The following is a 1153433-nucleotide window of genomic DNA, read 5'->3' as shown; positions in this document are numbered from 1 at the left end:
AGTAGTAGCCCTTTGTCATGTAGGTAGTGGGATCTCATTGTGATTTCAGTGTGCCTTTCCCTAAAGAGGCTGAATTTTTTTCCTATATATTTATTGGCATTTTAAATATCCCCTTTTATGTAGTACTTGCTCAGGGCTTTTTCTGGGTTTATGCATTTTCCAATTTTTATATTGAATTGTTGAGTTTTTCAAATTATTATTTCTAGAAGTACTTTGTCTTGTATCTAATTGTTTACAAGACCTATGTGGTACAAACATCTGGCACTCTGTGACTTGTATTTTTCTACTCCTAAATAGTGTCTTTTGATCAATAAAACTCTTAAATTAAGTCCAATTTATCAATGATTTCTTTTGTAATTACTGCTTTTGGATTTCTGTTTATAAACTATTTCCATTTATTTTAGATCCTTTACATTTCCATATAAATACTCTACTCTGCTTATAATGATTCTGACTCCCCATTTTGAAAATTTGATGGAATTTTGAGATTTTATTTAATGTATAGAAAAACTGAACATATTAGAATATTAAATCTTTACTCCTTCAACATGGTTTATATTTATTTAGATCTTACTCTTTCTCAACAATATTTTATAGTTGTCTGTGAATATATCTTGTATATTTATGCTTAATTTGAGATTACACAATTACATAATTTTAAATGGTACTATTTAAATAATTTTAAATAGCTTTTGGATGGTATATAGGCATGAAATATATTTGTTCACATTGGCTTTATATCCAACTTAACTTATTAAATTCTAGTAGTTTGGCTAAAGTTTCTTTTGGAGTTTGTATGTATCAAATGATCCATGAATAACGACAATTATATTTTTTTACTTTCCTATCCTTATAAAATTTATAAATACTTATATTCTATATATCTTGTGGTTCACTGAAGTTTGGGATCTTCAGATAATGGTGCCTGTGATAATTGATAGTAGGCACCCTTGTTTTGTCCCAGCTAAGTATAAATCTTTTGATATGATATCATTAAATGGGATATTTTCTACAGTTTTATTTTTCAAGAGTCTTTTTATCAATAGAAGTTTCTTTCTATTCAGTTGGTCAAACATTTTTTTATAATGATGGTGTTGAATTTTATCTCTCGCTTTTTCATCATTTATCACTGCATTTTCTAGAATAAAGATTAGTTAATATAAATACATTATTTCCACATAGACTGTTAAATATTGTTTGATATTATTTTGAAATGATTTTTGCCTTTATGTTCAAAGGAAATTAGCCTGAGATTTTTTTATTGCAATGCTCTTTTCAGATTTTGGATCAAGGTTATGCTGATTTATGCAACATATAATTTTCCCAGTCATTTTCTAATCTCTAGAAGTGATGTTTTAATTATTTATATTATTAGGTCCTTAAATATTTAGAAGAATTCATCATCAAAGAATCCACCTAAGATTGAGGCTTTTTTTTCAAAGGACTTAAGTATATGATAAAATATGGACTAGCCAGATATTCTAATTTTTTCCCTTTTTTCAGTTATGGTGGTTGCTTTGTTATGGTTTATTTATTTAATTTTGAATTTGTGATAAAATGATTAAAATTTTCAAATTTTTTTTTGAAATTTTATTTTTTTCTGGTGTACTTATTTTGTTTGGTTTTTGTTTATCTTAGGTATGGAACCCAGGATTTTTAGGCAAGTGCTTTCCCACTGAGCCCTGGCATATATGTTATATATTAGTAAACCTGCATACTCTCATTCCTTCTTATTTTCTTATGGTGTCTTTTATTTCCATTTTTATTAGGATACATTCATAGTATAGGGGGGATTCATTGTGACAATTACAATTGTACATTGTTTAGAATGTACCTGCCATCTCCCCTCAATCTCCTCCTTGTCCCAACTTAAAGCAATTGTGAGAGTTTTCTGCTCTATTTCATATATGAAGCCCATCAACTGTATTACCTCACCTTCATGTCCTCCACTCACCCTCCTCCTGTCACAAGTATCCCCCCACTCTATCATTAAGAGACCTGCTATAGAAAAAATATTCAAATAAGACTGAGGAAAAATAATTCCAGATTGAACATGGAGCTGATGAAAAAAAAATTGAAGGTTAACTGAAATTTTTAACATCCAAGAAAATGGAAATGAGTATTACTTGTTTAAAACAGCAGTTTAATAGTAATAACAATGGGATTTTGAACATAAATACAAGTAAAACATGAAAACAAAAACAGAAAAATGAATAAAGTTTGTAAAAAGAAAAATGTTATAATCTCATAATGACTAGGAAGTGATAAAGTTTTATATTTGAAGAAGACAGTAATAGTGAGGATGTATACTGTAATTTCTAAGGTAAACACTAAAATATTATGTACTCATGTTTGAAAATTGGAAAATGAGACCTGTTGAAAATATTCTAAGAATGGGGGATGGGGCATAAAGAAGAATAATGGAGGGGATGAATTTAAATATATTAGATATATTGCAAGCACTTGTAAATTTCACAACATACTCCTAGTATAACAATAATGTGATAAAAATAATAAAAAATAAAAGATTATGTAATTTAAAAGCTAATAGAAAAGTAAAAATGGATGTAAAAATGGTCTATAAATTCAAAATATAAAAATAGGGGAAATGAATGAACAAGGAACAAATAGATGATAAACTTAAACCCAATTTTATAAGTAACGATTCATATACTTCAATTAAAAATGTCAAATTCTGTTAATGTTTAAAGAGAAAATGATAGGCTGTTACCAAGAACTGCAATTCAAATAAATAATAGGGAAAAACTTGTGAGTGAAAAATAAAGGCATCAATTGGAAGAGAGCTGGCATAGCTGTATTAAAATCTGAGAAAATAAAAGGAAATAAATATAAGAAATAGAAATGAATATTTCATGAAGATAAAAGGTAAGTTGGTTAATTCAAAATGAAGATCTAATAATCTTAATTTGTTGTCCCCAAATAACAGCTTCAAAATATATAAAGCAAATTTTGGCAGAATTAAAAGAAGAGATAGACAAATCAGAAAACTAGTTAAAGATTTTCACATATCTTTCAGATAGTTGGGGATTTTTTTTTTATTATTCATATGTGCATACAAGGCTTGGGTCATTTCTCCCCCCCTGCCCCCATCCCCTCCCTTACCACCCACTCCGCCCCCTCCCTCTCCCCCCTACCCGCTCACTACCCAGCAGAAACTATTTTGCCCTTATTTCTAATTTTGTTGTAGAGAGAGTATAAGCCATAATAGGAAGGAACAAGGGTTTTGCTGGAGCATACTTTGTTTCCTTCTATATTTAACTGTTGTTTTACTATCTGCCTATTATACCACAAACACACACACACATACACATACAAACAATCCACTCTTGCTTATATTTTTACTTAGAGCATTATATCTTTCATAGATTGGTGCTTCTAATTTTCACTTATATGCAAAGAAAAATATTGTTTTTTTTTATCACTTCTGGAAGGCATATATGAATTATTTCCATTCCTAGTATTTTTATTACTTATGTTTTTCCAGTGTTTTTATTATGTTTACTTTTAACATTTTTAGCTCCTTAAAGAATTTAAAGAATTTATGATAAGATTCCAATCCCTTATCATTCATTTTGTATCAACTATAAAAGGGCTAGACATTTATAAGCCATTTAGACTGTATAGTCCATTAGCTAAGCATAATTTATTTAATAAATCATATTTTTTCTTTTGAACTGAAATATTTATTCTAAATATTTATGTATAACAAGATCAATCTGTCATCATTTCATATGTCATTACTCTCATCTATAACTTCTGTATTATACACATTGTTACAATTTTCATAGCTCGACAATGAGTGAAAAGAGCTAGCATCATATGTCTTTATTTGTTTTTATGTGTCCAAGCCTTCTTTCTGATAATAGCCATCTGACAGTTGTGGGATTATGTACATATCTGAGAAAGTTAATCTCACAGAAACACAGAGGAGAAAGGTGGTTACCAGAGGTGAGGTTAGCGTGATTTAATCATATTCCATAGCATTGCATACATGCAATCATTATTTTATTAAAAATTAATTAAAAATTAAAAACATATAAAAATATCTGTTTATTTGAGACAACCCAAGGGTACAGACAGGATACTTCTGGTTTAAAACTTATTCTAACTGACTTTATGTAACCAGACAAACAAATATGGTACAACCGAAAACAATTTCAATTTAAATTTTACCTTAATCAAAATTTTGTTTCCATTTTTCAAAAGTACTATAATAATTTTGAATGAGTTCTTTTTGTTGATCACAAATTTTTGGCTTGTCATATAACTAATACAATTGCTTTAGGCTCCCATGTTTTCCATCAGTCCTATTCACTCATTCAGTGGGTACTTACTGATGCAAGCAACACTATGTAAAAGTATGTAATCTACATGGTGGGGATATATTGTGCAAAACAGGATATAAATTAAATGATATTTGCATGTGAATTTAATCATCAAAGTACACATTTTATATAATTTACACAACTAATGTGTCACTTTTCCCTCAAGGTTTGTATTTTTTTTCTTTTTCCAAATATTATATTATATTTGAGCAGTGTATTCCAATGTTTTAGCATTCAGATATAGGCCTGCTGCCACATTACTAGGATACAGAGGTTGATCAGGAATTCCACCTTCTTTGCTCCTTAGAAGAAAGCAGGGAGTCACTACGTAAGATTCTGTACAACAGTGCCTAAGCAAGAGCTAATGTGGCATTTGGCCAAGGGATCCCTTGCTGCTATTTTTACAAAGCAAATGTTGGTTGGTCTCAGGACATTTTTTCAACAAGAAAATATATTAAAAGTCACTGATGCATGTTGAAAAGAAACTGAGAATAGTTGTTTATAAAGCTGTAAGTGTAAAACTGGAGAATACTTTGTGACTTATTTTGCTCTAATTTTTGTTAATTTTTGTCTGCATTTTAAAAGCATGTGTGCAGAGTCAAAATTTTCATTGTTTATACCTTGTATGCCTCCAATTACTATTGAAAAGTAAACAGATCTTTTAAAAAATATTTCTATTTCTATTTCAGGTATATCTCAAACATATTGCCTGAAGGAGTGTTCAAGTGTAATAATACTATACATATCTAGATAACTAAGATATTCCATTGGCTGAAATGGATATTTTATACAGCCAAAGGCAAACTAGCTTCATTTCCTTCATATCTTCTTAGAGTACAAGATTACAGTTACTCTCTGCTAGAGTCAGAGGGAGACAATACCAGGATATGGGATCATAATGCCCTTTACAATTTTTATTTATAGCAATAGGTAACATGGACACCATTCTACATGTTCATTTGCATTCTTCTCATTCATAATGGCCCTGTTATTTCTGAGTGAAGCAGTCAGGCTTAGAAATTCTATCTGTTTTAATAACACACAGCCATCTTACCTGCAAATAAGTGTGCCTTAGATTGGATTTTCTGGTTAGTCATTTGTTCCCAGGTAAAAACACTTGGCAAAAGTTAGAGCTAATACTGTTTTCAATAAAGAGGAAAACAAAGGGTGAATCTTTCAGTGCTTCTATATAAAAATAGACATAATGTTGAAGGCTTATAGTTCATGAGCCAGTGTGAGTACACAACATAAAGAGGATAGCTAGCCCACAAGATAGGGATATATTATGTGCCTCTAGGCAGAACTGAATTATGAAGAAAATATTGGAATACAAGTAAGGCATCTTGATACTCTTCTCTTGAATCTAACAGCTAAGGTTTTGTGTGTCTGCATAAATTTCAGTTCTTTAAACAAAATACTGTCTACAAAATTTACCAGTGCACTGTAATATGAAAGTACAAGTCTCCCTGTAAAAAGTATTCTGATTAGGAGAATCACAGATCAAGGCCAGCTCTGGCAAAAAGTTAGTGAGACCCCGTCTCAATAATCTGGGCATGATGACACATGTTGTCATCTCAACTGTGTAGGAGAATTGTAGTCCTGGCCAGCCTGGGCAAAAATGTGAGACCCTGCTTGAAAAATAACCAAAGTAAAAGGTCTGAGGGTGTGGCTCAAGTGGTATAACATTTGTCTTGCAAGTATAACGCCCTGAGTTCAAACTTTGGTGTTGCCAAAATTTGAACAAAGCAACAAAACAAAACAAAAAAGAACTTTCTAAAAGTAGAGCACTGTGCAGCTGCCTTTCCAGGAAACTGACTTTTCAATGTATGGCCATGAATACCCTTCTTTCATAAAACCAGAGTGATCTTATATGATGTGCTTTATAGATTACAAAAGAGAAATACTAACATAACAAGCTGCCAATGATTAACGTTCAGTTTACTTAGGATACACAATAGAGATTTTTTTTCTCACCTTTATTTGTAAGCTTATTTTCCATACTTTTCTTCTAGATCTCAGTCTCATGAAAGTTGATTGAAAATTTACTAATATACATTCTCTAAATCAATTGCATTAAGAAAATTCACATGGATAGGGGTGTGTATGTGTGTGTGTGTGTGTAGATCCAGTGGTCAAAAGGAGAGGTATGAGCTACAGATAAGGAGTCAAAAGAGCGATAAGAACCTTATCTTTTAACACATATTAGGTGAGAGCATTAAGAGGTAGAGGAGTGAATGACTGATTGACAGTCTAGCTGATGATCTACTTATTCCAAAAGCATTAAGGTGGTTAACGGTAAATAAGGTGGTTAACAGTAAATAGACAGATAACAGAGAAACATGGAGTAAAACCTGGAATTAATTTTAATTTTCTGTAATACCTATTACCATTCTGAAACAATGCCAATGTTTGGCAAAAGATAAAGGGTATTGAGCAGGGAATCAGAACATGGGTAAAATAAACGTAGTGGCATTATCTTTTCTTTTCTCCACCTTAGTATTTTCCTCTGTTTTTGATGTCACTAATTACCTAAGATACAGGAAAGCATAAAAGCTTTTTTGACACAAAGATTAAAATAAAAAGAGAAAAAAAAAACCTTCCCAGTATCGTATATGTTCCTCTAGAAATGACCAAATATATGATTTTCCTATTCCAATTCTCAAAATGCTTCATCAAGATTATTCCAGAAAACTCTGTGTCCTTTTCACTGCTTGCTGGGTCCACCAAACTGCCTCTAGAGTAAGTTTCCTCATACCCAGGTAGGCTCAAAGAAATCTTATTTAAAGCCTGCTTTATTGACCTGCAGCTGAATCCCAGCTTACTTTTAAGGCCCTTCACAGCCTGACCCAGCTCAACCTTTTTTTCATGTTTCATGATTTTCACTCAATCACCTCACTTTCCAGTCCCACTGAACTGCTTACAACTTCGCAAACATTTCACTTTCTTCTCACTCCAGGGCATTGCATGGTATCAATCTGCTTAAAATGTAATGCCCCAATTCTCCACTGAGCAAACCACCTTTTCTTTAAAGCTTACACTGCTACTATCTCCTCTTCATTGAATCTCTGCTGAGTTTCAGAACTCCTGCATTTTTCATAATAGTTATCCTAATACAATGTGTGATTAGTCAGCTTTGCTGGGAAAAGAAACCAACCAATAACTGTTTCTTATGATTATCAGAGATTTGTTTCTTGGTCATACCTTGGAAGGGTTGTGACTTGTCTGCATCATTGCCAATGCATCAGTATGCAGAGGATCTACTGCCCTTGTCTTCTTTCTCAGATTTGAAAGAATAGTATTCCATTAAGAGATTAAAAAGGTGTTTGGTGCCCAAATTTTAGACTTGGGTTGTTTTATAATGGAGATAATCAGTGGAGACCTTCCTAAAGAGATGCTCTGTAAAGCTAACATTTGAAGGACAAGAAGGAGCCATCCTTCTGAACATGGAGACTACAAGCATTCTAGGCATAGGAATAATAGAACAAGGGATCTAAAACAGGGATCTGCCTAATGTGGACGCTTGGGTAGAAGTGCAAGAGGAGAATGACAGAAGGTGAAGCAGAATAGATAATTTTTTTCCTTTCAAAATAAAAATAAGAATATTTGATCTTATGCAATTGTGACGAAGAGCCACTGGGTTATTTTTAAACAGGTCTGATACTTTTAAAAGTGCACAGGGTACTGGGTAAAGCATAGAAAACCCGGAGCAAAGCTGTTAGGAAACTATTGCAATTGTCCAGGTTAAAGATGATCACAGTCTATTTTTAAGTGATCCCAATGAACCTAGAGCACATGAGGATGAATGGCCCCCTGAAAAGCTCAGGGGGCTTTTGTTTTAGTCACAGAGGGAAAGTGGTAAAATCCGGTTGTGGTAAATCAGTGTTTGGATGTCATTCATTATACAAGATGTAGGAAAGTACAAGAGTCTTTGAAATACTGACATTAAAACCAAAAGAAGAAATGGGGAAAGAAAAATAAACCTACCCAGTTTCATAGCTGTTTCCTTTAGAAATAACCAAATATCTATCTTATTCCAATTCTCAAAATGCCTCACCAAGATTACTCCAGCAAGCATTCTTGTGGCTGGAGGTAATAAAAAGGGGTATTTCCCTTACTAATTGCTTGTGCCTTCTCAATGAAGTATATGACAAAACAAGCAACTGTTAGTCAGGCATTAGGGGGAGTTATGAAACCAAAGTTTTAAGGCACAGTCCCAAACTCCAGGAATTCCACATGTGGGGACCAGCTACTCCCCTATCATGCCAAATAAACAGATGGGAAATGGTGAAGAGCATTGAAAGGAGATTTGTGATGTTGCACACACAGCGTGCCATGGGAAGAAAATACTACAGTTCTTCAGGGTCTAGACATGCTAGACATGAACCTTAGGTTTAAATAGGAAAAGAATTTAGGGCAAGGAATGAGAGATGTGCATAGTTAAATAGTCCTGGGCAAAGAATTAGCTGGCTAATCATATTGAAGTCTTGGTTTTGGGAGGGGATCCAGAGAAGTTGTTATCACTGTCATCATTTAAGGGGAGCAATCTAGTCAGGATAAGCAACTCATTGTTACCTGGTGGGTGATCTACTGTTCCTTTTCTTGGGGATAGTTTCCTCTGCCCCTCCTTGACAAGATGCTGTTGATCAGTCCTCTCTTTCCTAGATTCCAAGGTGATTGACAAGTGCTATACAGAAAACACTCAGAGCAAAGAACACAGATAATAAAATGGAGACAGAAATGGCAAGCTTTTTCCTGTTTTTAGTTCACCTGTGGACCCAAGTAAGGAGTCAATGGTTTTATCACAAGAAGTTTAAATACCTGTCACAGTAATAATGCAGGATTTTTAAAGACAGAGTAGAAGGTATAAAGTAGATATTTGTAGGATTAGGGAAAAAATGTTTAGGGCAGTATAGCAAGGGTAGCAGAATTGCCAGGCTATGTTGAAGATTCATCTGAGATTTGTTATGAAGAAATTGTACCAAGAAAAGTCCACTTGGTTTTATGTGTTTTCATTTGTCAATGTCCAGTTGATAGATGGCAAATTTAACTAGAGTTGAAGGTTTTTCAGATTAGTGTAATAGAGGAGGGAAAGGATGGAAGGGAAGTATTGGCAAAGTTGCATTTGTAATTCTGTGTCATAGACTCTAAGTAAGAAAGGAATAGATTAAAAAGAGTAAACAGGAGTGAGAAATGGTAGTGACACGAGGTCACTCTGGAGTTGTTAAAATGTAGAGAAGGTGAGCATAAAGGTTAGGTGGTATAGGTATAGAAAAGAAGGTATGAATTTGAGCTTTTTCTCAGGTAGTGAAGGTATCAATGATCTCAAGATTTAAATGTTTTTAAAGGTCTAGATGGCAGCAGTTGGTGTAAAAAATTATCACCGGTGATGAGGAAGTTTTGGATTAGAGAGCCACATTACTGAAATTTGGAAATCATGTGTAGCTGCAGAAAAGAAGGTAATGAATCAAGAAGAAAGTCCATTGGTCAGTGAAGGGGAACAACCAGAGAGTCAGGAGGTAAAAGTGACCATGGGGAGTCAAAGATGGTGAAGTCTTCTGGCCTGGGTTGAGGGCTTAGAGAAAAGAGTTTATTAACAATTTGGAAGCAGGAGAGAGAAAAGAAGTGAATACAAATGCTTTTCTAGACCTTGAAACATATGAAGGTTAGGAAAGTAAATAATCGCTTATCCAAAGAACTACATGGAAATTAATTAAGTAAGAGAAAAGTTCAAAGAAATTCAGATATGTTGCTAATTACAAATCATGAGCTAAAAGATGTAGTAGGATGGTTTAGAAGAAAGACATTTATGGAAAACAGCACCAGAGATGTCAAGGCAGTAATAATGTTGAAGAAGAGATACTTTTAAGGATTTAGTTTGACAGTGAATGAGGTAATGGGATTTGTGAAATGAGAGGAGGCATAGCTATCTTTAATATTCCCGGCCTATAGGTTTTTAGAACTGGCATAGCATTTTGGATAACTCATCAGTTTCTATAACATTCAATTATATGTCCAATTGTTTCCAAATATGAAATTCAGGATGCCTTTTGGCATACCTTATAGGTCTTTCTGCATATTTTTGAAGAAGAGTTTCTTTTAATTGAGGTTTTTTACTTTCTAGTTAATGTACCTACCCTTCATATATACCCAAAAAGAATAATTTCAAATGGCTGCAATATTATCTTTTGTGTTATCACCCTGGGCTCTGCTGTATCTTTCACAATACCTGAACACATTTCAAAGAATCAAGTAGCTGAATTCAGAATACCAGCTGCATCTATTAAACATGTAGAGTTGCATTTCAATACCAATTCTCAAATGTCAATTTCTCAAATATAGCCTTTTAATAAATTCCATCTGTTTTTATTGTAAAAATTTTATTTTAATTTTTGTTTTAATTTTTATTAGTGTGTATTATGTACAAAGGGGTTGCACTGTGATAGTTCTATACATGCATATAATGTGGAAAGCAGTTTTGAGATTCCTCAAAAAGCTAATGCTAGAACTGCTGTATGATCCAGTGATACTGCTTTTGGGCATCTACTCAAAGGAACATAAGTCAGGATTCAATAGAGACACCTGTACATGATGTTCATTGCAGCACTATTCACAATAGCCAAGCTTTAGAAACAACCCAGTTGTCCTACAACTGATGAATGGATCAAAAAAAATTCTGTATATATACACAATGGAGTTTTACTCTGCCACAAAGAATAATGACATGTGGTTTGAAGGTAAATGGATGCAATTGGAGGACATAAGCCAGGCTTAGAAAGACAAAGGCCACATGTTTTCTCTCATACGTGGAAGACAGTTCCAAAAGAAAAACATAGACACAGAACAAGCATAAATAAGCTCATGTAGAACATGTTAGTAATAGTAGAAGTACTCTATGAAACTTGGGGAAAGAGGGAAAGAAAAAGAGAATGATAGGGTATCAGTAATGTCATAAAACATAGGATCTGTAAAGGTAAAGGATATAAGGATATGTATTAAAAGTTGTTGAAAAATGAGGGGTGGGAAGTAAATGAGTAAGGGAGAGTAATGGACAGTGTTAAGAGGACTAAAGTAAAGTATATTCACAGTGGGCATACGATGAGAAACCCCTTTGAACATCAACTTAAATATTAATAACGAAAGACAGGACTGTAAAATAGGTAAATAGTGTGTGGAGGTTAATAGTGGGGGGCAAGGGGAGTGAAGGAGATTAAGGTGAGGGTGTATGGTTACTGGACTTCATATACGTACAAGAAATAGAACAAAGAAAACCTCTCACAATTGTTTTAAGTGGAGAGGGGAGGGGGTTGGGGGGGGCAATGTAACTAATGTACAATGTAAGTCTAATCAGAAATGTCACTATTAATCCCCCCATATAACAAACATATCCTAATAAAATTTAAAAAAGAAAAAATTAATTTTGATCAAATTTACCCCTCTATTACTCTTTCTTATCCCCTTTCCTCCTCATTTTAAAACAATTTTAACAGGCTTCATTATTCTATTTTCATATATATATATATACGAAGTACTTCAAACAATTCATCCTTTCTTTTTACCTTCTCCCGCACACACTGGTTTTCACCCACAAATAGTCTCCTTGTTTTACACTTCTGTCATTCATTTTTTCCTTTTAGGTCTAGAGTCCACATATGAGAGAAAACATGTTATGTTTGTCTTTATTGGTCTGACTTATTCCACTTAACATGATGATTTCAGTTCTATCTATTTTCCTGCAAATGACACAATTTTATTCTTCTTTACAGCTGAATAATATTACACACACATATGACACATTTTCTTTATCTACTCATCAGTCAGTTGGTGAGTACCTAGGAGATTCCACAGTTTGGCTATGGTGAATAGTACTGCTATCAACATGGGTGTACAAGTCTCTCTAGTATATGCTGAGTTATGTTACTTTGGATACATGCCCGGGATTAATGTAGAGAGTTCTATTTTTAGGTGTTTTGAGGAATCTCCTTGCTTATTTCCATAGTGGTTGCCCTAATTTACATTCCCACTAACTGTGTATCAGTGTATTCCTTTTCCCTTGCATCCTCGTCAACATTTTTCATTAGTTTTCTTAATGACAGCTATTCTGACTGGGTTGAGGTGGAATCTCACTGCAGCTTTGATTTGCATTTCCTTCATGGCTAAGGATATTAACATTTATTGGTTGAACATTTCTTCTTGAATTTGCTGGCCATTAGTAATTCTTCTTTTGAGAATTGTCTGTTCAATTCATTTGTCCATTTGTTAATTGTTTGTTCTTTTGGTGTTTAATTTTTGGAGCTCTTCACATATTCTGGATATTAATCCTTTCTCTGATGAATAGCTGGAAGAAATTTTCTTCCATTGTATAGGTTGTCTTTTGGTTCTGGTAATTGTTTGTTTTGCTGTGCAGAAAGATTTTAATTAGATGCAATCTTATTTGTCAATTCTTACTCTTATTTCCTGAGCAATTATCATCTATTCCTATTTAGAAAAGTACTCCCCATGTCTGTAAAAATTTTGAAATATTTTAAACATTCAGAAAAGTCTAGAATATAATGACAAGAGATGTATGTACGGGTTTCCCCCTTAGATTTATCAATTATTAACATTTTATCTTATTTTTTTCCATTTTTCTTTTTAATAAGATGTTACAAATATTGCTAAATCTTCCTTATTTCATTATTTTTTCCCTTCTACCATTATTTGTGGCAATAGTCCCACTAGCTTATTTTCAAGACAGAGTTCTAAATAATATTATTTATACATTTTAATAATTTAACATATATTATGCTACATTATATCATAGGCAACTTGATATTTTCACTTCATTATATGATTGAGATTTATCCATGTTTCAATACATGTGTTTAATTCATTCTAACTGCTATGTAAGTAATAACCTAATGTATGAATAAATTGGAATTTGATTTTCAGTTTCCATAATTAGTGAGAGTTTGTGTGCTTCCACATTTTTTTCTTTTACAAATAGCAATTAAATGAATGTTCCTGACCTCTCTCTCTCTCTCTAGGTGGGACTAGGGTTTACTCAAAGCTTCTCACTTGCAAAGCAAGAGCTCTACCAGCTACACCTCCAGTCCATTTTGCTGTGGTTATTTTGGAGATGGGGGTCTCACAAACTATTTTCCTGAGCTTGATCTTCCTGATCTCAGCTTCCCAAGTTGCTAGGATTACTATTACAGGTATAAGCCACCAGCATTTGGATTGACTTCTCTTTTAAATACCCACTCATATTATTTATTTAATCTTATTTGCCTATGACTATTCGTAATAGCTTCAACTTCTTTAGAGGCAGGACCTTTTACTATATTCCAAATTAAATATTGTTTTTCTAGGTTAGTTCCAATGCCTAGAACACTTTTATTTATGTTAAGGCAAACTGTGCTCTCCTAGAAATTCTCAAATGGAAAGGAAATTTGAGACATTATCTTTGAGAAGTAATGAATGAGAAGGAGCTCTTAAAATTCTGAAGTCATAAAGCTATTAAGAAAATGCTGATGAAATCAGTTATATAAAAAAATAAGAATTTCTGGTTCAACCAAGGACAACATAAAGAAAACTAGTAGAGAAATGACAATTTGGGAAAAACTTTTTGATATCCAAATGTCATTAGGAAGTTCTGTATGTAAGCAAAATAAAAGAATACAAATAAAATACAGGAATTTAAAAGGATATAAACTGATTATAAGTGAAAAAGAATAAAAACTCGAAAACATGAGAAGACTTGTTCAAAACCAATAGCAAATGCAAATTAAAACTATGATGAAGGTGCAATTTTACTCCTGTTAGACTGATAAGAATTAGAATGACAGGTAATACCAATATTGTTAGCTGTGGAGTCTCCTTCATCTGCTATTAATGAGATTTAATACTGGGATAGACATTCTGTTGAGTAGCCCCATACTATTTAGACAAATTGAGCTTAGGAATAACCTTTGACTTTTATTCTGGAGTGTACATGCTGTGATGTTTCATTTTAAGTGTCAAGTTGACCAGATTAAGGAATACCCAGACAGCTAATAAAGCAGCACTACTTCAGGGTATGTCTACAAGGATGTTTCCAGATGCCATTGACATTTGAATTAGTGGATTGAGTAAGGAAGCTCTGCCTTCACTCAGTATGGGTGGGCACCATTCAATTGGTATGAATAGAACAAAGAGGTAGGGGAAGGTGAATTTACTCTCTGTCTCTCCTGGAGCTGGGATGCCCCTCTCCTGGCTTTGGACATCAGAATTCCAGGTTACCTGGCCTTTGGAGTCTAAGGCATGTGCTAGAAGTCTTCTGGGTTTGGGGGGCCTTTGGCCTTAGACTGAGAGTCACACTACTGATTTTCTTGCTTCTAAACTTTTCTAACTGAATCATGATTAAACCATGATACTGATTTACCTGGTTCTCCAGCTTGCAGGCAAGCTATTGTGGACCTTCTCAGCTTTCTATAACTGCATGACTCAGTTCCTTTAATAAATCCTCTCTTTTTCTCTCTTTAGCTATAAGCTATAGTTATAGCTCTTGGTTCTGTAGAACTCTGACTAATACATATACAAGTAAATTCTCACAGGTCCAAAAAGGTACATGTACAAAAATGATTTTTATATCTTATTTGTATTGGTGCTATGAAGAGTAGGAGTTGAGGTCTGTGGCAATCTTTTTGTTCATGGTTCAGAGAGTAGATAGATTAATCATGGTCACTATTCACCATGGAATAATATCTGTATTAAAAAGAAAGGATTAGGTATATACATAACAAAACAAATGCATATTCAAAATCATAAACCTTGACAATAAATGCAGTATAAAATCACATAGAATATAATGCCACTTAACATACACCTTTCAAGAAGAAAAACAAAGTAAAAGGATTCATATTAAACATGATTGTGGGATAGATTAAGAATGAGTCACATAAACGTGTAAGGGAAATAAAGAAAATAAATGAATAGATAAATCACTTTAAAAACCAGTAATTAAAAAGGTACCATGAACTGAGTAGTGTAATTTTCTCTACCCTCTGTAGTTATAGTTTCTAAAAAGAAAAAGTGAAAAGGAAAACTACTATTCTATTCTATGCCTCTAGAATCATACAAATGTGTTTAATTTTCTATATGATTATCCCTAAGAATTTGCTCTTCTGATTACAAAACTAATTGCTTCAATTCCCATGACATGATTTCTAGACTGTCCTATTCTGGAAAGCCCTTTGCTCACACAACTCTTCAGCATCTTCTTTGTAGTTTGGCAAAGCACTATGTATATAACTTTCCAATATGGTCTGACCAGCAGTAATCCTCCTATCTAGACATTTTATATCTATTAAAAGAATAGTTCTTGGTAACTGAAGGTCATATCCCATCACACTATGCAATCCCTTTTATGCTTTTTATTTTCTTTCATCATTGCTTACCATCCATATTCTAACACCTTCAATGCGAATGATTTATTTACTTCTTCCTACTTTCTGCATTTTCCTTCTGCAATTACTGTGCTAGACATTGTGACAGGTTCTAGAGCTTTAGAAATGACCAAAGTGTAATCTCTGCCCTGAATGTACTGCAAAAGGTGTTTCTTCTGCAGAAATGCAAGAATCAGGCTTCTTTGGCTTAAATTGCTTAATCTAATTTCTTATGTTTGCTAAGGAGTTACAGCAGTATTATTTCTCATCCTCAAGGCTATTTTTAGTCAGTCATTATTCTTTCTAAAATCTCTACAAAGTCAATAGACCTCTCTGAAGGGACATTCTTCTTGATATGAAAACAAATGTATGTCTACTCCTTTTGAAAATGTTAAGATTTATCTCTAGAAAGTTATCTGCCAATAGTATTTTAATATGTTAGAGAGGTCTTTTAACTCAGACAATACTGGATTTTTGATTCCACATTGTTATTTGTTAAGGAAAGCAAATACATAAAGACTTAGGGAGAAAAGAAGAAAATAATTTGTAATATTATGAATTGCTTAATTCAGGCCCAGAATCACAGATACAGGGACAGGAAAATGCTGTAGACAGAAGAGTCAGACAGTGTTAAAAAATATGATAAGCAAGGTAATTCTTTTTTATGTCATTAAACATAGTGTGCACATTTTTTTCACCTGAAGCCAATTTTGGGAAAACATTTTTAAAAGCTTCTCCTGAACATCATCTTAAGTGAAGTTAGCCAGATTCAGAAGGCCAAAAGCTGCATGTTCTCTCATTTGTGGAATATAGATCTAAAACAAATGTAGCAATATTATGAAACACAGGTCACACTAAGAGGAAGTCACCCATGAGAGGGGTAGGGAAATTAAGAACTTCAATAAGATTGATATACCCACTATTCAAGAATGAATATAGAAATCTTAAACTGACTGAAACTACCATAAAAAAGGGACTAGGGTAAAATGAAGAAAATTAGAGGAGAGAAACCAAGTGGGGTTATAATACATATGCACATGGAAATATCGCAAGGAAACTCACTGTGTGTCTACCTTTATGTCAAACTAAAATGTCATGTTTTTCATTTTATTTTTTCTCTTTTTTCTTTTACAAAATCAGAGAACAGGAGGGCAGAACAAGCCCTGCCCAGAGGGGTGCCTGGCAACAGTGGGAGGGGGAGGTATTGGGGAAGGGGATAGGAGGGTTAATACAGTGCAATAAAATTGTGTACACATGGAAGTAAATGCAAAAAATGATACCTGTTGAAACTATTCCAGGAATTGGGGGAGGGGAGATAAAAATAAAATCAAATGAAGCTTCTCCTGCCATGTAATATGTCTCAAAATGAATAGACAAACGTGGACTGCTCTGTTTACCCATCCAACTTCCCCGAACTTATCAACACTAGAACTTCTCCCTCTTTTTTCCATTACCCAAGGAAGCAGTGCTTCTCTTTACATTAAAGGTGAATTTTAAAGATCAGTTCCCTGAATCACAAGAATATCTTTCTTGACATCAGAGGATTTTTGTTCCACCTGCTATCTCCTCCTTCTGCTAAACCTCTAAACATTTTTCCATTAATTTGTTTTCCTGGCTGTACCAATCCTCAAATTTTTTCCTCCTAATCCAGAAAAAATAATAACTTTTTTTTGAACCTGCACCCTGCTTCCCATATAATCACTCTCCTTTTTCTCTCTTGCCAACCACGCCTGTAGTTTGTATTTCCACTAAGCCTTCCCCCATTGTTCCACAGCCCACTGATAGCTAAGCCAGAACCACTGCACTGAAACAAGTAGTTTTCATTGCAGCAGTGATGATTTGACAATACTGTTGAACACTTTTTCTCTCCTGAAACTTACTTCTTCCTTTAAGAGCAAAAATACCCCTCCTTTCCAGTTTCTTTCTTGACTGTGCCCTCTAAGCCTCCGATACAGATAAATTCACTGCCTCTGTCTTTTGTTTTCCTTCAGAAAAGTTTTACATTTTCTATGCTCTTTTCACTTTTTGTCCATTTCACTGCCTACTAGATGTTTCTACCTGTGTGTAGAGCTGACAGAAATGTGAAGGCTGAATTTATAGATTTAGGAATCATTTATACATAGATTATAGTTAATTTTCTGAAGTTTTCATAGAATTAATGGTAATGCCCAAAACCTAGAAATTATCCTTTACTGTTTATTGTTCTTTCCCCACCCCCATATCCAAATATATACTCATTTTTTATAATTCTCTTTCACCAATTTCTCTTTAATGTTTTTCTTTCTATTTCCACTGCCACAGTGTCTTATTCCTTTAGAGATCTGTCTACAACTCTAGCACCACTTATTTAACATATTACAATTGTGTATTTAATTGTCTTTATTGTCACTCTGTGAACCCTTGGAGCTGACATTACAGATCAGTTTCTGGAAATCTGGCTCCTAGGTGGTCTTTTCCATCTGAATGTTGCTAAGGACTTAGCAGGCACATTGCCTGAATCTCCTCATTTTTTCACTAAAGTGACAAATCAAATCTTAATGTGCTTAAGGTGTTATATAAGGATATGTAATATATAAAATCTTCACATTCACATGACACTAGATTAAGAAAAACTTACTTAGATATGCTGATTTTTCAATTCTAATTACTACTCCATTAATATATGAATTCTTTATATCCAGCTTGTGCTCGTTTGGGGGGATATAATGAAATAACACTGTGGAGACTTCTTTGTTTTCATTTCAGCAGCATGTCTCCCTGATCACATCTGTGGGTATGTGGTAAGATTGCTTCCACAGAGAGCATAGCAGCAGAATGAAGAGAGCTCCTTCCCTTACAGAATCAAATCCTCCCATGGCTTCTGAGATGCTAGTTCTTGGAAACAATGGGCTTTTGCTCTGATGGAGACAATCCCATATTATCATTTATTTAGGAAAATACTATCTGTGGCAGGAAGAAACTGTATACAAAGAACTAATTACAGTTGTGAGATCACATTCCTGAGACAATTAGCACATCACAGGAATGTGTATTTTACACCAACTACCAGATGGTCTAATGTTAGAAGCCCTGCAATTTGAGGAAATGGCAAAAGTGCTAAGAATGAGAAACTGTCACTTAAAATGCTTTTTCTTTATAAAAATGCTTGAGGGCAAGAAAGGAAACATGAATTCAAAAAATCTAATGGGATCTTTGTGCAGATAATTTTAACAAGTAGTGAGAAAAGATAGATGAGAAGATCCTTGGCTTACTCCAATCAAACTATAGAAACAGTTTGTTGTACTGAAGTTTCAACAATAAAAGTAAGAATAATATAAATTAGGAAATTATAAACATTATATTGAAACAGTTTTATTTTTTCTGTCATCATCTTCACAGCAAATGTGTAGACAATGTAGTTATTAGCTATTCCTATATTCAAAGAAAGAAAAAGAGCACCATTTAGTGCTTTGGTCAAAATAAAACAGTCTGGAAAATGATGAGACAGCTTGATTTCAGGCCTTCTGACTCCAAATTCCATATCCTTTTCTTTCAATTGAGTGACAGGATCAGAGAAACAGTTCTCCTCCAGGCTTTGTACTCTAAGAGAAAATTTAGCCTCGTAAATACCGTTCACTCCCAGGAATAGCAAAGGTCAGCCTGCTGCGTGTTCTGTTGATCTGACCTGTCAGCATATTGCCTCAATGCCTCCAAACCTATGGAAACTGAGCCATAAATAAATAGTGTCCAAAACAAGACTTATCCAAAGTTGGCTGCTGTAGATCTCTCCCAATGCTGATGTAGCCAGTTATGGAAGATGTTCTTGCTCTATTGCAATGATGTGCTCATTTATTTTTATTAAGATAAATCTACATAATTTATTCTACATAATTTATGTCTTATTGGCATCAACAAAGGAGAACAGTGTATATGTACTGCTCTATAAATTTATGACATCTCTATTTCTTTTTCTACCTTTTTTAAAAAGTTACTTATTTAATCTCTCAAATTTAGGTTAACTGGCACTACTGAATCTAGTCTTCTTTTCAGGTGTTCTTCACTTCATTACTCCAGATGCTGCAGAATAAGTCAGTGGCAAATATCTTTCGTCACTAATGCATTAGCCCTGAGAGGCAAGGCAAGGACCAAAATCAAATTGGCTTTCTGGAGTGCTGAGCCTATGAGACACATTTACTGCCTTCTGACTGTTGTTCTAGTTCCTCTAGCTAGAATTCCTTTCCCTTATTTCAAATGCTACCCTTCCTGGGAAATTTCCTGAAGTTTTTACCTTTCTTTTGAAGCACTCCCATATTGCTCCTGCTGTCATTGTTCTTTGCTCTACACTGCCATATTAAGCAAATCCCTTAGAATATGCATTGTGTAATATTGTACAGCATTGTATGATATGTACTTTTGTTTGCTTTTTCCTCTTGCACATTGATTGAATTGTTTTGCTTCTCTAGTAACCAGCCCAATACTACATATATAGGTGATTTTTCAGTGACAATTATAAGAATGAAATAGAGAAATGATGCCATAGTTTGAAAAGATATGACTCTTGTATTGAATCTCAGCTAGACTGATTGATTTATCTTTGTTTTTTAAAGGTGCAATCTATGAGGGATTAATGGCGATGATAATGAGGGCTTTCTTGACTGGTAAGGGTGTTGTTTTCCAGTCATAAATTCTCAAGCTTTGCATTTCCATTAGCAAGAACTACACACATTTAGAAAGACACAAAGAGAAGACAAATGCATTTTACTTATGCTGGAGACACAAATTTATTTCTTGCAGCCCTCTTCATTGCATCATACTCTATAGCAAATAAACTTCTTACTCCTGTCCTAGACTACAATGTCACCTCTCGACTTTCTGATTTATACATAGCATTAATACTCGACATTTACTTTGCCTCCTATCCAAAGATTTTTCTACCTTAGGACTTAGCTTATAAGTTCCCTGCTATGCAAAGTCCTCCATCATTCCCTAGAATTAAAGAATTTCATCTTTTTTTAATGCTACCAGAGTATTATGAAGATACCTTTCTTATAAAATAATTTCTTTTATTTTTTACTTTTTGGCTTGTGTACCTGTTTCCTCTCTTAGGCTGAGACGAGCCATGTTTTCTGTCTCTCTCCACTGCCAAGAGCTTCCAACGTGCCTGAATGCAGCAACTACTTAGTGAATCAGTGATTTATTTTATTAGCAGAAGTTGTTTTTCACCTCTGTATGAAAAACATTGACAAAGAATGAAAAATGATTCAAACAAGGCCAAGAACACTAAAGCCTCCATTGGAGGGCCAAAGGTTATGAGGATGCAAAGAGTAGTTGGAGCAGGAATCTAAGCTGTACTTCAAAAGAGCTTCAGTCCTCTTCCATGAGCAGAGGACTGAAGGTTGGGTGGGAGAGACAAGTCCATTCCAAGCTGAGGGAACAGCAGGCCATCACAGGATACTTTCCTGAACCATGTTAAAGGTAAACTTTATTAAATGTAAATAAAGCAGCATGATTTTAAAAGAAGCAATGTATAATGAATTAAACTAGATTAAAAGTAGAGACAACCCTCTGAGAGCCCAAATTTATTTAGTGTAGTTTGAAATTAACTCATAATATGTTAAAATTGAGACAGGTTTTCAGGAGAACAAAATAGCATTGGACTGGCATAGTTTTAGCTTCTCTTACTTCAAACAAGTAGTTGGGCATGCAGTCATCCTTTAGCACTAATTATGTTATTAACTTAGAGTTGAGGTTAGACCTAAAATCAAGGATCAGTCTTGGGAACTGTGAGGCATGCTTAATTTCATGTTTTAACCCTGTCTAAGGTCGACATGTTGGTGCATGGCAGGATAGTTTCCCCCTTACTCTATTAGTTAGGCTGAGTTGAGATCCTTTAGAATGGAAGGATATGCATTCCTCTGGTTTCAGAAAGAAGCATACATCCATGCCTTGGCATTGCATTCTGTTTCTAGTGCGCCACACAGGAAAGACTGGGCTGCTGTATGTGATATTCAGAATGCTCTGCCTGAGTTCTTTCAGGAAAATCACATTAAAAGACTAGTCACACGTGGTGAAGCCATCTCTTGAACTTCAGCAGAAGTTCTATTACTCAGACATTTCTAAGAAATCAATGGTCATGGGAGCTATGTGAAAAAGAAAAGACTGAATTTGTGGTGGGTGGAATGTGGGTTTTTGATTATTGATACATGGATATATCAATTAATGGTATAACTGTTTGACAATCACCTGTATAAATCACTCTTACCATCACTATGACAATATCTGACAGAAATGACTTAAAGGGGAAGGATTTATTTTAGCTGATGGTTCAGAGGGTTCAGTCCATGGTTGCTTAGCCCTATGTGTTGGGCAGAACAAAATGGCATGTGGTAGAGGCTGTTCTTTACTTCCTGGTGCCAGGAAGCAAGAGAAAGAGACAGAAAAGATCTAGACCCACACCCCAAAGACCCACACCAGGTGACCTACTTCCTCTGGTGAGGTCCCACCTTTTAAAGTTTCCAGAAACTCCCAAAATATCACCACCAACTAGGACCTTAGATTTTAATAACAGGAGCCTATGGGGAGCATTTCATATTTAAACCATAACAGACCCAATGGAGAAACTTTAGCATGGAGATTTAAGACGTTCTTCATATGGTCAGTATGTGAGTTCATTAAAACTGAAGTCAGTGATGGGGCTAGAAAAGATTGCAATATTGGCAAGGACTAAGTGGAAGCAAGGCAACTAGAAATGGGTTCCCTATAAAGTAATTATAGGAGCTAGTTCTGACCACTGGTTTCAAATACTCTTAGAGTATGGCAAAATTTGTTACCAATAAGCTATCATACTTATTAAATGACACATGCTGTAAATAAAATTAAGAAAAGATTATTAAGAGATAATATCACATTAAAAATTTGCATTTCAGTAAGGTTTCTAGAATGGACATGAGCTGGGGATTTGCAGCTGGGCCACTGCTTGTATCTATGTCAGTGGTTCTCAGATTAAGATCTCTCCACCAGAGACAGGCATCACCTGTGGACTTGTTAGACATGAAAATTTTCAGGTGGCCTAATGTATTGAAAACTTCAGGGGTGGAGACCAGCAACATGTGTTCTAATAAACTCTATAAGTGATTCTGGTGTTCGATAACATTGTGAAAATTGAGGATCCATAAGTCAACAGTGACTGCCTAATGTGAATGTACTTTTATTATTTATGTGTTTTCAAAATTTAAACATACAACACTTAGTTTTATTCCACTGAAGATAATGACTCATACTTCTTCAAACTGCATAAACTTCTATAGATGTCATTCTCCTTTGATATAAATGGTGCAAGTCCATTGGTCCTTTCTTTGCTGAATGAAGCTACTGGAGAATAAGAGGGAGGCATAGCAATACTGATATTCTTGGACAGCCTTCATTTTGAAGACAATTTGCCATTAACATGTCTGAGGACAACAGAAGTATAGATTTTATGATCAGCTTCTTAGGCAACTACAGAAACCTAGAACTTAGATGCCTAGGGAAAGACAAGAATAGGGAAAGAGAACTATGCTTATTTTTATTTTTTTTATTGTAAAACTTCCAATTAAAGGTTTTTAAAATCATCCCATAAGTGAAAGTTTCTAGCAAATCCAAGTCTTACATCAATTATAAAAACAATTTTCTCTTATCTAAACAAATGCATAAAAGCCAACTTTCAAGTTTGATGATGAAAACTGAAAAATATTATGGACCCCAAAAATATCAAGCTTGCAAGCATAACTCTATGTTTGTGTAAGCAGTAATGCAAGATAGCAAACACACTTAAAATGCCATAAAGGTTTCCTGTGGGTATACTGTGCTAAATGAAGTCAAAGGCTAAATGAATCTAGTCCCCAAGAGTGCTGCATAGCTGAAAACTTTCAGTGTATCATTGCAGTTAGAAAATGGTTATTTTTAAATTTGTCTGCTGACATTCTCCTGACCGTGTGTATGGAAATCCTATTAAAGTTCATAGATGTGGCCCATGCAGTCAAGAGGGACACCAACCCCCCTAATGCTTTCTCTAATGAACTCTGACTCAGCAGGTAGGTGGAGATAATCACTGGCACAGAATCTGTAGTAGATTGCTTTCTCATTTGATGATGAGCTGAAAACAGTGTGACACAGGTACATTTCTGTTTGGAAATGAAGGCAAGAATTTTTTGCAAACTGAAATTTAAACATGGAGCTAAGTTTCCTACCCCATTTATGGTCAAAACATATGAATAAATACTTCTTTTAAAAGTAGAAACAAAGATGGGCACCAGTAGCTCACACCTGTAATTCTAGCTACTCAGGAGGCAGAGATCAGGAGGATTGTGATTTGAAGCCAGCCCTGGGCAAATCGTTGATGAGACCCTATCTCAAAAAAACCGATCACAAAGGACTGGTGGAGTGGCTCAAGATGTAGGCCTTGAGTTCAAACCCCAGTACCACCAAAATAAAGTAAGTAAATAAATAAATTTAAAAACAAACAGGGAGTCACTATTTAAAGGACACTAGACACAATTTCAAAAATAATATCCTTCCTTTTCATAACATAAAAATATAATTAACCCTAATGCAGATAAAGCTACAAGGATACAATTACATTATTGTGTGAGAAAATCACATAGAATATGGTGGTGTTTTAAGGAGAACATCCTTGTAAAATTGCAATGAAAACTGCAAATATTTCACATCTTTTATCAATCAATTCATTAAGCTATTTAGTGTAAGTAAATAATTCATAAAATAAAAATTATATAGCTCTGTGTTGTGGTGATGCTCCTGCTATATGCTTTTAATCCAGTCAAGTAATTTTATATTCTATATTTCTGTTGAAGTATGATAGAAAAAGTTGAAGAGTCATGAGTATAAAATGCAATAATTTTCATAAGCGTAACAACAGTGTATAATGCATACTCATGTGAGAGACAGCATACATACACCTGAGCAGTATCCCTTATTCCCATTTTAGTGGTTATCCTTCAAAGATTAAAAACTACCTTGACTTCCAACACAGGGTAGTGTGTCTGTTTTAAATTTCACATGAAGGAAAGCATAGAAGGAAGTGTGCTTTTTAAATCTTACTTCTTCTGTTCCACATTTTATTTATAAGATTCATATGTATTGCCATATATGTAATTGAGATTTTTACATTTTCATAAGTGTATAGTATTTCATTGAATGGAAAAAATATATATGCATATCAGTATTGATGGATCTTTCAAAGGAAGAGTATTGCTATAATTAACATAAATATGCATTTATACTAGGAATATACATACATGTGGAATTCCTGGCTTATATGGTGTCATTTTTGCAATGTGTACACTGTAACTAAAAATTTCTAACCAGCTATAGACCAGGTATCTACTTGTTTATAAGCTAACTAATCCTCAGCATTTTTGACCTTACAATATTAGTTTTGGCAATTGTGATTTCTATGCATTTTAGTTTTAATTTGTATTTTAAGACTAAATATTGAATATCCATTTATTATAATATTTATCATAGCAGAGGACCTTCAGAAGTCCTTCCTTGCTCATTTTTTCATAGTATGTCTGGATTTTATAATTGTCTTAACTTATATATGTTATAGGTATATGACCACTGTCACATGCAAATATATTACAGATTCTTCTTTTACTTTATGTCTTACCTTTTAATTCTCTTAAAGTTATCTTTGAATAGACATATGTTCTTAATTTTAACTCGTCCCATTCATCTACACTGGTGGAGGCACCAGGCTTTTTCATATTCTGCCTACAAAAGCCTTATCAACTCAACAACGATTTCCCTTTTTTTATTCTAAAAGCTTCATTGCTTACATTTTTTATTTAGATCTTTTCTTTATCCCTCAAAAGCTAATATTTGCATATGGCATCTGGCATCCAATTATCCTAGTACTATTTACTGAGAAGAACCTCTTTGTCTTCACTGTGTCTAACATCATCTTCATCAAAAATCTCATGACTACATATATTGTTCTGGACAGTCTATTTTTTTTGTCAATTTATCTGTTTGGGTGTCAAAAGAATGCAACTGCCATAATTTTGTAATGAGTATTAATACCCATTTATGCAAGTCCTCCAAATATGGTTTCTATAAAATTGTATAACATTTGTTTGGTATTTGTGTTTCCACATAAATTGTAGAATCACCTTTTAATAATATCTCACTAACAACTAATTTCTGGAATTCTGGTGTACTGGTTGATACTGTATTTTAAATCTACAGCTCAATCTGTGAGAGACTGGCATCAAATATGTTGTATGAACCAATCCACAAACATGGTATTTCACACATTTCCTTTGTCTATAAAATTTTGTAGTTTCCTGGTAAAATTTTGCTTATCTTTTGTTAAGCTTATTTTTTTTTTTTTTGAGATAGGGTCTTGTTTTGTAGCCAAGGCTGGCCTTGAACTCATGATTCTCTTGTCTCAGCCTCTTGAGTACCTATTTTAATAGGCATGAAACAACATGCCTGGCTTAAATCTTAAATATTTTATTATATTGTAAATATTATTCATTTATTAATTTTAAAAAATATTTTAACTTACATTGTAGCCACTGCAATAATTCTGATACAGTTTCTAGATAAGGAGATTGTCTTCTTTTTGCCATTCATAGTAATAAAAACCTCCAATCAAGTACTGAAAAGTGTTGTTTGTGTAAGAGGAAAACTTTCAATGATTCATCACTAATGTGATGCCCACTATATGCTATTCGTAAGATTTCCTTTATCAGATTCATAAATTTCCTTTTTAATTGTCTAAAGACCTTTATCATGGTTACATGCTATTAACTTCAGCTAACATTCATGGCATGTTGGCAAGTTTTTAGGTCTGCAAAATTATAAAAGAAAATCTACAGAGAATAAAATTAATGAATTTATAACATCAGAAAAGGTAAGATTTTGTTTTTACTCTCCAACCAATATTTCTTAGAAACTTAAAGAACAAGTTTCTCTATTTATTCCCATGGAGATTTTAGTAACTTTAAATGTGCCAAAGTTTTACATCATTCATAATTTTTCTAATTCTCATTAATGAGAGTGTTTAAACATTTCCTTCCGGTATGTTTCAGTTATACAAGCATTGAAGTCAGGACCCTCATTAATTGTATATGTCATAGAATAAAATAGCAAAATTTATTTTCCCTTTAAGTATGGCAAATATAACTAAAAAACATAAAGGAAGAGCTATCCATGCATGGCATCCAGTCAAACTTAGAGTCGTGGAAACACAAAAGATCTGATTTACTTATTTTGCAGTACTGGGTTTGAACCCAGGCCTGTGCTTGCTAGGCAGGTATGCTAGAACTGAGTCACAACATCAGCCCTCAGCATTTTTAAACAATTGACTTAAATAAACTATGTTGGGGTCACAGATATAATCTAAATTAATTATTGCTGGGAAAGTTAGAATTTTTTCTTTAAAGTAATTAAAAACTTAGGATTCACTACCATATAAACTTGCTATTTTGGTTTCCTTTTGTGTATATTATAATCTATAATTCAAAGCAAATGACTTGAATTTCATTGAAATTCCAATTTGCTGTGACCTTAGCCTGGGGATTTTTCAAAATTACTTTGGTCCATTGCCAACCTAAGGACAGTTGTTAAGTGTCAGACTCTCCTGATCAGCAACTCTAAGAGTGAAAAGAATCATTTGATGGGTTTTAGATGAAAAGGGGCCTAGATCTTTATCTAATTTGGGTTCCTTTATATTTTCCTAATTTTATAGATGGACTCACAAAGTATCAGGGAGAGCAACTGACCTCTGCAAGGACACAAAACTTATTTCAATCTTCAGATACCTTAGCAAATGGAGAGCATTGGGATTCCTTTTCCAATATTCTGCAACAGAGTAAGATGAGACGATATTTGGTCTTTAGCTGCAAAATCTGCAGATACTGATATTTGTAGGTATATAACATTCTGAATGTTTATTACAATCCCAGACTCAGGACTTGAACTCTACCTATCGTTTCTGCTGAAGCAATGCATGCATATGCGTATACACACACATACAAAAGTGAAACAAAATCATGAGATAAAGGAAGATGCAAACAAGGAAATGTGGAAAGAAGTGACTGATTTTAAACATATTGAAATAAATTGCATTCAAATATCCAAGCCTCATTTCTTTTCTATTGTGATTCAGTGACATAGTTATAAGATTATCTTCCTAGTCTATCTTTTGGTTTTAATTGCTTTTACAAAAAAAAAAAAAAAAAAAAAACCCCTTTTATATCTCTGTGCTAACAGAAGAATATTCTGACTTGGTAATATTCTGCCTTTTACTTACATATATTTCAAAGACATACTGTCCTGGTGCAATTGGGAAAATAAAAAAAAATCTCAAAATTTTAATTATTCTGGAAATAAAGCAATTGGTTTTGTGGAGGTGAACAAGGTTTGATGGGGTGTAAGATAATCAGCAGCTCAAACATTAATAAGTATTTGAATATTTTATTTGCATTATAATGGAATATTTCAATGGAAATTTTCCTGCTATTCCTCCACATTAAAGATAACTATTTAGTTGATTTAACACTGAAAGCATTTTCCACTGAAATAGTTTACAACATTATAAAACAAGAACTTAAATTAAGCAACAGTTTACAATTACAGAAACACTAGAAAACAAGCATCACACAATCCAACAATTCATACAACCCTTTCCTCAGCTCTGCCCTTGCTCACCCTATCGCTACAGCTATTCAAATTTAAGCACTGATCTGAGTATTTAAGCCATGTGTTTCATAGTTAGATGAAAATGGAAGTTTGTCAGTAAAACATCATAGTTATGCAAAACCAAGTTCATAACCATAACACAAAGACTTATGCTTTTACTTCTTTTTGCCAGACAGTTAATCTTCAAGCAGTGCACTAAACAATTAATTTAATAATATTTAAAAGGTTGTATACTTTTAACTCATTTTCCAAAGGTATAAAAATAATCAAATTGATTCTAATATATCATTCTGGACATTTGTATTTTCTTAAACTCTAGAAAATCTATATTTGTATAATGCTACCATTTAGACAATCCAAAGTATATGCTAGTCATCAAAAGTTGTATTTTAGGAGGCAGATATGAGGGTAGGGTTGTAGGTAACCCAATCAATAAAACTTTTAGAACATTTCAAAAACTTTAGATTACTGGATGTGAACATTCAGATATGTGCAGAATTATTTACACATATTGGAATGTATTTTAAAATTTCTTCATTCTTGAATTTAAAAAGTGGATTATTAACCTTGGCCTGTGATGGTATTGTAACTGACTTCACATAAAAATAATAAAATTCTCACCAAAAAAAAAGATAATGGGTAAATGTAACCCAGTTATAATTTTTCAATTCTACAGTGAAATTTTGTCCACAAACTACTCAAGAACCTATGGGTCACTAATGGAAAAGTACTTATATGTACACATATAAAAATTATAGGGCAAGACATTGTTTTGAATGATAATACCATCATGGGTATATTTTAAGACCTAATAGAAATGATTAATTCTCCCAAGAAATATTAGAAACTCAGGGGCACTATAAACTTGTAAGTAAATTTGATAATGTCTGGTAATAAAAATAGGAATCAGGAGAGACAATATTTTTAAATCATATGTCTAATATAGGCCTAATATCTAGAATACACAAAGAACCCAACATTAAATGGTGACCCAATTAAAAACTGGGCAAAGGTCTGAGTTAATGTTTTTCCAAAGAAGAGAGACAAATGTTGATCCATGCATAAAAAACACTCAACACTGTTACTCACTAGCTTAAAACCACTATGCGACACTACTTCATACTCTTTAAGGAAATTAAGGTAAAAAAGATAGATAACACGTGTTGGTATTATAGTTTGGATGTTGAATATCCACCCAAAGGTTCATCTGTGAAAGGCTTGGTGCTGGGGGCGGGGAAGGGGGCACTGCAGGAAGGTTGCAGAGCCTTAGGGAGGTGGGTCCTAGTGGCAGGTCCTTATATCACTGGTGCTCTGCTCTTACAGGAATGGGTGGGAAGTCAGCCACTTTCTCTTCCCCTTTTTGCTTCCATCACACACTCCTTACTAGGCTCATTCAGCAGCCCCAAACCAATGATTCTGCCTGATGTCAGACTGCAATCTCAAGAACTCTGAGCTAAGTAAATCTTTTCTGACATGAGGTAATTATGCCAGGTATTTTGTTATATTGATGAAAAGCAGACTGGTATTGTAAGGATGTGGAGAAATTGAAGCCCTCATGCATTGGTGGGGATTTTAAAATAGTACAGCAACTTTGGAAAAGTAACTGAAATTTCTTTAAAAGGTTAAATGCAGTACAACATTAATTTATAGTCAACAACATTGTATCGTAAACTTAACATTTTAAGAGGGTAGATCCCATGTTACATCAGAGTTACCATTTGACCCAGAAATTCTATTCCTTTGCATATTCCCTAGATAACTGAAAATATATACCCACACAGCTAGTACACAAATGTTTACACTAACAATGTTAATAATAGCTAAAAATGCAGAAGCAGTCCAATGCTTACCAAGTGATAAATGAATAATTAAAATGTGACATGTTCATACAATGGAATATTGTGCAGCTACAAAAAGGGAAGAAATACTGCTACATATGAAAATACCGATGTACCTGGAAAACATCATTCTAAGTGAAAGAAGCCAGAGGCAAAAGGCCACATATTCTACCCTTCCATTTCTAGAAGTATCTCAAATAGTCACATTCAGAGTAGATTGGAGGTATTGGGGGCAGGGAGAAGCAGTAATTGAGTAATGAGTCTTAAGAGGTACAGGTTTCTTTTGTAAGGTGATTTAGATGTGTCAAAATTAGATAGTGGTGATCACACAACTTTCTGATTACTAAGAACCTCTGTACCATACACTATTAATGTGAACTTTATATATGAAAATTATATCTTATTAAAAAAATCAAAGTAGAAGATAAGGTGATTTGGAAAATGTCCCCAAATATTTGAAATAAGAACTGAAATCAGTCTATCATGTCCAAGAAATAATGAAATTAGCTGAATAAAATTCCTCAATAAATAAGAATTCTAATCTGGGAAGTCTCAGTTCTGATGCAGAAGTGGGAAGCAAACCTGGTAATTCAGGGAGCTGTCACATATTTCCCTACAAAAGAAAAGAAATTCACAATTTATCAGCATGGCACAAAGCCCCCTAAAGTATCTGAAATTAGTATAAGACTAGACTTTATTTAATCTTTATAATAAATGCTGATTGTGTTGTGGATTTTTGGCAAATAAATAGTGAATTTAGTTTTTTAACTGAAACCAACTAAGTAGCAAATTAGCCAATGTTTATTCTAATTTTCAAACTCATTCAAATTGTAAACATGCAGCTAAGCAGCAAGAACACCCAAGACTCTGGCCAAGGAAAATTTTAAGGCTCTCTACAGTTGTACTTACAGTAAATGCTGATGGGTTTCTGCAGCAATTTAATTTTTGTAATGTACAAAACAAGCTGTAGTGTGATGGTGTCATAGCAATTTTGCTAGATTTTTCAATGTGCTCAGGAGGTTGTGTAGGGATAATAATACTCAGTGCCCCTGGCCCATGGCAGTGTTGCCTGATAAGCAGTGTAGGCAACTCCCTTGACATCTGTGTCCAGACATGACACTGAAGAGTATTGGAATATTCCTTATGACTTATATAGACTTCAAAAGCTATCTAACCACCACACTGGCACCAAAATTTTCTTTTTTAACCTTCCTATCTGATCATTTCAGAATAAGGGCAGAACAGATCCAATTCAAAGATTACCAGCTGGGTTGTTTTTCATTTCCTATCTTACATGAAGCTACACTAAGAGCCCTGGACTCCTGGCAAACCAGGCTCCCTGTCCTTTGATGACTTCTCCTCCTCTTTTGCACTCATCCAGGCATTCACTCCCTGTTTGAAAAGCCCTGGGCCAGGCTGTGTTTTCCAGCTCAATACTGAGCTGTAGGTCCTCTAGTTCTCTGTTTCTGTTCCTCTAGTGAGAGCAATGATATTTAGTCTCACTGAATTAATAAATTCTCACATTGTGATTTGAACCTCTTGGGAAGGAAAGTGTTCATTCCCTAGGCCAGATAAAGTGATCTCTTGTGTGTGTGATATGTGTGTGATACAGCAGAGTTTAACTGAGAACAGGGTGTGGAGACAAAGACTTAAGCAATAGGAAAGTGTGCACTTACTGGCCTTTGCATCCTTGTGCATTTCTTTCCTTCTGTGAGTTTAAGAGGAAAGAGAGTCCTTTTGGATAAAGGAAGAATGCACATATTCCTAGCACTTCTTCCCTAATCATATTTAAATACGTAGGATCATTATGATTTTATACCACAATTTTATTCAGCCTCTCCCACACATCCTGTATAAATGCTGTGTTGGAATGTTCTTCCTCCCTTAGGCCAATGGAAAAACTCCCTTTCCTTCTTTAAGCATGAAATTAGGAATATCTTTCTCTGGGAAGTCCCCCAGGAACAATAATAGTTTTTAAACTGCCTTACAAAACTATACTTTAGTTTCTCTTAAATTGCATTTTGATTATTTGCTTTACAAACAATCACCTGTTGCCTTTGTAGGTTCCTTGAAGAACAGAGCTGTATTGTACACATTGCAGCATTTTCATAACTTAGTGTAATGCACTTCATAGAATTCTTATCCACTGACTGTATTCTCAGTAGTTTTGAATATTAAAGTAAAAATCAAAGAAAGGACAAATGAGTTGCTGCATTGCTTAAGTGAGATTTTTTGAGCCCCATTCCTAAGCAGACCAATGCAACTAGAGGCTTGGAAAGATGCAAGCTGTGGACTTCATGAACACCAAACTGCTCATAAATATTAAAGTCTATTTCTTATGACTCCTTTACAGACAAATCACATAACTGCATTTTCTTTATCTATACATGCCCCAAATTTTAACCTCTAGTTTTGTTCACACTTTTTGTTTATTTTGAGACAGCAGTATTAGAGATAATACTAAAACAAATAAGCAAACTCAGATTATTTTAATGAATCACTATGCCAATAATGCTTATAAAAAATAAGCAAAAAAAGTGTATCCTTTCCAGTACTCTTATTTTCTTAGCGTTAATAATTTAAATATTCTCATCTTTTTCTAATGGAGAAAGATGGTAAATTTTGCTCAGCATATGAGTGTTGGAATGACTCAAGGTGTCACAAATCAATTACTTTAGTCCCATCTCTCTTGCTGAGTTGGTCTGTGACATTGAGAACATTTTTACAGTGACTGGATTTATCCATTTACACAATGGATAATATTTGCTACTATTATAATCTTTTAATATTAGACTTAGTTATGTTATACCAAGAAGATTAAAACTTCATGATGGCAAAAATTTAAAAAATACTGCTAATTCAAAGGGATGTTGGGTCCCTAAAGAAACTTGGTTTTTGGTTTCTTTTGCTTTTTGCTGTTATCTGAGCAACATTAATAGCAAGAGGTGAATCAATTGCTATCATTGTCGTTTCTGTGCTCTTCAATCTGCATTTCCACCCTCCATTTTTAAAATAACCATACTCACCAGATCTATTCTTTGCCATTCCCTAAATGCACCTCAAGAAATGAATGCTTCTCACTTGTCATTATAGTAGTCTATAATAATTAATGTCTATAATATTAAGGAGTTCACTACAAACTAGAAATATTAGTAGAGAACTTTTCTGTACCTTCCTCCCTGTGTTCTCATTTAGCTGAGAATGTTGGAATAGAAACTCAATACTTACCTGCTGAACTGAATCACATTTAGACTGATGTATTTAAATACTAGAAACTTTTAATTAATATGGAAACAGATTCCTTCTCTTAAATTTGCTTGGTTAGCTGATGAGGCAAAAAAGTTCATTTGATATTCACAAAGGCTTGAAATCCACCACTTGTAAATCACTCAAAGTCAGCTGAAGTAAAAAATCTCCTCAGATTTATTGGTGTCTGTAACTAGAAGATGGAGAAAGTAGAACAGAATCTGGAAAACTGTTTTCTTTCAAAATCTAAGGCAATAAAAATAAAAAGGAATCCTGAGGCGTCATAAAACAGGAGTTAACTAGCATCACATACTCATTGTGACTCACTTTTTGGGCTTCTGAAGAGTGGTGCCTTGTCTACCTGTATAAACTCCACCTCAATTTATAAATCATATAGTGGGATTGGGATCCAGTAATCTGTTAAATTTTTGCTTTGTGGTATTGGGGATTGAACCTATGGCCTTATGCCTGCTAGGCAAGCACTCTACTACTGAGCTACATATCCAACTCTTTTTACTTTATTCTGAGTAGGGTCTCATTAAATTACCCATGCTGACTTTTGAACTTGTGACTCTCCTGCTTCAGCTTCCTGAATATCTAGGCTCTCAGATGTATGTCAACATGACTAGTACTTTCTGTGTTTTAGCAAACCCATTAAGTGACCACAATTCACATTAATATTTAAGAACAACTGTCCTAAATTATAAAGGTGACTTAGTGACAGAGTTACGACTTGAGTTTAGATATGTAAATATCTAAATAGATTTAAATAGTTGGGCAAATATAAACTTCCTAACATGTCACTTGAACTTGTGCTCTTTAAGTGGTATCTTCTCTCCATAAGACATTCCTGGAGACATGTACTTTAAACACACCATTTAGAAAAAATAATACTCTAGTACTGTGATCAGTGCAATATTGTGGAAGTAATTTTTAATTTTCTTAAATTAAATTATTAGTTCCATTCTGTATGCCCAGGTCATAGCCTCATTGTGAAGAATAATTCTCTGTCCCTGGACTACTGCCTTGGTCATATGACTTGCTTTAGCCAAAACAATAAGAACAGAAAAAAAGTAGAAACAAAATGCCAATTCTGAGCCTGTGTGTTAAAAAATATGTTTGGTTTTACTTGCTGTCTTCTGTTTCTGCACATGCCCGAAGAATAGCATGCTCAGTAAGCTTGATGGTCAAACAAGATGCAATAAATGGAGATGCCTAGCTAGCCTGTTGACAAGGCAGAGCACAGCCACACCACCTGTCACAGTGTGAAGATGAACTTGGTCAATCAAATGCTAGTCACTCGAGAATTGAATATTACAAGCCACTGAGATTTCATGATCGTTTTGCAGAAAATGATACATGATGAGCCCAGTTAGGGAAATTAAAGGGTCAGAAAAGAGAATGATTTTCAATACCTCCCAACTCTAATTCTCATTGACTATGGAATGAATGGTCTTTAAAGGGTGAATTCAGGCTTTGCAATAGTAGGTAAATACAACCAACTTATAAAAAAGGCATTTCAGGGCAAAATAAACCTCATGGTTATTGTCAAAATATCCAATCAAGATAGTTTTCCATGCTTCTAAGAGTAAAAGTAAACCAACTTCAAATACTATTAATATGTATCCTACTTTATAATTCAAGCAAAGCAGCATATCTGAAAAAGTATAATAAGATTGTTTAACATTAAAAAAAAGTACATCCACTAAGCACAGTAATAGAAAATGTTAGCATTGACCTTCACAATCATTCAATTCTTCATTATTGTAATACATGTAGAATTTTATGGTATGTGCCCAAGGCAATCAACAAATGACTGTATTAGGGGAAAACATTATTATGCTAACACAAACTCCAGTTTAGCTCCTGCCTGTTTTCCACGAGCATGTTTCTTACATCTAAATTAAGAAAATATCTTGAACTTTCATGATAGAAGAATGAGTAAAAATACTTTCTCTGATTTTGAGACTAGTATGAAATGTTAAATCTATCAAGAAATGGTTTTTTAAAAAAAGGAAATGCCTACAACTCACTGTTTTTAAAGATGAGTACTCTATTTCTCTTTCCTGTTTTTATCTTCACATACTAAGACTAATCATATTATTTTTCAACTTTGGTCTCTTCTTACATTAAATCACATTGTTTCATTACCAGTTGTATCAATTTTGCATTTGTAAGATAAGTTAACTTGTTTAATAATTTAATTGGATTAAAATTTCCTATATTTTATTGAGAATTTAAAGATAAAATATCCCTAAGAGATAGTTGTCTGACATTTTCTTTTCTTGAAGTATCTGATCCACTTTAGGTTGTATTAAAATGCTAAGATTTCATAGCTTATTTTTACTTCAGTGCAACTTACTCTTAATAAATCAGTTCTTTTTTTTTTATTCATATGTGCAAACAATGCTTGGGTCATTTCTCCCCCCTGCCCCCACCTCCTCCCTTACCACCCACTCTGCCCCCTCCTTTTCCCCCCCACCCCCTTGATACCCTGCAGAAACTATTTTGCCCTTATCTCTAATTTTGTTGAAGAGAGAGTATAAGCAATAATAGGAAGGAACAAGGGTTTTTGCTACTTGAGATAAGGATAGCTACACAGGGAGTTGACTCACATTAATTTCCTGTGCATGTGTGTTACCTTCTAGGTTAATTCTTTTTGATTTAATTTATTGGCATATTTGTATATCAAACAGCTTTTCTGTGAATAAAACAATATTATAACTATGTGGCAGTCAAAAATTTCAAGATGATCCTGATATAACATTTTTATCTATTTCATTTTTCACTACTTATTTCATGTCTCTGAGTTACCATTGTGAGGTTTTTGTCCCCAGGAGTTTCTGTTGGTTGATTGACTGGTTGTTGGGTGGTATACATTCCTTGGCAGAGAAAATATTATCTCAAGCATCACTCTATAGGGATTCTCACTACTTGACTTTATTCTAAATAAGCACAGTTACTAAGGTCTGCAATTTTAAAGTATTCTATTTAAGAATTATAGGTAATAATCCAATGTGTGGAACATACTTGGATCCTGTTTTAGCCAACTATAAGAAGTCATGTTTATGACAATTACAGAAATTGCCTGAGAGAACTATTGCTAATTATATTGCTTAATAGATTACTGTTGGGATTATGTATAAAAAGCCTTTTGTTTTCAGGGATGCATCTAGAGGAATGAAGAGAAAATGTCATTTGGTTTTATTAAAATGCATATACAAAATAAATCAAATATGGAAAATAATTGTATTTCTGCACTGTATTAAATACTGCCATACTATACTGCTCTCTTTGCATTTGATGTTTGAAATTTTTAGCATAAATTACTTTAAAATGATGATACAATTCCAAATTAAAGAGGTTGCCCACAGAATGGGAGAAAATCTTTGCCAGCTATACATCTGACAAGTGATTGATAACCAGAATGTGCAGGGAGCTCAAAAAACTAAACTCACTAATAAAATGACCCAATGAAGAAATTGGCAAATGAATCGAACAGAGCTTTTTCAAAGAAAGAAGTCCAAGTGGTCAAAAAATACATGAAAAAAATGTTCAATAACCCTGGCCATAAAGGAAATGCTAATCAAAACCAAGTTAAGATTACTAGGGGGAGAGAAATGGCCCAAACAATGTATACACATATGAATAAATGAATAGCAATTTAAAAAAAGATTACACCTCACTTCTCTTTCAATGGCTACCAACAAGAACTCAAACAACAACAAATGTTGGTGAGGATGTGGGGAAAAAGGAACTCTCACACGCTACTGGTGGGAATGTAAGCTAGTACAACCATTCAGGAAGCAGGCTTCTCTAAAAATGAAAAATAGAACTACCATATGATCCAGCAATTCCACTCGTAGGGATATACCCAAAGGAATATAAACCAGGTTACAATAAAGGCACCTGCACACACATGTTTATTGCAGCACTATTCACAATAGCCAAGGTATGGAAACAGCCAAGATGCCCCACTACTGATGAATGGATTAAGAAAATGTGGTAGTTATATACAATAGAATTTTACTCAGTCACAAAGAATGAGTTGTTTCTGTTATTTACTGGTTATCACATTTGCCTCACACAAAGAAGAGTGAAATTTTTTCTTTGCAAGTAAATGGATGGAACTGGAGAACATCATCTAAACTGAAGTTAGCCAGGTTCAGAACACCAAAAGTCACTTGTTTTCTACCATATGTGGAATATAGACCTATGCAAATTCAGCAATATTCAGAGGTCTGAAAGAAAAAACCCTACCAACCAAGAATACTGTACCCAGAAATGCAATTCATCAGAAATAAAAGGCTATGAACACTTTCTAAGACAAGTAAAATCAATTAAATTCACCATCAGTACACCAGATCTATAAGAAATGCTTAAAGTTGTCCTTCAACTTGAAGCAAAGGGAGATGACTACCATAATGAATATATGCAAAAGAATAAAAGTTTTTGGTAAAAGGGATCTATAAATTAAAAAAGAGAAAAGAATCAAACCTCGTCAGTACAAGAGACTACCCAATCATACACCAAAATAAAATAAAATAATAAAAGAGACAGAAGAAAACAAAGATAAGTAAACCAAAGAAAAAACAATTAACAAAATGACAGAAATAAATTCTTTTTTATAAATAATCTTAAATTAAAATTCACCAGATTCCCTAATCAAAAGATAATAGAGTAGCTGTATTGATTTTTTTAAAAAGAGCCCAACTATATGCTAACTATGGAGAACTAACTTTTCTATTAGGGACACACACAGAATCATAGCAAAGGCTTGTATAAAAGTATTTCACATAAATAGAAACTAAAAGTAAGCAACAGTAATGTTCTTACATCAGATAAGGCAGATTTTATGTCAAAAACTGTAAAAAGAAACAAAGATATACACAATAGCGATATGTTTGATAAAGAGTTCAAAAGAATGATTTTAAGGAAATTCAATGAGAAAATGTGGTATCTATACATAATGGAATTTTATGCAGCCATGAAGAAGAACAAAATGTTATCATTCGCTGGTAAATGGATGGAATTGGAGAACATCATTCTGAGTGAGGCTAGCCTGACCCAAAAGACCAAAAATCATATGTTCTACCTCATCTGTGGACATTAGATCAAGGGCAAACACAACAATGGGATTGGACTTTGAGCACATGATAAAAGCGAGAGCACACAAGGAAGGGGTGAGGATAGGTAAGACACCTAAAAAACTAGCTAGCATTTGTTGCCCTTAACGCAGAGAAACTAAAGCAGATACCGTAAAAGCAACTGAGGCCAATAGGAAAAGGGGACCAGGAACTAGAGAAAAGGTTAGATCAAAAAGAATTAACCTAGAAGGTAACACTCACGCACAGGAAATCAATGTGAGTCAACTCCCTGTATAGCTATCCTTATCTCAACCAGCAAAAACCCTTGTTCCTTCCTATTATTGCTTATACTCTTTCTACAACAAAATTAGAAATAAGGGCAAAATAGTTTCTGCTGGGTACTGAGGGGGTGGGGGGGAAAGGTAGGGGGTGGAGTGGGTGGTAAGGGAGGGGGTGGGGGCAGGGGGGAGAAATGAACCAAGCCTTGTATGCACATATGAATAATAAAAGAAAAAAAATGTGATATAAGAGAATACAGGGGGAATAATAATTATGAACATATTGCACCCAATGCCAAAGCACCCAATTACATCAAACAAGCAGTATTAGAACTAAAGAGAGAGATGAAGTCTAATACAACAGTATTTGGGGACTTCAGTATCCCACTTTCACTAATGGATAGATCATACAGAAAAAGTATCAGCAAGGAAACATCAAAGTCATACTCAACCTAACAGATATTTGAAGAATATTCCATCCAACAGATTTGGAATTCACATTCTTTTCATTAGCACATGAAACATTCTCCAGGGTAGATGATATGCTAAACCACACAATAAGTTTTAATAATTAAAATAAATTAATTCATATTTTGCATCTTCTCTGATTATAGTGGAATAAAACTAGAAGTCAATAGAGGAACTTCAGAAATTGTACAAATGCAATAAAAAGTGTATAGTATACTTTTGAGTTAACACTGGGTCAGTGATAAAATCACAAGGGAAATTAAGTAATTTCTTAAAACAAATGAAGCTGGAATTACAGCATACCAAAACTTATGGGATATAGTAAAAAGCATAGAAGGAAGTTATCTATGTTAAGAAAACAGAAAACTTCCTAATAATCAAACAACAAACAAAATCCAAAGTTAGTAGAAGAAATAACAAAGATCACAGCAGAAAAAAAGAAAATAGGGATCAAAAAATACAAAAGATCAATGAAACAAAGAGTAGGTTGCCAATAAATGGGAAAAAAATAGAAGAAATAGATATATTTTGGGACATATTTAATCAAACAAAATAGATCTATGAGGATGTAGAATACCTGAACAGGCTAATAATAAGCTACAGATTACTAATCTAATCATTACTGATAAGAAATTTCTCAACAAAGAAAGGCCTAGAATCTGATGGCTTCACTGTAGGTTATAATGCATTTATAAATGTTCTGCAAAACATGTAAGAAAGACATAATGTCAATTCTTTCAAACTTTTCCAAAATTTGAAAACAAAATCACTCTGCCAAACTCATTGTACAAAGCCAGCATTACCCTAATTCCAAAACCAGACAAGGGTATAACAAAAAGAAAAGTGCAGACTAATTTCCCTTATGAACATAGATGTAAAATTCTCAACAAAATACTAGAAAACTGACTATAACAGTGTATCAAAAATATTATAAACCATTATCAAGTGGGATTTACCATAAGGATGCAAGGACTGCTCAACACACATAATCAATAAACATTCAATGATACATCAGCATGTCCAAAGACTAAAGAATACAATTATTCCCATCAATGCAGATAAAGCATTTGATAAAATTTAAGATCATTTCATGATGAAAATGCTGAATAAATTAGGTTTAGATGGAAGAATTGTAAATATAATTAAGACATAGCCAACATCATGCTAAATTAGGAACAGCTGAACACATTTCTTCTAAGAATGGAACAAAATGAGGATTAGCAATTCAACCACATATTTTTAGAAGTCCTAGCCACACTAAAGTGAGAGAAATAAATAAAGACCATTTAAATTAAAAATAAGAAGCCAAACTATCCTTACTTTCAGATGACATGATTCTTTAACCAGAAAAACCTAAAGGCTCCACCATTAACAACAACAAAACCTTTTGGAACTGAAAAATTAGTAAAATTAACACATAATCAACATATGAATAATGCATTTTAATACAACTATACTGGATGAGTTTAAAAAATCTCATTCACAATATTTACAAAAATGGCTAGCAATGAATTCAACTAAAAAAGTGAAAGATCTCTATAATGAAAATTATAAAAATCTGATCAAAGAAAACATACAGAATTCAAAAAAAGTGAGACCTCTCACATTCATGGATTAAAATAGTTAATATTATTAAAATGTCCATAATGTCAAGGTAATATGCATATTCAATACAGTTCCTAACAAAATGCTAGTGTATTCTTTATGGAATTTGGAAAAAAAACCATAAAACTCATAAAACAAAAGACCAAGAATAGCCAAAGTAATTCTGAGGAAAACAAAAACAAAACCAAGTAAACAAAGTAAATAAAGCCCCCAAAAAACAAAAGCTGGAGGCATCACAATACCTGACTTTAAAACATATAAAAAATTATATCAATCACCTGTCAAAATATCCCTATTTGCAGACGACATGATCTTATACCTTAAAGACCCAAAAAACTCTACTAGGAAGCTTCTAGACATCATCAATAGCTATAGCAAGGTAGCATGATATAAAATCAACATAGAAAAATCATTAACATTTCTATACACTAACAATGAGAAAACTGAAAAAGAATGTATGAAAACAATTCCATTTACAATAGCCTCAAAAAAAAAAACAAATACGTAGGTGTAAACCTAACAAAAGATGTGAAAGACCTCTACAAGGAAAACTATACACTTCTGAAGAAAGAGACTGAGGAAGAATATAGAAAGTGGAGAGATCTCCCATGCTCATGGATTGGTAGAATCAACATAGTAAAAATGTCTATACTCCCAAAAGTAATCTACATGTTTAACGCAATTCCCATCAAAATTCCAATGACATTCATTAAAGAGATTGAAAAATCTACCATTAAATTTATATGGAAACACAAGAGGCCACGAATAGCCAAGGCAATACTCAGTCAAAAGAACAACGCTGGAGGTATCACGATACTTGACTTCAAACTATATTACAAAGCAATAACAATAAAAACAGCATGGTACTGGCACAAAAACAAACATGAAGACCAGTGGAACAGAATAGGGGACCCAGATATGAAGCCACACAACTATAACCAACTTGTCTTTAACAAAGGAGCTAAAAATATACGATGGAGAAATAGCAGCCTCTTCAACAAAAACTACTGGGAAAACTGGTTAGCAGTCTGCAAAAAATTGAAACTAGATCCATGTATATCACCCTATACCAAGATTAACTCAAAATGGATTAAGGATCTTAATATCAGACCACAAACTCTAAAGTTGATACAGGAAAGAGTAGGAAATACTCTGGAGGTAGTAGGTAAAGGTAAGAACTTTCTCAACGAAATCCCAGCAGCACAGCAACTAAGAGATAGCATAGATAAATGGGACTTCATAAAACTAAAAAGCTTCTGTTCATCAAAAGAAATGGTCTCTAAACTGAAGAGAACACCCACAGAGTGGGAGAAAATATTTGCCAGTTACACATCAAAGGACTGATAGCCAGAATATATAGGGAACTTAAAAAACTAAATTCTCCCAAAACTAATGAACCAATAAAGAAATGGGCAAGTGAACTAAACAGAACTTTCTCAAAAGAGGAAATTCAAATGACCAAAAAACACATGAAAAAATGCTCACCATCTCTAGCAATAAAGGAAATGCAAATTAAAACCACACTAAGGTTCCACCTCACCCCTGTTAGAATAGCCATCATTAGCAACACCACAAACAACAGGTGTTGGCGAGGATGTGGAGAAAAAGGAACCCTCATACACTGTTGGTGGGAATGTAAACTAGTACAACCACTCTGGAAAAAAATTTGGAGGCTACTTAAAAAGCTAACATTAATCTACCATTTGATCCAGCAATACCACTCTTGGGGATATACCCAAAAGACTGTGACACAGGTTACTCCAGAGGCACCTGCACACCCATGTTCATTGTGGCACTATTCACAATAGCCAAGTTATGGAAACAGCCAAGATGCCCCACCACTGACAAATGGATTAAGAAAATGTGGTATCCATACACAATGGAATTTTATGCAGCCATAAAGAAGAATGAAATGTTATCATTCGCTGGTAAATGGATGGAATTGGAGAACATCATTCTGAGTGAGGTTAGCCTGGCCCCAAAAGACCAAAAATCGTATGTTCTCCCTCATATGTGGACATTAGATCAAGTGCAAACACAACAAGGGGATTGGACTTTCAGCACATAATAAAAGCGAGAGTACACAAGGAAGGGGTGAGGATAGGTAAGACACCTAAAAAACTAGCTAGCATTTGTTGCCCTTAACGCAGAGAAACTAAAGCAGATACCGTAAAAGCAACTGAGGCCAATAGGAAAAGGGGACCAGGAACTAGAGAAAAGGTTAGATCAAAAAGAATTAACCTAGAAGGTAACACACACACACAGGAAATTAATGTGAGTCAATGCCCTGTATAGCTATCCTTATCTCAACCAGCAAAAACCCTTGTTCCTTCCTATTATTGCTTATACTCTCTCTTCAACAAAATTAGAGATAAGGGCAAAATAGTTTCTGCCAGGTATTGAGGGGGTAGGGGGGAGCGGGAGGGGCAGAGTAGGTGGTAAGGGAGGGGGTGGGGGCAGGGGGGAGAAATGACCCAAGCCTTGTTTGCACATATGAATAATAAAACAATAAAAAAAAAAAATTAAAAATTAAAAAATAAATAAAAATAAACAAGTCTATATGCTGAAAAAAAAACCACATGGTATTGAGATCGAAGCAGAGACAAAGAACAAAAATGAAATAGACAATGCAGAAAATACATATTCACAGCCAGATAAAAGTGGTTCAAGACCCCAAATATAAGACATGAAACAATAAAACTACTGGATAGAATAGGGGAGACACTTTATAAAAGACATTGCAATAGGCAATAACATAAGCCATAAAGTAAAAGCTAGAAAAATGTAATTATAGCAAAGTAAGAAGCTTGTGTACAACAAAGGAAACAAAGAGACTTATGGGAAATACTGCAAAATATTCATCCCAGAATGGATTAATTTCTAGAATATATAATGCACTCAACAATAAATAACAATAAACATAATAATAAACCTGTTAAAATTGGTAAATGATCTGAATAGATATTTCTTAAAAGAATTTTTATACAAATGTTAACAAGTTTATGAAGAAATGCTCAACATCACTAATCATCAAAGTTACAATGTTAGAATGCTTATTTTGCTACTGCCCCAGTTTCCAAAAATGTTGACCTTAACTTTCACTCCACACATTGGCATTTTCTTTTCTTGCTTTTGATTGATTTGACAACAGTGGATTTCTTCTTATCAGTAACATGTTGTTATAGTTATTTATGAAGTTTCCCCAACACAAGTTCATGTGTTGGAGTCTTGGTCCCCGGCTAGTGGTGCTATTGAAAGATGACTGGATTGTAAAGGTAAAATTTCATCAGTGAATTAATCCATCCGTGAATTCATAGATGAGGGACTCTTGGAAGTTAGGGCCTTGCTGGCAGACCCTTCCAGTCTCCTTTTCTATTTCCTGGTTGTTGTGAGGTGAGCACATTCTACCTCAAGCTCCCACAGCCGTGATGTTTTGCCTCACCTCAGGCACAAAGCGTTGAAGTCACCAGCCTGTGGATGGAAACCTCTGGATATTCAAGCCAAAATAAATCTTTCCTCCTTCAAGTTGTTTTTAATCCACATTTTGTGCCTTATTAACTTTAATCTTTACAGAAGGATTGTAATACTTTATTATTTTCACAATTTTCTAGTTTCTCAGCTGATGTTTCTTAGAGGACAGGACTTTTAAAAGCATGCAAATTTCCTGAGAAATTCTGACAAGGAATCCCTGTAAGGAAGTATTATTCCTACAAATTGAAGAGCTTTTCTCTTTTCTTTGCCCCCAAAGAAAACTGGAAACAAAAAATTATGTTTCTTCACTATGTTATTGTTGATGAGAAAAAAGAAACAGCTGTTACCTAGTGATGAAACCCACACCAGAGGTGAATGAAAAAAAAGATATAAAAAGCCTGACTTCTGGATGAAAATTTTGAACCATATTAACTAGCCTCTTAATTTTCCAGTACTGAGGATATATCAATTGTGTTTCAAGCTTCCCCCAAACTCAGTGGTTTAAAATTATAACTGCTTATTTAGTTCACAGTTCTATTGTGAGCAATTTGCATGAGGCTCAGTTCGGTGGCTCTGGTTTCAGTTAGCAATCATCTGTAGTCAGCAGTGAGTTTGACTTTGCTCATCTTCACTGAAATGCCCCTCATTTTTGAGACCATGACTGTAATAATGGAATGGTTTGGCCCTGGTCCACAGTCACTCATCCCCCTAGGATCCAATCTGAATTTTGTCCACAGGACACAGCAGACCTCCTCCCAAAACAAGCAAATTTCACTACCTCTTGCAGTATAGGCTTGTACCTAGCCCAACTTCACTCTTCTGCATTATTTTATAGGATTCAGGAGATGGAGAAATAGATTTCACCTACTCATGAGAGGAACTACTGGCAAATCCCAAGAGACAAAGATAAAGGACGCAGAATAATTTGGTTTGTTTTTACAAGCCAATGTAAAACCATAGTGAGATCATAAATTCCCCTATAGTTTAAGCTACTTTGACCCAGGAATTTTATTATTTGCTTCAAAGTCTCAACTGATCTGTTTACTATGGGCATATCTTTCTTTAATAAACTTAAAACAATGTCAGCTGGAATTAAAATTGAGATCTTTCCCCCAATCAATTTAAATATTAATTTCAGTAGAGAGTTTAAAATCAATGAAATTGATATTTCAAACTCAGCACTGACATTGTTTAGTTTTGTTTCTGAGTTCACTATTTTAAGTTCAATAAAGTATCCATTAAAGAAAAACCATTATTTTAAGGCATTTTCTACCCTTGAGCAGGTTTTTAGATGAGCAGTTTACCTTAAACACAAATTTTACAAATGCTCTAGAAGATAGACTAGAACAACTCATTATCTTTATGGAATTATAGTTGTCTAGTATAAAATAGAACCTATTAGATTCCCAGAATGGAATAAATTAGATTCCTCTTCAAAAAAAGGCAATACAATAAACTACTACCACAAAATAAATCTTCTAATCTAATTGCACAAAATCAAAATAGCACCAATGTAAGAAGTAAATTCTCTAAATAAGCCATTGGAAAACAAAGCACAATAACATTCCAGCATTCCAAATGTCCACAACATATCTATTATTCCTGAGAATTTGCTAATATTACCACTAATTGGTCACCGTTTTCCTCACCTCCTATTTCCATGGGTACATTAATGTAATATGAAATAGTATAATACTTTCAAATCTCTCTTGTATAACAGAAATAATAAAGGTAGCTTATTTCATGGATCTGTCAGAGGGTTAAATGAAATATCATTAAAAATATTTTGTAAAGAGTGGCATTTTACATTTTTTTCAAAATTCAGTCTAGTCAGTCATAAAGTAAAAACAATAAAATTGAGGATCTCAAATCTTGTCTTCCTCTACTCGAATGTTCTATTTCCATTTTCATTTTTCTATAAAAAAATTACATCTTCTGACATTTTTTCTGTATTTGATAATAAGATCACTGAGGCTGGAGAATTGACCTCTATTTTAGCTGAGATACAAAGGACAAACTTTAAGTCCACCTCACTTGAAAAGTAACCTAACTCCTATAGTTTTTGAACTACAAACACAAACTTTGTTATTTTTACTAGCTGAAATGAACAGCTCTTTAAGAATGGTCCACCCTTAAGAATAAATATGGTGTGAAAACCGTGTACACATGTATGTAAGTGGAAAAATGATATCTGTTGAAACTATTCCAGGAATGGGGATGGAAGGCATGAAGGAAAATGGTGGAGGGGGTGAACTCAAGTATGATATATTTAATATATTGTAAGAACTTTTATAAATGCCATAATGAACCCCCACTGAGCACAACAATACAAATAGGAGAAAAATTGCTCCTGCAAGAGCTCAAGGAATTTATATTATTATTTATAAAGATTTCCAGAATTACTTCTGGAAATGGGAAAATGTATATCAATGAAAAATATGATGAGACCCTTGAGAAATTTTCTAAAATTTTATGATTTCTCCATTCACCCAAGAGAGCCCTCATTATGCAAATATACACTAAAAGTCTACTATGTACCAATCATGAAGGCACATACGCTGATTAATTCAGCCTAGTTCATGCCATTAGGGAGCTTTCAGTCAAGCAGGAGTAGAAATGAGGCAAAATATATTTACATAATTAACTACAACCACACTTTTAAAAGAACTGAACAGCATTAAGAATTAAATACATGGTGTACTTGGATATAGGAATCATGCTGGGTTGTTAATGAGAAAGCTCTTCTGATTCCTGGAGCTACAAATTGCATGTTGCTAACTTCATTCCTAAAATTCTAGGCATTAGGGCACAAGAAACTGGGGATGGTCTTAGGATTCCTCACCTAACTGAGTTCATTCTGTATTTGTGTTTTCTAGGCAACACCAAACCTAATAGAAGCCCTGTTATTTCTTTCATTATAAATAAATTGTAATAATTCTAAATGAGTTGGAATACAATTTTTAATAAGGATAATAGTGACCTTGAGGACTAAGAAATTTATAGGTATCTTGTTAAGTATTTTACATCTATTATTTAATTCTCATAATAGCCCTTTGATATGCTTATTAATACTGTCACCTTAACTTCATAGAAGATAAAATGAGATTAAGGTAGATTAAAACTTACCAAAAGTTACACATGAGCCAGAAGTGTGTTGGGAAAGCACTCAGGGCAGTACACTTTCAGAATCTCCATTTCTACCCAAAGATACTCCTCTTTATCTTCCAGTAATGGTTTTCACATTCATGTTGCATACCCATGTCTACATTACCATCCCTCATCCCTTTCCCCTTATCCTGTGCAGGATGCCTAAAATACTGATAAGAGCACAGACCTCAAAGATGGATGCACTTGGATCCAGTTCCCAGGCTTGTCAGTACAGTTTTGAATGATGGACATAGGTAATGTTTATTTCACATGTTTTGAGGCTGAAATGAGACAACATATATAATGGACTGGTAACCAAATGGACCATATGTTTGGACTGGTTTTTAGCCTGGAAGATCATTCAAAATAAACAGTTTCTCAAAATACTTCCAATGTAAAAAGCTAAATAACTATGAAATTCCTAATCATTCTATAAATCTAACTTTTACTTCAGTGCCTGTGACCTTATGACCCATTTCTGCTCTGCCACTGAGGAATAAACACCTTCTTTCTGAATCCATTGGTTCCTATTTTTAGTCTTCCTAATATGAAGTAGGTGAGTTCATAGAGAGCCAAGACCTTGGCATTTCTCAAATTCGTCCTTCTTTCCCTCTCCACCAGAGCCTAGGATGCTGATTGGTTTGGAACAGGTGCACCATAATGGTTCATTGAAGTGAGTTGTTTAGATTCAAATCAATAGAAGCTTCATATTTCAGTGTGGTACATGTAAATGAGGATTTTCTTATTCCCTATGGAGATTGTAAATGACAGAATAAATTGTTAGAAGACAACTTTTTATTCTACTGTCTCTCTTACACTGTGGACTTTAATAGTGCAGAGGAACATTGTCTATATTATATTATTCATCTTCACACTGTATATAGTCTGTGAGAAGGAAAAAAGGAGAATTAATAATAAGACCATTTACACAAAATGAGACAAAAGTTCCTCATGAACTATTTAAGGCATTCATTATTCTAAGTATTCAACAGTCATTCTCTGTTTTCACAAAATGAGGTCATGCAATTGATTGTCTTCATGATACTGTTTTCATTTATCAATATTTGCCAAGCAGTGCTACTACATGTTTGATTATTTGAAGTGTTTCTCTGTGTGTGCACCTGCAGGTAGTGGTTAATATCATAATTCCTGAGTACTTGTGTTTAAGACCTTTAAATCTATTTTATATTGTAAAGGTTATATGACTAAGTGGCAATCACATAACAACTTGCTTAAATATCTATAAGGAAAGCAATTCAATAGATAAGAGATAACTAGACTTAAGTAGTTTTTGAGACATATTGATAATTAAAGGCTTCACACTTTGACTTTTATCTCTGTTTTCAGCCTTATTATTCAGTGTTCTGCATATGAACATCATATTCCAATTGCAGTCTCAACTGTCAATTCTCCTGCCTTTTCACCTTAAAATACATTGCCTGGAATAAGTGCTTGTGCCTGTCAAAGATTAAAATTTCTATGGCCAAGGTTAATTGTTACCTCCAGAAACCCTCAAATAGCAGTTATTATATTTTGGTCCTCTCTCTGTAGGACTTTAAATATCTATCATCACAACAGTAATAGAAATGTTAAGCATTTTTAATTGATCTTCTCATCTAATACTTGCATTGAGACTTAAAGGAATGCACAACAATTCTGTTTACTTGCCATGAGGACATGGAAAATTAACTTGCCCAATGACACTCAACTTGTAATTGGCAAAGCTGGGCTCCAAGCCTGGACCATAATATGTCTTGAGAGACTGAAATATGAGCATTCTTAACATGTATATTGTTACTATATGTATATTTCAGCCCTGCTATTAGACTCTGTGTTGCTCTGAGGCAGAACTTGTGCTTTATTTATTCTTCTTAATATATAAGCAATTTGTGTTCTTAATTTGTGTTAGGTAATATGTGCTCTCCATAGTAAATTGTAGCTTTGTGGCCTATTAAAGTTTATAAGGCAAAATACGGACAAACAAAAAAAATGTTCATTAATTAAACCATTAAGTTGTACAAAGAACACAAACTCTCCTTTAATTGCTAAGATGAAGTCTAGTTATTGCTATTCATTTTTACATTAAAGGTGTATCAGTAGAAATAAATGTTGAGTTTTTCAAATGGATTAAAATGAAAAGAAATAACTTTAAAAAATAGATTCAAAATATAGTAGCTAAACAATTTTTAAAACTTTGTATTCAAATGAGTATTGATATTAAATACATTCACATATGTATATTTACTATGTTCTATATTCAAATAATATGCTAATATTTTGTATAACATTTTGAATTGTAAAACTGTGGAATTAAATATTTTTAATTTGGGGAAACGAGTTTATAATGATATCCCTGTTGGCTAAATTGTTCATTTTTATGCCATACTAGTTTGCATAAAAAATGTGAAGAAGATTTTATCAAAGACATAGTCAATAAAAATACTGAAAGATAAATGGAAAATTAGAAGTAACGCTAGCAGAAAGAGACAGGTGTTAATTTACAAAGCATCATATGAACATGCTGGTGTTTTGTGCAAAAATAAGAACATGCCAAGCTGTATGGATATTTTTATCTCAAAGGAGATAACATAGCTTCTTTAAGAAACATAAAGAAGTTACTGCAACAAAATATTAAAATACATTTTTCATTTGATATGTTATATAATTGAATTTGACACTGAAATTTTTCAATGACAATACACAAATGCAAAATATGATTTACATAAAGCTTTAGAGGATTATTTGACACTGAAGAATATGGTCAAAGTATCTCAATGGAGGCACTTGTTTTAGTGTTTTTTTTAAGCAACTAGGGCTTGATCTCAGGGCCTCATGCTTGCTAGGCAGGCACTCTACCACTTAAGTCACTCTGCCAGCTCAATGGAGACACTTCTATAAAAATACAAGCTGAAAAGAAATGAATGTCTTCCACATATGTAAATACATAAAGGTTAATCATATAATCTGAATCAATTTACAACTTAGAATTTACAGAAATGGAGGGGAAAAATCGTTTAGAAGTTTTTCTCTAAATATCTTAACTCATTTCAATTTTTATTAGAAGTTTCCCAATTTATACTCAACAAATCCTTTTATCATTGTCTTATACTCCATAGTATACTTGTAATTTCCTATATACTTGTTATTTCTGCTTTTATGTCATTTTACATGCTTTTATTTTTTTAGTGGAAGAAATACCCATTCCTCACTATTGTAATCCTGTAAAATGTGAACCACTCTTTGAAAACATATCTGATGCACAGATAACAATCAAATTGTTTCTCACCTTTAGTGCTTATGTATCTTAGTGATCATTAAGATGGTGATTGGCTTTATGTTGGTTTCCCTAAAATGACCTGTAAACTTAGTAGCATTTTATATTCTTTAAAAGAATGTTTTAAATATAGAATATATTCATAAAGACATATAGAATAAATGAATCTCTTTCAAGCTATTAGTAATGGAACAAATCACAGAATATATTATTGAAGGCTAGGCATAATCTTAATCTCTGAAATAAATGTTAGATGAGATTAAATGGTTCAAAAAATGGGTACAAGTTAGGCATTTGATAAAACTGAAAGTATAAACTCATTTTGTAACGTTTCATTGAACATATGTCTATTAAATATTTCTTATGTATCATAAGCTCTATTTGCAGGAGTCTCCAGGCATACATGAGCATAGTGTGGATGGAAGATAATTTATTATCTACCAGATAGAGGAAAGATAGTCAGTACATCTTGCTGATCACTTAGTCTCATCATTTGCTTGATATATTTTTAAATTTTTTCTGGATAATCAAAAATAATTAGAATATCAGCACTATGCTCTGAAGTTTGTTAGAGGATGATCTCTATGCATAGGATCCACATATGCACTCCTAGGGAGACAATAGTGGAGAAATCCAAAGGTTTATACAGATAGACTTTTAAAAGCAAGCTAAATCTCCTATCTCCCCAAGTTCTTGAGTGTAAACACTATAAGGAAGGCAAAACAAAGGAAATTTAATTAAAGGATGGATAGAGAGAAGAGTTTCTTCATGCTGCATGAAAATGCTAGTTTTTCTCTTTAGTTATATTCCCTCTACTTTCTTATCCTTTACTTTTAGAAGCAATTCTCTGAGTCAAACTCTGAAATAACCATTTAATTTGTAGCTTGTTCTCCTCCCTTCCAGGAGTCTGCATTTATGCAAGATAGGACTAAGCTAGTGTATATAGAAAAGGCTTTACTTCTCACCTCTTCAATAGAATGTCCTAGAGCTTAGGGTTTTCTGGTTAACTGTTTTACAGGTGTCAAAAAATTATTCAGAGTCTATTGTTACCAACACATAGCAGATGATCCAAAAAACATCTTAATGTATAGGGAGCTTGAGATACAAAGTATAGAAACACGTTATTTCCTGAGCTTATTCTGAAGCTCACATCTAAAAAGACTATTCAGAGGATGTCTCTTTTTCTTTTTCTTTGGCTGTACTGGGGTCTGAACATCTTTGACAAACATTACAAATAATTGGTCAACATTTTTAGAGAAAATTTCAAATGTTTCATTAGTTACCCTACAGTTTACTTAAAATCTAAGTATTATAGCTAATAAACTACTAACAGTTTATACAAAACGTTAACATATGTCAGATCCCAAGTTATATAAACTTGTGGATGTGTGCATTTTATTATAACTACTTTTAAATGTATATCAAGAAAATAATGAGGGTAAATATGAATAATATAATATTATTAGGCCTTACAAACAGAGAAGGGGAAAAAAGAAAGTCCATAATAGAGCTGCTAGCTAGTATAGACAAATTCTTTAAATCTATACCTTTCCAGCTCTTAGAATGCTATGGTGTGCTACAGCTTGAATCTTAAATATCTGCCAATGGTCCATGTGTTAAAGTCTTGATTTCCAGTTTGGCACTATTGGGAGGTAGCAGAACCTTTAACAGGTAAGGTTGGGAGGTCGTTAGATTTTGGTAGGTGTGCTCTTAAAGGCAATTCCCTTGAATTGTAGAACTCCAGTCCCTTCTTTTTTCTGTCTTTTGCTCCATAACCATGAAGTGAGCATTTTTCCTTGACCATGTGAATTGACCATGATGTGTTGCCTCACCACAGGCCCAAAAGAACAGGGCCAACTAGTCATGGACCAAAACCCTAACACCATGAACCAAATAAACCTTTTCTCTTTATAAGTCAGTTATGTCAAGTATTTGTTATAGTGATGGAAAGCTGACTCACACATGGTGGAAAGAATTTTTAGCTCTCTTTTTCCAATATCCATTTTGTCCTAATGGATAAGCTGATGACTCACAGGCTAATGGCTGAATGCCAGAAAATAATCAGGTGCAGTCCTAATAAAAATCAGTGTTTGATGTAGTATATAAGTCTTGATTCTACATACCTACTCAAGCACCTCTCACCATACAAGTAATTTACTGCTTTAATAGTTTATGTGACATCTTTCATTTATTTCCCAAATCATCCTTCTAAAAGTTATAGTTACCAACACTTGGGAAATAGCAGAATTTTTTCATGAAGTATTCAAATCATACCCTAAGCCATTCAATTTAGATAATTTAAGGGTATTTTAATTTATTAGTGTGTCCTAATCACCAGATGCTTATGAATATAATTAAGGGTAATGAATAGCTCCATTAGTCTTAATCTTATTGTGAGAATGCCTAAAAAAAGAGTCTTGTCATTCTGCATGTGATCTGAAAACACATGGTAGACTACATTTTTCTCTTCTCCACACTTTTTCTAACTTCCATACCCTATCAAATGTCAAAGGAGATGTTAAAAGCATGTATTTTGTCTGTTACCTTGAAGTCAAGCTGTGAACAGTTCTGTGTTCCTCTTCCCTCAGCTGTGTGCTATCCTGTGGCAGTCTGAGAAACAGAAGTAACAAATAAACAGGGAGGAGAATTATGTACCATCATTAGAATTTTCACATATGCCTCATTGAAAATGCTCTGAAAAGCAATACAGTTCCAAAAGTAGCAGCAGGCTGCAGAAATTTCATATGCTTCCTCAAAGTATATTGCTAAAATTTTCCAGGATCTTGTTTGATATTTGGAGAAGGCTTTCTAGCCAATAACTAACTTCTGAAACAGAGGATCAAATCTGGAGCCTAGAGGATCCACACTAAATATTTTACTACAAATAGACATTCCTGTTGCTGGAATGAGTAAGCTGAATTTATTTATATGCTGGCCATGAACGTTTTGAAAGCTGCAAATTCAGCAGTGACATATGGTATACTGAAGGCCTAAAAAAATCTGTCTTTTTAAAGAGAGATGTTCCTTGGTTTTTTCTCACTGTTCATGTTACTAGAGGATGCTTTGATAAGACTATTTTTATAGAACCTCAAAATAAAATTCTGATAAAATACTATACTGTTTGAGTTCCTGTAATAACATAATCCGTCTACTACTTCTAGAAATGTGATTCAAGTAAAACTGTACATGGTTAGTTGTACTTATCTCTCTCAATATCAAATAAATTTGAATCCCAGATTTCTTGGCTGGCATCTGAAACTTCCACTCATTGCCCTAGTTCCTCTCCACAGCTAAATCATAGGGACAATAACTTTGAGATAGCTATTCCATTGAGGTCTCGGATAATCAGAAGGTCAAACCTGGACCGCTATTACCACTATTAATCTTCCTCTCTTGGTGACAACATTCCTTCTGGCAGCCTCTGAGTCTTATAGATGCTTTGTAATTCAATCACCCAAATGGAGTTTCAATTTTAAAAGTAGGTTTTTTCTTTTAATACATTGGAAGAAAATACTGTAATTTAGAGTGAAGGAATGCAAGCCATTTTGTATAAGGTCATTTCAAAGAAAAAAATCATAGTGAAAGTGTGAAGTTTTTTCTTTCCAGCTCCAAGAAGCATCTTTATTTTATGGACACAATATTATGACTTGCCTTTTTAAAAATCCTTTTGACAGATTTTACCACAATCATGAAAAGCAGCAACAAGTCATCCTGAAATTTAAAAACACATACTACATTAGGTAAGGACACTACCTTAAAATGTTTGGTTACCTCTTCTATCAACTGTTTTTGCTGTTCAGTTGCTCATTTTATTTTAAAGGGATTTTCATGGAATTGTGGAACATTAGGCTGAAAAGGAATACTTAGTGCACTGTGCTGCAGATGAAGAAACTGAAGAATATTGACTGGGGGTGATTTAATCAAAAGCAGATACAAGATAGTGACAGAGCTTAATTTTCTTCCAGGTGTGTTGCTCCCTAACAATAAATGAAATAACATATATGCCTCTGCTCAAAATAGCTTCTAGATTTAAAACACCAGCAAAACTGCTAATGTGTCTAACAAAATGCTGAAACATCTTCAAAACAACGTTAGGCAGTTTTTCTAAATTACGTACCTACCTATATCCTTGGTACTTCTTAAGCATCTTAGCATTTAATGTGCTATCTTACTTGAATTTCAAAAGGCTAGTGTATTTTAGATTTTAGTATCATGAATAAATAAAAAATGTTTCTCTTTATCTCTTTTATTAGAGGAAGAATGGAGGTGTTTAGTGATAGGGTCCTATGTCAGGAAGTATGATGTCTAGGTTTTAAATTATTTGCTCAGCTGCTTTCTGTTTCCAAATGGGGAACAGTACACTACAGGAAACAAAATCTTAGGAGGAATTCTTAAATTAGAGTGAATAAAATCAATCATTATTCAAATGCCGTGTCATTTAAAATATGAGAACTTCATTGTCCTCAGCTGACATTAAATAGTTTTAAAGGAGAATAATAATATCAGTCTCTAATTTTTTGAGGGTTAAAGGGGTTAATAAATTCGAAAACACCTAAAATGTAAATGTGTTTATATTCCTAAAGTCAATATTCTTGTTTAAATTAAAAATTCCATATAATTTCTAGATTTTTTCTAGCATTTTCTTTTGAGAGTCTTTATATGTAAACTGCTATACTAATGAGTTAGGAGATACAAAATTGAATCTAATAAGGTTTTTACTGTTAAAAAAAAGTATATTCAATTCCTGGAAATGACAGACATTTCAGCAAGTAAAATGAATTGTTAAACAAATTATGATAGCTGCAGAATGCCACAAAATGAAAGTATTATAATCAAGGTTTAGTTACGAAAACAAGGTGGCAGTAGTGTGGGCCACAGGGACAAAGTTTTGCAGATAGAACCCTCCAGCAATATTAGCAGTGCTAATATTTAGATAGCATTTTCTACATGTAGATACAATGATAAGCATTTAGTGGATATCATTTTCCTGATAAAAATAATGATTATCTTTTACAAAAGGGGAGACCAAAGAATATTTTTATGTGATTTAGCTCATATTACAGGGTTACAGAACTTATCAAACATCATACAATATATATAGATAGAGGTAATATTGAAATGATAATAGGCTTATTTAAAAAAAAAGCCAGCATGAACTTTAAAGTACAGTGAAAAAAGACTGGTTGTGGATATTTGGAAGAAGATATTCATTGAATCTGATGTTAGGAAATTTGAAATTTATTCCACAAGTCAAAGTAATAGCATAAAATCTAGCATATCATTTATTTGCTATATAATTGAGTTTAGATTCAACATTTGGACATCTAAGATTGCCTTATAAAGTACTCAGATTTAAAAGCAAAAAACATTGTTGAAGATAATGAGCTATAAAGAAAATGCACATTCAACTAATCGATTTTTCGTGAAGAATATGGATTCACTTTGCAATATTGTTTTCCTATAACGTCTTTCAACAAAATAAGGTGACGTTACTCTAAGTATTTAATTTTGTCAATTTTTAATGAAAGTGATGAACTCAGATAATTTAAAAATTAAATAGTATAAAAGGGCTTATAAAAAAGCTATAATCCACTACTCTACCATTTCTGCCCCTCAGAGACAACCAATAAACCTAAATAGCAGTCCTATTTTATTTACGGATTTATTAATTTAAACTTTGTCTTTATTTGTGCTAAGAGGTAAGAATTTAGCTTATCGATAATCTCATTCTAGTTCTTTAAATCTAGTAGCTCTATTACCAATCAGTTCAGGGGCTACTTTTGCTCTCCCTGGAAGGTAATCATGGAAGATAAAGAGAAGCTCTTCTATTGCTGACAGTTCCTGGCTTTTGCGTGTCTCAGGCCTAAGGATTGGATTAGCTCAAACCCTGAGAGTTAGGGTCCATTATGCCAGGATTTAGAAGTCAGAGATTTGGCTTAGGCACTCAGGTTGGTGATTTATTGCTCTGGGCTTAACCCTCTGCAGCCCCAGCAATTAGCAGCTATTGTGATCCTTAGTTTCAAGCTGGAGAGGATGGTGGCAACAGACAGCAGCAAGCAACAACAGAAAGTGCCTCCTAGTATTAAGGATTTTTGGCAAGCCCACAGTGACAAATGCTATAGCTCTGGGACCCAGGGTATTGGATTTCCCCAGTTCTTGACGGAAGCTAGTGTCATAGTTCTTGGGCTTAGGGTACCAGAGTCCTTGGCTCATAAGTCTTGGCAGCTTTCAGGAGTTCCTTCAGTGAGTAGGCCTTATCATAACCCTCATTGTCTCTGCACCTGTGCTTCTCATTGTTTTTGCCCATGTCACTCTTTGGAACTCTTCAACTGCCCTTTTGTTACTACTATATGATAGTATAAATGTTCTTCACTGTAAAGTCAGGATGTATCCTAGAATTATCTTTCTTTTCTTTATATCCAGTGTCATAATTCCTATATTCAGGAGTGACTGTTCTTCCACAAAATTTCATAAGATTCTTTCTGTTTTATACTGTTCCTATTGTCTTGAACTCCTTTAGTTTCATTAAACTAACTCTTAGGTGTTCTATGTAAGTATAAGGAAGAGAGAAAGAAAATCATTCACTTATTTTAAGAATTTCTATTAGACCACCTGGTCATATTACCACATCTTACCACCATTAACTAACTCTCTGTCTTCTCTGAGTCTAGAAGATCACTAATGCTCAATGAACCAGATGGATTCCCTCCCAGGCATCTGTTATCCCTGGGTATAGGACATCATTGAGTTCTCTCGGCCACTGATCAATCAAAAATTCTTCCATTTTCATTTTTTCCATAAAAAGATACATTCAAATCTTTTTTATAACATATCTTTCACTATTGTCATTAATTTTATTGATTATTTTTCTATGATTTTAAAGCAGAAGGAAGCTTTAAAGCACTGAATTCACCATAACGAAGGTGTGTTAATATTTTGATCAATTGAAGATACTCTCCAAATCCTGCCCTTTTTGTCTGGCATCTCCTATTTTTGTTTATTTTATACGTGAAATTTATTGGAATGATTAATATACAGAGCATCAGGGTTAATGCACTTAGGTTTCCTCCACATATTTCCAGGCTCAGTGGCTCAGTTTTCAGGATGTAATAATAATTCCATTGTCTGCATGCACCACAGTTTATGCAGTCACCTACTGAAAGATATAGTGATTACTTGCAAATTTTGGCAATCATTAGTGAAGGTGCTATAAACATCCACATAAAGGCTTGTAATTTAACTTTTTCTTTGACATCAGACAATATGTGAACATTTATATATGGTGAAAAATGCATACAGACTCTCAAAATACCAGCCAGTAATACTGAGATGTCTGTTTAAAAAGTCCTTCCTAAGAAAATCTAGATCTTTTCAACCTCTAGACCATCTCAGGTCCGTTTTCAACATGCAGTGATGTTTTGACAAATATCCGAAGGAATATCTGGCAAGAGAGTTCTACTATCATCCCTAGAAAATACTCAAAGAAGTTAGTTTTGGTTAAAAAGACTAGTCTCATCTCAGTTGAATAACAAGTATAAAATTTTAATTTACAGATTAGAATAAAAGTATGGAAATTCAAGACTGTTATCTCTCTTTCAAGGTTTCTTGGAATGCACTGTTAGCTACTTAGCCATTTGATTAATGTTTCACCTAAAGGCTGACAATTTTTCTTCATCCTTGCTCCATTTCCCTTGTGTTTTGAGACTCTCACATAAAGTCAGTCAACCAAGTGGGCCATTGCCTCCTCCCAATTATGTTTCTGAGCATGTGATTTGCTTCTGTTTTGCTGCCAATTGGGTTTGAAAATTTTGTGTAACTTCACATTTGCTTCTAAAGAATAAGCTGAAAAGATAATTGAGTTTAAAATTTAGTATCTGATTATTATCTTTATATTCCTCAAAATAGTGGCATAATATTTCTCCTTTTTCCTGTCTGGATGTTTGTAACTCTCATTAGTTTGTCAGTCCACGTCCCTCCTTCCAGTATAATTTCTTCCTGAAAACACAACTAGTCTTCATATCTTTTCCAAACATGAAAGGCCTACATCCATAGTCTCATGACTAAACTTGGCTTTTCGTTGTCCAGTAATTACTGAGTGTTATGCAGAGCTGCACTTTTTAAATCTAGCTCCATTGCATGGCTTTAAGGAAAGAAAAAGAGCTCTTTTGATATTGCAAAAAGAAAAGGTAATGGTAACCTCAAACCTCAGTTTCTTTTTTTATTTTTTATTCATTTATTCACATGTGCATACATTGTTTGGGTCATTTTTCCCCCCTGCCCCGCTCTCCCACCCTCTCCTCTTTCCTCCCCTTTCTTCCAGGCAGAACCTGTTCTGCCTATGTCTCTAATTTTGTTGAAGAAAACACATAAGCATAATAAGGAAGACAAAAGGTTTTTGCTAGTTGAGTTAAGGATAGCTATACAGAGAGATTCCTAGCATTGCTTTCATGTACAAAAATGTTGCAACCCAAGTTGATTTATCTTTAACTGACCTTTTCACTAGTACCTGATTCCCTTCTCATGTTTGTCGCTTTAGGGTTTCTGTATTAGCTCCTCTGGAGTGGGGACATCAAACGCTTTCATGTTTTGGGTTTTCTACATATTCCCATATCTCCCATATGTGCTCTCCCCTTGTCATGTGATCCAAGTCCAACCACCTTGCTGTATTTGCCTTAGATCTAAAGTCCGCATATGAGGGAGAACATACAATTTTTGGTCTTCTGAGCCTGGCTAACCTCGCTCAGAATGATGTTCTCCAGTTCCATCCATTTACTTGCAAATGATAAGATTTCATCCTTCTTCATGGCTGAGTAAAATTCCATTGTGTATAAATACCACATTTTCTTGACCCATTCATCAATAGTGGGGCATCTTGGTTGTTTCCATAACTTGGCTATTGTGAATAGTGCTGATTAAAAAGCTTCTGCGCAACAAAAAAAATGGTCTCTAAACTGAAGAGACCACCCACAGAGTGGGAGAAAATATTTGCTAGCTATCCATCAGACAAAGGACTGATAACCAGAATATACAGGGAACTTAAGAAACTAAACTTCTTAAAATCAATGAACTAATTAAGAAATAGGCAACTGAACTAAATAGAACTTTCTCAAAAACCTCAGTTTCTTTTGATCCCACTTAACAACTCCCAAAACGTATTTGAGTCAGGCTGAGACTTTGTGATCACAGAAGTTCTTTAAGCTTATGTACAAGCTATTTATTCTAATTGAGACAGTGAGTTTCTAGACCATGTCAAACTAACCTTGCCTGAATAGAATTCTATTCCTCATTGGGACTTTTGTGGACATCTGAATTTCTCCAAGTTAAGTGTATATAATTCTATAATACCAATATATTTGCAAGTATAGGAAATACTTTTTTTAAATGTCCCCCAAACAAGATCTTTCTACCATGAAACAATGGGAGACCTAACTGACTAGTTTATAAGATGAAATTACATGCTGTTATAAGCATAAATAGGCAAGGGTATTGAATATACATTTCACCCAAGTCTTAAAATCTTCCTATTCTTTAATAAAAGTTTTCCTTCCTTCAAGACTATTGGTATACAACATACTTGTGCATGAAAGTGATTGTCTAGTCTAGAGAAGAATTCTTTAACATTTTCATGCCATTCTTATCTTCGTTGGTTTTGAAGTACATTGAAAATAATTTAAAATGATAAAGTACCTTTTTAAACAATTTAAAAGGATTCAAATTATCCCTATAATAATTTTCCTATACTTGCATTTCAATATGCTTTACTTGAGTGAGCAACAAAGACATTAATTTACTAATAACTTCACAAAACCTATGAAATTGGTTGGCATTGAGCACAACCGATGTTATAGCCAGCAGTGAGTAACTGCAGTCCATGTATTTTATGTGCTTTTTTCCTTTAATTCTGATTTATTTGTTTCATAAAGCTTTTGTGCTTACCTGTGTGCTTCTTATTTGCATTACTTTCTTTTCAATTTTCCTCAATTCAGAGTATTACTTTCTTATGCTTTCTTTTTTTTGTGTGTGTGGTACTGGAGTTTAAACTCAAGGCCTACACTTTGAGCCACTCCACCAGCCCCCTTTTTTGTGTGTGTGAAGGGTTTTTTCAAGATAGATCTCAAGAACTATTTGCCTCAGGCTGGCTTCAAACCATGATCCTCCTGATCTTTGCCTCCTGAGTAGCTAGGATTATAGGCATGAGACACATGCACCCAGCAAACAAATGAGCGTCTTAATAACCACAACAGATGGCTGTGGATTTCATTCTTTTTATTCTTTGGTGATACTGGAGTTTGAACTCAGGGCCTCATACTTGCTAAGGAGGCACATTACTGCTTGAGCCACTCCATCAACCTTCTTATGCTGTCTGAATAAACACATTGCATTAACTATTTACCTACTCAATTGCATCTTCCTCATGTGTATTGAAACTTGGTAAAATCTCTCATATTTAAAAAAAATAATAAAGTCCTGGCCAGGAACAGAGGCTCATGCCTATAATCCTAGCTACTCAGGAGGTAGAGCTTGGGAGGATTACAATTTGAGGCCAGCCCCAGCAAAAAAAAAAAATTGTGACTTGGAAATTTCACAACGGAACTAATGTATAGGTATCGTAAACAAACAAAAATGGAGAACAGGAGGGCAGAAGAGGTCCTATCTGGGGGGATGGTAACAGTGGGAGAAAGGAGATTGTGGGGAAAGGGTATAGGAGGGTGAATATGGTGCAAATATTGTGTACACATGTATGTAAGTAGAAAAATGAGACCTATTGAAACTATTCCAGGAATAGGTGGAAGGGAGATAAAGGAGAATGATGGAGTGAATTAATTCAATTATGATATATTGTAAAAACTTTTGTAAACATCACAATGTACCCGCAGCACAACAGCAGTAATAACAAAAAAAGTTTGTGAGACTGCCATCTCAACCAATAAAAGCTGGCTGCAGTGGCAGGTGCCTGCCATCTTAGCTCTGCAGAAGCATAAATAGGAGAATTGCAGTCCAGGCCTTCCTAGGAAGGAACATGAGACCCTGTTCAAAAAAATAACTAAAGTAAAAAGGGCTGGGGATGTGCTTAGCAAGTGCAAGCTCTGACTTCAACCCCCAAAACCACCTAAATAAATAAATAAATAAAAATATAAAACTCCGACCAAAAAAGAAAAGGATCTTCCCTTGAATTCATCTTTGCTTTCTCTCTTTCCGCTTCCTGCTTCTCCTCTTCAAAGACATTTTTAAAAGAGTTTAATGTATATTACACAGTTCATTTTTCTACCTCTTACTTTGTGTTCAAAACATTCTAGACTGGCTCTGTCACTATCTTGAAATATCTCTCACTGGGATCACCAAGGACCACCTGGCATTGAGATCATCTAATGTAACTCTTGACAGTACTTGTACAGTTGGCCACTACTTCATTTTTGAAGCTTTCTTTTCTCTTGGCTTGATCACCCTGCACACTCTTGAGTTAGCCTTTGCATTTTTGGCTGTATCCTTCTGTGTTATGGACTCATTCTCCCCATTTAAAGTTTGGAGTTCTAGTACTAAGCCTTAGTCTGATAGAAATAAGAAGTACACTGGTGTTCGGTTGTGTGGTAGAATGATTATAGATAAAATAATCTGCTATGTATATCAGGAAGCTAGAGAAAATTATTTTAATGTTTTCACCATTAATAAATGATAAATTTTGGATGAAATAGACATAGTTGCCCTGATTTGATCGTTACATGGCATATACATGTATCAAAGCATTACCTAGTACCCCATAAATATTTATGTTTCAATTAAAATAAACTTAAATTAAAATTTTTGTGGTACATCATGGATTAGCAATAGATTCTTTTTTCTCATTCTAAAATTTTTCCTTAAGAAATTTTATTTGGTTACTATTTATTTATGGATGTTATTCAAATTTGTCTCTTTATCTATTCAGACAATGGTCATTTCCACTTAGATAACTACAAAACTATCTTTTCCCCTTTCAAACCACCTATGTGTTCATATCCTATTCTCCCTACCTCCGGGGAAGAAGACCCAACATGCATCCCACCCAGCAAGTTAAAAATCTTGACATATCCTTTTCCTTAGCCATCATTTCTAACTTGGCATGAATTTTTGTTTATACTACCTTCTAGCTCTCTCTTGAATTTATTCTTTTTTTCCAATTCTAAGGATACCATTCTAACCTAAGCTACCCAAACCAAACCAAACCAAAATTCTCCCTGATTTCTCTGTCATCCATTGTGATATTCACCCAGTGAGTTTTCCTTATTACATAAAATGTTAAGTTTACTCTACAAGTTTCATCATCTTACCTATATTAGTAAAATAATTCAACATCTTTCTATGCATTCAGAATAAAAGACAAACTTTAATGTGGTTGGCAAGGTGCTGCATAGTCTTCCCTATCTACCTTTTTAGTCCCTCCCTATAACTTTGTCCCTTTCCTAGCCACAATGCATGCTGAACACATGCATTTCTCTTTTATGGGAATGCTAAATTATAGAATCTTCTTTGTTTTCCCCTATAAACAATGCAATCACTCCACGTTTTGTTGTAATATTTGGCATTACATTGTCCATAAATGTCAGAATGAGTGTTGTTTTTAACCTGTTGAAATTGATCACTTGATATAATTTAATTACTTCCTTTAGATCTCTTCCTCTGAATACATCTATACTCAGATGGACTTTTGGCATTATTCCTTAATTTTAAAATCCATTCATTAAATAGACATTTATTCATCAATGCTACTACTTCTACATGTCCTATCATCTGCATTTGTCTCTTATGTGTTCTCTTGGCCTGTAATCTCTCTTTCCATGTATTCTGCACAATGATGTCAGCATTATTATCTCACTCTTTTTCAAAAGAAAAATTCTCCTCACTATTTTTTCAATGTACCATGTCTTTTCACAAACTGTAGCTCTGAACTTGGTATTCCCTCTCTCCAAATACTTTCCTACCCTTTCTTCTTCACTTGTCAAACTCCTACCCATTCTTCAAGATTGAGCCCAAATATCACCACTTGTATGAAGACTTCCCTTTATCTCTCAGGCAGAACCAGTCATTCTTCCCAATTGTTTGCAGAGTATACTGTTGCTTCTTGTATACTGCATTGCCAGTTACCTTTTCCTCTAGGCTGTGAGCTCCCTAAGAACAAGAACTATATCTTTTTCATCTTTATACACAAAGACACTGCTTTGCACATAGTAAGTACTTTATATACATTGACTTAATGAAATCTGGGATATAGCAAATTATTTAAATGTGACATATTAAAAATCTGTTCTAACTTTTCAAAGGGGGGAAATAATGCTTTCTAAAATAGAAAGTTATATAATGATGAAAATCTCAGCTCAAGAAGTGCAAAATGCCCATCTATAGAATGCTGGACTAGAATTCATTATTAGCAACCATCTGAAGAGGAAGGGTGGATTGTACATAGACACTTCCTAGGGGAATGTGGTTTCTTGCAGCAATACTTACATCACCCTGTATAGAAATGCCTTAGCCAGTTTTCTCTTGGGAAATGAAAAGTAGATTTCATCTTATCCATTTTCTGATACCCTCTGGAGCCATAAGTTAGAGATAATCAGTCAACAAATTCTACCTATTTTTTTCAAATTCAGATTTTCCTTTTCTAAGATGATCAGCCAATTTAATCTGAAAGTGTGAGTGCTTTTCAACTAAAGAACAGGATATCCAGCAGCAGCAAATATGAAATTTAGTGACTTTTTAGTGAATAGAACTACATTCACACTAAAATAAACACATTTAGTAAAAGGTTAATACATAAGAAGAAAATAGCATAATGTTATACATGCAATAATTTCCTATTGAGAATCCTCTGAATGGAAAAGAAAAGAGTTAAAAGTGTTGAAGATCTCCCTATTAGCCAAGCCTATTGTCTCATTCTCTTAATTTAAGTCCAGTACATCTCCTCTGGATGCTTATAGTGATCCTCCATAGAATAGGACACTGATTCAGCAGTGACTCAATTTAAAATATTGTTTCCAATTAATGCTCTTTTAAAATATAGTAACACAGAAAATAGACAAAGAATCTATTTCTTATGAACTAAGAGTTTTAGTTTCTCATAAAGTATTAAAGAGTTTTAATTGAGGAGTGTTATTAAGTGCAAAAAAACTTTTTTTAAAAAAAGCAACAGAAATAATTTAATTCAAACATTATAAAGAGTTTCATCAAAATTATTTCCCTAATAAAGTGTACAGCCTTCTTTAATGCTATCTCTTTCATTTACTGTATGTCCAATGAACATTCCTTTAAGAACAATGTGCAACTTTAATTAGCCCCTTGATTGAAGGACACTTTCAGAAGCTGTATGTAGGTTTTGACTCCCATGCAACATCAAGACTATTCTGGGGGAAATTAGAATGGAAATTTTGAGCTTCAGAATAAATATGAAGGCAGCACGGATAAAGACTGCTAATTTGTCACATTTCCTACCTTCACTTGATGTTTGTGTCTTGAAAACAAGGTAGACCCCCCCTCCCCTTTCATCTTTCTTGGCCTCTAGGATAGGAAATCATCTATCCTGCAATATTTCCTCTCCCCAAATCATTTTGACAGTACACATTTTTACTTAGTTTGTATTTACTAATGGTAGAGTGAACAAATATGAATATCAATCAATTATATTAATTTGAAGCCCCAAAACAGATTTATCTACTTTCAGAGCTTTCCATATCTGGAATGTTCTAGAGAGTTACAACAAATATTAATCTGTTCTCTACTCAGGACAGGACAGTCTGGTTCACTATGAAGACGGGTTGTCTCTCCCATTCAAATTGAAGCCATGGATTTTTGGCTGGCTGATTTATTTTGACAATTTCTATCTTCTTCTAAACCAAATACTTTTCTTTATTACCAGTAACTGTAAATTTTCTCTTTTCTCTACAATCTAATAATGTCACTATGTTTTTGTTTGAGGACTTAGGATGATATTTTTATTCATTCAAGGTAAGAGTATGTCCTATTACCACTGGAAAGCAAAAGTTAGTTACACACATGCAAGTAATGGAATGTCCTTCTCTCTGATTTTTTCCAATTTCTTCTGTAGTTAATTCATTATAGGTTTCCTAAAATACTACTTTGCACCTGTTTGCACCTGGCCACACAAACATGATGTGATGCTCAGTGTATACAAACCAAGCCCAAACTTATGAGCTTGGCGTCACAGACTCAGCAGTGTACACGATCTTTTGTATATTATTCCACTCCTATTAGCATTTCCTAAGGCAGGTATGGCAAATGTAAAACCTGTTCATTATTATTCATACACATATACTTAAAGGAAGAATGTGGACTACAAATAACAATGTTTTTTTTCTTTTTGTGGAAGGGGGAGGTAGCAATGCTGAAGATTAAACCTAAGACCTCATGCATGCTAAGCCCCACACACTCTACCACTGAGCTATACCCGAACCCCTCCCCCCAGTGTTTTTCATTTCCTATTTACACATAAATAAAACCCACCCTGCCCCAAACAATAACACTTTATGGATTAGACATGATACTCATTCTGAAAAAACTTAAGACACCAATCCTTTAAACTTTAAACTTGAGTATTTTTTTTCTTTCTTTCATTTATTCTACCAATTTGCCAAGTTTCACTCTGCTAGTGGCCCATTAGTGAAATTAATGTGTACATAAATTGGTTTTGGAATGATACAATGAAGACTAGAGTCTCCCAAGGTTGTGGAGAACTTGACACTGATACATAGGAGTTTTTATTTGGACATCAGTTGACACAATGTCTAATCTTGCTTATGGCTTGGAGAAGCTGTATTTACCTGATAGGATGGTTATAAATTTTAAGGATGGTATGTTCATTATTCATTTTGTATACACTGAAATAGACTTCTAAGAAATCTTACCTAAAAATCATTTTTAAATATTCCTACAATTGTCACAATTGATGAAATTTGAATGTTTACTATGTATTATATGCTCATGTAGGAATGTTAAATTTCTTGATTTAGTTCTTTCTAATATGGTTTTATAAGAAAACACCCCTATTTTTAGGAAATATAAACTTGAATATTTACTAGTGAAGGGTATGGTATCTTCAACTTTCCTTCAAAAGTTTCAGGATTATATGAAGGTGAACACATGTATGTAAAAGGAAAAATGAGACCTGTTGAAACTATTCCAGGAATAGGGAGAGAGGGGATAAAGGAGACTATACTTATGTGACACACATTTTCACACTTTCCTGCTTGTTTCACTTATGGTGTGTGTTCCCTTCTGTGTTTATGTCTAGCTGTTTATGTTGCTTGAATGTATTTATGGCACTACCTCTAGACCTACTAAGTTTCATAGATGGCTTAAGTGTTACTAATGTTCCTTCCATCATGGATGATATTTTTTTGGATCCTCCAAATAAGGTGAATTTGAATTGAAATTCAACTTGGTTGCTGACTTGTATGTGTGATATTATACAGACATTGTTAGTTTTGTTCTTTCACTGTGTTTTATTAAGTACCAAGGTGATTTTCCTTGCATCCTATTATGACTGGGCTAGGTGGGGAGTGATAGATGGCTGGCATTGTAGGGTTTGGAATCACAGCTGTATATAATGGGTATATTTGACAGTAGTCCATCTTGCACTAGTCACCCAAAGGATAAAGTATACACTCTTGAGTAAAAGTCCTGAATTCAAAGTCTATTCATTTCTCTATTTCTTGCCTTCATTCTTCACTTGCAATAGCCCTAATAATTCTTAGACTAACTTGTAGTGTCATCCCACTTGAAAAGTCTGTGATTCTACAACAAACCATAAATTGATTCTACCTTTAAAAAGTATTAGTTGGTCGAGGTGTGGTCTGGTTAACTTTTGCCCAGGCAGACCTCTAACCTCAATCCTCCCAATCTCCACCTCCTGAGTAGGCTGGAATTACAGGTGGGAGCCACCACATCCATGCCTCTCTCCCCTTTTTTGGGGGAATGGTAATTGAGTTCAAATCCAGGGCTTAGCACTGCTAGGCAGGTGCTCTACCACTTAAACCAGCCCCTAGCCCTCAGCCTAAATTTTTATGTTATCTAGTAAAGACATTTTTAAATGCATAGTGACAATCTACTGTTACCACTGTCTCATATGTGCTACCCACCAAATGAGTATAATTTCAGAGTAAAGGGCCACAAAGTACATTGAATAACTTGATTTTATAAAACTATATGCATGAAATTTTTCCATTAAATTTTATGAAAAACAAAAAATATAAATAAATTAAAAGTATGAAGTCTTGGCCTCTAAGGGTTGAAGAGATCTTTGCATTTCTTTAGCACAATGACAACTTTATGTTTTAGATTTTTTGGTTTACAGGCATTTGGGTCTTATTTCTCCCCATAGATCATAAAGTTCCTCAAAGACAGAAGAATTTTCTATATCTTCTCTTCTCATCAGTAGATTGTTTGGTGTCTAGCATGTTCATATTTTGATTTGCTAAAATGTCATAGTCTGAGTTTTTTAAAGCTATATTTCAACTCCTTGGAAAGGTGAAAACATCAGAGTAAATTTCAAAATGCCTAAATGTATCCCAATTAGCTTTTAGCAAATTTATTTTAATTAACAAACATGTAAAGGTAACTTGATATATACCTTATAAGATAAAATAGTATTCTGCTCAAATTAGTTCTGAATATTCTCTAACACTAGGAAATAACTCACCTGAATATTGTTTTAATTTGCATCTTGTGGGTGCAGCCTATGTTAGATTTTTATGTCTCTCCCCTATATACCCTATTATATACAAACCTGCAATATAACCCAATATACAGTTATACAAACACACACAGAGACACACACACACACACACACACACAAAGCAAACAACAAATAAAAAAACCAGACAATTTTCTGCTTAAAAATCAAGAAACAAATCCTATCTGGGTAAAATTTGTAGTTTAGGAAAACATTAAAATCTTTCAGAATACGAAACTATAAATGAGAAACATGGTGGGGAGATATGGGTGAATTCAAGTATGATATATTTGATATACTGTAAGAACTTTTATAAATACCACAGTGTACCCTCACCCAGCACAATGAAAAATTTTTTAAAAGACTGAACTTTAGCAGTTAAAATTTCATGCTAGCTATTTGTTTTACCCTAAGATAAATGACTAATCTGCCCTATTAGAAGGGAATTAAAATACCATGGATGTTTTCAGAATAATGAATAAAAATTAGAAAGTAATTTATGTTTGCAAGTATTGTATAAATGCTAAAATATATAGATCATTAGAAAAAATGCTTAATATGTATTTAGTGATATGCCCTAATTTTTTTTTACCAACTTAATGATTTTTGGCCTAGCCAAATAAAATGAATAAAGATTTTCACTGGATACGTGGCCCAATTGAGAGGAAAAGTCTTGCAGTAGAGAACATTTGCTGAAATTACCAGTTTGAATTGTATTGACTTTCAGAAGTTGAGAGAAAAGTCTGACCTTTGAAGAACTCATCAAATTAGAATGTTTAGAAAGATGCTCCATGGAGTTCAGTAAAAATCAATACCAAACTCCACTGCAGTTCTTTTTCCCCCAGTGGCCATCCATTTCTAAATGTGAGCAAAAGATACAATGTTGTTCAGCTCTCAGTGATTGCACTAATGGAAATACTCTAGAAACACTTCAAATCTTCTTTTACCTTGCTATAGAGCTTTTAAATCCACCATGACTGCTGGTAATCCTTACTGATTTAAGGCAGTCAGAAAATTAATCATCTTGGTTTCTTGGCAACCAAAAGTTGCTAGCATATTTAGTCTATAAGAGAACATCATATTTTATAAGAAGCAAAAGAAGTCAGTTAAATTGACTTAGAATAAACTTGGATTAGATTTAAATTAATTTATAAGATCTGTCACTTTTTAGTCAAATGTTTTATTTTCTGGGCCCAGTAAAGTAATAATAATAAAGCATTTCTTAAAATCTTGTAGCCACAATATCCATCTTATCTTCACATAATGGATTAGTGATGATAACAATACATAAAATAATACTCTATAAGAAAACTTAAAGCTTGTATTTGGGCTGGTGCCTCTCTCTCTCTCTCTCTCTCTTTCTCCTTTCCTCTCACCCCTCCTTCCTTCTCCCCTGTCTCTTCCCTCTCTCTCCTTCCTTCTCTTTTTTCCTTCCTTTCTTCCTTCCTTCTTTCCTCCTTTCAATTCTTTCTTTCCCTTCTTTCTTTCATTTTCATCCAGAGTAGTCCAGTATTCCAAAGAACCTGAGTCAGCTAAATATCTGGCTTTATTCCCTGCTTTATTTATACAGGGCCATTTATACTGGCACAGGGCCAGTATAAATCATAGGAAGGGATTCCTAGACAAATCCTGAGCTTGAGGAGTTCCTAGTCTCAAAGAAAGAGAAGACATGTGTACAATGCCTGCAATACAAGTCAGAAAGGGATAATTACAAAAAAGGACCTGTAAATATTTTGTGGTTAGATATGACGGCTTACTTGTAGTGGTGCTGTAAAAGGTGTTTTCTACGTGTAAGTGTTCTTCATAGACAAACTATGGACAGTGAAAAGTACACAAAACTGGAAAAATTCAATTTCTAAACGTCATGTGTGTTTTTGGTTTTTGGTGGAGAATGGTGCCTGGTGAAAAATTAAATACTGAGTGGAATTTCTTTACACCACTCTGATAAATTTGATCAAAATTATTAATCTTCTCTCCTCCAAGTTTTGTTTCTTAATTTTTAAAGAAATAAAGACTTTGGAGTCCAACTCATTAAAAGGTAAGATGGCAATCATAATATATTTGTTTGTTTTTTAAAAGATAGCCTTGGTAGAAAATACAGTTAATTATTTTTCATGTAGTAGTTCTCAAGATTTTCTTCAGCAATGAAAACACTAAATTAAAGTGGTTGATATTATGGAGCTCAGGAATATCCCATGAGAAGACCATTGGGAAGTGAAAGCGCTCATGAATATCTGTTGTAGGTTTCAAATTAGGCATTGACATCAGGAGTTCAGAATCATCTCTTAACTGACCTACACAGCACAGAATGCTCAGGAGAATCTAGTACCTGAAATAAGATAGTGTTAAAAGTGGCCTGCTTTTAGTTTGCATCAATCAAGGACCACCTGGGAAATCGGTATCTATTTTTTTCTCCAAGTGAAAGTGTAGCATAATATAAAGTATTGAAGAGCACATGGAGACAGTAAGATGCTTACTGGAGAGTGTCACCAACCAACTTTTCTCTGTCAATAGGAGTAAAGTAGAAAGAATTTGGACTTTGCATTAAAAAAAAAAAACCTAGATGTGAATGACAGCCTAGCCTCAAATTTGGGTGTAAACTCTGACAGCAAATTTGCACAAATTCTATGACTCTATGTCTTCAATTTTCTACTCCTGTAAATAAGGATAACAGGAGTCTTTGCTCCCATTTCCTGAGTGGGGATAGCAGGAAATGTTTCTTTCTCTTGCCCCTCCCCACCTTGTCTATACTTTATCCTGTTATACTAAAATAAATCCTTGCTAAAACTTCAAAAGAAAAAAATAAGGATAACAATTCCTGCTGTATCTATCTCTATGAATATTTTGAGGGCCAGAGAAGGCAATGGATAAAGATAGAATGGTTCAAAAATTGTCAGGTACTTCAAGAAATAATTATGTTATATATGTGTGTGTGTGTGCATGTGTACGTGTGTGTGAATTTGAAGACCTCTTAAAAATTATCTTACTGTGTGATTGTGTTATGGGCAAATTTCTTAAGTTATCTTGCTTCAGTTTCCTCACCTGTAAAATAGGTAGTTCAAATGTCACCTAGCTCTAGGGTTGTATTGGAAATTATGTTAATTAGAAATCATACAATACTTTGAACAGTACTAGGCTTATAATAAGTTCCATTTAGACATCTGCTTAATTAATTATCAATTAGTGTGTTCAGAACAGGGAAATCTTAACTGAGAGAGCCTAATAAACTATAAGAACAGTTTTTAAATACAGATCTGGGTAATAGGATGAGAAACACCTGGGACATTTTTGTCAAATGCAGAGTTCCAGGAATAACCCCAGAACAACTGAACCGATTCGTTCCTTGAGGCTAGGATCTCAGGACTCTTCACAATTGTTTTTTTCCTCCATTGATCCCTATTCCAGGAAAGTTCTAGAGCCATTAAACTAGAATGTACCTTAAACTTCTAATCCACTCACAATTCAAGTTCATTTTCTGTGCTTGAGGAGCTCCAGGTCTAGTAGAGAGACAAAACGTGTATGCAATGACCATGACACAAGTCAGATGCTGGTCAGTGCATTAGGATTATTGAATGATTTGACAGATATTCAAAATGTGAAGACTGTATGCCAAGCAGTATTCTGTTTTTTTGTTTTATCCCTTAATCTGTTCAACCATTCAGTTATGCTTTCGTGCACTAAGAAATTAGGCTATATAAGAAAGGTATAGCAACTATACAGGCTCAAGTCTAGGTGTAGTGGAGGCAGAAAAGGATAAAGTAAGAGGAAATTTTGAGCTAAGACATAAAAGAGATTTCTAAAAAAAATGGGGGGGGGCAGGGAATTGTATAATAATGTGCTGCTAAATAGGCTCTACAAAGCAAAATTCCTGATGTGAAGTCCTTGCCAAATTCCATGACATATATACTCCTAGCAAGGCCAGTGCAGCTACCACAATTTTAATAACCCACTAATAAAATTCCTGAATATTTAACCATTATTTCTTACTAGTTGGTCTCTAGCTTCATGGGATACACCTTCATGAATAAAAATGTTCCATTACATAGATTAAGGACAGGAATTATGATTATAATGGATATTATAATAAAATGTGAGGAGGGTGCAGAAGAAAGAACCTTTGACTGTAATTGAGGACAAGAATGGCAGGAAGCCCAAGATTTGCCTCTGTTCTCCCTGTGCTTTTTCCTCAAGTTAATTTTCCCTCTTTGCATTTTAGAACTGTCATTTTATTTTTCATGTATTAATTTTTTAGAATTCTGTTTCCAGGTGGTTTTTTTTTTCATCCTAATAAGAAGGTGATCCCATTGCAATCAATGACTATAGTAACATATTTTAACTCAAAATTTTTCTTATGATAAGCTCATTGTAAATTCCTTCCAGATACACAAACAAGCATTTCTGCACTGTTAGATGCTGCTCCTCTCTTCCATGCTAAATTGCACTTCATACAAAAAAATGCATTCCAAAGTTCCACTTTCATCACACCAAAAGTAATTACTGGATATAGGACAGCATTCCCAAAACTAGTTAAATTCAGCAAGAGTTCAAAACATATTACTCTTTCTTCTCTTTGTCTGCAAAGCCTTACTAGTGTAGGGCTCTTCTAATAAACTCTGCTTAAATAATAGGGTAGAAAGCACATCATTTGAACTCTTAGCACTGGAATAATAATCCTTCTTCTTTTTTCTTATCCTACTCTGGACAAATGTTTACACTGAAATCAATACAATTAGTACTGAAGATTCATATCTGATTAGAATGTCATTCATTTAAAACCAGTAAATATGTGGAAAATAGAAGAAAATGGAAAGAAATTTCAATCTAAAAACTTCAATTTTATAGCCTCAACAAAGCAGTACATTTTAACTCAGTGTTCCTGGAAAATTCTCTTCATACTTTTATAACAAATATTTTGTGTAAGGCCTTTGGAAAAATTCCATCCCATCTGTTTCTATTCAGTTGTTATCAACCATGATTTTCTATAAGCTGTATCATAAGCCTATCAATCTAAAAGGACCACATTTGACATAAACACTGCATGCAGAAATTAATGGCTTCAATTATCTTTATCGTTAATTGAAAATGGTTTAATAGCTTATTTATAGATACAAGCAACACATGATTTGTTTGTGTTGTCTTTGGGGTTTTTGTTTGTTATTTTTGTTTTGTTTTGTTTTTAGGATTTTTTTTTTAGGACTAGGGTTTGAACTCAGAGCTTCACACTTACAAAGCAGGTTCTCTACCACTGAAAATACACCTCCAGTCAATTTTGCTCTGGTTATTTTGGAGATGGGGGTCTCACAAACTTTTTGCTTGGGCTAGCCTCAAACCATGATTCTACAGATCTCAGTCTTCCAGATAGCTAAGATTATAGGTGTGAGCCACTGGTGTCTAGGCATTTTAATGGTTTTTGGTAGGTCTTATCTACCTGTACTCTTGAGACTTAGACTATTTCAGAAAAAAATCTCATGTGTTGACCCTTTCAGCCTAACATGAGGATTCATATATTCTTGGTCAGAAACTACAGTTTATAAAACAACTAGTAGTGAACACTACTCTAATACTTAACAAAATAGTTGAACTCTAGACAGTAAGGTAAAAATTTTGCCATTGGTCCCTAATTAAGCTGGGTCTCTCTCCTTTTGCTTTTCCTTTTTTATGGTTTAAGCTGCAATTGCTTCTCATGCCAATGATGGGGATTACTTTCTAAGTAGGTTCTCTGTCTCCATATTCTCCTCCCTGCCAGTCCACACAACGTCCCCCTGCTAAGATAATCATCCTAAAACACAGAGTTTGGTCATGTTCCCCTAGGAACAAATGGCTCCAAAATCTTCCATTTGCCAATAGAGCAATTTTCCATCTCTCTGATATGATTTTAAATTTACTGCTTTATTGCAAACAAAATGGATTATTTACAATTTTGTAAACATCTCCTTTAAGTGTCTTTCCTTAATTAGCAATGCTTGCTGTTTATCTCTTACCTTCTCTAATTCTTCCATTTTTCATGGTGAAATCCTTCCTAATTATAAAGTGATTATTCAAGTACCACTTCTGTGACACATTTTAGATGCTTTCTGATTACTTACAACCTATGTTATAGATATATTTTTTTACCTTACGTAACATAAACTATTTTGACTCCTCTCACACTATTTGGAGTGCTTTGCTTTGTGGTTATTTGTATTGTAACCTATGAAACTCTGGAAGATAGAAATGTGTATTAATTATCTTTGTATAAGACAAACATAGTTTTCATTGTTAGGTACTTGTCTGTTAAAGATGTGTTGAGAATCTTTTGAGCCAGTTATGTACTAAGTCATGGAAAAATAAACACTTAAAAAATACAGGTAGCAGTGTGACAAGAATTCATGGACCTTGTGATCAGCCAGCCATTGCCTTATTAATTTGTACATATCTTCTTTGCCTACTTATAATTGGGTTGCTTAATTTCTCAGTATTGAATTTTGAAAGTTCTGTATATTATGAATAAAAAGTCCTTCAACAGATATATGATATACTAATAACTCTCACTTTGAGCTTCATTTCCATCTCTTAACAAAAGAACAGAAGTAAAAGATTTCTGGTATCAACTCTGACATACAAGAAGCTTGGAAGTTGTCTCTTTCATCCTTACAACAAGGTAAAAATGGACAAAGTAAAAATCAATGGCCTTTTTGAAACCTTGAAATTACAAGGGAAACTGTAACACCCTGCAATCTGGAAAGACAAAAATCAAAGTGAGGCAACCATAATGCTTGCTTGGGAGGAGCAGAAGCCTCTAGTACTCTAAACTGATTGGGACACTTATGGTCAACTTCAGGATTACGGGAGTGAGAGATGCTTAGGGTCAGAAATACTAGAGTGATTCCTACAATTTCATTGTCTTTCTGTCCAGGATCCACTACAAGTTCTTTTTCCTAGTGAAGATGTAAGAAGGACCCCTTCATTATTCTGGTAAAGACACAATTGTGAAATGAATCCATAGCCTTCTTCCCAAAAAAGGCCTAATCTTCAGACAAAAAAAAAAATATACTAGTGCTTAATTTGGAAATCCAGCAAGTAGAAAATTACTTCCCATTCCAGTGACTTCCTAACCTTCCTGTCTCACCTGTGAGGTAGCAGGTAGAGAGTGAACACTCACTTCAAGGAAAGCAAGAATGCTGTAGCAAGAACAGAAAATAGAAGCAAGGGAAAAGCTGTGACACTGAAGAATGAGTTGTGAAGGTCAGTATCCTTGGATGCAGGCTGACAGTAAGACTGGGACTTAGTTGAAGTATTAAAAGAAAATTCCTACTATCCATTTCTTACTGCCACACTAGCAAAATTTTAGTGGGATAACAATGTTTTTTAGCTAAAATATCTGCACTATAAAAACTTTTCTCTGAAGTATAGTTCTTAGATAAGCCCAAAATTGATAGGGGAAGACCAAGAAAATAAATATTGTTAAAATAAGCAGATATTCAGACATAAGCAGAAAAGAGAACAGGCCACACCCCACACCCTACACCTGAGACATTTCAAATGTAACAAACATCCTGGGCTTGTGATTAATGAAGATCCCCCAATGGGGGCCCACCTCCCCATTTCAGGGCCAAGCATGAACATACTTAGCATAAAAGCCACAGATGACCACTATAAGACCGACCACAAGTAGTACTGGACAGCGAAGGACGCAAAAGACCTACCTCATAAGAGCCTGCCTCAAATTTGCAACTTCATAGGTGTTTGCCTTCCCACAAATGGGCAACACGTGTGCAGATTCTGACCTGTATAAGTGGAGTTAAGCATGGACCTAAAAGTTTACATTAACAAATTTCCCCTCCCCATTATCAAAACTACTTCAACCAAAGGAACTTCCCAGATCTCCCCACCAGGCATTGTTCAGTAGTCAGATTTCTCTCTGATCTGGAGCTGCCTGCATCTCAGTTCTTCAGAGCTGAAATGTCATTTTTAATAGAAATCTCTTTCCTTTCACAATAAAAGTCTTGCTTCTCAGCCTGCTTGTCAATCCATCCCTCCCCACAGGATGGTGTGCCAGTCTTAGACACTGTATCCAAGAAGTGGGGCCACTACAACACCATCACTCCCCCCAACTGCTACCAGTAGAAATATTAGAGAAATTGGAAGCTTTGAGTACCTGCATGTAAAACAAACATTAAACACAATCTCTTGGTTAAATTAACATGTCCCCACAGAAAATGCCTATTTACCATAGATGTGAATATTCAAAACATGGTTGGCCTTTAATAAAAATTATAAGGCATGCAAAAATCAAGAAAAATATAGTCTCAAGAGACAAAACAATTAATTATTAGAACCAGACTCATATATTGCTTAAAATTTTGAAAATATCAGGCAGGGAATTTAAGATGATTAGGATTAGTGTGCTAAGGGCTCTAATGGAAAAAATAGACAAATGAAAAACACGATATTGTTAAGCAGAGAGATGAAAACTATTATAATAAATAATCAAGAGAAAATGCTGAAATCAAAAATAAAGAAACAGAAGCAAAGTTTGTCTTTAGTGGGCTCATCAGCAGACTTCATATAGCTTAAGGTTATATGTGATCTTAAAGCTATATGAATAGTAATTTCCCCAAATTGAAATAATATTGCTACCCTGAGTACTACCTAGGTAACCTAGCTGCATTTCTACCCTACTGTAATCTTATTTATCTTTAAAGACAAGATACCTGGAGGCCACAAGTTCCTTTCCATATGGACTATCCAAAACTGCTTTGATCTATGATGGCTGCCAGAGTGACCATCAGGTAGTCTCTAAATTCATTACAATCTCATCTGTATAATAATAACACACCCTCCAGTGCCATGAAAGTTGACAATTGCCATGACAATGATTGGAAAGACCATAAAAGGAACAAAAAAGAGGTGCTAACTAAATTCACAGAAAATCTCCACCCACTCCTAGAAGAGACATAACTATTCCTTCCCTTCATTAGCCTATATCACCCTCTCATTTCTTTTATCCTATATCTGCAAGTTCATACCCTCAAGGGTTAAGAGTTTGATTTGCAAATTTCCCTCCCACTTCTCCTATTCTTGGACAAGAATAAAATATCTTTTACTGTTCAATTGGTGTTCAATCTAATCATTGGATCCACAATTTTGTAAGGAAAAGGAAACTGGTAATGAAAAGAGAAAGAGAAGAATGAACAAACAGAAGAGTCATTCTAAGAACTGTAGAATGAAATCCAGAGGCTTAAAAAAGTGTTATTGGAAAAGGAGAATGGGGGACAGCCTATAATAAATATTTGGAAAACTGGCTGAGAACTTAATAAAATTATTGTTAGACAGCAAACAACAGATTTGTGAGTATCAAAGAATATAATGATTATAAGTATCTGAATAACCTTTTTTGGAACTCTTGAGTCTAATCAACACTTGCAATCATTAGGGAAATGCTTAAAGAAGAGTTTGCTGAAGTTGTGGCATTTAAACTTATTTGCCTATGATCCCCATTCTTCAGCATGGTAGTATCCATCAAGAGAGTTAACTACAATGTTGATGCAGTTTCAGAAGAAGCTGCTGGAATTTGTTCTCTGAAAATTGTGATTGTAACCATTCATGTGTCTAGTAGTTCCCTGAGATATTGGCTTGGGGGCTTACCCTTATCTAATCCATCTCAAAGCTATTTTATGGATGGGATTAGGCTCCTAAGTGTCATTGCTATAAAGCACTTAGACAAAAATATGTTAGTTCTTGCCACCTGAGACAAGAAGCAGGGAGCAAGTGGTTAGAAAAGGAGATTTATGAGAGAACAAGGACTTTGAAAACTCCCAAGTCCAATTTTCTTTCCCAGGCAGGGAATCTAGAAGGTCACGTGAATGCCAGAGGCTGGACAAACCCCTTTGAGAGAACTCAAGGATTCTAAATTTTCATTTTAGCAGATTTTTGAGTTTTTTAAAAGCAGGAAGTGAAGGCTAAGTAAGAGACATAAATTACCTGGATAGACATTGAAGAAATTCCTCAACACAGAGCCAAAGTATAAAGACAAAGAGATTGTTTTTTTCCCCTACGGAATACCATCAAACAAATTATCGATTTATGCTTAATGGGGGTTCCAGAGGAAGAACAGAAGGGAGAAAAATGGACAGAAACAATGTGTGAGTGAAAAATGCTCAAAAGTTCCAAAATTTGATGAAAGGAATGAATCTGTACATACAATACATTCAACAAACTCCAAGAAGGATAAATTCAAATATGTCCACAATAAGACTCATTCTAATCAAACTATCAGAAAATAAATGTATAGAAAAGTTTGAAAGCAGCAAAAGACATTCATCACATACAAGAGAACTCAATAAGATCAACAGCAGATTTCTCATCAGAAGCCTTAAGGGCCAGATAGCATTTAAACAAGGCACCTATACCTCCATTTCATGAACATGGTATAGATCTCCATTTATTTATTTATTTTTATTTAAATTAAATTTATTTTAACTCATAACCTAAGAATTAAACATGTTAATGGGTTGACATGTTTAGCTATTTTTTTCAGTAATATTACTTTTTGAATGTATATGTATTATGCAAATAATGTCAGATTTAGCCTTTATCTAAATATTTTATATCATTGCTCTTATAAATGATATTTTAATTGAGATTTAAATTAAATAGTATAATTTAATTGTTCAACATTATTTTAAAAAATTAAAATAGTAAAAAGGTCTTTATATTTAGTCATGCAGTTTTCATCCCTTGTGTTTCACCCATTGAATAGATTTGGGTTTTCATCTAATACCATTTTCCTTCTACCTGAAAAACTTTAACACTTGTAACATAGTATAGTATGATAGTATGATTCTACTGACCATTAATTTCCTCAGAATTTAGATATTGGAAAGAGTTTTACTATCTACTGTTTTTCTGAAAGATACTTTTCACTTGGTAGATAATTTTTGTTTAACCTTTCCTTTGGTTTACTACTCTGAATGCAATTCTTCACTATGCTCCAGATTTAATTATTTCTGATTTAAAAAACTGCCTTCTTTATCTTTGTTCCTCTGTACAAGGTATCAACAAATTCTATTTTGTGGCATTGTAAGTAAAGTTCTATTTGAGCAGTCATAACCATTTGTTTATATACTTTTCTATGATTGCTTTTATGTTACAATGGCAGAATTGAGTAATTTTGACAGAGACTGTGTGGGCCTCAAAGCCTAAAATATTATCTCACTTTTTATAGAATAAGAAAGTGTTGACACTTATTCTGTATGCAGTGTGCTTTTCTGTTTTGTTTTGCTTTTTCCCTTAACACTGGGTTTTAGTCAATTTTATTTTCAAAAAATGGTGTCGTTTTCTTCATGTTTATAAAGGAAGCTTGGGTCAATAAACTTTCTGGATCCGTGGGTTTACGGGGTGAATCAATTTTGAAAAACTTTTAGTCAATACTTTTTTCTTTTAGAAAGGGCCTGGCTATGCAGCTCAGGCTAGCTTTGAAATGCTGTGGTGTCCCGGGTTTCTCAGTTCTATTTCAACTCAGAGGGAACACTAGACCTTGACTGAGTTCCCCCTCCCTTTTTTCATGATCTTGAAACATTCTACAGGCAGGAAGCTGAGGGTTCTTCTATGAGTTTGTCTTCATATCTCATGTAATAGGAGGAAAAATTTGGGCAATGAAGCATTTTTAATACTATTTAGATCAGAAATTATGGAAATTTATGCAAATTAAAGAAATATATTTGGTGGCTTGAAGACATCAAAGTAAGAAAACCATGCAGGGAGGGCATATAGATCAAGGATATAAAAAGATCAAGTAGAAAACCCTGTGAGGGACCAATATTTAAAGGAGAAGCAGAAGATGAAGTAGTAAAAAAGGAAAATGTGGAAAAATAGTTGTACATCCCCAGTGCATTACTAGAATAAGATTATAAGATCAGACAGACATTACTTTTTTTTGGGGAGAAGTGATAAACACCTTACTTAAGGCATGACTGACATATAATAAGGTGCACATATTTAGCATGTACAACTTGATGTGAATTGTATGTACCTCTGAAACCATATCCATTATGCCTAATGGTTTGGTCATGCCCACTTCTAACCTCCCCCTCCTACCTTCCCTGACCCTCAGACTCCCCAAGTAATCAATGTTCTGCTTTCTGTCATAAATTGGCTTACCTTTTCTAGATGTTTATATAAATGGAATCAAACTGTGTATATTCTTTATTGTCTAACTTCTTTTACTCAGCATAATTATTTTCATATTCATCGATGTTGCTGCATTAATCAATAATCTGTTTCCTTGTAGTGTGAAGTAATATCTCATGGTATTGATATACTACAATTTTATTACCAATACCTATAGACAATTTCCCTAGCAAATCATATTACTTTGCCAGTGAATAATTAAATTCCTACTATAACTATGTAAGGGACTAACCTAGAGTACCAAATAAGATGAAAAAATTTCCTGCATTTGTATAATTTAAATGTTTATATTTTTAAAAAGAAATAAAACATGTCTATGTGAAGATTTGTGTGCAAGTGTTCATAGCAGTTTTATTATTATAAAGCTGTAATCAACACTATTGTCTACAAATAAGGAGTGGAATAGTGAATCATGTGGTGGTTTGTATTTAAATTTATAAGAAACAAATACAAGTCTACCATATCCTCACTGATATTTGCTGTGGTCAATGATTTTAATTTTAACCGTTCTAATAGCATATAGTGGTATATCACTGTGGTTTTCATTTGCATTTCCCTAATGACTAATGATGTGAAATATCTTTTCATGAACTTATTTTCCATCCTCAAATATTCTTTGGTAAAGAATCTTAAGGAGATCCAAGATGGCAACTAGGGTACAGAAGCAGAAAGCCTAAGCTCTGTGACTCCAAAAACGTCCCTGAGACATTGGAGTAATTCTGACTGCTTCTGTCATCTGTTTCTGACTGCTATCACATTAGGTGAAGAAAAAAAATCAGACTGACCTTCAAATCAGCCTTTAATTGCACCTAACAGCTGTGAACCATGGCACAACCAGCAAGGTGGGTTCAGCACCAGGGAAACCTCCTCCCCCACAGTGATTTCTCTCTCTCTCTCTCTTTTTTTTTTTTTTATTTTTTCCTCTTCTTCTCCTTCCTCCATCAAGCAGAAACAGAGCATAAACCAGAATCAAACTGCAACATCCTGAACCCCTAGACTGTGGAAAGCCTCCCCATGCCACACTGCACTGAGAAAAGTAGATGCCATTTCTCCCTGCCACCAGCTCCAAATCTTCCTGTGTGTCAATTGGCAGAATGAACAGGTGAGCACCACGTAGGACTTCCCTCTCCACTGCCTGGGAACATAAACTAGCACAGCCCTTAAGCAGACTGATCTACCCCCAACAAAACTGAAAAAAAAAAAAAACAAACATTGAACTGTAATCAAATATGGAGAGTGGAGAGAGTGAGTGGAACTATGAACCTGACCTGGAGAAAGGGGTCAGGGTAAAGAACTAAACTCATAGTGCCAGATTCTCAGTGAATAAACACAGGAAAGGTAGCAAAGCCTGAGTGGAGGTGGGGCAACAAACCACCTCCCAAAGCAGAGCAGGGAGTGGATCACAGAGGTGAACTCCTGAGCCAAAGAGCAACATTCAAAACCGAACTGCCCCCCCAAACTGAAAAAGAACACAGTGAACTGAAATCAAACATGGATAGTGGAGGGGGACAGTGGAATGCTGAACCTGCCCCACAGAAAGGGGGTGGGACAAAAAACTAAACTCTCAGCACTGAACTCTCAGTGAACAAACACAGCAACAAGCCACATCCCAAAGCAGGGCAAGTAGTGGATTAAAGAGCTGATCTCCTGAACCAGACAGCAGCATTCAAAACTGAACTGTCCCACCTCACTGAGCTGAGGTGAGGGAGGAGCTGACCAAACAGCTGCAGCTGAAGAATAAAACAGCTGTCAGCTGGGGAAAACAACAGCTCCAACCACCCTGCATGGTCTGCCAAACCTAAGTCACCTCACAATTTTAATTAAACTGGTAGACAGAAGAACAAACCACAACTCATAAGCCAGTCACCTGATGAGACCACATCAGTACTTCAATTTATATGCCAATACCAGGACTGGATGCTGGAAGAGAAACTCTAGAACTTAAACTAAGACTGAAATTCTATTGTTCCTGAACCTGGTGTTTTTTTATTGTGGTTTTTTTCTGTTTGTTTGTTTGTTTTTTATATTATTGTGGGTTTTTATTTTTACTTTTATTCTCTTTTTTATTAATATTTTCTTTGTTTCTTTCTGTAGTATCAACTTCACCATCACTATCTTATCATCCTTAATCTTACCCACTTAATTCTCCCTCCCTTGCCAGTGCTAAAATCCATTGCTTTCCTTCCTGACTGCTCTTTCTGCCCCCTCTCATCCACTCTCTCCCATTGCCTTCACCTCCCCTTCCATCCTCCCCCAACCTGTCACCAGACTACCCCTCCCTCTTACACATTCACCACTTGTTGACTAACATACTGTACCAACTCTACACAACCCAAACCCCCTGAAATCTCTGACACAAGTGCTCTACACTACAACAGAAATACACCCAAACACACACAAGAGCCACAAAACCCAGAAGCCCCCACAGAACTTCCCCCATGGGCCCACTCCAATTCCAGCCTTCCCTTTTAGTGCCACCCTAACCAATTTCCCAAATTTCTATAGGTAGATTAACAAACATTAACACCTCCCCCAACTCCCATTGTTTATAGATAATACCACCAAAGGGTCTTCTATATAATATATAAACAACTGGTCAGGTGTTCAACATGTGAATTAGTTATTGCTAAATTACACCTCCAGGCCAGGGACAGAAATAGCACATCAACCTAGCTAATAACCAAGACAGTCACAACACAAAAATTAAATGAAGGGAAAGAAAATAGGCAATTAAAACCACCAACTAGACTATCAAGAACATAGCTGCACAGCAGCAGGTGGAGTGATGGGAAGAAGAAGGGGTGGAAACCACTCTCCTCAAAAAAATAATTCAGTACAGGATTCAGAGGGAAATGAAGAAAATGAATGCCCAGTTCCTGACCCCAACGAAACGATGATAAATGACACTGGAACCCAGTGATGCCCACAGAAACACCCTCAAAGAAATTTTGCAAGAAATCACTGAGAATGTCATGGAGAATATGCTAGACATGGTTAACCAAAATGTACAAGATGTACTCAAGAAATTTCAACACACCAAAAATAAAGAATATGAGAAGACACAGGAACAAATAAATGAACTCAGAGGAGCCCTAAATAAACACCAAAGTGAAACAGAGGACACTATAAAAAGAGAGATACATGAATTAAAGATGAAAATAAAAAATACTAAAGAAGAGGTGGCCAAAGATATGGAAAACCTTAGGAAAAAGAATCAAACCCAAACACAAACACAGTGGAAGGCCACTCCAGCAGACAACAACAAGTAGAAGACAGAACCTCAGAACTCAAAGATAAAATAGAAATTAAAGAAAAAACTGAAGAAATGTTAATCAAACAACTCAAGAGCTGTAAAATAAATATGCAAGAACTCACCAACTCCATCAAAAGACCAAACCTGAGAATCATGGGTATTGAAGAAGGAGAAGAGGTCCAAGCAAAAGAGATTCATAATATATTCAATAAAATAATAACAGAAAATTTCCAAAATCTTGAGAAAGTTTTGCCCATTCAGGTACAGGAAGCCCCCAGGACACCAAACAGACTTGACAAAAATAAAACCTCCCCATGGCATATTATCTTTTAAAAAACAAGCACAGAGAATAGAGAAAGAATACTGAAGGCGTAAGAGAGAAAAAACAAATAACATATAAAGGGAAACCCATCAAAATCACAGCAGATTTCTCAACAGAAATCTTAAAAGCAAAAAGGATATTGAGTGAGGTATTTCAGACACTAAATGAAAATAACTTCAACTCTAGGATACTCTTCCCAGCAAAACTATCACTCAAAATTGACTGAGCAATAAAAATCTTTCATGATAAATGGAAACTAAAAGAGTATACAACCACCAAGCCACCAGTGCAGAAGATTCTACAAGGAATTCTGTACACAGAAGAAGAAAGCAAACAAAACACAAGAGGACAGGGAGCATCAAACCACAGGAGAAGAAAAGACAAGCATTCAGAGAGTAGCCTTGATTCGACTGTACACAATCAAATCCTTAAACAACAACAAAAAAAACCCTAAATAGTAGGAATCACCATATACCTATCAACATTAACACTGAATGTTAACAGACTCAACTTCCCAATCAAAATACATCATCTGGCAAACTGGATTAAAAGGAAGATCTAAAAATCTGTTTTTTACAAGAGACCCATCTTATTGACAGAAATAAACACTGACTTAGGGTGAAAGGCTGGAAGAAGATGATCCCCATGATCCCCCAAAACAGGCAGGAGTAGCAATACTCATACCAGACAAAGTAGACTTCAAACTTACATAGATCAAATGAGATAAAGAAGGACACTCCATATTAATAAAAGGGATAATACATCTAAAGGAATTAACAATTATCAACCTATATGCACCCAATTTCATCAAGCACACTAAAGGACTTACTTAAAAGCACACACAGAGGCCAACACAGTGGTAGTGGCAGATTTTAATACCCCTCTATCACCAATAGATAGATCATCCAAATAAAAAATCAACAAAGAAATCCTGGAACCAAATGACACCATAAATCAAATGGATTTAATTGATATCTACAGAATATTCCATCCAACAACAAAAGAGTATACATTCTTCTCAGCAGCCCATGGAACTTTATCCAAAATAGATCATATATTAGGACACAAAGCAAGCCTCAGTAAATATAAGAAAACAGGAATAACTCCCTGCATTCTATCTGATCACAATACATTAAAACTAGAACTCAGCAACAAAATCAACAGCAGAAAATAGGCAAATAATTAGAGGCTGAATCATACTTGCTCAATGATCAGTAGGTTATAGTAGAAATAAAAGAGGAAATAAAAATGTTCCTGGAAGCTAATGAAAATCAAAACACAGCCTAAAAAACCTATGGGACACAGCAAGGACAGCCCTAAGAGGAAAGTTTATAAGCATTAGTGCATATATTAAAAGGACAGAAAGATCTCAAATAAATGATCTAATGCTACATCACAAACTCCTAGAAAACACGAATAAGCAAAACCCAAAACAAGCAGAAGGAGAGAAATAATAAAAATAAGGGCCAAAATTAATGAAATAGAGACAAAAAAGAAAACCATACAAAGAATCAACAAAACAAAAAGCTGGTTCTTTGAAAAAATAAACAAGATTGTCAATCCCCTGGAAAATCTGATTAAAATGAGGAGGGAAAAGACCAAATCAGTAAAATCAGAAATGAAAACTGGGAGAAAACAACAAACACCAAGGAAATCCAGGGAATAATCAAGGACTACTTTGAGAATCTATATTCCAATAAATTTGAAAATATTGAAGAAATGAAAAAATTTCTGGATACTCATGAGGAAAAGATACAGAATGTGGAAAGAACTCCTGTGCTCGTGGATTGGTAGAATCAACATAGTAACAATGGCTATACTGCTAAAAGCCATCTACATGTTCAATGCAATTCTCATCAAAATCCAGTAACATCAATATTCATTAAGTAAATTAGCCTACAGCTCTCCTTTTTGGAGGTGCCCTTGTCTGGTTTTGGGATGAGAGTAATGTTGCCTTCATAAAATGAGTTAGGCAGTGTTCCTTTCTATTTCGTGGAACAGTTTAAGGAGGGTTGGTATTAGTTCTTCTTTAAACATCATATAGAATTCAGAATTGAATCCATCAAGTCCTGGACTTTTCTTTTTTTGAGAGACTCTTAATTGCTGCTTCATTTATTTTATTTTATTTTATTTTATTTATTTTTATTTTATTTTATTATTCATATGTGCATACAAGGCTTGGGTCATTTATCCCCCCTGCCCCCACCCCCTCCCTTACCACCCATTCCACCCCCTCCATCTCCCCTCTACCCCCTCAATACCCAGCAGAAACTATTTTGCCTTTATTTCTAATTTTGTTGTAGAGAGAGTATAAGCCATAATAGGAAGGAACACGGGTTTTTGCTGTTTGAGATAAGGATAGCTATAGTGTGAGATTCCTCTCATTGGTTTCCTGTACATAAGTGTTACTTTCTAAATTAATTTTTCTCAAACTGACCTTTTCTCTAGTTCCTGATCCCCTTCTCCTATTGGCCTCTGTCGCCTTAAAGTTTCTGCATTAGTTTCTCTGCATTGAGGGCAACAAATGCTATCTTGTTTTTTGGGTGTCTTACCTATCCTCATACCTCCCTTGTGTGCTCCCAGTTTATCATATGATCAAAGTCCAATCCCCTTTTTGTGTTTGCCCTTGATCTAAAGTCCACATATGAGGGAGAACATACGGTTTTTGGTCTATTGGGCCAGGCTAAACTTACTCAGAATGATGTTCTCCAATTCCATCCATTTACCAGCAAATGATAACATTTCCTTCTTCTTCATGGCTGCATAAAATTCCATTGTGTGTAGATACCACATTTTCTTAATCCATTCGTTGGTGGTGGGGCATCTTGGCTGTTTCCATAACTTGGCTATTGTGAATAGTGCTGCAATAATCATGGGTGTGCAGGTGCCTCTGGAGTAACCTGTGTCACAGTCTTTTGGGTATATCCCCAAGAGTGGTATTGCTGGATCAAATGGTAGATTAATGTTAGCTTTTTAAGTAGCCTCCAAATTTTTTTCCAGAGTGGTTGTACTAGTTTACAATCCCACCAACAGTGTAAGAGGGTTCCTTTTTCCCCGCATCCTCGCCAACACCTGTTGTTGGTGGTGTTGCTGATGATGGCTATTCTAACAGGGGTGAGGTGGAATCTTAGTGTGGTTTTAATTTGCATTTCCTTTATTGTTAGGCATGGTGAGCATTTTTTCATGTGTTTTTTGGTCATTTGAATTTCTTCTTTTGAGAAAGTTCTCTTTAGTTCACTTGCCCATTTCGTTATTGGTTCATTAGCTTTGATAGAACTTAGTTTTTTAAGTTCCCTATATATTCTGGTTACCAGTCCTTTGTCTGATGTATAGCTGGCAAATATTTTCTCCCACTCTGTGGGTGTTCTCTTCAGTTTAGAGACCATTTCTTTTGATGAACAGAAGCTTTTTAGCTTTTTAGCTTTATGAGGTTCCATTTATCTATGCTGTCTCTTAGTTGCTGTGCTGCTGGGGTTTCGTTGAGAAAGTTCTTGCCTATACCTACTAACTCCGGAGTATTTCCTACTCTTTCCTGTATCAACTTTAGAGTTTGTGGTCTGATATTAAGATCCTTGATCCATTTTGAGTTAATTTTTGTATAGGGTGATATACATGGATCTAGTTTCAGTTTTTTGCAGACTGCTAACCAGTTTTCCCAGCAGTTTTTGTTGAAGAGGCTGCTTTTTCTCCATCTTATATTTTTAGCTCCTTTGTCAAAGACAAGTTGGTTATAGTTGTGTGGCTTCATATCTGGGTCCTCTATTCTGTTCCACTGGTCTTCATGTCTGTTTTTGTGCCAGTACCATGCTATTTTTATTGCTACTGCTTTGTAATATAGTTTGAAGTCAGGTATTGTGATACCTCCTGCATTGTTCTTTTGACTGAGTATTGCCTTGGCTATTCATGGCCTCTTGTGTTTCCATATAAATTTCATGGTAGATTTTTCGATCTCTTTAATGAATGTCATTGGAATTTTCATGGGAATTGCATTAAACATGTAGATTACTTTTGGGAATATAGACATGTTTACTATGTTGATTCTACCAATCCATGAGCATGGGAGATCTCTCCACTATCTCTTCCTCAGTCTCTTTCTTCAGAAGTGTATAGCTTTCCTTGTAGAGGTCTTTCACATCTTTTGTTAGGTTTACACCTAGATATTTGATTTTTTTTGAGGCTATTGTAAATGGAATTGTTTCATACATTCTTTTTCAGTTTGCTCATTGTTAGTGTATAGAAATGCTAATGATTTTTCTATGTTGATTTTATATCCTGCTACCTTACTGTAGCTATCGATGATGTCTAGAAGCTTCCTAGTAGAGTTTTTTGGGTCTTTAAGGTATAGGATCATGTCACCTGCAAATAGGGATATTTTGACAGTTTCTTTACCTATTTGTATTCCTTTTATTCCTTCTTCTTGCCTAATTGCTCCGGCTAGGAATTCCAGTACTATGTTGAATAGGAGTGGAGATAGTGGGCATCCTTGTCTGGTTCCTGATTTGAGAGGGAATGGTTTTAGTTTTTCTCCATTAAGTATAATGCTGGCTGTAGGTTTGTCATATATTGCTTTTATAATGTTGAGGTACTTTCCTTCTATTCCCAGTTTTCTTAGAGCTTTTATCATGAAATGGTGTTGGATCTTATCAAAGGATTTTTCTGCATCTATTGAGGTGATCAAGTGGTTTTTGTCTTTGCTTCTGTTAATGTGGTTTATTACATTTATTGATTTTCGTATGTTGAACCACCCCTGCATCCCTGGGATGAAGCCTACTTGGTCGTGGTGAATAACCTTTTTGATGTGTTGTTGAATTTGGTTTGCCATTATTTTGTTGAGGATTTTTGTGTCAATGTTCCTCAAGGAGATTGGCCTATAGTTCTCCTTTTTTGGAGGTGTCTTTGCCTGGTTTTGGGATAAGTGTAATACTAGCTTCATAAAATGTGTTTGGCAGTTTTCCTTCCCTTTTCATGGAACAGTTTAAGGAGGGTTGGTATCAGTTCTTCTTTAAAGTTCTGATAGAATTCAGCAGAGAATCCATCAGGTCCTGGACTTTTCTTTTTGGGGAAACTCTTGATTGCTGCTTCAATTTCATTTTGTGTTATAGATCTATTCAGGTGATTAATTTCCTCTTGGTTCAGTTTTGGATGATCGTATGTATCTAGAAATCTGTCCATTTCTTTAAGATTTTCAAATTTATTTGAATATAGGTTCTCAAAGTAGTCTCTGATGATCTCCTGGACTACGTGGTGTTTGTTGTTATCTCCCCTTTTGCATTCCTGATTCTACTAATTTGGGTTTTTTCTCTCCTCATTTTAGTCAGGTTTGCCAGGGGTCTATCGATCTTGTTTATTTTTTCATAGAACCAACTTTTTGTTTCATTAATTTTTTGTATGGTTTTTTTGGTTTCTATTTCGTTGATTTCAGCTCTTATTTTTATTATTTCTCTCCTTCTATTTGTTTTGGGATTTGCTTGTTCTTGTTTTTCTAGGAGCTTGAGATGTATCATTAGGTCATTGATTTGGGATCTTTCAGTCTTTTTAATATATGCACTCATGGCTATAAACTTTCCTCTCAGGACTGCCTTAGCTGTGTCCCATAGGTCCTGATAGGTTTTCATTTTCATTGACTTCCAGGAACTTTTTAATTTCCTCTTTTATTTCATCGATGATCCATTCTTCATTAAGTAATGGCTGCTTCAATTTTTTATTGTGTTATAGATCTATTCAGGTGATTAATGTCCTCTTGGCTCAGTTTTGGATGGTGGTAAATATCTAGAAATCTGCCCATTTCTTAAAAATTTTCAAATTTATAGAGTATGCACTCTCAAAGTAGTCTCTGATTATTTCCTGGATTTCCATGGTGTTTGTTGTTATCTACCCTTTTGTATTTCTGATTTTACTGATTACAGTTTTTTCTTTCCTCATTTTAGTCAGGTTAACCAGGGGTCTGTCAATCTTACTTATTTTTTCAAAGAACCAGCTGTTTGTTTCTTTAATTCTTTGTATGGTATTTTGTTTCTATTTCATTGATCTCAGCCCTTATTCTCTCCTTCTGCTTGTTTTAGGTTTGCTTGTTCTTGTTTTTCTAGGAGTTTGACATGTAGTATTAGATCATGGATTTGAGATCTTTCTGACCTTTTAATATATCACTCATGGCTATAAACTTTCCTCTGAGGACAGCCTTTGCTGTGTCCCATAGGTTCTGGTAGGTCATGTTTTCATTTTCATTAACTTCCAGGAAACTTTTAATATCCTTTTTTATTTCATCAATGACCCATTTATCATTGAGCAATGTGTTGTTCAGCTTCCAATTGTTTGCATGAAATACTAAATAAAATAATGGCAAACCGAATTCCAGCAACACATCAGAAAGATCATCCACTATGACTAAGTTGGCTTCATCTCAGGGATGCAGGTGTGTGGTTCAACATACACAAATCTATAAATGTAATACAGCACATAAATAGAAACAAAGACAAAAACCACTTGATCATCTCAATAGATGCAGAAAAAGCCTTCAACAAGATTCAACACTATGATAAAAGCACTAAGAAAACTAGAAATAGAAAGAATACACATCAACATTGTAAAGACTATATATGACAAACCTACAGCCAACAAAATAATTAATGGTGAAAAACTGAAATCATGTCCCCTAAAATCAGGGATGAGACAAGGGTGCCCACTATCCCCACTCCTCTTCAGCATAGTCCTGGAATTTCTTGCCAAAGCAGTTAGGCAAGAAGAAGAAATAAAAAGAATACATGACTATACCTACCTTATATTGACAAAAGGGCCAAAAATATGTGATGGAGAAAAGACAGCCTCTTCAACAACTGTTGCTGGGAAAAGCAGTTATCCACCTGCAAGAAACTAAAACTAGATCCATGTCTACCACCCTGTACTAATGTCAACTCAAAATGAATCAAGGACCTAATATCAGACTTAAGCTCTGAAGTTAGTACAGGAAAGAGCAGGAAACACTCTGGAATTAATAGGTATAGGCAAGGACTTCCTCAATAGAGCCCCAGCAGCCCAGCAACTAAGAGAAAGAATGGGCAAATGGGAGGGAATTCATAAAATTAAAAAGCTTCTGCACAACAAAAGAAATGATTTTTAAACTAAACAGACCACCCACCAAGTGGGAGAAAATATTTGCTAGCTATACATCAGACAAAGGACTGATAACCAGAATATACACGGAACTTAAGAAACTAAACTCTCCCAAAATCAGTGAACCGATAAAGAAATGGGCAATTGAACTAAACAGAACTCTCTCAAAAGAAGAAATTCAAATGGCCAAAAAACACACGAAAAAATCCTCACCATCTCTAGCCATAAAGGAAATGCAAATCAAAACCACACTAAGATTCCACCTCACCCCTGTTAGAATAGCCATCATCAAAAACACCACCATCAACAGCATGTGTTGGCGAGGATGTGGGGAAAAAGGAACCCCAATCCACTGGTGGTGGGAATGCAAGCTGGTAAAACCACTCTGGAAAAAAATTTGGAGACTTATTAAAAATCTAAACATAGATCTGCCATATGATCCAGCAATCCCACTCCTGGGGATATACCCAAAGGAATGTGCGACACGGGTTACTCTAAAGGCACCTGCACACCCATGTTTATTACAGCACTATTCACTATAGCCAAGTTATAGAAACAACCAAGATTCCCCACTTCTGATAAATGGATCAAAAAAATATGGTATTTATACACAATGGAATTTTACTCAGCCATGAAGAAAAATGAAATCTTATCATTTGCAAGTAAATAGATGGAACTGGAGAACATCATTCTGAGTGAGGTTAGCCAGACTCAGAAGACCAAAAGTTGTATGTTCTCCCTCATAGTGGTCTTTAGATCTAGAGCAAATACAGCAATGTTGCAGGATTAGGTTACATGACAAGAGGAGAACATATACGGGAGGTACTGGGTTAGGTAGTAAACCCAAAATATTAAAGCATTTGATGTCCCCACTCCATAGGAATTAATACAGAAACCTCAAAGCAACAGAGGTCAACATGAGAAGGGGATCAGGAACCAGTGTGAAGATCAGTTAGAGATAAATCAACCTGGGATGGAACACATTTGTATAAGAAAGCAATGCTAGGAATCTCTCTGTATAGCTTTCCTTATTTCCACTAGCAAAAATGCTATGTCTTTCTTATTATTGCTCATTTCTACTCTTCAACAGAACTGGAGAAAAATGCAGAACAGGTTCTGCCTGGAAGTGAGGGGGGAGGGGAGGAGAGGTTGGAGGTGGGGGGCAAGGGGGAGAAATGACCTAAACAATGTATGCACATGTGAATAAATTAATTTAAAAAAATAAATAAAATAAAGTTAAGTTAAAAAAATCCGATAACATATATCACAGAGATTGAAAGATCTACCCTAAAGTTCATTTGGAAACAGAAGAGACTGCAAATAGCCAAGGCAATACTCGGCAAAAAGAACAATGCTGGACGTATCACAATACCCAACTCCAAACTATATTACATTGCCATACTATTAAAAACAGAATGGTACTGGCACAAAAACAGATTTGAAGACCAGTGGAACAGAATAGAGGACCTGCATATGAATCCACACAGATATTCCCACCTTATTTTTGACGAAGGTTCCAAAAACATATGTCGCTGGGAAAAGTGGTTATCTGCCTGCAGAAAACTGAAACTAGATACACGCCTATCTCCCTGTACTAGTATCAACTCAAATGGATTTAAGGACCTTCATATCAGACCCGGAATTCTGAAGTTTGTACAGGAAAGAGCAGGGAATACTCTAGAAGTAATAGCTATAGGCAAAGAATTCCTCAGTAGAACTCCAGCAGCCCAGTAACTAAGAGAAAGGATGGATAAATGGCACTACATGATATTCAGGAGCTTCTGCACAACAAAAGAAATGGTCTGTAAACTGAAAAGAACACCCACAGAATGGGAAAAAACATTCACTGGCTATATGTCAGACAATGGGCTGATAATCAGAACATATAGGGAGTTCAAAAACTAAATTCCCCCAAAATCAATGAAACAATAAAGAAGTGGTCAACTGAACTAAACAGAACTTTTTCAAAGGAAGAAATCCAAATGGCCAAAAAAGCAAAACACATGAAAAAGTGCTCACCATCCCTGTCCATAAAGGAAACGCAAATCAAACCACACTAAGATCCCACCTCACTCCTGTTAGAATAGTTATCATAAAAAACACCACCAACAACAAATGTTGGCGAGGATTTGGGGAAAAAGAAACCCTCATATACTGCTGGCTGGAATGTAAGCTAGTGCAAACACTTTGAAAAACAATACAGAGGCTTCTTTAAAAAACTAAACATAGATCTGCCACATGATCCAGCAATAACACTCCTAGAAATAGACCCAAAGAAATGCAACTCAGGTTATTATAAAGGCACCTGCACACCCATGTATTTTGCAGCACTATTCACAATAGCCAAGTTATGGAAACATCAAGATGCCCCACTACTGATGAACTGTTTAAGAAGATGTGGTATTTATACACAGTGGAATTTTACTCATCCACAAAAAAGAATGAAATTTTGTCATTCGCAAGTAAATGGATGGAACTGGAGAACATCATCTTAAGCAAAGTTATCCAGGCTCAGAAGGCCGAATATCATATTTTCTCTCTCATATGTGAATTATAGACTAAAACAAATGTAGTGATATTATTGGACATGGGTCACACACTAAGGGGAGAATGTGCACAGGAGGAATAGAAAAAGGGAAAGAAACCTAAAACTTGCCAGTGGTTGATGTGCCCACTGTAGAGGAGTGAATAAAGTAATCTCAAACTGGCAGAGGCCACTATGGGGTGGTGATCAGGAAGTAGTGAAGAGGTCTGGTAGAGATGAACCAATTTGGGTTGTAATACACATGTGCATGGAAGCAATGCTAGGAATCTGTCTGTATAGCTATCTTTATCTCAAGCTAGCAAAAACACTATGTCTTTCTTATTATAGCTTATGTTTTCTCTTCAACGAAATTGAAGAAGAGGGTAGAACAGGTCCTGTCTGAAAGTGAGGGGGGTGTGTGGATGGAGGGGTAGGGGGTGGGGGGCAGCAGGGAGAGGTGGTACAAACAATATATACATGTATGAGTAAATGTATAACAATTTTTCAAAAAAGAATCTTAATCTCCTTTTCTGCTAAATCTAGTATCTATAGGATATCTGTGTCAGTTTTTATTGATTGATACTTTCTTCATAATGGACTGCATTTTCTTTGTGTGTCCTGATAATTTTCAATGGATGTTAGACTGTGAATTTTACCTTTTTTAGATGTATTTTTATTTTCCTCTAAAGACTCTTGAGCTTTGTTCTGAATTGCTGTTAAAATCCTTATAAATACTTTAATCCTTTTGGCTCTTTCAACCAATACTAATTCCAAGGCTAAATATACTGATACAAGACTTTCCTGAGTTTTTTGCTCAAATTCCTTTCAATTATAAGTTCTTCAAGTCTTGTTTGAAAGCAGACAATTGCTCTGGGACCCTAGATCTGGACCTGTTTGATCAAGGGCAACATTGCCTCTACTCTTCCAATCAGTTCTTTTCATAATCTTAAGTAGTTTTTGCACCTACATGTGGCGATCTTTACTGAATTATTGAAGGGTAACCTCTACAGCTCTTAATGCTCTGTCTCTAAGCAGATTGTCCCTCTCTGTTTCTCTATCTTAAATACTCTAGCATTCCCTTTTTCTCCCCAAAATCTGTCTCCTCAACTCAAATGTTCTGCAGGCACTGCCTCGTATTCTTCTTTCTTTCCTATAGCCTAGAACCTTTCTCAATGCAGTAAATGGGTGAGACTGTGTCAGAGATAACTGTCTTTCATCATATCCAGTGTCTCAGAAATGAGAACTTTATATCTGTTCTTTATATTTTGGGAAAGTAAATCAGCTTCCTGCTACTCCATCTGAAGATGACTTGGTTAATGTATTGCTTTACTTCCATGTTAATAAAAAATTCTGATTTTAAACCACTTTTCTTACCTTAGTAAAAGGATTCACTCTGCCCATTTTTTTCATATCTATAAATATTTCAAGTGTAGCATTTTCAAGTCACAAAAGAAATTATTTGAGTTAACATTTTCATAATTTAAAAAAATCTACTAGTTAGCTTGTTTCTATTTATAAGTAAAAATTGTAATTGCATTGGAGTATTTTATAGATTTACCTAATAACAGCAGCAGTAAAATTGTTCCATGGGGGAAATAATCAATCTTCAATGATCTCTTATTTTTGGACATTGTACTTGAAGGATATTTGCCTTAGCTGATTACAATACTTAAAAAATAATCACATCTTTTCAAATAATTTTAGATAGAGGCTCAACACCTCCAATATTACTTTATAGTTAAGCAGTAAACAAGATTTATAGAGATTTCTAAGATAGGTGAACAGAGATTTTGGCCCTTCAGTCTCTGAAAATGCATACACGAGAAACAAAATAGTAACAGGTCTACAAATTAAATATGAAAAAAACATATACCAAAATCCAGAGGGACTTTATGCCAATTATAAGGAATAGTTTAGAAACTCTGTCTTAAACTAGTAACCATATGTTTCATCTTCCAAGAGAAAACAGAGTGAACAGTATCAAAAAAGTTAGGGAAAAATGTTCATTAAATCTCCATTTTCCTAGAATTCTGGAAAGGAGAGACTTTACTCACCTGAGGTGTGAATTTCAGTTCTCTGGCAACACAGGAGCTCTAGCTACCTGGTAATAATGAAGGCATTTTATTGTTCCTTTTGTGTCTCTTTGTTCTCCAGCATCCTTCTCTTTCAAAATTTCAGTGGCGATTTCAACTATCCAAACAATGCTGAGCACAGAAGCAATGGACGTGCTACATTTGCCCTTGGAACATGGAAATCAGGAAAAATCAAAATGTTGTAAAATAAGTTATGGCAGGAAAATTTATAGAGGTAAGTTTTACCAAAAGATAAAAGTGAGAGTTGAGTCAACTCAGAATGTTTGCTCTTACAGCTATCTCCATTTAGAAATGCATTTTTAAAAAAAATTCTCAGCCTTTCTGTCACTACTTTTTTTTTCATTTAACCAGAAGAATAAGTGAAATTTATCATGAGGCTATTAAGTATTTAGTAAGCATTAATCATAGACCTTATGATTAGTAAGATAATCACCACCATCATCATTAGTAGAATAATTTCCTTTATGTTGTTGTAGAGAAAAAATGGTATTGAGAATTGGGCATAAAAAGAGAATGAACATGATCCAAACCAAACACAGAAAATCAGGTTTGAGATGCTAGCAAATAACGTATAGACATTGCAATTGTCTATACTGTTTGTTTTGCATTTTTCCTCACAAATTGATCATAATTGTGCACACTGCAAATATCTCTGAGAAGATACAGATAACAATGTCATAAGGAAATTTAAACAAATGTAACAACTATTCCTCATTAAAATACTGACTAGATTGAAAATAGAACAGCATTTTCATCATGTGGTAAAGAATGCATATAATTCTGAAATCCATTAGCAAATGCTACACTTAATGGAGAAACAACCCTTACATCTAGAACAAATAGCCAGTAAGAAAAATCAGAGGTATAACATTGGAAACATTATCATCATTTACCAATAATTTCTTTGTCTTCAAAACTCTCAAATTTCTGCTGAGAAACTCTTGGAATTAATGAGGGACATAAATAATGTGCTGACTTAGACCAAAATAAATCCCTGATGTATTTAATTTTGAAAATAAAACTGCTCAACTGAAAGAAAATGTAGACTAATTTTCCCCAAGATGGGGAAACACATTCTCAATATCATATCAATGGGAGAAGTCATGAAGGATAAGATGCAGTTATTTTATCATATTAAAAATTCTGCATTAAAGCAAAAAATGATAAAAATTACAAAATGTGAGAAACAAATGCAAAGCACAGTGCATAAAAAGAGCTAAAGTCTTTGGTGATTGGAGATTTAATACAAATTCTTAAGAATAAAAATACCAATATCCCTTTATGTCAATGGAAAACTATGATTTCCTAGTTTATAAAGAAAAGCATAGCTAATACATATAGAAAAATGCATAGTAATCAAAGTAATAAAAATTGAAATAAGATTATGATTTTACTTAGGATATTAGAAAACATTTCATAAAATATACAAATTAATCACAAAATTATAATATTATTACAGCACACTAATATATTATAACTGATATTTATCAAATAGTTATTATATAAAGTATTTTGGATATAGCATATTTATATAAATTATACTGCTACATTAGATATTTATAACATCTTTGGGGAAGTAGGAATTTTTTTGCATTACTTTATGAAAAATAAATAAATAAGAGGCACTGAGCAATTAAAAACTTGCCCCAGGCAAGATAACAAAAGGTAAACTGGAGTTTTAACTCATGTGGTCTTATGAAATATTTTACCTGGTTAATCACATCCCAATGTTGAAAATCAATACAAACTTTCCAGAAAGTGATTTAAACACATATTATGAAAGTTCTCAAAAATTATGTGTTATTTATCCACATAATCTAAATCCTAGGCTTCTTCACAAGTATTCAAAAATTTTAAAAATGTTTATTCATAGAGATGAGTAACACAGTATGATTTATTTTTAAAGTGAAATGTTTATTTTTATAATAGTTTAATAAGTCATTACATACAATTTATGAACTAGTCAATCAGCAATGTGTTTATAGAAATTTCCAGTAGTATAAAAATATTTGTGACAAATATGCAATAAAATGAAAAAAACAGATGCAAGAAAGTAAGGAATTAATGAACACAAATTTCAGAATAATAGTTTTTTTCTTTGGATGAGAGAAGGGATATATAAATATTGTACATATTTTCATGGCAATGTGTGATGTTTCAATATACGAATGAATTATATATGTTCAAATCTGGTAAAACTATTCACCTTTGCAAACATTTATCATTTATGGTGAAAACATTCAAAATTCTTTTCTTCTGGCTCTTTAAAAAATATAAACAATACATCACCTTATTCTGTAATAACACACCAGAACTTCTTAGTTCTAACTAACTATAAGTAAGTACCTCTTCATCACCATTTCTCCATCCCTCCTCGCCCATCCTATTACTCCCCAGTCGTTGGTAACCACCATTCTGTTTTCAATTTTATTGAGATAGATTTTTCTATAGATTATAAGTATCATGTGATATTTGTCTTTCTGTTCCAGGCTTATTTCACTTAACAGAAAGATTTCCTGTGCTATCCATGTTGTCACAAATGAGAGGCTCTCATCCTTGCTGTGGCTGAATTCTTTTCTTATGAAGAAGGACCACATTTTATTCATCCATTAATCAGTTGACATGTGCATAGATTATTTCCTTTTCTTGACTATTGTAAATAGTGCTGCAACAAAAAGAAGAGAGTCTGTTTTTGACAGACCGATTTAATTTCCTTTTGGTACATGTGCAGTAGTGGGATTGCTAGATCACAAGCTTGTTCAATTTTTTTAAAATTTAGGTAACTTCCATAGTTTTTAAACAATGGCACACTAAAGGGCTTTTCTCCACATCCCCACTTCTTTCCTTTTCTATTTTTTGGAATAATTTAAGAAATGATATCAGCTCTTTTTTAGATGTTTGGTAGAAATCAACAGTGAAGCCATGTGGTCTTAGGCTTCTCTCTGATTGGAGGCTTTTTAAAATTTTCTGATTCGATCTTATTACTCACTGTTCAGGCATTCTATTTCTTCAGGATTTAGAATGTATAAATCATATGATTATCAGTACTAACATTTTTGCCTGTTAGAAATATTCACTTGCATTTATTTAATGTTTTATAAAATAGTATAGACAAAAATATGATATGGATTCATATTTTCTATATGATAAAAATATAAATACTTTTAATACACTAATCAAAACAGAGATAAATAATTGAAAACAATGTAATTTGCTTTTGGCAGTTACATTATAGCTCTTTTCAATTGTTCTATGACTTAATTGTCCCAATTATTTATATTGAATGTAAGTCTTATGATTTTTGATAATGGTAACTCATCTGTCATTAAAACAACAAAAAGTTACCAAAAAGTCACAGAGCTGAAAATAAAGAATTAAAATTTTACAGCTAGAACTAAAAGAAAGAAAGAAACTAAAACAATCATTCAGTTTAGGCTGGAAACTGCTTTTGCGCTAAGGGTGCTTATATAACCCAAATAGAAATTGACTTTTGTAATAAGAGAAACAGAAAGCAAAACCCAAGATCTACTCAAGTGCAGAAGACCCTGTAAAGGATAAGGAGCTATGCTTTCAGGACAACTATAATTTTTTAAAATTCTACACATCTAATCAATTCAATAATTCTGTGTAGATGGTCTTAGTCCTAGAAAGGTGAAATTAATTTTTCATAGTAAAGAATCAAGTCAGGGCCAGGCAAGGTGGTTCAACAATGTAATCCCAGCTACTTGGGAGCCAGAGGCAGGAAGATGGGAGTACATGACCAGCCTTAACAAAGGTAGTGAGACCCTGTCTCAAAAACAAAATGAAAAAACTGAAAGGGTTGAAGTGGTAGAATGCTTGACATAAGGCCCTGTGTTCAATCCCCAATACCACAAAAAAAGAACAAGAAAGAGAGAGAGAGAAAGGAAGAAAGGAAGGAAGGAAGGAAGGAAGGAAGGAAGAGGGAGAGAGAGAGAGAGAGAGAGAGAGAGAGAGAGAGAGAGAGAGAGAGAGAGAAAGAGAGAAAGAATTGAGGTTAGGAGAAAATTTAGCCTTGAACATAAGTCTTATTTAAATCCTAATGCCATTTACAGTAATAGGAATGTGTGATACTATATTTTATGGCTTTTTATATTTTATTTAAAATCTGCAGTGAAATTGCCTCTTGCATCTGATGAATGTAAATACAACCAAATGCTGAGATAATATCTTCAGAGAACACATAATTGAAGACTTGTAAAAGCAATAATGATAATGGTGCTACTAATCATAGTGGTACCTGTATTTTTATTTCCTTCTTCTTTATATAATAAGTATAGTTTCCTCTGACCAAGAGTGATTTTAAAACATTTCACAACCAAAGAATATCCTTCCAAACTCAGATAGGTACTGCATATAATTAATTTCCACTAGTGTTCTCCCAGTTACGAATGTCTTTCCCAAAATTTCAGATCTAATAGAAATTGTATTTCCTCCAAAATAATAGACCTGTTCTTTTCAACCCCCCAAAATTATTAAGGTAAAACACTTCCAAAGGCTTATGCACAATTAATTAGAAAGATTAAAACTTAGATCCCTAAGGATCTCCATTTAGGTCAGCCCCATTAGTCAACTGGGGCTGGGGATGCATAATTTTTGTTATGGCAAGTGCTGAAGACATTTTTGGGTGTCAAAAATGAGGGCATGCAATTGGAATCTCCTATGCAGAGATGATGAATTTTATTTGACACCTTGAAAGAAAGAATTACCTGACCAATACATCATTCGTGCTGAGATTGAGAAGGCATTCTTTAGGCTGAGTTTATCACTAATAAAGGTAATATCTATCAAGGTAAGTTAAGGAGACATCATTTGGTAATGATTTTGTTGTGGATTTTCATTTACTTCCAAGTCTTCATGTTTCCCTACATGGAAATTTCCTAGAATAATCTTTTAGCCAAACTTTGGTCTCATCATTTCTTCCCTATTCCTTCTAAGTAGAGCTGATTTTCTAAGAAGTAAATTTTGAAGGAGGAATTAAGCATTCTAAGTTCAACTTCACTTTTCCTTCTTTCTTAGAAGCATATTGTCCATAACAGTATACATTGTAGGCATTCCCTACTTTTCCATGACTGGTTACTAAGGATGCCCACAACAGGAAAGCCTAGTTATACAGTCATTCAGTAACCCAATGAGAAAGACTGTATAATTATAGTGCAGCAAGTCAATTGGCTATGGTCTAGCTAAACCACAATCCCTAGTCATTAACCAAACTTACCTACATTCCTTGATGCCATGTCCTATTTGACAATTGGTTCAGAATTCAGATAAATAAGAGAAGTTTAGCTAGGGATGTAGTTCAAAGGTAGAGTGCTTGCCTAGCATGCATGAGGCCCTGGGTTAAGAAAGAAAAGAAAGAAAGAGAAAAAGAGAGAAAGAGGGAGTGAGGGAGGGAGAAAAGGAGGGAGGAAAAAAGAAGGAAGGAAGGAAGGAAGAAAGGAAGGAAAGAAGGAAGAGAGAGAGAAAGAGAGAAAGAAACAGAGGGAGGGAAAGAGGAAGGAAGGAAGGAGGAAGCGTTTAGTGATTATATCCTCTTTAATCTATAATTTTATTTTTCTAAATCCTTTAATAAATTAACCTTCTCTGTATCCACACTGCTTCTTTAATGGCGTTGTTTAACATTCCCATATTATCTGAGCTAGTTCAACACCCAGTTAATCTCTGTCTCTATTCCTGTTCATTATTCTACTTTATAAATCTTCTAATACCACAGCTCTTATTTGGAGTTTCTTTTGTTTCATAGACTTGAGCTGTTTCTCCAATTCTATCCATAAAAATATCCAAAAATATCAACATTTATTTTAAGTGTGCTTCAAACTGTTTCAACCCATACTTCAAATGTATGCTCCAGTCAAATTGGAACAATCATGATTCTCCTTACATGCTCTAAAGATGTCCATCACAAGAGTGAAAATACATGAACAATTAATGTGATCAAATGCAAATGACTTAGGCTCTCCATGTCCCATTTTCTCATTTGTGACAAGGATTAATTATGCCTGGTTTTCCTTCTAATGGGATAATTATGTTAATTAAAATTAAATATGCTGTGTCAAGTTTCATGTACATGCAAGATGCTAATAGAACAATAAAGACGTATGCATAGCTCAAATGCACAAAGACAGGAATTTGACAATAATTGTCAATGACTGGCAAGAGCGAAATTACAATTTCCTACATGTAATTTGTAGGCAACTGAAGTTTTAAAAAGGATTTGAATTCTAGTATTTTACAATCCATGTCAAAATTGCATGTTATATTAACTTTTTGTTTTTGCTTTTACTTTTAACAAAAGTGGAAAAGTATGAATTGCCAATGTTTATTAAGCATATGCACATTTATAGGGTTCACATAATACTTCCTTTAAGATGAATGTGTCTGGAACCTTGAGCATTCAGACATCAGTGCAATAAATAGTAATGTTCTCTAATTGCATAATGCTTTTTCCTAGGGAGCTCAAAGCACCTCACATATTGCAAAGTCTTGCAATTTATACCTCAGTATAAAGTAAGAAACTAACTATATTAAAATGAAAATATTAACTCAAAAAATTTTGACAAAAATGTTATAAATTCCTCATTGATAATGATAGAAGCAAAAAATTGTAAAGTCTAACCCATAGATTCCTTTACTTTTTTTTTTTTTTTTTTGGAGGGTGTCTCAGATTTTCCCATACCCCTGAAGGTTAATTATTATTATCCCCCATATTTCCAATAATAGGTGAATGGACTAAGAATCTGAGAAGGTTCAAAGCCTTCTTGCTACTATATGGTAATCATAGGACTCATATCTATAGTCCTCACTTGTGTACATGGTCTTAATAATCTCTAAGAATATACATGCAATTAGAATGCACCCAAAATCTCATTCAGCTTTGTAACTTTGATCACAAAAATTTCAACAGTATTTAAGCAAATGTCTCCATGTATCAGAGAGAATTGAAATCCAAAAAAGTAAAGGCAACATCAAATACAAGTTTACAGTAGGGTAAATACTAAAATCAAGGTATTTATAGTCCCACATCAGTTATTGTTTTGGCATTCTGGTAGAAAAAATTTCTTCTACCTACATACAAGTATAACTTATATGTAGTAAGCATAAAAAAGCTAAAAGTGACATAAGGCTGAATGACATATGGTAGAGTGCAGCATGCAGTCCAGGAAAAGCAGGTCAGACAGGTCTCTCTACAGGTGATTCCCTAAGAAAGGAAGGAAAGAGGGGAGGGAGGGAAGGAGGGAAGAATGGAGGAAGGGAGAGAGGAAGCAAGAGAGCAAGGGAGGAAAGGAGAAGAAGGGGAGGCAGTGAAGGAAGGAAAGAAGAAAGGAAGGGAAGGAGGGAATAAGATCATAGAATTTGATCTCAAAGACTATATTCTTTCTGGTAAGACACAACCCAAAAATATTGTTTTCTTCCTTGAATCTGGGGAAAAATTATTCATTTTCTTGAAAGCCTTTTTCACCCCTTGTAAGGCACTCATAGGGTATTGCTGAAGCTTCTTGGGTTGGTAAGTTCATATTTGCAACTGAGGAGAAAATAATCCCTGCATTTGCAGCATTTATACAGATCTAAGCAACAGTTACTAAGACAAAACAGTTGGATTAATAGAAATGAAGTTGGTGACGTCTTATGCTTGAGACAGAAAGACTTTTTATTGAAGAATTTTCAGTAAATTCTGATCTAAACCTTGGTAGTGCTCCATAACTAGTATATCATATAAGTATGTAAGAAGTCTCATAAGGCATCTTGTGATAAATAAAAGGAGAAAAGCAAAAATATAAACAAAAAAGGAGAATGTGAATCATAATCATGAGAAATCAGCACTATAACCCATCTAAACTCAGGACTTTAATTATATATAGTATTATGCATAATATTATATTATATGGACTGATTATAACAGTGAAGCCATACCACCATTATGGTTGAATATTTTATATAATTTGATCTGCTATAACTATTCATGTGTGCAATTAATTGCTTTAAAATTGTTGATAGTCCATTCCTATTCTCCTGAAAAATCCCTTTATATTTATTTAAAGAAAATGGAACAACTGAGCTCACAATTTTTTAATCCAAATCATAGAACCAGGAAGAAGCAAGTTTTCATACCTACAACCCAGTCACAGGTGAGGTTCTCTGAAAACAGGTGCTAAATTAGAGCTTGGAGTGCAAGATATTTTAAAGATCAACATCTGTGAAGGAAGGTGGAGGAAGCAGGATTGGGCAGAGGAAGATATTGAACTGAGACACAGGAGATAAAGCCAGGACAGTCTTGCAGGGAATTCTGAAGAAAAGTTGGCCTTTCTATGCCTGCCTTGCTAGTTATATATGTGGGCCCAGGAAGAGTGGGACCTCAGGGAAGGCAGTGATCTGTAAGAAAGGGAGATGCTGAAGGAGTTGATAGCTGACCTACAACAAATCTTTGCTTGAAGGACTTTCTTCATAGTGCATGAATAGCCCTATTACAGCCTAAAGCAGGAGGAAAAATTCATATTAATTCCATTTTTATTTTGGTGTTTTTAGTATGTTAGGCATTTTATATTACTTTTGATTTAAAAAAATTCTACACTAAAATAATCATCTTATTTACTGAGGTTTTTTTTGGCACCCCTTAAACTTTTGCAGTTCTATTCCCAGGACTATCTCTTTTTCTGCAACATGCCTTAAAAGAAAGGAATGGCAAAAACCTACATATCATTTTCTTCCAGAAGTTTTCAATCCCATAGGGATATAATATATAATCTGTTATTACCAAAAACATGTTAAACAGAAGCTGAAAGTAACTGACTTTACGCCCTGTTTCCATCAGCTGTGTAGAATAAATCATTCCATTTCTTGTGCAGCATTCCTATAATACCTACACCCCCAGTATTGAAAGCACTTGAGGTAATTTAAAAGCAGTAGAGACCATATGGCTTAAAGAACATTAAGGAATTTTATTGGCCACATAGCATCTACCACTCAAATAGGTATCAGGCAAAGTGCTGACTGAGTTTACTGAAAAAAAAAAATTTCACAAAGATTTTGGAAGTACCAGTATTAGGACTCTCTCCAGATTCTTTCAAATTCTATTCAAGCCAACTCAAAAAATGTAAGTAGCAAGTGGCAAGGCAGGATTTTCTAGTGTCACATTTTCAGGAGACTTTTCTCTTTTAATACATGATTTTAAAGTTACGATAAATTCAACATTATATTCAAAAGCATATGGCAGGTATTATTTCTTATGAGGATGAATGATTGTTTAACACAAAATAATTTTGAAGTACCTTGCAATTGTTTCCCTTTATAAAGAAGGTTATCTTTTTCTTTCATAACCTAACCTGAAGTAAGGATTAGCTACAAGGCTAGAGTGAGAAGGAATGTGACTTGGAAGAGTCAAACATCTAAACTCTAATGGAGTATGAAAAAACCTTGCATATATAAAAAGAAAAAGGAAAACAGCTGAGTCTAAAAAGCACAGGGTGGAGTGGTTCTGCCCTTCTCTCATCTTCAGGCCTGAAGCAAGCTTCCTCTGAACCTACTACTGAACCTAACTGGGTTACTGGGGGGTGACAGGAGATGCAGAAAGGACAAATGATAGACAAATATGCATAAAGCTGGGGCCAGGTGTGCTGGGAGCTTGGGTGGAGACACACAACAGCCTCATTGCTTCTTTTCTCTTATTCTTTAAGACCTTGATTCTGAAGTCTTTCTTTAAAATCTTGCTTCACTATTCTTTAAAACCTCTTTCATTAAACTCCCTCTATCCCATATTTTCTCTTAGCTGTTCTTTAGTATAATCTCTCTTAAAGTCTTTACCCTGCGACTTGCACTGTCCCATCAGATTTGCACTGACCCATGTTCTTCTTTAGCTTTATTAGAGTCTTGGCCCTCAGGCTTGCAGGCAAACAACAGCCAAGTCATCCAGCAGCAGTCCCCTTGCAAGCTGCCAACCAATTCTATCAACCCCTCTTTAACAATTCCCCTTTAGCAATTCTCCTTCAATAATTCTTTTCCCTTCAGCAATCATCCCTTCAGCAATTCTCCTTTCAGCAATCCTCCCTCCATCAATTTCGTTTCAGCTAAAAAAAACCCCATCATAAAAACCTCCTGTCCTTCTTCAGAGAGTCTTTTATATCTGGTGGTAAACAAGGAGGTAGAGCAACAGTTCTTGGGGAGGGGCATGACATTGTAACAGAAGAAACCTGTGTTCTCACTTCTCTGAAAGTAAACAACTTAGGAAAAGCAGCTGAGCTACATCTCGCCTTCTTGCTCTCTTCTGTGGCTGAGGCTGTGCCAAATCTCAGCCTACAGATTATTTGACATAAACATCTTAGGAAAAGCAGCTGCTGTACATCATACTCTCACCCTCTTCTGCAGCTGGGGCTGTGCCAAACTCAGCCTGCAGAATATTGAGTACCACTGTGCTTATGTCCTCATAGGCTTCTCAAACTCTGCTCCTGACACAGGCCCAAAGAAAAGAAGTATTGGAGATGCTGAGAAAGATATGAAGGTTGAAAGGGGGAATGTGAGTGTCAGTCCCAGATTAGGTCAACCTGCAGCAACCCCAACCAAGTGGGCCCTGAAGTGTGCACTATCTGGCTGGCTAAGAGAGGAAGGGCTTCTTTGGAGCTTTTTCAATAGAATGAGCAACTGTCCTGAACATTTAGTCTTTCTAGTTTCACAGAACTAGTCCAGGTTTAGCACTAAAATCCTCAATTCCTGGGAAATTGTTCAGGACAGGCAAATCAAATTAGTTGCTTCTCTTATTTCTCAAGCCATATTCACTCTCTGTAGGGTTCTTGGATCTTATGGGAGTCTGGTATACACATTTGAGGTGACTTACAGGAAATTTTTCTTTCACAAATGTATACCAGAATACAGTACAGAAAGAGGAGACCTTCTGGCAATGCTGTGGCATGGGCAGCTTATGCCAGAAAAAGATAAGATATATGGCAGATGGTAGGCAGAAGTTATATAGACAGTCAGGTAGATACAGCACCAGGCTCTAAGACAAAAGAAACAATTATATAAGTAAAAAATAGATAGAATTTGAAGCTATTAAAATATCACTAATTTTTAAGATACAAAAGTTACAGGAAAGAGACATGGGAAAAGTTTTGATACTTAAAGATGCATACAAAATATTTAAAGTAAAATGTAATGATGTTTGTGATTGACTTTTAAAGTCAATAGTAAGAAAAAAAAGAAAGCCAGGATGGCAAAATAGTAATGATTATTAAATGTGTATGACTAGAAGTGGGAGTTATACTGTTTCTTTAACTTTTTCATTAATTTTGAAATTTTATATAACAGAAGTTAAAAATACACAGAGACTATTCAAATAGGAATTGTTTAAATCAGTTTGTGTGTGTTTGTTTTGACACCATCTAGTAGGTGAGGCTCCTGAGAAAAATTAAGTTAGTTATACAAAAGATAAGGAAGTGACTTCTTTTTGGTGTAATGTGGGTTCTGAAACTTACACACACAGAAAAACAAGGATAAACACACACAATAAGATGGTATGCAAGTACCACTGAAGCCCTAAGCTTCCTTAGACTCTTGCTTCTCTTGAGAAGGAAGAACCTCCCCTTGGTATCCTCTCTGGTTCATTGTACATCACTCTCTCCCATCTGCATGCCCTACAAGTGTTTCAATAATTAGGATGTCCCTTAGGACTTTAAACTCCATGCACTTAAAATTAAATCAAGTTTAATTATCTCCTACTAATCAAATCCTGTTAATTTGTAAGATGGTGTGCTAAATGACTAATAGTCTCTGAAATAGTAGATTCTTAAAAGCAGTAGTTATCATTACTAACCTACCTCTTTATTTTATTTCCCTCAACATTTGACATCTTGGTCCTCCACAATGCCTGACATACATAGCTCAGAGTACATTTCCATTTCTACTACCATCATACATGTTCACCATTTCTCACCTATTATTTCTGAGTTATTCCAACTATGTTAACTTTGGGTTAATACACTATATTTTGCTTTGTGTCATTACTATTCATGAAGTAAAATGGAGTTTAGTACAATGTTAAAGAACTTGGGCTATGGAGTTAAGTACCTTAGTTCAAAACCTCACCCTATGACTTTACCCAGACATTAAGCTAGTGTTTTAATTATCACCTCAACTGCAGTATGGCTATACTAATAGTGCCTACCTCATATGCACTTAGTAAAAATTAAGTTAGGTTTTACATGTATATCACTTAGAACTAAGTCTGATACAGTGTAAGGGACTTAAGTAGCTTCTAAGAATAGAATTAATGGTTAGAAGGAACCATGAAATTAAGCTCCTTTCCTAATTTTGGATGTTTACACAGTTATTAACTATTTTTAAAGTTGTGCTATCATGAAAATCCTTGTAAATCAGAATCAGATATTCAACTGACATTTTACGCCCTATAACTAGATTAATTCAACTTACATCTGTTAGCTGTTCATAAGAATATCTGTTTCAAAAACATTTGCTACCCAAGAATTATCATTAATTTAGTATTTCCCAAACTTATAGGCAAACATTATATCACTTAGATTTTCCTTTCCTAAATTCACTTTAGGAAACCTTTATACATTGAAAATCTAATTTCATACTATATAATTCATAAATCCCTGATGATATAAGAAAATAAGACTCAGAATTGTGAAGAAACTTTCCAAATATCTTGGCCATTTAACCAATCCCAGGAGGAAGATTCAAGTCTCCCTTCTCCAATCTCATCTGGGATTCTTTATATGCCATGCAGCTGTTATCAATTATACTTGTGTTTAATATCTCCTGAATCCCCAACTTTATGCTGAGCATTTTCTGAGAAAAGACTTCATTTCATCCTAGTGCCTGCTACAGTGCTTTCCACACAGTACCTTTCAAGTAAATATCTATCAGATAATTAAATAAGTATGTGAGTCACATGCCAAATAAATAGTAACAAAATTAATTATTTAAAAGTATTGAACAAGCCATATTTGAAAACATGGTATGTTTGTCATTGTGATACCACATCAATTTTGCAGATATGAATGCTATAGAAAAATAAAATAGGAAGGAATATAATTTCAAAGATTAACCTGAGGAAGGTAAAAGATCAAGAAACTAAGAGCCTTACTCCAGAAAACAGCAAATGTGTCCATAGGAATAGATAAAATACACAAAATAGGGGAGTGGATTTGGAGATTTAGAGAATTCCAATTAAAATTATCATCTTATCCTGCTAGGATATGATTGTTTTCCTGAAAAATTTCATTTAGGATCAATGTCAAATTCCCCCAATATTTCTGTTCCTCAGTTCAGATGAATCATGGAAAGTAGAACGAGACCTATGTGGTTTATGGGTAAGCTTATGTCATTCAATCAATATTTATGTATTATCTACTAAACTCCAATAAAATGGTGACAAAGAGAGGCAACTTCATTGCCTTAAAGAGCAACATTCTAATAGGAAAGACAGACAAGGAAACAGATGAGAAGGCAATGACAGAGTGACGGGATATTGAGGACCTAGCCTACAGGTGGATCAATTCAGAGATACTTTAGGTGAGTTGTCAAGAAGGCCTTTGGAAGGGTTAGTATGTAAGCTGAAATCGTGTGAAACTGTCAATCACATAAAAGGGAAAAACATGAGTGAAGGCCCAAGTGAAGGAACTAATTTACTAGCTTTTAAAAACATCAACTAGTACAATACAGCTGGAACTAGTCAAGTTTCTAGAGAAGGAAAGGGAGATGAGACTAGTGAGCTACACAGATGCCAGATCAGTAAACAGTGTGTCAAACTAAGAGCTTGGAGTTCATTCACTTACATTGGGAAGGTGTTAAAGAATTTATAAGCATTCCCTACAATCATTCATCAGTCAAGTGGAAGATAAAATGTAGTTGTGACACACTGTAACCTGAAAGAGAAGTAAAAGGAAAACTATGCTAATTCATTCAAGAAATAACTGGAGAAAAATAAGGGAGGAAAAAGGGGAAGGACAGCCACTCCTAAGGATGAGACCTGAGATATTGATGGGGGATTAGGAAAAGTTAAGAGAACAGATTGATAGACCCTTAGAATTGCCTTGTTCATATCTCTTCCATAGGAATATCCCCATTAGAACAGGAGTTATTGCTGTCCTTGTCTCATGATGTATATATTTGTGGTTTTTTCAAAGTCTTTGCCACAGAGTACTTGCATTTTATATTTCTTGGAAGAATGAGTTAATTCATGCATGAAATTATTTCATGTGGAAACACATTTTGTCATGTATTTTTTATACACGGTGCCTTGTGTGATGCACAGAACTGCTTAATTTTTCACATGGGGAAAGTGAGGTTAACATGAGAGAAAGAAAATCTTACTGTCTCTTCATGTTCCAGTTTTCTTTCACATAACCAAAATAATTTGTCAGGAAAAGAAAGTACATTCAAACATTAATGGCCATCCACATTTCACAGCAATCATCAACTTACTCCTACTTTTATTAAGAAAACTTTTTTTAGGGGAAATGGTAGTAAAGTTTACTAGGAGAGAAACAATAGACTGAAAACCAGTCATCTCAAGAGAGAAGGAGAATGACCTAAGATAATATTTAAAGACAGGATTATCTTTTGTCTTTTCAAAGTATGACTTTTTGTCATTTTTACAGAATTAAACAAAGTAAGAAAGAAGGGTGGTGGATTCCATTTTCCATTTCAGTTTATTTTGAGCTCTATTAGACTTGAGATACTTCGACAAATGTTTTCTCTGTAATTAAAAATGACACTCAACTGGAAGCTTTCTTAAGTTATTCAGTAACATGAACAACAGCATTGCAAAACTAGCATTTTGCACATCAACTATTAAAATGAAATTTTATTTTGAATGTGCCCATTTTGTATGTTCTGTATTTATAAAAAGAGGTTAATGCATTTTTCTGACATATATGCTAATAATTACAAATGGGATATACACTTAAGAAGAGTGAGAATTTATAATGACAGTATTTAAACAAGCTTATACAAAATGTTCAAATCTACTTTCATTTTTATTGTTTCCCTTGGGCACAGTAATGTCCCATACTAGCAAATGCCAGGAAATGCAGCATTTTTAAATTTCTTCTTGTTTTGTTTAATTCTCACATAAACTGTTTATTAAACCAAAAGTTATTTACAATCCCTTTCTCCCTTTCCTTTCTTTACTACAGAGATAATAACACTCACAGCAGAATTACCTGAAAAACTTGTTAACCCACAGATCTTTGCTTCAGTAGACTCAGGAATGGGAATGAGAATTTCCATACTAACAAGACAGTAAATGTTGTCTCTGAACCACAAATGGATAACTGCCACTTTGCAACAGATATTTAAAAACAAATTTACTTTCCTGCATGTCTATAGGACACTATATTTTTTAAGAAAGGCTGGGCTATGCTGAAACAACACATAGCTGCCAAACAGAAGTAGCTAAAACTCAAGTTTTATGGAAGGAACATCAGTTGTGAACTCTGTTCCATGTGTCCTGACTCTGAAATCTAAGCAGATGTAGTCATTGTCTGGAATGCTGGTGGAGATTACAACAGAGGGGAAAAGATTTAACACCTTAAAGGTATAGTTCAGAAATAGCATATATCATTTTCACTTAAACTTCATTGCCACACTCAACTTCTGGGTAGGGAGATAAGATGAGGCTAAGGAGTACACTACTACTATGTTCTGAGAAGGAGGTGAACCTGAGTAATAGTATGTGTCTGTATGGACCACCACAGGTGCAGTTCTGACCAATCTGATACAACAGAAAGGCATTAGATGGAAGTTTCCAGGAGAGGAATACACTTATTGGGAGTGTCCCTTATGCATAACACCCTCTTCAACATATATTCTTCTTCTAACTGAATGTGGTATGATTTTTGGAGGTGTAGCAGCCATACTGAGGTCAGAAGGATCAGTAAACGAAAACCTACTAGCCAAATCTGGGCCACTGCCTAATTTTTAAATAAAACTTTATTGGAACACAGTCATGCTCATTTGTTTACAGGTTCTCTCTGGTTAATTTCACACTATGAGGGCAGAATTAAGTAGTAGCAACCTTATAGCCCACAAAGCCTAAAATATTTATTCTCTGGTCCTTTACAGAAAAATGTCCACTCTGATAGAAAATGTTCATAAACAGGAAGCTAAGGGGAAGATGGATCCTTAATGACATCCTTAATCATCTGCACACTGTTGACCGCCATTTTTAGACTTTTTCTTTTCTGGTGATGAAGACATTAAGCCTATCTATTGAAGCCAGGAAAGCAAGGTTTATTACTCACAGCTGAAAGGTTCTCAGCTGATACCTCTTTCTATAAACATTCCATGCTGGAACACCAGGCATTATCCAAATGGAAGAACAGACCCAGAGATTAGTGATTTGCCTGAGCTCAGGTACCTGCCTACTTGGCGGAATCATCACTACAACCAGGAATGCAGCCCCTCCCCCCACTCCACCTTCTAAACACCATTTAGAAGCATTGCAATACTGTTATTTTAACAATAAGAAATACACCATTATACTGAAGTACTTATAAATAAAAACAAAGAAAATTATCAAGATGATGATATGCACTGAAGAGAAAAAATGTTATAGGTACATGGACATGAACACATCAGATTATCCTCATTTGCAATTCTGGCTGAAGATATAAGAACAAAGTAGAAACATAATGAGTGGGTATGCTAAAAGTGTGAGATCTGGAGAATTTATTAAATAGAAATAGGGTAATATGTACTGAGAACTAACTTTGTGCCAGAGTTTTTCACAGAGAATAATAATTAAAATTGATAAGCAATGATAGTGCATGAAAAGCAGAAAGGTATGGCACCATATAACCCAGGGACAGAGAGGATTTTGAGAGTTATTGACCAGCAGCAGTAAATGCTTACAGATGACTGGTCAAGCACACTGTAACTGAGAACAGCTATTGGGTAGAGAAAAAGAGTTTCCTGGTGATATTTTTGTTGAGGTGGTGGGACAGATCAAGTTAGAATTGTTTGTGGAAATAAAAAGAGAGAAGGAGAGGTGGGAAGAGAGTATGTGAAAGAGAATGAAACTATAATACTTATATTTTAGTTTTCTTTTATCAACAGGACTAAAGTTTTGAAAGCATATATACAGGAGTCCATCTTTTATTTATTCCTTTAAAAAATAAAATTCCGTGAAGAAGGCTTTATTTAATAACCTGGAGGACTATTCTTATATTGTTTTCAACTCAATTTTCTCATTTATGAAATTGGAGTAATATAAAGCAAATCAGAATAATGCTATGTATTTTAAATTTAACAATCCAAATAAAACATAGAGCACATAGCTTGAGGCATAGTAGGCACTAATAAATATCAGCAGAAATAATAAAATTATTTCAGATTATTGGTATTTTTAAAATTTTTTCCTTATTTCTGGCTCTCTGTTAGTAATATAAATTATATGTAGGTTGCTAGTTTATTTCCCGGTCATATCAACCATATATTTCATCTTTTATGGAAATTTGTCCTTTTTTCTCTCATCCTGAAGAGTTCCAGGTTTATGAGCTATGTCATTGATTTTATACTTCCAATGAAGATTCTTATTCTGCTGTTTAGTTTCCAGTTTCCTTTCCACCTTTGCTCCTCTCCTCCATCTCCATTTTCATCAAGTATTATTGTCCCTTTAGACTTTTCAGAACCGTTTTCCTGAAAGCCATATCTTTTAATATTCTAATGAAATTCTTAAAACAGATTCCCCGTAGCATATTTATACAGATTCCACTATTCCTTTGATTCTACTGAATGCTGAATTTACCCTCTTATTCTGCAGCATTTTCCTTAATATGTTGATGTTTTTAACTTGTTTTTTTCTTAGTCATATTCAAAAAAGGAACAGGCCCTTGTAACTAGACAACCCTTAGTATTTCTCTCAGTCCACTCAAGATGAGCGGGAACCCATTTCAGACCATTAGCTGAAGGACAATGTGCACATATCCGTATCTGATGCTAACTGGTTTTTACCCAGTGTACTGCTGCACTGCCATGGTGGCATCTTCCTCTGCCTTCTCCTACTAGTTCTTCATCGTCAGAATTGATGAGACACATGAAAAGCACAATTGTCAGCAAGGTGACTACTTTGGCCTGCCCATTTCTGTAGATTTCTGTAATGCTTTTCTTGAAAGGATTATCTCTCCCAATTGCCATATGTCACTTCCAGATTCTAGTACTCTGAGAGACTGAATATAAAAATCCACCATGGTCAGTCAGTGTATAAAACTACAATTCTAACCACAACCTTCAGCCTTCAGTCCAGGAAGCCAACCTACTGCCTACAGTCAATAACCAGACCAGAAAGCTAAACAAACCCCTGCAGTAATAGGCCCCAAGCAGCCAGGGCTTAATTAATAACTCACAGCTTCCCAGATTTTATACCTGCTTTCAACTTAGGATCAACCAAGGAAAGCCTAATGTGTACCTAAACCAATAGCATAGGATGCTCTGTTTCTAGTTAGCTTGTCTTCAACATTCCCATGACAACAGCTTTCACTCACAGCACAACTGAAACTTCCCTTCTTTTCCTCTCTAAAGCCTTCACACTCCTCTGTCTGCCTTTGAGTCTGTCAAGCACAAATGATGGTGGCAGATTTTTCCTCACCATAGCAAGCTCTGAATAAAATAGTCTTTGCTCATTCTCATTTTAGTGCTGTGCTGTTCGCTTACTTCCATATTAACCACCCTGCTGAATGTTGGGCTACATAGCCTCTGCCTAGATAAATGAAAATAAATCAATTTTTATTTTTGGAAATAATGTCTTTTAAGAAGAAAAGCAAGATAGACTATAAGCCAACATTTGGATAGTTTCATTTTCTTCTTCATTGGCTTCCACTCCATAAACATAATATTGTTTTTCATCAGTTTTGGTTTTCAATTCTGTTTTAAATCTTCGTGACTATTTTAGTAAAAACTTAGGAAAAGGTGCTTTGTGCTTATACCAGAAGTAGCCATTCTCCCCTCCACAGGTATATTCTACTATGACACAAGTTTGGTTTTGTTTTGTTTGTTTTCTTGTTGTATTTACTTTTGTGGTGATACTGGGGGCTAAACTCAGGGTTTTGCCCTTACTAAACGAGCACTCTACCACTTAATTACACCTCCAGCCCTTTCTGTTTCAGTTATTTTCAGGCAAAGTCTCCTGCTTTGGTCTGGGTTGGTTTCTGACCACAATCCTACCTATCCCAACTGCAGAGCCAGAATTATAGACACAAGATCCCACTAAGATGGGATCTCACTAACTTTTTGTCAGGGCTGGCCTTAAACCATAATCCTCCAATCTTTACCTCATGAGAAACTGGGATTATAATGTGAGTGTTTGCAACCAGAATGACACAAATTCTAGCACAGTAAATTCAAGTTTATTAATGTGTTTTTAGGAAAGATAACTATAACTCTATCTCCATAAACAACTACAAACACACATGCACAAATACACACATATTAGCCATTATCCAGCTCATTTTCTTTGTTTTTTCTTAATTTTCTTTCAAATGTATCCATATTTTAGAGACAACATTAGTTTCCTAGAATTAGCCATGATTTACTGAATCACCTAGTTATCCAATAAATATTCTAATTAATGTGTGCTTTCTAATTTTCTTTTTTAAAAAGTGTTTATTTCTCATATTATGCTGCTATTAGCTTTGTGGCTTTTACAACTAAGTGAGGACACATATTCTGAACAGAAGAACAGCATTGGACTATTGAAAAGTAATGAACTAGTCTTTTTAGCTTTATCAACTGAGTAAAGTTAACTTTCACAACTGTGGTTGCTGTGTGAGTAGACTGTTTTTCTTTCATCTCCTTTTCACCTCTACACACAGACTTGTGTCCTTGAAACACTAAGTAATCTAGAGTGGCTCCTTGCTATTCCTGGTAATTCAGCCTTGTTTTTCTATTGCACACTCCAAAGCTCAGTGTGATACATTTATCCTACTTAATCATGACAATGAAGATGCCAGAAGGAATTGAGTAAAGTGGCAATGCAGTGAGGATCCAGCCCTCGCTGAGGACAAATCCTGCCTACTGCATTTTCCCTTGCAACTTCTGTAGTACTTCTTAAAGTATCTTAATAGATTTTTACATTTGTTTACTGCCTCAAGTGATCTATTTGAACTCTGCTCCACTCTAAAACTTTTGTTTTCAGCCATATCTCACAAATTTATTACATATGAAGTTAATTTCTCTATCTTCAATACCTATAGATAAATTCTGTGTCATTAATTTAGATGTCTTTGATGATGTTAATGTGTACTCTGAGGCATTTGACTTAAAGGATTCCCTGAGAGATAACTTCTTTTTTGACTTGACATTGACACTCAGAGAATTGTTCTTTTAAAAATATAGCTGTCTTGAAGCCAGCTTAGCATCATGTAAACCCTATATCATTTGATTCCCTTGAATTTTTATTTGATTCCCTCAGGAAGAATTTTGCTAAACAGAAACAGCTAATCACTTGAGTGATCTTAATTAATAAGAATTACTGATAACACAGACTCTAATAGTAATTATTCTTAAATATTTAACATGTACTGGTTAGTGTGGTAACAAATTACATTTCACAGCAACCTCAAGGAGCAAGTACCATTACTATACCCATTTAACAGATGAAAAAGCTGACTGCCAATGGTTGAGGAATGCACTCAAGATCAAAACATGTTCAATCCAAGTTCCTATCTTGAATAGGATGTTATTTCCTTGATAATTCTTAAATTTTTTCATAACTGACAAGGCAGAAATCTTATATAAATTTTTTAAATCTTTATTTCTTAAATGCAGGTGTTAAAAAATAAAGTGAAAAACAATATGGGATAGAGAGATTGCATTGTTTTCACATACTACCTGTTTTTAAAATAATCTTTTATATTTAAAATCTGTCATTTATCTACAGAAAAGACTAAAAAGTAAATTGTAAAATATCTCACAATTCAAATAAAGCCACTATAGCAACCAAAGTTCACTTCCTCTATAATCTGGGGGTGGGGGGGTTGTTTGTTTGTTTAAGATGCTTTATTGCTGGCTCTGTGGCTTCTATATTTGGTTTCTGAGGCAAGTTGCTTAAATTCCATGAGACTCCATTTCTTCATTTGTTAAGTGAAGATATTTAAGAGTCCTCATGAAAGGGTTGGCTCAGCAATTTCCAAGCCCTGAGTTCAAACCTCAGTACCACCAAGAAAGAGAAAAAAAATAGTTTTCATGAAGATTATATAAGATCATGGCTTTAAGGTTCTCAACAAAGTGCCCTGCACCAACTAAACCTTCCATAAATTGTAGGTACTGATAGAACAATAATGTCACCATTTTGTGAATCAGCCAAAATGGCAGCCCCACCCTTAAACAAATTCCCATACTCCCCAAAACAAGCTCCACTCAAGCTCCACCTCCATCAGGGACCCTGGCATATGCACCAACCCCTTACCCTCCCTCTTCTATGAAAGTCCATGCCTGGCCTGAACCCCTTCCCTTTTTTCCTTTCCTCTTCTTGCACTACCTCGTACCTGCCATTAAACCCTGCCCTTGGATGTGAGTTTTCTTTGTGTGGTGTTTTTCCTAACATTTGGTGCAGAAACCCGGGATTGGGTTGAGTTCCCGGCACTGACCTTGCTCTCCCAGCTTTCCTCCGGGATCCGAGCTGCTTTACCGGGAGCCCTGATCCTAAAAAATGTCACTCTCTCACGAGCTCACAGGGAAGTTCCTCTGCCCCAGCACACTTCCACCAGCCATCCACCACTGGCCAATCTTCCCTCAAGGTCCTCTCTCCCTTGGTGAGTCCTCCTCGCATGCAGAGCTGTGATCTCTCTATCTCTCTCTCAGCTCGCTTTTGTCCCAGGAACTGGGTTCCCCACTAGGGACTGTGGCCCCCTGTGGTGAAGACGTTCCCTCTGGGTAGTGTGTTCCACATTTCTCTCTCTCTCCTGAGGACCTGATATTTCAGGGACGCCCACCATATCTCTCCTCAGGTCAGGCCTCACCATGGGAGTTGGACCTTCCAAAATTCCGTCAGACTCCCCATTGGGATGTCTCCTGGACAACCTTGGGCCCGTATGCCTCACGCCTGATCTTAAGACCTGAAAGCTCATTTTTCTCTGTAATCAGGCCTGGCCCCAATATCCATTGGACAATACCTCCAAATGGCCACTTAATGGCACTTTTGATCCCAATATTTTAAGGGATCTATACAATTTCTGTGAGAGCACTGGTAAATGGAAGGAACTTCTCTACGTCCAATCTTTTTTTATCTCTGCACCAAACCTTCCCTCTGTACCTCCTGTTCCCCTGCACAGGTCCTACTAGCCTCTAAACCAGTCTCAAAACCAGCCAAATCCTTCTCTGAATCCCCTCCTGACTCTGAAGTTTCCCCTTCTTTTGACCCTGCTAAGGAGCCTCCACCTTATCAAAGACGGGCTTCCATTGTTCAGCCATCAGTTCCCACCCCTCCTCTCACTCCTCCTTCCACTCCTCCTCCTGCCCCTCCTTCTGCTCCTCCTCCTGCCTGCCCTTCCACTCACCCAGGACCACAGGATCCCATGAGCCCTCCCCCACACTCACTCTCACTGACCCCCCAGTCAGCAGGTTTCCATCTACCCTCTCCAGGAAGTGGCTAGAGCAGAAGGCATTGTGAGGGTCCATGTCCCCTTTTCCCTTGCTGACCTCTCTCAGATAGAAAAGTGCCTTGGCTCCTTCACCACTAACCCTGATTCTTATGTTAAGGAATTTCAATACTTGGCTCAATCTTATGACCCTCCACCCTCCTTCCAGAGGAGAAGCAACGGGTCTGGGACACGGCTAGGGCACATGCAGATGTGGTTCATCACACCACCCCCACCCATCCTGTAGGAGCTACAGTGATCCCTACTGAGGAGCCTCATTGGAATTACCAAACCAGTGACAGAATGCTTAAGGATCATATGGTTATCTTTAGTGGTGGGATTAAAAAAGTTGGCCCAAAAGGTTGTTAATTTTGACAAGCTCAGAGAAATCCAACAAGAAAAAGAGGAAAATCCAGCTAGTTTCTTGTCCCGGCTCACAGAGGCACTACGTCACCATACAAAAGTTGACCCTGAAACTAAGGATGGGACAATTATCCTTATGACCCATTTTATCTCCCAGTCAGCCCCAGGTATCAGAAAAAAACTTAGAAGGCTAGAAAATGGCCCTCAGACTCCACAGGCTGAAATTTTAAATGTAGCCTTCAAAGTCTGTAATTACCGAGAACAACAAAGGGCTGATAAGGAGAGGAGAGATAAAGCCAAATTCCAGATGTTGGCACAGCCCTCCAACAAAAGCCTCTGACCTCTAACTCCCGAGGCCAGGGAAAATCCCAAACACCTCCTGGCCCATGTTTTTGGTGTGGCCTTGAGGGACACTGGGCCCATGCTTGTCCTAAACCATGCTGCCCGCCGGGGCTATGTCCTAAGTGCAAACAGGAGGACCAATGGGCGATGGACTGCCCCTCCACCCCTCAAGGCGGAGAGTCTAAGCCCCCCACCGTCCCTCCTCCCTAACTGATCTTTTAGGACTGGCGACTGAGGCTGATGACTGACGGAGCCCAGGACTCCCAGTCCCGATGACCATAACTTCACGGGAGCCCAGGGTAATGGCCATTATTGACGGTAGGCCTATCTCTCTCCTCCTGGACACTGGCGCCACTTTTTCTGCCTTGCCGAAATTCTGGGGACCTACCAAGCCTTCTTTAGCCTCCATAGTTGGGGTGGAGGGAACTCCTACCCAGCCCTTAATGACTTTTCCTCTAACCTGCATACTGGGAGATACAATTTTACTCACTCCTTCCTAGTCCTCCCTAATTGCCCCACCCCACTCTTGGGAAGGGACATTTTGTCAAAATTCCAGGCCACTCTCACCTTACACCCACCCCCTCTTAAGCCACGGCCCATTAACCCCTTGTCTCCATCCTCTCAGCCCCTCCTTGCCATCATGGGTGCCCTGCTTCCACAAGCCCCTCCAGACCCCTTGCCCTTACCCACTACACTGGTAGATTCCATTGTGTGGGACCTCCAGAACCCTGTAGTCGCTACCCATCATGAGCCAATCTTTATTACTCTCAAGTACCCCTCTGTTTTCCCAAACCAACCACAATATCATATCTCTCTAATCCACTTACAGGCATTAAAGCCTATCATCTCAGAGCTTCTCTCTAAGGGCCTTCTTCACCCAACCCACTCCCCCTATAACACTCCTATTCTACCTGTAAAAAAGCCCAATGGGTCTTACTGGCTGGTACAGGACCTCTGCTTAATCAACATGGCAGTGACTCCTATACACCCAGTGGTACCCAACTCCTACACTCTCCTGTCTTTCATCCCCGGTATCACCACCCATTTCACAGTCTTGGAACTAAAAGATGCTTTCTTCACTATCCCTGTCCACCCACAGTCCAAAAACCTCTTTGCCTTCACCAGGACTGATCCAGATTCTCATACTTCCCAACAACTGACCTGGACTGTTCTGCCTCAGGGGTTCCGGGACAGTCCCCACCTCTTTGGCCAAGCTCTGGCTAGGGATCTCCTTACCCTCCATCTCTCCCCAAGTAAACTCCACCAGTGTGTAGATGATCTCCTGCTCTGCAGCCCCTCACTCGAGGATAGCCAACAACACACTGCCCTCCTCCTTAATTTTCTGGGAAAAAAGGGATACTGGGTGTCCCCTAACAAGGCTCAACTGTCTCTCACCCAGGTAACTTACCTGGGCCTATCTATCTCCCCTACTCGTAAGGCTATCACCACAGATTGTAAGGCCTTGCTAGCTTCTCTCCTTGCCCCCACCACCAAGGCTGAAGTTTTCTCCTTTCTTGGCCTGGCTGGCTATCTCAGAGCCTGGGTACCCAACTTCAGCCTAATGGCCAAACCTCTGTATGAGGCATCCAAGGGTTCCATTCAAGAGCCCCTGGACCCCTCTCTGCCTGTGTCAAGTCATTTTAAAACCCTCTTAACAAGCCCTATTATGAGCCCTGGCACTTCGCTTACTGGACTTCACTCGTCCCTTCTTCCTTTATGTTTCTGAGATGCAAGGGTTTGCCCTAGGAGTTCTGAGACACAATATAGGGCCCTCCTTCGCTCCAGTAGCATACCTCTCCAAACAGGTAGACCCCACAACCAGGGGATGGGCCCTTTGCCTCAGGGTCCTGGCTGCCGCCTCTCTCTTGATTCAGGAAAGCAAAAAACTTACCTTTGGGTCCCCCCTTACTGTTTACTCCCCCCATAGCCTCTCGGAACTCCTCACATGTAAGGGACTTTACTCCATGCCCCCCTCTCATATCCTATCCCTCCAGGTGGCCTTGGTTGAGGATCCCACTCTAACTTTCATCTCCTGTCCCCTACTTAACCCAGCTACTCTTCTTCCTCTCTCTTCAATACCCCTAGTTCACTCCTGCCCCAAGATCCTTGAAGAGCTCCTCCCCTGCCCAGACCACATTCAGGAGGGCACCCTTTCTTAGGCTGACTACACTTCATTCATTGATGGCATCTCCTTCATTCACAATGGACAGCGAAGAACTGGATATGCCATTGTGTTTGATTCTGCCATCATTGAGGCACACCCTCTCCCTTTGGGCACTACTTCCCAGAAGGCAGAACTGACTGCCCTGGCCAGAGCTCTAACTCTGGCAAAAGACAAAACTGTCAACATTTATACTGACTCTAAATATGCATTTCACACTTTACTGTCCCACTCCGCTATCTGGAAGGAAAGGGGATTCCTAACTACAAGAGGAACTCCCATTATCAATGCTGCCTTAATAGCCCAGGTCTTAGAGGTTTCATGCCTCCCTTCCTGGGTGGGCATTACTCATTGCAAAGCCCATCAAACTGACTCCTCCATAATTACCAGAGGAAATAACCAAGCAGACACAGAGGCCAAGTGAGCAGCCCTCCAAACTGCACCCCAATTGGCCGTGTATCCTCTTGCCCCAGCTTCCTCCCCTCCTCTCACTAAACTTTCTCTCCCCACTTCTGAAATTAAAACTCTTCTCTCCTATTTACATGTGCTTTTTCACCCTAATCTTCATGCTCTTTACACCTTTCTCCACCAATCCCTTTCCCTATCTCCAGGAGACATACAATACCTTAAACAGATTACCCAATCCTGCTCAATTTGCCAGTGCACAAACCCCAACTCCAACATTAGACCCCCTCCCTTTCCTACCCACCAAGCCAGGGGATGCCTCCCTGTTATGGAATGACAGGTGGACTTCACACATATGCCTCCAGTGAAGAGGACTAAGTACATCTTGGTATTGGTAGATACCTTCACAGGATGGGTGGAAGCCTTCCCTACGACCAATAAAAATCCCTCCACAGTAACAACGATTTTAGTCACAGACATCATCCCACGGTTTGGTCTCCCAGCTTCTATCCAGTCAGAAAATGGACCTGAGTTTGTTTCCTCTATTTCCCAAAAATTGGCACAAGCCTTAAATATTCACTGGAGATTTCACATTCCCTATCACTCCCAATCTTCAGGTAAAGTCAAACGTGCCAATCGCACACTAAACAATACTCTCACCAAACTCTCCCTCAAGCTCCACCTAGACTGGACAAAGTTTCTACCCCTAGTCCTTCTCCGTCTCTGGGCCCTCCCAAAAAGACCACTCATGCTCAGCCCCTTTGAGCTCCTCTATGGCCATCCACTCCTCCCTATCACGGTTCAGCCAGAATCCCCTAACATTCCCCCCACTCTCCTCAATCCTCTCCTCACTTTTATTCGCTCTCTCCTTTGGTTGCATGCTCATGATCAGTTACCACAGCCCTCTGACAGCACCAAAATAACTCCTGTCTTCTAAATGGGAGATCTAGTTCATCTGAAAAGTACAGCCACACCTGGCCACCTGCAGGAAAAGTGGAGAGGCCAATTGAAGGTCATCCTCACCACACCCATGGCCGCTAAGCTAACAGGGTTTCCCTCCTGGGTACATATTCAAAAATCTAAAATTGGCAGCCCCACAAAAGACCTACCAATCTCTTCTTACAGGACCAACAAAAATAAAGATCTCCTGCCTCCCCAAGATCCCAGAAGACAGAGACACACTCAAGGAGACTCCTGGGGCATGAGCAGAAGCCCTATGCCTGGGGACCTGGCATCTCACCTACTCACTCTTTATACTTCCCCCCTCCCATTCTTTCCTGTCAGTTCCTGCCCACACTTTTACTCTTTCATATATACACTCTACTCTGAGGTTTTAGATTTCCCACCCCCCAGTATAATCAGCCTCCCTCCTTTTTCATACCTTCATTTCCCTTACTTCATAGATTGGATAGCCTACCTACGTCTCCAAGGTACTCTCAGACTTTACTCCTGAAGAAATCTACTCATTTTCCAACATACTCTTCACCTTACTGTAAACCACTCCACCTCTGCTTCCACTCCATCCCTTCCTGTGGGTAATTCTTGTCCTTGTCCCTTTCCTCCTGAGTATTGGCCTGTGGGTAAGTTCTCCCCCTGAGTGGAGATGGCCCCATCACGCAGCTCTCTGTTTTGGATATCTCGCCCTGTGTGCCTTACTCCTTGTGCTCTCTCCTTTCTTATGACCTGTACCCTTGTGAGCCCCAAACTTCCCCCCTGCCCATGCACCTCATCTTATTCATACCAGCACAGGTCTTGCTACGATACAGCTATCCCATGTACAATGTGGGGAAAACCACACTGGACTGCAAGGAGTAAAGGCAGCAATGCAGGCTATACTTGCTTTGGGAATCGTGGGCAAAAAGTGTGCTGGACTGAGTTCACACATTATGGTATGTCTGATGGAGGAGGAGTCCAGGATCAGGCATACAAGAAGATCCTCCGCACCCAGGTACTTCAGGTTCTTGACAACGTATTCTTTCCCACCAGAAACCCTCTCAAAATTCCTTTACAAACACTGTCCCTTTCTGAAACCCTTCTCCTCCAGGTCATAAATACCACTCATTAACTACTCAACCACACCAATCCTACTCTAGCCAGTGGTTGTTGGATGTGTCAGCGAACTGGCCCTTCTCAGGTCATCGCCAGCACCATAAATATTTCCACACCTCTTACCTTAAACTGTTCCTTTACCAAAAGGCCCACCGCCTCCACCCTTTCCCCAGTTCCCCTCTTCCAACCAGCCTCTCTTTGCCTACAGAGTTCCTCAGGGATAGTCAAGGTAGGTTCTTTTCCCTGGTGACAAAAAAATGTCACACTACTAGGGCAGCCAACAAAACCAGAAACAATATCAGTTGCCCCCCCCCCCACCATTCCCGGGACTCTCTTTCTATGCAGTCAGAGTGTATACCCCTGTTTACCCCAAGCCTGGAAGGGTATCTGCACTCTGGTATTTTTGGTCCCTGACATGGATATTATTACAGAAGATCAGGACCTACCCATTCCCCTCACTGCGCATCTTCGATCAAAACGGGCAATCCAGGCTATTCCCTTGTTAGCCACCTTGGGAATAACAGCTGCCATGGGAATGGGGGCTGCAGTAATAGGAATTTCTATCCACTACTACACAAAACTCTCTAATCAATTGATAAGTGATCTTCAAATGGTAGCCAAATCTATCCTAACCCTACAAAAACAACTTGACTCAGTTGTACTCCAAAACCGATGAGGCCTTGACCTGCTCACTGCAGAAAAGGGTGGTCTCTGCCTATTTTTATGAGTGCTGCTTCTATGTTAACCAGTCGGGAGTAGTAAAAAATAAAATTAGTCAACTCCAAGAACAATTAGAAAAATGGAGAAGGGAATTGGAGGACTCTTGGAATCCTCTAGGGAATAACATTTCACAGTGGTTCTCCTGGTTAATGCCCATCCTAATGCCTGTATTTCTTGCTCTCATATTCTTAAGCTTCCTCCCTTGTATCATAAGAACAATACAAGGATCTCTTTTAGACCATATGTCTGCTATTGCTAATCAAAAATTTAACCAGTTGTACCTCCAGGGATACCAACCTCTCCAAAACCGCCCTGAAAACTACTGTGAAGTCCTCATCCAGGACACCACAGGAACCTGAGGATCTTGCACCCCTTCCCAGCAGGAATCAGTTAAAGAGACTGATGCTTTGCCCCAATTCCTGATCCTCAACCCCTATCCTCATCATTATTAAAGAAAAAATGGGGGAATGATAGAACAATAATGTCACCATTTTGTGAATCAGCCAAAATGGCAGCCCCACCCTTGCTGCTCCCCAAATTCCCATGCTCCCATGCTCCCCATGCTCCCCAAAACAAGCTCCACTCAAGCTCCACCTCCATCAGGGACCCTGGCGTATGCAACAACCCCTTACCCTCCCTCTTCTATAAAAGGCCATACCTGGCCTGAACCCCTTCCCTTTTTTCCTTTCCTCTGCATTGTGGGATGCAGATGAGAATCTGTGTCCATATTTAGTATGGTATAACAAGAAGAATCCTGGAATATGAGACTGACTCATGCCCCAGCTTTGGGGCTAATGCATTATGACACTGGGAAGATCACTAAGCTTCTTCCCCAGAACTGAAATTAACCCTTTGGTAAAACACATAGGTACAGTGAGTTCTCATACCAAATCAGTTAAACCAACTAATAGAGCAGTCTGCCTGGCACAAGTTCAGGAGTCCTCAGGCAATCCTCACTTCTGACTAGCTTGCTATAAATTCAAGAGTTTTGTCTACCCTCCTAGGTTTGGAAATGCACTAAATAAACTCACTGAATTTAGGAAAGCAGTATTTTTAAGATTATAATTTTATCACATCCAAAAGGATACAAATCAGAATCAACCAAGGGTGAAATGCATAGATCAAGGTCTGGGACTTTCTCAAAGGCAAACCTTATTGTGCCCAAGGATGCATCATTCTACCAGCATATCAATGTATGAAGCCACACATATGATTGCCAACCAAGGACATTCATCTCAGCTTCAGTGTACAAAATTTTATTGGAATTTTGTTATATATCATTGATTCAATCACAGACCATCCAATTGGGCCTGATCTTCAGGCTCTTTCCTCCTCAAAGGTCAGACTGATGTCACTTGGCTTAAAGCCTCAATCTGATAATTACCTAAGTGGTCTTTCTGCTGTGTCCAGCCCCCATCCTCAATCATCTCCTTAGCATAAATGATCTAGCAGTGCAATGTGAGATGCCTAATTAGTAAATTATCAAGTGTGGCCCCAGGGACCACTATAAATCACAAAGACAGTGGTGAAATTTCAAAGGCTTACAATTTACCTCCTAGGATGTAGGAACAAAGGCTAGCCAAATTCTTTTATTTATGTTTTAATTGTTGGGCTGAGGGTACATTGTGGCATTTACAAAAGTTCTTACAATATATCATAGTTGAATTCACAAATTCTTTACTACATAGAAAGTAATATAAAATATAATGTCTATGCTCACCCTGATACTATTTCCTAACTCATACATCATCTTCCAAGAATGTTTTTTAAAGTGGAATTATCAGAAAAAGGGAAAGCAAAGGAAATATGTATGAATGGAAATTTCTGTAGAAACAGAGGAAAGGACTCTGGCATCAGAAACGTACTCTGACTGGAAAGAAAAAGCAAGTAGGTCATCCTCTATATGAAGCTTCAACATGATTATTTCTCCACCCATCAAAGGATCCTTGCATGCCCTTAACATCTCAAATTGGAAAGCAGAAGCAGGAAACTCCTGTTTGTCTTCCTGTTTCTGTAACTTAGCAACTAAAAAAGATGGGAGGGGACCAACCCCTTTGGCTCTCCTTGTTCGTTCCAATGTCAGAGTCTGGTCCTTTAAATATTGATTAAAATATAATCTCCCTGTCTTCTCATCTACCTTGCTTCATTTCCCCCTAAACAATTTTTTAATCTTTTAACCTTAAAAGGGGTGCAGAGGGGTGACAGTCCATCATTTATAGCTGCTTCCAGCTGAGTTTTGGTGCTGGTCTTACCTAGAAAAGGAACCAAAAAGTCATTTTCCTATCTTAAATTTAGGGGGTGACTAGGGAAATTCAGTTGGCAGAAAATTTAATTGAAGGGCTGCCATTATCAGGACCAGGAGACATCAAGCTATTTTTTTACCAAAAGAAAAAGAGAAATTAGTGAAAACCATTCTTTAAAGTAAAAAAAAAAAAAAATGCTTTATGTGGATAAAGCTAATAGGATTTTTAAGGAGAATCATAATGACATTAAGGAAATGTATAAAGTGTATGGCTTTCAAAATGGATCAAGGACCTTGCTATCAGACCTGAAACTCTAAAGTTAGTACAGGAAAGAGCAGCGAATACTCTGGAAGTAATATGTATAGGCAAGGACGTCCTCAACAGAACCACAGCAGCTCAGCAACTAAGAGAAAAGATGGACAAATGGGACTTCATAAAATTAAAAAGCTCTGCACAACAAAAGAAATGGTCTTTAAACTGAAAAGACCACCCACAGAGTGGGAGAAAATATTTGCTAGCTATTCATCAGATGAAGGACTGATAACCAGAATATACAGGGAGCTCAAAAAAACTGAACTCTCCCAAAATCAGTGAACCAATAAAGAAATGGGCAACCGAACTAAACAGAACTTTTTCAAAAGAAGAAATTCAAATGGCCAAAAAACACATGAAAAAATGCTCACCATCTCTGGCCATAAAGGAAATGCAAATCAAAACCACACTATGATTCCACCTCACCCCTGTTAGAATAGCCATCATCAAAAACACCACCAACAACTGGTGTTAGTGAGGATGTGGGGAAAAAGGAACCCTCATACACTGCTGCCTGGAATGCAAGCTAGTGCAACCACTCTGGAAAACAATATGGCCCCTTCTTTAAAAACTAAACATAGATCTGCCATATGATCCAGCAATCCCAGTTCTAGGGATATACCCAAAGGAATGTGACTCAGATTACTCCAGAGGCATCTGCACACCCATGTTTATTGCAGCACTATCCACAATAACCAAATTATGGAAACAGCCAAGATGCCCCACTACTAATGAATGGATTAAGAAAATGTGTTATTTATACACAATGGAATTTTACTCAGGCATGAAGATGAATGAAATCTTATTATCCGAAAGTAAATGGATGGAACTGGAAAACATCATTCTGAGTGAGTTTAGCTAGGCTCAAAAGATTAAAACTCCTATGTTCTCTCTCATATGTGGACTTTAGATCTAGGGCGAATGCAGTAATGTTGTTGCACTTGGGTCACATGCTAAGGGGAGAGCACATACGGGAGGAATGGGGAAAGGCAGGAAAGTGTTTGATGTCCCCACTGCAGAGGAGCTAATACAGTGTCCTTAAAGTGACAGAGGTCAGTATGGGAAGGTGATTGGGAAGTAGTGAAGAGGTCAAGTAGAGATGAATCGATTCGGGTTGTAATATACTTGTGCATGGAAGCAATGCTAGGAATCTCTCTGTATAGCTATCCTTACCTCAACTAGCAAAAACGCTATGTCTTTCTTATTATTGTTTATTTCTTCTCTTCAACAAAATTGGAGAAAAGAGCAGAACGGGTCCAGCCTGGAAGTGAGGGGGACTGGTGGGGGAGAGAAAGAGGGCAGGGGACATGGGGGAGAAATGACCCATACAATGTATGGATGTATGAATAAATGAATAAAAAAAAAAGTGTATAGCTTTAACATACTGAAAACACCTGCCATTCATAGAAACAGCTGTTTTCTATTTTAGATGATAATGGTTAAGTAGAGACGTAGGTTAAGAAATAATATGATTTGTGCTGGGGGGGGTCTGGATTGAGTGATTTATACTAGACCCTAGGTCATATTTAATTACTTGTTGAGTCACTTGGCATTCCCCTGTAAGAATAAAATTGTTTACGGTACCCACTGCAGTAATAATGTGTTAATAAGCAAAGGTTATATTGTGGAAAGTTACCATAATAGCCTCACAAAACATAAGAAACTTTCATCTTTACTGTAAACAAATGATGTTCCTTGAACTATGACTCTTTCAAATACTTTTTCTCATAGCTGGGGTAAACTTATAGGCCTTTAGGGGGAAGAGGAATGCCTCCATAGCCTTGAGTGCCTTTCACCCTAAAATAAGTTACATTTGCTTCACTGCAGGAAGCAATAGGCTGCATTGCTTTCCCCTTTTTGAATATAATGTCCTGCCTCTTAGTTTCAAAAGCTTATCTAAATTTAGGTTTACTAGAGCTAGAGAAAACACCAGTAAACCTTTAAACTTTGAGTGGTTTTTTGTTGTTTAGTTTACTTTAGGTATTATATCAGATCCTGAGTTGCCTCATAAAGGAGCTTTGTTATTACCTAGTAGAAAGCCAGGAATACAAATCCTGTAAAACCCAGCCATTTACAAATAAATTAAGGTAGTTATTATTGTAAAATTTTTAGGTGGCCATAATTTTATGACCTATCTATTTAGGGATAAGAGTTACTTCCTCAGAGTTACAATGTGGATAGATAATTTACCTTTAGTTGGGAGATCTACACCTTTTTATGGAGTGGCCCAGTATTTTGAAGTCCCACCAAATTTAAGATCATCTACAGACTATAGTAAGGTTCCAGTTTAAAAAGGACCTCAAAGAAGTTTAGAATCTGACATACTACATTGAGGTATAAAGAACATTTCAGTAGTATCCAGCATTAAAGTTAATGTTACCCTTGCAAAAAACAAAACCAAAATAATAATAATAATTGGCATACCATTATGAAATAAATTTAATTTTTAAGAATAAAATCTCTAATTAAATAATCTATCAAAAGTACCCACACATAAGGACCCATTCTTTTTAACCCGACTGTACTTTGTAAGGACTGGCAGGAATGACCCCATTTTTCTGTTAGTTTAAATATAGGGTGTCCTATAGTTTAGTTCCTATGAGTTTAGGAACTCATTATGTAGCCTAGTGTAGCCTTAACTTATTATCCTTTTGTTTTAGCCTCTCAATCACTGGGATTACAGGCATGTACCACCATGCCCAGCACATCTTTATTCTGACAACTTTCCCCTTGTTTCTTAACAGTATCCTCCTGAAGATATCTGTTGACCAATCACTCTGTCCTGGCTTTAATTGTCCCTCATTGCTAGGGTACTCCAGGTAGTCTGATGTGATCTGTGATCCCGAAGAACAGATTGCAGGAGGTCCCAAAAGGTGATAAGTGGTCAAGGAGACACCTCTACTTCCCAGAAAACTTCTGTCTGTGTCTGAGAGACATCTCTGCCCTCAGGTAATGCAAAAAGGCTATAAAAACCCAATCCCCAACCTGACCCACAGGACCACCAGTTTCTGGGTCCCCTTGCATTCCTCACTATGCAATCTTTCTTTTGTTCTCTACAAATAAATCTTTCTGACCTCTGTTGCTGGAGTCTGCCTGTGCTTTCATTCTAAGTGTGGGCTCAAGAATCCTGAGCACCTGAAACTCCTGCACGTGTCATCTGTGCATCAATCTCACACTGGGGGACAAGCATCAGATAGGTTGAGAGTCAGTACCAATAAAACCCTTTTTTTTGTGGCCAATTTAAGCAAACTGAGAGGCTTAAAAGAAGTGACCCTTAGGCTAGGCTTATAAGGTACACATTTTTAGCTAAGCATAATTTTTTTTGCTCTGTATGTAATGGGACATTTTTTTTAACTTGCTATTTATGTTATACTTCTCAAAATATCAACAAAAAAAAATTAAAAGTTTTACAAGGAAAATACAAAACAAAACCAGTGAGTGTTGGTCACTTTTTATTAAACTTACATAACTTTAACACTATAGACTTTTGAATAGCATTTAAATGAAATTTAAACAGACAGCCCACACATTTTTAGCATGTTAAATGTATGTAAGTCACTGAAAAGACAGACACTTAAAATAGCAGATTTAGTTAGAATTCAGTTTTCTGAATAATCAAAAGAACAATAAAGTTAGCAAAATAAGGCAGTTTTTAGCAGTTACTAAGAGCAGAATATTTAAGACTGAGAATTAGGTGTTAATTTTATAGCAATTTATTATATTTTGACTTTAGGAAATCCTTTAGATAACTCTTAAACTATAGTCAACTTGATTTCACACATAAACTTTTTAAAACTCCATCCATCATACACATTTAAGACTTCAGAGGACATTCTGAACCTTTTGTTGGTTTGTCCTTATCCTTTTTATTTTTGAAATAAGCCTTTAGGACAAACCATTTCTTACAAAATCCTTTCTTATCCAAAAGCATACTCTCCCTTCAACTTTCCCCCCCAAAACATGCTCAATACCTTTCTATATCCTTTCTACTTGTTGACTTTGTAATTTGTATTTTAAAATAACTTTTATAAGAATTTTAAATTTATTTGCCAGTTTGAAGTGTTGTGGGCCAGTGTTGAGAGCCATTGCCTTCACAGTCCAGAGAACTGGCTCATGAGGCAGCTGACTGATGAGCCAAAGCCAGTATATGAAGTAGGATTTATTAGAGAGAAAGGAAAGGCTACAGCTGGAACAGTGCAGCAGAGTCTGGAAACCAGTAGCTCCCTGCTTAGGTAAAGGCTGGTGTTTTTATGGATGCTTTAACTCTGGGTTAGGTGGGTTCTTTTCATTGGCCATAGATTCGTGGGCTCTCTTAGGTGAACTGGTTTGTTTTGCTCCTTATTGGGGGAAGGTAAACAATCTTGAGAGCATTTTGCTCATCAACCCTGTGGCAGAACTATCAAACCCTGTATCTCCTCTTCAGGATGCAGAAAAACAGATTTACAACTCCCTCTCAGGATGTAAGAATGCAGGTTTACTACTTGTTAGGAAAAACGGTGCTTACAAAGAAAGCTCATGAGAAAAATCTCATGTCCAAGAGCAAAGTTTAATAGCAGGCTCAAACAGCCAGGCTGGCCAGGAAAAGATGGCACAGCGCAGACTCTGGGCCAGGCATGACTTTTATGGAAGGGGGAGGTTAAAGAAGTTAGTGCATGTGTGGTAGTCTCTGGTTGGGGTAGGGCTGTCTTAGAGTGTGGGACTTTCTGTTAAGGTGCGGGGCTGCCATTTTGGCCATGATTCACAAAATGGCAACATTATTACTCCATCATTCCCCATTTTTTCTTTAATAATGATGCAGGTAGGGGCCTAGGATTGGGAACTGGGGCAAAGCATCAGCCTCGTAGCTGATTCCTGCTGGCAGGGGGTGCTCTATGGGGCAAGATCCTCAGACTCCTGTGGCATCCTGGTAGAGGCCCTCATAGCAGTCTTCTGGACAGTTTTGGAGAGGTTGATATCCCTGGAGTAAAAGTGGTTAAACTTTTGATTAGCAAGAGCAGACATGCAGTATGATACAAGGGAGGAAGCTTAATAGGAGAGCAAGAAACATAGGCATTAGGATGGGCATTGGCCAGGAGAACCACTATGAAATGTTGTTCCTTAGAGGATTCCAAGTGTCCATTCCTTAAGAGATGTCACCACTGGGGGATCCCATTGAGCATGACATCAGTGGGTGTTGTGAGAATGACCAGATGAGGGCTGGTCCACTGAAGTCTCAATGGAGAGGGTAGAAGATCCTTTAGGAGAACAAGATCCCTTAGTTTAATAGAAATTGTTATAGGGTGGGGCAGGATCTGGTCTGCATGCTTTCTGAGAAGTTCCCTGAGAAGGTTAAGATAAAGTAGATAGTTAGCCAGAGGAGCAGGGTCTGTTGGAGGCAAGTTTATTAGAAGGAGCATAAAAGGTGTCTGCTAAAGGACTGCATATCTAGGGATACAGATTCTGCAAAATCCTGTAACTCCCAAGAAAGCTCTAAACTGCCTTATGGTGTAGTGAAGAGGGAAATGGAAGATTGGGTTGATGCACTCATGACTCAGGGAGTGAGTTTGTCCCTTTAAGGCCACACCTAGGTAGGTGACCTGTGGGAGGCAGGGGCTGTCAGGATTTAGGTTAAGTTCAACACTCTTGGATAAAAGAGAGCTCTAGCTCATTTTTAATATAACTTTACATTTTTAGCTTTGTAAATATTTGAACCATATTTAGATAAAGTATAGACACAACTCTGTTACAAGGTGGTCATTTAAGACACATAAGCAAATATGTACATGAATTCAGATTTACTAGTACTTAAAGCTTGACAAGATCAGCAGAAGACACAAGTAATTTCTTTAATAAAATCTTTCTCTGAAACAGTTTTTTGTAGATGTTGCTCAAAGCAAAACAATATTAAGATAACTTTGTTATTTTATAGACATACAGAATTTGATTTTAGTTTGACATGACCCTAAAAATATTTTAGGTAACTCTTAGATTATAATCAACTTTAACCTTATTACACACCAAAGCTTTTTATTATACATTTTTAAAACTTACTCAGACCTTTATATAACATACTAAACCCTTTGATGGTTTGTCCTTATCCCTCCTATTTGAAACAATCTTTAGGACAAACTCCTCTCTACAAAATCCTTTCTCATCCAAAAAACATTTCTTTTTCCTTTAACTTTGCAAAAAATATGTTCACTACCTATCTATATCCTGTCCAGTTGTTTACTTTGTAACTTGTATTTTAAAATTAACTTTTATAAGAATTTTAAATTTATTATAGGGGCTAAAGCAACTAATTAGTAGCCCTTGTTGTTTTAAGGAATTTATGATAGGCATAAGGCCTCATTGTCCCTCAGGCTTGAGGAGATATTGTTTTGGGTGTGGAAACTGAGGGATTTTTAAGTTTTATTTGAATAAGGAGGGCCACCCTTGCTCACCCTACACTCACCCCATCAGTCCACACTGTGGGGCCTATTTATGCTTGAAGGAGGGGGCAGCAGAAATAGTTGCCTGGGGAGGAAAATTTGAGATTTTAATTGAGATAGTAAATCCCATCCCAGCAGAGGCACTGGAATTTCAGGGACAATGAGAAATGAATGACAGAAGAGGAGGTCTCCGAAAGAGCAGACCAGAGGCCAGGTAAACTAGCACTCTAGGGACTGGCCAGATTTGCCCCAAATGATAACTTTTTTCATTGGACTGGGGACCTGCAGAGAAAGGTAAAACAGAGAAATGAGCTCCACTGCCTAGCCAGAAAATGATCTTTTGTTTTTCTGCCATAATGGCTACTATGAGGCTCCTCAACATTGATGCCAAGAAGTGGAGCACAGGGGGCCAGAACCCATATCAATCCATAGGAGGTGGCACCTTGCCTTCCATCTGGAGACAAGGGTGCTTAGACCTCCAGTGGTTACCTTTGCAGAGAGGTCAGGGTCCCAGTTGGGGGCAGGGCTAACTCCCAGGCTGTCCCCTTTAAGCATTCTCTGCAGAAGTGCCCCTCCTGTCCACAATGGTAGCAAGTTCAGGATACAGGTCCCAGTCGGGTGGGGCCCTCTCTGAGAGCAGCAATGAGGCCATGGTGTCTCTTATCTTTTTCTCTCCAGACATACAGACATAGCTATACATACAGACATGGTTAGCTGTATTACTTGGTTCAATGACTTTTCTCCTTCAGCCACAGACTTTGAGTTTTTTATGAATACCTGGGGCTGACTGTGTTAGAAATTTATCTTTGCAGAGAACCTCTTTCACCTGTGACTCTGGGTCCACCATGGTATGCTTTCTGATAGAATCCTTAAGATGCTGCAGAAAGGTAAGGGGATTTTCTTCAGGGTGTTGCTGTAAAGCAAAGTTGTTATTTTACATTGACACCTGATACTCTGGAGAGCAGGTCTCTGAACCGTTCTGGGCCTGTTTCCTCACTTGAAAAATGAGGGATCTAGTCTAGGTTAAACTACATTCTTCCACTATGAGATGGCTGAAGTGACATTAATGCCACTTATCTTCCTTACCATTTCTTTTTTATTTAGTAATGCTGGGGAATTGAACCCAGGCCCTTACACATGCTGGGCAGACACTCTCCCACTGAGCTACATCCTTATCCCCAACTATATATACATATTTTTTTCCCTTCGCTGTACTGGGGCTTGAACTTAGGACTTTATGCCTGCAAAGTGGCACTCTACTGCTTGAGCCACATCACCAGCCCCTTTTGGTGTGGATCTGTCAAGGGGACTGCCTGTGCCCCTGTAGGTAGTCACATTTATTCCCTCATTTCCAGGTGCCACTAGTATTGGGGTTCATTGTAAATGGTAATCATTTCCAACCTGAGTGGCCTGGGCCAGAGCCCATTGTATTTCTAGTGAGGAAAGAGTCTGGTCTAATAGAAGCATAATATCCTTTCATGTCAATTGAAAGGTTTGAATCACAAAGATAAAGGCTTGAATGTATTTGTCTGGGCATCAGTATTGCTGTCCATATGTGTTTTAATTTCCCTTAAATCTGATAACTGGAAGGGAACATAAACCCGCCCTCTTGGGACCTCAGTTCACTTTTTCCCTTTTATAGAAAAGGTCTAATTGGAGTATGGTTTTGTAATTTAAGGAACCCTATAAAGGCCACTTCTCTTGATCACCCAAGGCATACTAAGGCCAGGCCTCAGTACAAAGCTTCCAACATCTACAAGCCAGAAGACTGGAAGGTGCAGGTCCCATCTGCCTGCTAACAGCAGGCAGCCTCTTTAATAAAGGCTACCTTTTTAACAAAGGAATAAATCATCTGTAAAGTTAGAGATGGGCATTCAAAGGGCATCCCGGGCCAATAACAGTACCATACAGGACAACTAGTGTTAATATTTGGAGGGAAACATTTATGTTGAGGCCAAAATAATAGAAAATTTTAAATGAGAAGTTTAGAGACTACAGTAATGTCTATTTTTCTATTTCTTGAACTAAAACCTTGAGCTAACAATTGGCTTACAAGGGGTGGGTCCAGTACCCCAAGGTATGAAGTAGGGCTAGGAGCAAGGCATGCTCAAGGCAAGGACTCCCTTCACACACACCCAGATAAGTGAGCCTAAACTGCCTAGGCTTGATCCTGTGGCTTGTTGGTACTCCCCTCTTCCGTGTACTTGTGCCTGAATGCATTTATTCTAGGGGAAGTGGCGGCAGGCTGCAGCCACTGCCATGTGTGGCTGGTGGCCTAGGATGCGTGTTGGGTGTCCTATGGATTCTCTTAGCTATGGCAGGTGTTCCTGCTGTGCACAAGTGTGTCTATTTGCTTTCCTTCCACCCCTTGTGGGGGAAGAGTTAGGGTGTTAGCATGGCAACTGCAGTTTTTTGTAAGCGCTTTTGCCTAACAGCTGATTTAAAGTTACTTTAGACTGAAAGGCCTGGAAAACTACTTGGAATAACTTAAGTCATAAGGTACCATGCTACAAGTTTTTCATGGAAGGCAGGGTCCCAGTAAGCCCAGGGAGGGGAAGGCAGACAGAGACAAAGGACACGTGGTGAGACCATAGAGGAAGCAGAAAAGGTGTCTTGACTTCTTAGGTAAGGGAGGGGAAGGCAGAGCCTGGAGGCATGACACACGCCTGAGGGATTAGCCATCACCTGTGCCTCTAGGTCACGCCCATTGACTGGTGCTGGAACACTTTCAGCAACATGAAACCTCAACTCTCTTGTCACTGTCTCAGGAAAACAGGACATTAGACATTAGACGGGGGAGAGGGGAAGAGAAGCAGTCGTCAGATGCCATAAACCCTGGGCTTGGTCTCAGCCCACAGGGAGGGAGCATGAGCTCTCCCAGAGCTGGAATCACCTGAGGCCAGAGTTGGCAAGGAATGGCTGGAGTGGCACCATAACAAGAAAGTCCCTCAGGAAAATAGGAAGAGACAGGCAGCATGAGCAGTGCAAAGAAGTCTGCTTACATAGGGAAGGAGGAGGTTCAGGAGATGATTTGGTTTAGAAGCTGGTTTAGAGACTAATAGAACCTGCACAGGGGAACAGGAAGTAAAGAGGGAGGGTTTGGTGTGGAGAGAGGAAAAGGATTGGGTGTAGGGTATTTCCTTCCATTTACCAGCATGCTCACAGGAGTTGTATAAATCCCTTAAAATATTAGGATTGAAAGTGCCATTAAGTGGCCATTTGGAGGCATTGTCTAATAGGTATTGGGGCCCTGCCTGAATACAGAGAAAAATGAGCTTTTGTGGCTTAAGATCAGGCATTAAGCAGAGGGGCCCAAGGTTGGCCAGGAGACATCCCAATGGGGAGTCTGAAGGAATTTTGGATGGTCCAACTCCCATGGTGAGGCCTGATCTGAGGAGAGATATGGTGGGCATCCCCAAAATATCAGTTCCTCAGGAGAGAGTAGATGTGGGACACCGGAAGAACATCTTCATCACGGGGGTCCACAGTCCTAGGGAACCCAGGTCCCAGGGACAGGAGTGAGCTGAGACTAGGGCTAGGATTTCGAGGAAATGAGAAAGAGATCATGGCTCTGCATGTGAGGAGGACTCACTGAGAGAGGACCTTGAGGGAGGATTGACTGGTGGTGGATGGCAATTGGAGGCATGCTGGGGAGGAGGAAATTCCCTGTGAGCCATGAGGGAGTGGTGTTTTCTAGGATTGGGGGTTCTGGCAAAGCAGCTCAGATCCTGGAGGAAGAGAATGGGAGTTTGGAGAGACAGAGAGAGAGAGAGAGAGAGAGAGAGGGCAGGATGGGAGGCAGCTGGGAGAACAAGGTCAGCACCAGAAGTGCACCCTGATCCAAGTCATGGCACCAAAATATTAGGAAAAATGCGGCTCACAATGAAAGCTCATGAGAAAAGTCTCTCGTCCAAGAGCAAAGTTTAATGGCAGGCTCAAACCGCCAGGCTGGGCAGGGAAAGATGGCGCAGCACAGATGCTGGGCCAGGCGTGGCTTTTACAGAAGGGGGAGGTTAAGGAAGTTAGCGCATGCACTAGTCTCTGGTAGGGGTGGGGCTGTCTGAGAGCGTGGGAATTCTGTTAAGATGTGTGGTTGCCATTTTGGCCGAAATTCACAAAATAGCGATGTTATTACTCTATCACAACTTGAAGGCTGTAGGAATGATAGTGCTGTCCACGGGGGACACTCACTCATCTGCCTTAAGTCTCCATACCCAACAATGAAAAAAAGCATTTCAATGTGTCTCACAGGTGAAAGTTTTAGCAAGTATTTATTTTGGTATAGCAAGATAAAGTATAGTCAAGGAAGGGGGAAGAAAAAGAGAGAGAAATATTTCTGTTTCCCCACACAGGAAATGGGAACAAAGACTCAAAATGGTGGTCTTCAACTTTTAGTTTTATAGTGGAGAGCTGGGTCTAGGCAGCTGAAATGGCTGACAGGGAGGGGGTCATCCTCCCAAATCACACCCTCAATCAAAGACAATAGGATGCTTTAGAACTTCCCTTTCCCAGACATGATTATTCTCCACCCTTGCAGCAAATTAACATCTCAAAGAGGAAAGCAGAAGCAGGTGGCTCCTGTTTGTCTTCCTGTTTCTGTAACTTAAAATCTAACAGACGGGAGGGGCCACCTGCTCTGGCTCTCCTTGTCCAATGTCAGAGTCTGGCCCTTTAAATATTGATTAAAATATAATTTCCCTGTCTCCTCATCTATCTATCCTGCCTCACAACTACTTTACTTTACTCATTCTTAAGTCATATTCACACACCTGTATTCTGAGGTCCTTTCAATTGTGTACTAGTAATCTTGAAATTACATAGTTTGTCACACTTGATTCTCCATATCTTGCATTTCTAAATCTTATGATTTGACCCTTTCCCATGCAAAGGGTCCACATATCAGACCAAAAAAAAAAGTTAATACATTACACAAAACTTAAGTATATAGCTTTGTTTGTGAGTCATTTCTGAAGGAATATACAACTGCTTTCAGGAAAATAAAAATTTTAAATGTATCAAAATAACTTACTTCTTGTCCTATACAGTCATATAAATCAGTTTCTATTCTTTGCTAGCAAAGACGTCTTCTTCTCTGCTTTTCTTCCTAAGCATGTAAGTAAAATACTACCCTGCTTCTTTCTGATAAGAAATATTAAAGGACAAAATTACAATAGTTTGAAGATTTCAATTGACATAATTTTTAATTATGTTGCTCAGGCAACACTTGATTTCATAAAACAGAGTAAGCATTCAGGGAGCCAAGCAGAACAGAGTGGTTTAAAATCAGAGCCATTTCACCAGTCCTTTTTTGTCTTGGGTATTTTCAAGATAGCAAGATAAGGTTTCAAGGGCTTTGGCTGGCTTTGAACTACGATCTTCCTGATCACTGTCTCCTGAGTAGGTAGGATTACAAGGTGTTAGCCACTGGTGCCTGGCTAGAATAGAGCTGTTTTTAAACCAGAAACAAAATGTGGACTACTCATTTAAGATGCTTTCCTTGTAAGGTAGAGACAGAGGACACAGCAAAAGAAAAACACCAAATTGCTTAGCATCAGTTTATTTCAGGATACCTTGTTGAGAGAGGATTGAGGCAGAGAGAACTTTCTTATAGTGCTAATTTAAACTGGCCTCTTTGGGAAATTTGGCTGTTAAATCTTCAATCCTGATTTCTCAGAAGGTTAGATAACCAGTTTATTTTCATCTATCACTCCAGGCTCCAACAGAGTGTTTTGATTTTTAGCCTGATCTGTTGGAGTCTGGAATAAAAGTTTAGTCCAAAACAATGGCCTTCTGTAATTCTTATTTAATAGAAGTGATTAATTCTTCAGTGGCAAGGGACACCACCCTTCACTGAAATGTTTAATTGAAATGTAACAGTATGTTAAACATGTAAGCAATTACAGAACAGCATTTGTGCTATTGCCTGTGATAGACCTATCATTAGATATTACAAACTAGAAGCTTTTGCAATGCTAGTTGGCAGTTTAATGTACTATTTGTGAGGAGAAAATATTTCTAAGATGTAGTATGGAACCAAAAAAAAAAAGAATTCTCAGACTCCCTTTTTCACTCACTTATTTAACCAATGTATAGGTCCTAGCAACAGAGACATGTAAAATCCTTTATTCTCTTGGGTCTCACATGTGTTCACAATGTAGACATGTTCCATGATTTATTTGAATAAATTTCATTATACTAACATGTTCTGTGAGGATTGATCTTAAGGGTCTCACTCAGATACAACTTTTTACTGAATTTCTCACTAACTGGCACAAATATATGTTATAGAGACAAGTGATACTGAATGTCTTCAAAGCTTTGGATGCCAGGCACTGGTGGCTTGTGCCTATAATCTTAGCTAATCAAGAGGCAGAGATCAGGAAGATCAAGGTTCAAAGCCAGTCCACGCAAATAGTTCCACAAGACCCTATCTCGAAAAACCCTTCACAAAAATAGGGCTGGTGGAGTGGTTCAAGGTGAAGGTCCTGAGTTCAAGCCCCAGTACCACAAAAAAAAAAAAAAAAAAGCTTTGGATGGTCTAAAAGACTTCTACCTATGTACTTTCAAAAGATCCTTCATAGAGTCATTTGTCAGGAATCAGGGTAAGAAGTAGCTGCCTAAGCCAAAATGGATTAAGAATATTACCCTTCAGTGAAAGGCAACTTGTGAGCAGCATGAACACAATGTAACAGTCCCATAACAAAAGTCAGCCCCATGACATTTTAGGAATGCAGGAGCACCCTCGACCTGGGAGAAGTGGAGGAACCAGCTCAGCCAGATGACCAGGAGGTTCAGGAGGCCCTGCACATGGACCTATAGGGTTCCACTATGAACTGTTCTTTAGGTTAAGGCGAAAGCCATATATATATATATATATATATAATCCTCACTCACTTCAGCACTCAGGGGGGCACCCAGCTTCTGGACCCCACTGTGCACCACTCTGCTCAGCCTTTCTCTATCAATAAAGTTTCTTCCCTGCCTGTAACTCCAGTGCTCCAGCCTCTTAATCTTAAGAGTGTTTGAGAGCAAGAGCTCTCTGACGTGTCTGTGTACCCCAGGGACAATAAGACATCAAACAAAGGACTACAGATATGCTAAGGTATGGATATAAATTTGACGTAATCAGAAACCAAGATAGACTGAGTTTAGATAAATATTGTTTGGGGAAGGCAAAGAACTAGAAAGTAGGAGGATGGAGATGGTCTGTAACTCATTAACTATAAGACCAAAGGGCAAGATCACTCAGTACTTCTGTCACTTCTTTACAGGTGCCAGATCCATCTGCTGTTTCTAGAGCTTTCGTGTGTGTGTGTGTGTGTGTGTGTGTGTGTGTGTGTGTGTGTGTGTAATCTACATCAGCCATGCTATGATGTGGTTGGCTGAAAAGTTACAGCAAATGAAGCACACACAGCGCCTTCCTTATTCTATCTGTCCATTCACCCTGTTCTCAGCCTCAAGTAATTACTTCCCTCTCTCCAAGCTTAATTTGAGCTTCCTGTTTCTACACACAATTCTTCCTGGAATATGCTGCTCACTTCTTGCTTCAGTGTCAACTTTCCAAACCCTATCTCTATTAAAGCCCTTCCAAAACACCTGAGCTGAGATTAACCTTTCTTTGTCCTTTACTTGTGTCAAAATAGACAACATTTGTGCATCTATTTCAACAGGTCAGTTGTTATGTCAGTCTTGCTTTACAGTTAGTATGTATTTCCCCATAGATACTGAATCTTTCAGGGACAGTCGGTCACCATGCTTGGTTTCCCAATGGCTCCTACAGCTGTGTATGGCACATAATGAAAGTACAATACACACTTGGTGAATAAAATTTAAATTGTAGATTAAACTGTAGAAAAATAAACTTCAGAATATTTCAAATAAAATTGACAAATCAGAAATCAGGCCTCTAAAATAATTGAAATTTTTGTACAGATAAAACAGCCTCTTACAAAATACATTTATTCCAGATTTTACCCATAATAGAAACATGTTACCAGTTAATTCAGCACAAAATATTCAGGTACAAGCTTATCTTTTTCAACACTTCAAACTATAAATTCACTTTCCATTTTTAAAGCCCTAAACTATTTTCTTTGGTAGCTGGTCCAATCAGAAGGTTTTACTATACAATTTTATAATTCCTTTGTTGATGTACCCAGATCAGCTTTATGATCTATAGTCTATTAACAGGCATTTATATTGAATGATTTATTTTGCATAAAACATTCCTGGAGAAATACAGATTCTGCAACAGTATTATTAATGCAGCAGAAAAATGTATCACTTTTTGAGAAAAGGAAAATACTGTACTAACCACCTCTTTTTTTGCTCCTAGTGTGAAATGCTTTTTGCTAGTTAATAGATCTTTAGCAAACTGTTTTCCCTTCTATTTTCTCCTTTTGTAGGATTTAACCTCCAAAAGAAATTTCCAATCTTAGTACGCTATTTCTTACTTTGTATTACAAAGTTCAAAAATAAATCTGATTTTTTTTCCTTTTTTTTTTTTTTTTTTGGTGGTACTGAGATTTCTGGAACTCTAGGCTTAACATTTGCTAGGCAGGTGCTCTACAGCTTGAGTCATGTCACCCCCTCACCCCCCAGCTCTCTTTGCTCTGGGTATTCTGGAGATAGGACTTCACTTTTTGCCCAGGCTGGTCTAGATTGAAGTCTTCCTATTTAGGTTTCCCTTAGCTGGGATGACGTGCATGTGCCACCAGACCCAGTGGTGATCCTTTGAGATAGGATCTTATGAGCTTTTTTTGCCCAGGCTGGCCTCTTCATCTTAGCCTCCCACGTAGCTTAGGGTGACAAGTGCGAGACTCCTTGCCCAGATGTTTGTTGATATGGGTCTTGTGAACTTTTTGCCTGGGTTAGCTTCGAACTAGGATCCTCCCAATCTCAGTCTCCCAAGCAGCTAGGATTATAGGCATGAACCACCAGTGTCCAGTGTCTGGCAGGTCCTTCTGTTTAATAGAATGAAGTGTTTGTTGCCCATACTAGATAACTTGGTGCAGTGGTTGATAAATTATTTGCCATTGAAGTCAAAATTAGAACATGAGTGAAATGAGAATCTACCAAATGGATTCTCTTCATAATGATGAGCTGCTCCATTCTACAATCAATATGATTAGCTTTGGTTATAGGAGTTCATGTACTTCACTTAATAGCAATGTTTGAGATTATCTCCTAAAAATAAGAATGTGGCAAAGAAAAGAAAAACAAAACCTTGATACTTCTGTTTAGGACTCACTTTACCCAAACTGATGCCCCTTCCTTTGGTTTCCCTATCTCTAAGATAAGAGCAAAAATGATATTTAAGGTCCTTCTCTGCATAAATCCTCTATCATTCCTAAAAGATGGCTCTTCCTTGTGTATTTAAATATAAACCATTCAGATATATCTGGTATTTGGGCATCCACCTCATTTTCTGTGCATCTCTGATAAGTTATCTGATAATTTATACAACTGGTAATCTAAATTCATTAAGCTAGCTAGCTATTATTATATTACATATTGCAGGCAAAATTCATCTTTCAGAGCATTTGTTCTGTTTGGTCCAGCCTAAAGATTAATCTTCTAGCAGAGAAGAAAATAATAGACACTTAATAATAGAGCAGCATATCAGCCAATCCACCAGGCCTGGAGTTTTTCTCAAATAAGGAATCTAAGACACTTGGTCTTAGATTTTTTAAACCATTAGTATTTACTATATTACTTTCACATAGTAAAAAAATTCCACAATATCTGGTTGACTTACCTGTGTAAGTCATTTATGATGTTAAACAATGCTGCCAGAACCTTCCAACCTATGGATATTAATGCAGTCCCATATTCACCAACAAATCCAAATCCTAGTTATTTTCACATATGCGCCTCCTCCTTCCTGTCTTCACAACTTCTTCCCATACTTTCTACAGATAGTGTGCTCATGTGTGACCTTCATTCCTTTAAATCAAACTCATTCCTCTGCTTCTCAAATGAAAGCCAAACCTAGACATCATGAAATAGTGAATTTTAAAATTCTCTTTCTACTTTTATTATTTTGCTTTATTCAGTCAAACTTTATACCAATCTCTGTTCTCCAAAAAGCTACATGAGAACAAGTCTTCTAGGAAAACTATGCTGGATTCTCAATGTCACAGTCATTTTGACTCCCATATAAAAGTAGAATGCCTTCATTGAAATATGGAAATCATATTTTGTCATCTGGAGTAGGAAATAATACTCCTTATGCTCAGAAACATGAAACATTTTGAAAAGGAAGATTCTTCAAATTCACCAGTAACCATTTTCTTTCCAGGACATTAAACCCATTATGTATTGGGAAGCAGAACCTTCACCAACCTTCCCACTATCCTCATCTCTCCCTTCTTTTGTTCTGCCACAAGGGCAGATGGGAGTTGGGAAGGTGAGAGCCTTCTACCTTCTCAGTGTTTCTTCATTCAAACATAAACTCTGAATATGTGTTGATTCAGTTCATGCTCAGATAGGAACCTCTGCTACCAGGAATTCAATAATTATTTACCAATAAGAATTTCTTGTGTCTTCATGAACATGAAACAAATAACTGTAATTCTACATTAGTAGCTCTTCTTCATATCTTCTGGAAATTGATTATGTCTGATAGTAAAGGTATTCAGTAGTATGCTTCACAATGAATAGTTAAACTGTAATTTTTCATTGTTATTTGTTTGCTTCTTTTACACATTCTTGCTCATAGTTCAAGGTAGCTTGCAATTTAGAACTCTCCTACCTCTGCCTCCTAAGTGCTAGAGTTACAGCAAATATTAACTTTTGCTAAATAATAAGGCACAGAAACCACACATCTAAAAAGTCAGAAGACTTTACCCATCCTAACATCTCTGAACACAATTTTTTAAAAAGCCATCAAGGACAAGAAAATTACTAGCAATTGTGTTGTAATGCAAAATATATTGTACATAGAAAGTAAAAAGGTTTGGATACAAGTTCTGCTTGTTACAACTTATTTGCTAAAGGGACTTATAAAATGTGAACTACTTCTCCGTGCTCCAATTTATCTATTAGTAAAGTATAGACCATTATATCTATCATTCATATGTGCTCTGGTTATTAAACAAAATAATGTATATTACATTTTTAAAGCATTAGCTCCCATATAAATGTATTTCCCTTTGTACATAATATATAATCATCAACTTTTTTGACTATTTATCAGCTCACAAAAGATAGCAATGAGAAAATGGCAAAAGAAATATACCTAGAAAGAAGCAAAATTATTATTAAAGAATGCCAGCTAAACACCCATCATTAGAGATAGTTGAAGTCACTCTGGATAGACTATATTGCTTTATAATAATGCAATAGATATTCAGAATGGTTATCTTTAAATAGCATGGCAACAGATCAATGTCCTATGCCATTGAAATAGTGAAATTAGCCATTTTCCAAAGGTTTTAGAGGCTAAATTTGAGTTTCTGAAAAGTTTGACCTTACAGCATACTATAGCCTGAAGACTACTAATTAAAGGAGGTCTTATTGAACCTAGTTCTTAACAATGATTCATTTTTAAAAACTGTTCAAAAGAAAGTTTGGGTTTCATTGAAATCAGAATAATTTCGGTATATGTACTCATTGAAATTGTTCTTAGAAATTGTTTCCTTGTGCAATATAAAAATGGTATGGCTATGGGTGAATATGACTTATTCCCAAAAAGTTCATATGTAGAATGCTTGGCCCCAATTGGGTACTATTAAGGGGTGATAGAAACTTTGAGAGGTCATTAGGGATGGGTGTTGTCTTTAGAAGGCATTAATGTTGTTCTTATGGCTGGTTTCTTTGACCATAAAGTAAATAACTCATATTTTATTTCATAAAGTACCAAACTTCAAGCATTTTGTTTTCCAATAGAAACTAAAAAATTACAAAAAGTAAATATTTGGGCTATATACAAATATCTAGGTAAAGAAAAAAGGAAATAAAAATATAAAAGGGAGTCCATTGTGTGTATTTTTTACTTCATATCGAATTCTTCATCTGTATCTGATGTATTTAATTGAATTATGATTGTTGCTCCTTTAGGCAGAAAGTAATACCTTATCTTGAAGAAGACAACTTAGAAAAAAAGGTGATAAAAGTTGATTCTTCCCACAAAAAAATTAAGATAGTAGCACACAGTTTTTGCACTCTAATGCCAACTAATGTTTGTCAGAGGTAATACAATCTCCTTAAGTTCCTTATAGGCAATAGATTTTATGTGTGTGTATGAAACAGAGAGAGACAGACAGAGACAGAGAATTAAAAATATCTAAAATCTTTTGCAAAAAAGAGGCTAGCATTTCATTGTTTTTGAAAGGTGGGAAAGTTAAAAGCATTATGATAGAAGACTTCAATACACAATAGTGTGTACTATTGAAATCTTAAAAATTTAGGAGAGTTGAATGTATAGATTATAAAAGGAGTAATAAAAAAAGAAGTTTAAAAAAGATAGCTTAAGGACACATCATGTAGAAACTTGAATGTTAGATGAAAGCACTTGGAATATATTATCTAAATAAAATAGAAACCACTGAGAGGTTTTGATCAAAGCTGACATAAAATCCGATCCTTATTGTTGAAAGGTTAATGAAGTAGCATAAATGGACTATGTTAAGAAAAGCTGGAAGAAATGGCGATCTGGATGGAGCTCATAAAGTTACTTAAAGAAGCACTAACAGTGCAGTTTTTAAATAGTAAAAAAATGAAGAATAAATGATAAATGTCCCTTTCACTACTCCCACCAGCTCAATGGTATTTGGCAACTTATTCAATACCAGACTCTAGAGAGATACTGAAAAAGATTCATCAGTATTTCAAGAGTGGATGAAGGACATGGTAACTCTGTTGCAGTTTTTATGTATCCCATTGAAAACTTTGACTGATATAAAAGATATGATTCCCAAAGTAAATGGAATCTCTGAAATATGACCATGTTGACTATTTCCAAGGCATTCATTTGCATTTACAAATTTGTCTGCTCCTATCAGCCTCTAGTGACTATCAACCAGGTTATAAAATGAAACTTGAAGTTAATGTATTAATTGTAGCTAAAAAGCTCTGTGTGTTTCTAGTCAACCAAAATATTAGTTTCAGTATTTCATTTTCAGAAATATTTATGCCCACTGTTATTATTTATATATCATTCATATTCATTAATATGAAAAATTAAAGATTATGTAGTGTCATTGAAAATAACATTCATCAAATTATTTGAAATATTGTATTTCTAAGCTTTTTGTCAAATATCAAATGTTTGTTTAATACTACAATCAGGAGATTCTGCTTTCCTCTTTGCACAGCACTTGTTCACGATGCTTGACTGCTTTCAACTTCTTTCTTTTGCAACTGAATAAATTTTAAAAAATCAAACTTGAGAGGGAAAAGAAAATGGAGTTCAGGGTGTCAAAGTTTTGATTCTCCTTGGTGCTTTATTTCTGCCAAGTGTGGCTCCAGCATCTCAGCAAGGTTTTTGATCCATGGAGCTCATGCTGTCTGCTTCTGTGCCCAAGTTGCCATTTTGGGTCCTCCTGGTCATTTGTTTATTTTCTGTGGACACCTCTATTCAAGTCTTTTTGCCCATTTTTAAATTGGGTTATTTTCTATTTTATTTTGACTTGTGGACATTCCTTAAATACTCTGATTATGACACTTATCAGTTGCATGATTGCAAGTATTTTCTCTCAATTTGTAGCAATTTAGCATGAACTTTTCATTATCATATTAGTAGTGTTTAAGGTTACATTTTGGGTTCGCCTCACTGTCTGAGACTAACCTTAGGCAAAAATGCAAGACCCTATCTGAAAAGATAATTGAAGCAAAAATGGCAGGGGCATGGGTCAAGTGGTAAAGCTCCTGCCTAACAAGTGGGAAGCCCTGTGTTCAAGCCCCAGAACTGCAAAAATAAAACACATAAATAAAAGAAAAAAAAAGAAACAGAATAATTCGCACCTACAATGCTGGTCTGCACATATCTGCTACTCTTTTTCATATCACAGGCCTTTACTGACTGCATAAGTGCAGAACTAAGATCTCAGGGAGATTTTCTGAAAGGTACAGTTTCTTTAGCATAGGCAGGCATCTTGCTGAGGTACAGGTCAGGAGAGGGAGCTAAAGGAACTTCTTTGGAGGCACACTGGGTGCTAGCTGTGTACACTGCAACTATTGTTCAAAGGCCAAATCAGGGTAGTAGACATGAGGAAATATGTCTGAGTCACACTGAGCCTATTACTAGAGAGAGAAGTGGCTCTCTGAAGGTGGATGGGAGGTCAGCAGAGTTCAGAGATATCCATCAAGGTCCAGAGGGTCTAAGGCAGGAATGGAGAGGAAGGAAAAGAAGGGGCACATAGCCATGCATTGATACACTCACAACTGACATGTGAGGCAAAAAGGTAACTTCAGAGTTCCACTTGGGTTCACATCCTAATTGTGGTAAAGAAAAAGTCCTGGTGTTACTCCCAAGGTATTTAAACCCAGTGGTGAAGCGGATATATGCAGAGCTATAAGAAATTTCAGGTAAAATCTGCTACAGATTAGATTGACTTAGAGCATACATTAGGTCCATAATAGAAAAGGGGGCACCATATATTGAGGAGTGATTATTACTTACTTCTATCCTATTGTTCTCTTATATAAAATGTCCAATGTAAAATCAAAAATTATAAAACACAGGAAGAATCTGTTCATGATCAAGACAGAAAATGGTTGATTCATACCAACTTAGAAACAGTCAAGAAACAGAGCCAATAAAAGGAGCTTCAAGTTCTCAGGAGTGGGCAGGAAAACCTTTCTCTCTAAACAGTGGAAATATGGCTCACAAAAGTCAGAACAAAATTATGCCATCTCTCTCTCTCTCTCTCTCTCTCTCTCTCTCTCTCTCTCTCTCTCGCTCTGTGTGTGTGTGTGTGTGTGTGTGTGTGTGTGTGTGTGTGTGCATTCCCATCATTTGGTCACCAATGAGACAAAATAGCAAACTTGAGTAGCTTCTAACTGAAGAAACAGAAAAGTGAGTCTCAGTTTATTGAAGTTCTTATGGTCATCCCACAGATCAATAATTCATGAGGAAGATGCATAGGATTCTGCACATAATTGTACTAATGGCTATGATTTATTACAGCAAAAGGACACAAAGAAAAGTCCATTATGGTAAAATGTATGAGACAAGTTAAAAGGAAATCAGATGTAGGTTTCAAAAGTCCTCCCAATTCAAGTTGCACAGGATGTGCTTAAATCCTCAGTAAGAAATTATGACAATGTATGTCTGATATCATCTACCAGGGAAACTCATAAGAGAACCAGTTTTGTTGAGGGCTAGTCACATAAGCAGACTGTGCCTACCATTTAAGAAAATTCTACACATTCACACTAAAAGCAGATAGTTTTCCTAAATAGTTTAAGCATAGTTATCAACTACTATCATGAAATCCAAGTTCCCAAATGCCAATAGGGACTGTCCATGAAGTCAGGTCTTTTTAAAGATAATAGTCTCAGTTCTGCTATCTTAATTTCTTTCTATACAATCAGAAACTAGGAAATATGGAGGATATTTCAGAGCAAATATATCTTTAAGAGGCAACCTCAAAAGGTTGTTTATGAATTCCCAAGTTTACTGCTGACTTGTAACCAGCATACAAAGACTGAGAATGGAGCTAATCCACCAGTATAGTCCTCTGGGAGGTGCACACATGGGACATATCTGAACAGCACTCATGTGCAAAGTCTTTGAGAACAGAACAGACATTGCACCTAAAAGAAAGCACACAGGAAAATGTTGTTTGATACAAAGTCAAGTATCTGGTAAGATGAAAATATCAACATTCTCCAAAAGACTAAAATAATACCCGGAGTCATATAACTAAATATACAAAATCTCCAACCCTCCCACCACCAAAATCTCAACTGGAATTCTAAAATACAATCAACAGATAACAAGAATGAGATGGCACAAATTTGGGGTTTTCTGACAAAGTTGTTAAAAACAACTGCTAAATCAATTTTCAAACAAAAAATTACAAACTCTCTTGAGAAAAAGATTACAATGTGTTAACAAATAAATAGAAGATAAAAAGAAACAAATGGAACTTTCACAATGGAAAAATACAATAACAATATAAAATTTTTCTAGAGGACTTAATAGAAATGGAGCTTGTACGGGATAGGAGTCATGGTGTGTCTATTCCAGCACTCAGTAGTCAAAACAGGAGAATCAAAAGTTCAAAGTCAGCTTGGGCAACATAATTAATTTGAGGATAGCCTGGGCTACATAACAAGAACATGTCTCAAAAAACAAATAAAAACAAGTGGAGTTAGAAGAAGAGTCAATAAACTTGAGGATAGGTCAATGGAAATTAGAACAATTGGAACAATGAGAAAACAGAGTGTTAAAAACATTAAGAAAAAAAATGAACAATGAACCAAAGGACTCTATGAACAGACCAAAAAGACAACCTACAAATTGAGAGAAAATACTTGCAATCATGTAACTGATAAGATTGTCACAATCAGAATATTTAAGGAATGTCCACAAGTCAACAATAAAATAGAAAATAACCCAATTTAAAAATGGGCAAAAAGACTTGAATAGAGGTGCCCACAGAAAATAAACAAATGGCCAGGAGGACCCAAAATGGCAACTAGGGCACAGAAGCAGACAGCGTGAGCTCTGTGAATCAAAAACCAGGCTGAGATACTGGAGCCACACTTGGCAGAAATAAAGCACCAAGGAGAATCAAAACTTTGACACCCTGAACTCTTTGCCCGTAGAAAGCTTCTCCACATGATGTGACAGTGAGAAAACAGTAGGGCTCCTGCCATTGCCAGATGTCAGCTACAAACCTGCTTGGGAGACATTCGATAGACCAAACAGATGAGTGCTAAGCATCATGCAGTATTCCCCCAGCCACCCCTGGGATAAACCAGCATAGCCCCCTGGGCAGACTGAACACCCCCCCCACAAAAGAAAACCTGAACAGTAAATAGGAACTGAAAACCAACACAAACCAGAAGGATGGAGTTGCTGAAAGCACACCAGAGAAGGGGGGAGGGGCAAGGAGCTAGTCTCTGCAAGAACTTCAGTAAACAAAGGCTGGAAAGAAAGGAGGGCAGACAGCAGGCAAGTGATAAGCTACTGCCTGAAATAGGGCCGGTAGTGGTCCACAAAGCTCATATCCTGAGCCAGTGAGCAACTCCCAAAGTCAAATGGCTCTGCAAAATTGAAAAACAAACAGCAAATCATCACAACACACTGACATCAGGAGGCTGGTTAATGGATCACTGACCTTGCTCCAGAGAAAGGGGGTGAGGCAAAGAAACAAGCCCCCATAAACAAGCACATTGGAAACCCAACTCCAATGCAGGACAGCTGGTGGGGTACAGAGCTGCTCTCTGGAACATGAGGACAACATACAAACTTAAACTGCCACACCTCACTGAGGGAGGAGCTGACCAAGCAGCTACCACTGAAACACAGAAGAAAAAAAAAAAAAAAAAACACTACCCAACCACCTGGTGAGTCTATGACAGAACTTCTGCTTAAATACCAAAACCAGGACTGAATCCTGGAGGAGTAACACCAGAACTTAAACTAAGACTGAAATTCTATTGTATCTAAACCTGGAGGTTTTTGTTTGTTTGCTTGTTAGTTTTGCTTCTTGTTTGTTTGTTCATCTCTCCCCATTGATTTCTTTGGGTTTTTTTGTTGTTGTTGTTTGCTTGGTTGGTTTTTTGTTTTGTTAGTTTTATTATTGTGAATTACTTAACACTAAATTACACCCAGACTAGGGACAGAAATAACACACACAATTAGCTAAAAACCCAATACAATCACAATACAAAATTAAACCAAGGGAAATAAAACAGGAGAATAAAACCACCAACTAGCCTATCAAGAACATAATTGCACAGTAACAAGTGGAGAAATGGAAAGAAGAAAAAGGGATGGAAACCATTCTCTCCCCAAAAATAATTTAATACAGGATTCAGAGGGAAATGAAGAAAACAGATACCCAGTTCTATACTCCAACAAAAAAAAGATAAACAATGCCAAGGAACCCAATTATGCCCTCAAGAACAATTCCAAGAAGATATCCTGCAAGTAATCACTGAGAATTTCATGGAGATGTTACTAGACACAGTTAACCAAAATGTACAAGAGGCACTCAAGAAATTCCAAGACACCAAAAATAAAGAATACAAGAAGACACAGAAACAAATGAATGAACCCAAATAAGTCATAAATAAACACCAAAAAGAAACAGAGGACACTATAAATAGAGAGATAAATGAATTAAAGATGAAAATAGACAATATTAAAGAGGAAGTGACCCATAATATAGAAAACCTCAGAAAAAAGAATGAAACAGAAACCCGAACACAATGAAAGGCAACTCCAGAAGACTAGACCAAGCAGAAGACAGAATCTCAAAACTTGAAGATAAAATGGAAACTAAAGGAAAACCTGAAGAGCTATTAGTCAAACTACTCAAGACCTGTGAAAGGAATATGCAAGAATTCACCAACTCCATCAAAGCCCAAACCTTAGAAGCATGGGCATTGAAGAATGAGAAGAGGTCTAAGCAAAAGTGATATGTAACATATTCAACAAAATAATAACAGAAAATTTCCCAAATGTAGAGAAAGTTATGTCCATTCAGGTACAGGAAGCCTCCAGGACAACAAAAAGACTGGACCAAAATAGAACTACCTCATGACATATTATCATTAAAACAATAAGCAAGAGAATAGAGAATGAATATTGAAATCTGTAAGAGAAAAAAAACAAATTAACATACAAAGGTAAACCCATCAAAATCACAGCAGATTTCTCAACAGAAACCTTAAAAGCAAGAAGGGCATGGAGTGAGGTATTCCAGGCACTGAATGAAAATAACTTCAACACTAGGATACTCTACCCAGCAAAACCATCATTCAAAATAGATGGAGCAATAAAAGCCTCCCATGATAAGCAGAAACTAAACCAATATATGACCACCAAGCCACAACTACAAAAGATTCTCCAAGGAATTCTGCACACACAAAATAAAAGCAAACAAAACCATGAGAGGACAGGCACTACCAAACCCAGGAGAAGAAAAGGCAAGAAAGTAGAGAGTAACATTGATTCAGCTGCACACAATCAAACCCTTAAACAACAAAAACAACTAAATGACAGGAATCACCACATACCTATTAATATTAACACTGAATGTGAATGGACTTAATTCCCCCATCAAAAGACACCGTTTGGCAAACTGGATTAAAAAGGAAGATCCAACAATCTGTTGCTGACAGGAGACCCATCTCATCAACAGAAACAAGCACTGGCTGAGGGTGAAAGGCAGGAAGAAGACTTGCCAAACCAATGGCCCCTGAAAATAGGCAGGAGTAACAATACTTATTTCAGACAAAATAGACTTCAAACTTACATTGATCAAGTAGATAAAGAAGGACACTCCATACTAATAAAAGGAGAAATACACCAAAAGGAAATAACAATTATCAACCTATATGTACACAACGTCAGTGCACCCATTTCATCAAACATACTCTGAAGGACCTAAAAGCACATATAGACTCCAACACAGTGGTAGTGGGAGACTTTAATACCCCTCTATCACCAATAGATAGGTCATCCAAACAATAGTTCAACAAAGAAATTCTAGAACTAAGTCACACCATAGATCAAATGGACCTAGCTGATGTCTACAGAATATTTCATCCAACTTATGCATATTATACATTCTTCTCAGCAGCCATGGAACTTTCTCCAAAACTGATCATATCTTAGGGAACAAAGCAATCCTCAGCAAATATAAGAAAACAGAAATAATCCCATTCATTCTATCTGACAACAGTGCATTATAACTAGAACTCAACAACAAAAACAACAGCAGAAAATTTGCAAACAATTGGAAGCTGTACAACACATTGCTCAATGATCAATGGGTCATTGATGAAATAAAAGAGGAAATTAAAAGTTTCCTGGATGTTAATGAAAATGAAAAGACAGGCTACCAGAACCTATGGGACGGGCTGGGATGTAGCTCAGTGGTACAGCGCTTGCCTAGCATGTGTGAGGCCCTGGGTTTGATCCCAGCACCAAAAAAGAAAAGACAGAAAAAAAAAAACCTCTCCCCAGAACCTATGGGACACAGCAAAGGCAGTCCTAAGAGGGAAGTTTATAGCCATGAGCATGTATATTAAAAGGTCAGAAAGATCTCAAATCAATGACCTAATATTACATCTCGAATTCCTAGAAATACAAGAATGATCAAAACCCAAAACAAGCAGAAGGATAGAAATAATTTTAAAAAGGGACAAAATTAATGAAATAGAAACAAACAAACAAAAACCATACAAAGAATCAATGAAACAAAAGGCTGGTTCTTTGAAAAAATCAACAAGATTGACAGACCCTGGTAAATCTGACTAAAATGAGGAGAGAAAATACCCAAATCAGTAAAATCAGAAATGCAAAAGGGAAGATTACAACAAACACCACGGAAGTCCAGAAATATCAGAGACTACTTTGAGAACCTATATTCCAATAAATTTCAAAAGTTTTAAGAAATGGACAAATTTTTAGATACTTATGACCATCCAAAATTGAACCAAGAGGATATTAATCATTTGAATAGATCTATAACACAAAATGAAATTGAAACAGCAGTAATAGTCTTCCAAAAAAGAAAAGTCCAGGATCTGATGGATTCTTGGCTGAATTTTATCAGGCCTTTAAAGAAGAAGTAATATCAACTCTTCTTAAACTCTTCCACTAAATAGAAAGGGAAGGAACACTGCCTAACTCATTTTATGAAGCCAGTATTACACTCATTCCAAAACCAGACAAAGACACCTCCAAAAATGAGAACTATAGACCAATCCCCTTAATGAACATCGATGCAAAAATCCTCAATAAAATAATGGCAAACCGAATCCAACAGCATAACAGAAAGATCATTCACTCAACCAAGTAGGCTTCATCCCAGGGATGCAAGGGTTTGTTCAACATATGCAAATCTATAAACGTAATACAGCACATTAATAGAAGCAAAGACAAAGACCACTTGATCATCTCAAAACATGCAGAAAAAGCCTTCAACAAGATCCAACACCACTTCATGATAAAAGCTCTAAGAAAACTAGGAATAAAAGGAATGTACCTCAACATTGTAAAGGCTATATATGATAAAACTATAGCCAACATCATATTTAATGGAGAAAAACTGAAACCATTTCTCCTAAAATCATGAACGAGACAAAGGTGTCCACTATCTCAACTCCTCTTCAACAGAGTACTGGAATTCCTGGCCAGAGCAATTAGGTAAGAAGAAGAAATAAAAGGAATACAAGTAGGTAAAGAAACTGTCAAAATATCCTTATTTGCAGATGATATGATCCTATATCTTAAAGACCCAAAAAACTCTACCCCAAAACTCCAAGACACTATAAACAGTTACAGGAAGTTGGCAGGATACAAAAATCATTATCTTTTCTATATACTACAATGAACAAATTAAGTAAGAATACATGGAAACAATTCCATTTACAATCACCCCAAACAAATACCAAATGCCTAGGAGTAAACTTAACAAAGAATGTGAATGACCTCTACAAGGAGAACTATAAACCCCTAAAGAAAGAGATCAAGGAAGACCACAGAAAGTGGAAAGATCTCCCATGTTCATGGATTGGTAATATCAACCTAGTAAAAATGGTTATACTGGCAAAAGCAATATACATGTTTAATGCAATTCCCATCAAAATCCCAATGATATTCATGATAAAGAATGAAGAATCTACCCTAAAGTTCATTTGGAAACATAAGAGACTGAGAATAGCCAAGGCAGTACTCAGTAAAAAGATCAAAGCTGGAGGTAACACAATACTCGACTTCAAACTATATTACAAAGCAATAGCAATAAAAACAGCATGGTACTGGCACAAAAACAGATATGAAGACCAGTGGAACAGAATAGAAGACCTAGATATGAGTCCACACAGCTCTGTCCACCTTATTTTTGACAAAGGTGCCAAAAACATATGATGGAGAAAAGACAGCGTCTTCAACAAATGTCGCTGGGAAAAGGGGTTTTCTTCCTGCAAAAACCTGAAACTAGATCCATGTTTATCACCCTGTACCAGTATCAACTCAAAATGGATCAACGACCTTAATATCAGACCAAAAACTCTGAAGTTAGCAGGGAATGCTATGGAAGCAATAGGTATAGACAAGGACTTCCTCAATAGAACCCCAGCAGCTCAGCAACTAAGAGAAAAGATGGACAATGGACTATATAAAATTAAAATCTTCTGTACAACAAAAGAAATAGTCTCTAAAATGAATTGAACACCCACAGAGTGGGAGAAAATATTTGTCCAATATACCTTTGTCTGGTATATCAGACAAAGGACTGATAACCAGAATATACAGGCAACTTAGAAAGCTAAACTCTCCCAATATCAATGAACCAATAAAGAAATGGACAACTGAACTAAGAAGAACTTTCTCAAAAGAAGAAATTCAAATGGCCAAAAAACACATGAAAAAATGCTCATCATCTCTGGCCATAAAGGAAATGCAAATCAAAACCACATTAAGATTCCACCTCATCCCTGTTAGAATAACCATCATCAAAAACACCACCAACAATAGGTGTTGGTGAGGATGTGGAGAAAAAGGAACTCTAATACACTGCTGGTGGGAATGCAAGCTGGTGCAGTCATTCTGGAAAATAATATGGAAGCTTCTTTAAAAACTAAATATAAATCTGCTATATGATCCAGCAATCCCAGTCTTAGGGATATACCCAAAAGAATGTGACCCAGGTTACTCCAGAGGCACTTGCACACCCATGTTTATTGCAGTGCTATCCACAATAGCCAGGTTATGGAAATAGCCAAGATGCCCCACTACTGATGAATGGATTAAGAAAATGTGTTATTTATGCACAATGGAATTTTACTCAGGCATGAAGATGAATGAAATCTTATCATTTGAAAGTAAATGGACGGAACTGGAAAACATCATTATGAGTGAGTTTAGCTAGGCTCAAAAGATCAAAACTCATATGTTCTCCCTCATATGTGGACTTTAGATCTAGGACAAATGCAGCGATGTTGTTGGATTTGGATCACATGCTAAGGGTAGAGCACATACGAGAGGAATGGAGAAAGGTAGGAAACCCAAAACTTGAAAGTGTTTGATGTCAGTAACCTTAAACAGACAGAGGTCACTATGGGAAGGTGACCTGGAAGTAGTGATGAAGTCAGGTAGAGATGAATCAATTCGGGTTGTAATACACTTGTGCACTGAAGCAATGCTAGGAATCTCTCTGTATAGCTATCCTTATCTGAACTAGCAAAAACACTTTATCTTTCTTATTATTGCTTATGTCTTCTCTTCAACAAAATTGGAGAAAAAGTCAAACAGGCTCTACCTGTAAGAGAAGGGGTGGGGGGGAGAGGAATGGTGTGGCAGGCAGGGGGTAGAAATGGCCCAAAAATGTATGCACATGTGAATAAATAAAGAAAAAAAATGGTCATTAAGTACATAAAAGATGCCCAATCTCGTAATCACAGTGATCATTTTGCAAATTAAAATTTTAAAACTATAATGAGATAGCATCTACACCTATTAGGATATTAGCACTTAAATGGAAAATCGTAAGTGTTAGTGAGATTGAATAATAAGGCAAGAATACTCACTCAGCATTACTCAGCTAACATCATTAAAGAAGACTTAATCAAGGGATGACCAAAAAAGAAAAAAAATGGTCAGGAATATATGTACCATAAAGCATAAACAATACAGTACATAAAGGTGTTATTTGATAATGAGTGAAAATTTCAATGTATTTTAAAAATAACACTGACAGGGGACACATGGGTGCTCCTGTCTATAATCCAAAGTACACAGGAGACAGAGATCTGGAAGACAGAAGTTTGAGGCCAGCCTGGACAAAATATTAACAATAACCCCCCTTCTTAACAAATAAGGCAGGCATATTGGCAGACCTCTGTGGTCTCAGCTACATGGGAGGCCATAGGTAAGACAATCATGATCCAGACCAACCAGGTACAAAAACACAAGAATCTGTCAAAAATAAACAAAAGCAAGTAGATATATGGCTTAAGTGTCAGAGCATTTGCCTAGCAAGTTCAAAGCTCTGAGTTGAAACCCTGGTATACCCCTCACTCCTCCAACACACAAAAAAAAAAACACACCGAGAAATAGTGAAGTTAATTTTATGAAAAAAATTTAATTATAAATTCCTGATAAAATTTGTTAAGAAATCCTAATGACAGAGAAATTGATTAGTGTACAATAAATATCACAACTATTCTTTTTATGTATGTGTTTAATGTTCAGATAATTCACATAAACAGGTTGTTTTGTTCAACAAATAGAACAAACCAACATGGATATATTTTTATTTTTTCATAATAATTTCATTTTTGAAAATAATTTTGAGCAGAATTCTGTATTTTTGTCAATATGATAAACAGTTTTATGCATAATTGTACAGTGAAGAACTAACTTTACACAAAAAGTGATCAGACCTTTCTCCTAGGCTGGTGGATGGTGATGTTTAGATTCCTAAAATGTCCTGCTTTGTAGAGCGTCATTATCTGCCCACCAGAAAGTCTCACAATGTAATTTATGATGAGGGATTTGAACCACATCATATCAGTTTCAACCTCTTAAAAACATGGAGACTAATGGCAATAGTTTGACCTCTAAAGATCATTGTAAAGGTCAGATGTGTGGGGATTATGTTATTAATTCCAGTAGAACTTCTGGATGCCAATCTGAGTGAGATTTCCTGGGTGATAATCCAACACTAACTCTGAGAAGATACCACATTGTTGAGAAAGATTGTTTAGAACTCTCCTAGATTTTGTCCTAAAGGTGTCTTCCTTTGGTTTGTTCCAATTTGAATTCTTCAGCTATAATAAAATTCTAACCACAGTATAGCACTTCCAGAGTTTTGTGAGTAGTTCTACCTAATTAGCAAAACTGATGATGGGCTGAGTGCTGTTGGCTTATGCCTATAATGCTAACTAATCAGGAGGCTGAGATCTGGAGGATTGTGGCTCAAGAACAGTCTAGGCAAAAAGTTCAGAAAACTCCATTTTAACCAATGGCTGGATGCAGTGTCACCCGCCTGTCATCCTATACTGAGATCCAGAGGATATGGTTCCAGGCTAATCTGGGGGAAAATGTTCACAAGACCTCATCTTAACAGAAAAAGAACAAAGCTGGGTAAGATGGTGTGCACCTGTCATCTCAGATACACCAGAAATTGTAAAATAAGAGAATCAAGTTCAGATGAGCCTCAGCAAAAAGCAAGACACTATCTCAAAAATAACCAGAGATAAAAGAGCTGAAGGCATGACTCATGTGGCATAACACCTTCCTAGCAAGCACAATACCCCAAGTACAAACCATCAAAAGAAAAAAACTAAGGGTGGTTTTGGGAACACCCCAATTTTTAGTCAAATAATGTGAGGAACTCCCAAATTTACAGCGGTGTCTGATGTGAGGTGGTCATTTGGAGACTATTTCCTTAGAATGTGTAGGTGGTAAACTTCTTATATTTGGTCTCAGAATTTTGGACAGATTTGATAATCTAGTACACCAGATTCTTAATTTGACTAACTGTGGGTGATAATTATATAATTTTAACATGCATTTTGGTTTTTAGCACCCCTTTTCACTCTCAAACATGTTTGTTTGGATAATAGTCATTCTACTTTTAGTCAGCTAGAATTTTTAAAGTTTCCATATACTATTTTTATATGCCATATCAATTATCTTAACTTTTTTCATTGTTGTGTTGGGTGGATTTACACATAAACACTGAGGGATTTACAAAAGTTTTTACAATGTATCATCCTTGAATTCACCCATTCCACTATTCTCCTTTATACTGTCCTCCTCCCCATTCCTGGAATAGTTTCAACAAGTATCATTTTCCATTTACATATATATGAACACAGTATTTGCACTATATTCACCCTCATACACCCTTTCCCCACTTCCTCCCCCCTCTCACTCGTACCAACACCCCCAACCCCCGCAGGGGGTTGAACCCTCCTGTTCTCCAATTTTGTAAGAGAAAGCTACACAGTGAGTTTCCTTGTGACATTTCCATGTATGTGTGTATTATAACCCAAATTGGTTCATCTCCTCTATGTTTCTTCATTCTACCTTAGTCACCTTCTTACAGTGGTTTCAACAGTTTAAAAATTCTATATTCATTCTTGTATAGAAATAAGGGCAAAATAGTTTCTGCTGGGTATTGAGGGGGGGGAGAGGGAGGGGGCAGAGTGGGTGGTAAGGGAGGGGTTGGGGGCAGGGGGGAGAAATGAACCAAGCCTTGTATGCACATATGAATAATAAAAGAAAAATGAAAAAAAAAAGAACAACATTGCATTGAATATTTAACTTCATGTTAAGTGTGTATCATATATCCACAGTATTTGGTTGATAGAATGTTCAAATTGATTCCTTTTAAAGCCATTATTGACAATTATTCATTCTATTGTGTCTTCTTGAAAATTAATAATTTCTTAACATTTTCATATTTATGCATTTTTTTACTCTAACATCTGCATGCTCATTTTTCTTTTTTCTTTTTATGAATATTAGTCTATCTCTATGAACATTTTTTATGCTTGTCTAGGGTCATTCTGGAAAATTGAACTGTTGACCTTGTTTGGTGTTTTCAACCTGAGGTTTGAAAACTCCACCACACTTTAAGTTTTCCAGGTAGCCATTATATTCTCAGGTCTGGTTTTGAACACTACCAAGGAAAGAATGATTTACCTTTTCTAAATTTGTGCTGGATTTATATTTGATCTTAGTTACTGAATGTTATAGTAGTCTACCTTAGGTATCCTTGCTTTGTTATATTTCTTATGTGCTTGGCAGTATTGATTAACATATGTAATTGAATTATTTTCCTCAAAATGTGTTGTTTGTTTTTTCAAACAAAATAGTATATTACTTGTATAATAAATTTACACATTTGCCACTTTGAAAAAAAAAAAGAGAGAGTACATCAACCATATTCACCTTCCTAACTTCCTTCTTTTACTCTCTTTCTCTTGTATGAGACTTCCCCTTAGTGTGACCTATTTTTCATAACATTGCTGTATTTGTATTAAGTCTATATTCTACATATGAGAGAAAGCATGCAGCTTTTAGCCTTCTGAACCTGGCTAATTTCACTTAAGATGATATACTTCAGTTCCCTCCATTTACCTGCAAATAACAAAATATCATTTTTCTTTGTGGCTGAATAAAATTCCATTGTATATGAATACCATATTTTCTTAATCCATTCATCAGTAGTGGGGCATCTTGGCTGTTTTCATAGCTTAATCTTTACTTTTATAATTTTCTTTGCACTATGTGACAAAATACAATTATAGGCATTTTTCACATACATGTTTTCTAAATTACTAGAGGAAAAAATGTTTTCATTAAGCTGAAACTTAAAGAGTAAAATAATGTGAAAAGGGAGAGTTTGCTTGGCTTGGAGGTGTTGGGCTTAGAAACACTTTTTTGAGCACTATTATCAGATGAAACAAGTAAGGACAGATGACCTTCCAGAAGACAAAAAAAAAAAAAAAAATCTTGGCTCACTCTCATTCTCTGCGCCTAATTCCCAGATGTAGGAATACACTGATAAGTAAACAAGGGGGATCATCACCAACTACACTAGAACTTTCTTCTTTGAATCAATGACTCTTTTTAGGAATTTTCATTCAGACTAGAGTTCCCTTTGAGAAGTTTATGAAAAAGAAGACAGTGATAGGCATGATATCCTATCCAGAGATGTGATTTTATATCTGGATCATTTTCATGAGAGTAAAGAAAACTAACCAGTATAGCTCATGCTTGGGGATTTAGTTCTGGGATAGGAAAAGTTCCAGCATCAGGAACTCTAAAAACATTCAAGTGTTATTTTCTGACAGATACCAAGTCTATGTATCATTCTCTTCATTAATGGGTGAGAGAACCTCTCTTTTCATATTTCCAAAACTAATATAGGGCACAGTAAATATTTTCAGCCAAAGGGAAAGGGGATCTTACTGGAGACTCCAAAAAAAGAGTTTCTCTCTGAAAATGTTTTTCTATTTTACTGCCACAAGAACATGGCCATTGAATCAAAAATAGGGAGCCACAGGAGTGGGGAGAGGAGAAGAGAGGAAAGGAGGAGGAAGAGAAGAAGAAAAAGAGAGAGAGAGAGAGAGATTAATTGGATATCTTTAAAATAATAATATTGGTTTACCTCAGCCTTATAATTTAAGAACCATCCAGGACTTTGTGAGTTTACAGGTTTCCTACAAGTTCAACACTCAGCAATAAAAGTAGAGTTTATTTTGGATCCTAAGATTATCACAAGTCTGGGAGAGAAACAACAGTCTTAGGTAATCAGCATGCTTCACTGCTACTACAATGGTATATGATGATTCATCTAGGCTATGTTTCTTTTTATAAAGTTAGGGAAATGGAGGAATGGGTTATGAAAAACTTAATCCACAAACTAGCTCTACATGTGCTGTATTCATCTATATAAACTATATTGTTATTGTCACATAATTGTCTAACATGTAAATAGAAGTGACAATGCATTTATATAAATGTTGTATACATAACCACAGATTTGTTGGAAGGAACTTCAAGTAATCAGTTTTAGTAATTTCATATTCTTCTTTAGTGCTCTTTAGATTATCAAGGCCTTCAGCATCCATTATCTTATTTGAAACTCAAAACTCCAGTGAGGTATGAAATGTTGAGATGTTGAGATCTGTTTTATTAAAAAAGATAACTAGAAAAACTAAGTGATTGGACTAAAGTTGGAGAGTTAGGAAGTATTCAAACCCATCTCTCTGAATTTCTGGTTCAAAATTTTCTTTCAATAGTGCAGTGAAGGATATTTCAACAAGTCCCAGATATATAAGGCAACAAGAATAAAGTAATTCAATAAAATCTTAAGACTTTCAGTTGTGCTCTGAAATTTTTCTGTGGCCACAATAAACCTAGAGACATTTATCATTATTTTTTCTCCTATCCCACTTGCATGCCCTAAAAATGCACAGCTGCATTTCTCACTCCATCCGAGAACTAAGACATTCCCAAGATTGAGCTATGATATAGTCAGACTAGGGCTGGTACCTGAGCACCAGGAACCATGGCTTTGCCTTTCAGCAAGACAGCAGGCACCATCTTTCATCTCACTCTATTTGTCCAGAAGTCTGGAGCTGGAGCTCAAGAATAAAGGACCAATGCCATGTAATTCCCTCCTTCTGTTTTCCCTCACCCTTAGATGAAGTTTTCTGATTTGCTTTAATCTCTTTGAGGTACATAAAGGAAACTTCAACAAGACACACAATAACAGTAAGTGGAACAGCAGGCATTTTTAAGCTTTATGATTTATGCTGCCTTGGCATTTTCCAAAGGCATTCCTTTGGGGATCAAAATACTTAACCACAAAGCTTGTATGCTCCACAGGGAAATCTGATGGCTGAGCAGAGCAAAGTCATTTCAAAGGCTCATAGTATCACTTTGGGAAAAACAAAAGTTTTTGTGAAATTAAATCTATAGCTCAGTACTTTTGACAAGTCATTCAAAGTCTGCATTGTAATTGCCACTCCTCAGAATTGCAGTTATTTTAACATTTCTGGGTAAATAAAATATTGTCCAACAAGAGTGAAGCCTACAATTGCCATTTGAAAAGCCAGTTTTTGGCAGTCAAGCTGAAACCTCACAAAGATTTGCTTTCTCTTTGCTTGTTCACAGTGTGATGAACTCAACCACACACCACAGTTCTCAATGGCATACAATGTAGATTTGGAGTATATTAAACCATGAATGCCGTCATCATTGACTATAGTGTTAGTCTATTTTATTTTTCAAGAAAACTGATCAGGAATAAAACTAGTGATCATAATAAATGAAAGCAAGCCTTTAATTCTAAAATCCAAAAAAGGCTTTGTAAGATCCAATAAGATAAACGATGTGAAGAACCTTCAGTATCGAGGAGTACTATCTCAATGTGTACAATATCTATTTACTAGTTTAATGCCCAAGCACATGATGAATTAAAAGTTGAATACATACAGAGGGAAGAAGGAAGAATAACGGAGCTTTAGACTGATAGTATGAGCCACACAGTGCCTACGGTTAGAAAAAGTCAGTTTTATGTGGAAATGGGGAAGGTTCCATGCAGTGTGAATACAGTGCTAAGTATGACCAAGGGGCAAACATCTGATAAACCAGACAGACCATGGGGGACCTTTTGTGGGATACTCAGCCAACTCCAAATTTTCACATTGCTAAGCCCCAGGAACACTTTCCAGGGTGAGATGTTTGCCCTTCTTGCAACAGGCTCAGACCACTCTCAGAAAGCTGCAGCTCAAGCGCTCATTCTAGTCCATTCTAGGTTGACTGTGGGGCCCACATTTCTTCTTGTCATGAAGAAAAACCTATACATGAAAGTCTTAATATAATTTCTAGCAGACACAAAGATTATAAATACCTTCTTTTTTCTTTCTAACAAAGAAGATTACAAAAATATTACTTACTGAATTAAAATCTGTATGTGGCCACATTGGAAATAATGCAAACTATAAATGATTAATAATTAAAATTTACCTCTCTAAATAAGTCTGCTAAATTTTGAAAGGGTAGGTGAACATTTATTTTTGCAGCAAAAAAAAAATTGAATAACTCTCCTGGAAGGTAAAGTGTTATATCTAGAACTTCAGCCAATGTTAATAGTTAATTAATATTAATATATTTGAAAAAAAAGTAGAAAATGTTTCTTGCAAATACCTTAAGATTGAAATGTGTTATTCTAAATTAGCATATCCAATAAGTAATTATAATGCACATGGAAAGGTTAATACAGCCAGACGAAAGCTTAGTGAGTATTTTAAATTTGAAAGACAAACTACTGTCGTTTCAGATAAAAACAAAATTATTTGAAATGCACACATGATCGTATGTAGAATATGTTTGTAATAGTAGGACTATTTGAGGGGACTAAGGGGAAAGAAAAGAGAATGATAGAGAGTGAAACATACTGATTCACATCTCGTCTGTGTAGGAAGACTGCACAATGAAACACACTGAGAGCTATTGAATAACATGGGGTGGGGAGAAAGGGCAAGGAAAAGTAATAAAGGGGGTTAATCTGATTAAAGTATAATATATTCATGGCAAAAACCCTTTGAACAATGAATATATACTTAGCAAAATGAAGGACAGGAATGTAGAATAATTCCTGTCAGGGGAAGGGTATTAGTGGAAGGGAGGGGTGGTAAATGGAGAGAGTAAAGGAGGGTGAATGTGATCAATACACTTTATATACTTGTATGAAAATAGACCAGTGAAACTTGTTGAAGTTGTTTTAAGTAGGAGGGAGGAAGATGAGGGAAAACGATGGTAGGTGTGACCCTAACCAAGGTACATTGTAAACATATATGGAAATGTTGCAATGATATCTCCTGTACAACTAATATATGCTAATAAAAATGTTTTAAAAAATACAAAGCAAAATAATTATTTGATAGACAGAGCAATATAAAATACCTTGACTTATATCTTTAGATCAAATTATAGTACTAAAATGGCTGTCCTTTTAATAGTAAACAGTTGATATCATTTAGGAAGAAAATATTGTCCATTCTTGGATGTAGAAAAAGAATGTAGAACTCTAAAGTTGGTACAGGAAATACTTTGGAACTAATAGGTATAGGCAAGGACTTTCTCAATGGAACCCCAGCAGCTCAGCAACTAAGAGATAGCATAGAAAAATGGGACTTCATAAAACTAAAAAGTTTCTGCTCAACAAAAGAAATGGTCTCTAAACTGAAGAGACCACCCACAGAGTAGGAGAAAATATTTGCCAGCTACACATCAGGCAAAGGACTGATAACCAGAATATATAGGGAACTCAAAAAACTAAATTCTCCCAAAATTAATGAACCAATAAAGAAATGGGCAAGTGAACTAAACAGAACTTTCTCAAAAGAAGAAATTCAAATGCCAAAAAAACTCATGAAAAAATGCTCACCATCTGTAGCCATAAAGGAAATGCAAATTAAAACCACGCTAAGATTCCACTTCATTCCTATTAGAATAGCCATCATTAGCAACACCACTAACAAGAGGTGTTGGTGAGGATGCAGGGAAAAAGGAGCCCTTTCACACTGCTGGTGGGAATGCAAACTAGTACAACCACTCTGGAAAAAATTTTGGAGGTTTCTTAAAAATCTAAACAGATCTACCATATGATCTAGCAATACCACTCTTGGGGATATACTCAAAAAATGTGACACAGGTTACTCCAGAGGCACCTGCACACCCATGTTTATTGCAGCACTATCCACATCCCCTAACTGATAAGTGCTGACATGTGTTTTAATGCAAGACAGATGACATCCATGTTAACAAATTGTGGGTTTTTCGATTTATTGATTATACAAAATGCCAGATGATCTATTCTTTGCTCGATAATCCAAATTTGAAATGAATATATTTCTATACCTATTTTGAAATCAAAAGTTGATATAGTCAAAAGTAAAACAACCAATGTTACATAACCAATACATGACTGAAGTGTGATTGACTCACTCTTGGATCTGACACCAGAGACTGTGCTTTTTTTTGCTATAAGACACTGTGTATACTTTCCCCCTTCTCTGATGCCCTTCTTCCTACTTCCTTCTGAATATGAAGTGTAAATTCTTCTAAACATATGACAAAAAAACAAATGATGGTATATCTAATGATATGATCAGAAGTAGAAATCTACTGCTTTGTTGGCCAAAGCTAGTGTTATAACCCAATTATCAGGCACATAGAATGAATGGGATTGGAAGATATGACAAAGATTTGGAAAGAGATATGAGCCAAAAGTGAGAATATTTATGTTTCAAATGATTACTGACCAAAAAATATTCTTCTGTAGTAGAGTTACAATGTGATAATCGTATTATGATACATTCCATTCTTTTCACCACTCACTGTAATGGTTGAACTTATAAACAAAGTAACTACAGAGTCAGAGAACTAGGGAGAGAAGTTATATATGAGTTCAACAACAGGAATTTTATCTCACAATGATGAGGACATACTGAGACTACCCAATTTGCCAGAACTAGAAAAAAATTTTGAACCTACAATGGGAGTTGATGATTGTAGGCATAATCAACTGTGAACATCAAATGACAGTATAGTCTGGCTACAATATCCACTTAATATTCCTTGGCATAATGCTGTTATAAGTTTAACATTTATGCCTGGTCCTTGGCTCAAATAGGCTTTCTTCTACTTTTTGTAATGATTTAAAATAAATTCCTTGATACATTAAGGAATTGAGCTCTGTGTTTTTGCAACTAAGAACCCTCAATAATGCATGTTTCAAATGATAAACTGTCACACACAGTGAATATACAAGGAAAGAAGTATTTCTGAGCAGTGGAATTTTTGCTAAACTTTTAAAATCAAATTGAAACTTGATAGCCCAGCTATCAAAGTGAATAAAAAGCAGCAAAAGATGACTCTCTTCCCAAGCCAAAGGTCATTTGAGAGTGGCAGTGTCCACACTTTCTCATAAATGCCAGACATGGTCTTTTCAGAGATTTTGTTAATGACCATTGATAATCATGCTGTATATTTGTCTTCTAGCTTTCAAAATTTTTTGCTTGCACACAGAATGCTATAAAATCAACTATCTTTTTTATCTCAACTAGGATTGATCATAAGTGAATTCTTTAGGAAACCACATACGCTGTGACTCCAAACTTTCTATTTTGTTTTTATTCATATAATGCTATAGCTAGAAAGAACCTTAGAAACCCTAATTCAACTTTCTGAAATTAAAGAATCACTAAAACCTGGAGAGAGAATGGGAATTGTCTGTGGTAAGTAATAGTTGATAAAATTTAACCCAGTGTCCCCATCCTTTGGCTTCTGATTCAATGATTTTTCCGTTTCCTTCTTGAGTCAAAGGTCCATATCACAAAAGGCATTGCTCTGTAATTACCCAATTATGTATTTTGTATTATAATCCATATTCTTTCAAAAGCACAGAATCTAAGATTAATCATAATGCCAAGTAAAACTCTGTGGTTAAAGGGTGCTATAGCAAGTAATTGCTAAAATATAACTTCCTCAAAAGCTTTACCTTATCTGGGCTCAAGTTGTGCTTACTCTGGATTCTGAATTTCCCTCTCCTAATCACTCCCCTCTTCAAGTACCATTTTCCTTATTTTCTCATTGACATAATTAAGTGTATTGCATCAGTATAAAGATGCAAGCTTTCCCAATTAATTAATTGGTCTCCTTAATATGTCTTAAAAACAAAATGAAGTTATTCCTAGGAGTGATTTGGTTCTTCTTTGAGACAGACATTAGCCTGTACCATGCATAGCTAATCCCAGAAATATATTATCTTGCTTAACTAGCATACCCATATACATCAATATTCCTTTCCTCAGACAATTGCTGCATTCAAGGATGCTATTTATTAAATGCTTTGCTCAGAACAAGAACAAGAATTTTTGCCCAGATCTCATACATTGCAAATTGAGTGAAACAGCAAGCTACTAGTCGTAGAATAGCACTAACCACACTTAAATGTGGTTAGAAGCCAGGCATGGTGGAACACACCTATAATCTCAGCTACTCAGGAGGCAGAGGCAGAAGGACCATGAATGTGAGGCCAGCATGAGCAAAATTAATGAGACAACACACAAACTAAAGGGCTGGGAGCAAAGCTCAAGTGATAGAGCAGAAGCCCTTCCCGAGTTCAATCCCTAGTGTGGCAATAAATACATATATTTATATGTTTGTATATTACATAAAATTAAATTAAAATTAAAAGCTAGATCAATAATTAAATTAAAAGCTAGTCTATAATTTACCAAAAAGCAATCCTTTATCTGGAGATCATTGACCTATTACCTTGTCTCAGTGTATCCTCTTTGGCGCCAAAGTGCTTTGCTTTTATACACAGAACACTTTCTTCAGATGAAAATGAGCTGCAACCTGCAGTATATGAAAGTATTAAAAGCAGATTTCCTGTGACTGAAGTGCCTACCTGACCAAAATTTACACCCCAGTTCACAGGCTGGATCTTTTATAGGACTGCAAAGTACATAGAAGATTCCACAGAGCAAAGCTGAAGGCATAAAACTCTTAACACTCAAAAGCATCTTAAAAATAATCTTGTTAGACTAAGAAAACCCCAAAATGCAATAGGAAAGGAGCCCTGCTCTGCTTGGAGTAGAGTAGCTGAGGGAGGCCAAGGACAAATAAGCTCATGATCTTCAGTGAGGGAACACTGCCTCAACACTCTCTGACACCCAAGATCCCTGATGAAATACTCCAGGCTAACTCAGCTTTATTAACAACACAGCATGAAACACTTGGACACATACCATAGTATATTTGATATTAACATTCAAACATAGTAATTTGGGGCTTCACCTCGTCATTCCTCTATTAAGCATTTACTGAAAAGTAGAGTGAGACTTCAATTAGGGAAATATCAGATACTCTTACACTATTAGGCCTTTAATTCCAAATCTATTGTTGCTGAAAGGTACTTGTTAGTTCTTGGATACAAGTTAAACACTAGAAAGAAATGATCCATGAATAAAACACCTTTTGATGTTACTGGGGTTTGAACTCAGGGCCTTATGCTTGCTAGACAGGTCCTCTACCACTCGAGCCATGCCCCTAATCCTCCCTGGAAATATTTTAAGTACATATTTCCTTGTTTCTTGATCATACACACAACCATTGTATTACATGTAAAAAGTGCTTCTAATTGCTAATTTTGATTGCTATGACTGGTCATAGTAGTCAGGCAAGTCCTTATGACCATTCAGGTAACTACCAATTTGAATGTCTTGGTGAACGGATTGGCTGTATGGGATTCCTGCTACCACAGCTATGGACATGCCTTAGGTGGCCTTTGCATCGTAGTTCATCTTGCCTTTCCCTCATGTGGAGCCACTTCACTATCCACTTCAGTGTTAGTTCTGTCCAGACTTTGTTTACAATCCAGACTTTCATCTAAGGCAGCAAGTAACTTTAGAATTAAAAGGATTCACAATCCTTCTTGACTCCCGGTTCATATGTTCCTTCCTGCTTCAAGAACGACAATGCAGATTATTCCACTATTAATTTGTTCTCTGTGTCTGAGCCTTGTGGAAAATTGTCTCTTTCCCTAATATCACCTTAGATTGTTTGCAGCCTATGCCCAACTGCAAAAAGATATCAAATACTAGGAATCGTTACCTAAATTAAATGATTAGCTCATTTTGCAAAGAAAAATCCTCAGCATCAAATTTTTACAAGAAAATGATTGAAATGATAGTGTTAAGGCAGAAAACTTCAGCAAAATCCACTTTCATTCAACATACTAATTCAATTAAATTTTTCTTAAGTACATATGATATGCCAGGCATTGTTCTAGTACTGCAAATACAGTAGTAACAAACCATATTAAATCTCTATCCTCACAAAACTTACATTTGAAAGGGATAAGGACATGCAAAAGCCATCAGACTCAAAATGGGATTTTTGTCAACTTTAACAAAATTAAATAAATTAACCTAGCAGTTTATGAAGAAAGAGTTCTCATACAAGACTGCCTGATAATAACTCTCATAAAAGACTCTGTCTAAACCATAACTTTGCACAAAGGCCACTACACTCCTACACCAAAAGCATACTGTGTTTACATAGTGGGTGAGCCAATGTACTCTAGCACACAGGCTATGTTCAATAAATCTTACAAGGAGGATGATACTTGCTTAGGCCTTACTGTTCTTCCTCCCTCAGGAAAAGCATCCACTTAACTGTTTTCAATTTCAAGTTCTAAGGTCTAAATTTATAATCATAACATTGTTTATTTTCCTTTTGCCAAACCTCCCTAAATATACTCTTAATTGAATAAAACACTCAATTAAGCATTCTCCTAACAACCAAATCTGAGCATGTTTATAAATGGAGTTCACAAACATCCTCTAATCCATTATCCTTTCCAAATTTCTGTATTACATAAAAGTCCTCACCATTCCTACGTTCACAATCATGAGTCATCTTCGTTTTCCTTTTCTTCTTGTATTAAAATGAACACAAAGTTCTGCCAAATCATTGTCATCAAATATATTAAGCAGCAAGTCTCCATTTTGTGTTTATTGCCCACAAGATGCTGATACCAAAATGATCTGTAATGTTGGGGAAAAGAAACCTTATCCACTGTTGGTAGAATGTCAATTAGCCTGGCTGTAGTGGAAATCAGTATGGAGGATCCTCAAAAGGCTACAAGTAGGACTACCATATGATTCTGCTATCCCACTCCTGGGCATATATTGAAAGGAATATAAGCAGCACACAATAGAGACACTTGCACACCCATGTTCACTATACTTCTGGTCACAATTTTCATAATGTAGACAGCATACACTGAAATTTCCAAACAACGAGGAGGCAAGAGAGCGACTCATTTCAAGTACTACCATGTATGATTAATCCACAGAATCCATCGATGTTTGCAATAGACATTGTATAGAAAAGAAATTAAAATCAGGCATTGCAAGCCACTGGAAAGAGTTTATCTAATATGTGTATGAATGAAAGTGGTTACAATAAGAACAAACATAAAATAGATTTCAGAAGACTTGCAAACGTTCTCCTATCATATTTAGAAACTCTCTGGATTTGGAAAGAAAACAAGTAATTTGGTGACATACAAAGTGCACTTATGAATTATCTCATCTGGTTCTCACAAAACTGGATAAGATTTAAAAAAAAAAGAACATACTGATCCACAGAAAGATAAATAATTCCTTAGAGTCATAACAGGTATCTATTGACAGTAGGAATTCTGACCCATGTATCCATAGTTTTTTGTGTGCTTTTTCTTTCTTTAAGAGCCTAAAAAGATAATACTTAAAAGTTTTGCCTTTCTATTTCTCCAGTCTAAGAAGAAAGGAGAGTCTTGGCTCTGAGATACTCATCCTGAATAAAATTGTTGCCTGCAATTTTCCCTTTATTCCATTCATGTCAGAACAACATATGGGCAATGCCTGTTACTGAGATATTATTTCTTCAACTCCAAACCTGCCCTTCTGTACTCTTTGGGATGCATGGGTGCTGAGACTGGAGGCTTTGTCACCTTTTCCCCATTATTGTCAATAGATGGCACTAGAAAAAGCCCCAACTTGCCCTTGACTTGTTTTCATAAGACCTGTCAGCTTGTTCTTGTGAATAAAGCCTCAGCAAAGCTTTGTCCCCATAATGGCAGTGGTTGTTCTTAGAGCAGCAGTGTCATCTCTCTCAGAGGTCCAAGTCCCCAAAACGTGACCCTCCCCCCAGCTCCCAAAGACACCAGCGACAGAGAAGTAGAACTTGCTCAGGTCTCTTAAGTTTCAGATCTATAGGGACCTCTCCTCTATTGGTCCCTTTGCTGTCTCCGCTGCAGGGATGGCAGCAGCTTCCTGGAGTTTCCATCTTTCTTATACATTAGAATTATTCCTTTATCCTTCAGATAGTTGGCAACTTTGTATCTAATTAAAATTCTGTATACTAAATCTTCTCTGTCAAATTACTGATGTGGTTTCTGTCTCCTGTCTGTACCCATACTAATGCATCGTTTCCTAAGACTCCCCCACTAATCAAATTTCAAAAGAAGTCTTCAAATGCTTCTTGCTAACATATCTAAATATGTGCCAAGAAAATTTAACCCATTCCTCAGTTCTTAGTCTGGCTTTCCATAAAATGCTTCCCATCTTCCAAGAAAATATATTTCCTATGGTTTCTGTAGATATTGTCTGAGAATATCTTCAGTACTTCCTTGCTTAAGCTTTCTTTCTTTTTTCTACATCTTTCTATTCATCCATCCATTTATAGTCTTCCACTTAATCAGAGCATTGTCAGACTAGCTCTGTAATTTCTATTCACTGCACTAATTTCTATACATATTATGTATTTTGAACATCACATTTTATAGATTATATAAATTAAAATATATTTGTATAACAATGATACAAGTGAGGTAATAGTGTGCTATTTTCAAAACAAGAAAAATAATCTTATCACATATTGAAGTCACATATTAAAAACTACCTAAATGTTTAATGTTTGGAAAGCATTGAAATAATATTTAATACACTAAATTGAATATAAACATGTAATAAAATGTTACTTACAAGAATCCTAGTGATACAGAAAAATGATTATGACTTAATGTTATAGAAACAAAGATATAAATATAACTATGACATGATCTCAACTATGTTAACATGCTTAAAATAAAACCTGATAAGAGAAAAACTGATTAAATAAATAAAAAGGAGATAAAGGATTGTTTCTTTTATAGTTTCCTGCATGAACCATTAGAATTTTTCCACTTTCTCCCACTACCTTACATGGTACTTGAAAAGAGAAATTTTTGTCATAATGAATAAGATGGACTCAAAGTATTTCATGTTGGCTTCTGGATGAAGTAATAGTGGAAACACTCTACTCAGGTAGAGTCATCTCTCCAATCATAATATGCCCAAATTACAGTGTTCAAGGTGAACTCACCAAGGTAAGGTAATATACAACAAGGTGTTTGGAACAAGAAGTATAGAATTTAGTTACTGCTTTGACACTTTCTATAGTATACCTTCAAGCCAATCACTTCTCTGATACTTATTTTCTGATCTATAAAGATGTATTTTTAAGATCCCATAGAGTTGGTTTTAGAATTAACAAGAGATTACTTTTATTGTTAAAATGCTATAAAAACTGGAAAAGATATATAAAATCTTTTCTTGTCAAACTGTTTTCCTTTTAAGACTGCTTTGCCCAAAACCAGGGATATATATTTGATGAAATACTCCCTTTTTGTTAGCATCCATCATAATACTACATTTTGAGTTCAAATAAATGGAATTTTCTATAAGGAGCAGTTATAGTTTCAAAATTTTCAACCTCTCTCTCTTTCTCTCCTCTCTCTCCCTCCCCCACCTCTTATCTTGCTGTGGTATTTTAGTATCTCATCTAAACCTACATATTGGCACCTGTAAACACAAAGCATTTATCTAAGATTAAGAGCTATGTCCTACAACTACACTTCCCAAAAGCAGGTTCCCAGAAGTTCTATGTTGCATGTTGCTATAATACATCTTAATTGATCTTTGTCAGCATAAGTTATTTTAATGGCTTCACTATTCTACCTTTCCCTGTTTGGAATCCTGAATTTTAAGAAGAACATATTTCACAAAGCAGTTTTCTTAAACATAGTCAATGCTAGGGGAGTATTTTGCTATTTTTTGGGTTTTTTTTTTTTTTTTGTTAATCCTATTTTCATATGGATATTGCATTGTTTGGAAAACTTTTTTTCAAATTTTTAATCACAAGACATTATACTTAAATTTCATCAATATTCAATTATTTTATAATACCTACTTGACATTTAAATTGTCACCATGATTTTGACAATGTGAAGAGCTCTTAAGTAAGATTATTCCATGAGTTTCCAATATAGAACTACATTTATTAAGGGTGAGGTGGTATCTTAGTTCATTTTGCATTGCTGAAACAAAATACATGAGACTGGGTACTTTAAAAGGAAAAGAGTTTTACTTTGGCTAATAGTCTTAGAGGCTGAAAAGTACAAGCTCAGGTGGCCACATCTAGCAAGAATTTCATGCTAGGTCCCAACATGACAGATGGCACTATGTGGTAGGGACACATCCAGTACATGTGGAATAGGTCAGATATGTCAGGGGGACTTGCTTTATAACAACCCATGCTCAAAAAAACCTACCTAACCCACTCCCGTGAGATAAGCATTGGTCCCTTCCAAGGAAGTCCTCATGACATACTGCCTCCCACTGTGCCTCGCATCTTAAAAGTTCCACTACCTTTTATACTCCTACTATGCCTCATCTCTTAAAGATCCCACTGTGGACCACACTTCTAGTACATGAATCTCTGGGGAACAAACTACACCCAAACCACAGCAGATGGTAAGAAAGTGAATGATGAAATTCCACTTTTTTATTTTAGGCATAGACCCACAAAACCTTAAAGCTGTGAGAGTTCTTGATGGTAAGTACTCATTTAAAACTTCTTCCCAATATTGAAAAACCTTCCACAGCCTCTCAGTCTGTTCTGTGACTTGCTTCTTGAATACTGCCTGGAAAGAGTACACATGTGTTTAAGGTAGTCTATGGATCTAATCTCTTCATTAACATAAGAGATATCTTCTGTTACAAAGCTTGGAAGGAGGGCAGGTAATATGAGTTAAAGTTCATTAGTTTAAGGCATTTACTAACAACAGAATGCAAAGAGTCACTTGGCCCTCATCTTCTATTACACTTCTATCCACAGTCCATGTGACACTGTGCCTGACCTCTATATAGAGCATAAATGTCATGACATCTAGAAAGACCCCATGTTTTATTAATTTTCATGTCCTGCTGTGAGTAAATGTTAGTTAATAAATGGACAATAAATGAATGGGAGGCATGACAACAATAAATTTTGTTTAGATATCTCCTTTATATCAATATAAAATAAATTATTCAGTACCTTGTACATGTCTAGAATAGTTCTATCTCCTGGCTCTATGCAGCACAAGCATTCTCCATCTTTGTAAGGCCACCCTTGTAATCAGAGATAGTTTGTAATGCATCCCCTCTTCCTAAGCTAAACATTCTCTATCCCTTTACTGTTCTCTGTACCTGACAATTGATTTTGATGGATCCTTCACCAACTGATTATTTAGATACTCCTAAATTTGTCAACTTCCTGAATATTATCAAGGAATAAATATGGAAATGCTTCCATTTACACAAAAAAACAATGTTTTATAGTCAAACTTAGGGTTGAATGTGGTGGTTCATACCTATAATCCCAGGTACACAGGGTGCGGAGATAGGAGGCTTAATTCCAGAGCAGCCTGAGCAAAAATTCAGGGAGATCCTGTTTCAAAAATAAACCAGATGTGGCAGCATACACCTGTAATTCCAGTTACTGTGGAGGTGAAGGTAAGAGAATCATGGTCCAAGGTCTGCCTGAGTAAAAATGCAAGACCATATCTGGAAAAGAATCTAAAAGAAGAGCTGGGAGCATGGCTCAAGTGGTAGACCACTTACTTAGCAAGCTTGAAGCCCTGAGTTCAGCCCCAATAGAGAAAAAGGGAAAACAGATTAAATATGTGTTTTATATGTTAAAGTACCCAAAAGATATAAAAAAAAAAAGAAGTCTCAATTTTAGGAAAAAAGTGTAAATTGGATGACCTACGTCTTTTTCTTGGCTTTGACATGGGTTGCTTATCCTCTACACTTTGACTCACAAGCTTACATAATCTGTATCTTGGAAATGCATTTCTCCCCATTTAAGCAAGACAAAGGTGTTTAGAATGGTTCTATCAATGTAGTTATTTGAGAATCTTAGCCATTGATTGATGGAGACATATCATAAATAAGACACAGGTAAGATCATCTCATTCTCTGATCCCACAGCTCCTCATTTTTCTGAACTGAGCCATCCTTTTAGTCTACCAGATGCCAGCTTCTCCATAAAGTCTTATTTCTCTACTTAAAAGTAATGGTTTTCCTTTCTATATATAGCCTCTCCATTAGACAAATTCTCTATTTTATCAATTGCCAAATTAAAAAAAAAACCTATGATTTTCTGAAGATTATTTCTTGCACTTTGTATCAGAATAGGACAAATTAATTCATTATTTTTATTGTGTCCTTGTGTAGAAAAAAGTTATATAAGTAGCCAATCAGTATTCTTTTTTTTTTTTCAAAAACCAAGGTTATGAAGTTTGTCAGTGTTGTTTTGGGTTTTTTGTTTTATTTTTAGCAATTCTTACTATGGAGTCCATAATTCCTTACTCTGTCACTATTGTTAAAGGGAAAATTGGAGAACAGGATGTGTGGAATATTTCCTTCACAATGAAGGGTTGTAAGCTGATGAGTAATTATGTTTACATTATTCATTTATGGATGGACGAAAACACTGCTTTATGAATATGTTCTATTTATTCATTATTTTTCTTCCATGGATGCCACCTTAAGCAATCAACCTTATGCAAGGAGCAAGAAGTGTTTGATTTTTGCAAAGGTAGAAATGCAACTTAATAGATTCTTCCCTGCCATGTTTAAAAATGAGTGTGACTTGCAAGAGAATGGGAAAACAGAAATTGGAAAGGTGATAAACTTTTCAATAGCCTTCCAGATTCAGCAAAACAGATACATCAAGAATTTTCAAACAAAGAATGCTAAATGTCAAAATGATCAGTAAAGAGAATCCCATCCTTTGTATATGAAAATCCAAAGAAAAAGTTATGTAAAAAATAAAATTTATATTCCATTTGTCCTGAAAATGAGTCAGTAAATGCACAGAAGATATGAGCAACCTGTTTTGATTCTCCATCATAGATGATTTTTGATCACCATTTTTAAAACTTACCAATAAATGCATGTTAATAGCTGCTTGTTTCACTAAAAGCTCCAAGACAAAATTATTCCCTCCTGATATTCCATATAGAGACAGGGGAACGAGTGGAGAGAGAATGATGGGAGGCAGCCTAGTTACCAGGAACTTATCATTTATTTTTGTTCTGGTAGAATCCAGAGAATATGTCCAAAAAGTAACAGTAAAAATATTCATGTTTATTTGTTAAGGGGTTAAGTGATTCATATGTATAAATTTACTTTTTCTCATGTTTATGAGAGAGCATAATTAAAGTAATTGAGGCAGAGGTAGATTTGCATTACAAAGAACATCCAGTGGGTGGGAGCCACATAGGTTAACTGTATATTAGCTGTAACTTCTCATACTTTTCATAAAGGCCTTTTTCATATTTATTTATGTTTGCAGTACTGGGATCAAGCATAGGGACTCACACATGCTAGGCAAGTCTCTAAGATTGAGCTGCATCCCTAGCCTCTGCCTTAACTTTTTGAGATAAGTTTCTTCTGTGCCTATTTTTGAGGATTTTTTTTGTCATAAATGAATGCTGAATTTTGACAATTTTTTTTCTGAATGTAATGAGATAATTGTGCAAGTGTGATACAGGATGTTTATTGATTTGGTATGTTGAAGTATCCCTGCATGCTGGGGACAAATTCTACTTGGTCATGGTTTATAACTCTTGTAACGTGTTACAGAATTTGGTTAGAGCTATATACAGTGGCCCCTTATATCATGTATAAAAATTAACTCAAAATGTATTAAAGACATAAAGCTAAAAACCACAAAACTACTAGAAAGAAACAGGGAAAAGTCTTCTTGACATTAGATTCAACTTTTTATAAGACACAAAATGCATAGGCAACAAAAGCAATCATAGACAAGGCATTACATCAAATAAAAGTCTTCTGTATAGAAAATGAAACAGTCAACACAGTGATAAATCCCACTGAACAATGAACAGACACTTAAACAATAAAGGACAAGAATGAAAACTAGGTCATGCTAAGGGAAGGGCACTAATGGGAGGGGGAAAGCAAAAGAAGGAAGTAAAGAAGGTGAATATGTTTGATGTGCTTTTTATACAAGAATGAATATAGAATTTTTAAACATGTTGAAATCACTATTAGAAAAGGACTAAGGTAGAAAGGAGAAAAATTGGAAGGATGAACCAATTTGGGATACAATACACATATACATAGAAATGTCAAACAAAAAATGTCTTTTTTTCAAAAACGGAGGACAGAAAAGTAAAACAGGTCCTTTCTGGGAGTTGGCACCAGTGGGAGGGGGGAGGGTATTAGGAAAAGGCACAGCAGAGTAGAAATATTATGGACTCATGTATAAAAATGGAGCAATGAGACCTGTTTGAAACTATTCTAAAAACAGGGGTGAATTTGGCTAAGATATGTTGTAGGCACTTTTGTAGATTTCACAATGTACCCTCAGCACAAAAATAATAAAAAAATTAAAATATAATAAAATAAAAAACCTCTTTACAACTAAAATAAAACCACCTGTGGAAAGAGAAAAATATTGGCAAACATAGATAAGGATTACTTTCCAAAACAGGTAAAAAACTCATAGAACCCTATAACCAAAAAATAAAACAATGCACAAAACTTTATTCTGAAATGGGTAAAGGAACTATTAGACTTGTCTTAAAAGAAGTCATAAAAGTCTGGGCACAGGTGGCTCATGCCTGTAATCCTAACAACTAACAAGGCTCAGATAGGGCAGATTATGTTTCCAGGCCATCAGGAAGAACAAGTTCCCCAGACTCTGACTCAACAGAAAAAGTTAGAGGTAGTGGCATGTGTCTGTCCCAGAATAAATAGGATCACGGTCCAGGTAGACCCAGGCAAAAAGCGAGAAACATAGTCACTATGTATTAAGTGCAGTCAGCCAGGGGAGCAAAGATCTGGGGTACATTGCATAGTAGGGTGACTATAGTGATAATATATATGAACGTCTAAAAAGCTAGAAGAAAGGATTTTGAATATTTCACCATAAAGAAATGATAAGTGCTTGATAGATAGATGTGCTTAAGTAAATATGAACATTATAAAGCATACACATGCATCAAAACATTGCTCGGTACTCCCTAAGTGTGTGTTATTTTCATGTGTCAATTAAAAAATTGGACAAGTAAAGTAGCATTTTCTTATAATCCTAGCACTCAGGAGACTAAGACCAAAGGATTGCAAGTTAACGTTAGCCAGGGTTACACAGCAAAACCCGATTTCTATAAAACTAAAATTAAATTAAAATTAAAAACAGCAAAAGGGAATAAAGCAAATACTGACGAGGATTTAGAGGAAAGGGAACTCACATATTTTTTGTGGTAATGAAATTGGTGTAGCCATTATGGAAAGTAGCATGAAGTTCTCTTCAAAAAGCAAGACCACAACTATTTTATAATCTAGTAATCCTACATCTGGTACACATTTAAAGAAAGTGAAATCAGTATCTTGAAGAGATATCTACACTTCTATGTTCACTGTAGCATTATTTCAAATAACCAATATGCAGAAACAAGCTAAATATCCCTTGACAGGTTAGTGGATAAACAAAATATGATTACAGACATATAATGGAATATTATTTGACCTTTTAAAAGAAGGAAATTCTGACATTTGGGACGTAGATGAACCTAGAGGACATGTTAAGTGCAAGAAACTAGACTCAGAAGGCACACTATGTCATGGTCTCACATATATTTACATATAGTCTGAAATAGTCAAACTTAAATAGAGTAGAATAGTGGTTGCCAGGGACTGGAAGATGAAGAGATGGAGAGGGTACAAAGTTTCATTTGTACAAAACGAGAGTTTTGGAGACCTAATTTATGTGACTATAGTTAGCAATACTGTATTATATGCTTGAATTTCTCTCTTTTTTTTTTTTTTTTTTTTGCTAGGAGGGTCAATTTTAAGTATTCTAACCACCAACAAAAGGATGAAAGAAAATTGTAACTATGTGAGGTAATGGGTATGTTAGGTTTATGTGGTGGGATTATTTCAAAATATGTATGTATCCCAAAATATCTAGTCGTATACCCTGAACACATACAATTTTTATTCATCAATTATACCATAGTAAAGCTGAGGAAAAAAGAAAGAGACTATATCTCTAAAAGAGATTCATATACCATAAGAGATTGGGAACTGTATCTGTCTCTTTCACAGCTCAAAGCTAAGTATAGGACCTGGCAAATGTAGGAATCTCCATATTTCTTGAATGATGTACTAATGTTCAGCTAATGAGATTAACAGCAAACCCTCCTCACAGCACTTGAGAATTACATTTAAAAGTTTAGATAATGGACATCAGTTATTTTTGACTAGCAGTATCCATGCCTCTTTCTTTTGATAAAAGCACCATGAATTTCATTTGGGAAATTGTCTGCATCACATTGCATGTGATCTTGGTAGCAGTGTCAGCAAAGGCACTCCCTCCAGCCTGAGGAGAAGGTACTCTAACAAAACTCGATTGATCAGCTATTCCAAAGAACTGCTTCATTTCCTTTTGAATATAGGTTGCTCAATTTTCCTTTTATTCTTTAAAAGTCACCCACCATATTACTTATAGTTTTTTTTTTTACTCTAAGTTATCCACAGTATGTTTCTGTTTCATACAAACAAACAATCCTGCTGAGAGAAGTATCAATTACAAGTGACATATAATTGATTTAGATAGGAAAGTAGACATGTAAGACACAACCCACGTTACCTGTTAGAATATGAATGACAGTCCAGTGAGAAGACTGGGTATTTCAGAAACATTGATAAGAAATGATGAGATCAGAACGGCTTTTAAAAATTCTTTTAGCAATAACATATGCATGAAACTCTAGAACTATAAGAGGGGTGAGAACACCGAAGACTGAACTACACTACTTCCTGACAGACATAATAGGTGCTTGCCACTGGACCTATCACAACCTCTCCTATTCCCGGTCAAGAAGTTTCGAATTCTCAGCTATTGATTCAAAAACCGTGAGTCTGTCTGGAAATTAATGAATCAGCTTCTGGCATCAGAGCTTCCTCTCTCTGCAGTTACCTTGACAAATCTTCCAAGACAGATGCCCCAAACACCATTCTGCAAGTTGCAGTGTGCTCTATGGAGGTCAAAATAATTCATATCAAAAGATTGTCATAGTTTAGGGGAAAAAAGTAACCTTATCAGGTAAATTCTACCATAGAACTGTCTCAAACTGTTCATACAAATTTTTCACTTCAAAGGTAGAGGGGAATTGCTTCATAAAAAATTAATGAGTATCTCAAATGATATTCATAGTTAAGCTCCATATTCCCCAATTCTCATTTTTCTTAATTTTTTTCAAATCCCTTGAATTTAAATTCTAAGTATAAAAACTGTTTTTTTTTTCTAGTATTCACAGACCTTCCAAGAGGAAGTAGCAAGAAAAATAAGAGACTCTAGGGACGCCTCTAAATTCCATCCCCATTTCTGATTTCCCACCACAAAATTGATGTCTCTTTCTATTTGCCTAGCTCATTTTTGCTGTTTATGTCTTGATTGGCACTTGTTAATCATGGGCAGTGATGGCTGACTTTACAACTTCCTTTATTATTAGCACCAAGAGAAGTCTATATATTGCACACAAGTGTCTCATGGGTAATACTACCCTGATGCAAATTTTCTGCTACAATTGGTTCACTACTGAAAAATCTGTCTTTTCTATAAAAATTCAGCTGATGATATTCTGATCATTTCATGGCATAAGGCAGGATAAGGCATGCATTCTAACCATCAAACAATGTGGAAGCACAATAGATGAATATCATCCTAATACTTAAAAAATGTAAAGAAAAATAAACTGGGCAAATATTTTAAATGTGAATTGCTACAGATATAAAGAAATATTGTATTTATATTATCAAGTAATCATTTGGATCAATAAGAAAACCAAGAGCTTCCCAAAGTGCAGAATGTGAACTCTCTGCAGACATGTTTATAAATGGACTAAATATGCAGTCCTCTCTGAATGATAAGAACTGAAGGTGTGGTAAATGCTTAAGAATCTTTATAGCCAAACCCATACCTGCAATCCCAACTAGGGGAGAGGCAGAAGTAGAAAGATTGTGTCCAACACTGACCCTGGGGCAAAAAGCTCCAAGACCCTACTTGAAAAATAAGCTAAAACCAAAAGAGTTGGGTCCATACCATAAGTGATAAAACACTTGCCTAGCAAGCATATGCCTCTGCATTCAAAGCCTAGTACTGCCAAAAATAAATAAATAAATTTTTACAATGTATGTAATGTTAGTGCTGTACATATCCAGAAAGATTGCTTGTAGTTATTTAGCAGTAGAAAATACAGGTGCACATCACAACGGTATTTGGTTAGACTTCTTATAATTTTCATTGAACTGATAACAAGGAAGGACAAATGGTACTTGGGTCATAGGCACTCCTTGCCTCCTCAGGTTGAAGAAGAAAATGAACAAAGGAAGAACAGGATCAATGCAGCGGTGTTGGGTTAGGGGCAGGGGGGAGGGTGGGGGGTATCATTACGAACAAGTTACAGCAACCATTACAAGCTCAAATGAGAAGTTCATCGTCCATTTTTAACAACTTGGGAGAAACTGCCATCCCTAAGAACATTTCTATTATGGGTAAGTGCCAAACAGTGCTTCTCTGGGAACAACAGCCTCTCACGTTATAACTTCCCAGGAGTGGATTCTATTCTGACTCTTCCTCCACTTTGTTTCATGTACATAAAATTGACAGGGTAGTTGTAAAATGTGAAGGAGTTTTGAGCTTCATGGAAAGTGTAGATTACACCTTTTGCTTTATAGACATATTGACCTCTTAAATGTAGAAGCAACAGGTCTCGTCCCACTTCCTCAGGTGTTTGAAGGTGATCTACCTTCACCAGGGATCAATGATTTCCCTATACTCTACCTCCACAAGGGTATCTGTTGATTCTAGAATCAATTTTAATTCCTTGAGTACCTGCAGTTCTGCTGGATATAGGACAGTCTTCAATACTAGATATGTATAAACTTTACCTCCCACATCCCAACTCCGGGCTACCTTACCCATCTTAGAATGTCTTCCATTGGTCTACTATTTTCCTACCTTGGGAGCATCTAAGCCCTTTTTCCCAAAGGATGACTTAAACAGCATTGCTTTTTGTTTGAGTTAGCACAAAGATTGTCCCAGTGAGGAATTTCCATTCTATCTCATCTTTCTGAAGCCATGATCAGGCAAGATTTGAGCAGATGCCTGAATCCCTCTGGAGGTTTAATTTAGTAATCTTAAGTCAATTTCCCATTTGGAAATGCTATGGCTTTATGAACTTCCTCCTAATCATCTCTTACAAGGTCAATTAATTTCATCTTTCTCTACATTTTCCTGCTAGTAACAATGTACATGACCTTGACCATAAAAAGCTTGGCTGAGGAGTATAAAGAGTTCAGTATTGCCAGGACTGGAAAAATAATTGACAGTGCACAGCCTATTGAAGCTGAAGAGGCAGTGTCATTTCTGTCTGTGAGGGCAGGGGCATTAAAACATAAAAGCTAATCCATGGGCTCAGAGAGCCCAGCTAATCCTTGCAAGCCATAAGCAGCTTTGCAAATTTTATCATGAACTTGCAAAGCTTGTTTGCAACTCTCTAAAAATCACAGAATTACTGAAATGTTTGCTTGGAGGACCCAGTAAGGTCATTCACTAGCAACCTTCATTAACCTAACTCTAGTCTGCTTCCCTTAAAGCATTTCTGACAGAGGATTCTCTTAGTCTTAAATTTTTCAAGGGAAACTCAGCCCATGACCTATTTTTTGTTCCTTTCTACCTCCGAGTATAATTTTTCTTATTATTAACTTATACCTCTGTTAATAAATGAACATCTTAAAAGTGAAATAGGCAAGGATGGGGCTAGGAAAAAAAAATCCCATAAAAAAAACTAATCCAAAAGAAAATATATGAACCATATCTACCATTTTTCCTGGACTCTGTTTAAAATATTTGATGATGCCTTGGTGTGATAGAATTTTATCCATATAACATAGAAAGTTCTTTATTATTTTGTTCCTGCCACTATTTTCAGCCTTATCCTACTTTTCTTTTAATTGCTAAATTTCAAACAAGCCAATACAACTTGTATTGATGGTACCCAAAGTTGCCATTTTATTTTCTCAATATGTAAAATTAACTTTGTACTTTAAGAAACATTTTCAGTGGTGTTGGCCAGCCTTTTGGGAAGTGGAGGCAAAAGAATCATGAGTTTAATGCCAGCCTTAGAAAATTTAGCAGTAAGATTCTGTCTCAAAAGCAAAATACAAAAAAATTAAAAAGGCTAGGGCCGTGGCACAAATGATAGAATTCTTGTCTAGTGTTCATGAAATCCCAATAACACAACAGTTATAAAAGAAAGAGAGAGAGGAAAGAAAAGATACATTTTCTCCCTTATGAGGATTTCCTGGGCTCACATGTATCCTCAAATCATCTATAAACAGTTGTTTTGTATACATCTGTAATAGGCAAAAGAACATGTCACAATATACCATGAATTCATACTTAAGATACCATTTTTTTTCTTTATATCACGAATGGCTAGCAAATTATTTGCCTTAAATTACACTGGCTAAACTGCAATGTGAGTTCCGCACTTTTCAGCAGTGGAGATTAAAATTTATCCTTTTTCGTCTGATGTGATAAATGTTCTTCCAGGAATTTTCAATGTTACCCAGATTCTTTTTTTTGGTAGGGAGGGCAGTACTGGGATTTGAACTCAGGGTCTCATGCTTGTTAGGCAAACACTGTACCACTTGAGCCACTCCACCAGCCCTGTTTTGTGCTGGATATTTTCAAGATAGGGTATTGAGAACTATTTACCTAGGCTGGTCTCAAACCATGATCCTCTAGATCTGTCTCCTGATTAACTAGGACTACAGGGGTGAGCCATCAGCACCAGCTGTCATTCAAATTCTTTAATGCATCTAGAATCATTGTTGACAAGCCTGCTGCTGCGACTTACTCCTGTAATCACAGATTGAGAGAATTGTGGTTTAAGGCCAACCCAAGCAAAACTTTTCAAGAACAGAAAAAAAAAATGGACGTGATGGAGGGTGCCAGTCATCCCAGCTACATCAGGAAGTCTAAAATAGGAGGATCATCACACTCCAGGTCAGCCCAGGCAAAAAAGCAAGACCTATCTGAAAAATAACCAGAGAAAAAGAGCTGGGCATTTGATTCAAGTTGTAGAATGCCTGTCTACCAAGCATGAAACCCTGGGTTCAAACCCCAGTACTACCAAAAAAAGAAAAGAAAAAAAATCAATGTTGATGCCATGACAAAGAACATTTAACAAAGAGGGAATAGTGTACCAGTGAAGAAATTCTAAGTTATCTCCTCTCTGATAGGCATAATACAATATGATAGATTTTTTTAAAGAACAATTAACATTGAGTGATTAAAAATATTCCATGGCTAAGAATTATAATAATTAACTTTGACATGACATGTAATACCTAGAGAAAACTTTTTTACTATACATGTTGCATTAATTATAAATGTAAAAGGTTATAGAAGTAGAACTTAATTACCCTTTTTGAAAAACTCTTGAGGATAGATAAAAATATCTTGAATATATTTTATACTGTATATATTTGTTCTGAATATAATGAATCTTAGGTACATATTGCCCTATTTTCAAAATGTGTAAGAATTAGAAGGTGTGCAAAGGAATGTCTCCTGCAAGCATCAATTTCAAAATGTCACTCATAGCAAAATCTTTTTATTGGATATCTAGGACTCCAGATTCACAGTCTTGTTTGGTAAATAAAGTACTGAGGAAAACTTGTTTATGTTTTTAGAAGTTCAACATCAATATTAAATAAATAAATAGATGTAATATACTTTTTTAAAACCAGTTTGAGTTAGTCTTCTAAGATTTATCTTAGGCAACAATCTAAACAAACATGATTGGATTTATAGATGAGAAAAGTGAAGGTCAGGAGAGCTTATGTAACTTATTCACAGACCACACTGATATAAAATAGTACTGTGCTTTGAAATGATGTCTCCTAACTCTGTGCCTCATGAACATACTACTATATATCATAACTACCACTACAGTTACAGCATGATTTCAGCAAATGAGAAAGAAGCCTTGACCTCCACTTTCAGCTCTGACATACAGAGTTTTAAAGTTGTTTTCCCTTCCTCACAATAAGTTTTTGCAAACTAAAAACCAATGCATTTTCCTGGACACAACAGAGAACTGAGCTATAAGGGCATCACCACAAAATCTGGGGACATAGCACATTCTGAGAGAAAAAGTCAAGATCCATTTCTCTTAAGCAAAAAGCAAAAGCCACTGGAGTCATGACCTGATTAAGACAGTTAAATGGCAATTTTGATGAATTTCTGACAATGAATGTAGACTAATGAGAGAGAGAACCTCTTACAGGTCATAGTCTTAGTGAGGTTCCTGTACTTTACATTTAAGAACCCTACAAGAGTCTCAGAATGAGCCAAGACAAATATTCTAGCAGGACTGGCAGAGAAAGGAGGAAAGTAAGACTTGTGATGTACACATAAAATGTTCCTCATTGCAAAGGTCTACATTTCCATGAAAAAGACTTTACCATAGCCTTACCTGCTTAGGACAGACAAATTATACAGTCTAGATAACTTTTGCCTTCCCATGTCATCTAAGGTAAGAAAAAGTCAAAAATACCTGTGAAGGCCACAGCTCAGAGATGCAGACCCACTAAAGACTGAGATTTAATCAGTCTGTAGAACATTTCCCCTCTTCTATACAGATGCTACTCAACTTATGTTCCTGATAAACCCAGCATAAATTGAAAATATCAGTTTTCAAAAAATGCACTTAATACACTTAACCCACCAAACATCATAGCTTAGCAACACAGTGCACTGTTGAGTACAGTTGTTTCCACTCATGAATGTGTGAGTAGCAATTCAGTGTTGCTGCCCAGTGTGGTCAGAAACTATCATACCATATACTGCTAGCCCAGGAAAAAAATCAAAACTCAAAAATTAAAGTACAGTGTTTACTGAATGTGTATTGTTTTTGCACCATCATAAAGTAATAAAAAAATCATAAGTTGAATCACTGTAAGTCAGGGACTGTCTGTGTCAGCGTTTCATCTAGAGAGCTCCAATAAAATAATAATGGATTATGACTGAAAGAGCAAAAGGCACATACTCTAATAGGAAGGATGTTTTAGGGCACCCAAAGATGACAGAAACAAAAACATTAAAGAAAGTGAAAAGTTCTAACGCCTACTGTACAGAAAACATTAAACACAACTGGCCTCTAGCCAGGTAATATAAAACTTCACACTAAAAGTCTAATTACCATAGCTCCTATTACCCAATACATCATTCCAACTTTCAACAAAAATTATAAGCGAAAGAAAGATTCATTATCTGAAGAGATAAATCAAGCATCAGAACCATTTTCAGAAATAATGTAGATGCTATATTTACCAGATAATTTAAAATAACTATACTTAAATGTTAAGGTCTCTAATAGAAGAAGTAGGCAACAGACAAGAGCAGTTGGGTTATATAAGCAGAGAAATGGAAATGTCAAGAAAGAATTCAAATAAAATATTAAAAATAAAGAAACACTGTGACATAAACAAAGACCACCTTTGTGGGGTTCACCTGTGGAATAGGAACAACCAAGAATCAAAGGGATTGAAAATATGTCAGTAAAAACTTTACCAGCCAAAATTCAAAGAGAAAATGAATGGAAAGATATAGAAATACTATCCAAGAGCTTTGGAATAATTTCAAAAGATATAACACATGCATAATTGGAATATCAAAAGGAGAAGAGAGAGAGGAATGGAAGCAGAAAAAATACTTGAAGTAATAATGACTGAGAATTTTCCAAAATTAACAAAAGACAACAAATCAAAATCCAGAAATCTCAAAGAACAGCAAGCAGGGTAAATATAAAAAAATCTATACATATGCATAACATTTTAATTTCAGAAAAATCATAAACAGGAGAAAAAGCTTGAAGGAAGCCAGATGGAAATCATATCTTACTTATAAAGGAAAAGGGAAAAGATTTACAGTTGACTTCTTATTAGAAGTAATACAGACAAAAAGAGACTAGAAAGAAATATTAAAAGTGTTGAAAGAAAAATCTACCAATCTAGACTTGTGTATCTGACAAAATATACATACATATTTAAAAACATATTTGAAATATGTATATATGTACATAAATACATCAATATCTCAATTTTATTTTGAAGTATAGGTCAACATATACACTTTATATTAATATTCTACATATATACATATATACCTATGTAAAGGAGGTAAAGAGTTTCTTAGGCAACTAAAAAGTAAAGAGATTTGTTATCAGTAGACATGCTCTACAAGAAATGGTAAAAGATATTCTTCTGAGAGAAGGAAAAGGGTACAGCTCAGAAGCTTGGATTTCCATAAGGAAAAGAAAAGCACTCAAGAAGGAATAAATAAAGATAAATAGTTTGTACTTTTCTGTTTTCTATGATCCAATATGCAATAAGTGTCAAAGTAACAATAGTAAAAGATGTTTATGGTATTTGGATAAGTGAAAAAAAGACAACTATATTGTAAGGCATGGGAGGGAAGAATTGGTAATTCTGTGTTACAATTTTCCACTGCTAATATGAAGGAATATAGAATTATTTAAAAGTGGACTGAAATTCATACAACTATACTTTGCAAACTCAAACCACTAAAAACTTTAAAGCATTATTATTATTGTTTATTAGTTACTATTTTTTTTTATTGCTTTATTCATTTTTCATATTTGCATGCATTGTTTGGGCCATCTGTCTCTCCGTTCACCCCCTTGCTTCCAGGCAGAACCTGTTCTGCCCTGTTCTCCAATTTTGTTGAAGAGAAAACGTAAGAGATAATAAGAAAGACATAGCATTTTTGCTGGCTTGAGATAAAGATAGCTATACAGAGAGATTCCTAGCATTGCTTCCATGCACATGTGTATTACAACCTGAATTAGCTCATCTCTACCAAACACTTCTTCTTGGTCACCTTCCCATAGTGGCCTGTCAGTTTAAGATTACTATATTTGCTCCTATACAGTGGCACATCAAACACTTTCAAGATTTAGGTTTCCTTCCCTTTCCCTTTTCCTCCTGTATTATAATTGATATGCTAAATGAGGAGAGGAAAATAGAAATATGTAAAATGCTCAGTTAAAGTCAGAGCAGGCAAAAAAGGGAGAAGATGAAAAAAGATACAAAGAACAAATACAAGAAATAAAAGTTATAAACATGCTAAATATTAACCCAACTAGATCAGTGATAATTTTAAGCAGGATTGATGTAAATATACCAATTAAAAGACAGTGATTTGTCAGAGTAGATTAAAAATCAGTCCCAACTCTATGTTTTCACAAGAAATCCACCTTAACATAAAAACACAGAAAGGTCAAAAGTAAAAGGATAAAAATACAAATGTCATGGTAAACCTAATAAAGTGAAAGTTTGAATACCTGTATTTATTTCAGACAAAGTTGACTTTAGAGCAAAATAAATTGTAAAGATAAAGTGGGACATTGCATAAAGATAAAGGTGTCAATTCTCTCAGAAGATATAACAGCCTTTGACAAAAACTAACAAAGCTGCAAGCAGAAATAGTCAAGATGCTACTCTCAGTAATTGATGGATCAATCAGGCCTATCTGCAAGGATACAGTTGAACTGAACAGCACTGGTAATCATCTTAATCTAAATGACATTTATAGAACTAGAAGACTCTACCATTATAATGGAGGTGTAAGGTTGAATCACATCCATATATTAAGTGTATGTTTTGTGTGTCTAGACCTATAACTGGCATAGTACTTTTAACAAGTATAGCTTGAATGAACATTCATTTAATGTAAGTCTTTAAAATATTCTTATCTCATCTATGCTTATTGTTTCAAAGGCACACTTTCTCCTCTACATACAACTGAAGCAGTGATCCTATGCCCTGACATATTTTCTGGTGCCATGCTATCTGCTGGAAGGACTCTTGCTATTTCCATGTCTGGAATTTAAAAATTCCCATGCTTCAGTCAACGTGTGCTGGTTAAACTCATTTGTACCTACAGGAATTCCCCCAAGTTTACCGAGAACTTTTGCATAGGCCATGCATCCTGACCTGTTGGCTGAGCTGCTCTCTTGTCTTACATTGGCCTCTTCACTTACTTCACCACAACTCAGTAGATGTGTCCAATTCTAAAATTTCTTCTGCCATTGTACATGCCACCTAAGGTTCCATACTTCATCCTTTTTCGAAAATATTGAATATTTTACCTTAGAGCAACACTCTCAACTGTGTGCCAAATCCAGGCAGCAAAATTTTCAGTCCAAACATTCAGAACATTGTCAAATGTTATTAGAACCACAGGGAATGATAGTTAAGATCTGAGTATTTAAGGGAATCTAGACTATAAATAATTTCCTTGTTAGTAGCAAAAGCATGAGTTGTATAAACTGGATCCACTAACTAGCCTGTAAAGGAGAAAATGTTACTTTTATTTTTTTTAATTTCTTTAACAGACAATAAATCATGACAGTTTTGTTCATGAGCTTCAGAATAAGATAAATGTAGAAGCTCAAATTTCTTATTATCTCTAAACCTCAGCTTTCTCACATATAAAGTAGGAACAATAAAATCACTAATATTGTAGATTCTAATGAGGAGTAAATGAAATAGTTTTGTGCCTGACACACAATAAACTCGCAACAGATGTTAACTGTCTCATCATTTCTTACCCAGTAAATCAAAAGTAAATGTTAGAACCCATGTGTTATATAAACTCTGGGTGTAAATCAGACTGTCATCTGCTGCTCACAGGCATTTTTGGCTTAGAAAGTGGTTTTCATGGATAATTTTCATTGTCAATCTACTTATTTCCCTCCCTCAGCTTCACTCACCAGGCTCTGTGACTCACCTTCCACCCTAATGTCAGCTCCCTCAGTCCTCCTATCCCAGCAGGAGCAGAGTATGAATTTGCTTCACCACTGAAATGGTGTGTCTTTAGATTCCAGGCTTGAGACCATCAGAGAAAACTTGATAAGCCACTTGGCAACTCAGACTTGCTTCATAGTGAAGAAAACTTAATGCTCTCCAGATGTGAATAAGGATTTTCTCACAAACTTGGTATCAAACCCTTATAGATTTTCTTTTGCAAACCAGACTAATAACATCGCATAATCCTGCTGATTAGGAGGAACAAAAAAGAAAGTTATCAATTCTTCTCTTGTGAAAAGGAGCATGCTTTTAGATTTCTATATAACCTTGGACCCTGGAAGAAGGCTCTTATTGCAATTACTAAACCTAATGTGAACCATGAATCCCATTGGAGCTTCTTCCTATAAACTGAAATCCTTTAAACCCTGAAGATGTGCATTTCAAAATTTAGTGTACATAAAATACCCAATGGTTTGTTTAAATATGTTCAGAAAAGTTATTTATTACCAACTTGTGTAAAGCCCAAAGCATGCTCAATTCTTAACAAATACTACTCTTTTGATTGAGCCATGTAACTACTGGAACACCAGAATATCTGTTTATTCCTATGATGTACAAGAGGATGGCAAGAGCGTTCAGTAATGTTAAAAAGATGCAGTGTCTTTTCTAACAACCCAAGCAAACCTAGATTTAAACCATAGTTCCATCACCAACTAATTGTGTTAGTTTAGAATTTCTTATTAACATTACTCTAAAGATCATTTGACATCTTCACCACCAAACTCTAGTGCTACCGGGAGAATTTATACTGTGGTCTGATCTTATACAGAGCTTTTTACTCTCTAAAGATAGACAGCCTTCCATGTCACTGGATACACTAGCCAGAGCATTATTCCCAAGTGTGGAATATGCTATCCCCAGAACCCAAGGAGGCCTATAAAACACTGGGTTTCCTGTTTTAGTGGGTGGAAATTACAAGATGCATTAATTTGTCCCTTATGTTAGGGGAGTGGAAGGAAAGATGTCCTATTATGTCCTTAAAACCAGGAATTGACAAGCCAACCACAGGCTATAGCCCAAATACAGACTGCTGCCTGGTTTTATTGATATATTTTGTGTGTGTGTGTGATAACGTTTTATTCTCACACAGTCATGCCCATTTATTTATAGATTTCTATGTCTATATTTTTGCTATAATGGCAAAGTTGAGGTAGAGACTGTTTGGTCTGAAAAGTTGAAAATTTTTTAGTATCTGACCTTTTACAGAAATACTTTTTCAACTGCAACCCTAATCCTATGAAAACTTAGTAACTTCTCTAGTGTGGTAGAAGTCTGAATCTCCATGTCATCATCTGTTATCCATATATTTTAGCAAACCTCTAACATAGTTACTAAATCCTGATCATCTAATCCATGTAACAAGTTTATAAGCTGTCCAGAACACCTACTGACTTTCAACTTCACATTAATGATAAATTAGTTATCTTTCTATCACCTTTCTACTATGAATCAATAGTGCTCAATAGCAGCCATCCAATCCAAGAGCCCTTTAACTGACTACTGTCCATATACCTCTCAGTCACCTAATGACCTAAGTACTGTTCCAGGACAGTATTTGCACCCTCTGGTAGACTTTTCCAGTTTTCTGTCAGTGAAACATTAGACTACTGCACTGTTCTAGCTGGGTTAAGGCCATCAGTCCTTGATTCCCCAGTTAGGTGATACAACTCTCAAGTCCCAGTTCAGTGTCTGTCTCCTCATGTTGCCCCTAGTATCAACTATCGTGAGCTGGGTTTTTTAGAAAAGAAGACAGTGCTACATTCAGGGAAGGTCTTTTGTGGGTATGTACTTAAGATTTACTCCCAGAAGTGAAGGAGGCAGAACTGGGCACAGGGAGTTTAAACTGCAATATAATCACAACAGAGGCCTTAGCCAACCCACAGAAGCTCTAGATCTGAGCTTGTTGGAGCTTCACAGATGTTATAGACTGAGTTTAGTGGCTCAATTCTTTTTACCCCCTCTTCAATCAGTTTTGGACAAGAATTACTTCAGGGTACAAGGTAAGACATTCATCCTGCTTCAGTCCAGAGAAAATTGTGAAGAGGGTTACACTTGTGAGCTGCTAGCAAGTAGCATCTTCAGCAGCTGGAAGAATGAAAGCATTGATTCATAAGGGGTGGTAAGACTACAGAACACATCCTCTGCTACAGGGTGGCAAGGAAAGAAAGATTGTGTAAGTGCAGTGCCATTTCAGCTGTGAGATGGTTTAAGTATCAGGCCAAAAATAACACTAAGAAGTCTTGGGTTGGTTTCCTTGGAAGGAAGACAGCACTGCATGCAGTACAATTATACATTGCTGGTGGGAATGTAAAATAATACACCCACTCTGGAAAGAATCCTGGAAATTTCTTATACTGCTGAACTTGCACTTATCATATGACCTAGTCTTTGTACTCTAGATCATGTACCTCAAAGAAATGTGCATAACAACCTTATTCATAATAGCCTCAAACTAAGCAACCAAAATGTCCTTCAGTGGATGGATGGGGATGGTTAAACAAACTATGACACATAAACACTATGAAATGCTACTCAGCAATTAAAAAGGAAATAAACTATTGAACACAAATAAGCCATATGGATGTTTATGCTGAAAGAAAAAAGACAATCTTTACTCACTGCATGGTTCTATTCATGTAGCATTCTTAAATAGATGAAATCATATAAATGGAAAACAAATTAGTAGTTGCCAGGGATTAGGGAAGGGTGAGGAGGAGTATTGGCTGAAGGTGTAAAGCAGTAGCAGGAGGTAGCCTTGTGAAGGAACCATTCTGTATTTTGACTGTGGTATAAAACACAAACACATAAATGAGTGCTTGAATAGCTGGTGCTATCCCAATAGAGTAAGGTGAACAGATTGTGTCGAAGTTACTCTTCTGGTTGTGATATTGTACTGTAGTAAAATAGTGCAATGTTATGGGGAAAAAATGATGAAGAGTATAGAAGAATTCTTTGTACCAGCTCTGCCATCAATTAGCAAATCATTTACCAGGAGACCTCATTTCCCTAAAGGTCAAAATGAAAGAGTTGAACTGTATTAGTAGCTCCCACATTTTCACCAAAGCAAAGTCCTTTTTGGTTTTTTTTTCAACATGAGTTCTATGGTTTATGATACTGTACCTACCTTGCCTTTGTTGTTCTTAAATTCTCACAAAGTCAACTCCAAATTTTCTGATCTGTGTATTCAATGTTGTCTTATTAAGTAACTTTTCTAATCTGGATGGAAAATACATCATTTTAATATTCCTGTATATTTTTATTCTGGGTACATATTCTGTATTTGTGCTTATATTTATGTGTCTTGATCATATCTGGGTCATGATCTTTAAGAATCTAAAGTAAATCTGGTCAAAACTCTATTTTGGACTCAGGTAATAACTTAGATTTCAAATGATATCCCTCCATTCTTTGCCATCAGTAAAGTTATGTCAATATACATTGCAGGGTACCTTTTGAGAAAATGATGGGTATGTGTGCAGTTACAACTAAAACCAGACTGTATAAAACTTATTTACATTTCAGGATTGACTATAAATAGAAGCATTCAACATAACAGAGTCTCTGCTACCTTAAACAGACTCATTTGCGTGTGTAGTTTTTATATTTAATAGCTAAAAAGCAAATCCAGATTAGTGAAAGGATTACAAAGGGGTGGCCAGGTACATTTGCATTAAAATAGCATGAAACACTTGTTAAAAATGATTTTTTGCAGATCCCATGAAGACATAAGGAATCAGAATGCCAGGGATGAGGATCATGACAAGGGAGAAAATGGCAAGTGAGAATTGCACTTCAAACAAGTTATCTAGGTGATTTTTCTATTTTTCAATCCCTACCTAGTTCAAAAAGACAGTTTCTGTGGCTCCATCAGCACCTTTAGAATCTGTTCCACTATCAGAATAATAATAATGAAACAATAATAATGAAATATTCTAGAATCTGAATTTGCAAACACTTTCCCTGTTTTTCATGGGAGAATCTAATTTGAAAACTCAGTGACTTAGAGTTGTCAGGAGCCAAATCCTTACTCACAGGAGTCTGCTAAATCATCAGTGTAATAACAATAAAGACTTGATAATGTTAGTTGTGAGTGCATAGAGATGATTTTATCTTTAAGATTGGAGCATGGTTACCAAATTGAAAACACAGAAACTCCTCCCAGAAGCAATGTATCATTTAACTCACTTAGCCAAATGTTGCCTTTGCATTTTGACTCTGATTATTTCTGAGTGAAGTTGGTGTGTTTGGTAGGGGCAGGGAATAAATCACCTTCCAGCTCTTGGGTTAGGTGGCAGAGACCAGTTGTCCAAATTATAGGAGATTCATAGGTTCAGACCTGAGATAAACTAGATTAAAAAAGGAGAAATGTTAATGAAAATTGAAAATAAACCCCATAACTCCTGCACTGGGCTTTTTCATGAAGTGCTATACTCAACTGTATCATTATGATGACTTTTCAAAGAGTGAACATGGCATCTTGAGTCCTTTTGTGAAATGAGAGAAAAGACAAGTTGGGACAACACCTTGAGATCTTTTACTCTAATGATGGGAGAATAAGACAGTCAATTGGGTTTTTGTTTTGTTTTTTTATAGTACTTGGGTTTGAATCAGAGCTTCACCCTTGTTAGGCAGATGTTCTACTGTTTGAACCATACCTCCTGCCCTTTTTGTGTTGGTTATTTTTGGGCACATGGTCTTGCTTTTTGCCAAGGTCAACCTCGATCACGATCTGCCTACTTATGCTTCCATGCCAACTAGAAAAACAGGCACCTGCCACAATTCCTCGCTACTGGATGAGATAGGGTCATGCAAACTTTTTTACCCAGGCTGGCCTGGAACCACATCCTCCCAATCTCAGACTCCCAAGAGCTAGCATTATAGGCATGAACCACCAATGCCCAACTCGATCAGGTTTTTTTTTTATCATTAAACTATAAAACAATAATACAACTAAATCTATTAAATTGTGAATACAGATAAAATACTGAAAAGTTTAGGTGACTTATTCTGAATGTGTATTTTTATTTGATGGTGATTGAAGGGAAACCATATAAACTTAATCTTTAGAATAAGGAACAGATTGAGTCATGATGCTTGTGTCAGTATGTTTGGGAGCAACTACTTGTATGTGACTCTGTCACTAGTGGTGGAATTCAGTTACTTAGGTCCTTGCCATTTAAGTGTGCTTGGACTACAGCATCAGTGTCTCCTGGGGGCTTGGTGGCTTTGGTAGTACTTGGGTTTGAATCAGAGCTTCACACTTGCTAGGCAGATGTTTGAAACATACTTGTGAAATCTCAAGGCCCACCCAGACCTGATGAATCAGAACTTTCACTTTAATAAAACGGCAGATGAATCAAACAGACATTAATGTTTTAAAAGCACAGATTTAGATTTTTAACTAAACGGATTCTTTTTAATGGGTCTAAGAAAAATACTTTAAAGTTAAATTTTTATTTGCTAAGGCCCTAGAAAAAAGACCAACTTATTATCACACAACATGAAATCATTTCAGAGTTGGAGGGATCTTTGAAACCATCTTACAAAATCGTTTGTTTTTAACATTTAGAACAGTAATCTAAGGACAATCTGAATCTAAAAGACAAAATGACAAGCCCAAAGGCACACAGTCATTTAAGTGCAGAGCTAAAATGCAAGTGTGAAAGGAAGCAAGATACCCCTGATAAAAGGAAGTAAAAATTAATCATTTTACAGATATTTCACAAAAGACAATGCAATTGTCTTTCTTTTTTTGCCTCACAAAAAAGCATACAATTATTTGTTTCCTCTATTTATATAGTAATTGTGGTGAGCTGTCATCTGTTCCAAAAACCAGATTTCAAAATGAAATTTCCCTTCACTCCAGAAACGGTCATTTGCAAATTCTACTCATCTAGACCACGTGTGTTCTTCTCTGCCAGTCTTTTTAATGCCAATTTGTTCATCTCTGATGACAGATGAGCTTACTAAACATATACACTATTGTAACAACAATAGGTTACCAGTGAGAGCAAGGGAAGAATTTTGGGAGGTAGGAAAACACCAGAAAGGTGGACTTGGGAAACTAGAAGTTTAACATTGCTGAGTCAGAGGAAAATCACTAAGCCCAGAGCCCTCACGGCATTAAAACCTGGACCTTGTGAAGAGAGGGAGGCTTTACCACCACAAAGTCACACACTTAGTGAGCTGTGTAGGCAGTTCATAGTTGTACCACACATGCTATCTTAAATGTTAATCTTTGCAAAATGTTGATCAAGCAATACATGTGACAGAAATTTTAAGATGAAGAAAGATTTGTAGAGGAATGGAGACAGAGAAATTTAATGGGATATCTTTAAAAATTATTTAAAACAACCCAAGTTAGATTAAACAACAAAGTTAGTGTAAAATGATAAAATTCCTCAAATGCATCAGGCTGTAATTTTAAGTTCTCTTAAGCATCTGAATCACCTGTTAAGACTAAGTTAGATGGTGATGAAGATGTCCGAATGAGTTTCATCTCACATCTGTTCAACTTGACCTCAGAACCTTCTGAAAGGTACTGAGGGATACCGAACTGAGAGAGAGGAGAGAAGTTGGTGGTGGGGGATGTAGAATGAAAGCCAGAACATATAACCTGATCTTTAAATTTAAACAAATAGTGTTTCAGTCATGTGCTGTACTCTGTTCATTTTAAGAATGATTTGTATTATCTTCCTCTGATACAACTCCAGTAAATATCAAAAATTAAAGATGCATATAATTCTTGCAAAGCATGTATGAAGCTCAGTATAGCATAGCATATTTATTAGTATGTGTATCTATGACAAATAAAGAGTGAAAATTCCTGGCAAGCACAGTGTGCAGCATGTACAAATGTACCGCAAAACCATTAAGTTGGGGACATGGAATCTCCACATGCGCCAGTCTCCTAGTGCATCCCTGGATTCCTCTGTCCACAATAACTCTCAGAAACTGGCATGAATTTCCTTTCCACTCCACCTCAGTTAAGTTACTATTTCTTTTCTCCTCTTCACTTTCTAGCCATGGACGTGGCCAGCCTGAGAGGCACCTGCTCATCAAATGCCTCTACAGCAAAAACACAGGATGCGTAGTTTGACAGTGACTTTGACTCTTTCTGCTATACCTCGGAAGAGGAAACTTGAACACCCCCATGAATAATATAGTATGTCTTTCTTTTCTTTTTATTGTCATTGTAGTTTGTCCACAGACTTGTGTTTTTCTCTAGAACATATATAATTCTTTTTTTTCTCTATAGTGCAGAATACAATGCAATTTTCAGAATTAAGCCTCATAATATAAATGAATGAATAAAAGAAATGGTACTAGGAATATAGAAGGGAAAATGACGATGAGCTTAATGATTCTAGGAAAAAGACACAAATAATCTTAATACATTCTATTTTAAAAATCCTTTTACATACTTAACAGAGAAAAACTGAAACCATTCCCTCTAAAATCAGGAACCAGACAAGGATGCCCACTATCTCCACTCCTACTCAACATAGTACTGGAATTCTTAGCCAGAGCAATTAGGCAAGAAGAAGGAATAAAAGGAATACAAATAGGTAAAGAAACTTTCAAAATATCCCTATTTGCAGACGACATGATCCTATACCTTAAAGACCCAAAAAACTCTACTCAGAAGCTTCTAGACATCATCAATAACTACAGTAAGGTAGCAGGATATAAAATCAACTTAGAAAAATCATTAGCATTTCTATACACTTATAATGAGCAAACTGAAAAAGAATACATGAAAATAATTCCATTTACAATCGCCTCAAAAAAAATCAATTACCTAGGTGTAAACCTAACAAAAGATGTGAAAGACCTCTACAAGGAAAACTATACACTTCTGAAGAAAGAGATTGAGGAAGACTATAGAAAGTGAAGAGATCTCCCATGCTCATGGATTGGTAGAATCAACATAGTAAAAATGTCTATACTCCCAAAAGTAATCTACATGTTTAATGCAATTCCCATGAAAATTCCAATGACATTCATTAAAGAGATTGAAAAATCTACCGTGAAATTTATATGGAAACACAAGAGGCCACGAATAGCCAAGGCAATACTCTGTCAAAAGAACAATGCAGGAGGTATCGCAATACCTGACTTCAAACTATATTACAAAGCAGTAGCAATAAAAATAGCATGGTACTGGCACAAAAACAGACATGAAGACCAGTGGAACAGAATAGAGGACCCAGATATGAAGCCACAAAACTATAACCAACTTGTCTTTGACAGAGGAGCTAAAAATATACGATGGAGAAATAGCAGCCTCTTCAACAAAAACTGCTGGGAAAACTGGTTAGCAGTCTGCAAAAAACTGAAACTAGATCCATGTATATCACCCTATACCAAGATTAACTCAAAATGGATCAAGGATCTTAATATCAGACTCCAAACTCTTAAGTTGATACAAGAAAGAGTAGGAAATACTCTGGAATTAGCAGGTATAGGAAAGAACTTTCTCAACGAAACCCCAGCAGCACAGCAACTAAGAGATAGCATAGATAAATGGGACCTCATAAAACTAAAAAGCTTCTGTTCATCAAAAGAAATGGTCTCTAAACTGAAGAGAATACCCACAGAGTGGGAGAAAATATTTGCCAACTATACATCAGACAAAGGACTGATAACCAGAATATATAGGGAACTTAAAAAACTAAATTCTCCCAAAACTAATGAACCAATAAAGAAATGGGCAAGTGAACTAAACAGAAGTTTCTCAAAAGAAGAAATTCAAATGGCCAAAAAGCACATGAAAAAATGCTCACCATCTCTAGCAATAAAGGAAATGCAAATTAAAACTACACTAAGGTTCCACCTCACCCCTGTTAGAATAGCCAAAATCAGCAACACCACCACCAACAGGTGTTGGCGAGGATGCGGGGAAAAAGGAACCCTCTTGCACTGTTGGTGGGAATGTAATCTAGTACAACCACTCTGGAAAAAAATTTGGAAGCTACTTAAAAAGCTAGACATTGATCTACCATTTGATCCAGCAATACCACTCTTGGGGATATACTCAAAAGACTGTGATACAGGTTACTCCAGAGGCACCTGCACATCCATGTTTATTGTGGCACTATTCACAATAGCCAAGTTATGGAAACAGCCAAGATGCCCCACCACTGACGAATGGATTAAGAAAATGTGGTATCTATACACAATGGAATTTTATGCAGCCGTGAAGAAGGAAATGTTATCATTCGCTGGTAAATGGATGGAATTGGAGAACATCATTCTGAGTGAGGTTAGCCTGGCCCAAAAGACCAAAAATCGTATGTTCTCCCTCATATGTGGACATTAGATCAAGGGCAAACACAACAATGCGATTGGACTTTGAGCACATGATAAAAGCGAGAGCACACAAGGGAGAGGTGAGGATAGGTAAGACACCTAAAAAATTAGCTAGCATCTGTTGCTCTTAACGCAGACAAACTAAAGCAGATACCTTAAAAGCAACTGAGGCCAATAGGAAAAGGGGACCAGGAACTAGAGAAAAGGTTAGATCAAAAAGAATTAACCTAGAAGGTAACACACACGCACAGGAAATTAATGTGAGTCAGTGCCCTGTATAGCTATCCTTATCTCAACCAGCAAAAACCCTTGTTCCTTCCTATTATTGCTTATACTCTCTCTACAACAAAATTAGAAATAAGGGCAAAATAGTTTCTGCTGGGTATTGAGGGGGTAGGGGGGAGAGAGAGGGGGTGGAGTGGGTGGTAAGGGAGGGGGTGGGGGCAGGGGGGAGAAATGACCCAAGCCTTGTATGCACATATGAATAATAAAATTTTAAAAATAAATAAATAAATAAATACAAAAAAAAAATCCTTTTACGTATATAGCTAAATTTGCAAGAATGAAAGATATATCCCAGACAGGAAATACGAGGCAAACTAAATATCAAAGTAGTGTAAGCTAAAGCTGACCTTCCCAAAGGAGGCTGCTGGCTTTACAACTTAGGGATTTGTGCTCTGATGTTCATGTGTGGAGAGCAGATGCTGTCTTGGTCTCCACACAAAATGAATTGTAATTGAGACCCTTATAAAATGTCTATATTCATGCTTGGCTGATATTTTGTAGAACAGTAATATAAGCAATGTAAATGTTGCTTTTTCTCTACCTGGGCTTGAAGTAAAGAAAGCATCTCTTACGATTTTGTACACAAAGATCTATACTTCACACACACACATACATGCACACACACACACAGATGCAAATGATAAATTCAGTCTAGTGATCTCAAAAATAGGAACAAAAGGAAAGACAAAGAGTTGAGAAACTTAATGGGCTCTGTACTTTAGAAAATTTCTTAAAACCAGAATTAAAGAAGGAGGTAGAAGTATTTTAGGAAAAAATAAAGCATATGGAAAGGGCCTATGGTAAGAGGAAGCAAGACCTACTTGAAAAAAAATTAAATGAAGTCCAATGGAGAGGAAAGTAAGAAAACAAGAGAGTGCAGAGCTAGAGTATCTGGATATAGACAAACTATGAAATTGTTTATACACACAGCTAAAAATTAGGAGAGTGGCACAGAGTGAGCAAAATTTGGGAAAGGACAAATTTGTCCATGGCTAATTAGTAATGCTTTTTGAAGAGTTGATGCATCTCACAAACTGAAAGATCATCTCACTACTATTTTAGACACATGTGTGGCAAAAGATTATCATGGTATCACTGTCAATGTTGGATTCAACCACTAAATTCTTGACTTTGGACAAATGCTATGCTCAGTTCCTGGACAATTGTCTAGACTTAAACTTGCCTTAAATGCCTTCCCTAAACATCGTTAGTTCTTATTCCCCCAAACCTGTGAATGTGCCTCCTTACATGGTAAAAGGGACTCTACAAATATAGTTAAATTAGGTATCTTGAAATGGATAAATTATCCCGGATTTTCCAAGTAGATCCAACATAATCACAGAAGACTTAATAAAAAAGAAACATGATGGACGGATAAAGTCAATGGAGACATAAAAATAGAATCCAAGGTTACAGTGATGCTGCCACAAACCAGGGAGTGTGAAAGTCACTAAAAGGTAGAAAGGGCAAGGACCTAATTCTTCTTTAGAGCCTGTGAGGAATTAGACTTGTGACCTCCAGAATCATAATGCAATAAATTTATGCAATTTTAAGCCACTAAATTTTTCCTAAGTTTTACAACAACCAAGGGAAAAAAAATACAGGTCACTCCCTTAAGCTGAATGAACGGATAAACAAGAAAATTACAAATTTTTAAAAATTGACAATAATGGCAAAAACTATCAAGTCCACAATTTATACGATTTCACAATATACATCTGTGCTGTCTGATATACTAGCCATTAGTGACATGTGGCTATTGAGCACTTAAAATATGACTATCTCTAATTGAGATGGACACAAACTATAAAATACGTAATTTAGAAAACTTAGGATGAAAACACATGAAACATCCTATTAAAAATTTTGTAGAAGTTATACAATAAACTGGCAATATTTTAGATAGAGTCAAATAAAGTATATCATTGACATGTTTCACCAGTCTCTTTTTCCTTTTAATTATAGCCATGAGAAATTTTTTAATTAAATATATGACTAGAATTATTATTCTATTATACAGTGTCAATACAAAACTAACTATAGTTCCACAAGCCAGACATCACTATTTATAAATATAAATTCTATGCACTTGAAGTCAGAGTCAACCTCAAATGACATAGTATAGATATTTAGCAAATGCTGTTAAGAAAAGAACTCATACTTAATATATAAATATGTGCCAGTTCAGGGTATACAGATGGGTATTTTTTGCATATGTTAAGATCATTAAATTCACCTCCTCTGTAGCATTCTTGCCAGGGTCAATTTTGATGTCTAATGTTCTTTGAAATGTTGTTATGAAGCATGAGACTTTTCAATCTTATATTTCATTTTGCTTATCTGAATAGGGCATTATTTTTCACTTTCCCAAGCTAAACAAATCTCCACTGGAGTAGAATAAGGTGTCAGAAAAATAAAGAATAGTTTTGTTCATCTTGGCAAATACTTTGCATTGATTTAATAATATTCTCTGTTGCATATATGGCAAGAAAATAAATTGGATACAATGCAAATCAATGAAATAAATCTGTTAGCTGACTGTTAGAAATATCAATAAATAGGAGTTTTAACATATTGTTAACATTTTAAGCTTTTGAACCTCGATAAATTATAATATTTCTAAAGGTATATTTCATAATCATCTAAAAGCTTATTAAAAACAACCTAAGTTATTCTTGCTGCATAATAATTCTGTTTTTCACTTAACTAGGCAAAGCTTAAAAATCCCACAAAACACCATATTTTGTTAATAATATGTAATTTTTTAGTGTGAATCATAAAGAAGAAATGAAATTGTATCTGACCTAAAGCAATAAGTTATGGTTGCAATCAAGTCATTCCTATAATCTTCACCAAACTATAGGTAGGCTTGAGAGTCATTTTGATGGCAGCCTATTTGTCAATTTTATTTATCTCTTCATAAAAATATAAAGCCATGTTATCATTTTTCATCAATTTGAATCCATTCCAAATGCCATGTCTGTCTCCTCTTTGCATTTATTCCAAATACATTTAAAGGGAAAATAGTCTTAAAGAACAACTTTAAAATCAGCTTTCAAGTTCTAATTTCATTTTAAAAATCAGATAGAAGTCCAAAGATCTTTTGCCTACAAAATAAGTTCAACAAAGATAACTATACTATATTTAAAATGTCTAAGTCAGGCCAGGTATAATGGCTCAAACCTATAATCCTACCTACTTGGGAGGCAGAGATTGTGAGGATCATGTTTTGAGGCTAGCCCAGGCAAAAAGTTCAAGACCCTGAGGTCAAACCCCAGTACCACCAAAGATTAATAAATAAATGAAGTGTCTACTTCTTAATTGAAATTTTTATAAAACTTTTCCCAGTTGAAGTACAAAAATTAAAAAACACATCATTTTCTTCTTTAGTAAAGGCCCTAATTACTCTGATTTGCTTCTGTGATAACCACCAGCAATCCATTATAGAGAAAATTTGGTTCACAGACCAAAAGAAGAATTTGGAAATTCCAGAGAGTTTGGCTTCTGTTGTTTTTTTTTTTTTTTCATTAGGTGAATAAATCTCAGTAAGCAAATAAATTATAATTGTCTTTTACTAAGTCCAGTGCATAGTAAAAAAGTAAAGTGTACTGACAAAATGAGTATAACTCATTTATTAAGGATAGAAGTCTGATGGATAAATTTTGGGACCCCATGGTTTTAAATTATGGCAAGAAAGGAAGGGTAGATATAAGAAATAATTTTAAAAACAATCAAAAGTATAAAAGAAACACAAGAAAAAAGACTTGTTATCAGAGCTGCCGAAGAAGCATAACAGCATAATATTTAACTCAATCTACAAAGATACCAAATAAAATATTATTGAAGAGAGTCAATTAGATATGAAAATTGGAAGGTTTCTAATGATTTTCCAGAGGGTGATTTTTATTAGAAATATAAAGAAAGGAAGTCAGATTGTGACTAATAAATATAGAATCTTAAAAAGTTTTAAGAGAATGATTATTTATAGAATTCACATGTATTTATATAGATTTTATTATGCTGATTTCCAAAATTACAGCAGCCCCCCCCCCCAAGGAGCTTCTGCTTTTATTTTATTCTGTGCTTCCTTCCCATTTACTTGGAGACATTAAATCTAAAAAAAAAAAAAAAAAAAAAAAAAAAAAATCACTGAGATAGCAACACCTCAGTCTGTTACAACATGTTTTAGACTGCTGCCTCTTTCTCCACAAATCTCCCTGATAATAAAAAAGCAATTAGCAAATTTTAGGACGAGAGAGTTAAGATAGCTCTTATATGGGGATACATTCCACTTGGTAGAAGGCTCTATTTCGAAAAACAATGTATGTTGTAAGCAGCTTTATGGAAACTCAGTGACATGTTACTTCCTATACAATAATGAATATAGAATTATTAAACTTGTTGAAATCACCACAAGAAGGGGACTAAGACAGACAGGAGAAAAACAGGAGACGAACCAGTTCAGGTTATAATACATATGTATACGTGGAAATGTTACAAGGAAACTCCTGTGTAGCTATATTAAATGAGCAAAAATATCTTTTTCCTTTATAAAATCAGAAATAGGAGGACAGAATAGGTCCTATCTAGTGGGATGGTATCAGTGGGAGGGGGAATATGGTGGCAAAGAAGGATGAAGGAGGATGAATATGGTACAAATACTATGTACACAAGTATGTAAATGGAAAAATGAGACTTGTTAAACCTGTTCTAGGAATTGGGAGAGGGTATACAAAGGAGAATGATGGAGGGGGGAACTCAAGTATGATATAGTTGATATATTGTAAGAACTTTTGTAAATGCTGCAATATACCCACAGCACAACATCACAAAAAATAAAAAATAAATTGTGAAACAGTAGTCTTGAAATATTGAATTGAAATTGGAAAATCAACTTAAAACTCATTATGTTTCAAAAGAAATCTTATTTTATCCAGTGAAAGACTCTGGAAACAAAGGCAGCATAGAGTAGACCTTGGTTTCTAATTACCATTCTTCATGAGAAAGAACCAGCAATTATGGGAGGAACTGTGTCCAGTCAGGAAAAATTTGGGTAATTCTGGTATCTTATTTTGTCAGAAAGACTGGGAATACCCAAAACTAATTGGGATGTGTCAAAGTGATACAGAAGCCAGTTTGAAGGGGCTTCTTCTGCATAAATTTTGAGTGAACTGTATATCAAGAAAGTACTTAACTCAAATTGATTGTAAAATACTGAGAAAATTAAAATCTAAGACTGAATAGAGACACTTAAAAAGTGAGGGGGAATAGGAATTAATTTGCCATCACTGGAATAGACTTTTTCACTATAAATTCACTCAGAAAAATTAATAAAAATAAAGCCTTTACCTTATCTTTAAATAACTTCCATGTCATTTGATGCAGGAAAGCTCTTTGTAGGAGAATTCCAGCAAATAAATTATATATAATATGTATAATGTTGCAATTTTAAAAGACCATCTTGCAATCTATAGTAAAGTAATTGGTCTGGACAAGATCATGAATTAATAAAAATGTTAGGAAAAGATGTTGGAGAAACAACATCCATACAAAGCACACACATTTTTAAGACTGTGTGTGCATGTGCATGTATGCCTTTTGTAATGGAAATATCTTTTCATCAATCCCTTAGAGTCGTGTCCAAATTTAGCACCACTAAATTATGAAATGTGTTTAAGTGCAACAGAATTAAGGTATTAAGCCAAATTTTTAGTCTACAAAAATGAGGGGATATATAAACATAATGACAGTGAAAAAATAGAAAATTCCAAAATGTAAAATGCTCAGCAAAAAAAGGGGTCTGGTCTTTAGAAGAATTAATATATATCAGAAATCTTTTCTGCATATTGAAATTTTGTAAGAAATTGGGAAAATGAATTTTAAAAATAGCTATCAACAATTCCTAAATGTATACTCCCAGTCCATACTACTCTCTTAACTTCAGATGTTCATTATCAATGCCTTTTCAGAATCTCGGCTTCTGAGATTCTAATAGACATCTCCAACTTTTCGTGGCCAAACAAGAACTTCTGATCCTTACTTCCAAAACATATCTACCTGTGATCTTCCACATCTCAGATGATGGTAATTCTACCATTCCAGTTGCTTTTATCAAAATCTTATAAAATATCTTTAATATCATTTCTTCTCTTAAACTTCATATCCAATAAGTCACAAAATCATGTTGGCTCTAAAACAAAAATATATTCAGAACCTTGTCACTTCTATTTCTACTACTCTTGTCCAAGCACTATCTCAAACTCTTGCTCAAATTCCTGGAAAACTTCCCAACTTCTTTCTCTTTATTCTTGTCAATTTATACTCTATTCTTATCCCAACACCTGGAGTCACCCATGTCAGGGTTCAATGGTACAGTGCTGGCAGGAAAGTTCTGCAATCATAAAAATAATACCTTCACAGTAATAATAATTTTTGCTGTTTTATGACCAATGAAGAAGGTGAAAAGGTCTAGCAAAAGCATCCCTTAGGAGATGACCTGAAAAGTCACATACATCAATTCTCCTCATATACCATTAGCAAATATCACAATCATAAGGTACAACTAGCTAGAAGAGAGACTAGGAGATCTACTATGTTGTTGGGTGATAGTAAGTCTAGCTAAATATCAGAGTATCTGTTTCTAAAAGAAAACATGAACAAATGCATACCAGGGGCAATTAGAACCCCCTACCCCCACTTCATCACACTTGCTATGTAGGTATCCCTGTAGTTACTGCATCCAACACCAAATCCAGGATTTTGAGATGTGCTGTCCTTTTTATCATATCTGAATTTGGCTATTTGAAATCAAGACACTAAATAAAATATTTTACCCCCCTCTCCTAATGTATATTTATAGAGTAGGAATAGTTGAACCATAATAAAATAAGTGTCCAAGAGAAAGAATGGGAAACACAGAGTGGTCAGTGTTTTGTAGTAGTTATAAAAGCCTGATAGAAAGAAATTACAGTGTGGCCCCATCCCTTCACTGTGGGGTAGCTTCCTTGGTATCCCTCTCTGACTCCTCCTTGAATTCTATTTTCTGTTTATAGCTCTTTTATCCATTGTTCTCCATAGCCCCTACTGCACACTCTGGGACATCCTTGCTTTTTATTTGTGTGAGGAAATCTGAAGATCAATTGGAACATGTTTCCTCTTTGAAGGCCAGACAGCTTTCACTGCTTTATGCAGCAAAGACTTGAAGACAAGGATTGTTTTGCAAACAAACAGTAGCTCTGTTGTGAGAAAACATTGTCATTTCATTTCAATTCAATTCCCAGACACTGAGTAGACTTCTAGTCTCTTTGCTTCCATTAGTACATGTGAAAGGTAGCACACCCAAGTATCTCAACAGGACATAATTATAAACCATTTCCCCTCAACTTATTAACTTTTGTATTAAGTCCACTTGAACATAACCTAAACATTTAAAATGACCCTTTGAGGGCAACTGAGATAACAAAAATTTGATGGATGTCTTTGACCTGATTGGTATCTGGGTAATTTTGAACAATCATCTAACCTCTTACTGTTTAGGATACACATATAGTTAGCCTTTTGTTGTTGCTGTTTAATTTAAAAGCCCTCAAATTTCTGGACCTTCCATTACTTTCATTTTCTAATCTTACAGAGATCTGTCTTTATTGGAACTCATCTGGTGTCCTTCTAGAAATGGACATCAAGCCCAGTCAATTCACATTTGTGCCAATTTCCTCCTTGTAGTCACTTGCTAAAGGTGCAAGGAGCAGCCAGTACAGAATCATTTTGAATTTTGCCAACTAAATTTTCCAGAGCTGCAGTCTCTAGTGGTCTGCCTTCCAAGCTATGGCAATAGCAGTTCACTGAACATTTTGCCATAGCTTAATGACATTCTCCAGCTTCCCAACTCACAGTATTTGTGAATTTCCCACCTGTTATTTTGTCCAGGTTATATATAATCATTATTTTCATAATAGCATTCCACTTGTAAGTACTAGCTTTATTCAAGAAATAGTTAACATTTGAGATCTAAAGCAACATTCCAAAACACAATGCCTTTTTATAGGAGTTTTGCACTCCAATATGATAGGTTAGAAGTGACTGAGGCAAGGCTGGTGGGAAGGTTTCCAATTATGCTCTAACCCATTAATATCATTCAGCTAGTAGAGATGAGAAAATAGAAAGTCCAGAATAAGAATCTTAAAGCATATAACCACTTCCACTCTCAAAGTGCTGATAAGAATTTAGTCACTTGGGCACACCTAATTATAGCACCAAGCAATAAACAGAAGAGTACTCACATACTTACTTAAATCTCTAAATTTGCAATTTGTACCCACCTAAACCTCTGGATTCACAATTGCCTTTGTGTCAGCTACTTTAGTGGACAGTGGAGATATAACAGACAGAAATTGAACATAATGTTATGGATTTCAGGAGCCATATCTAGCTTCTTTTCAAAATTGCATAGAATATTCACTCTCAGATAAAGAAACTGCCAGTCTTGTTAGAAAGAGATGAATAAAAGATGCATTCTTTCTTTTTTCATTGATTCTCTTTATTTTGCTTTTTTAAAAACATTTTTATTAGTACATATTATTTGTACAGGTGGGTTTCATTGTGATATTTCCATATGTGCTTACAACACACCCTGGTTAAATTCACCCCAGCCATTATTCTCCCTCATCTCTTCTCCTTCCCTCCTAAAACAATTTCAACAGACTTCATTGTTTCTACAAGTATACGAAGTATAATAACCATGTTTATCCTCCTTCATCCTCTCCATTCCTGCTCCCCTTCTCACTAACACCCATCCCTGAACAGGAACTGTTTTACATTCCTGTCCTTTTGTATTTTCAGTGTGTATTAATTGTTCAAAGGGATTTTGCCATGGTATTTCACACATGCATATATTGTCCTTTAATTAGAACAATCCCCTTGATTACTCTCTCTCTCTATCTCCCTTAGTGTGCTTCTTATGCCATCTTCATACATACATGCAGTGTATTTTGATAAGATTTGCTATTATTTTTTTCTCCCCTCATCCCCTATTCACATCAAAAAGTCCCACTATTATAAACATATTATATATATATATATATACACACAAATATATATTACAAACATGTTATATATATATATATGCATACATCCATATACATATATTTTGATGGTCTAGCCTTTATGTGAGACTTGGCACTTCTCTCCTGCAGCTTCCTATACTCTTTCCTCCTTCTGTATACTTAAATGTTTTAACTATAATATCCTTTAGTGAGGTTCTTTGTAGCCTTGCCTGTTTGACGTTCTGAAGGCCTCATGGAACTGGATGACTCTTTCTCAACATTTGGGAAATTTTCTGCTTTTATTTTCTTGAATATGTTCTATGCTTTTACTTTGTCCCTCCTTCTTGTATGAGCAAAACTTGTGGGTTTGGTCTATTAATGGTGTTTTAGTCATCTTTCATGTTTGGTTCACACCTTCTTTCTTTTCTTTATTTTTATCTAAATGTTCTAATTCATCTATATGTCTTCAAGTCCTAATAGTTTATCTTCAATTGGATATAGCGTATTGATTAAGCTTTCAAATAAGTTTTAATTTTATATCTTAAAATCTTGAGTTCTTGTTTGCAGAATTGAAATTTGCCTTTTTTGCAGAATTTCTTTATCTTTATTAATTTCTTGTTTTATATTCTACATTGTCTTCCTTATTTGACTTGTCTCTTTCTTGTTTTCTTTTAAAAATCATTCTTGTTTTTATTGATATGCTTTTTTAATTCATTCAGGTGATTACATGTATCCTGTTTAAGTTTGTTGAGCATTCTTACTAGCTTTCTTTTGAATTCTTTGTCCCAGGTTTCACACACTTCACTGAAAGATGCATTCTTGTGCAAAAAGAGAAATGAGCTTTGAGCAAAACTTGAAGAGAAACAAAATATTGCTACAAAGTAGGCACAAACGAATAGAAAGCTAGAGAGATTTGTTTAACCGCTAACAAGTATATGAAAAATGCTCAATGTCACTAATCATCAGGGAAATGCAAATTGAAACCACAATGAGATAGTCAAAGTGAGTATCATAAAAAGACAAAAAATAACAAATTCTGGTGAAGATGCAGAAAAGGGGAACTCATATACTGTTCATGGAAATGTAAATTAGTGCAGCCATTATGGCTCCATATTGTTTTCCAGACTGGTTGCACCAGCTTGCATTCCCACCAGCAGTGTACCAGAGTTCTTTTTTCCCCACATCCTCGCCAACACGTGTTGTTGGTGGTGTTTTTGATGATAGCTGTTCTAACAGGGGTGAGGTGGAATCTTAGTGTGGTTTTGGTTTGCATTTCCTTTATGGCCAGAGATGATGAGCATTTTTTCATGTGTTTTTTGGCCATTTGAATTTCTTCTTTTGAAAAAGTTCTGTTTAGTTCAGTTGCCCATTTCTTTATTGGTTCATTGATTTTAGGAGAGTTTAGCTTTTTGAGCTCTCTGTATATTCTGATTATGAGTCATTTGTCTGGTGTATAGCTGGCAAATATTTTCTCCCACTCTGTAGGTATTCTCTTCAGTTTAGAGACCATTTCTTTTGTTGTGCAGAAACTTTTTAGTTTTATGAAGTCCCATTTGTTCATCCTTTCTCTTAGTTGCTGAGCTGCTGGGGTTCTATTGAGGAAGGCCTTGCCTATACCTATTGCTTCCAGAGCATTCCCTGCTCTTTCCTGTACTAACTTCAGAGTTTGGGGTCTGATATTAAGGTCCTTGATCCATTTTGAGTTGACACTAGTACAGGGTGATAAACATGGATCTAGTTTCAGTTTTCTGCAGGCAGATAACCACTTTTCCCAGCAACATTTGTTGTAGAGGTTGTCTATTCTCCATCATATGTTTTTGGTGCCTTTGTCAAAAATAAGGTGGGCATAGCTGTGTGGATTCATATCTGTGTCCTCTATTCTGTTCCACTGGTCTTCATATCTGTTATTATTCCAGGACCATAGTGTTTTTTATTGCTATGGCATTGTAATATAGTGTGAAGTAGGGTATTGTGATACCTCCAGCATTGCTTTTTTGCTGAGTACTGCCTTGGCTGTTTGCAGTATTTTGTGTTTCCAAATAAACATTAGGGTAGATTTTTCAATGTCTGTGATGAATGTCACTGTGATTTTGATGGGAACTGCATTAAACAGGTAGATTGCTTTTCTTAGTATAGCCATTTTTGCTATGTTTATTCTACCAATCCATGAGCATGGGAGATCTTTCCACCTTCTGTAGTCTTCTTGATCTCTTTCTTCACGGGTTTGTAGTTCTCCTTGTAGAAGTCATGCACATCCTTTGTTAAGTTTACTCCCAGGCATTTGATTTTTTTTTAAGGTTACTGTAAGTGGAATTGTTTCCATACATTCTTTCTCAATTTGTTCATTGTTAATATATAGAAGTACTAATGATTTTTGTGAGTTGATTTTGCATCCTGCAACCTTGCTGAAGCTGTTTATGGTGTCTAGGAGTTGTTGGGTAGAGTAGGATCATGTCATCTGCAAATAGGAATATTTTGACAGTTTTGTTACTTGTTTGCATTCCTTTTATTTCTTCTTCTTGCCTAATTGCTCTGGCTAGGAATTCCAGGACTATGTTGAATACAAGTGGGGATAGTGGGCACCCTTGTCTCATTCTTGATTTTAGGGGAAATGGTTTCAGCTTTTCTCCATTAAGTATGATGTTGGCTATAGGCTTGTCATATATAGCTTTTACAATGTTGAGGTACATTCCTTCTATTCCTGCCTATTTTGGGGGGCCATTGGCTTGGTAAGTCTTCTTTCACTCTTTCACCCTAAGCCAGTGCTTGTTTCTGTTGATGAGATGGGTCTCCTGTAAGCAACAGATTTTGGGATCATCTTTTTTAATACAGTTTGCCAAGCAGTGTCTTTTGACACCATTAACAGTCAGTGTTAGTACTAATAGGTATGTGGTGATTCCTGTCATTTACTTGTTTTTGTTGTTTAAGGGTTTGATGTGTGCAGCTGAATCAATGTTACTCTCTACTTTCTTGCCTTTTCTTCTCCTGTGGTTTGGTACTGACTGTCCTCTCATGGTTTTGTTTGCTTTCATTTTCTGTGTGCAGAATTCCTTGGAGAATCTTTTGTAGTGGTGGCTTGGTGGTCATATATTGTTTTAGTTTCTGCTTATTGTAGAAAACTTTTATTGCTCCATCTGTTTTGAATGATAGTTTTGCTGGTTAGAGTATCCTAGGGTTGAAATTGTTTTCATTCAGTGCCCAGAATACCTCACTCCATGTATGTCTTGCTTTTAAGGTTTCCATTGATAAAACTCCTGTGATTTTGATGGATTTACCTTTGTATGTTATTTGTTTTTTCTCTTTTACAGCCTTCAATATTCTTTCTCTATTCTCTGTGCTTGTTGTTTTAATGATAATATGTCGTGGGGTAGTTCTATTTTGGTCAAGTCTGTTTGGTGTCTTGGAGGCTTCCTGTACCTGAATGGGCATAGTTTTCTCTAGATTTGGGAAATTTTCTGTTATTATTTTATTGAATATATTGCGAATCCCTTTTGCTTGGACTTCTTCTCCTTCTTCAATGCCCATGATTCTAAGGTTTGGTCTTTTGATGTAGTTGGTGAGTTCTTGCACATTCCTTTTGCAGGACTTCAGTTGTTTGACTAATAGCTCTTCAGTTTTCCCATTAATTTCCATTTTATCTTCAAGTTTTAAGATTCAGTCTTCTGCTTATTCTAGTCTGCTGGAGTGACCTTCCACTGTGTTTTGTGTTTCTGTTTCATTCTTTTTTCCGAGGTTTTCCATATCATGGGTCACTTCCTCCTTAATATTATCTATTCTCATCTTTAATTCATTTATCTCTCTATTTATAGTTTTCTCTGTTTCACTTTGGTGTTTATTTAGGGCTCCTATGAGTTCATTCATTTGTTTCTGTGTCTTCTCATATTCTTTATTTTTGTTGTCTTAGAATTTCTTGAGTGCCTCCTGTATGTTTTGGCTGACCATGTCTAGTAACACCTCTATGAAATTTCTCTAGTAACATCTCTATGAAATTCTCAGTGATTACTTGCAAGATTTCTTCTTTGAGGATGTTCTTGTGGACATCGTTGAGTTCCTTGGTGTCATTTATCTTTTTTTTTTTGGAGTCCAGAACTGAGTATCCATTTTCTTTTTTCCCCTCTAAATCCTGTTTGGTTTGCTGAATGTCTCCCAGGCAGGTTTGGTGCTGGTGGCAGTGGCAATGGTGGTGGCAGTGGCAGCCCACCTGTTTTCTCAGTGTAATTTGGCATGGAGAAGCTTTCTACAGGCTAGGTGTGCAGGGTGTCAAAGTTTTGATTCTCCTTGGTGCTTTATTTTCACCAAGTGTGATTCCAGCATCTCAGCAAGATTTTGGAGTTACAGAGCTCACACTTTCTGGTCCTGCACCCTAGTCACCATCTTGAATCCTAATCCTAGAGTTTTTAACTTAGTTTTTCAATTCACCTGGAATTTAGGTGACTCCATCCTCTCCTGCCACCCTCAGTTGTAGTAAGGTTTGAACTCAGAGCTTTGTGCTTGCTAGGCAAGCAGTCAATCACCTTAGCTATGCCCCATCCTTGGAATTTACTTTTAAGTGCAGCATAAGATAATAAAACATTTAAAAGTCTTTCATGTCAGCATCCAGTTCTGTTTTCCCAATAAATTAAATTTCTAAGTTGGTCATATACTATATTTTCTTATGCATGTAGATTTATTTATGAAAAAAGGAAACATTTGCTTAAGGATGAATTGATAAGGGAGCAAACATATCAGCATGAAGGAAAAGATAAAATTCATAAGCATGTAGCCATAAATCCTACAGCTCTACAAAGCTGCAATGACATGGGACAAATTTATGTCCAGGCAACATGGAAGGATGAATTGCTAGTGGAGGTTATGTTATTCAGCCTAACCGTCTTTGCCTTTTACAGTGGATTCTAGGATGCCCCATCCTTATGTCTCCTTCAAGATCTAGACACACAATTCTCCAGCTGTTGTAAAGATGACACACAACTATATCCCTTTCAAGACTATCTTGTTTAAAGGAGATGCCACAATTAAATTTGCAGGCCCACTAAGGGCATTCCACTTTGAATTTCAAGGGGATGTCAGAGTACAAAGTCCAAAATCTGTGCCTCAATTTGGGACAACCTTAAAGAGTCATCTCTGCTCCAAAGACCACCCAATTGGGAGTTGGCTGAGACCACCATAATAACTCTATCCAGGTTAAATTTTTCCTTTTAGAAAATAAGTCCTCCTTCTCCATCACCCTTGAACTGTTGTTCAGCTGTGAATTTCCCACAAATAAATCTCCATTTCAGAATCTATTTCCTAGAACCTGACCTAAGACACATTTGCTTTCACTATGAGTCAATAAACTGATACAGGCTAACTGATAATGCAGGAAGTAAACGTGAACAACTTCAATGTAGAGATTGGAACTTCTCTCACACATTATGTAGTCTTAAAAGTGGTATGTATTCAGTTGACAGTATAGGTACATTTTCTCTTGGGAATCTCACATTGTTTTGTTGCTTAATACATTTTCAAGGCAAAAGCTCACCACCAAATTGGGGTCTAGAAAAAACTTCATTAGCCTTCTTCAGTTTGCAAGGATTTTCAGAATTCTAGAATATTAGATTTACAAAATACTATGACAATCATCTAAATTTTAGAATTGACAGATGACTTAGCTCACCTGTGTGATGCTTATTATACATCAATTACATTTAGATGTTTCTCTCTTTGCTCTGTTCTAGGAGGCAGGGATCATTTCTAAATCATTGTCATATTCCTAGTTTCAATTCAGCACTTTGGATGTAATAGTTACTTGAAAAGTATTTATACAAAGAACTTGAAAAGGCTGGGAGGAGAGAGTACTAAAATAAAAGCAGGGGTGTCATTCTAACCTCTTCCTTTAAGAGACTTCTGACATTGAGTTGCTGGTTGGTATTTTATTTATTTTTTATTCCTCTTTCTGGGTCTGGCTTGTTTACTTAATGTGATTGACCTCTACTTCCATTCATTTTCTTTTTTTTTCTTATTGTTGTGCTGGGTAGGGGTACATTGTACCATTTACATAGGTTCTTACAATGTTTGAAGGCTGATAGATTCTTATAATATGTGTACTGCTTCCATTAATACTGCTTTAGCCAAGGCCCTCATTGCTTTACATTAAATATATTAAAATAGACTCTAACTATTCTCCATGACACTACTGCTTACTTCATTCAGTTTCCTTAATTCAGTCCTCACAATGTCACTACAGAGATCATTCTAAAACAAACAAGGAAGTAAATAAATAAGCAAAACAATAAGTAAGAAGGTATGTGGTCCCTGCTTCCTATATGAAGTCCAAACTCCTTGCTCAGTCATCAAATCCCTTAATACAGTAGTTTGATGCATATCACCCATCTGCAGCCACATCTTCTCAGGCACCTGCACTGCAGTCACACCAACTGTACCTTTCTTATCATTAGGAAAGTATTATTACCTTTGCTCAGAATTCATTTCATTTTTCACTTACTTAATCCCTATTCATCCCTTAAATAAATCATTGCCTATTTTAAGGAGTATTTTCTGTTTAATTTTGTCATAAAATTTCTTCCACAATGCTCCTCCTTCTTAGGATTAAGTAATTTGTTTCATATTTCAACAGCAAGAGCAACAGACTTGGAGAATTAGAAAAACAAAGAAAAGAGATAACCTTCTAGTTTTAGATGAAGGCACTTTCATTTATTGGAAGGCTGGGGAAGAAGACACTAGAAGTGTGATTCAGGCGGTAGAGTGCCTATCTAGCAAGCATAAAGCCCTGAGTTCAAACTCTAGCACAGCTGAAAAAAATTTACTGATTTTAGGTTACAAATAAATATTAGCAAGAAGGAAAATTTGCAAATATGAACCCTGTGACTAATAAGATTGACTGTGGGCTGGCAGAGTGGCTCAAGTGGTAGAGCTCCTGCCCGGCAAGCATGAAGTACTGAGTGAAGCCCTGAATTCAAAGCCCAGTACCACAGAAAGAAAAAGAAAAGATTAACTGTATTCAAGTCCAGTTTTGAAATATTGAAATCTAGGAGAGAAATGGATAATTATCCTATCTTCTCTTAGTAAAGAGTGCTTTTCCAAACCATGAAAGACATTATTTCACATTTTCTTCCATTATTTTTTGAAAAGTCAGGTATTTATCTGGATATTATTCAAATCTAAGCAGAAAGGGGTCAAGAAAGAAATAAAAATTAGTGAAGATGAGCCAAGAGATTAGTCTCCCATTCTCAGTAGTCTCCTGGTCTCATTCTCCTGCCACATAGAGGACATCAAATCACTTGCTGCCTTGATATTTGTGATTTAAAATTTCTTCCTTTTCTCTGAATGTACCAGCAGTTCTTTCTCATTTGTTTGAAGATCCACTGAGAAATACCATTTTCTTCTTTAGTTTTTTTTATTAAAGTGAATCTGACAGAAATACTCTATTTCCCATATGAAAGGTAATGTAAAATTAAAAAAACAACAAACCTGGACTTTTGTTTGCAAAAAAGTCACTTCATTTCTCATAATGAGAAATAATAACAATAGGTGGTAGTTACTCATTCACTTGATTGTTCATTTTGTCCTTCAGTTCAGGATTTTTTGATGAAAGAGAGTCCAACTCCTACCTCACACTGAGCAGTTGTCTCCAGTGTATTGAGAAAGGACCTTTTTCTATGTCACCCTGAATTTTCCTGCTCAGTGCTTAGCCTAGCAGAACCAAATCCCACATGCTATTAGCCAGATGCTCTACAGAGAATAAGAAACCCTGAAATAATGGACAGCCAGGTCCCCTTAGATGGATGCATTAATGCAGACAGATTTGCTATCTGCTTTAAAACTTAGTAGCATGAGGTAATTTACAACCTGTCATTTCCTCACTGAGTGGGAGGAATTCTTTGCATGTTATCAATGAAGGCACTGTAGAATTTGAAGTTTTCTGCTCTCCACCCTTCTGGTTTCAGTTTTGTCTGAAGGAAAAGAGAAATACCCAAATGTTATTGGTAATGAAGATAGTAGAGAAGGAAGGGAGAGAGGAAAAGAGTGAGAGAAGAAGGCAAGGAAGGAGAATGGAGTTAAAAGGAAACACAATAGCAGGAGGGTTGGCAGTGTCAGATACTACTGGATCACAAAGGTGTTTGGTTTGACAATTAGTTTACTCAAAAGAAAGAGCAATAATAGGGCTGAGAGCCAGCAGCAAGATCGCAGCAGTAAGGATTGTTGATCAAACACATGTACCTGATTTTACTCCTCCCTGAAAGCCCACTAAATTGGAAATCCTAATGAAATATCAAGTAACTTTTAAGGCATAAATCTATAAAGATGGGAAAAATAGGGAGAGTGAACATCAGTAACAAAATTTTGAATGTTAGGAAACATATTGAATAGACATAACTGACATATCATCACTGAAAAATTCACAGCTTGAGAATGAAATGGGAAGATCCAGAAATCAACCAGAGTAATGGATAGCACTAGGCAACTCTGCAAGTGGTGGTGAAGGATGGCGAGAAGTAGTCACGGGGTTAATACCCTCTCTAGTCCTTTGAATTCCATCCTGGAATCCAACTGTTTCTGACACAGCTAACAACCACCTCTTCTATTTTAACATGGTTCTGAGAAGAAGATGACAGGATTATCCTCCAAGGAGATTTAAGTCAAAAGTTTATCAGCCAAGCATTGAGTAGGGAGCTTGACCATGACTATTATGCAATTAGCTGTGAATTCTAAGAAATAGATTAATAAAACTGTGGGATTCATTAAAGAAGCAGAGAAATTGCCACCCAATCCAGGAAGCCAACCATGTCCAACAGTGAAGTGGAACTGCAAAAAGGAAGTCCATAGAAAGGTCCAGGGAACATAGCTCATGCAAGGAACTACTCTCTCTGTCCATGACTTTTCAGCAAAGTCTCTGGCAATGGGTCAGGCGGTTCTGTGGTCATCACCCCACTTAAAGAAGAAACACTGGAAATGGAGTTCAGAAGAGGGAGGACAATGGGGGCCCTGACAACCCCTTCATGTATGTCTGACCTGTTTTATCAGGAAAAGAGCTGGAAAAGTACCATGAAAGATCTTCTGGTGAATGGATTTCCTCAGCCTAACCAATTTGACTGCTCAGTGTCTGTGGGCTAAGGCCCTTTAAGGCCATTTGAAAGCTGGTATAGTTTAGACAAACAGATTAATGCAGTATCTCAGTCTTCTTCCAATTCCAAAACACCAGGCTCTAGGCTTTTACTCTTCAGAAAGGAAATCAGAAAGAATGGAGTGTCTTACTCCCAATAAAAGAAAAGCCCAAATGTTTGAACATTGGTGCTCCCTAACAAACAATGTAAGCCCAATCATGTTACAGGGAACCTGGCAGTCAGTAAGACTCATCCATGTGATAAGAGTTGCCAGTTAACCTTCTAGTTAGCAACACTCTTAAATGTGAAGAAACTATCAGGATCACTAGATAACTAAGGATGCCTCTAACATGGAGGATGGAGTAAAGAACAATAGCCATGACAAAACAACACAGAGAAGGCTGATACCATGAAGAGAAAAGAAAAAAAAAAAAGCATCATTGATATTTTCCAAGAAAAAGGTATTATTTTACATTCAGCAACCAATTCTAGGCTATTTTGAAAAAAAGAAGTATTCAAAACAAAAATAATCAAACATTAAAATATGAGAAGAAAAACATGAAATTCAACAGAATTACAGTAAAATAAAATTAAAGTGATCTTTTAAAAAGATAGTCTGAAAACATGAAAAAAGACTGAATGCAGTGATTTATTTCCATAATCCCAACTACTTAGGAGGCAGAGATCAGGAGGATCACAGTTTGAGTTCAGACCAGGAAAAAAGTTAGGGAGACTCGCACCTCAATCAATAAGGTGAAATGGTGGGGTGTACCTGTGATCTTAGGCAGGAGGCATAAGGAGGATTGTAGTATGAGGTAAGCCCCAGGCAAAAACACCAGAGCCTACCTGAAAAAAACTAAAATTAAAAAGGTCTGAGGACATGGCTCAAGTGGAAGAACACCTTACTAACAAGTGTGAGGCCCTGAGTTTAGACCCCACTAAAACAAACAAACAAACAAAAAAGATGAAAATGCTGGAGCAAGAATACAACAGAATCACTCAGAAAAAATTCTAAGACTGAATATTAATATAACCAATAATAATGCATAATAAAATGATAATAAATCTCTACCAGGAGAACGTGAAAGTTTGCACATACCTTTGGAGAGGAAGAAGGAGAGAGCTAAATTCTCATCTTTCAGAGTAGTTTGTCAATAGTGTTCAATTCTTAAAAGAAAAAGAAAGGTATTCAAAGTATTAAGATATTTAGGGATATGAAAATAGAAAAAGGACTATTTCAAATTGACTGCATCTGTAAAAGGGAAAATGAGGAAGAAGGGCATAGGGAAATCACTATTTGTTTTCAGCATGTCTGAACTTTGTAAAAGTTTAATTTATAAAATGTAAGTTTAAAAAGTGACAATGTAATGAGGAAGTAGATGACAGTCATTTAGACTGTATTTCACGTAAATAGGGAATGCTGAAGGAAAGAAACCAACTAGATGAAGAGAATGGTTATGGGAGAGAAGGGAGAGTTAATTGATGGATGGACCTAGGAATTTTGGGAGAAACCAAAGCACACAACACAGCTTATCTTTGTGAAATATCAGAAAAAAAGGATCCCCTGACAATTAAGTAAAGGAAGAACAGAGAAGTCAAATAAACATCTGACATGAAAATGTAGGTTTTCAGTGGAACAAAACAGAAGACCTGGATATGAGTCCACACAACTATGCCCACCTTATTTTTGACAAAGACGCTAAAAATATATGATGGAGAAAAGACAGCCTCTTCAACAAATGTTGCTGGGAAAAGTGGTTATCTGCCTGTAGAAAACTGAAACTAGATCCGTGTTTATCAGCCTGTACTAGTATCAACTCAAAATGGACCAAGGACCTTAATATCAGATCTGAAACTCTAAAGTTGGTACAGGAAAGAGCAGGAAACACTCTGGAAGTGATAGGTATAGGCAAGGACTTCCCCAATAGAACCCCAGCAGCTCAGCAACTAAGAGAAAGGATGGACAAATGGGACTTCATAAAACTAAGAAGTTTCTGCACAACAAAAGAAATGGTCTCTAAACAGAAGAGACTACCTTAGTGGGGGAAAATATTTGCCAGCTATACATCAGACAAATGACTGATAACCAGAATATACAGGGAACTTAAAAAACTAAACTCTCCCAAAATCAATGAACCAATAAATAGGCAACTAAACTAAACAGAGCTTTCTCAAAAGAAGAAAGTCAAATGGTTAAAAAACACATGAAAAATGCTCACCATCTCTAGCCATAAAGGAAATACAGATCAAAACCACACTAAGATTCCACCTCACCCCTGTTAGAATAGCCATCATTAAAAACACCACTAATAACTGGTGTTGATGAGGATGTGGGGAAAAAAGAACCCTCATACACTGTTGGTGGGAATGCAAACTAGTGCAACCACGCTGGAAAAAAATTTGGAGGCTTCTTAAAAATCTAAACATAGATCTGCCATATGATCCAGCAATCCCACTCCTGGGGATATACCCAAAGGAATGTGACACAGGTTACTCCAGAGGCACTTGCACACCCATGTTTATTGCAGCCCTATTCACAATAGCCAAGTTATGGAAACATCCAAGATGCCCCACTACTGACGAATGGATCAAGAAAATGTGGTATTTATACACAATGGAATTCTACTCAGCCATGAAGAAAAATGAAATCTTATCACTCCCAAGTAAATGGATGGAACCAGAGAACATCATTCTGAGTGAGGTTAGCCAGGATCAGAAGACCAAAAATTGTATGTTCTCCCTCATATGTGGACTTTAGATCTAGGGGAAATACAGCAATGTGGTTGGACTTGGGTCACATGATAAGGGGAGAGCACACATGGGAGGTATAGGGATAGGCAAGAAACCCAAAACATGATAGTATTTGATGTCCTCACTGTAGAGGAACTAATACAGAAACCTTAAAGTGACAGAGTCAATATGAGAAGGGGATCAGGAACCAGAGAAAAGGTCAATTAGAGATGAACCAACTTGGGATGTAACACATTTGTACATGGAAGCAATGCTAGAAATCTGTGTATAGCTATCCTTATCTCACCCAGCAAAAATTCTTTGTCTTTCTTATTATTGTTTATACTCTCTCTTCAACAAAATTAGAGGTAAGAGTAGAACAGATTCTGCCTGGAAGTGAGGTGAGGGAGGGGAGAGGGCGGGGCTGGGGGGCCGGAGAGAAATGGCCCAAACAGTGTAGGCACATGTGAATGCATGAATAAAAAAATGTAGGTCTTGTTCTATGAAATCCTTGAAGCAGCCAAGCAAAGAGTGAAGAGGCGTGTCACAGTGGTGCCAACACAGACCTTGTCTAAGTGCTCAGCCATAGGATGCACACTGCTACACATTGCACATCAATACTTTGATTTAGACATATAATTTTCAAAAGGACAATTTCTCCTACAATGTATCCTTAAAAATTAATATAACAATGTGTATGATTTGTCTTCCTTTCAACTCTCTGATTTTTTTCACACCCTTCAACTCTGAGTCTAGATCTAACTTGAAAGTACTCACTGTTCAATAAAATAATTATAATAAAATTATTTTGAAAAAGTCAGATGATAATTGACTGAGACTTCTTTGTTGTTAAATTAGATGGTTGCATTCATTTCTGTTAATCTTCAGTGGTAATCAGACTGTAGAAATGATCAATAGGCAAGTAATAGAGGAGAAAATCTTCAAACATGTGCATCACTAGAATCATGTGTAAAGGTTCTGTATTTTAATAGAATTTCATAGCATATAAAAATGAACACTGAAGGTGTCATTGTCTGAAATGCTAATTTTTAAAAATCTGCTTTTCACAACCCACCTTCACTTTTCAAAAAAGCCATTTTTCCAGAAAGAAAACCCATTCTCACTCTTTGAAGTAAATGTTTTTAAAATATGCATGTGGATTATGTTAGCTGCATATTCATTTATACCTGAATGCAAAGGGAATATGAATAATCATACAAACGTGGCAGCATTCCCACGAACATCAGAAACCACATTAGCCAAATAACTAGCTAGAGCACAGTAGGCTTTCTAACAGGACAGTTTGTCTCAAGGAAGGTCAGAATGACCTTGTCAATTGCTGAGTCTATAAATAAGTAATTATTGAATCCACAAAACAAAGGGATGGCACAGTCTGCCTAGGTTGAAAATAATATTAGCACAGAACAAAATCTGTTGCTTAGCCACTCGCTCACTCCTTCCTGGCAACATTTCCCAAGCACCTTAACCAGGGGCAAGAAGTAAAGTATCATCACTTGCTAAATACCTACCACTGGCACTTTACAGATACAATTACAGAGCTTCTGTCTCATCAATACTGAGTAGAGTAGGGACTCCTGCCAAGCAGAAATTACTAAAAACCATTATAATTAACATGTGTGGTTGTAGTGAGGATTAAATGCAACTTGGGCTTGGAACTATGCAGAGAAGAGGGCAGAAATACTGAAAAGCCCACACAGTCAAGTCCTGACAACACAGGGCCCACCTAAGAAAGAGATGCACTCATGACAGAGAATGCCTTCCACTCCTTCAGGTGTGTGCACATGAAGGAACAAGCAACTTTCTAGAGACAGATCCCCTATGAGGCACAGCACACAGGGAAGGGGAACCCCAAAAGCACATTCCTGTAGCAAGTTTTGTTTGAATGACTGAAAACAAAAAGGACATAGAGAAATACTGAAGATGATCAGAGACAAAAGACACATTGCACCATGAGAAAAAAAGATAAAAATGAAATTAGACATTTTCAGAAATCATGCAGACTAGAAAACAATGAAATGACATGTTTAAAGTGCTAAAGGAAAAAAAAGTCTACCAAGACAGAATTCTATATTAAACAAAATTATTTTATAAGAATAAAGAAAAACACTTTCTTTGCAGAAACAAAAGCCCTAAAAATCTATTTCCAGTAGACATAATCTTCAAGATCTGAAAAATGAATTCATTCATGGAGAAAGAATATAATAACTTGGGTGTATAAAAAGAGATTAAAGAGAACTGAAAATGAAATAAGTGAAAACAATATAAAATTTTAATTTTTCTTCTTTTAAATTACTTTAAAATATAGCTGAGTGGTGACAGCAAATATTGTAGCAATCTAATTATAATATGGATAAAGTAAAAGACATAAAAATAGGACAATGAATGGAAGAGAGGCAATGAGACTAAAAAGTGATATAATGTCAAATAGTGTAACATTATTGGAATATAGACTGGTTAATTAAATATAAACTGCAACTTTTAAAACAATCATTAACAAAATGGTATAAGAAACATATATAAATAACAAATCAATAGGGTATATAAAATATAATTAAAAATTATGCTCAACTAATTCAAGAGAAGGAATAGAAAGAGAAAAAAATTAAGAACAGATAAAACAAATAGAAAATTCCTAGCAAAAGAATTAATTTTAACTCAATAACTGCATTAAGTAGGAATTATATAAATACTACAGTGGTGATTGGCTGGGCATGATGACACACACCTTATAATCTCAGTAGGTACTGGCAGGAGATTCACAAGTTCAAGGCCAATCTGGACTTCAAAGTGAGATTCTGTCTCAAACACACACACACACACACACACACACATACACAACCCAAATAAAGAAAAAAGATAGTAATTAATAAACTGAATGAAAAACAAAACCAAACTCTACTAGATATAAGAAAATCATTTTAATATAAAGATATGGATAAATTAAAAATAAAATGATGAAGGAAGATATCCTATGCTAATAGTAATCAAATGAAAGGTTAAAATGTATAACTTTAGTATAAAGAGCAATGCCAGAATACTGTCACCAGTGTAATTCTTAGGGTAAAGGAAATATCTTTGGAGTTCTCTTGGGGTACAAAGAAGATGGATGAGTGGGATACTCATGATAATCCACTTCAACATTCCTACATCTCCAAGGCATTAGATCACTTTTTATACCTTTGCTGCCCAAACTGTATAAGGACCAGGAATACTGGCATACCTGAAGCTTTTTAGAAATTCCAACTCTTGCACTATACCCTAGATCTTACTAATTCAGAATTTTAACAAGACTCCCATGCTATGCTTATGCATATTAAACTTTGGGAAGCACTAACTTAAATTTTGTATGCCAGCTAATTTCTGGCCTCTCAACATTTTAGTTGGGCCACCCCTGAGCCCAGGTATCAGTCAACTAATTGAAAACACAACTAAAATCACTTCCATCTGCTCAACTTAACATATTGAATCCAGAATTCCTGGAATACACAAATGCTAATAAACTCAACCTAACCCAAATTAGCTTTCTCCCTCCTTGGCCTCGATCCATATTCTGCAAGTTATTGGAAATATAAATTAGTACTCTCTTGTGTATTCTTTGGTACGTACATCTCCTTCTGAGTTTGTCTTCTCGTTGCATCCCAATCATAAGCTTGGAAAAAGTGAAGGGGGAGGCATGGATAAATCACAAGGAGACCATGACCTTTAGGAGTTCTCACATAAGACAGAAATAGCTTCATGAGAAGGGGAAGAGAAGACTCCTTCTGCAGGGGTTTGGATGCTTTGGAGGTGTTATGGTTTGAATGAGTTCCCCAAAGTTCATGTGTTGAAATTGTATTAAAGTTCTCCAATGCAGTTTACAGCAGAGTTGAGAGGTGGGGCCTTTATGGGGTGATTGGGTCCTCATGAATGGATTTCATTATTTCAGGAGTGAGTTAGTTATCATGGGAGTGCATTCCTGACAAAAGCATGAGTTCAGTCACCTTCCTTTCTCACTCTTGTTCTTGCTCCCTTGCATTCATGTGCAAGAGGGACATCTGTTGCATGGATGACTCAGCAGAATGCCCTTAGCAGATGCTGCCCCTGAACTTGGATTCCCAGACTCCAGAAGATAAGCTAAATAAATTCCCATTTGTTACAAATCAAAAAAAAAAAAAAAAGCCAGAGTTAAAACCAGGACATTACCTTTCAATAAAGAGCCTATTTCTCCAAGAAGACATAATGTCAAATGTATATACATACATATATATGTATATATAAAACAACAGAATTTCAAAATATATGAAATAAAAACTGATGGAAATAAAAACATACACTCATGTGTTAAAAAATGGCCTCAATACATGGTTCACACCTTTTAGAGAAACTATCTTAAAATGGATCCATAAATAGAAATGTAAAATTATTAAACTTCTGAGTGAAAATATAGGAGAAAATCTGCATGAAATTAGTTTGGCAGTCTTTTTAGGTGCAATGCCAAAATGAAATCCCACTACACAAACCTACTTGAGTGTTCAAAAATTTATTAAAGACAAAAGAATATTATTACTGGCAAGAATTCATTTTCGTATGTTATTGGTGGAAGTACAAAATGGTACTGTCCCTTTAGAAACGTTGGGCAGTTAAAAATACACAGACCATAAGGAACCAGCAACCTTACTCCTAGGCATCTATCCAGGTGAAATGATAACCCCAGTAAACAAAAATCTGTGTGAAATGTCTACAGCATTCTGTTCACAACTTCAAATTAAAAGAACTTGATACAAATTTCATATCTATCATAAAAATGAATTTAAATGGATCATAGATAAACCATTATCTCAACTGATGACTAGATAAAAGTGAATTGATGGGAAGAAAGTACCTGATCCAATGTTAGAAAACAGTATTTAAACTAGATACTGTAAGGCTAAAGACAAAAAGAACGATATGCAAACACTGTATCCAGTCTAGGTAAGTTTCTTTCTCCAAGAGTGTTGGTTAGCAATTCTGAACCTGCTTTTTACTTATCCTAATGTTAAAAAGATAAGTAATACATGATAAATAATGAGAAATAATTTTCTAACTATTAGAGAAAGAAGTTACAATTAAGGGGGAGAGGGGAGGAGAAATAAAGAGATAGAATTGCCATTAATAAATACAGAATGAAAGAAGGAAATTAAAAATCACCAATCACTATAAGAAAGACACATGGAATACCAAAATTAGTAGGTTAAAGCTTAAAAAGAAACAGGGTATTTGTACATACTCAATGTATCACCTCTAATTATATGTGGTTTATAAAGAGAAGAAATAGCAATTTATGGTCAGAAATCTGGCAGACAACACCTTAATCAAGTTGTATGTGTTAATACAACCAGTGATAAAATATATTAAAGCACTAAGAAAGACACATACATTCTCCATATGGTATTTTTCATCCACTCAATCTAATCTTGAGAAAACATCAGATAATTCCAAATTGAGAGACATTCTCCAAAATGCCTTACCAGAACTCTTTAGAAGTACTAAACTCATGAAGGACAAGGAAAGACTTGATGACATGTGTCCCAGACAGATTGGAGAATGCTTACATGAAATGTGATATAGAATCCTGGATTTGACTTTGGAACAGAAAAAGGAACCTAAGTGGAAAAATTGATGAAATTCAAATAAAGTTTTATAATTTAATTAAAAGTACTGAACCAATGTTAATTTTGTACTTTTGATAATTGTACTATAATTACATACATAAGACTTTACAATTAACAGAAATTGGATGAATGGTAATGGTGATTCCTTGTCTTGTCTTTGTATTTCTTTCATAAGTATGAAATTATTTCAAAACAAAAAACATTTTAAATACTACTTTTTCTCTAGATTCTGTTGTAATAATACAAGATATTAGGCCTGACCATCAATATTTTTCTAAGCTCCCCTAACAATTTTAATGTCAGTCAGGGTTAAGAGCATTGCTCTGAAAGGGAAAAAGAATCAAAAGAACATGGTAATAATAGTAAAAAATAATTTAAATTAGTTAGCTATATAAGTAGTAATTTACTTACATTTGCCAGAAATTTCATAAACATAAAATGTTTATTTAAACCCCTAAATCCTTGTTTTTATGCATGTTTAATCAGTCAGTGAAAGTCAATATAAAAATAATAGTTGAAAGCAGATGTGACAAAATAATAGCTATGGGTAATTGCAAATAAGGAAGTATTTGCTTTTTTTACATTTCCTATGCCTTTAGAAAAAAGTTTTATAATTATTAACTTTATAATTAGGAGAAATAAATACAAGTCCATAAGGAAAACGAAATGCCTCCTAAGTGACTCTTATGTACTAACTTTTGAGAACTTCTGCCCTGGAAAAATTGCTCCACAGGTAAGCAACAGGGTAAATCACTGAACAGCACATGGAAACTTGGATTAAAGCATAAAATAATCCTAACTTCTCTAATTTGTGGACTACTTAGACCCTAAACTTAAACATGTACAACTAACAACTCCTTTGTCCCTCACTGGACATGGATACATTAGGAAAAATCACTTCACTTCCCTCCTGGACTGAAGTTATTAATGAAAACTGCCCACTCAAGGCCAGTACCATAACTTCGTTTCTATTTCTATCTACTTAATCGCTGAATCCAGGCCTTGAATTATCTCCATGTAAATTAGCTGTCACTTAGAGACTGGAGGGCAAAAGTATATAGGAAAAGAAATTCAAAGTAAGATTTTGGCTCATCTATTGATTAGCCACCAAGGACCTCAAGTCTAATGGCACAGGTGTAAACTACAAACATCTGTGATAAATTCAGAATGTTTTTCTCTACTTCCCCACATTCCAAATTAGTGTAATAAACACTTTTTAGGCTTGTATGGTCACCCCATAAAGGTGTTTGGTTTTAAAGAAATGAACTGATACTCTAAAATAGGTAATTTCTGATGAGAATTCAGATATATATATATATATCCTCTCTGAATCCCCTGGATCCAATGGTAAAGCAGCAGAAAAACAAGTAGCCATCCACAGTTTCAACCACTCAGTTTCCTTATATTAAGGACATTTTATTAGTTTATATTACTTGCCTGGTCTCTATAACTATGAGAGTTTATAGCACATTATTACATCTTCATTAAGTGAACCACTCTTGCCTATAAAATGATTTACCATTAAAAAAAGGGAAAAACCTAGAAGAGTGATTAATATGTTTGTACAGATCTTAGGATGTATTAAGTCAGGGAAATGAGTAGGGAGAAAGTTAATTATATTTGTGCACCAAGGGACTATGTTAAGCACATTAAGTGTTTTATTCCATTTACTTTTTAGAATGATATTGCATATAGATATTATTCACCCGCCTTATAGATGAGAAACAATGTCTTATTGGGGAGACAACATCCACCCCACCACCGCAGGTGTAATGAAAGCATGTCACCATCAGTCACAGACTTGACCAAGGGGAAAAAATGGGGAATTGAGTCATGCTGTCACATACTGGCATTTCTCCCTGTTACAGGAATTAGTAGGTTTTGATCTCAAAGTTATTATATTTTATCCCACACCCAAAACAATCCTTCTTCTATCTTGAGTTACCACACTCCAATCTAATCCTTAAGTATTTGGGGACTTGTAATCATAGGATATCAGCCTTAAAAGGAATTTAGAAATCACCTGATTAATCATTTCCAAAGCTTTGGGAGAGGATTGGCTTTTCCTTAAGCTAAACTTCACCCAGAAGATCTTCATGTTAAATAGAAAAAACAGGGCTACCCCAGCTCCAGTGAAATGGGTCTGACAATGCCCTTGCTCGTGCTCCTTCTCCAGACTCTTCTCCTACAAATGAGCCTAGAGCTTCATGACAATGCGGGAGGGGGAAGAAACATATTCAAAAAGAAAAAAGAAAAAAAAAACTTTCTTTCTTTCACTCTACAGAAGGAACCTAAAGCCCAAGGTCATTTACAAATGTTTTCGATCATAAGAGAAAATGAGGGGACTCAGGCTAAACTGACACATCACACCAACATCAAAGACAGAAAATAGTTACCTATGTCTGACTGGGAGCTCTTTAGGAAATGCTACAACTGAAAACTGATTCTTCTTCTCTTTATCCAGTTTTATTTAGAAGATGGCTCACAGCCTGGGTGGCACAGGAAAAATGGCAATGAATACATTAGTGGTCAGAGAACATTTGCAGTCTTACAGTTTCTCTAGATACTAGTTCCTATACCTCCATGGAAAGTTTCCATGCCTGTCTCACAGAGCTGTGGTGAGACAATGTTTTAATTTGTACAGTTTAAGAAAAGGAAAATCCACCTTAGAATCTTCTTTTTTAACAGCAAGAGCTATAGAGTTTGGCAACTGAATTGTTTGCATCACTTTACAGAGTGCTGAGTATGATTCACAGACATTATTCCAACATCTCTGGCTGTTATTATTTAATTTTTCACCTTCTGTGCTTGGCCATTCCTTTTCCAAAAGCCAATAATAAAATTAAGTGACCAGAATGCCTGGAATGCCAAGTTATTCTGTGCCACCTTGAAAAATGTGTTTAAGTTCCAGAAAAACATGATCTGGCTAATCCCCTGACTACTCTTGTTATGTGGTGGGCCCAGCTGCTGCCTGGCTCTGTGCATGGGAGAGGTGCCTTTCAGCTTTCGTTCCCCTTGGCTCTGCTCCAGTGAGTCAACCATCTCCACCACCCCCTCCACTTCCTGACAGCTGGAACAGGAGGCTGGAAGCCTTTGGCAAACTGTGGCACCTGGCTGTTTGGTCTGTCACTAATGACAGCCCCTGCTGAATCATGACTCAATAACTACGCCTTTCCTTCAAAAACATCCAAGTGAGAGAAAGGATAGGCCATTCTGACCTCTGGCCTCTGTTCCGTTTAGAATGAGCCTGAGGAATACTTTCTATAGTTTAGTTGGTAGAAACAGACTGACTCAAAGTGTAAAAGGCGGTTGGTGATTTTCTTCAGGCCTGTTCATCTAACCATTGAATTTAGAAAGTATGCTACTACAGGGAAGGCAAGGAGCAGAGGGAGAAAAAGGTCTGCTTGCTTGCTGCTAAGTAATAGTAATAATGTAAATTTAACAATATGCACACCACCCAAATTTCTTAAGGAAAACAGGAAAGGAATGCTAGAATTGGTTGCTCAGCATCATTGCCTTGCTCCAGTAGCACCTTTGATCAGAGGCTACTCAGTGGAGACTAACCTCTTCCCCATCTCCCCCTCTGAGATTTTCCCGCCATTGGATTTGCCTGAACACCACTTATGCCAACACACTGCTCAGCAGGGATGTGGAGGCAAGTGCACTGGACTCTCTCTCCCTCTCCATCTCCCTTTCTCCAGGGAAGGCAAGGAGCAGAGGAAGAAAAAGTTCTACCTGCTTTCTCTCTCTCTCTCTCTCTCTCTCTCTCACACACACACACACACACACACACACACACACACACACACACATACATACACACACCACTATGGAACACTTTCTACTTTTACCTCTCCTCTTTCCTTTGCTTCTACTGATTTTGCATTCCTTTTTTCCCCTCTTTACTGACCAAAATCATCTAGTACTTCTTCCTAAGATACCTTCCTCTACTCCATCCTCTCCTTTCTATTATCTTATTTATAGACAGTTTTTTCTTCATTTGTTTTTCCTTAGCTTTTATTTAAGTAATTTTCCCTTAAGCTTATGTTCTCTTTCTGTAGCTCCAGTTTTTCCTTTTGTTTCCAAAGTAAATGTTTACAAATGCCAGGTAGACAAAGAAATATATAGCACATTATCAATTGTTCCACAACAGTGAAAGAGTAGACTGTTGTAGACGGTTAATGAAAGCCTCAGGGATGGCAGTTCTGTTGGTAGCATTCACTCTGCACTCCTAATCTTTTCTGATAAGCATGCCTGCCAGGAAGATAGGGAAATCAAAGGCTGCTTTTTCAGCCTTGTAGTTTTAAAGTCTGCTAGTGCCATTCCTGGAAGATGCCAATTCAACTCCCTTCCAGATGAAAAAATCTGAAACTCAAAATCAAATATTTCTTCACTTTTTTTTCAGGCTCCCTTGTCAAGCCCTCTAACTCACAAAAAAAAAAAAAAAAAACCCACCAAGCTTCACATACCCAAACAAAATCTTTTAAACATAGAATAATCAATGAACATTTTACCTGGAGAACAGATGTGGCTTTGTGAATCAGAGCAACTAATATAACCAGTGAAGCTTGACTTCATTTTATGTATTAAGTGTGCTCACCGTCAAAAGTAAGGAACTTAAATATCTATGGAGTGAGCCACATTTTGTCATGGCGATAAACTATAATTACGAAAGATTAATACAGAGATGAAAAAGGATTATAGGCATAATTTAAATACCATCACAAGCAATTAAAAAAGCTGCCTATGATAATTTTCAATAAATGTGTATTTATTGTTGTCATGTGGAAGGCCACAAAAAAAAATCATAGACAATCTGCATTATCATTGGGCATTCTTTAAATGATGTATTTTTGGGGCCATGTGTAATGGTCACACCTGTAGTCCCAGTTCTCGGGGGGAGAGGGCAAAGGCAGGAGGATTGTGAATTTGAGACCAGCCTGGGCTACATAATACAACCTTTTCTCATACATATATACATATATATATGTATGTATATCATCTGTTGCTTACTTCTTCACCAAGAATTCATTCTAGCTCCAGGAAACAATGACAACTCTTCATGAGTTTGATATGTAGATCAAATACATAATATGAATACTCTCTGTTATTTATTTGTCAGCATATAGAAAACCAAGACCAGAAATAGGTAAAGCCAATCACCTAACTATTTTAAAGTCAAAAACATTCACACAGTCAGTCAAATAAAATATATTTTGGCAAAGAACATTGAGAAATATTCTTTCTAGGGAAACAAGAGAAAAATAAACTGGTTAGGTATACCAACAGATCAGGAAGCAAATAAATTTAGTAATCTTTTCTTATTGGTCACACCTGAGAACACTACGGCAAAACTGTCAAGGTAATCAACAATAAGACAGACAGAAACCACTACAGCCAAGAGAAATCAAAGGCAACTTGACAACCCCACTACTCCTCTACAACACTGTTCTTAACAGTCTCCAGTGGAGGCAAGAGCACTAGGTCAGATATCCTTCCTTAGAAAAAAGGGCTTATATGGAAACGGTCAAGATGCCCCACTCTGACAAGTAGACTAAGAAAATATGGTATTTATACACAATAGGATTTTACTCAGCCACAAAGAAGAATGAAATTTTGACACTCCCAGGTGAATGGATGGAACTGAAGATCATCTTAAGTGACGTTAGTTGGGCTTAAAAGCCACATGTTCTCTCTTACAAGCAGATTATAGACCTAAAACAAATAAAGCAATATTATAGGACACAGATCACACTAAGGGGAGGCCACGCACAAGATGGATAGAAAAGGGAAGGAAAGCATAAACTTGAATGTGGTTGATGTTCTCATGGTATAGGAATGAATATGAAAATCTTAAACTGGCGGGGCCACCATGGGAAGGGGAGTGAAGAAGACTAGAAGAGATGAATCAACTGGGATAGTAACACATATTCATGGAAACAACACAAGGAAACTCTCAGTGTAGCAATCTTTATCTCAAACTAGCAAAAACGCCATGCTTTTCTTTTTATCTTTTATGTTTTTTCTTCTAAAAATTAGAGAACATGAGGGCAGAACAGGTTCTGTCCAGGGAGAGGGGAGGTGGTAGGAAAAGGGATAGGAGGATGAATATGATGCAAATAATGTATACACATGTATGTAAATCCAAAAATGATACCTGTTGAAATTGTTCCAGAAATGGGGGAGGGGGGATGAAAAAGAGCAGTGGAGGGAGTGAATTCAAGTATGATACATTTGATACATTGTAAGAACTTTGGTAAATGCTACAATGTACTTCCACCCAACATAGCAATAAAAAAAAAAAAAAAGGCGTTTGTGGGAGGGGGCAGACAAAAACTATTCTACCTAAAAAAAAAAAAAGAAGGCTCAATAGACCAGAGGTGGTACATGCCTCTAATTCTAGTTACTTAGTAACTTGAGAGGCAGAGGCAGGAGGATCTTAAGTATGACACCTGCCTGGAAAAGTTAGATCCTCTCTCAAAAGCAAAATAAAAACAAAAAGGATGGGGGCATATCTCAAGTGGTAAAGCACTTACCTACCAAGCTTGAGGCCAAAAAACAAAACAAAACAAAACAAAACAAAACAAAAAAGAGGGCATATCTATAATATTTTAAGTGCTGTATCAGTATTTTTAAAAAGGAAATTTGGGAGTACTTAAAAAAATCAACATTTATTGGACATTTGATACAGTATCATTTAGTCCTCACAAATTTTCTTTGAAGTAAGTAATATTAATATATTTATGGCAGGAAATTGAGCTTCAGAAAAGCTCAGTATTTTTTAAGGTGATTGTTCTAGAAAGGAAGATTCAAAGACAAATCTTTATGACTCCAAAGAAACATGGTGCCTCTAAAATCAGAAAAAAAAATCAGTATGATTTATAAAAATCCAGTTTTGCTTAGCCTGAGAGAACATTGAGCCAGTTTGAATTATTTCTTTTTCTATACCATAATGCAAACTTCTTCATTTGAGCTGACCATGGATAGGTCAATAGGTCAATAGAAATTCTGAAAACATTCTAGTCCTTTTATTATGGCAGTTTTAAAGTGCTTTTTTTACAATTTCTAGAATAGTATTCATCCTGGGGGAAAGTAAGTGGTTTAACAGGAAATTATGTCTTTTGAGATTGGGCACAGTATAGGAAACAACTATTTTCCCACATTAGAAAGTAGGCAGAACAGGGCTGTGACTCCGCATCAAAATGAAACAAATGAGGTGAGCTCTGCAATTAACTAGGTTTTGTGCCTGCAGCTGAAATGCAGAGAAAACAGTGATCAGAGTTCATTGTGGACAAAGTGCTAAAATATTCGAAACACAGTGCCTGAGTGGTAGGAGTTACATAGATAAAAAGACCCAGAAATTTGCATAGAAAGTCTCTTGAGTCTTTAAACATCAATCCATGTCTATAAAGAGTAAAGTGCTAAGAAGTTGGATAAAAACAACTTTTGGAGAAAGAAAAATGAAGAGATAAAATCAAAATTCCATAAGAGTTCACAAGAAACAGGTAAGTTCCCTCCATCCAGAGTGAGGATACCTGTGGAACCCAATAAGCATCCATTAATTACCCTATCATGTTATGCCATGTGTGCAGAGCTAAAGGATCCCTTGATTAACACTCAAGACTCAACTTAAAACACTTAAAAAAAAATACAAAATGACCAAATTAATGCACAAGTACCCAAAGTAACAGCTGGAAAAGTCTAACACTTATTAACAGAATATAATAAAATCCAAAAACGAACATTTTCAAATTAATAATGCATATCATCAAACCAAAATTCAGTAAGCATATGAGAAAAGAGAACAATGTGACCCATTACTGGGAGAAAAACATCTGAAAAGAGAAATATTGAATGAGATTAACAGCAGAAAGACTACATGCTGTAACAGAAATACAAACTAATCTAAATGAAGCACTAAGAGAGAAAAAAAAGAAAAAAATTTAACAGAAACTCAATGAACTATGGGAAACACCCAATGTTCTAGGTATCTGTAAACTGGAGTCTTAGAGGATTCAAAAGAAGAGAAAAATATTTGAAAATATAAGGGTCAAAACTTTTTCAAAATTGGTGAAATTTATAAATTTATGAATCCAAAAAGGGAAACTCCACCCAGAAAATGAAAATATAGAAACTCTAACCAAAAAAATATTTTTTTAAGTACTGAAAAGAAAACATATAAGACAGTCAGACTTCACATGCAGACTTCTCATTAACAAATTAAAAACAAAAAAGCTATAAGCTATGCAAGTTTAAAGAAATGTGGGAATATCTTTAAATTCTTGGAAAAAGTTCCTATTTTAACCAGGAAAAAGTTAGTTAGGTAAAAAGTTCCTATTTTACCTAACTAAATGCAGGTATTCAAGAATTATCTTCTGCCATAAGACTAAAGAAAAGACTGTATGGACAATAACCTTAACCTGTTTCATTTTGTTGTAAGTGTAATTTATATTCAACTCTCTTCATAATTGGATCTATAAACAAATGTGTTCTTCTAAATTGCTATTGTGTGGAAAAACAGTTTAAGATTTCTTTTCTTCCTGGGTCTATGTTAAAATATAAGGTTAATAGAGTATTTTATTTTATTAAAAAAGAAACAATTTTGTCTAAGTTCAAGATTTTGTTAAAAAAAAAATCATTTCAAAGTGCCAGTTAGAAAGGTCTTAAAGCTTCTCAAAAGTTTATGTATATAATTAAGTTGGCTATAATTTAAAGTGACCTAAAAAAATTTCTAAGATAAAAATTTAGCATACTGAATAAAATTAGAACTTAATTTTCTATGTCTGTAATAATAAGGTTATCTTAATATTGTTCTGTTCTTAGTAACATTTATAAAAAGTTGACTTCACGAAAAGATTTTGTCAAAATAATTGCTTGTTCTTTCTGTTGATCTTGTCAGGCTTTTGACTACTTAGGAAACTAAACCTTAACAAAATCAGTTCAGTAAAAGCAAAAGTCCCTTAAATGACCACCTTCTAAGTGTGGTGAAACAATTATTATTCAAAGTAATTCTAACACAACTAGCACACTATATATCTGTGACTAAAAGTATGTGAAACTGTGTGTCTAAACTTTATCTAAATATTGTACAAACATTTACAAAAGTAAAAATGTGTGAGTTTAGTACATGTGAAATGACCACCTAATGCTCTCTTTAATTCAAAATGCATTGCATCTAAATTGGTCAATGAGACTTAACATTTCTGTTATTTGTAATCAGTAATAGTCAAGAAATAAAAACTATCAGTAGATGTTCTCCAAATTAAATATTTAGTGATGCTAGACTTTTGCAGGCTTGTGTTTATGTGTTCCTAGTTGTAACAAGGAGCACTTAATATTGCTATTAAAATGCTGTCAGTCATAATTTGTTATCCTAAAATGCTGTCTACATTGAACTGGATGTTCTGACAATTGTTAAACTGCTTTTAAGTATTTTAACCACTTCTGTTCTAAGTCTTGTCATTAGCAGTCTGGATCCTTCTCTAGAGCGTTTACAATCAAACCTATGGAAATGACTCTAACAAGTGCTGATTTGTCAGTTTTTTAAATATTTGCTTTTGTTGACTCTTTGTATTTTCCTTATAAAACTTTTAAGTGTTTGTCTATTGACATTCTCTAACAGTTTTAAGATGTCAGGACATCATCTATAGGACAAAAAATTAAAAATAGGTATCAGCTTAAGGGCCACATCTTCTAAACCTCTTAGTTGCTTATAATTTGGCCAAATGGGTCTTATTGGCACTGACTTCCATCTGGCCTGCCTGATGCTTCCCCGCCAGCATGGGACCTAATCAAAAAATCTGGGAAAATCTGGTATTCCTGGTGACGACGTTCATTAAAAAGAATAGTTAACTAGCAAAAACACTATGTCTTTCTTATTATTGCTTATGTCTACTCTTCAACAAAATTAGAGAAAAAGGCAGAACAGGTTCTGCCTTGAAGCAAGGAGGGTGGGGGGAAAGGAGGGGGCAGGGGTAGGGGGGAGATATGGCTCAAAGAATGTATGTACATAAAGAAATGTACATACATTGTATGAATAAAAAAAGAATAGTTAATTGGAGAAATCTTCGGCAGAGACTGTAGAGAAACAGTTTGGAGACAAAGGGGGAAAGCTGTCACAATCCAGATGGAGTCACCTGTACCAGACCTTACAAAATTTACTAACGTCAAGAGGATTTTTAAAAAGTGTCCTTACTCATGGCTACTAGACATCCAAGCCCTTACAGACACCTCCAACAAAAGGCAAACTCATACTTTTAGTCAAGGCCTTCTATTTAAGTAGGGACAAAAATGACTGCTTTATACTCACATTTCTAGTTTTAGACTTAAACAAGTATTTTTGACTTTACTGTCAGCTTTCTCCTGTACTAATTTCTCTGGCCAAGAATCTCTAATTCCCTCAAGATGGAGGGGGGAATTGTAAGAGGCACTGAAACTACTTTTGCTGAAAAGCACTGACTCCTTACTTGGGCCAGCAAATTAACTAAAAACAGGAGAAGCTTGGCACCCCTGCCTACATTTTATATCTGTCTTTGCTCTAAGCCATTCTCTTTTCATTCACTTTACAATCACCTTGTATTCCAGAAAGGACAAAACTGATAAAAAAATCTTTATGACAAGGGACAGAAACTTTCCATAAGGAACAGTGAAATGTGTAGGACACACCATCCTACATTATAGGACAATCACCTATAATGATGAGGCTGCACCATGGAACAGAAGTAATCATCCCATGGGAACCAGGTTGCTCCCCTCAAGTGATGACATCTTCTCTGGAACCCCTCTAGAAACCCTTGGACTGAGATAATTTCCAACCAGAACACACCTGTGACTGGGACTATTTAACTATGAATATCTTTGTCTCCTGCACCCAGTGATTTTGTCTATTTAAACATCTGGCTGAGGATGAGCTGAGTGCTTACTCTGTTTCTTTTCATAGCATGTCCTGAGTCATGCAATAAATCTCCTTTCTCTGCCTCCATCATGCTTTATTTGGCATTTACGGGTCGGTGGCCAGGCCTGGCATACGGAATCTCAGGAGTTTGGGCCTTGGGTCCACAACTCTGGTTTCAGTAGTGCTTTATTACTATAAGGAATTAAGCCAGTACAATTGCTATAAATGCTGTTTTTCCTTTTCTCACTATTACAAATCATGAGAATTTAAATTCTGAATCTTATTATTCAATAAATCAATAGGTCACTGGATATAGCAGAAAATACTATCAAATCATACCATTTTAGCATCAAAGACTGACTAGCCCACAATATTAGTTTCACGGGGGTGCACAGACACAATAGAGGGCTCTTGCTTTTAAACACTCTTAAGATTAAGAGGTTGGACCACTGGAGTTACAGGCAGGAAAGAAACTTTATTGATAGAGAAAGGCTGAGCAGAGAGGCGCACAGTGGGCTCCAGAAACCAGGGACCTCCTGAGAGCAGGAGTGGGGATTTTATATATATATATATGTAAAGCTTTCACCTTAACCTCTTAACCTAAAGGACAGTTCATAGTGGAATCTTATAGGTCCATTCTTGGTGCACATGGGCCTTCTGCATCTCCTGGTCCTCTGGCTGAGCTGGTTCTTCTGCTTTTCCCAGGTTGCAGGTGCTTCCACACTCCTAAGATATCATGAGGCTGATTTATGTTATAGGACTACTACAAATCCCCCCTATGGGTTGGAGCCCCTAACTGCCATTAGGGAGATGGGACATCAAGATCCAGTCTTTAACTACTTCCTGCTGTGAGGGGGAAAAGAGGGGCCCAGGTGGGAGTCAGGGATCCAAACCTGAGGGAGTGTCCAAAGGTCCATGTAGTAAGAATGGGTGTGGAGTAACATTTGGAGTTTGATGACGTCTAGGCGAGAAGAAATGAAATGTACAAGAAAGTTAAAGAGGCAGGGACCGAAGCACAGGACAGCTCTGATACCAGCAATGGGTCCCAGGAGAGGGAAAAGCCATGAGAATCAGCTGCCAAGCCAATCATTAAGTTTCCACCCATCCCAAGTATGTACAGGGACAAGGGTGATTTTTCTGATGTTAGTGGCAATATTTGTTACCATTCGCTCATTATCATGAATTTGAAGGCAACAGTCTGAATGGTTGAATTTGCTACATACGCCCCCTTTCTCAGCTAGAAGATAGTCTGAGGCCAGGTGGTTTTGATACATAGTGGCACACATTTGGGTCTGTTGTCTGGCAGAAGCAGTCTGGTTGGTGATAATTTCTACCACCACTTGTAACCTACAGATTTGATTGAGCATGTAAATGGGAGTCCAGTAACCCCAATTGCCATCTTGTGCCCAAGTGGCTGGCACATAGGTCTCAAAGATTCTCTGGGGAGCACATTCATCTTCTCCCCAACTCTGATTTCCTACTACACTGAGACTTCTCTTTGTTCTGGTCCCCAAGGTTTCAAAGAGAGATCCTCCCCAATCACTTCTGATGTGAGAATCCAGGATTGGGGATGGTCACTCTCCTTGATAGTTATAGAGTGATTCCATAATAGAAGTTGGTAAACATTTAAACTAGACCCTTTCCACGGCCACTCCTAACTCATGAGGATACCTCTGCCTATCCAACAATTTGAGATACTTAGTTCTCCGGTAATTTTCTCTGCCAGGTTTATGAAGAGATTCTTTCCTATTGCTGGGAGCTCTAACCCTCTCCCTATCTTGCCTCTGAGTTCATTGTACAAACCGGGGCTTTGAGTGGCCATTGATTTTGGTTGGGGTGAGAGTGTTTTTTTTAATTTTCTCCTTAGCAAGTTGTTCTCAGCCTAAGTCCTGGACTCCTCCACATTCTGACACACCCCAGTGTCCCAGATAAGTCCAACAGGCAAATTCTTCTAACCTCCCATTGCAAATATCACCTGCTTTGTTTCCCAAACTCTGGGACTTCCAGTACTGCTACTGGAGTGTATGCAGACCTGAGGGGTATATTTGCCCAAGTAACATCCACTCAATTGGTGGGTGTAGGATATAAAGTAAGAATATGTGGAGCCCCCAACATAAGTGGCTTTAAAACATTCATTACACGGGGCTGACTGGGTGAGCGCCACACTGAAAAGTAAGAGTTCAAGTGTGTAGAGGAGAGTCATGGTGAACCTCATGGTTATCTATCCCAAGAATGTGAGGCCCCAGGGGAGAAGGCAGACAAGGTCACTTATCCTGAGCAGCCTTCTTAAAGAGGAGTCAGAGGTCCTCTAGAGGCTCTCAGGTTTACTGTGCTTTGTCTGAGTCTGAGTTTTGAGAAGACTTTGGAGGAGCTCAAGTGCTCGACTCTGGAGATGGGGATCCAAGATTCCAGTCTAACGACTTGGACTGTTGGGGTGGGAAGAAGCAAAGGTATGGCCCCTGCCACAGGGGCTCCAAAGTCTCCCTGGATACATGAGGAATTTTAACCAGCACCAGATCACCAGGACAAAAGGGTAGAGGAGAAGAGGGGGCATGAGAGACTCCTTGGTGTAGTTAGGATTTGTTGGAACTTAGCTAGCGGGGTGATATGGGAGGTAAGTCTGGCAGTTTCACCATACAGAATGAGGTCATTAGTGAGAAATGCGCTGGTATAAAGAGACTCAAAAGGGGTGATATGTAGCTTGCCCAGGGTGTTTCTGAGGCAGAGGAGAGCCAAGGGCAGAAGTTTTGTCCAGGGAAGATGTGTTTCCTTGGCCAGTTTGGCTAGGTGGCACCTGAGTAACCCATTGGCCCTTTCCACCTTCCCCAAGGACTGGTGCCTCCAGGCACAGTGGAGGTGATATTTTCTTCCTAGGGCCTCAGATACCCCCTGAGTTAGTTTGGGTCAGAATGCTGGGCCGTTGTTGCTCTGGAGGTTGGGAAGGAGACCAAATCAGAGAATAATTTCCTGAATTAGAACCTTGACCACTTCCCGGGCTTTTCTGTGGAGCAAGGAAAAGCCTCAATCCACCCTGTAAAGGCATTCACTAGCACTGGAAGCAAATGGAAGCCACAACTCCTTGGCATGTGGGTGAAATCAATTTGCCAGTCCTCTCCAGGATAGGAGCCTTGCCTTTGAGTCCCGGCAGGGGAGAGGGGTTGGTTGCAAGGATTATTACACTGACAGATCTTGCATCCCCTAATCATGTCTTGAAGGGTCTCCCTAATTTTTACACCCTCAAACATGCATTTGATCAAGGACAGGGTGTTTTCTACTCCCAAGTAGTAGGTTTGATGTAAAGTTTTGAGGACCTTTCACTGTAGGCTCTGAGGTAGGAAAATCTTGTCTTCAGGGGAGACCCACAATCCTAGGTGGTCCAGGTGATAGCCCTGAGATAAGGCTATTTGGGCTTCAGAGGGGAGGTAATGACATCTCTTGGGTAGGAGAAGAGATTGTTCCCATAAAAGAGAAACCCGGATATAGGGTTGTTGAGCTGCCTCTTTTGTGGCTGCATCTGCTTTTTTATTGCCCAGAACTATGGGGTCATCAGTCTTTTGGTGTCCTGGACAGTAGATAACTGCCACTTATTGGAGCAAGAGGACCACATCCTAAAGTTTTAGGATCATCTCAGAATGTTTGACGGGAGACCTACTCCTCATTCCCTCCAGATGGCTGCATGTGTGTGGAGGATCAGAATGGCATATTTGGAGTCAATATAAATATTAACTCTTTTGCCCTGGGGGAGGTGTAAGCCTTTGGTGAGGGCAATAAGTTCTGATAATTGGGTACTGGTGTTTGGGAGTAGGGGTTCTGCCCACAAGAGTTGAGCAGAGGTGACTACTGCCACTCCAGCTTGTTTCTCTCCATTATTAACAATAGAACTCCCATGAGTAAAAAGGGTAATATTTGGATCTGGTAGAGGTTTATTTGAGGAGGTCAGGTCTTGGGATATAGTTTTTAGTCAAGACCTCCTCACAGCAGTGACTGAGGACATCTGCCTCTGTAGGGAGGAGGGAAACAGGGTTGAGATTAGGGCAGGTTTTCAGGGTCACCTCAAAAAAAAGTCCAGGAGCTGGGCCTGGTACCAGAGTAGTATCTGACAGCCATAATCCTCCCTTGGAGCTTAAGATTCTTCCCAGGTCGTGGGAAGTGTAAACAGTAAGAGGTTTTCCTAAAACAATTTTTGAGCCTCTGGAATCAGCATGCTAACAGCAGTGATAGCCTCAGGCAGCCTGGCTATCCCTTAGCCACATAATCTACTTTCTTGCTTAGATACCCTACAGGTTGAAGAGTGTTTCCTCGTGAAGTTATGTGATGACTCTGAGGGCCAGCCCCCCTTTTTCATAGACACATGTCTAGAAAGTGTCTATGACACCTTGAGTGGGTAGACTTAAGGCCAGGGCTGAGCCAAGAGACTGTTTGAGTTTAAGGAAGGCATCATGGTTTTCTTTGTCCCACTCAAGGAGGGATTGAGAGTGTTGTTGAGCTTCTCGCTGAAGACAATATATGGGGTGAGCAATCTTGGCATATCTGGGAATCCAGATTCGACAGAATCCTGTGACTCCCAGAAAATCCCTTAGTTGTTGAAGGATTTTAGGGACAGGATAGTTTATAATTGGGTGAAGTCATTCTGGGCCTAGGGACCTAGTTTGTTTTTCAAGAACCAAGCCAAAGTATTTGACCTTAGAGCTACATAACTGAGCTTTTTCCCTGGAGAACTTATAGGCCCGACCAAGCAGGAAGCTTACTAGGGACTCTGTGGCCCTGGAGATAGTGGGTTCAGTTGGACCACAAAGGAGAAGATCACATATGTATTGTAGTAAACTAATACCCTGGGAGTGCCAGTCCATTCAATCTCATCCCAGTGTCTGGCCAAAAATGTGACAGCTATCCCGAAACCCCTGGGGTAGGACCATCCAAGTTAGTTGTCCTGCTGGTTTGGTGGGATCTGCAAAAGCAAAGAGTGGTTGGCTGTCAGGATGGACAGGTATGCAGAAGAAGTGATCCTTTAAATCTAGAACTGAGTAGTATTGGGCCTCAGGGGGAATCTGAGACAAGAAGTATAAGGATTAGGAACCACTGGGTGTAGGGGCACTACAGCCTCATTGATGAGCTGGAGGTCCTGCGCCACCTTCCATTTATTGGGACCCTTTTGTACTGCCAGAATAGGGGAATTGTAGGGGCTGGAGCACTTGACCAGGAGGCCCTGCTGTTTGAGGTTATTTATGATAGGCAGGAGACCCCTCCAGGCCTCTGGTTTTAAGGGAGATTGTTATTGGTGAGGGAACTGGAGGGTATCCTTTAGGTCAATCTGAACAGGAGAGGCTGTTTTTGCCCTTCCTATGGTGGAGTCATTCATCCATACTGACGGGTCCACTTGTCCCTCAATTAGGTGTATACAGAAATACTCTCTGGGGTGGAGTAATAGTTGGACCTTAAGTTTGGACAGGAGGTTTCTTCCCAACAAGGGGATAAGGGTCTCAGGGACTAGCAGAAACAAGTTACAGAAGTGGAGGTCTCCCCAAGAGCAGGCCAAAGGCTGGGCAAAATATCATTCTAAGGGCTGGCCCAATATGCCCCAAATGCTTACTTTGTTGTTAGACCTGGGATCTGGAGGGAAAGGAATGACAGGGAATCAGGCTCCACTATCCAAAAGGAAGATGACCTTGTGCTTCTCAACTGTCAGAACTACCCAGAGCTCCTCAGTCTGGATGTCAAGAACTGGAGCCTGGACAGGATGCACCAGGACCCATCATTTATGGGCCTCTTCTCCAAATAGAGACAGGGACAGTGTGACTTCCAGTGATTGTCCTTATGGAGAGGGGAGGGTCCTAAAGGAGACTAGGGCTGTCTCCTGCACTGCCCACTCATGGACACTCTCATTTGAAGTGTCCCTCCTGTCCACAATGGTGGCAAGTCCTGACATTGGGAGGGGAACTCTCTAAAAGCTGCCCCTAAATTGTGGTGCCTTTTGTCTTTTTCTCTCTTTTTTAGTAAGGTCCCAATTATAGTATACAGAAGTAACCATCTGTACCAACTGGTCTAACATTTTTCACCCTTGGCCACCAGCTTTTGAACTTTTCTATGAATGTCTGGAGCTGATTGGGTAAGGAATTTGTCTCTTAGGAGTACCTCCCCAACCTGTGACTCAGGCTCCACTCTAAGAAGGTTTTGGGGGATTCATTGGGTCCTTGTTGGACTGAAGTAACCTGGGAATAATTAAGGGGTTTGACCCTAGCCCTTTTTAAACCTTCAATGGTGAGGTGAATGAAATGGTGCCTAGCCCATTTGGCATCCTCACTTTGGGTATCTCATCTGGGGTCCATCCTGGGAACTGCTTGGGCTCCAGTTGGGACTCTGGGGTCCTTGTCTTCCCTTTCTAAGGGTGTGGGCTTAACAGAAGACTTTTGTAGGTGGTAATCATTGCCCACCTGAATGACCTGATCAAAGAATCTTTTCTGCTCCAGGAAAGTGAGGGTTTGATCTAGGAGCAGCATGATGTTTCCAAACCAGTTCAAAAGTTTGGATAACAGTAATAAAGGCTTTAACGTACTGGCCTGGGTCAGTGGTAAAGCTGCCCAAGTCCCATTTAATTTCCTTAAGTTTGTTTACTCTGAAGAGGACATAGATTCTTTCCGGATGGCTCCCCCTCCCCCTGGGAACAGGTTGGAGAGGATAACAACTGCTGAGTAAAGAGGCAAGGGAGTATGGGTGTTGGATGGCCACCCTCCTCATTTTCCTTGGGCAGAAGGGAGGGAGTAGCTTTCTTAGGGGCAACTGGGGGGTGTCTTAGAGATATCCCCTTCTTTAAGTGTGTTTTTACAAACCATGGTCAGGGTTTGAGCACCTTTCTTACACTGTTTCACCCATTGGTGATGTTCTTTAAGGAGAAAGAATAGCTGTATGTAGGAGATTTCTGTCCATTTGCACTTCCCTTGCAGAACATGTCTAACTGGAGGATAGTATTGTAATTAAGAATTCCACCCTTGGGCCATTTTTCCTCATCTCCAAGGGGATACTGGGGCCAGGTCTGAGTGCAAAAGAAAATCAAAGCCTTTTCACAAAGGTTGTCAGGATCGATGTCCTTCCAGTGTTTTAGCAGGCAAGCAAGGGGAAATCCCTCCAGAACTCAAGAGGAGTAAGTTCCCTTCTGGAAAAAGAACATGTGGTCTACAAAGAAGGGGGTATTTCTATTTATTGGTGTCCCAAGAGACCATCCTCTCCCTTCTGTTTTGTCCCTTCTGCCATCTATTACTAAAACCACGGGAAAAGCTGAGAAGGCCTTCTGGGTTGCAGTCACCCTACCAGCGTGGCCTCAACCATGTGATTCTGTTGGCCTTAAAACCCAAATACTTATAATGTCTCCAGTCAGTGAAGGCATCCAGCTCAAAGATAGCTTACCAGAGGAGGGGCTCAATGAGACACATGAGGGCACAGATGGCAGGGGGGTGTCAGGTGAGCCTAGGGCAGAGTGTGTCTGCTGGAGAAGACTGCAGGGTAAAGGGGCGTTTTAGGAGAATATAATCTCCCAAACACTCTGGGGACAGGCACAGGAGAAGAACCAAGTGGCATGTGCCACAACCACAGTGCAAATACATTCCCTGGGGCAGCCCTGAAGGATAAAGATAGGATAGCGGGGGACAAGGGAGGGCAGTGCTCAGTGAGGTGTCGTAAAAATTCTGGAAATTGGCATTTGGTCAGAGGGTCATATGTCATCCAAGAAAAAGTGGGGAAGCAGAAAGGCAGGGGAGTTCCTGAAGGCACAAGCGCTTTACGATCTCCCTACTAAATGCAGGAATGTTGTCCTCCTATATATCCCTGAAGAAAGTCACCCAGTGTTGTTGGGGGCAAAAGGGCCATTGCATCACAGTGCAGAAATGAGAGAAAGAGAAAATCCTGGCAGTCAGAGGGGTTCAGACTCACCCACATGGCAGTAAAGCAGTCCCGTATAAACCCTGAGACAGGTTCAGCACATTGTACTCCGAGGAGGAATGTGCTGGATTCTGCCAGAAGCCTTAGTACTTTATTGATAGAAAAAGGCTGAGCAGAGAAGTGCACAGCAGGGTCCAGAAACCATGGGCCCACTGAGCACTGTAGTGAAGGTTTTATACATATATGTGTAAGGCTTTTGCCTCGACCTAAAGAATGGTTCGTAGTGGAATCCTATAAGTCCATCTTGGTGTGCATGGGCCTTCTGCACTCCTGGTCCTCTGGCCAAGCTGTTTCCTCTGCTTCTTCCAGGTCATGGGTGCTTCCACATTCATAAGATGTCATGGGCCTAATTTATGTTATGGGACTGCTACATTAGGAAAGTGCTTTTGAGCAACTCTGATTTCAGCTATGCAACCAAAGTACAAAGCCTTGGAAAAGAAGATTATGAACATCAAATATTTCCCCTAATAGAACCACAGAATACAGACCAAAGGAAAATTAACCTATCCAAGGCATGTGAAACTATCTGGTTAGTCTAGACCTAGCACAAATATCTAAAAGAATTTATGGACACTTTCTACTTCCTTTGCTTTATTTCCTGAGTTACAGGATAAAACCTGAATACATTCTACAGTACCTAAGTTCTGAGCACGTATTTCACATAGGTCAATAAATCTAATGGGAGAAAATAACACTGTAAAAGTTGTTGTCACTGTTGTTTTCTTAATTTGCCTATCACTAATTATGCACTTACAACTTCACACACACACATATGAAAAAATGAGTGTTGACATATAGTAACAAGGATGGTTGAATATATCTCAACAAAATGAAGATTCCTGGCTGCTGATTTGACCATTTATTCCTGTCTAAGGAATTTTACTATCTTAACACATATTGACCAAAATGTTCTTAGCTTGGCTAAACTTTAAACCAAGTCCTATACCTCCTGACTAAAGGGCTTTAACCTCCCTGTTTGAATTCTTAGAAATTTCACTTCTGAACATTTTCAATTGTAAATTCTTTCTCTGCTTCTTTGATATGTAAATACTCTCCATCTTGTTGCCTTTGAAATGTAATCACCAAGAAAGCTAGGGCCCCTACCTCCCAGTCTCTATGGGGAACACCAGAGCTTACTCAGCAACAATTACTCAGTAAACAGAGAGAGCTTAATCACATCGCTCAACCACCCCCAACACATCTACAATTTAAGACTGCATTGGGTCTAGTTTTGGTAGCCCCAGCACTGGGGAGGTTGAGGCAGGAGGATTGATTGAACTCAGGAGTTTAAGCCAACCTGGACAATATAGAGAGATTCTGCCTCAGAAAAGAAAAGCAACAAACAAACAAAAAATCATCTAGCATTTTTCTATCTGTTATTGAAGCATTTAAGCATTTTCCCACTTTATGTTTTCAGCAGAGTTAAAATCAATCTCTTTTCCACAGCAGTAAGTTGATCCTATTGCAATAGTCTTCCTTACCATTTTAACAAGTGTCCAGTATAATTTTGCTTTAGCAAAATACACAACCAATCTATTTATATATGACAATAATGTATAAGCATTCAAATGAATTACACTTTGCAAACTGATTTTGATATAAAATGTTATTGTAGCACTGTAAGAAAGAAGTAATACCACTGTGTAAATCTGAGTTCTCATTAACATTTTGCATGGGCTGTCCTCAAACCATGATCCTGTGTCTTTTTGGGATTGCAGAAATGAGCCACTGTGCCTGGCCAAATAATGAGTTTTGCAAGTGTAATTTGCCTGTTTCTACATCTGTCTCCTCTCTCTGCTGAGTCCTCAAAGTTGAATTAGCTAAAACATGATTTTCTGGAAATCTGTGAACTTGAAAATAAATGACTGTGTAACTGCTGAAGCATGACACGAGTTTCTTCATGTTCTATGTTCAGTTGCAGAAGTATTTGCATAATAATGAGATGATCTGCCAGATTATGTAGAGGAGTAGGAGATACACACAGGAAAACAGCAGATTTTGTGATCATTATCTGTAAGTAAAGGGACTGTCACATTCCTTCTTTCTGGCTTAAATGCTAGTTGATACTGGACTAACATAAAGTAAAACCATTATCTTCATTTCATTAATTTGAACAGAATCTATGCTGAGAAAAATACCAAGAATAGACTATTTGGAGAAAAATACAAACACACACACACATATTAGGTACATTGAAAACACAAACTGCCTTGTGGCATATTCTAAAAATTAAATATTTAATCTAATAAAGTATTCCTATTACTTGAGAGTGACCTATCTTTCAAATCAAAGTATGCTTCTTTATGATTTTAAATTTACTTTGCATAGTCTGTCCATTAAAACCTACTATGCAATTTCTCAGTACCATAGGGTCATTGTCCTGAAAAACTACTCCCAAGAAACATATCTACACATAAAAAGTTGTCATGCCTATGTATCAGGCATTTCCTTGTGAAAGAGCTTAAGCACATTCAAACTTCATACAAAAACCATTTGACCACTTCATTGAATTGTGTCATATATCATCAACATATTCCTTTCTATCTGTTGAGACCATCACAGTACCAGGGCTCCCATTGAGAAGTCACGTTTCAGTAGTCTTAGAATTTCATTCAGTGCATTAGTTATTGTCCTGTAAATGTGTAAAATTAGTTTAAAGAAATATATTTACATATAAAAGGTTGTTTATGCCATATGTAAGGCATACTTGATGGTATCCAGTTATAACAAGTTGTAGTTGAAGTTATTTTAAACATCTAAAAAGAAAAGTCTAAAAAGAAAATCACGACAAATTGCACTTAATTTCCTTTAATGTTACCTGGAAAGTCACAGCATGGAATCTTTTCATAAGTCCTAGAGAAGCAGGGTGCTTCAGCAGACAGTCTGACAATTCAAACAGATAATAGCTCTTGAGAGCACGACTCTTGTCTTATTTATCTCTTTATGTCCCCAAATTGCTTAGCCTGGAGCCTCACACAAAGTAAATGGACAGAATGTGTTAAATTGACAGTTTTAGACTTTTAAAGATCTAGAAATATTTTCACCTAAATACGAATTTTTGAAGTGTTGAGTACAGACAGGCATTTGGAATTAAAGAAAAAAAGTCCATTTAGATTTCATACATAAACAATCACCCACTTTATTGAATTCCTTCATGAGCCTTCTACAGATTACTTTCCATCTACTGAGAACTCACAGTAGGTAGCAGGCTTCCATAATCTACCACACAGTTAGTAGACTTAGAACTTCATCAGTATTTAATGCTGTGCTCCAATCACTCACATGACAAGAACAAAGCTGAAGTTGAAAGTAATATTGCCAAGTTACAAACACAGATAAATAGATTGTAAAATCCTCTAAGTCACTCTCCCTGATCAAGGGAGAGGGCTCTACTGTTCATAGTTAGTAATTACCTCTTGTTGCTCCATTTCAGTCTTCAGCAGCATAGAACTGAGGGTCTTTAGCTGTCTTTCTTATATGGGGATTTCTATGAGCTCAAGAGGACAGCAACATCACAATACATTCCTACAGAGTAGGAAGAAATTAATTTCTATAGCTGAATACAGTAAGTACACAAAGTGAAATGAGAGAAAGCTTGAGCATTATTCAAAAAACCTTTTGGTAAATCTCATTTTCTCCAACACTTATCATAACAGCACCAAATGTCCCTCAAGTCAGTGAGTGATTTTATAAGAACCATCATTTATGGACCTTTTGGCATTTCTTTTCTGCCTAAGATTTTAGAGTACTATTATTCTTTTGAAAAAGGATAGATAGAAATCAACTTCTAGACTGATTTAGGAAAGTTGGGGGAAAATGGAATGCTAGCTTCATTTTTATTTGTGAATTTCTCTCTTTTTTATGAACATGATGTTAAAAATGTTGAAAGCAGAGGTTTTTTTTAACAAGGTAAAGATAATCATATTTTAATTAGTAAGTGAGCTAACACATGCTGATGCTCTCTGTCTTCAGCATAAAGATGATTTTGAGGATCAGTGGAGAAATAGCAACTCAGTGATGTCCTGCCTATAGTGACACTCAGACACACCAGCTGTGCTAAATGACTGTTTCTTGTACTGAGAAAATTTATTTCTTCTGTGCTTCAACTCCCCAAAGTGCAAGAGAATGTGTACTTTACTTCATAGGTTGGAAAGGGAAAAGATACACATTTTTTTTTTCAAAAGATCATTTTTGGGGGCAATAAAAACATTACCTAAAAAATATGAAGCTTTATTAGCATATTCACATTTAAATCATCATGTAAAAGTAAATAAAGTAAAAAGAATTGTTACCATGTGAAATCTTTTTTAACATTAGGCTTAGAAAACAGAATGAAGTTAGAAAATACAATAAAATATGCACAAGTACTAAGTAAAGAGCAGAAGACAGTAGCAAAGTAACATATCATATTTGTTTGCATAATAACTTAGAGTTTAAGCCACATAAACTACATCCACTTGATATTGCCATGCCAGGTAATATATTTTGTGTTTATTGTGAGACAATGTCTCACTATGTAGCTAGCCTAGGCTGGCATCAAACCCATGATCCTTCTGTGTATTCTTCCCAAGTGCTGAATTTGAAGGCATTTACCACTACCACCATGCCCAGACTTATATAAACTCTTCTTACTGGTGATGAAAAATGGAGTCATTAAAATGGAGAGAGATATTCTTTCTTAATCAGAAATATTCTGTACCAGGTAATCTGGCTAACCTTCATTCATCAATGATTGATTCCTATTTTCTCCTCTTTAACTTAAAAACACAATTTAAGAGTATATATGCTAGCCAGGCACTGGTGGCTCATGCCTGTAATCCTAGCTACTCAGGAGGCGGAGGTCAGGAGGATCACAGATCAAAGCCAGCCCATGCAAATAGTTCTGGAAGAACCTATCTCAAAAAGACCTTTTACAAAAAAGGGCTGGTACAGTGGCTCATGGTGTAGGCCCTGAGTTCAAGCCCCAGTACTGCACACACACACAGAGTATATATGATAAAAAAAAGGCACTGTAGCTAGCACTCTGGGAGCATTGTTGGTAAACCTGACATGATCTTGCCAGACAAGTCTTCTTTGCAGTAAAACATAATATCAGGTGGTAAAGCTACACTACTGTGGATTTAATAACTTAAATATGGAGAAAGACTTGTAGAACAGGCAGGTAGACATTACCTGTAGTTAATAGAAAGAAATGATGGAAGCTCAGAGGAAATGGATCAGAAAAAGTTTTCTTTGCCACATGCTTCTTGATAATAGATAACATTGTGTATATGTGAAGATGGGTATTTGGGTTAAAAAAGCAGATGTCAGGGAACGTGCATAGGATTTCAGCATATACAATATCTAACTTTAAGTGCCAGAAGAGTATGGTGGTTAAGTGCACAAGTTGGGAATAGGATTGCTAAGAAAACTTGACCCAAGTGTGATTCTGGGCAAGTTACTTTACCATCAAGAATTTGTTTTATTATCTATAAAACCCTCAGAAGATGATTATTAAAGTTTAATTCACATAAAGTGTAACTTGTGAAATGTACAGTATACTCAGTAAGTGTGAGTTCTAAGTATTTTGAAAAGAATAAAATAACATTATTTACCACTCACCCACACTCCCCAATAAAAGTAATTCTACAAATGAAATTTTATCAGTTGAATTTTCATAATACTCAAATCTCTGGATTTGTTATGACTCTGACACATTTCCTCCTTGGTATCCCAATGACTAATCTCCAGTTAACTTTAATTGAGCTACCAAGAAGAAAGAGTAGGAGATAAATGGCAGGTACAGAGAGCTTGACCTACATTTGCAGACATCATGAGTCACCCAATATCTTTATAAATCCAAAGATTCATATGGTATTAAGACTATAGGGCATATTTCCCAAAACAATTATTTGGTTTCATCTCCCTATTTCTCTCATGTACTCTTCAGAGTTCTTAAGCTCTAATGTGATCAGAAGAATAAGACTTTTATTGCTGTAAGTGACCTGAACAAGAGCACATCTTACCTCTCTTCCCAGGACTATGGAGGTGAGTAAAATCACTTGAAGAATGCAACCCACAATTCCTCAGCTTTGATATTCATTGAAAGCACTGCCCTTACCTCTCTCACTGACTCTGCTTGCTTTCCACAGTTCCCATCAGGAACAGAGGCAAATTCTACCAGATTCTAAAGGACTTCCATGGGAGCTTCTAATCCTGCCCTGAAGTCTTCTTTGTTACAATTTTTAGATATCTAAGCTCAGCTTAGGGCTGTTCCTGAATGATTTAAAATTTGAAAATTATGAAAAATGAACTAGGGCCCACTATAATGACCTTATCTTAACTCAATTGAATGCATAGACCTTATTTCAAAATAAGACCAAATTCACAGGTACTAAAAATTAGAGCTTCAATAAATCTTTTGGTGGGACAGAATTCAATTCATAATAAGACATTTTACAAAGTATAATATTAGCATAGATATTAGACAGTATTTTTCATATCTCTTTAATCAAAACTCCTTGGAATAATGGTTTAAGCATAGTAGTATGTTACAATGCAAACGGACGTGAACTTAATTGAAGTCTGTCACCATGGTGACATACACTATCTTTTATTTCCTTAATAACCCCATACAACCAAGCTGTAAGATTTAAAATGCTAGACCTACCAATGACTAAAATTATTTGATGGGATGAAAGGGGTTTTCCTGGAAATCATAGCTAACTTACCATTAAATCATGTGTAAATTGTTGGAGCTGGAAAGTTTTACTGTGTTTCTCTGTGTTTTCTTTAGTTTACCCAATTACTTTTTCATCTTTACCACTTCCATTGATAATTCTTCAGTATGTCACATGCAGCCTTTGGAACATGCTTGCTTGTTACTTAAGAAAAGTCATGAGGGGATCCAAAATGGCGATTGGGACACGGACTCAGAATATGTGTATGCTGTGAATCAGAGATCTTGTTGAGATGCTGGAGAAATGCTTGGCTGAGGCAAAATACCAGGGAAAGCTGAAACTTTGGCACCCTGAACCCCTAGCCTGTGGAAGGCCTCTCCACACCACAATACACTGAAAGAACAAGCAGGCCCCCACACCAATCCTGTCCATCAGGCCTCTGCCCTGCGGGCCTGCCAGATCTTGGCCCTGCAGGCCCCAGGCCATCACCCCAGAGGCCCACCAGGCCTCCACACAGCAGACATGCCAGGCTTCTGCCTTGCCATCCTGCTGGGCTGCCACCCGACAGACCCGCCAGACCACTGCCCACCCACCTGCTGACCAGTACACCAACCACCATCCACTACAGGAAGTCTCCAACACCACCAGATGCCAGCTCCAAACCTGCCAAGGAGACACAGACAAACAGGACTGGATGCTAAAGGAGTAACACCAGAACTCAAAGACTGAAATTCTACTATACCAGGAATAGTAGTAAAAATTCCAGGAATTTTTTTTTCTTTTTTCTTTTTTCTCTTTTCTATAAGTGTTTGTTTGTCTCGTTTGCTATATGATTGTCCACCCTGTTGATTTCTTTGGTTCTCCATTTTTTTCTTTTCTTTTTTCTCCTTCTTTCTTAGTGTTGTTGTTGTTAGTTTTACTATTATAAGTTAGATAATACTAAATTACTCATAGACCAAGGACAGAAACAGTACCAGGTGGAATGATGGGAAGATGAAAAAAGAATGGAAACCATTCTCCCCCCCAAAATAAATTGTACAGGATTCAAGGGAAATGAAGAAAACTGATAAGCAGTTCCAGACTCCAACAAAACAAAGATAAACTATACCAAGGAACCCAACAAAGCCCACAAGAACAGTCTGAAAGAAGAAATCCTGCAGGTAATAAAAATTTCATAGAGATGAAATAGAAATGGTCAACCAAAATCTACAGGAGGCACTCAAGATATTCCAAGACAACAAAAGTAAAGAATATGAGAAGACATAAAAACAAATAAATGAAATCATAGGAGCCCTAAATAAACACCATAATGAAACAGAGAACACTATGAATAGAAAGATAAATGAATTAAGGGTGAATATTGACAATATAAAAGAGGAAGTGACCCATGATATGGAAAACCTCAGAAAAAAGAATAAAACAGAAGAACAAAACAAAATAGAAGGCCATTCCAGCAGAACAGAACAAGCAGAAGACAGAATCTCAGAACTTGAAGATGAAATGGTAATTAAATGAGAAAAACTGAAGAACTATTAGTCAAACAACTCAAGACCTGTGAAAGGAATATGCAAGAACTCACCAACTCCACCAAAAGACCACACCTAAGAATCACAGGCATTGAAGAAGGAGAAGAGGTGCAAGCAAAAGGAATTCATAATATATTCAACAAAATAATAACAGAAAAACTCCCAAATCTAGAGAAAACTATGCCCATTCAGGTATAGGAAGTCTCCAGGACACCAAAAAGACTTGACCAAAACAGAATTACCCCATGACATATTATCATTAAAACAACAAGCACAGAGAATAAAGAATATTGAAGACTGTAAGAGAGAAAAAACAAATATCATACAAAGGTAAACCCATCAAAAACACAACAGATTTCTCTATGGAAATCTTAAAAGCAAGAAGGACATGAAGTGAGGTCTTCTGGGAACTGAATGAAAATGACTTCAACACTAGGATACTCTACCCAGCAAAATTATCATTCAAAATAGATGGAGCAATAAAAATTTCCATGATAAGCAGCAACTAAAATAATATATGACCACGAAACCACCACCACAAAAGATTCTTCAATGAATTCTGCACACAGAAAATGAAAGCAAACAAAACCTTCAAATGGCAGGCAGTACCAAGCCACAGGAGAAGAAAAGGCAAGAAAGTAGAGAGTAACATTGATTCAGCTGCACACAATCAAACCCTTAAACAACAAAGACAACTAAATAACAGGAATCACCACATACCTATCAATCCTAACACTGAATGTTAACGGACTTAATTCCTCTATCAAAAGACACCACTTGATAAACAGGATTAAAAAGGAAGATCCAACAATCTGTTGTTTATAGAAGACTCATCTCACTGACAGAAATAAGCACTAGCTTAGAGTGAAAGGCTGGACGAAGTTCTATCAACCAATGGCCCCCAAAACAAGCAATTCTTATCTTGGACAAATTAGACTTCAAACTTACATTGATCAAATAAGATAAAAAAGGACACTCCATACTAATAAAAGGGGAAATACACCAAAAGGAAGTAACAATTATCAACATATATGCACCCAATGTCAATGTACCCAATTTCATCAAACATACTCAGAAGGACCTGAAAACATATATAGACTCTAACAGTGGTAATGGGAGACTTTAATACCCTTCTATCACCAACATATAGGTCATCCAAACAAAGAACCAATAAAGAAATTCTACAACTAAATCACACCATAGACCAAGTGGACTAGCTGATGTCTGTAGAATATTTCATCCAACCTTTGCACAATATAAATTCTTCTCAACAGCTCATGGAACCTTCTCCAAAATTGATCATATCTTAGGGCACAAAACAAGCCTCAGCAAATATAAGAAAACAGAAATAATCCCATGCATTCCATCTGATCACAATGCATTAAAACTAGAACTCAACAACAAAAACAACAGTAAAAAACAGCCAAACAATTGGAAGCTGAACAACACATTGCTCAATGATCAATGGGTCATTGATAAAATAAAAAAGAGGAAATTAAAAGGTTCCTGGAAGTTAATAAAAATGAAAACATGACCTACCAGAACTGGTGGAACACAACAAAGGCAGTCCTAAGAGGAGAGTGTATAGCCATGAGAGCATATATTAAAAGGTCAGAAAGATCTCAAATCAATGACCTAATGGTACATCTTAAACTCCTAGAAAAATAAGAAAAAGCAAATCCCAAAACAAGCAGAAGGAGAGAAATAATTAAAATAAGGGCTGAAATCAATGAAATAGAAACAAAAAAAAAAAATCCATACAAAGAATCAATGAAACACAAAGCTGGTTCTTTAAAACAATAAATAAGATTGACAGACCCCTGGCAAACCTGACTAAAATGAGAAGAGAAAAAACTCAAATCAGTAAAATCAGAAATGCCAAAGGGGAGATAACAACAAACACCATGGAAATCCAGGAAATCATAAGAGATTACTTTGAGAACCTACATTCTAATAAATTTGAAAATTTTGAAGAAATGGATAGATTTCTAGATACTTACCACCACACAAAACTGAACCAACAGGATATTAATCACCTAAATAGATCTATAACACAAAATGAAATTAAAGCAACAATAGTCTTCCAAAAAATAAAAGCCTAGGACCTGATGGATTCTCTGCTGAATTCTATCAGACCTTTAAAGAAGAACTAATACCAACCCTTCTTACACTGTTCCACAAAATAGAAAGGGAAGGAATGTTGCCTAACTCATTTTATGAAGCCAATATTACTCTCATCCCAAAACCAGAAAAAGATACCTCCAAAAAAGGAGAACTATAGGCTAATTTTCTTCATGAACCATGATGCAAAATTCCTCAATAAAATATTGGCAAACTGAAGCCAACAACACATCAGAAAGATCGTTCACCATGACCAAGTTGGCTTTATCCCAGGGATGCAGGGGTGGCTCAACATATGCAAATCTATAAATGTAATACAGCACATTAAGAGAAGAAAAGATAAAAACCACTTGATCATCTCAATAGATGCAGAAAAAGCCTTCAAAAATATCCAGTACCACTTCATGATAAAAGCACTAAAAAAACTAGGAAAAGTAGGAATGTACCTCAACGTTGTAAAGGCTATATATGACAAACCTACAGCCAGCATCATACCTAACAGTGAAAAACTGAAACCATTTCCCCTAAAATCATGAATGAGACAAGGGTGCCCACTATCCCCACTCCTATTCAACATAGTACTGGAATTCCTAGCCAGAACAATTAGGCAAGAAGAAGAAATAAAAGGAGTACAAATAGGTAAAGAAACTGTCAAATATCCTTATTTGCAGATGATATGATCCTATACCTTAAAGACACAAAAAACTCTACCCATAAACTCCTAGACACCATCAACAGCTATAGCAAGGCTGCAGTATACAAAATCAACTTATAAAAATCATTAGCTTTTCTACACATGAACAACAAACAAACTGAGAAGGAATATATGGAAACAATTCCATTTACAATAGCCTCAAAAAAAAAATCAAATATCTAGGCATAAACTTAACAAAGAATGTGAATGACCTCTACAAGGAGAACAATAAACCCCTGAAGAAAGATGGAGGAAGAATACAGAAGATGGAATGATCTCCCATGCTCATGGGTTGGTAGAATCAACATAGTAAAAATGGCTACACTACCAAAAGCAATCAACATGTTTAATGAAATTCCCTTCAAAATCTCAGTGACTTTCATCACAGAGATTGAAAAATCTACCCTAGAATTAATTTGGAAACACAAGAAACTGCAAACAGCCAAGGCAATACTCAGCAAAAGAGCAATGCTGAAGGTATCACAATACCTGACTTCAAACTATATTACAACACCATAACAATAAAAATGCTATGGTCCTGGCATATAAACAGATATGAAGACCAATGTAACAGAATTGAGGACCCAGATATGAATCCACACAGCTATGACCACCTTATTTTTGACAAAGATGCCAAAAATATATAATGGAGAAAAGACAGACTCTTTAACAAATGTTGCTGGGGAAAGTTGTTATCTGTCTGCAAGAAACTGAAACTAGATCCATGTTTATCACTCTGTACTAGTATCAACTCAAAATGGATCAAAAACCTTAATATCAGACTTGAAACTCTGAAGTTAGTATAGAAAGGAGTAGGAAACACTCTGGAACTAATAGGTATAGGCAAGGACTTCGTCAATAGAACCCCAGCAGCTCAGCAACTAGGAGAAATGATGGACAAATGGTACTTCATAAAATTAAAAATCTTCTGCACAACAAAAGAAATGGTCTCTAAACTGAAGAGACTGCCCTTAGTGGGAGAAAATATTTGTTAGCTATAGATCAGACAAATGAATGATAACCAGAATATACAGGGAACTTAAGAATCTAAACGCTCCCAAAATCAAAGAACCAGTAAAGAAATGGACAACTGAACTAAACAGAACTTTTTCAAAAGAAGAAATTCAAATGGCCAAAAAACACATGAAAAAATGCTCACCATCTCTAGCCATAAAGGAAATGCAAATCAAAACCACACTAAGATTCCACCTCACCCCTGTTAGAATAGCCATCATCAAAAAACAGCACCACCAAAAGGTGTTGGTGAAGATGTAGAGAAAAAGGAACCCTCGTACACTGCTGGTGAGAATGCAAGCTGGTGCAACCAGTCTGGAAAAAAATATGGAGGCTTCTTAAAAATCTAAACATAGATCTGCTATATAATCCAGCAGTCCCTCTCCTGGAGATATACCCAAAGGAATGCAACACAGGTTACTCCAAAGGCACCTGCACATCCATGTTTATTGCAGCATTAGTCACAATAGCCAAGTTAGGGAAACAGCCAAGATGCCCCAGTACTGACGAATGGATTAAGAAAATGTGGTATTTATACACAGTGGAATTTTACTCAGCCACGAAGAAGAATGAAATCCTATCATTCACAATTAAATGGACAGAACTGGAGAACATCATTCTGAGCAAGGTTAGCCAAGCTTGGAAAACCAAAAATTGTATGTTCTCCCTCATATGCGGACTTTAGCTCTAGGACAAATGCAGCAATGTGTTTGGACTTGGGTCACATGACAAGGGGATAGCTCATACGGGTGGTATGGGGATAGGTAGATAACCCAAAGCATGAAAGCATTTGATGTCCCCACTGCAGAGGAGCTAATACAGAAACCTTACAGTGGCAGGGGTCAACAGAAGGGGATGAGGAACCTGTGTAAAGATCAGTTAGAGATGAATCATCTTGGGTTGTAACACATTTGTACATGAAAGCAGTGCTAGGAATCTTTCTGTAGAACTGTCCTTAACTCAACTAGCAAAAATGCTTTGCTTTCCTTATTATGCTTATATCTTCTCTTCAACAAAATTAGAGATAAGGAAAGAACAGGTTGTGCCTGGAAGTGAGGATGGATGGGGGGGAGAAATCACCCAAACAATGTATGGACATGTGAATAAATGAATATACAAAAGAAAAATAAATACATAAAATATGTCATCAATAAAGAAAAAACAACCACTAATATCTCCTGGCTCTGAAATTCTTAAATCTGTAACTTCTTTAAGGAGTTTCGCTTTGTGAGTCATATCATGAAAAAACTGTATTAAAATGGACTGTGAGTTACAGGTTAAAAAAAAGAAAAGAAAAGTCACCAAGGCAATCAACTGGGAACCAAATACACAGGTTTGGTTTTAATTCTGATTGGGCCAACAATCTAAGAATCTAGTTTTAGAAAACTGTCTTCACAGAGGACTATTTTCTTCTTTTAAACCTTCTGTTTCCCCATTTATTGACTGAAAGATTTAGAAACAGATAATATAAAAACTTATTTCCAACTCAAAATAAATTTGGTTTATATGATGCATCTTTGCCATTTCCTGACATTACCTATGTGATTTTGTAACATACTTTATCTTAAATCTTAAACTTTATGAATATAGGTATAACTATATGAAGCATTAATTCCAGGTCATATTTTTATATCTACCAAGAAGTGTAAATGGGGAAGCTTATTTTTCAGGAATTTATAATGACAATAATATCTATGATTATTGCCTTTCTAAGTAACTAAGAGTTTAATTAAATCTTATATTTTGGGTGTTCAAGACTATCATCTGGGAATTCTGATCTTAGGCCAGGAATTCTTGATAAGGTGCCATGCACATCTTGATATTCACATTTAGTGTAAAAAACATATTTATTGTCTCTCTCTTTTTAATAAATTAATTTTTTGTAGTACTGTGGTATGCACTCATCCTTTTGAGGCAGGTGCTACACATCTTGAGACATGCCTCTAGCCTTTTTGCACTGTGTATTTTGGAGATAGGGTCTCACATTTTCTTAGACCAGTCAGAACCATGGGCCTCCTATCTTAAGATTCCCACTGTAGCTAGGACAACAGATACATGCCAGCATGTTCAGCTTTGTTCCATTGAGATGGAAGTCTTGCAAACATTTTTGCCCAGGTTTACCTGGGGCTGCAATCCTTTCATCTCAGTCTTCAGCATAGCTAGAATGAGAGGTACATTCCACCACATCCAGTTAATTGTTGAGAAAAGGTCAGCAAACCTTTTGTCTGGGCTGGCATCAAACTACAATCCTCTCGATCTCTGTCTCCAAATCTAGAATTATAGACATGAACCTCAGGTGCCTGATTTAAAATATTTTTAAAATGTACTTTTGTTTATAGATGCTACTTCACAGTCAGCCTGATAGTCATCTAACTTATATAATCACACACCAACCCTTTTACAATAGCAGGAGTTCATCACATTTATTAAACACCAAACATATATCTCACTGATGACAAAGAGATTTTTAAACTAAAGCTCCTGGCTTTTGTAAATTTTAGTTAATAAACTCATTAAACTGTATTTGTTATAACCTTGGAGGGTTATACTACACCACAATATACTAGCAACTAAATTGTCTATTTGAAATATGTTCAATCTGTCTAAAATTGCCACTAAAGCATTTTACTGCTGTGGCCCAGCAACATTCAGATGGGATTTGGATTCATCTAGCAACTTGAGAGACAGATGGTGTTAAACAGATTCAGATGTAGCAGCTTCCATTGATTCTTAATATGCCCCTTTTTTTGTTGTCTTAAGCATTTTCATCAGTCAATGAAATACTTGTTTGCAAAAGTCAATGATTTGCATAATAAGTTGGGGGAAAAACATGAGGTAATAACTAAAACTTGGGTTCTTACTGCTGTAGGAAGAAAACTTTCTGAAAGAGAAATTCTTAACTTTAGAGACACAAGAATCTTTCGTTATTCATTAATTCACTCAAACATTTGTTTATCCAATAAATAATTTTGAGCACCAGCCATAGTAGACAGTATGATAGCCACTTGGGAATGTGTATAAACATAATTAAACTAAGATTCCTGCTCTTAAAGATACTTTAAAGAGGAAAATGAAGAGTGAACAGGAAAAATCTAAGCAAGTTAAAAAGTGAGAAATTCTGTAAAACAGCACTGTTAAACTCAAAGACTTACGAAAGATTATGTGTGGCCAAATTTTGGGGAAAATGACATTTAAAATAGAATTTGAGTACTAGGTTTCTTTCAATAATGAAAAGGTGAGCATACAGAGCAGTATTTGAAAATCTAGGAAGCCAAGAGGAAATTCAAATCAAATAGAAAAAGCAACTCTCTAAAGCAGCTAGGTATAAGATTGGATTTGCCTTTTGAAGAATGAATAAAGTACTTTACTAAGCAATGATAAATTAAAATGAAGAAGCAGATTATATTTAATGAAGTTTATGTAGTGATGGTTTACAGGAAATTCTGAAGAAACAAGGAGTCTAAGGCTGAAAGAGTTGGGTACTGAAATTGTCTAGGGCAGAACAGAAAGTAAAATAAAGGTGGATTCAAGATAAAGTTAAAGGAAACAAATTTAGTAAGGCCTCATGACTGACTAATGGGGGACAAGTGTGATGGCAGAACATGGTGGCAAATGACTGCAAGATGGAGATGTAAAAGATGCCAACTAAAGCAAAGAGGACAGGACAAAAAGTCAATGCTCCTATATAAAAAAAATATCAGAAATACACTTGCTTAGAAGAGAATGTGGAAAATATTCTGAGTTATTTCAAGAAGCATTATTCAATAAAAATATAAGGTGATCCCATCTCAATTTTAAATTTTCCAAGAGTCACATTTCTTTACACTTTAAAAATGTAAATTTTATGGTGTATGGTGTTGTATTTCAATTTTAGAAATTATGAGGAAAAATATAAGATAAGGGGACAAGGGACTCTTGTGTCATTGAGGAAGACAGCACACATCATTTGACTTCCTGGGTCAGCAGCAGTAAGAACCACATTTGAAACTGTAAAAAGAAACAATGAAATTAATTTTAATGCTATATGATATCTAAGCCACTGTATTAAACATATTGTAAAATATGTTACATTCTTATGATAAGCAATCAATATAAAGAAATCATTAGATATTTTATAATAGGCTTTGTACTATGTATTTAAAAGTGACATGAATTTACAATTATACCACATCTCAGCTTAGCTTTGATGCTTTTCATGTAGTCAACAGCAGCATGCAGCAAGTGACTACCATTTTGGACAGAGCAATTTCTGAAAGTTCATGTTAAAAGATCCAATAAGTTAAGTGGAATGTTCTATATCTACCCATCAAGTAGAGTTGCTTATGAGTATAGTAGTGAGTGATAAAATAGAAATAGACAAGATCATTGAGTAAGAAGATAAAAAATAAAAAGAAAATAATAGGCATATTCTTTTTTTAAATGTTTTAAATTGTTTATACATTTATTCATATGTATGTACATTGTTTGGGCCATCTTTCCCCCTGCCTCCCACCCCCCTTGCTTTGAGGTAGAATCTGTTCTGAATAGGCATATTCTTAGAACATAGTCATATTTGCATAGGAAGAACCCATAAAAGATGTGAGTAGAGATGAAAAATATTTTAAAAAGGGTAGAAGAAACAACAGAAGCTAAAGAAGTTAGAATATTTAGATACTGAAAAGTGCCAAATAATCAACTGACAAACATTATAAGGAACAAAGACAATGAAGGCTGAAAAAAGCTTGATTAATTTAACTGTATATGAGTATGTTTGGCAAGAACAAGTTTAACAGGAATTTCCAATTAACTTACAGGAGTGTTTTGGAGGAATGCAGGCATATTGAAACATATGATGTTACTTGACTTTTCAAAGTCTATCCTAGTAATTTACTATAATGCATGAGGAAGGAGAATGAAAAGGAGGAAGTCCAGAGTGTGAGCTGAGGTCTTAGAGATACCAAGTCTTCAGCACCCTTCCAAGGTGTTTAGTAGTAAAAGTAATGAAATAGTCTGATAGTGTGAGCATTTAAAGGTGTTTGGGCATTTGTTTAAAATTATCAGAGCAATGTCAATAAGCCAAGGGATAATGAAAGAATATGGACACATGGAAAATAAAAGAATAATGTAAGGTAAAAAAACCCGTAAAATATCTTTAGTTTTTTTGAGCCTACATACTGTTCTCCAGCTATACTAATTTACATTCCCACCAGCAGTGTATGAGGGTTCCTTTTTCCCCACATCCTCACCAACATTTGTTGTTGTTTGTGTTCTTGATGATAGCCATTCCAAGAGGAGTGAAGTGGAATCTTAATGTGGTTTTTATTTGCGTTTCCTTTATGACCAGGGATGTGAGCATCTTTTCATGTGCTTTTTAGCCATTTGGACTTCTTCCTTTGAAAAAGCTCTGTTCAGTACATTTGCCCATTTCTTATATAATCCAGCAGTTCCACTCCTAGGGATTTTTCCAAAGGAACGTAAATCAGGTTTCAACAAGGGCACCTGTACACCCATGTTTATTGTAGCGTTATTCACAATAAGCCATGGAAACAGTCAAGATTACTGATGAATGGGTTAAGAAAATATGGTATATATATATACACATATATACAAATATATATATATATATACATGCATACATATATATATATATTTGTAAGTAAATACCACATTTTACCACATATATGTGCAGGCCACACATATATATAAGTGGTATTCAGCCACAAAGAACAATGAAATTTTGTCATTTACAGGTAAATGGATGGAACAGGAGACCATTATCTTAAGCAAAGTTAGCCATGCTCAGAAGGCCAAGAGCTGCATGTTTCTCTCATATATGGGATATAGTCCTAAAACAAATATAAGAATATTATGATAAAACAGGTCACACTAAGGGAGGTAACGTACAAGAAAGGGAGTGTAAAAAAAGGAGGTTTAGAAGGTGAATATGGTTGATGTACTATCTATACAAGAATGAACACAGAATTTTTATACTGGTTGAAACCACCACAAGAAAGGGACTAAAGTAGAAAGAAAGATAGAGGAGATGAACCAAACCAGGCTATGATACATATATACATGGAAATGCCACAAGGAACCCCCCTGTGCAGCTATCTTAAGCAAAAATGTCATTTTTTTCTTATGCAAAATTGGAGAACAGGAAGGTGGAGTGGTCCTGTCTGGGGGGCGGGGTTGGTACCAGTGTGGGAGGGGAAGGGCATGGGAGGGTGAATATGGCACAAATACTGTGTACACATGTATATAAATGGAAAAATGATATCCAATGAAATTATTCCAGGAATGGGGGGGGAGAGAAAGGAGAATGGTAGAGGGGATGATACATCATAAGAACTTTTGTAATGCCACAATATACCGCCCCCCAGCACAACAATAAAAAAGGAGGAAAAACCCTAAAATACAGTTGTTTTTCTTCTCAATATAAAAAAATGAAAAGCTTAGTAGACATAAAAATATGGGCAAGTTTAATGGGAAAAAAAGAGATAACTTCAATAGTTTCATTTGCTTTGAACTTTTGCTAGTATAGGAAAGACAATTACATCTACAAAATGTGGGGTAGCAGCAGGACTCTTAAGACAAGAGGAAGCAGGGCCTCATGGTGCATGCCTGTGATCCCAGGAAGTAGAGGCAGGAAGGTCTCAAGTTTGAAGCTAACTTGTGCTAAGTTTGTGAAATCTTATCTCCAAACTAAAAGGGTCAGAACATGGCTCAAATGGTAGAGCTCTTGCCACCTATCATGCTTTGAAGCCCAGGTTCAATCCTCAGTACAGAAAAAAAGAAAGAAGAAGTAGAAGGAAAACAAAAGAATGCAAGAAGGATGGAAAAATCTTTTCCATGGATTTTGTCACAGTCAACTGGGTAAAGAAAGAAAAAGGTAGTACAATAGTTAAAGTAGTTATAATAGCATGAGTTTACATTGAACCCAATTAACAGTTTTATGAATTTATTTATTTGCTCTCAATTATAGTTTGGGATACATCCAAATTTGGGATATGTCTTCCTCTACCTGCATATTCCACTGTACTCTACCCTATCTGTTCTACTCTACTTAGCACCTTCTTCCATACTCTACAATTGACCTATTCATTACTTCTATAATTTGTTGTCTGTCTCTATTCTGTTGAATATAGGAACCTAGATAGATTTTTATCTTAAATGCCAAGAAGAATGTCTGCTCATAATGGGAGCTCCATAAATATTTATCTATAAATTAATACTTATTGTCACTTAAATATGAATCATTTTTCCATAAATATGAGCACAATTACAAGTTTGTGATGATGGCTTATTAATTCATAATTATGTTCTATAATATCCTTGAACATATTAGTGATCTTAAAGAATCTTAATAATATTCAGTATGGTTTTTAAAGTTGTAAAGTTCCTATACATTGATAGTATAGGAAGGTGGTTATGCTTTTATATTAAAGACTAGCAAAACCTTTCTGTATACAAACTAGCACAATAACCTGTGCTGTGAGCAGAATTTAAGTATGTCCAATGTTAAGGATAGAAATTGGATCAGAACTTCATACTATGACTCATTCAGCAAATTCTCGAAACACCTCTTCTGTGCCAGAAGCTAGGTTTGGAAATATGAGAAGAAAGTAATCAGGAAGTTGCCTCTCAAGGAACTTATATTCCAAAAGGTAAGGAGGGAGTTGCCTGAGGAGTTGATCCAATGGAAATAGCAATAGATAGGGATTAAGCTAATAGAGAAAAAACAATGAAAACAGAAAAATTTAAAACTACACATTAAAGCTAAGTATCTTACAAAATTCCTCTACTGATTGTAAGTATATTTAGTTTTATTATCCATGACAAAATGCAAAGAGTAGATAAGGAAAGGTCAATCATCCTGTAAATTAGATTTTTGGATTGGGTGAAAATGGGAATGAGTGCATTATTAATCCCTCGGCAATTATAATGGACATTCTAGGGAAAGCTGCTTCTTTTTGCTTTCTGGGGGCCTTCATTTTCTCTACACAGAAACCATTCTGTGATCATTCACACTGCCGCTAATTGCCATTCAAAATGCTAATTATTATAACAACTGGTAATACAACTATAATAACAGTAACAGCAAATAACAATAAATATGACACAAACATCTTTGTTTTTAATAGTGAAAGACAGTAAATTTTATTATTAGGATAATATGCCATTCTTGTAATCTCGTCTGTGATCATTTTGTGTGGTATTCTATCCCCACTGTAACTTTATTCAGATATTTTCTTGTGAATGTTAAAGTACATATGCATTTTTCAGCAATATAAATCCATTTTATCACCTGTTAATTTTCATGTGTATAAAAATATTTATATCTGCAGTTTTTATAAATTTAACTACAAACTTTTACCTATTTAAATATATTTGTTTATCTGTATTCATATATAAATAGATAAATATTACAAACAACTTTAGCTATTTTACATACAGTGTCAGAGTCTTAAGGTCATCTATTTCTAAATTTTCAGTTTAAAAGTGAGGAAATAAGTATGCAGAATGTTGTCATTGGTCAAAAGTTGCTTACCTACTTACAAAAAAGTCATATTTGGAAAACAATAAAAGTATTAACTACTTTTGGTGTACCACTACTCTTTGCATAGAACTCATCTTGAACAGAGCATAGAAAATAAATTTAGCAGCATGGAAAATAGTTCATTCAAATGATCTCAACTACTAGGAATTTTTGTCAGAATTTATTTCTCTTTTCAAGAATTCTTTTCTGCATATTTCAGGCTAGCACAAAGCTATTCCTTAACTCTGCAAGACAACCTGATTGCAGTATTTCTCAAAGATAATCATTATTTATATGGCAAGAACAGTACATTTCAAAACAACTTAGTATGCAAAATAATCATATTTGCCATACCTTCTTTACCCTTCTCTTCATACTTGAAAAGATTTCAAGAGGTCCTTGAAAAATGTTTTCCTCAATAACAAGACTTCTTCAAGCACATCTTAAAAGTGCAATCAATATTTATTGCTCAAAATTGGACTCATTTAACCTTTACATGATGAATTTGATTCGCCTTCAACCTTGCTCTTTATCACATATAAAATGCTGGAACGGTGTCACAGTTTATCATTATAAATATAAAATGAAGGTGTCTTGGAAAATGTATGACTATGAGGAAGTAAATTCATATTGCCATACTACAAAATGAAAATATGTGAGCAAGACTAAATAGATCAATTGGTAAATACCTGAAGCTAAAAATCTGTGATTGCCAGCTCAAGTGCATGAAAAAAATATTTGCTGTAACTTGATCCTTAGTCAGAGAACACACATTTAACTTTAAGCAAGCACCTAAAAAACTCTTAAGTCCTAAGGAGGTCAAAGAATAGAATATCATGAATTAGAACAATTTGGAGGCAATGAAAATAAAAGGACTTGGAATGAAAGAAGCCATCTTCCTACCTTGACTCTGTCAACTAATTTGCAGTCAACTCATTCATTTACTTATTCACACTATCATACATTTACGATTTCATTACATACTTACTAGTGTGTGCTATGTGCCAGGGACTGTATGACGTGCAAGCAATACAGTAGAGAACAATGGCCACTTAGTGCAAGGGCTTTGCCTATAGTCCTTGTAGGGTATTTAGATTTTAACATGAGATTTGAAATTTTCCAGCAGGACAGTAACATAATTTGGCTATTTATTTATCTAATTGTTTATTTACTTATTTTGGTGGGGCTAGGGTTTGAAGTCAGGGCTTCATGCTTGCTCTACCCCGTAAGCCACACCTGCAATCCATTTTGCTCTGGTTGTTTTGGAGATGGTGTCTCATGAATTATTTGCATAGGCTGGCCTTGAACTATGATCCTCCTGATCTTAGCCTCCCAAGTAGCTAGGTGTGAGACATCAGCACCAACTGGTTTATATTTTTATAAAGATCATATTTCCTTTGTTCTATGTATGATATACTACTATGGATATATGAGTAGAAGCAATTCCAAACTTATTTTCACAACCATTACTTTATTAGAAAGGTGGCTGGGCAGTGATTATGACACTTACTGGTTTATTGAAGGAACTAAAATTTGCTCAGATAGAATATTCAGTTTATGGACACACTGACAAATGACAGCTAAAACTAGATAAGTTTATTGATTTCCTCCTTACACAAAACAGCTGTTTTTTTCAGTAGGCAAGAATACATTCATTCAGTCAGCCACTCTATATAGCTCATCTTACAAATATATGAAATTTTTACAATTTTAACTTGGAAGAGTGACATGACATGGTGTAATTGGCTCAGAGACACCATTTTCCAGTAGGTGGATTTATTCTTGAAATATTATTTCAATATGTTTTTCAGCCAGTGTGGAATTTATAGAGCCATCTTTGACTTTGCCATCTTTCTAATCGCCTAGTCATTGAGATCCTGTCTCTTAAGAGTCTCTGGAGCTGCATCTGGTGGTACCAGCACTTGGGAGGCAGAGGCAGGGAGAATGTGAGTTCAAGGCTACTCTGGAGTACTTGTCTAGAAACTCTGCCTCAAAAAAATGAAGGGAAGAAAAAACACCATGAAGAATCTCCAAACTGCCTGCTTTTCTGCTTTAGACTATCAGCAATTTTGAGATTATCAAACAAGTTTTGTCTATTTTTCCCTTTTATTCTACTTCTGTCATTTAAAAATCTAGCCTTTTATAGATTTCATGTATTGTAGGACTCTGGGGATTTAGCTATGAAGAAGGTAAATATTGAAGAATTCACAGAAGAGCAGGAGATATACATAAAGATCTGAATCTAGAAATACAATGTAGATAAATGTTCCTGAAGTGCAGGATAAGGAAGTATCATGTGCAGCTTGCTAAACTCCTGGCTGAGTTAGGGTGAGTTCCAAATAAAGGTAACATTTGGCTTGACTGATAACAATGAAGCCGGAATGAAGTTTATTCTAGGCTTATTTAATCATCTTTTTCTCTTTACTAAGCATAAGTTCTTCAAGTATTAAATGTCCATAGCACAGTTTTGATCTTTGCAAAAATTTCTACCAGTGTATACCTAAGCATAAACTCTCCTTCTTGGTATAGAATTAAAACTCCTTGATGTGATTTTGTCCTCATGTACTTGCCTCATCTTTCATGATGGAGTTTCTCAGGGTATAGTAATATACCATTGTTGGTATTGAATATTATTTTAGATAGCTAGACTTCTTAATAATTTTAGGTACATTTAATGTTCATCAGGAAAACAACTCACTATTGTATCAAATCCAAATGCTTAGAGTAATTTTAACTAAAAAGAAAAATCAGTGCCCAGTTAATTAAATAAAAAGTTAATACAGTATATGGTTATAGGTGGCATAGGAACAAATGTGTGAATCTTCAAATAGGACAAAAATGTAATGCTATGATTGCCCAGGTGTGGTGCATATACTACAATTCCAGCTACATCCAACACATAGATTGGGAGCATCATAATTTGAGACCAGCCTCAGTAAAAAGTTAACAAGACTCCATCTTAGCCAAGAAGACTGACCATGGTGGTACATGTCTGTCATCCCAGCTATGCAAGAAGTAAAAAATAGGAGGATCGTGGTCCAGCCCAGTAAGGGGCAAAAACACCAATAACCTATTTGAAAAATGGCCAAAGCAAAAAGGACTGGTGGTATAGCTCAAATGGTACATCTCCTGCTAGTGAGTATAAGGAATCAAGTTCAAATCCTATTGCCAAGAAAAAGAAAAAAAACGTAATGCCATTAATGAACCATTGAAGTTCGGAGGACAGCATCTTAGTAGCTGACCTTTCAACAGGTACCACTCAGCAACAACTGAGATCACCTCAAGTAACCTTCAATTTATCTTGCATTTTCATAATTTTGTGTCTCAGCTCAGGCCATTTCTTCTGATGGGATGGCTGGTTTTCTCCACTCAGTTGTCATCTTACCTTCTAACTTTTAGTTTATATCTTTATTATGTTACTTCATATATATTCTATTGTGGGTTAAGATAAATTTTATTACAGTAGCCACCTCTGCAGTTCTGGGAACTCTAGGAGAAGAGAGTTGGCTTGGTGTATTAGTGCTTTTCTGTTATGAGCAAAGGGCCTGGCTCATGTTTCCCAATGAGTAAATGAATGTAGGATATAGGTATTTAGTTACCATGTGCTGAATTGAACTGAATAGGCCGCAGAGAGCTCCAACTTCCTCAAGGTCCTATTGTTAAATGTCACTTCAGGATTAGAGAACAATGATGGCTTCTAAAAGACCATATTTAAGATAATTATCTATTGAATAGAGCAAGCCTCACTGACAAAGTTTTATGGATTATTTTATCAATTGAGTTCATACCACCAAAAATCCCCTAAGAATAAGATAGAAAAAAAAAAAGGGTAAAGGTGAGGGAGATTATTCCAAGGATGAGTGTCATTTGGTAGAATTTCACCATTTCCATACACTGGCCTTGCTCAGGCTCGTTTTCTTCATGCCACAGGGATTACTACTCTTGTTTCTATTCTCATATTTTACTGAAATCATACAAAGGAAATTAAGCACTAACTGTCTTCATATATTTCTACATATTTTTAAAATAGTTTTTCTTTTTGAGATAAGAGTCTCACTAGGTAGTCCAGGCTGGCTTGGAACTCAAGAACCTTCTGCCTCAGCTCCTGAGTGCTGGCATTACAGATGAGCCACCATGCCAACTTGTCTCTCCCTTTGTAAGTGGATTTTCACTTTGTGACTTATTCTCTTAACCAGAAAATCATAACTCAGTTTTGGATGAAAATTTAAATCAAGATGATTTTCCCCTTTTGATTTGCATAGATTAGTTATACAAAGAGATTTCATTGTTGTACTTCCAACATGCATACAACAAAACTTGATTAAGTTCACTCTTCTATTATTCCCCTCCATCCCTCCTCCCCTCTTCTTAAAACAATTTCAACTGGCTTCATAATTCTAATTTCATGCGTGCATGTAAAGTACTCCAACAATATTCACCCCTTTGCATTTTCCTTTACCCTCCCCATTTCTATTGATACCTACTGCTAACAGGACTACTTTTACATGTGTGTTACTCATTTTTTTATCTGATTTTTAAAAAATCTTTTTAATTCATTTATTCATGTGTGCATACATTGTTTGGGCCATTTCTCCCCCCCTACACCCCTGCCCCCTCACTCTCCCCACCACCCCCTCTCGCTTTCAGGCAGAACCTGTTCTGCCCATATCTCTAATTTTGTTGAAGAGAAAACATAAGCAATAATAAGAAAGACAAAGCATTTTTGCTAGTTGAGATAAGGATAGCTACATAGAGAGATTCCTAGCATTGCTTCCATGTACAAATGTGTTACAACTCAAGTTGATTCCTCTCTAACTGACCTTTTCACTAGTTCCTGATCCACTACCCATATTGACCTCTGTTGCTTTGAGGTTTCTGTATTAGTTCCTCTGCAGTGGGGACATTAAACACTTTCATGTTTTGGGTTTCCTACCTTCACCATACCTCCTGTATGTGCTCTCCCCTTAGCATGTGACCCAAGTCCAACCACATTGCTGTATTTGCCCTAGATCTAAAGTTTGTATATGAGAAAGAACATACGAGTTTTGGTCTTCTGAGTTTGCCTGATCTCACTCAGAATGATGTTCTCCAGTTCCATCCATTTACTTGCAAATGATAAGATTTCATTCGTCTTCATGGCTGAGTCAAATTGTGTATAAATACTACATTTTCTTGATCCATTAGTCAGTAGTGAGGCATCTTGGTTATTAACATAACTTGGCTATTATGAATAATGCTGCAATAACCATGGGTGTGCAGGTGCCTCTGGAGTAACCTGTATCACATTCCTTTGGGTATATCCCCAGGAGTGGGATTACTGGATCATATGACAGATCTATGCTTAGATTTTTAAGAAACCTCCAAATTTCTTTCCAGAGTGGTTGCACTAGCTTGCATTCCTACCAGCAGTGTATTAGGGTTCCTTTTTCCCCACATCCTCGCCAACACCAGTTGTTAGTGGTGTTTTTGATGATGGCTATTCTAACAGGGGTGAGGTAGAATCTTAGTGTGGTTTTCATTTGTATTTCCATTATGGCTAGAGATGGTAAGCATTTTTTCATATGTTTTTTGGCCATTTGAATTTCTTCTTTTGAAAAAGTTCTGTTTAGTTCAGTTGCCTGTTTCTTTATTGGTTCATTGATTTTGGGGTTATGAGTCCTTTGTCTGATGTATAGCTAACAAATATTTTCCCCAACTCTGTGTGGTCTCTTGAATTTACAGCCCATTTCTTTTGTTGTGCAGAAGCTTTTTAATTTTATGTAGTCCCATTTGTCCATCGTTTCTCCTAGTTGCTAACCTGCTGGGGTTCTATTGAGGAAGTCCTTGCCTATACCTATTACTTCTAGAGTATTCCTTGCTCCTTCAAGTATTAACTTCAGAGTTCTGGGTCTGATATTAAGGTCCTTGATTCATTTTGAGTTGATACTAGTACAGGTGATGGATCAAGTTTCAGTTTCTTGCAGATGGATAACCACTTTCCTAGCAATATTTGTTGAAGAGGCTGTCTTTCCTCCATCATATATTTTTGGCACCTTTGTCAAAAATGAAGTGGGAATAGTTGTGTGGATTCATATCCGAGTCCTCTATTCTGTTCCATTGGTCTTCACATCTGTTTTTGTGCTAGTACCATGCTGTTTTTATTGCTATTGATTTGTAATATAGTTTGAAGTCAGGTATTGTGATACCTTCAGCATTGCTCTTTTTGCTGAGTATTGCCTTGGCTATTCACAATCTCTTGTGTTTCCAAATATGCTATAGGGTAAATTTTTCAACCTCTGTGATAAAAGTCACTGGGATTTAATGGGAATTCCATTAAATATGTAGATTACTTTTGGTAGTATAGCCATTTTTATTATGTTGATTCTACCAATCCATAGCATGGGAGAACTTTCCATCTTCTGTAGTCTTCCTTGATCTCTTTCTTCAAGGATTTGTAGTTCTCCTTGTAGAGGTCATTCACATCCTTTGTTATGTTTACTCCTAGGTATTTGATTTTTTTTGAGGTGATTGTAAATGAAACTTTCCATATATTCTTTCTCAGTTTGTTCATTATTGGTGTATAGAAAAGCTAATGATTTCTGTACATTGATTTTGTATCCTGCCACCTTGCTGTAGTTGTTTATGGTATCTAGGAATTTATGGGTAGAGTTTTTTGGGTTTTAAGGTATAGGATCATATTGTCTGCAAATAGAGATATTTTGTCAGTTTCTTTACCTATTTGTATTCCTTTTATTTCTTCTTCTTGCCTAATTGCTTTGGCTAGGAATTCCAGTACTACGTTGAATAGGAGTGGGGATAGTGGGTACCCTAGTCTCATTCCTGATTTTAGGGGAAATGGTTTCAGTTTTCACCATTAAGTATGATGCTGGCTAGAGTTTTGTCATATATAGCCTTTACAATGTTGAGGTATATTCCTTTTATTCTTGGTTTTCTTAGAGCTTTTATCATGAAGTGGTGTTGGATCTTGTTGAAGGCTTTTTCTGCATCTATTGAGATGATCAAGTGGTTTTTATCTTTTCTTCTCTTAATGTGCTGTATTACATTTATAGATTTACGTATGTTGAACCACCCCTACATCCCTGGGATAAAGTCGACTTGTTTGTGGCGAATAATCTTTCTGATGTGTTGTTGGATTTGGTTTGCCAATATTTTATTGAGGATTTTTGCATTGATGTTTATGAAGGAAATTGGCCTATAGTTCTCATTTTTGGACTTATCTTTGTCTGGTTTGGGTTGAGTGTAATACTGGCTTCATAATATGAGTTAGGCACTGTTCCTTCCCTTTCTATTTCATGGAAGAGTTTATGGAGGGTTGGTATGAGTTCTTCTTTAAAGGTCTGATAGAATTTAGCAGAGATTTCATGAAGTCCTGGACTTTTCTCTTTTGGGAGACTCTTTATTTCTGCTTCAATTTCACTTTGTGTTATAGATCTATGCAGGTGATTAATACCCTCTTGGTTTAATTTTGGATGGTCGTATCTAGAAATCATCCATTTCCTCAAAATTTTCAAATTTATTAGAATATAGGTTCTCAAAGTATTTCTGGATATCCATGGTGTTTGTTGTTATCTCTCCTTTGCACTTCTGATTTTACTGATCTGGGTTTTTTCTCTCCTCATTTAGTCAGGTTTGCCAAGGGTCTGTTAATCTTGTTTATTTTTTCAAAGAACCAGCTTTTTGTTTCGTCTATTCTTTGTATCTTTATTTTGTTTGTTTATATATCTTTGATTTGGGCTTGTATTTTAATTATTTCTCTCCTTCTGCTTGTTTTGGGATTTGTTTGTTCTTGTTTTTCTAGGAGTTTGAGATGTAGCATTAGGTCATGGATTTGAGATCTTTCTGACCTTTTAATATATGTACTCATGGCTATAAACTTTCCTCTTAGGACTGCCTTTGCTGTGTCACATAGGTTCCAGTAGGTCATGCTTTCATTTTCATTAACTTCCAGGAAACTTTTAATTTCCTCTTTTATTTCATCAGTGACCCATTGATCATTGAGTAATGTGTTGTTCAGCTTCCAATTGTTTTGCTGTTTTTTACTGTTGTTTTTGTTGTCGATATCTAATTTTAATGCATTGTGATCAGATAGAATGCATGGGATTATTTCTATTTTCTTATATTTGCTGAAGCTTGCTTTGTGCCCTCAGATATGATCAATTTTGGAGAAGCTTCCATAGACTGCTGAGAAGAATGTATATTGTGCAGAAGTTGAATGAAATATTCTGTAGACATCATCTAGGTCCATTTGATCTATGGTGTGATTTAGTTCTATAATTTCTTTATTGGTTCTTTGTTTGGATGACCTATATGTTGGTGATAGAAGGGTATTAAACTCTCCCACTGCCACTTTGTTGGAGTCTATATATGCTTTTAGGTCCTTCGGAGTATGTTTGTTGAAATTGGGTGCATTGACATTGGGTACATATAGGTTGATAATTGTTATTTCCTTTTGGTGCATTTCCCCTTTTATTAGTATGGAGTGTCCTTCTTTATCTCATTTGATCAATGTTAGCTTGAAGTCTACTCTGTCCAAGATAAGTATTGCTAACCCTGCCTGTTTTCAGGGGCCATTGCCTTGGTAAATCTTCTTTCAGTCTTTCACCCTAACCCAGTGCTTGTTTCTGTCAATGAGATGTGTCTCCCATAAGCAACAGATTATTGGATCTTCTTTTTTAATCCAGTTTGCCAAAGAGAGTCTTTTGATGGGGAATTAAGTGTGTTAACACTCCGTGTTAGTATTAATAAGTATGTGGTGATTCCTGTCATTTACTTGTTTTTGTTGTTTAAGGGTTTGATTGTGTGCAGCTGAATCAGTGTTACTCTCTGATTCCTTGCCTTTTCTTCTTCTGTGATTTGGTACTGCCTGTCCTCTCATGGTTTTGTTTGCTTTTATTTTCTGTGTGCAGAATTCATTGAGGAAATTTGTAGAGGTGGTTTGCTGGTCATATATCGTTTTAGTTTCTGCTTATCATGGAAGACTTTTATTGCTCCATCTTTTTTGAATGATAGTTTTGCTGGGTAGTATATCCTAGGGTTGAAGTTATTTTCATTCAGTGCCTGGAATACCTCACTCCATGTCCTTCTTGCTTTTAAGGTTTCCATAGAGAAATCTGTTGTGGTTTTGATGGGTTTACCTTTGTATGATATTTGTTTTTTCTCTCTTACAGTCTTCAATATTCTTTCTCTATTCTCTGTGCTTGTTGTTTTTATGATAATATGTCATGGGGTAGTTCTGTTTTGGTCAAGTCTTTTTGGTGTCCTGGAGACTTCCTGTACCTGAATGGGCATAATTTTCTCTAGATTTGGAAATTTTTCTTTTATTTTTTGTTGAATATATTATGAATTCCTTTTGCTTGCACCTCTTCTCCTTCTTCAATGCCCATGATTCTTAGGTGTGGTCTTTTGATGGAATTGGTGAGTTCTTGCATATTCCTTTCATAGGTCTTGAGTTGTTTGACTAACAGTTCTTCAGTTTTTCATTTAATTACCATTTCATCTTCAGTTCTGAGATTCTGTCTTCTGCTTTTTCTAATCTGCTAGAATGACCTTCTATTTTGTTTTGTTCTTCTGTTTCATTCTTTTTTCTGAGGTCTTCCATATCATTGGTCACGTCCTCTTTTATATTGTCAATTTTCATCCTTAATTCATTTATCCTTGTATTTATGATGTTGTCTGTTTCACTTTGGGATTTATTTAGGCTCCTATGAGTTCATTTATTTGTTTTTGTGTCTTTCATATTCTTTATTTTTGTTGTCTTGGAATTTCTTGAGTGCCTCCTGTCCATTTTGGCTGACCATGTCTAGTAACACTTCTATGAAAGTCTCAGTGATTACTTGCAGGATTTCTTCTTTCAGACTGTTCTTGTGGGCTTCATTGGGTTCCTCAGCATAGTTTATCTTTGTCTTGTTGGAGTCTGGAACTGGGTATCTGTTTTCTTCCTTTCCCTCTGAATCCTGTATATATTTATTTTTGGGGAGAGAATGTTTTCCATCCCTTTTTCATCTTTCCATCACTCCACTTGGTGCTGTTTCTGTTCCTGGCCTGATATTCATTTTTAAAGACTGGATCCTACATATGAGAGAATATGTTTACCATTTGTCTTTCTTAGTGTGGCTTATTTCGCTTAGATGATAACTTCTAGTTCCATCCCTTTTCCTGTAAATGGCATAATTTCTTTCTTCTATTTAGCTTAAAAATACTCCATTATGAATATATAGACATTTTCTTTATCCATTCATCAGTTTTATGTGTACCTAGTCTGGTTCCATATTTCAGATATTTTGAAAAGAGCTGCTATAAACAGAGATGAGCAGATATCTCAAATGTATGTTCTTATATACCAAAAAATGGTATAATAGGATCATTTTGTAGTTCTATCTTTAAGTTTTAAGAAATCTCAATACTGATTTCTGCAGTGGCTATACTAACTTACATTCCCACCAACAGTGTATAAGTACTCCTTTCTTGCTGCTCACTAGCATTTGTTGTTTGTTTTTTGTTTTTGTTTTGATGATGACAGGATGACCATTGTTACTGGGGAGAGATGGGCTCTCAATGATTTGAATTTCCTTTAGACTAATGATTTTGAACATTTCTTCATGTATTTCATAGTCATTTGTGCCTCTTTACAAAATTGCCTGTTCAATTCACTTGCCAACTTACTAATTGGGTTATTTATTCTTTTGGTTGTTTAATTTTTTGAGCTCTTTGTATATCCTGGATAGTAATTTTTTATCTAATGAATAACTGGAAAATATTTTATCCCATTTGTAGGTTTTCTTTTGATTCTGATAGTTATTTCCTGTGCTGTGCAGATTTTTATTTTGATGTGTTTTCATTTTTGAATTCTTACTCTTATTTTCTGAGGAATTGGAATTCTATTCAGAAAAGCAGTACATTTTCCTGTTCTTCAAGGATTTTGCCATGTTTTCTTTGAGCAGTTTTAAAGTTTTTGGTCTTGCATTAAGATCTTTGAATCACTTTGAATCAAGTTTTGTAAAGGGTGAGAGATAGAAGTCTAAATTTAGCTGCTATATGTGGATAGCCAGTTTTCCCAACAGCATTTGTTGAAGAGATACCTTCTCTCCAATGTAGATCTTTAACACTTTTGTCAAATATGAAATGGCTGTAGCTGTGGGGGCTCATGTCTGGATCTTCTATTCTATTCCATTGATCCTCTTGACTGTTTTCATGCAGTACATTTTGTCTTTATTACTATGTGTTGTTATTATGATTTCAATGTCAGATATTGTGATACTTTCAACATTGTTCTTTTTGAAGTTTATGCTTTATATTTTTTAATATTATTATTAGCATATATTAGTTGTACAGAGGGGTTCACTGCAACATTTCCATATGCACCCAAATTTCATCTTGGCTAGATTAACGTCAACCATCATTCTCCCTCTTCCCACTTCCCCTCTAATTAAAAATTTTCAACAGGTTTCATTATTCTGTTTTTATACAAGAATATACATTGCATTAACCACATTCATTTCCTTTACCCTCTCCATTCACTTTCCCCTCCCACTTGTACCCATCCCTAATAGGACCTACTTTATATTCCTGTCCTTCATTTTATGAGGTGCATATTCATTGTTCAAAGGGATTGCTTCATGGTATTTTGCTTACACATATATTGTACTTTAATAAGGTTAACCCCCTCTATTCCGCTCCCTTAACCTTTTCCTCCACTATGTATTGTACAAAGCATTTCATTATGACATTTTCCTAAACAAATGGAAAATATTTTGATATTATTCACTCCATATATTCTCTTCTCCTTTCTCTTTAGTCCCCCTCAAATAATTCTACTATTATAAACATGTTACAACACACACACATCTATATATCTATATCTATATATCTATGTATATCTATATAGATGTGTGTGTGTGTGTGTGTGTGTGTGTGTGTGTGTGTGTGTGTGTGTGTGTTTACCTTTTGGATCTATCCTCCACATATCAGAGAAAACATGCAAACTGTCTATCTGACTCTGGTTTACCTCACTTAACATGATAATCTCCAGTTTCACCCATTTACTTGCAAAGGACATAGTTCATTCTTTTTTATGACTGAGTAATATCCCATTGTGTGTAACTACCACATTGTCCTAATCCATTAATCAGTTATAGGGAATCTGTGCTATTTCCATAGTTTGGCTATTGTGAATAGTGCTATAATAAATATGAGTATGCAAGATTTTTTTTTTTGTATCTTGACTTACATTCCTTCAGATATATGCCCAGGAGGAGTATTGAGAGATTGCATGGGAGTTTTATTTTTAGGTTTTCTAGGAACCTCTATACTGCTCTCCATAGTGGTTGTACTAATTTACATCCCCACCAACAGTATATAAGGGTTCCTCTTTCCCTACATCCCCATGAACCTTTGTTGTTGTCTATGTTCCTGATGATAGCTATTCTGACTAGAGTGAGTTGATAGCTTAATGTTATTTTGATGTTCATTTCCTTTATGATGAGGGATATTCGGGAATTCTTCATGAATTTATTGACCATTTTTACTTCTTCCCTTGAAAATTGTCTGTTTGTTTCATTTGTCCATTTCTTCATTGGGTTGTTGATTCTTTGGAAGTTTAGTTTGTTAACTTCTTATTAGTTATGATTAGTAATCCTTTGTCAGATGTGTAGTTGGTAGGGTTTTCCTCTCATCCTGTACACTGTCTCTTCAGTCTAGTGGCTGTTTCCTTTGTTATGCAGAGCTTTTAAATTTGATGTAGCCCCATTTGTCAATCCTTTTTCTTAATTGCTGAACTATTTGAGTTCTATTCATTCGTTATTGCTTATAGCTATATGTTCCAGTGCTTTTTCTTATTCTTTCCTGTAACAGGTACAGTTTCAGATCTTACATTTTGAGATCTTTGATCCACTTTGACTTGATATTAATACAAGGTGAGACAGGAATTAGTTTCAGTCTCCTACATATGGATATACAGTTTTCTCCAAACCAATTTTTGAAGAGACTGTCTTTTCTCCAACATTTATTTGTGATTATTTTGTTGAATATTAAATGTATGTAGCTGTGTAGATTTGTCTCTGGGTCTTCTATTCTCTTTAATTTGTTTTTGTATCTGTTTTTATACTAGTACAATATAAGCTCTGGAGTACAACTTGAAGTCAGGTATTGTAATATTCCAGCACTGCTCTTTTTGCTCAGGATTGCTTTGGCTAGTCAGGTTTGTGTGCGTGTGTGTGTGTGTGTGTGTGTGTGTGTGTATATGCTTCCATATAAAGTTAGTATTAATTTTTCTATTTCTGGGAAGAAAGTCACTGGAATTTTGATGGGGATTGCACTGAACATGCAGACTGCTTTAGTAGTATAGCCATTGTCACAATATTGATACTTATGGCTATCAATGGGTCTGGGACATCTTTCCATATCTGATGTCTTCTTCAATTTTTTTCTTCAGCAGTTCATAGTGCTCATTATAGATGTCTTTAACTTACTTCATTAAATTTGTTCCTAGGTATTTTTGTGGCCATGATGAATAGAATTGTATTTCTGATTACTTTCTCAGTCTGTTCATGTTCTGGCATGTAGAAAAGCTATGATTTTTGTATATTGATTTTACATTCTACTTCTTTGCTGAAAGTGTTTATGGTGTTTAAGAGCTTTCTTGTGAAGTTTTTATGTCTTTTATGTATAAGATCTTATCATTTGTAAATATAACAATTTGGCTTTTTCTTTCCCTATATTATCCATTTTATTTCTTTTTCCTTTCTTATTGCTCTGGCTAGGAATTCAATACTATATTGAATAAAAGTGGAAAGAGTGAACACCCTTGTTTCATTCCTGACTTTAGAGGAAATTGTTTCAGTTTTTCCCCATTTAGTATGATGCTGGCTTTAGGTTTTTCATATATAATCTTTATAATGTTAAGGTACATTCCTTCTATGTCCACTTCAGAGTTTTTATCATAAAAGGATGATGAATTTTGTTAGAGGCTTTTTTCTGTATCTCAGGAGAAGATTATGTCATTTTATTCAAATATGAATATAGCCTCTGCTGCCTGCTTTGGGGAGTCTATTTGCTTACAAAATTTTTTTCTACTGTTTTACCCTAAGCCAATGTTTGGTTTTGACATTGAGAAGCATTTCTTGTAGTCAACCAATTGGTGGGTCTTGCTTTTTAATCCAGCTCACCATTCTATGGCTTTTTAAAAAAAAAAATTTTTTTTATTCTATTCATTTGTGCATACAATATTTGGGTCATTTCTCCCCCCTTCCCCCACCCCCTCCCTTATACCCCGCCCCCTCCCTCTGACCCTCACACCATCACTACCCAACAGAAACTATTTTACCTTTATCTCTAATTTTGTTGAAGAGAGAGTATAAGCAATAATAGGAAGGACCAAGGGTTTTTACTAGTTGAGATAAGGATAGCTATACAGGGCGTTGACTCACATTGCTGTACGTGTGTGTTACCTTCTAAGTTAATTCTTCTTGAACTAATCTTTTCTCTAGTTCCTGATCCCCTTCTCCTATTGGCCTCTGTCACTTTAAAGTATCTTCTTCAGTTTCTCTGCATTGAGGGCAACAAGTGCTATCTAGTTTTTTAGGTGTCTTACCTATCCTCATACCTCCCTTGTGTGCCTTTTGATTGGGATAATTGAGATCATTAACATTTAGTGTTAACACTGGAAGATATGTAGTAATTCCTGCCATTTCTCTTTCCCTCTCTTTCTTCTTTCTTCTCTCTCTCTCTCTCTCTCTCTCTCACTCTCTCCTTAATGTTCAATGCTTTCTTACTCCTTATTTGCTTATCTAGTTAGTCATCTAGTGAGATTTATTTATTCCCATTCTTCTGTGACTATGTTTATCTTCATTTTCTGTGTGTAGGATTACTTTGAGTATCTTCTAGAGTTCTGGTTTATTGGCCATAAATTGATTTAGTTTTGTTTATCATGGCAGGCTTTCTTTTATTATTTTTCACTTATTTATAAATGATAGCTTTTCTGGGTAGAGTAATATAGGTTTGCAGTTATTTTCTTTCAGCTCTTGAAATATCTTATCTCATGTCTCCTTGCTTTTAATGTTTCTGTTGAGAATCTGATATCATTCTGATGAATTTGCCCTTATAAGTGACTTGGTGCTTCTCCCTTGCAGCTTTTTGACATCCTTTCCTTGTTCTCTTTACTTAAAGTTTTATCTATAATATGCCATGGAGAGGTTCTATTTTGATTATGTTGCCAGTCCTAGAGGCTTCCTGTATATCTTTCTCAAGATTTGGGAAGGTTTCTGCTATTATTTTATTCTGTACTTTTCTTATACCTTTAGTTTGCACCTCATATCCTTCTTCAATGCCCATGATTCATAGGTTTGTTCTTTTAATGGAATTGCAGCATTCCTAGATATTCCATTTGTATTTCTTAATGTTTTTTTAATATACTCAGCTGATTTTTCTATCATATCCACTTTGTCTTCAAGTCCCAATATTCTGTCTCCACTTGATTCAGTCTGCTAGAGAGGCACTCAACTGAATTTTTTTATTTGACTTAGAGAGCTTTTCATTTTCAGAACTGCAATTTGTGCTCCCCTCACACTATCTGTGTCTTTATTGAATTCCCATTTCATGTCTTGCATTGTCTTATTTTATTTAGGTGTTTTTTATATCCTCTTTAAGTTCATTTAGTTATTTCTTTACATTCTCTTTGAATTCATTTAGTTATTGATATTCACTTGATTTCATTGAGTTGTTTATGCATGTCTTTTTTCATCTCATTAGTCTTTCCTATCATCATTCTTTTGAGCTCAGAAATTGAGAGTTAAATCAAATATTTTGTTATATGATTCTTGACCTTTTGAAGAGTAATAGTCCCTTCCCTTTTCATATTTCTTTTGCCTCTATTTTGACATTTGCTCATCTATAGTCAATTAGATGGCTTAAGGTTTTAGTCACCTTAAATTCTTTCCCTTGATAACTCTTTATAGTCTAGGTTCATGTGTAATTTCTGGATGATGGCCTAGGGGTATAACTCAGTAATAAGAAATTCTCCAATTTAATATCAAACCAGATGTTTACATGAAGTAGAATAGCATTGGCACCATTATCTATAAAACTGATAAGTTTTTAAAAAGTGACTAACATCCTTATAAGGTATAGTATGGGGTTAGAAAAACAAAACTTGTTTGCATTGGAGTTAGTTAAATCTCTGGTAGTAAAATAAGGGGCTGAGGGAGGAAATAAGGGAGAACTTAGTCAAGTGTGAGAGCTAGAAGCAAACAAAATACTACTGTGTAGGGATATAGTTTCATTGTTGTGAAGAAGTGTGCTATTTTCAGGAATTGAAAAAAGGATAGAAAAGTTGAGAGTACTAAAAGAAGGAAGTAAAATAAACCACCAGTAGAATGGTTTGTAAGCAAGATAAGAAAAAGTGAAAAAAAAAAAAAGAAATGATAAAGGAGATAAATGGCATTATAAAAGAAATTTAAAAATAAAATTAAAAAGTAAAAATCAGTATTTCTTCCTTGTTGAGGAGAAAAATGAATGTCTTCTGTGCTCTATCAGTACACCGAATGCTCCCCTCCAGTATCTGTTGAGTTTACTCATGTGTCCTTCAGGGTTCTGGATTGACCAGGTATAACCTGCGAGTGTGTGGGACTCTGGAATGCAGCAGCTGCTAGAGTAAGGTAGGGCACTTCCAGTTGTTTGAGGTAGCCATTGGGCTCATTGGTGGGGTGGGTTCTCCCAGTGCAGTGAGTAAGTTCAAAACACTCTGCTGCTTTTGGAGCCTGTGTTTTTCCTTGTTCAGGAAATTTAATGGCTGTTCTGGCTTATCCACACAACCTTTTTTTTCCCACTTTTCTTACTAGGCTTCCAGTTCAATGTTTCACTCTTTAAGTGAGAGATGAATAGTTTCTGTCACTTGTATATCTGCCTATACTGCTTGGTTGCACAATGAATTAAGTGACCTAGCTAATTTACCAGCTTACTTTAGCACCCTCCTTGTCTAGGGACAGAAACACAGATGTTGAACTCTAGCCACCTAGCCTGCTCACTTCTAGCTCCTTCTTTTGCATAGAAGGTGAGCAGCTTTTCTCTGCCTTTGCTGGGGCCAGTGTGGGAGCCTATAATCAGCTTACTTAGCTAAATGTTTCTCAAAGATTGGATGTTTTTGTCTTCAGACTGAGCTTGACTGAGAGGCAGCCATTTAGAGTAATACTGGTCACAGGAAAGATGGTGTAGATTCTCCTCCCACCAAGCTCGCTGGTTCCAGGCTAGATCTTTAATCTGCCTGCTTAGTTAAAGAGTTCCTCAGGGGTTAGAAAGTTGTTTTGTCTGTGCACTGAACTTGGCTGAGCTGTGGCCCTCAGTGGTAGCAATGTTGGTAATAAAGATCACACAGCTTCATTCCCTCTCCCACCACTCAGCAGCTGGGTGGGAGGTCCTTCAATTGGCCTGCTTAGCCAAAAGTTTTCTCAGTGGTCAGATGCATTTGCTCTCACATGCTGTGCTTACCTGTGCAGTGACTCTCGGGCTTGAAACCAAATCACACACCTGGTTGATTTCCATACCAGTCTTTCTTGTCCACGTGGTGGTGAAGAGATGCCAGCAGAATTCAGTCTGATGGCCTGAGTAAGGCTTACCTATCTGCTCTTTGATCTCTGTGCGTTTGTTTTGTTCACAAGATGGTCCTTGTGAGTGGCTCTTTTGGGAAGCAATACAAGTCCAAACAGAAACAAGAAAAAAGAATTTTTAAAAAATCTCAGGTTGTGGGGGGGAAAATGTGTGGAATAGATAGGTTCAGGACCACACCCTTACATCCACAGTGGATTTGTGTTTTTAGACGTTTTGTTAGAGATTAGTATCTCTGACTACTGAGGACCAGTCTTACACATGTGTGAGATACTCTCTCCATTCACAAATACCTTCTCCCATATGCTCTTTGTCAAAATATTCATGCAATTTACTAAATTGAATTAGCTTTTGAAATTATTTTAAAGTTAGTTTTAAACTTATTCTCTTCATATATTTATTTAGATTTTAAAGATATGTGTATGTAAATCCTCTTTAATGAACTCATTTGGAGATGAGATAGAAAATTGTTTTAGTGACTAAAAACCAATTCTAAGTAAGAACTTGATGCACATTGCATCTACCTTTTAATTTCAAATCTAGTCAGTAAACAAAATTTATAGAACATTTCACAGAGCACTGTGTAATTTTTTTTCCTGCTGCACTTCTCAGGGAAGAGCATAGGTAAAGTAACTTTTCATGGCACTAATTAAGTTTCTTCCAAGTCAAAGTATGCTGAGGTATACTGAGTCAAATGAGTATACCATTAACTAGAAGGAAAAGTGCTCAAGCCAGGTGAGATGGCTCGTGTCTGTAATCCTTAACTACACAAGAAGGGGAGATCAGGAGGACTAAGGTTCAAGGCCAACCCGGGCAAACTGTTGGGTAAACACTTGTTTCAACCAATAAACAGCTAAACACAGTGGTGCAAGTCTGACATCACAGGTACATGGGAAGTGTAAATATGAGGACCACAGTCCAGCCTCACCTGGGCATAAAAGTGAGAACCTCTTTGAAAAAATAATAAAATGGAAAGGGCTGGGTGTTGGCTCAAGTGGTGGTATAACTGATTAATTAGTAAGGCCCTGAGTATTGCCTTTTCAGATGAAAATTAAAGGTAATTTGCTGAAGCATTGGCAAAGATTTGCAAGCTGAGGCTTGCACAGAAATCTAGGAAGCCTGGAATGTCCACTTATTGGTATGTGGCCATGACAGAGAGTTGATACAGAAGTATATGGAGTTCTGTCAGTATTTCCTTGTAAACCAGGATTATAGTTGGTCAGAGTAAACAATCACAAAGAACTGAACATTAAATGGTGGTAAATTAGGGCACAGTGAATTATACCAGCAACTCCTTGTTCATCACTCAAGGAATTTAATCCACAGAGAATGGACTTCATTCCACTGCTTCACTTCCTTTATAGCTCATGCAAATTTTTATTTTGGTCAACTCTGACTTAGAGGCATAAGGAAAAAAATCTTAGAAAATGAAGTTCCTGCTTACCTAAGTTGATTTGGAAAAAAAAAATTCCCAAAAACTGAGTTCAAGTTTCTTTGGAGTACCAGTGTATCAAAGTCATCAAGTGAATAAAGTGTATGTCAAAGAGAGATTCTGATTCTAAAATATTTCAGATAGAATCCAATTTTTAAGACTAGGAGAAATTTTAACTAATTACTAATTATAGTTGAAAATATACAGTAATCAGAAAGGAAGACTGCTATGAATATCTCACACTCATATCAATATCACAAGAATCTAAACTAAGTAAGATATCATAATTATAGAGTAAAAATTGTTTGGATTGTGTAATATGTTTTCTCAGATTTGTTGCATTGGACTGACCTTGTCTGGTTTTCCAATTTATCCATTACCAAAGGCCAGTCTTCATTTTGAAAAAAGGCGAGGGAGGGAGAGATTTCTGAAGTTTCACCATGGGAACTAGAAACAAATAGTACTAAAACGGCCAAAATTGCAAAATGAAGCTTATCCAGGAACAGTAAGTGGCAATGTCAGTTCGTCTCAATTAATACCACATACTGAGTCATTTTTATTCCTTAACATCTTTTTAAAATAAATTTTTATTAGGCTGTATTCATTATAAGCAGGGGATTCACAGTGACAATTTCAATTAGATTTATAATGTACATGAGTTACATTGCTCCCATCATCTTTTCCCCTCAACTCCCTCCCCACTCCACTTAAAGCAATTGCAAGTGTTTCTAGTTCTGTTTCATAGAGGTATATGAAATCTATCTTCAATACACCATCACCTTAATCTCCTTCATTCACCCTCCATCCCCCATTAGTACACACACACACACACACACACACACACACACACACACTCACTGTACTTATTTTGCAGTCCTGGTTTTCATTATTACTATTTAAGTTGATGATCAAAGGGGTGTCTCAATGTATGCCCACTGTGGGTATACTTTACTTTGGTCTGTTCAACCCGTGCCAATACTCTCCCTTATCCGTTTACCTCCATTTTTCAACAACTTTCAATACACATCTTTATATCCTCTACCTTCACATCTTATGTTATACAATATTACTGATGCTCTACCATTCTCTTTTACTTTCCCTCTTTCCCCAAGTTCTATAGAGTAGTTCCACTGTTACAAACATGTTCTGCATCTGAGTTTGTATATGATCATGCTTGTTTTTGTGTATATGATTATCTTTTGGATCTATCTTCCACGTATGACAGAAAACATATGACTTTTGTGTTTCTAAGACTGGCTTGCTTCACTTAATTTGATGTCCTCCAATTGCATCCATTTACCTTCAGACCTCATGTCATTATTCCTTATAGCTAAGTAATACTCCATTGTGTATAATAGCACATTTTCTTGATCCATTCATCAGTTGTAGGCCACCTGGGTTATTTCCAAAGCTTGGCTATTGTGAATAGTGCTTTGATGAACATCAGTGTACAGGTGTCTCTGTTGTATCCTGTCTTAAGTTCCTTTGGGTAGATACCTAGGAGTGGTATCACTGGATCATATGGCAGTTCTATCTTTAGTTTTTGGGTTTTTTTTTTTTTTTCAGTTCTGTGGCTTGAACTCAGAACCTTCACCTTGAGCCACTCCACCAGCCCTTTTATGTGATGGGTTTTTTTGAGATAGGGTCTTGTAAACTATTTGCCCAGGTTGGCTTCAAACTGCAATCCTCCTGATGTCTGCCTCCTGAGAAGCTAGGATTTCAGGTGTGAGCCACTTGTCCCAGGCTATCTTTAGCTTTTTGAAGAATGTCCATACTGCTTTCCATAGTGGTTGTATTAATTTGCATTCCCACCAACAGCATGTAAGTGTTCATGTTTCACTGCATCTTTGCCAGCATTTGTTGTTATTGCCCTTGATTATGGTCATTCAGTCTCCAGTCTCCATTGAATATTTTTTAATATTTTCTATTTCTTTTGCTGTTGAGGTCTAGTTTTATTCCATTTTGATCTGATCTGATATGATGAAGGGGCTATTTTAATTTTCTTAAATTTATTGAGACTTGCTTTCTGTCCTAAAATATGATCTATTTTGTAGAAACTTTCATGAGCTACAGAAAAGAATGTGTATTGCCTGGTTGTTGGGTAAAATACTGTGCTGATGTCTACCATGTCTATTTGTTTAATATGTGAAGTAGCTCTGAAGTTTCCTTATTGATCTACTGGTGACAGTGGGTTATTTGGGTCTCCCACTATCACTGTGTTAGAGTCTATCTGTGCTCTTAGGGCCATTAGAGTTTTTTAATTTAGATGAATGCCCCTGTGTTTGGTGAATATATGTTAAGGATTGATATTTCCTCTTGATGAATTGTTCCTTTAACTAATAACAAGTGACCTTCATTGTCTCTTCTGATTGATTTTAGTATGAAGTTTACTTTGTCAGATATGAGTATAGCTACTCCTGCCTGTTTATGGGGTCCACTTTCTTGGAAAACCTTTTTCCACCCTTTGACACTAAGCCAGTGTTTATTTTTTTCCAGCAAGATGAAACATATGATTGGGTCCTGCTTTTTAACCAGGTTTGTTACTCTATGTCTTTTGATTGGGGCATTGAATTCATTTACATTCATTGTTAATATTGAGAGGTGCCTATTGTTTCAAGTCATGTTTATTCCCCTGTTGTTCTGTTTTACCTATTCCTTGTTTACTGGTATACTTGCTCTAAAGGGTTTTTTCTTTCTTGAGTCTTCTTTTCTTACTCTAGTTTCTTCTGTCCTTTAAGTATCTTCTATAGTGATGGCTTGGTAGTCGTGAATTATCTCAGCTTTTTCTTGTTGTGGAAGGTTTTAATTTCTCCTTCAATTAGGAAGGACAGTTCTACTGGATAGACTAGTCTAGGTTGACAGTTGTTTTCGTTCAGGGCCTGAATTATTTCTTCCCATGATCTTCTTGCATTTAGAGTGAGTTGAGAAATCTGCTGTTATTCTAATTATTTGCCTTTATATGTGACTTGTCTTTTGTCTTTGGCAACTTTCACTTTTCTTTGTTCTGTGTGCTGAGTGTTTTGATTGTGTTGTGTCAGTTTTGGTCCCTAAGGTTTGGTTTTCTGTAAGCTTCCTGCACCTGGGTGACTCTCTTGAGGTTAGGGAAGTTTTCAGCTATTATTCAATTGAATAGGTTGTCAATGCCTTTAGTTTATCTTTAGTCTTAAATCTTCTCCTTCTTCTACAGGCATGATTCATAGGTTTGGCATTTTCATGGTATACCAGGTGTCTTGCATGTTCCATTAGTATTTTCTTAGCATTCTTTCATGATCTTTTACTGTTTGGTCTCATTCCCCTACTTTGTCTTCCATTCCTGATATTCTATTTTTGACTTGCTCCACTCTGTTCACCAAGCTTTAGATGAGATTTTTATTTGGCTTATTGAGTTGTTTATTTCAGATTGATTATTTTTCAGGTTTTCCATATCTTTGTTGATTTCCTCTATCATATCCTGCATAGTCATCTTAATTTCATTCATCTGTTTGTTTGTATTCACTTTGAGCTCACTTAATTCTTCATTCACTTCCCCTTTGAGGTCAGATATTAGCTTTTGATTTTCTTCTTTGAGCTCATTAATCATTTTTACTATTTTTTTTTGGAATTAATTAGTTTATATCTCTTCCTCTATGCAGGTATTTAGAACCTTAGTGGTGGAGCTGGCTTTTGAGGGACAGTGGTTGTCTTGCTGTTTCCTTCTGCATTGAGATTTATGCAACTGGAGTTATTTTTGGCAAGGGTTTTAATCCCTTGTGCCCTGTTCTTGGGGTTTTGAGTTTTTTCTTCTGTACTTCTAGGAGTTCTCCTCAGACAGGGGTATTCTGGAAATGCTATCCCTTGCAGGTTTCTTATTGTGATGTAGATTACCTCTTTCCTCCCCTCAGTGAGGGAGCTGGGATTCCAGCTCTTTCATGGGGGAGCAGGGACTCTCCTGCTGTCACAGTGGGGAGCACTGGGTCTCTGCGCACTGAGGGAGGCAAGCCTCCTAGCACCTGCAGTGAAGTTGATTGCCATTCAGTGGAGGAGCTGGAATTCCAGCTCTTGGACAGGAGAGACAGGACTGTTCTGCAGGGAGGCAAGGAGAATGCACTGGACCTCTGTGCACCTTGGAGAAGCAGGCCTTTTGGTGCTGCCTACAGAATAGCAAGTTACAGCTTTCCTCCCTCAGTGGGGAATATGGTATTTCACTCTTTAATTAAGGAACAGGGGGGGCTCTCCTGTTGTCAGGCACAGTGGGGAGTGCTGGGCCTTTGTGCATACTGACAGGCAGCCTCCTGGCAGCTGCAGAGTAGCAGATTGCCACTCAAAGGAGGAGCTGGGATTCCAACACTTACACTGGGGAGACTGGATTCTCCTGCAAGCAGGCGAGGTGGGAAGTTTGGGGCCTCTGTGCACTTTGGAGAAGCAGACCTTCTGGTGCTGCCCACAGAGTAGCAGGTTACAGCTTTCCTCCCCTCAGTGGAGAATCTGGCATTCTTGGTTTTTGATGGAGAAGTGGATATTCTCCAGCTGTCAACCACAATAGAGAGAAATGCATCTCTGTGAATCCTGGGAGACAGGCAGCTACTCAGTGGAAGAGCTGAGATTCCAGCTCTACACAAGGGAGACTGAACTCTCCTGCAGGGAGGCACAATGGGAATTTCTGGGCCTTTGATCATCTTGGGGATGCAGGCCTTCTGGTGTCACACACAGAGTAGCAGGTTACAGCTTTTCTCCCCTCAGTGGGGAATCTGGTGTTCTTACTCTTTAATGGAGATCCAGAGATTCTCCTGTAGTTGGACATAGTGAAAAGCACTGGGCCCTTTTGTGTCTTAGAGAAGCAGGTCCCCTGACACCCACAGAGTAGCAGATTACAACTTGGTGGGTGAGCTGGGCTCCTGCTCTTTGATGGGGCAGTAAGGGTTCTCCTGGGAGAGAGCTTGGCAGTGAGCACTATGCATCCATGCTCTGTGGGGAGGAAACTCTCCTGGTGCCATTAGAACAGCAAAGTGTGTAGCCTGGGGTTCACTTGCACATGTGGCAGTAGGCTCCTGGCAATGAGTAAGAAGTTGAGGGTATCTGTGTAGCAGAAAATCTGGCAGGCTTGAATCTTCCTATGCCCAGAAGACAGCAGAGGCCCTGGGGCCTGCTTGCCAGCCTTGGGCTTCCAGGAGGCCAGTTGAGTAGTGCTGCAGGCACTGGGGAACCAAGCCTGCTAGTTTGCACCTTCTGTTACTCATGGAGCAGCAGGAGCCCTGGGTCCTGATTATGCAGGGGTGCAGGTTTCCCTGGCATTTCAGGGTGTGGGGGGTAGCAGGTCATGTAATGGGGGGGAGTATGGAGCTCCAAGTGCCTATGTGTGCTGGAAAGTAGGACTTACCACCAAGCACAGAAGAGTGGAGCTCCATGAAGTCTTATGGGGTGGGGGATTGGGAGTGTTGAGCTGTGAGCCATTCTTCCTGTGGTTAGTTGCTTCTGTATTTTTGGATTCAGAGAGGGTTTTGCTTCTCGCTGGCTATGGGACCCTGTGGGTGTTTTTTAGGATCTTCCAATCTTTCTTCTTCAGGGTAGTTAGTTGCTTCTGAGGTTTAGGGATGTCAACAATCAGCCATCTTCCTCAATCCTCCTCTGTTAGAAACCATAGTAGAGGAATCATCAGACATCTCTATTCCTTAATATCTTAATGTAGATAGCTCTTTTTTTGATAGCACATATTTCTTTTAATAAGTTTAACATGCTGCACCACAACATTGTCTCTCTCGAAGGCAATTGTGCATGATTATTCAATATTCATTCTCTTAAGTCTTTTATTTATTTATTTAGTTTTAATTTTTTTATCTTAATGTAGATAACTTTAAATGCTCTTTAAGCCAACTCTTATGGCACCGAAGGCAAAAATACTGAATGGTTTAATTCAAGAAAATGAATAAATAAGGAAAACTCTAGAAATTATAGACATAGGTAATTATTTTCTGAATAGGACTCTAATTGCTCAGGAAATAAGAGCAAGAACTGACAAATGGGATTGCATCAAATTAAATAGTTTCTGCACTTCCAAAGAAATAGTTATCAGAATCAAGAGAAAACCCACAGAATGGAAGAAAATCTTTGCCAGCTATTCAATAGATAAGGGATTAATATCTAGAATATGCAAGAATCTCAAAAAACTAAACAGTAAAAGAACATATAATTTAATTAATAAATCGGCAAACGAATTTGACAGACAGTTCTCATAAGAAAAAAATACAAACGGCTAATACATACAAAGCAATATTCAACATCCTTAGCCTTAATAGAAATGCAAATCAAAATTACACTGATTCCATTTCACCCAAGTCAGATTGGCAACTATCAAGAAAACAGTAACAAATGCTGGTGAGGACATAAGGAAAAAGTCACCCTCATACACTGCTGATGGAAATATAAATAGTGCAACCACTATGGAAATCAGTATGGAGGTTTCTAAAAAACCAAAATTAGACTTAAACTTATGAGCCTGCCACCAATAGCTGAAGGATATATTTACATCTGAAGAATGTAAATCAGTATACATTTTATTGCAGCTCTTTTGCAATAGCCAAAGTGTGGAAATTGCTGAAGTGCCCAACTGCTGATGAGCGTATAAAGAAAAACATTATATGTATATATACACACAGATATGCATATATATGTATGTATATATATATATATACATATATGTAAAATGAACTATTACTGAGCCATTAAGAAAGATGAAATTATGAAATCATGTCATTTGCAGGAAAATGGATGGAACTGGAGATCAACCTGGGTCATCTCCAGCTCAAAACCAAAGCTCAAAAAACCAAATGGCACATGTTCTCACTCATTTGTAGAACCCAGACTAATAATGATGAAGATTATAATTATGATGATGATAATAATGTGATGTGAATGCATGCAGGATATGGGGCTTGTTTTGGGAGTGATCAGTAGGTGGGGGGGAAGATACTAAGGGATAAAGAGGATGGAAACACCCTACATGCATACATGTGAAGATATCGTAATGAAATCCACCAAATGCTGCTTGAAAAAGAGGGGTAAAGAGGTTGAGGGGAATGGAAATATATTGGAGGGGGTGAAATTTTTCAAGGTACTGTGCACATGTATGGAATTATCATGATGAAATCCCTTCATAGTATTAATTCAAAAATAAAATTAAACATTTGCAAAACTAAAAAAGGGAAAAGAAATGCAAACTATTATTTAAAAAAAGGGAAAAATGTTCCAATAAACTGAAACTAAAAGTCATCCCAACTCACCCATTCATTAATATAACTTCCAAAATGTACTTGGTTTGTCCAGCTCTATTTAACTTGAAGGGCAGTATAATGGAGTAAGGTCTATGAAAACAAAGTCACATAGAAATCTTAATTGATTACAGTGAAAATATTTGCAAATATTACAATAACAAATGGCTACCATCAAGAACACAAACAACAATAGATGTTGGTGAGGACAGGGGGAAGGAACCCTTATACACTGCTGGTGGGAGTGTAAAGTTGTACAACCACTATGGAAAACGGTATGGAGTCTCCTTAAAAATCTAAAAATAGGTCTGCCATTATGATCCAGCAATACCACTCCTAGGAATGCCACTCGGGTTATTTTAAAGGCACCTGCACACCCATGTTTATTGTAGCACTATTCACAATAGTTAAGCTATGGAGACAACCAAGATGCCCCATTACTGACAAATGGATTAAGAAAATGTGGTATTTATATACAATGGAACTTTACTCAGCCAGAAAGAAGAGTGAAATATTGTTATTCACAGGAAAATGGATGGAACTGGAGAACATCATCTTAAGTGAAGTTATCTAGCTTCAGAATGCCAAAAGCCTCATGTTCTCTCTCACATGTGGAATATAGACCTAATACAAATACAGTAATATTATACAAAATAGGTCATGATAAGGGGAGGTCAAGTACAAGAGGGGTAGGGTGAAAGAAGGAAACTAAGAAGATGAATATGATTGATATAAGCCCTATAGAAGAATGAATATAGAATTCTTAAACCAGCTGAAGCCACCATAAGAAAGGGACTAAGGTAGAATGAAGAAAAATAGAGGAGATAAACCAATTGGGGTTATAATGCATATATACATGGAAATATCACAAGGAAACTCCCTGTGTAGCTAGCTACCTTTACCTCAAACAAGGTAAAATGTCATGTTTTTCATTTTATCTTTTCTTTTTTCTACAAAATTGGAGATCAGGAGGGCAAAAATTAGTCCTGCCCACAGGGGAGGCTTGGCAACAGTGGGATGGGGGAGGCATTCAGGAAAGGAGGTAAGTGGATGAATACAGTGCAAAAAATGTGTACATCCCTATGTAAATGCAAAAATGATACCTGTTGAAATTACTCCATAAATGGGGAGAGTGATGGAGAGGGTGAATTCAAGTATGATATATTTGATACATTGTAAGAAGTTTTGTAAATGTAACAATGTACTCCCACCCAGCACAACAACAAAGGAGAAAAAAAAAAAAGGGAGATTCAGGCAGCTGGGCTGACATAAAAGAAGGGCACTAATGATTCTTCTTTTATCAGTGCTGTTTTTCTGATTCAAATGTCACTTTTCCATGAATCACTCTCTAATCCTCTAAGCAAAACAGTATGTATTCCTATTTGGACTCATACATCAGATTATTTGTTCCACAGCTGTCACTTTTTTCATCTATTTCTCATATTTTCATTATTTTAGATTGCTTCTTATCTTCTACTATAATTTTCTTAATAAAGCTAGGGTAGTGATTCAATTGTTCCCCCTCTATCTTGAGACCAAGCTTATAAATGTCACTCTTATAAAGAATACTATTGGAATTGAGTTGGTGACCTGTTCTTAATTCTTTGCTGTTTGATCCCTGTCAGTGACTAAACTTCGTGTATGAAAAATAAATTTATGGTCAGAAAAAGCTGATGTCAAAATAACTATATGAAAACAACATGTAACCAAGCCTATAAAGTTAAGGTTATGATGAAATTACTTGTTATACGCCTCTCCTCTAGATTGCTGTCTTCTAGAATTTGGGAACTGTATCACATCTACATACCCCATAACCTAGAAAAAATGACAGCTTCAGCTTATTCAATGAAAAATTTTGTCCAGAACACCAAACAAAGTTAGACTAGGCAAAACACTTGGAAAAAATAAATTGATAATACAATTTTGGGAGCTAAGTTAGAGAAAGCATAGGGAACATTTTATTTGGGGATAATTTGGCCAAGTTATTTTATGTTGACAACATGGTTATGGTGTCCCTTTAACAAGCTTTATAAACTAGATGATTATCAAATTGATATAGTGCACTCCCACACATCTCAAACAACTGTTTATCTCTAAATGGACAAATTCACATTAGCTAAATATTTTTTTCTCAACTAGCAAAACCTCTTGGTCCTTCCAATTATTGCTTATACTCTCTCTTCAAATTAGAGATAAGGGCAAAATAGTTTCTGCCTAGTAGTGAATCAGTAGAGGGGGAGAGGGAAGAGGCGGGGTAGGTAAGGGAGGGGGCGGGGGGAAGGGAGGAGAAATGACCCAAACATTGTATATGGTATGCACATATGAATAAAAGAAAAAAAAAGAACATATCACAAAAAGCAAAATAATAACAATAATAAAATATAAAATAGAATAAAAATAAAAAAATAGAAGAAGAGAGATTGTTGAAGGAAGCCAGGAGAGGGTATAGAAAAAGAATAGAGAAAGAAAAGAAGAGTGAGAGAAATAAAGATTTGTTTTCTTTGTAGTTTTGCTCCTACTTTTTGCAAGACACTTGCTTCATTTTCTTTTATCTATTCCCACTACCATTTTACCCCATCTCTGTGCATTATCAGTTTGATATTTTGAAATGTTTAATATGTACCCATATATTTATATTTTCTTCAAATTATGTTTATTTTGTGTGTTTATGTATATGATTAAATGAATGGTGTCTTCTCCAGGGAAGGACACCTATACTAAATTGCTTGCCAACATAAACAACACTGAAATAAGCATCCTCAAATGTTTCACCTTATGAATCTACTGGAATTTGACATACTCACCCAAACATGATTTGACCAGATTTTATGCAAAGTCCAGTTGCTGACACATTGATTTCTATATTAGATATACTAGCCCATCTACTCATCAGTAATGCACATTTCATGCTGTCTTCGGAAATGGGGAACTTAGCATGACCCCACATTCTGCTCTCCATATCTCTTTTTTAGCCATAATCTCTTTACTTGTTTAAACCATAGGAGTTCAATTTGCTGTCCTTGGCCTACTCATTTTCAACTGTGGTACTTTTAGCAACTCAATTCTCTTTTCTAATCTTTCTGTATTATAATTAATTTAATCAGTCATGAATTTATTCAAGCAATACTAGTGGCATACCTACCATGTACTTTAAGATTGTATCTTAAAGTTTCTTCACTGGAAGGAGAAAGGAGAACATTCATAGTAAGAAGATAACATTTAATATGATGGATAGACCCTGTTCTCAAAGAAATCTTGGAGATTCAAGGAAGTCATCCTTGAGAAAAGTGTACCATGAAATTAGGATCCAGTGATGGAAAGAGGTACCATAAAGCTAAAGCCAAGAGACAATAGCCTTGGCAAGAGGCTCAGAAGCAGGAATGTGGTGGCAGACCATGTAGGACCCTACAGAACTTGGAACGCAGTGGATTAGAGAGAAATTTTCAATTATTATATAAATAGCAGGTATTTCCTGCTTTTCAGCCATTTCATTCTGTGTTTCTTTTCAATCTGAGTTAATGATTAAATAGCCACTAACCCCTATGTGGCTACTGAACACTTATAACATGGATAGTCAGAATTGAAATGTGCTATTAGTATAAAATAGATACCAAGTTGAAAAACCTTGGTATAGAAACAATGTAAAAATACCTTATTAAAAATTTCATATTGATTATATGTTGAAATTATAATGTTTTGAATATATTAGGTTAAGTATGTTGCATTATAGAAATTAATTTTATCTATTTCTTTTACCTTTTTAGTGTGGCTACTAGAAAATTTTAAATTACATATATGGATCCTCTTTTTTATGTTTTGAACAATGTTGTTTTATATCATTTGCTTCCTGGGCGACTACACAATGCATAAGATTCACCTGGAGTGAAGACTTTTGATGACCAAAATGGGGAAATCTCATTAAATCTGAATTCTATAGAAGGTTACATTCATCCATGAGACAATTTCAGCTAGAATCCCAGGAAAGAAAGCCATCTAACGAGGTTACACACCATATAGACTTCAGGAGAGCAGTTTAGAAGATTATGTGGGAGTTAAAATATATGCACATACTCCATTATGTGCTCAGAGAAGACACCCACACACCACTTAGAATACTGGTTTGAATTTTTCCACCAGTAAAATAGCTCTGAATAAAGGAAATTTTTTAAAAAGTAGCAGTAGTACAGTCAATGCCACGTACTCTAGTTAAATGGCAAGAATTGTTTTGCAAAATGAATTTTTCACAAGTATTCCTTAAAAATATGTCTTGCCAGGATTTTTTCCTGTGATATGGTCAGCTAAAGAGAAGGCCATTACTTCTTACTGATTGTTTATATCTGAAACAATTTGATGAACATTTATCAAATTCTTTTCTATCACAACCAGATGAATAAACTTCATTTCTGGCCTTCAAGGATGTCACAGTCCAATAGAAGAGATTAATGAACAAAAAAATAATATGTGAAAATCTGAAGAGTCAAATTGGAGGCCTATCAGTTTTATTACCTGTATTATCTACATTTATTTTTAACAAATGCCTACATATAGTCCAGAAAAGCTTTAGTTATATTTTAAAACTAGCCCACATGACCTAGATATGTGATCAACCCTTAATTTGAATAAAGTAATATTTTGTCTGGAGGATCTGTCAAATGAAAGAATGCATATGTGTTCTTATTGATATTTTATGTTTTGTGATTATGTGGGTATCAGAGAAACAATATTTTTCCACCTTCTTTGAGTATGTTGTTAACAGATTTTGCAGACTTACCTAGTCTGCATAGCTCTGACAAGATCATATATAAATGGGGTTATTTATCTACAGAGGAAATACACCATGAATCGCAGTCACTGGGGACTTTCCCTCAAGTCTTTATTCTGAAACATGCTGTAGACTTTACTGGGAAAAGAAGGCCAGATATTTTGACGCTACTCATTTTCTACAGGTAGTCAGCTTTTATATTTCTTTTGAAGCACTAATCTGCATACCTTATAACATGGCCTTATAATAATCTTTTAAAATATCCAGTTAAGTGTCATTTTTTAAGTTAAATTTCTGTATCTGAATCAATGGACTAAACCCAAAGGCTAAATTGGCTAGTCATAACTTCTTAACTTTTAACAATATTATTTTAAATGCTAGATTTTGAAACTCATACAATGTCACATTTTATATACAGGTGGCAAATGAGTTGGATGAGTGATTTTCCTTAATCACTCAGGATTGTTAAAGTGTTGGAATATTATGGATATTTTATATTTATTTCTATTTCTCCTGGGCTTTACATTTTATCTGGATGGGGACTTTTAGGAGAGAAAGAGGTTTTAAGTCAGAAAACTAACTAAATACAGTTTTAAGGAATATCAGGGCTCTAGTCTGTATAACATGGAGTAAATATGGGACAGTCTGTTTTTTACACTGAGTAAATGCAAGAGGAAGTGCTTTGAAAAGGAGCACAGAAATTGAAAAAGAAGCCCTAAGTTCAATTATTAATGAGTTAGTGGTGATTTTAACATTTTCTTTTTCTTATCTCCCAACCAACACAGCAGTGGGCACAAAGGACTTGATAAAACTCAAAGAAACCCTATAGGTTTGGCTTAAGGATCAAAAAAGGAAACTCAAAATATTTAGAATGAGTGAAAAAATCACCCATTTTATTCTTTCTTTTTCTTGTTCCCCTGTGGTCAAATATTAAGCAATCCTAAGGTATTTGGTCCTGGATGTAGTCATACCTGAGAATGCACTAAATAACTAAAATCCTAACTGCCCTGTAGAATATAATATACAAGGGATCCTAGGAACTGGAATACATAGGAGGTTGTAGACAAAGAATTAACTCAGGAAATCAGCCCTAGTAATTGCTAATCAAAAGTTTAACCAATTGTACCTCCAGGGATATCAACTTCTCCAAAGCCATCCAGAGGACTGTTATGAGGGCACTCACCAGGACACAGGAGCCTGAGGATCCTGCCCCATACAACACCCCCTGCCAGCAGGAAGCAGCTAAAAAGACCCATGCTTCATCCCAATTCCTGATCCTCAGCCCCTACCCTCATCATTATTAAAGAAAAAATTGGGGAATGATAGAACAATAATGTCGCCATTTTGTGAATGGGCCAAAAATGGCAGCCTTGCCCTTAAACAAATTCCCCCGATCTAAGACAGCCCCACCCCTCCCAGAGACTACTGTGCATGCGCTAACCTCCTTAACCTCCCCCTTCTATAAAAGCCACTGCTTGCCCAGACTGGGGCTGCACCATCTTTTCACTGGCCAGCCTGGCAGTTTGGGCCTGCCATTAAACTTTGCTCTATGGATGCGAGACTTTTCTTGTGAGCTTTCTTTGTGAGTGGCGTTTTTCCTAACAGTAATTGTTTATAAACCTTCAATTCCTTCCCAAACTGGTGCACATGTGGAGCTGATGCTATTAATATACGAAAGACAGAGGCCAAGTGTACACACACTCTTCATGCCTGAGAGTTGCCACTAGATGGCACATACACTGGGCAGATCCAAATCAGATGCTCTTTGACTTTTGATGGGGTGCTTCCTAATAAACCCATCTCAAGTGTAAAAATATGCACTACAGTTGTATCTGGGATGTACCCTAAGGAGACATGCATTAATGCTTGGCCTCCATCTTGGCACTATTGGAAAATGGTAGGACCTTTAAGAGGTGGTGTCTAGTAGGGAGCTCTTCAAGTCTCTGGAGGCTACCCTTCAAGGAACCACAGCTTTCTCCTCACACTGTCTTTTGCATCTTGGTCATGAAGTGAACAGTTTGCCCTACCACATATTCTCGGCCTTTATGTGCTGCTTTGCTACAGGCCAAAAAGCAAGGGGGCCAACTGACCTGGGATTGCAACCTTAAAAACTGTGAGTCAAAATAAACCTTTCTAATTTGATTCTTTCATTTTGTGACTGAGCTACTCTAGAGAACTGAAAACAAGTAAAAGTTACAAGTCAGGAAGCCTAGTGAAAACCTACCACAGTGTCTGGGTAAGAGACAGCCATGAGAAGCAATCATGAAGTTTCAGCAGCAGGGAGTTTTGACTGTGGAGGGTATGGTGGCTGGTGATCCTGCATTCTGTGGCATGCAGCAAGCTCTGTGATCTGTGGATTATTGTGGCAATTGTATGAGCCCCCTGGCCAGCAGGTTGCTCAGCCTCTGCACTATCTTCCTTCCCATGTGATTTGCTGCTGGGTTGGAATGAGAGCACTGAGCATTGAACAAGCAGATTACTTGATTTTTACAGACTTCTACTTTCCATAGAAAGGCTTGTTGCTGCTTGGGGGTGGGGTGGAGACAGAGACTGGTAGGAACAGTGCCAAATTTCCTTGATTCTTCCTTTCCAGAACAGAAACCAGCACTGTTTGCTTCCCCCACTCTCTGATGTACCTAGGGGACAACCTTCAGCTTGGACATTTGCTCCTTCTTGGAACCCAAATTATGGAGCTCCTGTAGCAAGCACGAACCTACCTGGCCCACAGATAACAGAGTTCATTAGGGTCAACAGTGCTCCTGTTATGCAAAGATGGGGCACTTCTAAAGTGAATATAACGTTGATGCTAAGACCATACCCTTGACTGGTTTGGCCCTCAATCCACATGTATACAGCAGTGACCTCAATGTAGGAACTTTCTCTTCTGCTTCCTCACATTTTTCTCTTCCTCATCCTTTTTCTTCTCCTCCTCTTCCTACTTCTTTTTCTTGGCAGTATTGGGAACTTGGGGCCTCACAGGTGCTCTACCACATGAACCATTCCCCAGCCCTTTTTGGTTTAGCTATGATTTGAATACGGTCCTGGCATTTATGCCCAGGCTTGCCTTGATTGTGATCCCCTAATTACACTTTTTGCATAGCTGTTAGAAAAAACATGCATTACCATATTCAGCTTCTATTGATTAAAATGGGGGTCTCAGTCATTCTTCCCCTCTTCTGAGGCTGACCTCAAACCACCATTCTACTGAGCTCCACCTTCCAGATAGTTAGGGTTAGAGGCATGAGCCACAGTGCTTGGGTCTTCTTTTCTTTTATTTAACATTGCTTTTCTTTCCTTCTCTTGCTCCTCATTTATTTCATTCTTTATTATTGTTTTATCATTATTAATGTTTAGCTTCATTATTTATTCTACATTAATTTTGCTATTTTGATTTTATGGTTTTTGGTGGTATAGTAATTGTATACACATATTTGTGTAAATATACATACGCACATATATATGTGTAGATTCAAAATTATCTTTAGCTGATTTTTGTTTTATTTCTATACCTGGTTTGTTTTGGTGGTGTTGCTGCTATGGATGTTTGTTTTTTTCTGTCTCAATGGTATTGGAAATTAAAGCCTCAAGAGAAGACTGATCACTAAGAAGACCCTCCCCGAAGATATCCATCCCAAGAGAGACACAGATCAGAATGTAAAAAATAGGAGAAATATGAAAAAGCAAGGGAATATAACTACTTCAAAAGTTCATAACTCTTTAACAATTGAATCCAAAGATATTGAAATGGTTGAAATGTCAGATGAATTGAAATGTCTATTTTTAAAAATGATTGATGACTCAAGGGAATTCCAATTAACAAATGAATGAAATAAAGATGTCAATTCAAGACTTGGGTAAGAAATCCAGCAACTTGAATAAGAAATTCAGCAAAGGAAGAGATTCTAAAAATAAAAAGAAACCTTGGAGAGGCTGGTGGAGAGACTCAAGTGGTAAGAGTACCTGCCCAGAATCCCTAGAAATGAAATCTCAATAAATTAAATAAAATTTCAGTAGAAGACATTGCCAATCAACAAGACCAGGTGGAAGAAAGAATATAAGAGATTGATACTGATATAAGATAAGAGTGAGAAATTATCACATTTAGACAGTGATAAAGAAAAAAAAAATGCAATCATTATCACAATATTCAAGACCCTTGGAACATGGTTAAGAGATCAAACCTACCAATCTATGGTGCAGAAGAATGAACTGAGATATAAACTAAAAACATATAAAACATAGCCAACGAAATTACAGCAGAAAATTCCCCAAATCTAAGGATAGATAAGACATCTAAGCATATGAGTCATTTAAAACCCTAAGCAGGTATGACCATAAAAGAATCTCTCCATATCATATTATAGTTAAAATGCCAAGAGTACACAACAAAGAATACTGAAAGCTGAGAGAGTACCAAGTTACTTACAAAGGCAAACCAATCAGAATAACAGCAGACTTCTCAGTAGAAATCCTAAATGACAGAATAGAATGGACTGATGTGTTTCAGTCCCTGAAACAAAGTACTGCCAACCAAAATTACTACATCCAGCAAAGTTACCCTTTAAAGTTGAAGGAGAAAGAGACCTTCCATGATAAGCATAAACTAAAACAATTCATGACTACTAAGTCAGTATTAAAGGAGACACTTAAAGGAATACAGAGAGGATGAAAGATACAAACATGAAAGCTTAGGAAAGAATGAATCTCACTAGGATAGATTAACAAATGAGAATTCAGAAAAATATCAAATATTACCAACTTGACAATTAAGCAGTCATCTAAGATGAATAAGGGAGAAATTAGTATCTACTTTTCAATAATAATCCTAAATACAAATGTCTAAATTTTCTAATTGTAAAGGATAGAGTTATAAATGGCTTAAAAAAATAAGATCCAGGTATTTTCTGTCTTTAAGAAATTCACATCACTGGCAAAGACACACACATGTTGAAAGGGAAAGATTAGCAAATGACATTCCAAGTCAACAGAATCCAAAAGCAAGCAGGAGTAGGTATACACACCTGACAGAAACTTTAAGCCCAAATTAGTCAGAAGGAATAAATAAAGTCATTATATATTAATAAAGGGAAAAATCCATAAAGAACATGTAATTATTATAAATACATCTGCTGAATATTGGTGCAGCCAATTTCATAAAACAAACATTACTGCACATAAAGGGGCAGATGGATCCAGATACAATAACAGTGGTAATGTCAACACCCTACTTTCATCATAGATAGGTATTCCAGATCCTCAAAAATTAACAAAAAATTTTAGAGTTAAACTGCACCATAGATCACATAGACTTATCAGACATTCTGTATTCTATATTCTACAGAATGTTGCATCCAACAGCAGTAGAATAGAGATTCTTCTCAGCAGCAATGGAATTTTCTACCAAATAGATCACATTTTAGCTCATAAAGCACATCTTATCAAAAATGAAAAAAAATTTAAGTTTTTTTCTTGTATCTTGCCAGGTAGCAACAGAATAAAGCTAGAAATAAACAGCAAGAGAAACTATAGAATCTATAGAAATATATGGATGTTGAGCAATGCACTTTTGAGTCATTGACTGGTCATTGAAAAAAATCAGAGGAGAAATTTTTAAAATCCTAGAATCAAAGGAAAATGCAAACTCAACTAACATAACTTTTAGGATACAGAGAAGGCAGTTCTAAAGAGGGAAGATTCTAGCTGTGAGTCCCTACAGCAAAAATCACAGATATCTCAAATAAATAACCTAATGATGAACACCAAAGTCTTAGATAAATAAGAATAATCCAAACCCCAAATTAGGAGAAAGAAAGAGCTTGATTGGAGGTCCTAGTAGGAGAGTTCAGCTACTAATAAATCTTTCACAGATGAATTGTCCTTTCTATCAGAGAAGGTGGTCATCTTTGACCAAGCATGCAGTTTCAGGAGGGATATACATGGAGTAGTGAAAGAGGGAGGGAACAATCACCTAGACAGTCAGATCAGCTGAATCGACCCTGGCAATCAATGGAGTAAGAGATGCTACAGATGAATTTCCCTTAAATGTAATAAAATAAAGATCATGGAAGAAATTAATGAAATGCCAAGGATCAATGAAACAGATAATTCTTTCTTTGAAAAGACAACTAACGGTGACAAACTTTTATCCAAACTAACAAAAAAAGGGGGGAAGGAGAGAGTGATCACCCAAAGTAATAAAACTGGGGGCAAAAAGGGCATGTTACAAAAGATACCAATGAAATCTACAGGATCATTGGGGAATATTTTAAAAATACATAGTCCAATAAATTGGAAAATGTGGAAGAAATGGACAAAATTATATACACAAATGACCTACCAAAATTGAACCAAGAGGATATTAACAACCTAAAAAGATCTATAATGAACAATGAAGTTGAAGTAGTAATAAAGTGTCTCCCAACAAAGGATTCACTACTAAATTCTATTAGATCTTTAAAGAACTAATAATGATGCTCCTTGATGCATTTCATAAAATAAAAAGGAATCCAAATACATTCTAAGAATCCAAACACATTCTATGAAGCCCGCATTATCCTAATACTCAAAATGGATAAGGGTATGAGGATAAAGGGAAACTATAGAACAGTTTCCTCAGCAAATGTAGATGCAAAATCCTGAATAAAATACTTGCAAAATGAGTTCAGCGCATTTAAAAAATCATATGCCATGTTACAGTTGATTTTATTCTAGGCATACAAGAATAGTTCAATGTATGCTAATCAGTGTAATACAGCATTCAAACAGAATCAAGGAAAAACAAAATCTTGTGATCATCTCAATAAATCCAGAAAAAGCTTATGACAAAATTCAACATTCTTTTATGATAAAACCCTAAAGAAATTAATAGATAGGGCATATCTCAACATAATAGAGGCTATATATGACAAACCTATAACCAACATTATAGTGAATGGGGAAAAAGAAAAGCATTTACTCTAAAGTCAAGGAGAGTGTGTCTACTGTTTCCATTCATATTCGATATAGTGCTGGAATTATTAGCCAGAGCAATGCAACAAGGAAAGAAATGAAATGTCTTTTGAGTCATTGATAGTACCATAAGACACTGATCATTTCAAAAACTGATGTGAGTTTCATATGGTAGTTATCAAATTATTATAGAAAGATGACTCATACTATCTGTTCATTTCCTCAAACATCATGTTTGAAAATTGCATGCCAAAATGTGTGTGTTGGAGATTTTTCACTATGTCTTTAAATGTGAATCATAATTAATCTCCATCAATAAAAGAATATGTAGTTTAAAATAAAAATAAAAAAACAACATGGTACTGGCACAAAAACAGACATGTGGATGACCCAGAAATAAGTCCACACAATTATAGCCATCTGATTCTCCAGGAGGTACAAACATACATTGGAGAAAAAAAGCCTTTCTATTTAAAAATAGTGCTGGGAAAACTGGATATCCACATGTAAATATCTGAAACTATCTATGACTTACTCTGTAAAAAAAATTAGTTCAAAGTGGATCAAAGAATTTAAATGTCATACCTGCAACCTTGACACTACTAGGGGAAAACATTTCAAGATATAGGCATAGGGAATCACTTTCTTAATAGAACCCTAGTATCTCAGGAAATGATAGCAAGAATTGATGAATGAGTTCACATCAAGTTAAATAGCTTCTGCACAGGAAAGGAAACAATTTACAAAGCAAAGAGACAACATACAGAATGGGAGAAAATATTTGCCAGCTATTCATTCTATAAAGGCTTAATATTCAGACTATGTAAAGAACAAAGAAAAATTAAACAACAAATGAACAAATAATCCAGTCAATAGATGGACAAATGAACTGAATAGTTCTCAATAGAAGAAGTACAAATGGTCAATAAAGATGGGAAAAAATTCACCATTTTAGCAATCAGGAAAATGCAAATCAAAGCTACCATGAGCCAGTCATGGTGAGACACATCACTAATCAATGAGGTGAGAAGGATGAGGCAGGAGGATCACTGAGCAGCCTGTGACGAGGCTATAGGTCACAGTATCTTGATGTGAGGCCAGACTTGGGGACAATACAAGATACTATCTGACAAATTAACAAGCAAAAATGGTTCAAAAGTGGTAGAGCATCTGCCTAGCAAGTGGGAAGGCCTGAGTTCAAGCCCCAAAATACCTGAGTAGCTCCAAAAATATTAATAAATAAAAACATTAAAATCACACTGAGGTTCTATCTCACCTGACTGTGAATGGCTATCATCAAGAAAACAAACAAACAAAAACAAATAAAAAAATAAGTGCTGATTAAGATGCACGGACAATGAAACCCTGTACACTATTGGTGGGAATGTAAATTAGTGTAACTACTATAGAAATCAGTATGAAGTTTCATCAAAAAACTAAAAAAGAATACTACCATAGGACCCAGCTATACTATTTCTGGTTATATATCCAAATAAATCAAAGTTAGCATACAACAGAGATATCTGCATACCCATATTTATTGTGGCACTATCCACAATAGCCAACCTATGAAATCAGCCTAGGTGTCTATCAATGGACAAATCACACACACACACACACACACACACACATACACACGCACACACACACAGAGTATTACTCAGCCGTAAAGAAGAGTGAAATTGTCATTTGCAGAAAAATGGATAGGACCAGATATCATTATGCTTAATGAAATAAACCAGACTCAGAAAGATAAGTATCATATTCTTTTTAAAAGACATGAAATTAGAAGGGTGACTATTTGGGAGAGGAATATGACTAACAATTGTTGTGAGGGGAGACAGGAGTGGGCAAATATGCTCAAAGTGCAATCTGTATGAAAGCATCATAATGAAATCCATTACTTTTTATAGTTAGTATAGAAAATAACAATAATTTTTAAAAGAACTGAAGGCTGAGAAGTTCATCTCCAAGAGCTGGCAGTATAATTACGATCAAACTGAAGACCTGAAAAACATAAGAGTCAAACAGTCTGAAAGAAGATAGTAATGTCTAGCTCAGAAAGGCAGGCAGGAAGCAAAAGGGGACAAATTTCTCCTTCCTCCACCTTTTTCTTCTATTTAGGTCCTGAAAAGATTGAACGATGGTCACCCACATAATGGATAGCCATCTTCTTTACTGAGTCCACAGATTCAAATGATAATCTCATATGGAGACACCCTCACAGACATACCAGAAATAATATTCCATCTGGTGCTCCAGGAGCCCAGTCATGTTGACACAGAAAATTGACCATGACACTAGAGGTGACCAAGTCTTCAGTCTCCTAATGGAAGAAAAGCACAGTCAAGTTTCCCTAGGATATTCCTGAATGTAGCTGCTTGCATTCTGACAAAGACAGAGAAAGTGAACCAGTACTCAGGTATTTCTTAATGTATATTCCTTGCATTCAGCAAGTTCTGTGCATTAGAAATCAGGACTACCTGCATTAAATTTCTAACTTTCCTTCCCTGATAACTTGGGCAAATCGAAGGGGTTTATGAAACAAGTTGTGTTTCTGGTCAAAGATGTAAGAATAGAGACATACAGGATAAATGGGCCTACATGATAAAATACTGATAGAAAAACAATTGAGTTACCTAGTTTTCTGCTACAGATTTTTCTTGCTTGTCATTGGGTTGGTTGGTATGTGTGCAGCAGGGAAGAATCATGTTTCATCTTGGTTTCTAGAGCATAGTGCTAGGCAGAGACAAAAGTATCAGGGTGACATTATTGCTTGCAGGAGACAGTGCTCCAAGTAGAAAGTAGGTAGAAAGTTATCTAACATAATTCAATCCTGAGATTGGATGTTCTGTTCCAACATTATAAATCAGACAGAGCATGTGCTAAGAGACATGTCACAGTCAGGACTACCTATCAGGAGCAAATGGACTTCATTCCAAGTGATAGACAACTCTGCCTTAATGCTAAACAATGTGGCATTTTGAACACTAACAGCAGAAGCAAGAAATAAAGCTGGTTTTCTCTAAAGATCTAGATTCTAAATGGATGCCATTAATGATTTTGGAGGCTACTATTTCAAGACAGAAACCACACTTAATTAACATCATCCAGATCCAACTACTTTGTACAAATTAGCACTCACATAATGGAGATGCTTAAATAAACGTCTGTAGGTCTCAGAAAAAAGTTGTCTTTGAATAAACTTTAATATTCAGGTAAGTTCCATATCAAGAAATCTTTAAACACTCTACAATACCTTCTCTAGGAGATTAGGCAAAATACTGGAATATGTTAGGGCTATTTCAGAGAGTTAGCACTAATATTGGCTGCTATTGAAGTTCTCTAACCTTGTCTGAAAGGGACTCTTTTATTTATAATTCTCATAGATATCTACATCTTCCAAACTCTCTTGAATTTCAACATAAACCATCACTGAATAGACACTTACTAAATACCAGTCGTTATTTTTAGGAGTTCATTTAGTAGAGTGATTTTCAATCCCCGAAGATGAGAATCATCTCTTTTTAAGCCAATTACACCAAGATTTTTAGGAAGGAGTATATTATATATATATATATATATATATATATAATGTATATTTATAATTCTCAGGTGATTGTATAATGCAGTTAAGGTTAGGAATCACTGAGTATGTCATAAACATTAATAAAAATTAAATCTAACTACATATGATAATAATACTGAGTCCCAAATAATGTTTTTTTTTTTTTGCTTAAAAGTTTGAAAAGTTTGAAAGTGAAATTGTCTTATGCATTATTATTGACTATTTGTTTCTTCTAGTCCTCCACCTGGAAAAGGGATACATACACTTGACAAGAACTTAGTCCTTAATTGTAGAGGCCCTTAATTGTAGAGGGTGTGGAGATGGTTCCAGGTGCAAGAAACAGTGAGGAAGAAAGGAGATCTCACCTTCTAATTCCAGCTTTTAGAACCAAGTTCCAGATCACTACATGCCGTGCATCAGAGAAGTGAATTGCCACCTGTTTGTCACAGATGATTATGTTGGCTGTATTCTAACAGATAATAATCATTTATTTTGGGACAGGTCAAAAATGGTTCTAGCATTTCAGTTGGAGAGTGGTTGGTCAAGGGTCATGTCACCGGTGTCCATAGTCCACACTTAGATTACATGATCTGAGATATACCAGCACTGGCTATTGCTGAGAGTGTGATTAGAGTAGTTCCTCAATGAGACCACTACATAAAGATTTTGTGATAGCCATTATCCTAGTTAACTAGGATAACTAGTTAACAGACTCTATGCTAAGTCATTGCAGGGTGATCTGGCCAAAGATTTCTTTGTACGTAATCTACAGAATAGTCCCATTCTAATCAATAGTGCTGAAGGAAATAACCCTCCTCTTCATAGCTCCTGTGTGACTCTTCATTGTTTTCATTTTAAGGGATACACAGACAGCACGTGATTTATAAACAGAGATTAGGACTGACAATGTCTCAGTTTGTTAGACAAACAATTATCCTAGAGAGCTGTACCTTAATTCTCTGGTGCTATTATCAGTGAAGTCTGTACCTATAGCAACAGGGTATACTCAGTGAAAATGGCTGTGATTATGTTCAGCACAAGCCTGTCAGGCATTTCACACATTGTGACAGGAACTTCTAATTCCATACTTAATATCAATTTTGCTTTTCTCCAGACTAATGAAACTCAAGTTTTGATCATTAAGACATAAGACAAAGGATTTCTGGGAAAGACGTTTCCCTGTTCTATTATTTCTATGAATAAATGTGGAAATGATGTCTGGAATTGGAGTGGCCATTTTGAAACTGTGAATGAAAAAGACTTTCCTGGAAAAGTACTGATGATTACAGAGACATTGGTCCTGGTGTCTTTGAATGCTCCAAATAATATCTGCGTTATCTCTGTTCAGATTTTTTATTAGATGGAAAAAGGGTCCTGCTGGTGCCAGTGGCTCAGGCCTATAATTCTTTATACTTGGAAGATTGAGATCAGGATTGCAGTTAAAAGCCAGATGAGTCAAATAGTTTGCAAGACTCCATCTCCAAAATAACTAAAGCAAAATGGACTGGAAATGTGGCTCAAGTGGTAGAGTAGCTGCTATGCAAGTGTAAAGTCCTGAGTTCAGATCCCAGCCCCACAAAAAAGAAAAAAATGTCTCCTAATATAGCTAAGTTACTATTTCCATAGTAGTGAAGTTAATGTGCCAAGCAGATCTATTATGAAGATATATTTCTGAGACAAAGCTGCCGCAAGGAAAAAAATTATTCAAAAAACTAGAAAAAAATCCATAAACTCGTTCTGAGCTAAGTCACTCAACAATGTAGTGGGACAATCTGAAAATGCATAGAAGGAATAAAAAGGTGAAGAAATGAAAATGGGGTGGTAGCAAGAAAGCAAAGCATGAATAGGCTGATGTGTAATTCATGTATTAACAACATCTTACTCTTACTGTATGTCTTTGTGTTCCTCTCTGGGTCAGGAGCATATTGTTTAAAACAGCAAAATGCAATGGTAGGCAGGGCTAATACAGGAGTATAAGTGTGAGAGCATAGCACAATAATTAAAATACATTGTCTTTTAGATTAGCTTGTCAAAAGTAGCACCATAGCAAAGCCAATCATGTTTCAAACGTAAGCAAAATGATTGTGAAGGCTTGTGGTAAGAGGACATAGATTACCTTCAAATGAACTGTATTATCTCATCTTCAAATTAACAAAGTTGGAAGCTAAGGGAAAATCAAGAGAATTTTTTGGAAGAAGGTAACCCAAGGATTTGATGCCAATATAAATTTAAAACCAATGCCGCCCACAAATGGATTATGCTCCTGTGGGAGGTGAATATATTTACCATCATCTAAAATGTTCAAACATATGCCACTATTTGTAGAGGATATTCAGAAAAAGCATGTTTGCCTGGCCCAGGTGACTTTGAAGTCACAAATAACTCTGAGTTCAGAACCTAGAATGACTGCTTAGGATGAAATTTTGAGAAGCCTTTTGCAATGACTGAATCCTAGCTGTGCTTCTATAGGAATGAGAAGAATAGATACGGTATAAATTTTCAATTTAGAAGAGCCAAGTGCATTTTATAGCCTCTTTTGTAATGGTCATCTATATTCATTAGGCATACTGATAATTGAGTTATCACCTAATGTACCACTTGTTTTTGAATAACCACTCCCCAATCTCTCCTAAAAGCAGAGTTATAGCTTTTCTTTGTCTTCTTTTGCTGTTTCTAGTTTTATTTTTATTATAGGGATCTATTTTCACACATATTTGTAAAAATCCTATACCCCAGCCCAGATGGTTGTTTCTATCAATTCTATTGATTTTTGATCATTCAAACTTATTAACTAGACTGGCTGACCAAGATCTACCTCTTTAATTGTACTTGCTTATCCGTTCTCCAGTGACCCATACCATGCCTTCTATATAGCATGCAGTTACTAATGCCTGGGGAACTGTATCTTTGGGTAATGACATCCAATCTCCAAGTTCTGAAAGGCTCTGGTTGACTTAAACTGTCAATACATCTCAAATTCCTGGCTGTAGTGATGTATTAGCATATGTAACCTAACCCAAATTGAACTAGTGAGATGTGAAGAGGTGTTTTCTGAGAAATTTTAAGATATATAAATATGCAGCATTTGCACCTTCCAAAAGAATTCCCAACTTCCTCAAAAAGGGAAGTTATACACAGAGGTGAAGAGAACTGAGAGAATTACAAACAAATTGAGTCTCAGTAGTGATGATGTAAATTTCTAAATGAAGCAAAAGTTTGGTTCGGTGATTATGTATGAGCAACCAGAAGCATCCTAACAAATAAAGACTCAAGCAGATTCAAAGAGAACCTTCACAAAACTTTGAATAACTACTGATTTTTATTAATCCCAACTCAATTTTTCCCCATTTCCTCTTCTGAATATTTTCCCTTAAATCATTTAGAAGCACATCTCAAGTAAGTCATGGCTTGCATGTATATATACCTTTTATTCAAGTCAATTCTCCAATTTGATGGTCCCTTTGTCCTTCATTGCCCGCTTTCATTACCCAGAAAGTAGATTTTTCCTTTTTTGCAATACCTGTTTTCCCTGTAGGTTTTATTTTTGCATCGTTAGTGCTATATAAAACCTTAGTTACATACCTACTACAACATATTTTTGGATATCACATTATTTATTTATATGTCTGTCTTTCTTGAAATGTAAACACTATAATTTAGTTTACAATTCTCAAACTCAACCAAGTGTCTAGTTTGTAAATTATCAATGAAAGAATAAACAAATGTGCTCCAGTTCTAAATCCTAGAAAAGCAGTATGTTAGGTTACAAGTAAGCTTTGTAACTAGAAAGTAATGTTGACTTTTGAATATCCAATAGAATTTGGTGCATTTCTCATCCATAAATCCATCTTTAGTATTTTTTATAGGACACAACACTTTTCCAGCAACACATTATATCTTAGACAGACCAAAATGGAGACTTCTCAAAGAAGTTTAATGTTTAAAAAAGTGCCAGTATTTTGTCTACATGCATGAGTATCTCAAGATTTTAATTTCTTTTCACCTCAAGAAGATTGTGATGTATAAACATTTTACAAATCTGATCTCAGAAACCAATGTAAAATCTGTGCTTTAATGTAAAAACAAATCATTATTATGCTTAGTTGCTAATATAATGTATTTATTAAACATTTTGGTGTCAATATCCTTAATATTGTAGCATATAACCTTGAAATGGAGTTAATATCAATTCTAGTCATGGGAATATATTTGGACTTTTTTTTAAACAACTTTGAGTAAAATGAATGACATTGTCATCAAATTCTGCTTGGAGCAAAGACATCAGCTCATTGTTTCCAATTAATAAAACATTTAGTGATGCAATGTTTATTATATTTCAATGCTATTATCATAATGTTAAATATTCTTGTATTTGCTCATGTTTGCTTCTGAAGCTCCATATATCATTCCTGAGTTTGAGCAATTTTCACTCAATTTGGATTCAGATATTGTATTTTTAATTTGGGCTCCAGGAAAATCCCTAATAAATACAGCATTTAGCTTCCTTTTCCTGTTCCTCAACCATGAATTTTCAATCCAATATGACTGATCAAGACATCTCAATTAAGAAGTATAGCTTTAAAAAAAACTTTTTAGAAATAAAATAACTATCAAAGAGGGGATTAAAATCACTGACATTCTGAAGGAGTATTTGCTTTGATTATTGTTCCCACCAGGTTCTTTTTTTGTTATAAAGTGGCAATTTGTACTATCATTAGAAATATACATTTATATATAAAGTATTGCATTCAAATCTCTTTATTTTTTATTACCTATGGCTAAAGACCACAATCAAATAAAAACTCTATATATCCTTAGTTCAGAAGCATATGTATATGTACACATATATATATATTTGTAGAACAATCCACTGTTTTAAATGTGATTCTGACTTTAAAAAATGCTATTTACAATTTTATGACAGAGAAATAACCTCAGCCTGTAATGGTATTAAAATGAGCAGAGAATTTTTATGTTTGAATGTATTTCACCTTGTGCAGATGAAATTAAGCAAGATCACAGAGAACTCTCTCAAGAGCAAAGCCTTGTAGACTAAGCCCATGATGGTGCAAGGGTAGATTTACTATTTCTAGGCTCATGTATTGAAAATGCTATTGATGATGCAGTCATGCTTCTTCACCAAGCAACCAGTGGTCCCAGATTAGGACCTCCATACTTTTCAATACACAGCAATCAAGTAGTTCTTCATTCTTTACTATTGTCTTAATACTCTCATCTCTTGCTGGTGGCACCACAGGACCACCAACCTAAACAGAAGACCTAACTTACTGTTGTCATTTTCTTAAATAGAAGAGTTGTTTTAAATAAGTTTTCAGAATTAGAATGTGTCTCATGAAGAATCACATTACATTGTTTTGGTGTCTCTTTATTGTGCCAATCTACAATGGCTAAAAATGTACTATGAATTTCATGTGCATAATTCAAAGTTAAAACTATGACTATGACCAAAAATAGGATGACTTACTGTCTTCCATTTTCCTGAAGCATGAAAGTTTATAAACTAGCAGATGGAACTTCAGCACCATTTGTTTCTATATCTCAGACTTCTAGCTGAAAAATCAAGGAAAGTATATAGACCAGAAAGCTGTTTTATGAGACTCACCAAAGTTTTGTCTTCATTTATGAGTCCATTGATTTTGAAACATAAGGAATATTAGAGTAACTATGTCTTAATTTATACCTACACAGCCAATTTCAATGCTTTACTAAAAGCCATATTTTGCCTGGGAATATTCCAACACAGATTTTTCAGGGGAGGGACTTTTTTTTCATGTAAAGAATAGGTGCAAGTTCAATTGAAGACCTATAAATTAGAACGGTGGAACACGATAAAGAATTATTATACTTGGAGTAAACTGAAAAACAAAATATTAAGACTAATTTATATTTTGGAAAGAAATTAGATAATTATATATTTATATTTGGTAATATTTTTAAAACTTAGAGGCAACTGATTTTTTCTATTAACCACTTAAATTAACACAAAATGTAAACAATAGTTAAGGAAATGTTTACCCTGCACTCTGTCCACAATTTTTGTCAGGGTTATTTATAAAAGAAATATGAGATTTCTCATTCATTCTCTGAAATAAGTTGGAAATAAAACAAAGCTAATTTCAAAAACATTTCACTGCAGTGAACACTTGGTTAACATGATATGGAAGGAAAGCAACATATACAATGGGTAGTTAGGAAACTCAACTGCTATCAGGAGAAAGAGTGGGTATAGATGACAAATAATGGATAACCACTGAAAATAGAGAAGGAATTTTATTGGAGATTCATATCTCTATCATATTTTTCATAAACAATTGGATAAAATATAGTCTGTCATGAAATAGTGAAGTGAATGGTTGTGAATTCCATCAATTGTGTTACCTGTAAAACCAGCAGCTATGCTATGGTGGACTATGTGTGTGTCACCACAAAAATTCCAGTCATTTCAGGCTAAAAGAGCCTATGACCCATTTTGTTAAAGAGTCTTTTTGTTTTTTCAAAGAAAATAAGGCTTTGTGCTTGGGATTTGTTTGGTCCTGGAAGTGACAGGTACACTTATAGTCAAGTTGAATCAAGAGTGACAGGAATATACAGCCAGATTTGTACTTTTACAAGGGTATTCCTTTCCTAGAAGAGCAACATACCCTTTTTTAAAAAATTAAATGTATCTATTTATTACTTCCTAGGTATTTTGATTAAACAAGTAACAATTGCAATTGTGTATTCAAAATTCTTGCCTAGATATATAACATTTTATTCTTCTCAATTTCTTAGGCAAATTCCTCCATTTCATTTTCTGCTACCTGCCTGAGAACATAAATAGGATAATTGGTGAAGGACAAGAACCACATTGAAGAACAATGATTGTGTAGAGTGAGGGATACTATGTTGATCTTGAAAGAATACAGCAACCAATGCCAAGGTTTGAGGTGAGGGCCTAGAGCTTCTGCAAAGTGTATATATTTTAGGGAGTCATATTTGTAACTATACATGCTGGACAGTAGAAATATAGGAGAAGTTACATGCTAAGTCTTCTCATTAGTAATATCCATAAATCTGCATATATTTTTAACATTCTGTTTTAATTTGGATGTCTCTACACCACTCCTGATTTGTAGGGCTAAGTATAATTTACTTATTCCATTAGAATTGTATAACATTACTTTCTTTGCTAATAGATTCTAATACTTTGGTATTCCTAAATATGTGTTTGCTTGCTCTTACACTGGGTTCTTTTTAATTACTTTAATCTATTCACTGAAGCCTGTCAGAATCATGGCTATTAATTTCATATGCTTTCTCTAGGCCCCTTGAAAATTCAGTGTGTAATAAGTAATCTTTTGTCCTCTAGAAGTCAGACTTGTTGTCAACTAGATTTATAAATTTGGATAAATATCAACAAATACACCACTGGCTTCATAAGATAGTAAATTAGGAATTTCATAGCCACACCTTCCAGTTTCTCACTGAGTTTGGAAAATTCTATATACATAAAACTCTGGCAAGGTACAAAGGCAAATGCAATTTTCTTTGACCCATTTCCTCAGACTTATTTCCTTATGTAAAACCTACCATTCCACTTTCCTGCTGCAAAATATGGTACAAAACTCTAAAACAGCTTTGTACCATTACTCTGGAAGGTGTCCACAATGCACAGACTAAGACCAAACGCAAAGAGTAAGTAACTTATGCCTCACTGCCTGGACATAGCAATGGTAGAGGATTCCCAAAAGTTACTTCAACATTAGGACAAGATTGTGTGTGTGTGTGTGTGTGTGTGTGTGTGTGTGTGTGACTAAAAAGAATGAGATACTGAGTTAATATCTTGATAAAAATATGATATTCTCCTAGGAGAATTTGAAATTTTTATGAAGGAATTAAATTTGCTATTCGATTCAATACAAGATTATTCTTATACAAAAAATAATCTGAACATCTCCAAGAGTCACTTTTTAAACTTTCCTTCATATTGAATGGTTCTTGGTTATAAACCTGCTGGGGATAATTTACACACATTCTACATCACGGTTAAAAAAATCCAGGAAAGAGGATGTAATCATGTGTCATCTCCAGATGTCCAAAGGAAATACAAAATCAAATCAAAACACACATCACAGCATTATCCAGAGTTAAAGCAATTTAGAGTCTAACATCAATTTGTAAGTGCATTTCTCTAAAACCCTTTCCTTTTAGGTAACAACTTTATTTCATCTTTATTATAGTTATAGTTTCATTACAATTGACCTCTATTAACAATAACATAGCTTAATTTAATGTTTGTGGAGTCCTGATTTATTGTTTCCTTTGCGTTTATATGCAGTAATCTTTGCGCATGTGAATTTTCTACCACATTGCAACAGGCAAGCTTTGGTTCGATTTTCTTTTCCTACACAAAGGAAGATATTGAGTTCAGAATCTTAGCTACTAGGTCCTGTGTTGCCATTTTATTTTTCTCTCCTTGGGTGGATTTATTGGAAGGAAATGGGGAAAGGGAAAGGAGGAGATGGGGAAGGGATGAGACGAAAGAAGGGAAGAGTTCTCAGCTATGTTGAATCTTGATTCACGACTTTGCCTCCATTCATGGTTGGTGTTCCAGAACTTTTCCTTGAACGTCCTTGTTTTTCTCCAATTTCATGTAGTGATGGTTCTCTGTACATACACACTGGAAAGCAAAATGAGAATTACTTGTAAGGGTAGACATCAATTTATTTCAGTAAACTTCTCAAATTTGATTTTAGAATATTCTTCACTGTCATCACTATCTCTTCTCCCCACTGTGAAAGACTTTTAACTTGATAATGAACTCAGTAGATATACATAGCTCTTTTCCACTTTTATTGGTCACAATTTTTAGGACTTCTTGAATTGTAGACATAAGAGCTCTGTTTTTTGATAAATAGTCTCCTAATGTATATAACAGGATTTTCATTGCATCAAAGGAAAAATTGGACATATAGCATTTAAAGGTAGAAATTGCTAGTTTGCTTTTCAGTCCTTCTCTCAAATCTAGTTTGGGAAAGAAAAAATATTTACTGACATGAGTTAAGCCACTATCTATATATCTATCATCTATCTATATATCAATTTATGCAAGCTTAAAGAGTTAATAATATGTCCATCAAATATATAAGTGGAGTGCAAAATCTAGTAATTCAGTCTTTTTATTAAAAAAGTCTACATTCTTATGAAATAGAACAATGAAACCTCTTGCAATTGCTTGCAGTAGGACAGGGAGGGGGTTGCGGAGAGAGCTGGTGGGAATGACCTAACCAATGTATTGTATAAACCTATTTGGAATTACAACAATGAATCCCCCTGTATAATGAATATATCCCAATAAAAATTTTTTGAAGTTTGCATTTACTTGATGTGAATACAGCTCATCAATTTAGTCACGAAAAATCATGCAAACAGAATCTTACAGTATAGAGTCCATAGGAACTGTGTTTTAAATTTTATAAGTTGTACCAACTTGTAAACACAGTCACAATTTCTTAGGAAAAAAGCAGCTGAAGACCCATGTATATGTATATGAGGTCTACTGCTTAACTAATATGCACACTCCAAGTACCTTAGTTTTGACTGCTACAGAAGGGTGGGGTTCATTTAGTCAAGTTAATATGTCCTTTTGTTCTGGGAGGAGCTAATTTAGCACTTAAGGAGCCTAAAGAAACAATAAATAATAGATCAAGAATTACTAATCTCACAGATAAAATGAAAATCCATATACTTTATAGTAAAAATTAATCATAATTTCATACAACTATCAGTGCTAGAATTTGAAGTTCTGTTATTACTTTCCAATCACAGACTAGTAAGCAACTGGGACACTGTTAGAAAACATGTTTAAGGATTTGCCTAGGTTCTTATCTACAATGATTACATAAATTCTATAACTACTATATTGTGGTTTCCAAATTATTCCTACTCTATGCCAGATAAAGCTTTTTCTCTTCCTAATAATTTTAGGTCCATACTATCCACCAGAAAGATCTTCAATCTTTTGGCTTGTAGTAGCTAAAAGAAAATGATATTTAAGGGAGGACATTTCCACTATTTCCTGTTTCAGTGAACTACTATTCCATCAGGAACACATTTATTTTGCTTTAGGAACTTGATAGTCATGGTATTGCAAATAAATTAGTCACAGCAAGACCACAAGCAACCAAATTTGTGATAATATACAGTATTTATTTATATTTTGCTTTGTTTTATGACCTTAGAAAGAAGAAATAACAAATATGTAGCACTGGGTTTGGAAGTTTTTGGAAAATCCCTCAACATTCTCTGTATGGAATTAGGCATAGGTTTTTTCAGGGTAGGTATTCTGTTTAATATTCTTCTATTATAGTCTTTTCACTGGTGCCTAATATTGTGAATGTAGTCATCAGAACATGCAGGCTTTCCTCGCCATTATGATAGGTGAGACTCTGTTTACAACTTTTAACATCAGTTAATCATTTGTATTTTAGCTATAACTTTTCCCTGGAAAACTTAGAGTAAAATAGTAATTTTCTTAAAGCATGAAAAAATAAAACTAAGCTGTTACTGTTAAATATAAATCAGACAGTTATGCTACACCAGGTGCCAGATAACAACCCCTAGGTTCCCAACTGCTGTATGGTAGAGGTCATTGCGATAATAATAGGAATATTTACTGAGTACTTACTATAAGCCTGTACATTACATACATTAACAGTTTCTCCGGTGACACTAAATGAAATATGCTCATTGTTCTCTTTTTCAATTGAGGAAACTTAGAAACACTTAGATTGTTTAAAGTAATACACCCATCCAGGGTAGTCAGCATTTGAATCCATAATTAACTAACTCCAATTTCCCTGCGTAAACTCACAGTCAAACTAGGTTTAAGTTGAAACCTCAAGAGGAGGATGTTCAGCTTTTCCTGAAATGTTAGTGAATTTCCATAGCCAACTACCTCTTCCATTGTTTCAAAATGATTTACTTTATACACTCTCTTTTCCTGAAACTTCTAATACTACCTCACCCCCTCCTCAGATTCAGGTAAAAATAAACCCTAAATGTCAATAGCAATGAATGTCATGAAAGTCTGGTCTAAGTCACAATATTTGTACACACAACAGTCTATATGGCATCCTTAGGTGATTTCTCTTTTCCTTTTATTTTGACTTTTGGAGATAGGGTCCCACTCTGTAGCCAAGACAAGCCTTCAACTCACTCTGGAGTCCACGCTGCCTCAAACTCCTGAGCTTCCTTGAGTGCTGGGATTACACATATTCACCACCATGCCTAGCCCTACACAGTCTTCTTGTAAGCATCATAAACTTATAATACACTAAACATTCCCTTAGCTACTTCATTACTGGCAATAAAACCACTCCTCTTCTACTCTTTTCCATTTTAATAAATGAATAAGTAACCCAACCATTCACCAGTTATTCATGTCAAAATCTGAGTCATCATTGGTTTCTCTTTTTATCTAACAACCCACATCCAATTCATTAATATGCTCGATCAGGTCTAACTTCAAAGTAAATCCAGTCACTCTTTCTTCCTAGAGCCCAAGCTACCATCACCTTGGCTAACAGGCTGGCTCACTTCTCTACCATCTTGATTTAAATTTATAGTGACTTGCCAGCACATAAAACATAAAATCCAAGGTCCTTCAGGTGGTCACAAAGCCTCAATTTATCTACACCTTTGCCTACACCTCTAACTTCATTTTCTAGCATTTTCTCCTTTAATAAAATCATTCCAGACACTCTACCATTCTTGTTCATAACTAGATATGCTTGGATTACATCCAGCCTTTGGAAACTACTAATTTGGCCTAGAAAAACTTCTCCTACATCTTTGCATGGTTCACTGCTAGATTTCTTTCAGATTCCTATACAAAAGTAATTAATTTATGTCATCTTTCCAAAAAGGTTTACTTTGATCTTTCTTTTTTCTCAAACTAATATCTAGTGATATTTTTGAATGGTTGCTTATTTATTTGTTGTTTATTCATTTATTTATTCATTATGCTTTTTTAGACATAAATTCTATGAAGTAAAAATTTCTTTTTCTTGAGTACTGCTGCATTCATATTACAGTGAAGGACACTCAGTAGGTTTCTCATAGTTATTTTCCAAATAAATGTCCCTATCTACTATGCTATGTGGCCTACTCATATAAATGGATGGTTAGAATACAGTGAATCTGGGCATGGTGGTGTGTGGCTGTCATCCCAGGTGCGCATGAGGCTTAGGCAGGAGGATCATGATCTAAGGCCAGTCCTGAGCAAAAGCATGACACCCTACCTGAAAAATAAGTAAAGCAAAGAAGCTAGAAATTTGGATCAAGTTGCAACACATTTGTCTAGCAAGTGCAAGGCCTTAAGTTCAAACCCAGTACCACTACTAAATAAGTAATTAAATAAATAAATACATAAGCAAACAAACAAACACATAATACAGTCAGTGAATCTTTACTTCCTCTAAAGTCCTAAACTTGTGCTTAGCACACTAAAATATAGCAGTATACAGGCAGAATGGATGACTTTGAAAGAACAGAGCAGAATGGATACTCTGTATTGGCCACATTTATCAAGCTCCTCTAGTTTGTAGATATTTGTATAAACAAATAATATGCCATATCTTCACAGAAATAAGAATAATCAATGGCAAAGAAAACAAAATAAGGAAGCTAACCAATCCTCTTCCCTTCCCCATATAAACACATGTAAATAATAGAGTGTAGAAATCAAAAGACTCCAACAATGCTCTAACTTAGTGTTTGCCAAATTGTTACCACCTAACCACCCCATTGTCAGCAACAGTAGCACCTAGAACTTTTAAGAAGCACAAATGCTTAGGCTAACCCAGACAAACAAAATAAAAAACTCAGCAATCTATGTTTTGACAAACTCTCTAGGTGATTCTGATGCACACTCAACTTGTAGGGCAGCTAGCTTAACTCTTGCATGAAAATTACCTGTGTTACTTTCTAAATAATACATGTTTGTATATAAGATTTGCCTTTGCAGGTCCTAATTCAGAAGAACACACACAGAGCAACTGATGAAATAAATTAAGTGAATGGCAAACCCCATTTACACACACACATATACATACTACACATTCCTGGTAGGAAAAGCACTAAGTTTGAGGTTAAAAGCTAATATCTAACAGATGTCTAAAAGATAGTTCTGGTCATAGTTTTGCATCCAACTGAGTAAACCCAAGTTAGTTACTTAACCTCTCTTAAAGGTTCTCTCTTAAAGGCAGTTCTCTCACAATTAAAATGGGTTTAATAAGTACAAATCTGCATACTCCAAAGGTTTTAAGTGACTATGAAATGATACCCATGTTAGGGAAGCAGATTGAAAATAACAATGTGCCATGCAAATAGAATATAAAGTAGTAGACTACGAATTACTACTTTTATATTGTTGCTGGATTCATTGAGGAATATTTTTAAATGGAGTTCTAGTAGAAATTTAGAGAATTAAGTGTAAATCTTTGAGAGTCAATATTGCTTTGTAATGGAGAGTTGGACAACCTTTGTGCAAGGTCACTGTAGTTGTTGTTGAAAAGGTCTGTTTTCCAAATGGAGACAATGTAACTTCTGTTTGGGATGGAACTTATAAATTACATGGTATAAAGAACTCCCATCTCCCACCAGTTTCTATTAAAGAAGAATGAAATATGATTAAGCTTTTTATTATTACCAATTTAATAAAATTTTCCTTGGCCTTCTGTAATTTCCAAGAAATGGAAAGGCTAGATTGCTCTGTTGGTTAATGTACCATTAAAGATATTTAATTGTCTAATAGCAGATCATAGAAGGATGTGGGCAATTAACATGAAGCAATTTCACACCTTAATTAATGTCACCTGGATCCCTTTAGCACTGTAGGAGAATATTAAGAGCTGGTTTAGAAGCAAAGTGGCATAGGAATGTGCCCAGTATATTGTAAATATTTCTTACCAAGGATTAAAAGACATTGTAAACAAAAAGATCTATACCTTCATTTATAAAGAGCAGAAACAATATTAGAATGTAGAAGAGGGAGGTAGATATGAATTAAAAATGTGTGGGGAACAGATAGGAGTTTTATTAAAAAGTGGCTTTGAATGAGTTGCTATGGTTTTCAGGAGGAAAGTGTCATAGTTCAGTAGATATCCAAAACTCAAAAGAAGAAAGAGAATTGTAGCTAATATCTTTTCTATAATTAAAACAATGAGCAGGATCAGAGGTACTTTGTTGCTTCATATCTTCCTGACTTTGTCTTTTAGTATGGTTGGGTCCAAAAGAAACTCTCATTTAGTTGTTTTCCAGATTTTGAAATAATATATCAAAATAAATTTGTCATTTTTGTCCTCCTAGTTTGAGTTTTGTGCTTTTGGTGCCTTATTATATTATCTGTTGACCCTCCAAATTCACTTTTCATTGCCTTTGATTCCTCTCTCAATGTCAGACCTTACAGCATTTCTCCAAAGCAGAAAGCAATAAACAATGCCCATTTTCAAGGGAAAAATGAAAAAGGAACTTTGTGTTTGATCTGAAAATTTTTCCTGAGAAATTGAACTTTCTTATAACATCTAATTTTCATCTTATTTCTATGAAACAGATGGAATTTATAATTGATTTTACCTTTAGGGATGATTAAAGTTGAAAGTAAATTATTTTCTCAAAATTACTTAGCAAATCATTGTCAAAACTTTGATTGGAAAGAACAAGAATTTCTTCATTCTTAGTTACTTGATAACTACTAGGTTATACTTTCTCAGTTATCAATTCATCACCTCTATAACTCTATACTGTAATTTAACCTAGCTCTAAAACATACTTACCTTAGTAACAGCTGAAAAATTTAAAATGTAATATATGTCATACATTTAATTTTATGGTATCAGAAAAATTATTTAGTCTATAAGGTTTCATCCAATACAGTGATTACAATAATAAGATTAGATTTAAATTTCCTCTAGCAAAATTTGGCCAAAATAATCCTAGAAACAACAAATTCAGTTCACAAACCAGAATCTCAAACTCCCAATTCATACCCAGACATCATAAATCACCTAGCCTTGGAGATTTGGTCAGAGAGTTTGTAGTTTTTAGGAACATTCCAGGTGGTTCTGATACTGATGTTTGAGAAACAACAATTTGTGCTATTCTGTTGAGATTTAAATCAGGCTCTATTAGTTTAAAGCAACAGTTCAAACAAGGAAAATGGATAACATGTAACTGCCCTATAGGGGTGTGTGTGTGTGTGTGTGTGTGTGTGTGTGTGTGTGTGTGTGTTTTAGTCCTCTCTCCCCACTAAAAAATAAGTTGGTGGAAATGGGTTAATATTCCTTTATTCCAAGTTTAATGCTTCTGTAGAGACTGATCTCAATTGATATATACTGATTTTACTTTGGAAATATCTTGTCAAGAACTTGGTCCTGGAAGCTCAAATCTTTGGAAACTGGACGCATCATTTTCCAGGGAAAAGAAACTTGACTCTGAATACTCAACCAATTGCAGGAGCTAAGTAATGAGTATCTTGAAGGAGGAGGGAGGAGAAAAGGAGGAGTTCTTATTTTTCTCTTTGTCAGAGTCTTTGGCCCTGTATCTGATGCTCAAGAGGGAGGTCACCAGCAAGACATTTAAATCTGGGGGTGTTGCTTCTGTGTGATGTGAATAATGCTCTGAAAGGGCAGATAGGGGAATCACAAAGCCTGTGTGTTGTTTTAAATTCCAAGGGAGGAGACCCATGTAAGTAGAGGTGGATGGGCAATGTACATACAATTAGAGCTTAAATATCAAGTCTATCCATCTATCTGAATAGATGCCTCTGCAAACCCCTCATTAACATCCGCTCTGTTCTGAACACTGGATGAGGATGAAGGAGTAAAGAGAAATGGGCTGGTGGATAATTATTTATCATGTTATGTGTGTAAGACTTAAAGATTCTTGAACTGGTAGAGCTTAACTTTGGGAATCTTGACATTCAAAATGAAATCACCAGCAGGAATGGAAAAAAGGCAAATATTTTTGAAAAACAAACAAAACCAAAAAACCTACTTTGGCTCCCTCTCCAATGAGGGACCAACTGTCTTCACAAAACAGTGGCTCATTTACTGAGCAGTTCTGGATTCTGCAAAGGTGGTAATAGTATTAATAGTGAGCTTACAGGTTTAATTAATTATGGAACTGAGGAGTGAACCCAGAGGTTTCTGCTTGAGCCTAACCTCCACACCCCCTATTTTGTGTTTTACTTTTTCTATTTGTCTTGATAATTTTTGCACCAGCAGGCCTTCACGTTATGATCCTCATCTCCACCTCCCAAGTAGCAGGGGTTACAGGTATGTTATTATGCCTAAAACATTTCTTTAAAAGTTAAAAATAAAATAATCAACAGTCTTTTTGGTTTAATAAGCAATACAGCTAGCCACTTATGAAGTTATTGTTTTCTATCTTTTTACTAAAACTGTCTTCTAGGTACATGTTCTATAATTGGCTTTTGGAAAGAATATTATAAAAAACTTTCTTTTAAAATTTTTTTGTACTGATGAATGGATCAAGAAAATGTGGTATTTATACACAATGGAATTTTACTCAGCCATGAAGAAGAATGAAATCTTATCATTTGCAAGTAAATGGAAAAAAGTAAAAATAAATAAAAATAAAAACTTTTTTGGCTTTCTGGCAGTACTAAAGTTTGAACTCAGGGCCTCACACTTGCTAGGCAGGAGCTCTATCATTTGAACTACTCTGCCAGTCATGCTTTGTTTTGGCTGTTTTCAAGATAGGGTCTTGGGAAACTATTTGTCTACCACTGGCTTCGAATTGAGATCCTCCTGATCTCTGCTCTCATGTAGCTAGGATTCTAGTCACCACTTTCTGGCTGAAAAAGCTTTTTAAAAATATGAGTTGTAGTGAGAATGGCTTTCATCCTAATCCTTCATCTAAAATAAATAAATGAGTTACAAATTACCCATGAGGGAAATAGCTTGAACAACTGTACTTTATTCAGTCACCAATTTAACAAAGGAAATGTGTTCAGACTATTTTATATGTAAACCTAGTGCTAGATTACATGAAGGAAGATGGTTTTCCACTAAAGTGCTTACAAAGACCATTACACAACGTCATTGCCAAGGAACATTAGAGATCATCTCATCCAAATTATTTTACAGAGTAGTAAATGAAATCTGCTAGAATTCATCAGAAAAAAGAAACAATGTATTCTTAATTCTTTCTTGCTGAATTTGAGCCTGGCATTCCATTAACTGTGCTATCTGATCATCTACAAATACTCATTTTTCTCACGATATGATGTATACCTGTCTCAGTTCTGCATGGTTTGTAATTAGCTTACTATGCAATTTGCATTATGGTATAGCATTTCTGCTTTGCTAACACTGACTTTTCAGAGCATTTTCATATTCACTGGTGTAGCTCAGATTAAAGGGCAGTATGGTGCAGGGGTTAAGTACATAGGCCCTGGGACAGGGCTTCCTGGTTTGCAATCTCAGTTTAGCAGTTTTGTAGTCCTGTGATCTTGGACAACTTACTTAAATACTTTAAATATTAGTCTCCTCGTCAATAAAATAAAGATAACAACATAGGGCTGTTGAAGGTTTTACAGAAATAATATATGCAGCCTGCCTAGCAAGTGGTAAATTGATAAATTGCATATAGAAGAAATAAGACTAATAAGAATGTTAATAATAGAAGTACCAAGAATGGTTTGGGGAACCATCAGGGAAGGTCTTATGCACAGTAGAATAATGCCCAATATAACCTCAAGTATTTTTCATAATGTTGGAAACCTAATAGTATAAAATATAATTGCATGAAAATCACTGGGTAATTGTTCACACTTATATTATAATAATGACATGTGAGACATAAAGGAAGTACCAACTCCATGTGTATCAGATAAATTATAAGAGCATGAAGGTCTCCACTAATCTGCAAAGACTTTTATTTCTAAAGGACAGGTATAGTCCAGATTAAATAGAAGAGAAGCAATTAGTAGAGATTTATTCAAGAGCATTCACTAGGATCCTGTTTCCCTATGTTTAGGTTACATCTACAACTTTTCTCAGACTTTAGGCTATAGTGTTCATGAAGGCTAAATACTTCGTTGCTTAGTTTAGAATGCTTTGGCTTGAATTCTGGCTCTACCACTCACTAACAACATGATTCGGGACAAATTACTTAATGTGTCTTTGCAAAATGTTCATTTTGAACATTTATAAATGTGGATAATACTAAGACCTACTTTACAGAAATAGAATGAAAATGAGAAAATAACAGGCATGCTTAGAACACTATACTATTTAATCTGGACTATACCTGTCCTTTAGAAATAAAAGTCTTTGCAGCTTAGTGGAGACCTTCATGCTCTATACAAAAAAGCATTTATAAAACTGTTAACTTTTTATATTAACTGTTAACTGTTAATATTGCTAAAACAATACTCTCTAAGACAAATTTCAAAGACATTCACATGGAATTAAAAGGTCTTTGATCTAAAGCCAGTTAAGCTTTCATCTTCAAATGTTATTCTCATTATTCTTTAAATTTCAGACCTGTTTTCATTCCCACAAAGAAAAGAGACAAAGAACCTTGGAAGTAAATCCAGATATAAGTAAATCTGATTTAGAATGGCTTTTTTTTCCTGAAGATCATTATAAAGCATCAGTAAATAACAAAAATTAAAAACAAGAAACTAAAAGATGTCAATAAGGAAATCAGAGATATTCTAAAGTAAAGAAAATAAAGATTGAAGTACACATTGTTAGTTGTCACTATACTCATTCTATCAGTGTCCTTCACAAACTGAATATGTACTCAGTACATGGTCATCCACAATGAAGGCTACATGCTTCTTTCCCTGCACCTACATGTCAGAAGAATATTTACATGGATTTTTGATTCTGTCTTCTTCATGCCTGCTCTGCTTTCTGATTATGGTAAGGACAATGGTTGGATCACAGGGATAAGAGAATGTCCAAGTTGTGTTAATAATGCAGTAAGAAGCTCTATCACTAAATCATAACAACACACAAGGGAGAGAGGCATGAAAAGCTGGATGCAGTTGAGGAACCTACAATTGGAAAGCCACAACACCATTCCTGAACAGCTTGTCTCAAGATTTGGTTTGGGAAGGAATAGGAGTTGATTAAGCTACTGTTGACATGGGTTTTGTGCTATGTGAATCCAAATCTAATTCTAACTTATACATCAGGGTGTCTAGTTGTAGCTTCCCATACTCTCAGAAATAAATAGAATTTAAGTAGCTCTAGAGCTGGGAAACATAATCATTTGTTTTGAACATGTACACATGGTCATTCAGAACCAAGAGGAAACCTCACTAACCAAAGTGCAAGTAACAGCTACAATTAGTAAGGTAGGTTTTAAGTATTTCTTCAGGTACAAGGTGAGAGGGGTTCAGTATGAATGCACTGCCTATATAAGGAATGAATAAAATACATAGTTTTTTATGTTTTCTGAATTTTCCAAAAAATTGTTAATGACAAGGTTCTACTTTTGTAAAAGGAAAGATATCAACTTAAATGCATAAATAAAAATGATACAGTTGTTAAAAGCATAATTTGTCAAAAACATTCTTGAGACTCAATGTGGTTTCCATGAAAATATTACCTACTTCATAGGTACTCTGTGCTTAAGCAGGCAGTTTTCTGCCTTGGCTCACATTGCAATTCCCTCCTCATCTTGAATTATATGAGCCTGGCCTAGCCCTAAAAATATGTTTAAATATCAGCTTCTTAATGAACCTTCCTTTTTGTAGAAGTGATCATTCCTCTTTAATTCCCAATGTCAGTTCCTACTGCATGAAATACACAACTGTTCCCACTATATTATTGTTATTAGTAAAGATATTTCATACCCCTAAAATGCTATAAAGTTCTCTGGAGCATAAAATTCTTTGTTGTTACACTTTTCTATTTATTCATTTGTTCATTCACACATTCACTGATTCAACTGACAACTGATAATTAAATATCTTCTTATGATACACCAGAGATTGTGTAAGACACAGGAAAATATGAGCCAAAAGTAAAAGTAAAACATGCTCTGTTCATTAACAGTGAGATAACCATGAGTAAGAGGAGACAGAAGGTTAACAGGTAAACTTAATGCAATGTAATCATTTCCATGGGAGAGAAAAGTATACAATGAGAAGACAGGAAGCTTAATTCTTGAAGAAAGCCTGGGAGGTCATTACAGAAGTAGGGACTCTTGAATTAGGGTCTTTTGTTTTGTGGTGCTGGGGATTGAACCCAGGGCGTTGTGCATGCTAGTCAAATGTTTTATCATCAAGCTGTATTCCTGGTCCCCTTGAATTGAACTGATTCTTCACCAAGTTTAATCAGCACTTTTCAGGCAGAGGAGATAAGTGAGTGGTAATTGGGGGTAAGATGGACAGCATGAGGCTCAAAATAGCAAATTTTCAGTTTTGTGTGGTTAAAAACAGTGTATAAGAGGAAGTTTAAGAGGGACTAAGAGATCTTTTTCTCCCCTTTTGACTATTTATTTAATATTACATTTAAATATTCTCCTTAAATATACTATTCTCACAATGTAAAGAACCCAAAGGGGGAAACAATGTTTTCAGAAAACCAGACAACTCCATCTTCAGTGGAGTCACATTGAAAATGCTACCTGTGTACAGTAGATGAGAAAAGAAACTGGAAAATAATGAGTTGCAATAGTGAATCATTTCTTCTATGGACCAGGGGCTTTGAATGTCACATTCCACCCAATGCTTTGAATATAGTTTTGATGTAGATGTTTGTTAGCTATTGTAGTCATACGCACTATATACCATGGAGTGGGCATTGTGGACACTGGTTGACTGCACCTCAAGAGATATTTAGGTGACAGCATGCTGTCACCTAATATTAAGTCAATATAAAGTTAATATTAAGTTACAGAGTTGCAATATGCTATCTTAATTTTTAAGGAGGCCGAGGCAATGGTTTAAGGGAATATAATGGGACTTTTAGAGAAGAATGTTGTGTTGATAGATACCTAGGCCAGGCCCGCTTATTGAAGGTGTGTTAGGAAGCTTGACTGATTTCAGTAAATGTTATCACCCAACATCCTAATTGTGAAACTTTTGAGGGAAAAACATACTTGCCCAAAATGAGTTTATTCCACTCTTCAATTTGAAATAAATTGAATGCTATACTAAATAATCAAGGAAGGGAAGGTTTCAGGCTCAGTGGAGGATAAAATTTACTGCTGTAAGTATTTTCTGATCACAGTAAACACTGTATTATTTTTGTTTCTTAGAAAATAGAAAGAAAAAATTGATATACTGTGTTGTTATTTGTCCACAGAGATGTAGAGATTATCTAACCATACTCCTAAAACTTTAAAGCCCAGCAATAATATTAGTGGTTTTTCTAGGTTGAATCATGAGAAATTAAATTATTGTGTTCCAAAAAGAAGGCAATTACATTCCTACTGGTAACTAACACTACTTTAGATTTCCAGGAATTTTCTCGGTTCCATATTCAAGCATAATTTTCTAATTATCAAGTATTTGTAACAGAATTCTCTTTATTCTTTTGGTTTCTTTTAGTAGAAATTGTAATATTGTATGTTCTGAACTTTTGCTCTAATCTGTTACATTCTAAGTAAATCCTACAAAGCAAGAAGACAAGGAACAGAAGTGATGTCAACACATAAATCAGGGTCCAAAGAGGAAAAGGAGTAAGTTTCATACCTTCTATAGGTTTTGGTACAAAGTGTGATGAGGGCTTGGTTTTCTTCACTCTGTTCCCCTTCATGATTTGACCTTCTTTATTGAGGCCCAGAAACCATGCTCGGCCTGATTCTTGCTGACGGTACAGTGTAGAAGAATAGATCACGTAGTAGTTCTCAAACACAGACTCTTTAAATTTGCATTCTGGGGTGAAAACATCCTGCAGAAAGATAATGAAATACAAAAAAAAAGAAAGGACTTAAAAGTGAACTGGCAATGGTTAAATCCAATCACCCTGAAATATACGCCCTTTGTTAAGAGAGAGGAAACTACACATTATTTGAGTTAGCACCTATACAATGACTTCTAGTGCACCAAGAAAGAGAACTTCTTTCTTTCTTTCTTTCTTTCTTTTTTCCAGTACTGGAAATTGAACTCAGGATCTCATGCTTGCTATACCAGCACTCTACCACTTGAGCCATACTCAAGTCTTTTGCTTTTAGTTTGCTTTTCAGATAGGGTCTCACATTTTTGCTTGCCCTGGCCACAGACTAGGATCTTTCTATCTCCTCCTCCAAATTAGCTGGAATTTCAGGTAAGAACCACCATGCCTGGTTTGTTTTTGAAACAGGGTCTCAATAAATTTTGCCAGCGAACCATTATCCTCTTGTCTCTGACTACTGGTGTTGGTCACCATGCTCAGTCCACAGGACTCCCGTTTTATACAATCTTGAATCCAGAGAAAGCAACTACTCAGGTATGAGTCACTCTTGGGCTGAAGTCACTGAAGACAGTGACCAAATCCAAAATCTGATCCCAACTTAACACTGTATAAATTGAAGCACTTGGCAATTCCTCATTTTAGAGACTCTTAGCATGTAACTAGGCACTAGAATTTATCACTGGGAACTCAAATTAAATGCAGTAAACACAGGGAAACCAGATGTTTTTCAAGGGACTGCCCTTTGTGCATAAAAATTTGTTACACAGCAAAAACTCATTCCATAAACCAACCAGCATGCACCATTTTGCTTGATGTCAATAACTTTCACTTCACTTTTTAAAAACATTTTTTACTTAGTAATCAAAACATTATATATAAAAATCCCAGGATTAAGCATCAGAAAAAATACTACTATTACATTGAAGTATACTAAAGAAACACAGTGCATGAAGAAACTTTAAAATCATCTTCTTTAGCACCATCATTTAACAAATGACACAAACCAAAATGTTATGTGACTAATTCAAAGATACATGAAAAAATACTGAGTCGGTGTATGAACTCACAATTATTGCTTTATATTCACTGTCTCTCAAATTTACCATTTATGCTTGAAGAGTGATATAATGAGACTTTACAATCAATACAATAAAATACTAACTTAACATGTGAGATGAATCTCTCCCTTTTTGAGATTAATAAGAGGAAATGAATGTGATGCCTTTTTTTAGTTACAGGTAAATATGGATCCTGTGTATGAAACATATTCACAGTACTCACAGACTTCTTCATTGTGCACTGGAAGAATTTCAGTGTGAAGCTCTCATGACTTAATAAATTTATACATGGAATTAAGTTAATGATGGCTATGTGGATACAGTGTCTCCATTTGTAGAGAACTAAGTGATATCCAGATGGGAAACTTATTATGTCTCTCAGTGTTAAAGACACTGCTCGAGAGACAACTTTGATTTTAAATGGTTCTAACATTACTGACCAAAACCCTGAGACTAAAACAGCGAAATGAGAAGGTGCTTGTAGTTCTTAGAACAACAATAGTAATAATACACTAATATTGTCCTATATTAACTAGAAAATATGATTTTTCAGAGTATTCTTAGTTTTAAATAAATGAATTGGCTTTAGAACCAGAAACACAAATGACTATGAGGTGCTACTTCGTATCTGTTTGGATGGTTGTAATAAAAATGGCTAATAAAAAGTGTTTATCAGGATGTAAAGAACCAGCAATGCTCACATATTGCTGTTGGCAATGTACAATATGCCACAGTGCAGGTTGGCAATTCCTCAAATGGTTAAGTCTACAGTTATCATGTGATCCAACAACTCTACTTCTAGATACATATCTAAGAGAAATTAAAACATTAGTCCACACAAAAATGTGAGCAATGATACATAAATGTTCACATTACTCATAATGAAGAAATCACCCAAATGTGTATTAACTGATGAATAGGTAAACAAAAAGTGGTATTATCCACAAAATATCATACTACTCATTCATAGGAAGGAATGAAGTACCGATTCCTGTGACAACATGGATGATCCTCAAAAACATTAGGCTAAGAGGAAGAAGATAGACACAAAGTCCAGATGGTGCTTGACTCCATTTACATGAAATACCCAGAATAAAAAAATCCTGAGATGGAAAGTAGTGGGTGTAAATGGCTGGGGATAGAGGATGGGGATAAATGGAAGTGACTACTGGAAAGATGAAAATGTTCTGGATTAGATAGTGGTGATGCTTGTACAACTTTGAATATACTAAAAACTGCTGAAGCATATACTTTAAAATGTGAATTATTTGGCATGTGAATTATACAGCAAAAAAAAAAAGGAAAATAATCAGAGAAACAGAGTAACTAGAGATATGAAAGACTAGTGAAAGATTGAGACCATCACACATTCCTTATTTATCTGCACTGGAATAAAAGGCTCTTTTATGACCTTGCCGCCATATTGTTAGGAAAGAGTTTAAACATTGCCAAGAATAAAGATTAAAGTGATATAGATTCAACTTATAATATGCATTAGTTTGTTTTGTGTTACTATAAGGAAATACCATATAAAAGTATTTCTTTATACAGAAAAAAGGTTTATTTACCTCACAGATTTAGAGAGTGAAAATGCAAATAGTAGAGCACTGGCCCTGGGGAGGGTCCCATGGTAGACAGTGGGGTGCACATAAATGGAAAAAAGAGATCACCTCTCAAAAATGGAAACCAGAAACAGACTGAGTCCCCAAATCCTGGCTAACCACTAAACCCCACCTCTTAAAGGTCCCACCACCTCCCAATATCACCACGCTAGGGCCGTGCCTTTAACACATGAACCTTTGATGGGATATACTTAAAACATATTCAAACCATAGCAAAAGGTAATTTTAGTTCTGATTTTCTTCTAAGACAAGATTAAAAGATTTACAAATTGCTCACATTTTGCTGTGAATTTCATTATTATTATTATTTTAAAATCAAACTGATTAAAATAATCCCAAAGTTTTATTACTAGGCCTAGCCCAATACTAATAAACATGGAATTGTCTTTAGATGGTAAGGGACTCTTGAATATATGAGAAATAAATTCTGTGTATAAGATTTCAGATGTCTTACTAGGAGTTGGGGAAAATATATAGAGCAAAGAATTATGTATAAATCTGTATTATCATATATGTAAACATAATCTACTTATAGGTACACATCACAGAAACACACATTTGGAGATGGATATAAAGCTGCTTAGTGATATCCAATTTGTTGCCTTTCCTTTCTTTAAAAAAGAAACTAAAGCCCATGATAGTGAAATAATTATTCCTAGTGTCGTAGGAAGTTAGAGGCAGACTCAGAACCCTGGTTAGTACAAAGGAGTCCTGATGCTGGCTCAGTACTTTGTCCAAAGCTATACATTATTTCCTGCTGCATGCCCAAGTCTGCTTTTGATGCCAAGCTGTTGATTTGAGCAAGTCTTATTCATTATCATAAAAAACACATCAAGTATGTATAATTACTGTGTTGTCATTTATACATAAGAAAAATAGCACTTTCTTTTAGTAAATAATGAACTCCTAGGTTTTGTTTTAGCTTCACAATTGTTTAAAGTCCTCTTCTGGAAACCACAAGAGTCCAGGATATTGTACAGGGACTGGAGTCCTAGGGACATAAGCCAGGAACAGTACTAGGTAGGAAGTAGGTTTTGAACTATTGACTCGGCAAATAAGAGATCCCTTACACAACAGCCAAGTCTCATTAGAAATGAAAAACCGAGTATCCCATTTAACATCATTCCAAAGTAGCTGTGCAAAGAGTCAGAATTCAGAATTAAGGCAACTATGTACATCTAGCCAGGACAAGACATGCTGTGAGTAAACATGGAAGGAGTTAAGTGCATTCAATTCTGTGGGCACAGGCAGCCTTGACTAAGAGGGACACCTTAGGGCTCTGAGCCAGCTTGGATGATGGCTCTAAGAGCAAATTCTACTATATATTTCCAATTTCAATTTCAATGTGAAGCTGGGTGTCAAGGAACTTACACTATATTTGCTATTATCACTCTTTTTATAGGATGAGAAATCAGAGCCCTAGACTTGTAATAAGAAAATCAGTCAAGATTTTGCTTCTGGTTCCATACATACTTCAGATAAATGCTTAAACTCTGAATTTCATATTTTTCAATGAGTTGTTTTAAGAAAAATAAGTTCATATATATATGGAAGCACAGTGTAAACTTTTGGAATTCACAACCCCCCCAAATTATAATTATTCTTATGTTTTCTTCATGTATAGCAAGAAACATACAATTATTAATCATATAACAAGACACTTAATTCTGTGCTCTTGCCACACTTGCTTATATTATGCTGCACCATCCAGAAGCCTATGCCACAACTGTATTTAAATTAAATTAAACATATACAGATGTTTTTTAAGTCATCAAAACCTTCTGGAAATCACTTGGGCAATTGTATTCTAAGGTAATAAAATAGCTGTTCAGAGTGACAACAAATATAATGCATAATGGAGACAAGTAGGCTTAGAGCAAAAGACGATAAAATCCTAGACCACCTTGATCTACTACATGTAATAAAAACAGTGCCAAAAATCTTAGCATAATAAGAAGTCTTTTTTACTTCTGAAATGTCACACTGAAACACATGAGTTGTGTTTATGTCTACAATCCTGAGCTCCCAGCTCACTGTAGCCACCATAGCAGGGCTTACTGAAATACTTGTTGACGAAATAGAATAAGTATATAATGTATGTAGAAATGGTGAATGCTGCTTATTTTTCACAATTATTAATTTAAAATATTTCCATTGTTCAACTTAAGAATATGGATATTTAATAATGTTCTGAAATTATTTCTGGGCACTCACTCTTTTAGCAGTATTTGCACAACTGGGTTTTTGTTTTAGCATTGTACAAGCCATTATGTGACCAATTTTTTTCACATTCTGAACACTTATTCATGTTAGCTTTGCCTTCAAAAGTTTAGAACTCTCACCCATGGCAATCCAAATAATGAATGTATGCCACAACACTACTTAAGCCCAAGATAATCAATCAGGACCACTTTAGTTACTCCCCAGCCCATTTTATTGCAAAGCACTCTCTAGAATTCTCCTGGGACAACATAGTTTCATACTCCACTTTGATCCTCTACCATTCTGAATGTTTTTCCAACTCCTCTTTGCACATAGACTACTAATATCCTACCCACTTTCTGGCTCAGTCTCTGAAATTGTCCAGGTAACTGTGCTAGCATTGGTTATCCAACTCTCATTGAGGAATTCTCCTTAAGATATAAACATCACAAAGGACAAGGAAATTTAGAGCTTTTTAATGAAATTGGATAAAATGATTTTTTTCAGGGTTGATCATACCACCAACATTGCTTTCATCATATGCCAACTCCTTGCTATGCCTCCACTTCTTAACTAACCCTCAAATTGAACTATGTTCAAGTCTCTCTACTCCCTGATTGAATAGGAGGGTGCCTAAGGTTCTTCCTGGTCACTTCAGATTATTGTGAAATTTCCCTCCTTTAGTTTTGTATGTGATATTTCCTTTAGCATTTGATGTGCTCTGATGTGTGTCATGATGAGTTTTTTTGTCCCCATAATAAACACTGTCAACTTCCTTTCACAGGAAAACAATGCTTTTTATGAAGTCTAGTACATCAGGCACTCGTTTTATTCATGTTATGTTAAAATAAATAGTGAGAATATTATAAGTCAAGGAAACATCAAAGATTATGTAATAATATAAAGTTGATTGACAAGAACTGACTCAGTATCCTTGTATGATTTGAATGTGCCATTTAATTTTGACAAAAATCTTTGTTTTCTTATTTATAAAGTTGGGACAATAATTCTTATAATAAATTATGATGAAGACTAAGTAAGATAACAAATACTACTTCCTCAAATCTTTGTCCTCCTTTCAAAATTGTTTTTCCTACATGATTAGCTAACATGATGTATGACAATTTTACATCAATAACAATCATTCAGTCATACATTATAAGAAAATTTTGTTCAAGATGAAAATATAGCACTTGAAAATTACATAACTTATTAAGAAAAATATATTTTCCCTTCTCCAACTTATGCATTGTACTTATCATTTTTTATTCCTAGGATATTATATAATGCATAGGATTACATGTTTTATTTATTAATAGTGCATGTAAAACTTCCTAAGTTAAAACTAACCATTTGTAAGTTCTTATAATAATAAATATATCAGAAAACAAAATGAATAAAAGATAAAAAAGGGATTGTCCAAAACACATGGAGAATTGAACAGCAAAAACTTTCTGGAAAACTTATTTGTATTATCTAAATTTCTGACTTATTATCCAATGGTAATTTTCTATCTGACTTTTGGCAAATCACTTAAATTCTCTGAACCTCAACATCTTCCACTGAAAGCTAAAGATGTATTTACTATAGCCTCATGGGGTTGAAAAGATAAAACTATATCACATAGTGTGTGGTACTGAGGTTTGAACTCAGGGCTTCACACAAGTGCTCTACCACTTGAGCCATGCCTCCAGTCTATTTTGCTCTAGTTGTTCTGAGATAGGGTCTTATTTTTTGCCCAGGCAAGCCTAGACCACAATCTTTCTATTTTTATGCTTCTTGCCATTGCTGGGATAACAGGTATGAGTTACCACACCCAGTTTTTTTGTGTTGTGGTGGGGGTCTCACTAACTTTTTTGCCTGGGCTGTCCTCAAACCAGGATTTTCTCTATCTCTACCTCCTGAGCAGCTGGAATTACAGGTGTGAGCCACTGTGTCTGGCCTGTATGAAAGCTTTTTGCTACCTGGAAAGACTATACAATTATTTAAGATTATTTTATATAGACTGCTTTAACATAACTTGATAAGTTTCTATATTTTAGCATAACATCTGATTGGCATAACTTTGAAAAGTAAGAAATAAGTGATTTAGTCAAAATCACTTTTGCTCCTTCTACTTTTAATTCTCAGATGTATATTTTCTGACTGTGGTAGGAATTTACAATTTGTATAGCCCCTGTATGGTAACCACAGTTACAGAGTAGTACTATCATCACAATTCACCTGCACCCTGCTCTTTGCAGGGAACCATTTCCTTCTCACTGCTCTGGTTGTGACGATCCCCTGGGTTAAGGTGTGATTGATGCATGAACACTCACTGCATTCCAGCCATCGGTCTCCTTGCTATTGTTTAAACACTACAAGCAAATCTCATTTCAAATCCTTTACAATCGATACCTCTCACTCTTAACAACCTCTTCAAATTCCCACTTCATTCCACTTGCCGCCTAAATGTGGCTCTCTCAGATGCCTCCCTTGATCACCTTATGTAAGTTAGTATCTTCTCTACTCACTTTCTAATAAGCTTTCGCCCAGCCTTTTTAAAACTCACAACCTGATGTTGCCTGACATTAAAGTAAATACAAGCCTGTTTAAGCTCCATAAAGGTAGGCACTATGGTTGTTATATTTCCCTTCATTCTCAGCAAATCTTAGAATTAAAATTCTCCAATCAAATAACTTGGTGATAAGATATCTTGAAACCTGGATTTTTTTTCTCCTGTGTATCTCTAAGTTGTGTTGAAATTGGAAAGGTTATTTTTCTTCTTAGTCTCTCAGTTTCCCTAAATGTAAACTACAACTGCTCAGAAGGCAAATCGGGTCCTGTCTGTGGAAGGTGGGTTGAAAAGGAACAGTTGTAAGAAGGTGACTCTGGTAGAAATATTCTGTACACATGTATATAAGTGGAAAAATGAAACCTCTTGAAACTACTTCAGGAATGGGGGAAGGAGGGATAAAAGAAAATGATGGAGGGACTGAATTCAACTATGACATATTGTGAGAAATTTTGTAAATGTCCCAATATGCCTCCAGTACAACAATAATAAAAATAAATTATAAAAATATAGCTGCTTACTAGGTTAAACAATCTCAAACCTCCTATAGCTTTTCATTCACATTAGTTAAATAGTTTCTTAAAATTAAGAGCTTTATATAAAATATTATCTCAGAAATAGTGCTTACCTACCAAAGAAATGGTGGTAATACATTATTATTAAAAATTAAATGAAGAAAAATATAAGCAGAGAAAATAGACTTTGCTATTATTTGAGTAATTATGACTAATGATTCTCTCCATGGCATGTAAAAATTATTTTCTTTCAAACATATGGTAAAAATGTGATATACATTTTCATTTTTTTCTCTTTCTGATTAAAAACCCCAAATGTTTGCTCTATTGCCTTGGCTGCTTTCAAACTCACAGGCTCAAGCTCTTGCCTTAGCCTTCCAAGAGCCCAGGGACCACAGACACATACCACTGTGCCGGGCACTAAACTCTTTTTAATGTACATAACCATCTTCAGTTTTTGCTGGGTGGTATATACAGAAGAAAAAAATTTAAATATTGATGATTCTTGCAGCATAATTTACAACCAATGAATGACTCCACAGTTAGGCTCCTTTGAGTTACAACCTTTTAATATTTGGTGGTGAATCTTCTGGTTTACTAACTTCATTAATGGACTTTAGATGCACAGAACTTGAAAAATCTTGGTATATTAGCAGCTGCTTTGTTAATTGTGTTGTCAGACATAATGACATTAAATCAAATGAGAGAGCTATTGTTTTCCATATGAAAAGAGGCAAAGAAAATGCTAAATTATATTATCTTTAATAAAAAATTTTTTTAAAACAGTGGTTGCTTTGGCTAGAACATGTCTAATTTTATAACTTAAAATAATTCTGCAAGTATGGAAAACTTTGTCTATACACTTTGGAGAGAATTTTTACTAGAAAATTACTGAGAGCTAATTCCTTTAAAAATAAAGCTTCTTTGTTAACCCATTCTTTTTAATATCTGACAAGACAGTTAAGTGAATTTATATCATCATAAAATAATGCAACCTGTGGTATACTAGAAATGTAATTTTGGAGGTAGACAGACACAGAAATTCAAATCACTGGGTTTTTTTTTATTATTATTTTGACCTTGGGCAAACTATTTGAGTTCTTTGAAACTTACCATCATTATTTGTAAGTCGAAACCCAGTTTATGTGTCCAGAGTATGTCTTAACCACTGACAGACTAGTCAAGGTTACCTATTTAAGGGCATCTGTTTATAGGGAACAGAGAGAAATTTGATCATTTCTTTTTTTCTGGTAGAAGATATTGTTGCCATCAATCAAAAATGAATGATATGATTGTTGGGTTCTCTTATCACCTCCTAATGAGGAATTATGTCATATGGAATCTCTTTGGCATATATTAGCTATATATAAAAAGGGGTTTCATTTTGATACTACTGCTTGATTTTGCTTCTTGTAAGAAGACAAGTGAGGTTGGAGTGTTAAGTAGATGGCTAGTGGGTGAGGTGATATATCATGTCAAAATTCACTGTGATTACAAAATTATTTCCAGTCTCTATGTTTGAGCAGAGATTGGAATAACAGCATTGGTTCTTGTGGAACAAGCATGTGCACAATATGTAACTAAGTGTTTCACTTAAGTGAACTGAATGCCCCCAATACATTCATGAAAGAGGACATGTGATTCTGAGTGTGCAGCCTATGTCTTTCCTGGGAGAATGAAAATGAGAACCAGGCACCAGAGGCTCATCCTGTAATCCTTGCTACTCAGGAGGCAGAGATCAGGAGGATCGCAGTTTGAAGCCAGCCCAGGCAAATAGTTCTTGAGGCTGGTGGTGTTGTTCACAGTGTAGGCCCTGAGTTTAAGCCCCCGAACCACAAAAAGAAAATGAGAATGTTAAATTCTCACATTTCAATTTCAACATTACTCTATGCTTTGGAAAGTCACTTTACCTACTTTAAAGGGTCCCAGAAATTTTCAATTAAGTAAGGAAAATGTGTTTTTTACATGTTATATTCCAATTTTTAAAACTCTAATGTTAACTTCTATGAAGCAAAAAACTTGTTCTAAACTAATTTCATTATCTAAACAATTATAAAAGTGGACAACACATATAAGGCTATAGTTTTCAAGCACTTGTCAAGTGACATTGAAGATGTTTGATGCTTGAGATTAAAAAATAACTACATGAAGTAAGCATCATTTTAGCCCTGGGTTTCTGCAAGGGACACTTTCCAATCCTGATATGAGAAGGTACAGCTGGAGCATTGTGGTGAAACATTGCAGTTTGGAGAATAGAAAATGGAGTTTGGGACTTAAATTTGTGAATCAGGGTGGGAGAGACCTAGTGGGGGATAGGCAACTAGGAATTTTGTAAAGGTCCAGGCCTTATAGACAGACTATGTACATAGGATGGGACTCTCAATGCCTGGCATAGATTGATTGCAGGACTGACAGTTCAAGGGAGACAACCAAGGTCATACAGGACTGAGAGAGACAGGCAGGCCAGAAAAAAAGAGACTTCAGGAAGCATATTGTACATTTGATTTAAAATTCATTCAGTTTAAGATTAATGATCACACACCAAATAAACCTCCCTTCAATCCTCAGAAGAAAACACACACCCTTTATCAGCAGGTAAAGTAATAAACTCTACAACATATATGTGTCTAACACACAATAAAAACAATTATTAAACATAGTACAAGTGGGAAATGGGATAAATAATTGGTCAGGTAATTGGGCACAGTGGTTCATGCCTGTAGTCCCAGCTATTATATTCTACTCAAGAGGCTGAGATGGAAGGACTGCTTGAGCTTGCAAGTTCAATACCAGCCCAGGTGACATAGTGAGACTCTGGCAGAAGCAACAATAGTAACAATAAAAATATAAATAGGCAATTAGGTAGTCAATAGAAAAGACCATGAGATGACTCAGATGCTAAAATTAACAGAAAGGACTTTATAACTACTACTATAAATATGTTCTAAGACTTAGAAAACTAAATAGAATAATGAGTAAACAAGAAATAGCAGAGAAAAATATGAAACTGATAAAAAAAGAAACAATAGAAGTTCTAGAACTAAAATGTAAAATATTTGGGGAAAAAGTAACTGGATATATTTAATGACAGAATTTAGACGTGAATGAAAGCATTAATGATCTTGAAGCCAGATTAATTGAAATTATACAGACTAATTAAAAAGATTAAAACAAGGAAAGGCTAGTATCCTATCAACAATATCAAATATTCTTTCCTGTGGAGAACAATGAAAGAAAATAAGCAGAAAATGTGAATAAATAAAAGTTATAATTTATGAATATATTGAAAATTCCTATGGACTTTTTTTTTAATAGAATTCTTATAGCTTCAGATGAAAGAAACTCAACAAACTCTAGGTAGGATGAGTACCTGAAAGTATGCCCAGGAAAACTATAACCAAATTTCTATAAAACAAAGACAAGGGGAAAAAACACAAAAAATAAAGCAGACAAGGAAAAGTGAAAAAAAAAAACATAATAGCAAACCCAGGCATATTAGAAGGGTATTAGAAGGAGTGGAAGAGCAGATGGAGCCCACAGTTCTATGTCTACTTACTATGCCCTTCGAGTCAGAATGGTAAGAAAAAAATGTTGTCAGACAGACAAAATGAGTGAATTCATTTTTAGCAATCGTACACTGTAAGGAATGCTGAAGGACTATATTCAGACTGAACAGAAATTATACCAGATGGAAAGGAATGAGTAGGAAGGAATGAAGAGCACTGGAAATTATAAACATGTTGATAAATATAAAAGAATATACTTTTTCTTTCATTTTTATAGCAAAAATAATAACCCTACACTGAGAGTGTGGCAATGTAAAACCATAATTATATGGTTTGTATGTCAGATATACTAATAGATGACATCACAGAAAGGTTAGAAAGTTAACAAAAGTATGTTGTTTTAAGATTTTTACATTTCATGTGAAATGTTTTAATACTAACTCTAAGAAGTCTGTCATAAAGATGCCTGTTGTACTCTGTAGGGCAAAAGTTATACATATGATCCAAAGGAGAAGAACTAAGAAATTGATATAAGAATTAAAATGGAAGATTAAGAATTGCTAATAATAATCAATGAGAAGAGAAATGTTAGAATAAAAATCAGATGAGAAAAATAGAAAACAAATGGCAAACAGCAAGATGGCCAACCTATCAATCATCACATTTAATGTAAATAAACACTCCAATTAAAGGAAGGACCTGTGAAGTTAATAAAAATGCGTGACTCAATGATACCCTATTTAGACATGATTCTCTTACGTCTCATTCAGGTTGAAAGTAAAAGTATGAAAAATATATAGCCACATAAACAGTAGGCTAAGAGGGTAGGTATGACCTTACTCATATCAAAGGGTACATCAAGACAAGGTAGATTACCAGAGCTCAAAAGGATCATTGCATAATGTCAAATGTCAAAAACATTAGAATATATGTAGCATGGTTAGCTTACATTTGTATGTGCTGGATAACAATACTTCAAAGTACATGAAGCAGAAAGTAGTAGCACTAAAATAAGGAATAATATAAATCCAAAATCAGAATGAATGATTTTAATATTTCTCTCTCAGCAGTGATTGAACACAACAAAATCAGTAAGGATACAGAAAACATGATCACTATCAAGTGACTAATTAGTATTGTAGAGCAGTACTCCAAACACCTGCAGAATATTCTTTTTGAGTGCATATGGAACATTTACCAAGATAGATGCTGTCTCATAGAAAAAGCCCAAAGACTGAAATCTAGTAGAATATGTTTTCTGACCAAAAAAAGTCCTTGAATATCTGGAAATTAAATAAATACATTATAGAATCCATGGGTCAAGGAAGAAATCACAAGAGATATTAAAATGACTCTAACTTAATATTGAAATGCAGAATACCAAAATTTCTTACCTGTAGCTAAAGGAGTGCTAGTAGGAAAGAGGAGTAAATTCTCACATTGCAATATACAGATCCTCTGACATACTTCAAGAAATACAAATACGACAACACATATAAAATGGAGTAGATTCAAGATTATATTCATATGAAGATTATTGCTGTATCAAAATCCTAAAAATAATCTAAATGCCCTCAATATGGTATTAATGAAATAAATCCCAGTGTTTCCACACATAGGATATTATATAACTTTGGAAGACAATAAACCAGTCATTCTGTATTACTCTCAAACACCTCCAAGTGATATTGTATAATGGTCTCTGAGACATTAAAAAATCAGTTAGAAATGTGTACATATTTATACATAGCACATACCACCATTTTATAAAATATGTACACATAAATACAGTATGCAAGCATGTAGTTATGCATGCTATCATTTGCTCTAAATACACATAAACACACATACACACAAAAGGGTATTTGCTTATGTTTAGAAAAATCTCTTGAAGGATACACAGAAGATTGTAACAGTGTCTGCCACTTGGGAAGGAATTTGAGTGGTTAGAAAACAGAGCAGTAAGAAATAGACTTGTTTTTTGTATGCATGTAGGGATTACTACTTTAAATAATGAGTTAAGGGTGAAAAGCTGGGGTCAAGTACAAGTAATGTATTAATTAAATATGGCCTTTAACCTCTTGTATGAAGCACACTTGCTGAAATAGGTGTTGTTTCAATGTTATAAAATGTTGACTCCAAAGTGGAAATTTATTTACTTACCCCATCTTCTATGCCCTCCTGGTGATTAGATCATCAGAAAAACTTATTCCTCAGTATGAGAATATACATATATACATACATACATATATATACACACACATATATATATATATAAAACAAAACAAAATAAAATTTTTCCTTATTTGAGTTCTATTTGCTTCTTCTTTTAGATTTGGATCAATTTTTATATCCAGTGGGCCCCCAAATTTCTTCTGATACTGCCTAAATTTACAATCAAAGATGCAGTAAGCACAGTGGGCTTTCCAAAAGTCAATGACATTTCACCTGTGAATATCTAATAAAGGGCTTTTTATTGGGGACAATATGTCACTGCAGTGACCACTGTCAATTGAGAAGAAACAACTCTAGAATTTGGTTGTGTTACTTGCTTGCTTATTAGGTTTAAATTACATTTTCACTTAAGTCTTCCTGGGAATGACTGCAATGCTCAGTTCCTCACTGAGAACTGCTATAATGGCCAGTAATGAGAAACATGGACTGGAATGAGCTGGAACTACAAAGCACCTGGACACAGGACGGCTGTGCTGTTGCTGTGAGGCAACAAATCCTTTTTATTAATCTGGAGGGAATGTAAGATTAAAAACAAAACAAAAAAAAAAGGCAAAACAAAGGATTTCAGAAAAGTACAGTTACATGGTAGGTGAGAGAAGACCAAGACCTGACGTTAAATCCCTGGGAGGGCTATAAACGCACATCTCACAGGTGTGCTCTGCTCAGGTGCAATCAAGCCAGTGTGTCCCTCACACAGCCACTTTCATTTCAACAGCCTAAACAGTGATCTGCTAGACAAACCTTACTGATGCAACTGAAAAACTAGAGCTGTGGTTTTTGAAAAAAAAAAATCTTTGCTGCGATGCTTCTTGCTTTGATGATGAGTCCTTAGAACAAAAATTCAAAGTAAACATATTCACCACTGAAGAGGAATGGGGAGAGGGAGGGAGGCATGGCTCACTTTGTGATTTTCTCTGAAATCCTTGGTTATGGAATATCATTTATCTCTATTGTGTTTCTCATATTGTGTGTCTCACATTCAGACAGAGAGATCACAAGCACACTTGTTTGATTTCATGAAAAGATACTAAATGCTAAGAAAGTTCTTAAGTTCTATCCTTATGATGAGTGAATTATCCTTAAAATTGAAAGTTGGAATTGTGAAACCTGACTCTCCATTTTATGGATGAGGAAAGCAAGGCTGAGCAGGGGAAGGAAATAACCACAGTCACGATCATTTCCTTGGTAACAGCAGAGTCAGGATTAGAAGCTGGTCTCTGTGATTTGGTTATGATTTACGCCCTTTCACAGATCTGAATGGTCAGACAAAGAAGGCTTGAACTTATACTTCTGTATATTTTCCATTAAGTAACTGTCATTGACCATAATATGATTTCTGCTAATCACTTTGCTTGACCATTGTAATTAACACATTTTGTTTTAAACCATTTTGGTTGTAGGAAGTGAGTAAGTTGCTCTTATGAATCCATAAAACAGGCATTAGTAAGTGATAGGCAGTAAAAGGCAAAAAGGGGCGATGTGTTTCACACAAATTAAATAAACACAGAGTAAACTCGACTGATGGTCTCATCTAGGGGTAGTTAGTGGAGAACAGATGGTCTTTTTCAAAGTGGAACTAACATTTGTGGACAGGCCCATATAGCTGTGACATTTAGTCAGTCTACTTCCCAATGGTCTGATTAATGTACATTTTGAGGTTGATTCATTTATGACTCAGGACTTGTGACTTGATTCTATAGTAATTTTCTCTAGCAAACCACATGTTGGCAACACTCTTATTCAAATCATCTTCTCAGACACTATAAAAATGGTAGATGACTAGAATGATTCTCCAGACATGAACATTTTATTTATCTTCCCATTTATGTAGAGTTTGACTACAAATTTGTAAAAATAAAGATTCAGATTTATGTAAATTGTGTATATTCTTTCTTTTCTACCAGGTTGTTAAAACACCTTAGGCATATGCAATCACCTTAAATAGCCCTTTCCTATATAGCTTTCACTTCTTACAGATTCTGCTACAGTGTACACACGTAAGTTGTTGTTACTGCTGCTGTGTTTGCATATGTGGCAAGTCCTCTTACCCATGCCTGGAAATCCAAATCTTACCTATTCTCAAAGATCTACGCCAAATTCAACTCTCTTCACACAATCTTCTCTGATCCTATCGTCAAAAGAGTATCTCTCCACAGTCATTTATCTGTGGCTCTTTTATTATAATGATTGCTTTATATCATATATTATATTTGCAATTATGATATCACTAAGTATGACTTATTTGAGATCAAAGCCTCTGTCTCATTTCTCCTGGATTCTTGCATGGCATCTGCTATCTAGTCATTCTTCCATAAGTATTTGAGAATGAGTAAATGAATGGATGAATCCAGCCTGTTCTAAACGTTTGGAATAGTTTGATGTAATGACTTTGCTAATGGCTCATCAAGCCCAGTACAGACAGCTTCCAGAGCTAAGCTTCCTTTGAACCAACGGAGCAAACAAATTCAGAATTTAATCCATTTGTTGGCATATTCTTTCTTGAAGTATTTTTAAAGTGAAACTTAAAAGTTATACCAAACAATTAATAGATCAATAGTCTAAAAGGCAATAACCAGTTATTGTTTCAGAAAATTTTAACTCATGGGAAAAAAGAAAAAGGATAAAAAAATAACATCATGAAAGCCACCTAACATTGTTTGCAAAAGGGAGGAATGAAATATAGAGGAGGAAGTAAGCGTATTCAAGGCACAATATACACATATATGGAATAATCACAGTGAAATTTCTTCCTAGTATGCTAATTAAAAATGAAATAAAAATTTTAAGAATAAAAGAATTCATATATCTGCATATATAAAAATAGAAACATACATTCTTGAGGGGCCCATAGTATCCTGGGATAAACACATGAGTAAATTAACATCCTTTTCACATTCTGTGTTGGCTTATGAAAGATAATGGTTTCATGTTTGGGGGTGTCTATAAGAGATACTGTTTCTTTGTTGGATCGAGAACCAATTATGTAGAAATATAAAGGTATTTTCACTTGGTAAAAGACATTAACACCTATTAATCACAGCATACAGATGGTATTCTTGGACTTGAATATAAAAAGAGTACTAATACTTCTTTTTTCATGTGAACACTTAGCAAATTGCATGTAAATCATTCAATGCTGAACACATTGTTTTAATACACCCAAATGTCAGGTTCATGTCTACATACAGCTGCTACTTTGTATAAAGTCTTACATACAATAATGTTTGGTAAATACTTAGTGGAATGTACATGACTTATTCATATATGTGGCTTTGCACTTATTAAGCTGACTAGTAAGGTGGCTATACACTTCACTTGTATAAACTTATTTCAGGAAAGCCATTTTTAAAGAAATAAATGAATAAATAATTTCCTTCTTCAGATTACTGACTACAAAAAGTATCAGCTCAATTTCTCTTAAATTTTACTTGTAGAATGTCACTTTTTCTGAAAGGGAAATAATTTGGTTTCATTTCCTGTGTTCTGTGTTGATTTCTTTGCCTGCTGCAAAAAATATAATAAAAATTGGATTGCTGTGTTCAAAAACAATTGAAAAATGTATTGTTTAATATGAGTCATGTTTCTGCTTATGTTAACCTTAAATTCTGTTACTTGCCTGTAACTTCAGTTTCAAATTTTGGGGTTCAATTTTTAATAAACAGTATTTGTTTTTGATCCCCCTCTGAAATATGCCAACATGCTCAAACACAGTCTCTGCTTTTATTAGACATTTTTTTAGTTTGAGATTTAAAATATCTTTTCTCCTTAGTATTTTTGTGGATTAACATAGAGATTGTTTTTTGAAAGAAAGCATGGAATTTTTGTCATCCAGACCCCATCATTTCAGAAAAGGGAAAGACCCTTTTTTGAAACACTCAATACTGACTCTGTTCTCATAACTTGAAGTCAAGTGGCAAAGTGTCACAGCATCTCACCAATTTAGCTGCTGTTCAGTATGAATAGAATCTGACCATTTTCTCTAATAGAACCAGCATGCAAATTTCTAGCATTCAACTATTGAAAGCTTTATTTAAAACTCTGTGTGGGAGAGCAGAACAATATGTGAAGGAGATATTATGCTAGACTCGACAAGTTTTAGTTTCTGACACATATAGTCAGCTGTTTTTTAGCAAAGACAAAAATTTATATAGTATATCTTATAATTTCTTATAAATAGGCAAATAAAACTACAAGCAAGTATATGTTTGTCTGTACTTTAGATAGGCCAGGCAAGGTAATGGGTTGATACAATAGTGTATTTGGTATTTAATTCCTGGGTAGTCACTGAAATAACTACATAATTCATGTAGTTTTTCAGCTAACATTTAAAATCTATCCATGTTCTAATTGGTTAATACTGTAGAGACTAATAAACAGCCCTTGATGTCAAAGAGTTTAAAGATTGAGTAAAAGATTGAATGATAAAATTTCCTTCCTGAATAAGGATCAGCAACAAGAAGAGGCTGTATTTGATTCATGAAGTATTCATAAAATCTTACTAGGTAGAGAATGAGGAAAAGTAAGAGAAAGGAAAGAAGAAGGAGATGAGAAAGGATAGGAAAGTGAAAGAAAAGGAAGGGAAGGGGGAAGAGAAAGAAAGGAAGGAAAAGGAAAATAAGATTGGGAAACATCCATCATCACTGAGAATTCAGTTGTAGTCATGACATCAAGTGAATGAAGATCAGCAGAGCCATGAATGATGCTGAGAACGGGAAGAAAGAAAGTAGGGTGTTGAAAGAATGGACATTTTTTTCCAGACCCAAGAGACTAATTCTGTGAACTGATAACTGGGAAAATTTCTAAATTACTCATTTATCTAATGGCTTATATGATTATCCAATAATAAATTTTTGAGATATTCATAGTTTAATTCTATGAATGAAATCTAGGATTCAAAGAGTCACTAGTAAAGTGGCCTAACTTACAAGAGAGTCTAATGGCAGAAATTCTAAGCAAAAGAATTTTATGCTCTGGGCTCCCCACTACCCACCAATTGAGGAGAACACTATTCTAACCTTTCTGAAGGTTACTGTGGCATTACAGACTAAAACTATGCTCTTATTATTGTCTTTGAATTTGACGTTTATCCAAGGTAATGCCTAACCTCCGATTAGACAATGCTGCCACTAGGTGGAGTGGTGGTGACTTGGTTCCAATGGGCTTCAGTTGGTGTCACCAAGAAACTGAGAGTTATAGGTCCCATGATTTCTGTTTCTTTTCATTTTTCTTTCAAAGACTGTAGTGGACCTTTAAGAATAAGCTTAAAGAATAACCTTTTAGAAATACTTGTATGATACATGATACATAATACTTCCAGGAGGTAGAATGAAACAAAGGAAAATTCAGGGCTTTGATAGAAAACACTGGGTCCTAGTTCTGCCTCTGACATTTGTTAGTTGGGTAAAACCCAGCAAGTTTAAACATTTATATGAGCTCCTGCTTCATCATGTTTAAAATTTGAATCGTCATACTTATTTTACAAGACAAAAAAGCCATGTGGTATACTGTGCTTGGGAAAGAACACTGGTAACCACCCAGTCATGACCCACAAATGTGACCCTCACAGTTTTGGAAGTTCATAAAATTTCCTGTAGAAATGTGACATAAATTCTTATTAAAAGGCCAAATTTCAAGAAAAATTAGATTTTCATTTTCCCTATCTAAGAATCAGTTGGAGTTGCCTAGTTTCACTTCCAGCACTTGAGTTTGCTAACACAGAGTTAGGAGAGATTTGCCCTGGACTCTGGGGCACTAATGTTATAAAAACCACTTGAGCAATTTCACTCAAGTCAACAGCTTGTAGATTTTCTTAGCCTTGGTTTCATGGAAATACCTGGCCTGTTAGAGCCATCTTAAAAGGACTTTGATTCTCCTTGCCTTTTCTGTTTGCCTTTCTACTTCACCTCCCACATATAGAGGGATACAACAGAGAAAGAAAACAAATAGATCATTTGTATAGGAGCTAACCTGCTCTTCTGTGACAGGTATACTTCTCAGTTCCAATATAGGAGAAAAACTTGATGTCCAGAGGAATTTAGCTGGCCACTGAGTTCATTCATTTGTCTCTGAGTTAGAATTAAAAATACAATTTTATCTGGTTTTTCTCATTCTTTTGCCCTCTGTTATGGGTTGAACTGTGCTCCCCCAATCAAAAATTCAATATGTTGAACCCCTATAGGCACCTCAGAATGTGACGATATTTGGAAATAGGGTCTTTAAAGAGATAATTAAATTAAAATGTGGTCATTAGAGTCAATTTTAATCCAACTTAACTAGTGATATTATAAGAGGTGGACATCATACACAGAAAGACTAAGGGCACAAATGCCCAGAAGGACAACCATGTGAACAGGCAGGAAGAGGGTGGAAAGTGACAAGGAAAGTGACTTCAGGAAGCTAGCCCTGCTGGCACCTTGATCTTGAACTTCTAGGATCCCTGAAACTATCAGAAAATAAATTTCTGTTGTTTAAACCATGTAGTATGTTGTATTTTGTGATGATGGCAAGTAGGATGTATTGAGGTCTTTTGTGTTTGAAAGGTAGGAGCAAGAGTGGTGTGGGAAAGGAGGAGGGACCTGAAATATAGAGGTCAAAGAGGAGTTTCCCTCCTTTTTTTTTAAAACATGGATATGAGAGTTATGATAGTTAAGGAAAAATGGATTTTTTTCTTTTAAGACATCTTGAAAAAGATAAAGAATTTAAGTTGTTTTGAAATTATATTGCCTAGACTTTGCATTTTTATCCACATACTTCTAGAGAATCACATACAATGGTCTATGGCTGTTATACAAATAACAGGTCTTCCAATAACAAGCAAACAAACACACCTTTTACAAGTTGCATCTGGTATGAGTTTTATGTTTCCAAAATTCCCATATGCATCAAGAATTATTTTAAAGAGAAAATAATTAATTTGCTAAAAATGTTTATAAAGCAACCATATTTCAGGAGAAAATTTAACTAACGCTTTAACAGAACTATGACATTCTTCTTACATAAACCAACTTTACACTGATAACTAGAACCTGAAAAACTATAATCCCAATTCTCATTTTGAGATACACTTCATAAATTCTAGTAGGCAATATCTGCCCACGAAAAGCATTAGAATTCAAAATGTGATATTAGTGAAAAAAGTCTTGTAAAAAAAACCCATATATTTGCAAAAGATTGTCATTTATGTCCATTATTCTGAAAAAAGTGATGACTTCTTGCAAAGAACATTCATTATTTCTGTCCTCTCTTTAGGCTAGCATAGGAATGGGCAGAAGAGAAAGTAATAAAAGACCTTGTGTAATTGGACAAGATTGTTGCAATGACACCCTGCTCATTTTTCCCCCTTGGAGTGACACTGGTGTCTACTTTGACAAAATTTGGAAACATATTTTCATAAGAAAAATAATGGAACTCCATATAACAGTAGAAAGAGCAGTGGTGGCCAGAAATTAGAAGGAAGACAAGATAAACAGGCAGAGAAGAGAGAACTTGGTGTGATACACCGATATGTGAGTAATGGTGGACATACATTTATGCATATGGTAAATATAATAGTGGATATACATTTGTTGAAACCCAAAAAAATGTACAGTAAGAGTGAACACTGATGTAATGTATGGATTTAGCATGATAATGATATGACAATATAGGGTTATCCATTGTAACAAATCTACCACTCTGGAAGGGGAAGTTGATAATGGAGGTGCATGTGTCTGGGCAGGGAGTATTTGGGGAATCTGTATCTTCCTCTCAATTTTTCTCAGACCTTAAACTACTCTAAAAAACTAAAGTCTTTTTCAAAAATAATAATGAAACCCTAAATAGGTAGAGTAATAAAGAGAAATACACACACACAGGGAGAACAATTCTCCAGAAAATTATATTAAATAACTTTTTTTTCTTTATTCATTTATTCATATGTGTGTACATTATTTGAGCCATTTCTCCCCCCAGTCCCTCACCCCCTTTCTCTCCCCACCACACCTTTCTCTTCCAGGTAGAACCTGTTCTGCCCTTTTCACCAATTTTGTTGAAGAGAAGACGTAAGCAATAATAAGAAAGACAGCGTTTTTGCTAGTTGAGATAAGGATAGTGTACAGAGAGATTCCTAGCATTGCTTCCATGCACATGTATATTACAACCTGAATTGATTCATCTCCACCTGACCTCTTCACTACTTCCCAGTCACCTTCCCATATTGACCTCTGTCATTTTAAGGTTATTGTATTAGCTCCTCTGCAGTGGGGACATCAAACACTTTTAAGTTTTGGGTTTCCTACCTTTCCCTATTCCTCTTATATGTGTCCTCCCTTTAACATGTGGCTGAAGTCTAATAAAATTACTACATATTAAATAACTTTTAAAACTCATTTTATTCCATGCTTGTCACATGAGAACAGGAAACATTGAGTGCCTTTTAGTATACTGAATATGCAAAGGTGGTATGATCTGGCATTCTGCCATGAATTTTCAAACCATATTTCTGATAAAGTGATATTTTGACCTCATTTGAAACAAAACCGTTTTAAATACTAGGGAGGATTTACCATGGTTAGAGCTGGAAGTACTGGTCTCCAAACTTTCACTTATTGGAGAAAAATATCAGATGATTAGAAGCTGACCAAAAAGGAATTATTGAACTACTAATTATAAACTTTCAAATAGAAAGAATCTTTTCTCTCTCCCTTTCATTATGTATTACACTTACACACACATACACATTTTTCATAATAAAACATTTAAAAGACAGGCAATAAGAAAGATCTCACTTACAGGAGGTTTTTATTATAATGATTTTTTTTATTCCCTACACTAAATATACACTTACTTTTTTGAAATCATTGAATCACAGTATTTTCAAACTTAAAGGGTAGAAATTTTGACTTTACAAAAAATATGATCTGAATGGAAAAATTATTTCTTCAAGGTTCATTTTCAAAATGAAAAGAGCATCTTTAACTTTATAATGCATTCAGTGCATATTCAACAAATATTTATTATGACATGTAGCTACTTTTTATTTAAAAACATAATTGTCTACCTAGTATATTACCCTGTAAATACAGCATTGAGACATTTGTCATTTTAATAAGCAGTGTTCTGTATCATAAAACTGCCAATAAAAGTAAAATAAATTAGTGAAATATAGTTATCATCTAAATAGCACAGTTAAAAATACTTTTAGCATCTGCACTGAGTGGAATAATATTAGACTTTGTTGTTGGAATTGTCCTTTCGGGGAAATAGGGAGTACACAGACGAGGACAATATTTGATGATCTGCATTCCCAAAAGTCACATTGTTTAGGGGTCATAAAAAGGTAACTAAGTGTTATGAGTATTCTTAAATATCCTAAATATTTCAGTCATTTTCCTTGATATGGCTTGACTTACTAAATGTTTTCCCAGCCCTGCACTACACTTGTTTTGGATTAGAACTGTCCTGTTAAAATATGACATCAAGAAATGAATGTCTACATTTAGGTACAGTATGAGCTGAGTCGAGAAGAGAACTTCAACCCTTTTGCTTTGGATCCAATATTGTCATTGTCCTTATGCTTGGATCCAATGTGGACCACTTAGCATACTTAGTAAGGGAATTGCTTCCTTCTGAAAGTAATGAAGATGTTTTCCAACAAGGATTCAAGTTTCCTTCCCTTTTAAGTGGGTATCCATGGTCGGCTTCTTTTGTCAGTCATCATAGCATTAGAATTCTTTATTTAAAACTTTTAAAACAGTTTTTTACCTCTTTTCTTGAAGATTTATGATGACGGTTACCTTGGGTAAAGCAAATAACATTTGAACAATGTCCCTCTATCCAATGTCATCTTCCATTTCAATACAACCGTGTCAATATCACAGCTTCACTTATCTTGTGATAGTCCCCCAATCTATAACCAAACACATTTAGATATTGGGAAAGAGCCATTGTCCTTCTTTTTTAGACATTTTGATGCCAAATATCATAATTTATAAATGTACCACAGCACAGATGTGACTCTCAGAAGTACTACCTGCCTGTCATGAAATACAATTGTGATTGTTTTACCCTACTGTACCTGTTTGTAATGACATTGATCTTTCTCAAGTTCTCTTTTTACTAAGTGGTACATGTTGGGCTTGAAGTGTAATTAGAAATTAAAATATTCACAGTGCAGTTAATGTTAATTTTCAAAGTTATTTAACTAATTCATACAGCAGAGATTTACCGGAACCTGTTTTGGATCGTTGTGCTAGGGTCAAAGTAAAAGATATTGCTCACTGAAGTTTACAGTTGGATGGAGAGAATCATTCCTACCAGGTGTTCTGTCTTCCACTGTGGTTGTCTTGGATGATGATGAGCCAGGATGATGTCTGAGTTCCACATGTGGCCAGCAGGGCACAGCAATTGCTTACCAGTTTTAACAAGGGCATGGTAAACTCTTATTTTGAAGCAGAAACAAAACAAGTTATTCTCTTATATTCAAATTATGATTGACCTTACATATAATTTTTCTCTAGAGACTTTATCTTAACTAATATAGTTACTATTTATATGATTAAAGAGAAAAGTCAAAGTCCATTAACTTTAAAAGATAGCAAAATATGACTTCAAAACTTGTGTGTAACAAATGAGATAAAAATGGCCTGTTGAATAAAGTATTTTATAATCCTTGGAAACAGGCTTTGAAAGGGGTGTTATATCAAAATAAAACTCTGTACAACTCTAAAAGTAAGAGATCACTGCAAACAGTACAGAGATAAAAATACTAACTTTCATTTTTAGCCAACATTGGGGACTTATTAAGTAAGTTGTTGGTTGCAATGTATTTAACAGCTAGGAATCTCTACTATAGTAACTAAAATATTCTAAGCTGTCCATTTCTTACTTTTTTTTAATAGTAACACTCTAAATGCAAACCATCAAGGTAGATTTGATAGCATTTTGTAGCATTTTTTTCCCCTTTTGGATCTATTTAGTTTTCTGTGACAATCTGACAGTCTTCAACACACAAACTAGGAAAAAGAGGAAAATTGCAGATTTTTTTTCAGAAGCCATATTTGTGAAGACAAGTGTATGTGTGTGTTTTCAAGAAATTAACTAAACATTAGCTATAGAAAATAGTTAATATAGAAAATAATCACATTGGACTCGGCTTTAGAAAGAAAATCTACATAATGCATTCTATCTTAAGAAAAGTGAGCAGATATGTGGTTTCTGTGTTTGTTAGGTAAGGTGTACAATCACTAGGAATTTAAAAAAAAGGTAATTTCCAAAAATATTTCACATAGAAGTAATTACCTAAAAATAGTAACAAATTACTATTCCTATTGGTTTCTGGGTGGTCATGTACAATATGTACTTTGAAAGTGCATGTTCACGTCTCTATTAGTTTTTCTGGAAAATTCTAGTATGAAGAAAAATGTATTTTTAGTGATATTTTTAATTGTTATTCTCAGTGCCCACATAAAACAGTATGGTCAGTTACTATGAACCTAAGGATCAAGCAATCAGATTAATATATCTATTATATGTCTTTCTTTACTAATCTTTAAAGATATTTAATATTCAGTTATGTGTAAATAACATGAAATTTAATTTTAAATGAATGTTATTTGAGTGTAGTGCTTCATTGCTATTCTTGTCTATTTTTAGAAAATGCTTGGGTAGGCACTACAGACATCATAAGTCCTATGAAGCTACTTTTCAATTTTTAATTTTAGCTTTTATAATTTCAAAATATTTTCTGTCAAAAGATTTCTTAATTTCAGAGTTTGGATACAAATTTCGAATAGAAGACCCCAAAGATGATACAGAACAATGCATCTATTCCAAAGAGCTGATCAATTCTTTGTATTACAGTAAAAGAATATGCTAGACAAATTAATCACATAAATAAGATTAGGACAGAATGTTCAACATTTTTAGGGCCAAAATATATTCAAGGACACAATTGGAATAATGGTCACTAGGGAATTAATAGTCTTTAAAACTGACAACTTATTTTATATTTTCTTACTATTTATTCTATAACCTTTAACCAGAAGAGAAATAAGATGACAATAAGGCTGAGAACCACCAAAAAAATGGGGAAAAACTAAAAATCAGTAATCAAGCTCACTTAATTGGTAAATGTTACTTCACCTATCATGACTTCATTTGCATTACTGTAAAATGGAATCAGAAGAGACAAGATAATCCCTTGAAAATATCTGTTGAAGTCATAAAAGTCTGTAAATCTAAGATCGGGTGTTAAGGACATTGAAAAGGAAGATTGAGTAGAAATTTAGACATTGAAGATAGAATTAAAGTTCAAAAAGATCAGCTCTTTAAATCTTATACTCCCTAAATTGCTGGCTTATAATTACAATGTCATCCCTCAGCTGGTTAGAGAAGTAAACAAATGAGGACTATTTAGCCCTAATTTTTATAATGAATAGGTAAATATGAGCAATATGCTCATGGAGAAATTTCACAGTCAAAGAGAAATTGACTCAAAGAGAAAATTCATATGGTATTATTATTTGGGAACTTCCTGTGGCACACCTCCTTACAGTTCAAGGTAAGCTCTTCACTACTATCTCCGACTTACCTCAGGTTTTCATGCTCAGAAATTTTATGGATGTGCTTTTCAGAAAAATTAGAATTAATTCAAGTAATAACCTAATCCAGCTTGTCTCAACACAGTTTCAAGGAAAGTATGTGCAAGATATGTGAACAAATGAGAAATGGCTGAAGTCAGTATCCATGCTAACTAAAATTGTAAATGTTTAGATGTTATTTCACTTCTTTTGGCCTGTTATTTTATCTGTAAAATGGGAAAACAAAAAAAAGGAACAAGATAATCTCTGAGATACTTTCTTGATGTAAGAATTTATGAGCTTAAAATGGGATGCTAACATGATTAGAATGAAAACTGAAGAGTTAGTGCACCCAATAGTGCTCCTACTCAATCTTGTTCTACCTATCTACCTTATCATTTCATTCAAAAATAACATTTCCTTTTTTACTTTCTAGCATTCTCTTTTCTTCTCCTGCCTCCCTGTAGTCCCCTCAGAAAGATTCTCTAATATAATAATGCTTTCTCTATATATAATGCACAAATACATGTAAGATTATATATCTATTTATGTGTACATTAATCTTACAGGTGTATCTTCCACATATGAGGTAAAACTTGTGATCTTTGACTTTTTGATGCTGGCTTACTCCACTTAAAAAATAACGTTCTCCAGTTCCATCCATTTGCCTGCAAATAACAATAATTTCATTGTTCCTTATGGCCTAATAATACTCCATTGTGTGTATATATAATATGCTTTCTTAATCCACTCAGGAGTTGCAGGGCATCTGGGCTATTTCTAAAGCTTGACTATTGTGAATGGTGCTGCAATAAACAGGTGGGTGCAAATGGCTTATTGTATCCTGGCACACAGTCTTCTAGGTAAGTGCCCAGGAGTGGTATCAGTGGATCATATGGCAACAGAGAAACAGTAACTCTTACAGAAGATTGATCCAATTAAAGCACAATATATACATATCTGAAATACGAAGGCAAACCACCTTGAACTATCATTGCATACTTGCTAAAAACGAAGGACAGGAAGTTAAAACAGGTCCTTTCCAGGGGTAGAAAGAAAACAGTGGGAGGGGGGAAGGCATAAGGAAAGGACGAAGGAAGGGGAATATGATGGATGTATTTTGTGTTCATGTATGAAAACAGAATAATGCAATCTATTGAAATTTTTCTAAAAAGTAGAAAAAGAACTATGGAGGGAGTAAATCTAATTATACTGTAAGAACATATGTAAATGTCACAATGTATCCGTCCTATACAACTATTATATGCTAATGAAAATTAACATTTCATATAAGATTTGTATAATAAAAAATAAGATCAGATGATCTACATATTTGAGAATTTTTGCATTTTTGGGAAGGAAGGAGATAGTTAGATGAAAGAAATAATACTGTCAAAAAATACCAAGCAACTTAATGTAGCCAGCAGACAAATGGAGGCCAAATGTATAGGCTGCCTTCCTGTAGAAAAATCCCAATAAATACAGGAGGCCAACCTAACTAGTGATCACTTTGAGAGCCAAGACACAAGGTTTGGAATAAAGGAAAGTTATTTGGCCCTCTAAGAAAAGCTAAATCGTTTAAGTGGCTATTAAAAGATGTAACAAACACTATTTCTTGTCAATCTGGAAAGGCAAAGAAAAAGTCTAGTTATTTATAAGGTTTAACTACTCCTTTTTTTTCTCTCTAAAACCAGGGAAGATGTAAGTAATTGTATCATGTACTCTTATGCTAGGAAAGATCAAGAATAAAACAATCACAATTGATATAGAATAACATGTATGTATTTTATTTGATGACAGGAATGATTCATATGTCAAAGGCTAATCATATATATGTACTGGTTGAAGGATTATTGAGTCAGTTTCTTAGTGATGACAGGTTTGTTCCCCGACTCTAGGAAACAGAGCAGTGCTAAAGAGATCAACTCAAAAGCAGTGGAAACTACTCATGTTTGGGAACATAAAGATATTAGAGTCATAATGAAAATGACAATGCCAGCTGAGAAGGAATACAAAACATTTGCTATGCATTATTATTTTCTCTTCAAGTTTAATCTCGAAAACACCAGCTCCAAGAGATAAAATGTTAGACATTAATTAAGAAAGATACTTTGACAACGGAAGTCATATATATTTCCACATTATTTCCCTTTTATGTATGCACTAATTCCTGGAAAATGCGCACATACTAGTAATTATCAAAGCCCCATAAATGTAGATTTTGGGGTCAATGAGTAGTTGGTGGGTAATATGCTATTTGATTCTGGACAAGAAATTATCTCCCTGAATCTTGGCCATTGTGATGATTAACCTTGTTTGTCAACTTGATTGGATTGAGAAGTACCTATGAGATTATAATGCAAAGTCCATCTCTCTGTGTGTCTGTGAGGGCATTTGCAGAAAAGATTAACATTAAATATGGTGGCACCATTGCATAGACTAGGAGCCCAGATGGAATAAAGGGGAAAGGAGACAGCCAGCTACTGTAGCATACTCTCTCTCTCTCTCTCCCCTCTCTGCTTCTTCCTCCACATGTCCCCACTGTCGTGATGTTCTACCTCACAACAGGTCCAGAATGAATGAAGCCAAAGAATATAAAACTAAATATCTGAAACCATGAGCCAACATAAACATTTCCATCTTTGAAGTTGTTTTCCAGGTTATTTTTGTCACACCTACACAAAAGTAAATAATATAGAAAACTGGTAATAGAAAAATGGAGTTACTGCTGTGATTAAACATGACAAAATGGGTCTTGAACTTTTGGAACTGGTTTTCATTAGAAATTTGGAAGAGACTGGAGATGGTGTGGAGAGATGGTCTAGAATGCAGTAAACACAATTGGAAATTCTTGTGGGAACTCAGAAGACTAGAATTCAGAAAGAAAAATTTGGATTAGGAAAGCAAAGCTTGGTCCTTAAAGATATTAGTGTTATTAAAAATAAACCAAGTATTTTGTACAAAGACAGTAAGAAAGATGTCCTGAGGGCATCACAGGAACTGGCCACACCCCTTGGCTTTGAGAAGAGATCGCTGGGGTGCTTTGCACACAAAAACTTCCCAGAGAGGTGTCCTCCCAGTTTCAGTGACTCAGATACTAGAATGCTGCTGCAGCCATGGTCCAAGATGGCTGGGTTACCACTCAAGCTGGCAGAAATCTCTGGTGTCCATCTATATGATGCTGGTTTTGTGGGCATGCAGAATGCAAGAATTACAGAGTCATGGAGGCATTCACCCACAATTTTAAAGGAAGGCTTGGGAAACCAAGCAATGTGTGTCAGGGTCAAAATCCCTGCATGCAGTCACTGAAGCTATAATGATGAAGGCTTAAGCTGTAATGGAGACTTCAGGATGTTAGAGACGCCAGGAACATGGAATGCATGCCAAGGAAAGCCATGGGCTTTTCTAGAGCCAGTCCAAAAGACAGGACATGTGGATTGCAAATGGTGAGGCCTTAGGGGCCAGGCTGTCTAAGCCCTTTGGAGCTCACACCAAACCGGGTGCCACAGATTCCACATATGAAGAATAGTACTTAGTATTTGTCCTGGTCTGTTTCTGCCTTGTTTTGTTCAATCCTTCTTTACTATTCTCCTAGTCTTCTATTTTGAAAAAAGAATGTTGATTCTGTGCCATTGTAACTTCAAAGCATGCAACTTTATATTTGATTTTACAAAGTCTGACAACTAAGAGACTTTGAATTTGGATTTTTAAGCAATGTAGGAACTGTTAAGATTTTGGAGACTCTTGAAGATGGACCAAATTCATTTTGCATTATGGGATGGACATAAGCCATTTGTGGGTTAAGGGCTTAATTGCTTTGGATATGATATGGTTTGAATATGAAGAATCTCACAAAAAGGTACCTGTATTAGAGATTCCAGAAAGTTTAGGAGATGCCACCTAGCTGGAAGAAGTAGGTCACTGGAGTTGTCTCCTTGGAAATGTCTTGTCTGTAGTCTCTACCTGTTTCTTTCTAAACTTCTTGTCATTAGGTGAACAGCCTCTGAATGTTTCCACCTCAATGATATTCTGTCTCACAAAGGGTCTAGAATCAATAGAGTTGACCATGATGGACTGAAACATCTTAAACGGAGAGCTAAAATAAATAATTATGCCTTTAAATTATTAATGTCAGATATTTTGTCACAGCAGCAATAAAACTGACTAATCAGCCTAGAAAATGGCACAGGAAAAAGGGGCTACAAGATTATATGTAGACCACTTATACCACTGTGAATTTAGTTGTTTTTTATAAGGCTGTGCTCCTCAAGTTTCTTGGTTGCAAAAACTGTCTCTGCCTTTTGTATTATTGATCAGAAGAATAGTAACTGTCTCCCAGCAGAACCGGAAGAATGAGGCTTTAGCATAAATAAATGAGGGAGCAGACTACCTTAGTACTTTAAGTGACGTTGAATGTATCTTATTTTTGATGGTCTGGTGAAAAAGCTAACAAAAGCATCCAAAGCTTTCATTACAAGGGCTACAGCCCAGAATCCCCCCAGCAATCCACCTGTTAATTGTGAAAGGTTAATTATAAAAGGCCATTAGTGGATATTTGTTTACCAAATTAGCTAGCTAACCTTTGAATTCTTAAGGATTGAGATGAAGTCTACATAGGATTCAAAGTGCTAAATTCTGTCTAAAACATGAATAATTTCCACTTCTTTTTTTGATTGATCTTTTTGTCACTACTCTGTTTCCTAGAGTCAGGTTTTGACACCTAATAGATAACCAACAAATTCCATTGTCTGCTTGTGTAGATGTAAAGGGAAGACAACAACTGAAATAGAAATATGGTAGGGGTGGGAAATTGGGGAATAAAACTATCAAGGGAGCTGATCTTGAGGGAGCTTACTATATAAGTATATACCTACTCCAGAGAATTTTTAAAAACTACGCTATGCATTTAAATAACATTTACTTTTTAAATAAATGTGATGTCCATGTCTGTCATCTTGATCCTTAGCACAACTTCATGAGATTAATCCAAAGACTAAGGCTTAGAAAGTTGATATAGCTCAATTCAGGCAATACATCTAGTAAATTTCAGTGCACTATCTGCACTATCTGGAACACAATATTATGTTTATTCCTCTATGTCTACCACCAACATCGATCCATAAGTAAGGAAACTCTATCAGGATAGGAACTCATTAAAATCATGTTTACACATTTATTAACTTAAAAGCGTGTTTATTTAACTAGATGTCTCATTAGCTTACTGGAGTCATTACTGCCTGTCAGTCAGGAAAAGAAAATGAATGAATATCCTTCACAACAGAGAACCAGCAGGTTGGTAATTAATTACTTTGCTAATAATAGCTCCGTGTTCATGTATATTGATTTTCAGATATGGAATGTACACTTATAATCTCTAGGGAACATTCTCTTCTATTTACCAAGAGCAGATCGACTAATAGTTATTAGCAATATGTTCTTTAAAGGTCTAGTCTTAATAACTTCTTAGATATGAATGTTCCTTTAATGTCAATTAGATTTGAATCATTTACACTGCGGAAGTTTTGCATTGATATCATCCAGATGATAAAAATAAATACACAAAGGTACTTCCTAGTACTTCCTATGCACAAATGTCTTAAGAGGAGGTGGCATTTGAGCGGGACTTTTGAAAAAACAAACAAAACGGACATCCAGCAGGACACAGTGGTTCACGCTTGTAATCCTAGCTCCTTGGCAGTGGAGAATGGGTGAATCATGGTTCAAGACAAGTCCAGGCAAAAAACGCTTTAGAAAACCCCATTTCAATCAATAGAAGCTGGACACCACGGCATGCACCTATCACCCCAGCTATGCAGGAAGAATAAATGGGAGGATCGTGGTCCAGGTCTACCAGGTCATAAATGCAAGACCCTATTTGAAAAATGCCTAAAATATCTAAACCAAGGGCTGGCTAAATGGTTCAGGTAGTAAAGCACCTGCCTAGCAAGCATGAGGCCCTGAGTTCAAACCCCATTGCCACCAAAAAAAAAAAAAAAAAGAAGAAGAAGAAGAAGAAAGAAAGAAAAAAGAAAAGGCTGAGCAAATATCTACAACAAGAAGGGCTGTGAGTGTGGCACAAGGGGTAGTGCACCTGTCTGGCAAGTGAAAGAGCCAGGGTTCAATCCCCACTACAACAAAAATTTTTTTTTGAAAAGTGACATCCAACATGAAGTACAGAGATAGAGAGGATGCATGACGAAGGAAGTAGCAAGAGAAAACAAATAGAAATTGAGAAGGTGACACAGTGCCTAAGTACAGAGCTTAACCCTATGGTTCTAATGGCATCACTAGAGAAAAGACCTAAATAGGGCTTTGATATCAGACTTTGGAAGATTATGAGTGCTTTATGCACCTGGTAGTAAATACCCAAGAATTTGTTCTGCATTTGTGTTTGGTCTTAGACACTACCTGTTTTAACTAATGTAGGAAAAGATGCTGGTTTTAGTGAAATAAACACTTTCTGTGTTCAAACAACCCTGAAGAAGATGCCAATATGAAAGATTTTAATTTTGTTATTGACAATGTGTTTCTTCAACTGGAAGGAAAAATCAAGAGAATATTTCATTTGGTCTCAATATCTGAGAAGTAGCAAACAACTTAGTGGTCTTCAGAATATGTTCATAGGAGATATATCATTCTGCCTAGGTAAATTTGGGACATTAGGCATTTTTAGCCATGGTTTTATAATCATAAGAAAGTTTGGGATACTAGTGATTACCAACTCACCTGCTTAGAGAAATAGAAATGTTAACCTATATGACAAGGCTTTGTAAGTTGAAAAGTGCTCTAACATGGTGAGCAATTACACAGGTGAAGAACTTATGATTATTTTATACATCAATGAAGAAAAGTGGGAAATAAAACCTACTAAATAGTTCATTATAGTTAAAATATAATGTTAAAACTTTTTGTTGATTCAGTTATTTTTATATCAGTCCACATAATAGAGGGAAAAGATTAGTCAATATTGTATGTGTATGTGCATGTGTATGTTTGTGTGTACCTAGACAGTAGTTAGAATTAATGATTTCCACTGTGTGTTGTAGCTCGTGCTTGTAATCCTAGGTACTCAGTAAGTAGCAATTGGGAGTGTTGCAGTTTGAGTATTGCAGTATCTCTAGGCTAGCCTGGAGAAACAGTGAGATACTATTTGAAACAATAATAATAATAATAAAAAGTTGGGTATGGTTGTGTCATCTTGGCTATGCAGGAAGCATAAAAAGGATTGATGTACAGGCCTTCCTGAGAAAAAATGTGAGACCCTATTAGAAAAATAACTGAAGCAAAAGGATTGGTGTTATGGTTTAAGTGGTAGAGCACCTGCCTGGTAAGCACAATGTTTTGACTTCAAACCCTAGTACTGCAAACAATCAAACAAACAAACAAAAACAACCCAACAACTTTCCCCTAGTCTAGATGACTGATATAATTATGTGGGGATTTTCTTTTCTTATAAGCTGTTCCTTTTATATGCACTTGTCCTATAACCTGCTTTTCACCTTCACTAGCTTATCTTTATAAATAAGGTGCTCTCTAGTTAAAAATAAATAGAATTATGTGAACTTGACTAATAAAGTAAAACTTCATTTTTATTCAATTATACATAGTTTTATTGAAAAGTATAAAAATTGATATTTGGAAGACCACACTGTTTTGTAAATATCACATACCTATATACCTAAGGAAACATGTTCCCTTTGAAATAGCTCAAACAAGTAAGCTTACATTCTTAGTTATGGTTTCAATTCTAGGATTATAAGGAGTCTCCCAGAATACAACTGATTGTATTTCTGAGAAATAAAGGCCAGAGTTTCATGTAGCCAGAAAGATCCCATCATGTCAGTCAGAAGAATTAACCAATCATCAAACATTAAAAACATCAAACATTAAAAAAGCAAAATGAAAAATTTTATTATTTATGATTGTTTGATCAAAATTACCTGTCAATGATAGATGAGAAATTTCAATTTCCAATGAGTTGAGTCAGACAAGGGTTACCCAAAACAGAGATAGGAAAAAAAAAGTGAATTTTTAAATTAATCTAATCTGTGTCAACTCTGGCTCCTCCTTTACTCCCAAACAAGGCATACCTGAGTACAGAGATGAGCAATAATTCCATTGTCCTTGTCACAGAGCATCCCAGAGTAGAAGCATGAAAGGTACCCAACAGAACTTTCTATAATGATGGAACAGTCTATTTCTGCACTTCCCACTATAGTGGCTACACTCATATGTGAAGACTGAATATTCAAATGTGGTTCTTATGACTAAAGAACTAAGTTATCAGTTTTAAGTAGCTATATGTGTTTAGGCTTAGAGTCTTCTATGTGAAGCAGTGCAGCTTTACATTTTAGTCACACATTCCTGGAGCCAGACTTGTGCAGTAATAGGATTAATTGGGGATTTTCTTTCCTAACCAGTTGCTACTTTCATATGCATTTGTCCTATATACCTGTTTTCACCTTGACCTAGCTTAATTATCTTTCCAAACAAGATCTTCTCTAGTTAAACGCAATTAGAATTATGTGAAATCAATTAATGAGGTACAACTTCATTTTCATTCATTTGCACACAGCTTTATTGAAAAGTGTCAACAAATCATATACAGACTGCCTTTGAATTACCTGGGATGTCAAGCTATATTGCCTTTTATTGAGGCCACATAGTATCAGGGATTCATCTTTCTTTAAATTTGCACTGGTATTCTAGCACTCTTTGGAAGCAGTGCATCCAACTCTATCTCATTATCCCTCTATTTTTCTTGGTTAGAATGAGTCACTATTGGCTTTCTACTCTTCTAAGCTCAGACTGTTCGTTTCTCTGGATGTAACACAGTCTAAGAGTAGGCAGTGACAAAAGTATCTTCTATTATTTTTTGGGAGTAATAATTATAGCAGTCTTTAGAAAATGATTAATTTAATCTATTTCAGAAAATTTCTAAATGAAATGGTTTTGATGTAGATCTTTGTGTGGTCTCAGAATTGTGGTTAAGTCTAAGCAATAAATATTCAACTTTAAGCACCTCACGTGCTAAATAAGTTTCCTAGAATTAGAGCCCCGTACCCGTCGTAGTGCTAAGAGACGGAAGGATTGCCACCAACTACCTTCCCACCTCCCGCTCCCAGGGTCATGTAAGGACAGGACAAGAAATGAGAGGAGTTCCTGTACGTGGTCTTCTCAGTATCCAGGAAAACGATAACTTCCCTCCACTCTTTGAAGGTTAAAGAAATGGAAAAATCTCCTTCTGAGGTCAAATGAGGTAATAACTAACTTTCATAAAATTTGAGTTTCTGCCAAGGAGAGACTAACATCTTACTCTCTGACTGGATGTTTTATGAGTTAAGCAAATCAGTAGTCCCTTCCTGAGAGTGTAGCTTGAGTGATGATTAAGGAGTTCTTGTGAAAATGCAACTTGTGCCAGCTCAGGTTTTGGGCTTAGAAGAACACAGAAAATATTGCCCATTTCCAACATGAAGATTTAGAAATCAGGTAGCCTGATAGAAGCAGTCACAAAGCAGACCTTTCATAGGTATAGTGTGCATGGAAGAAAAGAGGGTAGCACTCAGTTTTGGTTTCTATCCCTGGAACAACACAGTCATTTTTCCACATGACTCTGCAGGTTGAAGGTTTAGTTGGTTGTGTGGGAAAAGAATGGGATACTATACCCAGAGGAAGAGTTTCTATGGTCTACCATTCATGGGTCAATGGAGACATAGCTATCCCTATGACAGGGTCCTTCATAACAGTGGATTTCAGGAAGTTGAACATTATTCCAAGAAAACCATGCATGGTTCCTATGCAGAGACTATTACCATCACCTGAAGCCTTAGCAGTAACCAGATCCAGTGTAATCCAGAGGAATGCCCTGGACATTACTTCACTATCTAGTCATATAATTAGATCTCTGCCTTCTCTATCCTTTTTTCCTTCCCTGAAAAGTTGAAGGCTCTAGGTCACGTTTGAAAAATCTTACCAAATCCTCGTTTCTTTCACTTCACACAGCTAAGGATCATAGATCTAGTCCCCAAAAGTAAAGAATGATAGACAGAAATCAGATATGAGGATAAGGGTTTATGCTAAGATGGACCAGGTGGTTGGGTAATAATAAGGTCTACTCTATCACTATATCACTATAAAGTAGGAAAGGGGGGGGTTTCGCAAAATATACTTAAAGTAGTGAAAGTAGCTATAAAACAAAACAAAACAAAAATAAATGCGATTCATGTTTATATAACATTGAGAATATGCAATTATATAAGAAATATGGATTCATTTCTTTATGTTTTCTGGTCCATTTTTAACAGTACTCACTCTGGATTTATATTAGAAGATAAAATGCTTCCAAACCATATCACAAATTAGGAACAGAATGCATTAGTTTATTTTTGTATACTTTTCCAGAAAAGAAAAAAAGAGACATATTTTCTATGAAACGGGTGAACAATGAGGATAGGAGCCCCATCTCCAAGGTTATCTCTTCATTTGTTAAAACTTGCCTTGTTGCTGTTGAAAGAAAAATTTGGGGGGGGAATATAGCATCAATTTAATATTTTATTGAAAGAGTTTGCATATCTAAATCCCAGCATCATGTTGGCTCTAAACACTCAGGATGTACTTCTGGACACTGACTCAGGACCTTCTTTCACGCTAACCTCAATGATGTCAAATCTTATCCTCTGACTAGAATGTGTTTTTTTAAGGGTAGTATAAAGTCATTTTTACATTTAATTTTACCTGAAGTCACTTACTTCATGTGTTAGACATCAGTCATGGCATTACATTCTGAGGAGAGAGCATGTTATGTCAGGAAAAAACATGTCTGGGCTTTGGCATCAGACATGGGTTCAAATCCAGGCACTAGGCTTTATTGGCAGGTGAGTCTTCAGAAAGCTCTTTAGTGTCTTTGAGCATTTATTCATTCACCAATGGAATGAAAATAATATTTCATAATTTTAATTGAGAGGAGTTAATGATATAATGTCTATAAAGCATATACTATAGAGTTTAGTGAAGATACAAATGTTACTTACCCCACAATGTAAACATTATAATGTTGGGGATCCCAAACTTAAAGGCTATGCGTGGAAATGGACATAAAGATAATTACAATAAAATGTAGTGATCCCTTTCAGATATGAGCATATTGCTGTGGGGATAAAGACAAAGATAAGTGACTTTACTTAAGGAGATAGAGCAGTGATATTTGAGCTGAAGTGTGCAGGAGAAATTTTTTATATACAAAGATGCTGGACACAAAACAATCCGGGCATAGCCAAAGGCAAATGTAGAGAAGTATGGAATATTCACTGTATTTGGAGAGTGGGGAGAAGTGAAGTGTGGCTGGAGCATATGGCATGGAGGGGGAATATCAGGAAATGTTGCTGGGAAAGCAATCTTGTCCAAAGTGTGAAGGGCCATCAGTGCTCTAATAACGGGCTTGGCATTTATCCAACAGAGGATGTGGATCTGCAATGGGGATCCAGCAGGGTTTGTAGCAGGCAATGAAATGAGTGGATTTGTTTTTCAGGAAATATTTTCCTGGCATCAGAGTGGCCAATGAATTATAGTCAAGAGAAATGTGTCAAGACCTACAGCAACAGCCTCCTCACTGGGCTCCCTGCCACCATTTAGACATACTCAGGCTGAGGTGACTGCAGGACATCAGTGCAAACCACTCTCACAAAGCTAAATGGAGGAAAATCTCACTGAAAGCCAGGTAAATTGCAGGGAGATTACTTCCACTGCAAAACATTCTTTGCTTTACAAAAGAATTCATTTCAGGATTCCAGAGTTCCTTTAAATGGAAAATTTCTTAGTGCATTTAGGTATACCTTTATACCTCATTGGCTACTGGGTAGAGGTGGGGAGGTCAATAAAACCTTAAAGATGTACTTTCAAGAGTTCTTATTAAAAATCATCATGGAATGAAAATAAAATATTTTTGAAATTATTTATCAGTCATAACAGGAATTTGACTTGCAAAACTGTTGAGATATAATTTACAAACCTAGGACAAGGAGAAGGGTTACGATATTCCATAGAGTAAATTCCACAAATTTCAACCACAGCAACTCAAAACACTGTTGGGAATAAGTGTTAACAGTGTGAATAAGGAGGTTAAGAGAGATAACTGGAAATATAGCTGAGTGTCTGAGTAAGAACCTTTATTATCTTTAAGTCTGAATGTCATAGTACTATGTTGATTGCTTTTCTCTGTCCACAAGTGGTCATCAGAAGAATTCTGTACATTGCTACATAGACCTGAATGAACACTTGAATTTGCACATTATATATACCAAATTATGAAATAAAAACTATTTCAGCATAATGAGATTTAACCAACATGACTTTCTTATGAATAGATCTTTTTCTCCTAAGGATTTATTATTTTATAGCAGGATCATTTCCAAAGCACAAACAAATGTTGAAGAATCTTGGTTCTAAAAAACAAGCAATTCAAGCACCACCATTGAGAAACTTCTTTCAGGAATGCCTTCATAGCCTTCTTTGAACTATCTTTATTGGGAGCAAATCTCTTGTAGTGAATTTGCATTTTGGAAACAGACAAATTTCAATTTGAGTCAAGTGCTTATCAGTTTGTATGTCCATGAGTGACTTGCTGTGTATTCATGAAGTATAAATATGTATATGCCTCATGAAATACCTTTCATTAAACTAGTCCAGAAAACTCCTTGTTGATAACGAAAAGGTAAGTTTCTCTTATCTTTTATGTATTTGATAACAAAACATTTTATATAGGGAAATTTCTGAAAAAATAAGACATTTACTAGTCTTCCTTAATTCTATATTTACTATCTGTACTATCTGACTATCTTAAGATTAATTGATCTAAACAAAAGCATATTAAGAGATTTTTCAAAAAACCTGATTAAACTGAGGTGACTTGGAAAATGTGTTCCCTCCTGCTTCATCTCCTGCTGCCATCACTGTCATCATGGAACATGGGTATAATGGCTAGACTTCTAGCAGCCATCTTGAACCAAGAGGTGATGAATGCTATCACTGAGGATGGAAAAGCTGAAAACAGAAACCTAGGAACCCAATGCCCTCTGGAAGTCCTGTGCTAGACATGGACTATATATATTTAGACCTCTTTGTATAACAAATAAGTTTCTCTTGTTTAAACTACCTGCATTAAGAATTTGTATTATATTAAAGTAAAAACTAACCTTAACCAACATAGTTTATATCAAAAGAAAAAGTATTCTTGTCTACATAAATTATCAGGAGAAACATGCACAAGACAAATTGGGAGGAAATGCTCTATTCTTCCAAATTTTCTAGTTTGACAGATAATGATTATGTAAATAAGAATATTCTCATAGATGTATAGGATTTTAGAGACAGGAAGTTTTATACCTATGACCATATTTAATCCTTGATGTAAGTCTGTGATAAAACAGCAGGAATTTTATTTTTAGGTAAACAATGAAAATAAGGCTCAGAATGACCTGCTCAAGGTCAAACAACTACACTTGGTGGAGTCAGAAATCAAATCCTTTCAACTTAAAATCCATTGCTTTCCTGTTGATAATTTAGTTTGTTCATGTAAAAATTAGTCATATTGCTATCTACTATTCATTACCTGACTCATTTATTTGCTCCTTTGTTTAAAGAAAAAAAAGGATATGGCTTCTGTATTTTTCCACTGGGCTTTGTTTTTTTCTTCCTTCCCTTTTTTCTTTTTGCAATGTTTGAGTAAGTGACTAGATTTACCTTACCACATAAAACTACCAAAACTCAAATCATTGTATATATTTATTTATACACCATGATAATGATTTTATTGTGATATATTTGTATATATCATGATGATGATTTATATATATATATTTGTTATATATGTATATTTCATATATATATTTATATATATGATTTCATATATGTGATATAATGGTTTTCAGATATTGGATAACATGCAGTGAACAACTGTGATAGTTGAGAAGAGAGTCATTTGTTGCCCTAGAAGAAAATTTATAGAGAGCAGCACAGAAAGAAGGAACCCTAACAACCTGGAGATTCACTGAGTTCAGAAACAAAATCTGGAATTCAGGGAGCCAAGGTGGTTAGAATTTGTGGGGCATAGTATGAGAAGGGAGGAAAACCCTTGAAACTTCTGGAAAGTCCCATATACATTTAGATGAATACTGCCCTGCACATGTGTGAGAAGCCATCCAAGGCTGGGCGTGGGGGGTGGGAAGGAACTACAAATGATTGTTGGAGCTCACAAAGAGCTGGGAGTAGTTCATTAGCCCTCCAGAGTGGAAAGACTTGCTAATTTATGAGGCTTTGGATAGTGCTCTAAAGAGAGTATTAATGTGTGCAATTTCATGTTAATAAAAATCTAGAAAAGTAAACCTTATAGTAAGCAGATGGAAGAGTGGACAGTTACATAACTACCAAGGATTTCATGAAGTTGAACAATTGTAGCACTTCTGCTTGACCTCAGTATCTATCAGAATTAACCAAACTATTACTGGTCATTATCTATGAATCAGGTGCTTTCCTACATTTGGACTATTTAGCAAGGAAGAGGGATAAAAATTTCTATTTTAATGGAGTTTATATTTTATCAGAGAACAGAGAGGACATAATGAATGTAATAAATATCAAACTGAAAGAAATAACTGCTATTTAAAAATATAAACGGGAGTAAGGTATTGGGATATGTGCGTAGAGGAAGCAATATAATAATTTTAATAGGTTCATAAATTCATCAAGGTAGATGAGACCACAGACCAAAGAGGCCAGGAATCTGGAGAAAAGTAAGCAAAGACAAGAATAATAAAGCAATGAGGTTAGAAATGTAGAGAGGGATTAGATCCTACCAGGCTAATATAAAGACTTTGCCTTTTTCATAAAAAGAGAAGAGACTACAGGCTTTAAAGTGTAAGTAAGGCCTGAGGGCATACATATCTTGACAAGATACATGTATGCTGCTTGGGTTATGCTCCAAGGGGCAAAGGTAGAAATTGAAAGAATAGTCAGGTAGCGCTTATAATATATCACAGCAGAAATACTGACAGCTCAGATTGGAGTGAAACATGGTAAGAAATGGTAAGATAATGTATACATTTGAAAAAATATAGCTATATGAATTTCCTAACACTTTATACGTGAGGGATATGAAAGAAGGGTCAAGGATGGTTTCAAAATCTTTTATTGTAGATAATTCTTTATTATTTGTTGTAGTTTTTGAAAGCAAACTGGAAGGGTAAAGTTGCTATTAACAGGAAAGAAAAAATGTTGAATTGAACATGTTTGGGGAAAAATATCAACTCTGGACATTCAAAATCAATGACAGTTGAGTTAGTGATACCACAAAATATTCCCTAAATAGAAAGCATAAAGAAAATATAAGATGTGCTGCATGGTAATTTCTAAAATGCTTTTTTAAAAGAACAATGTAAAACCTTTTTTTTCTTCCAAAGAACATAATAAACTCTATATAATTTTGTATTTTAGAAGAAATAGGAAAACAAAAGTTTCCACTCTTGCTACAAAGTGAAGTCTCTCCCACATTAAACAGCCTACAGCGTATCCTCCAAATAACCCATTCTGCAACTTGAACAACATGTATTTGCAATCTAACTTCTGTTTTGCCTAGCTTATTTTATAAATGTATCCTCTGTGTAATTTATACAGACTTGCACAGCAGGACCTACCTTTAAACACTGACATCTCCTGAAATGGATGCTCTTTGCATAACTTATTTGGTTGTGAGCTGCTGTGTTGTTGTCAGATTAACAGGTTTTTTTTTCACACAATAAAAACAGGAAGATTGTATAAAGACTTAAAACTGAAAACAAATATATTGATTATGTAAACAGACAATGCCATTTTACAGATGTGGAAATTGAGGACTGGAGGAGGGAAGGGATTTGCCATGAAATGTTACAGTCTGACTTAGTCCAGCCAGTTACTTTCAGGAAAAAAATTATATGTAAGCACATTATGTAATGATGGTGTGGGGGAAGGAATGGTTACATTCAAACAACCTGCTATTCTGAAGATAGTTTTATTGCTGCTATCTGTCTGCCCCCTCTACCTGGCAGCTTGAAAATGCAGCAAACTGGGCCAATAATTTACAGAACAATTTGCACAGCCAAAACGAAGGTTGCTGCTCAAGACCATTAAATCCAAAGGTCATATTTAAAGCCAATCTTTTTATCTTGCCTGGACTCAAAGCAGTTTCAGGATTTGTCATTTAAAAGTCATAAATAACATGCCTACTTTTGTGGCATCCTAAAGGCTGAGATCTCTCATATTTTCTTCTCAACAGAAAGATACACAGAAAAGGAAAGTTATAAGAAAAAGAAACAAGAAAATGACTTGGTCACTTCTGTTAATGACTTTAAAAGATAGTCCTTGAGCTTTGGTGGGGCTAAGACCATTAACATGGATGCCATGTACTATAAAGAAAAATATGCACAAAACAAATGTCCTTTCTGAAGTGGCAACTACTCTTGCCAGGCTATTGCCTTGTGCCAATTTCAGATGAGTGCAGTATCAATTTCTTGTGGTGCTCTTTCCCCAGCAGAACTTGTCAGGATCTGATGTGCAAATCCTTAATCAATGTCAAAAGTTCTGCACAGTTGGGTGCCACACTACATTCTTGCCCTTCTAGGCAGGGAAATGCTGCAAGATATCCTGTCAATCTGCCTTCTTCCTTCTAAGCACAACTGTCTCAGCCAGCCAGAACTAGAACAACTAAAGGAAAGGGACAACATCTGCCTATTTTTAGGCCCTGGTTATCTGAAAGTATGCCTCTTACTCTTTTTTTAGCATTTGTATACTCATACTAGATAAATGAGTATAAGAACCACTCTTTTAAAAGGGTTACTCTACAACTACATCCAATAAAAACATTCCCTGACATGAATTAACCTGATGCATTTAACAAATGTTCCCCTCATTTTATTTCCTCATTTATAAACATACATCACATTTAATATGCACAGTCACATTCCAGTATGCACTGTCATGCCACTTTAGTAATCCGGGAGACAGTTTTCAGTAATTCAAGTGACTTACCCAACATCATTGGTTGACAGAACTAGTTTACAGCTCCAGTCTCATTCTCAATTTGTCAAATTCTAACTGCCTCATATTAGAAAGTTGCAGCATATATTATGAAAGATTTTATGTTCCATAGTATTGGCATCAAAACATGACAAAAATCACAAGAACTGTGTCTCTCTGTGGTCTATAGATAGACAAAGACAGTTCACACCACTCAGAGACCCTGTGAGATCAAACTAAACTGTCCCCTATTTAAGGTGACTATTTGACTCTCAATCCCCATGGTCCATTTATTCTGAAATTTCCAGCTTCACAGATTGCCTTGGAGGTTGTTGCCATGGGACTCTGTGTGAGCATGGCCCAGTCTCCCTGAGCCAAGTCCAGAGTCTAGAATTTCCTGGAGTACCAGACAAGATAAATCCAAGTCAAGAAAAGGGAATGGCATATATCTGTCTCACCAGTTACTTTTCTCCCTTTGTGTCTGTATCATTTGCTAATATACTGACGCTTCTTACCAGGCTGCCAAACCATTCATTAGACCACTACTCTGTTACACAGGACTGTTTCTTCAGTGGAAACAGGCTCTATAACATTTATGTAGCCTCTACATGATTGTGCATCATGCTGAACAAGCATTTACTAGTTCACTTTCATATATTCTTCCAAATAACCATGTGAGATCAATGTTATATTTACTTTACTGACGAAAAAATTAAAGGGTCAGAAAAGGCAAGACATTTTCTCAAGACTTCATATTTAGTAAGTGAGAGAAACCAGAATTAAAGTTAAAAATGGTAACAGTAACTCTTTGAGTAAGTACAATAAATTTTCTTCTGTATACTTTGGTGTGCTTTTCCTCTCATTTGCAAATGTTCTTTTGGGGGAAGGTAATGGAGTTGTCAAATATTTTTGCCAAAAGTAGATCTGGAATGAGTAGAAGTGACAGTCCAGGTCAACATCATCAGACACTCCACATGTCTGTAAAAATGGTAGAAAAAAGGAGTTGTATCTAGATACTGGCTTCCCATTCAGCGATACTTTCCTGTTTCCAAATAGTTTTGGTTGTTATGATTGAACAACTTAAATAAGAGTAAAAACCAACATAAGTAAGAGGAGTTGGCAATTGACTTGTTAAAATTTGTTTAAAATGTCAAATCATAAGCATGATTTGATTATCCAGCTTGCAGCTGAGTCAGTGGTCAACAGCTTTATTAAATATCAACATTAGGATAAAGGTGAATATCACAAGCAGCTGTGACCACAAATGAGTGGCTAGAAAGAATGCTTCTAGGACCTTTCATTCTGTTAAAAAATAATATTTGCCAAGAATTTAGATGCGTGGAAACATTCATTTTGGGCACCATAATGTATAACCCAATTTCCTCCTCAGTATTAGAGAACTCCTTCCTCAGATGCTAGGAGCACCCCTGGCAGAAATTCTTCATGCTTACAGTTTCCCAAAGGGCAGTGTGAGACAGCTGCCTTCCCCGAGGTCATGGCCTCTTCACTGAGCAATGCCTAATCAATGTGGAGGTGCAAAGGCTCAGTCTGCTGTTCCAATCTCAGAAGGTCTTTGAATTGTGCTTTGACTTTTGAAAAGCCCTGTGGGTTTGGACAGCTGAGGCCTCCTATCAGAACCTCATCTTGGCTCCCCAGCTCCCTCTGCTCAACACTGCTTTCTTGGCTCCCTTTTCTTGGTTTTCCTTTGAAGGTACACATACCATATTCATTCTCCCCCCATACACTAATCTCCATCTCAGAGTCTATTTTCCAGAACCAATAATGAAGAGGAGAGAAATATCTGATACTTATCATCCAGCAACTTACAAAAGCACTTCCCACCTTCACTCCACTATTGCAAGTTGTAAGCCCCTATGGTTCTTCAATTAAGATTCTTCACACTACTCATTCCCCATCGCATAGGACTCTAAAGTTAAGTGCCTAGATCATAGTTATATGGTCCTTTAAAGACAAAAAACAAAAAGTAAAAAATAAAACAAAACTCACAAAACTGATAAATGCAATACTATTTAATGCTTATACTTCCACTGAAACACTCTACTTTACTTCTATCTATTCTCTTTCAGCAGGTCTCCAGTTACAAAAACTCATTTCTGAACAGCTTAGATTTCTCTCCCTTACTAACTCCAAAATCCTTTTCCACCATTGATTTCTTGGATTAGTTATATAAAACAAATCCATTTCTTTGATATATTTTAATTATTTGGTTACACAAAATAACTTTCTGGTTTCACTAAAAGCATCATTTCACACTCCCAATTTTTAAAAATATATACCAGAGGACTTAATTTTAATTTTTTTTTTTTTGTGGGACTAGATTTTAGACTCAGGGCTTCAAGCTTACAAAGCAGTCACTCTACCACTGTAGTCACATCTCCAGTCCATTTTGCTCTGGTTATTTTAGAGATAGGGTTTCATGAACTTTTTGCCTGGGCTGGTCTGTAACTAATCCTTCTGATCTCAGCCTCCCAAGTAGCTAGGATTGCAGGCGTGAGCCACTAGTGCTGGCTTTAAAATTTAATTTTATACTTTACTAGCATATATTAACTATACAAAGGTGTTTCATTGTGATATTTCCATACATGCATACAATATAATTTGACAGTTTTAAGACTTCTCAACTTTTCTGCCTTCCTCTGTATGCATCCCACGTTTTTTTTTATCAGAAGTAAAGGGTTGAATATAGTGATTATCATTTCATTGTGTGAGTATTTAATTTTCACCATATACAAGGAATCTGTAAGATGGAATTCTGTAAGATGCTATATGTTACATATTGCTAGAACATAGCAGTAGAGTCCACAAGAAGCTAAGATTCTAGAGGAAGTTTAGAAGTTTAGGAAATTTTTACTTTCCTCTCTGAAACTAATTTCCATACCATTGTTACAAAGACAGTGCGATGTATTGTTATATTCTGTGACAGATAACCCTAATTTTTTTTCTGCATAAAATTTGAGATTTATTTTTCCCCATTTACATCCTTCCAAGTGACTATTTCTTTTCTTTCTAGGCTCAAAGAACCATTCCCAAATTACTCTTAACCTGAGTATCTTATAAATTGGACAGTGTCACATCAGCCTATTTGTTATCTACCCACACAGGTGATAGAGCTTATTCCTTGTTAACCTCGTTCCTCTCCGTTTTGCCATCCACTGTCTTTAACAATAAGATGGAAATTGTTTTCCCAGCTCTTAGTCTGAAATGCAAAACAGGATTCCTCTTGCATGGCAAGTGAATGAATTTAAACATTCTTCTGTAAGATGCCATATGTTACACATTTTTCACGTATTAAAAACTTTGCTATCCTTTTAAATAAAATGTCTTTATATAATATAACCATACTTTGTGTAATAAACCATACTTTTAAAATACCAGATAATCAGAAACATCTGTGAAAATTTTCATGTAAAATAATCAACTTTTTCTAGGCAATGGCAGTCAAAGTAGAAAACAATCTTCAGACAGTTCTCTTGTCCCTTTGTCATTTGATCTTAGAAATCAAGTTCAAATCAAGCTCAAAACTGTTCAGCTTTTAAAAAAATCTTCAAAACCATAGTATTGAGGGGAGAGAGCTAAGAACTGAGAAAATGCAGTATTTGTTTAATGTGCTACACAGAGTGTGGAGGAGACCCAGACTTATGCTCTGGATTCATTTGACAGTAAATTTTTTTCTCTGATTTCACTGGGTGATAAATGTCTTAATAATTGAATATAAAGGGAGTGGGAAGATGAATTCACTGAAGCAAATGATTTGATCTTTCCATTGTGTTTGTTTTACTTAATTATCTGTGTAGTAAGGAAAGCATGTTTACTGAGTGGTACTTGCTATACAGTAAGTGTACAGTAGGACAATGATCAAGACCATTTGCTTTGAATCAGGTAAACTTGGTGTCCAATTCTCACTCTGCTACTTGCTAGCTTCCTGGCACTCAGCAAGTCATTTAAGCACTCTAGGCCTTTGTTTCCTCATTCCCCAAAAAGGCATAATCAAAGCATCTCCTTCATAGTCTTGATCTGAAGATAAAATGATTTAGCATGTGTAATCCCGTAAACCTGCCTGGGACCATAAACATGGCTGCTGCAACTGCTGAAGTCATTATTTCTAAGCTCCTGAATTACCTTTTCCATACTATTTTTTAAATTATCACTCTTGTCACTTGGTACCAGCTAGTTGTCAACATCAAGCCAAACCAAAGAAGTCTATTCCAGGGGAAAAAGGGGCCTGGCAATTTAACTTTTAATATGGGCAACTGATCTTTACTAGTGAAAACAAACACACATAGAAATCACATAAAACATACTGAACTGTACAATATCTGTGGGCATATCTTAATTACTACCAACTTTACAACCATTTAAAATTAGTTTCATGAATAATATAATGCTTAGTATTCTGTTAACAAAAATAGGAAAAGTCAAAGTTTAAAAAAATTCCATTGTTTTAAATGGTTATTAAATAATGTAAAATGAACCAAGGCTTCATTACTTCTACCAGTAATCCATGACTTGTGATGCACTAATGAGTTTTGTTAGTATTCTGGTAGGAAATCAAGTAGTATTCATTTACTAAAAAATGAAATTTACATGGATAAATAGAAAACACTAAGTTTGAATTCAGTCTTCTGGGAGAGTGTTTGTGACATAAGGGGAGTAAGTGATAAGGAGATACTGGCATCTTTTGGGCCAGTTAATCTGGATGAAATTATTTATGAATGCATCTATAATGTAGTAGGTATACTGACTGAAAAATGGGCAAAGGTAGAAAAGAGAAATAGCTTTTAAAAAGAATCAACACATTTACACAATATCAAACTGTATGGTTTTATTTTGTTGTTAGATTTGCTCCCTACTTTTAAAGTTATAATACATAACTAGATCTATGGCCACAGCACAGACTTATCTTCTAGGCTCTGGTCCTATATTTCAATTGCCTACTGTGCACCTAAGCCATGTAGCTCAATTGGCTCACCTAGGAGCTATTTATTTTAACAATGTACTGTTAGAAAAAATGAGGAAAATATACATAGACATTTGGATTTTTGACTTCTTAAATATCGGAAGTTCTGACTAGTGTTTTTCAATCTGGTTGCCTATGAGATCATTCGACAATCTTTTGCATAAAAGACCACCCAGGTATATTTTAATAGATGTGGTTTGAGTCCAGGAATTGCTATTCTTTTAAGGTTTCTCAGCCCCATGTAACATTTAGGTGATCAAAATAGTGCAGGTTCTCAAAGTTGTTGAATAGCAACATGAACATTACCTTGAAATATGTTAGAAATGGAGATTATGAGTCACACTAAGGCCTATAAAGTCAGAAACTCTAGGAAAGGTGTTTAGGAATTTTTTTTCCATTGGTGAATCACCATTATATGCATTTACAAGGTATAATAATGTGATGTTTTGTTACTTTATATGTGGCATAATTAAACATAGTTTATTAACATATCTGTCACCTTGACTACCTTAAATTTTTATAAAGAGACATTTTAAATTTGATGTCTTTGTGACTTTGAAATATATAACACAATATTATTGACTAAAGTCATCCCCATGTGTGTGGAGGACATTATATTAAAATGAAATAAGCAAAAAACAGAAAGGCAAGTACTACATGATCTAATAAAGTCCAATAAAGTTGAACTCATGGAAGCAGAGGGTAGGAAGACCAGAGACTGGGGGTGAGTGGGAGAGAATGGGGAATTATTGATCAAAAGGTTCAAAGTTTCAGATAGATAGAAGGGATAGATTTTAAGGCATCTGTGTTTTAACAAGCATTCTGAGTTATTCTGATAAACACTCAAGGTTGAGAACCACCACACTACCTTGTAGAACAGAGACCTCTAATAGTCATTGTAGCTTGATGGACCAGGCCAAAGGAAAAATGTTGACTGAGTTATATAAGTCTTTGCCTACATGATAGTTCTTAGAGTTTACCAGGGCTTGCTTTCTGAGCTACAGGCTTTATTCAAATGAGAGATACTACTGTATCTATGAGAACCATGACAGCATAGGAGATATTTGGTATCAATACACTAAGGCATTTCTATAAACACCAGTGATTTTGAAGGATGGGAGAGATAACAACAGCATAGCAACCAATGAAAACCAACTAAATAGTTCTTTAAATAACCAAATTTTGTATGATGTGATTCAGGAATCAAACATGGAGCAATTTGAGGGAACAATGTATGAAGAAAGAAATTGGTCAAAGTTCTAAAGATCTAAAAGCAAGATGCAATTAGATCCACAAACATTTACTGATCCGTAAAATATAGGAAAAATATAATAAAGATATTTAAGATGCTATCATTGTCTCCAGTGATGGCTGGCAATGTAAGGGTAGAGTACAAGTATAAAACAACAATTATAATTTAAATACTGTAGAGGCTAAAAGATGTGAGGATTTGAAGAAGCATGATAAAAACAAACAAACAAAAATCTTTTGGTAAAAGAGAGAAGGAGGCATTTGATAGGTATTTCCCTTATTATTCAAATTCAATTTTGACCAGAAAACAGATAGTGAGAAGAAGGTATAGGGAAAGAGACAGAACATGACAGGTGTGATGTGTATTCACACACCAGCCATAAATCCAGAAAGAATACAAATAAATTGACAAAGGAGTTAATGGCATTGTAAAACTTGATAAAGAAATGAATGTGAGACAGACAGTTTGGTACCAATTGAGCAGGTGAAAGAAAACCAATGAAAATGTTTCTTGTTGTCTTATGTTAAAAACAACCCTGAAATGCAGCATTCATGTAGTCACTTCTAATTGAGAGACATTGGCTGAGAACAATTCATTACAATATCCAGAAGAGAATCAGTTTCATTTCAGACTCTTTTGCATCTATTCTGAAGAATTTGGTTTATTACGTAAAGGTAAATTATTAGATTCCAGATAAAGTTTTTTGCAGAGCTAGTGTCAAAATCCAGAAAGCCAGAAGAAAAAATAACAATTAGTAGTTGTTCTTTTACATCAGATTTTTACCTTGCTTTAGTGTGGTGTTTCTTGGATGGTCAAATTGGCAAATACCTGTTAAATTATAAAAATATATCTTTCCTGTACACTCAGAGACAATAATATTGTTTGAAAAATAGAAAAATCTATTCTATTAACAAGTTTGACATTTTATTTTCATCAAACTGCTCATCTGGCTATTTGTAGACATATTTTCATTACTTTTTATGCAAAAAGAACCAACCATTAGAATTCAGGCAAATGAATAATGAATTAAAAATTCAATGTCTTCATTATTATGCAATTGAGAATCTCCCCCACATTTCTTTTTTCCCTCCTCTTTAGTTGAACTTTTATGGCTACTCTGTATAGTCTCCACTGCACCTCTATCCATTCTTTATCCTAGACAAGTAGAGTGAATTTTAGATTATCAATATTTTCAGATCAAATAAGTAACATTAAAGGAATCTTGTAGTTGCCTAAGATAAAGCCAGTTTCTTTTAGCTATGTACCTTCAACACATTTTACTTATCAAAGGCGCCTGAACACTGAATATTACAGGTTACCTAGGAAACTTGCAGTGACTATACTTAAAAACAACACAAAACTCTCTAAATGAAGCAGAATGCCATTTTTAAAAAATTCTATTTTGGGGATGGTAAAATAAATGGTTAACAATTAAATCTGCAAATAGCTACGGTTTTATCCTGGTTTTCTTCCCTCACATTATTTTTCACATTCTTTTATTTCTACCACTGAGTTGCTCTTAGAAGATTTAAAGAATATAATAATGGGTCAAGAGCAATGGTTTTTATTATCAGCCATAGTCCAGTTCACAAGCTTTAACTCCATGACTCCTCAGATAAAATAATTTATTTTTGTGTCTTTTTAGCATTTATTAATGTAAGGTGACTACACATGGCATTTGCTTGGTATAATCCCAGCTTATGCTTATAGCCTGGCAAAATTTTAAGAGTGTTCCATCCATTTTACTTGAAAATTATTTAGGATTGGATGATTGCTCTAATTAACTTTCTATTATATACAAAATGTATTGGGCAATATAAGATTTCAGTAGGATAATATTGTCATTAAGGAGCTAAAAAAATATAATCTATCTGAAGAATACAAATACTAGCCATGCTATATTAATTCTTTACAGTACTTACTAGTAAAAATAATGATTTTGGTATATCATTCACTATTACCAAAAATGACAAAATAATGTTTTTCCAAATCCTCTTGTCCAATGTAATAAATTGCACCAAGAGGGCACTTCCTCATAACTCTTAAAATGAAGAAAGGTAAGGTGAACAAAGAATGAGTTGTTAAAATTCTGCAAGCCCACAGCAGCCTGTTAACAACAGAATCAAGGTCACCTTGGCTACTGCCCAATCCTAAAACTACCACTGAGAAAATGCCTCAGGGTTGGAATTTTGTAAGACACCCTGAGAGTTGTTGTGGTGTTTTCTAAAACCCAATTATCAAGGCCATTATTACTACCAGGCAAACCTATAAAGTTTTTCTACATTTGCAAGGTGCAGTGCGCTCATAGCTCAGCACATAGGAATTTGAGAACTGTTCTGGATGATGATGGTGATTATGATGATGATAATGACGTACAATTCCATTTCTTTGAAATCCACTTCTCTACTCTACTCATTATAAAGCAAGTGTGAAGGATTCTTTACACACCATTGGAAGAAATTTTCTTTCCTTTTGTTCTCACCCATACTTGCCTTACAGTACAGAAAAATTGTACCAATATGGCTTAGAAAGTAAAAGAGATATTTTAGGATTGAAAATTTTAGTTCTGCCACCTCTTAGTTTTGTGTGCTTAACCTTCCAAGGCTTGATTTTCTCACTTTTGTAATGAGGATTGTAACAACCTTACCTTAAAAAAATTGTTAAACTGAAATGACATAGAAAGTGTGATATGTCTGGTGTGATGTCAGTCAAACCTGAAATGAGCTTGGGTTCTTAACTGCACATAGTCCCCAGAGAAGTAAGGGTTACCATGACCAGAGAGATTCTTGTGATGACCTTTTCCTATGCCTGTACGTTAGAACAGCAGTTTTAAAACTCTAGCATGTAACTAAATCATTGGATGTACTTGTTAAAATAAAAATTCCTGATCCCACATCCAGAATTCTGAAGTAAAATTTGTGTGGAAAGGTCCCAGGGCTTTGCATTTATTATTAGCACTGCCCTGCCCACCCAGGACCATGGACCATACTTGCACAAATGCAGTCAGGTGACAAAGACTTGCCACACCACAATGCTGAAATCAAATCACCCAGCATCTGCCTCTGGATATCCTGACAGCAAGTATGTATGTCTCAAACTGAATTAACCTAAATCTTAAAACTGTTGTTGCTCCTGTAAGTGATCCTCCTACCTCAAAACTTCAATCTGATTATTCTCTTCCTTATCAGCCACAAGGACTCAACACTCTTGGTATCATGCCTCTTTATACATAAGTGTGCAATGATGCATGCCTATAATCTTAGCTGTATGGGAGGTGGAGCTAGAAGGACTGTGGTTCAAAGTCAACTTGGGTAAAATAGTTAATGAGGCCATATCTCAAAAAACAAGCTAGACATTGTGATACACACCTGCAATTCCAACTATTTAGGAGGTAGCAGGAGGAAGATTGTGGTCCAGGAATGGTACTGGCCTTAGTGCCAGGTAATGTATGATAGTGTGAGGTAATGTACACATTAATAAGTGCTAGTCATTCCACATACATACTTCAAAAACATTATGCTATGCAAAATGCATACAATTTTATCCTTCAATTAAATACAAAATAATGATAAGAAAAATGAGGCTAGAAGCAGCTTGTTATACCTTCTATCCTGTGAAGACTCAGTGAAAACAGCTGACCATGAACCAAGAAGTGTGCCATGGGATTCTAGCCTCCAAACTTTGAGAAATAAATTCCAGCATTTGTAACCTACTCACTTTATGACATTTGTCATATACAATTAAGGAACAGATGCAAAGATTTTATGTAGTCTTACAGCAACTCTGTTTCCTTGTGCTGTGATCAGCACAGTAACTACTTTAGAAGAAATTTAGGAAAAAGAAGCAAAAACTCTTTAGACTTTGTCCCCTACCCTTGCACTTTTTTATTAGCTTATCAGATCTCCTTTCCTCTGTTTTTTGAGGATGCCAGTTCAATCTTCTCTGTTTCTAGAAGGAGAATATTAAGTAGTCAATATCAGAATGTATTTTGATTGATTCCTCATATTCCCCTTTATGTGAGAATTAGAATATGTTTAATGAGGGGGAAAGGTTTTCTTCTACCTGTGAAAGCTAAAATTCCATTTCGTTTCTTCTAAAAACCCATGAGACCACAGTGAGTGTACAGGAGGTAACCAATAAACACACGAAATTGAAGACATGACTGCAAGTCAAAGCCTAGTGTCAGAATAAACACTCACCCCCAAGCAATCATCATTGACAAATACAGGTCAATAATTTCTTATTGAAGTCCATGATACACAGTCATTATTTTCAATCTATGCTGAAAATGTGTGCAACATCTGCAAAAACTAGAGGTAACATACATTAAAAGAGAATTTTAAGTAGCTAAAACAAGTTGAAAGTTATTTTTAAATGAATTCAATTTCCTCTTTCTACTTTTCTGTATTTTCTACAAGGGAACCTATTACTTAAAAGGTGCTTGTTTATAAGAAATAAAAATAAGTGATGGTGGAAGGAGGATTGATTGATTGATTGAAGGATACAAAGTTTGATTCAGATAAGAGGAAACAGTTTTGGTAGCGTAATGGTAACTACAGTTAATAATGTATTACATATCTCAAACTTGCTAAAAGCATCAATTTTAAATGTTCTCACCAAAAAATTGATACTATATGAAGTAATGTATATACTAATGAGCTTAATTTGATCATTTCAGAATGTATAGATATATCAAAATATCACATTGTACCCATAAATATATAGAATAATTATTTGCCACTTAAAAATATGTTTTGTGAGAAAGAATGTTGTAAACTATTTAAGTGCTGTGCACATGGTCAAGCCTATTAACTAATGCCTTGTTACATCAACTGTGGTTATAGTCCACTGACATGAACTGAACAATTCTAGCTCTTATCCAGGCCTACTGAGTCAGAATACGCATTTAACAGTATTGATAAGTAGTTTTTACAAACTTAAGTTGGAAAGCTGTGATCTAAAATAAAAAATAATCTTATCCAATTTGGGGAACATGAAGGTATCTAAATTATAGGGCACTATATGATATTTCAATAAATCCATGTCCATTTATTGATAGAGACACATATTTGGTGTTGCTATCCCTTTAATTAAGCATTGCTTTACACAACTGTTTGTCAAATGCAAACTACTGATTTAAGCTGTTTGCATTGCAGTGGTGTTTTTTAGAGTGCTCACCTATGGAGGGCAGGGATAGCCTTTAGATACCTACTTAGGTCAGTGTCCAAGAAACAAAATATGTGGAGCTGACCTTGAAAAATGGCAGTGATAATAAAATCTAGGAAGAAGTAGAGAAAAAAAATCTTTTTGATGCAGAGCTGATAGTAAGAAACTCTCACTGACAACAATTCTAGTTAACCTGGAAATAAAGACTAGAAGAATAGGAAAAACCACAAAAGGCTATTACTTAATATTCTTGAGCACCTATAGCTAATTTTGGTGAGAACCTGTTTAATACTGACCTAGAGTTTCAGGTAGAAAAACTCTTCTGTTTTAAGTCTTTTTGTTGTTGCTGTTGTTATAAATGTAAGAGATTCAATGTATAATTTTAATAGGATAGGAGGAACCCTTGAAAAACAAGGTTAAGACAACTCAAATTAATTCTGTATGTCAGCTAAGATAACCTCTCATGCTGAGAAACAGAGTTGAAAAATATAGATAGGAGACATGATTTCAGAATTTTCAAAACAAGATTGAGGGCTTTAATAAAACCAAACACTTTAAGATAAGAATGACCTACTTTAGAAAATCATTTACCTTTCTAATCTTTAAGCACCAGAATAAAATAGTTTATATTTATACTCTCTAGACATTACTAACTTTGATTAAACATGAAAAACTGAAAATTCACCTGGAATTATATCCTTGATTAATTTTTTCTATGAAGGAAAAATCTACACCATTCTCTCTGGCCTTTACAGAACTCTGACAGAATTCTGGATCCTTTATCTTACATGTTATTGATACATTACTGATGCAGCTTTCAGTCAAGCTGAAAAAAAATCTTAAAATGCAAGGAAAATCTGAAAATGGCTATTTGGACAGATAATAGGCCCCTTTTTCACTAAACTAAGATTTAAAACTTAGGAACCACAGAGCATCAATAATGAGACAAAATAAGCACTTGAGTTACAAGATGTTCTATGGAATGAATGCCAAATAAACTCTTCAAATTTGTATGTTCACGATAAAGTGAGAGCACACAAGGAAGGTATGAGGATAGCTAAGACACCCAAAAAACTAGATAGCATTTGTTGCCCTCAATGCAGAGAAACTAATGCAGATACTTTAAAGCGACAGAGGCCAATAGGAGAAGGGGATCAGGAACTAGAGAAAAGGTTAGTTTGAGAAGAATTAATTTAGCAGGTAACACACATGTTCAGGAAAGCAATGCGAGTCAACTCCCTGTATAACTATCCTTATCTCAACTAGCAAAAACCCTTGGTCCTTCCTATTATTGCTTATACTCTCTCTTCAACAAAATTAGACATAAGGGCAAAATAGTTTCTGTCTGGTAGCGAGGGGGTCACGGGGAGAGGGAAGGGACTGGGGGGAATGGGGGAGAAATGACCCAGACATTGTATGCACATATGAATAAAAGAAAAATAAATAAATAAATAAACAGATTTAAACTAAGCCAAACAAAATGAAACATATTTGTATGTTCATGTATTTTAACCACAGCTCTTATAATGAGAGGAGATAGATATGAAAACAGAATATAACTAAATAGAAAGAGCAGAGTAATAGTCCTACACAACATGAATTATTGACAAGTAGGAAAAGTAAAATCAGTATCTACTACATGTGATATTCAGAGCTAATTTTTTGGGTAGACCTCTGAATTCATTTCATTGCTTGATGCCTAAGATAATTAATTCTTAACAAATACTCATGTGAATTAATTCTGGACAATGCTTCATAATTTCTCCAGAATGCAAGTAGCAATTAAAATATTTTTTGTGACTTCCTATTGACAAGGTCATACCTTTGGAACACAGAATTTAAGATCTGTGGTTTCTCTTTCTTAATGCAATAAAAGACAAACAATGAGGATGAATTTATCTATTAATCCATTAGTGTTTTGTCTTGTTTATTCCACTAGTCATCTGTATCACTAGGATTAAGTCTCTCTCTTACACTAAGCCTCACTTTTATTACCTATAGAACAGGATGACTGGACTAGAAAAATGACATTTCATTAAACAAAAAGACTTCTATTATCTCATTTGATTTGTACAATACCCCTGCTACTGGACAGAGCTGTAAATGGGGCTTGGGGACTTCAGTGAGTTATCTCTAAAAGTGAGCAGGAGCAAGAATGGTTTCTAATTCTTTGTACAAGTATGTGGGACCTTCCATGAGCAGCAGGCAGCTTCAAAGGTCCCTTTCAGGTCCACTGTTTGACTCAGTGAATTCCTTTGGTTATTCTTCATCTAATCCTCCTAGAAAACATTATCAGAGATAATCATTGGATAGTACAGAGCCTGTCAATGACAATCTGGATCGACTTCCTGTTTAGTTAACCCTATGCTGATCTAATTCTCCCAAATATGATGGTAAGTAAAGTCTCTATAGTGCTGATCTGGCAATGTATGACACCATCTTGAAAAGATAACATATATCTACATATATCTATATATCTGTGTACAAATATGTTTATATACAGAGAGATAGAGTTATATGTTGTCTTCTAGAGAGAACCCTGATGAATACACTTGTTTAATGGAAGTTTAAGATCAGGTCTTCCTGATACAGCAAAACTCAACAAAGAACTTGAAATATAAATTTTTCATAGACTACGTGCACAAAAGTATTAACTTAGCTCTTACTATACGCAAGAGATTGTGTTATGAGTTGCAAGGGATAAAAAGAAGTACTCATTGACTACAAGCTGCTCAGAATCTAGTAAGTTAGATGACTTTGTGCACAATGATTATACTGCACATTTTTCTAACCATCCATCTGAATCTTGTCCCTCTGAGTCTGGCATGTCCTAATCCTTCAAGAATCAGTTTTAAGTCCTATGAAAAACTTAATGTGATATTTTGTCACAAAACATATTCTCCCTTCAGTTTCTCAGAGCTCCTTATCTGTATTTTTTTACATTATTGATAATTTCTCATTTTATGATATCATCATTATTCTCTTGGCCATGAAAAGGACATAGCCTTCATTTCTTAAGATATATCCTTTAAAAGCAACTAACCTAAAGGATAAGGAGAGGATCCCCTTGAGCTGTCAGGAAATAAGAGCAAGTCAATTACAAGGAGAAAAATAAAGGTGACCCTAGATACCCCTATAGCAACATCCAATTCTAGAAGGCCATGAAGTAATGCCCATAAAATCTTCAAGGGAAGTAAAGAATAAGTGGAATCTCTAGTGTCCAGCACAGTGTATAAGTGCAAACATACAAAAATCTTCACAGTTTTTAACATGTAAGAACTCAGAGAATACTGAACTCAGAGAATACTGTTCTAATGAGTACTTCTTGGAAAAGAAATTCATCCATCAAAGAAATATTTTTGGAAAAATAAAAAGAAATTAATACTGACATTTTAATCTATTTATTTTCAAACAAATATTTTAACATATGTGAGGCTTACAGTAACAAAAAAGAATGTAAATGCTACATGTCCTAACCATGACTAGGAGAATGAATAAGTATGGTAATTTTCTCACTTTCCAATACTAGAGATTAAAATATATTTCTAATACATCAAAATAAATGATGAGGATATAAGTACATTTACTAGTTCAAAGAAAACACTAAGAGAAATTATGTCACTAAGCAAATGAGGTGGATGAGAGAAGAGAAGCTGTATTAATTCTATCACTAGAATACTGAAGAATCAAACACTGATGAAAGAAACAGAGAACAGAGAGTATCTGTATACAAAAGCTACATTAAGACTAGGAATACCAGCATTTCAATTATTAGAAGCAACACACACACACACACACACACACACACACATACACACACACATAAGCTAAAACAGAATACAATGTTTTAAGTCAGAAAAATATAATATGAAGTAACAAGAATTTAAATCAAACATATCTGTTCTGGTGATGTCTGTTTTATTCACTGCTGTGTGCCCAGCCCCTGGAAGAGTGCCTGACTCTTTTTATTGTTGTGTTAGGTGGGGGTACATTGTAGCATTTACAAAGGTTCTTACAATGTATCAAATACATTACACTTGAATTCACCCCCTCCACTGCTTTCTTTCATCCTCCCTCCCCTGATTCCTGGAACAGTTTCAACAGGTATCATTTTTGCATTTACATCCATGTGTACACATTGTTTGCACCATAAGTGGATGCAAAAACATCTTTAAGGGACTGGAGGTATGACTCAAGCAGCCGAGCACCTGCTTTGCAAGCAAAAAACCCTGAGTTCAAGTTCTAGATCCAATAACAACAAAAACATCTTGAAAGAATGAAATGCACAGAGGACACACTAACATGTCAACAAACAAATGAACAAACAAACAAACCCCTAAAACCTTCACATTCAATTATAAAACCAACTCTATGCTTAAGTATATCTTTAGGCAAAAAAGAAATCAAGATCAAAATATAGAATATCCAGAAAATAATAATGAAAGTATATGGTATCAGAACCCATGGAATATAGCTGAGGGAATTCCTAAAGAAAAAAAAAATCATTGCACTATCTACGTATGGGAACAAGGAAAATAATGAATTAACATCCATGTTAAGAAATTAAAAGATCAGTAAAACCTAAAGAGAGCAGAAGGTAGAATAATGAAATTATTAAAACAGAAACTAATTAGTCCTATACTACAAGACTATAGTAATCAAAATAACATGGTATTGGCATAAAAACAGACACATGGAGCAGTAGAAGAGAATAGAGATCCTAAAAGAAAACCTACATATCAGCAGCCAAGTGATCTTTATTCAACAGATGTCAGAAAGCACAATGATGTTCTGGGGAAATTAGAAATGCCAGGCAGAAGAATAAAACTAGTCCCCTACCTCTCATAATGTTCAAAAGTCAACTCAAGGGGTGGAGGAGTGCCTCAAGTGGTAGAGCACCTGCCTAGCAAGAGTGAGACCCTGAGTTCAAACCCCAGTGTGCCAAAAAATAGTAATATTCTGTTCCTTTCAGAAAAGTTAACTCAAAATGAACTAAAGACTTAAATATGAGACCTGAGGCCTGAAACTAGTAGAAGGAAACATAGGTGTAATGTTTTAGGACATTGGAATGGGTAAGGATTTTTTGTTTTGATAAGTTTACCAAAGCATAGGAAACAAAAACAAAAATAGAAAAATGAGGTTACATTAAACTACAGAGCAAGCAGTACATTCAACAGAGCGAAGAGAAAATCTACAGAGTGGGAGAAAATATTTTCAAACTATACTTATGAGAAGGGGTTGATATTCAGAATACATAAGAAACTCAACTTCCTGCTGGTAGGAATGTAAATTAGTACAGCCACTATGGAAAGAGGATTGAGGTTTTCCAAAAAATTACAATAGAGCTACTGTAAAACCCAGCAATTTCACTACTGTGTATATAACAAAAGGAAATGAAATTTATCTATTAGAGAGAGATCTGCGCTCCCATGTTTATTACAATGCTGTTTACAATAGCCCCAAATGGAAAAAATGAAATCTCCAATACATGGATGTCCATCCGTGGATAAAGAATACATGGTACATATATACTATGGAGTACTATTCAGCTACAAAAGAATGACATTCTGTCATTTGCAACCAGGATGGAAGTAGAGATCATTATGTTAAGTTAACAAGCCAGTCAGAGAAAAACAAATAATACATGATCTCTCTCATGTGTGGAATCTAAAATAGTTGATTTCATGGAATTTTAGAATATAATAGTGGTTACCTGAGCCAGGAGACAGTAGGGAGAAGGAAGGTAAGAGCAGGGATGATCAGCAAGAACTAAGTTATAACTATATAGAAAAATAAATTCTGGTGTTCCATTGAACAGTACAATGACTATAAATAACAACAATGTATTTCACATTTTAAAAGGATTTTGAATGTTTTCACTATAGTGAAATGAAAACTATTGATGTTAGAGATACCCTTACTCTGATTTGAACATAACACAATGTATACATTTTTAGAAACTTCAGTTAATGGTCACTTGGTTCTCTTGATTCTGGTTCATGAAAAGTAAGGCAGAACATCTTGGTGGGAACATGTGCTGGAGCAAAGTGGCTCATTTTAGGACAGACAGGAGGCAGAGAGAGATGGGTAGTGTGCAGGGACTGAATATACCTTTCAAAGTCACACCCCGAATGACCTACTTCCTCCACTAAGCCCAGGCTCCTATGAACCCATTTGGTATGATCTCATCAGTGGATTAACACATTCCTCAGGTGAGCACCCTCATGATCCAATTACCTCTCAATAATGCCACCAGTTGGGCAAAAAGCTTTCAACGCATGAACCTTTTGAGTGGACACTTCATATCCAAACCATACCAACATGTATGAAAACATCATATGGTAACCCTTAATAGACACACTTTCTGTGTGTCTATTAGCAAAAACGTGAATAAATAAGCAAACTAAAAGTAAAACTGTAATGAATAACATGTTTGTCAACCATCAAATTTTAAAGGTTGCATTGCTCACTGTTACTGAGGTATAGGAAAATTGACACTATCATATACATTTATGTTATAAATCTGCATGATATATGTCATTTTGCAATGTCTGGAAATTTTACAAATACTCTATTTTCTATTCTACTTACAGTTAGATTTCAAAAATTATGTGTATAAATATTTATATGTAATGATATTTTGTTATTTATAATAGCAAAATTTGAGGCAAACTTTCACTAATGTGGGAGTGATAAAATAATGTATGGCATAGTTTGTAATACCAGATTGCTTCAAAAAGATAATTTGTACTGATTGGGAATGATCTCCAAGGAATATATGTAAGTATAAAGAGCAGAGTGGAGACAGTGTGACGAGTGCCTTCCTTTTGTAAAAAGTGGGGTGAACGGACATACCTCTCTATATTTGCAAAAAATAGCTCCATCATTCTGACACATCAGAATTTAAGTGAATATATTGCCTATACAAAGGGAAATAAATCATTTTAAAAGAATTGATAAAAGTTTGGTTTGATAAACATGAAAGAAGACACACACAATAAGTTTAAATGAAACCAAAACAAATACTGAATTAGAAATCAGTATAAAATCCTATATGGTTTACATTTTTTAATTTAAAATTCAAAATTTATGTTAATGAGATTATGCCTCACTTAGTGTTAGAATGGCTATCATCAAGGACACAACAACAAATGTTGGTAAGGATTTTGGGGAAAAGGAACCCTCATAATCTTTTGGAGAGAATGTAAATTAGAACAATCACTATGGAAAACAGCCTGGAGGTTCCTCAAAAGACTGTCATATGATCCAGCAGTTCCATGTCTAGTGATGTAAGTGAAGGAATGTAAGTCAGGTTACAATACACCTGCATACCCATGTATATTGCAGCATTATTTACAATAACCAAGCCATGGAAACAGCCAAGATGCCCCACAACTGATAAACTGACTAAGAAAATGTGGTATTTATATATAATGGAATTTTATACAGCCATAAAGAAGAATGAAATTTTGTTGTTTGCAGGTAAGTGGATAGAACTGAAGAACATCATCCTTAGCTAGGTTCAGAAAGCCAAAGACTTCACTTTTTCTCATATGTGGAATATAGACCTAATATAAATGCAAACAGTATCATGAAAAAATGGCCACAATAAGGGGACGTCACGTATGGGGGGAGGGTAAAAGACGAAGTTAAGAAGGTGAATGTGGTTGATGTACTTCCTATACAAGAATATATATATATATATGTTGATATATATATGGAAATGTCACAAGGAAACCAATGTATAATTATCTTAAACAAACAAAAATGTCAGGGTTTTTCTGTTTTATTTTGTTTTTACAAAAATAGAGAACAAGAGGGCAAAAAAGGTTCTGTCTGAGGGAGTGGGAGCCAGTGGGAGGGAGGAGGATATCAGGAAAGAGTGTAGAGGGTGAAAATGGTCCAAATACTATGTATAAATGTATGCAAATGGAAAAATGAGACCTGTTGAAACCATTCAAGGAATGGGGGAAGAAAGGATAAAGAATGATGTAGAGGATGTATATAACTATGATTACAAAAGTTCTCGCACCAGGACTTTTGTAAATGTCACAATGTATACCCAGCACAACAATAATAAAAAAAACTCACAAAAATAAAATAAAGTTCATGTCGATGATTAAATTCCACAGATATCACTATCAGAATAGCTTTACTTACATAGCCTGAGCATTCCAAGTCTGAGTTTCCTTTAGCTTAAACGTTTATATTTTTCTCCACCCATGAGAATGCTATTTTCCAAACAAATCAATATTTATCCTTTTTTGAAGATTCTAATTCCTAGAAGCCTGCTGTAGCTGTGAAAATTCTTTCCCCTAAGTGTGAGTTTTATAGTTTGGATCTGAAATGTTCCCAAAGACCCAAGTGTTAAAGGTCTTAGGTTACTGGGGGCATGCCATCAAAGGTGATAATGGGCTTCCAACTTCTCCTTTTCCTCTGTGTTTTGTGTTCCAGTCATAAGGTGAGTGGTTTTCGGCTTTATCATGCTCTTCCCACTATGATGTCTTGTCTTGCCACAGATCAAATCAAAGGGGCTAAGTGATAGTGGAATGAAACCTCCAAAACTCTGAGCCAAAATAAATGTTTCCTTGTCATAGTTGGTTATTTCATGGATTTTGCTATGGTAAAAGCAAAAAGAAAATTGAATAACACAATGAGACTCAGAAGTACTTATGCATTTTCCTGAGTATGACTTACTACTTACTCAACATTTATTACATGCAGGTAGCATGAAAAGTAATGAACACTGAAACGTGCAATGGCATGGTCCTTAGTCTTAAGGAATTCACAAGGTAATCATACTGGCATACGAGGACATTCGGAATGTAATGTGATTGGCTCTGTGTTAGAATAAGTATGAGAGACTAAGAGAGGGAAATGGTAACAGTGCCCAGAGCCTCAGAAGGAGCTTCACAAAAGAGGGGACATCCTACCTCCCCCAGATTTCAGAGTTAGTAGTGACAACAGAGTCCTTGCTTCATTGGACTTGAACAATAAAAGACTGAATAAATACAATAGCTTTAAAAATGTGATTAGTGTGATGATTAAAGTTTTGATTCACAGTTGAAGACTTCCATTTCATATCCACTTGGTTCATTGACTTTCAATACATTTGCTTGGGAAACTGTGATTGTGTCAATAGATAAAAAAGTCAAAATATTAAGTACCTTTAAAGAATTCATATTTAAGTGTTTGCAATCTTAATAATTTAATAACTTTAAAACATAGTCACAGTTTCAAAGCAGCTATCAAAAGCAATAGCATTAGTTTTAAAATAGCTTCTCAAAGAACATGTCCATGGTATATACGCTCATGAATTAAAAATAAAAATTCCAAAACTAATCTTTTTAGAGTAATGATTAAATATTTACTGGTATGAATTCACAAGAATATTAAAAGAAAAGCAAAAGAATTACTGTGTGATAGGTGACATTGATGACAAAATAGTGAAAGAGATTAACATAAATGCAGTAAATTTAACTAAAAATGAGAAAAAAATAGATAATTGACACAAACCACTTCAAATAGTAGATCTTCAGGTACTCATTGTCCAGCAGAATTTTTTTTTCATTTTTCTTTTATTATTCATATGTGCATACAAGGCTTGGTTCATTTCTCCCCTCTGCCCCCACCCCCTCCCTTACCACCCACTCCACCCCCTCCCGCTCCCCCCCCTCAATATACAAATTATATTGAAATCTGTTGTGCTGCCCATGGGGTGTTAAAGTCTTAATATTTTGTAGATAGAGACATATTTCCCATGACTGATGATTTTAAGGACTTATTTTTTGCTATGATGGCAGGCTTTTCCACATATAGCCTAGTTCTACTTGATATAAATGTTAAAGTGAGAAGAAAACATAAAGCAATTCTCAGGAAACCAAAGAAAGTAGTAAGGACAGGAGATTGGTGGTTTGAGACAGCAATGAGACTTGTGAACAAGAGCCCATTCCTAGCATTAATCCAACCCTACAAGCATGCTTCCAGCCTAATCCTATAGATTCCACAACCAGATTTACTAATTTAGCATTCCTAAAAAAGACCTCAGCACTTAAGAGGTATTTCTTCATTGTAAGCATTATATTAGTATGTAATTGTGTATTTCTGTTTGGCTACAAAAGCATTCAGGCTTTTAGCTGAAAGCTTATTTTATTCTGTAGCTAATCATTTGTGCAATCTGATATGGCTCAATGGACCCTGCTTACCTCACCAAGAATAAATTCACTGAAGGTTATCCAGCTCTCACTTTGTCATCACAGCAGGAGAGAATTTCAGGGATGTAGGCCTCTGTGATGGCACATTCTTTATTGACTCATCTCTAAAATCTGACCTAGAGATTGCTGAAAGGGCATGACAGTTTGAGGACAGGTATTTAATTAATTATTTCTTTATGTAGTTATTGATTCTACCATATTTAATGAGGAATGTAGGAAAAGCTGAAGATCCTAAGTCTGGAATGGATTTTAAAAAGAGACAACTAACATGTGTATGATTTGGAGGACAGATTAAAGCCAACAAAGTGGACTACATTTCAACTCTACATTAGAACTTACCAATAAGGAGAGGTGATGAAAATGAAAAAAGTCTAACTTCTGAAAGTAGAGCTCCTGACATATGGTTAAACCAGGTGGTGAATTAACACTTTATTGGAACCCAAGCCCTGTTTAATAAATTGAACTATTTGACCCTTCAGGACTCTCTTTCTTCTTTGACATTCTATGATCAGTCATAAGAATTCTAAGGGGGGGAATTCATTATTCAGAAATACGTACTTTCTATTGCATATTACTATTTGGTATCAATAATGCCAAACTATCAACAGCTGGTTCCTCAAGGACAAATGTCATCCAACCTGTAGGTATGATATAAAGATTCAACAAGGGCTGCCAGAAAAATCACAAGTGGGAAGTTAATAAAATAGTCATTAAAGAACTTGGACAAGTTTGAAAGTATACACTGAACTTGAACCAAAGCTATGGAGGACACCTTGCTAACTAAATATGTACTCTGAAGGTGCTTTCAGGTGTATAGATGTTGCACAATATGTTTTTTTTCACGTTCTTCATGCATCTACTTTCACCTATCTTGACCTCTTCAAGTTATCTGAATAGAGAAAGTATTGCAAAGTGCTAACACTGAATAGACTTATTCTCCAGAATGTAGTTTTAAGCTATCCCAAGTAATTCAGACAGTTATGGTTCTTGGATGATCCCAAAGTTTCCCTTCAATTATTTTTAACAGCTTTCTGAACTAAAAATTATAAAAACTTAAGAAATAACTTTTGACAGCACTGCATTATTGCTTAGCAAAATTTGGCCTACCAAATTCTACTTACTTGGTGAGCCATATTTATTATTGCACTTTTTAATCAACCACTTAATCAGTGGTTACTCACTGCTTAGCCAAGAGCTTTGAATATTTTAGTTTTAGCAGCCATTTTGTACTTAATATAAAGACTGCTTATCAAATGCATGAGTACTGATGAATCCATCAACCATGACTAAAATGGGACTGTTGCAATTATTAAGTATTGAATCTGACAGCATTTTTGTATTATAAAATTCACTTAAAGCAACACATTGTACAATTTTAATAACAACTATAAGCAATTTGAGGAAATGTGTTCAATATAACACCACTCACCCTTTGCAAAGTATCTTTCACAAAACACATGCTCACAAAATACTTTTGTTTCAACAAAGGCACCTGCACACCAATGTTTATTGCTGCATTAGTCACAATAGCTAAGCTATGGAAATAGCCAAGATGCCCCACTACTGACGAATGGATTAAGAAAATGTGGTATTTATACACAATGGGATTTTACTCAGCCACAAAGAAGAATGAAATTTTGTAATTTGCAGGTAAAGGGATGGAACTGGAGAACATCATCTTAAGTGAAGTTATCCAGACTCAGAAGGCCAAAAGGCATATGTTCTTGCTCATATGTGGAATATAGGCCTAATACAAATACAGCAATATTATGAAAAACAAGTCATGATAAGGAGAGGTCATATACAAGAGGGGTAGGGTAAAAGAAGAAAACAAAGAAGATGAATATGGTTCATATACTCCCCATACAAGAATGAATACAAAAATTTTAAACCAGCTAAAACCACCTGAAGAAAGCAACTAAGGCAGAATGAATAAAAACAGAGGAGATGAACCATTTGGGGTTATAATACATACACATGTGGAAATATCACAAGGAACTCCCTGTGTAGCTACCTTTATCTCAAACAAGAAAAAATGTCAATTTTTTTCTTCTACAAAATCAGAGAACAGGAAGGGGGAACAGGCCCTGCACAGGGGCAGGAGTTGGTATAGTGGAAGGGGTGGTGGCAAGGAAAGACGGTAAGAGGGTGAATATGGTGCAAATATTGTGTACACATGTACATAAATGCAAAAATGATACCTGTTGAAACCATTCCAGGAAAGGGAGATGGAGGCAATAAAGGAGAGCAATGAATAGGGTTGAATTCAAGTATGATATATGTTTGATACATTGTAAGAATTTTTGTAAATGCCGCAATGTACCCTCACCCAGCACAATGAAAAAAAAGCTTACACAAAAATCAGTTACTTATAAAAAGGAAAAGAAAACTCAGAAGTGAATATAGTATTTTGCTTCTAAAACTTGCTTGTAATTATATACAACACTATATGCAGCAGGTACCCAACAAATCTATGGGTGTAAAAGACTAAGTTTGTTCAAACAACTGCTCTGCGTCAAATCTGTGGTACAATTTCCTGACTCAGCTCTCTGGGAATATTTCAAATATAGTAATGCACTAAAATGATTTCTCTACCACTTCATGAACAGTGAGTAGGGTCTGGCATTCTGTTTTTAGATATGTGATATCTAAAACATAGGAACAGAGAACTTAACAACAGAGGAGTTTCTTTTTTCAGACACATAGAATCTGGGTCTTAAGAGTGACTATGAAAACTCCAGCTTTCATGACTGAGCAACATAGATTGTTTCATGTCGCACTTGAAAAAACATGTATTTGCTTTGATTCTTTTGATGAGCTGAGGTTGTTCACATAGCATCTTCAGACTGGAAAGAACAAACCCTCCCCTCCTTTGGTGACACTTTGCCCAATGTCAGACGGCAAAAAAGCCTATGTGGTGACCATCTCAATGCTGCCGAAATAATGTGACAATCATTATCACTCACATCCTATCAGTTTTTGTATGTCACTGACCAAAGCCTCCTTTTAACCAGTTTGCATCAAAAGACATTGATGGCTTTGTCACCACTGCTCACTACAACAACAAAATCTAATCACTTAGAGAAATTGGAGTCTAACTAGAACAATAAGATGTGTGTAAGATGAGGATGTTATTTTAAAACACATATTTTTTTAAACACCATCATTATTGATTCATAAATACTCAGCTCTTGAGTTGACAGAGTGGACTAAGTGGTAAAGTACCTGCCTAGCAAGCATGAGTCCTGAGTTCAATCCCCAGTACTGCAAAAATTAAAAAAAGAAAGCAATTACATGCAACTCCCCATTCTTCTTAGCTGTTGAATGTGCACTCATGTATACAAGGCAAATTGTAAAACTGTGAACTCAGATAACATTTAAATTCAGTCTGGGACATCTACTAAATCTAACATATAACTTAACATTTTAGGGGATGCCAAAATTTACCTATTTCTGCTTATTCTGATAATGTTATAATGTTTTAAATTTTGTTTCTGACCCGGGACATCCCACACTTGGACAAAGAAAATAATTCAAACAAACTTGCTTTTGATTTGGGGATGCATTAGCATTAAACATTAGGTAGTTAAATGAATACTTGGCAATAATGAGAGTTATACATGATTTTGATGAATTTGATGTAAGTTTCAGCCAGGGCAAAAAAACCCAAAAACCAAAAAAACAACAATAACAAGAAAATCCCAGGGTATCTGACCATATTTGATCACTAGGAAAACATTCTACATTTTATAAACTGATCAATATCTATACCCCAAGAGAAAATTATGCCATAAATTGCTAGCACAAATGATTTTTATTGATAATTAAAGTATTATAATAATTAAATTATATTTAAAGTCTTTCATTCTAAAACTCTGTTTATTGAGACTAACATTTATTTCCTGATAACAAATTCAATGGTAGTTTTAATATATTTAGAACATTACTTTTTAAAGAATTTATCAACCAAGGAATAGGGGTGATATTTACAGCCTTCTTTTTCTGGAAAAATCTAAGCACAATGTAAAATAGAAGCTTTCATCATGCAATAAGAAATTCAATAAATTATGAAGCAAATATAAGTCTATTTTGAAAAGTTTCTTTATGGTAGACTACAAAGGAACTATACAAGTTAGACAGTTGTGTATTTGCAATCAAACACAGAACATTAAATCTGTATGAACCAAAGAGGACTGGCCCTTCCAGGGAGAATAACAGAAGTCTCCAAAATGCTGAAATCAGGTGGCCATACTTAATTGTTGGTGCCTATTTACTAGTATCTAGAAAGAGCAAAAGTAAAACATGCTATTTCTTCTGAGATAAAGAAATCCATTATCTATGATAATGAGCTTTGGACAAAGATATCTAAAAGTCTTAAATCAGTTATAAATTAATAATAGAAAGCTATTGAGACATAAATTTACATAGTTTGTCACTCTCCCAGGAAACTCTTTTATCTCACCACAATTCTCTTTCTTTTTGCTGATTTAAATATTCAAGTTCCTTCTGACTCATGTAACAAAAAGAGCTACTACCCTTTCTCTTTTTCAAAGCAGTGAGTATTCTGTGATAATGCTGCCATTGATCAGAACCTACTATGATTCTGCAGGAGAAAAAAATTGTGCTTGTATTTATAATTTTTCTTTTGTTCATTTTTATTAGCGTGTATTCATTGTACAGGGGGATTCATTGTACTTTTATTTTTGCCACAATCTTGCTCTGTGTTTCCTCTAACTCTATTATACTAGTACAATCTAGAATTTAGCAACTTGGGAAATAAGTTTGACCCTACCTACTGAAGTTGAATATAGTATTAATCTATGACCCAGTAAATCTATTCTTACACAAAGTCCCAAGACAAATGACTATATGTGTCTACCAAAAGAAAGTGACTAGAATGTACCTATCAGCTTTATTCATAATAATATCCCTGAACTGAAAATAAGCCAAATGTTTATCCCCTGGAGAAAAATAAACCAGTTGTGGTATAACCATAGCAATAAAAATGAATAAAGATATACAAAACAACATGAGAAATCTCAGAAATACTGAGTTGAATAAAATGTCAAGTGCAGATGAATTCATATACAATTGATTAATTTATATGAAGATCGATAACTGAAAAAAGTAATTTATATGTAAAAATATGGACAGTAATTAATTTATAATGATGCAACTTATCTATGACATGAGAAAAACTTGTGGTGGTACAAGGGTTTCATATATCTGTGTGATGGTTACATAAGAGTTTTCCACATAAGATGTATTTAGAACTTAAGTTTGTGATAAGCTATTCCATAATAATTGGTGAAAAAAAGGCAAATATGGTAATAATAATTGTATGTTTAATTGTAAGTGTGTGAGAGAGAAAATGAGAGAGACAGACAGATCAGGGGGCGTTTTTCCACATATATTAGGAGTTGAAGTCAGGAACTAGCCTGATTCATTTTTCTATTCTCTACATCTGGCACAACAACAAGCATGAATGGAATAATCTTTAAATTTTGGATTCATGCCTTTATGAGTTAAAAAATCATATAGTAAATACAGAACTACTTACTACTATAGTCAGTAAATACGTCTTAGACAAAACTCTCCTTGATAGATTTTGCTCACTACCATAAATAACAATCCTTCATATTTATACTGTCTTAATGAGAACAGAAAAAAAATTTAATAAACAATACTCCTATGAAGAACAATACATTGTTCCTTTTGTATTTAAAAGAAATACAATTGAACAGCAAAGTAAACATCCCTAAAAAGAATGCAAGTCTAGTTTCAAAATCAAGAAAATACTTTATAATGGGAATTCTGATGGGATATTCCATGTGTTCCAAAATATACAAATGGAAGATATTTTAAATAGAGCCAAGGAAGCCACTTTTCACTGACAGGATAAGAAAACATTCAGCCTTATGAAAGGAAATGCTATCTCTTCAAAGGAAATGAAGATGTGTGTAGCTTGGTGGTTTGCTTCTAACTAGAATCAATGACTCTGTCTAGGCCATTGGATGTCTAGTGCCAAATATTTCAGAAATAAATAGTCATGTATGTTCAAGGAATATAATGGTCACCTTTATTTTGAACAATGTAAGCCCTGTAAAAATTATGACAGAATAGTCAGGAAAATATTCTTAAAAATATTACTTAATTCACATGTGACACCTGTCTCAATGAAATTTTAAAAAGGGAGCTCAAGAAAGATTAATGCTAATCAAAAGTATTGTATCAAGTGTAGTTTTTCATGTTGTTACCCTTTTAAACATAGCTGTCATCATCCCTGAGGAAAGCGATCTGGTCTTAATACCAAGGCGGAGGTGGGGGGAGAAGTAAATACTGCTGTCAACATAGTTGTCTACTAAGTAACTCAGCAGTATAAAATGCATTCCCTTATAAATATATTGATGAATTGATCAATGTATTCAGAGATGATTTCTAACCAGTGGCATAATAAAACATCAAGAAATCATCTTCTCTCTCCATTTTGTATGAAAGGAGAAATATACCCCGACTCTGAATGAAGCAAAATGCTGTGTTCTCCCAAGTCCCTGGAATGTGAAATCTCCTTCTCAACTGAATACTTTCTAGAAGTGCTCATCAAAGTATTTCTGAGAGCATGGATATTACTTTACTGATCTGGACTTCTGTACCTAGACATAGAAACAGTCCTATTAAACAAGAGAGAAATGGAAGCAGGTGTTAAGATAATATTGAGAAATCATGAATTTGCCAGGAACAATGTATGTTACATAAACATGCGGCAAAAGAAAGGGACACTAAAGGAACAAAACAGAGAGAAGAATGGAAAAATGGAAGAAAGAAAGGAATTGGTATATTTAACTTCAGTGAATGGGAAAGAACTAAGTTTATGTTCACACAATTCTCTATAAAAAGTGTGCACAGAAATACAGATTAAATTCAGTACAGGAATTATTTAAAAGGATTGAAAAAAAGAAAAACAAAAAAGGTTGGATGTGTCTCAAGCCTACGGTTTGGGAAGAATGATGGTGATATTTAGAGTATGTTTCATGCCTTGTTCTGTCATGTTAATTCAGACAAAGTTTAACATTTCCCTGGGACTTTCAGCATGAAATAGCTAAGAAAATTTTCCACAGGATGAGTTTGTTTATAAAAATTATTTACTTTAGAAAGGGAATGCATCACGTATTATTATTAATATAATATTTGGATCTTATATTGCAAATACTTTCAAAAAGCTGTATGTAATACCACCTTGGTTATTGTAATGAATTTTTTAAATTGACAAATAAAAATTGCAATATTTCTCATGCACAGGAGACACTCAAGAAATTCCAAGACAATAAAAATAGAGAATTTGAAAAAGCAAAAGAAGAAATAAAGGAAACCATAGAAGCACTGTATAAACACCAAAGAGAAAGAGAGAACACAATGAATAAATGGATAAATGAACTCAGGACAAAAATAGACAACAATAAAGAAGAAAACAGCCAGGATATGGAAAACCTCAGAAAAAAGAACGAAACAGAACTGCAAAACAAAACGGAAAGCCAATCCAGCAGAATAGAACAAACAGAAGACAGAATCTCAGAACTTGAAGATGAAATGGTAATTAAAGGAAAAACCGAAGAACTATTAATTAAACAACTCAAGACCTGTGAAAAGAAAATGCAAGAACTCACCGACTCCATCAAAAGACCAAACTTGAGAATCATGGGCATCGAAGAAGGAGAAGAGGTGCAAGCGAAGGGAATGCGTAATATATTCAACAAAATAATAATGGAAAATTTCCCAAATCTAGAGAAAGATATTCCCATACAAATGCAAGAGGCCTCCAGGACACCAAACAGACCAGATCAAAATAGAACTACTCCACGACATATCATCATTAAAACAACAAGTTCAGAAACTAAGGAAAGAATATTGAAGGCTGCAAGAGAGAAAAAACAAGTAACATACAAAGGTAAACCCATCAAAATCACAGCAGACTTCTCAACAGAAACATTAAAAGCAAGAAGAGCGTGGGGTGAGATCTTCCGGGCACTGAATGAAAATAACTTCAACCCCAGGATACTCTACCCAGCAAAGCTATCATTCAAAATAGATGGAGCAATAAAAGTCTTCCATGATAAGCAGAAACTAAAACAATATGTGACCACAAAGCCACCATTACAAAAGATTCTGCAAGGGATCCTGCACACAGAAAGTGACACCCAACTTAACCATGAAAAGGCAGGCAGCACCAAACCACAGGATAAGAAAAAGCAAGACAGTAGAGAGTAACATCAAGTTAGGTACACACAATCAAACCTTCAAACAACTAAGATAACTAAATGGCAGGAATCACCACATACCTATCAGTACTAACACTTAATGTCAATGGACTTAATTCACCCATCAAAAGACACCGTTTGACAAAATGGATTAAAAAAGAAGATCCAACAATTTGTTGCTTACAGGAGACTCATCTCACCGACAGAAATAAGCATATGCTTAGGATGAAAGGCTGGAAGAAGATTTACCAAGCTAATGGCCCCCGAAAACAAGCAGGAGTAGCAATACTTATCTCTGACAAAGTAGACTTCAAACCTACATTGATCAAACGAGACAAAGAAGGACATTCCATACTAATAAAAGGGGAAATAGACCAAAAGGAAATAATAATCATCAATCTGTACGCACCCAATGTCAACGCACCCAATTTCATCAAACATACCCTGAAAGACCTAAAAGCATATATAAATGCCAACACAGTGGTTGTGGGAGACTTTAACACTCCATTATCATCAATAGATAGGTCATCCAAACAAAAACTCAATAAAGAAATCCAAGATCTAAAATATGAAATAGATCAAGTGGACCTAGTAGATGTCTATAGAACATTTCATCCAACCTCTACACAGTATGTGTTTTGAAATAAATATACACTGTGAATAGCTAAAGAAAAACATATATTTCCTCACCTAATTAACATATTTTGAGGTAAGAGTGCATTATAAGCAAATTATAATTACTCTCTTAAGGAATTTCAAGAATACTACACATTCTTATTAACTATAATCACCATGCTATGCAATAAATTTCTTGAATGCTTCCCTCCTATATAACTGGAATTTTGTAAACTTTGGCCAGTATTCCTCAATCCGCCCCCAAATCATTGTAACCACCATTCTCATCTCTGCTTCTATGGGTTCAATGACTTTAGATTCTACATGTAATGTTTATCTTTTTGTTGCTGCCTTATTTAACTTAAGGTAATGTCTTCCAGAATCACATTTAGTATTCATAAATGACAGAATTTCCTTCTTTGTAAAATTATTTCATTATGTATATTGTTCATATTTTCTTTATCTATTCATCTGTTGATAGCCACCTTAATATTAAGATACATTTTTTGTAAATGAAATAATATTCAATTTTGTGTATGTGACAGCTACTTTCAGCATAGTAACACACATAGAGATATTTGATAAATTAATGGCTGCAGATAATCACAGAGGCTATTTTGGGAACAAGCACAGAGCACAATTGCATTGGATATGATATACTGGATTACTAATTATTTGTAATTCACCTTTAAACTCAAAATAACTGACTCTGCAAATAGGCAAACATGTACATTCTCAGGTTAATGTGTAAAGATTAAGATATCAAGTAGGAAGGTATCAAGCGTTTATGTTAATATTGAGATAAACTCCTCTAAAATTAATTGGAATATTAGGTAACATAGAAGACCTCTTTTGCTAAGATTCAAAACATTTTCTCTACTGAGTGCATAGTATGCCACTAGCTGTGCTAGCTCAGAGGCAGTGAAAGACGTGGGAAGAGGAGCTCAGACTCTGGAGTCAAGCGGATTATAATATGAATTATGATTCCACTGATTACCATCTACGAGTTTCTGGGGAAAATTCATCTGCTGATGCCTCTGTTTCCTCATCTGTAAAAAAGAAAGTAAATACTTCCCTCCCATAAAAGGCTACAATAAAGATTTGTAGAAATACTTCAGACAGAATACTTACCAAACTGCTGAGTACAGTGAACAGCCCCAGTAAAGAGTAGATATTATTAAAGCAATAGAAAAGTTTCAATATTAATATTAATAATGTTAATATTAATGATTAACATTGAGGTTAATATCAATGATTAATATCAATGTCAACATTCATACTAATATTGTTATAAACTATGTGAATGTATCCACCCTATTCTTTTTAGCAACGGACAAAATAGTTCTAGGGGAGATGCATTCATATTAAAATGAGGGTCTACCTGAAGGAGAACACAGTCAGAATGCTATGCCTTTATTTATATTCTAAGCAGGTTGATATATTGGGGAAAAAGTATTGTACCTCAGAAAGTTTGATTTATCAATGCACTATACATATCATGCTGATTCCCATATCATAAATTTTTACAATGAACTACGATTCATATTTGATGTGGTTAAAATGTAGAATCAAGTCAGAATTCCCTTTTACATATCAAATATAAGCACAACTTGATCCTCTACAATTATTTCAATTTTTTAACTTGAAACCTCTGGTGAGTCATCAAAGGTAAACATAACTTCATGGTTTAAAAGCAGTCTTTGAAAATATGTTTGCCAAGGCTTATGCTTATGAATTTCTCATGTCTAACTCCCAGACAGTTTTTAATATGAAAGAGAAAGTTCCATTACACGAACTCTAAAGATAGCCATGCACATACATTTTCCCAGGGATGTGTATATTATTAAGTCTATGGTACATCTCCAGTGGTCATTAATGTCCTTTCCGGTGTAACACAGCATCTATTGGGCACCCACAAGCAGGACTCTGGTTTTCATTCCACAACACTGAAGCAAAACAACCATGAAATGAGATTTATAGAGTTTTGTGACACAATTTCTGGAGGGGAGGGAAACTGCAAGTCACTTCCATTATAGCTTGTCTTGCCGCAATATTCCAGATGACAAATATACTGCAATAATATTCAGGTTCATGTTGGAGAAGAGTGGACCCAGGCAACTGCCTCTCATCCTGCCCTCGCCTTTTGTCATCATTGTGTCCAACTATCTACAAGGAGGTAGAGTCTTACTTCCCATATAACTGAGGCAACTGCTTTGTTTTTTAGCCTTTAATTTATAAGCTTGCATAACTGCATTACAGTTAAAGAATGAAACTTTCCAAATATATACATATATACATATATATACATATATTGGTTTTTCCTTTAAAAGGGAAGTGTGTAAAGGGGAAAAATCTTTTGAGTTTTGCAAAAATTTGTCATCTTATTGATTTGTATTCTTTTTTTCAAATTTACTGCTTCTGTATAACTCATCCACATAAACCTATAGCAGATGACTTGTTAATATATAAATGTTTCTACAGTTTACACATTTAAATACTTTTTAAATAAATCAAATATGCATATATGTCCATGTGTCTTTACCTTAAAAATGATACATTAGTCTGTATGTCATTTGGTATGATATATGTCATATATATAATACACTTAATGCCAAAACATTTCTTAAACTTTTCAAGTTTATTTTGCTCTCTGTAAAGCTTTATCTCTGAACCATTTTAATGGAAAAAATTAAAATAAATTCCTGTGTGAACAAGGAGGCACTAAAATAGTACCTCCACAAAATCTTATTGGAGGAAAATTACATTTATAGTTTCATTCAGTGAACTTACTCATGAATAGACGCACAGACATCAATGGCAGAATATATGACTAATGAACATTCCTAAACTCAGGCAAATTGAAGTACTTTAAGCTTTTGGACTTTAATTAGTGTGGATCTATTTAGTGACTATATGGAAGTTAATTTCAGTTTTTACCAACTCTAATTTCAAGCATTCTGCCTCTTGGAAAATCTCACACTTCAATAGCTATTTTCCTTAAGCTCATAAAGTATAATTATGCTCTAGTAGACTAAAATGGAATGTAAGATCCTTCCAATACTTTTTGTTTGTTTGTTTTTGCAGTACTGGGGCTTGAACTCAGGGCCTTCACCTTGGGCCACCCACCAGCCCTATTTTTGTGAAGGGTTTTTCAAGATAGGGTCTCGTGAACTATTTGCCCAGGCTGGCTTCCAACCTTGATATCTGGAGTAGGTAGCATTACAGGCATGAGCCACTGGTGCCTGGCTCCTAGCACTTGTTTCTTTATAAACTATAGGCACCATGCAAAAGTAACATAATGTAACTCAGTTATTCTTCAAAATGTTAAGTTAGTACCATTATTGCTGTGGACCTTTTCTAATTTTCCTGAATTAAATAACTACTATCTCATATTCTTTTGGGGATAGTCTTGTTAGTATTAAAAGTCCTATCATAGTCTCAGCATCAGCATTTGTTATAGAACCAAGATTTTCAATTTATGCTCCAATTTTGTAAGAGTGTTATTTAGATCTAGCTTTCTATTCAACACCAATCAAAACAGAGCCTGTCCATCACATAAATGATTTCTACATCAGTATTAGACAGGAAAGGCAGAGAGGGACAGGTAAAGCCCTAATCCCTGTATCAGTTGCACACATATTTCTCTTCATCATGTGCATCCCTGACTTTAGTACAATTTCTTTTAAATCCTTATCCATCATTTTTCTGGGCTTTAGGCTTTTAAATTTTTCTTTCTCAAAAAATAGCTTTCTCCGTATCTTCTGTATTAGGGCAATTTTGGCTTCACTTTTAGCCCAACAATGATCAGGTGTAGCTCATCTATATCATGAAGGAATTTTTGGTGCTGTTCTGTTGGTTGACTGAGGTAACTAAATATTTTGGTTAATAAACAATGGCTTTCCATGTATTTCATAAGAATAACTACAAACCTACATTTTGTACATATTATAGGATGTGCTAATTCTAAACAATATTAAAATTCTGTGTTTAAACTTGGGTTTGACTTCTATAGCAAATTTTACAAGTGCTTCAAAGTTGACACTGTTGAAAATGTTTGAGAATCAAACTCTTGAAGGGTAATCACTACTTATCTTGTGTGATTCAGGACTACTGAAGCTTCCACATTAATGTGACAGTGTAAAAATAACAGAAAAATGAACAGAAATATTACAAATTAATTATGTAAAAAGGGTTGATTTGGGGGATTGGAAAGATTTTACATGAGAGAAAATATAAAATAATAAGCTTAACTATAATGAAAAATAAATAATGGCAGTTAGCACCATTGATTTAATCAAGTTTTTAATAATAAAAATGAATTTAAACTATAATGAATATGGAGTTTATTCATTTAAAAAATATTTGGGATCAGTGGTGCACTGATCGCTTAGCATGTGCCAGTCTCTGGTTTCTTATTTCTAGCACCATTTTAAAAAGTTCAGACTCCCTCTATAACCATCATTTACAAAAATTTCTTTTCAAAAAAAATGGATAGGAAGTTAAAACAGCCCTGTCTGGGAGTTGGTACCAGTGGGAGGGTGGGAGGGAATAAGGAAATGGTGAAGGAAGGAGAACATGGTGGAAGTATTCATGCATGAAAATGTAATAATGTATAATATGCTAATAAATAAAAAAGTAAAGAAATAAATAATTAAAAACTAAAAGTAAAATAAAATATTTTAAAGTTAAAAAATAAATTTCACAGTAATATGTGAGGTCGTGTACATGTGTGTATTGAACAATTATAGAGCTTTTCTTTTGACCCCAAATAACATGATTTCACATTAGTTATAAAAAAGTTCAGAAAACAAATGTTGGTGACCTTAGTATTTTCCTCTCATGAAGATTTAAATACTTTAGAAGTATTTTAGTTTTATATTATGAAAGAAAATATGAAAACATTCGTGTGACTCAAGAGCAGATTAAAAAAAAACTAGGAGAATGTTGGCTTGAAGTTCCTCTAGAAATCCTTTTTCCATATAAAGGGAAAGCAACAAGGAACAAAACTTAAGAGAAATATCTTTTTTTTCTAAATTCTTTGAATATTGTTTGTTGCCATCAATACTTAGCAAATCTAGAAGTGTATGTGTCACTGATGAATAGAATTCATTGCATGAATGTTTGTGTATGGATAGGCCCCCATCATCTGCACGACTATCAATATTCCTTACATAACTGCAGTTGTTCAGCTGAATACTTCCTAATAGAGGATTTTAAAAAATCATTCTCATAAGAATCCAAGGAAATTACTTGGTTGCATTTAAGATCCAACTAGAGTAGCTTTTCCTCTGTGAACTCATTATACCCAAGGGCATTTCCTCTGTTTAGTACCTGTTTCAAGGTCAAGGAGTGGAACTTGACTAATACAACTGGAAAGCACAATCAGAAGTGGAAAATATCAGCCCAGTGTCAGAGAAGGTTTTAATAAGAAATTGAATAAGATGAATAAGATATAAAATGAATTTTCTTTGCCAAAAAACAATGCAAATGGTTTAATTTTAGGTAATGATCAAAGAAAAACATTGCTGAATCATAGGACACAACAACAATAAGCCAGTGTTAGGTATCATGAATAAGGATTCAAACCTAGGACTAATGCCAGAATTCTTTAACTGTTAATACATTTGACAGAGAAATTTTATGAAATAGTCTCATACATGTTGCTAATGTTTGACTGCCTTCATTGTGGATGCTTTGTGCAGACAGAAATCAGCTAGTAAAATATACAGACTTAGCATAAACTTATTTTTATACAGCCAGTAACCTGTTCCAAGTTTGTTTGCTGTCATATTCTTCCAGATAAAGTGTTACTTGGCTAGAAGTTCCCCTTCACTTCTATCATACAGGAAATGTCTAAGGTGTTATCTTCTGCCAATGCAAAGACATAGGACTGGAGCCTGATAAACCTGAGCAAGTTAAATTTTACTAGAATCAAACCTATGCCAAAGAAATACATAGCTGATTAGCTGCTTTGATAGCAGAGAGGACAATACCACTGCATTAGACAGAGTGGCACCCCCAGGAGCTGTTGGAGTAAGTGATACCTAAGGTTTTTTTTGGATCATGTGTAGGTCAAAAAGTGGGGAGGAAGAGGGCAGAAGGGGTATTGTGGTAAGCTGGGGTGCAGGGGTAGAACAGCTCACCCCTAATAGATTAGCCACGCACCATAGTATATACAGGGGCAAGGAAGGAGCTACAAAGGAACAACCTGCAATACAGATGTCAGGTAAGGGAAATGTATACTAGAGAATTCTGCAAGGAATATTTAAAAAGTTCATGAAAACACTCTTGAAAGAAAAAGAAAGCTTTTTTTATTGGCTTGGCCTACCTAAAAACTTCAACTTTAAACATCTGTCACAGCCCAGGGTTTATGATGCTACACAGACAAACAAGACCTTACTTTTACACCTCCCCTCCCTCCATCTAACACCTTGGTCCTGGCAGGGCTGACACAGCATCTGGATAGTAAGGGAGAGAGTGAGATATTGTAAAAAAGAGGAGCCAGTTATGTGCTTAAGTTGTCAACTGCAGGCTTCTACACTACAACAAAGCTTAACTGGGGAAGGATTTAACCACTGCTAAACCATATTCCTGAAACTTGAATTCAACTTGGATTCAACCTTGGATTCAACTGCAGTTATTGGATTGCCACTGTGTCTGTATCTCTGGGGCTGTATAGCTGTCATGACTGTGTCTGAGGTTATGTCCAGGAACAGATGAAAATTGTGACTCCTGAATAAAATGTAAGGGAGCAGTAGAAGAAAAATATCTTTTTGTTTATATCAAAAGATGTTTTGACACATTGGTTACAAATAAATTAGCAAAATGAAATCTCCCTATCCATAACAATTTTATGTATGATAGATTTTAGAAAATGCAACATTATTTCTCCAACAACCTGTGGGATAATCTGAATCATTTGTCATTTATAGGGATAAAGGTGTATGAAAGAGAAATTAATAGTGGTCTAAGGAAATTCTGCTCTATGGCCTGTTTTTTTATAAAGCTGTCTAGTTGATTTTATGAGAAAGAGGACCAATGCCAATGACAACTGAGGCTGCCATCTTAGTACTTAAAGAATTAGGAAATGAGTTCATAAAATAGCTTGAAACCTGAGGCAGACTCCCAAAGAGGCTTATAAACAGTATTGTTAAAATTCATACTCATTTGCTTAACATTAAAACCTAGCAATTAGCTAACAAACCTTGGTGACAGACTGCTATTAATTTTGTGCTGACTTCATACATGTAAATTAAACCATTACAAGTTCCCCATGTGCTACCTCTGACATTTGCTTTGTACAAGTAAGCTGACAGTGGGGAGGCCTAAACTTTACTCTTAATTCCTTTGGCAACTGAGCTACTGATCACTTTGTTAACTTCTTGAAAGATATCCAAAAAGTCCTTTTGAAGACAGAAAAGTTATTAATACAATGCCTTCAATTGCACATGTAAAGCACTAAAATATATACTGTCATAGGAGGTTTCACAATGATTTTTAGATCTGCTAGAGACACTTAAGTAAATAATATTGTAGCACATAATTATATAATATGCTGTAAAACATGAAATAAATTTTTCCTATGAAGTAGCCAAAATCTGTGTACAATTTACCCTCTTCACTAAATTCCATAAGTACCTTAGTAAACATTACTATTTGATTTTGACATTTAAAGGACTGAAACAGAGTAGCTAACTTACATAAATAAGTAGTAAGTTGGAAGGAAAGAACTTCTTATGTTTAGAAAACTTTCTTAACAACAACCAAGTGAAAATTTACAAGTTGTTCACAAAATTTCTATGATCTGCTCAGCCGTAGACTGAACATTTTCAATAACAGTTCCAATCACATAGCATAGAAAAGCTTACACAAACATTCATGATCGCCAATAATTTTGGAAAACTTGGTTTTCTGGTCACAAAATGGGCAGAAATGGTAAGGCGTCTTCCATAGGGTGTTGAATGGCTGATCTACAGCAGTGCTCCTTCTCCTCCCATTCCTTCTCTGCTTTTCCCAGTTAAGGGTGACATAATTGTTATGCATCTTTGCACATTGCCCTTCTCAAAATCACTATGTGTCAGGTACCTATTACCAATCAATCATTGCACAAATATTTTTCACATTTTTTTCAGTAAAGCACTATTCTAGCTACTTTCATCTATCAAACAAAATAGATGAAAATCTCTGAGAACCACTTCCCCTTATAACACATTCTTAAGAGAAAGAATTTAGACCTCAAGAATTTCTCAAACTCACCTGCCTGGTAGCTCACACCTGTTATCTAATCAGCTCCATAGATGGAGATCAGGAGGATTGCAGTTAAAGTTAGTGAGACCCCCATCTCAACCAACAAGCTAGGCATATGCCTGTCTTCTCAGCTACCATGGGAAGCATAAGTAGAAGGATCAAGAGTCAAATCTAGCCCTGGAGAAAACCTCAGGACACTTTCTAAAAAATAACTAAAGCAAAAAAGGGATGGGGGCATGGATCAAATGGTAGAATGCCTGGTTAGCAAAAAATTTCCAAAACTTAATTGTCTAACAAAAGGACTAGTAACTCAAAATTAAGTGTAAAATAAAATAATTTACCGCTTCATTCATTTTTTTTTCAATTTTAATTATGGTCATTAGCATTCATTAACTCTTGACACCTTTAAAGCCACTTAAACATAGGGTTTGTAATTTTCTACTGTGTGGGTGTTCTCTTGCAAGCCTGCAAAAATACTGAGCATGTAATAGGGGCTTGGCAGTGGGAGGACTGAATTAAACAAAGAGACAACAAAAACAGTTTTATTGGTTGAGGATGACATCATCTTGAGAAACATAGCAAAAATTAATTATTTCACAGACAATTGTTTAGTAAAGGCATTCATGGGCAAAGAGTCTTTCAAATAAATTGGGCCTTAACTTAGACTTTTCCTCCTAAAAAAATGTGGTCATTGGATCAGCAGCTTTGGCTCTATACACATCCCAAGTAGACCTACAGAAGAATCAGAATCTATTTTAACAAAATTCTCAGATGGTTTACAATTGCATTAAAATTTGATAAGTGCTAATTTATACAACTAGTATTTAACAATAACCATGTGTTAAAATCATCCGGTATTGTTTCTAAAAAATGAGAAAAAGAGGAAAAAGTGAGGAATGGGGAAGGGGGGAATGGAAATATAATAAAACAGTAAACTTGTTCAAAGTACACAGTATGCATGATTGGAATTGTCACAATGGAACCCCCATGTATCATTAATGTGTACTAATTCAGAAATAAAATAAAAATTAAAAAAAAGAAAATAGCAAAACCCTTTCCATGGGCCATACTCTAAGACAATTAAATATGCATTTAAAACAAGGGATGGGATTTCTTTTTCTTTTAACACTCCACGTACTTCCCAGGGGAAGCGAAGTTGAGAAGCACTAATTTAAATAAAATAATGTGTAATATTGGCAAGTCTGAAAATTTCCAAACTGAGATACAATAAATTGAGCTTTAAGTTTTAAATAAGGTGAATGAATTAAAAATTTATAAAAACTCCACTAAGATCTCAATAGTTTTCTGATTTTCGAGTCAACTGGAGAAATATATTAGTCTGAAGATGTTCACTAATGACCATTAAGTATCAGGAAAGCATAGTGTTCCCTTTTATTTGATATAAAATCATTCTAAAAAGTGAACATCAGTATTCAGAGTGGAGGACAGCATTAGAGTAAAAGTTTTATGGAATTAAAGCAAGCAACCCTGCCTGAGACTAAAGAGGAACTAAGGCAGTATCTGTATTTCATCTGCAAAGACTAAAGCACTTGTTTTCCCTGGAGGAAAACCAAATGAATCAACCCTCATAAACTAATATCTCATTGTGAGTTAGATTATTGCTAAAAATTTGGCATAGTATATTCAGATTTGTTTTCGTAAATCATTGTAACTATACAGCATAGACCCACAGAATAGATAAATGTTCTTCTAGTACATAGAAACTAAACTGACCTAATTTTTTGTGTTAATTCATTCATCAATAAAATAACTTTCAAAAAGGAAATTGTCCTTAAAAGCCAAAGAAGACAATTAACTTAGTACATCATACTTTGCTGACAAGTGTTTGCAGAATAAAAACAGAGGAGGATTTGTTCACATTTGGTGTTGAATACAAAAGGGTCTACAAAAAAAGATGTGGGTTCATAACAAACATATTGGGAGATAAGAAAATTTGAATGCTATTTTTTTCTTTCATGGATGAAAAGGAAAATTAAAATTCTAAAAAGAGGTACTTAAATAGTTAAATTGATTCATTACCTCATTTAATCCTTGAATCTACTCAAGGAAATGGTTATTGTTATCCCATTTTCCAGAAGAAAAAAACCTGACACACAGAAAGGATAGATAAGTTGCTAAAGTCACACTTGACCTTTACTAAGCAAAATTTTCATAATGACTAAATGTGTAGAGGATTTGAAGAAAGTCAGACTTCCATGAAAATCTGCAATATCCAGACTCTACATCAAAACCAACAGGAAAGAATTCCAGAAGTCTAGCCATGGGAATTTAGACCAAAACATCCCTAGTATCCACTGTCTGAAGCCAGACAGTTTGTCTCTGTAAGGGTTTGGTCTGCATCACAAATAGAAAGGTGCATTGGATGTCACTATGTATATTCAGATATATTGGATAGCAACAATATTTTTTGAGGATACCACTAGATGTGCACCATGTCCACTTTTAAAATAAGTCAACTTCCAGGGATTTTGTTCATACTTTTAGTCAAAAATGGAACAGAAGATGAGAAAACATAAAAAGTTCTTGGGTTTGAAAAACTGAAAAAGAAGGTAACTGAAGTGTGACACACCTTTGCTGCTTTCAAGAACAAGCCTGGAAATATTTCTTAATTTAATAACAAATCTTATCTCAGATAATTTTCTAATTTATGTTTCTGTATGAAATGTAGTAATATCAATCTAATTTTATATTCTTAAGTGTTAGAGTCTAGGGTCATTGGTCATTCAAACTTCAGAATCTGCAACTATGGGTGGTGTTGTTCACATAGACTAAGAAGCAAATGGAGGACCCAAGAGTTGGGTGATGCAACAGTTTTGAGAAAAGGATAGGGCAGGTTCTTCTTCCTTAACTATTTTCTGTGGCAAATATTGATAAAGCACTTCTTAAATACCATTAGGGGCCAGCAAACTATGTTAACAAGACAGATCCAGCCCACCACCAGATTTTGTGCAGCCATGAGCAAAAAATGGTTTTAATGTTTTTAAATTTTTTAATTATATAAAGTTCAATTTTCTGTATCTGATATAACCATAACCACAAACATAGTTGTGGTGGAAGGTTGTTTTTGAGTTACAATGGCAGAAGCAAGTGATTGTGACAGAGATTATATTGTGTACAAAGCCCAAAAAATCTACCATCTGGTCCTTTAACAAACTTTAGAAATGATCCTTGAAAGTATACTCTTTTATCTTGCACTTTAAGAAAAAGTTTGCCCCCTTGACAGTCCCCTACATATATTCATAATCCCATTATTATTAGTAGTAGTAGTGGTAGTGGTAGTATTATCATCGTCGTCGTCATCAGGATACTGAGGGGTGAAGAGGATGGAAATATGACGCATATATCCATATGAAGACAGAACCAAACACTGTTTGAAAGAGGTGGGAAGAAGAAGAAAGGGAATACAATGGAAGGGGTGAACGTGTTCACGTTATATTCACATATGCAAGAAATTACCACAAAGAAATCCCCTTGTATTATTAATGTATGATACATGAAAAATAAAATAAATTTCTTAGAAAAGAAAAAGTTTCCCCATAAGCATAGCAAAGATTGTACTGGCTTTGTTACTTGCTCTCTTGGTTAGTAAACAAACTGAACGTCCACACACTTCCATTTCTTTTTCTGTATTGTATTCTAAGAATAGAATAAAGCAAGGTGCTTTGCACACAGAAATTGATCAATAAATATCTTCTCAAAATGAAAATCTAAGCTCCATTTCCCCTCTTTGCCTATCAAAATTCTACCCATTCTTCAAAGCCATAATAAATTCTGCTCTTGTGTAGACACCTCAAAGGCCTCAATTTAAGTGAATTGCTCCCTGTATTTCCACAGCACTCTGTCTACCAGTCTATTATATTATCAGGTTTAATCTGTATTGTCAATTCTTATTAATTTTATAATTCACATAGTATCAAGCATTGATAGGGCATTATAATCAGGTGGTAGTCAATGAATACTTGCTAAACAAATGAAAAGTTTAATGAGTACATAAATGGACAAATAAGCAGGAGTATATAAGTAGTTTTACAACCCTTCCATGTGAAAGGTAACAAATAAACTAAGGGTCTTAGTCAAAGGAACCTCAGGGAAAGTTGTCTTCAGCCAATATCAAAGACTTCACTCTGTGTGGTATATATGTTGCTGTATTTTCCTTACAAAGACATGTATTTCATTTCTACCTTTAGTGTATAAATTTTAAAATATCAATGCACTAGCAATGTCAGACTCAGTGGAGACATTAAAAGGAAAAATGTAGCCAAATACTGGATAGTTTAATTAGAAATTTTGCATTCATTCCATTTTTTTTCTGTTTCATGCAATTATTCTTACTCCATCTTGTATTACTAGCCCAAATGGCTCTACTCACCATATTCTCTCAAATGCTAATTTTCTCTACTGAAACACCACACACACACAAACACACCTTACATGTTAAAAAACACAGGTTTTAAATGCTAATAAGCAATCAAGACTCAGAGGGAGGGAGGCATTGATGTAAATTATATCACAATAAAACTCTTAGCAAAGTAAAATGCAATAAAATCTGAGTTACAAAAGAGAAACGAATCTCTTCTCATAGTCTGTCCTCAAGACTAATGCCTTGATTTGATTCCTTATTTAAATTATTGTTACATGTATGTTTGGATTACATGGAACATGAAAGATCACTTTCTAAACAATAACAGCAGATTTTCCAACAATGCAAAAGACTGGTGTCACTAAGGGGATCAAGGAAGGTTTCGTTATTAGTTCTTAGATGATTCTATCTAAGAGAAAATATCAGGTTACAGTACTGATTATTGTACCTCAGATGCCTATGCTTGACTGGCTGTCAGCAGGATATCCACAGGAAGAATCTCAGCAGCACCATCCCAAAGAACTGATCTCATCTTTATACAAAAAAAAGGTGTAAGTGCCTGGCATATTTAAATCGCCTGATAAATCCTACCTGTATTTATGACTAGTTACTCACTTCCCCTATATAACTTTAGATTGGCATCAATTTTCTACCATTGCATAATCTACTCAATAACTTTTAATAGCTACAGAATATATTTATTTCTATGTATCTGCATTTATCTAATAATTTCTACACCATTGAGTATTTAAATTATTTCCATCTTTTACTATTATAGCTAATCCTACAAAGAGTATCTATGCCAGTCACATAGTTTTTTGTTCATCATGTATGTCCTTTGTTATAAAAAGAATTGACATGGATTCAGGTTAGTGACTAGGAATTTCTTTCATAGACACGGAATATTTGTATTTCTGAAGTATGGCTGAAAAGGAGTAACCTTGCCTCCCAAGGTCAATGAAGTCAAGACCTGGTGGTTTATTTGGTAGAAACCTTTCACAATGTATTTTGCTCTGATGACCACAGAGCTCTTTTTTCACAGAAATAAAGCTTTTTGTTATGGTTTTGGGATAATTTTCACACCTCCTTGAAAAGTGAAAACATTTTTCTTCTCTCCAAGGAGCCTTAAGACACATGTAATATGGCACTTAATTTCCTGCACCTTAGTTGGCAACTGTTAAATCAGTTCATGAACAAAGAAGTGGACTTCCTTCAGATTCTCTGCTCACACTATCTTATAATTATAGCAACATTTCATAAAATTCTCTTTTTCCCCTTTTATCATTTGGCGAAGTGAACTAAGAAAGAAAGTCAGTGTAAGTTACTATAAACCATAGCAGGACTCATTAAGAGTACTGGGAGAGAAATGAAGACATGAATGTGTTGCAGTAAGCAACAAACTAATTCCAGCTGAGCCAACCCAAAAAGAGCTTATATGAATTAATGTACCTTACACTTTATATCTGCCTCACACTTTAAGCAAAGATAAACTCATGAAAAATATGCTTCCATACTTATATAATCTGTATATTCTATCAGCTTATGGAAAAAGGAAAATGCTAGGTTGAGATGAGTAAAAACATATTATTTAGGAAATGAACATCAAGGAGATATAGTTGGTATTGATATAATGTAGAATTCCACTAAACATTCCTCAGATTCAACTTAAATGGTTTGATGAATAGGTTTTTCTTGCCATTCTGAGTTTCTCAGATGGGATATTGGCAGGCTACCTCATTCCATGCTGTGTGAATGGTTCTTTCAAAAATTGGCCATGAACAATCAATTAGACATTGCTACAAATCTCTTGCTCCAAATGTCATCCAAAAGTTATTAACTTTGAGTACAAACATGATGGATATTTTATAAGTAGGAGAGCCATGCACTAATCTGGATTACCAAGGAAGAATGGATCTTAGGTGAGAAACTAAGTCTTTCATATCAATTTATTTGCTACCATCTGACAGATCTGATGACTTTGTATGAATTTAGAGGCTCAAACTCTCTTCAAATTATTTTCCTGTGCATTAGCTGGCATTCTCTAATTAAATTTGTCTTGGGCCTGCATCCTTATCTTCATTGTTGAGTGCTATAATCACTTTATTAGTCAGAACTCTCGTGACACTTACTCTCATTTCATTTGCTGGAAGTTGTAATAGCAAGGCTGAAAAGTTGCAATAGTAAGGCAAAGCCTAGTTTGGACTCCAGATTCTGAAAACTTCCACTGGAATATTCACCGATTTTGTCCGTTTTCTTCCATTATTTAAAAAAATACCCAAGGTTGAGTCTTTACAGAGAAAAGAAGTTTTTTTAGTTTACAGTTTTGGAAGCTGGAAGTCCAAGACCCAAGATTGGGTGGTCTCTGGTGAGGGCCCTCTTGGCTTCATCACAACCTAGAGAATGCATCATATGCCAGGAGCACATGCAAGAGAGCTCTGAAAGTGAGAGGGAAAGAAAGAGACTGAGGAGGGACCAGGCTCACTGTTTCAAAACAAACTGCTCTGAAGGACAATAACCCACTTGTGTAAGACCCAATCTTCACCTTGAGATCAGCATTAAGTTTTCATGATGTAGGACCCCTAACATGAGTTCCTACCTTCTAAAGATCTTTTGGGGACCAAGCATCCAGCACAAAAACCTTTGGGGGGCTGTATACAAAATTTACTTGAAATTCAACCCACAAAGCCTATGTTATCGTTTCCCACCAACCTCCTTGCTTTAGTTTTCCCTATGATCTTTTGCTTTCCCTCCCTCTACTAATGGTATTTACCAAACTTTACTGACTTTACTCCCAACTTTTTCTTCAAATATCATCTCAAACACTGCTTTTTAGGGAAATCTTTCCCAACCCTTAACCCCCAAAGTAGATCAGGCTGCTCTCATACAGCACATTTGAATGTATTAGAAACAAACATCAAGACAATGTAACGCAAGAATCTGAAATACTTTCAGTGTTCCCCAAATAAGAAATACACAAACTGGCGGCAGCAATTCTGAGGGACAATAGAAAGCGTTGCACTAAAGAATAAGAGTTTCCCAGGTTAAGGACCAACAAAATAGCCTAAAGAAATTGATCATCTGAGGGTGACTGTGGTATGGAATCTGACCTGGTCAGAGTCCTCTTCTCTGGATCTAGGATTTTCAGGATGGACAGAAGATGGAAGAGTACTGATTTTCCTCTCAGCAATGTTAAGAATGGCTAATAAAAAATGATGGCGTGTCTTGGAAAATTCAGAATTCTGCAGAAAAAAAATTTTTGGCCCAAGTTCCTTGGAGCCATCTGAAAATGAAATAATCACTAAGGGACAAATTCAAAATGAACAACAACAGCCAAAAAACCATTTCATACAAAAACAATTTACTCCAGGAATTTTCAATAACTGTTATTGCTTTTTTGTGGCACCTAAGCTTCATGGAGGACTCATTTCATTTCAAGCCTTCCTTTGTAGTCTTACAGATAGGGATGTGGTGTACAACATCTGATTCTGTGAAACGGCTATGTCAAAATGCAATCCGTGAAATATAGCTGCATGGGTACAGATGTAGAAACTTGAATGTAATTAGCAGGAAGCCACAAACCACTGCACTAAATTGATATAAATCCTGAACACTGGAAAAGGGACTGCTTGTATATACATGATATGCTTGCTACACTTTCAAATGATCTTTCCTTACCTAAGTAAAATTAAGAATAAATTACGTATTGATGAAGCATGATGCTTTTGGTTAATTTGTCATAAAACTCCAAGTTGCTTGATTTTTCTGTGTGTGAAAATGCACATTGAAAGAGAGGGAGCTCTTTGTCACTGGAAGAGCCAGGAGTAAAACAACTGACCACAGCCATTGGAAACATTCCTGGGTGAGGATGGAAGATCCTTGCTCGGTGTGATGTCCCTTCACTTGTGATTTGCTTAATGAGGCAAACCATTATTTTCATACCCTCATTTACAGACAAAATCCCATCAAACTTCTGAACAAAAAACATCATTTATCTCAATCTCCATTTTTCAGAACTTTCATAGATGAGAAGACAGTGGATAAATTTTAAGAACCAGTTTTGCAAGATTGGATGTGGGACAGGAAGAGAGTAGGTGAAGTATACAATATAGCACCAGCCTTCCCACAGCCTTAAGAGTAAGTTAATTACTATCACATGCAGGGCAAAGATTTCTCTGTGAAAGGATTCATTCCTTTCATAAGAAAATCGATCTCTTCTTCTGACAAAGACTGTTGAACTCCTCATACATCACATAGAATGTGTTAATGTAGAGATCATTCAAATATTTGTACCAGACACATTGAATTTACACATTTAAACAAGGTTGAGAGTCACAGCCGTTGCTGCCCTTAAGGAGATTGGAAAATGGCACTCTATTGGAAAAGGGCAGATTAGTATAACATATTATGATGCAAGGAGAAAGAAGAAAATTTCACAAAATATTAACTTGTTATAAAAAGATAAAAAGGGTACCAGGACTCTCTGGAGCTGAAGACAGGTTCCAGTTGTCCAGCTGAAGAACAGAAACACTGAAGTCTTTAAGAAAATGTAGCATCCTGAGTAACATTTAAAGTTATACTTCACCTATAGCCAATTTTGCATTCAGATTGGCAAGCAGAATCTCTTGATATAACTGGTGGCCTCTAATCCACTCTCAGAAAGGCAGTGAATATTTTTTCCCAGGACTGTGCATATGGTACACCATCAGTAAATGTTAAATGAGTGAACGTATTTCTGACACTGAGAATGCCAGGACTTTGGGATATTTATTTCTACTCTTATAAAACTTCCTTTTCAAAAAAGTGATGGTGAAAATAATAGATGGAGGGATTCAATCTCTGACTACAACCTTGAGACGCAACCTGGGAGATTGGTCTGTCTGCCTGTGCCCTTCCTGCTCAGTGGATTGATTCAAGGATTTGAGTCTTTAGGATGTCAAAGAAGTGATTTTTAAAAGTAGATCTGAAAACAATAAAAAATACTTGTCATCAGCATCATAATGATTGATCACCATCAGCCAGATAATTATACAGGCTGAAGAAGATTGTTACAAACATAAAACCTAAAATAGATCCTCAAGGTTAACATGTACTAATTACCTTTTGCAACATCTTATAAACAACTCTATACTCTATTTTTAAATATAAATCTGGAAAAATAAGAAGAAATGGAATTAATAGGAATAATTTCCTGTATCTAGAGAGACATTGAAAATAAAGGATTAATCTTCCATTTACATTCTTATCCAGCAAGAGAACAGGCTAAAAATTCTGTGATACAGCAACCTTCTAAAATAACTGATTTATTTAGTATGTACAGTTGCTGAAATATTATAGTGGGGAATTCAGGAACATATATATGTGTATGAAGTAAGATGTCAAGAATAAATAATAGAGGAAAACACAGAGAATTCTTCTGCTGACTGTTAATACATCTCACAATAAGTACACCCATTAACTCACCATTAACTGTTAGTAACAAGAATAGCAAAGTGCTTACCTTAGTGGCCCCAAAACACAAAAATCCATTTGGTATTTGCTAAGCTACTCAGGGTTCATGAACTTGACCAGAGACACAGAGAGATAAGGAGGAACTGGTTTGTACTTATAGTTGCTACCTAATTGTCTGACTTTTTTGAACTCAAGGTATAATTTATGAATGGTTTAAGCATATGTAAACATTTGCACAAACAGATATGACTGGCATCCAGTTAAGGACATAACAGGGACATAGGGTGACCCTAAAGAAATAAAGGTGCCTAAAACCCAAATAAACATTGCTCTTTTATGTTAGTCACCATGGAAGTCTTCACATTCTTTCTTTCCATTAGTTCTAAGTCCAAAGTTTAGATCTTTCTTTAAAAGATGCCTGATAATTTTTAAAGAAAAAAGACATCCTTAAACAGTGAAAACATGTGCTGAATAACAAGGTGATGAAGATGAGTACTAATGTTTTAAGGATGATTAGTAACTGTTATTTACCTTGTTCAGTACCTGACACCAGAGTTGTCAGAGGGTTGCAGGCCTGATTTGTAGGTTTTTAAGAGAAATTTGAAGTGTATCTACCTGTGGGAACTGGAAAAGGTTACTGAAGGTAGATTCCCTCTCTCTCTCTCTCTCTCTCTCTCTTTCTCTCTCTTTCTCTGTCTCTCTCTGTCTGAGACAGAGTCTCACTAACTTTTTGCCAGGCTGACCATGAACCTGTGATCCTCCAGACTCTGCCTCCTCAGTAGCTAGGATTATAGGTATGTACCACCGTACTTGGCTTTGATGGTGGTTTTCTGAATAGGCTCTTTGCTCTTTAATGATTGGCTAAAAAATACAGGAAAACACAATAGAAAAAGAGTGGAAAATATCAGTTTTGGTGGTTCAAGCCTGTAATGCCAGCACTCTGGAGGCTGAGGATGTCAGCCTAGACTACAGAGCAAGTTCGAGGCCAGCCTGGGCTCCAGAACAACACAGTGTCTCCAAAAAGGAGAAAGGGGGAATTGGGCGTATTCACTCCTTTAGTCTCATCTATTTGGGAGGCAGTGGCAGGAGGATCATAGTCTGAGGCCAGTTGGGCAAACATATGAGACCCTTTCTAAAAACCAAACTAAACCCAACAGGGCTAAAGATGTAGTTCAAGCGGTAGAGCACTTGCCTACAAACTGCAAGGCCCTGAGTTCAAAGCCCAGTACTCAGAGAGACAGAGAGAGAGAGAGAGAGAGAGAGAGAGAGAGAGAGAGAGAGAGAAGGATATCTGTTTACTGTCACTCCTATCTCTGCAATCTGAAATTAACAGAAATTTTATCATCAAGAGCATATTGTATGCAACAAATCCCTCTACATAAACCCAGAATCTATTGATGAGCGGTACAATAGCAGTTACTTACTTTTCTATACTATCTATATTAAGTGTTAAAAGCCAGGTATTCATTAAGAATCATTAAACTCTGGAGTTAAAGGAGGCTCACATATGCAGTGCTCAAAAAGCAAACTTGTGGAAATAAATGCCCACTGACAGGAGAATAAATTCATCAGTATGCTTTATTTCCTCCAGGGAATGTGGGCCACGTGAAAGCCCTGAAGTCCTCCTCTCCTCTCCAGAAGCACCCTATTCAGAGGAAGAGTGTAAGGAAAATAATAGCCTTAAGCCTACACAGCAGCATAGATAAGTTGTAGAAATTCAATGCTGAGCAAAATGAGCAAGCTTGTTTCAACTTCCACCAAGAGCAAATTGTAACATTCTGGATGTGGTCTGACAAGGTTTTAGAGTATACTTTCACTTTTTTTATTGTTGTTGTTTTAGTATACTTTTAGATGTCCTTGGAAAGTTGAAAATCCTCAAAATTGATTGAATAGACATTGTGTATATAACAGAATTTTTCAAAATTGCAAATTTCGACTAAGGCATCAGGATAGAATAGGTGCAAATCTTGATGACAAAAATATGGAAATTTGACAACAGGCAATGCAGAAATTGTTTATATGATCTAAATTCCATAGGGATAACACAGAAAGTTTGAGAATAGAATGGGATGACAGCTTGATAATGCCTTCGTGTCAAACTTAGAGAAATGGCTTCAGTAGGACCTTTTCACTATATTGGAGAACACAGCAGATCATGTCTAAATGTAATCCCACCCAGGAATGTTAGGAAGCCAGGGTGAAGTGATGATGTGTGCCTATATTTTAACCTGTCCTCCAAGAGTTGGTGAAGCAGAGACCACATGTTCCTCTAGGAAGTGTGGGCCACTGCAACTCCAATCCAAGAGGACAGGGTAGGAGGGTAAATGGTCTGCAAAAGGAAAGTATGTAGAGTACAAAACCAAAAACCAGGGGCTACAGGAGAAGTGGTGTTTGAAGATGAGAAGCCATCATGGAATGAAAGAGTTGTAGTTAGAGAGCCCAGCAAGAAAAACCTACGAAAACTACAGTGAGTAGAAATCACTGCCAAATAGTTTTCTTTTTATCATTATAGTTTTAATTGGATGTATTTATGGGGTATGGTGTGGCAATTTGATACATATATATAATGTGTAAGGATTAAATCAGGGTAGTTAGCATTCCTATCTTCCTAAACAATTTCACATTTTTTACTTTTAATTGCACATATATCTACAATGTGTATTGCTCATATCAGGCATTTCCATCTCCTTATCATCACTCACCTGTTTGGAGCCTTCGAGCTCCTCTGTCTAGTACTAATCAAGTATGAACTCTCTGCCTCCAGTCCTGCTCCTCTCTCTTTGTCCTCCATCCTGAAGGGAGTCATCAGAGCAGTTAGAGTGAGGGCAGAGAGGTCAGTGGGGATGTAGGCGATCTTCCTGCAAGCATGTCCCAGCCAGGGCCTGATTTGGAGTGGGAGTGCAGAATTAATCACTTTTGAATAACAAAGGAAGTGTTTATATTGCAGGATAATGGACTGGGAAATTTACATTTGTTAAATAAATAAGTATTTCACAACTTTAAGAAAAGTAAAGGGTTTTATCTCTGGACATGGGAAAAATCCCCTCAGCAAATGCATTTTTAAAGACTGAGGAAAGAAATCAATCAAGATGTATATTTATTTTACCTTATAGGTCATACTTGTTTTAATGTATGAGTTTACATGTAAATACAATATGTAAATTCCAATCAGAATTTTATTTAACCCTGGAAGTAGTTCTGTGAACTAAATATGCCTCTCATTTTATAGCTGAAGAACAGAATCTATGACCAAAAAACAAACAAACAAACCTATTATAGTTCACTTGAACTAACTGGCCACTGAATGGCTAAGCATTCATTTTATATATACATGCATATATTTTACTATCTGTTTCTTTTTTTTGTTTGTTTTGCATTTTTTATGTGTTATCTCATTTAATTCTCATAACAATACAATGGGGTAGTCACTATTAAATTCCCTACTTTATCGATGAGGAAACCGAGGCATGGAGATATGAAAGTCCATAGACAGCAAGTGAGATGGTCAGTAATCGCACCCAGATTGGATCCAGAGCCCACAGTCCTAATCCTTAGACATGTGACATGGAGCGCAAACAGCAAAATGGTAACCTGAACCAGCAATCCTGAATGTATCATAAAGAAGAAAGTAAGACATAACAAAGAAGGGAACGGGGCATTGTGGATGGCAAAGCTCTCGCCTCAGGAGGTTGAGGCAAGAGCATCAAGAGTTTAAGGCTAGCTTAAAGAACACAGCAAGACCCAACAACAGTAACAACAACACCACACACATTAGAAGGAGGAAGGGGAATCAACATGCTGCTGTGTGACCCTGTGGCATTGGGTAAATAAACTCCCTGCTCTGGGCTTGAGCTTCTGCATCTATTGGATTAGAGGAATGAACTGGAGAGTCTCCAAAGTCCTTCACAGATCTGGACTTGATTTCCAGCTCTGAAAGAATATATGTGTGATGGGTAGGTAATACATATCAAAATAGGTAAACACTTTAGCTCAGCAACTGACTATATATGGTTGATGAAACACTTACAAATATACATAAAAGATACCCTCTTGAAAAATGCTATCTTAACAAAACAGTCAATCAAACATATTTTTCCTAACATGTCAACTACATGAAAGATAAGACAATTTCAAATATCTAAGAAGACTAAATGTAATATTTAAAAAGTGTGGCAGGGTTACACTTAGATTCATTATTTTTATTTTTAGAACTGCACAGCTGTTTTGGCAGCTTGCTTTGTGAATCCTACTTTGCAACTGTAATGAGATTTTTTTTCATATAAATTTTACTTAATGGAGCAGATAACACATTTATTTCCTGTCATATCTTAACAGTAAATAAGGTATATAATAAGAATTTCATTTAAAATTTGAAGCATGGTATTTGTTCTCTTCACTTGCTAGTTATAAGATTAGAGAATATCTCAATATTTTAATTTCTTTTCATATAATTTAAAAAAACATTATCCATGATGAGAAAATATTGTTGAGTTTCTTTTCCACAAAGTCTTTCATTATTTTTAAATCTATAGTTCTGATACTACTGCCTTTCCAAAACAAATCTTAGCTGAGTAGAAATGTACATCTGACATGTTTGAGGCACTTTGTATGTACCAAATACTGCTCTAAACTTTTTACATTTATTGATTTATTTAGCCCCCACAACACACTTGGAGCTAGAAACTATTATTACTCTCATTTGACAAATGAGGAAACTGAGGCAGAAAAAGTAATTTGCCCAAAGTTAGTCAGTCAATAAATAGTCAAGGCTTTCCAGTAACCCCAGTAAAATCAACAGCAAAGAATCAGAAAAATAATAATGTATGCTAAAATATTATTGGTTAGACTATTTAATGCTTAGAAGTGGTACATGAGATGAATTTCACTCAAGATCTGCTTTAAAAGTGTAAAATATGTGCCTTTTGTGAAATTTTATTTATTTAATTAATTTATTTTTCATTTATTTATGCATTTAATTTATTTTTTTAGGTTCTATTTCATTACAACAAGAATTTGGGAAGATCCTCTTGTAAGAGAAGCTTTGTTCTTTACTTATTTTCCCCAACGAATGATGAGGCCTCTGAATTTGTTTGCATGGTTCCCTCTGTTTTCTACATTTTCTCAGTCAGCCTGTGAGGAGCACTTGCTCCTAGGGCTACCATAGCAAATTACAGTATCACAAACTGGGTGCTTTAAAACAACAGAAATGCATTCTTTCAGAGTTCTGGAAGCTAGAAGTTTGAAGTCCAAATATCAGTAGGGTCATCTTCCCTCTGAACTTTCTAGGAAAAAAATCCTTTCTTGCCTTTTCCAAACTTTTAGAGATTCCTGACAATTTTCAGTGTTCTTTGGCATGTGGCTGCAAAAAAGTGTACTCTGTGCCTCCATATTCACAAGGCAGCTTCCCTGTGTTTCTGCATCCTCACTGTTCCTTATAGAGACATCATTTCCTGGACTGAGAATGTACACTAAAATACATATGAGATTATCTTAAAATTCTTAACTAATTTTATCTGCAGAGACTCCATTTCCAAATAAGTTCACATTGTGAGACTACAGGAGATATGAATGTTTGGGATTAGGCAACTATTCAATCCACTACAGGGAGTAGGGTAATATTGTGGCCTGGCAATAGACTGACATTGAGTAACACATCTGACACTTCCTAGACCAATCAAATCATCTGTGTAAGGACTCCATTGATGTCCCCATGCCTATTACAGGTAGCACTGTGACCTCAGCTAAGGCACTTAGCAACACATTGGGAAAACAGGTTTCAATGATCCCTTGGGACTGGGTTAAAAGGGATTAGGGGCAGTCCTCTGGGTGCTATATGCCCAGGGCTTACCCAAAACACAACAAATAAGTGTCTTCAGACTTTCCAAACCTATAGTTCTTATGCAATTCTGGGATGTTAAGGCTTCAATATTTTAAGTTCTCATACTTCCTGCAATAGACTCCTAGTTACAGGGCAGATGATGGTGAAAGGATGATATCTACTAGAAGATTGCAAATAGAACTGCTTTCCTAAATCTCTAATAGTATAAATTCAAAACAAGAATTGATCCAAACTCTCCTGAATGACACAACAGAGCAACCTCTATTTGCTCATTGCCGTTGCATCTAAACACACTAATAATGATGAATGATGTCTCTTAAAAAGGACAAATGAAAGAAATGTGTATTTGAAATGATTGCAAAGGATGTATTTTTAATACTTATTCCTGAACATAACACTGCTAAATGGAACAGTTGTTTGGTTAATTTCCTGCAGTGTGAGCTCCACAGTTGTCAAATTTATCCCGAATACCTAGATAAATGTCTGTTGCATGCTGGGTGCTCAACATATTTTTTAAGTGAATGAATGAATGAATAAACTGATATCTAGAGAAAAAGGAATAGAATACAAAATTGCTAGAGAAATACAAAGGATGTACCCTCATTATTGTCAAAAATAATTTGTACTAGTTGAGTTGAGTTTTCATTTGTTGTAGACTCTCCTCTGTGGTGACCCACTCCTCAATATTTCCACTATGAGATGCCCTTTGAAAACTTTAAGAAGTAGCTAAGTTTGCTCTGCTTTAAACTGAAACAACAATAAGAACTATGTAAATAACTATATCTTTGTTTTTATTTTGAATTCCAAGTATCTCTGGGTCAATTCATTGCACCAAATATAAAAGCTACATAGGCCTTTATGCCTACAGGCTCTGTTATCTGGTTTTTCTGTATACACATTAATCTCCTAATTAATTTTAATTTTCTGCAGCTAAAATTTTTCATGTGTGATTCATGTGTTATTTTAATAGTTTTCATTTCCACAAGCCTTTCTCAATTATATCATGGACTAAGACAAACTATTTTTATAAGGATCAAACCATCACATAGCCCTTCAGAATAATGACCTCAAATTAATTTTTCACTATCACCCACACTAAATAGTTTTAAGTTCACAGCAAAATTGCACAGAAAGTACAGAGAATTCCCAAATACTCCCACACACAAAGTTTCTAATGTTATTTAATATCTTGCACTAGTATGGCATGCTTGTTATAATTGATAAACAAGTTATTGATTATTTAACATTATTATTAAGTCCATAAATTGTATTGTTTCATTCTTTGTGATGTATAGTTCTATAAATTTTGAAAACTTCACTGCCCTAAAAATCCTCTGTACACAATCTTTATCCCTCTCTTCCTTACCGCCCGGGAGCACCGTCAAACATCAAGCTTTTACAGTGCCTCTATGCATTCTCCTTTTCTACACTATTATATAGTTGGAATTATACAGAATGTAATATTTTCAGACTAGCTTCTTTCACTCACCAATATGCATTTAAGTATCTTCCACATCTTTCCACGGCTCATTTCTTCTTATTGCTGATACAGTGTATCCATACTGTACTACAATTCATCAAATGGGTACCATTTTATTTATCCATTCATCCATGGAATGACATGTTAATTCCTTCCAAGTTTTGGTAAGCATGAATAAAGCTTTTGTAAACATTCATGATTATTGAGGCACTATTTTTTATAGCCAAGTCTTGGGATAAACCTAGGTGCCCATTAGCAGATGAACAGATGAAGAAAATGTGTATATATATATATAAATATATATATATATATATATATATATACAAACACACACAAGGTAGTGTTATTCAGTCATAAGAAGAACAAAATTATGTCACTGGCAGGAAAATGGATACAACTGGATATCATCATGGCAACTCAGAAAGACAAATATTCATGTTTTCTCTCATATGGGGAATCTAAATTTAAATAAAGAAAGTAGTAAGAAAGAGAAAGAGGACCAGCAGTAGAGAGGAGTAGGAGGGTAAATACAATCAAAGTACATTATATACATGTATGAAAAGGTCAAAATGAAACATTATTTTGTATAACCAATGTACACTAAAAAGCTTATGTAAACACTCATATAGGTTTTTATGTGAACATAAATTTTCTGTTCATTTGGGTAAACACCTACAGGCACAACTGCTGATTATATTTAGTCATAAAAATTTAGTCTTATAATACACTACCAAACTAGCTTCCTAAATTAGGCTCCACCTTTTTGCATTTCCAGAAACAATGAATGAGAGTTCATAGTGCTTCACATCTTCACAAGCATTTAGTGATGTCAGTGTTTAAGATTTTAGCCATTCAAATAGGTACGTAGTGAAATCTCATGTTTTAATTTGTAATTTCTGAATGTCATATGATATGGAATATCACAAAAGTTTATTTTCCATCTATATATTCATTAGTGAGGTGGGGTTCACATTTTTGACCACTTTTAAATGGGATCATTTGTCTTCTTATTGCTAAATTCTAACAGTTCTTTGTACATTTTGCATACAACTCTCTTACCAGATATATATTTGAAAATATTTTTTCTAAGTCTACAGCTTGTCTTCTCACTTTCTTAATAGTGTTTTTTACAGAGTAAAAGTCATAGTTTTAATAACACCAACTTATCAATTTTCTCTTTCATGGTTTATGCTTTTGATATATCTAAAACCGCTGCTAAACCTAAGGTCACCTAGGTCTATTCCTATTTTTTCTTCTAGGAGTTTTACAATTTTGTATTTTGTATTTAGGTCTATGGTGAATTTTGAATTGATTTTTGCAAAAGATATAAGGTTTTGGGTATAGATTATTTTTCATGTGGATGTTCAGATTTTATACCACCATGTGTTGAAAAGACTATTTTACTCTACTGAATTGCCCATGCTCCTTTACCAAAGATCAGTTGGCTCCATCTATCAGTGTGAATTTATTCCTAAGTGTTTCCATTCTACTCCATTGATGTAATTGTCTGCTTTGTCACTGTCATGATTTTTGTAGATTTATAGTAAGTCTTAAAGTTAGCTAGTGTCAGACCTCATAATTTGTTTTTCAGTATTATGTTGGCTGCTCTGGGTTTTTTGCATTTCCATATAAAATTTAGACTTAGTTTGATATGCACAAATAATTTGTTGGGATTTGATTAACCTGAAAATAAAGTTGAGAAAAAATGGTATTTTAACAATATTGTATTTTCCATCTACAAATTCCTCCATTTATTTAGAACTTGGTTCCTTTCATTAGAATTTTGTAGTTGTTCTCATAGAGATATTGTTATATATATTTCTATAGGTTTATGCATAAATGTTTCATTCTTTTGTTGCTAATGTAGATGGTGTTATGGTTTTAACTTCAAATTCCAATTATTCATTGAGGTATAAAGGAAAGAAATTGACATCTGTGTACTAACCTTGCAACCTGAAACTTCACTATCATTATTTATTAGTTCCAGAAGTTTTGAGTTACCATTTGGATTTTCTTCATAATAAATCATGTCATTTGCTAACAAAGACAGTTTTATTCTTTATCCCCAATCTGTATATCTTTTATTACCTTTACTTATCTTATTAAATTAGCTTTGACTGCCCATATGATGTTGAGTAGAAATAATGAGAGAGAGCATCCTTGTCTTGGTTTCAGTCTTAGAGGGAAAGGATCTAGCTTCCTAGTTCAACTATGCTAACTAGAGGTCTTTTTGTACATACACTTTATCAAGTTGAGGAAATTCTCCCATATTTTTGGATTGCTAAGAGATTTTATCCTCAATAGGTATTGAATTTTGACCAGTGTTTTTCTGCGTTTATCACTGTAATCATATTTTATCTTTCATTCTCTTCTGTGATGGATTATAATAATTGATTCTCAAATGTTGAAGTTTTTGCAAATCCTGGTCTGTAATTTTACTTTATTGTAATGTCTTTGTCTGATTTTCAGTATTAGGGTAAATCTGGTCTCATAGAATGAGCTGCCTACTTCCATTTTCTAGAAGAAATTATGGAAAATTAGTGAAATTTCTTCCTTAGATGTTTGGTGGCATGCACAAGTTATAATATCAGGGCATGGTGTTTTCTGTTTTAGAAGGCAATTTATTCAGCTTCTTTGACATAGGCCTATTCAAATTATCTTTTTAAAATTTTTTTCTGTGTGAGTTTTGCAGTTTTTGTCTTTCAAGTAATTTATGCATTTCATCCAAGTTATTCAACTTTTTAGCACAGAGCTGTTCACATTATTCTTTATTATCTCTTTAATGTGCATGCAATCAATAGTGATAGCCCCACTTCCTTTTCTGATACTAGTAATTTGTATCATTTCTTTGTTTTCTTGGTTAGTGGACCTTAACCAGGCTTGAGGTCCACTAATTTTATTGAGCTTCTCAAAGAAGTAGCTTTGGTTTTATTGACTTTCTCTATTAGTTCTGTTTTCAATTTCATTGATATTTGCCCAAACTTTTAGCATTTCTTTTTTCTCTTCACTTTGGATTTAATTTTGTTCTTCCTTATTTAGTTTACTAAAGCAGAGCTCAGAATTTTGACTTCAGTTCTTTCTTCTTTGTAATAAGTTCATTCCATGCTATAAATTGCTCTCTAAACACTACATTTTGTATCTACCATTTTAATTCAAATTTTCATTTTCTTTTAAATTTTGAAAACTTTTAATTATAGGTATGTCATGAGTTACATACAAATAGTAAAAACGTTACTATTGTGAAGCAAATTAATCTATCTATCGTCTCACATTATCATCCATTTTCTTTTATTTTGTGCCAGGAGCAGGTAAAAATTACACATTCTGCATGAATTCCATGTATAGCAAAATTTTATTACCTATAGTCCTCATATTGTACATTACATTCCAGACTTTTCCATCCCACATATCTGCTAGTGTACAACCTCTGACCAAAATCTTCCCATTTTGCATGCCCACCAACCACATGTACCTCTTCATTCTCTTCTGTGATGAAGCAAATGTTTTATTCTCTATCCCTGTATATTTGTTTTTTCTGAAGATTTCACATGCAATATCGTTCATTCATTTAATTCAAAAATTGTTTAATTTCTCTGGAGATTTCTACTTTGATGCATGTATTGATTAATCTCACTATGTAGGGATTTTTGCAGGCATGCGTCTGTTATATCTACTTTAATTCCATCATGATCTGACAGCATACTTTGTATGGTTTCTATTACTTTTTTGTTATCTATTCCTTTAATTTATTAAGCAGTGTTTAATAGCCCTGAATGTGTTATAACTTGGTGAATATTCCATCCATGTCACCAAGATGCTTGAGAAGTACTTTGCTGTTGCTGTTGGATGAAATATTCTATAAATGTCATTAGATAAACGTGATTGATGGTGGTATTCATTCAACTATATACTTACTGATTTTATGCCTACTGGTTCTGTCCATTACTTATTGAGGGGTGATGAATGTCTGCCAATAATAGCAGATTCATTTATTTCTTCTTGCAGTTCTATAAATAATTGCCTCACATATTTTGATGTGCTATTGTTAGGCACATACACATTAAGTATTATATCTTCTTGGAGAATGATTCCCTTTTTATTATTATATACTGCTGCTCATTATCTTGGATAATTTGCCTTGATCTAAAGACTATTTTGTTTGAAATAACTACTCCCACTTTCTTTTGAGAATTATTGGCGTAGTATATCTTATCTATATATGTATTTATATTTTAAGTAGGTTTTGGTAGATATGATATATTCAGGCCTTTTTGTTTTTATTATGTACTCTGAAAGTTTCTCTCTTAAATGCTATTTAGACCACATTCAACATTGTTATTAACATAGATTAACTGGTAACCATATTTGTCACTGCTTTGATTTCTCCCTCCTCCTCCTCCTCCTCTGCTTCTCCTCCTCTATTTCTGCCTGTCTTCAGCTCTTTTTCTGGCTTTTCTGGTTTTAATTGAGCATTTTATATGATTCCATTTCCTCTCTTAACAAATCATTTCTCTCCCTCTCTCTCTTTCCTTTCTCCCCCCTCCCTCTCTACTTCTTAAGCTTTTAAGCCTTTCCTGCAGCTTGCAATATGTATGATTAAGCTAAGATGCTTCAAATAGTGCTATACTGCTTCATGACTAGTGTCAGTTCCTTAGGAAAGAGCATTCCCAACTCTTTCTTTCCATTCCTTGCAGCATTGTGTCATTCATTCATTTCACTTATTCATTAGCTAAGACAACCTAATACACTACTACTATTATTTTGAACAAACTGTTATCCATTGGTTAAAGAAAACTGAGAAAAATAAACAATATTATTTTACTTTCATTTATTCCTTCTCTAGTACTCTTGCTTTACTTATTTTGATCCAAATTTCTGACCTACATAATAGTCCTTCTCTATGAGGAACTTATTTTATCATTTCTTATAAGGCAGGACTACTGACAACAAGTTCCCTCAATTTTGACTATCTGAAAACATCGTTATTTGTCCTTCAATTTTGAAAGCTAATTTTGCTAGAAACAAAATTCCTCACTGGCATTTTATTTTTTTTTCTTTCAGCACTTTATTTCACTCTGCTGTCTTTTTGCTTGTATGTTTTTTGATGATAAAAATTCTTTTCCTTTTTTTCTTTATGGGTAAGGTGCCCCACTAGCTAGGCATCTTTCAGAATTTTCTTTCTCATTGATTTTCTGCATTTGAATGTATCATACCTTGATCTCTGTTTTTAAGTATTTATTTGACTTTTTGCTCTTTCCTGGTTCTGTGACTAGTGTCTATAATAAACCTTGAAATCTTCTCAACCATGATTTCTTCAAATATTTCTTCTCCTTCTGGTATTTTTTCATGTATATTATATCTAATAAAATTATCACAAATTTCTTGATATTTGATTTTAATTTTATTTGTTTTCCATCATTTTCTTTATTTTTCAAGTTGGGAAGTCTCATTTATGTATGTTCAAGCACCTGATTCTTTACTTGACCACACCATTAATGAAACCAACAAAGGCATTCCTCATTTGTTAGTTCTTTTCATTTCTAGCATTACTTGTGATTTTTTTTTAGCTTCCATTTCTCTTATTTTATTATCCATCTGTTCTTGTATTCTGTGCTCTTTTTTCCATTAAAGCTATTAATATATTAATAATCATATTTATGTCAAATTCCTGCTGGTAATTCTTAAATATTTGCCATATTTGAGTCTGTTTCTGATGCTTAGTTTGTCTCTTCAAAATGTGTTTTTTGCCTTTTGGCACATCTCATATTTTTGTTGAAATCAGAAGACATGTATTGGGTAAAATGAACTGACATAAATTGGTGTTTTGTTTTGTTTTGTTTTTTTTATTTCTGGTTAGAAGTTAGGCTATGCTTACTGTTTGTAATAAGTGTTCTCAGAGGCTAAAATTTCTTCTGTTGTCCTGGTTTGTATCTCCCTTGTTGTCTTTGAGTTTTCTTAGAGGCAAATTCTTACATAGTGTGCGAGATTTGTAGTTCATTTGTAATTTTCTGATATCATACAGAAGCCCTGTTGGTGTGATAGTAGGTGCAGGGGAAGAATAGCATCCTATAGTTCAATGATTAGGTCTCAGACTTTTCGGGGGTCTTGTGCTCCTGGGATGTGACCTTTTTGGCCCTCTCCCAACATCCTTCCCCCTATTTGAGATACCAAGGATTGAGTGGGCTACAGTTGGGTATATTTCTTAACTCATCTTTGTTCATCTCTGACAAAACCCAAAATGATTAGGCTCCAGTGAAACTCATGTTGGTTAAGACAGACATTTTCTTTTTTTTCTTTTCTTTTTGGTGGGACTGGGGTTTGAACTCAGAATTTCATGCTTGCACAGCAGGCACTCTATCACTTGACTCACACTTCCAGTTATGGGCAGACATACTTTTTAATGGGAAAAGTGTTCTGGTTATATTTCAGAATAATTCCGTTTCTCTTGCCCCTGTTAGATAAATGAATACCACCCCACAAACCTGGTCAGGGTCCTAAAGGTAAAACTCATGAAAGAATCATGAGATATTTTCAATTCCAATCCTTTCATTTTATTTGGTGAGGGTTATCTTATTTATAAAGAAATGCACAGAAGGCCAAAAAGGGAGACTAAAATTTATACCCCATGATGGTAGACATATTAGTACATTTTTCTTACCATAATATCTCTAGAACAGGGACTGATACACAATGAACACTCCATAAATATTAGTTGAGAAAAAAAATAAAAAGTCTTCCCAAAGTTCCATTATGGATTAGAAGCAAAGGTGAAAGATAAAGGTTCCTGATTCTTAAACAAGTGTCCTTTGAACCATATGAAAATTCTTTCTCTTGATGATTATCTTACATATCTTGAAAAACTGTGGAGATATTAGACATTAATATCTTCCCAAGTAGGGCACTAATGGCTTTCAAGTTAGGATTACATAATATAGAAAAGTTTATTAATGAATTGGACAATATCTCTAGTATGGAAGGTGTAAAATGTTAAGCTATTGTCAGAAAAGTTATTTTGCTGTTCATGAAAATAAAATCTATTTCTATTTCATATAATTTGATTAATTATACTAAATAATTTAAACAAAATTCAAATGATAAAAATTAAGTTCTCCCAATATCTAACTGCTAGCTCACAGAAAGCATTATTTGAATGCTTTTGGAGCACTTGTATATAAGACATCAGGTGAGATGGGATGTTGGAAAAGGGTAGAGTGAAATATGGAGTTTAATTTTTAGCCATGAGATAAATGGAACGTAAGACATATACATGCAACCAGATAAAATTAATGTCTTGTGCAGCTGGATAAGTGCTGACCAAGTTTTTCAGGAAATAGTACAGGATTTCTTAGAAGCAAAAAATTATGTAAGGGAGAGAAAACTGTGGGAAACTTCTTAGAAGTGCCTCTTGAACTGGCTCTTGTAACATCATGTAAAGGAACAAGAAAAATTTTCATAATAAGAATGACATAAAACGTGTTCAAATTATCTTAAAAGTTTGGGTAAATGGAACCACCATAAAGCAACTAATACAGGTGTGGGAGTTCAGTCTATAGCAACTACTATCATTTTGCATACTAATTTTTGTAATATTAATACACTTATAAAATGTTCTTTTTTACTTCTGATTCTTGGTAAAATCTTATTATTCACCTTCTTTTCATCATGAAAAACCAAAATATTATTATTTCTTGTGTGTCTTTAACATCAGAAGGGTAATTGTACTCTACATTAAGGATGAGTGCAATTATTTATTTGGTTATTTATATCCATCTTCATTCTCAAAAAGATTGGAGGTAATTTCCACTAACAAATGTAATTAAATAGCTATCAGATTTAAATTTTGGGGACAGGCATTTGTGTACACATACAATCATTCCTTTTTAGGAGAGAATCTTATTTTCTCTTAGCAGAGTAAATTTTCACTCCCCCTTTTTTACTACATAGAACAGATTTTCAGTTGCTGTGTCTACCTCTTTCTTCCACATTAGAACTAAGTAAGTTATCTTATTAACAAAATTTTATGTTCACTGATCCATCTAAAAACTAAATGAGCTGTTCAGGTTGAAATATATGTGAAAAGGTACTATTCTATTTCAAAATTTGCCTCATGGAGAATAAGGTTCTTCATTCTTCTTTGATCCCCATGTGGTCAGTACTCTAAAACAACACCAGGCTCTCTCATTCAAGGGCACACATTGAAGCCTGACATCCTATCCTTCCTCCCAGCTCTGTCAGAGAACTTTCAAATGACTGAACATCTATCAGCATTTCAGATCATTTATTGACACAGCTTTCTCCACATATAGACTTTGAAGTCTACATTCAGAGATCCAAAAGTAAACTCCAGTTTTTTCTCAGATCAATACTGAATTGTTCATTCAATACTACTAGACACTTGCTACTGTCAGTAAAACTGATATTTTAGTCCCCATTTACACTCTTGTCCCTATTTTGTACTGGTTAGAACCTAACAAAGAGAAGTTGGTAATCAATACTCCAAACTTCATCATCCTTTCTAAATGGTAAGGTCTTTGATGACAAGAAGCATGGAGTACTTGCCTTTTACCATTAGTGACACCTTGATACCTTATCCATCAAGGAAATTCAACTAATACTGTTCATCAAATATTTGGTCAAGCACTTAGAGGAAACTGTTAAATTACAACTGTTCTCTATCCTGCCCTTCAAATATCCGTTACACTAGAAGTTTCCAACATAAGTTAAAAAAACCATAGTGTTAGCTTTGCAAGTTGGCTTTCCAATGATGACTCTAGCTAGCTGCAAAGGATGAAACGAGAATGGACAAAGAAGTAAAATGAGGGAGTATAAATGTATTGATCTACTTGAATTTTTGAGAAGCAAGCCACACTGAAAAACTGCCTTTTATCTATCATTCCACAGGGAGAGAATAATGACTGTCATGATTCTCCAAGCAGATCAACATAGTTATGGAGGAAAAAGAACAGAACTCCAAATCTCAAGTTCCCAAAAACTCAGAAAACAATGAACTCCAGACAGACTCTATTGCAATATATTGGCTTTCATAGAGTCTTGGAATCATGAGGTTGAAAGTCGTAAAATGAGTTCCTGAAGCCACTTAATAAACTACTGGGGAAGTTGAACCTGGAATTTATTGACCCTCATGTTCTGTAGCAGGCACAGGGTTCTTACCAGATTCTTGGTGACACTAAAGTCAGATATGTTACTGGAACTTACATGAAACAGACTGAGAACTACCCCAAAGTAATTTTTATGCAAATTTATGTGACAGATGTACAATAAGTATTACAGTATATTACTTGGTATTTGAGATTTAATATGACCTGGCAAATGGAGCTGTTCAAACCTTGGGATATACACTGATGATTTATGATACCAAGTATAATATACATCATCTTTTTAAATATCCATAGCCCAAGATGGATGATAAGTAATTAATTCACATGAGATTGGAATTAATCTCCATTTTACAGATAAAACATCTGAGCCTCAGAGAAATAAGGAACATGAGCAAAACCATATAGTTTATAATGTGCCATGTTCTTTTTGAGAATCTCATGTTCTTTTCACTATGATCTCAAATAAATCTCCTATGTCTTTATTTTCTAGATCAATGAGTTATAAAGAATATCACTTAGTGTGTACTGGAAAGAAACAACCAATAGAGTGAAAATAGAACCTATATAATGGATGAAAATACCTGTAAACAATACATTTGTCGAGGCGTCAATGTCCAGAACATATTGAGAACTCAAGAAGTTCAATAGCAAATAATAATAATAATTTTTAAATGGCAAATAGACCTAAACAGACATTTATCAAAAGACATACAAATGGCCAAGAGGTATATGAAAAATGCTTGACATCACTAATCATGAGGGAAATGTAAATCAAAACCCACAATGGGAAAGTGCCTCACTCCAGCTGGAATGGCAAATATGAAAAACACAAAATATGGCAAGTGTTGCAAGGATGTTGGGGGAGAATGTAAACTAATACAAAAATTATGGAAAGCAGTATGAAGGGTCTTCAAAAAGTTGAAAACAGAACTATTATGTGACCCCAAAATCCCATTACTGTGTGTATGTACAAAACAAATGAAATCAGCATGTTGAAGAGACATCTGATCATCCATCAGTACTATTTACAATAGACAAGTAATGGAAACAACTTAATATCCACCAACTGATGAATGGATAAAGGAAATGTGTTACAAATACACAATAGAATAGTCTTCATCCACAAAAAGGATGACATTTTGTCATTTCCAACAATATGGATGGAAATGAAGATTATTATGTGAAGTGAAATGAGCTAGGTACAGAAAGACAAATGCCACATATCTCACTCACGGAGTTTTAAAAAGTTGATCTTATAGAAATTGAGAGTAGAACAGTCGTTACCAGAGGCTGAGGAGAACATAGTGAGGAATGGGGAAAGGTCATTAATGGGTGCTAACTTATACTTAAGAATAAGAGGTTCTGGTGTGGGCACAGTGCAGTGAATATAGATAAGCACGTTAACCTGAATATTTCAAAACTCTAGAAGAATGGATTTTGAATATTTTCACCACAAAGAAATGATAAATAGCTGGGCTATTTATCATGTTTGAGACCAGATTGGGCTACATAGCAAGAATCTGTCTCAAAAAGAAAAATAAAGAAGGCATGATAAATATTTGAGGAGACAGATATATTTACTATGATTTAAACATTATACAATGTATACATATATCAAAACATTACATGGACCCACATAAATATGTGTAATTTTATAAGAAATTTAAAAAGAATATCAATTTGTTATAGAGAATAAATAATTTGCTGTTATCTTTAAAATAGTCTATGTTAATAAATAAGCAGCTTTCTAAAAATCTACCATATGAATGTAGTTTTGTAAGTCATTTTTTCATTATAAGTTCTGAAGCTCTTGCTTCACTTCCTACTCCCCTAATAAAACTGAAATGTACAAGGGCTTAATTATACTTTTATTTTTGGTGTTCGTGCTGTGAACCACCTTTTAGGTCAGACTAAATTTTTTCTTGGATGCCCTTAGCAATTAAAATTTCTTGCATGAAGGAAATGAAATACCACCTCTTTGCAAATACATCCTGTTCTGAGAATATTTAAGTAACCCAAACTATTTCAAGGTTATCTTGTTTTTAGTAGAAATAACCAAAGATAGTCAGGCCAACTAAAAGTATGCTCATTAACTATAAGAACAAATGTTTGCCACCTCTGTGCTAGAGATACAAAGCTAAGCACAACCTAGTTCCTATCCCTGAAGAGGTCACAGTTCAGGAAAGATAGATATAATTCACTAAATCATAAATCTGTTATAGCTGAATCCAGATTAAATATGTCATATTTAATAATAAAATCAAAAAGTGAAAATGTCAAAAAGTTAGTGATAATTGAACCAAATCTTAGAGTAATAAAGACTTGTGCTACAACATGATCTTAAGCTAAGGAGGAAAGAGATTAATTCTAGTACTTTCAATGACATGTCATCAGTTGTCTTGCTGGATTTTCCAGCTCATGTTGCAGGCACCAAACAGACAGAAGTAAATTTTCTGATATAGCAAGAATTATTTTTTGTCTTTTCAATATGTAAGCCTCCCTAAGGTTTTGGCCAAATCACAAAATCCTCAAAGTCAAATATGCATCAATAGTAGACTAGCTGGAAGTGTTTCCATTCACAGTTACTAGTGCTAAACACTGTGGTGTTACTGAGTTATGGAGAATTTAAGGCTCTCAGAAATCTGTTCTTTTTCTCATCTACCCAGAGTAATCTGTAGTCTGACTGAATTGACTGACTTCTGGAATCAGGACCAGAGTTTTTGGTTAAGTGTGTATGTTAATGGCATATATAGACATTTTCAAAAAGAATTTTTATACCATCTCCAAATAACACATAAAGCAAGATTGCATGACCTGATTCATAAGGCTGAATAACAAAAGAGCTCATTTACTTAGTATTGAATTCTTACAAGACATTTAGGATATTAATTGTTGTTTTGAGTATTGTCCTGATATTGATTTTTAAAATTGAATCATATTGATCTTATACCTAAATGACCTGAAAAACTTCACCAAAAAACTCCTAGACACCATAAACAGCTTCAGCGAAGTAGCAAGATACAAAAGCAATTTACAAAAATCAGTAGCCTTTCTATATACCAACAATGAACAGATTGAGAAAAAAATATAGGAAAACAATCCATTTACAATACCCTCAAAAAAAATCAAATACCTAGGAATAAACTTAACAAAGGATGTGAACGACCTCTACAATGAAAACTACAAGCCAGTGAAGAAAGAAATCAAAGAGTACTGTGTAAGATGGAAATATTTCCCGTGCTCATGGATCAGTAGAATCAACACAGGAAAAATAGCTATACTACCAAAAGCAATCTACATGTTCAACGAAAGTCCCATCAAAATCCCAATGACATTCATTACAGAGATTGAAAAATCTCCCCTAAAATTCATTTGGAAAAACAAAAGACCACGAAAAGCCAAGGCAATATAGATCAAAAAGAGCAACACTGGAGGTAGCACAGTACCTGACTTCAAACTATACCACAAAAGCATAGCAATAGAAACAGCATGGTACTGGCACAAAAACAAATATGAAGACCAGTGGAACAGAATAGAAGATCCAGATATGAATTCACGCAGCTATGCCCACTTAATTTTTAACAAAGGCACCAAAAACATATGATAGACAAAAGACAACCTCTTCAAAAAAAGTTGCCTGCAGAAAACTGAAACCTTGTCACCCTGTACAAGTAGCAGCTCAAAGTGGATTAAGTACCTTAATATAAGGTCCAGAACCTTGAAGCTCGTACAGGAAAGAGCAGGGAATATATTGGAAGCAACAGGCATAGGCAATGCTTTTCTCATTAGAACTCAATTGACTCAGCAACTAAGAGAAAGAATTGACAAATGGGACTACATGAAATTAAAAAGCTTCTGCACAACAAAATAAATGGTTTCTAAATTGAAGAGGCCACTCACAAAATGGTAGAAAATCTTTGCTAGCTATACATCAGACAAGGGACTGATAAGCAGAATATACAGGGAGCTCAAAAAAGTAAATTCCCCCCAAAATCAATGACACAATGAAGAAATGGGCAAATGAACTGAACAGAGTCTTTTCAAAGGAAGAAGTCCAACTGGCTATAAAACACATGAAAAAAATGGTCACCATCCCTGGCCATAAAGGAAATGCAAGTCAAAACCACGTTAGAATTCTACTTCACTCCTAGTAGAAGAATTACCATCAAGAACACAAACAACAACAAATGTTGGTGAGGTTGCGGTGAAAAAGGAACCCTCATACACTGCTGGTGGAAATGTAATCTAGTACAACCACTATGGAAAACAGTATAGAGGATCCTCAAAAAACTAAAAATAGATCTGCCATATGATCCAGCAATACCACTTCTAGGGATATACCCAAAGGAATGTGAGTCAGGGTATAACAAAGGTACCTGAACACCCATGTTTATTGCAGCACTATTCACAGTAGCTATACTGTGGAAACATCCAAAATGCCCCACTAGTGATGAATGGATTAAGAAAATGTGGTATTTATATACAATGGAATTTTACTCAGCTACAAAGAATGAAATTTTGTCATTTGCACATAAATGGATGGAGCTGGAGTCTATCACCTTAAATAACATAATCTTAGCCAGGCTCAGAAGGCCAAATGCTGCATGTTCTCTCTCATATGTGGAATATAGTCCTAATACAAATGCAGCAATATTATGAAAGACTGGTGACACCAAGGGGAGGTCACATATGGGAGGGGTAGGGTAAAGGAAGGAAACTAAAACATTGAATATGGTTGATATACTCTCTATACAAAAATGAATATAGAAATCTTAAACTGGCTGATAACACCATAAGAAAGGATGTAAGGCAGAATGAAAATTAGAAAAGAAAAACCAGTTGGAGTTATAATACATATCTACATGGAAATATCTTAAGGAAACTCCCTGTGTACTTACCTTTATCTCAAACAAACAAATACGTCATGTTTTTCTATCTTTTCTCTTTTTTCTTCTACACAATCGGAGAACAGGAGGGCAGACCAAGTCCTGGTGGGGTGGGGGAGTTTTGGTACCAGTAGAAGGTAGAAGTGGTGGAGAAAGGGGATAGGAGGGTGAAGATTGTGCAAAAAATGTGTACACATGCATGTAAATGCAAAATGATACCTGTTGAAACTATTCCAGGAATCAGTGCATGGGGATATAATGGAGAGTGGTAGAGGGGGTGAATTCAAGTATGATATATTTGATATATTGTAAGAACCTTTGTAAATGCCACAACGTACCCCCACCCAGCACAACAATAAAGGAAAAAATAGTTAAAACAATATCAAAAAAATGGAATTCTGTTCATTTGATCAATAAGTGATCAATTGACATAATCATTCCATGACAACAAAGAAGGGGCTTGTCACAGGTGGGGAATATAAATATTTATCACAAATCCAGAACAGCATGTGTACTTATAAGGTGAAGGGTTACTGTTTATTGCAAAGATGTGCACCTTGTGATCCATCAGTCAGATCTGTTGTGTTAAATATATAATCTTTCTAAATTTCATTTTTTTTAATTTATAACCTATCCAATTACAGAATGCTGAAGTCATCTAAATTTTTTAAATGCAGAAATAGAAAATTAATGATCAAAAATAAATATAATTTCCTGAATGACACAAAAGAAATTAGAGACTCTCAGGTCTAAAATGAATGATCTAATATTTGGCTAAATTAGATTGCTCCAACAAACACCTTAAATTCTGTCAATCACCATATCTGTTTCTCTTTGCGTAACCTTCAAAGTTTAGATATAATCATTTAGCTTGCCATGACAATTTAAGCCTTTCTTGATTTTTTTTTTTCTGTACTGGGGTTTAAAATCAAGGCTACACCTTGAGCCACTACACCAGCCCTTTTTTGTGATGGGTTTTATCAAAATGGGGTCTCGCAAACTGTTTGTCAGCCTGGCTTTGAACTGTGATCCTACTAATCTCTGCCTCCTGAGTAGCTAGGATTACAGGCATGAGCAACTGGCATGCCTTACTTTCTTTACCTGCATTGACACTGCACTATTCACTCCTGAATATACATTATCACATTCTCCACTTGTGTTCTCTTCTTACATATAAATTAAGGAGGAACAATCCTTTATATTCTGTTTGTATCACATTGTGCCTGACACAATGCAAAGAATACAGTTTTGCTCAGAAGTTGTTCTGAAGTCAACAGTCTGTAAAATTGAGTCTGTTTACATGTGTTTACTCATATGGTCTGTTATATCAAAGAAGACTAGAAGCAGTCACATAGGAAAAGCTCTGAGAACTAACATAACTAGCACAGATGGGACTAGATTACCTGGGAAAAGGAAGGCAAAGCAGTAAAAGCAGTAACTCTCAAATAGATGAAGGTCATTCTGTGAATGGACAAATAATTGCAAAACCTTCAATGTCTGTGAAAATAGTATTCATCTAGATTTCAAACTGAACAACAATTTATTTCATAATTATCATGTGTCAAGAAAGATCTATGCCAGAAGCTGAGTTTACACAGACAATATGCCATCTGGATCATTTCACTGTCTATTAGTGGACAAAGCATGCATTAACTGTTTGAAAAACAAAGTGGTAAATGGTATGCTAGATGGAAGCACTTTTCAGAAGTACAGATAAAAGATCTTCCATTAATCAGACTAAGCCAAAAAAAGTTTTCTGGTGTAGTAACTTTCACTGATGACTTCAGTCATCATGAAAATATAGTGTCAGTCATTGTCTAACAAGGCATTATCATCTCTAGAAATAAGTTAAAAAGAGGGCTTTAGGATGAAAAAGTTTCCAAAACTGCTTCACAATTTGGTGTGCTTGTTATGAATTTTCAGGATAAGTGACAAATTCTCAAGCACAATATGAGCACTGAAAAATAAGTTTGTGAACTGCAATACTACTCTGTATGATGAAGAGCTATCACTCACAAAACACAAACAATTATCTAACAGGAGAAAAATATTTCACAGCAAGGAATTGAGCAATTTATAGCAATTAATGCAGATTATACATAGTTATCAAGAAATATTACCCAAGCTGAAGCACAATTACAGAAACCATCTGGGTGTCATTTACAAGGTATACAAAACAGAGAATCTGTTCTCCCAAGAGATTCATGAATCTTCTTTCAATAATTAGATTTATGCCAATGATTAAAATCTTAAAAACCAATCTTCACTTATAGTGTGATCTTTGTTATAGCTGATACCAGATTTAACTTATGTTTAAAATATAAATGATACTTAGATCCATAAAGATGACTCTACATTTTCAACTAAAGGCCTGAAAGTTAATTCATGCCATCCTATTTCTGTGCTGAGGGTACACTATGACATTTACAAAAGATCTTGCCATACATCATAGTTGAATTTACTCAATCCCTCCATCATTCTCCCTTATCTCTCCTCCCCTCATTCCCAGCTCTTTTCTTAATGAGTTTGCATAACAAAGTGGATAAAATTTTTGTCTGTCCTAAAACTAACTTATGTTGGTTACCTAGGAGGAGTGACTATTTTTTTATAAATTAACTTTCTATTTGGAATCACACTTTAAAGATTGGCCATAACTGTGCACTCAAGATATAAGCAAAATCTTTGCACTTTAAATGTCTTCAAAACTTCCTCAGTTTTCATTTTGTTCCATGTCTTACATGCTTAACTTTAAATCATGGCCAAGAAATACCATCCACAATGTCAAGAGACCCCATCTCAGAATGCCCTTGCTTCATCACAAATACTATAACCCATAAAAACCCAAGTCTACTAGAAGCACCCAGAAATTTTTGCAAAAAATTAAGTGATATTCAAGGAAAACACTGATAATCGTTCAGGAAGCTGAAGGTAACAATTAAAATCATTTGATTAGCCTCAGCCTTCATAGAAAATAGATTTTGAGAGATGGCTGAAAAAATTCATTCATCCATTCATTCAACTCCTGGGTTACAGGAGCAAAGAAGATAGATAAGGTATCTGGTTTCATGGGCCATACATTCTCCTGGTGGAGTAGATTATCAATACCTAGCTTAACATTCAATAATTTCAACAGTGACAGGTTAAGAAGGAAACAAAATAAGTAACCTACATGATGGCACATGTCCATAATCTCAGCACTTGGCAGGCTGAGGCAGGAGAATCATGTGTTCAAGTCCAGCCTGGGTAACTCTGTCTCAATAAAACAAAAAAAAAAAAAAAGAAAAAGAAAATGTGTAATATAACTAGTGATTAGGAGAAGCGGATCAGATATTTTGTGACAAAAGAAAGGTAAAAAGAAGGAGCAGGTAAATGGAGAATTCAAACGGGCAAATACAAAGACCATTCCAAGGTGACATGTGTGAGGCACAGACTGGAATCTTGCTGGGTGCTACAGAGATCCAGCTCCAGCCTGCATGAGAGAAGAGCAAGGTCAAGAGTGGAATGATTGATTTCACTTCTTATTAGCTGCATTATATGGGAGAGTTAGCCAGTTTATTCCTCACTACAAAATTAGGGTAATAAAGTCTAAATTCTAAGTTTTTATTTAATATTAATTAATGTAAACAAAGTATTTGGTACATATTAGCTAGTCAGTAAATATTGGTTCTCTCCTCATTAAGGGAATAATTAAAAGTTACCTCATAGGGATTAAACAGAGATATCAGGTTCAATTATAATAACTCCATACTTTATAACATAACTGACAATGTCCCATTCAACCTTCCAGTAACCCCTCAGAAAACGTTTTTATCACATTCACTTTCTAGAGGAAAAAACTGAAGCTCAAAGAGGCCAGGTGTCATTTGCAAGATGACTCTGCCTTGTATGGGAATTTAGCCTTGAACCTGGATCTTATACTATCTCATCTTAAAATTTTGGGCTACAAGGCCAGTGCTGTAGGACTTGAGCCACCACGCCTGCACTCCTAGGTATTCAGGAGGCAGATTCAGAAGGATCATAGTTTGAAACCAGGCTAGGCAAACAGTTCCATGGCACCCTACCTTGAAAAAACCATTCACAAAAAAGTGGCTCAAGTTGTAGGCCTGGAGTTCAAATCCCAGTTCCACAAAAAAGGGCTGCATTACACTTCCTTCTAATCATATTTCTATGTTAAATTATTAATTTAGGATCAGTGATGGTTTTAGGTACAATGGTAAGAGTTTCTTATGAAGCAATAAAGCAAGAGGAAACCGTGGGAATTACAGCTGTGTACAGAGCACAGTATTAGGTACAATGGCTAAGGGAAAGCCTTTTCACAAGCACAACACTGTGGTGTGCCATGTATTAGTCTGCACACCTAGATTAATTTCTTCTTAACAATAGAAATTCTCATCTGTTCACACTGATTTGCAGTTAACAATATTATTTCCTGCTCCAAAATGTGCTAATAACTAAAGTAAAGCATGTAAAATGCCTAGAACACTAGCTGTCATATACTAACATCTGAAAAATTAGTAACTATAACTATATAAGGATGCCATTTCTCATTATAAGCATCAATTTTTTAAAATGTCTTTTCAGAATATCACAAATCATGACTTATCATTTTTGTACAATTGTACCTTCATTAAGGTACACAGATCTGAGATACTGTTCTGATTCCTTTCAATAATTACATTAAGAGTTACTGATCCATGTGACATAAAAAAGGTTCAAAGAGCATATATGTTTGTAGTTGATGGTCTGTACACAGGAGAGAAACTTAGTATATAGATGACTTAGTATATAGATGACTGAGATGCAAAACTTATGATTGTGTCTACTGGATGATGCCTCACTTCCATATCTAATGTGATAGTTCCAGGCTCTGTCAATCATGGGGTTCTTTAGAATAGTTACAAATATTCTTTTCTATAAAAAAGTTTTATTCATGTAAATTAATTGTAGAAAGTTCCATTCTGATTTTCCATACATGCACACAATGCATTTTTTATCAAATTGGACTCCTCTATCATGCTTTCTTAATACCCTCTTCTCCCTCGCTTTTAACAGTTTTTGGTGGGCTTCTTTATAATAAATGTTCTTATAAGAGATATTTCCTGATAATGTGCCAGAATTTCTGCCAGAATGTGCATTTTTGTGGCTTCTGCCCTCACTTCTGAGTAGCCTGAAAAAATGATAAGTGTCTTCTATCTTGAAATACCCCCTATAATTTATTGAACTAGTCAATAAATTGAGGAAAAACTTAGGTTTATGAAGAAATATCTTGGAACATTCCCCTGACTGTAGTGCTAAATTAAAAAAGAAAAAGTAACATTTTTTTCTAATTACCAAAACTTAATTTAAAAAAGTAATGCTTAGTCAATAACCATATCATCCTTTACCTATAGGTAGCATTTTACCTTATTTGGTCTTCACAAAATCCCAGTGAGGTGCCATAAGGATTAGAATTCCTACTATACAGAATAGGAAGCATAGACTTGAGTTGCCCAAGTTGCACTCAGAGTAAGCAGTAGGGTCAGGACCTGACCTCCCAAGTCTCTAACACATCCTGATAGTTATGTCTTCATGTAACAAGCTGGAAAATTCCACTAGCTATTCAGAAGAGACAGGTTCTTACCATATAGTTTAATTAAAGTGACTATTTCTTAAAAACTAAAAATACCCCACTCAGTTATATTCAGGTGTGCCCCTATTAATAATTTTGGTGTCTTAGAATCAGTTCCAGGCTGGTAAGCTATAAAACAATTTACTTAAAAATATAAGGGTTCGTGGAGTGGCTCAAGTGGTAGAGCATCTGCCTAGCATTCATGAGGCCCTGAGTTCAAACCCCAGTACCACCAAAAATATAAACACACACAAAAAACATATATCACATACATGTACACACATATCTATATATAATGTGCACACTTGCATGTATATATGCTTGTATTATGCCATATGCACTGTCATTGGCCCTTGTTTGTTATATAATAAATTATCATGTCCCCAGGCCATGGACTGTACATATTTGCACATGATTAAGTTTTTTTCATAGTCATCTGGTGATTTAATTCTTTTGACTAGGAGAGTTTCTACTATATTAAAAATATCTAATACAAATTTATTATGAGCTACTTTTAATATATTAATTACTCTATAGATACAGAGTTTAGAAACCTTGTGGAAAAAGTTAGGTTTAAGTTAGGTTTTTCTTTTTTTATTTATCACCACCGTCAGGAGAATGTTGCCGAACATTTCTTCAAAAACCTAATTTTTTCCTTAATTAAACATCCTGGGTAATATTGACTTACTAATAATGATCAAAGTTATATACCAAAACACATAAGTACAAGAGACCTACAGAAATAAGTTTTAAGGCAAAAGACTGAAATTATGTAGTCTTGGACAAAAAACTCCAGGTGTAACAGATGGCAAAACTTAATTAAAAGAAAAAAGGGTATTTCCCCAACATTTTTACAAAAGTGAAGTGTAGTATTGTTGACAATATTTATATCAAGTTAGCATTGGAACCATGAATCTATCCCAATTCAACTGTCACTTAAGTGGAAATGGGAAGGCAATACATAATGATTCCACAGTGAAACCTCAAAATATAATCAACAGCTAGTGCTTAAAAATCACAAAAAAAAATCACGCTGAGTTTAAAATCACTTATGAATATTACTCAGAATCAGAAGTGCACTCAGCATGACATAAGTTAATTCCTAAGGGCCTACTTTATGTATCAATCTAACTAACTTTTGTCAAACCACATGGCTTATTTTTAAATGTATAATAACTTCATGTCACACAATATCAAGAATAGTAACCATTTTTTTCAGTATTTATAGTGCAGTCACAGACATTAAAAATATGCTTTATCATGTCGGCATCCTTTTTTTCCAATTTTTGTAGAGGGAATTAATGATAATTTACTTTACAACAGTAGGATTACAAGTGTCCTAGGTTGCTTTTAAATTCTTTTAATCAGTGCTGATATCTTGCCTTAATAATTAAAAATAGAAACATATCTCTTTCTACATATTTTCACTGACAAAACAAATGAAATAAAATGTGCTATTGAAGAAAAATCACTTATTCAATTCTGTATATAATTGCTTTAATGCCTAAGGTGCTGAGACAAATATGGGAGAAACTATTTTAAAAGCTCATACAATATTGTGGTTTACAAGTTCTCACTCTCTTTGTCTTCTTACTCTCTACTTAAAAACATGCATATGTATGTTTATGAACATGCATATGTGTGAAGAAGTCAGTTAAACAGCTGACTTCTTTTTATTTGTAATTCAGTTATAATATTTATACGTATTATGGTGTACAGGGTTATAACTGGATATATGTATATAAGGGGTAATGGTTAAACCACAGTAATTAGCATTCTTGCCTCCTTAGCCATTTATTACTTCTTTGTGTTGGCAACCTTAGAATTCTTTATCAACTGTCTTCTTGAGAGGTGATTTTTATCAAATGTTCTCTCAGAGTTTCATTTAAATTTCTTTCCCAGCAGATGAGAAGGAGAGATGAAAATGGGGGAGAGAAATTTCATTTAAGTCAATCACAGTTTTTTCTGGTTAATCTAATTCTGTGCCCTTGTGATGTTTCCTGAAGAAAAAAAAGGCACAATGTGGAAGAGGAAAAACACTCTCTCCTGGGGAATAAAAGAAAATTATATAAAAAATTACTTGTTACAGTTTTTAAATGGAAGAGAAAATGAAGTATAAGTGTCAGGGGATTTCTGGTCTTCTTTACACTGCTAAGTCAAACTTAAATTTAAAAGGGTTTTCTACAATAAAACGTAGCATACCTTTCCATCACCACACCTCCACATCCTTTGGCCAATCTGATTTAGGGATTATTCTAATATTTGATTTGCTATTAGTTTGATATCTTCCATATCAAAAAGAAGTGCCAAATTTTGTGCGATTTTGAGGAAAACAATTTAGGGAAGTAAAACCTCAGTGAATTATACTTCTCATAAGAATAAAATACCATATTACTGTTTATGATTAATTAATAAAGACTTAGAGATTTGTAGCTTTAGAACTTAACAGTCCCATCTTTGCTTATGATTCAAGATTGATTCTTTCTTCTAATTCTCTCTTGTCATCATCTTTAGGAATGCTACAAGAAAATTCATACAAATGGGTGGTTTATAAACAACAGAAATTTATTTCTGACAACTCTAGAGGCTGGGAAGTCCAATATCAAGGTGATATCAGATTTTACGTCTGGTGAGGACTTACTTCCGATTCATAGATGGCACCTTCTCACTGAGTCCTCATGAAATGAGAGGAGCTAACTAGCTCTCCAAGGTTTTTTTAATAATAGCACTAATTCCATTCATGATAGCCCTCAGAACCTAATCTCCTCCCAGAGTCCTCACTTTGTAATATCATCAACATGGGAGTTATTATTTCAGCTGAAGAATTTGGGAGGTTCAGAAATATTCCGACCAAAGCAATATTCCCTGTCATTGCCATCACTCTCTCCTTTTTATGTGTAGCTTCTTGTCTCCTTAAGCAAAGAAATGAACCATTTTTTGCTAGAACTGCAGATATCAAATCACATGACAGCAGAATAGTTTCCTCACTGACATATAAAGTTAAAGAGATTACATACAAAGATATTGTAACATCTCTTTTGAATATTAAGGGTCTGGTGTTGTTGCTGGTTTTTGTTTCTTCCTGGTCTTCCAGCATATTCTAGTTTGGAGGTAAAATTATCTAAGTGGTGAAAAGTTTTGAAACTATTAAATAAAAAAATAAAATGGGCAACAGTAACCTATATAAATAAGGATAGAGAAATATTATTCAGATTAGATAACTCCTACCAGAGAAAATATAATATCTTGTTGAGATCCATGAGCTGCAATCTGACAAGGTCGTTGCAGCTTAGCAGGATCCTGACAAGGTCAGGGACTGCAGGTGCACCATGTCTCTCACTGGGGTTCTGAGGGAACATGGAGTGGCTCCCTATGTCTGGAGAAAAGAAACATTAGCCTGAAGGTATTTGTTTATGAAAGGTTAGGAACAGGGCGGCATGTTCTTGGCAACCAAGCCCAGGTTTTGTGTATGTGAAACTAAGCAAAACTAGGTGAAACTAGGGAGGTTCAGGTTTCGTTAATGAAATCAGGGAGTTTGGAGCGAGGGCATTGTTTCTCAGGTAGAGGGCATTGTTTCCCAGGCATAGAAGTTCTAAGACTGTTACTCCAGAGGCACCTGCACATCCATGTTTATTGCGGCACTATTCACAATAGCCAAGTTATGGAAACAGCCAAGATGCCCCAGCACTGACGAATGGATTAAGAAAATGTGGTATCTATACACAATGGAATTCTATGCAGCCATGAAGAAGAACGAAATGTTATCATTCGCTGGTAAATGGATGGAATTGGAGAACATCATTCTGAGTGAGGTTAGCCTGGCTCAAAAGACCAAAAATCGTATGTTCTCCCTCATATGTGGACATTAGATCAAGGGCAAACACAACAATGGGATTGGACTATGAGCACATGATAAAAGCGAGAGCACACAAGGGAGGAGTGAGGATAGGTAAGACACCTAAAAAACTAGCTAGCATTTGTTGCCCTTAATGCAGAGAAACTAAAGCAGATACCTTAAAGCAACTGAGGCCAATAGGAAAAGGGGACCAGGAACTAGAGAAAAGGTTAGATCAAAAAGAATTAACCTAGAAGGTAACACCCACGCACAGGAAATCAATGTGAGTCAATGCCCTGTATAGCTATCCTTATCTCAACCAGCAAAACCCCTTGTTCCTTCCTATTATTGCTTATACTCTCTCTACAACAAAATTAGAGATAAGGACAAAATAGTTTCTGCTGGGTATTGAGGGGGGGAGCGGGAGGGGGTGGAGTGGGTGGTAAGGGAGGGGGTGGGGGCAGGGGGGAGAAATGAACCAAGCCTTGTATGCACATATGAATAAAAAAAAAATAAATAAAATGTTAAAAAAAAGAAAAAAAGAAAAAAAAAAAAAGTTCTCCTTGCACTGTATAACTTCCTGCTTTGTACTGCTTATAAGCCTGTTGGCCATCAGCCTTCTGGTCCTCTTGATTTGTGTCTTGTCTGTTCATTCCTTTCCTGAGCCCTTTCAGGTCAAGAACGTGTGATCTTGGCAATATCTCTTCATAAAAACTATTGTTTGGCACTAAGAGGGCTTCCTAGGACATATAGAATTAAAAAATCAGGAAACTTGGTGTCATGGGACACAGATTCTCAAAATGTTGTCCACAAGACTCTGCCTTCAAATAATACTAGTGGACTCTTCAGATTAAATGTCCTGCAAAACTAACAGAGGTACCTATGCAGATGTAGACACACCGTTTCATATGACATGAAATGGTAGGGGCTTTGGCTCAGAGTGATTCAGGAGAAAGTACAAAATCCTTGTTTCACTCCATTGCTCATTTGCTAGTTCTCAACTTTCACCCCACTGTCTGGCTTACCAAGGAGAACCTATCCAAGAAAATAGTGCCTGGAGTCTTCTGGCAATGCTGTGAACACTTTGGTCTAGATTAGTGACAGGACTAGAACTTGAAACTGGATTTCCACATTTCCAGTACTCTTGCCTATTCACTACAAAACAATGAGGTAATTTTGGCAACACTTATACTAGTAAGTCATCATGAGTTTGGGTAACTACTGACATTGACTGCGTATGAGGCATCTTTTCAGACCTCACCTAATTATAATGATTGCTCTATGGCAGTACAAATTTCAGACGCCAACTTTCCTGGATTACTGATCAACAGACACAAGATATCAGAAGAAGAAAATGTGTTAAACTTAAGAAGAATTCAAAGCCAAAAGACCCAAGTATTGAGATATCAGGTTAGCAACTACATTTCTCTCCTCATTTTCTGTTCAACTAAGAGGAGTTGAATGTAATCACAGCAGGGACACCACTGATTAAACAATAATGAAGAGTTTCAAAAGGAAATTACAGCAAAATATGTCAACCAAGAATGGTTGTTTTAATGGAATATTTTTAAAGGTAAATCTAGATTTGCTCTGTAAGAAATAATCTTACTTGAATTCAAAGAATTCCTTCCTTGAAATATTTGTCAAAATCAGGTTTGCACAGAGACTATTTTTATCACAAATACTTCCATATTTGACAGCTATTTCAACATAATTCTGGTTTAAAAACACTGCAATAGACATACTTCATTTTACTTTTAAATCACATCTTTGAAACATGTCATAATTTAATAAGAAACAAGGAAATCTCAAAACATGAGATTAATGTTTATCTTCCAAATAAAGTTTCACAGATTCCTCAGGGTTTTGAAAAGAACATTATTTTTGATATATTGAAAGAACTTTTGCAAATGCCACAAAGTACCCCCACCCAGCACAATAAAAAGAACAATATTAAATTTTCATAACAAATGAAAGAATTTTTCTTATAAATTTAGTAGATATAAGTACATTATAATTTTGTATCAAACTGTTATAATTCCTTAAGAAATATCATGCAAATTTGACACATTCAAATTTGAAATGAACAAATCTTTAAATTCCAAACTTTACATTCCAAAGAAAATAAGACGGAGTATTTATGAGGATGTATAGTCTAGTCTTCCTATCTCATTTGCACTGATATCTTTATTCTAGAATACATTTAAGCCCAAACCCAGAGAATTCAGGCTTGCATACAGGTTCACAAATAGAATAAAACCCAGGTGTTTGGCAGATTGTCCCAGAATGAGATAGACCAATTTCTTCAAAAGGCCTTGCTTAAGTTATCCAGACTTCTTTTGGGCACAGTAAAGATATTGCTAACTCTTTATTACCTTCTATCAGCTTATGCTATCAAGAAAAATTAAAGTACTAAAGTCAATGTATAGGTATGTCTGCTTTAAAAAATTAAAAAGGAAGAAAACAGAATCTTTAGTTAGAATTCTCCCACAATTTGAGTAATAGCTCACACAGAATTTATTCATTCATTTTTCTGCATATATGCTATAAAATGAAATGCTTAAAAGGTGTTTATTTTTTTTAAAACTGTCTTTTGCACTTCCAAAAAGGAGAACTACAGGCCAGTTTCCTTAATGAATATCGATGCAAAAATCCTCAATAAAATAATGGCAAACCAAATCCAAGAGCACATCGGAAAGACCATCTACCATGACCAAGTCGGCTTCATCCCTGGGATGCAGGGGTGGTTCAACATACACAAATCTATAAATGTAATACAGCACATCAATAGAAACAAAGACAAAAACCACCTGATCATCTCAATAGATGCAGAAAAAGCCTTTGACTAGATCCAACATCACTTCATGATAAAAGCTCTAAGAAAACTAGGAATAGAAGGAATGTACCTCAACATTATAAAGGCTATATATGACAAACCTACAGCCAACATCATACTTGACAGTGAAAAACTGAAGCCATTTCCCCTAAAATCATGAACAAGACAAGGGTACCCACTATCCCCACTCCTATTCAACATAGTACTGGAATTCCTAGCCAGAGCAATTAGGCAAGAAGAAGAAATAAAAGGAGTACAAATAGGTAAAGAAACTGTCAAAATATCCTTATTTGCAGATGATATGATCCTATACCTTAAAGACCCTAAAAACTCTACCCAAAAACTCTTAAGACACCATAAACAGCTATAATAAGGTGGCAGGATACAAAATCAACTTAGAAAAATCATTAGCTTTTCTAAACACCAACCACAAACAAACAAGAAGGAATATATGGAAACAATTCCATTTACAATAGCCTCAAAAAAAAATCAAATACCTAGGAAGAAACTTAACAAAGGATGTGAATGACCTCTATAAGGAGAATTACAAACTCCTGAAGAAAGAGATTGAGGAAGACTACAGAAGATGGAAAGATCTCCCATGCTCATGGATTGGTAGAATCAACATAGTAAAAATGGCTACACTACCAAAAGCAATCTACTTGTTTAATGTAATTCCCATCAAGATCCCAATGACATTCATCACAGAGATTGAAAAATCTATCCAAAGTTCATTTGGAAATACAAGAGATCGCAAATAGCCAAGGCAATACTCAGCAAGAAGAGCAATGGTGGAGGTATCACAATACCTGATTTCAAATTATATTACAAAGCAATAGCAATAAAACATCATGGTTCTGGCACAAAAACAGACATGAAGACCTGTGGAACAGAATAGAGGACACAGATATGAATCCACGCAACTGCACCCAACTTATTTTTGACAAAGCTGCCAAAAATATACTATGGAGAAAAGACAGCCTCTTCAACAAATGATGCTGGGAAGAGTGGTTATCCGTCTGCAAAAACCTGAAACTAGATCCATGTTTATCACCCTGCACTAGTATCAACTCAGAATGGATCAAGGACCTTAATATCAGACCTGAAACTCTGAGATTAGTACAGGAAGGAGTAGGAAACACTCTGGAAGTAATAGGTATAGGCAAGGATTTCCTCAATAGAACCCCAGCAGCCCAGCAACTAAGAGAAAGGATGGACAAATGGGACTTCATAAAATTAAAAAGCTTCTGCACAACAAAAGATATGGTCTCTAAACTGAAGAGACCATCCACAGAGTGGGAGAAAATATTTGCCAGCTATACATCAGACAAAGGACTGATAACCAGAATATACAGGGAACTTAAGAAACTAAACTCTCCTAAAAATCGATGAACCAATTAAAAAATGGGCAACTGAACTAAACAGAACTTTCTCAAAAGAGGAAATTCAAATGGCCAAAAACACATGAAAAAATGCTCACCATCTCTAGCCATAAAGGAAATGCAAATCAAAACCACACTAAGATTCCACCTCACCCCTGTTAGAATAGCCATCATAAAAACACCATCAACAACAAGTGTTGGCAAGGATGTGGGAAAAAAGGAACCCTAGTACACTGCTGTTGGGAATGCAAGCTGGTGCAATCACTCTGGAAAAAAATTTGGAGGCTTCTTAAAAATCTAAACATACACCTGCCATATGATCCAGCAATCCCACTCCTGGGGATATACCCAAAAGAATGCAACACAGGTTACTCCAGAGGCACCTGCACACCCATGTTTATTTCAGTGCTATTCACAATAGCCAAGTTATAGAAACAACCAAGATGCCCCACTACTAACAAATGGATCAAGAAAATGTGGTATTTATACACAATGGAATTTTACTCAGCCATGAAGAAGAATGAAATCTTATCATTTTCAGGTAAATGGATGGAACTGGAGAACATCATTCTGAGTGAGGTCAGCCAGGCTCAGAAGACCAAAAATCGTATATTCTCCCTCATATGTGGACTTTAGATCTAGGGCAAATGCAGCAATGTGGCTGGACTTGGATCACATGACAAGGGGAGAGCTCTTCCGGGAGATATGGGGATAGGTAGAAAACCCAAACATGAAAGCATTTGATGTCCCCACTCCAGAGGAACTAATACAGAAACCTTAAAGTGACAGAGGTTAACATGAGAAGGGGATCAGGAACCAGTGTAAAGATCAGTTAGAGATGAATGAACTTGGGTTGTAACACATTTGTACATGAAAGCAATGCTAGGAATCTTTCTGTATAGTTATCCTTAACTTAACTAGGAAAAACGCTTTGTCTTCCTTATTATGCTTATGTCTTCTCTTCAACAAAATTAGAGATAAAGGCAGAACAGGACCTGCCTAGAAGTGAGGGGGGAGGGGGTGAGAGGGTGGGGGAAGAGGGCAGTGGGGAGAAATGACCCAAGCAATGTATGCACATGTGAATAAATGAATAATAAAGAATTTAAAAATTAATAAATATAAAACAAAAACCTTTAAAAATGTCTTTTGGATTACTATTCTTGTTTAAATGCAACAGTTTGAAAAGAGAAAAGTGTACTCTTTGGTAATTGGAACTCAAAGACTCAAAGACCACATCTCATGTTGTTCAATGCAGATTTCTTGATTGGCATGATAAGAAATACTGCAATATAATTCCTTTTAATTGCCAATTCACATATCTGAAGAAAAGAGTACAGAAGGATCCCCAGAGGTGCTGTTCTACAGCAGGAGTTTGAGCCATCAGTGCAGGCTTCAGCAAATGGGGACTTTTGTCATTTCACTGGCATATCACCCCCAATATAACACCACTTAGAGTTTATATAGTCTTTTCATTTGCTTTACAATAATTAATTCCCAGAACACTCATTTGTGAGAAGAATGAGTAATAGATTAAGAAACTGAAGCTTTCAAGCAAGATATGATTTGGATAAGACCAAAAAGGAATAAGTGTTTGAGACTAAAATAAAATCTCTAGCATCCTCCAGATTAGCAGTGTCATGTTGATATGGTTCACATGTCTAATGTCTTTTAGGTACTGATAGCAGAATCATACTTTTGTCTTTGTGTTCACTGTATTTCTCAAAGCTCACTCCTAGATTTCAGTAGGTATTAGAATTTAAAGAGACACAGATATTTCCATGCTTTCTCAAAAGTGGTAGAATCCCAACCTGTCTGGATATATAGTCTTTAACACTGACAGGAAATTTATGACGGGTTACTAGAATATTAGATCATTAGTGCTGTAGTGGCAAGCACAACTTCACCTCTGTGTTCTAAGACCGAACACAGCACATGGCCTGTAGTAGAACTAATGCTGTCTTGGCTGCATTCACTCCTTCATTCATTTAACCACTCATTATTTGTTGAACTCTGCCATTTGCAAGTAACTGGATGATTATTAAGAAAAGAAAAATATCTGGATCTTATAGAGTTTTATGATAAACTAGAAAGAGAGGGGTAAATAATTAAAACAAAGATGAATAAATACAGTAATAGAGAAGCAAGTATACAAAAGAAAGAACAAATATTTCTATTGGGTGAGGATCCAAAACAATGCTTCACAAAAAATGTAGTTTTGATTTAAATTCTGGATGAACATGATTTTGATAGGGTGACAAATTGGGAGAAGGACACCCAGACTGAAGGAAGGCCAAGATATAGGAACAGCTTTCCTGTTCCCATCAATTTGGGAAACTTTATAACTGAAATTATATCACTTTTGACTACACCCTCCTAATTCAAACTCTGTTGCTTTGCTGAGAAAATCTGGGTGAGAAAGGCTTGTGATTACCATACAAATTGGTCATATGTAAATGATGTGTGCTTCCACAGTCCTTGAGGACACAGCTTATCTTTTCACGTCCCTAAGACTATTTCCTTTCCTAGTGCATATTGTATTAGAAAATGGAATGACTTAAATATCTTTTGAATGTAAGGCTGAAATACTAGACATGGCATACCATAATAACTTACATGGAAACATGTAATAAGCTTATAAAAACTCTTCAAATACACATTGTACACCCATTTTGTTCTAGACATTGTTCAGGATATAGTACAGTTCCTGAAAGGATGTTTTAATCATGATGACACATCAAAATGCTCAATAAATTCTAGTTAAATTAAACAATCCTTGATGAGTTCACCATTTTAGGGGAGTAGGGGTGACTACAGACTAACAGAAGAATAACTGGTGGAATTCCCCATTTAGTTTTAGCTATGGCTTTTAGTATAATGTACAAAGAACAAAGCACCAGCCAATGTGCAAACTCATGTCTTCCAGATCCAAGACCAAGATTCTTTCCACAGATGCACTGATGCTCTTGAATAGTTCTTCATTTTGAAAACTTAATCCCAGTATCAGAACTCAAAGCTGTCTCAGGTGTTTATGCTCTTTATTTTTCTTCCATGTGCTCATAGTTCCACTTGTTCTACTGGGACCCATTTTTTTCTCTATGGTTTGTGTTCATCTCCTACAAAACCCAAAAGAAACTCCAGCAAAGCCTTGGGGGAGCACAAGCAATCTCCTCTGCCACCCAAGAACTTGCTCAGGGAGACAGTGGCACCTAATAGCACCTTCAGATCAGGTGCACTCGTTGGAAAGTCTTATCCATTCTGTCACAAGGCAGCCCTCCTCCCAGTGCTTGCCACCAGTGCTCATTAAAGTATAATGGCCCACATTAATCAGTAATGCAGTTATAACTGACTTTAAAACAAACTTGGATATTTGATGGAACATATCTCTCATGGGGGCTGATTATTAAAGGTCAATCAAAGTTCATCAATAGCTTTATTTGGAAGGAATCTTATACTTTACCTTGGTTTTTGGCTTAAACAATTATAACCAAATAAATGTGCTCAACATTACAACCCTGAACAGCCAGTCTATAGCCTTCCAACTGCTGGAGGCCAGAGCCTGAGGGTAGGATGGTGGAGCAAATTTAGTTCAAATAGTGTGTTTCCTAAAAAAGTCATAAGAATTAAGAGTCACAGATAAATGTATTTCAGTATAATTTTTAGTGTAATTAATTTTCTATTTAATCTTATAGATTTTCTATTTTACACATTGAAAATTATTATTTTGAAAAGGAAATCCATAGACTTCATAATACTTCCAAAGTGATCATGGCATAAAAAGTATAGGAACCCTTACAGGTGGTCCAGAAGTCATTCAATGCAGGAACACATAAAATGCATTAGGCAAAGAAGAAAAGTCACTATCCATTAGGAAAATAATGTAAGGTATTCAAAGTTCGAAGAAATGCAGACCTATAATTTTATTGTAAAAAATGGACAAAAGGGATGAATTGGTAATATCGGGAAAGGGTTAGGCTAAGACTAGATGAGAATAATCACTGGTCATAAAGTCAAATCTTTCTAGGACAAGACTTACAGATCAGGGTGCTCTCTTTATCTTATAAGTGGGGTCTTAAAGCAGTAAGTTCCTACTAAATGGTAGCTTGGCAAAAATTGACAAGAACTACTAATTATCCCATACTTAATTAATTCATTTACCTATTAAGTGAAAATTTATTCAGCACCTATTTTATGCCAAGCATCACACACAAGGTGATGGATATCCAATGGAATATATATCCCTGGATATCCTCTGAAGTTGTGGAACTTATAATTTACTTAAGAGAAACAGACATTAAATGAATAAGAACAGAAAAATATTACAAATTATAATAAGCACTATGGAGGAAGAGTAATATGGTGAGGAAGGCATATGTAGGCTAGCAAGAATTTGACCTGTAAGAGGAGCCAGCACTGCCAGGCAGTGAAGAAGCCCACGCTCCAGGTAATGGAGGAGAGCACCTGGTGAGTTAATGAGTGCACCCTACTCCTCAATCTCCAAACAGGTTAACTGGGGTTCGGAAATCTGAAAACGAGGCTGGCAACTAATTGGTATTTTGAATTGCCATGTTTTTCAACCCTATGGAGAAACTGAGAAGATTCTTCACCTTGAGAGAAAGAGAGAAAGGGAGTAGGGAACATGTGAGGAATGAGACAGTGGAAGAAACAAGGAAGACAGGCAAACTTTCACTTCCTAATTCTCTGATTGCAGGCTGAGCAATCTCTTCTTCCAGAAAGCTTCCAAATCAGAGCTGCCTTTTCTCTTTTATATTCTTATAATGAAAAGAATACTAGAATGTGATGAAGAGAATTAAAAAAGCCCAATTTCACTTCAATATTTATTGGGAATTCCAACTATACAACTATAAAAGTATTATAGAGAATACAAAACTGAGTACAATGCTTGCTTTGCAGAAAAATCTAGTGACAGGGAGAAAAAATTATAAGGGAATGCCTAGTAGGAGTCGAAGTAGAATTCAGCCACCAGCCCTCTGGGTGGCGTCAGGCAGATCATATCCCCTCTGGGAGCCTTCTTTTCACATCTGTCAAAGAGCTATGGGCCATTCAACTTTCTGAAGGTTCTTTCAGGTTAAACAGACTTAGGCTCCTTTTTCTAGACTGCATTATTAGAAAACACTCAAGTACCTCCAAGTGTGAGTATGATCAGAGACAATATACTTCAGGAACCAGAGATACAATTATAGCTTTATTGGTGGTGGTTTATTTATTCATTTCTCCTTTTAAGCCTGTTTTTGACATTCCTGAGCTGAACTTGAGCTGTTTAAAGATGATGGAGAAAGACATCATAATGTGAACTTGGTAATTCACTAGATGGCTTGGGGCTGGTTCTGAAATTTTAAAGATATTATCTGCTGGGGCCAGGTGTGGTTGTGGATGCTAAGATTTCAAAACCGCATAAAGTATGGCCCTTGAACCTTAGATATTCAACAGCTTAGTAATACCAATGGTCACGCAGAAATCAGTGACTTTAAAGATAGTTTCTCATCGTTAAGTCCCAACATAGGAATATAAATGAAGCATTCTGAGGCTTCATTTACTCACCTGAAAGAGTAAAGAGGAGTTAGTCAAACAGAGTGAAGAACATTCCAGATAGGCAGATCATGATATGTAAAGGCAAGAAGAGAAAGAATGAACATAATGCGTTTCCTTCCCCAGCATCTATTTCAGTCACATTGCAGATAAACAGGATTTTAAACATGGGAAGCCATCCAAATCGAACAATTCTCATTCTTTCATCAAAATCCTAAAGGGAACATTTTTAAACCTCTTTTGTAATTGCCAGGAAAATGATGTGTGGCCAGCATCTCTATTTAGACAAAATGGGCCCTTTTCTTTTAATCCAACTTTTCCACTAGAGCTGGAACTGAATTTTGCATTTCAGATGTTAATTGGAATTTACTTACTCTTTTGTAAGGTGCATGAATATGGTCTATCAGCAATTAAACAAATTTAAGTAAGGAAAAGGAGGGGGGAGACAAAAATGGGCTTTATGAAAAGCAACGAAATGCATCAACATCAGGAATTCTGTCAGCCTATTTGACAAAAAGCACTGACTTGAAGGATGTCCTTGCCAAGAGAGGACGTGCTCCTTTTCTAGCTACTGTCAACCTGGGCTCAGCTCTGCTCAATGCCTGCATGGCTGGCAGCTGCTGAGTGTAGGCAACTCCTCCTAGCAACAGATGGAGCCAATCAAAAGCCAGCAGTAGTGATTCTTGCTGTTAAGTGCAGTGACATCTCATTTATCTGGCAACTCCAGTGAATACTATGTAATATATAAGATAATTACTAAGAGACTAAAATTTACATCCAAGCCCCAGAAACTATTAGATTTTTGCCAATTAGATTGGAAATTTGCCTAAAATTAGACATCCATGCATGTTTAAGTTATGAAGAGTCATCAGAATGCAGTGGACTGTATTTAAGTGAGTAAATACACTGGAAGTTGACTATTAGTTTTATCACTTACAACCTACGTGTTCTTAGACATGGTAATTTCCTTTAGCCTTAATTTTTTTATCCTTTGAATAGATAAGTACATCTGCCTGATGTAACGCATTTCTCAGGGGTGTTGCGTTAATCACAAAAAGTAATGGACATAAAAGCCTTTTGAAACTGCCAAGCATTACATATATAAAAACTAACTTCTTATTATTAGAGAAACAGTATTTAGTATAGTCAATAGCTTTAGCTGCCACCTGGGTAATTTGGGGTAGGTCACTTCATCTTTATTCCTTCACCTGTCCAAGGAATATAATCCTAGGCATAATGTAGGGAGTCATCATAAAGACTGAATAAATAAACTTAAAAAATTTAAACATGTACTCAAAACTGTTAAAATAATTATTATAATCATTATTACTCCATCATTTAGTGCTATGAGAGCTTGAGGTGTTGTTAAGTGGCCCAAAGCAGTAGGCTGTGGAAGGGTTACTGTGTAATCCTCTCTTAACCCTCCACAGCTTTCTGACATATCCCTGAATGATGGAAGATCCCCCAAGCATTCTACTGTCCCTGAGAGGCATTAAGTACTGACTTTGCTTCCACTTGCTCTTCTCCATGTAGCCTTCTATCATTCCCTGAAATTAACAGCCTGCTCCACACAAAAATATAAATTCATAGTATGTTGATTAACAGCCCTGCTAAGCACGTATGCTCCTATGGTCTTAGTTAAACAAAGTATCTGCTACTAATATTATTAATACCAACTTGCTCTTCTGCATAAGAGAGTATGAGCATGAGTGTAGTGAGGACAGGGAGCATGAGATTTCTACTAAGGCACCTAGACCGGGCAGATTCTCATTTTTCATGCAACTGCATTGATTTGTGGCAATTTTTAATATTAAAAAGTTATGATATGAATACACCTAATAGTATAGACTATTACATAGTCTGTACTCTAATATGATATCATAATAGAATCTATGATTCCATTGAAGACTGGTAACAATGGCTAGTATTTTACCTGGACCTGAATCAGTAGGACTTACTGACATGAACTACACCCTCAGGCTGAAATGTCCTTTCTATTCCATAATGCTTACTCCATACTCATAACTTGGGCATCTCCTGCTCTGGGTGTCTTTACGTTTGAACTTTCTGCCTGCCTTGCTGGACTGTGAGCTTCTGTGAGAGCAAATAGGCATCCAAAAAATCTAGTTCATTTTATAGATAGTGCATGAATAATAAGTATCTATTAAATAAATATTAGTGAGGAAACACTGGATGCATGGAAGCAAAACAAGAGAAAAAACACAGAAGACAGGGAGGAAAGAGAAAGAAAAGATAGAAATAGAGAAAACAAAACAATAACGATATGGACAAATGGACAGAGATCTCAAATGTAACCACATTAAATAAAATATTTGGATAATTTTTCAGAATAAAGCCTTGTCTCCCATCAGCACATTTGTATACTATCTCTTAATCCTTATGATGATAGGCACTGACTGTTGCAGGGTTCAAAAGAAAAAATGGAATTTTAATAAGTTTAATTTTTGTAAGCATGTTAAAAAGTTAAACGTAATAAAGTAATTTTAATAGAGGTATGCTTCCTTTGTTTGTATTTTTATTTTCCTTCTCAGAAATACAAGTCCATTTGCCCATCCTCTTGTCTGCCACAAGACCAACTCTGCCTCCTAGCCAGAGCCCACAAAGCAGAGTATTGTCACCTGCAGCTATCATGGCTTCCAAACACTGATGTCTCTCAGACACATGACTCAGCCAATGTTCTGTCCTCAAAAAATAATAACAATAATAAGAGTCTTAGATAGAAATCCTAAACTCCTGTAGGTGATGGAACATTTATTTTTCAAATGAGAGACAGAAAGATGCTTAAGAATGATACACTTTTGGAATTGAAAGAGCAAATAATTTAATTTCAAGGCATTCAAACTTAAGCTATTTCCTTTGTGGAAAAGACATTCTGGTCCTCTTTTGATACCACTTTCTCTGAGACAGAGGTTTTGGTTTTATGAAAATTCAATATGTTGTCTTAGAAATCACTTTCTAGGCCAGGCTCCATGGCTTACACTAATAATCTCAGCTCCTCAGGAAGTGAAGATGGGAAGATCATGGTTCAGTGCCAACCCCAGGCAAAAAGTAACCAAGACTCCGCTTGGCACAGTGACATATGCCTGTCATCCCAGCTAAGAGAGAGGCATAAGTAGGAGGACCATGATCCAGGCCAGCCTGGGCAAAAACCTGAGAGACTATCTCAAAAATAACCAAAGCAAAAAAGGATGGGATAAAGCAGTTACCAAACAAGCCCAAGACTCTAATCTAAGTTCAACTACCCTCCCAAAAATGTCAGTCCAAGATGAAATGTTTCTCATAAAAACAAAATGAGTCTACTAGAAGGCTTTGCTGTAAAATATAGCAAGTTAGACTAGCAGGTATAGATTTGGTTGGAAGGCCATGGGGAGCAAATATAGGGGACAACTCTATTAGAGAAGGTTGGGACCAGCCAGGAGTGAGGTGTAATATGCAATATGATAATATTTCTACAGAAAAACTTCTAATAGAATGGAGACATTCACTTTAGACTTAAAAAAATATTGCTACTGAGTTAAGTGAAGACAAATATAGAGAACTCTGCCAGAAACACTGTCTTGTTTACCCTACATTGGGGTTGTACTTACCACAGATACAGTTTATAGTGGATCCAATTCAAGTTACCCATTGAAACATAATTATGATTAAAGTTTTTTTGCAAGTATAAAGTCAGTGAAAAAAATATATTACTATAGGTTTATCGTGTGTCAGAAAATCAGGTAAACTAGTATTAGAGCCTGCCAGAATACTCATAAAAATGTTACCTTCAAGGAAAAAAATTACAGTTTTTAAACTAAAGCATTCTCAGAGAATATCTCCAATATAAGTTTCTAAGGGGCAAATGAATGAATTCTAAATCTCAAACTCTATTTCTGACTAACTATGAATGGTTTTCTGGTGGCCCTAGAAAAGCAAGGATAGTCAAAAAGCGCCAACCCAGGCAAAAACTGTAACATTGCTTGCACAGATTATACAATATGATGTTGAAGAGGAGGTAAGGATAAATAAAAGAGTGAGCTCCAGATGACTAAAGGATTGAAAAAGTCTAGGCTCTAGATTTCAATTTTCTAATCTAAAAAATGGAAGAGTTTAACCAAATGATTTAGGTTTCCTTCTACTTCCAAACTTTAATGATTCTGTTGATTGCTTGTTCGTTTATTTATGTAAAATATTTACCTCAAAATGAGAAAAGTACTTGTGAAACAACTGGATTTGGTTAAAAGTCTCTTGTGGAAATCATGGTCATATTATGTAGTATTTAAATGTGTTGAACTAATAGTTGCAAATGTTTTGTGAAGTCAGCTGTGGAATTTTCTACTTGTGGCACCATGCTAACATTCAGAAATAATTTTGGCAAATACATTTGAAGCTCTTGCTATGCATTAGACATCATTTTATGGGATAGAGGAAAAATGTATACTGATAGATATGGATATTGGTAATGACCAAAGATAGAGCTAGAATGGAAATAAAGATAGAAAAACTCATTCACTTTTCACAAGAGCCATAATGTTTTAGAACACTAACCATGTACCAAGTACAAGATAAGTAATTCACATATTGTCTGTGACTCCAGATTGTAGTAACAAGACCAAAAACAATAAAGAAATGATTATCTTAGTAACTGTCTTCAGTGTCCACTTCAGGCAATAAGGCCCTCAATATTAGAAATGTTTCAGTAAAGAGAGATTCAAATTTATTGAGTGTAAGTTATATACCCCTTATCTAAAATACTTGGGGCCTGAAGTACTTTTGATTAAGGATGATTTTATTTGGGAATATACAATGAGATACCTTTTGGATAGAACTTAAGTCTAAACACAAAATTCACTCTGTTTCATATACTTTATATATAAATAGACTGAGGTAATTACATACACTTGTATACAATATTTTCAGTGTGCCCACATTTTGACTGTGAGGTGAGGCATGGAATTTTCTACTTGGGCATCATGATGACACCCAATTTTTTTTTTTTCTTTTGTATTTTGGGGCATTTCAGATTTTGTATTTCAGGTTATAAAACCTCAACCTGTATTAGAAAAAGAACCACTAATTTAATCTAGTTGACCTATATAACTACTTTTATAAACTCAGAGGCTAAAACTGAAGCCAGAATGGAAATGTGTTAAGAGGGAGAAATGGTAGATTTAGAAGATCTCTTTGTACTACAAGCAAAATTAAAGCAAACAAAACCTGACTACTGCGCAAAGCCTCTGGGCTGGGCTTTCAGAGTTTGTCAGAAGCTGGTTTGCAGAGATAGGCACAGTAGGACTTCAGTGAACTGGTCAAATACATAGCAGTGATGTTCCAAAATTTTTATTTACTGCCACACAAGATGAATCATGCTTCTTTGGGAAATGTTTTTTTCTGACACTTCATTTTCCATTTTGGACTACTGAATCAGGCTCTCAAAAGGGTCTGGAAAGTGGCCAAGTACTTCCTGCTGCATTTTTCATCTGAGACTTTGGCTGTACAACTCCATTTTAAATTCTCACATACATCTTAGTATAGTGAGGACTCTATCTGTATCTCTTCAATTTGTATAGAGAAAGACTCCAGAAACAGTCTCTGTGTAAGTATAGACTTGAGAATAAAGGAACAAGAAACCACATAAGAAATCTTAAGACAAGGGCAAACACAACAAGGGGATTGGACTTTGAGCACATGAAAAAAGCGAGAGCACACAAGGGAGGGGTGAGGATAGGTAAGACACCTAAAAAATTAGCTAGCATTTGTTGCCCTTAATGCAGACAGACTAAAGCAGATACCTTAAAAGCAACTGAGGCCAATAGGAAAAGGGAACCGGGAACTACAGAAAAGGTTAGATCAAAAAGAATTAACCTAGAAGGTAACACCCACACACAGGAAATCAATGTGAGTCAACCCCCTGTATAGCTATCCTTATCTCGACCAGCAAAAACACTTGTTCCTTCTTATTATTGCTTATACTCTCTCTACAATAAAATTAGAGATAAGGGCAAAATAGTTTCTGCTGGGTATTGAGGGGGTGGGGGGAGGGGAGGGGGCAAAGTGGGTAGTAAGGGAGGGGGTGGGGGCATGGGGGAGAAATGACCCAAGCCTTGTATGCACATATGAATAAAAAAACAATAAAAAATTAAAAAAAAAAAGAAATCCTAAGAAATGTGTCCTATAATCTATTGCTTTGTACTCCGTACTTACATGCCAAATCACTACAGGGACAATGAATTAGCAATGATCATTAACAACTTTTAACAGTAAAAATCACACCCTAAGAATGCCTCCTAGTATAAAAATCAGACACTTAAAGAATATGTGAGAAAGCTTTGAGATAAAATCTAGAAAACAATTTGTGACTGTCCCAATCACGTTACCTGAGATATCACTGGAAGGCTCGGAATAAATATGATGTACCAGGTACGTGACATTGGCAGAACAAATAGCAAAAAAGATCTAAAATGTCAAACAGAAGTCCAACCAAATAAGGCCCTTTAAACTACTAACCCTATAGCAATTTATTTCACTTAAAAGAGCAGTGGGGAATCTACAGATAAATCATTTTAAGAAATTACATTATGTGAGTTTTAAATATTCCAGAATTATACAACAGAAATTGTCTAACATTGAACATTTCAAAATAGGCTCAAGTTGTGCAACAATTTATGTTTCCTTACCTCACAGCAGTAAGTAAGAATCAAATGAAATAATGGACACAAACATGCTTTGTAAACAAAAAAAATGTAAATATTATTCCCTTTACAGAAGTATTACTTGCTTTTTTGTAAATTAAACCATACCCTCAAGTTACCATGCAGAAACAACTCCATTTCTGAGTATCATGTCATTTTAATGTGAAGGCATAACATAAGTATATCAACAAAAGAAGAAAAAAATAAGGTCACAATTTGGCAGCTAATGGAAAGAAAGGCTGCTGTGATGACAGATTAAATAGAGTAAAATCAAAACAAAAACCATAGCTTGTGTTGCCCTCACTAAGATTAAAGTCCCAAATACTAAACCTGAATGGCTATGGTCAGGCCACAAAACATCCCCATGGGTATGAAGAGCTAGGGGAGTTAGAAAACTGGGAACAGGCAACTCTGTCACTGGAGTTAGGTATTGTCTGTGGGTGGGGGGTGGAGAATCTGCATGAAATGGAAACTCCTTTTAGGTGGAATTAGAGGACCAATCACACACTGGCTTTGCTTTCAAGTTGCAGATAATTCAGCTCTGGAGACAAAAGTACAAACTAAGCCTAAGGCAGAAAAAAGAGCTGCTGGAGATAGTTTCAATAGGGAATACAAGGCATATCTAATGGTGGAGGTACACTGCACTGGGACTGAAGGAAGAACAGGGCATTGGAAAATAAAGAGAACAGAGTATGTCACTAGGTCTGAGGGCATGGAAAAGTGAGATGAGATTATGAAATGACTCTAAGGGAGAAGAAAACATGCCTTAAAGGGAAAGGAAAATGGATATAAAGCCATAGTTACCTTCAGGTCAAACTGTTTTAAGTGTTTTGAAGGTCAACCAAAGAATTTTGGAGTTTATAGTGTAAATTTTTAGAACTTAGTGAATGGTTCAGAGTCAATAGGTGGCTAGTGTCACTTTAAAGTGATAAAATACAAAATAGTAGAGGCAACAAGATAAGGCACCCTTCCAGAGTTTGTAGGGGAGAAATTAGGAAGAAATAAGAGAACAGAGAATAGAGATAATGGAGGAAGTGAAGAGGAAGGTTGAACGGAAGAAAAAGAATCACAATATTTCTACTTTTTTTTTTTTTTTTTGTCTTTTCTTTTTTGGTGCTGGGATCAAACCCAGGGCCTCACACATTCTAGGCAAGTGCTCTACCACCAAGCTACATCAAAGCCCACAATATTTCCACTTAACCAAAACACATAAAGAAGGAATTTTTCTCATGCAAAATACATATATACACTAAGATGTGCAAGTGCTGTGACATTTATAGGAGATACCTTTATTTACTAGGTGTTTATTATTGATAAGCATATTCCTTACTATTTCATCTTTTTAAATATCTCAAGCAAACTTACAAAGTAGGTCGGATATATGTGATTTCAAAAAGAGAAGGTGGAACTCCAGAGACATTAAAAAAATCGTCCAAACTCAGTAAGCAGCAGCATGGAAATTAAAACCCACATATGATTACTTCCAATTCTGTCCTTTACACCACACCAGACTGCTGGATCACAGTGTGCGAAGCCTTCAGGACCGGTGCACCCCTACAGACTTCCAGTTGTTCAAGCAGAGACTGAAAGGCTCTAGAGGGGACCAGTCATCAAATGTGACTTTAGGCTAAATTATACTGAAAGTGTTTTCACTTTCTTAAACTCTGTATTTCTCAGTATTTGTTTTAAAGGGCCATTTTCTTCTGTCTTTTTTTTTTGGGGGGGGGGAGGGGATAGCCTGAATTAAACTACACAAGAATGACTAGGTACCAAATATTTAAAACGGTAAATTTCTGAGAATGAAATTTTTCCAATTCACCAAATTAAAGTAATATTGATTGACTCTGCCACTGCCCTAAAAACAGGCATAATGAAGACTGTGATGAACACAAAAGACAGATGGTAAAATAATTGTTACAGTATCATAAGAAAAAAGCTGGATTAATAGCTCACTTCATGAAAAAGGCTTCCATTATGACTTCAGATGTGCTTATTATGTGTAAGGATGAAGAGAAAACAAATTAAAGTGAGAGAAGACACCTCTTGCTCTCAATTGTATAACACTGTTTCTTAGAAATGATCTTAACTGATTTTGTAATACTGTGCATAAACTAAAATAAATATTTAATTATACAAAGTATGCATTCACATATTTTTCTATATTATCCCAATGTGCTTCAAACTTCAATTAAAGCCAGCTTAAAAATATGTATTTAAAACTAATCCATAATTTGAAATTTTCAAACACATATTAAGAAAAAATATGCTTAGTTGTAAGGCACTAAAGTGTAAATTACTAAATAATACATATCTGTTTTTCATTAAATAGCCCCAAGGTACAATTTTAAGACACAAATATTATAAAATATGTCACATTACTTTTTTAAATTGAGCTAGAGAAACAGCAAAAATATATTTTGTGATTTAAACATATACCTATCCAAATGTACCATATATAAGTAGAGATATTGGGATAGATATAGATATATCTACTTTGAAACCCAGACAATAATAAGTTTTAGAAATTTTTTATTTATTGATTTTTGGTGGTACTACGGTTTGAACTCAGGGCCCCATGCTTTCTAGACAGACACTCTGCCTCTTAAGTCATGCCCCAGCCCTAAGACAATAATAATTTAGAAGCCCAATCTCAATCAGTCTTATTAGAAAAACTCTTCTCTCATAACTAGTATTTAGTGATCAACATTAGTAGTGTTTCTGGTTGTAAGACATAAGTCTACTCTGACAACATGGATTCTACTGTTTCCACTCCTTTTCTCACTTATTGCTCCAATGTCAGTGTTAAAATTTTGTCTTACTTCTTCAACTGTGAGGAGTGTCACACCTTTGTATTACTTTAAACAAACAAAACAGTACCATTCAATTAGGATGTATTGTATTGAATTCATGAATAAAAATTAATCTTATTTACTTTTTAATTTCTATCAAGTCATGATTAAAGTGGTATTTTAAATAAAATTGGTTTTTTTAAATAACAGCATTATTGAAATATAATTCACGCATTATTCAGCTTACCTATTCAAGCCATGCAATTCAATGGTATATGCACAGGTTTTTAAAACCAACTCCCCTAAAAGTAACTCCACGCAGTTTAGCAGTGAAACTTCTCATTTTTCCATCCTCATTCAGCACTTGTAACAATAATTCACCTTCTGTCTTGATAGAGTTGCCTGTTCTGGACATTTCATGTATATGAAATGATAAAATCTTTTGCTTTTGAAAAATACAAATGATTGGCTTCCTTCACATAGCACAATGTCTTCATAGTTCATCCATACTTTAGTATGTATCAGTACTTCACTCTTTTTTATAGCTAAATAATACGCTGCTATATGAATATACCAAACTTTATTTATTCTTTCATCAGTTGTTAGACATTTCAGTTGCTTCCACTTTTGGGTTGTTATGAATTATGATACTATGAAAATTCATGTACTTGAGTTTTTGTGTGAAAATGTGTTTTTGTATCTTTAGGTATATATCTAATAGTAGAATCGCCAAGGCATACGATAACTCTGTCTTTAATCTTTTGAAGAACCACCAGATTTTTTTCCCAAAAGGCCCACATAATTTTACATTCCCACTAGAAGTATATGAAATGTTTCACCTTCATACCTACATATGTTATTATTTATCTTTTTAAATATAGCCATCACAGTGTATGTGAGGTGGTACCTCCATAAGATTTTAATTTGCATTTTCTTGATGGATAATAGTGCTGAGCATCATTTCATGTAACTATGGACTATTTTTGGAAATATCTGCTGAGATCCTTTGCACACTTTTTGTGTGTGTGTTGTGTTGGAGAAGGAGCCCAAGACCTTGTACATGCGAGGCAAGCCCTCTACCACTGAACACACCAGCATCTTTTGAAAACTTTTAATTGGACAATCTTTTATTATTGAGTTTTAATAATTCTTTAAATATTGTAGATATGAGTTCCTTATCAGAGAGGTGATTCTTTGGCTTGACTTTTTACTTTATTATCTCCTTTCAAGCTCAAACATTAAAATTAAAAGAATATAGGTATTAAATATTATAATGTTTATAATATAAATGATGGAAATTCTTGACGAGTTCATGGAAAATTAAATTTAAATCTTATTCAAAGAAACAAAATGTATCATGCTTTTATTAACCTGCTACCCTCTTTTATGATACTTTACAACTTAAATTTTTATTATAATGTGAAACCATAGGCTTCCCTTTATCTATTTGGCACATGATTCAGTATAAATATTCAAAATTCAATAACAAATTTAAATGAATCAATATTAAGAACTGGCACTCAGGTCTAGAATAGTTTCCTCTATTATCCTCCATCATGGAAATATATTGATCTCTTTTCATAGCATTATTAATCTTGAAGAGTAAATGTTAATATATTTATTCTTTTACATCTTGTCTTGTACTCCCACTATAAAGAGAAGGGTTTTTGTTTTATTCCCAAAATCTAAGACAATGTTTGCCATATTGCTAATGCTAAATAAACAGGTAGTTAGTTATTGGATGAACAGGAGCATATAAAACCTTCTGATCCCTAGATTTTCAGGAACAACATACTGAAATCACAGGCAGACATGACTGTACAAAGTTATTGATATGAACTTCTCCATGGTGGCTTTCAGTTTCCTCATGACCTGTCATAGTTCCCTGCAGAGAGAACCTTTTCCCATATAGTAACAAAGAATGAAAGTTTAAATAGTAATGCTTATTCACTCTTGCCCCAGCTATACAAAGAAATTTCAGAAATATCAGGCAATCTGCTATGAAAACTCAACAAGCATAAAGCTTCTTTGCAGATCCCAGGGTGTTCTAATATTTTGTCCTGAGTAAAATTAGAGGTAATCTTTCTTTGCTATAATCTCTAGGGTTCAATATTTAGCTTCCAAGAAATTCATAAACTTGTCAACTAATATTTATGGTGATTCAAAAGATCTCATACAACCTAATAAAGGGACTACATGTGCACATCTATGCTTTAACTTGCTCATTTGTTCTCTGCTCCTCTCTGTCTTGCCTTAAAGTCTTAACACTGTAGAATTAGATTTTCGGTCTGGACAGGTCTGGAATTTGTCAAGTGCCTGTCCAATATACATTCTCCTCTTATTATTAACACATTTTTGCACAGACAAAAGTTTTATGTTTCCTCCAAAGTTTATATGTTGAAGTCTGATCCCCAATGTGATGCTATTTGGAGGTGGGGTCTTTGGGAAGGAATTAGGTTATGAATATAGAGTCATCATGAATGGGGTTAGTGCCCTGATAAGAACAGACAGGAGAGAAATTGCTTCCTCTTGTTCTGTTGTCCATCATGTGAGGACAGAGTTAGAAGATGGCAAATTGCAAACCACGAAGACATCCCTTACCAGAGCCCAGCCAGGTTAGATTTACAAGTCCCCAGAGATATGGGAAATAAAAGTCCATTATTTAAGCTACCCAGTAAATAGAGATTTGTTATGGTAGCCCAAACTGACTAAGGCAACCCTGATTTTGGTGGACATAGCAAAGTGTGCAATTTAAGTTAAAAAGAAAAACAGACAAAGACAATAAAATATGAAGATAGATGTTAATCTGCCTCTTTCCAACTAAGGGGTGGTCATGTGACAACTCTATCCAATGAGCTATAGTGGACATTGGCTAAAACTTCTGGAAATGTTAGCTTTCCCGAAAAAGGAACCATCTCTCCCTCTGTGTCCCTTTCTACTGCCTAATACAGGGGCCATTGTGTACTATGAGAAGAAAGCCAAGTAAATGTGTCCTAAATGGCCTATCGAGACAGTCAATGAACCAACATCTTTAACTGGCAATCTCTTGACTTCCAATTCCCTCAGAAAATTTAAACATCTGATCCTTTTATATCATTCTTATGACATTTCCTTTATTTACAGCCAAACTCAATTTATACAGGAAAATGAACTTAAGAAAACTGTTGTTAAACTTGGTGTTGGAAAGACTGGGAGTGGTACCAGCCCAGCACTCAGAAGGCTATGGCAGTAGGGTTATGAGTTCTGAGGCCAGCCTGGGTTATATACAGTGAGACCTGTCTCAAAAAGAAAAGAAAAGGAAAGAAACAAAAAACTTGGAAAGTAAAATCAGAAGAGAAAAATTTTAAATTAGGCTATGAGGTTTTGAACATATAATAATATCTAATGTTACTCAGTGAGTCATATATAGGATTGTGTTCCAAGAATGTGTAAGGTGACTGCTTAATTATTGTCCAAGTCCTAATCCAGGACTCTTTTGAGAGCTAAATATAACTATCAATAATTGTACTAAGACATCAGGCATTAACTGGAGCTGTCCTGGATGAACCAGGACATATGGTTACCCAGGGGAAAATAATGGCCTCAAAATAAGTTCTTTCTTTCCAAATCAAGCTGGCTAAAATATGTGTCACTTACTTTTTTGTACATTTGATTCATTTTCTCATTATATCTACTGGATTTTTTTGATATACAATAAAATTTAGATCTGGGAAGTGATGAAGTCATGAGGGTCAGCAAAAAGAAAAAAAAATAGGTACACCATAAAAACAGCAGGCTGTAGGATTGAAAAAAATGATGTACTACTTTATGGTCTATCTTATCTATGATTGTTCTTATTTGGCCACCTATCACAGGTTTTTTGTTTGCTTGTTTTTTAGTGGTTTTATTAGTGTTTTTTTTTTAGTGCTGTCTGTTCAAAAAGCCAACTTTTTGCAGAAATGGTTACAAGAATGACTTGCTTCTCTTCCTCTATTTCACCATAACTCTTCTATTCAAATCTCAATTAAAATATGAAAAATAAATCTCAATTTAAAGTCAGAGAAATTTTCCCTTTTCAGTTAGCACTCATAATTCCCTTCTCTTTTCCTCTCCTTGAAGTCTATGGAAGTTACAGACAATGTGGTTATTTTATGTAATATACTTCCCTCCAAGTGACTTACATACAGAGCTATTTCAAAGGAGGAAATTCACCTGAAATTGAAGACCTCAGGCTGGAGGTGGGGCAGAGAAAAAATAATCCATAGTTTTGATGATTTTCTTGTATAAACCCAAGAAACATTCAAATAAGAAAATTCTTAATTTTTATGTTGGTATTGGAGGGGGCAGGCAAGGGAAGCTGGAACTAATAAAGACAGGGAAGGTCTTTTGGAAATCAAACCAGACAAAAAGCCATAATGGTTATAATTCTCCATTCAGGAGGAGGCCACTGGGTAATCCCCCAGTGGGAACAGAATAACATGGTATAAATGAAGCAAATGAAGCTTTGACTTTCTAGGAAAGTCTTACTACTCTGAAGACTACTCTGTTCATCTCTTTATCAGTTTATCAGGTAAAGAGAATGCAACCCACACTGGTTTACACAAGAAGGATGATTATTGGCTCATGTAACTGAAAATGTCATGGGTAAGGTTGGTTTCAAGTATGTCTCCACACACAAATTCAAAGGCTATGGCTATACCTTTTAACCCAGACTGCCTGTTCCTACTGAATGTTGGAATCTTTCTCAAACCTTGTGGTGTTAAGGTGGTTGTAATCGATCCTCTCAGCTCCAAAGAGAGTTTTTGTTTTGTTTTCAAAAGGCAACTCTCCCTCATATAAAGTTAATTCCTGGGCCTTAAGTCATTTGACCTTAATTAGATGAGAAATACTCTGCAACGAATCCCTCATGGTCAAGGTGTCTAAAGATTAAGTATATTATATATTATTACTACTTATGGAAAACACTGAATGATTGTACTAAGCAATTAAACACTGAACTTTTTATATATATATTTCCATTTAATTTTTACTATAATACTATAAAGCAGGTATTGTCATTATTATCCCCATTTTACATACAAGAATATTGAGTCTAGGAAATTAAGAAATTTCTCTAATATTGTTAGAAAAATGTATGTTACAGAGCCATGATTTGATCCAGTTTTATTTCTAAAGGTAATATTTTTAAATACTACTTAATGCTGCCTACTTCTAAAGCCTTTGGAAATATGACTACCTGCTGACCTAATGTGCCTAATGGCAAAATGGAAAAGAAATGTGAAATTTGGTACATTTCAAATGACTCAACCAAAAGTCCTTCCTCATTAGTGCTGCTCTGAGAAACCTATTCATCTTTTTGTCTTCAATGAAAAATGTTACTAGAAACACATATGCTAATTTTCACAATTAAGGGTACCCTTGGAGCTTCCAGAAGTTATAAACCCTTGTAGTAAAACCAAAGCCACTTACTAGTGAATAATACAACAGTCAGAACCTATTTAAAGTGAGCTAGTAACTGCATTGGAAAGTACAGTCACGATCAGGAAAATTCTTACAAAATCTAATAGATTACAAAATCTATTAGGACCTGACTGTCAGTGAATTATTTCCAGAATTAAACTTCATGATGCCTCAGTAAGATTTTAACGGATGCATTCACATGGATATTGTAGTTTGCACTGCTATAAGAAATATTAATCTGTTAGATATGGTCCCTTACTTCAAGGAGCTTGTATCTGATCAGACAGATAGGCCTTAAACCAATTCCAACAAAAAGAAGAACAGAGAAGTACAGACAAATGCCTTATCAAAGTCTAAAACATCATAGGTGGTAAATGTGAATGCTTACCATTCCTTGAAACCCAGAGAAATTTTAACTGATGGTGTGTTAACTCTTTCAGAAGAAGTCAATCTAATCCAACAAAAAAATTCCTATCACATTTCCAAGCAATACATTCAAGGTTCTTCTGCTGTCAGGATTCCATCTTTTCTTTTCCTTAGTCAAAAAGAATCCTCCATTTCAATTGATTAATTAATATATATGGGGTGAAAAAGAAATGGTATCAATCCCATGGAAAATAAATAATTGTACTAAGTGCTATGGACAAAAGTTACCCTAAAATGAAAAAGAAATGAAACAAAATTCAAGGAGATTATGTTAATGAGAAGAGGAAATCTTATCTTAAAGGTCTAGACTGAATATTTAATAATCTAATTGTTGGGGGGTGGTTCAAGTGATAAAGTGCTTATAGAGCATGCTTGAGATCATGGGTCAATCTCCAGTACATCAACTTTTCTCTAGTTAGGGGTATTTAACTTCAATACTCCAGGATTATTTATTAGCTTGCCATTAATAAAGCTTGTTCTCTCTCTCTCTCTCTGTCTCTCTCTCTCTCTCTCTCTCTCTGTCTCTGTCTCTCTTACTCTGTCTCATCTCTCTCACTCTGTCTCATCTTTCTCTCTCCCACTTGTCCCAACAGACAGTTCTAAATATAGCTCAGATTTTAGAAGTTTCTAGAAAGAAGTAAAATGATAAGGAAACTCAAATTCCAGAAGTGAACAACTTTGCGTCTCAATTCTAGATATATTTTTTAAAATGTAACACTGATTTTCAGAAGGAACAGAAAGCTTTTCCTGAAAGATGAAACATAATGACCATGTGGTTTCCCAGGAAGGTCTTTCCCTTCTCCCACATTCAATATGCAGTATTAACTACAAAGAGGAAAATCAACTCTTAAGACTACAACAGGACATCAGCCTTAACACAGGAAGAGCATGTCTAATAAAGTCTGCAGCAGACAGACTTTCAATACAATAGTCAAAAGCTATTCAAAGTAAACTAGTAGCTGAATTGGAAAGTGCACAGAGTAACAACCAGGAAAATGATTGCAAAGACCACTAAGACCAGACAACCAAATAATTACTGCCAGAATTAAACTGCATGATTAAACTCTATCATCTCATTAAACCAGAATTTAACAGATTCCATCACATGGAAATTGCAGTTTGCAGTGTTAGGAGATTTAGTCATCTATATTATATAATTTCAGGCATCTGATAGGGTAGACAAGGCATAAAAACAATTAATTATAACTAAGAAAAGAAAGGAGATACACAGATAAATGCCCTCTCATAAACAAAGTGTAGCCAGGTGCTGGTGACTCACACCTGTAATCCTAGCTACTCAGGAGGCAGAGATCAGGAGGATCATGGTTCAAAGCCAACCCAGGCAAATAGTTTGTGAGACCTATCTCAAAAAAACCCATCACAAAAATAGGGCTGGTGGAGTGTATCAAGATGAAGGCTCTGAGTTTAAACCCCAGTAATTGAAAATAAATAAATAAATAAAATACAAAGTGCAGAAGCAATTTTTGATGCAGAAATTGTGAAAATGTTTCTTGGGTGCTGATCAGAAAATTAAGACATCCATAGTAGTTGGTAAGTAAAAAAAAAAAAAATGAGAAGAGTAAACTCAGAACCCCTTTCTTGTCTAGCCCACATTGCAGGTGTAAAATGGTCTTCTCCTTATAAATAAATAGTGGTCTTTTCTTTTCATCTTCCTCAGAAATATCTCTACTTAGTTTTTCAATAGAAAATCAGTATAGTCTCATAATCTTGATAGCATCTCCTCTCACTGGAGCAACAGATTTGTTGTGGAATTCTAAATGGTACAAAGAGGACATGGCTTTATCAAACACATGAATATCATTTTTATTGATATCTTTAAATAAAGCCATCACAAACAAGGTGATAAGCTGCCCTGATTTTCAAAGAATTATGCTTTTGATATGAATTGCAACATTATAGAGTAGCACATATTTATCTGCAAAAAAAAAAATAGAAGAAGCAATGTTGAATATTGAACTAGAAGTTCCTTTCTCTTAACCTTTTCATCTCTATTGAGTGACATTATTTTGGTCATTTAAACTTTCCATTTCCTAGATTCTTTTTCTGGCATTCCAAAATAACAATATCATTACCCAAAGGAATGCAACACAGGTCACTCCACAGGCACCTGCACACCCATGTTTATTGCAGATCTATTCACAATAGCCAAGTTATGGAAACAACCAAGATGCCCCACTATTGATGAATGAATTAAGAAAATGTGGTACTTGTACACAATGGAATTTTACTCAGTCATGAAGAAGAATGAAATCTTACCATTTTCAGGTAAATGGATGGAACTTGAGAACATCATTCTGAGTGAGGTCAGCCAGGCTCAGAAGACCAAAAATCATATGTTCTCCCTCATATGCAGACTTTAGATATAGGGCAAATGCAGCAATGTGGTTGGACTTGGATCACATGACAAGGGGAGAGCACATACGGGAGATATAGGAATAGGTAGAAAACCCAATACATGAAAGCATTTGATGGCCTACTCCAGAGGAACTAATACAGAAATCTTAAAGTGACAGAGGTTAATATGAGAAGGGGATCAGGAACCAGTGTAAAGATCAGTTAGAGATGAATCAACTTGGGTCATAACACATGTGTACACGAAAGCAATGCTAGGAATCTTTCTGTATAGCTATCCTTAACTCAACTGGCAAAAACGCTTTGTCTTCCTTATTATGCTTGTGTCTTTTCTTCAACAAAATTAGTGATAAAGGCAGAACAGGACCTGCCTGGAACTAAGAGGGGGAAGGGGAAAGAGGGTGGGGACAGGGGGTAGGAGTGAGAAATGACCCAAACAATGTATGCACATGTGAATAAATGAATAATTTAAAATTTTTTTTTTAAAGTACCACAGGAAAAAAAAAAACAACAATATCAGAGATATCACAATATTCTACTGAGATAGTTTTTGTTTCACTTTTTCTTTGGTGACTGGAGTAAAAAAGCTTGTGGTAAAGACCTAGATTTATGTTCTGGTTCTGTTACTACCAGAATCTGCTTAACCCTCAGTTTTCATTAATATCAAATAGTTCATCTTCATCCTTTCTCTGAGAATTACTATGAAGTTTAAATAAATATCTAAAATCCCTTTTAAAAATAACAGCTAAATAAACTACATTTGTATAAATAAAGTCATTACTACTGCTACTAAAAAGAAAAAAAGCACTGTTGCTATGATTACCATTGTTATAGTGACTCTCATGACAACTTACCATTAGAACATAGACTAATTTAAAGAAATGAATTTATCACTGATATACACACAAATATTTTTATTCAGTGTTAAAATAAAAAATTATCTCCATATAGTTTAACTGTATCTTATATCTCTTAGCTTAAAAAACTATCATTAATTTATAAACTTCCTAATTCATATTAGGGAGTTAACTGTTTAAAGCTTACAAAATAAACAATGGTTATAATTTAAAAATAGACCTTATATGAACATATTAATCACTGAAATGCCAGTGATATGTGCTAAATACATAAAACTATTCATTACAATGCAAATTAGTCAAGTTGCTTTTTCTTTTTGGTGGTCCTGGGGATTAAACTCAGAGCCTCGCACTTTCTAGGAAAGCACTCTTCCACTTGAGCCATCCCTCAGTCCTTTTTGGTTTTATTGTTCAGGTAGAGTTTTGTGGTTTTGCCTGAACAGCCATCAAAGTACATTTTTAATTTTCATTTTTCCAGATGTAAATATCAAGTTTCCCTAGTTATCCAAACCATTGGGTTATATTTTTACTTTTCAAATGCTGATGTGGCAGACATTCCACTCATAACTTCCTATTCTTTCATCATTTCTTTCTCCTAAGCCAGGATAAGAAAGTATTTGGTAGGCAGATGGGTAAGAGGGTGGGACTGGAAATAGAGAAGTATATTAATAGAATATCACATTAATTTCAGTTGATGATTGTGCACACATATATGGAATTTAACTTTGTTCCAAAAGTGATGTGGCTTTTGTCCTTGGATTCTGGAAAATAACCTGTTTTCCTGAGGGACTTGGGCTAGCTAGAGAATAATAACTGTGATTCAGGATAGAGCCTTTGGGTTATTCAGTATCCATTCACCCAGAAGCTGACAACAACTATGTCAGCAGTCCAAGCATGCCTACCTACTGGAGACCCAATAAAATATCTTAACATAGAGGCTAAGATGAGCTTTTTGGATGGTTATATTCCATGCATGTTGTCACATATTGATACCAGAAGACTATCATATCCTGACTGTCTAAGAAGAGAAAACGAGAAATTCTGTATTTGGTACTTCGCTGGACTCTGACCCATTTGCTTTGTCCTTTTGGCCAATTTTAGTTTATATCCTTTCACTATAATAAACCCTAACCATGAGTGTAATAATAATAACTTTCAGTGAGTTCTTTGCTTTTTTTCTAGTAAATCATCAAACAAAAGAATGATTTTGTGACATCCCCAAACTTGCAGTTGGTATCATAAGTAAGGGTGGTCTTAAAGACTGTGCCCTCTAAAGTTGTCGTTGTCTCAAACTCCTTATAACAGCCAATAAGTACAAACTTTAAGAAGACAAGGATCTTGTTTATTTCACCCATCTTTGTAGGCTCAGAGTACAGAACAGTGTTTGGCATGTGGACAGTCCCATAAGAATATGTTGTCAATAAATTTTAGCTTCATTGAGATTGACTTTAAGGACAAACTAGCATTTGTGTAGTGGTTTTAAAGGTCACCAATAAAACATTGGCTATTCTAATTATAGTTAATTGTCCAATTGTGCAGAATTTTCTCCATTTATACTTAGAAGAGACAATACTTAAAATTCAAGAAACCTTTATCTAGAAACTTCTTTTACCAGGATGCACTGATTGGGAAAAATGTGTGGCACAGGTAATAAATATGAATATGTTATAATTCTTTGCCCATTAGCAAAACAGAGGCCAAGAGATAGATATTAAAGCAGAAGTAGCATTGGTTTTTCAGTGAAAATATATAATGGAGTAAGGTGACATATCATGTAACATTTGAACTGAGTTACAAGAAAGATTATAATTGTTAGGTCCCTGGCATTCTTGGGGTGGATGGAAGGAACCCGAGGCTACACCTTAAGACCAGACCCCCTGATTTATGACCACTTGTTTCTCCCTGCCTGATTGTTTCTCGGCTTGCAAAACAACTCAGGAACTTCCAATTACTCAACTAGCCAGGCATGTCAACCTGTTCCATCTGGTGATCGCAGATAATCAGAGACCAGAGACTCTCTCCCTCCCCCATGGCTTTGGCCCCTCCTATAAAGCCCACTACCCAATTCAGCCACTTCACTCTGAACCCGAGAGTGACAGCCTGCAATCTGGATTTCTAATAAACCTTTCCTTTCCACACGTGGTGTGGTCTTAATTCGGCAGTACCTTACAATAATGACATGGATAGAGAACAGAAAAGGCAAAACATACCAGTATCAGCCTTGTCACTGTAGTAATATTTTGATCCTTCAAATATTTTATTTCAAATGTCACCCTATACAATAGCTATCTGAAATATATCACCAATTTTATAACTGCTTTATAATTATATGCCAACTGATGCTCATCTGCAGTTGCTCCATATACACAAGGTTCAGATCAAACTACTTCAATATAAAAGGAAGTTAAGTGAGTAAACTTATGAGGAGGGTAGAAAGGAAGACTTATTTAGACTTTGCCTTGTCTGCATTAATAAAAATATTCCTCTCTTCCTTTAATTAGGAAAATTTAGGTGGTCTTATAAGTGTTTGTAAAAACTTGTAGAACTCAAACAGAATATACATCAGAAGATAGTAAATTTCAAGTCAGAACTAGTTAAATAGCAAATCTTAAAAATTAAGGACACTTTATGTATAAAGTAAAATTTATAGAAAAGTCTGTTTCAATAGATTGTGAAACACACCAGCTTTGCTAAAGAAGGTGACTCCAAAAGCGTAATTTCTAACACTCTCAAGTTTCTTGAGAAAGTTAAGAGGAAAGTGAGGCCTTAGAGAACTTTCAGTTTCTGTACGTTAATAAAACAGTGTTTTCAAATGTCATTAAATATTATTTTGGGCTGCCTTTGAAAAGGTCAGAGTAAGTTTAAATTTAACCAAGGAGTTGAAAAACCCATGCACTGAAACTTTTTATGTTGAAAGAAATTCCAGAAAACACAAACAAAGGGAAAGACATCCCAGGTTCATGAATTAGACTTGTTAATATTGTTAAAATGTTCATTGACCTAAAGCAATCTACATATTCAATATAATTCCTATCAAAATCTCGATGCTTTTTTTGTAGAAATAGAAAAGCCCATCTTAAAATTCACATGAAATATGAATTTTGACAGTCAATGTACATCCTTGAGAACAGAGAAAAGAAAGAGAGAGAAAAGAGAAAGAGAAGAAGGGAAGGCAGGAAACAAGGAATGGAGGAAGAGAGAAAGGAAGAAAGAAAGGAAGAAAAAGCAAGCAAGAAGTAGGCTTCATAATTCCTGTCTTTGAAATATTACAAAGCTACAATAATTAAAGAGTATATACTAACACAAAGACCAACCTACAGACCAGTGGAACAGAATAGACAGTCCATAAGTAAACCCTTACATTTATGGTCAAATCATCTTCAGCAAAGCTACCAAGACCAGGCAATGTAGAAAAGACAGTTTCTCAACAGGTGGTTCTGGGAAAACTATATATCCATATGCAAAAGAATGAAAATGGACCCTTACCTTGCACCATATGTAAAAATTAACTCACAATGGATTAAAGACCTAAAACAATAAAACTTCTAGAAGAAAACATAGGAGAAATTTCATGACATTGGATTTGGCCCAGAGGAAGTCAAATCACATCAAATGATTTCTTGCATATGACACCAAAAAACAAAGGAAACAAAAGCAAAAATAAAAAAAGATCTGACTTCATCAAACTTTAAAAATTCTGCACAACAAAAGAAACAACCAACAAAGTAAATACCATGAGAGAAGATATTTACAAATATCTGAGATTACTGAAGGGTTAGTATCTATAATGTCTAAACAACTTCCACCACTCTACAACAGAAAGAAAAAACAACTCAATTAGAAAATGGACAAAGGATATGAATAGACATGGGCCCAACGAAGATACACAAATGAGATCATAACAGGTATATGAGAGGGAAAGAGAATATTAGAGAGTGAAAAATATTGAAACACACTGCATCTGTGCATCAACATAGTATAAAGCAATGCTCTGTAAGCTTTGAACAATAGTGGGGCAGGCCAATCCAGAAAAAGTAACAGAGGGGTTAATTCATTAAAGCATGATATATACATGTCTAAAATACCAAGGCAAAAATCCCCTCGAACAATCAATACAGACAAAAAAATGAAGGATAAGGGAGTAAAACAGGTTCTGTCTAGGGGGATGAATACCACTGGGAGAGGAAAGGGAAAAAAAGAGGGTGAAGGAAGGCAAATAGGTTGGAGATAATTTTGCACCTGTGTATGAAAATAGAACAATGAAATCTGCTGAAATTGTTCTGAGAAGAGGAATGAAGGAGAATGACAGAGGAGGAAAGTCTAACTACGATATATTGTAAGCACATATGTAAACATCACAATGTAGCCCCTGTATAACTGTTATATGCTAATAAAACTTTTTAAATAAATAAATAAGAAAAGATGCTCAGCACCACTTATCATTGGGGCAGTGCAAAGCAAAACCCTGAGATATCACCTCATACCTGATAGGATGGCCACAATCAAAAATAAAATAAAATACAATACCCCCCCCCCACACACATACACAAAATGTCAAGTGCTGGCAAGAACAGAGAAAAGGTGACCCTTTGTCTACTGTTGATACTGTTGCTGCTCCGAAAGAACTGGGAAAAGAAGATTTTGAAGAGATAATTCAACCTATGTTTGTTGCAGCATTAACTACATAACAAAGAAATGGAAGTAACCTAAATGTTCATAACAAATGAATAAACAAAATGTTCATATGTGCATACATTTATTTACACATATATACATTTTGTACATGTATATACATGTTTTATATGTGCAATGAAAATTGTTAAAACATAAAAATAAAAGAAATTCTTTTGTGTGTTTCAACATGGATGACCTTGAGAACATTATGCTAAGTGAACTAAGCCATTCACAAAAAAATTTTAATTCTTCATGACTCCACATATATGAAGTATAAGTAGTCAAACTCTTAGCAATGGAAACAGTGGCTGCCGGAAGCTGACGAAGAGGAGGAAAAAGGAATTGCTGTTCCAGTGAGCATGCAATTTCAGTTCCGCAAGATGAAAAAAGTTCTAGAGATTTGTTGAACAACAATGTACATATAGTTAAAACTACAGTAACGTATGCTCAAAACATTGAGATGTTAAATTTTATTCTAGGTGCTTTGTACTGCAAGGAGAAAGAGACACAGTGAGAGAGAGGTATTCTGAGTTCATACTATCCTATACCCTCTCCACCCAAATGTACAGCAAGGATGGATGAATTATAAAAATGTAAGGCCTAAACTATATTGTTAGGATCAAAGCAAGCTATGAATCCCGATGGAATAAATGCAGAAAGCACCAAGCAGATTGCAGCTGCAGGCCTGGAGGGCTTCAGGTTCTGAAGGAGACAGTGTGACACAGAATTCACTCAAGTCAATGTAAGGAAATAAATGCCCTTCATGCAAGATGGGGCTTGGGGCAGAGCCAGACTAACTGCTAATATTAGGGGCAGCAATAGAGTTGTCCTACTCCAACCATAGGAAGGTTAAAATTTAAAAATTGATGGTACCACCTTGAAGCATCATGTAGTCATAGACAGAACCTCTCAATGAGAGTAACTGGGCCAAGCTACATCCTAACCCAGGCTCCTACCTTCACCCCTAAGTTACCCTAAGATAGGTGCCTAGACATGATTCTTTTGAAATCTTATTCTTAGTTAGGAATACTGGCAGCTGGATAGATGCAACCAAAGGTTGCCAGAAAGTGAGAGCAGATATTAGAGAAAGAAGGAAATAAAAGAAAAGGAAAACAATATGGTCAAAGACCAAAAATCACAAACACATGAAGAGTGAATTCTAAATTCCAATCTAATTCAAAAATCATGGCCAAGAAAATTAATGATTAAAATATGAATTCATTACAAAAGAAATTATGTAAAAGGCTGACAACATACGTTAAGAAAGCTCAGAGAGATAGATAAATTAATAACTTTCTATAATTTTAAAAAGCCAGACAATAAAGCAGGAAGAAATAAATCAAGAAGAAGAAGATATTAAATAGAAACCATTTAACATGTAAAAATGAAAAACACTATGATTGAAATCACAAAACAACTGGTGTAAACTCAAGACTAGATGAATGTAGAAAGTTTCAAATTATATAAGTATTGTCAACACACGAGACTGGAAAGTATGATAGAGAAAGAAAATGGACATGGAATAAGAGTTAAAATTTTCTAAGCTGGGCATGGTGGCTCACTCCTGTAATCCTAGCCACACAAGAGGCAAAGTTCAGGAGGATCTCGGTTCAAAACCAGGTCTGGCAAACAGTTCAAGACCCTATCTCAAAAAACCCCTCACAAAAAATGGCTGGTGAAATGGCTCATTGTGTAGGACCTGAGTTCAAGCCTCAGAACTGCAAAACAAAAAAATTCTTTGGATTATAAATGCATTTGAAATGCCTACCAGGAAAAGATAGATTCACAAGTAGACATTATAGTAAGTTTGCAGAACAGAAAGTATAAAGAGAAAAACAATTTTTTTAAGTTTCCAAGGAGATTACATCCAAAGGAGAGAATATTAAACTGACAGTAAACTTTCCATCATCAACAATGGATAGCAGAAGTTAAAGGGATTTTTTTTTTTTCTGAATGCTAGGCAAATACTGGACCACTGAAAACCTGGTAACTGTCTGGACACCTTAGTTCAAGTGCGAAAGTGAAAGGAAGCCATTTGCATGGATACCAAGACAATATGACTCCACGAACTACAGGCCCTCACAAACAAAGCAAAGATGTAGTTTAAAGGAAAACTAAACTCAACTGGGTCAATGACGTATATACAAAAGCAAAAATTGCATGCATAGAAATTATTATAAAAATTGATACATTTTAATGTGCAAGCTACAAAATACTTATTTTAAAGTGCAACACATCAGATTGATGAGAACGGTGGTGGTATTTAACAACTAAGAAAATATCCTAGACTTATGAGCCATTTGCAAGGAAGACAGAAACAAAAAACATATAGCAGGCTGAGGTGTTGCTCAAGTGCTAGAGCCCCTGCCTAGCAAGTACAAGGCCTTGAGTTTGAACCCCAGTACTGTCAAAAGAGAAAAAAACCCAAACTGTGTATGTATGTATGTATATGAAGCAAAAAAGAGTAACCACTAAGTGAATAGAAATATAGCCTAAGTTTACAAATTAACAGAAGAATAAAAAAACTAGAAACAAACTTCAGCAATACAACAAAGATTAGAAAAAGAATAAACAAAAGTAGATTAAAAATATAAACTACAGCCAGGCATGGTGTTAGACATATATAATCCCAGCACTCAGGAAATCGCGTCAGGAGGGTCACAATTCTAGGCCAGCCTGGACTCGAGTAAGATCGTACCTCAATTATAATAATGATATAAACTACTATGGTAAAAACAGATCCAGATATATCAACAATCTTGTCAAGTATATAGATTATATTCATCTATTAAAGCACAGATTTTCAAAATGGATCTTAAAACTCTAGCACTGTGCTTCCTAAGCAGTCTCCCCAACTTTGTCACTTTTCTCTATTCCTGTCTCTTTGTGAAAGAGGGGAAACCAAAAGTAACTAGGAATGCATTTGTAGCCTCAATCTAAATACAAACCATTTACCAATGACACTAGATAAATGATACCATTTGTGAAATCCTCTCAGACTCGAAATTATCTTCTTTAGGACCTCTCCAATTTGCCCAGTCACCACCCTTCCCTCCACACCAGTTATGACCATTATTAGTGTGCCCGACTACACTGTTCACAGGAAATGGAAATTGCTTTTCGAATAACACCTAGACTTAATGCATAGCAAACTCACCTCAGGAAAGCCAAGGTTAACAGCAGGTTTTTAACTCACAAAACCTCTGGCCCTGCTCTCCCACTGAGGCACACCAGCCAGAGGAACAGCATGAAATGAGACCTCTAAACCCAGATGCTGGCCCTTTAATCCTATTACAGAATCTTAAGGCATACACCCCTTGTGTAAAATTAAAAACCAGCATTCACTTCTATTACTCTGAGCCAGAAAGAGAGTAATTTTGAAAATAGATACACTGATGATAAATGCCAGTGGTGTTCCACTTACAATTAAAGAAATGTTCCTAGTGTCACCACAATACCCTAAGCAGGAGAGGCACTGTCATTCTTGGCATGAGACAAGTTTAAATAAGAAAAATAAAAATGTAGGCACCCAAAATATGTCAACAAGTGATTACTGACTTTACAAAGGTACCAGCTCCATTATAAAAATGCTCTGGTAGTTAAAATCCTGAGATTCTTAAAAAACTCTCCCTCCTTTGAGCTCCAGGTCCCTGTGTCTTAATCCCAGTTGTAAACAAGTAGAAAGAACACAACTCTTAAAAAACAAAAACAAGCAAACAAACAAAAAAGCAGGGCACAGGTGGCTCACACCTGTAATCCTAGCTACTCAGGAGGCAGAGATCAGGAGGATCACAGTTCGAAGCCAGCCCAGGTAAATAGCTCGTGAGAACTTATGTCGAAAAACCCTTCACAAAAATAGAGTTGGTGGAGTGGCTCAAGGTGAAGGCCCTGAGTTCAATTCCCAGTACCTCCAAAAAAACCCAAAGTTGCAGAATATGAAAATCCATTCTCTCCAACTGGCACTTCCAATCTACATATACCCACCCACTCACACACCCACCTTCAGAGAAAAAGAGAGAGAGAGTTCTGCTTGCAAAACTGTTGCCAGATTTTATGCATTTTTCCTCTTTCTGAACTTTTCGAAATCAACTCTAGTTCTGTGATCCAAACTCTAAAGATTTTGTGTAACTACAGCCTGAATTATGATTATAATCTCATGACTGATTAGATCCTTAGTATTCTCCCAAGATCATCTCCATGTTTTAGTTTTATTGCATTCAGAAGTTCCTTTTAAATTAGAAGTATAAAAAAGAAGTATACAAAACAACCTATTATCTTTCTTTTTCATATTGTGATTGTCACATTTAAAATGGACTCTCAATAACTTAACATGAAGAACCTTAGACAAAGGAATGTTTGCTAAAAATGAATGCTGCTGCTTTAAAAATGTGTCTATCTTTAAATATCATTTTGAGGAGTAAATGTTGAAAAATGTATGTGTGTAAATATAGTATATAAATGTATATTTGGATCTGATGTGTTCTGGACTAAAACTGTAGTTTAATTCTTTTTAAAAACATTTTTAGATCCAGCAATACCACTCTTGGGGATATACCCAAAAGACTGTGACACAGGTTACTCCAGAGGCACCTGCACACCCATGTTTATTGCGGCACTATTCACAATAGCCAAGTTATGGAAACAGCCAAGATGCCCCAGCACTGACGAATGGATTAAGAAAATGTGGTATCTATACACAATGGAATTTTATGCAGCCATGAAGAAGAACGAAATGTTATCATTCGCTGGTAAATGGATGGAATTGGAGAACATCATTCTGAGTGAGGTTAGCTGGCCCAAAAGACCAAAAATCATATGTTCTCCCTCATATGTGGACATTAGATCAAGGGCAAACACAACAAGGGGATTGGACTTTGAGCACATGATAAAAGCGAGAGCACACAAGGGAGGGGTGAGGATAGGTAAGACACCTAAAAAACTAGCTAGCATTTGTTGCCCTTAATGCAGAGAAACTAAGGCAGATACCTTAAAAGCAACTGAGGCCAATAGGAAAAGGGGACCAGGAACTAGAGAAAAGGTGAGATCAAAAAGAATTAACCTAGAAGGTAACACACACGCACAGGAAATTAATGTGAGTCAATGCCCTGTATAGCTATCCTTATCTCAACCAGCAAAACCCCTTGCTCCTTTCTATTATTGCTTATACTCTCTCTACAACAAAATTAGAAATAAGGGCAAAATAGTTTCTGCCGGGTATTGAGGGGGTGGGGGGAAGAGGGAGGGGCGTGGAGTGGGTGGTAAGGGAGAGGGTGGGGGCAGGGGGGAGAAATGACCCAAGCCTTGTATGCACATATGAATAAAAAAAAACAAAATTTAAAAATAAAATAAAAACATTTTTATTTTTAATTAACACATAGTTAATGGCATATATTTATGAGGTACAGCATGACATTTCAATACAGACATACAATGTGCAATGATCACATCAGAATAATAGGCATATCACCTAGATATTTATCATGTCTCTTTGTTGGAAACATTCAAGCTATTGTGACTTTAATTCTAACATGGATGGTAGATATATTATTAATAAGCAAATATAATGTACCATAGATTAATTTGAGTCTATTAGAACTATACAATGACTAATTTACAACCCAGTAGACATATGTGAACTTTCTAAATAGCCTTGAATAATTCACAGAGATCATAAAAAGTAAGGATGGAAATCTGCAAACCATGATTTTTGACAATTTTTGACAATTTTTTCACAAACTACAAATAGGTAACCCCCATATGGGAAAACAGAAAGCATATATGATATTCCATAGAGCCATGTTCTCTCAATGCATAAATTCTTTTTGAGAGTGAGCCAAGCATCAGAATAGTGTAACCTACTCCAAAATATGTCACTACTCATATTGCAGACACTGGTGGGACAAATTTTGTCAATCTTAGATTTGCAAGAGACACTAGGAAAGTTGGTGACCAATGCCCTTGTTTTAAAGGTTTGGAAATTAAGTCAAAGAGAGGAAATTATATATATGTAGTAGCTAAAATACAAATAGTAGCCAAATATCCCTGCCCATAATCTGAAGCTCATTCCATAAATTCACACTGCATTTGAATTAAACATTTACTCTGACAATCTAACACATTAGGTACTACATAAATGTATTAAATACAAACAAAAACACAATCTGTTCTGAAAATTCTTCCTCCAAGATGGATAAAGAAAACTGAGAAAAACTGAGGAATTTCCTTTTCTCTGCCATCCTTTGTGCTTGAAAGAGAGGTGATAGGGGAAAGGAAAAATGTCTTATTCCCTGAATTAAACAGGTAAAATTTAAAACACAAAAGACCCTATAGAAATTGAAGCTAGATACAGAGAACCAGTATCACATAACGAGTAGTAACTGGTTCTTCCTCATAAAATAAAATATGATCTTTAATATTCTAAGTGAGAAAATTGTCAATAAAAACTGAATTAGAAAATGAGATGACTTAAACTTCCACGAGTGCCAGTTCTCTCTGTCTGTCTCTCTCTTTCTCTCTCTCTCTCTCTCTCTCTCTCTCTCACATACACACAGACACACACACACACACACACACACACACACACACACACACATTGTGAAGTACTTACTGAGCTGTAGAGATAGCCTTCACCATTCATGGCCACATAGAGGCTGGCTTTCACCCCTTGGATGGCCACCACACGCAGGCCCACAGGAATTAGATTGAAGAGGGCTAAAGGGGAAAAAATAACAGAGGAAAGGATTAGTGATTTTTTAAATAAATTGCCTTGCTTCTTACAATGATTCTCTTCAGTATTAAAAACCTATTAATTGAAATGAGGTTGGGGAAGAAAGAGAGAGAGAGAGAGAGATGGTATAAAAACAAGGAGAACTGGTTTGCTCTCCTTGTCTCTGCACCATCACTAATCACCCATGTAACCTCAAGTGAGTTACATAACACATCTGGAATAAAAAGGCTAGATTAGAAGGTTTCTAAGGTGCCCACTTGGATCTGAAAGTGAAAATCACTGCTCATCAAAATGAACATGTATTCAAAGGTATAAGATGATTTTACAAACAAATAATATCAGTGAAAATAGCCTCTATAGTAGAAACAAACTTGTATTCAAAAGTAACAGTAAAATACAATCTTTAAAACATGACAGAATTTCTCATTTTCAATTGTGTTGCTGTAGTCCTGAACATCATCTTGAACACAAATGAGAAATGTAAAAATCACAGATGTGTGGGTAGCAAAACTGGGGGCAGGGGAGAACTTTGGCTTGGTATCTCAAATTTTGCATGTAAATGAAGATAGACACATAAATGGATAGATGGTTTATAGACAGTTTAACCTACGATAGATATACTTCATATCCAAGGGAAAATATACATGCATAAAGACATTAAACGTGAGGCTGGTAAATTTAGAATCATATCATCTGTGAATAATCTGATAATTTGCATCTTCCTTCCCTATTTGCCTTATTGATCAGGCTAAGAATTCCAGCACTATATTGAATATGAGTGAGGAGAGTGGACACTCTTGTGTCATTCCTGACTTTAGAGGAAACAGTTTCAGTTTTTCTCCATTTAATATGATGTGGACTATAAGTTTGTTATATATAGCCTTTATAATGTTGAGGTACATTCCTTCTATTCCTACTTTCTTCAGAGCTTTTATCATGAAAGTGTGTTGAATTTTGTCAGACTTATTCTGCATCAATTGAGATGATCACGTGATTTTTAGCCTTCTTTCTGTTGATGTGCTGTACTACACTTGCTGATTTACATATGTTGAACCATCTCTAGAATGAAAATGCCTTGATCATGATGCGCAGTTTTTGAAATGTGTTGTTGAATTTGGTTTGCAAGAAACTTATTGCAAATTTTGCATATATGTTCAATAAGGAGATTGGTCTATAATTCTTTTTATTTGTTAGTGTGTATCCTTGTCCAGCTTTGGAATGTGTATTATACTGGCTTCATAAAATGAGTTTGGTAGTGTTCCTTCCTTTTCTATTTACTGGAATAGTTTGAGGAGTGTTGGTATTAGTTCTTTTTAAAAGGTCTGATAGAATTCACCAGTGAGTCTATTGGGTACTGGCCTTTTCTGTGTTGGAAGGCTCTTTATTATTGCTTTAATCTCATTGCTTTATATAATTCTACTTAATTTATATCCTCTTAGCTCAATTTTTGTAGGACAAATTATCTAGAAATTTGTCCATTTCTTCTACATTTTTCCAGCTTGTTTGAACATAGGTTTTCAAAGTATTCCATCATGATTCTCTGAAATTCATTGTTATTTGTTGTAATATCCCCCTTTTCACTTCTTATTTTATTAATTTGGGTCTTTTCCCTCCTGCTTTTAGTCAGCTTGACTAAAGGTTTATCACTCTTATTTACCTTTACAAAGACCCAACTTTTTGTCTCATTGATTCTTTGTGTAGTTTTTGTCTCTATTTAATCATTTTCTGTCCTAATCTTTATTATTTATTTCTGTCTAATTTTGGAGTTAGGTGATATGATTCTATGCTTAAAAGACTTCAAAATTTCACCATAAAAATTTTTGTCAACATAGCAGGATACAAAATTGGCATAAAAAACTAGTAGCTTTTCTATAAACCAACAATGAACAGGCTGAGAAAGAAATCACGAAAACAATCCCATTCACAATATCCTCAAAAAAATACATTGGTATAAACTTAACTGAGGAAATGAAAAACTATAATAAAAACCACAAAACCTTGAAGAAATTGAAGAAGATGCCAGAAGATGCAAAGATGTCCCATGTTCATGGATTGGCCACAATTAATATTGTGCAAACAGCAATCTATAGAGTCAATGCAATTCCCATCAAAACACTTTTAGATAAATAGAAAAAAATCAATTCTAAACTTCACATGGAAGAATAAAAGAGACTGAATATGAAAAAGAAATCCTGAGAAGAAAGAGCAATGCTGCATCTATCACAACACTAGTCTTCAAATTATACTACCGAACCATAGTACCTAAACCAGCATGATGCTGTCACAAAAACAGACATAAAGACCAATAGAACAGAAGACCCAGAAATCAAACTACACAATTACAATCATTTGATCTTTGACAAAGGAGCCAAAGACATACACTGGAGAAAAGACAGCCTCTTCAACAAACAGAGCTGGGAAAACTGCTATCTATATGTAGAAGACTAAAACTAGACCCGATCTCTCACCCCATACAAAAATCAACTCCAAATGGAGTCAGACCTGAAACACTGAAACCACTATAGGGAAAATTCTGGAAGATATAGGCATAGGTAACTGTTTTCTGTATAGAATGCCAATTGCCCAGAAGATAAAAGTAAGAATTTATCAGTGGGACTGCATCAAATTTAAAAATTTCTGCACATCAAAAGAAACAGTTACCAGAATCAAGAGACAACCTACAGAATGGGGGAAAACCTTTGCCAGCTATTCGAAAAATAAGGGATTAATATCCAGAATATTTAAAGAGTACAAAAACTAAACAGCAGAAGAACAAAAAATCCAATTAATAAGCGGGCAAATAAACTGAATGGATACTTCTCAAAGGAAGAAATATAAATGTCTAATAAATACCTGAAGCAATGTTCAACATCCTTACAGCTACCATAAAGGAAATGAAAATCAAAACTACACTAAGATTCCACCTCACCCCAGTAAGATTGTCCATTATCAAGAAAGCAAGCAACAACAAATGCTGGTGAGGCTGCAGGGACAAAGGAACTCTCATACACTGTTAGTAGGATATACACTAGCACACTACTATAGAAATCAGTATGGAGGATCCTCAAAAAAACTAAAAATAGACCTACTTTAAGATCCCATCACATGAAAATCAATATACAAGAAAGATACCTGCATACCCATGTTTATTGTGGCAGCTCTTCACAATAGCTAAACTGTGGAATTAGTCAAGGTACCCAATGGATAAAGAAAATATTAGACAGATAGATGTTAGATAGATAGCCAGATAGATAGATGATAGATAGATATTATTATATAAGCATATATGTATCTATATACCATAGAATATTACCCCAGCCATAAAGAAATATGAAATTATGTCATTTGCTGGGAAATGAATGAAAATCGAGATCATCTTGTTGAGTGAGATAAGCCAAGCTCAAAAGATTAAATATTGCATGTTCTTCCTCATTTGTGGAATCTAGACCTAAAATGATTGTGATGATTATGATGAGTGTATTGGAGGGACAATCTTGGGGGGATCAGTGGGAGGGGGAGAGGCAAAAGAAAGGATACTGAGGGGTGAAGCGGGTGGAAGTTCACTACATGTATACACATGAAGACAGCATAATGAAACCCACCAAATGCTCTTTGAAAGAGAGAAAAGAGGGAGAGGGAAAATGGTAATAAAATGGAAGGGGTGAACTTGTTCAAAGTGCACTGTACCCATGTACAGAATTTCACAATCCATCCCCTAGTATTATTAATGTATGACAAATCAAAAATTAAAAAGAAAATAAATCAAAATTAAGTTGGCAAATTTAGTTCAGCATCTTAAAATTAATTGGGAATATGCTTATAGTCTACATGTTTGAGTCTCACATAACTCTAAACACTCAGCAGTTGCTATGTCCACTCAGAGAAAAAAATTCACACTAGAAAAGAAGATTATTTTGTTTGATTCTTATAACAATGTATTATCATGAATTACATATCTCTGGAGCTGTTCGAGTTACTTTTGACTACAAAACAAGGATAAGTGAAAACATTATCTCTACCCTGCAAAAATTTATAACACATATGGGAGCAAACCCCATCACAGAGCCAAGCTCTGTAGACAGCATTATAAACATGAATTAAATATCCCACGACTGTATGCATCAGAGAATATCTCTGCAGATCACCTTAATAGTCTCACTTAGTTAGAAGTCCTTATCTACCTTTTGTACTGATAAAATTCCCATCTGTTTTGGTCCTTTCAATTTTTTATATAAGATACACATAAATTAACCCACAGCTGCAACCTAGGTTCTCTCAACTTGATTTAACAAGCTACACATACAGAGCACATACAGAGAAACACACACAGTATATGGTTTTCAGTCAAGTGTTCAATTCAGTTACAGTGGATCAAGCCTTGGGCCACAAGTCTAGAGTAGCAAGTTTAAATTCCTAGCTAGTGACACTGGCTCAGTCTTCTTGCCTCTTTGAACCTGTTTCCTCGTTTGTTATGAAAGTTCAGAGTAAATTTTAGTAGTTGCATAAAGGTAATTGTTGGCTCAATTTGGATATGAACTAGTTTTGGAGGTGGGGTTTGTTTTGTTTTGTTTTGTTTTGAATTAGAGTAATAATCACCTTTGTTACATAAACTAAGAATGGTGGACAACTTACTTGTCTTTCCAGACATTGACCTTCCTCAGAATTTCAATTCCATGCTCTTCAGTACTAGCACATAGCTCTCTGCTCAGCCACACTGGCAATACAATGCAGGCATGAAATTTGCCCTGCTGGCACTGCTCCTCAGGAGAATGGTGATTTGGGCATTCTTTATCCTATCATCTTGTTTCTTCTGAATATCTTTGATCATTTCTGTTGTTGTTTAAAATCTCTTCCTTCTCAGGAGTCAAATTGGCCCCCTCCTTACAGCCCTTAGTCAGTGTATAGTGGCACTCCTACCGGTCAGTATGGTGTGCTGTTGAGGAGCACCATGCAGTTCTTCACCAGGATCTTAATGCAGACCAGCTCGTTACTGGATGTATATAAACAGTATCAATAAACCTTGTTTTGTAAGTAAGACACATAAAGTACCAGGAAAAGTTCCCTATATCCAGCTTCTGAGCCTGGTACTTCTTATTGCCTCCAGGAATCCAGACTGGTGTATATGTGGTATATCCAATGTTAAAGTTGACTGCAGGGCATCCCAGCTCATTTTTACCCTTCTTATGGTAGGGCTTTCTCTTGCCCCTAGTTTTCTGGCACTTATGCCAGTTATCCCAAGAAATGCCTATATTTGGGTGCAGGAACAGAAGCTTGACTCAATGGTGGCCCTCCCACTACAGATCCCTTGCACCAGGCAGTCTGCATGCTCAACGCTACAAAGTTGGCTTCCCCATTGCACAGACCTGAGTCTGTAGCACCAATAAGGTGGCATCACACACTTGTAGCCGGCCTGGACTCCCTTCCTGAACTGGTTTTAGTTCATCCTGGATTCATACCATTGCCCTTGTGTTACTGGAATTGCTTAAGAAATACAAGACCTTAAAGTCTAGTTGGGGAAAAAAACTAAGGCATATGGAATAACCTGGTACAATGTATAATTTGTTTCTATAATTAAATGTAATATATGCATTCTATATATATTCTGTATGATACAGACGTTCAGGGAAGTGGAAGAACTGTGTAGCCTAAAGTCTTCAGGAAATGCTTTCAACAGAATATGGGACCCAAGTTGATGCTTAGAGAAGGGGCGGAAGTTGAATGTGCAGAGGACATTTTAATGGAACAGGAAGTTAGGTGATTTTGCAAATTCCTGTTTCCACGCAAGAAGGGAATGGTAGTTTGGAAGATGTAATTCACACTGTGGAGAAATGAGAAAGAAAAACATATAGATAAAATAAGGACAAATAACAGAGATCCTACTCCTTTGACCTTAGAGTTAAACTTTCCCAAATGGGCAAGATGTGAGACATGTAAAGACTGGAGCAGCAACAACAGTAAAAGAATGTGAGAAATTTGAAAATGGCACAGTTCCTAAACCAACCACTCAGTTAAATGCCTTTGAACTATTCCTTTAATTTCCTTGCCTTACTTTCCTTATCTGTAACATGAACATGAAAATTTACTGCACAAAATCCATAGAAGAAATAAATGTACTATCAAGTTCATGAAAGTATTTTTACAAGCAGAGTTGTGTCCATTCTAAGAGTTACTTATCATTGTCCAGTGCTTCTCATTAGCAAAAAAAGATTACCATAGGACTGATGTAAAAACTGACATATTTCCTCAGTAATGTATTTTTAGTTTATATTCAGCACCTTGCTTAATGTTTATTCAGCACTTTATGTTTGTGCAAAATTTAATTTTCAAGGTGCTGATAAAATCATCAATTGCATTTGTTCTTGAACTGTAAGTGCTATGAAAAATTTAGGATGGAATGAAGATAACCTTAATTTTAGAAGAACAAATAGATTCAGAGAGATAACTCGAGTAAAAATGCCTCTGAATAAAGGTCTTCTGGCTCTCTAATATGGTCATCTGTCTAAGATAGCATACTTCCTCTTTGTCTCCTTTTTGGTTGAGTTCTTATCTTTTCACAAACTAATAAATGATTCAGTTACGGTTCCTACACATCCTATGGCTAGAGATATCTATGATGGACTCAATATTAGCCAATGAGATATAGTATATGGATCTTTATGAGTTTAAAGACCCCTTCCTTAAAAACAGCTTGTAGGTGTCCTTTGTTCCTCTACTCAACCTCTTGCCGTATTGCAGTTTCTATAGGAATGTGGCACCTGGATTATCACAGACTATGAAAACAAGGGCTACTCAGCTACAAGTGAGTTGAAAGTAGCTGAGTCCCCAAGAGTTTTGTGAAGAGTGGCAGCAGTCCAGCATTCAGTTATTAGATCTGGCTTTTATGAGAGAAAATAAGCCCTTGTTATTTTAGTGTGTGCAATGCAGAACCATCCTAATCCTGATGGAGCTGGATAATGAAAGCAGAACCAATATTCGTGATACAAATTAAATGCAAGGTACTTACATATTGCAAATAAAAACAACTAATGGAAAATATCAAGTTCAATGATAATTCTTATGAAAAAGAATATAGAAATTCAAACTGTGCATAATGACTTTCTAAAGTTATTTTTTCCCAGCAAAAACTGCTAGGAACATTGGTTCACATAGCTGAAACACAAGTGAAAAGCAACTCTAAAGCTTTTCCTATGTGAGGAATTTAAGAAAATTGCTCTTCATGGACAAAACCAAGAAAACTGTGCAAAAGTTTTATGTAAACTTCAACATTATAATGGTTTCACATGATATGCTCTCAGAGACCTTCCAAATTTATCTATTTTTTTAATTGTTGTGCTAGGTGGGGGTATATTGTGGCATTTACAAAAGTTCTTATAATATATCAAATATATCATTCTTGAATTCATCCCCTCCACCATTTTCCTTTATCCTTTCCACCCTCCATTCCAGGAATAGTTTCAACAGACATCATTTTTCCATTTACACACATCGTACACAGTACTGGGACCATATTCAGCCTCCTTCACCATTTTCTCACCTTCTTCCCCCTCCCACTGGTAACAATCCCATTTAAGTTTTTTTTTTAAATCACTAAACAATTTGAAATGAGACTTTGTAGTACCAAGAGCTAAAGGCTATTCTCTAAGGGGGTGTCTCTCATTTCAGCTAGTGACAAATGACCTACTCTTACATCTTCTTTGTTTTCACTGCAACACTGTCTGTCCTTAGAAGCCCTTCACACTCAGTAAGACTTCCTCCTGAGATGGTCTTTCTTTTCAGAATGAAATAGCCTGTCTCAACTAATAGTCACTGAGCTATTTGACTTCACACCCCTCCTCAGATCCCTTGCATCTACTCATTCCATTCCCCCACTCATAACCCCTCCACAGTGTCCTTTACTACCTGGCACCAACCCACATTTCCAACTTATCACCTGTCACCCATTCCATCTACCACAAGAAGCAAAACAGAGCTTTTTTGCCATTTCCCAAGTTTGCCATTGACTTTTAACCAGGCTGGATTTTGTCCTCTGTCTCTTTCTGGAAAGCCCATCTTCCCACTTAAAAATTTGGCTAACTCTTTTCATCATTTAAGGCCTACTTCCTTATTTAGTTCCCCAACAAGTCTTGCACAAACCTGGCAGAGATAGTAATTCCCTTTCCAGAACTGATCATTTCACTTGCATACCTCCACACTGGCACTAAAATATATCATTGGAGTTATTCATTTACATATCTGTGTCCAGCCCTAGGATGAAGCTCTTAAGGGTAGTTTCTGTAATATCTAGCCCAGCTACATATACACAGATTATATTCACAAGCTGTTATTAATTACAGGACTCATAAAAGGACACATTGTTTCCAATAATGTATGTGTTCTTATTGTAATAAAAGTAGTTTTTATAAAGCTTTTCAGCCAGACAAAGTTATGTATAGTTACATCATAGTTCTGTACATGGCACTAGGCACTCAAATATGTTTATTTAGAGCTTCTTGAATGTCACCTTTATCCTCCTGCCATCAAATCCCTAAGTTTTCATGCTTTGTTCCCTCTGCTTGAGATGCCATTCTCCTCATATTTTCACACTGAAACACCTGCCATGCTTGAAACGACATATCAAACACCAAGTTCTCTTGTGTCTCAGCTTTTCTCATCATGGATCAGAACTATATTTATCATAATTTATAATTATCTTCCTTTTAAAATCTCTCCTAACCATTACTAGATGGTAAGTGATCCAAACCAAGGATCATATCTAAACCACATTTCTACAATAGGTGAGGTAGAGGAGAGCTGGAGAAATGCATAGCAGCGTTTACATTCAGGATTGCAGTAAACATCTGCTGAAAAAAGATTACAGTTATATGCCAAGTAGAATCTAAATATCTAACACACAAGGCTCTTCTAAATTTCACCCTTTCCAATAGTACCTCCTCCTTCTAAAAAATTTTGTGAAATCAACTTTTACATTTTCAAAAATGAAATAATAGAGTTGGTGCTCTTAATAAACACAAACCGAACTCCATCATGGGACCACATGGGGAAAGAGTCTGAAAAAAAAGGTAGTGAGGGGAAAGAGTAGCCTCTTAGAATTCAAAAGAATCCACATTCTAAAGAAAGAATCAGACTAGTATCTTACACCACACACAAAAATCAAGTGAAAATGAATTAAATTCTTAAACACAAGACCTGAAACTATAAAACCTCTAGAAGAAAAAAAAAAGAGGAAAAACTTCTTGAAATTTGTCTTGGCAATGATTTCTTGTATATGACACCAAAAGCAGAAGCAACAAAAGCAAAACAGACAAGTGGGACCACATGAAACTAAAAAGCTTCTGCACAGCAAAGGAAACAATCAACAAGAAGAAAACAAACTACAGAATGAGAGAAAATATCTACAAATCATATGTGAATAAAGATTAATATCCAAAATATATAAGGAACTCCTACAACTCAATTCCAACAACAATAATAATAATAACTCAATTCAAAAGTGGGAAAAAGGCCTGAATAGACATTTCTGTAAAGAAGCTATGGTCAACAGGCATACAAAAAGATGGTCATAATTATGACCTATTATAAAATATAAATGGTTGACTTTGATTAATTATGGTTCAGGAAAAATTAATTATTTTTCTGTATTTTTTCAGAAAATGTATTATAAAATTATTGTCACATAAAAATATATCCAAACACTATCTGCACAAAATAATGGAAAATAAATGTATAGACTTGTAACGTTTAAGTAATTAACTAAATATTTTCTATTTTCCAGTATTTTATAATCTTTGTGATAGTTTTTGGCTTTTTAAAATTTATTCTCTTATGGTTTATTATCCAAGTCTAAATAGTCACGTTAGTATATAATTTTGATTTTTATTGTTATTTTTTCAGGGGGTGCCCCAAATCATATGAGATTTAAGACCTACAAAAACCTAAGTCAGGCTCAAATAGAAAGAAAAAGAGAAAAGTAACAAAAGAAAAAGGAAAACTAGAGATTATATTCTTGAATACCTACTATTTTTAAGGCATCTTGCTGGGGATCTTAATATACAAAATATCATTATATTGTAAACTCTGTATTTGACTACCTGGTTTTGTTTCAGGGTAATCTAAAAACATACCTTCTTTTGGTGTGTGTGGGGGGAATGGTACAAAATGAATAAAAAAGAAATGAAAAGTGACATTTTAAACAATGTTGTAACACTCTTGATTTCAGCCAACTGAACTCTCATACAGAACTTTGAAAACATCTCTAAAGTCTTCCTGATTTGGAAGCCATTTATTCTTTGTATAAATGTCTTCTGAGCACTCACTATATGCCAAATGTCAAGCGTGTGCTAGGAAAGGGTAGTGACACAACCAGATGTGACCACTGTTAAATACACTTCCATGTGTCAGTTCTTCTGAGCCTCCACTATTCTGTGCACAAGTTGAAGGCACTGAAAATTTTTTTTATTATTCAGGTTGCCTTTCATGGGATCTTGGTCTGAAAAGCTGTTATTAAATATTTGCTGAATAAATGAATGGGCTTCTCTTTAAGCTTGCTTGTTTATAGTTTTTGAGGTCATATTTCCATAAGTGAACATGTTAAAAAAATTGAAGATAATATTTATTACACATAAAATGTATTCAAATATGGAATCTAAAAGAAAATCCATATGGTCTGTGATGGCAGAAACATAGGATAAATGGGGCTCTTGTGTGATGATGGGATGTGTGTGTGTGTGTATGCTTGTACAGAGGTTTGAAAATGGAAGTAATATAAAGGAAGGGCAGTTTGGGAAATCTGTTACAACTAAGACATTAGACATTTTGTCAAATGATGTTGAACAGATAAAAATACTTCGTGGATTGCTATGTTCATTCCAACTTAATTTCTATCTATTTATTATCCACACTAGATATTCCAGTGACAAAAATGTAATAATCTATCCAAAACACATGAAAAACAAAACAATAGGTCTGCCAATGTTGCAAAGAAGAAAGAAAAAGCAGAAGAGAGGAAGAAAGAGGGAGGGAAAAGCTCATTACAAACTTGTCTTTGGAAGATGTAAATCCAATATATTACCATGTAACATCTAAGGACAGATTCCTTATTGTTTGTAATGAAGAACAGGTGTAAAAGAGTACAGTTATATTTTAAATTCTGGGTTTATTTTTTGAGTAGAAATGAAAAATTCATCATATGACCCACTAAAAACCCAACTGGAACACATCAAGAGAGATAAAGATATGAAGATACTTGGTTTATAATTTGTACACTTTTAATGTCAGATTCCCTTGAAAATTTAATATCATTCTCACATAAATACAGATATTTTTAAAGTATGAATAACATCCTATGATATCAAATCTGAGCATATAATCAGGTTAACAGGTTATTTTCTCCTATGATTCTATAGTCTCATGTAAAAATATTTGTATTATTTATGATAATATTTGAAGGCCACCCAATTGGTTTTTCCCTTAGTCATGAAATTAATATTTATCACTTCCTAAAGTCAATTTCACACCCTTCCCATTCTCAACAAGAAAACATTATTAATAAATATTCAGCAAACCAGAAGATTGTCTAAGCTCTCAAGTCCTCCAACACAAAAGTAGTTATATAAATTATGGTAGAATGCAATGTTCATCCAGGCAAATTGATTATTCATTCATCCCAATTCCACCGCATTCCATACACAGCACTTATCATAATCATACTGCCTTTTCATATTTATGCATTTGCCTGAGTCCTCCTGCAAACCCTGCAAACTAGAAAGTCTTCAAGGGTATTAAGTAGACAAATCACTCATTTGCCTATGACCTTCCAGGAAAGTTATCATTTTGCTCAATCTAAATTTGCATGGAGGATAATTTTGTGTATTTATAAATGATGAATTCAATTTCTCAGATGAAACATTTTGGTTGCAATTTTCTAAGAAAAACAAGCACTAAATATGTTTAATTTTGGAGGGCGTTTTTTTGCATCCAGTGTGCACTGCACAATAACAATTGTTGTTACTGGTTTTCACTCTCTAAAACAGCATTTCTTACAGAAATTAAGGGGAAGATATGGTTGGCCTTATAAATTTAGTTTTCAAGTCAAGGGAACAAGACTAGGATGAGGGCTGACTTTAGTCCAGAAGACACAATTTTATGTCATGGGCACTAGTTCTAAAACTTAACAGCTTTGCAACCTTAGTGATTAGGAATTATCTAATCTCCTTGAGTATTTCTTTGCTGTGGAGGCTTCATGGAGATCAAATAAGATAACAAAATCATAAAAAAAAACACGACTTAAGCTATCAAAGTAAAATACTAAGCATCACTGTTGGTGGTGGTACTTATTTTTTGTTGCTACTATTGTTATGTCTCCAAATTTAGCAGGGAAAGTGATCATTATCCCAAGTTTCAACTCAAATTTATTAAAATGTAATAGGGGAAGAAAAGAGAATATATTTCATCTTCTATTATTGAAGACCCAGTAAGCCCAAACAACTGTACATTTAACATAAAACAAGAATGTAATATAAGAACGTAAAGATCAGCATACTTTAAGCTATGTTGTCTCAGTGCTTTTAGTCTGATCCCCTCCTTTATAAACAATGGTCTCATAATTCCACTTGCTGATTTAGTTTCCCCACTGAATTTCCTGATTTATGGAACTGATTAGTGGTTTGGGACTTAGAGAATAATCTTTTTCTTTAAAGCACTGGCTGGCAACACACGTTGTGAATTTTCTGCATGGTGAAAATTAGCAGCACACTAATCCCCCTCTTTGACAAAAGCTAGTAGCTGTGTTAGAAGTCCTGCCATTAGCTTTTAATCCAAACAATACTATATAACATTGCCTATGACACTTCAGCAGTGTTTTTAAAACTTGCATAATTAACAAGTCAATTCAATGTGAGTCTTTTTTCCCCTTTAGAATGAAAAATGAAGCACATCATTACTGATAATGGAAGCAAATGCCTGTCATCACTCATCCTCTGCAGCCAATTTGTCTTACAGGGAAGACGTCTCATGGCCTGTTTGGAGAATTCAATGAACAGCACAGGTGTCAGTCCATAAGATCAATGAGCAAAAAAAAACATTCTCCAAGAAAACTTTGTGGGTTTTGAAACTTCTAGATTTGTATCTTCCACAAATATTCCATCAAACACTGTGTTTCCAATATTTTTTTTTATTCATATGTGCATACAAGGCTTGGGTCATTTCTCCCCCCTGCCCCCACCCCCTCCCTTACCACCCACTCCGCCCCCTCCCTCTCCCCCGCCCAATACCTGGCAGAAACTATTTTGCCCTTATTTCTAATTTTGTTGTAGAAAGAGTATAAGCAATAATAGGAAGGAACAAGGGTTTTTGCTGGTTGAGATAAGGATAGCTATACAGGGCATTGACTCACATTGATTTCCTGTGCGTGGGTGTTACCTTCTAGGTTAATTCTTTTATTAATACTATAGCCAATTAAGTTTATTTGTTAATTCAGCACATATATTCCAGACTTTGGGCTAGCACTCCTAATACAGTGGTGAAAAAGACAGACATGACACTTAGCATCATAGTAGTTAAAATCTAAAATGGAAAAAAAAATAATTCTGCATGTGTACTATATATCCATCTTTACAGGTCAGAGACCTGAAGTACAAAGATGTGGTTCTCCCAGGGTCATAAAATCAGCCAGTAGAAGAGCTAAGAGGTGAACCTAAGTTCTGGTGGCTAGAATGTTATATTATATTCTGTCTCTTAAATAAAAGAGAAATTTGAGTAATCACATTGTGAAGACAATGAGAAAAAAATAAAACCATAACAAGGGAATCTGGAAGCCTTGAAGTTTCAGCCACCTGAAACATTCCACCCAAAAATCACAAAATACTTTAGTTCATAAATACAATTATACACTGACAATACAAGCAAACTTATTGGAGACTTATTGTATAGGCTCAACAAGAACAACTCTGCACTCACTATCATTTATTATGAAACAAGAATATATACCTGCAACATTAAAAAAATAGTAAGTGGATCTATACAAATAAGGATAATGTAAGAATTATATTAGAAAAATTAAGATAGAAAAGAATTTGAAAAACAAGATGATGATTTATTCCTTATTATTATCTACTTTTAAATCTCTCCTTCAACACATCTCTCTTATAAATTCCAATTTTATTTTTCCAAAGCATCACATTTTATCCACCACTGAATTGCAACTGCTCAGTAACTTCATCGATTCTCAATTTCCTAGGTATAAACTCCTCTAAATGCTATTCAAGGCACTCTGAAACATGGCCCTGCAACACTTCCACATAATCTCTTCCCAAACTAGTCAGATCATTTTTCCCCAACATGGCAGGAGTTTTCTGCATGATGTGATTTTTTTTTTCTGCCTCCTTATCTGGAATCCAATTCTCCTAATCTTAGCTTACGTATCTTGCTTCTATTCGTCAAGATTCAATTAAAAAACAAACTTTGATGAACACTGGCTTTGGGGATCTCTGAAATCTGGTGATTCGTCTGATCATCTGGTAGTACCAGAGACACAATGCATTAATTTTGTTTTATATAAAAGTCCAACTTCCTCTTTTGCTCCAGGAACAGACAGAAGGCAGGTATTGTATAAAATTCATTTTTGCAACACAGTAACTCAAATACAGTTGGCCCTTAATTTGTTGGTGTTAATAAAAATGAAGCATGCAAAATATAGCTATGTGTGAAAGTCCAGTCATTTTGTTGCAGCTGCCTGAAACAGTTCCTGAAGAAGGAATTTGAAGCCAGACAACGAGTATGGTGAGAACTTAGAAATATCAGCTGTGGATATAGGAAGGTACACTTGTGCCATTGACTTGTCATCTCCATCTTGAGAGCTTGTTTTTCAGTAGACTATCACAAAAAATTCCAGGACAGAACAAAATGGTTTGCACTACACTTTAAAACAAATATCTTATTGTATAACTTCATCCCAAAGTTTTAAAAATGCAAATGTCAAAGGCATATCTGAATATTGCATAAATAATTTAGTTCAATGGTTCACAGACTTTGCCACTTATCCCATAATTCTGGGTAGTTTATAAAAATTCTGATGCCCAGGTCACAACCATACTAATTAAAAGAAAGACTTTGGATTAAATATCAACATTTATTTTCAACTCTCAGATGATTTCAATGTGTGGGATTGTTACAAGGCAATATCCTATTCAAGAGCTGAGGATAGTTCAAGCAGTCTCCCAGGTGATGCTGATGCTTCACAAGACTTACCATTCAGTGGACCAACCCTTGTCAATCAAAGTTGTCAGCATCTGTATCACTTGGAATTTTTGGAGAGGAAGAATCTCAAGACCATCCAAGAATTACTGTATCACAATTTTAACAAGATCTCCAGGTGATAACTGTTTAAGAAGCACTGTTCTATTCTTCCAAAACTAATGAACCAATAAAGAAATGAGCAAGTGAACTAAACAGAACTTTCTCAAAAGAAGAAATTCAAATGGCCAAAAAACACATGAAAAAATGCTCACCATCTCCAGCAATAAAGGAAATGCAAATTAAAACCACACTAAGATTCCATCTCACCCCTGTTAGAATAGCCATCATTAGCAACACCACCAAAACAGGTGTTGGCAAGGATGCGGGGAAAAAGGAACCCTCTTACACTGTTGGTGGGAATGTAAACTAGTACAACCACTCTGGAAAAAAATTTGGAGGCTACTTAAAAAGCTAAACATTGATCTACCATTTGATCTAGCAATACCACTCTTGGGGATATACCCAAAAGACTGTGACACAGGTTACTCCAGAGGCACCTGCACACCCATGTTTATTGCAGCACTATTCACAATAGCCAGGTTATGGAAACAGCCAAGATGCCCCACCATCGACGAATGGATTAAGAAAATGTGGTATCTATACACAATGGAATTTTATGCAGCCATGAAGAAGAACGAAATGTTATCATTCGCTGGTAAATGGATGGAATTGGAGAACATCATTCTGAGTGAGGTTAGCTGGCCCAAAAGACCAAAAATCGTATGTTCTCCCTCATATGTGGACATTAGATCAAAGGCAAACACAACAATGCGATTGGACTTTGAGTACATGATAAAAGCGAGAGCACACAAGGGAGGGGTGAGGATAGGTAAGACACCTAAAAAACTAGCTAGCATCTGTTGCCCTTAACGCAGAGAAACTAAAGCAGATACCTTAAAAGCAACTGAGGCCAATAGGAAAAGGGGACCAGGAACTAGAGAAAAGGTTAGATCAAAAAGAATTAACCTAGAAGGTAACACACATGCACAGGAAATTAATGTGAGTCAACTCCCTGTATAGCTATCCTTATCTCAACCAGCAAAAACCCTTGTTCCTTCCTATTATTGCTTATACTCTCTCTACAACAAAATTAGAAATAAGGGCAAAATAGTTTCTGCTGGGTATTGAGGGGTTGGGGGGGAGAGGGAGGGGGCGGAGTGGGTGGTAAGGGAGGGGGTGGGGGCAGGGGGGAGAAATGACCCAAGCCTTGTATGCACATATGAATAATAAAACAAAAAAAAAGAAGCACTGTTCTAGAGCAGTGGTAAAAGAAATGTGAGTATGTTGCAGATGCAAATCTCCAGCACCCAACCCCTAGCCTTGTAAATCAGAAATTCTGGAGCCTGACCACAAAAATCAGTACTTTCACTTTCCAGCTGATTCTGATGCACATTGAAGTATCAGAAGCAAAGTAGAATAAATGACTGTTCTTATGCTTGACCACACTTTGCAATTATATGGGTTATTTTAAAACAATACTGATGTGAGAGTCCTATCCTTAGATATTTTGAATTTATCATTCTGGAGTTAGACATGGGAATCAGAAGTTTTAAAAGCTACCCAAATAATTTGGAGCCATTGTTCTAGATAGTTTGAATATGCAAAGGGAGGTGGGTAATCTTCTTTGGCATAGGAAACACAGGATACTTATTAGTATACTCAAGACTAAGAAGTGATAATTCCATCCTCTTCATGATGGAATCCCAAATGCACTGGGGTTTAGTCCTGTCTAAATTAGACGCTGATCAATTCTCCCAAAGATGAGAAGACTGGATCTAGGCCCTAAATGAGGAATGAAATATGTTTCCAAAATGACTTCTCACACAATTCATCAACACTGCTCAAGCACTCCATTTTCCCTGAAATTACTCTTGGTCACACTTCAAAGGCATAGATTTCTCCTGTTTAGTCTTTCCAGTGTACTTCCTGCCATGTGGGTAAATTTGACATCAACTTGAAGCACTTATTTATAATTCCCATTTTTGCCTATTAATATCCACAATTTCTCTAAAATCCTATACACTGGTCATAAAACTACATTAGCTTTTCAAGCATGGGAAATGATCCTTGGCACATATTAAAGAAACAATAAAAGTGATGTCTTCTGCCAAAACCTAAGTAAGAGAGAGCAAGGAGAAGTGCTCTAGTATATTTTTTAATCCAACTCTAACATAATGATATGAATGTGTGTAAGAAAGCTGTACAGACATAATTTAACATGAATATATGTTCTACATTCTGTTTCAGTGTCAAGAAAAACAGAAGTACCAAGTGTATCCTCACTAGATCTTGGCTGGATGCCAGTTTGGTACAACTCTATCTAGGCTGCTTAATAATATATAGATAATACAGATAGATAGATAGAGTGACAGATATGCAAATAAATAACTCAAGCTTCCCATGTCAGATATATAAAATAGGAAAACAGATTAGTTAAAGCCTTTAACGTTATTGTATCATTACAATAAAACAAAAAGTTTTAATTAATACATCAAACATACTGAAGAAAAAATTCTCTCAAGTTCGATGTTTAGCCTGTCATTAGATCACTATAATATAACCATCATAATATTTACTGCCATATTATTTTCCATAATATTTTATAAGTAAATAATAGTCCCTTCTTAATGTTTTTTAAAAGTGTTGTCAGAAGAATATGTAAGTATGATTTAAGGGAATACTTACTGTGTGTTGGGAAATATGAGCAAGGAAACAGAAAGTGGGAATACAATGTAGATTAAGTAAGGAACTCTGGAATTAAACTCCCTGAGTTCTAATCCAGAGTCTATCATTTAAAATATGTGTGAACCTGGGAAAGCTATTTAACTTACCTGTGTCTCAGTTTACTCATCTTCAAAATAGAAAGGATTTCATGATCTGTTTTACAATGTTGTTATAAAGCTTAAATGAATAAAATTTCTAGAAATTTTATTCCCATGCTTAGCATTTAGAATGCACTCAATAAACATCAGCTGCTATTACAGATATTTCCTAAACTCATAGGTTAAAAAAAATAATGCTTTGGAACATAGGTAGCCATTTTTTTTCCAATTGCCATATTGAAAATATACAATCTTTTCTTTATATTTCATGGCAGTGTGCCCTGAAAAATACTAGGCCAGATAAGCATATATTTCTAGTTTATCTCTCATTTGGTTGGTGATTATAAACTAAATACTTAATCAAATCAGCCACACACAGCAAACTCCACTGCCATTAATTAAGATTATGAATAAACCCATGTAAACGCTCAAGCTTTAACTTAAATAGACAAAGGATGACATGATATGGATCTAGTAGAACTGAATTCTACTTACACGACCTTGAACAAATCAATTCACATCTCAGAGACTCAAAATCAGATAAAGTGTTTCAAAGAGATTTTAATAATCTGAAAGTACTTAAAACCCTTTACCCATTTTCTACTACCTGAAGAGACTACCTCTCTTTCATTTTATTCTTAAAACATTTGAATGTATATTTTCTTTTTCCTGCAAAATTATCTTAAATTTATACTGCAGGTCCTAGATGAATACTAAAAACAATGGCTCCCTCTCTTATGATAAATGTACCATTAACATACCTTCAGGAAATAATGTCTCTGTAATTATCACCATGGATATATATTCACATGCCACCTTGAAGATATATGTAATACTGTTTAACAGTGTCTTCTTTTACTATTCCTGCTAGAGTTTACTTTTCCAGACTAAGCATACTCAGTTTTCTTCCTATTTTTATAATAGAAAATTACTTCCATATGTCTCCTTTGAAGAAATTGTCTATCATTCTCAAAACAAAATGCAAGCATGATCCAATCTGCATTAATCCTTCAAGCTGGGTGTTGTCCCACAAAATCATATTCAAATTTAATGGAGGTGTTTTCTGAATTCAGTTTCATTCATTTATTCAATGAATATTGAATATCTAATATGTGCCAAGAACTATTCTAGGTGTTGGAGACACAACACTGTAAATGAGAAGCTCCTTGACCCAGTGCAGTACAAATCTAATTACGCTTTTCAATTTAAATGGTAGCCTGATAATACTATCAATTTTCCTTCAATTTACTATCAAGCAAGGCCTTACACATTACTAAGGGCCTATCATAGGCCAATACAGAAATAAATCAGGCATTATTAATGCCTTCAACAAACCTGTAACCTAAAGTAAATTAGTCACATATACAATAAGTATTTGCAGATGCAACTGCATAATATTTTAATAGATACACAGTTTGCTCAGAAAAAAAAAAAGCAAAACTTCCAGCTAAAGAAATAGGGAAAGAAAAGGTTCCAAAGATTAAAAATTTTAAAAAAGCAGCTGGGTGCAGGGTGCCAGTGGCTCATGTCTGTGGCTCCCCCTCTTATGAGTAAATGCACCATTAACATACCTTCAGGAAATGATCTCCGTTACTCAGGAGGATTACAATTAGAAGCCAGCCAGGGCATATAGTTCACAAGATGCTATCTGGGAAAAACCCATCACAGAAAAGGACTGGTGAAATGGCTCAAGGTGTAGGCCCTGAGTTCAAACCCAGAACCACAAAAAAAAAAAAAAAAAAAAAAAGCAACCTATCTTGCTTTTAGAGGATGAAATAATTAACCTAAGAAACAGCAAAAAAAAAACCACAAAAAAAAAAAAAAAAGCAACCTATCTTGCTTTTAGAGGATGAAATAATTAACCTAAGAAACAGCATTGGCAAGTATGGAATGAGGAAAATTTGTGGTGTGTGTGTAAAATATTTTAGTGGTAGAGAGAGATAGTAACATAAGTTTATTATATAATGGTAAGAATTCTAGAAAAAAATTTCAAGTAACAAAGGAGACTATGAAGCAAAGATTTTTAAATTTAGGTTAGCCAGAAAATGTATTGAGTAGGGTACAAAGAAGAGGAGAGAGTGGGCTATTAGGAGATTTGGAAGAAGAATATTTCAGGAAGAGGAGGAGAGCTTGTTCTGGTGCCTTGAAAAGGGAGCAGGGTTGATATGCTCCCACTAGGAGATTGGTAGAAGAAAGATGAGATAGAACAGGAGGAATGAAGTCAGAAGGCAATAGGTGGGTTTATACAAAACTCTTTTACTCTTGGGCTGTGATGCAAGAAATTCAGCAGAGAAATGAGTTTACCTAACTTATGCCTTAACTGGCCACAGTGTGGAGACCAGACTGTGTAAAAACACTGAAGAGCCCAGCTAGGAAGGTTTTGCAAATGTTCAGAGAAGAGAGGAGGATGGACTAGGTATTGCCAACAAGAAGTGGTTCAAATCTGTACATATTGAAAGCACAATTCACTATTGTTTAAAAGTTCGATGCAAAAATTATCATACTATCTGATCTCACAATTTTGTCCTTTTTATGAAGTGTTTCAAAGGTAAAAACAAAAATTATTGTCACCTGAGAAGCTTTAAAAAAATTTCAGATCTGTTAGGAACACTGGAGATCAATTTTCCCAAACATCTCATTTTACAGAGTAGGAAACCAATAAACAAAAACTTTGTGTATCTTGAAAAGGATCATAAAGCTAATTAAAGAAATAATCTGGGGTGGAAAACAGGTTATATTGATTCACAGCCCGAGCTACTTTGGCTTATAATCACTGATATTTACGAGGCACATACTGTTCCTTTAATGCATTTAGCTACTTTTCACAGACATCGAGTAAGATCCAAAGCTCTTCCAAACTCAGAAATTTTCAGGACTTAGGCAATAGAAAGAAAATGGGGAAAAGGAAACACATCCATTGCTTAACTCCATTGAAGTCTCTCCTCAGAGTGTGCCAGCTAAACGAAACACGTCTGTGGTCCTGTTGTTTGGAATCTTAGAAAATGTCATTGTTGTGCTAGATTGAAGAGTAAATAAGGAAGTCACATTCTAGTAGGAGAAACACAAATGCAACAAGGAACTCTAGTATAATGTGATTTCTGCAGCTGTAAATGAATGTATAAAGCTGAAGTAAAAAGTAGATCAAAGTGAGTGATTAATGCAGGATTTTGTGTGAGTGAAGCAGTTGAGGGAGATGGCTAAATAAAGTTTCTCAAAGACAAAAGGGAAAGGGTTTTTTGAAGGATAAGTTTCTTACCAAGTGTAGAAGATTGATAAAGGCATCTTAAGCTAAAGGAATTAGCACTGACACAAAACTAAGTGGTACAGGCTTATCTATATAATTGTATGTTTGGTTGTATGTTTCCCCAAAGCTATGGTTGATCACATATCTTTCTGGAGTTGAGCCCTAGCTTTCCCCAGGTAATAAAGCAAAATGGAACAAATTCCATGCATTTAAGATACAAGGAAGATGGAGTTCAGTCCCTGTAGGCCTATGCTTTCCCTATTACATTAGGAGTCAGATACCCATAGAACTAGGTATGTCTGTCACAGGACAGAAGTTGCCTTCATTAGCAAATATGAAGCCTCCAAATTCTGGAAGCAGAAGAGAGTTACCAGCTGTATGCAGTTACCACTGCATCAGAACTGGAGGACATGCTTGTCAAAGTGCAGATCGCAGGGCCTTCACTTCAAAGTTTCTGGTGCAAAATGACTGGGGCTTCGCTGTGTGTTTCTAACAACTTCTCAGATGATGTTGAGGATACAGCATAAGGAACTACACATTTTGTGAACCACTGACTTAAAGCATTCTTCAATACCTTCCAACATAAAAACCACCAAACTCTTTCATATAATACTAGTAGCTACTGTGAAGAATTATATTTCTGCTAAAATGACCAGTGACTATGAGCTCTATGCAAACAAGGGCTCTCTCAAGTCTATTGGCGAAAACAACAACAGATAATACTGTGTTCTAACAGAATTTTAAGACTTTTCACAAGTCACCCAATTTAATCCATAGAATAGCCCTGTGATCTAAGTACTATTAATAATCTCACTCAACAAATGAGGGTATAAGGACATGATGAGATTAATTAACCCAAAAGCACAGAATCTCTAGTCTGATACCCTGGATTTAAATACTGGCTCTATCACGTATGTGTGGAACTCTAGATCTTTATACACACCTTGACCTCACCACACAGGAATTTGTAAACTGAAGATTTCCTGTCTAATTGATCTACCATTTGATCCAGCAATACCACTCTTGGGGATATACCCAAAAGACTGTGACACAGGTTACTCCAGAGGCACCTGCACACTCATGTTTATTGCGGCACTATTCACAATAGCCAAGTTATGGAAACAGCCAAGATGCCCCACCATCGACGAATGGATTAAGAAAATGTGGTATCTATACACAATGGAATTTTATGCAGCCATGAAGAAGAACGAAATGTTATCATTCGCTGGTAAATGGATGGAATTGGAGAACATCATTCTGAGTGAGGTTAGCCTGGCCCAAAAGACCAAAAATCATATGTTCTCCCTCATATGTGGACATTAGATCAAAGGCAAACACAACAATGCGATTGGACTTTGAGCACATGATAAAAGCGAGAGCACACAAGGGAGGGGTGAGGATAGGTAAGACACCTAAAAAATTAGCTAGCATCTGTTGCCCTTAATGCAGAGAAACTAAAGCAGATACCTTAAAAGCAACTGAGGCCAATAGGAAAAGGGGACCAGGAACTAGAGAAAAGGTTAGATCAAAAAGAATTAACCTAGAAGGTAACACACACGCACAGGAAATTAATGTGAGTCAACTCCCTGTATAGCTAGCCTTATCTCAACCAGCAAAAACCCTTGTTCCTTCCTATTATTGCTTATACTCTCTCTACAACAAAATTAGAAATAAGGGCAAAATAGTTTCTGCTGGGTATTGGGGGGGGAGAGTGAGGGGGCGGAGTGGGTGGTAAGGGAGGGGGTGGGGGCAGGGGGGAGAAATGACCCAAGCCTTGTATGCACATATGAATAATAAAAGAAAAAAAAGATTTCCTGTCTACTAACAATGTACCTTTCAGAACACATGGTATTTAGAGAAATGAAAGCTGTTGATAATTTTTTCTGAGCATACATTTATTTCTGTACTGAAAGAAAAGTAAAGGCTATTAAAATCTTAAAGATTCTGTTTCTCTTATTCTGTACAAATATAAAATCCAAAAAGTCTTAAATGACTTGTCCAAGGCCTTTCTTCTTCCTTCTTATTCTTCCTGTTCCTCCTCCTTCTTCTTCTTGCTCTTATTCCTTCTTCTTATTCCTTCTCCTTCTTCTTCTTCTTCTTGCTTCCTTCTTCATTTCCTTCTCCTTTTTCCTTTTCCGTCTTCTTCTTCTTCTTGACATAAGATCTCACTATGTAATTCAGGCTGGCCTTAAACTTATAATACTTCTTCCTCAGCCACCCAAGTACTAGGATTACAGGCATATGCCACTATATTTGGTGTGATTCTTAAGATTCTTAACATACTTGTTAAGATTCTTAACCACCACTATATATTCTGCCAATAACATGCTCATAAATAGTAATGAAGCAATTTGGAAAGAGTACAATTTCAAATGACTCATGTTTTGCTTTGCTGACAAGGCAGTTGTGTGGTGGCACAAGTTTTATGGTCAAAAAAGAAATAAAAAATTAAGAAGAAAGTGACAGGCCAAAGTTTTTTTAAAATTTTTCATGAGTTATTCTTTTACAATTTATGTGAAGGGTAAATTATTCAAGGAGATAACTGGCAGCTCTTCTTCAAGCTTTTCACAAATATTATTTGGAGGCACAGTCTTTAAAGAGTCAAAGAAAACATAAATTTATAATAAATACCAGAGCCATCTTCTACATATCAAGTCACAATGCAACATTTTCCCTTCATTAACAAATATAAAATTAGGTAAATGAATTCATAAGATAAGGCTGAAGACTAATTGTGCTTTTGAAAAGATATGGCACTATAGAGTAACAACATTACATGTACCAAAGTGTTGCTCAAGATGATAATAACTTTGCCAAAAAAATCAGCAGGATAACACATGCATTTTGCTTCTTTTCAATCTAACCTATATGTGTGATTTCACACCTACAAATTCATGACATAGTCTTAAAATATAGATGACATAAAAAGAAAATAATATCCCTATAATTAGATATGCTATAGCCCTCATTCTCCAACGAATACTATAATACATGTGCCTGAGCAGGTAAAAGAGATGAACTTCTACATTAGAAAGACCACTTGTTGGAGAGAAAGAATATCTTTATAACTTTTGGCAGTATCTGCTGGTGCTTGTAATTAGAAATACAAAATTCCCTTGATTATTTTCCCCAACTAACCATTTGGATCCCGTTTTTGTTCATGGTTTAGCGATACGAGCTTCTGCTGGCTTTGGCTATGTCTATATACTTGTGACTGGTGGTATCAAAACATTGTATGTTTGGTATTATACAGAAAACATAACCGGATGACTAAATTTTTACATATCCAATTGGATTTCTGAAAATCAGACCCAGACCATTTTGAACTATGAGTTTCTATTGAACTCATAGTGAATGTAATATATTCATGAAATCTTAAGACTACATTTATATTTATTATTGAAAGGAACATAAAATATTAGAAATCTAGAATCAAAGGACCTTGAGAAATAAATCTCATATTAATAATATATTGAATATTGAAAATGAAATAGTACATTAGTACAAAACATGAGAATTTTTCACAATTGTGGAGTAAGCATTTTTTAAAATATAAAGGAGGATAAAAAGCATATTTTAAAGCAGAAAATAGAAAAAGATGATGAAAAAGTTAAAAGACAACAAAATCAGTAAACATGATACATAATACATAACAAAGGGGCAATTTTTTTTACATACAGAATTACTACAAATGAAAAATAGACATTTCATAGAATCAAATATAAATAGACATATCAATACAAAAGTAAGTGTATATGGCTCTTAAGACATAAAACATTTAACTCACAACAAGCAAAATTAAAATTTATATTTTAGGGTAATAACACCCCCCAAAATTTACTAACATTTTGTGTACCAGAACATAAGAAAAGAAACACTCTCCATTTAAATTTATATATGAAGTGATATTAGCTTAGAAAATTTTTAAAGAGCACACACCCTTGACTCAGTACCCATCCTGTAAATACACTAGCACAGAGGAAAAATTAGCTCTGTGCAAGGATATTCTTTATAACGTTGTTTGTATTTTCAAAATATTAGGAGCAATTGAGATATTCATCAATAGCAAATTAGGTATTTAAATAATTCTTTTAAAAAATGTATCAATATGGAAAAACCTTAGAGTATACATTTTAAATCTAAAAAGGTAATTAATGAGAGAAGACAGAGAGAAAAAATACAGTACTTATATGTTGATAAGTACATAAATTATCTGGGAAAATACCAAGAATATAGTCAGGTAGCAGAGGCAGGACAGAAAAGAAAATTGCTTTTGACTGTGTCAATGGATGACAATGTACTCGCCTAGCAAAGGCAAGACCCTGAGTTCAAATCCCACCATTGTTCTGCCAAAAAAAATAGTGGAACAAAGTTGGGTTTAATGACTCCACAGCAAGCAGGAAAGATAACACTGTGGCAGAAGTGCAGTGTCTCAGCAAGAGGGTCAAAGAAGACATGAGGATTCAAGTGCATTCACTGATTTCAGGGAGGGCTCAAAGAACTGTATACTTCCTCTAGGTAAGTTGTTTTTAAAAGGCGAATGTAACTCTATGGTGGGGTATCTTAATAATTATTATGTAGAAGACAAGAAGATCAGAGCAAGGTTAAAACTGTGTTTGATAAAGCAGCAGTGGCTACTCAAAAATCAAGAAGCGAGAAAGATGTGGTCATTTTGTAGTTGGAACAACATCCTTTGTTTTGTCTGTAGTTAAACATGATACCAGCTGGGCACCAACGGCTCACATCTGTAATCCTAGCTACTCAGGAGACAGAGATCAGGAGGATTGTGGTTGAAAGCCAACCTGGGCAAATAATTTGCAAGATCCTATCTCAAAAAACCCCACTACCAAAAAAGGGCTGGTGGTGTGGCTCAAGGTGTAGGCCTGAGTTCAAGCCCCAGTATAGCAAAAAAAATATTCCAAAGTAGCCTTGCCTTCATCTTGATCCATCACCTCACAGTGGCTTTGTCTGACTTTGTACTTTGTGAGCTGTGAAATGTTTATATCCAACAGAACACCAAGGCCTACTGGGAGTGCTAAGCCAACACTTGGCTGTCACATACTGTTTTGTTATTTCTCAGGTATGTACCTTTTTGTGCCTTCACAATTCAACACCATTTACTTGTCTGACCTATTCAGAATAATTTTGCAAGAAATCTCAGGACTGAATTCTGAGACTATTCTGACCTCCTGTTTTTCTCTTCCACACTAAGCCTTTCCCCTCAATTCAGGTGCCTAGACAGCAAGCCCTGGGCTATCTCCAGTTTGTCCACTGCACGAATTTATCAGGCAGTCCACTCCCTAGTTAAAGAGATCTTCATACTTTATGTTCAGAGGAAAAGAAAACAATGTACTTGGTTATAATATCTTCATAATTTTCTTCCCAGAATTTTAACCTCTTCAAACATTTCTTCTATGGAAACTTGTAGAGCAGAATAATTAGTTTTTTTATTTTTATGTAAAATATTCCTATTAATACCCTCTAAATGGTAATTGTCTTTTTGTACCAGTGTTCCAACACAGTTCTGCATTTTTTATCATTACATTTGTACAGATTCTTATCTGTTACTGCCGACAAACCCATTTGCATTTGTATTCAATTACATATAATTAGTCTTTTCTCCATGAACAAAAGAGCAGGTGTCTTTATCAATTCTGTGCAAGATCCATGGTAAAGTTCGTTGGACCTAATGATGCCTAGTGAACCAAACAACACATTTCTGACAGATGCTCATAGTAACAAGATTTTTTATAAAACAATCAACTTCTTTTACTCTCCACCCACACGAAGTAGAGAAAGAAAAGGCATTTTAACAACTTTGAGACTTATAATTTTTCTATTAAAACATGAGCAGAATTTAAATCTCTTCAATATATTTTAGCCCTAATTTTCACCCAGAAAAAGTATGCACAGAAATTGTCTCATTTGAAATTTTTTTTTAATATGTAGGGGGAAGGTCAAAAGAAAGTTCATTAGTTGAAAAAGGTGAAATCTGAACAAAGGGTGTAACTCAGTATATAGTACTGCAACAGTGTTCATTTTCTGGTGTTGATAGTTGCACTGCTGTTATATACACAGCACCATGAGCGGAGGCTGAGTGAAGAACATAAAGGAGCTTGCTACACTAATTTGTAACTTTTCTGAAATCTAAAATGACTTCAAAAGTAAGAACTTAAAAAATATGTGGGTGTGTAGAAGTATTTAGTCAATGAACTAGAAAAACTTTTGTACATTCACAAGGAGACATTCATTCATTCATCTATTCAATTTGTATTGAGTGTTTATCAATATGGCAGACCATTCTAAGTATAAATGAAAGATCAAAACAATGTAATCTCTTCACTTGTAGAATTTATATTCTCCTGGGGAAGAAAGTCCAAACTAAATGAATAAATGCCAAAAATATATGTGTCAAGCGGTCATAAGAGTTATGACTAAAAGTAACGCGGGTGCTATAGTTTGGATCTAGAATGTCCTCCAAAGGCCCATGTGTTAAAAGATTGGCCCAAAACTATGATGCTATAGGGGGTTGGGTTGGCTGAAACCTCTAAGATAGACCTAGTAGGACATTTCTTTCTTTGAAAGTATGGGGACATACTTTCAAGGTGATTGAGGACCCTTCACCTTCCTCCCTTTTTCAAATCCCAGCCATGAGGTGAACAGCCCTCCTCTACCAAGCACTTCTCCATGATGTACTGTGCCACCATGGGCCCAAAGAAACAGGGCTAATCAGTCATCGTCTGAAACTTCCAAAGCTGTGAGCCAAAATAAACCTTCCCCCTTTAAGTTAATTTATCACAAGTACTTGGCTTTCCATTGAAAGCCAAGTAACGCAGTAGGGTATCAAAATAAAGAGTCCAAGGGTGAGATATGTGTCCTTTTTTAAAGGAAAACTTCTTCAACATCTTATGAGAAAGATGGCAGCAGCATTGTCTGTAATTGCCTTAAAATAAAAATGGCAATTACTCCTGCCCCCCTAAAAAAGAATAAATGTTTGGTTCTATTTCAACAATGTAATTTTTTTGATGAATTAAATGAAGCAAGTATATTATCTGTGTAAACCTCACAGCTACAACAGTAAAGATGAAAGTATATAAAAGATATACATGATAATGTTCTCACTTATAAAAAGCTTAAAATATGCAAAACAATATGAGTGGTTTAAGTATACATTTATACAAAGAAATATATTTTAAAAGTCTATGAATATGAGAAAAGCCAAATTCAGGAAAGTTACGTCTAGTAATGAAGAAAAGCACGACTCCATTAGAGAGAACACAGGGCAATTTAAACGTACTGAAATTTTTAATTAACTTTTAAGTGGGTAGTAAGTATCCAGATAAATTTATATTATATTTATACATTGTACATCAATTTTAATAACAATTCATCAAAAAGTATGTATCATAGTTCATCTTAATAAAAAATGTTTTGAATTTATGAGTTCAGATAGATTCTAAAGGCATTTGATAAAATGCATAATCTGCTACCCTCAGTGTGTGTGGTAGGTATGTATCAACAAGTATGCTGACATATTTTAATTACATATGTAAAAAAATATGTATTTGTAGGTGTGGCTGTACACTAGTGCTGAACCCAGCATCAGCAGAGCAGCTACTTTCAATGACTTTTCTAAAAGCAGTCCATGTGCTCCTACGCCTTTCCCATTGTGTCACATACTTGCCAGGTAGCTGGCTGGGTTCAGGTAGCATCAAGTGAAAGGAAGTGAGTATGGTTATTTGCCATAGTTGTGGACTGAATCAATCTTCATCAACTTGTAATTTGTCCCTTTTTAAAATGAGCAGTGTTAACAGAAGATGCTAATAACATTATTGTCTCTGGCCACCTCATTTGGTAAAAATGAAACTGAGATCTCAGGATTAATATGGATGATACAGATAAGCAGTTCCCCGATATGTCCTTTTCTAATGATAGCTTCCCTAAATCAACATTCAAATGACAGTGCTACACAGAGAAAAGGCCATCCTCCTTCTTCAATCCTGAATGGAAAACTTGAATCATTTAAAGAATGCATTCACAAAAATACAAACCCACATACAAAGCACAAGAAGCTAAGTAACAACTTTGCCAAACTCAGGAGCAAGAACCCCGTGATGAAATACTTTATAATAAGATATTTTCTTCCTCATAATTCACATTTTGTAATGTACAATGTTAAGCAAACAAAGAAAATTTAGGAGGGGGAAAATAACAGCATCGTGCCATTTTAAGGATTTTGAATCTTTTCTCAAATCTTAATTTAAAAAATATATCACTATAAAATAACAGACTTGCTAGATTGCCTTATGCAATTTAGTAAGTTGTAGGTTGTTAGTCCAACTCCCAATCAATTAGAATCCCAACCCAATTAGAAAGTTATTTAATCAACATTTCCTGGATGTCCAACACTAAAGATCTAGCAGTGAATATAGACAAATTTTAGAAAATAATATGGCACTCTGAGTAATTTTAGAATACTATGAATTTACCCTTAGTTATTTATATGATTATGAAGAAGCTCAAAGATATGAAAGTTACCATTATTGCCTATGAAGCTTGTATTTGAAATTTTCCCAAAGTGCAAATACATTGTCATAGATTGATGATTGAATTTAGTTATTAAACTTGTCAACTCTAAAGTTTAAGTACTTAAAAACTATTTCTGAGGATATTATTATTAATCTTTTAATATTTGGCAATTTTATTTCAAAAATTGCATGTCAGGGAGCTGGACACAGTGGCTCAAATCTGTAATCCTAGTTACATAGGAGGCAAGAATCAGAACAATTAGAGTTTGAGGCCAGCCAAGGCTAAAAAGTGTTCACAAGATCCCATCTTATTCAATAAAAACTGACTGTGGTGGGACACATCTGTCATCCTAGCTACTCAGGAAACATAAATAGGAGTTCATGGTCCAGCCTGGCACAAGTATAAATGCAAGATCCTATCAAAAAAAAAAACCCAAAACACCTAAGTCCAAGAGCACCTATTTAGCAAGAGCCAGGCCCTGAGTTCAAACTCCAGCACCAGCAAAAGAAATTCTGTCAGATCTAACAATCTTTATTATCATATTTGTTATTATATATACTGTAAAACATCATAATAACATGTAAATATATTTTCTTTAATTTTATCCTTAACCAAAATGAAATAAAACACATGTATGTATGGATTCAATGTTTACTTTAAAATTAATTTTTTGTGTGCCATAAATTATGTTCTGAGAATTATAACTTGTTCATTAAATTTGAATCCAGGATTTAAACAGCATCTTGTGCTGGAAGGTCTCTATTATTCCCAGGAGTACATATTGCCCTGGTGAAAAACACTGTAATGGGAAGAAATTCTTATCTATTGACCAGCTGGAACTCTTTCAAGGCTCGTACCTTCTCATTTAGTACCTAACCTCTCTCCCAAACTGTCTCTTTGCTTTAGGGAATCCATGGCAAGAATGAAAACACACTAGCTCAATAACAGTTAAATACTTCAAATGGTAGCCTGGCTGGGCTTTGGATATAGGATATACTGAGCCACACATTTTATTTGTAATTGGATTGCAAGAAGCTCATGTTCCTTACTGTAGTCGCTGTTTTCGTCCTTGGTCCCGTCAATGGTACCATCTGGATGCATCTGCAGGAAATATCCCTGCTGGCTGAATAACCTTGTCACAATTCCTTTCAGCTGGGGTTCTACAAAACAAAATGAAATAATCATTCAAATTTTTATTCTGTTCATAAAAATGCACACTTGCAAGTTGTTGAGCACATTCTGTAAGAAAACACATAAATGCCAATGGCATAAATATTGAAATTAATATATGGAAGGCAGGCATTTCAGTATCATATCTATAGTTTTTTCCTTCTAGAGGGAGGACCATAGTACTTTGAAGCGGTAAATCAAACTTAAATAAATAAAAACTAATTATGATTAGGAAAATAAGGAGGCATGCTGAAAACTAAGAAAGGGGATGATTTTTTTTCCCCTCCCTCATGCATCTGGTGTCTGGAAGTAAGATGCCACCAAGTTTATGGTCTCATTCCAGAATCACTGTTTAGGCCAAATGCCACTGTAATTCCTCCTGTGCTTCCAGCAGTGATAATCAGGCCTTGGATGACTCTTATTTCTGCTGGATGTCAACTATCCATCAGAAACTCCTGGGTTTTCAAATCCCAATCAAGTTCAGCCAAGAAGAATAACTTGCAAGAGAATCATAGGCCAAAGCAAAACCCTTGTGGCTATGAGATGTCACCAGACAGTATGAGAAAACACAGATTTCACCTTTGCTAAATACTTCACCAGGGAGGAGTCCCAGTACTGCAAGTCATTACTTCATAAAAAGAGAAAATGAAACAGAAAAATCAACTCATACATAAGCATTTTAAACTAGAAATGGTCCTTACTTTTAAGAGTTCTCTGCACACGAAGAGCATCAATTTGGCTTTTGTACACCATATTTAGATTTTTGTACATCAGCTAACATAAATATTTAAAGCTTTCTCATTGGGGTGCTGGCTGCCAACAACAATCTAGTTTCCACAGCATCACCATCTTTCTGTCTCTAGTGTGGGGTGAAAATTATTCCAGTGCATTTATAGTCCTAATTATTTCAGAAAAATGAGAAGAAAAATGCCGCTTCTGTGATATAAGTGAAGCAAAGATGGAAGCCATAAGATTGCTGAAGTAGTAATATGATATCCTCAGAAAGACAACCACTGAATTTATGCTTATGACTTCATCCTTTGCCTATTTATTCAATCAATATTTACCAACAGTTTCTTATTTTTCTGTCAGGCAATATGCTAAGGCACTGTGTATTAAACTAAGCACATTTGTTGATGTTTAGGTATAAAAGAAATTCTAGTTAAGGATTGGGAGTGTTTAACTCTGTAGAAATGGTCCTGCCCACCATAACTTACATCTATGGTTGGGTTTTCATACATATGTCCTAATCACACATATTTTGGGGGATATGGAACAGTGTAACATCATCTCCTTCAAAACACTCCTAAGAACCAAAATAGATGTCAAGAAAATTGTGAATGAGAAAAGAGAACATTGAAAACAAAATTGAACTGGAATTAGCCATTCTGGTTAACAGTATCTTGAATTAAATTCAATTTATTTAATTTGTGGGCTTTGATTTCCTTGTCAATTAAATCTGAAATTTAAATTGAATGGCCCTTAGGTCTCTTCTATGATTCACTTTTATCACATTGGAATCCTCTGCCCTGAGTGGTGACAGGATTTGAGTAACAGATTTGTCTTCAATTTGTTTCTTCGATGAGTCCACATCCTAGGGCTGTGTTACAGAAACAGATATTCTTATCCTCCCTACACACAATTCTGTATCTCTCTGCCATGAGGTGACCTGGCTGACAGTCAGCTTCTGATATGGCACACTCAGCTCTAGATTTGGATTCAGAAGATCCAGCTTATAACCACAGTTCCTTTGGGGTACTAAGCAAGTAATTTAACATCTGAATCTTTTTTGTATCTGCACAATGAAAAAAAATAACCCCTGCCCTAATTGTAATCATTAAGAACTTCAAGTGACTAGAAGACCCCATAAAACTAAATTCTAGCAGGACTAATATTTACAATCCTAGCTACTTGAGAGGTTGAGATAGGAAGATCATAGTTAGGGAAAAGAAGTTCCCTAGCTGGTCTTGAGACCCCATCTCAACCAACAGCTTGATGCAGTGACATATACCTGTCATTCCAAGCTCAGATCAGGAGGGTCACTATTCCAGGCCAGCTGGGCAAAAAAGTTCATGAGATACCATCTCAACAGAAAAAAGTGAAAAAAAAAAAAAAGCTGGGTGTGGTGGCACATGTCTGTTATCCCATGATGACAGGAAGACTAAAGTAGGAAAATCATGGACCTGAGCAAAGAGTGAGATCCTGTCTTCAAAATAACAAGAGAGAAAAGGGTTGGAGGCAGTATAGCATCTGCCTAGCAAACACAAAGCCCTGAATTCAAACCCCAATACCACCAAAAAAAAAAAAAGATAAGCATCTAAATCCTAATTAAGGTTTAATGTCTCAAACCATGAAAACCAAGGAAACAGCACGAGGTAATGAGAGCACTCAGAGAAGACTATGTCTCCTGATTTCTGTTTTAGTAAAATATTGATTGAGCTTATAAAGGTACTGAAGTAAACAGTAGACTAAGAGTAGAGGATACAAAATCATAGGAAGAAAGAAAATGACAGCTACCTCCCAATTCATTTTTATTTCTAATAAGGTTAAGGTCAGTTTAAGAAGCCCCATTGTAGTTGGAAATGAGATTCATGGCAGCTTACTCATTAGGGCCTGCAAATGATTGTTTGTTTTCTTCATGCTCCTCTTTCTACGCCTGTAATTAAACACTTCTTTTGCCATGGTGAAACTATCTCCCTGTTGGGACTCTGGGAATTCGAGCTGGTAACCCTATTCAGCATAATGAGCTTTTATACCAACCCCTCCGCAGAGAGCAGAGCTAGAGCAATCTCCAAATCTGGGTCTTAATTACATGATGATCTAGGTAACCAAACTTCTGCCAGTGTAGAAGTTTCATGGTACCTCACCTTGTACTGAACAATTGCCAGCACCTAGGATGTGCCAGTGAACACTACACAGCCTGCCTGATGGGACAGCACCCCATTCACAACTATGAAGTCCCACCAGTCTTCCCAGGTTCAGCTCAAGATCAGCCCCCTTCCCATAATGACTAGCTAGAATAAATGAGGATCTCTTCTATAATGAGGGGGAAACACATTTTAAAGAAAGACCAAGTCAGGTGGAATCAGGAGCTCACAAAGAAGGATCACTTGAACCCAGGAGTTCAAGACCAGCCTGGGCAACATAGGAATCCCCAATCTCAAATAAATGTAATTGAAAAAAGCTGGTGGCATGGCTCAAGTGGTAGATCTCCTGTCCAGTAAATGTGAAGCCTTGAGTTCAAACCCCAGTACTGAAAAAAAAAATGGGAGACTACTTTATAGCACATCTAGCATCATGGCTACATTCAACAAATACACATTTTATTTGGCAAACTTCTGCCTGGGAACTTAATAGATAAATAAAAAACAGGGAACATCCAGTCTAGCACATGAAAGGTATTCTATGCAACACTAAAGTGGGACAGCTGTTAAATGAGGGAGTGGAGCAGAGTGGTATGATTACCCCAAGGAGCAGGACTAATTCTATTTGGCGATTAGCCAAAGACACCTCACCTATCATGTGAGGACTGAGTAGGATTTTCATAATCCAAAAAAAAAAAAAACAAGAGAGGCAGAAATCCAGACATAAAAAGACATGGTAAACTCTAGGAATTTTACCTAGTCTAGTCCAGATAGGATATAGGACAGAAGTTCTCAAATGCTGACATGTAAGTACCTGTTCTCACCAAATAGTTACAAATCAACAGTGAAATTAATAAAATAGAGTCAATGGAGTAAACTTTGTAAGCTAGTTTTTCAATGTATCTGAATCTCTGATTCTAAGATTATGTTATTCCATTACTTTTTTCTGTGTTTTATGAAATGATGGCTGTATTATTAGATGGTGGGAATGGAGGGGTTGGTTTGTTATCTTTTATGTTCTGAACTCGTGTGGCAAATACTGCTCGCATTTCACTCAAATCTATTTCCTCTTTTTCCTGGGCACCCAGCTAGACCATATGTCCTAGCCTCCCTTGAAATTTGATTTGGCAGATGAAGGAGTGTCATATGGAATGTAAGTGGAAGTGATGTGTGCCATTTTCAGGCCAAGGCTTTTAAAAGCAAACATTCTCCTCCACATTCTCTTTTCCTTAATGCTGACTGGATTAAAATGGCAGAGCCCTAAAGAATATCAGAGCAACAAAACAGAAAAACCCTGGGTTCCTTAACAACAGGTAGAAGAAGAGCAATAGCCAACAGAAATATCTATCTTATCAGTGGAGTGAATAAGAAATAAACTTCAATTTCCTGCATACATTGGCTTCCTTTGAAAGACTACAGTATAGAAAAGAAGAGAGGGAGTAATTTTAGAGTGGGGAAAGCTTATAAGCAAACACTGCCAGGTTATCAATGCCAGGTTATCAATGTTAGCATCAGTAGCATAAATCATGTTGATAGTATGAACCCTTGATATGATAGGATGAGATATCACTTTACCTCTGTGATCTTCTTCAAAAGATCCACAACCTCTGTGTAATTTTAAGAAAAGCACCAAATACCAATTGAAGGATATACAAAATACTTGATGAGTACTCCTCAGAACTGTCAAAGTCACTAAAGAGAAGAAAACAGAAAATGTCACAGACAAGAGGAATCTAAGAAAATGTAACAAATAAATGTAATGTGATATCCTAGAACTCAAGGAGAACACGAGATAAAAATGAAGGGAGCTGGGTGTGGTGTACACATCTATAATCATATCACTTAAGAGGTCAACACAGGAGGATTGTGGGTTTGAGGCCAGGCTGGGATACATAGAGAATCTAGTTTGGCCTGGGCTACATAATGAGGCTCTGTCTCAAAAAACAAGAAGGAAGGAAGGAAGAAGAGAAGAAAGGAAGGAATAAGGGAGAAAGGGAAGAAGGGAAGGAGGGAGGGAGGGCAGGATGAATAAAGTGTGGATTTTACTTAACCATAATGTACCAATATTGATTATGAATTGTGACAAATGTATCATAATAATGTAACATGTTAATAAAGGAAGCTCGGTATAAGACATATGGAAATGCTCTGAATTATCTTAACTTCTCTGTAAATTAAAAAAACATTACAAAATAAAGGGTTATTAAAAACCACTGTTAGTTCCTGGTCCCCTTTTCCTATGATGGTGAGATCAAAAAGAATTAACCTAGAAGGCAACACAGACGCACAGGAAATTAATGTGAGTCAACTCCCTGTATAGCTATCCTTATCTCAACCAGCAAAAATCCTTGTGCCTTCCTATTATGGCTTATACTCTCTCTTCAACAAAATTAGAAATAAGGGCAAAATATTTTCTGCTGGGTATTGAGGGGGTAGCGGGGAGTGGGAGGGGGGCGGAGTGGGTGGTAAGGGAGGGGGTAGGGGCAGGGGGGAGAAATGACCCAAGCCTTGTATGCACATATGAATAATAAAAAAAAAAATAAAAACCACTATTAGAGCTAAGAAGAAAAGAAACTTATTTCTTTCAACCTTCAAAGAGATTTAGAGAGGAAGAAAGTAAAGAATTGATATGACCTCATGTTCACTACTGTTTCCCTTTAGGATGACAATAATTTCAACAAAAAGTTTGAATTCACAGCCACTCAGTAAAGCTGACACCTGTGGGAGTTTTCTAAACATTCTGGATGGCTTAACATGTAGTTCCATGTAGCAGTTACCTAGGTACACAATGGAAACCCAGAACAAAGATAGCCTTAGTGGCCTAATCACACATCTCAGGATGAATACTAAGTTACAGAAAATAAAATAAATATTAGAAATGGAAAGGACCTTGGAATCCAACACTTTCCTTCTTCAACCTCAAAGATAAAAATCAGCAAACTGAGAGTTACAGCAAAAGTGTCTCTCCCAAGGTCACCCAACTGGCACACAGACTACTCAGGACAAGAAATCATTTTCTATATGCTGAGTAGACCTCATACTTCCCTTTCCAAGGAGCAGGCAAGGCACGATCCTCCATATAACTCCACTCTAAAACTGACAAATATTATGGTAATGATGCAAACTCTTATGGAGACCATAACTAGTGAAATGGTGGTTCTTATTCTCATAACAATGGCCATGTTTTAACCTACCACCTTTGTACCAGGCACTCTCCTGATGGTTTCCCTAACCATTTACTTATTACCTACCACAAGGGAAAATGTGAGGTCTCTTCTCATTTTTCAGTTGAGATTACTGACATTCAGAAAAGCACCTCACTTACCCAGCATTGTAAATGAAGAAGCAGGTCTGGTTTAAGAGTCTATTGTCCTCACTACTCTGCTGCACTGTTCAGTCACTTTAACTGAGTTAATGCCCTATATAGCTATCCTTATCTCAACCAGCAAAAACCCTTGTTCCTTCCTGTTATTGCTTATATTCTCTCTACAACAAAATTAGAAATAAGGGCAAAATAGTTTCTGCTGGGTATTGGGGGGGGAGAGGGAGGGGCAGAGTGGGTGGTAAGGGAGGGGGTAAGGGCAGGGGGGAGAAATGAACCAAGCTTTGTATGCACATATGAATAATAAAAGAAAAATGAAAAAAAAATTAAAAAAAAGAAGGACACTGGCAAAACTGGAACATAATCCAGAAGAAAGAGAGCCAAATAAAGAGGATACAAAGGAATGTCATATGAAGAATGGTTGAATGAATAGCTGATATACAGCCTGAAGAAGGGAGGACTCAGGGGGACATGAGAGCTCTCTCCATATTGTGGAGAGCCAACACAAGCAAGAAGAAGCCAATTTGCTGAGTGGCTTCATAGGGATATAACTAGGGCCAATGGGTGAAAGTTGTAGGAAAGCAGATGAAAACTGCTTCAAAGACAGCTAACTGTCTTCAAAGAGAGAACAGGTTGCCTAAGGAAAGAGTGTTTTCTACCACTAGGCACAGCACCAGGGAAAAATATAAATACTATAGGTCAGAGCAGCTGTGAAGGACAAGGATGACTCCAAAAGCTGAGACACTCTGAGTGACAATGCAAGGTGTTCTCTAAGGTTCTGGGTCCTGATGTCCCAGAAAGTTTTGGGATAAGCCAGATGGCTTGCTAAATACAATCACTTTTCTGTTCCCTTAATGTGTGGTTTTGGTGGGGAATTGAAAAGACTGTTTACAAAGCAGCCTGAAAATACAAAGTTCTAAATATTGATTGTAGTTTTGGTGTTTTATTTTGTTTTTGTTTAAATCAGTCTCTGTGCATTTACAAATGGACCTTATATTTTAAGGATTAATATTGTCCACTTAAAGGAGCTGAGATTAAAGAGGCTGTTAAATGTGAGTCTTGTCAGGTGGTTTTGGGGCTTCCTACTGCTGCAAATTTCAAATTTAGACTATTAGGGTTAGAAATTATTCATAAGAAAATATATTCTGACCAATCAGAATATAGGGTGTAGAGTAACAGGGGTAGATTAGGACACATTTATCCCCACATTTATACTTAGATTTACATACCATAAATCAAAGTACCAGCAAATCAGAAATGGCATACAGTGAGACACTAGAAAAAAACAGAACATATTCAGATTTTTTGGACACACTGGAAAAATTACAGTCATTGTGAGCTATTGGGATTCATTAAAAATGCATGCTGTTTTGTAAAAGAGAAGCAGCCCTGAGGCCCCTCATTCACTACACTGGCAGGAACAGACCTAAAGGAACACCTTGCAGAACCCCAAGTATAAGTTAGGGATGGTCATCATGGCCTGAGGGGATCTGGTCTGTGGCTTAAAGACAGCTACATCCTGTCAGATATTCTCAGTCTCCCTGTCTGCCAAATAAAAGTGATGGGTACCTGAGGGCCATGGATATCCTCACAAAATGCTAAGAATTCCAAGAGGGCTCAGAATCTATTTTCTCCATCAACCAATTCTAATGACACACTTTATTAAAAACAAATAGTTATTGTAGCACTTATTTTCTAAAAACAGGGGACAACTAATTGTGTGCTAGTAAACCTGATCCTCACTCACAGAAAAAGAAAACCCAAAACCTGACTGTAATGGGGCTGATTTCCAGTGTAAATATTCCCATTATGGATGATTTAAAGCTGCCAACTGACATCACAAAATGTGGAACTGGAGCTGACCATAACCAGCTCCAGTTTACTATGGAATCTAACAGAGAATAAAACTTGAAGCTTACAGTCTTGTAGGAAAAATTGAAAACAAACAGATAAACAAGTATATAACAGAGTTTCAGTACAACTGCTGTAACAGAAATTAAGACAGTAAAAAAGGACGGCACATGCAGAAGATGAATGTGCATGGTGGAGTGTTTGTAAGATGAATCAAAGAGACCTGAGTGGAGAGGTGGAGAACGCCATTGGGGTATCTAAAAGAAAAGCATTCTAGGCTCAGCGACAGCCAAGTGCAAAGTATTTCTTATACTTGAAAATATTAGCCCCAATCAGATTAGAAGTGTTCTGAAGATACTTTCTTCCTCTAGACCAGAGGTCTACAAACTATAGTCCTGTAGCTGCCAATATTTTAATAAAGTTTTATCGGAACACAGCGATGCCCATTCATTCATGCATTGCACATGGCTGCCTTCGTGCTGTAACAGAGACAAGAACTTGCAAAGGAGACCATATAGCCTATGAAGCCTAAATATTTACTAACAAGCCATTTACAGAGAGTTTGCCAGCCCTTGCCAGAACCCTTGCTTCTGTAGTTCCTTCTGTCTAAATTGTACAACCTCTGCTTTTCCCGCCCGCCCAGCACTCCTCCTCAATCCTATGCTTGACTTTTTTTCCTGGTGTCTTCCCTGACACCCCACAGTTAAAGTTTAACACTGTCTTCAGAGGCCCTCGTACACAGTTCAGGAGAGGACTCACTACACTGTTGCAGCTGCTTACTTACACATCTGTCTCAGACTGAACCATGACCTTCTCAAGAGCAGGGACTTTGAATCATTCATCATTCTATCCCACCACCTAACACAAAGCCAGGCACAGGATAGATGTATGTTGCAGGCAAGAAATAAATAAGTTACAGCTGGCATTCTCCACTATCACCTGTGGCTTTCCGAGGAGCTCCTTGATAAGAAAGAACTGTTTACAGCCTAATACAAGGCCTCCAGCCTTCTGTGCATTTCTTTCCATTTTTCCCCTCCACAATGAACACAGTCTGACGAGCACAGCAGCGTCCTCCATAAACTGCACAGTCTCCAAAGCCTTACACTTCAACCGGAATCAAGTGACCTTGAGACAGGCAATCCTTAACCTTCATGCTGCCTCAAAGCTAAATGGAAAGAAGAGACATGATTTTTCAGAGTATCCTCTTTGCTGAAGCAGTATGAGCTGGGGAAGCCAGGATAAGCAAGGGAAAAAACTGAGACAAAAGTTAAAACACCAATAGAGACAGGAATTTTTTAGTGAGACAATTTTATTTCTCATAATATGAGTCCCCTTCCTCCCAGATTCTTCCCCGTTATATATTCATGAAAATTTAAAATAACTCAAATACCACTTATTGACTTCCGACATGCACTAGGTGCTTGGTAAGATGCAATTCCTGCCTTGAAGGCACCCACGGCCTCATCGGGGAAGCACACATACCACTAATCATTGCAGCAGTGAGCATGAAAAGTGCTGTCATAGAGGAACAAACAAAATGCCATGGAATCAGAGTGAGGATGCTAATTTTACCCACTATGGGGAGTTCTGAGACAAGAAGCAGTTAAGAAAGAATTTGAAGACAAAGTACCATTTTAGACTTAGCCTAGAGCAGACAGGAGGCCTTGCTTTGGGCAACATCAGCAGGAGCAATGGCACAGAGGGATGTAGAATTTAGTTTTTCAGATACCAGACAGGAAAATGAGTGGGTCAGGACATGGGCAAAAAAGTAAGGGTGTAGGCAGTGGCTAGAGGGGACAACAGAAAGGAAATAGGGTCCAGAAGCCTTGAAGGCCCTTAAGCAAAGATAATACCTTAAACAAAGCAAATTAACTGTTACTTCATCCTTGAAACCAATAGTGTACAAATATTATTGATTATGTAACTCTATCTGCAAGAATATTTTAACGCTATAGCTTCCTTATATATATATTTATTACTTATAAGTCACATCTATGTCTTCTCTGTACATTATGTGTATATTATAAATCAAAGTAGACATTTTAAAATGAATCAATACTAAGCACAGTTAAAAGTTACAATAATTTCTTTCTACATATCTAAATGACTGTCTTGCTCCCCATATTTCAGATACTACTGCTTTAGGCCACAGAGAAACTTTGGAGGATTTTCAGTGAGGGCAAGAAATGACAGGGGCAGTATTTTAAAAGTCAAGGTAAGGTACAACAGAGAAGGCTGCATTTGAGAGGATGCTATTGTAGCCATGGGAGCCAGTTAAGGAACTATTTCATAAATAAGGTAGGCAGCGGCAATGAAGATTGAGGCAAGGCAGTCAGGTGAGGACTGACCTTGTTTAGCTCATCATGCTAACGTTTCAGGCACTTAAAGGACAGCAGGTTGCATTGTCTCAGTGGTAAGAAGATGTACATTCTCTCCCTCCACAAGTCTAAATCTATCTTGGGCTTCTAAGAAAGCCCAAGATAGATTTAAATAGGTAAGATGTTATGGAAGATGTGGGTGAAAGAAACTTAAGACAGATGTTCACAGGAAGCCAAATGATTTCTTGCTTCCTAAGGGTCTCTATTCACAGAGAGAAGCCTGACTCTGGTCAGCCTCACTGGGTCACATCTCGGATGACCATCCATAGAAGTAGATTGGTAATGAACATAACTTTATAGCCAGTTCAAACTTCGTCCTGAGGGTCTAGAGCATGCAGACCACAAGATAATTCAAACATGAAGATGATCCTAGAATCTTAACATTTCAAAAGTGGAAGAACCTTTCTGGGAGATGTAATTTGAGGTCAAATTTACAGGCAAAGAAGCAAAACACCAAGGAAAGGAGGAACTCTCGTGTTAACAAATCTCTTAATCTCTGGAGTCAGAAATCTTTAATATATACCATTATCATTCTGTTTTATGCCCCGTAAAATGAAAAACATTTTTCATACCTCCCTGAGGTATCCTGGCCTTGTCCCAAACTAGCCAAATGGTATCCAAAAGGCTCTTTCATTTCCTCGTGCATACACAAACATTGCTTCTTGGGAAATTGTTAGAATGACTAGGATGTACTTCTGAAAGCTGTTCTAAGAGATTAAGAATGCATATTATAGTGTGCTATATGCTAGGAAGGATCAATGCTTATATGGTAGATTTAACTTTTAGACAGAATTAATATGTTTTAAAAGACCTAAGTTTAGTAGCAATGAGCAAATTCTCCCGTTTCATTCACAGATAGCAAATGCCACACACTTACCATATGTTAGTCACTTTATGTGGATTATATTGCATTCACTTGGAAATAATTTAAGGCAGACACTACAATTTAGCACGCACAGCAAATGTGTGTGTGCATGTGCATGCGTGTGTGTATGTGTGTGTGTGTGTGTGTGTGTGTAAACAGAGGTTTACAGAAGCTTAAAAACAGGGGGGTGAAATCAATGAACTAACAAATGTCAGAAAGAACCAGGGTAGAAGCCAGATCCCTTTGCCATGCACACCTTCTCCTTACTAATCCACAATTGTCCTTTAAAGAAGTCTAACATGCTGGTTTATCTTCCTTGTTCCTTAACTGCACTTAGTGCACAAAAATAAATGTAGAAAGCTATGAAGAGAGGGGGATAAATGACAAACACTAAACTTGGCTTTTTTGGCCTCCTGGAACAAAAAAGGAGGAGCAATGAAGGAGTGTAAACACTTCTATGCACTGAGAAAGTCTTCTGTAGTAAAAGCATCCTTCTCAGCATTGAAAAATCTTCTCAGTTACTCTTAAGCCTCTTTTTCACAGGCACATCTTTTGGCATTAGAAATAAATGAACAGGACACATTATTTGGGAGAAGAGAGACATGACAGTCCTTCACATCAGAACTGATGCACAAATGTTGAACTTGTTCTGAAACTGTCCTGTATATCAGAGGAGATCTGCTCATTCAGGTGGCAAGCCTGGGGAATTCTCTCATATGCCACAAATCTAAATTACCTGTAGATAAATTACCAATAGATAAAATGCTATTGTTGTAAAATATAGCCATTGCCTACTATTTTTTATACCATTCACCAAGAAAATTTTACAGATTTAATCAGAGTGAGTCCAAATGATAATAATACTTTCTTGCAAAAAGCAGTTCAGAGCTCTGTGTGTACACCGTGCTCTACCCGGTCAAGTTCAGAACAGGCAGCGGAGTGCAGTGGGATTCACAGGTCACAGTCACCCAGATATCTGGGGTCTGATCCCTCCATCACTTCTGCTACCACCTCTGTCCAAGACATCAAGATCTCCTGGCTAGACATTGCCAACAGCCTCCTAACACTCTTACCACTCTTCCCTTCCAAATCTCAACTACAGTTGAGGTAATATTTTACAATATAAATTGGTTCATGCCACTCTCCTGCTGAAGCCCTTTAATAGCTTCCTATTTCATTTACAATACAGCATCAAACCCTTAGCATGGCCTGGAGAGCTTTGCACCATCTGGCTCCTGCCTACCATCCTATCAGAATCTCAGTCTACTGGCTCCCTGGATCCCTAGGCTCTAGGCACTTGCGCCTTCTCCCTGTTCTGACCTAGGGATCTTTGCACATGCTTTTCCCTTGGCTTGAATTGATTAATTTCTAAAATAAATTCAAGACACTGCACAGAGGTCTTGCCTAGGCTCCCAATCTAAATTTGCCTCCATATGCATATTCATATTCTCTGTCAGCATTCTATGTTTTTCCCTCATAACATGATCCCAATGTGTAATTAGGTATGTATTTGTATTTTATTGTTTATTACCTACCTCCTGCTGTAGACCGTGGCATCTATAAGAGTGAAGTCATATTAGTTTTAGCCATCAGAATATACTTAGTGGGGCTGGCAGAGTGGTCAAGTGGTAGAGTGCCTGCCTAGTAAGCACAAGGCCCTGAGTTCAAACCCCAGAGCAACCAAAAACAAAAAACAAACAGAATATACCTAGTATTTAGCATAGTGCTTATGAACACAATGTAGGAAGCAAACATATTTGTTGAGTGAACTGACTTCTCTGGGCTTTAGGTTTCATCTATAAATGATGGTATTGGAATAGTTTGATGACTGCAAGTCTCAGACCCCAGAAACACAGGGAACTCAAAGATAGAAATACTTTAAGTAAGTTGGACCTGAAAATGGAGAAAATATTTTTAATAGGTTAACATCTTTAACAACTATAAATCCATATAGATATTTAAGACTTTCAACTACATTACATTCTACATGTTTCTAGTGCAAATAATTTATTTCTTGATATCATGCCACACAAAAGAGAAACGTTTATCAAATGTAGATAGTACACTTAAGATGCAAATGTAGATTGTGTACTATAATCCTACTGCAATTAGGAAGGTTTTCAGGGACAAGTGAACCACTGGTACAAGGAACTGCCATTGGGATAGATAATGAGAGACCATAACATGGATGCTAAAATCCCATGAAAAAAAGAAATGAGCCAGTTCTACCCAAAAGAACCAAGATGATACTCTCAAGGGTAGCACTGTGATTGCAGGCAGCCATGTGCCAAAAGCCTGCTTTTCTTGTGGTCACTCCAGGAAGCATAATTCAGGATCTAACACAGTAGCAATTGACCTGTCCATACTTAATGAATCTCCTAAACCCTGAAGAGGAGGCCAGACAGATTTTAATACCATACCCTATTTTAAAACCTACAGTTTCTCATTTATATGTGCCACACCCTAGTAAGAAAGTCATGATTTCTGTTAACAAGTGTTTGTTTGGAAGAACAATTAAACATTAAAATATACATTGAATTTTATCTATGTGCCACAATTAAAAATGGAAAATTTTTTTATTTGATGTTTCAAAATTTGCACGTTGTTCTACTTAAAAAAACTGGTTTGATTTTAGAATGCGTTCTTTTTTTTAACTAATGACAAGGAGTTTTTTGCAAGTATGTATCTAAACATTCTGTATGTGGATCATCTTTATTGTTACAAATGGGAAATAAAATTAAGTAGAATGTTCATAGATTTTGTTTTTTTCACTATGATTTTGAGGTCCTAAAAATGACTTGACATACTACATAATGGTTTTGATCTGTGACTTTCATTTTTGTTTTGGTAAATATTATCTTGATTATGATTTGCAAATTTATTTTAATTTTACCTATCCATTAACATTTTTTCATTAAATTCTCCTTTTAGCATGAAACCTTTCAAATATGCAGGAAGTATAGAGATAACAATAACACTCCATAGTGCTTCCCATGAACCTAGAGCTATTAAGTGCTCATTTTATAGATGATGGACTGAGGTACAAACAAAGGAACTCCCAAAGGTCCCAGATTGCTCTGAGAATTGAGCTCAGGCAGCATGGCTCCATAATTCACAAAGTAGACTACCATTCCACTGCCTCTCCAAGAGTCATGAACTCAATATCCAAATTAACAAATACGAGAACTTTCCACAATTGCCTTAAACCATCATACAGAATTAAAACAGTCACCATCTTAATTTCATTCCAGTACTTCTTAACCAAACCTAACTGTGTTTGAGATGCTGTCTCCCTGTTCATTCTTTGGGTCCTTTATTTCATCAATATATGTCCACAAAAAATACATAGTGCAGTTTTGTGTATTTCACATTTTTACATAAAAAGTATTATGCTACACATATCATTCAGTGATTTATTCCATTCAATATTATCTTAATATCATATATTTGGATTTTGAATTGTCATCTGATCTGAAAGTCCCTTAATAGGTGACTATAATCATTTTGCATTCATTGTAATTTCTGAGTTTGTTTTTTATTTTTATCATCTTAGCTTCTGCTTTTTGTTTTGTTATACATTTCTTGGCTTCCTGACTTTATTTTTATATTCCTTATTCTCCCTCCAATTTTTCCCTAATCTTGACTTTGAGATTATAGTTCTACTTCTATAATTTTAAGGATTATTCTTACATATTTCACATAAATTTGTAAGCTAGTGAAATTCACTGTAATGGTTATCACTAAACTCCTACCAATTAATGCAAACCTCCAAAATCCACTCACTCCTATTCCTATCTTCTAGTGTTACAGTTCCACCTTCTTTTTAAATCCAAGAAAGATCTGTTATAGGATATTCTTCAATAATTATGATACTATTATCAACATGTTTGCCATCTTTTTCATTCATCATTGCACCTTTCAACCCCCTCTTGCCCCCAGATGCAGCCTCTTCCTTAGAAACCAATAGGGAGGTCTGTAAATGGTAAAGATGTCTCAGCCTTTGCAATTACATTTGATCATATCTCTCTCTCTCTCTCTGTCTCTCCCTCAGTACTTCCCTCCCTCTCTCTCTCTCTCTCATACACACACACACACACACACAAATAAATAGTTGACAGTTCTTAAATTTCACATATGTAAATGTGCTGCCTTATTTATCAGTCTAACAGATGTTAATTTGGAGGCATGACACTTTGGTATTGTTATATGCTCAGTAGTTTATAGAGAGAACATTGCAATAGGAGTCAGAAAACAAGTTCTACTCTTAGTCTTGTCATTTCCATAGCCTACTCGTGACTCCTTTTTCTCATGTAAGGTTGAAGGAGTTGCATCATCAAAATCATTTTTATATCTTTCCTTGTATGGTTTTAAAACAATGCTGGTACTTATGATAAGTCTTCAACTTGTGATTTTATTATGTTTAATTGTTGAGTACCATAAAATACCCAAATTTGGATAGACTCAAAACACCAGAGTGGTATATAACAGAGAATTTTTGCAGTTCAGTGCTTGGAGGGAAATAACTAGAAATGAATAATGAATAATAAGATTTAAATTAAAGGCAGTGCCAGAAACCTTGAAGAGCATTAAATCAGTTCAAAGTTTAAGAAATAATAATTAATATCTACTAATAATTAAATGGGTGATGTGTAGTTACAGTTCCGGGTGCCTAAGCTTCTCTTTCTTGTCTCATTATTAAGAATTACAGTTGACTGTGCTGCAGATAAAGCTTTAGGCAAAGCATATTTCATCTGTTTACTTAATGGACTGGCATCTTCTTGGAATCCAGAGTTCTGGAACTTCATTTTGGTACCGAGATAATTTATGGCTGATTTCAAAAATTCTCTTTCACATTGGGAAAACTCTCAGGCTATTTCAAAGTTTAAAGCTTTATCAACTCTCATTTGCTTAAGTGAAAACATACCAAGCCACATTCAAAAATCTAGCAAAAGAAATTTGGATGGTGTTTTTGAGTTGAAATTCACTAGAGAAAACAAAAGATCTAAACTAAAATAATTATGAAAAGGTAACAATGATGTTATTTCAAAAATACTGCTCATATCCAAAAATTCTACTTGGGGTCGATGATAAAAATCAGCGTCGATTGTCCACTACAGAGTAAAATAGAACATCTTAGAGATTTTAGCACGACCACGTTGAAGGCAGTTACCATATTTCACCAGAATAGCTTTCCTCTCCTTTGTGGTCTAGTGCAAGAAGAATGCCTCTGTACTCTCTTCTTTGGTCAGTGCTGTCTAATAGCATATGATGGAAGCCTTATAAGTACATTTAACTTTTCTAAAAGTCACATTTAGAAAAGCAAAGGCAAGGCATGGAGGTAAAATAATTTTAACAACATATTTTATTTAACATAATATATTCCAAATATACAGTCAAGATAAAAATGACTGAGATATTTTATGCTGTTATTAAAACTCCTGTGTATTTCTAAATTACAATATATCTCAATTCTAACTAACTACTTTCAAGTGCTCAAATGCCACATGTAGCTAGTGGCTATCATATTACAAAGCCCAGCCCCAGATGGCTGCACACCTGACACACATATTTCTCCAAACAGTACCTAACTGCTTGTTTTACAAAGCAATAATATTTTAGTAACCTATAATGTGAATACTGAGAATACTGGCATGATACAGGTAACCAAAGACCATATATGCTCTGAAAAATGCTTATCAAAACAAGGTGCAAGACCAAAAGTAAGCCTGCAGCCTGCCTATCTTAATTTCTCCCATCCTTACATTGATCTTTTCTTCCACCAATACCCTGTACTTGTTTCTGTGCCAAGATAGCTATCTGTGAATAAGACAGATCTGGCCAATATTCTTATGAAATTGACCCTCTGGTGGAAAAGAGAGAACTTAGATAAATAATTCTATAATTAATTATAAATCATATAATTAATTACAAGATTCTGAAAGAATCTTGGCTACTTTGAAGGATGCACCTTACACAGTCTCAAGGAGAAAAAAAATCCTTTCTTTGAAGACATAACATTGAGGATGAGACTGAAAGAACAAGGAGGAATTAGCTAGATGGAGCAGATAAATGAGAGAAAAAGTGGTAAATGCTAAGTAATAACGTTCTATGCAAGGGCAGAAATAAGAGAAAGGTTCAAGGGCAGAAAAGGATTTTATTGAGCTTAAACATGGAAAATGTGTCTAGACTAAGAATCTGAAAGGTGAACCAAGATGCATCCAAATCATTCAGAGTGCTATAGACCATGATTCAAGAAACAGTATAAAATCAAGGGTCGTATGGGAAATGCTAGCTGGAAAAAGCAGAAGACACTTGAAAAACACAAAAAGGAAGTCTAAGGTAATACTTTACACTGCACTTATCTATCAAGCAGACCCTTATATAATGACTGTCCATGTCCAGCTTTGCCAGTGGTTTATAACCTCCAAATACACAGGTGTAAAATTGTGAGTATCACTGCACAAACTTGTCATTGATTCTATCTGCACTTGGTCACAAACTAATAGCCTTTCTTTTATGTTTTTAACAATTATTAATGTGATCTTCTTCCCTGTTGCAAGTAGTAATAACAAAACACATTGCTATAAAAAAAGTATGAGGTCACTCAAACAAAGCATCTAGTTTATGGAAGTAATAGCATTTTTTCCTCAAAGACTATTACTAACCTAGAGCAATGATTCAGCCAAAAGATGTTTGTTCTAAAAAATTATAATTATGTCAAAATTATTATTTTTAATTTTACAATGTACTTAATAATTATCCTTAAACAATAAGTCACATTATTTCAAAATATATAATTATTATATTTGGATGATAAAAAGCTACTTGATAAAAGGAATGTCTGTATTTCATACTTTTTTATTTTTGTGAAAAGTAATGAAATACCATAAAAAGTTTTAAGCATAGAAATGATATAACACAGCTACATTTTGAAAACTTGTTACATAATTTGAGAGAGAATAGACATGAGAATAGGCAGGAGGACAATTTAGACAGTAACAACACTAGCAACAGTAGACCATCAGGATATGGAAGTGGCTTGGATTAAGCAGTGTTGGTGGTGATAGAAAATAGTTTAGGATATACAATTGTCTTGACTTAGTTATTAACTGTATGTGGGCAGAGAGGGAAATGAGTGGGAGGGCTCATTTCTATTTCAAAAATAGGAAGTAGAAATATGTAACCATAGCACAGACAGAATTTTCTTAAGAGAGTAGATCCTTAACTGGTGTATCCCCCTAAATAACATACACTCCCCCACACCAGCAGTATGACATGAAAGAAAACTCAAAGTTTACACTTCACTGAACCAATGAGTACACCCTTCTTGTGAGCTCTATTGACCACTGAGTACGACATGCCTCTGAGATAGTAGGGAGGCACTGGGAAGCTGCCTGTTCTCTCTTGTGTCCTTGCTCATATGTGTGCCTTTTTCACCATTCATATGCTAGTGTGGTAGTAAAGCAAAAGACAAAAAGGCAGTCCTTAAAACAAGTCCAAATGGTCACTCTTGCCAGTCTTTGAACTCCGATAATTCTTTGTGGTCAGGTCTTCCTTCACATGCAAAGCAGGATTGCAATATTACTGGGTTAAAAACAAGATAGATGGTAGTGGCATTATTTGAGGAGGGGAACAGTAGAAGAGAAACAGATTGGAGCATAAGTCTACAAATTCAGTTTGGGTTATTTCTAGTTTGAGGAACCAAATAGAAGTTAAAAATCCAGGTGAGACTTCAGAAGACAAGTCTTGACTACGGACATAAGTGCAGCAGTAGCTGACTTTTGAGGAGTAAATCCAGGAGAGAAAATTGTTATATTTAGGACTCAGAACAGAGTCTTTGAAACCTATAAAGATGGAACCACAGAGGGAAAGTGCTTAAGGAGGCTAAGGAGAAATGAAAGATGAGAGTAGAGAATATTTCAAAAAGAGAGAGTGACTAGTACTGTTCAGTGCCAAGAGGTAATGTGAATGAGCATTGGGAGTCTCCACTAGGCTTAGGAAATTGGAAGTCATTAGTAATAGCAGCAAGGGTAGTTTGTTAGTGTAGCATGTGAATGCCAAATTAGAAAGCGATGAAGTGGGAGCGGGAGGTGAAGAAAAGTTAACAGTCAATATTAAAAGGTCACACATCTACAAGAAGAGAGGTAGTAACTTTTTCCATCCTGAAAAAACTGGAGATTGTGGGAAGGTTGTTTGATGTTTTGTGAACATCTAAGCATGCTGAACTGAAAACATCAAGCGTCCAGGGAAGAGAAGTTAAAGGCAATGTATCTTCATTGTGAAGGTGAGAAGGGATAAGATTTAGGATATAGGAAACAGGTCTCTGCTAGAAGAAAACACCATCTTCATTGAAACAGAAGGAAAGAAGGGTAGAACAGATGTCGATTTGCTTATTCAGATGCAGAAGTGCTGAGGCGCTCCCAAATGTGGTGACTCCTCTTTATAGCAAGTTCTTCTCACTCAAGAGTTCCAATACGTATGTGAGGATTCTTAAAGAGAGAAAAAAAATCTCTCAGACTACACTGAATGTCTACTGAGAATGGTTTTGTTATTAAGCCACCTCGGGTTTCCCTCTGCCAAACTCCAGGAGCACCATTTTCTGATGATCCTGTGTGCGCTGACCTCTCAAACTGGGTAGAACACCATTCTATAGTATTCTACACAGTCAGTTACCTCTGTGTTCCCAAGACAGACAAAAAGGGTGAAAAGACTTATCTTTGTTGTTATTCAAACGTGACTCAGTTCCTGTCACCCTCTTTTGGGTGAGTCACTTAACTTTTCTGTTTTACAATGCCCTCATCTATATAGTGTAGCAGCAGAAAGATACAGAGACAGATGAACAGACAGACTGGCAAGTTTAGGAGAAAAGCAAGTGAAAAATGCAATTACAAAATGGCTTGTCATGTTTAAGGGACTTACACTGTGGCTGTGGCAGTGAGTACCTACAATGTCCTGAGCACAATATAAAGTATCAAGTATCTCATTATCATTGAGCATTGAGCTACTCCTATTTGCATTTATGTTTTACTATGATGCAATGATAATTTGCCATAAATTTATGTAGATACTCTCTAATTTAAATTAAATTTTAACCTGTATATTCTATTTATTCCATCAGACACACTTTTAAGTCAGAAATGATACAAACCCACCCCTAATATTTGTAGGACCCAGGGCAAGTGAAGGTCCATCTGTCCAAAGTTCAAATTTAGAAATCAAGGTAATTAACTGTTAGATAGAATATATTTGGTTTGGCTCCTTGAAAATTATAACTTACTAATAATACAGATTTCTTGGGCTCCTCAGAGTCTTTCAGTAAAGAGGAAAGAATCTGGAAAACTCACCCCAGCTCACAGTTCAGAACTCTTCTCTTCCCATCATGGGCTCCAGTCAACAAACACTGCTTAGAGCCTCATATGGATTCACTGAATACTAGAACTTATGTGTCCAAACACCATTCACACCTCCTGCAGTAGTCTTGGTGACATTTCAGGCCTATGGGTACATCTCCTGCAATATAATTTGTCCTTGGCAATACAGACAAGGAAGAGACCTGCATATAGCTTCTTTAAGCTCAGTGACATTTGAGAAGGGCACTCTGGGATTCCAGAAAACCATACTGTTGTACAGAATGGAAAGCATGGGCTTCAGATGAGCACATGGACTCATTGCTCCATGAACAAAAGCCCAAATGTGAATTAAAGGAATCATTACTATTCTTATTAGACTATTTTAATACTAAGTAAATTGCAGCTCAGCAAGGTTAAGCAATTGCTACTTTTCCCAATTACTAGAACATGGTAAGCTTTCAGTACGGGTGAATCAATGAGGAATAAATGACAAACGCATAGGTAGTGACATGGTCTTGACATAAACACAGTCTTTTCTTTCTGCCTTCAGAGCTAATTCCACAATTGCAGGCTGAGTTAAATATATACTCCATGGGTTTTGAATACTCTTCTTGATAGCTCATTAACTCACATACTTATGTTTATGTTAGTTCATAAATGCAGTTGTGCATATGCACACACAATGTGTTAGCTGCTGTGTAGCTTGGGAATACATTTTAAATATGGTGTGCAGAAGTTACTATTTAAGTCTCATTTCATTGTTTAATTTTCCCTACACAGATTTCATCTGACATAAGTTATGACTGATTTATGACTCAGGGATACAATGCTTATAAACATCACCTTAGAAAACAGCATGCAAATCTCATCAAAAACTACTTTTCTTAATTTCTTAAATTACTGTAGACATAAATTTCTTTCACCCAACTGAAATACAGAAGAATAAAAATGAATAGGAATTTTGTTAAGGGAAGGTTCTAGTATAACCATTTTGTTTCTGTTTTTTTCTACATACATGGCAAGTATGAATAGAAGAGTCTGAAGTATGAATAGAATCTGAAGGACACAAACTGAGAATGCTTGACTGAATAGGTGCAGAAATAAAACCATTTCTGACTTATCCAATAAACAGGCAACTGGAAGAAACAACTTTTTATAGAGGAAGAACAGCAAAAGCTAGAGGGGCAAGGTAGAAACTACAACTCACTGAGCACTTAACAACGTCCCAGGCTGATTTTATACATACTTTAATGCATGTTATACATACTTTAATGTTAAAAAAGTGTCAAACTTTCTGTAAGGTTCACACTTACTTGCTGGTGTTCCCATATCCTTAATATGAGTGTCTCTATGAATAACAATATAAACAATAATATGAATATGAAAGTAGGAAATTGCTGGCAGGATCTGAACTATGCTCAAGAAAGAGTACAGGAAAATATTCATGGTGATCCTGTCTCACACACGGTTATCACTGCACAGCAAACCCTAGGATTGTAATCGGATCCCATTACTATCAGTGAATCATAACATGCCATGGCATGCCTGCCTATGGGAACACCCTACAGAGGAGCTAGTTAACATTTTATGGTTTCTCAGAGGAAGAACTTGAGTGACACCTCATAGTTGGTCCGTTAGCAATATCACAGAATAGATGAGACAAGTTTAAGGCCAGTTAGGTACTCAGAAGCTCAGAATTATAAGGTTCAAATGAATCAAAAGTATATCTAACCTTACATTTAGATTATTAGATATAATTTTGGAAGGTTCAGAGAAAAAAAATCGCGTATTAATAAACTAATTCAGCAAGCCAGATCTACTTAAATAATTTTTAACCTTTTTAAAAAAAATAGATCTTATTTTATGTCTTCATTCTTTTTTTTCTTTTTCTTGCTCAATTTATTAGCTAGTTATTTTATAGCTAAACATGCCATGACCACCATAAATCATGTAGCATGCTAATTGCATCAGAAATAATGTTATAATTGATTTCACCTCACACCAAGTTGCTGCCTTGCTATCATGATTGTGAAACCTGTGTACAACATTTAAAGTTTTCCAGGGGCCATCTAGTCATCCTGGTTTGTGCTATCACTTTCTAGGATATGTTCATGGCTTTGGTTTCTGAAATTGGCATTATATAAGAAAGTGAAAACAAACAAACTGTCAAATGTCCAAGTGTGTGGAGTTATGTAGAAAAGCCACATTGTTGGTGCTCTGTCTCTTATGCTGGGTTGGTTGGTACAGTTTGGTGGGGCCTCTCACAGTGGAATAGGAGCAAAGGAGGTAGGCTACTTTCTAACTTAGCAGAGTATTAGCAGAGTGCCTTTTGTTGTTTCCTGGTTAGAAAATGCATATAACTTTTCATTATTGGTAGTATATTTGTCAGTGCTTAATTCTGGATAACAATTTTACCATTGTTTCTAAAACAAAGATGAGTACAGGAACATACTTATGAAATGCTATTTGATTCACATTTTTCAAACAGTAGATAGGAGATCATACAGAGATTGGAAACAGCAGTAGAGTTGATATGTTTTGGTTTTAGGACCACCTTTGTTGCTGATTGGTTCCATAGTAACATAATTTCATTTGCTTCAATACTCTTTCTAAAAATTGAGGTTGATATGTGTCATCCTACTCCAAAATGTACGAGCACATATGCACACACACACACACACACACACACATCATATATATATGCATACATACTGGAGGACTTCATGGAGATATAATGAAGACTGAAATTGTGTATGAATAAGCTCTGTTAAAAGTTGAGCTATAAATTCAAAGTAAAATTATCTGTCTTAAATCCTTTTTGGAGTGTGGTGGAGTATGTAAATAAAAAGCAAATGAAAATAATCATATTTCATTCAGCTGTAACTGGGGTAAATATTTTCAGGTTGCAGATCATTACTAAAGGACACTATTACTGTCTATACTGAATAAAGAAAGACACTTGGAACAGCAGAGTGCCTTAGGTTTTCACTTGGATAGAAGCATATAATTTATCAAAGTTATGAATAAGTAATTAAGATTCATATGGATGTGTAGAGACTTTGTGTCCTGTGGAAATTTATTCCCCCTAGTAATCATCTCTTAATTTCCTTCATATAGCTCAGTATAGGCAGATGAAAAGGGGATCCCTGGGAGTTCTGACAATGAGCCAGTTAATGAAGCAACAGCTGGAACACCAATCTAGCGCCCCCCATAACATCAGCAACTGGGACACTGGTGGGTCAAGCCTTTTCTTCTTGTTTTACCTCTCAGACTAGCTAATGCCACTTTGTCTGTGTCCCCTCTGCTCCTCGTTAAGGAATAAATTTTATCTCATGTTCTTTGGTTCAAATAATTTTAAAAACCTAAAGCAATTAGTAAGTCTATTTAAACTTTTCAAGTGTTCTAGAGCAATATGTTCTTCAATCTAGGTGGCTGTTTTTACACTTAGACCCAAATTTTAGATCTTAGGTTGTCAGTCTGGGGAGAGGGAAACTATGATTTCATGATGAACATTAAAAAACACACAGCAGAGTATCAATATTCCCTCTTTTATAAATTATGAAGCACCAAAGAATAAATGAATATTAATAAAAATGGTAGTAGTAATAACTAATGTCAGCTCAGTAATGTCGTGATCTACCAGTAGGTTTGGGAATATGAGTTCTGTGTTTTAGTCAGAAAGGTTAGATACAGTTCCATCTTCATTCTTTCAATAAATCAGGATAGTTATTTTTAATAAAGAATAGCAAAATGAAAATGTCCTAACTTTAATGTTTGATTATAGCTATTACTAATTATTTCATGTAATTGAAAATACATAAAATATGTGTGTATGAGAGCAAGCAGTGACAAAGACAATAAAAATCAGTGTAAGGGAAATCTCAACTATAGAAAATGAATCTTTGTATTAGAAGGCAGTAAGATTTATATTGCATTTGATTTATATAGATTTGATTTATTACAAATTACAGAGATTGGCATATATTCACTGGGTTTTTTTGTTTGGTTCAAGGATATGTAATGATGTGGCAGAAACTTTATTTTGACAGATATTGTAAAAGTTATAATTAGAAATCAGATGTGGATCATGCCCTAAAAGACAACAAACACATAATTTTAATACAGTGATAAGTGGAATAAGGGTTGAAAATATAAGACCTATATAAAGTATAATAAATACTTTAAAAATTAATGCTATATGTTTTTTAATGAAAGTCAGTATAAATTTATATTTTAAATAAATATTGCACATGTAAGGAAACTTGCTTAATGATGTCAAACTTAGGAATGATTATAAATAACTATTTAAATTTGAAAAGCATATTGAAAAAGAAATTAATTTTTTTAAAAAATATGGAAAACATATGAAAAAGAATAAAAGGAAAAATGAACCCAAACTTACACTTCTATCTTAGAAAACATAAGCAGTGTCAAAATTTTGCCCCTTTTTCCTGGTACTCACATCTGTGATATCAAATTATTAAAAAAAAAAAACAGAAAAAAAAAGAAGAAAAAAAAAGTAACCAAGAAAAAAAGAGATACTCATAATGAAGCAGAACTAAGTGGCTAAAAAACATGTAAAAAGACTTAAATTAGCAATATGTATTCCACAAGTTCTCCCTTAGGTCTAAGAATATCTGAACTGAGCATTTCCTCAAGCAGAAAGTCAGGGACTACTTGCATATATTTTTGGGGCTATCTTTTCAACATGAGCAGCCCTTTCTTCTGTTCTATCCTAGATTTTAAAAATGAAATTAAGCATTCTTTGTCTTTCATGTTCAGTTAATTTAGTAAAATGAAACAAAAAGCAAAAATCTTGATGAATTCCACTTTTTAATTCTAGTTAAAATCAATTATAAATCTTTGTTAGAAATAGGCATTCTCTTATGAGTTATTAAATAGGCATTCTCTTATAAGTTGTTAAGAATAAAATCACTTTTCAAAATGCATAATTTCCATGAGCAGGTATAAACCAGATATAAACCAGAGATGTCAAATTCATGCTACAATTAGACTAGATGATGGCACAAAAATCTACCCAATAAAAAAATGGTGAAATAAATATGTCTCATTAAGCTTATCATTCACATATCTAGTAGTCAAAAGAACTTCCTTTCCTTAAATATCAGGTTCCTCTTAATAATTAAATATCTATGGTTCCTCTTTTAATTTCAAAATATTTAGTTTAAACCAAGAAAGGCCCTATGATAACCCAGTTATTTTAAGAAAGAGCTTCACTGACTCACAGCAACTGTCATGTTAATTTATGAAAAACATTCAGATGTCCCATGAGTTTTATTTCCCTTGACTAGAACACATCTGAAATGGTTGCCTTGATTATAAACTAGTGGGAAATATCAGAAATGGAGAGGTGGAGGGAATCCCTTGCATGTCATGTACTTCTGAGTTTCAGTAAATGCTAGAACAAGTAGCTATACACTTTCCCATCTCTGTTCATTTATTTATTCATGTGCTTACCACACACATTTACTGCCTATTGAAATTCTTCTGCTTATCTTCCCAGGTCTGGTTCAAATACCACATTCAGAGTGTGGGGGGCATGGATAAATACACAAACAAAAAAGACAAAGAGCTCGGATAGGACAAAATCTCAGGGAATCATAGTCACTTTAAGTCCATTTAAGGGAGATTTTGTAAGTGGTTGAGAACATTTGCAATAGTTTTTATAGGAAAGAAAATATTAAGTTGTTTTCTTTGATTCTTTATATAAAAAAATGATCAGAGAGCCAAGAAAAGGGAGATGAGACACAAGGTAGAAACAAGGTAGAAGACTTCACAACACTTCAGGTTGTGATAATAAGCCCCTAAATGATAATGTGGTACAAAGGTTGTTAGCTTGTGATGTCAGTGCTGTGCCAGAATCATCTTATTATCCCTTGTAGTTTCCTTAGTGAGTACCTGATAAATAAAGAAATTAATGAAACATTACAGAGATAATATCCTGAGGGATATGTCTGGATATGAGGCTAAAGAGAAGGTGAGTCAACTTGGCAGACAAGAAGTTTGATATCAGAAAACTACCAATATTTGCTAAGTGCTTACTAAGTATCATTAGTAGTGACATGAGATATGAAACTCAAGACACAAAGCAGATTGGGATCTGGAGGAAGGTAGTAATTTCAAAATGAGGCAAAGTGCATTTGAGTCGCTAATGGAACAACTACATGGACTTATCTGGCAAGCAGTTAGGTGTGGATAAGAAGCTCTGATGTGTATCTGTGGGTCACAAATATGGGTAAAATCAATAAAGATGAGATTATTCAAAGAAGAAATCATAGCAGAGAAAACAGAAAAAAGACAAATCAAGGAATACTTTTATTAAGACTATTATTCAGCAAAGATTAATGTTCACAAAGATGACACAGTTCTCATATACCCAGCTGCCAACAAGTTCAAAAACTATAAGAAACAACTAATTTCAATAAAGTGGTACAAGTGCTGTGATAAAAAAATTCACAGAAGGCTAGATGTGATCCCAGCTACTCAGGAGGCAGAGATTGGGAGAATCACGGGTCAAAGTCAATTTGAGCAGAAAGTCAATGAGACCCCACCTCAGCAAGCCTATCATCCCAGCTATGCAAGAGATATAAATAGGAAGACTGTGGTCCAGACTAGCCTGAGCATAAACACAAGACCCTATGTGAAAAATAATTAAAGCAGGTATGTCTGGGAGTGTGACTTAAGAGGTAGAGCTCCTGCCTAGCAAACGTGAAGCCCTGCATTCAAACCCCAGTATCACAAACAAACAAACAAAAAAAAATTCACAGAGTAAAAGGAAGAAGGTTGAGAATGTTTTTTCCTAGGAAGGACCTCTGAGTGATGAATAGAGGCTTGCATGAGCACAAAGGGAACAAAGAAATCTACCATTTGGGAACTAGCAAAATGAGTATCTCTTCACTACACCAGTTCAGTGACTTTCACAGTGAAATTGTGAACAATATGCTCAGAAATCTTAAAACAAAACACAGGAAGGCCTTCAAGCACATCAGCTCACATGCTGTGAAATCTACCTGTGAAAGTGCTGGAATCTATTCAGATGAGGTCTAGACCAACTGTAGACTTAATTTAGAATGCATACAAAAACCTCTTATGAAAATCCTAAGAGTTTGGCTAACATTAAGAAATAATAATATCCCTACTGTTAAATTGTAAAGTTCTTTTCTCAAAGCACATTATAAGCGGCAGCAGCAAGGACAGTTAACCAAATATTACTGTGCCGAGAGATAAACTGATCTCCTAAAAGGCCTCACGGAAACTCTGAAGTCTAATCTAGACTAAGGATATTTTACTCTGAGTTTATCAGACCAAATCAGGATTATTATCATGCTTGATTTTAAGCAATACCCTCTACAGTGATATCAACAAAATAGAGCTGATATTCAAGTCTGTAAACAGGAAGATCAACAAAGTTTCAGGATGATCAACACAAGTTTAGGTGCTAGAGAGCCTTCATACCAAATAATTTCTTTCAAAATTTAAGCTAGGTAACTATTAGTGTCCTTATTTTCAGACTAGAAAACCAAGGATCAGAAAGCTTATAAATCTTGACCACATCTCTCTCAACTTGCAAGTTTATTAATATTTCCATGTATCATATTACTACTGCTGACTACAGCAGAGGGGCCTGGAGCTACATGGTTTAAGAAAGAACTGAGAACCTAGGGAAGACAGACTGGAGGGGACAAGACACAGAATGAGAAAGTGTGACACTGCCTAAAGTCTTGCTGATCAAGGTGCTGCCACTACAGCAGCATCAGTGGCCCACCTCAGAGAGCATCTCAAGACCACTCCAAACCCAAAATCAGAACATCCATTTTAACAAGAACCATGATGATTTATATGCACATTAAAGTTTGGGAAATAATAGAATGTAGGTTATGGCTCCCACCTGAAATCCTAGTTACTCCTGAGGTGGAAATCAGGATTGTGGTTGGAGGCCAGTCTAGACAAAAAGCTAGTGAGATTTCATCTCAACAAATAATCTGAGCATTGTGAAATGTGTGTGCCATCCCAACTATACAGAAGAATAAATCGGGAGATTACAGTCCCTATTTACTGGGCACGAACAGGAGACCCTACTCAAAAAAATACCTAAAATAAAAAGGGCTAGGGGTGTGGCTCAAGTAGTAGAGCCCCTGCCTAGCAAGCATTAAATCGTGAGTTCAAACCCCAGTAACACAAAAAAGAACAAAAAAGTTTGGGAAGCAGTAAGCAGTGAATTATTAAATAGGAAATGAATTAGAGATGCTTTTCTTTTTGTTTCTGTTCCTCCCAAAAGATTTAAATTAAGAAGCTTCTAAGAGACAGATTTTTGGTTAACACTAGAGAAAACATGATTTAATAATCAGAGCTGACAATATTTGCAATGATTAACAAGTGTAGATAGTAAGGTTCCTGATTCCAATTGTTCAAGTAGCAAGCTGGATTACATATGCAATTTTTGGTGTTCTGTACTTCCACCAAGCACAACCTCCTCAGGAGAAAGGCCTGTGCTTTCCTCCCTGATGACCTGTTCTTTCATATTAGACAGACAGATTATAACTGAACAAGGGATATTTGTCAAATAGTGGAAAATATAAATGAATAGTCAGGTCACCAGTATATAAGTCTCAAGTAAATTACATGATCTTTTAAGTCCCCTAAGACTCTAAAATAGTGACATTAATGGTGTATAGTTTCACTTTTAATTCTTCCTATGTATGGGACAGAACTGAATGAAAAGATTTTACCCAACAAACTCAAACTCAAACTCAAACATGGCACATAAGACAATGATTACTTATGGGTGCATATTAAGCACTTCTGAGTGACCTCTCCATCAAAAGTAATAATCTGTATTTGCCCAGTTTTGTTAGGTCTATGTCATTGATAGGATTAGCCATTCAATAAATGTATTTTACATAACATCTATGTGTCAAGTAATATGCTTGGCTTTGCCTTTTAGCAAGAAACAGAATAACAGTCATGTTCTAAGTAAGGAATAACACCAAGTAAAGACTAATATGACCTTACTAGCACCATGACCTCATCAAAGAGTAAATAACCCAATGATTCAGTAGAATCCTATGTTCACTCTCTACAGAGGCAGAAACAATCCTGTAGGAGCCACACAAATTGTTTCTCTAAAGATTCCTCATGTTTGGTGTACACTATGAGATAGTCTCCGTTTCATAGTGTTATGAGATTCTCTTCAAAAGCAAAGATTCTTTCTGGTGGAATGATTAAAGTTGACTTGTGTTAAGACTTCAAATTCAGGAAGTAAGTTAAGTTTATTTTTGGTCAAGTAACATGATCAATGGTTCAAAAGATAAAACTGAATTTTCCTATCTATTGTAAACAAACTGCACAAAGAAATGGAAAAAACAAAGAGGAAAAAGTTCAACACCTATGGGAACAGAAAGTATGGGTAATATCCACAATTGAGAGGCACAAAACTCTAAAATATCATCTTAGGCAATAATTCAATTATAACATCCCTTTCTAAATTTTCTAATATTATAATGAGTGCAATTAAATTTTACCCACTATCCATATTTGATATGATAACTCTAAGATAATTAAGCTGAATATCCAGTAAATGTTGATTTCTTCCTTCCTTAATTGATGAAGTACTGATGGAAAGTGTGTACAAAAGGTACATCCCAAGGTCTGGGAACTCTAGACCCTTGATAGTTAAGGCATGACTTTCTCTTTACTACCATCCCAGTTCATATGGCATCTTGTGCTTTGCCATATTTCCATTGCTTAATTTAAAACTGTCTTGAAATATGAAATTCCACACTAGTTTATTCACAAATAACTCTCCATCTTTCACTCAATATTGTGTAGCTCTTATCCTGTCTATTTGTATTGCTACCATCCCTACGAGACTATATGAGTAATAAATAAATGTGTTTGTCATTAGAACAAACAATGGTTCCACAGTTTTATTAAATTCCTCCAGTGCTGATGTCCAAAGTTACGTAACAAGTCTATGTTGAATGTTTAATGAAATGCTAGAAACTAAAATAGTATATGGAAAACTTAAAAATACAATAAATGAGTGCTCAATTATATTATTGAATCTAAAGAAATAAAAATATAGAATGGTTAAAATATATTTAATTTTTGCTATTACATTTAATTTTCATGTCAAACATATCAGGGAGCTATTTTCTTATATCCAATGTACAGATATCTTAGACTTCATCTATGAGTATTAACATCAGAAATATACTTCAAGAATAATAAAGCTGAAAAGAATCTCAGAAACTACTTCTATAGACCCCTTTATCTAAAAATGAGGAAATTAAACCAGAGAAGACAAAGGACTTCCCCAGAAGTCAAAAGGCCTCTGAATCTTGGTTCAGTGTTATTTCTATGTTTTCATGTTACCTTAGACAGAATCAAAAATCTTTTATTCATATCTTCTTTTAAAAAGGCTACTGACTAGCAAGCACAATACCCTGAGTTCAAACCCCAGTGCCACCAAAAAAAATAAATAATAATAAAAAGGCTAAGTTTCAAACCAATGGAAAAAAACAATACTTAATGCTACTATCTAAAGCTTTAAGAGTAAAAGAAAAGAAAAAAAAAGCAGTGAGGAAATAGTTGACAGAAAGAAGTTTTTTCATTAGATCCAATCAATACTGTATTCCCCCACCACTTAGAGCTTCACTGGGGAAAGAAACAATACAGTGAACACATTCCCTCAAGGGTATTGAACACTAAAATGACTTGTTGATCTCTACTGTAAATATAAGGACCAAGCATGACTAAATTTGAAATCAATGAGAAAGGTTATTCTCATTAACATAATGTTAAAAAACTGAAACCAGACAAAATAGAGATGGGCTATACCACCAACCTCCCCTTGATTTTGAGGGCAAACATATAAGTTACTATAAAGATGCTCCTTCCTTTTGCATACCCGTAAAAACTGCCCACATTCTGAATGGCTACTCTGTCAATAAAGAGGAAGGATGTGATAGTATTAAGCATGGAACAGGAGTGGCAATTAAGAGTTGGATTGGGGAAGAAGGGAAGACAGTGCTCTAAACATCTATTTAATAGCTATGTATGTGTATATATATATATACATATATATATATATATCTCAAATGAAACTACAGTAATGTTATTTTACTATTTAAAGATAAAATGAAGAGAAATGAATATTAAGCTAAAATATTGATTTAATTTCTTTCTCAGGATTTTCATCTTTGTGTAGAAATTCCCTTTAAGACTGACTAGTACTGATACCATGAGCATAAGAGTCACCAGTGGAATTAATTTTGTTTGGATGAGATATTTCTGACCACCTACAATGTAGAAACCAATGAAATGAATGAGCCCTTATCACCCAGGAGCTCACACTCAGAAAAAGGTAAGTACACAGTAATTATATGACAAAAAAGACTAATCTGTGACAAATACAAAGCCTGGGGCAAGCAGTGATTCATTCTGCCTGGGATGATTGGAAAAGATCTGGGAGATGGGAGTTGTGCTGGGCAAACCAGCAGCAGGGTGGATAAATGAGGCCCTTGTCTGGGTAAGTGAAGGATAGCTGTGGAGGTTAATGGTATCTATCCCTTGTGAAGAGAAAAAACTGTAAAATAAAGGAGCTGAAGGGATAGATGCAGTAAATGTTCAACTAGTGTAAGAAGATTGGGACTGACTAGAACAACATGTGGGAAAGGGGAAGAAAGAACCTTGATTACGCAGTCTATTCATATTCAAGAATGACTGTGGCTTCTTTTATAAATTAAGGACTTATTATTTTTCTTGAAATATAGATGTTAAAAGAGAAACTGTCCAAAAGAACATAACAAATCTACAACTTGGAACACAGTAATACAAATCTGGGCAGAGTTAACAATTCTTAATTATCCTTTGCCCTGCAGGAAAGGGACAGGGAGCTTCTCATTAGTTCTATACCCTGTTATCAAGCAAAAGCACATGACATAGAGAAATTCATTAAGTATCTGGCAATATAACTTGGCTACACCTATTTAAGGGCAGCTACCTATATTTCTATTTCTCAAGACATAGAAGAGATATAGCTACATCCTGTGTTGGGGATTGTCCCATAAGGAGGAAGCTTGGGCATAGTAGTGAAGCATGAACTTTTGGTGAATTTCAGGCAGTTGTGTGACCTAACTTACCCACTATGAGTCTAAATTTGCTCTCCCATGAGATAGGTGGTCGATTGCAATGAGCACTGGTGTTTCCCAACTCAACCCCAACGGAACTTTTAAGTCCCGTATTCTACTAAGTGGACCTCCCAAAGCTAATGTCACAGATATCTACCTTCAAGGGCAAGATACATAATGGCCTAAGACAAAAATCCTAACAAAAGTGCCAGTTACAACAAGAGTTTCAGTCAGAATTTCAGACATTTGCTTGGATTCAAATAATGAAACCAGGTGCATGAAGCTTGCTGTTCCCCAGACCTCACAGGTGTATCCATATCTCAAAGCAGACCAGCTTCAAGCTGCAGAATGTGGACTGGCCCAGCTACAAGGCTGCCAACTCCTTTCCTGAACAAAAGCAGCAGATGATAATGGCCCAGGGCCCTTCAGAAAAAAGTCAAGTGAGGCAAGGAGACAATCAGGAACCCTCTCTACTTTTCAGAAGTAAATCTCTAATCTCTCAGAGGGATAGTCCATAAGAAGAGGACTACAGAAGATGTCTGCATTTCTATCAATGCAACATTCTTCTTCTGAATTTCTGAACCATCACCTCACTGCTATACTCTAGTTACAAAAATATCCAGCACAGCCCTCTTTTGAAGCAAGAAAACATGCCAGCAACACAGTTTTAACTCTCTCCATAGTGTTAACTAAGGTTTCCTTAGAATTTGAGGTTTGCTTTATTTTTCAGAATTTTGGTCAATTACTCAAACATGGATTAACTTTCTCTACTCCAGATTCTGGGTGATTTTGGGTTGCTGTCCTTTTTTAAAAACATAATACCACAGATGGAATGGATGTTGTGTGGAAAGAGTAGCTAGAGCTATTTATCTGAAAATGGATTCAATTCCTATTCTAAAGAGGAAATTTGAATATGGATTCCTACTTTTGGTACTTATTTAAATTTTGCCCCTGGTTCTTAACTATTTGGGGAGTATAATCTGATTCAAGGGCACTGTAAAGGTGATATGGTTCATCTTTTGAATTCTCAAAATCAAAATGCCACATTTAAGTGAGCAATGTAATAAAAAAAAGTCTCCAGAAAATTTTCATGTATTTTTCTCTTTATAATAACTTATACAAGCTCACAGTTTTTCTCTTATGAATCTCTTTCACACTTCATTTCAATCCCCTTTTTGACCTTAGCTTTAAAAAAAAGTCTAAAACACAGCAACACATTGGATTTAATTCTTAATCACTGAAAGGAAAGAATAGGCCTGAATTGGGGACAAAACAAGTAAGACTGATACTTTAGACAAAGATATCTCTGTTAGCACATTATAGGTAATTAAACAAAGGAATACACCTAGGAACATCCAAAACAGCACACTAGAAAAATAGGTTTTTATCCTTCCTATCTAAGTAAGAAGCAGAGAACAAACTCATGTTTCTGGTCTTCAGTCCTGCAGAGAGAAGAGCAATGGTTAACAGCTTTCCAAGCTAACAAGTTCCTTAGAGACTTTTCTTTTTTTCAAAAAAGGAACCTGAGGTCCATTTCCAGAACTGGCAGAGTAGAAATAAAGCTAGATTAGGAAAAACAAACCTAAACTCAAATTTACAATCTAATTCTAACTAGTTCTATGAAATAGCTCCTAACTTGCAGGGCTTGTGTCCTTATGTGGGAAGCCTAGATACAAGAGGACCTTCCTTCGGTGGCTTGCCCATTGCATTGCTGAGCCATTTGCTGTTTGACTTAACAACAACGGAAGAATTGTAGTAGTCCAGAAAAGATGTTAGGCACTGAGAGTATAGTGTGGGTTAGAATACAGGGAATTCACATTTTCATCAGGAGGACGAAGCATACAAATATACACAAAACACAGCTCTGTTTGGGGATGCCATTAAAGATTCAACAACAAGCAAATGGAAGATACTATAGAACAAATGTTTATGTTGCCCTTCATATGGTGAAATCATAACCCCTAAGGTGATGGTATTAGAGGTGAGGCCATTGGGAGGTGATTAGGTTGTGATGGCAGAGCCCTCATGAATGAGACTAGTGCCCTCAGAAAAAGAGGCCCTAGAGAGCTCCCTGCTCCTTTCTGCCGCCTAGACCTGCAGCTCTCAAACTTTTTTAATATCAGGGTGTTTTTTACACTTCTAGAAATTATTGAGCACCCCAAAGGGCTTCTCTTTAGGTGGCTTATAGCTCTCAATATTTACTGTAGTTAGAAATTACATCACAATTCTTAGACTTTTATTTATTTAAAATGACAATAATAAATTCACTCAATGTCAACCTAAATAGCATTTTTAAGAAACAGCTAATTATTTTTAAGACACAACTATTTATTTTCCAAAAAAAATTAGTGGAAAGAGTAGTTTTTAAACATGTTTGCAAATCATTCTAATGTCTACCTTAAGAGAAGGCACTGAATTACCAAACCGGCCTCTGCATTCAATCTCTTTTCATACATCATGGAAGTCAAAGGTATATAAAGATAACTTGGTTTCACACACAAATGTGGTTTAAAAGGGAGAGAATCAGTGACTGTGGATTTCTTACACAGTCTCTGGAAAACTCCAGTGGACACTCATAACACTAGAGTTAAATAATTATTATTATTTGAAATATTTTTATGAAACTTGTTTTGACCTTGTGGATTCACTGAAAGATTTTCAAGGCACTCCCAAGTGCCTCGCGGCATACTTGGAGAACTAAATGCCTAGACTCATGCCCTAGCCGCCTTTCTGTTCCTTTACTTCCACTCTCACTTAAAAATGCAAACCACATTATGTCACCTTCTGTTGCTGACCCTTCTTTGGATCCTTGGTGGAAACACAAAATCCCTCTTTGGGTTTTCATGACCCTGCATAACTTGGTCCTTGCCACACTTTCCAATGTCACCTGTGCCCCTTTCTTCAAGCTCTCACTGCTCCAGTCTACTTTGATTTCTTACAAAGCACTGAACTCCATCTCATATCAATCTTCATGTGGGTTGCTGTCCTCTACCTTGAATGTTCTTTCATCTTTTTTGCCTGTCTCATTCTTTGGAGATCAGCTTAAATGCTTCTTCCTCAGAGAGCATTTCCTGACAAAATACTAAAGAGAATAACTTCATTTTACAAAAACAGCAAAGTGAGGTTCAAATGGATTAAGAAACACCTAATGTTCTACAAATACTGTATCCAGAATTCAAATTCAAACCACACTCAAAGTCCATGTACTTGTCTTCTGCTCCACTCTCACTTACATGGTAACTTAGGGTGTTAAAAAAAAAAAAAAAGACATAATCCATAATCCTATAGGGCTCTCCTATAGGATGAACTTGGTATTAACCTCTTTACTTTTGCAAACATCTGGAAAAGTTCTGAACAATTGTTTATGTTTACAGCCAAGAAAGTATGCCCCTCTGGGCCTAACTCTCCCAGTGGGTCCTTAGGTGCTCCCAAGTGGCACCTCTGAGGCTCTTTGACAAATAGAGGGATATCCCAGCCAGCAACCTGGCCCAGCATATGCCATAGACATGGTGTGCTTCATTAGTACCAGCTTGAAGATCTCTATCCACCTCACTTCTCTTGCCTGGAGGCTCTGTATTACACACAGAACAAAGAAACTACAAAATCATGTTCTGCATCTCTTGACCCCTTCATAAGATTCTTCCCAACAACAGTTTGCTGGGTTCAAATAAAATAAACCTATTCAGAGTCAGTGTCTTAGCTCAGTGTGGTGGGAGATAAAGACAAATAATCTGTGGCATGGGAACAGGGACCATGTAGTGGCTTAGTCACTTTCTAATTACGTTAGCCTCTCTGGTACTTTGAGGGTTTGTTTCCTCAGTTCCAAGATATGGCAAACAAGTTCAGTGGAGAAGAGGTGCTAAAATCAGAAAGCTTTATATTTTGTGTATCTTTCTTTGGACAAGAAAAGTTCAATAGTTCCATGAGAAAACCATGAGATAAAAATCCAAAATGTAGTATATTAAGTATGCTCCCTAACAAGGCTGTCGTTGAGAGTCCTCATAAAATGTATAATCATTCTAAAGGGACAAGTAAGTAGCAAATATATATTATGATGAAGCATTCAAGGGATAGACAAGAAAAAATGAATCACTATTAGAAATTTCCCAAACCAAATCTATACTGTAATATCCATGAACAAATAGCTTTCACTAAGCATAAAAGTAACCTGAGATTATAGTGCTAATCCAGGGACTTTTTTTAATTGAGAATTTTACTTAAATAAGACAACAACTTAGTTTCTAAATATCTTCCAAAAACATTCCTGCTGCTTTCTCAAATACAGAAACTGCTGCATTTCCTGCAAACTGCTTTCCTAATTTTGTTCAAGAATATCAACTTCATTAAAATTTTAAAGACTTAATCCTGAGTTATGGCTTCATGAGGTCTCTGTGGGATGAAAGAAATCAAGACATCAGAGAACCTGCTATTTTAAAGTGTTCTTACAATGGAAACTAATTTGTTGATGAAATGCACTGCTGTAGAGAAAATAGAATTTAAAAAAACATGAAACATCAGTTTAAACCTTAGGGTGGGTTTCTGAAAAGAAAAGTTTGGGGTTTTTTTCATTTTATTTTGTTTATTTTAACAAATCTCAAGCCAAATTATCACTTGATATGATTAATTTCTTATTTCAGAGATGTGTCATTCTTTTTAAAGAGATAATAAAAAAAAATTCTTGCTATAAATGTAAAATCTCTCCTGTCAGGTGAATTTATTTTTGATCTATATATTGACTCAAAATATTTCAATTTATAAAAATCTAATTATATTCCATAGTTAAGCATTCTTTCTCCTTTCTGTTATTTTTCTTCTTAATATTCGATTTTCTGTGATGTTTTCTTCCTCTATGTGAAAGGATAGGTTTAATAGTAAAATGTCAAGTGAGTATTCTGCTAAATTCTACATGTCTACCAAAACAAGTTGGAAGAACACCGAAATATTATAAATAACTATATTCTTATGACAGCAGAAACAAAGACTCAGAAAAAAAAGACAATGAAAATCAACATAATCCAGTAAAACTACAATCATTTCTCTGATTTATTTTACCACAGATATAGTTATACCACATGTACATAAACACAATACATAAATTATAAAAAATATCTAATGCACTTAAAGTGAGGGATTTTTCCTAATTGGTGATGTTGTGTAATGTTCATTTAAGAGAATGAACTAAATTGTAAAGAAAAAGAATTTAAAAAACCACAGTCACTTCAAATATACAGATTTAGTCTCACCTAGTTACTCTAAGCCTTCTAGAGAAGCTCTCGTTTGAAAAATGAGAGTGACACTGGATGACCTCTGAGGATGATGGCCACCCAGACATTTTGGGATTCTATAAATACCTTTCCCTTCTTAATCATGAATACTTTCCACTACCTGCAGTAACTTCTGAGTCAAAACACAAACCTTCCAAAGTCAGATATCTTTACATGTGCTTCACTTCAAAATAAAGCTAGTGTTAGAAACAAATAACCCATGTAAGTCATGTTAACCCATGTAACAAATTAAGTGGCCTCAACATTTAAATATTCTTGCAAATATTCTAGCAAGCCTGGCTTATACAGGCATATCACACATAAAGAATGACCACAACAATGCCTCTTTCTTTATTAGAAAGTGAACAAGCAGAAATGTTCTAAAGGCTTTTTCATGGCTCAGTGAACTCAGTTAACTTGCCAGTTCAGACTCAAACATTTCACTTCTAGAGCTATTGCCCACCTAGTGCTTATGGAGCTAACTCATCCTGTGCTGCTTATAAGACTTCACGATAGAAGTAACTTTGATAATGCGTGATAGCTATAGTTGTTTCAGAACTGCAATTGCCTTTCTTAGCTTATGCCTTTCTCTACTATGAGTTACCTTGTCTCCTCTATATTATGTCTATTCTAATTATAACAAATATAGATGATGATAGTAAAACCAATGATTTTAAAAAACCTACAAAGTTATTTCCACCCTTGACAGAGGACGTCTACCTCTTTTTCACACTATTTCTTTCTGTGTTGTATTGTAAAAAAGGCAGGGGGAAAAATCAACTGAATCTAGTTCTAGTCCCAATTTTGGCATAATCTAGCTACCTAGCTGTGTGAACTCAGTAAACCACAGACTGGCTATGACACTAGGATTCCTCATCTACAAAGTCAGATTTTGCTGCATAATCCCAGGGTGCACCATTTCATTGTGCTCTAGGGCTGCATTCACAAAGCATCTGATGTACACTGTGGTTCTAGAACTATGTGACACAAGGTCCTGCCTTTCTAGTTCCTAAATTATCATTTTGTGTTTCTGTGTTTTTTAAATCTGGGCCCTATACGATGATAATTTCTGTATCTTTCTGTGGCTGTAAAGTTTCAGCACTCCATGTATGAACACTTGGTGAACTAAGAAAAGAGATTGAGAGACACTCATTGTGTCAACCCTGAAATCAAAAACACAACCATGGTCTTTCCCATTAAATACTTGGTTTAGCCTCCCTACCTCAGCCAAACTCTCCTAGAAAGTCTGACCAGTCTCAATGACAGAATTTCAGGGTGGAAATTCTTCATCAGGGCAAGTTATTCCATTTCATTACCTTATATCTGTGACTCAGTTTGTAGGTCACAAGGCTATGACTTAGAAAGGCTAGTGGTTTCAAGAATAACTGAAATATTAAGTGACTATAACATCAAAGTGCTTATAAAATAGATTCCCTCAAGTAGTTTTTCTTTTTTGGTGTTTAACAACTTCCTCCCAATCCACTAAAGAATCTGCTGTGGAATTGAGATGTAGAAGGTGCTATCTCTCTATAAATAGGATCATCCTATGCTATGTGAATCATGGTTGCTGAAAGCAAGTCAACAGATTAATTATTTGGCTTTGTTAATAATGATAATAGCACACTATCATCTCCCAAAAAGCTTTTCCACACCCCGCTCCCATTCTTCTAAGGTGAGCTTTAGAACAAACTAAAATCTTGGTGTACAAATATATTCCTGTTGTCCTTGCACTGGGAGTGTTTTACAATTCCTGCCATCTCTCTGCCAGATTGTTGCTGTCACACTTTAGCTAAAGGAAGTCACCAGTCAGGATCCTACCTGTCAAGACGAACACTAAGTAGGTGAAAAAGAAAAGCGGGTTAAATAAACACTGAGGAAAGCAGTAAATTCAGAACTTCCTTATTTTCTAATAAGATACTGTAAGAATTGACCATAGGAAGCAACGCACAGTCCTTCCTTCCCCTACAAAATTAAGCCATGCAAATTGTTCATCCACAAATCAACTTCCATATAGATCAAGTGAATTTTTCTTATCCATTCACAAGCACAATCCACTTATCATTCTTATTACCTTGTTTTTCACTGAGGAGGCTGAGTAGGACCAACTCATAAATGTCATGTAATTATCCCAACAAGAATGTAACAGCATTATTTCTGAGACAGAGATATTAGAGTAGCATAGAGTTCAGAGCCTTAAAGTTCTTGTAGACCACATGAGCCCTAAGAAAAGGCTTCCAAAAGAATCTTGCATGACACACTAAGGGATTTTATCATCTTCTAATATGAATTATTTAATATGCAAGGATAAGTCTTTTGAATAAATCTTCACTTTATAAAATGCACAGGGTATATTAATTGGATGTAAAATAACAAAGACTTTAGTAGCTACTGCCTTGGAATCATAATTATTTTTGTTTACACCTGAAATTTACTACTTTATTCCCATCACAGAATAAGAAAATGAGCCTAGGAATGGAGTGACTAATGTCATGGAAACCTAAAGTAAAATAAAACAAGATGACTTCTTCCCAAGGTTTAATCCCAGATTCCTAAACTAATTCTGAGCCACATTTGAACATAGCCAGTATTTTTCATTCCTGGAACCCAAGAGAACACCAGAGAGTTCCAAGGAGGCTCAGCTAACCTAATCAGTTGATCACAGAGCAGGTTCCATTTCCAGCCAGTGTTTCTTTCCACTTGTCCACCCTAAGGGTAGAGTGTCTGCAGATTGTAATTGAAATCTGCAGCCACACCCAGGGGATCAGTGGTCTCATGGAAGACCAGGTCTTCAAAATTTGCTTCCATTCCTTCAAGCTGGGACACTGGCCCAGCATGAGCTGGGAAACCTCACCCTGATATTCAAGGTATCCAATTTCTCTTTGTAAAAGGAGACATATCAAAGAGCAATCATTTGAGCCTAGGGTTGCTGAAGAAAGTGAGCTTGAGAAAGGTTTTACCATGGAAATCTCTGATAAAGCTGAAGTTTTCCTTACATTCTCTAGGCCAAACTGTGGATGCTATCTTGTTCACTAATGTCTCCAAAGTGTGAAAGTGCAGAGGATGGTAATAGGACAGAATAGTTAATAAGCAGAGCCCTTGGAAACCAGTACAATGATTGGAAGAAGAGAATAAGAAAAGGAAGACTATGAAAAAGGAAGTACAATGGGGATGTGAGAAAATGGGAGGTGAGAAATTGATTGGGATGTTTGAAAGATTTAACACCATGTGTTGCTGGAGGAATCGTAAGAAAATGAGAATAGATTTAAGTTCATCTGATGTCTACTAAATTATCTACTGTGTGTTGTTATTTATCCTTAGGTTATTTATCCAGTGGACAGTATAAGTACTCTATAGGTAGATGGATGGATAGATATAAGAGTAACAATGAATGAATGAATGAACAAACGAATGAATGATATGATCATTGACCTCAAGAACTCTACAGGTTTTGGGGGACCAGATGCATCTCTACATGTGACTCTCATCCTAGACAAACTGTGGATAGAAGAAAGCAGGAAGTGTTTTCCTGAATATGGGACAAGCAGCTACTAATTGGTGAAAGATAGTTAAAAAGATGTCGGGGAAATACAGAAGATGGGCCAAAATGGAAAAAAAGGGGGATCCTGGTTCCCTCCCAGGAGCAATCCCCAAGTGCTTTAAAAAAGAGGAGAATGGATGTTGGCCTCTAGGGAGCCCACTGTCCGGGCTTCTACTGACCTGGTCTCCGCCTCACAGGCCTCTTGCGACCGCTGCAGAAACGCACTTTGCTGAACACCCCGAGGACGTGCCTCTCGCATAGGGAGCGCCCGTCTTTGCTGGGGCTGGAGCGACGCTTGGAGGCCGACACCCGGTCGCTGTTGGATTCCCTTGCCTGCCGCTTCTGCCGGATCAAGGAGCTGGCTATCGCCGCAGCCATAGCTGCTCAACGTGGGCCCCAGGCCCCAGGCTCCACTGAGCCCTTGAGATCGAACTCCGCCGGAGTGAGGGCAGTGGCCCTCAGTGGCCGAGAGGGATAGGGCAGGAGCTGTGAGGCAGTGCTAATATTTGAGGAGGTTGCAGTACTGAAAACCTGGCGCCCACAAGATTCCTCAGTGTCTGGGCAGTGGCAACAAAATGTGTGAAAATCCAGATGTAAACTTCCCCAACCGCTGGCAGCGGGGGCGGGGCGGTCCCAGGCCTTCCTGCAAAGTAGACGTTTGCACCCCAAACTTGCACCCCTAGGCGATCCACGCCCAAGGGGCAATGAGGAGTTTGGTCCCACTGCGTTCAGGATACCAAGTGGAAGGGGGGAAAAGATTGTCCAAAATAACAAGCCGTGCCCCTATTGGAAAGGAGCAAGCGTTGTAAGGTGTCCAAAGTATATCTACACATACATGTATAGAAAATCCGTTTACAAAGCAGAGTCTGGACCAAGGCGAGTAGCGTGCCCCCGGTTAAAATTATATATATACATATATATACTTAAAAGTGAATAAAATGTTCCTTTAGAAAACGAGCCACCAACCGCAAGAGAGCAGGAAAGGAAGGCAGCAATTTAACTCCCTGCGGCCCGCAGTTCTGGAGATTAGGAGGTCCGTCCCGGCTGGGTGAGGTCTACGGAATGCATCCCACCGGCTGCGGTTCTCCAGGGGCCGGCCGCCGGAGTTCTGGAATTCCGAGAGGCGCAAAGTGGGAGCGGTTAACCAGAGTCTGGGTAGGGGCGCGGGGCGGGGGCAGATGTTTCCAGCTGCGGTGAGCGCGACTCTCCTCCAGCAGCACTGCAAAGAAAGCGGGAGGCGAGGGAGGGGGAGGGAGAGCAGGAGGGAGGGAGGGAGATCCTCGAGGGCCAAGCACCCTCTGGAGGAACCCGCTAGAGGCGATCCGCGGGGTCCCAAGAGCGGGCGCTCTTTCTCTTTCCGCTTGCCTTCCGGCACGAGACGGGCACAGTTGGTGATTATTTAGGGAATCCTAAATCTGGAATGACTCAGTAGATTAAATAAGCCCCCTTAAAAGGCAGCGATGCCGAAGGTGTCCTCTCCAGCTCGGCGCCCACACGCCGTTAAGTGGTGCTCCCCGCCATGGTCCGCCTGGGGCCGCCGCACCAAGCCGGTCTCCGCACAGGCTCCGAGGGAGCAAGGGAGGGAGGGAAGGAGGGGGTGCCCTGGCGGATTCGGCATCAGGTCATCGCCGCGCTGCCCGGGCCCCCAGACTCGCGCGCCCCGGCAGTAGGCAGCTCACAGGCGCAGATCAGATGGGGATTACCCGGCCGACGCGAGGCCGATCACTCAGTCCCTCGCCGCCCATCCCGGCCGAGGAAGGAAGTGACCAGCGCGCAGCGAACACCCGCGCGTCTGCTCGGGTGGGGCGGGGGCTGGCTGTGGGCGACGTAGGCTGACTCGCGCTGGCTGCGACTCTGGACCAGACCTGCCCACCATGGTCTGGCGCCCTGGGCGCAGGTGGGGGTCCCTAGGCCGCCCCAAGCGACGGCGGGAGGCTGCTGAGAGAGCACCCTGGCCCTAAGGACCGGACGTGGACTCCGGGACCGAGGTCAAGAGGCAGGTGGTGGCTGCTGCCAACTCGCCCAACTTGCTGCGCGAGTGGCCGCTCAGAGCCGAGGTCTTGCCTGGTGCCCCCAGTCGCCTCCTCCCCAAGCCCAGGAGGGGGCGCTCAGGGCGGAGTCCCATTCACGGGTTGAGGCTCCTGGCGCGCCGAGCCTCTCAGGCTGCTGGGCACTGCTGCTGGCTCTCTCAGCTGGGGCACTAGCTCGGCAGAAAACTCCAAGCAGAGACGACAGCCACCGAGACGGCGGGTGGGACAGGCAGGCTGCAGCCCCCCTGCAGATAGCAGCCAGGTGGGGCCGGGCTAGGGGCCCGGCTCCCAACAGCGCCTGGAAGGGAGCTGGGGTCTGGCTCCCTTTCCCCGCGCCCTCTGCTCCCAGACACTCTTCTTCTTTCCTCCCTTCACCCCTCTCCCCCCTCTCTGTCTTCTGTCTCTCCCCTTTTCTCCTCTCTACGCAATCCTACGTGATTGAGGTTTGGATGAGAAATTCTCAGAGGCAGAGCGAGGGAACTGCAGCTTGGGTTTGCTGTGTCCAGTCCCTCCCCCAAGAGAAAAACATCTACTGGAAGGTTGAAGGACCCTGGTGCACAAAGAAAGGGTTAAAGGTAAGGGAGCCAAGAAAATGCTGTCAGCCCTCTCTCCAAGCAGAAGCAAGTAGCATCCTGTTTAGGAAGGACGGAAGGAAGTGGACACTGGTGAAAGTAGCAATGGCCTTTTATGTTGGCCCCACCTTCAGCTCATTTTGGAACAATAAAAAGTGTTTCCACCTCCTTGGAACCCATATTTCTTTGTACTGTCTGGAAAGCTACTAAGCAGACTCAGTCTCTGAGAAGAACCAAGTAAGTGACCTGGACTGAGGTGAAATAGAGGTGGGGTGAGAGAGTGATGTGGGCAAGGGCAGTCACAACCAGCCTTGGAGTGCAGTCATGTCTCCAGAACTGCTTTTGATAACAGCTGATGTTGGAGGAGCAGAGGAGTTGTGCAAGTTAAAATGCAGCATGAGATATTTTGGAAATATGAAAGGAGTAATCACCTTTCAATTCAAGCAAAGGTCTGGGAGTGGCCATTAGTTACATTTATAATTTCTCCACTCTCTTCAAATGTCCCTAATCTCTCTTTCCAGACACTTCTCTAAGCATCAAAGGTACTGCCAAAGGATTAAGTGATTTCCAGAGACAAAAGTATACTGGAAACATCCTAAGAGAAGTCAAGGAAAATATGGCCCTTGGAGGCTACTGAAAACAGGACATGGGCCCCAGAGGGTCCACAGGAACATCTATATGTGGCACAAACCTGAGGGCTTAGCCAAGATTTATTTGGGCAATGAGAGAGATTAGGCAATGAGGTGGTCCAGACTAAGCACTGAGTCTAATAACCCCTCACTGTCTAGGGCCTGGAGGCCTGGGGCTTCCAAGCCTCCAACTGCACAAAGCAGATATGGGCAGACAGGGGCTAATGGGACAGACAACTTGGAGAATTAAACAGTCAATACATCTGAGAGAGGGCAGTCCCAACTGAGTAGCCCTTGTCCCCTGCAGCAGTTCAAGTGTGGCTAAATGAGGATGATGGATTCATTCTTGGAATTCTAGCAATCCAGAAGACAGGTGAGAAAAGTGCACATGCCCTCTTGGTCCAAAAGTGAAACTGAATACATTTTCAAGCATGCATCTGGATGAAGCAAGAGGGATGGCTTAAAATCTGTTGGTAATACTATCAATTAGGAAAATGTTCACATTCCACAAATGAAATTCTTTTCTTTCCTTGGCTACAGGAAGACTTGTCTCATTCTTGAATAAGGAAGACAACACAGTACTGGCTGGCTTGAAGGAGGTCCTGCCTTTTACAAGTCAACACCTGAACAGAAAAGGTCAGCTAAGGGGAGTAGGGAGAGACAGAAGCAAGGAGGTGTATAATGAGGCCTTGAGGAAATCATTGTTGAACTCAGGATCTCTTATTTGTCCTCAAAATGAGGATAATCATTCCTTTCTACCTCACAGAATTGAATATGCGTATGTAAGCATTTTGAAAACTGGAAAATGCCAAATGAGTGAAAGAAATGATGACAGTGTTATTACTTTTTTAAGGAAAAATGCATGAAATTCACCTAAGATGTTTGTTGAAAGGCAGATACCTGATGGTCTACCAAAAGGTGAAGGAGAAATCTCTATGGTTGGAGCTGATGAATCTGAATCCTTAGCAAGTTCTCCAGATGTCAGAATTTGAGAGTTTAATATATGCATGCAATGTAGATAGTACTAGAAGGAAGAAGAAAATTCAGACTCAAAATCTGGAACATTCCCAGAAAATTGCAGCCCCATGCCCTAAAATAAAAAATTTTAAAAGGCCTGGAAAGAGGATAATGTGTTCTTAAATCTTTGGGTGTTGCTGACTTTTTTCCTATAGGCTTGTGAGAAGTCAGGCTGTTTTGATACAGAAGGAACCAAAAGAGGCAAAGGAGAGAAGTAGTTGACAAGGGGAGAGATGAAAAAGCAGGTAACAGTTGCTATTTGAAGTTCTCTTCTCTGTCTTGACATGGCAATATCAAGATAGGCATTTAAAGAACAAAACAAAACATTCAGTGTCAGCTTTTTGAGATGGACATTATTTCTATCTTTAGATCTCTATTAAAAGAATGTGGTGTTTTAGATTCGATGAGACAACAAAGACTTGACTTTTCCCCCTTGCACTTCTGCTATTGTCAAAATGCTGTTTGGCCCCTAAATCAGCAGCAGTAGCAGTCACTCCATTTTCCCCTGTGGGAAGACTAGATAAGTATATAGAAATTTAAGAAATTGTGTAAAACCTAAATACATGACTGATGAACTCAGAAACAATATGTAAATTAAGTTTTTAAGAAATAATTCACAGTTTCCTACCTGGGTCACTAAATTTTCCTCCATTAGCTATCAGGATATTTCTAATAGCTTTACATCTACTGATTAATCTACTGATTATTAATCTACTGATGATTTAAGATAAGCAAACAAGTATTTTAAAGGTTCATGTCTCAGAGATATCACTACTTTGATTTTTATGCTATCTTTCATCGAGCAAGTGAAGAATTCCCTCTTCCAATTACAAAGACATCATGAATGGAAAAAAGTTTTAATTACTTTGGAGAAAGTTGCCAGGTATGCCAAAAAGATACTTCAGAATTATATTTCTCACCTTCCATAAAATAAATAAAGCATGAACAATCTTAAATATACTTATTTTAAAAGAAAAATACAGAGAACATTTCATTGTCTTTGGCTTCTTCATAGGCCAGGTCTTCCAACTCCAAATCCAAATATTGTGAATGTTTCACACATCTAATTTAAGCATTGTACTGGGCACACACTGAATCCAGGGTTCTGGGTCAGTTATCAAGGGGAATTCTATATGCCTTTACATTCTTCTTGCCCTCACAAAATTATAGCTCATTGTCTTTTTTTTTAATCACCCACTATCAATATGCTACTGGAGTAGTCAATATTGTTAAATCAGAAAAACAAAAGAGACAAATGATAATGATGCTAGCAAAATCTACCTAAACTGGACTCTTATAACACTCAAAGAATTTGTGATGTAATATAATGTGTGAGAACGAACATGCTGTCATTCAGATACCCATTTAAAGCAAGTCTCTGCTATAAAATATGGACTTCTCAAAACAAGAAAACAAAACTTTGTGACTCATATACATCATCATTCACTCCTGGAAATCTACATAAAATGAATGATTAACCTTAATGCTATAATGGCAAACACAATTTTCCTTACCAGAATATGACAGTGTCTTGGTCTGCTGGAAACACAAGGAAGCCCAGCTCTTCACATGGATCATCCTGCTGTGAGATCAGGCCCTGGAACCAGATCTCCATGACTATGAGCTCATTGGACTGGCTTAAAGCCTTCCCTAAAGGCCAAGGCAGTCTTAAAGGAAGAAGACCTTTTCTACCTGAATTTTATCCTATACGGTGGCTGTACTTCCATTTCATTTTCCCTGCCAGATTGTCAGTTAACGTAGGCTGGCCAAAGCAATATAAACAATTACTTTCTAATAATTTGTGAATTCATTTCCATAACAAATTCATTTATAGTGCTTTATTCAATATAAATTACTATACAATACATATCTGTCTGGCTTTGATAATCTCTTAAAACAGAAAGGATAGACTTAATTCTTCTTCACAACACAGAGGAAGGGTGGTATTCTCACTACCCAACAAGAGAAATTTTAAAGTTTTGAAGAATGTCTGTTTTGATAAGAAATGCAAGATACAGCTAATGTGACCAGTGCTAAGTGTCCTCCACATTTATAAGTGCATTACAATTTGACACACTGAATCCTTAAAACGTTCCCATGAGGTAGGTACTTTCATATCCCTATTTTATAAATGAAGAAACTCATACACAGAAAGGTTAAGTTGCTTAACCTAGGATACCCAACTAAGAATTGGTAGAGTACAAATTCAAACCCATGAATTTATTTTCGGACCTTCCCTTTTTATTACCTGTGTAATACTGTATGTTAATAAAATATACCATGAATAATTAAAGTCATGTAATAAAGTTCATAAAATAAGAATATAATTGCCACTTGTATTTATAGTGTCCTTTACTGTTTAAAAACATCTTCTAATGTATTATCTCACTGAAACTCAACAAAATGATAATTAAAGTTAAGGAGATAATAATAATCCAGTTATACAAATGGAAACTTAGTGATCTCCCAATGTCACACATTCAATGAGGATCTACAGGTTAAATCCAGGCCTTCTGACCTCAGTGTCTCTATTGCCCTAACTAAGGTCACATTGGGGGAAAAAATGAGAATGCCAAATGTCCTTGCATTCATGAGTCTCTAGTGGTATTATACAAATGACCTCGAAGGGATCATTTCTGTGGTAGAAAGGAGGGTGTACAACTCCTAAATTCTCTTTTGCTGCAACTCTTACCTCCTTCTGAGCCAGGGAGCTAAAGTGATAGTTTTACCATTCATGGTTATGAGAGGGTAATAGAAGTTCAGCTTCATAAGAAAACCACAGAAAAACTAAATCAAAATAGAAATTAAGGAAACTTATAAATGGATGAATTTATATTTTATTCCCCTTCCTAAAAAAATGTTCACTGGTCTGTCATACCACTTAGAGAAGAGGTGGCACTTGATTTTCCTTCCCAGTTAGATTGATTGCATTCGAAAATATGCCACACAGAATTGCCTGTGGTTTTAGCCCTCCTCTAATTTCAATTGTGGCAACCCTTCTCTCTAGAAAAGCTATGTAGCTGGAGGGTCCCCATTAGAATACAAAATCTACAAGGACAGAGTTTTGCTTATTTTCATATTTCAAATACTTAAAATAATATTTAACACACAGCAAATACTCAATAATAAATTCATCCACCCAGTGACTTGGTCTATAGCTCAGTGTTAGAATGCATGCTCAGCATGCCCAAGGTTCAACAAACATAAAATTGCCCACACATCCACATCCACTCTTTAAGTCAAATAGATGCATGGATCACCCCAAAGAGAACAGAGCACTTGCTCTTTGTATTAAAAAATTAGCTAACTGAAAGATAACCCCTACATTCCCAAGAGGATTATTTTGCTTTACCAGCACCCCCTAAAATTCCCTGCCTAAATTCAATCTATTTATTAAAAACTGGAAGCATGAGGTAGATGGGCTCAGATTTCTGTTCTGAGTAATACCCATTCCCTATATCTAGGCCTATATCTTCAGTTCTAATATATTCTCTCTCTCTCTCTCTCTCTCTCTCTCTCTCTCTCTGTCTCTCTCTCTCGCTCTGTCTGTCTCATGCACACACACACACACATTCAGAGAAGAAAAGGAATATACTAATAAGACAGAGAGACACAGACATCAGGTAAAATGATTCGCCCATTTTTAAAGACTTTGAATACGATTAATATGACCTTAAAATGCTTCGATATTCCTAACATTCATACTGTCACCCATCTTTACTAAGATGTTTTCTCCACAGGCCATTCCTAGTTGTTCTCATTTCTAATTTTAGATTCCAAATTTTCAGGGACTGGATCTTTTGAAATAGCAGTCTCTTACAGCACCCAGCACATGACTGACACTCAAAATATACTATTAAAATCATAATAAATTCATACTTTTGTCCTCTGCATGCACAAAGCACTGGGCACTTTGAAAATAACAGACAATTAGTGAGGACCCTACTGATCCTGTGGTCACTGGAATCTGATAAGGAATAAGATTGTGTTGTAAATAACATAAATACACAAACTGGTTAGGAAAAACTGTCAGGGGATCGGATGACAGTTTGGACAAGCTGACCAAAAAAGGTTTTTTTGGTCCTTAGTTTTTAGAATTCTCTAAAAATAACATGTAAAGTAGAGAGAGTATTCAATTTGGGAGTAAATAGCTTATCCTTGAATAGAGCTACTTATTCTATCTGAGCCAAAGTTTTTCACTTGCAAAATGACAACTTTGTAGGACCCAAATTAGCTAAAATAATATATTGAAACTGTAACACTGCTTTTTTTTTAAATGAGGATAAGTATGAATAAGGTAAAGAATTAATGAATGAATGAATGAATGAGCAAAGAAGTGGATGGATGGTTGGAGAGATGAAATATGGTACCTTTTAAATAGCTCTAAATTAGCCTTGTTAAACTAAGCAAAACACCTTATAATAAAAGAAAAAATATTTGAGGTATCACTTTTATAAGAACATTCAATAATTCTAGAACAGTAAAGGAATGTACTTAGGAAAATTCCTACTCATTCACTCAACAGTCTTTTTAACATTAAACCATATTCCCCTGTGTGTATTTTTCCCCACTAATACAGCATATGCAGCATGACATCAGTGGAAATATGGTTGAGATGGCTCTGTATTTGGGAAATTCAAAACCAAAGCCAAGGGAAGGAGGGAGAATGAATGAGAATATGCATTTCAGAACTGGAATGTTCAGAAAGAGAAGGACAAGGTAATCATATAATCAATACTTAGAAAAGGAAGGAACAATATTTTGCCACACTTTGGGCAGGGTATTAGTTTTTCAACTTAAAGGATTAGTTAAAAGGGCTCTCACAGGTCATCAGCCCACTTCACATAATGTATAAATACTACAACCAACTAGAGATGATAAGAGATATCTTTGCAAGTAATCTAGTAGATTGCCTCCTGACTAGATGAGTGTGCTAAGAAGTATAGCAATGGAGAAAAAGGAATGCTTTCTCTTCATTTTGGCAGCTCTCATTCCTCTCTAAAAAGTGTCAAAACAAGGAATTTTAGTTGGCCTCTAAAAGGTAACTCCTGAGAATCACTTAGCATTTGTTAAAGACAAAAGTTAAGGAAAGAAAGTTAACTTCAAGAAAATGGAGCTCATTACAAAAGCATAAATAAAGAAAAGCATTCTATGTGATTTCTGAATAAGATTAGACAATAGGATTTGAGTGCAAGAGTCTGACAGGTTTTTTTTTTTTCCTTTATAAATACCTACTATCGTATTTTGAGTATATTAGTTACTAGTATATTCACTATTGTGTTATTTAACTGACTTAAAAATAATAAATGTTCAGAATGAGAAAGAATAGTCTCAAGTTTTACCCTAAACAAAATCTTAAGCATGCTTTTATTAATACTGATGTCACTTTAGTACCACTTAAGTAGTACTGATAGTATCACTTAAGTAGTACTATAATTAAAATAAGAAGTGAATGTCTGATAAACACAGTGAAAATGGAAGGGTTTACTTTAACCCCTTTGTACATCTAGCACAGATATGGAACACCTGTTTTCCGATGATACTATTAGGATAAATCCTAGGCTAAACCCACACCACTCCAGGAAATAAAAGCTTGTTCCCTAAGTGAGTAGAAAGTTACATTTTCAGGAATCAGAATGAAAAGAGGTCCTAAACCTAGGAATGTGCATTTAAACTTAAGGAAGATGGTATGCCATGCTCTCTTGTACCTAGATTCTGAGAGATTCATCCATGCTTAATGTTGTTTTGATAGTACAGGGGAGAAATCCTCTACCAACCAGAATCAGGCCAAAAACTACACAGGAAAGCAATTTCATAGGGAGTCCTGAGATGCTGGTCTAGAGCTATGGATTCCAAAGAATGAGTATATCAAGTTATTGCAAATTATTCAGTGTTATAATTTCCTTTGTTATGCACTAGCATTCAGTATGGTCTTATATTTACATTCCGGCCCAGTCTCTCTTGTGCTACTTATAGTTAATGGAAAAGATTTTTATGTCAATACTTAGGTTAGGAGCTTCATAATATATGTCACCATGTCAACAATAGATACAATGAGTGGGACCCTCCAAGATGTAGTTCTGGGATGAGTTCATCCTCACTGTGAGATATTCTTTTGCAATTGCAAGCTATGGTGGATTGGTACTTTGATTTCAGTCAAAGAGTCATTGGGTTTTCTTCACGAGTCTTTATTTCAGGTGCTTCTTAATTTGAACCACACAAAACATCAAAAACTCTGTGTCCCATGTATTGAAATGTCACACTGTACCCCATAAATTAGTATAGTAGAGTTACTATACCCAAATATTTTATATTTATATATATATACATTTAAATGTGTATATGCTTGAATATATACAATTATACTATATTATATTATATATATAATAATATAATATATATGTATATATATTCAGCCTAACAAGTATTTATGAGGATGTGGAGAAATGGAAACTCTTAAATATTTTGGCCTGCAATTATAGTTGTTTGTTACAAGAGTTACCATTTCTATTATCAGTAATCACAGGGAAATCTGGAGAGCCAATAGATGGTAGAAAAAAAGGAAATATTTAAATCTTATATACACACAGCTTTTAACAGAATCTTTACTTTCATTTTTTAAAAATAAAGGAGAATCACAACTCTGAAAAACTCAAAATCAATTTGAGAAAAAGATCTACAAACTCAGAAAAAAATTTCACAAAATGATTTCTCCACTATGAGGATATGGAGAGATAGTAAACAATGAGTCAAAGGTTGTCATATTCATGAATATGGGAGTTTTGAAGGCAACCATTCCATTTCTGGCTTGACAATTTTTAACCATCTGTGTTCACTGCATTATCTTCAAAACTGGAGAATAGGCATGTGCCCCCTTGCAGACAGGAAAGCCATGTGCTCGTGGAAAGGTTCACTTAATATCCATGTATCAGTTTACTTATCTATAAAATGAGAAACTCTTAAGATAACTAGTGATCCTTATATTTTAAGCCCTCTTGGAAATATGCTGCAACCAGGAAGGACATTCAGTTTTAGGGATTCTAAACATCAAGAAAAAGTGTGTGTACTCTAAAATGCACTAATATTTCCAGTGAGATTCTTTACTTGAAAAACAAAATGCATTAGCTATAGCAAATGAGAGTAAATGACTCTAATCACACTGAGACTGCTGAAGCTTCTAACTTCTCCCAAATTTAGTTCAAACTGGATCCCTCTATCTCTGGTAGTGGTGATGGGAGATGAATGAGAAATAATAAAGTGATCTATTAACTGTGGAAATTGCACAAAGCACAATAAAACTGTTCCCATTGTAGGTGGACACCAACTATTTTGATTTTGAGTTGTTTGTTGAATACAATTTCTATATAGATTAAGAAATCTTAGATAAATACAATGAACAGTTTTATGATAATTAGATCAAAGAAAGATTATTTTATAGTGAGGACAGGACAATCATCAGAGGAAGAATATTCTAATGGACTAATTCCTAGTTTGAGTTGAATTTTCATTCTGATGCTTCTTAATAGGGTATCTTGGATAAATTTTTCTCATTCTTTGATAGTCCATTTTCTCATTCTTAAAATGAGATTGACCAGTTGATTGCTAAATTCTCTTCTCACTCCAAAATTGTACGATTCTGCCTGTAATGCTTACCAGTATCACACTATTTCTACAAAACTAACTAGGATGTACCCTGACTAACATCAGGGTAGCTAACTAAAGTAAAAAGAGTTACTGGTCATCTTCAACCCCTGGGTCATTGACTAGATGCCTTCAGTCCCCAGAAAAACTAAACCTGGCTGGTTATCTTTTACCACAAAGCACTTCTCTATAACTCTGAATGAAGGGAGTAGTAATTTAAGCAAATGATTTTTGAGTTCTTACTGTTTACCAGGAACTGGCCTAAACATATATCTACTTTCTTAATTCTCTTAATACTCTATGAAGTGGACATTATTAACAAGTAAATGGGGTGGGGAGGGGAAAGCAATGTGACTAAGGTTATGCAGCTAGTAATGGGGATGAACAGGATTTGAACACATACATCTGGGTCCTGGTGATGGTGATGGCTATTATAGCTCTTTTTTTTGTCATACATAAATGAAAAGATAATAGCTAGGCAATGTAAACAATGCTCTCAACTAAGACTGGGAACAAGTGAACAAGAGAACATGCTTTCCCCTTCTAAGTACCTGACAATCTTAAGTAAACCTCAGTACTGACACTTCCACAAGTTTATAATCCTTACCAAGCCCTATAATAATAGCCCAGCATATCACTTCAACTTCCTTGAGAATCATAGGTAACTTACTCTGCTTCCAAAGTAGAATTAGGCTTCAATGAGTCTCACTAATTGTTTTCTTTGTCAGAGAGTCCCCTGTTGCAAAATCAGGGTAATTAAAGTACATAGGACTGGTAACCCATTCTACTAAAGCCAGGAAAATGTATATGAGGTTTTTAAAAATTATACTGACAACAACCACAAAGATGACAACCTTTGATTTTCTTTTCAGAGTATTCAATCTAAGGGAGCTACTGTAGAAGTGTGTATCTAGAAGAGCAACTTAACACAACATTAAGTCACAGAGTTTCCAGCTTCTGCATTTTAATGTATGGCTGCTGTTAGCTTACCTAGAGAACCTAGGCAAACAGCTTAACCTGGTGTCCCTTAAGATCATTTGCAAAATGAATAGAGTAGATTTTCATGACAAAGATTTAGATATAGAATCACCAAACACAAGAACTGGGATGGAAAGAATCCTAAGAATCATCCAGGTCAATGACCTCATTTTTAAAGACTGTGAAACTGAAGACTGAGAAAGACATATGGCATACTTTAGGTCACATACTTATTGGTGGTTTAAACAGAAATGCAGCTCAGGCTTCCTGATTCTAAGACTAGTGATCTTCAGTATTAGGTTTAAATTTTCATTTAAAGACCATATTTTAGGCTTTTTTTTAATAAGACTACAAAATTTATTGTGCATACCATATCACAGTTTCTAATGAAAGTTTAGCTAAAATCAACCAGTAAGATTTTACTAGTATTATTACATCCCTAATTTACAGGTGGAAAAACAGAACTCAGATGACTGTGGAAGTGATACAAGTTCACATAGTAAGTAAACTCTGGCATTGACACTCTAGCACTGATCTTCCAAATACAAAAATTTTTTTTTGTTTTCTTTTTTTTTTTTTTTTTTGGATGTTTCCCTCACTCTGATCCTTTTAAGTTTAGCTGCTCCAGGTAAGATCAAATGAATTATAAAATCTTCATATAAGACTATGAATTTTTTCCCCAAAATGTACTCAATTAGCATGTAGAACTTTTTTGGAACAATAGGCATTTCTCTCAGTGGCTTATTACATAGTATAGAAGAATCATAATTCTCTTGTTCCTATAGAAATATCACAAAAATACAGAATTCTTTATGATGATAATAAGAATTTTCATTCAGCACCAGGTAGTGATACTTGCAAAACATCCGGTGCATTTTCAAGAATATGTGGGTGCTGAAAGGCAGGACACTAACCTTTCCTTAGAATCTTCTCCACCAAGTAATTTTAAGAGAGGTACTGCCTTTAATAAATGTATTAGATGCACCAGCATCTGATAGTCACATAAGTAATTTCCTTAGTTAGTTTACACCTTGTACTTCTTTAGTTTCAAAGATTCAACTAAACATGAAACTTGCAACTCATTGCAGGGGTATTCATTAGTCTGCAAGTTATCCTTAAAAACAACTATAGTCTAGAGAAAACTCAGTGAAGAAATGAGGTTTTCTCTGCCTTGAATGTAGGTTTATTTGAATCACATATTTGTAACTTGTCAATTTATTTGTTGCTAATTAAGCAATTGTCAATAAAACTTGACAACAGACTGTATTTCTTTCAGTCTTTTATCAGTCTCCTTTCCTCAGCATGTTTTATACATATGCATGTACACATATATATATATATACAGTATACTTAAAAATATATGCATATATATTTACATGTATATTTATGTGTTTTATATATGCATATTTGCTACACATACATGTAGCATATTTATGTATATATTCCAAAGCATTTATTTTCCTTTCCTTTTCATCCATTCCTCAGTCACTGGGCACTTGCCATATGCAAAACTATTTAGCAGGTGGGAGACATACAAAAATAAAATACAATTTCTTCCCTCAAATAACATCTAGTGCATGAACCTGACCTTTTTTGTGACAACAGTCAAAATGACACACATGCTGATGAGAAGTGGGCTCTGTGCAGGGATGATCAGGAGAGCAGGTCACTCTTTTCAGTTGAACAGATCTTCCAGGTTTCATCAGGGAGTGACATGAGAATGGACAATTCAAAGATAAGTGAAATATGGCCTTTCAGAAACAGGACTAAGAAAGACTTTCTGAACAGAAGAAAAACAAAGAGATGTCAAATAGCAGGGTTATGTTGGACTGTGAAGTCCTCCAGGACAGCAATATGTATCTTGTTCATTATTATTTCTCATATACCAAAAATCTCATGATTAATAAGTTGGTCAAACTAAACAATAAATGGATGCACAGGATGAGTGATTTAAGATCTGGATTGGTCGTGCTTTTACAGTTAACTTGTTCTAAGATCCTGAACTTTTTATTTCCCTTTCAGGGCCCAGTACCCTTATCTATAAAAGGAGGTAGATAATGGTAACCTGAGGGCCTGGCTTAGCTCTGATGGTCTATGATCCAATGAGGTCTTTGGAATGGGAACCTCAGACATGGCCTCTGTTGGTTTCCACACTTAGCCTGGCAGAGGTCCAGGGTATACTTTGTGGAGTGATGGATCCCATAGTGTCTTCCAAGTGCAAAATATTACATTCTTTTCTTTGCTTATCTAAAAATGAACAAGCAAAAGTGTAAAGTTAAAATGAGGCAGGAAGCTACACGGAAATACTGCATTATGTTTAATGCTAATTTTGAAAATGTATTTCAAATTTGGAAATCTGCATAGCTATCCAAAGAGATGTTTTATTTTACCTCAGAGAGTATCCCATTTGAGAAGATGGAAATCCAGTATTATAGTAATATTCTTTGTTAACTTCCTAAATGACTTGAGAATTGTAGGAGATAAAAAGCATAGTACAGAAAAAAGATGGTGACACCCTAGTAACTAAATTAAGAACTAGAGAAACAGTACACACATTTACTTTTATCCTTAGCTGTGTTTGGAAGACAGACACTTATGCAGGAAGTATCAAGATTCAAAAGAACCAAATGTCTCAAAAGTAGAAGAGTGTTTGACTTGTAATCAGAATTCTAGTTTTAAATTTTAATGCTTTAACTGAATAGCTGTAGAACTCGAGATTAATTACTAATTTATTGTCCTTTAGTCATCATTAAAGTAGAAATAAAAATACTAATTATGGTTGAGGAATAAGTGAGAAATTACACTAAAATTACTACTTAGCATGGTTCATACCACATATTATGTGTTGAATATATGATAGTTGTTTTTATTATGATGTGGTCAATGACATTTGTAGAAAGCTATAAGAATAGGTGAGAGTAAACATAACATTTTTGCACAATACTTGTAATAGGGCATAACATAAACTAGGTTCCCATTAAACACCATACAAAACTTTAAATCAGCATGGAAATTTCAATCTATAATTTATATCTGAATGGACAAAGACACACATAATATATGACATTTCTTTTATTTGGAAAATAAATACCAACGATGGTACGATAATTTTTACGTAATTTCATTTAGTGCTGTATGTATAGAGGAGGTATAGGGAAAAATTCAAGAGATATGCCAAGTAGCTCTTGAAATGCATTCCCTGGTAGAGTTCTGACAGAGCATCAATGTAACTAAAACTTAGCAGCAGGGAGCAGAACCAGAACCCGTCTATGTTATTTCCAAGAAGCAAAAAGACAGCCCACTTACTGCAGCCACCTGCAGAGAAGAGACACAGGGAACATGGCCTCTTCTCATGCCTGCTGGCATCTGGAAAAATATCCCTCTTGATTCTGTGTTTGCTTAGATCAGAGTGCAGACTCAACACACTCAGGTAATCAACTACAGAGAATATCTTAGAACCTCAATTATGCTTTTTAGCCAAAATCATTAGGATGCTCATATTGTAGAAAGGTGGATCAAGTGGAAAACATTTTCATTAATCAGGTCCCTCAAGATCCTTCCCAACTGCAGCTTCTCTTTCTAATCCAAGAAGACTCTGTTCTTCTTCTGGATGCCTAAGCTATGTTCTGGCTTTGTCGTGGCATTAAATTGATTTGCCTCTTTGTCCTGTCTTAGCTCCTCTTCTAAACTAGGATTTCCTAGAAGGCAGAGACTCTAACTTCCTCATTCTAGAAGCTTCAATCTAGAAGCAGACATTCTAAGTAAATAAGTGTTGAGAGAAAGCATCAGGGGGAAAATGAATAAAGGGAAATAAATGTTCATATATGAAATATGAGGAATAAATTAGTATGACTTAAAACAACATCTTTCTCTTAGTCCATTTCTCTTTCTAAGATCCTATATTGTAAAGGATCAACTCCTGTCTTCCTCCCATTGAAATATAGTCTGTTCTTTTAGCTACTTCACAATCTGTCTTTAGGAAGGTATTAATGAGTATTATGGTTTAAAATGGTTAATTTTGGTGAGGGCTGTTACAGACAAAAGTTTGATGTCTTAGGCTTCATGAAGAGGTACACCTAATACAAGCCATTTCCCCATCTCCTCCTGTTAAATTGGATATTTGTTTCACGTAGTATTAATCTATAAAAATCTTACAACAAGATTTTCAGGGTTGGGTAGTATAAGCATAGTTCCTGCCTAAAAGGAACTAAGCTCTAGTTAGGAAAAGAATAATATCTCAATGTATAAATTAAGATATATACACGTATATAAATTAAAGTATATACAGAGCATGGAAAAACAATTGATAAGATGACTGAGGAAATAAAAAAAGGTCTCAAGGAGGAAATGACATTTGACTTAGGTTAAACAAGAAGAGTTCATTCCAGACAGAAGGATCATCAGTGCAAACTCAAGGAGCTTTCAAAGTCTATGCAATATTTAAGTGAACAACCTTAGATTCTTAATCTAAATTTAAGGAGATGGAATAATTGATTCCTAAAGTCCTTTCTTATTTTTTCTGCCACTGTGTAAAACATTCAAATACTGGCTAAATGTCTTTTTTTCTCTCATGTTTCATTTTTTTTAATCTGACATTGGTTCCCTGCTATTTATATTTTCATTACCACTCTCTATATAGTTACTTTCCAATGTACATACATTTCTCAAAATGATAAGCGAATTGGATGGGAGATACTCAATTCTTATCTTAGTCCCTTTTTTTGGGTAACCTAATGTACTTGTCTCTGAGATGAAAAGGGGAAAGCAAGAAAGCATTTTACAAAGTACAATTTTTTATAGAAAGTATTATCAAAATGCCAATGCTGGAAGGGTTTTAGTGAGCACAGGCAAGGAAAGACAGATTCCTATTAATACAGAATCAAGAAACTTGCTTCTGGGACTGGTGACATGGCTCAGATAATTGTATTCCCACCTAGCAAGCACAAGGTCCTACTTTCAACCCCTAGTACTATCACAAAAAAAGAAAAAGAAATTAAAAAGAAACCTACTTCTGTATTAGAACCAGTATATTAGGGGAATAAGTGTTATCTATTTTTCTGAAAGCTTGAGTTTTTAAACAATTGGGTTTATGCCCAATATCAACAACTTTTAAACCCACTGAGCACTTCTTTCCTTCCTGAGATACCTGAGGTTTCACATAACCCTCAAGTCACAATGGAGTCAAACCATTTGCCCCAAGCACCAGATATGATTTTAAAGAAATCTCATAAGCCAAAGGAATGAAGGAGTGGATGATGATAGGAGTTATCTTGAGAACTAAAATACAAAAGGGATCTGAGCTGAGAAATTACTTGTATCACAATAACAAATGCACAAACTGCCTTTACCACCCACAAAGAGTCTCAGAGATAAGCTTGCTATACTTACAGGAGCTAGGGTCTGAACAGAGAGACTTCACTGAGACTTGGAAGCAGTAGTAGGTAAAACCTTTCAATTTAAAGTTTGTATAAGGTTGATTTTCTTGCAGGCCAAAATAGAAAGGAGCTGATTAGATCTTAGCTCCTTTCTAAGGAAAGACAAGATAACTCGAGTCCCTGATGGTAAAGCTGTATTAAGAAGAAAAAGTGTTGAAGGACAACTTTAAAACTGTATACTATTTTATTCCTGTAGTTGCATTGCTGTTGTGACTGAAAACTAATGAAACACAAGAGGCTCTTCTTATATTATCATTCTACTTGCTTTAATAAAAAATGACAGGGAACTATGACCAATCAATTAAAAACAAACTCTTCTTAAGAGAAAACAATTCTGATAAAAATCACAGAATCCTCAAGTGAAGGCCAACTTACCTAATATTTCATCAAATATCAGACACTTCTTAAAAAGCCCCAGTGATGGCCAATCACAATCTTCTGAGTATTACTTTCATTTTTGGTCCACTATGACTGTAAAAATGTCCTTCTATTGTTAAGAGAATGTGTCTCTTATCTGGCCGTAGTTGCACCCTTTGGGTCTACTCAGAATTATTTTAGCACCTCTCATGCAGGAAAACCTTTCAGAATTTGGAGAGACCATTTTTTATCTTGTGTTTTCTTAATCTCTAATGAAAATATCTTTAGTTCCTTTAGTTTGCTCACAAAATTGCTCTGGCCTCTTCCACCTGAATGAGCTTTGGTTTTCAATACCGTTCTTAATTGTGTCATCTTTGTCACCTCTAAATAAGTTAGTACTGAGCCTAATCAATTTTTAATGTATTTTAAAATGACTTTAACCTTTTTGACTATGCAAATGATACAAATTACTTACATGTTTATATTTTGATATATTACTATTATAAAGCATAACTTTAATGCTAATACTATCTAGGGATGCTGGTGAGCTATTGAACTCAATTTGTCATACCAGCCTAACTTTGCTTATCAGATAACAGCATTGATCTCTGTCTGGTCATTAAGCAGAAAACACTGAGCATCCTCTTTGACTATAACTTCTTCACATACCCCATCCACAGCACACATACACATCCCCACATGCATGCACACATATTGCTCAGTGTTATCACCACAGGGTCTCTTCATTGCCTCTTTCTATTCCTACCACAACCCTCTGATCCAGACTTTCCATCAGTGTTCACCGGGACAGCATCACATACATAAGATCTGCTGGCCAGTGATTTCTCTCTTACTTCCCATTCCTCAAGAGACTTATTTTAACAACAACCAGCTATCTATGTTTACTGACACCAGTTATGTTCTGGGTACTGCCTAATGTGCTAACACAGGTACAAAAATGAATAGTGGTCTTTGCCTTCAAGTGGATGAGAGTCTAATGGAGATAACAGAACCTAATGAGTACAGTACAGGACTGAGCGAACCATGCAAGATCTTGTTCAAAACACTGTGGGAATCTTGATTTTGATGGAGGAAAGGACATCAGGAAATCCAGGTCTGACAGAGTAAGAGGCTTTCTGAAAATTCAATTTCAAATGAGCTCATGTTCTCAAAAGGCAAGACCAACATTGGTTAAGCATAGTGAGGTACACACAGTGGGTGAGAGATAAGACAGGCTTGACCACTGAAGAATAAAATTTGGAATATGTGAGAGAACTGTGAAAAGGTAATGACCTAAATACTTTTTAAAAGAGTATTAGAGATAACATATACTTTAGAGATAATATATACAAAAAGAAACATGGAGCAATCTTTAAAAATCATATTATTGAATCAAAAAAGATAGGGAAATAGAATTACATTAAAGGAAAATGTATGTGACATCAATTTTATATAAAATTGCATGAGAATATATGTGAGTATATATACATATATATATATATATATATGTATGTATCTATTTTATTATGTAAATGCAAAAGAGAAAATATAAACTTACATAAATACATAAAGACATGCAAACAGTAAATACACCTGTTATCTCCATTAGACTCTCAGGCATTTGAAGGCAAAGACCACTATTCGTTTTTGTACCTGTGTTAGCACATTAGGCAGTACCCAGAACATAACTGGTGTCAGTAAACATTGATAGCTGGTTGTTGTTAAAATAAGTCTCTTGAGGAATGGGAAGTAAGAGAGAAATCACTGGCCATCAGATCTTATATATGTGATGCTGTCCTGGTGAACACTGATGGAAAGTCTGGATATCAGAGGGTTGTAAATGCATCTATATGATAAATTAATGAAAGATCTATTTGGTTTTTTGCTATATTTTTGTATTCTTTCTACATTTTCCTAATGAAGGTTTTACAATTGTAAAATAGGATTTACAATGATAACTAGAAACCACTTTCTCCAGTTTACGTTATTTTGAAAGAAAAAAGAACACTTAGACAAAACAGTAACACCATAGAAGTGGAAAAAGAATTCCTTGTGAGAGAAGGACAAACAAACATGACAGTGCATGGCATGTGAAGGGGAGTAACTCATGGGGTAAAGGCAGCAGGAGTGCTGAGTGAAGTACTTTAGTACTGTTTTTTTCCTTTTTTTACTATTCTGGGGATTCAACCCAGGGCCTCGTGTGTATTAGGCAAGAGTTCTACAGCTTGAACCACATCCTCAGCCATGAAGTTACTCTTCGCAGTAATGTTTGAAGTATCACTTAAAAATGGTACCTTGTTCATCAGTTTGCTCATGGGATTTTACGAATGTCTAGTCTAGTCAAAAGATCACAAGTAGTGTTAGTAATGAGAAGAGGCTCGAGATGCCCATCATCACCTGCCATGGTGGGAGAGAACCTGCAGTCCCAACACACTGGAGGCTGAAGCAGGAGAATCACAAGCCGGAGGCCAGGCTGGGCTACGTACGTAGTAAGACATTGTCTCAAAAAACAAACAAAAACAAAACCAAGATTTCCATCACAGAGGGAAAGACATTGTTAGAAGTGAAAAACTGTTAGGGGAAAATTTCAGTCCTTAGAAATCCATAACAGGCTCCTTCAAAGATCAACTTCATCCAAGAAACCTTCTGAATCACCCAACACAAGAATAACCTTTGCTTCCTTCATGCTTCTATAACACCTTGCAGAGCCCCACAGTAGTCTATAATGAATTTAAATAACTACTGTACGCAGCATGTTATTTCCTAATTACTTGGTCTGATCTTCACAACAGTCCTTCCAAGACAAGTTTTACAGATAGAAGTTGAGGGTCAGAAAGTAGAAGTGATTGGCAAGTGAAGGCTAGATTACTGGTACTTTGTTTACCATGAGGATCCTTTGAAAAACCATTGTTTAGAACAACTTCCAATTAATATTTATTTCCTCCAGCAATTTTGATATGTGAAACTCAACAGATATTTGCTGAGCTAAATTGAAAATTTAAATCTGAACAACTTGAAACACTGTTGAGTGAGAAGGCTAAAATTAAACTATGCCATATGAACTGCATTCTTTAACTGATATACATACATTATGTTTATCAGGTCCTACCACCTAAGAGAGGCAAGACGTATCACAAGGTGATTTTACATTTCATGTGACCAGATATAGTTAGAGAGGCCAGCAAATGCCCTTCTGTGCAGATAGGCAATCAATTCCTGAGGCCATATGGTATGCTGCAAAGATCTCATACTGTGAGGTCAGATAGACCCAGATTCAAATCTCGACTCTGCTTCTTTGACCCTGGAAAATTATTTTTTTTAAGTATTAGTTTCTCACTCATGAAAAGAATGGGATAATCACAACTATCTTCAGCATAATTCTAAGAAATAAATAACGGGTATAGATAAAGTGCACATGGGTGCTGTTCAAAATACATTGCCCATCCCTTCTGTGGTAGGCAGCATTTTGAGAGGACCCCAGGATACATGTCCCTTGGTATGCATACCCTGTATAATCTGCTACCCTTGCACATGAGTGAGACTGTGAGTACAGGGATATCACCCTCTGGATTAGGTTATGCTGTGTAAGGTTCCTCCTTAGCAGACTGGGGAGAGCAATTCTCCCACTGGTCTGAAGAAGCAAGCTGCCATGCTGTGAACTATCTATGGAGACAGCCACATGGCAAGGGCCTAAAAGCTAGCAAGAAAACCAGGGACTGGTTCTACATCCACATGGAACCGAATTCGGCTAGCAGCCTGAATGATCTTGGAAGACCATTTTGAGTTCCACATGGGAAACATAGCATGACAGATACCTTAAGTGCAGTCTGGAGAGACCCAGAGCTGAGTACCTAGCTAAGCAGTACCTATATCCCTGACCCTCAGAAACTGTGAAATAATGAGCGTATGTTGTTTTTAAGACATGAAATTTTTGATAATATGTTATGCAGCATGGGAAAACTAGTATATTCTCGCTAAATGAAATGAGCCAGGGTGGTCAGTAGGATTGCAAAGCCTCCAGCAATGCTCTGGTCACCCAAACAATTTCCAAGAATAATGGCCTTCAGGTCACCAAACCTGAGATTCCAGATGCTGTCAATTTGCCTCACCTATTCCAACTCCAAAGTGCACTGATTGGTCATTCTTAGATGTGTTATTTTCAAGGACAACCTAGCGACCCTAGCACACCACTGATTATGGTAAGATTCTTAAGAAATACTTAAGAGTAATCTTGTCTTATGTCCTCTTATAAATGGAAATGATGATGCATAGAAAGTATCTTCGTTATACTTTCAATAGTCAATCAAATGCCTCACACAAGTTTTATGTGACTGAAGCTTATGCAATTTTGGGAAGTCTCTTTAAATAGAATAATTCAAAATTACAAATATAAAATTGTTTATCAAGTATTTCTAAAATATAGGAAAATAAATTAGACCAAATTGCATAATTTTCAAAATATTTAAAAAAACAGAAACATCACAAAACTCAAGTACAGTTTTAACGTCTTTTCCTTATCATTTTTGTTTTAGACACTTTCATTATTTCTTCATATAACAATGATGCTGCAACTACTTTTTGTACAGAAAACAGATGAATCAACTTTGCCTCTAACGTGACTGACTTGTTTTTATTATGAAAAGTTAAGGTAAATTCAACTTTACCACTCATTATTGCTAATGTAACATAAATATTTAGGACTATCAACAAATTTGATTTAAAACAAACTAAATTTTTGTTACATATGAGCTATAAAATTTGGGAGGATTTCCCAGATATTAATTTCTGGACTTTTCTCTCTCCACATGGGTAAGACAAGTCACAACACAATCTCTAGCCCTTCACTCTGTGTCATGCCTCCCACAGAGTCAGCACATGGGCAATTAGACTATTTCTGTCCATTTCAGCATCAGGAGGGCTGGCAATGAGTAACTAGGGAATGGCTGTAAACATAAACCCAAACTCAAGTTATTCCCAAATGAACGCATTTCTCAAAATGGCAGTGGTTACTCCACTACCCTTCAACAAGGAAAGTGATGCAGAGGGGAAAGCAACCTTAACTAATTATAGTCAAAATATCCTACTTTTGTAAATTTACAGAAGCAGTATAAACATTTGAACACACCGTTAGGGCCCCTCCAAGGACCTGGGAAGGGCCAGTGCAAGTGAGTTGCTCACCGAGCCACAGCTTAATCAGCCTCTGTCTAGTGGAGGTTAAGGACAGTAGTTTAACTTGAAAAACTGAGAGATGGTGAACCAAACTCTCTTGGAATAAGTAAAATAGGGCATGGAGAGGTTAAATAACTTCCCAATATCAAAGGTAGTAAAGGGTAAAGGGTAGAAGTGGAATGAGATCCAGGTAGCCTGAATCCAGCCTTCATCTTTCTAGCAGTAGGTACACATACTGTCCTAGTGACAAGCTAGTGTGTATGTGTGTGTGGGGGGGGTGTCTGACAAAAAGAAAGGAAACAAATGTTCTGTGATTCGATCTTAATGTGAAGGTGACTTTGAGTTCTTTCTTCCACTTAATACAGAGCTTATAGGAACAGAGAATGGGTTATATATTTGATTTTTAGGAACCATAAAAAGTAGTCACTACTACCCAAAATTTAGTTTGACTAAGCAGTGATTAGAAAGCCTGCCTCAAGGCTTTTCCACCACAATGCTGCATGTTAATTAAAACCTCAGACATCGTGGCCAGAAAGATGAACTAACCTATGATAGCTACTCCCTACATTTAATGGGGACAGCAGTACTTTTATCCAACACCTTTTAAGATCATCCCAGAAGTGACGTCTTGGCCATGGTAGGGTTTAAAGGTCACTGAAGAAGGAATCTGGAGGCAAAGCTCAGGTCCCATTCTCAGAGTTATTTGTCTCTGACACTTTGGACAGCTCCTATCCTCCAATAAGGGATTGTATAGCTGTGCCAATGTTCTAAGATCTATAAGGGGTTATCAGTCCTTTGTCTGACGTATAGTTGGCAAATATTTTCTCCCACTCTGTGGGTGTTCTCTTCAGTTTAGAGACCATTTCTTTTGATGAACAGAAGCTTTTTAGCTTTATGAGGACCCATTTATCTATGCTATCTCTTAGTTGCTGTGCTGCTGGGGTTTCATTGAGAAAGTTCTTACCTATACCTTCTAACTCCAGAGTATTTCAGAATACATAGGGAACTTAAAAAACTAAATTCTCCCAAAACTAATGAACCAATATAATGGGCAAGTGAACTGAACAGAACTTTCTCAAAAGAAGAAATTCAAATGGCCAAAAAACACATGAAAAAATGCTCACCATCTCTAGCAATAAAGGAAATGCAAATTAAAACCACACTAAGATTCCACCTCACCCCTGTTAGAATAGCCATCATCAGCAACACCACCACCAACAGGTGTTGGCGAGGATGCGGGGAAAAAGGAACCCTCTTACACTGTTGGTGGGAATGTAGACTAGTACAACCACTCTGGAAAAAAATTTGGAGGCTACTTAAAAAGCTAGACATCGATCTACCATTTGATCCAGCAATACCACTCTTGGGGATATACCCAAAAGACTGTGACACAGGTTACTCCAGAGGCACCTGCACACCCATGTTTATTGCGGCACTATTCACAATAGCCAAGTTATGGAAACAGCCAAGATGCCCCACCATCGACGAATGGATTAAGAAAATGTGGTATCTATACACAATGGAATTTTATGCAGCCATAAAGAAGAACGAAATGTTATCATTCGCTGATAAATGGATAGAATTGGAGAACATCATTCTGAGTGAGGTTAGCCTGGCCCAAAAGACCAAAAATCGTATGTTCTCCCTCATATGTGGACATGAGATCAAGGGCAAACACAACAATGGGATTAGACTATGAGCACATGATAAAAGCGAGAGCACACAAGGGAGGGGTGAGGATAGGTAAGACACCTAAAAAACTAGCTAGCGTTTGTTGCCCTTAACGCAGAGAAACTAAAGCAGATACCTTAAAGCAACTGAGGCCAATAGGAAAAGGGGAATAGGTACTAGAGAAAAGGTTAGATCAAAAAGAATTAACCTAGAAGGTAACACCCACGCACAGGAAATCAATGTGAGTCAATGCCCTGTATAGCTATCCTTATCTCAACCAGCAAAAACCCTTGTCCCTTCCTGTTATTGCTTATACTCTCTCTACAACAAAATTAGAAATAAGGGCAAAATAGTTTCTGCTGGGTATTGGGGAGGGGGGGAGAGGGAGGGGGCGGAGTGGGTGGTAAGGGAAGGGGTGGGGGCAGGGGGGAGAAATGAACTAAGCCTTGTATGCACATATGAATAATAAAAGAAAAAAGAAAAAAAAATAAGATCTATAAGGGGTAACGTCTCTGCTTTTCTCTTTAAACCACAAAAGATGAAATATTCAAAGCTGTGAAGCTGGAAGAATATTATGGATTTATCACAGATCACTTTTTCACTTAGAGCAACACTTGTTTTATTAAAAAAGACTTGATTTCTTTGAATGCTAAATGAGGTGTGAATTTTTAATTATTGTTAAAGGAAAAACCATGTGAATTTCAATTCTGAAATTGAAAGCCACTTATAAGAGATGGCAGATCTCAGCAAAGGTCTCTAAAAGAACCCTGGCTTTTTGGCTTCCTCCTGCTAGGCTTCTCACTGTGATAATCCCCAAGCTCAGTGATGCCCTGGACTTGGAACGTCCAGGAAGTTGATGACCCACTTTTGTCGTGTGGTATGGCAGATGAAGTGCTGTAAACCCACACTCTGATCCCAGGACAGCATTGCTCAGCCACAGGACTGTGCAGCAGCCCCTGGAGCTTACTTCCTCTACTGTGAAGAAAGGACACTTACCTAATTATTTCCTTAGGTCTTCCCTTCTCTGAAATCTCTTTTCTAAAAGCCCAGTTACTCTGAAGAATGGAATAAGCTATCCCTTTTGCTGATACAGTGTTCCAAGCCTTAATCAAAATAAGCATGCCTTCTCCTGGTTCTTCTGTTTGGGCTTTAGTGACACAATCTGCTTCTGTAGTGTTCCCTGTGCAAAGTAATTTTCAATGTGTTACCACACTAAGCCTTCTAATCACATTTTCAGAAGCACAAATGATAAATAACATTTGCTTAACCATATTTTGCCATCTCCTGGCATTTAAAAAAGATATTTATTTTAAAGAATGGTTTTAAAACAAAATTTACAGAAAATATTACACCATAATTGATGCAATCTCACTTCTTTCAGTAAGCCCAAGTAATCTTCAAAGTTATCTTCCTGCCTTTACTGATCACTTGCTTTGCTCTAGGTTCTGGGTTAAGTTTGGGGGTTTGAAGGGAAAATAAGAATGTGACCCCAGAATGGCATGGTTCTAGTTCCCATCATCAAGAGGCTTGAGGGTGCTGAATTCCACTTGAACTATTGAGTAGTAGAAGCCTTTTGGGCTCCCCAAATTCTGTACTTTTGTTGTAGGGAGGTGCCAGAAAGAAATACCTTTTTTTGTGCCTAGATTTAGCTCTTTGTGATACAGAAGTACTGACAGTCAGAGTGGAATGCTGAATATCAGCAATTCAGGAATATTCATACAGATCAAAGTCAACCAGAGGGCTTATTAAAACACAGACTGCTCTGCCTCACTTCTAAATTTCTGGTTCAGCAGGCCTGGGCAGGACAGAGTGTTTTCATGCTGGCAAGTTCCCAGGTGGAAATGGTGCTGATGATGGAAGACCTACCCTTAGAGAACCTATATTGGAAAAGAGCCATCATGAAATGAACTAATTAGCCTGGAGGGAGGCCTTGACTTTGATAATTTTAAAAACATTCCCAGGTGTTTCTAATGTACAGCCAGCCTGAAGAGTCACTGAGTTACATTATATGATGCTACTTTCCCAAAATAATTGCACTTACACGATATTTTTAAGATTATGTATGTTTCTGAATAGCTTGTCTGATTAATGCTTTCTTGCCCTATAGTTTCAAACTTCTAGGTAAAATTATGTATAAAGTTACATTTTTCAGAAAGAGTATAATGCAGGGGGATCCCTAACTACACTCCAGGTTCTCTCTCTTTCAACAAGAAAATCAGTGCTAGAGAGCACAGTGATGGGAACCCATGACAAGCTAGGCAAATACTAGAGGATGCAGGATTGATTTAACTCATTCATTTCATAATCATTTCTTCAAAATCCACTCAATGTTGTGCCCAGAAGTCAAGGCTTTTTCTTTAAAAATTAAAGGATATAGATGTTTTTAAAGAAGAGAGTGATATAATCTGAGTTGCATCTTCATACTGTGCATGATTCATTACAAGGTGTTGTAGGCAAGAAAGGCTGAAAGGAACTACCATAGTTAAGTAAGGAGAAGAGAGGGGAGAGAATTCTCTGGGAATAGGAAAACACAGATGTTATTAAGGAGTGTAGTGACTACAGGAAGAACCTGGGAGATCGGTAAATATAATTAAACACTAGCAATCCCAGTTTCAAGATCACTAGGAAAACAGAAATATTATTTTATTTAAGTTGTTAGACAGGGTCTCACTGTGTAGCCCAGACTGGCTTTGAACTCACAAAATTCCTGCCTTAGCCTCCCAAGAGTTAGGATTACAGGCATGTAAACAAGCCTAGATACTATCATTTTAAAAGGAATCTAAGAAACTTAAAGTGATAATGAAAGAGAAATATGCTACCTGTATAAAGAATAAGTTGGGGAGCACCACTGCCCTTTATCTAGAAGTTTTAAGAAAGAGTTGGGTGAAGTATTTGCTAGTAACCCCCAGTTGCCAGTTACATATCTATTTATTTCTTTAGCCTCTCCATAATCTGGAAACACTGAATAACCCCTCCTACTGAAAACTCTAGCTTGCTTTGGCTTCAGGAGCTCCCTCCTACTCTTCACCCACTCCCTGTACAGCCACATTCTTTCTCTCCTTTCTTTTGTCACTGAATAAACACAACCTCTGAATTCTATTCTTCTTTAGCACTCATACCTCACTTAACTAAAAAACTTTTTTGAAGTTGACAAATTTGATCTTTTCCTCAAATACTTACAAAAATCCTGAGATTGAATCTTTCATTTCCAATTACCTTGTGGATGTATTTTCCAAGTCGGCCCATAGGCTCCTTGAATTAGAGGTATTATTTTACTCATTTCTTCCATTGATGAGACCCTGCCATTCTTTTAAAAAAAATCACATATGCCCTATGAAAACATCTCTAACTCTAATTAGAGAATGTGATTCTCAAGTCTGATGTTTCTTTATTCCTTTAACATTATAATGATAGCTCATGACTTTCTAATTTTACCTCATTTCCAATGTAAAAACTGCTAAAGACAAGGAATCTGGCTTGTTTGCCTTGCCTATCTGCAACCTGAGGTTTGCACTGCTACAAATACCTAATATGAAGCCTTCCTGGAAACTCACAGAGAATCTAGAAGAAATTATTTTCAGGAAAATAGATTTGACTCTCTTTATCAGTTAACAAGCAAAACCAGGGATTTCCGGACTTTTTATTTCCTGATGCTAGTGCAATCAGATCACTAGCTAATGACTCTCCTGCTCCACTTCAGAAGAGGAAAACCCAAAACAGTGTCTCGAGAGAAGAGGCCAGGTATCCTGCTATAGTCAGAGAGAGAAATCAGTGAGGAGGAACACAGTAACATTAAGAAAGAAAATTTAGCATAATTCCAATTTTAAAAAAAGTCCATGGTTGACCAGTCCATCAGGATGGCATGTGCACAGTTACTGAGGAAGTCAGTCTGCATGGGCCTCAGCACTATAAAGCTCATTGGCCCCTCACCCTCTTTGGCTTTATTAAACTCCCTGGCTTCAGAGGCACTGAGACTAGAGGAGGATAAACACCTCCATATGACTAAAGCTCCTGTCTGGGAGACAGGAGGTGTGAGCAACCTTCCTATGTTGTTCTGAACTCAGCACTAGGTGTCTGAGTCTAGTCACAGGTATGGCAGTTGCTTGCAATCACAGGTGAGATAATTGTTTGCAATGGGTCTTCAAGAATCATCCAAGAAACAGTTATGATAAAGGGTGATCAGAGTCACACTTTAGGTCTAAGGCTGTAGCAGAAAATTTTAATTGTGTGAAGGTGTTTATTGAAATAGAAGTTTTGTTTATTACAAAAGCCCTTTGAGGGATCCACTGATCCAGACTTTATTTTCTCCTGTCAGCATTCTTTATTCAGATTGCAGAATCTCCACTTGTAATTCCATCCAAAATTTCTCAATGTTCAACATATTGCAGAGCTCTTTTACACATTCTCAAGAAAAATGAAAGAATTCAAACTTTCCTCAGGGTAATGCACTTCCTATGAGATCCCTTGTAAGCTACAACTTAGTCTTCCCATCTTAGAATCAAAATATTTGCATTTTTCTTGGGTCAGTCACTCACAAATATTTAATTTCCTTTTATCTGCTGGGCATTGTGCTGGGTATGAGGACCCAATGGAGATGAAAACCGGTCCTGGTTCTTGCTATGAGCTTACAGTCAGGTGGTGGGAGAGACAGGTGGGAATTAATTAACCCCTCAGGTTAAACATGACATTGCATCTGTGAAAGGGGAAAAAGAGAGCATGGCTACAGAGGAGCACAATACAAGGAGAGGGCAGTAAGGGAAGGACTTACTGAGGAAGTAAATGTTGATGGAGGTCCAAGTGCTGAAAATGGACATACTTACATGAACTCGCTCTGGGGAGGGGAAATGATGTGTGGTAAGATTAGTGTGAAAGAATATGAAAGATAAGAAGAACGATTTTTAAAAGACTGGAAAAAACTGTCTTTGTAGAATATTGAAAAGAACTCTTTGTTAAAAGAGCAACAAGTACTCTACTGGATGGTTTAAAGAGTTAGTGTGATGAAATGAAAAAACCCTTTCATTTTGAAAGTCATTTTGACGTCAGTCTTGAGTGGAGGGGCATTTAGTGGCAGAAGGAAAATTGGTTGTGGTTATTTTGCAATAGTCTAGGTGAAAGTGGTGGCAAAGAGCAATTAGTGACATACCAGATGGGATTTAGGGAAGAATCAACAGAATGTGTCAAAGGTGATCTCTAGGTTTCTGGAGAAATGGGAAGTCTGAGTACCCTTCTCCAAAGGTGGTGACACTGCCAAAAGACATATCTTGAGGGGTAAGATAGTGAATTTGAATTCTGATGTGTTGGCTTTAAATTTTTCCTTCAATAATGCTCCTCTGTTTCTTGTTTTTAAACATCTCTGTATTCTTTCTCTTGGAATCTTCATAAATTAAAGAAAAAAGCACAAAGATACTGGGCAGGATCTCTTGAAATCTTTTGTTTTGCAGATGGTAAGAGGTTTTCAAACATCTGCCACATTTGAAAAACTGAACTCTGTTTACTCTTTTAATACATATTGATCACTCAACAAATTAAAAGTAAAACAAGGGATGTCTTATTCACCAACCACACAATGTAACTATCAGTCCCTGTGAGCGTCCACTGTGAGGCCAGCATAGATTAGATTCTAATCTATGATGACTCTTGCAGTTTTAAATTTTAATATATAGCCTCTCTCTCCAAATTAAGAGCAAGCTCACAAATACTAGAAACCACATCCTACCTAATCCTAAAACACTGCTGAAAATACTGGAGGGTAAAGTACCATGATCGGGATATAATAAATGCATGTTTTCTAATCTCTATCATGGTTTTTGGCACTGGCAAAAGATATCAGCTATGTGGCATAATAAAAACAGATATATATTTGAGGACTTGAGCTGTATTGCCACTGAACTAGCTATTAACTAGTGGGCAAATTATTTCAGTTCTTTGTGATTTAGCTGTCTCAATTATAAATCTTGAAATTTCAGCTAAGTGAGATATTATACTGTAAAGCTTAAGTATTTATCATAGAACACAGGACACTTTTCCTTGTCTTTGCTTGAGTAAATGTCAAATAAATAAAGGTATAAATGAATGAATATCTGATTGAATGAAGTTAAGGAAGGATGCAGTGTAAAGGCTTGGTTCAGTAGTCAAGAAAGCAGAGGTCTAGACCTGGTTGAACCAGGGACTCACTCTCTGATCCTGGGCATCTCTTCTTCCATGCCTCAGTTTCCTCACTTGTAACTCCTCTCCCAATACAACTTTGCACATTTTTTTCTGGCACCCTATTATCACTCCCCTAGAGCCAATGAGTCACAGAGAGAAGCTTTATACTCAAATTACATCCCTTTGAGAATGAAGAAAGGGAAAATAACTGAAAGCATTGTTCATTTCCAGTGTGAAAAGACCTCTTCAAATGAGAAATGACAGCATTTAGATTCACCCTTACAATTCTGTCTGTATTATTTTCTTCTCCCTGTTCAGGAAATAGCAGGAGAAATTCCACTTTTAGAGACACAATTGTTTAACAAGTGAGTCCTTAGCAATCCCAAAGGCAAATTCTTGTGGGACAGAGATGAGCAGATACCCATCACCTCGCAAAAGCTGTGAGGTGAACTGGTTTCCAGGTGAACAACTTCAACTATTACAGAACTTCAAACGTACATAGTTGTACCAGAATTTTATTCTCTGGGTTAGATTAGCTCAATACTGCTTAAGTTTACCTAAGAAGGACAAACAAACAAACAACCACAACAAAAACCCTTCCTATGGCTGCTAACTAGCTTTAATTCCACCAATCATATTCACATTTAGAAGTCTAATTTTAATGTGCAGTATCCCATTAGGTCAAAAATATTGTTGAAAAATGACTTTGCCTATACGATTGATAATTATACATAGAGTGGATCTATGGTCCAAAAAGAGCTACAAGACATAGATGATTCAGAGATATCTGTAACATTGTCTTTGAAATCAAGAACAGGGAGGGAAACACAAACACATGTCTCCCATTCAACCCTATGTCTCTGTGCCTTCATCTGGCTGATATTGATTGTGTTCTACACTGTATATTAAGCACTGATTAGACAGTGAGAATGAATAAATATGGACCCTGGACAAAAGCTACTTCTACTTTAGCACTGAGCATGGCCTGGCATGGATGCAGAGTAATTATTTATTGAGTAAATGAATGAGGCAACCAACTGAAATCAACTACATTATAAAAGAGAATAGGATAGACTAAGATGTTAGCTTCATTGGTTACAATAAGGTTGAGGCACTAGAGACAAAACCACCAGAACTTGCCCAATAAATAGTCACTGGTACACATGAAAGAGGTTAAGAATATACATATTGATATTCTTTAGAGAGATGATAAAGAAATTGGAATACCATGCTGGTGGAATAGAACCAATTCCACCATCAGTTTAACCAAAATCCCAATATTTAAATGAGTTATTTTATTCAGATGATGCCAAAATAATGCTATCAGGTAACTGATATAAGTCCTTCTTAAAGAACTCATTATTGTTATCAGATGGAGAAACAAAAGCCACAAACTTTCCCTCTTTACGAACAGGATCTTTCATTAAGCTGAAAAGAATGAGCTTTATTTGGGCTGATTGTATTTTAGTAAGATTTGCCACAGAGAAATTCAGACATTTGCAGTGATAGCCATCTTCTTCAAGAACTGTGTAAACATCAGTTACTTGGGAATAATGTGATGTGAGAGTTTCACTGCTCTACACAATTCTGCCACAGGAGCCCCTGAAATCCAGATTTGAGTCACCACTGGAGTGTAATAGAATGGAATCATCTTTGCTTCTCTTATACACAAATATTCCAAAATGTTGGTGATCTTGTTAGAATAAATGTTAAAATATAGATATTTTATAAAAACATAAAAGACTTGAACTATTATAGAACAGAAGTAATAAATGGCACTGGGAGTATTGATGAAGAACTTTGAATACTTAGTGTAGCATTTACTTTTCAAGTCACTGAAGTTTTAAAAAAATAGGTATCACATAAGCAGCATTCTTCCTTAGCAAATGCAGATAATCGTTTTGCTTGGACTTAATATCTAAGATAACATTTTGTTCAGGACCTGAGTTCAAAATGTCTCCTACTATGCCTGTAAGCTTAGGGAAAAAAATTTAAAGTTTATTCTTGGTCAAGCCAGCATTTTGGTCTGGACTTTGCTTCATTGTCATGCTTCTTTACTTCACACAAAAGTCTGGATGGTCAAGTATTGCTCTGTGATATACATCCAAGCTCTGTAGATGTGGGAATTAGAAAAGCAGCAAGTGGATCAGATAGCAACACAAGTGCTCAGATCTGACAGCTGTGTAGCACTGGTCCTGCAAAATGTAATGCTGGCATGATGACGAGCATAGACTCATCACAGATCTACCTTCAAATTTAGGAAGCATAAGTTCCCAGAATTCCAGATGTCCCTTCTAAAGTAATAAGGTTTTACAGGCTCCTAAACGTTCGCATGAATTTTAATGATTAGATTGTGAGGAGGAAATGTGAAAATCTGGCTGCCTTGAGTTCTGTACGTAAATCATAAAACCAAGACCAGCATGCCACAACTTGTAACCTACTTTCCTCCAGTGCTCTCCAATCTGACCTTGAGAAATGACCTTGGGAAAAGGGAAAAAAAGATTTGAGTTCAGTTTCTTCAAACCTGGATTCATCTTTTGCCACAATTCCCTTGTCTCTTTTCACCTCCCAGCATTTCCCAGTCAGTGGGTTTATTAGAAGGATTATGTTTTTGATTCTCACACCTCTTTTTTTTCTTTTCCTCTTTGTGGGAGGCTGTTTTTGTTTCCTTTACTGTGCCAATTGATCCTTACATTGTTTCTGGGACAGGATAATGTGACCTTCAGCATTTAGACAAGACGGGAACAAGTTGGAAAAGAGCAGAGTATATTGTCAGTCTGTGTTCTAAGAATAATTCAAACAAGGCTGTTCCACAATGCTGACAGGATCTCCCCAGATTCTCTTTGCCTTTAGACATCATCACAGCATCTCAGCTGAAGCCTGCTAGGCATGGGAGGCCAGGAATGGTAGGAGAGTGCCACCTTGTGGACAAGGTGGAAAAGGTCTCACTCTGCCAACTAGACTGAGCTTTGGTTTAGCTCTCAAAACACGTACAAGAGAATTGTATTTTAAAATGGCTTGAACACCTTCCAGTCACTGAAGAGCAGCCTGAATTTATGAATTCTCCATCCTAGGTATTCTCTGAGTAGCAGTAGAAATATCTGTACCATGAATCTGTCCTCAGGTAAAATTTAAGGTGAAAGACAACTCTGGTTTTCTTTCTCTAAATATAGGATTTGCAGCAGTGAGGAATTTGGAGAAAGAAAAAAAAAGCAATAATGATGCAGATTACATTCAAATTAAAATTTACAAAGCATCTGAGCAATAAATTCTACCCATGCTTTAAAGTAGAGCCCTAATTTCTACTCTTCCATTAAATCATTTCTGGGAATCTGTCATCTTTTCTTAAACTACCACCCATTTTGTAAAAACCAGCTGCCTTTTCATATTTAACACCAACAATTGTCAGAGGAGTCATTTATGGGCGATTTGCATTGAAATCACTTATAATATTTTCTTAAAGTGCAGTTTCTTGGGCCCCACCCAAGATAAACTGAGTAAGAATTTCTGGGGCATTTGAAGTTACTAGTCCTGTTGATTGTCTTGCAAGCCATGCAGTCCAGTTAGAGATCCTCTGCCCTCCTAAGCATTTTAGGAAAAGAACTGCCTTTGGCACTGCCTATTATAATGATTAGTTTTTCATATCTGAGCTTCCTACAGCATGTCATCCAGGAAGCTTTCACTTCCAGAAAACTCGAACAGATGCTGCCACCTCTGAGTTCTACACCTCAATCAAATCCTTATACATAATTGTATTACTCCTTTCACTGAGAAATCTGGAAAACTGGGGAGCTACCATGCATCTCTTTATACCCCCCCCACACAGAACAAAATGCAGCAATGTCTTGCACATGGCAAGGTTTAAAGAGTTCATCCCAAATTCTTATGAATTTGTCTTTACAATCTCTTAGCTTCAAATAATTAGCCAAGCAAGCAGAATTACAGTGCAACTACTACAAAGCAAACTTCCCAATACCCTAAAAACAGCAGACCAATTGCCACCAGTAGAACAGGGCTGCCTCCTTCTCCACCACTCTAATGCCATGACTGCAGTTACTCAGACAAACCAGTCATACTGCAAGTGCTTGGCTCTCTGCAGTGCCCCAGGAATTCTTAGCAACAAAGGAGACAGTCATCTGTTCCACAGCCTAGCAATTGTGTCATTAAACAAATTGCTCCATAACATCAAAAAGTGGCACTCTTTGTGACAGCCAAGTGATATAATTTGTCTTGATTCCAGACATTGGAGGCATCTGTCTGGAATTCGTGCATGTCATTTGATGTTGCAAGTTTATCTACAGAAAAGTGAGACCAGATCCAGACACAGAACGGAAGCACAAACATTATGGGACTACTTAAAAAGCCATAGCTTTACCTTTTTAGCACAAATGCATGGAAACTTTTTTCTAAACAGCATTGCTGTGAAGAAAATGAAAAACACAGATTGTTATTCTCTAGACAAAACTGCTTTCGGAGGAGACAAATCGATTTGCCAGAACTGTTGGAACATAACAATATATACTTCCAGGTTAAACACAAAGTTCATTCAGTTCAACATGTCCATTTCTAACAGTGATGTCTCCCGGAAGTTTGAAATTAAGCATGTGTTCATTGAATACCAAGTCATGTAAAGAGTCATTAGAGGCTATGGGATTAAAGGAGTGAGAGCATGTGTCAAGGTGGATAATTCATGGATGGTCTCATAGAATAAACTATGCTTTATGCAGTCCTTAAAGAGTGCACAGTCTAGGTAGGTAAGGCAGAAGACATACCATGAGTAGCATCAACAGAGCCATTCCTTCCTGTGCACCCTTCCCCTATTACCTGTCTTAATGAGGTCAGCATCCACTTTGTGATGGTTACTCTTGTCAATTTGATTGGATTAAGAAATGCCTAGGAGGAATTTCCAGAGAAGGAAGAAAGACCATCCCTGAATGTGGGCAGCACCATCACATAGGTTGGGGGCCCAGTTAGAATTAAAGGGGCAAAAGGAGAAAGCCCACCTGACACAGCTTTCCCCTTTTCCTGCTTCCTAACTGCTCCACCATGCCATCTCCACCATTACAGATTAATCCTCTGAAACCATGAGGAAAGTAAATCGTTCCTCTCTTAACTTATGTCAGGAGATTTTGTCATATTGGTGAGAAAAGTAACTAATGTGCACAGGTTTAATCTGTCCAGCACTAGTCCTCAGACCACTGGCAACCTCACCTTGAATGATCTCTTCCTCCACCTACCAGCAACTTGCATCCATGTCATACAAGAGCTTATGCTGCCTGTGAAGTTTGTCTGACACACACACACCTCTCCTATTCTATCCTTCTAGTGCCTCCTCCACCACTCCTTGATTCCTCTGATTTACTGAGATACTTAATTATCTCTTCTCACCTTGTCCAGCATCACGTAGTCTATCCTTTTTTATAATTGGTGGGTTTCTACCAATCTTTGTGATTTTGCTTGAACAACTGTTGTTTTACTAGTAATAATTCTGTCCTTTTAGATTAGATGTGGTCCCCTCCCTGTTAAATATACTTTCCTTGCCCCCAGAGTTTTCCCCATCTTCAATTTTGTTATTTTTAACTTTTTTATTATTGTGCTGGGTAGAGGTACATTGTGGCATCCACAAAAGTTCTTACAATATATCAAATGTATCAGACTTGAATTCACCCTCTCCATCATTCTTCTTTTTTATTGTTTATTCATTTATTCATATGTGCATACAGTGTTTGGGCCATCTCTCCCCACTGCCTCCTGCCCCCTCCCTCTCTCTCCCTACCCCCTTGCTTCCAGGCAGAACCTGCTCTGCCCTCTTCTCCAATTTTGTTGAAGAGAAAACATAAGAGATAGTAAGAAAAACATAGCATTTTGCTAGCTTCAGACAAAGATAGCTATACAGAGAGATTTTTAGCATTGCTTCCATACACATGTGTATTACAACCCAAATTGGTTCATCATTCTCCTTTCACCCCTTTCCATTCCTGGAATAGTTTCAACAGGCTATCATTTTTCCATTTGCATGCATGTTTATACAGTATTTGCACTGTATTCATCCTCTCACACCCTTTCCTTCCCCCTCCCCCACCACAGGTGCCAACTCCCCCCACAGGATCTATTCTGCCCTGTTCTCCAATTTTGCAAAAGAAAAAAATGACATTTTTGCTTGTTTAAAATAGCTACACAAGGAGTTGTGACATTTCCATGTACATATGTATTATAACCTGAATTAGTTCATCTCTATTTTTCTTCTTTCTACCTTAGTTCCCCTCTTATGGTGATTTCAGCAGGCTTAAAAATTCTGTATTCGTTTTTGGACTGGAGATGTGGCTCAAGTGGTAGAGTGCCTGCTTTGCAAGCTTGAAGTCCTGAGTTCAAATCTCAGTTCCACCAAAAAAGATGGCAAAAATTCTATATTCATCCTTGTATAGAGAGTACATCAACCATATTCATCTTCTTAACTTCCTTGTTTCACCCTCCTTCTCTCATATGTGACCTCCCCTTAGTGTGACCTGTTTTTCATAATATTGCTATATTTGTGTTAGGTCTATATTCCACATATGAGAGAATACATGCAGCTTTTGGCCTTCTGAACCTTCACTTAAGACCAGTTCCATACATTTACCTGCAAATGACAAAATTTCATTCTTCTTTGTGGCTGAGTAAAATTCCATTGTGTATAAACACCACATTTTCTTAATCTGTTCATCAGTAGTGGAGTATCTTGGCTGTTTCCATAGCTTAACTATTGTGAATAATACTGCAATGAATATGGGTGTGCAGGTGCCTTTATTGTAACCTGACTTAAATTCCTTTGGGTATATCCCTAGGAGTGATATTGCTGGATCACATGGCAGTTCTATTTTTAGTTTTTTGAGGAGCCTCCACACTGTTTTCCATAGTGGTTATACTAATTTACATTTCCGCCAGCAGTGAATGAGAGTTCCTTTTCCCCCACATCATCACCAGCATTTGTTGTTCTCTGTGTTCTTGATAATAGCCATTCTAACAGGAGTAAAGTAGAGTCTTAAAAATTACCTATGTAGTCTTCTCCAATGGAGGTGACAAAATTCCCTATCATTCTTATCTGCTGTTGGGTACCTAGACATCCTAGCAAAAAACTGACACACGGAATGATTTGTTGAACTAATAAATGAAATGGTAACACTTAACTTGTTCAAGGCATAGAGAATACCTGTGACAGCAGGCAGAATTCAGGCAGCAAAGTCAGATTGGACCCATTTTCTAGATGACCTGAGTATTCAGAGAAGGAAGGTGTGTCGATGCTTGAGTATTAGGAACCACAGGGGTCTTTAGAGATGAGGAAGCTCCCCAAATAGTTAGTTTTTCAATAATTACTACAGGTGATTATTAAGAGTACTTACATATTTATTACAGGAAGTATGAACTTTTTATTAAGTAGAAAGAAGAAAACCCATCTATTTCTACAGCACTGCTAACATTTGATGTATTTTTTTCTGGTTAATTTCTAAACATTTCTTTTACACAAACTTGGACTCTACTTTGTTTCCTCTCAACATTGCAACCTAAGCACATTTTTTCTCATCGTTTAAAAACCTTTAGAAAACTCCACAAAATGACTACCTAATATTGAATCATATTTATCATTTTTTACTTATTTTCTCATTCTTTAAAAGTTGAGTTTTTACCAATCTTCATTCATTTAATTACAAACAAATTCAGATCAACTGCTCTCAATCTTAACTTTTCTACTCTATCAAATAGAGTAGCTCTGCTACTCAGAGCAAGCATTTGACATTAACATCATCCCAGCGCCTCAATGTGTCCATCTCAGGCAATACCCTCAAACGTAACTATTATCCTGACAATTTCTAGCACCATAAATTAGTATTGCCTGTTTTCAATTTCATAGTCTTTTATGCCTGACTTTATTTGCTCAAAATTATGCCTGTGAAAGTCATCATGCTATTGTGTGTAGCAGAACTTTGCTCATTTTTATTTCTTTAAAATGTTTAACTTGGAGGTTTACCTCAGTGGGATAGCACTTACTTACCATGTGCAAGGCCCTGTGGTTTTGATCCCCAGCACTGCAAAGTAATTTTCTCTTATATATCATACTTCATCCATTCCATTGTTGAGGGATTATTTATACTTGGATTATTTACAGCATAGTGCTATTGCAAATAAGTTCCTGTAATCAGTTATGTTTTAAGCTAGTCATATTGTTAGCATAAAATACCTCTTAATGAAGTGGTTTACAGAAATCTACGAATGATGTGAAAGACATTAGTTTTCCTGAACATGCCTCATTTAGGTCTACACTTTGTAAATAAATCATTTTCTAACGTCAGAGTTAGACAACCAACTATATATTAATTTCTGCTTACAAATTCTGTGCTAGCCATATTTGGGAGTTATTGAGAAGCAACAAAATACAAAAGGAAACATCCACCTAAAAGGGGGGTACACCCATTCCAAGAGAGTAAGCAACACATAGACCCAAAAGATTCAAATAAATATGCATTTTACCCCAGTTACAGCACTCTGACACTATTCTGGGTTTGACAGAGTCTGTAATTTGTTTCTAAATTAGATGCACAGGAGCTGGAGTCAGAAAACTAAGTATCTGAATCCTGGTTCAACTCCTAGTAGCCCTAGTAGATTACTTTAGTGCAGTGCCTCATTTTAAAAGTAGGAAAATAATATTAAATTAGCATGAGTAAGTACATTTTAATGCCTTATAATTAGATGTCAATAAATATTTTATGTTAATTACTTATGACCACCAACATCCAGTATGCTTTAGCTTAGGAGACACATGTAGTTAAAATTCAGGTGCACCACATTGCTCAAATACAATCTTGAAATAACTTCTCTAAAAACAAGAACAGCAGATTTGCTTCAATACAATCTGTCCACATAAACTCTGGCATACTGTAGATTTATACCAGTATCATGCATAATTACAGTAAATTGTAACTATAGCAACAGTGAATTTTTGTGTTCTGTTTCAGAGTTCACAAAGTGTTTTTTAATTCAAGTCTAATTCAGTCCTTTTGATATCTTCAGGGATATGTCTTGACTTGTGCAAGTTATGAGTCTGGTGTATTTCAGCTCAAATCCATCCTTCACTACCCACTCTGTGGTAACAGATGTGAACTCATTAGGCCTCTCTGTGTACCCTGCTCACATTAAATTTTGTCAGTAGAGGGCAATAGAGGAAGTGGTGGTTTTTTTCTTGGTTTGTTTTTCTTTCTGCTTCCAGTGTACTACTATATTGATTTTCTTATTACTCCCACTGCATGGCAGCTGACAGTTAGCTGGTAAGGGAAATCCAGTAATACTCTGAGCCAGTCACATATCCAAATGTGTAGTCTCTTGGTGAGTTTGCGTACCTGGTCCCAAGTTGGTGATCATCTAGCCATGGATCTATAAATGTGGATATCATGCATCCCAAACCTCACACCACCCACGGTTGAGCAAGCTTCTGCCATCACAACTCTCTCTGTGAACCCATCAGTGCTCAGATCCTGCAAGATCTATGCCTTCTCCAGCATTAGATCCCATTTCTCCAATGTTCCATTCCTACAAGGGGCAGCATCTTTAGATTTAGGTACTGCAGCATCTGGTGGCCAAAAATGAGCAGCAGTCTGCAGCACCCTCAACACTGGCTCTAGTAGCTAACTCTGTAGCAAGTCTCAAGGTACAGTACTTCCTTTTGGGTTGCTTTCCCAGTATCTCAGAAAGCAGGTTTTTGGCAAGTCTCAGTGGTGAAGAACTCCAATGACCTTTCATCATCCAGTGCACTCTGATCATGCCCTGTCTACAGGATTCTGGAGCTCTGCCTGGGATGGGGTTGAAGGGTCTTCCTTGGCTCTCTATCTTAGCCTGAGATCACAGCTGTTGTACCATATTTAGCATTCTCTTTACTTCTTACCAGCCATTTCTCTGTTACTTCAATCTGCATTACAGTTAGTGAATCTTATATTCAGATTTACCTTCTCAAATTACTGTGTGCTTTCTGTCCCTGATTTGACCATTACTGATAAACCATCTTTCAAGACAATGAAATTCAAGTGCAGACCAGGGAAAGCCAAGACACAAACCAAAATCGTGCAGTGTCTCCTACCATTGTGTTTAAAATTGATCATCTGGTTATATACTAGATATCTAAGCACCATCTGATTCTTTTCCTACTGTGACATCTTTTCAATCTCAGATCTATAGTAATTAACTACTGGTATCACTTTTTAACTTTCTGAGATCCTGGTTAATGGTTTGATACCCCTTATCATTTTCTGGAAACTTCCTTCCCTATGTGGAAAGCGCTCTAGCAATGCAGTCTGGCAAATGTGCCTTTCCTATGTTTCTATCTTTACTTTCTGTCAAGGAGACATTCTCACTGCTTTTGCTGCACTTCTGAAATGCATCACTCTTCACTCTCTTCTCATAACTTGTGATCCCATGTTTTTTAAGCTGATAAGATAGGCTTGTATTTCTGAATTTTTGCTTTCTCTTTCCTTCCACCATTCAATTATTTTCCTTGTTTTATAAGCATCTTTTTGAGTGTATAAAAGACTGCATTTATACCAAACACTCCCTATGTGCATTTTGTCCTGCTGATGGAACTAAAAAGTCTTTGCATTTTGTGTATAAACTATGGAATTAGGACATGCAGGCCTTTTATGTTAAGAGAAATGTGGATATGTACAAGATCAACCTTTTGCCAAGTCTGGTTTATTATATAAATAACAGACCAAGCACACTGCATCGAGAGAAAAAATTCCTCAGTCCTAAATATGCACTATTTGTACAGATACTGTACTTCTTAAAAAATATTTTGAGCTGATAAAGAAATGGAGACTAAATCTGCATTAGTCAAATATGATCTAAATAAATAAATTTATTTAACTTACTGGTCAAAGCAAAGATCAATATGAGTGTGAGATTGGGAGATTAATCCCACGGGCTACTTGGTAGGAGAACTAAGCCCACACTAAGGAGAGGACCACTGACCCAAACAACAAAAATGGTCCCAGGTAAGTAGCATCCTGACCCCCCCATCCAAAAAAAAAAACCACTTCCACACACACACAAACACAAACCTCTCTGAAGGAAGGCAGCTACAATGAATACCTTAAAGACTTAGAATACTTTTACTTCCATTTTGGAACTCAATCCCCTAAAAGACAAATAGAAATTTGCAATGTAAAGAGTTGATTAATCATGAGCTTGAAGTCAAATATTGCCAACCCCCCCAAAAAAAACTATTCTTAATAACATTTAATAAGGATTCCAAGATGGTGACTAGAGGGAGGAAGCAGAAAGCATGCTTCCTAAAGTAAACTCTTGGAGAGACGCTGGAGATACATCTAGCAAGAAAAACCACCAAGAAGAGGCAAAACTCCGACACCTCCACACCCCAGCCTGCGCATAGCATCCCCATACCACGTTAAACAGAGAAACCAGGAGGGCTCCCTTGCTGCCAGATGCCAGCTCCCAACTGCTTGGGAGACTCAGAACACCAGATGAGCAAATAAGTGGCACGCAATACTCCCTGGGACAGATTAGCATCAGCATAGCCTCCTGGACAGACTGACCCTCATCCAGGGAAAAAAGAGGAAAAACAAAAATAAAGTGAATAATGAACAAGCAGCTAAAAAAAAAAAAAGACACATAAGAAAGAGGACAGGGCACCCTGAGCTCCACAGAGTGGGGGAGGATCACTCCCTCATCCAAACTGTAAATAAACAAGCGACCAAAGAAGGCAGGAGTGGTGGCCCCCGCCCAGCAACCCTGGAGTGGGGAAAGCTTGTAACAGTGACTGTTGTGTGGAAAGATCCACCATGGGGGGAGGGGCACTTCCCCATGCAAACCATAAACAAACAAGCTGGCCAGAGAAGGCGGGTGTGGCACCACCTCCCCCAGTGTGCTTGGAGAGGGGAAGGCATCCAACAGTGGCTAAAGTGTGGCACGCTCATGAACTCTAAAAAAGGACTGCAATTGCAACAGGTGGGTAGGGCTGTATACTGGAGAAAACAAAAGGGACATGTGTCCAGGAGAACTCTAAATAAACAAAGCCTACAGAGCTAGGTGAGTGTAAAGCTCATTTCTGAGATCTGCAATAAATAAAGCCTGCAGCACCAGCTGGCTGACAGTAGGTGGCAAGTGAGCTGCAGCCTCAGATAGACATTCACAAAGTTGTCTCCAGACTCCTTTTTGTTTTTCCTTTGATGAGACAATGACAGAACTACTACTCAAACACCAACACCAGGAGTGGATGCTGAAGGACTAACACCAAAACTATTAAGACTGAAACTTTTTTGCATTCAAACTTGGGAGATTTTTGTTTTAATCCTCTCTCTGTCTCTCTAACACCTGTTTAGCTCACTGTTGATTAGTACACTATCTCTCCCTGTTTATTTCTTTGACTCTGTTTTTTTTTGTTTTGTTTGGCTTTTTCCCCTTTTTCTTTATCTTCTTTGCTTTCCCTCTCCTCTCACCCTTCCAATCTAGACATTATCATTGTTACTATTACAAGCTAGACAATGCTGAATTACACACAGTACAGGGACAGTAACAGTAGCAAGGGGAATGATGGGAAGATGGAATAAAGAGGGAAACCATTTTCTCCCCAATAATAAATTAGTACGGAACCAGAGAGAAATGAAGAAAACAGATGCCCAGATCCACTCCAACAAAATGAAGATAAACTATGCCGAAGAACCCAATGAAGCCCACAAGAACATTCTGAAAGAAGAAATCCTGCAAGTAACCAATCAGAATTTTATAGACAGGATACTGGATATGATCAACCAAAATGTACAGGAGACACTCAAGAAATTCCAAGACAACAAAAATAGAGAATTTGAGAAAGCACAAGAACAAATAAAAGAAACTATAGAAGCACTGTATAAACACCAAAGTGAAACAAAGAACATGATAAATAAAGAGATAAATGAACTCAGGCAGTTCAGACAATATTAAAGAGGAAGCGACTCAGGATATGGAAAACCACAGAAAAAAGAATGAAATAGAATGCAAAACAGAATGGAAGGCCAATCCAGAAGACTAGAACAAGCAGAAGATGGAATCTCAGAATTCAAAGATAAATAAAAGATAAATAAAAAAAAAAAAAAACCAAAGAACTATTAAACAACTCAAGACCTGTGAAAAGAACATGAAAGAACTCACTGATTCCATCAAAAGACCAAACCTGAGAATCATGGGCATTGCAGAGGGAGAAAAGGTGTAAAGCAAAAGGAATGCGTAATATATTCAACAAAATAATAACAGAAAATTTCCCAAATCTAAAGAAAACTATGCCCATACAGGTACAGGAGGCCTCCAGAACACCAAACAGATCTGACCTAAACAGAACTACCCCATGACATATTATCATTAAAAAACAAGTACAGAGACTAGAGAAGGAATATTGAAGGCTGTAAGAGAGAAAAAACAAATAACGTACAAAGGTAAGTCCATCAAAATCACAGCAGACTTCTCAACAGAAACATTAAAAGCAAGAAGAGCTTGGGGTGAGGTGTTCCAGGCACTGAATGAAAATAACTTCAACCCTAGGATACTCTACCAAGCAAAACTAACAATTATCAACCTATATGCACCCAAGGTCAATGCACCCAATTTCATCAAACATACCCTGAAGGACTTAAAAGCATATATTAACTCCAACACAATGGTAGTGGGAGACTTTAACACCAAACTATCATCAATAGATAGGTCATCCAAACAAAAAATCAATAAAGAAATCCTAGATCTAAAACATACCATAGATCAAATGGACCTACTTGATGTCTACAGAACATTTCATCCAACTTCTACACAATATACATTCTTCTCAGCAGCCCATATAACCTTCTCCAAAATAGATCATATCCTAGGGCACAAAGCAAGCCTCAGCAAATATAAGAAAACAGAAATTATACATGCATTCTATGTGATCACAATGCATTAAAACTAGAACTCAACAACAAAAATAAAGACAAAAATCATGCAAACAGCTGGAAACTAAATAATTCATTGCTTAATGAACAATAGGTCATTGATGAAATAAAAGAGGAAATTAAAAAGTTCCTGGAAGTCAATGAAAATGAAAACACAACCTCCTGGAATCTATGGGACACAGCAAAGCCAGTCCTAAGAGGAAAGTTTATAGTAATGAGTGTATATATTAAAAAGACTGAAAGATCTCAAATCAATGACCTAATGATACATCTCAAACTCCTAGAAAAACAAGAACAAGCAAATCCCAAAACAAATAGAAGGAGAGAAATAATAAAAATAAGAGCTGAAATCAATGAAATAGAAACCAAAAGAACCATACAAAGAATTAATGAAACAAAAAGTTGGTTCTTTGAAAAAATAAACAAGATTGATGGGTCCCTGGCAAACCTGACTAAAATGAGGAGACAAAAAACCCAAATCAGTAAAATGAGGAATGCAAAAAGGGAGATAACAACAAACACCAGGGAAGTCCAGGTAATCATCAGAGACTACTTTGAGAACCTACATTCAAATAAATTTGAAAATCTTGAAGAAATGGACAGATTTCTAGATACTTATGATCATTCAAAACTGAACCAAGAGGACATTAATCACCTGAATAGATCTATAACACAAAATAAAATTGAAGCAGCAATCAAGAGTTTCCCAAAAAAGAAAAGTCCAGGACCTGATGGAGTCTTTGCTGAATTCTATCAGATCTTTAAAGAAGAACTAATACCAACCCTCCTTAAACTGTTCCATGAAATAGAAAGGGAAGGAAAACTGCCTAACACATTTTATGAAGCCAGTATTACACTTATCCCAAAACCAGGCAAAGACACCTCCAAAAAGGAGAACTATAGGCCAATTTCCTTAATGAACATTGATGCAAAAATCCTCAATAAAATAATGACAAACCAAATTCAACAACACATCAAAAAGATCATTCGCCACAACCAAGTAGGCTTCATCCCAGGAATGCAGGGGTGGTTCAACATATGAAAATCAATAAATGTAATACACCACATTAACAGAAGCAAAGACAAAAAAACCACTTGATCATCTCAATAGATGCAGAAAAAGCCTTTGATAAGATCCAACACCATTTCATGATAAAAGCTCTAAGAAAACTAGGAATAAAAGGAAAGTACCTCAACATTATAAAAGCTATGTATGACAAACCTACAGGCAGCATTATACTTAACAGTGAAAAACTGAAACCATTTGCTCTAAAATCATGAACGAGACAAGGATGCCCACTATCTCTACTCCTATTCAACATAGTACTGGAATTCCTAGCCAGAGCAATTAGGCAAGAAGAAGGAATAAAAGGAATACAAACAGGTAAAGAAACTGTCAAAATATCCCTATTTGCAGATGATATGATCCTATACCTTGAAGACACAAAAAACTCTACTCAAAAGCTCCTAGATACCACCAACATCTATAGCAAGGTAGCAGGATATAAAATCAACATAGAAAAATCATTAGCTGGGGGAAAGGGGGGAGAAATGACCCAAACATTGTATGCATATATAAATTAAAATATATATATATATAAATAAAAACCAGAGCAAAAAAATCATTAGCATTTCTATACATTAATAATGAACAAACCGAGAAAGAATATATGAAAACAATTCTATTTACAATAGCCTCAAAAAAAATCAAATACCTAGGAGTAAATTTAACAAAGGATGTGAATGACCTCTACAAGGAAAACTATAAACTCCTGAAGAAAGAGATTGAGGAAAAGTATAGAAAGTGGAGAGATCTCCCATGCTCATGGATTGGTAGAATCAACATATTAAAAATGGCTATACTCCCAAAAGCAATCTACATGTTTAATGTAATTCCCATCAAAATCCCAATAACATTCATCAAAGAGATTGAAAAATCTACTGTTAAATTTATTTGGAAACACAAGAGGCCATGAATAGCCAAGGCAATACTCAGCAAAAAGAACAACACTGGAGGTATCACAATATCCGACTTCAAACTATATTACAAAGCAATAGCAATAAAAACATCATGGTACTGGCACAAAAACAGACATGAAGACCAGTGGAACAGAATAGAGGACATGGATATGAAGCCACACAACTATAACCAACTTATCTTTCACAAAGACACTAAAAATATACAATGGAGAAAAGACAGCCTCTTCAGCAAAAACTGCTGGGAAAACTGGTTAGCAATCTGCAAAAAAATGAAACTAGATCCATGTTTACCACCCTATACCAGTATTAACTCAAAATGGATCAAGGACCTTAATATCAGACCCCAAACTTTAAAGTTGGTATAGGAAAGAGTAGGAAATACTCTGGAACTAATAGGTATAGACAAGGACTTTCTCAATGGAACCCCAGAAGCTCAGCAACTAAGAGATAGCATAGATAAATGGGACCTCATAAAACTAAAAAGCTTCTGCTCAACAAGAGAAATGGTCTCTAAACTGAAGAAACCACCCACAGAGTGGGAGAAAATATTTGCCAGCTACACATCGAAGGACTGATAACCAGAATATATAGGGAACTCAAAAACTAAACTCTCCCAAAATTAATGAACCAATAAAGAAAAGGGCAAGTGAACTAAACAGAACTTTCTCAAAAGAGGAAATTCAAATGGCCAAAAAGCACATGAAAAAATGCTCACCATCTCTAGCCATAAAGGAAATGCAAATTAAAGCCACACTAAGATTCCACCTCACCCCTGTTAGAATAGCCATCATTAGCAACACCACCAACAACAGCTGGAAATGTAAACTAGTACAACCACTCTGGAAAAAAATTTGGAGGCTTCTTAAAAATCTAAACATAGATCTATCATATGATCTAGCAATACCACTCTTGGGGATATACCCAAAGGAATGCAACACAGGTTACTCCAAAAGCACTTGCACACCCATGTTTATTGCAGCACTATTCACAATAGCCAAGTTATGGAAACAGCCAAGATGCCCCACTATTGATGAATGGATTAAGAAAATGGGGTATTTATACACAATGGAATTTTACTCAGCCATGAAGAAGAATGAAATCTTACCATTTGCAGGTAAATGGATGGAACTGGAGAACATCATGCTGAGTGAGGTTAGCTAGGCCCAGAAGACCAAAAATCGTATGTTCTCCCTCATATGCAGACTTTAGATCAAGGGCAAACACAATAAGGGGAATGGACTTTGATCACATGATGAGGTGAGAGCACACAAGGGAAGTATGAGGATAGGCAAGAAACCAAAAAAAAAAAAAAAAAACAAGATAGCATCTGATGTCCTCAATGCAAAGGAACTAAGGCAGAAATTTAAAGCGATAGAAGCCAATAGGAGAAGGGGACCAGGAACTAGAGAAAAGGGTAGTTCGAGAAGAATTAATTTAGAATATAACACATATATACAGGAAAGCAATACGAGTTAACTCCCTGTATAGCTATCCTTATCTCAACTAGAGAAAACCCTTGGTCCTTCCTATTATTGCTTATACTCTCTCTTCAACAAAATTAAGAGATAAGGGCAAAATAGTTTCTGCCTGATAGCAAGGGGGTGGGAGGGGAGGGAGGGGATGGAGGGAGGGGAGGGAGGGGATGGAGGAAAGGGAGGGGGCAGGGGGAAGGGGGGAGAAATGACCCAAACATTCTATGCACATATGAATAAAAGAAATAAAAAAACATTTAATAAGTACAAAAATAATAGATTTAGGCTGTACTAGGATCAAGAACTTCATATGATCAGTTTCAGAATATGAGAACGCTATGTATATAATATTTTAAATGACTACTTTACAAAAGTTCATGTGAAGAATAAAAAGAAATTTTCAAATGTGACCAAATTAGTTTCCAAAAATCATCAAATACAATTTTTAAAAATAAAAAATATAAGTGAAATTAGAAAATCAATGAGCAGCTTAGGATCATTTCAGATACAGCTAAAAGAAAATAAGTGAAATATGTATATGTATATACACATATATACACATAATATATGAAAATAAAATGAATGAGGTGATTGCCAAGATCATAATAATGCAGAGACAGGAAGACAGAAAATAGGAAAGAAAGGTTAATGATAGGAAAGACACAATAAATACCTAAAGTACATCCAATCAGAGTCCCAAAAAGAAAGGGTAAAAGAAATTGAGAAAAAAAAAAAACCTGACTGAAAAGTGTCTGGAACTTTAGGAAAATATGCATGATATATACACATGGAAATGTGTATTAACCTGCTTAATAAAAAGATATGTACACATATGCATAATAAAGTAGTAAGACACTGAAGAAATCATAGTGAAGTCATAAAACCAAAGAAAAAGCGATTTTAGGAGCAGCCAGAAAGAAAGACTTGGTGAATTACAGTGGAACAAAAATTAGGTAATGAGAAGAATTCTTAAAAATTGGAAGCTTGAAGGCAATGAAACAAAACCATACCATTCTGAGAAAATCAAAGTCACTTCATAGCCCCAAGAGCTGTGTGCTGAACACCTCCATAGTGTACACAGGATCTAGTATAGGTAGTGTTTCCTGGACTTAGCCAATGTCATGAGATAAATCTGAGATCCAACAAAACTATTAGTTCCATTGATCTCCAAATGCAATTCAATACATATGTACTAAAAACCACAGAGATGAAAACATACTTCACACAACTCATGGATGCTCAAGATACAAGTCAAGTACATGGGATCTTGCACATGCCAATAACTGGTCAGTCTTTTGGAATCCATGAAATGTTATCAACTCAGCCTGATTCACATTACCTAAACAGTGAAAAAAATGGATTGCTACATTAGATAGCAATATCTTCTTGTACAGAGATGAAATATGGTATATATACTCTGACCAAAGTCTTTTCAGCTAATTCTGGGTACATAGCAAAATCTGGGAGATGTCAAAAACATGGTAACATCTATGACATTTTCATAGCTTTTTGAGAATTTAAGAATGAAATTTAATTACACTATAAAAGTACAAATGTACTGCTATACTATAATTCTATCCAATTATAAGAAATTAATTTCTGCTTTCTAGGAATATGTATGAAAGAAACTGAAAAATCAAATTTGTTATGTTACTGAGCAAATTTGGAATAAGGAGGCATGGGCTAAGTTATGGAAACAGCCAAGATGCCCCACCATCGACAAATGGATTAAGAAAATGTGGTATCTATACACAATGGAATTTTATGCAGCCATGAAGAAGAATGAAATGTTATCATTCGCTGGTAAATGGATGGAATTGGAGAACATCATTCTGAGTGAGGTTAGCCTGGCCCAAAAGACCAAAAATTGTATGTTCTCCCTCATATGTGGACATTAGATCAAGGGCAAACACGACAATGGGATTGGACTTTGAGCACATGATAAAAGCGAGAGCACATAAGGGAGGGGTGAGGATAGGTAAGACACCTAAAAAATTAGCTAGCATCTGTTGCCCTTAACGCAGAGAAACTAAGGCAGATACCTTAAAAGCAACTGAGGCCAACAGGTAAAGGGGACCAGGAACTGGAGAAAAGGTGAGATCAAAAAGAATTAACCTAGAAGGTAACACACACGCACAGGAAATCAATGTGAGTCAACTCCCTGTATAGCTATCCTTATCTCAACCAGCAAAAACCCTTGTTCCTTCCTATTATTGCTTATACTCTCTCTACAACAAAATTAGAAATAAGGGCAAAATAGTTTCTGCTGGGTATTGAGGGGGTGGGGGGGAGAGGGAGGGGGCGGAGTGGGTGGTAAGGGAGGGGGTGGGGGCAGGGGGTAGAAATGACCCAAGCCTTGTATGCACATATGAATAATAAAATTTAAAAAAAAAGGAGGCATGGGCTAGAGGTATGGCTCAAGCACTAGAGTGCCTTCCTATAAAATGTGAAGCCTTGAGTTCAAGCCCTAGGATTGCCAAAAAAAAAAAAAAAAAAAAAATTAGGAGGCTAGTAAGAAGGTTGGCCAAGATTTAGGGATAAGTAACCAGAAGCCCTCCAATGCAGGGTTAGTTGACAGAGTTTCATTACGATAGTTCTCTCTCTTCCTCTCAGCATTACATATTTTAATTAGCATCAGACATTTTCTTTTAAAAAATAATGGATTTATTAATGAATTATTATTGTATGAAAGTGCCTAGAGGATCTCTTTGGGTAAGAAAAACTAGTGCTGTAGAATGAAACACAATGAAAGCTCCCTTTTATATTTTATTTACATATTTCTCCAATCAATACATCATTAAAAATTATCAAAAAACTCATACAATAAACAGGTATTTACTGAGTGCTTATTCTTTGCCGGGCACAATAAAACACAATCCTTTTCTCCTTGCAACCTCCTTGCAAGCTCTTCCTAAATCTGTGTTGACACTTTGCTAAACTCTGGGTCTTGTTGCAAGGCACTTTATATTCCTACCTCCCAAATTAGTCTACGCACTCTTTGCGATAAGAACTGAAAGCGGAATCACATCCTGCAGTGTTCAGCTCTTACCCTTGCTCACTATCGTTCTTTTATAAATATATTGGCTCAGTTAAATCCTTCTCCAGTAAACAGAGATATCATTGTGTGAATATATGATCCCTGTATATTCAAACTCTAGGCAATCTCTCTGGGTTTACAACATAAAAGTTCATGCGTACAGAGACTTCATCTTACTTCTTTTTGTACCATGATTTCTGGTGTACAGGAGTTCAGAATTACATTCTCATACTATGGCCGTTTGAGTTCATTTGCTTAGTTAAGTGAGTGAAATTCTCATCCCATCTAAAACTTTAGTTTCAGGCCTTGCTGCAAATACAGAGGCCAGGCCACTCAGTCCTGGCATTTTCTATGTCTTACTTTCTCCTATTTCTCCTATTTCAAAGGAATTGCCTAGCATTTGGGAACCACGAATTGGTCAATTTAAGTTGCTTCACCCTGATCATTATGAATGTTACATTCAAAATTAAAAGACTTATAAAATTCTATGCAGTAGCAGCAATCACCATGAATGTTACTTCATCTCTTCCTTGCCTGTAGTTTGGTTCCCATGGGAACCAAACAATTTAATCTTGTTTGTTTTAAAAAGAAAAGGAAAAGCACCATTCTGCAGGAGCTTTTCATTTGGACATACCATGTATATCAATTCAAGTGTTGAAATGGAGTACTAATAGAACCTTGGTTACATTGTTTCCAGATGAAAAAAATAAAATAGTTTTGAAGATGTATGTGTTTTAAACAGAAGGGTAAAAACATGACAATGCTTACATTTGTATTGAGTTCTTTTAGAAAAATTCTTAGCAATCCAAGATGGCAATCTGTGTGTGTGTGTGTGTGTGTGTGTGTGTGTGTGTGAGAGAGAGAGAGAGAGAGAGAGAGACTGGGATTCTACATTCAGAAAACCTTTATGGAGCACCTTTCATATACTAGGAGTTGTGTTAAACATTTAAGCTACAAAGATGCACTTGTCTAAATCCCATCTGCAAGTCTTCTAGGATAAGGAAACATTAGTGCCTTTACAATATAGTGCTACTGAAACTACATACAAGTAACAGTTGGGTGGGTTAGAAGAAAGGTCATCAACTTTACCTGAGTCAAGAGGAAGGGTTAAGACACATTTTGATGACTGCTGGGGACTTGCTGAGAAAGGAAAGCTTTAGTTCTTTGATCATATTGGCAAAAAAAAAAAACAAAAAAACAGAGCATGCTCCAATCTTTTCTTCTTTGCTGGCCTCAATTTCTTCCTTCCTCCAAAGACCTAGCTGTACTAGCTGCTTAGATCATACAAATGTCATTCCTATTCAGGTACAAATTGGGAAGAAAGACATTCTTTCTTAATTCAGAAATCTGCCTGAATTCTCTGAGCTCTGCTTTGGAACAGAGCTAGAGGAATGACATGACACTCAGAATGTCCACTGAAGAGACAGGCCTGCTTGGCCATCTGACTGGCAACATAACCAAAATTTCCTCCTCCAGAGTTAAGAATTTCTTCTCTAGACATAGAAGTAAAATAATTTTCAAGAATCAACTTGAGTCATACTTGGGCTTTTCTAGGTAAGATTTACTTTTATCAAAGCTCAATGTCAGTATAACAGCCAGAACTAGTCACATAGTTGACCACAGGAGACAGTTTTGTGAGTGGGTTTTCTTCAAGTTCCTGCAAGAATTTAACCTCTGCTCTTAACTTTCAATTATCCAAGTAAATATAGGGATAGTTATACAAATTTACCCAAACCTGATGTGAGCTTTACTTTGGCTTACATCTACCAGTGTGATGCCTTCAATTTCCTGATAAAGCACAAATCAATGACAGTCATTTTGGAAAGTACAGTGTGCTGGAGGAAAAACAAGTTTAGGAATAAATATGTGTGGGCAGTGGAGCTGTGTCTGTAATAAGCTTTGCATTTCCTGTTACAATAACCATCCTCTGCTGTGTCCAGGATCAACAGGGCCCCAGCTCCTGCAGCTCTTGCATCGTTCTCAGGATTTCCTTTCCCAAGTAGCAAGCTCTGCATGGTAACCAAGAATGAATGGACTGTCAGGAGAAGGAACCTGGAGTCTTCTTTCCTTTCAACCTGTAGTCTGCAGTCTGTTTACAGTATTTTCTGTTTCCCACCCTGGGACATGAGTTTTCAGCAAAGCTGATTAAGACAACAAGTTTCAGCAGGAAGTTGCAGAGTCCCCAATGGACTCAAGACAGATCCTTACAATACACATTTTTTTACAGCTTATTTTTTTTTGAGCAAGCAACAAAAGTAGGAAGAAAGGATTTTAAACCTGTACAAAATAGCCAAAGTCGTAACAGCCTGATCCATCAAAGTAGCATCTGTGAAAGGTGGGTTGAGAAAGAAGGATGTTCTGTAAGTAGGTGATATGATTACCAACTGGAAGAAAAGGAAGCCTTCTGGATTAAAACCACTCCTGTTTTTTTCCCAGCAACAAATGACACACAAATATGCAGCACAGCCTGTGTGCCTACTTAGCACTTAATGTTCCGACAACAGGGGAATATAAGACCCATGCACAGCAAGTCTTTACTCCACTCTCAAACAAGTGTCACATAAGCTTACTGCCTTAGACCCCTAAGAAAATGAACATATTCTGCCAACAGCAATCAGAGGCCATGAAGCTTCCTCACCTCCCCTGTGCATCCTCCCTTCACTGTGCCTCAGAGCCCTATATTGGCACCAAAACACTAATTCTACCTCCTACTGCATCTTCTCCTATTGGACTCTGAGCTCTTCGGATCCGGGACTGGGATTTTCAAGGTCTGTGTAATTTTTCTCCTATCAATGACTAGAGCAACGTTCAGTGAATATTTGTTGAGTTTAATGTTAAAATGCCAAGAGAACCAGAGAAGGATTTCTTTTTATCTCCCCTGAATATTTGAAAGATACCATTTTTTTCTCACCCTTAAAAAATACCTACCATGCATTCAGATAGCACTTTAGAGTTGGAAACTCCTTTCCCATCTATTAATTAATTTGCTCACTTCTAGTGCACTCTGGGTTGCTTAGGGCAAAGATTATGGGGCTTAGGGAGATGAAGTGAACTCTTAACAATCACCTAAATTGAACCAGAAGGAAAAGCCAAGCATTTTAAGTTCCTTTGTACATCCCATCATGCAGTGTTGCTGTTGACCTTTCCTTTGCAACCAGAGTTCCTGAGCACTTGGTGTGTTTCAGACTTTGTGCTAAGTGACATGAGGAACCATTTAGAAATCAATCAATAATCTACAAACTCTGCTTCAAGAAAATTAATTTTACTCAGTTTGATAAAATATGTACCATAAAGGATACATTAATCCCAGGCAGAATCTTACATGGAAAATGCAATCATATAAATGTCAGGGTTTTGTGACTAAACATTGTTAAAATCTGTTATGCTTCTAAATAACAGATGCAGCTTGAATTACATTAGCAGCGACAAGCCTGCAGAGTTGAAGACATGCCAAAGGCATGACCCCCATGCATCATTTCAACTCAAAAACTTTAGATCCGAGATCAGTAAAAACAAAAGTTTTTACAAAATCTGTAATGACAACTGAAAATAGTGGTATTGTGATATTGAAAATAGCCATCACTATTGATCCATCCATATTCTGTTAAATACCCTAAGGTAAGTGAAAAGCAAAAGATTCCCGTGCAGGATTAATGGTGACTGGAAATGCATTTTATTTACTGTAGAAATTACAAACTGGTATCTACCAAATCCTAATCATTATTTTTATAGCATGTGGTTTTCCCCTCCTTAAAGAAATTCCACATTTTTACCCCTACAAGCTATATAACTAAGGTTATAACTGAATTCACTCTCCAACTATCTGACCCTAAATAAAAGTGTATATGTGTATAGTGGGAGGGAATGGCTAAAAAAAAAAAGCTTGCTATTTAACAGTCATTTGACTATGATATATTGTAAGAACTTTGGCAAATGTCACAATGTACCCCCCAGGAAAAGGGGGATAAGGAAATTTATTAAACTATTTCAAAATTGAGAAGGTATATTTTTAAAACTCACTAGTAAAGGTTGGAGATATAGTTCAGTGGTGGAGCATTTGTCTGGCATGCATGGGTTCCATCTTTAGCAAAATAAATCAATAAATAATACATATAACTACATAAATACATACTCATAGCAGTTGAAGAAATGTACATTAAGAATGATATAATTAACAAATACTGAAATAAATGAGAATGGCTTAATGTCAATAAACTGAGGACAGTGTAACTTTCTCTGGGCAGAGTGTTGACAGAGATATGGCAATCAAGAGGCAGTACCAGGGTTCTCCAGGGAAAGAGTTCACTGAGAGGACACTAGGTATAAATGCCCCTGAATTTTGATACAGGAAATCTACAGAAGAAATACATTTAAGTAAAAGGAAGAAAAAAAGAACTTTATTTCTAAAGTTGCACATGATAATGATATTTATTTATATACTGATCATACAGATGACTGATTTTTAAAAGTCTAAATAATTTAAAATTGAGTTACTTTGTAGAACTTCCATAACTGTAATGGCTAATGAAAAGCTTACAGGGACACTAAAAATAAGGCATATGGAGAGTTTGTGAAGATATAAAGTCATGCTTATGCTGTTTGCCAAATGAAAGGGCAAGCTGAAAAACTGCAACTCTAACAAAATCCCAGGTACATGGGGTGGGGAATTAACATCAAAAGGACTAGAAGTAAGTGGAACAAACTCTTTTTTTTTTCTTTTTTGGTGGCACTGGGATTTGAACTCAGGGACTCACATTTGCTAGGCAGGTGGTCTACCACATGGGACACTCCACCAACCTGAGTGGAACAAACTCTTTTGAGTTGCTTTCTTTGGATGACAGAAGGTGGTGGTGTTGTCTTCTGGAATTACCAACATTTTCTACAAAGGAAAAGTAAACCTTGTTTCTCGTACCTAAAAAGGTTGGTAATTCTTCCACCTTTGGAGAAGGAACTCTTCAAGTTTACCAAGTCATTTGGGAGAGTTACAATCATATACCTTAGGAGTTGTATACATCAGTTGTATTTTGATTCCCAGTCAACATGAGACACCTTCTCAGGCCAACATAGAGGCTCCAACCTAGATGGAGTTTGTGGGATATGCTTCTAGAATCCCTGAGTATGATAAGGAACTGCCTGAAAGGATGGTGGAAGAGCAAGAAGAGCCTTGAATAGAATGTTAGTCTCTTGACTCACTTGGACCAGAGCAGCTACTGTCTATCAGTTTTGTTCTTTACTTTCCTTCAGCATAAAGAGTCTGTGCCTTAAACAACTTTCCCATGGGCTGGGGAGAAGGTGGCACAAGCCTGTTGCAAAGTATTTTTTAAAAAGAGAGAGGTGTGACAATGGAGACTGGGTGAAGACATACTAAAATGTCTGGCTGTGAAGAAGAAAAACAACCTGGAACCTGAAGCTGAAGCATTAAGTAGAAAAATCATTTTGGTAGTTCTGAAATTAGCAAAAAAAGGCTGAAGTGTCCAGTGACTTTTCATAGTAGATTTCCTTATTGGAGATCACATATATTACAGCTAATGTAACATAATACAACTTCCATTCTGCATTACATAATAATATTTCTGTAGGTGTATGTTAACATAAATTCCCCTTTGGCATCTACATTCAAATAGTTTAAGCCTCAATATTTTGCTAACAGCTATGGAAGAATTTTTACATTATAGAACTGTTTCTTAAGGTAAATGTGAATTAGCTGGTTAAGAGTGAAGTCCTATCAATGTTTATGCTTGAGTCCATGGAAAACTTCTCAGAGAAGTGCTCAGCATGGCAGCAGTGACAAAGCCAAATATCTTCCAATATTTACAAAATCTTAAATGGGTCATATGAACATATAAACAATACAAATAAGCTGAAAATTTATATACACATCATGAAATTCTATGACAATATGGATTAAAATAAAACCAAGATGTATCCAATACACAGAATCTATAAAAATTCTCTTTACTAGGCAGATTTAATTTGGAGCACTGTGTAGAAAATTTTGATATAGTAGGCCAGAGGCTGCTGTCTCCAGAAAGGCTGTTCCTTAGCTATCATCTGTGAACTGGGCTATCAGAGTGCCCCACCTCCATTACTGCGTTGGTAAAGGTGGCTTCCTTTACATAGACTGTTTATACAATGTGATTTATACTGAATACCTACTATCCTTCTAGGAGTCTTGAATTTTGCTAATTATTTGGCAGAAGGTGCTGAGTGACCAGCCCCCCAGGTATGTCTTTGGATGCTGGGTCTCAGGGGACTTCCCTGAGTAGAAATGATATACATGTATTACTATTTTGGGGGGATTTTTTTGCTGCTGCTGCTGTGGAAAAGAGCACCTTCTTGAGGAAAGGAAAAGGCAGGTGTGGTGTCACACACCTGTAAACCTATAATTCCAGCTACTTGGGAGGCATAAGTAGGAGGATCACCCCACAATCTGAGGTAAACCCAGACAAAAGGGGAAGATCCTACCTGAAAAACAAATAAAAAGCAAAAGGCCTGGGGGCATGGCTTAAGTGGTAGGGCTCCTTGCTTGGCCCCAAGTTCAATCCCCAGTGCCACCAAAAAAAAAAAGAAAATGAGAACATTAGAAGCCCTTACCTGGACTTATACAGTCTCCACATGTCTTTTTCTCTGTTGATCTCATTCCTTATATCGTTTCCTTTCAATAATTGTTAGAGACGTGGACAACTATGAGCTAAGTCCTACAAGTCTTTCTTCAAAATCACAGAATGTGTGAAAGGTCTTCAGGATCTACCAAGCGGGCATTTAAACAGAACTTTGCACGCTCAGAGACAAAATGAAACGTGTGAATTCACACATGTGTAACAGCTAGCACCAGAGCCCACTGGGCCAGAAAGCTTTACCGCTACAAGCCAAATGCATTTGCTATTTGCACCCATTAAAGGGTTTTTCTTTAGCTGGAGAGGAAAGAGGTCAGTAAAAGCTTTCCATAGCATTGAGAAATTTCTCCATCTCATCTCAATTCAGCTGATAATTGCAATAAAGTAATAAGTACATTTAACGTTACAATCTTAACATTAAAATTAAAGATTTTAACATTGTAAAATTTTAGTTTACAATTGATTTTACCCCCATTTTCTTAGTTAATCTTCACAAAAATCCCGTGAGGAAGGTATTCACTACTACAGATGAGGAAATGGAGAATCCAAGGAAGGAAATTCAGCCTCTGAGCATGGTTATATTATTTTACATTTGTAGGATGTAGAGGAATTGAAATTAGGTCCATTTCTTCAATCATCCCTTGCTTGTGTTTTTACAAAGAATTCCCTCAAATGTGGTTTGTAACAGGCTCGCATATCAGCAAAAGGTTTCACTAGCCATTGTTGAAACAAGAAAAAATAAAGATGCAATATGAAAGCACTGCCATATAGTCTTAGTTATGTTTTGCTTTTTTTAGGGTTAAAATGTCCATTCGGTTAGAAGCTTATACAAATAAGACACTGGCTGTTTCTTTTTTTAATTTTTAGTAAATTAATTGTTTGTAATGCTACATAGAATAAAATAAAATAAAGACAAATCTATATAGACTTATTCCACAAAGGTTTTAGAAGTTTCCCAGTTAGTCAAATTTGGAATCTTCTTCCTCTTGTCATGTATGTCTGATGAATTAATTTCAACAGCACTGGTGATGGTTCTGCTCCTAGTCTAGGAGCTGGTGACTAGGTGGCATGGGGAAAGTCACTGTCGGTCTCTGGGTGTCAATTTTCTTATTAATGAAGTGATCAAATTAGGTGAATTCTGAAGTATTTTCCACCTCTTTAGAGGTTTATGATTTTTTAATTCTAGGATCTGTTTTCTCATTCAAAGTTAGTTATCTAGCCATACAGTTCCTGTAATTGGACACACGATGGCAGCAGAGTTCTTTTAGCCACATTGGGAGCCCAGTGGGCAAGTCAGACATCCATGAAGGGTTATATTGCAATTATACTTAGTTAAGGGGAAAGTATCCACTTGTTAAATGCCTCTAACACACAGGAAACAGCTGAACCCACCAAGAGGAAGGTCTCTGCTTTTGAATTTTAAATTCACAGAAACAGAGGCTTTCAGCTCTCTTAAGATAAGTATACCTTGCATATTAAGTACTATATGGAAATGTCACAGTGAAATCTGTACATTATCATATACTAATAAAACTTTTTTAAAAAATGAAGTCAGAATAAAGTAAAATGGAGGACAGAAGTAGATAAAAGAGATCTAGAAAGAAATAAATTTTAAATAGAGATAGAAAGGGCCACATCTAAACACATATTAAAATTTAAGTGTATTGAAGATAAGGTGAAAAACCTAAAAAGTTTTATATTAAGTAAATGTATAAAGAAACAATATTACTGGATTTGGTTTACTAATTTCTTGTTCAGGATATTCTGTATATTATGTTTTTGTGAGTGAAACTGACCTAAATTTATTTATTTATTTATTTATTTTCTTTCTGTTCTCTCTTTTTTCTTTCTTTCTTTGCTTCCTTCCTTCTTTCCTTTCTTCCTTCCTTCCTTTCTTCTTCTGGGCTTTGGCTTTGAACTCAGGGCTTTGCACTTGGAAAGCAGACTACTTGAGCCACACTTCTGATGCATTTCGTTGTGGTTATTTTGTAGATGGGGTCTCAAAAACTATTTACCTTGGGTAGCCTTGAACCACGATCCTCCCAATTTCAGGCTCCCAAGTAGCTAGGCTTACATACATGAGCCACCAGCGCCCAGCTCTAAAATCTTCCCTTCTCAATATCTTGTCAGATTTTGACATCCAAATTATTATATTGTCTTCATAAAATGAAGAGATACCTAATGAAATCAATGAAAATTATTAGAATAGCCAACTGGGAAACTTCTTTTAATGAGAAATGACGAAGTTTCTTGAACAGAAAATGTGTGGAAGGCCATAAATGGTACTACGTATTCCATCAGACCTTGGTTGGGGGTACCTGTAGAATTAAGGCAAAGATATACTTTCTGTCTTACTGACAAAACGTAACAGGCAGTCCCTAATTTATGCTGGTTCTGTATATGACTTTTCAACTTCATGAAAGTACAAAAGTGATATATATGCAGTATCAATTTGATCTTTTCCCAGACTTGTGATATGACGTACAATACTCTATCACAATGCTAGGTGGAATAGCAAACCACAACTTCCAGTTAGCCACATGATCTTGGTGGGACTCAACCAATACTACTGTGTTGTTGAGCTACTACGGTAGGTTAGATCAGTAGTTAGATGAATGCATTTTCAACTTAATGATATTTTCAGCTTATGGTGGGTTAGCAAGATGAAGCCCTATCATAATTGATGAGTATCTGTGCACCTTTCTCTATGCATAGGGTCACTTAGTTAGGCTGACATCTAGGCTTCTTCATTGGAAAGTTACTATATTCCCATTTGTGGCTCATGAGGAAAAGACATTGAGAATGCACAATTACCTGTTTCTTCCCATACTTTTGCCTACTAATCTTAGAATCCATGAGGCACCTTACCTGCACTCATTATTATCATAGGGCTTGACTAATAATGACACTTTCTATTTTCCACTTTTCTTCTGTGCTTATTAATTAGACTTCTTCTATAAAGAAGAAGAATTTCCTCTCTCCCATTTATTTACTTTTTCATTTGCTTATTTATTTAATCATGTATTCATACCAGTATAGTCTCATGGATGTTTCTTTTATCATATGGGTTAAAACTTAATACTGCACTTTTCTTGCTCAAATTGTTCCAGTATTGGGTCAGCTCTCGTTTTCTTTTGAAAAGCTCCCATCCTCTTTTGACCACTTTCTTATTTTTTACTATCCTAAGATGTTCTAGGCTCATCTATTTTGCCTGACACAGTCCTGGAATCAAGCACTTTTCCAAGGTGTCAGAAACTAAGCTCTGACTGCTAAATGTGAGGGACCTTTGAAGTACTTTCAGCTGAAGTACCTTTGTTTCTAGACCTGCTGAGCCAGTAGATGTAGGGGATACATGTACATCCACCAACCTGTGCACATGCACAGGCATCTGTCTTCATTTACCTGTCAACTGTGAATTCATGCAGAGGCCTCTAAACACAATCCAACATCACAGGGATTGTGTTGGCCTTCTTTCTTTGTTTGAAACTTTTTTCCCTAGTGATAAGAAACATGGCTCTCAGAGGACAATCCACACTCAGAGGACAATCACCTACTCAGCCAAGAAAAACATTCATATGTTCAGCAAACTGCACAGACTTGTGTAAGATATGAACTAAGTTAATTGAAATTGTCTAGTTACATGTTTTATGGCCTAAAGAAACCATTTTGTGCTATATACCCAAGGTCTATAGAGGCATGTGTGTAATAATGGTCCCCACAGTGTTGTCTGTAGTTGTGGAACTGAAGACAACTCAGGTGTCCATCTCTGGGAGAATGATGGTACAGTGGGTAGCAATGGGAGGGGTGGGGTAAATGGAAGGGTGAAGGATGGTGAATATGATAGATGTACTTTGTATATGTGTATGAAAATAAAACAATGAGCTCTGCTGAGATTATTCAACAAAGGGGGAAAAAGGGATGAGGGAGAATGATGGAAGGGGTGAATCTAATTCAGATAAATTACAAGCATATATGTAAATATTACAATGAAAACCCCCATACAATTAATATATGCTAACTAAAAACATGAGTTACTATGTAATAGACTAGGCTTAGATAGATCTTGATCACAGTGTTGAATGAAAAACCAGGTGATAAATAGCAACATCATTTATGTATATTGAAAACACGTAACTACATAAAGTATTTTAGTTAACAAAGATATATGTATCTATTTGGTATGTGTCAGACTGTGTATATCATGGTAAAAGGGGGAATGAGAGAGGAAGGTGGATCTAAAAGGAAAGAGTATTTAAGATAAAATAAGAGTTGCATTTTCATTGAATCAAGGTGATGATGTGTAATGAATTGAAGACTATAATTCAAATTTCCTCACCTGAGGTAAAATAAAAACAGGCAATGTATAAGAAGTCAGTGAAATAATGAAAACACCAATAATAAAATAAATATTTAACTTAAAAAAACTATAAAACTTTTAGTCACATTAAATTTGGCAATCAATGGTTCAAGAAGCTAACAGGTAAGAAATTTAAAAAATTCAGTAGTAAAGACATTTTTATTGAAATGACATATTTGAATTATATAAATGCATTATAATGCCTTGAGAATGCAACATTAGATTTATTAAATGTATTGTTTTAATTTCAGAGTTCAATAGCTATTAAAAACATTCACCAGTATCAGAGCTTATCTACTATTCCACTTAGCTCTAAAAGGTCCATTTCTTCCACAAAGGAAAGGGGCTGGGTTCTGTGGGGCTGGGTTCTGTGGCAGAGCATTTGCCTAAATGCATGATGCCTGGATTTGATCCCCAGCATCAAGAGAAAAAAAATCAACCATCCACAAGGGACAAACAATCTATTTATCTTCCATGTTCATTTTACCTCAGCCACTGTGGCCCTTCCTCTAACTTGGCATTTTGCTATCATTTACCCTTTGGCACTACTCCTTTGCCAAATTTTCCAGTCACTAGCTCCCAACAAATGGCACTTCCTCAAACATCGCTCCTGCTTGCCCTTGTCTAGCTCCCTAGTCCTGTCTCCTCCCCTCCTATCCCTGCATGTCCTTGACTCCTACCAGGGATATGAAAAAAGAAATGAACAAAGCCCATGTCTCCATAATTTTATACTTATTATTCCTACCAACTTGGGCTTCCTAAGCACAGATATAATTTCTACCTAAGTATTTCCTATTCACTTACTCATTGCCTATTGCAGGAAGTCTCCTCCCCCGACCCCCCCATGCCTGCCTTCCCTCGCCAGGCTCCAAGGACTTAGTTATATTCTCTTTCATGCTATTTCTGTACTTGAAAAACTTTCTATAATTTGCATGCTGTTTACTCCATTTACTGTGATTTTCTTCAGTACCGAGCCTGTGAGTTTACTCATCTTTGTACTCATAATCCCCTCGTAAGTTTCAATTAATGAATAAATGTTTGTTTAACAAAGAGAAGAAAGAAGGATACAGGGCATATTTGGGATTATCTGTAACTGAAGATTAGAGAGACGTCCTCAGCCACAACTCAAGGGTTAGAATCAACTGTGGAAATGACTGATACGTTGATCTATGTGTGTTTTTACTGATTCATCCCCTTGCTTAGATCCAACAAATTTACTAGGCCACTTTACTTGAAATCCCTCATCATGACTCAGTGACTATTATAGAGAAGTCAAGGGCATAGTCATCATCAAATGCTGAATTCATAGGTGAGATTCTAGGAAATAAAATACGTAACTGACTGGCAGCTAACTGCAGTCCAATTTCCCTTTACTCTAAAGATAAATAATGGCAAGAATTATTTGACGATATTTCCTTTTTTAGATACATATCGAATGAATGAGTAAAAACTCAGCATTTTTCGATAAGGTAGAGTGCTTGGAGTTACTGCCTGCAATCATTTCTTTCCTCTCTACAACACGATTTTACATTTCTACCCACTATCCTATGATTTGACATACGTCCTGGAGAGAAGACCACATGCCTACCTCATAGCTTTTTGGTTTGGCCATGTGACCTGAACTGGACTAGAGAATTGTGCACAGATGTTTACCATGATTAAATGCAGGTTTTTAAACAGCACAGTTCTGCTTAAGGGTTTTTGTTCTTGCCTTCCACTGTGAGACACCACAGCTCCAATAGGGATTGTTGTTTGAGCACAGATTCCAGAGTGAAAAGATACACAGATCAGAACTCCACTTACCCCAGCGCTCATGCTCTGTAGCACACATGGTACTGGGTGTGGATTAAATATTTACTGCTGTAAGCCATTGAGTTCTTGGCTGATTGTTAAAATATAAAAGAAAACCTAATACCCAGTTAAATTAATGGAAACTATTTTAAAAAATAAGTTTAGAAAACACGTATTTGTCTTTCTATTATCCGGCACATAAAAATTACTAAATAAATATTTTTGAATGAATAAGACTGCAATAAGATAAAACAGGTTTTACTTAATTATATAGGGATAAAAACCTTAAAAATTAGTTTCCCTTTGCATATTAGACATCTGTTGTTACCAGTTCAGAACTCTTCCCCTATTTTCAGCAACAGCAGCCCTCCATTTTCAGGGGGAAGTGATGCTTGTAAGGCTCATAGTCAAAAGCCACTGGCCTCTCAGGAACATAACCCAGACTTGACCAATCACAGCACCTCATTTTCTCTCTGTTACTGGTGCATGGATAGCATACATGACTCAGATTTGCATAAACAGAAGTGACTGGAGAAAATGACGAACTTTTTTTTTCTGGGTTCACAGCTGGAGCTGACTGTAGCCAGGCCCAACCAGCATGAAGAAAAAGGGAGCAAAGCCAACCCAGGGACCAAGAGTAGTAGAACTGTGGAGATGCTCTGAGGGCTCTTGAGTCCTTTGCCCAGGTTTTGAAGTCCTACGTTGAACCTCTTTCACACAGCGTTTTTCTTCTGTGAGCAATCCTGGTACCAAAAGAACTCTTTCTTTGCTTAAGCAAATTCAAATTGAGATTCTGCATCTGTAATTCAGCAATACTATTGCACACAATTTGAATTAAAGCAGCTTTTGATCATTGGTTTTATAAACAAGAACAAAGCAAAACATTAAATTGATCTAGTTCAGGAATTTGGGTTTTAAAGAATAATGCTCTTTGAGCATGCCAGAGCACCACAAGTCAGTGGTCTGTTCTAGCTCACTGTAAGGATTGACAATGAGTTGTTCTTGAACATTTCCAGAGCCGTCACCCACACCCAGAAAGGAACTTTCTTCCTCAGTCGGAATGATTAGGACTCACAAAAACAGCGCACTTATAAAACATGCAACTTGCATGGCAATAAAGGGATGCAATGCTCACACTGCAGGCCTCAGTGGCCTTGGAATATCAGCTTTCTCCTCCATTCTCCTTTCACAAATTCTAAAATAAATGAGATAATATGAAGAAAGCCAAATTCATAGAGGCTCCTACCAACTAATGGGAATGTTACAAAGCTAAACAGAAGAAAAAAAAAAAAAACAGTCCTTGAAGCGATTATGAATTACAGCATCATTAGGAAAGGCCTAGTTCTTTTAGATCAAATCTCCTTATGTCACAATTTTATGACAAAGAAAAAGAGGATTACAGATCATTGCAGAAGCTATGGTTGTGACAGGGAAGTTTAGAGGGACAAAACAAAAGTTCCTCTATACCTGAAATACAATCCTGACTAATAACTTTAAAATATCTGTCCTGAAGATCACTACTTGCAACCATAAAATCATGGTAGATATAGATAGATAGACAGGTAGATAGATAAATAGATAGGTAGGTAAGTAGATAGACAGACAGATAGATAGATAAATAGGTAGGTAGGTAGGTAGATAGACAGACAGGTAGATAGACAGATGATACATACATACATAGACAGATTGATTGATGGTTCTTGCTGAAAAATACTCCAGGCAACTCAGAAAATAGTGTGATAGTCTATAAACTCCCCAAATCACCATCAAACAGGAGAGAAATGGTTACTTGATCCCCATTAGAGCCTAAAGCTCAAGATGAGCGCTCCTGGTAGAGAGCACTGAGATAGACGCAAGGTCAACCAGCTGCACAAAAGGCTTCAGATATGGACTTCACACTGACTTCTGAGATCACATGAAAGCTTTATTCTTTTTTGTTTTTGTTTTTGCATTTTTAAGAAGGAACAGTACTATTTTTTTTAATTTTATTTTATCGTTTTTACATTTACCTACATGTATACACATTATTTGGGCCACCTCCCCACCCCACCCCACCCACACCTCCAGGAAAAACCTGTTCTGCCCTCCTGTTCTCCAATTTTGTTGAAGAAAAAACATATAAGATAAAAAGAAAAACAGATTCCTTGTGCTGTTTCCATGCATTTGTGCATTACAACCCAAATTGGCTCATCTCTACCAGACCCCTTCACTACTTCCTAATCTCCTTCCCATAGTGACCTCTGCCAGTTTAAGATTACTATATTTGAGAGCTTTATTCTTTAAAGGGGAGAAACTCATAAACATAATGACAGTTACAATTCTGAAGCTTTTTTACAACTATATCCATTTACCTATATGATCCAGCTCAGTGACTATCTCATTTAATCTTCCCAGAAACCTGTGAGGAAAATACTATCTTTGTGTACTGGTAAGGAAAGAAGGAGCTCAAAGGCCACCAAATAATAAGTGGTAGAATCCAGAAATGAGCCCCAATTGTTTGACTCCAAAGTCTGGCTTTCACCACATCATATTGCCCCTAATGAATCATACTCAACAACCTGCTACAACATGCAGGGAGTACCTGGGAAACAGGTGATGAGTGAATGAATCAATGTCATTAAGTATAAAGTTCTCAAAGCCATCTTTAATATACTCCCTATTGATTTTGATGGTATTAATTCTTATTGTGACTTTTCATGGAATGACTACCACAAGTACTACTATAATGCAAAAGCACTAGAAAACAGTGTAAAGTTTAGGATCTGAGGACAGAGAAGTTAAGTGTCTTCCAAGTCAACATGGTGAGGTCTGGAGAAGTGCTGGAAAGTCTACTTTTGCTACACTAGAAGGCACGTGGCAGAGAAGACTGGTTATAGTCAAATTTTTGATAGGCTTAAATGATCTTTATGCTGAAGGTAATGGAAATCCATTGAATGTTTCTTAAATGAAGGAGTAATAGGATCACAGCCATGTAAAAAGCAAATATCTAATAAATGCTTTCAAAAGATGATGTTGGTATCAGATTGAATTCCAAAAGGAAATCTATGGCACGCTGAAAACCAGGATCATTTGAGGAGGGTTTACTTGCAAAGGAGCAAATTACAGAGGGACAGCAAGGTGTAAAGGAACTACATGGAGCTTGTAGGAAGCCAGGGCTAGCCCCAGCAGAGCTGTCCTGCCTTATAGCAACAAGAAAGGAACAGGGTTACCCAAACACAGAGGAAGATAAAGTTGTGTTATGCAGCCTTCCCAAAAAGAAGCAGCAGTGACATTCTGTCCTGGCCAGCCAGAGCCAGCTTCATAAGACAGTAGGGGATAAAATCTGACCTCACTCTCTGCGTTCCATCTCCTGCCAAGGTTCCCATTTGGACAAACCAAACAGGCAACTGGAGTACACAGAAAGACATCTACAAATTCACATGGCCCATCCTCCTAGGCACAAAGAAGAATCAGGAGAGTAGAGGTAGAACCTGGAGGTCCATGCAGAGGAGATCTGGCTCAGGTCTTCAAAATAATGAAAAATTTATTATCACAGTATAGTTTACAGATAATTGTTAGTTATTTGCATTAACAGGAATGAAAAGTCAGTAGACAGAATGTTAAAATAGATGAAATTACTACCAATACACAAGATATTTTATTATCATTGATTGTGTAATATCATTACATTGATTTTTAGACATGGCTCATTCATATTGTAGTTCAAGTTTCTATAAGCATATCAGCTATCAAGATGTAGAGTAAGGGTAAGAAATAAAGAATAACCAAAAAAGGCTCAAAATTTTACATAGGGTAATCTAGTATGAAAAGTTGGTTGGGAATTATTCATAGCAGACAATTGAGCATGGATAATTAAAAACTTGAGTTCACTTGAAGCCACATATTGATAGTGATAGTTTAAAATGCAGTTTAATCAATTATATTTTTACAATATAATAGAAAGCCCCTATAAACAGGAATCTACTTTACTAAGTAGGACCTAAGTAATTATACTCTACAACATTTAATTAGATACTCGATTCAATTCTTGAGACATTGCTTTTGCACATGGGTATCCATAGGGATTGTGTTTCCATACCAATGACAAGTACCCTACCTTGTGAATAATGTAGGCTAAATTTCTATATTTAGGTCAAGCCAAGAATTGACGAAATCATAGTACTATTGGTAGGCAACAGACCTGAGATCTGGTCCCATTTCAGCTCTTTAATACTGAGAAATATTTTGACCCTCCTATAGAAATACATATTGAGCAATCACTGTCTTTCAAACACCATGTTTATCTCCATTACTTATCACAACAACTTAAGAAATAGATACAATTTCTCCAGCTTTTCTGATGAGAAAATTGAGTCATGTTAATGTTGGATAAGAAAATTATCTGTAGGCTTATAGTTAGTAAATGACAAAGTAGGACTGGAAGCTAGATCCTGGCCTGGCCTGACTCCAAACTCTATAACACTATAATTTTGGGGTCTGAATGAAAGAACACATGTTAAAACATTCCATAAAGGTAAAGTATTATATAAATGTACTGATTTTTGTTTCTTATATTCCAATATCCAACACCATTCCCTAAGTATATCTTTTCAAAAAGATTATTCTATTTTTTTCTTCACAAAAATATTGTTATCCTATATTAATGATTTTCAATCATCCTGTAATTGAGACAGAACTTTTAAATACTAGATTGTGGGACAGCATTCCTTAAATACTTACAAAAAGAACACTGGTGGGAAGAAAAATTAAGTTTAGATAATTTGAAAAACAGGGGTGGGAATATAGCTCAGTGATAGAGTGCCTACCCAGCATGTGATGAGCATGCTTCATCCTCAACTCCATTAAAAACTAAAAAATACACCTCTTTGTCTATCATTACAGAATTGATTAGGTTGCACTTCATAATTAAGTTTTAAGTTACTGTTTCAGTATAAATTGCTGACTTGCACAGGCTTGAAAGAAACTGCTCCTCATGTTGTAGCAAGCATGCCACATACCAGTGGCATCATCTTGCTGCTCAGCTATAAATCTTAATTCTTACTGCAAGGGTTGTCTGCTTAGAACCTACTCAGCCCACTTTCCCGCAGAATGAACATTACTAAAATAAAACAGATCTCTAGTTCTGCAAATGAATGAAAAGGCTGAAGCCTACAAGGAGGTATACTGCTTGAGAAACACTAACATATTATGCATTTGTGTGTTCTCGATCTCAAGTTCAATTCTTCTCTCACTCCAGTTCTTCTTTTTTTGGGAAGAGGGTACATAGGATATATATTTCTTTTCGAACAGGCAATAGGCCCAGGCCTCCCTTTTTCTCCTCATTTGTCTAAAGGTTTTCCCACTTTATTTCAAGGCCACAGGAGGCCACATCAGTGCAGTCTATGTTTGGAATCTCACACTATCACCCTTCCAGCAGGCAGTGACTACAACTCTCTCAAGAGATATAGCAGTAGAGACTGGGGGTAGTGGTGCATGAGTATAATTCCAATTGGGGAAGTAGAAGCAGAGAGGACTGCAATCTGAGGTCAGCCCTGACAAAACATTAGTGAGACCACCATCTCAACAAACAAGCCAGGTATGGTGGTATATCCCTGTGGATCTCAGCTACATGGTAGGTGGTGCTAGGAAGATAATGGTCTGAGGTTCGTCTTGAGCACCAGACCCTATCTGAAAAATAGCTAAGGCAAAAAGGGCTGGAGTGAGATTCCAGTGGTAAATCACCTGCCTGGCAAGTGCAAGGCCCTAAGTTCAAACCCCAGTATTTCCCTCTCTCTCCAGAGAGAGAGAGAGAGAGAGAGAGAGAGAGAGAGAGAGAGTTGCATCAGTATCTAGGTACCCTGGCAAATGCCCACCCACACAAAGTCCCAGACCCACTTGGGTCAGGTATCATTGCAATATGTGACCCAGTAAAAATCACACAGAGTCTCAGTAATATGATTTAGTCAGCATTTTCTCTCTTTTTTTCTTGGTGTTACTGGGAATTGAACCCAGGACCTGCTTGTTAGGCAGGCACTCTACCATTTGAGTCACTTCATCACCCCTTTTTGTGTTGGTGTTTTTGAGATACGATCTCTCTTTATGCTTGGGCTGTCCTGGACTGCAATTCTCCCATCTATGCTTGCCTGTGTAGTTAGGATGACAGGTATGTGCTACTGCACCCAACCATTGACTGAGATGGGGTCTTGCAAACTTTTTGCCCAGGTTAGTCTTGAATACTGATCCTAGTGATCTCTGCCCCCTAAATAGCTAGATGTGAGTCACTGCACCTAGCCCTAGTCAACTTATTTTAGTTGTCCAACATAAAAATAACCTGAGAGTGTTCAAAAATCACCCAGTTTCTCTTTCACAAAAGAAAACAAAAAGATAAAGGGAAAAAGTCTACAAATTTTTGCCCAACCACCCCCAAACACAGTAAACCTTGCTCCTGAATGGTAGACATAAGTAAAATGGGAAGAAAATGGGAGAATAAATCTATTAACCTTGTACACTTAAACAAAATCATATTTTATTCTCTCATCATGTCACCTGGCTCATTCAATTCATTCTGGGGACTTGGGAGTTACAAAATCCAAATTACATTTTCCAATACTCCAGAATATTAAGGTGTACAATATTAATAAAATAAAGGGTAAGATTAACTAGGCTGAAGAATAAAAATTATGGATGATGAAGACTCTAAACAGTCAAGCAAAAAACACAGGAAGTTATTATAAACTAGAACACTAGGAAAGGGTTTGTAGCCCAGGAATGAACCAGCCTGAACTGGTTCTGAGACAGAATTTGGATTGCAAAAGAGAAGGAAGGGATTTCTAGGTTGTGATGTAGATGATGAAAAGACAATAGCTGAGAGGACATCAGTGTTCTAGGCATATTTACCTGACACCAGAAAGTAGAATTGTTTTCTGTGGGGTAAGATAAAGAAAAGGAACCAAAGAATCTAATGATGACCCAATTGAAATAATCTCAGTGCTCCATGCCTATGGTAATAGAGACAATAAAGAGAAAATAATCACAGGGCTTTGCAAAAGAACCTCACCATTGTTCTCATCCATGCCCATAAAATCTATTTCCCCCACAACACTAGGACTGTGTGATTCTGGCATTCCACTTGGTATAATCACCTTTAATTTCCATCATTAAATTTCATCAGTTCTTTTTAGATAAAATTAAGATAATGAATATTAATATGAGAGAGCCCGTGGCCAATTCTAGGAGGTCACTACTGTAGAAAGACATCTGATGGTTATATGATCAGCAGAAAAAGAATGTGGTGATTATTAAAGAACACAGTACCTCTTCAAGAGGACTCTCAGACAAATAATGATGCCATGTATAGAAACGATAAAAGTGTAAGTTATGTTACAAAGGAAGTTGTTCATGGGGTTGAGTAACTGCTAAATGCAGAAAGCAAGTGTTCACAGTGGGGGAACATTAAGAGATTTCTTCATTCTCCATTAACTGAAACAAGATAAAAAGTTCCTGTCCAAACTCCCAATCACAAGCAATCTGGGGCCCAGCAAGATTCATTAGTCTCTTGTGCATCTAAGTTAAATACTACATTAAAAATAAAGATACTTCAGCATACTTTGAAACTTAAAAGGGAATCCAAATCAACTTAACTGCATGACATTTACCCATTACTATTGATTGATCAAAGTATTTTCATTGTCTGCATTCTGAGCTAACATAAATCAATTACTCCAATATCCATTTAAGAATTAAATCAAAGGCTGCTGCAGTATAATTGGTTAGATGTAATCATGGAGGCAGGGGAGAGAGTAACATTGATTATTGCCCCAGATGTTTAATTTATTTTTCCAAAACAAATGCTGAACTTAACTCCCCCTTAAAATGAGATAACTCCAATACTGACAGATGAAATCTTCCATTTGCTGAATGTCTTGCTCAGAATCCTATGTATAATAAATTTCACTTCAAAGGCCTCTAGAGCTTGCTGTATAATGACTTCATCAGCAATCTTCAACAAATTTCATATAAGAGTGTGGACATAATTTTTAAGAAAATTCTTTGACATAGGAAAAAGCAAAATGGCTTCAATGAGTTAAAAAAATCATGATGGTTATTATGATCATTTATCCTGATTATAGGGACCACTGTTTTTTCTTTCCAACATCCACTGAGCAGAAGCTATTTTGCTTAGACAGACCTTACCACTATCTCCTGCCTAGGGGTAGTTCCAATTCACCTACACCCATAAAAATAATCCTCTCACCTTGTTTGCTAAGGTGAACAGGCTCTATACTAATTAATGAATGATAATTCTCTGGACACACAGATTTCTTGAATTTTGTTCAGTGGTACCCATGCTGTCTCACTGTTGTCTGGGTTTGCTTCAGGGAGCCTCCTATCTGTGGACATAGGGGAAACCAGCCTAAGACCAAAGCCAACAGCACCACAGATGGCAGAGTAAAATGTGAAGAAAAATCAAGTTCTGGATGAGAGAATTGTGCCACTTAACTAGTTAGTCCTGAAATGTGATCCTCCTCTAGTTGTCCAGGAAAAAATAATCACCTTGGCATTTAAGCCAGAGTACCTCTACTTTTTGTCAATTATGCTGAAAAGTATCTTTACCACTATGCTTATAGAACCTAAAATTGTCAAAGACTAAAAAAATAAATCTTCAAACTTGCTGAGTGTTCAGGCTATTTTTATTTGTCTAAATATACTTATTTGTCCAAATTATCTAAAGGAGGTAGGATGATTTTCAGGGGTTGTAACTAATAGAGAGTTTTGGGTCTAAGCACTTACTGCTATGTCATTATCACATACCAATCTCATCACTTTTGAGAATGGTGAGAAAGCTGGGCCTCATTACAGGGATCATTATGAGTTTCCAAATTCAGGTCTTGAGCCTCAGTCATAGAAGAGATGGCAACCTTAGTGCTTTAAAATCTAAAAGGACCTAAGCCACAATGTGCAAGTAATATAGAAATAAACATTCACATGTTATTTTAAATTCTTTTATTAAATAAAGTTCTAAGTTTATTAGAAAACCATAAATTCAACTAAGAGGTACAGGTACCAACTGTAAAAAGAAAAACTTCGAGTATGGATAGGATACAATTACGTTACTGCCTCTATGCCTTTTAGCTGCGTGACCTTGTGGTAATTAGTTACCTAAACTTTCTAAGGTTTATTCCCCTCAACAATAAAAAAGGATAATATTGTATTTTTCAAAGGCCTGGATCGCAATTCTCCCATTTATGCTTCTTATGTAGATGGTATGACAGCTGCACCACCATGTCCAGCTTATTATTGGTTGAGATAGGGTAGTTTGAACTTTTTGTCCAGGCTGACCTTGAACTGTGATCCTCCTAATCTTCACCTCCCAAGTAGCTAAGATTACAGGTATGAGCCACAGTGTGATTCTCTCTCTCTCTGTCTCTCTCTCTTCCTCTCTCTTTCTCTCTCTCTCCCTCTCTCTCTCTTTTCTCTCTTTCCTCTCTACTCTCTCTTTTGTCCTAAAATCTATCCATGTGTTTATATAAATAATAATTATCATTACTATTATTATTTGGCAACATACGTCAAAAATGTTGGTTCAAATGCCACCTCCTTTGGGCAATGTGCATACTCCCACTAGCTGTGATCTCTTATTCTCTGAACTCCTATTACCTTTTTTTGTAATGTATTTGTTCTTAAAGGTAAAACAACATTATATAATGGCCAGGTGCAAAAATGTCTTATTTCTCTTATTGATTGAGAACCCAACAGAAGCAGCATTATACACAACATGGTTCTATTTCCTTAAGATGCTAAAATGAGACCGTTCACAAGCATGTGTTTTGCAAATATCTATTCAATTAATATACACAAGTAACAGAAAGAGAAAATGACTTAAATAGAGAGATGAATTACTTCTACAAGCTATGTGCGTAAATGGTGAGAAGAATTAAAATGAAGGAAAGCTCATTCCAGTGTCAACTGCCAACAAATATAAGTGTGGTTGAGACATTACTTGAGGGAAAGATAAAATTAAGATTGAGATCTCTTTCTCTCTCTCTCTCTTTCTCTCTCTGTGTGAGTGTGTTTAGTACTCTTGAGAAAAATATGTTTCATTTGTGGCAAAGGCACAGAAGCAACCCATCTAGCAATCACGTGGGATATGCTGGACAGCAGAAAATAAGGATTATAAGGTCAAGCAGGCTTAATGCTTTGTTTTCCATACTGTAGACATGAGGGAGCCACACATTCTTGAGAAGTAATTTGTTGCAAAATATACATTGTAAAGAAAAAAGGTTAATTATATGTAACTTATCAATATCAAAGAAAATGAAAGTGAGGCATTAAAATAAATTTGAGCCTGCAAGATTGGGGACTGATTATATTCCTGAGAGAAATGTATATACTCACATGTGCTCCAGTTAAGTAGATGATATGGTCTTGTTGAGTTGAAGAGAAAGGGCACCTTGGGGAAAGGGACACTGTTAAATGAAGTGTTTCTCTGACAATTGCTAATATCACAACTAAGGTATAAAAACTTTGATTTCCATGCACAAGAACACCCAACCATCAGATACACCCCCTTAATCATTCTAGGGGGATCATTCTAGTCTCCTAAAAAAAAGATATGTCTGGTTTGTTGATCCAGAATTTTCTCTAAAACTTGATCTACATAGACTCTAAAATGTTACACACAGTCCCTTAGCCCAGCCCAACATGTTATAAAAGTTTAGGTGATGCTGACCACAGTCACATATCTTCCCAAAAAACAAAACACAGACTGTTGTTCTACCTTACTACTATATGACTAAAACAGACATCCTAAGCAGGAGTTTGAATTTCAGGATGAAAGTATCTGTTTGAAGAAATTCTCATTTAATCCATTGCCAAAGTGAATGGTTGGCTGTGAGGGGAAAGATGGAAAAGTGCAGGTTCTCCAAGCAGAAGGAAAAGAAAGTTGCCATGGAGGTGGGTGGATGCTATACACTCTGTCAGTCTGAATGGACTGGCTCACATTGCCAAGCTCCAGGGAACACTATCGCCACTATATTTACATGAAATAGCATGTCTTTTTTTCCCCTTAATATTATGTCTTGAAGCACCATCCAGAAAAGTCATGCAAATGCTGTCCCTAGAGTCATGATCTGGCTATTACCCAAACCAGAGCTCAGCGCAAAGACAACAGGAGTTTCATCTTCTGTGTATTTTTATATTAAGTCTACATGCTTCAAGACTGAATAAAGTCCCCACTTTCCACAATCATCAATCATTGCCTATACTTCTGAAAGTTGAAACACTTAGGATCTTCTAACCCACTGTTTCTGAAATTAGGTTAGAGTGAAGGATAGAGTGTCCACTGAAATTTAAAATTTAAATTTTACATATATATCCAGTCATATGTATTGCATATGAAGTACATGTGTATGGGTGTGTATGTATGTTTGCCTGTATATTTGCAAGTAGGCATATTCTAGGGCATCTGGACAATGATTACAACCGATTATTGCCAAAAATGTTGAAACCAATGCTTCTGTTTTTGATCACAGTCTGTTTCACTCTGAGAAAGTATCAGATTAAATCACTGTTCATTGAGTTAAACAATCATTCATAGTAGTTCAAATTGATAAAATGGAGAAATCAGCTGACTTTTAGAAACTTAAAAGTATTCTTGCCTAAGCAGAAAGATGTTTCACTTTGCAGGCAGGAGGCTGTCTTTCAGCAATTCCAGCTGTCAGTATAACATTGTTGTAACAATTCATTCACCATAAGAATAAGTAACAAATATTCAATGAAAAGTTCCTCTATCTCCAATTCCCCAACTAGGCCACATAACACTTTAATGTTGTTTTCACTAATGTTGCCTTATTAACTTTATCTTCAAGTGAAGTATTTTGGAGTGATATAACTAAAATTGCCAGTTTAGAATTTCTAGTAGATTAAAAATTGACTAAGTATGAGGTCTAATTATTCACAACTAACAAAAAAGAAAGTATTAATACATTCTCTTCAATATACTTATGTTATGTGCATTACCTGCACAAGTTTTATTTAAATAAAAGAACAGAAACATTAAATAGAGAACTGCATCAAAATCAGTTCTAAAATAACACTAAGTCAGCATTAGTTAACCGGACTGCTTTTGTACAGACTGGTTTGTAATTTAATTTTTGAATTATCTAGTCTAATAATTCATAACCGCTGAGCAAAAGACTGTTATACCATACCTCTAATCTATAACAGAATAAATTGATTCTAAGTAAAGATTTTTACTTAGAAGAAGTGAGTTCCTTACCTAAATCGGAGAAACACTACTCTAGAAGATCTAGGCCCAAAGAATCTAGAAAGGACACATATCTCAAGACCTCTTATTTAGTGGTATGTGCATTAATTGCTATTTATTGAATGCTCACGGGATGTCAGAAACATTATATTAGTGATCAAGACAGACATATTCCCTATTCTGAGAGAGTTGAGAATCAAATGAATGCAACAGATAATTAACATGGGAGCAACTAACTTTTTTTTATTTAAATTACAGCTGCATTCAGTGTACAGCCCTATAATAAACAGAGTAACTGGGAATGAAGAGTTGAAATTGACTCATCTGTAGGTGCCTCCTGAAGGACACAGGTGTAAGTTGATTCCTAGAGGTAACAATGTGCCATATCAACAGAGCAGACTTGGGTGACAGAGTAATGATTTCAAAAGAAGGAATAAAAAATTACAAGCCTCTGATGCAGAAGATGAGTGTGTCCTAAGAAGTAAAAGAAAAGAATGTGGCTGAAAAACAGTAAGAAACCAGAAGACACGGATGAACTGAGTGTGCAGAGGCTGGCAAGGAGAACCATTCAGGGCCTGGGAAGCCATATTAAGGAGTTTTTATTTCACTGAGTGAAATGAGAAGCCACTAAGGAATGCAAGCAGCAGGAAAACATGACCTAATTTATATTTTGAGACTATGGGGCTGAAGAGGCTAAAATAGCTAGGTGTGCCATTGACATAAACACTGAAGACTTAAGGATGGATGCAGATAGCTTCCTTCTCTCTAGGCCAAAACTGTCTCAAAAAGGAGTTTGGGCCAAGGTGGTGTTTATGTTTTCTGTTTTCATTTGAGTTAACAGAATTATATAAGTTTATATATGTCTGGATTTCTGGTATCTCTGAAGCCTTGTATAAAACCTCTGGAAGATCTAGTAACATTGAACTCACATTCCTGCCTAGAACCAACTGGCTGGAGCTGCTATTTTGGCCATTTAGAAAATGCTGTAATTTCATGTTTGTCACAGTTCTCTCAACTCTTCCAATGCGTAAGATCTAGCCTACTTCATTCACTTTTCTCACCTGATGGCTATATCTAAATGTATTCATTTTATCACCTTTCACAGGGACTACAGCAACTAACCATCACAGTTCTTGGATATTATCTCTTGTGCTACCTCAAAATTTTGGGATAGATACTGACTGACTTTATCTTTTTCTAGACCTGATCTTTGTTCACTTATCAACATCAGGTTGCTTTATCCATGTGTCCCTCTAAGACCATACCTAGACACGAAATATCAACTTGTCTTGGTACTCACCCACAGCCTCGTCTTTACTTTGATTTCATGAGCCATTACCCCAGGTCTCAAATTCAGATGTTTGACAGTGAGTGTCTGAAGACACTCACACTCAGGCTCTGTACTGTCTACATCTACTATTCAAGTCATTTCTTGGCCCAAAAAATGTTTTAAGGCAAAACATATGCTGCTTAAGTGTTTTAAAATGTAATTGTAAATTTAAAAAGAAAGACATACATAATTGTTATTATGTATGATGTGCAACATTTTCAGCTGAGATGAACTGAAAACTGTTTCCAATTTTATCCCTTTCTCTCATTTCCTAGAAAGCCTACAGTTTTGCTAAGTCCTGAATAATGCCATGAAAAATACTTCTATTTGAGAATGAGAGCATTAATTTGTTTATCATTTTACTTCCAGTCCTTAGAACCATTGGACATGTTATCTTTCCACTAAATATTTTGTTAAACTTGTGAATTAATGTCAGGCTATAAGACACACAGCCTAATATTGTGCTTTGGACATATGAAGCTGCAAAACAGAAAACAATGTTGTATTTTGTGACAAGATCTTCAAAATAACAGAAACACAGTCTGTATCACTTCCCCAAATGCCAACAATTACTTCACTGTGAGCTACAGCCTCTAGTAGTTCATGTTTTCCAAAGTATATTCATACTGCAAATTTTTAACATCTTTCAGACTAATAAGTTTGTTCACTTATTACCTCCCAATAAAAACAAGGTTTCTATTGGTTCTATACATATTGTTAAAATAGAACAAGAGATATCATATTTATTAATTCATAAAACAACCTGGAGGATGTTTTCTAACAAGGGAACATTATACTCAATACTAACAACCATATATGACAATAGAGTTATTCAAATATTGTTAACCCCAGTTCTGAGTGGTGCCTTCCAACCACACTAATATTCCTGTCTTTTCTCCCTAATCAAAAATTTTTGGACAGAACAAACATTCATCTCATCATCATGAAATTAAAGTCTGAATGCCCATTAGTTCTACCTATATCACTATTACATTGGAGATGGCACAGTTATGATTTTGTTCTCTTTAGTTCCATCCAATCCAGAAAATTCTAACCCTTGACAAATCAATACTGCTCCCATATTACTCAATAAAATAATGAACAACCACAAGAGACAGCAGTATATTATGTGAAGCTTAATTAAATAATCATCTTATTTTACTGCTTGTAGGAAATAGTCAGGAAACTAAATTTATAGACTGACCTGATTTTTAAGACTTCCTTTAATCAAAAGAACTTCATATGACCATTTCTCTCATTGAAGGGCACCGCATATGAGTTTTTAAAATACTACAGGAATCAATGTGTTTTCCTTCTGAGCTAACTCAACTGATTTTATGACAAATTAATTTGCCAGAAATCAACAACTTTAGGCTGGAAGATAGAAATAAAGTCACATGAAAGACCAAATTGGGGCTATTTTGGATCTGTTAGCCTTATGATGGGATGCTTTAATTTATGCATCATAGAAATCTCTTTACACCACTCTGCCTATAATTGCAACGGCTCACAATTCTTGCCTGTTCTTTGGTTTCATTCGGTTCTGGAAAACCTAGTAGTAGAACAACACTATATAAGTGATTTTCTGGGGCAAGCTTACTTTAAAACATAATATCTGATTATATTTTACTTCACCGTATTGATAATAATAATAATAATAATAATAATAAAACAATAGTCATAATAAAAATGTTTGGTGAATTTTAACTCATCAAATGGAATGATATATTAGTTTTCTCTATAAAAGTTTCAATTTTTCCTATGTGAAGATAAAAATGCACATTAAATAAAATCCCTTCCTCCAACCAATTCTTCATCTGAGACCATCATTGTTATGAGTGACCCACACAGTTGCCTAACTAATACCCTTTTCCTTTTGTTCTTTGGTAAGAATCCCAGTTTTCTTCAAAAGTACAACGTGCTTAGTCTCAGGCAATAGATCATAATCAATTTAAGCCAAACTTACTAAGACTATGCCCCAATTTCCATGCCTCACATGCAGCCAGGGGTCACTCACTTTTGGTAATGAGACTGGAAGGAAGTCTTTGGAGGGATGTTTAGGAAACAGTCCTTAAGTGAAAGAAAATTAGTGTGGCTAGACTCACTATTACCCTTCTTTCTGCTTTGAATTTAGATTTGGTATCTGCAACTGCTACAGCTATATTGAGAATTCAAAGAAGCAAGTAAGAATCTGAATGGCAACATAATAAGGATACACAAAGACAGCTCCCAGATCCTGAATGACTTTACAGAGGACTGTGTGAAAACCAGCAAAATGCCTATTTCCAGACTTCTTAGTATGTTAGAAAAGTCAATTCTCATCTGGTTAAGACACTTACTGAAGTCTTCTTTCACTTGGAGCTGAATGCCTTTCTAAGTGATACAATTATCTTTCTGTAAAATAGTTCAAGTCTCCCTCCAACTCTTTCATTGTTCCTATTTCTCTCTCAAAATCTGTATTTCACTAAAGCTTTCAGAGTAGAGTCCAGTAACCCAAATTGTTCACCACTGTGAATTCTTTTTGTGGCCCATTGTGATTTTTTGTAAATGGTTCTTTCTCTATCAGAGATGTTTATTGCCATCCTTATCTTTCTTCATCAAAAGTTCTGTCAGTATAGGCAATAATCCATGACTCAGATAATCCACTTCTAGGAATATTTTCACCATAAATGCATACATATGCTTACCAAAACACAAGTACAAAATTGTACTTTTCTTAATAACTCCAAACTGAAAATAACCCAAATGACCATCAGTGGTAGAATGGATGATTAATGTGTGGTATATTACAGCAATGAATATGAACATACTACAAGCTTAGTTCCATACAATGATGAGGGTAGATCCTGCAAACATAACATTGAACAAAGTTGCCTCACCCAAAGGAAGATCTACTGTGTTATTTCATTCATTTAAAGTTTGAGAATATGCAAACCAACCTGCATTGTCAGAGCAAGATAATTGCTGCCCTTGGGGAAGGCAGTGCCTGGAAGGAGGCACAAGAAGAGCTACTGGATGCTGGTAACATTCTGTTTTTTAACTTATGTGATGGTTACAAGGGTGTGTTCACATTATGGAGTTACAGTAAGCAGGGTGTTTATAATTTATGCATTTCTCCATGTGGAATATTTAAGTCAAGAGTATTCAAAGACAAAATGTGTATCTACATTATAAAGAATTAACATCATAACATTTCATCTACAGTCCTTCTTCTGACTTCCTCATTTCAGTTTAACCTTTTCTCTCTTATTTTACCTTACAGTTTCGCTATAATTGTTGCATAATTATAAATAAGGGCCTTTATGTGTAAATTACCTGTCCTTCTCACAAGTCTCTGGTCTCACTGAAGGTAAGGACTTCATCTGTCATGTCATACTGCAAGGCACCAAATGGGTCAGTAAATATCTTTGAATTGAGTTTTGTTTCAGAACAGTGTCCTAGAAACTCTACATCCCAAAGATCAGTTGTTTGAATGTTTGTTTGTGTTTCTGAGCTTTCATAATACAGTAATATGAAAATTTGAAATACTGAAGGCAGTTTTAGAAGAAGGTACACTGGATTAAGCATGCAATGACTTTACTTGCAAATCTTCACCTGTCTGTCTCTACTGCAAGCTGTGGAAATTTATAGCAGTAAATCTGCCTCATAGATACACAGTTTCTTTGTCTGAATTATGGGGATAATAATGTTTGCCTCACAGATAATAATGTATGCATCTCATGAGAGTTGATGTACCTTAGTGTTTTGTAAACCCCAAATCATGGTACAATCGAGAAGAATTGTTCTTCATTGTCTTATAGTCTAGTAGTATTTCCTAGCCTTTTTAATGTCATGGCATACCTAGAAAATTATTTAGGGCTGACAGAGTGGCTCAAGTGGAAGAGTGCCTGCCTAGCAAGCATGAGGTCCTGAGTTCAGATCCCAGTACCATAAAAAGTTTAGAAAATTATAATTATTGTATAGCATACTAGTGTAAAGTAATAGGCCTTCTAAGGGCCTGTTGCTATGTACATTGGTTGAAAAGCTCTATTCTAAAAAAAAAAAAAAAAAAGCACAAGTCTATTGGAATTAAAATTCTGGGCCAGGCTCAGTGGCTCAAACTTGTAATCCCAGCTCTTTGGGAAGCAGAGATGAGAACAAGGGTTTAGACATTTGAGGCCAGCAGAGGGAAAAAGTAAACAAAACACTGTCTTGATTAATAAACTGGGAGTGGAGGTACATGCCTATGATCTCAAGCACACAAAAGGCCTATGTAGGAGGAGTGTGGTCTGAGGCCAGACCTAAGCAAAAACATGGGACCCTACCTGAAAAACCACTGAAATAAAAAGAGTGGGGAATGAGGTTCAAGTGGTGAAGTGCCTGCCTAGCAAGTGTGAGGCCCTGGGTTCAAAACTACAGTGCCACAAAAAAAATTATGGCTCAGTGAGATCAAGGTGTTTTGTTACTTCTTCAAGCAATATTGATGCTATATTGAGCTCAAACACAAAAAGGAGGTCTGAAACACTGCTCCCTCCTCCACTTATCATCTAGAACCAAGCAGGAGTGCCACCCACCATGTAAGAGTACTCATAACACCTAATCTCCAAACCTGAACTTGAAATACTGTTTGTTTGTGTTTGCGAGGAACTTTCTGGGCATCACAGGAAGAAAAACTCAACTTGCCTTCATTTATATTTTACATCTCTCATGAGAATGAATTTATAAACAAGTGATCAATATTTGAGAAGGAAAGAAACACTCCACATACATTCTTAATCACTTTTTAAAGTCAAGAGATTCTCATCATTAATTAGTATATAAATGTAATCTGAGTCACTAATTTTTCTAATAAATGATTTTTCAACTTTTTCCTCCATACCTTCCTCCTCTAAACCCATGCGAAAGTGAAAAAAATTATACACAATGATAGAAGTTGATGTTATATCCCTGAAATTAATGAGATATTGGGGATGGTAGAGGAGAAGAAACAATGATTGTACCTCACTTTAGTATATATTTCATTGAATTAGTTACATTTCTCAGTATTTCAGAAAGCATGATACAAAAAAATTATTTTAGTAGCATCCAGATGAAACATTTAAAAAATTATGGCTATGTCAAAATATCTATTTTTAATATTTGAAAAAGAGCAGCATGTTAAACTTATGATTTTACAAATGCTATTGCCTGGACAAGACTAAATTGATTTTTTGGCAGACTAGAGTTTGAACTCAGGGCCTTGAGCTTACTAAGAAGGTGTTCTCCTGAGCCACACCCTGTGCCCTTTTTGCTTTAGTTATCTTTTTCTAGCATAAATTAATTGTACAAAGGGATTTAACAGTGAAATATATGTATATATATATATATATATATATGCATATAATGAACTATAATCAAATTCACACACACGCATACAGGTCTGTGTAACTCTTAACCCTCTTTTTTTTCTCCCCCTCCTTTTTAACATTTTGCTTTATTTTTCTGATAGATTCTTGCATTTTTTTGCCTGGGGGGGCCTGGACTGTGATCATCCTACTTATGCCTTCCATATACCTGAGATGATAGATAACATGCATGTATTACTATGCCCAACTTTTTGTTGAGATCGGCGCGGGGGGGTGGGGGAGTCTCACTAATTTTTTTTTCCAGGCAGACCTTGGATCACAATCCTCCCAATCTGCACCTCTTGAGTAGCTGAGATTACAGGTGTGGACCACTAAGACTGACCCCTAAATTAATTTTTTTAAATGTATTGATTTAAAGAAAAAAATTATAATGCAGGAAGCACAGATCACTGATATAAAATTATTCTGGTGATACATGAATTTCCTGAGTTTTGAGCTACTGTGCTGGCCAGTATCTGCTCTTTACATATCATTAGGTATGAGAAAAGTCTCCTTAAGGATGCTATCTTCTGGGTTAGCTCTAAAGAAACTATTCCAATTTATGTTCAAGATAGTAGAAATAAGAAGAGATATTGTAAGATAAAATTACATCCAGGAAAACTAAAAATGATTGTCTCAAAACGCAATTGTAGGAATTACATATTTAGGAACACCAAGGGAAACCTGGAGAGCCACAGAATGCTTCTGACAAGGGGTGACAGAAATCTAGATCTAGTCTCAGCTCTGAGACAAGGTGCCTTTTAATAGATTCCTTCCCTGAACCTCAGCATGCTTACCTGCAAAAGGACTAAATTGTCTCTCTGAAGTTCCTTCCAGGAAGATCACTCTCTGACTCAATGCACAAAACACTAACTCTGCATTAGGTACATAGTTAGCTACTGAGTATGTCAAATGCACGTATTCATAACTAAGTGGCCCATATATTAAATTGTTGCTTTTTCACTCAATTTATCCACTTACTCAGAGTTGTGTCTCAGAGGTTAAATTTTTTCCTGTCATTTGGAAGCAATCAAACTAAAATACCAGTAACACTTCTGACCCCCTAGATTAAAACACAAAGACAGAACAACATGAACCTAGTGATTTATCTAGACTTTAGAGTTAAAATGGCAAGTTTTGTATTCCTAGACATCTTATGATCCAAAATCTTCTCTACTGTTTGGCATAACCAAGCAGACCTTGGATCTGTCTTGCTTGGTAGCCTCCTGTCCAATCTTCACCAGAACTCAGAAAATTCACTACCTCTTCCTTTCACAGCTTCTTAGATTTGACACCAAGTATGAGAGCTAGAAGTGACTTCAAAGGTCATCTCTTCCTGCTTCTTATCAATGTTTAATCCTTCTTCAGTATCTCTGCTACCATCCAGCATCTTCTTTTACTATGATAGTATCTAGAAAGTAATAAGAAGCCAAAACATTCACTGTGTGTTCTCTACAATTGGAGCTATTTAGTACTTCATGTTGAGCATGGAGCTGCCTCTCAATTTATCAAACCTACTTCTAGTTCCTTGAAATCAACAGAATGTCATATTCTACCTCAATCCTTCTTGTTTAGACCAAACACCGTTACAGTCTTCATCTGCTCCCTATAAGTCGTGATTTCAAACCCTACTAACATCATTGCTGTTGTCTCCTAGATCCATTCCAATGAGCTAATACCACTTTTGTAAATCATGGCACCCAAAACCAGACAAATCTCCTCATTCCCACCTGAAAATGTATTGTGAGCACCATGGAATACAATGGTACAATTGGTTGTATCACTTTAATCCCTCTCTCATCTGTGACTTCTTCCACAACCTATAGAACACAATTGAAACCAAGCTGTAGTGCAGAGAGAGACATCAATGAAGCACTAGGGCTTGTCTCCATATTTGAAACTACTGTAGGAAAATTTGGGGGACAGCCATTAGCTATAATCCTAAATTCATCCTAATCTCTGAGGAAGTCTAACAAAAATAATAATAAACAAAAAAACTAGACACCAACATATATCCTTATATATATATAATGTCCATACATACAAATTTTAATCAGCCCTACTTTATATCACAAATACATATATAGCTACACACACACGCACACACACACACAAACACATCTTTTCAATCATGAAGTGTTTTCCACTTACTTGATCTTCAAAACAACTCTAGGATAAAAGCAAGGAAATGGATTAGCATACTCAATTTCCTATAAAAGCACAAAGCTTGTTAAAATTCACTATAAATTACAGAGCTAAAACTATAACCCAGGTGCTTGGATTCCAGATCCAATCTTCCTTCCTGGCATTATTTTCCCTATATATTCAAGTGTCTGAACATCTAGTTTGGTTCTAAGACTCAGTTTATCAGGTACAAATCTTAATGGTCTCCATTAACTCAATTACTGGGATGTATTTGAGCTGGATGTGACAGTCTCATGGCTATTTCTGTATTCGTACATGACAGTAAGGCACATGATCCCCACTTTTTAAATGGGTAACCACTTGCTTCAATTCCTGATCAAATTTTCCTAATTACAAATAGTGAGAGCTAGACACTTCCATAAATACCATCCCACTGGGCCCATGTGGATTCCAAAAACCCATCAACAGCTTCCAGTCACCAATGCTAATATCCCAAAGTAAGAAAAGCCAAAGATAAATGATTATACATTTATAAAAAGTTATCTTCTGCCACCCCAAGCTAGTGGACTCTTATCACTGCAGCATCATGTACTGCTTTTTTAAAAAGGTTCTCAAATCCAGATCTACATCATAATCATGAGGAAGATTTTCTAAAATAAGTACATGGGACCTTTTTGATACAAGGAACATCTAGCATAGGACAAAGCAATATGCTTCTTTTACAAATGACTCTGTGGTAGCTGTCCAAGTTGGCACTTGTAAGCCATGGGAGCCCATGTACACATACAATATCCCAATCTCTCTTCTGCAACATCAGCCTTCCTTTGTCAGTGATAAATGTGGTATAATATTTCTCATAAAACAATGCTCCCCTGAGTTCACATTTCCTCATTTCTCCATGAAACTTTTCTATACTTACTGTCTTCACTATCTCACTTTCCAGTCTCTTACCTCTGTTCAAATCAGACTTTCATACCCACTCAGACACTGAAACTGCTCACCCAGGTTACCAATGACCTCCATGTTTCCCAACCTGAAGATTCATTCTCAGTCTTCATATTACTGATAGCTTGTCATCTTGTGAGATAGTCAGCCATTCTTTCTTGTCACGTTCTTCACTTAGCTCCTGTGTTATCGCACTCTCTTGAACTTCCTCCACTTCTCACATTACTGCTTCTGGGTATCTTTGGTAGGATTTAGCTTCTAATAGCTAAATATAGAAGTATAAAGGCTAAGTCCCCAAATTCCTTCCATATCATCACTAACTCTTTTCTTGACTCAATATAGTTCTACAGTATGAAATATTATATATGTGTAGCATATATCATAGTATAGATAAATAAATATAAGTTATATATATATATAAGCTATATTTCCCCAGCCTCGACATCTCCTAAATTTCAGAATTCTATCTTTTTATTCAATGCCTCTATTCTGTGTCAAATTCAAAGTTTCCAAAACAGAACACTTGAATTGTTTTTGCACAAAGCAACTGTATTATACTTTTTCAATGCAATAAAAAAATGTTACTCTTCATTTATTGCTCAGGCTTAATTATTTTGGTCATCTTTTACCACTCTCTCTCAAGCCCCAATGTCAAGTCTACCTTCAGATATATCCTGAATCAGATAATGTGTCACCACCTAACACAGTATTACTCTATTCCAAGGCTTTCTCCAAAAATACTGTTAACAACCTACTAAATGGTCTCCCTGTTTCATTCTATTTTCATACTGCAGCTAGAGTGATTCATTTAAAATATAACTGGCTTAGAATAGCCTTATTCAAAGTCATCCATGAATTTCCATAATCTTCAAAATGAATTATAAAATACTTGCCATATTTTATAAGACCACAAATAGTCCCCTTTTCTACCTTCTTCCTTGCTTTACTCCTCACATTGCCTTTTTTGCCCCACTTCAAATATGCTAATCTGCTTTCCTTCTCTAAGACCTTTGCACTTACTCTTCTTGCAGTTTGAACAAGTTTTCCCTAGGTATTTGCAGGCCTGCTCCCCTATTACCTTTAGTCGCCACTAAAAAGTTATTCCTTTTGAGAAGACTGCTTTATCTGAAGAGCTCTTCTTTTCACTCTCCATCCTGTTAGTACATTTCTCTTCACAGCACTTTCCACTACCTGACATTATATTTATGCATGCTAGTTATTTATTTATTGTTTTACTTCTGCACTAGAAAGTAAACTCTCAAAATAGACATCATTTTGTTCACCACTGAATTCTTAGCAATTAAAATAGTACCTAGCAAAGAGTAAGCCATCAATAAATGAATGAAGGAATGAATGAAAGAACAAGCAAATTCATTAGTTGGAAACACATGCTCTTTCTTGGCCCTGTGCCTTGGTGCATGTTTTCCGCTTTAACTAAAATGCTTTTCTCATCATCTCTATGCCATGTGTAAGACTATGTTTTTTAATTAAAACTTGGGTGGCATATTTTTTCCTAGGTAAGCCTTTCTGACAACACACAGACACCAACAAACGCACATACCGCAACCACCACCACCATACAGAGAGAGCTGCTCTCCTCTTTTTGCTCCAAGGTGAGTTGTTCCTACCTTTAGTCTAGCACCTGCCCTTGAAGGTGTGCTTTTTGCTTATATTTTTGTTCCCTTGCCACACTATGAACTGGAATTGACTTCTTTTTGTATGCCCAAAGTCTAACACATACTAGAATCCCAATAATATCCGTATCTGTCTGATAGCTAGTGTTCACATGAGATTTTAATATTTCCTTCTGTGAATACTGTAGGTTTTTATTGACAGCTGAGTTCATTAATGTGGTTACCACACCTAAAAGTAGTTCATCTGGTTTTTTTCTGCCTCAGAGAAAATAGTTCCTGTAGGTGCCAGGAATTAACTCTTAACACGTATATATTTGCTCACTATTTTCTGGGGACTAGAGGGCTACAAGCTTCCAATAATAGAAGTTAGTTTGGCTATTGGAGTTCATTACCACACGTTATAAGATTCTAATTACTACTCATCAGTAAAATAGTTCAAAGTGAGTGTCAATCAACAAAATGTCTTAACTTTTATTATGTTATTCCACCCACATTACCGAATGAAAATATTCTATTTAGTGGGTAAGAAGAGCATTCTTTACAAGCAGCATCATAAGGTAGACAAAAAAACATTATGCAACAAGATGGCTGTTGAAAGAACTCTCTATTCTAGGCTAATTATTAACAAATAGTACTCTATCAGGGTTACACTTCATAATAATGTTCTGATAAATAGTATCACTTGGTAGATAAGAACTTTTAACCTCCCAGAGGTTAACAAACTTGAGTTGGAGGGGTGAGCATGTTCAAGGTACACTGAACATATGTATGGAATTATCATAGTGAAATCTTCTTGAAATATTAATTTATGCTAATTCAAAAATTAAATTAAAAAAAGAAACATGTCTAAGTTACTCCCTTGAGGGAACAAAAGAACCAGGTTTCAGCTCAGGTCATGAGTCTTCATATACCTTGTGCAATAAGAGTTAAAAGACCTAACTTCGAAGATTCAGCTACTTCACACAAATATGGCACTTGAACAGCCATTTCAAGTTTGCTGAGTTTCAGTCTCTCACTTGCCAGATAAGTTCATGTCCAATTCCTACAATTTCTGCTAGCACCTGGATATTATGATTCCCCATTTTGAATCACTCATAGTCTCTATATAACATGATACATGGTCGCTCCCCATTATAAGTTTATAATTCAGGTATTAGCTTTGTTGCCTAGCATCTATGTCATGACCATGACAGCAAGTTGATTAGAACTGCTGAAATTTGGCCATGCCAAAGAGTTTCATGAGATGGGGACATTAGCCAGAAAAAGCTTGTTCTAATGACTGCCTTAGAATGCTCTTCCAACCTTTCTGAGCAAACTGACTATTTTCAGTTATAAAGAACCTGCTAAGGAGACCCAGGTGATTTGGAAAATAGACCTGACACAGATCTGAAGTCATTGGACATTCTCAGCTCCACCTATTCTCTTTCATTTATTTTTCCTCTTAACCCTCCATAGGGATTTGCTCTAGTCTCATGTGCTCACTCCAGTTTCAGTTCAATCAAGAACCCTCTCAATGTAAAAAGGTGAGATGACAAAGTATATCTACTTACAATTCCTGCAAGACATAACATGCAATCAAAAGGAAAGTGGAATTGGATTTCAGATCTTTCTCAGTTGCCCTTGTGGTACTGCTGATACAGTAACTCCAACCATTTATATACATTTTAGAAACATTCAAACATGATATATGGCACAGATTAAGAAACCAAAAGATATAAGCCAAAATCGTCACAGGAGCTATATACATGAGGAGGAAAGGATTTTAGAGTGGAACTAATGATTTTAATCCTATCAGTAATGCTTGATGGAAAGTGACCATCACTAAGTGAAATCCAACAGCCAAAATCAGCAGATTTCTCCAAAAATATAAGAACAGAAGAATTTTTTTTAAGCACTTGTTTTGTTCATTTGTGGACTTGGTACTTTGGCATATTGGTTTCACATGTCAATGTCAAGGTATCTTTTGCTTTAAAACCAAGCAGATGGTTACAATACAGTATTTTTACCCATAACCTAAACAACTCATTTTAAAATAAGAGTTATTTAGCATTAGAAAGTCATTAAAGGAAAATGCTAACTGTGCTTTCACTACAGGCCCCCCCCAAAATTTGACAACTTTTTTCTACTCTGTGCCTTGAGTTTTGTGCACTTTGCAACTGTATGACAGCATTGTCAAATTCACAGATGCTTACTGGAGAAGTTGATGGTGTCCTAGGCCAACCCACCAAGAATTCAGATGTTACTTTGTAACAGGATGCTAAATTAAGTGGGAAAATAGGAAGGTATTACACATTGGTCACATTTCCCCTGCTGTACCAGGGCAGTATAGGACATGTTCGTCTTAATGTGGGGACCAACTCTTGTAGAGCACTTCCATTCCTGCCATCACCTCACCTGATCTCATCAGCCTCTGGAGTTAGGGGTGGGCAGCCCTGTAGAACCAAAGCCCACTTCACTTGTAAGTTGTAAAGAGTGCCCAACAGTAGATGCTGCTTCTGTGAAACTCTGGAGACAGTATAGCTATTAAAACCAAATATAATCCATGGTGTGGGGTTCCTCATCCATTTCATTTTAATGGATGAGATAAGTACTTTAAAAAGGTAGAGTCGTCTTCAGCATCTTTTAACATCATAATTGCTATTTGAGTGCAGTTGAGGCGCAGTCACTCTGGTGTTTGAAGGCTCCCTTCCAGCCATAGCAAATCCGTGTCTTGTTTCCCCACATCCCCAATGCTATTTAATTCTTCATAAAAGTCTCTAGAACTTAGTCCAGTTGTTTTTGAAAGGCAAAGGAGGATAGAAAGATATGGCAAGGGAAAAGTATTTTTGTCAGTTTTGTCTCTGAATGTAAAGTGAGCATAGGCTTCAGCCTATCAGGTTACTTCAGAGTAGTAATATTTACCTCTTCAGAGAACTCAGGGGGAAAGAAGACTCATTGTCAGAGAGCTGCCTCTGCCAATTCAATGTGTCCTGTATTAGTAGTGTGATGGGTGGGACAGAAGTGGGATATTGGGAGCAAGTCAGTTATCAAATAGAAGCCCTTCATTTATGAAATTATTGTGCAGAGGAGTAAAAATAAAGTTTGTCAGATTTATTTTTTTAAGTACATATCAACCAGAGTGGATTTTAGAGAGGGCTTTAATTAGATTCATTTTACTCTGTGAGCATTTTGGATTGTACTGATGAACATTGAATTACTCTTAAGAACATATACAGGCTCTCACTATGACACGTACAACTTAATTTGCTACACCAGTAACATTCTAGTATCAAGGAAGAATTTCATTTTATCATGAAGCCCAAATTTTACTTTTGTCACTGAAATGCTTGCTGCAGGCTTATAAGTAACACCTAGAACCAAAGTCTCTCTTGAGGGGTTTAATTGACATTTCTGAAAGAGACAGAAATTGGAACATTTCTTTAAACATGGGTGAATTCTTCAGTATCCTAACAATTTACCCAAATTCTTTTCTGGGAGAGAACCTTCTTATTTGGCCAACAACAGAATTTTCCTCATAAAAGCATTATGTTAGTTTGTGAATTGGCATTAAAATCTTTGGATTCTTTTGCATTATTATGTTAATGGAGAAATAGTTTTTGTATATGTGTTAACAAAAGTAGGCAAAAGAAAGTCTACAGAATTTAGTTTCTCTTAAGTTTTTCAGCAGCCAGCTGTGGGTCAAGACTGGGTACCACAAAGCCATTACTGGAAGGCATTCTGAAAAGATGTGTAACCTGTATGCTGTCACTGCATGTGTCCTACTTGTTAAGCATCCTGGCCCCTTGACATACATTGCAGTTCGAAAAACTTACTTAAGTTGAAATTGGTCTTGTGTATTATTACTAATAATAACAGTTACTATTGACAAAATTCTTAGTTTGCAACACGAGAGGAAATCAAATTTGATCCTCCCATTTTGCATGGCCTAAGTACTGTTGGCCAGGAAGTATTTTTTCAGTTACTTGTATTCTTCTTGCCAGTGCAGTATACACTTTTTCCACCCAAATCATTGAAGACAGAACATTGTTCATGCAGGTTGATTACTTAGTCAGCACATGCACCTTATTTGACTAAACTGTAGGACGTATGTACAGCCTAAAACTAGACCCTTAAAAGGAAGCCAGGTCAGTCAACTTGAAATAATGACAATTGTTTTGAGTGATGGTATGTATTTTAAAAGTAGGCCTTAAACTTCAGTAGCTGTCAGATCTCATGACCTTTGTTGGCACAGCTGTACCCTAATCTGGTTCATTTTCTTTGGGTTGGAAAGCAAAACCTGGTATTCTGATTCTTAGCCTAAGCTGGGCTGGTGAAAAGAAACACCAACTTGGAAACATGACTGACTGCATTATTAAATTTTGTGGAAAGGTTACTTTTTTCCTATCCTTTTACAGACTTGCAACAGTTGCCCTTTCATTATGGTGAAGCTAATTTGGAGGCCAGGAACAATGCCACACTCATCTCCAGTGCTCATGCCTGTCCATCTGCCACTCCTCTTGCTGTGTGCCATGCTGTCAAGTTGCAAATTTGCACACATGAAAATTCCTCAGGAAGAGTTTGCACATGCATTACCTTGCAATATTTTATACTGACCGACCATACAAGGAATTTAAAGGTCTTAACACAAAAGAGTAACTTCAAAGTGGTCTATACCTTCTAGCAAAGGTAATGATGATCCCAGCAAACAGAATTGGTTTCTGCAGTTATAAAGTGATCAGGAGCTCTTGTATCATAGTACTTAAATAACCTGTCAAATCTCCCTATAAACAGGAAATAACCTTCCAGATTTTGTTGTCTTATTGAGGTTGCCTGTGTTTTGGTTTTTTTCCCCTGTCTTATTTCTATGATTTATGCAAGAGGCATTGCCCTTGAGCTAAAGTTCAATTATTAAGCAGCTATTATTAAACTAACTGAGCACTGTTTTATGAATATACACTAATCTGAGCTATTAAAAAACTTATATCTAAAAAGCAAAACAAAAAAACTGCATTAGCTATCCAACCACTGTTTGGATATTTTGAGTTGATTTTGTATGGTGTGTCCTTGAACTTTTAGCTTGGAATATTATGTTTACTTTTATCTAAGTCTAGGTCTCTTACGTGGACTTTAAAATTCAAGGTCAAATTGTGAATGCCTTGACTGACGCCTATAAGAAGCCTAGAGGACCCTTTTGGTTGTGATTACTATTTTCAATAAGATTGTGTAAAATGAAGTTCATTTTGTCAGAAGTTAAAGTGGAGGTTGTAGGAGTTCATGGAGAGATGGCTCTCCTATTACTTTCATTACCCTATTGAAATTTACCTCAGTTTTAGATCACCAGAGTATATGAAAGGAGCCCTGTTCTTTTCCAAGGGAAATGATTCCGCTTTGGTCTCCTCTATTGATTAACTATAGTCACCGACACCTACCTTCCTCCCCTGTCTTAAGACCCAAATTTGAACCACCTTCCAGAGCCGAGTGGCACGAGTCCATACAGTTTCTGCTTATGTTGAGGGAGTGGCTGTGGAGAACTGAAGAAAATGTTACTCAGAGACCCAGATAGGACCCTGATGTATTCCATACCCTGCTGGGCAGAAGTCATCTTTATTTCAGGCTGAACTGCATTGTTTAGAAAAATGTTAATGGATTATAATTCTGGGAAATTTATAGTGCGACTCTAGGGTTAAGAATTCTGTGGTTTGGAAAAAATAAATATTTTGTATTGATTTTCAAAAAAATGAGTTTCATTGTGGCATTTTCATATGAATACAATGTATTTTAATCACAATGTTTGCCCTCTTCATTTAAAAAACTGAAATAAATATGACACAAAGTTAACAATTTGTTCATTCTAAGTCTTATATACATTACTGTTTGTTACATTATTTTCTCACTGTATCTTAACCTTATAAAAAACATTTTACCTCCTGTTCCTTCTTGTGCCTTCCCAATTCTGATGCCATAAACACCTTTTCCAATTGAGGTCTTAGAATTCACAAATACTGCATTTTAGAAAACAAAATAATAATGATTCAAGTAAGGCTACATAGCTTAAAGTTAACTACAACTAGAATATTTCTAGCTGATAATAATGAAAACAAGTCAGCTAATCCACTCAATTAACAGAGCACATGCAAAGAGTCACAACAACCAACAGTAATTATCAGAGAAGTTAACCAAAAAAAAAAAAAAAAAGGAGAATTTATCTCTAAACATAGCAGCCTCTTACAGAACAATAGCAATGCTAAGACTGACACACATTAGATATCATTACTATTTTAGTTAGGATTAGTAATACTCACATATTACCTAACTTCTCAAAATGCACATACTTTTATAAGGAGGTCCACTCAAGCCCATTACTGAGTACATAGTGAGCTAATTGTGAAAAGCATGTAAACAAAATGATATAATGTCTTTGCTATTTCAACCCAAAATATGCTACTCCAATCCATGGGCTAAACAGTGAAGATGAACTTTAACCTTCTTATAAACAGATAGATCCTGGGTTTGGGGGGAAGGAGGGTATTGTTGCTAGTAATTTCTGCTCCCTAGGATAAAGAGTAGAACTTCCCCTTGTGGTGCAAATTGTTTTGTTTTGTCAGGGTCTACCTTGTTGAGTCTCTGTAATCATACAAATATAAGGCAATTACCTATTCTTTGTTCTTAAAACCTCCACCACTACCACTATTGTAGCAAATGGGTCCATCTACTACAAAACTATTTTGTTTAATAGTTTAAAATGGACACATTTGGAGCTGAACCAAGTTCATTAAGAGTTAAATAATTTCCCCCATCAGTTAAGCTGTCCTATTTAAAAATCTTTGTTTATTATTCTTGAAAGACCTATCTTATTCATCCCAAAAGTCCATGGGGACAGATCATGCTATGAAGACCATGTCAGAATAACTTCCTTTGCAATTCACTTTGAAAGAATGATACATGGAAATGTCACAATGAAACACCCTGTACAGCTATTTTAAACAAACAAAAATGTCTTTAAAAAAAATGGTCCCATCTAGGGGGTTGGTACCAGTGGGAGAGGCAGAATAAGGAAAGGATGTAGGAGGGTGAATATGGTAGAAATATTATATATTCACGTATGAAAATGAAAAAATGAGACAGGTTGAAACTATTCCAGGAATGGGGAAGGCAGACAAAGGAGAATGATGGACAGGGTGAATTAAAATGTGATATATTACAAGAACTTGAATAAATGTCACAATGTACCCCCAGTACAAAAATAATAACAGAAAGAAAGATGGAAAAGTACAGTGTGGCCCAGGCTGAACTTCTAGTACCCTCACCTGGTATTTAAAATGGAATAGCCAAACATCTAGAATTGTACTGATAACTACTGTGATTGCTTTTTCTAGATATGTTTAGTAACCAGACCATATCCTGTGACGAGAGTGAGTGGTTCCCTCAAAGGATGTGAATGCTCTACTCTCAGTCATCTGCAATAAGAAAAGTAATGACATCTGACTGGGTATTATGGCTCACACCTGTAATCCCATCTTCTTGGGAGGTGGATATTGGAAGGATCCAGTTTTGAGGTCAACCTGGGCAAAAAGTTAGCAAAACCCCATCTCAATAAATAAGCCAGGCATGGTGGTATGTACCTGTCATCCCAACTATGCAGAAGACTGTAGGTAGGAGGATCACAGTCTGAGACCAGCCCAGAGCAAAAATGTGAGAACCTACCTGAAAAATAACTAAAGCAAAAAAAGGACTGGAGGTTGACTCAAGTGGTAGAGCTCATACGCTCCTGCCTAGCAAGCCTGAGGCCCTGAGTTCAAACCCCAGAAAAGCCGAAAAAATGAAGGAAGGAAGGAACGGAGGAAGGGAGGGAGGGAGGGAAGGCAGGGAGGGAAGTAATTATCCTTGAAAGGTAAGCAGGAATAAATTCATTGTCTCTCTAGAAGTGGGAGTAGGGTCTAATTGCTGGGGGATGGAGGACAAGAAAACTGGTTATGAAAGATAGGCTGAGAGTTAAAGACAGATGACCAGTAGACTCTTCTAGGGAAGGTCATGCCCTCTAGACTGCAAGCACAGTAATAGCAAATACATGTCTTTAGATTTTCATTCAGTGCCCTGATATACTTTTGTGCTCTCCTCAGGAATTCTGTAAAATACTCTGAACATCCAGTCTGGCTTGTCTTAAGATTGAAACAGGTGGGTGGCAAAGTTCAGAGTGAAGAAGGTCTGGTGGAGATGTCAACAAACATCACAACAGATATGCAGAATGTGTAAACATCCATCAGTATTTCCTGGAAATTACTTTTTGTGGGAAATCAGCAAAAGAATGGAACACTAGCAATTTACTGAAGGACACTAGCTGTCAGGACTTGAAAATGAAAGTAAACTTAATTTTCAGTCACAGGCTGATGATGTCAAGAATTATTTCAGTTATGCTGGTTCAACAATGTTAAACTTTAATATGAATTTTGTTTCCCTACTGTCCTGATTCTATAAACAATCTATCAACACAGGAAGAGTTGAATATTGAGCATCATGGACTATGGATGGTATTACCGCTATGCTTAATTTTAAAGTCTATTACCCAAATCACCTAAAAGACCATCACCCAAATTATTCATCACAGACAAATTATTGCCTAATATCACTTTATATATGTTTCTATCAGTGAAATCAAATTTAGAACTTTTCTTAATTCCATGGTTATTATGGTAATTATTAGTTTTATGGAAATAAGCATGAATATAAATAAATTCAGTTGGTTAGATTCAGATTCTGGTTTTTTTTTTTTAACCAGAAAAAGTCTTACCTTAAATAATAAGGAAACATTCAATGCACATATCAAAATTTTAAATACAGCCAAAGATTTAGGACTGGTGCATGTTATTGCCATAAATTAAGAGAAGGAACATGGTGGGGTAAATCATACACTAATAGTATGCATGTGGTATTCTATGACACACAAAGGATGAAAAGCAAGAAAAATAAGAGCAGAAATACTCAGTACTGACTATATGCCCAGGAATTCACAGGCTTAAGTACCTTATATCCATTAACATATCTAATCCTCAAAACAACACCAAACACTAAGCACTATTGTTAAGTCTCATTTCATAAATAAGAGGAACAGGAAAGCCAAGGAACTTTCCCAGAGTCATACAGCTAGTGAGTGCCAGAGCTAGGATATGAATTTCTGCTCTGTCCCAAAGCTTTTCCTCAGCTTTTACAAATCCCGGCTCCCACAGTATGCCATTTCAATATACCATATCTCATCTTTCCTGTTAGCATTGAATTCTTATTCATCTAAAATGACGTGGCCTTAGGAGGTTCTTCTATTCTTCCATCACTCCCCTTCTTCAGTTAATAACTGTAAACAAACAAAATCATTCCATCAAGCCAGTGCTCACTCCCTCATTTTCCACCATTGTTATTACTCAAAATGTTTCACTTATTCTTACCCCTTCTTAAACATAGGATTTTTAAGGTTCTCTTCTCGGAACCTCCAAAATGTTCCTTGACAGTATGGCCAATTTTGGCATTTAAACAAAGGAAGGATCTATAACTTATGGTATCCCAATTCTCAGAACAACAAAAGTCTTTTAAAAGTACATTAGAAATTTTAATTATCTTTAACTCTTTGGGATTCTCTTTTGTTACTTACTTTCTTTCCCACCATAGACCCTTATGCTGTTTGTATCTAGCCTCTCTATGCCCTTTACCAAAGCCTAAATAATTTAAGATATAAGAAGAGAGCAGCAATTTCAGAAACTTTAAAAAATACCATCTTGGTTTCTTGTATCTTCTAACAACAAAAATTTCAAATGTGCTTTCTGCTTGTTTCAATACAAGGAGGACAAAGGAGAATCAATATAATTGTATTTGCTTCGGCAAATGTGAGACATCTAAGATGAAGAGCAATATCCAGTAGACAGTGCAGGAATGGACACTGCCCAATTTCTAGGGCCTTAGCAGGAAAAAAGGATAACCCAAGTGTCGGTCCATGCAAAAGGAAGTCCATACGTCCTAGTCCATGCCTAAGAAGCTGTTCATCCCCTGGGAATGGTATTAGGGACATCCTACAGATAAGAGTGAGGCTCATCTCAGTGAGATTACAGTCAAAATGTGAGGTGCCAGCACTCCAAGTTGGGGTGAATGCATTTTCCTACAAAACACAATTTTCCTATAAAAACGTAATTCATTCATTAAACCCAAAGGTATTTTTGTGCTCCTTACAGGTGACCAACACTAAGCCAAATACTACATATCACAGTATAGGGAAGAGCAGTTACACATAAAGGAAATAGCTAGATAGATAAGTTAGAGACAAACACACACACACACATACTCAATCATCAAAGGGATTTGTTAAATTGATTATGGCACCCTCACAATAAGTAAACACTATGCGGTCATTCAAATATTTTAAAAAATATTTTAACATGGAAAACACTGATGATACAATGTTAAGTTTTAAAATTTTACAGAGTAGTACATGGTGTAATACTATTTTATGAAAGAGAAAATGTATATCAAATATAAATTGTAGTTACTTGGAGTGAGACCATTGATTTTCTTTTTGCTTTTCTGCATTTTTCAGGTTCTTAGAATTAATTTGTGAAGTTTTATGATTTGAAAATATACAAATATACAATACATATTTTTAAGGAATTGTCAAATACTGTCACACATGACATCAATGCCTAGTAGGAGCAGTGTTATGTATTCTGTAAGTACATTACAGGGAAAATAAGCTTTTTATGGGGTAACTAGAAAATTAAAACAAAGAAAAAGTGAGGGTGCTATTTTCTCTCTCTATTTCAAGTACTGGACTTGGAAATTGTACACACCATGCCATCATTTCATATTCTACAACATGAACAAAAATTGTAAAGGACATCCATGAGTTTTACTTTCTCAGCAACAACAAAAAGTTGGTTAGAAAAGCAGCTCTCAAGAAACTAATGTGATAAAAAACAATGTGGAAAATAGTAAATTGTCTAAACACAAATGTGTCACAAAACATTCTAGCACAGAGGGTATCATACTTTGAAAACTCAAAAGAAGATTTTTTTGCATACTTTAACAAAACAAGAACTACAAAAGGTCTATATATAAAACAAAATTAACATCAGTTAGGAAAGAAATGCAAATGATTTGTTTTTCTACCTAACAAATACCAAAACACACATATAATGCATGCTAAAAAAGACCCACCTAGTAGAAAGGTAAATGTTACAAAGCTGACAAGAGAATGTTATGTCACTTTCCCATATTCCACATTTATGTCTTGAGCCATAAAAGAGGTACATCTACCTTTTTCCAAGCATTGGGAAGAAGTTTCTGCTCTTCTCCCCTCCATTCCATTCAAAGAAAATCTTTTCTGATTGGTGACATCAGAGGGAAAGGATGTAACAAGTGTGGCTTAGCCTGTTGTGGTCTCTCTCTCTCTCTTCTCTCTCTCTCTTTTCTCTCTCCCCTTCTCTCTCTCTCTCTCTCTCTCGTTTCACAAGGAGAGTTTAACAATTCTCCAATCCAATAGTCCATCAATCTAGTAAGAAAGTGAGTACATAGCTATCTGTGATGACTATGACTGTTTTCTCAATTGTTTTGATCTTTGGATTAGGAGGGAGATAAAGTGAAGGAGAAAAGTTATTACCCATACCCTCCCCAAACCCACAGCAAGCAAAGATTTTTACACAAGGATATTGAGCACAACAAAGTCTAAAAGCACAGAAACATGGGTATGGTCTAAATATCCAACAACAGTAGTTAGACTGATAATAGACATGTCATATCAAGTTATTAAGTAATTTGAAATCTTGTTTAGGAGAATCTTGTGTAAAATATGTTTGTTAGTATTTTTAAGAAAGATATGTTAAAACATAGAAATTATCTATAATTTCCCACCTAGCTACATCTTAATTTATATGGCAAGTTAACATGTACACACCATTAGATACAGCACAGAAATGCAAAAAATAAAAATAAAAAGAGGAATCTTCTTAGTACAAACTTCTGATTCCACCACCTCAAAAGTATCTCTTTCCAAGAATAATTTCTAACAGCTTCTTGTTACTACTTTTGAAAAAATACTTGAATATGTGCACCAACTTCTAAATTTAAAATAATCATTTAACGCAATAGAAAAGAAATAGATAAATTTTCTGTGGTAACTTTTGTTACAAAAATTCACACACATAGAATGGAAGGGTTATATTGGAGTTGTGATTTTATAGGCTACTTTCTTATTCTACAGAGATTTCACATTTTCAAAGTTTTCTGCCATGTACAGAAAACTGTATAATCTGAAATATACATCTCTAGTTTACTATAAAAGGAACACATTTTCATTAAAATTCAAATGACACACATACATGAAAAGCAAATCTTCTCTCTGTACCACTCAAGAAAGATGATTGCCACTAACAATTTGGAACATATATAAACATACACACATATATACACATACACTTAAGCACACAGAGTTTTTGAAAGATGTCTATAGATAAACGTAATTTTAAAAAATTTTCAGGATGAAATAAATAAATGTAATAAACATATGAATCTTCACCTGGAGGAGCCTTAGTTTCCTAATTTGTAGTATATGTCCATAAAGAAATATGCTATCCTACCAATTTCATGATGAGATTAGCAAGCCAAAAGGCCAAAGGGTAAATGACTGGTGCTCTCTATTTTCCACACTGAAGCAGTTTTAGAAAATTCATTGTAAGTCTTGCATGCTATCTCTCATCACTTCCAGATGATTCCCATACTGCTTATGAACACAAGACTGTCACTAGTTTAGTACAAACAATTACTGCCCCAAATTCCTAATCTCAATCTTCTGGTCTCAGCCTTTGAATAGCTAGAACCGTATGTATACCACTATCTCTGGTCAATATATTGTTTTCAGAGTGTTGCAATGAGTTGGGGATAAGGCTATCATCACTACGATTTTGAGAACAGCTTCATCCTATATATCCACAAGTACTTTAGTGTCAAGGTCAGACACTGAGACAAAATTGAGATTCATTGGTTTCAAGTTCCTCCAAGTTAAACAAGTAATTAGTACCTTCAAAAATGATGCAGCTAGCAACAAACCCTCTCCCCTCAAAAAAGAGATTCATTTTGTGCTAAGTTTTATTTAAAGACCATGCAATCGCATCCCAGCTGGCTTCATTGAAGAAACAACGTGGGCAATCAGTGACAGCAACTGCAATGCTATCGTTTCTATAAACAGTAATGAGTGCAGGGGGTAGGATGTTACTAGAAGCTTATGTATAAACAAGAAAAATCACTTCAGCAAGAGATTGTCTTGGCAGATTCACAGTGTCTTTCTGATTGGCACCTTAGAAGAGTCAAATGTCCTGCATTTAATGGCATTAGAAGAAATATTCAGACATGACATTTGTAACATTGTGCAATGAAAATAACACTGCATAAAGATAGCAACTGCATTCAGCAAGTTGAACAAAGCAGTTTCATTGTTTCAAGACATTCCATAGAAAAAGAGAGAGCAGAACCATAGTGCTCTTTGGATGTCCCTTTATAACTCTGGTACCACTGACTAGAACTTCTATTATTCCAAGAAGCTGAGGTAGTATATCTGTCTGTGAACAAATGGACATGCTGAAGTAGGGGCAGAGGAGAGGTATAATATCGATAATGAGGCAGGATATCTGAACATGGGCAATGCTAAGTAGGCTTGAATTGAGCTGTAGGGTAATTGTCTTTGTAAAAAAAGTTTTCTATATCTTCATCTTATTTTCATTCAAACACATTCATCAGGTAAAATGTACAGAGATATTAATCACATGCATTACAGCTCTTATCTCCCATATCCCAGCACTTCCTTTTGAACTTCTAGGTGCTTTTCAAGCAAAGGAGGATTATCGTGAATCCTGAACCAAGCTAATTATTCCTTCTTTGAGGTGATTCTGACCGTTGTGCATTAAATCAGGAAAAGATTTGTTAAACTGAAACAAACTGAGGTTTCTGACCACTTCACTTTGTCACATATCTTCTCCCAACTTGAATTACATCTTTTGTTTTTGACTATATTTATTCCTGTTGGGTCTCAACTTTCCAACAAAGAACTGAGCATGCAACCAGTTCTCAAGGATTGTTTTCTGAATTGAAATAATGGCAACACCTGATGACACAACATGTTTCTTTAACTTTTTACCCTTGGAAAGAGAAGGAAAGAAGGAAGGAGGAATGCCCTTTGGAGACCACTAGTAGGCACGATGCAAGTACTCTGAGCTTTGGAAAAAGTCTGTCTTGTTTCCTGTCTTGTGCTGTGCTTAATGCAGAGTGAGGCAAATGCATTCCTGGTTTTACAACCCAAATGGGAGCATTGAGCTTAAACACTTCCCCATGTAGTGCTGCCCTGATTTTCTTCCTAATTCATAGCCTCTTAGTCTATAAGACTGGAGAAGAAGAGCAGTGTTTATTTGTATTTTTCTTTGCCTGGCAAAATTGCAGTAGTTATGACAGCTACAACATTGTCACTGCTTTTTAGGCAACATAGCTAGTTCTTTTTTCCCCGGCTATGACTGAGGGTGTCCAAAGGTAATTTACACATTTCAGGGTAAGTAGAAAGAAGCAACCAAATCCACAACTTTGAACAGAAAATCACAACATACTTGGAAATCATCAGCAGAGATTCATTACATCTTTGGTATATATCATTTAATGTACCAGCTAGAATAAAGGCACATGGTAATTTACTATGAGAGTGATAACAAAGTCTTATGCTTTGTTATACTAAACTAATTGTTAAAATACTATTCATTGTATGCTGTACATGATTTCATAGATAAATTGGAGTATTTTGACTGAAAAGATCTCTTAATGTAACATAAACCTTAACATGATTCAGTAATTTTTAGTTAAATTGTATTATTTTAAGCAGCACTATTTTATTACACAAACTGGAAAAGGTCAGATAACAAACTGCCTTTTAAAAATGAAGTTACTTACAAAAAAGAGGTTTTCATTTCTTATAGGTCAATTATGTGAAGAAAATGTTACTGGCGCTCGCAGACACAGGCTAATGGAGTAACCACTACCTTGAACGTCAGCAGCAAAGATCTAGAGATTAGTTATGCTCTGGTTATTAAAGCTTCCATGTGGAAGTGTGTCACTTCTGCTCACATTTCATTTGCCAATGAAAATCATATGGCCTCATCTTACTTCAGGGAATGGGATAACACAATCCTACAATGTGCCCAAGAAAAGAACCAAAACATTCAGGTAAAAAGTGTTAATGACAATCCTATAGTGAGAAAGTGAACAATCTGATTTTAAAAATGGTCAATCGACAGAACAGACACCTCACCAAAGAAAATACACATTTGTCAAGCAAAGATACGAAAAGATGTTCTATATGATAAACAGTAGGGGACTGCAAATTGGAACAATGAGCTACCATCACACACCTGTTAAGAGTTCCTAAAATCTAAAACATTCACAACACCAAATCCTGGCAAGGCTGTGGAGCACTGATAAGATTAATTGCTGGTAGGAAAGCAAAATGGTATACCCACTTTGGAAGACACTGTGATACCTTCCTGCAAAATTTAACTTACTTTCATAATACAATCAAACAATTGTGCCTATTGATATTTACCCAAATAAATTGAAACGTTATGTCCTTGTAAAACATGCCCATTGATGTTTATAGCAACTCTGTTCATAATTTCCAAAGCTGGAAACAACAAAGATGTCCTTGGTAGGTGAATGAATAAATAAGCTGTGGTTCATCCAGACAAGGGAATATTATTCAGTGCTAGAAAGAAATGAATTATCAAGACACAAAGAACAATAGAAGGCATTTCAATTCATATTACTAAGTGAAAGAAGCCAATATAAAAAGGCTACACAGTTATTCCAACTTTTGACAATCTAGAAAAGGCAAAACTATGGAGACAATTTAAAAAACAGTGGTTTTTAGGGGTTGAGGGGGAAGAGAATAGGTAGAGTACCGCAGATCTTTAGGGCAGAGAAAATACTCTGCATGATACTTTAATGGTGGATACATGCCATTATAGATTTGTCCAAACCCACAGAATGTATAAACCAACAGTGACCCTTAATGTAAACTATGGATTTTTTCCAGTGTCAACTTTGCATTTAACAAACATACCACTCTGATGGTAGGTACTCATAGCAGGGGAGACTAAATATATAGGAGGTACAGGGTTTGTGGGATACCTCTATACTTTCCTCTCAATTTTGATATGAACCTACAACTACTCTGAAAAGATTGTCCATATAAAAATACTAATTTTTATATACGTTTTACATTTTATATGTCATATTTCATTACACTTACACTTAGTAGGCATTTAGAAACTACATAAATTGAAAATGGATGCTAAATTCTTGAGTTTTCTGACACATTGAAAATCTTATGTAAAACAATTTAAAAATCTTTTTGAAAATAAAGGCTGTAAGAGAGTAATTGACATTTTACATATTAAATAACTCATTGTAATTTTAGACATTGGAATAGCATTAAAATAATGAAAACATTTAAGCTTATGATAAAAAAATTCAGTTCAAAGAACGATTCTACCACAAAGATAATTACCATGAATCAATCATCAATTGCTCTTCAGTGAAGGTTTCAAAACCTGGATAACTGAAGTTGGTTACATCCTAAAAGGCATTCACATTTCAAAATTAAGTATAAACAACTGAACACATGTCTTCAAAAGGTGGACTTTGTCATTCTTTTTTTTTTTAATTTGGTAGGTTTCTTTCTTTTGTTTCCTTTTGTTTTCTTTCTATTATTTCTTTCTTTTCTTTTTTGATAGTGCTGGGGATCTAACTCAAGGATTCATGCTAGGCAAGGACTCTACACCCCCAGCTCAATGGATCGATTTGGTAGTATTATGAAGATTGAATATGAATCCAAAATATCCTCAACTAATAAATATGCTATTTTTATTTGCCTTAATTTTGGAAGGTACCTATTACCTACATCTTTGAAGAAAAGGCAAAGAGATTCAGGGTGATATGGAGACCTATAAGGGAAAGTGGAGTGGAGCTTCAAGCAATTTTTAATGTTCTTTATAGAAGATCCCTTCCTGGGAAATCAGCTTACAAGCAATAACCACTTTGTAAACAAATATTCTTTCTTGGATAATTTCGCTATTCTATAGGATAATTAGAGCTTAGACCCCTTGCCTGTAAAAGTGTGTGATACAGCTTGAATGAAAGTAGATAGTTTTCATCTGGATGTCCACGCTATACTAGAATAAAGTAGTGTGACTGAGTTTTACTTATGTTCTTTTGTTTGTTTTTTCATTTGTTTTGTAGGTTTTTTTTTTTTTTTTTTTGGAGACAGGTTCTCACTAGGTAGTCCAGGCTGGCTCCAAACTCATAATCTTCTTGCCTCTCAAGTACTGGCATTATAAATGTGCACCCCACACCCAGGGCTAGTTATGTTTTTAACAGAATTCATTATGAGTTACTTTTGCCTCGGGTTTCAATTCCACATAGTGGAAACTTGAAGTGATTGGTCAGTTCCATCTCTAGTACTTTGTGCTACTAGGTGAGAATCCCCTAACATACTATCACAAGAGAGTCACAACTACACATGGATGAAGGGTCATTTTCTGGAATAACTTCAAGAGACAGCACAAAAAAAGCACACGTGCACACACATATCCACACATGTATGTTACTACTGCTATAGAGACCTACTAACAAAAGTGCTGCCCTCTTCTTTCAGGGTGAGACCTGAATCAGCTTTCTCGGGAGCCTGGTTGTTAAGACAGGAATTGCTCTTCTATAACATTAAAATGGCTACCCTCTGAGGAATGTTTCTGCTTGTTTCTGCTTTCCCCTAACTACACCTGAAGAGGAATAAGAGCAGGCATGAAGAACACTGTTTTAACTACTGCTCTTTTGTGAGACTATTTCTTAGTAAAGGTCCTCTCTCTGGAAATAAATGAACTTGCTTTACTCTCACTTTGACCTGAAAACTTAGTATTTTATCAGGTTAATAGAAATGCCATCTATGCTGAACAGAATTATTCAGACTTGTAAACTACTAGTCTGGAAATGGATGGGCTCCACCTGCTTAAGAAATCATTTCACTTTATTTATTTATTTATTTGCAGTACTGGGGTTTAAACTCAGGACTTAACGCTTGCTAGGCAGGTGCACTATCACTTGAGCCACTCCACCAGTCCTTACTTTGACAAATAAAAAAGAAAGAAACAAGGATCATGAGAGACTGGGAATCTAGCCTCAAACAATTGACTTAAGGTTGTTTAAGACTGTCTTCCACTTGATAGTTTGTGTTAGCTCTAGCCTGCTAAAGCACAAAGTATTTATAAAAAACTTAATGAATAAACTAGACAAAGCATTAATGTTTGATTAAACAGAGGGAAGACAGGAGCAATAAAAATTTAAATTATGCCAAAAGGCTCAAAAGTAATGAGTTGGTGGTTTTTTGTCCCATTTATTTGATGAAATCTAAATAGAATATCAAAAACATTTACAATTCCAAATATTCAGCATCTGTTTGTAGAATCTCTTAATCTACTACAACAAATAACATCTTTCTGCTGTAGTGTTTACTTGAACTGTAAAATAGTGGAAAAGTAGCTGATATTGTTGCAAATATTACTATATTCCTTTAAAAAGTGCTTCATTCTGATGTATTTATCCCAATTTTCATGTGAGCATTGGGTATACTAACATTACATGCAGAAGTACTGTGTGGTCATGCTAATGGCACAAGCCACATGAAAGAAACCAATGTAGTAATAAATGTATGTAAGGTATATTAAGCATGTTATATACAGTATTCTTACAGTGCTTAGAATAGGGCCTGCAGTAGAATGGAATCTTTAACTATTACTAATTTATTTAATGTTTGCAACAACATGTAAGATAAGTGCTATTTTCATCATAGTTTCTACTTATGCATAAATTGAGAAGCAACAAGATCTTATTAGTTACTCATAAAAGTTTTAAAGAGCCACAATTCAACCAAAAGCTGTGTAATTCCAGGAACTATTTCTTGGTAACTATGTATCATCTTTGTCTGTGGAAAGGGTAGGAAAGAACCTTTGTCTTCTCTACTTGGGACTGTATCATTTTACAAGAATTCCTCTAACTAGTTCCCCCAAATAAAATACTACCCCATTAAGTAAAAATGTATGTATGGAGAAAACGCCACGGTTTTCATAGAATCACACGTTAAATCCATTGTGAAGTCAGATATAGGAATCATACAAGATCTATCATTATTTCCACATTTTTCAGATGAGTTTCAAATATTTATAGTGACTTACTGAGACCATCATGTACCATATCTCTTGACGCTAAGTCCCATACTTGCAACAGCCTATGTTGCTCTATCGTATATATTACCTTTCTATTTGGATCAGTTACTTTTGGGAAAACTGACTTTGCATGTTAATTTTACAGGAGAGTGTCCTATTTTATTACACACCATACACACTTTAAAGTTTTTAACATCTAAGAAATACATATCCTACTTACTATCTGTTTTATTTAATGTAATTCAGGAAAATTGAAATAATGTTAGCATACATCACTACTAGTTTCCTGACTTACATATTATCAAAACATAAAAGCTTAATATGAAGACTTAGTTGAGAATGCACTGCTCTGATATCTTTTATCACTTACAAATACGATGGTAAAGCAAGAAGAATATCTAAATTATCTTCTGAATTACCCAGAAGTAAAAACATGAGATCCCATTGCTAATTTCATCTCAAATTTTGCATATAGTCAAATTATCTAATTAGTTTCTTTTTAAATAGTTTTATTTTTCATTCTGACTAGTGACTAACCAGAAAGTCAAAGTTTTAGAAAGCATGAATGAAACCTATATATACTCTAATCTTTCAAAATATAATTTTCATAGTTCTAAGATAGAATGAAAATAGGTACCATTACTAAATGAATCAGATACCCAGAAATAACACATGAATTTTCAAACACAAAATTACTCATAATGTTCCATTTTTGAACATTAAAGTTATTTGAAATTTATGGACCAAAAATATTCTTTTACAGCCACACTTGTTTATACATAATATGGTTCCTTTCCTCTCCCCTCTCACCTCACCACCATTTTTTAAAAAAGAAAACCAAAAACCACAGAAACAGAATTAGCATTTGCAAAATTAACAAATGATTGCTTTAAAGAGACCTTACATCTTTAAAAGAAAAAGGCAAAGGAAAAAACGTGGTGAAACAGCACACCATTTTGCAAGGGTTCACCATAATTGACTCGCATGTTTGGTATTAGTTCAGTGGGGTTTTTTCATTTAAAAAATTTAATGATTCTTTTCATAGTATCTCAAGGACATTCAAAGGGTCTGATTTTCTTTCTTTTCCTTCCTGAGCCTTCCCAGAGGAGCCCTTGGTTAAGCCTGTTGGTTTAGACTCTCCTACTTCAGCACCAAGGACAGAAACTGCTTGATCTCCAAGGAAAATGTACCCCCAGGGACCACCAGATGTCTACTTTTCAAACAAGCAAGAAAAAGAAAAGATACCTGCTTCTGCAGCCACCTGTTTAAAAGTCCCCGCTCCTATGGAACACGCCAGCAACTCCTCCGTAGAGACCCTGAACAACTAATTCAGGTCTCACTCCGCCCTCGCAAGTCACAAGAAGCGCGGTGAGGCCGGGTGAAAGCAGGTCACTCAAGCACCGGAAAGGCGACCCGCGGACTCCAGCTTCGGAGCTGGGGCGACAAGTAAGGCGCTGTAAAGCTCCGCGATGACTTCAGAGCGCGCACACACACACACACACACACACACACACACACGCCAAGCGCGGGGGCCCTTCCCTCGCCCGAGTAAGGAAACGCCTTCCTTCCACCGCTCACGGATGAAAAATGGAGGGAGGGAGGCGGAGAGGAGCCGGGAGGCGGGGACGCAGGGTTGTGGGGTGTAGGGGGATTCGCAGTGTTCAGGGCTGGGGAGAAAACATCGGCTCACCACTTAAGCTGCTGCTGGACCTCAGGCTCCTTCCACAGAGACACTGCAGCATATGCACTCCCTTCTTCAGAGAAAGCCCAAGAATCTTCATGGAGAAGCGCGCGTGTGGGGTTCGCCAACTCCCCGCCCACCTCCGCTAATTGTCCAACCAAAAGGCGTTCTCCCTTCCGAAGCCGGGTCCTGAGTCCATCGCGCGCGCGTCCCAGGTGCAGGTGCCAGGTAGCTGGCACATGGGTCGCGACCTAGCCGGGGCGCAAAGCGGGAGCGCGGCGGCGGGCGCTGCCACCCGGGCACGGAGAGGAGGAAGTGCTGCTCGACTGGGGCCAGCCCTCCGGAGAGCCTGAGGCCCTGCCACACCTCAGTGGACTCGAACGCGACACTTTGGGACTTTCTGAAGGAGGCGGCTCGCTTCGGGAGGGAGGGTGAGGGGGGACAGGCTACGCGGAGGACGTCACCATAGGTCTGTGCCTCCTTCCAGGTGCTGGCGCTCAGAGAGAGAGAGAGAGAGGACAGGGTCCCGCGTCAGCCCTGACCTTCTAGACCGGGGCAAGGGGCACCCCCTCCGCCCTCTCTCAGAGTCGGATCGTGATCCCTGGGCGCCCGCCGGTCTCACTTGTCCCCACTGTCCGCAACCGGGAGACGCGGATTGGAGCTCCGTGAAGTCAGGGCTGCCCAGCGGAAGGCAGCGCTCCCGCGAGCCTCCAGGGGAGCGAGGGCGACTCTGGCATGGGAATCCGGCGGAAGGGAAGCGCCCGCAGGAAGGACTGGACCCTGGAGGCTGCTGAGCGTCAGAAGCCACTCCAGGGACTTACAGGTGGGGTAGGAAAGCGGGGCTGTGGGATCAAGACAGCTCTTGGGTGAGGGCCTTGAGAAAGAAAAAGGATCTAATCGTGGACCCCGGCACAGGCCTAGGCAATATTATTGGAGTCTGGACTCCTGGACTTTCTGGATGGGGCTCTGTGACCTTGGGTAAGTCACTTACCACCTTGGTGTCTCAGTAAATGTGGGAGGGGAAGAGGATGCGAAGTAGAGGATTGAAGGCTTCTTTGATGGTTTTCCCACTACCTTCCAGTCTCCTGGAACTGCTTAGCACAGGTGCAGTGAGAGTGGGGCCAGAAGGCAACACCAGAATAAGAGGCAGAGACAGGTAAGGCGGGCAATCTAAAATCCACCAGTGCTTCACTTTGGCGTCAGTATTCTGGAAGGCTCTGTCAACCAGTCCAGATGACCAAGAGCTTCTCCTTGGGGTTTAAAAGGGGCAAATTTCTCCCCTCACTCCGCAGTAGCCACCTTGGCCTACTATTCCCCACGCCCCTCCAATTACCAAAGGTCATCAGTGCCCTTTTGGAAGTACATGAGTGAAGCATACAGCATACCATCCATACTACAGAATGGCATGCTGTGTGAAATCTCATCCTCCAAAGACACATAGCAGTTCATGCAGAGTCTGGAAACAAGCAGCCTAAATTCAAATTCCTACTAGCTGTGTGATCTTGAGCAAGCTACTTAACTTCTCTGGGTTTCTGTTTTGTTCATCTTTAAAAGAAAGCCAATCATAGCATCCATCTCATATGCCCCTTGTTGAAGATTAAGCACTGGTTATATAAAGTGCTGCAATAGTGTTAGCAATTATGATTATTCTTATTATTTAGACCCCTCCTGTAGGGTTTTGGATCACTCTCACTTTCCAACGAATGCCAGTGTCTATACCAGTATTTGAATTTCTGCTTGAACAGTCCAGGTGGTAGAAACCCAGGTAGATCCTGTTAGAAGGCTTACTGGGACATTGAGTCAAAAACTGACTTCATCTTTCTAACCATTGCCTCAAGGCTACCTAACACTAACTGGCTTGTTCTTTCTTGCAGTGGAAAATGTTTTATCATCCTTCTCTTTCTTCTCCTTAGGCTAACCCTGCCTGGATCTTCTGGTGTTTTCTAAAAGTTGAAGTTGCCTGGAAGAAGTCTCTTCCTTTTTTCTTTCAAAGATGGTAAAAGACAATCAGAACATGTGGTGGGCCTCTTTAACCCACAGCTGTGGCTGGCTCCATACCCTCTTAGCTCCTTTCAGAACTGAACTCTAGGCAAAAGCCATTCAGAATGACTACAAGACTCAAGAAGATACCTATCTCCAGGCCCCTCCTTTCCAGTTCCCTCTAGTCCCATTATTCAGTGGTATCACAAAAGCTCTGTGGGCTTCAAGGTCCTTCAAGATCTTGCTAAAACCACCACTCTGTCATCACTAAGGAGGGTCTGAGTCCCCAAGGCAACAGAGTTATGGCTTTCATCTTCCCCATCTCTGCAGGAATTAGTGAGAAAATTGGCTCATCTGGGATTCTACCCATAGAAATTCCCCAAGGAGGGAGAGACAATTAACCAAAGGAAAACATCTAAAAATAGTCCTTTGTGCTGCAGCAGAAGACAGTTTTCCAGTAGTGCTCTCCTGCTCTGGAACCCACAAGGTAAAGCTGTTGCTTTACTTTGAGAGAAGTGCTATTCCTTAAAAAGTAGCAAATGAATAGGACCAGGCCTTTCTTCCTTCAATGGACCTTGAGTAGAGTGAGCTAAATCCATATGTAATTTTAAAACACTTGTGACCTCATGAGCATAAATGTTCATATTTAGGATGAGCCTCTCTGCCTACCTGGCAAGGTAGTCCCAAAGATTCAATGAGGTGAAACACTTGAAAGTGTTTTAGAGATCCTAATTATCTTTACAAGATAAGTTGCAATTACCAGTTTCCCTGGGTTCTAGGAGTTGCAATTAAGGTCTAGCACAGTGGCCATATTATTTGAGTACAGAAGCATTTAAGTTTTAACCCTCTGACCCCTCAACAGAATTATAACCTCTTAGAAGACAGGGCAGGAAAGTCAACTTGGCCACAATTAATATTCAAATGCCTGCTGTCTTTAAAACCACTCTCAACAGTGATGCTTATGACCAGGTGTATTCATCCCAGAGAAAATGGATCGTCACCATACTTGAATAAAGAAACCAAGGGATTTGATTCCAGATGCTTTTGTTGTTATTGAACTCTCAGAAGAAGTCAGCTTACACCAAGACAACACATCACATTTTAATGCATAATATTTTTATTACAGCTATATTATGAAAAACAGGTCACGCTAAGGGGAGATCACTAAAAGTAGGGGGAGGGTAAAAAAAGGAAGTTAGGAATGTGAATGTGGTTAATGCACTTTCTTTACGAGTGAATATAGAATTTTTAAACCTGTTCAAATCACCATAAGAAGGTGACTAAGGTAAAAAGGAGAAAAATAGAGGGGTGAACCAATTTGGGTTGTAATACACATATACATGGAAATGTCACTATGAAACTCCCTGTATAGCTATCTTAAACAAACAAAAATGTCCTATTTCAAAAACATAAAATAAGAAAGCAAAACAGGTCCTGTCTGGGAGGTTGGTACTAGCGTGTGGGGGTGACTGTGCTGTCAGTATTATGTACTCATGTATGAAAATGGACAAACGAGACCTGGTGAAACTACTTCAGGGAATTGGGGGGGATAAAGGAGAATGATGGAGGGGGTGAATTTAACTACAATATATTGTAAGAACTTTTGTAAATGTCACAATGTACTCCAGTACAACAATAATGTGATTTAAAAATATTTTGTTACCATATATTATGGATATTTGATCAAAGGAGGATCAAAAGGGGGTTGATCACTAGAATTTTATTACTTAGACTTAATCTTTACACCTGTCAGGACTTCAGTGTACATGCTTTTTAAAAAGCAGATCCTTATGTGATTGTCATCCACTTCCATAACTAGGAACATAGAGTTCAGTCTTCTTAAAGTATCTTAAGCAGCATGTCAGAAGAATTCATTTTTATATACATGCAAAACAACACAGAACAAAACACATAGGAACTGTGGTATCCAGGAACACAAGGATAGAAGCAAACAGGCAGATTTAAGTTTAAGCAAAAGCTTTCAAAATATCTACTTTCTGTATATTACTCCCTAAATCAAATTAGAATATTTATTGGCAATAATATTTTTATTTTAAATTTAAGATACACCATTGTCTTATTAACTAAATTTTAAATTACATTATCTGTCTCTTACTGAAATTTTTTAACATTAGCTATTCTTTCTGTTACCTAATTGATCTAGACACCAAAGCTAGCAAGTAACTCACCAGTGTGGTTTCATGATGAAATAATTTAGCACTGTTTTCTTTTTTGAGACAGAGTCTCAGCAAGTAGCCCAGGTTTGCCCAGAATTCCTGCCTCAGCTTCCTGAATTCTGGGTTTGCAGGTATGCTCTACCACACCCAGCTTAGCACTTTTTTAGTAGGATTGAGAAGTCAGTACCTACATAATGGTGGGTGGATTTATTTAAATTTCTGATAACCTAAATCTTTCTTTTTAAAAAAGAGTTACTCAGAATTTGTTAGAATCAACAATTGTGTGAGGGAGTTTGGCAATTTTTAAATGGTGGCTTATTTAAGAGATTTTCTGTTCATATCAAATATAGGAATTTATTGATTCTTGGCATCAACTGTGCAAATAATCAATGCATTTATCTGAACCAGTAGCAACCTATTTAGAATTTTGCCAGATCCTAAAACTTGCAGTGAATATATTAATAGCCAAATGTCTACTAAATGGAAAGCTACTTTATTTTCACTAAGAATTGTTTGTGAGAAATGTGAGGCCAATAATCCAAGTAATTAATACTTAAGAAGTTCAAGGAAAAAGCATTTCCTCATTAGTCAAAATGCATTTCTGAAATAGGGGCACAACTCCATCTAGGCGCTCCAAGTCCTCTTCTCTTATCACTTAAACACTTCTCTGACTCCCCCCAAAAACTCATGCATTCTTTAAGACCTACCATCAAAGCCACAGTGCTGTATTTGGCAAACTCCCCACTGCCTCCCCTCTCTGCTGTAAATCAATCACAATTGCCTCTAAGCTCCTACAGTACACTGCAGCTCCTCCATTAAAGCACTCATTTTACTCTACCTACACATACTTATATTTCCCCCATGAGGTTATGAGTCACTTTACCCATACATCTTTGTATTCACATATATACTTGTATTTCTATATCTTAGTATAGAACATGTAATAAATAACTTATTTATTAAATATTAAATATTTATGAAATGAAATAAAATGGGGACTATTTTTGCAAATTTTCCATTTGGGAAAGTATTATCAACATTAAATTTAAAAACAACCCACAAAGAATTCAAAGTGAGGAGATGAGGCTCTATAGAAGATATAATGTAGCTTTCAACATACAAAAAGAAGTCAGACTCACTCATAATAAGATAAATACAAGTTATGTCTACAATAACATATCATTTCTCAATTGCTCATATTTCAAGGATAAAAATATTTGACAACTCAGCATGCTACAGAGTATGTAAAAGAAATAGGAACTCTTGTATACTTTTGGTAAGAGTAAACATTGATGCCTGTATGAGTGGCAATTTGTCTCTATCTTTCAAATTTTAACAATCCACTTCTTTTGGCAATTCCTTTTAGATATTAACCTGCAGACATAGCCGCACATGCTTTCAACAGTGACAACTGCACAAGGCATTCATATAACATTGGTGCTAATACTAATTTATACTAGTGATACTAATCCATCAAGAGGCAAGTCATTAAATTTTGACACATCCCTACAAAGGAATGTGTTGCAATTTTTTTCAAAAGATGTAGCGATTTACATATATTGAAATGACTAATTTGAAAAGCATATGAATGTGCTGTTTGTGTAAAAGAGAAGAATGCATTATGAGTTCGTGAACTTGGTGAAAGAGCACAAAAACAGCTTGGATCAGTTGTAGTCTTAGGGAGAGGGACAGATTAGGGAGAGGAACACAGCAGAGAAGTGGAGATTTACTTGTGACCGTATTCCATTTTACACTTTTAAAACTTTGTACCAAGTGTATATATTACATCTTCAAAATAAATATTAAAGCAAAATTACATACATATTTTTCTTTGGTTAAAAGTATTTATTACTAAGCCTGATTAAAATACAAAAATCAAGAAGATGAAAAAGATACTCAAGAACTAGAAGTATTATTTCTATGTTGCATATAGTCCTAAGAGTCAGAAGACTTAAATGAGAATCATGCCTTCTCAGTGCCTGACAATCAAGGTTAGCACCAAAAAAAGCTCAGGTATTGATGATCCTTATTTTCTAATGTGAAAAGGTTGCATGAATAGAAGATATGAAAATTCAAAAGTGCTTTAAATCTGGAATATTGCTATTATTTTATTTTTAAATTATGTATTCAATTATAGTTATTTCCATATAATAGAAATGAACTCTATTTGGTTCCTATATGCTCTCATGGAATTTCAATAATCTTGAGTACTGAGGACACAAAAGCAGTAGTAAACATTATGCCATTGATTCATCTCTCACATCATATAACCTCTAAATATCTCGTCAAATTTTACTAATTAGTAATACGTAGTGCTAAGCCCACCTGCAAATGAAGACAGAACTATGAAAACTACTTTAAGAATATAGATAATGGGAGCAATTCTGTTTGCCTAGGATGATGTAAAACATTTTAAAACATACAATATCATGATGTTTGTCAGAAAGGAGTTCTCCCCCAAATACAGGTAACAAAAGGAAATTTATCTGTGATATGACTTCATTTGGGGTTTCAGAGGATAAAATTTCAACATAAGTTAAACCAGGAAATGCACTTATTATTTATGCCCATCCTTGAACAGAAAAGAAAAAAGGGAACAGTAATTTCTCCTGATATCACACATCTCCTAGTGGCAGAGCTGCAACTCATTTGCTCAAGATGCACCTTCTCAATGCAGCAGTCTTTAAAAGACACGCTGCTTCTGCTTCTGGTTTTAATAGGGTATGAATCAAGAATATTTGATGCTATGCGTAGAAATGAATTTGGTACACCTTCATATCTCTGGAAATTGAATTTTCTCTGCAAATTGTCTACTTTCCAAAAGCAGAGGGCGCTCATTTGTTTAAAGAAAACAGTGAAAAATAAGCATTGTTTTTACAGTAAACTGTGAGGTTATTATTATTGTCAACTTTCAGAATGGAGAATGGGGGAGAGTCTTAACTTATGGCTGGACTAATTCTCCTAATGGAGAACTATAAATGTTCTAATACAGGTGGTTGTGGATTTATGGTCAGGGTTGTGGGAGGAGGTGATTAAGCACTAACTGGAGACATTGACCAATCATACTGAAGACTTCTTGAAATGAGGGAATCTGGAAAATGAATATTTTACCCTCTTTTAAGGGACTTGCTTTACATGTAATTATATTCACAAATATACACATACACATACCTTTGTGCCTGCACAGAACACATTAAGACCAAGAATGCCACTTTGACATACCAGGTAAAAAGGTCGTGGATTTCAGAAACCCTTCCTTGACCATGCTTTCCCTTTCTCTCATCTCCTTCTTTTTTTTTCTCCGACAAACTTACACACATCTAACGGAGAAATCTACATGCACTACCTCCATGTTAGCACTTTTTGTTGTTTCCTAAACCTGTTGAATGTTGCGTTTTGTCCACCCAATCCCACTGAAGTTCCTTGTTGTAAAATCACCATAAACTAGGCTTTTCCATATTCAAGAGACACATTTTGTCCTAAAGGTACAAAAAATGCAGTGATTATATGTGTTAAAATTATTGATTTCTCTCTTTCATAAAAATTCTTCCTCCTTACAATCAGAGACCCCATTTTCCTCCTGGTTTGTCTTTCACTTCTCTATTAACACCACAGTGTTCCCTCTGACCATCCTCCAAGCATTACTATTTTCCAAGGTTGCAGCCTCTTATCTTTTCACTGTTTTTACTTTTCTTGGGCATCCTACTAAAATCTCTGATGATTGTACCTTATCATCTGTGATCTCAATACATGAGCTTAACTCCAATCATACCCTTGAGTCATGCCGTTCCACTTGCATATATATCCTTGTATGTGTTTTCCCCTTGCTGAGAATATCCTGCTTTCTTTCATCTTCCAGCAACTGCATACCTATCATTCAAAATTTGAGACCAGCATTCCCTGCCCTGAAACCTTCCCTGAGTAGATTAGGTACCTCGTTTTGTGATCACCTTGCATATTTCCTAGTACAGAACTTTCACACACATCCCCTCAGATTAGAGTCAATCTGTTTCATTTATGGCCATTAAGTCTGATATATTCTTTTATGGTGATGAAAAAGTTTTTGGAATTAGAAAATGATGATGTCTGCACAGTGTGATGAATATACTCAATTCCACAGAACTGTATGCTTTAAAAGGGTAATTTTTATGCCATTAAAATTATACCTCATTTCAAAATATTAGTTGGAAAATAGGCCACCCTGGAACTGTTTACTTTAAGAGTGTAATTTTTATGTCATTAAAATTATACCTCAATTTAAAATATTAGTTGGAAAATAGGCCAAACAATCATACAAACTAATATACGGTTGCAGTTACGGCAGGTATACACAAAAAGAGATACCTATCAGTACTAACACTAAATGTTAACTGACTTAATTCACCCATCAAAAGGCACCGCTTAATGAAATGGATTAAAAGGGAAGATCCAACATTTTGTTGCTTACAGGAGACCCATCTCACCAACAGAAATAAGCATAGGCTTAGGATGAAAAGCTGGAGAAGATTTACCAAGCCAACGGCCCCTGAAAACAGGCAGGAGTAGCAATACTTATCTCTGACAAAGTAGTCTTCAAACCTACATTGATCAAACAAGATAAAGAAGGACCTTCCATACTAATAAAAGGGGAAATAGACCAAAAGGAAATAATAATCATCAACCTGTATGCACCCAATGTCAATGCACCCAATTTCATCAAACATACCCTGAAAGACCGAAAACCATATATTAATGCCAACACAGTGGTTGTGGGGGACTTTAACACCCCATTATCATCAATAGATAGGTCATCCAAACAAAAAAATCCATAAAGAAATCCAAGATCTAAAATATGCAATAGATCAAATGGACCTAGTTGATGTCTACAGAACATTTCATCCAACTTCTACACAATATACATTCTTCTCAGCAGCCCATGGAACCTTCTCCAAAATAGATCATATCCTAGGGCACAAAGCAAGTCTCAGCAAATATAAGAAAATAGAAATTATACCGTGCCTACTATCTGATCACAATGCAGTAAAAGTAGAACTCAACAACAAAAGTAAGGACAAAAAACATGCAAACAGCTGGAAACTAAATAACTCTTTACTTAACGAAGAATGGATCATCGATGAAATAAAAGAGAAAATTAAAAAGTTCCTGGAAGTCAATGAAAATGAAAACACAACCTACCGGAACCTATGGGACACAGCTAAGGCAGTCCTGAGAGGAAAGTTTATAGCCATGAGTGCATATATTAAAAAGACTGAAAGATACCAAATCAATGACCTAATGATACATCTCAAACTCCTAGAAAAACAAGAACAAGCAAATCCCAAAACAAATAGAAGGACAGAAATAATAAAAATAAGAGCTGAAATCAACGAAATAGAAACCAAAAAAACCTACAGAGAATTAATGAAACAAAAAGTTGGTTCTTTGAAAAAATAAACAAGATCGATAGACCCCTGGCAAACCTGACTAAAATGAGGAGAGAAAAAACCCAAATTAGTAGAATCAGGAATGCAAAAGGGGAGATAGCAACAAACACCATGGAAGTCCAGAAAATCATCAGAGACTACTTTGAGAACCTATATTCAAATAAATTTGAAAATCTTAAAGAAATGGACAGGTTTCTAGATACATATGACATCCAAAACTAAACCAAGAGGAAATTAATCACCTGAATAGATCTATAACACAAGATGAAATTGAAGCAGCAATCAAGAGTCTCCCCAAAAAGAAAAGTCCGGGACCTGATGGATTCTTTGCTGAATTCTATCAGACCTTTAAAGAAGAACTGATACCAACCCTCCTTAAACTGTTCCATGAAATAGAAAGGGAAAGAAAACTGCTGAACACATTTTATGAAGCCAGTATTACACTTATCCGAAAACCAGGCAAAGACACCTCCAAAAAGGAGAACTTTAGGCCAATCTCCTTAATGAACATTGATGCAAAAATCCTCAACAAAATTACGGCAAAACAAATTCAACAACACATCAAAAAGATTATTCTCCACGACCAAGTAGGCTTCATCCCAGGGATGCAGGGGTGGTTCAACATATGAAAATCAATAAATGTAATAAACCACATTAACAGAAGCAAAGACAAAAACCACTTGATCATCTCAATAGATGCAGAAAAAGCCTTTGATAAGATCCAACACCATTTCATGATAAAAGCTCTAAGAAAACTAGGAATAGAAGGAAAGTACCTCAACATTATAAAAGCTATATATGACAAACCTACAGCCAGCATTATACTTAACGGAGAAAAACTGAAACCATTCCCTCTAAAATCAGGAACCAGACAAGGATGCCCACTATCTCCACTTCTATTCAACATAGTACTGGAATTCCTAGCCAGAGCAATTAGGCAAGAAGAAGGAATGAAAGGAATACAAATAGGTAAAGAAACTGTCAAAATACCTCAATTTGCAGATGACGTGATTCTATACCTTAAAGACCTAAAAAACTCAACTCAGAAGCTCCTAGACATCATCAATAGCTATAGCAAGGTAGCAGGATATAAAATCAACATAGAAAAATCATTAGCATTTCTATACACTAACAATGAGCAAACTGAAAAAGAATGTATGAAAACAATTCCATTTACAATAGCCTCAAAAAAAATCAAATACCTAGGTGTAAACCTAACAAAAGATGTGAAAGACCTCTACAAGGAAAACTATACACTTCTGAAGAAAGAGATTGAGGAAGACTATAGAAAGTGGAGAGATCTCCCATGCTCATGGATTGGTAGAATCAACATAGTAAAAATGTCTATGCTCCCAAAAGTAATTTACATGTCTAATGCAATTCCCATCAAAATTCCAATGACATTCATTAAAGAGATCAAAAAATCTACTGTGAAATTTATATGGAAACACAAGAGGCCACAAATAGCCAAGGCAATACTCAGTCAAAAGAACAATGCTGGAGGTATCACAATACCTGACTTCAAACTATATTACAAAGCAATAATGATAAAAACAGCATGGTACTGGCACAAAAACAGACTTGAAGACCAGTGGAACAGAATAGAGGACCCAGATATGAAGCCACACAACTATAACCAACTTGTCTTTGACAAAGGATCTAAAAATATACACTGGAGAAATAGCAGCCTCTTCAACAAAAACTGCTGTGAAAACTGGTTAGCAGTCTGCAAAAAACTGAAACTAGATCCATGTATATTACCCTATACCAAGATTAACTCAAAATGGATCAAGGATCTTAATACCTGACCACAAACTCTAAAGTTGATACAGGAAAGAGTCAGAAATACTCTGGAGTTAGTAGGTATAGGCAAGAACTTTCTCAACGAAACCCCAGCAGCACAGCAACTAAGAGATAGCATAGATAAATGGGACCTCATAAAGCTAAAAAGCTTCTGTTCATCAAAAGAAATGGTCTCTAAACTGAAGAGAACACCCACAGAGTGGAAGAAAATATTTGCCAGCTACAATCAGACAAAGGACTGATAACCAGAATATATAGGGAACTTAAAAAACTAAATTCTCCCAAAACTAATGAACCTTAAAGAAATGGGCAAGTGAACTAAACAGAACTTTCTCAAAAGAAGAAATACAAATGGCCAAAAAACACATGAAAAAATGCTCAACATCTCTAGCAATAAAGGAAATGCAAATTAAAACCACACTAAGATTCCACCTCACCCCTGTTAGAATAGCCATCATTAGAAACACCACCAACAACAGGTGTTGGCGAGGATGCGGGGAAAAAGGAACCCTCTTACACTGTTGGTGGGAATGTAAACTAGTACAACCGCTCTGGAAAATAATTTGGAGGCTACTTAAAACACTAAACATTGATCTACCATTTGATCCAGCAATACCACTCTTGGGGATATACTCAAAAGACTGTGACACAGGTACTCCAGAGGCACCTGCACACCCATGTTTATTGTGGCACTATTCACAATAGCCAGGTTATGGAAACAGCCAAGATGCCCCACCACTGATGAATGGATTAAGAAAATGTGGTATCTATACACAATGGAATTTTATGCAGCCATGAAGAAGAACGAAATGTTATCATTCCCTGGTAAATGGATGAAATTGGAGAACATCATTCTGAGTGAGGTTAACCTGGCCCAAAAGACCAAAAATCATATGTTCTCCCTCATATGTGGACATTAGATCAAGGGCAAACACAACAAGGGGATTGGACTTCGATCACATGATAAAAGCGAGAGCACACAAGGGAGGGGTGAGGATAGGTAAGACACCTAAAAAAGTAGCTAGCATTTGTTGCCCTTAATGCAGAGAAACTAAAGCAGATACCTTAAAAGCAACTGAGGCCAATAGGAAAAGGGGACCAGGAACTAGAGAAAAGGTGAGATCAAAAAGAATTAACCTAGAAGGCAACACACACATTCAAGAAATTAATGTGAGTCAACTCCCTGTATGGCTATCCTTATCTCAACCAGGAACACTTGTTCCTTCCTATTATTGCCTATACTCTCTCTTCAGCAAAATTAGAGATAAGGGCAAAATAGTTTCTGCTGGGTATTGAGGGGATGGGGGACAGAGGGAGGGGGCAGAGTGGGTGGTAAGGGAGGGGGTGGAGGCAGGGGGGAGAAATGACCCAAGCCTTGTATGCACATATGAATAATAAAACAATAAAATAAGATAAAGAAAGAAAGAAGCCAGATGCAAATAACCATAAAAAAATTAAATAAAATAAAATTTTAACCCATTCTTACTACAAAAAAAAAAAAGAAATACCTAGTTCTGTAGTGTCTGAAAATGGGGTGAGGATATTGATTGAGCTGGAAGAATCAGGTTATATCCTGTATCACAATTAGTTGGGTATACTTTTATACACATTTCTTTACCTCGTGTGACAATACACACACACACACACACACCTACAAATACACAAACTTTTTATTTCTTTTGTGGAAAATCTGAGGTTCATTCATACCAATACCATGTTTCCCCATGATTAGATATGACTACTTAAAACATAGCAAATGGCCAACAAACACCTGTTGAATTGAATTGGAGATTTCATCCAGAATTGCAAAATAGTTAAATAATTGTTTCTCTTAAGACTGAATGAAGAATGCAGTTCATTTGAAAATAAGGCCTTAATCAAATTTATTATAACCCTACATGTCTATTATACACAAAGCAGCATGTGCCACGTATTCACTCCTGAAAATCAATGATACACCTACTATATAGTTTCAAGTATGATCAAAATATGGGAGGTATCGAAAAGAACAAAGAGAAACTCATGCCAGGAGAAAAGCAGCTTTTGGGACCTTTAAATTGTCTATGCTAACATAATTCTTTGGGAAGACCAGCACTCAAATAAGAGGTTGAAGTGATTTCTACAGCCATCATTCTGAAAGATATCATATTTCTGGACTTTGAAATTATTTCTATTTCTAGCTTTATAGGGTCAGTTTTCAAATAATGAAAAATGAAAGGTCTAGAACAATCTGGTCCTATAGTCTTATGCAAGGGTACATGGTAAGCATCCCATAATGTGGATACATAAATTATTAATAATGCTTCAAGGAGCCACCATTAGGAAAGTATTTCAGCATCCTGTGCTTGTGCAAATATTCAATTTGTACTCAAATGTTACTTTTATTTTGACATCTGTGTTCTTTTGGTCCATTTCCTCTCACTTGGTGGAACTCAGTGATTAAGATCTTGCTTTCAAATTAAACTGTACCTGAGTTTACTTCTCAATTCTTATACTTACTAGATGTCTTCATTTCTCCAAACTTCAGTTTCACTTTTTCATGCAGTGAAGTGAGTATTTATAACTATTTCACAAGATTGTTTTCATAATTAATCAAGATAGAGTACTGCCTGCCAGATAGTAGGTGCTCAACAGGTGGTAGTGATGATAATAATGGTGAGATTTCACTCAATTTACAACTTTTGAGAAACTCCTATTAACAATCCTTTTTATCCTTGAAGACATCCAATAGAATCAATTATGTGTTATTTGAAACTGTTTTCATAACTTCTCTCCTACACCTATAAAAACTAAGAACCATTTTGTTGGAGGGAAGAATGGAGAAAATTGGATTTTTAGAAGAAAGGTGATTTATAACCACAAAACTGATTCAAGTGGTGACTTTGTTTACACCTTTCTCTTTCCATTTCACCTTTCTTATTAAGTTCATTCTAGGTCATATAGATTATGACTGGTTCATTGTCAAACTCTTAATGACATTGTAGGCAATGTTTGAGACTTCAGAACTGTGCATTGCCAAGTTCAACTCCCAGCACTATCAGTTTCTAGTTATGTGTTCATGGACTAACTTCTTTGAAGTTTATTATATTCATGTCCAAAATGAAGCTATTAATCTTACTTGCAGGTTGTTGTACGGAATGGAGAGAGAGAGAGAGAGACAGAGAGAGAGAGAGAGAAAGGGAAAAATGCTTAATGCAGAGTTTAGCACTTAATGGACTTTCCACTAATAAGAGTTTCTTGTTTCCCTTTTCTCAAAATCTGCTTAACAAGGAATAATCCATTTTTAATATTTTTAAGTCAGAATGTGTTACAAATTACCCACTGGTCATTCTTTAAAATTTATCATTCTTTTAATATGAATTGAAACCCTGTCTTACATTTGGAAAAGAAGGGATATGAAGATAAAATATAGAAATCAACCAACCCCTTACTTCTTCTACCACATATCTGATGATGTCACTGACACCTCCAGCTGAGAAATGTAAGTAGCTTCTGCCTAGGAGGAGGTGTTAGCCTGATGGTGGCTGTTTTAGAGAGTGATTTTTGCTTCTTTTTTTCTTGTTGTTGTTTGTTTGTTTTATTTTGTTTTTCAGCCTACTTTCTGGATAAGCATGAATTGAGATCACTCCTTTGCTATGTTATTAGTCTTAGTAGGTCCAACCATTAAAATGCCACCACTGAGGGTGAAAACACAGCCTGCACTATGATTTTAATTATGCTTTAAAACATATATGTTGGGAAATTTTGAAGTCATGTGCACAATAATTTAACAGTGGTTATTTCTTGGTAACTATTTTGGTGATTATTGTTAATTGAGGGAAGCAGGAGAATATCACTGTTCAGAACATGCATTTTGGACTCAAACTTCTAGGAACTGACTTCAATTCCACCACTAATTGACATGATTAACCTCTATAGTCATCACTCTTTAGTCATACAAAATATAAATAATAAAATATCACAAGGTATTTAAACTGACATAAAGTATGTAAAACATGAAGTACAGTACCTGTAGAAGATCAAATAAATCAATAATTATTATCACTAATTCTTAATCCTGAATTTCTGAATAGCCAAGTTTTCTACAATTAATGTTAGATCAGAGTTAAATATTTGGTTTAAAAATATCTTTTTTTTACTTTTATAAATAATTGAATTGAACTTTCTAATTCACTGAAGAGACTTTTGGGTATTAGAATCTTCTAGGAAGTAGATTTAATAATGTCATTAAGATGGCTGCTAAATACTTTTTTGAAAAAATGGGCCAATTTATTAGCTTATATATGCCTACCTCTGGTTTCAGAAAATAATAATAATAAATTAAAAGTGCACTTTTATTCCCAGAGTCCCAGGATCAATTATTACAAGTTTGAGATAAGTAAGAAGCCAGCAAACTATGTAAATAGGCTAAGAAAGAAAAATTAAGGGCCGGGAGAGGGAGGGATCTAGAACATAATGTGACAGGCTTAAGTGACAGCGGCCTCGCTCCAGTCCAACCCTCCAGGTGGCAGGGTGGTATGGGTCAGTCTTAAGAATTCTTCAGCATGGACCTGTGTGTCCTTAGAGCAGATAGCTTATATAAGTTCCTGTAATGCACATACACCTGTACCTCTCCACTGGTATCCACAGTTTAAGAAAGTAAATGGAAGTTTTCAAGGAGGAATATGGTATGGTCCTGGAGATTAACTTGCCAGTAAACCTTTGAGAGCAATCTAAAGTCTGTTTCCGGGAGATTCCAAGATGGCGGCTAGAGGGAGGAAGCAGAAAGCGAGCCTCCTATAGTGAAATCTTGGAGAGACGCTGGAGACACACTTTGCAGGCATAAGCACTGAGAAGAGACATAACTTTGACCTCTCCACACCTTCAGCCAGCGCAGAGAATCACCACTTCATGTTAAATGGAGAAACCAGGAAGGCCGCCGGGCCACCAGTCACCCGTGCCCAGACGACTTGGGAAGATGTGGACCAGGTGAGCTTCGCGGTACCATGGTACTCCCACAGACAAGCCTGGGCCAGAGCAGCATAGCCCCCTGGACAGACTGACCTCCACCCAGGGAAAAAAGAGAAACTGAGTAATAAGCAATAAGAACAATAAAGGCACGTGGGAAAGAGGGTGGGGCGCCCTGAGCACTGAAGATTGGGGGAAGGGAATCCTCCCTGGGACTATAAATAAACAACATGTTTATTGCAGCACTATTCGCAATAGCCAAGTTATGGAAACAGCCAAGATGCCCCACCACTGATGAATGGATTAAGAAAATATGGTATCTATACACAATGGAACTTTATGCAGCCATGAAGAAGAACGAAATGTTATCATTCGCTGGTAAATGGATGGAATTGGAGACCATCATTCTGAGTGAGGTTAGCCTGGCCCAAAAGACTAAAAATTGTATGTTCTCCCTCATATGTGAACATGAGATCAAGGGCAAACACGACAATGGGATTGGACTTTGATCACATGATAAAAGCGAGAGCACACAAGGGAGGGGTGAGGATAGGTAAGACACCTAAAAAATTAGCTAGCATTTGTTGCCCTTAATGCAGAGAAACTAAAGCAGATACCTTAAAAGCAACTGAGGCCAATAGGAAAAGGGGACCAGGAACTAGAGAAAAGGTGAGATCAAAAAGAATTAACCTAGAAGGTAACACACTCGCACAGGAAATTAATGTGAGTCAACTCCCTGTATAGCTATCCTTATCTCAACCAGCAAAAACCTTTGTTCCTTCCTATTATGGCTTATACTCTCTCTACAACAAAATTAGAAATAAGGGCAAAATAGTTTCTGCCTGGTATTGAGGGGGTTGGGGGGGAGAGGGAGGGGGTGGAGTGGGTGGTAGGGGAGGGGGTGGGGGCAGGGGGGAGAAATGACCCAAGCCTTGTATGCACATATGAATAATAAAATAAAAAAATAAATAAAAAATAAAAAAGAAAGAAAAATTAAGATGGATCCATTCCTGGAACCAACTTTCTAACTGCCAAAGTGCCTGTTTCTAAAGGCAGAATTTAAAGACTTACTATGAGTGACACATGTAGACTACATACGCAAAAATGGTATTTTTACTTTCTCAATTAATGATATTAACCTAACACAAGCAAATTTTGATTTTACCTTCAGTTAGCTTTAGCAAAGGAATGTGAGCCAAACAATGAAATTACAGTTTCTTGTTGTATTTGCTGGTTTGTAATTCTTCAAAAAGCTATACTTGCATTTTCAAAGCAAAGTCATTCGGGGACAACAAAGTCTGACTGTATTTATATAGTATGACTCTTAGCAAGCTGCGAACAGAATCTGAAATTGTTTTCTATACCACATTTCTCCCACACACTGTCACAAGGAAACAAATGATAGATGCAAATATCTACATTCAAAAGGCATCATCTGACATCATTATCATACTCAAAAAGAGTCAGTTTTCATAATTGTCTACAGAAAGAATTTTAAATGGTGTATGCCCACTAATACAAACCAACTTGGATAAAACATATTGCTTAATATTTCATTTCCTTCTTCAAAAGCCTATAATGGTTTCTCACTGCCTGAAGTCATATTTCCAACACCTATTACTAGACATTCAAAATCAGCACAATCTTTATCTAGGCCATATACCTTTTTCTTGGCATAGCTTCTACAATATGCCTTCACTAATAATTAACTGTAGGTTCATGATCTCTTACTTAAAACATTTGGAGGATCTGCTCTTTTAATTTAGAGTTTTGAAGGCCAAAGTGGTACTTTTAAAAGGTAATATAATACATGAAAAATATTAATTTAAGACTGCACCTGTAATAAAACATTGATATTTCTGCAATAAATCCATATGTATTCTTATAAGTGGTATTACCAAAGATTATATACAGCCTCCTGTCAATTCATGTCAGGTTGCGTCTCCAACTGAGTTTGATGGAAACTTGAGAGGAAAAAATGATTTTCAGAACTTCTTAAATTTAGAAACTATAGATAATGGACTGTAAGTCTGTACTTGCCTTACTTGGACATAGACTTTTGAACTTTGAGGCATTTGTTCATTTTCTTTCTTTAGCTAAGAATGTCTTCTGCCTCTTTTGTACTTATTCAACTCTATTATGGCCCAGCCCAAATGTCAATGCTATATTTATAAAGTCTCAAATCAGAAGCTCTTCTGTTGTTGTTAGCAACAGAGACTAGAAACTCCTTAAGTTACAACACTATTTCTGAGTTGCCTTTCTTTCTGTGACTCCTGGCAGTGTATTTTCCTCAAAAGAATCAATAAATGGAATGATTCAAGCTTCCTGAAAACACTCCGAAAGACAAATATCACATTTCAAGCATGGACACTTTCTTCTGTAGTTCTATCCTAATGCTTGCTCTCTGGTTCCTAAAGCTGCTTGTGCATAATCTTTTATTCTCAAGGCAAGTATATCACTTCATCATGCAAACCCACTTTCCATGGCACTGCATTTCAGGTAACATCCTAAATGGCTTGCAAAACACAAAACTATACCCAAAACTACTATACAACATTTTCCAGGATGTAAACTCTTCAAAATTTTTTATCTAGATTCATAACATAATAACTTAGCCACTGAAACTAGTATGGTCACCATCACTAGAGCACTGACCAGTGTTTCTTCTTGGTAATCTATGGTAAAAAGAAAAAAAGTATGATTTTCTTTTCTATAACTTTAATTACATTTTCTTTGTCTTATGCAAAGTGATAATACTATATTCTTTTGACAATATTTCCCAAGTATTAGAAAATTTACTGAGTGCCTCTGTAAATTCAAAAGAAATTCAAAAGGCAGGTAACTAGAACCAGAAATAAAAAGTTACAATAAACTGAAATAAGAAACCTTCAAATTGCTGCAGGATTGGGACAGGACTCCCTTAACTATACTTCTAAATGAGTAATTTTTAAATACCCCAAACATACACATTTCATCTTTCTTAAGTGTCTGTGTGTGCTGAGGGAGGGGCGAGGGTTGATCTCTGACACAGAGAGCTCACTGGTGACAATGGATGATGTTAAACAACTTAAAGACCTTAATTCCCAAAGCATAGATACCCATGTTTAAAATATAAATCATGAGGTAGAATTATTTTTACATTTTCAAATTCAAGTAAGAAAATTATAATAGAGATTTTGGATATTATACAGCCCAATGTCTTCATTGTACAAATGGAAAACACTGAGGCTCAGAGAATGGAAGTGAATCACTTGAGAATTAGTTAAAATAATGTAGTTGGCCATCCTGGAGCCATCTTCAGGCCTTTCACTCCTAAATTCTTTGCAGGGAATTTTCTGGATTTCTTCCTGTCTGTTAACCAATGGTGTGGCTACCACCTGTATTTTCTTTAGAACTAAAATGACGTATCTACTGTACCTAAGGACATCAATGTAGACATTAGCTAATTTCTGAGCATTATTACTAATTTTGATGATAGCTATTCTCTAATAGTGTTATCATTCTGTCCCAGAAGTAGACAGATTGAAAGCCAGGCATGTATTTACTGAGTTTAATATTATACCCTTCCCAACATTTGTACTGATAGTCTCATTCATTTTATCAATAACAATGAACTATACTTTAGAAAGATCAGTACTATTATCCTAAAAAGTGGAAAAGAAAACTAATTCCCATAAGTGATCTAGAATGTTTCTATAGAAATAGCTCATTAAAATAGGACCATATCTCTTAAAATCCGAAGGGGAAAAAAATCTCACTTAGGTTTATTTCATGGAAAATGACTTTCATAAATCTTTACATTATTTTCTTATTACAAACCATAACTGATTTTCTCAATAGACATTAAAACTGATGTGACACGTTAGGCTTCCTAAACTATACCACACCAGCTAACTGTACTACTTGTTGGTTAGACTAAGAAATATGGAATTTCTATAACATAAAGCAATTGAAACATTTTAATTCAGGATTTTCTGTAGTCAAAGTTGTGATTCTAAGGATTAGTCTGGTGCAAGTATGGAGAAGAAGACCAAGTTGATCTAACAACAAAATTTAAGGTCTATCCTATATCAAATGCCATGGAGATAAAAATAAGAGAACAGAGAACAACTTGGAGATGTCATTGATAGGACTTGATAACTGACTGCCTAGAGGAAGTGAAGGAGAGGAAGAAGCAATTATGTCAAAATTCCTGGCACTATGTTAAGTAGAAAGGAGCTCAAAATCAAAAAGGAAATGTTGACATTATTTGTGACAGAATAATGGCTATTCATGGTAGAATGTGTGAAGTGCCATATATGGGAAGCAAATGAAAAGAAGATAAAATCACATTTGAAAGTAGACATAATGAAATTGTGATAGTTAATTGCGTGTGTCAATTTGACTGATCCACGGAGTGCTAGGACATTTGGCTAATGACTATTCTGGTTGTGTCTCTAAGGGTATTTCTGGATGAGATTTACATGTGAATTCGTAGAATAAGTGAAGCAGATTTCCTTCCTAGTGCAAATGTCTTTACCAAATCTACTAAAGACTTGAACAGACAAAAAGCCTGAGTAAGAGGAAACTCCTGACTCACTGCTTTGGGCTGGGATGTTGGCCTTTACCAGACTTCAGATTCAGATTGAAGCATCAGCTCATCTGTGGTCTTGAACTTGCCAGCTTTCCAACTGGAACTTATACCATCAATATTCCTGGTACATCAAACTTGGACTGGAACTACATTTCAGGTCTCCTGGGTCTCCAGCCTGTAGACTGAGGCCTTTTGCAACCTCTTTAATTATGTGAGCCAATTCCTTATAATAAATCTCCTTTCTCTCTGTCTTTGTCTCTACCTTTCTTTATTCCCAATTGGTTCTGTTTCTCTGAAGAACCATGACTAATTTAAGAATCAGTGATAAGGCATGGAGTGTATCAAGAAGAAATGAAGAGGGCTATTTCAAAAATATTGAAAAAACAAAGAAAGAAACACAACTAGAGCTTAAGGCCAGATAAGGAAAGAGGTAAGAGCAGATTAGAGCTACAAAGTGAAGGACTTCTGATATACAGCTAAAGAGTTGAGTTGATTTAAGAAAAAAATAAGAGTCAGTAAGGCTTTGAAATGTCCTTTTAAAAGTTAAATGAGAAAATATCCATTATATTTTAAAGAACACAAATATCTTTCAAATATCTTTTTTCTCTCTCTCTAAAAATAAGCAAACAAAACAAAAACATGAAAACCTCCACTTCTCCACTCATTTTAGCTCCCTCTGCCTGGAATATGTGTAAACATAAGGTTCACAGAGTCATTTAGTCAGCAGACCTAGCAACTAAGAATAGATTTTTGCATGCCATGTTAAATAAAAACATAATATGTAAAGTTCTTGGACTTCTGTTTTTACCAATGACAAAGTAACTAATAATATACTTGCCCTCCTGTCATAAACAATGATAAAAATGCAAAAATACCTATTAGGAAATTATTTCCATGGATTGTACCAGAGATGGTTCAAGAAAAACATGAGCTAAACCCACATTGACTTTAGCTTTCCTCTTGGGGCCATTTTCCAGAAAAAGCATGAAGCAAGGGAAGTAGAGGCCAAATAGAGCATTACAATTTCACTGAGACAAGAAGGCACAGATCAGAGTTTGGAGTATCTGAGGTACCTACAATTTCTGAGTCAGAGAAATAAAGAGAAAGAGCTCCATCGGGTAAAGAAAGCAAGAAGTCTTTAGAGATTACCTTTAGGTCCTTGGACAAAAAGTGAGCTATATAGGTACATATAAAGATTCTGTGAAACTTACCACAGAACAGCTAATGCAGAGATAAGTTTTTTGGTACTCATCTGAATGAGATAACAGACATTAGCTAGGGCTCAGAATTCTAATACAACCAAAGTGGAAAAGTTCACTAGGCAACTCTGACATTCAATTGAAATAAAGAAAGATCATGCTTAGGAGAAAGTACCATGCCCTAAAGTGAAGGTCATAACATAGGACAAAAGATGAAATTGAAATCAAGCATAAAACCAATTCTAACACAACCAAGAGAAAGCACCAATAGTTTAACCACTTGCACAACAATTCTTCAAAAAAAATGCACCAGGTTCCCTACAGCATTACCATTCATAATGTCTAGCATGTAATAAAATGTTGCCAGACATGCAAAAATTAGGAAAACTGTTGCCTGTAGTTAAAGATAAAAGAAGTTGAGATAAACAGATCCCACATTTACAGACTCATTGACATAAGGAAAAAGTCAGACAATCCAAATTACTATGAATACCAAAGAGAGAAGGAGCATAAGAAAGAAGAGGGGAAGGGAGACAAAAAGGTAGAGAAGGAGGGAAGAAGGAAGAGGAGAAGAAGAAGAGGAAGAAAGAGAGAAATACTGAAAACATTGCAAATTTGTTTTTAAATCACCATAGATTTCCAAGAAACTCAGCAAATCCTAAGCCACGTAAATTGAATGAAAATCTCAACTGGGAGTGTTATAATCAAACTGCCAAAAAACAACAATAAAAAGAAAAATCTTTAAAGCAAATATGAAATAAAGAAATATTACATGCAGAGAAATAATGAGACAGATAACTGACTTCTCATCAGGGAAAAAGAAAGATCCCAAAAGATCTTGGAACAATAAATTTAAAATGCTATAAACAAAAATGAATGAATAAGTAAAATGTCAACCCAGAATTATAACAAATGGAGATAAAAATTAGCATGAAAAAAAGAATTTTACAATGATAATGAATGTCAATTAACCAGGAAGATACAAGTTACAAATATACATTTACCCAACATGAGTACCCAAATATATTATTAAAAAGAAGAAATATCCCAAACAACCTAATGGTATACCTGAAGGAGCTAGACAAAGGAGAAAACCAAACTCAAATTAGCAAAAGGAATGCCAAGGGAATAGAGCAGAAATGAATGAAATCAGAAATAGAAAAACTATAGGAAAAAAATCAACAAAATAAAGAATGACTTTTTGAAAAGATAAACAAATCAACAAAATCTTTAGCTAGACTAAGAAAAAACAGGTAAGTCTAAAAAATAAAATCAGAAATGAGAGAGGAGATATTATAACAGATACCATAGGAATAAAGAGTGTAAGAGATTCTAATTATATGTCAACAAATTGGAGAAACTAGAAAAAGTACATAAACTCTTGAAACACATAATCTAATGTGACTGAATCATGGAGAAATAGAAAACCTGAACATACCGGTAACAAGTACAGAGTTTGGGCCAATAATGAAAAATCTAATGAAGAAAAGTCCCTGACCAGTTGATTCCACTGGTGAATTCTACCAAATATGTAAATAAGAATTAATGCCAATCCTCCGCAAACTCTTTCAAAAAACATGAAGGGGAAAGGAAAGAACATTTCCAAATTTATTTTACAAGTTTATCATTATCTTAAGCAAAGACTAAGAGATCACAGAAAAAAAAACTGATATCCCTGACAAAGATAGATACAAAAATTCCCAATAAAATGCCAGCAAAAATTTGACAACATGCTAAAAGTACCATACCCATCACTTCAAGAATTTATACCCTAGAGGCAATGATGGTTCAATATACAAAAATCAATCAATGTGATACACTACATTACCAGAATAAAAGACAAAAATTATATGATCATATCTACAAATGCAATACCATTTCAAAAAATTCAACAGCCTTTCCATGAAAAAAAAGAAAAAAGACATATAACTCAACAAGCAAAAAATAGAAGGAAATTATCCCAACAATTAATAACCACATATGAAAAGCCAACAGCTAATGTAAATTCAGTGGTGAAAAACTGAAAACTTTTCCTCTAAGACTTGTAACAAGTCAAAAATCTCACATTCACCTTTTATTCAAAGAAGTACTAGAAGCCCTAGCAAGAGTAGTTAGGTAATAAAAATAAATAAGACATATTCCAGTGAGGAAGTAATAAATAGAATTATCTGTTTGGAGATGAATGATTTCATGTTGAGAAACTCCTAAAGACTTCACACCAAGCAAAAACAAAACAAACTCTTAGAACTAATGAATGAATTCAGCAAAACTATAGGATAAAAAGTTAACATAAAAAGCAATTTGAGCTGGATGCTGTGGCTCACACCTGTCATCCTAGCTACTCAGGAGGCACAGATCAGGCTGGGTTGAAGCCAGCCCAGGGGGCAAATAGTTCTCAAGACCCTATCTCAAAAAACTCTTCACAAAAATAGGGCTCAAGGTGAAGGCCCTGAATACAAATGCCAGTACTGTCAAAAACAAAAACCAAAAAGAAACAATTTGAGTTTCTATACACTAATATCAAATTATCTGAAAAGCAAATTAAATAAATAATCCCATATTTAGGAATACACTTAATTGAGGAGGCAAAGATTGCTACACTAAAAACTCCAAAACATTATTGAAAAAAGCTTTTAATAGGACTCAAATAAATGAAAATGTATCCCATGTTCATGGATTAAAACACTTGATACTGTTAAAATGTCCATACTACCCAAGGTGATCTACAGATTCAATGCAGTCCCTATCTACATTTGCAGAAATTGAAAAACAATCCAAAAAGTCATATGTAACCACAAAGGACCCCAAATAGCAAAAAGATGTGACAAAGAAGAATAAAGCAAAAGAGTTCATACTTCTGATTTCAACATATTATAAAGTAACATAATCAAAATAGTATGGTGCTGGCATGAAAGAATACTTATAAACCAATGGAAAAGAATAGAGAATCCAGAAATAAACCCATGCATGTATGAATGTACTTTGACAAAAGTGCCAAGACTACACAATGGAAAAATGATAGTTTCTTCAACAAATAGTACTGGGAAAATAAGACACCAACATCAAAAGAATGAAACTGGCCCTTACTTTACACCATATAGATTAAGCAACTCAAAATGAGTCAAAGAATTAAATGTAGGACTTGAAACTGCAAAACTCCTAGAAGAAAACATACGGGAAAGTTTCATAATATTGGTCTTGACAATACTGCATAGATTTAACACCAAAAGAACAGGCAATGAAACAAAATATAGACAAATGAAATAATATCAAATTTTAAAGCTGTGTAGCAAAAGAAATAATCTGCAGGTGGAGAAGGCAACCAACAGAATGAAAAAAAATAGGTAAAACCATATGTCTGATAAGGAGTTAATATCTAAAACATATAACAACTCCTATAGCTCAACAGCAAAATAACAGCCAAGTTTTAAAATGTTTTTAATGGGCAAAGGACTTGAATAGGAAAGTTCTTCAAAGGTGTCAAAGAGTCGACAGCTATATAAAAAGTTGCCTAATGCAACTCATAATCAAGAAAAATCAAGTTGAAACAAAATTATCATTTCATACCTGTCAGAGTGATCATTAAACAAGAAAAAGAAAAAATAACAAGTGCTGGCAAGGATGTGGAGAAACTGGAACCCTTTTGCTCTGTTGGTAGAAACAAAAATGGAAGTTTCTCAAAAAATTAAAAATAGGGCCAGGTGTACTGTGCACCTGAAATCCTAGATGCTTGGGAGGCAGAGATATGAGGATTACAGTTGGAGACCAGCCCAGGCAAAAGTTAACAAGATCCTATCTCAAACTAAGTCAGCCATGATGGTATACATCTATTGTCCCAGCTACTTGGAGGTGGAGGTAGGAGTACTGAGGTCCAAAATTAAACTATAATCCTGATTACTCAGGAGGCAGAGGGAAGAGACTTGCAATTTGAGTTCCGCCCATGGAAAAATAAATGACTATTTGAAAAACAAACTAAAAGTGAAAGGACTAATTTCATGGTCAAGTAGTAGAGCCCTTGGGGTGCAAGGCTTTGAGTACAATCCCCAGTAATGTGAAATTAATTAATTAACTAGTTAATTAAAATAGAACTACATAATCACGCAATCCAACTGTTGTGTATATATCCAAAGGAAGTGAAATCATATGCCCAAGACAGATCATCTGCACTCCCGTGTTACTGAAGCGCTATTCAAAAACAGTCAAGAAATGGAAACTACCTAAGTGGGTGTTAATTGACAAAGGTATAAAGAAAGTATGGTACATATACACAACTGTGTGTGTGAAGTGAAGTGAATATGTGAAGTGAAATAAACCAGGCACAGAAAGACAATACTGCGTGTTCTTACTCATATGTAGAATTTAAAAAATAGGTCTCATAAAAGCTGAGAGTAGAATGGTGGTTACCAGGGGCTGGAGAGAAAGGGGAGCAATAGGAAAATGTCAATCAATGGTTACTAAGTTAGCAAGGAGTAAGAAACACTGGTGTACTATTGTACAATAGGATAACTATAGATAACAATAATGTGTGTTTCAAAATGCTAGAAGAAAGGCTTTGATTATTTTCACCATAAATAAATGATAAATGTTTGAAGAAATAGATATGTTTGCTTTGATTTAAATGTTACACAATATAAGTATGCATGAAAACACCACATGGTACCCAATAAATAGATACAATTTTATGTTTTTATATATCAGTGAAAATAATATTTAAATGAAAAAATGAACTACCATGTGATCTAGCAATCCTGCTTCTTGGTATTTATTGAAAAGAATAGAAAACAATTTCAAAGTGGTATTTGCATTCCCATACTCATTGCAGCATCATTCACAACAGCCAATGGTAGAGATGATTTAAATATACTTCAACAGATAAATGGAAAAAGAAAAGGTGGCATATAATACAATGGAAAGTTATAGTCTTAAAATAGAAGAAAATCCCCCATATTCTACAATATAGATGAGCTTTGAGGACGTTATCCTAATCCAGTCACAGAAGGACAAATATTAGATTATTGCACTTATATGAGTTATCTCCAGTAGTCAAACTCACAGAAACAGAGCACACAGGAAAGTGGTCACCAGAGATAGAAGGGAGGGGAAATGGAGAGCTGCTGCTCAAAGAGTATAGAGCTTCAGTTAATGAGATATGAAAAACTTCTAGATATCCACTGTACAATGTGCAAATAATTAATATGGTTAATAATACAATATTGTGTACTTTGTAATTTCTAAGAGGAAAGTTTTTCAATAAAAAAGCCAATAGATAAAAGAGTACTAACATGTGAATGCACCCAAAGCAAAGCAGAAAAGGAGAGAAAAAATGGACAAAAATAAATTATATGTAGAAAAGAAATAGAAAGTTATAATTTTTATTCAATAATATCAATAGTTAAAATAACTATGAACACGGTAAATGCTCTATTTATTAAAGTGAATAGCTTTTGAGAAGAATAAAAAATAAGCCAATTTTTTACAACTTATAAGAAATGAACTTTAAATATAACTAAAGATTAAAAGCAAGTTCTTGAAAAAATATACATAAAGCATGAGTACGAAAATTTTGGAGTAACTAGTACTAGATAACACAGACCTTATAAAAAGAAAGTATTACTAGAAATTTTAAAAATTACACTGATAAGAGGTTCAATTCATCAAAAAGATGTACTAGCTGGGCACTGGTGGTTCACACCTGTAATCCTAGCTACTCAGGAGATCAGGAGAATCAGAATTCGAACCCAGTCCAGACAAATAGTTCACAAGACCCTCTCTCAAAAAATCCCATCACAAAAAAAAGGGCTGGTGGAGTGGCTCAAGTGGTAAAGCACCTGCCTAGCAAGCATGAGGTCCTGAGTTCAACCCCAGTGCTTAATTATAAATATGTTTATACCTAGTATCAGAGGTTCAAACACATAACAAAAGAATGACAGACTTCAAAAGAGAAACAGATAATTCCATGGTGAAAAGTGTTGACTGTAATTGCTCATACTCAGTACTGATAGAATAAATGGACCAGAAATTAGAAAATACATGTAAACACTAACCAAAGAAAAAGAAGCAGGAGCCATATTAATTCCATGCAGAACAGACTTCAGAGCTAGAAAATCTATTGGGAGATAAAGAGAAGCATTGCATAATAATAAAGCGGTCAATAGTCTAAGAGGAAATAGTACTTAATATATATTCACCTAACAGCAGAGCATCAAAATACATAGGGCCAAAACTTGAAGAAGTGTAAGGATGAATAGATGAATTTGCTGCTGTAATTGGAGAACTTAATGCTCCTGTATAAAAATGAATAGGCCCAGCAGGTAGAATATCAGGAAAGCTGCAGGTGATCACAACAGTGCCACCAATTTCCTGAACATAAGTGACTTCTGCAGACTGTTTCATCTACAGTCTTACACACTTGTTTTATTTTCAGGCTTAAGTGGGACAATCACCAAGCTATACCACATTAGAGAGCATAAAAACATACCTTAACAAATTTAAAAGATAAAAATAAAGTCACAATTAGCAAAAATGATATGTCTTTCTTATTATCTCTTATGTTTTCCTTTCAACAAAATCAGAGAAGAAGAGGGTGAAACAGATTCTGCCTGGAAGGGATGGGGGGAAGTGGCACAAACAATGTATACACATGTTAGTAAATGTAAAAATGATAAAATAAAAGGAAAAAAAAGAGAAAAATAAAGTCACAATGGAATTAGCTAGATACCAGTAACAGAAAAATATCTAGAAAGTCCCCCAAATACTTGTATATTAAATGACACAGTTCTATATGATACCTACATTAAAGAAGAAGTTTCAAGGGAAGTTTAAAAATATTTTGAATTAAATGAAAATTAAAGCAATTTATCAAAGTTGATAAAATGTGCCGGCCGCGGTGGTGCGCCTGTAGTCCTAGCTACTCGGGAGGCTGAGGCAGGAGGAGCTTGAGTCCAGGAGTTCTGAGCTGCAGTGCGCTATGCCCATCGGGTGTCTGCACTAAGTTCGGCATCAATATGGTGACCTCCCGGGAGCAGGGGACCACCAGGTTGCCTAAGGAGGGGTGAACCGGCCCAGGTCAGAAATGGAGCAGGTCAAAGTTGATAAAATGCAATGAAAGCAGCAGTTAAAATGAAATTTAGATGGATTGGTGGAGTAGCTCATACAGTAAGAGTACCTCCCTCACTAGCATGAAGGCCCTGAGTTCAAACCCCAGTGTTGCTATTTATCCCGTCCAGCTCATTAGTCACACATTCATCACTTGCTTGCACTATTAAGACCACGTACACACAATCTCATCTTCCTGTTTCTAATAGTTTGATACAGGAGACTGAGGAAAGCCGTGGAGTTTCATATTTACTACTCCCGGAAAAGAAAAAAAATTAAACTAAACCCATGTAGGATGAATGGTAATGTTTGAAGATAGTATTGATTAGGAGTTAACAAGTTTAAATGTGAACATAATTACATCCAAATAGTGGGCATAGATTGTACATTGTCAGCAAGAATATATCACTAGTGTGTTGAAACAGAGAGAAACTCCACATAATTGCTCAGTTTTTACCTTGCCTGGTATTAATGGATAAATATAATGACTGGTAATACACCTTAGTAGTGAAAGTTTGGACTTTGGATCCAGACTGCCAGATTTGGAATTCTGTGCTTTGGTTTCCTCAGAGATGATAAGAGTACCCATCAAAGATTTGGCATATGGATTAAATTAGTTAATTCATTTCAAACTGTAAGAATAGTGCATAGAAAGACACAGATAGGTGTTTATTAACATGATCATACAGTATGTTCAAGTTTTCTGAATAGAACAAGGACCAATCTAAAAACTAGACTACGTGCAGTCTTCTTGGGACATCTAGAAGTGCAGGTTGCCTCACCTACCTCAGGAATTGTATTTCTCTGGGACCACTTTGTGCTTTGGGTCCAGTACTCTGAAGAAGACTTTCCAAAACAAGCCATCAGTTAAACCAGGTGGTTTATGATAATTCTGACAGTATGCTCACTTGAATGGACTCATTGACTTATCTACTGTAACAAGCTTAAAAACACTTGGTTCACTTGGTCTCCAGACTGTCTCCACACTTTGAGCAATCCGTATGCAACAGAAACCAGTGCTCACAGTTCATTATCACATGGAGAGCTGTTCCCAAAATAGGTTACAGCAGTAGAGGCATGATGCAACATGAGCGCAGCCGTGAGCTTGGCACTCTGCGTTCCACTGGGCTTAGGGTTTTTAAAATGTTTCTGTTTGGGTACTCAGAAACCTCATCTCAGAACTGATACCAAACCTTTGAGGAGAATGTATTTATAGGATGAGGGTCACTTAGGAATATGAGCTCTCGGGAGAAATTGTATTGGTTCTAATGTAATCTCCAGTGTCCACTGAGGACTTGTCCACAGCTTTGTTGAGATAGGACTGATTTCAAAGCTGCTGTGCTTATTAAATAAGGTCATCCACAGAAAGCATTCTGAACAGAGTTTATCGCATAGTAAATGCACAATAAACTGTAATCACTGTTTCTTTCGTGTGGTACCAGGGATTAAACTCACAGGGCCTCACACATGGTGGACAAGCACTCTACCACTTGAGCTATGCCACCAGCTCTGGCTGCAACCACTGGTTGTTAACTGTAAAGATAGCAATTTTGAAATTTTTTCTGTACATCAGCACACACACACACACACACACAAATTATGGTATGGCCTTGGGTATACTTTGATGATTTAATGAGCATTCCAAGAGCTAAATTCAATGCCACTCATAAAAGGTTAATGATTCTCCACCTATATATCAAAGACACTATTAGGGCCAGCCATGACACATAGTTATCATTCCAGCTACATGGAGGATGGAGATAAGAGGACTACAGTTCAGCATCATCTTAAGTGAAGGCAGCCAGGCTCAGAAGGCCAAAACCCACATGTTCTCTCTCATATGTAGACCTAATACAAATGCAGCAATATTGTGAAACACTGGTCACACTAAGGAGCGGTCATGCATGGGAGGGGTTGGGAAAAGAAGGAAACTAAGAACTTGAACATGGTCGAAATACTGTCTATACAGGAATGAATTTAGAAATCTTAAACCGGCTGTAACCACCATAAGAAAGGGGCTAAGGCAGAATGAAGAAAATTAGAGGAGATAAATCAGTTGAGGTTATAATACATATATACATGGAAAAAACACGAGGAAACTCCCTGTGTAGCTACCTTTATCTCAAACAAGCTAAAGTGTCATATTTTTCTTTTTTTATCTTTTCTCTTTTTTCTTCTACAAAATTGGAAAACAAGAGGGCGGAACAGGTCCTCCCCACGGCGGGGAGGACTGGCACCAGTGGGAGGGGAAGGTGACAGGGAAAGGCAGTAGAAGAGTGCAAAAATGTGTACACATGTATGTAAATGCAAAAGTGATACCTGTTGAAACTGTTCCAGGAATTTGGGAGGGAGGGATAAAGGAACAGGTAGAAGAGGTGAATTCAAGTATGGCATATATGACACATTGTAAGAACCTGTGTAAATGCCACAAGGTACCTCCAACCAGCACAACTACAAAGGAGAAAAAAGAGGATTGCAGTTCAATACCAGTCCAAGCAAAAGGTTAACAAGACCCTGTCACAAAAACACAAGCTTGGCGACATATGTCTGCAATCCAACCTACCTTGGAGGCATAGGTGGCAGGATCACAGTTCAAGGCCGGCCTGAACAAAAGCAAGAGCCCTATCTTAAAAACACACTAAAAGAAAGGACAGGGGATGTGGCAAGTGGTACAGTGCTTATCTAGAAAGCATGAAGTTCTGAGCGCAATCCAAAGTAAAGCCAAAAAATGCCATCAAATGACTATAATATAGGAGCCAGGTGTTGTGATACAATCCTGTAATCCCAGCTACTCAGGAGGCAGAGATCCGGAGGATCATGGTTTGAAGCCAGCCCAGGCAAAAAGTTAGCAAGGTGCTATCTCAACCAACAAGCTGGGTATGGTGGTGTGCACCTATAATCCAACTATGCCATAAGTATAGGTAGGAGGATTGAGTCCAAGGCTGGCCAGAGGCAAAACTGTGAGCCCCTATTTGAAAAATAACTGAAAATGCAAAATAGGGATGTGGGCCTGGCTTAAGTGGAAGAGTGCCTGCCCGGCAAACATTGAGGCTCTTAGTTCAACCCCAGTACCACCAAAGAAAAAAAAGCTACTATGATCTACATATTTGAGCTTCCCTCAAGAACATAAAAAAGCCAATGGAAATTTTCAGTTATATTTCTAGTATTTCTTTTTACTAATGTTCACAATAATTTTATTAATATAATAATCACCCAAAGCGACAAACAACTCAATGTCCCGTGTTTCTTCTAAAAGAAAAAAATCACTTTTAAAGAGGTCTGAAAGTAAAGATGAATCAATTCGGGTTGTAACACATTTGTACATGGAAGCGATGTTAGGAATCTCTCTGTATAGCTATCCTTATCTCAACTAGCAAAAACACTTGTCTTTCTTATTATTGCTTATGTCTTCTCTTCAACAAAATTGGAGAAAAGGGCAGAACCGCGGAGTGGGGGGCAAGAGTGGGCGGGAGGTAGGGGGAGAAATGGCCCAAGAAATGTATGCACATGTGAACAAATGAATAAAAACTTTAAAAAAAAAAAGAGGTCTGAAAGTTTTAAAGATTCACTGTAGAACTATTGAACACAGGAAGCAGTAACACTGACAGATACTCAGTATAGCCACACGGTGGCAGCAGAGCACAGAGTGGAGCAGATGAGCTGGCACCACATTGTGCACCCTCAGGTATCATGTATGTCCTAGGTGGTTCATTCACCCCTGTCACAGCTGTGATCTTAACACCGCCTCCATAGAACCTCACACTTATTAAACTGCCACAAACTTCTTTCATCCGATCCTCTGATCCTCCAGACCACCTCTCTGTGAGGTCTACAGACTCATGGCTTTTTGAAGGACATGATCAAAGTCTTATTCCTGACACCAGAAGCTGAACTTTGCCTCACCTTGCAGCCTTGAAGTGCTCTGAGAGGTGAGACAACATTCAAAAGATTGCCATTGTCATTTGTCTCTATTAGGATATGCTCCAAGAGAAAGAGCTTATGAAAACAGATACTATACCTCCAATTCCAGTGAGGGGAAAAAAGTAAGATTGCTGGATAGAACTGGGAATACTTTACAGGATTGAGAACTGTAAGGAATTTCCCACCAAAAATGGAGGAGAAAAGGACAAAAGAAAGAAGGGGAAAGGGTTTTAAAATCTTAAATACCAAATACTAAAAATTTCTCGGTGAATAATATTGAAAGCTTAACCAGAAAGACATGTGTCTCCAGTGATGCTGATATTAGTTTCCCAGGGCTGCTCTAACAATCTACTACAAACCTAGGGACTTAAAATAGCTATTCTGGAGAGATGAAATTCAAAATCAAGGTGTCCCTAGGGCTGTGCTTCCTCCAAAGTCTCTTAGGGAGCATCCTGCCTTTCCTCTCCTGCATATCTTTTGGGAGTTCATCATTAAAGCCACTGCAATATTCTCATGACTTTCAGCCTTGAGGTGGTCACAAATGTCCACACTATGGTCCCCTGACCCACATGTTTAGTTGTTTCAAGAAATAACATTTGAAGCCAGACACAGTAGCCCACATCTATAATCCCACCTACACAGGAGGCAGAAATTATAAGGATTGCATTTCAAGGCCAGCTTGAGCAAAAAAGCAGGGAGCCCTATTTGAAAAAAATAACTAAAAGTTGAAAGGACTAGATGTGGCTCGAGTGGTAGAGCATTAGGGCAAGTACAAGAAAAAGAAAAAAGAAATAACATCTGATTTCTGTTGTAGAGTCTGACACCATCTTGCTTTGCCACTTAAGTCCCCTCCTTGGGGTCGATCGCCTCACCTGTAAAATTAGAAATGTAGACAAGTCAGTTGTCACAAATTTTAAAGCATGGTGGGGCTGAGAGGAAATGGAGAATGTGGTAGCTCCAGAAAAATGAGAGCATTTATACCTTATGCCAATCACTCATCGTGTTATTGTGGAATTGTCTTATCTTCCTTGCTAGTTTTGTGAATACTATTGCTTATTTTTACATTTTGTTAAATACTTACTTGGTGACAGACACTGTTCTAGATTCTGAGACTATAAAGATGGCCTAGACAAATGTGTCTACATTTGCTCAGGGAATCCACAACCCTGTAGGAGAGCCGGAAACATAATGTCACCATGATCTTGTGTACAGGTGATAAGGAAAGGTCTTCTGCATACAGGATCATGGAGACCAAGTGATCCACACAGGCTGTGAATGGATACAGGCATAAAAAAAACCTTCATAGAGGACACATTTATTTAAGTTGGAAGGGCTGAGTAAATGCCATCACTGAACAAGAGCAGAGAAAACAGTACAGAGTAGTCACAGTTTCTAAAGATGCTGAGATGTGAAATGGCAAGTAGCCACATGTCTTGGATTAAAGTGTGCCAATGGAAAGTAGGAAAAAGATGCTGTCTGGAGAGATAACCATTACCTGAGCACTTGCTTTGTGCCAAATGCTGTGCCACCTGCCTTCATACGTTACATATCATTTCTTCTGGTATGATAGCCTTGAGAATGTGAGTGTAGGGTAGGCTACACTGAAAGTGACAAACAACTCTCAAATCTCAGCTGCCTCATTCAATGAAGCTTTACTTCTCACCTACACATAGTCTGTTGTGAATTTAGGTAATTCTCCAGGACAACAGTCTTCTATGTGTTGGCATTCAGTCTCCTTAATTCTTATAGAACCTTCCATATCAACATGTGTGTACAGGTAAATTCACTGAATAAGTGAACACAAAGGATGAAGGAAAAGGAAAGAAGACAGAATATAGCATATAGTGTACAACCGTGAACATGTAGAAGGAAAGGAATGTAAGGGAAGTATCAGGTTAGCTGTGCTTGTTTTAGTGTTCAGTGGGAAGACAGCCATAGGTGGGTGGCTCATACTTGAACATGCTGAATTTGAGGAGCTCATGAAAGTGTAAGCAGAGAGTTCCAGCAATTATTTAGTATGCACACACATCCTGAATTTGTCAAACAAGGTTTTAGCTATAAATACATATTTTGGGGAAAAACATGAAAATGTGGTGATCCAAAACATCTAATTGATAAAATTTCCAAAGGGGAAAAATAAGCAAACAAAAAAGACAGTGAAGGACAAAGAAAACTATGGAATATGGTTTATAATGTACCTGAAGATAGGGACTTCATTATTACTTTTGCTCTCTCAACCTAAGTAAGGTTTGAGTGCAAAAGATATCCCTCAAACCTACCTATATTATGAAATAGAAAACACACCACAGCGTACATCCTGTGGAAATAAGGTTAAGGTCACTCTGTGTTCATAACACCATGTTGTCTACATCACAGCCAACAGGATGCAGGTCCCTAAACTTCATAATCCTAAAAATCAACACAGACATGCCACTTTTTTCTTTTTATAAAGTATATTAATGATTTTAGCTTATTGCCAAAAGGAGGATATACATTCACTGCAAATGATAATATATATATATATATTATATATGAAAAATAAGGTAAAACTGTTTATAATCCTCGCTTCTCAGTATGGAAGTTGGTTTTGGCATTCATCCTGGAAAATCTAGAAAAGCAGATGATGTAGCAATGGAAAAGGGAGGAACCGACAGGAAGTTCTATTCATTTAGGGCTCCATGATTCTATTAACCTTCCAATGCTTCAGAGCTTCTCCACACCTTCCAAATTAGTCTCTACTTTCATTTCTACCATTGGGGGAAAAACAATGTAGCTTATTAACTACACATAAACATCTCCCATTAAACTGTTCTGAAGCAATTACCATTGTTAACACAATTAATGGACTGTCAATGTCAATGTGAAATCCTTTCTGCCAGAAAGGCAATGACTTGAGGAAATTGTTTTCTGTGCTCTAGCAGAAAGGGAGGTATTCTGGAAAGTCACTCTTTCTGCAAACATCGCGGTCTGTGAAATCTGCTCAAAAAAGAGCTGATCATATGCCTGTTATCCCAAAATAGCACCTTCCTCCATTATGTCGAGGTTCAGCGCAAAACTGACTCATGCTGCTCTGGGATCGTTGCCAGAGGCAGAGCGCAAGAAGTGCCCGGCCCACAGGAGGAAGGTGCCACTGGGAACCTATGGGGTCCCCACTGCTGGAGTTGCATCTCCCATCCCAGAAAGTGATAGAGAGCCTAATAGGGCTCCCTGAGCCTCATTAAAAGAATCTGTCACCCTCAGATTGTACTTTTGAATCTCCCCTTTGTTTAGAGTTGCGGACTCAGGGCAGCAATTTAGCTTCTGAATGTTCCTGCACTTGTTCCTCCAGCATCAAATCTGCTTCACAAGCAGCTGCTTCTTCCACACCAAAGACAGACCACTACCCTCCTCAAATCTGGGTGTTCAATCTATCCCAATCCTGCAATGCCACATATCCTAAGTGGTCTTCCCAGAGTGCCAGGGACCCCTCCCCTCTTAGGAATTTTCTGAGCACCCAGTGTCCTAAGAACTGCTTTCTGTATATCATAGTTATAATATATGATACTAGCAACTAGCAATATTTGAGTTATTCACAGAGCTTACTATGCAATGAACAATTTTCTTAATGAATGAACAAATAAGTATGTCAATGTTGAGTTGGGAACTAGGATTCATTGTGGACCCGCTAGTGTAATAATCCAGGTGATAGTTGGAAACAATTAGTAAACACAGCTCCTATTTTCCTTCTTCCTTTTTTTTTCATTCCTACTTAAAAGACAGTTTTTAATTGCAGACAACAGTTCTTCTCTTCTTCCCTCCTTCAGGACCATAAAACTGGCAACCTTCTCTAAGTAATTATTGGCCTTTAATGCTTTAAATTTTCTTCTCCCAATACCATGAGTACTTTTCCTTCAGCTCATAAGAAAACTCTTTTACCTTTTTTGTTTAATGATGCTGATGAGCATGCAGGTGATTAAAGAGAGAACAAATGTATATAAAACTAATCAAAAAGACATAATAAAGGAACATATGCCATGTAAAGGCAGCAAAAGCTTTAGAATGAAAAATAATACCCAAGTGAATCCAAAAGTGGCACGTGTAATATTTTCATCCCTCGTTTAAACCCAAGGATTCATTGTTAAAATTATGCACAATGAATACCACTCATTGGGACGAAACGCACAGTAACATACTGCTACAAATTGGATTGGTAGGTTCTTTAAAAACTATCTACCAGACTACCATCATAAGAGTCATGAAAGCACATGGTGGCACACTCATAACAATTCATGACAAAATTTAAAATGCAGGGTATTAGTTGTGATCACAATGCATTCATTGTGGCCACTCAATGTGGCATACAGAACATTTCAAAAGCCTATGGAGAAAACAAAGGGGGACAATTTCAGGGTCATGCTCATAGTTTTCCAACATTTAGAAATATTTCACATATACATACATGAAATAGAAAGATGAAACCTCTTGTAATTGCTTCAAGTGCAGTAGGAGGGAGGCAAATGGTGGGGAAAATCCAACTAACGTACAATATAAGGCTATCGGGAATTGGCACAAGGAATCCTCCCTATGCAATGAATATATGTTAATAAAAATGAAAAAAAAAGTCAGAGGGAGAGAGGGAAAGAAGGGGGATAATGATATAGCTCTAGGAAGGAAAGAGAGTATGTAAGAAAGGGTGTGTTCAATACTGGACCAGCCTGAAGTGATGCACAAAAGTTCACACTACAAGTCTCACTCTATACTTGGTAGCCAGGCTTAGGAAAGCCATTTTTTTGGCAGCACTGGGATTTGAACTCAAGCCATAGCTTGCTAAGTAGGTGCTCTACCATTTCAGCCATACCTCCAGACCTTTTTGCTTTTGTTATTTTTGAGGTAGGGGTTCCCATTTTTTTGACCAGACCAACCTGGACCATGATCCTCCTACTTAAACCTTGCATAGCAGGGATGATAGGTGTGTGCCATCACGCCCAGCTTTTTTTGTTGAGATGGGGCCTCAAACCACAGACCTCCCAATTTTCGCCTCCCAAGTAGCTTGGATTACAGATGTGAGCCACCATGCCCAGTCTAAGAAAGTCATCTTGAGAAGATGCTCCCTTCTTATAGGCTGAAGTTTCTCAAATGTAAATGAAGCATACTATTGGATTAACCTTAACAGCCTCAGGAAGAAGTGGTGGTGGTGGTGGTGTCTTATATAGTTTGTGATAGTTAATCTTATGTAACAACTTGACTGGCTATAAAGTACCCAGATAGTTCATCAAACTTTATCCTAGGTGCTCTTGTGAATGAGTTTTTAGATGAGAGTAACATTGAAATCAGGAGACTGATAGAACAGATTGCCTTGTATCACGTCAGTGGGCCTCAACCAATCAGATAAAGGCCTAAGTAGAGCAAATGGATGGCCCTGTTGAGTAAGAGAGAATTCCTAGCCTCATGATCTTTGACTGGGATATTGGCTTTTCCTGCAGTTATAACACCTTGCCAGCCTTCAGACTTAAGATTTGTGTTTTGGAGTGGCCCAATCTCCATAATCACATAGGCCAATTTCTTATAATAAATAAATAATTACACTCCTGTTGGTTCTGTTTCTCCAGAGAATCCTGGCTAATACAATACTTATTTTTATAATACCCATTTCAGAAAATAAAACCTAGTCAAATTTAGATTGCAAGATATGTCAAATAAATAGGGCAAGAACTGAGATATGTAATGATATACAAAATAAACAGGGCATAAAGACATTTGCAAGGGTCTGAGTTTAAAAATGTCAACACTGCTGGTGTGTTAGCAATATTTAACTGTCATCATGTCAATGTCCCTCCTCTTACATGCCCAGTAAATGTCACTTAGTCTTCATATAACTTGGAAGAAAAAGAACAAGTATAGTCTTAACCCACTTTTGTCTTTTCCCAGGCTCTGTACCCAGAGATGCCCCAGGACCATAGGTCTGTGCACTAATGGAGAGTCATGGGAGTGGGGACAGTGTCTGTTTGTCCAGACTGAAGATCAGCTTGGAGCCGTGAAGCTAGTGGCTTCATTATTCTACTTTGCAAAGGGATAACATATGGGATCAGAAATATGGGACTCGCACTTTGATGACTCCTCTGCAATTAATGAGTCTACCCACTTCTTATAATACATGATACTAGAACTGAAGAGTACAAAGATTAGCTTGTCAATATTGCTTGTTTTGGATATGAGTAAACCAAACCTCCAAGGCAGAAAACTCAGTGCCACACAATCACTAATAGATTTGTAAAGCCTACTATAAGGAAAACTAAACTCTTAGAGCATCTTTAAGACTCAAGAGTAAAAAGTTGTGTGGTCAGATGCCGCCTGAAAATCCACGAGGTCTGCTTCACAAGAGGAACTACAGTTCTGACCTGTTACCATAGAAACTTTTGCTTAAAGGATACAGATCTCCACCACCCCGCCCTGTGAACTCCTGAATTTCGGACTAGCATTGCCCATTTTGTTAGTACTTGTTCCACTCAAAAAATGGACTACTTCTTACCATTAAAACTGGACTCCTAAAGATTAAGTCATCATAGCATTCTCCATTCAAACTTTACACTGATTATTTATAGCTTTGAGGGTACAGAGAAGGAATAAAAAAATGTTTACAACTTCTTATCCAGAAATTCAGGGACCTCCATAATCAGAGCTTAACTCCAACAACACACATTTGATTAATACCTACTATGACTAGGTACAATGGTGGGTCAGTACATAAAAATGCCATCTTGTAAGTAATCTTCCAACTCCAGTCAGTCTTTCAGATGGCTATGGATACAGATGGACCTGACCAAAATATTGACCTTGCCAGCAACTCAATCCCATGAGAGACCCTGAACCAAAACCACTTATCTATGCTACTCCCAAATGTCTGGCCCACAGAAACTGTGAATTAATGAATGTTTGTTGTTTTAAACCACTACTTTTGGGATAATCTGTTACACAATTGGGGATAACTTTTATAACCATCAGATGAATAGATAAGCTAACTGGTATACTCAGGCAATGCAATACAATTGAGGCATTAAAATGGGACTGTTAGATAAGAGTAAAAAGTTCTGGTCTGCTCTTGCACAGTAAGGTGACTACAGATAATGATGACATACTATACATTTCAAAAAGCCCTAAGAAAGAATTTGAAAAGTTTTCACCGTTAAAAAATGATAACTGTTTAAGAAGATAGATATGTTTACCCTGATTTAAACATTACACAAGATACACATGTATTGAAACAGCAATATGTGGTCTCTCATAAATATGTACAATCTTTTACATATTAAAATTTAAAATTTTAATCTTTGATAAAGAAAAAATGTGATTAAGACCCTGGTATCAGTGCCATTCTAACACACTCAGGTCTGGAAGGAAGGATATTCACATAGTCAATATGCATAATACAATGAGAGAAGGTTCAATGCAGTAACTTGAAGAAGAAGGATGATAAGAGCAAAGAAGAGGAGGAGGAGGAGGAAGAAGAACAGGAGCAAGTCTGCTCTCTATCTCCCAGGGGACATATCTATACTAGAGTCTTTTCCTCCTCTTTCCTTTCCTTCTGTTGGCTCCACCTGTCCATTATGCTTGCCTTTGGTATCTCCTCTTAAGCCCACATTCCTTGAGTTGACTGAGTTGTTTTTTTGTTTGTTTGTTTTTTGGCGGTACTGGGGTTTGAACTCAGGCTACTGAAGCCATTCTGCCAGTCCCTTGATTTTTTTTTTTCTTGAGATCTACTCTGGATCTCTTTTCCTAAGTGGTTTTGGTTCAATCATAGCCTTTTCATTCCCAACAAATAACTATGAGGTTGTTAGGAGCATATAAACTGATATTGCAAAGCCTCTAGCTCTCACTTTTGGAGTATTAGATGCATTTTAATTATTATGATATTATTGTTTCTGCAATAAAGTTATAGTTTATGATAAGGATAAGAAAGGTGCTTGGAAACAAATAACTAAGTTTTACTTTCATCAATAGATTTGTTTTTATAATGGACATTTTAGAATTGTACATCCAAATAGACTTCATTTAAAATAATCAGATAAATCAGGTCATGAGAGAAAGGAGTGGATTAGGGTTAAACATTAACAAATCCTTTGGCAGTTGAGTAATACTGCATTTCAGCACTTTAATGCAGCCTATTTTGAGCTTTAAAAAAGAAGAATGAAGAAGTATCAATTTTGCCTTTAGGTTAGAAAAATAAAGCACAAGGAGAAAATAGTCTTTCATTTTATAATTTGTAAAACAACTTGACATTCACTATCTCATTGCCTCTTCACAGCAACCACACTGTAACTTACACTTCTTGTAGAAGAGAGTAGAAGGTAAGACAGATGAAGTAACCTGCAGAGCACCACGCAAGCTAGTATTAGAATAACTAAATCTGGAGCCAGATGTGGGATGCATGCCTATAAGTTAGCTACCCAGGAAGCAGAGATCTGGAGGATCCCAGTTTGAGGTTAATCCAGGCAAAAAGTTAGTGTGACCCTATCTCACAAACAAGCCAGGCATGGTAGCGGGTCTGTTGTCTCGGATTCATGGGAGACACAGGTAGGAGGATCATGGTCTAAGGTCAACGTGGACGAAAGGGTGAGAATCTGTCTGAAAAATAACTAAAGCAAAAAGGGGTTGGGAGTGTGGCTGAAGTGGTAGAGCACCAGACTAACAAGCACAGGCCCTAAGTTCACACTCCAGTACCACAAAAAAAAAAAAAAAAAAAAAGAATAACTAACAAAATCTTGCACATTTTCCGTAATTTTCAGATGTTCAATGAGAAAAAAAGATTGGAAAAGAACATAAGAAAGGAAATACTGTGTGATTCATGCTAAAGTAGGAAGGTACTGAAGGGAAATCAGTCCAATGCTGAATTTAACCACCCAGGCTCTGATCATAAAAAGAGAATGAATAAATAAATAATAATTAAGTCCATTAGATGGCTCCTTGAAATATATTTAACGGCATGCTGAAATGCCTACTTTTTAATAGTAAGTTGGAAAAGCAGGAAAAGAGTAACAGTTAAGTCCCAAATCTGTTAGAGAGCAGGGGAGGGGAGAAAAATACATCAAAATAGGAATAGTTGCTGTATTCTTTCTGGTGTTGAGATTATAAGTGCCTTCTGCTTTCTTCATTTTTTTTCTATGATTTATGCTTTCCTATCATGAATTATGAATGTGCATTGTCCTCAGTACAAGAGAAGCAATTATTGTTTTAAATGAATCAAAGATTCTGAGAGTCATTGTGCAAGATTTCCTAAATATTTGGCCCACCATACTATTGTATTCCATTTCAGCAGCAAAGCCTTCACAAAGGGTATCTGTGGCAAGAGGGGATTATGATCCTGCCAAATTTACCTGGGAGCTGTGTGCATTTTGGCAATGCTGAAGAAATGAGGTAGGAACGGACATGGAGAGAAGCTGGGACTGAGAACAGAGCAAGAGGAAATTTTGCCATATGGCAGAGCAGAACTCACTGAAACATTAGGAATCGGAAATGGAGATGGGTGAGTACTAAGAGAACATAGTTAAGGTTTATAAAATAATCTATCACTATACATGGGAATATTCCTCTCCCGCTGGATTTAATCTATCTAATAATTACTATTTCATTCACCTTTCTAACATCACAATGATTTGTATCATCTGGTAAATAGTTGGGATCTGACTGAAAGTATAGTTTATCAGTTGAATAGCATGCATTCATCCAACAAATCTTAAAGTACTAACTTGGGGTGGTTGGATAAAGCCTTAAAAGATGCTTCCATTAAAAATAAGACAAATGGAGATTGAGGTTCTGACTCAGTGGTACAGTGCTTGCCTACATACATGAGGCATGGGTACCATTCCAGGCATTGCAAAACAAAACAAACAAAAAACCCAAAGGTCACTTTTTTTTTTTTACAAATGGTAAATATCTGTCAGCAAAGAAAGGGGCCAGCAGATAGCAAGGTGTCTGGTAATAAGACTTGGAGGGGAGGGTATTTGAGGGTATTTAAAAATGGCAACATTATAGTTATCTCAGAATGGATAATCATGTTCTCTACAAAAATATTTTCAGTCATTGTCTCAAAGAGAAAGTCCAACCCTAGTTACCTGTATCATATCAGAATAATTCCAAGTAATAATAAAGGAAGCCATTGTTTAAATAACAATGGCAATGTGCCAGGAACTACTCTTCATACTTTAAATATATGAACTAATTTAATCCACCCAAATTTCCTTGTTAATATTTATAATTTTCTCCTCTATTCCCTACTTTCTACTGGAGAAAGCATTGAAGCATAGGAAGGTTAAGTGATTTGCCCAAGGTCACACAGCTAGGAAGTAGTAAAGATAGGATTTAAACTCAAGCCTTCTGGCTCGAGTCTACATTCTTAATCTTCTGTCTTTTAAGGGAAAACAACAACATGTGTATGTACACATGTTTTCAAAACATATTAATTGTTTTTATTCCTTAATATTACAGCACTTTTACCTCTCAAGCTAGATTTGTAAGCAAAATATGTCTTCCCTTTTTACCCTCTACCTCCCCATAATATCCAGTACTGTTAAAACTATACAATGAATAGTGTTCTGCAATGACACATCTAATCTTTACATGACTAACACTCAAACTTCTTTTGATAATACTACCTTTACCACTCAAACTGTCAACTGAAAAGAAAGAACAACCCTCTAGATGGTTAATAAGAAAATAAGAAGAACTGGGTCACCATATGTGAAATCTTCTGGGATTTGATTTTAGCTTTCCTATCATTGCAAAGTGAGTAAGCTCATATTATTCCCACCTGCAAAGGAACAGCCTTCATGAAATACATTTTCATCACACAGACACACACATTCACTTTCTATAAGAATGCTCAGCCCATCTGCTCACATTTAAAAATATAAATTGAAGACCTCCCACGCTGCCTTGGTTTGTAAAATGTCTATCACCAAATCTTCTTTCCCACACTCCTTTAGGTCTATGATTTCTTTTCTTTGTCTTATCTTTTAATGATTTTCACTAGCTTTACTTTCCTAACTGATATTCATCATTAAGGTTTTATAAAATAGACAATGATCTTCAGAATGTAGGGTATCATTGTTATTTCCATCTATGTTGTATCTTCGTTTTTGAATAAAAGTTTTTCAATTTGGAGAAACTTTGAAACCTAGTACTAAGGCTGTTTCCAACACAGCTTCCAAGGTGCAAGACTTGATTATAACAACCATGAAAAGTAGCCCTTAAAACACATACAAAAATGTTATTTTAAGGTATCCTTATACCATTTTCCAAATTAGCTACTCTAATTTACGTTCCCATCAACAATGAAAAAGTGTTTCCCCTTTGTCAACATCCTTACCACCATTTGTTGTTATTTTCTTGTCTTTTTGATAGTAGCCATTCCAAGAGGGATGAGATGATATCTCGCGGTTTTGACTAATTTGATCATTACATCTTACATACATGTAACAAATTATTGTGCTATACCCCATAAATATGAAAAAAGATTGTGTTACTAATTCAAAAGAACACTGGAGTATAAATAAATGAAACAGAAATAAGTACTAAAGAGATAACTTTGAAACAACACCGAAAGAAAAAGACAAAATTGTGCCGATCACTTTCATGTATGTTCAAATCTCATTTCCTCCTGACAGGTTTAGGAGGTAAGAGGGAGTAAGAGGTACTTGGTAGAGTAGTCACTCCCTCTGTCTCCATGGAAATATCCTCAAAGGTTGGTTGGGCTCAGGACAGCAAATGCTGTGTCCATGTTGCTGTGACCACAAGTTACCCTTCTAAGAGCCTCAGAGTTAATATTTACTCATTCATTCACTCTTTCATCAATTTACTCATTCACAAATTCAACTTGCCTTTTGCTGAGTGCCATTTGCGGGCACTCTCACAGGCAATATAGGAACACAGATGACAGATGGTGCTCCCTGACCTCAAGAAATTTACAATCTGGGGAGGGAGAGGCACTAACACCAAGACTTCTGATTTTTAATTTAGAGCTCAGTCGTTTCTTTAAAGACCTAAGCATACAGAGTTGAAGACTTCCTCTTTATTTGCATATTTCCTTAGTACTTTTGTGAGACATTTTATCCAAGTTGTTATGCAATGATTCATTTCAAATTCCAAAACAAAACAAACAAACAAAACATTACCCTGACTGCAGAGCTGACCAGGCATAGTATTAGAACAAGCTACTAGAATTTGTCCTGGTCAAGTTTTCTGCTTTTTGCTATTGTAACTGAAACCCTTACTCATTATTTAAATGTATCAGAGATTAAAACTGCTTCATGCTTTGCCTGAAGTCTAACTGGAGCAATGTTTAAGAAAAAGCTAGTTATTGCTGAATAATGGAGCAGACATTGCTAAGGGAAATATGCCATATATTCAGATACCAGTGTATGCTTTTTGAAGGCAATTGGTGTATGTTCCACATGTGACCCTTTTCAAAAATGCTTCTCAATAAAGAGATTCATCCTGGTGAATATTTAATTTGAAGTAGGTTGGTTATTTGATGTACATGTGTAAAGTCTTAAAATTCACATACATTTTGAATAGTGTATTAGAGATGAAGAACGCAATCATATACAAAATATCCAATTAATATGTTTCATATCTATAATGGAGAAAAGTTGGGTATAATATATTCAACAAAAAGAGAATGATTAATTATGTTGTTTCATACATAATTGTGTTTCCATAAAATATTACATAGAAGAATTTTAATGATGTGGGGTAATAAACGTAATTTATTACTAACTGAATAAGGCAGGTAGAATATATTTCAACATAACTTTTTAAATAGACGGGAGTAATATACACAAAAATGTCAAGAATGTTGACTGATCAATTGGACATCCTAAAATTCCTCACCTTTATTGTGCTTTCTTTAATCAAAGTCTTCTGTTGAAACAGACAACTTCCACTACTCTTTCATTAAAAGTCTTATTCATCCTTCAACTGTCCACTTAGTTCTCATTACCATCCCACCAGCATCCACCTGGCTAGGTGCCCCTGCTACATGCAACCTTGTCACTCTGTATCCTATCACACACTTTATTTCAATTGCTCTTTCTCTTATTTAAAAGATAATGGAGCTCTGTAAAGAACTCCACCATGTCTGTCATGCTTAAGTCTATGGTGCCCACAGCTAACACACTGAACTGGTTTGTATTCAAAACCCATTTATGGGAAAAAATAAATAGTTTTTATTGCCATCTGTTTTCTAGATTGTATATATTTTCCTCAATAAACACATTTCTTTTTAAAGTCAAAAAAAGATGAGTGTTTCATATGTTGCTATTGCCTTGAAGATCTTCTTTAAAATGTAAATGAAAACATTTTAGAGACTTCAAAATTTTCCATCCTTTAGAACGCAAATGGCATGATGGCTTCTTAATCCATTTAAGTGCACTATAGTTGAAAATTTCCCCACACCTTTCAGACTCTACATGCCATGTTGAAATCCATTCCATCAATGTGATGAGCACATTTACCTCTAAAACACTATTATATTGAATTAACTAAAATACCTGAACAGATTTGAAAATGTTAAAACAATGAATGCCTTACCTACTTTTGGGTATTTCAATGTTCTGATGGACTAAATGTTGTACTCATTGAGAATATTTCTGCAATTTTGTACTTGTTCAGGAGTTGCAGGAAAATAAAATTATGCTAGTTTTGGTAAAATTGAGTCTTTGCATATCTTGACTAGTAGAGGGCTATATATAACTATTGTGCTGATGCTAAATGAGTTTGACAAAATTTACCTTTGCATTAATCTTCACCATTTTATTTAAAAATTACTCAAATTAAAAATAGCTCTTAGCTTTTAAAAATAATTATGGCTTTGTATTTAGAATTGTTATAAAGTTATTTTTAGACTTTAAGCCGGTCTGCATAGACTATTAAAATAAAGAAAGATGTTTTATATTTTACTTTTATCTCCTTCAAAAGCACATACCACAAATATAAATAAGAGTAGCTGGTCAATAAATGGAGAATGGAATTCATTTATTTAAAGTTAGGGCCTCATCAAAATCCCAATGACTTTCATCACGGAGATTGAAAAATCTACCCTAAAGTTCATTTGGAAACTGCAAATAGCCAAGACAATACTCAACAAAAAGAGCAATGCTGGAGGTATCACAATACCTGACTTCAAAATATATTACAAAGCAATAGCAATAAAAACAGCATGGTAGTTGCACAAAAACAGGCATGAAGACCAGAGGAACAAAATAGAGGACCTGGATATGAATCCACACAGCTACATCCACCTCATTTTTGACAAAGGAGCCAAAAATATATGATGGAGAAAAGACAGCCTCTTCAACAAATGTTGCTGGGAAAAGTGGTTACCGTCTACAAGAAACTGAAACTAGATCCATGTCTATCACCCTGTACTAGTATCAACTCAAAATGGATCAAGGGCCTAAATATCAGACCTGAAACTTTGAAGTTACTACAGGAAGGAGCATGAAACACTCTGAAACAAATAGGTATAGGCAAAGGCTTCCTCAATGGAGCCCCAGCAGCCCAGCAACTAAGAGAAAGGATGAATAAATGGGACTTCATAAAATTAAAAAGCTTCTGCACAACAAAAGAAATGGTCTCTAAACTGAAAAGACCACCCACAGAGTGGGAGAAAATATTTGCCAGCTATACATCAGACAAGGGACTGATAACCAGAATATACAGGGAACTTAAGAAACTACACTCTCCTAAAATCAATGAACCAATTAAGAAATGGGCAACTGAACTAAACAGAACTTTTTCAAAAGAAGAAATTCAAATGGCCAAAAAACACATGAAAAAATGCTCACTATCTCTAGCCATAAAGGAAATGCAAATCAAAACCACACTAAGATTCCACCTCACCCCTGCTAGAATAGCCATCATCCAAAACACCACCAACAACAAGTGCTGGCAAGGATGTGGGAAAAAGGAACCCTAATCCACTGCTGGTGGAAATGCAAGCTGGTGCAACCACTCTGGAAAAAACTTGGAGACTTCTTAAAAATCTAAACATAGACCTGTCATATGATCCAGCAATCCCACTCCTGAGGATATACCCAAAGGAATGCAACACAGGTTACTCCAGAGGCACCTGCACATCCATGTTTATTTCAGTGCTATTCACAATAGCCAAGTTATGGAAACAACCAAGATGCCCCACTACTGATGAATGGATCAAGAAAATATGGTACTTGTACACAATGGAATTTTGCTCAGCCATGAAGAAGAATGAAATCTTATCATTTGCAGGTAAATGGATGGAACTGGAGAACATCATTCTGAGCGAGGTCAGCCAGGCTCAGAAGACCAAAAATTGTATGTTCTCCCTCATATGTGAACTTTAGATCTAGGGCAAATGCAGCAATGTGTTTGGACTTGGGTCACAAGAAAAGGGGAGAGCACATACGGGAGATATAGGAATAGGTAGAAAACCCAAAACATGAAAGCTTTTGATGTCCCCACTCCAGAGGAACTAATACAGAAACCTTAATAAGACAGGTTATCACTAGCAGGGGATCAGGAACCAACGCAAAGGTTAGAGTTGAATCAACATGGGATGTAACACGTGGGTACATGAAAGCAATAGTAGGAATCCTTGTGTATAGCTATCCTTAACTCAACTAGCAAAAATGCTTGGTCTTTCTTATTATGCTTGTCTTTTCTTCAACAAAATCAGTCACAAGGGCAGAACAGGACCTACCTGGAACTGAGGGAGCGGGAAGGGAGGGGAGGGGGAGGGGGGGAGGGGGGAAGGGTGGAGAAATTACCCAAACAATGTATGCACATGTGAATAAATGAACAATAAATAAATAAATAAATAAAAATAAAATAAACGAATAAAGTTAGGGCTTATATCTGTATTGTGTCCACTTATTGTTATTCCTGGTTCACTATTTCCCAACTTAATACATAGCTTAACAAGCAATAGGGAGGATAGATTGACCTTTGAAGTGGATGAAGCCTTTCCCCTACACTGTAAGGTCTTGGAGAGCACAAACAAAAAAAATTACAGAAAGGAAATTTCGAGTATCATGTTTAAAGTGAGGGCAGGCCTTAAAGTCTGAAGTTCCTTAAGTAGCTTTGAAATGGATTAGAATCTCAGTCCTATGGTTGGTGATTAGAAGTTTGGGCAAGAAATGATTCCACTGCTACTATGAGAAAATCCTTGTCTTGTCCTATGAGCATAGATTTGCAAAGTCTGAGAATGGATCCGAATGAGTGGGAAATGAAAGAGTTCCTTCAAAGCCTCTGCCTCACTGGTAATCTTCATTTAATCCCACTCTGCTTGAATTGTCAGTAAGGACCCCTTCGGATAACCCCTCATACTCCCTCCTTCACATCCCTACCCCTAACACAAGCATGAACACTACATTTTTCACTCCTGATTCTATAACTTGCTCATTTTTTCCTCCTTCCCTCCTCTCTCAGCAATACAGCCTGAACTGACTGTGATTTTATTGTTCCTCAGTCTCTCCAAATCATCCCTTCCTCCAAGAGCTATCTCACATCTCATTTGCTCCATAAAGCGATTCTTTGGTATTTGAACACTCATTAATTTCTCCCATTTCCAATTCCTCATTTTACACATTTGCCACTCAGTTTGTTTTCTGATCATACACTACCTCAAATAATGTGCGTCTTTAATTTCTCCCCAGAAGAAATTGTGTGTAGGGCCTAGTATAGTAGGAAAACACAGAAGGCACACAACGTATCAGGTGATACATACTGATTGTTTAATGATACAGCTTACAATGATTCATACTTTCCAAAACATTTTTACAATGCCATCTTCTTCCTTTTCTAGAAAAAATATTGCTTATTCTGAGAGGAATGAAAGTAAGCCTGTCTTTGATGTATTTTAGTTGTGATTTTTCAGCCCTTCTGAAATAGTGTAGACAGTTTCAAAAATTCAAGTCTTGGATATTAAGTCACATATAACAGCAAAACAGATCAAAGCAGTGTTAAACTTGAAAATGCCAAATCTCACTCTTTCTAAAATGGATAAGGGAAAGAAAAAACAAAACCTAACTTTCAGACCCCTTGACTTCATTCTATGCACAACTGCAGGGTAAATCACAGCCTTTGACCACCTGAGTTGCACACCTGGCACTCTCACACTCAGACAGGTGTCCAGACGAGGACCTTTACTGATTTCATCTCTCTAGACATTTTTACAAAGATGTCACCCCTTAACCCTGAATGTTAATTTAGCTTGTTTTATTGACCTTAAAAACCTGCTTCTGAATCTTCATTTGATCTTTTTCTCTGGTAATTTAAATCATAGGGGAAATTTGTTCAGAAAACCTGCTAAGCTTCTCTGAAAAATAAAGTTCTGATGATTTAATAGAAAAAAATCTGAGCTCATAATCATCTTTAGAAATACATTGGAACATCAAACTGATGTACCATGGAATTACAGACTTGAATGATTCAGGTGTTCCTAATTTCAATAAGAAACTATTTAAGGGATCTGGGACTAGCTTTATCCTATACCTATATTTCCTCTTGATAGTCCTCATGTTCTTTTTCAGAAAAAGGAAAAGAAATTAAAAAGTACTGGAAGACTCACCACTGTAAGGAATGTTTCTCTGGCATCGTTGTAAACCCTTCAAGTCACTGGGCATTTTGAACAAATATGCTTTCAGATTCTGTACCTTGGATATATAGAAAAGCTATTCTCTTCTCATTTGTTGTATGCCAATTTTCTTATACCTTACATGAAATTTCACTGATCCCTATTTGCATAAGGAATATTATTTGCATTCATATTTTTCCATTTATGAAAACATAAGAATGTATATACAGAAGGCACATTAGAAATTCCTGAGCCAAGCACCAGTGGCTCATGCCTGTGATCCTAGCTACTTAGAAAGCTGAGATTGGGAGGACTGATGCCAGTCTAGGCAAATAGTTCATGAGACCACATCTCCAAACTAATGACAGCAACATGGACTGGAGGTGTAGCTCATGTGGTGGTAGAGTCCCTGCTTTGCAAGTGTGAAGCTTTGAGTTCAAACACAAATTCCACCAAAAAAAAAAAAAAGAAAAGAAAAGGAAGGGAGGGAGGGAGGAAGGAAGGAAGGAAGGAAGGAATCCCTGTGTAAAACAGAAACCCAGAGAGGTCTAGATATACAGATACACACTAAGGCCTCATCTCAAATCAGAGGTCTCTCTGGGCTTAGAGGTGAGGCTTCCTACATCAAATGTAATGCCTTGTTGTTTTGCTAGATCCTTTCAAATTTTTTACATACATGCAGTTGTTATTTGGCTTCTTTTAGTCACATACTAAATGTCACTTACAATGTTCTATATTTATTTATCTTCCATCCCTGGTCTTTTCATCAAAATTTGTATATAAAATCTGATCCTCCCACCCCTTACCCATCAGGGTTGTGCCAGGATGTCTGTCCTCATTGTGGCATCTTGTTATTCCTTCTAAAATTCTTTCCTTTCTTTACTCTCTCTGCCTGGCTAAGGGGCCTCTTTAGAAGCTTCTCGCGGACTGTTACTCAATGTTTCTTTTTCTCTATTGATGAATTCTTGCGGCGATGCCAGCCAAACTGTTCTTCCACAAAGAATTCCATTATCTTTTACAAATGTTTCTGTGATAGAACATCTGCCTTTCAACAGTTTATTCCAGGCTCTAATGGATTGCATTGTTGAAGCCAGAGGACTGGTAAAAAAATAAATAAACTGTGGCCCAATTATTTACAGATAATTTTCATTCTGAAAACAGGCTTATTCTGTAGGATTCAATACCAAGTGAGAAAAAGTCACTCGGCTTTCAATAGAGTGAGGCTGGAAATGACAAAAGTTAAATCAGTATTTAAGGAACAATCCACAGGACAAGGCAGTTCTTTTCCAGGTCAGGTATAAAAAATACGTATATTTTAAAAAATACGTATACGTCAGGTATAGAGTGCCTGATAAATTCTGGGCAATGTGCTTCCTGACGCTTGCACTGAGTTTACTATCTTACTTTACACCTCACAAACACATTGTAAGCAAGAATGTACAACCAAAATATGGCTTGCTCCAAACCTCCATATTTTCTGCAATACATAATGAATTCTTTTTGTGTACCTTTCTAGCTGTGGGCTGGAATACAGGTGGGTGGGTTGGTGGGGGCAGTTTCAAACATCCAGGTACACAGTCAAATCCAACTCTCGGTTATGGTTTGGCACCACCTGGTGGTGATTTTCCTGCTCCATTTAATGAGAGATTCTAGGCTCACTGACCAGTTAGGGTTTCTAGATACTAGCAGTGATTCTCCGATTTCTCTCATTACCTTGACCCCAGAGGAACTGCACCTGTGGGAGACCACAGGGAACTCTTGTGCCCATTCTTTACCTTTCTGAAGAGGGCTTGCCCATCATTTCCTGTCCAGCTGTATTCTGCTGTCCTGAAGTTCCTGCACACCCCATCCCCTATAATCAGCCAAATAACAACTCTAGGCCCATTATCAATTACATTGAATGGAAGTGGGAAAAGGGATAAGCTGAACTTAAAGAAACATAATATTAAGTCTGAGAGTTTGACATCACTAATGAAACTCTGTGATTACTTATATTTAGTTGAGTATTTAATTGACATCTAGCAACATTTCTAAACCAGTGAGCAGGGTAAATAGCAGTAGTAGAAACAATATATGAATAGAAAATATTGCATCAAAATAAATTATCAAAAGAAAGTAACTTACTATTGGAAAGTTAGAAATGGTCTATAAAAAATCATTGTCACTATGATTACTGTACATGAAATTTTGCCAAAGATGTGTAAAAAGGCACCTTTAAAAAATTGCAGAGAAATGTGGTCTGCTTACTATGCACTTGCAACTTTGGGGGTGGGGGTGGGGAATAATCCAGTTAAAACAGGCATGGGTAACAAACAGATAAATAATTTGCAGCGTCCCCCAAAGAAGATCCATCCCCGAAGATTAACAAACAGATAGATCACATGTAACACCCCTGAACCTGATTACCTGGATGAATTGGATTCCTGGCTTTGTTAGGTGTTAGCTTTGGATAATTAGAAAAGTTATATCTCTGATCCCAACTTTGTCTTCTATATAAGGGGAATAATATTATTAATCTTATTGTTTGTTATGAAGATTAAATGAAATATTATGTGCTCGCATATTATCCAGCACATAATAAATCTTTATTTACTCAGTACATATCCAGTACAGAGTAAACGATCACAAAATCATTAGCCATTATTTTTTATGTTATTGTATTAATTCATTCAGAAATGGTACTTGCAAAATTGGGTTTAATGTCACCAGGGAGAGCTTGATTGCCTCTCCCATATCCTTTGTTGCAGTATAATTTTTCCTAAACTGGTTAGGAAGCAGGAAGCCAGCAAGTAGGGCTCCATTTTATTCCAGATGCAAGTACCAAAAAGTATGTTTCATCTTCTCATTTTAGTAGAAAAAATTTAGTAAATATATTAGCAAGACTAGGTAACTCCACAGAGATCCATTTAGCTCTGTTAGAAATGTACATATGTCAGCTACAGTCTAGGCCAAACTAAATTCTACTTCTATTTAAATCCTACAAGTCTTGTTTTTATAAGATTTAATAGAATGTTTTTTCTATTAAAATGTTGACAACTGTATTTCTTGCTAGTAGGTTTCCATTTGTACACATTTCCCCTTGCATCTCTATAAATATAACAATTTATTATTTTTAAAAAGAGTCTAATAACTATGAGAAAGATTCTTAATCCTCTTTGAAGTCACTGACCCTTCAGGGTACTCTCAGAATAATACATATAAAAACTAAAGCTCTAAATAAATTTCAGAATTGCATTAAGTCATTAAAATTAGCTAGCAAGGCATTTGAAGGGCGGGTGCTGCTCATACCCTCTCCATCTAAGTACTCTTTCATTGAAACGATCTTGTCTTCTTGTAATATTGGAGCCACTCCACCTTCGATGTAGAACTTAGGTAAGGGGTGGTCTTTGGAATGGTTACTAATTAGTTCCACAGTGGCATCAGTCAGAATGGATGCTTCAAGAAGGCTCTTGAAGGCCTTCACCTATTCAAGAAGTAAACTCATTTAGCTGCTGGACTATGGAGAGCTAGAGAAGGGCACACCAGACAAAGACTGAGGCTGTGGTGGTAGGAAGGTCTTGGACCAGCCAAATATGGACATTTTTCAATACTATAACAATCAGGTCAGCAGCGTTGGTAAATATCACCTTAATATCTGCTCTGTGTTTACATTTAATTACAAAGAAATCATGTCTGGCTAACCTCAATAGAAGACATCTTTACAAATGTGAGGAAAAAATAATTTCTAATCCTAAAACTTGAGTACCACCTTCATGATAATAGATTGAAAAGACAAATACTAATTTATTTTTCTATCCTTTTTGATTATCTAATTTAGTTATTTCATTGGTGATCATTACAGATTTTCTTTGGTCATCTATAACTTCTTGGATTTTTATAGCACTTTAAAAATGGTGGGAAATTAAGCAATGTAGCATTTGGTATTACATAATAAAAATTAAAATAATAACAGTAATGGTGCTATAAACAAAATAAAATTTCTTTTATAATAATGACAAATTTGGGCTTTAGACTTCACAATGTTATCCTTCTTGTGCCAATTTTTTAAACCATGTAACACCCTAGAATTCAGGGATTATTATCCCCACATAAAGATATTAAACCTCATAAAGTTAGCTCCCTTAAGGCTACACAGCTATAAAGTGTAAGACAGTATCTGTACCCAGATCTTCTGGTTTGTATTTACTTTCTACTACATTAGCACATCCTGGGATTCTTAGAATTTTTCTTTATGCAGAAACAGAATTAGTAATTCATAGTGATTATTGTTCTAAAGGTTAAAAAAATGGAATATACTATCATTTTACCTTGTTAGTGTTGACATGTATTTGTGATCACTTCTTGAGATCTCATCCTAGAATCTTTCATATTCAAGTGTTAAAACTAACAAAGATGTGTGAGCACGTGTGTGTGTGTGTGTGTGTGTGTGTGTGTGCAATAGAGGTCTTTGAATTCTGTGTCAGCCCAGTCAAGAATTTCATATTTTGTTAATTTATTTTCAAAATCTAGCAATACAATTAATTTATTTAAAACACAAATCATCTCTAGTGACCTGAGGAGTTTACTATGAGAAACTAACACAATTGCTACTCAGTTGGATAACAAACCTTTTATATAAGTATTCTGTGCTAACTTGCCAGAAAACTAAAAATTCTCAAATACTTGTAAGTCATAACGTTTTTAAATGAAAAAGAAAGTTAGCTAACAAGAGGAAAAAACACTGATTGCTCCATAGTAGCTCTCAGCAAATTCTACTAGTCTATTTCTAAGCTTAAGTCTTATCAGCAGGCCCAGCATATCTGGTACAGTGCATCCATTATGTAAGTTATACTGAAATGCTATAGGATTCAGGTGATGAAAGGAAAGAAAGAACAGCCAAGGAAGAGCTGAACCAGGAGGTAGGTGTGATCTCTAACTCCCTGAATGATAGTGATACAAGGTCTGTCACAACACATTTATGCCCGCCCTTTACACAAAGAGTAACTGATGCCAAAAACACAGAAATCACTTCCTCATCCCAGAGAATGAGCAGTATTTTCAGTGGAAAAAAAAATGGAAGATTTTAAGAAAAGGAATGTGTAAGCAAGTAATATACTTTATGGGGATAAAAGGGGGTCCAGAAAGGGGAAGAAGGAAGAAAAGGAGTCATTGTTCAGCAACTATTTTACACAGGTACACTGAGACAAACTCGTATTTCCCTTCTCTACCAAGCTGGGGTTAGTGTGGGTTTTAATACTATACAAATGAGAAAAATAATCTTTTTAAAAATATTTTTAAACTTACACATAGTAATTGTACATATTTATGGAGTAGAGTGAGGCATTTCAATACATGTAAATGACACATAAGGATCAAATCAGGGTAGGTGGCATAACTATCACTCAAGACATATATCATTTCTTGGCATTGGGAGCATGCAAGTTCTTCTCTACTAGATACTTGAAATATTCAATGAATCATTGTCAGTCATATTATCCTACTATGCCATAGACCATTAGAAGGTATCCTTCCTATTCAACTGCACCCTGAACTCTATCTCTTTCTCCCCAACAACCTTCTCAGCTCAGGCAACCTCTATTCTAGCAAACAATGATCTTGGGAGATATATACATGTTTTTAATTTCCCAGGGCCATTGGACAGTTAGGTGGTAGGGAGGGAATTTTGATTCTGGTTCTTCAGTCTCTAATTCCTTTGTTCTTTCTACCCCACTATATACTGAACCTAAAACTCAAGCTGCAGATATTCAATTCATGTATAAATTATAGAATGGAGTTTAGGCACCAGTGATTTATTCTGAAATCAGTATGTGAAGAAGCAGGGACATGTACAGAATCAGATTATAAATAAAGAAAAAGTATGAAACATTGAAAAATATTTTGAAGAGCATAGAAATGCTTTGTTTATTGTTGGTACTTTATAAATGAGTTAATTTATTCAGAAAACATATGTCATTCTCAAGAAATTAAATCCCTTCCAATCTAATTCATTTATCCCTAGCCAAAATTTGTATGATTATGTCAATAAGAACTGTAAGGAACTCAGAAAGGTTTACAAACATTTTAAGGTTTTTCTTTTCAGCAGAAAAACATTTTTCCATAATATGAAGAAATTAGATAATGTTGATAAGTGTTCATTCCAAATCAAAAGCCCACAGAAGTCAAGAGTTGCAGGAAATTTCTCTTGTCTTTAAAACAAAGTACTTCCTTTTGTTTCAAGGGCAAAGATAAAAGGAGATTTGAGTCACAGTTATTCGTGTTCCACTTCTTTCTCTACCGCACATCTAGCAGACAATTACACGTACATTACTACATTTTCTTAAATTATTGGCTGTGTGAAATATGGATGTCTTGACCTGAGATTTTAAACACTCCTAAAAATGGCACCATCAACTTAAGGTTCTGGCCTGACAAGAACCATTGACTCCAGCAAAACGTATGACTTGACAACATGCTGTTCCTGATGTAAACCTTGCTCTACCCATTCCTTTCGTGCACTTGCTTTGACAATTCTCTTCATTTCAATTTCTCTCCTTTCCTATCTCCCCCTAACAAAATGCCAGCCAATCTATCTGTCTCTTCAGGAAGCAATTGTCTTTCTTTGTCCAGTTGGTCACCTCTTTCCATTGTCTATACACATCCCTTCCTCCCTAGCACTGGGAAACTCTCCAAGGGAGCCTGATTGTTCCAGTTCATGGGGAGAAAGTCATTGAGGATGGCAGAACAGAGTCCAGGCAGAACCCATCTGGTTCCTTCACAGGCACCCTCAGACCACTGTAGCAGCTTTTTTCTAAGAAGAGCACTGTCAGTTTTGTACTTGATTGACCCTGGGGACTGGGAGTTTCTAGCTGGCCCTTTTGATGACTGGCAGACACTTTCACATGCATTAAAAATAAATAGAGACTAAATCTGCCACCATCAGACAGTCGTTAGCTTCTGCACACTTCAGCTCCCAGTTTTAATACCTTAGAAGAGCAGAGTCTGACAGCAAAGACAAAGAATGAAGAGTCCAAATGTGCTTATTGTCTTTTCTAAGGATGAAATCAGAAGGCAGTCATGTGCAACACTGAGGGAAAAGAGTTGCAAAGTAAGCTGGTCAGGACTCCCAGCTGCATCTGCTTTCCAACAGGGTTCAGACAAAGGCTAGTCAAGCAGTTTACCTCCAGCAAGGTCCTACCATGGTCAAGGTCTGTGGACACCCTTTCCAGGTGTCATTCACTTATAAGGTGAGAATTATTTAGTATCTACCTTGAGCACAGCCCAGAATCAGACACTGGTGGGAGACTTATGAGAAAGGGGATGGTGTGGCTGAAAATGCTTAAGTAGCTGTACAAAGTCCGTGAGGTTTAGAATAAAAGGAATTGTAGACTTTCTGCACAAGTCTTTTATTTTAGAGATGGAGACTCTAAGACCTTGGGAGGAGGATGAGTGTTGGTAGAGGGGAAGCTGAGACTAGACTATTTCTACCTCAAAATAAAATTGGAAGCTATTAGTATTATTTTTGACACAGTATCTAATTAAGTGGTTTAGTCCAAAAAGTTTATAAAACAAACTAAATGGCCATTCTTCTTACTTGACAGGCAGGCTATGAAGATAATAAAATAGATCAGGTGGAAGGAGTTCTCTCTTAGGACAAATAACTCTGAATACCTATATCCTCTCATCTTAGTTCAAGATTCTAGAATTATAATTGCTCCCCCTTTCTTGATAGGAGGAAATTCCTCTGGAGTTGTTTTTTCAGTGTTGTTGTTGAATACTGCATCTATTTATAAAGATTTGTTGGAATAAATTCTTCTTTTTCAGAGAGAAATTCTGGTTCCTTTTAACTACCCCTGTCTTTGCTGGTACCCTCTGTGGCATATTTCAAACCACATTATCTTGGGTATTGGAATCCGGTCCTTAAATGTCTGCTGAAACCAACATCTCTGGCCCTACCATGGACCCTGGTAAGCAGGTCGTTGCTCAGAGTGTCCTCCTGATCCTAGCTGCAAATCTTTTGATCTCCTTCTTTCCACCTTCCATTGTTTCCTTCTGAGACTCATGGGAAATTGAGGAGTGTTTCTCTTGCCTTCCTTTCCAGGTTCCCTCCCCAGCTGTTACTTTATCACCCATTCTAACGCAGTGTTCTTTCATGGAGTCTATGGTTGTCCTGGCAGGACAAAAAAAATCGCTATTCCAGAACCCCCTCAAACTTATTCAAGGGTGCCCATCTTACTTTGATCTTCAGTTCTCAGCCTACAACAAAGGACAAAGAATGTTGAGCATTTCTTGGGATCTCCATGCATTTCAACTCAACTCGTATCTCTGCAATTGCTGCTTCTTGTCCATTATTCATGAGCTTGTCTCCTTTGGTGTCCTACATCCAGACTTACTATACAATATTCCTCACCACTCCACCATTAGCTTCATGGTCTGAACACCATCATCCTTTCCCAGTATTACTTCCTCACTGTTCTCTCTGTTTCTTCTTTTGGCTCTCTGAAGTCCAGATTCAGATAGTAGCCATAGTGATCCATTTAAAATGCAAGTACATAACATCACTCCTCTGCTCTACAAAACCCTCTATTGGTTTCCCCATCACTGTTAGTAAAATGCAATGTTCTGGCATTGTCCCATGAAGCCATAAGTGATGTGTCCTTTCCTCTTTCTCTCTGACGTTCCACTCTAGCCATCTCCTGCCTCAAGCCTCTGGTACAGATTGTTACATTTATTGAGAATCCAGGTATCTGCCTTTTCCCTCATTGCTTTCAGGTCAGGTCCATTGCCACACATCAGAGTAATCTTCCTTCCTTCATAATTGTGTATGAAATAGCCTTCCCTTCTCTTTGCTCCTTTCTTCCCATGGCACTTACTACCATCTAACATATTATTTGTTTATTTACTGTGCAATTCCACCCATCAGACTTAAACTCCAAGAGAATAAACTGTTTTGTTTGCTACTGTATACCCAATGCCTGTACATTATATATGCTTGATAAGTTGTAGCATGAGTAAAGGAATGAATGAAAGAAAAACTCTAAACTAGGAGTTCACCAAACTTTGACTCTTTATATGCAAAGTCTATATATCTTTTGAAACTGAAAAAAAAAATCACAAGAATCCTGCATTGGGTTCTTTGCTGTGCACTTTTGAAAGTCTTCTATTGTGCAACTCAATGCTGAGCATTGATTTAGTTTTTCTGTGTTGTATCTGCCCTCCCTCTGAAGCTTAAAAGATACTGATTCAAAGAACAGAAAGCTCTGGAATGACAACAGGGAAAATGGGAAGAAAAACTCTCTTTTTAAAGAAATCCTCAATTCACATCCTCTACCTAGGGATATTATAATAAGGATTTAAGTGGCTTTGGTCTTACTTCACCTAGACACATCTTTTATTCTCAGTCTTGCCTTGAATTCCTTAAATATTGGAAGAATAAGCAGCTTGTCTCTTAGGTTGAGGTTATGCAAAAATGCAAACCTGCTGAAAATTTCTGAAGAACACAGGGGAGCTGCAGCCTGAAATATCTGGTGAAGACATTTGAACAAGAGACTGCACTGTTAGCTCTGCTTTCAGAAGTTGGATAATAGGCTTTAATAATGAAACAGTGTGCTTAATTGGACACAATGGAGAAAATGAATAGAATGAGTGGGATCAAATGATGAATAGGATATTCTGTCTTTGCAAATTCAGTATTGGTTTATGCCTGGATTGCAAGGTGGTAATCCATAGCTGTTGGTCCTCAAACGTGTTTTATTTAGTCTATAGCTATTAGTGGAAAACTTCACATATAAATCTTAATTTTATTTTCCTTTTATAAAAATGCATAGTCTCCATACTTGTTTGTTAAGGAAAAAGTTAATTTGAAAATAAGGCAAAAAAAGTTTATTGCATGTTCTTTTGGTCATAATGGAGCATGTCTAATAAACCTGCCTAAGATTTATTCAGTTGTCCAGACCTAGACTGTAGGTATCCAACATTGTTTGACTTACTGTTTGCTATTGATTAGGGCTAAGATTATATAAAGCCATATTTTATAGATGATTGATTGGCTACAAATTATTTCTGTACAGGAGAATAAATAACCCTATAGGTAATAATTTTATTTCTCTGTAGGGTATTAATCAGCTTGTTGCCAACTTAATCTTATTTCAGCATTCTTTCTTCTGTTGACTATATTAGTATGACAGCCTTTCATTTTCTCCTTTGAATCAACTCTATTATCGTGCTACTTTCTTATTATTTAAATTAATCTGTGACGTGTTCATAGGTCAAAAGGGACATTATATTTGAATCTGCTTCCTATTTACATAAATGGCAAATAATGACTGGATTAACCACTAACTATTCCCATTAAACAAGGGTGGCCTTCCAGTTTGATATTGCCCCCATTCTCCCAGTCCTGATAGTCTGATTCTCAGTCCCCTCCCTCATTTTCATGCATGACCTTCTTTGCCTCAATAAGTCTTTGTGCTCTTGACTTCTGACTTACACCTTGATTTTTTTAGTATAGCTGTGATTCTGTCTTTGAACAAGAACCATAATCTCCAAGAGAGCTTATTCAGATTGCTGAGTCCTACCCAAAGTCTCTGATTTAGTAGTCCTGGAGTGAGACTAAAGAATTTGGATTTCTAACAATTTCTCAGTGGAAGGATGATTCTGGTAGTGCAGGGACCACACCTGGAAAACATTGCTGTACTAAAGAAGTAGAATTTGAGCTTGGTCTTAACGAATGAGAAGGTAATTTTCACAGCAACAACTTGGTAAGTTGAATGCAAGACAGTAAAGTAGGTTCTAATTTTAAAAAAAACTTAAAGGAGAATGATGGGTGGTGGTGAATTCAGCTATGATATATTGTAAGAACTTTTGTAAATGTCACAATGTACCCCAAGTACAACAATAATATAATTTTTAAAAATAAATAAAATATTGACTATTTTGGATATTTGTATTTAATAAAACATATTACTCAATTTTTTAAAACATGAGTTATAAAATATCAAATAATTGACAGATTTTCTTATGGTGCTTACACTACTTAATGATCAATTATTGATGGTACTGAAGGAATAATAAGAGCAATTAATTATTATAAATTTAGTAAAAAGTCAAAAACCAGTTCAATGACTATATTTTTATTTCTCTATATTAAAAGTTATGTAAGGGAAAGAAAGTCCAAGCAACCCCCTCAGTTCAGAGCCTAACATCAGCTCACAGAATGGTCTGGCAAATACTTAATGAATTACAATCATGCATTTCCATGTATTCTTATGGTTTCCACATCCATTATCTCAATCAACACTCACAACAATCCTGTGAGGTAAGTATGGCATGTATATTACCTTATTTTACAGACAAAAAAACTGAGCCTTAGAGGGGTCCCGTGGCTTTCTCCAGTGTGCACAGTAAATATGTGACAAAGCCAGGATAGCTCCACATCTTTGGTTTGCTCACCAGGATGATTTACTGACACAAAAGGAAGACCAGGTTGAAAATTTACAATAAACTAAAAGATTGTTAAAATGCAATTTGACCCACAAAATATTGCTCAAAACTAGCAGAAAACATCCACTGTATGAAAAAAATATGTTTTTATTTACACATAAAAGCTTAGTACTGACCAGTTCAAATAAAATTTTTTTTAAAAAATGAACTCACAGCATCCAATTAATCAGCTTCCAATAGAAAGCAATGTGCTGATATTATGGAATTTAAAATTGCAAAAAGGAGGATATGTGGAAAGTGGGTAGATAGTGGAGTTAAAAAAATCTCCCTTCTGTTATTGAGCAACTATAAGACCTTGAAAACCCACTTTACATTATAAACTTTAATTCTCTTGTCTGTAAAGGAAATCATATGTATGTATTAAAATTTTAATCTCTTGTGAGGATTAATCAAAATATATTTGGTTAAATATATATAATCACATATAATTATATTTATAATGTATATAAAATTAAAGCTTACATATAAAGTACATAAACCAGTACTTTGAGTGCCCTATAAGGGCTAGTTTGTTCCTCCATCATGACTCCTAGGGAGAACAAAAGAATATGCTGAAGCTATTAAGGATTTGAACATTAACAACATTTGAACATTAAGCAGGGCATGATGGCCCCATGAGCCCAGCACTTAGGAACCCAATGCAGAACAGTCTTGATTTCAAGGCCAGTCTACTACATAGCAGGACCCCGTCTCAAAAAACAAGAGAGAGTGAGATTCAGAGAGAGAAAGGAAGGAAGGAAAGAAAGGAGGGAAGGGGGAGGGAAGGAAAGAAGAAAAAGAAAGAGAGAGAGAAAGAGAGAGAGAGAGAAAGAAAGAAAGAAAGAAAGAAAGAAAGAAAGAAAGAAAGAAAGAAAGAAAGAAAGAAAGAAAGAAAAAGAAATTGCTCATCCTGTGGAATCCTTACAATTTTTGTGGAATTGTTTATACAACAAAGCATAGCATATTCCAGAAAAAAGCAAATACAAACAAATACAAGCATATATTACAGTACCAATAAAACTCACCATTGACTGCTACACTAAGAAATCGTCAGCACATTTAAGCGCCATGGCTGATGATTCAAATGGATGTCAGGTGCAACATATTCTGTTTCCATTTGAGTGAGTTATGGGGGAGGGATCAATGAGAAAGAACAAAGCAACAGCTTGAGTTACAAAGGATAAAAAGGGAGAAAACTGGATGAATGACATTCATCCTGGATATAGAAATATTATACCAATATAAGTAGCATGAAAGGAAATATACATAATTATGCTCTGCATATAACTGGGAACAAATGGGAAAGGAAGGGTGTTGTGGTGAGTGAGAAAGAGAAGAGAAATCTGAGAAACTGGCTGCTCTGCATTCCAGGCACAGGAAGACCTCCTCTTCACATAGCGCGCCTGGCTAGACCTGCCAGTTATGTGTATGACAAAGCAGAAAACAAATGCACTGATTAAAATGCCAAATTCATTCTCAGACTAAATACAACTCAATCACAAGGCAATGTGGAGTCTCTGCTGGCTAGCAACTTGGCATTTTGATGCAGACAATGCTGGTATAGTTGGGGTACCTGGAGTATATTTTCCCTGGTATAAATGTCCATAAACTGTAAAGTGGGTAATGGGTGGGGGGTGAGTTTGTGTGGAACAGAGGTATTAGAAAGCAGGCAACACTGTGTTCCCTACTGCAAGAGCACAGCAGTCTCAAGTTGTGCTGAAATTGACCACCCACAACTTCCCTGGTGGAATTGCTATAGCACTTCTGAAATTTGTAGTCAAACATCAGCCTTCCCTGGCAATGCTCATCACTGCATAATTGCAGATGTGCTATATTTTGAATTGTATCACAGAAATCTACCCACTACTGTTAGAAAAGTTGATATATAATCAAAGTACATTATATGCATGTGTGAGAGTGTCATGATAAAATCCCTTAACAATTTAATATATGCTAATTAATAAAAAAGAAAAGCTAACATTACTTCGGATCCCCACACTACCACTGAGTCATAACAAGGGAACACAAACTGCATTTTCTATGCATTACTGTAAGAGAATATTTTATACTGTTTGGGAGCTAGAGACTGGCTTGTTCACCCTCCACTATATTTACCTCTTTAACCCAGCTTGTGTTTAATTCCTTGGGTGATTTATAAGAATTCAGAATGTTTGGTAAGCATGAGGGAATATGATAAGCACTTGACATGGACGGTTGTTGTTATCTCTGAAGTACAAATTGTTCTGAAAGCTGAGACCCTGGTTAGTTCCTTAGTAGGGGCATGAGAATTTGGGGACTTGATATCCTTGCAGGGCAGTATTTCTCAAAAGTATATATCTTGTACATACAAATCTCTAGGGAAATTTGTTCAAATGCTGATTCTGCATCAGTAGGTCTGGAGTGGAGCTAAGAGTCTGCATTTCTAAAGACCACATGATGCCCTGCAGCACCCAGCACAGCCAAGGGTAGATGCTGTATGATGTTAAGTGGACCAGAGTAACACCAAGATTAACCAACCATGCTGCAAACCCAAGCTATGGAATGGATTAGTATGATGGTTCCTCTAGTTCTAAACTCCAACATATAGTTAAATGACCTTAACTTTGGAATCCTATGGACCTGAATTTGAGCCTTAACTTTGACATTTATTAACTATGTAAACTTGGATAAATTAACATCTCAGAACTTCATTTTATGAGCAAAATGGCTAGACTGCTTACATACTACGTATATTGTCTGTTAAATGTCACCTGGAAAGGTGGTTATGAGGATTAAGTTAAGTAATGCACATAGAGTGAACAGCATAGAGCTTGGTATCTGGAATACAAGAAAAATGACAACCAATATTGTCGTTGCCATTTGTGTAAGAATCTCCAGCCACCAGTTTCTAATGTTAGCAGAGGGACAAAGATAATTTTTATGGAGGGCTATTTGAAGCCAGGCATAGACTAGCACCTAGGCTATTGCATTTTGAAAGCCAAAAAGTTGTCCTGTGTTCATGTAGCTAACATTCTACTGAAAGGAGCAGACAATAAATAAACACGTAAATAATTTAAATAGTGAAAAATAAAGCATTCAACCATATAACATACTGGAAAAAAAGTAAAATTGTGGGATAGCAAAAAGATTAATTATTGCTAAGGGTTAGAGGGGAAGGAAGGGTCAAATACGTAGAGGACTTTCAGGGCAGTGAAGCTACTCTGTGTGATACTGCACTGGTATATACATGCCATGAATTGGTCAAGCCCATGGCACATACAACAGCAAAAGTGAACCCTAATGTACACTCTGGACTTTGGGTGATACTGACGCACTGGTGTTGGTTTATTGATTGTAACAAATGCACCACTCCTGTAGGGAAGGGTGATGGCGGAAAAGTTGTGCATGCAGAGTACCCCCCAACATGAGAACACTCGGCACAGTTTTGCTATGACCTAAGACTGCTCTAAAAAGTAAAATATATTATTAAAAATAAAGAAAGGAGCATAAAGGGGAGTAAGAAACTAGCAGGGAGATGGGTAGGATACAGGTATTTAAGATAAAATGATCAAAGAAGTTCCCTCAGGTGGTATTTGCAAAAAACCTGAATGATGAAGAGGAGCCAAGCATGCAAACCCTTCATTCATCTCTTCCCTTGCATCTTTTGTTGAAGGTTGCACACAGTCCCAGAGCTGGGAAGGTGAGCTGAGTTAGGCTGAGAATGGTCCGCTTTTAGGATGTACAAGTTGTTGCCACTGCATCTGTGCAGCTCAGTTTCAAAAGAGCAAAATTCCAGAAGCTTCTTGCTGAGGAGCAGATCGGTGATACCACTCTGTTTTGCAGGACAACAATTCTGCTTCTAAGTATCTGATGTTTCTAGTTAAATAAGCACACATTAATAATAACCACCATTTGCTTGGTACTAGCTCATCTTGGACCACGTATGCAACTCTCATTACCTCATTGATCATCATAAGGAATTTTTTAACACTGGAGTGGCTGTTTTTTAGTTATACAGAAAGAAATGAGGCTGAAGAGGTTAGTTTAACAGTTCAAAGTCAGAGCAAGAATTTGAACACAGGTCTGTGATACTTTCAGGTTCAACCACAAATTTTTCCCCGGTACACTCAGTCTTCTTTCTGTACACTATTCTCAACAGTGTGATAAATTTGATAGCAATCACAGCAGCACGCTGAGTAAACCATGTGAATGCAAATGTTTGTTTTTGGAATATAAGAATGCAGAGACAGAGCTTCAAGGAACACATACACACACACACACACACACACACACACATACACACACACACACCTGGTCACAATTTTACAGTTCATCTTCTGATGCCTTATCCATAATGCATCATGCATTTCCTGTTGTGGGACTACAAAGTGAGTCCTTAGGCTTTGACTATTGGACAAAGAGGCCTGCGACTTCTCTAGGGTTGGACAAAATCCCATACCAAGTTGTTATATTTTTCTGCAGTTCCCTTGTGTCCAGGAGGTCATCCTGGGTCACCAAGAGGCAGTGTCAGCAAAGCACTTCTATGAGAGAAGCAAAGAGGAGCACTGAGACAGCACAGAAAGGAAACTGAGGCTTGGAACACGAAAGAGAATGGGGGTGGCATTTGGAATTAGTGGAAGAAGAGGGGTTTCAGAGTTGTCAGACTTCCGTTTTCAGCCTGCTCCTCACTAAAGCTCTAGCTAAGCAGAGCTTCAGTTTCTTTATATAATTCAGATAGCAGTATGAGGGTGAAGGGAAGGCTAAATGTGATGTCATTGTCATTACATATGCCTGACACATAGCACACTCCCAAAATATGCTAGTTTCTTCGTTGGAGTAAAAGGTTTTCATCATTTTCAGCACACTATTTAAAAAACATGTTGATTATTACTCGTTACTCCAGCGCACACTTCATTAATTTTATCTAAGCTCTCCATCTATTTCAATAGAACTTTGACCATTTTTTAAAAAGCTATAAAATGCTTGTCAGTGGAAGTTTTCTTGTCAGCCCTTTCCATTTCAACACCAGTGAACAGGAATAATTAACATTCCCTGGACACCTGCTCTGAGTCAACCACAGTCCAAAAGAGACTGAATTACGTCACACTGAAGCCCTGAGATGAAGGCACCATTATCGTCCCATTCTACAGATGAGGAAACTGCAGCACTGAGCATTGGGTAACCTGTAACTTGCATAGGTCACAAATTGGTGCATCTAGAAGCAAGACTTGGAATATGACCCCACATCTCTACAGCTTTGTAGAAGAATATGTACCAAAACAAGAGGAATATGTACCAAATTTGACACTTCATAATTTTAGGAGGAGCCGTCTGAAAGATTCAGAGCCTGCCATTTAAATTTGTGCCATACTTACTCTCCTAGGGCAGAATCTTCTCTCATTTCTGGTCAGATAAGCAGTTCATGTTCAAGGCCCAGAACACCGAGCAAGTAGGAAAGTCTGAAAACTCCTTCTGACCTTCTGAGAAGGTGCTTTTATATCTAGAAGCAGATAATTCCATTATTCCTGCTTCACTGTGAACCTCAGAATTGCTGACGATTAAATAATTCAGCCCTATGGGAAAATTTAGCTCCCAGTTTTAAGTCTCTAACTCTTATGTCAATTTGATAAGCAGTACAGACATAACATGGCTCTTTAGGTTGTTCTAAATTTACCAGCTCTAAAAGATTTAATGCAGAAGTCCATCATAGGATGGTCAGTTCCACATATTCTGGCACTTAACCAGCTTAGTGAGGCAGACTTAAAGAGGAGGATTCTAAAAAAGGAATTTGGCTGAGCTATAATAGGCATCCAGCTTAAGGGACAGAATCTGTAGTTTGCTTATTTGGGAAATTTTGTGTCCCTTCTGGATAAAGCTTTTATCACCCTCTTCTGCCTCTGGACTCTTTTTAATGACTGGGGTCCAGATATGTCAAATAAACTAAAATTGAGGAAATTCTCTGGTTTATTATCTATAACGAATGTATTGATTCTAAACAGCAGTCATAACTGTGATCCAGATAACTGCTTCAAGTGCTGAATGGATGATGCATATCAAGGCCTTGAATATGCTATGCGTGTTCAGATCCATATAACAAAGATTTTCCTGAAGCTAATCATGAATTAGGGATGCAGCAGGTAAAAAGGCTGCATTTTTAGGACTACTTCTTTCCACTCTTCAAATATTCTTTGGCATATGGTTGTTGGTCCTTAGAGTGCTGGGAAGCACCCAAACCAGAAGGGGAACATGAATGAAGAGGATAGATATTACCCTATGTGACAGTTGGTTAAGTTACTGTGTTGAACTCTGTCTTGGAACGTTGCATTTGTGCTCCCATGATGCTAGGAAGCTCAAGAAATCAATGACATGTCCTAATACCTTACAAGTCAGCTTAGTTTCTTTTTAAACTATAATACACTGAAGCCTCAGGAAGGGCATAGCTACTAAGATGTGGGCAAGTATTTAGAGGCCAAGAATCAATAAAATAGTTTTTCTAACCTCACATGTTACATTACTTTCAATTTGTTTTAAGTGCAGTGTCAAATGGATTAAAAGCATTCAGAAGGTCACAGCCATATCCTACAATACTTCCTCTGAAAATGGCAGGTACATACCTAGGTACAAAAATCTGTGTTCACTATACTTGCTCAATTGAATTGGTATAAGCTGACATGAGCCTCTGTCAAACCATGTCTGCTAAAATATGTTTGGATTCACAGCTGAATTTAAGAACAACTTAAATTCAGCTAGATGCTTAGCTGTCGTTTACTCTGCTGGCATCTGAGTGATCATCATGATCAGTCAGGGTCTGTACTGGGCCAGTAGTAAAACATGTTGAATGTCACCTGTGGTCATTTGTATTTGCTTCTAACTTATTGTGACAAATGGTGTCAGAATCATATTTTTCTTCTTTTATTCTGCAGTGCTTCAAGGGAGTCATCAGAAGTTCAAACAGGGTACAAGAAAATCTGAAGATTAGAGTTATTACAATACATGTTCAGGGAGAAAATTGTAAGTTCTCTCTCGTTGTGTTACATTGCTCAATACATCAAAAAGGTGATTCACATAAAATCTGACCAACTCCTATTTGCCATTGTTAATACCATGATCCAAACCACCAGCATCTCATTTGGATTATTGGCATTGATTCCTAACTAGTCTCTTTGCTTCCTCCTACTACCACCATTAGTCTATTCAACATGGTGACCAGAGTGATCCTGTTAAAATGTCAGGTCAGATCACTCCTTGTTTAAAACCCTCAGTGACTTTCCATTTCTATAAGAATTAAAGCTAATATCCTTACCATAGAAAACAAGGTACTAGAGTTGCAGCTTCCCCATTTCATGATTTCATGTTTGACTAAATATTGGCTAATCTCTTGGCTGTTTCTTGAATACACCAGATGCATTGCTTGTATATTACAGCCTCTGCTCTTGCTATTCTCTTGACCTAGAAAACTTGCCCCAAGGTATCCCTTCACTGCCTTTCATTACTTACTCAGATAATGTCTTCTCAGGGAGGCCTAGGCAAAGTATCCATCTGAAAATTGCTGCCTCACCCCAACTTCTTATCCTCTTCCCAGCTTTATTTTCCTCTTTAATCCTTATCATCATTTTTTATACATATTCTTATTCCCAATTACATTCCAACCTCTGTGAGGAAAAGAACTTTTATCTGTTTTGTTCACTAACATACTCTTGAAGCCTCGAATAGTGCCCATCAAATAGTAAACACTTAATAATCAGTAATGGAAAAAAGGAAAGGAGGTTAAAGGAAGGATGGACAGTTCCATGACAATGCTGTAGCTAGACGTTTTAGGAGTGTTCTGCTTGCTGTGTTGATTGTGGAAAGAACTTAAATCACTTCAGGCCTCTACTCTATGTACTTGTATGAAAATAGAACAATTAAACCCATTGAAACTGTTTTAAAAGGGGGGATGGAGGATAAAGGAGAGTGATGAGAGAGTGAATTAATCAAGGTACATTGCAAGCACATATGAAAATGTCATAATGACGCTCCCTTTACAATCAATATATGCTAATAAAATGTTTTTTAAAAGGTCAGAGTATCCTCAGGAAACATTTATGGCTAGTTTTATTTCTAGCTTTTAAAATCTACATGTCTAGCACTAAGAAAAGGGAGCAACTGTAAGAGACTGTCCTCTATCTTTGATTTTAAAAAATCTTACTTAAAAACTGATAGAATTATTGTGTTTTAGACATATATTCATTTAACAATTATTTGTTGAAAACCTATTATCTGCAAGGTCCCTGAATTAGCCTTAAGAGGATATAAAGCGATATTAAATGCACTCCTTAAATACAGAAAGAAAAACTGTATACCATGAGGCAAGTGGCTCTTAACTTAGCTGTATAACAGAATTGCCCAGGAAATTAAAAATCAAACCAATGCTCAGAGCTTTATTCCAGAAAAAAATCTAAAGAACAAGAGGAATTTTAAAGTATTTCCCAGATGATTCTAATGTTCATTCCAGGTTTTATCACTGCTGTAATATAAAAAGTATACATACTGAAGGAGCAACAGATACAAGTGCTAGAAGAGTTCCAGAAAAAAAGTAATGTCTTCTAGTCAAAACAATTATTCCTCACACTGTGTTTCAAAGAACATTCGCTATCTGGGAAAGATTAATAGCTATTCATGAAGGACTGAATAGCTCCTTATTTAAATAAATTAAGGAAATTATTCATTTTCCCTTCTCCTTCTTGGAGATTCCATGAACCGGGGAATCTCTCTGCCCTCAAATGGAAGTTGAGGCAGAGATTATAGAAGCAGTCTTTCATGGGTTTGGGCCCTATTAAACAACTACACAGGGTCTTTGCTATTACAACCATGCTTGGGTTTCATGTACCACATATACCTGTCTGCATATCCATTAATCAAGCCAAGTAGAGCTGCAACCGAAGCCGGCTTTTCATGAAAGCAAACCAGTCAGAGAAGGAGACTAAAGGCTACATTTTAAAATACCTTTACTTAAAGTGACTGAATAAAATATGCCCTGGTTTACCTTCCATGAGCCTTTACTTTGGGCACTCCTACAAACCTGGCTAATTTGTATTTGATGCACATTTTTTACCAGATTTTTACTTTTTTCCCTCCCGGTACTGGGGATTAAACCCAGGGCCTTATGCATAATAGATAAAGCACTCTACCACTGAGCTACATCCCTAGGCCTTTACACCTCCTAACTGATCAAGTCCATACAGAATCTCATTCATCTCCCTTTTGAATATGAATGAATGAATTGGAGGAAAGAAAATTCAAATTTGGGTTTATTCTGCTAAGTTGTGATCTGTAAGGAACATCATTTGAATTTCAGAATTGTGTGTGGCTTGTATGGCTTCTTATTCAATAGATATTATGTTTCCTTGTTAAAAATAAAGAAGTAAATGATTACCAAAAATAAGATTGATTATGTTGGCTTTATATAATGGAATACTTCAAAGAATGAGAAATGTCATTAAAAATTTTTCACCATATATTAAGAAAAAACTTAGAGAGTATAAAGCTAATTCATATTAGACATACTAGTTAGATGTATGGAAGAAGATTATAAGGGCTATTCATTGTCTTTATTTGATTATTTTGAATTTCTTAAATCTTGTAAGTTAAATATGGTAATATCAAAATAGCAAAACTTGCAAAACCTCAAGGCTATACAATGATGTTTTGAATGGGAACCAAATAAATAGAAATCACTTTTCCTTCACATACCCCTCCTCCAAGAAACATGCTACTTGATGCCAAAATTTACTCTGAGATTTAAGCTGGCATGACAGTTCTGAGTTGAATGTTTCCAGATTTTTCAGAAAAAAACTAATTAATGCTGATAAAATACTTTGAAACCACAAACTGTGAGATAGACAAATAATTCTGAAAACACAAGATGGTGACCTTTCCCTGCTCATTTTCCTTGCTGAAAAGATGTAGGCTTTCTTATTTACCCTCTTTGCTGATCTTTTTCATTTTGCTTTGCTTCGGTTTTATTTTTTTTTCACTTTGAAGCAAAATAGTTTTTGCTGACCAGTAGAAAGCATGTTGAAGTCAATTATTCCTTGAAGACTTTCTTTGCAAAATTTCCTTGTTGAAAAGTTTCTCAGAAAAAAGACTGGTGAGTTTATTGTATAATTTGTGCCTTATTGGTTCCCTCAATCATTTGTCATATTGTTTATATGAATGATTTCTATAACAGAAGAAATAACAAATAACCTCCTCAAAGATACACCACAGTTACCTTAGTCTGTTTTACTTTTTTTGAAAGAGTGTGATAAGAAGGTTTTTTCCATGAACATGACACTAAAGGTTAACAGGCAAACAATTTGTTTCTCTTGATCTGTAGAGATGATCGTGTTTAGGTACTGAATACATATACTAAGTAAATTATCCAGTAAAGGGTCTTTCTGTGGAACTGTTTTTGACCTTGTTGGTATTCAATATATTCTTCCTGAAATTTGCAAATATTTGCCAATATTCATGGCATGTTCAAAGAAAAAGCAGGTATGAACAATTTCACCAATCATCCTTCCAATTAAGAGAGCTAGAGGACTGAATGATCTCAAGTGCACTAAAGAAGAAAGCCACAATGATGCATCCCTACTGATAGTTATATTATTAGGATCATCCAAAATAGAGTCTTTGATGAGTAAAATTTCAATAGTATATGCAGGCTTTAAAAAGCAAATTTTTACCTAGATAATTATTCATAAGATCCTAAAACATTACTTATAAATTTACAATTGTAATGAACCCATTAAACAAAGCAATGTAAATTAATTCATTTTTCAGTGGCAAGAATGATCAACCTTGGAATGATGAATGTGTTACTTATTGGGCCATAGTCACAGTGGCATGAAATTCCCTGGCATCCTAGCATTTCTTGTCCTTCCCCATTATTTGTGGTAAAGATGGTGTCATTCATCTCTTCCAAACACACAGGCTTGCTTCCAGGAGTACTAGGGATGAAAGATGTGTACAATGAGCCATTCTATATACTCCTACCATAGATTATTTTATTTTTTTATTTTTATTTCCCCATGGCTTTTTGCTCTTTAATTGCATTGTAAGCATTTTTCTCCCTAAGGCTCAATGTTCATTGTGGTTAAAATTAAAATAATTTCCTTGAAATTCTCCTTTTGAAAGGATCTGCTGTATAAATCTTCTGTTCACATGTCCTTGCATTTCTACATCTTGACTAAAATGAAGATAATAAAATTAAGGTCTAAAGGACTTTGGGGTAAAGTAAGGGAATAGAAATATCCTTTCTGTGACTCTACAAATCACATGGAGAGTCAGGGCAACAAAGGAGAAACAGCATTTCAAGGAGAGAAAGAGGGGAAGAGCTACAGGAATCAAGAAAGAGGTGACAGAAAAACTAAAATGTACTGAGAAGTTGAAGAGCAACTGGGAGAAAAGTACCAAGTATCACACAACTCCAACCCTGAGTCTTCAGCAGGGTGAGGAAAACCCAACACCACAAGCACAGTATAAGCTGGAGATTGCAGGCAGCCCCAATTATAACAGACCAGTAGTAATAGCTGCCAGAGAACACCCCCCCCCCAATTCTTTAAATCCAATACAGGAATTTGGTTTGAAAGTGACCCCTCCTGCACATGAATCTAGCTTTAGAGAAGAAACCATTACATCACTCACCATCTCTCTGAGTGCACTAATCAGGAGACATTGCAAGAAGGGGTCCATTGTTAGGGAATAAACTATACTGAGTATCGAAAGCATGGAATGATAATAACTCATGGTTCCTGGAAATACATCACCACAGTGACTATGAGGAAGATGGCCAAGAGATACAGTCATGGGAGGGGAAACTGTCAAACATCTGCTGATAAATTAAACAGTGGAGAGCACAGCCTATACATCTTAGGTGAGGAGTGAGGCCAGTTGCATGTACTGTATCACAAGGGCCAGGTCTGAGACACTGAGACCAACCCCAGTAAATTGCTCAGTTTCCATGCCACACCCCATCCAGTGTAGAACTTAGTGGCATGTTTGCCTTTCCCCCAATCTCAGAGGCATTCAGAGATGGCTTGGACATTCACCATGCCCTACTGCACAGACTGAGGGTTTCTGGAGTGAGCAAGTGCCTGCTCAGCCTACAAACTGCCAAAACTTCTAGTGGCAGTTCTTGGTGCACACAAAAAATCTCTGGAATGAATACAAATCTGTATGAACTGTACCCTTAACTGACCCAGCAGGAAACATCAGGCAGGGCTCAGCCTACACATAGCACCAACCTGTTTGGAGGGAGGTAAGAAGGAAACAACAGGTCTCAGGTGCAAAGCACTACTCCCATATCCAGTGGGTTCCATATTAGAAGATCTGGAAAGAAGCTTCTCCATTGCAAGCATCTCAACTATGAGGAATTTTTCAGTCATTTTTCCTTCCTCATCATTTCCCCCTTACTTTTACCTAATTTTATTTACTTGTTTTTTAATTGTATAATTGGATTTTTTAATATTTCTCTTTTCTTCTTTCTCATTTTTTCCTTTTTCTTTCTCTTATCAGTCTTCTGTCCCTTTTCCCTCCTACTTTTAAAATTATTATTATTAAATTTATTTTTAATAATTTTTTAACTTATTTGCTTATTCTATTTGAGGAGACATCCATCCCAAAATGTGCACAAATTTCAACAAAGAAACACAAGAAATATGAAAAAAAAGTCAATATTACTCTTCAATAAGTCATATTAAAAACCCAGTTGAAAGCCTTACCAATAGACTAGGTCAAGGGGAAGAAAGAATATTGGGGCTTGAAGACAAAGCTGATGAATTATCACAGACAGTGATAAGAAATTATGAGCACAACATATAAGTCTTGTGGGACACAGTGAAAAGAGCAAGGTTGGATAATCAGTATAGACACAGGAGCAGAAGTACAAACTAGAGCCATAGGAAACCTATTCAGTGAAACAATAGCAAAATACTTTCCAAATCTTGGGAAACATATGCATATCCAGGTACAAGAGGCATTTAGAACCGTAAATACACATAATCAGGAAAAGAAACTCTCTACTTCATATTAAATTGCCAAAACCAAGAAATAATATTGAAAGCTGCAAGAGAGAAGTTTCAAATCACTTATAAAGGCAAACCCATCAAAATAACAGGAGATTTCTTAGCAGAACTGTAAAGGCCCAGGAAGGCAAGCTCATAAAGAAAATAATTGCCTAGATTACTTTATCCAGCCATGTTATTCTTTAGCATTGAAGAAGAAAAGATGACCTTCTAACATAAACATAAATTGAAGGAATTCACATTACAGAAGATAATTAAAGTAATCCTACATATAGTAGAAGAAATAGGATAAACAACAACGAAAGCATGGGAAAGAATAAATCTAGAAGAGTAGATAAATAAATGAGGTGTAGGAAATAATCAGATACAGTTAATTCAGTGATGAAGAAGAAAGAAAGAAAGAAAGGAATACATTTAGTCTCAACAACCAGAAGAAAAACAACAAAATGACAGGAACAAGTCTATACCTTTCACTATAACTTAATTGTAAATGATCTTAGTTCTCCAATTAAAAGACCCGGACAGGATGAGTTGTGTTGGGCATGGCAACTCATGCTTATAATCCTTTGAGTTGGGTGTAACAGTGTGTGCCTATTGTCCTAGCACTCAGGATGCTGAGGCAGGAGGATCACAAGGTTGAGGCCAGGCTGGGCTACATAAAGAAAAAGACCCAACAATTTGCTACTGCCTGCACAAAATTCACCTCTCTCACAAAAACATACATGGACTTAGAGTGAAAAGATGGAAAATGATATTCTAAGCAAATGGAATCCAAAAAGAAGCAGGATTAGCCATACTCATACTGCAAGTCAAAATTGGTCCAAGACACAAAGATCACAACATATTGATAAAGGGAACACTTCATCCAGATAATGTAATGCTTGTAAACATATATGTACTGAATATAAGTGCATCCAATTTTATAAAACAAGCACTATAGATCATAACGCTAGACATGCCCCAATACCACAATAGTGGGTGGCTTTGATATCTCACTCTCACTCTCACCAATAGATAGACTATCCAGAACTCCCCCCAAAAACTCAACAGGTTTCCAGACTTCAATTATACTATGGAAGAAATAGGCTTAATAAACATCTATAGAACATCTCATCCAACAGCTGCAGAATGCATATTCTTTCCATGAGTACTTGGAACTTTTCCAAAATAGGACAAATTTTAGGTCACAGAAGTTTTAGCAAATACAAAGATGGAAATAATTTTTACCTCATATCATAACATAATGGAATGAAACTAGAAACCAACAGTAAGAAAAACTACAGGAATAATAAAATACCTGGAAACTGAACAAAATTTTTTAACAAACACTGGGGCATTGAAGAAATTCTAAGGAAAGGAATTTAAAAATTCCTAGAATCAAATGAAAGTGGAAACACAACATACTAGAACCTGTTAACATGTTGGATACAGTGAATGCAATTCTAAGAGGTAAGCTTATAGCTATGAGTTCCTACTTTAAAACACAAGGAGATTTTAAATAAATGACACCATGATTCAAGGTCTTAGAAAAACAATAACAGGTCAATGCCAAATTATTAGAAGGAAAGAAATAATAAAGATCAGAATAGAAATAGAGACTAACAGAACGGCACAAAGGACAAATGAAACAAAGAATGGTTCTTTGAAATAATAAAATTGACAAGCATATAGCCTAACTAACCAAACGAAAGAGAGAAAAGATCCAAGTAAATAAAGCTAGAGATGAAGAGGGGCTTATTACAACAGGTACCACTGATATTCATAGGCTCATTAGGAAACATTCAAAAACTATATGCCAAAAAATTGGAAATTCTAGAATAATTGTATAAATTTCTAGACACATATAACCTATCAAAATTGAACCAAGAGGATATAAAAAGATAAATAGATCAATAATAAACAATGATATTGAAGCTGCAATAGTTTCCCCACAAAGAAAAGCTCAGGGTCAGATTGAATTAATTCAATCAGAATTTTATAGAACACCAATGCTTCTCACACTATTCAATAAAACAGAAAGAAAAGGAATGCTTCCAAACTCCTTCCATGAAGGCAATTTTATCCCAACACCAAAACTTGACAGACACACCCAAAAATAAAAGTCATAGAGCAATAACCTTGGTGAACACAAATGCAAAAATCCTCCATAAATACTTGCAAACTGAATTCAAAAACACATTAAAAAGATCATATACCATATCACCTTAATTTCATTCCAGGGGTGCAAAGGTGGTTCAACATTAATCAGTAAGCATAATACAGCACATAAATAAAATAAAGGATAAAAATCACATGATCATCTTAACAGACACAGGAAAAGACTGATAAAACTCAAAATCATTTCAAAATTCCTAAATACACTAGGTATTAAAAATTCTATATATGACAAGCCTATGTTCTTTTCTTTTTCTTTTTCTTTATTTTTTTCTTTCTTCTTTCTTTCTTTCTTATAGTGGGGATTGAGCTGAGGGTCTCATGCTTGCTTGGTGAGTGCTCTACCACTTGGGCCATGCCACCAGTACTTTGAGTGTTTTTTGGTTGTTTTTCAGATAGAATCTTATGCCAACTTGGCCAGCCTTGTACCTCTGTCCTCCTACCTCTGCCTTTCAAGTAGGTGGGACCACAAACATGTGTCACCATACCCAACTTGTTCCTGAGACTTCTTCTTGGTAGCTTTTTCTGGATTGACCTCGAACTGCAATCCTTGTGTGTCTACCTCCTGAGTAGCTGGGATTATAGGCATGAACCACCATGCCCTGAAAAATAAACTCAATAGTCTATATTATTTTTCACTTTCCTTTTCTTTATTCTTGCTTTCCTTTCCTTCCTTCCTTCCTCCCTTCCTTCCTTCCTTTGATACTTTGTTTCTTCCTTCCTTCCTTTCATTCTTTCACTCTTGGCAGTACAGGAGATTGAAAGCAGAATCTGGCCCATGCCAGGCAAGTGATCTACTGCTTAAGCTACATTGCCAGCCAAGTGATATATTCATTACTGGGAAAACATTAAAGACCTCACCAAAATATTCTTAGAACTAATAGAAAAATTCAGCAAAGTGGCAGGTTAAAGACCACCATGTAAAAATCAATAATCTTCCTATACACCAATAACTTGAACTTGTAGAGAAAGAAATTGTGAAGATAATTCCATTCAGAATATACTAAAAAAAAAAACACCCAGGAATAAATCTATCCATTTCAGAGTTAAAAGACCACTATAATGAAATTTAAAACAGTGAAGAAAGAAATAAAGAACGTGGAAAGACTTCCCAAGTTCATGGATAGAGAGAATTAATACTGTTAAATTGTCCATATTACCAAAAGTGATCTACAGATTCAATGCAATCCCCATAAAAATACTAATGACATTCTTCATAGAACTAGAAAAAAGAATCCTAAAATTCATATAGAATCACAAAAGATCCCAAATGACCAAAGAAATCATAGCAAAAAGAATAACTGTTGGAGGCATTACAAAACCTGATTTCAAAATATACTACAGAGTCATCAGTAACAAAAACAGCATGATGTTTACATAAAAATAGACATTCAAACCAATGGAACAGAATAGTGGATCCAGAAATAAATACACACATCAACAGTCAAGTGATTCTTAAACAGGGTACAAAAAACATAAACTGGAGGAAAAGACTGCTTGTACAACAAATAGTGCTGAGAAAACTAGCTTTCAACATGTAGAAGACGGAAGCTAGATCCCCGTCTCTCACCCTGCACAAAAATAAACTCAAAATGGATCAAAGACCTTGATGCAAGACCTGGAAATTTGAAACTGTTGGAGGAAAACATAGGGAAACACTTCAAGATATTGGCACAGGCAAAAATTTTCTGAATAGAACTCCAGTAGCTCAAGAAATAAAAGCAAAAATTAACATTTTGGATTATATCAAATTAAAAAGCTTGGACTGGTAGAATGCTCAAGTAGTAGAGTGGCTGCTTAACAAGTGTGAGGCTCTGAGTTCAAGCTCTCATGCTGTACAAAAAAAATTATACTGTTTCTGTGTGGCAAAAAAAACCAATCAACACAATAAAGAAACAGCCTACAGAATAGAAGAAATTTAGCCAGACATGGTGGTACATGCCTATAATCTCAGTACTTGAGAGTTGGAGGCAGAATAATTATGAGTTTGCCTGGGCTATATTATAGCAAGACCTTGTTTCAAAAATAAAAACAAACAAAGAAAAAGAATGGAAAACGCCCAGTATCTAGAATATATGAATAACTCAAAAATTTAGCAGCAAAAAAAAATCAATATATGGGAAAATGATCTGAACAGACACTTCTCAAGAAAAGGATAAGTGGCCAATAAACTCATGAGAAAATGTTCAGCATCTTAAGCCATCAGGGAAATGCAAATGCAAACTGAGACCATGTTAAATTTCCATCTCACCCCACTCAGAATTCAGAATGAGTATTATCAAGCAAAAACAACAAATGACAGAAAGATTGGGGGAAATGGAATTGTTATACAGTGTTGGTAGAATATAAATTAGTACAGCCACTGTGGAAAATGGTATGGAGGTTCCTGAAAATACTAAAAATAAACCAGGTATGGTTGCACACAGCTGTAGTATTCAGGACATGGAAGTAGGAAGATTGTGAATTTGAAGTGAACCTGGGCAAAGTTTATGAGACTCTTTCTCGAAAACAAAATAAACACAAAAGGAACTGGGGCACAGCTCAAGTGGCAGAGGGCTTGCCTAGCAAGCATGAGACCCTAGGTTCAATTTCCATTGCTGTCAAAAAAAATCTAAAAACTAAAAATAAAATCACTGTTTGATACAGAGCTAGACCACTTCTGGGTATACATCCAAAGCAAATGAAATTAGCATGCCATAGGAATATTGCATGCCTATGTTTTTTTGTTGCACTATTAGAATAGCCCAGGTATGGAATCACCCTACCTGCCTGTCAGCAGAGGAATGGGTGAGGAAACTGTGGTGTGCAGATATTAGCCATTACATGTCATTTTCAGGAAAACAGATGGAATGAGAGATCATTATGTTAAGTAGAATAAGCCAGATACAGAAAGACAAGTATTGCATGTTTCTCTCATATTTGGAAACTAGAATACAAAAATAAAAGGTGACAGGAAAGCAGGAGAGGGATTACTAGGGAAGGGTGAGGGGACTAGCGGGAGGGAGGAGAGAGGGGAAGGTGAGAGAAGAACTTGGGAGGATAGATATGAATAATGCTCAACATATGCATGTTTGGAAATGCCATAGTCACACTGACTAACATATACAATTAATATGCATTAATAATTATGAAAAAACATTAAAAATAAAATTAGTGCCTTAGCAGTCAAAACACTTTCAACTGGTGACAAGGAAAAAATGTAAAGCTTTTATGCATTGTTTAACCTCCAGAAACCTTCAGGAAAGAGACACCTGTGTATTTTTATTTAACTCATCTCCTTTCTCTGTGTGACCAATGCTCCGCTATTAATCAATGTTGGTCTAAGTTACAGATACATAGGGGTCAGAAACTCTGGGGTACTGTTGCACAGAGTGGTGACTGTAGAAAAAATTATGCACCATACATTTAGAAAAGCTAGAAGAAAGGACTTCGAAAGTTTTCAACACAAAGAACTGATACATGTTTGAGGAGATAAATGTTTAAATTGATTTAAATATTTTTGCAATGTATACATTGAGTTTCAACACTAACAGACATAACTTTTATATGTTTTGTATCAGTTAAAATTAGAAAACAAAAGTAAAGAAAAATCTACTCTTTTCTGTACTATTCCTTGAGTCAGCTCATCACTTTATACATATTGACAGAACAAAATCTATTTGGCCAATGTTGCTGCAGGTATTAGAGTTTAGATTTTTTAACTAAAATTCATTTTCCTCTGTACTACAATACTAAGTTTTAAGACAAAACATATTGAAAGGTGATATCGAGTATTCTCTGCTCGACAAGAGAAGAACAGAGAGACAGGTTTCAGGTAACTTGCATTTCAAAAGTATAAGAGATAAATGTCTTCTGGGAGTACCTGGACATTCCTGTTTAATAAATGGATCCTGTCTACCTGGAATTCTACATTGAGAAGGACTTCTAGCCTTCAAAGACCACAACTTCAGGATGGTCTTTCAGATCCTGTTTTATTTTATTGGTTTATTTGTTTATAAGAAATTTTTCTCCCATTATATCACTCCCCATTTAAGAATTTTTAAACAAAATGTAATTATATTGACCAGGTCTATATTATAGTACAACAGTCAAAAGAAGGAGATATACTGTCCAACTATTTAGTGTGTCCCCTTTGTGTGCCGAGAGCTCCCTGAGATGCAGACTCCCTAAGAGGACCACCAACCGTGTTCATTCTACATCCAAGAATATTTATCCCAGTGAAAATTTAAGAAGCAATATACATGCTTGGCAGTAAGGGAATGGTTAACCAAATTGTGGTATATTCAAGTGCTTGAATATTATGCAATAATTAAAACCAAGGAAAATTTATGAACATAGAAATATGTGACAAGTCATAAAAGAAGAAAATATAGTTGTATACAGTCCATAATTATTCTAACCATGTTTGTATTCATGCTGATTTTTTTAAATTATAAAATTTACCAAAATTATGTTGTCTATCTAAAATAATAGGATTATAGCTTATTTTAATTCATCATCATGATTATGCATGTTAAAAGTTCAACAACATAACCATTAGTTTTATACTTAGAAACAAACATGTATTTTAAAATATAACACATATGACAAATACTATATTCTGTAGTCATCCATGTGTTATCTATTTCAATGGAGCAAGTTTCACCGAAAAGATTAACATAGATTGTGTGACTATTTGAATCACTGGCAAATAAATGTTTTGCACATTGTCTCAGAGAAGTTTTAAAATCACTGATGATTTATTTTGGTTTTTTTTTTTTTTTTGGCTGTTCCTAAAGCTAACACTTTACAATCTGAGAGTTAAAAAGGAAACCTTCAGTAAATCCTGTGACTTATGACAGTTTAGTGTTTAATTAGATTTGCACCTCACTACCTGGTCAAAGCTTCAGCCATCACATTGTTTCTCACATCAGATTTATGATGATCCAGAAGTCTATTATTTCCAATATTTAATAACTTGCATAGTTTTGGACATACAGAGCTTCTGAGGCATATACTTCCAGAATTTTGTTGCTTGGAGAATTCTTATAGTGAACTCTGAACAAAGTAAAATCTAGAATATAGTTAAGTTGGCAGAAAAAAAGTATTGGGGCAGTATTTTGAGAAGAGAATGTAAGGAGCTCATCTGCTTGATACATGACAGGTAATAAAGTTACAAGCTTATTTTCCAGTTTGGCTGCTCTAGAAGAGTGTTGATGCTTGCCCTCCTTTATTATGAAAATGTTTCCTGTTGCTGCTGTCTGCCTTCCTCTATGTGCTGCTTATGGTCATCAGCTTATTTTGTGATCCATTTGCATCATCCATTCTTAGAGCAGTAAGTTAGATTCTAAGGAAATAACTTTTAAAAAAATCAAACATGAGGAAGTGTGAAGTAAGTAAGAATGTGCAGTGGAGAAATGGGAAGTCTTGAAGTCAAGAACATAAAAATGTTCTTCAGATACCTAAAAGACTATTGTATGGAAGAGAGGATTAAAAGTATATTTTTCAGTGCTCCAGGAAACAAAAATTAGAGAATGGGGAAATTTTTGGAAGGTGTGTATCAGTTCAACATAAATAAATATGAGAAGTTTCAGTTAAATCCAAAGAGAATTCACGGGTGTGTGTGATGCATCATTGGGAACTGATGGGTCCATAAGGGTCTATTGGCATTAGTGAATTTCCACATTGGTCTTTTAATTTCTGAAGGAGAAACAAGAAGAGATAATAGGAGCCTAGGAAGAGGTTTGAAAAAGTAATTGGAAAGACCATAATGGTAAGATAACTCTTTTGGGCTGTCTTGGGAGACAGGAGCTGGAAATGTAGGCAGGGCTGAAGGAGCAGTTTTATGAAACCTTTCAGTAGGAGGTATTCAGGACATAGCTGCACAGAATGCTGCTTGTGTGACAAAGTGAGTCATGAAGTTGGAGAGGCCATTCTCCCAACTCTGCACAGAGATGACTTCCATTGGCTCCCAGCAGCACCTCTTGTGGTCCTGACATGGTATTTTCAGAATGATCAAAGTCACCTGCATCATAACACACTCTCTAGACAGAGCAAGACCTCACAACCCTAAATGTGAGTACAACTCATCTGAGTGTCATGTTAAAATGTTGACCTACTCAGGGGATGGAGGGGAAACCATCAAATGATTTGATGTTGCTGGTCCAGCAACTATGAGATGGCAAAATTTCAGTAGAGATTTTTTGAATGAGAAGAAAGTGACAAGGAGAAGCCAAAATGGCAGAAGAACAATTGAGAAGATGTGGAACAGGGTGAGTGGTTTATGGATACTCTGGAACTACCTTCCAACCACAATCCAGACAATCCCAGAAACATTGTGGGTACTTCAGTCATTCTAGGTATTTCAAGAATATATATATATGGGAAAGAACAATGAGTTTGGGTTACTGACTCCATCTGTATACCCAGGAGGTAAAATAATCAAAGCTAACTAACAAACATTCTAACTTGGAAGATAGTAAACTGTTGTCTGTGGAGGTGTTCGAATTGAACCAAGAATCCTCTTACCAAAGGAATTGTAGAGGACTCATTAGTATGATTCCAGGATTTCTGATTCTATAATGAAATCACTATGGCTACAATGAGTATATTTTTAAGGAGAATGCATGTTGAAGAAATAAAAGAAAAATTTAAAAGTGAGCAAAGTTAACTAGAGAGTGCTACAATTAGGATTGGATTCCAAACTGATAAGCACATTCAATGTGTGTCCCATGACCTCAGATTCAACTCCATCCAATTTTGATAGGATAATGCTACTTGCTCTAAGAAAATAAATAGATGGGTTTCTGAAAAATAATGATCACTTTTAGGAGAAAGAAAAAGAGAAAGAAACTTAGAGTACAAAAAAAAAACAAGATATGAAGTTAGTTAATGTATAAAAAAAGGCAGCATGTTAATAATAAATTTGAATGTTCTCTTCCCTAGAACAGGAGCTGAAAATATTCAATCTAACTTTTTGGCCCAGAAATCAAAGACTTCCAAATCTCAGTTTGAGTCTCATTCAAAACTTAGTCTTTTAGATCAAAATTCACAGATGAAAAAGAAAAAAGTAACAACCCTCTTCAATTACAAATGCTGCTTCTGTCTTCACAGATCGAAGCCTGATTTTCACAAATGATGGGGGGAACATTCCATTTCTCTTTGGCTGAGGACAATTTCTAGAATTGGCTTCAATTTAACAAACATGTACCAAGTCCCTAGTAAGTGTGAAACACTTAGTAAGTGTGAAACACTTACTATGGGCTGGGGCTATATGGATAAGACCTGGTTTACAGGCTGATGGAGATTTTAAACAGATAACTAATTTTAAAATAGTGCAATTTACATGTGAATAAATGAAAAAAAATTAAAATTTTTAAATTAAAAAAAATAGTGCAATTTAAGACGGGGCAATAAACACACTCAAATCACAGATGAAGGAGAACTGTAGTCCTTCTCCCTCCAGCATGGAGAGCTGGAGGAAACAGAACAGGTGACATTTGATCTGGGCCTTAAGCAAGGAACAGGCATGTGCAGGAACAGAAAAGCATGTATCAATGCTCAGAGAGAAGTGAGAGTGCAGGCAGGACCTGGGCAAGGTGGACGTAGACAGTATGTGGGCCAGAGAGTTGTAGGCAAAGGCTGAAGTCCATTTGGGCCTCCACTGGCATCCCCCCCCACCCAGTCGCTCTTGCCCAGTTTCCTCGGACCACTTCCTGCTGACATCTTTGAGATATTTTCTGTCAAAGTCAAGGTTTTTATCTACCTCAGAGGTTTTATTGGCAACTTTGAGAATGGTAACTTGGGGACAATTATCTCATCCTACTAGCCAGGCATGAGAATTTAGAATTCTAATAATAAGCCCAGTTTTAGCACTCATTATAGCAAGTCTGTTAATTTTTCTTGGTTTTTATTATAAAAATTTTATTAGGATATATTCATTATTCAGGGGAGTATTTATAGTGACAGTTGCAATTAGGCTTATATTGTACATTGGTTAGACCACCCCCAAATTTTGTTTACTTTTCCAATAGTATTAGAAATTTCAGATAATTCTTCTAGTCCAAACTTACTTGATGGCAAAATTCTTAGTATTTTGAAAAAGGAATTGGGAATATTTGTTAAAGCTATGCTTTTGTTTGCTGTGTCCATAATCAGAAAACTGTCTCTAACTGGGTGAATTTTCAGCAAGGACAGAGGAATGTAGTTCCTAATCAGTCTTCAGCTGATTAGGTAAGTAGTCAACTAGGAACGGGCTTCTCCCTACTCTTGGGGAGAACTTTTGACATGAGTCCCAAGAAAAACAACAACAAAAAAAAAACTATCAAAAAGTCTATTGATTGTTTCAGATGCGGATATTATTTGATCAATTGTGAGAATAGCTTAAAGGGGCATTTATTCTGACCCCTAGTATCTACACATTCACTCTCTTTGGCATCTACTTCCTGTTATCACTCCATTTTTGTTCATCCTGCCCCTTCCCTCTCGTGGATGGACACATGGAAATACATTCTGTCTTTGAATGTATTTCAGAAAAAAAATTCATGACCCAATTTAACAAGGTTAATCACCACACACACACACACACACACACATGCACACACACTCAAAGGTTAAAAACATCTCCAGTTTTCAATATACTGAAAAAGAACCAAATTCTTCCTTATAAGCACAGCTTGTTGTAATTGGACAGTTTGCCAAAAAGTCTTCTAAGGTCCATATTTCATCTATTCCAATGACTGTAATACACAAGAAATAAATCTGCATCCTTCCCTGCTGAGAATCATTTGCTTGGTGTGTGTTCTGCATAAAAGCTATACAGTAGGAAAAATGCCACCCTGCATAAGCTAGCCAGCATGCCACCAGCCTTCTGCCCCAGCCCTGTGCCAGACAGGCTGCTTAGAGAATCTACATTGTTTAGCATTTACATTTTGAATTCTAAAGGACAATGTTCTCCCTATGTGCATCATTCACTAAGAACATTAGACTATGCACCCCATTCTTTTATTTATGAGTTCAATTTCATCCTAGATTTTCCCCAGCTGTATTCTGAAGCTCAAAATGTCTACACTACTCTGTACCCAGATTTTAGACCCCAGCCATGCAGTGGTCTCTGGGTTCATGTTGGAGGCAAGCCGAAAGAGCTGGAGAAAAGCACAGAACAGGTTCTGCCTGGAAGTGAGGGGGAGGGGTGAAAAAGTGGAGGTGAGGGTAAGGGGGAGAAATGACCCAAACAGTGTATGCACATGTGAATAAATGAATGACAAATTAAAAAGGTTGGGGGCATACCGTGGCGTCCCACAGAAGAGAACTGGGCTCAAGATCAGGAACACTTGTGTCTATACCAGTAGAGACGCTGAGGTCCCCACTCTCAGTTCTTACCTGTAAGGTTGAGGGTGGACTCCCAGCACCACCTGACTATAACACACTAATTCTGCATTTCTGGTCAGGTAAGCTAAGAGAATACGATTATTCGTGACTTGAAAATTTCAAACATTTCCTCCCTTAAGCTTTGCATTCTCTTTAAACAATCCATTGCTAACTTAAAATCCAATGATATGTATACTTCTCTCTCACATATCAGTCCTCTATTTAGCTAGCTAATTTTCATAGAAAACTTTCTACAAAACTTATACAAAGAATGTTTTTCCTCAAAGAAAGATTGTTTTTTCTTTTACAGAGAAATTTCTTTTATTCATAGTTTTCCACCATAGATAACAGGTAGGGTATGAAACACTTTGTGAAATTGAATTGAAACCTACCTTCCATAAAACTAAGTTTGTATGTAGTTCAACTATGCAGTATTGCATGCAAAAAGAAAGTGTGGGCTTTGAGGCCTGACAGGAACATGGTTGGAATTCAGATTTGTTGTTCAATGTAAACAACTAAGGATAATAAGGTAAAAGTGATTGGAGTATTGGGTAAGCTAAGACAGTAGAGGGAAGAATCATTTATTTTCTGATAAGACAAAAACAAAAGTATGGATTCTCTCACTTTCCCTACTATGTATGGACAACAGATGCACCCCTGCTGTAGGGCTATTTTAAAGATTAGAGGACCAGGTGTAGCGGGTATGCTTTTATTTACAGTAACTCAGGAGAAAGAGATGGGAGAATTGCTACTTGTGGCCAATCCAGGCAAAAGCACGAGACCCTACCTAAAATACAAACTAAAAGCAAAAGGACTGGGAATGGTTTAAGTGGCAGAGTGCTTGCCTACCAACCATGAAGCTCTGAGTTCAATCCCTAGTACCACAAACAAAAAAATATTGTAGATAATGATAACATACACAATTCATGGAGCAGAATGTTTGTTACCAAGTAGTTATTCTTCCTGGTGAGAAAATTTTGTCTCCAATTTATGGAAGTTGCACGGTAAAGTTAAATAAGTAGAGGAGACCTTAGGGGGAAAAAACATACAAACAAAGGAAATAGTAACGCAGACACAAAACATACACACAAAAAAATCTCATGCTTCCTGCCTTATATTAGAAGCCACCTCAAGAAATCTGGAAAGATTGTCAAGATGCATGACATTAGGCCCTACTGCCAAAAGTAGAAAATATAGACTGCAAATTCTCTTTGCAAGAAGGGAAATGGGTACATGTCCTCCAACAGTGATGGGAAGTGAAATGTTGCCAGACCATATACAGATAGCTGAGCCAGTTGGGACTGAGAACTTGGATCTTCAGGGTTCCCAGTTTTCAGCCCCTGAACAAAAGGCCTCTATTCCAATTCTTTTCTAAATGCAAGCCAAATGCTAAGCCTTACTGTTGTCAAGTGGCATGGGCACAAGTAAATATGCACAGCATGGCTTCTCTGTGCCAACTGGCACATAGACGTAATCACTTGGCACAGCATGCCCTCTTCAGCCCAAGGGTACCAAGCAAAACACAGCAACCAAGGGACAGGAAGGCTCTGGAGTAGTCCAAAGAGAAGCAAAGAGGCAGATTGGAACTGAGTTATCTAATGGAGCATACCTTTCAACCTCATCTTAGGGCATTCTTTAGAAATATTGCCTAAGGAATGAACAACAGGTGAGTAATTGGTAGAAAATACTCTGAGCAGAAAACACTAAAGTGAAAATCAGTCACTGCATCACAGGTTTTCAGTCCTTACTCTACTCGAAGACACCCAAGGAATGCAACATCCTCTCAAGGAAATAGTGACTGGGGAAAAGAGGAAAATTATCTGATCATTTGGAAATTGTCCTCTTTCTTGGAAATATCAGTTCCAGGATCCAATCTTGGTTCCATCCCTTACAAACTAGGAGAACTTAAGCAAGCTATGTAACTGCTTCTCTGAAGTTTTGTATACTTAATCATAAGCTAGAGAAAATGTTTGCAGATTGCTTGGAAGATCAAATATGATAATGAAAAAAGCAGAGATACACTTCATAAACTGTGAAACTACCAATGTCCCTAAACCCCATAAATAAATTGGGTGGGCTTTCTTCTTATCAAGTGTGGACCCTTAGCACACACACACACACTGCAGTTGAAGAGATCAGGGCTTCCTATTTACTTAGGGTGGCCTAACTAATCAACTTAAGAGGCTGGCAGGAGTACAAGTCAGTAGCCTCCTCACATGGACACCAGTCTTTCTGTATTATGACTCTTGAAGTTGGAGCTTGATTATTAGAAATACAACCAATTTGTTTTTCATACCCAGTTTACCCCTTCCTGCCTTCCCCCTCTGTTTACATTTGAATAATCAAAGTGTCAGTCATAATTCAATTAAATCAAATAAACATTAACTGTAACAACTATGTGACAGATCCCCTGCTAGAAGCAACGTTGGTAAGGAGAGAAATACACAGTCCTGACTTCAGTTTGTTTACATTCTATTAAAGGAGGGAAATTGAGAGAACAACTAAAGACAATGAGGCAGAAGTGAACCAGTACTAAATGGACTCTGAGCTGAGAAAGCTATCTTTTTTCTCCTGCTGAGATAAAAGAAACTAAACAATCCAAATATGCTTTATCTTAATAGAGCAGGATCAAACTTCTGATCAAGGGATTAAAAATGTTTGCTCAAGTTATGATTTGATACTTCCACTAAGTATCAATATCAACTATGAAGCATTACAAACACTGATTCAGGTGTGATGTCACAAGGTCAACTTACTTCCTTCAAAATTCCTCAAATATTATGCCCTGAAAATTGTTTCTCTTCTCTTTTGTGCAGAAGTGCCTGGTGTTTACTTTGTTTTGTATTCTTGTTTTTTTTATACAAATGTGTGGGTGTTTCAAAGAAAGACCAGGAATGACTCATTATAGATGAAGGAAACCAGACCTCCATTATGTTCTTTCCCATGTTTGCCCAGAGAAGAATGCTGGCTCCCTTAAAGTGTGAAGAAACCAATGAGTTACTCTTGGTGCCTACTCAACACAGGATGAGAGGCTGCAAGAAAGCCAGACATCAAGAAAGTCCAATAACTTTCAACTCTGTCCTCACTGCCATTAGCTATTGAAGTTTTGTTGTTTGTTTTGCTTTGTTTTTTGAATGACACATCAGGATCTGAGCCCTCCTTTTTGATGCTCACTTATGGGAGGTTGAAAAGCAAACATGACCAGCTGCCAACACATGTTTGAAAATGTGGTTATTTTAAGGAGACTCCAATAGCAAGTTTGAGAGTGTAAAATTGATTTCAAGATTGGGTCACCACAACTGTAGACAGAAGGTAAGCTGAATGTGAAAGTTCATTCTATCTTGAGCTGGGTCTACTTGGTATCATTAAGCCAACTGGTTTAAGCTTCTTTTTCCATATCTTCTCAAGGGCTGATAACAAAAAGTTGTAAAATGGACTAATGTTTTTATAGGAAAACATAAAGGACACACATTCCCCCTAAGAAAGTAGAATAATGTCTATTTTTAAAAAGAATTCCCAAATGAAACTAAATCAAGAACTAATATCTCGCACTTGTTGAGGATCCAAGATGGCGACCAGGACACAGCCACAGACTTCCTGAGCTCTGTGATCCAGAGACTTTGCTGAGAGGCTGGAGACACACTGGATTGATGTAAAGCACAAGGGAGAGCTGAAATATCAGCACTCTGAACCCCTAGCTCATGGAATTCTTCTTCATGCCACGGTTTACTAAAAGAATAAACAGTGCTGCATGCCAAGCCCCACCCCATAGGCCCATGGGGCTGCTGTTCCACACTCCAGGGGGCGGGGGTGGATCTCCAATCCTGCCAGGGCCATGCTACCCCAAACTCCCATGCCTCAGACCCACACAATCTCTGCCAGATGAGCCCTTAAGGGCTGCCAAGCCAGGGATCCACAGAATTCACAATCTCCATCAGGCCATGCCCTCAGGCCTGCACAGGCTTCCACCATATCCACTGTGCTGCACCCCTCACGCCTGCACAGGCCTGCACCATATCCACCAGGACCTTGCTCCTAAAGCCTGCCAAGCTGTCAACCCACAAACACACAGGATCTCCACTCTGCTGGCCTGCGCCCTTCAGGCACACCATGCCCACGCTCCAAAGGCCCACTAGTTTGCCTCAACAAAAGGCCTCCACCCACAGGCCCATGGGACCCCACTCACCTGCTACCCACCACAGGAAAGCTCCAAACCTACCTGAGAGATACATACAGACAGGTCTGGATGCTAAAGGAGTAACATCAGAACAACTAAGACTGCAATTCTACTGTTCCATCACTGGTGATTTTTTTTTCTTTTTTTTCCCTTTAAGGGTTTTGTTGCCTGATTTGCTGTTTGATCACCCACCATCTCCACCATGTTTTCCCTCTCTTCTCTATTCCTTTTATCTTTCCATCTCTTTCTCTTTTTTATCCTTCTCTCTTGGTTTTGTTAGTATTAATATTGTAACCCAGCTAATACTAAATTACACATAGTTCATGGATAGAAATGGTACCTAGTGGAAATATGGGAAGAAGAAAAAGGGAGGGAAACCATTCTCCCTCCAAAAATAAAGTAGTACAGGATTTAGAGAGAAATGAAGAAAACAGATACCCAGATCCAGACTCTAACAAAACAAAGCCCATAAGAACATCCTGAAAGAAGAAATCCTACAAGTAATTAATGAGAATTTCATAGAGGTGTTACTAGACATAGTCAACCAAAATGTACAGGAGGCACTCAAGAAATTCTAAGGCAATAAAATTAGAGAATATGAAAAAACACAGAAACAAATAAATGAAATCCTAGGAACCCTAAATAAATACCAAACTGAAAGAGAGATCACCATAAACAGAGAGATAAATGAATTAAGAGCAAAAAATGACAATATTAAAGAGGAAGAAACCCATGATATGGAAAATCTCAGAAAAAAGAATGAAACAGAAATACAAAACAAAATAGAAAGCCATTCCAGCAGAATAGAACAAACAGAAGACAGAATCTCAGAAGTTGAAAATGAAATGGCAATTAAAGGAAAAACTGAAGATCTAGTAGTTACACAACTCAAGACCTGTGAAAAGAAAATGCAAAAACTCACTAACTCCACAAAAGACCAAACCTGAGACTCATGGGCATTGAAGAAAGAGAAGAGATGCAAGCAAAAGGAATGTGTAATATATTCAACAAAATAATAACAAAAAATTTCCCAAATCTAGAGAAAACTATGCCCATTCAGGTATAGGAAGCCTCCAGAACACCAACAGACCTGACCAAAATAGAACTACCCCATGACATATTATCATTAAACAACAAGTACAGAGACTAGAGAAAGAATATTGAAGCCTGTAAGAGAGAAAAAACAAATAACATACAAAGGTAAACCCATCAAAATCACAGCAGACTTCTCAACAGAAACTTTAAAAGCAAGAAGAGCATGGAGTAAGGTCTTCCAAGAACTGAATGAAAATAACTTCAATCCTAGGATACTCTACCCATCAAAACTATTATTCAAAATAGATGGAACAATAAAAGTCTTCCATGATAAGCAGAAACTAAAACAATATATGACCACCAAGTGACCACTACAAAAGATTCTCCAAGGAATTCTGCACACAGAAAATGAAAACAAACAAAACCATGAAAGGACAGGTAATACCAAACCACAGGAGAAAAAGGCAAGAAAATAAAGAGTAACATTGATTCAGCTACACACAATCAAACCCTTTATCAACAAAGAAACTACATGACAGGGCTCACCACGTATTTATCAGTACTAACACTGAATGTTAATAGACTAATTTCCCCCATCAAAAGACACCGATTGGCAAACTGGATTAAAAAGGAAGATCCAACAATCTGCTGCCTTGAGGAGATCCACATCATCGACAGAAATAAGCACTGGCTGAGAGTGAAAAGCTGGAAGAAGTTGTACCAAGCCAATGGTCCCCAAAAACAGGCAGGAGTAGCAATACTTATCTCGGACAAAGTAGACTTCAAACCTACATTGATCAAATGAGATAAAGAAGGACACTCCATACTAATAAAAGGGGAAATGCACCAAAAGGAAATAACAATTATCAACCTACAAGCACCCAGTGTCAGTACACCCAATTTCATCAGTCATACTCTGAAAGACCTAAAAACATATATAAACTCCAACACAGTGGTAGTGGGAGACCTCAATACCCCTTATCACCAATAGATAGATCATCCAAACAAAAAATCAATAAAGAAATACTAGAACTAAATCACACCATAGATCAAATGGAACTAGCTGATGTCTACATTTCATCCAACTTCTGCACAATATACATTCTTCTCAGCAGCCCATGGAACCATCTCCAAAATTGATCATATCTTAGGGCACAAAGCAAGCCTCAGCAAATATAAGAAAATAGAAATAATCCCACGCATTCTATCTGACCACAATACATTAAAACCAGAAATCAACAACAAAAACAGCAGTTAAAAAACATGCAAACAATTGGAGGCTGAACAACACATTGCTCATTGATGAATGGAGCATTAATGAAATAAAAGAGGAAATTAAAAGGTTTCTGGAAGTTAATGAAAGTGAAAACACGACCTCCCAGAACCTATGGGACACAGCAAAGGCAGTCTTAAGAGGAAAGTTTATAGCCATGAGTGCATATATTAAAAGGACAGAAGGATTGCAAATCAGTGACTTAATACCACAGCTCAAGCTCCCAGAAAAACAAGAACAAGCAAATCCCAAAACAAGCAAAAGGAAAGAAATAATTAAAATAAGGGCTGAAATCAATGAAATAGAAACAAACAAACAAAAAAAAAACCCACACAAAGAATCAATGAAATAAAAAGCTGGTTCTTCTAAAAAATAAATTAGATTGACAGACCCTTGGCAAACCTGACTAAAATGAGGAGAGAAAAACCCAAATCAGTAAAATCAGAAATGCAAAAGGAGAGATAACAAGAAACACCATGGAAATCCAGGAAATCATCACAGACTACTTTGAGAGCCTACACTCTAATAAATTTGAAAATCTTGAAGAAATGGACAGATTTCTAGAAACTTACAACAGCCCAAAACTGAACCAAGAGGATATTAATCACTTGTATAGATCTATAACACAAAAAGAAATTGAAGCAGCCAAAAAAAAAAAAAAAGAAAAATCCAGGACCTGATGGATTCACTGCTGAATTCTATCAGATGTTTAAAGAACTGATACCAACCCTCCTTAAAATGTTCCATGATATATACAGGGAAGGAACACTGCCTAACTCATTTTATGAAGCCAATATTACTCTTATCCCAAAACCAAAGAAAGACACCTACAAAAAGGAGAACTACAGGCCAATTTCCTTAATGAATATTGATGCAAAAATCCTCAATAAAATAATGGAAAACCAAATCCAACAACACATCAGAAAGATCATTCACCACAACCAAGTAGGCTTCATCCCAGGAATGCAGGGGTGGTTCAACATATGCAAATCTATAAATGTAATACAGCACATCAATAGAAGCAAAGATAAAAACCACTTGATCATCTCAGTAGATGCAGAAAAAGCTTTCAATAAGATCCAACACCACCTCATGATTAAAGCTCTAAAAAACTAGGAATAGAAGGAATGTACCTCAACATTGTAAAGGCTATATATGACAAACCTACAGCCAACATCATACTTAATGGTGAAAAACTGAAACCATTCCCCCTAAAATCAGGAATGAGACAAGTGTGCCCACTATCTCCACTCCTATTCAACATAGTACTGGAATTTCTAGCAATTAGGCAAGAAGAAGAAATAAAAGGAATACAAATAGGTAAAGAAACTGTCAAAATATCCCTATTTGCAGACGATATGATCCTATACCTTAAAGACCCAAAAAACTCTGCCCCAAAACTCTTAGACACCATAAACAGCTACAGTAAGGTGGCAGGATACAAAATCAACTTACAAAAATCATTAGCTTTTCTCTATGCCAACAACAAACAAACTGAGAAGGAATATATGGAAACAGTTCCATTCACAATAGCATCAAAAAAAATCAAATAACTAGGAGTAAATTTAACAAAGGATGTGAATGATCTCTACAAGGAGAATTACAAACTCCTGAATAGATTGAGGAATACTACAGAAGATGGAAAGATCTCCCATGCTCATGGGTTGGTAGAATCAACATCGTAAAAATGGCTATACTACCAAAAGCAATCTACACGTTTAGTGCAATTCCCATCAAAATCCCAATGACTTTCATCACAGAGATTGAAAACACTACCCTAAAGATCATTTGGAAATACAAGAGACCACAAATAGCTAAGGCAATACTTAGCAAAAAGAGCAATGTTGGAGGTATCACAATACCTGACTTCAAACTATATTACAAAGCAATAGCAATAAAAACAGCATGGTACTGGCACAAAAACAGACATGAAGACCAGTGGAACAAAATAGAGAACCTGGATACAAATCCACACAACTATACCCACCTCATTTTTGACAAAGGTGCCAAAAATATTTGACAGAGAAAAGACAGCCTCTTCAACAAATGTTGATGGGAAAAGTGGTTACCCATCTGCAAGAAACTGAAACTAGATCCATGTCTATCACCCTGTACTAGTATCAATTCAAAATGGATCAAGGGCCTAAATATCAGACCTGAAACTTTGAAGTTACCACAGGAAGAAGCAAGAAATAGTCTGGAACAAATAGGTATAGGCAAAGACTTCCTCACTAGAACCCCAGTGAGGACGGGCAGGGGTTGCCCAAACAATGTATACACATGTAAGTAAATGTAAAAATGATAAAGAAAAATAAATAAATACGCAGTAAAAAATTTTAAAAAAAGAACCCCAGCAGCCCAGCAACTAAGAGAAAGGATGAATAAATGGGACTTCATAAAATTAAAAAACTTCTGCACACCAAAAGAAATGGTCTCTAAACTGAAAAGACCACCCACAGAATGACAGAAAATATTTGCCAGCTATACATCAGACAAGGGACTGATAACCAGAAATGGGCAACTGAACTAAACAGAACTTTTTCAAAAGAAGGAATTCAAATTGCCAAAAAACACATGAAAACATGCTCACTATCTATGGCCATAAAGGAAATGCAAACCAAAACCACACTAAGATTCCACCTCATCCCTGTTAGAACAGCCATTATCAAAAACACCACCACCAACATGTGTTGGCGAGAATGTGGGAAAAAAGGAACCCTAGTCCACTGCTGGTGGGAATGCAAGCTGGTGCAACCACTTCAGAAAAAAAATTTGGAGGCTTTTTAAAAATCTAAACATAGACCTGCCATATATCCAGCAATCCCACTCCTGGAGATATACCCAAAGGAATGTGACACAAGTTACTCCAGAGGCACCTGCATACCCATGTTTATTGCAGCACTATTCACAATAGCCAAGTTATGGAAACAACCAAGATGCTCCACTACTGATGAATGGATTAAGAAAATGTGGTATTTATACACAATGGAATTTTACTCAGCCATGAAGAAGAATGAAATCATATCATTTGCAGGTAAATTGATGAAATTGGAGAATATCATTCTGAGTGAGGTCAGTCAGGTTCAGAAGACTAAAAATCATATGTTCTCCCTCGTATGTGGACTTTAGATCTAGGGCAAATGCAGCAATGTGGTTGGACTTGGATCACATGACAAGGGGAGAGCATTTACAGGAGATATAGGAATAGGTAAAAAACCCAAAAAATGAATGTTAGTTCAAGAAGAATTAACCTAGAAGGTAACACCCACGCACAGGAAATCAATGTGAGTCAATGCCCTGTATAGCTATCCTTATCTCAACCAGCAAAAACCCTTGTTCCTTCCTATTATTGCTTATACTCTCTCTAGAACAAAATTAGAAATAAGGGCAAAATAGTTTCTGCTGGGTATTGATGGGGGGAGAGGGAGGGGGCGGAGTGGGTGGTAAGGGTGGGGGTGGGGGCAGGGGGGAGAAATGAACCAAGCCTTGTATGCACATATGAATAATAAAAGAACAAGGAAAAAAAAATGAATGTGTTTCATGTCCCCACTCCAGAGGAGCTAATACAGAAACCTTAAAATGACAGAGGTTATCATGAGCAGGGGGATCAGGAACCAATGTAAAGATTAGTTAGAGTTGAATCAACATGGGTTGTAACACATGGGTACAAGAAAGCAATAGTAGGAATCTCTCTCTGTAGCTATCCTTAACTCAACTAGCAAAAATGTTTTGTCTTCCTTATTATGCTTATGTCTTTTCTTCAACAAAATTAGTGATAAGGGCAGAATAGGACCTTCCTGGAAGTGAGGGGGAAAGTGGGGGGGGGGGAGGCGGGAATTAGGGGAGGTGTGCAGGGTGGAGAAATGACCCAAACAATGTATGCACATGTGAATAAATGAACAATAAATAAATAAATAAATAAATAATATGCACTCATGGCAAAAAAAAAGAACTAATATTCCTACTAAAATAAGGCTAGTAAAGGCACAAAGGTGGTTAGTACTATTTCTATGTATATGAACATGGAAAATGCCTTATTTAGCTGAATATATAAATACTAATTAGTGATGGTTATCCATGTAACCCATATTTTATTGCATATCTTTCAAAAAACCTCCCAGTTTCCACAAATGCTAAAGAAAAGCTAGAGAAACAGAGTTGGAAGTTGAGGAAAAAGAGAGGGAATTATTTCACATATTTAGATGTTCATTTATATTTTTTACCTAGGAATAACATTAATAGGAGCAAAAAACTGATTTAAATGCTGCAGAGCTCAATTCTTCTCCTTAAATTTTAAAAATCATTTCTCATCATTATTATAAATATACTATCTTTCTTGTTTGAGGAAGTTATTGGAAAAATTAATAAGAAAAAGTTTTAAGTCTATCAATCTATAATATAAAGTTGTTATCATATATAAAGATAATTTATTTTATTATGTAATATCATCATTTAATATTCAAAAGGTACATGACACTGCACATTTTGAAAGTTTCACCTATCACATACCTTCCTGGCAAGGTTATCTCTCTGTAGAGCAGTCATCTTCTCATGTTTTAATGTATCCTTTCAGAGCCATTTTTTGAATGTATTACTAAAAAGCAAGTAGGCTGCAGACTACAATCACAGTACTGCCTTGTCTACTTGACAAGATAGCTTAATGAGTATTACAAAGTTTGATTATGTTTCAGAAAACATAAGATTCCATTTTATGAATGTGTCATCATTTATTTAACTACTCTTTATTTAGGCTGCAGACAGTCTTTTGCCATTAGAAATAAGACTGTGATGAATTACTTTATATTCTTAAATTCCATGCATCCAATTCTATCTGAAATTAATTCCTAGAAGTAGAAGTTCTGAATCAAAATAAGTGTATCCCTAGTTTTGGTAGATTGCTCCAAATTGCCTTCTGTAAACGTTCTATCAGTTCCCACCTCAGTAACATGTGACTGCCTGATTCTCCTGCAACCCTGTCTATAGTGCTATAAAACTTTTTCATCTTTGAAATTTTGAGAATTTTAAAATGGTATATTGGCTGGGTATGGTGGCTCATGCTTGTTTGTAATTCTAGCTACCTGTGAGGTAGAGGATCACAGCTGGCTCAAAGCCCGCCCAGACAAAAACATTAGCAAGAGCTCATCTCAACAAATAACCAGGGCTTGCTGGTGAACACCTTGTTATCCCAACTATGCAGGAAGGACTGATAGGAGGATCATGGTTCAGGCTAGCTAGGGCAAAAATTGAGACACCCTAACTGGAAAGTAAAGTAGAAAGGACTGCGTTCACGCCCTAAAAAGAGTACTTACATAGCAAGTGAAAGGCACTGAACTCAAATTCCAATACAGCAAATAAATAAATAAATAAAAATTATGTATCAGGTTTAATTTTAATTTGCTTTTTTCTTATTGTGAGTGAGATTGTGCATATTTCCAGAAATTTAGGAGCCATCTGAATTTTCTCTGCTTTGCAATGAATTAAAAATGGGAAGTTATCAAGTTCAGGCTCTTTTAGTATCACTGTAAGAGTTGATTAAGACACATGAGTATCAAGCACTAAAGGTTTTGGGAGAGGAATATAGAATCTATTAGATATTGATTCTAGGAAATAATCTCTATTTTTAGAAAACACACATTGATTTTGAAAAGAGAATTTTTTGCAAGGACTTTGTTACCAGATGCCTAGATTAATTACAAGAAACATTCAGGTTATAAAATACTGGGGGGAACGTTTAAAACAAATTAAAAGATGAAGAAAAGCATAAACAAAAAAGGATGAGAATAAATACTAGGCAAAAAGTAATTAAATATTATATGTTTCTAAACTTTAGAAAACTAAATGTCAAGAGTGGCATTTTTTTCACAAGGCCTTACATTTGGGAGTAAAGGGTTGCAAATTGATTACTAGCTTGGCAAGTCAAATTAGATAAATTAGTTTACAGAGATGAGGTAGTTCCCATTGACTTGCATTCTCTTACAGTACTGAAAGGCATCAGGTCTACAAACTTTTCTGATAGCTGCTATAATGTCTGCCACTTTAAAGGCAAATTAAATGTTCACCAAGGACAAATAAATGATTAAATATTTCACATCCTGACTCAGTAATTGGTTAGAGTTCTCAGTTCTATGACTGATATGTCCTATCAATCTCATTGAAATAATTATCATATGTTATTTATTTAATGGTTTCATTAGTGACTAATTTCCCAGGAAGTTAATTATGTACTGCCAAAATGAACAGTAAATATTGTTCAACACTTTGTTTCTTCTTCAAGATCAAATCATATTCCTTAAATATAAGGCCTAGTTAAAAAGAGTTCAAAGAATTTCTCACTATCCATGAGAATCTCTAAGGAAAGGTTCAGTTGGATAGAAGTTTATGAAGCTCTTTCTGTTAGAAATTAACTAGCTATAAGCATTCTGAGTGTGAAGTAAGTATCACTAGGAATTAGTCCTGATTGGAGTATGAATACACAGACATGCATTCAACATTTTACATATGTGTGTATACATACAATTAGTTTTTAAACACAAAGTATCATATGCCCATGATAATTGTGGAAGATTTTCAAAATAGAGAAGAGTACAAATGTGGGTAGTATCACTACACACAACCATAATTTAATATCAGCTTAAAATCTATACACTTAGAAAAGTTTTCATTTCATTTTTTTTAAAAAAAGGATGAGTGTTCTTATTATATCCCTATTATACAGATAAGAGGTCCACAGAGTGTATTAGCAATTTGCCCCAAACAATACAGCTAATAAGTATCATTTTCATTCACTCCCTTTATTACTCTTTCTTAACCCACCCTTCTCCACCTCACCATTTTCACAAGTTTCAGTAGGTTTTATTATTCTATTTTCATACATACATATAATGTGTTTCAACATATTTATCTCTCCACAATTACCCTCACCTTTCATCTTACCTCTATCACTGGTTCCCCCCACCAAAACCAAACAATACCCCTTTTATATTCATGTCTTTTAGTTTAGGTCTAGATTCTACACATGAGAGAAAGCATGTGATATTTGTCTTCCTCAGTCTGGCTTATTTCACTATACATGATGATCTCCAGTTCCACCCATTTTCTTTCAAATGACATAATTCCATTCTTCTACTTTCTTTATCCATTCATCAGGTGGACACCTAGGCTGATTTCATAGCTTGGCTATTGTGCATAGTGCTGCTATAAACGTGGATGTGCTAGTATCTCTATTGTGTGTTGATTTACATTCATTCCTTTGGATAAAAACTTAGGAATGGTGCCGCAGGATCATATTATAATTCTATGTTTTAGTTTTTGAAGAACCTCCATACTGATTTTCATTGTACATGCTCTAATTTAAGTTCCCCCCAATGGTGCATAAAGGTTCCTTTAGCTCTCCATCCTCACCGGTATTTGTTCTTGTTTTCTTTTTTTTTATTCATTTATTCACATGTGCATACATTGTTTGGGTCATTTCTCCACCCTCCCCCCATCCCCCATACTTCCCCCCCAACTCAGTTCCAGGCAGGTCCTGTTCTGTCCTTACCACCAATTTTGTTGAAGAAAAGACATAAGCAAAATAAGACAAAACATTTTTGCTAGTTGAGTTAAAGATAGCTATACAGAGAGATTCCTACTATTGCTTTCATGTACCCATGTGTTACGACTCATGTTGATTCAACTCTAACTGATTTTTATACTGGTTCCTGATCCCCTTCTTGTTTTCTTAATGATAGCCATTTCTGACTGAGATGAAGTGAAACCTCAGTTTCAATTTGTATTTCCTTTATGGCTAAAGATGTTGAACATTTCTTCATGTATTTATTGGTCATTTGTACTTCTTTTAAGAACTGTCTGTTCAATTCACTTGCCCATTTATTAACCACATTATTTCTTCATTTGGTATTTAATTTTTCAGCTCTTTATATATTCTGGATCCTAATCCCTTATCTGATGAATGGCCAGCAAAGTTTTTCTCTAATTCTGTGGCTGTCTCTTCATTCTGGTAATTATTTCATTTGATATGCAGAAGTTTTTAATTTGATGCAATCTCATTTGTTAATGCTTGCTCTTCTTTTCTGAGCTGTTGGAGTCCTGTGCAGAAAGTCATTGCCTATGCCTGTATCTTCAAGTGTTTTCCTGGTGCTTTCCTGCAGTAGATTCAAAGTTTCAGGTCTTGCATAAAGATCTTTGATCTATTTTGAATTGATTTTTGTACAGAGTGAGTTCAAGGAGTACCTTTCTGCCCATCTAATCCGGAGAAGGTAGCTCCTTCCTTCCTGCCTTCATTCCTGCCTTCCTTATTTCCTTCTTTCTATAAATGTATACATATATACATTTTTTAATCTTTAAAAAATCCATCTGTGCTGCACATGTATGAACTTTTTATTGTCATTATTTCTAAAACAATACAGTGTGACAACTGTTTATATATTTAGATCACCTAAAGATGATATAAAATATATAGGAGAATATGTGACTGATAATGTTCAATTACTATGCCATTTTGAAAAAGAAACTTGAGTCCCAAAAGATTTTGGCATCTGCAAGGGCCTGGAACTCCACGGATACTAGAACAACTGCACACACATGTACTCATAACAAATGCATACAGTAAGCACACCTTAGTTGTGGGTTTATTAAATGTGTTTTTGCCCACGTATACTCAAAAATAATAAATACAAAATAAATTTCAAACACAAAACATTTTAAATTCCTGTATGCACATTACTCAGCTCAATGGATTTGGAGAAGCTCTCAGTCAGTCCTGTGTTCTTAGTTGTGCTTAAATCCTTATGTGATCTGTTGAATGTTTTCCTGCCCTTATTCCCATGAAATTCTGCCTCCTACAAAGCAGATGATGTGCCAAAAGCAAGATAAAAGTTAATGTACTTAATTTAAATTGTAAAGTGAAACTTTTAGATTTGCAGAAAGGTGGCATATCTTTGTGAAAGTTGAGTGACATCATGGGAAAAAATACAGTACTGAGCTCTATGCATCCTGAGGATGGGTTTTCCTCACAGGTGGTCTCTATAGAACCATATGCCTGCAGATACCAAGGTCTACTGTATATGCTTAGGGACAGGGACACACACATACCTAATTCAAAAGTAGAAATCAGGCCGGGTGTTTGTGGCTCACATCTGTAATCCTAGCTACTTGTGAGACTGAGATCGGGAAGATAGCAGTTTGAGGCCAGCCTGGACAAAAAGTTCACTAGACCCCATCTCAACTAACAGCTGGGTGAGGTAGCACATACCTGTTATCCCACCTTTGCAGGAGGCTGAGATCAGGAGGATCTATGTTCCAGGAGAGCCCAAGCAATAAAGGTGTCAGATTTCATCTCAAAAGAAAAAAGCATGGTGGCTCATGCTTGCTATCCCTGCTACAGTGGGAGGATAAAATAGGAAGACTGTGGTCCAGGCCAGCCTCAGCATACAGGTTGATAATTATTATTTCCTTTTGATCTATTTACCCTTTTATTAGTATGGAATATCCTTTATTTCGTTTGATCAATGTAGGTTTGAAGTCTACTTTGTCAGAGATAAGTATTGCTACTCCTGCCTGTTTTCGGGGGCCATTGGCTTGGTAAATCTTCTTCCAGCCTTTCATCCTTAGCCTATGCTTATTTCTGTCAGTGAGATGGGTCTCCTGTAAGCAACAAATTGTTGCATCTTCCCTTTTAATCCATTTTGTCAAGAAGTGCCTTTTGATGGGTGAATTAAGTCTGTTAACATTAAGTGTTTGTACTGATAGGTATGTGGAGATTCCTGTCACTTAGTTGTCTTAGTTGTTTGAAGGTTTGATTGTGTGTTCCTAAGTTGAGGTTACTCTCTACTTTCTTGCTTTTTCTTTTCCTGTAGTTTGGTGCTGCCTGTCCTGTCATGGTTATGTTGGGTTTCACTTTCTGTGTGCAGAATCCCTTGAAGAATCTTTTGTAGTGGTGGCTTTGTGGTCACATATTGTTTTAGTTTCTTCTTATCATGGAAGACTTTTATTGCTCCATCAATTTTGAATGGTAGTTTTGCTGGGTAGAGTATCCTGAGGTTGAAGTAATTTTCATTCAGTGCCCGGAAGTTCTCACCCCATGCTCTTCTTGCTTTTAAAGTTTCTGTTGAGAAGTCCGCTGTGATTTTGATGGGTTTACCTTTGTATGTTATTTGTTTTTTCTCTCTTACAGCCTTCAATATTCTTTCCCTAGTTTCTGAACTTGTTTTAATGATGATATGTTGTAGGGTGGTTCTATTTTGATCTGGTCCGTTTGGTGTCCTGGAGGCCTCTTGCTCTGTATGGGAGTATCTTTCTCTAGATTTGGGAAATTTTCTGTTATTATTTTGTTGAGTATATTATGCATTCCCTTTGCTTGCACCTCTTCTTCTTTGATGCCCATGATTCTCAAGTTTTCTTTTGATGGAGTCAGTGAGTTCTTGCATTTTCTTTTCACAGGTCTTGAGTCATTTAATTAATAGTTCTTCAGTTTTTCCTTTAATTAGCATTTCATCTTCGAGTTCCGAGATTCTTTCTTCTGTTTGTTCTATTCTGCTTGATTAGCCTTCCATTTTGTTTTGCAGTTCTTTTTCGTTCTTTTTCTGAGGTTTTCCATATCCTGGGTCGTTTCCTCTTTAATGTTGTCTATTTTTGTCTTGAGTTCATTTATCTGTTTATTAATCGTGTTCTCAGTTTCACTTTGGTGTTTATACAGTGCTTCTATGGTTTCCTTTATTTCTTCTTGTGCTTTTTCAAGTTCTCTATTTTTGTTGTCTTGGAATTTCTTGAGTGTCTCCTGTACATTTTGGTTGACCATATCCAGTATTATCTCCACAAAATTCTCATTGAGTACCTGTAGTATGTCCTCTTTTAAATTATTCTTGTGGGCTTCATTGGGTTCTTTGACATAGTTTATCTTCATTTTGTTGGAGTCTGGATCTGATATCTGTTTTCTTCATTTCCCTCTGGTTCCTGTACTAATTTTTTGCTGTGGGGAAATTGGTTTCCCTGATTTTTCTGTCTTCCCATCATTGCCCTTGGTGTTGTTATTGTCCCTGTACTGTGTGCAATTAAGTATTTTCTGGCTTGTAATAATAGCACTAGTGATATTTAGAATGGAAGGGTGAGAGGGGATGGAAAGCAAAGAAGTTAAAGGAAAAGAGAAAAACAAATAATCAAGTAGAAAAAAAACAAAACAAAGAAACAAAAAAAGTTTCAAAGATATAAACAGGGAGAGACAGTGTACTAATCAACTGTAAGCTGAAAAGGCATTAGAGAGACAGAGAGAGGATTGAAAATAAAAAATAAAAAGAGTAAAGATAAGAACAAAAATTAAAAAATAAGTAAATGAATATATATATATATATATATATATATATATATATATATATATATATATATATATATATAAAATAAAACAAAATAAAAAATAAAAACCTCCAAGTTCAAATGCAATGAAATTTCAGTCTTAATATTTTTGGTGTTCATCCCTCAGCCTCCAGTCCTGGAGATGGTGCCTCAGATGTTGTTCTGTAGTTGTCTCATCAAAGGAGAGACATAAAGTAGAACAAAACTGCACAAAAAAAAAAAAACCCAAGTGTCCCAAGTTCAAATGCAATACAGCTTCAGTAAGTTTTTCAGCATGCAGGTGTAGTTCAGTTGTTTTCTCATCAAAGGTAGGGAGAGAGAAAAAAAAGAGTCTGGAGACAGGTCTGTGAATGGCTATCTGCGGCTGTGGCTTGCCTGCCCACTGCTGTCAGCCTGCTGTTGTTGCTGGCGGCATTATTTATGCAGATCTCTGGAGTGAGCTTAGCACTCACCCAGCCCCTCAGGCTTTGTTCACTCAGAGTTCTGTGCATGATGCCACTGCTACAAGCTTTCCCCTTTCCAAGCACATTGGGGGAAGTGACACTGTACCCGCTTTCTCAGGCCTGCATGTTTATTTACAGTTCATGTGGGAAGTGGGTCTTCCCCCCTCTCCTGTGGAGTTTTCCTCCCACTGTTGCTTTTACAAGCTTTCCCGCTTCTGATTGCTGGGTGTGTGCTGCTGCTCCTGCTAGCCAGTGTGTTTGTTTACAGCTCACGTGGGAGGTGGGTCTTCCCCACCTCCTGTGGAGTTTTCCTCCCTCTGCCACTCTCACAAGCTTTTCCACTCCTGGTTGCTGGGCGCACGTCCCCGCTCCTGTCAGAGCCTCTCCAGCCAGGCCCGGTTTGTTTATTTACAGTTCCAAGAAGGATTCTCCTCCCACCCTTTGGCACTCAGGGTGCCCCACCCTCTTTGCTACATGACTTTATTGTTCTTATTGCTTATTACTCACTTTCTCTTTTTTCCCCAGGTGGGGGTCGGTCTGTCCAGGGGGCTATGCTGATCTGCCCTAGGGTTGTCTGTGGAAGTACCATGTACCACTTAGCTCACCTTGTCCATGTCTTCCCAAGCCGCCTGGGCGCAGGTGACTGGTGGCCCGGGGACACTCCTGGTTTTTCCATTTAATGTGAAGTGGAAATTCTCTGCACAGGCTGGAGGTGTGGAGGGGTCAAAATTTTGCCTCTTCTCGGTGGCCTTGCCTGCAAGGTGTGTCTCCAGTGTTTCTCCAAGATTTCACTGTAGGAGGCACACTTTCTGCTTCCTTCCTCTAGCCACCATCTTGGAGTCCTCAATTTTGTTGATTTTCATATCCCACTTTATTTTTGATAGTCTTTTATTTATAAGCATATTGTAGTTGTACAAGGGGTACACTGTGACAATTACAACAGTGCTTATGATATATCTTAATTAGATTCATCCTCTCCACCTTTCTCCTTTATTCTCCCTTCTTAGAACAATTTTATTGTTTCCCATTGTTCCATTTGCATACATGAATACATAAACTTCCACCATATTCACCTACTTTCACTTTTCCTTATGTCCAACCCCCTCCCACTGTGCCAAGTCCTGGACCAGACTTGTTTTACCTTCTAGTCTTTCATTTATTAAAAAAGACATTTTTGTTTATGATGGCTATACAGAAAGTTTCATTGTGACATTTTCATATTATATTGGTTCATCCCTTCCATTGTTCTCCTTTCTACCTTAGTCCCCCTCCTATGGTGATTTCAAGAGGTTCAAATGTTCCATATTCACACTTGTACAGAAAGTACCTTACTAGCTTGGCCCTGAGTCCCCTAGGCATAAGAGCACCTAACATTGCTTGACCTTAACATATTTTTATAATGTTCTGAGGCTGTGAATGCACTAAGTCAGAAAAAAAGGATCAGTCAGTTATTTTATATTAGTTGAACTTTTTTTTTCTTCTAGTTCCTCTTCCATGTAGTGGGAAGAGAGTCTATTGAATGTAGAGGGTCATCCTTTTAGCACCCCTTAGTGCTACAGAAATGGTTTCTTTTCTGAACTTCTACAAAGAAGCATAGATAAAATGCAGAATTCATTCTCTTTTAATTGACAGGGTCACACAATCTCATGACAAAGCCTTAAAGATCATCTAGTGATCAAGTCTTAATAGAAAATGTCTATATCAAAGTGAGGATAGAGGACTCTGCTTCTCAGTAATTAGTTTTCCATTTTCACTTAATGGTGATAATTAAAACTTGTGCTTAGTCTGAAATGGGGTCATCAGAGAAAATAAAGTAATTCTTCAATATTTTTCTAGACCTTTGTAATTTTGCCCATCTGAATGTTTCTTGCCTTTTGTCAGATGTAGTCCTGAAAGCCATTTAAATTTATTTCTGTATGTAAAAATTTCTAAGTATTTTTGTTGAAGCCTAGACATTAAACCCATTTTTGAATACTGTTTAATAAAAATGTCTATGTCAAGGTATTCTATGCATTTTGACCTTCAAAGATGGCAAATAGGCTTCTCTCTCTTGACAAATTCAACCAATTGATAGTAACTACTTGGAACACTACAGTGAGGAATATCTAAGACTGAGGTCAGGAGGATAAATGGCATATATGTCCCAAAAAGTATCAGATGTTTACAGCCTACAAGTGACCAGTGGCTATTGTGTTAGACAGCATAGATATGGAACATTTCCATCATTGCAGAAAGCTTTCTTCGAAAGCACTGCAAATATTTCAAAAATCAATACTAATCATCAACACTTAATCATGTTGAAATAAGCATAAGCCAACCCTTAACAATCTGTTCCAAGATGACAAGCCACATCTTTACTTCTCTCCTTCATGAGTCAGGGATGCAATAGTGGCTGGTCTATAACTGAGTGTGGGTCCATGTGGAAATGTCAATTAGTGTGGAGATGGGGAAAGAGTCATAACTGTTGGTTACTCTACATGTTGAGTTCTTCTCTGCCAGGAGGTGATATGGCCACGATGTTTAGCAAAGGTGACGTCAGGGAACTTTGCCCTGATGACTGAGACACTCATCAGAGCAATAAAAGTGTTATCATAGAAGTCTATTCTGAAATTCTAAGCTTGCATATTCCTAAATTAAAAGCAGTAATGAAAACTAAGAAATATTCAGTGTTGCCAGGATGTTAGGAAAGACAGAGAGGAGATGAGCAAAGGAAATGAAGAAAGTGTGACAGTTAGGGAAGGGGGAGGAACCCACTGACAGATTGGGTTGCACAAAATTACCTGGCAAACTGCCATTCACCTGATTCTCATAGGCTATCAGCTCAGCCAAATAATGTATAACTGAGAACATAGCCGATAAATGTTTCCTTTCTTCTTTTTTATGGTGTCTTTATCCTGCTCCTATTTCTTTGGGTAACACAATGGAAATCTTGCTGAATGCTGACAATGCTTTGGCTTTCTTTGTAACGACACTTTAGTGGTGCCAAGTTCCTATTGCCCTCTTCTCAGGACCCCCATAATCACCATGCTGTGTACTCCTCCTTAATCACTGATGTTCAGGCTGCCTGGCATTTCTCTAAATGCTTTCACTCATATTTCTTTTCAGCATAAATACAACTATGAGCTCTCAAAGGACAAAAACTCTTGTCACATTCTTCATGTGGCCCATGAAAGTTCATAGCATGGTTCCCTGGATATCTGGAGGTAATGAGGAATTGACATTGCATTGCGGGTTCTGGATTAGATTGCTTGAATTTGAATTTCCCCTCTGCCACTTGCTAACTGTGCCTTTCAGATTTCCTTAGATTTCCTTGTTCTAAGTCTCATTTCACTCCTCTGTTAAATGGAGATAATAGTATCCTAAGTCAGGCTTTGTGGCACAGACCTATAATCCCAGCACTTGAGAGGCTGAGGCAGGAGAATCACAACTTTGAGACCAGCCTGCTACATAATGAGACCCTGTCTCAAATTTTTTTTAAAAGTAGCCTCAGGAAGTCACTGCAAAACTTTTAAGAGTTGATGAGCCAGGTGTGGTGGTACACTCCTAGAATCCAAGCCCTCAGGAGGTGCAGGCAGGAAGATCTAGAGTACGAGGCTAGCCTGTGATACAGAGGAAGATCCTGTCTCAAAAAGAAAAAAAATTAATGAAAGAAAATGTTTTAGCTTAGGTAAGCATTCATAACAATTATTGTGCAGGGGTACTAAATAAATATAGACTAAATCCAACTGCTTAAATTTGTCCAACAATAAGGATGCTATAGATTAAAGAGACTGGAAACATATCTTTAAATATATTACATATGAGGACACTGTGATGCATACAAGGGACAGCACTTGCCCAGTTCACAAACTAGTCATTGGTAGAACAGGGACTAGGCTGGACTCCTAGGTAGCAAGGGCTCCATTTCATCCTCAGCCTCTCTAAGACCTTAAGAATGTGCAGATCACATTGCGTGGAGGAAGATGTCAGGCCATGGATTTTCTGTATTGTGTCAAAACTCAAAATCCAACAGCAGCAGATATAGTCATGACCCTCTCTCACTATCGGTGAATTTATCCTTCCAAACCACAGACAATGACTACCACGCCCTGGAAAGCCTGGTTTTCAGATAGGCAGCTTCATGTATAACACAAAGTATTTAAGGGTGTGTTGTTTTTCACAAAAAAAGAATCCAAGATTGAGTGTTACCTCATCAGCACAATCCAACATATATTTATGAGCTCTCATTCTTTGTAAAAAATGTTTTGTGTACTAAGTGATAGATAGAATGGCTATGCTAACAATTAGCATGTATGCCTCTCTCTCGCACCCCTCCCCCATTTTATTCTGCGTAGCAACTGAAAGATGCAAGCCTAGCTTTTAACGTTTACTTCTGAAGTTATTTCTGTGGGTCAAAACTATGAGAGTTCCATAGAGGAAAGAAAAAGACATTGGAATAAGCATTTCAAAGCCTCTACCTTGTGAAATGGAAAGTGCTAATATGGCACAAATTGTTCAATTCCATTCTGCTCTGTGCCTTAAGTCACTCCCCAGGACACTAGGCGCTTAAGCAGGCATGTAATAGCTCTTTCCCAGTTGAGCCACACGTACATGGCTAAGTGATTCCAGAGACCCCAGCAGTAAAAATGAGGCTCCACCTAATACTTACCAGGGAGTAAGATACTGAGATGGCAATAATTTACAAGCATTCCAGGAGCAGTTTCAGAGTGTGTGCCTTCCAAATGCTGTTTATTTATTTATTGAATATTTAATTTATTTAGCAGAGCTTCTATAATTCATAAGCCTCTAGACTTAAATTCATCCCAGAGTCAATGACTAGAAGCTTCAAATATCATTTCTAGTAGCTCTGTGTGTGTATGTGTGTATGTGTGTGTGTATGTGTGTATATGTGTGTGTATGTGTGTATGTGTGTGTGTGTGTGTGTGTGTGTATGTGTGTGTATGTTGTGTATGGGGGGGCATTTAGCTTTATTTGAAATGCAAGAACATAGAATGCTGGAGCTGAAAACAATTTTTTGGAACACAGTACAATTTTTTTCCAAAGTAATGAAAATCTTTAGATGAAAGAAACTTTAAAATATATAGAAGGAAGAAATAACAAATGGGGTCCTTGAGCATAAACATTGACAGTGTCTATTGGGAAATACCTAACTGGTGGTAGAAACCCTAATGCATCTGTCCTAAGCCTTAAATTCCAAAGAGCACAATTTGAAAATCAGTGATGCAATACGATTTGATTAGGAGCCTGAGGTTCAGAAAGAGAAGAAGTTTGCTAAGAAGGCCAAGAGCTAAGTCTCTGGAGAGGTGGCTTTCTAGAGACTCCAGTGTTCTTTCTATTATAATATGCTGGCTGGCTTTCACATTTTTTCAAGTAAGCACTAAATGACATGACATTAAATGACATAATGAAAATCATAGGCTGTTCTGAGCTCATTTTTTATATTATGGAAGAGGGACTTAGGGTTAGTCTCCAAGGCTTGTATACAAACTAAAATGCTGAACAATACAAAGGTTAACTCTAACCATCAGTAAGTTATTGAATACAGCTAATTGTTTTCCCTCCCATTAGATATAGTCTTAGCATAACTAAAATTGTCAATATTACTAAATCACTTGATCTGAGCTGGAAAAAATCATTTTATTCTTTTTATACCTGTGGCATTATTAAATACTAATATTAAATGCTAATACATTGTAAGCAACATTTAATAGAAGGAAGCACTATCTGCGTAGCTAATGATTTTGGGGGTGGGAGGAAGGAGAAGAAGATTTCATTAAAATGTGACCTGTCACTGCATGTGCTCTGCAAACAGACTTGAATGCTAGCTTCTTTCAAAATTACTGCCATTGTGTCCTAATAACCAAGTTCCTACTGTGAAATACTAGAGGAAAAAATAAACAATAATTGCTCTTAGCAATTGAATAATACATTTTATTCACAGATTTGAAAGTTCTTTTGAAGCATTAAATAATTAAGTTTCACCACATGCCCACAAAGTAGGTATTAGTCCCTGTTTTATAGATACCCTCATTTAGTATGTGTTACAGCCCACGTTCGTGGGAGTATTAGACAAGAAAAATCTCACTGAAACAAAATGTTTTCAGATTCACTGGGCAGTGCAGTGACAACATGGCTATATTGCAAATGATACCCAGGAAGCACTGAAAAATTAATATCCATTCAACACACCGAGGAAAACCTAACTCATCAGAACACAGACACCAAACTCTGGTCATCAATGCATTTAAAGCTTCTGCACAGCAAAGGGACCAATTGACAAAATTAAATGGCAACCTATAGATTGAGGAAAAAATATTTGAAACCATACATCAGATAAGGGATTACTATTCAAAAACCAATCCAATTTAAAAATGGGCAACTATGAGATATTGTAAGAATTTTTGTAAATGTCGTAGTGTACCCCCAGTACAACAATATTAAAAAATATAAATAAAAATTGACAAAGAACACAAATGGACATATAAATAGCCAACAGATATATGAGAAAGTGCTCAAAAATCATTAATCATCAGGGAAATGCAAATCAAAACCTCAGTAAGATATCACCTCACACCCATTAATAATTATCAGAAAGCTAGCCAATAATAAATGTTGGCAAGGGTGTGGGAAGAAGGAAACCCTATACATGGTTAGTGGGAATATAGAATGGTGAAGTCATTATGGAAAACAGTAAGGAGTTGCAAAAGAAATTAAAAACAGAACAACCATTTCACTAAGCAACCACTCTTCTGGACATATATCCAAATAAAATGAAATGAACGTTCTAAGGAAATCTGCATTCCCATATAAAATTGCTGTATTCCTTGCAATAGGCACATCAGGGGAACAACCTAAGTATCTCCTGATGGATAAGTGGATAAAGAAATTGTGGTAACATGAAAATATACATATGTGTGCATATGTATGTGTATTTGTATATAATAGAATACATATACACATACATAATGGGATGTTATTTAGCCTTTAAAAATGAGATTCTGCCATTTACCACAAACTGGATGAAAATGGAGGACATTAAGCTAAGCAAAATAAGCCAAAGAAAGAACCACTGTATGATACAATTTATATGTAGAATCTTTTTTTTAAAGTCAAATATACAGAAACAGAGAAGAAGAGTGATTACCAAGTGGAGGTGGAGTGTAAGATGTAGAGGAATATAGGTCAGAGGTTATAAAGTAGTAAATATGTAGACTAACAAGTCTAATTATAATGAAGAGTTGACATGAAGAGTTAGTTAATAAAATGGTGCTGTGTTTGGGATTTTTGTTGAATGAGTAGATTTTCCTATTCAATATAAAAATAAGAAAAAAGGAAGTAACTATGTGAGATGATGGATGTGTTCATTTTTTTTGTAGTAGCCACTTTACTACTTATTGGATCCCATAACAGCATTTTTATATCTTAAGTATATACAATAAAAATTACTTTGAAAAATTAAAGAACTAAAAAAATATAAAATATGAAATAAAATAAAATACTACAAGCCAAAAGCTTCCAGGAGAATGGCTTTCATGGATGAATTTTATGTATCACATATAAGTAAAGATGAACCCCAATAAAGAAAGTGGCTATTCAGGACCATTAAACCACAAAATGTTAGCAAAGGAAACCTCCTAAGGACCATCAAATGTCATCTCCCTCGCCTTTCAGGTGGAAAAGTGAGACCTGGAGGATAACAGGGCCCATACACCTTCAACACAGTCAGGTTGGCCCTGCACAGGACAAATAAATTGTGATTGGTAAAACATCATTTTTCCCTATACAAATTTGTTCTAAGTTAGCAGCTGGTATCCAAGGGCAAAATCTGGCCTGTAGCTTCTTTTTTATGGCTTGAGAGTTCAAAATGCTTTTTACATTTAAAAATAGTAGAAAGTTTGAATAGTATTTGGGATAAAAGAAAATTGTATGACATTCAAATCTTAGTTCCTATAAAAAAAGTTTTATTGGACATATCTGTGCACATTTATTTTCTTCCTGTCTGTGGTGGCCTTCAGCCTTCCTGCTGCATAACAGTGCATAGGGTCAGCAAATACCATTATAGTCCAAAGCCCAAACCATTCACTATCCAATACCTTACAGAAAAGTTTGGCCAACTCATGCCCTAAGTGACATATTTCAGATCAGAAATGTGTAATATATGTATATCTGCAAAGAGAGTATCTTTTATTCACAATTTAATTTACATGCTCCCCCTTTTGGTGATATAGGGCTTCCTGCTTTCTAGGAAGATACTCTAGTACTTGAGCCATACCCCAGTCCTTCTTAGTGTTTTGTATATATATCCATGAGCTTAAAAAACTGTTTCATCAAAGATATCAAAGATAGACATGAGCTAGTGGCTCATGTCTATAGTCTCAGCTACTTGAGAGAGGCTGACATTGGGAGAATTATAGCTGAAGACCAGCCTAGGCAAAAGAAAAAAAAAGTTTTTTCTCAAGAAAAAAATCTAGGCTCAATAACGCACACCTGTCATCTCACCAACAGTAGGAAGCATAAACTAGAAGGATCGTGGTCCAGGCTGGCTTGGGCAAAAAGGGAGACTTTGTCTCCAAAATAACCAGAGCAAAAAGGGCTGGAGGCATGGCTCAAGTGGTAGAGCAAGTGCAAAGCTCTGAGTTCAAATTCCAGTACTGTGAAAAAAAAAGCCATCAAACTTCAAGCATTTTCTTTCTTTCGTTCTTTCTTTTTTCTTTTTATCTTTTTTTTTGCAGTACTGGGGCCTGACCTACATCTTGAACCACTCCACCATCCCTGTTTTGTTTTCAGTATTTTGAGATAGGGTCTCTGTTTTCTCAGGCTGGCTTTGAACTTTGACCCTTCTGAACTCTGCCTCCTGAGTAACTAGGACTATAGGCATGAGCCACTGGTGCCTGGCAACTTCAAGCATTTTCCTTGACTTTTCAATAACAAATACCTCCTTCTCAAACTATATTTAAATAGATCTTCATTGTTTAAAACATTTTCACATCTCTTACTTCATTAATACCTCACAAAATTCATATGAGTTGTCCAGAGAATTACCATTTCTGCTTTACAGAGGGTGAAACTGAGGCTCAGAGAATTCAAGGAACTTTCCTAAAAGCACTGTGCTCTAAGCAAAAGATTCCTCCTCTGACTCCAGATCCAGGTGATCCTGGGAGAACAGCACTCCATCTTAAGGATCAAACACAATGATAGCTGAGATTAGAAAAGCCAAAAACATAATAAGGGATAGTTTTATAAAAAACAAATTTCAATCCTTTCTTGTGTAGAGTCATTTCTGAAGGATATCCAGGAAGTACTTTTAAGAGAGACTATTCATTTGTTTAAAATTGTACAATGTACATATACTGTGTCAAAACATAAAATATTTAAAAGTCTTTGAATCAATACAGATAACCAAATGTCAGCATCTCTTCACTGGTAAGAACTGCCTCTTTCTGTCTGTGAGATTCCATTGGTTCAGCTGTCTCTTCTTATCTGTGAGTTTCCATTGGTCCAAAAGGAAAAGAGAATTTCCAATTAAATATTAATCTGAGGTCAGTGTAGCACTTGCCATGAAGTCTACTTTGATGTGCCATTTACTTGTAGCCCAAAGAAAATGATGGAGCATATCCCCTGTCTCTGTCACCATGGCAGCACTGATGGCAACTGATGAAGAGCTCAATAGAGTGGGCAGGCTAATCCTTCTGGAGAGCATACTTTTTTTTCCTTTCCTTCTACTCTTTTTCCTACTGAATGCTATGGTTTACAGTAAAACTAGATGTCCATTATAATTTCCAGTAGCAAATTTCTTGGCAATGTTTTCACAGTCAATATTTCTTGAAGCAGTAACATTGCACAAGAGTTTTCTATAGAAGGTTGGCAATAATGAGTTAAAAATAATTCAGAATTGGAGTTAAAATTGTCAGAGAAATTCTTTACTCTTCAAGTCTTCTGAAAAGAGTTGAGAATCACTTCAGATAGGTAGGTGGATGGATAGATAAATAGATAGATAGATAGATAATAGGTAGATAGATGAACAGATAGATCTGGATTCTATAGCCACCTATCTCATTAGCAGATGTATCACTAATTGTTACTGGCATGATGGAACATTATAAAATGAAAGGACATTATGAATCGATAAACTGTCAAAGATTATCTAGCCCAATTATCTTCATAAGTAAGGAAACTACCACCAAAGGAAATGTTGAAAGTAAAGATTATGATACAGTTTGCCTGTAATCTGGCCTTAATTTACATTTTAAATCTTAACACCATCAGCTCTCTTTCATGTAAAGTATACTCACTATCCCTTATCCCATTCCCAAATCAGTTATGCTGGTTTTTTTCCTCATTTTTCTTTCTAAATGGAATGAATATCTTTTCCTCTTTTTGTATTCATATACTGCCCACTCCAATGAGCTCCTAATCAACTTTACTGGTACCCATGTCTAATGGAACTGTGTATTCATTCATCCTTCTGGTTTTTAATATTTTATATGGGTAATAGGATTATGAATAATTTATAGTTTTATGTTGCCAGAGAGCATTTTTTAAATAATTATATTAAAAAGGTTTTGGAGTATCTGAATCTTTTGAAACAATAGAAGATGAAAAACATTTGAGTTCCTACATGGTAGTAAATAAATTAGTCCTCACAAAACAAATGGGTCTTGATTTCTTGGGAGTTTTACTCTTCTGGGGTCATTGATAACCCTACTTAGAAAATAAATCAATAATCTCAGAACTTTTAAGCTTAAAAGAACCTAAGGAACTTTCCAGGCCAACCTTCTATCCTTACACATAAAATGGGGATGTCTAAACAAAGCAGTGACCGAGCCAATGCTGAAACCTGAGTTTTACCATCTCCATTTGGTGATACTGCCTCTTCTAACAATCTTTAGTTGGTGATGTCCATTGCCAAAATATAAATATATATTTGAGTGCTATTCTCCTGTTATTATTATGCAGTGCAATCTTACAAGGAACCATAACTTCATTAAATAACTGAGGGCAAAGAAATGTGCTTAAACTGCCTCATTCCCCAGGTGACAATTATGAATGCAGTATGTGATATTACCCATTCTGTGTTTTGCTTCCTCTACTGTTCTCCATAAGCTACCCTAGTATTTAACAATTCAGTAACATACAGTGAATAGGGATTCAGTGAATGCCTATTTTTGGGAAATCATTCACCATAAATAGCATGCACACAATGATAATGCCTAACTCAAATTTGATAGCCATCTGCCTATCAGCTTTTGACTCAATTCCTCATACTCAAATGAAACTAAGAAACTTGGCCCTATGGCCTAGATCTACTTTATTCTTCAGCCATCAGGAGCTATTAGCTAGTTTAATATCAAGAGGTCTTGGGAAGAGGTGGATGAAGACTTTTCTTTTCCAAGGAATGGAAATTTCAACAGGCTAATGGTCAATGCTTTCCCAATGAAACTAAGAGATCTCATCATAACCAAAATGTTTGAATAAGGCTCTGAAACAATTTCTCAACTTAATCACAGAATCATGAATTTTCTTATCTTTGCACATCATCATGGGGACCTAGGACAGCCCTTTCCAGAATAACATGAGGATATTTTCAATGTCACAATGTTATCACTGCCCAGTAACAGGGGACACAAAAGAGGAAGGGTATTGGGTCTATGGCCAGGTATCTTTATCCATTTGGGGAGCAACTTGTGCCCTCCAGGAGATCCTTTGTAACTCTGCTTGGTGTGGAGAGAGTTTCTCCTTTTGTCCTGGGGAGCCAGGAGACCAGCCCAGAGATGCATTTGTCAATGACTGTGAGACAAGGTATTTGAAATTCCAGGTCCCTACTTCAGACATGAAACTGTGATTTCCTCATCTGCACAGATCTTCTGTGTGATGGATGTAGCTGCCCTCTCTGGACTCTTCAGCAGTGACACCCATGTCTGGCACATGCCCTCCCCCTCGGCTGCTCTTCTTTCCTCACTAACAGTTATGAGCAGGAGTTAGGTTTAAGCTGGCTTGGGACTTGTTATCCTCCTGCAAGAAGAATTGCATCTGACAGCTGGGTTTACATGCCTACACCACCACACCACACCTAACTTGTGCCATTTTATTTTGTTTCATTTACTTATTTTTTTGGTACTGTCGGTTAAACTCAGGGCTTCATGTTTACAAGTGCTCTGCCACTTAAGCCACACTGACAGTCTCCTTGTGACATTTTAATGATTCTCCATTTTATTAGTAGAACTTTGTGACAACTGAATTTAAGGGGCATGTCAAGACCCCTTAGGAATAAGTTATGTAAACCATAAGCTAATCCAAGCAATATATCTCACAGCTGTGTTTTTGACAGGGACAAATATCTTTGACAGGTCTGGGAACTAAATTGTACTAGCCAATCCTCCATGTCTCATTTTGAAGAAGTTATGGAGTTCATAACAAAGTTCTTTGAGGAATTACCTATAAAACCCTTTTAACCTTTAATGGTATGCCAGGAAGGTTCTACATCACATGAGTTAGCACATTTGTAGTTATAGAATTTTTATGTAATTAATATTAATTATTACAGCTCTGACTATTGAAGTATTATTATGGTAGTTAACTACTGTTATATTCTTTTTAATGTGCAATAATGAATCCTATAACTTCAGAGATTTTGAGTAATATTTATCAAGAAATGGAGATGTGACTGTTCTTATGATCATCTGTGAATCATCATTATTCTATTTCTATTTTCTCTGCCATGTGTACTAAAATTTTTCACCTTGTTAATTTTATTGTCTTATAAAATCATGTGTGTTCGTTTACAAAATAGAAATTGGTCTATCAAAAAAAATAAAAATAACTGAAGGCAAACCTCAGCAATAATGGAGTCTTGCATGAATTCTCTAAAATTGTCAAACCTGGCCTTTAGCAGAATTGAGATGGAGAAGAGCCTGATTCACCCATTACTCCCTCTAACCACTGTAGATTAACACCATGTCTCATTCTCTTCTTTTCATATTTGACCTAGCTCATAACTTTATTACTATGTTATTTTGTTGTGATTTCATTATAGTTCACCAAAATAAAGTTTTTATTTAATCATTAACAAATGTGGTTATCAAATGTCAGTTGCTGTTCTACCCCTACTTCTACTTCTATTGCTATTAAAAATAAAATGATAAACAGTTACCATCAAGTAAATACTTAGTATATGTTGGGTAATGTGCTAGTGCTTTACACACATCTTCTCAATTAAAACATTAACAAGCTCACATAAACCCCAGGACTGCAAGTAGGGATGAAGTTTTAAACCTAAGTCTGTCATTGTCAGAAGTCTAGGCCCCAGAGAACACAGCCACTACCTATCAAAGGCTCATATCTAGCATCAAGGAGAGATGCACAATGATCACATCAATGGAGTGCAACCCATTATTAAGGTAAATACAGGTATTACTGGGTGTAGAAGAAGGAACTCTAACTCTTCTGATGGCAAAGATCAAATTTTTGAGGAATATATGGCCTTTGGCAGAATCTTAAAAAGAGGCAAGAGAAAGAGAGCTTTGTGAACAGAGAAAAACTTCTGAGAAAAGTCATAAGGTATTGAAAAAATAGGATATTTTGGAGACTAGAAGGAAGCCTGGTATGATTGTAGTAAGTAAGAACATGGCTCCTACTGAAGTCAAAGGAGTAGGTGGAGGCCAAGCAATGGAGTTGAGACCTCTCCTGCAGGAAATGGATAATCCCTGAAGGCTTTGAAGTAAAGAACAGATGTGGTCAAATATGAGATTTAGAAAGTTCACAGTGTATGATATGAGAAAGTACACCCAGAGATACAGACAAGTTAGGAAGATATCAGAGCAGTGCAACTGAGTGAACACAAGCACTTGATCTAAGGTAGTGGCAGTGGAAACACAAAAAGTATTAAAGAATAAATGCTTATTACACTGAATCCACTGTATCTTATAACCAATTATATATGAGGGGTTAAAGGAAGAGAAGAATTTAAGGTAGTGCTCAGGTTTCTGCTTAGGTAACAGAAGGGTTTCCATGCTTTAAACAGGGCCAGGAGAAGCAAAGTTGGAAAGTAAGATAATGAGCCCAGTTTTAGAACTGCTGACTTTGGTGTTATGTGCAGAACAACCAGATAGAGATGTCAAGATAGCAGCCCACACCAGAATGGAGTATCAGATAGGTGTGGGAAAAGATGCCAGGTAGGGAGTTATCAGAGCATAGGTGGTAAAGACAATTGTTTGTCCCACTAATATTTATTGAATGCTTATTGTATACTAGAAACTGCTTTAGATGCTGCAGATATTACAGAAACAAAACAGGTTTTTAAAAGTCCAGCTCTCTTGAAACTAGTATTCTGGTATAGGCTACAGTTTAGAGCATACAAATGAACCCACAGTTGCAAATTATGTTAAGTGCCAAAGGGAAAAAGCATAAAGCACTATAAAAAAGTAACAAGGGGGGGAGGTGTAATCTGGATTGGATTAGATGGTCAGGGCCTGTCTGAGATATGGAACATTTAACCTGAGACCTAAACCTTATAGTTAGCTAAGTGAGCCCCTCACCTGACAAGTGGAAACTGCAAACATGAAATCTTGGAAGTAGAAAGAATTTTTTTTTGTAAAGCACTATACAAAGCACTTTTTTTGTTCATTCATTCATTCATTCATTCATTAAATATGTACTGAGTGCCTTCTGTGGTCAAGGCCTCAGAGTAGGCTCTGAACAGAGGTGAGAAGACCTGATGAGAACAAAAGTCTATGCAGTGCTGGTTTTTATTCCACTCAGTTTCATTTTCCCTCAAAAAGGACAGTGCTTTTTTGACCTCTGGCGGGGCCTCCTTTGCTGATGTAAGGCATATGAGAAGGAAGGAAGTGTAGGCTCCAGAAGCAGACATCCTGGTTAGAGTAGCAGAAAGAATTTTCAAGATCATAAAGCCAATCAGTGTAGTTGAAATATAATGCATAAGCCCAGCATGAGAAACAGGAAAAGGAGAGTTCAAGTAGAGCTATTTTTGCAGAGAAAGCCTGTAGCTTGAAGCCAAATATTGATCAATCAATCACCAGAGTGTGGAATGCAGAATTCAACATGCAATAAGGGAATCAGGAAAAGAAAATCCTACAAAAGAAATCTAGATTCTGATCATTTCCAGCAAAGTATGATATCTATGTATGAGTCTCTTCCTCTCAATAAAAAGAGTCATGATTGATGACTAATTTCTCCACCAGAAGCATTCACTTCTGGGAATTTGGAGGAGGGATCCTTGAGGCACTTTGGTGAGACTAAAGATCTCAAGGACTGACTAAACAAAATATGATATAATCCAAAAAATGGAATACTAGTCAGACATAAAAGGGGGTAAAATACTAATACAGACTACAACATGGAGGAACCTTGAAAACATGTTTAGTAAAAGAAACCAGATTCAAATAACCACATACTATATGATTCTATTAATATGAAATTTTCTTAATAGGCAAATCATTAGATAAAGTAGATTAATGGTTTCCAGTGGCTGGGAGGAGGGAAAAATAAGTGAATGACTGATGAATGGATATAGGGTTTTCTTCTGCAGTACTGAAAATGTTCTAGAATTTGATAACAGCAACATAGGCAAGACTACAAACATACCAAAACCCACTGAATTATACACTTTCTTTCATGTGTTATTTATATATTAACAAACCTATCATTTAATATGTGGAACACCTCCTTCCATCCTACTAGTCTCAATACATGACACACTGACAGATACATACATACATCTAGATAGCTTGCTTATATATTTTTAATTTTTTAAAGCTGACATTATCTCTGATGAGGCATAGTTGCATGAGATATGTCTGTACTTAATGACTTTGAAAATCCAGTTCCATAAAGATTAATTTTTTACCTGGAAAGTTGCTAAAGAAAAGCTTTCAGTACTACATTACATAAATACATAAAGATGATAGAATCCATGTACCCTATAAATATTGCCACTTACTACCCTGTAAAGGTACTGCCTGATGGTCTCATCCCTCTTGCTGAAGGATATAACTGATTGAACAAAGACAAGGCAGAGCTATCACACATTGGAGCCTTTTTTTTGTGTGTGGGTTAATCTTTTTTTTTCTTTTATTATTCATATGTGCATACAAGGCTTGGGTCATTTCTCCCCCCTGCCCCCACCCTCTCCCTTACCACGCACTCCGCCCCCTTCGTCTCCCCCCCACCCCCCCAATACCCAGCAGAAACTATTTTGCCCTTATTTCTAATTTTGTTGTAGAGAGAGTATAAGCAATAATAGGAAGGAACAAGGGTTTTTGCTGGTTGAGATAAGGATAGCTATACAGGGCATTGACTCACATTGATTTCCTGTGCATGTGTGTTACTTTCTAGGTTAATTCTTTTTTATCTAACCTTTTCTCTAGTTCCTGGTCCCCTTTTCCTATTGGCCTCAGTTGCTTTTAAGGTATCTGCTTTAGTTTGTCTGCGTTAAGGGCAACAAATGCTAGCTAATTTTTTAGGTGTCTTACCTATCCTCACCCCTCCCTTGCGTGCTCTCGCTTTTATCATGTGCTCAAAGTCCAATCCCATTGTTGTGTTTGCCCTTGATCTAATGTCCACATATGAGGGAGAACATACGATTTTTGGTCTTTTGGGCCAGGCTAACCTCACTCAAAAACATTGGAGCCTTAATGAGGCATTCAATTCTAGCTCACATGGCCTAAGCAGATGGGTTTTGCACCCAATTTATCCTTCAAGTACCAACCTACTAGTTTGTTTCAGTCAAGAGAATGGAAAGGGATTTACATTTATCCAATATGTCAAGGCAGCAAAATTAAAATTTTAATATATATCTGATTTAAGAAACCCAGTGGCTTATCAGGGTGCTGAATCCTTCTAAAGGCAAGTATTCAGGAATTATTGAGAAACAAGTAGATGTCAATTTTTCAATTTTCCCTCAGTAGTTTGGTATTTTATAGTTCTCAAAACACAAATTTGATCCTTCCATATGCTGTGTGCAATGAGTAGTGCAGAAAGACAATCCCATTTCACAGAAAGGCAAAATGAGGCTAGCAGGGTAAGGCCACTTTGTGCAGACTCATACCTCTAGTAGGCGGCATATTTAGTTTTATAGCACTTCAAACCTTCTGATATCAAGTCCAGGACATTTTTGATATGACAAAGTATACTATTACTAATGTTATTTTATTATCACATTATAAAAATATACAAATATGGGACAGAGTAAATACTGGTATATAAGAAAAATGTTCTAGCATATGGACACTGATTAATGGCTTCAAAAATATTGTGTTTTTAAAAAAGTATTTGATTTCATTGTTTTGGTTGATTTTGTCAATGCTTCTGTTCATTTTATAAAGAAAAGTAAGGCACTAAGAAATGTACAGATACATTATACAAGTGTCTACTCTATTCTGTGATCAAGTTTCAACTATCCAGGTTCTTAGAGGACAAAAATATTTAGGTTTTGTTTTGCTTTTTTCTGGTTCCGGGGATCAAACCTAGGACTTTGCACATGCTAGGCAGATGCTCTATCCCTGAACTACATCCCCAACCCTATGGCATTATTTTTAATCATTTGTAATTTTAATTTCTCACATCAATGGGCATGTTTCCTTTTTTTCAAGAAAAAATCTTAAACCTATCAAATTGTCAACTTTTGTCAATTCCCCTTCTTCTTCAAGTAGATAAGAATTTTCTAAATATAGGTTCTTTGACAAAAATAATTTTATTCGTGATTATGTACTATACTCCAAAGTTTAGAAGGAATATCATGAATGAGAAATGGCATCAGAAGGAAGCAGTAGAGAGAAAAAATAATCCTTGTAGAAAGTAGAATATTTGTCTTTAAGATGAGGCTTTTACTTGAGCAACAATCAAGTATGAATAAAATTAACAGTATGGAGATAGAAAGCAGTTTAGAGATTTCATCAAACTTGGAGCAGATTAACCTCTAAAATGGATTCTTAACTGGATCAATGGATGCACTCCTAGAATTATTTTAAGTCATTATTATCTTTAGAGGGGTAGAATAGAAGCTGAGCATGGAGAAAGAGGAGTTGAAACCCTCAGGAGTCACTATATCTAGTTAAAAACCAATATAATTAGCATGCCAAAGCTTTTGAGTCTCTGTTCAATCACAGTTACCTCAGCTCTCACATCAATATACTTACTAGTGGCCCCATTTGATTAAACTGTGTCCCAGACAGTGAAAAATTCATTTCTGTGACCCAGCAAGTGATCTCATCTGTCCCCCATCTGTCATCAAGGGATTGATCCTGAAAGCCGAAACCATATAACTACGTAGCTGTAATAGGGTGGTGACTCAGGTAACAATGTCTACTCAGTGTGCAGGGAGGAACTGACCCTTCCACAGAGTAGTAGATCCCATTATTGGTTAATTTCCCTGTAAAAGTTCTGCTGCTTAACAGTCTGACTTCTTATTTTATAAATAACCTGACCATCCGGTTTTCTCCATCTTATTATAACTTTGATTGGTATTTTGTGTTAGTAAAATTATATTGAAATCTCATTTTTAAGGTTTTCACTTATGAATTCTTTCCATATAAGATAATACCATTATCTGGTTAAGGTTATTTTGTGATATTTTCCACTGCTTTTACTTTTATTTTTAGCTAGCAGTTTTCAGGGGAAAATGTTGGTTTTGAAGGAAATGCATTTTATTTGCTAAGTTGACAACATGCAAACCTGTTCCCTCTCTCACACGCTTTATTCTACTACAAACTACAAAGAAGAAAAACCAAAAAGAATCAGGGAGGAAGCAACAAGCAAAATATCTTCTTAAATATAAATCTGACCATTTCACTCATTTCCAAAATTACACACTTTCAAAACTCCTTTTGGCCTATAATATTCACACACTTTAATGGTCTTTCTAATACCTTTCAGAAATTTGCCTGTTTCTTTCTTCATTCTCAATTTCTACCACCAACTGAAATAAATTCTCATCCCAGAGTTATCAGCTGGCTTATGTCCACTTGAATATGCTATGCTGTTTCATCGCTCCCTGTCTTTGCACCTGCTATTTCCGCTGCCAGAACTGCTATCCTTTCTCCTACTTTCCTCTTCTGATGAACTCCCACTCATTGTGAAAGAGAGCTCCCATCTGTATCAGCCTTCCTGAGCCACCCAAACAACTACCCACTCCCTTGTGCATATGCCAACCTTATACCTATTATTTAAGTCATTGTTCCCTTTATTACACTTTGCTGTCATAATTTGTTTTTAAATATGCTTTCCATATCAGCCTTTGAGTTTCTACCAAACAGCACCTGTGTTTTGTTCAGCTTTGTATCATTAGCAAATTAACACATTTCTTGGGTCACAGAAGTGTTCCATGAAAGTTTCTGAATGAAGATAAAATACTCATGACCAAAGAATGAAACATCATTTAAAGAGTAATGATTTTTTAGAATCTACAATAAAATGTTGCATATTAATATGTCCATAGGATAATTGTGACTTTAAATATTGTGTTCTATCATCATTTTTTATTTAGAAAATAGTAATAACATGGAAATAAAGAGCAAATAACAAATGTCATTGACCAACATTTGATCCTAAACAATAAAGAAGTTAAACATATTTTTATCTTAATGTCTCAAGTTTCTAGGAAGAGGTTAATGACCTAGACACCTAAAATTATGGTTGTCAGATGAAATCTGTACATCTCTGTCCTTTGCACTCATAGATACAGACATCTGCTAGGAAGCTGAAAGCACAAATTCAGGAAAAAAATCCCCAAACACATAAAACATCCAATTACTTAAGGTCAGTTGACTGCCAGAAATCTCAGTCCCAGGACTGGAAAGCAAGCATAATATTGAATTTTTCAGCTTCATCGTTCCAGCCTTCAGGGTGGGACTTTTATGTGGGGTGAACTGGGTGTCAACCAGCTGTGTGAACCTGAGCAGGTCAGTGCTCTCTAACTACAGTTCATTCTCTATGAGTACTAAGGGTTTAGATGCATTTAGTGAAGCATTACATATATTAATTAGTTTGATTTTTGTCACTACAATTTATACATATATTCAAAAACTATGTTGTTCACCATAAATACATACATTTTATGTATACCAGTTATGTAAATAAATAAAAATAAAACAAAAAAAGATAATACTTCTGCCAATTTGGATTTCACCCTTTCTTAAAAGACATCAGTTATGACCTTGAATTACCTAACCCACTCTTGAAATCTACAGGATAACTCTTCTGTGGGGTAGAAGGTCAAAAATAAGGGTTAGTTTATTGACAAATGGTAAAAGGGACTATTTAGGAAATGCTGGGTGTGGTGGTACATAACTGTAATCCCAGCACTGAGGCAGGAGGATCTCAAATTCAAAGTCAGTCAGTTACAATCTATGTAACAAGACTCCATCTAAAAAGAAAAACAAAACAAAACAACTAGTAGATGCCACCTATGCCCCACTTGTCCCTGGATTAAGCTTCTTTTGTGGTTTAGAATTTACGGTAAACCATTCTCAAATGGTTGACAAATAGGAATTGTGAAATGCTGTTTGTGGAGCACCTGTGCCACACTCATGTAGGGCAATTAAAGAAGAGAAGATGGGCATACACATTTCTCTGCAATCTTTGGTTTGGCTTAAAATTGATTGCAATCAGTTTGATTTAAAAAAATCACAAGCTCTCTATGTTATCAATATGTCTAGGTAGTAACTCACAGCTATTGTTTTTAAGGAGTTTAGTTTTTCTTTAAATACCAAAAAAAAATCTCATTTTTCCCCCAGTCACCCATAGGGGTTTCTCTAGTTTCTACCTTAGTGATGTTTTCCTGGAAAGTTCACAACTCATTTTATACCCTCATCAAAATCTGTCAAAGATGGGCTCAGATGCACTGTCTTCCCTCAACCAGATATGCTCTTCCCCTAGACTATAACAGAAGCAAAGCATTATTTCTCTCTTACTGAGTTCTGAGGCCTTCAGGGAACATAATACAGATCATTATTATTAAAAATATTCTAATTAGCTTTCTGTTTAACACAAAAAACTTGGTGCAAATCATTTCTAATTAATTAGAAAGACAATGAACCAAATTTTCATTAAACCAAAATAAATAAAGAAAACTTGATTTCATTATCTATTCTTCTTTTTGGACTTCACAAAGTGATGATGCCACCCAGACTTTGTACGAATACTTAATTTTGCATAACAAATATGGGAAGAATCTCAGAGTTTTGTCATTACATAAAGGATAAGGAATTTTAGACTTGTTTTGAGGAATTTTTCAAGGCAAGTATAAGAGGACCAGGGGTTAAATGTAGGTTTTCTGGCTGTGTTTCTTAAGTCCTCTCTAGTGCTAATAGGTAATATACATATCACATATGGCACATATTGTGATATTGACATATCACACAGCAGAGCATAACCCTTTATGAGATATTTGATTGCTACTAGAATTCTTGGGAAAATAGAGTTTATTTGTTGTCAAGAACAGCTAAAATATGGTCTGTATCTAAATAATAAGAATAATAAAGCCAACACCAACAACACAATAGCATTTTAAATTTATGAGTGCTTTTCTATATGATATTTTATTTAGGACTCAGAATAACTCTATTCTACTATAGTATCTTGCTATAGGTCAGCATTCAATGTATTTTTGATAAAAGACAAATGATAACCAAGTTAAGAGTTATTAATCCCATTTTATAGATGGGAAAGGGAGCCCTAGCGTGACTGAGGAAAAGTGACAGAGTCAGGAAATGGCCCAGGGTGGAGAAGAAAATAGGCTTCTTGAACAAGTTCACATCATACTGCCTCACAATTTGCCCTACATATCACTCCTTCCCTTGCATGTCAAAACTGTTTGCAGGTCTTCAAATATACAAAAGAAAGAGTGTCTTTAAGATGCTTTCCTGATAAGCATTAGTTGTGTAAAAAAAAAACCCATAGCTAGGCTGGAAGCATGACTCAAATGTTAGAACACTTGCTTAGCAAGTGTGAAGCCCTGTGTTCAAGCCACAGTACCAGAAAAAAATATATAGCTAATCAGCCATTTCTGACAGATTAATGGAGAAAAAAATAAGTCAACTAGGTTGACTACTTTTTTTACTTTTCAGAGGAATATTACAATTTTCTACCTCATTCTTTGAAGCAATGATAATGAATCCTTCCAACTGTGTACCTAAGTACAAGGAATAAATGTTAGGAGTTATAATTCAGTATTAATATAATAAAAAACCTTTGCTGTACAGAATATGAGACATTTTATTGAACTATTTCATGGACAGTGCATATAACATCAATGGCATGAATTCCTCTTGAAATTCTCTGTGTGTAGATGTCTGTTGCTTGATCAAAATCTATTCTCACTTCTTCCTTATTAATACAATCTCTGTATTGTTGACAGCAATGATGTGTCCAGCTACATATCCAAACCACCCTTGCAGATAGCTGGTAAAATTTAAAACAATTTTAACAGTGTCAACAAAAAAGGAAAGTATTCTACTGAAAGCCCTCCTTTTGCCTTTCTCTTGCTTTACAACTCTCTACCTAAAACCCATGTGATAGTTGGAGCTGCAATACAGGGACAGAAACTTTTGACAAGGAATTGACCTTGAAGATGAAAACTACACAGTAGAAATAGCAGAGCAGAAGGACAGAGGGAAACTGAGAAACTTATGAAGTTAGAGCACTAGTATTCCAGTCACTTGATTTCTATGTTGAGAAAAATTAACTTCATCACCATTATTTCAGATTTCTATTACTAGTGGACTAGTTTAATCATATTAATGAATCCCCTCACAAAAAACCATAGATAAGATAAAGAGACAGAAAAACCTTTTTATTGTAACTAAAATTTAAAATGAAAAACAAGTTGGGTAATATGTGTACCAATGTTCCAAACTATTGTGTAATAAAAGAAGATGCCTAAATGAGGCAGACAGAAATGGAACTTTATCAGGAGTCTGAGTCATGCCAGAAAGATTATGATGTTATTTGGAACTCTGCATAATGATGCAATGGAGATGGGGGTGGAGGGTGGAGGGTGAATAAAGACATGAGGATTTAAGAGCAAAAAAATCAATGGAGTTGGTCAAAATGAAAAAACTGTGGGAATGGAGAAGGAAGCGTAACTGTCCCCAGAGGCATGGGACCAGAAAAGAAAAGTTGTACATCAGAAAAGAAATCTCCTTATCCAGGTAGTTCAGAAAAAAAATGAATTTTACCCCCTTGTGATATCTGCTACAGAATATTTTTAAAGGGTCTGTACTCAATAAATGTAAGTTGGTTAATTTAAAACCATCCATAAAATAAGCAGTGAAGATTACTTGGGGAGCCTCATTCTCTTATTTACTCTCCTTTGAGCATGTACACTCCACAGAAAAAAAGATGCTCTAAATCTTTTGTATCTCAGAAGAACAGATACAAACCGCCAAAACCTCTACACAAAAGAAAAGAATTTAAAAACACTAACTCATGAATACTGTGTACAACTTTATAATCCATATTTACACATGTTTCTCTAGTACAGTTGTTCTCAGCAGGGGTGATTTTGCCCCCCAGAGACATATGGCAATGTCTACAGGCATTTATGATCATTGCAACTGGGGTCAGGGAGAGGTGCTGCTGGCGCCTACTGAATGGAAGTCAGGAATGCTGCCAAGCACACTGCAATGCACAGGCAGCCCCTTGTCCTCAAAACAAAGCACTGACCCACGCAACCTCCAGTATCAGTGGCAGCTAGTTCAAAGTCATGTCAAAATATCCTCAAGGTTGATGTTCTTATAGTTCCTGTAATATTTTTCACAGTACCCTACAAACACATACCTAACAGTGTAGTATCATAAAAGTGTGATGTGTGGTCTGTGATTTTTGGCACTAGTCAGTTTCTAATGTATTTCCTTGTCCACTGGATGCTTGAAATGAATAACAGCCATGATTATTAAATTTAAACTATTTGGCAGGCACAAGGTGAAAGATTCAACAAAGATAGTATTATTCAATCTACAGAATACTCCAGAGGTATAGATGTTAAAATTATTTAACAGAAAAAAATTCCAGGGCTATGAGAGATAAAGTTCCATGTTCAAGGTCACAGAAGATCCCAAGGCATCCTAAATACAAGAAACTTAATTTGTACATATGAAACAGCTGCTGTTCTGGATGCCTACCTTCTCCAGTGAATAGAGATGGGGGATTTTTTTCTAAGATCATAAAAACTTTTTCGCACAGCCTTCCTGACATGTACGATACATTTATGTGTTTTATTTGATAGATCACATTGAACATAATTTAACATTTTCTTAGCACATCAAGATAGTTAGGAAGCATCTGTGCTTTCCTGTCTTGCAATGTCTTCTGGATCGATGAAATATGCAGAGCTTCCTTGTCTGTTAAGTAGGTAGTTTTTCTGTATGATTTTTATCATTTTTGTTTCTCTGCCTTTTCTGGAAGAGTTGGAACAGTTTCTTTTAATTATCACATTTGTGCCTAGCTTCAGATGCTTCTAGTCTTCCATAGAATAAAAAAAGAGATAACCAGGACCATTAGAACTGTATCTAAAATAAGATCCTAAAAGAATCTCCCTTAGTGTTGGGAAGATGGGAAGGAAGAGGTGCCAAATACATATAACTTCAACTTTATATGCTTTGAATTCCCTTTGGCTTTATTTCCTGGTTTATATCAAAATTCTATCTAAGTTTGTTGAATCTATGATCTTCAGACTCATGTGGTATCACAATAATGGGCATTTTGATTATTACAACTTTGAAAATCCTGGATTTGTCTGCATTATAATGAGATGTTGTGTTATGTTTCCACCAAGGTATTTATATCTACTGATACTTAAACCCTAATTAATCAATAGAGCCACATTTCCTAGATGTAGCCAAATAATGCTTTTAATTTTTTAAACACCAGCTCCCCATTTTTAAATTATAAAAGGATAAAAATACTAATAAAATCTCAAAAGTCATAAATGTGGCAAGGTATTAAGAAGTTTCAAAGGATTTTTTCTACTTTAGGAAAAACTATGTTTCTCCAATAAGGCCCTTGAGAACATTTTGGGGAGGGAGGTTCTTCATTACATCATGCTCCTTTGGAGAACAGAAAGATTCTTTACCAGCACTTTGCAATTGCAGATGCAAAATGGTGCACTCACAGAAATACTGTGAGGTTTAACTAGGAGAAAATATAATAAGGTGCATCCATGATTCTTAAAAATCATAGAGAAACCATGATAAACTGCTAAGTGATCAATCAGTCAATTGTTTCAAGAATTATCACTTTAAATAGATTTCTACAGAGTTTTATGTGCACAAAATAGGTGGTGAACTGGGCCCACGCCTTGGCAGGCTGAGAACGGATACTGGAGCTGCCAGTAGTTGGGTGCCCAGAATTTGGCATGTCAAAGTGCTGCATTGCTTCTGTGGCTCCCTGCTGCTGGCTTGCAAGAATGCTCCCTTGGGTACCTAAATGCTGCTACCAGCAGTTTTATTACATTATGCCTTGACTTTGTGCAACTGAGCAAGCTATAGGCTTTGTACTAAGATCACCATGGAGAACAGAGCTAAACAGAGTTTGGGGCATGGTATCTAGTAAACGAAAGTTTAGGGTACACTATCTCTACCCTAGAATCAGGGTAGACTTTATTTGTAAAATAAATGAATTTTTTAAAAACTCAAAACAAAACAAAAAAGAACTCTGCTTTTTCTTTAAATCATAGTTTTATGTAACTTAGCTTTCTGAGGAAAATAATTTCTCCAGTGGAGGATGTAGTATGAAATTACTACTGTAGTTAAGACAAAAAAATTCATTGAATACATACCAAAGTAGTTATCCAATTAAAGTCTAAAGGTACAGTGACTGAAAAGATCACTCAGTTCTCCCCTGAACTCTTCATAGGCCTCTGTGCTTACTCTGAAGAAGCTATTGTCTGGTACATTCTAGAAACCAAGAGTTGAGTCCTTTGCCAAGTACCCAGGATGCAAAGATAAGCCATCTGCAGTCCCACCCTTCTAGGGATTAATGATCTAGCCAGGACACTGAGCTGCTTCTCCATGTGCCTGCAATGGACCATGGGATAGGACAAATCAAGCTTGAAAATCACCACATGATTGCTGGGTTCAGCTTCTGATGCTAGGTTTCCTCTGATAGGAAAACAGGAGCTAAACAACAGACATCTTCTCTTCTGCAAGGACTACAGGAAATTACAGCTACATAAGATAAATTGTGGCAATGCATTAGTATGGCATCCTAGGAATTAAGTGTTGATATACGTTACAGCGTTATAGCACCTCATTTTCTCTCTCCATGTTCTGTTAAACTATACACACACACACACACACACACACACACACACACAAATATTACCTGGCCTTCCAATAGCAGTAGAAACTAATAATATCTAGCAATAGTTTTTCAGTGCCTAGAGGGAATCCAGACTCATCTGTATGGGATGAGCATATGGCCTTATCTTCATCCTAGACAGCAGCAGAAGCCAGTGATGCTCTCTGGTCAAGAGAGAGACAATCATCATCCTACATTGCTTAGTAAACTATTTTCTTGTGTATATGTGGGAAGATGAATGTCAGATTTCTGACTTCTGCATCTCTGATGTGGAGCCAATGAGCATCACTGCATTAGTGGGTCCCCTTATATGGAAATGTGAAGTGCACTTCCCAATGGTGTAGAAATGCCAGGTAAGAAGAAATACAAACTTAGTGGTAGACACTAAGCCTTCACTGTTGTATGCTCTACTTCTAAAAAAATAAGAACTAAAAACTATTTCAGATCAACAAGAACGAAAAATTATCTCTTTCACAGCCAAAAGACCAGATATTTTTGCAGAAGATACTTCCTTATTTAGACAGAGCCGTACTGGTTGGCCCCCTAAGCACTAGTAAAGAGCTTTGCACAAATATGTTACACACACATGGAAGTTTTGAGGGAATAAGGAATACACAGAAGCCTAGCTTTTACAGAACTCCAGGCTTGGATCCATGTTCAAGGAAAAGTAACAAGCAGGGGAAAAAACAAAAACCAGCACAGGTGAGACCCATGCTACAAAACTGGAATAAGGGACAGTTATGCTTAGGTGTGGAAGAAAACCATAATTATTTTTTAAGAAGATATAACATGACAAAAAGAAAATTTTAGGAATATCTTTTTTGTGCTCTCAAGTAAATACATGGAATGGTGGACTTACAGGAGATAAAAAGATAGTCTATGGATATAAGGTCTCAAATTATTAAGGGACGTAGCTGAGAACAGCAAGGTACAAATAACTAATTTAATTCCAGATTAATAGCCAAAAGAACAAAATTAACATTATAACAAAATTAAATCATTGATGTAAAGAAGAAATTCTCCCAATAATCAGGAAAAAGAAACACTATGAAGGGGGCAGTTTAGAAAGCCAGTGAAGACTGTGCATTTATCTTTAAAAATAAATTTTGCCAATAAAGAACAAAATAATGGAATAGAGGCAACAATAAAGTAAAGAAAGGAATTGTTTTCTGACTGACTAGTGTTTGAGATTGCCATGTACCAGACAAATGTAATCAACCTAGAAAATAAAATGACTACAGTTTTGAGGTTCAACCTCTTGCTATTCAGAATGGATGAGAGTCAGACCTGGTAACATCTGGTGTCCTCTGCATTCAAGACAGACAGAGCCAGATCAAATCATGGCTTTACCACTTACAAGCTGCATAAATATGGGCAAGTAACTCAAGTTTGCAGTAAATGTGCTACTTCAAGAAGTTTCTAAATCCCCAACATAGCCCGCTCCCTAATGAAAAGCTTCCTTCACTGATCTTCCACAGCTTCTGATTCAGTTTGGCCAGGTTTGTTCATCCCACATCATGTACACCCAGGAGGAAGAGAGGAAGGGAAGAAAGAAACTATCAAAGAAAGAAGGAAGTAGCCTCAAGGTCATCTTCTCTAGAATAGCAGCAACTGAAGAATCACCACTAATTTTTAATAAAATATCTCAAAAGATCTGCCGTCTTCATCCTCCACAAGTGGTATCTTTGTCTTACTTAAAGCAGGCTTGCTTTGTAGGCTCAACATTTCTCACTTGTTAGTATATCTCTGCCATTCATTTTCATTTAAATTCATTTTCATGAATTTGAATCACCACAAAATCCAAATTAATAATGGCCTCTAATAATTTCAATAAGTACATTAGCCATATCATTAATTATCCCTCTAAAATAATCTTTCCCATGGTCTTGAAAGCTACCTAGGTTAGAGTAAATCTCTAGCACCTCTACTTTCTATGGCAGGCTGACTTCCCATAGACGTTCACTATCTAGGGTAGACTGACCTGTATCCTCCACAAAGATGAGCACATGTTGTACTGAGACTTTTTTAAAGATACCCCAAGTTCTGCTATCATTTTTGTCCCTATGTGTTATTTCACTATAGATTAGCATCAAACTTTCATGGTAAGTATTTTCTACCAGTTTCTCCTTATACCATTTTATAGTCAGGGTTTTATTTACCAAATGAAGAAATAAACCATAATTACAGGATTTAATTAAATAAATACCTCAACAATGCACCAATATGTGTCTGTTTAGTACTTTTACCTCCAAAGATCCCTAGAAGACTCAGTTCTCAGGAAACTTGAGTTCTCCTCTGGATTCTTCTACCAAGTAACCACTCTAGCAGCAATCGCCCCCTTTTTCCAGGCTTGAGGTAACAGGGTTAATCGGCTAAGGAGACAAGACCAGAGTTCTGCTTCTTATGCAGTGTTCTTTCAGACCCACTATAGCGACTCAGAAAGAAGCTACATGAAAACATGCCTTGGAAAGGTTAGAGTGGGAAAAAGTAGAGACCAAGTTAGGTGATTTGGTAAATGCATAGTTGCAAGCATAATTTTAAGTAGTTTCAGTGGGGCTTCCAAATGAAAAGAGTACCAGATTTAGAATTAGAAGATGTGAACATAACTTAAGGAATTTCACATTTATCACTTTGAGTATCAGTTTTCCTAAATCTGTTAATAGTACAATAGTGTTCACCTCATGGATGTGTTTGGAAGGTCAAGTGCACTAACTTTGTTTGCTAAAACACTTACTATGGAGTGTAACACATAGTAGGTTCTCAGCAAATGATGTGCAAGAATTCTAAGTGATTGTTCTCTGATATTTCACTTGCCACAGAACTGGCCTCCTTTGAAGTCCAGGAAGCCTGAGGAAGGTAAGCACTGTTCACCAAATACACTGACCCAGTCCCATTTGCCCCTTCCTGGGGGTGAGGATAGCCTTGCAGCAGTGCATAGCTTTTCTGATTAGTGGGGTGTCTTTTCAGAGAAGCCACTTAGGAGCTAAATTATCAGTATCATTAAACATAAAGGCACATTTAAGCTGTCTAGTATTAAGCAGGATCTGACTCCTATTCAACATCATTTTCCCTCTCAGAATAGTTTCCTTCCAGATGTAATCAATATACATTTTTGGCAGAAGAAATGCTAAAAAAAAAAAATCTTCCAGCTTGTTTCCAAGGATTTCACTTTTGCATACAGACAGCTCCTGTAATATTAGACAACATCCATTTGCTCTGTGCTTTGCAATTAACCTAGCATTTTTTGTATACATTATACAATTCTTCTAGATAGAATAGCATTTAATAATACCCCATTGTTAGGTAGGAATCCCCCTGAATATCAGAACAGCCCCAGAAGCTGCTCCAGTTCCTACAACTAACGAGTGATAAAGCCACTTCTGGATCTATGAATATGAAAACTAAAAATGCTCCACTTTTCTTAAAATACTTTGGAAGAAAAAGTGTCACTGGAATTTTGAAGTTAATATGATGTCCTCTTTGTAATATATCTTAATATTTTATTCTCTGGCAGCCAAATGAACCCATTATGAGATATTAAAAAGATGTGTTCGTGATAAGGTGAGGAGATGTTGTTATCCAATAAAGTTAGCACTGGGTGAATCAGACAAGTGAAAGCAACTGAGTAGCACTAAGTGGGAGCATTTCTTGTGTTAAAAAATCAGAGACATGACAAGAAGCGGAAACCACTCAGCATAGTTGTTTTGATCATATTACAGTTTCTCATTTCAAGGTTTAGATAGGAGCACTAAAACTACCACCAGAATTACTTCCTTAATTTATTCAAACAGGATTATAAAAAGCCACCAAAACCCAGCATGCATAATTTGATTGCTTATTGTTATTACCTCTTCAAGAAACAAAGAATCTAGTGCAAATCTAAATGATGCTTTCTTTCTAAAATTTTAGCAACATTTAATTTATGTACAGCTAAGTAATACCTACCCAGGATGGAAGAATTAGAAAACTCAGAAAAGAATAATGAAACAAAAGGAATTATCCAGAAACTCCACCTAAAATTCAATGAGATTTTTAGTGCATTAACCTTAAAAATCCAGCAAAATCAGGATCATGGTTTAAATTGAGGGAAATCAAAAATATGATTTCTGTTTTAGAGAGCTTGAGCTTTTCATTGAAATCTAGGTAGCTACAAAATATCTACCAAATGTATGCTGTATTGTAGTACTGGGACAAAATGGATAAAAAATTAATTATATACAGTTCCTCTTTGCAGCATCTCAATGTTGACTAGGTATAAAAAGATGATCCTCATTGTGGTTTATGGAACAATTATGGGGAAAGGGAAGAAAATGAAGACTAAACCACAAGTAAGTCAAAATGAAAGTTTAGATTACCATGTCATTCCAGTAGACAATAACCCAAAAATCATAAGGTATGCGCCTTGCCTAAAGTCTCAAATCTCTGTGTCAAGCACCTCAGGTGCAATTGCTGGTTCAGGTATTCAGCTTAATTAATTAAGACACAGTCAAGTCAATAGTGGTGAAATTGATTAAATTGTCCAAAGTCCTGGCTGAATTTATACATCAAATTTTAATATCACTACAAAGTCATCTTCAGTTTCCATGCAATCAAAACAAAAATATAGGCTACTTGAGAAATGGAAGAGATAAAGATTTTTGGATACAAATGAACCTGAAACATTAGCTCTCAATTTAACGATAAAAGGAATATAAAAAAGGAGGACCACGTTACCTTATCATTTTAAATACATTTGTTTATGTTTGTGATGCTGGAAATCAAACACAGGACATCATGCATGCCAAGAAAGCACTCTACAATTTAGCTACACTCCAAGTCCACTAAACACCTTTCTGTTCCATATCAGTTTAAATCTCATATTTATGTTTGCTACTTAATTTTATATACCTTTGCTTAATTTAGGAATTTATTTTCATTTTATGAACTCTCTCTAGAAAGCAGCAAAGACTTTATCATCTGCTCTCACTTTCAAATCACTAAAAATATAGGTAGGTGTTCATTTGTAGTCAGAACATCTCAAGAATTTACAATCCTTCTTCCTGGCACTTGTGTAAGCCACTTCACCAGATGTAACTTGAAACATAAATGCAAGTGCCGTGACTCCAAAAACCTATTACAAACAAGTGCTATTATGAAACTAGGGCTCACTCATTTTTTATCATAGACAGGGGATTTGGACACAGGATTGTGATTATGAGAAGGAAGAGAAACTATTAGAGCTGGAAGGTAGCTTGGAAGTATTCAAGCCCCAGGCCTTTATTTATACCTGAGAAAGCTAAGCACTACAGGCTCACCCAAGAGGAGTGATCGGTGCAAACATCCTGACAGTCTGCTGTGCAATGACCTGCAACAGCCCACAACCAATTTTCTTCAACGTCACTGATGCTAGAGACTTTCCTAACAGTCAATCAAACGGTAAATACATGATTGTCATTGCATTGGTACATGTAGGGCAGAAGTAATAAGAAAATACAACAGCATAGAGCATAAACAGATAAATCAATAGATGGCTGGCAGAATGTGATACCTTCTCATACAAAACAAGCAGATGTGGAAGCAAAAACAGTATGTGACTCCTATGTTACAATGCTCAAAGTTCTACAGCATCATTCGTTCATCAATTAAACACCTACTATATATATTAAGAAACTATCATTTGTCCAGTTTTGGTATAGTGTTAATGAAGAATACATGTAATTATTTGAAAGGACTACTAAAATAATCCCCCATTTTTCCAACTTTACATCTGTGTGAGGCTTGTTTCTTAATATACTTTGACAAAAATAGTATTTGTCACAGATTGAATGCAGAAGCAAATATGAGAATCCAGCTGACTTCTATTAAGCCAGATATTTTAAAAGATTTATAAAAATGTGAAACAATGCTCTTTAACAGCTTTGTCTTGAAAAATATAGTTTTAACAAAAATGTGTTGTTTATACTAGAATATAATCATTTGTTTTGTTGCTTATTTTGAAATGAATTAATGACTATTTTTTGATTTCTTAGTTTTTTTAATTTTTTGGCTGTACTGGGGTGAATTTCTTAGTTTTAATCTCAGTTACAGTAAGTACCAATAGATATAACTCACATAAACAAAGGATCATTGAAATTCTCAATAATTTTGAAGTATATAGATCTCCTGAGACCAAAAATTTGAAAACTAATAACATATGGACAATCTTCAACAACAATATTTTAATAATGATGATTATACAAATAGTATAAGTATATTCAATAAAAGATCATATGATAAATATATCCACTGGGATATATCTACAGGCAAATCAGCCTTTCTGAAAATAATGTAAGCACAATAAACACACCTGTGTTTTAGGGAAAGATTTACTGGTGTGCAGTCCTTTGGCTCACAGAGTATTAAAGCATCAAATAAATGTTTCTTGAATCCCTTACCTCCAAGAATTCTTCAGCCTCAGACACCAATTACAAAGTACAATGAGGACCCAAAAAATAGTATTGCTTGATTCTCCTTGAGACTGAAGGAAGGGCTTCATAGAAAGGATAGAGATTGAATTCTGAGGTTAAGTAGGTGTTATACAGGTAGAGGAAGGATAGATGAGTGGGAGGGCAATCTGAGCTGAGCAGTGTCAAACCCATGATGCTTGGCTCAGATGGAAGTGGTTGTTCATCTCAGACAAGGCATCTCATAGGTATATCATTTTTCAATTTTCATCTCCATCTTAGCTCTGAAACTAAAATACCATCAGTGTGAAAATAGGTTTGAACAGATAAATGAAGGATATGGAAAAAAGGAGGTTGATGAGAGAAAAAAAGGACCAGATTATAAATGGTTTTATATGCCAGGTAAAGGAATTTAGATGATCCTACAGATTTTCCAAGGAGTAGAAAAACATTAAAAGAGAGTAATGTGATTATTTTGTGCTATACAAAAAGGATCTCTATAGTAATAGAGTAAAAGATATATTATATGAGACAAAAGTAAGGGTCAGGAAGTCAGTGGAGTATTAAGAGACTCCTTTGAGATTATACTCCATTTAATATTCCTTCTATGCCAGGAAAATAGGAACCAAAGAAATAAAATTTTAAAGACAAAAAGTTAGTGGGGTTTTGAAAGGAAATTCTGTGAATTGTTTGTGTTCTTTAATCACCAGTTTCCTAGCAACCAAAAGTTAACACAATATATGAAGAGAAGCACTGGACAAGTAGCTAGAAATGCTCTTCACAACTTACAAGCTGCCTGTGCTTGGGCAGGTTTGGGAGTTTCAGTTCTTTCTTATAATGCGAAATGGACAAAAGATAGCATCCATAATACTTCACACACATTCTGTAAAGATCACATGAGATGCCAAATGCACTGAAAATAATCCTCTCGATAGGAGAGAAGCTGAAGGCTGTTTCAAAGTAGAGGCAGTTAGCAAAACATCTGCTTTTTGACCGACAAAAACCATAATAAAAAATTCCCAAAATCATCTAATAAATCTGAAACTAACCAAACCCACTTCATTGCTAAAATCATGTGATATTAATTTCAAATGAAAAAAATAACTTCATTATAAACTAGATCAAAAGACAACTATGAATCCTTTAGGTCACCATAGCAAAGAGCTCAAATAGGCAAATTCTTTTACTTCACCAATGAAGAAACTAGAACCCAGAGAGAGAGTTTGGCTTATCAGCTTTATAACAAGTTAATGACTAAGCCAGAACTAAAACTTACTTCTTTGACTTCCAGACCAATAGCCTTCTGTGATAAACTATGATGATAGGAAAGAATGCAGAGACTTTCTGTGTTATACCAAGCCATGAGAAAAGCCTGGGTTATAGATGGGAGGTATGATAAAGAGAGAGAACCCCTCACATGTATACCTTCCAAACCATATACTTTGAGAGTAACTTTGAATTTTTTATAAGCATGCTAAAAATATAGTTTCCTGCCAAAAATAAATAAATCACTGCCCCATCAGAATGTTCTTTTCTTCTCTTTTTTTGTGGCTTGGTATGAGCAAACTTGAAAATTCCAAGTCAATGAATACATGTTAAAATTGTCATCCTAAGTGGATACCATGCACTCATCTCTATCTACCTCAAATTCCTGCATACATCTTGCCAAGCAGCTTGGAAGGATGCATACAGCTTTTGCATGACTAATCATCACATTTTACCATTGCAAACACAAAGGGACAGATTCCTGAGAAGGCACAATTATTTACCAAACTGTGGAAGTGATAAGACAAACAAGCCTCTATAGAAGAAAATGAGTCATGGGGAAGAGTGGGGGAGACGACTCTGTGGGTTTCTTTTTGCCATCTTTATTAATCAATTTGCCGAAATTTCCAAATACATTTCAGTTGATGAGCTTCTTATGCTGACTAGGAACCCCTCACAGCCACAGAAATATATAGTCCATTTTCACAAGGAAGTTTGGAACCCTTGGAATTAATGAGAAGAGTTGGGAGTATTCTCCTAGGAGTAACGGACTGACCCTGAGTCACTAGATTCTCTCACCTTATCTCTCCTTTCAGATCCATGTCAACATGTAAATGAGTTTCTTCTCTGTGCCAGATTTTGTGCAAGGCATGCTGAGAGATAGAACATAAGGCACAATCCTAAAGGTAACAAAAGGCCCACATCAGAGAGTATAGCCTCAGTAGTTTAGAGGCATCAGTGATCATTTCACATTGAAGTCTCTCGCTGGGAGAAGGAGGTATTTAAAACAGGCTTTGATAGGAAGTTAAGAATTAGAAGTGCAGTTTTTGTCCATGAAATGAACAAATCCTGCTAATCCATGTCCTGGGCCTCTAAGCATAAGGAGATGCTCTCCTCAGTGATTTGCTCTTCATACAGAAAACAGGCTTATTCCAGCAAGTTACCTTAAGTAGTCCCAGAAGGGCAGCAACAACAAAGAGGCCCGTGGTGTTAGCAAGAAAAATGTGAAGAACACTATTACTCAGAAACATATTAGTCAAATATTATAATACACCACTAACATTCATGAAAACTTCATCCAGAGACCATTCCAAATCTCCCAGCCCTTGACTCCAATTCATTTGTATATCAATAGTAAATATTTTGTGACTAGAGTTCCCACTAACTGGTCACTCCAACATCTAGCTTTGCAGCCCAAAGGATTCACATTCATGCTTAGATTTTTCAAGCCTTATCTCACCTGGTCCCTAGAATATCTATGCAATAAGTTGTTACAAATTATCACATGCCACAGACTTTGGTCAGTTGCTTTGAAACTAACCAAAACGCTATGAATGTTAAGTGTTAATGCCAAAATATGACCCCTATGATCCACAGAAGCAAGAGGCAAGTCACCCAGAGTCCCAGCTGATACATAGAAACTATGCAATTCATCCAGAATTTCACTATTCACTGGTGAACCCCTATTATATCAAGTAAATTGTGTAAAAAAAAAAAAGATAAATAAATGACTGTGAATAGTACATTAAGAAGAAATTTTGAGCCTGGAGTACTGGCACAAAGCCCATACTCTGTAACTAAAGAACAATTACTAATCTCTGAGCACCCATTTTCTTCAATAATTCAAGGGTGTTGGGAGAAGTAGATTTTGTGATTCCCCAAGTTGTTTTAACCTGCTAAAAATTTTAATGATAATAATAATATAAAAGCAGGCAGTTGAAGAAATAAAAGTCCCTATCAAATGAGTGTTCTCTGGTCTGGAACTCCTCACAGATGCAAACTGCTTATTTGAGGAAAGGAAAGGCTATAACCTATTATTCAGCCTTAGTTGAAGGACAAGGATTTGATGGGGACATGATTTTTCTCAAAGGAGAAAATAAAGTGTAACCAAGGAGAGAACTGTGGTACCTCTTAGCCTCAGGCACAAATGCACAGGGAAGAAGCCCACTGGGATTTGCAGTTACTGTCACAGCAAGGAGGTAGAGGAGTATAGACCAAGGTCTTTGTGAGATCATCCTTTCTTAAGCTTACAGCCTTCCCATGTTTTTGTTCATTTTATCACCATCTCTCCACGTGTGATTGCTAGTTTTAGCCTCAAAATGGAAAGGACCTGAATATATGGCTTTCAGAGAATTCAGGAAAGGGAGAACTTCAGAAACAGATATTACCCTGTTGATGTCTTGGGGAAAGAAAAGGGATAGGAACAAATCAGCTGATTAACTGAATCCTGAGCACTGTTCGGGACCACGCAGCAAAAGGGACCACCTGGGGCACATTGTGGCCATGACACTGATTACATGAGTGGTATGGGTACAAAGCTCATATTAAGGCAGCTATTGTGTTTTTCAAATACAGTAAATGAAAATGTCTTATAAGAATTTTCCTTTGAAGTGAGGCCTGGGCAAATAGCCCAAGTGGTGGAGCACCTGCCTAGCAATGTGAGGCCCTGATTGCAAACCCCAGTTATGGCCAAAGGAAAAACAAAATTGGAGACAGGATTTTGCTATGTAACTCAAGCTAACCTTGAACTTGTGATCCTCCTGCCTCAGCTTTCTGAGGGCTAGGATGATAGACCTGCACCATTACGCCTGGCACCCAATTTTTTAAAAATGAGAATATTCCAGAAGTCAGGATTTAAGATAATTTGTACAGTGACATGAATGATAAAAAGAAAAATGCTTATATCCATTATTTTATGATTACCACACAATTTACGTGAACTCAGATATTTTTGAGATTCCAAGGGGCTACTATTAACTATCACCCCAAGACAAGAGGGATAATCAGAGACAAATGATCTTTTTATCCACCAAGTCCTTTGCCCATCACCAGCCATTTAACCTGATCTCCTCTCACAATGTAACAGGATAGAATGGAGATTTTCGTGGCTGTTTTATGTATGAGAAATCTACTGTTTGGGGAGAGGACAGTGCCTTGCCAAAGGCATGCATGTAGTGAGCTTACCACACGTGAAGAACAATGTTCAAAGTTTTCTTAAAAAGAAGTTAAGTGAGTATGGGCACAGTCTTATAAAGACTGAAACAGCCTGAAATAGTGAAACCAGGAGAGAATATGTGGAAATGTACAAGATTATGAACAGCAGGGATAAGAACAAGCATTTCCCTCAAAATAATGTAAGAAAATGGAGTTCTGTGAAACTAAGACAAATACATTTGATACAAGCAAAAACTGGTAAGAGATCACATAGATAATCACTCAAAAATCAAAACACCACACTCTAGAGCACTCAAGAGAAAATTCTTTTTTATGTTCATTTCTTGGTTTTTTTGTAGTACTGAGGTTTAAAATCAGGCCTTGCACATATTAGGTTAAGTAAGTGCTTGACCAATTGAGCCATGCCCCCAGCATTTTGTTATTGTTGTTTTAGTTATTTTTCAGATAGGATCTCATACTTTTTGCCTGGACTGGTCTTAGACCACAGTCCTCCTACCACTTCTCATAGCTGGAATTACAGACACATGCCACCACGCCCAGCTTGTTTTTGAGATGGGGGGGTTCATTACATTTTTTCCCAAACTGGCCTAGAACCATGATCTTCCCAATCTCTGCCTCCCAAGTGACTGGGATTACAGGTGTGAATCACCATGTCCTACTCAAGAGAAAATTCTTATAAGAAAAATGGATTCAAAATATGTGAACAGCAGGGTTATGTGAGTGTCAGTAAGAGGTGAAATGTTCCTTCCCAGCTGGGCCAGGGAGGAAACTAAGGCCAGGCCTAGCATGTCCTGAGCTGGCCCTAATCCTTAGGGCTGGATGAACCACAAAGATGACTTAAGGGTACAAGTATTTTGGTTCTTTGTACATAAAGACAAAATTTGAAAGGTCTGTTTTCATTCTTGGTGACTTATCCACCAAGTACCAATAGCGTGATCAAAATCCTGTGGGCACCTACCAAATGTTACGAGCTAGGGTCATAAGAAACTGACCATAACTTAATGAACTGACTGTTTCAATGGAAGTAGGAAACAGCAGTGTGGTAGAAAATGCACCCATTTGAGACATGAATAATATCCTCCATGCATTTTTTTCTACCACATAGCATTTTTTGAGATCGCTTTAAATGTTGACACATGTAGCCCTCCCTGGCTTGTTCATTTTCACTGCTCTCCAAGTATCACCTCCGTTGGAATTCCTACCAGTCATGTATAGGTAGCTCTCATTGCTCCATATACATGCCAGCACTTCACCTTATCAGACCTCTTCTTCTTTTCTTTCATTTTAATATGTATAAAGTGGAATTTCAATGTGGATTTTTAAATTTACATTTCTTTTATTTCTACTATGTTTTGGATGCTTATATTTTCTCTTTGGAGATTTTCTACACAAACCCATTTGCCTCATTTTTCCACTAGATTTTTCTTACTTATGTAGGGTTCTTTGCATACTCTTTTGTTGGTAGAATGAGTAAAAATATCTTCTCTTAATTTTGTTTAGTTTCCTCCAATGTACAAAAATTATATTTTGATTTAATCAAATTTATCAAATTCTTATTTTAAGACTTAGCTATGTTTTCTGAAACTGGTTTAGAAAGGCCCTGAGGTTATAAACATATGCTTGATTCTTTGCTTAGAAAAGCTATGCCTTTCCCATTTAGGTATTTAATTCACTTAGAATTTATTTTTATTTATGGTGTGAGATAAGGATCCAATTGTTATTTTTATTTGAAGATAACTGATTGATGTACTTCTGTGATGTTTTAAAATAAAAACAACATAATATAAAAAAAAGTTTTCTTAAAACTTAGGAAACATTAAAAAGCAGATCAATCACTGGGGCTGGGGATATAGCTCAGTGGTAGAACATTGCCCAGGGTACACCAGACCCTGGGTTAGATCCCCAGCACCACCAAAAGAAGAAAAGCAACAACAACAGCGAAACCCTCAATCATCAAAACATTAAAATGTATGCAAATCAACCTTCCCCAGGGGTGCTTCACAAGTCCTTCAAGAATGGTTCGGAAGATTAGTGATCAATCTTAGGTCTAAATGATGTGGTCATATTTTGCACTGTTTATGAAGACTTAGTGAGCTCAGCTGTGTCAAAACTTCCATAGGGTCCTCAATTCAAATCATCAGATTCAGTCAATTTGACATATCCTAGCTAAAGTCAGACCAGAGAGGTTATCCTCTTAACAGAGAATGAAGAAACTAAGACCCTTCCAGGGCCATCAAGTCCACTAAACCAAAGGACCACAATAACATTCTTGATTGTTCAAATAAACGCTTAAATCAATTCTTTCCCCATTTTAAAAGATGCTTGGAGTTCTCTGTTGGGGCATCCCTTGACCCACTTCACATGACTACAAGCTAAAAGGGTAACTAAGATAATAGTAACCAATATAAGACTTCCTAGACAGGATAGGTGAACTTCAAAGAAAAAGGTACAGTATCCTAGAAAACTAGAAGTGAAAGAAATTTGAAGAGAGCAACACCAAGTCGTCTTTTTATAGAATGGAAAGAAGCTTCAAAATCTGTATCTTTGTCAAACTGCAAATTTGAGGTGAAGATGGCACCCCCCCAGGCTCCCTATTTTGTGGTTCATCGTGCATTCTAGCTTTCTCCAGCCTACACTGTATAGAATTGAATTAGAGTGGCTTTGTATAGACAAGTTTTAAAAGTTGATATATTGAAGTCCTAATCTGCAGTAACTGAAAATGTAACCAAATTAAGATATTGTATCTTTGCAAAGGTAATCTAGTTAAAATGAGGTCATTAGAGTAGACTCTAATCCAATAACCCCCTGTATAAAATGGGGGATATTTGGAGGTACACATGCATGCCAGGAGAAGACCATGTGAAGACAAAGAAAGACAGGGGTCACAGAAGAGCAAAGACTGCCTATAAACTACCTGATGCCAGGCATATATGGCATGGAACAAATTTTCCCTCACAGCTCTCAGAAGGAACCAGTCCTGCTGACACCTTGATTCTAGTCTCCAGTGCGGTGAGACTATGCATTTCTGTTGTTTAAGCCACTCCATTTCTGGTGTTTTCTTACAGCAGCCCTAGAAGCCTAATATAGTGTTTCAGCTATAGACACAGTATTTCTCTCTTTTAAATCCCTCTTCTGAAGTCTGGATTTGATCACTCGATGGTGACCCCATACTAAGAGGTTGCTTGATGTTGAGTAGAATAAAAAGCCCATAACCCCTAATACACACTAAAAATGACATTGCAAACAGGGACCTCACTCTTTCCTTACTTTCCACACTATATCCCTCCAGACACCAACTTGTCTAACTCCCATGTGGAAAGTTGACTGAGCCTCGTTCTGTACTTGAATCTGAGCTCAGCACTTACAGTCCATGGTGAACTTCAGGGTTGAGATGACTTCACCCTTCCTTTATATTTCTTGTCTCGCATCTGCAGATGACTAGACCAGCAAGAAACTCTGGAGTCGTGCCTGGAAAATTCCAGGACATATAGTGATGTTCTCTTAGCTTTGGCCCAGAACATTTTATACACACACACATGGGATTCCATTCAGGCTGGGGTGTGTGGTTCAAAGGGTAGATTGATTGCCCCATACTCATGAGGCCCTGAGTTCAAGCTTCAGCAACACACACACACACACACACACACAAACACACACACAATTCTATTTTCTCTCTGCTGTTGCCAATTGTTTCACTATGAATCATATTTTCTAATCATTTTACTAGCTAGTTCAATATATTGTCTTTTTCTTCTAATAGGAAGATACAAATGACTACTAGTCTGTGCCTAAGCATAATACTTTGGCACTAGTGGATGCAAGGTGACCTCACTTATTATATTTTTCAATCCAAGCTGCCCCACCCAAAGGCTTCTAGAATGTTTACACCTCACACAGACATTGTACCCTCAGTGGACCACCTGGCCAGAAGTCCTGAATTAGCCAGTATTTGTCCATAAGTTTGTCACAGGCTGAATGCAAACTCATCCACTGATGAAACACTGGATTCATTTCCACATTAAGTCTTGGCACTATTTTCCTGACCAACACAATGTAATTCCACTGAACCCGACTGAGCTTACTGTCTAAATGCTTTCTAAACCTACTCCATCATGAGTAAAGTATCATAGGAACAGCTCTACAATATCATGCTTACTTCTAGCTTTTCAAATATACAAGTTTATATACTCATACTAAATGACAAAATAATAATACCTACTCAGTAAGAATCCTTACTATCTATGCCAGACTAGCTGCTCCAAATGTTTTTTGTCTATTATTGTGTGCTGATCTTCACAAAAAAAACCTTCTTAGGTTTATTCCCTCATTTTATAAATGAGGAAAGTGAGTAAGAGACAGAAATATAAAGTAAATCGCTCAAATTTACATAGCTAGTAAATGGCTGAAGCAGAATATGAATTCAGACTGGTTTCTGAGTTCATGATTTAACCACTCCCGCTGGTAGCCATCACAGTTGTCACATCTCTTCTCCCCCCACTGTGAATTTTGTAAGTTAGAGACAATCTCATACTCAGCCTTATAATCTTGTCACTTACATTTGATGATTGTTGTTGAATGACTCTAGGTCATCCATGCCTCATACCCTAACCATGAAACATTCTCACTCTCTACTCAACTTCCTCAAGTCTTCATAGCTCCTTTGACAATTTCTGCCTTATAGCAGGCTGTGTCTTTTAAGCTTCCCGCCTTTCCCTCAGAATTTTATATATGCAAAATTCATTACAGGCTCATTTCTGAAATTTCCCTAAAGACCCCTATATTCCTTTGCATATAGTAAGTTTTTCTCCATAAATATCTATGAAATAATCAAAAATAGAGTCAGTGCCTAAGCTTTCCTGAAAGCCAACCCAAGCCCACCTTATCTTACATAAGGTCCATTATGGTACCTTTGATAGTGCTCACTGGGAAACACTGAAGAACTCAAATTCACCTTAAATCAGTGGTTCTCAAACTTGAATATGTTTTAGAGTCCACTGGAGAGCTTGTTAAACCACTAATTGCTGAGTCTATTCCTCAGTTTCTGATTCAGGTGGTTTGAGTGGGAGCCAAAGCATTTCATTCTTAATGAGTTCCCTGGTAAAAGCTAATGAGGTAGGTATGGGAGGACACAATTTTGAGAACCACTGCTCTAGATTTCAGCTTTGGAGAATAGGAAGTATTTTAACTAATAAAGAAATGATAGATAAGTGAAAAGCTCTCTGTGGGAGCACAGGTATGGAGAACAAAAGAAGGCATGGAAGATCAGAGTTTTGTGGTAATATGAGCAACTGGGGAAGGCTGGAATGTAAGATGTACAGAGTTTGGTGTGGGAAGATAAACAGAAAATTTGGACTTGACCCAAAAGATAAGCAGTTCAGCCTGTCTTCATATCATAAAGAAAGTTGGATCCATCTTCTCATACAGGGAAGCTCCAGATCACTACCACCATTCAGGGATTATAGCTAAAGAACAAACATATTATTATTTTAAAGCTTCAAATCATTGTGGCTTTCTTTTGTGGCTTTGCCAAACATCTGTGCAATATCATGGGGCCAGATAAACAGGTGATACAGGACTTCAGACTTTGGACTTGCGAAGTGACATTTCAGAGTGTCAGGTCAGGAAAGACTAATTCTTCCTGAGCTCAAGAAGAAAATTCTCTCTCCTACTCTCTTTGCCACCAGGTGCATGCATGCTAGTAAAACACAACATTTGAAAAGATGAAAATATCAAAAACAAACAATTTCTCTGGCTCTCATATTAGCAAAAGATTCTATACTGAGGGTTTTATTTTTTCCTTTGCTAGAGTAAAATAGTTGTCCCATGTGTTTCATTCCCTCAATGCTAAGAAAGCAGATTTTTTTTAAAAGCAAAAACAAATATAGCAGGGAAAAGGGAGGGATTTTGTTGGACCCTCAGCAAAATCTGGATGTATCATGGCTCTAACCTTATTTTGAACAAAAAGTTAGAGTGAGTAAGAAGTGACTAGAAGATTCATGACTCAGACAGGTACATGCATAAAGGAGATGATTGCTACAGAAGGAAACAGCACAAAGAGGACAAAGAGCAACCTGCCCAAAGCCCAGGTTGAAGCAGGTTGAAGCTGGAGTAGTTATAAACCCAAGGGACTCAAGTAGGAGAGCAGGAAATGGGGGCCTTTTGTTGGGAAGTGGTGGTAGGAAGAAGAAATGAAGTCATTCCATGGTGAAAGCCAAAGAGGCCAGAGGGTGAGGTGAGGGCTGCTGCAGACAAAAGAAAGCTTTCAACCGCAGGATTGAAATCACACAGCAGTAAACCCAACAGGCACATAAGAGCCACTGAACAGCCCAGCCAGACAAGCCTGGTTCAATGTGTGACACGCTTCCTCTCTTTTTAACCATAGTGTCCAAATTTATAAATGAAAAGATTCTATTAGATTTTTCTCTAAGGGTCATTTTAGCTCTCAAGTACATAAGGAAGTACATTCTTGCATTCAATTCAATGAACAAAAATTTAAGCACCTCTATTACCAGGTTGTTAGATGACAGGCCCATCATAATAAACAAAAGTGTCCCTGTCTTTAAGGACCAGGCTCAGGAGCTGCCAAAATCACAGAATGGAAATATTTGGAACCTACTCTAAATTAAGCTGTATAATTTATTGACATGAAGCCATGCAATAAGAATACAGTGCTGGGCTCAGTTGAACAAGTCCTCAAGTTGTTCTGTTGTTCAATAAAGTAATCAGCTGAAGAATGCTATTGTAAACACTCTACTCATTCACTACTGTTCCTGAATGCAAGCTACCTGGCTCAATGTAACAAAAAGTATAGAATTGGGGCTTATGATAGATGATGGGGGTTGGAGAGCAAGATCAAAAGAAGAGAAGTCAGTTAGGCCTGGTCACAGAAGACAAGGAAAGAGGTAGAGTGTTTGAGCTGAGAGAGCAGAATGAGACAGAAATAAAAATTCATAGTAGAGATGCTTAAGGGGTAGCATGAAGTCAAGCCAGGTGAAAAAAAGAACATCTTAAGGATGATGCTGAAAGTATGCATTGAATATCTATGTAGCTTGTGGTTGTATTCTGCAAACTGAGGAAAAGGGGAATGGGAGTAATTGGAGAGAAGACAAAGAGTTCAACTGGAGTCTGTAGAGTTTGAGATATGTTAGATTTGAGGCTTAGGAGAAATTTGTGGACTGAAGTTAATTGAGTCACCAAGCATCTAGGAAGACAAGAGTGGATGGTATCTTTAAGACAGAAGAACAAGACAAAGGTCTTATCTTCCCTTTTCCCCTCTAAAAGTCCCTAGCAGCAGGGGATGCTGATTTCAAAAGTTTCTCCTTGACCCGAAAGATTTAGATATGAATAAGTAAAGTGAACAAAAGATAAAAACATGAGCTAGCTGAAAATCATCTTAAGTAGTTTTTCTCTTCCAAGTATTACCAAATCCTCCTTTTATTTTAAGTAAATGTCTCTATCCTTGCTTTGTAGATTGAAATATAAGGAGCAATGACAACAACCCACTTTATGATGAATACTCACTATAAAGACTGGTTGTAGCCATAAAAATCATCGAGTCAACCAATCCCTAAATATAGAAGAAAAGGAAAAAGGACTTGTCCATGGTCACCATATGATTTCTGTATTTGTTTTCTTTGGGAATCTTTTTATTTGTGCCACATTTACACACACACACACACACACACATAGACTCACAATGCCTTACAGACATCTCATTTATCAGACTGTAATGCTATTATTCTTCCCCATCTTTGTACATAATTGGAGAAGTCAGTGAACAGTAAGGTTATTTTCCCATGAATTGACTGAAAGTCAGAATATAGCCAAAATCCAGGCTCTTGAGTTATCTTTTAGAACACAGTTTCCTTAGGCTGAAAGAAGCAGTGACACACATTCCAAGTTTTATGTTTCAGTGATTTCCCCAGCAGTGGTCTAAAGAGCCCTTCATTCACCATCTGGCAGTCCTGGAACAAGCAAGTTCATCTGCAGGTATCCAATCTTCTCTACAACAAGCCCTTTAACACATATGTTCTTATGTGCATGTTCATGCATGTTTGCACACATTCATGTACATTTCCTCCAATCCCCATTGTTTTCCACAAGGATATATAGATGATCTGGGATCATCCTGGTCTCAGATCTGAGATCCTGAGACAAGGAAACCTGAAACTAACTCTGATCCTAATTATACCTCCACTAATCACTAGTCACTGACCTGGTGAACTCCCTTCGCTTCTGGATCTCAGTTTCCTCATCTGTCATTTCTCTAACATTGGTTATGTGGTTCTAATAACTGAGGATTTTATCTGACATAAAACTCTGTAGATATTAAGATGTTACATAAGAATTTATATGATCTTTGTCCTGAGTTTCTGGAATTAAAGTTCTCAATCCTTGGAAGCACCCAAATAATAAAAGTATCTTTGTTATTTATAGTGGACCATTGAGCCATACCTGAGCTAAAGCTAGGGGGATGACTCTGGATAGGAACTTATCCTGCCAGAATGTCCAATCATGTGAGTAGAGGGTGGAAGTGTTGATTCAGTGGTTAGTAGGGGGAGAAAAATGGAAATGGACTTCAGACACATGGCCAATCATTCAATAAATCATGCCAATGTAACAGAACCCCGATAACAGAATCAGAGTCCTCAAAGCTCAGGTGAGCTTCCTGGTTGGAGATATATCCATGTTCCCGATTCCATAGGGAGAAGAGCCAGAAGCTTCATGTTCCAGACCCTCCCATACTTCAATCTATGTAACTCTTCATTTAGCTGGTCTTGAATTATACTCTTTATAATAAAACTGTGATCTGAAGTACAGGACTTTCCTAAATTCTGTGAATTATTTTAGTGAACTATCTGAAAGTGTAATAAGAAACCTTTCTCAGTTGGTCAGAAGAGAAGTGCAGCTGGCATCTAAAATAAGCACATTCTTGGGGCCTGTGTGTTTAACTTATGGAGTGAGTATAACTCTAGGTGGTTAGTGTCAGACTTGGCCTGTAGTGTTGCGTACCTTATATTGATTGGTCAGTAATGGCAATGTACATACACTCTTCAACACACCTTTGACCAGTGCTCTCTGGTTTATGGTTAGTGGTATGCTTTGGCAGCATCACAGGTGCTACATGATTATGAGAGATTAGCCACTGGCAGCATTTTCAAATCATGGTTATGCTGGTGTGATGAATGACATGAAAAACTGTTCTGAGATGTCAAAGGGGACACACTCTTCTGCATTGGCACCTCCTAACAGGGTGTCAAAAATAAATGCTTCCCTGCTATGTTAAGCAGCTGACTAACGCTCTGCCTAATGTAGCACTCCTTTAATCACTGCTTCATGGGGCTTTTTTTTTTTTTTTTTTTACCATTCTGAAGCAATTCAAATGTTGGTCACAGAGAAAATTCATTCCTCTTTTTCTTCCTGCAGGCACATGGAAGAGAACTGAAATTTCCAGTGTAATCTGAACCAAAACAGACTTAAGAATATCTTTTTGTTCTGATGTGAACTCAATCTTCATTCCATGTACAGTTATAAATATCAACTAGTTGGTCACAATTGCAGAAAAATAAAAGAGAATCTGAATTTATTTGGGGAAAGGGAAATTAAGTTCTAGAAACACCCTCCTCCTCTGTACACTACTCATCTCTGTGGTATTCAGTCCTTGTGTTCCTAAGAGTCATCTTGGGGATACTTGCTCTCAAGGCAACCTCTTAGAATCCTCTCCCAGGGTTTCTTAATCAGCAGGTCCACTTTGCCCCCATGAAGCAGCATGATTCAACCCTTCCAGACCATTCTGACCCAGGCTATCTATAGAAACATTTAGAAATACTTCCTAGTGCTCCTCCCCATAGGTGACCACTGGCACAGCATCACAATGCCATCCCACAGCAGATTGTTAATGGAGCTGAAATGGAAGCACACATCAGACCCTCCAGAAGAGCTGGTGGTTAGTGAGCAGTGAGCAGGCTTGTGGGTGCTTTGTGATAAAAACTGATCAAAAGTTCCTTGACTCTGAATGTGCCAATCAAGACTAACTGAACAGGGTTTGTTTTTTCCTTTGGAAAAAGGTCAAGCAGCTGCCCATTTGGTTTTTTTCTCTCCAGGGCCATTTTCGGAAGCTCATCTGCTCTAAACAGCTGCTCACAAGTAGCTTGCAGATCCTTGCAGAAAAATGACTGTGGGACCACACTCCACAGGTGACACGTTAAACTGTTTTCCCTGTTTTACTTTTCTTTGCTAGAACAGAAAATGAGAATAGTAGCCTTTACTTTCAGTAGTTAAAATCAGGGTGAAATTTTGTTTTAATGATAATTCATCTTATTTCTATAAAGCATTATTTTTATAATGCTCTCATTTTAGTCATTACCATGAAATATTAATGTAAGTCAGCATAAATCAAGGAATTCACCTCCCTTATTCATTCAATATTCTGTAGTTTACAAAGTTCACTTACATCTGTCATAGTCTTCATTATAATCCTTCAAAGAGGAATGCAACATGACCCTAGGAAATATAGTATTGAAGTCCTGCATGGATGAGGGGTACAGCCTGTGTTCAAATCTCAGCACCCCTATTCACTCAGTCTGTGGCCTTGGACAAGTTAATCTCCCTGTGCCTCAGTTTCCTCACCTGTAACATGAATGTGATAGTACCTACCTTACAACATTTTATAAGGATTAACAGGTTAATGTTTCTGAAGTGTCTGGCACATAGTAAGGACTATTAACAAGTTTGAAAAATTAAATTAAATTTAACAAGTACTTGAGCATTCACAACATGTCAGGTCCTGGCAGATATGAGATTTACTGCACTATTCTTATCCTCTAGGAACTCCTAGAGTAGTAATGAGAGGAAGAGAGAAACGTAAACAAACATAAAACAACTCACTAGGTACCATGAGAAAGTAGAGGGAACACACTAACTAGAGAGAAAAGAAAGGAAAGAGGTGACAGCAGGTATCAGCTCAGGGCAGAATATTAAAGGATGAGCAGAAATTTGCCAAGAAAACTGGAAGAATATGAGAAGGAAAGAGTAGGTTTTCAGGCCAAGGGTATAATATGCTTGAAGAAAAAGAATACATTCATTTCTTTATTATCTATTATATATGAGGACTGTGATAAAATCTAACTACATTTTATTAAATCCTGATGATTTAATTACAGTTTTGTCCTCACTGTTACAATTTTAGAAATTAAGAATCGGCATCTTATTAAGGCTTACAGGATATTTCTCAAGGAGAATACACCATGAGTGGCAGAGCCCATCTGTCTCCAGGACTTGAGCTGCACAGACTGTTTCTCAGGCAGTCTTCAGCCCTGGAGGCAAAAGTCAGAGTAGCACAGAATTTTGTGAATGATGGAGAAGTTTAAGGAAGGAGCTGGAAAGGGATGAAAAAGAAAAAGAAGGGCTTTTCATGCATTGATTTCATTTTTATATAGAATAGACTTGAGTATGTTGATAAGCAGAGAAGAGAGAAAGGAAGGAAGGAAGGAAGGAAGGAAGGAAGGAAGGAAGGAAGGAAGAAAGAAAGAAAGAAAGAAAGAAAGAAAGAAAGAAAGAAAGAAAGAAAGAAAGAAAGAAAGAAAGAAAATATAAAGTCTTAAGAGGAAGTCCTGATGCTGAATCCCACAGGGTCCAGGCAAAAGTTGACAAGCTTAAAATGAAAGGAGTACCAACTTCTGCTCTGAGGAAGGAAGAGTGGAAAGTAAGAATAAAGTAGGCAAGATCAGATAGGGTGAAAGAGATTCAGGTCAAAATATAGGCCTTAAAATCTTAGTCAGGAGAGTCACTAAGTCACAGGAAGGTACCCTCACCACTCTCCCTTCCCACATCCTAATGACCTATCCAACCTGAGTACCCAGCATTTGATCTTTACCCACTTCATACCCCAGGTATTACAGATGTGGTACAAAACATTAACTTACATTTGTCCTTCTTTTCCTTTGCTATTTGAAGTAAGTCACCTAAGGTGGTATTTCCTTGACTCAGGGATTTTTCCAGTAAGGAAAACAGAAGCTATTTAAAGATCATAGCTCTTAGAAAAGACTAAACTCACTGAAGAGACTATGTAAGGTTTAGGGATGAGATCTACATGTAAAAGAGATCTCTTAAGAACATCTAGCTGGGATGAATATTTTCACTGGGACTTAAAGCTTATGGAAGTGGGGTGATAAGAGGAAGCATGGTGGAAACTGGCAGCATTATTCTGGCTTCATGGATTGCTGGGGGAACTGAACTGTAAGCAAAAAGCAATGCTTCCTTGTAATAAAGATTCTTATGTCACATGTATAGCACATATTCCACAATAGCACCCACTGAGCAAAATGCTTTAAGGCTCATGAGCCCCAGATAGGACCTTAATTCTGAATAGTAGGCAAGATAAGGCCCAATAATGACTGACACTCACTTAATACCAGAAATAGAAGTTAATTTGAAGGAAATGAAAGAGAACTGCTACATCTCTGAGTGCTCTGGTCCAAAGAACTGACTATGACAATTTGCACACATCCAAGGCTTACCCCTGCAGCAGAATAAGGCATGCCATCAGCCCCAGCCCCAACAGCTGCATGTGGATAAGCTGCTGACCCTATCCCCATCTCCTTATCCCATCAGTGCCTGTAACCATAGTGGTCCCTGCAGCTGCAGAGGCATCCATACCTGCATGCTGTCTACACATGCAGTAAGCCTGGACCCCATCCCAGCCTGCAACTGACCCCTCCAATCATTCACATGCATACTGCTTAGTTTCTGTTTCAACTTTTGCACACAGAATTGGCTTTGGCCACTGCCGCTGGTGCCAGTACTCATCACCATGCAAAAATGCCTGCAGCTGTTCACTGCTGCCAACCATGTGTCTACAGTTGGCCCCTGCAGCTGATTGTTAAATCACTGGCTTATGGCTTCACTGTTGCCTGCCCCAGCCCCTTGCCAGCAGACTCAGATATGCTATTGATGATCTCAACAGCACGAACATTCATGGTGGAACTCCCACATCTCTTACCACCAAGGACAGTGCAATTGTCAATTTTGTAAATCCTTGCTTTATGAGTTGATTAGACACCACACCCTACTCCAGACTTGGAGCTGCTGCATACCTTTATTCTTGTTGTCCCATACCACTACACCCAGTGTCACAGCAAATGTCAGCATGCTTCCTCACCCCCAACCCCACTTAGGTGAAGGTCTTCCCTTACCAAAGCAAGTAAGTCAATAAAGTTTGGAAGAGGTATGTATTCTCCAAATTAACAGGTACCTTTGCAAGTCTACTATGATCATGAATAATCAAGAAAACATGACACCATCAAAGGAAGACAGTAAACTTCCAGAGTGAGCCAAAGAAATTAGAGATTTGTGGATTTCCTGAAAAAAATTTATACTAATTATTCTAAAAATTATTAGTGAACTGCAAAATAATAAAGATAAGCAATTTAATGGAATCAGTAAAAAAGATAAGAAAAAAAGATAGAAAACATAAAAAAGAACAAAATTTTGAAATTATAGAACTGAAGACCACAGTAACTGAGCAGTTAAGTGCAATAGAGAGCTTCAACAGCAGACTAGACTTCACAGAAGAAAGAATAAGCAGACTAGAAGGCAGATTACTTGAAATCATCCTGTCAGATTAGGAAAAATAAATTAATGAGACAATGAAAAAAGCCTATAGAATCTATGGGGCATAATCAAGAGAGCTAATTTTTGTATGATAGGAGTTTCTGAAGGAGAAGCGAGAAAGGACAGAAAGCTTATTTAAAGAAATAATACCTGAAAACTTCTCAAACCTAGGGGAAAATATGAACATACAGGTACAAGAATCTCAAAGTAATCCAATAAAATTCAACCTAAAGAATGTTCACCAAAATACATTGTAATTAAACTGCCAAAAATCAAAACAATACTGAGGTTCATTGGAAGGTTCAATGAAGTCAGTTGCAATATGGTAACTTTGTATGGCAGTGTATATAGATTTTTTAAATTTCTTTTTTGCAGTGCAGGAGCTTGAACTAGGGGGTCTACATCTTCAGCCACTCCACCAGCCCTTTTTTGTGATGGATTTTTTGAGATAAGGGCTTGTGAACTACTTGCCCAGTCTAGCTTCGAAACATGATCCTCCTGATCTTTGCCTCTTGAGCAGCTAGGATTATAGGCATGAGCCACTAACACCTGGCTTATATATATTTTTTTCTAAAGAATAAATGTTCTCTTTTGCAAATACAAAAAATATATTGAAAGAAGCAAAAGAAAAGAATGACACCACATACAAGGGAATCTTAATAAGGCTGTAAGCAGATTTCTCAGCAAAAACCTTGCAGTCTAGGAAAGAATGCTATGATATATTCCAAGTGCTACATAAAAAACTTCCAGCCAAAAATACTTTACCTAACAAAGCAGAAATGATGGACACCTAAAGACGATCACAGACAAACAAAAGCTGAAGGAGTTAATCACCATCATACCAACATTACAAGAAATGACAAATAGAATTCTTCAGAGTGACATAAAAGATTGGTAATTATAACATGAAAACATATAAATGTAAGGCTGGGAAAGTGGCTCAAGCACTTACAGTGCCTGCCTAGCAAGAGTGGGCCCTAAGATCAAACCCCAATACCTTCAAAAAAAAAGTATATGAATGCATAAAGCTCACTAAAAAAGGTAAATATCCAGTCAAAATCAAAATAATACTAAAGTGGTGGTATGTAAAGTAGCTAGGATTCTAGAATAAAGGTTAAAAGAAAAAGGTATCAAAATATCTAAAGCTACATTAACTTGATATTGGATAAAAAATATAAAAAAGATGTAAACCAGGTATCTGAAAATATAAAATAAATGTGGAGATGTAGGAAATGAAAGCCAAGTTTTTATAAGCTTTAAAATGTACTGGTATAATTATGAGATGTTTTACTGAAGCTTCAAGGTAACAATGAGGCAAAAATCTAGTGATACACAAAAGATGAAAAGGAAGTGATCAAATATACCTCCACAGAAAAATCATCAAATCGTAAAGAAAGAGACAGAGAGGACTAAAGGAATAAAAGACCTAGAAAATAACTGCTAAAATATCAATAGTAAAGCTTTATTTATCAATAATCACTTTAAATATAAATGGGTTACACTACTGACGAATGGATCAAGAAACTGTGGTATCTATACACAATGAAATTTTATGCAGCCATGAAGAAGAACAAAATGTTATCATTCGCTGGTAAATGGATGGTTTTGGAGAACATCATTTTGAGTGAGGTTAGCCTGGCCCAAAAGACCAAAAATCATATGTTCTCCCTCATATGTGGACATTAGATCAAGGGCAAACACAACAAGGGCATTGGACTTTGATCACATGATAAAAGCGAGAGCACACAAGGGAGGTGAGAGGATAAGTAAGACACCTAAAAAATTAGCTAGCATTTGTTGCCCTTAAAGCAGAGAAACTAAAGCAGATACCTTAAAAGCAACTGAGGCCAATAGGAAAAGGGGACCAGGAACTAGAGAAAAGGTTAGATAAAAAAAATTAACCTAGAAGGTAACACACACACACACACACACACAGGAAATTAATGTGAGTCAACTAGCTGTAGAGCTATCCTTATCTCAACTAGCAAAAACCCTTGTTCCTTCCTATTATTGCTTATACTCTCTCTACAACAAAATTAGAGATAAGGGCAAAATAGTTTCTGCCGGGTATTGAGGGAGTGGGGGGGGGTGGAGTGTGTGGTAAGGGAGGGAATGAGGGCAGGGGGGAAAAATGACCCAAGCCTTGTATGCACATATGAATAATAAAACAATAAAATAAAATAAAAATATAAATGGGTTCAATTTGCCAATAAAAAGACATAGAGTAGGTAAACAGAGTCTTAAAAAAGTAAGCCACATATATGCTGCCTATAAGAGGCTCGATGCACCATTGAGGACACACAGAATGACAATAAAGGAATGGAAAAAGACATTTGATGCAAGTAGAAACCAAAAAGAAGCTAGGTCAGACAAGATAGACTTTAGGTCAAAAACTGTCACAAGAGACAAAGAGGGTTAAACATTGATAAAAAAGTAGAATGCTTATTTAAAGAAGTAATATCAAGACTATACTTTCAGAGATCCTTTTTATAGTTTGTAAAGAAATAACAGCTGGAGGCCACCAGACACCCGTGCCCAGATGGCTTGGGAAGACGCAGACAAGGTGAGCTAAGCGGTACGCAGTAATTCAACAGACAACCCTGGGCCAAATCAGCATAGCCCCCTGGACAGACCAACCCCCACCTGGGGAAAAAAGAGAAACTGAGTAATAAGCAATAAGAACAATAAAGACACGTGGCAAAGAGGGTGGGGCACCCTGAGCTATGAAGGGGGGGGTGAGGACTCCTTCCCAGAACTGTAAATAAACAAGCTGGGCCTGGCCGGAGAGGCTCCGGCGGGTGCAGGGGTGGGCCAGCATCCAGGAACAGGAAAGCTTGTGAGAGTGGCAGTGGGAGGAAAACTCCACAGGAGAGGGGAAGACCCACTTCCCACGTGAGCTGAAAACAAACACACAGGCTGGCAGGAGCAGCAGCACCACCCAGCAATCAGGAGCAGGAAAGCTTGCAAAAGCAGCAGTGGGAGGAAAACTCCACAGGAGAGGGGAAGACCCACTTCCCACGTGAGCTGTAAACAAACACACAGTCCTGAGAAAGGGGGTGCAGTGTAACCTCCCCCAGTGTGCTTGGAAAGGGGAAAGCTTGTAGCAGCGGCTCAGGCAAAGGAGAGCTCTGAGTAAACAAAGCCTGAGGGGCCAGAGGAGTGTTAAGCTCACCCCAGAGATCTGCATAAATAAAGCTGCCAGCAACAGCAGGCTTTCAGCAGCGAGCAGGCAATCCACAGCTGCAGATAGCCATTTGCAGACCTGTCTCCAGACTCTTTTTTTTCTTTCTCCCTACCTTTGATGAGAAAACAACTGAACTACACCCGCATGCTGAAAAACTTACTGAAGCTGTATTGCATTTGAACTTGGGAAACTTGGTGGGTTTGTTTTTTTTTTTGTGTGTGTGCAGTTTGTTCTAATTCATGTCTCCCCTTTGATGAGACAACTACAGAACATCTGAGACACTATCTCCAGGATTGGAGGCTGAGGGATGAACACCAAAATTATTAAGACTGAAACTTCATTGCATTTGAACTTGGAGGTTTTTTTTGTTTGTTTGTTTGTTTTATTTTATTTTATTTTATATATATATAGGTATTTTTTCTTTCATTTACTTATTTTTTATTTTTATTCTTATTCTTACTCTTTTTATTTTTTATTTTCAATCCTCCCTCTGTCTCTCTAATGCCTGTTCAGCCTATGGTTGAATAGTACACTGTCTCTCTCTGTTTATATCTTTGAAACTTTTTTTGTTTGTTTCTTTGTTTTGTTTTTTTTTTCTACTTGATTATTTGTTTTTCCCTTTTCCTTTAACTTCTATGCTTTCCATCCCCTCTCACCCTTCCATTCTAGATATCACTAGTGCTATTATTACAAGCCAGAAAATACTTAATTGCACACAGTACAGGGACAATAACAACACCAAGGACAATGACGGGAAGAAAGAAAAATCAGGGAAACCAGTCTCCCCACAGCAAAAAAATTAGTACAGGTAACAGAGGGAAATGAAGAAAACAGATACTCAGACCCAGATTTCAAAAAAATGAAGATAAACTATGACAAAGAACCCAATGAAGCCCACACTCAAACCTTTGAACAACTAAGACAACTAAATGACAGGAATCACCACATACCTATCAGTAATAACACTTAATGTTAATGGACATAATTCCTCCATCAAAAGTCATCATTGGATGAATTGGATTAAAAGGGAAGATTCAATAATTTGTTGCTTACAATAGACCCATCTCACTGACAGAAATAAGCATAAGCTTAGGATGAAAGGCTGGAAGAAGATTTACCAAGCCAATGGCCCCCGAAAACAGGCAGGAGTAGCAATACTTATCTCTGACAAAGTAGACTTCAAACCTACATTGATCAAATGAGATAAAGAAGGACATTCCATACTAATAAAGGGGAAATAGACCAAAAGGAAATAACAATTATCAACCTATATGCACCCAATGTCAATGCTCCCAATTTCATCAAACATACCCTGAAAGACCTAAAAGCATATGTTAACTCCAACACAGTGGTTGTGGAAGACTTTAACATCCCATTATCATTAATTGATAGGTTATTCAAACAAAAAAACTCAATAAAGAAACCCAAGATCTAAAATATACAATAGATCAAATGGACCTACTTGATGTCTACAGAACATTTCATCCAACTTCTACACAATATACATTCTTCTCAGCAGCCCAGGGACCTTCTCCAAAATAGATCATATCCTAGGGCACAAAGCAAGCCTCAGCAAATGTAAGAAATAGAAATTATACCATGCATACTATCTGACCACAATGCAATAAAACTAGAACTCAACAACAAAAGTAAAGACAAAAAACATGCAAACACTTGGAAACTAAATAACTCATTACTTAATGAAGAATGGATCATCAATGAAATAAAAGAGGAAACTAAAAAGTTCCTGAAAGTCAATGAAAATGAAAACACAACTTACCGGAACCTATGGGACAGAGCTAAGGCAGTCCTGAGAGGGAAATTTATAGCCATGAGTGCATATATTAAAAAGACTGAAAGATCCCAAATCAATGACCTAACGAAACATCTCAAACTCCTAGAAAAACAAGAACAAGCAAATCCCAAAACAAATAGAAGGAGAGAAATAATAAAAATAAGAGATGATATCAATGAAATAGAAACCAAAAAAACCATACAAAGAATTAATGAAACAAAAAGTTGGTTATTTGAAAAAATAAACAAGATCAATAGACCCCTGGCAAACCTGACTAAAATGAGGAGAGAAAAAACCCAAATTAGTAGAATCAGGAATGCAAAAGGGGAGATAACAACAAACATCATCGAAGTCCAGGAAATCATCAGAACTACTTCGAGAACCTATATTCAAATAAATTTGAAAATTGTAAAGAAATGGACAGATTTCTAGATACACATGATCATGCAAAACTGAACCAAAAGGAAATTAATCACCTGAATAGATCTATAACACAAAATGAAATTGAAGCAGCAATCAAGAGTCTCCCTAAAAAGAAAAGTCCAAGACTTCATGGATTCTCTGCTGAATTCTATCAGACCTTTAAAGAAGAACTGATACCAACCCTCCTTAAACTGTTCCATGAAACAGAAAGGGAAGGAAAACTGCCTAACACATTTAATGAAGCCAGTATTACACTTATCCCAAAACCAGGCAAAGACACCTCCAAAAAGGAGAACTATAGACCAATCTCCTTAATGAACATTGATGCAAAAATCCTCAACAAAATAATGGCAAACCAAATTCAACAACACATCAAAAAGATTATTCACCAAGACCGAGACCAAGTAGGCTTCATCCCAGGAATGCAGGGGTGATTCAACATACAAAAATCAATAAACGTAATAAACCACATTCACAGAAGCAAAGACAAAAACCACTTGATCATCTCAATAGATGCAGAAAAAGCCTTTGATAAGATCCAACACCATTTCATGATAAAAGCTCTAAGAAAACTAGGAATAGAAGGAAAGTACCTCAACATTATAAAAGCTACATATGACAAACCTATAGCCAGCATTATACTTAATGGAGGAAAACTGAAACCATTCACTCTAAAATCAGGAACCAGACAAGGATGCCCCCTATCTCCACTCTTATTCAACATAGTACTGGAATTCCTAGCTAGAGCAATTAGGCAAGAAGAAGGAATAAAAGGAATACAAATAGGTAAAGAAACTGTCAAAATATCCCTATTTGCAGGTGACATGATCCTATACCATAAAGACCCAAAAAACTCTACTCAGAAGCTTCTAGACATCATCAATAGCTATAGCAAGGTAGCAGGATATAAAATCAACATAGAAAAATCATTAGCATTTATATACACTAATAATGAACAAACTGAAAAAGAATATATGAAAACAATTCCATTTACAATAGCCTCAAAAAAAATCAAATACCTAGGTGTAAACCTAACAAAGTATGTGAACGACCTCTGCAAGGAAAACTATAAACTTCTGAAGAAAGAGATTGAGGAAGACTGTAGAAAGTCAAGAGATCTCCCATGCTCAAGGATTGGTAGAATCAACATAGTAAAAATGTCTATACTCCCAAAAGTAATCTACATGTTTAATGCAATTCCCATCACAATTCCAATGACATTCATTAAAGAGACTGAAAAATCTACTGTTAAATTTATATGGAAACACCAGAAGCCACAAATAGCCAAGGCAATACTCAGTCAAAACAACAATGCTGGAGGTATCACGATACCTGACTTCAAACTATATTACAAAGCAATAATGATAAAAACAGCATGGTACTGGCACAAAAACAGACATGAAGACCAGTGGAACAGAATAGAGGACCCAGATATGAAGCCACACAACTATAACCAACTTGTCTTTGACAAAGGTGCTAAAAATATACTATGGAGAAAAAGCATCCTCTTCAACAAAAACTTCTGGGAAAACTGATTCACAGTCTGCAAAAAACTGAAACTAGATCCATGTATATCACCCTATACAATTATTAACTCAAAATGGATCAGAGACCTTAATATGAGACCACAAACTCTAAAGTTGATACAGGAAAGAGTAGGAAATACTCTGGAGTTAGTAGGTATAGGTAAGAACTTTCTCAATGGAACCCCAGCAGCACAGCAACTAAGAGATAGCATAGATAAATGGGACCTCATAAAACTAAAAAGCTTCTGTTCATCAAAAGAAATGGTCTCTAAACTGAAGAGAACACTCACAGAGTGGGAGAAAATATTTGCCAGCTACACATCAGACAAAGGACTAATAACCAGAATATATAGGGAACTTAAAAAACTAAATTCTCCCAAAACTAATGAACCAATAAAGAAATGGGCAAGTGAACTAAACAGAACTTTCTCAAAAGAAGGAATTCAAATGGCCAACAAACACATGAAAAAATGCTCACCATCTCTAGCAATAAAGGAAAGGCAAATTAAAACCACACTAAGATTCCACCTCACCCCTGTTAGAATAACCATCATTAGCAACACCACCAACAACAAGTGTTGGCAAGGATGTGGGGAAAAAGGAACCCTCTTACACTGTTGGTGGGAATGTAAACCAGTACAACCAGTCTGGAAAAAAATTTGGAGGCTACTTAAAAAGCTAAACAATGATCTACCATTTGATCCAGCAATACCACTCTTGGGTATATACCCAAAAGACTGTGACACAGGTTACTCCAGAGGCACCTGCACACCCATGTTTATTGCGGCACTATTCACAATAGCCAAGTTATGGAAACAGCCAAGATGCCCCACTACTGACGAATGGATCAGGAAAATGTGGTATCTATTATGCAGCCATGAAGAAGAATGAAATGTTATCATTCGCTGGTAAATGGATGGTTTTGGAGAACATCATTCTAAGTGAGGTTAGCCTGGCCCAAAAGACCAAAAATCATATGTTCTCCCTCATATGTGGACATCAGATTAAGGGGAAGCACAACAAGGGGATTGGACTTTGAGCACATGATGAAAGCGAGAGCACACAAGGGAGGTGTGAGGATAAGTAAGACACCTAAAAAATTAGTTAGCATTTGTTGCCCTCAATGCAGAGAAACTAAAGCAGATACCTTAAAAGCAACTGAGGCTAATAGGAAAAGGGGACCAGGAACTAGAGAAAAGGTTAGATCAAGAAGAATTAACCCAGAAGGTAACACACATGCACAGGAAATCAATGCAAGTCAACTCCCTGTATAGCTATCCTTATCTCAACTAGCAAAAACCCTTGTTCCTTCCTATTATTGCTTATACTCTCTCTATAACAAAATTAGAGATAAGGGCAAAATAGTTTCTGCTGGGTATTGAGGGGGTGGGGGGAAGAGGGAGGGGCGTGGAGTGGGTGGTAAGGGAGGGGGTGGGGGTAGGTGGGAGAAATGTTGTATGCACATATGAATAATAAAACAATAAAAATTAAAAAAAAAAGAAATAACAGCTGGAAACTATTATCATTTTATCAAGAAGATTATGTAAAGAGGATATAACAATTATAAGTATGCATGCATCCAATATAGAATTATTTAAATATATAGAGCAATTATTAACAGATCTGAAGAGTGCAGTGAACAGTAATACAATAATAGGAAGGATATATCATACCCTACTTTCAACAATGGATAAACTATCCAGATAAAAAACTTGACAAGGAAACATTGGACTTGAACTACCCTTTAGTCCAAGTGTATCTAACATATTTACAAAGCATTCCATCCATCAGCAGCAGAATATACCTTTTTCTCAAATATACATAGAACATTCTCCAACATAGATTATATGTTAGGCCACAAAACAAGTCTATAAAATTTTAAAATGAGCAAAACCACATCAAGTATCTTTCCCAACCACAATGATGTGACACTAGGAATTAAGAAGAAGAAGAAAGCTAGAAAATTCACAAGTGTAGAGCAATTAAGCATATGTCTCTGAATAATCAGTGAATCAAAGACTACATCAAAAGGAGAAATATAAATCTTAAAACAAAATGGGTGGGTTTTTTTTTTTGCTTTTGTTATTTTTTATTATAAATATTTTTATTAGGATTATTCTTTATACAGGGGAATTCATATTAGCAATTACAAATAGGCTTATATTATACAGTAGTTAGATCACCCTCATCCTCTTTTCCTCTCAACCCTCTCCCCCACACACACAAGAGGTTTCTTTGTTGTCTTTTACATAAGCATATGAAGTCCATCCACCATATTCCCTCACTTTAATCTCCTTTTTCACTCACCCCCTCCTACTAGTACCCCCTCAAAGTATAGTTCTTTCATTATTAATATTTAAGCCCAACAGGATATTCTAAGGGAATTCTCAGTGTATCCCCACAGTGAGTATATTTTACTTTGGTCCATTCAACCCCCTCCATTACTATCCATTCCCCCTTACCAAAACCTTTGGGTGCAATAAAAGCAGTTCTAAGGAGTAAATTTATAACAATAAATACTTATATTAAAAAAGAAGAAAGATCCCAAACAGCCTAATATTACATCTCAAAGACTAGGAAAAGAAGAAATGTAATCCAGAGACAGCAGCAGGAAGGAAATAATAAAGATCATAGCAGAACTGAAAAATAGAAAAATAAAAATTAATATTTGATGTTTTGAAAAAAATAAAATCAACAAACCCTTAGCTTGACCAAGAAAAAGAGAGAAAAGGTACAAATAATAACATAAAAAATGAGACTTAAAACATTACACCAGATGCCTCAGAAACAAAAAAGATCATAATGGACTATTACAAACTGGCATATGAAAACAAATTGTAAAACCCAAAGAAATGTTTAAATTCATAAAAACGCACAACCTACCAGGACTGAATCAACAAGATATAGAAGGTCTGAACACTCAAATAACTAATAAAGACAGTAATGTAGTAATTAAATACCTTCCAATAAAAGCCCAAACAGATGAATTCATGGTTGAATTTTACCAAAGATTCAAAGAAGAATTAATACCAATACCTCTTTTTCTTAGTGTATATTAACCATACAAAGGAGTTTAATATGAAATTTCCATACACGCATACGATGTACTTTGATCACATTAATCCCCTCTATTACTCTTTTTTAAATATTTCAAAACAAAAAAAAATAGAGGGACTACCTCCAAACTCATTTTATGAGGCCAGCCCCACCCTGATACTAATGCCAGAAAAGGACATCATGAGAAAAGAAAACTACAGACCAATACTCTCATGAACCCAAATGCAAAATCTTCAATAGAATACTAAGAAACTAAATTCAACAGCACTATCAAAAAGATGTCATGAACTGGGCTGGGAACATGGCTCAAGTGGTAGAGCACCTGCCTAATAAGCATGAGGCTCTTCGTTTAAACCCCAGGACTTCCAAATGAAAAATAAAAGTCCTGACTAAGTGATGCTTATCCCTTTCATGGGTGGTTTCTTTAACATAGGCAAATCAATCAGTATATACATCACACTAACAAAACGAAATATAAAAAAACACATGATCATTTCTATATACAGAAAAAGAACGTGACAAAGTTAAAATGTTTTCATGATAAAATTTTTTCAAATTTTTTATTTTAAATTTCCTTAATATAACACTGACCATCTGTGAAAAATTTACAACATCATTATCAATGGAAGAAAGTGAAAGGTTTTTTTCTAAGATCTGGCACAAGGCAAAGATGCCCACTCTCACTATTTTCATTCAACATAGTACTAGAAGTACTATAAAGAGCAATTAACAGAGGGTGTGACTTTTACACTGCTGGTGGGAATGCAAACTAGTACAGCCACTCTAGAAAAAAATTTGGAGGCTTCTTAAAAATCTAAACATAGATCTACCATATGATCCATCAATACCACTCTTGGGGATATACCCAAAAGACTGTGACACAGGTTACTCCAGAGGCACCTGCACACCCATGTTTATTGCAGCACTATTCACAATAGCCAAGTTATGGAAACAGCCAAGATGTCCCACTACTGACAAATGGATTAAGAAAATGTGGTATTTATACACAATGGAATTTTATGCAGCCTTGAAGAAGAATGAAATTGTTATCATTTGCAAGTAAATGGATGGAATGGGACAACATAATTCTGCATGAGGTTAGCCTGGCCCAAAAGACCAAAAATCATATGTTCTCCCTCATATGCAGACATTAGATCAAGGGCAAACACAACAAGGGGAGTAGACTTTGATCACATGATAAAGCGAGAGCACACAAGGGAGGTATGAGGATAGGTAAGACACCCAAAAAACTAGATAGCATTTGTTGCCCTCAATGCAGAGAAATTAATGCAGATACTTTAAAGCGACAGAGGCCAATAGGAGAAGGGAACCAGGAACTAGAGAAAAGGTTAGTTTGAGAAGAATTAATTTAGAAGGCAACACACATGCACAGGAAATCAATGTGTGTCAATTCCCTGTATAGCTATCCTTATCTCAACTAGCAAAAACCCTTGGTCCTTCCTATTATTGCTTATACCCTCTCTTCAACAAAATTAGAGATAAGGGCAAAATAGTTTCTGCTGGGTATCGAGGGGGTGGGGGGGAGAGGGAGGGGGCATGTGGGTAAGGGAGGGGTGGAGGAAGGGGGCAGAAATGACCTAAACATTGTATGCACATATGAATAAAAGAAAAAAAACAGAGGGGGTAAATTCAACTATGATATATTATAAGAATTTATATAAATGTTATAATGTACCCCCAGTACAACAATAATTTAAATTTTTTTCAAAAAAACAAAGCAATTGACAAGAAAAGGAAATAAAAGCATCTGAATCAGAAAAGAAGAAATAAAACTAAGCCCTAATACAGAAGACAAGATCCTGTACACAGGAAACCATAAAAACTCTCCCAAAACTTTTAGAATGAATAAAGTCAATAAAGTTAGACACAAAATCTAAATACAAAATTGGTTGTACTTCCTTACATAAACACTTATCAAAAAAGAAATCAGGAAAAAGCTAATTTATAAAAGCATCAAAAAGAATAAAATACTTAGAAATATATTTAACCAAGATGACAAATCTGTACACTGAAAACATTGATGAGAAAATGTGAAGAAAAAAATGTTACTAAACCAAGAAAAACCCTCAAAACCCAAATAAGGTTAGAAATATCCTGATTTCAACATGACAAAGCTATAATAATCAAAAAATCATGGTAATACATGAAAACAGATATATAGACTAAATAAATAGAATTTAGAGTTCAGAATTAAATCCAGGCCTATATCACCAACTAATTTTTGATAAGAGCATCAATAAGATACAATAGGGAAATAATAGTTTCTTTGATAAGTGGTGCTAAGAAAGCGGGATAACATGAAAACACTGAAATTGAATCTTTATCGTCTAGCATACATAGCAATCTACTCAAAATGGATGGAAAACCTAAACATAAAATCTGAAACCTTAAAACTGGTAGAAGAATAAATAGGGGCATACAAAAGTGAATATATCCAAATATATAAGGAATTCACAAATCTCAATAGCAAGAATGAAATAATTTAAAATAGGCAGGGAGCCTAACTAGTCATTCCCCCCCAAAAAAAACCATAAAAATGGACAATAGGGATATGTCTTTGAAAGATTACAAGTCATAGTCAATATATCGTTTATTTGCTACTGCAAATACACACCTAGCATTTTTTAATCTCATGTCTTGCATTGCCCCTCCATGACTTTCTCTACTCCACAGTCCAGAGGCTACTACTTTCTCTCAAACAACTCTAATGGCCCCTGCTCAGCACAGCCTTCAATCTTCAGAGCAGGAGGTGGGGGAGGAATGCAACAATGAGGAGTATCCACTTGGCTTCTATTATACTTTGTCTAATACGGATATCTTTTTTTTATCAAGAAGGCTGTTAGAAAGGGTCTCATTCATTACTGACCCCTTCTTGCCACCTAGAATTATGACCTTCAACTACATAGTAGGCTCACAGAAAATGATTACATTATTCTTTTCAATGTACAAACAACTAATAAAATGGGAAGATTTAACCTAAAATAAGTGAATTTTAATTATACCAAGTATCACAGTTCAGAATCTATGAGTCACATTTTAAAATTCTGTTAGAATTTTCCCTCACCCAAAGCCTGATTTTTATATATGAAGTGGTTATCTGGCAGACTCAGTTTCGCTCACCTGTTGGGTCAATTAGTCAGCATGGACAAGGCGCTCACCTTCTTCAGGTCATCCAAGTGACACCTAGGCATAGTTTTACATACTGAAAATAGCAATGCTAATGTTTCCATGACTGCAGAAAGTCATACTGAAAGGCACTCTGTGAGGCTCTCTGCACACATTTTTCTGCATTATTAAGCTGGATATCATCTGTCCTTCTATAAGACTAAGCAAGGATACAAAAACCCTTTTATACTTCCTGTGGTATCCCAGCTCCATTTCCTCAGTTCCCTTGTTTGGAATGTGTACCCCCTCCCTTCAGTGAAGCCAGGAAGTTTTTGCAGAGAAACCCAGAACAAGTGACTGATCCCAGCAATTTTTATCAGATTCACTCATTATGGGCTCTACGTGGACAATGCTGCAGAGTTTTCCCAGGTGTCTGCATTTCTAGAACCAGCAAGCAAATGCAGGAGGAGGAACACAAGAGGTGACAGTCTGGGATGGGAGAAGGGTTACCTTCTTTCAAAAGCTACTACATCTCAGGTTTGCCAGGAAAGGACTGCATGGTGGGCAGTGGCTGCAGCCATGAGACTGCCGGATCCGGAGGCACAAAGCCTAGATGGGATGAGGCTCAACATCAATACTGGGTGAGTGACCGTGGCTCAGTCACCCAACCATGCTGATCCTACATGTCCATACTGTCATCAGGAGAAATGATTGTCCTACAGACTTCATAGCAATGTGTCTTAAACTAAGGTGCTTAGCAGTCTTATTAAATGTGAATTCCAGCTCAATAGGTCTTCATGGGGCCCTTCCAACCTGCAGATGTGCAAGTTCATATCATTTTCTACAACAACCCAAATAGTGCTTCAGCCATATAGTGCTGAAGATGAGACTGAATGAGGTAAGGAATAAGGAAATGATTTTTCAACTTTTAGAGATTAAGAAAAGCTACTATGATTAGTAATAATAAAACAGTCACTTTGGCACAGCATTTCCTAGGACTGTTTGCCCCTCCCCCTGAATCTCTAAACTTTTTTTAAGGGCTTCCCTATCCTCCCCTATCTCTCTGTTAATTCTCAGTGCACTTGGTTTCCAGCCCAAGAACTGAGTTTTTCTAACAAAAGCTATGGGATTAGATTTTTCCAGGAGTCAGCAATCAGGCTAATGCAAGTGATTTAGCAATGCAATGAATCCCCTCCCCCATAGGTTAGTGAGGGAGCTCTGAGGAACTTTGTGGAAAAACATACCACTCCCTTAAAATGAAACCGAGTTTGGATCTACAACTCTTTAGAGGTATCTTTTAGACTTGCACTGCTTTGGAAATGGAATAAAGAGAATTTCACTTCTTGCAAACTCATTTGCATTTCTCTTTTTCCCACCGGTAATCTGAGGCAATTACAACATCAGTAGTAACATGCACATATTCTAAGGAGAGATCACTGGTACTGTCCCGAATTTCTGCTATACAAGGACATACAGAAGGGCAACTCCCAGCCCCAGTTTGGAATTCCAGAGGCATTCATTGTTTAAACCTGAATCAGAGAAGATCTGATATCAGACACCTGAAGAAAATGGTTATGATGGGAAACACCCTACAACTAAGGAGAGAGTGGACTGAATAGTCCCAGGGGTGTCCTCTTGCACGTCTAAGATTTGGCCATAATTTCTCCTGTGGTCAGCAGAATTGGGACATGAGGATGCAGATGTACTGTGGTTTCTGAGACTTCATTTCCAACTCTCACCTTCCCTGACTTCACTGACCTCCTTCATGCTCAGCAAATACAGAAGGTGCATTCCAACCTTAATGCTTTCATTTGGTATTCCGTTCACCTGAAATGCCATGCCTCTAGACACGTCATTGCTTGCTCCTTTATCTAATTAGTCTTTGTCCAAATGTCACCTCTTCAATAAAGCCTACTATGATCTACCTAATTAAAATTCTAAACGAATTCCCCAATGAATGTCTCCAAGCATCCCCTACCGTTCTTTCCTAATCACATTCCCATGCTACTTTTAAAATATATGACATAAAATGTTTTACCTGTTTGATAGTCTCTACCTCACTGCAGAAGGTAAACTTCATGAAATCAAGAAATTCTGTTCGTTTTACTTCTCCGCTCTATGTAGACCAGTGCTTAGTACATAATAGGTCTCAAGAAATATTGGTGAATGCATCAATAAATGTTTAATTCACTAACTAGTTGAATAATAATGGGTTTACTAAAGTCATAAACCTCAGATGATGTGGTTACTCATAAAAACTATGTATATGAGTCTCTCTGACAAAATTGTTAACTCAAATATTTAGTGTTCTGGCTCAAGAGACAAACAAAGCTGGTATATCTAAGTTCTGTTTATCGTCTGAAGCTATGTAGCTGTATAAATTTATATTGGACCCTTTTCCTAGTCTCAGACTCTACTGCAAATCTAGGAGAATTACACCCAATTCTAAGTCCCTTCCAAACACCAACATTATGTAATACTAATAGTAAGAACAGTGATGGTTTTGTACATGACAATAAGAACAAAAATACTTTGACTAACTATATGTCAGACACTATCCTAGTGACATAAAGGTGACTAAACAGATTTTGATTCCAATAGAGCTTAAAAATTGTAAAGAAAAGTAAAATATTAATCCAAATTCTCAAACCGTAGAGAAACACTGAGCTCTAACATCCTTGACAACTGTATAATTTACCTTTGGTTTTCTGGAGATTGAAATGTGTTAGATACTTGCTAAGGAAGATCGAATACCAACAGATGCTGTACTATTGTTTTCATCTTCTCCCACTTTTTTCAAAGGGACCATGGAACACCAAGGAGAATACCTGAGCTGTCACCAGCATCTCAGCTTTTCAGAAGGTCACTTAATTGTTCTTTTTCTTTTTATCTGTTTATTTTGGTGGTGCTGGAGTTTGAACTCAGGTTTTCACTCTTGCTGGGCAGGCACTTTACCACTTGAACCATGCCTCCAGCCCTTTTTGTTCCAGTTATTTTGGAGCTAGGGTCTCACTTTTTGCCCTGGACCAGCCTGAACAAGAATCCTCATATTTTATTCTTCCCACTAAAGCTGGGATGACAAGTACATGCCCCCACTTCTAGTTTTTTCCATTGAGATGAGGTCTTGCAAATTTCTTTAAATTTTATTATTTTACATTTGAATTAGCATGCATTTGTAATATCAGGGGATTATTTATTGTGATAATTCCATACACGCATATGGTATAATCTGAACATGTTTGCCTTCTCTACCATATTTCCATTCCCCTATCCTCCCCACTTCTTCAGTGTTTGGTGAGTCTCATTATGCTGTCTTCATGAGTATGTATGTAGCAAACTTTTATCCTCTTCCCACCTCACAAACTTTTTTGCCTGGGCTGAGCTGAAACCATGATCCTGATCTCAGTTTCCTGCATATCTGGGATGACAGGCATATGCTACTTCACACAGCTATTTGTTGAGATGGGGTCTTATGAACTTTATTTTTGCCCAGGCTGGCCTGATTCCTCCTGATCTCAGCTTCCCAAGTAGCTAGCATTACAGGCTTAAGCCACCACATCCTGCTTGTTCTCTTCCTTTGTAAATTCAGTCTCTGTCCATTTTAGAAAAGTTATTTTATATTACCGCTGCAAAGAGAATTGTGTGTTCTGAGAAACATGTCTTTCCTTATTCTCTCTAAAGCTATGTATAATAACTTATCTCTGTCCCTAGAAAACTGCCACCAGTGTTTCCTGATGAATCCTATAACACACCTGTAACTCTCAATTTTTTTTTTCCCATAGCCATATCTTATTTCTAATCCTCACTCACCATCAAACGCCAGCCACATCTTTTTTCTAGCTTCAAGCCTTATAACTGTCAGGTGGGGGTTAGGCAAAACAACATCCATGCCATTTGCAGCTCTCTCGTTTTGTTGTACCTTGGCATTTTCTATAACCAGGAAATTTGTTTGGACTTATCTGCTCTTTCCTTTCCTACACACATTCAATTCATAGAAAAAGAATGAGTCAGTGGTAATCATGGCTCTCAGAAAGCTGTACCTACTGAGACATTAGCATCACTGCTGGAAGTGAAAAATTCCACATAATAAGTATTTCAACCATGGTGGGTACAAGATACCTATCTCTACACATTTATTTGTAGTGCATGAGAGAAGATCACAGGGATCTAGGACACATTTTAAAAGTTTCATAATTTTCAGCCACAAATCACCTACAATCAATAAACCTTTCTTAGCTACACTAGCAGAAAGTCATAGATCTGACAGAACAAGCCATCACCTGTGACACTTGGAAAGATGTGCATTTCCCAATGTTTCCTGAGTTTGACCTTCCAAATCAATTTTGTGTAATGACTGATCAAATCTATTGCATCTTTGATCACACAGTAAGTACTCAGAAAGAGTGCAGACAGATGGGAAAATCTGCCTGAATCTCAGGCCTGATAAAGACCTGGATATAAGATCTCTCTCCAGGACCCTCTTTGAGCTTCCAGTTTCTTATCTGTGGGATGACAGTTCTATAAGACAATTCTCGCATCTTTTGAGTCAGTTATTTCATTGTATCTAATCATTTCCATTACAAAACAAATGGGTGTGAGTCTCTTTCTCCAAAGGTAGCTGTGGAACTGAAAGATAACTTAAGTCATTATTTTATTCAGACACAAGAAAAGACAAAAACTCAATGGCGTCACTTCTCGTCGTAAGAGCTTTTTTATATGGAACTGCAGGTCCCTTCACTGTATTCCTGCTAGGCTCCATCACCTCAAAGCTAACACCAACATTACCAAAATCTCTCCTTTTTAAGTGAAAGGGAACACTACTGTGCTCTTTTTAAAATCACTTCAGTCTGAGGTGGTAATTAGCATATTTCCTGAGGTTTCTATTTTTCAGGTTAAGCAACTTCAATTCCCTTAACCTATCACTAAAGTGCTCATTTCATAGGCATACTCTAATTTTTACTAGGTTCTTCCAAATTGAAGAGCCCAAGAATGGACAGAATGCTTTTAAAATATGCAAATAATATAGAATATGACCAAAGATAGCATTCATGAATCCAAAAAATAAGACTTCTTGAAATATAATAAATTGCAGGCACAGTTATTGAAATTTAAGAACCACTATATTTAATGTGATCAACTATAATAAAGTTAGAATTTTACTTGGCAAACAAACCCAAATAGAGTCTTGTCACATCATAATAAAAAGTTACATTTCAGTTTTTAAAAATCCTTCACTGAAAAGAAAGCAGAGATGAAGCAACAGCTTTTCACTACCACATCTCTTTGTTTTATAGTGGAAATTTCTTAACATATTTGAGCAAATATATTATTAAAAGCATCTGAGACCACAAGAGTCATATGCCCCTGGAATGTCAGTAATAACAGTAGTAGTAACTTTGGCCACAGCATTGTTTTAGAAAGCATTCATGGAAAATACTGTGCTAAAAGCAAAACAGGGATCAATTTAATTTTAAGTATCCCCATATCAAATGGAGATCTATGTGCTGCCATCTTTACTCTGGCTATAGGATAGTGGCAAGGAAATTGGTCCAGGAGACCATGGTTACAGTCCTGGTTCTGTGCTTGAACAAGACTCTTCTTTTATGAAAATAACTTATAAAAATGTATCATATTAATTATCTGTAAAGTTAGGTTTTTCCTGTATATTTTTAGGGTATATATGATGGTTTGATATGCATACACATAGTGAAATTATTATGACAGTCAAGCCAATTAACATATTTATCATCTCATACAGTTACTTTTTATTCTGATAACAACACCTAAAATTTGCCTTAAGCAAATTTCCCGTGTACTATTCCAATATTATTAACTATAGGCTTCATGCCATGCTGTGAGGTAGATCTTCAATATTATTCAACTTTTTACCCTTTGACTTATTCCTACAACCTTCTACCTTCTGCCTTCTTGTAACCTAATTACCACCATTCTAAAAATACAAAAGTATTTTGACTTTTTAAAAACAATTCCAGGTATAAGAGAGCTCATGCAATACTTGTCTTTCTGTAACTGGCTTATTTTACATAGCATAATGTGATTGCAAATGGCAGGATCTCCTTTTTAAGACTGAATAGTATTCCATATATGTGTGTACATATATACAATGTGATATATAATATATGTATTTATGTATGTGTTATATATGTACATACATACATACAATAGAATACTACTCTATAAATATCTCACAACTATCCATCATCTGTCAGTGAAAATTTAGGTTGTTTCATGTTATCTACTATAAATAATGCTAGTTATCTAATTGAACTAATGCTTCTCACAAGCTATAGTACCATAAGTAAGATAAATTCACCTTGAAAAATATGCATGGAATTAAAAATGTACTTCACATAAGTTGAGAAGTTTCTCTTGGCCTTTTCATTTTAAAAGGGGTTGGCTATAGGATAAGATTCATACCCAAATGTAAAAAAAATAGCACAAATCAATTTAGGTAAAACTTTCAGAAATTTGAGAGTCGAGCAACCCACCTCTAACTTCTTAAGTAACAATACATCTTATCAATATTTTCTCTACATTATCAGTCTTCTGTCTTTCAGATTTCAACCTGATTTCCAAAAGACAGTATCTTGCTCTATGCCTACCAGAGTCCATATAATACTTAAAAAAGATAACATGTAGGAAAACATTTATAATCTATCAAGCATTTTAAAGATGCTATATTTTTCCCATTCCTTCTATCTCCTTACCAATTAATCTTTCTTTATTCTATATCATGGAACTGTGTTTTACCTTTCTAAATAATTTTATCACATGCTCTTTTCTACTAGTTCACCTATCCCTTAAATAGGAATTTTCTTACTTGTACATTTACAGCGCTTGGCATAGTGCCTGGGTTTTAATATTCATTTTGTTGTTGAACAAAGGAAAAGAAATATGGTCCAAGTAACTAGAGAATATCTCACAACAAAAATGAGCTTAAGTGTTGTAGGCATAATTTCTCATACAATATTTCATCTACTAATACTTAGCCTGTCTTTAAATATATACATTTTCAGATACAACTGAAGAATTGAATAGATAAATTCAATTAGTTCTTTTTCAGTGCTTAAAAGATTAAAATTATTTTCTATAAAATAATTCCTTAGAATTATATATCCAAATAATACTATTCAGGACCAGACTGGCAGACTTTCTTATTTAATAATCTAAACTTAATGATACCCTTAAATAAAAAAGTCTCCTTATCTAGACTTTTAAAAAATAGGTACACTGTACACATGTATAAAATAATCACAATGAACTCCTGTTATTATTAATGGACAATAAATCAAAAGAAAAAATATAGAAAAAGTGAAAATGTAGAAAACTATTAAAAATTTAAAAGCACACTCTTTAAAACTGGAAGTGAGTCTCTGAGCACATTCAGTTTAGCCCCTTCATACTACCATGATGCAATGGAGCATATGAGGTGAAGTACCTTTGCCAAGGTGTCACTAGCTGAGTACTGAACAGCACCAGGATGGACCCAAACCACCCAACACCCAGCCCAGAGCATTTGCTTCCTCCTTGTCCTCTCCAACTTATTCATCAGGAACTAACTCACCAATCAGAAACTACTGGGAATAGTCTGATCTTTATTAATAATAACTTGCTTTTATGTGGTACCATAGAGTTTACAAGCATTTTCCATAAAATCTCACCTTGAATCCTTCCCTGAACCCCAAAGACAGGACACCTACTTCTGCTTTCAACAAAGTCCTAGCAAGAAAAAAAGTGACAAATCAAGGTCAAAGAGCTAAACTTGAACTCAGACTTTCTTACTATAAGCCTAGTTCTCTATATATAAACATACAGCAATTTCTGTTCCAGAAATGCGATTGGTCAAAGTAAAAGAGTTATTCTACTTTATCCTCATTTGTATCCCACAAAGGTAAGATCCAAAGAGGCCTTTCCCAGAAACTTTGTGAAGAGTTCATGACACAGAGGCTGATTCTACAGAAACTTCAGCACTATCCAGATGAATAGCCCCTGTGAAAGCAGTAAATGAGTTGTTGCAGAGAAGGGCAGCCAGACACTGAAATGCACGTCCAGAAAAGTGATTTACACGTGGAGGACAAGAAAGCCCTTTATTACTCACTGACTTCAGCTCCCACTTTTGAGCTGAGGAAACAGAACCACCTCTCCTTCCACCCTCAGGAAATCCCAGACTCTCTTACAGATCAGAGGTTATGACAGCCATGGCTCCAGAAATGTCACCACTTTTACTGATATAGAAGTGTCATTGTTGGCACTCATAAAAGGTCACAAGAAGGACAATCTGTATCCAAGAGCCACAAAGGTGAGGGATGAAACTAAAGACAAGGCTTCACTTACAGTGAGGAGGTATCCAAAGATGGCTTCACAGAGCTGACAGGAAACAGCACATTCAGGCACTTAGGAAGGAGGAGAACCACAAGACTGGAGAGAAGGCAGATATACAAAATGATAATAAAGAATCATGCCCTCTCCATTGCACAGGATAAGGATAATGGAGAAGAGACAATTTTGTTTCTCATTTTTAGAATAACCAAAGACATTGCTTCTACCAAGGTAGAGGAAACAGTTTTCTAATGCCCAATCAGATTTCCCAGGAATGAGGATCCATGCACAGCAGGAAGTTCAGTCATAGCAAATAGGATCCATTATTTACAGGGCTATAGCTGAGTCTAGGTTGTGAGATAAGTGAGGTTTCACATTGAGGCATGTGTGCTACATATACATGTGTCATCCCTGAGTCTTTACACCTATGATATGGTAAAATGAACAATGAAAAGCAAGTACACCATTAACTTTCTATCATATACTTAGTATGTGACAAGTCATTTGGATTGAACAGAACAAGGACATAGTTCTTGCATTTACGAAGCTAACAGTGGAGAAAAGAAGCTATGACCTAAGGGACTATAGGACAGTGCCAAAAGAAATCAACACTGCAGGAAAGGCTCAAAGGGCCATGTGTGGAAAGACTATTCCACAAAGGAGGATTGAGAAAAGTTTCATTGAGAAAACTGCAACCATTTGTGCCTATAAAAAGTTTGTATACTTTGGGAAGATATAAGATGTCTTTCACATTGTTGTGGTTTTTCTTTTAATGAATAATGCATTAATGCTAGTATCATATTACTGATAAGGAACTGATAATGCATACTGTGTTTTCACAGTTCTTAGCTTCCCCAAATACAACATTTGCTAATCACTAAGTCATGAAACCATAAATTTAACAGACTACATCACATTCTTAAGTGTTCACTGAAGACAACAGTCCCCACCTCCCCAAAATGTTTCTGTTCTATGTTTATACATCTGTATGTGCTTTCAAGACAATGTAAACATGGAAACATCTCATAAATTTATTGCAAAATGGCATATCAAAGCTTCATTTGAGAAACTGTCCCCTGAATTTCCTGAGTGAATTTAAATTCAATCACTTCTAACCTGTCAGAATACAATGAGCCTGGTTCTTTCAGTTTAACCAACTTCCAAAGCAATGAGAACTCCAAGCCATTCTCTCTTTATGGCATTATTATAAGTCCTTAGAGTACTATACCTGTGTCCAAAGCATAGCTCCTTCTTTTAAATGACTGTTTTAAAAGGAAATTTCAGAGGATTTTTTTAATTAGTACTTCTAGATCTCTGAGTCACTGATTTATAAATTTAATCATATTAATAGATAACTGGACTTTAAGATAGGGGCTCAGTATTATTTAGTGGAAAGATCATTCTTTCCACTAAATATGAGACTCAAGAAAGCTGACTTTTCAGTCTTGACTTCACCAAGACTGAGTCACATTTTTCACCATCTTCATATTTTCCCAATTAAAATGAAACTAAATATCACTCCTAAAATCTTCTGGTCATAAAGACTCTATTACAGTACTGGGAAGTTACTAACTTTTCTAGTTACAAACTGACAAGGTAATTTTTCTGGGAAATCATTGCTTTAATAGTAAGAGCTGAGACTTATTTCCAAACATGAATTGTGAAGTCATACTTAATCATTCTCACCCCCTACAGCCTCTAGCACTTTGCTAACATTTCTATGACGCTATTTGCTATATTATATTCAGATTTGCCAAAGTCTTGCAATGTGCATGGCTCAGAATAAGTGCTCCATGGATGCCTGCCATGAAGAAGAATGAATGCATTTGTGTCAGAGGCAATTTTTAAAAACTACCCGGAAACAGGTACATGAAAAACTGCTTACCATCACTAATCACCAGGGAAATTCAAACCAAAACCAAAATGAGTTATCTCCTCACTCTGGTAAGAATGGGTATTATAAAAAAGAACAAAGACAGCAGAATGTAAAAATCAAACAATCAAAGAAAACCAACATGGAGGAAGTCCAAATGGCCAAATAACACATTAAAAAAATGCTCACCATCCCTGGCCATAAAGGAAATGCAAATCAAAACCACACTAAGATTCTACCTCACTCCTCTTAGAATTGCTACCACCAAGAACACCAACAACGACAAATGTTGGTGAGGATGTGGATAAAAGGAGCCCTCATATAATGCTGGTGGGAATTTAAGTTAGTGCAACCACTATGGAAAACAGTATGGAGACTTCCTAAAAAACTAAACATAGATCTGCCATATGATCAAGCAATACCACTCCTAGGGATATACCCAAAGGAATGCAACTCAGATTATTACAAAGGTACCTGCACACAGATGTTTATTGCAGCACTACTCACAATAACCAAGCCATGGAAACAGCCAAGATGCCCCACTACTAACAAATGGATTAAGAAAATGTGATATTTATACACAATGGAATTTTATTTAGACACAAAGAAGAATGAAATTTTGTCATTCGCAAGAAATGGATGGAACTGGAGAACATCTTGAGCAAAGTTAGCCAGGCTCAGAAGGCCAAAAATAACATGTTCTCCCTTATATGTAGATTATAGACCTAAAGCAAATGCAGTAATATTATTGGACATGGGTTACACACTAAGGGGAGACTGTGCATGGGAGGAATAGGGAAAGGGAAGGAAATCCAAAACTTGAATGTAGTTGATGTGCCTACTGTATAGAAGCAAATATAATAATCTTAAACTGGCAGAGGCCACTATGGGAAGGGGACTAGGAAGTAGTGAAGAAGTCTGGTAGAGATGAACCAGTATGAGTTGTAATTCATATATTCATGATAAAAACACTAATCTTTATCTCAAACTATCAAAATGCTATGTTTTTCTTATTATGTCTTATGTTTTCTCTTCAACAAAGTTGGGGGCAGGGGGACAATGTATACACATGCAAGTAAACATAAAAATAATAAAATAAAATTTAAAAAACAACAAACAAGGCTTTTGAAAACTAAAAGGCTGATGTCAGAAATTAAAGACAAAACCCAATAGAAAATTCAAAGGCAAATAGAGCATATCATCCAGAAAACAGGAAAAAGCAAGATATAGAAAAAGGAAAAATCAAACATATGAAAACTAAATCCAGAATATCAATAAGCAACAAGAGTCCCAGAAATCTGGAGACAATATAAAAAATAAAAAAGAAAAGAAACAGATAATGGGAAATAGTCAAGAAAACAATTCAATTTTTTAGAAATTAGTTTAAAAGTATTCTAGAATTAAAGAAGTAACCAATATAAATGGGCAAAAATGAAACCTCAAGAAGGTAAATAATTACAAATATTCAGAACCTTGGGAAGAAAGAAAAGATTCTACAAATTTTCAGACAGAAGAAAAATCAGGCATGTACAGAAAAATAAGGAATGAGAATAACATCAGACAAGAATAACAAAACTGGAAGAAAAGGGCATTGTAACGGCACCATTTAAATTCTGAAGGAAAAGTATTTTAAACCAAGAACTGCACACCTAGTCAAATTATTGTTCAAATATTAGGAAAGAATGAAGATATTTCCAGAAATGCAGATGCCCAGGAAATTTAACTACTATGTTTAACCTTTTCAGAAAGCTTCTGGAGAATGTATTTCACCAAAGTAAGTAAATGAACTAAGAAATAATAATACAGACGGTACAGAAAAACACAAAATCCAAAGAGAGAGATGCAGAGATTTTCCAGGGTGATGGGAAGGGAGATGCTAAATCAAACCAAAGCACAGGGCATAGAGGGAAAAGAGCACTTGCAGTGAGATTCCAAGGGACATTACTTCCAGAAGATGAACTTGATAAAACAGCATTTGAATGTCCTGAGATGAGATTCAAACAACTGACAAGGCATTAAATAGTGAGAAGAATGGAGAAAGTCAGGTAAATAAGATCAAGACAATTATCAACCACAGAAGAAACAAAATTCTAAGACAAAAAGTAAGGGATCATAGTTCAATTACACAATGGTAATTAGGTAACTAGTAAATACAGACCTAACCAAAACAACAATGTAACATTCCTAGAAAAATGGTAGGATGAACAGGATGTCCTTTGTGAGAATGGGATGATGGGAGTAAGTTTAAACTTCATTTTCTTGATGGATCATCAATTTATAAAGCTGAGAAACTGAAAGGCTTAAGAAGAGAATATTATACTGAAAAGAATTTCTCTGCAAAGAAAAAAATAGGGGATGGGAAAATGAACTGCTGTCTTTGATAGTACACTTTCTTTAACTGTGACAAAAATAACAAGTAAAAAATGAAAAAGGACAGGAAGGAATCACCTCAAGTTTTATGCACAAAGGATCAATTTTATGCTCAGAAGTATTTCTGCAGGAGTGAACATCACAGGATGTGACAGTGTGCTCCCCAATGCCCTCCATCTTTTATAAGACATGAATCAATGGTCAGTTGAGATCAAAAGAAGTTCTCAGATAAAGATAAAGATGTCCTTGCCATCATCATAAACCACTCTTTATGGTTATGTTATGAAAGTCATCTGCCAACCTTCATTTTCAAAATCTTGTTCATAAATCTTTCACCAGCCAGGCTGAGACCTTATCTACACAAGGTGCTATTCTAGATTTCAGCTACTGATTGTAGCTACCCAATCTGGTAGATGTGTCTCCCAAGAGCAGTACTAAAACTCTGATCCAAAAGGCATGTATTTGTGGGACTGCCATATTTTACAGCTCCGTGTTGAGTTACAATGAAAAGCTCTAACTGGAAGTCTCATATTTGGAGTTCATTTAAACAGTTAAGCAGAGTTGAGGATAGCTCAATGGTACAATCTGTGCCTAGTATGTGTAAGGCCCTGGGTATAATCCCAGGCACTACAAAAAAAAACCCAGAAACATGAATCCATCAAGCTCAACAAAAGCCCTTAGCTATGACTTTGAACCAGAGGTTCATGGAGACAGTTTTGAGATACGATGCTTAAAATACTAACTGCATCTTATTGAGTACCTACTACATGCTAGGCTGTGTGGTAAACACTTTCATATATTATCTCATCTAATCCTCAAAAGAACCCTATGAATTTATGTTCACTATGTAGATAGGAAAATCCAAGATTAGGGAGATTAGGAACCTTGTCCAATGTCTTCAACTAAGAAAAGGGCAGATAAAGATCAAAACTGGCATTAGGTTCAGATTTTATTGCAGCATTATTCATAATAGCTAAGATATGGAAACAGCCAAGATGCCCCACTATTGATGAATGGATTAGGAAAATGTGGTATTTCTATGCAGTGGAATTTTATTTAGCCACAAAGAAGAATGAAATTTTGTCACTTTCAGGTAAATGTATGGAAGTGGAGAACATCATCTTAAGCAAAGTTAGCCAGGTTCATAAGGCCAAAGCTGCATGTTTTCTCTCACATGTGGAATATAGACCTAATACAAATATAGCAATACTATGAAAGACAGGTCATACTACAAGGGGGGTCACATAGGAGAGGGGGAGGTAAAATAAAGAAGTTAAGAAGGTAAATATGGTTGATGCACTCTCTATTCAAGAATAAATATAGAATTTTTAAACCAGTCGAAACCACCATAATAAGGGGACTAAGGTAGAAAGAAGAAAAATAGAGGAGATGAACCAGATCAAGCTACAATACATATATACATGGAAGTGCCACAAGGAAAGCTATCTAAAATAGCAAAAATGTCTTTTTCTTTTTCTTTATTTCTTATACAAAATCAGAGAATAGGAGGGTGGAACAGGTCCTGCCTGGGAGAATTGGTACTGGTGTCAGGGAGAGGTAAGAAAATAGTGAAAAGGGGTGAATGTGGTGCAAACAGTGGGTACACATGTATGGAAATGGAAAAGTGATATCTGTTGAAACTATTCCAGGAATGAGGGAAATAAAGGAGAATGATGGAGGGGGTGACTTCAAGTATGATGTATTTGATATATTGTAAGAACTTTTGTAAATATCACAATGTGCCCCCACCCAGCACAACAATAAAAAAATTGGTATTGTAGCCTCTCTATCTTTTCTAAAGAAAGGTAGCCAGTTTCTAAGTACCTGTTTTTTTGGAAGGAAGAAAGAGAAGAGAAAGAAAAAGAAAAGCAGACAAAACTAAAGACTTCATCTATTTAGGAATAGAAGAACTTCATGTAAAACAATTGCAAAATGCATGAATATTAGTATTTGTCAAGTTTTGCTTTGTGATTATCATTCTGAGACCTGATAATAATTTATAGATGATCAAGGAATAATATTTTAAGCATGACACATCCCAAAAGATTCTTTGGGTCTTTTCCCTAGATTGCCAATATGTAAGTCTCAATGTTGGAATGTCAGGGAGTCCAGCGCCAAAAGTGAACAGAAGTGCAATACTATTCCATTAAGCAAAGGAAGTGTATTGTCCACAGCAGACATTGGCAGCAGTCATAGAGGGAAACACTGGATCACAGCATTTCCTCTGGCCACAGCAGTTTGCTTACAGGTATGCTTTGCTCTGCTCAGTAGATGTGTTCTTGAAAAGCTAGTGAGTAATTGAAGCTTCGTAAGTAGAATTGTATTCTAAGAGCCCCAGGAATCTGATTTTTTAAAGGATGATTACATTGATTAATATTTTTGCAAGGCAAATGAAATCATCACCTACATTCTATAATTTGTACCAGGCTTCCATACTTTGCCTCCAACCCTTCCATGATTCATCATTCACTGCATCCTGTCCCCATTCCTCTATGCATCATGAAAACAAGGACTTCATCTTGTTAAACTATATTCAGTACCTAGAACAGTAACAGTGCCCTGCACAACCAGTATTTGCTCTATGAATAAATCCTCCTATTCATTAATCTTTTCCTAGCTACTAATACATGTATACTAATGCCTCTGTGTCATTGTCTACTTTGTTCTGTTGGCCCAGAATGCTTTTCTAATGTTTTTGTTCTTTCCTTTCTGCAAAAGTGAGGTTCAAATTCTAACTTCTTTCCAGATTTAGAGTTCCTCTCTGTACTTCCACAGATTACATTTTGATATGAGGCATGGGAGTAAATGGTATAAACCTTATGCTATTCATTGGTTTCAGGTCTATAATACCTGGCAAGAGCAATCTACACAGGAGATACAACTATAAAAGTAAATTTTAATTTTAAATTTTCACTGTCCTTGCCAACAGTCAGTTCTTCCTAGGCTTCTTTTTGAGTATGTCTTTAAAAGCTGATTTGCGAGGTCTCCTTGAGGTCAAAAAAACTGTGTCACTTTTTATTTCTAGTCCCAATGTCAAGCAGTATGTCTGGCATAGATAAATGGCAACTGGATACCAAACATAAACCTTGTATGGAGTAACTAATTGGTGTGGTTGTGGGTAATGCTAGGGTTGGTTTTCTAGATGTGATTTCAATTACTCTTTTAGGTTATTGGCTTCCCTCATGAGAATGTTACCGCTGATCCCTTATTTATAAATAATCATAAACAAATATATCCATTTCTAGATCCAAAACCCAAGCAAAAGACAATCTTAAGCTAGGTTTACTGCACCATCCCTTCTTAAACTGTGATCCCCAGACTAAGCAACACAGCATCCTCTGGGAACTTGTTAGAAAAGCAAGCTCTGAGTTCCACTTCAGACCTACTAACTCAAGGACACCAGGGTTGGAGCCCAGAGATCTGTGTTCTCCCAAGCCTACAATTTATTATGATACACACTTAAGTTTGAGATCCCTGGGCAGAGGAGAGCTAATGTTTCCTAAACCTGCCCAACTATGTTAGCACTTTTGTTAAAATAGTCAAGTTCTCTCTTCTGAGGAAATTGGACTTCATTTTAAGCCAGACACTGTGAACAAATAAGTAAAATTCAGATTCAAATATCAATAGATTACCAATTGATGTCGCTACTCTTTATTTTTATGGTGTGACTTACACAGTGTATCTTAACTATTGTTTTAAATTACATCATAACTGCATGGCATTCTATTGATTCTAACCAGAGAAAAGTATATGAAATACAGCTAAGCAAGATAAAGAAGAAAATGAGAATGGCAAGGGCCAACAGCCTTAAGAAATGGAGGAATATTACCAATTTTAGACCAATTACAGCTGGTGTCAAAGTAGAGTGAAGAAGCAGTGATAGGGGAAGGAAGGAATATGGTGTTGTGATTAAGAAAAAGATTGGCTTCCAGCATCATGTAAAAATCTTGTCATTAACTGGCAACATTCACACATAGCAGTGTAAAGGATACCAAGAGCTCCATCTTCTGCACTGAGGGGTTAGCACGATGATAGGTACTTTAATGCAAAAATTCATTCTCACACAAAAATAGAGAAATTAGTAGACCTAAGAGCCAGATGATAAAAACAACAACACATGTTATTGTTGAGTACTGAGTTTATGCTTTTTTCTTTATATGTTTTTCCTAATTTGTCACATGAATTTGGAAATTACAAATTAGGAAGTAATGACATGGAAATAGTTCTTTCCCAAGTGACATGAATTAAGAAGTTGCTAATGTCCTGTGATCTTTCTACCACACCATTGAGTTTCCCAGATGAGCAAGACAACTATTCAGGGTGAAAGTTAGAAAAGAAAGCTGCAACCCTACGCTTAATTAAGTTCCTGAAGTTAAAAACCAACATAGGCACATAAGAACACTAAATTTTTTCTAGAACTCACCTGACAGCAAGCAGGAGCTGCCATATTTCCCAAGTTTGGTTCTCATTGGCTCAAGCTTTAGGTGACAATACAGCAGGATTTGATGTCCTGAAGATTAATAAAATCTTCATATACAAAGCTGGACTGGTTTGTCAGTAACAAAGAAAGTTGCTTGGCATACCAGAACAGAGCAAAGTATGCCTTTGATGTAAAGTAATGGTTAAGCTCACAGACTCTGGAGATAGTCCGTCACTTATGAACTGTGTGACCTGGGCAAGTCATTTAACATCACATAGTAATGAGTTTCTCAGTTCCTAAACTGGGGTGACAATAGTGTCTGCCTTATTGGACTGTTATAAGGATTACATGAGTCAATATATGTAAAGTACAGTGTCCAGTGCCTAGTAAAAGCTTACAGAACCAACATTTCTAAAGACTCAGTTATCTCTCAAATATCTTCTCAATATTTGACATGAATAAAGCATGAAACCATGAGGCATGAAGAGATTTGCAGAAGGTTAAGCAAATTCATTTAACAGAGCCCCAAAACCTAGTGTTACCATGCTTTATTGAAAAAAACTGCAATAAAATATTGATAAAAGACTTGAAAAAGTCCATTCAGAATTCTATCATTACAAAAATAATACCAGTTGCATATTACAATATATTATTTGTCCATGGAAGTACAAATTTTATATTATTGTAATCATTGCATATATACACATACACTGTTTTTCATAATTACTGTGATATCACAATATGATTTTAACTTATGTTCATAAATATGTTCATGACTGTTAAATAGTTTTACTTTTTCATTCTTTGCATAATCAAGAAATTCAGCTTCTTAATTATGAAATGCTTAGCTTTTGGATCCCTTTCATCTGGAAGCCAAAAATGCTTTTCCATCTCAAATGTCCAGCAGACAATCAAGCACTGGAAGAAATAGTTATTGGTTTTTAAATTGTTTGAAGACAAAAAGAACTAAGTGTATTTAGTTTTGAATAATATATTACTATGACTGAAAACTAAAAGAAAATCAAATCTTTCTATAATGTCAGTAAAACACTCAGCTTTGGACTGCCTGACGTTATTGTTACTTCTTTCCTTTTTTGAAGCAAGGAGATGCTGTTTAGACCAGAAGAGAAAAGACATCATATCCACCAAATCAACTTCACATATGACTGATACATAAATAAACTAATCTTATTGTAAAGAGGACAGATATGAGGGTGCAAAAAGATGTTATAAAAAACATTATGTACAATCTGCTGAACAAAAATGGTATCAAATTAGCCAGAGATAGGAGGGAAAGAGCAGCAGCTAACTATAAATCATGAAACAAAACACATTCACTGTGTTCCCAACATAAATACTCCACAAGTGCTGATTCTCACAGTCTCAGAAATGCAAAGAAGTTTGTCCCTTATCCGTCTCTGCTTCACAGAAGAACAAGGCCACAGAAAGAAATGACCAGCTCAAACTCACATAATGAATTGGAGCAGGAATCAGAACTCAAATTCAGCCTCTCTAGATTTCTAAGCCTGGTCTTTCCTACAAGGCCTCTGCAGCTGCACATCAATGCAGATGTGCACCTATGACCTATCTGTGGCCACAATTATGCCACATAAAAATTCAACTAAAGATTTCTCCTTACTCTTAGTACTTCCTCACTCAGAATGAAATCACTTACTTAACCCAGCTACAAGCCCAACAATTTTAGTCACATAAGTCACAACACTGAATGTTTGATTGAAACATACAGTGGATACTTAAATTTGATGTGGTAATTATGACTACCATGTTTTATTTTCTATAGAAGTATAAGGTTCGAAACAGAATACAAACAAATTGAAAAAGTAAGTTTCTTTATAATAATAAAGTAAGAAGAAAACAAAGAAAAACAGAAGAAAGAGAGAAAAAGGAAGGAGGGAGGGAAGGAGGGAGGGAAGGAAGGAAGAAGGGAGGGAGAAAAAATAGAGAGGGAAGGAAAGAATGAAGAAAGGAAGGAAAGGAAGGAAGGAAGGAAGGGAGGGCAGGAGGGAGGAAATGAAGGAAAGGAAGTAAATCAAGCTTAGAAGGAAGAGATATTTCCCAAAGTTCCTTCATAGAAGAACAGAGGAACCAAACCTGAACCCAGGCTTTCTGGTATCTGATATGTTACTACTAGTAGTTTCAGTCCATCAGAGAGTTCACCATGGCTCTGTGTATCAACCCAGTATATAATCTCAGCATCTCACCAGTATGATACCTCAGTTTGAAAAGCTCAGTCTTAGAATAGCAAACATACTCATACTCAAGAAATACCACTTATTGAACCAATAGGCCAATTATCTTATTTTGAAAGGTTGATGGTAATTAGTCCATGCCAATGCTTTGGCTGCCTATCTTCTCTCTGCATTATTGAAGATTTTCCTGTATTTGCATCATCAGTTTGCTTTTCATGCTGATGTTGATTCAAAGTCTATAGATAAAGAGTATAATGCCATCTCATTTTGAGTTATTTGAGGCTTGAAAATCAAGAATGATTTACATTACAATCTTTATCCTTGATACACAACAACTATTTCTTCTTTAAAGAAAGAAGTAAGCCATGAAATAAGGGCAAAATAGTTTCTGCTGGGTATTGGGGGGGGGGAGAGGGAGGGGGAGGAGTGGGTGGTAAGGGAGGGGGTGGGGGCAGGGGGGAGAAATGAACCAAGCCTTGTATGCACATATGAATAATAAAAGAAAAATGAAAAAAAAAAAAAAAAGAAAGAAGTAAGCCATGAGGGTGGGGGGGGGAGGGAGGAGACATGGGGCAGGGGGGAGAGATGGCCCAAATAATGTATGTACATATGAATAAATGAAGAAAGAAAGAAAGTAAGCCAAATTCAATTTTAAATAGTGTTGGAAATATTTAAAATATTTTGAAATGAAAGATGAGCTTTTGGAGAATATCTAATTTTAAACTTTCCAGATTTCAAGAATACATTGATTATATAGCAAATTTTTTGTAATTATCTTATTTATGTAGCATTAAAACCCAATTTAGTATGCGAATAAACTTAAGAGTAAAAAAGTCTCAATATGTTGAGATTTTTCAGGCTCTAAATTCCTCAAAAGAAATTTTCCAATTTGCCTTATATTGAAGTTCATTCAAGTTGCTTGATGCTTATCCGTTTTTGAGGATCTAAGAAAAACCTGATTGTTTCATATGGGTGATGATTGTAGGAACTAATAGGGTAGGAAAGATCAGGGCAAAAACCTAACCACAGACTAGTAACTTCTTTCATTTCTTTTTTGGAGTTTATTGCCCCTTTCAATGAGCTGTGCTCTCTGAATACCTGGTGATGAGGTTTGTTTCAAGTAAAAATCCAGGTAGAGTATTTGCTAGAGAAAAAAGAAAATCTCTGTGAAGGGGCAACAGGTGTCCTTTGGGATTCCTGCCAAGGTACTGTCAGTTACATACATCACAGCAACTAAGTATCAGAGCTTTTCTGGGTGGGAGTCCCACATTCCCAAAGACAAGGAGAAGGGCCTGTTTCAAAAAGTAACTGGAGAGATGAAAAGACTAAAATTAGAACTATAGACACAGACCCTGGGGGAAAAAAATCCTGCCATGTTCTACATGCAAGAATGCTAATAAGAGACAAAGAAGATGATGTTGGGGGAAATGGCATGTCTTCTGAACCTCAGATTCTCAACATCTATTTTATATAACTATTTTCTATCCCAAGCCTGTAGTGCAGGAAATAAGTCTTTCTTCTACATATACACTCTCTTTAACACTAAAGACAGTGATAGTAAAAAGGCATGCCCCAGGCAGGAGCCCTGCAGTGTTTCTGAGTAAGGACACAGATACATGTTAGGGTTTCACAGAAATTACCCTGTAGCTTGCCTAATTTCTAGAATACTTCTTAAATAGTTCAGTGTGATGTATATCATGGAGTACCCAATGGTTCCGGATTCAGAACCATTGCTGGTGAACAAAATTAACAGTCTATATTTTTAACCTTCTTTAGGCTTATGACCCAACATATCTCTATCCCCAACCCACAAAACATTATGCATCAACAATAGAAACAAATTCAGGTATTAAAGAAGTTATAATAAAAAATGTAGGATAAAGATTGGGGTGTATCTCAATGATAGAACAGGTGCTAAACGTGAGTGAGGCCCCAGGTTCAATCTCTAGCACCAAACAATAAATGTGTAAATAAAGTAGAATAAGCACAAAAGAACACCCTTTTGGCAAATTAAAAGTCTTTGTGGAAAGCAATGAAGATAATTTGTTGAGTGCCTATGCAATATACTTGCTGCTAAAACTACAAATATGGCAAAGGATCGATTTGTTCCCTCCAGGATCTCCAGTCTAGTGAAAACACAAACACAGCTAATAAGGATGAAAGTCAGACTGTGGTTTTAAAGAACTCTCAATGCTTTGGTAGTATAAGTTTTCTTTCATAATCATGATATTATTATATGAGGATTGAGATTGGTAAAATAAATCTTAAATTACAGAGAAACAAAAGTGAGTTGTTCATCACCCAGTCTTTCTGAGCCTTTGTTTTGTTGTCTATAAAATGACAGGGAGATAATATATATTAAAATTCCATTGTAAAAGTATAGAATAGTCTCATGAATGTTATTTATAGTTGTTAATATGTGATAAATCAGAAAACCCTATTAATGAACTCAATAAATCATTATTGGTCACAAAACACCTATTGAATAGTGTGAGTACTTCATAAGTTAACAGGAATAAAAAAACAGGGATAAGGGAATGGTAAATAACTCTATGGCAACCCTTGCAATCATTATTGAGGCTAACAAGCCTTGTAATAACAACCTCAGTCAGACAATAGGTTACTAGTTGTGTAGCTGGTCAGTTGGAACAACTTTTAGAGTAGATACAGAATTTGAGTTCAAATGTTCTCCCTCACAGCGATTTTGTTTAAAGAAACCAATGAGGAAATAAAAGGAAGGCATTGTGGTTGAGGAACATTAAGTCCTCTTTGGTGGTCTTTAATCATAAGACTATATATTCTAGCCTCATGGGCTACCTACAGAACTCTAAAGGATGAATAGAGAAGACAAATACAATGTTAGAAATCCACAGCTCTTGAGCCTGTTCATGGATCTCTAGACTGCAAACTTCTAGAAGGCAAATCAGTAAACTACATCTCTATCTTGCACAGAAAACAATGTGGTAAATCAGTGAGCATTCTGAATTAAATAAACTGAACTTTCTTTAATATTTAAAAATTGTGAGACCCACAGAAGAAAAGTGGTTTGCCCTAAATAACACCATTAGAGATGGGGTAAGAGTCTGGCTCTCCTATGCCCAGTGCCTATTCTATGACATGATTTCACTGCATTATATTTTACTTAACCGAACACAATGGCCTCTGTGTTATGTTGTTGCTTATCACTCTTGGGTTCTGCTAACCCAAGGAGGGCATAGGCATTTCTTTTTCTCTTGCAGGGTGAACCATCCTATATTCAGAGAAATGAAGTACCTTAAATATGTTGGTTTGTGCCCCAGGCTGGACTCTGATGACTGAGACACCCAGAACAAGCAACTGAATCTTCATAGGGAACACATGTGCATGTCTCTATTGAAAAAGTGGGTCAGGTGTCTGCCTTCTATGTTCTAGGGTGAAACTAATCTTTCAGGGAGTCCTCCTGATATCCAAACTTCTTAAATCTCTCCCAATTTACAATGTTCTGGATTCATGAACATGGTATTAGAAACTAATTAAGGCTACTCAATTCAACATATAAAAATTTGAGTCCCTATTATGTAAACTAAAGCATTCTTCCTGAGATAGATATGGTAGGGCTGTTAGTGGTTCAGATTATGCCTACAAGAAGACTAGTCCATTAGTTGGAGATGACAGAGTGAGGTCTGTAAGATAAAGGATTGCATTTGAATTTTCTGTTACATTTTCAGAATTGAGCAAATTGGGCACATAGCAGGTGCTCAGTAAATACATGTTTTAATAAAGAACACAAAAATTACAATGCTGATTGTAAGAAAAGTATATGAAAGACAAGCAAGTACTTAAGTCATATAAAATATACCTTTGAAATAATTTGAGTCAGGTGTGTGCCTGTAATCCCAGAACCCAGGAGGCTACAAGTGAGGAGGAACATGAGTTTGAGGCCAATCTGGGCTGCCCCATGAGACCTTATTTCAAAAAACTCTGTGTGTGTGTGTGTGTGTGTGTGTGTGTGCGCGTGCGCGGGCACATATAAATTTGGAGAAAGAAACGGTATCAGGAAAGATACTATTGAACAAGGGATATGTCAAATGAATTTTTTTTAAAGTTGAACAAAGACATGTAACGATGCATTCAATCTGTTAAGATGTATCTTGAGTTAAGTAGTCTAGTATCATCACACTGCTATGGACTAAGAGCAGGATTTATCAAAAATTCAAAATGAACTTAAACATTTAAATTTAATTGGGATCTGAAAGTAACTGGTTTGAGTAGGAACAGAGAGGACACTTAAAAGTGAGTCTGTTTTCTGTTCTAACTGTGATTCAGAGAATCTCATTTCTACTCTTTCTAAAAGCAACCAGATGACCAAGAACGTGACCAGGTATCCATTGCCTCTGTATTGATTACTCAGATGATTCAAATCATCTCTGCTGAGGTATTTCTCAATTACAATCAGTTCCCTAACATTTGGACTAATGCTTCTTAAACTTCAGTATGCATACAAATAACCATCAGGTCTTGTTGAAACGCAGATATGAGTTAGTATGTCTGGGGTAGAGACTAAGATTCTGTACTTCTAACAAACTCCCAGATGGCACTAATGCTCCTGCTTTGTAGATTACCAACTGTAAGAGCCAAGATCAATGGTTTTCCATTAATTTCACTTGGGGAGCTATTTAAAAATACCTATGTCCAGGTCCCACCCCAGAACCAATTAACCCAGAATCTCTAGGGGTGTGTCGTAAGCATCTTTACATTTGAAAAGCTCTGCAGGTGTTTCTACAGGTAATAGGCCAACAGATCCGGAATGTAGCTAAACAAAGAAAGATGTGATAGAGGGAGGAGAGGACGAAAGAGAGGAGAGAGACAATATGATTCGAAATCCATGCTTTTCAAACTTTAATGTGCATATAAATTATCTAAGGATTTTGTTAAAAATCAGATTCTAATTCAATAGGCCTAAAGTAAAGATTAATATTCTGGAGTTCTAAAATCTAGTCTGCAAACCACCTTTTGATTATCAAGAGACTAAATAAGGGGTTCTCAAACATGTTGTCCCTGGAGACATTTTTAAGAATACCTATTAAATTGTCCCACTCCAGCATTCTAATTTAATTAGTGTGTGGCATGACCCTGAATGAGGATGTTTAAAAGACAAGATAAGTGATTCTAATGTGCAACATAGTTTGTGAACCACTGGTCTAAATACCAATACTATAAGCTACTTAAGAATTTCAAATCCTAGATACCTGCAAGGTACAAATTCTGCCAAAGTTCCTTAGACTGTACACCAACTCAAACCTAGCAGACAATATTAATTACCCTGGTGCATAAAGATCACTGAAATTGATCAAGAAGTGATCTATTTTCCTCTTCTCTTTCCCCTAGATGACAGGAAGTGATATAAAATAAGAATATATAAGGAAGCAAAAGGAATTGATCTTATTTGTAAATAACTAAAGTCCAGCTTTCTGGATACTCTGAAGGAGTACTCTAAGGAAGGTTTTCAAGCTAAAAGTAATGTGAAGGTTGTCAAGTGCAATTGACAAGATTCACAGTTAATCAAATCACTAGGATTTTTCTGGGATGGAGATTTCTTGCCCCTCAATTGAATCAAGCAATGATTCCTTGACACTATCTAAAAATAGCCTCTGGTAGGAAAAAAAATTAATTGGAAATGCCTTCCTAGAATTATATTTGAATCTACTGAGGAAAGAAGTTTTTACATAGCATAAAATGTGAAAACTACACCAATTAGAATAGACTATAGATGCAAACTCCTCCAACATACTATTTTCCTTCTAGAATAAAAATTTCAAGTTAGCTACAATTTTTAGCTGTGCCATTTGTATCAATTTAGAAAGTGAGGCCAGTGTATAAGTAATTCACTATTTTTAATGTGATTGCTTATCAGCTTTGTCAATTCCAGGAATTAACCTGCATAAAGACTTTCATCTGTTGTCCCAGGCAATTATGAGTTCTCTGCAAAATGACCACACTATTGGCTTGTGGCAAAAGTCTTCATTGCTTTTGTGTCAGAACTGCAATCCACTATATCACTGCTGTCTGGATTGACATAGAACTTCTAGCCTGATCCTTCTAGACCTATTCCTGAGATTCTTTCTCCTTTCTAAATTCCCAAGACTGGCAGCATGGCTGGAACTCTACTGTTATCAATCGGAGATAGAAACTACCTAGAACTCCAAGTGTGGCATATAGCATATTTTATAGGCAATAAAGGAAAATAAAGATTATTGCTGAGAAATACATCCTCATTTTATAATGGACCAAGAATTTAGTGTATAAATTAGAAGCAAAAATATTATCATGAAACCTTGCCAAATAATTGAACTTAATGACCAATACCAGGCATCATCTAAGCACCTGGTATTTCATAGTAAAATGATACTCTCTCTTTGTGTTGTTAACCTTATGATCTAGAAATGTTTGATCAACTAGAATAGTACAAACCTTAATGAGTTAAGGAAGATTGGCTTTTCATTTTAAAATGGATTCTATGATAGAGTAAATAACCTCATGCACATTTATAGACATTAATCCTCTCATATATGTACATCATTGTCAGACATGAAAATGCCCATCAATGTATTATAAGAATGATTTGTTTAAACTAAATATTGCCAGCTAGTTTTAATATACATTAGTTCAGTTATTTCCATGCTATAAATGCTCACCTAGTTATAAATACATAAAACCTAACTAAATACTTTAAATAACCTTATTGAATATATAGATGTATCACTGAAAACTCCAGTTTTATTAATTAGCCCAGAAATAGGTAACTCACCACCACTCCCTGATCCTAAGTACATTGCCACAGTGACTGACATTCCTGGTTAAAAATAAAACCTGTTTCAAATATAGCTTCCCGAGTTCTGGGTAATGAATATAGTTTCATAAAAGTTGACATCATTTCTCTGATTTCACCAGAATTAAACACTTCCAATATTCCTACTGGCTATCTGACCATGTCACTCAAGGCTCTCACAACCTGGTGGGCATTTTAAGGAGGGGGAAGTAAGAAACCTGCATACATGGGGTTAAATCCAAACGATATCCAGTCTTACAATTTTATCAGTCATTTTGTTTATATGTATTTAATATGCCAACCACAACTTGATGTTTGCAGTTCTTGTACCAGCTGGTGTGTGTTCATTATGCAGATTTGCTTATGGGGAGAATATGAATATATACGTGTCCAGAACTAGTAAATGCATCATGCTTGAGATCCAAGCAGTACTCCGATACATTGTGCTTCTTAGAGGTCAGTTCCAACGCACGCTGTTTCAAATAGACCCAAATTTTCAGCTGATATATATTCAAAATGCAGTAAGATGTGGTCATACACATCCAGAAATACCACGTTCATGAGGTGGGGGTGGAGAAATGAAAAATTTTTTAGCAATGCATTATTGGATATCAGATACCAACGTGCCTGTCAGAAATCCTAAAACAAAATATCTTTATTTGAGCCCATCCATTATACAGAAAAGAAACTGGTTTACCAACACATCTGTCTTCCCCCTCCATTTTGGGAGGGACTGTTCTCCCGCCACCACCACCACCCCCCGCCCCTGAAAAAAAAACACCACTCATCACACTTCACTACGCAACTGATGGAGTATTAAACACTGGCTTCCAAGCTGTGGGAGTTAAAAAGAAGTGGCCTTCCTGCCACACTTGCCGGTGCTGCAACGGACATAGCATCTCCTCCTCCTATCGACCTAGTATGATGCTGGCTCCGGAGCACTGCAGTACCCTCGCTGAGGACTGCCCTGGCCACACGCACATGCAGGTGGAAGTCCCCCGATGGGGGAGCCACATACCTTTGCTCTCCATTTCGGTCCTTTTCGAGTGCTGGGAAGTTCAATGGAAGTTGGCCGGAAGATGTGGGCCCGCTTCAGATTCCCAAATCTGGGAAGCCAATCTGATGATTTCGCCTGTACTTCCTTCCTTCCCTTCAGGCTTCCTGAAAGATGGGATTTCTTAAACCCTGAAGCTGCAATCAGCCACCAAAGGACACTTAGCAGCAGCAGCAGTAGATTGCCTCTACAGGGGTTAGGTGGAGACGCGCATCTGATACTGAAATGCATGCATGGTGCCTCTCAGAATTTTTTTTTTTCTTACCTGGGTCTGGAAGCTGCAAGCAGGAGCTGTCCTCCGAGCGTGGTGCTGCAGGTGTAGTGACAGATCATCCCACTTTGCTCTCTCTGGATGTACAGCAGATTTGCATGGGCGCTGGCACGCATGCGCAGGGCGTCCCCCCCTCCCCTTCTGGCCACCTCCCGCTCCCCCGCCCCCCTTGGTTTAGCTCCCCGATACGGTCCTCAGTTATCCCAGCTGAAGAGCTGTAGCATTCGGTCAGAGGGCATAGCTGCTAAAAATAAACGCCGGACCGGATTTTCCTCTGCAAACTAGAAAAATGGATTTGGATTGGAGCTGGGCATCAGCCCCAGCCGATTTTCCAGGATGGATTCCTGAAGCTTGGAGGAGGCTCGAGTGTCTGAGCTGGGCACCGTAATTTTCCCGAAGCAGAGGGAAGTGAGGAGGGATTTACAAATCCTGCTTAGGAGTCACGATCGAGTTTCTCCTCCTGGTTGCTGCGTTTACTTCTCAGGTGCCTGCCTCACCACCCCCCTCCAACCCCCCAGGAACTTCCTATTTCTCCTTCCATGCGCTTGTTTTGTTTTGCTTTTTCGAGGTGGAGTAGCAGCCGTCCTGGAGCTGTGGACGGTTACTTAGGATTCTCCTTTTCTTCGCCTCTCGGACTCGGTGCTTCCGTGCCTGCCTGCCTGCCACCCTTTGGCCTCCACCCCGAAACTGTTCCATGAGCAGACTCCTAGGCTTCCAGAGTTCCCCAAACAAAGCCACTGGGGATATTTTGAGGTGCTCTTTCCAACCAAGCTGCAAAGTCCCTAAAGGTGGAGAGGCACCTTACTGATAAGTACTTTAAAATGGAAAAGGTAATCATTCTTACCAAGCAGCAGAGGAAGCATTTTTTTTTTTTTTTTGCTCTAGAGGACGCATAATCAAAACATCTCTTGAACTGCTGCTTTCATATCAGAATTTTTTTTTAAAACCTATATAGTTCAATATGAATAAAAAAATAACTAAAGCAAAAAGGAGAGAGAGGGACTGAAGCCATGGAGGAAAAAGGTAATATATGATGTGCACACCAAAATAAATAAATAAAAATAAAACCTATATAGTTCATACACAAAATGTTTAATATGGGGAAAGTAGTGTATTTTACTATCTTAATTTTTTTAATTGTTCAAGTTCCTCAAAGAAAATATCTACTCCTCAAGAATAAATCATCTTATTCTCGGGCATAAAAACAAATCCGGAAAAGTTTTCTTAGCTCTTTTAAATAGCAGATTAATCAAACATTCCAGGTTACACGAGCATCTATCTTCTATCCCAATTTTCAGATACTATCAGACCAGGGTAGTATGGCCATACACTCTCCCAATTTTCAAAACATGGAAATACAATAAAATGTACAAAGAACACGAGGCTAACTATAATTTAGTCTTTTTCTAGTGATGTGGAGGGCATCCTCGGATTTTCTAATGCCTTTGGGCCATGATTACAAATATTAATCATGATGGCTCAAGCCGATGTGGACGTTTATTAGTGGAAGACTCCCGTCCATGAACTGCTGTAGTTTAGCAAAGCCATTCAGCTTTAGGAAATTAAAACACACAATAAAGGGATTACAGAACCACAACCTAGGGTCTACTAATCTTTTTACTCTCTGAATTCATGCCCACGTTAAGTTTTTTAAAAAAACACAAAACTCGGAATATCCTTTAAATATTTAATAGATGTAGGAACTAAGGCAGAAGGAATAGAGTTGTACCTTAAGAGCTGTAGCCTGTTTCATTGGCATAGTAATTTCTGCTCTTAATACTATACCTCATGACATGTTTAATGCTCTGAAAACTAGAAGAGGAGATACCTTTAGAGTACATCTATACATACAGTGTATATTAATTGTGTAAAATAATGGGTTTCATTATGATATTGTCATACATGTATACAATGTACTTCAGTTATATTCACCTGCCATTACCCTCTCTTCCCCTTCAACCTTCCTCTGCTCCTCCCTTCCCCTCAAATAGTCAGACTCACTTTCTACTTTCATGTCTTTTTAAAGAAAATCTAGATTCTGCATAACAGAAAAAATAAGCAATACTTGTCTTTCATAGTCTGGATTATTTTACTTAACATGATGATCATCAGTTCCATCCATTTTCTGCAAATGATATAATTTCATACCTTATGGTTGAATAATGTGCCATTGTGTAATATACCACATTTTCTTAACATTCATCCATCAAGGAGCACCTTAGCTGACCCCATAATTTGGTTGTTGTGAATAGTGCCACAATAAGCAATTATCTCTATTGTATGCTGACTTTGCTTACTTTAGGTATATACCCAGGAGTGCTAGAGGGGGATCATATGCAAGTTCTATTTTTAGCTTTTTGAGGAGCCTCCATACTGATTTCCATAGTGGCTGAACTAAATTACCTTCCCACAACAGTGCTACACATACTCTTAATATTTATTATCTTACAGATGAAGAAACTAAAATGGTGTTTAAGTTCCACAGTGGAGTAGAATCAAACTTGAAACCTAAGGGTCCTGCCATGAAGGCAGAAGCAGCCCATCTTTTCCAGGGTCATTTCTTATACAAGCCCCTCCCACTATACAGTGAACAAGAAAGTCTCCTACTTAATGAATTGTCTTTCCTTTTATTAATGGTTTTTAAAACCCTGATGCCTCATTAAATAAAAAAACTAATTGAATTTAATGCAAAATATATGGTCTGACATTCGAAACCTTTCCATTCTTCTCCAAATCTAACTTCTAAACAATAGTTGCCATTATTCTGAGCAAACGTCTAAACTTTTCTTTTCTTTTACTTCCATAGCTATCGATGGAATATCCTCACCTCATTATACCAATAGCACAAATGTCTACATATTCAAATGTTATATTTTCCTCAAGCTCAAACTAAAATTCCATCTCACTTACAGTCTCCCCTGATTCTCATGGTATGGATATTTTCTGTATTGAGAACACTGATGATACTGTATCTTTACTTCTCTTACATCAGTTATACTTTCTATGTTGTATCCTCATTATACATACACATGTATGTATGTGTGTGTGTTTCTTATTCCTGTTTCTCACCCTTACCAAAAAAAAGAGGGTGAGGGGAGCTCCTGAGTCATCTTTGTAGTCTAACATTGAAAACACTAATATACATCAGCTGGATTAATTCTGTTTAGTATGCATGTTTTGTGTGCTTTATTATATAACATTATCTATAGGCATCACATAACAAAAAATGATAATAATCTTAATTTACTACTAAAAGAGCCTAATATGTGCCAGGCACTGTGATAAGAATTCCAAATGTATGAATTTAATTTTATCTTCATAAAAAACTCCCTGAGGTTAGTAGTGTTATGTTCTCTATTTTGAAAATGAGCAACCTGAGGCACAAAGAAGTTAAAGTATGAACAAAACATAATCTCTGCCCTACAGAAGCATAACACGTGCTCAAGATGATAGCACATAAATGATTTTAAAAGATACCATAAGGTATAAAACAGAGTTTGTCATGGTGGGATGGGAGCACAGAAGAGGAGGAAGAGAGCCAGGCTGAGAATTGGAAGGAAGGAAATTTCTGGAGGAGACACACCAAGCTACTTCTTGAAGACTGAGTTTCACACGGTTGAGGCTGGGGTGGGAGGCAGGGACCACGTGAGATTCCAAAAGTGCTTCAGAATATAAGAGGTTATTATCATTGCCCAGGTTTCTCCAGCAGATGTGAATTCCACTGTGGAAGGGGAAAGTAGAAGAATAGGTGCTACTATGTCCCTTATACTTAGAGTGACCTGACATGCTGGTTTGTTCAAGATGTTCCCTTTATATACTCATTATTATAGCGCAATTTTTAAGAGTGTCTTGTTTTTCAACAACAAAAACAGTTCTAGTTTGAACAATAAATTATATGGCCATATTATACATGCTACACAACTTAATGAGAGCAGCACCTTCAACACTGAAGCTCCAGCCTGTTTCAGGTGAACCCATGTAATTGTTGAGCTATATGTGCAACTTTGGCTCCTTACAGAATGTGCAGAAACAATATACATGATTGGAATTAATTTGCATCAATGCATTACATCATAATTAAAAATTCAAAGGTCCTTGCTAATGTCAAATCAATTACCAGCCCACATACATTTTTTTTCTATATACTTTCCCTATTCTTTTGGAAGATCTGAATATAAATCGAGAGGAATTTGTGACCTTTTCTTTGTGCTCAATTATTTTCTGACTAACTGAATGATATATTATAAAACTCTTTTATAATATGATAAATAAGTTGCCAAAAATAATAATTGATCAATTATAATTGTTTTTGCTGATGACACTGAGGTCAACTCAACTCTGCAAATGATTACTCACTATAAGATAGGAGAGGTAGTCAGCTCACAGTATCCACTGTCACCAGCATGAAGTTCTTCCAAGGACAGAAACATGTTCACTGTTGTAACTCCAGCTTCTAGAAGAGTCTGAGGTACTTAGAGAGTTTTGCTTAATAACTCATGACTGAATGAATTTCATGAGATAATGCTTTTCTCATTACCAAGAAAAAAATAAACCCAATTCACTTGGCAACGAAGAAGCATCAATTATCTAATTTAATGGCAAAAACTAGGTCATAAGTGAACTGTAAGAGACAGGAAGTCAAGTAACTAATGTGCTTAGTGTTTTACACTGAGGCAAAGACCATAGATAGTAAGGCCTAGATTCGAGTATCTGTGAACTTGTGTTCTGGCATCAGTTTTAGACAGGCTGTGCCCTTTAAAAAAAACAAAAAAAGAGGAGGCTGGATAAATTAGCCACAGAAGAGGCAGGAGAAGGTAGACAACAAAAATCTCAAAGACCAAGATGATGGATCAATGTGTCAAAGTCACATGAAAGTGACAATGCTATGGAGAGTGTCTCTCAAACAGAAAACATGCTTTGATTATTTAGTACATGCGAGGTTCTTATTCTGTTCCTTGAGTGGGAGTCAACTGACAAATGACAGTTTCAGTAGAAATGGTTCTGGTTGAAGGTGAAGAATAGACTGTGGAAGATGGGAAAGGGCAGAAGATGCAGGTCATTTGAATGTGTTTTGCCATGGAGTTACCTATCCTCATGGTTTAACAGTGATTTCTGTGTGGACTAATAAGAGTCTAAAGAGAGTTGCAGGATGGTACAGCAGAGTAATGATGCATGGGCAAGGCATCTGGAAGCCAACTGACAAGCATTTTTGACATTTCTTGCTAAGGACTGTGTCCACTTGACAATATTAGAGATGTATACCCAAGCCATTAACTGAAAATTTCAGGTCCCATCTGTTACATTGGCATGATGCCTATTTAAAATGGGATATGCCAGTGTTGTTAATATTTAGGTCTCAGGTTGACACAAGTTGTCTCAGTCTAAGCAGGATAATGGAAAATAACACTTTTCAACTGATTATAGCTTTCTACTCTGCAGATGGGACTTAACCTGGCAAAATAACAAATAAAAGCAACTTCTTGAATCTATGTGGGATCATTATGAAGACCAACCCTTGAGTTTTAGTGCTAAGAACAGACCAAATGTACATCAAGTTTAGTTTCAAGAGTCCTGGTAAAAATGCTGCTTCAAATAAATGTAACTATTTGAATAAAATAATTTCCTCATCCTGTATTCTTCCGTTCTCAAAATTCCAAACTGCAAACATACTTATTTTTTGGTAAAAATAGAAAATGAATTTTCAGTCCTAAAAAGTTAACAAATATAACCAAGCCATATCATTCATTTGTAAAATAAATATTAAGAATAAATTTATTGAGAACCTATTACGTGGTGTACTAGTCTACTAATGGGGTACATCAGTAATCTACAGACTCCTATGTTCACATTTCAAAGTTAGGAAGAGAAACTTCATAAATCCTGTAGTCCAAACACTGATTAGACAAAAGCAGTAAGTGAGGCCAAGAGATAGGGGAAAAAAGACCCCTTTCCCCAAATCACATACAAGTTAGGAATAAGACTCAAAGTTGTCAATGGATGCCTATCTCATTAGGGCTCTCACCATAATGACATGCACATTTGCATTCTTAGGTTGGATGACTTGTACTATTTGTATTGTGCTAGAAACTGTTGTTTCAGAGCTCCATTCATTTCACTTAGCAAACACAACTAGAAGTTCTTGCGAAGGGCTGGAAAATGTTAACTGCTAAATGTGCTGCCAACAGTAAACAACCCCCATTATGTGTTGTACCTGATGCCTGATTGATGTGGCACAGGTGTATCACCTGTATAATGAACAATAACAAAGCTTGCTTTATTATGAGTGCTCTTAACTTGGTGAAAATCTTCCTGGTTAATGTTCATATTCAAATTGAAATTCACACAGTGGCTGTGGCTACCCAGACAAAGTGAAACACACAAGTGGAGCAATTAGCTATATTACTGGTGCCAAAAAACCTACCATTAAAGGGAGAGGAAAAGATTAATGAGTAATTTCAGCCAACTGAAATTAAATAACAGCAAAAGAATACACAGTAGCACAGTGGATCTCACAGGTGCATAAATGCAGGGCATTATTAGCAGGGGCTAGGAAGCTCGTGACCAATTCCAATATTCTATAATTGACCCAGAGAAAGAAAAAAGAAACAGAAACAATGGATTTCTATCTTAGTAAGTGGGTATTTAACTTTTAAAAAGTATTTTCTGTGAGTTTTAATCTCTTTCCTCTCTCTCGCTCTCTCTCTCTTTCTGTATTGGAACTTCAAACCCCATTAAAGTGTTTCCTGAGAAAACTTCTCTTGACCTTCATAATACTTTCAGTGCTCTTCATTCACATCTACCATGTATTTATATACCTGTATCTCTCCAAATGGCATACTATAGGTTGAATACCTACAATTCTCCCAAATTCCTTGAAATCTAATCCCCAGTGTGATGATATTTGGAGGTGGAGACTGTGAGCAGTAATTAGGTCATAGGGCAGAGCTCTTAGAAATGGGATTAGTGCCATAATAAAAGTAACCCTAGAGTACTCCTTTGCCTCTTCTCTTATGGGAAATTGCAGCAATTAGACCGCTGTTCTTGAACCAGGGAATGGGCCCTCACTAGACATGAGTCACCAGCACATTGGGCTTGAGCTTCCCAGCCTCCAGAACTGTGAGAAATAAATTTGTGTTGTTCAGATGCTACCCAGTCTGTGGCATTCCTTTATAGCAGCCTGAGTGGACTAATCCTGGGGGCATTCCTGTATAGCATAATTCTCAGCACAAAATAAGCACAGAGTAATTATATTCTGAATTCATTTATGAATCAATCAGTGAGCAACTACATGAATGGTGGTCCAAACTGTTTCTGGACCTGAAAATCAGTTAGTCCATTCATTCACTACACACTAGGAGTAAATAAAAGTGAACCTTGAACAGCAGTGCTCGTTCTATGCTTGGTCTGCTACCAGGACCCCCCAGCGTTGTCCGTCAACCTGATTTTTTCTTATTCTTCTCTCCCTGGATCTTCAGGTTAAAGAAACAAAGAGCTCCACTTTTGGCTTCTTAGATGAGCTTTTTTTACTTTTTATTTTCTTTCTGGTCTTCAATTTCCCACCTCCTGAAATGCCCACCTTACTACCACTATCAACAATATACACAAACACAATCCTCACTAACAATCTCCCTTCTTGACTCCGTCAACCTCCATACACTAAACCATTATCCTCACTAGGTCAAGGCATATGGAATGACTTGGATGAAGTCATGAATGATAAATATTGCATCGATTTTTATTTTCTAGTTTTGAGCCCTTAAGATGCCTTGATGTTCCTCTTACTCACATCCTTTAGTTTTGTCTCAATTATCATTTCTCCTTCTAAGCAAGGAACATAAATATGACCATTCTTGATTTTTGTCCCTGAACAGGTTTTCCCCCTTAAGTAATATTTTAGGTAACAAGGATGAATACAACAATCATATATCAAGAATCCTCCCAGAATATGAAGAGATACTCTACCTTTCTAATAACGGATGTTGTGTTTTCTCAATGAGCATAAGTATGTTCTAGAAATACATTTTAAAAGATGATATAATATTGCAGGATACATTACTGTGCAATTGTAAACCATGCTTCTATATTGATGCACTGGCTAAATCGTCTGCTATTATTACGTTCAGCATTATTTTCTCTCAGTAACGGGGTCAAAGATTAATGTCTTTTCAGTACAGATTTCAGACACTTTGGAGCAGCACAGATGGAAGTGGGAGAATTGCCAACAGAAATAGTGCCTTCTCTACACTTGGGCTTTGTTTTTATATGTGTTTTTTAAATTATTTTAAAGTATGAATTGGATCATATAACAAATATCATTTTGGCCTTGAATGGAGAACCACTGACGTCTGAATGCAGCCAACCTGGAAGGAAATGGGAGAAAAAAGGAAAGAAACTAGTGAAAATATTTTTAAAAATCACAATTCAGAAAAGAAATCAAACTCTCAGAAAATCAAATAAGCTTATGAAATCTCTTCAGAGATTATTTATGGAATAAAATTAAAATGTCACCATTGTACCGCTATACTGGTAATAAAATAGTAAAATTGTCAAGAGAAGAGAATGATGTATTTTTGTATAGATTAGAAAGTTTATCAAAGGGATAGCATGATAATTTAGGAAATTAAACATCTTTCTTAAGCTAAAGGTAGCACTTAGCATCCAATGTAATGTACTTATGAACTAGTACATGACTGGTTTACATTTATATTCATTTATGTTATGAATTCCATATGTTCAATATGATAAGAAAAATATCCTAATTTTTATCTAACTGTGTTGGTTAATTTATATATTTATCCTATTATTCTTCAAAATAATACTGATAAGGAAGTTAAGTTCCAAGAAGGAATATTATTTGGTCAAAATATATAGCAAATGAGTTCAGTGTCAGAAAATACAATCAGTCATTACTGAATTTAAAAGCTTGACTTTCACACATATTTAAGGAGATATACTTGGTAGGTAAGACATCTTCAGATCACCTCTAGGGTTTACATAGATCTGTGCTACCAGATAGAGAGAGAGAGAGAGAGAGAGAGAGAGAGAGAAATATATTACTTTTCCAGTCAAGGAAGAACCAGGTTACAGTGAAGGATGAAAACATTACAGAGAAGAAAAAAGTCCTTGCTGGCAGGGGTTTCAGCATTGAAAGCTCAGTGGACAGAGAGTGTAGAGTGATCAAAGTATGGTAAATAATCTTGTGTTCCTATAATGGAGAGAAGATGAGGAGAAAACAGTGTGGGGCATGGATTGAAGATGAATCCTCCACCGTCCTAGAATTCCACTTGAGCCTGGAGTTTAGAAGAGCCAATTTTAATTTCAACCCCAATGGCTCTGACCATTCAGGCTAATTGTATCTTGGAGCAGAGAAGTTGCCAGGATGGAGGGGCCTTCCAGAGTAACTTATTTACTACTGTGAAACCCTTGGCTTGCTTTCCCTTGAACTTAACATTGACTATTTTCATTCTAACTTATTCTGTCACATTTATATCCTTGGTTGCAAAGATGAAATCTTGCACATATGCTTTTCCCCAGGACTGCCCTTCCCAGTGCAGCCCCTTTAAGGATCCAACCTTCACTTCCAAGCTGTTGAGACTGCAAAAAAGAATCTGACCAGGTGCAATTTAGAACCTCATTCTCAGTCCTGAATTCTTTCTCTCTACTTGTGCATCTGACTTGATTTCACAACCTCACCTCCCTAATAAGCATGATGCAATCCAAATTATGACCTCACCTTTCTTCCAGCTGTGCCTTTATCTCTCTTCCTTAATTCCATGAGTTCTTGAACAACTTCAGAATCACAACTCTACCTTACTCAGGGCCCAGATATCACATTAGCTTACCTCTTCCATCTGCCCTTGGAGAGGAAAGAGGTCAAGAGAAAGCCTGGCCGAGAGCCTGATAAGTGATATGCATAATTTTTTAACCACTTCCTCTGGATACTATGAATTTTGTGTATATCTTCAAGTTTATAAATCATTATTCTAAGATTCACAATTAAAATTAACCAAATAAATAGAAGTAATGAAAGTTGCTAAGTTGAACATGAGGCTGGATTAAATAATCGTTGGTGGACTGTATTTGAGCACTTTTCTCCCACTGTAATTTTGAACTTATACTTTTCTTCTTTTCTGTTTGGTTTTTAATGTTACTGCTACAATAAGCATGATAAATAGTTTTAATTTGAACACTCATAAAATTATGCCAAGAAGTAAAGAATATCCTGAATATGCTCAGAAGAACTAAAATAGGATAAATACTACTGAGTGATCTCTTATTATTCTGAAAAATATGCTAAAATTTGGATTTGTTTATGAAAGCACTTTGGTAACTATTTAAATGAGCAGTTGTAAAATTTTATAACATGGAATGACATCATTACTTCCACAATTCTTCAACTCTTGATTTTATTAATCAATTTCAGTTAAATCATCAGATCTACTTAGTATTTGTCCACATTTGAGAAAGAATATGATACGCCTTAGACATTACTTTTGTTAAAAGCTAGGCATTCTGCAAAACTAATTTTACTGACTTTTAAAATCTAAAAATATACTTAACTTATATTTTCTTTATTCCTTTTTTATTAACACTTGCTAATTGTACAAACTAATAGGTTTTATTTATGACATTTTTAACTTGTATTTTCAATGCAGTCAACAAAAGGCTGTCATTTTTCATTTTTAGCATGGTGGTGTTCCCAGCTTGGCCTAAAAGAACCTTCATGCTGCCGCTACATGGCAGGCCCATGTGGCTCTGCTCCCCTGGCTCATGCTTCTCTTGCTCCATGAGTCTCCCATTGTTTCTGAGATACAGCACGCTGACATGTGCCTCTGTGTCTCCCCATGCTGCTCACCCTGCCTAAAAAGATTTTGTGCCCCTTCTTTTCCTAGCTCACTCAAAATTCAGCACAAGTGCCAACTCCTCCAGGAAGCTTTCCACGTCTTCCAATGCGATTTGATGTTCCTCCTCCTGGGCTCTGGAAGAATCATGAATATTCCTCTTGCACAACCTACACTAGTGGGGAGTCTTTATCTCCCCTATTACACTTATGTTTTCTGAAGTATAGCATCTCAAATATATGTGTGATATCTAGCAGTACGCCACCCCTAATAGAAAGTCATGTATATTAGTTGAAGGCAGAAAAGGGTAGGAATTTTCTCTGGTGAAAAATCAAGGCCCAGAGCAGAGATGTGGTTTGCTCAACATCACAAAGCAGTAAATGGTACAGTACCTATACAGTCTGTCCTTCTTGCATTCCAAGACCAGGTCATTTCCCCTCTTCTGTATTGTTCTCACTGTTGGTTACTCTGGGTATGTTTGAAAAAATAGAGTTAAATACACACACAAAGACATGCATATATTTGATGAAAAGTATTTAATAATTTGAAACAGAAACACTCAAAGTTAAAATATTACTTTGATGAAAACTAGACAGCTAGGTAAATAAACTAATTTCTAAATCACTGAGGATATATAATAATCAAGTAAAGAATAAGAGAAAGCTACTTCTGAAAATATGATGATTACTTAGATTAAGTAGAGAGGTGATTCTGTGATCAAAAGGAAGATAAGGAAGCTTCTTTCTTTTTTTTCACCCAAGCCAATAAATTATTTATCAAAATAAAGCTAATGACTCAGTACACTTTGGCCCTAATCTCTAGGGCCATGTTTTCAAAAGCAAGAAAATTATTCATGGTCATACCAAATCTCAAGTGGTAGAAGAAACCTTCGTGGTAGATCTTTCTGAAGCTTCATTCATTGAGAATTATAAATTTTATTATATGATAAAAATCTGTTTTTCCAGTTGCCCCAAGAAATATAATACATATGAGACTAAATAAATTGTGCAATAGTAACTATAGTCCAGGAATTTAGGTTGTACATGGGCAATTATTAAATGCCTCCAGATAGCACTTACAAAGTCTTGCAGTATTGTCTGTCTAGTTATATAGAAGTTGAGCTGGCTGTCGAGGTGACCACAGGAGCCTTTTCCCTGTCTGTCATACTCTCTTACCTACCCTCACATGACTGCTCTTGGTGACCAAGGACAGCTTCTATTTCCCTGCCTCCAGGACATTGTTCACTTCTGGAATGCTTCACCTTCTGTCCCATCTTGTTTTTTCCCATAAATTCTTCTTAGTTAGCTACAAAACTATCTCAAATATTACATTATACAACAAAACAAAGAACATTTCCTGGTTCCACCACTTTTTACTTTTTGAAGAGCATAATTTGGGTAAATAAATTCCGTCATTACTTAATTGTTGAATGAACGACCTGTTTAAATTATTTTTGTTTGTTTGTCATCATCCAATAGTGAGTCTTTGAAAGCAGTCAGTCTTGTCATGGCTGTGTCTTTCTCAAGGCCCATAATGCCTCAGGAAATGGGGCAAAGTGAACAATGCTATCACTTAAAGCAATGCAAATCACCTGTGTTATTATTCCTGCTCTGGCTAACTTTGCTGGGGTTTTTCCAGAGTTCTGGAAGTCCCCTCACAGTCCTTTGGAAGGCAAGTTTGAGAGGCTACAAGTAGGAAGCATGCCTCATGCCCCATTGCGCACTTTGGGCCAGTTCTGCACAACCCCACAGAATCCCTGCTCTCTGAGTCACCGGTACATGAAAGGGGAGCTTTTATCCCAGCATTTAAAAAATTCTCCACTTGGAAGAAAGAGTCTCTTGTCTCTGGAGGATGAAAGTGAAATTGCAGCACTGTGAATGTGTCTGCACCGAGGTGCAGGGCTCTGCGGGTGTCAGCTCAGGACAGATTCAAATTTCTCTCAATCAATAGCTAGGATTTAAACTTTCTTTTCCACAGTGTCTGAAGTTGAGACAACCAGAGCAGTTCAGAAACCTAACTCTGCAACTTGGGTCGCACAGTCTGCCTTTCTGCCTCTGACATCATTTCTCATTTGGGACACATGAAGACAAAGGCCCAGTTTGCTGAGTAGAGATGTGCAGCGCTAATCACAGGTGCCTAGCTTCAGTTCATAAGACGATTGTTCTTAACACAATGTAGGCCACCTGTGCTCTTTATCTTATCTCTGTATGTGACCCTAGCAATCTTAACAACACATCCATTTGTCTGAAATGCTGCCTGACATGTAGTAGACATAAAGTGAATGTTTGTTGGAGGAACGACTGAATGGAAATTGAAGAATGATGGATCCTGCTTTTAACAGCTTTTGATTTCAGAAGAAAAGCACTCTGTAAATAAGAACCAGGGCTATTATTCAGCCTCATATTTAGTATATTGGCATAAACTTACAGTCTGTACACCCAAAGGAGCTGTAGAGACTGCATTTGTAACCCTTGGAAATGACTTCTAAAATAATAATAATAATGATAATAATAGCCTGTATTATGGACGGTGTTCTTTGCAGTTTACAAAGCACTTTTCAAACCCATTAGCACATTAACTCCACCCAACAATCCTTTGCAACAGATATCATTATATTCTGGCTGAAAAAAGTAGACTCAGAAAAGTGGCATGACTTGCCTAAAGTTACACAACCAATAAAAAGTACAACAGGAGCTCAAAATTAACTCTCCCAGGTAAACTATCTCCAGGTAGGACTTTTTCTAATACATGGTCCCTATGTTTGAATGGATCTCTTTTTAAAGAAAGAAGGACTCAACTTTGTAAAAAGCATCCTCTAAGTACATTCTTGTTAAACTTGCTTCAAGACAAGTATTATGCTACTCTAAGATCACAGAGCTTGTGTTAGAAGAGGACTGAGAGCTCATTAATTCTTTGTTTAGACATTTATGAAGCTCTTAGTTCCTAAGAAGTTAAGCCCTGGGGAGGGGACAAGAACCAGAGATGTGTCTATTTTTAAGGATCCCAGTCAGGTAATGGCACACAAGATATGTAGCAAACCACAATAATACCAGGTAGAAATTATTAAGCATTGTTCACAAGTCAAACAAGTAATGGGTAGGTTAGAAATAAATGCCAGCTTCCAGGTGGGGAGGTCAGGGAAAGCTTCTGGGCATTTGTGCTGGCCTTAAAAACAGGAAGATTTGCAGTAGCGAAGATTTTTAAAAATCAAGAAAAGGGAATTAAGAAAGCAAAAGCAGAGTCAGGGCATGAGCAAGAAGCTGGGTTTTGGATGGAGTACAGAAGGGAGCAGTGCTGTAGAAAGTCACAGCCAGGTAACAGAACCCTGAAGGCCAGGTGGGCTCAAGGGAAGCTAAGGCCCAGGAAGGCAAATGGCTCTCCTCTTCTTGCTTTTCTTTCTTACAGGTCTCTGAAATTCCAATTGCCAACATCTTCTCAGCTAATGAGGAGGAGGAGAAGCTGTATTTGATTAAGGAAAGGCATGTTGTGAGTATGCCATGATGTAATGGATGTGAAAATTGTCTATAAACTACAAACTGCTAAGCATTGGGCATGTTGTAGTCCTCAGGTAGTTACATTATCATTTTGTTATTTGCAGGTTCTATGTTAACCATAAAAGAGGCCTCAGAGATTTCCAGTTCCATGTGTTTTGTTTTCTAAACAAGGAAACTGATTTAGAAAGGGAAAGCCACATGCTCAAGGTCACATTAGAGATTAATATGAAGGTTGAAACTGAAGACATGACTCCCAACTACTAGCCCAGAAGTCACTCTATTAGAACCAAAGGCTACACTATAGAGTAACCTTCCAAACAAGGCCATGGGAATGGGACCAAAAGTCCTTTGTAAATGATATTTTGTGTGTTAATTCAGAATACAGTAAGGAAAGGTATTAGTAACATCTACACTTAAATGAAAAAAAGAAAGCACACGGATCAAGTGATTTGACCAATTTCTAACAAGAAAAGATGACTAAGAAAGAAACAGCAGGAAGTCAACTTCCCCCCTTAGAGGTCAACCTGCTGGCCCAGCCAGACAGCATCACCAAACTCCTGAAATACCTGCAATCACTGTTTTAAATCACTATGGCTCTACTCCTCAGAACCCTATACAACTGTAATCTATATATTGTGCCCTTAACATTTCATTTGAAGAACTCCTGATCTTGCTTGCAGTCAGTCACTGGAGCTGGGCAGAAGTACCATTTTCAATTCTTCACAACTCAGCCACCTTCCACCCACACTCACCATCATGGCCTCAGTATAAATTCATTTCCAAGGAACTTTGAGAAAACAGTTGCTTCTGCTTAACCTTGCTTTCCCCCTTACCACATCACATGTAATTTCAGTCTTTAGAACAGAAAATTCACTTTCATACAGACTCAAAATTCCTTGTATTAAATCTTTGAGGGCATATGTGTTTCAAGAATTCATAATCTTTTGGATTTTAGAACAATAATTAAGTGCCTCTTAAAAAAGACACAGCAGGATCTAGGGCAGGAACTCGTAATCTAATGCTTTAGTATTTGTTTTAGTGTTTCTCAAACAAAACATACAAATATTCTAAGTGGGATAAGTAAAGACTACTAGCCTCACACCAGGAAAGGTTAGGTTTTGCCACCTAGTGAGTTTGCTACACATGTTCACAAAAACTGTACATATTTAAGATCTTTTTGGATTTGGGAATTGAAGATGAGGGGCTGTTCAACTAGTAAGTTTATACAACTACTCAGTTCAGTAAACTAAGCTTGGGAACTCTTTGTCTATGACAGTCATCAATGTACTTGAATTGTACTGAGTTGATTTTTTTCTATGGAATTTCTGTCTTCATAAAGAAACACCATTATTAATAAATACTTTTGCTTCATCTCTTTTCAAATCTAGTGTCTTAATTGTTGGCAGTAAGAGCAAATTCCCACCTCCATCTAAACCATTAGTATGACCAAAGACTAAAGGATGCAGGCTAATCTGATGATGGTCATTTCTATGAATTGAATTGTGTTCTTCCAAAGTCATATGTTGAAACTCAATTCCCAGTGTAATTGTATTTGGATATAGGACCTATAGAAGGTAATTCAGGTTAAATGAGGTCATAAAGGTAGGATCCTGATCCAATGAGATTAAGGTCCTTATGATAAGAGACTCTATATTGCTCCTTCTTTCCCTCTTTTCCTCCCTCTTTTCCTCTCTCCCTCCCTCTTGCGCTCCTTGTAAAGACATGGTAACAAAGTGGTTATCTACAAACCAGAAAGAGAACCAGAAACCAAATCAGCACCTTGATCTTGAACTCCTAGTCTCCAAAACTGTGAAAAGTAAATTTCTATTCTAAGAACCACACAGTCTATTATACTTTGGTAAGGCAGCTCAGGCTGACTAATATCATCATGACATTCTGCTTCCTAGTTGGGCTACATTCTCATGTTTATACTCAGTCACAAGTCTTACTCATGGCAATTGTGTTTTAAGTACACAGAACAATGCCTTGCTGGTTAGAAACCATACAATGGACACTAAGCTCAGAATTGAGAGATATAAACTTTAGATTTGGTTCTTCCACCCATTTAGATGTGTGAACCTGGACATGTCAGCCTCTTTCTCTGGGGTTGTCTCTCAATTGCAAAAATAGAATTATATACTGAATAATATCTAAGTTTCCTTCTTCTAATGACATTCTTAGGTAATGAGAGCACACCCAATTTCCATTTCCCAGTAATGTTTTTTGGCAAAGCCAGGAAACTATTGAAGAAAATCATTATGCCATCCCTTCTCTCCACTCCACCCGCAAGACAAGTTTTATTGCTCTCACACTTACCTCTAGGGTGTTAGCAAGATCGATGGAACTATTTGTGTTTCTCAGATGGAAAGCATCTCATGAGTGTCCTTACAGTTTGATTTGTGGTTGAGGATGCTCTATGCATTGTTGATAGCCTGTACTTCTGAAAGATGCTAAAGTAAACATAAATTATAGCAGGGTCAATTTGGGGTAAGAAGTAGGTCTTCCCAAAATGCCCATCTGGCAGTATCCCATAAGAAAACAACACAAAGATCAGGTAAATATCATCCTTTACATCAATGACCTACCTTCCCCTTAGAGGCAAGTCAAGGAAGGAGACACAAAGACATGGAAATGAATTCTTCTATTAAAAGAGCTCTTTTTCTGCCTTTGCCTCTTCCCTTGCTTCTGATCAGCAGTGCCTAAAACTGTGATGGTTTCTATAATCAGAGGAGTGACCAGATTCATTTGCCCACCCACAACTTAATATTCACTTCCTGCATATCATTTCCCCTTTTTATCTTCACTTCTCCATTCTTTTACCAAACCCCTGTCTCCAAGTCTGACTATATCACCTTCCCTATTCTCCTCCTTCTGCCACATCAGAGGGACAATAACCCCATAAGAGGAAATGTTCAACTTTACCATCAAATGTACTCAAGCTTCTGGATAGCTGATATATCATAATTGGCATAGCCTACACCATCTTTAAATCACATTTTCATACCTCCAAAATATGTACAGAAGTATTTCTGCTGGAATTTCCAATTCTAGCTGTGTGTTAAACTCACATGAGCTATTCATTAAAATACAAATGTCCAGGCCAAATTGCAGACATCTTGAGCCAGAACTTGTGTGGGACATGGTTCCCTGGAATGTGCATTTTAACCAACTCCTTAGACAATTAGCCTAGTTTAGTCATTTGAGAAATATTAGTATTGGTGGTTTACTCACAGATCATGTCCTTAATCTTGGGTATTAACTATAAATCTTTTTACAATAAAACTGATTTATATTTTATTATAGTTATTACAAAAATAAAAATTTTTAACAAAAATTATAATTTTAACAAGTTTAACCCAAAAGGGAGATTTACCGTAAGAACCCTGGAATGGGTAGTGAAACACCGAGAAAGAACTCAGGTCAGTTCAGGAACACTAGAAAGTTACCTTCCAGACTCTTTCTGCTTCACACCTTGACAAGATTCTGAATATCAGTTCAGCCTTTCTGTTTCACTTCAGACAGTCTTCCTCCTCCCCTCAATGACAGAATGTGACTGCCATCATTTCCCATGTGCCATATGATCTAGTCTACTTACCCAGATAACTTTCTCTTCTGTAAGTCCAGGTTCTCAGGGAAGGATTCAAATTGGCTTGACATATCATATCACATGTCTTCTTTCCAAAACGAAACACACACATGCATCTCTCTCTCTCTCTCTCTCCTCCCTCCTCCCCTTTCTTGCTCTCTCTCTCTTTTTCTGTCCCCCAATCTACTAAATGATTTCTAAATCTCTCATTTTTGCAGGTTGTCCTTTTCTCTGGTTGTGACAGCTGGGTGAGGTTGACATGGATGTGCTCTAATTCTATGGTTAGCATTTAGTGGGTGGCTACAGTTCTTAGAGAACAGAGAGGAGCTCTTGCCAAGGAGTGGTAGGGAGAAGAGCAGGGTGAGCAAACATATAGGCATGCTCTACAATATGTTTCTTAGTGCCCATCACAGTGCTTTGTTACTAACACATTCTTTTTTTTTTCTTTTTCTCCTTTTATTTTATCATTTTTATATTTACTTACATGTGTATCCATTGTTTGTGCCACTTCTCCCACCCCTCTTCCCCCCCCAATCCCCCACTTCCAGGTAGAATCTGTTCTGTCCCTTCTCTGATTTTGTTGAAGAGAAAACATAAGAGATAATAATAAAAAAAATTAACATTTTTGCCTGTTTGGGATAAAGATAGCTATACAGAGAGATTCCTAGCATTGCTCCCATGCATTTGTGTGTTGCAACCCATATTGGTTCATCTCTTCCAGACCTCTTTACTACTTCCTGGTCCCCTTCCCATAGTGGCCTCTGCTATTTTAAGATTACTTTATTCACTCCTCAACAGGGAGCACATCAACCACATTCAAGTTTTAGGATTTCTTTCCTTTCCCTATTTCTCCCATGCATGTTCTCCCCTTAGTGTGTGACCCTTGTCCAATAATATTACTGTATTTGTTTTGGGTCTATAATCCACATATGAGGAAGAACATGTGATTTTTGGCCTTCTGAGCCTGGCTAACTTCACTTAAGATGATGTTCTCTAGTTCCATCCATTTACTTGCAAATGACAAAATTTCATTGTTCTTTGTGGCTGAGTAAAATTCCATTGTGTATAAATATCACATTTTCTTGATCCATTCATTGACTGTGAGGCATCTTGGCTATTTCCATAGCTTGGCTATTGTAAATAGTGCTACAATAAACATGGGTGTGCAGGTGCTTTTGTAATTACTTGAGTCTCATTCCTTCACGTATATCCCTAGGAGTGGTATTGCTGGATCATATGGCAGATCTATGTTTAGTTTTTTAAGAAGCCTCCATAATGTTTTCTATAGTGCTTGTACTAGCTTGTATTCCCACCAGTGGTGTATGAGGGTTCCTTTTTCCCCTGCATCCTCACCAGCATTTGTTGTTGGTGGTGTTCTTGATCATGGCCATTCTAACAGGGGTGAGGTAGAATCTTAGTGTAGTTTTGACTTGCATTTCCTTTATGGCCAAGGGTGGTGAGCATTTTTTCATGTGTTTTTTGATCATTTGGATTTCTTCCTTAGAAAAAGACAAATACTTAATAAGTATTTCCTAAATAGAGCACTGGTTTGGAGGTAGTCAGAAGGCCTGATTTTAGATGATACTACTAACACTAACCAGCTCTGTAAATAGCAACTCTCAAACCAAGCTTTTTTTTTAACCTGAAGAGTGGAAATGCCAGGTGCCAGTGGCTCATTGCCAGTAAACCTAGCTACTTATGAGGCTGAGATCAGGAGGATCACAACTCAAGGCCAGCCTGGGCAAATAGTTCATGAGACTCCATCTGCAAAATAACCAGTACAAAATGGACCAGAGGTGTTGCTCAAGTGGTAGAGCTCCTGCTTTGTAAGGGCAAAGCCCTAAGTTCAAACTCCAGTCCCACCAAAACAAAGAAGTAGAAATAATAACATAATTATTTGGTGGATAGACAAATTCTAAATTACATGTACAACATACATATATACACGTTTATGTAGGCAAGTACTATAAACCACAACTAACTCTATCAGTATTAACTGTTACTTTCAATGATTTAAAGTAGATGTTTTCATCAGAACCATCCCATTCATTGGTAAAGACTCACATGAGGACGTTCCCTTTTATCAACATTACCTACAGGTTTAATGTCATATTTCAATAGTCAAATAGCAAAAGAAGTCAGAAGACACTTTCTACATAACTAAGTTCTTTACAGACATCATCTCATTTAGTATATACAACAATCCTTCAAATTAGGTACAAAAACTATCTCCATTCTGCAGAAAAGGAAATTGAGGTTTAGGTTGGGTAAGTTGTCCACGGGCACATCAATATTAGTGTCTAGACTCAAGCCAAAATCTCTCAATTTAAAAAATGTGTTTAAATTTGTCTTTCTTAAAATGTCATGGAAATTTCTACATTACCCAGAAATTCATTATTGTTTATAGTCTCCCAATACCTTACTTTAAGATATGACCAATTCATTAGTATCATTACAGCTAAGCCTTTAAAGATATGACACATTTCATCCCCAAGGCTGAAGCTATAAGTGTTCTTCACTGAATTATTTTCTGAATCTGATTCTGATTTTTTAAATTGAAAAACACTGCGTTTATACTAATTGCAAAATATCAAACAGCAGAATCTGTTTTCAAGCCAGATGTAAATGGCAAGATGACTACTAAAAAGTCTATAATGATTCTTCTTGCAACTGCCAACAAACACATCAATTTCGTTTTGGTTTTAATTTGTGTACCTTCTGTGTTTTTTTGTCCTGGTCTAGCTTTTCTCCTCTTTCACAGCCATTTCTTTTTCTTTTTTAAAACAGAATTTCAATTCAGACTTTCAAACAAAACGAAAGCCCTCTGACATTATATGAACACAATATAACGATTTTTTTTTTGTGGTACTGGGTACTTGAACTCAGGGCCTACACCTTGAGCCATTCCACCAGACTTTTTGTGTTAAGTATTTCTGAGATAAGGTCTCATGTACTATTTACCCAGACTAGCTTCAAATCACGATCCTTCTAATCTCTGCCTTCTATGTAGCTAGGGTTTCAGGAATGAGCCACTGGAACTGACTAATAATATAATGATTTTGTGCAGGATAAAATAATTGACTCAGAATATTAGAATTAGAATGAGGCTTAGTTATCATCTGGTATAATTCACTCAGTTTTATAGGAAAAACTGAGACCCCAAGAGAAAAGGTCACACAGTAAGTTGGAATCTTCCATCCACAGAGAATCCCAGAGACATGCTGATGTAGAAGTCAAAATTAATATTGCTGATCAATATAAACAAATTCCCCATTGCTATGTGTATCCAAATGAGAAAAAATTGGATGACTTCAAAGAGAACTTCCACCTCTAGTATAATTGCTCTTAATTTTATTCACCTCTAAACAGATATGCAACCATCTCACATGTAGACTCGCATTCATATCTATATTTTTTCTTTTGCTTGAATATTCATATCAGTATTCCAAACTAACATTCAGAATTATGAATTTAATGATAAATATGGAATTACTGGTAGACAAGTTTTCATAATTCTCTGCTTCAAATCCAAGTACACACTGTAGAGATAATGTATAATACATTATATCACTTTCTAGAAACATAGTATTTCTGTCCAGTTGCATTTGACATTGTTGATAGCCAGACACAAAATAAGAAAAGTCAGTGGTATTAGTTAGATTCTGTTTGGTATAAATGATAAAATCTAGTTAGCTTAAGCAAAACAGGAATACGATGAAGGAACATGGAAGCATCTTATAGAATATTTCAATAGCAAAATCATGGCATACTTCAGGAACAGCTGGAATCAGGGATTTCAGAGTCCTCAGGATGCCCTCCACTTCTCCATGTTGCCTTCCTTTTTGAATAGCCTCTTTCTTCTCTCAACACTTTGGAAAGTATACCTGCCAATAGCCGCTCTGGTTTATGTGCTAACCTTGTAGCCTGTTGGCAGATGCTGGCACTGCTCTTAGCCTGGAGGTGAAATGTCTTAGATAAAAGTGACTCTGAACTGGCTTAAGTGTGCCCACTCCCGAGCCAAATAATTGGGGTCAACAGAGAGTCAAGCGTCACTAATTCAATGACCCTCTTGATAAGCAAGTTGAGGAAGAAAGGGTTCCTCGGCAGCCTATCTCTTGGCTCCCACTCTTTCAGTAAAGTTCTGGGCTCCATGTATATAGGATTGGTATTTGCAGTCAAAATTATTGTTCTATGAAGTGTTGGAACCATTGAAAGGTAATGGTGAACTTGGGTTAATTCTGCAATAGGAAAATCAGTAGCCTGGTTGGAAGTTCAACTCTGAGTACATTTCTACTCATTATTTTATGTCAATATGGTTGAGAGCGTCACCAATTAAACCTTTTGTAAAGAAAAATGTATATTAACTCAGTGTTTTTGAAGCACAGATTGTGTTAGTCACCTTTCTGTTGCTGAGACAAAACACCCAAGAAAATCAATTTAAAAGGAGGAAAGGATTATTTGGCTCATTCTTTCAAAGGTTTCAGTCATTGGTCACCTGTCTCCATTGTTTCTGAGTCTATGGAATGGCAGAGCATCATGGCAGAGAATGGAGCATACCTCCTCACCTCATGGCAGCCGGGAAGCAAAGAGAAAAAAAAGAAAAAGTTCATGGCGAATATGCTCTCCTAAGACACACCCCAAGTGACATATTCCTTCAGCCAGTACCTACCTCCAAACAGTCCATTCAGTTATGAGATCATCAGTGGATTAATCCATCAAGGAGTAAGCGCTCTCATGATCCAATCATCTCTCAACACCACCAGCAAACCTTCAATAGATGAGCCTTTTGCAAGGACTTCATGACCCTGCCTTCAGAGAATGACATCTTTAATTTTACACAGATTGACAGTGGTGGAAAACTAGAAGTTATTTTGTGCACATTCATCTTCAACACCTTTGGTTTCAAATGAAGTGGAAAATATTATCTTTACTCTCAAAAATATGATTATAATCATATATTGCATGCACTCCTTCACAGTTTACCTAATACTTCTTTTTTTTAAATTTCCAACTTCTTTCTCCCTTCCCAGATAAAGGTAAACTAGAAGGCTGTGACAATAAGAGAGTATGTGCTATTACTGGAACTTTTCATTGAGTTGTGTGGGTTTGAGTAGCCACCAACTAATTTCTGGGACAGTATAAAGGGGATAGGAAAATATTCTCCTGTACCAAGAGGAACAACAATATTTAGTTCCTGGGAGTAGAGTGGCTAAAAAAGAAGGAAGTTTAAATCATGAACACTGACCAATAGTTTTGAATTATCATAAACTAAACATGAAATTTGGGATTTGTTTTGAAAATGCAATAAACTCATTAAAGATATCCCAAGGTGTATGACTTTTTAACACAAGAGAAGGAGAGACTTAGGTTGCTTGAGTTTCAGCAGGTAGAGATGATGGTCAGATTTCTTAGTATCACTTGTTAAAGTGATACTCCATCACTTTTAAAGTTAATCTGTCAGAGACCTTTCTTTTTTTTGCATAACGCCAATTTACTTTGGACAGCACCTCAGATGTATTCTCACTCAAAAATAATCTACAAAGTTTTGATACTGGTTGAGTTAATCAAACAGTACCCTGGCATGGTGGTGTTCATCTGTAATTCTAGCACTCGGGACATGGAGGTAGGAAGATGCAAATTTGAGGCCAACTTGGTCTATGTAGCAATTGTGAAGACAACCTGGACTACCTAGGCAGAATCTTTCTCAAAAAAAAAAAAAATCAAAATGATAAGGCTAAAGCAGGTTAATTATGACACATTTTAAAGCACCCACAACCTTCCATGATAAACAGTTTATAATTTCAAAAGTTTTCTACAACTGTTTCATCAAATCTACTTAATTATAATTAATATAACCTCAAAGTATAAGGTAACCTTTCTTGGAACTATTAAAATAAAATTTTAGTATTTTAGGAAAGTTTATTTCTCTCCTCACCAAACTAATTAAGGTATGGAGTCCATTTGTAAATTATTAAATATAGGGAAGTCCAGATTTATTTAAATTTCATGCTAAATGATCATATGCAAACATCTGACTAAATGTCACTAAACTTTCTCTTTGTCTATTTAAAGTACTTGTAATCATGATACATCCCGTGTTACTTTAGTGTATTGCTGAATTGAAGTTGCTAATATTTCTTAAACATTTTTACATTTATGTTAAAAATAAGTAAATATAAAGTACTTGCATCAACAGTTTATCAGACACTCAAGTTTCCCACTTAAAAAAAAAAAAGTAACTTGTAGCCCTGTCTACAATTTTCATTTTAATTAGGCTAAGTCAAAGATATTTTATGGTTTATAATTTATTTCTGCAGAACTATAGAATTTCATCAGGACTATAAACTGATGTAAAATTTTGAGAACATCTAGCTACTGAAAAATGAAAAAAGCCTGCCAGAATCATAGAGAAAACTAGCACCAAAGTTGGACCTGGAAAACCAGGCTTTCCTGAGTCACTGACTTGTGACTCCCCTTTCAAGCTCTTGATGATCATCATTGATGAGAAAATATTCACAAAAGTAGATTTAATAAAGGACAGGAGTGAGGGGAAAGGGGTAACAGTAGGAGTGGGAAGGAAGTGGGGAAAGGATATAAGAGGGTGAATATGGTGCAAATACTGAATACACATGTATGTAAATGGAAAAATGATACCTGTTGAAACTAATCCAGGAATGGGGGTTGGGGAGATAAGGAGAATGGTGGAAGGGATGAATTCAATTATGATATATTTGATATACTATAAGAAATTTTGTAAATGACACAAGGTACCCCCACCCAGCACAACAATAAAAACAAGTAGATTTAAAAACTTTAAGGAAAAGGGGACCAGGAACTAGAGAAAAGGTTAGATTAAAAAGAATTAACCTAGAAGGTAACACCCATGCACAGGAAATCAATGTGAGTCAATGCCCTGTATAGCTATCCTTATCTCAACCAGCAAAACCCCTTGTTCCTTCCTATTATTGCTTATACTCTCTCTACAACAAAATTAGAGATAAGGGCAAAATAGTTTCTGCTGGGTATTGAGGGGGGGAGCGGGAGGGGGTGGAGTGGGTGGTAAGGGAGGGGGTGGGGGCAGGGGGGAGAAATAAACCAAGCCTTGTATGCACATATGAATAATAAAAGAAAAATGAAAAAAAAAAAAAAAAAAACTTTAAGGTTGGAGGATTCCAAGATGGCGGCTAGAAGGAATAAGCAGAAAGCGTGCCTCCTAAAGTAAAATCTAGGAGAGACGCTGGAGACACACCTTACAGACAAAGCCACCGAGAAGAGGCAAAACTTTGATCCCTCCACATCTCCAGCCTGTGCAGAGCATCTCCACTTCACATTAAATGGAGAAAACAAGAAGGCCCCCAGGCCGCCACCAGATGCCAGTGCCCAGATGGCTTGGGAAGACGTGAATCACAAAGTGAACTAAGTGGTACACGGTACTCCCACAGACAACCCTGGGCCAGGTCAGCATAGCCCCCTGGACAGACTGACCCCCACTCAGGGAAAAAAAGAGAAACTGAGTAATAAGCAATAAGAACAATAAAGACACATAGCAAAGAGGGTGGGGAGCCCTGAACACCGAAGAAGAGGGAGGGGAATCCCTCACAGAACTGTAAATAAACAAGCTGGGCCAGAGAAGGCAGGATCAGCAGCACACACCCAGCAACCAGGAGCACAAAAGCTTGTAAAAGTGGCGGAGGGAAGAAAGCTCCACAGGATAGGGGGGAAGACCCACTTCCCACACGAGCTGTAAACAAACACGCCAGGCCTGAGAAAGTGGGTGCAGTGTCATCTCCCCTGGGGTGCTTGGAAAGGGGCTTGCACACAGGAGAACTCTGAGTAAACAAAGCCTGCAGGACCAGGTGAGTGCTAAGATAACCCCTGAGATCGGCATAAATAAAGCCTCCAGCAACAGCAGGCTGACAGCAGCGGGAGGCAAGCCACAGCCATGGATAGACATTCACAGACCTGTTTCCAGACTCTTCTTTTTCTCTCTCCCTGCCTTTGATGAGAAAACAACTGAACTATGCCTGCATGGTGAAAAACCTACTGAAACTGTATTGAATTTGAACTTGGGACACTTTGTGGCATTTTGTTTGTTTGTTTTGTGCAGTTTTGGTTTATTTTATTTTTCTCCTTTGATGAGACAACTACAGAACAACATCTGAAGCACCATCTCCAGGATTGGAGGCTGAGGGACAAAAACCAAAATTGCATTTGAAAATGGAGATTTTTTTTTTACTTTTTAATTTTAAAATTTTTTTTTATTTTTATATACAATTTTTTCATTTATTTATTTATTTATTTATTTATTTTTATTTTTTATTTTCAATCCTTTCTCTATCCCTCTAATGCCTTTTCAGCTTACAGTTGAATAGTACACTGTCTCTCCCTGTTTATGTCTTTGAAACTTTCTAGTTTTTTTTTTCTACTTGTTTATTTGTTTTTCCCTTTTCCTTTAACTTCTTTGCTTTCCATCTCCTCTCACCCTTCCATTCTAAATATCACTAGTGCTATTATTTCAAGGAGAAAATACTTAATTGCACACAGTACAGGGACAATAACAACACCAAGGGCAATAACAGGAAGACAGAAAAAACAGGGAAACCAGTTTCCCCACAGCAAAAAATTAGTACAGGAACCAGAGGGAAATGAAGAAAACAGATACACAGATCCAGACTCAAACAAAATGAAGATAAACTATGCTAAAGAACTGAATGAAACCCACAAGAATAATTGAAAAGAAGAAATACTACAGGTACTCAATGAGAATTTTATAGAGATGATACTGGATAGGGTCAACCCAAATGTACAGGAAACACTCAAGAAATTCCAGGACAACAAAAATAGAGAATTTGAAAAAGCAAAAGAAGAAATAAAGGAAACCATAGAAGCACTGTATAAACAACAAAGTGAAACAAAGAACGTGATTAATAAAGAGATAAATGAACTCAGGACAAAAATAGACAACATTAAAGAGGAAATGACCCAGGATATGGAAAACCTCAGAAAAAGAACAAAAAAGAATTACAAAACAAAATGGAAGGCCAATCCAGCAGAATAGAACAAACAGAAGACAGAATCTCAGAACTCGAAAATGAAATGGTAATTAAAGGAAACACCAAAGAACTATTAATTAAACAACTCAAGACCTGTGAAAAGAAAATGCAAGAACTCATCGACTCCATCAAAAGACCAAACTTGAGAATCAGGGGCATCAGAGAATGAGAAGAGGTTCAAGCAAAAAGAATGCATAATATATTCTACAAAATAATAAGACAAAATTTCTCAAATCTAGAGAAAGATACTTCCATACAGATGCAAGAGGCCTCCAGAACACCAAACAGACCAGATCAAAATAGAACTACCCCACGACATATCATCATTAAAACAACAAGTTCAGAAACTAGGGAAAGAATATTGAAGGCTGTAAGAGAGAAAAAACAAATAACATACAAAGGCAAACCCATAAAACTCACAGCAGACTTGTCAACAGAAACATGAAAAGCAAGAAGAGCTTGGGGAAAGATCTTATGGGCACTGAATGAAAATAACTTCAACCCCAGGATACTCTACCCAGCAAAACTATCATTCAAAATAGATGGAGCAATAAAAGTCTTCCATGATAAGCAGAAACTAAAACAATATGTGACCACAAACCCACCACTACAAAAGATTCTTCAAGGGATTCTGCACACAGAAAGTGAAACCCAACATAACCATGAAAGGACAGGCAGCACAAAACTACAGGAAAAGAAAAAGCAAGACAGTAGCGAGTAACCTCAACTTATGTACACACAATCAAACCTTCAAACAACTAAGACAACTAAATGGCAGGAATCACCACATACCTATCCATACTAACATTTAATGATAAGGGACTTAATTCACCCATCAAAAGGCACTGCTTGAAGAAATGGATTAAAAAGGAAGATCCAACAATTTGTTGCTTACAGGAGACCCATATCACCGATAGATATAAGCATAGGCTTAGGATGAAAGGCTGGAAGATTTACCAAGCCAATGGCCCCTGAAAACAGGCAGGAGTAGCAATACTTATCTCTGACAAAGTAGACTTCAAACCTACGGTGATCAAATGAGATAAAGAAGGACATTCCATACTAATAAAAGGGTAAATAGACCAAAAGGAAATAATAATTATCAACCTATATGCACCCAATACCAATGCACCCAATTTCATCAAACACACCCTGAAAGACCTAAAAGCATATATTAACTCTAACACAGTGGTTGTGGGAGACTTTAACACCCCATTATCATCTATAGATAGGTCATCGAAACAAAATATCAATAAAGAAATGAAAGATCTAAAATATACAATAGATCAAATGGACCTCCTTGATGTCTACAGAACATTTCATCCAACTTCTACACAATATACATTCTTCTCAGCAGCCCATGGAACCTTCTCCAAAATAGATCATATCCTAGGGCACAAAGCAAGCCTCAGCAAATATAAGAAAATAGAAATTATACCGTGCATACTATCTGATCACAATGCAATAAAAATAGAACTCAACAAGAAAAGTAAGGACAAAAAACATGCAAACAGCTGGAAACTGAATTACTCATTACTTAATAAACAATGGGTCATTGATGAAATAAAAGAGGAAATTAAAAAGTTCCTGGAAGTCAATGAAAATGAAAACACAACCTACTGGAAACTTTGGGACACAGCAAAGGCAGTACTGAGAGGAAAGTTTATAGTTATGAATGCATATATTAAAAAGACTGAAAGATCCCAAATCAGTGACTTAATGATACATCTCAAACTCCTAGAAAAACAAGAACAAGCAAATCCCAAAACAAATAGAAGGAGAGAAATAATAAAAGTAAGAGCTGAAGTCAATGAAATAGAAACCAAAAAAATCACACAAAGAATTAATGAAACAAAAAGTTGGTTCTTTGAAAAAATAAACAAGATTGACAGATTCCTAGCAAACCTGACTAAAATGAGGAGAGAAAAAACCCAAATTAGTAGAATCAGGAATGCAAAAGGGGGGATAACAACAAACACCATGGAAGTCCAGGAACTCATCAGAGACTTCTTTGAGAACCTATATTCAAACAAATTTGAAAATCTTAAAGAAATGGACAGATTTCTAGATACATATGATCATCCAAAACTGAACCAAGAGGAAATTAATCACCTGCCATGGTCACACCCATCCACTTCTGATATTACAAGCATTCATTCAATTTCAGAAAACATCTCCTTTTCCTAATTCAGAAGTGGCAACCCTTCTAATGCCCATTTCCATGTCAAACTTCTGGTCTTTTCAAGCTAAAATGCCTTATTTATTGTAGTATTGACATATTTCTGAATCATGTATAAAATTGTGCTACCATTTTTATTAAGTTCCCATCTTTTTATTTTGATGTACCACTGATAAGTTTTTGAGTATATGTGCCTAACTCCATTTTCCCATAAGTCCTATGGTTGCACAATTTCACGATATTGCATTTTTAGTAGCTAGTATGTCACATTATAGCAAAACTGACTACACATGTAAAACAATTAACACATGACCAGCTTACAATGAATGTCAGCAGCTACTATCATCACTGAACCTCTTGTGCTAAATAACACTTGCCATTTTTTCTCCAAGCTTTTTCCCAATTATGAATTCATCTTTATCCTCATGCTTTACCTGTAGATTATATTTCTGATAATATATAAAAGAAAATGCAAATCATGGGAAATAATTTGGCCAAGATCATAAAACCAAGTCCCTGGAAGATACTTAAAAGCCTGTTCCTTGCCTTCAAATCTCTTTAAGGAAAAAAATGTATACATAGGTAGTACTTCTAGATCTCCATCCAAACTGTAAAGCTAAGTGTATGGAAGAGCATGGCTATTCAGAAATCAAAGGAAAATGGAACGAGAAGACATTTAATCAGAAAGAATGTTTGAGGAAGTAAATCAGGAACTTAAAAAAGGAAGTGGGGTGAAAGGAGGAAACTTGCAGGAAGGAGACACATCAGTGTCTGGGTCTCAAACTCATGCCTAGAGAGGTTAGGCAAATAATGAGAATGAACAAAATGCCCCAGGGGTGAACAGGTTGTGGTGGGGACTGTGATATACTTAGGTCCCAACCAAAAGGTCAGACTCCAGTGGATTTTAACCAATTCATGACTGAGTAGTAGATTCAGCACCTGATTTTTTTTTCTTTTTTTATTTTATTTTATTTTTTTATTTTTTTGGTTTTATGAAACAGTGTCTCACTATGTAGCCCAGCCTGGCCTTAACTCTCCATCCTACTGCCTCTGTTGGGGACTTTAACTGGCAGCCCACCTAGCCTAGAAATCAGCTATAACTGGCATGACCCTTGGGTAACCTCGTGAAGAGGAAGATAGCCTTGAAACAGGGTTGTAAAACATGGTAAACTGTCAATTAAAAGCTGTAACCTGGGACAGAGCTGTGAGGAATTGCTCATTAGAGCCATGCAAAAGTTCAGGACCGAGATGAAAGGCACCATGCAGAGATAAGCACCAATTCCTGCCTTTCTTTGTCTCCACTTGTAAATAAACATTCCGAAACAGGACTCCCTGCTGTTCTTATCTAAACCTTAGGTTTCTATTCCACTACTAGCCCCTCATTTATGGGAGAATGCATTCCTTGTAACCTGATAAGTAAGCCTCTGGTGTTTCCCCAGTTCCCAATAAATAATATTACTCCACCACCAGGATGTGGGCAAGATCAGGATGTGGGCAAGATCAGGAAAATGTGACCCCAGGGGCATGAGGAATTCCTATGTGACGATGATTGATGCTTTAAAGAGTATAAGACCTGCTTAAACTTTTCTCTCAGGGTCCTTGTTGAAACCTGCGGCGTCAAGCAGCCGGCTAGAAATAAACCTCGCCTTGTGACAAAAAAAAAAAAAAAAAAAGAAAATCTTAAAGAAATGGACAGATTTCTAGATACATATGATCATCCAAAACTGAACCAAGAGGAAATTAATCACCTGAATAGATCTATAACACAAAATGAAATTGAAGCAGCAATCAAGAGTCTCCCCAAAAAGAAAAGTCCAGGACCTGATGGATTCTCTGCTGAATTCTATCAGACCTTTAAAGAAGAACTGATACCAACCCTCCTTAAACTGTTCCATGAAATAGAAAGGGAAGGAAAACTGCCTAACACATTTTATGAAGCCAGTATTACACTTATCCCAAAACCAGACAAAGACACCTCCAAAAAGGAGAACTATAGGCCAATCTCCTTAATGAACATTGATGCAAAAATCCTCAACAAAATAATGGCAAACCAAATTCAACAACACATCAAAAAGATTATTCACCACAACCAAGTAGGCCTCATCCCAGGGATGCAGGGGTGGTTCAACATACAAAAATTGATAAACGTAATAAACCACATTAACAGAAGCAAAGACAAAAACCACTTGATCATCTCAATAGATGCAGAAAAAGCCTTTGATTAGTTCCAACACCATTTCATGATAAAAGCTCTAAGAAAACTAGGATTAGAAGGAAAATCGTATAAAAGCTATATATGACTAAAATAGCCAGCATTATACTTAATGGAGAAAAACTAAAACCACTCCCTCTAAAATCAAGAACTAGACAAGGTTGCCCACTATCTCCACACTTATTCAACATAATACTGGAATTCCTAGCCAGAGCAATTAGGCAAGAAGAAAAAAGTAAGGAATACAAATAGGTAAAGAAACTGTCAAAATATCCCTATTTGCAGACAACATGATCCTATACTTAAAGACCCAAAACTCTACTCAAAATGTCCTAGACACCATCAATAGCTATAGCAAGGTAGCAGGATATAAAATCAACAAAGAAAAATCATTAGCATTTCTATACACTAATAATGAACAAACTGAAAAAGAATATATGAAAACAATTCCATTTACAATAGCCTCAAAAAAAATCAAATACCTAGGTGTAAACCTAACAAAAGATGTGAACGACCTCTACAAGGAAAACTATAAACTTTTGAAAAAAGAGATTGAGGAAGACTATAGAAAGTGGAGAGATCTCCCATGCTCATGGATTGGTAGACTCAACATAGTAAAAATGTCTATACTCCCAAAAGTAATCTACATGTTTAATGCAATTCCCATCAAAATTCCAATGACATTCATTAAAGAGACTGAAAAATATACCTTTAAATTTATGTGGAAACACAAGAAGCCAGGAATAGCCAAGGCAATACTCAGTCAAATGAACAATCCTGGAGGTATCACATACTGGACTTCAAATTATATTACAAAGCAATAACAATAAAAACAGCATGGTACGGGCACAAAAACAGACATGAAGACCAGTGGACCCAAATATGAAGCCACACAACTATAACCAACCTGTCTTTGACAAAGTCACTAAAAATATACTATGCAGAAAAAGCAGCCTCTTCAACAAAAACTGCTGGGAAAACTGGTTCACAGTCTGCAAAATACTGAAAGTAGATCCATGTATATCATCCTATACCAATACTAACTCAAAATGGATCAGGGATCTTAATATCAGACTACAAACTCTAAAGTTGATACAGGAAAGAGTAGGAAATACACTGGAATTAGTAGGTATAGGTAAGAACTTTCTCAACAAAACCCCAGCAGCACAGCAACTAAGAGATAGCATAGATAAATGGGACCTCATAAAACTAAAAAGCTTCTGTTCATCAAAAGAAATGGTCTCTAAACTGAAGAGAACACCCACAGAGTGGGAGAAAATATTTGCCAGCTACACATCAGACAAAGGACTGATAACCAGAATATATAGGGAACTGAAAAAACTAAACTCAATTCTCCCAAAACTAATGAACCAATAAAGAAATGGGCAAGTGAACTAAACAGAACTTTCTCAAAAGAAGAAATTCAGATGACCAGAAAACACATGAAAAAATGCTCACCATCCCTAGTAATAAAGGAAATGCAAATTAAAACCACACTAAGGATTCCAAGATGGCGGCTAGAGGTAGGAAGCAGAAAGCGACCCTCCTATAGTGAAATCTTGGAGAGACGCTGGAGACACACTTTGCAGGCATAATCACTGAGAAAAGGCATAACTGTGACCCCTCCACATCTCCAGCCGGTGCAGAGAATCTCCACTTCACGTTAAACGGAGAAATGAGGAGGGCCCCCGGGGCCGCCAGTGGCCGGCACCCATACGGCTTGGGAAGACGCGGACCAGGTGAGCTTCGCGGTACCGCGGTACTCCCACAGACAAGCCTGAGCCAGAGCAGCATAGCCCCCTGGACAGACTGACCTCCACCTGGGAAAAAAAGAGAAACTAAGTAATAAGCAATAAGAACAGTTAAGACACACTGGAAAGAGGGTGGGGCGCCCTGAGAGCTGAAGATTGGGGGAAGGGAATTCTTCCCGGGACTGTAAATAAACAAGCCGGGCGGGCCGGAGAGCCTCTGGTGGGACCGGGGCGCGCGCCCAGTAACCAGGAGCGGGGAAGCTTGTGAGAGGAGGGAAGACCCATTTCCCACGTGAACTGTAAACAAACATGGTGGCCAGCAGGAGCAGCAGCACCGCCCAGTAAGCAAGAGCAGGAAAGCTGCTGAAAGTGGCAGTGGGAGGAAAACTTCAGAGGAGAGAGGCTCCCACATGAACTGTAAATAAACACGCAGGCCTGACAACGTGGGGCAGTGTCACCTTTCCCAGTGCTTGGAAAGGGGAAAGCCTGTAGCAGAGGCTCCCGCACAGGAGAACTCTGAGCAAACAAAGCCTGTGGGACCAGGTGAGTGCTAGCTCACCCCAGAGATCTGCATAAATAACGCCGCCAGCTACAGGCTGAGAGCAGCAGGCAGGCAAGCCACAGTTGCAGATACCATTCTCAGAACTGTCTCCAGACACTTTTTTTTCTTTTTCTCCCTACCTTTGATGAGAGAACAACCGAATTACACCTGCAAGCTGAAAAACTTACTGAAACTTAATTGCATTTGAACTGGGGACATTTGGTGGGGCTTGTGTGTGTGTGTGTGTGTGTGTGTGTGTGTGTGTGGGTGTGTAGTTTTGTTCTACTTTATGCATACCCTTTGATGAGACAACTATAGAACAACATCTGAGGCACCAACTCCAGAACTGGAGATTGAGACAGACACCCAAATTATTAAGACTGAAACTGCATTGCATATAAACTTGGAAGTTTTTTGGTTTTTTTTTTTTAATTTTCTATTTTCCATTTTATTTTAATTCATTTTTATATATAGATATTACTTTCATTTACTTATTTTTTATTTTTTTATCTTTGATTTTCAATCCTCTCTCTGTCTCTCTAATGTCTGTTCAGCTTACTGTCTATTAGTACACTAACACTCCCTGTTTATACCTTTTAAACTCTCTTGTCTGATACCTTGTTCTGCTTTCTCCCTCTTGTCTGTATATTTGTTTTCCCCTTTTCTTTAACTTCTTGCTTTCCATCTCAGCTCACTCTTCCATTCTAAATATTACCATTGTTATTATTACAAGCTAGAAAATACTTAATTACACACAGTACAGGGACAGTAACAACACCAAGGACAATGACGGGAAGACAGAAAAAACAGGGAAATCAGTTTCCCCACAGCAAAAAATTACTACAGGAACCAGAGGGGAATGAAGAGAACAGAAACTCAGATCCAGACTCCAACAAAATGAAGATAAACTATGCCAAAGGACCCAATGAAGCCCACAAGAATAATTTAAAAGAAGACATACTACAAGTACTCAATGAGAATTTTATAGAGATGATACTGGATAGGGTCAACCAAAATGTACAGGAGACACTCAAGAAATTCCAAGACAATAAAAATAGAGAATTTGAAAAAGCAAAAGAAGAAATAAAGGAAACCATAGAAGCACTGTATAAACACCAAAGTGAAAGAGAGAACACAATGAGTAAATGAATAAATGAACTCAGGACAAAAATAGACAACAATAAAGAAGAAAACTGCCAGGATATGGAAAACCTCAGAAAAAAGAACGAAACAGAACTGCAAAACAAAATGGAAGGCCAATCCAGCAGAATAGAACAAACAGAAGACAGAATCTCAGAACTTGAAGATGAAATGGTAATTAAAGGAAAAACCGAAGAACTGTTAATTAAACAACTCAAGACCTGTGAAAAGAAAATGCAAGAACTCACTGACTCCATCAAAAGACCAAACTTGAGAATCATGGGCATCGAAGAAGGAGAAGAGGTGCAAGCGAAGGGAATGCGTAATATATTCAACAAAATAATAACGGAAAATTTCCCAAATCTAGAGAAAGATATTCCCATACAAATGCAAGAGGCCTCCAGGACACCAAACAGACCAGATCAAAATAGAACTACTCCACGACATATCATCATTAAAACAACAAGTTCAGAAACTAAGGAAAGAATATTGAAGGCTGTAAGAGAGAAAAAACAAGTAACATACAAAGGTAAACCCATCAAAATCACAGCAGACTTCTCAACAGAAACATTAAAAGCAAGAAGAGCATGGGGTGAGATCTTCCGGGCACTGAATGAAAATAACTTCAACCCCAGGATACTCTACCCAGCAAAGCTATCATTCAAAATAGATGGAGCAATAAAAGTCTTCCATGATAAGCAGAAACTAAAACAATATGTGACCACAAAGCCAACATTACAAAAGATTCTGCAAGGGATCCTGCACACAGAAAGTGACACCCAACTTAACCATGAAAAGGCAGTCAGCACCAAACCACAGGATAAGAAAAAGCAAGACAGTGGAGAGTAACATCAAGTTAGGTACACACAATCAAACCTTCAAATAACTAAGACAAATAAATGGCAGGAATCACCACATACCTATCAGTACTAACACTTAATGTTAATGGACTTAATTCACCCATCAAAAGACACCGTTTGACAAAATGGATTACAAAAGAAGATCCAACAATTTGTTGCTTACAGGAGACTCATCTCACTGACAGAAATAAGCATATGCTTAGGATAAAAGGCTGGAAGAAGATTTACCAAGCAAATGGCCCCTGAAAACAGGCAGGAGTAGCAATACTTATCTCTGACAAAGTAGACTTCAAACCTACATTGATCAAACGAGATAAAGAAGGACATTCCATACTAATAAAAGGGTAAATAGACCAAAAGGAAATAATAATCATCAATCTGTACGCACCCAATGTCAACGCACCCAATTTCATCAAACATACCCTGAAAGACCTAAAAGCATATATAAACGCCAACACAGTGGTTGTGGGAGACTTTAACACTCCATTATCATCAATAGATAGGTCATCCAAACAAAAACTCAATAAAGAAATCCAAGATCTAAAATATGCAATAGATCAAGTGGACCTAGTAGATGTCGACAGAACATTTCATCCAACCTCTACACAATATACATTCTTCTCAGCAGCCCATGGAACCTTCTCCAAAATAGATCATATCCTAGGGCACAAAGCAAGCCTCAGCAAATATAAGAAAATAGAAATAATACTGTGCATACTATCTGACCACAATGCAGTAAAAGTAGAACTCAACAACAAAAGTAAAGACAAAAAACATGCAAACACCTGGAAACTAAATAACTCATTACTTAATGAAGAGTGGATCATCGATTCAAAAAAAGAGGAAATTAAAAAGTTCCTGGAAGTCAATGAAAATGAAAACACAACCTACCAGAACCTATGGGACACAGCTAAGGCAGTCTTGAGAGGAAAGTTTATAGCCATGAGTGCATATATTAAAAAGATTGAAAGATCCCAAATCAATGACCTAATGATACATCTCAAACTCCTAGAAAAACAAGAACAAGCAAATCCCAAAACAAATAGAAGGAGAGAAATAATAAAAATAAGAGCTGAAATCAATGAAATAGAAACCAAAAAAACCATACAAAGAATTAATGTAACAAAAAGTTGGTTCTTTGAAAAAATAAACAAGATCAATAGACCCCTGGCAAACCTGATTAAAATGAGGAGAGAAAAAACCCAAATTAGTAGAATTAGGAATGCAAAAGGGGAGATAACAACAAACACCATGGAAGTCCAGTAAATCATCAGAGACTACTTTGAGAACCTATATTCAAATAAATTTGAAAATCTTAAAGAAATGGACAGATTTCTAGATACATATGATCATCCAAAACTGAACCAAGAGGAAATTAATCACCTGAATAGACCTATAACACAAAATGAAATTGAAGCAGCAATCAAAAGTCTCCCCAAAAGGAAAAGTCCAGGACCTGATGGATTCTCTGCTGAATTCTATCAGACCTTTAAAGAACTGATACCAACCCTCCTTAAACTGTTCCATGAAATAGAAAGGGAAGGAAAACTGCCTAACACATTTTATGAAGCCAGTATTACACTTATCCCCAAACCAGGCAAAGACACCTCCAAAAAGGAGAACTATAGGCCAATCTCCTTAATGAACATTGATGCAAAAATCCTCAACAAAATAATGGCAAACCAAATTCAACAACACATCAAAAAGATTATTCACCACGACCAAGTAGGCTTCATCCCAGGGATGCAGGGGTGGTTCAACATACGAAAATCAATAAACGTAATAAACCACATTAACAGAAGCAAAGACAAAAACCACTTGATCATCTCAATAGATGCAGAAAAAGCCTTTGATAAGATCCAACATCATTTCATGATAAAAGCTCTAAGAAAACTAGGAATAGAAGGAAAGTTCCTCAACATTATAAAAGCTATATATGACAAACCTACAGCCAGCATTATACTTAACAGAGAAAAATTGAAACCATTCCCTCTAAAATCAGGAACCAGACAAGGATGCCCACTATCTCCACTCCTATTCAACATAGTACTGGAATTCCTAGCCAGAGCAATTAGGCAAGAAGAAGGAATAAAAGGAATACAAATAGGTAAAGAAACTGTCAAAATATCCCTATTTGCAGACGACATGATCCTATACCTTAAAGACCCAAAACACTCTACTCAGAAGCTTCTAGACATCATCAATAGCTATAGCAAGGTAGCAGGATATAAAATCAACATAGAAAAATCATTAGCATTTCTATACACTAATAATGAACAAACTGAAAAAGAATATATGAAAACAATTCCATTTACAATAGCCTCAAAAAAATCAAATACCTAGGTGTAAACCTAACAAAAGATGTGAAAGACCTCTACAAGGAAAACTATACACTTCTGAAGAAAGAGATTGAGGAAGACTATAGAAAGTGGAGAGATCTCCCATGCTCATGGATTGGTAGAATCAACATAGTAAAAATGTCGATACTCCCCAAAGTAATCTACATGTTTAATGCAATTCCCATCAAAATTCCAATGACATTCATTAAAGAGATTGAAAAATCTACTGTTAAGTTTATATGGAAACACAAGAGGCCACGAATAGCCAAGGCAATACTCAGTCAAAAGAACAATGCAGGAGGTATCACAATACCTGACTTCAAACTATATTACAAAGCAATAACAATAAAAACAGCATGGTACTGGCACAAAAACAGACATGAAGACCAGTGGAACAGAATAGAAGATCCAGATAAGAAACCACACAACTATAAGCAACTTATCTTTGACAAAGGAGCTAAAAATATACGATGGAGAAATAGCAGCCTCTTCAACAAAAACTGCTGGGAAAACTGGTTAGCAGTCTGCAAAAAACTGAAACTAGATCCATGTATATCACCCTATACCAAGATTAACTCAAAATGGATCAAAGATCTTAATATCAGACCCCAAACTCTTAAGTTGATACAAGAAAGAGTAGGAAAAACTCTGGAGTTAGTAGGTATAGGTAAGAACTTTCTCAATGAAACCCCAGCAGCACAGCAACTAAGAGATAGCATAGATAAATGGGACCTCATAAAACTAAAAAGCTTCTGTTCATCAAAAGAAATGGTCTCTAAAGTGAAGAGAACACCCACAGAGTGGTAGAAAATATTTGCCAACTATACATCAGACAAAGGACTGATAACCAGAATATACAGGGAACTTAAAAAACTAAATTCTCCCAAAACTAATGAACCAATAAAGAAATGGGCATGTGAACTAAACAGAACTTTCTCAAAAGAAGAAATTCAAATGGCCAGAAAACACATGAAAAAATGCTCACCATCTCTAGCAATAAAGGAAATGCAAATTAAAACCACGCTAAGATTCCACCTCACCCCTGTTAGAATAGCCATCATCAGCAACACCACCACCAACAGGTGTTGGCGAGGATGCGGGGAAAAAGGAACCCTCTTACACTGTTGGTGGGAATGTAAACTAGTACAACCACTCTGGAAAAAAATTTGGAGGCTACTTAAAAAGTTGGCCATCGATCTACCATTTGATCCAGCAATACCACTCTTGGGGATATACCCAAAAGACTGTTACTCCAGAGGCACCTGCACATCCATGTTTATTGCGGCACTATTCACAATAGCCAAGTTATGGAAACAGCCAAGATCCCCCGCTACTGACGAATGCATCAAGAAAATGTGGTATCTATACACAATGGAATTTTATGCAGCCATGAAGAAGAACGAAATGTTATCATTCACTGGTAAATGGATGGAATTGGAGAACATCATTCTGAGTGAGGTTAGCCTGGCCCAAAAGACCAAAAATCGTATGTTCTCCCTCATATGTGGACATTAGATCAAGGGCAAACACAACAAGGGGATTGGACTATGAGCACATGATAAAAGCGAGAGCACACAAGGGAGGGGTGAGGATAGGTAAGACACCTAAAAAACTAGCTAGCATTTGTTGCCCTTAACGCAGAGAAACTAAAGCAGATACCTTAAAGCAACTGAGGCCAATAGGAAAAGGGGAACAGGTACTAGAGAAAAGGTTAGATCAAAAAGAATTAACCTAGAAGGTAACACCCACACACAGGAAATCAATGTGAGTCAATGCCCTGTATAGCTATCCTTATCTCAACCAGCAAAAACCCTTGTTCCTTCCTATTATTGCTTATACTCTCTCTACAACAAAATTAGAAATAAGGGCAAAATAGTTTCTGCTGGGTATTGGGGGGGGAGAAGGAGGGGGCGGAGTGGGTGGTAAGGGAGAGGGTGGGGGCAGGGGGGAGAAATGAACCAAACCTTGTATGCACATATGAATAATAAAAGAAAAAGGAAGAATTAACCTAGAAGGTAACACACATGCACAGGAAATTAATGTGAGTCAACTCCCTGTATAGCTATCTTTATCTCAACTGGCAAAAACCTTGTTCCTTCCTATTATTGCTTATACTCTCTCTTCAACAAAATTAGAGATAAGGGCAAAATAGTTTCTGCTGGGTATCGAGGGGATGGGGGGAGAGGGAGGGGGCGGGCTGGGTGGTAAGGGAGGGGGTGGGGGCAGGGGGGAGAAATGACCCAACCATTGTATGCACATATGAATATAAAAAAAAATTTTTTTAAAGCAAAAAATAAATAAATAAATAATAAAACTTTAAGGTCATTTTTTTCTACAAACATCTAAATTTTTAACATTGTTGAAATTAGGACTTGGTTGTTCATGTCTCTAATCCAAGCTAATGAGGAAATGGAGATAGGAGGATCATGAGTTTAAGGTGAACCCAGGCAAAGTTAGAGAGATGCTGTCTCAAAAATAAAAAAATTTTAAAATGCTGGTGAATGGCTCAGTGATAGAGCACCTTCTTAACACATGTGAGGTCTGAATTCAAACCCCAGTTCTGCCAAAACAAAAACAAACAAAAAAACTATCAGAAGAAGAAAAGGGCTGTATAGCTCAGTGTGTTTATCTAGCAAGTTTGAGACCTGAATTCAAACCCCAGTATCACAAAAACAAAAAATGTTGAAATACATTTTAAAAATTTAACATTCTCTAACTTCATTAACAAAAGTACTAGTGAATTTTATTGTGATTTGACAGTGAATTTTTAATTTAAAAAATAGCTCTCTCATGTAACTTGGACTCCAATAAAATGGTGCACAGCTATAATAAAAATGGCAAAATTAGGAAATCTGATTGGTGACAGATTTGAGAACTGTACTATCAGGAACCCACAGTCAGCGCTCCAGAAACTCTAACTGGCTTCATCATGGACCACATCTCACCGTGCTTTTGGTTGGTTGGAGTAGAAACGCCTTCATCATTGTGTGCCTCTTGTCCAGAATGGGCAGCCAGACTCAGAAATGGTAGCTAAAGTAGAAATCCCAGAGGAATAGTACATCCTGGCACTCAGGGTTCCTTGCCAAAGCAGAAAATGCTAGTGTTACTCTTAGAGTGCGAAGGATCACAGGGCATAACCTCAGATTCTTCTCCAATCATGCCACCCTCTAAGGACTCTCAGATGAGACATTTTATGACCTGAACCAGCTGGCCAAGGAGCCTCAGCTGTAGTGAATCTGCTTGCCACTTCAAAAAATGGCATTGATCAGTTTCTACAGCACAGCCATTAAAGTGTACATTAATTGGGAAGCTCTGTTTTAGATCCAGAGTAGGTTGGCAGTTTGTGTGTCTCTCTGACTTTCTTTCTTAGAGAAAGTCTCCAATTTGTTTGAGATAAGAGCCAGAGAGTAGAAAATAGAGAGCAGAAACACACCCACAAATGGTGAGGTTTCTTACAGTCCAGCTAATTGACTGATGGATTTATTCATCTATTTATTTGATACCTGTTAATCAAGTGCCTAATCTGTGCTAAGTTTTCATCTTGTACAAATGGACCCAAGGAGAGGTTCTTGGATCCCTCACTGGGCACTGGAAGTCTGAAGTCTTAACTCTAGAATAAAACAATGTCACCCTCCCCCTCTTCTGCATCACATCAAGTATTAACTAAATTAATCAGTTGTAATCTGTACTCACCTCCTCACAGGATGTGTGTTACCTCTACTTCCCCTGTAGGATCTATGTGATCTTGCATATTTGCTGGACCCATTGATGCCGAATAAAAGGAAAGGTCTCAAGTGTTAAGATGTCTAAAAATCCTTTATTCTTAGTACTTAAGCCCAGAGACTCTCAGGATGCCTAGATGTCACAAAGAAAAGCCGTAAGGAGACCAATGGGCAAAGGTAGTACAATGAATTGGCATATTTTATCTTTTCTGGTAAATCCATCCTCCCCAATCCCTGACCTTGCCTTGTGATGTTGCAGTAGAGTGAAGCTTTATATTACTTATCTCCCTTAGAACCTTCTAGCTTCACCCAAGGAATAGCCTCCCAAATTTCTGCAAGCCAAATAAATCTTCATTGTCTTAAAGTAGAACCCCAAAGAGTCATAAAACAGTGACATGGATGAAAGAAGTTCATGGACTTTACTAACAGGTATATTAACAGAGATACTTGTGTAGAAGGGAGATGCACAAATGGCAGCTACTGTCTGCCTTCCTGACTTTCTCATGTAGACATTACCTTAGAGATCACCATTGGCAAGAAGTACATCATAAACTGTAGCCTCTCCTGGTTCTTTCTTTGACAACTCACCATCTAACCCAGGTACCAACCAGATACTCAAATACAAAGCCCACCCATAGCCACCCCCATCCCTACTCACCCTACCCCAGTGTCACTGTTCTTGAATTCTCACAACACCTTTTGCATATCTTCAAGTCATGAACACATTGTACTTAATTGCTTATTTATATGTCTTAATACCACATTGAGCAGATAACTCCTTATTACACCCCTCAAGTGTAGTGTCTGTCCTAGATCTGGTACTCAGGAAACATTTAATGAAAAAAGTAAATATTTTCTTTTTCTGTTCATTTAACTGGCACAAACCTAGCTCTCATTTCTAGCTGAGTTGCATTTCTGCCCCCAGAACACACTTGTATACATTTTCATATTTTCTTGATCCTGTCATTTTGTCTTCTGATTTTCCCCCAGGACCAGAGCTTTCCATAACCCCCAGACTCTTCCGACTCCTCCAATGACTACCAATCAGATAGCAACTGCTACTCTGCTGCCTCTTAGAGGACTTTGGCTAATACTGACAGGCTTCCTGCTATTGGTGATGTAATAAAGTCCATCCTAGAAGCATCAAAGCTTTAGATGGACCTGTGAGAACAGAATGATGTTTGTCTCTGGAAACAGTTGTAGGCTAAGCCTCAGGGTTGAAACATTCTCTGTTTATGCAGCAAGTCTCTAAGCATCTCAGACTGTAGAAAATATTACAATAAAGTAATGTCAGTTGCAACCTCTTACATTCTGGACATTTTTCTTCTGGTTAATCTTCAGTGTTTTTAAATGATTTCTCTAAAATGCTCCATCCCAGAAGAAATAGATTGGTCTTTTGTCTTCCTAAAACCTTAGTTTTTCTTTTCCTTTTAGCTAATAAAAGTACAAGATAAATAGGAGAATCTTAATTGTTGCTGATAGATGCTTACTGATAATATTCTCCACCAGACAATGCATATTATCTAAGTCTCTAATGAAATGATCCATTTGTTGTAAAATATTTTGTATTTTATTGTCATGGGGAGTAGAACTTTAAGTAAATATTTTCTAATAAGTGTCACAGAAAGAACAGAAACCAAAGAATAGCATATAGAGTGGAGACATTTGCATGTAACCAGAAATTCACATAAGGCATCAAGGAAACAGGTTGCATAGATTTTTGTATTGTTAACATCCAAAACTTAGAAAAAAATTTTACTCCTAAATTTGATGTCATGTAAATTTTGAATTAGTATAAGTAGTAAATAAAGAAACAATATATATATAGGAAGAACATATTCTTACATCACAGGTCAAATACAAGATTGTTATTTTTTTTAACAAAACAGGAATGCTACAAAATCAGAAGTCCTACTAATATGCCCCTTGTCCCAAAAGGACATCATGCATTAATAAAACTTTACTTCACTAAGCTGACGAAAGGGAGCATGCTTGAAATAACAAACATAGTTTACCACTAAGTAAGTCACACATCTCCTTCATATTAAAACTTGTCTTGTCTGGGTAAGAAAAACCCAAGACATTTAAAAATAAACAAAGTTTGGTAGGTTGCATCAATACAAACCTATAATAAAAACAAAATAGAAGGTAAGAATCAAAAGATTTAGCTAATGAAAAGTATTAAAAAAGCAATCACAAAACAGAGGACACTAACAAAACACTGTCACAGCAGAGAAACGGCAAAATTGTGGAAACAAAAACTGGACCAAACCCTGGAAAAACAAAATATCTCAAAGTAGATACCATATTACAAGGTGTTCAAAAGAATAAATTTAATTGAAAACATAATAAGAAAATCACAATTGAACACTCAGATTTAAAAAAATATTATTTAGAATAGCATTAAAATCTAATACCTAAAAATGAGTCAAATAAAATTTGTGCAACATTTCTAACTTAAAGCTACAAAATATAACTGGGAAAAATTAAAGATCTTATAAATGAAGAATTAGACTATGCTTACAGATTGGATGACACAATATTTTTAACTGCATCTTTTCCATAAAATATTAAAAGTTATTTTTCTCAAATCAATCTATAGAACACTGTGGCAATCAATTCAGGTAAACTTTGGGCATGTGTAAAAATGGTTAATTTAACCTAAAGCTTATATGGAAAAATTCAAGAAAAACCAAAATAGCCAAGACCATCTTGAAGAGTAATTTACATATCCAGAGTTTAAGACTTGCTTTATCAACTGAGGCCAATAGGAGAAGGGGACCAGGAACTAGAGAAAAGGTTAGTTGGAGAAGAATTAATTTAGAATGTAACACATATGTACAGGAAAGCAATGTGAGTCAACTACCTGTATAGCTATCCTTATCTCAACTAGCAAAAACCCTTGGTCCTTCCTATTATTGCTTATACTCTCTCTTCAACAAAATTAGATATAAGGGCAGAATAGATTCTGCCTGGTAGCGAGGGGTAAGGGGGGATAAGGGAGGGATGGGGGGATTAAGGGAGGGGGCGGGGGAAGAGGGGAGAAATGACCCAAACATTGTATGCACATATGAATACAATAAAAATTTAAAAAAATTAAAAAACAGCATACTTAGAAAAAAAAAAAGACTTGCTTTTTAACCACTGTATTAAGAGAGTGTGTGCTGGCATATGGAGAAAGAAATCAATCACATATCAGAATAAATGTGTGTATGCAAGCATGTGTGTGCAAACATGGGTGTGCAATCAGTTAGTTTTCAACAAAGGTATCCCTGCACTTTAGAGGAGACAGGATGACCTTTTAATTAGTTATGCTTGGTCAGTTGCCTATTCATATAGAAACAAACAAAAAAATCAAAACTTACACCATAAGTAAAATTTAATTTGGAATAGATTATAAATACAAATATCAAAAGACAAAACTTAAGTCTTTTAGAAGAAAAAGAAGAATATCTTCATGACTGTTTTGGCATGTGAAGATATTTTAACGGAAAACATGTAACAATGATCATAAAAGAACTTGAGATATTGGACTTTGTTATAATCACAAACTTGTGTTCACCAAAGAGATCATTCAGAGAAGGAAAAGATGTAGGCTTTAAAAAAAAAGATTTTTTAAAATACGGTTATAGATAAAGGACTTATGTCTGAAATATTAATAAAGAAAAACCAAAGAACCAAATTTCAAAAATGGGCAAACTTGAACAGACAATTTACCAAATAATTATGCAAACAGGAATAAGAAAATTTATTTGAAAGAAAGACTTTGCTACTAGGAAATTATAATTAAGGCTGGAATAAAATAATAGCATATACTTAACAGAATAACTCAAAAATAGAAAGAATAGCAATACTATGTATTGGTAAGGATATAGGGCAACTGGAAATTTCATACATTGCTGGCAGAAGTGTAAACTGGCACATTTTAGACAACTCTTTGGGATTATTCACTGCTTGCAAACTCAGAAATTCTATTTGTAAATATATGCCCAAGAGGAACAAAGACATATGTCCACTAAAAAGACATGTACAAAATGTACACATCAACTCTATCTCTAACCATAAAAAACTATCAAAATAAGCAAAAACTGAAAACAACCCTAATGCTCCCAAGTGCATCAAAGAAAGAAATGTGAAAAAAATTATAGAGCCTTTAGAAAATAATAAACAGAAGAATGGCTTTAATCATCAAGTCAGAAAGAAGTTTCTAAACAGAATAAAGAGACTGCTGTGTTTTATACTAAAATAAACTTAAGAACTTCTGCTTAGCAGAACACATCCTTCAGAGAATTAAAAAAGCAAATCACAGAGTGGGAGAAGGTATTTGAAACATTGTAACTAACAATGTCCTACTCCGTTTATGTCCAAAAAAAATGTGTGCAGATGAGTACCAAGAGACATCTGTGATAGATTATGTAGTTTTCTGTTTTTATACAAAAACAATTTACCTGAAGCTGGCCAGTTTGCTGTGTGCTTATTTAGGGATTCAAACTGCCATTTTTTTCTCCTTTTCTCTCTCAACCCTATGCTGGAAAGCTCAAGATTCAAAGTCTTTCAACCAAACTGGGCAATCTTCTCCTTTCCTCTTTTCTCTTTCTGATCACAGGAAGGAATAAGCCTCTGTCTAGCAACACACATGACTTCAGGGTACCAGCAACCAGAAATAAAAAGAACCAGGGCCACCATCTGGTCTCAAGGCATACACTCTGTCATGTAACTGGAGCAGAACCTGTGAGCATTCCCTTCAAACCTGGACATATTCTCTCAGGAGCAGGATAATAGTCTTTGAGACTGAATCACACTGTACTCTTCATTTCACCTGGCAAATTAATAAACCTTATTTCCCTTACCTCAAATTCCTGCTCTCATTATTTATAAGTTAGCACTGATCCAGGGACTGAACTTTTGGTTACAATGAGAATTAATTAGGGTACCTTGAGAACCACGTTATTCCCATCTTAAGGGCACGTACCCCAGTGACCTAACCATCCTGGCCCCACTGACCAAACCAGATCCCATTTCTTTTTTTAAAAATTTCCCTGTAATAAGGATTGAACCCATGGCCTCATGCATAGTAGGCAAGTGCTCTACCACTAGAGCCATCCTTCCAGCCCTTTTGTTTGTAGTCTTTCGTGTGTGTTTGAGATAGGGTCTCATTAGCTCTGCCCAGGTTGACCTTGAACTCATGATCCTCCCGTCTTTGCCTCCCAAGTAGCTGGGAATACAGGAGTGCACCACAACACCCAGTGTTCCCAACACCTCAGTATTGCCTCCACCACATGTACCCTTGGGAGACAAACCACATGCAAACCACAGAAGATAAGAATGTTCACAGTAGTATAATTTATAACTAAATATTGGAAATAAGTCAAATATATACCAATAGTAAATAGATAAATTGTAGTGTATCCATACAATGGAATATCAGACAGCATTAGAAATTAACAAACTATAGCTTCCTGATTTATATTTGAGATAAATCTCAAATATAATATTGAATAGAAGAAACTAGACATAAAATATTGGTTCCATTTATACAAAAGTTAAAAACACCATCAAACTAACCATTATCATCTAAAAATGCAGACGCAAATGAAAAAACTATGAAGAAAAGCGAAGACAAAATCATCACAAAATGTAGCATAAATTCACTAAGAAAAAAGTGGTTGTAGCTGGGAATAGTACAACAAGCTTGGTAGATGCTGGGAATGGTCTGCCTTTGAACCTGTGTGGTGGTTAAATGGATGTTCAGTTTACACAAATTGGTTAAAAGTAAGCTACACATTTATATTTTATACTTTTTTCTGAATGGCATGTTTCACAATATGACAGTGTGAAAATACTTTATAGGAACTATATTTCATTATCTTCCCATAATTATATGCTTGCTGTTGAAAGTGTTATTTCACTCACTTATAATCTCGAAGGTATGAAATGATTTTATAGTTCTCCTTTCATTATAAAATACAAAATAGAGAAGAAAATTATATCCTACTATTTTCATCATATGTCTACATTTTCTGTCTTTTCCCCAACACACACAAACACACACTACAATTTGAATAACAAATTGGGAAAAAATTGGGCAAGGCTAAAATGTTAGTAAAGTAAGACAAGATGTCATCATGAAGCAATTCCTTTCATTTCTGTCAGGACTCTAATATCAAGTCAAAAAGATAATATAATGGCCCTTTTCAGCTCTTATTTTAAAAGGAAGGGGCCACTGGCACAGGGAAATAAAAAGAACAATCCAGTTCCAAGATAACTCAAAACAAGATTTAGGCACCATAGAACAGTCAGATCAGCACTTCCTAAAGTAGGCGCTATGTGAATTTAAAACAATTAAAAACTACTTTCTTCACAGCCCTTCTCAGGGTGACATTGCCCTTACCTTAGTCCTATTGAAAGAGCCTGACATTTGAAGTGAAGAGGCTATAGTCCATGTCATTGTATTTAAGCTTTAGGTTTTCTTTTTTTAATTGTAAAGAGTGGAAATAATCTTTGCCCTAACATTGATATTCTGAGCAGCAAATGAAAAGCAACTGTGAATTCAAGTTATACATAACAAAAGGACAAATGTCTGTAAGGAGTTTGTGTGTTTTATAAGCTCTAGAAGGTTACTTCACATGTGTGGGGTGGGCGGTAAAACTCAATATGAAATGTTTTCACACTACTTAGGTACTATCCTAATGAGTCACTGGCTCTGATAGTACTGCACAATATTCTTGGGTTGGCTGGGTTGGATGGAAATAAGATTGGAAAAAATGTTTCTTTAGAAGTTATGGTGGGGACTCAATTAGAAAACTACTCAATGACTCATTTGAAGATTACAATATTCAATCTATCAGAATTAGTTTGAATACTGATAGTATCAAAAGAAAGTTTGTCAAAACGGCTTAAATTCAGACTACTTGCCACTTCAATCATTATTTAATATCAGAATATTTGTCAGTTTAATCAGTTAAAATAAATTTCTGGGAAGCTAAGAAGCAAAGAACATGTCTTATCTTATCTCAGTATTCCTAACACTTCATAGTGCTAGCATCTGATGTTTATTAAATGACTGAATTAAGTGGATGGTTTTGTCTTTCTTATGTCCTAAAAAAATCTATTAAAAGCATTTTCTAAAAGTGCAAATGTAGTTCTCCCACGATATGGCATGAGTCCTGTTGGTTTTAATGGAAATTCCTGTAAGTATTCAAGGAAGAGATAATTCCTAATATTTAAACCCTTTAGATGAATTTTTAATGGCCATCTTTCCAATTAATTTCACAAAGTCAGATTTATCTTCTATTAGATTTTCCTCTACAGCTGTAGTAACAATCAGAAAATATAAAACAGCAAAAGAAAAATGGAAATCATACCTTCAGTAATGAGACCTGAAGAAAATCAGAAAAATGTACTGAAATACTGATATATTGGAAATGAGTGCCAGGTTTCTCAGAAGGACCTCAAGGGTACAAAAATATCAATTAATCAACTTAATAAAATACCTCAAAAATATCTGAAATAGTAAAGACAAGTGTTGGAAAAATAAAGAGATGAGATAAACTTCTTTCATATAATACAACATATATTCAAGACACAATAATTAAAACATGAAGCCAGGAACAAAATAACAAATGATTAAATAGAATAGTACATTGAGCTACCCAAAGCCTACATCAAAATTTAACACATCTGCAGTATTACAAACCAGTGGGGGAAAGACAGATATAAACAAACAGTAGGAGAAAAAAAAGACTGACCACTTATAAAAATAAGTAATTAGACTTTTAATTTAAACCTTACACAAAAATAAACTTGAATGAGATTGGGAAATTAAATATTTTTCAAATGTATAAAAATTTCAAAAAAGAAACAAAAGTGTGAATATTCTTATAATTAAAAACCTCTCTAATAACTATAAAATTATTAATAACCAATGGTAGGTTAAGGGAAAAATAAGTAAGTATTTCTGTGTATGAGAAACACTGAAAACAACAGCAGACAACAACTGAAGGTTAAGATGGTAATGTAAAAATATCTTTGTTCTCTTCTTTCAATGATCAATTGACAGCAACAGTGGCAGTGAGAAAAAAACAAAACAAAAATCCTTTCTGAGTCAAAACTAGGAAACATCAGAGACTGAAGTTATGTATGTTAAAAGAAAAGCTGTCAAGCACAGCAAAAATTGTACCAGGAGAGGATATGAAGAATAAAAGCATGCTCACTACAAATCTCACAGATAAGCTGCTAGCCCCAGCTACCTCCAAAATATAAGGAACACTAAAAAAGGGCAAAAACAATGCCTTTGTTTAGTTTTGTTCTGTTTTGAAGATGAGAAAACAACATCTGAGAGCCTCACTGTATCCAACCTGGCCATACAGGGAACCTGTATGTTAAGTTTTTCCTGGAAACACCAGAGGAAGAAGTAATTGAGTGCTAAGGCTGGGAAAGACCCTATATCATCTCTTCACTACACAGAAACCTCTTCTAATAGGCTAGGAAAACGAACCTTAATGTATTTTGACTATAAGAACCCTGCAAAGAAATGTGGCCATGACCAAATGAAAACTAAGACTACAAAATGAGCTATTACACATTAAGAAAATATTGTGCAGATTACAAACAGAATAGTTCAGATGTTAAATAGGAATTATATGGAGGAAATAAAATGATAACCAAGACATCTCTAGAAATAATTTTTTAAAAATTCCCTCATCTCAAACAATAAAAATTCTGTCTCAAACTATTCGACAAGGTATGTTTGGCACTTATGTGAAGTACTCGTGTGTGTGTGTGTGTGTGTGTGTGTGTGTGTGTGTGTTGCAAGGGCGGTGGGGGAGTATATTGCCAGGAAATGTCCATTACCAGGTGAGGAGGGTATAGACGAGGCCGCTGTCCAGGGGTTAAGTCAAAGCTCTAATAGAATGAGGAATTTGCCTTAGGGGTTGAGGTTGAGAAAAAAGTGGGAAAAGAATTAGGAGATCCGTTACATACAGAGAAATGTATCAAATACTTAAATATATCAAGGCCAGTTTTCTGAAAGAATAAAAGAAAAAGTGAAAAGGAAAGAAACTAAAATGAGTCTTGTGGATGTAGATTGGAATTGGTATAACTTCATGATTTTCAAAATGTACATGGAAATAGAAATATAGATCTACGTGTGTAGGTCTGTATGAGAGAAAGAGAGAGAAAAAGCTACAGACAGTTTTTGTAAATACCATTCTCTAACAAAAGGAACCAGAATTCCTTTGTGAAATTAATGATTGTAAGGAAAGGAAAAGTAAAATATAAGCCTGAAACATTTTGCTATGCATAAAAATAATAACATGCTCAGAGAGTGATAAGGTCAATTCAAGAGCACACAGAAGCTATCTTCTTGTCAAATCTGGCACAACTTGGTTATCAAAATAATGTTAGTCTATAGAGCATTAAAATTTTTAAATCCACAAGTATGTCCTGATTTAAATACGTGAATTAATTAAATTCTATCATCATGAAAAACAAGAATTCACACAGCTTGAAAGTACCACCTTATAAAATGCTTGAAGAAAAAAAAATGAACTTCACAATAGAGAAAATAGGTAGACAACATCTCAATCAAGTTATCACTAGATGGAATGTTTAAAAACTTATCATAGTTTCTGTATGTCTACAGCCAATGAAACATAAACTAATTCTAGGCATGTAGAGAAAAAAAAAACTAACAAGCCTAAATTAAGAGGCATTCTACAAAACAACTAGTAATCTTCAAAAGTGTCAAGGTCCTAAAAGTTAAGGAAAGACTTAAAAGTTGTCCTAGAGAGCAGAAGACTAAACAAATGTGATAACCCAAATCAATGTGAGAGTATAAACTGGATCTTTTTTGTCCTAAAGGACTTTATTAAGGAAACTGGACAAATTTGAATGGTGTCTAAGAGTAAAAAAAAAAAAAAAATCAATGTGAATTCTTTAATTTTGACAGAAAAATACAACAAATAAAACACAATTTTTTTTATTATTCATATGTGCATACAAGGCTTGGGTCATTTCTCCTCCCTGCCCCCACCCCCTCCCTTACCACCCATGGATCTAGTTTCAGTTTTTTGCAGTTTTCCCAGCAGTTTTTGTTGAAGAGGCTGCTATTTCTCCATCGTATATTTTTAGCTCCTTTGTCAAAGACAAGTTGCTTATAGTTGTGTGGCTTCTTATCTGGGTCCACTGGTCTTCATGTCTGTTTTTGTGCCAGTACCATGCTGTTTTTATTGTTATTGCTTTGTAATATAGTTTGAAGTCAGGTATTGTGATACCTCCTGCATTGTTCTTTTGACTGAGTATTGCCTTGGCTATTCGTGGCCTCTTGTGTTTCCATATAAATTTAACAGTAGATTTTTCAATCTCTTTAATGAATGTCATTGGAATTTTGATGGGAATTGCATTAAACATGTAGATTACTTTTGGGAGTATGGACATTTTTACTATGTTGATTCTACCAATCCATGAGCATGGGAGATCTCTCCACTTTCTATAGTCTTCCTCAATCTCTTTCTTCAGAAGTGTATAGTTTTCCTTGTAGAGGTCTTTCACATCTTTTGTTAGGTTTACACCTAGGTATTTGATTTTTTTTTGAGGCTATTGTAAATGGAATTGTTTTCATATATTCTTTTTCTGTTTGCTCATTGTTAGTGCATAGAAATGCTAATGATTTTTCTATGTTGATTTATATCCTGCTACCTTGCTATAGCTATTGATGATGTCTAGAAGCTTCTGAGTAGAGTTTTTTGGGTCTTTAAGGTATAGAATCATGTCATCTGCAAATAGGGATATTTTGACAGTTTCTTTACCTATTTGTATTCCTTTTATTCTTTCTTCTTGCCTAATTGCTCTGGCTAGGAATTCCAGTACTATGTTGAACAGGAGTGGAGATAGTGGGCATCCTTGTCTGGTTCCTGATTTTAGAGGGAATGGTTTCAGTTTTTCTCTGTTAAGTATAATGCTGGCTGTAGGTTTGCAATATATAGCTTTTATAATGTTGAGGTACTTTCCTTCTATTCCTAGTTTTCTTAGAGCTTTTATCATGAAATGGTGTTGGATCTTATCAAAGGCTTTTTCTGCATCTATTGAGATGATCAGTGGTTTCTGTCTTTGCTTCTGTTAATGTGGTTTATTACGTTTATTGATTTTCGTATGTTGAACCACCCCTGCATCCCTGGGATGAAGCCTACTTGGTCGTGGTGAATAATCTTTTTGATGTGTTGTTGAATTTGGTTTGCCATTATTTTGTTGAGGATTTTTGCATCAATGTTCATTAAGGAGATTGGCCTATAGTTCTCCTTTTTGGAGGTGTCTTTGCCTGGTTTTGGGATAAGTGTAATACTGGCTTCATAAAATGAGTTAGGCAGTTTTCCTTCCCTTTCTATTTCATGGAACAGTTTAAGGAGGGTTGGTATCAGTTCTTCTTTAAAGGTCTGATAGAATTCAGCAGAGAATCCATCAGGTCCTGGACTTTTCCTTTTGGGGAGACTCTTGATTGCTGCTTCAATTTCATTTTGTGTTATAGATCTATTCAGGTGATTAATTTCCTCTTGGTTCAGTTTTGGATGATCATATGTATCTAGAAATCTGTCCATTTCTTTAAGATTTTCAAATTTATTTGAATATAGGTTCTCAAAGTAGTCTCTGATGATTTTCTGGACTTCCATGGTGTTTGTTGTTATCTCCCCTTTTGCATTCCTGTTTCTACTAATTTGGGTTTTTTCTCTCCTCATTTTAGTCAGGTTTGCCAGGGGTCTATCGATCTTGTTTATTTTTTCAAAGAACCAACTTTTTGTTACATTAATTCTTTGTGTGATTTTTTTGGTTTCTATTTCATTGATTTCAGCTCTTATTTTTATTATTTTTCTCCTTCTATTTGTTTGGGGACTTGCTTGTTCTTGTTTTTCTAGGAGTTTGAGATGTATCATTAAGTCACTGATTTGGGATCTTTCAGTCTTTTTAATATATGCACTCATGACTATAAACTTTCCTCTCAAGACTGCCTTAGCTGTGTCCCATAGGTTCTGGTAGGTTGTGTTTTCATTTTCATTGACTTCCAGGAACTTTTTAATTTCCTCTTTTATTTCATCGATGACCCATTGTTTATTAAGTAATGAGTAATTCAGTTTCCAGCTGTTTGCATGCTTTTTGTCTTTACTTTTCTTGTTGAGTTCTATTTTTATTGCATTGTGATCAGATAGTATGCACAGTATAATTTCTATTTTCTTATATTTGCTGAGGCTTGCTTTGTGCCCTAGGATATGATCTATTTTGGAGAAGGTTCCATGGGCTGCTGAGAAGAATGTATATTGTTTATAAGTTGGATGAAATGTTCTGTAGACATCAACTAGGTCCATTTGATCTATTGCATATTTTAGATCTTTCATTTCTTTATTGATGTTTTGTTTGGATGACCTATCTATTGATGATAATGGGGTGTTAAAGTCCCCCACAACCACTGTGTTGGCGTTAATATATGCTTTTCGGTCTTTCAGGGTATGTTTGATGAAATTGGGTGCATTGGTATTGGGTGCATATAGGTTGATAATTATTATTTCCTTTTGGTCTATTTACCCTTTTATTAGTATGGAATGTCCTTCTTTATCTCGTTTGATCAACGTAGGTTTGAAGTCTACTTTGTCAGAGATAAGTATTGCTACTCCTGCCTGTTTTCGGGGGCCATTGGCTTGGTAAATCTTCTTCCAGCCTTTCATCCTTAGCCTATGCTTATTTCTGTCAGTGAGATGGGTCTCCTGTAAGCAACAAATTGTTGGATCTTCCTTTTTAATCCATTTCGTCAAGCGGTGCCTTTTGATAGGTGAATTAAGTCCGTTAACATTAAACGTTAGTACTGATAGGTATGTGGTGATTCCTGTCATTTAGTTGTGTTAGTTGTTTGAAGGTTTGATTGTGTGTACGTAAGTTGAGGTTACTCTCTACTGTCTTGCTTTTTCTTTTCCTGTGGTTTGGTGCTGCCTGTCTTTTCATGGTTAAGTTGGGTTTCACTTTCTGTGTGCAGAATCCCTTGAAGAATCCTTTGTAGTGGTGGCTTTGTGGTCACATATTGTTTTAGTTTCTGCTTATCATGGAAGACCTTTATTGCTCCATCTATTTTGAATAATAGTTTTGCTGGGTAGAGTATCCTGGGGTTGAAGTTATTTTCATTCAGTGCCCGGAAGATCTCACCCCATGCTCTTCTTGCTTTTAATGTTTCTGTTGAGAAGTCTGCTGTGATTTTGATGGGTTTACCTTTGTATGTTACTTGTTTTTTCTCTCTTACAGCCTTCAATATTCCTTCCTTAGTTTCTGAACTTGTAAAACACAGTATTTTTAATAAAAGAATTTAAAGATGAAAACAAATAAAAACCTGGCAATGAAAAAAATATAAAAATTAATAAGAGTCCCAGAAGAAACAAGTCAAAGCAATAATATAAAACAAAAGCTTTCTGAAATTAATTAAAATGTCTTATATACTGAAATGAAACTCAGGGTAACTGGTACTAATTTCCTAAAATGGTTGACACCTAAACCCATCCTAATATGGAATATTAAGGTTAAAGAAAGAAAAAACACAAGAGGCGATACAAATAAAGACAAAGTGAGATGTCAATTTAAAATCAAAACAAAAGACTTGAAGTGGTTTTCTTTGGCTCTTGAGTATGCCAGTGTTAGTAATTCTGTTCAGTTGCTAACTTAGAAATAGATGTAGCAGGCTTTGGTGTGATTGAAGCACTAACATTTACTACATTGTGTGAAACAATTCTAGATTTTCTAAGAAGTTGAGAAAAATACTGTTTCTGTGAAATCTGAAGTAGAATAGCCAAGGTATGTTACAACTGATAATGAATTTTAAAAATACACATGGAGTAGAATAGGCTTGTTAGATAAATTTATAAAAAATAGATATATTGTTTAAACCTATTATTCTTTGTACTATTCATTTCAGTTACTTTGAGAACTATAATTGGCTTGATCATGTGTTATGAATAAGTCACATAAACAGTGAATTTCAAATGCTCTTATAGACTTCACTATTGGCAATTTTGAGTATTTTTTGTTGTGAAATAGTAGTCGAATATTCTTAACTTCCCAACCACACAGAAGATCAATAACATAGCAATAGAAAAAAAATTTTATTTGTGACATTTTTCAGCATAGGGCTGAGATTAAGTTTTTTCATAATGAGAACTGCCCTCAGTGACTATTATTAGACCTTGAATGGCTTTGAAAACTAGCTTTTTCTTCAGACTTGATAACATTTCTTAATGAATTCAACCAAAAATAACAAAGCAAAACTGTGCTCATATGTGAAACTTCTTCAGCAGTAAAGTCATTTCAATGACAACTCACATCTGAATCTCAAGTACTGTCAAGCTGTTCTATATATCTCCCATGCTGTCAAAAGTTAAAACAAGAAGTGAGATTCCATTTCCATACAATTTTGTTGTAGCTCTTTCCCAAGTTCAAACTGCTGTTGCAGCATTTTTCAGACCTCAATGTATGAAAGAGATTGCCTCTATTTCTTATCCTTCATTCTTATGTGGCCTCTCCATGCCTCCTTCTCTAAGTTTCTCCTTCATTCTACAACCATCTCCATGGTTTTATCCTATTATCCTCCAAAACCAACCCTAACATCCCTTCCCATTATTTCTCCTTAGGTTTAAGTCCTATAATAACTATTATTGGTCTTTCATTTGACCCTTTCTGTGCATTCCTTTTTGCTACTTATTGTATTTCTACCTACACAATCAATGTTTCCTCTTATATGGTATAAATTCCTTGAGGCAATAGCTATGATGAGTGTAAGCCACAACCCCTGTTGGCAATACCTGTGTCACTGAAAAATGTTGGTTGATTGGTGAAACAAGCATTTTGATAGTTTCAAACATTAAACTGATGAATTAGGAACTCTGGAAAGACTCATCAACACTTCAGCTTTTACAAGTGCAATTCAACCTACATTTGCTAAGCATTTACTTATGTTTGGCTAGTCATCAAAATGAATCTGAAATTGATTCTACCCCCAGGAAATAACAGATAAGTTAGAGTTATTTACTGCTGTGGTTCTCAACTAGAGGTAATTTTACTCCCCAAAGAACAGCTGCCAATGTTAGGAGACATTTTTGTTAGTTAAAAGTAGGACGTATAGGATGCTACTGGTAGATAGTGAATGAGGAAAAAGAGCTACAGGGAGCATCCTACAATACAAGGGCAGCCTCTGACAATTTAAGAAGTATTTGGCCCCAAATGTCAACAGTAACTACACTAACTTCCTGTGTCAGTGTGGACTGACACATACGAAAATAGCTGTTGATGTTTGTTTTTGTCATTCAAATTATGACATTTTCATATGACTACTATTTCATATTTCAGAGCATCTAGGATTGATGTTCATCCTCATAGTCACCTTCATTTCACTAAACTAAAGGCTCTAGGAGGCTGGAAATCAGTTCTCCTTTTTGAGTAAAGGTTTGTTGAATTAGGTGCTAAATAAATATTTGTTGAATGAATAATTAAATGTTGAAGTATTACACACTCTTCCTTTGTTCTTCAACACATTAGTTTGACATTTGCTTTATAGAACTTCTAGCCCTTTGGAAACCTGGAAGGATTTTTTGTGATAATCTTATCATGTGTTTTATAAAAGTGACATTTTTTATCAAGTAACTTCCTATGGGAAATTCTGACACATGAGGCAGAGAAACAGAGCTGCTCCACTGAATCAAAGGTAGGGAATCCAGAGCCTGACCACCAGCACACTGTGGGCATCCCCTTGCAGTGAGCAGTGAAATCAATCCACTCAGGTAGCCACTGGGAAACTGAGGTAAAGAGACGTGACATGGCCAGCTAGGAGTAGTAGCTGCCTTCGGTGTTTAAGTACTCTTGACAGACAAGTGCAGGACAAAGGCTCTTATTGTGCTGAACTAACCTAGTGTGGCACGGTGCTTTTGTGTGCTTATATGTAAATAATGCATGTGCTATATGAACCTCTGTTTTTAGGCTGATTCTCCCCCTGAATTACCCCCACATTGATCCACTAAAAACTCCACGAGGCCTCAGTCCCTGTTCAGTTTTATGGGAAATTCATTCAAGGATTGAACAAATTATGGCTCAACAAGCAACAGAGATATTTCTTTATGAATCATTTTTCCATTGAGATATGTTTGAGATCCATTTACGAAGAAGAAATTTAGAAAAACTCGCCAATATTCACTTACACTTCCATGTAGATAACTAATTGCTAATGGGATGAGGGTTGGCTGCCTACTGGCTCTGAAACTAGGAGTACCATAGTATGAAAAAGCAGTCTGTAAATTTATTTTTAGCAACCTGAATAACTATAATTTTCATAATACAAACCTTAGAAGTTTGTCAAAATATTTTTGGCTGACTATGGGAATGTTTAGAAAATAGCACTTCTCCAATGTTCAACATTCATAGCCATGAAAGGAATGCAAATCAAACATACTCTAAGATTCCATATCACCCCAGTCAGATTGGCCATTATCAAGAAAACAAACAACAACAAATGCTGGCAAGGATTCAGGGGAAAAGGAACCCTCATACAGTGTTGGGGGGAATTAAACTAATGCATCCACTATAGAAATCAGTATGGGGGTTCCTCAAAAAACTATAAATAGACTTACCTTATGACCCCACCATACCACTCATGGGCATACACCTGAAGGAGAGTAGACAGTATACAAGAGAGATATCTGCGTAACCTTGTCTATTGTAGCTCTCTTCACAATAGTGAAAGTATAGAAACAGCAGAGTTGCCCAACAAATGATGAATGGATAAAGAAAAAAAAAAATATATATATATCCCATGGAATATTATTCAACCATAAAGAAAAATGAAATAATGTCATTTGCAGAAAAATGCATGGAACTGGAGATCAACATGCTAAGCAAGATAAGCAAAGCTCAAAAAGTCAAATATCACATTTTCTGTGTCATTTATGGAACCTACACCTAAAATGACAATGATGATGATGATAATGAGACATGAATGTATATCCAGGACTGTTTAAGGGGATCAGTGGGAGGGTGAAAGGAAAGGATGCTGAGGGGTGAAGAAGATGGAAGTGCACTGCATATATACATATGAAGACAGCATAATGAAACCCACCAAACAGTGTATGAAAGCAGAGGGAGAAGAGAATGGGAATATAACAGAGGGGGCGACCTTGTTCAAGGTACACTGTATGCATGTATTGAATTATCACAATGAAATCCCCTCATATTACTAATGTATGATAGAAACTTATTAAAAAGAAAAGCTTATTAAAAAGAAAAAAATAGTGCTTCACTTTGCTTGGCATGGTAGTACATTACTGTAATCCCCACACTAGGGGGGCTGAGGCAGGAGGATTATGAGTTCAAAGCCAGCAGGGACTGCATAGTAGAACCTGTCTCAAAAAAAAAAAAAAAAAAAGCAAAAAAGAGGAGGAGAAGAAGAAAAGTCATAGGAAAGTGAAAAAACAGTGTATAAAAGAACTAAGGAGTTTGGTAAAGTGGCTTAGCCTTTAATATCAGCTACTTGGGAAGTGGAGATTAGAATAGTGTTGGTGGCCAGCCCAGGCAAAAAGTACAAGAGCCTATCTGAAAAAATAACTAAAGTAAAATGGCCTGGGGGCACAGCTCAAGTGGTAGAGTGCTTGTGTAGCAAGCACAAGGCCCCAAGTTTCCAAAGAAAATTTTGTGATTGCTAAAAGCAGATTTTTAAAGATAACAAGTAAAAACATTTAATTTCAAGGAAGGACTTGAGTTGGGTCTCTTCACCCATTCAATATCCTACATGGCTGTTATTTAAAATAATATAGAAACTGAGTTTGGATGCAGAATACATGGAAAGTAAACAGACAGCTAGTGCCAAAATTCAGAGTTATCTTCTAGTCTAGGACCTTCCTTGCACAGATGAAAAAACCATTCTCAGCCTGTTACTCTGCAATACTTTATTAGAGTCTTGTCCACACCATTTGCATAGGGAAACACAAGGTGACCGGAAGGTCAATGTGACAGTGAGGAAGGATGCTGCTGGCTGGACTCATGCCGTGATCCTGTCAGATCACAGGATTGCGATGAGAGACATTGTCCCCAAAGGTTTCTGCCTCGAGGTAAACACATGGGAGGTAGAGAACAATTTTAAGCAGATTGTATACGCAATATAGTCTTGCTACCTTGTCATACGACCCACCAAATGGCATTCTTTCTTTCAGAATTTCTATGTAAAAAAACTAAAAACTGATGTGAGTTAGCCAAGGTCAAGGCTTGAGCTATATTTAACAACCTGAGAGCAAAAAAGGTTTCAATTTTCCAGTAAAATCCTTTTGTAAGCAATAACTTTATAAAATTCCACAAACACAGCTGTGCAGAGAGTACAGAGAGACTTGTGACCAGTGACCATGAAACTGGTCTTGGGGAGCTCTCAAAACAATGATGCCACTCTGGAGTTAAGAGTGGGGTAAGCAGACACAATGTCTTCCCAACATCATTCTAGTCCTCTGAGGACTGCTTGCCACTTCCATTCACCTGGGTTCATCTAGAGTCCCTCCTTGCCCAAGTCTGCAAACCTCACTTACTTGCCATAGGTTATCATTCAGACTTCCCTTAGATCCACCTTCTGTCCTAGTGTTTATTTTCCCTCCACAGCCAACAGTTGTTCATGGAGGGATCTTTAGAGGTCACAAATCTCACCCCACAATTTATAAATGAGAGTGAACTAGTCCCAGAGAAGGGAGGAAATTTCCCCAAAGTCACACGCGTAGCTGATAGCAGAGCTGCTAGAATCCAGGTGGCCCAGCCATGAGTCTCTGCACACCATCGTGCTCAGGTTGTCTCAGTCCAATCTCTCCACCACCTAAAGGATGTTCTTCCTTTGCAGATTACTCTTCAGAGCTATTAGGGGAATTTCAGTCAATATCATGGAAGTTTCTATCACTACAAGGTATTTGATGTGCTCAAATTTATTTTATCTTGTGAAATGGGAAGCTTCTTTGCATTTATTTATTCCCATGAACAAGGAAGAGGTTGTTTCATAATAACAGATAGTTGTTTCAAATTGCATACTAGCATACATTTCATTTTTACATCAGTACCACCTAAGAGATCAATTAAAGTGGTTCATTACGTTTGTTTTGTAGCTAATCCTTAAACGTAACTAAGATCCTCATGTACACTTTAAAAAAATTTTTTCAAAAACACCTTCCCCTTTACCTCTTGAAAGAGAGCAATATTTTGTTAAGAGTAATACTTTTTCTATTAACTCTTTTATTGAGCTCAGGAATTAAAATGAGGTAGGATTATTTGGACCATTTCCCTACCCTAACCAGAGACTTTCCCATAAATGGTCATTTCTCCTCTGCCGGGATCTGTCAGTGACAGAAGATTACCTTTCTCCAAAGTTACATGTATTCTGCTGTTGAAAAACCTCTGAGAAAGTTTGTTCAAGGACTATCTGTTATCTGAATGCAGGCCCTTTATGAATGCAGACGATAAAATTTGTTCTAAATAGTAAGCATAGATTCCAATAAGAAAGGTATGGTGACATAATAGAAATTTTTTAATCTTTGAAATAAGCAAATGGGATCTATCTCTGGCTCTGCCCTGCTACTTAATTACCTTTGTAACTTTGAACAAGTTACCTAATTTGTAAGTCTTAAAGTTTACACTTACTGTGTTTAGAGTTTTGTGGTTCTTAAATAGGCTTGTGAATGTAGAGACTCAAACAGGACCTATATTAACAGATATCCAATAAATGCTTGCTGTGCCCACTGTATATGTTGGTGCAATTTAAAAAGATTTTAATGATGTTCTGTTAAAATGAATACTTCAGGTGTGTAACTGATGAATTTATAGATCAAAAATTGATAGTTTTGAAGAAAGAGGCAATCTTAGATTGTAAAAGCCAGAGAGGAAAAGAACAACTCTTCCAATTCTACATTTCATAAATAAGGAAGCAAAATCAAAGAAACCAGTTTTTTCCTTTACTCACTTTTAGCTTCCTTTATCCTCCGTGACTGTGGGAACAGAACACATCAAGTGACAAATATAGCACTGCACCCTTACCAAAGTCTCATGAAGAGTCCATTCATTCTAGAAAGAGGGAAAATGGCCCAAACATTCTCATCTGAGCTGCCATTTCATATTAAGGCTAAATGTGTTTTTAAAGATCTTGGAACAATAGTGTTTTTACTTGGTGATTAATATTTGACTCTTCTGAAATTTCTTGATTATTCTTAAGCACACAGACCCAGTCACATAGTCTCTCTGATTGCTGAGATTGAACTGTGGATAAAAACTGTCAACTCAAATTTAGACACACTAAATCATATAAAAATTTTGTGACATATAGGAATTGGTGGTTTATAAAACATGTTACTTTCAAATGTATTACAAACAAGATAATACTATAAACATAACTACTGTAGTTAAATTATTAAATCTTGTTTAACCTGTTTTCTTTAAAAAATATTTTCCAACCAACAAGGTAGAATTCTAGACATGTAAATAATTACCCATTGGTGAATACTAAAAAATGTTTACATCATAAATTATTTGCCAATTGAAGAAATTATAGTGTAAGCAGTACATTTTTTAAATTAGCTATTTTATTCAAGGGGGAGCATTGATTACATCAATTTAATCATTTAAAACTACATTTGTACTTGCCTGTTATTAATAAAGGAGCAGTGAGTAATGCCTATTCTTTTGTTAGTGTAAGTAATAGAGCTCCATTTAATGACAAAGAGTTTGCTGTCCTCATCAGAAGATGAGTGAAAAGTCAGTCTTTCCTCGGCCCCTACTAATGGCCAGATGGGAAGTGAAACACCCAGATTAAAAGCCCTCAATGGAAGAGATTCTGGCGAGAGCTTATTGAGATAGAAGTCCAGGTATGATAGTCTATTTTCTGTTGATATAGCAATAATACTAAAAAATGGGTACTTTATTTTGAAAAGATGTTTATTTAGTTCTCAGCTTTAGAGACTGAAAATCTAAGATCTAGCAGCCTCCTCTGTTTGGCCTTCAGTGAGGGTCCCCTTGGCTGTCACAATATGACAAATGGCATCATGGCAGGAGTACATGTGAGAAGAAATGACATGGAAGACAGGAAGCCAAAGGCCAGGGACGGGGCCAGTCTTGTTTTTTTATAACAATGCACTTTTGCCAGAAGCCATTCTGTCCAGCATTAGTCCCTTCCAAGGGCAGCACCCCTAGTGACCTAATTATCTCCCACTAGGCCCCATCTCTTAAAGGTCACACTACCTCTCAGTCCCATCACATTGGGAACCAGGCCTTGAGCACATGGAACCCTGAGAAACAAACCTCACCAAAACCATAGCAGGTACCTTCTCCAGAGACCCTCACAGAGGTATTGTTGCTGCAGGAATCACCCAGGAGTCCAGCAGCAGCTGATAAGCACATTCCTCCTTTCCTTCCCAACAGCCCCACTGGATGCTGAATTCCAAGTCAGGAAATTTTTCTCAGCAAGTCAATAATCTGATCCAAAACAACCAATATCTAGTTGTGGCCAGTTTTCTCAGGAAGTGTTACAAAAGTCACTCCAAGGAAACCTCCAATTGATGACAGGAAAGTGTGTGTGTGTGTGTGTGTGTGTGTGTAGGGAGTGGTGCAGAAGTGAGTAGGGGCTCTTAAATTAGCCCCAGAAGCCACCTCCCCTTTTCTCACACTTCTTCCCAAAAGTAAATTAGCCATATACCAATTGCCTCTCATTTTCTCAGATTATTCTTCACAGTAACTGTATTTTTTAAGTGGTTGATCCTGATTGGCTCCATCTACTGTGACTCCAACCCTTAGTAACATCTTTGGATCTCCATTTCAGAAGAGAAAAGCAGAGGGCAGAGAAAGGAATAGAGCAGAGAACAGTCTACTCTCAAGATAGATGAAGCCAGGTCCTATGAAAGTACTGAAAGCCTGTGTAGTAACAGTTTGTAAATCCCTTAAATCAAAATAGCAAACAAAATAAAAACATACATACATAATGTTAAAATTATGACTCCAACCTTAAGATATTTTATATTGTAGTTAAAATACAAGTGATTTTAACCAATCTTTTGGGCTTCAGAAGGACAGATTGGTAAGTAAATCAATGATTTAAGTTTTAGAAAACGAAAGGTATCAAACTAACATCTCATTTCTACTCACCCTTGACCTAATAGTATCTTAGGTTTATGCTACCTGATAGCACATAATAAAAAACAAAAAAACAACAAAAATATCAGCCAGGCACCTGTGGCTCATACCTATAATCCTAGTCACTCAGGAGGCAGACATCAGGAAGATTGCGGTTCAAGGCCACCAGGACAAATAGTTTACAAGACCCTATCTGGAAAATACCCAACCCAAACAAAGAACTGGTAAGTGGCTCAAATGGTAGAGTGCCTGCCTAGCAAGTGTGAGTCCCTGATTTGAAGCACCAGTGCTGCCAAAAAGAAACAAACAAAACCCCCAAATAACAAAACGATCTATGTGCTTGGCTATTATGTCTGTAATAAAATTTATGTGAAAACATAACCTTTAAAATATGGAAAACATTGCTAGCTGTATTTGATACACCAATTCTGAGCAACTTATGGCAATTTATATTTGACTTTAGAGCAACAGCTGTTTGAATATACTTGCTACATCTGTAGTATATAAAAATTAAGTTTAACCTGTAAATTATAACACGATGGCCAAAGTAAAATTAATTTCAACAGAATTTGGCAAATGCAGTTATTATTTACAGAGGCTATGTTTTGGAATTAATTAAATCAGATAGCATATACCTCTTCTTAGATAAAATCCATGGGTATCCTTAATACCTATCCCCAGGCAGGGGGGTTGGGAGGAAGAAACACACATCCACTACAATGGTTTATAGTTTGGTAGACCAATTTAAAATAATTTTACAAATTGAACCAAAGCCAAATTAGCTAAACTAATTAGTCTGACTAGAGAATCCAGTAGAAGAGGCCTCAGAGTTGGGGTGCAGGTGGGGTCTGATAGCTTATAACTTTTATTTCCATTTCTCCATAGTACCATCCAATGTCAACTTCATGCTAAGGTTGACTCTAGTCATGACTGTGTGATAGTTATTAGTAGCAATAAAAGCCAAATGTTTCCACCTCCATAGCCAGGGGATGTATTTGCTTCTGCCCCAGCATTCTAACCCAGAACACTGTGCATGTGACACTAGAGCTGCTGACATCCTAAATCCCTCATTAATATTTGTGGTCAAAGAAATGATGGTTTGTGCCAAGTGACTTTTACAATCAGGAGGCATATCTGGAGGTGGAAGCAAATCATTTACTAAGAAGGCCATACATTATCTGAAGGATAAGCACATACTAGCAGGAAAACCAGAAGAAAGGGATGAATGAATACTAAATGCTCACTATGTGGACTTCTGATCTGAATGACCATGGTTGTATTTACTGAAAATTAATGTTAGTATTACTAATAGGACAATAATTTTGAGATTACAAAATCTCAAAAGCAGTAACAACAAAACAACAAAACTCCAAGGCCAGTATGTTTCTTTTTTTTATTATTACCTTTGCATTTGACTTAAGATTGCTGAATAATTTCATTTTCATTTATAAGCATTACATTAATTCCCATGCAAATACCCAAGACCATATATGCCTAATTCCAATGGCCAAAATCCAACCTATAAGTTTGGACATTCAAGACCAAAACCAGTATGTTGCTTGACTTTTCCAATAGTAAAAATCATGAATGTCCTTTGGGAGATTAGCAGGCTCTCCGACCCCTTGAACACCAGTTTGCCATGAGTCCATATCAAAATAGGGAGCCAATGCCTTGCAGTACCTAAACCTGGCAAGAAATTTCATTCATGAAGAAATGACACCTCCATTCCAATGCCACTACCCACAGATTCTTCCTGGTTCCTGCTTTTGGACAGATCTGGTATCTTCAATTGGGGGATAATAAATTCTTCCTGCTTGTTTTCCTCAAAAATCTCATGAGAAGTAAAGGAAGTTTATTAAAACAAAACAAAACAAATAAAAAAAAAAAACTTTACCTCTGGAATTCCAAAAAGAAATAAATACAAAGACTCCTACTTAATCAAGTATGTATCTTCCCCAGCTTTACAGAGAGTCAATGAACAGATATAAAGCTTTAAAAATTTCTCTGAGTAACACAGGAACTAGGAATATCAAAGAGGGCAAAACAGGACCCCACAATCAAAGGAGAACTAAACAAATGCAAAGAATCATTCTATTGACCGAGAGAAATGGGCTAAATGAAAATATGACAGCATTTCAAGAGTGGATGTTAATTTATACTGAAACACACATTTCAACTGACAATGGCAAAGAATTCATTAGTGCAAATAACAATTATAATGGTATGTTCTTTTATAGGATTTAAATAAGGCTTCAAATAATTACACACTCTAAAACTAACATTTGGAAACCTTAATTCTGCTTGGAAAGCTATCAAACGCACTCTCCAAACCATCCAATGTTCGCTTATTTGAGAACAATTACATTCAAAGAAGTTGCTCCAAAACACAATTTGTGGCATTATTACTTTCAAAGTTTACATTGTTTGGTGGAAAAGGGGGAAGGTACTCTGGCTGAAGAAAGAAAGCCAGCCAACATGCCAAGTAGTTCCCAGGTTCAGATTCTCAAATATCCATAGTGGTGAAGACTTAATAGAAAAATAAAGAGAAAAACAAAACAAAAAACAGGGAATTCTGAAGTGTCAGAAAGAGATTTGTTTCCCAAGACCCATTAACAAATTTGCACCAAGTATGAAACAGAAAAAAAGCAAAGGATTTGTGGGCATTTTCATCTATGGCTCAAGTTCTCCTTAAAAATAACATTAACAAATTATTAAACAAAACTATGTAACAATAACTACAAAACGTAAACAGCAAATTCAGAGGCAGAATATGAAATAGTAAGATACTGTTTCAGAGCCTGCACCATCCTGCAGAACCAGGAAACATAAAATTTGTTCTTAACAAATCCAATCTACACTGGATATGTAAAAAACAGGACAGAATCACAAGCCACACTATATGTTATGAGAGGTTTTAGAAGAGGGTGGGGGAGAGGTGTGTGTCAGCAAAAGACTCAAAAAAATTTATCATCAATTCTGAAATGGGGCCTTGTGACATCATCAGGGTTAATAAAGACCGAGATGGACTTCCCCGGATTCTCAGTCACTAGCTGCTGCAGTTTTTTAGCCAGTCGGTCATCAGGCTGGTTGGGGTCCCCTCCGTCAGACTGCGGGGAGGGGATGCTGGTGGTGCTGCCTCGCCGCTGGAGCTCCAGCGTCAGTCGGTTGGCTGCCTTGACGTGCTCGATGGCGGTGCGCAAGTGTTCTGCGGGATCCGAGCGGACAGAGGAGAGCTTTCGGGCATGGAGCATGACCGTCTCCTCCGACAGGTGCTCCAGCATGTTGCACTGAGGGATGAAATAATTGGGGCACATCTTGTTGACCAGACAGTGCTGCAGGTCATCAATGAGGCCCAGCAAAAAGTGGGCTGCATAGTCTTCTTGAGCCAAGTAGTTGGCAGGAAGTCTGTCGCACGCCCAGAGCATCATGCTCCGCAGATGATAGGGACTTATAGCCTTGGGCCGGGACAGGAGTTTAATGATGATGGCTTTGCAGGCCTGGTAAGCCTGCATGAGACTGCTAGAGATGCACTTCTTCAATTGCACCTCACTCCTGGCAAAAGAGAGCCGCCATTCATTGTCCTTCTTACCCTTGTAGGAGCAAGCAGGCACCAAATAAAACCCACTGATGACCTCTTCCTCGGTAATTTTCCCATCCCAAAAATGGTTCTCCATAAGCCAGCTTTGGGCCACTGCAGGCCAACCTTTGAAAGATACAACAGGGACGATGTCATACAACATGCGACTGCTCCCCACGCCCAGAATGATGGAGATGATGGTCCCATTTTTTTCTACTTTTTCCACCTTTGGCATCCCTCGCTGGGGCTTCTTCTGTATCTCTGATAGGACAATGCTGATGGAGTCATAGAACCAGTCGGCCACTTTGGTGGGGGAGAAGAAGTAGTTGGTAGCGCCACTGATGTGGTCTACAATGGTGCAGCAGTCTTTCCATTTACTGATTGTCCCCTCATCAAAAAGCCGAAGGCTCAGCCAGGAGTGGCACAAGGCTGAGTGGCGCATATCGAGTGTCACAGGCTGATTACGGTCATGCAGCTTTAGGGCTGGCACCAAAAGGGTAAAGTCCATGTCATAGTCAGTGCCCCGGGCATAGACGTTCAGCTCATCTAAGTCCAGGTCCACCACACCTTCCCGGACTCCTCCAGAGAGCAACAGGTACTCATTAGCCACCGGAAGTTTTTGGTCCAGCTTTTGCACCATTCCTAGAAACAAAAAGAGAAAACACTATTATTGCAAGCACAGACACAAGAGTCTCATGCCTTAATATAGAATACTCTGACCTTCCAAGAGCCAAAATTCACCACCAGTACAAACCAGATCTCAGACTGCCACACACACACACACACACACACACACACACACACACACACACAGCTAACAATACTTTGTTCTTTCTCACCAGTTCTAGAATCAACCCTTTCCCATGTGGAAGAATTATGATACATTTTTTTTCATTTACAGTGAAAAGCAGTATAATTTTCAGTTTAAACTAGGGTTCCTCTTCCTCCAGTCGCTGCCTCAATTAATTGTATTGCCATCTACTTAGTCACTCAGGCCGAAAGTGCCAATAAAGTTCAACTCTCCTTTGCCTTTCTACTGTAAAATTATATCTGTATACCTTCTCACCACCTTTCCTGTTCTCTGTTCTGCCTGACTATGAGGTCAGCTCCTTTTTGACTTCTGCTAAAACAGTCTCACTCCCCCCAAGTCTCCTGCTCACTTAAAGCTTTTCTCTGAACAAGCAGTTCTCAATGTGGGCTGCAGACACTTTGAACAGGCAATGAGGTCCTGACTCTTTTTACAATAACACTAACACTTTATTCAAACTTTTTGCTGTGTCCAAACTTCTGGGAGCATACAAAAGCAACAGGAGGGTATAACTGCCAGTGCCTTAGCACTAGTTGAGGCAGTGGTGCAAAACATCAAGCAGAGGATTCTTTACTACTACCATGCACTAGCAATTAAGACACAGCAATCCAAGGATGGGGATGTAGCTCCGTGGTTGAGCACTTATCTAGCATGCACAAGGCCCTTGGTTTATTTCCCAGCACCACAAACACATGAATAAATAAATTAAAATCCAGTTTCACGTAGAACACCTGCCTACCAAGCACTCACAACCCTGAGTTCAAATCCCAGTAGAAAAAAAAAGGAAAAAATCCAGTTTCCTCAAGAAAATCCTCGATGAAGAAAAATGATTCATTTTATTAGATCTCAATCTCTGAGCAACAAGAGAGACTACGTCTTCCTCATCTGTGATGAGATGGGAAGTAACCAGAAGTTCTCATTCTGAAACTTGGGAGCTGTTTTCAGGAAAAGCTCTCCTGTAACTGAGTTGCCACTGTGAGGTAAATTAGCTGCTGTGTTCAAAGAGCACCACTGTCAAGTTAAAGAACTATTTTTTAAATTATGGCTATCTAAATTTGGGTATTTGGGATCCATTTTCTCTAAAACTGAACAAAGTTAAGTCTGGTTTCAAGAAAACACCTGACATTTATTGCCAATGATAAGATTGAAGCTTTCAAGATAAAATAAACTTTAGAAAACCCATATTCTGCACCATGTGCTTGAGATCTTCCCAAATTATATACATCTCTGACAAGATTGGTGGTGATATTGACAAATGTGACTCTGATGAGTCTGTGAGTCCTCTGAGGCTGAGAACCATGTCTCAAATGTGTACTACACATGTAAACAGTCTGTGTGTTGGCACACAACTGAAGCTATGATAAGAGAATGAACAAACAGAATTAACATAAGTGCATAAAGGTTAGATTTAAATGACTGTTCCACAAAAAATACAAATTTACCTTTCCTATTTTTTTATTATGTGCTTACTTATATATCATTAACAAACTATAAGCATCACTCGTTGTAATTTAACAGATTTTCCCAAAAGTTCACAAAGAACTATTGCAAACTAGTATTCCAATATTCCCTGCAATCACATTTCACTGTTCACAGAACAAATCTCAAAGCAAATAAGTAAACAGTTGCTGTGGCTTGAATACAGTTTATTGCCCCAAAACTCATGTCACAGTCTAATCTCCTCTGTGAAGTATTTAGAGGGTAGAAACTTAATATGACTTTGGGGTTCAGAGGTGGGGCATTTAGGAGATAATTAGGATTAGATCTTCAGGGTGGAGCCCTGAATACTGGTGGCTTTATCAGAAGAAAGAAAGTGACAACAGGAGATATGCATTCGAGATGCCTGTGACCACACAATGCCAGCACTTGGCTAACAAGCCATCATCAGACATAGCCCTCAACTTTGAACCTTCAGAACTGTAAACTCAAACAGCCCTTTCTTTATCACTTACTCAGTCTGTGGTATTGTGCTATCAACAACTGAAAACAGACTAAGAAAACCAGAGGCATGTGCTTTAGCATCATTATGGTTACAGACTGAGCGTTTATGCACCTCGCCCCCCCCCCCAGATTTTCATGTTGAGATCCTAAATTTCAAGGTGATGGTATTAGGAGGTAGGATTTGGTAGAGGATTAGATTGTGAGGGTGGAGCTTTTATGAATGAGCTTAGTCTCTTATAAAAGGGACCCCAGGGAGCTTCCTTACTCCTTTCACTATGTGAGGACACAGTGAGAAGATGGCTGTTGTTGAACCAGGAAGCAGCCCCTCACCATATAAAATCTGTTGGTCCCTTGATCTAGGGCTCCCCAGCCTCCAAAACTGTAAGAAATAAATTCCTGTTGTTTATAAGCCACCTAGTGTTTGATACCTTGGTACAACAGCCTATATGAACTAACATAAATTTCAAAATTTAACAATCATTTATAAAACTGTGTTTCTTTTCATTCTTTAAAATCCTATTTTGCACACCACATTAACCATGAAAAAGTATTTTATTTAGAATCATTTCCTTCCATAAAGATAGGAATGTGGCAAGCTATCACTTTCTTTTTAAAACCCCCAATAAGTTATACAACATGACATAGTCAACAATTCATCAGAAAAAGAACCTAGCATGCCTGAATACTTGGGCTGTTTTTCTCACCACCTGTGCTATCTTGATGCCTCTCCAATAAAGAATTTGTCCCAACAGCTGGTAGTGAAATCCCTAAGTACTGTCTCAGCTGCAAAAAAGCTGCCTTAACCAAGGTGATGCCCTATGGTTGGGGTAGGGATTGGGGGTACACATCCAGTACCTGATCTGTAAGGAAGTGCCCCATTCAGGATACCATGAAGAGGCATTTGAACTCAGAAGAGTTCCTGGCAAGGTCAGCAGATGCTGGGCCTGCAGGGAAACTCAACTTTTCCATGTTCCTTAAATATATGTAACTCCAGCTTAGTGGTTGCTTCCTGAGGAACCCAAGCTAAGATACTACATACTGTCCAAGCAAACACAACCTCCACTATAAAGAAGGCAAAGAAAACTCATTTTTCTTCTTAAAGTGGGTTTTCAAAGCCAAACTTACCAATCAGCTTTGAAAGTTATCATAAACATCAAGAACCATTTCTCAATTGTCATCATGTTTCAATACTGACCTCATCCTTACAGTGTAAGAAATACCACCCAAAGTTTTACTCAGGTTTCAAAGAAGGTTGTGGAAATCATTTTCATTATTTTATGGACTCACATATAGGCTCAGTTGCTTTCAAAGGAGTACATTTGATAATGAAATAATTTATGCTCCATTATTTCAAGCTCTCTTTCCTTCTAGCATTTGAAGAGACATAAATATACATAAAAAAGGAAAATGATGTAGGAGGTGAATTCAACTACAAAAAACTTTTCTAAATGTCACAATGTACCTCCAATACAACAAAATAAAATAATAATTTTCTTTTTTTAAAAAGTGAGATGCTGTGCTACAGTTAGTAGATAAGGTCTGAAACAAAGTGCTTTTTATTTGAATACATCGTTGCCTCCTCTTAGGTATAAACAGCTCACAAAGTTCTTTTTGTCCTTTTGCTGTAGACAAGAGCAAACTGGTCCGGAGCATGCCAACACAGATTGTGTACACAATCAGTCATTTATATACTGGCAATCTAATGGTGATTTTTCTACAAAAAATGTCACTGAATTTTGCCTGGGATTGTCACAACTTTGGGTAGTTCTTGGTGAGAAATAGCTAAAAACTCCCTTCTGCCCTCTGCTGGATTAAAGAAGTTTTGATCTATTTTCACCTGCTAGAATATATGCTAGAACACTACTGTCAGTGATAAAACACATTCTTTTCTACCAACTGCTGCTTATGCACCTAGTTTAAATGCTTACCCTTCTTTCTATAGAGCCAATATGAAGTATTTGGTTAAATGCTAGTATCCAAGAGTTAGGGTAATTTTAGACACTTCTTATTCCGTTTAAAATGCAGAAAGAATTTAGCAGCAGAGAGAATATTGCAGAGGCTTATTTAGGAAGCTCCTGGAAACTAGACACAAAGCCTAAGGCCACATTATTCCGGGAGCTAATCCCCCGTGACATCTGCAATTCCATTTAGCCTCCTTGAGCCATTCAGCCTGTAGTTTTATAAATGATTTGTAATGTAAACTGGAACCTTCTCCAGTATTATACAAGCCCAAACATCCTCTTGAAAACTCTCCTAGGCTAAGTTTAAGTGAAAATGAGCTGACATCAGCTATCATGGCAGATGGGTTGCCATGCAACAAAACCAGCCAGGGGCTGGGAGAGAACAAGACAGAGGAGGGGAAAAATCTCAGCTGCACACTTGGGCTTGTAGGAACCAGTTCCAACAAGTGCCCCTCTGAAGGGATTCAAGGGATTTGGGATAATCAGGGGAGGGTAAGATTAAGTGACTCTGGCCATTTAGTTATTACTTACCTTATCCAGAGCCAGGAGTGGGAATAGAGAGAAGTTGCACACACACCACTGAGCATGTCAATGGCAGCGAAAAGGATGGGTAAAGAAATAGCCTATTCCCCTGGGTGCATCTCTTTTCAGGGAAGCACTGGCATATGTGTGCTCTTAAAAAAAAAAAATCTGAAGCAAAATTGCCTCTCTCTAATTCTCCGCTCCCTGGGTTCAATTTATTTCGGAGTTTCTACTTCCTAAGACCTTAATATTAGTCTTAAATATAGAGGCTGGAGCCTGGAATTTAAAGAATGGTCTCCCTGTCATCCCCTTAGTTCATTGCTGAATATTTTCAGAACATTAAGAAAAAAAGAAAACTATGCCCCTGTGTCCTAGTCAATAAAGCTTTATCATATTCTATTGAATTCAAATTACTAACCTCCATCGTTTAAATACGTAACACCAGAATTTCTTTCTTACAGTATTGGAGTTTGAACTCAGGGCATGTGCTCCTCCTATCTCCACCTCCCGAGTAGCTGGGATTACAGACATGCACCATAATGCCTGGCTTATTTTTGAGATAGGATCTCACTATCTCTTTACCCTGGCTGGCCTCAAACTCCTGATCCTACTATTTCTGCCTTCTATGTAGTTAGGACCATGGGTGTGTGCCACAATTCCTGTTCATAATATCAGAATCTTAGTATCAGAGTAAAAGACCCAAGTCTCATCATAGGCCCAGTTTAATAAATACTAGGGAGTTAAGTGACATCAGTATACTTTTACACATTTCTCTAAAGCACATACAGAGACACACACAAACATTTATGTGAGAGGAAGGTAGAACCATAAGAGAGCTAAAATTTTTACTCTTTGCAATTATAGTTACAAACTTAGATAAATTTTTACTTCTACATATCTTTAACTACTATACATACATATAAAAGATCTCTATGTGTAATCTCAATAATATTCATGGTTTCATATAAAAGAGTAATTTCTTTCTAGGCCACACATCACATCAGTAACAAATAGTGCCTCGTTATGGTAGTGATTCTCAATGTACAGAGTGGGAAGATGTTGACAAAGTCCTCTGCAATTCTGGTGCATCCTCTAGGACAACAGTGTCCTCAGTTGATAATAAATAATATATGACATTCCTATAAGATATTATGATTTGTGCATCAGAGGAGGAAATAGTTTTGTCAAGCCTAACTCACATTCTGAAACAATCCTGAGGGGTAGGCAAGGCCACTTTTTCCTAAGAAAGTCACTATCTATAGGCTTTTTAATTATCCTAATTTGGTTTTAGCATTTTCCTCATTCATGCCCAGAAATTATCTGTCTGAATCCCTCACTGCACAGGTGGAAAACACTAAGGTTCAGAGAGGAAAAGTAACTCATTTCTGGTCGCACAGCAAGAGTGAGAAATGGAGAGCATTGCCTTCTTCCCACATTTGCTGCAAAGATCAGAGTGGCGAGTACACACTGCCCTTCCTGATCCAACTAGACATGAATGCAGACTGGCGGGCAAGGAAAGGAGCAGAGATCTCAGGCAACGTGTCAGCTTTGTGCTTTCACTGGTCAAAGATTTACTATGACCCTGGACAAGCCACAGATGATATCTGACCAACAACATTTATCATGGAGAAGATCTGTCTTGGGAAACGACCTTAGCATTCTCAAATAAAAAGACAGCAGGCATTGGAATCACTTTCCAGTTTTTCAATAATTTCCCAAGCAATCATCAATATCCACAATTACAGTGATATGTTTTTAAGTCAAAGAGGCAGCTTTATTTTGCATCATTCCTAGGACAACTGCATATAGTTTTATTTAACCCTTTAGCAGACTGCTTAATTCAGACACAGTAATGGTGATGTCCTGGTAAGCAGAATGCATATGGCAACAGGACTGATTCAAACGATGCCTCTGCAAAGTCCTCCTTAGCCTTTCCTCATTTGGACACTGATATGTGTGCAAGAATAGGACTCAGAGTAAGAGGCTTGGGCTGAGATCCTGAGTTTGTCATTTATTATTTAAATGAGCTTGTCACGTTATGCAACTCCTCTGAGCTTTCAATTTCTTATCTAAACAGATAAATAAAACCGTCTTTATAAGACTTATAGGAACTATTTAAGCAGATAATAGATATTTAGTTCATTTTTCCCATATGTACTTCCCTTTTTCTACTATGCATAAGCCTAGAATAGCAAATGACATTTATTCCACAGAGTTGTGTTGAAGAGTTAATTAAATGAGATAATTTATCTAAGGCACATACAAAGCATACAACATGTTAGATGAAAGGAAATGAATGGGTCAGTGCCTCTGCTGGCTGTACCAAGACTGCCGCTGGCCCAGGGACACTTCCTTGGGTGCATACAATGTGGGGCACTGCACACAGCTTGGCAAGCAGAGGTTAGACTGGATTCCAGTCCTTTCCTGTTCTCTTACTCAGGTGCTCTGTGGGATGAACAGCTTGTGCACCTTTCACCTTTGGAGGCCTGAACTGAGCTCCTTTGTGAGCATTTCGACACCTACAGTAGCAGTGTGCTGGATTCACAGCATACTTTCCCCCATAAATCAGGAAATGGTAGAAAGCATTTGACTCAATATGCATGTATGAAAATGTCACAATGAAACACTATTTTGTACAATTAGTACATACTAAGAAAAATGTTAAAAAGAAAGAAAGAAAGCATTTGGCACATTAACTGGCAAAGTTGTTCAAGAAAGGAAAGACATTGTCATTGGCAACAGTCTATAAACTCTCAGGTTAGGGTTTTATTACCGCATGGTGAGAACAGGCTAGACACTGGAATCAGAAAACCACTGCCTGTTGATTATACCTTTAGTTTCAGTCAACTTCAATATCTCACTGACTATAACCTGGGATCACAGAATTTGCTCCAAATGGAATATTGTCAGCATGTGTATAAAGTCCTTTACTAACAGTCAAAAAGTCAGGTAGAAAGAAACACCTCTCTAATCTTTCATTATTTTCCTTCTCAATAATTAAAACTTGGAGAATGATGAAGGGAGTGAATTTAACTAAGAAATATTGTAAGCACTTTTGTAAATGTCACAATGCACCCCCAATACAACAATAATATGGTTTATAAAAAAATTTAAAACTGGGACTGGAGCTATGGCATAGTGGTAGAGCACCTACCTAGACAGAGCGAGGCCCTGAGTTCAAACCTTAGTACTGCAAGCAAATAAATAAATAAATAAAGTAAAATAAAATAAAACAAAACTGAAGTTCTAAAACACAGTGGGCTTTATCAGTGTCCACAAAGCTACTTTAGATGGAATGAGCTAGACCTGGATTCTGGCCCAACTCATTCATGAACAAGATTAAGCACTCTAGGCCTCAGTTTCTTTAAAGGAACCCAACAAGTTTGTTGGATGGCCATGGGAAAATTCACACCAAATTTATGGTGTATGGCCTGTTATTTATTTGGCACTCAATAAATGAGGGGTTCTAGACACCTGTGTGCACACAATATATTACCAATATATTTTCCCCATAGAATAGACTCTTCCCTTTCTTTCTTTTCACTTCTATGGATAGTTTAAAAACATGATTTCTGCCACTCAGAACTTAGTGGCAAGACTCAAAAGAGGGTGGGTCTTATCAGTTCCACCTAGCAACTTCACACACCCAGAGCAGAGGATGAAAACTACAGGCTGACCATTTACAAGTGTTCATTCTGCAAGTCTCATTCATTTATCTATCTATCTATCTATCTATCTATCTATCTATCTATCTATCTATCATCTACCTATTTATTTACAGTATGGGTTTGAACTCGGGGCCATGTGCCTGCAAGGCAAGTGCTGTGCCACTTGTGCTACATCCATCCCTTTTTGCCTTGGTTATTTTTTCAGAGATGATTTGTGTTTTTGCCTAGGGGCCAGCCTCAGACCATGACCTTCCTAACTATTCCTCCCATGTAGGTAGGATGATAGGTATTCACCACCACATATGGAAATGGAATCATGATCTTCCCAATCTCTGTAGAAGTTTCATTCTTGAAAGAGAAACAATGCAAGTAAAAAGCAATAGTAATGTCAATGTGGCATCAAATGGCTACATAAGGATACGAGGTTGTTATCAGTGATGATCACAGTAACTTTCTTCTGCTCTGCAGAAGAGTCAATAAGCCCGTGATGGAGACATTCAAAATTAAGTCAATTGTACCCCATCACCTCTGCCTGTGACCCAGCTGAGTCTAGGTTCCATTCCTCTTCATTTGTGGTTGTTTGTACAAACTACCTCATTACTGTGAAATGGGAAAGCTGGGGTTATTGGGGAGGAAGGAGTTTATATTTCACAAAAATAATAAGGTAAGCCAAGTGCAGGAAATTGCACTTGGATAGAGAAAGGACTCAGAATTATGGTTTCATTTATTTGTGCATGGGATGCATAAGTGTTCATGCTTCCCATGAGTCAATATTGTGCTAGATACTGAAGATGCAAAGGTGAGGAGAAACACAGAGTCCCTACTGCAGAAAGCTTATTTAGTGAGAAAGCCAGATATTAATGGTATCAACCAGGACACACGAGGCTGTGCTAAGTAACAAACCTAATATCTCAGGATTCAGATTAACATTTTCTTTCCATTGCACTACAAGACCATTTAGGGTAAACTGGGGCTCTTCTTTCCTTAATCCAGGACCCAGGTATAGGAAGCAACTCCTATCTAGAACTGGAGGAAAGAAAGCTCTGGACATCAATTCCCAGCAGTTAAGAGCTTTGTCTAGAAATGATACATGACATTCACAAATCATTGGCCAAAATGGTTTCTACCCAACTGCAGGAAGAAAGTATGATTCTGCCCATGCTTGGAAGGTGGAGAACAAGAAATATTTGATCAGCCATGTGAACAGCTCCCACACTGATCAAATAATCACACACTAATGAATATATAATTATAAACTGAGATAATAACACTGAAAGGAATGAACAAAGGACATAACCAAAACAAGAGGAAGAGGAGATATGAAAACTGTTTAGCCTGGAGATTAGAAAATTCAAAAAGCCATGTGATGACTTCAAATATTTGATGAGTTTTTGTTTTTACAGTACAGGGGATTAAACTCAGGGCCTTGCACTTGCTAGGCTGGTTCTCTACCACTTGAGCCACACTTCTAGTCCTTTTTGCTTTAGTTAGTTGCTAGATAGGGTCTCACACTTTTGCCAGGGTTGGCCTCAAACTTCAAAACTTTCAAGTAGCTAGGATTACAGGTACACATCACTACACCCAGTCCTTGATGAGCTGTCTTAATACAGAAGAAATAAACTTCACCTATGTGATTCCAAGGTGTAGAAAGTACAGAGATAAAACTTAAGTCTAAGGTTATAAATGGAAGACCTGTCTATCCAGCACAATTTCCTAACAATGCTGCCTGTGAAAGCAGTTATCTTTCCTGCCTCAAGAGCTAATCAATGACAATATTCAACAAGGTTGAAAACTGAACATGCAAACATGTGACAGAGTCTGAGTATAGATGTCTCCCGAGGTGGCTGCCCATCCCAAGAGCCTGCTACTAAAGATCCACAACTATGTTGACTCCAATAGCCACCTGTAACCACCCAGAGTGGGCCGCAGTAGCAGTGGCAGAAAGATATCGGGGAGCACTATGCTCAAATGCTGGATACTTCTCTCCTCTCTCATTTGGTTTATGTGGTGTCATTTCTAATGTGCAGCCCACCTGCTGTCACATCCTCTACCAACCCTTGCCAAATTTACAGAGAGAGCATGGTACTAGTAATGACACAGAGAACAGCAAAAGAAGGGTTGAATTGCTACAGCATGTTCTTGAAGTATGTACACCTCGCCCTAAAGGGTCTCTAGGAAGAGCACTCACCTTTCTTGGTGTGTGCAATAGCGTATATATAGGCTGCATGCTTTATATTCAATCCTCCTGACACTTGGAAGGAGGTAGCTATTCCCATTTCACAGATGAGGAAATCAAGATACAGCCAAGTAAACTGTTCCTGGTCATAAGCACTGAGCTGGGATCAAAATCAGGTTGATTCCACACTCCTCACTACTTCGTGCTACTTTCCAACATTAAAGGAGCTCTCCTAGGAGATTAAACCATGTAATATCTCCAGACCTTTAAAACTGTGATTTAAAACACTATAGGAAACAGTAAGAAGTTTATTTCTCTATCCAAAAATGAAACAAATTTTATATTAGAAAAAAATGATTTCTAAAGCAAATAAAAAGTGATTTCAACCTGTCCCTGGAATCAAGTATGTGAGGAAAGCTGGGTCAAGGAGCATAGGAAGACATGATTATAAATACCTTTGAAGAAAGAATATCTAGTACTGTGACACATAGGGTGTGTGTGTGTGTGTGTGTGTGTGTGTGTGTGTATGTGTGTGTGTGACACTTAGCCCTTTAACAGTTCTCAGAGAACTTTTCACGAATGTTTTAATCACATCTTCCTTGGGATTCCTTCAGGCCTCAAAGACAAAGTCTGAAAATGTCCCCACATGTTCGGATGCATAGCTGAATTTACTTATTTTCACCCAACAGCAGAGCCTTGATTTTAAGAAGTTCCCAAGTTTCCTCTCCTTGACTAAGGAGAGAGGTGAAGGGTGGCCAGGAATATGATCTCTAAAAGCTAACCACGGAGCCAGAAATGCTTATTAAGCTCTGAAGTAAGAAAGTCATTTTCCTTTGTGAGCACCACCTTATCTGACACAGTCACATCTCTTCATATAAAACTCAGTTTTGGAAGGGGAAAAAAAAAAGCCAGGAAGAATTCAAAGAGCCTGAAATCAAAGATTTCATGTTCCTTGTGACCCAGCTGCCTAAGCAAATATGTCATTGTTTGTTACAAAGGGACCCTATTGTAGATGTGGCCCACATTCTGCACTCAGAGGGGTTATATTAGCTTAAAATGAGGCTCAATTTATATAAAGAAGACTTCTCTAAAGAATTTTAAAACCACAATTGGGTAGCCAAAGATCTTGTCTTAAAATTAGCTCACTTGAGAAATTTTCAAATATAGACAATTGTGGAGGTAAAAGTATGAATCACCATGTACCCATTACCAACCTCCAAAATTGTGTTTCTCATTCTAGTATCATTTGACTCTCCATTTTCCTACTACAATATTTTAAAGTTTATCTCAGATATCATATGGTTTCACCCGTAAACACTTCAAAGTGTTTTCCTACATGATAAAGACCTTTTCAAGACTATCACCAGCCTTTATACAGCTAAGCAAAATTAATAACAATTGTGTGTAATTGTCACTACACACTTCACTTGATTTTTGATTTTCCTAACATGTATGAAGACATGACTATAATGTGTACGTGTATGTATGAGAGAGAGAGAGAGAGAGAGAGAGAGAGAGATTGATTACTGACACATTGCCCTGTGTCCCTAGCCTGCCCCCGTGTTCACTTAGAGGTTGACAGCTTCCCTCCTCCAACACCAGAGACTGCTCCAGCCACCACCAGAAAGTAGGGAGTTTGCAGATTTGACACCCAGAGGCCAATCTCTGTCTTAATTTCTCTACTCCCTCACACTTGCTTCTTAGGATCATCTCCCAAACGAATGAAGACAAAGTGATACTTATTTCTGAAATTGTGTGTGTGAGCATGTGTGTGTACACAATGCACACTTGTACACAGCAGAAATAGACCTCATCAGTGCTAATAATTCTTGATGAAATGACAACACCTCAAGTGTACAATTGCCATGAGAATAGAAGGATAAGCCAATGATGGTGAGTTACTTATTATTTTCCACAGTGATACAGTTCTCCAGCCCTGTGAGATCAGCAAGCTTATTTTCCAAAGTGTTTATAGTTAGCATCTATTTACTACTATCTGTTAGTTTGTGGATATTCCAATTCTCATCACCCAAAGGACACTTAAAAACTTCTGGTTTTGGAGAACTGGACAGAGGTGAAAATTCATACATTCCTAGGTATTGGTCTTTCTTCCTGAAATTATTACATAAATAATAGGGTCAAAAAAGTAGGTATCCCAGCTTCCCAGTTTACTTTTGGAACCAAACTTCAGAGCAGAACTTACTCAAATGCCTTATTTATCTATAAGGCATTTGCAAACCAAATTCAAAGACAAAAACATTTTTTTCAGTCTCAGTTTGAGATTAGTCTTTCTCTGTTCCTCTAAAATATATAGAAAGAACTCCAAATGACATCTCCATCCAGTGACCTTTAGTCCATACTTTCTTTAGTGTAGTGCTTACACTAACAATAAGTTATTTGCTTACCTGTTGGTGTCCCACTGTCTGATGACCTGTGTATCTCCTAACCTAACACAACAGAAGTAAACTGAATATGGGATGGCTTGGAATAAACTCTATCTTTATAAAGGATGAAATTGTCAGGTGATATATTAAACAGTGTCAGTGGGACACTGCTATTCAGAGACTTGATAAGAAATTCCAGTTTCTATGTCTCTAAGCAAGGGGATCATGTCACACACTCAGAAGAGATGGAAGGCTGATGCTAGGATCCTGCTAATGAGTTGACCACAAGCTATACCACAACTACACAGAGGCAGCTATTCTTGTTCTGTGAAATTCAGCTCTAGGACATTTTCCAAAACACTAATATTCAGCCAACAACCTTAGCAATGACGTAGGATAAAAAGTACTACATAATTACTGTGTGATCTAAGTTCAAAATCCACTATCTAGGTGTTTTGTTTGTTTTTTTTTTTAAGTATGGCCATGCATTTTTCTTTGATATGCAAGTATACAACCTGGATAGTCTTCTTGTTAAGCAATTCCCAGTACCTGCCAGGAGAGGGCACCCACATTGCACTCAGGCACTGACTTTCTAGCTAAGCTCCAAAATCACCATATCCTAGAATGAAAGGCTGGGAAAACAGAACCATCACACTGGACCTGTCTGCACTAGACACCATCTACTGATTACTAACTCTGCCTTTTAGTTCCCTGGAGAATACTTCCATCTAAGTTTAGCCAAAGCCGAGAGACACTTTGTCTGGGCAGGCACATGGCACAGAGTTTCATCTTGCATTTCCTGAAACCAAGATTTTTTTTTTTAAAGGACAAAGTTTGAGGTGCCAGGATAAAGGAGATTCTGAGAAAGCAGAGGAAAGGGTCCTTGATGTTACAAAGTGGAGGCACTACCCTTTCAACGATATTTCATTGTGAATGCAAATAAATAAATGCATAAAGATTTTAGGAGCCCAGATGACTAATCACAGGAAATTAGTTGTTCATCTGGATTCAATCAACAAATAATCAAAACAAACATTGCCACATATTGTATGATGCTTTACAGTTGCCAGAAAGTGGCCATGGATCCTTCCTCATTTATGTCAACGATGAATCTCTGAAGAGCAGTACAATTCTTATTGAGCAGGTGTGGAAGCTGTCTTTGGGCAGATACACAATTAGCCAAGACAAGTGTACAAAATACTCACCTGGCTCTTTGACTTCAACTAGATTAAAAACTAATCTGACCACACACAAGTATTTTGAAGGAAGGAGGGAGGGAGAGAGGGAGGGAGGGAGGGAGGGAAGAAGGAAGGAAGGAAAGGGGAGAAGGAAGGAAAATGAATGTGTTATTTGGGTTGTTTACTAAGTTGTTGATTTGTTGGTTGCAACATGGGCAAAAAGGGAAATGGCTCAAAGGTAAAGCTTGCTCTAGTAGGTGCCTCTATAGATGGTAAAGGTAGGGATTTGTTATGCCTAGACTGGCTGGGTTATAAACAATATGCCCATCTTCCCTTTCTAAACAGGGGAAGAAACAGATACCATTATTGGAAAATAGCTTGTCTTTAAGTGTCAGTATTCAAGTACTTAATAGCTATTAATCCATTTTCCATATTATTTATCAATAATAAATTTATTAATAATTTTAATATGGAAAATAGCTAATAAACCTTTTGCCTATATTGTTATCTTCATTTAAATAATGTAACCTTATAAATACTAACATTCCCAAGCTAGTTTCCAAACAAAGTAAGAGCACCCTAAAAACCTATTTAAAAATGATAACGACTCAGTTATTGTCTTACAAGTTTTTCCACTGTGTAAATCTGTAATGTTTCATATACACCTATGCTTACAATATACAGAAAGACTGAGGAATCAAAGTTTTCAAGAAAAACAGTAGTAGAAAAGAATTACTTATAGCTCAAAAGACTAATTAAGAGCAAAATCTACTTGGGAGACATAATTTTCTACTTGATAATTACTTTCAATATCTGGGTAAAAACACTTTATTGTTTGAGCTTGAAATCATTAAAATTTATTTTTAAAGGGTGTGGAATAAAAAAGTAATAGAGGAGGTAAATTCAATCAAAGTACATCATTCGCATATATACAAACATTATAATGAAATCCCTTTGTACAATTAATATATGTTAATTTTTCAAAGTAGTCAGCCAAAACCCTAGGTGGAGGCTGAAATGTGCAGTTTAAAAGCTCAGGTAGACCAACTGAAAGATGGAAGAGGGCTGTGATATTTTTAAATCCCTATCTGCTCAAAAAAGAAGGAAAAGTGAAGGACAAAGTCGAAAGGTCAGTCTTTCAACGCTGAAGTAGGGAAGTTATATTTTGAGAGGTGGCTTCTTTTTCTTATTTTACCCCAACCATCTAAAAATAAAGAAAGAGTCTATGGATAAAAAGTAGCACTCACTATTCTAGCCAGAAATCAACAACTAAAATGGTAGCTCTTTGGTGAGAAATAAGTATTTGTTTTCACTTCTTAGTACTGAAGGATGTCATCTGAATCAGCTGCAAATTCTGTAACTCTTGTACTTCAGGGAATGAAATTTAAGCTGCACATGTGTTCCCCACACAAAGAATGAAGAAGTCAGATTACTGGAGCTTGGATCGACTTGCAAGGTTAGTTCTGTCAGGGTTCAGATCATGTGAGAACAGAATTGCAAAGTTCCTAATCCTCCACCCAGAGCTCTCTCCATTCCACACGGGGAATCTCAGACCGGAGGGTGCATTAAACATTGGGTCTCCACATCTCAGTCCAGGAAGACTGGAGCATGATTTCCCCAGAGACACATGTGTTTTAAACTATCAATGTTGAAATGCTTTTAAAAACTGAGACTTCTGCTGCCTCAGTCCCTCAATTTCAAAGGAGAAAATTTAATTGCATGGAATCAGAAAGGTGTTTACTGCCCCAGCAAGTCTAAAATTCTGAAGAGCTAAGAGTAGGTATTCATTAAATCAGGAAAGATACAACTTGGCCTTTTTGGAAACATGACTGTAATTGAGGGTCAGGAAAAAACAGCAGGTCTCGTCCCTCACACCTGGGGGATTCATTCACATCACTAACTTCCTAGCCCTTCATTTTCCTTTGAAAGAAAAAGATGTGCTTTTGCTAAGATACCTGCTAGTTGTTTTTTCCTACCTTATCTCCCATCACTTACAAGAGACAGGCAAATTTTTGTCTTCTATGCTATCATAAGCATAGACAAATTAATTGTGCCATCAGCTGAGAATCCTTAAGGACAACTGGCAAAACACACTACCCTTTACTTGGGTGTGTATATGTGGGTCAATGAGTATTGAGTGAGAGGTAGATTGGATGCAGAGCCATAAACCTGTGGTGACAGGCACAATTATAGCTCAGCTCTTGAAACCAAAGATGGCACAGTTTGAATGGTCTGAATACAGGTGTAGAATTTCCAAAGCTATCAATTGTCCTGGAGCTGAATCCAGACACAATGGATTAAATACAGACGTCCATATTCACATTATGTCCCTTCCAAAAATGCAGTTACATTAGACTTTATAGTTTAAGTGAGAAAAAGACTCAAGGACAAGCTTTCTTTTAAAATATGGTGCCTGCTTCAGAAGAGTCATTCATGGACACAAATCCAGGTGTAGTGTGATTGTGAGATTCAGAAACCCAATTTTAAGATAGTGACAAAAATGACACACACCCAAGTCTTGTTATAAGAGCAACTTTCAGACAGAAAAAAAAATCCCTAATTCCAGGGCTGGTGGAGTGACTCAAGTGGCAGAGAGCCTGCCTAGAAAATGTGAGGCCCTGCATTCAAACCTCAGTACCACCAAAAATTTTTAAAATTCGAAAATAAAATTTAAAACTATGATTTCAGTCTAAAAAGGGAAAGAAATCCTCCAGCAAAACCATGTGAAGATTTCAGTTTTCCCACTAGAGGGCATACCTTCCTAATTTTTCTTTACAGTTGTACTGGCTCCTCCCAAGTAAGGGGAGGAAAAAGACCTGAAGGTTGGATGTAAAATTTCAAAACTCACACCAGATTTGATTGATATGCTTTCAAAATGAAACAGAATACAGTGCTTCATACTTATGAGTCTCGAGAGCCCCCATGCTGTATACAGTAATCCTATTGTAATGGTGCTTTTAAGTGGCAAGTAATGTGGGTTGAATGAATAAAATCTCACAACTCTGTCAGCTTTATAAGGTCAGAAAACATTTTTAATGAAACCACAATGCACCTGGAAAGTAGGAAGGAAGGAGGGAGAAGGGAAAGAGACAGATTACCAATTTGTGTGGGTCTTATTATCTTAATACCATTGTTTCGACTTTCTGGTGAAAAGAAAGATGAGGAAATGTAAAATCTGGGTTAGTGCATGCATTCTGTCTCTCACCACAGTGGTTCTTCTGGAGAACCACAGTTTGCTGTGCCTGGACCCCCAGAGTGTCTGATTCAGTAGATCTGGAGCTGGGATGGGAATTTGCATTTCTAATAGGCTCTCTGCTGGTCCAGAGGGCACTTTGAGAAATACTGGCTTAATCACAACACTGGCTTACCATACCTCCTGCTTGGACTTCACCTACCCCTTACCATCACTCAGCATCAGCAGCAAAGAGGTTTCTTAGGTGGCTCAAGTGGTATAGTAGCCTGCCTGGCAAGCTCAAGGCTATGAGTTCAAACCCCAGTATGGCCAAAGGAGCTTTTGAAGGACAGACTCCAGTCATATCATCTGCATGCAGGAAATCTGTGGGTGGTGCCCCCATTCCTGAGATCAAGGTTGAGCTCTGGGCCAGCCTCATTTCAATCCTCTGACCTGATCCCTTATGTGCCTCATAGGTTCCTGCCTTCCCCAAAACAAGCTGGCCCCCAAATATGCCCTGGGCATCCCAGCCCCTAGTATTTTCTCACTCTTTCTCTTTGCCTCCACAATCATACATAGTATTTCCTTTTTCTCTTTGCATGATATTTGATTAACTTGATATTTTATAATGTACACAGCATGACTTGTATTACAGCTCTCTGAGTTCATTCTCATGTCACAAAAAACCACGAGTTTGAATTTCTCTCTCTCTCTCCCCCACCCCTCTCTCCTCTCCTTCCTTTCTTCCTGGTGGTACTAGGGTTTGAACTAAGGGCTTCATAACTTGAGCATACCTCCAGCACTTTTTGCTCCGGTTATTTTGGAGATGTGGTCTTGCTGTTTGTCCAGACAGGCTTGGACCTCAGTCTTCCAATTTTAAGCTTCCTACTCGGATAACAAGTATGTGTCAGTCACTACACCCAGCTTTTTATTCCTGTTGAGATGGGGTTTCACAAACTTTTGTCCGGGCTGGCCTGAAACTGTGATCCTCCTGATATCAGCCTCCCACATAGTGGGACAAGCATGTACCACTGCACCCAGCTCTTGGTTGAAGTGGGATCTCATTAACTTTTTTTGGTTTTAGCCTGGGCTGGCCTCAAACCACAATCCTCTAATCTCAGCCTCTCAAGTAGCTGGGATTACTTGAGACACCAAAGACCACATGAACCACAGACACCAAGGACCAGGATGAAGGCTATTCACCTGTGTCCCCCCTGTGTTCTTTGGACATTGGCCACTGAGATGCAGAAACAGTCTGTCCTATTACAGAATATGTCTCTATAACATGAACTAGCTTATGTAGAACTGACAAACAGAAGAACTATATCAGCATAATAAAAGTAGCACAGGTTTCATGTGCAATTTTCCTAGAATGTTAGTATTTTGTACAGCCAAGGAACAGCAGCTAAACAAAACGTACTCAAATATAGCGGAACATAGCAGCCCACAGGGAGAATGAGGCTCATGCTTGCCTTGGCTCAGACTGACATGTGGTCTGTCATTTTTTATTACTTTCTATGATTTTACTGCATTTTACCCTTGTCACCAATTTTCAACAACTTAATCCCTTTTCTTACAACCCTTTTCCTGAAGCCACTTTCAACCTTTATTTTAAAGACAAAGTCCTATTTCTTTATTTCTTATTATTGCTACTTGTTTTTGTTAATGTTCTGATTTTAAATATAAATAAGTTTTGAGTGACCTACTCATACCCCTGTTTTTCCATGTTGTTTTTGGAAAAGCATTTGGGGGAGATTTTTAGGAAATACCTAGACTAGTGCTCCATTTAACTAGGAATAAAAAGCAGTCACTGTTCTTAAATGAATGATCACAAAGTCCCTCAAATGCAATTCCCTGGACTGTCAATTGTTCAGGCCAGTGGTGAGGGGTGCCGGGGAGGGAGCAGGGACTGAGCTCTTGCTAGACTCTGGAGCTGCCAGTGGAGATGCTCTTGGGGCAGAGAGACTGGCCTGAGCTGACACTGGCAGTTAAGTGACTCAAGAGTTTTCCTAAAGAGCTGAGTGTCTTTGAAGAGTGGTAGTGCCAGAGGTCCCTGGGCTCCTGGAGAGGGAGAAGACATCTGAGGGGAGAAAAGCAAAGAAAGGGGAAAGGAAAAAGAAAAAAAGAGAAGCTAGAATTAGCATTTACAGGGTTGCTATGGCCAAAGGATGCTATATCTTTTCTCTTGGAATATTTACATGCAAAAGTCTTTTCTGTTGGACCTTTAGCATCAGCTTATGAGGAAAAAAAGTAGGCTCAATGGGTAAGGAGTTGGTGAATCCACAACACTGGCTTGTCACTACAGTGGTGGCTTCCAGACTGAGCACCCTGAGCTGGGTCTGCCGTGGAGCCCTGTAATGAGAGGATCATGGCTGCAGAAGAAAAAGTGAAAGGAAAGAATGTGAGAGCCAAATGAACAGAATATGAGCCTCCCTCCTGCACTCCAACCACTTTGATCTGCTTCACATACTGTACTTTCTTCTCTGCTTCTATGTGAAGTAAGAGCCCTACAGTTCTAAACACAGAGAAAAAAGTTTGGTAACCCACTGCATCCTAGCAAGCTGCCTAGTTCCCAATTCTGCCTGAGGCTGGCCTTCAGCAGGAAAATAAATTCATGCTTACAAAAGGCTACTCTATGCAGAACACTGTGGGGGTCCCCAATTCCCTGCTCCATCATTCCACAGCTTTCTAAAAAGACTTTACTTTTTCCAACTTTATTCATTTGTTCAAATACTTTTACCCATTTCTAGACCTTTAGAGGCAGGTCAAGTGCTTGGGCAGCACCTCAAGTCCACCTGTGGAAGCCTAGGCAGTTGACCCTTCAGCCCTGTGGCCAGTGCTCTGGGGCCAAATCCCAAATGATCTCCGAACCTGATGCAGGACACTCAGGGCCTAGTCCTGCCCTAAAGGGCTGCACTGTCACTTCCCTCCACAGACCTCTGTTTCCTTGGCTGCCAAATGAGCTGGCTGGACTCAATGATCTTTATGTATGTTCTTTGACTTTCAGACGTTTATAAACATAAACTATGTTTGTGTTCTGTGTTGACAGAAAGGGAAAGGAGATGCTGTATTAAAAATGAAGTAAGCCCATGACCCAGAGCCCCACAGAGACACAACTGTACATTCTTCAGATTATTTCTCTGAAATTCATGAGTAGCAAGGAACAGTCTATAGAAAAGAAAATGAAGACATGATGAACGCTGATACAGCATAAGCAGAATGAAACAGAACAGACCTTTAATTTCCCTGAGATAACAATTCTCCACAACACAGAGGTAATTTCATATCTTTCCAACAGGCTTTCAAAGTCCAGGAATGACACTCTGTGTTGCAGGGAAAGGATCCCATGTGGAAATTTCTTTAAAATGGTTAGAAAGAAAATAACAGGCACTAGATTTACAGCCGGTCTCCAGGCAATGAATGATCTGTCATCTTCCCCTTCTGGTATTGATTGTCACCTGAGATGGACATCCCACGACTGCTGATGAAGGTGTGTGTGTTTAGTGACTGCTCGGCTGGTCTGCAACATCCCTCCAGCATCCTGCCCCAGGCCTCCAGTGAAGGCATACCTGACTCAGAGCAGCTCTGCTGCTTCCTCTGTGCATATCTGGAGGGCGTCATCTCAGCTCCACCCTTGTTTTCCATTCCCCACAAATCTACTTAAACAGAATAGTCCCTGACGTCATGCACCCCCTTCCAAATACCAACGTACATTTATTTAATAATACCGCTGCCTTCCAGCAATTATTAATGTCACTGTCCAATTGCTCCCAAACTCGTAGTAAAACCACCCATTGTTCAGCATCTGCTTTGCATCAAAAGGTTTTAGTTTTGTTTTGTTCTTTTGTATTATCATTATTGCTTAAGATAACCTTAGCAGGATGGAAAAATGGACTATGTAACCAAAAGATACATACTTGGCATCTGAAATTTGAACCCAAGTGTCTGACTCCAAAGACAGAGCTGACATGCAAGCATCTCACATTGATAAGTGGTGGTGATTCTCCACCCATTCCTCACCCTCGTTCTCGTCCTCAGATTCCACCTCTGCCCTGGAAGATGGTAAAATCACTAAAGCTTGCAAACACCAGGGGTCCAGAAGTGGAAGATGCTGGGGAACCCAGCAAGGAGAATTAAACCCACAGACAGATTTTCCAAGCCCTCTCATCTTGCCTGAAATTCTACCAATTAAGTCAATTTACACAGTTAAGAAAAGAAAATGGAAAGTGCCTCTCGAAAGTTAAAATGCTAATTACCACTTGCTCCCTAACGTGCTCGGCAGGCGGGAATGTGACATTTTCCCCAGCAGAACGGAGTTTTGACTCAGAGCTGACTGAGTGGCGTAGAGACTGATTAAGTGTCATGGTGGGACATTTGAGTGCTCTGGACAGCAAAAGGCAGAAGGAGCCAATGAAATGCTTTGTTAAGTTCAAAACTACTCACCTTTCTCTTCTTTTCCTTTCTCTCCATCTTATACAACGTCCAACTCCTCGAACCCAGACTAATGAGGTAAGTATTAGGCACTATTTGGAATGTTTTTACATGGAAATTATGCAATCTGATTCCAAACAATCTTATACCCATTATGTTTCTACGTGTGGGGCTACCAGGAGATAGTATTCACAGCAGGTCACACACAAGCTAATTACATGTGACACAATGAACTTAACAGTTCTGTCCATAAGAAAAAAGGGGGTGGGGTGAATGAGGAATCTGCCTAAATTTTTCATTCCTAATAAAAGTTATTTTTAAATTTAATTGAAGAAGAGAGTCATTTATAATGTTCCACTTTGAATTACTGGTTTCTCCCCTCAAAATGAGATTCGACAGCAAAGGTAATAAAAATTTCTCTCAGACATTAATCCTTACAGGCACAGTGTAGAGAATTCAGAGTTAGAATGGTACCTTGCCACCTGACTTTATTCCTTCCACTCCTTTTAAATACCTACCCAGAAGATATCCTAACAGACAAAAGAGTCAATATAAATGATAATAAGGTCCAATACTGGCTAGGCACTGTCCAGGAGACCATGAGAGACCAAGATTGCCAAAGGGCAGGAATCTGAAAGAGCCAGGCTCATTGCAGTTGTAGCGGTTTACCCTGTGTTTATGGGCTGGTTTTAGGGCATTTGCTTCTCTGTGTGCAAAACTGAAGGAAACATTCCATTGCTCACACTTGTCCATCTGAAAACCACCTGAACCTTTAGAACACCTAGTCAAACTACTTCATGTTATAGATGAGAACACTGAAAGCCACAGAAGTGCTACCAGTAATTAGAGGTCACATAGCTATAAGTGTCAGAACCAAGATTAGACCAGTCTCCTAATTCTTAAAGCAGTGCTCTGATACCCTGTCAGTCAAGTGACAGGGATGTGAGATGAGCTAAACCTAAATCCTGTTCTAGACAGTCTGACCATCACACTAATGGCAGCAATTGGTGGACATTCACTTTCTACAGTTTCTACTAAAATAAGACAGAATATGATGACAGTCATATCTACCACATTTTTAGGCCACTATTAGTAGTCATTCGAAATTAAACTAGCACTTTTTAAAAAATATCTGAATTAACATCAAACTGAATATATTCAGTTTAAAATAGGGTCAGGTTTACCTGCACAGAAACTCTGTTTAGAACAGGTTTCACCTTAATTAATGCCATACAAAAATGGATCCAAGTTACTTTAAAACCATTAAGTAAGGGGGGGTATGACAGCACATGCCTGTAGTCCCAGTTACCTAGGAGACTAAAGTAGAAGGATCACTTAAGCCAAGTTCATGTCCAGCCTGGGAAACACAGTTGAAACCCCATCTCAATGTTGATGACAATGCTGCTAACCAGTGAATAAATAAATGTCTAATAATCTCTCAAATGACTTAAGCTGGAAAATTCCTAATTGCGTTTACTTACAGCTTATCAAAATACATTTCCTCAAGTTTACTCTTCTGGTTGAGACCTCAACAGAGAGGAAAAGGAATACTTAAGACCCAGAGGGCCACATTTATGTATGTAAATGTCAGTTTTAAAAATCTAAAACAAAAAATAAAACTCCAGTACTCATACCAATCTGTTTTATTCAGAGAAACTTGGTATCCATTTTTGAATGAAACTGTTACATAAAAAATGAAAAAATTCATAAATCATGGAAAAAAGAACAGGTTCCTATGGGAAAGCATAACAAAAATCTTTCTGCCTGAGTACAGGCCACAGTCAGCCTGAGGACTTTCCAAGTAAAGATAAATGTCACTGTAGTTCCTCTCCTTGCTGACACACATCTAGAGGAGTTCAGTGTGTGAGAGAACTCAGTGAGTAAACGTAGCAACCTCTTATCTTGCTAATACACCCAGCTTTACTAAGGGAATTTTGGACAGTAAGAATGAAGTCAGATCACTGAGGGACTTAAACTCCAGAAGAATTTAAGATTTCATCCTTTAAAAGCATGTGAACCATTTTCCAGTCCAGAACAAAAGCTAAAAAGTCTTTGTAAACATTCAGCCCATTGGATGAAAGAGGAAAAAGCAAACAGACCTTTTGGTCGGGGGAGAATGGGTAGGGAGAACCCTCCCTACCTCCCTATGTGGCCATTAAACTGACTTATCTTCCTCCCTCCTTGCACTCTCCCTCCCTTCTTTTTTTTTTTTTTCAGTGCTGAGGGCGTTGTGCAAGTGCTCTCTACCTCTGAGCTATACCTTCAGCCCAAATTGTCTGATTTCTGAAGAAGATAATTAACTTCTCTGAGCAACAATTATCTTACGAAATGAAAACTATAAAGAACTTGTATTTTTCAACTTTAATGATTTGTTTAAAATAGCTGGTGTCACAAAGACTTTAAGTTCAATTGTGGTCCACAACTTCTATTTAAAGAAGTATAAGAAATATTTTTAAGATTTTCTTTTAGTTTTTAACCTTTTCATTATGTCAGCTCTTTGAGTATCAGTCCTTTGCCATCCATTCTTCAAAACTCACTCCTGTTTCTCTTCACTTTATGTTCTCATACCAAGCAAACCCTGTGTTTTATAAGGTTCTCATAATCCTCTTCTATGTTATAGATGAAAACACTGTGTGATACAGAGCCACTGCTAGTAATTAAAGGTCACATAGCCACTGTCAGAGATAAGACTAGACCAAAATCTCCCAGCTCATAAACCAGTGCTCTGATACACAGGTGTTAGTTAAACGAGAGAGATACAGAAGCAGTGCTCAGAAAGTCTTAGGAGGCACACAGCCAACCCTATCCAAACACTTCATTTTAAAATTTTATTTATTATCTATTTGTTTTTGAAGGCAGGGTTTTGCTATTTAGCCCAGGCTGGCCTTGAGTTTGTAATCCTCCTGCCTCGGCCTACTGAGTGCTGGGATAACAGGTATGGACCACCATACCAAGCCCATCCAAACACTTATAACTCCCAGTCTTCACCTTCCTACTTCAGGAAATCTACCTGAAATGCATCATTGTCCTCTGAATAGTAGTCCTTGATGATGTCTAGTTTAGGTATCCTCTTTGTGCTTTCATTCTGCCCTGGGCTCCCTCCAGCACCTCCCTGATACATTCTGCTCCCTTATCTCTATTAGAATGTAAACTCTTGAGAGAGGCCTGGTGATATTCAAGCCTATTACCTACTTTACTGTAGTTCCTGACACAGTAAATGGCACATAGTGAGCTTGTTGAATGAAGGAGAAAATGAATGGTTTGGAAAACAGAGGCCTGGATAAATGTGTGTGTAGAGGAGTGTAATTCATTTCAGGCAAACTCTTATGACAAAGCAAGTAAAAAAAGAAAATAAGAAAGTACAGCACAGACGAGACCCCAAAGATCAGCTTGGTCCAACCCACTCATTTTCCAGAAGCCAAAGAATCTTGGCATAATGCCCCACTTAATACAAAAGAACACTTAAGGAAACATATAAAAGAATATTAGAAAAAGCAAATACTCTCTTCTAATAAATGAAGATTCCAGCCCACACAATTAGAAATGGAACTTAAATAATTAAAATTGTCACAATGCTAATTTTATTTGGTCTTTATTAGTGCTTTCAAATATGTCCACCTATTACCTAGTGACAAGAAGTCTACAAGGCTCAATTGTTTAATATGTAGATCAGGCAAGAGTCTCTTTTCCTCTCCTTTATGTGTTCCTCTAGCGTTTCGATGCTCATTAGCACCTCCAAAAGGAGGCAGAGGAAATGAAACTCCAATTTGTCAATGTCAACTGTTGAACCAGCATATTGTACCAGTCCCGCCCCACATGGAAGTGTTTGGACAATTCTGAATCAACAAGATGTTGGCATCTGTGTTTCTATAGTTCAGTAATTGCATTGTTTCCTACTGTGCTCTATGGGTTGTGAAATGAATTTATTAAATAACCTACATGAAGAGAGTATGGGATGGACCAGCAGAAATAGGTCTGGGCTGATACTGGGAGCCTGTCTTTATCAGCTCCCACTTTGACCATTAGCTTTGACTCCAGTTTTTCTGATCCCTGGACTCCTAAACTATTTGAGGATGATAATTCTGCTCTGAGTAGTGGAGAAATGTCTAGTACCTAAAACGTGTCATATTCTCTATATATTGGAATCTAGCATGCGTGGGCTGAAATGTATTCAACCCAAATTACGTCCTTTTAGTACAACATTCACAATACAAAATGGTACAAGGTGCTTGATAAGGATACATTAGAATCTGTAAGTCTAACTGACCACTTAACTGGAAGACAATGGTCAGGAAAGGAAAGTTGAGTCAAGGCACATGAAGCATATAGTGAAGGGATTTAAATATATTAATATAGGAACCAATTGTATTGTCTTTGGCATACTTACCAGTTGATGTTTTGCCAATTGTCTCAGACTGTTAAAACTACTTGTTGTTTGGAAATCTAGACTTATATTGACTGTGATAAAAGAATTTTCATGCATAGGTGGAAAACTTACTTAGTGTATTATTGTAATTGTAAAAAGGAAAAATAGTAAGTTTAATAAAAGTCAACCCTAAGTCTACTATGCCCCTATTTCAGTTCTAAATCTTAGAAGGCAGAATTCACAATTACAGAGATTACCCTCAGTGGAGGCTAAGTGGAGGGTAGGGAAAGCAGCTTCTTTTCAACTGGAGATCTGGCAGACCCCTATGTGGGGCCTCAATTGTTTCACATTTCTTTTTTGTGGTACTGGGGTTTGAAATCAGGCCTCCTACTTGCTAGGCAGGTGCTCTACCACTGGAGTCATGCCCAACCCCTTTTTGCTTTTTAGTCATTTTTCAGATAGGATCTTGCAATTTTGCCTAGGGCCACCCCTGGACCCAGATCCTCCTACCTACACTTTCCTCCCCATGTAGCTGAGATGACAGGTGTTACACTCAGCTTTTTTTTTTTTTAAGTTGAGATGGGGGGTCTCACTAACTTTTGCTTTTTTTTTTTTTTTTAAAGTTGAGATAGGGGTCTCACTGTTTGCTTGGGCTGGGCTCAATCCATGATTCTCCCCATCTCCTCATTTGGAATAGCTTCTTGTTTGGGATTACAGGTGTAATTAGTGTGCACTCAGACTCACCTTTCTTTCTTAAAAAGCAAAACAAATCAAATGTAACAAAACACATAAAAGGAAGCTTCCCATTTCCCAACCTTCCCCAGCTATTTTATAAATAGGGCTTGATTCTGAGCCATAATCACATACTAAAATCTATACGTAGCCCGATGATTCACGCTGATGGCATGACTGCTGATCAGTGAGGTTGCTGGGCCTGATAACCAGCACAATGGGGTAAGGATAAGGTATGTGGGACACGGAGCCCAGTGCCAACTCACTGAGCAGTGTGTTCTCACTGGGCTGGGCGCTCTACTTCCTAAGCTCTCATTTAAACCTCACAGAAACCCTAGGAAGTGGGAATTAAGGACACCATATTGCAGACTCAGAAGTTAAGTGGCTGCCCAAGGACGTGCAGTTAGGAAGTGAAAGATTCAGGAACTGAAATCCAGGTCTGGCTCACTCTAAACCTCATCTTCTCTCTGTTAAATGAAGCTGGTGTGAGTCACAGGACATTGTTTTCTTTCTTGACAGCTGGCAGTGCCTTGCAAGGCACTCCTGGGCTTACAGGAATGATAGTGTTTTGCTTCCCCTTCCCCTTCCATAAAAGCAGAATGGAATATGCACATAAGAGTTCATTATTGGAGTTTTATGTTTATTGGATCTTGGCTAGATTCAAACACAAATTTGCTTCATTTTCTAATTAGGTAACCTGCCAATTGCAAGTCAACAGCGTGGTGAGTGAACACAGTAGAGTATAAGTTTCAAAAAGTCACACACAGTGCTTTGCTGCATTGAAAAGTGAGGATAAGTGCTCCAGTTCCTCCTGGAATGTGCTATGGACTAAGACGAAAAACTGAGGAGGAGGTCAAGCCGCCAGCTCACTTCTACCTTGGGAGTGGGCCCAGCAAGCTTACTCACAACCACTGCAGCAAGAAATGTCTCCATCTAGGGCCTGCTTCCTCATTTGGAAAATGGTGGACTAGTTGATGTATTTTTTAAAGTCACGTTTATTGAAGTTCAACTTATATACAATAAAGTTCAGTCCCTTTAAAAAATGCAGGGTGATGTTTGACAAAAATTACATAGTTGTATAACATCCACCACAATTAAGACATAGAAGCTTTTCATTACCCCAAACAGTCAGTTCCCCTTCCAGACCCCAGGCAATCTGTGACATGATTTGTCTCCGTAAATTTGCTATTTTCTGCATGATTCATACATGGGAAACTATGTAGCCTTCATGGCTAACTTCTTGCCCTTAACAAGATGCCTTTGAGATTCATCCATCTTGTTGGTTCATCAATAACTTGCTTCTTTTACTGTTGAGTAGTAGCCCACTGCATATCCGTAACACAATTTATCCCTTCACCACTTTCTAGTTTGTTGCTAATGTGGATAAAACTGTTGTAAAAATTTGTATGCAGGCCTTTGTAAAAGCATAAATTTCATTTTTCTCTGGTAAATACTTGGAGTGCAACAGGTGTGTTATTTCAGTGTGTGGTTATATGTTTAACATTTTTCCCAGTAGCCATGTACAGGCTTGTTGATCCTCAAAAGATAGCTTTAGATAAGGACTGTTAGGTGTTTGAATGCTCCAACTGTAGAATGCTCTGGAACAGAGACCCCATGAAATGCAGTAGCCCCCTTCACAGCACCAAGGAGAGATACAAAGTAAACACATGAACTCAATGCTGAGAGCCACTCCAGCTTTGATACGTCTCCCCCACATATCAAAATGGAGTTCCCTGTATACTGTTGCGAAGACCTCATGGTGTTTCCTGTTAGATTCACAAGGTTTGAGTCCCCCCCCCAACATATCTTGTTGCTGTATTCATTCTTCTCTTTATTTATGATGTGTGTGTATAGATGAATGGGGGGGTGGAAGGAGAGAGAGAGAGAAACAAAACAGACACTACTCCTTTCTTTGGAGCTCAAGTCTAATATGTTCCCCTTAACTGATGTATAGAAGCACAGAGAACAGAAATTTTGCCAGGGGCAAGAAGAAAGGCAGAGTGCTAGGGACAGCAGCTAGCTTCTCACTAAGCAGCTTAAAGTATGGCAACACTGACGGGATTGTTTCAGCTATGATATTCATTTTATTCAGGGAAATATCTTTGTGAGTGCAGAGCATTTCTGAGTGCTAATGCCTGTGTGTGTGTGTGTGTGTGTGTGTGTGTGTGTGTGTGTGTGTGTGTGTGTCTCTAAGAGGGAGAGACGAGAAAGGTGAGAGGGTCATGGGATCCAGTGATGGGTATCTGAGCTCTGAATGAGGCACTGACATGCTTCATTTTAAGCACGGTTTGGGTTCCATGCTACCCTCACCTCCTGGGCTGATTTACCTTCCCATCTTGAGCACCCAGCTGTTGCTGTGGGAAACCTGACCTTCACTGTGAAGTGGCTCACAGCTGCAGCAAGCTGCCAACCTAATAACACATGAACTCTTGTTTGCTGCATTTCTCCCGTTCTGTTCACCAACTTCACGAAGCAGTCTGCTCAGTTTCCCTACTTCCTTCTCCCCCAAATCACTGGTCTCTCTGACAAATAAAAGGAGGCGGCAGGTAGACTCTGAAAAGGGAAAACGAGTTTTGGTCATAGTACAGCCCTAGAGATAGCACTACTGGAGGCCCGCTGGCTCTGTTCATTTTACTTCTAAAGTGTGATTCGGTAACTAGGAGCCGGGGCATCACCCCGGACCTGTGAGGATGCAGATCCTCACTGCATTCAAGACCTACTGATTCAGAATCTGTGTTTTAATGGGAGACTCAGGGGATTTGTAGGCTCATTAAAGTTTCAGAAGTGCTAGAATAGGGCATAAGTCACAGAGTTTTCATTCATTCAATTTAAGAACCGGCCTAAAGGTCTGAAATGGCCAAACTGATCAGGACAAAACTATTGTGGAAAGGTAGCGTGGTATGAAGGAAGCAGCCAGCCCACAATGACCTTCACATCCTAACATCCACGCCTGGGGTTAATGCCCTTGGCACACTGAGTCAGGGCTGGTGAACGTGGCAAATCAATGTGTAGAAGTGACAGCGTGAGACTTCTAAAGCTAGGTGATAAATTGAGGCTTTATCCTTGCCCTGGTCCCTTGGGTGAAGGGAAAGCCAGTCACTGTGCTGTAGCACTGTCAGGAAACCCTGTGGAAAGATTGACATGGGGATGAACTGAGTTCTCCCACCAGCACGACAGCAACCTGCCAGCCATGGGAGTGAACTGGCAGGCAAGAGGATCCTCCAGCACTATCAAGTTTCAGATGACAGCAACCCTAGCTGACATCCTAGCTGAATCTCATGGGAGACCCCAAACCAGAACCACACAGCTAAGCCACCTCCAAATGCCTAATTCCAAGGACCATACACACTTAATCTTGTTTTTACCCCACTATGTTTTGGGGTAATTGGTTACTCAGCAGTCAATACTAACTAAAACAAGGGCAGAGAGCTGGTCAGAGTGGCTTTCCTGGTCCCATCACCCTAGCAATGGCTCATCTGTAAAAGAAATAACTACAGTTCATCCAATCTTTGACATTTATTGAATATAAGATGCACTATTTTCTGTTTAAGACAGAAAAAAATTCAAACTCAGACTTCATCAGTTCTAAGATGCTTACTAATATGAGGGGTGTAAAACTGTGGGGAAATGTGCACCTTAAAATCAATACTGTACTTCTATTATACTTGTTCTACCTAGTACACTGAGATGCTATAGGGATCAATGGACTTGTGGGTGAGAAGGCACCAGAAGGATGATGGGCAGCATCCAGAAGTCCCACAGCCTGAGCCAGGCAAAGGCGTTCTGGCTGTCCAGGCCAGCTAATTAAACTGACTCTGTGGGGCTTCATCATCCTGCTTTTAATGCCACTGCCTCAGGCTCCTATCACCATTTATGTTCAAAATGACTGCCAGAAAACCCAGCTGAGAGGGAAAAATCATAGAAAACCATCTACTGTAGTGTTACCTAAATTTGTTTGAGTACAAAAAATCATTTGGTTCAATTGCTAAACATACACTTAGGCCCTACCTAGAAACTTTGATTCAGTAGGTCTGGAGAAGGAACTGGAACCTGCATTTTAATAAGGACCCCACACCATTCTTATGAACACACACATTTCAAAAACACTGGTCTAAGTAACATAGTACCGGTTACCCATTTACTGACATGTTTCCTTACATCAAGTCATCATAAAAACTTACAGCTGGATTGCCTTAGCTAGACACCTATATAAAAATGCATTCGAGTGTGAGGTTTTACTGATGGTCAGTGCAAAAAACTTATCTCACCATGGAGAAATTGTCATCAGCTGGAAAACTTACTGAAGTTATGGCAAATTACACTACTCAACACTGGCTGCATGTCTGCATAATAGTACACTAAATATAAGTCCTATCAGTAAATAAAAGTTGTTAGGCAACCATATTTTCCATTTTTTTGAACAAAATGCCAGGAATCTCCCATCCAAAATTCACGTTCTCAAACAATGATAACGTTAACAATAGCTACCTTACCTGGGTCAATAAAACCTTTTTTGTTATACAAACTTTCTTATGAAGGTTTTGGCTTTACCCTGTATTTTAATAGCCATGTTTTGTGAGGGTTTTTCTTAAGAACTTCCTTTTAGAAGTAAACAGGAAAGACATTTTAACAACAATAATGTAAGCTTGGCAATTTTTTTGCTTGCTTCAAATTACATTTAGACTAAACAACCACACTCCAATTTCTAGTGCTCCTCCTGAAGCTGCTTGGAGGAGCTCAATGCAGGCTCTTGGCCTTACGTAAAAACCACCACAGGAATACTATCCCAGACTTGGCAAGGTAACTATTTCCCATTCAACCCAAGCAGTTATGAGAACAAAGAAAGATAACTGTAGTGCAGCTACTCAAACAGTTTTCCCTCTCTCTCTATCTCCCTCTCTCTCTCCCTCCCTTCCTCCCTTCTAAGGACATTTTCTAAAGATTTGACCCAACCATGGAAGCACATTCAAGCCATTAACATCTTATCTCTGCAAAAAATCAAAAACAAAACAAATTTCCCCTTGACTTTTAAACATCTCACTTGTGTGCCTTCAGTTTTGCCAACAGAAATTCATCTGTGGCCTGAACTTCTGAATATCACACAAAAAGATAATTAAGTCACCAGAACCCTGCTGTGAAAAGGGCATTTTCTGACAGGTGAAAAACCAAGCTAGAGCAGGGAAACAGTTTCTGCACTTCTTCATCATTGTAGCATGTGGAACAAGGATTTTCATAATCAACCTGCAGATCCACCCTGGAGATCTAGGGCCAGTAGAGTCACAAAAGGACATGACTTAATTGTCAGCGCTATAGGTATTATCACTGAAGCATTATCATTGTTCCAGTGAATATTTTCAGTCCCTACAAGTTTGTTTCATAGCAGCCTGGCTGCCCAGGCTAACTTTACCTCTTCACCTTTTTTCTCTGTGAAGCTCCCCCGACTTCCACTCCACTTTGGGAAGGGTAATCCCATCCTCATCTGTGTTCCTGTGACATTCATGGCACCATAGTGGTGGCCTCATATGTTTTCCCCTGCTGCTAGACCTCACTGTTGAAAATCAGTGACCTCAGTTCATTCACCTCAGAGTTGCAAAACCCATTGTGTTGCCTGGCAAGTGCTCAGTTGATTTGTATGAATAAAATGAATCTATTCAGTGCCTCTGAGGTTTCTTAGATTCTGATTCAAATTTAGTCATAACACAAATAAGGACTCAGGCACAAAGAAATGATCCCTCCCCCTGCCCCCCAGTTACATTTAAAAAAGGGAAAAAAGGATTGGCAAAAATCCAAGTTCTTCCAGGCACTGGTGGTAGCTCACGCCTGTAATCCTAGCTATTCAGGAGGCAGAGATCAGGAGGATCGGGGTTCAAAGCCAACCTGGGCAAATAGTTCCCCAAGACTCTATTTGAAAAACCCTTCACAAAAATAGGGCTGGTGGAGTCGCTGAAGATGAAGGCCATGAGTTCAAGCCCCAGAACCTCAAACAAAACAAAACAATCCAAGTTCTGTCACCCCTAATCCACTGCTTTTCCATTATGTCACCTCTTTGCACATACTGCTCCCTCCATGTGGCCACTGTCTCTGGCACCACCTGCCCAACTTTCCCAAGGTACTTAAGCCCTTCCTCATTTTTCCTTTCTTGCCAAGAATCAGGTCTGGGGAGAAACCCTCCAGCCTTGGACAGAATCCTCCTTATCTACTTGTATTACCTCCTAAAATCATAGTCTGTCCTTTGGAGGATTTATCCGAACTTGTATGCATTCAGATATGAAATTATTTTATTAAACCCTATTTTTCTTACGCAAATATAAACTCCCTGAGAGCAGGCACCATTATCTTTGTCATTGTTCACTGCAATATTCCTATTGCCTGGCACAGGAAGTCTAGTCCAATTTTTGTTGAATGAATACATCATTTAGGAAATAGGGAGTGGGTCTGTGGTATAAATATTCCATCTCATGAATAACATAGATAAAATAAAAGCAGGAAATTGTTCTTATATATATTAAAAGATAGCTCTATTTTTGCATTCAGATAATTTACTTTGTAAATAATATAGAGCCAATATTGAGAATCAAGGTATCCAGGCTTTGGATTCTGAGAAAAGTCTGGGCAGCTTCATTTTCTGTTAGTAGCTTTCCAAAAAGAAAGTGCCAACTTTGGGTTTTGTTGTTGTTGTTTTTTATCATGAAAGCAAGACAAATTGTGACCACTGAAGTGATGCTACAGAATTTTCTTCCCTGGACAGACTGAAATGTTCACTGGATTGTATAGGCAATTTTTTTCTGCAACAGATATAAATGTGTGAGAGGACTGTTTGAATTTAATTTGCCCATTGATCTTCAAAAAGCTTCTTAAAAGCATACAGCATTTGCAAATTTTATCCCACTTAACTCAGAGAAAATGCTAGGTCCCATCTCTGATTTCTTAATGGATTTCAGAGAAATGTTGACAATTTGATATAATTTCTTAAAACATGTCAACAGTCTGTTAGGTCTAAAACTGTTTACTGAGACAGAATTATTTCTAGGCCCAACTCTAAACTAAACTAAAGAAATAAATGGATCACTTTTACTGTTGTCTTTTTCTGTACCTCTTCTGTTTAAATATAACAAGCTCAGTAACTTTCAGGTTTCCCAGCCTTGATCTTACAAGGATCAAGGTTTAAAAAAACCAACTTCCTTTGGTAGATCAAGAAGAAGAAAGCATTGAAAAAAGTCCCCTTTCAGACAAAAAGTTTTTGATTACAGTATGTCACTATTTGGGTGATGTTCTTAGCATATTCCCATTGAATATTCATCATAGCCTTCCTCCTTGGACACTAAAAACAATGTCATACCACTCTTAGGTTGGAGTGTCACCAAGGTATTAGAGGCAGCAGTGAGGTCAGAAAGTAAGGTTTTATGATGTGATTTATCTTAGAATGGGTAGAATTGGGTTATAAATTAAGAAACATAAATATAGCTCAATTCCTCTCTGGCCCTCAACTTCCTCTGACATTAAATAAGGGGAATCACTCAAAGTCCCCTTCATCATTAGTAGCCTTCTGTGACTCTAACTTTTGACTCCATGTAACACAAAGAGATACTTTCATAGCTTATTTCTAGAATAGCAAGGAAAGGATTCAGTGTCTTTAGGATTCACTCTATTTTACAGCTGTTACAGAGACCGCAGAGTGCCCTGCACCAACCCCAAGCCATGCTTCATTCACGTGGACTTCTAATACACAAAGGCAACACGGATGCTTATTATGGTGTAAATTACAATGCTCCTAAAACTCATATTAAAGTCCTAACCCCCAGTACCTCAGAATGTAACTATATTTGGAGATAGGGACTTTTAAAAGATGTGACTAAGTTAAAGGTTGTTAGAGTGGGCCCTAATCTAATCTGACTGGTGTCCCAGTAGGAGGAAATTTGGACACACGGAGGGACACCAGAGGTGTGAGTACAAAGGACAGACCATGTGAAACCACAGCAAGGAGACTATCTGCAAGGCTGGGAAAGGCCTCAGGAAAAACCAGCCTTCCTAACACCTTAAGACTTCTGGCGTCTCGAACTATATGATAAATTTCTGTCATTTAAGCCGCCCTGTCTGTGGTATTTGGTTATGGCAGCCTGAACAAACTAATACAGTACTGAACAAACTTAACCTATTTAGATGAAAACTGGAAGCAACCATCTTGTCCAGGTCTCTCTCTCCTTTCTCTAACGAATAGACTTTCTTTCTAAAGCTGCAATGTTAAGTTGATACAAGAAAGAGTAGGAAATACTCTGGAGTTAGTAGGTATAGGTAAGAACTTTCTCAATGAAACCCCAGCAGCACAGCAACTAAGAGATAGCATAGATAAATGGGACCTCATAAAACTAAAAAGCTTCTGTTCATCAAAAGAAATGGTCTCTAAACTGAAGAGAACACCCACAGAGTGGGAGAAAATATTTGCCAATTATACATCAGACAAAGGACTGATAACCAGAATATACAGGGAACTTAAAAAACTAAATTCTCCCAAAACCAATGAACCAATAAAGAAATGGGCATGTGAACTAAACAGAACTTTCTCAAAAGAAGAAATTCAAATGGCCAGAAAACACATGAAAAAATGCTCACCATCTCTAGCAATAAAGGAAATGCAAATTAAAACCACGCTAAGATTCCACTGTTAGAATAGCCATCATCAGCAACACCACCAACAACAGGTGTTGGCGAGGATGCGGGGAAAAAGAACCCTCTTACACTGTTGGTGGGAATGTAGACTAGTACAACCACTCTGGAAAAAAATTTGGAGGCTACTTAAAAAGTTGGACATCGATCTACCATTTGATCCAGCAATACCACTCTTGGGGATATACCCAAAAGACTGTTACTCCAGAGGCACCTGCACATCCATGTTTATTGCGGCACTATTCACAATAGCCAAGTTATGGAAACAGCCAAGATGCCCCACCACTGACAAATGGATTAAGAAAATGTGGTATCTATACACAATCGAATTTTATGCAGCCATGAAGAAGAACGAAATGTTATCATTCGCTGGTAAATGGATGGAATTGGAGAACATCATTCTGAGTGAGGTTAGCCTGGCTCAAAAAACCAAAAATCGTATGTTCTCCCTCATATGTGGACATTAGATCAAGGGCAAACACAACAAGGGGATTGGACTATGAGCACATGATAAAAGCGAGAGCACACAAGGGAGGGGTGAGGATAGGTAAGACACCTAAAAAACTAGCTAGCATTTGTTGCCCTTAACACAGAGAAACTAAAGCAGATACCTTAAAGCAACTGAGGCCAATAGGAAAAGGGGAACAGGTACTAGAGAAAAGGTTAGATCAAAAAGAATTAACCTAGAAGGTAACACCCACGCACAGGAAATCAATGTGAGTCAATGCCCTGTATAGCTATCCTTGTCTCAACCAGCAAAAACCCTTGTTCCTTCCTATTATTGCTTATACTCTCTCTACAACAAAATTAGAGATAAGGGCAAAATAGTTTCTGCTGGGTATTGAGGGGGGGAGAGGGAGGGGGCAGAGTGGGTGGTAAGGGAGAGGGTGGGGGCAGGGGGGAGAAATGAACCAAGCCTTGTATGCACATATGAATAATAAAAGAAAAATGAAAAAAAAAATAAAGCTGCAATGTAACTTTCCCAAGGTGACACAGTTACTTAGTGCTAGAGAGGTGGTAGCAGAGCTCATGTGAGAAATAGGTACCCTGGCCACCAGATTTTTGCCTTTTAAGAAAATGAAGACAATAGAACAATGCATTGAAAGATCATATCCAGTGTAGTCACAATGTTTGAAGAACCCATTTTAAATTAGGATTATGACCGTTCATTGAAGAACTAAAAGTACTTTAAAATATACCCTATTTGTGCCCCAAACTCTGTCTGTATTTGTTAATTAGAGAAGTAACATAATGTCTTCTTTTGCACTACAGGACAAGCAAGTTTCCCCTTGAGAGTATTCTCCATAGCTACTTATTCTCTCCTGGTTTCTTTTTCTTCCCAAAGGGCCCTTCTGAAGTCTGTATACATGGAGATACTCACATTTAAGCATTCCTGTTTTTAACAATAATGCCAGGCACAATTGGCATTGCAACCTGTCTCCATTCTTAGCTCCTGGTTACATGTAATGCCTGGGCCCTTTGGTGTGACCTGGGCTCCATGTTGAGCCCATTAAGGGGCTCAAAGAGGAGAACAAACTGTAGACCAAGCAAGGGTTTATTATTTTAGCATGACTCTACCATGAGAAGTTTAAGATGAGACTCTGAAAGAGAATTAAAATGCAATTATCCCATGGTAAACCTTGTAGAATTGAATTATGCTAAATGTAAAGGGTTCTAAGTTCAGTGATTCCCAAATATATATTCCTTGGATAAGTTTGTGTTGTATGAATCTAAATCACCTCAAGAGATTTCAAAAGACAAAACCCCTGACAGTGCTAGACACAGCTAAATGCAATACACACAATTTTGATTACTGGCATGCCTTTTACAAGTAAGGATACACATATCAGAAAGTGAAAAGACCAATACTCACGGGGACCTTAATTCCTTTTGCACATATCCTCTCTGGATTTGTGAACTTTCTTTCTAGGAGCAAAACAGCCCTTTGCTTCTCAGTAAGGAAATCCCACCCATAGGAACATACATCTCTCTGCACCCTTTGGTGTTCCTGCAATGAGGACTGGATGGGCCATGTGGAACATACTTGAACAATAGCCCAAAGGTACCTGATCCAGTAACTCCTCTTGAGAACTTCAATTGCTCCATGAATTTTTTTTAATGCCCACATACATTGAAAGTGAGAGTAAGAAGGAACTGCAAATAAATATGGAAGTTTCTAGAACTTCCATATTCTGTGCTTGCAAGTAGGTCTACACACAGATATTTAAGTATTATTGATCTAGATATAGTTAGTAAGTTCTAGTGTTGCAGAATTCCATTTCACAAGGGGAACTTCCTCCAAGCTAAGGAGAAAAAAATCTGACTCAAAGTATATCTGCTGAAGAAACTATCAGTCTATACAGGAAACAACCACATAGCTACCTAGGAAATTCCTCTATGAAAGTATCAGAGAATTCATTCTCAATTCTTTTTCAAATTTCTTTAACATCTTCTCCTTATTATGTTTAAACTGTTTAAAAATATCTAAGAAATTCCAGTTTTGAGGAGATTCATTATGGTCACATTGAACTATCTCATGGCCACTGCAGATAAAAAATTTTTAGAAAACATAGATATGCAGAGGTAATACTCCATAATATCCAACCATGGGGGATTAGAAGACATACTTGAACAAAAATATTTCAAACAAATGTATCTTTAGTCAATACGTGAAAAAAGCCAAGAAGCATTACAAGAATAAGTGTAAAAGTCCCCTGCAGACATAAAAGATGATCATGACAGGAAACACAAAAAGTCAAGGGTGTTTGAGTGTTACAAAGCTACCTGCAGTGCTCCCTTTCTTGCAGAGTAGAAAGGGGAATGACTGAAATTAGAAACATATACTCATCCCACACTTCAAAGTCAAATAAAGAGCCAGAATTTTGTTCAACATGAAAAAAGGAAATCAAAGCTCTTTTATTGAATTCAACCAGCATAACTTTGTGCTTGGGAGTGCAGCAAGGACTTTTTTCTCCCTTTTCTTTCTGTTTTCCTCAAGCCTCCCTCTGAAACTATGTCACAGCATCTACAGCAGTTTATTGAGAAAGTTTAGATAACAGTTCAATCCCATGGAGCCTAGAAAACCCAGAGGCTGTTCAGGAGAGTCTTACCTGTTTGTGACACAGGCCCCATGAAGAGAGGCCTCATGCAGTGGGAGAGGACAAGCTGAATCTCTCCAGAAGATCAAGTAAGAAAAAACCAGCTGAGATGCGGTGCTCATATGGGCCTCTTAAGCTTCCTTGCACAGTAGAGCAGACAAATAAATCAGAGGCATTAGATAGCCAACTGCTGAGTTGATGAAGGCCAGAAGTATGAAATTTTAATTAGAATTTTTCCTATCTTGGAATTGGTACACACAAATACTAGATGCCAGTTTTTTTTGTTTTTTTGTTTTTTTGGCAGCACGGGGGCTTTTCACTTGTTAGGCAGGTGCTTTATGACTTGAGCCACACCTCCAGCCCAGCTACCAGGAACTAGAGTGCCAGTTTTATGGCCATCATGGGATGCCATCAAAGTATTCCTCTTAATTATCACCCAAACTCATAGATAAGAAGCAGATTATAGAAAGTATTTTATAGAAATCGAAATCCACATGCCACTTGTATCTAGAAATAATAAGGGTATTAGATCAGAAATACCCAGGAGTAAACTCATGCTCTGTCACAGAGCAGTTAAATGACTTAGATACCCAGTGCTTCAGGGCCTAAGTGTTCACTATTTGTTTAAAAATTAAAAGAACAACAGCCTATTGTGAAGAGAAAATAAGCATCTTCATGAAATACGAGAGCCACAACCATAAATGAGATTGGCCTCCCCAGCAGTTCCCAGGCTAGCTGGAAAACAGGATATATGCCCAACAGAGGACAAGGCAGGTACAGTGGCAGCCTTCAAGGTGCCCACAGTGCCAGGAGCTGGTGGCTCACATCTGTAATCCTAGCTACTCAGGAGGTGGAGAACAGGAGGATCTCAGTTTGAAGCCAGCCCCACAGAGATAGTTAATGAGATCCTATCTCGGAAGAAAAAAAAAAAAATCACAAAAAAGGGCTGGTGGAGTGGCTCAAGGTGTAGGCCCTGAGTTCAAATCCCAATACCACACACACACACACACAAAAGGGGTGGCCCCAGTGACCCACCTTCTAGTATTCACACCCTTGAGTAGTTACCTCCAGTGGTGTATCAGGGTTGGATAGTGTGACAAACAGAGGTGATGGGTTTTACTTCCAAGGTTCAGTTGCACAAGGCACTGCACTTCCAATCTTAGTCCTATCTATCTCTTTCTCTCATCACTCACTCTGGAAAAGCCAGGTGCCAGACCATTGAGTAACTCTGTAGAGAGGACCAAAAGGAGAGAACTGAGGTTGTACATAGCTTCCCCTGTGACTTACATGTGGCCCTCCAGTCCTAGTCCAGCCATTTGAAGACTGCAGCCCTAGGAGATGGCTTACTGCAGCTTCATGAGCAACCTGAGCCAGAACCGCTATCCAAGCCACTCCCAGATCTCTGGCCCTCAAAAACTGTGGAGGTAATATATGTTTGTTGTTTTATGTTGAAGAATAATCAGTTATACCACAACAGATAACTAATTCATTAGGCTACACTAAAAGAAATCCCTGGCAGCTGGGATTCTTTGTCAACAACAAGACAGTTGTGGAAGGATGGGTTTTGAGAGGCAGTAGATGGGTAACATGCTACAGACTTGAGCAAGAAAGAACCAGTGGAAGGGCAGTCGGGTGTAAGACAAATTTGGTGGGCATTGTGTAAGGGAGTAGATCCTGGATCCTGGGCAGAGGGTCTACACTGACTCAGGCAATGAATGGAGTGCATGTGGGACCCTGAGCACGGGGATAAAGAGGCACTAACCTGAACGGAGATTCCCCACTGGTGGGCACGTAGAAGGTGGAAAAGCTGCATAAAAGCAGAAGCAAGGTCAGAAGGGAGCCTTCTGAAAGGAAGAAAGAAGTAACTGAAGTAGAGAATAGCTAACATAGGAATGGGGAGAGAAGAGATGAGTGGGAAGTACGCATGAGAGCAGCCTACCACACTGAACCCAGCCTCCCATCGGGGCCTGTCAGAGCCTGAGGCTTCTCGACGCTCACTTGGTCATTTAATCTGTGTGCATATTTAGTTACATGCCTGAGGACAAGACTACCATGGGGCACGTTTTTCAGTCAGAGTGCCACTACTATGCATATAACACGCTATTCTAGTGTTCAATGAACTGCACTCCAAAATTAAAACCATAAATATTGTGGGTGTTATAGGCGCAAAATCATAGTGAATGTGTAAGCTTTGTTTCTTCTTAAATCACCTCAACTGCAAGAACTGAGCCCAAATTACATAGTTATCTTTAATAAAACAAAGTCATATTGTAAGAAAGAAAGGACATACTGTGTTAAGTAATACAGAGAAAATTCAGAAAATCATCCTTTACAATAGGGATGGGTAGAGGGAGAAAAGCACCAAGGAACAATATTAGGAACATCAATCTTGTCAAGTCGTCCTACATAATAGGAGAAAAGCCATCAAAATACGAATGGACATTCCAAAGTCATTCAGACCCTGGACGTATGGGGTTCTTTGGGAAGTGAGCACTGTCCAGTTATTCTAAGGTAACAGAGCTGCTGCTCACGTGAAGTGCAACTAATGTCACTAGAGTAAACCTTTAGCAAGAAAACTGACAACAGTTTTCTTTTTGACACATTGTCTTTGACCAACAGAAGTATTTAGGGACTGGATGAAAAAAAGAATGCATGTGACCTTTCTTCTGAGACACGGAAGGTTAGTGCCCATCTGGCTTAGCCTGAATAAAAAGTGATTTAGTGTATTCATTTTACAGGTGGGAAACTGAGGCTGGGAAAGATAAAGCTCCTGGCTTAAGTCACACAGCCAAGAGATCTGATCAGGACCAGCTTTCAGGTTTACGAAGGGAATAACAAGATTCAATTCTGGACAAAGAAAGGCTCGGTCATTCACATCTGCAGCTTGCTAAAAGACAGCCGAGTTCTGTCCATTATCATTTACAAAGACACTGGTAAAAGCAAGCTCCTTCCTGCGTTTGGCATGTCATGGTGGGATATGCTGAGAATATATCAGCTCTTGCAACCCGTGCTTCTTACTCTGCCTGCTACAATCAGACAAGGGACTTGCCATCATAGCTCTGCTTTCAGCACACCGTGTTGGGACCACAGAAAAGCTAAACATCAGTCTAGATTCAAAAGCAATGACAGTAGGAACATTTGCTCATGAAAATTGAATGTGACAAACTCAAACAAATATAAACAAATCCCTATTTGGAAAACAGTGAAGTCTGCCAAAGGAAGTGTATATAATATGATATGTACATATAAACAACAAGAAAGCTGGGTCATGAAAGAAAGAACCCACCCCCCCCCCTTTGTTCATGTCCTGGCTTTGTCACTTACCAGCCACTGAATCTGTAGGCCTTTTCACTTCACTGAGCCTTGGGCTCACCAACTGTGAAACAGAAATAAAAGCACTCCTCTTTGCCCACCTGCAAGATTACAGGGGAGCAGTGCCTATAGTCACTTTAGGCTTAGGAGCAGCCATGCCACCCCCCATGTACAAGCAGAGAAGGAGCCTCCTAGAACTCACACCCCATCTGTGTGCTGAGCCCACACTGCTGATGTGGGTCAGAGTTCCTGTCCTCCCCCTCTGGCACTCCCAATCCTCTTCTACCCTGCTTGCTTCACCTGCTAACTATGAAATATGCTGCTATTTTCCATGTTTTAATTTCTGCTAAATTTTGTTCTTTCTAGTTTTACTTTCTTAGCCAGAAACCTACCCTGAAACACTTGAATGCCCTATCCACACCAGCCTTAGAGGATGCAGAAAGTAGCCAAGCCCTCTCATTTACCTCATCCCTGCCTCTGATCACACAAAGCCCATCAAGTTTACTTTCATTCTACCTTCAAATTCTTTGAAAGGAACGGGTTTAGTTTCTGCCAACCTGAATGCTGACTAGGGCTCATATACATTAAATTTTACTATTTTGTCTCCTGCCATGAGATGGGTAGCCATCCCAATGCTCAGAGGTCTAAGAATACATCCCTGAAACCTGTGCCTGGCTCCAGGTGCCTGTCTGATGCAGTGCTCTCCAACTTCCCCCGTGTCTTCCTTTCATAGACCCTTGACTCCTGGATGGCAAAGCCCAAGATGCAAGCCCCAAAACACCACCCACCTCCATTTATGAGCACATTTCCCCTGGCAAAGGAGCCAGTGAAACCCCCTGAGACAGATCAGGTGGAGGCCTGAGACCTTTCTGTAACATAGCTCTCAAATTCTCAAAGGCCAGGGACTCCAGCAGGCATAAAATGCCTCAGCACCCTTCCCCAACCCAACCCCTTCTCCACATTAACTCAGGGCCTGATTCCAGCCTATTTTTTCACAGGGACTCACACTCACACTTGGCCAGATTTTGTTTGAAAAGGAGAAACCCAAATAAGCAGAGTCCTCCTTTGATGTTCAGAGCAAAGTTCATTTCCGAGCCTCCCCTATCTCAGCAAGGTGATTGGCAGCCTCTTTCCCTTTTTTTTTTTTAACTCCAAAGGAAGGCCAATGAGACTAAAGCTCTACCCCTTTCGTTGCCACTTGGAACTTTTACAACTGGTTATTAACAGCCTTTTAAACAAGAGTGATCCTCTACTCACTATAGATTTGGCTAAGTAAATTTGATGCAAATTTAAAAGAAACATGTACTCATTGTTCCACTTCCCTGGAAAACTTAGAAGTTGCAAACTGAGTGCTGAAGGAAACTTAATGAATAGGAAAAGAAGGATTATAGGGTGACCCGACATATTCTTCAAATGACATAATTTACTGAGTGAGGATTATTTCCCCTGGGCAATTAAGAGCCAGGGAAAAAGTAACTCCAACCCCTTTCATTGGTTACAAGTCACAGGAAGAACAATGGACCATCCCCAATTCAGACAACCACTTTGGCATTCAAAAGGGTTCTCATTTCTGTAGAGTCAGCATGAGCTTTGTGGTAGGGCTATCTTGCAGCCATGCATCACAATCACCAATTAGAGGGTGTTTCCTCTCCATTCCCTGACTTGCTGAGCATTTCCATCTATGTGCCAATTAGAAGTTCCCAGCCCACACAGAAGAGTCAGCCCATACTTCTCATTTCAGCTATTAATGTGTCTGTGCCCTAACAAGTTGTGGATCTCTGCTACCTGGCAAAGCACCCTGAAAGTCCTCCAGGAAAGGGCAACAGAGAGACAGAAATATCAAATCTCACTCTAGCCCCTCTTCCTTTTCTTGATGTTTAGAATGAGAAGTACAAAAGAATCCACATTTATTTTACTGCCTAAAATAATGGTTCTAGTCAAATCTTCAAAAATTCTAAGTGGATACCTAATCTTTAAAATTATCTGGTTCATATGCTAATTACAGTATCTATTTCTATCAGTTATGAATGTTATAAAATGTACATAGCATCTCTGATGAATTCATGTCTTTTTGCATGCACATCTGATAAACATATAACACAGGAAAAAAATAATAGCAATAACATAGGAAACAGCATTTATTGAGTACTTACTATATACCAGGCTTAAAGCACTTCATATATATTATTTATATACCTATGACAGTAGGTTGTTTGGTGTTTTTGTTCTGTTTTTATAGCTAATTACTTGGTCTACTATTCCTCCTTTCCCCTCCCCCCTACAAACCACCTCCTTGGTTCAAGACACTCAGGTGCACATAAACAAATCCACATCAATGGCTCAATAAACACTTGATTGCAACTCCTAGCCCATGTACAGCATCACCTCTATGGAAGTTTGAGATTTGGAATTTTGGCTACATTTTTTTTTTCTATTAGAAACACACCAGAAATACCCTGAACAGGAAATCCATGTGGTTTCATTTAGAATCAAGGAAACAGCCCTCATCTGACCAAGCCACACTCACAACATGCATGCTACAAAGAGCTCCCTAGAATCAACAAAGCCAGGGACTACCTTTGATTCCTGAGCCTCATACCATGAGTCTGTGCTCTTCTTGGAGTGTCTTAGTTTCGCTTTTTCCTTCTACCTGTTCCAAGACATATGGGTGTGGGCGCAAATACTAGCAACTGCACTTAGGCACTTTATTTCCTGCAAACACTTTGACTTATGCCAAGGATGTTATTTGAGGTTCCCTGAACCCCTTATCTGGAAGTAGCAATTAGAGCCCAATTAAGGGAGATTTATCACCACGTGGAAGCAGGGGTACTGGCAATACCCTGAAAGAAGTCATTCTGAGCCTTCATGGACTCAAGGTCAGGGAGGTAGAAAGGAGCTAAGCCTTTATTAGTCACCAAGATAATCACAAAATTATTTGTCAAAATGAGATTGAGATGATTGGTCTTGGAAACCAACATTATTTTGCTGATTAAATAAAGTCATAAAGAGATAAAAACAGAGGTTCTCCAATTAATTACTCAGAGACTGAAAAACACTAGATGTGCCAGACTCCATCTTTTGGGACATACTAGAGAAAAATTACCTTGGTCCTTCCCTAAAGTCAAGCAGAGATAGTGAAAAGAGCAAGGGCTTTACTTAGCTGGAACTGGGTCCATGTCTTGGCTCTGACACTAGCCAGCAGTTAGAGATCTTGCAAGTAGTGTCTGTCAAAGACTAATTTTCCTCAGTATAAAACAGGATTTAGATCATCACATGAAAAGTTGGGATTAAATGAGGCAGCATATGATAGCATGGTTCTTGATACAAAGATGCTTTAACTTCTTTCATTTCTGGGTTACAACAACAGAAATTCACCATAATACCCAAAGTCAAAATTCTTGCAGGATAAACAATTCCCAATTCAATACAGAAGCAGATCAGTTACCCACACTCTGTGCAAACTTAGTAACCCTCAACCTGGCTAACAATTTACCTTAAACTGGCTACATCATAACTGTTCACAAAGCACTTTTCCCTGAGGAACTAGAAGGAGAAATGATTGTTTAGACAGTACCTGCAAAATTGTCAACAGTTACATCTTACATGAGGTTAAAATATGCTAGCTAATAAGGGCAGATGAAATTAATACACATAAGACAATGGAAATAAAAACTCAATTTAAGCTTAGCTTTGTATACTTAAATATTGTATACTCTCAAAAATAAAATATAATCCACCAAAATGCACTTATGTCTACAGCTGCGCCATTAACATGGGTGGCATCTTGTTTACATTTATGGGCCAAGAAGTGCTCTTCCATCTGGTCACATACCCAGCATTACATGCATATTTTAAAGTTATTCAAATATTTCATGTGCAAAAACAGAGAGGTTATTTCATGTAGGCAAATTTGGAAGAAGTCAAGTGCTAAAAATGCTGCAGAGCTCCTGCGTAACCCACGGAAAGTGACACTTTTCTTTCAGCCTGCCAGTTAAATGCCTACACTGCTTTTGAATTCAGTCACTCACTTCTACAAACATTTGCACTGACATTTTGCCAAAAAGCTATTTCACAAATCTCTAATGCAGAGGGGTGAAGCAAGTACAACAACCAGAACGTGAATTTCAAACTCTGGGTGCATCTTCAAAAGATTCTGGCACAGAAAAAGCCCCAAATCAAGCCAGATAAAATAAGTGACACCAGTATTTTTATACTTCTATGTTATACATTTATAGCATATGAGGGAGTCCATTCACATGGTAGATAATATGACTACTGCGTGATCCATTTTCTATTTCCACTGCAGTAATTTGGGATTGTGTAAAAGATCCAGTATTTGGTGCTCCAAGGTCCTACTTCTAGCCTGAAGTAAATCTTGTGAAAGAACATAAACCAACTTGTAATAGTTTCATACACTAGCATCCAAGAACTTCATGCTACACACATACATCTCTACTTTTCAAAGTATACACACAGGTATGCAAATGATCAAGTACTGATTCTAAATCTTTCTAGAACAAGTAAGACCCAAAGCCTGGTCAAACTTGGCCAGCAGTAGGAAACTTCATCCAGCATGACTATGGCATGGCCAAGGCCCCACATTCCCCAAGAGGTTGTGATTGGGCAAAGAGAAGAAAAGACAGAAAATATGTCCAGAGGAGCCCTAGGAGTCTGACAGAGAGTATCTGGAATTACCTGAGTTCTGAACACAACACAGGAATGATTTTCTTTTTTAACTTCCTGAGTAGTTAGTTTATCTACTCTAAGAAGTGCACTAAACACAGGGCAGATTGGTAAGATTCTTGGTAAGATTCTCAGTGCTGCAGCCAGGGAGATCACGTTCAAGTGCATGTGCAAATGTGTCCCTGCTCTGCTCAGTCCTGAAATGGCTGCCGTTCTGCTCAGAGGAATAACCAGAGTCCCCCCTCCCATAGCCAGAGGAATAACAGGCCTTCAGTCTCTCTCAATGCTCACACCAGCTCCACTGGCCATCTTGCTGGTCATCCACCTTGGTTCTCATAGCTAACTCTTCAACCATCTTCAAGTCCAAGTTTTGTTTAAATGTCACCTTCTTACTCTACTTAAAATTTCAATCACCGTACAGTCCCTTTTACCCTGCTCTATAATTCTTTTTTCTCATAATACTTAGTGCATTAAATTTTAAAAACAAAATTAATTATGTCTACTGATTATTATCTGTTTCCTCTACCGAAGTTCTGAGATAGCAGAGATCCTTCTCCATTATTCTGTGTCCTAAGTGCCTGAAACAATTCCTGGCACACAACAGGTCCCCAAATATATACTGAAGGAATAACTGAGCTGCCAGAAACAGAAATATTAAAGCACAAAACAACTTCCTGGGACTTCACTAAGGCAAGGATGATGCTTGAAGATACCTATTTCCCATGTGATAGACTCTATGTCATAGGAAGGAACTGGACAGTGTCCCAGGTATATGTTGGCTATCAAGCTTAAACAGAGCAACAGAACGTGGACAAAGGGCAAGACATATGTATAATGTACCTTCCAAGGTGCTCCCATGCATGGACACTTCAATTTGAGGTGCAAGGCTCTTAAATGTGGCACCCACCCACCATACTGCTCTTTTATTCAATCATGGTCACATGAATGATGAGCTGATGTCATGCTTAGACTTGTGTGGACTCCTGTGCATTCCAGAGAAAAGAGCTGCTTGCTCACAAGTCCCTGCCTGCTCAGCCTCACCCAGGTACACATAATGTCTGGAAACCTTCATCCTCAGGCACACCCCTGCCCAGTACTGAGTCAGCCATATGCTAAGTCCAACCTGGCACTGGACAGGAAGCTCCACCTAGCTCCCTGTGGCCTAGATCACTCCTGTTGCCCTAAATCTACTACGTACCATGACCCAAAGGACAGGAAGAATGATTCAAAGTACAACCCATGAGGGTTGGGGGAGTGGCTCAAGTGGTAGAGCACATGCCTAGCAAGCAAGTGTAAAGCCCTGAGTTCCAACCCCAACGCTGCCAAAGGGGGAAAAAAAAAAGTTCAAAGTACAAGACCAGAGTACTTTAAACCACAAGCCTGAGCGACTAAATCCCAGAGCAGCTTATTCAGGATCTTTGTAACTTTCTCTCCTTGTATCATTTTAAAATAAGTCCTGTGTCCTCTGACTTGGGGTACATAGTAGGTAGTTAAGTCTCTGTAGTTGAAAAAAGCTTGCTTTGCCAATTATTAGCTGTGTAAACTCTACCCCGTCTTCCTTACCTCAATGTGGTAATAATAATCATACCTACAATGTAGGGTAACTGTGAAGACAAATGAGTCTTAGGTAAAGTCCATGGAACAATGACCATAAAAAGCTCAAAATAATACTCCTATAAACAACATGTGGTATATCCACACAGTGGAATGAAATATTGTTACATTGATAAACCTTAACAACAGCATGCTAAGTGAAAGAAGCCAAACATAAAAGGCCACATATTAAATGATTCCATTTATTTGGGCTGTACGGAGGAGGCAAATTAATAGTTTCAGAAAGTAGACTGATGATTGTTAAGGGTTGTTGGGGAGGGGGAGATATGGAAAGTGACTATTAATAGGAATGGGGTTTCTTTAGAGGCAATGAAAATATTTTGAAATTAGATAATGGTGATTGATGCACAACTTTGTAAATACACTAAAACCACTAAATTGTAAACTTTTTTTTTTTAAAAAGTGCCCAAATCTTATTACAGTATCCCTAAAGGCCCAATGCACAAGACAAGCTAAATGTTAAAAAAAAAAAAAAAAAAGAAACACACTAAGTAATCAATGACAAACGTGGAGCCAAAATTTTCTAGGAAATACCAACAAAGACTTAAACAACTGAGCAGTTTCAAGGAATGACTGGCTAGCATGGGCAAAGTTTTGTCCCCCAGGCATTTGGAGCAACGCCAGCAAACACTGACTCACTGTGGCTAAGGGTCAAAGGCAGGTTCTGCCAACAGGGGAAATGATCAAAGCAAAACATGGACAGACTGGTTCAGGAAGAAACCTACTTCATCCATTCACTTGAGTTCATAACCACAGAGTCATCAGAATGCACTGCATCAATTTCCAACATGTAGACTTATGTATGCAGAATCCTTTCAATCTATGTGATGGTTATAAAAGTGAATGAACTGGAAGGGGGGGTGTAAGGAGAGGGAATGCCACAGGAAACAAATAGGCTCTTATTTCAAAGCAACAGTTTCTTTGCTTGAATTGGCAGTCAGTGAAAATTCTTAAATACATTCCAGCACTCAGCAGCACCATCCTTGAAACCTGCTCTACACACATGTTCCAGAGGTCATTTTCTCAGCAGAAAAATTTAAAGGGGAAAACAGAAGAGGAGAAATAAGGTATAGTTTTCAAATAAGAAAAACTGTCTCTTCTTTTGATGGTGAAGAGAAACAAATAGATTTTCTCTCTCACACTTTCTAGAATCTGAAAGCTATAAATACAGAGAATTTAAAACAATGAGAACAAGGTAAATGCCAATGCCCATCCATCAGTACAGAGAACACGGCCAGGAGAGAGAAAACTGTGAAAAGCAGGTAAAGGCCAGAAAAAATCCCCAAAGAGTGCCCTAGAATTTGCAGAGTGAGCTCCCTACCACAGACCCTCTGCACAACCTTTCCAGTCACTTTAATCATAATCCCCTTTGCCTGTTGCATTCTCACTTCACTTCCAAATCACTCCCGGTCTAATTTCACAACCACCCAAATACTCAGATTCTTAAAAGTACCTTCTTTTTTTTCCCCCTCCCCAGTTCTGGGGAGCCAACCAAGGGTGATCATCATGATTTCTTTCAGCTACTTCCATCTTCATCTCTCTCCCTTTGAAACCAAAGTAACTCCTTTGACCTGGTTTATCTTTATTATATTGACTCTTTGACTTCTTTTCCATCCAGTGCTAGCATTATAAATGGACAAATGAATGAATGTAGCCTTTAAGACCAACTATACCACCTCAGGCTCTTCTCCCACCTCAAGCCCCCTCTCCACATGGCCACCCCTCCAGCAGCATCCTGACAGGATTCAACACTCCTTTCTTTACAAGGCACTTCTGTGACAAGTGGTTTTTCACTCAGAGGCAGCATTTAATGCAATGTGACTTTTATCATTTGACACCTGGGAAATTCACAGCAGACTTAATCATGCTTTATCTACAATGCCTTATTGAATATGGATGATGAGTCAAAATAGGAATTACAACAATAGTATTGCAGTTCACCCTTCGTGTCCTTCAATCAATGCACACTAAATATATCCAGGAACTAGTGATTCTAGTAGGAAAATAGGACCTAAAGATATTTATTTTGCACTATGCTAAGTCCTTCTGAGATATTATTGTTTTTAATCCTTTCAGGTGAGTACTATCATATCCATTTTACAAAAATGGAAACTGAGATTCAGGTTTCTAGATCACAGAGTGAAAATAGCAATGCCAGGATTGAATCCTAGACCTGTTGACTCTGGAACTCTCTTCAATATTAACTCTTCTTCCCTTTCTTCCTCCCTCCTTCACTACCCTCTCCATTTAAAGGATAGAAAATGAAGATTCTGAGAAGTTGTAAAGCAAGACAAAAGTAGAACCTGAGATCTATGTGCCATAATATTTTCACTGCTCAGAATGAAGTAGGGCAGACAAGCACCCCACCACTGAGCCATATCCCAGCAAAATAAAGTAAGCCAAGAGGAAGCTGATTGTACTCAGAGGAGGGGCCACCTCCATCCAGGGTGGTGTGAGGTGGTGGCACAGGATCTCCTCCTTTGCACACAGACCACAGCTAGACCTAGAGTCTCCACACTTGGGCTTAACATCCAGCCACAGTGCCTTTTGTCTGTATGATGTTAAGTGGACCCTTTCATGATCCAGAGTCTCAGTTTCCTCAGGGCTGAGGATCACAATGCCCTTCTCAGAGGACTGCTATGAGGAGAAGCGAAGAAACACAGAGGAGACTGGACTACAAGTTTCATGAGGACAGAGGCTCATTTTATATTCTTTACAGCTTTACCCTAGCACCTGCCAGTGTACTTTCTCATCTGGACCACAGTTTCTGGGTGTTTTTCTTGTCTGCTAATAATCTTCTGTCTGTTTGAGAAGTAAGTATAGGAACTGGTTTAAAAAGAGAAATAATAAGAATGATGACACTATTATTATCATTCTAAAATATAAGGCCAAAAATAACAATAGGTCACATACTACATAGCAAGCAAACAAGTAAAAGAAATGCTTGCATTTCATTACAGCTGTCATGACTGCATGCTTTTCACAATGGAAGAGACTGAAAGGAGAAAAGAGAAAGGCAAAAAGGAAATACAAATGATAAATTAAGAAACCTAACTGATATCCTAAACGTCTAATCGAAAAGAACAGACTTTGCAATATAAATTGAAGGATCTGCTCAAGAGAAGCAATTGAAGGACCAAATGGAACAGGCTCAGCAATTTGTGGGAGAAGAGATATTTTGAAATGGCATAAAGTAAAGAACAAAGAACAAAGCATTTTAATATGGCTCCCAAACAATTAAATGAACTTGCCAATTCTATGGGGAAGATGGGCTGTAAAGAATTGCAGTCAAGTTGGGGGAATATTCAAAGTTAGTCAGAATTCATTAGATGCCAGAGGAGAAGCAGCTACAGACTTCTGAACAGGAGTCTCCAACCCAGGCCAGAAGGAGCCTGAGGCTGCCCAGAGCAGAAGGAAAACCATTAGTTAATTAACCCTTCTGGTGTGCACATCTTGCCCAGCTTCTGGACTCCATTGCTCCCCACGTGTGCATACACCCCATGGAATTAAAGAAGTGAGGCCAAGGAGGGCACTGGCCTGGTTTCAGTTTGGAAGGCATGTTATCAATTCTGACTCTTTCTTTCATTAGAAGCAAGGAGGAAAATTCCTCCCTCAAGGACTATCTCATCTGTGACACAGGAAAAGGTGGGAACATATCACACCAGGAATTCAGTCAAAATTACATGAGGTAAAAGTGGCCTTAGAAACCCATAAAATTGCTCAAAAGGTAGGGTCAGTGTGTTTTAATACCAAGATCACAAGAGGCACATGAAAGGGAGGCTAAGCACAGCCATTGCCTTTTCTGACATATGCCTTCTATGACATTGCCTCATGGTGGGGTCTACATCCAAGTCAACAGCACCACTGAAACTGTTCTCACCCTCAATTTTTTTTTCAAGACAAAATCCCATAATTTAAAGGGCACAAAATATAACTTCACATTGTAAGTCCTATCTCAATCCTAGGGATGTCTGAAGATCAACACATCAAAATAGATGGGAAAGCACAATACAAACAACAAAGTATTTCACAAATAATATGATGCTTCTGGCATGTTGTGAACTCCTAGGTCAGGGCTCACTTTATCCCCCATGGTATTTCCAATATCTAACACACAGCCTGCCGTACTTTATAGACACTTGATAAACAATGAACAGAGGTGAATGGAACTTTGAATTAATTAGTCCTGAATAGTCTTCTACTGCAGATTATAAAGGGTACAAGATATGTTCTCAGGCCAGTCTTGTTACTATTCATAGTCTAGGTGGAGAAGATTTTCTCCCAGGACATACAGTGTAGAAGTCAATACACTTATAGGTTCTGTTTACAGGATATAGACCACAAGCACAAATGTGGGAGCAAACTGTGAGTTAGAATCATCAGCAAAGAATTCCTGCACCTGGTGAGGATGTTATACTATAGAATGGAGGAACTCTGCAGCTGGGAGAGCCTTTAGGAGCCAGGTATTCAACTCCCTTATTTCAAGGTTGAGAATGCTTAGTTTGTAGAAGTGGGTGGGTGGGGGCCCTCACATGGCAATTTCCTTAGCAAAGCCATGTTGGCCAACCCCAGACCCATCTCCATAAAGACCATGATCCCATAGGGATCCCTATCTATCCTTGAACAATATTGCACAATTCAGAATAAATCTAGCTCCACCTCCCTAGCCTGGGCAACAAAATTCACTCCCAAATCATGTAGTGAGATAAAATACTACACAGCCTCCCTCCTGGACACCCTGTTTAAAATTACAACCCTATTCCTGCTCCACCATCTCACACCCTATATATACATTTTTCCTCTCTGTTCCCTGAGCAGATTTTAAGGGCCATGGGCAGTGATCAGTATCTGTTTTCCTCAGTGTTTTGTTCACAGCCCCAAGCACAGACCCAAGGCATATCAGTGCTGAATAAACTACTGGTTCAAAAGAATGAATTACAACAAAAATCAGAAAAGGTTCCATGAAGACAATCTGGAGCCCATCCTTAAATGAGGATGGTGTTCAAAACAAAATAGACATGGATGAGAAGTAAACCAAACTTAAAAACCAAAAGTAGAAGAAAAAAAGTGGGAAAGTTTTGGGTGACAGAATAACACTAGTGAGGGATCCTTTTGTTTGAAATGAAAGATGTTTAAATGAAACTACAGCTGAGAGACTGTAGAACAGAGCCCAAGATGTCTGATAAAATGTATGGACATAATACCATAATGGGTGTTGAGCGCTGCCACCAACTCTCAAACTCCCATAAGTCCTGTTAGAAAACAGTTCAGCTGGAGGTTGGGGAGATTCTTGGAAACCAATGAATGTAGTGCTAGCCTTCAAGCTGTTTCCCGCCATGGCCAAGTGGTTCTCCGGACCAAAGCCCCTCCTTCATCTTCACTGACTTGGCTCTGCTTTGGCTGTCCCAAAAAGGCCTGCAGAGTCTCCCCTGCACTACAAAGCAGTATTTTCTACCTCCAGTTCAGAATCACATCACAAAACTCAGTGCAGAGGGCTTCTTATTTTTTTTAAATGTTGCAAAGACAACATTTTGATCTGGGAAACAAAATACATCTCAACAGGAGAAAATTCATTAGCATGCATAAAAAAAATGAAGGCAATAGAATATTGGTTGTGGTAATTTAGGAAGGCTAGCACAGTGTACCTCTCCAATTCATGGAAATTGAGAGAAAACATAGTTCACATTGCATTAAATGGAGATTGGGTGGCATCACAACACAGGCAGTTGCTGATTGTGCACAGAGAGCCCCTGCATGGTGCCAGCCTGCCCCGGGAGCCAGCTTGCTAGGGCTGCCCAGCAAAAGTAAGAGATGATCAGATTTTGAGGGGAAGCAAGATCTGGGCAACTTCTCCACTCATGTCTCTGTCTCAGGGTCAGCAGAGTCTCCCAGACAATCAAGATCCATCTGAAATAAATCCATAGACAGCACAGAGGAACTCAATCGATAATCTCATGAGAAATATTTTAAGTATCAATTCTATTTATTTCTCTTCCTTTACCCTTTTTAACAAAAGCAGATTGGTAAATAAATAACATAAACTAATGATTTCTAAAGTGCTAAATGGTTTAGAAAAAAGAACATCAAGCTAGAAATCAAAAGGCTGACTATCTTCGGAGTTGGTGGGCACACAGTGTCCTTAGGCAAATCCTTTGACCTCCTTCAGCTTCAGCTTCCCTTTCTAAATGCATCTTAGCTAAACTTAAAAGGATTTCATTATTCAATTATAACATCCGTCTGAGTTTGCACTATTAGCTTTGCTATGCAAAATAACTTTTCCAAAGAAATAAACAAGAAGAGGAATCAGGAGTGCAAATCTATCCGATTTCCAGAGCTCATGTTCTTAATCCTTCAAATAGAAAGAGTTGAGATCACCAGAGACAATGTGTATCTAAATAGTCCCCAAGTGTCAGAGGATACCTCATTAAATGGTATGATGGAGCTGCCCTACCTCAGTAGCTTAGAGTTATAGAAGATTCTAAAGCTTTTTCCACAGCTATCCCCAGTTTGTATCTGGGTTCTGTTCTGATTAGCTATCTAGGACCAGAGAAGCAGCATGGTGACCTCTAACCCAACCCCATTTCTAGTAATGACCCTTCCTGCTACTCTCCCACCATCACAATAAATTACCATTATATGCTGGAACAATGACAACCTGTGATAAAGGTATTGCAACAAGCTGTGAATAGCAGTTTAGGGAATAGGCCAAGTGCAACATAGTAAAATGTAACCTCTGGTCTTGGGGTCAAAATGTTAAGTGAGAGCAACAGGGTTTGGCAATATCACACGAAACGACAGGCAAGTTCAAACGTTTCAAGTGCGTGCTCTGGCCACCAACATTACATAGCTGAAGCTACATGAATAGAAGTGGATTCCTGGGGGAAGATGAGTCAGCTCTGACTTGTGCTATTCATGCCAAACCTTAAGGACTCCACATAACACACTGACAGACAGGAAGTTCCGTCAGCATGGAGGAAGTATGATAAGGAAACCATATCCTGGGTGATGATTTGAAGAAACAGGAATATAGAAAAGAGAACAGAAGAATCATTGTCAAAACATAAAGTTTCCTCTCCCCCTCCAAAAAAGTGAGTAAGACTGATGTTCTATATTTATCCCAATTGTAGAATGATGAAGGTAGCAGGGAGAGACTTGAAGCCAATTTTTTTTTTAAAAAATTCTTCCAAAGCTGCTACCCAAATACAGAAATTTGCCTCCTCTGGGAGAAGCAACCCTCATGATGCTGAGCGGAGGCTGGACAACCATTTGGAAGAGATGTTAGGCTTAAAGAGTCAAGGTTCTATGACAAGATCAAGGTATTGCTGTACATTGAATTGTGTCCCACAGAAAAAGTTCCGCCAAAGTCCTAACTCCCCCCTTCATCCTCCCATCTCTGAATGTGATGTGGAAGACATTATTTGTGGAAGTAATCCCTTAAGATAAGGTCATAGTGAATTAGGGTGAGCTGTAAATCCATTGACTAGTATCCTTAAGAGAGAAATTTAGACACAGAGACACACACAGAGAAAAGATGGCTACACCTTGGTCCATTTGGGCTTCTCTAGCAAAATATTTTAGGCTAACAATAAAATACTTTATGAACAACAGAAATTTACTGCTCACAGCTCTGGAGACTGAAAGTCCAAAGTCAAAGCACTAGTATGTTTGTTATCTGGTGAGTGCTCTCTGGTTCAAAGACAGTGCCTTTGGGTTTTCACATGATGGAAGGATGAACAAATTGCCTAGAGCCTCTTTTATAAGGACCCTAATCCTATTCACAAGCCTTCATGACCTATCCCTCTTTAAAGAGCCGACCTCTTAACACTAGGGACTAGGTTTCAACTTATGGACTGGGGAAAGGGGGTAATGAAAACATTCAGACCGCAGCAAAGTCCATGTTAGGATGGAGAGAGAAACTAAAGAATCCAGCTATATAAGACAATGAATGTTAGGATGACAGCAACCACCAGAAGCAAGAAAGAGGAAGAAGAGGAATTCTTGTCTAAAGCCACAAAGAGTATGAGTCTGCCAGTTCCTTGATTTCAGACCTCTAGATTCTCAAACTGTGAGAGAATACATTTGTTTTAAGCCTCTCAATTAGTGGAAATTTGTTACAGCTAACCTAAGAAACTAAGATATATACTAATGCCTGAACTGGGTGACATTCTGTGTCTTGAGAACTGACAAATACTTTTCAAGTGAGAATTGTGATGGGGTACTTATTCTTGAAAAAGAAAGAATGTTAGAATATGATTTAGGCTTTTTTTTTCTTTCTTTAACATACACACATGCTTATTAAACATTTACTGAGTCCTAAATATGTTGTTAAAAATTCTTCTAGCTAAGCCCTGAGGAGACAAGGATGAAAGAGGCATGATGTTTGCCCTCAAAAAGCTTACTATCTGCTATGATCTGAATGTTTCAGCTCCACCCAACCCCATCCATATGTTGAAAGCCTAACTCCACTGCCTAAAAGCAGTGGAGCCTTGGGGAGGCAGTTGTGTCATGAATTGAATTAGTGCCCTTATGAAAGAGACTTCAGAGAGCTTGCTTACCCCTTTTGGCATATGAACTACTGAGTCCTTACCTGACACCAAATCTGCTGATGCTTTGATTTGGGATTTCCCAGCTTTCATAAATGTAAGAAATAAATATCTGTTGTTCATAAGTGACCCAGTCTATAGTATTATAGCAGCCCAAAGGGACAAACACACCACCTACCAAAAATGTAAAGTCACAACTTGATCAATGTCTCTATACCAATGTACATACTAAAACAGGGGAATTTCAAACAGAGGTAAGGAAAAAGAAATGGCCATCTATGACAGTAGGAATCAGAGAAAACCTTTTGCAAAGGTTACATCTATGCTTGGTCTTTGAAAAGAAACATCTCCAGGGGGAGATAGTAGGAAAGAATTTACTAGGTATGTCAAACCACATTCAAGAAGAGTTGGCTACTTCCTCTAGATATGGGTCAAGATAGAGTATAAGGAAGGGGGACAAGAAATAAAACTCAAGAGCTAAACAAACTAGTCCAGCAAATGCCACAGGTGCTTGGACAACACTAAATACAACTTTTAAGACTTTCATTCAATAGCTCCCCCACAACCAGCATTATGCTGTTTCCATTTTTTTATTTAGAGAACTAGTTTTCCTTCTATGCTAGTTATATACCCACATACCCTCCTAGCAGTTTCAATGGAGATAGCAACACTTAAAAATACTCACTGATGAAAAACTAGACAGAAGATACCTCAGATGGTTTTCCACACCCCCACCAGATTTTTAATCCATTCATTTCTCCTCACTCTGGCATATGGAGAAGGAAGAGGCAGAAATGAAACTAACAGCTGCCTCCCAACAGTGGAGGGGCATGAGGATGTCAGCGTGTCTACTTGACAGCTGTGAGCATTCTTAGAACATAATTACATAACCTCTGTGATGCAGTTTTCCACCTTCCAGAGCATTCTCACGTGTCACTGGGTTTTCTTCCCATAGCAACCAAAGGAGCTAAGCAGCATCAATGAAGCTGGAAGGGGTCCAGGGGTTAGATGAACTGTTAAGTTAGAGGCTGACCCAAGATCACACTTAGCCTCCTGAACCCAGGGTGCTATCACCGTTCACAGTTCTGTTTGATTTTCTTTTGAAACATGTAAAAGGGCTTGTAGGATCATATACTGGGGAAATGGTGCACCAGAAGTAAATAAAAATCATTTATGTTTTACCGGTGAAGATTCTACCAGAAGGACAAAAAAGATCAAGTCCTGTTTTCCTTCATCTTAAAGTAAGAGACAATTCATGCACTTGACCAAAATAACCTCATCTCTGAGTGCTGACAAAGAGTCCAGGCAGAGATCAAGAGAACTGTTATTCAAGTACAGCCCTGGCAACAAGTTTGCTAGACCCCACCTCAACCAATAAAAACCTTAGCATGGTGGCATGGGCCTGTCATCCCAGCTACACAGGAAGCAAAACAGGAGGATCACAGTCCAGGTTGGCCTGGGCATAAATGTGAGATCCTATCTCAAAAATAATTAAAGGAAAAAGGGGCTAGGTGGTGACTCAAGTGGCAGAGTGCCCGCCTAGCAGGCACAAGACCCTGAGCTCAAATCCTAGTATTGACAAAAAATAAATAAACAAAAAGAAAGCAAGCAACTAAAAATTACAATTTATGAGGGTAAGCAAGAATCACATTCTTTCTGAAAAAACTACAAACATCACTGGAGAATTCTCTTTAATTTGCTAGGATTAAAACATACACACACACAAGATCATCAATTAAGCCAGTATAGTGGTGCATGCCTGTGATCCCAGCACTCAGGAGACAGAGCCAAGAGGATCTTGAGTTTGAGGCCAACTTGCACTACCTGTCTCAAAATGAAAAAAGAAAAAGGAAAAACTCAAAGCAACAACAACAACAACAAAAGAATACCAATTAGACTGTATCTTTTGATTAGAAGATCTCTCTTTGTCTGATTGAGAAGGGAACTGATGCAAGGAATGAAGGAATGCTAATCTCCCCCACATAACCTGCTCCTCAGCCAACTGTATTTTAGGAATTTCCTTTTGCCTGATCTACGGTGGTAAAGGCACAGTGTATCTCAGCATGAGTGTGCATGTGTGCTCCAGCACACATGCGTGCAGATTCGGAACTGTAATTTCTTCTTTTCCAGGTGCACTAGGTCATCAATGAATTCTAAATTAACTTAATTGTATTGCCTGTCCATGAAGATGGGTTGCTTTTGAGGCATGATCATGTGGAACATAAGGATAGAAAAATAATCTGTCCTCACATCAGGTTAGATAACTCATATCTGAGGAGGGAAGAAGGCGCACATCTTTGGAAGAGGTCTGATCACCTCTCTCTTCCCATCTCACCCACTCAGAAATAGACATCAAGTCCTGTGAGAAGAAAAGCTGCAATTTTTCCTTCCTCCAGAAAGGAGAGGGAATGGAGGAGGAAATAAATACTGTTTCCCTTCCCTCCCTTTGCTCTGCCTTTCGTGCATGCATGCACACCAGATGGTGTGAAGCCACAGGTTGGAGGGAGATAATAAACCCAGAAAATATTGCAATATTAGGTTATGAAATGACTGACTTTCAAACAGAAATGTGTCAGCAGTCCACTAATTAACAGGTGGAGAGCTAGGTAAGAGGAGGAACAGGCAGCTCAGACAACAAGCAGCAGATCCTCGGAGTACAAATGCAACAAGCAAGGGACTGAGCACAAGGATGCTCAGCAAGACAATCAAAGCAGACTCTCAGCCTCTGCTCTTGGCTGAGGAAGGAGTCCCTGCAGAGCCAAGTGGCCTGAGGCTGATGCAAAGCAGCTCTTTCCAAACTGACACGCAGCATTTTGTCAGCATCTTCTTAGCTATGCAAAAACAGTGTACACTGGATCACTTGCGGGCTGATGGGGGAAGGCATGGCTCAGTGAAGCAGAGCAAAGGAGAAGGGAGCCAAAGGTGATGAAGGCAGGTGTTCTGGCTGCTAGGGTATGGTGTTCGGTACTGATTTCTGTGTTTGTTTCCATTTTATTTCACAAAAGAGAGCTCCAAGAAATTAGGCTAGTCACTGCTCTTGTCAGGGGCCTTAGGTTTGTCAACAGTAAACAGAAGCCTAGATGACCAGATGACTGTGGCGAATTAAAGATGGCTTGACACCCTCCCATCAAGAGGGAGGGGCTTAGCCCTATGCCCTTGAATCTAAGTAGGCTCTATAACTTCTTGACCAACAGAGTAACATGGAAGTGAAGCTCTGCCAGTTTTCAGGCTCCAGCCTTAAGAAACTGGCAGCTTCTTCTTATTATTTCCTAGAGCAGCTCTGACCATCCATGTAAGGAATCTGACTTAGGCCTAGGCTGTCATACTATGAAAAGGCAAAGTTGGTCATACAAAAAGACAGGGAGTGGGGAAGAAAAAGGATTAAAATAAGGAAGAACAGAGATGTCTATCTGCTCCCAGCTGAGGACCAGAAATCACAGAGCTATTATAGGTCATCCCCTTTGTTCCCTGTCTGAGTTCCTGACTCAAAAGAATCATCAGTTACAATATTTTAAAGTCACATGTTTTGAGTTAGGTTTTTTTGTTGTTGTTGTTTTGTTTGTTTTGGTTTGGTTTTGGTGCTGGGGCTTGAACTCAGGGCCTACACCTTGAGACCTTGAGGCACTCTACCAGCCCTTTTTTGTGATGTGGTTTTTCAAGATAGGGTCTCATGAACTATTTGCCCAGGCTGGCTTCGAACCACAATCCTCCTGTTCTCTGCCTCCTGTATACCTAGGATTATAGGCGTGCGCCACCAGTACCCAGCTCTGAGCTAGTTTTTATTTAGTGTGTAGTCCCCCAAACCTTGTGCATGAGAGCTTTGGTTTCTAGTTGATGGCACTAAAGAGAGGTGCAGAAAAATTTAGGAGGTGAGGTCTAGTCTAAAGAAGGTAAGTCATTAGAGGAACACCCTTGAAAGAGATGTTGTGACCCCAGCCCACTCGTCTCTCTCTACTTCCCAGTCATCACGAGGTGAGCAGTTTCCTCCCCATGTGGGCCTACCATGATGCTCTGTTATTCTACATGCCCAAAGCAATGGAGCCCTGCAACCATGGACTGCATCTCCTGAAACCATGGGCTAAAATAAACTTTTCTCCTAGAGGTTGTTTATCTTCAGAAAGCTGATGTCTAGCCCCAACAATTCCAATCTTCATTCATCCCCATGCTTCTCCAGATCTTATCCTATCCCCACAAGGGCAACCAAACTCAGAAGTTAGTAGGCCAGATTTATACTTATTGTTGGACTATTTCCTTTGGATTTAAAACACAGAAAAGGCAGTTGGAGCAATGCAATTAGTGACAGAGCAGGAAAGGAGGGAAATAAGGACTAAGGACGTCATTGGATCCAGTTAGCTCTATCCATGAATTTTCAGTGATACATGTCAATAAATTCATGTTTTGCTTAAGCAAATTTGTGTTGAATTTTTTGGAAGTTTGCTGCTGCCGAAACTCCTAATTCTCAGTTAATGGGAAGAGGTATCACTTAGTCTTTGATTTTTTTTCCATTCTTAATTAACTAGTCATCAGTGGCAAAATAGAAAATCACTTTGAAGGGATTGTAGGGCTGCAGACCAAATGTTTAAATGCACAAAGGCTCCGTTTTCTGGCCTATAAAATGAAAAGGTTGGTCTGAGCTGTGTCCCGGGAAGGAAGGACCTAATTTCCCTAAGATTTTGTAAGTGTAATTCTTCCATGCTATTTGCTGCCACAAATAGTCAAGGAAAACCAGAGGTAACCCAGCAGGATTGGCATTAGTAGCTAGTGAAGCAAACCACCATTCAAAACACAATATGAAATGAGGTAGCCAATGAAACGGCAAGTTTGGAGATGATGCTACTAAAACCATGAAATACTAAGGGATTATGTAGGCTATAGACTACTTGTTAAAATATGCTGTGTTTAGTGATGAAGTAAGATGAAGTAACTGGATGGTGAAGTTGCTGAATGCAGGGAATGAAACAGTCTAGAACCTAACTTTAGCCAGCTGAGGTCTGATATTCTATCCTCTCTCTCCTATCCCTACAAAAAACTCCAAGCACAATTATACAGAGTCCAATCATATGGGGCTGACTTTACCCAGGCTCTAAACACAACTGGGTTTCCTGGCTGTGTCAAAAGAAAGCAAAAGGCTGAGGTATATCTCAGTAGTAGAGTGTTTGTCATGCATACACAAGGTTCAGGTCTAATCCCTAGAAGTAAAGAAAGAAGAAAGAAAATAAAACAAGTGAAGCTTGCAGTTACCCAGACTCTAACAAACCTCTACTCTACAAGGACAGTTTGACCTCAGCTTGCACTTGGGGCTATAGCCATTCCACAAGAAGGAAGGGTATTCTGTACCACAGGCCATCAACGAGCCAATTCCAGCTTGCGCAGGTCAAAGTAACAAACTGCCACTGATATTACCAATAATGAGAAACACCACTCTTTGGACAGCCATTAGCATTGTTTAAAACCTGCTGAGCTGAGCTAAGAAAGGGACTCAAAGAGGAGGAAACAGCAACTGCAGTCTTCACATTATATTAGAGCTATGCAGAACAATTCTCAGAAGAAAAGCAATTATACATCTATAATATTTGGATGGATGGTGCTTAAGAAGGGAACAAGAGTCCTGAGACTTATCAGAAAAGGCCAGCTGAAGAAGACTAATAATAATCAAAACAAAATAAATTATGCAACTAAATACTGATGCTCTTGGCTCAGGACTACTTAGACACACAAGAATTTCAAACTTAGCTGGGCGCTAGTGGCTCATGCCTAGGGATTATAGGCTACTATAATTACTAGCTACTCAGGAGGCAGAGATCAGGAGGATTGCGGTTTGAAGTAGTTCCTGAGACCCTATCTCAAAAAACCCATCACAAAAAAAGGCCAGTAGAGTAGCTCAAGGTTTAGGCCTGTGTTAAAACCCCAGTACCATAAAAAAAAAAAGAATGTCAAACACAATCCTATGAAAGGTGGGCTTGTTCATGAAGGCAGGGACTAAGCCCTTCACTTCTATATGCAAACCACATTCCACCCCCTCACCCGTGCTGGCAGCACCTAACATGAAAAGTGTCGAATACTACCTGGTTGAATGTATCCAGGCTTATTACAAAAGGAAAGATACTAGCTTGTCAAAAATGATGGCTATCTAGGGTTGATGAGACCTACTAAATAAGAGTTACTATAAAAAAAAAAAAAAAACTTGACTACCATAAAACACATTTCAATCAGCCTCTCCTTGGGGTAAACTGCTTGCTGGGCCCTGAGTGGGACACTGGGGATATGTCAGGAATGAGAATGCCATAGAGCTCATTCTCATGGGATTACTTTCTATGCAGAATGACTAACTTCACAGAAACAAAAAATACATCAGAGGTACAGACATTCAGTCTAAAAGAGAAAAACCTAGCCTTACCTCTGGGACATCAGAAGATGATCTTAAGAATAAGGAGAGCAAAGGAACAGAGAAAGCATGTTCCAAAGTGTGAACCAAGAGTAGACAGGCTAAAGGGCTAAAGGGCTGACTATCCACTGGGAACCCAGAGCAGAGTCAGGGAAAAGAGTGGAGGGTGGAGACCGAAGGTCAGGTTGGGGAGATGGGCAGAGGCCAGAGTGTTCTTAAAGCCTGGTTAATCCGGATGCTTTGGTTTTTGTTTTGGTGGGGGAGGGGGGCATTTTTTGAGACAAGGTCTCACTATGTTGCCCAGGCTGTACTTGAACTCACAATCCTTCTACCTCAGCCTCCCGAGTACTGGGATTAAAAGTACACACCACCACACCTGGTTAGGGATGATTGTTAAGTCAATAATAATTGGAGCCATGGCTGTAAATGGCTGACATGGTGGGGACAAAACTATTTGTAGGGAAAGCAATCCTTAGAATCACCTGGATGGTTCAAGGTGCATTACTAACTAGAAATGCCCTTGGGCACTAGAGATATTATATGATGCTAACATATAACAAAAAGCAATCGGTGTGATAGACTGAGGTAGACCTGACTTACTCTTGGGACATATACTAGACATTTTAATCGTTTCATTTTATAATCATGACGAGTTTGTCTCATAAATAATCCTTGTCTAGCTTTCTGGCTGTTTGGATTTGGATAAAGGAAAACATACTCATTTATTAGATAATTTCCCACCTGTTTCCAAAAAAGGATTATTTTAAAAAAAAAAAAGAAAACGTTAAGGAGAGACAGACGAACCAAAATGTATCACAAGCTAAAATGAGCTCACTGCCTGTCTCCCTACATCCCCCATGTAGGCCGCAGGATCAAAAGTTGCAAGGCTCTAACTTTGTGGTTGAACATTCCAGTGCAGAGGAAAAGAGCCATGGACAAGGCTAGTAGCTCTAAGGGAGTAGCTGAGATGAAGGAGGGAATCAGGTTCCAGGTGCTCTCTGGGTTCATCTCTGCATAAACCCTTCCTCTACTAGGAGAGCAAAATAAAACAAAACAATGCACAAATCAATAACTTGGTAGCGGTAAAGGCCCTGTCCTATGGTTTCAAAAACAGCCCATAGCCGAGGTTTCAATCATTCAAAGAGATAAAGACACACAGACACAAACCCCTTCTGTTCCTGCTTCCCTTATGAGGCTCAGTTTAAGTGATTTATTAGTTCTCCAGTGGCTTAAGCCCAACAGATACCAAATTTGCTCAGCAAAGCACCAGAATAGAAATCCACAAGTACACCTGTACATCTGTCAGTGTGGGCAGTGCTCACGTGTTCCTGTCCCAATTCTGCAAAGTGCGTCCCTCAGCCCTGGGCCCATCTGCTCCCTGACCTTGGCAATGCTACAACAGAGGGGCCACTGTGCACTCACTTTCTACTAAGGTGAGTGATGGTTAGTAATACTAAAGTGTGGAGCTCCAGACCTACAGGGAGAATTGTTGAATGACAGGACTCAATGACGGAAAAAGTCTGGAAACCTCCCAATCAGTTATCCTCCTTAGCACACAAAAGCAAGTGATAGTATTTATGTTACTGGGATGAAAGGGAAGAGTCTGCTCAAGGCCAAAAGAAACCAGTCTCAAGAAGCCTCCATGCCCCCTTCTATCAATGTCTCATCTCCAGTCCCAAACTGAGAAGCACAGCCTGAGAGCAACTGAGTTCAACCCAGCCTTTCCCTCCCTTCCTCTTCCCCACTCCTACCGCTTAGCTATTTCACAGCTAGAGAAACCCAGGGGTCTCCTTACAGCCCTCACATCACCTCTCCCCTCCTACCTGTGACCTGCAGCCCTAGTCTGTCAGTTTCACTTCGTGGAAGCAGAAGACTACCTTACTTAGTACATTATTTCCTCTCTCTTCAGCACCACTTCAGTGCCTGCCTAACAAACAAGCCAATTTTAAAATGTTCACTGATTCCTATTAGAATAGAATGGTTGAGGGCTGGGCACAGTGGCAAACATCTGTAATCCCAGCTATTGGGGAGGTGGAGATTGCAAGAATCACAGTTTGAGGCTGACCCCCGGCAAAAACACAAGACTCTATCCAAAAAATAACCAAAGCAAAAAAGGGCTGGGGGTGTGGCTCAAGCATGAGACCTTTGAGAGCAAACCCTGGTACTGCCAAAAAAAAAAAAAAAATCCAAAAATCATGTACAACAGCTGGAAATGTAGCTCAGTGGTAAGGTAAGTAAGTAGCTTAGCATATGCAACAAAAAGAAAAAAAAATAGAATGGATGAATAAGTGTATACTTCTTCCCTAGATTACTACACAGCAATAGTGTTTCCAAATTCCTGACAGATACTAATCTTTGGAATTCAGAATTGAGATTAGGAGAAGAACATTCTTCACACTCTTAACTCCTTATCAGAATATCTTTTTAAAAAATCTGTTTAGTAAATTAAAAAATAGCCATGTCTTGTTTTATTTACAACAAATGCAGGCAGTCCCCAACTTACATGACTCACCTTGCAGTCTTTCAACTTTATAATGGTATGGAAAGCAATGTACATTCAGCAGCAATAGTCCTTTGAATTTTGATCTTTTCTCAGGCTTCCAAGACACAGCATGATGCTCCGTCAAGATGCTGGACCTGTCATCCCCAAGGCCACATGTTAAACAACCAAGACTCTAGAGTGTACCATGTTGTTAAGCTATGCTTTCTGTGAGGTTAGATATATTAAGTGTATTTTTTTACTTAAGAAATTTTCAGCTTTACAATGGTGTTCTCAGGGCATACCCCCATCATAACTGGAGAAGCATCTGAATTTTAACACAGAAATGCCAGTGAATGTTACTAGGTAGTAGTGAAATAATATGAAGATCTGACAAGGTTAGTGGCACTATGAAAAACACATGCTGAAATTGCCAAATTGAGGACTTATTTTATTTCCAATATTTGGCATTTATTGGCCCACTATTTACATAATTTGTTAAACGTTATGTGTAAAAATGTATTAACAGTTATCTCACTTGCAAGAATGACTCACCAGTAGCAGCAGAGAGGACGTGGAGCAAATATTTATGTCAAGGCAGACCAGCCAGCAAGACAATGACTTCACAGGTGTGCCTGTGTCTCCCCTCAAAAAGTGGATTTAATCTTCTTCTACTCTGAATGATCTGCTGCTCTCACTCTCCACTGGATGTCAGTGGATTCCTTCCACCAATAATGGCTGCACATTGATCATCAACCTTTAATTCTCATGGGAAAATTATATTTCTCCATACTTATTAGTTCATTTTTCTCAGGATTTAGAAACACAAATTTCCCAAGAAATACCAGGAGAAATTCCTCTATGGAAATACTGGCAAAAAAAAGAATGATGTGTTTGAAAAAGGAGGAGAGAAGACAGGAGGAAGGTTAAGTGAATAGATGGGGGTGAACTTGTTCAAAGTACACTGTACACATCTATGGAGTTTTCACATTAAAATTCCCTTGTATTATTGATTCCTAAAAATAAAAAAAATCATTGCTTGAAATATAAAAAAGAAAAAGAATGATGTGTTGCTATATGCAAGCAACATAAAAGAATCTTAAAAGATAAAATGATGAGAAAAAGGAGCCCGACATAAACATATACAACATATACAGTTCCATTTATATGAGGATCCAGACAGACAAAATTCACTGATGCCAGTAAAAGTCCCCCTAGTGCTTAGTGCAGATACAAGAGAAAGTGAATAGGAAGGGGCACAAAGGAAATCTGCCTGGTGTTTGCTACACAAGTGTAGGCTGTATAAAAACATATTGAGCTATATGCAAAGATTGTGCCCCTAGCAAAACAGGAGCTGTACCTCAGTAAAATAGAGGAAAAAAAGTTTGTTGCATGAATGACCAGACAAATGAGTGAATCAGAGCCTGAGCTAGAGTCAAGGTCCACTCTTGAAGCCCTGTCACTAATGATGCTAGAACACATTATGAGTGTTAAGCTGATGCACTAACGAAACTTAATCGGTGTCTGTTTACAAATAAGTGGAAAATATCTACAAACATCAAAATTTGCCCAAATAACTATACCACTACAGCCTAATTCTTCAATTCCAGCTCTCTATCCCACCATTTGCTTTATTACACTACATGGGAGTGTTGTCTATCTAGTGCTTTCTTTCAAAAATAACTTTAGATGAACTATCTGTGCTAGATAGCCTGTGTTTGCCCTTCTGTGTCTACTTTGTCCCCACTCTTTGCCCTGGAGATCTGACCTTTACGGATGGTATCCAAAGATTCTGTTGTTTGCAGGCTTCCATTAGGAACTAGTCAATGAGGAACCCAGCAGAAAAATCACAGGAAGAGAAGAATGTAAGTTAGGCATTTATTCTCTTTTGTGTATCGTTCCTATGCAAAACCCTGGTTACTTAGGTGTACCATCTGCCTCCTACGGAGACCCTGACACATTGTTTAACCATAAGAAAGCAGTCATGTTCTGCTCACAACATGCAAAGAACATACTGCACCATGTTCATTACCTTCTTTACAGTAATTTTCTTCTATTAGACTTGTTACCCTTTTAATGTGATACCCACGCAGCCATTCCCCTACTTTGCAAATGTTAGGTTCATGGGGACTAACATTACTAAAACTTCAGGACCCTGTAGTACCTGGCATTTAGAAGATACTCAGATGTCTGATAAATGGTTGGTTGGATGGATGGATATATGGAAAGATGGACAGAAGGACAGATAGATGAACAATATGGTAAAATATCTGACGAAAGAAAAAAGTTAGAAAAGAATGTAAATTAGGATTACCATATGAATAAGTAGAGAAAAGGACTACAAGAACATAAAGCTTGAATTGTTATTGTTGTTGTTATGGAAAGACTGTGGATAGATTTTTAATTTTTAATTTTTCATTAAATTTGTTATGTTTACACAGCAATAATGCATAAAAAGAAAATATTTTTGTGTTACTGAACTCTAGAATGAAAATGGAAATGTAACAAATGTACATTTATAAACTTTATGGATACACAAATGGAATACTAAAAGTTTTTCAAGAGACAACCAAATGATTAAACATTAAAAAGTTGACTCTCCCTCTGTAGATGGCTATTAAAGAGTAATTAAAACTTTCCACTGTGTTAAGCAACCACTTGCCTAACAAAGTTGCCATAATCATGTTAAAACAGGGCAGATGGAATCAAATGAGATGCAAATGTGGATTTTATGGCCCACATTTTTATTGTCAATCATTCCCCCTAAGCAAGGGAGGATGTGGCAAAATAGATTTATTTCTACATGTTTTTCAGAGGCCACTAAACCAACGAGAGGAATGGAAATACTCCTACAGAGATGCTGGTGACTTAAGTCCTAGTCCCAGCTCACCAGTACGTAGCTGTGTGACCTGAAGCAAGTTGTTCCATTTCTCTACACTCATCTTTCCTCACACGTAAGATTAGAAGTTCCTTGTCAAACAACAAGTTCCTACAGTTCTGACGCTCTATGGTCATTGCTTCTAGTGGTAGAACACCTGGTGGCAAAGGGAGACCGTCAGTATCATTCCCTATATGTTCCCCAAGGCACCACCAACTCAACAGGACTAATGCCAAAGCCTCTCATCCTGAGGCTTGCCCCCCTTTGTTTGCTCTCTTTTCTGAGAATGGCTTCACCACATGGTCTGATACCTAAGAGAAACCTGGCCATCATCTTGGATTTGCCTCTGCTTTACCATTCACATAAAATCACCAGCTCTGCTCAATTTTGCCTTCTAATTATGTCTTGAATCTGTTCGGTTTTCTCCATAATTGCTACTCTTGCTCCAGTGCAGGCTCCTACTGTCTGTCTCCTGGACTATTGCAACACGCTCCAAACTGGTCTTCCTGCCTCCTTTCTCAATCTTACCACTTCCCCATTCACTCCACTATCTAGTCAAACTAAGGCATCTATGGCTTTCCTGGGGCTATCACTCCTGGGACTCCAGGCCTTTCAGCATGTCTTCAAGTTAGAATGTTCTTTCTCCCTCTCTCATTTCTCAGTCTAGCTATTTCCTACTTTCCTACTTCCTGCTTTCAAGCTCTAGCCATCTCTAAAAACATCCTTAGGGATCCCAAAGTGAGGTAGGTGCTCTTACTAAGTACTCTCACAGCACCTGTCATTTATTACTCAGAAGTCTAATCTTTTTTTTTTTGTGGTACTGACATTTGAACTCAGGGCTTTGCACTTGCTAGTCAGGCACTCTAGTGCTTCAGCCATGCCTCCAGCCCTTTTTGCTCCAGTTATTTTTGAGATACAGTCTCACTTTCTGTCCAGGCATCCCAAGTGCATGCCACCATATCCAACAGCTAATTAAGATGAGGGTCTCACAAAATTTTTGCCTGGGCTAGACTAGAACTTCAAACCTCCCCATTTCAGCCTCCCACATAGCTGGGATGACAGACATAAGCCACCTCGCCTGGCTTATTTTCAGTATTAGACTACCACTTGCCCACAGTGAGTGACTTACATATGTTTCGGGATGAATACATGAAAAAGAAGGAAAAAGAGGGGTAAAGAAAGGGATAAAAAGCAACCTGATTACCCTCAAATCATTCCAGATGGTTCTAAACTCCTTTTTAAAGGAACACCTAACTATCTAGGTCACATTTTTAAAATCTGAATAAACTTTCAAGGTAATAAAATCTGATAGTTACTCTGAGTGTTCAGAACCATTTCAAACTATTTACATGTCACCAAGCCAGTCATGTGACTGCTTTCCTAACACCTGAAACTTTGCTCATGCCATTCTCACTGCTCTACTCTGAGCTCTGCCCAGCTCAACTATCAGCTCCTCCACAAAGGCTTCCCTGGTCATCTGCATAAGTGACACAACAGTTCCCATCTCAATGTCCTCTCATAGGCTTCATACTCTTCTACAACTACTCAAATGTATACTGTGTATGGGTAGTTACACACTGTGTGTACACACTTTACACATATAACATCTCACAAGAAATCTATTTCAAACTCCTATCCCATGTGTCTTAAGAAGAATAAGTAATAGCTGAGTGACACCACAGCTACTCTGAGAAGGGGGTATGGAGATTTGGTAAAGTCACAAATAAGTACTCCAGATGGCTGTGAGTGTTTTACATGTTTTTTTCTCTCCAGAAGTTGTCATGTCTAAATTCTGATGGACATTATTGTTGTCAAAACTTAAAAAGGCCAAAGACATAAGTTGTTGGGAATTTGGAGCTCCAAAATAAATTATTAACTCCTGCTATAGTTTGGATATGAACCCCACCCCCCCCTCCGAAAGCCCATGTATTGAAGGACTAGGTGCCAGCCTGTGTTACTATTGGGAGGTGGTGGAAACCTTAAGAGGTGAGGGCTAATGGAAGGAAGTTAGGTCACCAGGAACATGCCCTTGAAAGGGCATATTGGAACCCTGACCTCTCCTCTCACTTTGCTTCCAGACCGCTGTAAACAAGCCAGGTGCTAAAGCTGGTTTTTTGTGCCATCCACTCATACCATGGGTACTTTGCTGCCATCAGCCCAAAGCAACAGGGCCAATCAACCATAGACTGAAACCTCTGAAATTGTGAGCCAAAATAAACCTTTCTTCCTTAAAAGGTATTCTGTCACAGACTAATTCAGGAGCATCTTCTACTCTAGTCTGACCTTTCATGAGAAACTAAGTTTTTTTTTATAGCTTTAAAAAAATCCATTAAGCAAGTGAGACTTCTGAATATCCACATTTATAGGAACTGTCTTTCAGACTTTACTGCAAAAATCCCAATTTGAGTCTTCAGAGCCAGTTAACACGCTGGTCGTGTGGTAGGCATTTCGTACTGAAGAGCAGATCACTGTGCCAGCATACCTCCTCCCCCCAGAAAGGCAGAAAAAAGTGCAAAAGAAGCAACAGTCAAGCGCTCTGCAGCTTCCTATGTCCCTGAGGTCTGCACTGAGTGGCTGGTTAAGGCTGAAGGTTGAATGCATCAAAGTAAACTGAGGCATGGAGGTTAAGAAGAGAGATCAGGACTTCCTCTCTCTCCCTCCAAGGGTTCAATAAGGAAACAGGAGAACTCCATGGGAACACAGTGCACACCTGTCTCTGTTTATTTCGGATGCCGCAAACACTAGAACAGGGTAGTACAAACAGCCTTGAAGTGAAGGTCTCCAAGGGGACTTTGAGAAGACGGTGAGGGGCAGGGTCTAATGATGAGCTCAACATTGGCCAAGACGAGGAGGCTTTTGCTTGAGCAGCTGTAGTGACTAGAACAAAGTCCTAGTAGGCCTCAAAAAGGCATTTGCTGCTTCATGCTCCTCTTTCCATTAGTGAGATTGTAATTTCTGCAGGAAAGTAAAGTGATTGGAGAGGCTGTGTCAACAGAGAACCTCAGAGAAGACACCCATCATCACATGGTTAGAAATAGAGTAGCAGAGCAGGGTTGTTATGGGAACATAAAAATCCTACTTAATCAATTCTTAGGCAGGAGCTTTCCATGTTCTAGAGAAATTTCTTCCCAAGCAGATAAATCTTTAATTGATTAATGTCACAAACAATTAAAATGGGTTTTCATTACAAAGAATACCAATAGCAAGAAAGCCTTTTAAACTTTCCCTTGAAACCACAAAGCAGTCAGCTTTGACACCTGGCCCAAAGCCAAATTCTTCAAATGCCAAACCTCTGACAGAGGTGGAGAAGGAAAGGATGAGTACAGGAGAGAAAAGTAATGGATTAGGAGATTCTGAGCGCCCAGATTCCACAAGTACCAGGGCTTCTCCAGCCAGGGCTGCAGTAGGAATTCCTGCCCACAACAGCTACTGAACCACTGCACAAACAACAAAATTCACTGCTGCAGGTGGGCTTCTTCAAAAGCAGGCACTGAAACATGGGGTTTAAGATGTTTATTAGGGGATCAATCCTGGTAAAGGGAGGAGGAGGAAGCAGAATCAGTCAGACGCAGCAAGCCAACAAAGTCTGGGCAGGATGATCCTTCTTACCTCAACCTTCCCTGTCACCAGATGTCCAGTTGTGGGTTCCCTGGGAAGGGTATGGCCTGGAGCACACAGCTCTCAACAGCTGCCCCTCATGGAACGGACAGCTAGCAAGAGGCTGTCAGTAGAGTGCCCTACCTGCAACTGTTACCAAGCCCTTCCTCAAAGGGAACGGGCGGGGGGGGAGGGGGCACATCTCTGTAGTTAGTTATCCATTCACCTGTTCCAAAGACATAGCCTCAATTTATATATATGATTAAGTTTAAAAAGACTAAAACGTTTAAGTTATGGGACTGAAGGTACAACTCAAGTAGGACAGTGCTTGCCTAGCAAGTGTAAGGCCCTGGATTCAATCCCCAGTACACACACACACACAAACACAAAGTTTAAGCTATGTTATATTATTAGGAATATACTAATGTGAATAAATATGACCAAGAAAAATTTCCATTTGTATTTAAGATAACTTGACAATCACTTTTCAGATTACACAAAATCAATTGAAAGGAAATGTTGCTCTTCTCAATTACTGAAACTTATGTCCACATATATATATATATATACATACATATACACACACACGTCTATATGTGTATATAAATATAGATATCCATGTATACTTTTATACAGAGGATTGCCTGAAAGAATGCTCTGGAAAATGCTCATTGTGATTATCTCTGGGTACTATGATTTCACAAGCTTTTGATTCTTCTTAATATAATTGTGAATTATTTGCATTTTCACATCTTCATAAACAGATGCAAAGATGTAAACACAAACTAAAAGCATCCTTTATCCTCTCTGGAGGACTTCTGTGTCTTGCTCATAGATATAGATAAGAATCGCCATTATAGAGAAAGAAATTCAAGACTATACAAAATTCTTGTACCCAGTGAGTCACCAAGAGAATAAACACTAATCACTGGCTGCCTTGTACCTCAGTCTCAAGTGTTAGCTGGAAGTGGGGGAAGCTAGAAGCTCTCTAAGTCTCTTTCCAACTCAGTGTTTTATGGTTCTAATACAAATGTCAGCCACCATTTCCCTCATTATTTTTTGAAAAGGGAAATTAAATTTAACAAAAAATGCACAAAACACCCTAAATAAATATATACATTTGTTGTAAGAAAATTGTACTAACAGCCAACCATTGTGGTACATACCTGTAAACCAAACGACAAAGGAGGTAGAGGTAGGAGGATCAGGACAGCGGAGGCAAAAACCCAAGACTCTATCTAAAAAAAAAAAAAAAAAAAATCTACAAAAGCAAAAGGACTGGAATGTGACTCAAGTGGTAGAGCACTCACCTAGCAATCATGAAGCACTGTGTTCAATCAGTATAGCAAAAATAAAAGAAAAAGAAAATTGTACTAACAGCTATGAAGTTTGAGCTCTGCCAATTTATAAAACCCTTCTGGGAAAGGGTAGATCCTTGCAGGGCTTTGCCACACAAGTTGATGAAACTTATGTTGCAAACTCACCAAACCAGAAATGAACACATCTGGATCCATGGCCCTGGCAACACTGGCAAAGGGGCCCACCATGATAAATTGAAAACAGTCCTGTGAAATTTGATCAGCAAAGAACTACACATGCTATGGGAACACAAAGGAGTAGCATCAGTGTTTGTTCTTGTACCAAAAGTACTGGGCTCTGGTTGTCTTTCTCTGTGATATTTGTATTTTATCTGATCCATAAGCCCTGGGACTAAAAGGGACTTTGAGTCAAAAAAAGCTGATTCCCCTTGTTTCTTCTGAAGAGAACCTCTGCCTACCTGCTTCATATTAAGGATGCTAAAAGGAGCAGACTCTGAACTCTTAACAGCAAGGATGCTCTGTTCATTCATTTATGCACCTCTAGGGCCTACTTCACACTTTGCACAAAACTGATATTTGATAATTATTAAGCAGAATGAACAAGTGAATAAATGCATCTGCTCTTAGACTAAGTACAAGGCACTAAGGATATTAGAAAACATCATGCAACACTTGGAAATAAGGCAAAAGAATGTCAGTATGTCCTTTCAATGCCATACTGGAGTATTATCTAGGAGGCTCACCCAAGGATTATTTGATTCTCTAGGAAATGTACCTGTGTTTGACTTGCTATTTGCCACTGATCAGAGTTCAGACTTTGTGCAATTACATGTTAAGTTGGAGATTTTTATCCTGTATTCTCTGGATGGCAAACATAAGAGCTCCAAATGTTTCTATATTATTGCCCTGTGGGACACTAATGAATTGTTTCTAAACTAAAAAGCTATTGCAATACATATTCCAACACCTATCTCTACACACTTCCTAATGCTCTTTGAACCAGCTTTATCTTCCTACTCGTTTCCCCATTAATGAGTTAAATCTTTGAATGTACTCACTTTACATTTATGCAAAAGTCATACATTGACAAGAAAAAATACAAAAAAAGAAAAATCTAGTCTGCACCCTAACACGAGTAAGACAAATACATAAACATCTCTATTTTGGATTAGAAAAGGTAGTATGGGAGGCAGATATTAAGAGCTACTGAAGTACAAGGGATTAAAGAGATGGCTTTTAGCTTGGTTCATAGGTAGGTTTAATATTCATTGTCAGATTTATAAATCCTTGACCACTCCTAGAAAAAAGGGAGGAAAGGAAGTGATTCATAGAAGGTACTTAGAAACACTAAAGAGGAGTTTTAACTCTGCTGCAGTTTAGTGCAGTCAGTAGACCAAAACTTTCAGTCCCAAGAATGCCTTTGTAAAATGCCAGGAGAGTCACTTGTCTGAATGCCAGCTTCCAACTCCAAAGTTACATGATTATTAAGCAGCTCATGATTTGAGAGAATTCACCTCCATCCTGGCTTCCTTTATTGCCCTTTAGAGGCAGCTCACTGCAGGAGACCGGGGAGTGCTTTATTTGGTTTTTAAAATCAGCTTTATTAATGGTGGAACTGCTGCCTGAAGTAACAATCAAATCCTCATGAAATCTCCCAACACCCTCAGGTTTGGTGTGTTCCAAAGGTTGTCTGTGGATATCAGAGACTCCTTGTCATGGCAACGGAGCTAAAGAGCCAAAACCACTTGAACTCACAAGGACATAGGTTCACACATGAGAAAGTCAGGTCCCAAGTCCTTGGATGGGAATGTATCAAATGGGATATTCCCTTGCCTGCCTTTCAAAGTCAGGGTGCACTGCCCACGCAGTTCTGTTAAAACTGCATTTTATGATCAGGCATGGTGGTGCTTGTCTGCAGTGGCAGTTACTCTGCAGTTCCAGCTACTCAGGAGGCTGAAGCAGGAAACTGTTTGAGTATAGAAGATTGAAGCCAGCCTGGGCATTATAGAAAAACCTCATCTCCAAGAACAAAAACAACAACATCCCCACATTTTACTCCATTTCCTTTGTTACTATTGTTTATATTATAAACTAACATGTCTTAACTTTTCTACCATTCAAAGACAGAAATCAGTCTTTCTTTGGTTTTGCACTAATTCTCACTCCCACTAAACTACAATGTAATTCTTATAGTTAAAGCAACCTACAATGGTGTTGGGTGTTAAGGTGAGTACAGATAGATGGGGTCACAGACAAACAATGTTTTGTTTTGTTTTTTGGTTCTACTGGGATTTGAACTCAGGGTCTCTCGCTTGCTAGGCAGGTGCTCTTTCAACTTCAGCCATTCCACTAGCCCCTCAAACAGTAATTCTGAAGTTGAGTCCACCCTCTCTTTCTCCACACACATATGTGTATACACAATTCCCTAACCCATTATTCTGCCTTCCTCACAGCATTCACCACAGCACCCTCTACTTCTAAGAACCCAATGAGTATTGGATGAGTATATGAATGAGAGGACATGAATCACTCAGAGATAGGAAAGGGCAGAGTATAGTCCTATTCCAAAGACATAAAACCTTAGACAAATTTAGATTTGTCTTAGATTTACTGTAATACAAGAGCTAGGAGGCAATTCTTCTGCTACATCTGGCACGATTCAGACCCTTGAAAGATAATTATATATGTTTCTGGAAGATTAGACATATTTGAGAATTGAGATAAGAGCAATAAAATATGATTAAGGGAACAAAAAGCAGTTCTGTGGGGGAAATGAAATCAGGGTTACATTAGACCAGAGGCACTCAGTGCTTGGGACAGTCTTCAGGTACTGAATGTGACTACAAGCTTTAAACTCAATTTCATTACTAACAATAAGATATCTACAACCAAGAGATCTTGATGTAGGACAAATGGCATATTATTTAAACTCTTGGCAAGACACACTTTATCATTTTGTCCCTGTGGCTTAATTAACAATATTTCTGTTCCCCACCCAGCATATGCACTTTCCTTTAAAAGCCCAAGTCTTCCCATTGCCAGAAAGAGCATCCAGTGACTGGTTTTAGTACTAGACTCATTAATAAATATCAAATTGTGACCTTTATCACACCCTCCAGGCAAGGATTATTATAATAAGAACACTTAGCAGTTACCTAGGTATACACAGCAGGAGGACCCTGAAATGAGGAAGGCCTTCCTAAAGGGAAAAGTAATTAAATCCACAACAGTCCTCCATGGAGTCCCAAGACTCCCCTGCTCACTGATGGTTCAAACAATGCCATCCACCTCCAATGGCTCAGAAGCAGTGCTGTCTAGAGATAGGAGAGAAGTAGATGGCAAAGCAGTGTGTAGCTCTGAGTATAAGATGCTTTAAAAGCCACAAGGCCACTGCAATCTGGGATGTTGCCACTTCATGTCATCCTTGGCAGCCACAGAGCTACAAATTCCAATACAAGCAAAAATGGCCTGGCCCACTGCTGTACTCTGGAACTCTACCAGAATCTACAGTGCTCAGTGAGCAGGATAAGTGAGGATTAAGAGAATAGCTCAAATTTTGGATAATCCCATATATTATTTTAGCTCCCATTAATTATTTTTTTGTAAGTCTTTAACCCCACCAGGAACTCCATCAGTTAGATTATTCTCACATTTTGTACATGCTCTCAAATATTTTGGGATGAGGTGGGGGCTTAAAAAACATCACACTAACATTTCTGAGTACTTGAGTTTATAAATTGACCTTGATCAGTTTTTCAAAGCAGAAGCAAAAGAGAGGCTAAAAGAAAGAAGTTAAGGTGAATATAGGGAATGTACTCTATACAAGAATAAATATAGAATTCTTAAGTCTGTTGAAATCACCATAAAAAGGAGACTAAGGTAGAAAGAAGAAAGATAGAGATGAACCAATTTGAGTTATAATATATAAATAAATGGAAAAGTTGCAAGGAAATTCTCTGTAGAGCTATCTTAAATGAACTAAAGTATCTTTTTTCAAAAACAGTGAACAGGAAGGTAAAACAGGCCCTGTTTGGGAAGTGGTGCCAGTTGGAGCGGGGAGGGTATAAAGAAAGGGTAAAGGAGACTGAATGCAGTGGAAATGTATGAAAATAGAAAAATGAGACTTGTCGAAATTATTCCAGGGATGGCGGGAGGGGAGGAATAAAGGAGAATGATGGAGAGGGTGAATTATAAGAACTTTTGTAAATGTCACAATGCACCCCCAGTACAGCAATAATGTAACAAAAGAAAAGAAAACCCAAATACATGAATTAAGGAAAAAAAAAAAAAACAGAAGCAAAAACAAAATTAAGACTGACTGCACCAAAAATGCAAATATACTTAATACTAAGCTGCACCCTTAAAAATGATTAAGAGGGTAAGATTAGTAACATACTTATTTCACCACAATTAGTTTTAAAAAGGAAAAAAGAAAAAAACTACATTTAGGGATAAGTTACATGTCTTTATGTAATTATTACAATAATTCATGGTGGGGTTGGGGTTATGAAAAAACAAAAATTAGTTCTACGTTGTGCTTGAAGCTAGGTGACAGAGACATAGGAGTTCATTTACTAGTTTTCCTACTTTTATATATATTTGAAGTTCTCTTAAATAAAAAGTTTCAAATACTAACTTAGAACAAAAAAAATTTTTTTCCCATTTCACCAATGAGTTTTTTGGCTTTCTTGAAGTAGAAATAAAAAGCAGTATTCTTTCAAAGGCTAACAGTTCTAAAACCTGCTTCACCTGCGATGGTACTAGAATAGACCTGGCTTCTTAAACTTGAATGTGCATTTGAATCACTTTTGCAGTTTGCTGAAATGCAGGTGCTGTTCCACAGGGCTTGGTTGGGGTGTGAAATACTGTACTTTTTTTTTTTATCTTTTTTTCTTTTTGGCGTACTAGAGTTTGAACTCAGGACCTACACCTTAAGCCACTCCATCAGCCCTTTTGTGTGAAGGGTTTCTTTGACACAGGATCTTGCAAACTATTTGCCCAGGGTTGGCTTCTGGATGGCTTCCAATTGCAGTCTTCTTGATCTCTACCTCCTGAGTGGCTAGGATTACAGGCGTGAGCCACCAACACCCAGCTAAAACACTGCATTTCTGACAAGTTCCCAGGTGAAGGTGCTGGTCCAAGGGTCACAAATGAGCAAGGAAATGGGGGACCTACAGAAAACAAGCACGTGCTTGCAAGAGGAGAAGCCAGCAAAGCTTTATTTAGATTGCTTATCTGGACACTGGCTGGGCACCAACATTCAACATTGCTGCCCCTTTCTGGAGAAAAGCCTTTTATTCCTTTTCCCCCAGCACCATTCACTTAGTGGTAACCTCCTAAATAGAGGGCATAAAAAAAAAACAGAAGGACCGTAGCAATTAGGTTTGTTCCTTTAGGGAAAGCTTTGTAAATCTAAACTCATTAAAAAACAATGAAAAATTACTGTCCTGACAGATTCTGTTTCTAAATCTGTTAACTAATGGCTAAACCAAAGAAACACATCCATGGGTCAAAATTCTGAGTTCTAGCCAAGATTTGGAAATCATTAACAAACCGTAAGAAGGTTAGAAGAACCAAATGTCTTGGAAACATGTCATGGTTTGAATCTAAATGTCCTCCAAAGGCTCCAGTGCTAAAAGCTTGATGCTAGCTGATGGAAGTGATGTGATCATGAGGGCTTTGGCTTCATCTAAGGATTAATTCATTGATGGAGTCATGATTTGGCGATATTTTGGGGACTCAGTGGAGACTTAGGAGGTAGAGCCTATTTGGAAGGCGTAGGTGACAAGGTTCACGCCTCTGAAGGGTATATCTTGTCCCTGCCCCTCCTGGTCTCTGTTTCCTGCCCACCATGAGGTGAGCACCATGCCTTTCTGCCATGGTTCAGCCTCACCTCAGGCTCACAGCAATGGAGTCATCCAACCATTGACTAAAACCTCTAAAATTGTAAGCCAAATTAAATCCTTCCTCCCTTAAAGTTGTTTTCTCAGGTGTCTTTCACAGCAACAAAAAAACACAAAACACAAATAAAATTCCACGTGATAAAGAAATAAAACTCACTGAAGCATGAACAACACTCCTAAACTACCATGTACCTCAAGCACAAGTCAAAACCATCACATCTTGGAAGAACTACAAAATACAAAGTGATTTCCTCTAATGTTTTAATGGCCACCAGAGTAAAACTTAACAAGATTTCTGAGTTGAAAGACTACTCTATTTATATTATACCATGTGTTTCCAGTGATGGGGTCACGCTGAGGGCTCTTTTTGGTGGTTCTGGGGTTTTGAACTCAGAACCTTGTGCTTGCTGGACAGGTGTTCTACCACTTGAGTCACACATACCCCATCCATAACTGAGGGCCTTAAGACACCACCAGGTAATCAGATGGCTCCCATTCAGTGAGCTCACTAAATGAGAAGCAAGTGCTCTGCAGTTTATATGAATTATTTCACTTAAAAACTTTGTCTTTATCCACTAAATCCCTCCTCTCTTCTGGAAGATTTTTTCCTAAAATGTTAATTCTTGCTTTTTTTGGCAGGAAAAGATGTAAAAAAGAAGGCACTGCCCTCTCGGCCTAGTGAACTGCAAAACAAAGCTGTGCTAAGCCCAGGAGAGTCCCAAACCGTATCTCTTGGTGTTCACACAAGGAGCCAACTGGGTTGAGGAATGTGGGAGAACCCTACACAAGATTCTGCCTTCAGCAAGCATGGAGTTGAGTGGAAAAGAATTAAAAGATGCTTAGAATTTACTAAATAAACAAAAAGACACACAAACTGTTCTCTCAATCTCTGTCTCTCAAACACACATACCATTCAATGTAGGCAGAGAGAAAATCCTCTCACAAAAGGGTTAAGGATGTGTGGATGTCTCCTTTAAGATGGTTTGGGAGCTGAGCCTTGAAAGACAGGCACTTACAATACATGAAGAAGTGATGAACTGAGGCACTGAAGCATGTGAGAACCAACACTAGTAAGTAGCCTGGAATGGTGAGAATGCAAAAATTCAGACTGTTGGAGTTCCTGGGAGAAAGTACTCCATGCATTGCTTATTCTGAGAGGTTAACTGGTTCTCTAAATTTGCACTTAATTTTTACTTAATAGGTAGTGTTCCTTTAAAAAGAAATATCACTGTGACAAGCCCCACAACTATTTTCTTGAGGTAGAGTCTGCAGGGAAATTTAAAACACCTGCCCTGGCCCTGGCATTTATCATAGGATGATAAAGAATCATGTCCATATACAGTTTCCAACGGTTTGTGCCAAGTGCCTCAAGCACAAGCCAAAATTGTCATCAAAAAAGTCAATAAGGAAGCAAAAATGATGCATTCAGAACACAAAAACTTGAAAAATGTTTTGTGAATTATTTGCATAGCAAATAAGCATACAACATAAGGATGAAATAATACAATAAAAGTTTTTAACTACAATTAAGAGAAAAAATTCTTATCATCCTAGGATTAAACCCTGTCCAAAGACCTCTAAAAAAAATAATAAATAAGGTCCTGAACACTTACATCCACAGAGTGAATACTGAGTTAGCAAAACACAGTAATAAAAATGATGCTCAGTGAGTAAGAAATCCCTAAGTAAATCCAAGAGTAGAATTCAGAAATGTCTTCTAAGTGAAGGATGAACTTCATGAAATAAGAAATGTCTAACCCTTTCTGAAACTACAGCTGGTCAAAAAAAATTCCTTTCACTTTTATTTATTCCCATTAAAACAAGAACCAAGAGTAACCTTTTCTTGACATCCTCTGGTGTTTCTGGAAAATTACCTCCTTGGAATAAATAACTGAAGCATATTCTTGCCTCCTGACAAGGAGGAAGGTTATGAGGCTCAAATAGCACTGAAAATCGGTTTGTTAACAGTAAAGTGATGTGTAAACAAACAAGTATTCTCATCATGGTGTAGATAGTCTATGTTCACAGATCACAGACATCAGGAAGATCCCAACAGAAAGAAAAGGAATAAGGAGATTCTTCTTTTTTTTTTTAAAGTGTTTTCAGCTCAATATACTCAGGGAAATCATGAATTGGGTAAATCTTGGAAATCCAGGATACCAGATAAACAAAGAGTTTGTACTTGACCTTTAAAGAAAGCTAGAGTTTATAGGGTGACAGGCTTAGTGCTTAATGCCTGATAGTATATAGTGACAGCAGGTAAACCTAAGCTTCTTGCACAAAAATTTTCTAGGTATTGAAAAATCTGATGCAGACTGTTCTGTAAGTGATGATTGGAGGAAAAAAAAAACACCTATAAAGTTAACATCTGGCATACTTACCTTACCTCTACCCAACTAAACAGGTACAAACTCATAAATTCTGAAAGCCATGAAGCCAAGAGATTGTGCTATCTTGTAAAAACCTTTGATACAAGTAAATTTCAACAAAAACAATGTATGCTGTGAGAATATAGCACTAAGTCACAATGGCCACCCTCACATTCCTGCCATGGCAGGTGATTACTGATAGAAGTATATGCCTCTCAAGAATCGCTAAATCCAAGTCCAGCAGAGCAATGGGAAGGGGGTGGGGGGAAGATGGTACTTTTAAATATCCACAATAAAAACTTAAAGATTGTCTTGAGTTGGGGAAAGTGATGGTCACGTCTTGTATCCAAGTTTAAAGCTGTTGTATCTTTAGAGGTCATTTTCATTATTTCCTAATGACTTATCACACAGAAAGAGGAATTCCACTCAGAAGAAAACTGAACCCGCGTGTCCGGCGCTGAGCGCCCTGGTGGCCAGCAGCCTGGAGGAGTCGCCGCGGGCGGGGACGGGGACGGGGACATGTCCCTGCACAACTTCAGCGCGAGGCTGTGGGCGCAGCTCGTCCACTTCCACGTCATGCGGCTGACCGACTCGCTCTGCCTGTGGTCGGGGCCACGCCGCACTTGCGCAACTGGCCGTGGCCATGCGCAGCCGCTACGAGTCCATTCCTGTGTGTCTCTCTCTCTTCGGAGACACCTCTGACACAGCCTCCACTGGCCTTCCCCAGTGCCTAGCCAGGAAGACCAACAAACAGGTGTTTGTCAGCTATAATCTTCAAAATACAGACGGTAACTTCGTGTTACTTGTAGAAAACAGAATCAAGGAAGAAATGGAGGCTTTTCCGAAAAAGTTCTAGCTGAATGGCAGAAGGGAGAATCTGTAACTTATGTACAGTGTACATTTAAATAAATGGACTGAAGAAGAAGAAAAGGAAGAGGAGGAGGAGGAGGAGGAGGAGGAGGAGGAGGAGAAGGAGAAGGAGGAGAAGGAGTAGGAGAAAAGAAAACTGAACCAAAGATGTATTTAGAATACAAAGCGCACATCATCTTCCATACATCTGACTGACGTCATCATCCTACCCCTGCCTAATCATGTGCCATAGCTTGCTAAAACTGGAAATGGCAAGGGGTCAGAAACAGGAAAGAAAGCAGCAGCAAGCATTACAAGGAAGCCTGACCTTTGCCTTTCTCTGACCAGTGTTTCACACACAACTGTAACTTTGTGGCCTCCTGCACCTGCCAGTGTACTTGCCAACCCTTGGTTCCTTCAGCCAAGAACAGGATTCACCTCCCAGCCAGGGTCCAGCAGAAACTTTTGAAAAGAGCCTATTATTAGAAACTACAACAGAAGGCTGAGGTGTAGCTCAATTTAGCGTATGTGAAGTCCTGGGTTTAATGCCTGCTGCCATCAAAACAAAAACAACCCTAACAAACTCACATACTGACACTCTGCTTTATGTTTTGTGTATATTAACTGAATAAAGTGTTAAAAGTCTCCATATTTATTTATTCATTTATGCAACAGAAATATTGAGCACTTTTTCTATTCTAGACTCTATACAGGATACTAGGAGACATTAGCCACATGTATATTTGTAAATAGAAAAGGCTCAGAGGGGTTAAGTGCCTTGTCAAATCAGACCAAAGTTTCAAAAAGTCTTGAAACCATACAGGTGATAAACATCTCCTGTAAGTTACTGGTTCAATATCCAACACCAGGCAAAGTGTCTTCATACATATACATTATCTCACTTAACTCATGAGATCTATGGCTTGTTTTAGAGAAAGTATTATTTCCTCATATTTCCAAATGCTGGATAGTATAATAAAAATAATTTTCTCAAGGAGATTAAGCATATTACCTTTTTACTCCCAGTGAGTCACATTCCTTCAAGTTACAGGAACAGAACTAACCCTTCTTCCCTGCATAAACAGATTAAACCTAACATATGTCCGTATGTGCAAAAATATCAGGAGAGCAAGTTATCTCACAAATAGCAAATATTCTCTTACCAAACTAAGCCTGTTTCATAAGCCACCAACTTCAATTTAATTCAGCATACATTTACTGAATCTCTTCCCTGTGCCAAAGTTTATTTATTTTTCTGTCTTACTAAAGTAAGCCTCCTAGGGACTAGAAGTTAGGTGGGAAAAAGAGAGAGGTTATTTCTAGGCTAAAGGGAGCAGCATGGCGTGGGGATGTCAATAAGAGGAATCCACCTTGTCACATTGTTCATGATAAACAATAAATCCAGATTTTCATACCATCATCTGAATTTTTAGATACTGCCATGTATCCAAACTTCAATCATGCATTTGTTTTTAAATATGATAAGGGAAAAAGACAACAGGTTTGCACATCAAATTGTAGCCAATTTTTAACATCTGAATAAGAATAACAGATGTAATAGGAGAGCAAGAAAAATATAAGAGATGCTGATTTTTGCTGTTTTGAAATCAGTAAGAGAAAAGCAGACAAGGATATGTTCAAATCCCTGTGTGTGTGTTGAGGTAGGGGTAGGGGGGATGGCAAGAGCTCCCCACCTGTAAAATAAGAGCATCCCTGCATAGGGTTAGTGTGACACCAACACAGTGCCTAGCACCTAGTATACAGTCAAGACATATTAATTCATCAGTTATTATTGTTGCTATTAGGACAAGAAAAAGTTGAGTGGGTCTGCCACACTAGCAGTGTAACCTTCAGCAAGCTATAGTCTGACTTCTGTATCCTTGGGGTATGCATCTGTAGATTCAACCAACGGGGGTCAAAAATGTTTGAAGAAAAAAATCTGCATCCATACTGAAGATATACAGACAGTTTTTTTTCTTGCCACTGTTCCCTAAACAGTATAATATGGCTATTTATGTAGCATTTACATTGCATTTGCTATTATAAGTAACCTACAGATGACAAAATTTACAGGAGATTTGTGTAGGTTATGTGCAAACACTAGGCCATTTTATATAAGGGACTTTACCATCTGCCAATTTTGGTGTCCTAAAAGGTCCTGGAATCAATTCCTCATGGATGCAGTGGACAACTCTACTAACCATTTCCACCTCAGTATCACCATCTGTAAAACATGCTGGCATAGACCAAGCTTCAAGAAATGTCAGCTGGTGACCAGGCATAGTGGCACACATCTGTAAGTCCAGTACTTTGGGAAGATATGGCAGAAGGATTAAGAGTTCAAGGACAACCTGAGCCACACAGTGAGTTTGAGGCCAGCCTGTGCTCCATAACAAAACTGTCTTAAAAAAGAGAGAGCGAGAAAGAAAAGAAATAGAAATGTCAGTTGCTATTGTTATTACACAGGTCATGGGAAATTCTTCCCAAGATAAAGTATGGCATATATGAGAAAAGGAAAACTCTCAAAGCAGTCAACACAAGCCAAAAGTTTTAATAAATTATTTTCAAACAGTTTAATTAGATTTGGGGCATATTATTTAACCCATCTATACTTTACTTGCTGGTTTGTGGAATGAGAAAAAATTAAAAAACATTAATTTCATAGAATTAGGGATAAAGCATTTTGTACATCATCATGTGCCAAATATAACAATTATTTGCCCAAGTATTAAATATAAAATTTCTTTTCCACAAAACACACCATGAAGACCACCAAGAAGCACTCATGATGGCAGCTGCTCCTCACTGCCACTCTAAGAGCTGTGCTTAATCACAACTCTGCTGTTCATACTCACATGGCGTATGGTTTGCTCCCAGGACACTTTTACCCCCAACAGGCTCTGGTCCTCATATCCATCAGGGACTGGAAAGTCAGATAATTCTGTCCCCATTTCACAGATGAAGATTTAGAAACTGAGTTTCTGAACTATTAGCCAAAGCTCATCCCCACATGGCACACTGCTGTCTGAATTACTCATAAATACTAGAAAAAAGCTTGGGGGAGGGCATGTTAATTTAGGAATCTGCTAAATTCTTTTAAATTCTTAGTCGTTGCTTGTTAATATGGTCAGTACAAGCAGACTCGGGGCTAATATTACAGCAATCAAAGAGCAGAACATAGCTCTATAATTACCCTAATGTTTCTAATAGAGTTACACAATGGGCATAGAATTATGTTCAGAGGGGAAAAATTGTATTAGACACCTCTGAACCTTTGCAATTGTATTACTTTGAACCTTGGCAAATAAGCAGTAAGTATTTAAAGAAGATTAAGATGAATTTCCCATTTGGTGTCCTACTTAATTTGCACAACATTATTTGGCTGTCACCTTCAGTGTACACTGCTCAGGGCCTTCCAAGTGCCTTCCACTCTGCGTTATACTCTGCTAAGCAAAGCTCAGAGCTGTCATAACACCAACAGCAGCCAGTGCACCAATCTCCCTATGGAGGCCTGTGCTCCCCTGGAGCTTAGGATCACCTTCTGAGAGCCACAAAAGGGGATCTGGGCTTCCCAATGTGTCACGTGACACATGACCTTCTCAAACAGAACATAAACTCTCTAGAATTTCTCTTGGGAAAAATCACTCCCCATAAACTACCATCACCACCACTACCACCAATATCCACATCTGACCAGAACTTCACAAGTTCACCAGTTAATGCACATTTTCATATCAATATAAGAGAAGTGACTACTTACGCAGTCTAAAGTCATGAACTGGGAAGGGAAACCCAATTTCTTCATTTCATTGGGAAGAGAGGGGAAGTGACTTGCTGAAGACAACACAGGCCAGTGACTTTATGAGAAACCCTGCATTTCCTGGAACATCAGGGGAACAGCCTTACAATTCCTGGCAGGGTGGAGGCAGCTTCTCTACCTACTTCTCAGGGTCTAGCCCAGGCTCTTCCCCAGGTCCAAGCCCTTTCTCCTCCTCACTCCAGGGCTTGACTTTGTCTCCCCCTTAGAGACACCCTCTCATTCTATCCCCAGGCAGGCTCTTCTCTCCCAATTGGTCTTTGTGTACAGCAGGTACTCAACCTGCAGTACCACTTCAGAAGGATTAGTTCCACTATGAACATCACACTCACACTTCTGAGTGGGCATTCCATACCTTCCCACATCCAAACACACACCCCAAACATCTTCAAGTCAGATCTCGCATAAATGATCTCTAGTATAAACATCAGGTTTAAAACGTCAGCTTAAGATCAAGAAGTTTGCAATCCATGAAGCCAGTCATGTTGAAGTGGGGGACTCTGCTCCCTCCCAAAGGTCTCCTGAGCTGGGTTTACAGTGGGCAGAATAAACATCCTGATTGACCAATCCATTACTTTTTTAAATGCCCAGGAAACTATTAAAGACAAAAGAAGTTTCTTTAAGTTTCCTGGAAAATCTAGCTCTTGTTTATTTAAAATTTTTGAAAGAAAAAAAAAAGTCACTAAAAGCACTGTCCTATCTTTTCAAGAACATGTTGAGCCAAAAATTCTTTGCCCAAAGAATTGCAGAAGCCTTTACATAGACAATTTTATTCTACTTCACTGGCCTCAGGCTGACACCCTAATCTAAATTAGGGAGGAGGGAAAAATAGGATTTTCGGCATAAATATGGACAGGAAGGGCCGTTTCATATACAGTGCTGCTCACTTCACATCAACACATACACTACTAAGTCAATCCTTAAAACAACCCTATGAAGCTGATGTTCCTTTCAAAACCTTTAAAAACTAAAGCAGACTACAAAATGAGGATGAAATATGTTTGTAGGGTATTTTTGTTTTGTATTTTGTTGATGCTAGGGTTTGAACTCAGGGCCTCGAGCTTGCTAGGCAGCTACCACTTGAGCCACTCCATCAGTCTGAAATATCTTCTTTTACCCCTGTTTTATTGATAACGAAATTTCCACTTTACTTTTTGCCCAAGGTCACTTAATAAGACTCAGGTCTGCCTGACCCCAGAGTCAACATTCTTTCTTTCCACTACACTACTGTGCTTCTTTCCAGTTCATTTCCTCTTCTGTGGCATAGATGTCTACCCACCCTTCCAGATCCAGAAGAACCAATGCAATGGTATGAAAGTTACCACAGAACATAAGTTCAGCCTATAAGAACATTGCTGCTAGAAAACAAATCTTCCATACCAGCCCAGTATCTCACAGATGTTAGCACAATAATGATTCCTTAGTTACCAAGTATCTCAACCCAGCTGCAATTCTTTGCTATTTGGGCTTCTAACTCTGGAGTGTCATGCAGGTGCTTACTTATAATGTGGGACCTCTAGCAAGAGCAGGGAACCCAGGAAGAAAGCAGTAGAGGTGCTTCCAGACAGGATGGGATAACAAAGTAAGGGAGAATGTGAAACAGAACCTTTCTGGAACTTCTAGAATGAACTGTCAAAGTGTAAAAGTGAATGATAAATTCCTTCATGAGAGAAAGACAGGAGAGACAAGGAAAGAAAAGACGGGAAATTAACAACAATTCAGTTTTAGCAAGCAATTTTCCCTCAATAGATCAAACAACTCTGAAATCCAGGAGGTATTGATTATAGCAGGCAACAGATGACAGATGACCAAACTGAGGCTCAAAGAGGTTGTGTAGCTCAGTTCAAGGTCACCAAGCTGGTCAGTAAGGAACTGCAGGAAGACAAAGACCTAGGTTTCCTAACTCCTGACCCGGGGCTCTTTCTGTTCACAAGCCTCTGCAGAGACTGAGGGGGGCCTCACCAACTTAGGGGTCAATCACTATATTGAGTTCCCATTCTACGAGTCACTTGCTGCACAACAGCAGAGAGACGTGAGTACTGGGAGAAATGGCAAAGTGAGGCACTTCTAAAGGAGGCAATGTCTGGTCAACACCAGATGATTATGGTCTCCTAATTTTTCAAAAACAGTGGAAATCTGATTTTGTGAAAAATCTCTAAGCTTTTAAATGTTTGCTCGAAAAAAACATCATGCTAGTCAAATTAAACACAAAGGGGAATCAAGTCCACAGGCAACCAGTCCCACATCTAATGTATGTAAAATAAAGACCAATACAAATATCCAGGTCCTGACTGAGGGACCACAGGGGCACAGGGTTTTTGATGCTAAAAATCCAAACACCTACCAAGCATTATCTCTCAAACATATGTACTGCTGTTTTTCAAGCATATGCAGAGTCTATTAAGATAAAATTCAAAGCAATTTACATGGTAAACTAAATTCATAGTAGTGTTCAGTAACTATTCATTTGTCCCAATGAACTGATAACAAAACTATAAATACTACCATTTGATTGCACGTAATTTTCTGTGGAGCCAGGAATTGAACCCAGAACCTTGCCCACGCTAGGCAACTGCTCTATCACTAAGCTATACTGCAGAGCCCATGATTTCTTATAATTTTAACTGGCAAAGCAAAAAAAGATCCTCATATTTAAAGAAGGCTGAACATGATTAAACTAGATAATTTCTAAACTCCCTACTTTATATAGTGGGTATACAGAGGTAAGAAACAAGAAAAGGAAGAGAAGTCCCATAAACACACCAAGGAATATCCTTAACACTCAATACACACAGTGCCTCATCATCAGTGGTGACAAACTTCCCAAGTTCAAGAACAAAAGCAATCTGTCTAGCAATACCGGCAATATTTATTGAACCTCTCCCAAATATTTATGGAACTATATTTCAGGCAAGTAAAAATAGACAAACAAAAAACAGCTACACAAAAGGGCCATTATTGAGATTTTATGACAGTGGGAAACATCAGATATTAATGACAAAAAAATTACAAATTCATAACTACACAGTGCAACTAAGAAACCTATGAAGCTAGAATGCCAGCTGAGGAGAATTTGGGCTTTCCAGGCCAGCCTGAAAGGCCTTCTAAGACATAGTGCTCTGTCAGCTGGAGTTTCAGGGCTATGAGGTTGAAACAAATGTGAGGGAATCTGAGGTTGGTGGAGCATGAGGATGGCAAGGTTGGAGGAACCAGAGCTCTGTGGTTCCTCCACAGAGCTTTTCCAATTAAAATTATAAGAAATCATGGGATCTGGAGTATAGCTTAGTGATAGAGCACTTGCCTAGCATGGGCAAGGTTACTAGTCAGAGCGGTGGTATTCTTACCTCACCACACAGTGTAATGCAGTACCTCACACCATGACTATCTCATGGCAAATATACAAACATTCTAAGTCTGTCTCAGTTGGTCATGATGACACACACCTGCAGTCTCAACGCACCATTCCAGAGGCAGGAGGATTATAACTTCTAGTTCCAGGCCAGCTGGCTAGGGCTACATAGCAAGATTCAGTCTAAAAATAAAAGCTAACAAACAAATAAAAACAAAGTTTTTCTATGCATTTCTACCTTGTCCAGATTGGTTCACTTCTCAAGGATACTTCCTTTTAATTATGACTTTATTGTTGAAAAACGATGAGCCAATGGATTGGAATGAGGCTTCTCGGCAGATTGCAATTCCAACCCTCTGTGTCAGGAGCGACAAGATCTCAAGAAGCTATTTCATCCCAAGGACTGGTTTTGCCACAGATGCCAATGTGTTTCCGGGCTTTCAGGCAAGTCCATGTATAAACATCTGTATATTCAGCACAGGACAACTAGACAGGGTTATGTCCTTCAACAAATAATTAGTTACTTTTCAACTAATGAATACTAGTGAAACCTACTGGGGTGGGAGGAAAAGGTAAAAGCCAGGCTCTTCATAAAACTGCCCTAATTTACTCAGCATCCAGGGTCCAGTTATACCAATCAATTAGGTGGAACCCATCTTCTTACTTTCAAAAGGAGAAATCTGTAGATAGGATGAGATTTAACACTGAGAACTATTCAATAAACAAAAACCACAAGCATCAAAAGAATGTTGATCCCAAGGACTGCCAAGGAAGGCCAAATGACAGAATGAAAAGACTATGCCCCAGGAGCCACAAACATATCAGCAACTGGCTTCCAGGACAGGAAAGCCACTTTTCTCCACTCTGCCCATTACCCCTCACTTCCATTCTTCCCCTCAGGTCAGCCCCATGTTGGACATCATCAACTGCACAAAGCTTGGGACAGTCAGTTTCAGGAAAGGGCAAGGAAGGAAGGAATGATCCAGACTGCCTAGGTATGAGTCCAGTCTCTACTGCTTACCTAAACAAATGATTTAGGGTCTTTGGTTTCCTTTATCTGTATAGTAGATATGGTAACAGAGACAGGATTGTTGAGAAGATTAAATTGGTTACTGATTATAAAACACCTACAAAAATGCATGGCAAACAGTGGGAAAGACTTTCTCAATTTCATTGTTATCATCAGTGCTGGCTGACCTTTAGCAAGTCTCTGTCTATGATGGGGGTTAAGTTTCCACATCAGTGAAACAATGGGGTTGGGTGACCTGATCTCAGAAAGATCATCACTGGATTAACTCCATAATTCTTTCAATTGGTTTTCAGCTAGAAATTCTTCAAGGCTCTGAGCTCCAAGACCAGCAATAGGGAGTGAAGGTAATGTTAGCTGTCCTTCAGTCCCAGGGAGGTAGACCAGCCCAGGAAGCTTCAACTTCTCCAACCATAGTGGGGAAGCCTGCCAGCCTTCCTTATTTCAGATATGGATTGTTCCCAGATCAAAATATCCATCATGATGTTCAAAGCTGTAAAAACAGCACAGGTGTACGAAAAGGACACACTTCAGAGAAAAGAAACCAGACAGGAAGAAGCAAGGAACAATCAAAAGATCAAAGCAAACATGACGAACCAAAAATACACTCTGCCCATGAGGTTATCTTTTTAGCATCCTTTCTCTAACAACAATTAAGAGAACTTCAAACTACAAGGTGGCTTTGTACCAGGGAAAATGTGTGCTACCTTGAAGCATAGCCCTCTGATAATGACTTCCCTACCTCTTCAAAGCCAGGCAGAGTCCTCCCTGCAGAGGAAAAGCTATGGAGTCAACTGGCTCAGGTGCAAACACCTTGCTCAGCAGCAGATATTGCCCAACATTTACTTAACCTCCACTCCATCCAAAAGTAAAATTCAGGCTCGGGATGACTGAGTTCCCTCTCCTTTCTGGCCTTTGGTTTCCATGTCTGTAAAATGGAGGAGGAAAGAAATCAGGCCACCAATTTTTCAAGTTTCTTAGGAATATTAAAATTGTAGGATTCCGTCAATAATTTCCATTTTGCATGGGGAAAAGTTTCAGTTTTAAAATTTGATTTTTTTTAATGAGGTTGACAAATCGGTGCAGAATTATGTGCTATTTTCCGCCTGAACCTACACTTCTTAGGTTCAAATCCCCACTCTATTAATAGCTCTGTGACTTTAGCAAGCTGCTTAACTTCTCTAGGTTTCAGTTTTTTTTTACTACAATAAGGATAATATCTTCTTCACAGTGTTAATGTTAGGATGATTTAATTAATAAAAGTAAAGTAAGAAATACCTAGAACTGTGCCTGGAATATAGTAAACATTTTAGTGTGGTTACCATTGGTTACAATGTTGCATAGCTAGTTTTTCTTTTCAAAAAGAAAATGTATTTGGAAACTAGCATGCTAGCACAGATGAGCACAAACACAAAGAGAGAGAAAGAATACAAGTAACCTGAGGTCTAACCATGATTCTGCCCCTAAATGCTTTTGGATGAACTATTATCACTTGAGCTTCAGTTTCCGAAGTGGGAAACACAGGACTTCCCTAAAGTATTCAGATCAGAAGTTATAAACTGACAGTCACAGTGTTGTATTTGACCTACAATTCCAAACTCCATGGCGTTCCTTTAAAATGTGATTTCATTCTCAATATTTACAAAGCTGGAAATTTCTCATAAAATTCAAAAGCCCTGTGGTCTCTGTTCACTGCTGAACCCCGCACTAATGACACTGGATGGCATTCACTGAGCCACCCACCACACTCCTTGCCCTTACCATCCATCCAGCCCCTGGGGAGTGTTTGGCACACCAGCTCTCATCTAGATAGACCACCTCTTCTCACAACCCGGATATGAGGCTCTTGGTCACCATACACCAATAGAATTCTATTTTTCCAAATCTAAAACATAGCTTTCATGCAAGCAGGCTGTGCACACACCAAGGACACAGTTGACAGAACAAACTGTTGAGTTTCCTTTATTAATCACAACACAATCCGCACAAGCAGCTGCTATTAAGACCAGCTGCAGCTGCTAAAACAGTGATCTTGAAGCAGCCTAGAAAAATGCTTACAAGTTGAATACAGATACAGGCACAGGCATGTGGAGACCTGCAGGCTATTGGCTCGGTTAGGCCTCCAGAGCAAAATGCCTCCCTCTGGTCCAGAAATCTTCCTCCTTCCACTCCCCACCATAAGGTCAGAAAGGGTTTAAGAATTAGTATAATACAAAGAACCAGGGTGCACTTCAAAGGACTTAAGTTTGATCCCACCTCAACCACTGGTAACCTTAAGCGAGTTGCTAGACTTGGCATGATAGCCATTTCTTCCCGTATTAAAACAATAATACCTATTTCAGAGGATTGCTGTGAGAAGTAAAATGATACTATGCATATGAAACTATGGAGGACTAGATTAAACAAAGGTTTACTGTCCTCCCATGAATACTGCAATTTGATCCATAAGTCATCAAGGTAGGACAGACTGTTTCTAGCCTCAGGTGATCAAAAGTGAAATCAGAGAATGACAGGCTACAAAAGGCCTTTTAAGGACCTGTAACCCAACCTTTCTATATCCTCCTCTTCTCCACTACTACCCTTAAATGACAATGACAAGAGTAAACCCCAGGTGGTCTTGCCTGGAGAACCTCCATCTATAGGAAAGTAGTGGTGACATTCCTCAGCCTAGATCTAATCTGAACTTGGGTCATTCCTCCTTACAGAGAACAAGTCAGACTTGTTACAATTTAAGCAGCCTTGAAAGCCACTTTTGAGTTTACCCCAACACCAGAGCCTAGTGCTGTTCTTTCTATCTGAAATACACTTCCAGCCAGTCTTCTGATGGTTGGCACCTTCTCCTTCCTTTTCTAATGTCTCTGCTTCAAGGAAGCCACTTTACCACTTTCACTCCATCCTACCCAGTAACCCTCACAGTAATATTCTGTTCTTCTGGCTCTCTTTATAGCATACATCCCCTGTTTATTTTCATGCTTCATCATGTTAAATCCTCCAGAGAACAGAAGTTTTGGAGATAAGGATCTTGCTTTTTTCTTCCCTACTCTGGGCACTTACATGGTAATTGTACCACAATAATTACACTAGCACACGGTTGGCATGCCAACATATGGTGAATAAATTAATGAATGAATGCTTACCACTGTTGTGTGTACATTGTAGACATTCAAACCCTACTTAGAAGAAACAAGATGTACAGTATACCAACTCCTACTATTGGCTTGACCCAACTCACAAATAGTAATCAAGTCTTCTTGCGTTGAGGAAAAAATATTTTAAAATAAAGAAACAAATTGAATAACAGTTCCCCATGCCCACTTTATTCACAGCAGCACTGTCTTTAGTTATCTCTTTATCTTGTGCAGAGGGAATTCATGAAAAGGCACTTAAGTGGATGAAAAACAGATAGCTGTTTCCTGGAGACAGGGCCTCACAGAATGGCATAATTATGAACTGTCTTTAAAGAGATCACTCAGCTGGCAAGTACTTACCCAGGCTCATTGTAAACACTGTCACAGACCCTAAGAGCCAGTTGGGCAAGGCCTAACAATCAGACTGGAATGCATGGCCATAGGGTTTGTATTACCCACTCCTTGCTCAGCTAGATTCACCTTGCTGACCCTCAGCTCAGAAGAATAGCAGAAAAGCCTAGAGGTGAGTGAAATCTGCTACCTTGACATTGCCTGAAAATACAGCAACCCATGAAAGATGCTGGAGGATAGAAAAGCCCTATAAGCTCTTCGTAATATGCTGCCTCAGAAGACACTTGTAGTTGTACTGAATCTTATTCTACAACTTATTCTGCAACCTTGAGCTAAATCAAGTCAGCTGGTCACAGAACCTCATCTGTAAATGGAGGTGTTAATAGTTCCTACACCACTTTCTCAAAGGCCTATCCTAAGGTTAGATAGTAGATCTGAATGTGGACTGTAACCTTTAAAATGTTTTGTTGACTGCACAAATATAAATGATTACTGATGACAAATAATCTTAGTTTATGATAATAGAAACTGCTACACTTGGGATCCCAGAGAAAGCATCCTATCATTTGGAGAATGACTGACAGGCCTATAGAACACTTTGCTGGGGATGACTAGCATCCACCTTGTTTCCAGAATGGGCAGGAGGACACCCAAGAACACCCCAAGATGCCCATGGAAGAAAAACTGAGGTCTACAAGAAAAGGAACATTTTCATGAATTACAAGTTCCCACTTGCTTCTCTTGGTGAACGAGCACCAGCAGTCACTTTGGACATTTCTTACAAAGCCCTAGGATAAATATTAAGGAAAGTAGAAATGTAAAATAAAAAAAAAAAAATCTCCTATACTCCTCTGCCACATAAGGGGATAAGACCAAGATTTTCTTGACTCCAGAAAAGACAATAAAGCATGGCTTAACAGAAGAAGAAAGTCATAAAGAGAGAATGCCAGAACATGCTCGTTTCTTAAAGAGCCTGAAGTAAGAAGTCTCACAAAGAAAAGCTCTAAAGAGTGACTCAAGTCACCTTACACTTACTGAGCACCTACTGTGTACATGAAACCACTCCATGCAGCAAACATTAAAGAAAGGGATTCTTTAATCTACAACATGGGAAAGAATGTGCTAAGGGTCATAAAAGTGGGTCAGATATTAGGAGAACATAAAGGAAAAGTAAATTTGTTTCTCTTTGGAGAGAGATAGGAAGGCTTCATGAGTAAAGTGGCCTTTGAGCTGGGAGAGGAAAACAAAGCATAGACGAAGTGACCAAGTCCGTTGAGATAAAACCCTTGGTCCTTATTATTATTGTTTATATTCTCTTCAACAAAATTAGAGATAAGGGCAAAACAGTTTCTGCCTGGAAGTGAGGGGGTGGAGGAGGGGAGAGGGAGAGGGCGGGGGGAGGGGGAGGTACAGGTGAAGGGGGGAGAAATGACCCAAACATTGTATGCACATATGAATAAAAGATATATTTTTCCAAAAAAAAAAAAAAAAGGAAAACATATCAACAATGGAAATAAAATCAGATACGTCACTACAGTTCAAAAAAAAAAAAAAACAACAGTGACGAAGCCTATGTGTAGGAGCTGGGGCAGGTAATGCTTCTGTGACATGGACCCTCTCGCCAGGCTGGTCTATTCTACGTACCCCTGCAAGAATCATGTACCTAAATGAAGAGAATAACACTATAGAAAGTCAGTACTAAATGCACAGTGCACTTTAAAAATACATTTGTGAAGGGTAACACGATTTGTTTTTTGGAGGTACTGGATCTTGAACTCAGGGGCTCAAGCTTGCTAGGCAGGTACTTTGCCTAGCAAAGACCTCCAGCCTTTTCTTGCCTCATTTTTTTTGTTTTTTTTTGATAGGGTCTTGCTTTTATGTCAGGGCCTAGCTTTAGACTGTGATCCTCCTACCTAAGCCTCTGATGTAGCTGAGCTGACAGGAACATGCCACCATGGCCAGTTTATTGATTGAGATTGGGGTCTCACTAACTTTTGTTTGGACTGGCCTCAAACATAGATCTTCTCGATCTCTGCCTCCTGAATAGATGGGATTATAGCACTATCCAATGATTCTTTATTAACACATTAAATAATAAAACCTAGCAAGTGCAATAACCACCATCATTTTGAAACAGTAATAAATATTTTTTGAAATATATGCAACAATTGTAAAGTGAAATGACAATATCTGTGATTTCTATTGGCAACAAAAATGTAAGTACTACTAACACCATTATAGTTTGTTATTTACATTTATGGTAGAAAGAAATGCTTTGTTTCAGTTAGAGGCTAGGAAAAAATAAAGATGCCCTTTTTTCACATTCAAGTTCAAGGACTCCATATTAATTGCTTCCCTGGACCCTAGTTGGGAAACTCCATTAAGGAAAACAGCCTATGCCATGGAAGAAAGTGAGAAATATGGGTATGTCATATGACATGTAGAACATGCAAAAAGAGACAGGAGATGGCAGTGAAAGGCAGTAAAACCCTCAAAGTCAGCAATGTAAGGATGCATCAAGCCCAATTATTAAATCACAGGATGTGCTCAAGTTGCAGAATGGTATCTTCTCCTGGAATAAAAGGAAATGAATGAAAGAAGTGAGGGGATCATTGGTCCACAGGTTTCAAATTAGAGCTCCACTTTTAGAGTGTGAGAGATGACAGCAAATTGACAAATTTATAAAAAGAACACCTATCCCATATAATCTCTGTGATGCAATTGTATGTATATAAGTACGTATGCTATAAGCATGTGTATAAAGATGGATGTCTAGAAAATACACGTCAAACTATTAATAGTGATGAGAACATGGAAATAATTTCACATTTTATTTTTAATTTTAATTATTGGAAAATAGTCAAATAAAGGTTAGGAGACTTACTCAGGCTCACACATGTACCACAAGAACAAAAGAGAACTGGTACCAGAACTCAGAAATTTCCTTCTTGTGTACTGAACAAAAGATTTCAGATTCAGAATTGGATGCATTCAAACACATGAAGTTAGTATCATTATTAACTGCAGCTTCCATAATCTTAAGTATTCAGAAGCTGAGGTTCAGAGTTTGTTAAGTGACTTGCCCAAAGTCATACGACAAATAACCACAGAAGTCAGACCCAGAATCTGGGTCTCCTGGCCCTCCTAAGCAGAAGGCATTTTCCTTGTTGAAAGCAAGGGTTTTGCATCAGCCTGACCTTGGTTAGATTCCAGCTACGGCATCTAGTTGCTGGTATACTTGGGCAAATTCCCAAATATTTCCAATCCTAGGGATCCCCAAGGTTCTTAACCTCAAAGAGTTATAGTGATGAATAAATGATACAATTATGTAGAACCCTATCATGACCTCTGACAAGTAAACAATCCTATCTCAATCACTAAGCCTCTCTGCCCAAGTCCCAGGTAGAAGGACTCTGCTATCACCTTCCAGGAGCCACAGGCATTAATTCTACTCATTAGGCTTAGCAGCCTGGTTCCAGTCTCAAAAGTCAGCCAGAATCCTACTCACTGTGCTTGAAAGCAGCTCTACCGGACAGAGAGTGCACAGCAGCAGACCTCACACAGGCAAGCTGAAGTGCTGAGCTGCAAGTTTGGGGATCTCCAGGGATTCTGAGTCAATAGATCTGCAGTGGGACCAGAGATTCTGAATTGTTCAAAAGCTCCCCAGGAGAATGTAAAGGGCTAACATTCAGTGACAAGTTCTCAATTTGACAAGAGAGAATCTGTCTGTGAATCACCATCAGTCTAATCACCAGCTGTGCATTACCCAGGGGTGACACAACAAGGAATCATAACAAGATCCAGGCCTAGTAGCACTTCTGGGGTTCCTCTGTCAAGGATGAAGGGTAGCAATCACCAGAACCATGGAGACAGAAATGAAACCAATTCAAATTAGCATAAAAATATGTGTTTAGGGGTGCCTGTTCTAGATGCATAACAGTTCCTGGGTAGAAACAAACTTCAGAGATTATTGTATGATTTATACAAATACAATAAGTACAACTCTTACCAAACAGCTGGAGGCCCACAAAGCAAAAATTCACAATAAATGTTGCTGATTTCATTAGGAGAAAAGTGACATTCAAACACCAGAAAGCCGGGGCTTCAAAATGGCCTGCTTTGGTAATGAGAAAATATCTAATAACAAGGCAGGTCTAGGAGCACTATGAAGGAGCACACAAGTTTAGAAGTGACACGAGTTTAGAAGTTTGAAGTGACTAGGTGCTGTTTATCAGCCTGGAAGGACACAGTGCCAGCAAGCTATTTTCTTAGTGTTAGTAGGCAGTTTTTGCGCACAATTTTATCCTCAAATCCTGCATACTACTTGGCAAACAGTGTTTGTTGAGTGCATGAAAGACAGAGGAATAGGAGCTCGTGGAGTGGCTCAAGTGGCAGAGTATCTGCCTAAGAAGCCTAAAAGCATGAGGTCCCATGCTTTTGAGTTTGAGTACAAACCCCAGAACCACCAAAAAAAAAAGAACAGAAAGAAAGAACGAGACTAAGGGCCAGTCAAGACAGATAGGCAAAGAGAAATTAAGCAGCCTTATTTGAGTGGTGAATTCCCCTGGAAGTGGGGTCTTTTGGTTATCTGAAACAAGAGAGATAGAAACTGATTGCTAGTATAGTGAAAAGTACATGAGCTTTTTGAGTCAAAAACATGTGTGGGACTAAACTCATCTTCTGTATCTTTGTATAAATACTTGATCTCTTGGAGACTTGATGTCTCATCTTTAAAAGGGCTCCTACTTCATCCTCAAAATAGGTAGGATTATACTTATCCTTAAAGTTGTCAGAAGATTACATGAACTAATGGATTTATGCAAAGCAGCTAGCAACTTGGTCAGCACAAAGTATGAGCTTAACAAATGGCAATGCATGTAGGAGGATTAATCCTGCTCTCTGTAGCCAGAACCAATATCCTCCTAGGCTGCTGCTAATTGTACTCCATAGTTCATTCTGATGTCAAGCTGCAGAAATAATCCATCTGAAGTTCACTAGGTTTTCTGATAAAGCACTTGTCTTTAAATAAGTAATAAAGGGGGGAAAGGAGGGAGCGGGGGGGGGGGGGGAAGGGGGGAGAAATGACCCAAACATTGTATGCACATATGAATAAAAGAAAAAAATAATAATAAAATCATGTATACATTCCTTTTCAGTTAGCAAAGTAATTTAACTTTCAGATATCATTCTGAAACAATGCATTACTGTTATTCATGCTTGATAGATCAAAAAACTAAGTCCACATAATCAGTGAGAGGCAGACTAGGGCTGAAACTACAGCTTTTAACATTTTATTATAATGATCATGATTTTCTTAATCAAGAATTCAAATAGGTGATCTTATTATGGGAATAAAATACTTGAACTCAAAGACTGCTTCAGAAATCACTTCAGATGCTGCTTGTATTATGCTAATACTCTTAACCAAAATCAGAAACAAAATCCTGAAAGAAGCTAATTTTTTTTAAATAAAACCTGTTCTCTGGATTTCATGCATCTATTCCTTACAGTCTCAAGGAAAAGAGAACATGTCTCAGAGTCAGGCTGCACTGAGTTTTAGTAATATTGCTACCATTTATGAGTCATTTGACCTTGTTTGTTTCTTAGCCCCACTAAATCCCAATATCCTCACCTGTGTAATGGGAAAGCAATCCCTACTCAAAAGGCTATCTAAAGTTCTTGGCCCAAGGTGGTCAGCAAATGATAGCTACTCTAGTAAGATACTTGGTCTGGTAACTGTCTCCTTCCTGCCTTCTCCAGCCTCTGCAAACCCTCTCTTCAACATATGTTCAATGGCAGCACAACCAGTCTCCATCCAGCCTCGACAGGGAACGAAGATAACAAAAGAGCCAGCAGAGACATTATGCAAATACCAAATATTATTAAAACATTAATGAACTCTGGCAATTTCCCTGAATTTTGATAAATGGTGTTTATTATGCACAACCAGCCTCTCACACAATCTGGGCTCTCAAACATTAACTAGATAAAAATAGCAATCATTCCCCTAAAAGACCCAGGTGTAAAGAAGTAAGGAGTAAGTCTGGATGACTTCAGCTAATACCTGCTTCCAAAGGAATCAGAATCTCTGTATAAACAAGAGAACATTGGATTGGATCACTGAGGACCAAGGTGACTTGTCAGTGGGTTCACCTCTACCCCTCAGCCTCTGCAGAATCCTGCTTTGACAGGACGGTGAGTGTCTTGTCCACTGTTTATGACAACTGTCTACCACCCCTTTGCTCTTCTTTGTAAAACTGCCTCCAAACTAGACAAAAATGAAAACTGGAGAGGCTTCAGTACATACTAACAATCTTACACAGATAGTGACTTCTCTGACCACCATCCCCCCAACTGCCTGAAACTAAAGGTAGCATTATTCACAGCTCCATTAAAAAGGCTTGTACCAAATTCCTTGGCCATTTCATCCTGTACGAGAGGATAATGTTTTTAAGCCACTGACAATCCTCAGGTGCAGCTTAGACGAGGCAGAACAAAGCCAAGAGAATTACCCCCTCCAACAACTGCCAGAAATGAGGGCCTGATGCCACCTAAGTAACACCTTAACAAGCTGGGGGTCATTAAGAAACCTCATTCGAATATTCATGAAAGACCCAAGGCTGTGGCAAGTGAAACAAAGTGTACAAAAAAGAGATTTTGTTTCTAAAGCTAAGCAAAAATCTGCTTTAGAAAAAGTAAATCCACAAGGGGGGACCCTTGCTGTCCCCAAACCTTCACTTGTCTAGAGCAGCCAGCACTTCATTAAAGAGAAGGAACTTGAAAATGAATGCAGCACCACACACAGGCAAGCTCATTTCACCATCTGCCTTCCAATGTCCAGAGGGGCAAAGGGCTTAAATGACACTCCTGAATTTTCTCTCCTGTAGGTGGAAAAATCAAATTCCCAGGGGGAAGAAAGACTTCTCTTACAAGGTCGACAGCATAAACAAGGAAAAGAAGCAAATGTAGTTTACCTGTCAACACAACGCCACCTGAGACATTAAACACATGGCATAAATTAGCACCCTAAAATAATCATCCTTAATATTTAGATAAAGGCTTTGCTAATTCAGTGTATCAGATGTAGGGTTAACATAGAAGTTCCTAATGGTCAAACATGTTCCCTTCCTTGTCATCTCTAATTTTCTAATCCATGACCCACTACTTCTTTCTAGTGAAGGACCTAGGGCAAGAGAGTGAAAAACCAAGGCTAGGGCTGTAATAACACAATGGCAGACTTCTGTTATTTATGCCAAAGGTTAAGGCTGTGATTAAGCAACTTAAATAAATGCCCTGAGCTCTCTGTGTGTCCCTACCTTCCTGACAATCACTGGTTCATTTTCAGATGTAGAAGCTTTGAAAGCATTTTAAGCTTCCCTCTGAAAGCTCACCCTATCAGGCTGTGGATTTCTTTTTTTTTTTTAATCTAAATAGTAGAACAGTCAAATATCTCAATAAAGATCTTTCCAAACCCATACACAATCTAGAATACACTTGTGAAGCGAGTAGCAAAGGTAAAAACTAGCCCTGAATTTTAACATGTTCCATATAACTTATCAAGTGGTTAATACTACCAGTGGACCACGTTCAACAAGAATTACCCTCACACACACACACACACACACACACACACCTGGGCTAAGGGGGAGAAAGAAAACCTCGAGGGACAAAGGTATCCCAAGAGAGAACCAGCAACAGACAGCCGGCTGCAATCCAAATCTCAGGAAGGAGGCAAGAGGCTCCGTGCCAATCAAATTTTCCACTAGCTGGAAAATTGGCTGAGGATGTGTTTGTAGTGCACACAGAGACACGCGTTAGAGCACCGCTACCCTAGAGTCCCAGTTCTGCCGGACGTGAACGGCTGGACCACTTACTGCATGACAGCCACGATTCCACTGGTGGAGCCGCAAGTTACATCCGAGGCTTCCAGCAGTAGATACTAATTCAACAACTCAGTGGCAATAATCCCAATAGTTAGGTTCGGTCACCCAGACCTAGCTCATTTATATTCCTTTGCATGGTATTCAATAATCTTTCAGGACCGGTAGATGAGGAGCTAGGAGGTGGGAGTGGGCGGCTTTATTTTTTAAACCCGGCGTCTCCCAGCTGCAAACTCTGGGCACCTCTCTTGGCCGGCACTAGGACAACACACAAAGAGGAGGGGGCTAGCGCTCCTTGCGGTCAGAGCACTACGCCTGGTCATTTTAGAGCAGGGAATTAGGAATTCCGAGCTCAGCCACAAGCCTGGAGAAGCACCGGAAATGCTCCCGATTGCTTCAAAGGGAAGTAGATTTGCAAATCAAAGTTGCAGGAACTCCGGGTGCCCAGACAACTTGGGCGGGTTACTCGGGAACACCCAACAAGTTTGGCCACCGGGGGCTCGGCATGACAGCGCCGCGCCGCAAGACAAGAGAAGTAACTTGTCGCACGGGCAGAGCCAGAGCCCCAACCTGCTTCGGTTCCCCAAGCTCCGAGGAGGACCCAAGAACCAGCGCAGGGAAAGCGCAGGTCCCAGCCCCGGGACCCAGATCCTTCAATTGGAAGGCGCTGGAGGCTCTCACCTGGCCGGCGCTGCGTCTATGGGCTTCCCCCAACACTGAGACATCTTTCCGCCACCACCTCACCTGCCTGCCAGCCCCAAGGTTGAGATATTAACAAAAGAGCCAGCGATCGCAGGAGAAAAGGGGCACCCGGCACAAAGTGCAGTGAGGAAGGGAGGGAAACCAGCTCGGCTTGCAGCGGAGAAAGAAGGCAAGCGGCGGAACAGAGGGGTTACACCCGGGATACCCGGAGCTAGGAAAAAAAGCGATCGAGAAGGGAGAATGGGTTGTCCACTCCGCTTCCCATTACACACACACACACACACACACACACACACACTCCTCCCCCTTTTTCCTCCTTACCCAGCATGGAAAAGATAAAATCCTTGGCGGTGTGAATCTCCAGCGCTCTCTGATCATCATATTCCCGCTGGTCGTGCTTCGTAAATTCTTGGATGAGTTTGTTCAATTCCTCCACCCGAGCTCCGGACCTGAAATCCAGCTCCGGGAAAGCAGGCTTGTTGTTACAGCCCAGGGAGGCTGCCTTGCTGGCGGTGGGAGCCGCCATCTTCATGCAAAACGCGCCGAGCAGCAGCTCCGCGGCGGCTGCACCCACCCCCGCCCCCCGGGCCTCCTCCACTCGCCGGTTCCCGGGCTCTGCCCGGCCCGTGGGCGGGCTGGCGTCTAGGCGGGCGGTCCCCGCTCCGCGCGCTCCGGGCTTCGGCTGGAGCCCGACTGCGGCGAGGGTGCGCGTGTGGCCCCGACACCGTTTCCGCCGACCCCGCGCCCGCCCCAATGCTGCGGGTCCCTGGCCTCCCCTTAGCCCTCGCTGGCCGCGGCGACAGCGGTCGTAGCGCCAACCCGAGCCTCCCCCGGGGCAAGGAAAGTGAAGTGGAAACAATGTGAAATTCACCAGCTCTGAAATCAACAAGCTGCCGGCTCCAGTGTTACGGAGCCAGCACCAGCGTCCGCATTTAAAGGGACAGCGCACCCCGTGGAAAGAAAAATAAATAAATGACAGAGGTCTGCGCGCCAGTATCACTTGCCAATCTGTAGTCCGGCTGACAAACGCGGTGTGGACGTGTTCTTTCTCCACCGCCACCACCCCCACTTTGGGGGCCGGGCTTGCCAGGCGCATTCAAGGAGAAAGGAGTCCATAGCTTAGTCTTAAGGGCGGTGTCCAGGGCGAGAGCATTTATTTGGGCTCGTTCCATCTCTATCCAAGAAGTCTGATACCTTTAGGATGGTGAAGGAACCTGCCTTAAAGAATTTGAAACATATCTTCTGTTCTTTTAATATAGATTGCCAAGAACGGTAAGATTAAGTTTATCAAAAAGGGGTGCCCACCCTGTCACGTATAAACACTCCCATTAACCGCTAAATCCCAACCTTTGCCCTAGGTAATTAGTTTTCCTGGGTAACAACTTACTCTACTTAATATATAATAAGTTAATAATAATTATGCGCTAACATAATGACAGGCAAACTGAAGTGGCGACGTGGGGGAGGGGAAACAGAATGAATTGCCCCAGGTTCCAATGACTTTGAGTGAAGAGGTGAGAATTCTCTCATTCAACTAACAGAATTTGAGCACTGACTATTTGCCAGACAGAATGCCAGAATGTGGATAGTGATCAGGACTTCTGCAATGGAATTAGTTCCACTGAAGTCATGGCTTTAGATGTAGAACCTCAGAGGTGGTTTTAGTGTTGATGTGACTCAAACACTTAGGAGGTGGAGTGGCTCTTACAAACCTTAGCTTCTTCAATTCTCCAAAAATGCGTTTCTTCTGTACCCCCCAGTCTCTGATTTGAATCAGGCCTTTTTAATTTCTCATAACCAGACACCCATGTTGTTTTGTTAGACCTGAAAGGAAGTCCTGGCTCTGCCTTCTCATTCACAGTAAAATAATAATTCCTGTCTCACAGGCTGTTTTAAGGACTCTATGAAATAAAGCTGGTCAGCAAATAATATAAGGAATGACGTACTAAGTACTTAATAGAGTTTAGCTATACTAGCTTCTGTTGTTGTTATGAACTTAATTCCTTCCTTTTCCACAATCTATTCTCCACAGTGTTGCCACAATCTTCACAAAACACAGACATGGCCACTGATACCTGCCTCCACTATCTCTCCCTTTATTCCCTTCTCAACTTTACACCAAAGCCAATTCATGGCTGCCTTTTTTTGAAAGCTTCTTCAAGCCAACTTCCTCCAGCCCCAGCCCAACTTGGTTGGGTTTCCTTCCTTGGAGCCCCAACCCCTTGATACCCCCTTACAGAGGCTTTCATGTGACACTAATTTCACCCTCATTTTATCATTGCTCATGCAAATCTCAGACTATGAGAGTCCTGATAACAAAATCTACATCTTGCTTATCTTTGTGTTACCTCAGCATTTGGCCCTGCACAGGGTCCTCTATATTTATCGAAGCAAGTAGAGTGAAGAACCAGTCAATTTTTCTTGCTTTAAACTCTCTCTCTCTCTCTCTCTCTCTCTCTCTCTCTCTCACAGCAATACTAGGGTTTGAATTCAAGACCTCAGACTTCACTAGGTGCTCTACCACTTGACCTACACCCTGAACCCTTCATGCTTTAGTTATCTTTTAAGTAGTGTCTCCTGTTTTTTATCCCAGGCTGGTGTCAGATGGTGATCCTCTTACCTAGGGCTTCCTATGTAGCTGGAATCACAGGCATGAACCACCATCCCCAGCTTGTTGGTTGAGATAGGGTCTCACTAACTTTATGAGGGGGCTATCTTCTAGCCACTATCATGATCTCTGTCAAATAGCTGGGGTTAAAGGTCTGAGCCACCTCACTTGGCCTAGCTTTCCTCATCTTTAAAACAAGCCTTCTCACCCATTTAATACAAAAATATGTCCCTAGATAAATGTTGGTGGGCTGATGAGGAAGCCACTTCAAACCTGTCTTTGCAGTTTGCTTAGCCACCCCAGCCACTCCCCATGAGAGGGTGTTACCTACCATTACCTGGGTGGTAGTGAAAGCCAGAGAAGTGGGGGGAACTCCAGCACATATTGATCCACTCCGTCCATCAATGCTTCTGTGATCAGTGCCAGGCATCTGTGACACAGCAGCTGAGGTAATGCCACACGGATCAGGATGGCTTCCTTTATTACAGCTAGAAATACTTTAGGTTGGTTGGGGATGCTCAGTGGTAGAAAGCTTCCATAGCATGCGAGAGGTCCTGTGTACCTCATGCACCAAAAAAGAAAGAAAGTCAAGACATCTTACTTATCCTTATCGATTTTCAAAAACATGGTTGAAGTATCACCCTGCCCTTATTTCTGCTTTTTAGACAACAGGTGTTTAGTAGAAATTACTCTGATTGCAACTCAGTTCTGGGCCTTGGCAGTTTTGAATGACTAAGTCAGTGAATGATCTCTGTGTTGTTCATTGTCTGTTCTACGTCAGCCAGATCAGAATTCTATGAATCACTCACCCTCAATGAGCCTATTTATTTATTTAGAGAATGTAGCTGAATGGTAAACACCATTCATAGGCTCTTATAGAACTGTGATAAGATGACATAAATATCTCTTGTTAATTCTAGAAGAAAAAAAAGGTGAGAGGGAAGGGAATCAGGAACCATATTTTCTGATCAATCTCTTGGAAGAGTTTTTAACCTCTGGACCCTAGGAGACTATGAGCTCCTCAAGGGCAAGTGCTGTGTTCCTGTTACCTTTGTAAACACTGAGTTTGTAAAGTTCCTGATCCACCTTATGACTTTAGTTAATGTGTCTGAATGAATATGAATGAATGAACAAATGAACTAATACCATCCCACAGAACCCAAGAAGTCTGCATTGAGGTGAGTTTTACTACAATTACACTATCCATGGTTTTCCAATAATACTTAAGTTGTTATAAATGTAGGTGTTTCTACTTGAGCCTAATTAAATACTTCTATTGCTTGCCTTTTCCCCACTGTATATGTTTTATGATTGAACAGGAGGAGGAAATGAAGAGAAAAGTGAAGAGAGAGGAAAAAACAATTCTTAGAAGATGTTCAGGAGTGTCTGGGCTTTGTAATAAAAATGCACATGTCTAGAGCTTTGACAAATGACTAGAGTTAATCATCTAAATGAGCACTAAAGTGTGCTGTCTTCACTTTCTCCAGCAGCATCAGACTAACCAGAGGAAGTCCTGCATTTCCCACAGGGAGGTAGAACTTTCTCCACTCCTAGATTTTATTAGCAGCGTCTGAAAAAGTCTCCATCTTGCTTCTCTGGAGCTGTTTGCTTTCAAATACTATTCTGAATTTCCATGGCCAACTCTCAGCCACGAATAACTGGGCTGTGCTGAGCTTGTATTAAAAATAGCAAGCTCCACATCCACATGATAGATTAACAAAATATAATTTTAAACAAAGTTTCTCTGGCCTGACAGAGATTTAAATAGCAGCCCCAGCTACAAAATCTGGCCTTGGGCAACTGGATTTTCAATAAAAGTCTAAATAATCAAAATGGCTTCAGTTTACTGTGATTTGAAAACTAGGCAGGAAAAAGAGAGGCAATAGTTGGGGTTTTTTGTTTTGTTTGTTTTCCCCTAGCTTCCACAAATGAGAGAAAACATGTGATACTTATCTTTGTGGGACTGTCTTATTTCACTTAACATGATCTCCAGTTTCATCCATTTTCCAGCAAACAAAACTTCATTCTTCTAAATGACTGAGTAAAACTTCATTGTGTATGTAAAAACACATTTTCTTTCTCCCATTCATCCATTAATAGGACCTGGACTGATTCCATAATTTGAATATTGTGAATAATGCCTTCAAAACCATGGGTGTGAGGGTATGTCCACCATAAGCTGACTTTGATTCTTTGAAGTATATTCCCAGACATGGAATCATACAGGAGTTTTATTTTTAATTTTGTGAGGAGTCTCCATACTCATTTCCATAGTGGCTATACTAATTTACATGATCACTAGCAGTGAATAAGAGTTCCTTCCTCCCCTTCCCCATCCTTACCAGCATTTGTTGTTAGTTGTTTTCTTAATGAAAGCCATTCTGACTGGAGTGAGTTGGAATCTCAAATTAGTTTTGATTTGCATTGCCCCATGGTTAATATGATCCAAGTATATTACATACATGTATGGAAATATCACCATATAACTCTTTACTATGTATAATTTAATAAATGTGAATTTAAAAAGAGGCAAAAATGATAGACCTGTGGAATGGTGGTGGTAGGAGCATTTTTAGAAGATAAATCTTAGAAAATAAAATTAAAACTTAATTTTAATTTTGCAGAACTGGCGCACAGAAAAAAGAAAGGAAATTTACCTAAACAGTCACCAAAGATGGTACTATTTCTATTTTTAATAATAACTTAAAATTTAGTAAATATTTACTGTGCTTCCATATTGCCAGAAGGGGCATGGAAGATGCCATGAAACTATACCAACATCATAATTTAAAATAAAAAAGGAAGAGTGGCCCTTGGACAAATGCACTCATTACACTTGAAATTTAAATCTCAGCAAACCAAGATTACTTGTCTACTTTTCCCTGGCAATAGATGGACAATTAGGACTAGAATTAAATTAAATCTCTTTGAGTTTACAAACAAACCCCTAGATGCCCATGTTCCTGCTTGGGGCAAATTGGCCAGTTTTATCTCTGATGAGATTAAGCCATTGAAATGTTAGTGAAGACTCTACTTCCCCCTCTGTATGGTAACCCTCTTCACCAAGTCTATCTGCTTCTAACCGGGTGGACCGCCCCTGAATACCAAACCCTCTGATATGTTTCTGTGGTTCTGAGGTCCTTGCCTCACCCTCTCCACCAACCTGTGGCATAATCACCTTGGGGGCCTGGGGAGTCTAGCCATTAAAAAAAAAAAAAAAACTAGAACAGCATATATCGCCCCACTAATCTGTTGTTTTAATCTCTACAGCTGCTCTGCTGAAGGTGGGATGGGATCTACATGTGTGAAAAGAAGACAATGAACTCTAGAAAGAAGATGACAGTACCTGATAATGCTTATTAATGTCCCTTACAATGATAAAGCACTTTACAGTTCAACAAAGCACTGTTAAACAACGATTCATTAATCAGTCTCTCACAACCTCCTGTTAAAGCAGGGCCCTCCAGGCTACTATTACGATCCCCATTTTAGAGATAAGAAACTCAAGTTTAGAGAGATGGTGATTTGGGGGGAGGTCATCACAGTAATTGTCATCCTTCAGCTCTCTACTTCCTGCAAATGGATTTTCCTGGCCTTCCTCTAGCTCCACACCCCCAAGTTCAGGTCATATAGGCTCTTTCTAGACTCTTCATTGCCTTTGGACTTTCTATCACTGTTTTTTCTCACTCTTCATTGTAACTGCCTATTTCTTACCTCTCCCTCACAAAGATGAGGATTCAAGTGGACTTGTCTATCTTAATTACAGATGTATCACCAGTACTTATCACTGGATCTGGAACATAGTGGGTCCTCAATAAATGTTTGATAAATGAAAAAGTAAATGAATGAACAAGGTGGTAGACTCAGGGCCCAAACCCAAGTCTTTTGAACTAGGTCCTCACTGGCTCTATTGTTAGAAACAACTGAGCATCCACAGAAAGGCTAATAATCTCTTACAGTTTAGCATCTGAGTATGCTTTACACAGAATTTCACAGATATCACCTGATCCCAAAGCTTGATTCAAGTTCCATCACCGCAAATGAAACATTTTGTTCTCTCCACCCTACCTTAAAATCTACGGACATGTCATTTGCTCAGTAAACTTTCTGACAAAATAACTTGAAACATTAAGTCACAAATTTCAATTATTTCCTTCTTTGGGGAAACCCATTTAACTTCACTTCTACACATCAGGTAGGCAAAGATAAAGTGACTGTGCAGACAATTATAAATAACTCTAGAAATCTTCTCAGCTTGTGAATGCCTTTAGCCCCATCAGCTGTTTTATGGAAACTTGAGTTCTTCATGACCAACCAATCACTGTGAACTCGCCAAAGGCTCAGCTTTGTCCTCCACATCAATCCATATCCTCCTTTTTTTTACATTGAGCAGGGTACCTTGTCATGGGAAAAGTGAAGATATTTGGCTTGTGTTTTTATGATCAATTTATTAATTAAAGGAAAATTCATTTAGTCATTTTTTTCCCCTATGGGGCTATAGAGTTCAGAACCAGGAGAAATGGGTGACAGGTACAGAAATAAAGACTTCAGAAATAAAGATCAGGATGTGGAAGCATTTCTTAGCATTAAGATTTGTACTGCAGTGAATATGCTGCCTTATGAATTAGTAAACTCCCCATCACGGGAGGTGCTCAGAGCTGTGCTATGCATCCATCAGGATCACACTAGACGAGGTTCCTGAATTGGGACGGACTTAGACTATGACCCTGGAAGTGCCTTTCAGCTATCAGGAACTTCAATTCTATGATCCATTTTCAGCTAACAGAATAACTGAAAACCAGCTCTATACAAGGATGTACTCCATGACAGAGATACCTTCTGCACTAAGCACAAGGTGCTTTATATCCATTTTCATGTGAGACCTAAGATTAAAAATTGTGTCTTTTTTCTATGTTTAAAATATTTACTATATACTTCTAGCAAGTCTTTTTGTCCTTGTACAAAATCCTCATACAAAGACGTTCCTGTGGTAAAGAAACATGCCACATAACATCATATATACACCCCATACCTAACTTTGTATTCAGAGGCCTCAGGAAAGAGAAAAGAAAGGTTCTTCCTTTAACACATTAATTTACTCACTTTATGACAGAATCCTGTTCTCTGAGGTATATACCATTGACATGGGAATCACAGTGCTGTGTGTTTTGTTTTCCAGACCTTGTGAGAAAAGAATTCTTTAACGCCTGCACTGGGGCAAGTTTACTGAAAAACTTGGCTTTCTCCCACCCCCATCAGTGCAGTATATGAAGAGAAGGTGTTATTTCCCCTGATCTAAGACCTAGTGTGTTGAGTTGTGGTCCAAAGCTCATTTTTAAATTCCAACTTGCAAAACCTGGAGAGAGGGCATTTGTGGAAATGCTGACATTCTGTCAGCTCTGACAGCATTATCACACACAGCCATAGACACACTGTGTTAGAAGCCATTAGAAGCCATGCCTTCTAATCTGAGTTCTCTAGTAATACTTTCTAACAGAAACAAACAAAAATGAAACAATAATCCACTGCCAAATGCCTTGCATTTCTCAGTGCTTCTTATGTAGTCTAGTGGACAAGAAGGGAAAAATTTAAAAAGGAAAGAAAGAAAAAGAAATGAGGAACTACAGAAATGAAGAAGACACAATTCCTTTAGTTTAATTCTAATTATTCTGTAAGTATGCGCATTTCACTGAAATTTGCCTCAAAGTTTTTGGAGAGTAGGGTAGGCAGGGGCATATAGGGTGTACATTATAAAGCAATAAATTCAAACAAAACTAGTGATCTAGGAGTCTGGAGACCCCCATTCTACTGCAGCTTTAACCATTAGTTGGTTCTATGATCAGAGGAAAATCAATCTTCTCTTCTTCTCTGAATCGCCTTTTTGTGTGTAAATGAATAGAGTAAGGTGTCATCCAGGCATGACATTCTGAGACTATCTGTAGCTCTAGCATGAAAAGAAAATCAGCAATCTTGTGCCCCTGCAAATTCCTAACACATTTCGTTTGTTTATTTTTCCCCAGTCTGTCATCGTACAGCTTGACATTCCATAGTTAGGCATTCTAAGAATTCTCATCCTCTCTCTCTCTCTCTCTCTCTCTCTCTCTCTTTCTTTCTTTAGGAACTTTGCTCTAAAACAATTAGCCTGAAATCAAAGAGAAGAGAATCTATAAGTACATTAAGACCTCCTTGTTGGCAATCTTGGCTAATTGCTTCTTATTCTCTGCTGGTGGGAGGGATGAAGAAAGCCTGCTATTAAAATTCACTCAGTAGCTCAGCCCTGGGGCCTGGATATATGGCTTCTTGGTTCTTAGGCTCCACCAAGGCCCAGCAGGTATGTCGGCCTTCAGAAATCTTTCTCTCCACAGGATGAGAGGAAACAAAAGGTACCCAAAGAAAGTCCACAGAAAATATTTACAAGAGGCTATGCAACAGTTACAAAATAATTTTCGGGCCCCAAAATTAGATGCAAAGATTCATTGTTCTGAAGCCCACATGCAGGATAAATGTATATATGGGGATTTATAGGCAGGCTGATAAAGTGCTGGGGCACAAGGAATGGTGATTTTAGCAAAAAGCCTTAGGGAGTCTTTTATTTTTACAACCAAGATATGGAAGAAATCTGGCCCTCGAAATCTGGGCTGCAGTTTAATTTCTTTGAGAAGAACAACTTTAGAAGACTAATGCAGTAATTGATATACCCTGGTTAGCAAAGAAGGAAATACTTGCAATGTAATAAATGATATTCAAGTGTGTATAATATCAAAATAGATACTAAATTAGGGATATAGCCAGGTGTAAAATCAAATATATATTAAAGAAGAAAAGAAGGACTCCTAAATTCTATCACATCAATATCTTAATCCTACAGATGAAGAAGATGTGAAGAGAACAGAAGTGGCCTGTCCAAGGGAATACAAGGAGTGTAGGACTGGTTGTCTTTTGTTTTCTACCATCCACATCAAGAGAGCCAAAGAATTTGAGGACCTATGCAGCAGTTATTAATCAACACCTACAAGTTACAAACTTATAAATAGCCAAAATTGTGCAAAACTTAGTATACAGCCTGACAAATGTCCAAAACTTGATAAATGTGGTATTTTCAATAAAGTTATCTTTTATTCCTTTATTACTTCATCAAATATCTACTGAGCTTCTATTATGTGTCAGGTCCTGTTGCAGACACTGAGAATACAGCAGTGGACAAAACAAAAAATCTTGACCTCCTTATATTTCAAGTAAGTCATGTAAATTTAGAGCACAAACTGAGTATATTACATTAAACTTAACTCTCCATCTAGATCAGTGTTCTCCAGAGAAACAAGACCTATGTGAAGAAATTTATTTCAAAGAATTGGTTTGTGCAATGATGAGGACTGACAAGTTCAAAACCTGCAGGGCAGGCCAATCCAAAACCTACAGGACAGGTGGCAGGTTAGGAACTCAGGCAGGAGTTGATGCTGCAGAATTTCTTTTGCAAACCTAGGTTTTGTTCTTAAGGGCTTTCAGCTAATTGAACAAGGCCCATCCACATTATTTAGGGCAATCTTCTTTACTTAAAGTTAACTGATTGTGGATGTCAATCATATCTACAAAATACTTTCACAGCAACACCTAGACCAGTGTTTGATGAAGTTCCTGGGTACTAGAGCCTACTTAAGTTGACACATAAAACTAACCATCACAACACATGTATTCAATAAGTATTTACTAAGTATTTATCACACCTCAAGTTCTGAGATAAATTATGCAAGATAATTGCCCTCTAAAGGAAGGGCCTATGTTATTAAACAAATTCTGTAAATCACCATGGAGGACATTTGCTAGCTTCCTGATTTGAAGGAAGTAATACTTCCAGGTTAAAAAAAAAAAAAGAAACAACAAAACACCAGGAGTAGCTGAAAACACAAAAGACAGTAGACCTTGTCCTTGAAGAATGGGTAAAATTAGAACAAGAGAAACAAGAGGGTGGCATTCCTATTGGGAGAAAAAGCGTGGAGTCAGTAAAATGTGTGACATATATAGGAACATTGAGTGGTTTTGTTTGGCTGGAAATATAGAGCATTCATCAAAACCTCTTTTATGTAGCCAGTGATTACCCCATACTTATTCAAGTATTCATTCCAAAGATACTAGCACATTTGCAGCTGAAACAGAGAGGTCGGAGATTCTTCCAGAGTCACACAGAAAACCTTCAGGGTGTTACACACACACACAAGTCAATGCCAATTTCCTTCAGAAGCTAGATATGGCTGGCTCTCCAAATTGAGTTTTGTCATCCTCAAGAAAGGTGCATGCTTATTTCTGTTGTTTCACTTCAATTATCTTTGAAAGAGTCATATTATCCTTCCATAAATGGAAGAAATTTATTAGGCCTTAACTTTCAATGAACAGAAAGCTATTGAGTCCCCAAACAAGACGTTCAGTGATAGATCACAAAATTAAAACTTTACTGTTTTTATCCCCCAGTGGAGAGTATTTTTTAGTGTGTACATGTGGGTATGTTGTGTATTTGTGTGCCTCTGTGTGTGTGTGTGTGTGTGTGTGTGTGTGTGCGCTCAGGAAGATGGTATAGACAGAGAAAATATATATAGGAACCACAAAGTTCACAAGAAAGTAAAACTTACCTAAGACTTCTGTTATTTTATAGTTTTGTGTTTTATATATTTCCTTTCTTTTTTGGCAGTACTGGAGTTTGAACTCAGGGCTTCATGCTTGGTAGGTAGGAGCTCTACCACTTGAGCCACTCAACAAGCTCCATTTTTGTGATGGGTTTTTTTGAGACAGGGTCTCTCAAATTATTTGCCTGAGCTGGCTTCAAATAGTGATCCTCCTGATTTCTGCCTCCTGAGTAGCTAGGATTATGGGTGTGAGCCACTGGCGCCCAGCTGTATATTCCTTTTCCTAGAATTCCTCTCAGCCATCTTGTATCTATGCTTGAGCCCCACCCTCATTTTAGAGAATAACTGTTGACTTAGCAAATCATTATTAAGCAGACATAGTTCATGCCTTACTTACTCAACTACCAGCCTCTGCCATCCCTGCATTAAGCCCAATCATCTTTTTTTGTCTAAATAGGAATTCATGCTTTTACTAATGAACTAGCCAGCTATGGTTTGTTTTGAAGAGTGATGCTATCATGGCACTCAAAACAATGTGGCTAGCTTTGAGTTTAATGCAACATTTTAAAAAACTAAGATAATTATAAAAATTAGAGGATTCCAGACACCTCCCAGAAGTCTTCATTCAGGTTTGTGACACTCTGATCAGAAACAAATTGTACCTCTTCTTACCCTCTGCTACTCTTGTTTTCTACTTTATGAAAGGGAAGCTGAGGTCCTGAACCAGGAAGTGATGTCATCAAGTGCCTGGTGCCCATAAAGTGCATTACTTTAATTAAATCTATCAAAGAGGCTAATAAAAGGGAGACTGGGGAGAAATGAGGTTATTGATTAGAGATATTACATAAATGGCCATCACTGGGGAGTGAATGTTAACAGATGTGTGGAACTCTCAGGGCATCTGAGTTCAGCTTCCTCAGTGGAAGATCATTTGTCATGTGGTGTCATTCTTCAATTATTTTCCAAAGGAAAATAAGAAGGAGTGAGTCTAGAGGCTTTGAATCAGATTACCTTGTATTTTCATAATATTTTAGAATTATTTTGTACTATCTCATTTTGATGTTAGTCCTCACAACCATCTTGTAGGACAGGCAAGGCATAGATTCATGGACTGTTGGATCACATTTTGGAAAGCAGAGTTTAAGCCTCCATAGTACATCCATAACAACTGAACATGAGTGGGTCCAAGAGGATGCCTGAGTGTACCTCAGGAGGGCAGGTGGCAGAGAGACACAGAATATCTTAGTGAAGATAATGGTAATTACACACTCCAACTAATGGCCTTTGTAAGAAAATATCCCCTCCCAGAGTGGGTGCTAATCTATTGTAACAAGGTTTGGTTTATTGTGTTTCATTCTATCCTTAGGACAAGATCACATCTCTGGAGTCTCTCCTTAGAAAAGTGGACCTCCTCAGAGAGAATCATCAAGACAGATGCAGGGCTTCAGGAAAGTATCTAAGGCAAGTCTGAAGTAGATAAGAAAGAAGACTTACTGGCCTGGGATTGGAGTTTGAAGAGTATGAAGAGTCAAAAGTAGCTTTCAGAAGGGTTGGGCTCCCTGGAGGCACGGAATAGAGGGGATGTGACCACAAAGTGAGTCATCTTGTCTTCCAAGGCTTGACCACACCATAAAGTGTGGTAATAAAAGCTTCAGGTGTCTCCTGGTCCTTTAAGGAGAATGTGCTGTTGTGTAGGGAAAAGGCAACAAGAGCTTTAGCAAGAAATTGCTTTGGCAGTAGGAAATCTCTACTGGCATGGGATTCATGGATCAAGCCCCTTCTCCAGATTTTTTTTCTTTCTCTCTCTCTCTGGTGGTAGTGGGGTTTGAAGTCAGGGATTTGCACTTGCTATGTAGGCCCTCTACCACTTGAGCCAGGCCCCAAGCTCTCCTCCAGATTTGGATTCCTAATGTTATAGCTATCCTGCTCTGGAGATCTTCCTTTGAGTTCACTCAGGCAGATTCCCTCACATTTCACCCAAGGATTTATCTCAAGGATTAAAGTCTTGGGGACTCCCACAGAACTGGGAGCTAAATGCCAACTGTCTCTTCCTGATGTTCTCCAGAGAGAGGTCTTGTCCACCTTGTTGCTCTTTCACAATGCATTTCATAGATGAGACAACTAGTCTGTATAATCTAACAGAAACCCAAAGTCCAGTTTTTAGACCTGTGGTAACTCACCCCTGCACTTGACTAGATTCCGGCTCCCACAGTAACTTTGTCCTTAACATCCAGCATTTACTGAGCACTTATGGTCTTTCAGTTTTCACAGACTCCTGAGGAAGTTGAAGTACCATTTCCATTTCAGAGTAGGACACTGAGGTTTAAATTGATCATGTAACTTGTGCAAGTAAGTAGTAAAAACAAAATCTGGCCTTTTGCCTGCCTATGTTTGAAACCAAGTCTATGGTGTTGACCACTATCCTGTGTATGGTGCCTTCTTGTTGGTCTCAAACAGTGACTGATGGATGGCACAGTAGGTAGGATACAGACTGCCTGACACTTTGGGTCTGTTATTTGGCAACTGTGTGACTTGTATGTTGCTTGGCTTCTTTGAATCTCAGTTTTCCTTCTCTGCAAAATGGACATTACTATTTCTTGTTAGCTACAAAATTATTGTGGAGAGCATGTGAAAAGGGTGAATGTAAGCAAAAACCATAAAAATGCTATAAATGTTTGAGCAATCATTACACCTTAAATTTACATCTTCTTAATATTGCTCGGAAACTGATGAGTCATGCAGCTGAAGGAAAGAACCCAAGGGAATGCAGAAAACATTTATTTCTTTAACAATACTGTATACCATCATGTGCCAGAACCGGTATTCAACAGCTTCTGCAAAGCTGATCTGTAAAGACCTTGGTTTCTTCTTCACATCTAAAAGAGATTACTGCTCAGGTCAATTACTGGGAGCCCCTCTCTGAATTGCTACCTGAGCTATAACTGTGTTGAGAATGAAATAAAGGAAAAAGTGACCTTATTTCTGGCCTCCAAGAAGACTTTGGTCAATTCAGCACCTTTTGCAAGCTGTAAATTCACTCCTCAAATTGTCTACTTAGTTTTTCCCCCTCTCAGAAAGAAAAAAATGTAGTCTGCTCAAAATTAAAAGTCTGCTTCGCCAAGAAATGTCACTGTGGAAATGCAATCCAACAAACATTTGCTGAGTGTTTTATGCGTTCCAAACCATCTAAGTATTGGACTGTTGCAAGGTGGAAGGGTGCAGAAGGTAATGTTGAATGTCTGTAAGACATGGTCCCTACCCTCAACACAGTAATAATTTCCATAGGAACTCTGCTAATATAGGTGGAATTTTAGAAGTTGAGGCTGGTTAAGAGAGAAATGGACTGAAACCAGATGTCAATATAAAAAATAAAAGTTTGGGCATTCTCAGGTTTATGTTCTCCAATTAGGAAAGATGGACCCTTCTGTGGAAGGCTCTGAAAATGAAGCAGTGGAGTGGTAACTTGGTTTAGTGGGCAGTTTATAAAAGATTTTAGAGCAGAAATGTAGCATGATGAAAAGATGAAAAACCCAAACTAAGTGTCATAGGTAGGATCCTTTTAATCTTGAAGAATTTTTTTCTTTATCAGAAACAACTCAAATCAAATTAAGCAATGGCCCAACAAAAGTTGTAAATGCAGAAATGTATTGGCTAATGTAACTAGAAAGTTCAAGTAATAGACTTTGGTCATAGTTGTTCAGGCATTTAAATAATGTCATTGCCTCTCTCATTGGCTTCATTCTTAGGCTATGTTCATGCACTAGTAAGATGTCTGCCAACAGTTCTGGGTTTATGTGGGTTCCAGAGAATATGGACCTAGAGAAAGACCATTTGGAAAGGGTACCATAGGAAACTCTGGTCCCTGAAAACTCAAGGTGGACAGGACCAGGGCCTATGAAACCATTGAGGTAGGTAGGTGACCCTGGTCAGTCCTCCCTCTACCACATATATGAACTGAGTAAGATCACAGGGGTGAAGTAGTTTCTCAATGGAGGAGGCACTGCCTCCCCACAAAGTGCATTATTACCTATGCTTGATGTAAGCACATTTGCAGTCTAAGATAGAACACCTCTCTTTTCTATAACATGCAGTTTATCCCTTGAAAAATTGCTTTTATTAATTCACTTTATAGGCACTCAATGCTGTAAGTAATTATTTTTATTTTTGAGTACCTTTCCACAGAAGTGTTTCTGATTCTTTACATGAAAACAGGTTAGGTTCGGAAAAGTGAGTTGTAAATCCTTTTGTCCATAACTGAAATAAGAAAGAATGTTTTAATCTTATTGTCCATATCCTCATTTCCATTGCATAGTATTGTGAGTGTGAGTGATCTTCAAAGATTTGCAACCAAGCTTCATCTCCTTATGGCTATGCATTATCTTCAACAACTTTTCCAAAAATAATTCATTTTACATGTTGGAAATCTATGGGTTTCTCAAGTATTACAGTGGGTAATGTAGAGTGACTGTGCCTATGCTCACTCCCTCTTCATTTAGGTCCTTAAACCCACAAATCAGCCATGGCTTTTGATAGGTTTCATCAACAGGGTTACTAGATTTCACCTGTAACTTCTTTAACATGGGCTGGCAGAGTGGCACAAGTGGTAAAGCACCTTCCTAGCTAGAGTGAGGCCCTAAGTTCAAACCCTAGTTCCACAAAACAAAAAAACTTCTTTAATAAAGTCAAGCCTTCTGAATGAACATAGTGCTGCTACTGAGTCACATACTCAAATGGTATCAGACTCATCAACCATTTTTCTTTTCTCTTAATGATTATTGCTGATTGCAAAGGTATAGACAGATCCTTGCACCTGCTTCATGAATAGCTCTTTGTCTTCAGAAATTTTTCTGCAGTCAAATGAATCATACCACTTTAAAAATTTAAAAATACCTGCCCTATTTACATAATTATCATGTCTCTTCCTATTAGCACTTTCAATACTTTCCTTGCTTTTGCATTTATTTATTGGATATATAGATTAATAATCTTTGCAAAGCAGCTCAAAACCTAGCCCACATAAAAAATATTCAGTAGAATGCGAAAAGTACTCATTTTTGTGTTGGCCCCACAAGAAACAACAACTGGCTGATGTCCTCCATTGATGATAGTCCCAGGTGACATGTTTTAATACTGTTCTTAGCTCTGTAAGCATGTAGGAATGCTCATGTGTTATAGAGTCTTACAGTACCACAGCTGGGAGGTTGTCATCCAGTTGAATAGCAACATTTTATACTTGAGAAAAATAAGACTGAGAGACAAGTGCAACATGGTCCTAAATATATGGTTAAAAATTGAATGAAAATGTGAATGAACAGAATTTAATAATATGTGAGAGCATTGCATATTTCTTCCAGCCTGTGCTGTCAACTATTTAAAAAGTATTTAAAACAATTTTAACTGACACATAATAATTGTATACATTCATGGGTACATGTGATATTTCAATGTATGTGTACATATGCAATGATAAGATTGGGATGACTGGTGCATCCACCACCACAAAAGTCCTGTCAACTTTTGATTGACATCTTATTTTCACCAGCCTAGCTTTTCCCTTCAGTCCTCTAAGAAAACCTGTCATTGTTTCACTCACAGGAAGCAGAGTAGAGAGAACCACCTGGAGACACACTGGAAATAATGTGGATTCCTGTATGTTTCTTCAGTTCTTAGGCTCTGGGTGATGGAGGGAAAACAGAAAAGTAGAACAGATGAAGAGCTGTGAAAGAGAAAAGGAAAAGTTTGGTGTGGGGATGAGAACTTGCAGGGCTTTGAAAGAGCTGAGGCTGTTGAGCCAACTCAAATCCAGAAAGGACTCACTTTTCCCTTTGCTCCCAGAGTTAGGTGCTGATTAGTTTGAAAGGTAGCCATCTCTGAGTTAGAGCCAATTAGTCTCAACATCATTGAATATTCCAAATGTCATTGCCTCGTTGTATTGTGCAAAGCACTGCTTTTCCACCTTTTATTTATGATATTCCTAAAATCAATGGGAAGTGAAGCCTTATTCCTGGGACTGAGAACAAAGTATTCCCTCTTCCCTTGAAAAAATTCCTGTTACTTTAAAAATGTATTAGGCTAAACCATGTGCCATTTTTATAGGGGCACTGAATATTAGCAATTGCATATAGTTCATCCTAATAATAATAATTATAACATAATTATTAGCAAATAATATTTTTGCTTTCTCTTCACAATATACATGTTTAAGAGAAAGAATTTTTAAATTCCTTTTTATCAAGTAGAATGTGTAGCTCAGATGCTATGTCATGTTTGGCTTCTGGTCTGTAGGTACAGTCTGAGGCTAGGAAAGAAGCAACAAAACTTTCAGAGACTCCAAGCCAGACTCTAAGAAACACCAGAAAGGGGCTGACTTCATTCAAAATCAAATTGATAGGGGGTTTGCAGGCTGGCAGGAGATGGAAGTGTTGAAAGAACAAAAACCAAAACAAAATGAAGTCCCTCCAAAGATCTGTTTCCCTAGACATTTTAGGTTTTGGTATTTTGTTTGTTTGTTTTGAGATGGGATCTTGGTATGTAACCAGGCTATTTTTAAATTTTCCATCCTCTTTCCTCCACTTCCTGAGTGCTAGGATTACAAGTATGTGCAACCATAAGTGACCATCATTTTACTTTTGTCACTTCCACAGCACTGAGGTTGTCTGCTCTATGTCACCATTCCAATGAAAAGTTCAGAAATTTCCAGTCTGAAGTTTTCAGAGATAAGAGCTGATAACATCTGTTTTGTCCTGATTGTGTGTGTGTGTGTGTGTGTGTGTGTGTGTGTAAGGATGATAGAGGCAGGCCCTGTGTGGAAATTGGATGATTCTTTACCCAAATGATGAAAGCAAAGGATAAAAAGCAAATGTTAGGAATTCAACACCAGCTCTGAATACTGGCTCTAGTTACTTTTTAAGATGTTAGAAACTTTCCGTCTTTCCTATATAGTTCTGTTTCTAAATGTCTGTTCCTCATTCTGGTTGAGCCCTTGGTGTTTTGCCCAAAGGATAGAATGGGAGTAGCAGGATAGAATGGGAGTAGCAGTAACATTCATTTGGAAGGGGAAAATTCTTTGAGGTTATAGACAACGATAAAAGAGATCCTAGGTCCGAGAAATGACCCCAGCACTTAATTTTAAAAAACTACACATGGGGGAGGAATGTTTCTGAAAAATCCTATAATAGTATGAATATCTGTTCTCAGACACTCTGGGTTCAAAAAGTGATGGTATCACCAGAGGCAGGTGGATGTTGCTGGCTGAGGGTAAGAGTCTTTAGATCAATAAGTCAAACCTAGGATGAGCCCTTCATAGAAAAATGGGAGCGTCCTATCTCACTACACTTGAATCCTTCAGCCAGAGCAAATGAATGCCCAGAAAAGAGCAGAAAGAAATCACATGATTTGAAACCCAACTGATAAGAGAAGAAATCATTCTTTTAAAGATCCAAATTAATTCAGAAAGTGGGCTTTTCTGTATCCCAGAGTCATCTCTCTTTTTGTTGTTTTTTTTGTACCCAAATCTTAGAGGAAAGGCACTATAGATAACAAAATAATACTTGAAAATCATATCAGCGTGTATTTAAGTACTTATTTTATTTTTAAATGTGTTTTGCTTGATTTCTGGGCAGATGCTTTTCCTTTAATGTATCTCAGTCACTACCTGGACTTTAAGAAAAAAACCACTCATTTGATTTTTAAAACATAATTAGCAAACTGGATATCTATACAAAAGTAATTTTGTACCTCAGCAAAATAGTGCAGTCAGCAGATAATTCACTCTTGTGGCTTTTCATTAGCTAACTCCCCTTGGGGCAATTTAGAGGTTAAAACCCTGCTCATTCACTTTCTCAGCCTCTGTTAGAATCAGCTACAATTCACAAAGGGAGTTACAAACAAACAAGAACAAACAAAAAAATAACCATGGCACCTCTTCCTGAACTAACCTGTGTTATAGGTATGGCAACCTATGCCATTTGTTGACTCATATATTACTCATTTTAGGTATTCTATTTAATCTTCTCAACAACTCTGAGTTAAAGCTAATTCCTATTTTAACAAAAAATGAAACCAGTTTTGAGAAGTTAGGAAATTTTTCCCAAACTACCCAGTTAATAAATGGTGGTGTTGTCATAATCTTTGTAATGCTGAAATCCAGTAACTTCTTGTTTTGCTTCTTGGTCCTACAGCATCCAAATACTTTAATCTTACACATAGAATAAAAAAAAAAATCCTAACCATCATTATGACTCCTGGGATTAAAAGAATTTAATAGAAAATGCAAATACTTCATCTGCCAGGGGCAAAACGTGACCTCATTGCTATAATGGCTTTCATAATTTTTTAATGCCATAAAATCTTACTCAGAGCCTATTTAGAAGATAAAAATACATTTTATTGACTCAATTATAAATCCAAATGTACAGCATTTGCTTATTTTAAAAAACTGAACTCTATTTTTATAATTAAGAACATTTAAAATTAGGGGCAAAAATAATATTTACATTTTTATTAGCTTGACTATTAATGAAATATGAAATATTTGTACACCCTTGAAGCCCCTTCTGAAAATTGTTACCTTAGAGTCCTTCCTTCTTTCTTTCCTCTCTTCTCTCCTTCCTCCCTTCCAAATGTGTACCAAACACCTCCTAAGACAAGAAATTGGGGAATAAGAAAGGAATTCTGCTTATAAGAGGCTATGTTTTAGACAAAAGAAACAAAACATGAGCGTAAGTAATTTCAGGAATCAAAGTATCAAGTAAAGGGCAAAATATTATGGGATTTTGGAGTGTGAGGGACAATGGCTGTCTGTGGAGTGGGGTTTTGGTAGATTTTGGAAAAGTGGTAGCTTTTCAAGAGTGGTTTTCAGTTGGAGGGGGAGATGATGGAGAAGGAAAAGATCAGGAGAGGGAGTTAAAAGGCCTGAGGTATGTAGGGAGGGGCGTAAAGAGAGTAGGATTGGTAAAGTGGGCTAGGGTCACATGGGAAAGTCTGGGAAAGTCTTTCTGATGAAAGGTGGCCCTGATGCTCTAGGTATTGAGACCATCAAAACATTTTGGAGCAGGGACATGAAGCTGCTTGTTCTTTTTATGGGTGAGCCTAAAGGCGAACTCCTTGAACTAAAAGAATTAAAAGGAACAGTGAGGATGATAATCAGGACTCCAGTGAAGAGGAGTCATTCTGGGGAAGTCTCCTTCTTGACTAGGGCAAGAGATAAGATCTGAAACACAGGGCAGGGAGAGAAGGATACAGAGATATCTTGGTGTACTGCACTGAGTAGTATGCCCCAAGTTTGTACCTTTCTGGAATTGTGAATGTGACTTCATTTGGTCTTTACAGAGATAATCCAGTCACTGGCACCCTTACTAGCAGAGGGAATTTCGAGCATGTGAAAAGATGCACACACAAAGGGAAGATGGAAGTGATGCAACTGAAAACTAAGGAGCCTATAAGAAGTCAGAAAGAAGAGAGGATGGGTCTTTCCCAGAACTTTCAGAGAACATAGCTCTGTGGACACTTTGATTTTGGACTTCTAAACTTTCAGAGAACATAGCTCTGTGGACACTTTGATTTTGGACGGTTATTTTAACCGTCAGTTTTGTGCAATTTTAACTGTAACTTGTTTCAGCAGCTCTAGGAAACTAACATACCTGTACAACCTTAGAAAGATGAGAAGGCAGTAGTCATCCTCAGGAACAAGGAGAGAGTCACAAAGTTGGTGGCAAAGTTTCCATTGGGCCTTTGTGGAAATAAATGAGGCACTGCTACTAATTCATGAATCTTGCATACTAATTAATGGAAACTATGAACAGTGGCTCAAAGGAACTGTAATCTTGGGAACAGATGAGGAAACTGAGACTCCATCATGTGAAATTAATTACTAAAATTCACAGAATTACAAAGTGGCAGCACTGGGCTTGAACCTATCTTTCCTGCCTTCCACTCCAGTTCTGAACACAGATTTTCACAGGAGATAAAAATAACCAGGAGGAACCCCTATGTAATGGATGAAGAAGCTGAGAAAAAGGAGACTGGTGCTCTCCCAGGATCAGTCCCTGTTTTTAAAAACTCTTTTCCCAAATGGAAACACAATAATCTCACTGTAGATTCCCAATTCCCCAGCCCCCTAACTCTGCCCTAGTGTTTGAGAGGGCTGTCCTATTTCTTTTAAATCTCCAAAGAATGATAACAATGACATCATTGCTTTGTCCATTTTTAATCATATCTGCTAAAAGATTGAAACTTAGAATAAGTAGGTCACCACAAGTTCAGAACAAATGTGTCAAATGTTTGCAAATCTCCAGCCTTAGAGCAAAACCAGAAGTGCCAGTCAGTAGAGATAAGTGTTGTGCTGGGAGGGGCATTTCATGTGTGGCTTTTCTCAAATGGTAATGTTGCCCACTGGCTGCATTGGAGAAAAAACATGTAGGTCATTTACTTTCATCTCTTCTTCTTTTAGGAAGGACTAAAATATGAACCATCTAGAAAGAAGAGAATCTGGTTGCCCAGACATTTCTTAAAAGTCTCAGGTCAAGCTGGGCATGGTGGCTCCTTTCTGTAATTCCAGCACTTGAAGACTGAGGCAGGAGGATCCAGAGTTTAAGGATTGCCTGGGTAACATAGCAAGTTCAAGGCCAGTATAGGTTGCATAGTGAGGTACTGTCTCAAATAAGTAAATAAAGCCTCTCGTCATGGAACATGCTTGTTGGTTTCTAGACTCATAGAAATGCTGAAGATAGAAAAGCTATCACTTGCCTATTTACTGAACTAAGGCGGTACCACAGAAGGCATTACCTCTACATTGTCTCAAGACAGTCTCAGTGACCTCAGTCTGTATTTTAATTTTAGAGATCCTGTGGCTAAACACCCAGAGAGAGGAAGTAGCTTGGTAAATGTAAACTCACACAAGTGGAAATCATATGAAAAGCACTTGAAGACATGTTTGTTTTGTTCAGTTACTAAATAATACAAAACAAAAATTGTGAGACACTACTTCACCCTATTGGATAATCAAAACCAGTTAATATTTTATACCTAATTTTATTTAATCTGAATGATAATCAGGCTGCAAAGGAGGAGGTACACTCATGCACTGAAGATAAGGTCAATGCATTAAGGTGGCATGATTATTTTCAAAGGCAATCTGCTAATTTAAATCATCACTCATTAAAAATGGCCTACCCTATGACCTGGTGGTTTAATTTCTGGATTTGCACATTAAAAAAAATTATTTTTTCATATATTTAGGAGAGTATTAATCAAATTCTGAAACCTCCAAGATGATGTAGTCTTAACTCATCCAGACCCATATGAACAAATTGAGACACATGGAGGATTGATTTTCCAAGAGGTCTGACCCAGGATTAGAACTAAGATTCCTGTTCAATGAGCTTTCCATTATGCTCTGGAGTATTGCACTGAAAACAACTCAGATTTCCCCAAATCAGAAAGGTAGTTTAGCTTAATTATGAAGAGCTTGGCTTTCAGGGCTAAAATTATGGCTCTCTTAGTTACAAGATGAGTGGCTTGGAGCAGACAATCTCTGTGTGTTTCATGTGTGTAATGAGTGCAATAATAGAGTCTTGTATATTGCAGCCATGCTGCCACTCCAGGTTCATGAGGGCTCTGACCTGACTGACTCCATGACTTTGTACAGGCAACTACAGGGTACCTTGTGGCAAACTCTCACACCTGCTTTTGTGGCTACTGTGAGACTTCTCTTTTGATACTGAGGGGTGACATGTTCCAGCTGAGAATTGTGTGTCTTACCTAAAAAATTAGCTAGCATTTGTTGCCCTCAATGCAGAGAAACTAAAGCAGATACCTTAAAAGCAACTGAGGCCAATAGGAAAAGGGGACCAGGAACTAGAGAAAAGGTGAGATCAAAAAGAATTAACCTAGAAGGTAACACACATGCACAGGAAATCAATGTGAGTCAATGCCCTGTATAGCTATCCTTATCTCAACCAGCAAAAACCCTTGTTCCTTCCTATTATTGCTTATACTCTCTCTACAACAAAATTAGAAATAAGGGCAAAATAGTTTCTGCTGGGTATTGAGGGGGTGGGGGGGAGCGGGAGGGGGTGGAGTGGGTGGTAAGGGAGGGAGTGGGGGCAGGGGGGAGAAATGACCCAAGCCTTGTATGCACATATGAATAATAAAAGAAAAAGGAAAAAAAAAAGAATTGTGTGTCTTGGGGGTAGTGGTGGGTGGATAAAAAGTCTCATAGGACAGATGGGAACTGATGGACAAACTCTTCCTGCTTTCTTCTGGTGTGACTGTTTGAGATGTGGTTTATATGTCTGGAGGGTAATCTCCTAAGAAGCCAGTCTTTTAACAGGAGCAATCCATCACACTTGCTGGTAACCAGACTGATCACATATACTCCAGTGGAATCTTCCTCTTCCTTGACTCACTTCACTTGCCCCTCACTCTTGCATTCCTGGGATCCTATTCTGAATACAGCAGTGCATGGAAGCCTGTGTTTCAGGCTTTGCTGTATTTTGAATCCTTGGAGGGTTGCAGTGAGCAAACATTAAATAAGTAAAAATGGGTAAAGTGCTTAGAACAGTGCCTGATGAATAATAATTACTATGTAAGTGTGAGCTATTCCTATTATACTGAATTACTGTGTAGCTCTAAAAAATGGTAAATATTTAGACTGTGCTGCTACATGGAAAAATATATGTGAAATGTTAAGCAAAAAGCAGAACAGTAGGAAGCAAGCATCACAGGGATTGTAACTCCATAAAAATTATATATACACACTGATGATAGAGGAGATAGCATAGAGTTGGAGACTGTGACTCTGTAATGGGGAAGAGGTCTATGTTTGTGTTTCCACAGAGGTAGTTATTCATCCAAAGTAGAGCTTAAATAAACAGAATAAATACAGTCTCTTGGTGGCTCCAAACACACCTCTGCTCAGAAGTATAGCCCATGCTTGTAACTCTTTATAGTTGGAAAATTCTTGTATGCAGGATATTTTGTATTGTTGTGCTGGGCAAGGGTGCATTGTAGCATTTACAAAGTTTCTTGCAATGTATCAAATATATAGTGCTTGAATTCACCCCCTCCCCTGATTTCTGGAACAGTTCCAGCAAGTATCATTTTTACATACATGTGTATACATTATTTGCATCATATTCACCCTCCTACCCCTTCCCCCACTACCTCCCCCCTCCCACTGGGGCCAACCTCCTCCCTCCCTGGGCAGAACCTATTCTGTCCTCTTGTTCTCTGATGTTGTAGAAGAAAAAAACATAAAAGACAATAAGAGAAATACGTTTTTGCTAGTTTGTGATAAAGATGGCTACACAGGGAGTTTCCTTGTGTTGTTTCCATGCATATATATTACAAGCTCAATTGGTTCATCTCTTCTAGTCCTCTTCACTCCTCCCTAGTCCCCTTCCCATGGTGACCCTGGCCAGTTTGAGATTTCTGTATTCATTCCTGTACTGTGAGAACATCAACCACATTCAAATTTTTTTGTTTACTTCCTTGTCCTATCCCTCCTGTGCATGGTCTCTCCTTAGTGTGACCCGTGTCCTATAATATTGCTGCATTTGTTTTAGGTCTGTAATCTGCATATGAGGGAGAACATGTGGCTTTTGGCCTTCTGAGCCTGACTTACTTCACTTAAGATGATGTTCTCCAGTTCCATCCATTTACCTGTGAATGACAAAATTTCATTCTTTGTGTCTGAGTAAAATTCCATTGTGTATAAATACCACATGTTCTTAATCCATTCATTAGTAGTGAGGCATCTTGGCTGTTTCTGTAGCTTAGCTATTGTGAATAGTGCTGCAATAAATATGGGTGTGCAGGTGCCTTTTAGTAACCTGACTCACATTCTTCAGGTATATCCCTAAGAGTGGTATTGCTGGATCTTATGGCAGATCTATTTCTAGTTTCTTAAGGAGCCCCCATACTGTTTTCCATAGTGGTTGTACTAACTTACATTCCTACCAACAGTATGTAAGGCTTCCTTTTTCCCCTGTATCCAACATTTGTTGTTGTTTGTGTTCTTGATGGTAGCCATTCTAACTAGAGTGAGGTGGAATCTTAGTGTGGCTTTGATTTGCACTGAGGACTTTTATTTTATATATTGTAATTTAAAGCCCATTTCCTTTCCCTCATTGTTTATGATGATTGGGAGCTAGAGTGGCAGGCTCCGTGATGAAAACACTCATTCTACCTGCAGACAGCAGTTTCTGCTGCTACTTTTCATGGGCTGGAGACGGTAGGCTGTCCTTTAGGGGCAACTTTGTCAGCAGTGAGTCCTCAGTACATGCCAGTTCAGCAAGAAACTAAGATTGACTTCTCTGTCTTTCCTCTCCCTTCTCTTATCCTCAGACCTTTGGAACCCATGAAGCAAGAAGCGATAGGGATAGGACTTCATGCAAGAAGCTTGAAGTCCTGAATGTGTCTTCTGTAGCTTTGTGTGCACGTTGCTTTTGAGCAGAGAACAGCTGAATGTGAGCAGGACATGTTTTTTGTGGGGATAGGGATTTGGGAGACTGATTATTTCATTTTTAGTTTTGTTTTGCTTTAGTGTAGATTCCTGGTCTATGCTTGGTCACATAACCAATCTAAGCTTAAACTCCCGAATGTCCTCCTATAGCACTTAGAATTAAACCCAACCTCTTGTTCTAGTTGCAGTGCCCTTCTTCTACCTGACCCTACCTTCATCTCTTTACTTTTTTCACACCTTTCCTGCCTCATTCTCTAGCTATACCAGTCATTCTTTGTTTTTTAAACATGCAAAGAATGTTTGTATCTAAGACTCTTTAGACTAATAGCCCAGAATACTCTTCCTCTTGATGTTTATCCATCTGGTTTCTTCTTGTATTCAGAGCTCAGTGTAAATGTCACCTCTTCAGAGAATTCGCAGGCCATGCAATCTAAGATGCCTGAGCCACTCTTTTTCACTTTAACAAATTTTGGTTCTCTGAAGGATAGCCATCTTGTCTTGTATTCTTTGTTTAGATGTTAATCATTTACTATTTAATATAAAGTTCACAGAAGGAAGAACCTTGTATGTCTTGTTCTCCATTTCTTCCCCAAATCCAATCATGATGCCCAACACAGAGACACTCAATAAATAGGTTGCATGAATATATGAATGTATATTGAGTGTATTTAGCCAGAGCTTCCAGGTGGCTCCAGAGGAAAGCTGCAAATGACAGTAGACGAAAATGCAAATTAAAGACATCACAAGATACTATTGTGCATTTATTTGAATTTTAAAAATTAAAGAAGCAATAATTGATAATACCAAGTTTGGATAAAGATATGGAGCAACCAGAACTCTCATTCACTCTTGGTAATGTTACCAGAGGAGTGATGAGGGGGTTCCCACAGCTTCCCAGTTTCCATGCAGACTCACAGAAACTTGAGACACACACATGAAAAGCATTTCAAAATGTCTCATAAGGAGACTCCAGAGTTTTAACAAGGATTTAATTTAGTATAACAGTATAAAATAGGGAAAGGGAGGGGAAGAACATTTCCAGATGCTTCTCATGCTGGAGATGGGAGCAAAGACTCCAAATGGTGGTCCTTATCTGTAGTCTTGAACTTTCTGAGCTGGGAGAATTCACATTTCAGGTTTAACAACCTCTTATCATTAAGATAATGGATCTGGGTGGCTAAGATGGATGCTAAAACATGGAGTTGTCATCTAGGCCAACCCAAAACATGGGGACAATAGTTAAGTTTTAGGACTTCCATTTGCCAGACATGTCTTTCATACTTTTTGTCCTTTAATTCAACCATGGAGACTTACAGCTTGTTAACATCTTAAAGATGAAGGCAGTTTCAGATAGATTTTTTATGTCTCCCTATTCTTATAATTTAATGGAGATGGGCGAGAACTAGCTGCTCTGGCTTTTTAGTTTTTTCTTCCTTCCAATATCTGAGTCTGGCCCTTTAAAAATTTTTTTAAAATAATATAACTTCCCTATCTCCTCATCTGGCTATCCTGCCTTGGTGAGAAAGCAAAATGACAGTACATTCTTGAAAACTGCTTGGTAGTTTCTTGTTAAACAAACACATGACCCAGCAACCCTATTCTTAGGCATTTACCCCAAAGAAATTAACTTATATTTGGATGAACACCGTGCATGAATGTTTATAGCAGCTGTTCTATTCATAACCACCTCAAACTGAAAACAACTCAAACTTCTTTCAACAGCTGAGTGGATAAACAAATGGGATAGCCATGTAATAGGAACCTATTCAGCAATAAAGAGGAACAGACTACTACTACATGCAACAACATGGATGAAGTTCAAAGGCAGCTATTGAGCAAAAGAAGCCAATTTCAAAAGGTTATATGCCATTGGATCCCATTTGTATCACATTCTCAAAAAAGACAAACCTGTAGTGACAGGAGAGTAGATCAGAGAGTGCCAGGGATTGGTTGGCACAGGAGAAGATTGTGAGTGCAAAGGGGAAAGATGAGGGAGTTTTTTAGAGAGATAAAACTGTTTGATATATTGACTGTGGTCATGGTGACCCATATCTATACGTGTATTGAAAGTTCCAGCACTATACACCAAGAAGGACAATTTTATCACATGTATATTTTTAAAAATAAAAGTTTAAAATCATGAACTAGTTACCAAGACCTTGAATCTAGATTTCATTACTTTTTACCTATGCTATGTTGGTTGTATGAGATACTTCTTTCTTTAAGTCTCAGTTGCTCATTACCTAAAATGGGTTTAATGAGAGTATCCACATCTTATAGAGATGTTTGGTGAATTCAATGAGGCGCTGCATATAAAATTTCATGGGTGACAGTGCATGGTGAGCACACAATAAATATTAGCTGTTAATATTTATTATTAAGTTAGGCATGGTGGCATATGTTCATAGTTCCAGCACTCAGGAAGTTGAGGCAGAAGGGATACTTGATCCTGGGAGTTCAAGACCAGCCCGGGCAACATAGCTAGCCCACAAAAACAACAATAACAGCAAAAACCCTGACCAAACAAAAAACTATGGGGTTATTATTTTGAGAAGAAAATTATTATAGAAGACTGTATGTCATGATATATAGGAACATGAGCAGTACAAAGAGTCATACTTAGCTTTAAATTGCTTATCACCTTGGACATGTTACTTGCCATCTCTGATCTTTAGCTTTCTAATTTTTCCAAACAGGTACAATAACATTCACTTCATAATATTGTAGTAAGCATAAGCACTAATAGTTGTATAATGTCTGGTACTTAGTGGGTGCTCAATAAATGATAGCTGTAATTATGATTTAGAGTGTTTTAGTAAGGAAAATGCAATTTCTTCTGACACTGAAAAATTATGTTTACAAATGTATAATCCCAAATGATTAATTATGCAACCAAAAAAGGAGCTGATGTTATGCAAATATTTTAGTTTGTGTTGGACTGGCCATTCACAGATATTTTCCTATTCACAGACAAAATAGTAATTGGTTGAAATGAGCACTACTGCATTTTAATGAGCTCTTAAGAGGGCAAAAGGATTCCTCTAGTACAATGCAGAGTAGATTTTTCTATGATGATGTGTATTTTTCCATTTTGTTATTTAATTTCCAAATGGAGTCCAAAGATCTATGAAGTGGCTTTCTTCATTTTATAATGTTTGCCATCTCTCATCTCAAGGGTATATTGCAAAGTAAATTAAAGCTGGATCCAAAGGAACTTGGGACCAACTAGAAGGGCCTAGAGGCCTCTATGGACTAGATGTGTAGATACAAGCCACATTTTTCCTGGATTTATGTTTTTCTAGTTTACTATCATTATTGCCATTGCCGTCATCACCACCATCATCATCAGCCAGTCTCCAGTTATCCAAGAGGGGCTGTTTGGTTCTATAGTACTTCCCTGAATAGTATTCAAGCTATTTTAAATTTTCTCTGTATTCACTGATCCATGAAAAGGGAAAATGTTTCTTTAAGATGATAAAGGCTACACATCTTAAAAAAGGATATTGTTTTGTCAGTTAGGTTTATAAAAACATACCTTCAGCAAAAGACATTTCTCACAAGTTTGATTATATTTCAATGTGAATAAAAATATTTTGAAATGGTGGATATGCTTTTATCTTGTTAATGATATCATAGACGTTATTGATGGGAAAGAAAAGATGGAATACTTGAAGCACAAAGCTGGAAAGAATCATAGAAATTTAATCTACTATCAAAGAAGAAAATGGAAATCTAGAAAAGAAAGTTTCTGGCAGGTGTCACCCAACAAACCAGAGACAGATTCAGGATGGGAGCCCCATCTCCTGCCTGCAGAACTAGTTGATTCTCCTATATCACATCATCTCCCCAACACAGTCCTCCCTCGGTTTCCTTTTTTCTTCTTTCTCTCTCTCTTCCTCCCTTCTTTCCTTCTTTCCTTCCTCTCTCTCTCCCTTCCTTCCTTCCTCTTTTTCTCTCTCTCTTTCCTTCCTTCCTTCTTCTCATCCTCCCTTCTTCCTCCTTCCCATCTCTTTCTTCTTTTGCTCCCTTCCTCCTCTCTCCCTCCCTCTCTCCTTCCTTCCTTCCATCTTCCAGATAAGATCTCACTATGTAACCTAGACTGGCCTCAAGGTTATGATCCTCCCAAGTGCTGGGATTATAGGTGTATAGTACCACACTCAGCTTCTTTTCTATTTTTTAACTCTAGCTCTGTAAAGTTTATTTAATTACACTCATTGTTTCAGAGAATACCAATTACTAGTGATACCAAGTCTCTCTCTTGATATCCTGGTTTTATTATCATACATTTTTCTCCCTTTAGCCATTTCTAGCTCCTTCAGTTGTATTTGATATATCCTTAAACATGCAAATACTATTTTCATAGGTGTGTTTTAATTTATATAAATGTGTTGTGCTGGAAATCTTCATTAGGCACTGTGTTTAAAAATCTATCCACAGGGCTCTGTTTATTTATTTTTATTGTTTTGCTGGGTGGGGATACCTTCTGGCATTTACAAAAGTTCTTACAATATATCAAATATATCATACTTGAATTCACCTCCTCCACCATTCTCCACCAAAGAGCTCTGTTTCTTTAGTTGTAACTCTGTGGTCTAGTATTCCACAGTACTCAAGTATCAATTTACTTACCTATTCCTCTCTGATGAATGCAAGTTAGCTTCTTAATTTGATACTGCAAACAATGCCATGACACTCTCATATGTATTCTCTAGTGAACTCATGGAATATACCTCTTAGTGAGATTGTTGGGTCATAAAATACACCTGTCCTTGACATCATCAAGAATTGCTAGATTTATATCCACAAAGGCTGTGTGTCTTACATGCAAAACCAGCAGCTCTTGATTGTTCTGCCTCCTCACATCCTCGTTATTATCTGCCTTTCTTTTTTTGATGGGTGTAAAATGCTATCATGTAGGTATAATTTGCATTCTTCTGATTGCTACCATCTTTTCAGGTTCTATTCTCAAGTTACCTATTTAAGGTTTTATGTTCTACAAATTACTCATTCATATCCTTTAAATGATTTTCTGTTTGATATCCTGTTTCTCTTTGTTGATTTTGCAAGAGTTTTAATATCCTGATTAGTAGGCATTTGATTAAAACTTTATCTGAAGAGTTTGTGAAGCTAAAGAAAACTATAACTCCTGTTAGATATACTTACATAGTCTAGATATTCATACCTTAACTGATATAAATGTAACTACATTCTTCCATTCTGTCTGCTGTTGGCTCTATTTTGTATTCCACTGAGAAGAAATTCTTTATTATTATTATTATTATTATTATTATTATTATTTTATCAGTTTTGGGACTGGGAAACTCAGGGTGCTGTGCTAGAACTCAGGGCCTTTAGCAAGTACTCTACCACTTGAGCCACCATCCCCAGCCCTTTTGTTTTTAGTTTGTTTTTCAGATGGAATCTCATGCTTGCTTTGTCCATGAGGGCCTGGAACTGTGATCCTCCCATGTCCACCTCCTGAACAGCTAGAATTACAGGTGTGAACTGCCATGCTGGACCTGAAATTCTTATTTTTTAAAATCAAATCCAGCAACTTTTTGCTTTATAGTTTATATTTTGGGATTTTTTTAAGAAGACTACTTTTCAGTTTTACCTTTAGCATTTAGGTCTTTAATCTACCTGTAGTCCATATTTGAATATGGCATAAGGCAGAGTTTCAGATTTATATTTCTTCATATAATATTAATGTCCCAGTTTTCCCTGTGCCATCTAAATATGTTCTCCACACTTGCATCTCAATTCTACTCTAGGCCTATTTGAAATGCTTTAGAATCTAATGATTTCCCAATAAATCCAGAAAGAGATCCTGACTCACTGATATACAATCTAAATCCTCAGAGGAACAGTGCTTATCCTAATTAGGCACTTTATTGCCAACTGTGATCAAAAACCAGAAGCAAGGATTCCAAGATTTAAAGTTTATAGCATCTATTCATAGCATTGTAGAATAGGCCTTTTGCAGTAAGAGAGCCTGAAATTCAACAGAACAGCATAGCCTTTCATGGGTATAGATAAGGGGATGAGACCTGACTGTACTCCATGAGCTGATTTGAAGGCGTTAGACAATGTTGACTCCTCTCTTGAATTCAACTGCCTCAGTTAGAAAATGTCCTTCACTTGATTAATAGGTTTCCAATTAAAATTTATATGAAGAGTTTTTGAAGCTAAAGAAAATTTAGACTGTATAGACAGTCTCATGAGTTTTCTAAAATTTTTCTCTTAGGTTATAACCTCTCCCTTGGATATTAATTTTAACTCATTATTAATAGGAATTCATTTTTTGTTCCATATCCTAGTTGATAGTTTAGAATAATGGGTAAGAAGCACCATAGCCTACTGCACTCTGCACATTGAGGGTCAATCAATATTTGATGAACCAAAGAAGGTTGATGGTACCATGTGAATGGAATGTGTCATCTTCATTTTTCACTGTCAGTAAGCCATAGAAGAGTAGGGCAGGATGTGAAAAAAAGTGAATTGATCATTTTCCTTTTTTTTCACAAATTGAATAATACTGATGTACTGAGAACATTTCTAAGAACATTGTATTTAACTCAGTTTTCAATGATGATAGAAATACTTTACATAGTTTCCCAAAGAATGTGCACACTGCTAAAGTGTATAATTTCATCACTTAATGCAAGTGTATGAACATCTTTTGAGTGAGCCCCAAATTCAGCTGCTATTGGAATAGATGGAGAGTATTTGTGTGTGTATGCTGTGTGTTGTTTGGGGGTAGTTCTGTGTAATAGTCTTGTGGTCACAGGAAGATGGAAAGAAATGAAATCTCAACTTGCGTAGGGATGGCAGGATGTCCCAGATGGAAGTAAAAGAGACTGTTGAGAAAATGTAGTTTCAGTCCACAGAAAGCTTGTTGTAAGCACTCAGATTCCTGGCAACAAACCAAGACTAATTTTTCAGGAAAATGCCCTGGTATCTTTAATCCTTATTAAATTCTTAATGAAATCTTTAGCCAACAGGGTAGTTCAGTAGAAGAGACTAATTCTATCTTCACAAATATGGAGAGGATCCACCAAAGGCAGGAAAAACATCTCAACCCTTGCATAAATGGGTTGCAAAAGAAGAGCTGCACTTGTAGCTCTTCTTTTGAGAGACTTACAGAAGTCTATTTCTTTTTTAAAAAATTTACATTTTAAATGATACATAAAAATTGTATGTATTAATATGGTACATGTCATGTTTTATATGATGTTTAAATCACATTAAATGTATTTATCTCTGCAGACATTTATCAATTATTGATGGTGAAAACTTTCAGATTGTTTTCTTCTAGCTTTTGGAAATGTACAGTATATTATTGCTATCAATACTCACCCTACAGGGCAATGACACACTAGAACTTATTTTTATCTAACTGTAACTTAGTACCTATTGAACACTGCCCCTCTCCCTTGCCACCCTCTGTTAACTAGCATTTTACTCTCAACTTCCATGAGGTCAACTTTTTAAGATTTCATATGTGAGTGAGATCATGCCGCACTTGTCTTTCTGAGCCTGGCTTATTTCCCTTCACACAATGATCTCCAGATCTATTCATATTGCTGCAAAAAATAAGATTTCATTTTTATTTTTATGACTAAATAGTAAACATATGTAGATACATATATATATGTGCATATATCATGTTTTTTAAATCTATCAGTTGATGGATACTTATGTTGTTTCTACTTCTTGGCTATTGTGAATTGTCCTGCAATGAACATGGCAGCGCAGATGTCTTTTTGACACACTGATTTCATTTCCTATATACCTATTAGTAGAATTGCTGGATCATATAGTAGGTCTATTTTTAATTTTTTGAGGAACCTCCATATTGTTTTCCGTAGTGGCTATACTCCACATACCCACCAACAGTGTGCAAAGGTCCACCTTTCTCCATATCCTTTCTAGTGCTAGTTATCTTCAATCTTTTTGATCATAGCTATTCTTACTGGGTTGTGGTTTTGATTTATATTTTCCTGATGATTAGTGATGTTAACCATTTTTCATGGCACTTGTATATCTTTCTTTCTTTTTTTTTTCTTTGAGAAATGTCTCTTTAGATCTATTGCCCATTTTAAAATCAGGTTATTTAGTTATTTTCTTCTTTCACCTTCTTTCTCTTTCCTTCCCTCCCCTTCCCTCCTCTCCCCTTCCTTTTCCTTTCTCCCTTTATGTCCTCCTCCCCTTTTCCTTTCCCCGCTCTTCTTTACTCCTGTCTCCTTCCTTCCTTCCTTCCTTCCTTCCTTCCTTCCTTCCTTCCTTCCTTTCTTCCCTCCCTCCCTCCTTTCTTCTTTCCTTCTCTCTCTCTCTCCTTTTTTGCCTTTCTTTCTCAGTGCCAAGTTTTGAATCCAGGGCCTTGCACATGTGGGGCAAATGTTTTACCACTGGGCTATATTCCCCAAACAGCCTCTACTCAGCTGTTCTGACCATTGCTCCCTTTCTTCAGTTCTCAGCTAAGCCCATCAGTTTCTGGGCAAGATGAGGAAGAAACAGTCTCTGTTATTTCCCCACCAAGCCAAAGGGAAATGAGTGACTCACTCAAGCATCACGGAAAGTCTGGAAGGGGATTTCTCTTTTTATCTAAAGGAAATTTTTGCAGGAAAAGTAAGCTAAAACTACTCCCCATCTTAGGCAGCCCTTGTAACATGATTTATTCATTTAATATTTCTATGAACTTTTATTAAATACTTATCCTGTGCTAGGGGATAAGAGCCTGCATTTATTGATCCCTCCTATAGGCCAAGCATGTAGAAAATGCCATCTATCACCTAATCTAATGTTTACATCCTCATGAGGTAGAGCTATTATTATTCACAGGAAGAATCTGAAACACGGGAAAGTTAAAAATAATTTGTTCAATTTTATATAGCAAGATAGGAAATGGTAGAGCAAGGATTTGAACATACACAGAACAAGTAGAGAGCTCAGCTGCCTCAGCACTGTTTTTTGTCTCAATAAGATATAATCACTTTCTGCAAGTAGCTCTCACTTTAGAGAAGAAACCAGAAAGAACAGATAATTAATATACAGTGTAATCCATGCTCGATAAAGGTGTGAACAGAGTGCTGTGGAAGCAGAGTGGAAAGCAGTGAATTACTTTGCCTGGGAGAATCAATTTTAGCTGTAATCAGCATAGCACTTAAGATTGTACAAAATTTCCAAAATATGTACAAACCTAGAATGATGAAAATCTGTCGCAGTGAAGGAAAAGCTTAAATTCTAAGATGACTAAAGACTATAAACAGACAAGATAATCAGCCTCTAATTGAGCAAGAGTCAGTTTAATTTTTAAGAGTCTTTTGTGTCAGATTATTATATGCATATTACTGCTTTGGTGTGACATAATCTCACTTCACATTAATGCCTGTCAAAATCAGACAGTGACCATGTCTTAGTCATTTTTATTGATTTTGATGTCTTCTTCTCACCCATGCCAGGTGCCTAGTTCACTACCTGGCTGAAGTAGTAGCTTAAACATGTTCATTCTGAGTCTTTTCAAAGTTGTTGATTCTGTTTGTATTTGGTTCAGTACCATACTTTTTCTTCCCCTCTCACCTTTCTTTGTTTTCATTTTATGCCACATTTTTATTTCTCACAGATGGTGCAAAAAATATAACTCTAAAATCCACTTCTGCATTTGAGTGAGAGAGTGCATCCAAACAAAACTCCAAGATAAATTCTGGTGATAATTTTTCAGTTTTCTTTATCAGTGGCTCTCTTCATCAATCATAGATAGGTAAACGTGAGCTTAAATTTCATGGGGGGAAAAACTGTGCCTATATTCTCTAAGATCTGTCCTGACTATCTAATCAGGTCTGATTTTTGTGAGTAGTGGGTACCAACCAGTACACATCTTCCCCTAATCGTCAGCAACAAAACCATGTGTTGAATAAGATGAAAGAGAAGAATAAGGGTGGAAGTGGGAAGAAATAAAGACAGAAAAAGATTCTGCTCCTCCAAGCTTAAAGATAAATGGAGGAAGCAAGAATGCCCTTCAAAATACTGCAGGCAATGTTGTAATAAGTCACCACTTCTTATGAGGCTGACTGAATCACATTCCCACAGTCAGTAAGGATTTGAGGAAAAAATATCAATCTTCAGCAAGCTTCATCATTTTGAGCTCAAATCAGTGGACATTATTATGTCTGATCAATCACAGGTCCAGGGGTAGCCTGAGTTATAGCTGTTCCATACAATACCATAGGTATCAATTTGTCAGTTACCTTTCTCGGATGCTTGGTTATTGGAGAAATGCTTCAGACACTTCTGGAACATCCAAGATCTTTTCATGAATTCAGGTCTCTCAATGTGTTCACAAGAGACTTCAGCTACCCTAACATGGTGCTGAACCATATGTGTGATCATAGATTTTTCATATTTATTTGTAGCTTTCTAATAATTCATGTCAGAAAGATAAGATAGAGTCTCATCATATCTCACTCTCTCATAAGTATTTGCAAATAAAAGAAAAACATTTTAACTTGTGAGTTTTTTAAAGTCCAAATTTATTAAAGTACTTTTTATTTTTGCTTAGAAATATTTCTTACAACTATTTAGAACGAGAATCTTCATTTAAAACAGCACCAGCTAACAAATAAACTTTATTAAAATAATGTAGTGTTTTGGCTTTAATTTGTTGTTTCTTTGAAAAAAATCAATGATTAATTAGGCACTAGAAAACATAGCTGGCATTTTGGAGTGAAGGCTCAAGTTGTTTTGAATTGAGGTGAAATTCACATAACATAAAATTCACCATTTAAAAGTGGACAGCTCGACTGGCATTTGGTATTTTCACATTGTTACACAACCCCAGCCAAAAATTTTTCATCACCTAAAAAGGCAACACTGTAACTGATAGGCAGTTATTCCAATTCTCCTAGCACCTGGAAACCACCAATCTGCTTTCCACTTCCATGGACTTTTCTACCCTGAATGTCTCATATAAATGGAATCACATAATATACAATCTTTGTGTCTTGCTGCTTTCCCTTAGCGTAATGCTTTTGAGGGTCATTCATGTAGAAGTCATCAGTGTGTTCTGTTTTTTTATGATTGAATAATATTCTGCCATATGTATATGTCATGATGGCTTATACATTTATCTGCTGGTGGTTGTTAGGGTCATTTTTACCCTTTGGTTCTTGTAAATGCTGCTACTATGAATATATGAATATACTCATACCTGTATTTATTTGAGCATCTGTATTCAGTTCTTTTGAATGTGTACTGAGAAATGGAATTGCTGGGTCACATGGTAATTTTTAAAGAGCCGGTGTACTGTTTTCCACAGCAACTGCATCACTCTTCATTGTCAGCAGCAGTGTATGAGGGCTCCAATTTCTTCACATCTTCATCAACACTTGCTTTCTTATTTGTTTTAAAATTATTTTTATTATAGCTTTTCTATTGAGTGTGAAGTGCTATCTCATTGTGGTTTTAGTTCAAAATTTTCCAATGACTAATGTTACTGAGAACTTCTAGAAATTTATTGTTATGCTGGGTGGGGGTACATTGTACTGAGAACTTTAAAAAGGGCTTATTGGCTGTATGTCTATTTTCATTGAGAAATGTCAATTTAAGTCCTATTTATTTATGTATTTTTGAGATGTGACATTGCTCTGTAGTCCAGGCTGGCCTCGTACTCTCTATGTAGCCCTGGATGGCATCAAACTTGTGATCTCCTGCTTCAGTATCCCAAGTGCTGGGAATACAAGTGTGGGTCACCATGTTTGTCTCAATTCTTTTGCTCAATTGTTTTTTTCTTGGTAAGTTTTCATATTCTTGTTGCATTATACAAGCTCTTTATAAACACTGAATAAGACACTTATAAGACACATGTTCTGCACTTGTTTTCTCCCATTCTGTAAGTGCGTCTTCAATTTCTTGATCATGTCCTTTGATGCAAAAAATGCTTTTAGTTTTCAAGTCCAGTTTACCTACTGTTTTCTTGTATTGCTCATACTGATCTAGGGACTATGTTTTGATAACCACTGTTTGAGATAATGCAACAATACATAATAAAGGAGTCAGGTGACAAATGTTTACCAATCTGATCTGAGGACTAAGAAAAATTAAAGCAAGAATTAATTTAGTATTTGTTTGACTGCCTTCTGTGCCAGTTAATTGCTTAGTTCTGGAGATACAGTGATCTTCCTCTGGGTGAATTTGTCAGCAGGTAGAGGAACTAGAAATTAATTAATAATTAATATATATGTGTGTGTGTGTGCGCATATGAATACACATACATCCACGCACACTCACATATACATATATATTGTATTATTCAGGTTTTCACGACGGTGACAGCAATGTAAAAGAAACAAAAGGAAGAAGGATTTATTTTGGCTCACAATTTTAGAGGTTTCAGTCCATGATCAGCTAGCTCTGTTGTTTCTGAGCCATAGTAAGGAAGAACATGGTAGCTGAAAAACATGGAGTAGCCAAGTTGCTCAGCTCCTGGTGGAAAGTCAGAGATGGGAAGGGGCTAGGGAGAAGGTGTATCTTTCCAGGGTCTGCTTCCAGTGATGTACTTTCTCCAATTAAGCCCTACCTCTTAGTTTTCCACCACCTCCTTCCACCATCATATGACTCCATCAAGGGATTAATCCATTGAGTAGTTCAGAGCCCTCAGGATCCACCCACTTTCCAAAAGCTCATCAGCTTGAGTCCTTGGGGCAGGACCTTTCAGATTCCAACCATCACACACACACACACACACACACACACACACACACACACACACACACACTATAATGAAGAAAAAGGAAATGGAATATGAGACACAATAACAGGGAACTTTGTTTAATGTGAAATGAGACTCAAGAGAAACTTTTCCAGAAAGTGTCATTTAGGGTAAGATTTGAAGTCTGTAAAAAAATAGGTGTTTTATTTTTACATTTTAGGGAAGGGGACATGTTCCAAAGGGAGAGAATACATGAAGAAATCAAGAAATTAGAAGAAGGCCAATTTATCTGGAGTAGGGAAGTTGGTGGAAGAATGGCAAAGAGTGAAATTATGGAGGTGGAAGGAAGCCAGACCATGTATAAGTTGCAAGCCATGTAAGGATTTTGATTTTGACTCCAAGTATGGTGTGAAATTATCTGAGTGTAAAAGGAGGAGAAATGGCGTTTGCACTTAGAAATAATTTTATTCCTTTTCCTTCATTTTTCTACTTAGCCTTTCTTATTAATTTATTAAAAAGCTTCTATGATAAAATTAGTCTTTTGTATGGTATGTATTTTACTAATATTTCCCTTGTCCTTTGTTTTGAGCTTATTTGTGTTAATTTTCCACACTCAGAAATTTTAATTTTTATACGCTCGAATTTGTCACTCTTTTATAATTCTGGGTTTTATTTCATGCTTAAAAGGGTCTTCCCCAACTCATACCTATCTTTTATATGCTTCCTCAAAATTAGTTTTCATATGAAGTTCACCATGTTTTTTCCTAGTACTTTTACATAAAGAATATGTAATTTGAAAACATAATGAAATATACATTTTTAGCTATGAAAAGGGCAAAGATCAAAAAGTTTGACAATATGCTGTGTTAGTTGGGGTGGACAGGACACCTAAATTGAAACAATAGGATTTAGTAACTTTCCCGTGAAGGTGAAGGCAGTGCATCAGCCAGCTCTCCTGTGACCTGCATTGGTCTTTCACTGCACCCATGGATACGTTCTTTTTCAATATATTCATGCAAGGGTGACTTGGTTCAGGTAATTGACTTGTATTGATCAAACACACAAGAAACCTTATTCAGAGCCTTTTTTGGTGAAGGATTCCAGATGATATTTTAATTTATTAATGAAGTCATACGTTCAACTAAGTTATTTGTGAAGTTATAGGTTCTGTCTATTACTTTGGATACCTATAGTGCAGTGGCAAAGAGCTGAAAGGAAGAAAAGCTCTTGTTTTTGACCTCGTTTCTTCCTGATCCAGAAGTGAGGCCACTCCACGGAGCCAGGGCCATTTTCCACCTTGTTGCCCTGCATGTCACATCTTAACTCAGCATCATGACCTCCCCAAAAGACTTCAAGCCTTGACAATCATTCTTGCAGACACTGAGGCCCTGTGATGGTAAGTACACCAAGCACAATAGAAGATGCTTCCCAGAACTGACACCCACTCCCTTGGTTGGCTTCCTCCAAATCAGAAGTCTTTATTTATTGCCATCTTTTCTCAGTACTGGTTGGGGACTTGGGACAGAGTGAGGTGCCACACCATCCTGTACTTCTTTGTGCCAGAAACTTGCTTCTCTCCTTGGCTGTCATTTCCTGAGTTTATTGCACGAAGTTAGTTTTCCTTCCATTGTTTTAATTGATCATGAACATTTTTCTGATGAAAAAAATCTATTAAAAAAGTGATTCATTAAGAGAGTATCTGTTAGTTGGCTTCATCTAACCACCTTTAAGGCAGCCAGTTCCCCATTTGTAGCATGATGGTCATACATGTACATTCATCAGTCATTCATCAGAGACAAATATTGTTCCCTATTCTTCTTTTTTCCTTTCTTCTTTCCCATATTTCAGACATTAGGAATATTTTTGGGTAAATTTAGCTACTTTATATATTGAAAAGACCACATATATCTTTACTTAAAATATTATTATGCATTTTATATAGAGAATGACATACATGCATATGGTTTTGTTTTACAATTCCATTTAATACATTGATTTATTTATTAAAATAGGGAGACACAGTTTACCAGATTTATAATGATGTTTCAATGGAGTATTTGAGAAATAAATGTTAGCTGTATCTGGGGTTTTACAAATTCAGAAAATGTAGAATCCAAGAAAAATAAAAAGAAATGCAATGTAATGACAATGGGAACTTGAAATGAAATAGAGTTGAAAAGAAAAACAGAAAAGAGGGAGAAATTCCACTAGAGAATTAAATATATCCCACTTTTCAATCTTGATGCAAAGGCAGGCCAGGCTCTTCTTGGACCAGAAACCTCTCCAAGGAGCCTGAAGCTCTAGACTCTCCACTCTATTTGAAAGAGTGAGCCCAGCTCTTTACTTTCATGCACACATGTTGAGATGCATTTTTAAAGACTTTGAAAAGTACACAGGATGAAAGCCCTCCAAGCACATTAACATCTTGGTAATGTTTGTATGGATTTCCCTTTTGTTCTATTTTGAGACTATAGGTCTCTGCTTCTTTCTCCATAGACATGCTTTTGGTCCAGGCTTTCCCCACTGGAGAAGGGAATGACTCAGAGGGTAACTCTTCTAGAGTGGGGTGATACGTTGCTCATTAAAATATTGCCATGATTTCAATTTTACTTCATTCTGCACATGAATAATGAGAATAGAACATAGAAATCAGATTGTGGCTATACAACTTAAAGGTTTCTTCTGATACCAAGACTTGATCATTCCAAGATTTGAGAAACTTTGTCTTTTGGAACTACATCTTCTACAATAATTTGAATTAGTTTGTACTTAGAAGAAAATGTTTTTCTTTCTCAATTTTAATTCCATTGACATTTTTTGAAGAGCTATGGTGTGCAAATGACAATAGTAGGCATCAGTGCAGACTTTGATGAACAATTTCTAGTTCAGTGGGAGGACAGGGATGTCTAAACAACTTTAATCTAAAGCTGACAGGTGATAAATATCATAGGGTGACCAAAAAAGAACTCTGGAAAGATTGGTGAGAAAGTAACAGCTCTATTTTCTTGATTGCTTGCAACAGAATCTTCACCCAATAAAAGGGATAATTTATTGAGGAAAACAAGGCAGCCTTCAGAATTGAAGGAAGAGTTGATAACCACAAATCTTGGAAAGACAGGAACAGGAAGACAACTCTTGTGAATTCTCTGGCCTGAGGTCATTGAGACTGTCTTTAGCATTGTACTTCTGAAATCACTCATCACCCAAGAGCTCACAACAGAACAGACTTCTGCCCTGTGACAGTACTCAACTCCATATTCTCAGTGGACAGCCAGTTTGCTTGACTTGAGTCACAGGCCCAGCCTTTATGTTTGGATGTGGGGGGTGAGGCTGAGGAACTTGGGAAGGAAGATAGGAAGAAAACTGGGACAGCATTTAACAGTCTCAGTGGGACCATGGTGTGTCAAAGGCAGTGCCCATAAAGAGAAAGGATACTAGACAGGCAAAAAGTACAGATATTCTCCACAGACATCTGCTAAAGGGATCTGAGGACTCTTTTGGAAGGGAAAGACTCATGTTAGACCCTAATAAATGCATAGGACATCAAAAGCTGGATTGGGATTCTAAGAAAAAGGAAGTATTCCTAGCTGAATAATTTGAGTAAAAGTATAGAAAAAGGAACCGTACAAGTCCAACTCTTGATCTGGGAGTGGGGAAAAATCCCATAGGTCTAGGGTGTAAGTTGAAGAGTGAATAAAAATGGAAGGGAGAGCATGGAATCAGAGTTTTTTTTTTTTTTTCTTCACTGTGGTTTGAACTCAAGGCCTCATGCTTGCTAGACAGGTACTCTACTGTTTGATCTACTCCACCAGCTCCCAAATTCTAATCATTGTAGAGGGTTATGAAGATGATTGGATGTGATAATGGATATGGAAGTCTTTTTTAAATTAGAAAGTGCTTGAAAATTTTAGGGATTTTTGCATCTATGGTTTAGATGCAAAACAGTGTTCCTCAGCAAACTGAGTTTTTTTACCTTAGTATTCTCTGTAATATTTTACCATGTGGAAAATTAAAAATGTAAGTAGAAAACCTGGCCAGAAAATTCTGTAATTCCCAAATATGCAAGACTTAATGTGATATATCTCAATACAAAATTATGGGGGACTCAGATATGCTTATTTATCTAACTCATTTTTCTAAAAGACAAATTTCTAAATAAATCACTCCATTTTCCAGGGATAACAGTGCCTTTATTTATTTATTCATTTATTTACTAGCATCTACTATTGTGGAAGTAACTTACATGCATTATGTTCTCAGTAACCCTCCCTAACTCTGTGAGGTAGTATTATTATCTTCATTCTTCATAGGAGGAAAGTAGGGTTCCAAAAACAGAGGTCACCTTTCAGATGGCTACAGTGTGGCAAAGTCAGGTTTTAATACTGGCTGTACCTGAGTCTGAAACCTCACTGGACCACACTTCCACTACTGCCTCTTTCTGATATGGACCCATCATTACTCTCTAAAGCTGCAGGAAGAATGCCATGGCCTCTAGCATAAAGATGTACATCATCTGGTTTGATGCTGAAATATCAAAGAAATAAGATGACTGAGAGATGGGGCTTCATTATTTCAAACATTTAAAGGAAGAGAGTATTTATTCAATGTTAACTTGGAGCCTAGAACCATGCAAAATACTTTTTCTTTTGATCCTCATAACATCCCTGTTAGGTGGGAATTATTCTGCTCATTTTGCCCATAAGACTTCTTAAGTATGCTAGTTATCCAAAGTAAGGAGTTGATCCAGTCATTATTGTATCATTCATTTAACATATGTACGAACCACTCTGGGTGTCTGGGATACACATGTGGTCCAAGCAAACAAAGATTCTTGGTGGAGCTTACATTCTAGTGTGGGAAAGTGAGGGAATGTGCAAAAAACTTAATTAAAAGTCGTATGATAAATTAGAAAGCCATAAGTGCTATGGGGAAAAATGTAGAACAAGATGAAAGGAGGCGAGGGAGTAAGAAGGAATAGCTTGAAAACTGAATTTTATATAGAGTGGTTTCATCACAGTACCCAGAGGTCTGGAAATTGGTTTGTTAAAGAAAAGTCTAGCTGTTGCTTACAGAATCACCAAATTTAAGGTCTTCACTTTGTAATTGTGTCTGGTAAACCTGAGACTCTTTTTCCACAGAGAGTGCCCTCCATTCATGGAAATTTCAGGAAATTACAGACTCCATTCTCACTCCATCTTTATCATTGCTGTCTACCATACTGATCTTAAAGATTGTGAGGAATTCTTTCTTTAATTTGTTTGACAAGTAACAATGTGAAAGGCCATTTGATAAATTGGAAAAACTACTTGCCTAGGAGGGGTGGAAGCTTGGGGTCTCATCCTACGTCTGTTGTTAATTAAAATTTGACTTTAAAATTATTTCCTCTTCCCTCTGAGCTTATTTCTGAGCTAATTTCTCCAGCTAACAACTCAAGGTTTTGGTAGATAAGGACAATTCTACTCTAACATTTTGTGACTGAAAAATTCTGAAAAATTTCCAGGATGTCCCAGTAACAATTGCTTTGGCAGAAAGATTAGGGCCTGATGGGAAAATTTTATTTTTTAACATTTCATGATGAAATTTCAACATCAAACTTCTCTTTTAAAATCCTCTAGAAATGTCAGCTGGACCAGATCATTGCTCTGCCCTCTTTTGGGTAGAAGTTAGAAGCAGGTGCTTGGCTATGCACAGAGCAGCCTGCGGGACTGTCCATTCACTTCCAAGGGTAGCTCAAGGTGTTGGAATGACTCCGCAAAGCCCCATATGGCTCGGGACCTGGTTACCTTGGCAATTAGTTCCCTCCCCATGCATGTCAATTAATAGGCAATTAAAACTCTCAACTGCTCTGTTAGTCCCCAGGTCTGTCACGGTAGCTAAAATGAGAGGCAAGAGGTTTTCATTTTTATTTTAAAGTTCTATTTTATTACTTTTAAAAAATTTGTAAAATGCCCTTCACTCTGGAATCTGTCATATTTAAGACTCATGTACATACGGATAAATTGAATTTTTTTTGCCAATTGATATTTCATTTGTTATACCACTTATGTGTTCCTTATCCTTTTAATTTTTCTAATCATTTATGGAACAAGTCTGAAATTTGAAAACAAACCTGAAATTTTCTATCTAGCTCTCTCTAAACCCTCCAAACACTCATACTCTTACTTCCAATCGTATGTCCTGCAACCCTTTAAAATGTTATTTGCTTACTTCCTGTCTAAAGACTTCTCCTCTGTCCACCACCAAAATCTACTCATTCTGTAAATTAAGCTTATTGTCAACGTCATGATCTTGCCAATCCTCATTATGAATTTCCCCTGAATTTTAGATATAACTAAAATAATTTCACTTCCCACTTATTCATGCTAATTAACCTTATCAATTTTACCTTCCACGAATGAATTGAGATTCCTTGACATAGGAACCATGATTTATGCTTTCTTTTGTGTCTTCAGACCTTACCCAGCACAGAGGCATTCATCACATGGCCACTTAATAGGAAGCTTAAAAATTGCTGCTGTTAGAGAAACTAAAGCAGATACCTTAAAAGCAACTGAGGCCAATAGGAGAAGGGGACCAGGAACTAGAGAAAAGGTTAGATCAAAAAGAATTAACCTAGAAGGTAACACCCACGCACAGGAAATCACTGTGAGTCAATGCCCTGTATAGCTATCCTTATCTCAACCAGCAAAAACCTTTGTTCCTTCCTATTATTCCTTATACTCTCTCTTCAACAAAATTAGAAATAAGGGCAAAATAATTTCTGCTGGGTATTGAGGGGGTGGGGGGAGAGGTAGGGGGTGGGGGCAGGGGGGAGAAATGAACCAAGCCTTGTATGCACATATGAATAATAAAAGAAAAAAAATTGCTGCTGTTATGTATGCAATATGACAAAATCGGACATCTGGTTACTTTAAAGAATGAGCTTAGTATCATGCAATCTTCTAACTTTAAAGTATTAGGAATCTTAGTGATTAATTTATCAAATTCTTCATTTTACAGATAAAACCCCCTGAAAAAATGGGGTAGTAACCTGTTCAAAGTTAAATCATCGGTAAATGAAAAGCTTGGGTCTAATCTCAAGTCTTATGACTCACAGTCCATGCTCTTTCCTCTTTCCAGTAGTTTGAAACCTTTCCCCCACTATGACACATGATAGAGGATGTGCACCTGAACTAGGCTGTCTCAGGGGCACTGCTGGGCATCATGTGCTGTGCTGGAGAGACAGCAATGGAGCATTGGCTCTATTTCTGCCATTCAAGAATGATGTCATAATGCAAATGAGTCACATTAATATATATTATCTTGCTTCTTCTCTAATTTTTTAAAAGTTGGTATTTTAAATATTATAAGTATAAAAGTGATTCAGCAATCCTACTACTGGATATATGTCCAAAGGAAATGAAATTAGTATGTCCAAGAAATATTGCCCTCCCATGTCATTGCAGTACTATTTGCAATAACCAGTATGTAGAATTAACCTAAGTGCCCATCAATATGTAACTTAACTGTATAAAGGAAATAAAGAAAATGTGACATAAATACACAATGCAGAACTAGTCAGTCTTAAAACAGAAAGAAGTTCTGCCACTTGCAACAATAGATGAACTTGGAGGACATTATGTTAAATGAAATAAAGCCAGGTACAGAAAGACAAATACCACATGCTCTCACTTATATGGAGAATCTAAAAATGAATTCATAGAAGTAGAGAGTAGAATGGTGGTTACCATACACTAGGGGGTGCATGGGGTGTGGTTGGGGAGATGTTCAGCAAGGATACAAAACTTTGATTAAATAGAAAGAATGCAATCAGGAGATATCCAGTAACCCCTTGGTCTACAGGTGTCTCAACCTAAAATATATCTTCAGTGCATAAATGACACTGTACCTCAGTTTCATCATTTGTAAGAGAAGGTATTAATAGTATCATTATGGTGCTAATATAATTATGTTATTAGGAATAACAATAGCACTTATATAAGAGGATTACTATATAAGTAGGTTAATATTTGTAGAACAGTGCCTGACACCCAAATGCTACACAGCTGTCTGTTTAATAAATGAAAATAAAATAGGAGGAGATGCACAGATTGTTTGCATTGAAAGAGAATACTGGGACCAGGGCCAAAATACTGTTTTTAAGAGATGCAGTTGGGAGCCAGAGGCATGGCTCAAGTCGTAGAGTGCCTACCTAGAAGTGTGAGGTCCTGAGTTCAAACTCCAGCACTGAAAGAGAGAGAGAGAGAGAGAGAGAGAGAGAGAGAGAGAGAGAGAGAGAGAGAGAGAGATGGATGCAATTGGGTTCCAAAGAAGGGAAATTATTCACCTGTTATCTTCACAGTTGATAAAACTGGTGGTTGAGGGAGTAGGAAAAGTCTCCTCATTTCCAATCAAGTCTCCTTTTGACTAAGAAACACTGGACTGATGTCAACATAGTATAGATTCAACAAGTTCAAACTTTAATATTTAACTAGATTATCAGTTCCTGAAGGTCTGTCCTCTTCATTCATAGTGTTAATCTGGAATGCCCTGATATAGTAGTGTTCTATAAATATCCACTTAACAAACTCTGAGTAATTTGATGAATTAAGTAAATTATGGCATGAAAAGTGAATCAAGGCTTAAAATCAATAAAGCATGAATATTTTAAATGAGGGAAGACTATTTTTCATATGACAAAATTTTTTTGGTGGTACTTAAATTGAACTCAAGGCCTTGAAACAGATGCTCTACCAGATAAGTTGCACCCGCAGCCCTTTTGCCTTTAGTTTGTTTTACAGATAGGGTCTGTCATTCTTGTCCAGGCCAGCCTCTGACAGCAACCTTCTATCTCTACCTCCCAAATAGCTGGGATTACAGTGGTACACGACCATATCCAGTCCTGGAAGATTTTTCTATCATCTTTCAAATCTCGTATGTAAAATCTATAGCACAAGGTCTGACACATTTTTAAGTGGTTGCTTATTAGGCCAAGATATAGTGAGTCACTGCCAGGTCTGACGCTCTTTTCTCTACAGGGTGTTTACAGATAGCAGTTTTGGAAAATGTCTAACATGGCAGAAAGTGCTGGTAGGCAAGCAGCTGTTGGTCACTATTTCATTTAATAGTAATCAATTATTTCAATATCAATTAAAAGTCGTCATTCTTGTAGACTCTCAGTCTGTGTAACACTCTGTTGGATTCCATTGGGGATTTTGTGTACTTTTCCTGTTTATTTTTCTTCCTGTTTCTCAAAATAGGAAGCAAAAGATAAAACAAACAATTTTATTGGCTATTTTCCATAGCTACCCCTTTGCTAACACCCTCAATTCTATTCTCCTCTCTTCATTGATCAAATTTGCTTGGAAAGGCTCCAAATCTAGATAAATCTAATACTCTACCTAATTTGTGACTGTACATATGCAGTTAAATGTAAGAGAGAAAATAACAACCAATCATGATGTCTGGTTTCAGTTGAAATTCATGATTGCAGACTTCAACTGAACTTAGAAACATAAGCAAATCTTCCATTTGCTTATGTTTCACACTCTTTCCTATTTCCTCAAACCTCTAAGAACGTTCCTTAATTATCACTTTCAGCTGATGACTTGACTTCTTCACTTGGAAAATAGAAATGAATTTGGAAAAAGAAGGAACTTCCATATGTTTCACTTCTTTGTCTAGCGCTTCACCAGATTTTATACTCATGCATTACATTTCTTCCAGGTACAAAGGCTGAACCTTTTCTTTTTCCTTTCCAAGGCCAGTCATCAGATGAATGGCCTGGATTCCATCATTTCTCACCTACATAGGGACATGACTCCAGTGTTTCTTCCCCCTCTTTCCTGTTCTGTTAATTTCCCCTTCTCTTGTGAATCATTTACACAAATATACAAGGTTAGGGCAACAATCTCATCTTAAAAATAACAAAAAACATCTCTTCACTCCTGCCTATTATACCATTTCTCTGTTCACTTTTACAGCAAAATTTTCCAAGTTTTCTCTCTTACCTGTCTTTAATTTTTCTCTCCTCATTTTCTCCTTTGCACTCACTGTATTTGACTTTTGCTTCCTCTACCTGCCTAAAACCAAACCAAACCAAACTCCAACAACTTAGGGATTGGTGACCTCCCTATTGTTAAATCCAGTGCTGTTATCTGGATTGGAGTATCAGGAGTCATGGGCCTCCATAATGATTGATTCCTTCCATCTTTAATGCCTCTTTCACTGTCCTCTGGAATATTTCTCTTTTGGCTCCCTTCCTACCTCACTGGACATTGCTGTTTAATATATTTTGTACATCTTCTTTATTTCTCCAACCTCTACGAGCCCTGGGTATCACTCTTTGCTCTCATCTCTTCCATACTGACATTTACTTCCTCATTGGTTTCCTTCAGTTTTAAGGCATTAAGTACCACCTATGTATGGACAACCCCAAAATATGTACATGCACCAGGGCATCTCAACTGAACTAAATATTCATATAGCCAAAGCCTATTCATTGTGCAGTGGATGTCCAAAAAGCATCCCATTCGAACATGCCCCATATTGGACACTTAGTTCCCTTCACTCTACTGACCGGATTCTCCCCCAGTCTTTCAGAGTACATGGAACTCTTTCCAGTTGCTCAAGTCTAAATTCTTCGCTGAATTTCTTCTTTCCCTTTTCATATAGCCAGTCAATTAGCACAATCTTGTAAATTCTACCTACAAAACATATCCAAATTTGATCTTTCATTACCTTTCTGTTTAAACCACTATTACTTCTTGTTTTAGTGATCATAATAGACTCCTAATAGGTCTTCTGCTTGCACCCTTATACACCCAAATCCTGCTCACAACAACAGATCTATGTGAGATCATGTTTCTTTTCTTCTTATAACTCTCTTCTCTCATCCTTCAGACACTGTCTCTGGCATTCTTCTTTCTCTCTATTAAAACCATTTAAGTCTCTTTCCTATTTCTTTTCCTCTTCCCCTTCCTTCTCCTAGTGTATCTGTGGGGGGCGGGGTAGGGGCAAAATTGAACCTAGGGCTTCATGCTTGCTAGGCAAGCACTCTACCACTAAACTAAACACCCAATTCCAACTTTTTGTGATGTCTTAAACATATAAGGCACATTCTAATCTTGGGGAATTGAAATTTTAATTTTTATTCTTGGAATGCTTTTACCTCATAGCTTACTCCTTCACTTCCTTCAGATTTCAAATGAAATATTGTCTTCTCAATTAGGCCTTCTCTACCAATGCTACAAAAATTAGTGTATGTGTACACATATGTGCTCTTCCCATCCTTACTGTTGCTTTATTTTTTCCACGGTACTTACCACTATCTGACACATAATATATTTCCTTGTTTATTATCCTTTTTTTCTAACTTCTGTGTTTATTTTGCACACTGCTATATTTCTATTATCTAAAACAGGGCCTAGAATACAAAAGTATTCAATAAATATTTGATGAATAAATGGATGAACAGGGATAATGTATTAAATTATTTCAATGTGTGTAATGGAATGAATATTTTGCCTGAGTATTTCCAAGCTTTTTCTGGAACCAGTCTCCTTACCCCTGTAGTTACTCCAGGAGGTACTCTGGAAGCAGCCACGCACAGTATAATTCTGACCCCTGGCTACAGTGCATAGGACAGGGATGGATACCCTGAGCTAATTTGTTTCTTCCTCTGGAGTTTGTTACTGATAGTAAGGGAGTCAGCCTTTTATTGACACTCCAACGTATCCTTCCACAGCTGTTGCAGGTCATGTTTTTCAGCCAAGAGGACCAGATGCAGAGGTATCTATCAAAAAGGGAGAATAAAATGATGATTAGAGTAAACCAGAGGTGACAGATGGCAAGAGAAGCTCCACAGCACTCTATTCCCTATTACCAGTTGTTCCTCAGATCCAAACAGACTCTGGCATCTCCTAATACATTATGGAAACACCAGTGCAATGTCTGCCATCTTGGTAGGTGGTTAATAAATACTAATTGAACCTAAATCTGTTCAATGTCAAAATCTTCACAAGAAATCAAACCAGCTAGATTGCAAAGTAAAATGTTTCATCAGCATATGACGTGTGGCCTCTCATTTGACATAGAAAGGATTCTATTCTTTGTCTTGGAAGGCAGCAAGATACATTGGAAAGACAGTTGGCCTGAAAGCAGGAAACCCAAGTTTGGTCCAGCTGTCAACCTGGTTGGTTATCACCCCTCTCAAAACCCCAGTTTTCCCATCTATAAAATGGCAGTCTGGATTAGGTGACCTGCAGCTTCTCTTCCAGATCCAGACTCCAGAAGCTGGGCACTAAATGGAGGCATATTATTTTCCTGTTGATAAATAGTTTGGTTTTAAATATTTGTCATTTTTTGTGGCTATTGCAGCTGAACCCCTTCATCTGTGAGGAATGTTCTGTTTCATAAGCCTTAGTGGAAATAGAACTTGTCTCCTGCTATCAATGTTGAAAAACCCAAATAGTCATGTTTCCATTTATCTTGTGCATGGAACTAAGTTATATGACAGCAGCTAAGGCCACTGGACTTAGCCACCAAGAGTAAATTAGTAGCTTGTCATCTAAAAAACGGAAGCAGCCAAGATCCCCTTCCAGAGGCAGGTGGTGGCAGCAGCTGCTGCAGCTGTGATCTGTGCCAAGGCTGAAGGTGCTGTGGTGCCAGTTTGGCATCCAGGGCTGATGGAGGGAGCATGTTGACTCAGACCTCACATTCTCAGGCACCGGGTTTTCCTGCTTCCGCAGTCAGTCTTCTTGTGATTTTGAGCCACCCACTATTTCCACAAGTTCCCCCTAATTTGACAAATAAGAACCCCAACTGGAAAACCAGATTAAACAAAGGCAGGAGATTCTAAAACATATTCCTCTGTATAGTCAATGTGGAGATTAAGCAAATGAGGTCAATGTTTTCCTACTACTCTTGATGCTGTCACTTTCACAGGAAGCACACAGAAGTTTCACAGATTAACAGAAGCAGAGAGGTAATGTAATCCACTACACACTGAGAGATAGTGTAGTCCAAGTTCCTCATTTTTCTGAAAGCCAAGCCCAGTAATAAGGGGAGATAACTTGTGGAGCATCCTATAGGCACGTGTAGAGGTGGGGCTAGCACTCACATATCTCTGTCACCATTTCTAGGAATTTTCTTGCTTTTTGAGCTGCTTCTAGTTGGTTTGCCCCTATTTTGTTTATAACTTTACCCCAACTTGAATGGCTTTTTTGAACCTATGCATCCAAGAATTTTATTCACCTCATTCCACTTCCTGAGATCTCTATTCTTGTAAGTCACATTTGCCCAAGTGAGGTGTTTAATTTCAGATTTCAAGAGAAAGGTGGTCTTCTCCAACAAGCATCAAGGATACAACGAGGGAAGTGAGGTTCCAGGTTCTCAGCCACATTGAGGGTTCCTCTTTCCATAGAGCTCTGCTAGCTCAGCCCCAATATACTATTTTTTAAATGGAGAGAATAAGATTTACAAACTGTGGCTCTCTAGGGAAAACACAAAACCAGCAGAATTCTTTAAATATTCCTTGAGTCATGTTCTTGGATTGCATCAGAAGTGCCAATTCTTCCTGCTCTTTGACTTCCATAGGAGAGGAAAGAGCACCCTTCATAAAAGAGAGCACAATGACATTATTGTCTGTGAAGCCAAGAGGTGAAGTATGTCAAGGTTTGATCCCTACATGTCTGAGAAGACAAGGTAGGATTCCTGTCAGCTGTTAGACTCACCCTCTATTCCAGGAGGCTGCTCAGGTCCTTCTAGTCTCACTTATACTGTGTTTGTGACCCAATCAGCCTTTAACTCTGGCCTGTATCACATTATTCATCAAAGTAAAAATATCAATACCTTTGTTTTTTTAATGAGTAGTTTTTTGGAGTCATTTTCCTCTCCAAGAGTTCCAGGAAATAGGCGGTGTAGGAATTATCTACTTATCCTTTCTCCTCTGAACTACCTTTTCTCCTATGTCAAAAATCAATTAAACTTAAATGTGTCTATCAATTTCCGGGCTGCACTCTCCATTCTGCTATGTTGTTCTAATGATCTATCTTTATGCTACCATGCAGTCTTGATTATTGCAATTATAAAACATTTTGAAGTTAGGTAGTGTGAGTCTGTTATGGTTTGACTGTGAAATGTCCTCCACAGGCTCATGTGTGGTCCCCACACATGACACATGTGGTGGTGCTTTGGGAGGTTGTGAAAACTTTGGAAAGTGGGGTCTAACAGGAGGAAGTAGGTCACTGGGGGCATGCCTTTAAGGGTTAGACCTGACCCTGGTCCCTGTCTCCTACTCTGCATCCTGTTCACCATGAGATGAACAGTCTCCTCTTCCACATGCTCCCACCCCCCGAGATGTTCTTCCTCATTGTGGACCTGGAAACACAGAGCCATCTGACCATGGACAACCCTCTGGAAATTATGAGCTAAAATAATCCTTTGTCCTTTAAGTTGTTCTCTTAGGTGTTTGTTCACAGTTATGAAAAAAAATTTGACTAATACAAAGACCGACTTAATTGTTCTTCAAAGATGTTTTGGCTCTTTAGGTGTTTTGCATTTCCATATGAGTTGACTTGTCTGCTTCTAAGAACTAAACTAAAATAAAAAGTCTTCTAGGATATTGACTGTGATTGGATGCAATTTATAAATTAATTTGGTAGAATTAGCATCTTGATAATATTATGCTTTCTAATCAATGTACCTTATAGTAAGGCTTCATTTACTTATGTCCTCTTTCATTTTTCTCAGGAATATTTTTTGTTTTCTAGGGTTTAAATTTTGAGTATCATTGATCAGATTTATTCCTAAGTATCTATTAAATGATAATGTTTGTAAATGCTGTAATGTACCCCCACCCGGCACAATAATAAAAACAGATGATGTCGATCTTTTTTTGGTTCATAAGCATGATGATTGGGTGTTCACGCCTGTGCGTGACATGTGCCACCCTCAAACCTTGTCACAATGTGAACATATTACCCTTCTGACGTAAAAAAAGAAAAAAAACAAAACAAAAAACCCCCCCAAAACAGGTGATGCTATTGTACATGATACTGTTTTTGCAGATTTTAGGTCCTGTTGTGTATAAGCAGCATGATATGCAGTTTCATGGTGTTCATTTCTTTTCAATTGTTGACTTTATTACAATAAAATCATCTATAATAATTTATCATCATTTATTATCTCTAGAATTTGTAGTTAATGTTAACTCATTTATCTTTCATATTTGTAATTTGTATTCCCCCTCTCTCTTTCTTCCTGATTAAACTTGCTAGAGGTTTAACAATTCATTTTGTTTTTAAACAGGCCACTTTTGGTTTCCTTGAATTTTTTCATTGTGTTCTTGTTTCCTTTTGGGGGGTGGGTGTGTGGTAGTATTACTAGGGATTGAACTCAGGGTCTTGCACTTGCTAGGCAAGCATTCTACCATTTGAACCATGCTCCCAGTCCCTTTGCTTTTATTTTGTTTTTTCAGACAGGATTTTTTGCTTTTGCCCAGGCCTGCCTTAGGTGGTGATCCTTCTATCTCTGCATCCCAAGTAGCTGGGATCATGAGCAAATACCACCATGCATGGCTTGTTTTTGAGATAGGGTCTCACTAAATTTTGCTTGGGCTGGCCTTGAGCCATGATCACCCTATTTCTACATCCTGAGAAGCTAGGATTATAGACATGTACCACCAAGCCCAGCTGATCTTTATTTTCTTTGGTTTATTTTCCAGTTTCTGAAGATAAGATCTGAGGTCATTGGTTTGAGAGTTTTCTTTTTTCCACTACAGGTGCTATCAATTTCCCTTTAATTATAGTTTTACTTGCATCTGACCCATTTTGATAACTTGTGTTTTCGTTTGGCACCAAATATCTTCTAGTATCCAGTTGGAGTTCTTTCACCCCAGGGGCTCTTTGGAAAGGTGCTACTTAGCATACAAATATGCTGATATTTTTTGTTATAAATTTCTACTTTGATTGCAGTGTGGTCAGAAAACATAATTTGTATGACTTGAGTTATTTTGAATTTATTGAGACTTTTTTCAGGGCTAAGAATAAGGACTATTTTGGTAAACTTTTCATTTGCACTTGAGAAGAATGTGTATTCTGTTGTTGCTGGGTGAAGTTCTAATTACTATTAGTTCTAGAAATTATTGAGAGAGGGATGTTGAAATCCTAAACTCAGTGGACTTATTTCTTCTTGTACTTCTGTTTTCTTATACTGTTATTAGGTACATAAAGTTTAGGGATTGCTATCTCCACTTAGTGAAATGGCTCATTTATCAATGTAAAACACTTTCTCTTATGTCTGGCAATACTTGCTGCTCTGAAATTCTCCTTGTCTGCTATTAATCAAGCTGTACGTTTTCTATACTTTTATTTTTAAGCTGTTTATATTTTTATATTTAAGCTGGGTTCTTTAAAGCAGTATATGGTTGGATCTTATTTTTTAGATATTTAACAACATCTGCCTTTTAATTGGGGTGTTTAGACTACTTATATTTGATGTAATTATTGATAGAATTGAGTTTAAGTCTACTGTTTTGTTCCTATTTTCCCACCTGTTTTTATGTCCCCTTCCCTCTTTTATATTGCTTGAATCTTCTTTTTAAAAATATTCCATTTTGTTATATATTTGGTTGGAAAATTACCTACGACTCTTTGATATTTTATTTTAATGGTTGCTTTGGGGATTATTGTATTCATCTTAAACTTATTCTAGTCTTCCTTCAAATAATATTATAACATGTAGCATCAACTTATTTCAACAAGAATGTACTTCCAATAAGTATATAGAGAATTGCTCAACATTCCTGGCCATAAAGGAAATGCAAATCAAAACAACACTGAGATTCATCTTACTTCAGTCAAAGTAGCTGTTGTCAAAAACACACAACAATGAATGCTGGCAAGGATGGAAGTGGCGAGGGCCTTTATACACTGTTAGTAGGAATGTAAATTAGTGCAACCAATTTACAGTGTGCACTATGGAAGTTCCTTAAAAAAGACAAACAAACTGGACTGGCAGTATGGCTCAAATGCCTGCTTTGCAAGTGTGAAGCCCTGAGTTCAAACCCCAGTTCCACCAAAAAATTTTAAAAAAACAAACTAAAAGTAAAATTACTATGTGATTCAGTGATACCACTCCTGGGCATATACCCAAAGGAATGTAAATCAGGATAAACAGACACTTGCACACCCATGTTTAATTGTAGCACTATTCACAATAGTCAAGGTTTGGAAGTAGCCCAGATGCCCCAAAACTGGTAAATAGATTAGGAAAATATGGTATATATATATATATATATATATATATATATATATATATATATATATATATATATATGATGTAGTATGATTCAGCCATAAAGAAGAATGAAATTATGTTGTTTGCAGGTTAATGAATGGAAGTAGAGATCCTTATGTTAAGCTAAGTAAGCTTTGGTTTAGAAAGCCAAATTCACATGTTTTCTCTTATATATGGACGCTAGATCTAAAAGATAAATACATGCACAAATACATACATGATCATACATACACACATATAACATATACATTCATGCTATATATATAGTTTGATTAATAGCAGACAAGAATGATTTCAGAGCAATAAATATTGCCATATATATGTGTGTGTGTATATATGTACACACACACACACACACACACACACACACATATAGAGAGAGAAAGAACATGTTTTCAGAAGTGGGACTGAGAGGAAAAAAGAATGATAGTAAATAATAGGGAAATACATTGCATGTGTGTATAAGATGACATAATGAAATGCAACGAAAGCTTTTGAATTGTAGGGGTCAAGGATAGAGAAAGTAATAGAGGGGGTTAATCTGATTAAAGGATAATATATGCTTATGTGAAATACCATGGCAAAAACCCTTGGAACAATTAATAGGCATTTAAAAATGAGAGACAGGAATGTAAAACAGGTCCTGTTCTGGGGTGGGGTACCAGTGGGAAGGGGGAAGGTGAATGGAGTGGGTGAATTAAAGGGGAATAGTAGATGTACTTTATATTAGAAGATAAGACAGTGAGACCTGCTGAAATTGTTTTAAGAAGGGAGGAGGAAGGATGAGGGAGAGGGGAGAGTCTAATTAGTGTACATTGTAAGCATATATGGAAATGCCACAATGAAACCCCTGTACAAATAATATGTGCTGGCAAAAGTGTTAAATAAAAGAGTACACTTCCATTTCTCCTCTCTTTGGCCTTTGTGCTAATCTCACACATTTAACTTCTACATATGTTGTAACTCCACATGCCTTGTTATTTTTGTTTTAGAAAGTCAATTATCTTTAAAGAGCCTTAAATAATGATAATAATGATTTTATATTTACTCCTGTCGTTATCATTTGCCAAAAGGTAACAGTATTCAAAGCAGTCTTAGAGGGAGCACAATTTTAGAACTATGGTTAGAGCTTTCTGGCTATGGCCAAAGGTAGTTTACCTTGGTTTGATTTCTATGAAACTGGAACATCTGGCTTTTAATTAAAGGCACATTGAGTGTCATTAACAAACTCAGTATTGTAGAAGCAATAAAAGGACATCATCCCTTCAGAAAAATCACAGAGTTCTTTACAATTTTCCAAATCTTCTTTGGTTGCTAAAATACACGGCTTTTTAAATACACCTGAAACAACTTCCCTCTTTCCTTCAGCATTTGGGCATTGAATCCTCCAAGAGGAGGTGACAAAATAACTTGGACCTTCATCACCTACTTAGCTAAGGCCTTGCTGTTGTGCTCTAGCAGTGCCAAGGTCCTGACAACTTCTGGCTTTAGCTGTTTGAACTGCAGGTGCTGTGGACAGACACCCCAACAGATGACCATTATGAATCTGGTCTGCACAGACCAGATTTTGGAGAGGAGAGACAATAGAGTCATTTTCTACCCTCAGCATTGGCCGTGATACAAAATGTGAAGCTGGTACAGAAAGCTGATCTAAGTGGGCCAGGTGTCTAGTACCATTCTTTTCACATTTGCCAGTTGCTTTTTCTTGGCTGGCATCACTAGAAAAGCTTGCCTTGATCTTATCAGACACATGAGGTATGTAGAAATAGTGAGACTCTGGCACAAGTAACTTACCTAGGCTAACATGGCACATAGGTGTAGGTCAGAGTGCGCTTTACCAGTTCTGCCTGTACAACAAAAGCTGCACATTTGCCATTGGGACTCCAGGCTTCTGGCTGACAATTCTACTCTCATAGTTTCCACAGAGGACACATACAGCCATGTAGACACTGACTAATGAGGTGTACAGATTATGCTGAAGCTGTGGAAAAAGCTACATGGAACCCAGTTAACACTTATTGATTGGCACAAGGAGTTGTGTCAAGGGATGAGAGTAATTCAAAGCAGTATGATCCGTGTCCTGGTCCTTGAATATCCAAATCTGCTTAGAGAAGCAGGAAGTAAGTAGTAAAAGTTGATCAAGAGATAATGACAGTATAAAAGAAATTATAATGAGGCAACATATTCATTGCCAAATGAAGACTGAAGATGGTAAATTGGTGGGAGATCAGAGTAAATACAGACTAGTGACACCCTAGTAGATCACAGAAAACAAAGATGAGCCGGTTCTTAAATGGGATCAGGCCTTCAGAAGAGGTCAGTAAGTAAAGAAATAGTGAACCAATTTGAAGGAGATAAAACCATGTACTTAGGATAAAAAAAACACCAAGTGTTTAGAGGCAGAAGGAGGCCAAGAAGAAAGCTTAACATCACTTTATTGGTTTTGGTTACTGAGATTTGTTGAAGTACCACAGTGGTGAAACATTACAGATTCTGAATCTCTGTCATTCACTGACTGGTATGACCTTGAACAAGCTATCTCACTTTCTAAATCTCAATTTCTTCATCTTCAAAATAGGAAGAATGATCATTTAGTTTCATTCAAAGTGTTGTTGTAAGATTAAATGAATGAATAGATAGTAATAAACCACATAGCACTATCTGATGAAGAGCATGTGTTTAATAAACATTAGCTAGTAGGGATGACAGTGTCAGTGATAGCGAAATTTCTTAGAATCAGACCTAAAAATAAAAGCTACAGCTTGCAAGACTTAGTAGTAGTCTCTTTTTACTTGAGGTACCTGAGGTTGAAAAATTATACAACTAGCTAGTGGCAAGGCCTGTGGATAAACTCTGGGGTTCTAAGTTTCTGTTTTGTGCCCTTCCTACCACATAACATCATAGCCCATACTTAGAAAGCCAGGAATGGTGAATGAGACCAATTAGGGGCTGACTGGCATGGATTTGAACTCATTTTTACAGTAATTTGTTATTATCCTTTTGATCATGAGTAAACTGTGATCTTCTGTTCAGGGTTCCTTATGCAGTTGCCTGCCAGCATCATATCACCAGCTGGAGGGGCAATAGCTAGAGCCTGGCATTTGACAGTGAAACTGCCTTGTACATCCCACACGGTTCTGGCAGTCAGCCCACTCTCACCTGGGCCAAGCACTCCCTGGCCAGGTTTCAGGTCAGCAGAAAGTGATTCATTTTTGTTGTGCATTTGAAGAAAGTAGGAGAATCACAGGGCTTTAATGAGCATATTTAATTGGGACTTTTTCTCAGGAGAAGAGAATATATCCTCTTGATGTCTGTCATATGAAGAGGAAAGATCTGAATCCTAATGACCCAAGCACAGCAGGACTCCACTTCAACCAAGGCAGACTTAGCTTTAGGACATCAGGAAGAGACAATTCCAGGAGGGAAGTTGCTTAAGACAGAGGGGCTCTGTCTTTACGAGAAGCTGGGAGGGGGGCGTGGCTAGGATCATTTAACCTTGGAGCTATGATATATTACTTGTATCTGAGATTTTCCAAGTGACCAGAAACATTGCAGAGACCAATTTGTTGTGAGTTGGATACCAGTCAGTAAGACTGGACAGAGAGAAACTGTTTATCCAATAAAACTGAAGTCCATAAATTTGCATTGGGTGTTGATGACACACAAGTCAAGGAAGGTGTTTGAATATACTGCATAAAGATGAAGGCAACATGGCCCCTACTTTCCAGAAACTTACAATCCACCTGGAGAGATGTGTTGAAATGTGGTGCCTCTTTAGGCAGCTGCTCTGCCCACAATGCTCCTCTGTTCTCTAACTATGGCCACTGATGCATGGGGGGCTTGGGGGGTGAGATCTCTAGTGAAGCTGTACTATGTGGGTAACCTTGCATTGCTCACATTAGCAAGTTGGTCCCTACTGTCTCTCTCTGTCTCTGTCTCTTTCTCTTTGTCAAAAGTAAGAATAAGAGATAGAGAGAGTGGATGTCCTTGAAGTCATATCACATTAGTTAGTGGCAGTACTCTAGACAGAAAGTTGGTGAGCCCCACAAGTTTCTTTCCCTCCCAAAACCAACACTTCTTCAGTACTAGAAGACATGAAGCAGTCTTTACCAATAATTACCCTTTACTTAAATTGAGTTGACTTTCTGTCATCTATATCTGAAAAGGTCTGATTCATATAAAATGACTTAAGAGGGTTATCAGTTGAAAATCTATGGAAATAGCCAAAGAAACAGGGTCAAAGAGAAATGATAGCCAATACCTCTAAATTCTTCTCCCTTCTCCTTTCTCCCTTCTCCCTCCTTCTCCTTCTTCTTCTTTAATTTCCTTCCTTTTCTTTTTCTTCCTCTCCTCCTCTCCTCTTCCTTCTATTTAGTTATTTATTTATGTCTTAGTCAGGCTCTTCCTATATTGCTCAGCATGGTCTTGAACTCCTAGGCTCAAGTGATCTTGCTACCTCAGCTATCTGAGTAGCTGGGACTGTAGGCACAGGACACAGCACAGCAATGGAAATAATAATAGTAGCTGGATATTTTGAGTACTACTCTCAGTCACTGCCTTAAGTATCTGCCTTGCAGTATCTCATCTAATTCTCCCAACACTTTAAGGTTGGAGCTATTATTATCCATTATTTATTGATAAGGAAAGCTTAGTAAGGCTATAAAACCTTAGAGAATGTTTTACTGAAAATCACACCTCAACTTTGTCATGCCTGCCTTTAACATCCATAGTCTTACACAGTAAATTATTTCAGTATAATATGTGTGTCATATAATATGTGTGAGGAACTGGGATGAAAATTTATAAGTTAAGGTAACATTTTGGAACCTGGGTAGGAAGACAGATTTTCTGTGATTCTTTAGAACTTTCTAAGTATCAAATTCTCAAGAGGTCACGAATTCCTTGCCACTTAGATGGGTTCACTTGAGTTGGATGATACTTTGAGAGAAAGTTTTAAGAGTGTTAATCCTTGTACTGGGAAAGCAAGTTAATACAGGAAAACCCATGAGATCTCTTACAGTTTTGCACTCTGATGAAATTGCTGAGGTTGCTATTTAAGATGTGGCCTAGGGGGGAAAAATAACTCAGACCTATCAGAAAACCTGTCAAGAACATGGAGTATTAACAGAGGTAGCCATGCAACCACATGACTTTTATCTTGCACAGACTGTAAATCAATAAAATTAATGCAATGAATTTGAGCCCAGCTTCTCACAAGAAATGAAGGAGTGCAAGTTCCACTCCATTTCTCCAAGTCTGAGTGGTGAGCTGGGCAGGGCTTGCCTGTGTGAGAGCTAAGATGGTGGGGAAGTGGCAAGTACCTCGGTCCTGGGCACAGAGCTGGGCTGTGTGCGCTTCATGAGGACTGACTCACTGAAATTCTGCACTGCTTTTTTTGCCAATCAGCTTTGGGTGAGACACAGATTGCATCAATGAATCACTGGTTAAGGGCACCAGTGGCACAGCTGAAGTATAAGGGGGGTCTCCAACCATGGATTTTGTGAGGGATTCTTTTTTTTCTGAGAGAATAAAAAAATTTGCACACGTGTCTGGTGGAAGAAGAGACAAAGAGAGACGACAGACTCCAGGAAGAAGCTGATGGGACTGTTTTCTTAAAGCTTTCCAGGAGACAATGAACTGAAGGGTTCCCTTTTGAATTCAAGTGATACAGAGCTGTTTTCTCAGTCTGTATGAGTATTCCCTTGTCCCTAATCATCCAGTAACTTGAGAATGCAGCTTTGGGAGCCCTGAGAGAAAGGAATCAGAAGCCTTGGATAAGGATCAAGGCAGATGAGGCAGAGTGAGGTACATACTACACTCAAGGAGCATTGTGAGCAGGAAAGAGAGTTCATCTGAGATACACTTTAGGAGTGGTGATACAGAGAGGAGGACTTTGTAGAGAGATGAGATTCTGCATTATGTTGATGGTGTTTAAGAGCCTGAGAAATAGTGGTGCATTATGTCTGAAATGGCAGCACTTGGGAGGCTGAGGCAAGACAATGGCGAGTCCAAGGCCAGCCTGGGCTACATAGCAAGACTTTGTAAAACAGGAGATAACAGAGGACCAGAAACATTGCCCCTCTCTACCTTTCTCAACTTCCCAAGACTGCACTTCAGAGGAACTTCTTTTCAAGACCTTTTTTGATGCCCATTGATTTTTAAATATGTAATTAAATGGCTATGCAGAGGAAAGGTGCATGCGATTTGCTGTCAAGTCTGGGCTTTTGGCTCATGATCTGCTTGCTTTTAAACCTTTTAAAATCGCATTTCATTGCTATCTAAAAATTGCAAATCTCTATAATAGATACTGCACACACACACAATGAATTAGATAAGGTCCCTGGGCTGCAGAAGCTTACGCTAAAAATGGGGGAGAAGTCATATTCACAGCTGCTGCCACAGAAGGCTGTTTGTGGTAAGGAACTGAAGTAATGCAAAAGAAGCATTTTAGGAACTGAGGCAGAAGGAAGCATATCTTGCAGGTGTTAGCAAGCCAGATTTGATGGAAGGGCTGACATTTTTCTTAGACTTAAAGCCATTCATGCAGTATGATTTGTTTTCGTTGCAATAAAAATATTTTAGTTACAATAGGTGGGCACACAAATCTCTAATAATAGCAAAATGTTTATTTCTATAATTATATTTGTTTTTTAAAAATATCCTAAAATATACTGCTTATCTTCTGACTTAAACATTTCCTGGTAGACTGGTGTCAAGCAGCGTATCACTGCAAGGTCCTAAGTCATTGACACCAAATCCAATTAGACCAGAGGCATTTCACTGTGAGTCCGTTTATTGTTGTTGAAGTTTGAGGGGTTCTAACAAGTAGCACCCCTTTTTTCCACTTCTGTTCTGAACCAAGGGGAGGATAAGGCTTAAGAGTAAGGCAGATTCGAGTCCATTGTATTATTTTTATTACCAATGAGGCAGATGTCAGAGAATGTAGTTTCTATTTTTGGACTTAGCAGGCTTACTCATTCTGCATCCCAGAAGTGGAAACACTTAGCTACAGTGCCCCTGCTCTGTTGAAAATGCCTGCACATTTGAGGACATTTATAAAACTCATGGCACAGAGAAAGAATAGAATGCATGCTTCCTGAAGAAAGAAAGATCAGGTCTCAAAGTTAGAAAGGGGAGATGAAGGGTCACAATACAGTCTGGTGCTTTAGTCTCAACTAGTCGGGTGCAACGTCTTTCCTTCCTGGTGAGTAAAGCTAAAAGGTGGAGAGGACAGAGCTGCTGTAGTTGTGAAGATCAAACTTCAGGGGAGGGATGGGTAGAAGAAACCTTCCCACGCCCCAGCCTCAGCAATAGTAGCCATGAAAAACAAGTTGGAGTCACTATAGCAGAGATGATTTCTATTTCCACACAAAGAACCAGCTGAAGACTGGATAAAATGCAATAAAAAAAAATCCCAAACCAAACTAAAACCACAGAGATGAACTCTTTTGCACTCTTCACTGTTCCCTGAAGGACTCTTCTCCATTTCCTTGTCACAAATCTTAGCCACAGAAAATCCTGCTTCAGCTCAAAAGAAGAAATTCAAATGGCCAAAAAACACATGAAAAAATGCTCACCATCCCTAGCAATAAAGGAAATGCAAATTAAAAGCACGCTAAGATTCCACCTCACCCCTGTTAGAATAGCCATCATCAGCAACACCACCAACAACAGGTGTTGGCGAGGATGCGGGGAAAAAGGAACCCTCTTACACTGTTGGTGGGAATGTAGACTAGTACAACTACTCTGGAAAAAAATTTGGAGGCTACTTAAAAAGCTAGACATTGATCTACCACTTGATCCAGCAATACCACTCTTGGGGATATACCCAAAAGACTGTGACACAGGTTACAACAGAGGCACCTGCACACCCATGTTTATTGTGGCACTATTCACAATAGCCAAGTTATGGAAACAGCCAAGATGCCCCACCACTGATGAATGGATTAAGAAAATGTGGTATCTATACACAATGGAATTTTATGCAGCCATGAAGAAGAACGAAATGTTATCATTCGCTGGTAAATGGATGGAATTGGAGAACATCATTCTGAGTGAGGTTAGCCTGGCCCAAAAGACCAAAAATCGTATGTTCTCCCTCATATGTGGACATTAGATCAAGGGCAAACACAACAATGGGATTGGACTTTGAGCACATGATAAAAGTGAGAGCACACAAGGGAGGGGTGAGGATAGGTAAGACACCTAAAAAACTAGCTCGCATTTGTTGCCCTTAATGCAGAGAAACTAAAGCAGATACCTTAAAAGCAACTGAGGCCAATAGGAAAAGGGGACCAGGAACTAGAGAAAAGATTAGATCAAAAAGAATTAACATAGAAGGTAACACACACGCACAGGAAATCAATGTGAGTCAATGCCCTGTATAGCTATCCTTATCTCAACTAGCAAAAACCCTTGTTCCTTCCTATTATAGCTTATACTCTCTCTACAACAAAATTAGAAATAAGGGCAAAACAGTTTCTGCTGGGTACTGAGGGGGTGGAGTGGGTGGTAAGGGAGGGGGTGGGGGCCGGGGGAGAAATGACTCAAGCCTTGTATGCACATATGAATAATAAAAGAAAAAAAAAGAAAATTTTGCCTCAGGATTCACTTCATCATCAAAATCATCATTTAAAGAGATGTGTCAGGAAAAGATGTCATCTCTCAGGAAGTGACGATGACAGAGCCCAGTCTTTGTGATCAGATATTTTCTTACAACCTGTGGCTAGTGCATAATTTCACCCCACCTGTTCTGTCCTCTTTCTGTGTCATGTGTGTGTGTGTGTGTGTGTGTTTGTGTGTGTGTGTGTGTGTTTGAGAGAGCGAGAGAGAGAAAGAGAGAGAGAGAGAGAGAGAGAGAGAGAGAGAGAGATCTCAGTTTCCTAACAGTTCTTAGTGAGTACCTACTTACTCAGTACTCTCTGATTTACTGTACATTCCCTAGATCCATCCAGTCTAACTCTTTATATAGAGACTAGCTGCATATATCTTATCTAAAAACCCACACATTACAGCTAGCTACATACTTGATAAATGAAACAAAACATTCCCATATGCAGCAGCAAAACTTCTCAACATCTAGAGGCAGATAGGCTACTCAGTCAGGAAGCAGGTTCAGTCTCAACCACTCTGCATTTTTTTTTTTTACTATTTTTTATTAGCATACATTAGTAGTATAAGGAACCCTGCAATTTTGATAAGGTACTTCAACCTCTCTGGTCCTTGCTTCCATCTTGTATAAAATAAAAGAGTAGAATTTCATTATTTTTGAGGACAATGGATAGGACTTGCTGGGTTGAATATTACTTAAAATATTAAGCTAGGCGCCAGTGGCTCACACCTGTAAACTAGCTACTCAGGAGGCAGAGATCAGGAGGATCACAGTTTGAAGTCAGCTCCAGGCAAATAGTTTGTGAGACCCTATCCTGAAAAAACTGCATCATAAAAAAAGGGCGGTGAGGTGGCCCAATGTGTAGGCCCTGAGTTCAAGTCCCAGTATCACAAAAAATTAAAATTATGCACCACACATTTTTTCTTATAAAAATTCAAACAATACTGAAATAGATAACCTGAATTTTATTCCCCTCTCTGTAACCTCTTCTTCCCAGATGTAATATTTCACAACCACATTTCTATGGATTGGTTTACTTACATGTGCATCTTTGTACAATACTGCTTTTCCCTCAAGATGAGATTATGTTAACATATAATTTTTGACTTGACCTTTTCACTCAAATATATAGTTTTGTTGTCTTATTTCATAACACCAAATCTCTCCATTGACTACTGCTAGAGGGTTTGCATTGTGCAGATGTAATGTAGTCTATGAAGCACTCTGCATTTTCCACCACAAACAATGCTATATAAATGTTAAGGCATGCCTTTTTGTACATATATGTCAGTGTTTTCTAGAAGCCAGACCAGAACTGGAATTTTGTTCCAAAGTCAAACAGATTTGTTTTAGAGATAAAATGCTTTATTTATAAGAAAGTGTATGAAATATAGAAAACCTGAGCTTTTGTTTCATTTCATGAATCCTGTGTATCAACTAAATGTGCATTATACATTTTTTATTCATTTATTCATATGTGCATACATTTTTTGGGCTATCTGTCCCTCTTGCCCCCCTACCCCCTCTCTCTCCTCACACCTCCTTCACTTCCAGGCAGAACCTGTTCTGCCCTCTTCTCCAATTTTGTTGAAGAGAAGACATAAGTGATAATAAGAAAGATATAGCATTTTTGCTAGTTTGAGATAAGGGTAGATATACAGAGAGATTCCTAGCATTTCTTCCATGCACATGTGTATTGCAACCAGAATTGATTCATCTCTACCAGATCTCTTCACTACTTCCTGGTCACCTTCCCATAGTGGCCTCTGTTAGTTCAAGATTACTTTATTTGCTCCTCTACAGTGAGCACATCAAACACTTTCAAGTTTTAGATTTCCTACCTTTCCCTATTCCTCCTGTACATGTTCTCCCTTTAGCATGTGACCCATGTCCTATAATATTACTGCATTTGTTTTAGGTCTAACGTCTGGATATGAAGGGGAACATACTATTTTTGGCCTTCTGAGCCTAGCTAATTTAGCCTAAGATGCTGTTCTCCAATTCCATCCATTTACTTGCGAATGACAAGATTTCATTCTTCTTCATGGCTGAGTAAAATTCCATTGTGTATAAATGCCACATTTTCTTAATCTATTTGTCAATAGTGGGGCATCTTGGCTGTTTCCATAACTTGGCTATTGTGAATAGTGCTGCAGTAAACATGGGTGTGCAGGTGCCTCTGGAGTAACCTGAGTTGCATTCCTTTGGATATATCCCTAGGAGTGGGATTGCTGGATCATATGGCAGATCTATGTTTAGTGTTGTAAGAAAGCCCCCATATAGTTTTCCAAAGTGGTTGTACTAGCTTGCATTCCCATCAGCAGTGTACAAGGGTTCCTTTGTCCCCACATCCTAGCCAACATTTATTGTTGGTGGTGTTTTTGATGATAGCTGTTCTAACAGGAGTGAGGTAGAATCTTAGTGTGGTTTTGATTTGCATTTCCTTTATGCCAAGGTATGGTGAACATTTTTTCATGTGTTTTTTGGCCATTCGGATTTCTTCCTTTGAAAAAATTCTGTTTAGTTCAGTTGCTCACTTCTTTATTGGTTCATTGATTTTGGGGGGGAGTATAGTTTTTTGAGTTCCCTGTATATTCTGGTTATCAGTCCTTTGTCTGATGTATAGCCAATGAATATTTTCTCCCACTCTGTGGGTGATCTCTTCAGTTTAGAGACCATTTATTTTGCTATGCAGAAGTTTTTGATTTCATGTAGTCCCATTTGTCCATCCTTTCTCTTAGTTCTTGGGCTGCTGGAGCTCTGCTGAGGAAGTCCTTGCCTATATCTATTGCTTCCAGAGTCTTCCCTGCTTTTTCCTGCACTAATTTCAGAGTTTCAGGTCTGATGTTACGGCCCTTAATCCACTTTGAGTTGATACTAGTTCAGGGTGATAGACATGGATCACATTTCAGTTTTCTGCAGCAGATAACCAGTTTTCCCAGCAACATTTGTTGAAGAGGCTGTCTATTCTCCATTGTATGTTTTTAGTGCCTTTGTCAAAAATAAGGTGGGCATAGCTGTATGGATTCATACCCAGGTTTTCTATTCTGTTCCACTGGTCTTCATGTCTGTTTTTGTGCCACTACTTTGCTGTTTTATTGCTATGGCTTTGTAATATAGTTTGAAGTCAGGTATTATGATACCTCCAGCATTGCTTTTTTTGCTGAGTATTGCCTTGGCTATTTGTGCTCTCTTGTGTTTCCAAATGAACTTTAGGGTAGATTTTTCAGTCTCTGTGATGAATGTCATTGGTTTTGATGTGAATTACATTAAACATGTAGATTGCTTTTGGTAGTATAGCCATTTTTACTATGTTAATTCTACCAATCCATGAGCATGGGAGATCTTTCCACCTTCAGTAGTCTTCTTCAATCTCTTTCTTCAAAGGTTTGTAGTTCTCTTTGTAGAGGTCGTTCACATCCTTTGTTAAGTTTACTCCTAGGTATTTGATTTTCTTTTGAGGTTGTTGTAAATGGAATTGTTTTCATATATTCTTTCTCAGTTTGTTCTTTGTTTGTGTATAGAAAACGTTATGATTTTTGTAAGTTGATTTTGTATCTGCCACATTGCTGAAGCTGTTTATGATGTCTAGAAGTTTTTGGGTAGAATTTGTTGGGTCTTTGAGGTATAAGATCATGTCATCTGAAAATAAGTATACTTTGAGTTTCTTTTTTTTTTTAGGCTAAAATATACAAATCACAAATTCTTTACAAAACAGTTGCCAATTGTGTACAATTTTTTAAGTTTTTGATACAGATTTGGAAATTTTGTTGTGAAATACAATCTACAAAATACTTCTTTTAGAAAGCATCAGAATGGTAATTTTAGGCAAAATAATGTTTAAAATTGAAATGTTTTCATGAAAGTGAGCTCTGAAACAAACTTATTCTTTATCCCAGTGACAAAGAAATGGGAAAAACAAACATTAAATCAGTAAAGCTGATTTACGGAGAAAACAATAAGTGTTGTATAAACTTCTGAAATTTTTATCACTTCCAGAAGCAGTACCATTACAAGGTATCAACAACTATAACATGAGAATTTTTCATGATACTACTGCATCACCGGCACTGATAACAATTATGCAATAAAATTTAAAATATCATCACAAAGAAGCACCTGTTATTGTAAGATGTCTTACTATACTGAAGGCTTACTGCAAAGGCTTATTGCAGGGTAGTCTCTTTACATAAAAGAATAATTCATTCATTTAGGAACTAAATATTCTTTAATAGTGTTGCTGTTGTAAAAAAAAAAAGATACAAGTTCAAAATATGATGGCAATGTACGAAAGTGGCCAATAGTTTGGGTCTTGACATCCTGTGGTTTAACAAAGACTGGCTTTGAATCTCTGATTCAAAAGCATCTTCATGTTTCCAAAAGGAAAAATGGCCCAAATGATTCCATTCAAACAGCAGAAATCCAACCACCAACTTGAAAGGGATATGGTTTAACAAAGGAGAAAATAGTAACCAGTTTACCTCAAAGGTGGGAAGCAAAAATCAACTCAAAGTGTTTGGAATCATAAGGAATTTTAAAACTCAGTGTTTTGAATTTTCTCCCTGAGCTCTGAGCACTTCCTAACACATAGTCTCTAGTGAAAAAGATGCATTCCATTATGCCAAGCTGTACCTATAAATGCTGATTCCTACTGCTGAAAATAGGCCAGTTATGTCTTGAACAGCACAAAGTGATGGCAATTACATGTTTTGTGGAAATCCTTGGTGAGATGGAGTCTTGTAGAAGCCTTCTTACTTTGTTTCCCTCCTCGTTATACTGCAGCATCTTTAAGTTATTTTCAGAGCAGAAACTACAAGACCATAATGAAGGACAAGCAGGCCATTCTGTATTGCTGTATCATGTATTGCACACCAATTTCCCCTAGGGTTTGGTACCACTTTAGCAGGTGGTCACCACAGATGATATTTACCTGACAGGCTGGATCAAGACATATGCTACAACATAGATAGCCTTGAGGGCATTATGCTAAGTGAAAAAAACATGTGCATAACAAAACACTGTAGAATAGCATTAATGTGAGATACTTCAAGGATCAAAATCTTAGGGAGAAAGAGATTGATAGCTGCCAGAGCTGGAGGAAGGAGAATGGTAAGTTGTTTAATGAGTAGAGTTTCTGTTTTACTACATGAAAAAAGTTATGGAGATTGAAGGTGGTAATGGTTACAAAACATTTTGAATGTATTTATTACTGCTGAATATATAACTTAAAATGATTATTGAATTTTACATTATGCGCATGGTGCTACAATTAAAAAAATACGGAAAGAGAGGAAACAAGTTAGTCCAATAAAAGTGCCAATATTATCTCCTTCAATTTAATGGAAGAGCACTAAAGAAGATATGAGTGACAAGGTCTATTCCTTGTCATAACAAAATACTATAGACTGAATGGTTTGAAGACCAGAAATTTATTTCTCACAGTTCTTGGGAATAGAAGATACCAGCATAGTTGACTTTTGGTAAGAGCTCTGTTTCTGACTTGTAGACAACCATCTTCTCACTTTGGCCCAGAAATGTGGCTCAGAAGTAGAGTGCTTGCCTAGCATGCCTGAGGCTCTTCAGTCATTGACAGGAATTTTGTAGGCCACCATGCTATTCACTTTGTGTACTGTGGTAGTAAATGAACAAAGATGAACTTCCTCAGAATTGGTAATGAACTGTGGTCCAGACTCTTCCCATCTTTCAGGTACAACTAAATCTTTGTCTGTATAAATCAGTAGATCAAAAGAACAAGAAACTTCTAACAGTGGCAGGAATGTAACTGTAGCTGTGATCCGTCTGATCACTGAACAGATTTCATCCTGGATAGCTTTCTGGGACTTTTCTCTGGGAGCATTTTCAGTTGTTCCACTACATTATTGAGATATTTTATGAGCTCTGAATCAGTAGTGACAAGCAAGGTGAGCCCGTATTTCTGCACTCGACTAAAGGTTTCAGATGGGTATATTCCACGCTGATATAATAAAATGCTGTTGATGCCAAATGAGAACTCGGCCACGATCTCGGCACTGCCGCTCAGGGTGATTCCTTGCTCCTGAGCGAGCTGCAGCGCCATGGCAAGGTCCACTCACTATAGTGGGGCTTACTGTGGGCAGACCGCTCCAGCAGCTGCTTCTGCAGCAGTTCCCCGCCACTCGTTTCAAAACTCTACTTTGAGTTTCTTTACCTATTTGTATCCCTTTTATTTCTTCTTCTTGCATTATTGCTCTGGCTAGGAATTCCAGGACTATGTTGAATAGGAGTAGGGAGAGTGGGAACTCTTGTCTCATTCCTGATTTTAGGGGAAATGGTTTCAGTTTTTCTCTATTAAGTGTGATATTGGCTATAGGTTTGTCATATATAGCCTTTATAATTTTGAGGTACATTCCTTTTATTCCTAGTTTTCTTAGATCTTTTGTTATGAAGTGGTGTTGTATCTTGTTGAAGGCTTTGTCTGCATCTATTGAGATGATCTTGTGGGTTTTGTCTTTGCTTCTATTAACGTACTATATTATATTTATAGATTTGCATATGTTGAACCACCCCTGCATCTCTGGAATGAAGCTGATTTGGTTATAGTGAATGATCTTTCTGACTTGTGGTTGGATTTGTTTTGTCATTATTGTATTGAGAATTTTTGCATCGATGTTCATTAAGGAGATTGGCCTATAGTTCTCCTTTTTGGAGGTGTCTTTGTCTGGTTTTGTGATGAGTGTAATACTGGCTTCATAGAATGAGTTAGGCAGTGTTCCTTCCCTTTCCATTTAATGGAAAAGTTTAAGGAGAGTTGGTATTAGCTCTTCTTTAAACGTCTTATAGAATTCAGCAGAGAATCCATCAGATCCTGGACTTTTCTTTTTTAGAAGACTCTTTATTGGTGCTTCAATTTCATTTTATGTTATAGATCTGTTTATGTGGTTAGTATCCTCTTGGTTCAGTTTTGGAGGGTCATAGTATCTAGAAATTTGTCCATTTCTTCAAGATTTTCAAATTTATTGGAATATAGGTTCACAAAATACTCTCTGATGATTCCCTGGATTTCTTTGGTGTTTGTTGTTATCTCCCCTTTTGCATTCCTGATTTTACTGATTTAGGGTTTTTTTCCCTCCTCATTTTAGTCAGATTTGCCAAGGGTTTGTCAATCTTGTTTATTTTTTTAAAGAGCCAGCTTTTTGTTTCACTGATTCTTTGTATGGTTTTTTTGGTCTCTATTTCATTAATTTGGCCCTTATTTTTATTATTTCTCTCCTTCTGCTTGATATGGGTTTTGCTTGTTTTTGTTTTTCTAGGCATTTGAGATGTAGCATTAGGTTGTTTGAGTTCTTTCTGTCCTTTTAATATGTACACTCATGACTATAAGCTTTCCTCTTAGGACTGCCTTTGCTGTGTCCTATAGGTTCTGGTAGATCATGTTTTCATTTTCATTAACTTCCAGGAACCTTTTAATTTCCTCTTTTATTTCATCAATGACCCACTGATCATTGAGCAATGTGTTGTTCAGCTTCCAAATGTTTGTATATTTTCTGCTATTGTTTTTGTTGTTGAGTTCTAGTTTTAATGCATTGTGATCAGATAGAATGCAGGGGATTATTTTTTGTTGAAGCTTTCTTTGTGCCCTAAGATATGAACAATTTTGGATAAAGTTCTATGGGCTTCTGAGAACAATGTGTATTGTGCAGATGTTGTATGAAATATTCTGTAGATATCAGCTATGTCCATTTGATCCATGGTGTGATTTAGTTCTAGAATTTCTTTATTGATTTTTTGTTTGGATGACTATCTATTGGTGATGGGGGAGGTATTAAAGTCTCCCACTACAACTGTGTTGGCGTCTATATGTGCTTTTGAGTCCTTTAAAGTATGTTTGATGAAATGGGTGCACTGACATTGGGTGCATGTAGGTTGATAATTGTTATTTCCTTTTGGTGTATTTCTCCTTTTATTAGTATGAAGTGTTCTTCTTTATCTCATTTGATCAATGTAAGTTTGAAGTCTATTTTGTCTGATATAAATATTGCTACTCTTGCCTGTTTTCAGGGGCCATTGGCTTGGTAAATCTTTCAGCCTTCACCCTAAACCAGTGTTTGTTTCTGTCAGTGAGATGGGTCTCCTATAACAACAGATTGTTGGATCTTCCTTTCTAATCCAGTTTGCCAAATTATGTCTTTTCATGGGGGCATTGAGTTCATTGGTATTCAGTGTTAATATTAATAGGCATGTGGTTATTCCTACCATTTAGTTATTTTTGTTGTTTAAGGATTTGATTTTGTAGCTGAATCAATGCTACTCTCTTATTTCTTGTCTTTTCTTCTCCTGTGGTTTGATACTACCCATCCTCTGTGGTTTTGTTTGCCTTTATCTTCTGTGTGCAGAATTTCTTGGAGGATATTTTGTAGTGGTTGCTTGCTGGGCATATATTGCTTTAGTTTCTGCCTTATCATGGAAGATTTTTATTGCTTCATCTACTTTGATTGATAGTTTTGCTGGGTAGAGTATCCTAGGGTTGAAGTTATTTTCATTCAGTGCCCAGAATACCTCACTCCATACCCTTCTTGCTGAGAAATCTGCTGTGATTTTGATGGGTTTACCTTTGTATGTTATTTGTTTTTTCTCTCTTACAGACTTCAATATTCTTTCTCTATTCTTTGTGCTTGTTGTTTTAATGATAATATGTCACGGGGAGGTTCTATTTTGGTCAAGTCTGTTTGGTGTCCTGGAGGCTTCCTGTACTTGAATAGGCATAACTTTCTTGAGATTTAGGAAATTTTCTGTTATTATTTTATTGAACGTATTATGAATCCCTTTTGCTTGGACCTCTTCTCTTTCTTCAATGCCCATGATTCTCAGTTTGGTCTTTTGATGGAGTTGGTGAGTTCTTGTATATTCCTCTCTCAAGGGTCTTGAGTTGTTTGACTAACAGTTCTTCAGTTTTTTTCTTTAATTTGTATTTTATCTTCATGTCTGAGATTCTGTCTTCCACTTGTTCTAGTCTGCTGGAGTGGTCCTCCACTGTATTTTGTGTTTCTGTTTGATTCTTTTTTCTGAGGTTTTCCATATCATGGGTCACTTCCTTTTTAATATTTTCTATTTTCATCTTTAAATCATTTATCTGTCTATTTGTCTATTCTTTGTTTCACTTTGGTGTTTATTTAGGTCTTCTAAGAGTTCATTTATTTGTTTCTGTGCTTTCTCATATTCTTTATATTTGGAGTCTTGAAATTTCTTGAGTGCATCTTGTACATTTTAGTTAATTGCATCTAGTGTCTTCTCCATGAAATTCTCAGTGATTACTTGCAGGATTTCTTCTTTGAGAATCTTTTTGTGGTCATCACTGGGTTCTTTTGTGTAGTTTATCTTTGCTTTGTTGGGGGCAGGAACTGGGTATCTGTTTTCTTAATTTCCCTCTGAATCCTGTATTAAATTTTTTTTTTTGAGGAGATCATTTCCATCCCCTTTCCTTCTTCCCATCACTCCACTTGGTACTGTGCAACTATGTTCTTGATAGGCTAGTTGGTGGTTTTAGTCACCTGTTTTCTTTCCCTTGATTTAATTTTTGTTTTGTGGCTGTCTTGGTTTTTAGCTAGGTTGGTGTGCTATTTCTGTCCCTGGTCTGGGTGTAATTTAGGAATAACTAATTCACAGGTTCAATATCCAACCAGTAGTTTATATACTATGTAGAAGACCCGTTGGTGGCAATATGTATAAGCAATGGGAGTTGGGTGGTTAATGTTTGTTGGGCTAGATGTAGAAATTTGGGGAGCTGGATAGGGTGGCACCAAAAGGGAAGGCAGGAAGTAGGGTGGGTGAGTAGGGGAAGTTCTATGGGGGCTGCTGGCTTTTGTGGTCCTTGTGTGTGTTTGTGTGTATTTCTGTTGTTGTAGTGGAGGTGCTTGTGTCAGGGATTGTAGGGGGTTGTGGGTTGTGTAAAGTTGGTATAGTAGGTTGGTCAGCAGGTGATGAGTGTGTAGGAGGAAGGGGTAGTCTGATGACAGGTTGGGGGAGAATGGGAAGGGAAGGTGAGAGTAGGGGGAGAGAGTGGTGAGAAGGGGCAGACCAAGTTGTTGGGAAGAAGATCAATGGATTTTAGCACAGGAGAAGAAGGGAGAGTAAAGAGTGTGAGAGTAAGGATGAGAAGATGATGATGGTAAAGTTGATAGTATTGAAAGAAAAAAAAGATAATAGGAATAGAACTAAAAATAGAAAACCCACAATAACAAAACAAACAACAACAGAAACAGACAAACAAACAACAAACCCACCAAGTTCAGGAACACCAGAATTTCAGTCTTAATTTAAGTTCTGGAGTTACTCCTCCATCATCCAGTCCTGGTATTGGCATATATTACCTGGTCTCACCAGGTAATTGGCTTGTGAGTAGTGTTATGTTCTTCTGTCTAGAGTTTAATTGAAATTGTGAGGTGAGGTATGTTTGCCAGATCATGCAGAATGGCCAGAGCTATTGATTTCCCCAGCTGATAGCTGTGTTACCCTTTAGCTGCAGCTGTTTGGTCAGCTCCTCCCCCAGCAAGGTGGGGCAGTTCAGTTTTGGATGCTGCTCTCTGACTCAGGATGTGAGCTCTGTGGTCCACCACCTGACCTGCTTCAGGGAGTGGCTTATCACCTGCCTGCTCTCAGTCTTCACTGCCTTTCCTGTGTTTGTTTACTGATAGTTTGCACTGAGATTAGTTCCTTGCCCCTCCCCCTTTCTCTGGTGCACTTTCAGCATTCCACCTGCCCTCTCTGCTGTTATGCTAGATTACAGTTCACTGTTTGTTATTCAGTTTTGTTGGGGGGATCAGTCTGCCCAGAGGCTGTGCTTGTTTATGCTCCCTGGGTGTGGGGGGAGTTCCACATGGTGCATGGTGCCCATCTGTTTGTTCTGTCAAATGACAAGCAGGCAGGTTTGGAGGCAGTGGTAGCAGCAGCAGTGAGAAATGGCTTCAAATTTTCTCAGTGTAACATGGCATGGGGAGGCTTTGTGTGGGCTAGGGGTTCAGGGTGTCAAAGGTTTGATTCTGGTTGGTGTTTTATTTCCACTTGATGGAGGAAGGATAAGAGAAGGAAAGAAACAAGAAAAGAAGAAATAAAAAGATCACCATGGGGAAGGAGGGTTCCTCCAGGGCTGGACCCACTTTGCTGGCTGTGCAGCAAGTTGCAGCTGTTAGGTGCAATTAAAGGCTGTTTTATGGGGTCAGTCTTTGAATTTTTTCCTGTACCTAGTGTGACAGCAGTTATTGTTTTGGCTAGAAGCAGTCAGGGTTACCCAAGTGTGGCTCCAAAATCTCAGTGAGGTTTTGGAATCACGGAGGTTAGGATTTCTACTTCCATGTCCTAGTCACCATCTTGGATCTGCATTCTCTCAGAGATTTGAATGTGGATTGACAACTGATGGATGGTATCTCACAAGTAGTGATTGAATTCACTTCCTGCTCTATGCTTCAGACTCATCAAAACTGCTCCTTGGCATTTCCACTTAGATGCTCTATTAACATTCAAAGTACTATCCAAAATACAACTCCCATTTCCCTGTCAGAATTTGCTTCTTCAATGTTTTCACCACTTTCTAAAATGGTGCTACTATCCTCTCAGTTCTTAAATCCCCAAGCAGCAAGTCATCTGTGTCTCTACCTTTTGCTTATCCTTCAAGATCTATCCTTCCACAAGAGTTGGCTGTGCCTTCAAAACACAATTAGAATCAACTCACTGTTTTCAGTTTCTACCATTGCCAACTCATTCCAAACCACCATCCTTTCTTCCTGGTCTACAGCAATAACTTCCTAATAAATCTTCAAGCTTCTACTCCCCACCCCACTCCTCACCCAATAACAATACTCTTTTTTCTAAATGAAACCAGAGCAATGTTATACAAATATGAATTTGATCACATTATTACTGTGCTTTAAATTTTTCCATGATTTCCAGTTTCACTAAAAACAAAATAGAAGCTCTTCTCATGAACTTGCAGATCCCAAGGGCCTTCCCCCCAGATCTCCAACCTCTGTAGTCTCACTTGGGGACCACTTGCTTATTCTATTCTGGCCATTCTTATTTTGATTCAATTGCCTGAATTTTCCATTCCATGCTTACCTTAGAGCCTTCACATTTCCTCATTCCCTGCCTGGGAGGCTTTTTCCATGACAGGATCCACTTTATTCTTCAGTTCTGTCTCTTCAGAAATGCTCTCTCTCATCTGCCTAACCCAGTCAGGTAACTCTGCCTCATGTACCTACCTACACTCTTCACACAGACAATGCTCTATCAGTTTCCTTCATGGCTCTTAGCCAAATCCAAATTATCTTGATTAACTATTTGTTGACTTGTTTAATATTGTTCTTGCTCACTTACAGGAAATTCCTACCAAGACAGTTTATCTTTTCCTCTGTCCTTGGCCTATAGTAGATGTTCAATTACCCAATGCTGATGGACAGGAGGAAGCCTTCCTGCAGAGGTAATATATGCTATGGGGAAGGCCCAGAGACAGAAGAGCACTGGAAGGGAACTCGTAGAGAGTAATTTCCTATCTACAGCTGTATAGCAGATAACAAAAGAAAGGCTAAAAGGAAAGTTCTTCCAAAACAAGTCACCACAGGTTTTGCTGACTTTGAGATTTCCATTAACAATTAACAAACAATCTACAGTGTCTCTAGAACCGTTAAGGTATGTGATAATCTCACCAATTTTCTTAGTACAATTAGCTACTTCTTTTTCCTTAAGGAAAATTCATATTCTTTTCAATTAAAGACAGCTTCTAGGTGTTCTGAAGTATGTATTTCCCTGTATAAAAAAAACAACTCTCTTTTGTTGCTTGAATAAAACTCATATGTCCTTTTCAATATTTTTAGGCCTATTTTTCTTACTCACTTAGAAACGCAAATGACATTTAAAGGTCAAGGAATGACTATCTGCAGGGCTGGTATCTCCCTGAGGAAATGCTGAAGCCTGAGTTTCTTGCATCTGTCTATTGTCATGATCATTGGTCATCAAGTGTGAGGAGCAGGGACCTTCTAATCATCCCATCTCCCACTGTGCACCAGAGTCTGGCAAGAAGTGCTCGAGTGAACTTATTCTTGCTATTAAAATGGAAGTAAAAAGAAAAATGGGATTTAAGAAAATCATTTGCAAGAGCACTTAACTACAGCAGAGGTACCTCTCTCTGTTAGATATATTGGTCAGGCTAATATTCGAAGTCTGTCCATAAAGAACCATATTGTTATTGTTATATGAGTAAATTTAAGGAAAATATAGTTTAAAATATTATTCTGCAACTGACTTTATAAATATATAAACTTTCTAAGTCTAAACCTAAACTACATTTTTCATTCTCATCCCAAAACTTTGTTCTTTGTTGTTAATACATCACCTTTAGATTAAAAGAGCTGAAAGTGGTTGGAATTGAGATATTATGTGGTTCTTATTTTAGCCTTAAGTTAGCATATTAATAAAACAGCCTATGAGAATCCTGCTGTGCAAATTGTAAGCTAAATTTTCAGAATGGGTTTGTAGCCTAGTAACAACAGAGAATTATTAGAACAATGCTAAATTTTTTCTTTCATCTAGGTCCTTTGTAATGATTTTTCTTCTTTCTGTTGTATGAAATAATCATAAAATGTATTCTTCAAGCTGTAATTTTGGGAGACACGATTGTGATAAGAAGAGAAAAAAGGAGAAAGGAAAGAAGGAAAAAAAGAAAGGAAAGAAGAAAAAGAAAGGAAGGACATGGAAAGGAGACAGAAGAAGAAACACATTGGGAATAAAGAAATAACCATGTGTGGTGGCTCATGCCTGTATCCCAACTATGAAGGAGGCCATAGGAAGAAGGATCATGGTCCAAAGCCACCTGGGGCAAAAACGTGAAGCCATATTTGGAAAATAACTAAAGCAAAAAAGGGCTGGTGGTATGATTTCAGTGGTAGAGCATTTGCCTAGTATAGTGCAAAGCCCTGAGTTTAAACCCCAGTACTGTAAAAAAATAAAAGAAAAACAAAGAAAAATTTAATTTCTCATTTCTAAGTCCTAAACTACCTTATGAATCATAGAAGTATTAGAATTACAAGGCTTCTTTTCTAACAATTCATTTCATCTTACTAGTTCACTTAAGAAAACTCTCTTTACTTTGAAGTAGTTATAGAATTGCACATAGTGGCAAAGAGTACAGAGAGGACTAGTGTACCAGTTTCCCCATTTGTGTCATCCTCCTTAACTGTACAACATCAAAGTCAAGAAACTGGTATCAGTACAGAGCGCATAGTTCTTGGCATTTTATCACCTATGCAGATTAATATAATCACTGCCATCAAGCTACTCTAGTTCATTACCACAGTGATGAACCTCTTGCTGCCTCTTTATTGTCATATCTCTCCCCCCACCCCTCTCTTCATCTTTAAGCCCTGGGAAACTCTAATATGTACATATCTCTATAATTCAATTATTTCAATAATGTTAGATAAACAGCATCACACAGTATATGGTATGTTTTTTTTCCTTTTATTCATATGTGCATACTGGCACAAAAACAGACATGAAGACCCGTGGAACAGAATAGAGAACCTGGATATGAAGCCACACAACTATAACCAACTTGTCTTTGACAAAGGCGCTAAAAATATATGATGGAGAAAAAGCAGCCTCTTCAACAAAAACTGCTGGGAAAACTGGTTAGCAGTCTGCAAAAAACTGAAACTAGATCCATGTATATCACCCTATACCAATATTAACTCAAAATGGATCAAGGATCTTAATATCAGATCACAAACTCTAAAGTTGATACAGGAAAGAGTAGGAAATACTCTGGAGTTAGTAGGTATAGGCAAGGACTTCTTCAGTGGAACCCCAGCAGCTCAGCAACTAAGAGATAGCATAGACAATTGGGACTTCATAAAACTAGAAAGCTTCTGCTCAACAGTATATGGTATATTGAGACTGGATTTTTATGTTCAGTGTGATTTCCTTAGGATCCATCCTTTTATTGTGTACTGATAGGTCCTTTCCATTGCTGAATACCACCCCTAGAACTGAGTTTAATAAGTTAGGTAATGCTAGGCACTGTTTAGATAATTTTAACTGAGAAATTAGTGATCCTACATAGCAGAGTCAATTCCCTATATTTAGGTCTCCGTTCTTTGCATAGGCTAGATATTCTCCTATGAGTGCCCCTCTCATCTTGACCCCCATTCCCATCTCCCCCTCCCAAAATTCTTCATTGAACCCTATAGTTGGTCTCTTCCTTTTTCCCATGCCCTGTTCAAGGAATTGTTGCCTGCTTGCCTTCCTGCGTGTCCCCATGACCTTCCTTAACTGTTTGTCATCATGTTTATTTGTCATCATCCTTTATTCAACTGGTGCTTCTTGAGGAATGAAACATCTTGCAATTCCTGACAACCAATGGTCTGTTCCAAATGAATTTTGGTTGTGTTGATTTTAAGTAAATTATATTTTGGTTTTGATTTTATGGACACATGGAAATCACCCGAGAGGCTTAAAAACATGCTGATGGCTGGGTCTCACCCTTCGAGATTTCAACCTAATTAATGAGGCACAGCCAGGATTCTGGAATTTTAAAAGCTCCTCAGATGGTTCTAATGTGCCATTAATGTCTAGCACCACTGCCCTGGTCAAGATCAAGGAGACCACATTAGATGGGATGTAATTTATAAATGAGATGCCATTTGAAGCATATGACATTATTCTTTTTTTTTAACCTGCCCAATATACTTTATTTTTAAATAAAAAACCATTTACTTGCATTTTGATGTTTAGACACCACTGACTGTTAACAAAAAGGTCTTATGTAGGATCAAAATATGATTTTGGGAATTTAGCCTGTTACTTTGGTTCTCTAGAATGCATTCTAGAGACATGAAAAGTGTGCTCTCTACTCTTCATAAAATTCAAATCAATTCAAACCACATTTCTGAGGCTTCTAAAGTAGTCATTAACCAGTGGTTATCAACCTTGGCTGCACATTAGAGGCAGCTGGGGAGTTTTAAAAATCCCGCTTTCTGGGCTGCACCCCACACTAATTAAACAAAATCCTTTGAGGATGGGACCCAGTCATCAGCACTTTGTAAAGCTCCCCTGATGACTGCAATGTGTAGGTAAGGTCAGAGAACCCCTTCCTAAACATATACATCCCTGGCACATATTTATAAACATACACACTAATTTTTGTCCATATGGATAACTAATATATTAATTGGATAAAAGCAATTGGATAAAAGGAATTTATTTTATTCTCATGCTTAAAAAAATTTAGCTGTCATAAATGCATGACATTGTACTAATGACAAGAATGGCTTCATGCCCACTAGTTCACTTGCTTCTTGTAAAATAAAATAAAACAGAAAAGTAGGTTGAAAAGGGCATTGATTTTTAATTTCATATCCCAGTTTTACAGATGAGAAAACAAAGATATAAGTAGACAAAGCAGTGCAGATTTGGCATGAGGCCTTCAATTTACTTAGAGATTGAAATGCAAGGAGACACTCACTTTCAGGGATGTGCCAACACCAGATGCCACTTGAGTTAAGATGCCATCTTAAGGAATGTGCCCCAGTGCTTCCTCTCATCCTAGTCCCAGCCCTGAAAATAGCTAGCTCCAAATCATACAAGTAGGCAGTGTGGGGAGCAATACTGAGATCAGAACCTAGGGGCACCTGTGTCTTCCTGTCTCTGCTGTCCTTACAAATAAGGAAATATACTTACATTAGAAAATGCCAGATTCTGTCTGCTTTAACTTAGTGTAGGCCTAATAACTCCCTCCACCAAAGAATCCCACATTTTTACCCCTAAACCTGTGACTATGTTATCTTATGTAGCAAAAGGGACTTTCAAGTCATGATTAAATTAAGAATCATGACCCAAGCCTTGTATGCACATATGAATAATAAAATATAAAAAAAAAAGAATCATGGGACAGGGGATTATCCTGGATTATCTGATGGGCCCACTATAGTCACAAAGGTCTTTGTAAGAGGGAAGCAGAAGAGCCAGAGTCAGAGAAGGACATGTGAAGACAGAAGCAGAGGGAGAAATAATAGGAGCTAAGGAAGGCAGATGACCTGTAGGAGATGGGAAAAACAAGGAGTGATTCTTTGCTAAGGCCCCCTTGACTTTAGCCTACAAAGCCTATTGTTGGTTTTTCTGATCTTCCAGAACTGTGAAACAATAAATTTGTGTTGTTTTAAGTCAGTAAGTTTGTGGCAATCTTTTCCCAAACATCAATAGACACCTAACATGCTTATTTAAAAATTAGTATTTGTTTAATCTAATGAAACCACATCTGACTAGGGTCACTAATAAAACAACTTTGAAGTAAAAAGAATTTAATGATTATTATTTGCTATAGAAATACAAGTAGGAACTGGATTTATGTATTTGCTAATAAGTTCCTAGCAAAACACCTTGATCCTGCTCTTTTACTAAGGGTCTGTGTTTACTTTGATGAGCTGAGGAGGCTCTGATTTGTTTCTCTCACCTCCAATTCTGGCTAATTGCTGCTCTCCTTAAGGGATTGGAGGAGCCAATATTCCTTTTCTTGGGTCAAGTCATAGGTCAAACAGGCGTTAATCACAGTTGCTTCCCTGCCAAGCCATGCAAATGAAGACCACAGTTTAAAGTGAGGAAGACTGAGAGATTAGCTGTAAGAGACACCCTGGAATAATGTCCATGTATGTGAGAAAAGACTTAGTTTGACAGAAGATACTACTCATAGTCAAAATTTCCCTTGACAATGCTATAGGAAGACTCCATGTTGGAGACCAGCATCCTACCTCATCATAGATATAATGAAGTCAGTTTTTCTACAATGTTGGAAGAGATTACTGTTTTCTAATGGACAGTCAAATGAAATAGTTGGATCATAATTAGGTGCCAAAAAATAATGTCATTCCAAAAAATAAGTGTATTAAATACTTTAGGCAGTCTCAGTGTGGTAAATTGCCTATTCTTTGAGAACCACCTAGGAAACAAACCAATAGAGGAAACAGATTTTCACCTTATTGTGGGTCTACACTCACAGGTCAAATGGTGGGCAGGACCTTTTGCTATTTTGCTTACTTACAGTTCTTCTTTGCTGTTCTTTCTCTTTGATAAGCACATGCATTTGAGTTTGAAAAAATTAATGTATGACACTATTATTTCATAAAATTAAAACTTTATTTTATTGTTGGATCTAAAAAATCCCATTCACTAATACAGTGTTAGAAATATTGTTGGTGGAAGGTAGAATTTAGAGGGATGGAAAATACAGAAGATGATGAGATAGACTTGTTCTGTGAGCCCCTAAGACTTGGGGCTCATTTAGCTGACCAGAATGTGGGTAAGAGATTAAAACATTGAATACAAATGGAGGGTCCCTTTAAAAACTAAAATTCTCCATTGCAAGATTTCTACTGTTTTATTTCTCCTTGAGATTTGATTCTTTCTGTCCAAGAAGATAAAATGGATGTAAGTTTAAGAAAATACATACAATTCTCTTACATTTTATTTTTTTGGTAAAATTATTTGTTACCAGTAGAAATTCCTAAGCACTATAGCAGCCTTTTCTCATGTAAGATACAATGCCTTGTTAAATCCCATTTGTAGAATGGGATTTAATACCAGATATTTTATTGTGCCAACCAATATGATCATGTGTGAATTCCATCACAATTCTTGTTGCATAGTCTAAATTCTAATGCATGAAAAGCAAAGAAAGGCCATTTGGATTGGCCTTATTTCTTTCCTTTAAAGTATATAATGCAACATTTTCCAACCACTGGGTTTTGTGTTTAAGAGACTGTGAAGGAGAAACCATCTCCAGAGCTCTTCTGGCACTGGCTGTGGTCCACGTCTGTCAGGGTCCTGCCATATATAAATCACATACCCAAATACATCCAGACAGAGCCCATCCATCACATGCCAGCCGTGATGTGGGCTGCACTGTCTGTAAATCTGGAGAAAATAATGTATTTGTGCTGTGAGATGACATGCCATAATGAGATTGTGATATTCCATAGCATGTGATTTGCTATTTGTGACAAAGATGAATTTCACAGTGAGCATAGCTGCTGAGAGGCTGCTGGACCTGGTGGACACATGTAAGGTAAAGGCCCCATCTTGGGCTGTCCAGTCATCATAATTCTTCCCCAATGGAAATAATTTTTCTGGACTGCCAAGAACGAGTTGCCAAATTAGATTTTCTTTAAAGGGTATCTGAGTGTTTAGGCAAAGTGAAATATCTAAAGGGGAAAAAAAGCATAGAAAACATTCATCAATATTCTTTGATTGCATTTATTGTTTATAGTAACAGAATCCAACAGCACACAACCGAGGTTATGTGACAGACTCCTGTCACATATAATCGATACAAAGTAAAAACTGCTTTTGTATACAAAATAAATAACCTAAGTTGTTCAGATTCTTACTCCCAGAGTCATATGTGGAACCATTATGAATATATATATTCATCATTTTTAAGGTTCCTAAGTTGTACAAAGTTCTTGGTACAAAAAGTGTGGTTCCCAGACCAGCAGTTTGGTTATTACTTGGAAGCTGAGTAGCAATACAGACTCTTGGGTACCATCCTAGACCCCCTGAATCAAAATCTGCATTTTGACAGGATCACTAGATGGGGCTTGTACACATTAAAAATTTAAAAGCCCTAGATAGCCACCATGATGGTGTATGCCTGCAATCTTAGCACTTGGGAAGCTGAGGCAGGAGAAACATTTGAGACCAGGACTGTGAGACCAGCCTGGGCAACACAGAAACTGTCTCAAAAGAAAAAAATATTAGAGACTTTGTGCTGATGAATGTTTGAAATAGTCTGGTATGCTCATCAGTGTTAATACTGGTAACATAATACAAATCATTCCAAATATGTAATGTGTGCATTTTTTTTGCATTTTACAAAGCATTTTCACAATTATCAATTTTGAGTTTTCCATAACCTTGTAAGGTAGGTAGGTGCTCTTATCTACATTTTATAATAGAAACAAATGAAGGTCACAGTGATTAATCGTTTTGCCCAAGATATATGCTGGTAAATACAGCATCCCAAATTCAAGCTCAAGTCTTTTCTCCTCCATCCCATATTCCTTTTTCATCATTTTCAGAGTATTTGCTGTGTTTGCTTCTGTCCCCAGCAGTGATGAGAGTTCTGTGAAACCATTCATACACTCTTGGGTAAGTTCATCATATCAAGCAAGGGTTAGTGCATATTGCTGAGTCTGTGCAGAGCTTTTCTGATTCCAAAGGGATTAAATCTGACTTCAGGGGGTATAGGTTAGTGGTAGTGTGTTTGCCTAGCATATGTGAGGCCCTGGGTTCAATTACCAGCACTGGGGGAAAAATCTAATTTTATTCTAGAAACTGACAGGTCCTGCATTAGCCATTCTACAATATGTCTTGATTTAGGATTGATCGTACAGGTCAATATGGTGACACGCAGATCTGTGTCAAACTATTAACTCTATGGTTCCTTTAAGGTACCTACTGTTTCAGAAAAATTTCCCAAGCCAGTCAGTGAAATACAGACCAATGTGGCAAATTCTCTGTGCTATATACTGCTCCTGGTAAGAGATGCTCAAATATGCTTTTTATGATGTGGAGCCAAGTCACCAAGTGTCATGTATAATGTAACCATCGTGCTAGAGGCTTTCATCCTTTGGCCTGGAATTTCACAGGTCTTGTGACAGGGTGAAATTAGGAGTCAAGGATGTTAATGAAACACAAGTAGAAGGAGTTTTTCAGCCTCCTTTGGAATGTGACACCTCAGGACTGGAGGCTCTCAAGGAAACTCATGGCTTGTAAATGCAGGGACTGTGGACTTGAGAGGAAATGTTTAGGACAGGGGTGTAAAGACAGGCTAAGTGTATTAGACACATATCTTTTGTTACTCTGGTACATAAAATATTCCCAATATAAATACTTTTTCCTAGGAGCTTTTTATGAAATTTTTAACAAAGGAGGTTTTGGATTAAAGAGAATAAAATGAATATATTTGAGGGATTTGAAAGCACAGAAATAAACTCACTGAGCTTCTCATTTAATATTTTCAATTAACATCCTGGAAAATTAATCAAGTTATCTGTGTGATGGGCTACACTGTCCCTTTTTGAAGAGATTTTCAAATTCAGTAGGAGCGTTGATAACTGAATTTTTGCCTGAACAGAGGAGTGAGTGTTGCAGAATGTATAAGAATGATAATGGGAAAAACAGACTGATGATGCTGAGGACTTAGCCTGGGTTCTTATGGATCAGTGAATCTTATGTTTAGGTTTTGGAGGTTCAATTTTCCCATACACGATTCATGTAAGGTGTTTCCTTAATTGTATGCAATCCATATGGGTCTCTCTGAATGTAACAAATTTCCTTAGAATACGGAAATAGTAATTTTTATGCTGCATTGATTCAGCATTTCTTTCCTGTAATTCTGAGACAAGAATCAAATTCTGAGTCCATTTCTATCCTTTTCTTTCTTCATTCTCCAAAAGCCTCATCATGCAAAAACTCACAGATAAAACCTCTCTGGTTTATGGAATTGCTTTTTGTAATGACGTTATTTATGGCTGAGTCCTTATTAAAATATTAAACACGATGGATGGCTTCAGTCTCACCTGCAGCCACATTGGGAGAAAGTCACCCTGCTGAGCTGGGAATGATTTTCTCTTTGGATCTGACTAGCCTTAGAGATTCTCATCTATTCTTTCCCCTTTTCTTCCACCCAGGAGAGAAAGGGTCCACTCTATAGCAAATCAGAAAGAAAAGAAATGCTGTGAAAGCTTCTTCATAATGATTTTCTGTGACTAGTGCCTTGTGCCTTAGAAAAGTGTCCCTGCTCAATGCAATGTGTGTACTTGTCTAGGGCAGACTCTAAAACACACTGAGTCCATTAACCCTCCATCACAGAGCGTCTTGGGGAAAGAGTTCAGTAAACATGATATTTATTGGATTTATTTGTGGTGTTGGGGATTGAAACTAGGACCAGGTGTATGCTAGGCAACTTCTCTACCACTGAGCTGACAGAGTGTACACCAGCTAGAGAATATTTATATGAAAATAGTGATGATTTTCATGAATAAAAGTGGGAAATAGGATATTCTCATATGGAAGAAAAACGATCCAAAGTTTCAGAGCACACTGAAAAAGTTGAGCATGCCCTGGATGGGCAATGTACTTTAAGTGCTCATCCCCTTTCTGATTTTATTATTGAGACAGTATTATAAGCTAGTTACTGTTATTATCCCAACTGTGGATTGAGAAAACTGAAGCTTATAATTGTCCAAAGTCACACAGCTAACTAGTGGTAGAGAAGGATTAAAACCTAGGCCTGATGCTTTGAAACCATTATGCACCAGTCTCATCCACGTGAGGTGTTGAATGAAAAGTGCTTTGTAAATTATGAAGCACAGTACACACTATGGTCTCCTGCATGTTTATCCTGCCATCCTCTTCCCGTGACCTTTTCTCATTCTAGAACATTTGCCACAGTCTTTAACTGTTGAGGACCTCCTCTTCACCTTTCGATTGACTGCTCTACGAAGCTTCTCTCCCCCATTCTTCCCTCTTTTTCCTTCTTGTTATCAATATACCTCTTTAGTGATGCACAAATACATATTGCCAAATGAAATTACAAGAATACACATAATACCGAATCTTCATTCTTGTGCCCACCTCCAACCTCTTTGCCTGAGACAACCATATTCATTTTTTGTTAAGCATATACATAGAAATACATGGTTTTGTTTTTAAAAAGTAGATATTATTCTTTCACAGTATTCTGAAATTTCCTTTTTATTTTACTTAACAAAATGTCTTGAGCTGTTCTTTTAATTCTCAGTTAGCACTGTTTGTTTATAATTTTTCTCTTCCAGAAATACCACATTGCTTTCCATTGATTCAGATCTTTGTGCATTTTAGTAAATCATGTAGTTGTTGCATTTCTAGCAATTTTTTTAGCTTTGGTTGCTGTTATTATTGTGGTTGTTATTTTATACTTTGTAATTGGCTTTGTTAATGTTTGGGAAAGCTATTGATCTTGAATCCATCCACATTGTTGAATTTCTAATCTTCATAATTTAAAAAATTGATTTCCATAGATTTTCCAGATAGATGATCACATTACCTACAAATAAAGGGCATTTTCACTTCTTTTTCAATATCCAATAGATTTGTTTATTTTTGTTTTGCCTTGTTATTATATAAGGTTGCTGGCATGTCAAATAATCGCAGTGAATATGGGATCATTTTTAACTTGTTTTGGACTTAACTGGAGATATTTCTAAAGTTATGATATTTGTTTTATGTTCCTGGTACAAGAGCTCCTTCTACAATGGAAAGGTTTTTAAAAATGTATTTTCTGATGGCTTTTAATCATGAATGGTTGTTAAATATATCAAATGATTTTATTCTGCACTCTTTTCTGTATTGATTGGGATTATCCTATGATTTAAACTCTCTTCTCTGTCAATATAATCTATTACATGGAAGGAGTGCCTGCTCATGCCTTTCTCTATTCTTCTTATTGACATGTGTTTTAATCTTTTAAAATGTTGTTTACATGCCTGCCATCCTTCCCTTTTACACACACACACACACACACACACACACAAGATACCTGAAAGCACCTTAGACTACATCACTTTCATGTGGTGGATTCCCAATTAATGCTAAATCCAAACATGCATCTGCATAAAATTCACATCTCTGTCATCTAAGGAATACTGTAACCATTCAATAAGTTATGATTCTTACGTTTTAGCGTTTTTAAAATATTTTTATTTTCAAAATGGGGTCTCACTATGTTAAACTATTGGGGTCAAGTGATCCTCCTATCTCAGGCTCCTAAGTAGCTGAGACTAAAGGTGCTCACTATTGCATGCACCAGCATTGTTAAGTTTAAACATGAATGAATGGAAGTGCAGGTCTGAGCATGCAAACCAAGCTAGGATGAGAGCAATGCCTCAAATTTAAGTTCTACTAGTCAAGGGAAAATACTCTTTTTGCTGACTTGTGGATGGTAATGACCCTTGCTTTGTGGCGTTCCATCAGAAGCATTATTTATATATTCCACATTTGTTGGAGAACCTGGGCAGCTTAGAAACAGTTCTTTCTCTGTCTGAGCAATCCTGGGGAATGGTGCTTCCTAACTGAAGGCAGAATGAGTTTTTCTGGTGGCAGTTTTCATGTTGGTTCCCATTATTGATCAATGTCTAGTCAACCAGCCCAATTCAACTGCTGATATAAATGCAGGCAGCAAAAAGATTGCACTAAAAAGACTCAGGACACTCCTTGCAGGGGCCTAGTGTTGAATGTGGGTCAGCTATGAGAACCTGAACTCTCTCAGAGTCATAGAAGGTCAAAGCTGACAGTACCTTTAGAATTATCCTAGTATTCTTTCTTAAAAAAATCATTGGGTAAAGTCAGATTCTGGAAAGAAAAAAGACTTTCACAAATCAAGCTGTATATGAAATATATCAGGTCTAGAACTACCTTTTATTTAACATGATTTAATTATTTGCTTGCTTTCACAGATGAAAGAAAGGCTTGGCTAGATAAATCTTTGCTTCTTATTCTGAAATCACAGGCTATGTAAAATGTTTGGCAAAAATCAGATTTTAAAACAAATTTAGCAATGCAGATAGTAGCAGTGGTGATTGTAAGTTTCATGGGTGGCAGGAGAATTTTTGTAGATGAACTACTTTCCTACTTCCTACCAGTGAGTCACAATGACCATGGAGATTGAAACTTAAATGGAGTCCTGGTCTTTTTCCTAATATGTGGTTAGGAAATAATAATGGAGTATTATTCAGCCATAAAGAATAATTAAATTATGTTGTTTGCAAATAAATGGATAGAACTGAAGATCATCACATTAAGCGACGTAAGCCAGACTCAGAAGAACAAAGGTCACATATTTTCCCTCATATGTGGAAGGTAGACCTAAAAGATAAATATATACATAATACATGTATAATCTTACACACACACACACACACACAGAGAGAGAGAGAGAGAGAGGGAGAAAGAGAGGGAGAGAACATGATTGTAATAATGGGTCTGTCTGAGTGTCTGAGGGGACTATGAGGAAGCAGGAGAGGAAAGGAGAATGATAGAGAGTGAATGATACTGAACTGTATTGCGTCTGTGTATGAAGAAAGCATAACAAAGTGGATTGAAAGCTGTTGAGTAATAGGGGAGCAGGCTGATAGAGAAAGAGGGTGTTAATCTGATTAAAGAACAATTTATGCATGTGTGAAATACCAAGGCGAGACCCCCTTGAACAATCATTATACACTTAAGAAATGAAGGAAAGGAAGGTGAAACAAGTCCTATCTGGGGTAAATACCAGTGGGAGGAGGGAGGGCAAACGGAGATGGTGAGGGAGGGTGAATATGGTGGGTGTAGGAAAACAGAACAATGAAACCTGTTGAAATAGTTTTAAGAAGAGGGTAGGAAGATGAGGGAGAATGATAGAGCAGGTGAATCTAATTCAGATACATTGTAAGCACATGTGTAAATGTAACAATGAAACCCCTCTGTTCTTAACACCAGCAATAGTGTTATCAAAACTGTCAAGATGGAAAGCAAAGCCAAGTCTAGGGGTTACTTTGGCTAGAAGCAGAGTATTGGAAAGCAATATTTAAAGAGATGGTTCAAGCTAGTGCTAGGTTTGACTATATTAAATCTCTGCATTATCAATAAGATGACTTATTACAAGCCTATTTAGTTTTACTAGATACTCTACAGAGATATTTAGATAAGGTAATCTGTTCTTAGAAGTCCTAGTTTTATAATATATTCAGGTGACTGGCATATCATTATAAGGCATTAGTGGGAAAATATATTTTAGTAAATTCAGAAGATAAGATTATTTTAAGAATATCCATACATACTGATAAACCAGAGCACTTCTAGGAATGGTGGTGTACATCAGGTGTTCGTTCTGTTTTGGGGGTGTTGTGGAGGAAAAGATTGTGGAACATCACAAAAAGATTTTGATTTGCAGTCATAGGTAGAACACCTCTTCTTCAGAAGGCCTGATTCTTTTGTGCATTTTCCTCATTTGCTTGGCCTCCAATATTCAGCCAGTGGTACCTTTGTTTCTGTTAAGATGCTATTTTGTGACTATTTTCAAGCCCTTTCAATTTTGGTCTTCTCAGCAAGACTGACTGTAAGATTTTGAAAGATTTGACTACTTTTTTGTTTGCAATTTTATTTAGACCATCTCTGCTGCTAGAGGGTGTTTTGTTAACCCACATGCCTAAACATGGTGATGTGGATGAACATGTTGAACAGAAATAATCAGATAAACACACTGATCAGATCCACAGCACAAGTCCCTGCTCAAACACCAGGTGATAGTAATGGCATTTGAAAAGACCACAAGCAATGTGAAGCCAAGAGAACCACATATGTTGCAGGGATGGGGCCAGAGCAAATGATTTCTCCTTAATCACGTTCTTAAGTCTTAGCTCCCGGTAACTTTTCTACATATTAATCTCTGCATAGTTTAAGACAAAACAAAATAAGACAGAAAAAAGGTTGGGGAATAAAAGTCTTCAAATCATATACCTGCCTGTGACTTCTCCTTGAAGCCTCCAGAAAATACCCACTTAGAGTTAATAAATAATATCCCTAACAAACAAAATGCTGCCACCTTTTGGTAAAGTAATTCAGAATATTTTCTCCCCAGGTGTCATTCTCTCTCTCTCTCTCTCATTGTTCTAATAACAATAATATTTACATTATACTTTATAGCTACCAAACACTTTTACTTGCATTACCTTATTTAATGTTCACGAGATCTTTATGAGGAAACTTCTACAGCAGATATTAGAAAAGGAAATAGAGATTCAGAAAGGGTAAGTAGCTTCCAGAAGATTACATAGTGATTAGCAAACACGGAGCTTAAACCTTAACACAAGTGAAGATGCATTATGCTTTAACACATGTGAAGTGTGACCATTTTCCTTACTCTGACAAATAGTGAATATCTCTGTCCTGTTCCCAGTATGAATGTATGGAGCTTTTGTTCTACCATATTATATCACAGATTTGTATTTGTGGTATTGATACATAGCCCCTTGTTCTGGCTCTACAGAGTGTGACAATTTTGGGAGATGAGATAAGAAGAAATCGATCTTTTCTGTTACCCTTACATCAGGAAAAATGTATTTTCTTCTTTTTTTGTGATATTGGAGTTAGAGCTCAGGGTCCTTGTGCTTGCTAAGTGAGCACTGTACCACTTAAGCCCTTCAATTATTTTTACCCTTACAATTTTCTTAGTAATGTCAAAAATGAAAATTGAATAAAAACCTTTTTGGTAGGTGCTTAATAATCTAAAATTCATACTACTGGCTCCCACACCCAATTTCATGTCCCTTCATACCTCCCTCGTGCCCTTCATCCTCACAACCCGTGAGCTCTCCTTTCCAGACGTTAGGTACTTTTATCAGCTTTTCATCTGTTAGTGATACCCTGTACACCCTTCAACGTCATCTCCTTTGTTAATGGTTCTCTGATCTCTATTGTGTGCTTGGTGCTTTCCCAGCTACCTGTTTTTATGACAGTGTGTCGTTCTTTCTATGTGTTTCTCTAGCTAGTTTGTTTGCCTAGATGGTAGAAACTCATCCTTGTGAATTTCTGCAACCCCTCAAAACACTTTGCCTAAGTGCTCAGCAAATTTTTAACTTTAACCAAATGGTTACACTTAAAGAAAAAACAGTCCCATCTGAGCCAGGGTAAATCTTTACATGCTATGGCAGAGCATATAGGGGACATGTGACTTTGCCCATTGCTTACAAAATCAAGGAAGAGAACAGCAAAAGAAGGAATCTCTTCTTCGCTCTTACTTTTGTTTTTCTCTATGTAGGACCAATAAGTTCTTTGGGGCAATAATTTTTAAAAAGCTATTTTTTGCACAGTATCCTTTCCCCATCCTTACTCGTGATCCCAATTGCCAAATTCTGAAAACAGAAAGTATTCATGGTAGGGTTCCCTGCTTGATGGATGGTATTTGCAATTAGAATGTTTATCTCCAAGAAAGACTTCCTGGTCCTGTGCCTAAACAGTATTGGCAGCAGAGTGACACTCAGGCAAATACTCTAGTACTATTTTATCCTTGTTGTGATCTTTCTCTCTTTCTCTCAAAGTAATTTTAAGCTATCCAAAGTTGCAAAAATTGTTCAAAGATTTCCCATAATTTACTTCCATTAATTTATGTTTATATTATGTTCTTTTGGGAGGGCATTTTGCATCTTAAAAATGATTTACTAACATACAGTTATTAACAGCATTATTTGTTAGTTCAGAAATTGGGAGTGACCTAAATTTTCCATGAAAAAAGGAGTAGTTATATAATATCAAAATGATTGCCTCTGTGACCATTAAATATAAAAATTTTTAAACATATTTAAGTGGAAATATTTTGTTCTTTAGTTTGCTGGGACAGTCATAATAAAGTGCCACAATCTGGGGAACTTAAATGATATGTTGTTCTGTAGACAGGAGGCCCAAGATCAAGGTATCAGCAGGGTCACTTTCTCCTGAAGCTTTTTCTTTGGCTTGCAGATGGTGCCTTCTTGCTGGGTCCTTGTATGACCTTTCCTCTGTGCCCATATATTCCTGTGTCACTCCATTTCATGATAAGGACATCAGACTATTGGATTAGAGCTCTTATGACCTCATTTAACTTTAATTATCTCTTTAAAGGCCTGTCTCTACATATAGTCACATTGGTATTAGGGCTTTGAAACAATCAATTTTGGGGGAATGAAATTTGGTCCACAATACTTAAGATACCTTACATGAAAAAAAGCGTATCATAAAACATTGTTTATAGTGTGACCTCACTTTTTAAAATGTGTTCATATACAGAGACAAATAGTGTAGAGGTTTACATACATAGTTGATCTCTGCAACTGTGCAGTGAGGCAGGAACAGGAGTAACACTTTTCAATGCATAAATAACAAAGTTGAGGCTTAGAAGAGTTAAGTCAAATGGCCAGATAAATTTTTTGACTAATAAGCTAATGATTTTTCCATTACACCACAATTCTCTAAAATATCTCCCTTCCATAAACAAAGCAAAGCGAATGATGCTCTGTAATTATCCCCAACAGTTTGCTAGTGATACTTATGAAAGTGGAAGAAATAATGATAACAATAACAAGAAGAATGATATCCTTAACATTGGAGCAAATGTCTCACAGGAATAATTTAACATCTCCTGTGAAAAGATTTGGCTCAAATAAATAAAAATGTGATAAAAATGGTCACTGACTTACTTTTGTGCTCTGCATCATATTCTTGCCACTGGTGACATTTGTGAGGATAAGGTAAGTCCACTCACCTGGGTATTTCAACAGATATGATTACTTATAATGATGCATTTTAAATTCCTCATCTGGAGGGGTAGAGGGAGAATTGGGGAGACTAAAGATTAGTACTAGAGTTCCAGAGATCTGTTAGTATAGAAATGTTTTTCTAGTCCTTGATGTAAAAAGTATGGCCATAGTGGTGTATGTGTGTGGGGGGAGGGCGGAAAGGAAGGGAGGCCATGGTTTTGATCTAAAAAGTTGAGAATCATTGCTCTAGGCTGATAATACAAAAGCATCTCATTCATAATATATTCTTTCCTACTCTCCATTCAATGATAAAATCAACATCACAATGTAAATGGCTATTTTCTGAAGCAAATTATATTTTATATGTATAAAATTGAAAAACTGAATGGAATTCAATCCAGATATGAAATAACTTCTACTTGCAAGATGAGCTGTAACTGCCTTGGTCATTGCTCTGGGAAAGTGTGGATGGTGGAGAATTAAAACTGTTGAAATGTAGCCAGAGATTCCTCAAGTCAAGAAGTACTATTTGTACAGCACCTCTCAAGGACCAAGGATTATATATGGGGAAAGCTTTCTTTTTTTTAAAACTACAGTTTAGTGAAGAACTTTGGATGTGTTCAGTAGTCAGTATCTCTTTGCTCTGTGATAACTAAACTTTATACAGACTTGTGATTTGTGAAATGACAGACAACTGCAGTAAAAAGAATGACAAAATGTATTCAAGACTTTCCAAAAAGTTCTACCTCTTGATGCCAATTGTCTTGAGGCAAGCAGCTGGGCATTCCCTTCCAAGGAAGCTCCTGAGCAGCTGTCAGACCTAATCTGGGTGAGAGATGAAAGAGTGACCTAAGGGTTAAAGGCTTGACTGTCTGCTGCAAATCCCATGTTATCTAATTTATCCGGAGACACAAGTTTTCTGCAAAGAAAGCATTATTTTATAGCTGACCCTTTAACAAAGAGGAAATAGCAACTGTTACAGTAAGTAGTTGTCCTGCTGCCTGGATAAATCTTACAGAGATTTTTTTAACTTCAAAAAGAAAGATAAACACCTGGAAATCCCATACAGACTACGCACAAGAAGCACTATTGAATTATGGAGTATGGCCTTGATTCCTGATAGAACAAACACATACATGCACACACACAAACACACACACACACACACACACACACACACACACACACACAGAGGCACATATTGAAGGATTCCATAAGCCTCAAATCCTGCACATTGGCTAGTTCTCTCCAAATAAAAGTCAACATGAAAGAGTCAGTGTCCCTGTGGTATCTGTACAAATTTGTGTAAGTCTGTCTCTGGGCTTTAGTGTTCTCATCTATAAAGCAATGCATTCAGTCAAAAAAAAAAAGACAGGGTTTGGACTAGTGGGTAAATCCCTGACATATCATTTTTCATTCTTGTACCTTTAGTGTATGTAATTAATTGGTCATAGTATTTCTTACCAACACTTATGTAGCCTTAGATTTTTCAGAATTTATCTGAGTTAGTAATGTTCTATTTGCTTGACTTGTAATTTAATGATGTCTATGGTCCTTTGCATCAGCAGGCCTAGTGGCTTTGGCTCATGGTAGCACTTCTGGCACAGCATGGGCCTCAGCAGGACAGAGCGACAACAATAACAAGAAGATATTTTGTGGGGGAAGAATCTTATATTTCAGAGATGACCCATGTGTCATTCTTGGAAAGAGGAATGCAAGTCAAAACCAGAATCTGAGCAGAAGAGAAGAGTAGAATGCTACTGTGAGTTAAAGGGAATGTTTATGGGTATGTATACTCACTGAACTTCCCTAATACTGGGATTGGAGAGTCTGTGATAGCAGGAACAGAAAGAGTCAGAGAAAAAATCTTTGCATTGTTGTAATAGCCTCAGTCCTTTTAAATTTAGGTGGGTATGTTCTGAAGATTACATTTATGTGGACTTCACACAAATAATGCAGTTTCTAATGTAGGAATCACAAAACAAAATTTCTAAATAGAATTTTAAATGGTGGAGAAGACCATAGAGTCCAAATGCTTCTACCTGAACTGGGTCCAGGATGGCTTCAAAAGATCACCTGAGAACTTGTTAATAATGAGATCCCTGAGTCCAGTTCCCACTATATTTCAGTTATGCCAATATGGAACATACTGTCATAGAAGGTAGTGGAGATATTAAGAACATGCCAAATGCTACCTGGAAGGAAACTTGTAGATAAATACATTGGATGGGCAGTTAGACTTCACTAAACTTCTAGTTTCATGTGAATCTACCCTATTCCAACTCATGTGTTGGAAAATCGTGGGGAATTGAGGTTGTATCTTCTTAAACATGAAAGTTTAATCTCTGGTTGAGTTGTGAAGAAAAAGTTGGAGCAAAGACAGGTGACCCATGGCAATGAGGAGCAATTGTTTCTCTTTAACTCCTCTCCCCTTGGTGCTTTAGACTTACTGTATCAGCTCTCTATCCTGGCTCTACACTCACAGATCCCAGGGTATGCCCCATATACTGATGCCAGAAAGACACTCCAGTGATGAGGATTCCATTGGATTATTCTGTTGACACCTTCAGGGACTCTCCGTAGCACAACAGTCAAATCATTGGATTGGCAGTAAAATCTTTTATACATGTAGTTCTTGCTCTCTCTCTCCAAACTTTTCTGCAGCTATGCTGAGCATCATCCCTTTGTGAATTTAGGCTTCTCCATTGCTTCCTCTTTCATTTACACTGCAACATATTTTTGAGTTGCCTACTCAAATGCTATCTACAGTAAAATGTCTTCCTCATATTGCTTAATCATTAAGAACTACTTATTGTGCACCAACTATGTACTAGGCACTGGATACTCTTAGGTGAATAACTCAGATATGACCTGTATTAATCTGGTGGAAAAGCTGATATTAAAAAACTGATTACCAGTGATGAGAGGAATGTTCTGAGAAAGGGTAGTAGGTGTCATGGAACAATCTAAAAGGGAAGCATGACATTCCAGGAGCTCCTCCCTCAGGACAACTGTGACTTCAGTATCTTGTAAATTGTTTGTTTTTGTTTTTGTTCTTTACACATTTTTGTATATAGCTCCATAATTACCTATTATTTAGCTATTTTCCCTGTGTTTGTTTTGTTTCTTCTGATAGATAGAAACCTCTTAGAGGACAGTATAATTGCTTAAATGCTTTTTTATGGCTTACTACTACTGCAGCTTAAATCACGATGTTCAAAGAATGCTTGGTAAAATCTGCATTTCATCATGCTTTCCAGCTGTCTGGTGCTTTCACTTCTGTTGTTGTATTTGATCTTCCCAGCAGACCTATGAATTAAGCATTATAATCCCTTTATAGATAAGAAAGCTGAAGCTCAGAGAATTTGAGTGACTTACCTAAGGCCAAAGAGCTATTGATTTATGGAGTCTGAACAAGAACCTAGAAGCTTTCATTCATTATTCTTTATTATTAATGATGATGATGATGATGATTATTGTTGTTATTATGTGTTCTGGGGTTTTAACTTAGGGCCTCAAGCAGGTGCTCTAACACTTGGGCCATGCCTCCAGTCTTTTTTTTTGCTTTAGTTGTTTTTTAGGTAGGGTCTTGTATTTTTTTGCTCAGGCTGGCCTAGGATCATGATTCACCTACCTACAGTTTTCTGAGTAGCTGGGATCACAGGTGACTGTTACAATGCCTAGCTTATTTGTAGAGATTCAAGGCTGCCTTGAATCTGACTCCCAAGTAGCTAGTATTATAGGCACGAGCCACCATACCCTGCCTAGAGGATTTCATTCTTATTTAAAACTTTTACTAAAGGCTAGGCATAGTGGTACAGGCCTGTGCTCCCAGATACTTGGGAGGCAGAGGTAGGAGGATCATGGCTGGCCCAGGCAAAGTTAGTGTGAGACCCTATCTGAAAACCAAACTAAAAGCAAAAGGACTGAGGGCATGGCTGCAGTAGTAGAGCCTCCTTGCTTAGCAAGAGCATAGACTCTTGTATAACATAATGGTATCAAGTGAATAACGAATGATTCTTCTTCCTCTTTCCTTTTTCTCTGTCCTACTTCAGTGGTCACCTAACTGCCTCCTATTCTATCTTTGCCTGTATTTATGCCTTCAGCTTAGCAATGACAACCCATCTCATGCCTAGGCAGAGACTGGATGTTTTCATAGAGGTTCTGGGGCAAAAAGACTGTTGACCCCTATCCCACTGGCTTCTTATGAATTTGTCTTAGATTAGGTTTCCCAGAAGGAGATGTTGAGGTTAAAAAGAGTGTGCATGAGTTATTAAGGGAGTGCTCCCAGGAGAATTACATGAGGTAGTAAGGGAGTAGGACAGGGAAGGGAAAGAAGCCAAGAATATCTGGTGAAACTCCAACTTCAGTAACATGCCACAGGGCACATGGGAGTGCAGAATATCCATTAAACCACTTCCCCTTTCCCCTGCTTCCACACACACACACACACACACATTGAAGCAAGGGCATCAGTCATCTATACTTCTTCTCTAGTCTATCATTGGTCAATGACCATTCCTGGAGGACAAACACTGCAGATATTCAGCTTTCTGCATGGGTGAACAAACCTTGTCTCAAAAGTCACAGGTGTAGGTCTTTAAAGAGAAAATCACACTGGAATCAAGGGAGAGTGCTGAAACAACAAAATAAATCTGAACGAACCTGACTAGATCACCGGTAACATCTGTTATAGCAGGTCTAGGAGCTATAACATAGGGTTTACTTTGTTTTTGTTTACATTTTGGAGCATCATCTCATAAGTCCCTTTAATCCTTCTCTGCATGCAGCAGCAGCAGTAGAACCTTTCCTCAGGAATAAAATGCTCACTATGGCCAGCATTTGCAAGTCTCCAAACCTAGGGGTCCTATGTTAAAAAAGCAGTTTGAGAGTATATAAGAGCTTTCTCTACCTCAAGACTAACTTGCTAGGCCTCTATTCCTAAGGCTGGGATTTCCAAGGGAATGTCAAATGCTGACCTGTGTGGCCTACATTACTTCATGATACTAGCAGTTGGATAGAAAGGAAAAGGCATTTTTCCAGACTGCCTGGTTCTAAGATGGATCAGCGCTGCACGTGACCTCAAGAAAACCCCAGTCCTGTTAGGTGGAATGACATGAAGATAATGAAAGATAACCTCCTTTAGCTGAGAAGCATCTCTTGGGAGAGAAGACACACAGACCAGAGACCTGGAGAACATGGATTGCAGTTCTCCTTGGGAAAGTAAGCTGTAAACTTAGAAAATCAAAACCAAGCCTGTGAGGTCTGTGGCACATCTCTGGCAGGTTTTCACCAGTCACCGCTATGTGGACTCATTTATGGACTCCCTGAGCATCATATCTGTTTAATAAAAAGAAAGGAGGCAACTTTTCTTCCTTCCTCATTGTGGAGAAGACCATCAGGCCTTGTCTTGACAGGTCAGGCATAAAATGACAAATGGAGACTGAAGGCACATTCCCCTCCTCTGTTGCCTTTCCTCCCAAGGTTGGAGAACTACACCTTGTGACTAGGCTGCTGCATACTAGGAAATGTTGGGTTCCATCTGGCTGAAATCTTGATGGCAAGTAAAGAAAATTCTACCTTGTTACCTGAATTTGAACTTCTAAGGGTATCTCTAAAATTATAACATATTCCTTATTGTTTGAAGATTTTATTCTTACATAGTTTCCACTATATTTAAAAATAAACTGATTATAAAGCAGAATGCAGAATATGGTTCTATTTATGGAGAAATATGTGTAAGTATGCATGTACAATATATGCATTAAAATCTGGAAGTATTCCAGCAGTCAGCCTGAAAAAAGTGATTACCTCCTGGGGAAGTAAGATTATATAGAGATTTTTACATTCTCTGCATGGTTTGGGTTTTATCTCTTTTATCAAAGAGATAAAAATACAATGATATTTTCATTAGAAAAGTAATTTATTATTAAATCGGTTTCTTAAGGAATTATACCTTTATTATTTGTACTTAAATAACTATTCTTGGTCTATTTTGAATCTTTCCACATATAGCCATTACAATAATTATAGAGTGTATGTAGTGCTTCTTATTTGACATTTTCACTTAATGTTTCATTTGCAGCTTCCTGAGAATATAGTCTGCATATTTTCATTAGTGGAAATGTCCATTTCATAAATGTCCATTGGTTCAATGTCTATTTTTATGGCATAGTTCCTTTTGGAAATTATGGAATAACTTTTTTGGTGGTAAAATGTACAGAGGGTAGCTGATGGGAAAGAAAGGCTTAAATTTCCAGTAAGGTCCACAGAGTAGTTACCACTAGTAACAGATATGCTACAGCATTTGGAAACTGAACATGGCTTGTTTCAAACACCTCTTTCCTGGTATTCAGTAGACATTTGCTGTACATCTCTTATATGCCGATGTTATGAGTGATATTTAATCTGTATTTCTTGAATTGTGGCTCCATGTAATTTCCTTTGGAAATCTCAGAGGTGGAGGTCATATGAGTCTAGGTAGTCTGCTAATCAGACTTATGAAGTGGCCTGAATTAAAAAACCAGCCTGCAATGGCTTTTGACCTATAAGTCACATAAATGAAAGGAGAGACAAGAGTACAGTTCCTCAAAGGGTGGGGACAATATTCTCTTGTGACTGTGGACAAGTTCTTCTCTGAATCAGGATTATGGGTTTACAGAAGAGCTCTATCTTCTCTTAGGCCTGCCAGGCCCACTTTCACTTCCTCTGCAGCAGGTCCTCAAGAGTATGTAACACTCTCCTGCATTGCTTCTCTCTTTGTCTCCTAATCCAATCAGAATCTGAACAGAGTGGCAGAGGGTCCACATTGTACATATGCATTTTCTAGAGAACATAGTAAAGTAACTGGTTTAGTTAAATAATGGGTGTAGGAAAACATATAGCTTTTTTCCTTAAAGGACTCACAATTCTTTAAATTTTTATTTGCATTGTTAATATATTAACTTGTGTTTTATTTATTTGTTTATCTTTTGGCAAGGGAAGTATGGGGGTTTTCAAGGCCCTCACTCTCCTGTTTGAGCCATGTCTGCAACCCTTTTGTGCTTTTTTTTGTTTTTTAGATAGAATTTTGTTTTTTGCCCCAGGGCCAGCTTGGACTACAATCCTTAGACTTCCCTTAATAGCTGGAATGACAAGTGTGCACCACCATGCCCAGTTTTTTCTGTTGAGACTGCATCATGTGAACTCTTTGTCCTGGTTGGCCTAAAACCAAAATCCTCCTGATTTTCACCTGCCAAGTAGACAGATGTGAACCACCAGTGCCTGGTCATTTGTCACTTCTTTGTGTTGGTAAGCTTTGAACTCTTCTTTTCTAGTTTTTTGTAAAATACACAAGAAATCGTTGCGAATTATAGTCACTCTATTGTGATATAGACCATGAGAACTTTTCCTTCTGTAAAATTATATTTTGGTACCAATTATCCAACTTATCTGTGTTGCTTCTCCTTGCCCCCTTTTACCTTCTAGTGACCACTTTTCTACTCTCTACTTCCATGACACCAACTTTTTAAATTCTATTTTATCTTTTTTAGTCTTACCCATTTATTATCTTAAGGATACATGACTTAATTATAACAGTAACAGCACCACTAACAAAAGCAGCAGTATTAAAATGAGTGTTGTACTAATAAACATTTACATGCTTGGTCTTGTTCATTTCTCACACAGTGCTATAATGTAGGAACTGTTGTGAACACCATTTTGTAAATGCTGAAATCAAGGCTCAGTGATTAACTATCTCAATTAAGAAAACAACTTTTTTTAGCTTCTTAGCTTCCACATATGAATAAGAACATATGATTTTTTTGGCAGTGCTGGGTTTTGAACTCAGAGTCTCATGCTTGCTAGGCAGGTGCTCTACCACTTGAGTCACTCTACCAGCCTTTTTTTGTGTTGGGCATTTTCTTTCTTTTTGTTAACTTTTTTTTTTATTGTTGTACTGGGGGTACATTGTGACATTTATGAAAGTTCTTACAGTTTATCATAATTTAATTCACTTCTTCCATCATTCTCCATTTCCCACTCCCCTCATTCCTGGAATAGTTCAACAGGTCTCATTTTTCCATTTACATACAAGTGTACCCAATATTTGCACTGTATTCACCTTCTTACACCCTTTTCCCTCCTCCTTACCCCTCTCACTGTTATCAACCTCCCGAACAGGACCTGTTCTGCCCTCCTATTCTCCATTTTTGTTTCAGTGGCTACACAGGGAGTTTCCTTGTGACATTTCCATGTATATGTATGTATGTATGTATGTATGTATATATATATGTATATAATAACTCAAATTGGCTCATTCCCTCTATTTTTCTCCTTTCTACCTTAGTCTCTTTCTTATGGTGATTTTGATAGGTTTAAAAATTCTATTCAGTCATGTGCTGGGTATTTTCAAGGTAAGGTCTCGTGCTGGGTATTTTCAAGGTAGTGTCTCATGAACTATTTGCTTTGTCTGAATTTGAACAGAGATCCTCCTGATCTCTGCCTCTTGAGTAGCTAGGATTACAAATGTGAGCCACTGGTACCTGGCAAATGCATGTGATATTCATCTTTCTGTGCCTGGATTATTTCATTTAACATAATGTCCTCCAGTTCCATCCACATTGCCACAAATGATAAGATTAATTCTTTTTCATAACTGAATAATCTGTTATGAGTATATACCACATTTTCTTTAGCAATTCATCTATTGATGGACCCTTGGTTGATTTCATATCTAGGCCATGTGACTAGTATTGCAATAAACAAGGGAGTGCAGATATCTCTTTGATATACTGATTTCATTTTATTTTTGCTAGATGTCTGGTAGTAGAATAGTTGGATTGCATGGTACTTCTATTTCTAGTTTCATGAGGAAGTTCCATACTGTTTTCTATGCGTGGCTGTATTAATTTACGTTCCCACCAACAGTGTATAGAGTTCCACTTTCCCTGCATCCTCACCAGTATTTTATTATTTTTTTTTTGGATTATAGCCATTCTAACAGAGGTGAAATGAAGTCTCATTCACACTACTTTTTTGGTAGAACAGAATACTATGAAGGCTCTCATGTTGAACTGGTCAAGGTGTTGGAGTCTCAAAGGCCTATGTTGAAATAACAGCTCCATATTTAGTTGTCATTATCACCTTAAACAAGTTAATTAACTCTATGAGCCACAGTGATCTATTCTGTACATTGGAAGAAGTAATGCTACCTCATAGGAGTTTTAACTGTTTTAAATGAAATAATATATGTAAAGTAATTAGCATACTTATTTGCATCTTATATACACTTATTAAATCATGCTTATTAATTATTAGTAGAGAGTGGTATTATTAGTAATATGGTTTGCTGACAAAAAGCATTAGGCTCAATTGTTTAAAGGAGAGAAAAAGAAATCAAGTGACTCCTACTCTGTCTGTTCTGGCCAATTCCTTTGATCAGCACTCTATGCCAGAAATTAGCATCCTACTACTGACCATGGACTCTAAAATGATGGTAGACCCAAGAACTGGATTTAACACTTGACAATAGGAGCAAATATCAGTCTTCCTCTCCTCCTTGTCCTACCACCTAAAACACATGTAGGCTGCTACATGCTACCATGGATAGAGTTAAAATGGTTACTCTTTGATCCAAAATATTAGAAACACTTGCAAAAAGTTGGGTTGGACAATAGTCTTTCCTAAATGTTAAGAAAGACTGGCTGCTTAATGATAAATGAACATGCCCTTCCTTACTCCAGTGTGAGAGAAGCATACATTTAATCCTAAAAATATAGGCAGAATTACCAAAGTGAAAATGTACTCCCTGGAGGAATAGAGATAAGAATGCTGATGCTTACCAAAGTGCTGTTGCTTGTGGATTTGTAAGGCTGGTGGAATACTGATGTTTACATTAAGAACAGCTTGCAATTGTATTGGAAACAAATGCTTACCTTTGTGCTACTGAAATGAAGGTATATGTGATAAAAATGTTATGCACAGGAACATAGAGATGCATAACAATTATTGTCATTGTGAGAATTTAGCTGCATGATTATGAAATTTCAACTCTCAATGGAAAATGAGAATAGGAGCATTGTCATTATTTAAATTGCATTAAGCAATAACATTAGATATTAAAACATGAGAGTAGAAAGATTCCAATTTAACTAGCATAAGTGCTACAAAATCTTCCATTATATAACAACTTTTCAAAAACAATTATGATATGTACATCCAAAATTTAAACCATCCTAATAATTTATGATGACACAGAGGAAGAGAAAATTACCAGAAATCCAGGGTCCTCAAATCCTGGCCTCCTACAAATCCTTTTCCCTTCTTCTCTATTCTCTCTGATGAGGTTCCCCAGGATTCTGTAGGCAGAAGACAAGGTCATCTGTTTTATTATCAGAATTGTGTTATTCCAAACCTCATGTAATCTCTTGTGATGTTTTATAATCCTGACTTGAAATAGAATGAAGTGTGTCCTTTTTTTTTTTAATCTTAGCATCAGCAAGCTTTTGTGGGTTGTCTGTAGTTCCACAGCAGTCTATAAACATCTTTTATGTAATGAAAATGAAATACATACTATTTACAAATTAACAATTATTGTTTCATTACATCTTAATGGATAATGTGGTTTTCTATCATTCATTAAAGTATGGATGCAAGAATATTTGACTTTATGATGAGTATACTATGACCTGTTGGTCATGGTTCACATCCACTTGACTTATTTTCTTAATCTTCTACAAAATGAAAATAGAAAATCCTAATGTGCAATTATAGGACTTCAAAATGGGAACAAGTTTTTGGTAACTCGGTCAGATAAATGTATATTAAAATCAATATGGAACCTGCAAAGATGGAGAAATATTTCATTGCAGGTTATTTCAGAATTCTATCACTTGCTAATTTGGAATTTCATCCAAAGTTGGAAGGCTGGATGTTTTACATTGGAAGATAGCAGGAAATGAGTTAGTTACCCACTATTTAGTGGCTTTAATTCTTAAATATTTATGTTCTGCTGTTACATTTGTATGCATTTTTAAAAGATACTCAATTATATGTATTGGTTTTTCTGATGGAAAGGAAAAAAATCATCAAATTCTGGGAAAGATTCTTGATAGCAAAGTTGACTTCACCATAATTCAGTTTTCTCAATGTAGTTTGATCTGTTTTCTTAAACACTGAAAATTACATTTTATCTCTAGGGTGACAGAGTCAAGGTATTCTGATATTGACTACAATGTTGAAACTTCCATTTGAGCAACTCTTTTAAAATATTAGAGATGATCTTTGCTGATTTCAGCAGTGCTATGAAAACAATGTCTCATTTCACCCCACATTCAACTACTCATTGTAAACATCTTCCTCCTCAACAGCTGGCAAACTTACATATTGAGAGAAACTCCCAGTTTTTCTGCAGGCTGAAAAAATGCACACTCAGGGTCTACAGTTGAATTGCAGTCCTTGGTTTTATAATTTCTTTTGACACTGAATTAAGATCAGGAGGTATGTTGATGACTGCCACCTGCTCTGTGAATAAGTAGTGCATGGAGTGGTGTTCAGGAGTAGCTCTTTTATCCTCAAGGTAAAGTCCTTCCTCTGGTACCTTCAGCTCTGACCCCAATGTGCCACTTCCAGTCTTCCTTGAAGCTCACCAAAACAGGCAGATCTAAATGAGAAATCTCTTTCCTGTAGTGTGAGTTTTAAGAGATAAGCAAAAATAAGAAGTCATTGGTTACTTTTCCCCATTCAAACACAATTTACTAAAAGCTGATCTACACTGCATAAAAAATGTTCTCATTGTAAGTGGAGCCAGTGTCTCCTAGCATTTTCCATGGAATGCTGATCTCTCGGTCCATCATAGGACACTGACGACATGTAAGATGTAAACAGTGCCTCTCGAGAAATTTTTCATGAACTCATTTTTGTTTGTCTCTCAATAAGATACTATTAAACTGTTTGCCTCTATCATTTCTCAGCTTTTTGTCTAAGATCAAGTGAAGAGTTTGTCTCTGGTCTTACATACTTCTTGGAAAGAGTGACTTACACCCATTTTTGCTATAGTAATGAAAATTACTTATTTTGATGCCCAAGCAGTTTAGAAGAAGTATATATGAGTAAGAATGTCTCATATCTAGCTTTAATAACAAAATAAATCAATTTGCTTTTCAAAACATCATTTGAGGCTCATGCAAAAAACATGATCAGTTTATCAGAGAGGCAGCTATTTTCTGTTTTACAATGATGTGATTATCTCACTGCTACATGCTGATAAATGCAGGTTCATAGACCACAAAACTGTGGGGGCAGGGAGCAAATGGATCCTTTGTCCAAAATATCTGACTTTAAAATATTTGCTTTTTATTCCTTATGTGAATTTTCCTTTTCTAAATGTTCATGTGAAATCAGCACATCTTTGGATGTATTAGAATTCTATTTGTATTACTTTTTAAATGACTATGTTAATGCTTTAATGATACACATTGAGTCATTTTCAAAATAAGAATGTAATGAAGCAAAGTAAGAATAATTAAAGCTTATTTTTATGAAAATGATAAGGAATTTATGTGTCTGTATATATTTGGCAGTACAAGGGTTTGAACTCAGGACTTTGTGCTTGCTACATAAATACTCTACCACTTGGTCCATGCCCCAGCCCTTTTTGCTTTTAGTTTTCAAATAGGGTCTTGAATTTTTGTCCAGGCTGTCCTAGACCATGACCTTTCTACCTATGCAGCCCATCCAGCTGGGCCAACAGATATGCACCACCATGGCCAGCTTTTTTGTTGGGACAGGACTAGAACTGTGATCCTCCTGATCTCTGCCTCCTGAGTAACTGGAATTATGCCATGAGCCACTACACCTGGCCTGAAATGTATTTTAAAAAAAGAAACCGCTATGGTTATTTGATGAAAAACAATCAGCTTAGTCATTAGAGTATATTGTGCAACTGAATTTCTGGGAAAAATAATAATTTCCAATTTATGAAAAGTATATTGCTTTTTCCTTTGAAACTGCCAACTTAGTAGATCTAAATAGCTAGAGGCCAACAGTGATTCAAAGACCATATTTAACTTTGCCTTAAGTCCACCCTGCTTCCTCTTCCTCCACAGGGAGGAAAGGTGAGTCTGAGAAAAGGGAGCCAAAGGAAGTAATTCTCTCTAAGTTCCAGGGCAAGTTGTACAAAGGTAAACCAAGGGTTTGGCACAGAGAACAGTGTGCCCCTCCCAGGGCAGGAGATCACAGACATTTTTTAGCATTGCTGATGCATGGTCATAATAAAAAGTGTTAACTTGTTTTATTATTTCTTTTAAATTTGCTACAGAATATTCACACCTTCATTTTCTGTATATGTGGCAGACCACTGCTCACCCTCAGCCATCATATCTGTGGTCTCATAGGAACCCTCTGCGCTAAGTAGGACTGGGAGAGCACTCATGTGGGGCTAATTTTAGTCCTGTCTTACCTTGATGGCCTTATTAATGAAAAGAGAGCATCTACTAGGAGGAACACACACACACACACACACACATACACGCACACACACAGAGTACTGGTTAGCACTGGAGCTACTAAATGACTTTGTCTCAACCTTTCATTTCTGCATTATTTTATGAGGGAAGTACAAGGGAGAGGCCCAGGGGAAGAAAGGTTGCAGGCTTAGGTAATTTTCAGACAGTAGGAGGAATCATGATATACTTTGAATTCAATATGGCTCCCAAACAATGTGGAGGCTCTGATGCATTTCCACATGATTTTGGAGATGAAATGCCAAACTTTCTACAGTTTATGATGGGAAGAAAATACTTAGACAACAGAATGTACCAAAATCCTGAACATAGATGAAGTCAGAATGCCATTGTGGGCATGGGGCAAGGCTCATAAGAAAGCAGCCATTGCAAGGTAGGGAGAGTCATCAATAGCGTCATCTGTCTTAGTATGCAGCCCCGTGTCCAGCATAACACATAGAATACCAGTTTAGCAAGTGGACTGCTCACAGTGCACTCAAAGGCCACCAGGTAAAATTTCAAGTTTTTAAAGGCCTTTTAAATCCAGCCATTTTCCCATGAGGTTACAGTGAAGCAGGCTCATACACCGGTGGCATTGGGCTCCACCAGTAAGTGAAGCTGAACACGCATACTCTTTGCTTTCCTGATGACCTGGAAATCACTCAGGGATTTGATAGGAAGGTAGTGTGTTCCTGCTCTGTAGAAGCAAGTCAACCCTGGTGTGAGCAAACGTTGCATAAGAGCTTTTGAGCACCAAGTATGATATCCACACAGGTGTTCTATTTTTGGTTAAGAAAACTTGACTAATTTAACATTCATTGAGTGCCAATTATGAGCCAGACTCTAGACCAGGAGTCATCTTACAGATGCACACTACTAACTGTATTAGAAGACAAATATCCACCAGTGCAGCAAGAAAGATGGAAACAGAGCTACTGGATTAAGTATATGTGGGAGAGACATGCATTATTTTTGATTCTAGATAATTTGTATGACCTCTCTGTCACCTTTATAAATATGCAAGTAAGTCTATTGAGGCTTATGTGATATAATAATCCTTGGAACATTACAGGGTCTTCATTATAGGGTCTTAACAGAGTACTTTCCCTCTCTCCTCTAATCCCATTCTCTCTCACACTATAAACACACAGGGATGGAGTCTTGATTGTACCGTGTTCTGTAAAGTGTCTCTGTTAGTGCTTTAATTATGCTCAGTGATTATATACTTGGATAAATAGTTCACTATGCTAAGAAAAGGACCAAAAATGATGAGGAGGGGAGAGTTTATTTAAGTACTGTTAGTAAAAACAAATAATCAGGTACATAGACTTAATGGATGCATTTAAGCAGATGGAAAAAAGGTGAATTTAACAAGAGAACAAGGCAACTGTAAGTTACATGAGATAATATTTTCCACTTTTCTCCTGTCTATATTTGGCCAACTGGTATACTGAAAGCATGCTAATAGTATGTAATCAGAAATGACATTTTATAGCAGCTCTGTAATTCAAAACATGTATCCCACCACACTTATCAGTGATACTATGTGCCTCTCTTATTATCTGCCTCCTTGTTTTGAGGTACTAAATGAGTCTCAGTCATTTATTAAGATCTGCTAATGTGACTGAATTAACCCAAGAGAAGAATTTGTAAAAGTTAAAAAAGGGAAATCTTGAGCCAGACTGTTATGACTATCTTTTTAAATATATGATACCAAGCAGTAAATCAGGCTGATTTTAACCCCAGAATAAACTAATTGTATGTAGAACAAGCATTCACTACACCAGTTATTTCAATATATGTAAAACAAGACAAAGCACCTCCAAACAGAAAAGCAGGCTGTAATGTCTTTCTCATCCTCCCTCCCTCTCTTCCTCCCTCACTCCCTTCCTTCCTTTCTTCCTTCCTTCCTTCACACTGAGAACAGAACCCAGAGCCTTGTGCATACGAGGCAAATGCCCTACTACTGAGCTATGTCCCTAGCCCAATCGCTTTTTCATTAGACTAGTATTGCAATTTTTTGAGCTCAATTTTTAACTCTCATGTTGCATTTTTAAAAAGTTATGTAAGTTGTTTAAAGAATTGTTTTACTGATAAAAGCAGGACCTGAAATCCATCTCTCTCTCTCCTTTTTTTTTTTATACAGGAGAGAATGAATGTAGTCCCCACTACCAAAAATAATGCAGTCCATTTCCCCAAATTTGGGGAAATCGTAGGGGTCTGCACATCCTGAGTGCACTGGGTAAGCCTTGCCCTGGGAAAACCACCTTTGTGATCATGGTATCTCTCCAGTCAGGTTAGTATGAAATCTATCTCTTTTTTGGGGATATCACTTAGCATTCATTTGGTCTGCAATTCTGCCCCAAACCTCTTAACATCCATCAGATCACAAGGATAGATTGTATCAGTGAGTCTGTTGAGGGGATTACAGGAGGTGGGAGAGGAAAAGAAAGTGTTAGAGAATTAGAGAATGAAAAATATTGAGCATTCCATCTATATATGAATTTAATATAATGTAATGCACTGTAAGCTGTTGAATAATAGGGGATCATGGGGATATAGCGTGAGTAAGCAATGGGGGGTAAATCTGATTAAAGAACAATATATGCACATCTGAGATGCCAAAGCTAAATCCCCTTAACTACCAATATGCACTTTAAAACAAAATGAAGGACAGGATGGTAAAACAGCCTTTTTCCAGGAGGAAGTGGGAAGGAAGAGGGCATAAAGAAAAGGTGAATGAGGGTATATAAAAACAGAAGAATGAAACCTGTTGTTTTAAGAAGGGGAGAGAGAGGAGGAGGGAGAATGATGAGGAAGTAAATCTAACTAAGATATTTTATAAGCACATATGTAAACATCACAATGTATCCCTTTATACAACTATTATGCTAACAAAATAAAATAAAAGAATATTGAAATAACACCCTCCATTCCTTCCCACCCTTTACCCCAGATCCAGTCTTGAGACCATCCACTTCCATCCATCAAACATGTAGCACTCCTCTTGTCAACTGACTTGAGTTATTATGTAAATTCTGTGGCAAACACAGGCCATATCTCATTCACCTTTATTTTCCCTAATTGCCCTTCTGCACAGACATTTTGAGATGTGATAAACATTTGTTAAACAAGTAAATTAGGCCAAGTTGTATACTGTGAGTGGTCGTCAGGTTCCCAATTATACAGAGGAATGATCATTATGAACTATTTTGCCATTCTAAAATTAATCCTAATTCGAGTTGTATATTATCATTTGAAAAACATTCAGAATAAAAATTAAGTGAAGCCCATGGAACTTTCTCCAAAATAGATCATATTTTAGGACACAAAACTGGTCTCAGCAAATATAAGAAAATTGAAATTACTCCCTGTATCCTGTCAGACTACAATGGAATAAAATTGGAACTCAACAACAGAAGAAACTACAGAAAATATTCAAACACATGGAGACTGAACAACACATTATTGAAGGACTAGTGTGTCACTGAAGACATAAAGGAGGAAATCAAAAGGTTCCTGGAATCTAATAAAAATGAAAAAAACACAGCTTACTAGAATCTATGGTATACAGTTTATAGCTATGAGTGCCTACATTAAAAAAAAACAAAAGCAAAGAGATCTTAAATAATGACCTAATGCTACATCTCAAGTTTATAGATAAACAAGAACAAGCTAAGCCTAAAATTAGCAGGAGAGAAATAATTAAAATATAAGACTTGAAACCAATGAAATAGAGACCAAAAACCTATACAAAGAATCAATGAAATGAAAAGTTATTTCTTCAAAAAGATAAATAGGATTGATAAACTCTTAGCTACTCTTACTAGAAGGAGGAGGGGAAAGACCCAAATTAATAAAATTAGAGATGAAATGAGAAATTAAAATTAGAGATGAAAAAGGCAATATCACAAAATACCAATGAAATCCAGAGGATCAATAGGGACTATTTCAACAATCTATACTAAAAAAAATTTGGAAAATCTAGAAGAAATGAGTAAATGTTTAGACTCATTTGACCAACCAAAATTGAACCAAGAAGATATAAATGACCTAAATTGATACATAAGAAGTGATGAAATTGAAGTGGCAATAGTAACCCGAAAAAGAAAAGGCCAGGACCTAAATGGATTCTCTGCTGAATTCTATAAGACATTTAAAGAAGAATATCAGTACTCCTCAAACTTTTCCATGAACTAGAAAGGGAAGGAACATTACCAAACTCATTCTATGAAACCAGCATTATGTTCATCCTCAAACTGGAAAGGACACAAGAAAAAAAAAGATAGGAGGAAGAAATAAAAAGCATTCAAATAGAGAAGGAAAAAGTAAAATAATCCTTACTAGCAGATGATATGATATTATACTTAAAAGACCCTAAAATCTTCATCAAAAGAAATCTTAGATTAACACTTTCAGCAAAGTAGCAGGATACAAAATCTAAATACAAAAATCAGACACTTTAAAAAAATTTTTAATATTATTTATTTTTATTTTTTCCATTTATTCATATGTGCATACATTGTTTGGGTCATTTCTCCACCCTGCCCCTCTCCCCCACACTTCCCCCCTACTCAATTCCAGGCAGGTCCTGTTCTGCTCTTATAACTAATTTTGTTGAAGAAAAGACATAATCATAATAAGGAAGACAAAGCATTTTTGCTAGTTGAGTTAAGGATAGCTATACAGAGAGATTCTTACTATTGCTTTCATGCACCCATGTGTTACAACCCATGTTGATTCAACTCTAACTGATCTCTACAC

At 36.7% G+C, this 1153433-nt stretch overlaps 2 protein-coding genes, 2 long non-coding RNA genes, 3 other non-coding genes and 3 pseudogenes across 11 annotated transcripts; 2 read left to right on the top strand and 8 right to left on the bottom strand.

Annotated features, from left to right (window-relative positions):
• Positions 1-46982: 46982 nt before the first annotated feature.
• On the bottom strand, positions 46983-151044 carry LOC141423074 (uncharacterized). The gene is made up of 4 exons (XR_012447729.1): positions 150945-151044; positions 96003-96187; positions 53394-53459; positions 46983-47856 (listed from the first exon to the last, which is right to left on the bottom strand). It is a non-coding gene; the product is annotated as an uncharacterized lncRNA (long non-coding RNA).
• Positions 151045-314522: 163478 nt separating this feature from the next.
• Fgf12 (fibroblast growth factor 12) lies at positions 314523-870970 on the bottom strand. Of its 5 annotated transcripts, XM_074073517.1 has the most exons (6): positions 870833-870970; positions 870532-870674; positions 523484-523594; positions 492429-492532; positions 329990-330188; positions 314523-316930 (listed from the first exon to the last, which is right to left on the bottom strand). In XM_074073517.1, exons 2-6 carry the CDS (start codon positions 870542-870544, stop codon positions 316812-316814), a joined length of 546 nt encoding a protein of 181 aa, XP_073929618.1. In that variant the 5' UTR covers positions 870545-870674; positions 870833-870970; the 3' UTR covers positions 314523-316811. The 5 variants fall into 5 exon arrangements, with proteins under 5 accessions (XP_073929618.1, XP_073929620.1, XP_073929617.1 ...); XM_074073519.1 differs by lacking the exon at positions 870532-870674 and having other exon boundaries at positions 870833-870927; XM_074073516.1 differs by lacking the exons at positions 870532-870674; positions 870833-870970 and adding an exon at positions 674642-674803.
• LOC141423154 (small ribosomal subunit protein eS8-like) lies at positions 496862-500074 on the bottom strand (annotated as a pseudogene).
• Positions 497869-497948, bottom strand: LOC141423698 (small nucleolar RNA SNORD55/SNORD39). Its single transcript, XR_012448522.1, has one exon. It is a non-coding gene; the product is annotated as a small nucleolar RNA SNORD55/SNORD39 (small nucleolar RNA).
• A 4483-nt stretch (positions 870971-875453) lies between the features above and the next one.
• On the bottom strand, positions 875454-887879 carry LOC141423073 (uncharacterized). Its single transcript, XR_012447728.1, has 4 exons — positions 887759-887879; positions 887490-887623; positions 882072-882147; positions 875454-879198 (listed from the first exon to the last, which is right to left on the bottom strand). It is a non-coding gene; the product is annotated as an uncharacterized lncRNA (long non-coding RNA).
• A 48187-nt stretch (positions 887880-936066) lies between these two features.
• Positions 936067-1042591, bottom strand: Mb21d2 (Mab-21 domain containing 2). The gene is made up of 2 exons (XM_074073514.1): positions 1041896-1042591; positions 936067-938930 (listed from the first exon to the last, which is right to left on the bottom strand). The coding sequence occupies exons 1-2, from the start codon at positions 1042104-1042106 to the stop codon at positions 937666-937668; spliced, it is 1476 nt and encodes a 491-aa protein (XP_073929615.1). The 5' UTR covers positions 1042107-1042591; the 3' UTR covers positions 936067-937665.
• On the top strand, positions 1014408-1021380 carry LOC109678619 (proteasome assembly chaperone 4 pseudogene; annotated as a pseudogene).
• Positions 1042592-1094837: 52246 nt separating the features above from the next.
• LOC141423793 (small nucleolar RNA U13) lies at positions 1094838-1094941 on the top strand. The gene has a single exon (XR_012448600.1). It is a non-coding gene; the product is annotated as a small nucleolar RNA U13 (small nucleolar RNA).
• Positions 1094942-1111170: 16229 nt separating this feature from the next.
• On the bottom strand, positions 1111171-1111934 carry LOC141423072 (mitotic spindle assembly checkpoint protein MAD2A pseudogene; annotated as a pseudogene).
• Positions 1111935-1150813: 38879 nt separating this feature from the next.
• On the bottom strand, positions 1150814-1150973 carry LOC141423503 (U1 spliceosomal RNA). The gene has a single exon (XR_012448367.1). It is a non-coding gene; the product is annotated as a U1 spliceosomal RNA (small nuclear RNA).
• Between the last annotated feature and the right edge of the window lie 2460 nt (positions 1150974-1153433).

The sequence above is a fragment of the Castor canadensis genome, chromosome 5 (genome assembly GCF_047511655.1).
Source record: "Castor canadensis chromosome 5, mCasCan1.hap1v2, whole genome shotgun sequence".
Classification (NCBI taxonomy): domain Eukaryota; kingdom Metazoa; phylum Chordata; class Mammalia; order Rodentia; family Castoridae; genus Castor; species Castor canadensis.
This window is presented reverse-complemented; position numbering and strand designations above follow the sequence as displayed.

Coding starts and splice junctions, on each gene's coding strand:
- Fgf12 (XM_074073515.1), bottom strand. CDS start 565,566: ATGGCTGCGGCGATAGCCAGCTCCTTGATCCGGCAGAAGCGGCAGGCA. Junction 523,595..565,367: donor GCCTGTGAGGCGGAGACCAG/GTCAGTAGAAGC, acceptor TTTGTTTTGTAG/AACCCCAGCTGAAAGGAATT. Junction 330,189..492,428: donor AAGGCTATCTCTACAGCTCA/GTAAGTACTTCA, acceptor ATCTTTCTGCAG/GATGTTTTCACCCCAGAATG.
- Mb21d2 (XM_074073514.1), bottom strand. CDS start 1,042,106: ATGAAGATGGCGGCTCCCACCGCCAGCAAGGCAGCCTCCCTGGGCTGT. Junction 938,931..1,041,895: donor TTTTATCTTTTCCATGCTGG/GTAAGGAGGAAA, acceptor TTTTGTTTCTAG/GAATGGTGCAAAAGCTGGAC.